At 41.2% G+C, this 1,153,433-nt stretch overlaps 3 protein-coding genes, 2 long non-coding RNA genes and 1 pseudogene across 29 annotated transcripts; 4 read left to right on the top strand and 2 right to left on the bottom strand.

Annotated features, from left to right (window-relative positions):
* Positions 1-225,412: 225,412 nt before the first annotated feature.
* Positions 225,413-225,505, top strand: LOC140706244 (U5 spliceosomal RNA; annotated as a pseudogene).
* Positions 225,506-431,241: 205,736 nt separating this feature from the next.
* Positions 431,242-440,371, bottom strand: LOC140705864 (uncharacterized). The gene is made up of 4 exons (XR_013543874.1): positions 440,290-440,371; positions 438,637-438,717; positions 432,494-432,621; positions 431,242-431,460 (listed from the first exon to the last, which is right to left on the bottom strand). It is a non-coding gene; the product is annotated as an uncharacterized LOC140705864 (long non-coding RNA).
* On the top strand, positions 438,687-897,048 carry ZMIZ1 (zinc finger MIZ-type containing 1). Of its 25 annotated transcripts, none has more exons than XM_078391048.1 (26): positions 438,687-439,366; positions 519,643-519,760; positions 567,897-568,034; positions 612,965-613,027; positions 624,114-624,195; positions 702,609-702,719; positions 723,810-723,923; positions 736,273-736,378; positions 825,787-825,931; positions 844,723-844,791; positions 849,047-849,161; positions 851,113-851,330; positions 853,826-854,024; positions 855,902-856,189; positions 857,005-857,187; positions 858,183-858,357; positions 860,743-860,929; positions 870,221-870,431; positions 872,832-872,937; positions 873,102-873,262; positions 874,510-874,577; positions 876,931-876,999; positions 877,812-878,059; positions 886,292-886,455; positions 889,229-889,474; positions 892,506-897,048. In XM_078391048.1, the coding sequence occupies exons 6-26, from the start codon at positions 702,660-702,662 to the stop codon at positions 892,611-892,613; spliced, it is 3,240 nt and encodes a 1,079-aa protein (XP_078247174.1). In that variant the 5' UTR covers positions 438,687-439,366; positions 519,643-519,760; positions 567,897-568,034; positions 612,965-613,027; positions 624,114-624,195; positions 702,609-702,659; the 3' UTR covers positions 892,614-897,048. The 25 variants fall into 25 exon arrangements, with proteins under 25 accessions (XP_078247174.1, XP_078247179.1, XP_078247175.1 ...); XM_078391053.1 differs by lacking the exon at positions 612,965-613,027 and adding an exon at positions 806,607-806,669 and having other exon boundaries at positions 438,714-439,366; XM_078391049.1 differs by lacking the exon at positions 612,965-613,027 and adding an exon at positions 685,644-685,802 and having other exon boundaries at positions 438,714-439,366.
* LOC144588357 (uncharacterized) lies at positions 774,951-775,908 on the top strand. Its single transcript, XR_013543873.1, has 2 exons — positions 774,951-775,245; positions 775,406-775,908. It is a non-coding gene; the product is annotated as an uncharacterized LOC144588357 (long non-coding RNA).
* A 31,267-nt stretch (positions 897,049-928,315) lies between the features above and the next one.
* On the top strand, positions 928,316-947,634 carry PPIF (peptidylprolyl isomerase F). Its single transcript, XM_020802513.3, has 6 exons — positions 928,316-928,778; positions 936,417-936,447; positions 937,624-937,712; positions 941,772-941,868; positions 943,421-943,496; positions 945,288-947,634. The coding sequence occupies exons 1-6, from the start codon at positions 928,500-928,502 to the stop codon at positions 945,421-945,423; spliced, it is 708 nt and encodes a 235-aa protein (XP_020658172.2). The 5' UTR covers positions 928,316-928,499; the 3' UTR covers positions 945,424-947,634.
* Positions 947,635-979,175: 31,541 nt separating this feature from the next.
* Positions 979,176-1,151,231, bottom strand: ZCCHC24 (zinc finger CCHC-type containing 24). Its single transcript, XM_020802541.3, has 4 exons — positions 1,150,509-1,151,231; positions 1,110,742-1,110,942; positions 1,004,122-1,004,286; positions 979,176-986,722 (listed from the first exon to the last, which is right to left on the bottom strand). The coding sequence occupies exons 1-4, from the start codon at positions 1,150,749-1,150,751 to the stop codon at positions 986,609-986,611; spliced, it is 723 nt and encodes a 240-aa protein (XP_020658200.1). The 5' UTR covers positions 1,150,752-1,151,231; the 3' UTR covers positions 979,176-986,608.
* Between the last annotated feature and the right edge of the window lie 2,202 nt (positions 1,151,232-1,153,433).

Raw genomic sequence — 1,153,433 nt, 5'->3', positions numbered from 1 at the left:
AGCCAGTTTCAAATGGTTGGGTATAATCCCATGAAGCAAAACTGCAATTTGAAATTGATCCATGTAAGCGCCTGAAGTTGACATCAGCAACAAAGAACTAGGTAGAATTATCAGGGGACTGTCAAACTTATTCTTGTATAGAAAATTGGGGGTGGGGGTATGCAGTGTTTAGCATTTCTCTCTGCTGCTCCAAGAAATCTTCTGTTCTCCCTTTTGATCTCAAGAGTTATTTAAGATCTCTTACAGTGTCCCCACCAGGACACTGTGATAAAAATCTTTAGGATTATATCTCTGTAGGTGGCTCATTATGACAATTTTAAATAGTAAGGTTGTAATTCTATGTATATTTACATGGAGAAAGTCCCATTGAAAAGAAAGGAATTTACCTCTGAGGAGACACATGTAGAATTGTATTGCTGATTGACCCTGTGGTAGTAGAACTGTTGCAGATAACAAACTTTTCTCATGACCTGATTAGAATTGCCCATTTATGGATCTGTGGCAGAGAATAAAAGATCTGTATCAAACAGAAGGCAACCCTTTCCCAACTTATAGCTTAGAAAATACTGTACACTTGTCAATTTGCCTTTAATGGTAGAGAGTGTCAGAGTCCTAACTACGGTGAGGCAACCAGTATGGTGACATTTAGGTGCAGAAATTTAAAGGAGGCAAAAATTTCTATTCCAAAAGCAGGCAACAGTACATGAGAAAGAAAGAAAAATTATCATCAGACCTATGCAGGCACTAGATTATATTATCACATTCTTCTTCATTATCCTCTTCTGCATCATCATTGCCAATTTATCACACACAGCTCCCTCTTTAAAAAAATGAAGAAAATCAATCGAGCAAGTAAAGGCAAAAAATAATATTAAATACAATCAACCGCTCCCCAAATCAAAACTACTATCAAGTGAGGATATTTTTCTCTCCCCTCCACCATTGTAGACTCCCCTTCTCTCTTCTGAGCCCAGCAGAAAGGCCAGGCAGGAACAAAAATAATTCTAGAAAGGGAAGAACCCACAAAAAAGGGGGTAGTGGAATCCCCAGAGTAATGAGGAATGTTTAAAAAAAATCAAAGAAAAAATGGACAAAATGGAAGAGAGCCAAGATGGAGGCACGGAAGGCAGGAAGCAAGCCAAGATGGAGTACACCATGAATTCTGCAAACAGTAAGCCTACAAAGAATGATGGAAACAAAGAGCACTCCTTGCTGGGTTTAAGGTTCTTTGATAGATTCCAAATTCTTGCTGCTCCCCCAAACCCAACATTTTCCTTGCTTTCTGACAGCTCTTACTATACTGTTGGATGAAAACTTTCTGTGGTGATTTGACAGACAAAAGGAAAAGGGGCACCAAAAGGATACATAAAAGAGGGAACATGAAAGCAATATGACACATTTCTATACTCCTCTCTCATAAACACAAATCAATTTTATGCATTTTCTTTGTGATAAATAACTACCTAGGCTATGTATGTGCATTATTTATTTATTTATTTATTTATTTATTTATTTATTTATTTATTTATTTATTGAACTTATATACTGCCCCATAGCGCTACAAGCACTCTCTGGGCGGTTTACAATTTAATTATGCAGGCTACACATTGCCCCCCCCCCAGCAAGCTGGGTACTCATTTTACCGACCTCGGAAGGATGGAAGGCTGAGTCAACCTTGAGCCGGCTACCTGGGATTTGAACCCCAGGTCGTGAGCACAGTTTTAGCTGCAGTACAGAGTTTTAACAACTGCGCCACACTCCTCCTCTCACCTATACGCTTCTTCATTAGAACTAACTCTATGCATGTGATTCCGAACCTCTCAGAAGCCATAGCTGGCACAGCCACTGGCCAGAATGTCCAGAAACTATAGCCCAACACAATCAAAAAACCTACAGCTGGGAACAGTAACTGGGACAGACTTATATAGTCTCTAGGAATAAATCAGGGGCAAAGTGAGCAGATTTTTGTTATGATTATGTTTCAGGCAAAGCTTCCATAGTATTATGAAGAAGTGCTTTAGAAAATGGTCAACAACTTATTGGCACTGTGTAAAGGGTTTTACACAGCTGTACAGTACCTGGGAGTCAACTGCTCCATTCATGCCCTGCACTCCCTCTGTATTGGGGAGACAGATGAAATGGGACTTCTTCTGGTGGCCGCCTACCTTCTACTATGAAGCACCAACTGGAATTTCCTCCAGGAAACGCCTCATTGAAGAAGCACCAGTGCACCTCCTTCAGGAAACATCTTACCCAGGAAGCACTAGTGGGAAGCTTTTTCAGGAAGTCCCCCCCCCCAACTGGAAGCTGGGCTAATCTCAGATTGCCATGGTTCATCTGGTTGGCTACCATACTGCTTGATGTTTGGATCCTCACCCTACACAGTGCCAGGGTACTGTATCTGTAAGCAATGAAGTCATGGCCATTTATATCCTAAATTCTATCTTATGTTCCAATTGTGATTTTTCCTTAGGGTTGAAATACGGTTTTCCTCCATTAGCACTAGGCACACAGAAGGGGCTGAAAGATAGTTTGCTTTAAACAACAGAGCTCTTTCCACCATGTACAGCCACAGCAGGAATTTTTGATATTCCTCTGTTACAAATTCTTATTACACACTGGATGACAGTGTGGCTCAACAGTGTGCTATGCATACCAAATACATACCCACAAACATTGCCCATCTGCAGTATGCAAAAGTTTTATCCTGTGGCAGATGGGCCAAGCATCTTTGGCAGACATCAATATGGGAAGTGTTCCCTGAATACAGGAATCTGAAAAATTACTATGATATACCATCGTGTAATAGCATGCCAACTATCAAATGCTGCAAAATATCAGCTGTCAAATATCCAGGACTGAAACCAAATACCACTGGGCATCAAAAACAGATATCAAATGTTTGATAAATATATTGAGCTTTCCTACAAGCAGCTCCCTAATTTTTGACATCACAATTTGCATGGGAGAATTCTGAGCCAGTTAATTTCAGCTCTGCTGTTTGGGCCGATTCAGTTTATCAAGCGCATTAAGCTCTGCTTTCCTCACACACTAAAGCACAGCTTCCGTACCATCCCATAGGAAATCTGTTTCCTGACCAGAAAAGAAGCAGATTGATAAAAGATTAAAAAAAATGTAAGCAGCAGCACAATTTTTCCCCCTGAAAGGAAGAGGCCAAGCTCTGCCTAAAAGGCCTTGCATTTACACTAGCAGGTAATTTCATGAAAAATGATTAGATGGAAATTCTAACAATTACCATGCTTATCAGGAGGCCAAGCATGGAAAATATGAAAGAGTTCTCAAATATAAAAGGGACAGATTACCATGCACTTAGCTATTTACATGGCAAGAATAGGTGGTTTCACAAATTGTAGCTGGCAGTTATGGCCTGGGCTGTTTCAGATGCTGTTCATCTGCAGCTTCTTCCTACTCGTATGATTCTTAAGGGACTGTGAGTTTGTTTGGTAGATTAATCAACAAATGTTTGCATTGATTAATTGGGGGAAACCCATTTAAGTTGTAAAAGGTCAGTTTCAGTAGTGGAATGGAAATTTAAGAGCATATAGTTCTGGTGTTTAAGGCAGCTGGCTAAGGCAGGGGTCCCCAACCCCCGGTCTTTGGCCCAGTGCCACTGTGTGGGCTTCCTAGAACTGGGCCATGGATATGGATCTCCACCCCCCCCCCGCACACACGTATGGTGGGCGTGTCATGCTTGTGGAAGGACGTGTCATGTTTATGACACCCCCCCTCTGTGAGCATGACAGGCCCACCCATGAGCATGACACACCCCTCCACAAGTGAAACACACCCTCCCATGAGCATTACATGCCCAACCGCGAGCACAGGGGGCCCTGCCCCCCGCGCACTGAGCCTGCACCCCCCAACCAGTCCACGGTCCCAAAAAGGCTGAGGACCTCTCAGCTAAGGAATGAAGAAGAAATGAGGAGAGGTGGTTTCCCTTGCAGTGACAAGTGGTAACATATACCGTATTTTTTGCACCATAAGACACACTTTTTTCCCACAAAACAGGGCGGGTTGAAAGTCTGTGCATCTTATGGAGTGAAGAAAACAGATTATATTTTCCTGTTTTCTTCTCCTAAAAAATTGGTGCGTCTTATGGAAAGGTGCGTCTTATGGAGCAAAAAATACAGTACCTCTCCTTAGACTGTGCCAATCTAGTAAAGCAAAGAAAGATTGGTCAGAAGAATATCATGGGAAGCCTAGTCCAAGGCTTTGCTTAAATCAAATTACATTACTTAACATCCACAGCATCCATCTTGTCTACCAAGCTTTCTACTTGATCCAAAAGAGAGAGATCAGATTAGTCTGGGGTACTTTAACTCTTAGTGATCACTGTGACTTTTAGTGATCACTGTGCTTATTTCTACCTGTTCATAGACTGATTATTTATTCTAGAACTAATTCTGGTGTCAACAGCAGCCTGTCAGTATTTGCCTCGATAATCCTCCACTGCTCCCTCTTTATAAAGGTGTGAGCCATATGTGTCCCTCTCCAGTCTTCAGGGACTTCACGTGCTCTCCAAGACTTCATAAAGATGAAGGCAAAAGGCTCTGAGATTACATCTGCAAGTTCCTTTAGTATCCTTCAGTTCAGTTAATGTAACACTGCAGACATGGATTCATTTAAACTAGCTAGGTGTTCCCACACCACCCCTTTACCTATCTAAGGTGGCAGACCTCTTTTTGCCTTTGACATATATTTGTTACTTTGACAGTGTTTTCGTTTTCAGAGAAGAGGGAGACAAAGTAAATGTTGAGCAATTCTGCATCTCTCTGTCAGCGGCTAGTACTTCTCTGTCCTCTGCAGGTGGGGACCTAATATTTTATTATTCTTTCTTTTGCTCCCAGCATTACCATGCTGGGAGGACCTTTGCATTATTTTCAAGCTCTTTTGAATGCCCTGAGCTCATTCTGAGATTTAGCATTCTTGACCTTGATGGTAGAAATACTGGCTACGTATTTGTACTCTTTCTTGCTGATTTGCCCTCCATTTCCTGTATAAACTCCCTTTTAAATCTCCACTTATCTGAAAGTTTCTTATGCAACCATTCAGATTCCTTTAGATGCCTCCCTCTTTACTTTTTTTTTAAATTGCCCATTATTTTTCTTTCAATATGTCACTTCTGAGAAATTTCACTCCTTCTCGGTGGATATTCTAAATCATGTGATCTCATTCAATATTTAGTTTATTGAAACAAGATGTCTGGAAGTCCAGTATGCGTGTCTTACTATCCCCATCTTTTCCTAAAGAGGGCATGCTCACTCCCACCCAATATTCCCACTTTCATCTACTTTCATCGAGTTGACCAGTTCTTCTCAGTGACGATCTAGGACAATTGGTCCCTTTTTGCCTCTTCTAACCTCTTAAACGTGAAGTTATCACCACTAAAAGTAAGGAAACCTTGGTCCTACATTCTTGGCACAGTTGGATTGAGATACCAAATAGTTGGAGTCTGCTGTTATTACTGTATCTCCCCTTTTTGAATGCTTCGTAATTTCTTCTAGGAATGCATCATCCAAGTCTTCAGTCTCACTTGCAGATTTGTAGCAGACTCCCATAGTGATATCACTGTTGCTTTCATCTCCTTCTGTTTCTGCCTAAATAATCTTATCCCCAGTTCCATGCTCCAGGTCTCCCTGCAGGTGTACACATTCTTTACATTAATGCCACTCCTAATTTGCTGCTTAATATAATGTTTTGAATACATTATATCCTTCAATGACTAGATTCCAGTCAAGAGTCTTGTCCTACCAGGCTCCCACAATGGCTATTAAATCTTATTTGCCTTACTTTGCTAACAATTCAAGTTCATTTTGTTTGTTTTCCATGCTCTTTGTATTGGTACAGACATCTAAAAACATGAGTAATTCCCCCCAGAAGCTTTCTTGCTGTTTTTCCCTTCAATTAGTGGGCTCCTCTACCACTACCATCCCAATCAATGGTGCATCATAGGTTTTTCCCATCCCAAGCCCTTATCATCTGGAATCTCCGTCCCCAGCAGGATTCAGTTGAAATTGTGATCATATTTCTAGGAAGGAGGAAGATTTGTTTGGTTTGGTTTTTATAACAGGAATCCGAGAATGGCAGCATCAGTGCAATGTGGTTGCATCACTAAAGGTCCTTGTTTTCATGTTGAAAAATGAATCTCATAAAAATTCAGTAAAGTATTAATTAGCTGATGTGATGGCGATGATACAGCAAGGAAGGATCTCTCAAATTATAATGTCTAAAGTGGCGTCTTTCCTGCCCTACCTCCAAATTCTCTCCCCCACTTCTGCTGGAAAGCTCTTTAATCTCTCTAGATTGAGAGCGAAGACCAAAGTCCAACTGAAATGCATGCGGGACTTCCTCTTCGCAGATGACGCAGCCATTGTTGCCCACTGTGCTGAAGACCTCCAACAACTCATAAATCGATTCAGCAAGGCCTGCCAAGACTTTGGACTAACAATCAGCCTGAAGAAAACACAAGTCATGGGCCAGGGTGTGGACTCACCTCCTTCTATTACCATCTCCACACAAGAATTGGAGGTTGTTCATGACTTTGTGTACCTGGGCTCAACCATCTCTGACACCCTGTCTCTGGATGTCGAGCTGGACAAACGCATTGGCAAAGCAGCTACCACGTTCTCTAGACTCACAAAGAGAGTATGGCTCAATAAGAAGCTGACGACACATACGAAGATCCAGGTCTATAGAGCCTGTGTCCTAAGCACACTCCTGTACTGTAGTGAGTCCTGGACCCTTTGTGCACGGCAGGAGAGGAAGCTGAACACCTTCCATATGTGTTGTCTCCGACGGATTTTTGGTATCACCTGGCAGGACAAAGTTCCAAACAGAGTAGTCCTAGAACGAGCTGGAATTTTCAGCATGAACACATTACTGAAACAGCGACGTCTATGTTGGCTTGGGCACATCGTGAGAATGGCTGATGGTTGGATTCCAAAGGATCTCCTGTATGGAGAATTAGTGCAGGGGAACCGCCCCAGAGGGAGACCACAGCTGCGATACAAGGATATCTGCAAGCGAGATCTGAAGGCCTTAGGAATGGACCTCAACAGATGGGAAACCCTGACATCTGAGCGTTCAGCCTGGAGGCAGGCATTGCATCACGGCCTCTCCCAATTTGAAGAGACCCTTGCCCAGCAGGCTGAGGCAAAGAGGAAGTCACAAAAGCAGCAAAACCAGGGAGCTGGACAGGGGACAGATTGGATTTGTCTTCAGTGTGGAAGGGATTGTCACTCTCGAATCGGCCTCCTCAGCCACACTAGACGCTGCTCCAAGTCCTCCATACAGAGCACGGTACCATAGTCTTTCGAGACTGAAGGATGCCTAACTCATTCCTCCTGTACCAAAGCTAGAAATTAGCTCCACCCAGATCTGGAGTCCTTCTTCACCTACACCAATGTTATTTTCCATGCTGGTCTTTTCACTCTACACCAGTACTCAGCCCAATACAGAAGGGACAAAAAAATTAACTGCTTTGGACTGCAATTTATGTATAAGTAATGCTTGCATTATTATGTTGTAAAATGCCCAGAAAGTGCTCTAGCACAATGGCATGGTATGTAAGGCAAAACAATAACAACATAACTCCCAGAATACCCCTGCTAGCATGGCTCTGTTGAAATAAGCTGGAGTATCACTAGTATATGTGTAAATTATGTGTGTGTAGCTCTTACCATGTTTCGAGGTGAGATGGATGATACTCCACAATGTTGCCTGGTAATGTCTTTGCTTTGAACTACAGTTCTCTTGGGGGGGGGGGAATAAACCTTGAGCATGGTCTGTCAAGATCTAACCTATCCAATCATTTAAGTAAGCAAATCAGTCATAAATAGGCCAAATGTTCAGTTTCCTATGTTGACCATGTCATTTTGGCAACAGTTCATCTGCCAAGTTCTCCTGAAGGGCATGGTCAGCCTGAGCGTGGGCAGACATGTACTCTGGAATATAATTTTAAAGGAAGAAAAACATGTGGGTTACATCTTCATGTTCCATTCACTTTGCAGCATTTCTCATTCCTGCTTGTCAACATTATGACTGATTTGTTTCCTGCCCTCAGTTTCTTTCCATCACAGGATCTTTGCTGCAACTCATGGGATGTTCATTCTGAAATACTACTTCTTTCCAGAGCTGGCTTTAACTTTGGGCAAACTGAGCACCAGATGATGAGGAGTGCCAAAATGAGTCTTGATTACACTCTCTGCAGTGAACTAATGTAACATTTTACCCAACATGGTGTTCACCCCCATCCCACTAAGGTACTGTTTCCCTTCTGCTTTGCTTCCCACACATCTATGGTTGTTTAAGTGGCCTGATTTAGTGCTAATGGACTGAGGTCTGAGAGGTTTGATTTCAAATGCCCACTCTTGCCATGAAAGTCACTGAGTGTCCATGGGCCAGTGACACCAGCTCAGCTTGGCCCACCACACAGAGGATAGTTGTGGGATAAAGTCAGGAGGAGGTGGTGTGCCATGTGTACCACCACTGAAGGAAATCTGGGAAATGTATGTAATAATGATTAAAGAAATGAAAAAACCAAAATATTTCCTTGTTATGTGCTATCCAATCAGTTCCATCTTACGGCGACCCCATGAAAGAACAATCTCCAAAATATCTTGTCCTGCTCTTGTAAACCCAAACTTGTGGTTCCTTTAGGGAGTCAGTCCATCTCTTATTTTCCTGCTGCCTTCGACTTTTCCCAGCATTATTGCCTTTTCCAGAGAATCCTGCCTCCTCATGATGTCCCCAAAGTAGGACAGCCTCAGTTTCAACATTGTTGCCTCTAGGGATAATTCAGGCTTGATTTGATCTAGGACTTACTTGTTCATTTTTCTGGCAGTCCATGATATCTGCAAAGCTCTCCTCCAGCACCACATTTCAAAGAAACCATTTATTTTTCCTGTCAGCTTTCTTAACTGTCCAGCTTTCACACCCATAATGCCTGTGATATTACTATTACCTGCAGTAATTGTGTGCAAAAATGTGCTTCCACCAATTAGTTTTAAAGGCTGTTCCTTTTCATATTTCCAGTCTGATGTCATTTTATTCTAGGCAAAAAGCAGTGGGGACAAGGTTTGACTTGGAGGTAGCTTTACCAACCACTACAAATCATATAAACATTCAAAAACGTGGCAATATGATAATCCTGATGTGGATCTGCACTTTCCATCCTAGGGCCAGCCCAGCTTCTTCCCTGCAGGCTAGGACTGTCCTAGGATTAAGTGAATGCTTCCTTTCTTGCTGAACATGGTAATGTATGCAGCTGCATTGACCTGACATGACCTATTCAAAGTAAGAACAGTTTTTAATGGCCAGTGGGACCTTGCAGGTTATGTTCCTTAGCTGCACTAGTGTGTTAAAGAAACTTTTGTCATGGTTTTTCCTTGCCCTGCAGCTGATTACATTGTGTTTTGCAATAAAGTGCTCCACAGGGTGTTATTTCAATTATAACCCCCTAGACAATAAAGGTTTATTTCTGCTGTAGTTGTATCATTTTACTTCATCAGATCTTTGCATAAGACTCTAGTTTTCCCACTGGTGCAGTGGTAGAGAGTGTCAGCCCATGTACTCATGAGGTAGCACTTTTAGGCATCAGCTCATGGGGTGGCTAAAAGCAAGCCATCATCTTGTAATTTTACTGGTGACTAACAAGTCCGGCTCACTTCAGGGGCTCTACTCTAATTGGGATTAACATTGGATGTAGCCCCTAAATCTGAATCCCTGTTTAGAAGATGAACTGTACTGAACAGCTTCACACCTTCAGCTTATCAAGGTGGTTGCCAGGATAAATTAGAATAACCTCTGGAGTATACTGACCTGAGCTCCTTGAAAGCGGGGGAAAGATATCCATGTTAAAATGAATTAATAATATGATGTGAAAGGACTGTTTTGTATCATTGTTATGCTAGATGCAAATACATTAATCCATTCAGTCACAGTGAACAAAAATCTCCCCTAGAGGCAGCAAAAGCTTTAATTCAGATATTCCTGTCTTACAAGTATCAGAAAGCATCTGAGTTTCTTTCCTTGCCTGATGGGATCCCATACTACTTTTCCATTTTTGGATGCACAGTGTCAAATATTCCAGAATTAATAGCAGAAAAATGAAAGCAAACATATTATTAAATAGGGGTAGCTCAGGGGTTTAGAGGTGGGGTGTTCAATTCCTCACTGTTCTTTCTTTACAGGGGCTGATCTTGATGATCCATAGGGCTCCTTCCAACTCTGCAGTTCTAAGATTGTTATTATTAGTAGTAGTAGTAATAGTAGTAGTAGTAGTATCAAACCAGATGGCAAACACTAGATATTCATGCAGTGCATACATTCACTGCTATTTGAGAGCTGGGAGGTTAGATGGCTTTTCTAGTTTCATGAAGGAACTGTCTTGCTATGGCTATTCATCGTGATGGCTCAATGGAACTTCTGTGTTCACTAGTAGCATGTTTTACAATGACGGCTTCTCAGGGAAAAACCGTAGGAGATGGACCTGATGTATGTAGGGATGGAAAAGAATTTTGTTGGGTTCAAAAGTCTTAATGAGGGTATTGTTTTTGCACTTTTTTTAAAAGAGAGAAACTCATTTCACCTCACAAATTTACACTTTAATTGTATTTATGATGCATTTTGGAAAAAAGAAGGGTGCATAAAATAGTGTATTTATTTTTAAACAGAAATGGTGAAAATGTGCACAGTTGAAAAGATATTCACATGCATGCTTTATTCAGTTGGGGGAAATGCATACATTTGATAGAATGCATAAGGCAATGTGCTCCTTAAGGAAAATGCAGAAACCCAGTCTACTAATTTCAGTGTAGGGATGAAAAAGAAGAAGTAGTATCATAACCTGATATGAAACCAAGAAGGGAGGAAATAAAGGTGGAATTGAAAGAAGTGCAATGAATTTGAGACAGAGACTGCACGAGAAGCTCTCAAAACATCTGACTGCACCAGATGACCATGTAGTTTGACCCAGTTGGCCAATTCTTTGGTTCCTTTAAATTGGTGGTTTTCAACCTTGGGTTTGCAGATGTTCTTGGAACCAGAAGACTTCATCACTAGCTGTGCTGCCAGGATTTCCAGGAGCTGGACTTCAAGAACATCTGGGGACCCAAAGTTGAGAACCACTGCTTTAAATCGTACACGTGACCTATACTCCTCCCCAGCCCATATGTACATAGTTCAGGCCAGTCAGGGTTTGTGGCACAATATTGTGGACAGGTTTTACTACTGAACGTTGGCAGGGATTGACATAAACCAGGGAGAGCAGGTAGAACATGAGGGAAGAGGGAGACATGCAATGGCATCAAACGGGAAACCAATTTCTCACCTCCCCTATAAATTCATCATGACAATTTTGAGACTCTACCCTTCCCTTTCCCTTAAAACAACATTTTCTCTCCACATGAATGGCCAAATGCATAAAAAGCATTTCTCTCCCTCCTCCTGGAGCAGCTTCCTCCTGACACTTTCCTCAGGTTGCTTGCATCACTGAGTTATTTTTATATATTGATTCTGGGGGGGAGAAGAGTATTGACTGCTTGTTTCAATCCTGGTCCAGCGCAGCTGGATGTAACAATTTAACTCTGTTAAGGCAGAGATGGGCAAACTCCCACTGTGACAGCCAGCCATTGATTAACATCAAATACTCACAGCCTTTAATGCCATTCAGGACCCAGCCTCCTACGTTATTAGCCGGTGTATGGCTCAGGAAACACAAGGATATAAATCCAATTCTGCTTTTGACCTCCCTGGGTGAAATATACCACAATCTGTCTGCAGCTGAGGCTTTAAGACGTGCCATTGTCGAGAGCAATTTCTTAATGCAGTTTGTTGAGCCACCCTCCGTGGAGCTCGCTTTCATTTCGTCGATCGCCATGCAAATGGCTGAGCACAAGCCGCCGCGGCCCAGCTCTCTCCCTTAACAGAGCACAATTGTTGGCATTAGTGGAGAGGCACTCGGCTTGGCCTCCTGGCAAGTATGATAATCATAAGGGAATTTCCATCCCATTTTCTTTTCATGAGATTATGCCCTGGGATAAATGCAACCCCATTAGGGGGGGGAAAGGGGGCTAACTTTCTGCTGAAGCTGGAGCAAGAACGGTAAAAAAAAAAACACATAACTGGGCTTCATATTTCGCTTGCACCAGTTTTTCAGGATTGAAACTGATAGCCTAATGAGGATGATGATAGGTCACAAATTATATGGTTGTGATACAATTCCTGGCTACTTAGACTGATGCATTTTGCATGAACATAATGGGGTGTTTCTCCCCTTGCCTCCATTACCTACCTCGCTAAATATTCTTGAGTTGCCTTTTGTTCCCAATAGGATTTCCACAGACAATCATTGAAATTAAAACTTCATAAGTTTGGATTTCTCTGCTGAAGTCATGGGTGGAGTGTAAGCAGTGGCAGCATGTTCCCTGGAGTATAAAGGAGTTCAAATCAGAACTTGATGGCAAAGTATGAAATCTGTTTGAGCGGTTGGTTGTATTCTGTCATCTGCTAAAGGAGACATCTCATCATCACATGAAAAAAGGTCAACCTCCAGTGGTGGCCATGTGCTCCTATTGCCTAAGGCAGGACGAGAAGCAACCTACTCCCATTAACACAGCAAGACCTACTATTCTGCTTTGAAACAGGAGATCTCTTTGAAGGATGACTGTACTCTTACCAGGTTGGCTCAGGCTCCACCTCACCTCCAGGCATTTCGGGTGGGATGCCACAGCAGGACAGATGAACTTGTAGAGCGCCCTGTTCACAATGCCTTCCTGTGAGGAAGGCCCTCGGATGAAGACTCTGGGAGATTGGCTAGCTCTGTGCACCCAAAGAAACTGAGCTAATAGGAATCTGAGTAGTACCTATTCTAAGGGAGACATGAGGTCCACATCTAAGGGGAACTGCTTGTCCTCTCATACAGAGGTCCAGTTCTGAGTGTTGTTCTGATGGTTGTTGTTGTTTAGTCGTTAAGTCATGTCCGACTCTTCGTGACCCCATGGACCAGAGCATGCCAGGCCCTCCTGTCTTCCACTGCCTCCCAGAGTTTGGTCAAATTCATGCTGGTAACTTCGGTAACACTGTGCAACCATCTCATCCTCTGTCGTCCCCTTCTCCTCCTGCCTTCGCACTTTCCCAACATCAGGGTCTTTTCCAGGGAGTTTTCTCTTCTCACGAGATGGCCAAAGTATTGGAGCCTCAGCTTCAGGATCTGTCCTTCCAGTGAGCACTCGGGGTTGATTTCCTTCAAAACGGATAGGTTTGTTCTCTTTGCAGTCCAGTGGACTCTGATGGTTACATAATCAAATCAATACAGCAGAGCTGGGAAAAGTTACTGTTTCATCTACATCTCCCCAAAGACTCCAGGCAATTTCTTGGCCCAAACTGTTCCAAGCCATCAAGACCAGAGATACAAATGACTCATATTTCCTGCTCTCCAAGCTTCTTGGTCACATCCCAGTGAAAGTCTCATAATTTTCCTTTGCAGGTTCATTGGAAACTTGTGCATTTCATTACGTCCAGAGAAATGCAAAAATTCCAGTTTGAGCTTTGCAAAAATAATTTATAGTTTGTCTTCTCATCAATTTACAGTGCATGTTATCCAAATTTAGGCATGTGCAAAGGCTGTCTGATCCAATTAGTATCAAACTTTTACCATACAAATTGGGACCAACTCACTCCAAGCTGATTTGGAGGTAGCCTAAACCTATTTGTCCTTGGGTTTCATAGGTACGTATGTGAATGCATTTATATATTTTCAGAATGGTGGGTGAGCCCTGAAACTATGGAAATAAAAGGCTATAATCTGGGATGGTGGTGTTAATATAGCCATTACCTTTGAGAATGTGGTCGATCTGCAGTCTACAGGCAAAGCTCCTTCCTGTTTTCTTGCTTGATTCCACCATCCCATCCCCATCCCCAAGAGATGTACTCTGGGAAAATATATGTTGTGGGTATGAAAGATGTCCCATTAGTGTCCCCAGTCAGTAGACTAGCTTGCCCAAGTTGGATCACTCATTCCATAGGGCTGAATCAGAGCGCTGTATGTGTTGCACCTACCACAGCAAAAAGATGAGCCCACTTGGTGTCAGCAGCATAGGAGAAACTACCTCATACCATGGATTAAAACAGTAGGCAGTTAAGTTCGGGCAGACATTTGTTCTGTGGCACTCCTGCAGGGCATCAACCATTAAAATTAATGAGAACTGGAGATAACATATTTTGGGACTGAGGATGATGTTCTTCTATGTCAGTAGTTAGTAGCCTGGCTTGTCTAAGCATGCCCACTCACTGTCTAGCCTAATCAGAGTGCTGCCTGTTTGGCACCCATCCACTCTGGAACACGCACAGATACCCACAGCAAGAAAAGGCAATGACATGCTGATGAGTGGGCAACTCTAACACATGCAATGGCAAAACTAACTACAATATTTAATTAAAAGGCATTTCCCAAAGCTCAAAGCAGTGACAGTAATCAACCATGGACAAGAATTGGAAAATGGAGGCCATAGAAGCAAAAACAGAAATGTTGATAGTTGGGAACTGGCTGGATTACAGCAACTCTCCTCTCAGTTTCAGTTTCAGACACTAGTTTCCCAATGAGTGGAACTGAGAAATTCCTATGTGGAAATCAGTGATGAGGTTCTGAGAGGACATAATGTACTGTACCTGCTTGGACTTCAAATCTACTCCCAGAAAGTAGAAAACAAGTGTAGGAAAAAGTAGTTTTGGCAAGACACTTTTAATCTTATGTACTAGCTTTTTATTTGTAGAGGACCACTTGCCTGTAGTCTAAAACAGTTGCTTTCTTCACCACATTTGGATTCTGCCATATCTTTGTGCTGCATGCACAGAGGTAGATAACGTTTAACAAGTTGTGACTTTTTCAGAACTAGCTTCTGCTAATGTGAGCCAATTTGGCTGACACAAAAAATCAGGGCTCTTCATAAACCGTAGGTTATTGCTTATGAGTTGGAATGTGAATACTCACGAAATCCCTCAGTCTTATTGATTTAGGCTGTCTCCACATGATGAGACTCCTCAATGAGAAATGTCAGAGCTCTGCAAGAACCTTTGCCTCCAGAGCAAGAGCAAGACACAAAATGTCTGTTGTCACAACACCACAATTTGCCTACATTCCATGCACCAAGGCATTGATGAGCTTACTTTTGTACAAGCTGCATTATTCAGACAAGCTAAACAATTTATAAAAATTGTTGAGTCACTAGAAAATACTACACCTTTGTTACAGGGTGAAGAGTAAAATTTTGTAGTTCGTTACAGGAACCAACCTTTTGTGTTCTGACAAAAAACTATGAACAGCAAAAAAAGGCTCCCTCTCTTTGTTTTCATGTTCTTTTATCAACTGCTGAAACAGAGCCTCTAAAACATCATCATAGGCATCCTTCAGTCTCGAGAGACTATGGTATCGTGCTCTGCATGGAGGACTTGGAACAGCGTCTAGTGTGGCTGAGAAGGCCAATTCGAGAGTGACAATCCCTTCCACACTTAGGACAAGTATAATCTGTACCCCGCCTAGCTCCCTGATTTTGCTGCTTTCGTGACTGCCTCTTTGCCTCAGCCTGCTGCGTGAGGGTCTCTTCAAAGTGGGAGAGGCCATGATGCACCACATGCCTCCAGGCTGAACGCTCAGATGTCAGGGTTTCCCATCTGTTGAGATCCATTTCCAAGGCCTTCAAATCCCGCTTGCAGATATCCTTGTATTGCACTGTGGTCTCCCTCTGGGGTGCTTTCCCTGCACTAGCTCTCCATACAGGAGATCCTTTGGAATCCAACCATCAGCCATTCTCACAACATGCCTGAGCCAACGTAGGCATCACTGTTTCGTAGTGTATACATGCTAAAAAATCCAGCTCGATCTAGGACTACTCTATTTGGAACTTTGTCCTGCCAGGTGACACCAAAAATACATCGGAAGCAGCGCATATGGAATGTGTTCAGCTTTCTCTCCTGCCATGCATGAAAGGTCCAGGACTCACTGCAGTACAGGAGTGTGCTCAGGACACAGGCTCTATAGACCTGGATCTTGGTGTATGCTGACAGCTTCTTATTGAGCCATACTCTTTTTGTGAGTCTTGAGAACATGGTAGCTGCTTTGCCAATGCGTCTATCCAGCTCGACGTCTAGGGAAAGAGTGTCAGAGATGGTTGAGCCAAGGTACACAAAGTCATGGACAACCTCCAATTCTTCCATGAAGATGGTAATGGAGGGAGGTGAGTCCACGCCCTGGCCCATGACTTGTGTTTTCTTCAGGCTGATAGTTAGTCCAAAGTCTTGGCAGGCCTTGCTAAAATGATTCATGAGTTGTTGGAGGTCTTCAGCAGAGTGGGCAACTATGGCTGCATCATCGGCGAAGAGGAAGTCCCGCATGCATTTCAGCTGAACTTTGGTCTTTGCTCTCAGTCTAGAGAGATTAAAGAGCTTTCCATCTGATCTAGTCCAAAGACATGCTTCAGCATGACAGCAAAGAAGATCCCAAACAGGGTCAGCACGAGGACACAGCCCTGTTTCACTCCACTTCGGATGTCACAGGGATCCGATGTTGAGCCATCAAAAACTACAGTGCCCTTCATTCCCTCATGAAAGGACCTGATGATGCTAAGAAGTCGAGGAGGACATCCAATCTTAGGAAGTATTTTAAAAAGACCATCCCTGCTAACCAAGTCAAATGCTTTTGTAAGGTCTATGAAGGCCACTAAGAGTGGCTGTTGTTGTTCCCTGCATTTCTCCTGCAACTGTCAGAGGGAGAATACCATGTCAGTGGTGGATCTATTTGCTCGGAATCCGCACTGTGATTCTGGATAGACTCTGTCTGCAAGCACCTGGAGCCTCTTCAGCACAACACGGGCAAGCAGCTTTCCTACAACGCTAAGAAGAGAGATGCCACAGTAGTTATTGCAGTCGCCCCAGTCTCCTTTGTTCTTATACAATGTGACAATGTTTGCATCCTTCATGTCCTGTGGTACTCTACGTTCGCTCCAGCAAAGATGAAAGATTTCATACAGTTCGGTGGTGATGGTCTCTTTGCAGCACTTCAGCACTTCAACAGGGATGTTATCCTTTCCAGGTGCCTTGCCAGAGGCAAGGGAATTCAAGGCCTCTTTTATTTCTGCTAAGGTTGGTTCACTGTCCAACTCTTCCAGGACAGGGAGGCATTCAATGTTATTCAATGCTTCTTCAGTTACTGCATTCTCTCTGGAGTACAGCTCAGAGTAGTGCTGCACCCAGCGGTCCATCTGCTGTGTTTGGTCCTGGGTGAACATGCCTGTAGCAGACTTCAGGGGAGCAGTTTTCTTCTGTACTGGACCTAAAGCCTGCTTGATCCCATCATACATTCCCTTGATGTTACCTGTGTCTGTTGCTAACTGTATCTGAGAGCAGAGCTGAAGCCAATAATCATTGGAACATGATGTAACCTTTTTTCCACCATTTGTTTTCAAGTTGTCTGAGGAATTTTTCATTCTATAGCACCATAAAAGATATTGTCAGCAGTCAATCAGAAAATCTAGAAGGAAGTGGGCATTTTGAAGCTATAAAAGTGTCTGGATTAGTTGGAGTCCAGCAATGAGTACTCTTATTTTGCTTCAGTTGTTCTTTGTGGGTCACACTGCACTGCAGAGCACCTGATGTTCTCCATCTTGGATTATACTGCCAGCTTCTATGGCTCCATTTTGGATCCTTTCCCCCTTTCTTCTTATTTGACTTCCACTAGGAGTGGATAAGTAAACCTTGAAGCTTGGCTGCAAGGTTTGTTTACTGTGTTATCCAACCGCATATACTTTCTTTTTTTTCTGTTTTGTTTCTCTCTCATTAAATGAAAAGAATCCAGGAGGAAATTATACAAGAGAAAGCACCAACATTCAGACAATGCAATAAACAACCATGCAGTAAATTTCATGGATGGCTTACTTATGAGGAGGCTCATGGCACAGTGGTTAAATTGCATCACTTCAGCCAAGACTCTGCTCATGACCTGAGTTCAATCCTAGGCTCAGGTACCTGGCTCAAAGCTGACGCAACCTTCCATCCTTCCAAGGCCAGTAAATGGAGTGCTCAGCTTGCTGGGAGTCAATTTGTAGCCTGCATTATTTAAACTGTAAACTGCTTCAAACACTATAGGATGGTATATACTGTAAGAGCACATTTTGCTTTCTTTGTTTTGCTTTGTTTCAGGCATAAGCAAAAGTGGGCCTTGTGGGCCTCCAGAACTATTTTTGCAGTTGCAAACCCATCCTGGGGTGGAGATGAACCTATTTTCCTCAAGAGCATATTACTGCAGAAACTCAAACATACAGGCTAGAAAGGCTTAGCTAGGAGTTCCCTTTAAAAAAAACACCAAAAGACTGTTTATGGTCATTTCTGGGCCTAGCATGGCCCCATGGCCCACTAACACTGTCCACCCCTTGTTTAGTTGACCACTAACACTGTCCACCCCTTGTTTAGTTGACCCTCCTGCAGGTGAGTCATGAAGAACAAGCCAAAGTTTCTGCAGTTCCCTGGTCCATTGTATCCCTTGAATGGATCATTGTGTTTAGAGCTAATTTACTTCAAACTGGCCCTTGTCAATAAAAACTGCCCAACCAAGAAAACTCACTAAGTGTGACAACTCTAGCATTTTTTAAATAAAAAATCAGGATCCCAAGATCAACTAATTCATACTTTTTCAAAAAAATAAAAATAAAAAAAATAAATAAACTAAGATGGTATATATGGAGCTTTTCCAATGACAGCATGAATGTCGAATCTGTGCACCTCTAATAATGCGCACCAATGTGAGTTGCTTTGCAAAGATTAGCCAGCATAATTTGTCAGGTTGAATGGTCTGTTTTCTATCATTCTCTCTCTAATAATGAACTGGTGTGACTGAGTGCCAACAGGATTAGGTTCAAAGTTATGTAACTGAGGTGAAAAAGACAAAGGCACTGGCAATCTCAGGTGAATGACCAGGCGTATGAAAGCTCCCTACCAGGGAAGAAATATAAAGAAAAGTTTCAAGAGCCATGGAATATCTAGCATCAGTAAAGCTCTATGCAGTCATGCTTTAAGTATGTGGCCCCACAGCAGTCATCACCATGGAAACATGGCTGTCTGAAATGGTGGGGAGAGGCTGATGCACCTGGATAGCATCTGACTACAGCGGGGCTGTACGGCCATTTCGAGTTACGACCAGCTGCAAAATTTTTCCGGCTGCAAAATTTTGCTTCTACTTGCAACTAGAGCTTTGAGTTACAACCAGAAAGAGGCAGGGGAAAAAGACGGGGAATTCAAATTGCTAACCCTTGGTGGCGAAGAGCTTCTTTGTAGCTCTTTCGCCCCAGCAGTTAGAGAGTGTGTGATCTGAGGAGGCTTCGGACTGCCTGGTAAGGTGCTGCTTTCTACTTTTTAAAAACTGTTTTGGGTGGGTTTTGCAGCGTGGTTTTGGGCTGGGTGGTGGGAATATGTTGTAATGGGTCTTGTAGAGTTTGTTTTTTCTCATTTCCAATTAGTCTTGCAGGGTTTGTTTGGTTTTTGGTGTGTTTTTCCCATTTCTGATGGGTCTTGCAGGGTTTGTTTGTTTTTGAGGGGGTTTCCCCCATTTCTGATGGGTCTTGTGGGGTTTGTTTGCTTTTTGCTTTCCTTTTTTTTTTTTGCATTTCCGAAGGATCTTGCACGGTTTATTTGCTTTCTTCTTTGCTTTTTTTGCATTTCCGAAGGATCTTGCACGGTTTGTTTGCTTTCTGCTTTGTTTTTTTTGCATTTCCGAAGGGCCTTGCATGGTTTGTTTGCTTTCTGCTTTGCTTTTTTTGCATTTCTGAAGGGCCTTGCATGGTTTGTTTGCTTTCTGCTTTGCTTTTTTTTTTTTTTTGCCTTTCCAAAGGGTTTTGCACAGTTTGTTTGCTTTTCTTTCTTTTCCCCCTTCGGATTAATCACATTTCCAATGGGTCTTGCACAGTTTGTTTGCTTTTTGCTTTGCTTTTCTTTGCATTTCCGAAGGGTCTTGCATGGTTTGTTTGCTTTTCTTCACCACCACCCCTTCGGCCGGAAGGGACTAATCATGTTTCTGATGGGTCTTGCAGTGTTGTGGGGTTTTTTGGGGGGTAGTGATTTTTTTTTTCGTCGGCCAGAACGGATTAATTGCATTTCAATGCATTCCTAAGGGAAATGGTGCTTTCACTTACAACCATTTCGAGTTACAACCGGAGTTCTGGAACCAATTAAGTTTGTAAGTCGAGACACAACTGTACCACCAAACAGAAGTTCTCCGGTAATGTTGCTAGCTTGTGCAATATATTTATTCTCAGTTGTCTTGTCTCTTCTGTTTGGGAGTAGTTTTTAAGGGTTCTTTGGGGAAACATGAATTGAAAGCTCTAAAAGAGTAGTTTCTTTTTCATGTAAAATGAAAGAACCACTACACGTAGAAATATGAAAATGAGAGAAGCACCTTCTGAAAGAACCCAAAACAAAAACAAAAACAAGTATTTTTACAGTGCATGTCCCTAAGAGAAACCTCCCCTCTTCAGACACTAAAAAGGAAATGGAGAGGTGGGGCTAGCACTGTCTCTTCAACATGTGTGTGATTCCCATGCCTGAATATAGCAATGGAGAAGACAACTGGAAGCAGAAGAAGGAGAACATGAACTGATCTGCTTGAGAGCTGTAGAACATATACCCTGCTAAAGGAAGGCACAGAAGAGTGGGACTTTGCTAAATGATGATGATTTTAACTGTAACCCTGCATTAACAGCCCACTTTTTATTTTTCTGTTAAGAAGTCTTCTTCTTTACTCCAAATTCCTTACTCTAAAGAACAGAGAATTTTGCCTTGTTTTCAAAATAGTCAGAAACTTGGGAGATGTGTATATAAAATAACCATGTCCCCAAGGATGAAAATAGTGCTTGGCTTCTTCTCATGCTTCACAAGGACCTTAGGGTGTTGTTGCCTCCTGATAATAACCTCCTGTCATCTTCAATTATTTAATGAAGTCTGTTATGTTATCTCCAAGCTCTGCCTTGTGGTCATCATGAAAAATTATCACAAATATCTGGAGCTGCCATGATCAAGTTGGCAACTTTGCTTGGTTTTTAAAAACTCAGATCAGATTCCCAGTCTTTCTGAACTGTGGCCACAGTGCAGTCTGAGCCATGTGTTTGTATTAGCACAATACTAAGGGAGCGGAGAGCCTCTTCTTTAACAGAGCAGGGCATTCAATTTTACAGGCACAATTGTGCGGATTCAAAATAAATGACAAAAAAAATCTTGAGCATATAATTCCATAAAATAAATGTACCTGAATAGAAAATATGTAATATTTAATAAGTAGCAAGGGTAAAGGACATATCTCATATTCTATGGATTTGGTTTGAGGACAGAAGTAATAATTCTCATTTTTGGTGAGAAACACTTGGATGAAGGAAATAATTGCCCTTTACTTTCATCTTGTTTCGCCTGATTCTCATTTAACATTAGCAGAATGAAAATCCCCACTAGTGCATTTGCGCTTGGGCTGCAGCAATTGTCCAAAATGTTGTGCCAGCATTTATGCAACCCTTTGTGCAACCACTAGCATGATTTATTTTTTAAAAAAACACACAGCTATTAGGTATCACTGTGGCACTAACTCTGGAAATGTGTTGTGCTGGTACACTCTCACTGCTGGATGCAGGCCATAGCTTCCTCCTGACAGTTGCTCATTGGTATCATTTTGCTCCTCCACCCTCCCACCTTGTCATCATTCCTCCTCCTTCTGCATTCATCGACATGAATCATCTCATTTAATCAGCCAACAGGTAATGAATAAGATAACAGCCAGAGTAATCCCAAGGGGACTTGACTATATGGTGAGCATGTGTTAAGCACAAACAGATGAAGGTGATCTAAGTGACTGGAGGACCATTTCTTGTAAGGAGCACCACAAAATCATCCTCGTGAGTAGTTTTAGTTTCACTATGGTCGAGAGCATATGGTATGGACTGGAGCATTGGTTTCCCTGCATCCTGAAGTACTTGCCTGCTCTCCAGTTTCCTGTGGCTGATCTAGAGAAGGGAGGGCAATTATTTGCTTTCCAAGTGCTGCAAGCATGTTGCTGGAAATGTCTCCAAACATATCAATTTCTTTGACATCTGTCATATATTTTAAATCAAATTTCCATCCCACCCCATGTCTGAGGGAGAAAGAGAGCCATGCTGTAAACATTCTTTCACTGCTCATAGCTCATGTCAAAAAGGATCATAAACTTGCTGCAAGAAGCCCAATTCTACATATTTTATCAATGCCTAGCTTTTCACACAAATCTTCTAGCACCAATTGTGTATGAAAATACCCTTTTGAATTCTCCAAGTTAATTAATGCCTGATCTAAATGAAACTAGATTTCACTTAACTTTTTCTCTCTCCTAAAGATGTCTGAGAACTAGGGTTTCATTACAATATATTGTTTAACGTATCAAGGCTGCATTACTATACCCATTTACCTAGAAGTAAGCCTTACTGAATATCATAGGACTTACCTCTGCATCAGCATGGTTAGTAGGATCACATTGCTAGTAACAAAATGTGCATACATGTGCAGATTACAAAACCTCAGTCTGAATTAGATCTTAGAAATGGTGACAAATAACTAGCTTAGCTCTTTTTCTTAATAATTAAGGTGTGACTACTGTATATTACATAAGACTTTCAGTTAATTTCATTACTTACTTTACAGGGAAACTGTAACTTTTAAATTACCTTTACAGTTACAGTACAGTGTCACATTAAACAGTGGAAGAGAACTGTCACATGGTTCAAGTGCCAGCTTGTGCTGGCGTCTTATTCTGTTTTGGAAGTTGAGATAACAGGAAGTCTCAAACATCTATTTTGAGTATTTAAAACATGGGTTTACATTTGGGGAAACCTGCTGAATGGAAGCTAGAGTTAAGGCTTGTCTACATCTTAGTTTATTTTTATAGTATATGTAAACCACCCAGAGTAGACAAGTTCTAGATGGGTGATATATAAATCAAATCAAATCAATCAATCAATCAATCAATACACACACACACAGGCTCTTTGGGAATGGGATGGTGGAGGCTAAATACGGTCACTTAGGGTTGAGTGGAAGTCCATTATGTCATTTGGTACAATCCTCACATCCAAATGATATGCTGGACCTCAAGTGATCAAGTCGGGCTCCTTCTGCTGGGAATTTCCAATCTTGTGAAGTGGTCGATGTTCTTTTCAGAGTCAGGTGAAAGCTCAAAATAGAATTTGCTATGTACAGTAATTAGCAACTACTGATATTGCTGTTTAATAAATAAACATTGCCAGTCAATATTATAAACCATTTTGGTAGCAATGTTCATCTCATTCCGTATAACAGTTGGAAACAAGTCACAGATCAAGATCCATATTGATTAAAATCAGCCCTTAAAAATTGAAACTAGCCCTAAACAGATCATTAAAGTTTGAGGAAACTAGCCCTAAACAGATCACTAAAGTTTGAGGCAGTTAATACTGATTTACCTGATTAAAATATTTAATTCTCATCATAAGGAATTATTCATGCTGTTGGTTGTTTTGGGTTTTTCGGGCTCTTTGGCCATGTTCTGAAGATTGTTCTTCCTGACATTTCACCAGTCTCTGCGGCCGGCATCTTTATTTATTTATTTATTTATTTATTTATTTATTTATTTATTTATTTATTTATTTATTTATTTATTTGATTTATATCCCGCCTATCTGGACTATAAGACCACTCTAGGCGTCATTAGAGGACTGGAGTAGGAACTCTGTCCATGCTCTGTCAGGAACAAGCTTCAGAACACGGCCAAAGAGCCCCAAAACCCCACAACAACCATCAGATCCTGGGTGTGAAAGCCTTTGAGAATACATATTCATGCTGTGCTAACTTCTACCTGAAATGATTATTTGCATGATCTGTAGTATCTATACTCCTCTTAAGCCAAACACTGGAAATTTAAACAGTATGTCCTTCAGCGACTGCTAAAGCTGAGCGAAACTTTTCTAGATTTACTTTTCAGATCAAAAAGAGTGATTTTGAGAGGAAGAAGTCACTTCACAACCTTTTTTGGCTTGTATTCATAGGCATGTCCCTCTCTCTGTTTCAACAACTACATACTCAAAATGTGCCATTCCTCTTCAGGAATGACAACCAATCAGAGATCAGCTATTGGATATGAACACATCATAACGCCATGCAGCTACATTTACTGAAGTCTTTGGTAGTCATGCCTATTTACAGTGATGTTAATCATTTCTGTTTTGGTCAGGTCAACAATCTTCACAAATGAAAGGAAGCATGTGATCAATGATACATTTTTCCCCATCAAAACCTGTGCAAAATTCTTTGAAATAGAAGATCCTTGAGTTAACTCTGCCGTGAGACTTAAAGAGGAAAACTCCTTCTAAATGGAAACTGTTCCATCAAAATTGTCACCGCTTAGTTTGGAAAACAACAACCGCTTTGTACCACTCTAGCTTTCCTGGAAACACTGTACTTTCTCCTGTCATCTACAATCTTGATTACCTGCCAGCATTGGCCGTTTTTTACTTTTACTTTTTTTAAAGCATTTTTTTCTATAATGAAAATGGATAATACGCTTTGCCTTCCCAAGCAATTAAAAGTTCTTTTCTATTCTGATCAGTTTGGTTACAGCCATTTCTACAAGCTGTGATAAGAATGCCATTTTTTTTGCCTCCAGTGTATTATCTTTAAACATTTTAAATGCAATGTTGAAAATATAGCTATTTTAAATAAACTGATCAGCTTGGCTTTTTTATTGCATTTACAGATAAAGTGAATAAATTCTTAAATCATTCTTTGTATCATTTGTGAACATCCCTGTAGCGGATTCCAAAAGATGATGTCATTCCTGCATGTCAATCAGAGGATAGGGCAGGAGGGGTGGAGTCAGAATGACAGACAGCTGGAAGAGACAGTTGGAGGAGAGTTGGAATGAGACAGGGTTAGAGAGAAGTAGGGACAAGAAGATGTGAAGAGAGTGCTAGGGATTAGGAATGGGTTAAGAAAGGAAATTGAAAGAGTGAAATATATTGAACAAGCAGGAATGAACACAAATACCAGTGATTGAATACATGATCTGATCTAATATATGCACACCTGACATAATTATATATTTGATTCTCCTGATGATTTTGTTATTAATAAAAGAACGTTTAATTGAAAACCCCTGATTCCTGAGTTATATGATCAGCTCCTAAGTGTGTGGGAATTGTATTGGTATTAAGAGAATACCTGGTGGCAGTGAAAAGGGCGTATTTACCTTTGTGGAGCCCAAAGATATAAAGGGGACAAAGGGGGAACGCCACAATCCCCATTAGCTGAGGTTATATAAACCTACCATCACTTCAAAATGTTAGTCTCTTCAAATTTCTCAGGAAATCAATCATAGAGTAACATCCATATTTGTTCCACTTCTCTCTCCAAGATGAAATATGGTATGCACAACAACAGCCACAACCTTAGAATTGCAGAGCTGAAAGGGACCCTATGGATCACTGAGTCCAACCCCTGTCAAGGAGGCATGGTGGGGGATCGAACTCTCAACATTCAGCTATCCAGTGTAACCTCCCTGCAATACATATTTACTACTCTTACTGTAATTTTTTAAATCAACCCTATACATTTTGTCGTATGTTTCACCTGAGAAGGAACTTAACATTTTGTTTTCAATTTCATTTTAGTCAAAATTCTGGTGGCAAGTCAGCTAGCACACTGGTTCTTAACCTTGGGTTACTCAGGTGTTTTTGGACTGCAAATCCCAAAAGCCTTCATCACCAGCTGTGCTGGCTGGGGTTTCTGGGAGTTGCAGTTCAAAAACACCTGAGTAACAAAGGTTAAGAACCACTGTGCTAGCACATAGTAAAGCAGGATATGAGAGATGATCTCCCAAATGATCTCTAATGCTTCTGCTTCTGATTTCAATCATAACATCACCCTAAAACAGATGACATGGAATATTTTCTAACAGAATGTCATCTGTATGCAGATCTGAGGGACCGATACCTTAAACTCTTAACAAATGGGATCAAGAACACTTCCACTTTATGTACAGTTTTATTTCTGATACAAAAACCTTCAGCTGGCACCAGGTAAATGATACAGATGTGCGTGGTGACATGTTTCTTGTTTGTCTTCTGGACTCTTTTGAGAGAGACTCTTTCAATGTTGTGGTTTTTTGTGCACTTGTCCTTTCATTTTGCACAAAAGGGACCACCACTTTCTGTTAATTTCATTCCAGGTTTCAGGCACTCCAAAAGCCCTAAAGAACCTGTAAAAATTACCCCCTTAAAAGCAGAGGCAGAGGCACAGAGGATCAATCTACTCCAAAATCAAACAACAATACGTGAGTAAAACAACAACAACAACATATCATCAGACCTATCCAGAAACTAGTTTAGGCTATCATATTCACATAGCGTATTGACAGACTGGCACAGTCACGAAGTCCACATCCTTGGCCCATTTACATATATCCCCCCAGAAATAAACAAAACAGTTCCCCTGCAAACCCCACCAAAATATACACCTTTAATAGACCAAACACACAGTAAATTACAAAATAGCAATTTTAATAAATCAATTAAACAGGCAAAGCATCGACACTCACACCCTTGGGATAACAATAGCAAAATAAAAAAAAAATACACAACCTCCTGTCCCCAAAACCAAGCAAAGGAACCAAGCAAATAAAGGTAGGAAATATAACACTACTTCAAGTTCTGTCATATTTCTTCTCCATCACTTAAGAAGGCTGCAGAATAGAGTAGAGTAGGCCCATTGAATCAGAGGAATTTTGGTGAATCAGCTCTTCTGTCAATTCTGTTGATTCAAAGGGTCTGCTCTAGTCGTAACTTACTATGTTAGGCAACAGGATTTCAGACAATATATATTGACCAAGCAGTAAGTCAAAGAGACATTTTTTTTCTGAGTAAACCAGGTGTCCCACTGCTTTCTGCTGGACTAGAAATTATGTCCTAATTCAAAGACAGAAAATGTACTCTCATTCAGAGGCAGGGCACGTTAGGATAAGAAACAAGGTAGTGGGCTGGGGACAGGAAGAGAATCCATGCACATATGGTAAAAATGTAGGATGAGCAAGGATGAGCAACAGATGCTTACTGAAAGTACCATGCCTAGCAAAAAGTGTACAAAGAACAGAAACTGGGCTGAAGTAACGTTGCAGGGGAATCACATGCAGAAGAAAAGGCTCCTCCACGTTGAATAGATGTATGAAAGAAGGTATTTCTGGAGGCATAACTTGCATACAAAGCTACATCTGCTGAAACTCCCTCTTCTACAAAAATATTAATGGTGCAGGGGCCTATTTTTGATTGCAGCTACACCTTAGCAACTGAGGGTTAGGCAAAGCAATTGGATTGTGCAGGATGGACATTGTCCACCGGAAGGATTAATGCCTTTCCACAAAGACAGGTGGCCTTGCGGTGCTGCAAATGAGAATGGAGTAGGAGAGGCCCAGTCATTTCCAAAGGTTGGCCTTACCAAGCAAAATGAGCCTGTGCACTGATTCCCCGCTTTCATTTCCCGTGGTGCTCCTCTCTGTTCTGGTGCCTAAATGAGAAACTGGATTATAGATTATCCTTGTTTTTCCGCATTTCCTCCCTTCTCGGCACTTTTTATGGCTCCACAAGTCAAGGGTAATAGCACCAAGAGATAGTGTAATATTTTCTGCACGGGAGGAGGAAGAAGGGGAGGGAACTCATTAGGCCTTGGTCTTGAGCTATTGCAGAGCAGTGACTAAGATCTCATAAATACTTCCTGTTAGTCTGGCAGCTGCAGGGATAAGGAGCCCTCCCCTCCCCTCCATCTTCTTCCCAGCCCTTCTTCTATCATTCTTTCTTCAAGACCGGTATTTAAAATGTAAATAAAAAGAAAGCTTTTAGGAGATTTAAGTGTTTCCCCTTGGTATTTAAATTATTCAATTATAACCAAAGCTATTAAAATACAGTTAATTAAAATGGTTAGAGTGTTTTCCTTTGCACTGATCACAGTGCTGCCCTACTTCTCCCTCTAGCTGTTTTAATTCCTATTAAAAATGATAATGCTCTACTTTATTCATAAATGCAGCAACTTTTAACGTGCAATTCTTCAAGGGATCTATTTGGTACACACTGTGCTAGCCTGCTTCTTTGCCAGCAATCATGCGGAAATTTTGCTGTGGTCTTTGGAGGTTTAATCGGCAGCAGAGAAGGACTCCGAAGGCATTGCCAATATAATGCCATCGGAGGCTGCAAAACAACCCTGAAGGTTAACAAAAGATTGTCTTCAGATCAAGGATGTCAGAGAACTCATGTTCTCTTTGGACCGTGTCCAGAGTCTGGAAATGTCATTTGCAGATTATTTGGGGGCATGCTAACTCTCGAGACCTGTATCCACAAAAGGATATTTTCCAGACTTTGGACACGAACAACTGGATATAGGGTTTGTGGAAGATACACAGGGCAGGTTCTCAGTTTCGTTTCATTTCAGACAATGGTCCCTGTAGTGAGCAGAGGAGAACAAAGACTTCTGCTCTGGTGACCAGTAGTGACATGAGAGATCTGTTGTGTGGACAATATAAACTGCGGACACCATGAACTGCATAAATTTTGGAATGGCCCGTTAGGTAATTTTAGATGAAAATTAAATTGAATACACTCAGGTTGGAATCCAAGAACTGCACAGCTGGGAGTAAGATCCACTATCTCAAAGGTTTTTGCAGCTGAGTAAACATTATAAGGAGGGACGTGGTGGTGCTGCGGGTTAAACTGCAGAAGCCTCTGTGTTACAAGGTCAGAAGACCAGCAGTCGTAACATTGAATCCATGCGACAGAGTGAGCTCCTGTTGTTTATCCCAGCTCCTGCCAACCTAGCAGTTTGAAAGCATGTAAAAATATAAGTAGATAAATAGGTACTACCTCGGTGGGAAGGCAATGGCGTTCCATGTCTGGCCACGTGACCACGGAATCTGTCTTCGGACAAACGCTGGCTCTGTGGCTTGGAAAGAGGGATGAGCACTGCACCCTAGAGTCGGACACGACTGGACTAAATGTCAAGAGGAACCTTTACCTTAAACATTATAAGGCTGCACTATAAACCACCTGAAAAATGTTTCCCACCCATATGCAATAGCAATAGGTTTTCTACCAATTTACCACCTCAGATTCTTCATTAAATCCAAACAGACAAATAAGTATCTTTTCAAAATCCTCTGTTTTGTGAACTGAGAAAATGTTTTATCTCACAAAGAAATAAGCTTTTATTTATTTATTTAGCTTTCTTGAAAGAAAGAAAAAATGGGTTATCATGCAATGAACAAGGATAAAGTTGATGTAAAGATTACTCAGTTAGGAGAATAAGATGGGGGAGATGGTGAAGTTGATTCCTGCTTAGACAACCCTAATAAGGTGTTTGAGGTATTGTGTGTGAGTTCTTCGAGTGGTTTACCATTGCCACTTCCATCTGTGGCTGAGTTTGGTTTTAAACCCAGGTCTCCCTGGTCCATGGGGACGTGGTGGCACTGCGGGCTAAACTGCAGAAGCCTTTGCTGCAGGGTCAGAAGACCAGCAGTTGTAAGATTGAATCCACACGACGGAGTGAGTGCCCGTTGCTTGTCCCAGCTCCCGCCAACCTAGCGGTTCGAAAGCATGCAAATGCAAGTAGATAAATAGGGACCACCTTGGTGGGAAGGTAACAGCATTCCATGTCTAAGTCGCACTGGCCATGTGACCACGGAAGATTGTCTTTGGACAAAACGCTGGCTCTATGGTTTGGAAATGGGGATGAGCACCGCCCCCTAGAGTCGAACACGACTGGACGAAAATTGTCAAGGGGAACCTTTACCTTACCTCCCTGGTCCTACACTTTGTTGATCACACAACAGTGACTCCAAGAGGGTTTAGTTACAATTCTCAAAGAAATGTTATTTTGCTTCTTAATACATAAGCCCTTGTTACTTTCTAAATAACTTGTTATTAAATTAGCTGGCCTGGTACTACTCGGTTTTCAGAAATCTGTTTTCCAATCCATGACCTGCCACCATCATGTTCAGATTAGCACAATTTGATCTCCAGAAAATCCTGAGCTCCAGATAGCCTTGTATACAGAAATGACCTTGTGAAAACATCCTCGCAGCCAGATCACTCAAATGCAACGTTATTAGGTAAAGCAGAATATGAAATACACAGAAGATTGTCTTGTGAAATAAGAGTCTGAGCATAAACTATCCAAGGTAGGTTTCATTTTTCCTCACAAACCCTGTAACATGAAAAGCTGGAAATGTTACAAGTATGCTTATAGTCCAGTTTCTAAGCCCAAGTGAATTTAGCCTCTAACCATTACGTTCATTGTTTGAAAGCATGTTTGCTAATAAATAACACATATATTTTTATCTCAGAAGGTAGTTTTTCTTCTGAACGTATAAGAAGCAGCTTGAGGGATGGGGAAGAATATCATTTTCTTTTGATTTTTATTAGAAATCTCCAATTTGTGTATATTTGTTTATACTGGAAATGAAAACATCTTGTGAGTTTTAAATAAAAGAAACCAGAAAATGTGAGAAACTGAAAGTGACATATTTGTCTATCCATGCCAGGAAGAGGAACTCTTAAAGGGGTGGGTTTGAATTCCTCTATATTGAATCACGTTTAGTGCTGAATTTAGTTTCTCACTTCTTTTCCTTGAATCTCCTCAGCTTTAATACACATTGGAGAAATAGGTACTGCATGGTCTTCTCCATGCTTGGAATATATTTGCCTGCCTTTTATTAACTCATTGAATGCATCCTCATTGAACTCTATTCAGAGTGAAGCCCCACTAAGTTTAGTAAGACTTACTCCTACCTGTGTGTATAGCTGTGGCATTACAGTGGGGTCTCGACTTACGAACGGCTCGACATACGAACGTTTCGACTTACGAACCGCTCTCATAGGAATATATGGACTCGACTTACGAACTTAGATTCGAGTTACGAACTCTTTTTTTCCCTTTTTTTAAAAGCTAAGTCATCTTAGGTTAAAAGGAAAAAAGAAAAAAATTATCTCCCTCTAGTGGCAGAAGGCAGAATAGCAGCTTCCCATTAGTTTCTATGGAGGAAAAGAGCAGATACGGATTAAATGGTTTTCAATGCATTCCTATGGGAAATGCAGATTCGACTTAAGAACTTTTCAACTTGAGAACTGCCTTCCAATATGGATTAAGTTCGTAAGTCAAGACCCCACTGTATCTCATTTCTCAGTTAAATGTTGTACAGTGGACTCCTAGCTAGTCAGGATGGCTGAGGGCCAGCTGAGCTGGCCAGAGCTCAGCTGAAGCAGTATTGAATCCACCCTACTCAGCCTAGGGATGCCAGGAGTTACTTAGGAGTATCTTCACCTTGGCCTTCCTTTGTGGTAGCATACCTGCTACACCCCTGAGGAGGATTAGATCTGATGTGGCTTGGCTCCTCTCTTGCTCTAACCCTTCTCTGCCTGTTTTCTGGTTCCTCTGCAACAAATATTAGCAAGCACAGCAGTTCAGCTGGCAGATTCCTCTCCTGTCATGTTACTGAGATTTCTGTTGTCAGAAGAGGCTTCTGCTTCTTGCCGATTCCCTACAGTCAGTGTGTCTTGGAGGTATGATTGCACTGTGGTATGGTTAAAAACCAAACAGAGTTGTCCTTTTGTAGTCATGGCTGTGCGGTACAGGAAAAAGCCAGTTCTGAATCTTTGTGTCTGTTTATGCATGGGTGAAATTTCAGCAGCCAGGAAAACGGCACTTGAAAGGCGTTACATCAGGGACTGTGGGTTAGAAATAATATTCCAAGCTGTGCAAGCTGAATATTGCAAGCAGTTTTCCATATGTTAAGTACTGGAATTTGAAAGCCACTTAGGTTTGAATCGTCTAGCCTCTCCTTGCATCTGGCAAAAGTGAGGGGCTAATACGCAGAGGCTGAGGCTGATGTCTGTGCTCAGCGTTATAAAAACCCCAAACCCTCCACTGGATTCTTTCCAATCTCTTGTGTTACAAAATATCAACTGACCAAAGACCAACATTTCATTTATGGAAAAAATATGAAAAGAAAGACACCCTCTTTTACACCAATAACATATCTGTTCTTAGATCAAGGGTTGGTGCCTCACTGCATGTGTATGCACATGGGCCCTCTCATACTGTAGGTAGCTGAAGGCTTTTATCCCCCTTCTGTACAGTCTGTTTATTTGAGTTTGGGGGCTTTCCCCCCCCTCTTTGCTGTTTCAGGACTGGCTAGTGTTTCAGGGGAAACCAAAAATGGGAGTTTCATCAAAATTACAGCATTTAGGTAAAGAAAAATGGATTTAAATAATGATGAGAGGCTCCACTGGATTCCCCTTCTCCTTAATGCTGATATGTGGCCATAGATGAGGATCACAATGGCCTTTTTGGACTACAGCTCTCAGTCTCCCCTGCCCTATATGGCTAGTGTGGGGATTCTGCAACCTGTAGTTCCAAAATCTCTGGCAGTAAAGTTATGTCTGCTTTCTTCCTATCAAAAAGCACTTGCCAGAGGCAGCATGGGAAATAAAAATGTGAGATAACCATGGTAACCTCAGCTAGAGCTCTGCTTCTGAAGGCTAAAAACAAAATTTCCACCTGTCCTTTGAGCCTTCCGTTCTTGTCCTCACCCTCAGCTTGATCACCCTTCTTCTGGTTAAATTCTTCCAAACCAGGCAGTAGCATGGGGGTAAATTTGAAGGTGGAGCAGCTCATCATGACAGTCCCTGCAGTCTGGCATTCCCCCACCCCCAGGAGTCCAAATATGTAGATAGCTGAAGTAGTCCATCCGAAAAATAAGAAACAGGTATTTTGTAAAACTAATGGCTCTTAATTGTCTGTTCAAGATGAAACCACTCTTAGATACTTGCATTCCAACAGGCATACTTTGTAATAATACACTGGCTCTGGGAAAATCCACTTCTTTCCCAGCTGTTGTCAGAAAACGGAAAAGAAACGCAGAAGCCTTAGGGGGATGGCATAGTCCTAGCTAATCAGAAAGTACTAGGTCTTCAACTCTGTTGGCCCTGACTTTACTATACCACTGGAGCCAAGGCCAGATACAAAGTTGTGGGGTTCTTGAGAGGCTCATTTAAGCAATATGTGAGATTTTAAAAGTCAAAATTAAAATCTGAAAAAGAAGGCCAGCTTCCCCTCCCCATTTTCCCCAGTCCTCTCCACCAGCTTCTCATTTGCCTGCTCTACTTCTTTGGCCATCACTTGCCAGATAAAGGGGAAAAGAGCGGGTTTTCTCTGGAAAGACTTGCAGACCGTCCAGGAAAGCTTGGGGTGGTGGCGTTAATGTGAGGGAGCCTTCGAGGACCTGGCCCATTTCTGTCTTGCAACAGCCTCTCTTGAATCAAAGTATGCTCCAGGCCAGCCCTACTATTAGGCAGAGTGAGACGGTCACCTTGGACAGCAGTTGCCAGCTGCCCCAAGCCATTCCCGGTTGCCATACCTGCCCTGTGTTGTGGGGAAATGGTATGCTTTTACAATGTATATAGCAGACATTGTTTTGGGCACAGGTCAGTTTCCAGTAAGGATGATCATTAACCAGCTTTGGTATCTAAGATAATTATCTGTCTCTGAGTTGATTAACTTGCATGTGTATTTAGGAATTTCCTGTTTCTGGGTAAATTGTATTAACTTACTTGTTTACGTAAGGTGTTAACTGTATATGTTTACCCTGCTCTGTATTCAGGAATGTTTACCAGCCTGTCTGTCGATTCTGGCTGTGTATTCAGGATATTAACCGCCTCTGTTTAGAATAGTTTTTGATTAACTTGTTCAAAGGCAGATCCCGATAATAAACGGGGGTGAGGCTACCAGGAGGAGAGCTCTCACTGAACAGCATGCTAGAGAGCACGCTGTTTAGTTCATCCGGATCCCGCCCTGAAACATACACCTGAGCGCTCGTCTCCTTTCTCTTTGCTGGTCAACAGGGGAGGGAGGCTTCATCTGCAGATCCTGAGACAGGCTTCATCTGCAAGACCCCTACTTCCCCTCATCTTGCAGATCCCGACACTGTGTTGCCTATGACAACTCGCTGCTCTCCGGTGATGCTGAGGATGCCATCCTGTAGCAGATACTGGAGTAGAATTCAACTGTCAGTTCAATTAGTTTTTGAATTTGGGGGTAGTGTCATCTCATATTTCATCCCCAGTAACAAAGTCTCTTTGGGCTTGTTGCTCAGCAGGCCATTGGTAAACTGACCACAAGAACTTCATTTTTTCAGGATCAGAGTTCTTAACAGAATCTCTGATCTCACCAAAGAATCTGAGGCAACTCAAACGTGTTCACAGATATTTATTATCTAGGTTACTACTGGTGGAAAGATGAAATGTAAACAAAGTCCTATCTAAGGTACTGGTATTAGCTTGTAACTTTGCGACCAAAGTATCTGTGTCTGGAGCTAACATAGTTCTGTGGGTTGGAGCAAGAGGCCAGGAGTTTGGACCTCTTAGGAGAGGGGATCTCAGATATCCAAGGGTGAGCATCTTCCATGGTGGCATCACATTTTTGTATGCCTCTTTCAGAATACATAAGCTCTCCTTTTCCTGACATTCAGGTTTTTACAGACTTGTATAATCCAGCCAGACTTTGTGCAATTTCAGTGAGGGGTTTGGTTTTTGTTTTTGTTTTTTTTTGCTTTTAATTAGTGTTTTCCCTGCTATAGCCGTTGATTTTGTTATGTCTTATTTGCTATTGTCACAATGAATGTGATGCATTAGTTGATCAAGTTGCAGTCCACATTGCAAGGGTTTCTTACCAGGGTTTTGCTCTTGTTTTGTTGTTGCCTGCCATTTCCAGCATCTCAAGAATGAACTTTCAGAGCTCTGAAGCAGTGGGTTGGAACCCAAAGCAGAGAGAACTGAGGCAGAATTTGTGATGGAGAACTTTGTCCCAAGCTATCCGACTGTTCCAAGAGGCAGTATGCCAGGTCCCACAAAAATGAAGTGGGGAAAACCTTCTTAAGGATGTTTCAGGAGAAATGAGCTGGAGGCAGAACAATGGAAATCCTTACCTAGGTATATTTCCATAGGTTAATTGGATGTTTCAACATCCAATCTATGATTATATCTTCTGCTTGCTCTTATTTGTTTTTATGATGGTATTTGACAGGTTTGGGTTGGAGTTTATTTGTTACATGTTATTTTATTTATTTTATTATAACACTGATGATCAGTAAACACATTTTAAAAGGGCGGCTTAAAATCCACATGAAATAAACAGATATATTATTTTTGGTATCAGTGTTTGGTATTTATAGTTTACAAGGGGTCATATCTGACATTTGCCAAACTCAAAACAAGAGATGCTGATATCTTAATTTCAAATTTGAAGCTCAGTTTAGATTGCCAAATGTCAAGATGCTTATTCAGCAACATAATCCAGAGAGCCCAAATTATTTCTGGTGTAGACCAGAGCGTGTTTCTGCCCATCCTTAATATGTGACCTATGCCAATGAATTTTCTCTCTTGCTTAATGACCAGCTATTTCAGCTCACATATCATGGCAAGAGAATTGGCCTGAGACTGTGTATGCTTTTATCTGCTCTCAGATACTCTCAGCAATCACAAAGGCTACCTAATTTATCCACTACAGCACGTAGCTGTGCAGTGTGTACACAAGAGAAGAGTGTGACTAAAGAGCATCTGAAAGAGATTATCATCGCTTGTCTAGGCACATTCCTGAAAGAGCTAGAGAAGGAGAGAGAAATTCCTGTTCTGGAATGATCCTCTCAATCTGCTAATCATTTCTGTTTGCAGTTGGGGGGTTTGCTCGGTGACTCAGTTCCTGAACCAAGAATTCCAGGGGGTGGGGGTAAAAAAAGGACACCCCATGTTCTTAAGCTGTGGCTTCAAATGCCAGGAGACAACAGTCCTGTAACCATGTTCATTGGCAGTTTCCCAAGAAAGCCTGGCATCACAAGAAAACAAGGAAAGTGTCATGGCCTTCTATGCACTACACAATCCTTTGGGGGGTACCAAAGAGGCTGCACCTGTTGGGAGAGGATGTAATAGAGAACTTGGTCCCATGCAGTCCTACTCCTTTGAAAGACATTTTGTGTAGGAGGCAAGCATGATGCCCTTAGTGTCCTTGATGCCTGAACTGAGCCCTGTCGTTACTGCAAACGTTGCTGTTGTTCTTGTTGTCATCATTAACTTACATTTAGCATCTGCTCCCTTCTGTCTACTTAAAGTGGCCTACCCTATAATGGCCAATAATGTAATAAAGGCAGGGTATTTTTCATGCAGTAACGATGAATAATCTATAGTCTCAACAGGAGAAAAGCTACCTTTCAATTAAGGCACCACAAATGTGGGGTATAAATCTCAAATAATTAAAATATACCAAGTACAATAGGTTAATGCATGAGTATTGGGAATGTAGGTGTGGCTGGGGAATTGATAAATAGCAGAAGCAAATATTAGAGGCATAGAAGCAAAAATACATCAATGAATTTTCAGTGGTATTCATTTTCAGTAGTATTCATTGTTTTAAAGTGTATGTCCTTTTTATATTTTCATGTATTCTAAGTTTTTCTCTGTCAAGTAAATCAGAGGTAACCAAATATTTTTGGATCCCAACTCTCATCAGCATCAGTGCAAACGGCCACTGGCCAGGCATGCTGTGAGCTGTAGTTCAGCAATAGTCAGTGGCCAACAGAAACACAGACACAGCGCTGTCTCCACTGTGCAGAGTCCCAATAACATGTTGTTAAAGGGTCATCTTAAAATGTGTAATAATAATTGTGTGTAGTCAAGTCAATTCCAACATATGGCAACCTTTTCCAGGGTTTTCTAGGTACAGTGAACTCAGAGGAGGTTTACCATTCTCTTCTTCTGGGGGCATTCTGGGACTGTGCAGCTTACCCAAGGCTACACAGACTGACCTTTCCAGGATGGACAGTGGGAAATAGAACTCCCAGTCTCTGGATTTACGACTGGATGCCTAACTCATTGAGCTATTCAGCCAGCTGTTTGTGTTTTATACGGGGGTGGGTAAAATGCATCCTTCTAGATCTTGTTGGACAGCATCTCCCTGCATTTATTAAACCATGTTGGCTGTGGTATCTAAAAGCTGCAGTCTAGTGACATCTGGAAGACTGCCTTTTGCCCCAACGGTTTTAAAACAAAGAACCCCCTTCTTCCAGCTGTCCACGGGATGCTTCTTGGAAGACACCCCAGGCTGTAGAACTGCCAGTTCTAGATGTGTTGGAGAAGGGCAAAACTAAAAAGGCCATTGTACTTTCCAGGGAAATGTTTAAATAATCAAGAAAGAATCACAAGCAGAAGATGGGTCACCTTTACGTTTACTGATCATCAGAAAATGCTGACTACATAGACCACGGTAAAAGTGGGAAAAAGGGCTATATCTTGTGAAGCACAAAGTCATATGTCCACACCCTTTTTTGTAGAATTCCTTCTGTAAATGTCAATCTGTCTGCTATCATGAATGGGAGATAGGTGTCAGCCATTTACTTGGTCCTAGATACCATCCTCCTTTTGTAGTTTAACTTAAGGCTCCTCCAGATAGCCCCTTTCTTCTAGTACTTATTAGTATATTCCCTCTGTTTGTACTAATGAATCTGTGGCACCACATTTTGATATTTCTCCCTGTGAACTCATATGGCTATTGATTCTGATACAACTGAAGCTTCCTACCTGGACATTAATCTCCTAAAGGGAAGGTGGGGAAAAGATCCAGTGGACAATATTGTTTTAAAGGATTTCCTCAAGCTTTTTGAAAGATGTGGATTCTTAAAGAAATGCTGAGAAAATAAAAATCCCAGCAACCTCTGCACTGAAGTGGCACTATATGGCACCAATGGGTACAATATGAAATGGAACAAATGTTTTGTGTGTGAGGAGCCTGAACTGAATTAAAAAAGCCAAGAGGTGGAGTTGAGAAAAAAGGGAAATTGGCCATAATCCCCCACTTCATTTTTGTCCACAACAGTGTAAGGAATCCCACTGTACAGAAAGTGGGAAAAAGTGAAAACTTCAAAGCCCATCAGGTGCATTTCATCAGATGAATTATCTGCCTGAATGAGCTCTTCCCTAATTCAGTGACTACTTTCCCCAAATCAATCATATTTTTAAGTACCATATTTGCCGGTGTATAAGGTGACTGGGTGTATAAGACCATCCCCAAACATTCCCACTCAGAATGTAGAGTTTGTTATATACTTGCTCTATAAGACTACCCCCTCTTCCGCATGTGTGATTCTGCTTTGGCTGCATGATGGGGAGAGTTCCTTTTGCCCCTTTTGGTTCCTTTTCGGAGAGAGCCAGGGTTTGCTGGAAGAAGGAACAGTAGACAGGCGGCAGCCATTTGGAGAGACGGCAGCCATTTGGAGAGGCAGCAGCCATGTGGTCGCATCTCAAAATGGCTGCCTCCTCTCTGCTGTTCCCAACAGTCAGCTGTTTAGCTAGGTCTTACTACCAGGTAAGTGACTTCGCTGGGAGAGAGGGAGGGTTTGCTGGACATGCACCCGGCTTACAAGATGACCCCCCCCACTTGGAGGCATGTTTTTCAGGGCCAAAAAGTCATCTTGTGCGCCGGCAAATACGGTATGTGGCCACTTTTTCTGCATGCTCCACTGTAGCATTCACCCTGCTCATAAATATATATGTTGAAATTTGCATGCACCAATAGGAGTAGGTGGGGGCAGAGTTAAGTGGGGGAAAAGAAAAAGAGAGAGAGGGAGAGTAGAGTAGGCAGTTAAGAGTGGAGAAAGAAAGTTGTTTAGTTGAGAGTTAATGACACTGACTGGACTTTTATCACTTGTAATAATAAAAAATTTCTACTTGGTTCTTAAATGATATATTGACTCTGTCATTAATAGTGAACAAAGTTGATGTAATCAACTGGTGGCAGCTGAACGACATGTAGCATGCGCCTTTGCTTGGTGAAATGACCAAGGGCCACGTGGGAACGTGATATCCATCAGCCATATTGTGGTTTCTGGTTATGTTACAGTGCAACAAAATGAGGAAATTCTGTTTGAGTCTTTCGCAAAAGTATGGTCAATGCCCACTGCACAGTGTGAGTGCATTCTGATTATTGGGCAGGTATAACATACAAGTCTCTAAGCCTCTTGGTCTCATGTGTGTAAAAGGTCTTCACTAGGCAAGATGCTGGGCAGGTGAGACGACATTGTGAATATATTAAGTCTCTGAATGTATTATTCCTGCGTAAATAAATATACCACTTAAGACTTTTCAATAGGCGATGATTATTCTGAAGTTGCTGCTCTATAGCATAGAGTATATTATCCTTGACCGTGTTTTGCAAGTGAAGTTGTTGATCGTAGTTCCTGCATTGTGTGCATTGGTTTATATGATTCACTTAAAAATATATCACAAAATGTCAGAAAGGTCCACTGCATGATATGAGGACTGTAATTTTTTTCAAAATATTTTGTTCCTCCCTCTTAGTCCTCAACATAAATACCTGAAGAACATTCCCAACGATGTGTCTCTCTGCATGTTGTTGCTTTTAACAATGGGCTTTGTGTAATGCCCACTGATGGCTTTCAATATCTTTGTTCTTCAATTGCCGTTTCTCTTTTTCTTCTGCAAGGATGAAGGCAGTGGGAATTCCTGCAAAGCTGTGAATCATTCTTCCTTTGCAAAAGCCTCTCTTTGGGTGGGCCTTTTTGGATCTCTTTAACCCGGTTCCCTTTTTACTCCTGGCATATTTCCACTGATCTTCTGGAGAGTTCCCCTCCCCCGTTCCACAGTTTTTCCATTACACCAGAGGTAAGGGTGTCATATTTAATTATCAGAGGCACAGTGGTTTTTACACTTTTATCCCACAGATCATTGTTTCCAAAACTATTTTCTTTGGATTAAAATTGGAGACAGAACCACCTAATTGCTTCTTTTAATATGAAAACTGGGAAATCCGATCCTAAGAGAGAAGAGGGGCCATCTTTTGTCCTTCTCTACAAGTTACACTCTTCTGGACTGGAAGAAGAGCATACCTATAGAAAGAAGTCCTATCAGGGATGCAACAAGCCACAGGCAGAGTAATTTGGCTGCAATGTTTCTGTCTCAGGAGTGATTGAAAGATGAAGTTCAATCTGATTCAACCATGTGGTGGAATTATTCGGCAGCTGTGAAGGTTGAATAGAAGGAGACAAGGCCAGAGCCATCAATCACACAGAGGCACAGTAGGAAACCTCCTTTGTGGGTGGGGTACATTCATTATTTAACCTTTTATTTCTCACAGCACACTAACTGCTCTGTTTGAGCTTTCCTGTGTGCCGTGACACACAGTTTGGGAATTCCTAATAGAGATCTTGTGCACATAACCATTGGCTATGGTGACTAATTTTTTTAAAAAAAGAATGTTTGTTTTTCTAACCCCCAAATAACGCATACAACAACAAAGCCTTTTGATATTTTTATTGCCTTAGCTAAATCAATTTACTTGTCAAAACCAAAGGATGACAGATAGAAGGTAAACAACAGACTCGCCAAAGGAACACATCCATTTATTAATAAGGCTGGGAGAGCACATGCCCCTTATTTTTAACTCAATTAGTACTAATTAGGCAGCATTTGTTTATTTAAACCATGACTTTCTATTATATCAGACGGCAAATCTGAAATATGTACCATAGATTCCCAGTAATTATGCAGCCATCAGGTTCTCAATGATGGGGAGGCATTCACCTTCTGTCTCATTATCATTCCATTAGGTAAACTAAAACAGAAGGCGTTTACTTAATCATTGAACAGGAAGCCAGAGTCTGTTGAGGGTGGGGTAGAACAGCTGCTGGCCATCAGGACTACGAACTTGTGGGCCTCCAAAGCATTAGCCTGGAAATTGATCTGGAGCCTGGGTACCCTGTGGTACAACTTCTCTTTGGAAAACCACAAGTTGGAAAAACCAAGCTCTGTTGATTGATTTGCCTCATCAGATGCTTCTTGCCTCTGTATCCATAAGGAATTCCTGTTCTGAAGTGACATTTCTCTCCGAATGTACATTCTGTTTACCAAGACTGGCATTTCTGTACCAAAAGGACTAAAATGTCAAATACACTCTTTTCCAAAAAAATAGTGAGTACAACCGCTCTCACAGGTCAACAGTCAACCCTCATTTGAAAAGCAGGAGTATCTTTTTCAGTCTGATGGTAACAGAGCGGGGAATGAGTGTGCCCACACAAGAGTACACATTTGTATGAGTGAGTGTGAGGGAGGGAGGGAGGAAAACATAAAGCACTTGTGACAGAAAAACAGCAATCATACAGAATACAATCTGGAGTTGCTGTCATGCTGTGCAAAGAAATTTTGCTACCTGAAATAAAGCCCAAAGGGCATCCCTCCTTCCTCCATTAGCACAAAGAATTAGTTGTCTTGCTGAACTGTTTAGATACCAACTCCTGCTTCCCCATCGTGTCATTCGAAGGAGATAATTCCACCTTGCTACATAGGAAGGTAGCCCCAAGACCCAGAAAATAAAGTTAATAGAAAGTTGGCCTGTCAAAGTGCGCTCTCTCTCTCTCTCTCTCTCTCTCTCTCTCTCTCTCTCAATTTTTTTTTATTTTTTATTTTTATTTTTTATTTACATGTTCTGCCCCTCCTTATCTTGTAGCAGAAGGTTTTTTGGAACGCCCCTCAGCTTGGTTCCCTGGCTATGATTCTCCCTTGTGTGGGTGGTATAATTTTAGAGGTTAGTCACTAGGTAGCCCTGGGCTGAGCAGTGCTTCAGTAAGGAGTAGAGATGGGGGAGTATTCATATACGAATATCCCCGCATAGGTGGCGATAAGTAAGGAGTATCCAGTAGAGTTGCTTGCGTTTTTCTCTCTTTTGGAATTTCAGAATTCTCCAAGTGTTCTCCAGGCAGAATTCTGCTCGTTCAAGCCCACAAACGCACACCTGCAGACACCTACATTTTGTTCTTTGGGGGGGAAAAAGTCTACCTCCAAGGCTGCATCGACTTCTCAGGCCTTTCTCTTTTTGTTGTTAATTTTTTTAAAAAAAGCTGACACTGTTTCCTGGGAACTGTAGTTCTTTAGGAGGCACCAGTTCTAGACCCTGGTGGTATCCACTGTATTCCAGGCAGTGAAACACCCCATTCAATTACAACAGGCATCTAAATATAACAAATACAACACAACACAATGCATTATTCTTTGCTAAATCTTAAGTTTCACGTACTGTTTTTTAAAAATAAAGGAAACGGGGGGAAACTCTAAAACAAATACAAACTTTTATTATTACTGTATTCATTATCCTTTCTTTTAAATTATGTAAAACATCGAAACATTCCCACTGCACTTGTTTTATCTTGCTCTGTCATTAACCAGTTAGAACCTTGAAACATTTACGTGACTAAAAAAAAAATCTCTACTAAATTGGGCAGCAGTTTGCAAAAATGTTAATATTTTAATATATGTGCTTATAAAAAGAAAGCACATTTTCAGCTCTCCAGCCTCAGTGAGATTGACTGCCTGATCTCATGCTTTTCTCATTTTCTTATTCAAGTAATTCCCTCTATGCAACTGCAGTTCTAATTGTTAAATCAAAACAGAACTAATACCAGTGCTGATATGTGGCAATGTCTATAGGCACCAAACCCCTGAGGATCCTGGAGCCTTTGCTCTTGTTGCACCGCTGATCATCTGGCTTTCTAGATTGGTCTTTATGTGTTTAGTCTAGTATGCATTCAAGCTTGTGAACAGATATTGGACTGTCTGCCTAATGTAAACAGGAGTCACTTCCACTGGGAACCAGGCAGATGGTCACAGGTATTTTTATCTGTTCAGAATTCATGCAGTTTAAATTTGTTGGCATTTTTTGATTGTTTAAGCAGGTGGCAGATATGAAGTCTTGCAGGCTCTCAACTCTCTATACTGTCAAAATCTACGTAACATTAATGTCATCCATCAAACGTTATCTATTATAGCAGTTGCTGTTATACAGTAATCATTAAATACTGTGAAGTGTAAAAGCTGAGGTCAAAGAGCATGGAATGTTGATATAAGTATTCAGCAAATGTTTCACTATTCAAAGAATGTGTGGGCAATATTCAACTTAAACTTTGCAAAGGAAATTTTTGAGGAACAAAACTTGATTTTATTTTGCATGGTGGCTACCAAAAATAATTCTGTGTCATATATACCAGGCCATAAGTGTCTGTAAGTGTATAGTATCTATCAACTTTCAAGTTATGACTGTACATTCATACAAAATAGGTATTGCATTACACATTTCAGAAAGTAAGCCTTTAATACTGATATGTTTTGCTCCTTGGCCTTGAAATGCCTGCTCCACTATAAACTTTTTATCTCCAGAAGACACTTGAACTTTGGTGAACATCTGGAAAAAGCATTCCACAGTTGAATAACAGCTGACACCAGTAACAGTGGATTCAATCAGAGCCCCCACGAGGCCAACCAAAAGGTGATGTAATTGTTACAAGTAACAGAATGGGTTCCTGAAGAAGAGATGGTCTTTAAAATGAGTACAGTGGTGCCTCGCTTGATGACGTTAATTCGTTCCAGCGAAATCGCTGTAGAGCGAAAACGTCATCAAACAAAATTTAAAAACCCACTGAAACGCATTGAAAACCGTTCAATGCATTCCAATGGGCTGAATACCTGCTTGTCCAGTGAAGATCCTCCATACAGCGGCCATTTTCAGTGCCTGTATAGCAAAGAATCCATCCTAGAAAACAGCAGCAGGCCATTTTGAAAGCCAGTGGCCATTTTGAAACCTGACGATCAGCTGTTTGCTGATCATCATAAAGCGAAAAATCGGTTCCCGAAACAGGGAACCGATCAACGTGAAGCGAAAAAAAAACAATCTAAACATCGTTTTGCAATTGCAAAAACTTCAATGTTAAGCAGATTTGTCGTTAAACGGGGTAATCATCCAGCGGGGCATGACTGTAATACTTATGATGCAAGAGCCTAAGACAAATCTTGCTGGAATAGAGCAGGACCTGTTTGCCTCAGTATCTTGTTTCCAACAACATCCATCCAGAACTGTCAAGGAAGCCCACAAGTTGAAAGGCGTGAGCTTTTCTCTATTGCTTATCCTCAGAATCTAGTACCTTTTATGCTGCTTCTGAGAGCTTGCAAAAGCAACCTTTGGACTACAGTTCCCAGTAATCTCCCAGTTAAAGTAATAGTATCCCTCCTCTCAGCTAGTGTGGAAGCTAAGAGAATTCAGTGTAGCCCAAAACAGTTACGATTCAGAGTTCTGCTCTGTATGTGTACAGCTTTGACAAATATTCTTCCATTTATTATCAATGAACTCTTATAATTACTGTTGAAATCCTTAATGAAGAGCAAATAAAAGTTTGCAAGTGATATAAAAAGATAGGAACAGCTGTCAGCAAAGAATATGAAGACAGGGAATCTCTTGGGCAGCTGACATAATCAGGTTGTAAGCAAACACAGATGCCTGGTTTTGATTTTTATTAGATGGTTCCTTCCTATCTATATCTACATTAGGTTAAATCAGATTGTATGTTTACTGCATCTGTGATAACCATCTCACTCTTTTTATCGCTCAAGAGACTTGATTTGGATATATGAGCCTCTAAAATTAAATGCAATCTACATGACTCCTGATTTCTCTGTGTAAATGCAAAGATTAACAGTGATCAATGGAGAGTTTGCTTTCATACATCTAGCGCTGTAGACGGAGGCTAAAACCACAGTAAAACAGTTGGAATTTGCAGTGACTCTGCAGATGATGCAAGTCCTACTGCAGTTTTGAAAATGATACTCAGTCCATATTTTTGTGAACCACAGTAGGGCTTCTGTAGCTCCCAGCACAGTAACAGGATGCTGAGGTAGCTAGGAACCCTCCCGGGGTGCCAGAGTTGCTCTTTCTTTTGGGGGGGCAACAACCCCAGGGCTATCAGTAGCTGGGAGGCCAGCCAGTGATGTTGTTCTTGCGCAGGGAAGGGGCAGCTTCAGTAAAGCAGGCAAGGTCTCCTAGCTGCTGCTCTGACCTTGGCACTGTCAGAAAGCCTCCCAGTCTGGTCAGCAAATGATGTCCTGCTGTAATGCGAAGAATCACATTAAAAACAGACATGTGTTGCAAGCATGTTCATGCCTGTTTTCAGCTAACTCTTGGTACCTTTGCTATGGATTATTGCAAATATGTGGTTCCAGGCCATGTTCTTGTTACCTCTAACCCATTTCTAAATACAGTAAACAGTGGTGCCCCGCTAGACACTTACCCCGGTAGATGACAAAATCGCTTCACGATGAGTATATTGTGATTGCAAAATGGTGTTTAGATGGGGAAAATCTGCTTGATGAAAATCAATTCCCTGCTTTGGGAACCGATTTTTCGCTTTACGATGATCAAAACAGCTGATCGTTAGGTTTCAAAATGGCTGCCCACTGTTTCAAAATGGCTCCCCGCTGTGTTTCCTCGCTTCACAGGCACCGGAAAAGGGTTGCCCTATGGAGGATCTTCGTTTTACGATGAGGTATTTCGCCCATTGGAACACACTGAGCGGTTTTCAATGCATTTCAATGGGCTTTTTACTTTCGCTTGATGACGATTTCGTTCTACAGCAATTATGCTGGAACGGATTATTGTCATCAAGCGGGGCACCACTGTAATTGTGTCTGGATGTTTATGGACTTTTTGCATTTGCCTCTCTCTCTCTCTCTCTCTTTGCACAAAATTTAAAGAAATACATTTTGTGCCAAAAAAAATTCACTCAGCATGGTAAAAAAAATTGCAGGTTTTGTGCAAACAAATATTTGGTGCTTTATATGACTTTTGCACAAAAAGCCCACTATTTTGCCAATACTTCTGCTGATGTAAAATGCCAATATTTTTGCTTCCACATGGGAGCAAAACATTTCACAGCGATTGACCGTTTCTTCTATGGAGTGTTTCAATGTGTCAACGCACCATTTTTGCTGTGAATGAGGGCATTTATGAGTGTCTGCTGCACCCCTAACTGGAACACATCGCCAGCTGAGAAAGTCACAGCTGGAAGCAAAGGGTGCTAAGAAGAGAGTTCAGCTTGGCAATGATGACACTATCAGGTTGGCCCTTATTTTCTACAAGACCCCTGCCTTATTGTTTACACCACATCAGGGGCAGGAATGATAGAAAAACAAATTGCTTATAGCAGCTACCAGGCAAGCAAACATCTCCTTCATGACCCACTGTTTATACTATCAGCAGGCCCAGATTCTGAGTTTTTGTTTTAAAAGGGTACTTCTCTAGACCTTCCAGAAGCTGAGATAGAAGGCATGCAATCTGTTTTGGCCAATTGTTTTGCAAGAAAACAACAATGAAATCAAAGAAATATTTGACTAGCCAATGAATGCAAACATCAAAAACTTTTACAGTGTCTTCCAGATTTACAAATTGAAGCTTCGCCTTCTCTCTTTTCATGAGTAAATACTGCAATTTTGGCAAAACTTCCCCTTGCTGGTTTTCTGATGATTATCTGTTTTGCAGAGTTGTTTGTAAACAGTGCACAGAAAGCAATGTAAAGGTATGCATAGACATGTGGATGGACCACCAAGTTCCCAGGAAGGCAAGATAAAAGCTACTTGTACCTTTACAAAACATTAGAACAGAATCCTGTTGACTTACATGGTTGTATAAGGGCAGCTGCACAGACGTTGTGAGCTATTATCTGGACTGCCCACCGCGTACCCAGTTGTGCTGTGACTGTGCGATCAGTCACATGCATGGTTATGTCAACCAGGAAAATTGAGGAACTGCTTATGCAGTTGCTGTTCTGTGTGTAGTAAATTGAACTGGATACTTCCTTTATATTAAAGATGCCATGAATTCTATTGCTTTTGCTGCAAAAAAGTGACATGGCAGAATTAAGCAACATTTTCCTTCCTTCCTTCCTTCCTTCCTTCCTTCCTTCCTTCCTTCCTTCCTTCTTCTTTTTGAGGTCTAGATGTTTTGTGAATTATCTGTGGCCCCCTTTTAAAGAAGGAGAGATAGTATAGGAATTTCTGTTTGTACAAATACACAAATGGATGGTGCAACTGATTCCAAGTGCAGTCTTAAAAGCACCTGTGATCCAGGCCTGCTTCCTGTATTGTGATTTCAGATCTTTATTTATTTAAGTAAATTGGATTAGAATATATAATGCTAGACAGCAGTAGTCAAAAAAAAAACAACAGTGCAGCATCTAAACAGAAAACAGGATGCCACTGATAAATATTTGTCACTGTTAAGAAGGCAGACACACCTAAGAGCTAACCTGCAACCTAAAATTAGTAGTGAAGAGACTGGACAAATTTGTTTGTTTGCTTGCTTGCTTGCTTGTTTGGTAAACTTCTACTCCACCCATCTAGTGGCAGGCCACTAATCTAGGCAGCTTACAACAGAATGTATACATAAAATAAAAACATTTTTAAAAGAAAAAGAAAAAACCCACCCCTCTAACACCTAAATGTCACAAACACAATTATGCCTTGAAAGAGAGTTATAGTGCCTGGGCACCATGAGATCTTTTGTTGAGTCAGAGTTATAGCTTGGTTGAGATGATAAAAGGTTTTTTCCTCTGCATCTGGAATGATAAATGTTATCTTAAAGGCTGGATTCCTTCAAGGATACTCTTTTAGTGGCTACATGCTGCCAGTATCCCTCTTAGATGCTTGCCTTAAGATAGTGACCAGATTTTGCTTGCCTTAAGATAGTGACCAGATTTGAGTCTGTCATTGAAACAGAGAGCAATCTCATTAGAAGGCTAGACTATATAAGGAATCTTAATGTTTAGTTGATCCACCAAGGGAATGTGGTAGGCCTTCAGTGTGTAGACAAAGCTCCTGATGGGTAGACTGATTGTTTGCCCCTCCCCACCAGAAGCATACACTGTACTTCTTGCCTGGCTCCCATTCTTCCATGAATCTTCCATGAATTCACTGTCCATCACCCAACAGCAGGCTGGTTCTAGAACTTTTTTGACTATCCAATCAATGCCCACACAAGAGAGTTCGTCATCCACCCCACATTCATACACATACTCAGTCCCAAGTTTAATGAAGACTTATGGTTACTGAAAAAAGGAAAACAATTGGAATTTGGTAGTCTAGTACAGTGGCTCTCAAACTGGTGTTCCCAGATGTTCTTGGACTGCAGTTCCCAGAAGCCTTCATCACTTGCTGTGCTGGCCAGGATTTCTGGGAGTTACAGTCCAAGAACATCTGGGGACCCAAGTTTGAGAACCACTGGTCTAGTAAGTGATGTAGGCACTTCCCTTCACCCTTGCAAAGGATGTGAAATCACTGCTTGGTTGACTGCAAATGAGTACTTAATGTTCAATCAGGTTGGTTCAGTGGTGTCCAACCTTGGCCCTCCAGATGTTATTAGACTACAGCTCCCAGAAGCCTTTACCACCACCTCTGCTGGCCAGGATTTCTGGGAGTTGAAGTCCAAGAACATCTGGAGGGCCAAGGTTGGACACCACTGGTTAAGTCTTCCCCAGAGAATCCATGGTTGGAGTTTCCAGAAGAGATTTGGCTTTCACTGAGCCTTCAGCTGTCAGTCTCCTACTCTAGTATTTCTTTCCTTCAGTAAGTGGTATAAATGTGTTCAGATTTTTTAATCACCTTTTCTACTCCCCAGTGATTTGTAAGGGCATACAGACTGACCCAACAGCAGCTGGAGGCTTCCGTAACTGCCCTGTAGCCGATTTGGAAATTCACAAATATTTCTGCTGTGTCTTATTTGGAGACTTTTCTCCAAAGCCATCATACATCCCTAGAGCAAATTGAGTTTGAACCCTCACTAGAAGCTAAAATGACGAGAAAAGTCAAGACTCACTGGAAAAGCTAATAATGCTAGGAAAGTCGACAGTAGGAGGAAAAGAGGATGACTTAACATGAGATGAATTGACTCAATAAAGAAGTAATGACTTTTCGTCTGTAGGACCTTAGCTGGGCTGTTAATGACAGGACCTTTTGGAGGCCATCAATCCATAGGGTGCCTATAAGGCAAACATGACTTGATGGCTCATAACAGCAATGCTGGCAAAGACACGGTGAAGCCAGCTGTGGACGGAGACAGAATAGATCAGTGGTTCTTAACCTGTTCTTTACCACGGAGCCCCTTTAAATATCTTTGTTGCCGTGGACCACCGACTCCAACTCTCTCTCTTTTCATGGCTTCTTACTGTCTGCAGAGTAGCAAGAAATGTCACACCACATGCTGTCTCTCAGCAACACAGCATCATTCACTTGCATGTTCTTACCATGTGGAGAAACATCAAACAGTTATTTGCTATCAAACAGTTATTTTCATAACAATGTTTACTTTTGGTTTGTTTTTAATGGAGGCAATAGGTTAAAAAAGCCAAGTATTCCACAAACAAGCAAGGGAAATCAATATTTTCCTTTACCTTTGTTTTTCATTCATTCATTCATTCATTCATTCATTCATTCATTCATTCATTCATTTTATTTTAACTGCTTCAAGCCTTTGTGGACCTCCTATGAGGACATTCTGGACCCCCAGGAGTCCGCAGACCACAGGTTAAGAACCTAGGGAATAGATCGTTCCAGCCCCTTTTCTGCCAGCCCTTTTCTCTTATAGCTTCTGCCCACCTAAGAGGCAGCTGTGAAAGGGTCACTCTTCCAGAAGACTGAACAGAATATATGCCAAAGCCTTTTGAAATTAGGCTAAGAGCAGCGTGCAGCTCCAGAGCCACAGGCCGACTGCAGCTAAGGTTGCCAGGTGTCAGGGCATGCACTGAACTCTTAGAGAACTGTTATTCTTTCTTGAGCTTCTGCGCAAAGAAATAAATCCCATCACGAGCAGTATTGGAGAAGAGGAGAGTTTTATTTTATTGTACATGTTTTAGCATAAAGGTGTTTTTAATGTGCCCTGTGCACATATTTGTTTAGTAGGTGGTACAGGAAACCCACCTTCTCTGTGTGTGTGTGTGTGTGCGCGCGCACGCACGCACGCACGCACACACACACACACACACACACACACACACACACACACACACACACACACACACACATTATTTTGAAACTGTAAAATAAAGGAACTAGCCTGTAGTCTAATGTTATGATCTCAGGGAATGGGGAGGCTGCTGACTTGGCCCCACAATTTCCCTGAGCCTCCAAAGACTACTACCATTGCAAATTCAGTTAGATGAACTTCTGTGAAGTGCTCAAGAAAATTTGGGGCTTGGCAAAAGCCTTTTACTGTCTGCTGAAAATACAAGGCCGAGTTCCCATATCACATTTGCAGCTAAAATTCCCATTGATTGGGAATTTGAATACTGTTTGGATAACGCCAACATAAGATGGTCTTCAGAAAGTCTTAAAGACCATCTTATGTTGGTCTTCTTCAAACGGTATCTCCCAGCTCTCAATTCCTGCACTTGATCCATTTTAGATCATTAAAAAGCCAGGAGAGGTCTAACATTCAAATTCATTGAACCGAATCAGAAGCCTTTGTGTCTACTTCTCTGTTTTCATTTTTCAGCCAGGGTGATTTCTTCTCCTCCTCCATTGTTCATTGTATTCTGGCAGGATGCCATTCCAGATGTGCAGCATTAACTCTCCCTGTCTGTGATTATGTGCTTCAAAATTATTGCTTATGTATAGTCTGCTTCCCCAACCCCCCAGCTGTATGGGGAATGATACCCAGCAATGGATACTATTCACAGCAGGAGAATGCTTGTTTTTGTTACAGGCCCTGGGTTACATCTCTAAACTGTTGAAAGCAGTAGTTAAGTATTGGCTCTACAGTAAATTCTTTCAAAATGCAGGAAAAATGGGTTGGTCAGCATTTTCTTTGGTCTGTAGGTTTCATCTCTCATGCGCCTTGTGAATACCTTTCTTGATGTACATTTTTGTGTGTAAGGAGCAAAAGTCTCACTTTTTAAAAATTCTTTTGGCATTTTCATCATATCCTTGTTCCAGATCACATTGGGAGATTCTCACTCTCCCCTTCCTGCACACAAATCTATGTATATTTTTGTGCACACATATTTTTTGCATTTAAAAAAACCACACTTTTAAAATGAAATATTGCTGCATGCATTCTTGTGCATGTTTTCCCATTGACTAATGCATCTTGGTATGTATTTTTCAAATACAGACATTTGTTGTTTACACTTTTCAGATGTATGCAGAAAAAAATGTGATAGTTAAACAGACACATTTCTTGTACTTTTTAACAAGATATGCTTTATCCTATTCCAATCTTCTTGAGAAGTGTGAAATGGATTTTTTAAAAAACAAAAATTAAACTTTTTTCCCCCAGGATAGTCTGAATCTAATAGATTTCTTGAAGCTTATACTCACATGTAGAGATCAAAATATTCAGCAGGAGTTCAACCTTGCTAGATTCTTCCTATCGTCACAAGCCATAGAAATGCTTCCAGGTTGTAGGGATGGAAAGTTAAAAAGAGCTCAAGATTTCCAGTGTCTCAATCCAGATATTCTTTCCCACACTGTGTGTGTTGAAAGGGGAAAGAGCTATATCCTTAAAGGTTAGTTTCATAATGAGATTCTGTTAACTCTGAGTGGGCAAAGTGCAGGCCCCAAGGCTGTTCTTGCAGCTCCCAGTTCTACCTCAGTGTCTCCTTTTCTGTGGAAAAAGATAAACTGTTGCTTCCTTCAATTTGTGACAAAGCCCCTCCACCACCACCATTTCATGCTGAGAAAATATCAGCTTGTTTCTTTTTTAAAAATTGGGAATAGACTTGTAGTCATTTCTACTTTCTGGCTTTGCGTTCCTCTAGTGGCAGAATTCTGGAGTGGCCTGTGTAGGCCCCAGAAGATCCTGGCATCTGAAGATTCTTCCCAGACCCATTGAAGGTACATACCCCTGTTTTAGCTGGATAGGCAAGTTGTTTGATCCTTAGACTTTAGGTATACAGCTTTATAGCTACATTGCAGCCCACCCTCAGAAGTAAGTGATAGCCGCTAGTAAAGCAAAATGGTTCTATTCTGGGTGCATATCAAGGGGATACATTCAAATTATTTCACGCCCAAGATGACCCCAACATTTGAATACCAACATATGTCTTCTAAACCAGTGGTTCTCGACCTGGGGTCCCCAGATGTTCTTGGACTGCAGTTCCCAGGAGCCTTCACCACTTGCTGTGCTGGCCAGGATTTCTGGGAGTTGCAGCCCAAGAACATTTGGGGACTCCAATTTGAGAACAACCATGCTCTAGACTAAGCTCAGCTACCTAAAAAAAGCCGAAGGACTTAATTTTGGAATGATAATTCTCATCCCTTAGCTTTCCATGTCAGTACAAGTTTTTCTGTGAGAAATGAGAAACCCAAGGAGCCTCACGGAAGACCAAGCAGTCGTAAGATCGAATCCATGCGACGGAGTGAGCGCCCGTTGCTTGTCCCAGCTCCCGCCAACCTAGCGGTTCGAAAGCATGCAAATGCGAGTAGATAAATAGGTACCATCTCGGTGGGAAGGTAAACAGCGTTCCGTGTCTAAATCACACTGGCCATGTGACCACTAAAAGATTGTCTTCGGACAAACACTGGCTCTATGGCTTGAAGAGCGTGATGAGCGCCGCCCCTAGAGTTGGACATGACTGGGCAAAAATTGTCAAGGGGAACCTTTACCTTTACCTTTTTAACCAAAGAGAGAGGACTTTTGTCTCTGGTTAGACAAAATCTAAAGGATAAATATTAATTACTTGGCTGGCTAACTGGTTAAATGCTTGTCAAAATGCAACCTTTGAGAAATTAAATGGTAGCCTGCAAAATATCTAATTAATCATGTATAAAACTATAAGAATATTCTGCAGTCTTCTCCTAGTTGATTGATGAAAGGGTCGGCCTATAAGTTTAAGCAAAACAGTTAAGTAATAACTAAGATCTGCCCAATAATATTCATTTTCATGTTTTCTTTAGGGATAGGTGTTTGGGAGGCAGAGTGATGCTTTCTATGAATGTTCATCCTCAGTCCACCCCCAGGTTTATTTGTTAATGCCTTTTTGTTGCTATTTTATATCCAGTTTCAGAATTAATTGCACAAATGATCCCAAGCAATAAGGACAACTCCAGTGAATGAGGTGTCATCTCAGTACAGGGTTAACTGTACTGAGATTTGGTGTATATACCTGTGAGGTCAAATTAAGTCAGCTGACAGAATGAGAAATGGAAATGCCCAAAATGACCTGGCAGTTGTCAATGAGCCTGAAAATGAATCCTGAAAAGGCTGAATTAGTCAATTCTCCTGAAAATATATTTCCCCCAAAATGAAAGCCCTAATTAACAATCTTTGCACAGATGTGACATACAGGCAACAGTTACCTCCTCTTGTAGAGAGAAACTGTTATGCAATACTCGTAAAACACATCTATTATATTTTTATCACCTCCTTCTTTCAAATCATTTGGAATTGTGTCCATGGATGGTCTCCATTTTATCTTCGCATCAGCCCAGTCAGGAAAGCTAGCCTAAGAGATAATAGCAGACCAAAGGACACCCAGTAAGCTATATGAGAGATCCCCTTTTCCCCACTCTGTCCACGGTTCCCTAAAATGAATTGGTGAACTGAGAGAGCGGAAGCGGATGTAACTAAAAACATAAGAATAGCTTACAAAATGGCAATCTTATAAATATATATAGCCACAGGAGCTCACCTTTTAAATAGGTTGCAGAGGCTCCTTGCACTATTGAATCCCAAATACAGTACCAATTTTTTCAATACTGGAAGTGACACTTCAGCTTTGAGTGGGTTTCAGCTTTCTTCATTTCTTCATCTGTGTGATCCCAGGAGAGTCCTATACTTGTTGATACTGCTCAACACCTACTCTAGGAATATATGATATGTGAGATATCTCTAAGCCTGTTCAGCATGCTGGTAGTTACCAGTAAAATGTCATTTGACTTAACATTCATATAGGTAAAGTATTTTTTAAAAAAACTCTGATGAAGTTACCTGCACTTAACGAGGCAGGCTCTTTGTCCAGAGTTTAACTCCAATAAGATTTCTCCCCCGCACAAAACTTGTGTCTTTCCTCTTTAGGAAGCAAAGTGTACATACGCACTTGCTATACAGAAGAACTGGCTGAATAATCAGAAAGACACAGGTAGCCTATGAAATGCTTCTAACTTCTGGGTTTCATCTCCAGGGAAGCAGCTACCTACCCAATTTGACAATTTATGCAATTTTCACAAATATGAAAATATTCACTGTGACTGACACAAAATATCTTGCAGGTGGGGAGGAAAAAATGTGGGGTTTTTGTTCTCACAGGCAGTGATAAGGCAAGCGAGGATATAACTTCCCTCATATTTCAATGTATCTTCCCCCAGGGGAGAAAAAAAAAATCTTGCCAGTAATGGAATGGCGGTAGCCTCCCCAGTGACATACTTTTACCAATGTATTGATATATTGGGCATGAAAAAACTAATATGCATGCTGCAGGAAAGGTGGCCACCTTCCTGGCTTTGATTCTGAAAAGAAGCAGGACAGGTCATGCACACAGGCAATCTTGGTAAGGAATGCACCAGTACAACAAAGGTACAAAATAACACAACCCTCCTGGTGATGGAGAAATATTCCACAGTTCCACCGCTAGCCGGGAAAATGTCTCAGTCTTGACTCAGCATCGTGTGAGCAAGAAAATACAAATACCAACATAACTGGTGCATAACTACATAATATTTCCCTCGTGTGACCAGGGCCCAAGAGAGAAAATTCACTCTTTTTTTCCCCCTCTGTAGGATAGTTAGCAAGAGGAAAGAATTTTGGACCTCAAAATGTAGGCACAGCGTGAGCGTACTAGACACCTTAAGATGATGGATTGCCTATACATACCGTGTTTCGCTGAAAATAAGACAGGGTCTTATATTAATGTTTGCTCCAAAAAAGCAAATTAGGGTTTATTTTCAGGGAATGTTTTATTTTACAGTCATGTCATCTTCTGGTTGCTGCACAATGGTGGTGGGCGGGGTTTCACTTAATTAGGGTTTATTTTGGGAGGTAGGGCTTATATTACGAGCATCCTGAAAAATCATACTAGGGCTTATTTTCAGGTCAGGTCTTCTTTTCGGGGAAACAGCGTACACGCGCCACCGCAAAGCTCCCATGTTACTCTCTCTGATCCCAAATGACAACTCTGCTTTTTAAATACAAGAAGCAGTTTGAAGTGGGCTAGCGGTGGAGGTGGCTTTGATGTCCTGCCATCACACTGAGTTGTGGAAAGCCTTGTTGTCTTACGTAGCAAGCAGTTGAGGATATCAAAGGGAAGATGGGATGTTAAATTTTTATTGATGAATGTTTAATAGTCTAGGTTGTAAGCTGTCAGGAGTAATGCTGTAAAAGGAGTCAATGTGAGCCTTGCTGCTTGCCATACAGTGCCTGAAAGTGATTAGTCTTTTAAAGAGGCCAGATCTCTTTTCTCTTTTTCCTCCTCACCACGGATGAAAAAGAAATGATTGCCAGTATTAGGGAAAATGCAAATAGCCAATCCTGAGCTCAGCGCACCTGTCTTTCTCAAGAACGGAGTGCTGCTAGTATTGACATTTATTTATTTTATTACTGCAGCAGTTATACTAATTCGTGTATAGCCACTAACACCATAATAATAGCACTGCTGCAGCACTTAAGAGAGTTCTCAGTAATCTTTACAACAGTCTAGTATGGCAGGACACTTCGCTCCTGTATTATTGCTACTGAATGCGCATGGGAAAAATAAAACTGGGAGAGTGTTTTAGTAAGATTTGGAGGAACTAGTAAGACCAGGGCGAGGGGTCCCTTACCCCAAAGTTTGGGGAGGGAAGTACCTTCTACTCCTGTCACAAGCCACCTATGAATAGAATTATGCATTGGCTGGATCTCCAACCAAACCAGCTTGATTTGGGTTTATCTATTCATAGCCCCAAGGGAAATTAAATACAGTAGGACCCCCATATCTGTGGGATCAGTATCCACTGTTTCATTATCCACAGACTAAAAATATTAAAAATATTAAAAGCACAAATCCAGAAAAAAACTATTTTCACATATATTACTAGAACCAGTCGCTAGAGGGAGCCAAAGACTGTGTTATGAATACTTGTTAGTGAATAATACTTAGCATGATCTCTGGTGCCCTCTAATGGCCATATCTGGTAATGCATGTGAAAATATTTTTTCTAGTCTTTTTCCCTTTTACCATGCAAGAGAGAGACAGAGTTTGCTGTTATCTATAGTTTTCAATCCCCAGCAGATATGGGGGTCCTACTGTAGTCAGATCCCATTCAAGGGTGAAGTGAAATTATCCGTGCAATTTGAACTGATTTGGTAGTTCAGAAGTCTCAAGTGAAGGATTGCATGAATGTAAGATGGTGCTGTGATCAGGAGAGGGAGAAAGGGTGCTAGGTTTTGTTCTTTGACCGCTCTAAGGCACAAATTTCACCAAGGAGAAGTATCATAAGCCTTGATGGAGTAGAATTTATGGATCATAGTATTTCCTCCTAATGATTTACAAATACTTAAGAAATGTTTAAAAACCTGGTTATTTAGACAGGCCTTCCAGACTATTCCACTTAAATATATTTTAAGATATTGCTTCATATACGTCTCTTTCTTTCTTATTTGGTGTCCATGTTGAAATAATTTAATGTTGTTTATTTACAATTGTTAATGGTTTTGTGTGTGTGTGTGTGTGTGTGTGTGTGTGTGTGTGTGTGTGTGTGTGTGTGTGTGTGTATGTATGTATGTATAAATTCATGGAGGAGAAAGGTGAGGTAAAAATATTTTATATAAATAATAGAGGTACAAGTCCATGGCATGGCTAAGGCAGATCATCCCACCTAGATTTCCACTTTAGCCAAACATAGTCAGAGATGAGTTGGTAGGGAGAGCTCCTGATGTCGCAGCACTGGGAACGTGGTCCCTGGCAGATCATATCCATTTAGTAATCAATTGGAAGAGAGAGAGAGAGAGAAAGATGGACTAGCTGCATTGGGAACATAAGCAGCTCAGCTGAGGTGGCAGATTTTTGAGAGCACATTCTATTCATTGAAAACATTTGAACCTTGAAATAGAAATATAGACCTCTTAATTAATTTCTCTGTTATTGTATAATGTGTAAAGAAGACTAATGCACAGATTTTTCCATTTTAATTACAAAAGGGAAAAACGGTGTGTACAAGAGTGTAACGGGGAGAAGGGTGTGGACTGGGGCAACACAACATTGAATTTCAAAAGTAATTATGTAGGAGGAGAAGGTTTATTAGGCTTCAATAAGCCAGCACAGATGCAGATAGAATATATAATGGAGCACTGACTCTTAGTATTACTCTCATTAAGACTGCAGTGGAGGAATGGCTACTCCAAACCAAACAGCTTTCATAGCTCTACACACAGCCTAAAAATGAACGTCTGCTGCGCGTGGGCAACCTGTCAATAACAAAGGGCAACATGACCCACAAATTAATAACAATGATAATTATTATTTATTAGTACTTCATGGTCTAGAATCTATTGGGACCATAATTATGAATAATCCTTACCCAGAGGTTTGCAGTCTTAAGAAAAATATGAGACAATGGTGACAGTGAAATAACAAAAAAGGAGGGGAAAGGAGAAGATTCAAGAGAAGTGAAAGGTTTCATGTGCTGTTTAATCTCTTAGAAGGAAGGAGAGGGGATGGTATTGAGTGGCATTGACTGCTAGAGAGAAAGAGCAACTACAGAGGGAGGTGGCTGGGTTGCTCAGTCTTCTAGGTATCTGGCTGTGGAGCCAGAGTTTGAGAGTTTGATTCCCAACCGTGCCTCCTGTGAGTAGAGCCAGCCTTGTATAAACTCCACAGTCCCAGCACACCTTCAGAAAAAAGGAATAGTAAACCACTTTTGAGTATTCTCTACCTGGAAAACCCTGAAAGGGATAATTGTAAGTCAGATTTGACTTGAGGGTGCATGATGATGATGATGATTTGAAAAAGAGGTTGGAGTTGTAAAACAGGTGTAGTAAATAAAGCTTTGAGCAAAAGGCTAGCACAGTCAGGGCAAAAAAGAGACAATCAGCTTTTTATTTATTTATTTATTTATTTATTTATTTATTAGTAGTAGTAGTAGTAATAGCAGTGTTGTTGTTGTTGTTGTTGTTGTTAGTAGTAGTAGTAGTAGTAGTAGTAGTAGTAGTAGTAGTAGTAGTAGTAGTAATGCTCTAAATCTTAGTTGGTAGTCCTCTTGGAAGACAAGGTGTGGCAGCTGGAAGCCTATTCCACCTACTGTGGTGAGTGAAAGAATCCTGTCTCTGCAGATCCACTCATCAGCGGGACTGCTCACCCTCACTAGTGCTTATGCACCAACACTGTCATCCACAACAGAAGTCAAAGACAAATTCTATGATGATCTGGCAGCTACCATCAAAAAAATCCCCAAGAGAGAACCATTGTTCATTCTCAGAGACTTTAATGCTAGAGTTGGTGATGATCACAATTCTTGGCCCACTTGTCTAGGACTTTTTGGCATTGGGAAGATGAATGAAAATGGCCAATACTTGCTGGAGTTTTGCTGTCATTATGGTCTTTGTGTGAGCAATACGTTCTTTAATACAAAGCTTTAACACAGAGTTTCCTGGAGACATCCAAGATCAAAGCATTGGCATCAGCTCAATTTGATCCTCACTAGACGTTCTAGTCTCCCTAGCATTGCGATCACATGCAGTTACCAGAGTGCTGATTGTGATACTGACCACTCCCTGGTGTGTAGTAGAGTAAAACTGCGAGCAAAGAGATTGTATCACATGAAATACGAAGGAAGACCACGTATTGACATCAGCAAGACTCGTGATCAAAGAAAAGGAATTTGCCCAAGCACTTGAGGTAACCTTTCCTGGCCCGGCTGATGTAAATGCACCTGAACGTTGGGAACATTTCAAGAACACTGTTTATAACACTGCCCTGTCCACATTTGGCAAGAAAACCAAAAAGACAGCAGACTGGTTCGAAGCCCATTTGGAGTTGTTGATGCCAGCCATCGAGGATAAGAGGAGAGCTCTAGTAGCATACAAAGCCTGTCCTAGCGAGTACAACTTGCTCATAGCAAAGTCCAACAGGCTGCCAAGAGATTTTCCAACAATTATTGGCTTCAACTCTGCTCTCAGATACAGATAGCAGTGGACACAGGCAACATCAAGGGAATGTATGATGGTATCAAGCAGGCTTTAAGTCCAATACAGAAGAAATCTGCTCCCTTGAAGTCTGCTACAGGTGTGATCATCCAGGACCAAGCACAGCAGAGGGAACGCTGGGTGCAGCACTACTCTGAGCTATATTACAGAGAGAATGTAGTAACCGAAGAAGCACTAAATAACATCGACTGCCTGCCTGTCTTGAAAGAGTTGGACTGCAAGCCAACTTTAGCAAAAATAAAAGTGGCTTTAGATTCCCTCACCTCCGGCAAGGCACCTGGAAAGGATAACATCCCTGCTGAAGTGCTGTAAAGAGATCATCACCACCGAGCTGTATGAAATATTTTTTTCTTTGCTGGAGGGAAGGTGGAATACCACAGGACATGAAGGATGCAAATATTGTCACACTGTAAAAGAACAAAGGAGACAGAGGTGACTGCAATAACTACCGTGGCATCTCTCTTCTCAGTGTTGTAGGGAAGCCGCTTGCCCTTGTTGTGCTGAAGGGATTCCAGGTGCTGGCAGACAGAATCTATCCAGAATCACAGTATGGATTTCGAGTTAATAGATCCACCACTGACATGGTATTCTCCCTCCGACAGCTGCAGGATAAATGTAGGGAACAACAGCCACTCCTTGTGGCCTTCACAGATCTCACAAAGGCCTTTGATTTGGTTAGCAGGGACAGCCTTTTTAAAATACTTCCCAAGATTGGATGTCCACCTCGACTCCTTAACATCATCAGGTCCTTTCATGAGGAAATGAAGGGCACTGTAGCTTTTGATGGCTCAACATCAGATCCCTTTGATATTCAAAGCAGAGTGAAACAAGCCTGTGTCCTTGCGCTGACCCTGTTTGGGATCTTTTTTGCTGTCATGCTGAAGCACGCCTTTGGCTCTGCAACAGAGGGTCTCTATCTCTGGACTAGATTAGTTGGAAAGCTCTTTAATCTCTCTAGATTTAGAGCGAAGACCAAAGTCCAGCTGAAATGCATACGGGACTTCATCTTCACTGATGATGCAGCCATTGTTGTCCACTCTGCTGAAGACCTCCAACAACTCATGAATACCTTTAGCAAGGCCTGCCAAGACTTTTGGATTAACAATCAGACTGAAGAAAACAGAAGTCATGGGCCAGGGTGTGGAATCACCTCCCTCTATTACTATCTCCAAACAAGAACTGGAGGTTGTTCATGACTTTGTGTACCTTGGCTCAATGATCTCTGACACTCTCTCCCTAGATGTCGAGCTGGATAAATGCATTGGCAAAGCAGCTACCATGTTCTCTAGACTCACAAAGAGAGTATAGATTAATAAGAAGCTGATGGCATATACCAATATCCAGGTCTATAAAGCCTGTGTCCTGAGCACTCTCCTGTACTGCAGTGAGTCCTGGACCCTTTGTGCATGGCAGAAGAGGAAGCTGAACATGTTCCATATGCGTTGTCTCAGATGCATTTTTGGTATCACCTGGCAGGACAAAGTTCCAAATAGAGTAGTCCTAGAATCAGCTGGAATTTTTAGCATGTATACATTACTGAAACAGTGATGTCTACGTTGGCTTGGGCATGTTGTGAGAATGGCTGATGGTCGGATTCCAAAAGATCTCCTATATGGAGAATTACATAGTGCAGGGAAATTGACCCAGAGGGAGACCACAGCTGCGATACAAGGATATATGCAAGCGAGATCTGAAGGCCTTAGAAGTGGACCTTAGCAGATGGGAAATCTTGACATCTGAGTGTTCAGCCTGGAGGCAGTTGGTGCTTCATGGCCTCTCCCAATTTGAAAAGACCCTTGTCCAGCAGGCTGAGGCAAAAAGGCAGTCCCGAAACCATCAAAATCAAGGAGCTGGACAGGGTACAGATTGTCTTCTGTGTGGAAGGGATTGTCACTCTCGAATTGGCCTTTTCAACCACACTGGATGCTGTTCCAAGTCCTCCATATGGAACACTTTACCATAGTCTCTCGAGACTTAAGGATGCCTAATCTAATCTATTATTATTATTTGCTGGCAATGCAGATAAACGTCATGGAAATAACATGATATTATTTCAGTGGCTGTAGGTGATTTGCAAACAAAACCAGTGTGTTCAAAAGAAGAATTGTGAGATCTCATCATATGCTCTTTGGATTCATCTCATAAGTCTCATTTAAAGAACATTCTGAAGCCATCCTTTACTGAAAATAATAATATATTGTGGCAAGAAGAAAGGTGTGAATTGCTCATAATTTAGAAATAACTAATTATGCCCTTTTCTTTTCAGTGAGAAATTGTATTTGTTGAATTGTGTCCACTGGGTTTCTGGTGGAAAAGGACTGGCAGGTACATGGACAAGATGACATTTTGCTGGATATCTTTTCAGAGAAAAGAAACTGGTGTGGGCTCATTACCTTGCCCCAAGGGAAACTGAAAATTAGTTGTGGTTTTCAAGAGAATCTATTATATCAGTACATAATTACAGTGGACCCTCGACTTACAGACGGCTCAACTTACAGACTTTTCGAGTTACAGACTTCTCTGGCTGCAAAATTTAGATTCGACTTGCAGCTGGAGAATCGACTTACAGACCAGAAAAAAACCAAAATGGAACAAAAATAGAATAAAAACTGCCAGTTGTGGGATTAATCAGTTTTCAATGCATTGTAGGTCAATGGAGATTCAACCTACAGACTTTTCGACTTACAGCCACCGTTCCAATACGGATTAATTCCTTAAGTAGAGGGTCCACTGTACTGACATAATGCTGACTAAATTTACACTGACTGCAGTGACATAGGATCATGGATTATCTAAAATAACATACCAAGAGAAGGCCTTGGCCAATGTCAGATACACCAACACAACATTATGTTACCAAATGTTACTGCTGTTTTCTGTTTTCTGCATTTTCATATCCTGGATTTCCCCCTCCCTCACCCTAATAGGCAATGTTTGAACTGCTTTCAAGTGTAGATTAAACTCATAAACTCACACAACCTGCCACACTTCTTGTTTAACCTGAGGGAGAAGTGAAGCCTTTCCATAGAAAACCATGGCAAAATTCAGGATTCATACAAATCTAGAAGTTCCCTCTTTAGCAGTGGTGTAGTTATATCATCCCACAACGGGTTGAAGCACTAGCATTTCTTCTAAAGCCAGGACCCTTCAGGATTGCTCTCTCTCCAATCTCTCCCTCCACCTCCTCCCCTCAAGCAGCCACAGTTCATGTGTCTTCAGACTGGCCTTCATTCAACCTCCCCCTCCTTTTGCATCTCATAGGGATATTTTCCCCCTCAGCTCAGACCACTTTCCCATTCTTGTGGGGGAGGAATATTGTCCCACCACACACTTCCTCCAAGGAGCAGGGAGCCAGCTTGCCCCCCCCCCACTGGCCTTCATGCCTACCTGCTCATAAATTGGGATGGTTTCGTAGTGCTTAGCTTTCTGCACCCCAGTCTTTGCCTGTGCATGTGTGCAAGGTGTTAACTAAAATCTGAAAAAGTGTGTGTGTGTGTGTGTGTGTGTGTGTGTGTGTGTGTGTGTGTGTGTGTGTGTGTGTGTGTGTGTGTGTTTTGCAGTGTTCTATTGCTGAGCCTGGAGAAGGAGGAGGGGCATGGTAGAAGTGGAGCCAGGGTAATAGGGAAGCCACAGTGGCTGTTGCCACGTCCACATTTCACAGGCTGCGTAAGAAAAGGGGGTGGCTGATCTCTTGGTGGCCACTTCTCCCTTCCCTCGTGATGGATTCCTGCCTTTCCCACTCCCCATAGTTGCAGCTGTCATAATTTAGAATATGCGAATGTGTGTGTGCTCATGCTCAAGAGGGAAGTGTGTGTATACGTACTTCTGACAGAGAGACTCCATACTTCTGAATTTGTGACTACACTATTGCTCTCTAGTAAATATGATTCAGGCATTTATCTTTTGTCTATGCTGTCAACCCTGAAAACTCACAGGTGCCAGCTTGGGACATCTATGACATTTTCAAAAAAAAAAGGGGGGGGACAAAACTAGATTATAAATATATATAATCATGATAGCCTGGTTTTTGCTATTAAAATATATACAGTGTAATTGTATTTTTAATATGCCATTGTGACTGACTTACAGGATGGTCTACTTTTGGGTGTGTCTTTGTTTCCATAGGCATGTTTATCCCTTTGTGCGTGTATTTACAGACACGTTCTCAGTAACCCAAATATATATATTTAAGATTTACTATTCAGGAAAAAATCTGGTGAATAATGTAAATGATTGAAGATGATGCCTCCCAGAAATATATTGTTCAGACCTCCCTCATTTAAATTCAGCCTCTCATTCGCACTTGGTAATACACTCTGCCGTATGAATTATGGATTCCTGTTTTTATCTCTCACACAACACATGAATGTTTGATAAAGATGGGTTCCAATATATTTGGTCAAAATCCTCCTCTGAAATGCAGTTAAAAAGAAAGAAAGAGAAAGAAAGAGAGAGAGAGGTTTCCTAGTAATTATGCATGACTTTAGCATGGAGGGTGGGCGGGCATAGCATTCCCTTCATCCAGTTCTGAATGTTTCTGCTGTATAAGAAGAGGCAACTGTGAGCTTTGGCAGCCAATATTCCTTATTTATGCACATCCTGAAAGCAGCAGTACTGGGAGAGGCTGCAGTACATTTTCCTACTCTGCCCTACAAATGTCTCAGCCGTACCTTATTGTTTTCAGAGGGAAGAAGCTGCCTTGATGTTCAATTATTCATAATGCCTTTGTGAAGCCAGTTAATTTCCACAAGGAGTCTGGAGTCATGCCAGAGGAATAGCTCATTCATTCATTTCCCTTTGGGTATCAGGAGAGCTGCAGGCCCTTAGTTACAGCGGGATTAACTACTCTTGACTGTTGAAGACCTACCAAATGGTAGGAAGGAATGTGTAGTGGCTCAGTAAGCTGTTGCTCCCTGCTAAATGTAGCATATACACTCGTTTCTTTAAAGCTTATTGAGCCTGTTGGGTTAGGATATAAACTAATGATCACCTGATGCTAAAACTGAAATCATGCTAGTGATCCAGACATGATTTAGGCAGATTTTTGTGTCCAAAAATAAATAAATAAAAATAAAAAATCAGACCTGCAAAGAAGGTTCTTTTGCCTGGAAGACCAGTTACAAGGCAAAGCAAGCTAGTTTGCAAGGTATGTGTGGGAGAAAAGTTCCTGTTATGACCACCAAACACTTCCAACTGCTAACAGAATTGCTTTTCTAATGACATGCCATCTATAACATCTGTCTCTTCATCCCAATTCCTTCCCCTTTTCTTATATTATGGATAGGACTATGAATAGGTTCCCTGATTTGGTGGTTGTTGTGGGTTTTTCGGGCTTTTTGGCTGTATTCTGAAGGCTGTTCTTCCTAGTGTTTCGCCAGTGCTGTCCTCTGAAGATGCTGGCCACAGAGACTGGCGAAACATTAGGAAGAACAACCTTCAGAACACGGCCAAAGAGCCCGAAAACCCCACAACAACCACTAGATCCCGGCTGTGAAAGCCTTCGCGAATACATTCCCTGATTTGGTTTGGAGTCAATTCACCACTTCAGGATAGGTCCCTGTTCAGTCTGGAGAGATCTGGACCCCATTTGCTTAGCCCAAACTTAGCTCAGATCAGCATTTAGTCCAACCCATTTGTTCTCCCAGCTGCTGCTCAACCACCTTTTTGCAGCAAGAGAAGGAAGAAGCTGTGCCTCTCTCCCTGGCTCCACCTCCCAGCAACTTGCATAGCCTGGTTTCCTTTGCCTTGAAGGTCCTCAGAACAACTGTCCCCCCCCCCCAAAAAAAAATTGTGCACAGCCATTTTGGTTGCCACTCCTGTCCATAATGACCTGGCACTAAGGACCCTCAAGACCAAGCCATTATTGGACAGGTGCCCTCTGAGCAGCCAAGCTATGCAAGCCTATGATCACAGTGGGGAGAACAATAGTCCCATGGCAGCTGCCCCCTCCTCCACCCCCTCTTGCATCCATTTTAGTGAATGTTGCTCAAGCAGTACACAGCATGTACCAGTGATACCTCTCTTTTCACCTCCAGTAGAGGAAATGCATAGACTGGCCCTACTCGCAAGCACTGTGACTGGAGGGTGGTGGTGAAATTCTTTCCTCAGATTATGTGTTAGAGCAGCCAATAGCTCTCCTCTCCCCTACCCCTGGCCTCCACACAGCATCATTTTTTGTTTGCATTCTCTTTTCCACAGGCTGGCTTTTTCACATTCATTTTTGATATCCAAACTGCCAAATCAGTTCAAACTGAACCATTTTGTCCCGTTCCTCCCCTTCCCCTGAAGTGATCTGACAATTTTGCTTTGGCCCAACCCTCATGTAAAACAGCCCCAGATTTGTGATACCACAAATGCACTGGTGACTTCTCAATTTGTAAGAAAGTAATGATATTATTCCATTTAGTTAGTAACAGGGAAGGTTATTACATTGCATAGGCAATGCTTGAAAGGCACAACTACATTTGATGTTGTCATTTCTTTCTTCAAGTCAAGGTACACATATCTAATGGCACTCCGCAAAGATGCGGAACTGCCTGGGTGGGGACTCTTTGCCCACCCAAGAAGAGAGACAGACAGGGGCCTTGTGAGAGGATGGGCAGATCCGTCTCAATGCGAGTTTTTAAAACGCCCTCTTCCCTGCCTGACGAGTGACCCTCCCTCCCTCCCAGGGTAAGAATGAGAGTAGCTGGTTGCTTCGGAGCGGATGGGAATTTTTGACCTGCACCAAATTGGCTCTAGGCTGCAAGTGGTTTTTCGCCCATCCCATTCTTATTCCCCGGGATCACATGAGGAGCTAAATAGTCACGACGATGAGTAGTGCTAAACAGGGTAGGTTCAGGGGAGCTCCTGGGTGGGCACCCAGAGGGTGCAAGGGATCCCTCCTCTCAGAATTGCATTTACAGAGGTTTGGCTGAGGGGAGAGAAAACAGGGAGGCACCAGGGGATGATAGGCACTTGGAGTCTAGAGACTTGGGTAGAAGGCAGCCCTGGGTACTCCGGGTACATGGCCAAGAGGGTGCTGGACAGTTCAACAGCACCCTCTAAGGGTAGGAAGTCCCAGGGGCAAAGGTCTGGTCAAGAATGAAGAGGGTTCGAGACCTGTTAACACTATGGGTGGCCCCCTTGTACAAAGGGGTAGTTAAAAGTTAAATAGTTAATAAAGTTGTGGCCCTAGTTTTAACCCATTTTACTGTGTCTCGTCTCGTTATTTCAGGTTGGATAGGCAAAGCCAACCACATTACTTGGGGGCATGATGTAAAGCCTTTTACAAGTGCCCCCTCCCCAGCAGTCAAAATACAGCAATAAGAAATTAAATAACTCAATTATTTGTTCTCCTTTCACGATGTCCCAGATTTGCTGCCTGATGCAATTATGTCACCCTCCCTACTGATAGAGCCAGTGCTCTGTACTAAGGGTTGTTCCACTGTCCACTATCTGGCAGCCACCAGGAGAAGCACCACTAGTGAATTTGTTCCTTGAAATCTGCTGTATATCTTTAAAAAGAAAAAAAAAAACTAAAATCCGCCCATCTCTTGCCACCCATAAATGGGAGTGGGTATTTCAGTGAGGAAGCCCTAGCTTAACCTTTCTGATTCATTCTCAAGGCACTCCCATGTAAAGTGAATAAATGTGATCAAATCTGGAAGTCATCAAGGCATAAATGTCAGCAGCCAGGTCTCTGTCTCTTAGCAATGATTGTATCTGACATATCAGCCTAATAAAAGACATATCAGAGCAAATGCATAGCAGGTCACACCCATTATTTGAGATCCCTGGAGAATGCCAAGTCCATTTGTATTCCCAAGCTACAATGTGACCATCCAGATCAGGTGTTTCCCCAGTTAAAAAGGTCTCCCAGCCCATCAGAAATTCATATCAGCTACACTGAACACATTTTATGACACTGTTCAGATACAAGGTATGAATACCATTGCTTGTCAATGATCAAATGTTATCAAATACAAAACCCTGTGCAGACACTAAATATCTGATTCCTGTTGTTGACATCTGACAACCAATTTCAATATTTGATCCTTAAATGCTCCTATTTAACAGTGTGCCAGACATCATACTACTATTAAATGGTACCAGTCAAAAATAAACTAGAGTCATGTACTAATGTTGGAACCAAATACAATTAGCTGTCAAAAAAGAGAGAGATTATCAGATATTTACAGACCATGTGGCACTCACTCAGATGTTCAAACAATGTTAAAATAATATTTATCAATAATATGTGTCAGTAGAAAGTCAAAGTGGTATATCGTAGGTGACTTGATGCAACTCAGCTTGCACTGAAGAAGATACATATCTTTGAATGAGGAAGAGTAGAAAGTGATAAAAGAATCTCCTCAGGTTTCTTAGACTGTCCTTTACTTGTTACTTGACCTATGCTGATCATATTTCCACATGGACTGATAATCCTAGGATTGCTGATGTCACTTGCTTTCATTCTCACATTTCCTAGTTGATCATCTTTTGGGGAGGACAAAGGAGACATTTGCCTTTATTCTCAAGACATGAAGGGGCAGCCATAGCTCTCTTCATTCCCACCTGAGTGGAACTAAGATTCTTGTTCTTCCTAGCTTAATATATAAATCTAGTAAATACCATATTTTACTGTGTATATGACCCCCAAATGTATAAAACAACCCCGTAATTTTGATGCTTGATGGAGGCAGAGGAGCAGTTAATGAGCAACTGCTCCTCCACCTCCGTCTCCTGCTGCTGCTGTCTCCACTGCCCGCCCGATTACCTCCTCCAGCGTGACTACTGACTGCCAAAGCTCACCTCCAGCTGCCTTGTTCCCTGCCATAAGGAGGTTGTGGAAGGAGGTGATCTGGCCATACAGGAAGAGGTGCTCAAGCGCATGTGCATGCTTGTTTGCCTCCGCCTCTGCCTCCTCCTGCCTCCACCACCAATGGGGACAAAGCGGCGACGTGAGCTGAGTCCATCAGTACCACTGGAGGTGGTGATTGGGTGGGTGGTAGAGGCAGCAGCAAGAGGCACCGGAGCGCGTGTGAAAGCTTGTTCACCTCCGTCTCCACCTCCTCCTGCTGCTGCTGCTGATGCCTCAGGGCCACCAGAGGGGACACACCGTGAGCTCTGGAAGAGGCAATTGGGTGGCAGTAGCTTCTGTGTATAAAACGATACTCAATTTTTCCTCTATTTTAGGTAAAAGTGTCATTTTATACATGGTAAAATACGGTACTAGCTTTCTTATTTTCCTACAAAAAGAACTGTTGATGTGATTTCTTTCCTACTAGAGAAGTTGGCCTATGTTAACCATTTTGATCTTCTAGGACATGAACCTATAAGTTACCTTAGCTACTACTTGCTCTGCTGACAGTGTAATGATTAGTGTGTTGGATTGGTGTTTGGGAAAATGACATATCCATTGGACCATAAAAATTATTGGGTGGCCTCAGACCAATAACTGTCACTGAAAACCATGTAGGCCAGAGAGCTTGCCTGTATTATTCATTTTGGAGCAGGCGGATGTAGGCTAAATAGTCTCACTTGGGGTCAGGCAGAGATGTGGTATTCCATTTGGTGTAATCCTCACATCTAAATGGCATATTGGAGCTCAAGCGACCCTATTTGGTCCGGTTCCTTCCATTTTGAATTTCTAGTGTCATGAAGTGATGTAATAAGTAAGCCACTTCAAGATATCGACAAACTGAACACTGATTTGTCTGTGGGCAGTTTCTTGACAAGGCAAAAAAAAATCTTTATAAGTGATGTAGTGCATCAGCAATGGCATACCACAATCTGAAAAGAAATTACTTCCTTTGTCCCTTTGCCAAGGAGCAGAGTAAGTGTTCAGTTTGCCAATATCCTAAAGTAGCTTGCTTACTACGCTACTTCATGATATGGGAACTGAAACCAAAAGAAGCCTTGAGAGCTGGAAGGCTCACTTTTGGTCCATTCTCAGTGATCACATCTGCTGAAAATGGACCAAAAGAAGGTGAGCCTTCCTGTACCAAAAACATAGAAGCATCTGATGGGTTCGGAAAGATGTGGGAATGAATGCTCTGGGGATGGTTTGGCTCACTCCCATTATGTCCTGTGATAGCTAGAAAAAAGAGTAAACCAACCCATCTCCATAGCAGACCAAATAGTAGGACAAATGCCCATCTGATTGCCCTCTCAGTTTGAGCTCATTGAAGGAAGGGTGGGATATGAATGAACTATTAAATAAGTTCTCAGCTCAGAATTTGCTTGAGCAACTTGGTTTCTACACATACCTTTATTATTGTAAGACAACAATCAAGTGTGGAAATGGATAGGTGAAGAAGAGGAGCATCATTGCACCCATCACTGTCCCCATCTTCATCCTTCAAATGTTCCACATCTTGTTTGCATGGGAGCTTACTTTTATGTCCCAGAGGATGAGCATATACCTATGATATCTACACATGATGTGTTTTGAGAGAGAGCTCATGACTGGACAAGGAAAAATCTTAACTAATGGGAGCAGCAGAATGTCACAGTAAGACTTCCCTCACTATATAAATTAGCATTCTTTCTTTGGTGGGGATGGTCTTCCGGACTTTCACTGAAGTCTGATTTCACAAGCTCAGAAAGACTGTAGCCTCTGCAACACTAGCACATCTTCGTTCTAAGTAGAGGCTATTTCTAACGGGTGTTTCTGGCCTTAGACATAGAAGAGCAGGGCTAAAGGATGCAGTTAGGAACACCAGCCGTTCAGCAATAGCTTATTGCCTGAAATCTGAGACCAGGAAGTGAGCTCTTGTGATGTCACAGAGGCAGGGAAGGCAAGGGTCGGAAGAGAAGGATGCACAACACCAGGTGCTGAGCCAGCTGGGAATGGAGGTGGGGGGATGGATACACTGGCTTTGAAGAAACCTCCCGGCAGGAGTATTCAAGCTCTTCCACTCCCTAAGACAGGAAGCAAAGGGCCTCCCCTATTGTTGTTATTGCACACAACCTAGCATTGGAAAGGAAGGAAGCCCTGCCCTGGAGGTGGCAGCTCCTCCACCCTTTCCTATCAGGTTGCTGGGGAAGGAAAAACCAAGGGGATGAGGCACAGTAAAATATTAAAGGCTGGTTGTTGTTTTTTCCCAGCTCTTGACTCCCAGGGTTCCTTTGAACCATGGAAAGTAGGAGGGATGCTCAGAAAAAATCATCTGAAATCATGGCACAAGTGATTTCTCTAGACATCCCTCCCATCTGATGACCGGACACCTCAGAGCCAGGCATAAAAAAAGAAGGCTGTAACTTGAGCTAGGTGCTTTGCTGGCTGCCTTTTCCTGGTCTGGTGACAACATGCAGGGAAGGGTGTGCCATTATGGCAGCCTTCAGTGGAGGAGAGTTGGATGTCTCCCTCTCTGGGGCTGGGTTGATGCTCGAGCAACGAGAGAGGAAGCACTCCTGGGATGGCAGCAAGCAGAAGCAGTACATTTGCTGCCCCCAGCTCTCTGCTACCTGAGATGCCTGCCGTACTGCACGTGATGAGAGGGCCAGCTCTGCCTTACATAGAAGTCAAACTTTTCCCCTCCTTCAGCGCCACTTATTCTGAAATGTGTCTCGCATGCACCCATCTAAAGACCAAGGGAACCCAGCTCACTCCCTAAGACTTCAGCCAGTGCTCTGACACTCAGTTCTAGAGGTAATCCCAGTCCCACCCCTCTTGACACACATTCATGTGCATGTTGAGTGACAGGGCACAGAGGTCACTTTGCAATGGATGGAGGGAGAGATTCATTTGATGTCAAGTTGAGACACGCAACAATGATATTGTCCACTCTGTCGTGATTTGCATATGGATCGTCATGGCTTCGTGTTCTGTTTGTACCTCCATCCATCTGCTTCGTGACTGCACAGCCATCACAGCAGTGGCTCCACCTGAGGGATCTTTTCTGCCTGTCATAGCCATCATCTCAATGAATTTCAGAACAAAAGTCATGTGAAAAGTTGTTTCTGGGTCAAGGAGCTTAAAGAAGAAGGCCTCCTCTCTGGCATCAAGACCAACGTATGTATGCATGCACGTATATATGAATGTATGTATACACCCCCACCTTTCTCCCTGGAGAGGGATCCAAAGCAGCTTACAAATGGTTTTAAAAGCACATATATTAAGACAGTTACAAATACAATGAATTGCACTATGAAAACCATTAAATATATTCATTATTAAAACATATTCAATAAAACCCTTCTGCACCTGTTAATGGAGAAGAGAGTAAGGAAATATTTAAACCAGGAGATAGATTACACCCAGCCTGTAGACTGCATGCAGCTCTTCCCCAGCCGCTTTTGCAGAAACCAACACCCCATCTATTAAAAACAACTGATAGATATGAACATAACACATATGAAGTAACCACTCATCTTTTGGCCTCTAAATTTTCCCTAACAATTTTCTCTAGCTTTATTATGATCAGGCAATCACACAGGGCAAAAAGCAGAGAAAAGCAATGCCATCCCAATTGGAGCAAAGTAAAACCATCCCTGTCAGGTGTACAACAACAACAACAACAACAACAACAACAACAACAACAAACAACAAAAGCACTTCCCCACTTGGCTTTCCCACACTTAGCTTTATGTGATCTAGTCACCAGTTTGTAATTCGATTTGTGCCAAATCCAACACAAACTGTAAATGGCCAGTGTAGTTGCCCTCTAAGTCAAGTCAGGGATGTTTAAAAGCACTCCTGGTTTCTCCTTTGGTGATATTATTTCAATAATTTAATTGATCCATGTGACTGGCTTTGTTTTGAGTTTTGCAGTATTTCTTTTAATTTTATTGCTTACTTTTTTTGCACTATACATAAGCTGCCTTAAAAGCCACTGGAGGGAGGCGAACAAGGATAGTAAGGTTTAAAATAGATAAATATATGCAAGCATGGATTTGAAATAATATTAAAAATCCAGATGTTTCTTCTCTGATTCCTTCTTCTTTGCAACAGTAGCTCTCAGAAACCATTATTAGTTCCTGCTCTCTGGCATTTTCTTACTGTGGTTAAAGATGAGTTATTGCATGGTTTTGGTTAATGGAGGCATACTCCTCTGAGACATAAGTCCATGCTAGCTTTAAAGAAGGGGCTCTGTACTTTATTATGGCATACGGCTGATTTCAGTACTGCTTTATCATCTGCCAGCATGCGCACACAAAACTAATCAGCTATTCACTGCTTTTTGCCCCCCAAGGGCACCTTTCAATGAGGAAGACCATTGATTTTTTTTACCATCAGACACACAAACCGTGAGCTGTTCCATGCATTATGCTATCCCCAGTGGTACATTCTGCAGGGAAACCAGTCATTTCAGTTCATCACATGCCCGCCATGCAGGCAAACTAGCTTGCAATAAAGTGCTTTGGAAATTCGCTTGTTTACATTTACCCTCCCCACTCCAGGAAAGAGACATTTTCCCTTAACTTAGAAGCCCTCCCAAAGGGTTTTTATTCTTTCTCTTTAAAAAAATATTTGGTGATAAGAAAATAGTGTAGAATGGAGAGCGGCCGCTTAGGAGTAAAGACAGAGTAAATAGTCAAAACTGCACAATTAATGTATTTCCACACTTTTAATTCTCCATGGCAATATACCACCAATCATAGACATAGCTGATCATTAGCAGAATGTATATACTGTATTCCACACATGACAAGGGGATTGTGCTGATCCCACCCCCTCTGTCTTTGTGTTCCTTAGGCAAGAGCAGACAGTCTGAAGAAGGAGAAGCTGTTCTATATGTGTAGGCTCCCCACATGAGTCAGAACTTAAATGTTATTCTGTTTTGTTTTGCATTCTGGCTCCCACGGCCCTACATGGTTAGAAGCGATGGAGTTTTTGCAACCTCTCATGCTGCCTTTGGTGGGTTAGGCTGGGCTGTCAATCTATTCAGCACTTACCAATTGTTCCCCTTGGACTCTGAATTCAAAGGGAGCTCCGCCTCTCTGCTCAGTGTTGCTCTTTCCCTCTCTTGAATCTGTTGAAGTTTCCTTGAAGTCAACCATTTTTGTCTGTTTGTTCTTTGATCTCTTCCATGGTAAGTAATGAAACCTTTCCGTTCCTCCTAATGTCTTAGAGTGAGTTCTTGAGACTGCAAGTGCCAGCTTAATAAGAAAAGAGGCGGATCATTCTGTGGAACTTGAAGCTTTTCTGTACTGCGAATCCCTGCACCCTACACACCTAAAGGAATTTAACTAAAAATTCAAAACTCTGCAACAGTTGCCTTCACATGAGTAAAGTAACCGTGGAGGGATGAGGCTATTGCTCCTCCTCATTTTACTAGCAACAGAATCGGGCTCGCCTCCCAAAGATCATCACAAAAATTATTCAGCCTTCATAGTGAAACATCATTTTTTTCAACACAAAACCCCTTCCAGCTTCTTTTCACACAGAATTGATTACCATAAAATGAGCATCTACATTTTGGGAAACTCTTTAAGTGATTTCCAAATTTTAATTAGGCTAGCAATTTCCTCCCCCACTTTACATCAGTATGACTTGATAATAAATGCAATCATTATTAATTCCTCCAGCACTGGCAGTAATAATGTTAATCAGGACAAACTCTTTGGATAATAATGTGTTTGTAATAGTTTGTTCTAGTGTCTGTTAGTGCTGATGTTAAATTAATTTATAAATATTGTATATGTATGACACAACAGACTGAAATCTAAATAATAAGACTTGGTAATAATTATACAAAGGACGTTTTTAAAAAAATCAGTGACATCCCATGGTATGCTTCAAAGCAATCGTAAGGAAAGATGTAACACATAAAGCATTAATTATATAACTCTTGTCTCAAAATGTTTGTTTGTTTGTTTGTTTGTTTGTTTGTTTATTAGATTTATATACCACCCATCTAGAATGTGTCTACTCTGCGTGGTTTACATATAACATAAAAATAAACTAAGGTAAAATCCAGATTAATCACAGAGTCCAAGACTCTCTTGGCATTAGGCCCCTCAGCCTCCCAGCTTGACTGGAGCAGGTGGTATGGGAAGAACTGGGTGGAAGAAGGCGCTCTGCCAGGTATTGAGGGCCTAAACCGTTAATGTTGTGATAATGGTGATGGGGGTTGTTTTCAGGCAGCTGAAATAGCTTTATCTCCCTCCCACCCACCCCATAATATGATTCAGTTATGGCAGCTTTTAATTGAATCCTAACTAGAATATTGGTGCCTGGGAAGGCACCAGTATATGGTGCTGATAACAGAAATCAGCATTCCGCAAGCCAGCTGAAAAATAATGGTGCCCCAGACAAACAAATGAAATACAACTATGAAACTGGGCTGCAGATCAGCACCAAATCTGGGATGGGTATAGCAGAAAGTCTGTTTTTGCTCTGTGCCATATTTGGGGGTGCTTGGGCAAAGGTTTTTTGAGTTACAAGTTCTTTTAAAAATAACAGTGTTTTTACCCCATGCAGAAACAAGAGACCAGAAATCTCCAGCTCATTGAAAACAAATGAAATACACTGATAAGAAAAAAATTAGCATGCCTGGAAAGAAAATTATTCGTGCTGTGTGGTGTTTTTTATTTCGCACTAATTAACTCATTGTTGACACTGATTGTCTGCTAGCAATTAGTACTTTTGAACCTAGAAAAATGCTGAGTTTTCTGGTTTTCCTTTATAAGTTCCTCAAGATGCTAAACAGTTTGAATTGGACTTTTGACCATGCCATGCTAAGGCATAACTCAGAAAAAACATAATTAACTCCTTCCTGGCCACACATTTTCATCTCCTGCCTGTCAAAATATTTTGAAAGATATTTTTAAAAAAGGATAATAATTGACAACTCATTCATTGAAGCTGTGATGTTACTGGGTTTTCTTGCTTTGTGACTGTGCACTATTTCAAAGCAAATTTTACCCAGTTTACTCATGAGTAAGGAAACAACAACAGCAGCCAAGGACAGCTGCAGCACAAGGGGAGGACTGCAGTGAAGGTAAGGAGACAGAAGGGAGGTAAACTCATCTTCTCCTCAACCTCTCTTTCTCTGTATGAGTCACTGACTCCCAAAATGTCTTATTAATAAGAGCTCTCCAGAGATCTTTCAAACCAACATCTCACATCAAATCCTCCTCTCTTCCTGCTGTCCTCACCCTTTCCTACCAATACAGTGGGGTCTTGACTTGAGAACTTAATCCGTATTGGAAGGCGGTTCTCAAGTCAAAAAGTTCTCAGGTCAAATCTGCAATTCCCATAGGAATGCATTGAAAACCATTTGATCCGTATCTGCTCTTTTCCGTCCATAGAAACTAATGGGAAGCTGCTATTCCGCCTTCGACCACTAGAGGGGGATATTTTGTTTCTTTTTTTCTTAGGTCAAGAAAGGTTCAGGGAAGGCAGGGAAAATACAGTCCAGGCAGTCCAGAACCAGGCAGTCCGAAGACTGTCTCCCAATCCACTCTCTAAACGCTGGGAGGAGTGAGGAAGCAGACAGGCACCCTTTTCACTGGCCAACAGTTAACTGAAAGTTCAAATTTTGCACTTTCCCTGCCTCCCACGTGTTTTTTTTTCAGTTCTTAACTCAAATCTAAGTATGTAAGTCAAGTCAATATTTTCCTATGAGAGTGGTTCTTAAGTCAAAATGTTCTTAACTCAAGCCGTTCTTAAGTCAAGACCCCACTGTACTGTTTTTTCCATTAAGTTCTACTCAGAAATTGGAAAATAACATCCATGATTTCCTTTACTGAATCAGCCCATCTCATGCTAGATCTTCTTCTTTTCCCACTAATTCATCCTACCTTTCTCAGTAATATAGTCTATTCTGGTCATTTCTGCTTAGGCATCCTTCAGTCTCGAAAGACTATGGTAACGTGCTCTGTATGGAGGACTTGGAACAGCGTCTAGTGTGGCTGGGAGGCCAATTCAAGAGTGACAATCCCTTCCACACTGAAGACAAATCCAATCTGGGCAGCCCCCAGCCAGTAAGGTGCTACCTCACCACGGTCTGTTAACCTCACAGGGTGCATGGGCTTTAGGGTGAAACCCGACAAGCAGATCGATAACCGTGCACCATGCAACAATCATAAGAAAGCTGGGCACCTGGAATGTACAGACACATTGGCTTGGGCATGTCATGACAACGGCTGATGGTCGGATTCCAAAAGATCTCCTGTATGGAGAATTCGTACAGGGAAATCGCCCCAGAGGGAGACCACAAGGATATATGCAAGCGAGATCTGAAAGCCTTAGAAGTGGACCTCAGATTGTATTTGTCTTCAGTGTGGAAGCGATTGTCACTCTCGAATTGGCCTTCCCAGCCACATGAGATGCTGTTCCAAGTCCTCCATACAAAGTGCATTACCATAGTCTTTTGAGAGTGAAGGATGCCTAATTAATTGTGGGCAAGAATCCCATAGAAGAAATGGAGTAGCCCTCATAGGTGGGAAAAGCTGTAATGGGATACAATCTCAAACGTGATAGAATGATTTCAATATGAATCCAAGGCAGACCTTTCAACATCACAGTAATCCAAGTTTATGCACCAACCACCAATGCTGAAGAGGCTGAAATTGACCAATTCTATTGAAAACTTAAAACACCTTCTAGAACGGACACCAAAGAAAGATGTTCTTCTCATTATAGGGGATTGGTAGGGAGTCAAGAGATAAAAGGAACAACAGGTATGTTTGACTTTGGAGTTCAAAACAAAGCAGGGCAAAGGCTAATAGAGTTTTGTCAAGGGAACAAGCTGGTCATCACAAACACTCTTTTCCAAATATGCAAGAGGTGACTCTACACATGGACATCACCAGATGGGCAATACCAAAATCAGATTGATTATATTCTCTGCAGCCAGAGATTGAGAAGCTCTATACCAGGCTTGTCCAACCCACAAGTTAAGAAGTTAGTGTGGGCATTTCTTGTTGCATCAAGTTATGTGATTCAGCACACAGCTATACATGCCAAAGCTGACTTTTTAATTTGTGACAACTCACCACCAAGATTCATACTGACTGCATTAGTCCAGCATAAAAGCATCATAAGATTCTAACCAGACTTCTTAAAATGACCAGGTGGAATGGGAAAAGTTAAACGTAGTTGTCTCTCTGCTGAGCTGATGGGATGGCCCAGCTTCCATCTTTTCTGCAATTAAATAGAGAGGTTGTTATTGGATGAATGAGGGAAGTCAACAAGGGAGAGGAGAAGTAACTCTCTCTTTTTTCCCCATTTGGTCCCTGTTCCTCACAAAGGAATGCAGGACTTACAAACCTTCCTGTCCACAGCATACATCCAAAATCAACATTGCTCCTTGAAAAAATGTAAAAATCCTTGTAAAAATCCTTTGAAGAAATAACCCCCTGCTGATGCCTGCCTTCCAGAGCTATTATTCTGTGTGTATTTTTCACATACCTGGCTGGATAGCTCAGTGGTTTCAGTATCTAGCTGTGCAGCCAGAGGTTGGGAGTTCAATTCCACACCATGCTCCCTGAGAGAAGAGCCAGCCTGTGTAGTCATGCACAGTCCCAGGGCACTCCCAGAAGAAAGGAATGGTAAAAAAAAAGTATCAAAAAATAGGCACCTCATAAAATTAGCTTTCATGTTTCACCTCAGGCAATTTAGATCTCATTGTCCTTCCCAATCTTGGTGGACAAAGGGTTTCCAGGCTCATGAACTAACAGGGACAGTGCCTACAACCTGGCAAGGACATTTACCATGGTCCAAGAAGGATTTGACTCTATTTTGGAACTTGCTTTAAAGAAGATAGCTAGCTGCAACATCTGGCCATGATGAAGAATAAAAGTATTGATATCCACCGTGCTGTGGTGGATGGAGTGATGGATAAGAGCTGTTGTTAGGCAGGCAAATTGTCTTACACTGGATCAAGCTAAATAGAGTTAATTCCAAGTGCACTCTGGAATTTAACACAATCTTTCCAGTCACACATTCAGTTCAGCATTGTTGACAGTCCTCTAATATGTGCTTATTTTAGACTTGGATTTCCCATTTTTCCCCCACCTTGTTCTTCCAACAGTGCCTCCACCCCCTGGATGGTGTTTGTGCAAGAGGAGACGAAGAGTTGGAGCGGGGGAGGGAAGCCACTTAGCTGCTTTCAGCCTCTCTTGCCTTCCCACACCACACACAAACACTTGTTTGCTCCCTGAAGCATTTGGGAGCCATAACTGAATGCCTTGCAGCCAGGCAGGAATCTTTGTCCTTTATCAATAAATGGGAAATAGAGGAAAGCTGGGAACAGCTGATCTTTAAATGAAAAGCAAACAAAAGTTTCTGAGAGGAAGTTTTCCTTTTTTTAAAAAAAGGGATGCAGCAGATATATGCCACTCAATACACACTAAAAATATTTTTTCACTTCCTCAGACCCTCCACGGAGCTGAGGAAGTATTTAATTTGCCAGTCTCTTGAAATGGCTGTCTTATTCAGTCACTTCATGGTGTTGGGAAATTAGAAGAAGGGTTGCTTTTCATCTCTTTCCAGCAATCAAATGAAATCCTACCCACATAAAAAAAAGAAGCCCCTGATAGGGGCCAGATCGAAACACTTGGGGACTGGGTGTATTCTAGCAAAGACGTCATCTTATTGCTGTATTTAAGAACATACTATCCCATCCCCGCAGCAGACCAAACATGTAGTCAGCCTCTAGGACTCAAAAGACATAAGTCTGAACTCCTACTTGGCAATAGAAACTCGTGGGGGGGGGGGACAGAGGGAGTGGCGCTGCAAAACGACTCCTTTAGTATCTCACTTACCTTGGAAATCAAGAAGATCATGCTACTGGACCAAAACGTCTAAGGCCTAATGTGACCAGATTTCGAGACCTCCAAACGTCCTCCTTCCTTTTTTTTTTACAAAGAAGTAGCCATGTTAGTCTGTGGAAGTGATTTAGACAAACAACAGAAAGACAAAAAAGCAAATTTAAAAAAAACCATTCTGACACCTTATAGACTAACTGCTATACTTTAACATGAGCTTTTGTGGATCAAGTCCACTTCCTCAAACTTTATCTATGAAAGCTCACATTAAAGTACAGCAATTAGTCTTTAAAGTGCCACAGTGTTTTTATCTCTTGCTTTTGTTTTGTTCTTTTGTTGTTGTTGTAGGGTTTTTTTTTTCCTTTTGGTCTGATGCGCTTCCTTTGTGGTTTATTACAGTCATACTTTTTATTATTCTTTCCCTTTTTGTGTCAATCCCTTTCACATTTTAGGCTTATATGTCATGGCTTCTAAAGTAGCTCTTACTATACAGTATAGGAACAGAATGGGCTTCTCCTCAGAATTGACTTTCTATCTGAATATACAAGTGAACAGATTGCTATCCAAAATCATGAGTGTTGTCTTCCAAGAATAGTCCAGAAGACAGCATAAGAAGTAACACTCAGCAAAGAGACACCAATCTCCCTTTAAGTTCAAAGCAAAATCAGAGCCCCAAAAGGCTAGAGTTTGGGATTGTTAGCTAGTTACACATTTCTTTTTCCTCCAGAAGTAATTTATGGAGGGACAGCCCCATGGAGGAGGAGATTTTGGATCTAAGACTTAAGCAAGACCCTGATTCACAGCTGAAATTCCACCTTCATAGTCCATTTCTCTTTATAAAATCAAAGCCAGATGTGGATAGCCTTCTAGGCCATCGATTATTAGAGTGGTAGAAGAATTTCAGAAGAACTGGGTGAGAGCAAAGCTAAATTCAACCAGTTTGGAAATCCCCTAGACATTGTGGGCTGGAGATTATTCATCCTCTCTAAAAACATTTTACCTTGGCTCATATAACACATAGCACAAATCTTCCCATCTCAGTTTCCCTCCCCTTGCCTTCATATGCTTTCCAAAATCTATCAAGAGCTAGGGAGAAGGAGAGAAAACGACTGCTGCATCGAAGACTCAGTTTCTGAAGACTCTTTCTAAGATAATCTGTACACTTGATATTTGCGAAATGTAGGTGGTGGTTGTTTTTTTTTTAAAGAGTTGCCTTTATTCATTGATCAGGAGGATAAATGAATAAAGACTTATAGCCTGTAATTTCCAGGGTCAAGGCCAAGGGCTCTTTCCTCTGAATAGTTCCTCCCTCTATGCAAGTGGTTCCCAACCTTGGGTCCCCAGATGTTCCTTGACTGCAACTCCCAGAAATTCTGGCTAGCACAGCTAGTGGGGAAGGCTTCTGGGAGTTTTAGTCCAGGAACATCTGGAGACCCAAAGTTGGGAACCACTGATCTATACTGAAGATTTGGAGAAAGCCTGGAGATTCCATTGCTTTCTTTGGTAAAAGCAATGACTCCCAAATTGCTGGTGGATGCTGGAATGGGCCAACTGTTGCCAAAGCATTAACCTCCATTGTGGGAATTTTGGCAGAGACCTTGGCTTTTGACAGCTGTTTCTGGCAGCTGGCCATTATTAAAAAACTGAACCTATTGTGAAAGCTGGGCTTACTGTGATGACAGGGTGAAAGGTGCTGAAGTCCTGCTGAAACTTTTCAAGTCCCTTTAGTTTAAGAAACTGGGAGGCCAAAATTGGGACCCGTATCTGAGGTAGAGGACAGGCTGTTGGGGGCAGGAGTTAAGAAAACATTGTTTTAAGTCACACTCATTAGATGTTGACATGCTGTGAAGCCACACAGGCATCCATGGCAGTGCCACTGATCTAAAGATGTTCTCACCAAAACAGAACTGTGGTGGGTAGCTACTACTATAAGTGGGGATGTTTAATAGCTAGATATGCTGCAGACCCATCTGAAATGATGCCTGCTGGCTATGCATCATGGCAATAATGCATGGTTTATTTTATGAGGACCTGAAACTAAATATTTAGGTGAAGCTCCTACTGTATTGTTGTAACTGCCAGGCAACAGAGACCCTAAAGATCTAACTGGTTCATAATGTTATGGAATGTTATATACTGACAATTCTTCCCAGAACTATCTAATATGTAAATAAAAATAAAAATAAATGATGTGTCTTTATTCTTTACTGCTTCCAATTATTTTTCATATAATTATATCCACATTTTAAACACAAAATACTTGATGGAAAAGAACATCTATAGTGGATTTTCTGCATTTCAAAGTAGCAATCATCCCACCCCACCACAAGAAACTTAAATGACTGTTCATACAGCTGTAACTGGCCATTTTGATGTCTAGGCTTCACTGCCCTAGTCATGGGTCATGTGAGATTGACATAAGCAGGGAGAGGATGGAGAAATGAGGAGGGATGTGTTGGTCTGACCATGTACTGGCCATATGGATTCTGTGCTTAGCCTGCCTATTTTGTGTTTCTTTCTGCCTGGAGGGCTTTGGGTGGGCTGATTCACACCCTTCCATTAGCAAATATCTGCACCTTCCAAATTTCCATGCCCTACCCTAGCTACAGCTCTGGCTATATGAAACTTTTTCATAGTGTATTTTCAAACCTAGGTTTAGCTCAATAATTTTAGAGGATTTTTCTGTCCCTTTAGGACTATTTAATGGCTGCCATGGTAACTGTTTCTCCATGTTATGATTAGGAAATATGTGATATTTAGAGATGATTTGGAGAAATTGTAAGGAACCTAAGACTCATACGTAGTGAAACTCCAAATTCATGCATAGGTTATTTGCCAAGTCTACAGATAATCTTTCCAAGTACTTAAAACCCTCTGAGCAGAACAATATTAAGGTCTCAGTAAAACATCAACATCTGATGTGACTTCACTGTTAGTTTACAAGTAGTTTCTTGGACAACATGTGTCATTGTTGTGACAATTTTTATGGATTTTTTCCTCAGAGGAAACTCAAATGGCTTGTATATGCTTGTGGGAGGGATTCCCAGATTCTCTCTCCTTCTCTCTCTCTCCTTCTCTCTCTCTCTCTCTCTCTCTCTCTTTCCCCCCAGAATCAGGCATTCAGATAGATCAGTGCACAGAAAGCTTCTTTTTAACGGTCCACTCATTTTGCAAGGGTTGAAAGAAAAAAAGGAAACAGAAGATGCACATTTAAATTGCTAATTAAAAAAAGCAAACAGTTAACCCACATGTTCATTGTTTAAGCAAATCATTGTGTAGCAAAGTATCCAAAAAGAGACTGGGAATATTGCAGGAAACTACACAAAATGCCAGGGATAGGGACACAAGTCATGGAACTTGTGATTGAGTTGGACTTAAGTCACTCGAGTGACTCAACTCAGACTTGGCTCAGGGGCGGTTCAATGACTTGGACTTGACTCACTACTCAGGCTCATTTCTCCAAGTCACATTTTTGAGTCTCTCTTCTTTTACTATAGGACACTGTCAACTCAGAATATGCTTTGGGATGCTCACCAGAAGATGCAGGAGGGGCAGGCAAGTGGCAGCTAATGGTGACGAGGAGATAGCCATGGGGAGGGAGAGTTTGGGGGGGGGTGTAAGGGAAGGGAAGGCAAGCAGGACAGAAGGGACCAAAAGGGTGGTTCACAAGCCTCAGACCTATACACACACACACACACACACATACCACACACACCACACACACCACACACACCACAAAACCCATTTACCCCTCCCTTTTCTCTGGGGAAAAAAAGCTTGTTTTTAATAGGGACTTGGGTCTTGGTACCAAAGACTCAGACTCAGACCCAAAAACTTGCCAAGGTCCCTGGGAGATAACCTTCCAAGCAGAAAAACATCAAAGCAAACAGGCAGCAATGACTGAAAAGAGGCATTAAATAAATAAATAAATAAATAAACAAACAAACAAAAAGATAGAAGACTGGAAAACAGGGTCCATGTGCTGACTTTGCAGAAACTGAGTACAGTATTATAAAAATTCAGTGTGGTGCTAATTGTTATTATCAGCCTGCAGATGTGACCAACAACATAAATAAAACAGTTGCAGAAGTAATGCAACTCATTCGTTCTCCTCCATGTGTGGGTGCAGTGGACTCAAGCGCTGAATCACATTGTCTGTGCCCATCCATAGTGTCATGGTTTCCACTGACTCTGACCTCCCAACATCTGCTTCTTTTACTAAAGAAGCAGATGTTGGGAGGTCAGAGTCAGTGGTCCTTCAGACCATCCACCAGCTCAGTGGAGGTCAGGCAGAGAAGCAAGAACAACAACATTTGAATCTGAGCATAAGAACAGCCTCCCTTCACATATTGTATATTAATGGGGGAGAATTTGTGGAGTACTGTACTCTGTATTAATGTTTTAATTTCAAAACATAATCCACAAACAAAAAGGAATTTACATATGGCACACTAAATCATGGGTTACCTTAGAATAGATAAGCAGAAGAATCCCAGGCAAAGCTTTGAATTCTTCACAAATTCACACATATACAGTGGTGCCTCGCAAGACGAATTTAATTCATTCCGCAGTTAATGCTGTCTTGCGAAAAATTCGTCTTGTGAAATGCATTTTCCCATAGGAATGCATTGAAATCTAATTAATGAGTTCCTATGGGCAAAAAAAGTCAGAACAAAGTCAAATTTGGTTTACAAAGGGTTTATTAAGTGCTCTTTAAAGTCATACATATTGTGCAGATGATTTTTAAAAATTCAATCAAAAAACTTTAACTTTTTTAACATCATAGAAAAACATTTAAAAATCAGCAAACATGAGGCAGGAACAAAAAACAGAAAACATTCGTCTTGCGAAGCACGGCCATAGGAACATTTGTCTTGCGAGTCATCAACCCCATTGCCAAAACCATTTGTCTTGCGAGTTTTTTGTCCTGCGAGGCATTTGTCTTGTGAAGCACCACTGTACTGCCAGCAGGAGAGATAAACCAAGATTCCTTTTCACTTTAGCAGATTCCTGGCTTTTTCTTACATACAAACCAACTGTGGTCAATTTCTAAGCAAGCTGAATTTTGTTTTCAGTCACAATTTCTAGTTCAAACATAACAAGCCAATAATCTGCTAAAGAAATAGATGTCTCATATATTCCTCCTGCAAGACACGTGGCAGGTAGAGCATGGATATGAACACTTAGAGATTGGCTCGTTGTGTATGAGAACAAGGAAATGCAGAACTATTCTCACTTCATGAGAAAATGAAGAATGTTGTGGTACTCTAAAAAAGAGAATATGTGTGAAAGATATTTTTGCACAAACTAAACAAAATTATGGAAAAACAACACTTTATTATATTGTAATTTCTAAGAAATGGAAAATTTACAAAACAGCAATTGTTGCTCCTTTTCTGCAGGGACCTTTAATGATTATATATTGGAGGTGTTGTTTGCTTTTTTTAAATTGCCAGCTGCTTTGTGGTTGTGAGATAACTGCTTTGTTTCAGAAATGGAAATGACACTACTTTTGAGCAGAGCCAATCTGTACAAATTATGGAGACACTGATGAGGAAAAAGAATGCTACTCACCTGGCAGTAGGACAAATGTCAAAGGACTTGGACATTCCTTGTCAAGGTATCTCATCATGTTGAGACAGCCTAAATCAATGACTAAGAGGAATTTAGCACTTATTTAAACATCCCTATGGATGACATATACATACATTCAGATATATTTGTACCAGTCTGAAGACAGCTGTCTCATTGCACATTTCCATCTTAATGTAGAAGATTATTATATTTTCTTCCAGTACTATAATAATACCAATAATTTTAATTTTGAAAAATTAAGACAATTTAAGGACAGAGGTGCTCCTGAACCCAACTTTATATCTGGAGAGAAGTGTGCAAGTGTGATCAGGAACGATTTCACCCATCTTAAGCTAGTGCAACAGCTAAATTTATTTCTGAGATCTAACCTGGCCACAGCAATTCGAGCTTTAATTGTATCCAAGTTTCATTATATACTGCACTCTAACACAGAGGAACATTTGAGGAAAATTCAGAGAGTCCAGAATACAGCAGCAAAGATGTTAGTGACACAGTCCAATGGAACCCCATGATGTGTTCTGAGACACCAGCTGATTTGTTTCCAGGCACAGTTCAGATTTTCAGTTACCACCTTTCAAGCCCCAAATGGTTAGTATCCAAGACATGTCATGGACTCTTTGTAAGCCAGCCTACTGAACAGCCCATCCTCCATTTCCTTTCATGGCTGAGTCATTATTGATCAGCAAATAAAAAGGCCTTCATCAAAAATGAATGTTCCACTATGGCAAGCATACAGTTGACTGGGTGATTTTATCTGATTTATCTCTAATTTCCACCTAATCAAAAAGAAAAAAGAGGAGTTCTATTGCAACCTTAAGATATTCTAGCATGAGCTTTCATAGTCTGGAGTCTATCATTACCTGAGAAATCTCATGCTAAAATAAGTCCATTAGTCTTATTTTAAAGGTTCCACAATATTCTTCTTTTTTTTTTGTTCCAGACTAATCTGGCTGTGTCTTTCTAACATGCTTCATTTCTAAGATGATTTTGTCCTGCTTTCATTACTACTATTGTTACCTGATTTTACTGTTGTAATGGTGGTGAGCAAGCCACACTGGGTGATAAAAACACATTGGATATGCAAACTAGAATTTTTCTACATAAACACATCCCAGCAGAATAATATTTGTCAGACGTCTAGGGAACCCTGTCAACATAACCCTCGTTCAAGTCTATGCTCCAGCTACAGTGCTGAATAAGATGAAATTGAAAACTTGTCTGCTAGTATCCAGGAGAAAATTGATCAAACACCAAAACAAGACATGCTTATAATCATAGGTGACTGGAACACTAAAGTAGGTAACAAAGCAGAACCAAACATTGTTAGAAAATTTGGCCTATGGCTCAGAAGCAGGAGAATGACTCATAGAGTTCAGTGAAGTCAACTATGTGTTTATTGCAAATAAATGCTTCAAGCAACCAAACAGACCTTTCACGTTCACATCACCAGATGATCAATATAAAAAGCAATTAGACTACATAATTGGAAGCAGGAGATGGAGAAGCTGTATCCTCTCTGCAAAAACAAGACCTGGAACAGATTGTGGTACTGAAAAGGAAGAGGCCCTTGAAATCATTGTGGCAATCACCCTGCTTTGGCTCCTGGAGGAGGCTATTTGCATGTACCAATGGGAGCTGTTGGGAGGCGGAGCCTGAGAAACTAGAAGGGAGGGGTGAGGCAGAGAAGGAGAGTTTAGTCAATTAGTCAGTTACAGTCAGAGATGAGAGTCTGAAGTGAAAAGTCAGTCTGTGGGAGTTAGAGAGTGTGATAGAGTGAGGAGTTAAGGAAGGCAGTTAAGAGTGTGGAACTTCTAGAAAGTTAAGAGTGAAACTTTTACGTCACAATCGTATTGTAAATATCCACTTGCTACTGGAGTGCACCAAGGAATTTCAGAAGACCAGCCTGAGCTTTATAGGTTACAGTAAAGCCTTAGACTGTGGATCATGAGAAGCTATGATTGTTCGGGGGGGGGGGGGTGGAATGGATGTGCCTCAGCACTTGATTGTCCTGATGCTTAACCTGTACTGTGGACAAGAAACTACAGTTAGGACAGAATAAGGAGAGACAGAATGGTTTGCAAAGGAAAAGGTGTCAGATAATGTCTGATGCCTTTGTATACAGAAAACTATTGACAATGGTGCCAAGCAGGAAGTGTCACTTAAGCCACCAAATGGTTTCTTTTTAATGGCTCTCAGGGAAACAGTGGAATATGCACCTTTATATGCTCCAGGCATACATAGATATTGTTTTCTGTCCCTGCTAGAATGGTACACTGCAGGTTTGTTGTGCTAGAAGATGTACTGAGGACTTGTTGGCATGTGCACATCTTGGGCTGACATGAGACAGTTTAATTATATTTTCAGGAGTTTCAAAGCATGGCTACTACCCCTCCCAGCTGATTTTTGATATTTCTTTCTTGCAACTGACCATTTACAGTACTGTATTTCTTTAAATCATCTCACCTGCCCTCAATGATGCCATCAAGCTCCTAACTTTAGTGTTTGTCTTCCTTTTCTATATGTATTTCATCCTCCCAAATGAAGGCTTCTTGTTTCTTACATTAAAGGCAGCAGCTGGTGGTTTACTTTTAATTTCTATAAAATTATTGGTGTTCCTATTCATATTTTGGTTTTAGGCAGCAGCATCATATTAACTAGCCCAAGAAAGAGACATTCAAGCCAAACCAAAAAACAACAACATTGCACCAAACCATCGGCAAGAAACCATGAATACGAAATAGGGTGCTGAAATATTCATCCAATCTAACATCTCAAGCCTCCCCCTGCTTACGCAAAAGCAAGCCTCAGTAATTTAAGTGGAATTTACCTCTTCATGCATAGGATCGCAGCTTAAATCTTTCTGGGAGAAGGCAAATTTCAGCTCTACTGCTACTGCTAGCTTCAAGCCCAAATGGACAGCATCAAATATTCAGATGATTGTTCATTAATGTCTACCAGGCCACTCAGATATATTAGGTTGAAGGGGTTCCTTTCTTCCATCAAATAAACAAAACCTGGAAAATGTGTTAGTTAAGAAGCAGGTTTAGTGATTAAGACAAGAGATCTCCCATAATAGCTGAATCATGCTAATTCTTGTCTTCTCCTGCACAGTTCTTCTTGCATATCAAGTACTTTTCTTTCTCCTTCCCCTTTCCCTAACCATTTATTTCCAGGATCCTCTAATGAAGTACATCTTGAGTTTCCTTTTCATGGCTAATGAGGAGACAACAAGAATTTGACTAATACTAGTACAATTACTGAAGCAGTGAAGCGTGCATCCCTGATTAGATGTGATAATTTGCAAGGCTGGGCTCTTCACATTAAGTTTGCAAACAGTTTAAAAATCACTTCCCCCTATTTATCCAGCTAATCTCTGTTAATGACTCCCAACCCCAAAAAAGGAAAGAGAAGATATCTAGAAAATCCTATATTTCATTCAGGAAACTTGCACATGGAGGAAAAGGGCAACTTGCTGGAAATGCTCTCCTGAGGATTCTCCAGTGAAGGCATGCACCTGGTTTGTCACCACGCATCAGTATTCATAATAGGTTGGAAACAGCAGCCATGCTTACACACACATGTAAGAATATGTGAAGAAAGTCACTTTAACCCTCCCATGCTTATAAAGTGTACTTCAGTGAACTGATATCAGAGCCAAGAGTCCCCAGTAGTGCGTTGTTTTGTTTTGTTTTTTAATGAGGTGCATTTAACATTGATTCCAATATAAAAATTATGAAATGATGGTTATAGTTTGGAGTAAAAAAGCACAATTGGCAAGGATGGTATCTACTCATGTTTTTCTGTCAATTCAAAATTTGATTTAAAAAAAAGATAATGCTTTTCATTAGCATCTTCATTAATGTAAAAGAGATACCGGCCCAAATGCAGTTGCGAAGCCATGCCTCATATGGGAATGTTACTGGCAACGGGTTATCCCTAATTAAAGAGACCCTGTTTCAACTTTGGGTTGTGTGCTACCTCCTCTCAAAGCATGTGCATTCTATGACACTGAAGTAGGAAGCCTTCAATTAGTGGCAATCTGCTGCTGGTGGTGACATCATTTCTACTAGGCCAGCACTGCTGTGCACCAGAATACTGGCAAATAGTGTTTCATCCCCCACCCACAATGCCATATCACATCTTCTTTGTAAAGCCTTTGCAGGGAAGGATATGGATGTGGGTTTTTCCAATCAACTTCACCGAATGATTCGCATACTTATTTAGCAAAGTGATGGAAGCCACCATGGGTTATGGAAGAAAATTCCCTGTGCTCTTCTGCTCTTTTGAGGTCTGAATATAGATGATGGTTCAGATGTTGTTGGTTTGATTTGTTTTGGTCTAGACAGGGGATTTTTTTCTACATTTCACAGGAACCATGTCTGTACTGCTCTTGATGTCTAAATGATGTCATTTCTGACTCACACCATACCAGTTTTCCCCCTGATTTCCCAGACTTTTTCCATGCCACTGAAACCCAGGGTTTATATTCAGTTCTGCTTTGTACTCTCAGGTGGAACTTAGTGCAATGACTCCTTCCAATATATTCAGCTTTAGATTTTTAATTTTAAAAAATGCTAACCTAAGGAACTTTACTGAACAACAATGGTTGCCACTGGCAAGTACAAGGCAAACATAGCAATGAAGATGAGAAACAGTTCAGTTGCAGACCACCCACTTTGAAGACACAACTTCTGGTAAACCCCCTGAACTTCCAACAAACACCAACAGAGCATGGACAGAGTTCCTACTCCAGTCCTCCGAAGATGCCAGCCACAGAGACTGGCAAAATGTCAGGAAGAACAACCTTCAGAATATGGCCAAAGAGCCCGAAAAACCCACAACAACCATTAGATCCCGGCCATGAAAGCCTTCGCGAATACACCCCTGAACTTCCATCTACAGGTGACAGAATGGAAGCAAAAAGATAGAGACCTTATTGCTTCCTTATTGGAAGAGCGCTTATTGACCTTAATACTGGTACTGTTTGGCCATTTGCTTTGATTCTGTGCAAGGCATCTTCTTTCATTCAGTTAGGGTTTTAGAGGTTCCCCCCCCCTCCCGCATAGACAACAAGGTAGGATGTTTGACAGGCAAGCGTAATATGTTCCTCTCCGCCCCCTCCCACATCCGTCTACATCTTCATGAGACAAGAGATCTTTTTCTCTTGACAGTTTTGAAAGACTGACAGATAACCATTTTCAGATCTTGCTTGCTTTTCTTCAGAGGCAACTTGTATGCTTTCAACAGTCACTCAGATCTGAAACAGGTAATTCACCCTCATACCTGCCAAAGAGGCCTTTGAAGCCTCAGGCAATGATTTGTGTCAGATTTTTGCAAGCTAAAGCAGGATCAGATCTTGATGGCTGTGACTTGGGACCTGATCTTAAAACCTGATCTTACCAACATTTCTGGGTGCATCAGCATACTTGGAATTCCTTGGCTATGTGGCTACACTACACGTGTACACACACCTTCTTTTTCTTCTCTTATCATCTCTACTTTTCCAGCTTTAAAACAGTTCCACAGTTATTTGTGGAATTTTGTGAGGAATTATATGAGGAAAACTTTCCCTAGTGTGCAAATACAGTGAAGAGAGAGTGCCATTTTTCCTGGTGCTGGGGCAGAAGGTATTAGCAACTGTTATTCTGGCAGTCTGAACACACTGTCTGGCCACACTATCATTCCTTTCACATCAAATACATTTTCCCCGGTCAGAGAAACACAGGAAGGTGTGGTTAGTTGCTAAGACTCTTGAGCTGAAAGTATAGGAGTGACATTGAGGGTGGTGGTGAGGTTAAGGCTAAAATTTCAAAACTGACACATGGTTCTTCCCCTTCCAAATTGCAGTGGATGACAACATTCAACAATGTCTTCCCAGCTGTGGCACCCTGCCTCTGGCGCTCACATTGTCTGCTTATCAAGGATTACCTCTAATGAGCCTTAGATCTCAACTAAAAGGATTTTTAGGCTCACTGGCTCTGTTTCCTTGTGGAGTTTGATCAGTGGAGTTATTGCCCTCAGTCTGTATTTATATATATATAAATCTGTTTTAAGCTTTTATCTGATTTCTTATGGTTACTGGGTTTTTGAAAAAATATATTAATTAATTATATGGTTACTGGGTGTTCGAAAAAAATATTAATGTTTGAAACCTTTTGCTTCTGCTTTTCTGGGTAAAACCAAATGGGTTTTGCAGTGTGTTTTTGACTACTCTTTTGAAATATTATCTGTATTTTGTCCTGGTCTTCAGGGAAAGGGGGGAGGTTTTTCAGTAGAACAAAACAAATAAACAAAGAAGTACCCAAAAGCCCCCAAGTTTGACTCTGTTTTGCAGACCATTATCAAACTAGGCAATAGTCCTAACTAAAGATGGGCACATCTTTTAAAATGGTGGTTCATGATGGTTTGTGGTTCTTGGCTATCCACGAACCACAAACCATCATGAACCGCCACCACCCCATGAACCAGTTCATGGTTTGTTTTTTAGATTTGTGCCGGGGAGGGGTGAACTAGTTCATAATCTTTGCCAAAAGTGGATTTAAAGATTCCACCTCCCAGACACAATGGTTGAACTCCTGTTACTTAATAAAGTAAACTGCAAGTTGAGTAGGCCCTTTGGTATCAGTGAATTTTGCAGAGGAGCTGACTCACCAAATCCCTTTGGGTTCAATAGGCCTACTCTAGTGTGACTTATTCTACTAAGCAAGAGGATTTCAGCCAACATTCCACAGGAGAAATTTTCACAAATTCTATGTCAAACTTGTAAACTAAACATTTACTCAGAGATTAGAAAGTAGTAAAGAAATAGTCTCAGATTAAACTACCCATTAATAAGCTATAAAAACTCTAACTAAGTTACATTCACATTAGAAAGAAGGTATTTATATAGGTGTTTAAATTGGTGTTACATTGCTATATTAAAAGCCTTATCAAAATAGAAGTGTCCATGAGCCTTGAAGAAAAAGCAATAACTACAAGATTTTTAAAAAATATTTCATTTCTTGCCCCCTCAACAAGAAAACCGTTCTCTTGCTTCCCCTTCCTCTTTGTCTTATAATCCCTTATTATTTCCCCTATCCTTTCTGTGGCAATGATCAATGCAGATTCTGGTGTGGGAGAAGAAACAGCATTTTTATTATGTTGTTCACTAAAGATCCTATAATTTGGCGAGAGCGTTCCTTCTCTGCCTTCTTCCATACAGTACTTGACTAATGTATCGCCGTGGAACTGTGAGTACAAAAATCCCAAATGAAATTAACCATTAATTAAATTGCCCAACTATATTAGAAAATGTCCAACTTAATAGATAGTAACATATGTGTTTTTAAAAGATATTTATTGTGTATTGTGGTTTTTTATTGTATGACTTGTAATTGTGCCTTCGATGGGTTGTGAACCACAAACAGGTCCTAGTTCAACTGAAAACCCAAGCACACCTTCTCTCTGTGTTCTAAAGGTGTGTGTGACCCTCACTGCTTGTTCTACTCTTACATTGCTTTCCGTTGGCTCCAGCAAATACGTTCCCAGTAAGAAACTGGGGAAGATTATTTACTTGTCATCTTATCATACCACTATTATTATTTCAGTTATAAAGTAATTAGCCATCCCTAATCATCTTCAGGGATGTCAGCAAGTCTTGGGATCCAAGTCTCACGTCTGAGTCTTTGGTACCAAGTCCTGAGTCCCAGGCCTTGAGACCGAGTCTCAAGTCACTGGCCGTGCCTCCGTGTCTCTAGGCATACACCAGCCTATCAGCTGGATGGCACCTACGTGGGTGGGGGCAGTGGGCTGGGTCTGGGAATGGGCATGGGCCCACTATGTCTGAAGATGGCTGTGGCAGCAGTGGCAGTAGGTAAGCCAATGGCAGTGCCAGCAGGTGGTGGGGATGGGGCAGCAGGGGTGGGCCCATAGGCACTCGACAACACAACTCAGACAAATGGGTCCAAGTCACAGGTTGAGTCCCCCAAGTCCCCCCAAAAATCCCCGAGTCAAGTCTGAGTCAAGTTGCTGGTGCGACTTAAATTAGACTTGACAGGGACTCACAAGTCGTGAGTTCCCATCTCTAATCATTTTAGTTTAATGGATTAATATTGACATGCAAGTCAGCTTTTTAAAGTATTTTAGAGCAGATCTTCTAACACTCCCCAGAAAAAACAAATGGACCTCCGTTTAAGAGCTCTTTATCAAATGACCCAGATACAGATGAAATCTTTCATTTTACATTTGTGTGGGAGTGGCATAGTTTCTTCAGAATTGTATACAGGTGGAACTTAATGCTTCACCAACTGGCATTATTAATTAACTTAGATTAATCAATTTATTTTGAGACAAATATGTATCCAACATTTTTATTGGATATTGAAGTACATATGTAAAAATCTAGCTAATCTATTATGTTGTGGGGGCTACATGAAAGGAACCAACCAATTAGACTATACTGTAGTCTAATAATTTACTGATTCAAGAATATTTCAGCATGGAAAAGCACAGTTTAGATTATCTTTCCTGATTTCTCCCCTCCTTTGGGCACTGACTCTGATTTCACTCCCAGCTTGCATTAGTCCAGAATTTCCCATTACATCCGAAGCAAGGAACTCTGTCTTAAATTTGATATGATTCCAATTGCTCATTTTGATCAGTAAGGTAAAACTTCCCTGCCCACCTCTTCGTCTGACTGGGCAGTTGTTGGAGCCGGCAGAGGCGGGAAGCGTGCTGCTGCCTGTGAGGGGGCAACCATATGAAGGAGGCATGGGAGAGAAAGCGCATGCCACCTGTAGAACACCAGTGCAGGTGCTGCACCAAACTGGGCCAAACCGCTGAAGCACAGTTTGTGCCCATCTCTAGTTAATTATAGTGTCTACTTTGGCTGTCAGTGGCATTATCAGCCGCATGTTATGCAAACTCCAAGAATGGGGTCGAGAGATGCAATATATCAGAAGCTTTCCTGGTAACAGTTAAACGTACCTAATCTATTAGCAGCAAAACAGCTGGTTGCCTGTACCACCCATTTCTGTGTAATACTACCTGGCTCAGCTTCCTCCAATATGGCAGGAGTGTTTTTGGGATTACCCAGAACTCCTTGCAGGTCTTGGTCCCAATAAACACAGTGCTCCTCAGACCAAAAGCAAGGCCAGTTCTGTTCCTCCCAGAATGCCATCAATCTAATAGTCAGCTGGGCGCAGGGGGTGGTGGTGGAGGCTGCTTTGGGATGCCCTGTTTCTATTTTCTACAGTAGCTTTCCTACCACATTCTCTACTTTTGTTTCGTTTTGCGTTTGTGTCATAAGCAAACATTGACTGGAACTCACAAACCAGCACTTGTAGACTCCTTGTAACTCTTCTTCAGACATCTCCTTGATGACTCCCTCTATCATCTCCTGCAAGGCTTAGGACCTTTATGTTTTTAAAAACATTTGGCTTCCTCTTTGCATTTTCACACATTGCTTTATTGTTGCTTTTTTGCTTGCTCATTGCAGTTGAAGAAGAAATGTAGGGTATTGAGCTTTCCAGAAGTATAAAGAAAGTGGAGAAACATAAGAAACTGAAACAAATGTTTGAGTACAGTATCAGAGGGCAAGGAGAAGCATGCTACTGGGAATGCTAGAAGTTCAAGTCTACAGTGTGTGAAAAGATGGAATGAAACGAAATACATGTTTTGCAGCTTTGCGGCACTGTTGTATGGATTGTTTATGGAGTCTCGCTGTGTACAATAGCACTTATTCTTGCATAAATGCGTATAGTATTATACCTTTCATCAGGTTAGAACTGTAGCTCTCCTGATAGTTTTGGCCTCCATGTAACATCAGCTGCAGCCAACAGAGAGAAACTGTGGGAGTTGCTTCACTAGACAGCCAGAGGGAAAGGTCATCCATTTCCTCAGACATTCAGAATTTTTATAGTGGTTCTTTGACTCAAGACTGTTCCTAATGTGACATTTCGATGTTTGTGTAACAGCACTGGAACTGCAAATGCGCTCTTATTAAGGACTAAGTGTTTAGAATACTTCATTGGTTCTTCTAGGAATAATATATGTAGTCTGTCATGCCTAGTTAACACCACCAACAGCCTATCATGATTTATTACAGAATCCCAGCTTGTGGTAGCTGGGAAAGATACTCCGACATACATATTTGTATAAACTTACAGCAATACCCTATGCAGTTTTCTTCAGTGTTCATCTAGGTAAATAACAATTGTTCTTCTGAAATTGGGGCTAAGTGATTACACTGTTGCAGAGTTTTGAATATTGGCTAAAAAAAATCTGGTTGGACAGCAGGAGTGCAGGGGCTAATATAGCAGAATTAGCTACAAGCCTCCTCAGAGCAGACCATCTCTTTTTGTCTCATTAACTAGTACTCACCGTCTTAATAACTCGCTCTAGAACATTGGTAAGAGAAAGAATAAAATGGTTTCATTTACTCACAGTTCTGAACAGGTCAAAAACAGCATACTATAAAAAATGACTGCTTACAGCAACAGACCTCAACAGACGACTGTACATACCTGTCTTCCAGCAGACCACATTCACATAATAGCACACTAACTGCAAAACACTAAATGCCAGGAGATGAAGGGCAGGGGGAGGACTCTTAAGCAGAGAGGTGTGGCTCTCTTTGAAATCAGGGGCAGGGAAGAACAATTGATTACTGATGGATTGTTTGGCAGTCACCCCAGCCCAGAATGGTTCCTCCCAGGCAAACCTACTAAAGGCTTTGGCATATGAGGTTGAAATAACCGCAACTCACATCTGTCCAGTTCTGCAGTTTTTTTTTTTAAAAAGCACACTAACTGGAAGCAAAGTAAACAGAAAGTACTTACTTACTTTACTTAAATACCTTTATTGGCATAATACATACATTCAAACATACAAAAGTGCAAAAAGCAGCTTGTGGAAACGGCTCCTAAAAGACTAAGACTTCAGGTTGGATTCACGAGCTGAGTTAGTTTTGATTATGTCCAGCAGAAATGTACCAAAAGCATTCAGAGAATTCTCATCTGTCCGCTGTAGAATAGAACTAAGATAGGCTTTATCGGTGAGCCAGGGCTTTCGTTGTGGTAGAGAGGCAAAAAATTTATCCCTCGTGGCTGAGTGGAATGGGCAATGGAAAAGGATGTGGGGCAACGTCTCTACAACATTCAGCACGCAAGGACAAAATCTGTTGTTGAAAGGAATATTGTTAAATCGGCCCGTTAGCACCGCCGAAGGGATTGAATTACAGCGGGCCAAAGAAATCGCCCTTCTAATTTCGGGGTTGTGCAGTATGGAGATGTAAATCGGTGGCCTACCTACTACCAAGGGGAGATTCCAGAACAAAGGTGAACAAGATCTGTTAGCGGCTCTTAATAAGTCTTGTGAGTTAATGTCAGCCAACCTTAAACAGAAAGTAAAGAATAAAGAATGCTAATAGTCATTGAACAAAATATACTGTACTGTACAGTGGTCCTTCATGGCAAAGCCCAGTAGCTAGAAATGTAAATATTGTGAATGCAATATAGCAGGACCCCCATATCCATTGGAGGATCAGTTCCAAGGTGCCTCGTTGATTGTGAAAAATGCAGATTATAGCTAACTGTCTGTTGGACCCAAGACTCCCCTGTACAGTACATGTAATTTTTATCCTAATGGGACCTCTATGAGTAAGAGCTGATTTGAAACCCTCTCTTGTTCCTGTGCTAAAGATTGAAGACAATCATCTCTCTCTCTTTCTCTCTTTCTCTTTCTCTTTCTCTTTCTCTCTCTCTCTTTCTCTCTCTCTCTCTCTCTCTCTCTCTCTGTGTGTGTGTGTGTGTGTGTGTGTTTGTGTGTGTGTGTGTTTCTCTCTCACACACAGACCATCTCAATGGTTCTGCAGGCTTTCTTTGAAGACAATTAAGAATTCACTTACTCGTTTGCCTGGGAGTGTGGAGGAAGAGGCTAGTGGGAAGGCAGGAAGGGCAAGAGGTGGGAAACCTCTCCCAGGAGGCAATTTAGCTTAGGTCAGCTCCCCTCCTCCAGCCTAGCCAGCCAATTCAGCTCTGAGTTTTATGAGGGCAACACTGCTCTGGAGGGAAGCTGCCTCAAGCTGCCTGGAGACCAGACAAAATGGTGGTGGCTTACCTATAAAACATACTGTTTGGATCCCTCTAGTGGCCAGTCTGATCATTTTATCTTGGAACTTCATAGGTACAGTATTTTCATTTAATATGTTTAATATTTTCAGGTATTGGATAAGTGAATCCGTGGATATTGATCCAGAGGATACAGGAGTCCTACTGTACGGTGAAAGTGGATACATTGACACACCCTCTCATACCATGATTTTGGCTAGAGATACCTGTCTCAGGATTCTTTCTCCCATTGAACATTTTGCATCAAATGCCACAAGCCTTTATCGGGATAAACCATTTGAGAGTCACTGGTGTAACAATATTTTAACACAGCAGCTAATTTCCTCATTCCAAGAGATCATCTGAAGATTTATAGGTGTGGCAAACGCCTATAAAGTGTTTGTCACACAAAGAGAAAAACCATCTTGTCATCCCACTCTATTATTTCTATCAGTAAAGAATTGTTTCTGCAGCTGGGCTTGTAGTGGGGATTTAAGAAATTACTTATTGACTGACATTCATTCATCTGTTTTATCAGCTGTATATCCCACCATCCTCCCCAACATGGGTGGGTCAGCTAAAAATAAAATTGACAAAATACAATTAAAACATTGCTTTTATATTTTAAACAAAGAGGTGCTTAATCTATTTGAAACACACTAATATATTGAGGGACGTGGTGGTGCTGCGGGCTAAACCGCCTCTGTGCTGCAGGGTCAGAAGACCAGCAGTCGTAAGATTGAATCCACATGACGGAGTGAGCTCCTGTCGCTTTGTCCCAGCTCCTCCCCAACCTAGCAGTTCGAAAGCATGCAAATGCGAGTAGATAAATAGGTACCACCTCGGTGGGAAGGTAAAATGGCGTTCCCTAGTCACGCTGGCCACATGGCAACGGAAACTGTCTTCGGACAAGCGCTGGCTCTACGGCTTGAAAATGGGATGAGCACCGCCCTCTAGAGTTGGACACAACTGGACTAAAAATGTCAAGGGGAGCCTTTACCCTTACTTTAATATAAGAAAAGCTGGCTGGATAGTTCAGTGAGTTGGAGGACCTGGCTGCAGAACCAGGACTCAGTAGCTCGATTCCCCACTGTGCCTCCTGGGAGACATGCCAGCCAGTGTAGGCTTGGCAAGCTACACAGTCCAGAGTGCCCACGGAGGAAAAGACTGGTAAACCACTAAATAGCATAAAGCAGAAGGGAAGGAAAGTTCCATCTGGATGAACCCTGAGACATTCCTCTCTCGGATCTCTACCAAATCAGAATGTTCAGCGTTAATTAGGAAACAGTCCTTAAAAGAAAGAAAAAAGAAAAATCAGGGAGGGTGAAGCCATATAGAGACATGGGGTAAAACAAAACCCAAAAATTTACACATGGGCAATAGCCATCATTAGAATCACCTGTAGATGCAGAAAATGTGCCATCTCTTGAACTGTATAGAATTCTTCATCAAGCTAGATGGTAAAAAATTGAGGAGGAGGAAGGCAGAGAAAACCAAATGCGTGGTCAGGTATTTCAAGCCATGATGAACTGAAATTCCATATTGAAAAACAGGACTTTGTGAGTCAGAGAGTTAAGAAGTTATAACATGGTCTTTAGTAAAACTACCAGGAAGGAAATGATTGAGATTCCCATGAAAAGAAATTTAATCATACTGTAAGCTCTTGGGGACTGTTTCCTCTCCTTCCAACTTTGACTAACTATTCCCAAGTGCAAAGAAAGCCAACTGATAAAAGCTATCCTGAAGCTGAGGCTCCAGTACTTTGGCCATCTCATGAGAAGAAAAGAGTCCTTGGAAAAAAACTTGATGTTAGGAAGGTGTGATGGCAAGAGGAGAAGGGGACGATCGAGGATGAGATGGCTGGACAGTGTCTGTGAAGCAACCAACATGAACCTGACACAACTCCGGGAGGCAGTAGAAGACAGGAGGGCCTGGCGTGCTCTGGTCCATGGGGTCACGAAGAGTCGGACACGACTAAACGACTAAACACACACACACACACTGGAAGTGGTGATAAAGTAAAATATGTAGCTTATGCCTCCACCAGTGACATTTCAACTTAACAGATTCATTCCTCCTTAAAGAGGCAGATTATCCCTTCCAACCTCTTTGTTCATTATGGGTCTGCTGTACGGTAAGAACTCCCCATTCATAGAGGCTGGTGCCTGGAGAGACAGAGTCCTATTCAAACCATGGAAAATGTCAGTGGGTGCACCATGAGTGCAAAGCCCAAGTCCAGCCATGTTTGCTTTCTTTATGAAGCTGCTTAAATTAAGAGCAAGGTAAACTTATTTGACAAGTCACTAAGCTGTTCTTTTAAGGTATTATGCTGTTGTGTTTTCTTGTTGCTTAGCATGTGGGGATCTGAGGTAAATCCCATGAACCTTAGAGTTCAGTCTCCTCCTTCAGAAAACACTACAGTTTGGGAGTTTATTTCCAAATTCAAAAGTTAAAAACAATTAACTCATTCATGGGAGAGGATGTTAAAACTGAGCTCATCGGAGACAAAAAATACAAGAGTCCTATTCATAAATGAGCTTGTTTTCCATCCAAATCTTTGACTGTTTGAAACCAAAAACTGAGGGGAAACCTCGCTCTCAAACTTAATGTCCTGCTGACTAGTGCAAGTGGGTGTGATGCCGCAAAACTTATCTTCCCCTGCTCTTTCAAATGTGTGCCTTGCACAAATTAAAGAGTCTTGCCTGCCATTTTCAGTATGTGCTTGCTTGCTTGCTTGCTTGGTTGGTTAGTTAGTTTGTTGGTTGGTTTGTGTTTGAAAACATTAATGCTAGGCTTGTTTGTTCAGACACTGAAGTTCATACCCTGCTCTAAAATTATTTGTCCCCCCTCAATGCCTGGGCTTTTGACAGAGATGAAGGAAAATATCACCCATTTCCTCTGGTCGTCCTTACCTCATCTTAAAGAGAATGTTTGCAGCTGTCTCCACCGTTGTTCAAAGCAGTATTTCTTCAGCGGATGCAGGCCAAGGCCTAAAAACCTGCTGACACAGATACTTGCTGTTGATGGTGCCTTCACTTCTAGACAGGCATGTTTAATTTGTGCAATGGCCTCATTTAAAGACCACTATTTATTTTTATATACCTTCAAACCAAATAGATTGCAGGATAAAACTTGATAAGCGAAAAAGAGCACACATACAGAAGTGTGGGTGTATATGTTGTCACAAGTGAAATTATTTGTCAGTGACCAACGAAGCTAGAAGCACCAGCTGCATTTTCTCCTGTCTGAAGGAAAACACGGAGAGCTCCATTGTACTTACAGGATCAACACTTTAAAAAGCCTGCCCACATCATTTGGACTGGAGTTCCTGCTCTCATTTATCCCTGTCCAGTTTCCTTCATGGTGCTGCCTGGAGCATGTTGCATGACTCATTTGATGGCAATAACAGAACTTGGAATGGTGAGTATGGGAGCACATTACAGGGGTTCCCAAACTGTATAGCAAACCTCCCTATGTGGAAGAAGAAGAATATGGAAAAATTTACTCCCCAAAACATGGGAAGGAGTTTAACTTGTAAACTAGAACTTCCAATATCCCCCAACTAGGTTGGCTATTCATTTCATGTTTCCCCATTTTGGTTTTCTGGCACTATAAAAGCCCTGGAGAACCCCTAAAAACTACTCCATAAAACTAGAGGGGCAAGGCAACAGAGAATCAATTTATTCCAAAGCAGGCAGCGGTACCACCAACAACCACCACCCACACAGACAAGTGTCACATTCGCACAGTCAAAACAACCTCCCACAACCTACATATCCCCACCAAAGCAAACAAAAACCATCCCCAAAACCTACCAAATATACACTTTTAACAGAATAAATAAACACTAAATTAGCCAAATTACAATTTTAAAGAATCAATCAACCAGGGAGAGCACATGTCTCATCCCCATACACAAAGAGAAAAAAATAACACAGTAAGACACACAAACAGCCCCTTCCCCCCCCCCAAATAGAAGTAGCCACGCAAGTAAAGTGGAAAAAAATACAACCAAAGCACACCAATCAGTCTATTGGATTATGAGAAAATTTCTCTCCCTCTACCAGCTATCTCTTCAGAAATTCAGGAGGCATTAACTGGCAGACCAAGTAGGCAGCAGCAAAAATATTTCAAAAAAATGAGGGCTCATAAAAAGTAAAGGGGTAGGAAGCAAAAAAAGGAAAGGATCCAAGATAGAATTATTGAGGCATACAGGCAGCAAAAGCCAAGATGGAGGAGCTGAGCAGCACACAATAATCTCAGCCAGGAGGAAGCAAAAAATACTTGCCCCCCCCCCAGCCCCGGAATAAATACGCGAGACAACAGCATGGATTTAAATGGGCCACACTTTATTTAATTAATTCAACCAATTAGTCAAATTCTTAAAAATGAGGGGGGGCTGCTGTAGTGCGGAAACAGGAAAACCAGGGGTATCAAAATACCCCATAAGATCGCCATTGGGCGAGCCCCCGGCCCCCATGCTCCAGCTGTTTTACTGACAGCAAGAACCTGGCCGGCCACTAACAAACACCCCTAGACCTCGAGACATCTTTGATTGATGACTGTTGATCCAGGAGTGCCCCAACGCATCTTCCCGCACCAGCCCTGTGATCGCACAATCCGCAGAGCCGAGAGGTCAGACACGCTGTTGGCTAGGTTGACTTACAAACGGGACTCACCAAGACAACCTGTTTTTCCACACTACCCGCCAGTGTGACCAAATAAAACAACCTAAAAGCCAACAACCCTTTCAGTAGTGTGGGATAGGCGAAAAATCCCCCCAGCCAAAAGCCAATCAGGCTGAAGGTCAAAAATTCCTATCCGGCCCCTCAAAAGGCAACCACTATAGTCACACTAACATAAGGGAGGGCGGGTGGGTGCCCGAAACAGGAAGAGGGCGAACAACGGGGAGAGCTCGCTTAAATAGGCGAGCTCCCCCTCCCAACATGCCCACGTGTCCCCCAACGTTCTCACTTCATCCGGGGACGTTGGGGCAAAAACCAGCCACGCCGTTCCAGGGCGCAAAACGCCCGTCCGGCAGCTGAAAAATTGCCCCCACAGCCGCGGAATAAATACCGCGAGACAACAGCATGGATTTAAATGGGCCACACTTTATTTAATTAATTCAACCAATTAGTCAAATTCTTAAAAATGAGGGGGGGGCTGCTGTAGTGCGGAAACAGGAAAACCAGGGGTATCAAAATACCCCATAAGATCGCCATTGGGCGAGCCCCCGGCCCCCATGCTCCCGCTGTCTTACTGAGAGCAAGAACCTGGCCGGCCGCTAACAAACACCCCTAGACCTCGAGACATCTTTGATTGATGACTGTTGATCCAGGAGTGCCCCAACGCATCTTCCCGCACCGGCCCTGTGATCGCACAATCCGCAGAGCCGAGAGGTCAGACACGCTGTTGGCTAGGTTGACTTACAAACGGGACTCACCGAGACAACTTGTTTTTCCGCACTACCCACCACAGCATAAAGACTAGCGTAGTTATGTCTTATGCCCGCCACCAAGCTCCCCGAGCTCAAAAAGTAGGCCCCCCTTAATGTCTTCAAGAAAAATGTCCAAACCCGCCTTGGACAGGTGGACTCCATCCTCGCGAAAAAGGCCCTTATCGCCCACAGAGATCCTGTGGTGACCAACCACGGATCCGAGGCCGCCGCTGCAGATACCTTGACAAACTTCTCTGTTAACGCCCCGCCGGGCCTTGTTAACCGCATCCAAACTCCGGGCGCCTCGCCAGGCTAGCCTCGGTATAATTGTCGACCACACAATTCGCATTACCGGATATTTATGCCTCAACCAAGTTAAATCTCTCAAAATATCTAATATTAGCCCTTTACCGGTTGATTCAGGCAATGAATAACTAAAATATCAGGAGGCGATTGACCAAAGGCTGTCAATCTACCCAATTGTATCCATTTCAAACCCCGAACACCTCGCCAGGTGATGTGCAAACGGTTTCCCAAGCCTAAATCGTTCCCCCACGAAGAAGAGGACGCGTATCTCGCTGACCAATAAACGAAACTGTGGCCGATGATCATCGCATGTCTTCGCAACTCGCCCGTCGCATCACCTGAAACGAAACCAAGACAGCCTCTGCCTACACATTAGGTAAAGGTCTAATGTAACTACGGTAACTACTAGAAGCCCAACGACCTAATTGCTTGATCTGATCCGTGCTATACCCTAGCGCTGCTACAGTTGATGCAGCACCTATGCGAAAAGAATGCGTACCAAACTTAATTCCTACCACACCCACTCTCTCTAGTGCCAAATCAGTCATTTTCCAAAACTGAAATTTTGTTAAAGGTGCACCATCCAAATGTTGGAAAAAATATCCTGGTGCATGTCCTCTCTTGTCCAAAAATTCCTGAACTGCCGTAACCGGGCAAAGTGATCTAATGCTACATCTACCTAGCACCAGTTGCTTACCCTTGCCTAACTGATCAACCTTAGACCGTCTAATTCGAATCCTCAACTGACCTTCCTGAACCAAAACATCCCTCACTTGCAGTGCCATGCCAGATGTATCTGCTTTGCCCGATGCCACTAGTTCGCTAACTCTTAACGCCCCAAAAAAGGCCACCAGAGCAGCTGCTTTAAATAATGTAGCCTCGTATTGATCGCTACACAGTTCAATCCATTGTTCCCCCAGTTGCTCAAGAATAACAGGAGACATGGGTGTCCTGGTGTCATACACCTGCCCCCTTTTTCTATTCCAACCTTCCAACATTTTCTTAATCCTGAAATCAGAGGAAAAATCCTTGAACCCATTAACTTTTGCCACAAAAGCCAGGGCTGACAACCTGCCTTGTATTGTGCCAGGCGCTAACCCTTTTCTGCGTAAATTAACTATGAACTGTTGCATATACTCCACTGGAATGGGCCAAACCCATTCTAACCCTGTTGTCTTCAAAAATTCTTGGAACTCTACCCATGCGGCCGAGTAACTCTTTTTTGTCCGAGGGGCCAAGGCCATACCTATTGCTTTAGATGCCTCCTCACGCCAATCAGCCAAACCTGCTCTGGAAGAACCTCTGGCAAATCCCTGGCCTCTGGGGCAAGCTCCCTGAAGCGCTCGATCTGTTGGCGTGAAAGAGCATCAGCAATACGGTTGTCAATACCTGGAATATGACGGGCATGCACTAAAATGTTAAACTGCAGTGCCCTCAGAGTGAATGCCCTCACCAAGTCCATCACCCTTTCCGAATGCGAAGTCAGATTATTAATGATGTGAACAACCGCTTGGTTATCACACCAAAACCTAACAACCGCATTGGACCATTCCTCTGCCCAAAGCCATAAGGCTCCTACAATTGGGAAGAATTCTAAAAATGTCAAGTCCTTTGTGACACCTGCCCAGTGCCATGCCTCAGGCCATGTCCCGACACACCATCTGCCCCGAAAATAAATTCCGAAGCCTGTTCCCCCAGCAGCATCGGAGTGCACCTGGAATTCAGCTTGCAACCTAATTTCAGATCTCCAAAAAGAAATACCATTGAATTTCTGAAGAAATTGCAGCCAAACCCTCAGGTCCTCCTTCATTCCTGTCGTCATCCTAGTCCTATGTGTAGGGCGTTTGAGACCGGCCATGGCGCTGCAAAGGCACCTTAAAAAGGCACGACCTGGCGCAACGACCCTACATGCAAAATTTAAATGACCCACAACTTCCTGAAGCTCCTTAAGCGTTACCTTCCTTTTATCTAGTAATCTAGTCACTCTATCCACCAGATCACTCAACGTATTCTGTGGTAACTTGGATGTCTGCTGCTTAGTATCTAACTGAATCCCGAAAAAGGTGAGGGACATAGCCGGCCCTTCCGTTTTCTCCTCCGCTAATGGCAAACCGAGTTCCTTGGACAATTCCTGAAATTTTTGTAAAATCATCCTACACCTGCCTGAATTCACCCTGCCACAAAAAAGGAAATCATCAAGGTAGTGGGCTGTAGAATTACAGCGTGCCCGCTGTCTGATTTTCCGCTCAATAAAAGTACTGAATTTTTCAAATGCGCCACATGATATCGAACAGCCCATAGGTAACTCTCTATCCATGTAATAAAAACCTTGAAATTGAAAACCTAACAAGTTGAAATCAAGAGGGTGAACCGGCAAAATTGTAAAGGCCGATTTAATATCACATTTTGCCAGCTCCGCCCCCATCCCACAAGCTCTAACCATATTCACGGCCTCGTCAAATGATGTATATCTTACAGTACATAACTCTTGAGGAATGGCATCATTGACAGATGCCCCCTCAGGAAATGACAAATGGTGAATCAATCTATACTCCCCGGGGCCTTTTTTGGCACTATACCCAACGGGGAAACTCTCAAATCGCTTATAGGTGGTTCTAGAAAAGGGCCAAGGACCCTTCCTTCCTTCCTTTACTTCTTTTTCAATCTTCTTTTGCACTATGCTTTCCAAGCCAATAACTGAACGTAAATTTTTGGCAAAATAAGCTTTTCTCTCACCCAAAGCAGGAATCCTAAATCCAAATCGAAAACCTAGCCTTAAATATTCCGCATCCGCCTTCTTAGGGTAAGACAAAAGCCAAGCCTCCAAAATTTCAATTTTGATTGGGGTTGGACCCCTTACCAGGGGGACCATTGTTCCCACCTGGTTTCTTTCCACCTCCTGCCCCTTTATTTTGACGTTGACCACTGGCTTTGAAACATGTGGAGTTAGCATGTTTTCCTCCACATGTAATACATTCATGCTTGAATTTACACGGGTTCCTGATGCAATAACCCCTTGAGTTATACTCGAAACAAGGCAAACGGGGTTGAACCGGCTGTCCCACTCCAGAGCGGGATGCAATATTAGTGCTTACCCTCTTATTCAAATGTCCGCTATCGAACCTATCTCCCAGAATGGGCCTGGCTGGTGTCATGCATTGCAACCACAAATCTGGTTGAGGCTCCTCCCAGCGCAAATTGGGCTGGATGGCACTCCTCATTCTGAAAGCCTGGTCATACAAGAGCCAAGCCTGGCCCGCAAAATCCGTGTAAGCTCTATAAATTATGTTGAAATACTGAAAAAGGGAATATGCTCTCCATGGCTGCGCCTTTACAAGCACGCCTGCATAAATGATAAAGCCAGGAACCCAATTAGCCCAAGTTCTATCTGGCTTTTTTCTCCTACGCTTCTCTTTCTCTTTTTCAGCATCCTTGTCAATCTCTTTGTTGTCCACCTCCTGGTTCAAAAGATCAAAGAAATCCACATATATTCCATGCCAATTTTTTTCCTTAACCGCAGGGGTCAAATGGTCACCCAATTGCATCGTATAATCTCCATACGTCATAGCCGTAATCGGTACTGTGTTGTACCCAGTGTTAGGCACAGATGGATGTTGTCCGGTATTTTTGCCCTGCCCAACACCAGATGTCCCTGGCGTCACTGGAGCTACATAGGGTGTGCTCCATCCGCAAAACTACTGTGTAGGTGACGGCCAATAAACATTTGGCCACCCCAACGGCTGAGTAGTGTAAGATGTAGGTGGCACCTGAGATTGTGCAGTAACGGCCCATGGCCAGACCACTTGTGATGGTTGTGAATTGACAGCATAGGCAGACTCACCTGCTGCCATTCCAGACGTACTTGGAGCATCCCCAGTCTGTAAAAAACTAGCACCCGTCTCCTCCAAATTTAAGCCTACTGGCTCCAGTTCAGACTGGGAACTCATCGACTCAGGCACCACCAACTTTCTGCGTTTTGCTCTAGACGGCATCTTTATGGCAGATGAAGGCCCTTCCTCCGCATCCTGTCCATCTCCCTCAGGTACCTGTATAGACTCAAGAGCATCGCAGCGTTGTATCAGATTTTGTGCAAGAGCTGCCAAGTTAGCCTTGCGCCTACCCTTAGTATCCCTATTAGATCTACGTGGTGCCACACTATGCTCTGCTCCCATCTTCCCAGACCTCTGAGCTTCAAGAGCTAAAATCTTATCTTGCAATTTTTGCCATATTGGCCAGGATTCCTCATCATCAGAAGAAGATTGTTGAGGTGAAACCAGAGGAATAGGTCTCTTTTTAGCTGGGGCCTTACCCTTACTCTGCCCACTCCCCTTTTTAGGACCCATTTTACCAACAACGTGGGTAATGCTAATTCTTATATATATAGACTCAACCACTCTTATTTATTGTCCAGATGAAAAACTGTATTCTCACAAACTCTAATCCCCTTACTTATTAATCTTCTAGCTATCAGTATCTATGTGTTTGTTATATATATATATATAGAATACTCACCATTGTGCGATGTTTCCCAGGGGCCGGCAGCCATTTTCGCGCCCTCCCCTCGCACAATGAGGGTGCCAAAATGGCTGCCATCAGCTTTCCGGCGGGTCCAAAATGGCTGCCAGAACAGCCGAAAGGGGCCGGGGTGCAGTGTTTTCGCGCCCTTGGTAAGCAAGGGGAGCGCACGAAAATGCTGCCAGAAGCCCCGAAATGGTTGCGCGCAGCCATTTCGGGGCTTCCGCAGCGTTTTCGTGCACTCCCCTTGCTTACCAAGGGCGCGAAAACGCTGTGCCCCGGCCCCTTTCGGCTGTTCCGGTGGCCATTTTGGACCCGCTGGACAGCTGATCGGCGGGTCGCAAAGCGAATCCCAAAAACGGCCTCGTAGAGCGAATTCATCGCTCTACGAGGCATCCGTTGTGTGAGGCACCACTGTATATATATATCCACCTTCACCAATCACTAAATGAATTATCAGTTATCTATCAATTATAGTTATTAAGATTTTAAATCCCCTTACCAATGAATTATAATCCTCACAATCCAGTTATCTATCAATTATAGTTATTAAGGTTTTAAATCCCCTTACCAATGAATTATAATCCTCACAATCCAATCAAAATTATTATTATTATTTTAAAATATCAATTATTAATAGAAGTATTTTTAATCCCTTTAACAAAGAGTAATAATTTCCAAGTCCAATCAGCCAATTTATTAACTGTCAATTCTAAATATTAGTATTTTTAATCCCCTTAGCAATGAATTATAATCAATAAGTGGTGAATTTTAAAATCAAACCCCTGTAACTCTAATCGCCCTCAAATCATATTAATGAAAGCCTTCCTTTTAATCAAATACACACAAAATGGCTGCCTCTGATATCTACTGATATAAACTAACGATCGACTTAACAAAATGGTGGCCATACTAACAGTAAAAGAATGAGAAATAACTCTAAAAGGAACCCTCCTAATATAAAATGAAAGAATTAAATAACAACCCCGTTCCCCAAATGCAGAAGAAACCCACGAGAAAACAAGAAAAAAAAAATTTTTAAGAAAGAGAGGGCAACAAACTTAAATAAACAGAAATTGCCCGCAAGTTCGACCCGTCACAACGGGGCGCCGCCGCCCGCTCTGCTTCCTTTCCCCTGCCCTCACAACCCTCGATTATAATTAAGGCAGGGAATAATTAAATTAATAAACACAAGACCGTGAAGGGAGTAGTTAAAAACCACCCTCCCAAAGCCAAAATTTGTTTAAAGAAATAAAGCGAGCGTTCACGTAAAAAAGCTCAAATTGCTCGACTCTCCTTGCCCGAAAACGTGAACTGTATATTAGGAAGGAGGTAAAACCCCTCCCAAGCCCAACAGATCAGCAGCAAAAGATCCACATAAAAAACGCGAATGCTCACTTTTTAAAGCAACTGCTCTCTCGATCGCAATGCCCGAAACTTGCTCGCTCGCTCGCAATGGCTTAAACAACCGCTCGCTCACAATGCCCGAAACGGGAAGAGGGCGAACAACGGGGAGAGCTCGCTTAAATAGGCGAGCTCCCCCTCCCAACATGCCCACGTGTCCCCCAACATTCTCGCTTCATCCAGGGACGTTGGGGCAAAAACCAGCCACGCCGTTCCAGGGCGCAAAACACCCGTCCGGCGGCTGAAAAATTCTTACTAGTTTCCAGGCACTTTTAGAAATCTAAAATTGCTGTTCCCCTCAGACAATCTGAATGGATGCTAACAGCATTCCATGCTGAATGAAAAATTTCCCAGGCTATTTGACAGACAAAAGATAAAAGAAGGGTTGCATGAAGGAAACATACCCCTCCTTCTGAATAGGGATCGTTTGTATTTTAGAGACTATCTTTGGGGCATTAATGAAGTAAAATGAAAATGAAAGAGAGATTCTGTTCCATGTTTTTGGCCTTTTGTTAAAACATGAAAGATCCTTCTCTACGGGAAATTGGAGGTATTACAGATGTGAGGTCTGAAAATTCATTATAGTTAAATAATAGCAAATGTAAGAAGTCACTTTTAATATTTAGATATATGCCTGACTTGCTTTTAAAACCAAACTGGATTCTACAAGCCAGTAGCCTGTGGTATAAAACATTTTCTCCTGTCATCTACCTTGTCAGCATCCACAACAAAGCACTAGGCAGAAACACTAAACACAGTTTGCTGTAAGACAATTTTTGAGGCAATTCTTGTGATGCCTACCATTTCCTGAAGCCATATATGTATAACCATGAAAAAAGTTGTGGCTGTACTCCAAAAGGAGTGATGTACTCTTGTTACTTTCACAATATAATGACCTAAATTCAATTACTAATCCCAGGTAGAGTAGACCCATCAAATCAAATGATTCTGTGGTTTCACTTTGCTTGGGAATATCATTTATATTAAGATAGAAGCAAAAAAAACAAAGCGTGCTGCTTATATATCGCCCCATAGTGCTTCAAGCACTCTCTGGGCGGTTTACAAGTTAATTATGCAGGCTACACGTTCCCTCCACCCCCAGCAAGCTGGGCACTCATTTTACCGACCTCAGAAGGATAGAAGTTTGAGTCAACCTTGAGCCAGCTACCTGGGATTTAACCCCAGGTCATGAGCACAGTTTTGGCTGCAGTACAGCGCTTTAACCACTGCGCCACAAGGTTATAGTTGGATATTCAATGTGGTGTATTGGACAGAGCAGGGGTCTCCAAACTTTTGACCCTGAGGGCCACACTGGATAGTTTCAAGATCCTAGAGGACCGAAGGAACAGGAACATGCACAAGCGCATATGCATGCATGTCCCTGCATACACACACATCCCTGTGCCTGCACACACACATTCATGCATAGACGCAGGCATGCATACACACCGCAGCCCCACATGCACACTCACAGATGCATGCACGCATGCACACATGGATGCCCCTCCACCCGTCCCCGCACATATACCCATGTGCACACAAGCCGGAGAAAACAGCAAGGTGGGCTGGATGTGACCCACAGGCCATCGTTCAGAGACCCTGGGATAGAGCAATGGACTAGGATTCAAGAGGCCTGGGTTTGAATCACCACTTAGCCATGGAAACCTACAGGTAGTGGTGGTGAGGAGCACTGGTAAGACCACTCTTCAAACATCTCACTTACTTTAAATGAGCTTTTAGGGTCACTATAAGTTAGTTCTGACTTAATGGCACATGACACACAGTTATAGCTTCATTACTGGGGAAAGAAAGAAATGACAAGTGTTTTGTTATTTATACCTACTTACTTCTAATTTTTGTCAGAACAAACTACTCAGCACTTAACATTTAGGTATTGCATTTGGAATGTTCAAAGCATTTCAGCTTTCTTCAGAAAACTGTCAGTGGGTTTTTTCTGACTAATATCAGCAAGTTTCTAATCCAGATTTCTGGAGCCACACATTCCTGGAGATTTCTTTTTTAATATTTATTTTTTAACTCCTAATTAGTATGTTAAAAATCCAGGATTACAGAAGGATGCTCCTCCTGCAGTTACAATTTAGTTTTTGTTTTTCACTAGCTTCTCTTATTTGTAGAGTGTATGCTCTGTCCTGCTGAGTCTCCAACTGCTGCGGCAGGTCTGCTGGCTTTATTTTTCTTTTATGTAGAATGGCAACTAAACAACTTCCAGTGCTGACCATGGAAAAGACAATGAAGGAATATTTTACCTATTCCAAGACAATTTTACTGGGCATCAGTTTGTTTCTGGGCCCAGCCTGGCCCAATTGTTTCACCTTTCAAGCTGCTTTAATGTTAAGATCCAGTAATCCCAGAAAATGCTTCTTGTCATAAGCCTTCATCCTGTCATGTCTGACATAAGAGCTTTTGATGCAGTTTTGCTCTCTGGAAATCTTCCCCAAAAGAGGCGAGTTCAGCCCCTTCCCTGCTGTCCTTCCTGAACAATTTTACTACCAACAACACTTGCCAAAGATTTTCATCTGTTTGCATTTTTGCTGACTTTTCTTGCTTCTGACACATTTCATTTTGCTTCTGTTATACTAGCTCTATTGTGAAGTCCAATTGGGGTTTAATTTATTTCTTGTTTCTAACTACTTTTGTATTAGGGTTTGTTTCTATTTTATTAGGATTGTGGCATTGTTAAACCTGTAGTTCAGTTTTAAAATCTGTATGTCTTAAATGTTTTTCCCCTGTACATGATGCTTTAAAATAAAATAGGTAAAAAGGCTAAATGTCAGGATAATGCTGCATCAGAAATTATTCAGCCACATGATCCAGACTTTTCTGGTGCAGGTAAAATCCAGGAGGGCCAAATGTGCTGATGGCAGGGGAAAATCTTTCTCCCAGTACCCTCCTGACATCTTAGTTCACTTCAACTAAGCATTGTGTCCAGGGAGTACAGAGTCAGCTCTTTAACTCATACCTCAAATTTGCAAGGCAGAAACTTCAAAAATACTGACAAAATGAATGGGCTCCCAGTAGGTCATTAAAGCAAAGCCTGGTTTTAGGTACCAACAACCCTCTTGCTCCAAAATGATCAAACAATAGTAAAATTTTATATTTTGTTAAAGGTAGTGAAAATGTCAACAGAGCAAAGCTTTCATACAGTTGCAAAAGTTACATAAATAGTCCACAGAACAATCCCACAAGAAAACAAGAAACCTAGTGAACATAAGCTAATGTTCACATTCTGGCAGAATTTCAGCATAGCCCTAGAGTGGAGTGCAAGTCACACAGTAGGGCAGCAGATAAGCAAAGTGTTCTCCTAAGAGATAACTAGGCAAAGTTACTATGTAACGTCTCTCCTCATTTTTATACCCAGCACCCTAGTTTCCAAACCTTTAGAGGCAATCTGCCAATCAGGCATCAAATTACCTTGAACTTTCTTGAAGAAGAGAGTAACTTCTCCTCACTCTCTTCACTTTAGCTGAAATCATTCATGCTAGTTAGCTCTATATCAAGAAACTGAGAAAGTGAGGCCATAGAGCTTTTATTCTCACAGAGATCAGGTGAGAGTAGTGCTGCCTTCCAATTACCAGTGGACATTTCCTCTCCCATCTTCTTGTCAGCTCATCCCAGGCATGAACTACAAGACCTGTGATTCAAAATGGCAACTGAAATCATGATTTCCCCCCATTTTCCTATTTCTTGACACTAATAATCCTTAAAACTGTGCTGATACTATTCAATTTTCAAAACCAGTGTGCTCTTTAAACAGTGGATTGGAGTTAATTTGTAGCTTACAAGGACAGGAGTTTTAAAGCCTAGCATCTTCTCTTCACTTACTCATAAGATATTGCTTCCTGCTCTGTCCATTTTGTTGAAGAGAACAGATAAGCAAGCCATTAATCATGACAGTGTAACATTGGTTACACCAGCCTGTTACTCTTTAGGCTGATGGCAACTATCCTGCCCAAGCAGAGAGCCCAGTGGCCAGGCTGTCTGGAATGACAACGGTTCTAATGCATCACATCTGGAAAGTGCCAGATTAGGAGAGCCTGGTTTAACAAGCCCACTATTTTCAGAGTGAAATCCTATAAGGCAATTTATAGGGCTAGAGCTTGTTCACTTTCAGCAGTACAACCATGTCATATGCCTCTTATCTTTCGCAGGATCATGCTCATTTTGTGGATGTGCCTCAGCACAGAAAGAACGTAAATCAGTGTAGACTATACAATTTGGCTCATCATGTTATATAGGTCACTACAATCAGCATGCCATCTGGCCACCTACTCAAATTCCTGTATTATTTCTGCTTTTGTGAAGGGTGGATGGAATGAAACATGACCTTGGCTAAGAAGGCAGCAAGCTATCAATAAAATACATTTAACAGATTTAAACAAGTGTGAACAAGCTGCTTTGGAAGAGCGCTTGTATTATTTGAAAGACTAGTTGTATCGTCTGTTGGCTTTGGGAAGTAAGTGGTGCTAAATAATGGAAAGTGGAAGGATGAAATGATCAATGACCTCCCCACAACTATCACCATGACCACCCAAGGAATGGAACATCTGGAGCAATCTGAAGTGGAGGAAAAGTGGGTGCTCATCAATGTTTTTTCAGTGATGTGTATTCTGCTTCTTATTCCTATACAACTTCTGAGATCAACATTATGTTCCTTTTTCACAAACAATGGTTGCTGTTTCGGAAATGAACAATTACTCACATTCTTTGAGACCTGGAATGATTTGTATAACAGAGATCCTAGGGGATTTAGACACGTAAAATGTACTTGGCAGCATACAAGGTTGTATGAAACATCATCTAATTCAGTGGTTCTCTTTTCTCAGCTTAGGGGTGGGAAGAGGTTGCTTTACTTGCATCCACAGAAGCCTGGAGATGATGTCCCTGTATGTCAGGGAATTATCAAACAGAGATGTCTACCAGTGTCCTTCCTTCGCTTCTGTCTGTATTTGGCAACCCACTGGTTGATGCCATACTTTATCCTTGTCATTCCAGAGAAGAGGACCCACCATATTGTCTTCCTCTCAGTTGGCTATGCATGATATCATACAATGTTTGTAAACTTAACCGTGGCCCATCAAACGAAGATCTTGGGACACAGCATAATCACAGACTGTCTAGTCAACAAGGAAGGAAGGTTTTCACACTTCTTTTGTTCCTCCCTAATTAATTTTGGAATTAATACTGGAATATCTGAGGAATTTTATGGAATTATAGGAGTTCCTAGTAAAATTTCCTATGAACTTGAGATTTTGTTTTATTATCACGTATAAAAATGACCACCTTCATTTTGTAGTTTAGGGAGTAACTCTTTAGGATTCTAGGATTCTTCCACTGTTCAACAGGAGCAAATACTCTTAAAATGCAGGACAGCATTAATCAGGATGAGCATTTTTGTCTCAGCTATATTGGTGGTGGTAGTGGTGGTAGTGAGGGTGAAGGTGACGTCATCAGCGCACACAGCTTTTTCCAGAGCACTATGAGAGAGAAAAAGCCCCCTCTGCTCCAAAAAACCTTACAGTCTAATTCCCCCATGATAAACACTTGTACATCTAATTCATTTCAGTGAAACATTGCAGTGTCGGTTTCATTTCTCCAGCTAAAATTCATGAGATCAAGAAGTACTTAATATAACCTGGATCATGTCCAAAATCTTGGCTGGGCATAGGTTGAAAGAACAAAGGAAGAGGATTCAGGAAGGGAGATGTCATGAGCAGGGCATGTGAATATGCACACAAGGGCTCATTGATTAAAAGCAGATACAATTTTCATCTTTGTGTCTGGTTTCTTATACTTGACCATGGTTATTTCTGCTTTGTGCTGCCACATCCAAGAGTTACGTGGTCTCTCCTTTCCCGTTTGCATGGGGAAGAAGAGGAAGAGGAGGAAGGATAGAAATGCAGTTCTTCTGATGAGGGAGGAATGGGAAAAAGTAGGAAGGCAGCAGGAAAAGAGGAAAACCAAATATGAGATGGACTGACTACCTAAAGGAACCCTACAGGCTTGAGTCTACAAGAGCTAAGCAGGATGGCTGTGGACAGGACATTTTGGGGAGTGTTCATTCATAGAGTCAACATAAGTCAATGGTGACTTGAAAGCACATAAGATGAAGAGGAGGAGGAGGAGGAGGAGGAGGAAGAAGAAGAGTTTGATAGGGTGTGAAAGGATGGTGATATAGCTTACTTTTAGGAATGCTGCTTAGGGAATGGTCCAGTCTGAGCTATTTTCTGGCAAGCAGACAATGGACAGGAAATCACAAACCAAATCAACCCTGCTCCCTACACAGTCTGAACTGTTTTGCTCCAGCAGCGGAGCTACTGTTTCTTTGGAACCCGGCTGGAAAGATCAGGACCAGATCACATTTGGATGGGTCACTTTATATGAGATCACATTCAGGGAAGCCACCCTTTCCGGGACAATTCAACAGGATCCTGTATCGTCCTCTGACTGTGCTCTTAAACAGACTTAAGGGCCAAAGCAGATGATAGGTTAATACAGTATATACATATCATGAACCTATTGAATGTGTTATTGTTTTTTTTTCTTTGAAAATAACAGCCAGGGAAGTCAGGATTTAGATCATGGCAGAGCAGGACATTTCTTTAACCCTTTAACCAATGAAACAGCAGTAGCCGTTTCTCCTGCAAAATGGTGGCAGAAGTGAACTCAGGATTATTGTGTCAGGAGAAGGGTGCAGACGAAAACAGCAGTCCTGTTCTTGAAATTCCACCAGCTGCTAGCTATTGTTTTTAAGTGAGGAAGCAGAGGTGTTAAGTGCAGTGTTGTGTTGCAGCCTATCATCTGTTTTGGCCATCCCCAAAGAAGTCAGACAAATCCTCAACAATATATGTCAGATATATTAACTAAACCTATGAAATAAATAGTTCCCTGGGGGCTCATTCACAAAAGCAGGCTCACTAAGTGCAACATCAAATGATGATCCACATGTGTGCATGGGCTACAGATAAAAAAACTATGTCTCATATGATGTCCCTCCAAATGCAATGTTTTCTTTAGGTCTCTTCATATGTTCAGTGAGATGTCATTAAGGCTGAAATCCTATACAGACTTAAATTGACAACTATCTCGGAACTCAGTGGGATATTTTTTAGTCAACATATATAGCATGGCTATCCCTTTATGTGTTTTTTTTAAAAGCACCGCAAATATACCTGTGTATTCAAAAACGACACATGGAGACTATATCACAGAATAATATATTATCTCTCCAACCATCCCAAAGAAGTATTGGTTTGGGATGGGGGGAGAACTGTGTTAGTGAATCTCTTCATGCTTCAGAAGAAAATCATAACGCACCTTTTCAAAGAGAGGTATTTCAATTTAGTAAGAGATGATTGCACCAGTTCTTTAAGAAAATCATATATATCTCACTTATAGAATTCTTTGACACTCACAGTCTGAAATGCTCAAGTCCAACAATGAATACTTCAATTGCATATTCTGATGGTTGGTAGCTACTCTGATATACTTTCACTAAAACATGATATTAAAAAGTTCCTCATTGGTTGCAATAGAACACAAGAAATTATTTTCTCTATCAGACAACATTAATTTTATTTATTTATGTAATAAATTTATGTACTGCCCTATAGTATAAATATTTTAGTGGTGATTCTTCTAGAGCAGCATGACATTTTGACAACAAATACATCCAGATGCCTACCAGAGAGCATCTAAGAGTCAAACTGTGTTTAGCATATAATTAGAAAAGGTGCTTTGCAATTAGCACTGTTCCTCTTCAGACAACACAATTTGTCAGAGATATATGCTTCACATTTGCAAAATTAAGCAAAACTTGCTGGAGTACAAGAGACATTGGTGAGGAAAGTGTTGGAATATATAAATGCAATCCAGAATGCAATTATTTGTATATGTGTGCATGGGAAAGAGTGGAATATGTCATTTGCATGATAGAGCATTCTGATCAATCAGATTCTGTCTAGCATTAGCCAATAGGTGTTAAATGGGTTAACTGCCAAATAGATGAAACAAGTAACAATTATGTTATTCAGTTAGTTGTCAGTTAGATAGTCTAGTGATAGTCTAGAAATTGTTATAGAGATGTCTGTTAGAAGTAATTACTATGTCTGATAAGGAAGATAATATGCTAGTATAAGTCTGTCAGGCACAAGTTTATGTATCAAGTACAAATGTTTCAAGCAATTAGTTTACTCTTCATATATGTTTTACATATAAACCCTCTTAAAGTTTAACCAAGTGAATATTATTTCAGCTGGTGGTACACACAAGGGAAGAATATCATTTATGATCTGTGTGTTTTTTTTATACTACCGATGTGTACAAACTCTCATATATTTCAACAAAAAGCTCATCCTAGAACAGACACCTTTGATCCTTTTTGGAAATTTCTAAACGCATATTAAGTGCATTGTTTATTTGGACCCATTGCAATAGCCATCTCATGTTCTTCATTTATATTATCTCGTACTACCACCTCACTTCATAGCAGCTCTACTTGGCAATAGGTGATAATGCCAATCATTCATAATTAGATTGTTTTATTTAAAAACAAGGATAAACAAAAATGCTAACAGCTTGCTGTGTTGGTAAGTTATCTTAAAGTGAATTTATTTATTTCAAATATTTTAGCATTGCTACTCTGTTTTCCCGAAAATAAGATAGGGTCTTATATTAATTTTTGCCTTAAAAAAGCATTAGGGCTTATTTTCAGGGGATGTTTTATTTTTGTCATGTTACAACCATCTACATTTATTCAAATGCAGTCATGTCATCTTCTGGTTGCTGCACAATTCTGCACATTGATGGAGGGCGGGGTTTCATTTAACTAGGGCTTATTTTTGGAGTAGGACTTATGAGCATCCTGAAAAACGATACTAGGGCTTATTTTCAGGTTAGGTCTTATTTTTAGGGGAAACAGGATATTTAGGTCAGTGCCCTCACAGTGCTAGATAAGGAATGAAACAGAGGATACAATTGAAAATCGATCATATCAGAAGATCCATAATGTGCTTGTTCCAAAGACAAATGCAGTGTAATGTGAAAAGAATGATGAAGCACAGACTCTAGTACAAGTGTTGCAGGCATTTCTAGTGAAGAACAAACAGATTTGCTGCACATGAGATGCACAACCACACTACACTCAGGGCAAAGTGCAAAGAATTAGTTGTGTACCACAGAACATCTGATATAAGAGTCATTGCCCATCTGTACTACCCAGCCTTAGAAAGAATGATTTAGTGCACTCTGTTATATCCTTGGCTAGCAGTCGCACAACAGAAAGTTTTGCTTGCCTCAGGGAAAAGATGTCTTCCTTTTTTCTTTCTGGCTGACCTTAGTGGTCTCTTACACTGAGAATTGCTTCTCCTTTAATTTCAGACCAGGCGTTCAGTGTCCACTGTGACACAAATCATCGCTGCCATTGCTCAGAGTCAGGAATAACAGTTGCTCTCTGTTGCATAGGTTCTTATGCCTCTGTCTTCTTCTATACTTTAAAGATTTGTTTCTGCCAAGTGGAAAATGCTTGTTAGTAAATCTTGCCAATTTGTTCATGAATTTTGACCACTGAGAGGAACTGTTTCCACCCCTTTTTTTAAAAAAAAAAAAATCAAAAGTACCCCATTCCTTCATCTATTTCAGTCACTGTATTTCTGCCCCACCTTTCTCCAGGTGGCTTACAAAATATTTGAAAGACAAATGGATAAACAACTAAAAGTACAATAAATTACAATACTGAACAAACATTACACTATTAAATATTAAAACCACTGAGTAAAAACAGCATGAAAGAATTTAAAAGCCCATGTTGAAAAATAAAAGGCATAACATCTGCCATGATGCAGCAGGCATTTTCTGCATTTAACTTCTGTCAGGCAACTGCCTTCTAGCAAGGCATCTACTGTAGCCCTGTGTGCTATGACTAAAGATGAGTACAAACCTGAAAAAATTGATGGTTCATGGTCACTAAGCCACCACGAATCAACTGGAAACCTAAACTGGTTCATGGTTTGATTTTTGGTTTGTACCCAGTGAAGGGGGGGCTATGTGCTCCTGTTGCACTGTTGCCCCAGCTGCCCCACTGTCACCCCATTATTACCACCCTGCTCCTGCTGCACCACCACCACCAAATGCCAATCGGCCAGAGTTTTCACAGGAGTGCCCACCTGGTCTGTAAGAATACCCCTGCAAGGCATTCCGGAATCCAGTTGGATCCAGTAGCCTCTGGGGGCAGACCATCCTGACAGGTGCAGCCTCCCTGGGCAAGGTTTATCATTACAAATCCAAGCTTCAGCAGATAATGATCTGACGATGATGGGGAAGAAGTTGTTATATCCATAATCCTCAGATTATTGTCATCCTGGCCTGCTGTGAACACCAGGTCAACTGTATGGCCTGCTACATGAGTGGGACCAATCATGTCTTGAGATAGGCTCGTGGATGTCATGAAATTCATGAACTCCAAGGCTGATCCACCGAAAACTGCCTCCGCATGGATGTTGACATTGCCCAGGTATATCAGTCTGGGAGACCTCAGCAGTGCTGCAGCAACGAAGTCGGACAGCCCTCTTACAGGGAAAGCATTGGGATTTGGGGAGGGCAGTACGCCACCACTATCCCCATCATATCCTAATGGTCCACAGAGAGGTGGAGACACTCCAACCCAGTGCAGGTCAGGTCCGAGGCTCTGCTAACTTTGATCATTTCATTATGGATTATGGTGACCACCACCACCCCTGCTAGCCTTCTGGCATGTCCTGTTGCTGGATGGAATAACCCCATGGACAGATCTATGAGAGGACAAGCCCTCATTCACTACCAACACAGGTCTCTGTTATACAGTGGTGCCTCACTAGATGATGATAATCCGTTCCACTGAAATCGCTGTTTAGCGAAATCATTGTCTAGCGAAAACCATTTCCCCATTGGAATGCATTGAAACCTGTCTAATGCATTCCAATGGGGAAGAATCATCGTTGTCTAGCAAAGATCGGCCATAGGAAAGCCGCTTTGCAAATTGCCGATTAGCTGTTTAAATAGCTGTCTTGCGAAGCTTAAGTCCCGAAAACACCCGTTTTGCAAGCACCGAGGGAGCTGTCAAAATTGTTGTCTAGCGAAAATTGGTTTGCGAAGCAGGGACCAAACATTGTCCAGCGAAATTCCCCCATAGGAATCACTGTTTTGCGAATCACTATAGCGATCGCAAAAAGTCAATGTCTAGCGAAAAAACTGTCATGTGGGGTAATTGTCTAGCGAGGCACCACTCTATATGCCAGGTTTAGCCTATTAAAACTGAGGCAGTGATTTTTCTGCAAGCAACAATTTGATTTCTGGCTCCTGTTGGCTGAATAGAATAAATGTGATATCCGAGATTATTCATAAATATTCTCTAAAAATAGAATTAGGCAGCATGGAACCTTCACAAACATTCTTCTCTCAGCAAAGCAAAGGGTTCAACTGGTCAAAACAAAACAAAAACTTCACAGTGGTTCTCTTTCATGACCTGTACTGCCCAAGCAGGCAGGTTGAATGAGAAGAGGCCCTAGGAGGAAGGAAAGCAACAGGGATGCTAGCAAAGTCAAATACAAAGTTTGAGCTGGGCTGGGCTGGGTTGGATAGAAAGAACAATAAGGTACTGAGGAAAAAGTTGGCATAAAAGTTGCTGGATTAAATTATATTGGACAGAGTGCTGCTGATCAGAATACTGGAGTATCAATTACCCCTCCCACTTCCCAAATTCAGCTGGAAAAGATACATTTTTAATCTCTTTCAAAGCGATAAGCATCGCCCTATGACATCATGAGGCATTTACCAGCCATTGGACTCACTTAGAGAGTGATGAAAATATAGTCGGTGAATGATTCTGTGAACAAAAAGATGATCTTTTTTCAAAAGGGGCCCAAATCCTATTGTTCTGCCCCCAACATAATGCAATTGATGTAAATGGGCAAATTACTGTAAGCTGTTGCTTGATGAGTTTCTTCACTTGACGAGCCACTGCAAGTATCTCAGCTGATGTATTGGGAAAATCCACCAACAAGATTTGTACCAAGTGTGAGCTGCTGGTGTAAAAAGCCAATTGGATTTTGGCCAATTGAACACTACACTCAATTTATTCAGCAACAGAGCATCAAACAATCATCCACCGCAGGCCAGTCCATGGGCATTAGTCATTATGTGTTCTTTACTGTAATTACATTTTTTTAAAAAAACTGAAGAAATATGAAGTTAATATTTATGTCTTCTGTAAGAATGAGCATGGACGACTTTACATAATAATCAATTGCATAAATATTAAAAAGAAAATAAAGAAGCTCACTTTTTAGCCCTTTCACTTACAATTATAAATTAACAGTCTTGGTTTCTACTGTTTCCAAATGATGCACTTAACTTAGGTCTGATTTTTTTTTGTAATGTTAATATAAATACATAGTGGTATGCTTATTTAGCTAATTTGCAATTTACATGTTAATTTCCACAACACATGTAAATGAGTTTCCTGTTAATATAAACTATCCAGGATTTCTCTACCCTTTTGCCACTTTTATTGGGTGTTAGAGTTACCGATTATCATTACATTCCATACTGCGTCCATTCATTGCTTCTGTGATGCCAATTACAAACGCTGTAATTGCCGGGTTTTGGAAAGGAACAACTTTTGCTGCCAACACATCTATTCAACAGTATGGATTGTTTTTCTGGTTCTAAGTTTGTACTTGGCTTTTGGCAATCTGATATCAGAGATGGAAAAGGAACGCATGAAATTGAATAAATAAATACATTCATAGAAAAATGTGATTAGGCTCCTCAGCGTGAAGCCCACACAACCCAGAGCCAAATACTTCCTCATAACACAGCTTCTGGAGCTTTCCAAAAACACAAGACATTTCAACACATTGCTCGTGATGAGCAGACTATGTTGCATATTACTAGAGTCAATTCCAGCCCCATTGCATCAAAGCAATTTTTTATGTTTGATTTGCCCATCCTTATATTTACGCTTCGGATGGCTCTTTGCCTTTTGCTAAGCTGTAAAGAAGATGAAGAAAGAAAGCCCAACTTCATTCTGAGAATGGAGCTCTGGGTTGAGGGCAAAAATATGTGTAGCTGCAGCTGTCGAAAATTAATTCCAATCTCTCCCTACCTACACCCCACGCTTCTGGCTGCTCTCTCTGTGAGTAGCAAACAAGCATCTATTTTGTCCTCTGCTCTAATCATGATAGGAGCTTCTTCAATAATTACATTGTGTCAGTGTGGTCAAAAGGTGAATACAAATGTTCAGCGTTTTGGAAGGCACATTGCTCGGTGGGGCACAGAACTCACTATCCATATCAGAAACAGTAGTAAAACGGAAGGCCATCTGGCCAATTTACCTGATAATGCACAAGCAACCATCCCCAGGCCAGCTGGAGGTGGGCTTGCCAATGTTCCAGAAGTCCCCACTGCAAAGATTAATGGCCAGATGTTTCTAAAAAAAAAAACCTCAACCTCATCACCTGCCACTTCATTGCTCCCACACCTTTTTGTCGTGGATGCTGTTGCCTTTGGAGATTGACAGTCATGTAAACACCGTTGTAAATTCTCTCCCCACCTTTCATTTGGTATTATTCACTTTGATTGAAAAATACAAAACAAAACAAAAATGCAAGCATAAGCAAAAAGGGTTTGCACCGTTGTATAGAAAGCCAGATTAACTAAAACCCCTAGAAATGGGTTGAATTGTTCCTAAAGGACTCTGAACTATTGCCAAGTTGCCTTCTACTGGTCAGACTCTTGATCCACCAAGCACAGAACTGTCAACAGTGGACTAACAGCAGCTCTCCAAGGTTACAGTATGGTTCTTTCCGAGCCCCTGGAATTACCAGGCAGTATCCCCTCCAAATAAACAACCAGGCCTGCCCCTGTTTAGTTTGTGAAATTAGACAAGATCAGGTGTGTTCAGGGTGCTATACTGGTACATTTTTACCAACCTCACTACTTTTCAGTCCAGGAGTGTCCATTCCTAGACTGAAAGATAGAGGGAAGATATAAAAAGGGAAGTATGAAGATATGCAGAAATGAAAGGAAAAGTAAAAAGGTAAAGGTAATGGTTCCCCTTGATAATTTTTGTCCAGTCGTGTTCGACTCTAGGGGGCGGCGCTCATCCCCATCTCCAAGCCATAGAGCCAGCGTTTTGTCCGAAGACAATCTTCCATGGTCACATGGCCAGTGTGGCTTAGACACGGAACGCTGTTACCTTCCCACCGAGGTGGTCCCTATTTATCTACTTGCATTTGCATGCTTTCGAACCGCTAGTTTGGCAGGAGCTGGGACAAAGTGACGGGCGCTCACTCCGTCGCGTGGATTCGATCTTACGACTGCTAGTCTTCTGACCCTGCAGCACAGGCTTCTGCAGTTTAGCCCACAGCGCCACCACGTCCCTTCAGGGGAAAGGAAAAGTAAGCTTATGTAAATAGAGATCCCTCCATACAAACTCTCTTAAGTTGGGTACTTATTGGTTCCCTCCACCCAGCCGGTAGAGAATGGGTTCTGGTACCTGATCCAAAAGTCATGATAAAACCAAGGAGGATGGGAAAGGAAACCAGAAAAAATAGGGTACATGAGTATGAGCCCAGATTAAATGGAAGCAGAAAAGAAAGCAATAGACTCTCAATTAGGCATAGTAGAAGTTGGCATTCACTGCCCTTTCAATCCCCAGTATTAGTTGCCTAAAGAACACACTTTTATTGGCTATGCCAATAAAATACTCCCTCAACTTGCATCTTCACCCTTTTCAGTAATGCGGGGAAAAAGAGAAAGGAACCCAGTAAAGAGCATCTCCCATTACCACAATTTTTTCAACATTCCTTACAATAAAATTTGATTTGTTCTTGAAAATAAAGATTGTTACATCAGTAGTATCCCATGTCTTCAGGTTTGAGGAACAAAACCCCAGGCCAAAGAAGACCCTTTAATTGTAAAAGTCTATGTAGCTCTAATAGCAGCTCTTGGGAGTCTCCTGGACTGCAAAAAGAACAAACCAATCCATTTTGAAGGAAATCAACCCTGAGTGCTCACTGGAAGGACAGATCCTGAAGCTGAGGCTCCAATACTTTGCCCATCTCATGAGAAGAGAGGACTCCCTGGAAAAGACCTTGATGCTGGGAAAGTGTGAAGGCAAGAGGAGAACGGGACGACAGAGGACAAGATGGTCAGGCAGTGTCATCGAAGCTACCAGAATAAATTTGACCAAACTCTGGGAGGCAGTGGAAGACAGGAGGGCCTGGCGTGCTCTGGTCCATGGGGTCATGAAGAGTCGGACACGACTTAATGACTAAACAACAGCAACAACAAATGTAGCTCTATTGAGCTATTCTCTTATCTAATGTGTAGAGTTGAGTGTTTTTCCCTGAACATTTCCAGTTTCATTGCCTTGCTACAACAGAAAAGTGATAAGCCTGAAGCAGGGACCTATTTGTGGAGACTCGCCCAGTGAAATGCAGGGCCCTGGAAACTCAAAGACCTGACTCACATGAAGAACCTTCATGGATAGTAGAGGTCTTCCTCTTCAGACTTGTCATCCTCCATAAGTAGAAGGGTGATGCAACGGGGAACAGAGGTGAGCAGGGCTGCAATGTTCCTCTCTAGCTGGTTGAGTATACCTGGTTAGCAAAGCCCTGAATGGACCAAGGGGATGTACATTTCCTGCTTCATTTTCTACAGAAATATTGTTCTGTGCACCTTTGCTCCTGGCTTTTTAATGTGGTAACACTGTATAGACATAACACAACTGCAAAAACCTTTGGCCGAGCAACTTAGGAATAGAAAGGGGATGGGTGTCCAAGATTTACAGCCACCTTGCATGCCAAGATCAAACATTTTTCTTCTCCAGCTCTGCTCACTAGGAGATCTATCTCCAAAATAAACTTTGTGATGCCATCCTGTTCACAGAGTGATCTCTGATTAGGTCTGGTCACCATGTGGCCAATCTGGCGATGAACAATGGGACTGGGGTTGGCTGCAGCCAGGCTAATCTATGGAGAATATTTGCACAATTTTCAGTGCTCTTCAGATAATGTATACCTCTTCTCATTCAGAAATTCAAAATGAGAAAGTTGTCAGCTTTTCACAGAGTGCAGTATTCGGTTTTTGAAGAGTTACAGCTTACCACAACATTGGCAGAGAGTTTTGCTCTAATGATGTTGATAAACCCACTGGGAAAGAAGGTGAGTGCACATCAGGCAGACATGAATGCCGAAGTTTTCTTTCATGCTGTTTTCCCCAGGAAGCTGGAGGGGTAGCAGATTCAACAAGGGATCATTCCCGAAGGTCCCAAACGCATTTAAAAAATTTTTTAAAAACCACAATACTTAGTGAACAAGTGCAGCTGTGTCTCCCTCACCAGGTTATGAAGCCCCAGTGACGATAATGGAACTTTTGTTAGCACGGAAATGTGTGCTTCACAACCCAAGGGAAGCTGATCTTATCCTGCCCTCCCTAACTTGAAGCTTGTTTGCAATCCTTCTGAGGCCAGTGGGAACTTTGTCTGACATCAGTGCAATGGGGACTGACTCTTCAGTGGCCTCTCTATTTATAGCAGCAGCCACTAAATCCAAAAGCAGAGCCATTACTGAGGAAACCATAACAGCAACCCTCCTAGCAATAGAAATAGACAAAAAGAATGACTGAAGACATATGAGGCATGTCTTCCTGGGAGCCCAGAGTGTGGTTTTGTTTTTTTTAAGTACATCTCCCAGAATGCAAGTAGTCCTGCTGACAGAGAAATTCTGGGAGTTAAGAGTCCAAAAATATTCGGAAGGCTTCCATATACAGGCCACTTTGAACTCTTTAAGGAAGAGTTCAGAGTAAGTCAAAAGTGTTCTTTGACACCTGATGAGGAGCTGGGTCTAGACTTAAACCAGTACTGTAAGGAAGAATGAATTAGCCAAAACTGCTATAAAACTGCAAATACAGAAACATGACCTGCAATAAAGATGGCTCTCTTTGTATCCCTGTATGACATTTATGAGCTGGCTGGACAGCTTATAGAGCTAGACTACTGGAAGGAGATAGAGTTTGGAAATTTGATTCCCTGTTGTAACTTCTCAGTGTAGAGCCAGCCTATATAGCCTTGGGCAAGCTGTCCAGGCACAGGGGTGCCCCCAGAAGAAGGGAATGGTAAAATACCTCTGAGTATTTTCTACCTAGGAAATCTTGGAAAGGGTCACCATAAGTTGAAATCAACTTGATGGCATATGAATATTATTATTCATATTCTTTCCATGTTGTGATGCTGGGCTGAATATTACAATGTTGTGTTTAAAGTAATCAGTAGGGTGGTATCTTGTCCACCTTCATCTCTGCAAATAACTAGCCATTATTCACTTTCCTCCTTTGCTCAGTTCCCTTCTCCTCAGTTCAAGGAAACAGGTGCTGTTGTTTTCTTCTGCAACAAACAAATGGCCAAGAAGATGCCTCCATGTTGTATAATCTTTGAAGACACAGAGAGGTCACAGAATTCATACAGGATCATTCAAACTCAGCCAGAGGACCTTCCTTGAGCTCCACTGAATGGCCCAGAATGCTCCATTTGCCCCCACATGTATTTTCAGTTTCTATATTGGAACGAAGGCAGAAAACAAATATTTGTGGAAATCATGATCAGAAAAGCTATCTGAATGAAAGCACATGAGTTGACTGCAAAATAAAATAAGGAACGTCCAATAGCAGTTGATCACGATGTATAACCCCAGAATTCTTGCTGCTGAAACAAATCTAGGATCCCAAATGAAGGCGTTTTCTCCTAGATAATTGGAATGTGCAAAAGGCAGCCTGGGGGGCTACACACTGACCTCGTAGGCTTTGCTTTCAAGAGTAAATACTATATGGATAGGTCATTACCTATAAGGTGCTCAATATCTTGTTTTGTTTTTGAACAATTTAGCATTTTCTTGGAGTGGATGTTCAAAAGGCAGGTCAACCCAGCAGGGGTGGTCCATTATTTAGATGATTTTTTATTTTGTGGGACACGCAGCACATCACAATGTGCATGCCTTATGACTTCCTTCCAGGAAATGACGAAGGAATTGGGAGTTCCATTGGTGGAAGAAAAGACAGAGGGACCTTATCAAGTGGTAACCTTTTTTAGGCATTGAACTGGATACCATCCAACAGTCCTGTAGGCTCCCAGAGGCTAAACTGTGTGAACTAAAAGTTAGTCTACGGAGTTTTCTGGCACAGAAAAAAGTCACATTGAGGCAGCTCCAGGAAACGGTAGGCCACCTTAACTTTGCGTGCAAAGTGGTGGTCCCAGGTAGACTCTTCTTGTGAAGGTTATGTGATGCCATGAAAGGCCTTACAAGGCCTCACCACAGGAGAAAGCTATCAATGGGAATGAAGGAAGATTTGTATGTTTGGTTAAAGTTTTTGGAGGAATTCAAAGGGATCTCCTACTGGAGGGAGGAGTTGTGTTTGGGTTCTGAATTGCATTTTTAGACTGATGTGGCAGGGTCAAGTGGTCATGGAATCTAACTTGAAATAATATCCACATCTCTTGTAATCTCATAAAGGGAGAGAACACTTTTAAAGATTTTTAAAATTGTCTTGCGTGAGAAGAAAATAAGCAAAGATTTACAGTCAGAATCCTGTCACAGCTTTACTTGAAGAAAGAGCAAATGATAAGGGTGCAACATCCAAGAACAGCAGACTTCAGGGACTGGCAGTGCCATTCTGCCAGGTTATGCACTTCTAGTGATGTCCAGCAGTGCCAATTCCCTCCTGACCCAACTCCCATTCAGGATGCACACACTGACCTTTATATTTAATGTTCTCTTTTTCTCTCCCTCCTGAGCTTTAAGAAAATTGCCCCATCTTCAAAACCCTTCCCCCCCACACACACACCCTCCTCTCTTTTCTTTCCAGGTCTGGTGTTTGTTTTCTGTCTCCTGAGGAATTTTTACAAAAAGTGCCCTAAAACAACATAAGCCAAATTACTGCATGTAAATATACCATACACCCAAGTGCCAATGAATATTTAGTATGTAATTGATATTTCACTCAACATTTCATTCTGTTTCCATATGTTTGATGAAGTGGACATACCCACAAAAGCTTGCATTAAAATACAGTGGTGCCTCGCTTAACAACGTTAATTCGTTCCAGCGAAATCACTGTAGAGCGAAAATGTCTTAAAGCAAAATTTAAAAACCCATTGAAACGCATTGAAACCCGGTTAATGCATTCCAATGGGCTAAAAACTCACCGTCCATCGAATATCCTCCATATGGCGGCCATTTTTGGTGCCTGTATAGCGAAGAATCCATCCCTAAGCACAGCAGGGAGTCATTTTGAGCACCTGGTGGCCATTTTGAAAACCCGACGATCAGCTATTTTGATCATCGTGATGCAAAGAATCGGTTCCTGAAGCAGGGAACCGATCTTCACAAAGCAATTGCGATCGCAAAAACATCGCTGTGAAGCGGATTCGTCGTAATGCGGGGTAATAGTTAAGCAGGGCACAACTGTATAATAGTTAGTCTATAAGGTGACACATGTTTTTGTCTTTGTTTTGTTTTGTTTCTTTGAATTTTGCCTGATATGCTTGCACAGACTAACACAGGTACCTCTTCCAAAACTACACATTGACAAGCGCATCCCGTACACCCTCAGAATGCTCTGCATGATAAAGAGATTCATTTTAATGAATACCAACATTGATCTTCACTAGTTAAGCCTCCAGTGCACTTTCAGCATTTAAACACAGTTGGAGAAGGTTACCAGGTAACCAGCTGCACACAAAGCAACAGCACCTGGCAGCTCAGAACAGGAAACCCTTGTACTTGCAAATTGAAAGCTTGCCTGTGTACACAAGCTGTGCAGAGAAACACCCTGACCAGAGAGTTTCCCTGTGGCTCTAATTAAAGTCAGCTGTTTTTTGGTTGTTGTTTGTTTTTGTTTTAAAGAGGTGCCCTGTAAATTGATGGTCAGATCACAAAGAAAGCATCTGCAGGAAACACTGACCAAAAAAGGAACAAGAAGTACACTTCTTTTAGCTGTGCGGGGAAACCTAATTACAGGCTGGTTAGCAGACTGAATATCAAATACTTGCCACAAAGGTTGTTCCCAGTCTGGGTACTAATATCCTGAGGGGTATCTAAGAACTGTGCTTGTGTAATTTATTTTGAAACCATTTTTACTCACACTTGCCACCTACAGCACTCATTTCTAGACTTGCTTGAAAGAATTTTGCCATTGTTTTTCCTGTCCATCAATTATCACATGCATGTTTTAAGCCCTGTTGTTCGGACCTTTCTGCTGTCTTCTTTTCCATTCATCTCTGTTGGTCTCTGCTGCTCTCTGGAAAAAGGTGGCACAAAGCTTTGGTCCCACATTAAGCACCGGAGTGTCCCAAGGAAAGGATGGAGGGTTACCTGTTTCTCCAGAGGCTGCAACTGAATAATGTGTGAAGTTGCTGAATGGTTGAACTCACATGAAGGTCCCTGGGAGGCCTTCAGCCAAGCACTCCTCACAGGGAATTGATTGAAATGAGGCCAAATGATACTCTCAGATAAACAGAGAAAAAGGATATGTGGAGAAGCAAGGTAGGGGGAACATTCTATGTTTTCAATACAATGACCAATTATTTTACCCTGACATTTTCACCTTGAAAAAAAAACAAGTGTTCTTTCTTTCATATTATATATAGTTAGAACATAGACTACGTTTTCTCTGCCGCCTCATTACCACCCAATGCTCTAGTACACACATCACAATAAGAAAGTCTCCCCAAACCCTCCACAGTGTCCATTTGAATGTCACAGTACACTAGAATGTACATACCCTGACCTGCTACGAGTGAACCAAAGTGTTGGCATGTATCACAGAATCATAGAAAACTGAAGCTGTAAGGGGTCTACATGGCCATCAAGTCCAACCCCCTGCTCAGTGCAGAAGTACAATCAAAGCATATCTGCCAGGTGATTACCTAAGTTTTCCTTGAATGCCTTCAGTGTTGAAGCACTCACCAACTGTCATACTTCTCTAACAGTTAGGACATTTTTCCTGATAGTCAACCGAAATCTGGCTTCCTTTAACTTGAATCCATTGTTGTGTGTCCTGCACTCTGGGATGAGTGAGAACAGATCTTGCCCCTCCTCTGTATGATAGCCTTTCAAATATTTGAAAAGTGCTATCATATCACCCCCAAGACATCTTTTCTCAAGGCTAAACATGCCCAGTTCTTTCAGCCTTTCCCCATAAGGCTTGGTTTCTAGCGCCCTGATCCTCCTTGTTACCCTCCTCTGAACTTGTTCCAAGTTGTTAGCATCCTTCTTGAAGTGTGGTGTCCACAACTGGTCACAATATTCAAGGTGAGGCCTAACCAGTGCTGAATAGAGGGGGACTAGCACCTTGCGGAGTTTGGAAGCTATACTTCTATTAATGCAGCCTAAAATAGCATTTGCCTTTTTTTTGCAGCCACTGTACTGACTTGCAGCTTCCCCTGCAACAAAACCACAGACTATCTATCTGTGGTTTGTTTAGCATCATGTTGTAACGCAACAGGACCCAGAAACCTGGCTTTTCCCAGAAGCCAGGGTCCATAATTTATCTAGGCACATTTGCTTCTACTGTTAACACTAAATGTGCACCAGCATATGCTGCCTTCCTTACAAGCCAGGTCTGTTTAGTATTCGGGTTTTTGGTGGCTAAACACAGAATTTTGAAGGGACTCTCTGGAGCTGTGAATGCAATTGATATAGGGTGGAAAGTTGCACATTGTGTGATTTCAAGGTTGAGCAACAATGTAACAGGATAAGAGGTACCACGGACAACCCAGCATGGGTTGTAGACATTTTGCTTCATCAATGGTCAATTATCGCCTAAGTCTTTACTCCTTACTGCAGAGACCGAAAACATGTCCCACAACTAAAATTGGAGTTCAAAACAATAAGTTCTTCAGCTGGGGGGCCTACACTACAGCATCACCAAACAGTCTGAAGTTGGCCTCTTGTTGGCCCACTGTTGGTCAACAGGAGGATAATGGCCTTTGGCTATGAGTATGATGATTCTGGTGGGAATTCAGTTTTTCCTCAAGAAAAAATTTGACTAGTCTTGGAGTTAGAACCCAGGAGAGAGAATCTGAGAGATGGTACCTTTACTCTGCATTTTGGTTGGGCAGTGAGGTCTCCAGAATGACTGCCTTTGACTCAAAGTCTGCTGGCTGTCTTATAGTTCCCCATTATTCAGAGATTTGGGGACATTCATATCAAGATTATTGACTATCAGAATCTAGTCGGCTACTCACTGTTGCCCGGAAGGAAGATCTAAAGGGTATTCAAAACAGAATGTTGATCCTACAAATGAGGCCTGCTCTGGTTCACACTCTAGCACATAATGATCTGAGAGAACAAGGCATCTACCGCTGTCTTCTATGTAGCTTTGAGGTATGTTGTACTTCTCAGTCGGAGAATCTCTTTGTCAAGGGAAGTGAATGAGTCACTCATGCAAAACATATGACACACCAAGACAAATGCAATCCCTCAGCCACACGTGATACCTCACTAGGGGCTTAACAGTTCTTATCTGTCATGGACTACAAACGCAATATGGTGCATTGGGGTGGGCCAAAACTAGGTCATCCAGTGGTTTGGACTTCAATACACCCCTTACTCCCACCAGGCTGCCACTGATCAGGGACTATAGGAACTGAAGTCCAAAACATCTGGAAATCTATGCATTAGCTTCCTCACCTTTCCCTACCATTTAAATTCCTACAATCCCATTGTCCTTTGGGTTCCAGGTTGTTGATGCTTCTCTGAATGTCAGGAGTTGGCATTGCCAGCTCTTGTATTATGGCACCTGGCTATGTTGAATGTTATGCTCTTTAGTTTAACCTTCTCCTTGGTTTCCTTACCTATTGTGCATTAAAAATCTCGAATGATTTCTGCTGCTATTCCTTCTGTGGACAGTACAACTGCAAGTCTTTGTTGAAAGTTAGGTTTTTATTCCCAGCCTGCTATTACCTTAAGCTTTAAGACTGATTCCATCCCTCCTCTTGAACTTTACAGATGTAGACTGAAATACATATTCATTATTTTTAGACATGTAGTGGGTTATTAAAATACATGCTTGTTAGTATCTGCAGGATTATATTTTGCAAATCTGCCATGATGGATTTTTAAAATCCTAAATGCACCTCATGTTACTTTCGTTCCTCATTTCTTCAGTGTTGCACTGACAAAGTTGCCCTCATGGGTACATAAAATTCTGCTAGTTCTTAACTTCTTGTTAACGGAACAATGAATATTTATGACAACACTCACCAAACTTGTACGTCCAAATGTATCTTTCTCATATGCCCACACTTCCCACAGGGTTACCTTTGTGGTGTATTACATTAGCAATTTAGAATAAGGGGCTCCTGTTTCTTTGATGGCCTTTTCAAGAGGAAACATGAATGACTGATGATCTTTCTTTTCCCCACAAGATGAACATAAGAAAGTTATTTGATTGTACAAAAATGTTGCAAATCAACTTCAATCAGAGCATAAAAGCACATGTGTCTTTTTAGTGCTCCATAAATATGCATATTTTCCCCCCATTTTTATACAGCCTGTACTTTGCCCCCTTGAGAAACTCCCCTTGATTTATTTTGTCTCACATTTTACTTTAGAAGTGGAATAGTGGCAGCCATGTCTTTAAGATGAAGGCTTAGTTCATATAAACCATTTATGTTTTTTTCAAGCTCATAGGTCTGATTGTTCCCACAGTCAGATTAATTAATTGATTCAGATTTGGGTCAACTGAATTAGGAAAAATTCAGTGATTAGTGAACTTAACTGAATATTGACTTGACTCTTTGAAATAAAAAAATAATCTCCAGGTGACAATAATAAATTGAAAGATCTACACCTACAATTCTGGAAAGAACATCTTCTTTCTTTGGCTAAATTTAGTTCAACATTCACATGGTGTTAGAGCATTTAAAGGAGTATGTACATCTATCACAAGCTTCGAATGCTGGCCTCCTGCCCCTTTGCTTGGGAAAGGTACTCCAACACACACTGGAACTGGGGTGGGCAGATGTCAAGTTGGCTGGATATACTTCGCTTTTTATTAGAACATTCAGAACAGAGCAGGACCATTGTGGCCTTCCTTATTTTGTTGAACTACAACTCCCAGCATTTCGCACCACTAATTATGCTGGTAATCCAAGAACCTCTTGAGGGCTGCTCATTTCTATCCTTACCCTGGCATCTGACACAAAAGACAAGAGATATATAGTCAAAGAGGTTTAAGCTCAGGAATCTCTCTTGAGTACCAATACAGAATAGGCTCATAGTCCACACACTTCTCTCCTCATCATCTCAAGGTTCCTTCAATTCAGAGAATATCTAGGGGTGTTTCCTTGTTGCTGCCATTATTAAAGAAGTTTAAATCATAAGATTCTTTCACTCTCTTGCAAATCACTCTGAGATCCATCTTTTGCACACACTTCCACCAGAGATGTTGGCTAATGTGTCCTGAATGAAGCTCTGAAAATAACATTGAGAACTCTGAAGAGAAGTTAGGAGAATAATTCTGGGGGCTTTTCGCCCTCTCCTCTTTAAAAAATCTTACATATTCCAGGATACACATGCTGTGATGAACTGGACATATATGTTACTTCTTGGACATATTGGTTAACTGTCACTGGTTGACATAATTGTCAGGAAGGATAATCCTGAGTTCCTTCGAAGTATGGTTCTGGAGTTATTCCTCCAAACTGCTGCCACAAAATCTACCAGTTTAATAGATTAGAGAGGATAAATTATCATTGTGTCCTCTGTTTTAAAAACAATTTCCCATTTATTTTAAGAAATGCCTGTAGTTACTCCAAGTGATCCTCAAGATACACAAGATCCTATGCACTGAAGAGCCTCTAACAACAACTCCAATCAAGACTGCATTTTCAGTCAAAACCTCTCATGTAGGCCATTGTGAGGATCACTCATGTCACTCATGCTATTCATATTCATGAGCTGATTTGCATGAGCCTATGAGAGTACTGGAGAGGCGGAGTCAGCAGCTACATGAGGCTTGGCAGGAGAAAGAGGAGTCAGAGGTAAGGGCTGGTTAGTCAGAGAGAGAGGGAACAGATACTGAGTGATAAGGCTGGTAAAGAAAATAGGTTGAGAAGCTGGTAATAATATTGCACAGGAAAAGAAGTACAGTGATGCCTCGCAATATGAATTTAATTCATTCCACGGTTAATGTCATCTTGCAAAAAATTCATCTTGCGAAAAATTCATCTTGCAAAACACAGTTTCCCATAGGAAAGCTTTGAAATCTAATTAATGCGTTCCTATGGGCAAAAAACAACAACAACAAAAACACCATAGAGTGAGCTCCCGTCGCTTGTCCCAGCTCCCGCCAAACTAGCGGTTCGAAAGCATGCAAATGCAAGTAGATCAATAGGGACCACCTTGGTGGGCAGCTAACAGCATTCCGTGTCTAAGTCACACTGGCCATGTGACCACGGAAGATTGTCTTGGGACAAAATGCTGGCTCTATGGCTTGGAAACAGGGATGAGCACCGCCCCCTAGAGTCAAACACGACTGGACAAAAATTGTCAAGGGGAACCTTTACCTTTACTATGGGCAAAAAAAAGTCAGAACAAAGTCAAATTTGGTTTACAAAGGGTTTATTAAGTGCTCTTTAAAGCCATACATATTGTGCAGATGATTTCAAAAATTTCAATCAAAAAACTTTAACTTTTTAAACATCATAGAAAAACATTTAAAAATCAGCAAACATGGGGCAGGAACATCTGCCTTCACTGAAACGGAACAGAAACAGTCACTAACAGTCCTTGGATTGTGCAAAACTCCTCAGAAAGTGCATTTTCAAGGCATGTAAACATACAGAAACCAACAGTACAGAAACTTTTTACATTTCACATTTTAAAGTGAACAAGCGATGCTGAAGTCTCTAAACCACCAGGACCCGTGTTTTAAGTCAGAAAACTGGAGGCAGACAGAACTGCCTCCACATCACAGCAGTAGTCTTTTATGTTCCCAGAGCTGCAGAGGGTCTCTCTGGTGATGGCCCTCACGATGGTCAACTGGGAGAAGGCTTTAAGGCTTGACCTCAAGGCTTCTACGAGGAGGACGAGGAGGAAGAAGGTAACTGGGCACCGCTAGTAGAAGCAGCAGGTTCCTCTTCCTGTCTCGGCCTCTTCGTGAGGAACCTCTCCATGGTCAGCTGCTTCTGCCGCCTTTTCAGCATCCCTCTGAAAGGGGACATGATCCTTGTATCAAACATGTTAGCAAGGTCACGTGCCAGAGCCTTGTCCAGGTGGTACTGCTGTGCTTGAGTCTGCAAGTTTTGCCACTGTTCTAAGAGCTCCTTCAGTTTAGTGGTGGACAGCTGTTCCTTGCCTGGCTCTTCTTCCTCTTCCAAAGAGGCCTGCTCTTCTGTAGCCTCTGCCTGCAGCTCGACCAGCTCCTGGGTGGACAGCTCCTGGTTGTGGCCCTCCACCAGTTCACAGATGTCCTCCTCTGTGACCTCAAGGCCCATGGTCCTCCCCAAGGCAACAATGTCCTCCATCACTGTTGACTCTGGTACAGGCGTAGAAACATCAGAGTCACTTGTTGCCACACAGTCTGGCCACAGGTTGCGCCAAGCAGAATTAAGATTTCTCCAGCTGATCCCATCACAGGCTATGGTGATCAACTTCAAGCAGCTGACAATGTCAGTGGTCCCTCCAGAATTCACGCAGGGTGAGGTTGGTGCAATCGGTTACCTCGAAACAGCGCATGAAAAGCTCCTTGGTGTACCATTTCTTGAAATTGGCAATCCCCTGCTGATCCATTGGCTGGAGTACCGGGGTGGTGTTAGGCAGCAGGAACATGATTTTAATGAACTTGAACTCCTCTAACAAGTCTTCCTCAAGGCCTGGAGGATGAGCAGGAACATTCTCCGTGAAGAGCAGGGCCTTCAGCATTAGGTCGTTGTCCACCAGGTAACGCTTGACAGCTGGGCCAAAAGCATGATTGACCCAGTCCACAAACAGGACGTGTGTGACCCAAGCCCTAGTGTTGGATCGCCACAACACACCCAGCTGGCCTTTGTTGACCTTGTGCCTCTTGAAAGCCCATGGGTTCTCCGTGGTACACCAGCAAGGGCTTTATCTTCAGATCCCCGCTGGCATTGGCACAGAAGAGGAGGGTCAGATGGTCCTTCATGGGCTTGTGACCAGGCAGCTTGCTCTCCTCTTGAGTGAGAAAGGTCATTTCGGGCATCCTCTTCCAAAACAGCCCGGTCTCATCGCAGTTGAAGACCTGCTGTGAAAGGTAGTCCTGTGTTGTCACGACCTCCAGGAACTCTGTGGCAAAGTCCTCATCCACAGGAACATCGGAACTGGCAGCCTCTCCATGCCTGACCACACTGTGGATTCCAGATCTGTTTTTGAAGTGTTCAAACCAGCCTCTGCTTGCCTTGAAGTCTTCTGGCAAGTTCCTGGCTCTTGCTGCATGAGGTCTACATACAAGGCCTTGGTCTTCTCGCAAATGACAGCTTCAGTCACTGTGTTCCCTGCACGCTGCTTCTCTTGCATCCAGATGAGCAGCAACCTCTCCACCTCCTGGCCAGTTCTTCACGATCCTGGTGACTCCCTTGGCTACATCTGTTGCAAGGATCTTCTCCCTCATCTAAGGAGGGTTCCGATGGTGGATGGATTCCTCTGGTACTCCCTGGTGATGTCTATCACTCGCATGCCTCTGTTGTGCTTCCTGATGATCTCCTTCTTCATCTCTAGAGTAATCTTCTCCTTTGTCATCTTCCCAGCCTCTGCAGAAGCAGCCTTTTCGGGACCCATGTCAGCACAGCTGCTATGTTCACAAAAACAAAAAGCAGCGCTTCACATCCGCTTCACACACACCTTCCCACACACCTTCCCACCTCTGGCCAAAACTGCCCTGGACAAACAAGTAGCATAACACCCCCCCAGCACAAGCTAAGCCCCCTACCTTTCCTGTGCAACTTACAAAAAAAATTGACATGACCCCCCCAGCACTAGCTATGCCCCCTACCTTTCCTGTGCAACTTACCAAAAAATAGAAAATTAAAATTGGCATAACACCCCCCCAGCACAAGCTAACCCCTCTGACCAAAGTACTTCTGTAGTTATTCAATCTGATTCACTTCAATAAATAAGTTCTGTTTGTGTTCACAAGACAAGTGTCCTGAGAAACGTCATTTATATTGTGGATTGAGGTAATCCACTGGTGGCAGCGAGAGGAAAATGCGACGTGAGCCTTTGTGAGGGCAAAACATACAGGGGCCACAAGGGCGAACACCACAGCCATTTCTGACCATGTGCTCCTAAAGGGGCCATGTGACTTACTCAGGAAATTCCCTTCCTGGAAGGACTTCTGGACTGGTGAGACATCTCGAGTGGTGTGGCCTAAGGGGCCTAAAACATCCATCCGTGTGGGCTTAGTTTGACCATAGGATACCAAACCTTACTACTTACAAATGCACTGCAAAACAGATAAGCAACACTTTAATGCTCAAAAACAGGTCATTCTCTACCTGTACGCTACCAATATGCACTGTTTCTCAGTGCCTGTTAAAAATCCATGAAATGGGAATACAATTTTCAAAAATTGCTTTGACATTCTTAACCACTGGCAACATCACAAACCCAATGATGTTAGGGAACCAGGCCTAAAAGTACCCAGCTCCAACCACTGGCAGCAATACCACTTTTAAACCTCTCATCAGAAAAGACCCTCCATTTCCCTCTGTCTAAAACTGTGGTTTCCATCCTTTCTTGAGTCGTAGCTCCCTTTTTTATAATGGCCAAGTAACCTGCAAAACGCCTCACTGTATTTGCATAAAAGGACATTTTTAATGGGGTAAAGTCATCCCTTCTTAGAAAGTAGAGGCTTCTTTCTCTCCCCCACCCCCACCCCAAAAGTTCCTGGTTCTCATATATACACACATGTTAACTCTAATACCCCATTCTGAAAAGTCAAGGAAGATATTATTAAGTACTGGGTACAACATATATAAGGTGACCCATGTCCCCCCAGAAAACACTTTGAAACTCCCTTGGGGGGGGTCACAACCCCTAGTTTGGGAAACATTGGTCTACATCATTACACCAATTGTTTACAGTCATTAATCAATTTGTAGGAAGATGCAACTAGCAATGTTATAAGGTTCCGATGCTTCCTAAGGGAATGGAGGGACCAAGCCATGGTAGCATCTTTGCTCATACCAAAGATTCCATTCTACACATCTAAGCTGGGGACTGAAAGACCAAGAAAAATTAAGCTGTGTGGAAAATAACCTATAAGTAAGTACAATTTGTGGTGTTGCAGATTATCATTACTGATTGTACAGAAGACATTTGTTCCAGCATCAGTCTTAGCATTCCAAATTTTTGGCTTCTGGAGCTTAAGCCAACGTAAGTGCCATACACCAGTCCTTGCACCAGAAGTTTCTTCTTTCTTCTTTTGCCAGTAATCATATAAATAGTGAGGACTAGCTGGTGCGCTAGAACAAAAAAATTATGTCCACCCCATCCAGCCGAGTTGAGTGTGTGAGATCAGCGTTTTCTGTGCAATAGCAAAAAAACAAACAAACAACGCTTGATTGGACAGTTGTGTGTGTGGCTGGAAACGGGAAAAAGAAGTCTGTGTTTGTACAGCTGGTTGAAAAGAAGGGTTTTGTTTTTAATACACCTTTCTCTACTCATAAATATGGAGATGGACCAACCAGAAATTGTATTTCATAAACACATGGGCCAAACGGCACTGTCCGACATGAGAAAAGCACCCCTGCTTCCTTCTCTCCTTCACTGTATTGTTATCATAAGATCTATAGATCTGAGAGCAATGGGTAGCTCCAAAACGTGTGCATTATAGAACTGATACTGATATAAAGCAAGGATGCAAAAACTTCAGCCCCCTCTGCATTTTGGATTGCAGCTCCCAGAAGCCCCAGTCGACAGGTAAAGGGCAGTAAAGGAGTTGTAGTCAAAACCAGGTGGAGGGCCTCTGCATCTCCCAAACAGACATATATTAGAAAACACCATATGGTTCAGCCACTAATGTCACCTCACAAGAAATCTTGAACAGGATACTCTTGAAATGTCATATCACCTTAAAAGAGCCTGATCAATTTTGCTATTGGCCATCAAATTGCTTATGACTTAATCACTGGCTGCTCCTAAAGCTATGATCTGTTGCTGTAGCATCCTAACAAGCTCCCAAGGGCCACCACTCCCTTACTTCCTAGAAAAGGTGGGAAGGAGCGTACCTCTGTTTGATGCCATGACGTCCTACGATAGTAATTAGTTAGGCATCCTTCAGTCTCGAAAGACTACGGTAACATGCTCTGTATGTAGAATTTGGAACAGCGTCTGGTGTGGCTGAGGAGGCCGATTCGAGAGTGACAATCCCTTCCACACAGAAGCCAAATCCAATCGGTCCCCTGTCCAGCTCCCTGATTTTGCTGCTTTCGTGACTGCCTCTTTGCCTCGGCCTGCTGGACAAGGGTCTCTTCAAATTGGGAGAGGCCGCGATGCAACGCCTGCCTCCAGGCTGAACGTTCAGATGTTAGGGTTTCCCATCTGTTGAGGTCCATTCCTAAGTCCTTCAGATCCTGCTTGCAGATGTCCTTGTATCACAGCTGTGGTCTCCCTCTGGGGCAATTTCCCTGCACTAATTCTCCATACAGGAGATCCTTTGGAATCCGACCATCAGCCATTCTCACGACGTGCCCAAGCCAACGTAGACGTCGCTGTTTCAGTAATGTATACATGCTAAAAATTCCAGCTTGTTTTAGGACTACTCTATTTGGAACTTTGTCCTGCCAGGTGATACAAAAAATCTGTCGGAGGCAACGCATATGGAAGGTGTTCAGCTTCTTCTCCTGCCGTGCATGAAGGGTCCAGGACTCAGTTTGAAACCTATTAAAGTCACACTCCATTTCACCAAAGGGGTAGGACTTGGTAATGCTTGAAAGGAAACACAAGTAGTTACTTGGAACCAGTTAGTCTGGAGATAACAAGGGTGTGGCGTTCACCCTTGTGGCACTTGCGCGTTTTGCCCTCACAAAGGCTCACGTCACGTTTTCCTCTTGCTGCCCCCAGTAGATTACCTCAATCCACAATATAAATGACATTTGTCAGAACACCTGTCTTGTGAATACAAACAGAACTTATTTATTGAAGTGAATCAGATTTAATAATAACACAAGTTCTTCAGATAAACATTGTACACAAGCAAATCATTACCATTTCTCTCAGTACATACTTTTCTCTGGCAATATCATTACCACCTTCTCAACCTATTTTCTTCACCAGCCTTATCACTCAGTATCTGTTCCCTCTCTCTCTCTCTCTGACTAACCAGCCCTTATGTCTATCTGGATCTCATCCCAATCTCTATCGGACTCCTCCTCCCGTCAAACCTTCATATAGCTGCTGACTCCGCCTCTCCAGCCCTCTCAAACTCATGCAAATCAGCTCATGACTATGAATAGCATGAATGACGTGTGGTGATCATCACAAAGGGTTACTAAGGCACCTTGTTATCTTGTTACTAAGATAACTTAGTTACCTTTCAAAAGTAACATTCAGGATAAAGTTGTCTTTGAGGTAATGAGCATGTTTTAGTTAGGTAAAAAATTACTAAGGAATCCAATGGCAGTTTGAGAGCAATATTTCCATTTTGTGCCATTCCTTTGCCAGTCCTAAATGGCAACAGAAGTATTGCTTTATTTCTCCTTTTGTATTTTTGTAAGTATTTTAAAGTTACATTATTGGCATAGGCTGCTAGAAATAATTTCTTTGTATCCTGCTGACCTGTTGATAATGACAACACAGTGTGTTGATAACACACAGGACATTGAGTTACTTTTGTGAGTGGACTGACAATAATGATCTGGCTCCCAGAAAACCAAGAGTGACACTGTTAGTTGCATTAAGAATTAGAATCCAAAGGTATTGAATGTCAGGACTCAATTGGCCAGTTTGGTTAGTTAAGGGCTACTTCGGTTTAAGCGGGACGTGGTGGCACTGTGGGCTAAACTGCAGAAGCCTGTGCTGCAGGGTCAGAAGACCAAGCAGTCGTAAGGTCGAATCCACGCGACGGAGTGAGCGCCCGTCGCTTGTCCCAGCTCCCGCCAACCTAGTGGTTCGAAAGCATGCAAATGCAAATAGATAAATAGGGACCACCTTGGTGGGAAGGTAACAGCGTTCCGTGTCTAAGTCGCACTGGCCATGTGACCACAGAAGATCATCTTCAGAGAAAACGCTGGCTCTATGGCTTGGAAACGGGGATGAGCACCGCCCCCTAGAGTCGAACACGACTGGACAAAAATTGTCAAGGGGAACCTTTACCTTTACCTTACTTCGGTTTAACTTTCCTGTGTCATGCAAAACTCTCCTTGCTACTTGGGTCCTGCTCTTGGAGCAGCACCAGTGGAATCCTCTGAATGCAAGGCTTGCTTGGTACTGCTTGCAGATTCTCAGCTCATCTATTGCAAGAGGGCAATAAGCGCAGACAGAGGTCTCCAAACTCGGTCTTTAAATTTTGCTCACAGAAGTTAGCAAACTTATTTATATAATGCATATACAATTCATGGATTTCCAGCATTCTTTGGCTGTTCTTTCTATCCTCTGTTGCTATCTTTCAGAAGGAAGGAAGGAAAGAAAGAAAGAAAGAAAGAAAGAAAGAAAGAAAGAAAGAAAGAAAGAAAGAAAGAAAGAAAGAAAGAAAGAAAGAAAGAAAGAAAGAAAGAAAGAAAGAAAGAAAGAAAAGAGTCCACCAAACAGCTTTAAAAAAAAGAAATAACAGGATTTATAACAGGATGTTATGATTGAACAAGAATCACCTTTATCTGGGAGGGGAAAATATAGAGGCATTAATTACACATGGCAGTATTATTTAAAATGGCATGTGTACTATCATTCAGTACTGAACTACAAAGCTAGTCAAATGTTCTTATTCCATTATTCCATTTGCCTTCAGGATTATTTGATTTTCCTCATTCCTATCCATATGTAATTATTGTGCACTGAATGTGTTATTTCCAACAGCTTGTTTACTAAAGAACGCACCAGCTTTCATGGGTACATGAAAACCTATATTTTGTTTAAGAAAAGTTATGCACAGTATTTATTACACTATTACCTACACAGTTAGGGAATTTCTGATGACACAAGGAGCCTTGGGAAACGTCCGGCTCCTTGCATAGCATACTTAAGTATCTCTCTCAAAAACACTTTTATCTGTACAGTGTGGGAAGGGAAGAAGAATGCTAAGAGCAAAATTCCAACATGATAATACTTAATTTATGCTTCTTTGAGAATTTCACATTATAGAGAATTGTTAGTCTACTGCAGCAAAAAATGCAGTATGTCACAGAACACCTTGATGGTTCAGTTGACCACTCTGAGTCCACTTTTGCCTCCAAAAACTCACAGAATAACTTACATATTGGCCCTAAGGTGCAATTAAAATCAATGTTATTTCAAAATACAAAGCTGATTCACACCTGCATGTTTATTACTTAATGTTTACAATGTCTAGGGATGACAGGCAGATATGAATGGATTTGCTTATTCTTCAGTATGCCCTTAGGCCACACAGGATAACTTTTCCTGGTCTCGCCATTACTGTGATCTAAGAATGTAGCACAAAAATAAAACTGGCACATGGGTTGCTCGTTATCACCTATTTAATAATCTTCAAAGGGAAAAAATATCCTCATCTCCATATCTGTCTGTCTGTCTGTCTGTCTGTCTGTCTGTCTGTCTCCACAAACATGTAAAAAATTATTCCTGGTTGATCCTGTTGATAATTTATCCTGAAGAGCTGCAGCTAACTAAACAAGACAGCCCATTTCTACAGCTGGTTTGGCTCTCTTGTTACAAACCCACAGTGCACCTTAGGATGCTTACCAGAAACTTCAACACACAAGAGTTCTGTTGTGCATGATCTAAAATATGAAGACCGTTCTGAACCGCTGAGTTATGGAATAAAATTGCCTGTGTATTTTCTTATGGATATGTGCTCTGCTCTAACCACGTCTTTTGAAATGGCTGGCTCTTTTGAGAATCCACATTTCTTGGAAATTTGTCCTGCAATTGCCAGATAGAGATTTATTTCTTAAGTGGGGATGAGGGCAGCTGAAATGCCTGAGAGGTTTAGATGCTTTCATCTAGAACTGTGCCAGTATGGAAAGAAGCCGAAATCTCCAAAAGCGGAGGTTTATAGACCTAGTATAAATAACTGGCAGTCTTTCTGATTCTGTTTTTAAAAGATGACTGCATTCATGGTGAGTCCATGTAGATGTTTGTTCTTGCCCAGGGTAGATCCCTCACAGTAGCCTTTCCAGATCCTGTACACATTATCCTCCCACTAGAACATCATTCCTTACAGTGTTACCGTTAGAACTATACAAACAGAATTAAAGGGCTGGGGATTTGCAGCATCAGGGCTGACTCTAGTATTAGGCAGAATGAGAAAAGTATTTCAGGTGACAGATACTAGGAGAGCAGCAACGGCAGTCTACCGATCATTTGTCCTAAGTAACGTTGCCACTCTTCTCTGTTGAGGACACAGCCTGTGCCACATGGCCTGGCCTGCTTTTTCTAAACTAGCCTGCTAATTTTTAGTCAGCCATTTATGTCAAAATAAGATTCAACTTCCAATTCAGTTTGGAAGTTGAATCTTATTTCAGCTTCCTCAGGTGAAACTGAGGGATGGGGGCATCATGCCCTTTGTCTCAGACAGCCAACTCTGGGAGGCAATGATCTTTGCTTGTCCTTCTGTGGGGAGGGGGATGTGCACTGGACACCCAGGGCAATATTTAGGCAATCTTGTGATTTCTCTCTGGATTGAATGTATACCCAAGGTTATCACCCTGTTACCTCATGGGACAAGTCTGAATATTTGGATAAGGGAGAGATGATATCCTTGGCTACACTCTGTGGTTGCGATGAATGGCTCATCAAGCAAAAGGCAATTCAGGGACTGGCCTATCACCAGTAGCAAATGACTGTGGCTTTAGGAAAGAGGAGAACAGAATTGTTCCTCCATCATGGTCAGGGACTTCACAAATTGTTGCCAGATTAGGACCAACAAAGCAAGAGATTACTGCTGCATCAGGACCAGGTAAGTCATAAGTCACTATCAGATCAGGAACAGGTTGTCGGATCTTCTCTCCTTTTTCTTTTCTCTCCAGATCTTTAGTGTAATTACTCAGGCCTTCAGACCTGCTTCACCATTTAATGCAAGAAGAGAAGGAATCAGTCTAAGTGATGGTCCTGATTAGCAGACCTGGACCCTGTTTCAGGAAGGACTCATTCTGGCCAGCCTCCAGTGGTTATCCAGAGGTGTTGGTTTGGCATGAACATTAGAGATAATGAAGAGGACAGTGTGAAAGCCAGTTGGACCCCATAGGAGTGGACTAGGCCTTATATCAACTGGGAAAATAATGCCTTTCACTGGGTGTCTCCTAGTAATTGGTCCACTTCCTGCTACAACTCTGTAATCATGAAGTCTGGGTAATCTTCTTGAATGGGTTGCCACTTGTTTTCTGCCTCCCCTGTTTCCCTCCAACAGGACCGTTGGTTCTCCCAGGCAGGGTCTTCTGCACTTCTAGAATAGCATATTCTGCCTTTACAAAAAGCAAGTCCACAGGCAGAATACAGCTGAGTGGTGAAGAGGAGAATCACACGCCCTTCAGATTAAAACAAGGAGTGATAGGAACGGATATGTGGCTGAGAAATGGCCAGAAAAGGCGGGGATAAGGGATGTTTTTAAGGCAGAGGAAACAACCCACAGTGCCCTGTACATAAAACCACAATAGCAAACCCAGGCTTTCATTTTGTCACCTAAGCAAATTGGACCTGGTAAGGGCTTCGTAAGGGATCCCTGGTGAATCACAAGGTTTTCAAGGTAGGGCTAGGAAAGAATCTTGCCTGAAACCCTGGAGAGTCATTATCAATCAAAACTGACAACTTGAGGCAAATTAAGGCTCTGGGACAGTATAAGAAAGCTTGCTACAGTCCTATATACAGGATGGTGTGAAGGAGAAGGAAATCTGTATTCTGGCATTTATAAGACTAAGGATGAGAAATCGAGTGTTTCTTGCTATGGCTCTTCTGGATACCCATTTGCAGGTATGTTGTGGCTGTTGTTGTCATCATTGCCCAATTTTCTTCTCTTTCTTTTTGTTTATTTATTTAAATCATGTCTATCTTGTCTTTTCCAGGCCCAAGGTGGTTAATGGAAAAACATTAAAACATCTGACGAAGGAAATAAACAGCACTGAAGTCTGTTAGATAGTTAATAACAACAATAACAGCAAACCTATCATCTGAACAGTAAGTGAAAATGATTTATATACACAGCAGAAGAAAACCAGGGAGGAGCAGGGTTGCACCCCACATAAAAAAAAGATGTTCCCAAACCATTGAGCACCAGCCGTGGAGATCAGGTCTTCTTTCTCACAAACCATCCTAGGCAACACACTTTGCCTCATAAAAGAAAAGTGTGAAGCCATGCCCATGCAAGAGAGTGAAATTATCAGGGAATGGGAAATGGAAAGAGCTATCATCTGTAATCACATTTTTTAAAAAAAGCTTGTACACAATGCCATTTCAATTCCACTGACCTCTTTATCTCTCTTGCCCTCTAATCACTGACACCGCTTAGACTGTGAGCCCTTTGGGGACAGAAATATACACATCTAGAAAGTTCCTGTACTTCACTCTGGGCGTGTAAGATAGAAGGAGCTATTAGCCAAATTCATCACTAAATGAGTACCCCTGGGGCAGGTAACCACCCTTTTTAAAAAAAAAAAATGTTGAGTAGGAAGGGAGGAAATGGGGGACTACCTCTAAGAAACACTGGACATCACATCACATTGATGTTTCGGATTCAGGAGAAGTATTAGTTATGGATCCAATTAGTATGGTGCCTTTGGACTGGTGAGAGCACTGGGGGCAAACATGCTTGAAAAGAGTAGTCCTTTCCCAGACGTCACCCTATCTAACTATACCTTCAGGAAATACCATATAGTGACAATGTCAACCATGATGAGAACTATTTTTCCCCTTCATGCTTTCAAGAAACTCTCTTCCCCTTCTGTGACACACACATTATTATGAATGCTAGGAAGAACAGGCTTGAGAAATGTGAAAGGAAAAAGGTATCTTTGGTATGGAATTGTTTTTATTTACTACATTCTCTTATTTATTTCATGAAGCTGTAGAGACTGCGCATCCTTCAAAGTATCTTTTCAACTGCTGTGAGTGAGAAAGTGCAAAATACTGGCAGTTCTTTGTCTAACAAGATTGGGAGGGACAATTTAATCTACATCATCTGAGCTGAAACCTGCCACCTCTAAACTGGCTATGCAGCCCACGGTTTGGGACTTTGTTTAAGCCAAGAAGCCTGGCCTGCAGATCTGGGCCATGGTTTTTGAAATTATTATGTTTCTTTTGCACCACCCCTAGTTTCGCAATGTCCATGCTGAGGAAAGGTCTTACAGGACTCCTATGAATACTGATGTCTCCGAAGTGCATAATTATCTGTTTGTGAGTGTGAATTTGTTCAGTCTATTGCACTCGGTATCACCAATGGGAAACCAGATTAACATAAAATATTACCTATCAATGGATATTCAACTGCCCTTCATTTATTTATTCATTCACATCCCGGACCTTGATTAGAGCTAAAACAGAGCTTAGGAAGGGCTCCCCAAAGAGTCATTTTTCTGACTTCTGAGAACCTTGCGGTATCTGAGGCAGAAAACACAACTCAGTAAGGCTTCCAAGGACTGAGAAATGAAAAACAAAACATTCTAGTCCCTGTGTATGTCTGAGTATGTTTGTTGAAACTTCCCAACCACAATGGCTTCCCTTTAAGAAGGGTTCCTTTAGATCCTTTGTACAAAACAGTTTCCTTCATCCTTATGACTATTGTTAAAGCCACAGCTTTGTGATGTCATCACATCTCACATGGTGGATATGAGATTCTGAGAGTTGTAATAATAATAAAAAAAACTCCAGGCTCTGGTCAGAGGAAAGGTAAAGGAAATTTAGTCCAGTCGTATCTGACTCTAGGGGGTGGTGCTCATCTCCGTTTCCAAGCCATGGAGCCAGCGTTTGTCTGTAGACAGTTTCTGTGGTCACGTGACCAGCGTGACTAGACACGGAACGCCATGACCTTCCCACCAAGGTGGTACCTATTTATCTACTTGCATTTTTACATGCTTTCGAACTGCTAGGTTGGCAGGAGCTGGGACAAGCGATGGTAGCTCACTCTGTTGTGTGGATTCGATCTTACGACTGCTGGTCTTCCGACCTTGCATCCCAGAGGCTTTTGCGGTTTAACCCGCAACGCCACCACGTCCCTTGGTTAGAACAAGGGGGTGACTAAATCTGGACTCTTATTAATAATGATGAGGAAGTGTATCCACTCTGCTTTCTCATACTTTCTTGTTTTATGAGTGTCAAGTTCTTTCCAGACGTAGTACAAAGAAAATTTCAGGTTTCTGTCATCCGCTGCACCAGTGGAATTAAACAGCCACAGCTCTCCAGGGGATTGTGTAGAGAAAGTTGTTATAACTCCATGCTATATAGGTGTTAAAAATGAGGAAACTTTCAGAACAAAGAGTTGGCAATCCTAATCCCATATTAACATGGTTAATACTGGGATTCCAAGTCCTACTTTTAAGAACTTGAAAGGACTTGGAGTTAAGGACTCAAAACCCTGAGCCTGGACATATCTCCAGTCTCCGTCAGGCTTCTAATCTTTATCGTCTCAACGTCTTTTCATCCTGAATACGAACAAAATTATGCAGAGTTAAAATCCATGATGTGTTTCTAAATGACTTAATGTATAGATTTTTTTTTTTAGCTTTCCTTCTTTGATTTTAATTTACTCGTGGGTCATCCTCCCTTGTCACCACACCTGCATACATATTTGCACCTGGTCTTTGAATGCCTTGCAAAGGAGGGGATAATCGGAAATCACATTCTCTGAAATTGTATGAAGCCTTGACACCGACACACACATCTGTGGACTCAGAAATATTGCATTTATTCTGCCCTTTCCATGTGCCGTGATGGACTTGAGTGGGTTTTGGCACTCAACTCAGCAAGAATTTCCTGTTAAATGATGTCATGCATGGCAAAATGCACAGACTACCACTTCACCACAAGCAAAACTGCAGCAAGGATTGTTGATACAGTTGAAATGTGCTAAATGGCTTACCTGAGCCAAAACTTCCATCTGTTACTAGAAGGTTTAGCTCCATGCATTGGAGCAAAACACAATGCAGTCATGTGAAAAAGAAAGTACACCCTCTTGGAATTCTATGGTTTTACATATTAGGACATAACAAAAATCACCTGGTCCTTAGCAGGTCTGAAAATTAGGTAAATACGACTTCAGATGAACAGCAACACGTGGCATATTACACCATGTCATTATTTATTTTACAAAAACAAAGCCAAAATGGAAAAGCAATGTGTGAAAAACTAAGTACAAGTGGTGCCCCGCGTAGCGAGGTTAATCCGTTCCGGATTAACCATCGCTATAAGAAAACATTGTTAAACGGATGGAAAATGCCATTGGAACGCATTAAACTTAGTTTAATGCGTTCCAATGGCTTCTGTACTCACCGTTAAGCAAAGTTTTCCCCATCTGCAGCCATTTTCGCGCCCTCGGTAAGCGAGGGCAGGGCGCGAAAATGCTGCATGCGGCCATTTTCGGTGTCCGGCGGCCATTTTGAAACCACCGAACAGCTGATCCGTGGGCGTCGCAATCGTCGCAATGCGGGTTTTGCCCATTGCGCCGGTTGGGATGCCTTCACATTAGCGATCCCAAAAAAGGGATTGCTATGCGAATTCATTGTTATATGGTGCGCTCGTTAAGCGAGGCACCACTGTACACCCTTACTGCTTCCATAGGAATTAAGAGGCTAAGTAGCAGCCAGGTGCTGCTAACCAAATGCCCTTGAGTAACTGATCATCAGCAAGTGTGACCACCACTATAAAAGCCAAAGTTTTAACAGTTTGCTGGTCTGGACTATTCATGTGCATATTAACACAATGCCAAGGAGGAAACATATCAGCAGTAATCATAGAAAAGCAATTGTTGCTGCTCATCAGTCTGGGAAGGGTTATAAGACCATTTCCAAACAATTTAAAGTCCTTCATTCTACAGTGAGGAAGATTATTCACAAGTGGAAAACATTCTAGATAGTTGCCAATCTTCTCAGGAGTGGATGTAGATGCAAATTCACCCCAAGGTCAGACCAGGCAATGCTCAGAGAAAAGTAGAAAATAAGAAACAGCAGCAAGTGGTTTGGGGGTGGGGAGAGAAAGAAGGAATGTTCAAAATCCTCACATTAAAATTCACAGGTCAATCATAATATAAAATTGTATTTGACAATGGCTAAGTTTCAGTTAAAAGTATGACTCTGTTAAGGTGTATTCTTTTTATAGCCCAGAGATACAGCTGTACACAGTTTTTTTCCCCTAAGGATCCATATACACGTAGTTCAGAGTCACACATACATCTTGTCCCTCCTTAATTTAAACCCACAATCCCTTGAGGAAGAAGTATTTAATACCCATCCTGTTTTGCCTTCTTTGTAGTCATGATAACTCAAGTGACTTGAAATTCTCTCTCTCAGGAGTATTATGACCAGAGGAAATAAACCCCTTCGTGGTGCACAAATGCATGGTGTATGAAGTAGCAAATATTTATTTATTTATTACTTTTCAACCCATGAGGACCCCTAAAGCAATGCACAAGTACAAAAAGATAAAAACATTAGTTAAAAATTAAAGAACACTTTCAAAAGTCAACATTCATTTTTGTGAAAAGACTAACAACTCTAAAAATGCCATATGAAGCAACATAGTCTTGGCTTACTGCTAAGAAGTTCATAAGGGCAGAGCAAGCCTGACTTCCCTCAGGAGGGAGTTCCATGAGGAAGGCTCAGCTGAACAGAAAACCCTGTCTTGTCTACTTGCCATTTTAGCTTCTTAACAGAGATTGCAACATTAGAGGGAAATGGTCACACGTTAATTGTTACTTAGGATAAAATCTAATTTAATTATGTTTACATTGTAAAGGGCATGTTTTAAAAGTTTAGGTTGATTTAAAATTAGTGCTTGAATTGCCATTATGCTCCTATCCTAAAAGCTTTACCAGAATCAAGATGAAAAAATCCTATCCATGATTTGACTCTTCCCCTTGTTCCTGCTTCAAGCGCTGGAGAGAGAGAGAGAGAGAGATGTAAAGCCCACTCCAACATTTTTTATTTCTCCCTGTCTCTTAATCTAGTACTGTATAATATCTTCTCCTTCATCCCTGATCACCTTACCCACAGCTTCATGCAGATGTTAAAGAACATTTCTGTTTTTTCATGGTTTGCCCACTTGTGACCATCATCTTTTAGAGCAGGGGTCTCAAACTCAATTTACCCGGGGGCCGCTGGAGGCAGAGTCTGGGTAAGGCTGGGCCGCATCAGATTTTCTGCCAAGCGAAGCAATAGCCTGAGGAAGCCACCCAGGAGTTTCCTTAGCCCGGCTGGGGCGGGGAGGGGGCACGAGCCTTTGTCGCTATCCATGACCCCCTCCGGCTCCTTCTTCACTACCAGCAGCAGCAGCAGCAGCAGCAGGACAAAGAAGCGGAGAAGGGAGTGAGCGCCGGCGACCGCCTAACCCCCGGGGGGGGGGGAGGAGGGCACAACATAATTTTTTTTTGAAAAACCCTCACAGAATCGCCTTGCCAAAGGAGAAAAGCCCCCATCGGTACCCGTGAAATTAAACAGAATGGGGCGGGGACCCCCACAGATGCACGTGCACATGCATGCACAAACACACACAAGGAGGTCCAGCAACCTTCGTCTGAGGGGGGCCCTCAAAAAAGGCGTACTCAGCAGCAGCAGCTACCCCCACCACGACAGAAGAGCAAACTTTGCGAGGCGAGCCCAGGCAGCCTCCAGAACCGAGGCGACTGAAGCAGGACAAGGAGGAGGAGGAGGAGGAAGCACTGCTGGGTGCTGAGGTGGCTGCTGGCCAGGGTGGTGCTGGAGGTGCCGAGAGAGAAAGATAGCCAGAAAGCCGCTTCCCTGGAGGAGGAGGCCGCAGCAGCTGCTGTTGGCAGCGCTGTTGGAGGTGCTCTTCGAGGGTGGGCTGGGAGCGAGCTCCACTCTCAGGCATTGCACGGCGGCAGCTCAGACACTCGGGGAAAAGTGCTGGCAGCATGCCTCGCTCACCAGCTCTCCCCCAAGACAGCACCTCTTGCATTCTCCATCCTGAACTGCAGCCTGCCAGCCGGCAGACAAGCTGTCTTGGGAGAGAGCTGGCAAGCAAGGCGAGGCTTTTTTTGACTCTTGACAGCAGAGGACACGTGGGCGCTTCGGGGACAGCAGGCAAGGCAAGGGCCGCAAACTATTGTCTGGCAGGTCGCAAATGGCCCCCAGGCCGCATGTTTGAGACCCCTGTTTTAGAGTGACAGATTAAGGCAGGGATTAGAACTGTGTGGCTCTTCAGAAGTTATTGGACAACAACCCCCATCAGGCCTGGCAAACATAGTCAAAGTTGTGTCATGCTAGTATTTGCAATCCAACGACACCTGCAGATCTACACGTTTCCCACTGTAGGGTCAGCATCAGAGGAAATCGTCAAAGAAGACCCCTTCAGAAAGCTTTCCCCCACTTACTTTCTTTCTATGTGCTTTGACAATGCAGGTCCTTGTGTGCAAGATACATGGGCAACTCTGATTCTATGTTTATTAAATAGGAACAAATGGCAGAGGATAGAGATATTGGCAGACCTAAGCTCTTTTCAATCATTACATAATCTAACATAGTCAAACTCTGAGGGAAGCAGCTAACCCTGAGGTTTTCCTCATCACAGAACAGGCATGAGTCTCAAGGGAGGATTGGGCTCACATGCGGGCTATTTATTTACTTATTTACAGGCCTACCTCAGTTTACGAAATTAATGCATTCTATGGGACATTATGTAAAGCGAAAAATTTGTCAATCGAAACACAGATTGCCATAGGAACTGGGGTGGTGCTACAAACCTCCAGGCACAATGCATCCTGAGGAAAAGTTTGTCGCAAACCAAAAAACCCCCCCAAAAAACCCAACGTATACCAAGGCATTATTTTCAACAGATTTCTGTTCATAAACCAAAAATTACGTTATCTGAGGCATTTGTAAACTGGGTTAGTACTGCATTTATTTACCACCCATCTCATCAATGGTTACTCTGAGTGGTTATGAGAGCAAAAAATTCTGAAAAATCCATATGCAAGTTCCCATATAGAACCTAGAAAAAATAGGAGATTCCTTTCTTCAGACTTATCCATGTTCATGCAAAGAGACTGATAAGGGAGAAGAATGTGACTAGCATCTCCTCTCTGTACATGCTGACAATGTTCAGCTGGTAACAACTGAATGGGTTTCAAGTCTGAAGGAAGAAGTAGGATACATATATTTCCTCAACCATGGATCTATTTTTCTCCCATTTCAATGGGAGAAAAAAAAATCTATAATGCTGGAAGGGAACTGACTCATACACTATGATCACCCTTATCGGTTGGGTTTGTCTGAGAACCAGATGCCTGGCACAGGAAGCATAGTTTTAAGATAATGAATTAGAATGGCAGAATGAGATAACTACAGCTTAATGATGTGCATTGTTTGAATTAGAGGATACACGAATTGATTTGACATTACCGGAATATGTTGGTTGGAAGATGGTAAAGTGCAACCCCGCTGTGATCAGCAGGTACGTTCATATGTTCCCTCCATGTTTCCTAGTTCTTTTAGGGGGAAAAAAATCTATTTGCAATTAAAGTCTGTTTTGCTTGTTAGGTGGAAATATTTTTCTCAGCAGGCTTTTTTTGATAAAATATCATAGGAAGACAGTCCTCATTTTTTTTCTGCATCATTCCACACATCATTTCATGGACTTTTCTTAGATTCGTTGCATAGGAAGAAATGCGCTTCTCATATAAATATATTTAAATCTTGTATGCTTGTGTTTTCTGTTGTATTTCCCCCTAAAATACAAGAATGTGCTGTTGAAGGCAAGTGTGGGTGAGATTTTGGTTCACTTTTCAAGAATTTATGAAAATTCACGAATTACTTCATAATCAAGATGGGAAGTACATCAGGTTGTTTTTTTAAAAAAAGAAGAAGGGGTAAATCAGAACGGACATATTCATCAACCCAAATGCAAGGGTCTAAATGATTGCTGCTTTGTTGTTGTTGTTTAGTCATTTAGTCGTGTCCAACTCTTCATGACCCCATGGACCAGAGCACGCCAGGCTCTCCTGTCTTCCACTGCCTCCCAGAGTTTGGTCAAATTCTAAGCTTGCTGATTAGAGGCCTGAGTTTGAATCCCTGTGTATTCAGCCATGCTAGGTTTTTTTTTTTCTGAAAGGCTCCTTACTTTTAACATCTATAAGACAAGTGGACAGGATATGACAATAGCAGTACCTACTGAATTTGACCATGGCAAATGAGAGTGGGAATTACTCATCAAAATTTGAAAACTTCCTCTTGTTGATGGAAAGAATCAGAGATGGGAGAAAGAAGGGAATGGAATGAAACAGAATGCCTGAAAAAGTGAGACTGGCTGGTTTTCCCAATCCCAACTGGAGCCTCCAGCTAGTCCAACACTTTGTGATTAATGACATTCTTCTAGATACTTCACAAGCAAATGTAGATGAGATGTAGATAACCAGTCACTGTTGCTTATCCTCAGCATTGATAACAAAGGGTCTTGTGGCACCTTAAAAACCAACAGGTTTCATTTGAGATAAGCTTTTGTGGACAGCAGCCCTTGTAATCAGATGCAAGAGGTCTGGAGCCTTTGAACTAACATGACAAATAAAAGCCACAAGATTTTAAGGTGCCACAAGACCATTTGTTGTTCTAGCTTCAACAGATTAGTAGAATTGTACGCCACCACCTGCTAATGATCCCCATTTACTACTCAAAAGTCAACTAGCTTCCTCTGAGCCTTGACACTGCATTCAGATGTCATAGCTCAGAGTCATGAATCTCTCCTCCATGAATTTGCTTGGTTGTGGGATCCTGGGAGATGTCATCCTACCCACCCACCCTTTAGATTTGATTTTTTAAAAAAAAGTCCTGAAGCCTCAGCCTCTGACCAAGTAGTTTTTCAGTTCTTCTCTCCCTAAAGCTTGGCAATGGCCACCTTGAAGAAAAGTACAAGATCTGGAAGCTCGTTTGGCTTTGGTATTTTGGTGATTGAACAGAGATATTATCCCTTCTACTTGTTTTTTTGGATTATAGCCCCCCAACGTAACTTCTCCCATCCTGCTGGCAACTTACTCTGCAGCTCCTATAATGACCCTACTAGAGCATGTCCAGTGCACATCTAATTTTGTAACTCAGTGATTTGAACCCTTCAGCTCCACCCATACCAATTCAGACTATTCAAAAATACTTTACATTTTCATAATTTTTATAGTTCATTTTTAAAAAGTAACCCAGCCCAATATTAAATGGATGATGGTGTTGTCTCCTGTTTTTTATTTTTATTTTAAGGGAGGGGAAGGCTACATAGTTTCTGCAAGTGCTTTCACCCTACGAGCAACAGAATGTGCAATTTTGTTTTCCACCCTTAAACAGATTTAATATGGAATAACAGACATCTGTTGTTATAAAATTTACTATTCACACAGGATGTTATAAAAGCAACAAGTAGAGCAGCCTGGAAAATCTAAGTTTTTTCTTTCTCCCTATCTTTCTTAAAGGCTATCCTTCTATTTCTGCATGCAAAAAAAGAAATATTTTTAAAATTCATGTTTCTTTCCTAATAATTTGTTGGAGGACATCCATTCTTCCAATGAAATAATGCTCCGAATTTTATAGCATGAAACAGGGACATATGAAAAACAGGCAACAGTGACATAAATCTTAATAAATGAGGCAAGGAAGTGGCTTGCCATCTAATCCCAGAAGCATTATATGTTTCTTCCGCAAGTTGTGATATCATGGAAAACATATGAAATATGTTTTCCTTTTCTTTGGCTGCACACTAAGAAATATGTTTACCTGAGTTCCCCAGTTGAAAGTTGGAGACCACCAATTCTGTTGGTACAAAGTGACTTGCCCCGGTTAAGTCTAAAATATATGAGGTATTGTCATTGTGAGACATATCACAGCACTTGTAGCCCCAAGATGATACAAAAGTTTGTTGTTTTTAACTATCTGACTGAAGATGGTGGCAACCTCAAGTATCTTGTCAGCCATAGCAGGAAAAGAACTATCTGCTGCAGACAGGATGATGTGAAGACCCTCAATTCCTGAAGGGCTAGAAATACATCTGTTATTCACAGCAGCAGTGGGCACCTGGAGGAAAACAGAGTTTGTCTACAAACCCGATTTCTCAGATTCATACCTCAGTGGAATTACATTCACTGTCTAATTCAACCTTGAAAGGGAGACAGAAAGCATGCAGGTCCTCTGGAGAGCAGTGTTAGCTAGCATGTGTAGCTAGCATAGCTCTCCACAGAGCCGAACAAACACAGAGGTTTCACTTTTAGTAATGTGCCATTCCACACAGTAAGCCATTGTTAGTGGGGTGCACCAATAACATGCCTGTACCAAAGATGTTGGAAAGTCTTTGGGCCCAAGTCCCAAATCTAAATCTTTGTTACAAATGTATTTGCGAAGGCTTTCACAACAAATGGTTGTTGTGGGTTTTTTGGGCTCTTTGGCCGTGTTCTGAAGGTTGTTCTTCCTAACATTTCGCCAGTCTCTGTGGGCAGCATCTTCAGAGGACAGCACTCAGAGGTGAGTGACAGTACTGTCCTCTGAAGATGCCGGCCACAGAGACTGGCAAAATGTTAGTAAGAACAACCTTCAGAACACGGCCAAAGAGCCCGAAAAACCCACAACAACCATTTTGCTACAAAATCCAAGTCTTCGGTACCAAGTCCTGAGTCCTAAATCCCAAGTCCAAGTCCCTATTAAAAACAAGTCCCTCCCCCAGAAAAAAAGGGGAGAGATGGATGGAGATGAGTCCAAGTCACTGAAAAACAAACAAACCCGAGTTGAGTTCGAGCTGAGTCACCAGTGTGACCCGGGTCTGACTTGATACTGAGTCCCAGGACTCAAGTCTCCACCCCTGGCCTGTACTGACAGAGCACATGCAATCTCTCTGTGCTGGGTTGAAGGGCTTCCTGTTATACAGACCCAAAGTTCTTCCCCACCACCACTACCAGCCAAAGCTAAACTGGTTGAAGTTTCGCTTATTTCAGTAAGGTAGAGAGACCATTGCCAACCTATCCCGAAATAACCACGCGAGACCAGGTATATGGGTTAAACATGGGCCACACTTTATTAATATTCATTCACTTTCCATGAGCAAGCCAATCCTCCAGGGAAAAGGGGGGGTCCTGCTGTAGTGCAGATTCAAATTCTTTAGCTGGGTAATATATGGCTCATGCCCAGCTGCGAGGCTGGGCTCAGGCCTCAGTTATTCCCTTCATTATCAACATGGAATAACTGACAGTTTCCGAATTTCCCCAGACCCCTTCCTTCTCTCTGTACCATCCGAGGGTCCGGGAGCGTCCCCAGCGCATCTTCGCCTTCCAGCACCGCGGTTGCCTGCCCGTGTGTGCTACTGGTCCAGATGCGCTGGAATTTGTTGCCACTACCCAAGAAAAACAATCCAGTACCTTTGAATCCGCACTACCCGCCACAGCAATGGGAATAGGACCACTATTTCCCATGCTCCCCCTCGAGCCGCTGTAGCTCGAAGAGCAGACCCCCCTTGACGTCTTCCAAGAAGAGGTCCAGGCCTCGCTCGGACAGGTGTGCTCCGTCTGTCCTATACAAATCTGGCCTATCGAGCCGTATTCTGTGGTGCCCGACCACATGTCCAAGGCCGCCACGGACTGCTCTGCCAACCTCTCTGTTGACACTCCTCCGGGCCTTGTTTACGGACCAAAATTGCCTCGCCCTTTTCCAAGTACGGCAAGGGATGATGGTCGACCACACCAGCCGCATCTCCGGATACATACGCCTCAGCCACCTGAGATCACGTATCACATCAATAATCAGTGCCTTGCCCGTGTATCGCGCCAAATCGTTGCCGCCTAGGTGTATCAATAACACGTCTGGTGGTTGCAGACCAAAGGCAGCCGCCCGACAAAGCTGACTCCAAAGCATGCTGCGGCGCCCCTTCCATTCCACAAGGGCTCGGTCATCGAGGCCCAGGTTGCTCCCCCATGGGGATGCGGCAGCATATTTCCCTGCCCAGAATACGAAGCTGTGACCAATAATGACGATGTGCCTTCTCCTCCGTGCCCGCGGAGCGCCTGAAAGACACAAGAAAGCAGGCCTCTTGCCTACGCGTCAGGTAGTGGTCGGACATAACGTCGGTAAGACTTCGATGCCCAGCGGCCAATCCGCTTAATGTCCCGTGGTTGGGAACCGAGAACCGCCGCTGTTGACGCGGCCCCGATTCGGAACGAATGCGTGCCAAATCGTCGTCCCTGGGCCCCTTCCCTTCTCAATGCTTCCTCGGCCAGCCTCCAAAATTGGTACTTCGTAAGGGGGGAGCCATCCTTGTGCATAAACAGGTATCCAGGCTCCGCCCCTCTCTTAGTTAGGTATTCGTCCATGGCACGCACTGGGCACAAGCCCACATCATGACACGGGGCCAATGTCACCCATGCCCCTTTCCCCCATTGGTCTGCCTTGGACCGGCGTATATGCAGCTGCATTGTGCCATCCTTGGTCTGAACGTCAGCCCTCTGCAATGCAGCTCTAGACTGATGACCCTTCCCTCCAGCCACTACCTCGTTGATTCGGAGGGCCGCAAAGAACATAACCAACGCTGATGTCCGGAACAGGCTCACCTCGTACTCGTCCCAGGATATGGATCCCCACTGCCGTCCAATTCCCTTCAGGAGCTCCAGAGATATTGGCGCCCTGGTATCCCTGGCCCTGCCCCTCTCTTTGGACCAGCCTTCAATCATCTTTCTTATGCGAAAATCAGCAGCAAAATCGGGGAAGCCCCTGGCCTTGGCCTGGAAAGCCAATGCTGAAAGCTTGCCCTGTATTGTTCCCGGGGCAAGGCCTTGTCTATGCAGGCTAATGATAAATTGCTGTAAATGTTCAACTGGGACAGGCCAAATTTAGGTAGAGAGACCATAAGGTTTGATCCGTTGAGTTTGTGGCACTCACAAGTTTGTCTCACAAGTTTGGGAACATTGTAGAGAGGAACAGGATGATACTCTGGCTGTGTCCCTGAGCTCCCCAAAGGGAAGAATAAAGCAGACATGCCATGTGATAAAATACATAAACTATTTTGACTCTGTCAAACTGGCTAAGGACATAAAGACAAGTAATTGGTGGTTTCACACACTCAAATCCTTTCCACAAATGTTAGCTTGGATGATCCCACTTCATTCCTCCATGGAAGCTTGGAATTTGTTTTATTTTTTATTTTTTAGTGATCTAAGAAAAGGCATCACCCTCTCTTTGTGTAATCATAAGAATCTCACAGTTTTTTCCTTGATCTTTCTGGACAAATCTTTTTCAGTGCTCGGTTTCCAGGTATTCTACTCGTAAAAATGAGAGAAACCCCACTCCCTTCATTACCATGTTTGCTATCTTGTACATTTTCAGATTCACATTCAGGAGAAGAGACAACTTTTTTTTTCCTTCATGAAAGCTTTCCATAGGCAGCCCTGTAAAGTATTACTCTGAATCAGAGACATTACTCAGAAGCAACATAATGGAAGAATGATTCAATCCCCCATTTTCTACTATCAGAACACAAAATAAAAGAATGAAATTAGCATTGCTAAAGCAGGATTTTATGTTTAAATACAAAAACAGTTTGGATGTCACTCTTTACAACATAGCTCTTACAGCCAAACTAGATGAGAGTGCAGGAGGCGAGAACATGTCATCCCTCCAGAGGTACCACCAAAGCTTCTGTGTTTCCACAGTCAACATGTGAACACAGTCCTTGCTTTATCTCTTAATGATTAATCTGCAAGCAAGCTAATCTGCAACTTCTAGAGCTGAAAGATCTTACTGGAAGATAACCATATATCCTTTAGTTTTAAAGGCATTTCTGCTCCTAATTGCAAAGTGCTTGGTGTTCAGCAGTTGTTCATAGGATCTTCTGAATGTACCTGAAAATACCTGAGGGAATAGGTTTTATATTCAGTGTCCCAGAAGATGATCTAAACTATGAATTCAGTTCCAGGAATCTTCACTGCTTAAGGTCATATAAGAACAGAATATCTGGCGCATCTGTTCCTATGATGAATTTTTACTTAATGAAGATGAGACTAAATTTATTTTTTTCAGAATTATGCCCAAAGAAAAAAAGTGCCCAAAGAAAAAAAGTGGCATATTGGCATAGTGATGCTTCACTGAGAAACACAACGGCAAATGTTATGTGTGCTTTCTCATGAATTCATACACTGCATCCTGCCTTTATCTGTCTGGGACATATCATTGGAAACAGATTTGCATTGCTTTGAGGGCCATTTCATCACATCATTTTTCTTTGTCTTCAAACTTGCTTCACATTTGTCGATACTACAATTTAATCCTAGTCACTGGATTTTCTTGATGGAAGCTCTCAGAGAGGGCCAAAACAGCAACAAAACCATGCACATATTCACCAGAGTGACTTTTTTTTAAAAAGTAATTTATTTGACTGAGTCAAATGTGCTACTTTCAAAGCAAATATTGAAATTCAAGAACTTCTGGCAATGCCTTTAGAATAACAGTCATATTTGGGAGAAAAATAAGTGGTACATCTACCTTAGGCAGATTATTATATACCTCAGTTTAAATCCAAAGTCAATATGAAGGGACTATGACTGCAACAAAGTTTCACAGTCTTTGATTTGCAAAAGATTTGTGGAGGCAGAATTATTTGCTGACCTATTCAGCAAAATCTGGTCATTCCAAAATATGTTAATAATGCTTTTTAAGTGCTATATCCCACTATGCACTAGGAAAACATATTGAAATGCTTTGGTTCAATAATGAGAAGCCCCTGCTAAGGAACAACCTGGTGATGATGGTTCCTTATCTTTTTTAATAAAATATTTTTACAGAATTGATTCCTGTATAAAGTTATGACTTAGCAAAATGTATAAAAAAACTGAATTACTCTGTGTAGTAACATACCAAGGAGGCCACTCGACAGAGTGTCACTAGGTAAAGTTTCAAGTGGCAGTGCAGCAGATCAACAAAGATGAAAATGGTTGTTCTGGGTTTTTCGGGCTCTTTGGCCATGTTCTGAAGGTTGTTCCTCCTGACGTTTCGCCAGTCTCTGTGGCTGGCATCTTCAGAGGACAGCAACCTGTATTGACACCTGCTAGACAACCATGTACTGTAATTCCAAGATGGTGCAACTGTGATTCAGTGAAGGCCTGTTTTTTGGGGGGGAAGCTTAATGCCAACCATTTAGCAAACACAGAATAGGAAATCACTGGTGGTGATAGTCTGGCAGTTACATGGAAAAGACTGGTGCACATTTTTTGCTGTGCCAGACCAGTGACAGGTTTTATTGAATTCTTGGCATGGTGCCACCAATGCCAGCTTTAACTCTACCCTTCTCTGCTGCTCTGCTGCCATCAAGCTCCTATCTCCCCCAACCAGCACGGCCACTGCCATTACTCCTTCCCCAACATCCTTGTCCTGGCATAGCGCTATTTTGCATGAGTACCAGATTTTGGAGTATCTACAGTGAACATAAAACTAAAGCTGTGGTTCAGCTCCTAACAAAAATTATTACTGACAAGTAGTACCAATGCCGTATGGTGGTGGGGAATAGGGCAATCAATGTAGGATGGGCACCTGATAAGCAGCAGCATATTCACTCAGATAGGTCCTGCCAAGGAGCACAGAGATCAGCAGTTGCTCTCCTGTGCCAGTTGTCCATACCAGACCTACATGTGCTAGAGAAAGCCACTCAGAATATATTTGAAAATTGTACAACACACTGAGCAGGTAAGAGGTTTTTAAATCAAAATGTATGTTGCCATTCAGCCATGCAAGTGGACATAATAAAGGCATCAAAGACACCTCAAGTTGTCCATCGTTTCTCTTCTTGCATCTTTCTAGAATTGAAGCCCTGGTCAGTGTAAGTAAGACCAAAAATATTTTTTTGTCAGATGATTCTTGAACAGTCAGGCAGATAGTTGAGATCTGCAGATCATTCACCAGCCTTGTTGAAAACTGTGGAGCTGCCTTGGTGTGCTTTACAGCCATTTAATCAGACATTTTAGTATTATGACTGATATTATTTCCAGTAGTACTTTGGTAAGAGTTCAGAAAAGTCAAAGCTTGGCAGAAGATCAAAGCAGGTTTTTACACATGTCTCTAGACTAGCATTGCCATCATCATCATAAAATACACTGAACTGATTTCTGACCCTTCATTTCTGTTTCTGTTTCAGTGTGAACTGAACACACTAAGGTGAGAAATCTGAAATTGGGTCAACAGGACACCAGCCAAACATGCAAATGAATCTATCTCATGGTTGCTTTTGATGGTTTCATCTGATTGACTTCTGTCCAGTCCAGAGGATCCCAGCATCTGAAACTTCTGGTCCTCCTTGCTACTGAGGGTTGGTTTTAGATGAGGAACCAATTCAATGTCTCATCTTTTGGTGCAGCATCGTTCCAGTTTTACACCCCTCTGCTCAGTCCGTTGTAAAATGTAGGTCCTGGCAAGGGAGAAAAATACATAATGGACAGATGACTCCATCTTGGATCTACTGAAGAAAACACATCCATTTCAAAAAGAAAAAGAAATGAGGAGCTAGAAAAGTGTTGCAACCAGGGGAGCTAATAAGGCCACAAAAGTTAGGAAAACCAGAGAAGAGGGAGGCAATGTGTCATATAAATGGGGAAAGCGGAAAACAAGAGCTGATTCACCACACTTGACAATGAGACAAAGCTAGGGCACTGTGAGTCAGTCTAGCAAATAGATCCACATTAGTTACCAGCCAGTCTTTATGTTTTATGTAGCCTCTGCCCACATGTTATGAGCTAAGTCATCTGTATAATGCATCAATAGCCTCTGGGGTGGGGAGAGATATCTGTAAGGAAAAACTTCCCAGCTTGATTCACCTGAAGGCAATTCTTTGCCACAGGTATGTATTTGCCAGCAGTCGTATGAGACTAGAGTAAAAAATATTTGGGATGGGCACAGAAGGGACAAAATCCATTTCTAAGGTGAGTGATTTCTGTCCCACACATAATTAAAGATGTGTTTCAGATTAACATTCCCATCCTCAATATTTTCCTTTGAATTGGTTTTGAATGAATTAACATCTAAGACTTCATGCTTATAGTTTCTGCCTTATGCTAATTTCCAGCTTGATTATACATTTCCAAAAATGATATTGAATTTCCAAATCTCCCACAGAGGCTACAATAGTTGACATAGGCAGATGGACAGATGTCTAGACAGACAGGCAAGCAGACAGACACTGCAAGAACTTGCAAAGAGAAACAGAGTGGTATGGGATAGCACCCTTCTCACCACGTGACAGAGCTATGTCCCAATATCAGAAATGCTTTCCCACTGCCAATATGTCAAAAATGAATGTCCCACACATACTGAGGTACATGTGCAGAGCTTCTCCATGTCTGGACAAAACCAAAGTAGGCGAAAGCCTCTCTTTCTCCAGCCTTTCAATGTATAAAGAGTAGAGGTGGGCATGAATTTTAAAAATGAATCACCAAAATCGTTTTTAAAAATTACTAATATGTCTATTTGTATTCATATAAATCAATGTCCCCAACAAATAGGGTTTTAAAGGGAAAAAAGGAATTGACAAATTGATTCATCAATTCATTAGGGAAAAAATTGTAAATTTGTTATTCATGATTCATCAACCTTCACCAATAATGAAAATACGATTTTCTGATTTGTGCTTATCTGTACTAAAGAGTTTGTGTGAACTCCCCTATATCCTGACAGGCATAAGTAGTTTCTATGATTATTTAAGCACACCAAAATGAGTTGATGATCTTAGGTCAAAACTAGGGCAGGAAAGTTTTATTTTTCATTCATAAGTCAAAGCAATATTTAGCATCCGGAGCTGTTCATAAGTCAAATTGTTCATAGGTCAGGGCGTTCGTAAGTCAAGGTGCCACTGTATCTTCAAGCTCCCAAACGTTCTTCCAGAGCCTACTTCTATCCCCAACTGATGACTGAATGTACATAAGGAATAGCCCATTATGTTTTTTAACTGGATAACGATGGCAGTAGTGGTAAACAAAAGTACTTTCAGCATGTTGAAAGATTCTCTCCCAGAAGAAATTGCAGGGGTCTAGTGGTGCCCCCTTCATGGATTGCTGCCTTGTTGTGGGGAAGGGGCTTGAGTAATTCAGAGAAGCTATGGGCTATGCTGTGCAGGGACACCCAAGACAGACAGGTCATAGTGGAGAGTTCTGACTAAATGCAATCCTGGAGCAGGAACTGGCAAGCCACTTCAGTATCTTTGCCAAGAAAACTCCATGGACAGAAAGTTCCAGAAAAACATCTGCTTCATTGACTTCGCAAAAGCCTTTGACTGTGTGGACCACAGCAAACTATGCCAAGTCCTTAAAGAAATTGGAGTCCCTGACCACCTTATCTACCTCCTGAGAAATTTATATGTGGGACAGGAAGCAATAGTTAGAACTGGATATGGAACTACTGATTGGTTCAAAATTGGGAAAGGAGTATGACAAGGCTGTATATTGTCCCCCGGCTTATTTAACTTATATGCAGAATACATCATGCGAAAGTCTGGACTGGCTGAATCCCAAACCAGAATTAAGATTGCCGGAAGAAATATCAACAGCCTCTGATATGCAGATGATACCACTCTGATGGCAGAAAGTGAAGAGGAATTAAAGAACTTCTTGATGAGGGTGAAAGAAGAGAGCGCAAAAAATGGTCTGAAGCTCAATATCAAAAAAACTAAGATCATGGCCACTGGCCCCATCACCTCCTGGCAAATACGAGAGAGTGGGAAGATATGGAGGCAATGACAGATTTTACCTTCTTGGGCTCCATGATCACTGCAGATGGTGACAGCAGCCACAAAATTAAAATATGCCTGCTTCTTGGGAGGAAAGCAATGACAAAGCTCGACAGCATCTTAAAAAGCAGAGACATCACCTTGCCAACAAAAGTCTGCATAGTCAAAGCTATGGTTTTTCCTGTAGTGATGTATGGAAGTGTGAGCTGGACCATAAGGATATCTGACCGTCAAAGAATTGATGCTTTTGAATTGTGGTGCTGGAGGAGGCTCTTGAGAGTCCCCTGGACTGCAAGGAGAACAAACCTATCCGTTCTAAAGGAAATCAACCCTGAGTGACTCCTTGGAAAAGACCCTGATGTTAGGAAAGTGTGAATGCAAGAGGAGAAAGGGATGACAGAGGATGAGACAGCTGGAAGATACCAACATGAATTTGACCAAGTGGAAGACAGGAGGGCCTGGTGTGCTCTGGTCCATGGGGTCATGAAGAGTCGGATGAATTAACAACTCAACAAGAACAAGAACAAGAACAAGAACAAGAACAAGAACAACAACAAGAACAAGAACAAGAACAACAAGAACAAGAACAAGAACAACAACAACAACAACAACAGTGGTGCTGGGCCAGGCAAGAGAGGCACAAATTTCTTGGAGAGAGGAGCATTTGGCCCCTCTGCCCCTCTTTGGATGCATATATGTTATACTGAATTGAAAAAGCTAGTCACTGCAAAGTGAACAATTGTTGTATTACTTTGTTGTTTGAGAGATTTGTAATTAGGTTTTTCCAAATTACAGAGAAAGGATTGGAGACAGGTGGCCAGTCTTGCTCCTTTCCTTGAAGAAGCAAACATGATCAGTCAGGATGTGTCTTTGTTAAAGGGAACAAAAAACCATTGACTTACAATTCATGGCCTTATTTAAAAAAAAACACATACATATTGAGAAGCTGATTCTTCACAATCTATCTTCAGGGAGTAAAGGAATGGAGGAGGGAGGAAAGGTGGCGAAGGAAGGGAGGGGTCTCAAAGACTCTGAGGTGTAGAGGAAAAACTTTAATTTGAGTGACAGCTGTCCAGCATGCTCCCTGCAGACACCTAATTTTAAAGGACAGGCATACAAGAGTATATTTTTCTAAAATTTGCTATGTAGTTAATCTGACTGGGTAATTCCCAGTACTCAACCAGGAAAGCACACACAACAATGATCCATTCAAGACACTTAATTATAGCCATTCTTTCATAAACCCTGATGAGATACAGAGTTCTTTCTGTGCTTAGAAGCCAGGAGACAAGGACTCTTATTTTTAAAAGCAATGGCTTCTATATGTAAATACCGATATGATTCATCAACTCTAGCACCATGAAAATATTGGTGTGTACTGTCATGGTTAGGTTAGGTTGATGAATATGGCTGTAGATCTGCTTCTTTAAAAGGGCACTTTCTGGTACACAAAACAGTTAAATACCACCCCTACCTAATTCATAATGGTGTTTAATCAACGCTGCAACAATGATATTTCCCTTCATGCAAGATGAAGTGTTCGTTAGGGAGTAATCTCATTGTTTTTACATGCTTTGTGGTTTTAATAAGCATAAAGGCTCGAAGATGGCTGTTTTTCAGCATTTTGATGGTCTCACCCAGAAATTTCTAATGGTACTTTCATGCATTAGCGTTGAGAAATATTTCAGCCTGATACCTTGGAAAGCTTTGCTGGCAAAAGTAGATGGCGCTGTGTGAAATACACCAATGACCAAATCCAGGGCTAGGCTCAAGATAAGGGGCACCCTGGGCATGGAGTGCCTTTCTAGGGTTAGCTTTGCAGGATCACTCAGAGGGCTAACGAAGCAGATGCCACATGGAGGAGAGGGCCCTACCGCTGCCTTGTCCAGGACCGACATGAGCGAATACAGGGTGATTTTCCACCTCTGATTCCTCCCAGCCAGAGAACCCCTGCCCACGTCCTGACAAGAACTGGAAAAGATTTCCTCTCCCACTCCCCACAAGACCTGGCCTCATGCCACTCTGTTGCTTTTTCTCACAGTAACTGCCATAGAAAATTACTCTCCAGTGGCACTTTTCCTGGAAGGTTTAGATGATGGTTACCGACCGACTGACTGGCTAACTATTTGAACTCTCTCCCCGGCAAGTCTTGCATTCTTTCTGTGACAAGCACAGGCTGCCTGCTGTGCTACAGAACACCTCCTTAAAGGTATTATGTACTTCTTTATAGCAGTCCCAGTAATCGGGATGACTTGGCCTTGGCCAGTCATAAATCTGCCTTACCAGTCTTATCCCCATTGCTACCCTAATATAGTGAAATGCTGGAGTTTTATTTGCAACCTGGCATGCTGCCTTTTCTGGGCTGTGGTGATTATCCCTTTATCCAGCACTAACCAATAGTTCTTTCCAGCCTTTGAATTCAAAGAGAGCCTCATCTCTCTGCTGAGTTTTCTTCCCCTCTGTTTACTCTTTTGATGAAAATTTTTGGTTACTACTGATCTGTTGATTTAGTTGCAAAATCCGTGTACAGGAAAGAAAGCAACATACACAAGTGTGTAACTTGTAAGTAAATGTACATAAAGAAATTATTTTTGTTCTCTCTCCTACAAATGTCCCAGAGTGAGTTATTGAAACTTTATGTGCTAGTTAATGAGAAAGTCCCAGAACACTCTGCAAGACAGCAGAACTATTGTAGGATTTTATTTTATTTTGTTTTGTTTTGTTTTCATGTTGCAATCTCTCCCTTGTTTGATTGATTGATTGGTTGATTGATTGATTGCAGCTCATTACAGGCACAATATTCAATGAAATAAAGGCACTGAGCTCAGCTTGGCACCCTGGGCAGCTACTGAGCTTTTCACCCTCAACTGGCTGGCCCTGAATCTGACTCTATGTAAAGTAGCATCATTTGCACAAATTCATTTAATTGCTGACACTGAAACTCTCTTAAGTATCCCAGCCCAGGCCCTCCACATAACAGATTAGTTTGCTGAACTTTCAGTCTTATGAATTATTAGTGCAAGTCCAACAGAGAACACAGCCAAGTAATTGATAACCAAAACTATACAAGACTATAATTACATGTATATGGGAGAGAAGATTAATGATGCCTGGATTGTGGAGCATTAACTCTGGACTGAACAACCTCAAATTGCAAATTGAATGGTCCTCCATGGGGGGGGCGGAGTGGAAAGAAACCCCTCCCCATGGAAAATCAGCAAGTCAGGGAATAGGATTTCAACCTGGCCTTCTTCCTGACACACTAATATTTTGTATACAAGCTGTGTGTGTGTGTGTGTGTGTGTGTGTGTGTGTGTGTGTGTGTGTGTGTGTGTGTGTGTGTGTGTGTGTGTGTGAGAGAGAGAGAGAGAGAGAGAGAGAGAGAGAGAGAGAGAGAGAGAGAGAGAGAGAGAGAGAGAGACTGTTCCTTCTTAAGCTATAATTTATTTTGGTAGCCATGTTCATTTCTGGTTTTCATGCTTCTCCAAGACAATCTGCCGGTTGGCAAGAATTTTCTTCTGTGAGCCCTAAGTAAAAGATAAGTGAGCAGTTCTTCTGTTCTACTTCAAAAATTCATCTGGGTTTTACATTTCTTCCTTGCAAATATCTGAGAAAATCTAAGGAGAGTTGTGAGTGCTCTGAAGGAGTACTCAAAAAAATAGTTGCACTCCTTCAGAGCACTTGTGTAGTTTCCCTCCCCATATCTGCCACATACCACCTCTTGGTAGCAGGAAAAAAGCAAACCCGTCCCAAATAAAGACAGCTGTCTAAGGCCCCAGAATCTATGTGGTGCTGAACTGACCTCGCATGGATAGTATCTTTCTGAACACCTTGCCTTCTTTGTATACTTCATGTCTGAGTATAACACACTTTTCCTCTTTGATACAGAGAGAAATATTGTAAAACTGAATATGTTTCTTTACTTTTAGTGCTTTCCTGGGAAATAATTTATTTCCAAAATCTGCTTGTGGAAAGAAGAAAGAAACATCACAATTGACAGCAGTTGCAAACCCTGAAAAATGTGTCTCAGCTCCCAGAGAGAATGGATTCTGAAAGGACCTGACTTGACATCTCAAATGACCAGAGTCAAAGGAAACCAGCAAAGTTGCTGCATCTTCTCATAGTTGTATAAATAAATGTAATTTGGATGGTGCAACTTGTCTTGCAGGGGTTTAAAAAAAAGGTTACACCCACAGACGTTACAGCTAAGTAGTACTGCCCACCTTTCTCTCTGACCATAGAATTTATAGCCTAAAATACTGTTAGAATCATGCCAAGTTGATTTGTTTCAGTTTAGATATAAGCCCCTTTTGAAACACCAGCTAAAAAGCTGAAAATTTCAAATCTCTATGTAACCTTCAGCTTTCTGAAGGTTGCATATCCTGATCACGTATGTACACAAGCCATAAAATAGCACCACAGAGCTCACAAACCACATGTGGCCTCCGCCTGGGTTTTGTGGTTTCAGGACCCCTTCTGGACCACTCCTTTGCTGGATATGGAGAAACTACTCAAAGGGGAGAATTGCCACTCCAGAAAACATGCAGGAGGAGCAGTCTTCCTCTATAGCAAAACACAGGGCCGGGCTAATGTATTGGAATCTCTCCCATCTCAACCCCCAACCCTGAAATGAACTTCGGGTCATTTGCAGTTTTGGAAGAGAGAACAGTGCAGTGTGTCCTAGAGAGTCAAAACTGGTTCCCAGAGATACTGAGTAGAAATGAAACAAGATTTTATAATTAACAATTGACAGTTTTAGATGTGTGACGTGAAATCTACTTATGTATTTATAATTTTCCACTTCTCATTCTCTGCACTTCCCCATCAGTTAGTGATGAGTAAACTCCTTACCTCTCTATTTTTCTTTGGGATTAGCTTAATTCCCCAAGATTTCTGCAAGCAAAACACAAAAACCTTGCAGTGTTCAAGCAAGAATAAAGAAAATCAAAACACAGATGTCGATTATGCCACAATGATGAAATAATAGAAGATGCCATATGTAACACTGAACATGCAAACCCACACACTTTTAAAGCTTGAGGAACACCCTAATTATATTGCTGTGGCAATTTCTCTGCAAAATTACCTCATGAGCAAGGAAATGTTCAAACACCCCTTTAAATTAATATTGGGGCTCAATTGAAGAAAAGTGGTTTCTATATCACAAACCCTATTTTGCGAGTTAGGTGCTAGATGGCAGTTTTGTACTTAAGGCACATCAAGCCTTCCAAAAATACGTCCTGCGTGCTTAAAAATCAACCAGCACTCGAGAAGCGGGGTGGGGGGAGGGAGGGAGAGACAGCCCCAGTGAATAATCTGATCGTGGCCCATTTTATCTAGCTATGTTATTAGTTCACTTGGTGGCCTTCCAAACAGACCTGACGCCATATATTTGGCTCCACTATTGACATCTGTGGAATCAGCTGCGCTATCAAATTCTTACAAGCTGGAAGGTCCCGGCATCACATCATGTTGACTTCCTGTTTTAAACAGCTGCACAGTGTTAACAGTGCCTTGCCAAACAGCTACCATTTCTAGTGGAGAGACAGCTGCCCTTTACTGGATGGTGATCCACCTCCATCAGTAAGCAGATGTCTTGCCATATATTTCTGATGGACAATATAAGCCTAGTTCCCAACTGATTCTCCAATGGAGTCCATCAGGAACATTTTCATGGAAACCAGTCTCTCAGCCTCAGAGGACTAATTGAAAGAAACAGAGGAATGAGGCTATATGCTCATGAGAGTTATTTTTCAAAAGTTATCAATTATTGTTCCAATCGAAACCTACCACCTCCCATCCTAGTTATTAGCTACCATTATAGTTAACTTTAAAAAAAAAACACACAGTATCTGCTGTTCTTCAGATCTAACTACAAGCATCCTTTCAGTTACTTCTTTAAATGTCTTTGGAATGCTATAAGCCACTAGTCACAGTAGGAAACACACCTAAGCTGTGAAGCCACACATTAAAATATTCTTAATACAGTTAAGTTACACCACAATAGGAGCAAACATATCCCTCATTGAATTACAATAATATTGTAATTTACGTATTCCTTAATAGTAATTAATATTTGCCTTTATGTCAGTTCTGAGTTATGACAATCCTTTCCAGGGTTTTCTAGGTATACAAAATTCAGAAGTGATTGTCCCCTCCCTTCTTTTGGACGTACTGCGCTGACTGCATAGGCTACTTTTCTCCTGCAAGGCATAGTGCAGAATCAAAGTCCTGACCTTGGGCTCAGCCATATTTCTCAGTTATCTCAGTCTTTTCCAGGCTATAATGTTAATTTATTTGTTCCTCATTACTTCCTAGCTCTGATTTTAATTAAAATTCAGTTCTCCAAGTGTCCTTGCTTGTGTAGCCAAAATGTCGCACCAGAGAGAGGGACCAACAAGATGAAGCCAACCCTGAGGCTTGCAGAAGCGCATAGATATTCTGGGGGAGGTCATGGAAGATCCATGTTCCTCTAATTTGTTCAAATGGATGGTTAGTATTTCTGAGAGTCTCTTCTCAATAAAAGAACCCAAAATAAAATCTTTGGTGTTGTTTTTCATTTGTCCTAACCAGACATGGGGACGAATATAAAAACAAATCAGAATATTCAACAAATATCCCTGATTTGGCAGATATCCAGTGCTTCATATTCTTGGGGTCCAGAGACCCCAACAAATACGAAGCAATGAATATAACCTTTTTATATTTGTCCCTTTATTCCCTATCTGTGCCCTCGCAGATCAGCTGTTCCACGGGGGCATATACAGGGAGGGACTTTTCCCTTCCAGTGGCTTGCTAAAGCCTGCCAGAAGGGAAATGCACACCTGGGGCTGGGTAACAGCTTGGGTCGGGTTTTCCCCCTCTTGCTATGCCCGGCAGGGGCATAGAGAGAGAAGAGACCAAAGTGATCGCCCAGCTCTGCTGCCTTTGCAAAGGTGGGTGATGGCTTGGGTCAGGCCCCCAGTGGGCATAGCAAGAGGGGGAAAGCCCGACCCAAGCCATCCCCAAGCCCCGCAATGAGGCAGTGGCTTGGGTCAGGCTTTCCCTGATGAATCAATTCGTCGATTCATTGTAGAATATTCGTAAATTCGTACTTGTTGATTTGTTAACCTTGATGAATAACAAATCAGAACGAATTGCCATTTTAGAAATTCGTCCCCATCTCTAGTTCTAACCCAAAAGTCCCAAAGACCTAAAGTGGTGGATTTGAATCATGAGAAAGGAGGTGTTGTCTAACCAATAGGAAGACCTTCTTGACAGTAAGATCTGTCTAGTATCAGAATGGACTTCCTCAGAGGATGGCACTTGAGGCTTTTAAACAGAGGATAGAATGGCACCCGCTTTAGCTGTGGGTTTCCCACTTCAATAGGAGTTTGGACTCAATGACCCTTCAGTTCCCTTCCAGATGTGCATTGTGTTGTCTGATTTTAAGTTTAATCAAGAGATAGGATCTGAAAGAGGAATTAAATCCAAGAACTTCATTGGAAGCCAAAAGAATTCCTAAGGGGATTACTATGACAAAAGAAGGCAGATTTTGTCGTTTCCATTAGTTTTGCGTTGTCCTTAGGGTTTTACTGAAATAGACTAGTAGGATATGAGAGATTTTACTCACAATTCACTAACATTTCCCTAATAGCTCTATGAGGCATAATCTCCCAGAGTGTATGTCATTGATCTTAAACTGATGGATCAGGGGTTGATCTCCAATGTGTTGTGCCCCAACTAAAGTGCACCATTGGCATCACCAAGAGATTTTGTTTACACTTCCCTAGGGAAAGACAAAAGAAAAGGAAGAGAAAAACAAAAGTGTTCAGAGATAGAAAAGAGAAGAGAAAGAGGAACCATGGTCAAAACGTGAGTACTGTATTCCATTTCAGGCAAGTTGGCAAGTAGGCTGAAAAGGCTGACGGTTATTGCTGTGATACAACATGCCAGATTCATGGGCAGCCTTGAGATCCATACATTTATTCTGAGGCCTCCTACCCAGTTTCTGTGGCCCAAACTGGAAGCTGGAATACAGTAAATAGAAAGTGCTTCCCTACTAAGAATCCTGAAATTGCCAAGGAATGGCAGGAGCCAATTTTGTGTCTGAATTAGGTCTCAGATGTACATTGTAAACTGTATCTCACTGGTCAGATCTCAAACTCATACATCATGGAACTTTGGAAAACTGTGCTCCTTGGATAGGCTGTTGCTCGCTTCTGGTTCAGATTCTGGAGTATCTGGATAATGGAAGACGGGAAGCTGTCCTATATCAAGTCACACAATGCATCCATCTCAGAAAAGAGACCATTAACTTTTTGGAATAATCATGTCCTGCAACCAGCATAGTGGCTGTAGTCTAAAAAAGTAATTTCTCCCGCTCTGGTTCCTCTAACTAAGTATTGTTTGCTATACTAAAAACAGCCCCATGTTTTGCAACCAGAGTCACAGCCAGCCCTACCTGGAAATGGCCAGAAGCTGAACCAGAGACTTTCTCATGCATAGCATCTGTCCTACCACTGAGTTATACCTCTTTCTGAAACCACACTTCCAGCGCTATACTTAAGACATTCCTCTGTCCTTAACAAGGACCAACTGACATTTGTTACTGCCTTCCTTTGGCAAAGCATACATGCTTGCCTTTTCCAAAATTGGCTCCTGTTTGGTTCTCTCCCCCCCCCCCCGCCACCCTGCCTGCTTCTGAACCAGCAGGGAAACATTGGCTGAAATCCTGTTTAGTGTAGTCAGTTGCACTAGGGTAGGCCCATTAACTCAGTAGGCATTTGGCATCCTCACTCCTCTGTGCGAGTCTTTGGGAGTCTTTGTTCTCTGTCTGCAGCATGGCTATTTTGCAAAAGTTCAGAGGAAGCCAGCCTCAAAAGTGCTTCTCGTTAAGGAAAAAAATGTGCAACAATATCTTTCCTGCTTGCTGCAAACCCATGAAGTCAGGGGTGAAAGAGTGGCAGACCATTCTATCCATAAAATGAAAAACAAAAAAGAAGTAGGTTACAAGGATTAGTTTCTTCAATGACCAGCTGAAAAACACATTCCAAGAACTAATTGGAATGGTCTCTGCTGCTGTCAGATCTCTGTGATAGTGCCACTTCCAATTAACACAGCATTCATGCACATTCCTGATTACATATTATCCTTGTAGTGCATTGTTATGGAAGTGTCACTGCTGTGAGCAAGAGAAATGAAACTGCTAGGGGGAATTGTTGACAGTGTTGGAATTGGGTGCTTTGCATTATAGCATGGCAAAATTAATTTTGAACTACATGTCCCCTTGACCATTCTTCGTGGGACATTTGGAAAGTTCTACTGTAATCCCCAAATGTAATTTTTTTGAATTCTTCTATCTATACGTGATAGACAGGCTGACGTTCGGACCAGGCAAGACAGAAGTGATAGGTTTGTGGTTCATCAATCTCTATGATATTAGAGAAACCAAAACAAAAAACAAACAAAAAACCACACACAGGAGACAAAAATTGTGGCACCTTAAAGGCTACCTCTTCAGAAACTACAATTATGAAATGGCATTCACCGTGGCCTTAGCCTGCAAATCCACCCATGCCCATATGTATATACGTAACTACCTTGGAGCAGGATATCAAAAGGGTGGCTTTTTGCCACCTGAACTTGCCACTTAAGCTCTGCTCCACAGCCCCTTCTACTACTGCTGAACCCATTGGTGACTATGAGAAAAGGAGTTTCTCTGTACAAGCACCGAAACTGTGCAACTCCCTCCAAACTGAAGAACCTACTTGGATGAATAGCAACTTAAAAAGAAAGAAGTCCAGTTGCCATGACTCAACTTCCAGATAACCTCACCTGGATGACTGAGAATCTTCACAGATATATTGCTCCCTCCAAACTGCTGTATGCTTACTTGAAAACTTTTTTTAAAATGTTTTTTTTAAAAAGGTCTCTCAGACTTTTAACATCTTTTTAAATGGCTGTTCCATTTATTTACATTTTATCTATCTATCTATCTATCTATCTATCTATCTATCTATCTATCTATCTATCTATCTATCTATCTATCTATCTATCTATCTATCTATCTATCTATCTATCTATCCATCCATCCATCCATCCATCCATCCATCCATCCATCCATCCATCCATCCATCCATCCATCCTTCCTTCCTTCCTTCCTTCTTTCTTTCTTTCTTTCTTTCTTTCTTTCTTTCTTTCTTTCTTTCTTTCTTTCTTTCTTTCTTTCTTTCTTTCTTTCTTTCTTTCTTTCTTTCTTTCTTTCTTTCTTTCTTTCTTTCTTTCTTTCTTTCTTTCTTTCTTTTGATGGGAAGCTTGCTGTTGTTTTATCTTCAGCTTAATGTTGCAAATTCATTGCTTGTTAGTGTTTCTCTGGTTTTATTTAGTTTTATTTCTGTCTTAGAAGCAGCCTTGTTGCTGCTGGAAGAAAACAGGAAAAAAATGCCTCAATATGACACAACACAAAATTGCTTCCTTGACCAAGCTAACTCAAGCTAAACTCTAAAGTGTTTGTTATTTTTGTATCCTGACTTTTCTTCAAGATACATGGGATGTCATTCTAGCATCCCAACAGTGTTCGGGGAACAAAATTAAGCTGAAAAGAAGCAATGGCCCAAGGTTTACCCAGGAAGCTTTATGGTTAAACAGGTGAGTTGAACCTCCTTTAGCTACCACTGAATCCAGTACTACACTGAGGTGGTCCTCATTTACCTTGAATCTTAAAAAGAGATGTGCTGAAGCCTGTTTTGTTTTGTTTTGAAACTTTCTGAAGTGCTGTTGAACTTCATTTAGTTTCCCTTCCGTTCTTCAGATGCTTCACCTCCAGAGGAACTTCTAAATTCATTTTAAAATATCATTTTAGACAATGACAGGTAATCCATCTGTGTAGACCACCTTGCCTTACAGACTTTTACAAGTCTTATTTAAATTAAGGCTAAACTGCGAATTAAATTTTTAACGTTTCCATGGTGGCTGGGGTATGAAAAAGAGCGATAAAAGCAGCAGGATATTGAGTGACAAAATTACATTTAAAAATCCACAGTGGGTCTTTCAGTGTCCACCAACACAATTTTTTTTTCACTGTCAAATGGATGATGGTGGGCACACCAATTAATTTCTACTCACCTCTAAGGTTTGGTCTTCCAGGTAAAAATCAACAAAAGTCACCCCCTTCCCCAACCATTTATTTTATTTTTATTTATTTCTTTGCCAATGATCACTTTATTTTTATAATATTTTAAAGGCATTTTGCAGAACTTTGATTCTAATGGGAGCAATGACTACTGCTGGATAGCTCACTGGTTTAGGTGTTTGGCTGTGGAACCACAAATTGGGAGTTTGATTTCCCTTCTGTTCCCCCTTAACATGGGCTAGACTTGATGAACCATAAGTTGCTTTGCCATTCTAAGATTGTTGCTCTTATTTTTGTTATGTATTATAGTGGAACCAATTACCTCAAGAGGTGGCAAATGCGCCAACACTGGAAGCATTCGAGAGAAATTTAGACAACCAAATGGCAGATATCCTTTGATTTGTATTTCTGCATCGAGTAGGGTGTTCTTCTTGATGGCTTCATAGGCCCCTTCCAACTTCACTATTCTATGATTCTATGATTATTAAATGCAGGAATCAAAATATTTGATCAAAGTACCTTCAGTAAAGACTTAAAATGTGGAGACAAAAGCCTATCTTATTGAATGATTCTATGCTAAAATATTTTTTCTATTGTTTGCTGAAGGAAAATAAATTTTCTCAAAATGCATCATGATTTGACAACTTCAGTGAAACCAGTGGGGCTGAAAATTAGAGGGAACATTGGTCCCATGCCATTTTAAGGTGAAAATGGGATGCAAAGAAGCTGCTGTGAATGCTCAGATGAGAAATAACCCTTCCAAAAGCCAAAAGGAAATGACAGATGATGGAGACCTGAAACCCCACCACCTGCGTAACTAAGGCAGTAAAGTATCCTGTTTTTCAAAGCAGTGTCAAAGCAGTGTTAATGTTTTTCAAACCATTCCTCAAATACTTCCGAGTAAAGACGGACACAAACTGTGGTTCTGTGGCTCAGCCCTCTTCCCTTCCCCGCTTCCTCCTTAGGATCACCCATTCGCCAGCTGCAGGACACTTTCCTCCTCTGCCTTCTCCACACCTCCACTCACCGGCAGTGCTGCGGACTTTCCTGCCCTGCCTCCTCATCTGAGTGGATGATAGCATGGAGAAGGGAGAGGTGAGTGGGCAATGACATCGAGGAAGTGGAGGAGGGAAGCACATGGTGCCCACGGAACACTCGTGCAGGTGCCACACCAAACAGAACTAAACCACCGAACCACGCCTCACGCCCATCTCTGCTTAAGAGCATTTATTTATTTATTTATTTATTTATTTATTTATTTATTTATTTATTTATTTGTTTGTTTGTTTGTTTGTTTGTTTGTTTGTTTGTTTGTTTAACTTATATGCCGCCCACACTACCCGAAGGTCTCTGGCCGGCTTACACCATTACTCAAGTACAGGCTCAATTAAGGAGCAGCCTCCAGAAGTGCCTCCCACTACATATAAAAGGGATAAGAGAGTGGTCTTATAGACCAGATGGGCGGGGTACAAATCAAATCAATCAATCAATCAATCAATCAATTAATCAATCAATAAAATAAGACCTGTGGCCAATGCTGTAGCTGTGGCACCATGTGGTGACAAAACCAGTTGAGTCTTACTTCCATAATAGATGAAATTCAGTGGGAGACCATTTTTTCCCACCAATTTGAAAGTGGCCGGAGATCTGATAACCACAGACCTAACATTTGTTGGCACCGTTTTCAAAAAAAAAGAATAACTCTACCCTCATCACTTGTTTCCTCTGCACAAGGACATTTGAGAAGAACATCAGGAGACAGTACACCACATCTGGGATATTTGCATGCAGAGCTATGACTAGCTCTTTGTCATTCATGATGTTGGCCTACCTATGCATGAGAATTTTGGTCATTGTTTGCATGCGATGCATATAAACAGTATGACTTTCTACCCAGGGCTTGGGTGGACCTTCCCTCTGCTAACTCAGCAAGGCCTGGCATTTCCTTTACTCCCCCACAGTGGCCTGGTCTATCCACCTTACAGCTGGCAGAAAATTTCCCAGGGCACTGGGCCAATCCCAGATTTGTGGTCGGGACTGTCTTCACTGCAAGCCACTGAAAAAGTGGTTGCCATCTAAATTTGACAGCCTGGACAAAGCCACAGTTGCTCAGCCTTAGTTACAACTCTGTTGGCATGTAAGGATCATTAAAGTGACGTGTCCTGATTGTCCGTAGGGTGCCTAGGGACAAAAAAAATTATTAAAAAATTTAAAAATGACCCTTCATGTGAGGAGGGGCTATTTCCCTTAGGAGACATAATTTTGTTATTGGGGTAGAAAATTATCCCATTAAACCAGTAACACAACATATTCCTCCAAATGAATACAAACAGTTGTTTTCTTTTATGGTTTATCTTCATTTCCTGGTAGGAGGTGTTCAATACAGGACTTTTATTCTTATGATGCCAAAACAGAAATTCCAGTGATAATACTTTCAATAAACAGAATTTCTGTTGGTTTGGGGTTGTTTTTTAATGGGAGCGGGATGTCCTTCCTTCCTGAGGAGGCAACGACCAGTAACTTTCACAATGGCAGGTCACACACTCCTCAGGTGATTACAGGCACCTCTTGACACTTTTAAACACCTCCAACCTAGGTACTCCTCCTTAGCGTCACTATTAATGGTTCTAGTCTAAAAGGAAAACCACCACCCCCAAACCCTGAAGTCAAGTATTATGGCGTTGCCCCATCTATTCTGCCCCTGCTAAAATCTCCCTGCTCCAGGCTGGTATCTTGTATTATTCAGATGTCTAAGTGAGATGGGAATGTTTACTTTATTTTGGTTGGGGTTTTTTGTGGGTTTTTTTTTTTTTGTACCTACTGGTAAGGTAAAGGTAAAGGTTCCCCTTGACATTCAGTCAGTTGTGCTTGACTATAGGGGGCGGTGCTCATCCCTGTTTCCAAGCCGTAGAGCCAGCGCTTGTCCGAAGACAGTTTCCGTTGTCACATGGCCAGCGCAGCTATACACGGAACGCTGTTTACCTTCCCACCGAGGTGGTACCTATTTATCTACCTGCATTTGCATGCTTTCAAACTGCTAGGTTGGCAAGGAGCTGGGACAAAGAGACGGGAGCTCACTCTGTCGCGTGGATTCGATCTTACGACTGCTGGTCTTCTGACCCTGCAGCACACAAAGGCTTCGGTGGTTTAGCCTGCAGCGCCATCACATTCCCTCTACCTACTGGTAACATGTAGCTTAATGTGGTATGGCTGTATTGTTATTTGTTTTTAGTCTGCTTAACTTCTTAGTTACTCATAAAATAAATAAGGAGGAGAGTTTGATTTAATCAAACAGAAAGGATTTTATGCAGGGTCCACAGGTAATTGGTATGAAGAGAGACAGAAGTTTTAAGGTATAAATGGCACAGTATAGGTCAAAACAATAATAAAACATAGAAGTATTCTTTCTGTAATTTAAGGTCAAAATAACTTCTTTATTGACTAACTTTCTGACACATTCTCCAGGCTCTCAGGACAGACTTTTTTTAATTAAAAAAAAAAGGCTGCATCTCCTGACTGACTCAAAAAACATACATTTTTCTCTCTAATTCACTCTACTCCAAACTAACCCACAGATCAGATTCTTCCCCATTACCTTCCAATTACACCCACCAATCAGGATTAACTCATTCAACTGTCAATCATAGTAGCATTCCACCCTTGAATATGCAATATATACCCATTCAAAACCATTCACATATAAACTTGGTATCGTTAATTATAGATTAGATATAGGTCTTTCAGGCTTCCTGAACTTCATGTTCTACAGGAATTCTCCCAGCTAAAATGTTGGGGTCTTCGGCCAAAAAATTAAAGACCTCACAGTAATTTGAATTACTTACGGCTGAGAAATGAAGCATTCAACAGCCATTTTGTTCCTTTGAAAAAGACAGAGGAAATGGGTGGGAGAGGCTAAACTCAATGAGAACTGCAAAGGATAAGGGGATGGGTAGTCTCTCTGGCTAATAGATTCAGTAAGAAGGCTTCTCCAACAATTACAGTCCCCTAAAACGTTTCCACTCCCAGAGTTCAGATGCTCCCACCCATTTGTCTTCTTTACAAGGACAAAACAACCAAGGAGACTTCATTCCTCAGATATAATTAAAATTTCCTGTGATTACTTTAATTTCTTGAGAACAGTTCTCAGAATTCTATCTGGAGGAGTGAATTGCCACAGGGAGGGCCTGAGCTACTTGAAATAAGCATTCCAATTCATATGAACATGTGTTTTCTGGTTCTGGGTTTGGATACCATGGATTACCCTTGTTTCTCTGCCCACAAACACTGCTGTGGATAGAAAAGCATTTTCATCACCCGCAATATATTGCCATTCCCATGGGATGAGAAAAATACCTGAGAAATCACTCACTGGAATGTTTTCCTTTATTTTCCATTCACCTAGACGAAAGCTGAATGTTCCGTAGTTTCTGTAGCCATTTTACTCAAAGCAGACATGCACACATTATTTGGACAAATGTGCAAACATGGACTGAATCAAGCTTTCTTTGATTCAGGAGCAAGTATGCTTATGGAGGGATGAGTCAGTGTTCATCCCCAAAGAGTTAAAGTACCCCAATATATTCTTACTCAATTAGGCATTTGCAGAATTTAAAAGATGGTTTGTGATTTGAATGGAAGAAGGGGGAAATCAGTATTGGTAAACTGAGTTTCTAGCACCAAGGAAGAAGTTGAATAAATGTTGGGTCCCTTAAGAAAGCTCAAGAGCTTCCTTGGACAAGCACAGGCACTAGCGAGGGCTCAGATGAGATCATAGTGCACTATATATTCTCTTGTGGCTGCTACACCAGCCATTTCAGGGAATTGTAGAAAAAAAGGTAAAGACTTGCATCTTCACTTGGATAGTCCTTTGTATCCTGGAAAAGTTTTCTTTTTCTTTCTACTCTCATTTAGCTTTGTTTGCAAAATTCCACAGAATGGTTATTACTTAGTTCCTGATTGCTGTGTGGGCTTTGATTGGATAGGTTACATAATTAGGGCATTGAAGTTTGTCTTTTCTACTTCTGTAATCATCATCCGTCTCTCTCTCTCTCAAGTTCATTTTTTGGTCCTGTGGTGCAAATGCCAACCGCTGCTTACTGGGATTCTATCCACAATGTTAGGATGTGCCATGTCCCCCAAATCCAGAGAAAACCAAAGTAAAACAGTTAAAAGTTAAGGACTAATTTTTATGTTCCACTGTGAGCTTTCATGGATAAATCCACTTCATCGGGCATATTAGAGAGGAGTGAAATGAGTATATGTATGAACAGAACAGGCAGAGTAAAATGACAATAGCAGTATTTGCAGAAGTAATTGTAAGAATGTTCACTGCATACACATGCTGATTTAAATGGAAAGTTACACACTTGATATGAGGTGTGAAGGCAGGAGAAAGTTCCTTTGAGGGTCAGTCTCTGCAACAGTTGTTGACTGATTTTAATGGCCTAATAAAGATATAATTCATCCTCATCTTTGGATGGCCTTGCAAAAACATGCAAAAGTCTGTAGGAAGAACGTTTATTAATGCATATAATGAGATAAGAAATGCTGGCTGAAATTTAATCCTTTTGACAGGCTCTGGAATTTGTGTATGAATCCGATTTCAGCTGTCTCTCTTTGTAATCTAGTTTTGTAATGTGCATTTCCCCCCCTACAACAGTAACTCGCAAATCATTTATAAAGTGTCCTGGTAGATTAAAGTGTTCTGAAACAGGTTTTTATGTGTTGCCATTTCTGGTGTCAGATTTATGTCTATTAATTCTCTAGCATAGAGATTGTCCTGTTTGTTCTACATAGAGTGCAGACGGACATTGCTGGCAGAAAGATGGTACTGTATAGATCACATTGATAAATGAGGGAGATGTTGTGGGCAACGTTATGGGTAACTTTGGTGCCAGGCTAGATGTGGCATCTAGGTTTTTAAAGGGTTTGGTTGCATTCTCTGTGTTTGTGCTTTATAGAAGTGGTTCTTAACCTTTGTTACTCGGATGTTTTTGAACTGCAACTCCCAGAAACCCCAGCCAGCAGAGTTGGTGGTGAAGGCTTCTGGGAGTTGCAGTCCAAAACTTCTGAGTAACCCAAGGTTAAGAACCAGTGCGTTATAGTCTGTTGTGTGGCAATAGCTGTTATAATTGGGGAAGGGGTGTCTGTAACCAAGAATGGGTTGTAAATGGCTGATGAGGCATTTGAGTGGTCTCAATTGTGGGCTGAAGTGACCACCAGTAGTGTTCAGCCATTTTCTCAATCTTCATGTATTTGGTTATTTCTGGGTATCTGTCTTGCCCTGTTAACTTGTTTTTTAACCATATTGGGTGGGTATTGTAGCGTAGTTGCAAAAACTCACATTGAAATGTAAACATTAGTCTTAAAGATGCCCCTGCATTTTTGTGCTTTGTTTCTTATTTTGTTTTGATTTTGTCAGGACACACTTGCACAGACTATAACTGCTACCTCTTTAAGAACGACAAGCCAAATAGATGACGGTGTGCTCCTCCCCAGCAGTATTTTTATTTTTATTTTGGTTTGCTTTGGTGTGTTTTGTTTGTTTGTTTGTTTTGGGTGGAGAACCAGAAACAGACACTTAATATCATGGATTCCTTGGAATGCCTCTGACAGGACAGGATGGGTCATCCCTGATCTATATACCCTATATTTGAGTACAGACAGATGTTTGTAATGAAACACAATCTTCAGCATTTAAAGACAAGCAAATGGCTGGAAAGTACTTATAAGGAACCAGTTTAGTCTACAAATCCCATAACTAGTGGCCATGCCAGCTAGGAGATTTTTGAGAGCGGTAGTCCAAATAAGTAACATTTTCAAACTCTCAGACTAACGATATGTGGTCTATAAAAAAAAACCCAAAAAGGATGTTCCCACATGTAACTCCCTTAACAAGCACCCTCACTGGTTTGTTTTAAAACTACCATCCAGCCCTTTTCTACAGGGGCTTTAAAAAGGACAGTTAAAATATATTATCAGGATCCTTCCTTCAATCGCCATTTACCCCAGTGGAGAGGATAGCAGCTCATTTGCGAGAGAAAGAAATTAAACACTGGTTGTATGCTTCCTTCATTTTGTCTTTCAGTATATATATCCCACATATCCAGAGTTAGAAGCCCTACATGCCTGAAAATAACATATGGTTTTCATAGAGTGGGTGTATTACAAATCTCCTATGGCTGCTCAAACCTGCATTTTTTATGTGTCTGATAAGAACCTGCCCTTTATGTTGTTGTTTAGTCATTAAGTTGTGTCAGACTCTTCATGACCCCATGGACCAGAGCACGCCACACCGTCCTGTCTTCCACTACCTCCCGGAGTTTGGTCAAATTCATGCTGGTAGCTTCGATGACACTGTCCAACCATCTCGTCCTCTGTCGTCCCCTTCTCCTCTTGCCTTCATACTTTCCCAACAACAGGGTCTTTTCCAGGGAGTCTTCTCTTCTCATGAGATGGCCAAAGTATTGGAGCCCCAGCTTCAAGTTCTGTCCTTCCAGTGAGCATTCCGGGTTGACTTCCTTCAAAATGGATAGGTTTGTTCTCTTTGCAATCCAGAGGACTCTCAAGAGTTTCCTCCAGCACCACAGTTCAAAAGCATCAATTCTTCGGCGGTCAGCTTTCTTTATGGTCCAGCTCTCACTTCCATTCATCGTTACCGGGAAAATCATAGCTTTGACTATTCGGACATTTGTTGGCAAGGTGATGTCTCTGCTTTTTAAGATGCTGTCAAGGTTTGTCATTGCTTTCCTCCCAAGAAGCAGGAGTCTTTTAATTTTGTGGCTGCTGTCACCATCTGCAGTGATCATGGAGCCCAAGAAAGTAAAATCTGTCACTACCTCCATATCTTCCCCTTCTATTTGCCAGGAGGTGATGGGACCAGTGGCCATGATCTTAGTTTTTTGATGTTGAGCTTCAGACCATTTTTTGCACTCTCCTCTTTCACCCTCATTAAGAGGTTTTTTAATTCCTCCTCACTTTCTGCCATCAGGGTGGTATCATCTGCATATGTGAGGTTGTTGATATTTCTTCCAGCAATCTTAATTCTGGTTTGGGATTCCTCCAGTCCTGCCTTTCACATGATGTATTCTGCATAAGTTAAATAAGCAGGAAAACAATATATAGCCTTGTCATACTCCTTTCCCAATTTTGAACCAATCTGTTGTTCCATATCCAGTTTTAACTGTTGCTTCCTGTCCCACATATAGATTTCTCAGGAGATAGATAAGGTGGTCAGGCACTCCCATTACTTTAAGAACTTGCCATAGTTTGCTGTGGTCCACACAGTCAAAGGCTTTTGCATAGTCAATGAAGCAGAACTAGATGTTTTTCTGGAACTCTCTGGCTTTCTCTATAATCCAGCACATGTTAGCAATTTGGTCTCTAGTTCCTCTGCCCCTTTGAAATCCAGCTTGTGCTTCTGGGAGTTCTCGGTCCACATACTGCTGAAGCCTGCCTTGTAGGATTTTGAGCATAACCTTGCTAGGGTGTGAAATGAGTGCCCTTTATAAGACATTTTAAATAAGAGCATATAGAGGAAACAAAAAACTCTAACTGGTTATGAGTCAAGAAAGAAAGCCTAGGGTAGGACTATGTAAATGAAGGGGTGGGACTATGCAGATAGGAATCAAGTGTATTGTTTGAAGTTACTCTTGAATCCAGTTGTACCTATGAAGGAGCAGATGACTTCAGTGGGCAGGAGTGTCTTCTACCAGTCTAGGCTGGTGCACCAGCTACTATAACTCTGTTTGAAGAAAGTGCGCCCAGCTTCCCATATATATGCACTCATCGGTTACATCTTGATTTAAGTATCTTCCACTACTTTATCTGAAGGGCTGCCTTTGGGGAGAGATGAGAAACTTCAGCTGGTGTGAAATATAGCTACCAGAATATTGGTGGGGCTGGGGAATTTTAATCAAGTAATTTTACATTGGTCGGAACAGTACAGTAACTGTTTGTTTCTAGGCTCAGTTTAGAATGTTGATAAAAAGACCTGAGTAGTTGGGGAGTAAATCAGCTGAGAGACCACCTATGTCTACATGAACTTGCTGGGCCCTGAAGTCAAACGAAGAAACCCGCTCTCAGGATCACTGCTAAAGGAAAATCACATTGGTATCAGCCTTGTGGCCCTATATTGATAGAGTTCTCCTTCTCAAGAACTCAAGTTGACCCCTTCTCTTGGGTCCTAGATACATGCAGTAGAGGCATCTCAAAAACCCTGCCAAACGTTTGTTTTCCTCCTCCCCCCCCCCCCAAATATCTTCTTTCTTCGTTTGTTTCGAAACTTAGAGCCAAGCTGGCATACAGAAATGATTAAAAGAATACAGTAAAAGGTTAAAATGCCAATAGCATTACAAATGTTAAAATAGAAAATTATTTCATTTCTCACTGCATTTTGTTTATTTTAGTATTATTTTGTTGATATTGTTAGTCAATAGTTAGTCAACAGGCAACTCAGAACTTAAGAGACTGCCAGGCTCAAGGAACACCTGCCATTGGGCTGTTTACTCATCTGTCCACTCAGCAGCTGAAACAAAGAGTACACACAGTTCCTATTCAACTGTAAGGCTGACAGCACAGTTTTGCTCAGCCAGCACTGTATTAATATTCTTTACTTGTGGAGAAATTTATAACGGCAATGACCTTTCAGCAAATGATATGTGTGCGATTTTGCACAGATCCATGTGTGCAAATTTAGTATCTTATAGGATAGTCATAAATGGGCATTGAATTTGTGAAGAGGGCTATGGGCAGAATTTCAGAAGTAGGAAAAAACAGAAGGCAGCCGCTAAAAATGGTCCTCTCCTGAGGAACCATTTGATCTCAAACAGGTTTTCTGTTGTTGTGGAAGAGGTACAGCAGAGCCCTTGAGAATACTATTTGGACAGCCAAAGCTTCAAAATGTAATCTTTCAGGGCTGCGTCTCCCTGAAGTGGCTGTGGGACAGAGCGAGAACTAGCAATTGCCAGGTTGGGGGCTTTACTGTCCTATTGGCTGGATGTGGATCATGTGTGATTAGCACTGCTGGCACAAGAGAGAGGAATAAAGTCTGGTCCTTTATCTGAGTACACAATGGCCACATTCTTTCCTTGCTGAACCAACCTGTGTTGTGCTTCCTTCTGCTTGAGGATTAGCAGCTGGAGACACAACCCTCGCTCAAGACAGGCAGGGTCCCTACCTTCCGGCAGCAAGCAGGTTTGCACCATTTTGTTGACAAATGCATATTTCTCCTAAATGTTAGCACCCTGGGTAGAAACCGCAGTCATCCTGCCCTAGTTAGAGCTGGTCAGGGATTCTGGGAATTGTATTCCAAAGTATGCCACTTCTAAACTCTGTAGAAGCTAGGTGTTCCCCAGACCTCAAAACCTGGGTCCCAGAATCCTTACTTGACACATAGAGAGATGTTCACATTATACGAGCTATCCCTCCACACACATAACTGAAGACCAGAACTACAGGCATTTTGCTAGTCCCACAAATATTCATCAAAGGCTCTTCATTGTGTTTCTTCCCACTGTCCAATTGGAAGTGTGATATTCTTCAAGGGCGCTGTGGATGACAGATAGCCAAAACATTTTTCAGTCAGAGAGGCCTTCAGGATGATGTGAAAGCACTGCTACAGCTTGCATTCCCAGAAGGTATTAATCACAACTAGGTGGTGCATTTTAGCTATAAAGACCGAAATGCTGCTCCTGTAAGCAAGCTGCACAGATTATATACATGAAGACAGATTAAATATAAACCCTACCAGACATGCCACAAATGAACAGGCTTTCCTTCCGTTCTCCATAAAAAAATAAAAAAACCCTAAATTACATAATATAAATCCCACAACATGCATTGACTTTTGTTACATTCACCACATGTTGACAAGCAAGTTGAGCTAATTTTTCTACAAAAAAATATTTCTCTGTGTGTCCATATTAATAGCTGAAATCAGGATTGTTCCAGGTTGCTCTGAGGGAGATGGCTGCCGTGTTTCATCTATCCAGCTTAGTAAACAGTGGTCTTCAGCTTCTAATGGAGAAGGCCAGGAAATAGATCTGGGGGCAGGGGAGAGATGGAGTCACACAACCGGCACAGGCCAGGAAAGAGATCAAGTTGGAGAGAACTGGGACCAGACCTTTCTGTACTATACACAAACATGATTAAAATTCTGTATCCAAACAATCCAAATTGTCCAGCAAAAACATATCTTAGTATTTATGGATAAGGGCCTGAATATTCTAATTTTTTTTAAAAAAAAAATCTGCACCTAATTCTGTATCCCAAAATTTAAATTCTGCAAGCAGTATGGAAATTATGAGCTTATTCTATTTAATTTCTCTTATTTTGCACAAATTATTCCAGGTGGGTTTTTTTGTTTGGTTGGTTTGGTTTCGTTTTTTTAATTTTGTTTTTGACCCACTTATGGGAAGGGCCAGGGTTACCATGCAGAGTCCCAAAGCCAAAACCAAGCAATTTACATAATCTTATTTCACAGTTATTCTGATTTCTGAGGGAATCCATGCAGTACCATCCCTTTGTACTATGTTGAATTTCATTGCAACTGGTTTCCTTATCATCCCATTTTGTGTTGCTATCGTCTTGCATTCTGCTTTGAAATTTATTTTAATTCCCCCTTCTTTCCTTCTGAGCTGCAGCATGCGCCGGAAATACAGATGCAAATGCTGGAGGGCAAATCCAGTTGGGTAGAATGAAGGGACATGCCCATCACTCCCCTGATGGATCACAAAATAAAATACGCCCAGTGTCACCCTATAATATTATGTGACTGATATCTATGTGGTTCAGAAAGGCTGCAAAACATTCCATTTTTACTATGGCTCTCACCTTTACCCCCCCTTGGCAACAAAGAAAACTACCACTTACATATTTCTTATATGTTATATCAGGATAAAGTGTGCAGCATTAAGACAATGAAATATCTCCTTTCACTATATAATATGCCCGCCAAGAGCATGATACAATGCCTATATGGTTTCCCTCTCTGAGAGATCAGTGGGAACTACAGTTCATACTTTTTCAGTATCTTCACAAGCAAGCTTCACCCCCTTTGACTTACCCAGGGGTCCTGGTTTCTTATGAGACTAATAAAATATCCCATCTCTATTCGTTACCCAGCAAGCCCCAAAACACACAGGAGTCAGCGACCATCCTCAGACTCCATGTCTTCTCTCCAGGGGGCTCAACACTGAGCTGGAGAGTTTCTTGCACACTGTGTCAACTGGCCAATCACTAGGAAGGGTGTATGCCTGGCCTGGTAGACCAGGCAGAAGCAGTTTTGATTCCACTCCACCAGGTAAGTTTATAATTGGGAGTCTCTGCACCTCTCCGATGGTCTGATCCCCCTCGCCTCTGTTCAAGTACTGGGATGCGTGTCTGTGCCAATGAAAAGGACTGGGTGTTCTTGTATTTCAGGCTGTGTTGACTATATTGTCTTTGGGATAAAGAGATTTTGATTTGATTTTAATCATCCTTTGGAAAACTTGTAATACTAATTTGTACTGGGTAGAGTTATTGGGATTATCACTACAGCTAAATCTGGCTTTTTGAGGTTTGTACATCTGGTCTGAATTTGCAATTTTATTTTCTTACTGCATGTGTTGATTACAGGGGGAAATAGTTTTATACATAGGAGTGGATCCTTGGCAAGGGAGACAAGCACTTGGGGCCTGTCCCAAGCAATGATCCTCTTTGGGGTTCGCAGCAGAGAACTCACAGGGACACTGCCTGCCACAGTCCCCCATGGCACATTGGGAGTGGGTGCTCCTAGGAATCTTGCACCTGAAGGCCCATCCAAAATCTGACCAATCTATGGTGCCCAACACGGCTGGGATATTTGGTACCAGCTAAAATTGGGTCATCCAGTGCTTGGATCCACTCCTCACACTGTGACAGGATTATTCCTCCATAACAAAAGACATCGTTGCCAGATCATCCATCTTTAACTGAACATTCAATAAACTGTTAAGCTGAATAATTTTAGCCTGCTCAGGTACCATACTGAGCAAAATGGATAGCCCAGTATCATTGTGAATAACATGGAGAAAGTTGGGCTCAATTATAGATCCAGTTTTCATAATAGTTAGTATAATCCTTTGATTTGTATTCCTACACTGAGCAGAGGGTTAGACTCGATGGCCTTATGGGCCCCTTCCAACTTCTTGATTCTATGATTTTAATATCATCATCATCGTAGAACTACAGAGCTGGAAGGGACATTGTGGCTCTACAAGTCGAGCTCCTCTCAGGGAGGCACAGTGGAAAATCGAACTCCCAACCTCTGGCTCCTCAGCCAGATATCTAAACTATTGAGCTATCCAGCAGTCCTACTGTTGAAGGAACTCATGCATTTGAATTTCGGACTCTTTCCGGGCATCCTCTTAGCCTATTGCTTTGTTTCCCTCACTGGTACAAACTTATATAGTTTCATTCGATATCAATATTAATTAAGAGAACTTTTTCTGAAGAGGAATTCCTTTGTCACTTCCCCAGAATTGTTAGATAATTTCAGCTTGGGTTTTTTTTTGGGGGGGGGACATGCAGGAGTATTATTTATTTATTTATTTATTTATTTATTTATTTATTTATTTATTTATTTATTTATATGCCGCCCACACTACCCAAAGGTTTCTCTCTGGCCATTAAAATAAATGACGTTCTCCATCTGATTCTGGATGGTAATTACTTGCCTGTCACTTCAAATTAAAACACAATTAAAATTGTTGGGATATGGTCCTGCTGACCTAGTGTTTTTCCATATAGTTTTTGTGTGCATATGGGCCTGTCCTGTAAGGCAACAGGAAGAGTGGCATTTCCTCACATATTGCTTGGTGTGATGTAGATTAGGGGTGTGTATGTGTAATGCTTAGAAGCTGGTGTAATAGGATAAGAAATGCTGCAGTGTGTATGTGGTAGGCTAAATTTTGCCGCAGTAGGCGTTTTTAAGGAAGCAATAAATATGCACTGATATAGGGCTGGGGTAGAACTGATAAGCTGGAGAGCAGAGGATTCACCCCAGTATGCAGCAGAGCTAAAAAGAAAAGTTTTCTGTGTTCTGAGTTTTTTCTTTACAGCACCACTAAAATATCGAGCTGGTTTCTCAATATAAAATATATATAAAAATTGCCATCAGACCCACAGCTAATATTATTTCAATCCCATATAAACCTACCATCTTGTAGAGCTTTTCAAAGAAGTAGGCAGGTTCAAGAAATAAAAACAAAACAAAAAACAAAAATACCAGGTCACCTTTAAGACTAAAAATGTTATTCCAGTTTGGGCTTTTGTGAACCAGAAGCCACTCTTTCAGATACATGGAAGCATAATTACCTGTACTGCAGGATTATTTATAGTGTGCATGTTGGAACAACAGTTGCAGATTAATACCTGGTAAGGAGCTTCCAAGGTGACAGTGGTGCTATCAAACCAGATAATGAATGTAGAAAGGGTTAATAAAATTAACATCCTGTCAGTAGGAACATGCAATTAACATAAGTTCTCAGGACTTGAGATTTAGAGGTGAAGCTTTCAACAAAAGTAGGTCTGGTTGATGTTAGTGTTTTCCCCAAATAGACAAGGCCATCTTATTACTATACAGTGTGTAAAAATGCCTTGATCACTATTTAATCCTTGAGATCAGTGGTTTCCAATCTTGGGTAAGATAGGTGTTCTTGGACTGCAACTCCCAGAACCCCGGAACAGCACAGCTGGTAGTGAAGGCTTCTGGGAATTGCAGTCCAAAAATGCTTCGGAACTACTGCTCTAGATGTGCATAGAACTTATGCATATAACCCATCTTGTAGAAGACATCTTTGGATTTTGTTTCCTGGGTGCCCTCACCTTCGGAGGGCATGGCAACCAGGAACAACAGGCCTTCTTTCTGTAGTACCACCCCAGCTGTAGACCACACTTCCCAGTAATGTTCACTTGTCATCAATTTTATGGAATTTCAGATGCCAAGTCAAAGCATTGTTCAATTTGTCTGCAGTTTTTATGTTTATTGTTCATTATTTTATTACTGAAGCTAAATTTAACTAGTTTGTGTTTTTGTTATAATTTGTTTCTTCATACTGATCTTCTGCTGCTTTCATTGATCCACTGCTTTTAATCATCTTTCACTGGTATTTCATTTGTATTGATTTGTTCATTTGTACAGGTATATGTAATACTTGAAGAGTACTTTCTGTTAGACCCTGTTTGGACAGCATTTTCATACAACTGCAACCACATAACAGGGAATAATTTATTTTGTAAGCCACCCTGAGTAGACATGGTCTAGAGGGGTGGGGTAAAAATTAAATAAATAAATAAATAAATAAATAAATAAATAAATAAATAAATAAATAAATAAATAAAAAAATAAAAAAAATAACAGTCATTTCACTAGCCCCACACCTCCTGTTGTGCTTTCCATGAGCTCCACTCCCTACAGTCCACAAGATGTGGACAGATACCACTATACAGTGGAGCCTGGTACACATATATAAGTTGGCCCTAGAACTACTCACCCTGGAGAAGCCAAAGATTGGAGAATTTACTCTTTTGGACTACACCTTCCAGAATCCTTCAGCCAGGCCAGTAAAGTCACTATTCTCCTGTCCAGGAGGAAACAGTGCGCATAATGGAGACTCTCTCTTATAGCTGCTGACCTCCAATCTCATGCACAAACATAGGAAGCTGGGGCTGGCAGTAATGCCAACAAGCAGAGTCTGATTTTCTGCCTCTGTATATTTACAGTCATGTAGAGAAAGGTCTATTTTAATTAGAAGCTGCCATGTCAACTTTCTAAACAGCCAAAAAAAAGAGAGCATGATACTTGTTCACTGCTCCCTTGTGAGACCCAAACAGCTACTGTCAATAAGTACACCAACCAACTTAGCCGGCACTCCAGCTTTTCAGAGTTTTGTCAAATGAAATATTCTGTGGTTGTGCATGTGTATGCATGCATATTTTAAGCAGAACCATTAACTGAAATTGCATTTGCCTCATAGTAAAACCTCACACTTTGAGTCCTGGGAAATAGGATTTCTCTGCAGCACTTTCTTGATGGAAGGCCAGATTCCCTTCAGCAACAAAGAACTGTGTATTTATCACCTTTAAAATAAACTTGCAGTTTTCAAAATAGAGAGACATCCTATCTCTAAAACAATAGAGACCTAAACTGTGAAAATTGTTGATTACAGAAAAGTTAGTTCACCAGCTGCAAAATGTCAATAGGCAAAGGAAAACATAGGGAATATTTGGGTTCTTTTTAATTCTTTTATAGGTGGTACAAAAGAATAATGAAGAAACAGAGGGGAGAGTGTGGGGGATGTTTTAAATTTTATTTATTTATTTATTTATTTATTTATTTATTTATTTATTTATTTATTTATTTATTTATTTATTTATTTATTTATTTAATAACCCACCCATCTGGTCTTGCAACCACTCTAGGCGGCTAATGAGATACACTAGATAATAGAAAAAAGTAATTGTGGTTTAATTACTTTACTTAAAATTAAAATTAAACCTCTATTGACTTATTTTGTCATAGAGCAGAGAATGAGATTTAACTGATGGGCTTCCAGGGTAAGTAAGACTACACATGAAAAGGATGCTTTAATTGAGGCAGGAATGTTAGGTAACTAAATTTCTTAATGTAAATCAATGGATTTCTTAATAATACCTTTAACAAACAGTACATTTTTAAAAAGTCAGAGGGAAAAAACAACCCTTGGATACAAAATTCTCTTGATATAAGATCTGGATGCATTCCTTCTTCACTGAAGAATTTCAACCATTACTGAGCCTGATAACTAATTTTCATAAATTGTTTCCACAGAGATCTAAGCTTTTTGGATAGGGGCACAGCTGGGGATATCCAGTCCTAGCTGATAAAGCAAAACTAGATTGGCTCTTGGCATGAAACGACCCAGTTCTGTTTGCACAAACAAGGCTTTGCCAGTCTGCACCTAAGAAGATGATCTGGTGCCTTTTCAAGATGCAAAAAAAAAGTGAGCTCATCAGCCGGGGGGGGGGGTGTCCAAGTTCTTCCTTCCAATAAAACAAACCTCTCACTGTAATTTTCACACACAAAAAAAAACTAGATGGAAAGGGGAAATCTTGCCATATGCCTTCCTCCACCCCCCTCTTAGATGTGTTTTCTTCCTTTTGAAGTCAAGAGGAGCTGTGTTCCAATAACTATGGAGTTAGACTTCCAGAATAAATATAGCACTGGACACAAATACAATATTGGGTAATGTTATTTACAGGCCCTGTTTCAGAAAAACCTGATATCAGTCATGAGTGGGGTGAGATAATGTGAGTTACTTAATGCTTCCATTTGTCACACTTTCCATATGAACTAAATGACAGCAGGATCCTGATCATCTAATAAACAAATGAGAAGGCTGCCAGCTCCTGTGAGGTTGATCCCTTTTTGCCCAAGGGATGAGGAAAAACTCAGGGCTGTCCAATTAGTGAAGTAATAAGTGTGAAATCTAACTTGCAGCATGGACTTTCTGGAGGCAGGACTGCACACAACTAGCATTTCCACACCCAGGTCTCCCCACGCTTCCGTTGTCAAATGTGTTTACCCATGTTATGATGCCATTGCTTTGTATAGCCTACATTGACCATAACACTGCCAGGGTAAAAATCCCTCTCTGTGACTCTCTGTTACCTGAGGCAAGGGCAGGCCAGGGCCCCACAACTCCCAAACTAGGCAAGATCATGATCCTGCCCCAGCCTCCTAGACAGGAAGTTTCCTGTACCACCCTGGGCAAGCAGGCTCCTGCTTGCCGCCCCCATAGGCTGTGGATCCAATTCCAGTGCCCCAAACTGCCAACAAAGTTGTGACTAAAGCAAAAACAACACACAATACAATACAGTTAACAGTAATTTTTAATGCCATCCCATCACCAAACTATAGGGAGGGAGGGGAAAAAATGGCAAGTGGCAGACTGTCCAGAGCATTCACCTCGCTCCAGTTTTATGCTGGGCAGGCAGACTGGAGTTGACACTGCTGCCCTATGGTCCTCTCACCCTGCAGATTCAAATGTAAAGCCAGCAGGGGGTTTCTTTCCCCGCTGGCCAATAAAAAGTCATCAGGGGGAGGTAGCACATCATTCTAATCTGATAACAATTCCACCAGTTGTTATCAGATTGCAAGGATGTGCCTAAGTACTCAGACGTGACCCTCCTGATGACCACTCACAAGCTAAAGCAAACTAGGAAGTGAACTGCACCAGATGTGGGAAACTAAAGCTTGAACATCTTTTATCGCCTAAGGAATTCCCACATGCCATGTATTTCCCTCACTGTGCAGTCCCACTCTCAATATTTATTTATTTATTTATTTATTTATTTATTTATTTATTTATTTATTTATTTATTTATTTATTTTTATTTTTATTTTTATTTTTATTTTTATTTTTATTTTTATATTTATATTTATTTATTTATTTATTTATTTATTTATTTATTTATTTATTTATTTATTTATTTATTAGATTTCTATCCTGCCCCTTTAGACAAAGTTTACTCCGGGTGGGTAATAAAGGAACCCATAGAATTTAGTCCAGAGCAGGGCCTTTTGGTGAATATTTAGTCTACAGATGGCCGTAAGTGGGGATTAAACAGTATACACATGAAACATGAGTTTGTGTTTCAACAGTCAGAAAGTTCAAGAGGAAAGTCCAGGAGGCTCCCAACACTGCCTGCTCCCCGGGCATCTGCTATCTGAGGCAAGTGCTTCACTTTATCTAATGGGAAGTCTTGGAAGGAAGGAAGGAAGGAAGGAAGGAAGGAAGGAAGGAAGGAAGGAAGGAAGGAAGGAAGGAAGGAAGGAAGGAAGGAAGGAAGGAAGGAAGGAAGGAAGGAAGGAAGGAAGGAAGGAAGGAAGGAAGGAGTACAGATGTTTTACTCACAGTAGAAAGATTTGGGCTGGCAAAGCAAATCTCCCTCCTCCTCTCTCTTCTGATAAAGAGTTGTGCATAAAAGTATACGTTTATGTGAAGGCGGGCTGACAGCAAAGGTTGTACATGTGACTGTCTGCCTTCTCTCTAACTATCAAGAAGCTATGTATGAATTTTGCAGCAACATATATGGGTGTGTGCCTTCCAACTGTACTGGTACAATAGGCACAGCTTTTCCCTCTCCCAGACAGTGTACCACATGCTTGTGTTTATGTCATATGTACCTAATCCTTGATGCTTACCTGCCAAATGGACTTGTCTGACTGGCAGACTACCACTCGTAGAACATAATGACAATAGAGTTGTACTTGTTTTGCGCAAACAAGCTGCCAAGCCAGCATTTGAAATTCATCATTCAGAAATTCTTTGGCATGAGCCCATGGGAGTGGTTTACACATTTTACTTACTTACTACCATAATGTTTACCCTTTGTTCGTTGAAAGCAAAATAAATATGCCTTTCCTTTGCTCTGTTAAAGCTGGAAAGGAAAGTAGAAGGGAAGGGGTTTAGATTGCAACTAATGGTATGTCTCAGTACAACCCTTGACTTCTAGTCATGGTTAACATTCAGGCCAAGGGAGAAAACTACAGTATTGTACAGTGGTGCCTCGCATAGCGATCGTTCCATTTAACGAACAAATCGCAGGAAAGCGATCATCGCAAAGCCCCGATTTTCGGCCAGCTGATCAGCGGTTCCAAAATGGCTGCTGGGTAAACAAAATGGCCACCCGCTGTTTTTTCACACAGATTCCTCACTTAAGAGGCAGCAAAAATGGCCGCCGTATGGAGGATCTTCACTTTAAGGTCAGTTTTTAGCCCATAGGAACAGGTTTTAATGCGTTTCTATGGGCTTTTTAATATCGCTTAGCGATGAAATCGCTTAGCAGCGATTTTTGCTGCACAGATTAACATTGCTAAGCAACGCACCACTGTACTTGAGGACCATGTAAGATAACACCTGGGAAAGTTAAAAAGGCCAGAATCCCTCCAACCAGCACTGGGGGATTCTGGGAGTTGTAGCAGGGGGGATTCTGGGAGCTGTTGGCCACAAAATGACTTTTCCAATATTTTGTGTGAAAGCAAAATCTTCTCCTCATCTTGTAGTGCAGCTGGCCTTGAGGACTACAGGATTCTAAGAGTTGTAGTCCCAAAAGGCAATGTTCACAAGCTCTCTGGTTTAAATCCAGTTCTATAAAGTACTAAATTCACAACCAAAAATTTAGTGCCCTGATTTTATTTATTTTCCCATCTCCTTCCCAGTTCCTTCTCCTCTTGTGTTGTCTCTTTCTAGTTGTAAGCCTATCAACAGGATCTATGTCCACACTGTCATTTCTAAGCTGCTTCACGAACCATTTTGGATTCAGAGTGGGGCAAACATGTGTTAAAGAATTTAAATAATTGCTTTTACCTTAACAATCAAAGTTCATAGTTGCAAAACAAAGCAGTTGTATCTCGCCAGTGTTCTCTTGTTGATCAGTTTCAGCTAAAGATCATGTGCTTTTCTCCCACACATTTTTAAGATGCTCAAGCAGTGGAAATTGGATATTTTGGGTGGGGAAGGCACATGAAAGAGAGGCAAAGGGCAGGATGGATTGCTTTGGATTAGCTGCACAAATTCCATCCACTCACAGCCTAGCCTTCTTCTCCAAAAGGCAATCAAATAAATACATAACTGCACTTTAAAGATTTCTGGGTATTTATCAGCTGACTAGTTGTCTCATTTCCAAAAAAACATTTGCAATTAGGGTTTCATGGCAAACATTTTTTAAAAAATTAACACTGTCCTGTTAGAATAGTTTGTTAAGCATGCTAGTTCTCCTGGCATAAAGTCCTTAACTTATTTTGTGCTTGATTTTTTTTTTGCACAAAGAATTTAATCTATGCCAGATGTAAACTACATCTCCCATACATTCTCTTTAGTACTTCTTTGTTTTTTACTCAAATAGTGCCAGTTGTTTCAGTTCTATTATCTCCTGTTTGACTTGAAAGCCTCCAAGAAATGATGCAGAATGCTTCTCCTTTCAGTACAGCCCTTACTACAGTCAATAAATCTTCAGTGCCCCTATGAGAGTTAGTAATAGCTGGAAGTGCATTAAAGAATCCCTAGGTAACTAAGACCTTTTTTCTTTGCCTCTTTTTCCTTTGTTTCATGCTGCCCTCTTTCATGAATAAAGTTTGACATTTTGTTCCCATCCAAATGACCCATGTCAATTCCTTCACAGAATGAATACAATATGTCAGCCTTGTAACTCTGGCAGCACACTCTGTGCAGTTACAATATTCATGAACATTCCATTGCATCTTACTAGTTCAACCAATAACTAGAGGGACTGACAAGTTGGGAAGTCTGTTAGGTTTCTATCTGTCTATAATACTAAACTCAAGATCCCATATAAATGCTATATTGCCAAAGGCTTATAATATGAGGTGGAGGTCTTCCCCCTCACTGAGGATGAATATGAGGGGATGTAAAAGATAAAACTCAAACACAAAGAAAGGGAAGGAGAGTAAGAGCCTGAGGAAGGCTAAGAAGACAACAAACTACCACGAATTAATTAATCCACCAATGAATTTGTTATGTGTCATCAAACTAATTCTGACTTATGGTGACTCTTCACAGGATTTTCTAGGTATAAAGTACTCAGAAGTGGCTCACTGTTTCCTTCTTCTGAGGGTGTTCTCGTCCAAAGTAGTAAAACAACGTATAGTATGTATGACCATAATAATTTTTACCTATACTAAAATTTGTACTAATTTTTCCCTTGCAAGAATAACAATATTTTTTAAAGCAATACCTGATACAAATAAGGATGGGGTAAGAATGTAGGCGGGATTCAGAGAAATGCAACAAAATAAAGACCAAGAGAATGTCACTTGTCCATCATTACTAATCTTCTGTTTGGAAACCTCTGATAAACTTTCAAGGACCATCAGGTGTCTTCCCAACACACTATAAAAACCATGGTGTCCAGGCCTGAGAGGAACAATAGAATTTTTTTGTGTGCTTCCTCTCAGTACTCTTCAGCTGCCATTCAATGAGCTAATCACCAGCTTGGTGAAATGTAAATATGCCTTCAAACATTACTCTGATGAGCATGCTCTATTGTTTCTTTCCTAATTACCTGTTTAAAGTGCCACACAGCTCAGAGGGAAATAAACAATTAAATGACAATTGGCTATTTCTCCTTGCCTGAAAGGAAAAAGAGATGTTGCTAAGAAAAATGTGCTAGGTACAATTAACAGCAAAACCGTAAAAAGCAGCATTGTGCATTTTTCAAAATGCTTCTGAAATAGCTTCAAAGCACAGGAAACAAGAAGAAAAGAAGGAAGGAAAATAGGCATGTGTGGATCGTGTGCTTATAATTAATCTCTGCAACATACTTCTTGAGCAGCACTCAAGTCTCATTCATCTTGGACTGAAATAATTTTGCAGAGATTCAAAATTTGAAACATACCTGTTTGAGAACTGTCCACCTCAGAATTGGATACAGACAGGATATTGAAGTCTCTAACGTATTTCACCGAAAGTTATTTAGTTTATTTTTATCTAAGTATTCCCTATATTTGTCATTCAGTCACACAAGTTTTCTGGGCAAAAAAGACACAGCGGACCTTGAAAGGGGGACTAGGCCCATGGAGTACTATATCATCTTCCCTGTGCTGGGCTGATGAAGTACCAGCTAGATCAGTGGTTCCCAAGCTAGCCCCCAGATGTCCTTGGACTGCAGCTCTCAAAAATCCTGGCTAGCACAGCTAGTGGTGAAGACTTCTGGGAGTTTTAGTCCAAGAACATCTGGAGACCCAAGGTTGAGAACCACAGAGCTAGGTGGAGCTACACATCTTTATACACTGTTGCCTATCCAAACCACTATCAGATAAGCTGGGCACAGGGTGGTCTTACATGGACGTTTTCAGTAGGACTGAGTATACCTATCAAATATAGTGTCAGCTCTTTACCAGGGTTGGAGGAGTACAGGCCCCAAAACTGGAGTTATATCCTAACAATGAGGTGTTCAGGAATAAATTAGACAAGATACTCAGCTCACATTCAGGAGCTGAGAGCTCATTACTCCACCCACAGTATGATTTTTTTCAGAGACCAAGCTCATTAATCGTGTTTGCAAATTAAACAGATGCTTAGCCAGCTAGAAGGATAGTGCAATGAGTAAGGCATCTGGTGGTGGAGCCAGAGGCTGGGATTTCAATTCCCTACTGTACATCCCAGAAGAGCCAGACTGTGTAGATTTGGTAAGCTGCATTGTCCAAGGATGCCCACAGAAGAAGGGAATAGTAAACCACTTTTGAGTATTCTCTAACTACAAAACCCTGAAAGCGGTTTCCATAAGAGATGGGCATGATCCACTGATTCAGTCATTTGTGCTGGCTTGCTTATGGCCCAAATAGGTGTTTAGCACTTCAAAGCCACACCTTCCTCTGGCAGGCAGCCATTCAAAGGAACTAGCCTGGCTTCCTTGCCCTGCCTCCACTGGACGCTGCCTCTGTGTTGGCACCCACTGGAGGAGGTGGAACTTTGAAGGACCAAACACCTGTTTGGGCAATAAAGGGACTGGCACAAAGTACCATACCAGCAGTCTGTGCCCATCTCTTATTGCCTTAAATTTGAATTGACAGGATGGTACATGATTGTTATCATAATTACCTTCCAAGGACCAATCACAGAGCAAACCACAGCCAAATGTACCATACAAGGAGAAGGAAAATAAATGCTGTGGCAAATAGGTACTTTACAGGGCCAGAGGAATCCCTGCTTCCTGTAGTATGCTAACTGTACTGTCTAGTTTGACCTTCAGACTGAGACTCATGGTTCACATTCAGGGTTATTGGGTCAGATGAGACCTCATAGGTTCCTTGTGTCACTTGACAATTGCTGACTCTGTTAGGTTGGTGCTTCTCAAATATTTCAGAATGAAATCCACCAGGAAAGCTATTTTGCAACAGGTAGAGCATCAATAAAGTACAGTGGACCCTTGACTTACAGACGGCTTGACTTACAGACTTTTTGAGTTACAGACTTCTCTGGCCGCAAAATTTAGGTTTGACTTGCAGACTGAGATTTGACTTACAGACCAGAAAAAAACCAAAATGGAACAAAAACGGCCTGTTATGGGATTAATCGGTTTTCAATGCACTGTAGGTCAATGGAGACTTGACTTACAGACTTTTTGACTTGAGAACCACCTTCCAATACGGATTAAGTTCTCAAGTCAAGACCCCACTGTATATGGGATATCAGGAGGTCTGTGATTTACCTTTCATGCACTGTTTTGACTTTAATGGTGAATGAAGCTATGAGATAGTTGTATATTCCCTGCAAGGTGATAGCAGATCATTGGTGTTTTCATACTGAGAAACTGGCACAAGATGAAAGGAATCAAAATACCTCCCCTCAGCTGGGCAATCTGGTCCCAAGCACATGGTCCCAGACCAAACTGACTGCATTTTACCAATGAATTTACCATTTTATAATTATGGGACAGCTCATCCCAAATCTTGCAATATTACATCTATCTTGGCCTTTCTCCCATCACAATTACTAACCAGATCAATGGCCAAAGTCACTGACCTGTTCAAAGGTCAGACTAAATGAGTTTAATTATAACTAGAGCTTTGCTGATAACCTAGACTGCCAGAAGGGCAAAGGAGTCCTAGATAAAATCAAGCCTGAACTATCTCTGAAGGCAAAAATGTTGAAACTGAGGCTGTCCTACTTTGGGCACATTATGAGAAGACAGGATTCCCTGGAAAAGACAATAATGCTGGGAAAGGTAGAAGGCAGCAGGAAACTAGGAAGACCAAATACAATGAGGCTGACTCCCTAAAGGAAGCCATGGGCTTGGCAGGGCTGTTGAAGAGAGGACATTTTGGCGAGTGCTTATTCACAGGGTCACCATAAGTCAGAGGTGGCTTGATGGCAATAACAAAAACAGGACCATGAACAGTTAAACATGTCCTAGTACAAGAGAAGGGAATGTGTTGGCCATTAAATATTGTTGGTCTGCAATTTGCATGATTCCTCACTATGGGTTACACTGGCTAGAGCTGATAGGGACTGAAGTCCAGTAATATCTAGAGGACCACACACTCCCCACTAGTAACAGACCCCAAATTTCTCAGAGTTGCTACAGCCTTTGGACTTTTCAGATTACATTGAAAACGTGTTGGGAATATATATTATAGATGAGTCAGTCTCTTTTCCTTTAGGCACGTGCAATGAAATTATCCACCGTGTTCAAAAGCACAAATCTATGTCTATTTTTTTTAATGATGCAGTACGTACTGTGCATTTTGACTGAAAGGTCTGAGCCTTGTAAAAACAGTTGTCTTGTCAACAGTCCAACATGCCAGTCTTCCACCTCTTTTTCCAGGAAACTTTCCATTCATTTTTGTACACAGAAAATCTCAGTCCGCAAAAGAGGTTTGATTCATTCAGGGACAAGGGGAGGATATAGAATGAACGTTACGTGACAACAGCTGAGGCCAAGTCAAAAAGCACTGTTTTGACTGTTGTCTTTATATGATGAACATCTGTATGCAAAACACTTTCTGATCTCCTAAGGTAGACCAATATTCCTATTCCGTTATAGAATATGGAAGCAGATTGGTACTGTCAGAAAGCCTAGGGAATTCATAGATTCAGTTGGAGACTTCATAGCTGTTCTTCACACTTTTAACCAGATTAGCCTTAATACTAGGCCGATGGATGCAAAGCAAAGCAATAGCCTCTGCAGATATTTAGAACCATCATATGACAAAAATGAGATCTGATCCAGCCCACATCAACTTGATACAACATTTATTCACAAACAAAATAACCACCTCTAGAGTTGTTACCTATTCCACAGATCTTCAATAGATTGTGTACAGTTTAAATACTAATGGCCAGAATGCTGTTGGTCACTCTGTGAGACAGAAGGGATGTTATTTCAAATTTTCATTCCTGAAATCCTTAGCTTGTCTACCAAATTCTTAAAATACTACTGCAGTTTGTTCTATTACACTTAACACTGGCATTAGTGACCAACAGCATTCTGGCCATTAGTATTTAAACTGTACACAATCTGATGGTGGTTGTGGGTTTTTTGGGCTCTTTGGCCGTGTTCTGAAGCTTGTTCTTCCTAACGTTTCGCCAGTCTCTGTGGCCAGCATCTTCAGAGGATAGCACTGAAGATGCCGGACACAGAGACTGGCGAAACGTTAGGAAGAACAAGCTTCAGAACATGGCCAAAGAGCCTGAAAAAACCACAACAACCATTAGATCCCGGCCGTGAAAGCCTTCGCGAATATATTGTACACAATCTATTGAAGATCTGTGGAATAGGTAACAACTCTAGAGGTGGTTCTTTTGTTTGTGAATAAATGTTGCATCAAGTCAACGTGGGCTGGATCAGATCTCATTTTTGTCATATGACGGTTCTAAATATCTGCAGAGGCTATTGCTTTGCTTTGCATCCATCGGCCTAGTATTAAGGCTAATCTGGTTAAAAGTGTGAAGAACAGCTATGAAGTCTCCAACTGAAGCTATGAAATTCCCTAGGCCTTATGACAGTACCAATCTGCTTCCATATTCCATATTCTATAATGGAATAGGAATATTGGTCTACCTTAGGAGATAAGAATGTGTTTTGCATATATATTTCAGAAACCATGATATATATAAAGTCACATCCTGTTGCATCCTTTACTTTTCCATAGGGGAGTTGCAATTTGGCATTGTTCTCCTCTGATCCCATAGATTTAAACCTTGTAAATAAGGGCTTACCTTAACTCCAACCAGCAAATGTTTCACTATGTTTCCTTTGACTCTCTCACCTCTGTATGTCTTTTCTCTTAATTTCTCCTCCTCTTTTTCTCTTCCACCAGAAGGCTGTGATAGCTGTGAGGCAAGTCATTTTTAATTGCAAATGACCTGTCACAGACAACCTTTAATTAGTTATTCTTTAGTATTCTGGTTTATTAATACATAATATTGTCCCCACCTTGCAGCAGCAAAAAGGATGCCAACCCCATACAAGGTGTAATCCAGTTCTTGTGGATCCAGTAAGACAGAGGTCCTCACTAAATCCTCTGAAAAATGTTCCAGGGCCCTTGTTCTATGGGCAGTGGAAAGAAGCAAGGAATCTGGCAAAACAGATATCATAATACATGAAAAGGCAGTGAAGCTCACAGTTAATGCTCACAGTTGATCCCAAGATACTGAATCAGGCATCGGTCTGTGGTAGGCTGCAGATGTTTGTTTAAATTGATATGCCCAAATATTTCTTTGCAGCCCAGAAATTTCCAAATTTTTCAAATTGCTCAACAGAAGCTTCCTATCCAGCTGTTTATATCTTCTACTTTTGGGGGGGGGGAGCTCCTGTAAAATGAGGTTTGTCCTTCTGCAATGGTTTGTGTATGTGTGTGTAAATATGAACACAATCTCAGTAGAATGGAAACACTTTTCCATTGGATTGGGCATGCAGGAGGCAAGTTTTGCTGTTGGGAAATATTTTGTGGATATTTTCTAAATTTGGATGCTTCTGATTAAGAGAGGGCATGTATCCCCTTCAGATGAATGACAAGAGAGATTGTTCTTGTCCCCGAACTCAATTTGCCTGCATGTTTGTTTTTAAGAGAGTGTGAAATTCTTTTTATGATCTTGCAAACAACCTCTAAGGGCAGGTTGATATCAATTTCACTGTGACAACAAGAGACCTTCTATACCAAAGGACTGAGTATGTGGGTGGATACTTCAGGGAATTGCTGGGCTTTGGAGCTGGAGAAGAAAGATTTGAAAGGTTGTGACATTTCTGTTTCTTTAGGAACATTTTCACTCGCCAAAGAAAACATCATTCTGTTTTTCTCTCATCCCAATTTTTTTTCCCACAGATTGCACCAACTCCTGGAACTTTTTATCCAGAAGTGATGTTATTTCAAGTTTTCATTTCTGAAATCCGTAGCTTGTCTACCAAATCATACCATGATTTTTAAAATATATGTCTCCAAAGAAAGGTCTCTATATTGATATTTGTTACAGAGGGACAACAAATTGTAGAGAATTCTAGAATAGAGGAATGTGAAAAATTGTTCATTTTTCTTGAGGATGTGTCAGAATTTGCAAATTCTTAAATTAAATAAGGAAAGAAAGAAAAATCTCAAACTGACAGATTCATACACCCAGCTTTGAGGTGCTGAATCCAGAAAATCTGTGTTTGAAGGCAGAAACAGATATTACAGGTAGCTTTTCATGAGAATTAAAACCACATTGATGTTGGAAAGCAATGATTTAGGCAATCTTTTCAGTTCATGATATCAGACTTCCATGCTTAAATCCTGAAGACCAGTCAGCAAACAAAACAACCTGATTTGCATACTTTTGAAAGGGAAGGAGGTTGCAGTTCTGTCATTCAGATGCTGTCACTAATCTGTTTTTGCTCAGAATCCATGTTTATTCATCTATGTTAGGGCTAAATTAAATTTTTCCATCTCTGCTTTTCTGAGAGGCTCCTAAACTTTAGCGTGTATATGGCAGGGATATACAAAACAGTCCCCTCTGTGCTAGGAATAGCTTTACATCCTGAATTCATGCCAGGACAAATTGGTGAGACTTTTGATTTTGGTTCATTTGGGGGGGGGGGAATCCAAAATCTACATATTTCTTCATATTCTCAATGGAAAGAACTCATGTTCCAACCATACTGAGCCCTTTCCAATCATTCCAATTGATCCTTGGAATAATTATCAGTATGTGACAATTGTAAGATTGTGTAGAAGACTGAAGCAAAAGTTCTGATTAACTGGGCATACGTACAGTACTTGACTAGCCTCATATCACCTCTTCTCTAAAGAAAGGTGATCCAGGGAGGAAATACCATGTCTAAGATGGTCTTTAAACCTGAGATTGTATTACATGGTTTGGGACAAAAGGTTTTCATCCCTTTCTCCAGAAACAATCTTGAGGCTCACTTGTCTCCAGTGGGAGGTGGGCTCGAAGAATGTCGGGAGATCAGACTGCCCCTCCTCTCTTTTACCTTTCTGCCAACAGCTAAAGACTCATCTCCTCAGGCAGGCTTTTAACAGCCATGATTGAATCCCCGAATGCCTTCTTAGAGTCAGATAGTTTTAAATGTTCACTTGTTTTTAATTATTTCATTGTATTTTAATTAGCATATGGTTTAATTGGTTCTTAATGTTTAATCTATTCTTCGGGAAGGCTTTCATGGCCGGGATCTAATGGGTTCTAATGTTGTGGGTTTTTCAGGCTCTTTGGCCCGAAACCTTCAGAACATGGCCAAAGAGCCCTGAAAAACCCACAACAACCATTTAATCTATTCCGTTTTTAATTCTGTTTCTTTTAATAGTGTGAGTCACCTTGGATCCCCTTATCTGGAGAAAGGCGGCATATCAAACAAACAAACAAACGAGTTTTAAAGACACATATGTTGGAGAAAGTGAAATGGACAAAATTCCCCATCCATAATCTGGAAGAGAATATGCCTAAAGATTATATAAGGAAATGATCAGGTCTATAAATCACACGGATGTGCTACTTAAAGTGAGGGAAACCCAGAAAACACCAAAGATGCTTCCATAAGCTGTGGGGACCGTGGCAAGCTTGTTCTTCAGGGAAACCTATTTTCCAGTATTGTTCTTCTCACTGAGAAACCCATACGAAGCTTTCAAAGAATCCTAAGATTCTTCTGAGCAATGTTTGGGAATCACTGACATATTGTAATGGCTAATGAGGAATTATGATCCTTGTTTTCAGCCTTAGAAATCTGAATGCAATAGACTGTCTGTTCAGTTCTTTAAGAATTGTGACCAAAAACATTTATTGTTCTCTACCTTTAGTATTGATAATGAAGAAACTGAATCAATTTTGTATAACTCAGTTCAATCATCAATCCAAATGGAGACTGCAGCCAAGAAATCAGAAGACTGAGACTAGGAAGAGCACCAATGAAGGAATTAGAAAAGATTGTCAAATGTAAGGATGTTCAACTGGAGACCAAAGCCAAGATCATCCACACTTCCAGATTTCCAGGCACTATGTATAGGTGTGAAAGCTGGAGAATAAAGAAAGCTGGCAGGAAATAATTGGTTCATTTGAAATATGGTGCTGCAGGAGAGTTTTGCAGATACTCTGGACCACCAGAAAGAGAAACAATTGGGTCCTAGAGCAAATCAAACCTAAACTATCAATGGAGGCAAAAAATGATGAATGAGGCCATTATATTTTGGGCACATCATGAGAAGGAAGATGCTCTGGAAAAGACAATAATGCTCGGAAAGATTGAAGGCAGCAGTAAAAGAGAAAGGCCACAGTAAAAGAGAAAGGCCAAATATGAGAATGATTGACTGCTTAAAGAAAACCACAGGCTTGGGTTTATAAAAAGCTGAGCAGGGCACTTGAGTACAGGACATTGCGGAAATCACTTATTCATAAGGTTACTATAAGTCAAAGGCAATTTGATGGCATACATGAACAGCAACCTTCCATGTTCCATAGGCATTCTATATATATCTTAACCTAACAAACTCCTTTTTATATGCTTTTCTCCCAACACAATCATTTTGTAAGCAATCTTTCAAGCAACGATTGCTTCCCCAACATTTGGAAAGGTGCTAAATCTGAGGTATAGCAATATTCCAATCCACACATCAGTCCAGGAACATTGAATTAGATCAATTAGCTTAGAAATGGAGACCATACTAAATACTCACGTTGACAGAAAGTTGAATTTGAAATTATTACCTGAACCAAAAAGCTTTGCTTTGGTGGGGATAGGATTCAAAGTTCTCAGTCACCATTTTATTTTCTTACCTGTTCCTGGCTGAGTCTGAAGCTGTGATAAACCCTTCATCTCCTGCGACTACAGAACCGATCACATGCTGGCCACCAATACCACGTCTATGAAGTTATAAAACATCTTGGGTCTAAACTGGTAAAGCAAGTTGTCATTGAAAACAGCTGATTTGGACTTAGCTCTTTTTAACAATTTCTGGGTTGTGATGTATACCTTTTAAAAAAAGCCCTGCTCCACAGCTAGTAAACTGAATTAAAGTACACTGTAATTTGGGTTCTTAGAAGCAACTGATTAATTGGGGGTATTGTCAATACATTTAACTACAGTACTAGAAAATGTATTCCTCATCAGTTGCAGTTTTTGGCCTGTTTACTATGAAATCCCACTGGACAGAGTAAGACTTACCTCCAAGGAAACATGCATGACTAGAATTTTGCTGTAAGGCTGTCATCCAAAATGCACTCACCCAAGGATAAGCTCCATTGAACTTTGTGGATTTTGCTTCAAAGAAAACATACATAGAATTGCACTGTCAATTATTCAGCACATTTTTAAACACATGTGACCCTTCAGTAGAGATTAAAGGTTAATTCACTGTCATAAATCGTTAGAAGTATTTATTGGATGAAAATCAGTGTGGTGACTTTACAAAAACTGGGGCAGATGTGGAATGTCATAGTCACCTAGCAGTGAATCTTAGGCCTCTTGTGGTTAAAAGGAAATCTGCCGTTTAACTTGCCAGACCTACTAAGGTCTCTTGTCCTTGTGAGTGTCACAGATGGAGGAAACAATGGCTTCTGCGGTTAAGCATAGCAAAGTATGTCCCTGGTCACTGACCACATTAAATTATGTTTCATTATTCTGTTAGGAGGTGGGGGCTAGGAACCTAACACCCTCTCCATCTCTCGTTTTGCTGCCCTCCTACCCATGAATTGTGAGAAGTTGAGGCAGAGATCTCACCCTCTACTGCCTGTCAAGTTTCTCTGTGAGTCATAACCCTGATTTTCCAGAGTTGTAACTCATGTGGAAAATCAGCATGCATAGCAGAGATTTTCCAGTTCAGACCTGTTGCTCTCCATGCATAGGAGGGAGAGGGAGCAGCTAAGGCTATACATCCTTCCTCCTTGCATGTTGTTTTGATAACGTATGGCACAGCAAAATAGGACAATAACGTTCTGCCCATACTGCACTCAAGATAGGTTTTATAAGGGGAGTGTATTGGGCCTGCTCCCCCTACCCTCATTCTCTAAACTGGGAAACTATTAGAGAAATTGCCATTTTGCATGACTTAACATTGAGTGCCAGGAGGAAGAGACATGCCCTACTGTTTTTACTACTACTTGCCACTAATTTGACTGGTAGAGGTTTTCCACCCCATCTCTGTGATTGGGTCCTTCTTCCTCTTTGTCTTCTGGTTTCCTTGTGGTTCTTTGCTCCCCTCTTCCCCGACCACTTTTGAGAAGCAAGCATGGAGTTTTCCTCCGTGCTAGAAACTCCATTTAGTTCTTTTTAATTCTTCTTGTAACTAAAGCTGAGAACTGTGATTTAGCATCATTTCTCTCTTCTGAAGAGACATCCAAAGTGATCACATTTTACTACAAAAGAACTATGGTTGGTTGGTTGGTCGGTCCGTCGGTTGGTCGGTTATTTACCACCCCTCTAGTCTAAGGCCACTGTGGGCAGTTTACAACATAGTCAAACAATAAAACAACACTACATATATAAAAATAATTCAGTATAAAAACATCCTAAAATATAAATTAAACAATTACACTTTAACACATTAAATATTTAAAATCTTGGCAGTAGATCAGGTTTCCATTGATGGAAATGCCTGTCTAAACAACCACATTTTTAGAAATTTCTTAAAAGTTATCAGCAAGCAGGCCAGGCATATGACTGGAGGTAGTTGGTTCCAGAGCAAAGGTGCCACCGCCTAGTCCTCTCCCTGAGTCAGCCCGGAATGAACAAGTAGGATGGATAATTCATGCTGGAAGAAGGCATTCTGCCAGGTACAGAGGTCCCAAACTGTTTTGGTCTTTATATGTTAGAATTACCACCACGGTAACCAGTGTAATGTGGTCAGGGTTGGAGACATATGTTAGTATTTGCTAACTCCACCCACTAGACTGGCCTCCATGTTCTGGACCTGCTGAAGCTTCTGTGTCAGCCTCAAGTGAAGCCCCGCATAAAGATCATGACAGTAGTTTATTCTTGAGACAACCCATGCATGGATCAACATGATGAATGACTGGGTGTCCAGGTAGGGATGCAGCTCTGCAATCGGTCTAAGGTTACAGTAGGTGGATCAGACCACATATGTTTTCTGGTTGTTCATTGACAGTGCTGGGTCAAGAAGAATACAAATACTGCAGACCTCTTCCCTGGCAGAGAGGGTAACCACCCAAACCACAGACACAAGGGGCATCCACCCAGAGGGCCTCCATCTTGTCTGAATTCAGCCTCAGTCTATTGTCCCCCATCTACCCAGGCACAGTGGCCGAGCAGCACAAGGGATGGGACAGCATCCACTACAGAAGGGTGGAAGGAGAGACAGAGTTGTATGTCATCTGCATATTGATGACAGGATATTCTGAATCTCTGGATGACCTTCCTCAGTAGTCTTATATAGATATTAAACAACAATGGAAAAATGATCAACCCTGGGACACTCCACAATTGAGGACCCAAGAGATAGAAACCATCTTTCCTAGACTGTGTGTCCTAAGGGAGGTGGGTATTTGAGAGACTGGGCTAAATCCATACATTCATATTTCTACCTTGTGCTCTGCTAATAATAGAAACAACCAACTTCCTAATGTAAAACTGGTGGGCTTTTTACCAAAAACCCAACAGAAACAAAAAAAGTTGAGCTAACTTTATGGGCTTAGCTTAGTAAAACCTCAGAGCTGCAATTCCCTCTTAAAACAAAAGTACAGAGAATCATGTGGACAACAATTAAAATGCAGATCCTTGTTATTTCACTGGATAGACACAGTCTAAACACATGTAGGTTCCTTCTGTAAAATGTGTATGGTTTATAAACCTTGTCAAAAGAAATGAACAGACAGTCTATTCCTTTCCTGTTTGAGTTGACATTTCAGTCCCAAAGCTTCCTGATACACTTTAATCATGACTAGAGATGGGCATGAATCAGCAAAATGATGATTTGTTTTGAATTTTTCAAGGTCAACGAATCATGAATTATAAATGAATGATTTTTTCTGATGAATCAACAAATCAATTTGTCAATTTTTTTTTTTACTTTAAAGCCCTATAAAGTGGCCCTCAGGCACCTAGAGATGCCAACTTTACAGATTCTCTTCTACAAACTCTGCAAGTTTGGTGAGCATTGGGTTTCAGACATCCAAGTTATACACCCACAAATTGGGTCCCCTCAGGAAAGTGCCCTTTAGCAGCTGGCTTGGGGAAAACCCAATCTCCACCAAAGTTAGAGAGATTGTAGAGGAGTGTCAGTAGAAGGATCTCTGTGATTTTGGTGTCTCTACACGCCTGGGGGGGGACTTTCCTGTGGGGACCTCTTTGTGAGTATATAATGTAAACATTCAAAACCCAATCTTCACAGAAACTTGGAGAGAATGTAGAGGAGAGTCAGGGGAAGCTTCCCTACTAATTTGATGCTCCTAGGTGCCTGGGGGTCATTTTATAGTCCAACATATAAACAATTGCTAAAAATTCATTGATTTGTATTCATCAGAGGCATTAATTCGTATGAATATGAATTAACGAATTAGCAATTTTTGAATTTTTGAATTATTTTGGTGATTTATTTTTAAATTTGTGTCCATCTCTAATCATGACTGTCTTTGATATTGTCATTGAAGTGGGGGAGGCTACCTGAAGAACTTCCAGAGCTCTGGAGTTACACAGATCAGGCAGACAGAATTTGATGTTAAATTGGGAGTGCAGCATAGATACTGCACTCCCAATGAATCAGGTGCCTTGACTGAACCAACAAGATAGGAAAGTTGGGAGGGGCCTTGGGTCCTGTAATGCCCTGGCCTTGCCAGGGAATGATGGGAGCTGTAATTTTTCTTTGTTCGCATCAGAGCATTGCACTATTTAAAATTATGGAAATATAGCTAAAATTAAAAACAAATTAAAATGTCAAATAATTAAGATTATTTTTGACCAGAAGCAGGCAACCTCAATAGCATTATTTCAGCCATTTGCTAGATAATGTTATTTAAGTAGCCTGCTTCTGGTCAAAAATAATCTGTAGTTCAAATGTAATTTTTCAAAGTTTTGTCACCTCCCATCTACTCCTGCAGGGAAAAGAGGGCTTTATACCAATCCTACCACCTTCTCTGGCCCTGGCCCCAATTACTGCCAGCTACTCTGCCACAGGAGCAGCCAATATCAGTTTTACTGGAGAAGCTGGGGCTGTTCTAGAATTTCTTCCCTCTATAGCAGGAAAGTATCCTACTTTGCTGTCAAAGTCTTGCAGAGAGAAAGTGGATAGTGACCAACTATACTATATTATATGGTAACCTCTTAGTCTCCATCTTTCTTGTATAGGCTGAGGTAGTGAGCTTTTGTCTGGATTGTATCTCTTCAGACAGGAAGTAGGGGTTCTCCACAATGAAGGCCTCTCCATCCAATGGATTCAAACCAGTTGTCAAGGAGAGGTTTTTGTGCCAAACCATCTTCTCGATGTCCCAATTTCAGGGGTATGAGACTTGGTTGGGGGTGATGTCCTCATGTGATCTGAGGTCTGAAGTGGTACTACCTGGGCCAAAGATGGGAAATATGTGACATTCATTCTACTGGTATCTGGACTGCAGCTTTCCTCACATTCTCCATGCGTCCCTCAAACTACAACACCTCTCAATGATTTCTCCCCCTCATACACTGCATGAACACTGGTTGGAAGAAGATTCATTTTAGACGCTGCAAGAGCACTGGCTAGAAAGTGATTCTCTCCTGCTAGGAATCCTGCTAACAAAAGTACCTTGTAAGCACCAGGTGCAAAAAGCCCCAGGTAATTGTCTGTAATTGTGAGCTTCTTGTTAACGCTATAGTTAGCTCAGCCAGAGATGCTCACAGCCTCCTTTCATGTCAATGGAAGTTACATGCACGAATTGCATGGAGAATGGGGCCATTTACATTACGCTCCCTTGATGTGCACCATATTGAGCCCATGCGCTGGAAAGTGTCTGTTTTTTTAAACAATATCAGAGATTTGCATGTGTTAAAATGTGGCATTAAAGAGTTTTCTTTTCACAAGTTGTTCGAAGTCCAATTAGATTTCTGCAGAGCTGTACCTCCTTGGAGATAATTTTCTATTATCAGAGGAAGATGCAGATGATGAAATATTGGTTTTCATATGCAAATTACTTCACCTTGTTCCACTTTTTTTAAAAAAACTGCTTTGGGAATGAATGCTTTTGTAAACCTAGATATTCCACTTAGAAAAGTTCAGTGCAATAAAATTTAGTCATTTAATTTCCACCCAGCCTTTCAATCCATGCAGATCTCCAAGGCAACTTGCATAAAATAGCAAATACAATCAGACCCATTCAACACCATTCAAAACATCCAAAGAAATTAAAGTCAACATTCTAAAAACAATGTGCCTATGAGAGGAAACACACAAGTACCAGGTTTAAATTATCATCAGTTACCCATACTTCCTTGAATGCTTTGTAAAATTAATGTCTTAAATCAGCAACCCAAAAGCTATTAGAAGGATACCTTGACAGCCTTCCTTGGGCAACACTTTGCACAATGAAAGGCCACCCCAGTTCTATGAATTTCCAGAAACTACCTGGATGCAAAAGAAAGCATGTCTCAATAAGAAGCAAGAAAGTCCATGATTCCTGGCATGGCTGAGGACTTCCTGAAAAATGCAGTGCAATGGGAAATTGAAGATTGTAAATTGAGCCCTGTCCTTTATGGTGAAACTGTAGCACCAACAACAAAAAGCCTGCTTTTTTGATGTCATGAAGATAATAAGAAGATTTCTTAGCATTAAATAAAGAAGAGAGAAGTAGACAGAGACAGGAAAGATGCTTGAACGATAATCCTGGCAACAGCAGCTGAAAGATTCTCTCTCTCTCTCTCTCATTCTCTTTGTGTGTGAGAGTGGGTGTATAGTCTGAATAGTTTGTTAGTATAATTTGCACCCACTGTGCATGCTACTGTAACACAGTACACCCATATACATTAAAATAAGAAATACATTTAGGAGCTAGGAGTAGCGCTCCCGCCTTGCAGCTTGCTGTGGACACCCTTGCTCCTCTACAGGGTGATACTGTAAGCCTAATTGCCCAGAATACCAGCCTGACCAGAAACAGTAGGCCCGTTATATGAAATGGTCTGGGATTTGGGAATGAATATAGATACAAAAGAAACTTTCTATCATTCAGGTGACATAAAATTTCACAACGCAGGTAATATAAAAGTTCATTTGGACAGCTGATGTAAAAAGTGTCTGATAACAATGTGAAAAGCAAAATAAACCAACTGGATTCCTCCAGGACTCCAAAGAGCCATAATCTGATGCCAAATCAAATCAAGCCCAGCCATCTTCTTGCTTTGACTCTTGCTTCAGCCAAGAGCGGTTTCAGAGCTTCAACTAAGTGCAGCCACAATTTGAATTCCCCTTCCCACCACTTGATTCAGATGCTCTGGCTCAAACCTGTGTTACAACGAAACAGCTGCCTGATGCCATCCAGTGTCTCATGCCACAACTGTTCTCCTTCTTGCCAGTCATACACCAATGGCCCTGCTGAAGAAGTCATTGTTTGGAAAAGGATCTAAAACCCACTGTAACTAATCAGCCGAAGGATGGTACTACCTGAGCCTAGAGTGTGACGTTGTACCTTCTCAGGGAGAGGGAAAGTGTACATCAACGAGAGAGACAGTGTGTAGCTTCTGCCTATTCAAATGGCTCCTCATATGTAGGGCACAGTCAAAAGCTGCTGACTGCCTTTGACTGTGTCGATCACAACAAACGAAGGCAAGTTCTTAAAGAAATGGGAGTGCCTGACCACCTTATCCGTCTCCTAAGAAATCTATATGTGGGACAGGAAGCAACGGTTAGAACTGGATATGGAACAACTGATTGGCTCCATGATAACCGCAGATGGTGACAGCAGCCACAAAATTAAAAGACACCTGCTTCTTGGGAGGAAAGCAATGACAAACCTTGACAGCATCTTAAAAAGCAGAGACATCACCTTGCCAACAAAAGTCTGCATCGTCAAAGCTATGGTTTTTCCTGTCGTGATGTATGGAAGTGAGAGCTGGACCATAAAGAAGGCTGACCGCCAAAGAATTGTGGTGCTGGAGGAGACGCTTGAGAGTCCCCTGAACTGCAAAGTGAACAAACCTATCCATTTTGAAAGAAATCAACCCTGAGTGCTCACTGGAAGGACAGATCCTGAAGCTGAGACTTCAATACTTTGGCCATCTCATGAGAAGAGAAGACTCCCTGGAAAAGACACTGATGTTGGGAAAGCGTGAAGGCAGGAGGAGAAGGGGACAACAGAGGACGAGATGGTTGGACAGTGTCATTGAAGCTACCAGCATGAATTTGACCCAGCTCCGGGAAGCAGTGGAAGACAGGAGGGCCTGGCGTGCTCTGGTCTATGAGGTCAATAAGAGTCAGACACTACTTAATGACTAAACAACAACAACATATAGGACCATCCTCATGAGAAGGTGTTCTTGCAGGAGCCTCTAATGTACTACAGTTGGACATTGAGTGGGGCTCTGGCAGTTCCTATGTCACATCCCATGGTTCCAACAGTGGCATGGACTCACACTTCTAGGCTGAGAAGTTGGCTGAGATGTAGCCTCCATTCCACCCTGGAGCCAGACATACCTAATACCCTGTAGCCCATGACACTGTATAGCCCAAGGTGGCTAGACTCAGCACACCTGTACCTGAAGCCTCTATGCTCCAAACAATCTTCACATCTCCTGGAATCTTCACATCAACCAAAGAATCTTCACATCAACAGGCTTTTCTCCTCCATGAGCTCTATGATCCTGGAAGATGGTGCATCAACTTTATCAGCGAGAGGATGAAGTACCAGCCTTCAGGTCAAGGAGTGTTCCCCTTAAAATGTTTCTCCTGGGTGGGAGGGAAGTTGCCTGGAGGGAATAGTTTCTATAGAATAGAACATCAATAGAACATCTATTCCTATCAAGGGAATAGAACATCAAGATGAGCTTGATGTTAGCAGTAGAAGAGGCTTTAGTTTAGAGTGTACCTTTTATTTTTTTAACTGTAACTTCCAGCTAAGCAAAACTTTGGGAGTTCCATCTCATACACACATACCGACATATACCTTAATTTCACTCATCTGTGCAAGCCCCTCTTCTAGGCCTTCATTTCCTGCTTGCAATGCTTCTTGGGAGGAAGCTAACATAATGCTTCCTGAGGGTGGTGATTCTTCAGAAGATGCCCTCTATAAGACATAAGACATAAGACGTAAGAAATTTATTTGTCATTGCACTCACAAGTGGGTGCAACGAAATGAGGTGCTCTTCCCCAAGGTAAAACTGGACAACACCACTACAAAAAAAAAGTTAAAAATATACACAACACTCACCATACAAATATAAATACCCCGTTTCTCCCAGCAATTAAAATTCCACCAAAAACTTATGACCTCGCATTTAAACTCAGTACTGCACTTGGGTAAAAGCTGTTCTTGAATCTGCTTGTCCTTGCTTTCAATACCCTAAATCTCCTTCCCGATGGTAATAATTTAAAGAGCTGATGTCCCGGATGAGAGGAGTCTTTCAGTATGTTAGATATCTTCCTCTTACATCTGTTCTTATACAATTCTTCCAAAGAGGGGAGTGAACAGCCAATGATGTTTTGGGCCGTCTTAATCACCCTTTGAATTGCCTTTTTCTCTGCCACTGTGCAGCTCGTGAACCATACACAGAGACAGTAGGATAATATGCTCTCAATCGAACTCCGATAGAAGGTAGTTAACAAACTCTCAGTCAATTGCTGCTTTCTAAGAGTCCTTAGGAAATACAACCGTTGTTGCGCCTTCCTGATTAACGCAGCGGTGTTTGCACTCCAAGTCAGGTCATTTGTTATGATAGTCCCAAGAAACTTACATTCAACCACCTGTTCCACACAAACTCCATCTATATACAGTGGCTGAATGTCTGCTCTTTTTTTCCTATAGTCCACTATGAATTCCTTGGTTTTTTGGATGTTAAATAAAAGATTGTTTAAAAAAAAAAAAAGCTGACCGCCAAAGAATTGATGCTTTTGAACTGTGGTGCTGGAGGAGGCTCTTGAGAGTCCTCTGGACTGCAAAGAGAACAAACCTATCCATTTTGAATGCTCACTATAAATTCCTTGGTTTTTTGGATGTTAAATAGAAGATTGTTTTTTTTTTTTGCACCAGCGGGATAGCTGTAATACCTCATCCCGATACGCAGACTCATCATCCCTGGAAATAAGTCCTACTAGTGTAGTGTCGTCTGCAAATTTGATAATTCTGTTACTGGGATGGTTATTGGTGCAATCCGATGAATACATGGAGAACAGTAGTGGACTGAGGACACAACCTTGTGGAGTGCCAGTGCTGAGTATCTTGTCAGTAGAGATGTAGTCATTCAATTTAACCCTTTGTGGACGATTTGTTAAAAAATCCAAAATCCACAGACAGATAGAATCTGGAAAATCTACTGTAGATCTTTCAGTTTGACTATTAATCTGTGGGGTATAATGGTATTAAAAGCAGAGCTAAAGTCCGCAAACAGCATTCTTACATAATTCCCTTGTGTTTCCAAGTGGGATAAAGCCATATAAAGCACAGTATTAATCGCATCCTCAGTTGATCTATTTTCTTTATAAGCAAACTGAAGCCCATCAAAGGAATCAGGAAGGCAGGAGATAATATATTTCCGAACTAACTGCTCAAAGCACTTCATTAAGATTGAAGTTAGTGCCGCCGGCCTATAGTCACTCGGACTGTTTGTAGGCAACCTTTTAGGCAGTGGAATGATGATGGAAGCCTTGAGACAGACAGGAACTGCACATAGTGCCAGGGATCGATTAAAAATTACAGTCCATATCCCGGCAGCTGATCTGCACAGCCTTTAACCACCCGACCAGGAATTAAGTCAGGTCCAGCTGCTTTTCTGGAGTTAACCACCTTCATAGTCTGTCTCACATCCTGCTCATTCACAATGAAGGGGGGACTGTGCTGAGTAAATGATGGCAAACGAACAGTTTCAGTTTGATCAATCTCGAATCGAGCAAAAAAGTTGTTCAACTCCTCAGCCACCTCCACGCCTCCGCCCGAAGAAACCTTTTTTGCTTTGTAGTTTGTTAGTTGTTGAACCCCCTGCCAAACTTGCCTCATGTTATTGCTGAGAAAGCAGTCTTCAATTCTCCTCTTGTATTCGGCCTTAGCTTGCTTAATGCCTCTCCTCAAGTTCGTTCTTGCTGCACTGTAGTCTAGATCATCCCCAGACTTAAAAGCCTTATTTCTAGCATACAACAGGCGTCTAACCTTCCCGGTCATCCAAGGTTTTTGATTGGGATAAACGCGGATACGTTTATCCACTGTGACAGTATCAATACAGTGTGCCATATACCCTAACACTGCAGCTGTATGTTCTTCCAAATCAGGATGGTCAAAAACTTCCCAATTCGTCTGTTCAAAACAGTCCTTTAACTGCTCCATTGCTCCCTCCGGCCAGCTTTTCACTGTCTTGACTACTGGCCCTGACTGTTTTCTCAGAGGAATATACTCCGGAGCTAGAAACAGGGACATATGGTCAGACTGGCCCAGATGTGGCAATTGTAATGTCCTGTATCCATTTGCAATATTCGTGTAGACCTTATCTAAGGTGTTCAACCCCCTAGTAGCACACTTTACAGTACATGTTGATGGAATTTAGGGAGGACTGCACGTAGGTCTACATGATTGAAGTCTCCTGCAATAATGTATACAGCATCCGGAAATTTACTTTGCAAGTTGCCAATTTCATCGCCCAGATGACCCAGCGCCAAATCCGCGTTTGCATCCGGCGGAATTTAAACAACAATAATAATAACAACGCTGAATTCCCGTGGAAGATAGAAAGGTCTGCATTTAACAGACAGATATTCCAGCTCCAAAGAGCAATGACATGTTATAATCTCTGAGTTTGTGCACCAGCTCTCTCTAACAAACATGCAGAATCCTCCTCCTCTGCACTTCCCCACATTCCTGTCCCTGTCCAAATGATGTAATAAAAAACCTTCCATATCAATAACAGTATTTGGAATAGTGGGGTTCAGCCTAAAAGGCAATGAAACTGCCATCTCCAAGAAGCATTGCAACAGGCAATAGCCTAGAAAAAGTGTCTGCCCCTTCCCCTTTGTCTCTTGTCTCTTGAGGGAAGACAAGGGGATCATGTGCACCTGTACATACATGCACATACATGCTTGCACTTGCGCACATACAAACACACACACACACACACACACACAGTGCTAGCACTCATCTCTCTCCCAAGACACTTCTTTTTTACAGCTTCTCCTGAGTGAGCAGAGCTTCTGTTTGTTTGTTTGTTTGTTTGTTTGTTTGTTTGTTTGTTTGTTTACAGTTTAACAAGCTCTCCAGTCAGCAAGATAAGATGAAGAGATAAAGAGTCATTTTAGAACCATACTATCTACAGACACTCCAAATAGTACTGCATTCAGAAGGCTTTTTAAAAAAACTCCTCTGCCTTTGGGACTGCTTATACCAAAGAGAAGTGAATGCCCCAGTCCGACCTGACTTTGTGAGAATGTGAGTTAATTTGCATGTTTTTCCTCACTGAATAGCCACACCCTTAACACTTAGACAGTCCTTGTTTATTCTTCAGCCTGAGACCATTGCTACTTTTGATGTTTCTAAGCAGTATTAGATTCTGTATTCACATCTGGTCTGCCTCCTAGACTTCTGTATATCTTTGTTCACAGATTACTGGTGCTTACGTCATTTTGGGGTCATAGGAAGCCATGACTGTGTTGTCTACTTCTCTTTATATGGTGTGTGTGTTTGGAGGCAGGGAAGAATCCACAGCAGATAGACTGTTGGATATGGACTTTAAAAACCTGGGTTCAAATCCCCACTCAGGCTCAGAAACTGACTGGGCGTGGGTGGCAATCTTCAAAGCCACTCTTTGAACATCTCATATATCTTGGAAACCCTACAAGAACTGAAACACTTGACAAGGACAAAACACAATGTTCATCTGCCAAAAGGGGCAAAAATCAAGAGGCCATGGGCCATGTGATTGGAAATATTACTACAGGCACTGAGTCCATATCCTCAGTCAACATCAGCTGAAATGGATTCCAAGCAACCAAGATGAGCTTGATGTTAGACATCCCAGTTGAACTTGCTACAAAACTGGCATCAAGGTCATTGTGAAGATGGCAATTTTCAGCATGCTTGATGAAAAGATTGTGGTGGCCTCTAAAATGTCTAGCTTTCCAAGGACCAGAGTCAGTGTTAATAACGCCCCGGTTGCTCTGAAGGGCTCTGCTGGAGAGCTACTTGAGGATGCAATGGAAGCAGCAAGATTTGAACCAAAGACCTAAACAAGTTTTTATTAGGAAAGCAGGCAAACAGGTTATGTGGAATTTCAAAGCAGATGATCTGCTAAAAAGGCAAATATGGAGCATCCCAGAGTGGTTAGGTACATTTTATGAGTATTTGAAATTCTCTTGCAATTTAACCACGTGGAAAATCTCCTTCATAGTAATTCTGATTTATGTTGCCTATAGTGAGACACATGACCTCTGGGCAGCTATGTGGAAGCTCTTCCCCTCTCCTTGTTTTGTGCCTGCTTTCCTGACAGACCAGAATCACTGGGTAGCTTAGTCTCTAGGCCTTCTGCACTTGCCAACCACTGTTCTTTGGGTCTGAAAGGCATCCCTCTCCTCAGATTTTGAGGTTAGGAAGAGAGAGAACGGGGAAAGAGAATGTGCAATGTGAAAGTGACTGCAGTTGGGCATCACAATGGATCCAGAAGGTTTGTATTCACTGGGGCAGGTTAAACAGAGATATTATAATAGATAAAACATCTCCTGATCATGTAGTCACAACAGCCAAACAGAGAAAACTGTCTTTCTTGTAGTTACTTTTCAGTAGTTATTTTTATTTATGCATTCCCACACTTGCTCAGTAGTTACTTTGGAACTTTCCACTTGGAGCTATAAAATAGCATCTGTTTTATTGTTCAGTGAGACCTATTATACATATATCCTGTGAGTGCTGATTATTCTCCTGCTTTTGAAAGCAATAAGGTTTTATCGTCATATTACTAAGATTCACTCTGTGTTCTGTTTTTTCCAGCCCCCCAGCCAAAGACATGCTTGGGCACATTGTGAGAATGGCTGATGGTCGGATTCCAAAGGATCTCCTATATGGAGAATTAGTGCTGGGAAATCGCCCCAGAGGGAGACCACAGCTGCGATACAAGGACATCTGCAAGCGGGATCTGAAGGCCTTAGGAATGGACCTCAACAGATGGGAAACCCTGACATCTGAGTGTTCAGCCTGGAGGCAGGCGGTGCATCATGGCCTCTCCCAATTTGAAGAGACCCTTGTCCAGCAGGCCCAGGCAAAGAGGCAGTTACAAAAGCAGCAAAATCAGAGAGCTGGACAGGGGACAGATTGGATTTGTCTTCAGTGTGGAAGGGATTGTCACTCTCGAATTGGCCTTCTCAGCCACACTAGACGCTGTTCCAAGTCCTCCATACAGAGCACGTTGCCATAGTCTTTCGAGACTGAAGGATGCCTAATGTCTAAAAAAGCCAAAGAACTGGAGTTAGCCTTCCCCAACAATTCCTGTCTCTACTGCTTTGCAGGTCTGGTCTTTATCTTCTCTGCCTGCTGTTCTTGCTTTCTCTTCCAATACGAGCTCAATCCATGGTCTTTGGGTGCTGGTGCCATTTTGGCCACTAAAAACCACATCTGAGTTGCCTGGTTCTCTTCATAGTGCATGTTGGCACATTGACACCATATTCTGTGTTTCTGTGGCACTCACACAGAATCATGGCATACGTTCAACTCTTTGTTATGGCACAGTTTTGTATGAAAATGATCACTGGCAGATGCCATTAAATGTTTGAGTAAATATGCAGTATTCAAAATGGTGCCTGATTTCTCTTGGTGCCTTTGAGGAAACAATGGTTGCTTCTCTCTGCTTTTTTTTCCTATTTCTTTTTGGTCTACTACAGGCTTATTAGTTGGCACTTCAAGTGCACAGCCTAGGAGTGAATGTGAAGAAGCCTAATTTAAATCAGTTCACAATTTCTATTAGAGAGGAAGGAATAGGAACTGTTGGCTGGCCACTTCCTGATGCTCTCTCTCCTCTGGAAATCAATCCCTCAACTCAAATTGGCTGTGTTGTTTGCTTAATGAAATCCTGTATTCCATAGCCAATAGTGTAGACATGCTGTTTTGAGTGAGCGAAAACTCCAAACACATCTGATTTATTAATGTCAGAAAAAACTGTTGCAGGGCTGGACTCAGCAACTAACACTATTCATGATGTTTATTGGCACTAAATGTGTATTATGTACCGTAGTCATTAAGAATAATAAGTTACATGCACAGTCTGAATCTCCATTTTGCGTGCTTGAGCTCCCCCCCCCTTGTTTTCATTGTGCTGGTTTGGAAATGTCTGAGCACCCTTGGCTTTAATTATGCTTTATATTTGTACAAAGTTAAGATCACTATGGTAAGTTATTGTACTGTATTGTAATATTATCTGCAATATTAAGAGCTGACTGGATAGTTTGGTATGTTAAGCATCTGGCTGTGGAGCCAGAGGTTAGGGGTTCAGCTCCCCACTGGGCATCTCCGAAGAGCCAGCCTGTGTGGCCTTGGGCAAGCTGCATAGTTTCAGGACACCCTCAAAAGAAGGGAATGGTAAACAACTTCGGAGTCCTCTCTACCTAAAAAACCCTTTAAAAGATCACCATAAATCAACCCTGACTTGACAGCACACAATATTAACTACCCCCACTCAACATTGTCCCCTCTATTCATCCCTAATACAGCCAAAAATTACTTATGATGATGATCTGCCTTCCTACTACCACTGGATATGCTCCCACATGTATTCAATATACAGTGGTGCCTCACTTTACGATCACCCCACATTACGATGAATCCGCTTTACGACAATCTTTTTGCGATGGTCTGAATGGGGGAATTTCGCTTTGTGATGATTGGTTCCCTGCTTTGGGAACCGATTCTTTGCAAAACGATGATTTTTCAACAGCTGATTAGCCGTTTCAAAATGGCTGCTGAGTAAATAAAATGGCTCCCCGCTGTGTTTAGGGATGGATTCCTTGCTATACAGGCAGCAAAAATGGTCACCGTATGGAGGATCTTTGCTGGATGGTGAGTTTTAAGCCCATTGGAACACATTGAAAGGTTTTCAGTGCATTTCGATGGGCTTTTTATTTTCGCTTTACGATGTTTTCGCTTAACGGCGATTTTCCTGGAATGGATTATCGCCGTTAAGCGGGGCACCACTGTATGCCATGCATATGTGTCATATATGCCCAGGTTTGGGTGGAAGCTATGGCCTGTTTCAGCAGGTAATGGATAGTTCCTTGTTGGATATTTTTAAAGGAAAGTTGGATGCCCATCCCTCAGTAATGCGCTAGTTGTGGATTTGCTTCTTCAGCAGGAGGCTGAACTAGAGCACCTCTAGGGTCCCTTCAAACTCTATAGTTCAGTTATTCTGATATTGCTGCATCCTTCCTACTGCATGCAGCAAAACTGTAGTATCCTTTGCAGTGAGTTTGGGTTGAGTAAATGGGAGTCATTGGTACCCTTTCATCCATGAATTGACCTGGGCTGACCCTGTTTGAACTTATGAGAGCTGACAAGATCTCAGCCTGTGGTGATAGGACCAGTGGCGCCTCTTCTGCCTTCTTGTTCTCTTCTTTCTTAGCATGTGTGCGTGTACATGAGGGAGAGTCTTCTTAGAATACTGTAACTCAAGCTGACAAAACCCAGGAACATGTAAGCTAAAGCTCTTGCTTTGTCCTGAACTCACCCCACTATCCCCAAGCTTCAAACTAGCATTACTGCTGCTGCCTTGAGTGGGGCAGATATAACCACAGCTTGTTCTTTCCCCCATCTCTTGCTCCCCCAGCCACTCTCTTTCTCTGTATCTATTAATAGTGAAAGGAAACTAACAACCATAATTCAGTCCTAGAAGGCACAGTATGATAGGCTGAGACTAGGGACACCCTGGATAGAGGCACAAAATGGTCATCAAAGATCCTATAATGTATGATACCAGCTATTACAGTATGACTAAACTATAAGCATACTGTATATTTTTCCGCATGGAACAGTTAAAGATTGTATAATGAAAAATATACATTAGATTATCAAGAGGGTTATGGAGGACAGCAGACCTGATCCAGAGTGAGAAAGTTTCTGATTCTTATTAGCCCTGTGTCATTTCAGCCAGACAAAGTAACACACATCTTGCTATTGAATATAGATCAGGAAAAACAGTCAGATCAATGCCAAATTGTAATTGACTAGGAATAGTCTATCTGAGCAATAAGAATTTGGAATTTCCATGGCTTTATTTTAGATGCAATTTTTGCTAACTTGCATGCACAGAGGCAGCAGGCCCAGCTCTGGGAAGGGAAGCCAGCTCACCATCTCTGACAATGGTCGCAGTGGCAGGAGGACCAGGAAGGGAGACGACAGGGCCAGAGGGAAGGGGGCAGGCATTTTGTCGAAGCAAAACAAAGCATCGAAGAGAAAAATGTCTGGCACATCAATTTGCTTCAGCAAAACAGGATCCCTTAACTGGGTTGTGAGCAGAAGCGCAAACCAGCCCAATTTGTTGGTTTTTCTGGTACATAGTTAGGTTCATGGCCATCTCTAACTTTGATCACCTTTTTCTGCTGGAACATAGCATTCAACAAGGTTATGACAAATAAATTAAAATAAAGTAGAACAAAGCACATGCAACAACAGAAACATTAAGATAATCAGACTGCTAAAAACAATTAAAATAATCTCAATAAATATTGCAAGCCATACAACCATACTTTACAGAAGAAAAGTACACCCTCTCTTCAGAGCGCTTTATAGTGCAAATGTATGATCCAGTTAAAACACATTTAAGCCACACCGATTGCAGAGATTAGCCTTTATAGCAATGAGACTTAACGTGCTTAACTTTGTCTATGTTGCACACTTCAAGCATATGCACATTCAGATGAGAGGAACCTCCTCTGAAGGCTGTGGGGGTTAAACTAGACCATACTGCTAACACATCGTTGGAAGTAGACCTTGCTTTAGAGCAATGGTTCTTAACCTTTGTTACTCAGATGTTTTTGAACTGCAACTCCCAGAAACCCCAGTCAGGACAGCTGGTGGTGAAGGCTTCTGGGAGTTGCAGTCCAAAACTCCTGAGTAACCCAAGGTTAAGAACCAGTGCTTTAGAGCAGTGGTCCTCAACCTTGGGCCTCCAGATGTTCTTGGACTATAATTCCCAGAAGCCTTCACCACCACCTCTGCTGGCCATGATTTCTGGGATCTGAAGTCCAAGAACATCTGGAGGCCCAAGGTTGGGGACCACTGCTTTAGAGGAAAAGACTCACTGTTTATTCTAACACAAGTTGGCCTCAGCCTGCTTTTGGCCAATCATCTTGCTTTTGATTTGCAACTGGTCAATCAGAAGAAAGTACGGCTTTGTTTACATGCATGATCTTGCAGGCAAGAAACACTGAACAATTTGCTTGTCTGAAAAGATAAAGCTGTAAGTGAGGAGAATACACATTTGCCTTCATGTGCGATCGGATTTTCCAACTCATAAGCATGCATAGGCTTGCACTGTAGCATCCGATCCCTGTTTGTCATGCTAGCTTGGGACGAAACCATAGTTTCCCAGCCTCTCATACTTCACAGTGATACAAGGAGGGTAAAATAGAGTAATCCTCAACCCACTGTAATGAGCTCTTTGAAGAAGGGATGTGATACATATGGAAGAAATGAATTAACGCAGCTGCAATTCTGTACCAATTTACTGGAAAACAAGGCCTATTGAACTCAGAAGAATTTACTGTGCAGGATTGTACTGTAAGTTAAGAGACACTAAGAGCAACCACATGAAAGGAAGAGGGAAAAGGCTAGCTACAAGCCTAAAGATGGAGATGGTGGTTTGCATTTTAATGGAAATCTATCGAATTTGCACTTCCTAAAGCAATATGTCAAGTGAAATGCTTTGGTAGTCTCACTTTTCTGAGTTTTGAAATACAGTTCTCTGTTTAAAAATGCATGGACAGAAAAATGTGTATATTGCTGTGAAGGTACAAATGCATTATATAAGGGAGATTGTTTGCAAGGAAACATACATTAAGAGAAATGGATGCCAAGAGATAATATGCACAAAATGAGTATAAACTACAAAATGCTTTCAAAATAATGCAACAAACTTAAGATTGGAATAAGGAGAAACTGAAATAGAAAGATCCATATTTCTCCATAAGAAATCAGTAAGAAGAATTCCCTCCAGGATGCACCCCTTAAGGAGGTTTGAGCATGTCAAGAAAGCCTGGGAGCAGTACTGTCCAGAGCCTAGATGCAGTTATGAGCCTAGACTCCTACGAGGGTCACTTCAAGCAGAATGGTCAAAGATGAGACAAAAAACTGTGGGTGTCCACACTGGCATATAAATATGATATATGTATTGCTGATGGCATAGTTTGGATCAGAAAAAAAAGACCTTGTCCACAAGTGTTTCTACTTAGAATGATCCATCCTTCCCCTTTAAGAGCTGCCACACATCTTTCTGGTCCAGTGGTAGGGCATGCAACCCTGTTTTACTCCCCTCCTGGTGGTAATATTTTCTGTAAGATTGTCTAGATCATCATACCTGACTTGGCAGAATGTGGTCGCATATAGTCGTTGGATCAAGAAAAGGAGTCTGTTGTCGATTCTCAGCTTTTTGAGTTTTGCTCAGAGAAGGTTTCTGTTTATAAGTTCAAAGGCTGCTTTAAGGTCCAGAAAGGCAGTAAATAGTCTTGAGTAGGGGCTGGCCAGTTGTTTCTTGGCAAGATGTGATAGTATCAGGCATTGTTCCAGGGTAGATCTCCCAGGTCTAAATCCAGCTTGTTCTGGGCCTAGGATATTGTTATCATCAATCCACGAAGACAGCTTGGTTAGAAGGTATGATGCATACAGTTTGCCCGGGATAGAAAGAAGGCTGATTGGTCTAAAGTTATTTGGATTCAGTTTGTCACCTTTTTTGTAGATTGGCACTATATGTGATTGTGTCCAATATTTAGGTACTTGCCCATGGGAGTTCACATTGGAAAACAAGTCAGCTAAGAAAGGCGCCCACCACTGTGGAGCGTATTTTATCAGGTCGGATGGAATGAAATCGGGGCCGGCGGCTTTGCCTGACTTGAGACGAGTAATGAGGTTCAAGACTTCCTCTTGAGAAACCAATGGCCATATGGGCAGGACCGCTATCCCTGAGTAGTCAGTGGTAGTTTAATGGTCCGCATGATCATTGAACAGTTTCCCAAAGTGAGCTTCCCAAGAGGATGTGGGAATTAAAGGAGAAGATGGATAGCTTGCCCAGGTTGGGGTGGCATTGATGATTTTCCAGAAGAGCTTATGGTTGATGGTTTTGGTTGCCATGATTAGGGTGCCCCATCGCTCAAAGGTGACCAGCTGTTTATTAAGTTTAATGGCCTGGGCAAGCTGGGCTTTAGTGTTAAAATACGCTGGGGGGAGTCTGGGGCTTCCGTTATCCTTGTAGTCCTTGTAGATTTGACGAAGGTTATGTTTGAGATTCTGACAATGGTTGTTAAAAGCTGTGAGGCTGTCTCTCGGCGGGTTTTTCACCTTGGCAGAGTTGTGATGTCCTAGTTCCTTCAGCAAGAAGTCAATTAGTAAATTATAGCTGTCCAAAGTATCCCCTACGGCAGACGAATCAGCTAGTGTGATGTAGGAAGTCAGACTTCCCTTCTAAATCAAATCGGAGAATAGACACATTGTCTTATAGTTCCATTTGATAGACAGAGGGCCAGAGGGGGGTTTATAAAATATTGAAGGTGAAATAAAGGGAGAGTTGTTGGTTCCAATTGATAGTGAACAGCTAAGAGGGAGGTGATCACTAAAAAGTGGGGGGGGGGTCAATCCGGAAACTGTCTATTATCTGTAGCGCGGCTACTGGGACAATAATGTAGTTGATTACACTTGCCCCATGTGGCGCTACAAAGGTAAATTCCCCTTCTGGCATCTGGTTTCTCTTCAGATCGTATAAATCTTTCGCCTTTTACTAAAGATTTCCGTATGTAAATATAAACTGAAGTGTAAATTAGAAATTAAGCAGTCCTATGCAATCTCCCATGCTATTCTATGCAATCTTCTGACAGCAAATCCAACTAATGTCAACAGAACTAATTCAGTAGCCTTCCACACTAACAGCAGCAACAACAATCCTACCTTTCCACTAGAAAGTAGTGCTCAAAGTAGCTTACGATCATCCATAAAATACTAAAAAGGAAGTAAAACCAAATTTAATTATAACATCTATAAAATCATAAAACTAATGTTATTTTTTGTTAATTTTTCCATTTCTTTGTCTTCAACTCTGTCATTCCCTGAAATCTCAAAGTGTCATTATGCAGAAACTTCTTCATTCTATTACTGTTCTATCTGGTGCATTATGTTCAAGGTGCTTGTCCATTTGAATCCGAAAGTCCCACAATATCTTAACTTGGTAATTTTCAGATACCTTCTCTACCTAATGTTCCCACAGGTTCTTGTATTAATTTTGCAAATATATATCGTGTCTAACTTTATATTCCATCTGCTCAATCTCTGAAGATTCACAGATGAGGTGTGACACAGTTTCATATTTTCCTTGGCAGAGTTGACATTTGCTATTTAGACTAATTCCCTGAATTTTAGCTTTCATAACATTAGTTTGGAGTAAAGCAAAATCAAGCCTTTGTTCTCTTTCTTGATGGTACCCAGTTTTTACCATGCCCAAGTAAAGTTATTATCTTGTGTTCCATCAATATTTATCAGATATTGTCCATGCAGTGGTTTATTTTTCCAGCTGTTTAATTTATGTTCTTGTTTCTTATATTCAGTTTTTACTTTATTGCTTTCAAAATGTTTTCCATTTTCACTATAATGAGTAATTTTTCTCTGCTTCTAATATAATTATTTATGCTTCTTTTTTCTTCCTCTACTACCTATTGTATAATTCCACATTAAATATAATCTGTCCACTTTTTGGATGTAGTGTGTGATGCATGTTCATTCATTTCCACATTTTTGATCCAATTTTTCTAATTCATGTTGGGTCCAATCTATTATACAAGCTAAGTATCTAATTATTGGAACTGTCCATCTATTTATGGCTTTGATTGTTTTTCCACCATTTAATTTTTATTTTAAAATTTTCTGCAGCCTTTGAACATCTTCCCTTTGTGTCAGATCTTTCACTTTTGTATGCAGAAGATTAACTGCTTCTAGTATGCTAAGGTATTTATAATTGTCATCACTTGATAATGATTTCATGATATTGTCATGCAGTATGTATGCTGTTCCTAATATTGCCGTTTTTTTAGTAGCTCTCATGGTCTTATTTCGAAGATCTGCAACTGCTTATAGTACTGTGTGAACATTCCCAAAGCCCCAATGACTACAGGGACCACTGAAGTATATTTCATCCACAAGCAAAATGTTTTGATTGCCAAAACTATTTTATTAGTTTTTCCAATTCTTTATTTTCATCTCTGGCATTCCTCAGAATTGCAATGTCAATTATCCAGACATTTCTTCATTCTGTTACTACTATGTCTGGTGTGTTATGTTCAAGGTATCTGTCTGTTTGGATCAGGAAATCCCACAAGATCTTGACTTCCTCATTTTCTGACACCTTCTCTACCTGATGTTCTCACGGGAGGTTGGCAAGTTATATTTTTTGCATGACTAGTGCACTAATTTTGCCACTCTGCCAGGTCTAATTTTATAATCTGTTTGTGCAGTCTTTGGATATTTGCAGGTGAGGTGTGACATCTTTTTCTTGGCAGAGTCAACATTTGCTGTTAGTACTAATTCCTTAGCTTTCATTACACTGGTTCGGAGCACTTGTTCTTTTGCAGCAAAAATCAAGCCATTCGTTTCTTTCTTAAAGGTCTCCAGTTTTATCCATGCCCATGTTGAATTATGATCATGCTTTCCATCAATATTTCTCAGGTGTTGTCAATGTAATGGTTTATTTCTCCTGGTGTTTAATTTATTTTCAAATTGTTGTTTCTTATATTGAGCCTTTGTTTCTGTTGTTTTCAAAATATTCTCCATTTTCTCTGCCTTAAGAAATTTTTCTCTGCTTGTACTGATCTAATCATTTAGGCTTCTTTTTTCCTACTCTACTACCTGTTGTATTTGCAGTAAATCCACAGCCTCCAATTTTTTATGTCAAATATAATCTGTCCACTTTTTGGATTTAGTCCGTGATGCAGTTTCATTAGTTTCTGTGTTTTCTGATCCAATTCTTTTAATTTGTTTTGGGTCCAGTCTATTATTTCAGCAGGGTATCTAATTACTAGACCTACCCATGTTTTTATGGCTTTGATTGTATTTCCCCCATTTTGATTTGATTTTAAGATTTTCTGCAATCTTTTGATATATTTCCTTTCTGTCAGTTGTTAACTTTTTTGTGCACAATGTTACTGTTGTTGTTAAAAATATGAAACAGTAAAAAACAAACAGAATTATATTGACTGGTATTATATAGCAGATACAAGTTTTAACCAAAAAAACCCAAGTAACAGTTAAATATTGATTTCATATATATGTTCCTAATATTGCCATTTTTTGCAGCTCATGTAGTATTATTTCAAAGATCTGTAGCTGGTTATAATATTTTATAAAATTCTGTGTCTTTGTCAATGCCTTGAAGACTAGGGGGAGTACTGAAATGTGTTTCATTTAAGAGCAGGATATTTCTATTGCCAGGCCTCTGTTTTTTTTTCCAATATGGTTTCCATTTTCATTTTTTAAATTAAGTTTTCCTTGCTTCTTTTATTATAATCATTTAGGAGGAGGAGGAGAATCATCATCATCATCATTGGCAGCAGTGGTAATAGAAGTCTCTTCAGATGCCACCAGATAGCAGCCACAGACTCAGCATTACTGTATTGTAGGAAGTACTGGCAGTGGTAATCATACAATAAAAACCAGCCATTCAAAAACTGTTGCTGGCAATAACACAAACATCCAGGCACTAATAAACCAATTAACACATTACTATGATAAGAACTCTTTATACTAAATCAAAGCTATGTTGATAGACTGGGCCTTACCTCACTCAGGATTACTAACCTTAATTCAGTCATCTTTGTTATTTTGGTTATCATAAATGAACAAACCTACTTTTTTCCTTTGGTAAAGTGAAACATTGCATTAAATAACCCATTTAGGGCCTAGGAGGAAATGGCACAACCTTGGTGGCTGCCCACTGGGCCAAAGGGTTACAAAAACCTTTTCAGATGGGGTTTAGGTTAGGAATGTTACTTTTTTGGACTGGAACTCTAAGACTTTCATAACCAGCATACTTGCATATGCTTCTCAGAGTCCATTGCCACACTCTGGAATTCTGTCTTACAGTGCAGCTACATTAACAAATAACGCTCTGTGATTGACACAGTCTGACTCACATTATTTTCCATTGACTACGTGATGTAAAAGTCAATGTGAATCAACTCAGAGTTTTTTCCACCCCTCCAGGTTTTTTTTCCTCTGCTCCTGGGGCTTCTGCTTTTTTGGAACTGAATTCATATACATGGATTCAGCTGGTGTGATCATCTGACTTTATGTGGAGGGTTTTGTAGCTGTTGTATTTAAGGCCATTCTAGCCACCAGCAGTGAGAGGGGGGGGGGCAGAAGAGAAACTGGCTGCTTTTTGAATCCTCTCCTCTCTATAACTGGTGCCTCGATCTGCTTTCACATTACCTTCCCATTTCCTCCTTCCTTCCCCCCCTTCCCCTCCCACCTTTGGAAGGCTTGGTAATCTGGTGCTAGGCAGCTGAGCAGCAAATAAAGCAGGGAAAGGAGGAAGTTTTAAGATAGCTCTGCTCTAACTGCGCCTCCTGTACATCGGAACAGCCAGAGCAGAACTAACTTAAAACTTCCTCCTCTCTCGCTCGTTCTCTCCCTCCCTCTATACTCCTAGCTCTCCTAGAGCTAGATGGCAAACCTTTAAAAGAGGAAGGAAGGAAGGAAGGAAGGAAGGAAGGAAGGAAGGAAGGAAGGAAGGAAGGAAGGAAGGAAGGAAGGAAGGAAGGAAGGAAGGAAGGAAGGAAGGAAGGAAGGAAGGAACAGAATATAGCAGAATGGGAAAAGAAGAGGGAGGAGAGAATTTAAACAATTAACAATCTGCAAACAAGGCTGATTTCTTCCCCTCTGACTGCTGACTCCTGTGTAGTTAGGGGAACCAAGTTAACCTTGTGTAACCCAACTTCCCAGCTGTGACTTCCCAGCATATCCATTTACTATATGGAGTCACACCCTAAAATAGATACACCATGTCTCTGAAAATCTATACTTAAATGTCTTCTCTTTTTTTTCCTCAGAGGGTGATCATAAGCCTTTTATTGTTCTTATGTGCTGTCAAGTCAAAAATTGGCTTACAACAACCCTACAAGGGCTTTCAAAGTAACTGAGATATTTCAAGGGTGGTTGTACCATTTCCACATACACACCACACAATAGATTTCTCTGGCCTAATGAGGATTCAAACCCAGGTCTCCTAAGTCTTAGTCCATTAGTCTATCCACTACACCATACTGGGTATTTAAGCCAATTTCTGGCATTCATGTATACATGTTGTGCACTTGGTTTCAAGGGAATGTCTAGTTGCGCCCCCTCAAACGCTGCTTTCTCCAGATGAGTGAGTCTGAAGAGGGAGGTTCTGCCTCACATGCAATGTAGAAGCTAGTTTTTTGAGGATTTGTGCTAGCATGTAAAGCAGTACCATCTGCATTGCATACACAATACAGCTTTTATAGTGCTGCTTTCAATAATGTAATAATGATGGCTTTTAAACCAAAACTAAGGTCTTATTTATGCAGCCCTATCCCCCAATGGATTTATATTATCACTGGATTTCTAGCTCATTAGAGCAGGCCAAGCAGAATTCATCTGCACTCTTCCAAGACAATGGAGGGAGTCCAAGTCTGGCAGTCAGCTCTTGGTGGGGGTGGCCTCAGGGATTTTTCCCTAAGCCTTTGCTAATTAGCTGGACATGCCTCTGCCTGTGCACATTGATTAAAGGAAATAAATAAGTTTAGTACTTCGGGAGGCCAGTGCTCGTCTCCCACTTTGGTCCCTCTGTGGACACTCATCAGTAATGTGGCAACCTAGAGCCAGTACACATATAAAAACACATTCACAGAGAGGTGGCAAAGTGTGGTGTCAGATGGAAAAGGGTGGATAAACAAATTCAACTTCTCTCCAGCCACTCAATTGTTGCCTGCCATGGAACTTGTCTTCTGGGAAGCAAAAGAGTCCCCTGGCACTTCAGTCAGCATCATGAAGCTTGCCAACCCTTATCCTTGTGACCAGTGACTTTCTGTATGGGAACTTATGTGGGTGGAGAGCAGTTTGCCCTTTGCCTGAGGAAAAAAACATGTCACAGGTAAGGCCTGACTATGGACATGCTGGAGAAATGGTCCACAGCAACCCACGCTTCCCATCACAGTATAATAGTTTTCACCTGTGATAGACTAATAATACTGCTGAGACTTGGATGATTTAACAGGTGTGGCTGGTTTATATTTTCTGCTTCTTAAGCAAGGACAAAAAGAGTTGTACAACAACACACAGTTCTTTTTGTATAAGTGAATGCAGCTTGTGAGTTCTGTAAAGCTTTGATGCTGCTGAGATTTTGTCGTGTTATGTTGTTATTTCCTTACACATGAATAATAGAAGAAACACACATTCTACCATCCTTTTTTTGTTGTTGTTGCTGTTATCATCTTAACCTCCCACATTTCAGAAAATGTTTGCCAACATGTTTGATCAAGCACTTGTTAAAGAGAAATATTGGTCTGTTTGTGCCTACCAGACCACCTACACTTGGGTGTCGCTGCAATTATTGTCAAGCGTTATTGTTGCAAGCGTGTACAGAGCACATAGATCTTTCTTTTAATACAGAGCTGGCCGATTTAATGGAACATTAGTAATGCAGCCAGCACAGAATCTGCTAACAAAACTTTACATTACCGCTGAATAAATTACACTATACCTCTTGGATGTCTAGCAACTGGCAACAGGCCAAAATCTTTTACATCTGAAAATGGAGCTTTCGTCCTCCCCCCCTCCTCACTTCCCCCATTAAAAAATTCAGGAGGGGGGATTTGGAATAGAAGCTCTGATCTTGACATTCTTCAAATATAGCAAACTTTTCCAGTAGGCAAGAAATACAGATAGTCAAATCTGGGAATAACACTGTGTGTTAGTTCATTTCAAGCTGTGTTACGTATTCTCCATTCTAGACTATGGCATAGAAGCTAACAATTTTGCTGGGTTTGAAATCTTCCACCCAAGACATCGAGACTGTGCAAATACCACTTTTTTCCTCAGTCCCATTCAGAGACATTATTTTCTCTGGCCTCTGCTTCTTCCGCATTGTTTTTTTTCTTACTTACTATTTCTTCATGCTTTCTAAATTAATTTTAAGGATGAGTCTTCCTTCCTCTCCCTCAACATCAGAGATAATGAATGAAATTAGTGATATCAAAATTTGCCCCTATTTTCGATGACCTTCACTGATTCCTTTTTTGCAACAGAAAGTTCCACTAAATGCAACAGAATTGTGTCAATTGAAGGCAATGGAGAATGAGGGCAAGTGCAGACAATAAAACCAAATAAATGAAGAAGCGCCAAAAACAAAGGGCAAAAGGAAGAGGCATTTTCCTACCGGATGAAAACATTCATAAAGAAACTGTGAGTACATCTAGACTGGCTCAGTTTGTTTTTTACTAGCTTAGCATTTCACAGATAAACTGATTTTTCCCTTTCTTTTCCTATAATAGTGTTTTTATTTGATACATACAAACATACAGAACCGAAAACTAAAACCAAACAGAAATAACACTAAATAACAACAAAACATCAAAACTCAACAACCATACTACACATATAGATCAGAAATTTCACCATCTTCTAGACAGCCAAATATCATCAAAGGATTCTAGTGAGCACTGATTTGGCATAAACTATTTCTTCCCCTAAGTTCCTGTCTTTTTCTGGGCCCAATTCTATATCAGCTTCCAGCTTTCCTTTACAAAGTGTCTTGGTTGATCCTGTAGTGCCTCTGAAAGCATACAGTGGGGTCTTGACTTGAGAACTTAATCCATATTGGAAGGCGGTTCTCAAGTCAAAAAGTCTGTAAGTCAAGTCTCCATTGACTTACAGTGCATTGAAAACCGATTAATCCCGTAACAGGCCGTTTTTGTTCCATTTTGGTTTTTTTCTGGTCTGTAAGTCAATTCTCAGGCTGCAAGTCAAACCTAAATTTTGCGGCCAGAGAAGTCTGTAACCCAAAAAGTCTGTAAGTCAAGCCGTCTGTAAGTCAAGGGTCCACTGTATCTAATTCTGCAATATCCAGTAGCATCTTTAATAGCTCATCCATTGTTGGTGTTTCTACATTCTTCCATTTTTGGGCCCAGAGTAACCTACCGTGTTTTCCTGAAAATAAAGACAGGGTCTTATATTAATTTTTGCTCCAAAAAACACATTAAGTCTTATTTTCAGGGGATGTTTTATTTATTTTTTTCATGTACAACAATCTACATTTATTGAAATACAGTCATGTCATCTTCTGGTTGTTGCACAATGTTGGAGGGCGGGGTTTCACTCAACTGGGGCTTATATTGGGGGTAGGGCTTATATTACAAGCATCCTGAAAAATCATAATAGGGTTTATTTTCAGGTTAGGTCTTATTTTCAGGGAAACAGGGTACCTGCAGTAAATATATACAGTAGATTATTTTATTTTCTTATCAATAATGTCTGGCATTATATTCAATAACAACATTTCAAGTTTAAAATGCAATAACATTTCAGGTTTAAAACTTAGTTTTTGCTGAATGATTTCTTGTGACATTTCCCAAACTTGTAACCTTTTTTATTATTATTATTATTATTATTATTATTATTATTATTATTATTATTATTATTATTATTATTATTATTATTATTATTATTATTATTATTGCTTTTTCACACAACCACCATACATGATAATAATCGTGGATTTTTTTTACATTTCAAACAAACATTACTAATCCCTTCTGACATTTTTGTTGATTTTTCTGGAGTAAAATGCCATCTGTGAAACATTTTAAGGATGTTTTCTTTGAGTAACTAGTTTAATCATTTTATAGTTATCTTTCCACATTTTTGTCCAGTCATCAATATCAATATTATAGCCAAGGTTTTGTGCCCATTTTACCATTGTCTCCTTCACCCTCTCATCTTCTAGATCATACCTAATAGGTATGTGTACATTTTTAATTGTTTTCTCTTTCGTATAAATCCATAATGCATCCATCTGAACTTTCCCCTCAAAAAAGCCCATATTTTTGCCCTTTTTATCTCTTGATTCTAGTTTCAGCATTGATCCCCAATCTGTCACTAGACCCAGTTTCTCTAGATCTTGTTTATCTTTCATAGTTTGATCTTTAGTTAACAAATCTTTATATGTAAGTAAAACTCCCTTCTGATTCAATACTTTCAATGTAAATGCCTCCATTGCTGCTACCCATATTGAAATTTTCTTATCAGTTTGCATTTGAAATTTTTGCCATAGACATAACGCTTTCCTCATAATATTTTCTGAGAAATATGTCTGTTCTTTGAACTTTCCATACCACACATATGCATTCCAGCCCATTTTTAAATCATGACCTTCCAGTTTCAGAACTCTTTGATTTTCTAATGTTATCCATTCTTTTATCAAAACCATAGCACAGGCCTTATCATATAATAGCCAATTTGGCAGTCCTAAACCTCCTCTCTCTTTTAAATCTCGCAATGTTCCAAGTGTTATTTTTAGTTTTTTGGCCTTCCATACAAATTTTGAGATCAGGCTGTCCATGTCCTTAACGTATTTATAATGTAATCGAATTGGTAAGTTTTGAGACAAAAATAACAATTTTGGTAGAATCATCATCTTTATTATTGAGATTTGTCCCATTATTGAGATTTGTAGCTCATTCCAATCCTCCAAGTCTCTCTGTATTTCTTTCTGAATTGTAAAATATTTTTTTCATCAAATCACTTGTGTGTTTTTGTAATGGTAACTCCTAGACATTTCAACACCAATAAACTGATTTATAAGAGATATCGTACTTTAAACGTCAGTGACCCAAATATGGTTCAAAGCCCTATCTAAGGGGCAGTGCTCATCTCCGTTTCCAAGCCGTAGAGCTAGCGTTTTTTGTCTGAAGACAATCTTCCGTGGTCAGGTGGCCAGCGTGACTAGACATGGAGTGCCGTTACCTTCCCACCATGGTGGTACCTATTTATATACTTGCATTTTGCATTTTGCATGGTTTTGAACCGTTAGGTTGGCGGGAGCTGGGACAAGCGATGGGGGCTCACTCTGACGCGTGATTCAATCTTACAACTGCAGGTCTTCTGACCTTGTAGCACAGAGGCTTCTGTGGTTTAACCCGTAGCGCCAGCACATTACTATCATACTGTAGTAAACCTTTAAAATGTTAAAGTGCTTTTGCCATATAAAGGAGATTTCTTACTATGCTAAAAAACCAGTGGTGGGATTGAGCCGGTTCGCACCGGTTCCACAGATCCGGTACCTAATTTACTATGAGTTCTGCAGAACCGTTTGTTGGCTTGCTTAATCCCACCACTGCCTCCTACCAAATTTTGGCTTACCCTTGCTTCCCCGCTCCATGAGTTGTAGGACTGGCCGGCCGGGCAGACGGCTGCGACTCCCACAGGTGAAGCCTTCCCGCGCGGCTCTTGGGGTCCCCACTGTTCCCGCCCTTTTATTTTGTTCTCTGAGCGCAGGAAGCTGATGACTCAGTGTTTGTTTGTTTATTTATTGAAAACGGGAGGAGAGCTCCACTTTTGTTTTGGGGAGGGGAGACGGAAGCCAAACAAAAGTTTTCTGTTTTTCCTCTTCCTTCCTCAATCCTCTTCCTTCCTTCCCTCTCACCCACCAATCCCCCGTCCCCACTCCCCGGTGTGTATGTGTGGGATCCCCACCCCCAATGCTGTTTGTGTTTCACCGAGGGGAAAAAGTGCCAGCCCTGCACAGAGGAGCCCGAGAGCGATGCCATTCCCCCTGAGGACGGAGTCCCCTCTCTGGCTGTGCTACCTGGACGAGGAGGTTACTGCTCCTTTGAGAGACAAAGAAGACTACAGCGGGCGAGGAGGCGGCAGCGCAGGACTCCTTTACTTTGGAAGAGGTTTGCTCGCACTCGTTGGTTTCCCTCCTGTGGCAGCTCTCCGACCTTTCTCGCTGCGCCAACGACGTCTTCGGTGGCATCCAGAGCCAAGTGGACAGCCTGGGGCACCACAGCACCCACCTCCAGCGCCACCTGGGTGCCATCAAGACTCGCACCACTCGTCTGGACCACTGGAAAGTCTCCATAAGTCTCTCTGGGCGCTGGGGCACGATGGGAGCCGGCCGGCTGGCTGGGGCTTTTTCACAGCGCCCCGTGTGGTTCCACTGGGGGCCTTGTTTGTGGGCAAGGAAGACGCTGCCGCGGAGATTGGGCAGCAAACTGTTTGGTGTGTTGAGGGCAGTTCTGCAGGCAAGGCTACCTCCCCGGGACGTTTCAGGGAAGGAAAACCCCCATCACCCGCAGTCCAGGAGAGTACCCACTTTTTCCTGCCCAGCCGGACAGTTTGGCTGGAGGACTAGCCATAGCTGTAGCTTGACCTCTGAGTATGTTGTTGGGTGGGAGTCTGGCATCTCCTGACCATCTGTGCAGACTCCACGGGTTTGAGCACATTGCTGGCTCTACCTTTCCCAGACAGAGAGCCCATAGCGAAATGCTGCAAGGCCTAGGGATGATTATTGTTGGGAGATAAGTTGACCAGAGTGGTAGAGATTATTCTTGTCATCCATGAGTTAGCAGCCTGTGTATCTGCATATTGGAAACTGTTGTTGTTGTTTAGTCGTTTAGTCGTGCCCGACTCTTTGTGACCCCATGGACCACAGCACACCAAGCCCTCCTGTCTTCCACTGTCTCCCAGAGTTGGGTCAAATTAATATTGGTCACTTCGATGAACCTGTCCAACCATCTCATCCTCTGTCGTCGTCTTCTCCTCTTGCCTTCACACTTTCCCAACATCAGGGTCTTTTCCAGGGAGTCTTCTCTTCTCATGAGATGGCCAAAGTATTGGAGCCTCAGCTTCAGGATCTGTCCTTCCAGTGAGCACTTAGGGTTGATTTCCCTTAGAATGGATAAGTTTGTTCTCCTTGCAGTCCAGGGCACCCTCAAGAGCCTCCTCCAGCATCACAATTCAAAAGCATCAATTTTTCAGTGGTCAGCTTTCTTTATTTTCCCCCTCTCACTACCGTACATCACTACAGGAAAAACCATATCTTTGACTATTCAGACTTTTGTTGGCAAGGTGATGTCTCTGCTTTTTAAGATGCTGTCAAGGTTTGTCATCGCTTTCCTCCCAAGAAGGAGGAGTCTTTTAATTTTGTGGCTGCTGTCTCCATCTGCAGCGATCATGGAACCCAAGAAAGTGAAATCTGTCACTTTCTCCATATCTTCCCCTTCTATTTCCCAGGAGATGATGGGACCAGTGGCCGTGATCTTAGTTTTTTGATGTTGAGCTTCAGACCATTTTTTTGCACTCTCCTCTTTCACCCTCATAACAAGGTTCCTTAAGTCCTCCTCACTTTCTGCCATCAGAGTGGTATCATCTGCATATCTGAGGTTGTTGATATTTCTTCTGGCAGTCTTAATTCCGGTTTGGGATTCCTCCAGTCCAGCCTTTCACATGATGTATTCTGCATATAAATTGAATAAGCAGGGGGACAGTATACAGCCTTGCCATACTCCTTTCCCGATGTTGAACCAAAAGTTGTTCCATATCCAGGTCTAACTGTTGCTTCCTGTCCCACATATAGGTTTCTCAGGAGGTAGATAAGGTGATCAGGCACTCCCATTTCTTTAAGGACTCGCCATAGTTTGCTGTGGTCCACACAGTCAAAGGCTTTTGCATAGTCAATGAAACAGTAGTAGATGTTTTTCTGGAACTTTCTGGCTTTCTCCATAATCCAGCGCATGTTATCAATTTGGTCTCTAGTTCCTCTGCCCCTTCGAAATCCAGCTTGTACTTCTGGGAGTTCTCGGTCCACATACTGCTGAAGCCTACCTTGTAGGATTTTGAGCATAACCTTGCTAGCGTGTGAAATTAGTGCAATTGTAGGATAGTTGGAGCATTCTTTGGCACTGCCCTTCTTTAGGATTGGGATGTAGACTGATCTTTTCCAATCCTGTGGCCACTGCTGAGTTTTCCACACTTGCTGGCATATTGAGTGTAGCACCTTAACAGCATCATCTTTTAAGATATTAAATAGTTCAACTGGAATGCCATCACCTCCACTGGCCTTGTTGTTAGCCATGCTTTCTAAGGCCCACTTGACTTCACTCTCCAGGATGTCTGGCTCAAGGTCAGCAACCACACTGTCTGGGTTGTCCGGAATATCCAAATCTTCCTGGTGTAATTCCTCTGTGTATTCTTGCCACCTCTTCTTGATGTCTTCTGCTTCTGTGAGGTCCCTACCATTTTTGTCCTTTATCATGTTCATCTGTGCACAAAATGTTCCTTTAATATCTCCAATTTTCTTGAACCAATCTCTGGTTTTTCCTTATTACTTTCCTCTATTTCTTTGCATTGTTCATTTAAGAAGGCCCTCTTGTCTCTCCCTGCTATTCTTTGGAAGTCTGCATTCAGTTTTCTGTAACTTTCCCTATCTCCCTTGCATTTTGTTTCCCTTCTCTTTTCTGCTATTTGTAAGGCCTTGTTGGACAGCCACTTTGCTTTCTTGCATTTCCTTTTCTTTGGGATGGTTTTTGTTGCTGCCTCCTATACAATGTTACAAGCCTCTATCCAAAGTTCTTCAGGCACTCTGTCCACCAAATTGAGTTCCTTAAATCTGTTCTTCACTTCCACTCTGTATTCATAAGGGATTTGGTTTAGATTCTACCTGACTAGCCCAGTGGTTTTTCCTACTTTCTTCAGTTTAAGCTTGAATTTTGCTATAAGAAGCTGATGATCAGAGCCACAATCAGCTCCAGGTCTTTTGCTGACTATATAGAGCTCCATCTTTGAATGCAGAGAATATAATCAATCTGATTACAGTATTGCTCATCTGGTGATTTCCATGTATAGAGTCCCCTCTTGTGTTGTTGGAAAAGAGAGTTTTTGATGACCAGCTTGTTCTCTTGACAAAACTCTATTAGCCTTTGCCCTGCTTCGTTTTGAACTCCAAGGCCAAACTTTCCTGTTGTTCCCTTTATCTCTTGACTCCCTACTTTTGCATTCCAATCCCCTAGAATGAAAATATCTCTCTTTGTTGTCAGTTCTAGAAGGTGTCGTAAGTCTTCATAGAATTTCAGTCTCCTCAGCATTGGTGGTTGGTGCATAAACTTGGATTACAGTATTGTGATGTTGAAAGGTCTGCTTTGGATTCGTATTGAAATCATTTTTGAGATTATATCCCATTACAGCTTTTCCCACTCTTTTGTTGACTAGGAGGGCTACTCCATTCCTTCTATGGGCTTCTTGCCCATAATAGTAGATATGATAATCGTCTGCATTGAATTCGTCCATTCCCATCTGTTTCAGTTCACTGACACCCAGGATGTCAATGTTTATTCTTACCATCTCCTGTTTGACCACATCCAGCTTACCAAGGTTCATAGATCTTACATTCCAAGTTCCTATGCAGTATTTTTCTTTGTAGCATCAGACTTTCCTTTCACTTCCAGGCGCATCCACAGCTGAGCCTCCTTTCGGCTTTAGCCTATTCAATTCTTTAGCACTGTAACTACTTGTACTTGTCCTCCGCTCTTCCTCAGTAGCATGTCGGATGCCTTCTGACCCGAGGGGCTCATCTTCCAGTGTCATATCTTTTAGCCTTTTGTTTCTGGACATGGGGCTTTCTTGGCAAAGATACTGGAGTGCTTGCCAAAGCCTGCTCCAAGTGGATTGCGTTTAGTCAGAACTCTCCACTATGACCTGTCCGTCTTGGGTGTCCCTGCACGGCATAGCCCATAGCTTCTCTGAGTTACTCAAGCCCCTTCGCCACGGCAAGGCAGCAATCCATGAAACTGTACCCAATCGAACCACAACAGGGAAATATCTTCAATAACTGTTTGTCAGGTATTTAATATTAAAAAATCTTCCTTTAAACATAATCTGCTTGTCTGCACTTCTTTTACTGTTCTTATTGCAGTATTTAATGCGTGAATTATTAAATTACCTTTCGTTATATCTTTTGGTATAGTTAAAATGGTCATTAGACCATAGAACCTGTTGTTAATTTATTTGAATCCCACCACTGTATAAAACACAGTTGCAAAAAGAGGAGGAGGAAAAACCATAGGAAGTTTGTTTTGTGTCAGTTATGTTCTTGTGGAAATTAGAAGTGTTCATGGTAGTAGAAAGAGGTAACTTGAAATCCTATTCATGATCATCTTTGCAACAATTAAGTAGATTATTTAATCTCAGTTGTCCCTCAGGGCCTATCAAAATCTCACCTGTCCACCAACCTCTGATAGGCACAGGCAGCTTGTGCCATGGCATCTGGACACACACACACACAAATTTTCAGTCAGCTTGTGAAATTCAGCATTTGGTCTTCACAGAGCACTTCAGAGTATTCAATCACTCTGCATATATTCTTCACACTTTCCCAACAGTCCATGACTTCTGCATATCTACTTCTAAAAACAGCATTTCCTGTGAGATAGTATCTATATGCCTGAGCACACTGAAATGGGAAACCTGTGTCTGGTTTTGTACAGTATCCAAAGGCAGACCATATAGAGAGCTTGTAGTTTCCCCAGGTTTACCTGGCTGGCTACCAGAGGAAACAGGATGCTTGACTAGTTGCCGTTTTTGTGTGGCCTAGTAGAGGGCTCCTCAATTTCCTCAAACCACCCCCCCAATAGCATTTTTACAAGTTTTAATGTGGTGGAAAAATATAATATAGTGAAACAACAACAACAACAACAACAACAACAACAACAACAACAACAACAACAACAACAACAACAACAACAACAACAACAACAACAACAACAACAACAAAAATCCCTCAAAGAAACCCACACCTTCCTTCAGTCATGGATCATAATAGAAATTCTCCCAGCATCCGGACAACATACCTCTTATGCCACTTCATAGCATTTATTTTCCTAGAACTTTTTTATTGGGAACTTCCAGCTGTCTTGGAGAATACACTTGGCCATCTGTGTCTGTGTCCCTTTCCAGTGTCCCATTCCACAGGTAAATATACCAAACACTAAATTATGAGCAGACAAATCCAATACGACATTCGGTCTCCAGTAGAAAACATGTTTGTGCTCTTCTTTTGTTTTTCTGTGATGATTCACAGAAGAGAATGGTTTTCCATACTGTACCAAAAAGTGAACAAAATCCTTGCTTAGAGAAACCAAAATTTAAGGGGGTTTTAAAATAGGTTTTTCCCCTTGACATGCTGGTTTTCTACATGCCAGGACTAGTTTTATGTGGAAGAGCATTCTGTTGTGTGAACACCCCATCTGCACTCTGAGGGGGGGTTCACCCTGAACAAAAGTTTACCACCACAAGTAGAATAAGGCTGTATTTCTATTATTCATAGCGAGCCACCCTTCACCTTATCTACTGTTGAATATAGTTGTTCTATGTTTTAGTTCCATCTCCTGGCACATAGCAATGGATGCCTTGAATGTCCCTTGATGGCATTTTTGGTTTCCTGTCACAATGCCGGGAACAAAATAGTGACCTCTTCTGATCTCTCAGCATTATGAGAGTCTTCCTACATGGTGGCTGGATAGCTTAATTAATGGCTTAGGTATCTGGCTGTAGAGCCCAAACAGCTGGGGAAGAGGGGATGACTGCAGCAGTCTAACTATATCTGCATGGCCACGAGCTATCCATCCACATTTTATTCCTTCTGAATCAGTGGTCTGTACTTACTGTTGCAATTGTCAGGATTATTTGGTATTTACATTGGCAAAATGCAGCAATGTTAACCCTGTGGCTGTCGAGCAGGACTAACAGTTCTGGGGATTGATAGGCAAAAAGGGAGGAAACTTATTCTTTATTGTTTAGGAAAACCACTAATGAACAATTTTTGAACCTTATTTACAGAAGCCTCTAGAGCTGGCTTTCATATGTGCAGGTCTCCTCAGGCAAACTGTATATTGCCACATCTCTCGAGCTAGGCGTAGGACAAACTGAAAATAACCTCAGAAGAAGGAGGAAGAAAGTGAGCCTGAGAGTAGCATTCTAAACATACAATTATAGAAAAAATAAGGGAAGGGGAATGATTCTTTTTTTTAAAAAAAAAATCTTCCTAGCCTCCTCATTATTATTTGGATTGTTGTTAGCCGCCCAGAGTAGACTTCGGTCTAGATGGGCAGGGTATAAATGAAATAAATAAATAAAAATAAAATGAACTCCAACAGCAATAAGGGCAAAATCTGCACTTCACCCTGAACCCTGCTGCCCAATTAACACAAAGCATTGGAGGAGTCCAGCAGCACTTCTACTGCATCAACCAGAGGCCCGACATACTACTAGCCTTCCCAAACTTCGTGCCGTCCAAATGTGCAATACTATTAGAACTGCCAAGTCTCCAAATGCTGATTAGAGTCTCAGTAATTGCTGTACTTCTCTGGGGAGGTGTAGATGAAAAGACAAATCCCTGGGTAAGCAGTGCTGGAAGAGAACACTTGGTTTCATTGTTTGTCGTGGCTTTAAATCTCGGGCATCCATTTCCTCTCTACCCAAGCCAATGGACACAAAGAGTTACTGCTTAGCATGAAGGTGTACATATAACAATAATATGCACATAACATTTGTGTTTAGGAGATAGTGAAGGAAATCTGCATTGTCATTCTCATGCTCTTTCTCTCTCTCTCCCACTCACTCACTCACTCACACACACACACACACACACACACACACACACACACACACACACACGTGCACATGCGCACGCACACACACACACACTTTCCCCCACACACACACTATTCTTACACAAAGACCAGCCTCTACAAGGGCTCATTCCTTAAACTCAGGGCTTGGCCATGAAATCTCAGAGAATGAGGAACTGCTGACCTGGCAAACCTAAAAGTTACAACCTCCACATTCCCAGCCAACATTTCCATTTTTGTGCTAGCTATAGGATATGGGATTTATAATTCAGCACATCTGGAAGATGCCAGTAGAGAAAGGCTTCACATACATAAGCATCCTTGCCACATACCAGGCATCTACCCACATAAGAATGGGCATTTTGCTAGCCTAAAATAAATTGGAGCCAGAAAGAGACTCTAGATTCAGAAATAAGTGTTCTAATATTATGTTATGAACAGGCTCAGTTGCTTTGAAATGCCCAGTACCACCTGCCTGAAAAGGGATGGATAGGAAAAAAGGGAACATATAATGGAACTGCTAGCCATTTTCTTACAGTGTTTATATGTAATAGTATGACATCAGCATAACCCTTGTCTTTCCTTTTCAGTCTAGACGTTGAATGTCACTTGTTATGTTGTGCTTGAAATAAGACTGCAGTGTACTGTACACAGATGGCCCTTCACATCCACTCAGAGTATCAGTGAGGTCTAATGGAACAGCATAGAAGCAGCATATAACTCCCTGAATTGGGGAAACAGCTGTCTTTTCAAACACACCATGGCTTTGTTAATGCTTTTTATTGATCAAGGTGGAAAAATACCACCTTATAACAATTTAAAAAAAAAAAAACTACCTTAACCTTCACATTTTCCTTTTGGCAGTTCCTAGTGCTTTACCAGAAAATCTTTCTTACCCTGGTTTTGCTTCTTTCTGAATCAAGCTTAGATCAGATCAAATGTTTCCATCTTGGGCAGGGCTATTTTAAGGCCCTGAACAGTCTAGAATTTCCTTGTCTCGCCTACTGTATTTTCTATACTACCTTTCAAGAGGAAGCCAGGTCAGACATTTTGGATGGGTGAAGAAAAAAGAATGAACAACTATTACTGTACGTTAATAGGCTTTCTACCTGCCTTCCCCAATCTTGTGCCTTCCAGCTATTTTGGTCTACAATTTCCACCAACCTTAGCTGTCATGGCCAGTGTTAAGGAATCATGGGAGTTGTACTCCAACAATGTCAGGAAGACAACATAGTTCCCATACCTGGATTATGAGTGTGTGTGTGTGTGTGTGTGTGTGTGTGTGTGTGTGTGTGTGTGTGTGTGTGTGTGTGTGTGTGTGTGTGTGTGTGTGTGTGTGTGTGTGTGTGTGTGTGTGTGTGTGTGTGTGTGTCTGAGCTGGTGGTGGGGATTGGTTAAATCACTGCTGATGTCACAAAGTCATCTTAAAAAAAACACACAACCTTATGCATGCCAAACGCCTAGCAATCGAAGTGAGCGTTAGGCCTAAAAAGGGGACCACCCCTGAAACAGGTTTGAGAACGGGGAAGCCAATACATTCAATCTGTTGAATTGGATCCAGGCCCCAGAGTATGCACAGAGTGGCACTCCCCTCTCTCTGACCAGCTATGCTTTAAGTCAGACAGGAGTGAAACACACGCTGCACATGCTTCGAAGAAAAGATCATGCTTCAGAGTAAGGTCATGATCATAACACTGAAGGACCTCAAGAGAGTTTTTTTACAAACCCAAGAAGAGTCTGGCCCCTTACAGTAACTGAGACTGGGAGAGGCTGCTCGCACCGCAGTGACGCCCTGCCTCCATCTGGGGCTGCATCACAAAAGGCCACCAAAGGGTCACACAGATGTTTTCAAATAGCTGCTTGTCTGGAGGCAGGCCAACAGGCGAAAGAAGCCCTCTGCAGATCCAAGCTGCCCCAGAATCTCTTTCCGGCTCCAAAATTCAAGTCTGGGTGTGAAGAGGGCAGCAGCAAATCTGAGCATATGCAAAATGCACGGTCCTTGTTACCACAACATGCCATGTTCGGGATACAGAGACAGAGGAACCAAAGCCCAATTGAGCTGAAATTCCAAGGAACCAATCACTTCCTCACTGACAGAATTAAATAATGCCCAAAAGAATCTTTGATACCAAGACCTAGCAGGTCTTTTGGAAAAGTCACTTACTTGGACAACAACTCCCAGAAACACCCCCACCCAGAGAGCTGTGTTGGGTACTGAGTCTGGGAAGAATTAGCTAGGAAAGTAATTTTTCCAAGTTCTGTGGCTCCTTCCTAAGGAAAAGATAATACTGCAGGAGAAGCCTGCCTAAAAGATTTGTTGTCTTGCCTGAAAATAGCTTAATTTCCTATCCAGCAGAAAGGGAATCCTTTGAAATTATCCCCATTTTCATCATCCAAAAGACACAAGGAAGCAATTGCAGACTCTCCCATGCCTGGCCATGGTAACTGGGGATGATGGGAGTGCTGGTACAAGGATGGAGAAGATCTCTCTTCATTGGGTTTTGGATAGGGAGGTATCAACCCTTCCCAAGAGAAGAGGCTAGAAAAATCAAGGCAGAAAGAAAGAGAGAGCAATTCTGAGGGAGGGGGGCTGGAGCACCTTTGTCAGAGAGTCAAGAGACACACACCTTCCCTTGCCATGCCCGGTCTCCTTCACTCCTACCCTCTCATGCCCACTCTTCTTTGCTGCAGGAGACAGCCATGGCTGTGGGCCTTAAGCCCCTGAGGGGTCGTACGTGAAGGGAAAGATGAGCGGAAGGAGTGGCTGCAGGAGTGCACTGGGTGGGGTAGCCTGCACACCTCTAAGAATTTTGTAGCCCCCACATCATATTACACCACTGCCTTGTGCCTCCTAAAAACTTTGTGCCTGGAGCAACTGCACTGTCACCCCCACCCTCTCACTATGCCACTGCATCTCCATAAGGTTAGAATGTGGACAAGGCAGTAGCTCTAAAGTGAGATGGATAAAACCAGCTGGAAAGAAATGAATTCTTATAACAAGTATGATTGGTACGGTATGCCATCTCACAGACCTTGAGTCAGACAGAATCAATTCAATGTACATCTTTTTTTAAAAAAAGAAGAAGAAAGAAAAGAAAAGAAACAGAGTTTTAAACATCACATTTACTCCTTATTGTGTGGGAGAGAGCAAACGAAAACCTGTGAAAAGAACTCAGTTGTAAACTATTGAAAATATCCAGTGTGCCACTTGAATCAGTGAATTTTACAGCAATGTTATAAATGACAAAGCTGCTGTGTTCTGGCATCAGAGTGAGTCAGCAAAAGTAACTTTGCACTTGAATTATAGAGTTGCATGTAGAAGTAGGTCAGCAACCCAGGCAGAAATTCCAATATTGTGGTGGAGAAGTAAGAAAACGAAACCTATCCTCTTCTATCAAGATTTACATCACATTACTCATCACAGAAGAACTTCAATATTCAACAGCAGTGATGGTGTTAGGCTGGGCTAGGATACTTCCCTGAGCTGAAATAACCTTCAGGAAGAGACCTATCTGGTTTCCTCCAACATACCGAGGCCCTGTCATACCACTCCTCATTCGTACAAGCTTCCTCATAATTGGCGAGAGAAGAAGTATGTGGATCAGGCTGCTGTGAACAATCCATATGTGATTCCATAACAGCAAATTAAAAAGCGGATAGAGCCAACCATCCTCTTTCAAAGAAAGCAAGATAAACAAGAGTGCAGCGATGTTATTGTGCAGCAGAGCAAATAAACAGCCTGCAAGGCAATTCTAAAAACAGGGACAGCCCAAACAAAAAAATTATACCTTTCAAACTGGGGTTCAGATTAGCACCAGATTTGACACAGTTCTTGCAAAAAAAAAAAAAACCAAAAAGGTCTTTTTTGCTCTGTCCCAAATTTGGGGATATTTGGACAAAGGGGTTTTGAGTTATTTTTTTAAAAACGTAAAATTGTTCCCCTTAAGAAGTAGGTGACCTCAACCAACCCCAAATATAAAACAGATCACATCCTTTGAAAAGACCAATCTTGCTTATCTTGGAAGAGCATGGTCCCCCCCCTTTGTTTATTTGGAACAAATCCAGGCTGCGGATGTTAAAATATCAATCATTAAAAAAAGACCTTTTAAAAAGGAAAAACGGCCACTTTGTTATAGTAATGAGCATGTGTGATACATGCTTACCAACAGGAGCTTTGTGCAAAAAGCATTGTATACATTCATAAGTGTGGGGTGAGGGAGAAAAAGATCATAGAAACAGATTGAAAAGCAGGTTCTCTTTAAAGAGTTAAAAAAAGCTCCAGGTTTATCTTTAAAAAATGAATGAAGTGACAGTCTTCCCATAAAGTGATATTTTGCCATGTATCTCCATGGATTTAGCATAAAATTTTGTATGGCATATTCAAAGTATTTCCTCTTACCAAAGAAAAACAGAGAGCAGTTGTGTTTTGTTTTAGCACTTTCAGTAAACATTCTCCCAGGACTTTTGAGACTAAATAGTCTCCTCACATACATTTTCAGTGAGGAAATCAAGTCCAGGTCTGGAGTAATCTGAACTTTCGACCCTGTCAATCAGAACCCAATTAGCTGACTCTTAGATAATTTTTTAACTCCTTCCTGGCTGAACAGGCTTATCAGAATCATGCTTGCAAGGAAATCCTATGTCTGACTAAATTTACGAACAGAGACACAGATAGATAGATAGATAGATAGATAGATAGATAGATAGATAGATAGATAGATAGATAGATAGATAGATAGATAGATAGATAGATAGATAGATAGATAGATAGATACGTACGTACGTACGTACGTACATACATACATACATACATACATACATACATACATACATACATACATAATATTTTCAAAAAAAGAATACAGAACATATATTCAGAAGCTCACTCATTTCAGCTGTGAAATTTTTGGCTTTGTGGCTGAGGATGGTGTTACTTGATGTTAGCAGAACTTTAGTGCCTATATCCTGTCCTAGTCTCATTGCATCCATCTTGTAACTATGCAATTGCTTGGTAATTAAAAAAAAAAGATGTTATGTACCATAAAGTCACTTCTGATGCATGATGTCTGTTTGAGTTAATGACTTCCAAATGTCCTAACATTAATAGCTCTGCTTAGATCTTGCCAGCCAACATAATCTCACATTAGGTTCTTCCCTCTTCCTATAGCAACCCCCTTCCTAGAAATATTGTCTTTTCCAGTATGTTCTGCTCAAGTCTAACAGCTTTGGATTCCTCTACTGAGTCAACCCATTTCATGTTAGGTCTTCCTCCTTTCCTACAGCCCTACACCACTTTTCCCAGCAATATTGTCTTTTCCACTCAGTTCCGTATTCTCTGTACTGCAAGGTAGGATAGCCTCAATTTACTCATTTTTGCTCTAGTGAGAATTTGGACTTGACTTGATTGAGCACTCACTTATTTGGTTTTCTGGCTGGCTATGGTATCTATAAGTCTCTCCTCCAACACCACATTTCAAATGAATTGATTTCCCCCACCCTGTCTTGCTTTGCTGTCTTTCTTTTATAAAGTATGGATGGCTTTAATCATGCCTTCAAGTGACAGTCATTGCTAACTCCCAGGTCCTCCTTTTTTAAATTCCAAAAGACAAGGGGATATATTTTGAAAAACATATTGCACAGGCAATACATTTCTTGACCAAAGATTTGGAAATTTGAAGATAGCTTTCTAGTCAGCATCCTGGAGAGTGAGCAAGGCAATATTACTTTATCTGTGAAGCTAAAGGTTATATATGTTTCTACATTTATGTGCTGCACTCACTCACACTTTTGCTTCACCATTTCATTAAGTTCAAAACAGCCCTTGAAAATATTTTGGCACAGAAGGGCTGCAGGGACATCCCAGTTGTTCTTCGTTCTTCCCTCCACTAGCAATCACAGTACAGATAACATGATCAGAAAGTTTCTGTTGCAATATGTATGCCATGTATGCATACTTAAATTTCTGTTTTAAAAAGCCAGGGAATTAATATCTTCAAAAAAATAACCCTCTGGTTTATGAATGTTAGATATTATGCTTCCGGTATCCATGATTCAAAACACCAGGAAATGGCCTGATAATGCTCCAAAATATGAAGCCCATATTGCCAGCATGAAAAAAGATGCCAAACTCTACTAGAAAATGGCAGCCTGATGACACCCATGTCAGCAGTCAAGATGGTCTACAGGATAGCCTTTTGTTGTTGTTGTTAGCCACTTCTCACCCAAATACAAGGCAATTGACAGGGCTGTTTTTAAACATGTTCTCTGGAATCTATTGCTTGGAAAATATGAACGATCAAGTTCCATCATGAAACCTCTGCTTTGGGTAGAGAATAATTGACAAGGGCTTATTCATCCAGATAATCAGACACACTCGTGATTAACCTGATCCTTGAACTGATTGCAGATGTGTACAGTATAGAGAGAGGTCCCTTTGACTTCACATTTCAGATCAGATCTTAGATTTTGCAGATTCAGAGGATGGTGGTCTTCCCACTTTCTTTTCATCTGCATCAAAAACCTTCCTTTTCTTTTCTGAAGCATGAGCTTGATCTTTGCTGCTGCTCTTGTTTTTTAATCTGGCCACTACCAATGTTTCAAATACAAGGTGATGATTCATAAATTTTTGTATTAAGGAGGAGACTGAGAGAATAATTGGCAATAATTGCTGCTCCATTCAACTTGATTTAGAGCAGCAAAAAGCAAATACAGAAATGTGACAAGTGTTGAACTTGATTTAATTTTTTTTCAGTTTAAAAGAGTCAGCCAATCAGAGGGCTTAACTTAAGCCATTTCATTTCCATCCTAAAGATTCACATAAATCCCCAATAAGCATCATTTTGCAAAGAAAAGCTCTCACTGCACATCTCTAAAAGTGATTTGCAACAAGTATCCATACCTTTCCTTTAGCCTTCACTCAGATTCTGGATGTGTTGTATTCCACTCCTGAGTGTAAAAGAATATTGGCTCGGAAGGAACACGGCTCAGATTTCTTTCCCAATAAAGATGGCTTGTTGTATGCTGTGAACCACACTCCAAATTCATGAAAATTCCTTGGAGATTAACATTCCAATACCTTCCAGCATCACAGACACATACCTCTGTTGTTGTTGTTACATGCCATCCAAATTGCCTCCGAAGTGTATAGTGAGTCCATGGATGAGAGATCTCCACAACATTTTGTCCTCAAGAGCCCTGCTCAGCTCTTGTACATGCAAGCCTATGTTTTCTTTCAGGAGTCAATCCATCCCATATTTGGTCCTGCCTCCTTTCTTGCTGCCTTCCACCTTTTCCAGCATTATTGTCTTTTCCACAGAATCCTGACTGATGTGCTCAAAGCAGGACAGACTCCGTTTCATCATTTTTGCCCCCAGAGATAGTTCAGGCTCGCTTTGATCTGGACCCACTTGTTTGTCCTTCTGGCAGTCTAAAGGTAAAGGTAAAGGTTCCCCTTGACAATTTTTGTCCAGTCGTGTTCGACTCTAGGGGGCGGTGCTCATCCCCATCTCCAAGCCATAGAGCCAGCGTTTTGCCCAAAGACAATCTTTCCGTGGTCACATGGCCAGTGTGATTTAGACACGGAACGCTGTTTACCTTCCCACCGAGGTGGTCCCCATTTATATACTTGCATTTGCATGCTTTCGAACCGCTAGGTTGGCGGGAGCTGGGACAGGCGACGGGTGCTCATTCCGTCGCGTGGATTCGAACTTACAACTGCTGGTCTTCTGACCCTGCAGCACAGGCTTCTGCGGTTTAGCCCACAGCGCCACCACGTTCCTTCTGGCAGTCTAGGGTATCCACAAAACTCTCCTCCGGCACAATATTTCAAACAAATCATTTTTTTCCTGCCAGTTTTCTTTCATTTAACCATTTAACATGTGACAGAATCATTTAAACTCTACTTGCTTTTCCAAAAGGAAACAGAATCCTGTAGGCATAGCTTTACAACAGAAGTAAACTGGATTAGTTGTCATTTCCTCTTCCAGGGGAACTACGAGAACCCTACTTCAGCAAGGCTTTTCAAGACAGAACACTTAGCACCCCCACCAAATGATATAGAGATATAAGCAATTTATAGGGCATTAGGATGGACAAGCCCATTACAGACCTAAGAAACATTCGTACATATAATCTGCAGCTGTTTTACCCTTTTTAATAATGATGTTTGATTATGTAATTATTAGTGTTTCAATTTTTATTATACCACTTCTTTCCACCATTCTTCTCAAGATTCCTTTTGTCTGGTAGGAGATAAACCTGCCTTTTTTCCTGTAAGCATTCCTGCAGGGTCATGAAAATTACCCCGATGCAGAATATATATGAGGCATCCTGCCAGAATGCTTGCATTCAGCAAAACTGCAGCTGTAAGGTCTGTAAATAAGGCTGAGTCCAAATGCCCAAACCGCACAACACGTGTGATAGATGCCTTATAGATAATTAAGCAAGACTGAAAGGTTAAACCATATCTTAGAAGTTGCAGACTTCAGAACTTCTTTCTCAGTGCCGAATCTGGGGGTAGGGGGTGAGCCATCATCTGTAAATTTGCTCCAGGGAGCACAGTAGCAGCCTATGAGTGAGTGTGGCATGGTGGTCTGAGTGAAATTTGTATGGGAAAGCGTTATCATCATCTTAGAACTGTAGAGCTGGAAGGGACCCAATGGATCATCTTCAGCCCCTGGCAAGGAGTTACAGGAGGGAATCAAACTCCCAGCCTCAGCAGCCAGATATTGAGTTTAGTCATGAAACCTGCCGGAAGACGTTGTGCCACTTGTTCATATTCAGCTTGACACACTTTAAGGGGCACCATGAGAAAATCATGAGAGTATGAGTAGAGGAAGGATGGGAGAATAATGCAATAAAAAGCGTGAGTTAACTAGCACAACTTGTCATACAGGAACTGCGTTAGAAGAAGGGTGTGTGTTATGTATCATCAATTTGCTTCTGACTTATGGCCGTGCTAGTACGGTTTTTAGGAAAGATAAGATGTTTAGGAGTAGTTTACCACTACTTCCCCATGGGTTTCCCCAGTAAAACGGGAATTTGAACCCAGGCTTCCTGAGTCCCTTTCTACTCCATTAGTAAGTGAAGGACTATAGGTGAGTAAAATACAGAGCTTGGAAGGTTATTTTTTTTAAAAGTAATTAGTTAGAATTATAGTTCCGTGACCTGCAAATTGTAATTAGCTATGGATACAGCTGTTATTTTCAATGTCAAATCTTACTTTCCTGTTTCTCAAACGCAACTAAGTTATGCTTAATTTAACTTATATAAATTCTACACGTGAGTGGTAATAAACAGAACATGAGGCAGCAACACAGGGCACAGTCAAAACATGAACATTGTGATAGCCCTCCTCCACCAGTATGGTGTAGCTGCTGTCTCAGTTCCTCATAAGCTCAAGAGAGTCTCTTTTACAGCTTCAGCAGAGATAGGGGTTTGGTGGGAACAGCTATCTCTGAAATGTCTCCACAAAGCTGCATTCTGGGAGAGCCCCAACAGCTCTCCTGTTAAAACCAGGTGCTTTCCAATTAAAACTATGGAAAGACCATTTCAAGACGTGGACCTAAGAAATGGGAATGAGGGAGAGAAAAGGTGTAAAAAATTCATTGGGGGGGGGGAATTTTGGGAGATGTAGTGCAAAAAACAACAACACAATATTTCCCATTTCTGAGACAGTAAATGTGAGGAAAAGGCTGGGAAGGAAAGACCTCCTATGTGCGCACCATCTCCTATTCCCTGGAATACAAGGGACTTACATGCCACTACATCCACTTGTCTGTACTCTTCCTTTGTGTCCTAGCATTTCTTCCACTTCCTTTATTTGTCCTTTTTTATTTTCAGGTCCTCTTTGAGCTTTTCATGAAGCCTCATTGGTCTAAATAAAGGGTGGCACTGCTACCATCTCCTAATGATATCCACACCATGCAAACTGACATGTCACTTTTCTGATCGAGCACTTTTCTGCTTTTATTTTTGCTGCTGCCTTCTCTTGGGAGACCATTGCTCCTAGCCTGACCCCTTTTGCTTTGCACGTCAAGGCAAAGAAAATCACCTCTTGCTACCCTTCTGGGGACAGATATTGATCTGAAGCCCACTGATACAATTCCACTGAAGTTGGCAGAATTACTCTCAGCCAGTGCCTTCGGGAATTGGGGACAGAAGCTGGCCCTTGACTGCCTGAACCAAAGGCCAAGAAAGACTGTGTTTAATACATCAGGTTTACAGCAAGCAGAGAACCAGAAAGAAGAGGAATTTATGATTATTTACTATTGACACTCATGTCACAGAACACTGATGGATTTTACCCTCTCTATACATTTTCTTAATGGCCTCATCTACGCCAAACATCCGGATGATTCTTCAACATATTAAGAACATAAATATCAACATTTAATTTTCATAAAAGCTTTTTTAAGGCATCATGTTTGTGACTCCTCATAACTCAGCTACCACCTCGTCCCTGAAGAAAATGCTTTATTGCCTCTCCTATTTAGAATCAGCGTCTAAATGTCAAGGCATAAACTGCTAAGATGAGTTTATGTGCAAGTGATGGCACATGCTCCAACCCTAGACACATTTGTTTAGAAGTGTCCCATTGATTTCTCTACAATTTACTTCCAAATCAGTTTGATTACTATACCTCACTGGGTATATCCATACCAGAGGCTTGAAATGATTTAATAATCATTCCTTCTCCACAGGGAATTTGAGTAAGTGCTGTTTGGGGAGGGAGAATCCTCAGTCTTGAGTGCAGTTGAGATATTACTTTAAAATGTAAACAACAGCCAGGGAGTGGGTCAGCACCAAGACCAAAGAGGGTGCAGTAGGGCAGTAGAGCCATTTCACCTTATAAGACAAGTACCACCTCCCCTGAAAGCTACTCTTTGCCTGAGAAGGAAGGACACAAATTAAGAAAGCACACGACACTATTGCCAACCCAGCCTTTGTAGAATGGGGACAGCCATTTCCATCGGAACTTGGAAAAGTTACTATTTTGGACCACAAAACCACAATCAGCATGCTGTGAGGTACCTGCTGGATGTGGTTTGGGCAGTTATAGTTTTTTTTAAGTATCATTTTCAGTTTCTGATTCCCAGAAACTCAGAATCTGAGCCAACGTTTCTCAGCTCTTCGAAAGATGTAGACCTGCCATGACTCCAACAACTCTCATTTTGCTGTTGGAGGCAGAAGAGCAGGGCCATGCCACCAGAAAAGCTGACAAACCTACAGTGGGACATGCTACTTTTTTGTTTGTTTGTTTTAATAGAACCTCACAAAGTGTAGAAGGAAGTTGAAACCACATCAAGTGGCAGAAAGGCAATCAACAGTTGCCTTGCCTTATTTATTTATTTATTTATTTATTTATTTATTTATTTATTTATTTATTTATTTATTTATTTATTTATACCCCGCCCATCTGGTCTAAAAGACCACTCTAGGCGGCTTCCAATATAGTAAAGACAGTGAAATAATATAAAAAACAAAAAATTACATAGATCAGCTTTTCTCATCTTAGCCTCCATCTGAAACAAGCAAAGCAGTGGAAGCTGCTTCAGGTCATTCCCAGGAAAAGAGAAGGGGCTAAAAGCTGCACAAGGCTGTTTGGCAGAAGGAAATGAGGTTTCAGCAGGTGGGGCAGATGAATGTCTTTGGTTTGCTTCAGTAACTGTGGTTTCCACACGCTAACCTCCTTGCAATATGCACAACTATCTCATGCTGAGGTTCTTCCCCACCCCAGCTATTCTTTGGCTTAACTGATGATGGGAACTGGGATGCTAGACAAATGTGATCACAATCTGGACAGCTTGTGGAGCAGTCCAGTGCAATCTATTTCTCAGCGATCAGACAATGAAAAAGAAATGCGGTCCAGCAAAAACTCACTCCATGTCCCAGCTAGACCTTTCCGTCCAGCTGTAGAGCTTCTACTTTTGAGGGCAGGGCTGGAGTGATTCCTGCTAGCCAGTATGATTGTTTGAAGGGAGACTGCTCCCCTTAAAGTGACCCTTTCTGGTATGACCAGGCAAATGCCTTTGCAGCTGTCCGACGATATCCTTAGTCATGAATGGTCAATCCAAAAAACTAACATTAACATTGCTGACTAGGAATATCTCATGAAATAATGTGGAGGAAGTTGCTGGCCTTGACCCAGAGAGTTAGCTAACAGTGAAATCAGTTATGATTATGAACTTATTTTGTTACATTCATCCCCCACCTTTTCCTCAAAAACCTCAGAGCGCTATACATAAGTCTATCCCATGACTATCCCATCTTCAAAATAAGCATGTGCTGTAATTCAGGCTGAGAAAGGAACATTGGGTGTTTGCCTGCAGGGGTATGAAGATGAAAGAACAAGTATACAGTTGCTGGCCCTAACCTCACTCAGCAGAAGGTCTGAAAGGGTCTGTGAATACACAAACCACATACTTAGAGGCTCCTGCCTAATCCTGCGTTCACACTCGTACAGCAGACTTGTGCACTGTTTTTTGAGAAATGTGCAAAAAATTGGACCAAATCTGGGGGAATTGTGTGATTCTAAGGGATGACGGGGGATTGCAAGAAGCCACTGTTCAAACCTTGGGTGGGCCAACAGCACAATAGATCTTTTGTATCTTGTTCAGGCTTCATTGTGTTAAAAGGATGGCCAGCAATTTGAATTTGGCAAAGGGGAAATTGCAAGTAATATTGAGCACCTGGCACTAGAAGAAAAGGTGAGTAACAGCTGAACCTGCCAATAAAGCGGGCTGGATACCTCCGTGAGTTAGAAGAACCAGGGTTTGGAATTTCTATTCTATTCCCAACTGTGCATCCCAGAAGAGCGAGCCTGTGCGGCCTTGGACAAGCTGCACAATCCCAGGATGCCCCCAGAAGAACAGAAGGGTAAACCACTTCTGAGTACTCTCTACTTAGGAAATCCTGAAAAGGGTCACCATAAATCACAATTGACTTGACATCACACAATTGTTATTAGGAAAGAGAAAAACGGTTGTTGTGAGTTTTTCGGGCTCTTTGCCCGTGTTCTGAAGGTTGTTCTTCCTGACGTTTCGCCAGTCTCTGTGGCCGGCATCTTCAGAAGACTGGAGTAGGAACTCTGTCCATGCTCGGTTGGTGTTTGTTGGATAGTATTTATAGCTGTGGGAATGGCTTTTGTCTTTTTTCAGGAGATAGGATGATCAGCATATTTTTGTTGTGATGGGGGGGGAGAGATTATCTGTCACTGAGATTGATGGGTGTCATTAGCTGGTCATTTTTTGTGTGCAATGATCCCTGGCCTTTGTGGCTGGGTAGAGTTCACTGACCTTTTGCAGTTTGTATTTTTTCAGAATGGGGTGCCAGGCCGTGTTTAGTTTAGGCTTTCTTCTTTCCTGTTGAAGTTCTGTTTATGTTTATGGATTTCAATGGCTTCCCTGTGCACTCTAACATACAGATTGCTGGTGTTGTCCAGTACTTCAGTATTTTGAAATAGAATTTCATGTCCAGCTTGTTTAAGGGCATGTTCAGCTACTGATGATTTTTCCAGTTGTTTTTATCTGCAGTGTCTCTCATGTTCTTTGATTCTGGTGTGAATGCTGCGTTTTGTGGTTCCAATAAATACCTGGCCACAACTGCAAGGTATCCGGTATACTCCTGCAGTGGTGAGGAGGTCCCTTTTGTCCTTTGCTGACCGTAACATTTGTTGTATTTTTGTGGTGTGTCTGAATACTGTTTGTAGGTTGTCTTTTTTCAAAAGTTTCCCCATGCGGTCCCTGACCCCTTTGATGTATGGCAGAAATACCTTATTTGTGGGTGGCTGTTATTCCTCTTCAGTTTGGTGTTGTTTTCTTGGTTTGATAGCTCTTTTGATTTCATTCTTGGAATAGCCATTCGCCTGTAAGGCCCAATTTCATTCCAAGAAAGGACAAAAGGGACCCCCTCATCATTAGATCCCAGCCATGAAAGCCTTCGCAAATACAAAGAGAAAAACATTTGTGTCACACTCTACATAGCTTTTTCTTTCCTTTTTCTTTCCCTTCCCCTGCCCAATGGTATTGAATAGTCTTCTTTTTCTATGTTCTCTCACCCAACTAACTTTACTAAACGTTGCTGAAGAACTACTGAACTTGAATTATTATTGTGGAAGGAAGACTGCTGTCTGGGCTTTGAGTGAATACATCACACAGCTAGGGCATGGTGACGCCCCTTCCAGGTCATAACCATTTGTGGAAGAGAAAGAGAGAGGGAGTCTGGAAATGCAGAGATAATGTCACAGACCTAAGCAGAGAGCAATGTCTCCTTATGGTATGTACAGAGATATGCATACCATTTATTTGAGTACAGGGCATTGGGGAAGCTTCCACACACCCCTATTTTGCTGACAGAAAACATACAGTATTACATTTTGTTTTAAACTCAAGGTGTCTTGGAGAGTTTTTGTAACACATGAGGTTAGCAATAACATCTAGCTCCCTCTTTACATCTATTCAGACAAACATTTCAGATGAGCTTCTATAACAAGCCCAAGGCAGATTGACCAGTGACATAAGAGCTTCATAAATGGATAAAAATATGAATCAAAGCTTCCTAACCCATCACTCCAGGTAAATACTTCTTTTCTTGCAGCTTTCCTCCTTCTAGCCATTTTAATTTTAAGAAATGGCTGATGTGTTACTCATGACTTCTAAACAATGTTGTTGGTCCTTAATAAACAAAGAAAAACTATATGGATAAATCCAACTTCTTGCAAAGTGGCAGCGCCTCTGTAAATTATGATTAAATTAAATTTTAACAATGCATTTTTAAATCTGTTATACAGCTCTTCATTCTCTTTCAGTGTCAAAAGCTAAACAGTATATTTTTGAAACATAAGCAAGTAGAAGACAAATAAAAAATATTAATTTTTCCAAGTGAATTTTCTTCTTTTCTTTGTTGCATATCATATTGTAAAAGATCTGTGCACATTTTTATCCATTTTTATTGTGGGGATTGATTTATCTTTTTCTTCTAATTTATGTATTAACTTTTTTCAACTATGAACTTTTTTAGCACATTTTACTAACACACCCACTGTTTTATGCTGACTTTATTTCTCCAAAACACCACACAGACATGGTGAATGTGTGAATTATTGAGGTGAAGTGCATTTCTTTTCACACCAAATCCTGAGAAGTATAAAAAGGCTACATCATTGAAACAGTTGAATCCAATAGTTTCTTTTCTCTTCTTAAGCTGCATTAACCAGTCTATACTCAAAATTCACACAGATCTAAACCTGTTCCCGAGCAAGAAGTGTTCCTTTTAATAGACAAAACTGGTCTACATAGAAATGTTTGCAGGGTGTAGAACAGCACAGCAACTGCGCAAAGAATGCTGTGAACAATGACATTAAATTTATTCTCCTCCCCTCAGTGATTGGTGGCCCCTTGGTAAAATATGTTATTTCTCACTTTCAAAATGTTCACAGAAACAATGCACTGAAATGGCTTGTGTGGAGTCCAGTTTTTCTTCTAATAGCTTCAGAGGAAAACCCACTTCAACCTAGGAAATACCAGAATGGCCAGAAACTGTCCAGGATGACTCATATTTTTGGGAAATGTGATGGTTGCCAACTTAGGTGGGTTTAAAAGGTGACTGGACAAATTCATGGAGAATGCAAATGGCCAGAGTCATAACTGGGCGGAGTAACTGGGGCATTGAACATTTATCAGGAAAAAAATGCTGCTGGAAGGATGTGAACCTGCATGTTGGTATTTGCCAATGAAACTGCACAAACCCACCTGCCTGGAGTACATATACCACCTCCAACTACTCCTCCCCAAGCAGAAGAAAGCACAAAACAAGGAGACTCAGCATGGAACCAATATGGCCACCAAATATGAAGGTTATTTTCATGTCACTTTAACCAACAGGACAGCAAATCTCCAGGAATGTTGATGGCTACTAACCAGGGCGGTTAAGTATTGACTGCAGTATTAAGAATAAATTATAAATTGCTTCCGGAAAACACAGCCAGGGTGCTGCTATTGCACTCAGGTCCTGCTTGTGAGCTCCCTCAGGTGCTTGGTTGACTACAGTGGGAACAAACTAGATAAATCCTTGGAGTAATCTATCAGGGTTATGTTTATGTTTGTATTGGAGTTCAAGCAGTCTGTTATTACTTCTGAACGTTATTTGATCCTTCCACCATTTCTCCTGAATTTTTAAAAAAGAACTAATATAGTATCTGTTTTTCATCAGTATACTGATGGCACTTTATTCCAGATTCCTGGGGGAATCTTACTCACAAATTTCACATAGATCTTGAAGAGAATCAAAGACTAGGCAAAGCCCTGTAGGACCTGCTCACATGAATAACACTGAGCTGAACAGTAGCGGTATTGCAGCTTACCAGGATAACTGGCTGCCCATGAGGAAGACAAGCCATTGAAATAGTCCCCCATGTATCTTAAAACACTATTATTCAGCCATTCATATGAATAATAAAGGATCAGAGTCAAACATAATGTCACATTGTTTATTCAATAATTTTCAAGAATAATCTGCTACTTACTGCTAAACATTTGGGTACTGCTTGAAACCGTGATGGTCTTTTCATTGATTGGCCTGTTGTTGTCATTCTACAGAAAGGGCAAAGGCAGCTGGAACAAATGAGTTGCCTGCTAATTGTAGTTTGACCTCTTTTGTGCTTGTGAAAATAATGCTCAGTAGTTTACATAGACTACATAGCATTAAGACATGCTAATAATCTATCTCTCTGGTTCATTATCTTTCCCATACTCATCTCAGTCAGTCTCACTATGCAAAACAACACACTATGCTCTGCTTTAATAGGAGCTGTTCCTTTTTCGGTTTTCCAAAATTGTAGTGTTTTGAGCTAAATGTTCTGGGAATATATAAAAACGAATTTTTACTCAGCTGTATTTAAAATACCTCAGGACAACGTGTTTCTGAGCATGTGAGAGCAGGAGCCCTGTCAGGCTTGAGGGCCAATGCCCATGGCGCTATCCATGATGACCTTGGCACCCTTGCCATTCTCCTCCATAACTCCTTCAATAAGAGCAATCTTAGAACTGCAGAGGTAGAAGGGACCCTATTGATCATGAAGTCCAATCCTTGTCAAGGAGGCACAATGGGGAACTGAATTCCCAGCTTGTGGCTCCATAGCCAGACACCTAAACTACTGAACTATCAGTCAAAGCCTCCCCTTGCTTCAAGTACTGTTTCCTCTCCCAACCCCACACCTTCATCTTGCCTGCCTACCTGTCTGGTACCTGAAATTCTTTTCTTAGGCTACACTGACAATTTGAAACCAACAGAGCTGAGAGCATTTGGGAAGGGAACTATCGTACACAGTGCATTTCAAAATGGTTGCAAGTGAGAGATATTCCTAAAATCACTATGAGGAGTCATGTGACTGGATTTTAAAGTGGTTTTTTTTTGCCCCTCTACACATAACCAATAAATAAATAAATATCCAAACAGCAGTTTTACTGAAAGATTGACAATGACTCAAAGTCAGGTGATCACACTAGGCTCTGTCAGGACCAAGAGCAACAGAAACCACTGCATGGGCTAGGAAGCTCCAGACACTTTCTTACTGACAGGGAACATTTTTAAACAGATTGAAGAAAGCTGTGTTTTTTGAGAGCAACCCCACTCAACCTCACAGGTTATCCTCATACTTTAAAAAAAATCATATTATTATGCTGCAGTATTTCATTGACGGTAAGACTGAGAGTAAAAATGGAAAGGGTAGAAGATGGATTTATTGAATGAACAATATCAGAGACTTGGCTGAGTTTTAAGAGGGAATCATTGAACCACACAACAAAAGATAGGTGAAGACAGCCCGTGGTGGTAGCAACCTCGGCAACTGAGATAGCAACCAGAGAGACAGAGTAGAATACTAAGTAGGGTTCTTTCTTTAGCTATACATCTTCCATATCCAACAACAGCCTAGGGGGTGAAATACTAATCCTGTCTATAAAATTTTGACCACATAGCAAAAGCAAAGCGTGCTGCTTATATACCGCCCCATAGTGCTTCAAGCACTCGCTGGGCGGTTTACAATTATGCAGGTACTCATTTTACTCACCTTGGAAGGATAGAAGGCTGAGTCAACCTTGAGCCGGCTACCTGGGATTGAACCCCAGGTCGTGAGCACAGTTTTGGCTGCAGTACAGCAGTTTAACCACTGCGCCACAAGGCTATTCCTAGCAAACCTAATTTCAATAATTCTTTGCCTCTTGTTTGCACAATTGTAAAAAGTGAGTAGTATACAAGAACCTTGTTAATGTTCTCTTGCTAACATCTGCAGAACATGTTTTAAGGCCTAATATTTCCCCAGCCATCTGCAAGGTAGCTGATATGTGAGGCATTACTGCTTTCCTTAAACAACACTTGCCATGTTTAAAGCCCCCTGCTCTAAAATATAGAACCTTTTTGGCCTTCAGTGTTCTTCCTCATAGCACGTACAGTAAGCATCTTGAATGGAGAGATCTTAATCAACTTTATGGCTGTGTCTTAGCTGTAATCCCCTTGGTTAAATCACATCTGTGCTGTTAGGAGACAGGGCCTTATATTAACTCTCACCCCATCACACACACAAGTTCTATATACTTTTAAATCTTTGTCTTGGTAGAAAAGGCCTTGCTAATCAGCATCTTCTCCTGCCAACCTAGCAGTTCGAAAGCATGTAAATGCGAGTGGATAAACAGGTACCACCACGGTGGGAAGGTAATGGCATTCCATGTCTAGTTGTGCTGGCTACGTGACCACAGAAACTGTCTACAGATAAACACCGGCTCTACGGCTTGGAGACGGGGATGAGCACCGTGCCCTAGAGTCGGACACGACTGGACTAAATGTCAAGGGGAACCTTTACCTTTAATCAGCATCTTGAGGTGGCATTTCTCTCCTCAGATTGTCTTTATTCCTATTTTAAGGACTCTTTGTATTAGATAATATTACTACTAGTACTTGAAAAAAGGTTGAAGCATATTCTGCTAGTTTGTAGTAACCACTCTAGTAATGGCCACTTCCCTTTGAAACAAGCCTCCACTAGAGGTTTGTCAGTTGCCTTCCCTCTCAGTTTTTAAGAAATTAGTAAAGCTCAGTGGCTTAGCTATCTGGCTGAGGAGCCAGCGGTTGGGAGTTCCATTTCCACTGTGCCTTCCAAGTCCAGACAGGGGCTGGACTTAATGGTCTTCAGAGTCCCTTTCAGCTCTGCAGTTCTAAGATTATTATTCTAAGACTAAAACAGTACTACTTAAAGCTGCATTTTATTAATGCTTTTTACCTGAGATGTTCAAATCTGTTTAGATTTTTAAATTTTTATTTAAAAATTTGTTTAGGTTTTAGCTCAAGACTGGGTTTTGCCTAGTTTATGGTATTTGTTGTAAGGCATTTTCCTTTATTATAAATGACTTTAATGTGTTGTGAACCACCCAGAGTGAGTGTGATGTAATTACCAAAATAACAAACCAACAAATAAATAAATAGCCAATCAACCAACTCAGGAATTTTTTTGTTACCATGGTTAGATGTATGTGTTTTTTTAAGAAACTCAGGAAAACAGAGATATTTGGCCATATCTATGCAACATCTTCAGCTACTGTGAACCAAGTGCATCAGGGCCTACTTATTTTGCCTTAATTTGAATTTTTTTTAGACAAAATATTCCTGGCCAGCACTGGATAGCCTGTACTCATGGAATTCATTCCTGGCAATGGTCAGAAACCACAATATTCTACAGTACGCTGTTCCACAAAGTCAGCTGACAGGCAGCATGTTTTCTGGCTGTTTCTCATTTTCCCCACTCCTCACAATGCCTCAAAACAAGTCAACTTCAGAAGTATTGCTAAAAAGAAAGATGGTGGTAATTTCAGACCACCTACTACCAAAATAAGCACCCCCATACCCCTACACACACCAAGGCTGCCACAAACAGAAAGCATCAGTGTTGTGGGAAGGAGTCCATGAGATGGCCTTCATCTGAAAACTCCCTTAATCTTGGATCTAGTCATGGATTTAACCACTAAATTTTTCCATATTTCCAGCACTTTCCTGCAAGCTATGGCATAACTGAGGGAACATTGTTGCCAACAGCCTTCCAGAAGTATCCTTACTGTCACATCCATAAATATAATTAAAGTAAACTGAGTGACAGGAAAGATTCTGTGCTGCTGTTGGCTAACAGATTTGATGGGACTTGAGAGATCTCACCACTTCAGAACGGACCTGATTTTAAAGTTTGATTCATTATGTATGCCTGGCAGATATCTGAGGGTCTTTACGTACTAGGAAGGACAAAACTAAGAAAAAAGAGGAAAGGATAAGTGGCAAGAAAAATGCTGAAATGTCTTCCAAAGGGAAAGGCAAGCTTTTAATGTGGTAAATTAAGGGGATTGCCCATTTGTTGCATCAGAAGGACAAAAACAGTCAAGGAATTCATGTCATCTTACACCTATTTAGACTAGTGGTTTGAACTCCTTATATATTAGATTTCAAAAGCAGATGGTTATTGTTCAACTTTCCTCAACTAGGTGCCTTCCAGATGTGTGGATTAGAACCCCATCTTCCCCATCTAGCACATCTGGATGACAGTAAGCTGGAGAAGGCTATTACAGTACAATAGTTCATTATGCTACATAATGAAATTTACTGAGAATGGGCTTATATATGGTTTATATAAAATAAAATGTATTTCATGCTACTTGTACCTTTCTTCCTTGCATATTTCAACAACAGAGGAGGGACCTTTGAAATTTTCTGAGGACACAGAATGTTGTATGAATAAACTATCTACATTTTTAGAATTATCATTCTGTTCTCTATAAATATAAACCATATTATAGAAGTCCTGTTAAAAATACGAGTTGAGGGGCAATTTTAATTCAAAAAAGAACTTAACAAGGGATGTACAAGAGCCCACTGCAGATTCTTGGTCTGCTCTGGTGAGGAGTTAAAAATGTAGGAGGGGGATAAAGCTATCCCCAAAGTTCTCCATCTTCCCTTGGAGGGCAAGAAGTTACTTGCATTTGTGCAACCTGGACCCTAAAGGATGACATTTGGTTGTGTGTAGACTCCCTCTCAGGTCCAAGTGAATGCAGGTAGAGGTCTTCTTCAATACAGGAGGCCTCTGATGGCCTCTCCTCACTTATAGCCCTCTTGAATGCCAGTGTGGGGCCAAAACAGTTCAAATCAAGATTTTAAGTTAGCAGTCTGGAAGAAATCTGCAGGTTGCTTTCTTGTTATAAAATCAGTAACAAAAACCTAATTGAAAGATAACATTCCATTTAGAACTATCAATAGGTTTGAAGGTCATAATATCATTGAAGAGCACATTTTCCTGTTGGTTCAAAATCACAGTACTCAGATCTCAGAGAAAATCTATGAGACGTTCATACATGAGGCCTCACTAGCATTTGTGCATGATTTATCGGTAGCAATTAACTATTGTTCATAGGGATGTAACGCATTGTTCACACCAACAATACCATTCCTAATTTCCTGAAGGCTTCACAACCTGGAGCTAATAGAAATGTCACGTGTGAAAACAGAACTTATTCCAAATATCCTGATCTGAAGAGTCATCAGATAAGAAACAGTGACTTTGGCCTTCCTCAAGTTAGATTAAGATCAAAATCTAAAAGTAGGGGTAAAATAACATCTAGATTTACATTAAAGCCATGCAATAATGCAACAAGGTCAAAGTTGGTATATTTGAGAGATTTTTGTTGGTTTTCTTAGTTACTCTGCAGTTCTGTTAGTTACTCAGTATAGGGCTAAGCCAATAAAATATTTCTGAATATTGAGATTTAAATTCTGAGGCAGAGTAAACGATGGACCAAAACCGAAGAGATTATTTGGGGGATAAAGACCAATAAAATTAGGCAGAAGGTTCACAGAAGCTTAGCTGTAGTTGTCACAGTAGTGCTTGTTTTCTCTCCCTCCACTCCTACCCCTTGTCTTCTACCTATATCTTCTATATTTTAGGGGCATTCAGAGGGGTATAGGAGAAATTGTATCCCCCCCCTCCCCGCAAGAAACATTAATGCTACTGGAACATTTGGGCAGTAGGAAATGACAAGCACTGTTTGGAAGGAAAACCATTATTTTTTTTCCATATTCCACATATTCCAAGAACCACCAAAAACAAACAAACAAACAAACCTTGCAGGCCATTTCACGGCCTGCAAATGAAGCTCCAAGTTTGTAAGAAGCTGAGCCTTTTTATCCCATGAATCTGCATATGGGGGAAAAAATCACAAAGCCAGCTACTTACGAGTGTATATATGTAAAACGCCTAGCAAGTATTATGAATTCATCATTTGAAAGTGGCAGATGAATACCTTGACAAATGGGAATTTATGTGGTTTCCATGGTTGCAATAATAAATACAATATTGTTTTGCCTGATGTAGCATGATCTTTTCTTTAAAAAAAACATCATTTTGACATACATTTGGTAAATTCTAAACAAACGATTTCTGTATATTTAACTAGGAAATATTTCCAGGTATTTTGCTGCCTTTTTAAACTAGTGGCATTAAGAAGATGGGCAGAATTCTCATGTAGCCCTATAGGCCACTGGTCCACTAACACCAGTGTAATGCGGATATTGTGTAGTCAGAAACTACTGTATACTTTCCAGAAGGAAAGTATAGAGCAAAAGGCAACTGCTTCATCCTACATAGTCGCAGTAGGGTGTAAGCATGTATCCACAGCAATATCACTAACACACACTCCAAAAACATCATGTACCAGCAATGCTGTTAAAAGACAACTATAAATAATGAGAGTAGAATGCCACCACGACATCAGTCCCACTCCTCCATGAGGGCTGCAATTAGGACACCATATATGAGGGCTCTAACTGGGTGCCTCTTTCTTTCTTGCTTGCTTGCTTGCTTGCTTGCTTTCTTGCTTTAGCATGAACTTTATCTTTCTTTTTGAAGGGCTCACCCTCTCCTTTATTTTCTTGGAGAGGTTGTGCCCCAGCCTCAGGGTAGGGGGAGTAAGACACCACGGCACTTGCCCTCGGTGCCAGAATTACTAGTCACAGCTGTGCCACATACACACACCCATAATGGCACTTGGAAGGGCAAATATTAGAGAACAACCACATTATCTCTTCTGAACAAAGGTTCAAATCCTGTTGACATGGAAGGCTTTTTCCAGGAGGAGGAAGGGAGTATATGCGAACAAGAAACAAGGGAACTCGCATAACGGTTGCTTTGAGAGAAAAAAGAATACTGCAACATTCTCAACAACTTAGTAATATTGGCTTACTAGAATAAGAAACAGCGGAAGAGTCTTGGGACTGACATTGGTGTTACAATGTGTGGAGATAAAATAAGTTCTGTCTTTCTTTCTTATTCAGTATCTGCACCAGACAGGTCTCGCCTTCACATCATTGTTTACCCACATGTTTTGTGAATGCACCCCAAACTGGCAAGGTAGAACTGCAGTTTCTATTAATGAACCACGCACCTATAGAAGAAAGAGTAAACTATTGTTACACTGCAGGAATAATGGTTACCCACATTATGTTACAAATTATATAATTTAGTTATACCCTTGTTATTGGGAAATGGAACTAATTGCAAGAAAATAATACTTGTAAAAGTAAATTAAGTCAAGCTCTGGAACTGAGTGCAGTACTGTTTATCATGTGTGTTCTGTGCTATCAAATCAGAACCAATTTATAGCAACCCTAAAAGGGCTTTAAAGCTGAGACATTTAAAGAGTGGCTTTACCAATTCCAGGGACGTGGTGGCGCTGTGGGCTAAACCGCAGAAGCCTGTGCTGCAGGGTTAGAAGACCAGCAATTGTAAGATCAAATCCACACGACGGAGTGAGCACCTGTTGCTTGTCCCAGCTCCCGCCAACCTAGCGGTTCGAAAGCGTGCAAATGCAAGTAGATAAATAGGGACCACCTCGGTGGGAAGGTAACAGTGTTCCGTGTCTAAGTCACACAGGCCATGTGACCACGGAAGATTGTCTTCGGACAAAACGCTGGCTCTATGGCTTGGAAACGGGGATGAGCACCGTCCCCTAGAGTCAAACACGACTGGACAAAAATTGTCAAGGGGAACCTTTACCTTTACCTTTACCTTACCAGTTCCACTTTCCTTGTGAGTTTCCATGGCCAAGTGGGGATTCCAACCCTGTTCTCTGGAGGCCTAGGCTGCCACTCTAACCATTACACCACACTGGGAATTGTGGGACTGTATAGCTTATCCAAGGCCACACAGGCTAGCTCTTCTGGGATGCGCAGTGGGGAATCAAACTCCAAACCTCTGGATTCACAGTCAGATATCTAATTCACTGAGCCATCCAGCCAGCTCTATACTGTTTATTTAATATAATAAAATTGCTTTAGGTGATCACGTACAGGAAAATGTATAGTGGAAATAATATGGAATATGAAGACACATCAGAAATTCACTAGACTTTACATATTTCTGTAGACTACACTGGGTTGTCAGTGGACAACTAATCTTGTCATAGAATTGTGAACGCAAAAGAAGGCGTTTTCTCTCCATGCCTCATTTGTACATTTCCTTCCTCTAATTTTTGTAAAAGAAAAGACTCTTGAGCTTTCACACTTTTCTCTGATCTTTTTTCCCCCAACTTCCTTTTCTTTACACAAAATTCCTGGCTCAGGGTGAACTGCTTGTTCTTTCCTGAGAGATTAATTTCCTCAGAGAGATGTGTTTAGAAGAAAGAAAAATGGGTTCAAAACAGCAGGACTTGGGAACTCTGCTAAATCAAGGTTTTTATGTAGCTCGATAAAAACAATTTTCAGTAGGGCTCAAGGTTTGTCGTTGAATCTGAGCCCAGCTGTCACAAGGGCTCAGCAATCAATATTTTGTTCTGCTAGTCTATTTAGAAGCTTCTAAGGGCAGAAATCAAGTCTTGTGGGTCTAATCACTCTACAGTCTTGGAACAGACATCAACCCACCAGTGAGTACATAATCATGGTTAGTCCCACTGTGGATCAGTTCTGATGGCCTACCTACCGCCACCAAACTGTACACAAATGGAAGCAACTATTGTAGTCAAATATTACCTTGACTACCCAATGTCTTCTTCATGGATTAATTTTGCACTTTCATCTCTACATATGTGTACCAACATCATCTAATTATACCAGCTTCCTAAGTTCCATCTCTTCATCAAAAGTCCAGCATTACCAAAACAGAGTGGGGTTACGCATCATCCAGACCAGGGACAGTTCTTCAATAATTAGTGGGGGGGGGAGAGAAGGAGAAGTAAATGGGTGAAATCCAGCCCTGTCTTAGAAAAGTTGCTCTTGGGATTACGATTCCCATACTGACTGAAGGATTCTGGAGATTGTAGTCCAAGACAGTAATTTTTTTCAAGCTCCATTTCTCCATACCCTGAGTCATCCTACACAAACACTCATGTTATCCATTTATATGTAGAAATGTTGCTAAAAGCATCATAAAAGATACTGAAATCACAATCATTTGAGTTACATACCACATGAAGTATACGTCTCTAAGGATAAGTACACTGAAAAATATTTCAGTTTCCTCCTGAATTGGCCTAGGTGAATTCAAAATATTTTTCAATGACAACATGATGTAAAGGTTAATGTAAATCAGCCCATCCATTTCTTGCTTCTAATTCTGATTTTTTCCCCCCAGCTGGTACTTTTTTCTAACTGCAACAATGTGAATGGTGTTTTGCCTATGTGATTGTTTGTTTCATTCTACAAAAGGATCCAGGGGATTGCTTTAGGTGGTTTTCTAGTGATGTAGTAAGTTGGGGCATGACATTTTGGGATAGTGGAAACACCTACTCCATGGCCTTTCTTCCTATTGGTCCCAAAGTATTTTTTATATTTTAACACTTAAATGCGACATTAATTTACTGCTAGATCCCTTCCACACAGACAAAAGGAGAGAGATAAAAATCAATACAAAATCAAAACAGTTCCAAAGAATTCCAGGAAACTACATTGTTTCCATGGAACGTGTGTATGTTTGTATGTGTATGGAGAACTCTGGAAAAGTGTACAGCCCTTCAAACAATTCAAACAGCCAGACAGCAAAATATAAAAGGAATTGTCAGGAGGGCAGTATCAAAGGAAGTGGGGCTCTGGGCATAGACTGAACCAAATCAGATTGAGAGGGCAGTGTGGACACTGGCACCAAAACAATCTGGAGTCTTTGTGTAGTCTCCTAATCTGAATGTAGTCACAAAAGAGCTTGTAAAATGAATCACTCTGGCTTGGCACAGCTCTGCTTCAGAGTGACTAGGTCACCCTTAGTCTGGCCAAAGAACCACTGGACACAAAAAAGGCAGTATGACTCACAACAAGTAGAAAAAGAAACTGTTGCCTGTTGTGTCAAAATGGTTGCCTACATTATGCCATCCAATGCTTACTTACACGCCAGCAAATAACAAATTATTGCAAGAAAGAATAGTTCTTTCAGGAGAATTATCTTGGCAATAGTGCCAATTTTGTGTGTTTTTTTTCTCCAGAACAGAATTAGATGGCAAAATTAGCCAAGGAGTACTAAATAGTTTATAATATTTACTGACTTATACAAATATAAATTCCCACTCATTTTATTTGCACACGCAAGGATGAGGAACTGCAATATTATTTTCCTTGCTCTGTAAGAGAGCAAGGCATTTTGTGGCACACACAAGAAAAGGAAAGAATGGGAATAAGAACCATCTGTTTTTCACAAATTAAGCAAAACTACTGAAATAATGTGAAGAACTAGAGATGTGTCTTGTCACAAATGTGTAAAAGCAGACAGAGTTGGGCAGTATTTGTGTGGTTGTCGAACAACTTGAGTTGGAGCAAGAAGTCCCTGGTCAGAACAACAACACTGCAAAAAGGTTGTCAGTGGCATTTATTGAGTTGCAAAGCTTTTAATCAAAGCAATTAATGATTTGAACTGAGGAAGCGAAAACTGAAAATATTACGAATGCTGAAGGAGAAGGTGAGTGACAGCAAAAATTTCCAATAACAGCCAAGATCTCTTCTGTATACTCCAACCGAGGCTCTGATGGAAGGGGCAGTAGGACTATATGGCCAAAGGTGTATGGTCTTCCATTTTAGATTTTACATATCAGTCATTATATTAAAATACATTAAAATAAAAGAATAATTAAAGGATGAAATGGAATACTTTTGTTGGTGAGGAGTTACATTCAAGAATTTCTTTTTATCTAGGTTGCTTAATTTACTATGAAGTTTCTAATCAAGGTGTGTGTGGAGTTTTTTGTTTTTAATTGCCTGCTAGGTCACCTACACAGCAGGCCCATCTCTTCCAAGCACTGCTGGCACTTTGACATAGACCATGCTGGGAGATTATTCCTTTCCTGACTCAGACACAGAAGCTACTTTGGAGATGGATGTACCACATACTTTAAAAATGTGTGTCTGCAATTGCAGCACATTCACCCCAGTCTACTGTGTCACTGAAATTGATGGTGCTGTGTAGCTTCCCCCAGATCACACAGCCTTTCGTGTTTCCCCAGATATGCACAAATCACATCATAGACCCAAACAGGGACTGGGCCAGAGTGTCCACAAAATGGCACAGGCCAGTTTGGGCACGCATCTGTATGAGGGAACCCTTATTCTGGGATTGGAACAAGGATAAGGTACATTCTACAAACAATGCTTTAACACAAATAAAGCAAGCTGCAAGGACGGAGGATTAAAAACACAGGAGATATTTTCTGTGCCTTTTCTAAAATAGTGAACCAGTTTTCCTGTGCTCATTGTGTATGCATGCTTTGCTTCTCAAATGGAAAGGACAGCAGTTCTGACAACAGACACCTTGTGGAAATTACTGCGTTCCAGACATGAAAATCTAGGATCCCTCATTTTGTTCTTGCCTGGAAGTGAGGAATCTTGCAGAGGTTGGAATCTTGCAGGAATCTTCACTCAAGATGCGAGGATAGCATCTTGAGTGAAGACAACCTAAGTCAACAAAAATAACAACAACAAAAGCAACATTAGTTACATCCCAATTTCACAATGAAGTGTGTAATTTAGGGTGTGTGAGAGTGTACACAACACATTCTGAACCAGGTGACATTTCCAAATATTTTTCAAAGGCAGCACCATGCAGCTTGCTTGCTTGCATGCCTATCTGTTGTCTCTTTCTCTCTTAAAACATTTATAATGCATACCCACCCACTCCGTATAGCAAGGGATCTCAAGGCAGGGTTTACAGTCTACACTATAGTCTTCCAAACTAAAGCTGATTGCAGATATATTATAATATCTAGGTCCCTGTATTCCAATAGGAGAAACACTTAGTGAAATAACCTATTTTGACATAAAGCGCAAAGAACATCTGAGACAGACCCTGGGAATTTAAATTTGGTCTAGCACATATGCATACATGCATTCACATACCAACAAATGTATAATGTCGGAAGAATTCATTTGGAAATAACATTTGACTTTACATTAATCCAAGTGATTGTGTTCATTACTCAAAGGAAGTCATTATGGGATAGGAAGACTGAAGGTGGAGTGGATGAAATCAAATGCAGCCAACACCCATCTAAGACATCACATTGATGCTGCAGTCTGTACTTGGAGGTAGGTCCCAACAAACTCTGTAAAAAAGAGGCATAATCAAAACATTGGTAGACCGTGCAAATCGGAACTGTGAAGCTCAGTTTCTTAGCACTGAACTCAACCATCTGAATTGGGCCCTACAGACAAATGGCTACTCCAAAAATGAAATCACAAGAGCCATCAAACCAAGAAAACAACACCAAACTGAAGAAGGAAAACAGCCACCCACAAATAAAGTATTTCTGCCATACATCAAAGGGGTTACGGACTGCATGGGGAACCTTTTGAAAAAACACAACCTACAAACAGTATTCAAGCCCACCACAAAAATACAACAAAGGTTACAGTCAGCAAAGAACAGAAGGGACCCCCTCACCATTGCAGGAGTATACCAGATACCTTGCAGTTGTGGACAGGTATATATCAGAACCACAAAACGAAGCATCCACACCAGAATCAAAGAACATGAGAGACACTGCAGACTAAAACAACCAGAAAAATCTGCAGTAGCTGAACATGCCCTGAAACAAACTGGACATGAAATTCTATTCCATAATACTGAAATACTGGACAACACCAGCAATCATTACGTCAGACTGCACAGGGAAGCCATTGAAGTCCACAAGCACCAGCAAAACTTCAACAGAAAAGAGGAAAGTGTGAAGCTCAACAAAACTTGGCTCCCAGCTCTCAAAAATACAGCGTGCAAAAGGTCAACGAACTCTACTCAGCCACAAGGCCAGGGATTACTACACACAAAAGACCAGCTAATGACACCCATCAACCACAGGAACAGATAATCTCTTCTCCTTAGCACAACAATACACCCACAACAAGACACACTAATCACCCATCTACAGAAAAAGATAAAGGCCTATCTCACAGCCATAAATACTGCACTCCCAAAGCCAACTACACCAGAGCACAGAGTGCTATCCTCTGAAGATGCCAGCCACAGAGACTGGTGAAACATTAGGAAGAACAACCTCCAGAACACGGCCAAAGAGCCCGAAAAACCCACAACAACCATTAGATCCCGGCCGTGAAAGCCTTCGTGAATATATTGAAACTCTGTAAATTCAGTCAAGGTAATCAACTGTTCTGGTAGCATGAGCAATGCTTGGGTTGATCTCAGGCAGAACTAGAGAGAGTCAAGTCCCACAAAGCTCAATGGGTATTACTTACTCTGAATAAATGTGCCTAGGATCAGCTGGAAAATTTCTCTTGCTGTTGGCACCATTAAGTCATGAGACATTCACAAAATTAATCACAGCGGAAAATTGCACAAATGATCATTATTATACTTCCTGAAAAGAAATATGTCAAAAAATGTGTATTAGAAAACTTTTGGGGTGGGAAATTAGTCTCTCTAATTTTTGATAACTGTTTTGACAGACCCCATAGGTAGCTTTCATTTCACTTCCTTTTTTTCCCCTCCCAAGCTGAGCAAACTGAGATCCTTATGTGGGAAGTGCATCTTTTATTCAAACCAACCTTGTTTAGCACTACACCTGTCAGCTTCCCTTTACAATATCCTGATCGTGCTGATTTTCCCTTCCAACCCTGAAAGTGGGCGGCTGTGACTCCCTCAGTGCCCCAACCAGAAACTTGTGCAGTCATATCACCATTAAATAATGACACCCTCAAGCTGACAGGCTTCCAAAATCCTCCCCCTTCCCCCCTTCCCTCACAACTTGTGCAAATCCTCATAATTGATTTGGATTATGGGGCTGGTAATGCTGCACTGACTGGCAATTAATGCTAACATTTTAGTCTCCTTTTGTGCCGTCAAATACTTTTGACATTTGTTTTATGTGCTGGATTGTCAAGTGTGGAGCCGCTTGTCTCATTATATGCTGATTGGCCTCCCCCCTCTCACACATACACACCCTTCTGATTGCTGTGGCAAATGGCAGCACACAAAGTTTCCATTTCTTTTAATCCTTTTATTGGGGGTGAGGTAAGGTGCAGTGGATGGTCCAAAGGAATCTCGCAGGTCTTACACCCACGCTCCTAATTGCACAAAATGTCCAGAGTGATCTGATGAGTCATATATACCTAGCGTTGCCAGACATCAGGCAAAAGGAGGACATGTCCTCCTTTTTAGCCTAATGTCCTCCGTCAGGCAGGCAAAGATAAAAACCTTTAAAATGTCAGGTTTTTGTATTTTTTATGTTATAATTTTGGATGTGAGGGGGAAAGATGGAAGAACCCCCCCTCCCCCTGTCTTCCCCTGCTTCCACCCACCCACCCACCCTCATTACCTGCCGCCGACACTGGAGCACAGCCCTTGCCCCCTCCCACCGCGGCTGCTCAGCAATCCGCCATGCCCATCCAGCCCATGTGGAGCCCAGAAAGGCAGCACTAGCAGAGCACCGCCAGCCGAGCCAGGCAGGAGCAAGTAGCGCCCATGCGCATCAATGGGAAGGCGACCACCCGGACTGTGTGTGTTCAAAATACCTTTTCAGGGACTCCAACTCCCACACTCCCCAGCTTTAAAATTATGACCCTCAGGAGAGGAGAGGCTGCCTCATTCAGTTTTGCCTGGCGCTACTTTCCCCCTGCCTGTGCTGGAGCCCTGTTTGGGCGTCCACATTAGCAAGGTTGCCTCTGAGCCTGTGTAAAGTGCGAGCGGCCGGGGGATCCCACAGCCGGGCCGAGGTGGGTTCGGGTACAGTTGGCTGTTTAAATAATGTTTTTTTTTTTTTTGGTATTTTGGAAAAAATAAGTCTCCATTGAATTTATTTTTATTTTTAATATGACTGTTTCTTGGTCGGTTCACTAAGAGACATTTATTGGCAGCTATTGTGATAAAATTGTACTGATTGCGGGTTTAATCCAGAACGATTCAAATGAAACATTCAATACATCCTCCTCTGCCCTCTTTTTTGTCTTTCTATGTCCTCCTTTTGGTACACACGTATCTGGCAACCCTATATATACCCCTTCATAACATAAAGATTTCTTAAAAGGGAACTGCAATAAGAGGATACTAACATTTGTCTACATGGTACGGTTCATCTAACATTCTGATCAAAAACTAATTGGATAAAACATCACTGCAGGAAGGCAATAGAAGACAATAACCCAGGCCTTCAGCAGGGATGGCCTGTGGTCTAAGCAGGGAGAAAGGCTCAGCCTGAAACAATACAGAGAGGCATGACCCTTGCTGAGATCACAAAATACCTGTGTCTTCTGCTAACTCCCAAAGTGGAGTAGAGGCACTTCTCATCCCCACATCCATCCCCACAGGTCCTACTTGTCACAGGCTGAATTTGGCACAGGGCTCTCAGCTGCTGGGCCCTGCAATAAGGTTTACTGCACGAACGTACACAAAGTGCTTGAAATGCTGGAAAGGCATTATACGAAAAATTACATGTTCCCTTCTTGTTGTTTCCACCCCTGGATTCTTTCCGATTAAAAGCCAATTTGATCATGGGCAAAAAGGAAGAGTATACGTGGAAGGAAAGCAAAGGTTAAGAGTATAAGTGACATTTTCAAATCAACAATCTGTTCACTGATTAGATTAGTGAAAAATTGCATGTTTAGACAAACAGAAACATACCTCCTATAAGTAGTGCTGGCTACTAATTTTAGCCCCCTTATTGGGAGAAAAGCTGCCTATAAATACAGTAAGGCAGATGGGCAGATGGACAGACAGACAAACAAATACAGAGATGATGAAGAGCAAGATTAAGGAGCCATCACCTTTATATTATTTAATAGTACTTATTTCATTTCATTTCTTTCTCACATGTTTTCCATTACTAAACTCAATGCAGCCTAAATCTATGTCATCTGAGAGACCATATTCCACCCCGCTTCCCACAAGCCTGCCAGGGCTTTGAGGTCTTTCAGATTTTTGAGGGAGGCCCTTTTCTTATCCCTGTTCCCTTCAGAGGAATGTTTGGTGAGGATGCAAGAGAGGCCTTTTTCAGTAGCTGCGTCCAGCCTATGTGAGAACCTGATCACACCAGCCAAATGTACCTAGTTCCAATGATTTTTTAAATAACCCTTTTGTGCTGAATTGAAGTCACGTAATATATATACTGCAGCAAGCACTCCTATTTGTTTTACCGTTACCGATTCATTTCTTCCTGTTTGAAACGTAATGGCCAGCTACACCTTGGAATTGATTTATTTTCTCTGATGTTTCCTGGGGCAGTGCTGCCCCTTACTTCTTCTCCTTCTTCTTTTTTAAAGATCTGTGATGTAATAGAGAGGTCTGGAGCATTCTCTCCTCCCCCAGTTTCCTTTTGCAAAGGAGCAGATACTTTGCAAGGGCAGAGGGCTGAAAAAAAGACAGAGAAACAATCCTCTCCACCCCCACCCCCATACTCTCCAGGCAAACCTGTTGAGAACAGTTTGCAGACAAGAATCTGGAAATTGTGAGGAAAGATCTGGGGTGATGGCAGATGGGAGGGCGGAAAGAGCTTCAAATTGTGACTTTTTCATCTCTGATTTGCTCCCTCTGGATGAGTTCCCTACCTCCCCCCAGCTGCTGGCCTCCACACTTCATCTGTCCCATCCCTTTGACACTCAAGTATAAAGCCCTCCACAGTTTGGGCCCATGTTACTTGTTGGAGTGTCTTTCCCCATTGTCCTCTGCCTCACCCACTGACTAGATCATCTCAGGCAAGGCTCCTCCTGCAAGTCTTCAACAAGAGATCAGGCCTTCTTCACGGCAGCTCCAAATCTGTGGAACCAGCTTCCAGAGGAGCTTCACCTGGCCCATATTTAGGAGGCAACTAAACGCGTGGTTTTTCAGGGAGGCTTTCCAAACCAACCCCAATTGACGGTCCATTCTCTTTGGCTTGCATCATCTGTTTCTAATGGTTATTGGTTAATTATATTTATTGATTTTGTTTCTATTTTCTATACTGTATCACACTTTTTGTAAGCTGCCCAGAGTAGTGCCTTGGCATGAAAGAGAGCGGCATGCATTGATTGATTGATTGATTGAATGAATGAATGAATGAATGAATGAATGAATGAATGAATTATCAATCAATCAATCCCGCCTGGCAAAGCAATGAGGAAGGGCGATCGAGGAGAGGAGGGATGGCACCTGGCATTCATAGCAATTGTAGTGTGGTTCACTGGTTCCCATTCCCCAGAGCACCCAGAAACCCAAGCCATTTCCAAAGGAAATAAATTGACAGGAGCATGGACACATGTAATACCACTACAGAATTAATCAATACATAATCGTTACAAATTTACAAAATAATACAACTGTCCTGGCGAGGGGGAAATAAACTACAGATACACCATTGGCTAGAAAAAATGATTTGAGCATGGCTGTGGATCATGTGACCAGAAATTTATGTGGAGATCTAACTGGGGTAGAATTGGGGTACATTCAGCTGGTGTAATCATGCCCTAATTCTCTTCCAAGAGTGGCAAGCCTTGCCCATCTCTCTGCTGTCCTACTGCTGCCAAGCAAAGAGCTTTTTATTCAGAGGGGCTTTTCGCAAGTGACTGGCTGCGGAGAAGCAGATTTTTACTGGCATTGTCTGTGGAAATGACTGACTCCACCTCAGCTTACTTGAGGAGATGTGTGTCTTTTCATGCGGAAGAGGAGACAGAGAGGGCCTCTTCTGGCCTCCTAGACTACACTTTTCCTGCTCAGATTTTGATTGGTATGTTTGTTCCTTCCTTCTCATACCTCTTTTGCAAAGGGAGAAGTGTGCTTGGATAATCATTCTGAATTCAAAGGGCTGAAGCCACCAGTGAACATTGCTCCAGTACCGCTGGGTGCTTACTTGCCAAAGGCTTCTACAAATTCCCTCTCCTTTTCAATTGCCTTTAATTTAATTCTGTTTTGTTCTGTTTTAATATTATAACATTTTGTGGTTCTGTGTGTACCTTTTTATTGTCAACCACATTTGAGTCCCAGTTTTGGGAGAAAGGCAGGATATAAATCGTAAATGAATGAATGAATGAATGAATGAATGAATGAATGAATGAATGAATGAATGAATGAAGCATGTATGTTTGGGGCTCCTACATATTTTCCCACCCAAAAGCTGATTAGACCTACAGTAGCCCTGCTTAGCTTTTGAACTGCCTATCCCTCGAGGCCATAATTCAGGACAATCATTTTGAGGGAAAAGAGCAACTGAAATTTTAGGTTATATATATCTCATGTATATTTATTTGATGTACAAATATAAAGCAGAGTGTAGTGGAATCCAGTGGACTCATACAACTGGCGGCAAAAGCATGGATCCTGTATCAAATGTCAAGAGAGGCCTTGCACCTCAGGCTCCTTTGGTTTTAACCAACCCCAGCTAAAAATTCTGTACTTTCTGCCTGGCCCTTCCTATCTTTTTCTCTTTAGTTGTATAAAGAAGTTCACTTCTATGCCTCTTAGAAGACTTTGGACACCTTGCACAGCTGCCTGGATAGTATCATGGACAAAGTATCTCTTGATAGGTAAAGTAAAGCTAAAGGTTCCCCTTGACAATTTTTGTCCAGTCGTGTTCGACTCTGGGGGGCGGTGCTCATCCCTGTTTCCAAGCCATAGAGCCAGCGTTTGTCCGAAGACAATCTCCCGTGGTCACATGGCCAGTGCGACTTAGACACGGAACGCTGTTACCTTCCCACCGAGGTGGCCCCTATTTATCTACTCACAGTTTTGCATGTTGTCGAACCGCTAGGTTATCTCTTAATAGATAATCAATAATATTTTATTCAAAGAGATCTGATGACATTGCCAAGCAAAGATATGCAAATCAGGTAAACAGATAGGGCAGGTGAGGGTTAGATGTTACGCAATTGGAATGTCTCTTTAGCTCATTTCCTCTCTCCATATACGGTACAAGCACCACTGTTTTAGAAAAATCCCAGCTGAGCTAAATTATGCTAAACAGGATGCAATAACAGCTTTATTTCTTGGTATTAAATCACATTTTATTTAAAAAGCAAATGCACCACAAAATATTCCTAACATGGCGTGTGATGCGAATGCCTTGAATTTGCCCTGCTGCCATTTCTATATATGTAATATGCAAATCGGGTCTCTTTTGAAATGCTATATATAGTGAGGATATATTGCAGCTTATTATGACAACACTGTATCTTCCTTAAAAGCAAGGCTTTCCCTCAGACAATCTCAAGCTGGTATTTATTAGTTTTATACGCCTTTAATGATTCAAACTTCCCTCCACCCCCAATCCCCTTATTTGGTACATGGCATTTTATGAATTTAACAGTTTTTATTAATTTAAGAGGCTTCCATTGAGCAATAAAATTGCTCAGCTTGACAACGAAAGTGTCATAAATGAATTGATTTGTCACCTATGAGTGGTGATTTCATTATTGCAGCTATTTCCTTTCAATTATCTGCAGATGGAAAGATGCTGGAATAACATCCCCATTATCAATTGAAAGGGATGGGGGAAATGTGCGCAGTTTCGCCCGTTTGCGTACATTTTTCCCCTTCTGATTATTGATGCCTTCCATTAATTTTTATTCCTAGAGGCAGAGTCTTCCTGGAGATAAACAAGATATTTTATTCAAATGGGTTTGTACAAGAGCTGGTCTCAAAGGCAAAAGAGAGATAAGCAGTAGAATATTTCAGCACAATAGCTCTATGCACATAATCATGCAGTTTGTGCAAAAAAATAAAGAAAATAGTTTGTTCTTCCAAGTGAAGAGTTGATGCTCCAGAGGTACTGGTCTGGCGATGAAAAAGGGAGAGGGGATACTGTTTGTATCCAGTCTGAAGAGCTGGTCTTCAACATGAGGAAGATTTTTTTTTATATAAAGGTGGACATAGATCTTCAGCCTCATAGGCTGTTTTTATAAAAGAAGAGAGGAGCAGGAACGGCTGTCTGGATAGCTCAGTAGCTTACTGATGGTGATCCTAACCATATTTTCATGGTCCAAAGAAGAAGGAAGCTTGGTAGATAGCTCAGTGATTTAGATATCTGGCTGCAGAGCCAGAGGTTGGGATTTCGATTCCTCGCTGTGCCTCCTGCAAGTAGAGCCAGCCTGTGTGGCCTTGAGCCAGCTGCATAGTCCTAGAGTGCCCCCCCCCCGAAGAAGGGAATAGTAAACCACTTTTGAGTATTCTTTACCTGGAAAAGCCTGAAAAAACATCACTATAAGTCAGAATTGGCTTGACAGCTCATAATAATGATGATGATGATGATGATAGGATGCACACACATTTGTGTCCTCTTGATATTTGTGTCTGTAAAGGTTCGAGACGTATCTCAGATAACACTAATGGCTCAAAGTTAATGTGTCTTTGTATGTTGACAGCTGGTGCCTACTGGCTAAGTCAAATCCTATCTGTGTGACAAATCAGTTAGAAGTTCTTCTCAGGCCAGTCAAACTTACTTCAGGGGTTATTGTGAAGATAAACACATAGGGGCATGAATGCCACGAATTCCTTTGAGGAAGATGGGATAAATATCAAATAGCTGTAATAAACAGAAATTTGGGACTGCCCAATGCAGTGCCACTACAGCAGACATGAGCATTTTACTTGATATTCAGAGTTCTTCATGTAAGCAGTATAAAAATGCTCAAAGTTTGGAATATGACAGCATTTATGCAGACGTATGTTGTATCCATGCTTCGCACTGGTGGATAAACAAGCTGCTGTGTGTTTATGACACTTATTTCATGTACAGAAAGTTCTTGTTCAAAATTATACACTGACTTTTTGTGGTATAACCACCCATATGACAGTGGAAAGATGACATCACTTGCCAGGTTAAGTCATCCCTGTGTTGTCATATGATTTCCTGTTTTAAACATTAATGAACAGGAGGAGCAACAGAGTCTTTGAAAGAGGGTTGAGAAACAGGAAGTCTTAATCGGGACCTTAGACTCTAAAAAAGCTTGAGTAGCTCACTTTGCTTTTTACGCTATTACCCATCATCTTCTACATCAGTTACAATAATGCACTTTTCAAGTGATTTGAGCTTTGGAACTGCACAAATTTTCTTTAGGAGATGTACATTTGTTTTAGTTTTTCCTGGTACTGCACATTTTGGGTCTCCATGTTATTTCTAAAAGGACTGTACATGAACTCACAAATGGAATACAAGCAAACATCATGGCTTATGTGCAGCGCTTCTGCATTTTACTGGCAGGACAGAAGGTTGAGGGGGGAAACAGCTTGAAAAGTGGAAGACATTTATAAAGCTGGCATAAATTCAAGGTGAATGGCAATTGCAGCTTCTGCCTTGAACATGTCATTACCTTCCTGACCTCTAATTGCTAATAAAGATTTATTATATATCTAGCATAAAATAACCTGTCTTGAATATGTGCAGACCCTGGTAATTCTCTGACAAGTCATAAGTGTCTCCATTAGAAAGTATCTGAATGGGAGAAGGTTTTTTTAATTTAAAAAAAACTGGCAGCTAAAACTATTGCAAAGGCCAGCTCCATCATTAGGCAGAGCAAGGATAGTATCTCAGGCTGCAGATACTGTGAGACAGCAGCAAGGTGTTGGAGCCAATGCCTTGCATTGACAGGGATGCTCTATTGCACTGGTTCTTAACCTTGGGTTACTCAGGAGTTTTGGACTGCAACTCCCAGAAGCCTTCACCACCAGCTGTCCTGACTGGGGTTTCTGGTAGTTGCAGTTCAAAAGCATCCAAGTAACAAAGGTTAAGAACCACTGCTCTATTGTCTTCAACTGTGATGAAGGATGCTATTCAACATGTCCTTATGGAAGAAAACTGTTACTACCACTGCAGTCAACTTTCATATATCAAACGGGAGGGAGCACCATCTTGTTTTTCACTTCAAACAACAAAACCTTCTGGGCAAGTCTTATCAAATGAAAAAGCCCCCCCCCCCCCCCGTAGTATGCCAAGGAATACACTAGAAGGGACAGAAGCAGGCATGAAATAGCTTTCACATCTTTCATAGGATTTATCTTGAAATCACTCACCTTCTCCTTTCTCAAGTGTGATGCTATGTGATGAGGCACTTCCAGAATTTTCATCTCACATACACATGATTTGATCAGTTATTGCAGTACCTCTGTAATAAGCAATAGAATCTTACTTTGAAACCCCACTGTGTTCAACAGGGGTTTCTCCCAGGAATTTATGTAAAGGATTGTTGCCTTACATGTGTAAGAGAATTCAAAACAGCACATTTCTTATCTGTTCCTCTTACAGGACATTTGATAATTTGTAAGTAAGAGATAGAGCTTTCATTTTGTATATGAAATGTAACAAGTTCTCAGAATTTCAAGATGATGATGATGATGATGATGATGATGATGATGATGATGATGATGATGATGATGATGATGATGATGATGATGATTATTATTATTATTATTATTATTATTATTATTATTATTATTATTATTATTATTATTATTATTATTATTATTATTATTATTATTATTATGTATTTTGATATTAGTGATATTGTTTCCAATTATCAAGACAATAGTATTCTTGTAAAACGTCCATGCCACAATTATTCTTTCTCCATCCTTTAGAGAAAACTTGGTTGAATAAATACGAAGTGGCATCAAAGTATGGATCACTGAAGGCGTGCAGCATGAACAAAAGCCTCATCATATATTTGGCTTGCAATTTTTAATGGGTCCTCAAAATTAGAAAGCTAATAAATAAGATCAGCATATTCTATACTGTCAGCTATGAGGTGCTCTGCTTTTGGGAACAGTCCTTGGCAGAACTGTGCCAGCTGTCTATCAAAATGGCTGGGACAAAAATGATGGAAGTACACCAGGGTTGGCAAGGAGCAGCTCCTGTGCATATCTCTAGCCTCAGATAAGGGACAGGGATCCACACCAGGAGAGGTTAGAATGGCATAGGAGAGATGGACACAAGAATTTCAACTGGGAGAACAATATTTATCCAAAGCAAGTAGGGATACTCCTTCCTAAATCACTCTGGGACTCTAATGCCAGTCTTCCTGTGGAAGATTTTATATATAGAAGGTCCTTGTCCCTGAGTATTTTCAAGTGCAGTCTAAGAAAAAAAAAAATTCCCAGATTGCTCCCCAACAGAATACTTCCTAACACAAAATAACCATGATACTCTCTCTTCCCACAGAGTGGACTAAAGGCACATGTTACAGAGTGCAACACATGTTTCTACAACAGCAGTGGAAAGGGATACAAACAGGGATAGAAAGAACTGAATCGTGGGATAATGCGTAATTTCACCAGCACACATATATCTGATCAGTAAAAGATAAACACAGGATTCTCTTGTAGGTCTGTTGGCAAATTTCACACATCACAAAGAAGGTAACACTGCTGGGATTTGTAAGAGCAGGAAATATGACTTTGTTTGAATGCCTGGTTTTATTCTCTGTTTAATTGTCCAGGAGCCAGAGGAAAAATAACAAGTGTAAAATATGGAGAAGGCATGTTATGATCACTTCAAACAAACAAGGAACCAAAATGGTCTACTTTTGAAACTGGCCATTAGGATTACTTTTTTCCCAGGAAAAAAAAATGTTGGGCTCTGGTTCTTTCAGATGCAACATTAGTTCCATCTTGTTTCAGTAAGGTATATTTCAGTGCTGTGAACAATGTATCAGCCAGAGGTCTACAAATGTGTATTTTTGAACTAGAATTTCCAGAATAGCTACCTGGAGAATTCTGGGAGTTACAGTCCAAAAACACAAATCTGCATGACCCTAGTGTTAACCATTTGTACCAAAGACTCCTTTATCTGTTTACACCACACTGGACAACCACAGGGACACTCTTGGCCACCACTACAAACTCACATCAGCAAAGCAAAGAATTGTTAAAGGACGTAAACCAGTAGTCTGAACACATGCAGCTTAAATTATGGCCATGCTAGTAATGTGAAAAGCACTGTGTTTTCCAGAGCTCTCTCCAGGACAGAGGAAAAGATAGATATTCTTTGAAGGATGTAGTCAGTAGCAAACCATCTCTGCCACTCTTCAGATATTACATCTCATTCTCAGGGAGGGCGCCAGGATGTAAATACAGGGGCTAAATGTGGAAAGCTTGCTGAGGTAGCCAGCTATCAATAACTCCCAAAGAATAAATGCACTATGAAGTCATGGGACTTCAACTAAAACTGGCCTATTGCCCTTGCTTGCCATGGTAAATTTACCAGGGTACCTTGCACTTCCAGGTGACATCAGCTTCCCTGTGAATAACTAGCATGGCAAAACACTCCATCAACTGTGAGAGAAGAGAGAGAGAGAAGTGCAACATTAATCAAGTGTATTTGTGCAGCAACAGGTCATCGCCTTTCTGTGAAAAGTTACTATTCCATGACCACCAAACTTTACCCTAGTAGCACTCCTGTGGTAATCTGAGACAAACACGCAATTGATGACTACAGAATTTTCATTGACACACTTATAACTGAAGTTAAAGCAACAACAGGAACAACAATGAACTGTATTCAGCGGCATTTGTTTAATATCCTTGGGCTTTGGGTCAAATATTGACAGTGTCCTGCATTTCAATCCTCTATAATGAGAAGAACATCTTTCTTTGGTGCCAGTTCTAGAAGGTGCTGTAAGACTTCATAGAATTGGTCAATTTCAGCCTCTTCAGCATCGGTGGTTGGTGCAAAAACCTGGATTACTCTGATGTTGAAAGGTCTGGCTTGGATTCGTATTGAAATCTTTCTATTATTTTTGAGATTGTATCCCTGTACAGCTTTTCCCACTCTTTTGTTGACTATGAGGGCTACTCCATTCCTTCTGCGGGATTCTTTTTTTCAGTATAGTTCCACCTTAATGCACTATTTTGGCTCTCTCAAATGAGAGCTTATTGTATCAATAATGGCAAGGCTGAAACATACTGATAGAAAAACACTGCAGCAATTAAAATAGTTAATTTGCAAAATATATGAATTGGGGTACCCTGACTTGGTGGAGTGGAAATTGCCAGTTCTAATGACTTCTCACATTGGGCGGGGTTAAAGAATAATATCTGTGGTTTTAAGTCCTTGTGTGCTTAACCATTCCTCAGAAAACATGGAAACTTGTAGAAACTCTTATTTTACAAAGAAATATTTAAGCAGGTCCATCTTTTAAAAGTGATTTTATTTAACTGAATTATTTTAAGCAAGATCTTCTAAAGTAGCTTTATGTTTAAAGTATATATTTTTTAATTTTAAAGAATCTTAGTGCTTAAATAAACTTATTTTGATTTTAGTGTTTCCTTTGTACTCATACAACATCTGGTGATATCAGGCTGCCATCTCTGCAAAAGATTTACATAGAACTGGAGGTGATGTTACAGGAGGACAATTGCCTTTTTGGACAAAGGAATTCTTTGGATTCCAGCAGAAGGAAGTAAAGTTTTTCATTGTTCTAGTTTTAGAAACTGGTGTAAAAAAAGGGCTGAAATGAAGCCGAAACACTGACATTTGCTGTGCTGAAGGGAAAAATGGGACTGCTTGTGAGTCTGTGATGAACATGTCTTTCCAATGATCCGTTTGCTGCTGTAAATCTTCCGGATAATGTTTTGAAACTCTTTTTGAATGTAAACACTGGGTGGTCAAGGTCAGAGAAAGTATTTTCCTTCTTCCTTTCCCTAGACAACAGAATATTTTTAAGAGACTCTGCCCTCTTAGTTACATTTTGTGATCTGCCCCTTATATATCCCTCTCAAGGAGAACAAGAGGTGGATGTTTGTGAAATGGACAAAAGCAGTAGTATAAGCGTCCATTATACTACTAAAAGCTTCCACTAAAGCTATCAGGCTGTCCCACAGACTGTCAATTGGAAAAGAATTTCTTGTGAAGCTTTAGAAAAATGGGTGTAAGGAAGACATATAGCTATCTATATGGAACATGACTGACGGCAGTGAAGCTCTTGTCCCCAATTGGATGAGATGGTGTGCTGTTATGGAAAGACACTGCTCAGAAAACAAAGCTGCCAGCAATAAAATGTTCACCCCTGCTGTTTCTGTGAGAAGAGAAAGTTGTCTGGCTGGAATTAAATCCTTAAACAGACTCAGCTGTATGGTGAAAAGCCATGTGTGAGGCAGGCTACAAATTGGAAAGAAGTCCTAGAAACCTAGACAGTTGCAGGACAGATAAATAAAATGTGCAGATGATTCAGTGGAGGAGGGTTTCAGGGGATGTTTGCAACCTGAAAGAACCATGTAATAAAGAAATATTTTGAAGGTGTCTGCAGGTATCTGTTTGTGGGCTGAAACTCCCAAAATTTTGCCTTGGGAATTCTTGGGGAAAAAACAAATGACACATCATTGGGTCCTTTATTTAAACATGACTACTTCCAGCAGTTTCTATGCTGTTATACTGTATCACTTCCTAGAATCCATGACCTAAATCTGTGCCTCCCTTCCCTGCTGCTAAGGCCTTGGTCACTCCAATGAAATGTTTTCCAGTTTTCCCCCTTTGATTTCACAGTTTAAATTTGTGATCACATGATGCGTGGCCATTAGCAAATCATTTGCCTGGCAAGCATGCTAACTGCAGACCATTTCTCACTCCACAGGAGGCTCCCCGGGGTTTTTTGTTTGTTTGTGTGTGTGTGTGTTTTGAGATCTTTTGAAAAAAAATGTCGCATCGCTGCATGTGTGAACAATCTTATCGCAACTTTTTTGGAACTACTGTCACTGTGTATAACCTTTTTAAATGTTTTTAATTTTTTTTTCTTTTTTCCCCCCATGGCATTTGTGTCAACGCATCAGTTAATGCCTGTCAAACGGTCTCAACAAGAAGCTCTAGATGCTTCTTGAATTGGAAGGAAATTACTCGGTAACCCAAAAACACATTGGGACGGACGTCCTGGAATAAATGCCACAGGACCTCAAAGCACCACGGGGATGCAATGAAAAGTCACAAAACTACAGGGGATATTTCACTGGTGTGACTGTGGCCTACATCACTCTTCCTGTTTCTCTTTCATTAAACAAACTCCTGGACACTGTGCAAGGGATGGTGGTCTTATGCACTGTCTGCCATTTTGAGTTCGGTGCTTTGGCTACAAGCTCTGATTGTGTGCTTCTGCTTATGTTGTGTTTGCAAGTGAGAAACAATTCAGAGCAAGCACATCTCCAGTAAAGAAGATAAAAGTATAGTCATAAACATGTAAGCAGAATGTTCCTGATGATCTTATTTAAAATGTCTAAAGGCAAAGGTATAGTCACGGTTCCAGTCATCATGCCAGTCCAGCCAAAATCACAGGTCTTGCACTGAAACCATAACGGATTCCCCCTGTATTTGGAGCTGTCAGGCATATCCTGCCCCTAGAATGAAGCCCCTGTAGAAAGCCTCTTAGCATCCTGCTGGTAGTAAGGCAAAGGGTAAATTGTAACCTATGAAGTGAGCAGGTCCCAGGTTTCAGGTCCAGGTTTCTCATTGTATTGCATCTTCCCTACCCCTTCCTCCATAATGCTCCCCTTCTCTCCACTGTTTCACATAGTTGTGGCAGGGTCACAACTGCACATCCTGCTCACCACTATGTCTTCTTCAGGCATTGATATGCAAGACTTCATCCACTAATTGTACCACCCACCTAATGCCTAGCTACTATGTATAATTGTAGCTTGACATTTGGAGCCTTCTTGAATAATCTAACAACCTTCTCAGGATGTAGGCATGTACAGAGCATTTAAAACTTTAGTTTTTGGACTTCAGTTCTCTGGCCTAAATCTAAGTGCCAGTTCCAACTAGAATGAAGACCCACTGAATTGCTGGGATTCACCTAAGCCTTGACATTATTCAGCAATTGGTTCAGTGAGTCTACCATATTTTGAAACATTTTAAAAATTCATAGAGAACACCTGCATTCAAGATCTTGGAGTGGCCAAGAGTGATCTTCCATGTGTGTATGCATGTAGAGGGTGAGCAGATGTGATATAAGGCAGTGGTTCTTAACCTTGGGTAATCCAGGTGTTCTTGGACTGCAATTCCCAGAAGCCTTCAGCACCATCTATGCTGGTTGGGGCTTCTGGGACTTGCAGTCCAAGAACACCTGGGTTACCCAACGTTAAGAACCACTGATATAAGGGAATGCTAACAAAAGCAGAACAGTGGAAATACTTCTATCTCTCCACAGAAATAATATTTTAAAAAGCCATCAGGCGAGAAAATGTTCTCTGTAGCAATCTGGTTAGGGAAGCTTTTGTGGGCTGCTCCAAACGGCTGGAGGTGTTTTTAAAGGGTTTATTTATTTATTTTTGAGAACTTAACAACGGACAAAGGCAAAACAAGCAGAGTTTCTAATCAGGTATGTACAAGAAGAAGCTTTGCAAACATGCCAGAGTAACTAGAAGCTTCTGACAACAACATGAAGCTATTAACCTCCACACAGGAGCCTGTTACTATTGCCTTGCAAAGGTGTTAGCACAATCTTGTGTGACAGGGTGGTCTTCTGTGTTCTTTTGCTTTTTTTTCCTTCCTGCTGCTGCCATTATGTGAGTCACAGAGGAAAGTTTCCAAAGTGGGGAGGGGTGGGGGTGGGGAGGTGGGACCTGATGTTGCATCAAGCTGTCATTTAGGCAGGGTGCAGGCAAATACTGAGGGGCAAGCAAAGGCAGAGGCTGGGAACACCCAAGGTGTACCATCAACATAGCAACCACTTATCACATGCCCAGTCAAGTTACATATTTATACTAATTTATGAAGTTAAGAACTGTCATCCTGAATCAGTGATTAATCTGCCTTGTCTGCTCACTAACTGTTAAGCAGAACATAATGTTATCTAGTATAAAAAGCTACCTCCAAAACAGCAGTCATTTCTTACATTCTTCAGCCCAGGGCCAGCATTTCAAGAGCCAGAAGTGGCCGCCGCAGGTTGCAGATCTGAGGTGTCATGATTACAGTAAGGGCAACAAATGGTTAATTATTCACTCTGTTATTATTGTGCTTTTTCTTCCAGGGCTGGGGAGAGGTGCGTGTGGAATTTTCTGCCTCATGTGCCAAAATACCTTGGCAGGCTTTGAGCATCATGCTCTCTGACCTGGCATCTCTTCCCATTATTTTACAGCTGTCTCGGGCTGCGAAATGTCTAGGGACTGCCCTGCCACTGCCTTTTTGAAGTGAGCAGTTAAACCAATCTCAGGGGCTGTTATTATGAAGTCCTTCTCTCTGTATCATTGTATGTTACCTGTGAGAGAAATCCCCAATTAATGATATCTGTTAGACCCTAGCAATAAGAACTGTAGCAAACTGCTCCCTTTCTCTTTCCATTTTTTTTTCCTTCCCCCCCTCTCTATCACACAGACACACAGACACACACACAGAGAGAGACACACACATGTAAACACATTTTAATCAGCACTTTCACAGTCTTAGTCCTTTTCTGTTTTAGTTTTTTATCATTGATCTTTTAGGGCATAACAAACAGTACATAATCTGAATGGTTTTGAACCAGCTTTTTATTCATTAATGAAACGTGTGAAGACACTCTGTTTTTCAGTATGTTGCAGCAACACTAAAAAATGTACAGCGGAAGGAAAGACTTTTCTACCATCCACTCTTCAATTACCTGAATGGGTGCAGAAGAGAGAGAAAGAGCAGCAACTAAATAGATGCTAGAGAGCTTTCCTCTGTTAAAAAAAAAGCACAATAATTGTGTCAACTTTTAGAATAAAGGTTAAATTAAGAGACTGATAGACAAGCAGTCCTCTCTCCGGCATCCCAAGGGGTAATCCAGTTGCCATGGTATGATTTCACGGACAAACCTGAGCAAAGCAAAATGTGTGTTAGACACGGAGTCTCTGAAAGTGGCAATTGACACCAGAAATGTCCTGTAAGGAATGCAAATCAAAATCAATATGTAGGAAAGTCAGTTGCCCCCAAAGGGCTCACAATCTGGCATGACCAAGGCCAGCGGGGGGGGGGGAGTCTGACAGTGTTAGTATGCAGATGTATGCTGGATTGGTCTCTAGGGAATTCTGCTATGGGACAAAGTGGATGAGGAACATTCAGTTGAAGTGGGGGAGAATCACTCTTCTCCTCATCTATTATGGCCATGAAGGAGCAGGGTTATTTTTTTAAAAATCTGAGTGAGTGAATAGATGCCAGAGAGTATGAGGAAGTGTTATTTACCTTCTGCTTTTGACAAGCCTCTCCCATCAGGACAATTCTAAGTGGTCCCACACTATAGAAGTCCTCTCTTGCACATACATACCTCCCATCACAATGACAGGTGTTTCTTGTATTGGTTAAATGGGTAAAATAATTATGAAAGTATTGCAGCTTGGAGGTGGTATTTGAAAGATAAATGTAGACAGAATCATGTTGATCACTTTGGCTGGCACAAGGTCAGTCATGTAAATCACAAGGGCAAATTGCTGCTGATTAACAAGCTGCTACTTGTATCGCTTGTGGCACATGACAAGGAATACAAGTCATGACTCATTAGCCAGTTGGCACTCTGTCACTGCAGTTTATGTCACTGCATTTATACAAGAGTAAATAACCAGCAGGATTTGGGCCTACAATTAGGACATATTCCCTAAATATTGAATAAAGGTGTTCACCATGGGGGATTTTGTTGTATAGCCACCCTGCCTCATACACAACATTTTAAAGGGGCCCCACACAATAGTACCCTCCATTTGTAAACACTCCACCAGTGGAGGCTTTTTACATATGACATGATTGTTCCCTGTATATCTATGTTCTTACTGCTGGTACCCATGGGTGGTTCATGGTGCAAAATTTCAGAGTAAGGTACCCACCATCTCAACCATGCCATGTCTACTTGCAACGTTAATGAAGATTAACTTTGTACCTCATCTATTCCCCATGGAATTCCAAAGAACGTACATAGGATTAGCAAAAGGGTCACACTTCCAGACACTAATCGGACCAAGACCTGCTTAGTTGTAGCCATTTTACTGCATCCTGGGCCTTCCAGACACATCCCTGGTCTGAGTAATCACCTACCATTCATGACTGCACAATGAGGTGCTGCACTGGTGAAATATCTTCCACTGGACCTGCTGTCATGCACCTGGCATGCCCCTATGTAAATCACCCCAACCATGCAGCCAAAACCGAACACATCCGACTATGAGTGCATGGGGGCAACTATGGAAGAAGCTTCAACCATGCTGCTCTAGGTGCCAAGTAAAAGCAGTCTTACGATAGAATGAACTATAAATCAGAGTTAATAAATTAATACATTTTATATCTTGTAATTTGCTAGAGGCTTCCCTCTCCAGTTCATAATCTCACAGTGTCTAAATTTAATAAAATTAAGAATGTGGACATCTCTTGCTCTTTAATCATGCATATTCTATTATAACTTCTGCCCCACTGAGGATTTACTTGGATGTTTTCCCGCCATATCCACCCACTTTCTCCCTCACTCCTTTCTTTTACTGGATTCCCAGGTCGTTGGATTACTGGGCTTTTTTGTGATTACATTAAAGTAATATATAAAACCTCTTGATTGAAAAAGACTTCTGGGCTAGAAAATTGAACTTTGGTGCCAGAAATAAATATATTTCACTTTCTCTTTCACCTGAGTTTTCCCGACAATCTTCACTGTTTGTATGTGCATGTACTTGGGGACAGGGGTGGTGACTGACAGCAGGGAAGATGTTCCAGCTGGAAGAAGTTTAAGAATGAAACTGAGCAAATATGGGATATGCTATTTTGCCATATAAAGTGACCAAATGACCATCTCTGTATGCTTTTGTATAACTTGGTGCTGCCTTCAAATCATCCCAGATGCCCAAAGGCCTGTTTCTTGGATGCAGTCTGAAGGAAACCATTTTACAGATCCCTGAAGAAGGAGAACTGAAGCCAAGGGTTTGAAGCGGAGTGCCAAAAAACAGCTTTGGGAAAGATATGCTGTTGTATTGGACTGGCAATGTTTTGAGACAAATATTACCTGCATGGGTGCCTCTCAGCAAACCCTGTTCAATGGTGCTATTTGTAAATAAACAAATACTATTAAAACTCTGTGGTACTCTATCCTTACAACAAAACTGACTCTGCATTGTCTTCTCATGCAGTCCCAGGAGCATCGAACAATATGGTACTGTATGACATCTATAATAAGGTATCTTTTAAGCAATTTTTTTCACTTTTAGCAAAAAATGCTTTACTAATGACTGCTGGTGCCTATATGTAGCTAGTCTAAATAAAATTTATTTGTTTGTTTGTTTGTTTATCCTGCCTTTCTCCTTGAAAAGGACTGAAGGCAGCTTACAACAATGAAAGACAACATTTCACATTGAAAAAAATGAGTATGCAATGGTGGTTCACATTATTAAAAGACAATATTTAAAACTATGGGCAATGAATAAGGAGGCATTTTACATCATTAATAGGCAATATTGAGGCAAAGATCAATATATCTATGTATATATACAAAAATTTAAAAAACATCACTCTGAGAAATGGAAAACACAAAAATGGAAAACACAAGTGATACTGAAACCTTACTTTACAAACCTTAAGGTTTGATAGGAACTAGGTACAGAAAATGGTGGCACACTCCATCTAAACAGGAGTTTCGGCATTTATAAGATACACAATGAGACAAAACAGAAGCTGAAATGATTTTAAAATAAGTGGTCAATGCATGCTGTTTGTTTTTATTGCTTTAAAGACAACTGCTGTCTATATCTGTGACTGCCTACCAGTCCCTCTACTCAACCTGTATATTTGTAATCAAAATGCCCTACCCCCAAAAATAATAATAATAAAAGTTTCCAGAACACTCTCTTCACCATTACTGTATAAAATGCTGTCTCTGGAACTTCTCATAGCTTGGAGAAATGGCAAACATGAAACTTTATCGTTACTGACAGCTTAATTCCAGACCAAAGCTATGTTCTCTGTTTTCTTCCCTACTTATCTTCCCAAAGACATTTCCATTGTAAAATTGGCAATTTGATACCTTCTCAACCATTTGCTGGAAAGATGCCTTTGCATTCTGTATGCAGAGAAACACAGGAGTGGAGGAGTATTGTGCTTGCTGGCTCTGAACCTCAGCTTTCTTGTGTTCAACATCTTTTCTGCCTACATGCATCCAGGGCCGTACCATAAGGCATCCTTCAAAAACTGCACAGGCAGCTAGGACTTTGAAGGAACTGAGAAGAGCTGATCAAGAAGAAGAATGAATGAGTGCAGTGCTGGCTTGCCAGTAGAGACAGGAGAGAGAACAGTACACCTTCTCATTGAAATTTCCCATAATTAATACGTGGGCCAGAATGCAATTATCCTTTGGTTTTCAAACTAATCCAGATTCTGTGATACAGCCCTCTAATCAAAATATGTGCACAAAAATACATACATTGGAGAAAGTCATATACCAAAAGTGTGTACCAAAAGTCATATATTAGGGCAAGTTATTTGCACAAAGCATCTGTTGCAATACCTTAAAAATGCACATTCTTTGCCTACGAATGGTGGGTGTGTCCAGAATGCACATGAACTTTCATGAGAAGTTGATTGATTGATTGATTGATTGATTGATTGATTGATTGATTGATTGATTGATTGACATTTTTATCCCACCTTTCTCTTTAAAAAGGACCAAAGGTGGTAAATGCATAAAACATGGACAAACTGATGCAGGAGCTCGTACTTGAGAAATACAAACATACAGCAGAACAGACAAGTTTATCCCTCCCTACTATCATGTATACAGCCAATATACTAGACTAGAGCATGAATTAGGAATAAGTGGCTCTCTACGTGTTGATAGACTGTAACTGCTGTTGTTCCTTACCATTGTCTATGGCAGCGTTGACTGGTCGGAGAGCAATTCAACTGCATCTGGATGGCCACACTCTGGCACTAGAGAATATCATACAAAGGTCTGTAGCCTCCAGGAAATCAAAGAATAAAACTCAATAGTGCAGCTTTTTGCTCAGTGCAGCTAAAGAATCACTATGAACCATCGGCCTGGCATGCAATTCATTTTTAATATGGTTGATAATTGCTAGGTGGCAAGGAAATGCAACCTTCCTGAACAAAAGGCCAATTTGGCAAAGGAAAGTCAACTTTAGAGCCTATCAAAGAAATCCCCAGTCATTTATTAGAGGCTTCCCCCAAAGCAGCAACATAGTTATTGCATATTTTTGGCCAAGGCAAGGACTTTTTCCCAGTCCAAATGTGGCTTCTGTCTATAGCACAACACACAAAAGCATCAGCACAACTATTTATTGTACTAGGCAACGAAGAGCACATATTGCATGTGCTTCTTTGTCAACAGCAGACATTTTACTTGTCTTTTCTTTCTTTTTCTTTCCACACATTTCCCCTTTGTTTCTTCCACTGCTCAAAAGAACAAGGCCAGGACAAGAGGAGAGCCAGCCTGGCTTCAGAGAATGAATGAATAGTTGCCCATAGGGAACTTATTTCCCTACTTCCAGCCAGAAAGTTATCTGTGCCATCTGCCGGTTGCCTTGAGACTTGGGAGGTGACAATAAAGACACCCAGGCACCAGTCAGAGGACTAAGGACCACTGAGTAAATCCGCTGCTTTCATCGCAGCAAAGGAAGAGTAGCCTAGTACCAGTTCACTGTAAATCTGTGTTAATAGCCCATCTGTCAGACCGGAAACAGACATTAGAGATAGTCTGGGACAGGACAGGGGAAATTCTTGGCTAACGTTAAGTGCCTAAGTGTTACAGCACAAAATTCTCTCACCTCTGGGATTTTTCAGATTAGCTTGCTTTCTTGATTGATTTTTCAGGATTTAAGGCATGGAAAGAATGCCTCGGCTTTCAGAGCTTCTTATGGGCTGTTGATAAGGTCTGTTCCTGGCCTCATTCCATCCCTGCCAACCTTATACCCATCTCCCACTTTTATTCTCCTCTTCCTTTGTTGGACCTGTTCTTTAATCCGAAGGCCTGGGGACAGAGCCCACTAATGACATAGTGTGTCTTGCACATTAGGAGCGGTGAGCTGCTGTTGGGCAATAACTTTAGAAAAGCAGGGTAATTTAAAAGTTGTTGTGTTTCCAAGTCTCAGTTAGTCTAGGACCAAGGATCCAACAGGTAGAAGTTCCAAGTTGAAGGTATCGGCTCAGTTACAGGAGACATAGAAGGAGCCTCCCTGAAGAGTGGGAAAGCATTGTGAGTACAGTAGGGCATCCCCTGAAGATCGGCATGCAGAGAGCAAATCCTTCACTTCCAGATGTTGCACTGGAAGAGGGCAGTATCCACCCACTACATGGACACTAACCCACTGGATGACAGCTGAAGTCCAGGAAATGTTTCTGCACACATTTCAAGCTCTGACTGCTTCTAGTCAAAAATAGTCTGAATATCTTGACATTTTAATTGGTTTTTGATTTTTCCTGTATTTCATATGTGTCTATTATTTTGAACTGTGCAATACTCTGATACGAAGGAAGGAAGGAAGGAAGGAAGGAAGGAAGGAAGGAAGGAAGGAAGGAAGGAAGGAAGGAAGGAAGGAAGGAAGGAAGGAAGGAAGGAATTGAGGGGGAGAGTCAACTCAGGAGCCATGGAAGCTTCTAGAAGGAACTACATGGTGGCATAAGAGCTGGAATATGAATATCAAGGAACAAGAGTTCTCATGATCATAAGAATCTTGTAAATGGATTTTGGGAGATGCCCTTTGAAATTTTGGGGTGAAGTATTCCACACACAGTCTACAAGCCACCCCTACCCTTGACCATAAAAACCAAATACCACCCCCATACTACAATCTGTGGTAGTAGTTCCCAATTTGGATCCCAGAGATTGATGGCTAACAGTTCCCAGACGCTCCTAGCAGCACAGTCAACAATCTGGGATTTAAGGAGTTATAGCTGCAGATTCAGTATTAGAAACCAGTTATCTACCATATGCTCCAAAATCTTATGTGGGAAATATTGCTGTGGGAAGCTAGCAAGAGCTATGCTTATGTGTCTGTAAAATTCTCCCTTCTCTTGACTGCCTGTCACCTACATTGCCCATCCATTGTTCCCTCCACAAGGAATCTACTGCTCTATGTGTACAAGGGATGCATACAGGTATATTGGCTATGCTGTGCTACTCTTTGGTCTGGCAAAAGAAATATGGCTATCAGTAGGAGCCATAGGAAGTGGCCTCAAGATTCCACAATACTTTCTACCAAAGCTTGCAGTGGAGAGACTAGAAGTTATCTCCTCAGCTAATTCATTGACTTGAAGTGAGGCCTGGAACATGTTGTGAAAACCCTAGTGCATAATCTTTGCTCGCATTGAGGCAAATCACTTCACCCCTTGTGTATTATACCAGATTAACACTAATGATCCTACTTTGTACAACACAAGAATCTGTGAAAGAACTAGTATAGTAAAGACTTGGTTGTGTTGTTTTTTGTTTGTTTGTTTTAGTTGGTCAGATGTGGTGTGGGAACAGAACATTAGGATAAAAGCTTCATTTTTACATAAGTCTGAAAATACAATTTGCCTTTGTATAGAAAGTGTCAGCATTTTAGAAATTGCTGAGCTCTTCACCCAACTGCATCTCCTGACTGTACCATCTGATGACCCACTTTTCTTACTTATAATTAACTCAATCGCTTTTTTATCTTGGGATTTGTTAATGTGAATTCTCACAGTGTGCGAGACTGGAAACATGATTTTTGAGTCAATTTTTGCTTTTAATTTTCAATAATTATTCCATATAAATCATTCTTGCTTGCAACAATCCTTATCTGTGAAGGTGAGCCTAGTCTAGACATTTCCTATGTGCCTAGGAACTCTCTGTTCTGAGGCATGGTCTTAATGGTAAGTTGCTTCAAGGTGGTCTGGTCTGGTCTGGTCTGGGTTGGGTTGAGTTGGATTGGTTGTGCAACTCCTTTTCTGGAATGGACGCCTGCTGAGGAGCAGACAAACGGGAATCAGAGAAATGGATCAGTAGGAGTATTAGTATGGCAAGTGGTTGACTCTGCCTACTGTGACTCATTAGCTCCATCTTCCATTAACTCTTCTCCACCCCACTAATTCTAGTGGGCATCAGCTACTGCTGCACAGAATTCTAGACATGCCGAGTCATTGCTAAAATGCACTCTCACACATCTATAGTATACCTTATACTTATGGTTGGGGCTGGAAACTATCAGTCCTCCATATATTTAGGCCCACAAGGCTGGTTATGTTGAACTAGAAATGTGTGTGATCAGGAAGCATTAGCAACAGTCACTTGTTTGAATTACAGTATACGGGACATAAATACTGTACCAAGCAGGTGGGATTGTATTTATCAGCCTGTTTCTCCCTTCCTCTGAGCTGTCACCTGACCTTTTGTACCAAGACTGTGTATTTACAAGGGCTGCCATACAGTCTGCATGTGCTTTTTCACTGAACGGCTATCAACATGTGGAAGTCCAGGTTGGAGCCAATGGGCATTGTTTCCATATGCACAGAATTAGACCCCACTACACTTGTTCTTCCAAGACTGCCATCAACAGATGACATTGCTAAGGAGCTTCAACATTAGCAAGGAGCTTCAACAAGAAACAAGGAGGTTAATTATGGAGCAGAATCCAAGACAATTTGTTGATATTAAGGATCTACGTAAATATAGTCTACAGACACTTCCAACATATGTAGGAAATCCGAAACCACATCCAACCTGCCCAGATCTCAAATCACTGATTAAGTCACAGAGTGTTCTTCTAGATACACATAGGATAATTGTGCTTGTTTGTATATAGATTACATCTGTCATCTACCTTAATTAATCATTTCCTCTCTTTTTTCAGATCTGATGATAGGAGCTGAACACAACCCAATGAAGATTTTGCATCACAATTAAAGCTTGCGAGTCCAACACATGTGTACTCAAAAGGAAATCCCATCAAATTCATTGGGACTGCCTCCTAAGCGAGCATGCAGTGGACTGCAGGCATCATCATCCTTTTTTAAAAAAAATGGTAACTTTAAAATGCAGCTGCAGGATCAGTTAATTCAAGCTTATTAAATTTTGTAATACAGCCTGACCTTTCATAGGTTTACAACTAACCTCTTCAGGCACAAAAGTGCAATAGTTGGTAGTGAGTGGTAGAAGGCAATTAGCACTTCAAAATGTGTATTCTGCTTTTTTAAAAGAAGTGATAACCTCTATTATAAACAGCATGAAGGGAACAGAGGCAAATGATTCAGTGAATGCTTCTGATGAAGGAAAAATGTCATAGTCTCTGTTTTAAGGTCTCCTTTGCATAATTAAAAGTTTGTATGAATTCTTGATCTGTCACTTCCTGTTCCTTATTCTTTTATTTTAATGTTCTTTTTAAAGACCCAGCACATTTGGAAAGGATGAAATGCTCAGTTTCTATTTCTGAATTTTGTAACAATTTTATGTTTATTCATTCATTCCCTTGATAGCACACTTGCTCGGCCAGTGTAGAAGTTATTAAGGACATTTCATGAGCCGTCTTGATGCTTAAGATCATCAGAGGAGGCCCTCCTCTTGGTCTCATTGCCAGTGCAGGCAGGGTTGATGGGGACACAAGGCACGGCCTTCTCTGTGGCTGCTCCTAGGTTATGGAATGCTCTCCCTCAGGTCAGGTTGGCCCCCTCCCTTTTATTCTTCCGCCAATCTTTTCAGGCAGGCTTTTAACAATCACGACTGAGTCCCTAAAATGCCATTTTTTTGTGAAGATAGTTTTGATGTTTTACCTGTTTTAATTGTTCAATGTATTTTAATCAGTTTGATAGCTCAATAGTTTTTAATGTACAGTATATCATATAGTGTTTTTATTCTATTCTTTTTAATACAGTGAGTTGCCTTGAGTCCCCTTATCAGAAGAAATGTGACCTATAATATAAAATAAAATAATTGGAAGGAAATATACTGAACCTCTGTCTGAATCCTGGCGTAAGATTCCCAGGTGTAGCCAATAGTGTTATTTTTGCCCTACAATTACACTACGTATCATTTCTGCTTCTGTTGCGCAGTTGTCTCAGCTTTGGGAGTTGTCTATGTGCTTCAAAATAAAAATTAAAAGTTCCTCAAAGCATCATTTGTTTTCTGTGTATGTGTGCTTTGCCCAGGAAGAAGCCCAGCTAAGTCCTGTCCATTTGTAAAGGGATTGATTGGCTTGACTGTGGAAAATCCATCTGTAAAGATGTATCAGCGAGTGCTGGGTAAACAGTGGAAAAACACTGACCAGGATCAACGCGCCAGGAAAGCACGTGGGGTCTCTAGAAACCGACAACCCTCTCTTTCCCCCCCCCCATCATCTTTGGCAGAATGCTTCATCTCGCATCAGCTTTCAAGACAAAATATTACTTATGCTAAACTCCTTAATGTGAGGTGCCCTTTTAAAGAGGTTGTTTCATTTAATAACGTTCATTGTATTAGCTCCCCCTAAAGTAATCACTGACTTTGATGAGAACATGCTCTACGTTCTTTTATTTGATCTGGGAATAAAATTAGCACGTCTTTGCTTTGGTATCTGCTGCTTTTGTTCGAATAAATAAACATGAAGCTGTCAGTGCAGAGGAAAATCCACTCTCTCTCACACTCTCTCTCACTGCACCTCCATTCTTGCTCACTCTTTCTCTCATTGTCTCCTGTTACACACCTTTGATTTTATGTAAAGAGGATTCTCCTGCAACACAGCACTCCCTTTAATGTACACTACGCAGACTATGTGTTTGCTTTCTGCTCTTTGTTTCCCATGTAAGGGGAAAAGGAGGAGCAGACACCCAGTCTCCTGTCCCAGCAGAAGAGAGGCCTTATCACGGAGGCTTTCCTCTCTGTACAACTGGTTGTATTGTTTATTGTGATTAATAATCAAAGGCATTAATGCACACCCGAAACCATCCGGGCTCTGGCATTAAAACCTGCCAAAAGTCAGGAAAGCTTGACTCAGTTCCTTGTCTTCCCATGTTCTTCACTCATGCTATTGATGCAAAATGTTTGATGATACTGTTCCATCACAAATACAATGATCTTTGAAATACTGGCTGCACAGAGGTGACCAAGGGAAGGGGGGCACCTTACCCAAACATGTGTGGAGCTGGGACACACACAAAAAAAGCATACCCAGGTCTTCCCACTCCAGGTCTCCACACTCACCACATTGGTTTTCAGACCAGTGAAAAATGTGAAGGGCACGTAGAGAAATATGTACCTGTACAGAGGAGTGGGCGTGACTTTTTCTATTACAAAGTGAGCTCTGGTTTGAAATAGGCTATGGGCATCTAGAAATTCTCTCTAATAACGAGTTTCTCCACTAAAATTAAAATGTAAAAAAAAAATCCCAACCTCCTTTAAGGTGTAAGTCCTGTCTTTTGTCATCTTGGGTGGTAAAAGGGGGGGGGGGAATGCAAGAATGTTTGTCCTTGCCACAAAGGCTGGCATTTATTTGCTGTTCATTTGTTATTGGTCTCAAAGAGATTTACAAAGTTGCAGGACTGAGGACATATCTGAAAAATGTGCCTGGTCAGAAAATGCAAAAAAAAGTCTTCTTACATAAACTAGCCAATGCAGCAGCATTTAGTGGGCTGTTCATGTGGTTCCCCTTCCTTCCTTCTTTTTTTAATCAGGCAGGTTGTCCTTTTATAATTGCCCTATGTGTGTACTTAGGAGAAAGGCACTAGTTTTGCGCTGTTGCGTTTTTGCACAAAATGTAGAAAACACAACTAGAAAAGCATTTGTACTCTTCTTCTTGGGTTTTCATGGGGGATGGAGAAATCTCCGAAGGTTTCTTTATAATACTGAGATAATCTACCACCATGGCAAGAAATAAGACTTTTGCAAGAGTCCTTATAGCTCACAAAGTAGTCAGGAGACTGTTTTGTTCTCTCATTCTGAAGGAAAAGGAACTAGGACACCAAAAGCCACCACCCCCCTCCAAAGGACCGACGTTCTCTCTCTCTCTCTCTCTCTCTCTCTCTCTCTCTCTCTCTCTTTTTTTTTTTTTTTTAAGATTAAAACACCCAGAATTTTCTAACCAGTTCAGCCACTGGAAAATTCTGGGAATTATAGTCCAAAAATGTGGGTTTCAAAGCTCTGAAGTGAGTGCAGTACCTCCAGCTGCAATTTCGTCCACTGTAGGTTAAAATTACAGTCTGCTACATGGGCCTGTGAGCGATTCTGTTACCATCTTTCTTATCCCCCTCCATTCAAAATAAAGTGGCGAATGTCACTGGATTTCTGCTCCTCATAATGGACTGATTACCTCAGATCATTTTCTGAAATATGCTGCTGAATACTTTCTACCTTTCAGCTGTTATTAATATTTATTTGAAATTTTTATGCTTCTTAACATTTAAGTTTTAATTCTGTTGACAGATTGCTGAGATTGTTTGGGCCGCCTGGAATGCCAGTTATGGCAATAAAGTGATGACATAAAATAAAATAAATGCAGTCTTCCCTGAATCTTGGTTCTTCTAGGGCGGGTCACAGAGTGGCACTCACCATAGCAGCTTAGACTGGCAGTGTTCCTTTTCCACAGTCTAGCTAACAACTACTTCCCTTGACTACTTTGGCTTCGAACCAGCCTCCCCAGCATTCCTCACATTCCGCAGCACACAAGCCGTCTTGATCTTAAGAACTGTGAAATTTCTTCCCTCTCTGCTTAGCTGCTTCTTGCTTCGGTCCTCTGCCTCTCCTGCCATTTTTCCCAACTATTAAACATTCCTCCAGGTTCACTGCTGTCTTTCCAGAAATGTCTCCTTTCTGAGTTCCTTATTCTTATGCCCAAGGATCTCTGTTTAGTGCGCATTAGAGTTCTATCATAGCCCAACCAACAATTCCTCTTCCTTTCCACAAGAACACCATATGACTTACAGCAGAAACAAACATCATAAATGTGCCATAACTAGAACTGAACCCCCATTTGAGCTGGAGACCCATGGCTCAGGCAATACTTTCTGGTTGAGATAAACCATGGGTTTAAGTCCTGAAGGCCAATCAAATAAACAAAGCAAGCTAATTTGCAGACTTCTGAGATATTTGCATACAACTAGATCATATACTGTAGATGTTTCCTTCTAATCACAGGCTATTTGTCACATCTGCTTTTGCCCTGAGTTTCTGGAACTATCGATTACCTGCCACCATGCCACCTCCACCACTAAAGGCCAAGGGCTTTCTTGGCCACATGCACAACATAGGCAAACCAAGCATATTTGTCTCACCAAATGGCAGCTCTGCAACGGATATGAAAAAGACCAGGAGAACTCTCTTGGAGCAAGTATCTGCTTTCTTCTTCTTCACCAAACTGCTTTTAGTTCCAGAATGGGAAATAAGTATAAATAAAGCATTGTTCTACACTGTAGTTTGATATCTGGCCAAAAAAAGAGAGAGGAATATTATTCTACAAATGTTCAGTTATTTTACAGTCTCACCAACCATGACTTGATAATGCCAGTGAGGAGAATAGTTTCCACAGTGTGATATTGAATACATCTAAGACCAAGTCTTTTAACTGCTGCTGGAAATCCAGCTTGCTCCCTGATCTTTAAAGTGATGCCCTTGTTCCCTGGGCATGTGCTTTATGATCCACATTGGTTTTTTTTTCTCTCATGAAGGACATCAAATGCTTAAGATTTGTACAGCAAGTGGCAAAACCAGCCAGATGATCTTGAGCCCTGTACTTATTCAGGGATGGCTTATTTTGCCACTCCTGCATCTACTGCAGGCTGCTCCAGCCTGGTGTCTTCTAGAGCAGTGGTCCCCAACCTTGGGCCTCCCGATGTTCCTGGACTTCAACTCCCAGAAATCCTGGCCAGCAGAGGTGGTGGCAAAGGCTTCTAGGAGTTGTAGTCCAAGAACATCTGGAAGCCCAAGGTTGGGGACCACTGTTCTAGAGGTATTAAGCTACAGCTCTCGCCATTCTCAGTCAGCAGTGACCATATCATTAGAGACCAGAGGGAATTGTTGTCTAGCAAATCTAAAGGGCACCAGATTGAGGTAGGTCATCCTAGAGGGTTTTTTATTTAATTTTGACGAAATTATTATTATTTTTTTTAATTGTTTGGTCTCAAATCGCCAAGAGCTTTCTCTGGCTGAATAGAGGTATGAGCTAAATCCAGCAGTTATTATGTTTGCATGACCACCAGTGGCAGTTGCTGGTTCAAGCCGGGTGCGGATCTGACCCCAGCATCCCGGAATGAGGAACTGCTTCTGCTCCAGTCGCAAGTTATTTATGTTTTAATAATGGTCTGACATCACATCAATTCTGACTTATGACAACTTTTTTCAGGGTTTTCCAGTAAAGAGTACTCAGAAGTGGTTTATCATTCCCTTCTTCTGGCCGAGCCTTGGTACTGTGCAACATGCCCAAGGCCACACAGGCTGGCTTTCCTCTCTGAAGGCACAGTGGGGAACTGAACTCCCAGCCGGATACCGAACTCACTGAGCCACTCTATGTTATCCACACACTTTTTTTTTCTTACAGCATTGTTGTAGAAATATCAAGATAAAGAATCGGTGCCAGGCCAAATGTTTTGCTCCTAATGTCACAAGAAAATTTCCCCTCATTTCAAATCACTAGGGCCAACTCTAAAATATATGTGTATATATTGCTGTACTTCCTCCCTTTGTATGTTCTCTTGCTCTCATCCTGGTACTGCCTCCAGCAATTTGCTTAACTCTGCTCCATGACAAGTCCAGCCCTACCAAATGGCATTTGAAGAAAGGCAACAGATTTGTGGTTCAGTTAATGACCATTTGGATAGAAATGTGTCTCACTTTTTCAGGATTTATCAATTTATTTACTTTCAGTCTCACATTTCTCCCTGTAAAGTGACCCAAGGTGGTTGACAAATGATTTTTTTAAAATGCAAATGTTAAAAACAATTACAACTATAAGAAATTACACCAGCCTGGTCTCCCATGGGATGGTGTTCTACAGTCTGGGAGCATCCACAGAAAGGACCTTCTGTTTGCTCCAAGTGTGCCTTTAACAGAGATGGAACTGAGAGAAAGACCTCCCTTGAAGATATGACAAGCCAAGCAGACTGATAAATGGAGACATGCTCCCTCAGAGAGCCTGGCCACACACCATGTATGGCTTTACAGGTCAAAAACAATACTTTGAATTCTGCATTGAAATGGACTGGAGGACAAGGAAGCTGTGGTTACAAGAAATTTCTGTCCTCCCTGTAGCCAGCTCTGGTCAGGAATCTAGATGTGGTATCCTGAACAAAGCAGGCCCACATAAAGTGCATTACAGTAAACTGAACAAGGTGTAGCTAGGGCTGGTGTCACTATGGCCAGATCATTGTGGCTAGGATGATGCCATAGATTTCAAAGAATGTGGGACTATTTTGGATAGTCTTTATGCCAGATCCCCAATCTCACTCTTCAACAGCTATCTTGCAAACAACACCTGGAAAACAATCTATACTTATGACAAATGTGTTTAGTGATGTGGAGCAATCCTAACAGGGGTTTCAAAGTATGTGAGAAGTTGAGAAATGATTTACCATAGCCACCAACCCATGTGTGTCCATGGCCAAACAATGTGCCCATGGCCAAACTAGGTCTCCTGCATCCTAGTCCAACACTCGATGTACACCACACTGGCTCTCACTTAGAAGGTACTGCTATTGAAATTTCATAGAACGCAAGACACACCTCCTCCGGTGCAAATCAATTCTAATTGAAGCTACATTGGTTAGGTTGAAAATCTGGTATATTTGTAGTTGTATGTAGATTAATTAAGCATTTTAATAATTGATGATATAAGAGTGCCAGGGCTGGCTCTACCATTAGGCAGAGTGAGACAATAACCTCTGGTAGTTCCTTGAGGGACCAGTGGCAACTTTCCAATTGCTCTGCTTGAACTTGCTAATTATTACCTTCTGTTGCAGGGTAGAGCTAAATTATCCACATAACTTCTCCTGGTTCCCATAAAGCAGCCTGCTTCTTCAGTTGCAATAGGCAACAATAACCAACTGAAAGTGCTGAAGCTAAGTTACAGTCGCCACAATACGTGGACACCTTGTCCTTCATTTGAGACTGTATTATATAATGGGCTAGCCCTCAATATTTGGTGTCCATTTGATGCCAGTCTAGACTGTATCCATATCAGGTGCATGTACAGATTCATTAGAGCTGTTTCCTCCTCTCTCTACTTACTCTCTGCTGGTGGAAAGGAAGACAACTGCATGCTTTTCTGTTGTCCCTTTCTGGGATCAAGTCAAAACCAGGGAAGGCAATTGTGTTAGGATTGATGTTAGGAAACATGGTTTAGCACCAATACTTCTCATGAGCACAGTCTTGACTTTCCTGTAAGATTGAATATAAACTCCCTCTGGCTGTATTGGGACTTGGCCCAAACTTTGCATCCGGAAGAGGAGGTGATGGTGGGATTGGGGGAAAACCTTTGGGGCCAATAAATCTCCTGACAATGTACTTACGTAATAAATACTTTGTTGGAATAAAAAGATGCAATCATAATTCGAGCATGGGAAATAGTAGTTCATCATTCTTTATTCTAAGCCCTCTTGTAAGGAGTTACCAAGGGGAGGTCCAGGAAAAATGAAACATATTTCAAAATGCTGTTCTCTAGCATGCCGGGCGAAGTGGGAAGCGATTCAAATTTCCCCTCCAGTCTCAGTCCAATATGAATGCAATACAATTGCCAAGCAATTTTTTATTCATCTATATAGAGCAGAAGTCCTACACTTCACCCTTATCCCCACCTCATGAAATGTCAGGTATGGCAGTAAAATATACACCTAAAAATGATACTAAAAAAAAAACATGAAATATGCATTCTTATTCTGACAAGAGATTAGCACAAAATGAACCACAAACCACAAAGCAAAAAAATCACAAAACAAAACAACCCCCCCCCACACACACACACACACAAATCAGGCCATTTCACCGTTTGTTTTGGCAAAGATTAGATTTGAGATGTCTGAATTATAGCCCCCCCAAGCCGGTCCCCCTCCATGGAAAGTGCTTTTTTAGCCAGCTGATAAAGAGCACTTTCCTGGGGAAACCTGATTTGGGAGTGGGCTATAACTCAGATGTCCTAAATCCAATATTTATCAAACTTGGAAGAGGCGAGGAAGAGAGTTATCTGAAGACTCATTGCAAGTTTGGAATCTCTAACTCATGTGGGGACTGTTCTAACTTTCCCAGAAATCTGAAATCATGCGAACCACAAAACGATTCATTTCATCAGAAAGTTCATGGTTTGTAGTTCATGTATAGCGACAAACCTTGAAACATCATGAACTGCCATTTTCTTGGTTCATGCCAACACAAATGCCCAGGCTGAAGGATTTGGTGCATTTATACAAGTTAGTTAGGTTCTGACTTTGATGGCTCTCTAAAGAAAATTAATCTTACGCCTGTGGATATTCAGTGATGTAGTGATAAATCTGGAAGGGCAGCTTCTCATTTTAACAAGCCCTACAACCACCCTACCAGAAAAACATCCCAAAATCTAGCCGGATTAGGTGGGATCAACAAATGGGAATCAGGTCTTTTGTAAAACTAGTGACACTTAATTGCAAATTCAAGATCATCCACTGTATTACAACACAGAAATCATAAAGCACCATGCTGTTCCGGCAAAAACCCATTTATCTCCCTGCTGTGGTGAGGAATGCAGCTACTAAGCTCAGCGGGAAAGGGGAGGCTGAGGATAGTGGCAGATGATATTGTAACACTTGTTAATCTGAAATGCCTCTAGCTCAAATTTGATTTTATCTCATCTTCCCTTTCTCCTAGAAACTGGAATCCAAGGCATCTTACAGTATAATTTAAAATAAGTACATATGAAACTGTGATTTTTTATTAAAGTATACTTAAAATAGTTCTAATCATAAAAAAACTGGATGCAATTAAAAACACTTAAAAACTTGCAGTAAATATAATTACAAATCAACAACAAGCACTACAGCAGTTGCTTAAAAAGAACCTATCCTTAGCAGTTACATGCTAAGGGCTTGCTAAGATCTCTTATGTGGGTAAAACAGCATTAGGGAATTGGCTAACCTAGCCTTCTTAAGCAGAGAGTTCCATAATTTGGGAGCAGCCACTAAGAAGGCACTCTCTAGCAATCTTGCCAAATGTTCTCCTTCTGCTGACATCAGGCTTATATGAGAAAATACAGTCTTTCAGATATCCTAGACATGACTTATATAGGAGTTTAAAGGTTGTAACCATATCTTTGAATTGTACATGAAAATGGACTGGTAGCTAATCAACCTGTTTTAACAAGGCTTCCTATAACTCACTGCAGCCTTTTTGACTAACTGGAGGGTCTAAACAGTCTTCAGAGGTAGCCCTGCATGGAAGACATTACAGTTCATCAAAACAGGAGGTAACTAAGGGGCTACATGGATGTAGCTGGCACAAAGTTTTAATTGTGCAAATGCATGCTTGGTCACCACCAAGCCAGCTTTCCAGGTGCACAGCTGAATCCAGGAACACTTCCAAAGGTGAAAGCAAGTGAAACTTTTATTTAACCACTAAAAAATACGAAGAGAAGCTAGTTTTCAACCCATATCAGTCTTCATCAAGCTGGTAACCACCACAGTGTGGGTGGTTCAGAACAAAACTAAATGTTCCAAAGATCACATTGGAATGTGCAGGCCAGTTTCCTTCGTTAGAAGTAAGCTACAAAGCGAGGACTACAGACTCAAATCAGAGGTGTAATTTCACGTTGTTCTGAAGGATAGGGGCTCAGACAAGTAGAAAGGTCCTAAACCATTTAAGGTTTTGAATGTCAACATAAACACTTTGAACATGGCCCAGAAGCATACCAGTAGGCAGTGCAAACACATCAGGACAGGTGATATGTCATAATATTTTGATGGTCCTGATATCAGTCTGGAGGCTGCATTTTGCACTTACTGCAGCTTCCAAACCTCGTTCAAGGGCAGCCCCACATAGAGAACATTGTAGTAGTCTATCCCATTTCTTTTGTCACTTTCTTCAGGAGTAATATGTTGGGTACTGAAATCAGCTGTGAGAGGGGCCAGAATCCAAAGTGGGTAGACCCATCTTTTTTTTCTCTCTCTCTTTCTCCATCTGTCTCTGCCACACAGGATGCTGGGAGAATAAACTGCTCTTGCTAAAGATTTGATCGTCAGCAGAGGGCTTTTGAATGTAGGTTGAGTACAGTTTGAACTTAGACTGACTACCCTGGGTAGACATACATAACATTGTGCTACAAAAGGCTTAGCCACTAGACGTGTTTTAGCAGCCCATGGTGTCATACAGGAACCGCTGCCATATCTAATTCCTTAGTTTCTTATTTTAATAACTATTCCAATATCCACGTTGTGTTGAGCTGGTGATATCAAGGTAGCCAGCTTTTATCAAGCCCAATTAAGGAAAATCTTGGCACTCCTGGTGTCAAGGAGCAAGATCAACAGCTTATCATGATGGCAGTATAACCATGGATCATAGTATTTTAATGTTAATTATTAAATAAGGAGTTGGAAAACAGGTCACTAATACCTGACCATCATGGCCCTTATTATCTTGAAGAACAATTTCCATTTTCAATCATGTTAAACTTATGCATTAGATTTCTATAATACAATTGCACACCTCTTGCTATTAATCTTTACTGCCTCTTTCCTCTCATACCCCTGCCTTAAAAAGTAAGGGCAGAACTGACTGAAGTTTTTATAGCCATACCAGTCTGCCTCCACAAATAAATACAGGCAAACTCTATCATCATTTTTTTTCCTACTTATTATGAATTGATCTTGAGAAATGCAAGCTGCAACTGAGATGTCTTCCCTCTATCAAACAGCTAACATGAAAAACATTATTGAATAAAAATATCAGTTTATACAACCATTTGTCTAAAAGATTTGCTTCTCTCGTTACTGGCTCCCACTGAGTTCTTGAAACAGCTTACAAAGATGTAGAGCAGCGGACACAATACAAGACATTACAAGTTTGTCACAATAAAAATTCACAAACCAGAGGCCATCTCAAATATACAACCCAAGCATTATGTGGGTAGCAACCCGCCTAGGAGTACAGACCATTCAAGAAGCATTCCTCAGAATCCATTCCTTCACTCAGAAATTGTGTTCATTTTTATTTTTTAAAAATCTGGCAATCTTCCCTGGTCTGAGTGAGCACTCAGTGGTCGCACAAATACCATCAAGTAGTGGTCACCAAAAAAAATAATAAAAAACATTAACATAAGAGTCCCAGCTCCCCCTCCTGGCAGAGCACTGCAGTGGTAGTTAAGCTGAGGGTCTGGAAGTGCTAAGAACCCCATTGCACTGGACATTTGAAATTCAGTAAATCCTGGAAAGGAAATAAGACTTTGTCTGTGGCTCTACTGAGTAGCAGAATCTGTCTGCTAAGAGCCTACTGGCAATAAAGCCAGCATAGCTCTACTGGCAGATTAATATGGGATTAGCAAAAGCAGACTCTAGTCTAGTGAAGAACATCTGTGGCCTCACTTGAGCTGCATAACTAAATATGAACTTGAGCAGGATAAAATTTTTATTCCTGTGCATCATCTGCATCCTTAATATATGAGGGCATTTAAGCTCCAAGTAGTTTTATTCTTAGATTTATATATATACACACACATATACATATATACATACACTGTACATACATATACATACATACATACATACATACATACATACATACATACATACATACATACATACTCTATATGTGTGTATACATACACATATACATATATATACATACTGTATATATATGTATATGTGTATGTATACGCACCCGCACCCGCACCCGCACGCACGCATGCACGCGCGCGCACACACACACACACACACACACACACACACACACACACACACACACACACACATACATACATACATACATACATACATACATACATACATACATACATACATACATACATACATACAATCGTCTTTCTTTCTTTCCCATTGCAGCCTGATATTACCAACAAAAAAAAGCTACCATTTTCTACGGTGTGATGCCATCATCTCAAACATTTTACAGATGACAAAAAAAGTAAACTCAAGTGTACACAGAACATCCCTATTCTCATATTAGAGATCACTGCTAGAATCCCATTACATACTGATGAACAGAGATCTTAGAAAAGTTATATTTTTTGGTGATGACACCCAGAATCCCAAAATACTGTTGATCATTAAAAAGTCATAACAAAAACTCAATTACCATTTACCCAGCAAATTATACCATTGAATGAGATGAGAAACATTGTCTATCATGATTTTGATAAAAAATTAACATCTGATTGATTGTTGATAAAAGTTGACAATTAACAATAATAATTTTAATTTTAAAACTCAATTGTTTTACACCATGAAAATGTGAAAAGTATATATTGAGAGAGAGCTATGACTTTTGCATCATGTCTTTGGTATGCCCTGGCTTAATTTAAAATATTTTCTTTATCTCTTGTTGAACTGTATCCATTTATTTTACATCTCTTATTCCACTGAACTCAAAAATATCTCTGCATAAAAGTGGGAGCATCTCACATATTTGCAAGTATACCTATGATGAACACTAAGGCACCATCTATCTGCCATTTCACACATTCCCATGAGTGAGGTTCATTTTATCCATGATGCATTTTAAGCCAATTTGTTTATTCTTAACCAAAACAGCAAAATACCCTCTGAATTACATGAGTGAAACAGGGGTTACTGCAGAGAGGTAATAAACATTACAGTGGGCAAACAACAGGGCTTGAAAAGGTTATTTTGTGGGGTTGTAATGCCCAGAAGCTGAAGGTTAATTAAACAAATTATTGGGACACAAGGTCTACAGAAGACCCACCCACACAGAGCAGTACCTACACAAAAAATCCAACCACCACCCACAGCAAAAAAAGAGGTATAAACAAAACATTGGTAGACCGTGCAAATCAAAACTGTGAAGCTCAATTTCTCAGCACCGAACTGAGAAACTATCTGAATTGGGACCTACGGGCGAATGGCTACTCCAAAAATGAAATCACAAGAGCCATCAAACCAAGAAAACACCAAACTGAAGAAGAAAAACAGCCACCCACAAATAAAGTATTTCTGCCATACATCAAAGGGGTCACGGACTGCATGGGGAACCCTTTAAAAAAACACAACCTACAAACAGTATTCAAGCCCACCACAAAAATACAACAAAGGTTACAGTCAGCAAAGAACAGAAGGGACCCACTCACCATTGCAGGAGTATACCAGATACCTTGCAGTTGTGGACAGGTATACAGTGGTGCCTCGCTTAATGAGCGCCCCGTTTAATGAAAAAATCACACAGCGATGGCTTTTTTGCCATCGCTTTTGTGATCGCCCAATGATCTTGCCTATGGGGAAGATCCCCGCGGGGTAGCCTCCCCACGCCGCCTACCCCGGCCGTTCTCGGACGCCTGGAAGTCCGAGAACGGCTGGGGAAAGCGGCGCGGGGAGGCTTCAAGCATCGGGGACAGAGTGGGGGTGGATCGGGAAGCTTGTAGCCTACCCGCGCCGCTTACCCAGGCCGTTCTTGGACTTCCAGAAGTCCGAGAACGGCCTGGGTAAGCGGCGCAGGTAGGCTTCAAGCCTTCCCGATCCACCCCCACCCTGTCCCCGATGCCGGTAGCCTTGCCGCGCCGCCTACCCCGGCCGTTCTCAGATGCCTGGAAGCCTGAGAACGGCCTGGGTAAGTGGCGCGGGGAGGCTTCAAGCATCGGGGACAGGGTGGGGGTGGATCGGGAAGCTTGAAGCCTACCCGCGCCGCTTACCCAGGCCGTTCTCAGACTTCCAGAAGTCCGAGAACGGCCTGGGTAAGCGGTGCGGGTAGGCTTCAAGCTTCCCGATCCACCACCCCCACCCTGTCTCCGATGCCGGTAGCCTCCCCGCGCCGCTTACCCAGGCTGTTCTCGGACTTCCAGAAGTCCGAGAACGGCCTGGGTAAGCGGCGCGGGTAGGCTTCAAGCTTCCCGATCCCCCCCACCCTGTCCTCACCGCTTAAAGGGTAACCGGCGGTTGGTGGGATCCAAGCCCGGGATGCCTGAAAGGCATCCCAATCCCACCACCCTCCCCCCGCACCTTGGATCCGAGCCGCGGTGGCTACCCCAGCCATGGCCGGACTCTAGGGAGTCCAGCCATGGCTGAGGTAGCCGCCGTGGGTCAGATCCAAGCCACGGGGGGAGGGAAAAAACCGGATAATCCGTTCCAATTGGAACGGATTAACCGGTTTTCAATGCATTCCTATGGGAAATGGTGCTTCACATAACTATGTTTTCACATAACGGTTTTTTTTCGGAACCAATTAACATCGTTATGCGAGGCACCACTGTATATCAGAACCACAAAACGAAGCATCCACATCAGAATCAACGAACATGAGAGACATTGCAGACTAAAACAACCATAAAAATCTGTAGTAGCTGAACATGCCCTAAAACAAGCTGGACATGAAATTCTATTTCAGAATACTGAAATACTGGACAACACCAGCAATCATTACGTTAGGGAAGCCGTTGAAATCCACAAACACCAGCAGAACTTCGACAAAAAGAAGAAGGTTTAAAACTCAACAAAGCTTGGCTCCCAGCACTGAAAAATACAGTGTGCAAAAGGTCAACAAACTGCCCAGCCACAAGTACCAGTGATCACTACACACAAAAGACCAGCTAACAACACCCATCAATCACAGTGACAGATAATCTCTCCTCCTTATCAGAATACACCCACAACAAAAACACACTGATCACCATAATCACCCATCTTCTGAAAAGGACAAAAGCTGATCCAAAAGCTATAAATACTCAACTCCTAAAGAAACTGCACCAGAGCACAGAGTGCTACTCCTGTCCTCTGAAGATGCCGGCCACAGAGACTGGCGAAACGTTAGGAAGAACAACCTTCAGAACACGGCCAAAAAAGCCCAAAAAACCTAGAACAACCATTAGATCCCGGCTGTGAAAGCCTCCACGAATACATTAATTAAACTCTACTACAACAGTTACAATAGGGTCATTATAGGTTATTATTGAGCTGAGTTGAGGGTGTTTTTTTTTTTTTTTAATTTCATGTCTCTCCTACCCCATTAGTGCCAGCACTACTCTGGGTGGTTTCAAGGTTAAAAACTTAAAACCCCACAATTCTTTACATAATAACATAACATTCAATCAATATGACAACACAACTATAACATCTAAAATTCATGTAAAAAGGAAAAGAAAAGAAAAGGATTATAGTATTCTGGAGACTCAGTTGTTGAAGGCAGTTTTGAATAATTCCAATTTTACTAACTTACTAAACATAATGAGGGAAGGACCCTGGTGTATTTCAATTGTTAACTTCTTCCAGAGACTAAAGGCCGAATTTCTTGTCTTTATCTCTCAGGCCTTTCTGGCCTCTCTTGGTGTGGCCACTTTTAGCAACATGGATTGAGAGGAGTGGATGGAACAAGTAGATGATTTCTGGGAGAGACATTCTGACAAATATTATGGTCCAGAACCATTGAGGGCTTTATAGGTCATAACCAGTACCTGGAATTGAGCACAGAAACTGACAGGGAGCCAATGAAGACATACGTACCAAGACTGCGTATATATGATCAAATTTGTTGGTCCTAGTAAATAGTATGGCCACACATTTTGAATCTCTTGTAGTTTCCATGCTGTTTTCAAGGGCAGCCCTGCATAAACAACATTAGAGTAGTCTATTTTTGAGATTACCAATATGTGAGCAACCGTTGCTAAGCAGCAGATCAGGACATCATTAAGTTTTAGAAAAATCTAATGATTTCAAAACTGACAGATTTTTCACATCCTAATTCAGTAGAGGTATTCATTCAAACACCAGTTGCATTGTGGGTAGGCAAACAGCAAGGGCAGTCTCTTGGTCCTTGCGACCTGCTTGTGGAATCTTCTGACAGGTCAATGAACTATTAAGAGTTTTCTTATATTTGTCCTGCTCCATTTGTAATACAGAGGCCATATGGTGGACCATCGATTTTAAAACAGAAAATAACAAAAGTTACAAAATATCATGGAAAGGATGCAAATGTACTTGGAAATAAACAAACAAAAGAGCCCAGAGGGTGGTCCCATTTTGTATGGTTGCCAACAAAAGATCCATTCTTTCAAGCTACATAGCAAGGGGGAGGGGGAGATGGCATCCCATTGCCTCTGCTACACTCCTAGCTCTTCTTGGTCTCTTCAGCTGTCAGCTAATGGAAGACATTCTGTTGCATTACCTGTGTAGATTCAATCCTAGTTAGCATTGAACTCTACTTTCAAGAATTGGGACCTAAAATTGTTTTTCCCTTCTTCTTCCTCCTCCCCTTTTCAACCATATTTTCTAGTACCCAGGATGGTGCGGAGAATAGAGGGACAAACTAGGACTGTGGAGAACAGGGTTCAAATCCCTAATTGGCCATGGAAGCTCACTGGGATAGTGGAACTGGTAAAAGAATCCCTTAAATATCTCACTTAACCTTGAAAAAAAAAGCCCCCTTCCGGTTGCTATATGTTGATTCCAACTTGACCGTAATCTTGAAGGTAGGGACTGTTTTACTTCAGGTTTTTGTGAGCCGTTCTAAAGGGGGAAATTTTTTTACTATAGAACAGGGGTTTTAAACTCAGTTTACCTGGGGGCCGCTAGAGACAGAGTCTGGGTGAGGCTGGGCCGCATCAGATTTTCCGCCAAGCGGAGCAAGAGCCCAAGGAAGCCGCCCAGGAGTTTCCTTAGCCGACAGACAGGTGGGCTGGCTGGCAGGCTGCAGTTCTGGATGGAGGGTGCAAGAGGTGCTGTCTTGGGAGAAAGCCAGCGAGCGAGACAAGGCTTTTTTTTTACTCTTTGGGGGGGCAGGCAAGGCGAGGGCCACAAACTATCATCTGGGGGGCCGCAAATGGCCCCAGGGTTGCATGTTTGAGACCCCTGCTATAGAACAATTTAAGAATGCTTTAGATAAATAAAGAAGTAGTGGGATATGAAATAAGGCAGCATGATTAAAAGAAAAGATAAAAATTAGCAATTAGTACTGCTTACCTACCTACTTGACTAATTAATAACTGGTGGTATCTAATACAGCACAAAGAGAAAGTAATTTACACAGATAAAATTTTTATATGTTGGCATTGTGGAAACTTCTAAGTAGATTTTGTGTTTAATAGGAAGTATTGGAAAAAAAACCAACAGTTAATAGGAGACATGTAATGTACTATGCAATAAATGAAAAAAAAAACTGAAATATGCTCTTATCTGATTATCTAAATTGCCTTCAGAAAGGAAGCAATGTGGAAGGAACTATAGTGTTATTCAAGTAACCAGTTTTATGAACACACTTAAAGGGAAGCCTAGCCCCACCTTTCTATTGCCACCTCCTTCACAATTACCTTGCCAGATCTGAAAAGAAGAATAATTCTGCTTGCAAGCGGAATTGTTTTCCAGGGTTCAAGTTTTTGTATAAGGCTTACATGCAAGGAGGAACCTCTCCAGTTCAGAAGCAGCATTTTAACCATGAAGAATAAATTCCTGTTATGTTCAAAATGGCATAGAGCGGAAGCACTCAATGCAGAAAAAAATTATATAAAAAGCTGTTCAAAATATTATATAAATTATATAAAAAGCTGTTCAGTGTTCAAAATATTTCAAAACCATGGGTTGTTGTTATATTTTTGGGTTTTGGGTTTCATTGTTTTTTTTTTTTTTGTATTCTTCCCAATTCTAATGGTTCTTTTATCTTCCCTGATTCAACACAAAAATTCTATCCATCATAACCCAGCTGTTTTAAAGGATGGGTTATCAATTTGTACTTTCTGATATTTACAATTAAGAAAGAGGTACTACTGTATTCTGCACATTTACACAGTTCTGTACAAAAGAATTTTACAAACTGATTCTTCTGTTGAGCATAATATTTGTCTCTTAAACCTCATGTTCCTCTATTCTGTTCTATTCTGTTCTGGTCTATTCGGACTTAGAGTTACACTAAATATAGTTTGTACATCATTTGAAATGGAAATTTCATCAAGTATCAAAACATATATGTTCATCATAGCACATGCTTTCACACAGATCTGTAATTTGCATTCCAGCAAGGTGTATTTTGTGAGTGATTCGTGGAAGGTAAACACAGATGCCATTTGCAAGTCTAATAATCTGGCTTAAATGCTCCTCAAAAACCACATTGTGAGGAGAAGGAAGAGCCATTGGAAATAATATCCACTTTCCCATATGTTTACATTGATCTGCAGAGCTTGGAAATAGTTCTAGTGCCCACCATTTAAAGTTACTTCTTGTACAGAAGTCAAACTATCTTCTCCTCCAGCGCTGCTCACCTTGAAATTCTCTAACTACCACCTGGAAACCTGGAGAAGCAGAGCAATTCCCTAAGAATTTAGTTAGCATCCCAGCAACACTAGCAGCTACATAATTTTTTACTTAATTTAATTTATGATGCACAATCCTGGAAACAACACAGTAGCTCACAAAAATTAAAAAACCATAACATTCCAGTAACTCTTGGAAGAATAACTATGGGTTACATCACACATTAAGGCAAATGTTTACTTCCTCTTCTTACATGGTTATCCCTCCAATTATGCAAATCAAGGCCACATGGTTGAGACATCAGGCACAAAAACAAAGCCCCATTATGTCCCAATTGATTAATTAAAAAACGAAAGCCATGAAGATTGAGGTGAGCTTATGTAAGAATAAGCAGATAGCCTTTCCCTCTTAAGAATGCACTGCTTCTAGATACAGAATCAGTGTCTCATCCATTAAGGCCCTGCAATTCCACTTCCTTTCTATGCTTAGAATAATGATTTAATTTTATTTTTTTTTCTCTTTCTCAATTTTTAGTGTCCTTGAGGCTTCTTATAGACATTTGAAGGGGGAAAAAAGCTTTTAAGACAGTGATTACGTTCTTGCTGTAACATTGTCTTAATGTATTTTCTCCTAAACTATGCCTTGGAATTGAAAATTAAACTTTGGGCCATGTTATCTCCTGGCAAAAGTCCACTGCAGTCATTTAAATTGCCTCAGCCAGTCATTGCGACCACTTGCCTTTCAAAAAAAGAAAGAAAGAGGAGGGGAGATAAAGGATAAGTTCACCTTAAGTAGTTTTAATTTTTTTTCTTCCCCCCCCCCCCCGGATGAGAGCATAGTTTAAATATTAAATTGACTTGAACTTATCCGTCTATACTCCTTGTGCTAAGGGGATCCCAGCTCCATTAAAAAAGACAGAAATCACTACAGACACACTGGATGATGGGGCAAGTAACACTACAACTTTATTGGTTGCCTTAGCAGTGTCCCATAGATCAGAACTGAGGATGGATCCTGCAAATCAGGAGGATCTGAATATCAACCCAATATAACCCTTTTCCTCAGCTAGCACTTGGGCAAAGGTGGTGTGTGAAAGACAGAGGGGGGCATGGCAGTTACCTTTTCCTTGTCAACTGGGGGGAGGAAGAGGAGGAAGAGCCTCCAGCACACACACTCCCCAAGTTGGGCCTGACTGCATCTTCACTCCAGCCACCACAAACAAGGATTCCTCAAAACTGGAAGAGGTTCAGTCCAAACACTTGCCTCCCCACCACTGAATCCATCTATTCTCACCCAATACCCCAAACCACCCCTTTAAGTTGTGATGAAGAATAAAACATTATTCTAAACCTAAACTTTGCTTGCAATACCCTAAATACATGATGGAATATGTCAAAGAGCCAGCGAAGACTGGAATGGCAGCTATTCAGTCGGCTCCCATATAAATGCAGAGTCAGCAGATTGGAGAGGAAATCTCCCTTTTCGAACTCTAAATCTGCCCCACCTCTGCAGTTCATTTATTTATTTATTTATCTAAAGCTGGAGGTTGATACATAATTGGGCCCAGAAAAAGACAGGAACTAAGGGGGAAATTAGTCAATAGCAAACCAGTGCTCACCAGAATCCCTTGAAGATACTCTGATGACCAGACAATGGTGAAATCTCTGATCCACAGGGGAAAGGACGATGTTTAGTTGTGGTTTTTTGTTAGCTATTTGTTAGATGTTTTAATGTCTTTAAGTTTTGTATGTTTCGATATGAATAAAATGGAGGAGGAGGAGGAGGAGGAGGAGGAGGAGGAGGAGGAGGAGGAGGAGGAGGAGGAGGAGAAGAAGAAGAAGAAGAAGAAGAAGAAGAAGAAGAAGAAGAAGAAGAAGAAGAAGAAGAAGAAGAAGAAGAAGAAGAAGAAGAAGAAGAAGAAGAAGAAGAAGAAGAAGAAGAAGACCACCAAGGCAGTGCAGCCTGGACAGCCTCCACCTGCACAGGAACACCACCTTTGGACACTATTCTATATTGATGGTTAGCCATACAATAGTTTGTGGGTCGTGCACTGGCCGTGATGTTGAGCCTGCTAGGTAAGACTGGCATCTGTATTTGCTTTGCCTTTGAGTTCCTATTTAACTGTCCTTGTTGAACCTGAGCTTCCCATCTATAAAGAGTACCAGGAAGAAGCAATGATAGTCCCTGGTAGCAATCTTGTCTCATGGCTAGCAAAAGATGTCAGTGACATCACCACAGTCAGCGCCGTTCTCTGTGCTTCTCAGTAAAGCTTTTATTCACTTCTAATCTCCTAAACCTGTCAAGCTACAAGGGATGTAGTCAGGCTATTAGGAAACCGTCTGTGGTGTCAGAAACTAGAAAACATGATTCAGTGAGGATGAAAACACTGAATTGCTTGTTCCTAAGCAGCCTTGTCAGGGACGTGGTGGTGCTGCGGATTCTGTGTCTAGTTGCACTGGCCACGTGACCACGGAAACTATCTTTGGACAAAGGCTGGCTCTATGGCTTGGAAATGGGGATGAGCACCGCACCTAGAGTCGGACATGACTGGACATTTGTCAAGGGGAACCTTTACTTTTACCTAAGCAGCCTTGTCACTCCCTAACCATGAGTATAATCTGCCCAAGCTTGAGTTGGGGTTCAGGTTTTTTTGGGGGGGGGTTAGCCTCTGAAGTAACAACAAACCACCTGAGACAACCATGGACCTTAAATTATTCATGTGAGTAGCCTGTCTATTTCTGAAGGTCATATGTTTGCAGCAGGTCAGGTGCCAATTTGAAGTGTCTCTAACATGCCTGATTTGTAACACAGCCCTAAAATGAAGCATATTAGAATGTCCTGCCCACCAGAATCCCAATATCAAAATAAAAATTGCCGTTGGTGTGCCTGAACTAATAGCCAAATCCCTCTGGGCCTCCGTCTCTATGGTGCAAGCCCTCTAGTTACTGTGCAACATGATTCTATTTACTTTAATACCAATCAAGACATGTGAGAGTCTTTAGTAGCTGATCCCCCTGTTTAGGCTTTTCACTGTAATATTTTTCTGTTCACTTAATTAACATGAAGGGGGGGGAGAAAACAGTGAGCGTGCTAAGTCTGTCCCCATCCCACCATTCTTGTGGCCCATTATATTTTTCTGCCTGAGGGAAAGCAACACAATGGTGTTTCCTGTTCACCAGGGGCATAGTAACTAGAGCCAAATTATTTTGTCACAGGAGGTAGAAAATCCCAAGAGCACATTTCCCTTGCAGTAAAATACACTAAGAATACCCTGTTTCCCCAAAAATAAGACCTAACCCAAAAATACGCCCTAGTATGATTTTTCAGGATGCTCATAATATAAGCCTTACCCCAAAAATAAGCTAAGTGAGAACCCCGCCCTCCACCATTGTGCAGCAACTAGAAAATGACATGGCTCTTCTCTTCCTTTGACAGTGTCATTTTGTTTTCTCCCTCCCCCCTCCCTGATTCCATTCCCTTGTTCTATGTCCACTTTCTCTCACACCCCTAAAATCTGCAGCCATGATGGCAGTTGGAAGCTGAGGAAAATGCTGCTGGGGCTCCACTTGATGTGGGGAGTGTGTGTGCATGTGACTGTGCCACCAGTGAGGTGATGAGGCAGCATGCAACTCCACTGGACTAATAAGGGGAACTCACAGGCATTGCAACACAAGGAAATTACACATGGCAGCCTCCGCTCCCCTCAGTTGCTGAGCCCCTTCCCTTTTCCCCCTTTCCATATTTGCATTTACCTTTGTTTCGGGCTCAACTGCCTCTTTTTAATCACCCCTTTCTCCTCCTCTTTCCCCTAAGAGGAGCACTCAAGCCCAGCTTCCAAGACAATGTGACTGACAATGCAAAGTTTGGCTGCCTGGTAAAACAGACTAGACAACACGCTAATGAATCATGCCAAAAAGAATGCATGCCATGCAGCTGTGCCAGAAAAGTATGTGACATCTTTTAAAGGAGAATGATCTATGTAGAAACACATGCAGACATGGTCTCTTTTTTTGATCCAAACCATGCCATCAGTAGCCAATATACCAATGTATATGCCAGTGTGGGTGCCCTTGGAGAGGAAAGTTTTACTTTGCATCTCAAGGGATAATATCATATTAGTTTGGCTTCAGTTATCTTAAATGGAACGAGAAAATGCCTTAAAAATGGATTGAGACTGGAATTTCTTAATCCCTAACTCACCAGATTCAGAAAGCTAAAATCTGAAACAAGAGGCAGATAACATGAATATCATATTCAGCACCACATCCTGTTAATCAGCGATGGCTGTCTGTTGTATTCTTAGAAGTCTGCAGTGGTCCAAATCTTAAAAACATTCTCTTCTGCCAGATGATTGGGTCATGTGGTTATACGAAGCAATAAGAGCCTATAATTTAAGGTACAGCCAAGGTGTAATGTGCAAGACAGAAACAGAGATGTGGCATTAAAAAGTTAAGTCCCTCTCACATACACACTATGAAGTAAATATACTCGTTAGTCTCTACTATAGTAGATTCACCAAATGAATGGGATTTATTAAGTAAACAGTCACATAAATTTTGTGGACTTGTCCGCAAAAGCTCACTTTGAAAAATAAAAGTTAGTCTTTAAGATGCCACAAGGTTTTTGTCTTTTTTATTATAATTTTTTCCTTCAGGTTTACCCAATAAATCCCACTGATTTAGTAGGACTAACATTTGGATACATCCTCATAGCATACGTGTGTGCATCGCTCTGTGTGTGCATATGTCTTCTGAGAAACAGACATTTTTACCAAACCTTGACCAAAAGGTAATCAGCTGTCATATGCCAAACAGAATGGATGGTGGACCACATGCAACTTGAAGACTTTAAAATATGTGGCCCTAATTTAAATGAATTTGCAATTATTGCTGCCCTGGAATGTAGCATTGAATATAGGAGCCATCACCACTGATTGAGAATTTGGAAAAAGTTACTTTTCGAGATGGTAAATATCATAAATCTGTTACCCATTAGTGCAGAGCCTGGAAATATATATATATTTCCAGGCTCTGCACTAATGGGTAACAAGCTTCTGTCAAATCCTGACAGCTGGAAGTACCTTTCATTTATTTATTTATTTATTTTTAACTCGCCAGATCTATAACTCCATTCCGCATAATAGCATTTTGCTCTCACCATTGTTCAGAACTCTGGGGCCTTGTTTCAGTTGGCAGGCGGACATATTGCTGGATTAATAGATTTTGACCAGCATCAGAACATTAATGCAGAGCAGCAGCTTGGTTATTCAATTCAATGCTGCGTGTTATCTGAGGAGAAGAGTCAGCAAGAGTTACATTAGCCTCCACTGCCTTTCTAATTAGCAGGAAACAATTCTGATCATATAAGGCACAATGGATCCATAACAAAAGAAAGCTGTTGCTGTTTTTCTTGGAGATGTGATATAAGGAGAAAGAGAAGAGGCTGTTTGTTGTGAACCTTGGTTTGTCGTAGCCATTATGTTGAGGAGACAACTTTTTTCCTTCAGTCACTTCTCCAGTTAATAAGAAAAAGCACTCTTGGCTTGACAATGGCTCCGTAAATTAAATTACATTGATGGCTGATGGTCACTGCTGGTTGGTGAAGGACACATAAACAGCCAAGGTAGGAGATTTGAAGTTACAGCTCTGCATGTGCCTGTGAATGTGTGCATACATGTAAGTAAACACTAAGCTGGCCATTAGTATGCTACCAAAGAGGAGGACGTGCATCATCAAGAAAAAGGACAAAGGAGGAGAGCAATTTGCATAAAATTGCACATGTTAACTTGTGTTTACAGATGCATAATAAGAAATATTTTCTATAATTTAAACAGAATTACAATGCATCTCACTTGAGTGGGAAAGACAGTGACCAGGTAATCAATGTTTTTCAAAAGGAGGATCATCCTCTTGCAGCCTTTCAAACAGAGAGCTGTGTTGCAAAGTTATGAATTTTCATTAAAAACCTCTAGCTGAAGAGCAGAAGCGCAGGGACTTACAGAACAGAATTAGCTTGGGGTCTCCCCAGAGTAGACCAGCCCTTATTGTTCTCATCAGCTGGCACTTACAATCCTAGTAACTTACTCTGAGACATTGGTAAGAGAAAGAACAAAAAGATTCACTCACAGAATAGATCAAAACATCACATTGTAAAAAAATGACTGCTTACAGACTTTCAGCAACAGGCCTCAACAGATTCACAGCCTGCTTCCCACAGACTCCTGCAAACTACTACTTTTAAAAAAAAACATTATTTTTTATTTATCTAAAACATAAACATATGATACACAAATCAAAATACAATATAACTGTGTTCCCCACCACAGTAGATGGGACCTCTTGCTATAATCTTCTTCCTCCATTTATATTCTTCCTCTTCTTTTATTATTCTCTTCTCCACAACTGCATTGATTCTTGATTTGGAGCTTTCGCCTTTCCTCTTGTTAACACATATTCCAAGAATCTGCCCCATATTTCATAAAAACTATTCTTTTTTCGCAAACTACTTTCTAACTGCAGACTAACTGCATACAAGCTGCCAGTAACAAAACAAAACAAAAAAAGGAGGGGGGAAAGATACTTAACTGAGAGGCATGGTTCTCTTCAAAATCAGAAGCAGAGAAAGAACAATTGGTTACTGCTGGATTAATTCACAGTCACCCCAGCCTAGAAAGTTCCCTCCCAGCCAAACCTAGTAAGGCAGCATACAAGCTTGAAATCACTCAAAAAGGCAATTTCCCTATTTTAAAAAGAACATTAAGACAGGTTCCTAAACAGCTGTGAAATTGGAGAGGGGCCTGCAAAGCCCTGTGTTTTGAGGCTGGCCAGAGACAGCTAAAGAAAGGTTGGATGCTGGGATCAGGGTCTCAACTTGGGGAATACTTCAGGGCCAGGCGTCACTCTTGGAAGGCCAGGTAGCTGCTGTGACAAAATATCTGTTTGTCCTGCTATGACTGATGCACTGGTTGCATTCCTTCCTGAAGAAAGTATATCTGATCATAATCTCTTCTTTGACCTGGTCCTGTTTAGATTACTACAGTATACTCTACTAGAGGCTGTCCTTGAAGATTGTTCAGAAAATATAATTAGTGCAGATTGCATATCAGCATGCGATTTGCTGACTGCATTACTCCAGTGTTCCTGATTCAGCCCTATTGATTGCTAATTTGTTTCTAAACACATTTGTAGGTGTTCCTGTAGTGATAGCCTTTAAATGCATATTGCAAACACAATTATAAATGTTTTCAATTTTCTAAAAAAAAAAAAACCAGAGGTGGCAAATTAACATCTCCAAACCATTACAAGAACTTGACTAACACTGATCTCAAATGGTGGTAACAGCAGGGGCTTCAGAACAGATCTGTCCCTGCACCAAAACAACTTTATATAGATTCCTGAGAAAAGTGCTATTTTTGAATGCACAAGAAATGTCCTCAGTGTGAACCAAACATGCCATGGGAAGAGAACAAACACGGCAGGTAGAAGGCCACAGCCATTCTCCATTGTTTGTTTCCTGTGGGAGGGGGGAGAGTCTACTGAGATGCTGCCTGCCATCCTTAATCTGAAGTTAAGGAAGAGCCCGCACTGCCTGATTCCACTGCATATCTCAATCGGTTCTTTCTCCAGTTCTGCAAACCATAGGGACCGAGGCAGGTGTAGCACGCAGTACTTCTGGAAGACAGCACGGAAGAGACTGGGGACAAGAAGGGAAAGGTGCTGTCAGTTCACTGCAGAGTAAAATGGGCTGCCAGTTTAATCCAAGGCTACATTTACATCAGTGCCTTGTCTGATGCATTGAGGAAGAGAGGTGAGACATCATGCACTGCACACCATGCCAAACGTCTGCTTTATCTGCTCTTTTGTTCAGTGCATCTGCAGGCATCATAAAGGAACTCTACATTTTTCAAGAATTTGGTTCTTCCAAACTCCATTACAAGTGGACCCGATTTGTCCAGACTGAAATTTAGCTATCCCTCAGATTTTCTGCTTCTCAGATTACTGGGCGGTTGTTTTAAATGTGTATTTTGAGAGATGATGTATATGGAAATACTATTTGTTGTCTGTGTATTTTCAAATGCACATTTAAATATGCTAAGGCTTTTTTTTTTCCGTCATGGATTCCCTTCTTCTACTTGGTGCAGAAATGAGATAGAACAGCCTTATTTATGAGTGAGCATGTTCAAAAACAACATACGTAGATGAGGAACAGCCTGGTTTAATTTGTCCTTAGTTCTATGCAGTTAACCAACCAGAGAGGTTAGAAGTTTTGTTGCTTGGGAAGGGGCTGTACATCAGCTGCAGAATCCATACATTGGATGCATGTGCTTCTGGTTAAATCTGTGGCAGTATGGCTTGGGGGGGGGAATGTGTTTGAGCAGAGAATGGGAACAAGTGGCCCTGCAGATCTTGTCAACTTCCACATGGCCAGTCATCATATGTGGGACAGGAAGCAACAGTTAGAACTGGATATAGAACAACGGATTGGTTCAAAATTGGGAAAGGAGTACGACAAGGCTGTATATTGTCACCCTGCTTATTTAACTTATATGCAGAATACATCATGCGGAAGGCTGGACTGGAGGAATCCCAAGCTGGAATTAAGATTGCAGGAAGAAATATCAACAACCTCCGATATGCAGATGATACCACTCTGATGCCGGAAAGTGAGGAGGAATTAAAGAACCTTGTAATGAGGGTGAAAGACGAGAGTGCAAAAAATGGTCTGAAACTCAACATCAAAAAAACTAAGATCATGGCCACTGGTCCCATCACCTCCTGGGAAATAGAAGGGGAAGATATGGAGGCAGTGACAGATTTTACTTTCTTGGGCTCCATGATCACTGCAGATGGAGACAGCAGCCCCGAAATTAAAAGACGCCTGCTTCTTGGGAGGAAAGCAGTGACAAACCTTGACAGCATCTTAAAAAGCAGAGACATCACCTTGCCAACAAAAGTCTGAATAGTTAAAGCTATGGTTTTTCCTGTAGTGTTGTATGGAAGTGAGAGCTGGACCATAAAGAAAGCTGACCGCCGAAGAATTGATGCCTTTGAATTGTGGTGCTGGAGGAGACTCTTGAGAGTTCAGTGGACTGCAAAGAGAACAAAACTATCGATTCTAAAGGAAATCAACCCCGAGTGCTCATTGGAAGGACAGATCCTGAAGCTGAGGCTCCAGTACTTTGGCCATCTCATGAGAAGAGAAGACTCCTTGGAAAAGACTTTGATGTTGGGAAAGTGTGAAGGCAAGAGGAGAAGGGGACGACCGAGGATGAGATGGTTGGACAGTGTCATCGAAGCAACCAACATGAATTTGACACAACTCCGGGAGGTGGTGGAAGATAGGAGGGCCTGGCGTGCTCTGGTCCATGGGGTCACAAAGAGTCAGACACGACTAAACGACTGAACAAGTCATCATATGAATAGTGGACTAGGCATCGTGTTGCTGGACTACAGCTCCCACCAGCCTTCCCACTCACTGTGCTGCCTGGGGCTGACAGGAATTGCAGCCCCAAAACATCCACTACGTAGACTTCAAGTGGCCCTCTGCTGCTTGACATGAATCTTCACCCACAGAGAGACTAAGGCAACCAGCAAGAAAGCCCGGGTGGAAGATGAGGATTGGCTTAATGAAAGCTGATGTCACAAAGGCACCTTTTGAAAACCATCTGCTTGCCAAATGTGTAGCAACCACAGTCTTCAGAAGGACCTCACGGATACGGCTTAGAAAAAGAAGGGGAAAAGAAGAGCAGCAGGTATGTATGGCAAGTACCGGTGTGGACAATTGTAGCAGACAGAAAGAAAGGGGGGAGCCTGGACTTGGCTAGAAGACTCTTTATAAAGCAGCTTCATGTGTTCAAATGTTGCCCCCATTATGTAGTTGCCTAATTATGTTTAAAAACGTTTCCCCCTTCGTCAGTGATAGATTAGCAACAGTCATCCACTTTACCTCCAAAGGTGGGATTTGAGCAAAGTTAGAGGCGTGTGTCAGATAATCCACAACTGTGACAGCTTCTTAGACTTCTAAGGAAAAAGAGGTGACTTTCCCTGCACTTCCCACACAGGCATAGTTCAGATTCAGGGTTTTGTGGGTTTTTTTGTTTTGTTACAAAATCAATGCAAGTAGGGTGGTTATGGTTGTACAAATGTCACTATTCCTTTTGCAACACAATAAATGAGTACAATATTAAGGAAATGAATACCATTTGGTTCCAAATGAAATGCCTCAGGTTCCACAGATGAGGACTCATCTCTGCTGCCACCCCGGACAACTCATTACTGGAGACAGATGTACTCTCCTTTCCGCAAATACTTCATGTTACACTCAAATACTAGTTCCTCAGGAAGGCACTTTATCACCTTGACGGTCATGATTTTCCCTACAGACAAAAAGCTAGCTTCTACTGAAATATCTTTGTTGCCCTGTAACAAAATAAAACAACAATGTCTTATGAACCATCTTTTCTACAGCTTCCTCCTCGTCATGCCCAAAGAACTGCATTTTTAAGAGAAAATGAAGAAACAAGCTATGACATCTCTGAGTGTGATAGGTTTATTTAGTAGTTCATGATTCTTCAGAACAGTAAAATGAATGAAGTAGTATTTGTTTACATACTGTTAGCAGAGACATTCATTCTTTCATTAATTCATTCATTTTATTTTACTTATTTTAATCCCGCATTTCTCACAATAAAGGGATACTAGACAACTTCTATCCTAAGTGGAAATGGGATAAAATTTCATTGGACAGGACTTTCTTTCTGAACTCAGCAATTTCTCACCTCCTGGGACTGATTATGAGGTACAGGTATCTCTGAGAATTTCAATATTTGGGAGGCTTAGGTGGCGTTTTTGGAAAATAATATGCACACTTTAAAATGAGAATGGCTGAAATGTCTGACGACATGCACACAACTAGCTTTAGCTGGTGGGGGGAAATGCGTAATTAAAATGTGTAAGTAAATGCACAAGTTAGGGAAGTTGCATAAGTACATTTGCACATGTAGGGAGTGTACAAAAGCAGTGTACAAAGTGGGGAACAACAAAACAAGCGCCACGGTCTGCTATGAAAACTGACAGGAAGACAATGGAAGTGGGATTTGGAGAAATGTAATGCAACTGAGACAGAAGTTTTCACATCCGTAGTGCTACCTGATATCCCCCACCCCTCGGACAGTCATCTTATCCCCCAATAATACCTGTATTGAGGCAGTTTTGCAAGTTAAAAAGGAACACCTGAAGACTGTTCAAATCCATGCTGCCTTTGCTCCCCTTGGCAGCAAGTCGGTCTGTGCATTTCAAATGGGGGAAGGAACCCCCTTGTTCACACCATTTGGAATTTTAATCTCCTCCCAGATTGCAACTATTTCCCCCAAAATTCACTGAACTTACCAAATTTCCCATGCATGGAGGACCAAATGATCCTGCAAAGTGAAAGGGCATGCTGACCAGATTCCAATATACTCACCATATCTACCATTTGTTTGTGATCTGAGGAGGGACCTTACCCTATCATTTCTTCTTCACTTTCTGCTCAAATCACGGACCATGTTGATTATTTCTATTTTTTCCATTAAAAGCCAGCACTCCAGATCCCAATGATGGGTCAGAGGTTTCAAGCACCACCATATCAATATGTACACATGGTGTTCCTCTCGAAATCTCTCTGGCATGTATATTTTTCTCTATAACCTCTCTGGCTACTGTCCTGCTTTGTACTCATTGCCTAGTTCTACCCTAGTCCTATTTGGATGAACTGAGGACAGTTTCTTTCTAAGTTAGATCATGGGCAATGCTATCATTCTGCAAGGACTAGACTGAGTAACCTGTCTTTGGCTATAACTTCATGGTCACATACCACAAGATTGTTCTGCTTATGAAATGGGTGAATCTGGAATATTTTTAATGGGTCACCTGATACAAAACCAGTACAATTTGAATGGGTTTTGCCCCATGTGGTTAGTTGTAATACATTCTTGTAAAGATGAGAAGGGGCATTCTTTAGGTGGAGCTTCAGTGATGTAGGCAGTTGGCGGATAATGTCCAGGGCTGAGGGGAAATACTCCCACATTCTTTCCTCTTCTTCAAACATAATTTTCCATATTTATGCCCCATAAAAGGATCTGCAGAGGTGGGACCAGAGGAAGGAAGGAAAGAAGTGGGGTTGAGGGCTGGGATGTGAATTGCATTACATCCAGTTTAAAAGGTGAGCTACCAAATCAATTCACAGCTCCTATGTGAGCACTGACTGCAATTTCAAATGTAATAAAGGCTGCAAATCAAACTGCAATATAGTTGCACCCTTACTTTTGATACACAATATTTAAAATGTGTATTAAAGAACAAAAGAGATCAAGAGATCAAAGGGCTTAGCAGATAGTTTGTTTAGTAGATATGGAATTCTATTCCAATTGAGGCAATAAAAAAAAAAACAAAGCAAGTTTCTAGCCTTTCCATTAGGCATCCTTCAGTCTCGAAAGACTATGGTGACGTGCTCTGTATGGAGGACTTGGAACAACGTCTAGTGTGGCTGAGGAGGCCAGTTCAAGAGTGACAATCCCTTCCACACTGAAAACAAATCCAATCTGTCCCCTGTCCTGCTCCCTGATTTTGATGCTTCCGGGACTGCGTCTTTGCCTCAGCCTGATGAACAAGGGTCTCTTTAAATTGGGAGAGGCCATGATGCACTGCCTGCCTCCAGGCTGAATGCTCAGATGTCAGGGTTTCCCATCTGTTGAGATCCATTCCTAAGGCCTTCAGATCCCGCTTGCAGCTGTCCTTGTATCGCAGTTTTGGTCTCCCTCTGGGGTGACTTCCCTGCACTAATTCTCCATACAGGAGATCTTGTGGAATCCAACCATCAGCCATTCTCACAACGTGCCCAAGCCAATGTAGACGTTGCTGTTTCAGTAATGTATAATACATGCTAAAAATTCCAGTTCATTCTAGGACTACTCTATTTGGAACTTTGTCCTGCCAGGTGATACCAAAAATGCATTGGAGGCAACGCATATGGAACATGTTCAGCTACCTCTCCTGCTGTGCACAAAGGGTCCAGAACTCACTGCAGTACAGGAGTGTGCTCAGGACACAGGCTCTATAGACCTGGATCTTGGTATATGCCATCAGCTTCTTATTAATCCATACTCTCTTTGTGAGTCTAGAGAACATGGTAGCTGCTTTGCCAATGTGTTTATCCAGCTCGACATCTAGAGAGAGGGTGTCAGAGATTATTGAGCCAAGGTACACAAAGTCATGAACAACCTCCAGTTCTTGCATGGAGATGGTAATAGAGGGAGGAGAGTCCACGCGCTGGCCCATGACATGTTTTCTTCAGGCTGATTGTTAGTCCAAAGTCTTGGCAGGCCTTGCTAAAGTGATTCATAAGTTGTTGGAGGACTTCAGCAGAGTGGGCAACAATGACTGCATCATCTGCGAAGTGGAAGTCACGTATGCATTTCAGTTGGACTTTGGTCCTTGCTCTCAATCTGGAGAGATTAAAGAGCTTTCCCTCTGATCTAGTCCAGAGATAGACACCTTCTGTTGCAGTTCCAAAGGCCTGCTTCAGCATGACAGCAAAAAAGATCCCAAAAAGTGTTGGTGCGAGGACACAGCCCTGTTTCACTCCACTTCGGGTGTCAAAGGGATCTGATGCTGAGCCATCAAAAACTACAGTGCCTTTCATTCCCTCATGGAAGGACCTGATGATGTTAAGGAGTCGAGGTAGACATCCAATCTTGGGAAGTATTTTAAAAAGGCCTTCCCTGCTAACCAAATCAAAGGCTTTGTGAGATCTATGAAGGCCACAAAGAGTGGCTGTTGTTGTTCCCTGCATTTCTCCTGCAACTGTCTGAGGGAGAATACCATGTCAGTGGTGGATCTATTAACTCGAAATCCACACTGTGATTCTGGATAGACTCTGTCTGCAAGCACCTGGAGCCTCTTCAGCACAACATGGACAAGCAGCTTCCCTACAACACTAAGAAGAGAGATGCCACAGTAGTTATTGCAGTCACCCTTGTCTCCTTTGTTCTTGTACAATGTGATGATGTTTGCATCCTTCATGTCCTGTGGTACTCCACCTTCCCTCCAGCAAAGGCGAAAGACTTCATACAGTTCGGTGGTGATGATATCTTTACAGCACTTCAGCACTTCAACAGGGATGTTATCCTTTCCAGGTGCCTTGCTGGAGGTGAGTGAATCCAAGGCCACTTTTATTTCTGCTAAGGTTGGTTCGCTGTCCAACTCTTCCAAAGCAGGCAGGCACTCAATGTTATTTAATGCTTCTTCGGTTACTACATCCTCTCTGGAATATAGCTCAGAGTAGCCATTAAGTTGCAAATAAATACTATGTGGACAATGCTGAATAAAACCCCAGAGATTAGGAAAGAGACTAAGAGAAGACACCAGCAGCTGAGAGCTTGGCTGACTTTTGGGAGAATAACCCAAAAAAAAAGAAAAGAAAATATACCTTTGCATGTGCTGAAAAATTAGGCTTAAACTGTTGTTTGCGTTTACTTCTAAGTAAATGTGTGAACTGACTAGAAATACTGCAGCATTTTTTTCCATCATGGGAAATAACTGAAAAGATGTGGCAGACTTCTTTAGAAACAAGGTGTGGCTCCTGACCTACTGTTATACAACTAGACAAGATTCAGGGGGGGAAACAAAGGAAGAACTAACAGGGTGGTGGAAACTAAGCCATACCTACTCTTCTTTAATCACCAGTAATCTGCATGATTGCAAAGGATGTATAAAAACTGTTTAGGAGTAATGAACGAGACAGAAACAGAGGACATTGTCTAGTCAGAAAGAAGCTCTTTTAAGTGCCATTGGTTTTGCACCCCTATGAAAAAGCCATGAGCACCTCCGTCCGAGCTGCAGTCAGTCCTTCAAAGTTTTTTCCTTTGGCTAGATAATACCCAGCATAAATTCAGAGGCTCAGAGAATGCAGCACTCTTCTGCAGCATATCTGGACTAATTTTCTGAAGATCTTAGATATAATTGTTGGAAGCCCTGACTATAAACAAAGTTCTGGTGACCGCCATGTCAGCCTGGATTTGCAAATGAGAATAAGTAATGGGCTCATTTTTCAATTAACGATGAACTGGAGTGTTGCATTTAATAATGAAATATGTGGCCATAAATAGTTATAAATCTCAAATGATTATGTTTCAAGTCCCATAGTATCCATTCCGGCAGAGCACTCAGTGAGGTGAGTAAGTGTTTTGAAGGTAAAGGGCTTCAAAGGTTTTTGCTCCAGCTGTTCCTCATAGGAGTTTAAGCAGCAATTGTAAATTGGACTTTGGGGTTAGAAGACAGAGGAGTATAGAGGGCTCCAAAAGAGCAAAACAAAATAGAACGCAGTATTTAAAGAGAAATAGTGGCAGGAGTACCAGAGTTGAGTAGGAATGTCTAACCCTGACCCTAGGGCTTCAAGTTACCTAGAGCTGAAATGCATCTTGCTAGAGCCAAATGGAACTATATATTTAAACTCACATTTCTGCCAAATTCTGCAAGGCAAAATATTGAAACCAGTGAAATAAAAGACCTCACAAACTCCACATTTGATTAATTCCTCTAATGTCCAAACAGAAGTGTGAGAATTAAAATCCCAACCCAGTATTTAGAGGCTTATATGGTTTAAAGCAATAGGCCATTCAGCTATCCAGGCACCAAAGGGAAGCATGTGAGGAACAAGTTCCCCTCTTACGTTTCCCATATTGAAAAGGAAAGCTGGAAGTAAGGAGGCTGTTCTTCTGTAATTTGGAACCCAGATCATGCAGGACTCAATGTCAAAATTGGGTCGGAAACGTCTGACTTCTTTTGGACATCAACTCCCAGAATTCTCCGGTCACTATATTCAGTGCCTTTTTAGCAATAACCTTGCCAGTGGCTGTTGTAGCTGGTGAATTCTGGCAGCTGCAATCCTAAAAAGAAACTTTTCTAAGATGAGCATTCAGAGAACAGTTTTTCTGCTTTTGCCTTTTCAGAGGGTTCAGGTGAGGGGGGGCCTGCAGATGCGGAGGGCTGAAACAGTGAAAGCCTGAGGGCCTCTCCCCACTCAACTGCCACTGTATGAGGCACAGAAAGACTGAATACTGACCATTGAGGAAAAGATCAGAATTTTCAAGGGAACGTCTGAAGATTGGAGAGAGGAAAATTCAATGCCTTTTGTGTCTTCTGCCCAAAGTAGTTTTTTCACATTTCTTCATGGTAAGGCAGAGAGAATTACAGGAATGTTCTGCCAGCCGCAAATCTTTGAGGAGTGTTTGCCGAAATCCCTTTCCTTCCATGTAAGATTCAGATAAGGATCCTACCTGTGTGCATAACTGTTTCCTGACAGTGTCTTTCCTGTGATGTCATTGCAATTAACAACATTCCTACACAGCTATGTTTGGTTTCCGGGGATAATATCCAAGTTCTGCTGGAAAGAGTGGGAATTTTGCCATAAAAGCAGAATTTCCCTCCCAATGTTTGTAGGGATTATTTAGTTGCCTTAGAAACCAAAATTACTAACAATTAGGAATTAGTTCTAAAAATTGGCATCCAAAATTATTATTATTTTCCATAGCTGATAAGAATTCCTTCTCACGTCTGAACATGTGAAACAAAAGTAGGGCAGTGGCAAATTTGAAAGACAAGATTCGACCATATTTCTAGCTATATCATCCTTGAAGTCAGTGGCACCATCCTCAATTATGTACAGGCAGCTGATAGTTTAGGGACTAAATCTGATACCAACAGTCTTCCCATGCGCCCACTGATACAGTGGTCAGTCCTAAGATGCTTCCATTTTATATTAACAACTTTCTTCTGCAAGAATTGAAGCAGAGGAAGGGGGAAGCAGTAACAAATATTCAAAAGGAACCAGGACGTCTCTTCTAGATACAACAAGTATGTCATTCTAAATTTGAAAATATCTTTCATCCCCCAAGGGCATGCATAGCTTTGACTTCACTCATAGACCAAAACCACTGAAAAACAGGAGGTGGCTCATTTCTCTTAAAATTACTTGGCAAAATAGAGCCTGCACATTTTGATATTTATCTCTGGCTCTACAAGGCAGGAGACTTATCTTTCACAAGCATAAAAATGAAAGCAGGCGATCCAGGTTAGAATGGTAGCATGACAGAAGACTGGCAAAACCCAATCAGTTGGGCAACATGGAAACCCTTCCTCTACCCAACAGGTGGTGTGACCCCCAACTCCAGTGTCCATACATTCAGCAGATGTCAGGTGATGATATCATTGCCATTTACAGCCAATATGGACAGTTTATGTATTGCTTGATGACCAAAGATTTGCAAGCATATTTATTGACTGTACATCTTAGACCAGTGGTCCCCAACCTTGGGCCTCCAGATGTTCTTGGGCTACAACTCCCAGAAGCCTTCACCACTCCCTCTGCTGGCCAGGATCTCTGGGAGTTGAAGTGCAAGACCATCTGGAGGCCCAAGGCTGGGGACCACTGTCTTAGACCATTCTTGCCCAACCAGGTGCCCTTGGGAGATTCTTGAGTGGATTACAATTCTCATCATTCCTAACCCTTGGCGTTGCCGGCTGGAACTGAAGGAGCTTGAAATCCAAAACATCTTAAACTTGTCAGATTGGGAAGTGTTGCCTTAGATATTTTATCCACAGATTTGCTGATGTGACCTGTTAGGTTATATGCCACTGTAACCCCTAACTAATAATCCCAGGGCCAACCCAAGGATCAGGCTTTTGTGTGGCTGTGCCAAAGGCTGTGTTGCTCCTCACGTTAGAGAGGACAGGATTAAAATGCTTGTAAACATCAGCTTGGCTTGTGTGTGGGAGTATGTTGGGGGCAGAGCCAAAGGCAATCACCATCATCATCTCAGAACTATAGAGCTGGAAAGGACCCTATTATGATTTGTGTTGATATCTGTGAACAGCTTTTTCTTAGTGTTGAGGACAGTCCATAGCTCTGGTATATTCCAATGAACACAGCTACTGTGTCAAGAGGAGGAACATGTCAACTTTTCCCACTGTGGAAGCTGCTTGGGCTCATACAGTGAAATCTACACGTAGTGAATGTGCAATCTGGGGGCAGGCTGAGAGGAGCAACCCTACTCCTTGTGTTGCATATGTAATATCGTTGGAAGACCTCTATTATCTCAGTAATTACAGCAACAACCACTGCTGGGCAGGTCTCGACTATTATTGCCACTCTATATGTGAGGAGGTATAGTAGTGAATTATTACTTGTTCAATTGTCACATCTATAGCCCATATATCTTTTCTCCAGTTTGCTCAAGGTGGCTTACATGGCTCCCCCCCCAACCTCTTCCTCACAACAAGCCTGTTAGGTACGTCAGAGTGAGAAAATATGACTAGAAGAGTCAGACATGACTAAACAACTAAACAACAACAACATGGTCCCTCAGTAGTGTGCTTCATGGCGTTGTGTAGTGGCAGTATTGTAGCCAATGAGGTTAATCCAAGCAAGAATTTGAATTTCAATTCTGCTTTCATAAATCCTAGTCCTCTTAATAACTGTACCACACCATTTGTTTACTGGTGACCAGAAGAAGTCTGTATGGTTTAAAATGATGTTTCAACCAGGGGTTCTCAGTTTTAAACTGTTCGCTTTTCCCCCTCCACTTCACTGCCATAGTTCTTGCTAGAGGTAGGCCTTGACTGTATATGAGGACCACCATGGATGTCTGCAGAATGAGTAACAGTTTCTTGTATTCTGTGTCTGGATTCTAAATGGTAATGCAAGAACTGACTTGGGCATTTTCTGGAAATAGATTTGCAACGAGAATTCCAATAGCGTAGTCTAACTTAAATGAAATATAAGCTGCTGCTTCCATGGATTTCCTGTAAATGATACGCATGTGCTCCAATGTTCTTTATTAACGAGGAAATGTCCCAGTAAATTTCCTCTGTTTTAAGATGCTGTTAAAAATGTGATTATAATTTCTACAGGTTGCAGTCTCTTCCTCCAGACTGAGGATGCAAACCTTGAGGCTTCTATAATGACATATATATATTTACACGCGTGGCTGCACAATATTATGCCATGGCTTCCATTGTCCCTGAGTGGTTGTTCATGTGCAACCAGGTCCATAATGAGAGCAAACATTTGTGCAGTCCAGTCCAAACCATGTTTACTCAAGACTGCAACCTCCAGAGTTTTAACAGGTAGCTGTGAATATGAGTTCACGAATTACAACTTGCTTCAGAATCGTATGCAGGAAGCGCGGTAAATTAATAAGACCCATATCCTTCAGTTGTCCCCATATGGAGGGATCATTCAGTTTTTCTGTTTTGAACTTGTCCCTTTTAAAATGCTGGTTCTGTCTTTGTCCATCTTAGGCATTTTGTGGACAAACTGGGAATGACTTTTTAAAAAAATTAATGCAAGCATGCTCACACATGCTGCTGAGGGCACTGGCGTTACATCCGCTCTCCTTTCCGGATCTTCCTAGTCAAAGAGTAAATGTAGCTGAGTGTGCTTGAAATATGGTACCTATAATCAGGTCCATTGGGATATTTTACACTCCAAGCAACTTAAGTATTCTTAAGTTGTTGTTTGGTTTCCTTTTAAAGGAAACGATTACTAACACAGCAGGATTAGTTACTGCAGAGAAAAGAAACACGACATACAATAGACAAGATCCTTCAGTAATGTGTATGTGTTTATTTATGCATCTGTGTATGGTTGCATGTGCGTGCACACATAGTCTCTGTGAATGTGATGTTTGGTGTTAGAACAGACATGCTAAGATTACAGTCACATTAACATTATTTTAAAATATATCTCTTTCATCTGTAAAATATGTATGAGGATTGGCTTAATTTCTTTTTCTATATGGGCATACAAAATGTAGGACCACCATTTCATAAGGAGGGGAGGGAATCACATTATTTTTTCCCCCGCTGCTTCTTTTCTTATAAGGACTGGTGAGAAGAGCAGTCCTTACAAAGAAACATCAACAAGGAAGTGATACGGATTTGATGTGTTCTGTTTTCCAGGACTGTGAGCAGGGAGCTCTGGAGCTGATTAGGTGAACTGTGCTCAGGAAAAGGCATCAGGGCAGGGTTTTAGCACTCTTGTGCTGGCTCGCTTGCTCTCCCTTCCCCCTCCCTTCTCTCTTTTTATCCATCATCCTTTCCTCTCTTGCCTGAGGGTACAGTTGGCTTTCTGAATGCGCTACTTCCTTTCTTTTTCCTGGGCTTGCTTTGATTGCAGCTCCTATTACTAAAAAGAGGGGGGGGCAAGGAGAGAGGGCAGATGGCGATGCTTTTTTTTTTTTTTACTTTGTCGTCTTTGGTAAAAATGAAGAACATTAATAAAAGAAAACCACTGAGAGATTGCAGCTCCTGCACAAAACCATTCCCTGGCAGCTGACAGCATCTGTTTTTTCTCACCTCTAAAGGGAATCAATATGGTTTTAACTGATTTCCCTGATGTCTACTATTCTTGTGTGGCATGACTGTCATTGCAGTCATTCTATTAACCCATCATTCCTACATCCTCTCTGTTTCCCCCTCCTTACCTCCCTTTGTGTCTCTCCTAGCCTCTCCTCACTGTTTTCTCTCACACTGGTATAAACACGTTCAGATCCTGTTACCGATTTTGCACTCACATGCTGTTTCTCCTTCTCCCACACTTTGGAAGAGACCAAAGATCTGTTTAGCCCAGCAGTCTGCTTCCAGCTGTGTTCCACCAGATAGCATTGGAAAGCTGCACGAGAAGGCCTGGAGGCAACCCAGTTTTCTCTTCTGCTCCTAAGACTCAGAGGCACCCTGCCTCTGAACTTAGGGATGGAGGCTGTTAAATTCCACTTTTCTCCATTAAGCTCAGAACGGCATAGGTGCTCCAGCATGGCTGGTTGACACTGGCAATAGTAGCCAATAAGGCCAGCTTCATGGGTACTAGTGTTCCCGGGGAAGTCCTGACTATGATCATTCATGCTTTAGTAACTTCCACACTAGACTACTGTAAGGTCATGAGTCCGTCTGATACTTCCTTTGAAGAGGGTTCAAGAGTTTGAGCTGTTGTGTTACCAGAATATTAACAAGAGCTATTTAATTGAGAATGTTAGTCATATGTTGTATCATCTTCATCGGCTGTCAGTTCATTTCCCAGCCAACTGAAAGTGTTTGCATACAAAGCCCAAAGTTGGGGGGGGAGGGAGGAAATTCCCCTTTTGGACCATACACACACATGCTCATCTCTCAGCCACCACCATCACTGGCCACATTGGCTGGGGGAAAGTAGTCCAAAAAAGGAACTTATCCAGCCTCTGTATTATCGAGTGCATCAGCAGCTGGGGAAAGGGGAAAAGACTTTGCTTCTTGCATCCCTAATGTGAGATACCCTATCTAAGAAAACCCACCAGGCTCCATCACCACTGGTCTTCTGATATATAGCCAAAAGTATACCTCTTTAGAAAGACTCATGGGGAAAGTGTTTTAATTGTCTGCTGTCTTGTTTGATAGCAACGTCCCCTATTAAAGGGGCATATGTGTAACTTTTATCTTAAGGTGAGTCACACAAACAAAAAAAAGTTCTATGGAAAATTTTACTTTTTGTAAATAGCATGTGGCCCATGGTTGTCCACATGATGAAGCGTACAAGTATGCCAAATCCCAAACCTAACCAATAAAGACTATTAATCACCTGTTAAATAGGGATTAAACCGGCACATTTACTCCTTTTTAAAAAGCATTTTATACATTTCTGTCAAATTTGGATTAAAGCTTTGGATGTACTAAACTCAAACATCTTGAAGGAGGTAATCTTTTGTTCATCGGTTGATGTGCTGATCAGCATGCCTTTCTTTTCTCATGCTCAGTTTTACTCTGAAGCTAGAAAGCTGCCTGCCGAAACCCTAAACGAGAGCCATATTGGTTGTCAGGAGATGGTGAGTGACATTTCCATGTCAGAAAGGCAGAAACAGTTAAACAAAGATTTCAATTTTCTTCAGTGCTCATTTCAGCATGTATGATAGTTGAGAACATTTCACAGACCAGCGGGGATATATGGAGTGGTTTTTCCAAAAGTGCAGTTGATTTTAGAACACACCACACAGTTGTCAGAATGGAAATAGGAGACAGTCTGAATGCCTTTTTTTTTCTTTGAATGGTACTTTTGCAGATTTTGTAGGCAAGCCCAAACATAACATTATTCCTTGCAAATTGTAAATGGGCTCATGTCAATTTACTTAAGAAAGTCCACAACATAATAACCTGCCTCTTACATGAGTATGTCCTTGAGGGGTTTTTTAAATGGATAATTCAGGTCAATCAAATGCTATACAATAGTCAGGAAGCGGTAAAACTGGGTTGTGAATTCACAAAAAGTAAGGAAGAAGTCAACTTACAATTGAATGAAGATATAATATCAATGACAGTATTGTGGATTTGTATTTCTTTTAGTCCAATGCTTTTGTGCATCTTCATGCTTTTTAAAAAAATGTCTTAGTAATGATGTGACAATGCAATTTTCAAGTATGTAGCATGTTTTGAAAGGATCATATAAATTGAAAATGCTGATAAATGCTAATAGAAGGCAGTTTTACATTTGCTTTTGCAGGTGCAATCATCTGCATGTGTGAGTATTTTTAAATGTGCACATTAAAACATAGATGTTCTGTTCCTCAAGAGACCTGAAAAGCCCTAAGGCACTATTTTTGAGTTCAAGATTTTATGGCTCTTACAGAGGCATCAAAGCAATTGCTAAAGGAACCTAGACTTCTAGTGCATCCTACTTCCTATAAACAGGCCAACATTTTACTAAACCAAATAAAATCACTGAGGGCATAACCTTGATGGGTTTCACTTCCTTTGTTCTTTATTTATATATGTGTTAAGTGAAATGGGTTGAGATGAGTTGAAGGGCTGGGAGGGGGGGAAAACAAATGTGTGTGAAGTAATAATTTAGATCAGAATTTGAAGCAAATACTAGTCTGATTCAATGATTATCACCTGTTTCTCTTTCTCATTGTCCAATGGAAATTAGAGCTCTTGTTCTGATGCTTTTAACTTCTGTGTTTTCTGCCTAATTAACATTAATTCTTCAACCATTCTACTACCCTATCAAGTGATCAAACCAGACATCTCACATATATTTTTTTTTTTAAAAAGAACCCTCATCTTCATAGTTATTTACAACCATTCTTTCTAAGGTAAACCAGCAAATTATTAAACAACTGGATACAAGGGAATATGTTAGATTTTTAAGACTGTAAAATTTCCAGTGTTAATCTTCTTTTCTTGCTGGCTTTCTCATCAACCCACGGCAATCACCATCTTTGTTGTCGTAATTTGGATTCCTGATTGAGCAGGGATTTGGACTCCATGGCCTCATAGGTTCCTTCCAACAATAATTCTATGATTTTATGATTCTATTGACCCAAAAATTGAGATACATAATAAGAGGTGGGGGTTTTTCCCCTCCACTAATTCCTTGTAGGTCATCTAAATTTTCAGGACATTGTTACATAAAAAAATATGATGGCCTGAATCTGCCAGCCCCACCACATTAACTCTGAAACTCCAGGTCTTCCTTAAGATCTTAGAGAGGGGCACAAGTCTAGGAGGAGGGCCTTTGAGCATATTTTGAGCACATGAACCCCCTCCAGGTTCATGTCTTTTCAAGACTTCGCCTTATACCTTATCTCACAAATTGGAAAGATAACATTTCTAGACAGCGCTTCCCAGAATCCACCAAGACAGAATGGCCACTGCCCCTAATAGTTGAGGGATTCTGGGAGCTGTATTTCACAAAAAAATAAAGTCAGTCTCTGACCTTCCAACGTGAATGTTTGAATGGCAAATGTTAAGAGAACATTTCTACAGTGATCACATTGCAACTACAAAGATCTAGCCTCCTTCTAAAAGCTGCCAACTTCTGGCTTGGCCTTAGTCTTGCTGTTCTTTTTTGCACACATTTGTTTGCCTGCAGGCAAGACTTTTCTCTAATCCTCTGACATCATTCCAGAAGAGATGCTCTCTGCTCAAAAGCAAATTAAATTGCCTTCAGAAGTACCTTCCACAGCCAAAGCAAGCCTCCTTGCTTTGCCTGTATTTTAAAATTAACACCACAAACCTCTTTATGTTAAAATAGGAGACCTCCTTGACTTTAATAAAGCTAGTCACTAAGTATCACTGTAAACCTTTGCAGTTATACCTGGAAATTAGTCCCAGTGAAATCAGTGAGGCTTACCACTGCTTTAGGAATATAAGGCTAGCCATGAATATAGGACTGCAGCATTTCTCCAGTTAAAGCTGATAGCTTTTATAGGCAAAACTGCCTGACTAATCAGTTGACCTCTTTATCTGCTGATCAGCTGCTAGCCTGTTCATTCAGAATCAACAATAAGCAGCACATTAATGGATGCCTACAAATAGGCATTTATGAAGTGGTAACTTATTGCAGTGTCAACGTATGGCAAGCTGGCAAGCTGTATTCTTCTGCCCATTAAGGAGGAGATTTTGTTCTTTTCCCATTACAAACAGAGCCACTGACAGCATCAGAAACTGTATAGATGATGCGGGGGTGGTGGTGGTGGTAAAGAGTGCTACCCTGTAGGAGGTTTGATTATGCTCTTGGGCTGTCCTCATGTATATCAAGAGGGCTTACGCAACTGGAAAAAGGACCATTCCATGTCACACCCATACCCCACTAGCAAAAGGTGGCTCTGGTAGAAACAACAATAGTATCTCTGGCTTTGGCTATCTGCCACTTTATTTCTTGGTCATAAATGAAAGCCATCTCATGCTAATGACTGTGGTTGCCCACCCTTATCACACAATTGAAATATTAATAACGATAATTTATGCCATGTGACTGCTTTTTAACTAGCTGCTTTCAAGACTTTAGATCAGGATTATAAAAGACATACATTTATAAATTATTGCCCCAGAGCACATAGGCACCATATACTATGGGGAGCACTTTTCTAGCACTTTAAATTAATTTATTGTTATTCATTCCAGCTGTCTGTGATGTAAACCTTTAGCTATAAATTTGTACCATCATCCAACACACCATTAAACTAAAGTGGTGCCCGTGCTGGAGCATATAATAAAACATATGAATAAGATTTCAGTGGGGAGATCCCACCCACCCAACCCCCTTTAAGTCTTCTCTCGGTTAATGACACAAGAGAAGTGAGATATAAGTCATTCTGCAGCTGTACATTCATTAAAATGTGGCAGAGAAGGTGGTGAGAGCCCAAAAAAAACGATCCTGCTTAGCACCACGGTTAAATTTGACTGATTTTCTTTTGGCAAACTGTTCTGACTGAAACCCCATCTGGACCTTGGGCCGAATTCCTTATGACTTCTGTGCCCAGTGTTGTCAGAGGCTGTCCCGTGTCCCAGACCTTTCAGAATGAGAAATATCTTCAGACCCCCTGAACTGGAGAACAAAGATAAGAGTATTTTTGGCAGCTGATACCTCCTTTCAAAAAAGAGCATTCTTATTGCATCACAAAGGAAGGTGGTCAAACACAGCTGAAAACACACACACACACACACACACACACACACACACACGCAAGCACCCAACCAGGCAATTCCTCACATTCCCAGCTTGAGTAGCAACTAGAGATAAGGACAAATTAAAAAAATGGCAATTTGTTTTGATCCATTATTCATCAAAGTTAACGCATCTACGAATTTACAAATATTCGATGAATCAATCTGTCGATTCATCTGCATTTTAAACAGCTGTAACACTGGCCCCCAAACATCTAGAGACACCATATATGCAGGGAAGCTTCCTCAGACACTTTCCTACAACTCCTGAAATTTTGGTGAACATTGGATCATGGACCCCTGAGTTATAGTCACAAAGAGGACCCACCCAGGAAAGCTCCTCCCAGGTACTATGGTGCCCTGCATGTTGACGATAATCCGTTCCATAGAAATCACTGTTTAGTGAAAACATCATCTTGTGAAACCCATTTTCCCATTGGAATGCATTGAAACCCCATTAGGGGAAAATTGTCGTTGTTCTGCAAAGATCGCCCATAGGGAAGCCATTTTGCGCAGCACCGATCAGCTGTTAAAATGGCTATCCTGCGAAGCTTCGGTCCCAAAAACACTCATTTTGCGAAGCGCCGATCAGCAGCAAAATCATCGTATTGCAAAAATCAGTTTGCAAAGCAGGGACCCAAACATTGTCCAGCGAAAATTGCCCATTGGAATCACTGTTGCAAATCACTATAGTGATCGCAAAACCTCATCGTCATGTGGATTTGTCGTTTTGTGAAGTCATTGTCTAGTGAGATACCACTGTACTTAGAGACTCCAGAATCACAACAGAGTTTCCTATGTCTTTCCCCAACACGCCTGCCAACTTTGGTGAAAACTGGATATCAGACATCTGAGTTATTCACCCACAAATTGGGTCCCCCCAGGAGAGTTTACCACATGGCACAGAAGCCCATTCTGCCTACCAGCTGCCAATCAGCTGAGCAGAAGCCGATAGGCAGCGACCCCCCCACACACACAGCCAGCCACCCCAACAGCCTACCCCCACACCGCTTCCTTTCCCTACCTTAGCCCCCGTCCCACTCCCACCGACATCCCCTTACCTTAATAGCTGCTGCCAAGGTCTCCATCAGGCTTTTGCAGCCACGAGGTGTAAAAAGGGAGATTAGCTGCCCTTTGCAAAGATGGCAGCTGTGTCTTCATTTAGGGTAGGGAAGCTACAGCTGCCATCTTTGCAATGAGCAGCCAGTCTCCATTTTTAGATGCATGGCTCCAAGAGCAGAAGACCTCAGCAGCAGCAATAAAGGTAAGAGGGTGTTGGTGGGGGTGGGGTGCGATGGGGTGGCATGAGGCCTAAGTTAGGGAAAGGAAGGGGGTGGGGTAGGCTGTGGTATTGTGTGGCTGTGTGTGGTGGTAGCTGCCTTTCTGCTCCCGATCAGCTGATTGGCAGCTGGTAGGCAGAATGGTGGGGGCTTTTTGTTTTGTTTTTTAATACAAAGGATAGATAAAAATAGGTAAATATTTGTCCCTTCGTATTCGTGGGGGTCTCTGGAACCTACAAATACGGATCAACGAATAATTAATGACTCGGCTATATTGGACAGAAAAAGCTATCCGTTTTTAAATTCGTCCCCATCTCTAGTAGCAACTCAGCTTAAATGCAGGCTTTCTGGCTAAAAATTTTTTTAAGTGTTTTGCCTTGCTATCAGAAGGACAAGAAAGACTCTCTCAACAGGGATCTTCAGAGCCTAGGAGCTTGGAAACAAACCAAGTAGCCAGTAAAGCTCTTGTAACAAGAAAGACACTCTGTTTCCATAACTAAAACCAGTCAACTGTCCAGCCGCAGCATTCTGGAGCAGCTGGAGTTTCTAAATACTTTTCAGAGGCAGCTGATTTAGAGCATGTTACTGTATTTGGATGGACCAAATTAAGGCATGTTTCACCATGGCTGGACCTGACATATCCAGGATTAGGTACCATTGATGTGGCAGCCTTCACTGTATGAAAGCACATCTCACCACAGCTGAAAGCTAGGCATTCAGGTTCAGAGTTGAATGCAGGGGTACATCTGCAAAAAGTGTGAAATCCCATCCATCACAGTGTTACCTGGTCTGCTTTTGAACAGACCTGGAACACTTCTGGAGTAAGTTCTGATTTGTTTGTCCACATCCAGTTCATTAACCAACAAGGGCCCAGACCCCTTATCCACTTCCTAGCAGCAAAAACTGTTGGGAAAGCTACCCATTCCTATGCAGCTCAACTGTCACACATATCAGGCACAAATCTGCCATATCTATAACTTATTTCCAAGAGACACTTGGTATCATTCTAAGCATAGGCAGGAATATATTCCTCGTCATTCTCCAATATCCTTTAATTAATCCCAACACAACTAATCCCTTGTGTTCCAGTTTCCTTTCCTAGGCATAGTCATACAGAGAATGGCTATCCTACAGGATTATTCGTGGAAATTTTGAAATGATTATTTTTCTTTGTTGTGGTTATCGATGGTTGACTCTGGCATGGCAATCGCACACAAAGAAATCTGCAGTGGAATCTTTGGCACTGGCACACCCGTAAACATGGTTGGGAGAGAGCTGCACATCCTCTGTCAACATTCCTTTCATGTCGTAGAATGCTCCTGCAATAAAAGAATCTTAACAGCAAATCACCATTTAGTATGATGGCTGCAGGTCCTTTTGTTGCTTTATCCCAAGACTTATGATCATTCAAATCTCTCTATTCCCCTCCAACACACACACACACAAACACACACACACACACACACACACACACACACACACACAGAGAGAGAGAGAGAGAGAGAGAGAGAGAGAGAGAGAGAGAGAGAGAGAGAGAGAGAGAGATTTTGTCCATAATATAATGAGAAGTTCCACAACATCATCCTCAAAGTGGATTTGTCCAAAAACACAATTCTGAAAATGGTAGACTGTGCTCTGTGGATCAAATCTGACTGTCTCCAAATCCACCATGCTTAGTGGAAATCATCATCCTTTACCCTGTCTTTTCCAGTGATATAACTGGCTCTATGAACAGTCTCCATGTGTAACCCATCTTTTATTTGTGTTCCCTTTTATCAATGGCAGTCATACTATATCACTAATCCCAGAATTTAGCAAACATATTAGAATCTTAATCAACCTTCTTTCAGTATCATCAGTGAAGAGTCATGTATCACAATATTATTTGAACAAAACATTTTGAAGTTCTGCTTTTAATGGGACTTACTATTCAAAAACTCCTTCAAATTCAGGTTATTGTTTGCAACCTGGATGTCAAACGTTAATTTATTCTGCATTGTTACATGGTCTCTGTATCTTGCTACACTGATTACTTGTAACATGACATATTTAATGGCTTAGTAACATGTCTAGTTAATATTGACAGAAAATGTAGAGGTAAGTGTGTGTGTATGGCTATAGATGTGTGTTCTTCTATTTACAGTGGTGCCTCGCATGACGACATTAATTCGTTCCGCGAAAATCGCTGTAAAACGAAAACATCATGCGATTTTAAAAAGCCCATAGAAACACATTAAAACCCGATTAATGCATTCCTAGGGGCTTCAAACTCACTGTCCAGTGAAGATCCTCCATAGTGCGGCCATTTTTGCTGCCTGTGCAGCGAAGAATCTGTGCCAGAAAACAGCGGGTGGCCATTTTTTTACCCGGCAGCCATTTTGAAACGGCTGATCAGCTGTGCGAAAATCATCGCTTTGCGCTGATCGGTTACCGAAACAGGGGACCGATCATCGCAAAGCGAAATTCCCCCATAGGGAACATCGTTTTGTGATCGCTTTTGCAATCGCAAAAACATCGATGTAAAGCGATTTCGTTGTCAAACGGAGTGCTCATAATGCGAGGCACCACTGTATATACAAATACTACAGAAAGGATACTTTTATTAAGTGTTGCTGTAAGTGAAGGTATCACAGCAAATGAATGAATGAAAAGAATAACAAATTGAAAACATGGAAAAATAGGAAAAGCAGCTTCAATGGGAGAGAGATGTCAAAGTTGATGTACCTTCAATGCAACTATCCTTGAGAATATCATTGATAAAGAGAGAAAATATGTACATGATTTGTTTCTGTAGTAGTTATTAAAATACCTTCATTTGTTCTCAGTGTAACTTGTGGTTGACCTTAAATTAGTTTCCACTCTACAGGTTCTGGGGAATAGGAGAATTCTGACACTGAGCTCATCAGGTTGCTATGGAAACCTAGATATTAGAAGCTGCTAGCATAGAGAAGACATAGGGTCTTCCTGCCCATCAAACTAGAACTGGCCATTCTCAGGCTCTGATTGGTTTCTAGCTTACCTGTCCAATTGACCAAACTGCTATATATCAATTCTCTAGACCAGACAAGACTTGCACTTTGGAGAGCCTCAATTGATTGCTTGTTCGGATTCCTGCTTTATACTTTTCATTCTTCTTGACACTACTATTGCTATTGCCAATTCCACCTTATTCTGTCTACTCAGATGGACTGCCCTCCTGGTTTCTAAGAGCAAAAAGAAAAGAAAACAGAGCTGTATGGTTCATCATGAGCAAAATCTAAAATACAGTCATGCCCCGCTGGACAATTACCCTGTTCTATGACGAATCCGCATTACGTTGATGTTTTTGCGATCACTTTTGCGATTGCAAAACTATTTTTTAAATGAGGGAATTTTGCTTAGCGATTGATCGGTTCCCTGCTTCAGGAACTGATTTTCACTTTACGACGATCAGCATTTCGTTTGATGATTTTTTTCGCTCTACCGCTATTTCGCTGGAACGAATTAACATCGTCAAGCGAGGCACCACTGTAAAGGTTGGACTTTGGGGGGCTACTAAAATATCATCCAAAACTCATGCTCTGCATATAGCTGGGCATGAAAGAGTTTAGGAATGTGGTAAAAATAGAAAAGTTGAAAATTCATCCTTGCTCGCCATGACTCTTAAGTGAAATCAAACTTTCAAGACTTCAGAACCACTTGCTTCAGTATTCAACTTCATTTCCTTTGTTTCACCATCTAGTCATCATTTTGGACTTTTCTATTGTTACTCCACCTCAGGCTCTTCAATGTTCAGCCTGATGATGAGTCCCAAGGACTTGGAAGATCACATTTTCCTGGTATTTAGTGGTACAATAAAGGCTTTACCCAACACTGATTTTGCGTGGTCCTGCCATTTTCTGATATAATTACTCGGCCATTCTTCAGCATCACAGAGATGGAAAAGACCTTAGAACAAATCTGATCCAATCCCCTGCTTCACAGAGGAACTTCAACTGCAGCATCTCTGACAGGCATCTGCCTACTTACTACTCAAAGATCTACTGAAGAGAAGAGCCTGTTGTCTCCTAATGCAATATGTTCTGCTGTCAAGCAGTATTCAGGTCCTGAGAGCTGAAAACAATGGGTGGGAACTCCTAGACCCCAGCCAATCTGAACTCTGGCTCTGAGCTTTAGCTGGCTATCCTATTAGCACTTCTGAATCTTTCCTCCTCTATATAAAAAGAAGTTGGCACACAATAAGAATTAGAATGGCGAACAGGCATATGTTAGTGTTGGCAGCCTTCTTCACTTCCCCAACACCTTCAGGCCTATTTCTGCAGCATGCTCGTTCAGATAGGGTGCCAGGAAATGTTAATTATTGCAGTTCAGTTTCTTGTTTTCTATGGTACAATAACGATTAATTTATACTGTTTGAGAAAACACTTTCAGCTTATACATTTTTTATTAAAGATCAATAAAAATAAATCAATACCATGTAAAGAATATAGTACCAAAACAGAAAGCTCTTGTTTTATATACTTGCATTGCAGGAAATATTCAGCATTGATACAGCCAGTGCTGCTGCTCTAATGATGGGCTGCCGCACTTCTTTTTATACTCAGGAAAGCAATTAAAAATTGCTGGCCTTTGCACTTACTAAAATAATTAGCAGATCTTTTACCGAGTGTCAACACAATAAGGTACAAGTGATTAGATCTTATCACATGATCTGAATAGGGACTTGAAAGTATTGCTGCTTTCTTTTTGAACCATGGAGGTCATGTTTATTGAAATTATATTCATCATTAAATTGATTATTTTAAAGATGATGGATGGATGGGTGGCTAGGTATCAGAATTCAAGCCCACAGTGAATTTTAAAAATGGGAAATTGGTAAAGAACAGTTCTGGCCCAAGAAAGAATCTGTCAAAGGAACGGGAATGGCCAAAAGGAACCTTCCTTAGATCAATGGGCCAGAAAAGTTCAGATGATACTATCTCTGTAAAAACCACCATGTCAGGCTTGTTCATTAGCCTTTGCAAGAAAGCCATATTCTTCTTGTTTATGAGATAACAAGATACTATGTTGCATTCCAAAGGAATTTTGCCTGGCAATCGGAGATCCCTGCTCACCATCCCCTTCCCACCTTCAGGATGATAAGGAATTGTTCAATATTTTCTGTCCATGTTGTGTGGTGGGTTTTTTTCCCCCATTTCTGATTTATGTTGCATGTGGGGTTTTGAACATACCTAGGAATTAACACATTCGTTTCAAAAATAGAGGAAGAAGAGTGAGAAGGAAATATGCCTGGATAGCAAAAAGCCCACACGTGGAAGTCCAAAGAATATCAAAAGTCAGGAATGGTAGTAAACCTCTTTTCTCCCGGCTCCTCTCTGAAACCAGCTCTATTTCTAATGGCGTAATTCTCCAAACACTTTGCATTTTTCATAGACTAAGTTTTAGAGAGGCATATCACACCTTAGGCCTAAGGTAGTTTGTTTTAAAATTTATTTTTGTCAGTCTCTTATCAAAGACATATTTTCCAGCCAGAGGTTGAAATCCACACATGCCTTGCTCCGTTTCAGAACAATGAAAAAAAGAAACATATGTTTCTTCTTTTGCAAGAAAACAAGGTTATATGAGTAAGGAGGAGTGGGGTCATTCTCAATTTAAAAAATTATATTTGTGAGAATAATTTTTGCACAAATTATGATATCTATTTTTGCAAACTGCAGTAATTCCTATCTTGTTGCATGGATGTGTTAAAAGAAGGTACATTTTTCAATCAGCCAGGACCTCTCTCTGTTTATGTGTGCTTATTTTCATAAAGGGAAAAGATACCAGCTTTGTGCACAGACATTTTATACAAAAACCGAAACCCTGTGCTTGCAAAAGGTTGATGATATCACCAGCAGGAAGCAATTTTAAGTAATTAAAAACTTCCTATATCTTTCCTGAAGCTTTTCTGACTTCTGTGTAATCCCTTTCATCACTTGGAAGCCATAGGAGCTACAGGAAGTGAGGAAACTTGCAAAATTTTTCAAAACTTGCTGTCACTGCATGACATTACCTGCATGGAGAGACTTTCAGAAAATAAGACTCTTCCAAAGGTATAAGTTATGCTACAGGATTTAAACCAAAAGATAAATCATCTCCTTATGCTGTAAACAGAAGATGTCTTGGAGGCTCATGAGTGTTGACATGGTCTGTCTTGCTGGGAACAAGGAAGTTGTTGAAATCTCTTCGTTTTCCAACTTTTAAGTTTACTGTTTTCATTTTTGTTGTTTAATTGTTAAGTCGTGTCTGACTCTTTGTGACCCCATGGACCAGAGCACGCCAGACCCTCCTGTCTTATACTGCCTCCCGGAGTTGGGTCAAATTCATGTTGGTAGCTTCGATGACACTGTCCAACCATCTCATTTTCTGTCGTCCCCTTCTCCTCTTGCCGTCACACTTTCCTAACATCAGGGTCTTTTCCAGGGGGTCTTCTATTCTCATGAGATGGCCAAAATATTGGAGCCCCAGGTACAGGATCTGTCCTTCCAGTGAGCACTCAGGATTGATTTCCTTCAAATTGATAGGTTTGCTCTCCTTGCAGTCCAGGGGACTCTCAAGAGTCTCCTCCAGCAACACAATTCAAAAGCATCAATTCTTTGGTGGTCAGCCTTCTTTATGGTCCAGCTCTTGCTTCCTACATTGCTACTGGAAAAACCATAACTTTGACTATGCAAACCTTTGTTGGCAAGGTGATGTCTCTGATTTTAAGAAGCTGTCTAGGTTTGTCATCGCTTTGCTCCCAAGAAGCAGGTGTCTTTTTAATTCCATGGCTGCTGTCACCATCTGCAGTGATTATGGAGCCCAGGAAAGTAAAATCTGTCACTGCCTCCATATCTTCCCCTTCTATTTGCCAGGAGACGATGGGTCCCGTGGCCATGATCTTAGGGGTTTTTTTATGTTGAGCTTCAGATCATTTTTTGCGCTCTCCTCTTTCACCCTCATTAAGAGGTTCATTAATTCCTCCTCACTTTCTGCCATCAGGGTGGTATCATCTGCATATCTGAGGCTGATATTTATTCCAGCAATCTTAATTCCGTTTTGGAATTCATTCAGTCCTGCCTTTTGCATGATGCACAAAAGTTAAATAAGCCAGGGGACAATATACAGCCTTGTCGTACTCCTTTCCCAATTTTGAACCAATCAGTTGTTCCATATCCAGTTCTAATTCTTGCTTCCTGTCCCACATATAAATTTCTCAGGAGCTAGATAAAGTGGTCAGGCACCCCCATTTCTTTAACAACTTGCAATAGTTTCCTGTGGGCCACACAGTCAAAGGCTTTTGCATAGTCAATGAAGCAGAAGTAGATGTTTTTCTGGAACTCTCTGGCTTTCCCCATAATCCAGCGCATGTTAGCAATTTGTCTCTAGTTCCTCTGCCCCTTCAAAATCCAGCTTGTACATCTGGGAATTCTCGGTCCACATACTGCTGAAGTCTGCCTTGTAGGATTTGGAGCATAACCTTGCTAGCATGTGAAATCAGTGTAATTGTACGGTAGTTGGAGCATTCTTTGGCACTGCCCTTCTTTGGGATTGTGAAGTAGACTGATCTTTTCCAATCCTGTGGCCACTGCTGAGTTTTCCACACTTGCTGGCATATTGAGTGTAGCATCTTAACAGCATCATCTTTTAAGATTTTAAATAGTTCAACTGGAATGCCATCCCCTCCACTGGCCTTGTTGTTAGCCATGCTTTCTAAGGCCCATTTGACTTCGCTCTCCAGGATGTTTGGCTCAAGGTCAGCAACCACACTATCTGTGTTGTCCGGGACATCCAGATCTTTCTGGTATGATTCCTCTGTGTATTCTTGCCATCTCTTCTTGATGTCTTCTGCTTCTGTTAGGTCCCTCCCATTTTTGTCCTTTATCATGTCCATCTTTGCACAAAATGTTCCTTTAATATCTCCAGTTTTCTTGAACAGCTCTCTGGTTTTTCCCTTTCTATTCTTTTTCCTCTATTTCTTTGCACTGTTCATTTAAGAAGGCCCTCTTGTCTCTCCTTGCTATTCTTTGGAAGTCCGCATTCAATTTTCTGTAAATTTCCCTATCTCCCTTGCATTTTGTTTCCCTTCTCTTCTCTGCTATTTCTAAGGCCTCCTTGGACAGCCACATTGTTTTCTTGCGTTTCCTTTTCTTTGGGATGTTTTCTGTTGCTGCCTCGTGTAGTGTTACGAGCCTCCATCCATAGTTCTTCATGCACTCTGACTGCCAAATCTAGTTCCTTAAATCTGTTCTTCACTTCCCCTATGTATTCATAAGGGGTTTGGTTTAGATTATACCTGACTAGCCCAATGGTTTTTCCTACTTTCTTCAGTTAAACTTGAATTTTGCTATAAGAAGCAAGAATTTCATAGATCTGAGTAAATATGTGCTTGCTATGTGTATTGCTTTTAGGTATCCGCCCACTTTGTATATAACTTACTTTTCTATTTATGCATTCCAAAATAACAACTTTGGAACTGCATACCTGGTAGGGACCCTAATGGATCATCAAGTCCAGCCCCTCTCAAGGAGGCACAGTGGGAAATTGAATTCCCAACCTCTGGCTCCATAGCCAGAGACCTAAGCCACTGAGCTATCCAGCTTGCATATTATGTTATGAAGGTTAATTTCAAGCTCTTCTGTTTTTGAGTTCTGTATTTTTGAGATGTTCTATCTTGAGCTACTACTAAAAATGGGCATGAACCTCTGTCCGGAAGTTTGTTCAAAGTACGGCACTAGAGGTGCTGCATGTTCCCTTCCCCTACCTCCCTGGCTGGATTCCCCCACTCACCAAATGGAGCATGGTCCTCTGGTCCTCCATTTGTTCAGCCAGTCCCTGGCAATATCATGGGCTTCCCTGCCCTGCCTTCTTGGCTGATCACCCACTCAGACAAGGAGGCAGGGACAGGCAAGCCTGTGCTGTTGCCGGGGACTCGTTGAAGATCCAAAATGGAGGAGGAGAGGAGCGTGCTCCAGATGGTGAGTGGGCCTCGGCTGAAGAGTTGGGGGAAGGGAATACACAACATCTATGGTGCCTCACAGACAAATCGGCATGAACCTCTGAACCAAGGTTCATGCCCATCTCTAGTTATTACTCAAAAAAATAGCCATGTATGTGCATGACACTAGCTATGCAACTCCCTTACAGGGCAAGTGGGCACAGTTGCCTGGCACCAGCATGATTATCTTTTAGATGCTATGCTAAGGCTGGCTCTATTTTATATTATTTATGAAGGAACACATAAATCAATTTGAAACAGGGTCTGCACAGTACATACTTTTAAAGTAACTTTAAATATGATTTAAAACAATGGTTAAACCCTTGTAGTGAAGCACAGCATGGAGAGCTGTGGACGGTTTCTGGGTTACCTTATCCACAAGGCCTTCCTCTGAGAAGGATCCTTCACAGGATTGCCAGGTCTAAAGCATCCTATTTTCTCAGATTCAGGGCCAAAACCAGAGACCAGAGAATAGACCTTTGTGATATTTGGGAGTGGGCTTGTAATTTTACAGAGAAAGCAGGCATGGGTTGTAGTGCTAACATCCAATTTTAGGTTTCAATTCTCCACCAGGAAAAACAGATAAAAGACAGTGCATATTCAGTCTATGTAAGCCAATTTATTAAACATAGAACTTGACCCCATCCTAAAGGCGGATCGGAGGTCCTCATCATACATTGGTAAAGCATTTTATAAGCTTCTTAGAAAGGACAACGAAGCACAGCATCCCCTCATTGGCCTCCTGAACCCCATGTGTGCCCGCTGGGCCATCCCACTGGCCGTGGTAGACGTGAGAAAAAAACATCCAAATTGCATCCCAGGGTTAGTGGCTGCCAAGTTTGTGAATGTGTGAACCATTGTGTGTTTTGAAACATGTTACAGCCGCCTGAAGCGCTGTGAATGTTATTCTGAGTTGGCCTTTGGAATGTTTCTGTGAGCGCCAAACAGGAAGAGACAGTTACTTTGAGATGAAATGAGGATACAAAAATGCATTGACTATACAAAATGCATATAAGGTACAGATACGTGAAATCATATTTCAATTACAGGTACAAGATATGCTTACTTGTGTAAAATGCTGATTATGAATGCCAAGCACACGTGAATCAAATAGCATGTGTTGTCTTAAATTGTAAAGCCAGTACTTTGTATATGTTATATCAGAACCTCATCCTTGCCCCCTATCTATCACTCCCCCCTTTTTAAATTCTGACAACAATAAGATGGCGAAATTTAAACTCTCACTGATGATTTGCAGTAGCAACAAGTAAAGACAGAGTAACACATTTTGCAAGGATATAAATTAACGGAGCAGTAACAATAAGGAAAAAAACAAATGCATATAACTACAGTTGTGAAATCGAAGAAGTAGTCGTGGCTGAATTACTGGGCCAGATGGTTGTAGAAACCGGCAGTTACAGGTTATATGAATAAATGAGCCTAGTATGCGGGGAGGGAGTAAAATAGATTCTTCTGCTACAGGAAGTTGCCACCATGTTGGCTAAAGCTCACATCCCAAGAGGTTTTAGCTACAACTCAGAGTGTGAGGAGTTTTCCCAGCTCCTGCACTGCTGTAAGGACTTGTGGAAAGCTGCCCACCATTGTACAGGGAGAGTTCCTCCCCCACTGGGTCTATGCCACTGCTGCCAGCAAGATTCACATTGACACTGCACTCCTTGCCTTGCTGCCAGTGGGCCCAAGGGCATGCACCCGCAGGCTCAGGCCTCCATTCCCTCCTCTCATTCCAGACTTTTTTTGCCATGCTGATGTTGTACAAGCACAGCACTCATACAAACACTTTGCACCTAGCCAGTGAGCCAGAAAAGGCTGTATGCCTGCTAGGAAAGAGTAGAGATGGGCACCCCAGCATTCAAGGCGCCTCACACATATAAATCAAACTTTTTTTGTCTTCTAGAACTGCTCACACTAATATCTCCCCGCCAGAGAAGCACGGCTATTCCCTCAGTCAGTGCCCTCAAACCTTACCATTGCTTGCCCTCAAACTGAGGCACTGAGAAAGGTGGGCACTCTGTGGCCTTGGCAGCCGCTGTATGCCAGTGAAGCATAACAGGTTTGGAAATTGGCTTTGAGTGGGGAAACCGCAGGCTATGCCATGCTTCAGAATGGCTTCTTCGCCAGACAGCCCCAAGTGTGGGTAGCGGCATGAGTGGCACCAAAGGGAATATCTGTTATCAGGCACCGCAGTAATCCTTCTCCTGTTGACCACTGAAATTGTGCATTCTATATAGTATATCAAGACATTCCATAGATTCATTTCTTAATACAAACTGTAACAAACTAGAAAGTCCCAGTGATGCAGTGCAGGTCCTGGAGCCCTATTTGGCTGCAACAATGGACTGGATGACGGCCAACAAACTGAAATGGAATCCTGATAAGCTAGAGATCTGACTGTTTGGAGGTTCACCTGACCAGTTAGAGGGACATGTACCTGGTCTTGATGGGGTTACACTCACCTTGAAAGATTGGGTTCACAGTTTGGGTGTACTCGTGGACCTGGCTCTCTCTATGGAGGCACAAGTATCTGCCATGGACAAGAGTGCCTTTTATCACCTCCAGTCGGTTGCCCAGCTGTGCCTTTACCTGGAGAGCTAAAGCATAGCAACAGTGGTTCATATCTTGGTAATCTCCAGACCAGGCTATTGCAATGTTCTCTACACAGGACTGCGCTTAAAACTACAATGGAAACTATAACAAGTTCAAATTGCTAAAGCCAGGTTAACTGCAGGTATCAACAGCTTTGAGCACACATCTCCACTGGCTACCTATTCATTTACATGCTTAATTCAAGGTTCTAGGAATTACGTATATAGCTCTAGATAGCTTAGGACCCCCGATACTTGCCGGAACATCTCTCCTATAAAACATTTACCTATCCAACCCTTTCTTAATACTTGCTTTCATTAAATACAGTAACATCTGAGAGGCCAAAAAAGTTAACACCAAAAAGTCAAAATTTTTAGTAGTGGCCCCATACTTATGATATAAACTCTCAGCAGAAGTTCACCAAGTGCCCTCCGTCCTAGTTTTTAAGAAGCTATTTAAAACAGAATTGTTCTAAGCTTTATTGTTGTTGTTGTTTAGTCGTTAAGTCATGTCCGACTCTTCATGACCCCATGGACCCTCCTGTCTTCCACCACCTACCAGAGTTGGGTCAAATTCATGTTGGTAGCTTCTATGACACTGTCCATCCATCTCGCCCTCTGTCATCCCCTTCTCCTCTTGCCTTCACATTTTCCCAACATCAGGGTCTTTTCCAGGGAGTCTTCTCCTCTCATGAGATGGCCAAAGTATTGGAGCCTCAGCTTCAAGATCTGTCCTTCCAGTGAGCACTCGGGGTTGATTTCCTTCAGAATGGATAGATTTGTTCTCCTTACAGTCGAGGGGACTCTCAAGAGCCCCTGACCAGTTTCAGTGAGTCGTGTGGTTCTTTTATTGGTTATTGTTTATTGCTGTTGATGTTTATAACTGGTGTTTTTCTATTTTGTAGATTAACTATGTTGGTTGTTAACTGCTCAGAGAGTGCCTGTATGTAGTAGACTATGGGGGTGGGGGGTGGGCAGATGAGAGGGACACTGGCAATTAAAATGAAAATAATTGTGGTTGTGGCTGAAACAGCTCCAACCAAAAGACTGTGCAGTTAGTAAATTCTGCATCTTCATTATAAGATGAGGCTAGTTTACATTAAGTGGTTTTACTAAATCTAAGTACCCCAAAATCTGTTTGGCTAGTTCAAGTCAGCTGTAAAGGGTCCAGATGATGACTTCCACATGAGTGCATCTCTCCATCACTATCAAAGAGGTCTGAGACAAGAGCAGCTATTGGGCGAACAGTGACTGATGTCACAAAGGTGCTCCTTGCTCCTTCACACAATGGCCAGGGTGAAGTTCAGTCTTCAGCTGAAAATGACAGGATGCTGAAGCTAAGACCTTAATCAGTCACCAGTGGAAGGAGTCCCTACAAATGAGGGAGAAGGAAAAGTATAGGTATTTGACTCTGTGGCTTTATAGGCCTCCTTCCAACTCAATTATTCTATGATCAGGGCCACTTATGACATTTCTATGTCCATTCCAGACATTTGATGGCCATCCAAGTAGCTTGGGCAGAGCTTGAGAAAACTGCACTTTTGAATTAGAGATCTCAGCAAACGTTGCTGGTTTGGGGCTTCTGAGATCTGTAGCCCCCTGCACCCAAATAGCATCCATGCTCTGAATGTGGGTACAATGCATGATGTGATACTGAGATTTCAACCTGACCACATCAATTAAATCATTGAAGTGAATAAATCACTGAGGCTTGCTTCTGAGTAAAATAGTTTAACTTTAAGTCTCTGATCTCAAATACTGTAATGTTCAGAAAATAATAGGCTGTGTCCAACTTCTCCAGTCTGCTTGAAGTGGAAGCTGATGACTAACAGTTGGAATGGAGAACAGGAAAACAGTAAGTAAAGAATTCATCCCCACTTCCCAGATCCAGCTGTTTTGGTTTAGTATGTTTAATGATGACATTTTGATGGGAATTCATTATTATTATTATTATTATTATTATTATTATTATTATTATTATTATTATTATTATTATTATTATTATTATTATTATTATTATTATTATTATTATTATTATTATTATTATTTTTATTTTTATTTTTATTTTTATTTTTATTTTTATTTTTATTTTTATTTTTATTTTTATTTTTATTTTTATTTTTATTTTTATTTTTATTATTTTTATTTTATTTTATTTTATTTTATTTTATTTTATTATTACATAAAATAATCTGGACTATATATGAAGTAATCTGGAACAGACACACACACACACCAAACAAACACATATATTTCCCTGTCTCTCTGTTCTGCGATTGTTTCCCTCTGCCCTTTACTACCCTTTCCAGCAGAGTGGTGTAGCCGCTGCTCCTGTGATGAACAAAGAAAGTGCTGTCTAATAGATTTTTAGGAGAAAATTCAGTTTGAGGATCATTGGAAGCAGCAGGCCAGGCACATTCCCTCCCAGGTTCTGGGCCGTCTAATGCTGTAGCAAACTCGATGTGGCTCTGAAAAGTCAATGGAGTTACTCAAGTTTTACATCTTCTGGCAGCCTGTTTGGACTCACAGTCCTAGAATTTACAGGACCAAGAGTAACCCTATTCTTGGACTATCGTCGTTTACTAAATGTGCATGGGAGGCAGGGGAAGGGTGGGCTTGTGGCAGCGGTCTTTGATCCGGAATCATCTTTGTATAAGAGATTGTCACATACCTCCTACATACAGAGGCTCTTCTATGTGATAAAGCTCCCTGAGTTTTCAGAATCTGATGCCCCTGGATATATGCATTTTTAAAAGCTCCACTACTTATGAGGTTGCTTCCCTGTCCATTTGTGTCCTCTCCATACCAGCAGTCCTCTGTCCACATTGCTGCCGTGCCGAATTTGAATGGTGGTACAGCAGCAAACATTCCTGCAGCTTTCTTTCGAAACAAGATACATGGGGAGCATGAATGTGCCCTGTTTTAAAGCAGTAGAGTTCCTGGCTGCAGAAAGCAGGGATGGGTCTTTATTGATAATAAATAAAACTAGAACCAGGCTCTTATTTTCACTTTTGTCGATTCCCAAAAGAGAGCCCCTTAAACATGAACGATTTGATAGTTGTTGTGGGTTTTTCAGGCTCTTTGGCCGTGTTCTGAAGGTTGTTCTTCCTGACGTTTCGCCAGTCTCTGTGGCCGGCATCTTCAGAGGACAGGAGTAGAATTTCTCAGCCTCTGTTTCTCAGCACCAAACTCAACCATCTGAATTGGGCCCTACAGGCAAATGGCTATTCCAAGAATGAAATCAAAAGACAAAAGCCATTGCCACAGCTATAAATACTATCCAACAAACACCAACAGAGCATGGACAGAGTTTCTTACTCCAGTCCTCTGAAGATGCCGGCCACAGAGACTGGCAAAACGTTAGGGAGAACAACCTTCAGAACAGGGCCAAAGAGCCCAAAAAACCCACAACAACCATTAGATCCCGGCCATGAAAGCCTTCACGAATTCAATGAACGATTTGCTTGAACAAAAGTGGAGAAACACAGAAAGCTTCCCTTCATCTAATTTGCCCTGGAAATTTTCCTTGCCTTGCTGCCACTGTGTGCCTCCTTGCCCTGCCAGCCCCACTCTTTCTCCCCTCTCTCATTGCTTTGCTGCAAAATGAATGGGGAGAGGGATGAACTGAAATGACCCAAAAGAGATGCCCCTTTCATGCTAAACGAAAGGTGTAGTGCACACACAAAAATGCACATCCCTAGCAGGAAAATCCTATAATCACAAATCTGCTCTTAAAACTACACTCATTATTCCCATGTGGCTGCTTTTCTAAGGAAATTATAGGAATTTGGGGGTTGTCTACATGGGGCCCTTTGGAATGGGCTGGTGCAGGCTAAACAGAGTCACATTGGGGCGGATTAGAGGTGGAATGTGCCGTTTCGTGTGATTGTTGCTTCCAGATGTCATATCAGAGCTCAAGCAACTCTATTCAGTCCAGCTCCTCTGGTTTGAATTCCCAATACCTTGAAGTGGCTTAATAAGATAGATACTTCAGGATACTGGCAAACTGAACACTTCCTCTGCTCTTCACCAAGGGGCAGGAGAAGTAAAATATTTTTAGACTGTAGTAAACCATCATTTATGCATTGCATCACTTATTAAAATATTTTTTCTTTGCCTTGTTTGAAGGTCCAGTCAAGAAACTGCTTACAGCCAAATCCATGGATTCAGTTGCAGGCAGTTTCTCAACCAGCTCTTCAGACAAAGCAAAGGAAATATATATAAGTGATACAGTGCATCAGCAATGATCTATTATTATAATGTGTGTGTTTTTTTAAATTCTTATTCCTCTGCAGAGGATATGTTCAATTTGTTGATATGTTCAATTTGTTGCTCATAGCAAATGTGGTGCAGTAGATAAAGTAACAGATTAGGACTTTGGAGACCAGGATTCAAATCTCCACTCGGCCATGGAAACTCACTTGGGTAGTGGAACTAGTAAAACCACTCCTTAAATATCTAACTTATCTTGAAAACCCTCTTAGGATTATTATAAGTCTGTTCCAACTTGACAGCACATGACAATAACAACAAGAATAAGAACAATAACAATTACAACCACAACAGAAGTAACTCACTTATTAAGCCACAATATCAGAATGGGACCCTGCGGATCATTGAGGCACAGTAGAATATTGAAATTCCAACCTCTGGCTCCACAGCCAGATACATAAATCACTAAGATATTGCCTTGTTGTAAGTCTTATAACAGTCTCAAAAATAGCTAAGACAGGAGAGAGAGAGAGTCTGCTGCTCAATTGGAAGCTATCCTATTGTCCATAAGAATGACTGGAAATCTGCCTCTGAAGTTGGAGAAACGGTCCTGATGTTAGGAGACGGCTGTTATCATGCCTCCAGATCCATGTCCAAATTTTCCCATGATCTGAGAGCAGTATGTGTGAAAGGAGCTTAGCAAAAGCATCTTAACAGATTCTCCCACACTCATTCTACTTTACAGGGAATATGTTTATTTTTCACCTGGAGGATAAAACATGTATATAAAGGTCACACTAGGCAGAAACAGTTTACTACAGTATTCCTTTCTTTTGGGGGCACTCTGAGACCGTGTGGCCTGTTCAAGGCCACACAGGCTGGCTGTTGTTCCAGAAGGAATACATAGAAATCGAACTCCCAATCTCTACTAAATTTCTGAGCTATCCTGAAAAAGACTGAACCAGGCTCAATCTGTGTTCATATGATTTTGTGGAATAAATATACAATACTTTCTGTATGTGGCAGGTGAGTTTCAGATGCTGAAGGCAATGTAAATTGGACAGTACTTCAACGTTAGACCTATTATCTGGATATTTGTGGTTTAGAAGGCAACTCTCAAAGATGATGATTTGACTAAGGCTGCCTGGTAAGTTAAGAATGAAGCAAAATTTCAAAGTTCATGACACACTCCTCTTGTGATCATTCTGCAGTAACTTATTTTCTCTATTACACAGTGTGCTTTTGCATGTTGCATATGGTAGTAAACTAGAATTAGGAATTAGAAGTACTGTAACATATAGATAGAAGTCAAATCAAACCCCATAATGATCACTATTATCAACAATCTAGGAATCCATTTGGCCAATATTTAAGATGTGCTCCGACCAGAGAATGAAACATTACTTTCCAAAATAACTGCTGGTTAGAACTCTTGTTCCAGATAACTTCACCACCATTAATTAGTTACTGTTATAGTAAAATAACATTTTCTTTTTTTAAAAGGTAATCTTTCCTGTTTCTCAGGACTCCCTGCACTGGGTACTTTTCATCTACTTTTAAACTCTCTGACAGCTATAAGCCACTGGCCTGTCACACCAAACACACTCTACTCCCATCCACCTTAGCTTTGCCTGTACACCCACAACAGCCTGAGCATGGGAGAAGGCAGCACTTAAACCATGTGATATGGTACAGTAAGGCCAAACCCCATAAGTATGAATGGAACTTAAAAGGTGAACTGCACTGCAAGAGAAGTGGGGTTGTGCCTCATTAAGTTCCAATCGTAAAGTAGTTAATAAGTTCATTACTGGTGAAAGGAATTAATAATACAGTAGTGCCTCACTTTACGATTGCCCCGCATTATGACGAAACCACATTATGACGATCTTTTTGCAATCGCAATTGCGATCGCAAAACGATGGTCTGAATGGTTTTTGTTGTTGTTGTTGTTTTTGCTTTGCGATGATCAATTCCCTGCTTTGGGAACCGATTCTTCGCAAAATGACGATTTTCCTCCAGCTGATCGGTGGTTTCAAAATGGCCACCGGGTAAATAAAATGACTCCCTGCTGTTTTCTGGGATGGATTCCTCGCAAAACAGCCACCGAAAATGGCCGCCTATGGAGGATCTTCGTTGGACGGTGAGTTTCCAGCCCATTGGACCGCATTGAAGGGGTTTCAATGTGTTTCAATGGGCTTTTTATTTCCGCATTACATTTTCGTTCTACAGCGATTTCGCTGGAACGAATTAATGTCGTAATGTGAGGCACCACTGTATACAAACACAGAAAACTCCCTCATACAACCCAGTTGTCACCAGGGGCAACAGCTTTCTGGAAATTCAGGCAGGATTCTTTCCTAAAACTGGGAACGTCTGCATGTAAAGCATGCACGTTCCCAATGAGCCACGGCCTGACCCAACAACTTGTTATTTGAGAAATAATAAAAAGAACAACTAACTAGTTTCTTCGTGGCTCAGGCTCCAAGAAGATGTCTATGTTGCACAGAAGAAAAGTTCTCTTCTGCAAATGGTATAATTCAGATGAAGATAATTAAATAGGACATAAGTACAGAAGCCCTGTCAGCTCTCAGGGTGGCTTCCCCACGAGCCACATGCAGTATATCATCCTTTTCTTTTCTTTTTTGCAAACACAACATGCAGCAAAACAGATGGATGCTGTGTCCATTGAAATAACTCTGTTAACTAAACAGACACTGGAGACCTATCTAGGCATTCTGGCAATTTCTAAATATACGCAAAAGGGAGCTCCAGTAGTGGAGCTGTCAATCGGTTATTAAAAGGAACATTTGTTGTTTCCTGCAGAGTCTAAATATTCCTCATTTCTCTCTCCCACTACTTCATACACAGACTCTTAAAAAAAAGGCTTCCATCCTCAAATATGATTGAATGAAATCTAACAGACCACATTGTCTCCAGCAATAATCATATCACTCACTTCGTATTTCCCCAAGCACTGAGAAGTTCCAGATGCATCATCACACAGGATTTCATTTCCTTGTGCAGAGATGGGTGATGTTTTTATTATGGCTGTATTTATTTACAAATACACATGCTGGGAATTAAGGAGCAGGCAGGCACTCAGAGAAGCAACCACTGTGGCAATTCCACTCATTTCAAGCTAGTATGTATAGATTTATTCAAGTCTTTGAAAAAAATAAGTTTAGTTTATGAATATGGGATATATTGCTTCTGTACCATGATTCAAAATGCCAGAAAAATGGTCTGACATTGCTGGACCATATTGTGTGCATTGCCAGCAGGAAAAATGATGGCAAGCTTTATACAGTATAGCAAAGACAACACCCATAGCAAGTAATTTTTTAAAAAGCCAATCATTCTCTTTCAAGATAAGCAAGGTCGGTCTTTTCAATTTATATGAGTTATTTTAAATCTATTGATACTTAGGGCCACCTATTTCTAAACAAGGGGAACAGGTTCACTTTTTAAAAAAACTTGAAAACCCTTTCCCCAAACTTCCCCAAATTTGGCATAGAGCATGAGCAGGCTGTCTCCTACACCTGTACCAAAGTTGGTGCTGATCTTAAATCAGTTCAAAGTTTTTTTAAAAAATTGTTTGGACTGCCCTCATTTTTAGAATTGCATTGTTGAATATTGATTAGCATAGCTATTGTGCAGTTATAATGCACGACTACTAGAGATGGGGGTATTCCTATTTGTATACTAATACGAATATCCCCCCACAGGTGCAGATAATAAGGGTCCTGCCCCCTGGGGCAGACCGACCACTCATGAATTTGCCACTGATTCTAGCTCCACAGAGCCTTCCTATCACTCCATTGCTCATGATAGATTAGCCAGTCCTGGCAAAAGGCGGGATGATGAGCCTTTTTGCCAGGTCGTAGAATGGCTGAGATGGTTGGACAGTGTCATCGAAGCAACCAACATGAATTTGACACAACTCCGGGAGGCAGTGGAAGATAGGAGGGCCTGGCGTGCTCTGGTCCTTGGGGTGACGAAGTGTCGGACACAACTAAACGACTAAATGACGACGAGAATGACTAATCCATCATGAGATACGGAGACATAGGAAGGCTCTGCGGAGCTGGCAGCAGCGATGGAATCATAAGTGGTCGGTCTGGCCCCAGGGGGCCAAACCCTCATTATCTGCACCTGTGGGGGGATATTCATATATGAATACGAATACCCCCATCGCTAATGACTACCTATATCGGGTCTGTGTATAAGCACTTTTGAATGCCTGTGTTGTGGATGGGCATGGGCAGAATGCTGGTGTCATTGCCAGTGGAGTCGATGAATGTGATTGGTTAGCATGATTGGAATGTTGGGGAAAAGTGGTTCAAGGGTCTAGGGAGAGTTAAATAGAGATATGAAGAGCCTCGTGGTGCAGTGGTTAAACTGCTGTATTGCAGCCAAAACTATGCTCATGACCCGGGTTTCAATCCCAGGTAGCCGGCTCAAAGTTGACTCAGCCTTCTCTCCTCTGAGGTCAGTAAAATGAGAACCCAGCCTGTGGAGGGGGGGCAATGTGTAGCCTGCATAAATAACTTGTAAACCACCCAGAGAATGCTGTAAGCACTATGGGGTGGTATCTGAGCAAGCACGCTTTGCTTTTTCTTTGCTTTTTATATGACCATCTAAAGAGAGCGATTAGAAGAGAGGTGAGAGGATAAAGGAGACAATGATAAAATGGGCAAGTAACTTTGGTTATAATATTCAAAGCGTGCTGCGTATATACCGCCCCATAATGCTTCAAGCACTCCCAGGGCGGTTTACAAGTTAATTATGCAGGCTACACATTGCCTCCCCAGCAAGCTGGGTACTCATTTTACCTACCTCAGAAGGATAGAAAGCTTAGTCAACCTTGAGCCGGCTACCTGAATTGAACCCCAGGTCATGAGCACAGTTTTGGCTGCAATACAGTGGTTTAACCACTGTGCCACGAGGCTCTAATATTGATATTGATCATTGGATAATGATGTGAAAAGAGTGTTATTAAATGATTAAGCAGGTAAACTTAAGAGATTAAGATGGGATTGAACAAATAAAAAAGGGAAGGCATTTGGATATATATATGTGAATAAATATATGATGTGGGGTGAAAAGGAGGTGGAGGTTCGGCTGGGGTCCAGACTGGTGGGAGTGGCGTCTCCCCCCCTCCCAGATCGCGTGTTTAACATTAGTGAGACGCGGGGAAGCTGGAGGGAGGAAAAATGTTTATATGTAGGGAGGAAGGGTAGGGATAGAGAATTAGAAAGAGGTGAATTTAATTTTTTTAGTTGTTTTTGTTTATGTTTTGGGAATTGCACAAAGGGACCAACTAAGAAGCAAAAGATTGAACAGATATGGGGAAAAACATAAGAGTAGCCACTTTAAATGTGAAAGGCCTAGGAGCTGTATTAAAGAGAAGGAAAATAGAATTATTATTTAAAAAAAAAGTAGAGTTGACATTATCTATCTACAAGAGACACATCAATTAAAGGATGGAGTCAATGAATTGAAATTGCAAAATATACATATATATGAAAAAACATTTGGGACATCTAAATCTAGAGGGGTAGCAATATTAATATCTAAGCATTGTGAATTTGTAGTAAAAGAAGTAATAAAAGATAGTAATGGCAGATATTTGATAATCCAAGGACAAATGGGGGAAGAAGAATACACATTAGTAAATGTGTATGCACCGAATATGAACCAAGGAGAATTTTACAAACATGTCATTAAAGAAATGGAAAAAGTTAGGAAAGGATATGTGATTATGGCAGGAGATTTCAACATGGTCTTAGATAAGTTGAAAGATAAATCTACACATAAAAAAGATGAATTGCATAAAAGGGATACCCCCCTAAGTAAGATAATAAATACTACCGATCTGAAAGATATATGGAGAGAATTGAAGGGAGATGAAAGGAGGTTTACATATTATTCTGCGGTACATAAAAGTTACTCTAGAATAGATTTTATGTTTATATCACAAAATTTAATCTCAAAAGTAGTAGACACAAATATTAATGTGATAAAGATAACAGACCATGCATTGATGGTGATGGAAATAAAAGTGAAGAAAGATTATAGAGAAGCTAGGAGATGGAGGATAGACTCCAATATTCTTCAACATACAGAGGTGATAGACAAAGTCAAGAAAGAATGGTTGGAAATATGGTCATTTAATGAAGCGGGTGGGAATAAAATAGGCGTGTTATGGGACACCATGAAAGCTGTTATGCTATAAGAGAATCTTGTAGATTAAAAAGATTGAGAGAAGGAAATGTAAAAAGGATTGAAGAATCATTAAAGGATTTAGAAACTAAATATTTTATAGATAGAGACAATAAAAAATTATTAGAGATACAAGCTAAAAGAAAGGAATTGGAAAGCTTAGAATTAGAAAAAGTACAGAGGGACCTGATATACACTAAAAGGAATTTTTTTGAACATAGTAATAAAAATTCAAAACTTTTAGCTAGAATGGTTCATACCAAAAGAACAAAAAACAACATTGGTGTGATTAAAGATAAAACAGGAAAAAACTGCAGTTTAATGAAAGAAAAATTAAAGATTATACAAGATTTTTATCAAAATTTATATAAAAGTAATAGTGCATCAAAAGAAGATACAGAAACTTATATTAAAGAAAATGTTAAGAGTGAAATATCAGAGAACGATAAAAAAGACTTAGATAAAGAAATAAAAGAGGAAGAGATTATAGAGATAATTAATAAACTAAAATATGGTAAAACCCCAGGTTTTGATGGATTAGGTTCGGAATACTATAAAACCTTTAAATCAATATTGATCCCTAAATTAAAAGTGCTTTATAATGAAATCTTGGAAGGAGAGAGGATACCAGATTCATGGAAACATTCATTGATAACTCTTATCCCAAAACCTAATAAAGATCTAACAGATCCAAGTTCATATAGGCCTATTTCTCTACTAAATCAGGATGCAAAGATATTTACAGCAATACTTGCAAATAGAATTAATAAATTTATTATAAAATATATCAAAGAGGATCAGAATGGTTTCTTGAAAGGTAGGCAAATGGAAAACTTAACAAGGAGGGTTTTGAATATTATACACAATATAGAAAAAAATAAACTGAAGGCAGGCATTTTATCATTAGATATATTTAAAGCATTTGATTGTGTGGAATGGCCAATGTTAAAGACTTTGTTAAAGGGTTGGGGTTTTGGAAAAAAGTTTAGGGGGATAATGGATCAATTATATTTAGAGAATACCTCTGTAGCAATAGTTAATGATGGGATGACAGATCAAATAGCTCTTGGCCGAGGTACTAGGCAAGGTTGTCCTCTCTCTCCAGTTCTGTTTTGCCTGGTTATTGAAATGTTGGCAAATGTAATTAGGAACGATGATTTAATTGAAGGTATAGGAGAAAAGAAGACAAAGATTAATTTATTTGCGGATGATTCCTTATTGACAGTGAAAAACCCGTTAGAATGTATAGATAAAATTAAAACACACTTAGAAAAATTTGGAAAAATAACCGGATTAAACATAAACTGGCAAAAATCTGACTTAATGTTGTTTAATTATAGTAGAATAGAACAAGAAAAGTTTACTGAAAAACATGATTTTAAAATATGTAAAACAATTAAATACTTAGGAATAGATTTAGCGAAAAATATTCAAAAGATAAAGGATTATAATTATAACAAACTAAAGGAAGTAATTAATAAGAAACTACAAGAATATGATAAGTTCAAATTATCTTGGTTTGGAAAGATTGCATTGGTAAAAATGAAAATTTTACCAAAAATTACTTTTCTATTCAGAATGTTACCAATGCAGTTAACAGAGGATGAGTTGAAATATTGGCAAGGAATAGTTAACAAATATTGTAATGAAGGGAAGAAATCTAGAATAAATAAAAAGTATTGGTATAAAACAACAAAAAAAGGTGGTATAGGTTTGCCAAATATAAGAAACTATTATTTAGCTAACCAACTGAGGTTTATTGGTGAAATTATATATAATCCGGAAAGGTTAATTTGGTGGGAAATGGAATCATCAGAATTACAAGGAAATATAGAAAAATATTTATTTGCTAAAGGTAAGAAAGACAAAATAAGTCAAGTTAATAATCCCTTTTTAAAGACACTGTTAAATATATGGTATAAGTATAAAAAGAATTTATGTTCATCATACTCTCCATTTAGATTAGTGACAGAAATAGAAGATTTTCCTACCAATATGAAGGTGTATATGGATTTATTTAAAGAAGAAAAAGTGATTAGACTGAAAGATTGGCTGTATAAAATGAGATCGATAGATCAAATGAAACAAGTATTTCAAAACAAGACTATTTCATGGTTGAACTATGTACAACTGGAAAGATGGACTAAGGAATGGGCAAATAAATATAATAAAGGTAGAGAACACACAAAATTTGAGCAATTTTTACTCTCATATGAGGACATTCAGATGACTGACTCAGTAAAAGGTACAGTGAGTAAAATTTATTCACTTCTTAATTTAGAGGAAGAAGAAAGTGAGAAAGAAGGATTGAAATTGGTGTGGGAACAAGATATTGGGAAAAGAATAAATGAAGAAGAATGGAGGAGGATATGGAAAATGAGGATTTTAAGATTGATGTCAGTAAGAATAAAGGAAAATTTTTTTAAACTTAGTTTAAGATGGTATTTAACACCGGTAAAATTAAACAAAATCAACACCAGTCATCCGAATGTCTGCTGGAAATGTGAGAAAGAAGTTGGTACATACTTTCATATGTGGTGGGAATGTGAAAAGGTACAAAGTTTTTGGAGACAAATTTTTAAAGAATTAAGTTGTATCTGTGGAAAAGATATAGAATGTAAGGCTGAGATTGCTTTGTTATCAATATATGAGAATGTGGAATATGACAAAATGATTAAAGAATTGATAACTAATCTAATAACAGCAGCTAGATTGATTATTGCTAGACAGTGGAAATTAAAGACTGAATTACAAATTGAAGAATGGTATAAAGAAATATGGAATATAGCATTAAATGATAAATTAACTTGTAATTTAAAGATGAAGAAAGGAGAGTTGAAAAAGAATAATTTTTATGTAATATGGGGCAAATTTTTGGAATATGTGTTAATAAGGGGAAAAGGGAGAGCTCCAAATCAAGAATCTATGCAGTTCTGGAGAGGAGGACAATAGAAGAAGAAGAATGAGAAGAAGAAGAAAAAGAAGAATATGGCAAGAGGTCCCGTATATGGTGGTGGGGAACACTGTTATTGTGTTGTAAGTGTATATGTTTTATGTATATGACTTTTTTGTTATAGTTATAAATAAATTAAAAAAATATTAGAAAAAGAGAAAATATCCTCAAAATGTTTTATAGATGGCACTACACCCCTGTAAAGCTGGCAAAATTGTCAGAGGGTAGCAGCAATATTTGTTGGAAATGTAAAAAAAAAAAAGTAGGAACTTATTATCATATGTGGTGAACATGTGAAAAAGCCAAGGGTTATTGGTTACAGCTGTGGGAAATAATAAAAGGAGTCACTAAACAGAAATTAAATTTTAAACCTGAAATAGCACTACTAAATATTATGCCAGAAATTACTGATAAGAAAATTAAATATTGTTTGATGTATATATTTGTAGCAGCTAGGTTACTCTGGGCCCAAAAATGGAAAAGGGAAGATACACCTACGATGGAGGAGTTCCTGAAGAAGCTGCTGGATATCGCAGAACTAGACACACTCTCAGAAGCACTATGAGAACAATCAAAGGACTATGCAAAATTAAGCTGGAACTTTATTTTTGGGCCCAGGGCTAGATCAAAGCTTAGGGTAAAATGATTTATGTGGTGTGTTTTTCAATGCTTTCTGGAAAATTGGGAAATTCGGGACTTAAATGGGGGGGGAGGGGGATTTTTTTGTTTTTTTTTAATACTGTATTTTATTGTAGTTTGTAGATTTATATGTTCAAATAAAAAAAATAAAAAAAAGAAGAGAGCTGAAGGAAAGGGTCTGCCTGGGAGTAGTAATAAATAGTAGAGTTTATGAAGAAAAGTCTGTCTATAGTAGTTAAACTGTTTGTGTAATAAAGATTGTGAATCTCTAATACAGTATATTATTTTGAACTTTAAATACTGAAGAAATATATTGCAATGTTACTCTTGTGCTAACCTTTATCATTTATTTCCACGAACTTACCTTTCCCTTCATACCTGTTACCTATGGTTCTAACTAAAATCCTGTTTGATTAGTTAAACAACCAATCTCTTTTTTTCCTTATTTGTTTAATGTGAAATTAAGACTAAGGGGCCCAGACTAATGAAGGAAAAACATCCATGTCATGTGAAGCTATGCTTTACTACTAGGAACATAGAGTTTTATTTAGATTGATAAACCTTTTTACAGAACCCCTGAATTATCTGGGATATCAGCTTTGAGCAAAGAATGCTCTTGCTGGGATAGCAGGAAAAGAACTATCCCAGCACATTTGGAAGGGGGTTCTCAGAGTGGTTGTTCTTGCAATTTAACACCTTCCCTAGTGATACTAGGGAGTGGTATCTAGGATTTTAGGCAGTAAAAGAGGTGCCCAAGTGGTGTCTGTGATGGCTCGAGGAGCTTGTGACCCATGTGATGTGAAGATTAATGGAAAGGTAAGCACCTCCTCAGGTCAGAATGTTGTAACCAAGGTCTGTAAATCTGTAGGCGTTCTTGTAAAAACCAAGCTGTGTCTCTTTGAGACTGGAAATTGATGGAGGTCTTGTCCTTAAGATGCAAGCTGCTGACTCCAAACACCTTGCCATGGTCATTGGAAGGGCAGCTTGGGAGTGAAGAAACCTATGGCTTGGTTTCTGCCATCCTGAAGCAGTCCCCACTCCCCCAGACTGCTCAAGAGGAATAACTGCAAAAGTCAGCTCAAAGTAATAGGTTAACAGAAAAGGCCAATCAAGTTTCATCTGGCCCTATAAAACAGCTGACTCTGTCCTGAATCTTACTTGGCTACTCGACTTTCCCATTGCTTCCAGGTTTCACAAAGGTTTTCAGTTTTCTTTCTTAAAACCAGTTACCAATTCAGCCATGACTCTTCCCTTTGGGTCCGAATTTTGTATCCGTTTGCTTTCTTGACTAGAACTTATCCAAATTCACAACTGTCTTTGTATTCAGGAAAGAATTTTGGTTTAAAAACACAGACATATAGAGAGCAAATTTCATCGATTTCCCCACTACTACTTTCCTTACTGGCTGCTTTCCTCTCCAGCAGTTTTCCTTGTCCACAGTATTGTATACATCCTGCGGAGGGACCGTCACCACTGTGTCCAGGACCTCAGCTCTAGCTAGAAGTAGCCCCTTAGCCATACAGTACCGTTAAAGAAATACATCCAAGGCATTCGTGTCTACTGAAGAAATGGGGCCTGATCATCAAGAAGTAGTGAAGTATTAGGGCTGGCCCTACCATTAGGTAATGTTATTAATTTACTTTGCAGCTAAGTCGAAGGTAGGGAGAGGTCAGTGCAAAATTTCCTGAGTCCTGTGCCAAAATAACTGGCTGGCTTTGCATATTAGGGACCATAATTTGGTGGGTAGGAATACCGCTTGCTGCTGTGCCTCAGGCAATAAAATATCAAGTACACAAAGGTTAGTTACCTGACTATAGAGGCATTTGTGGGAGTGCTTACTTAGGTAAACAGTCTTGCTTTTCTATTCTGTCTTGGATGCCACTATACAAGACTTATTGAAGCAGATCCAGTTGATTAAAGAAACAAATGGCTGTCATCCTCTTTAGGTCCTAATAACCCAGGAATTCCACCAGAGTCCATTCTTAAACCTTGTAGATGAATATGTGATTTCCAAGCACTTGGCAGGTTGGTAACACTAGTACTAGACTTCTACTTTCAGACAACTAAGTAAGCAATAACAGGATATGGTAAAATAATAGTAATAAGAATAAGAATAAGAATGTACCAGCCCTTACAAAGCTCAAGCTCAAGTTTTGAACAGAGCAGTAATCACCTGGAACCATCCAGGTTGTGGTGACTAACCCACTACTTCAACTCCTTTTCTCTTATTGTCATTCTGTGCCACGGATGCTGTTTTATCACAGAGATATAGGGGGGGGGGGAAGGGAAGCCTTTAAATTGCTTCTCTCTTCTCCTGTGTTCAAAATATTATAAAACATGCCTAGAAAGGGGCTCTGTAAAGTTTAAAAGCCCGCACATTATCTCACACGATAGAGGTTTCACCTTATCTGCTTCATTTCTCTGTCTCTGAACCAACATAACATGAAATCCCTATCTACACCATGAGTATAGATGGGTTTTATATCACTCCAGTGGCTTCCTCTAGATAATCCTGAAACGGCACTTTGCCACAGATGCTGAAAAGTGTGTCTGCATTTGCTGACTGCCCATGTGCAGAACACTTCAGTTTCCAGAGTTTCATGCAAAGAAAGTGTGTAGTGTAACTAAACCACAATGCCTTCCTAAAATAGACTACCCTTGTTTTATCAAATGGGGGGGGGGGGGAGCCAAAACAAAACACAGTGCCATTGGCAAGCCAAAAGAGTGGATGTGGATTTGACAGTGTTAGAGGAAATGGGAACCTAGAGGAGGAGGAGAAGTCACTAGGAAGGAAAAAAAATCCATTTGTAATTGTGCCCCGTTTGCCTGAAGCCATGGGAGACTGAGTTCAGTGATACATCTGCCTAGCAGTAGGGCCAGACATAGTCTTCTTCTTGCCCTGTGTGCATGAAAGGAAAAGGCCAGAAATGGGATTCGGGTTTGACCAGGCCAGGCACTAGACAGCCTGCTTGCCAGGAGCTAGCCAAACCCAAGGTGAGTGGAAGAAAACAGAGGGTTGTGAATGATGCCAGACAGTTAAACTCTCTTCTTTTTTTATCCATTTCTGATGCCAGCTATCCCCTCTTACATCCAAAAGGTTCCTCATTCAAGCAGACAGGGCCGCCTCTGTCTGTGTAACTGTAAGATCTGAAAAGAACTGGTTGATATGTTGGCAGTGTGAGTGGGAAGCATTGGTGGGTTGGAGAAGGAGGGACTTGGGTTGCCAGCACCAGGCAAGAAAGTTCTAATTATAATTTTAATTTATCTTGTACTGCTGCCTGCTTTTGGAGTACCATATTTGCCGTCGTACAAGATGAGTTTTTGGCCCTGAGAAACATGCCTCCATGTGGCCCTGAGAAACATGCCTCCATATATGCCGGGTGCACTTCCAGCAAACCCTCCCTCTCTCCTAGTGAAGTCACTTACCTGGTAGTAAGACCGAGTAGACCTAGCCCGCTCCTCCTTGGTAGCCTGGGAACAGCCTGACTCTAGCGCCAAACAGCTGACTGTCGGGAACCAGCAGAGAGGCGGCAGCATTTTAAGATGACCACATGGCTGCTGCCTCTCAAAATGGCTGCTGCCTCTCCAAAATGGCTGCCGCCTCTCTGCTGGTTCCTGACAGTCAGCTGTTCGGCGCCGATGCTGTCCTTCCAGCAAACCCTCACTCTCTCCCAGCGAAAGGAACCAAAAGCGGCAAAACGAACTCTCCCCATGATGCAGCCAAAGCAGAATCACGCATGCGGAAGAGGGGGTAGTCTTATACAGCAAGTATATAACAAACTCTACATTTTGAGTGGAAATGTTGGGGGGTTGTCTTATATGCCCAGTCGCCTTATACGCCGGCAAATACGGTAGATTGGTTCTCTGTTGCCTTGCCTCTGCTTTTTTGGAGTAGTTTTTAAGAGATCTTCACAGCTTTCTGAGTGCCAGAAACTGTGAATGGGAAACCTGGAAGAGGCTTTCCCTTTGATATATTACAAAAAGGGCAGAATATAATAAATATAAAAGAGGCAATGTACGAAAGAAACCACAATGGAAGAAAGAAAAGAATTTTCATCATGCACATCCCTAGCCTTTGCTCCACTGTACAACAGCCTGCCACAATATGATTTCTTTGTTTCCATGAAGGAAACAAAGGTATTCCTTAGTAGAACCCAAATTACAATTGGCAGACACAGAAGAATTCCCATGCTTCTAAAATTTCATGTATATCTCCTGAGCCCTAACACAATACAGTAGTACCTCAGTTTATGAACATCTCAGTTAACATAATTTTCAGTTTACAAATGGAAATCCATAGAAAATAATGCCTCAGTTTACGATTTTTTTTCCACAGTACAAAGGAAGTTTCCCCAGGATGCATTGTGTCTGGAGGCTTGCAGTGCCGCCCCGTTCCTATGGCGAACTGCGTTTCTGTTTACGAATTTTTTGCATTACGTAACGTCCTGGAGAATGCATTAAATTCATAAACTGAGGTACTACTGTGTAGGAAATAGTGGGAAACTAAGAGGCAATGTTAGCCTGACTATCACACAGATAAAAGAATATCTACATATTTCTCAGGGACCAAAAAAATATGTGAGTGTAGGCATGAACAGGGCTAACTCTATCATTAGGCACAGAGAACAACAGATGTCATAAAATGACAACAAATGGTTAGGCATTTGTTGTCATTATTGACAATACCCTTCATTATTGTATTTCTACAGCTAAAGATGGAGGGTGTGCGCTTGTGTGATTTTCTGCCTCATATGCCAAAATAACTCAGCAGGCTTTGGGTATTACTTGACATGAATGGTAGGTGCCATTTCCTGTTTTACTCATGGCAACAAAATGTCTTAGGCCAATACTGGGAATGAAATGCACATTCTAATTTTATTCTAGGGAGGGCACCCTATTAGATGAGATGCCAAAAGCTTAGGAAATACTGTTTTCGATAAATTCCACCAGAGTGAAGAGTGCAATACAGAAGGGGAGAAGAGAAGAGGCCATGAGAGGGTCTTGCGAATGAATAAGAAGAAAATGCAGTGTCAAGTGAGAACAGAAATTTATGTGAAGTAAAAGGTGCAAAGGGAAAGGAAGTTTGAGGGGAGCCATTCCCATCCGTGTGTAACAATCTTACAATTATGTTTTCCTTTTTACACCAAGCAGAGAGATACTGTACGTCTGGGTTAAACTAAAATAAAATCCCACACTCAAACTAGGACAAATGTAATCTTCTTTAGAAGTAATAATAAAATAAGCTGGAATGAATTTTAGAATGAAATCTAATGGAAGGAAAATCAGCATGTGCCTACGTAGGTAGATGCACTCAGCTGAATTCTTGTCTGACTGAAGATTTTCAAATGCATTTCATCACAGAACTCTTGACAGTAGAAGGGCTGCACGCCAAGTTGTCAGAGAAAGCCTTCCCAATGTAGAGGGTCTGGTAACTGCTAGTCATCGCCATTGTCAGGTCCATTTGTGTCCCACCTTCCAGATAGCTTGTGCCTTCCAGATAGCTCAACATGAGAAATAGAATTAAAACAACAGAGCAAGTTAAAATATGCAAGACTTAAAGTCATTAAATCCCACCTGATCAAGCAGCTCAAACAGACACTGGTATCACCACCACTGATTTTTCAAAAAGGCTTTGGCTTATTTCCTGAAATTTCTGAAGTTCCTTCCCTTTTTACCATAAAGAAAGTGCAATGTTTTAAAAAGGACATTTTTTCACTTACCTTTCCTCCAGAGAAAAGGAATTTCCAGAATTTTTCATGGAAACTTTACTAAGAGCATCCTGTCATATATGCAGCCATCTTAATTCTGCCTCGACCTTCACTTTTTCCTTTCTCTTCCCTCCACTCCATTCCTTCTTTGGATCTAAGACATGTTGGGATTAGAGATGGGGGCCTCATATTCATATACAAATAGAAAGCTTGCTGGCACAGGTGGCCAGCTTGATGAACACCCACCCCCAGACCCCTCAGGACCACATGTGGCCAGTGTCGTGTTCTGCACCCCAATTGCAGCAGTAGCTTGGCAGGCACAGCCCACCTCCCTTCTCATCCAATCACTCTGGCAAGGGGGCAGATGACAAGTCTCCCCATTCAGCCACAGAGTGGCTGAGCAAGCGGGGAGACGGGGCTGCATTAGCCAAGCTACTGCCACAACTGGGATGCAGAAGTTTATGCCAGCCATGTGCGCCACTTGCCACATGGTAAGTGGTCTGGTGGGGTTTGAGGGTGGGTGTTCATCAAGCTGGCCACCTTTGCCAGCGGGTTTAGTATTCATATACAGATATGAGGCCCCTATCTCTAGTTGGGATAACAAAAATCTTGCATGCAATTCTGTAAGTACAGTGGTGCCCCGCATAGCAACGTTAATCCATTCTGGATTAATCGTCGCTATGCAGAAACATCGCTAAATGGGACGGAAAAAGCCATAGGAACTCATTAAACTTCATTTAATGCATTCCTATGGCTCCCAAACTCACCATTCAGCAAAGTTCCTCCATAGCACCACCATTTTCGCGCCCTCGGTAAGCGAGGGCAGGGCGCAAAAACACTTGCGGTGGCCATTTTGGGCACCCGGTGGCCATTTTGGAACCGCCGATCAGCTATTTTAAAAAACATCGCAATGCGAAGATCGGCAAGCGAAACGCTTACTGATCATCACAATGCGATTTTCGGCCATAGAAAACATCGTGATGCGGATTCCTCATTAAACAATGCACTCGTTAAGCAAGGCACCACTGTATAAGTAACACTTGAGCAGCAGTGTCATGGAACTTTCCCCAATCTGGTGCCCTCAAGATATTTTGGACTTCAGTTTCCATCAGCTGTACTGTAGACTGCAAGGCCAATGACCAGGAATGCTTGGCATTCTAATCCAAAACATTTAAGGGGCACCAGGTTGGGAACAGCTGACACAGTTAAGCAATACAACTGAAAATGGTGATACTTGCATCTGTACACATAACCTAAGGGCAATTCCAGACATACACTCCTCCTCCATCAGAGTGCCAACACAATGAAGAATCTCTAGGCATATCAGTGCTATAAATGTGAACTAAGCTAACATTGTTTCTTCCTAGGAAGCCCTGGGAGCTGTTACTCTCTAATGAGGTACTGAGAATCAAAATGTTCAACTCCCCACCAAACAGTGGTGACCAAGCAATCTTTGTAGGAAGCCTTGATAACTAATATAGTAGAAAAGGTAGGTTTGGGGGAAGGAGGATGAAGCCAAGGGAGGGCTGAGTTGGTAAAACACTACCATCATTGTGCCATCCTTGCTATTCCTATCTGAACAGCCCAAACAGACATACTCTGCCTGGAGGCTGGCCCAGTCCTTTCATGGTTTTTGGCTGTCAAGCAGGCATATGGCTTGGGTGCACTGTCTTAGTTGTAAAGGAATATTTCTGAGCGACTAAGTATAGACTCGGATACCTATTCCTCCAGTACCTTTGAAAAATGTGGGCTTCTAAATTCAATCGACACAAGTGTGACAGTGGAAATGCAGTGCTACATATATTATCTAACTGATATTATCCAGGCTCTGCAGTCTGTGACTTCACCAAGGCATGCTGAAGAAAACCACGCTTATGTGAAGTTAGCGGAGGTAGAAATCCTGGTAATTCAGAACACAGGAAGAAAAATAAGCAAACGTGACAAAGGGAAGGGATCTTTTCAGCTACAGCTGATCTGTTTCTGTTTTCATTACGCTAAAAGACAGCCAATTTCAGCAAACAATATAGGAGATTTATTCATCTGCAGAAGAGCTAGCGGTGTGTATGGGGCCTTGGAGGGGGTGGAAGACAGGAAAGCAGAAATGGGAAAAGGCTGATTAAACAAAGCTGTGGGGGAGAACATTCTGGAAGGTTCCAGCAGGCAAGTCTGCTGCACTAATGCTTTATGTCACTGCAGAACATTAAACGAGCACTTAAAAAGGTAATTAGCACCTTTTCATTGGACTAGAAATCAAAGGTGTAATTTACCAAAAGTCAGTGAACAATGTAAAGGATCTAATTGAATCATAGGGTATAGCTTAGCAAGGGTGAAAAGTCAGGAGCATATATTTGGTGAGTTCTGTAGGATGCTTATCTTAAAGACACTGCCCTTTTAAAGTCCACCTGTTCTCCATGTTACCTTGCATGAAAACCGTAAATGCCATCCATAAGCTCATTGAAACTACTGGGACATCTACCACACTCGTTGCCTCATCATTGCTTCAGGAACAAGTGTGATTCTGTGTGTCTAGCCTGCTGTTGAACCTCAAATTTTACAGGCAACATTCAATTACATTTTACAGGCGACAATAAGTTACAATGTTATTGTTATAACTCAGCAAATTGGAGAGCCTAACTCTGGTGGAGAGAGTGGTGGCCGATCAATTTCAGGCTCTCCTGGAGGAAACGAATGCCCTTGATCTGTTCCAGTCCGGGTTCAGGCCACGTCATGGCACGGAGACAGCATTGGTCGCCCTGCAAGATGACCTCTTGAGGGAGGCCGACGGGGGCAAAATGGCCTTGCTGGTCCTCCTTGACCGCTCAGCGGCCTTTGATATGGTCAACCACGGTATCCTCCTGGGGAAGCTCTCGGGGTTGGGGGATCAGTGCTCAGGCTTTGGCTTGGCTCCAATCCTTCCTGGAGGCCCATCCTCAGAGAGTTCAGCTTGGGGAGATGTTGTCCACTCTGTGGACTCTCAGTTGTAGAGTCCTGCAGGGGTCAATCATCTGTCCAATGCTATTTAATATCTATATGAGGCCGCTCGGGGAGGTCATCAGGGGTTTTAGAGTTTTGTGTCACCAATGCGTGGATGACACTCAGCTCTATCTCTCCTTCCATCCTTCTGCAGTGGATGCTGTCCTGTTCCTTGAACGCTGCCTGGATGCAGTGCTAGGATGCATGAGGAACAACAGACTGAGGCTGAACCCGGACAAGACAGAAATCATGCAGGTGTGGGCCCCTAGTGTCTGTGGTCTGGGTGCCTCCCTATCTTTGGGGGGCCATTTTTCCATGAAGGATGAGGTTCGTAGCTTGGGAGTGCTTTTGGACCCATCACTATCAATGACATCTCAGATAGCGTCTGTGGTCCAATCCGCTTATTTCCACCCAAAGCAGATCACCCAACTATGTCCCTACCTTGACACCGGGTCCCTCACCACTCTGGTCCATTACAGTAGTCAAGGTTAGACTACTGTAATGCCCTTTATGTAGGGCTGCCCCTGGGGCTGCTACGGAGACTGCAATGGGTCCAGAATGCAGTGGCCAGACTTCTGAGTGGGGTTAGAAAATGCAAACATATCTCCCCCACCCTGGCCGGCTTACACTGGCTACCTATTTGCTTCCGTACCAGTTTCAAAGTGATGGTGCTAATCTATAAGGCCTTAAACGGTTTGAGACCTTGATATCTGGCCGAGTGCCTCCTTCCAGTTAGGTCTGTCCATCCTATAATATTGTCGCAGGCAGGGTGGCTGAGAGTTCTGACTCCAAGGGAGGCCTGGAAAACAACCACTAGAAATTAAGTATTCTCAGTGGTAGCACCACAACTATGGAACTCTCTTCCGCCTGAGGTTCACCTAGCCCCTTCACTGGGCACATTCAAAAAGCTAATAAAAACCTGGCCATTTAGACAGGCCTTCCCTGAACAAACTATACTCTGATACAATAGTGTCGAATAATATAACTTCTATCATACTGCCATGCTCTCTCTTTTTTTTATTTCTCTACGCTCTTAATTGCATTTATTGGATTATAATTTTACCATCACTTCACTTTATGTTTTTTGATTTTCACACCTATGTATTAATGTTGCTATTTGCTTTTTTGATACTGTGTTGTTTTTTGTTAATTGGTATAAACCGCCCAGAGTGGCCTTGGCTACCAGATGAGTGGTAAGTAAACAAACAAATAAACAAACTTTGAATCCAAAGGTCAGGAGTTCAAATTCCCCCTGTGCTACTGAGTATAGGACCAACCAAGATCTCCTGGGACATCTCTGGCTGACTGGGTTACCTGCTCTCCACCTGTGCAGCCATTGGGCAAGCTGCATGGTCTCAGACCACCACCAGGAGAAGGGACTGGTGAACCATTTCAGAATAATGGTTGTTGTTGGTTTTTCAGGCTCTTTGGCCATGTCCTGAAGGTTGTTCTTCCTAACGTTCCGCCAGTCTCTGTGGCTGGCATCTTCAGAGGACAGCACTCTGTGCTCTGGTGTAGTTGGCTTGGGAGTGCAGTATTTATGGCTGTGAGATAGGCTTTTGTCTTTTCCTGTAGATGGGTGATTGGTGCTTCTTGTTGTGGGTGTGTTGTTGTGCTAAGGAGAAATTATTTGTCACTGTGGTTGATGGGTGTCGTTAGCTGGTCTTTTGTGTGTAGTGATCCCCTGTCCTTATGGCTGGGTAGAGTTCGTTGACCTTGTGCACACTGTGTTTTGAGAGCTAGAAGCCAAGTTTGGTTGAGCTTCACACTCCTCTTTTTTGTTGAAGTTCTGCTGGTGCTTGTGGATTTCAATGTCTTCCCTGTGCAGTCTGACATAATGATTGCTGGTATTGTCCAGTATTTCAGTATTTTGAAATAGAATTTCATGTCCCGTTTCTTTTAGGGCATGTTCAGCTACTGCAGATTTTTCTGGTTGTTTTAGTCTGCAGTGTCTCTCATGTTCTTTGATTCTGATGTGGATGCTTCATTTTCTGGTTCCAATATATACCTGGCCACATCTGCAAGGTATCCGATATCCATTTTTTAGGATGTAAGATATCCACTTCAGAATACTTTATAGCCAGAAAGCCCTGGGAGGACCATCATTTGATGGTACATAGTTATTATTTATGGACTGAAACACATCACCAAGACATATTCTTTCTTACATGCCAGCTGTAATACCTACCCTTCTTGCCTTTCTGAATTGTCAGCATTTTTTCTTTTCTACCCAAATAAATCAAATAGCTGTTATCCTACAAAACATCATTCCCACTGCAAACAGGGGAGCCAAATCAATATTGATAAAGAAGCCCTTTGTAACATACAGCTCTGCTCTCACCTGTCCGTCACAGCTGGGCAGGGGAACATCAGCCAATGAGAGGATGGAGGGTGGTGCAGAAGGGGGAGGAGCTGGATTATATAAGGCGAGTGTGTGATGTGTGAGGGAGATTTTTGAAGTCTGGAAGATGAGAGAAGTTGTTTGAGAGAGTGAGATAGATTTGTGAGAGCTAGTCAGTGAGGGAAAAGTCTGTGTCATTTAGTATTTAAAAACGTGATTAACAACTTGATTTACTATCTGTGATTTACTCCCTTTTATTTTGTATAAATCAATAAACAACTTATTTGTTTGAAAGAAACACTTGTCCTTTTTGAGTATTAAGGATAGGTTGGTGGCAGCAGTAGAAGAGTAGTGAGCACTCTAGGAGGCCTGCATTGGTAGAGGCTTCAGCGTGCCCGCTACACCCTTCATTTAGGAAGCAAAAGAAAATTTTGTTTCTTTTGCTTCAAAATGCTTGTAAAATGCTTCAAAAGATATGCTTTGCTATGTGCACAGTCTTTCCCATCTTTGCTTGTCTAGTGTCCTCGCATCTCATCCTGTCCTTCTCTGAACCACCATAATTATATAGTAGGGAGGCCAAGAAGTCATCAGCGAGAAAGTGGGCCTTCTTCACTGTGGCACCAACTCTCTGGAACCAGATCCCTATGGAGCTGCACCTGGCAACATATCCCAACACCCTTTAGAAGGCATTTCAAAACTTTGCTCTTAAGAGAGTTCTTCCAGGGCAATCCTGCTTATCCCATGATTTGTGTCCCGCTTGTTACCAGAATATGCCTCCTGTTTTGTTGTTGTTGTTTTCTAAATACTTGTTTATAATCTTATTGTTCTTGTGGTGTTTTATTTTATTATTCTGTAAACTGCCCAGAATAGAGCATTTCACTAATGGGGCAGTATACTGAACAAATACATGAACAAAAGAACAAACACACACACACACACACACACACACACACACACACACACACACACACACACACACACACACACACACACACACACACACACACACTTTGGACAAATGTGCAGACTGAATTAGAGTTATTTCTGTATTTTCATGGTAACTGCGGGGCAGAGCAAAATGCCCAGAGACATTAAGAGGCCAGAGGCATTAAAAGCACAGATTTGTTGTGTTATACGTGGCTCTTATGCATCAGGATTAGAAGTGGGAAAAGAAGAAGAAAAACTAAGGAAGACATTGAGTTGGATAAAACAGAGAAGGAACAAATGTTCCTTATGTTAAATATGATCCTTTTTTTCCTCTCCTGGTGCAAAGGCATTGATTAAATCACTGGTTCTTAACCTTGGGTTACTCAGGAGTTTTGGACTGCAACTCCCAGAATCCTTCACCACCAACTGTGCTGGCTGGGGTTTCTGGGAGTTGCAGTTCAAAAACATCCGAGTAACAAAGGTTAAGAACCACTGGATTAAATCACCCAAGTCTATGGCTTGCAACATCACTTATTTCAGAGCCATGAACAAGAGGGGAAGGAGAAAGGATTCAAAGCATAGAAAAGCAAGCTTTCAGCATTGCCCTTAAGAAATAATCAAAGACGATTGTGCCCACTGCTCTTTTAAAGTCCTTCAGCCACTCCCTTCTCAATGAACGCCTTCTTAGAACACTACTCGGGCTTTCTCTTGGTGGCTAGGAAAAAAGAGGGGAGGAAGGGAAAATGAAAATAAAATAGGAGTTATCTTTGCAGCTGCTAATGCCCTGACCAGAATTATTTATTTATTTATTTATGTATGTATGTATGTATGTATGTATGTATGTATGTATGTATGTATGTATGTATGTATGTATTTATTTATTTATTTATTTATTTATTTATTTATTTATTTATTTAGATTTATACCCCGCCCATCTAGACAGATAGTCTACTCTGGGCGGCATTACAAATTTTAAAAACAATAGAACCAATGAACATGCAAAAATCCAAGATGTAAAAAAATGTAAATATTAAAATACAGCAGGAGGGAAAGCCTGCCGAAAGCCTATGTGAGGACTAGCAGATACAGATAAGGTAACCTGGGTTTAATTCTTTTAGGCCATTTCATGGGTGGCTGCAATTTTGCCTGTTGGAATGGAGCAGAATATGAAATGGACATGAACAAAAATGGCTTGTAGGGAATCATCAATAGGGAGAATGGGAGAGATACAAATAAGTATGTGGAACCCTTATCCAGATTATTACTTCTTTGGCTGCAAAAAGAAAGGAGAGCCCTTCTTTGCACTAACGGTGGCTTTATTTTTTGCCTTTTTGTGCTAACCAATTCTTTCATTTTCTGTTTCATTCCAGCAGGCAAATTTGCAGCCACTCATGGGCTGGCCATGACATTCTGGTCTATCCAGCTTCACCATCACGTTAGGCCTTCTTGAACATCATTTTAAGGAAGGGATCCAGGAAATTGTCCCACCTTCATTTTATATAGAAGTGGCTAGTATGTGGTTCTGCTTGAAATAACATTCATTTTCAAGCATTATCTGTGGAGATGGAAATCATTATTTTTTTCTTTCTTTCACTTGATAGTTGAGGTGAACATATGTCATTCCAGTAGGAAATGGTTACTATGATGTCTGTAGCCACCTGAGATAGCATAGCAACTCTCTGAAGCAGATCTATAGTTTTATTTAAAGTATCATATAACATTATGCTGAAGGAATATGAACTGAGAGTGGCCAACAATCTCTTTCATAGAGAAATGGTTACCAACGTTGGGACTCCTGATAGTCTGAAATCATAATTCCTAGAAGCCCTAAGAAAGTTGGTAGTTTCTATGGCTTCTGAGTTTTATACTCCAGTTCTGGTTATGGGGCCAAGACAGGGCAATGTGGCATAACTCTAGTTCTGAAATTGAACTTTAAGTGCTCTTTCCATTGGAAACAAGGTGTAGGGTGGCACATAAAACTATGCTATTAATTAATGAATTAATAACATTAATTTAACAAGTTGAACTTTTCCCTCTGTAAATGTTAATAACAAAAGCTTTAGAGTCCTGCTTCTAATGTTCAACTTTAGTTAAGTAACTTGATGCTCCAAGTTTTGTTTCCATTCCATATAGCTAAATGTGATGCCTGCAGATTCAGAGTCCAACGTTGTCCCTGTGTTTATACAAGAAACACCATCAGAGAACCTAACAATGGAATGCCAGTGGTTTGTACACCTGCTCATCTTCTATTGAGATATATGGTATTTATTCCCAACAGTGCCTCAGAGCACCTTACATAGGAGAAATAGGCCAGTCTCTACAGGGGAAAAAAATTAAAGACAAGACCGTCAGCCACCCTTCGGGGTGGCCATCCTGAAACAAAAGATCTGCCGAGACAGATTCCAAAGGGAAATAGTTGAACAAGAATGCATCAAGAGGTTTAAACCTATCTCTCTTGGCTTAAATAAAGATAAACTTCTTAAAAATTCATTATATACAAAACAGCTTATTCCTGCAGATTTCTCTGTACTACACTGCTGTATATGGCATATCATTTCTTTAACAAGACAAAGCAAATCAGTACTGACTCTACCTCAAGCAGACATTCTCTGATAGGCAGATGCTGTTGCTTTAAAGCCTCAAAGGGTAATTGAGTCGTATAACTACCAGGATGTCTATGCTCACCAGCCTTTTGAATGTGTATGACTAGGATTAATAATAAAATTGCAATTTTCTACATTTCATTTCATTCTGCCCCATCCCAGTACCCAGAACCAGTGTGTGTATAAGCCTGTGACTAGAATACAGTAATCTGCTCCTTGGTTCTGAAGAAGTGCACGAAATGGGGGGCAGGGGAGTTAATGCCGAATAACATGTGTGGTGTTCGCCCTTGTGGCCCCTGCTTGTCTTTCCCTCACAAAGGCTCACGTTGCATTTTCTTCTCGCTGCCACCAGTAGATTACCTCAATCCATGATATAAATAACATTTGTCTGAACACTTGACTTGTGAACAGAAACAGAACTTATTTATTGAAGTTGAAGCAGACTGAATAATAACAGAAGTTTCTCAGAAACCCATTATACATAAGCAAATCATCAACAGTCCTCTCAGTACATACTTCTTTTCTCTTGCTATATCATTACCACCTTCTCTACTTATTTTCCTAACCAGCTCTATCTCTGACTAACCAGCCCTTATCTGACTCCTTCTTCTCCTGCCAAACCTCATGTAGCTGCTGACTCCGCCTCTCCAATCCTCTCACTGGTTGATGCAAATCAGCTCATGATTATGAATGGCATGAGTGACATGGAAAATCGTTACAACATGTTAAAGACAGCCTGAAGCCTGGATTTTTCTTTGCCCTCCTCTTTTAGGCCATATGTGATATGTATTTGCGAAGGCTTTCACGGCCGGGATCTAATGGTTGTTGTTAACAGCCATAAATACTCCACTCCCAAGCCAACTACACCAGAGCACAGAGTGCTATCCTCTGAAGATGCTGGCCACAGAGACTGGCGAAACGTTAGGAAGAACAAACTTCAGAACACAGCCAAAGAGCCCGAAAAACCCAAAACAACCATATGTGTGTGTCAGAAGTCATTGGTGTTAATATTTGCATTGCTAGTTTTATTTCTTGTTCCTCCCATGCTCCTGCACTGTATTCCTAGAAGACAACACTACAGGCTCAATGGCTGAAATTGTGTTGCTTAGCATAATTGGGAACAGCCCCAAACCAGGCTTGTCACTCTTTTAAACAACTTTCAATTAAAGCAGTGGTTCTTAACCTTTGTTACTTGGATGCTTTTGAACTGCAACTCCCAGAAACCCCAGCCAGGACAGCTGGTGGTGAAGGCTTCTGGGAGTTGCAATCCAAAACTCCTGAGTAACCCAAGGTTAAGAACCAGTGAATTAAAGGACTCAACACCAGCAATTAACCACACCAGATCCAGTGGTTAAAGAAAGTAAAATGATATCCGCTTTATTACAACAACAACTTTGGAAACAGATTTAAGCTTCAGTTTTTCTTCAGTTACAACCCAACAGCCCAACAACACACCCTCCTTCATCCTTCACACTCTACTTCTCCTCACAATCCAGCCATTCAGTCCCTCTTTCTTCAGGCTCCAGGATAGGCTGGCTACCTGCAACACCCAGCCAGTCACCTGGCTTCCCTGTTACGAAGCAGATTGGGCAGGGTTTCCATCAGAATAGTAAATTGCACTACAGGATCTGAGTCAACTCCTCTGTAAATTCCATTGATTTAAATGGGCCTACTCTAGTTGTCACTTTAGCATAGTAAACTGCAGTTAGAGTAGGTCCATTTGAATCAATTGAGCCTATGGAGGTGTTGACTCACCAAATCCCACTGATTCAATGGGGCTACTCTAATAATATGTACTACATTGAGCAACAGGATTTCAGTGAATGAGTATTAAGCTGACTAAAATGAGTTTTAAAAAAAAAAAAACCTGTGTTTCTATGTATACAATGTACCAGTCATGTATGAGGGAAAAGTTTTGTTAAACTATCTTATAAAAGACCTAATAATATGCATGGAATAGTTCTACTGTGCCTTGCTATATTTTAGTGAGATATGCAGGAGAAGTTTCTTTTTTATTCTTGCCTGCTTATTTGCTAAATTACATTGTTTGTAAGAACAACGAGGTGCACATGCCATGAGAAAACCAAGAAATTAAGCCACGAAGAAAATAAAACATAATCTACAAAGGCGATGGGACACATTTCTAAACATGTTTCTAAGGGTGTGATCATCTCAGTGATAAATCGATAATGAGCATATTGGATTGGAACCATGCCTTCATACATTCTACTTCTGAAAAAGTACTACACAGCCTGCTGGAACTATGGAACTGTAGTTAAAGACGGTGGCCAGGGAGTAGGACTGATTCTCTAGTACTTCCCAGCTATTAAATCAAGATTAGTCTCAGCCTATGACACTTTGAGTGATCAGGGAGTTGTTCTTTTTAAAGAGATTTTTAGATGTAAAACAGTCTAAAGGTGGTGGGGGTGGAAAGGAAGGACCACTCAGGATGTGTAAGACGAGCCAATGTCAACATTGCATAATTGGCTGCCAAATGCATAGAGAAAACCCCAGATTGGTGTCAGGGAGTGGAATGGACCTGATTTTCATAGCAGGACCTTGGAAGCAGATCTCCACTCAGACCTTGCAAGAGATCAACAGAGACATTTAGCATGTTGCAGGCCGTAGTCTCAGTCAAGGGGCCCACTTCAAAAGGGCTGGCACAAGGATACAGAGAAGCAGAAAGAAGAGAAGAAAATTACTGGCCTGAAAGGAGAACAGATAGCCAAAGAGACTAATTCAGATGATCCTGAGCTCCCCCATTCATACAAATAACTGCTCATTAAAGTGGGTGCAGATCAGGGTTATCCAGTCACTGGCGCTACATTGAGTGAGATTTCTGGGCAAAAACCTGAAACAAGGGCCTTTTCATCCGGCTGTACCTTCAGCACACATTAAATGGGCGGTTTTCTTGGACTGTACACTGCTGTTGGGGCTTGTAGAAGTCTCTCCAGGATCTCATCCCTCTCCCCCCCCCCCAGATTATACATTTTGGTTGTGTGCTGCCAGGGTTTGTGCAACAAGAAGGTTCATGAGTTGTAATGGGGTGATCCAGCCTTCCTCCAAATGCTGCAATAGGTCCAAGTGCATGTATCCACTAGTTCTCTTCATTGTCCCCTCCCTTCTTCCTGGCTTTCTGGTGTGCATAAACCCGACATGCATAACACCACTTTTCAACTGAGTCACTAAGCCCTAGCAGTAACTGGAATTGGTGGATGGGGCACTCAGGCTTTAAAATGACCTTCAAGACAGAAACCAAATTTGCTTCTCCAATGCTAAATTTTACCTCTCTATTCGAAGACCAAGAGAAACTCAAAAACTCCATGAGAATTGAGCTGGTAGTACTCCCGAGCCCTGGCAGTCCTGCGGCAAATCCCTGGTATGATTTCATATGGGAGATCTGCCATGGTCCTTCTTCACATACTACTTGGTCATGTCAGTAGAGAACTCCCAGGATGAAGCAAGATTCCTATGTGACAGTGAGGTATCTCTAGAAGCTAAGTGGGTGACAATGAAAGCCATAAGATAAATCCAGAGTTTGGCTATGGCCCCGGTATCTATAGCTAAATCAAGATGAATCAGCATGCTGACAGGAGAATGGAATAATATTGAGAGATTACTTGAACAAGATTTCAACAAGGCTTCTCATGCGGTCCTCACAAATTCAGTATAGCCAAAATGTATGCTTAATCCAGTCTAAAGTTTCGTATGTTCTAGTTTTCAAAACAGCAATCAGGGAAACTGGAAAACTATGATACTCATGAAACTACAGATTGCCATCCCATGTTCAATTTCCTCCCAATTTACCTAGAAGTTGTGGATCAATTCCAACTAAAATGGTTTACAGGGTAATGTATCAAAAATATATAAAGCATTACCAATGTTCCTGCCAATGTCCATTAGTCTACAATCTATATAAGTTGCGAGTTTCATTGTAATATTTCTAGTGTGCATTCCTCAACAGATTTTCTCCTGGCAAGAAAAAACACAGACAACATGAAGAAACCGAGGAAAGGCAGGAGCAGAAAGGGAAAAAAGGAAGTTCCTATGGATTAGGGCAAAAAGCAAGGGGTGTCATGCTACAATTATGGAAAGCGTTTCATGGAGGACATATTGTCCTTGTTTCTCTGTAGAGGCTTCTGTCCCCTGGCTTTAGAGTTGTGCAGCTTCGAAAGGTATCCGGACGTGTGCAAGCCAAAGTGGTGTCATCGCCCTGTTATGAAATGCAAAGCTAGTTATTTAAACAGGGCAGGAAAGGGAGCAATGGGACAGGAAGCCATGTAGCAGGAGTGGAAGGAGAAACAGCAGCCAAGTCAGGCCCAGAGCCCAAATTTTCTTGGCAGCACTTGATTTTCATTCCCTATCAGGAAAAATGGAGAGAAAGCAGCTGCCTGTGGAGAAAAATGTAGTCGGCCGGGGCACTGTTTGGCAAATCCTTGACAGAAAGGATTTCTTCAACTTGCTGCCTTTCTTATGATGATTGATTGTGGAGGTTGTCTCCTATGTGCTTAAATTTGAATCCTAAAACTGCCAGCTGCTTGTCAAGGGGATAAAGTTTAGCCAGAAAATGAGGGCAAAATATAGTGGTGCCTCGTTTAGAGACGTTAATCCATGCAGGAAAAAGTCGCTAAACAATTTATTCGCTAAGCGATTTTAAAAAGCCCATAGGAACACATTAAAACGCGTTTAATGCATTCCTATGGGCTAAAAACTTACCTGTAAGCGAAAATCCTCCCTAGTGGTGGCCATTTTGGGTGCCTCTAAAGCGAGGCAAAACAGCGGTCACCATTTTGTTTTTCCAGCGGCCATTTTGGAACCGCCGATCAGCTGTTAAAAATGGGCGCTTTGCCATGATCGTGTCCCCACAATCATCGCAAAGCGATTTTTACCCATAGAGGCCATCGCTAAACAATTGCTCTGGTGATGGCAAAAAGTCCATCGCTAAGCGATTTCGCCGTAAAACGGAGCGATCGTTAAGCGAGGCACCACTGTATCAGCTGATGACACTCCTGCTGTTTTCCTAAAGCAGTTTCCAGAAGTAGTTGCCAGAAATGGCAGATGAAAAGAGGCTTATTCACTGTGTGTGGCTTTTTTTTCTTGAAGAGTCCCAACTCAGTGTCAATTGTGGACTCAACTTACATGAGACCTTTCTGAAGTCTGGAAACACTATTCCTTCAATTTTGTAGGAGTGCTATAATGCTACAGTACATTAGCAGTACAGGACTATCAATCAGGGATAAATAAGTAATCTACAGGACAGTATCTGTTCCCCTTCTGCAACCCAAGTACTACAGGTTGGTTAAAAGATAATTAGGACCATAGGTGTCTGAGATTCACTCCACAATCCTAAGAGCATCTGTATAGCCTTATTCCAGGGCCCTCACACAAGCCATAACCCACTGGACACAGCTAACCTGTTCCTTTAAATGTCAGAATTGTTCAGTCAGAATGTCTACCATGGCCTATTAGACCTCCTGAAAAGCAAAATCTCTATGTTATCAGGCAAACAGCCAAATGTACAAAGACAGATATTATGATTTTCATTACCTGTTGTGTGAGACAGTAAAATAGTGAGCACATAAAAAACATGAACTTTGCAATACCAGTGATTAAATCAGATGCTGCATTAAATACTTAGCATGTGGGGAGGTCTTACTTATTTTGGGGCGAATGGACAAAGCTGAAAGGGAAAATATAGCCAGCTCTACCATTGGGTGAGGTGAGATGATGCACTGCAAGCAAAAGGTTTTAGGTTTTGCAATAAAAATCTGTTATGTGTTAATTATTTATCTGCTTGCTTGTTTTATTTGCATACCATCTTTCTCACCATGGAAGACTCAAGGTTGCTTACAGTCAATTAAACCAACATAATAAACAGAATTAAAAACACAGAAAGGTATAATTTAAAAAAAACATTCAACAACTAATAATATTTAAAAGCTACATTTAAAAACACATTAAAACATGTCACCTCAATTATTTAATTTATTGTTATATAAGTTACCACCAAGGGACGATTTAGATCTCTGCCTCAGAAACCAAGATGTCCCTGGATACCAAATGAACGACAAGTGAAGATGAAAGACAAGAGAAACAAGAAATAAGGTGTGTTGTAAAACACTGACACAAAGGATGGGCTTTTCAGAATTCCTGAACCTTGAACTTACTACAAATGGCCACATCAAATGGCCTTACTTCAAATGGTCACACAACTTCACCTCCTGATCTTTGACTTGTTTTACTGCTTGGATCATTGCAGCTTTTGATTATTTCTGTGGTCCTTTCCACCTGTACTGTGACATCCCCTAAGAAGATAATTTGTGAAATGACATAGATTTGCTTACAGCGATATCTCCATTCTGACAAGGCTAGAGTTCACCTCACAAGGGGAGGATTTTCTTTTTAAATGTTCTAGTATCTACAGTATTTTTCATACCAGTCTAGCTAAAATGCATACAGTAGAATGACATATCAATGTTGCACACTCCATCTTGAAAACTGTAGGGAATCTATACATACACCTCCCACCTGATCATTTTTCATATGTTATTGACCTGTCCAAATTTCATATTGTTCTAACACTAGCGCAATCCCGCTGTCCTAACAAAAAGGGTGATCTGTTGTGATGGTTGTTATGGAGAGAGTGCCCTTTTGTCAGCTGTGAGGTTATGTAATCCTTAGGCAAGAAAAGAAAGCTGTGCACCCAACCAGGTTATCATCAAAATCTAACGCTGATAGTTGAGTGAGTTATCACCAGGGAGCTTTAAATTTAAGAGCAAAATTCATTGTAAGATCTAGGTGACCCCAACTTCTTCTCTTTGTTTGACAAATGTTCCCTGCTGATGTGGTGAGGCTGCATGAATTCACCTGTACCTACTGGACCTCTGCTATTAGAACTTCTCTCAACTCACTGTGTTCTTTCTTGAAATAGCTGGTTCTGGTGCAGCCCATATTTGATTGGACATTTTGACAGCACCTTCTTTAGGCTATCACAAGCAGTTCTATATTACTTCTTCAATTTTATGTGTTGTCTCATTCACCCTTCATCTCAATCTTCATTCCTTCCATGACCTCCTTGAGTAGTTACCAAGTACAGTGGTGCCTCGCAAGACGAACGCCTCGCGGGATGAAAAAAACGCAAGACGAATGGTTTTTTCGATCGCTATGGTGCCTCGCAAGATGGCTTCTTCTATGGCCGTGCTTCGCAAGACTTTTTTTCCCCGAGACCAATGCCTCGCAAGATGAAAAAATCCATTCGTCTTGCGAGGTTCCCATAGGAATGCATTGCAATGCATTCGTATGGGCAGCTGCTTTTCGCAAGACGATTTTTTCGCAAGAGAGCGCTTCTCGTGCAACAAATTACATTCATCTTGGAAGGCACCACTGTATAGTGTGTGCCATAACATGGCCTCCCACAAGTGAAAACCGATGCTCCTGCAGGTATCAAGCAGAAGAAATAAGCAATTTTTGGCTAAAGAAATTCTTGGGGCTCTGGAGTCACTTTAGGGACCACTGACATTCCTCTCAGTACATAATACCATCCTTGTCCTTACAGGATAGGCTTTAGCTCTCAAGAGCATGTCTCTTACAATGCACCCGAACAGCCTATGATGGCTAAGGGCCAGCTAAGCCAACACTGAGCTAGGTGAGACTATGCTGAATCCAAACCCAGCCCATGGACAGTAGGAATTCCTTAAGGCTGCCTTTGTGGTGGCCTAACTTTGTGCCCATTTTAGCTGCATTCTTGAGCTGAAGGAGGTTTAGAGCTGTTGTAACACAGACCATCCCTCACTCCTATCCCCAACTTTCCTTTTTTTGGGGGGGGGGGCAGCAGATATTAGACAGCAGAACAGTTCTGTTACAAGATCCCTCTGTCAATAATAGCTCTCTGAGATCATCTGGGCAAAGGGCATTCTTGCTAGTAAAAGCTGCACCTAACTGTAATCCCTTGGAGCCAGCAAATGTTTGTCTCAGGATTGTGCTGTTACTATACAAGTCTACGGAAAAAGAAGTCTCACTATTTTCAGTGGGGTTTAGGACCTTGAGTCTTCCGTTGTGAGAAAGATAGTATGCAAATAAAACAAATAACCAGACAAATAATTGACACTGTTATGATTCTTATTGGAAAACCTAAAATCTTTTGCTTGCAGTGCACCATCTCATCCCACCTAGGATACATCATTAGTTGCCCAGCCTAGTCCACAAGTCCTAAGCAGAGGCTTTGCAAGAGATTTGGACTATCACCTGACCTGATATCAGCCCCTGGTTCAAGGAAGCTTCTTGACTGGTCTCCTTGAAGTCTCCCCCTTGTGCCGGGAGGGAGGTGGTGTTAGTGGGGAAACAGGATTCCAGTCCCACATCCCTCAAGCTACCAGTCCAAGGCAATGCTGGATGCTCCTGACAAAATATTGGCTCACATCCTGTAGTAAGTAACAACCCCTCCATAAGTTCCATTGTTCCAAATGGATCATCCACTATAGTTGTAGCTTAGTACTAGATTTCAGCCAGTAAAAGGATATTAAAATTGTATGTATAAGTTTACATGAGCTGAAATACCCTTAAGACAAAACATTGTTTTGGGGAAAGCACATTAATCACCTGAGAACCTGATGCATCTTTTGGTGCTGTAATCAGAGTTATCATAGTCAATGCTCAAACCTTAGCAGATGAGATTAATACAAAAGGTTAATAACAGTAATTGGTAGATTAATCAACAAATGCTTTAGCTGGTTAATCGGTTGAGACTACACTTCTCCCTTCAACAATGCTGACGCTAATGTCTCTTGACTCTTGTGTAGTTCAAAATCTATGTATAACTCATGCCCTCCCAAAAAAAAACACTACAAAGCACGTAGAGTTGATTCACACACACACACACACACACACACACACAGAGAGAGAGAGAGAGAGAGAGAGAGAGAGAGAGAGAGAGAGAGAGAGAGAGAGAGAACAGATGAGTTTACTGTACTCACTGTACAGCATGCCCCAGCAGCATACCATCCCAGTTGCCACGTGGAGGTGCAATGCTAGGAGAGGCGGCTAGCCAGGCCACTGCCAATGGCTCAGGGGCAGTCAAAACAACAACAACAACAACAGGGACCTTGGTAAGTCCGGGGCTCCCTTTCACTTCCTGGAGATAAATAGCAGCACAGTATTTATTGAATATTTTTATTTATTTATTGGGATATTTGTTTATTGGAAAAAATCTGTGTAAAATCCAAACCACGCTGCTTAAATCCATGGAATTCAAGGGAGAATTTTATTTTAATATGTGAAGGCACAGTTTAATTAGCATGTTTATGAATTAAATGTGTGTGTGTGTTTGTGTGTGTGTGTGTGTGCGCGCGCTACCAGTCCAAGGCAATGCTGGACGTGTGTGTGTGCGTGCTTATGTGCAGCTGCCCATAAGCACATGCACACAAATTAAAAAGGTAATATTAACAGTAATGTGTGTTTTGCTGAATTATCATTCACCTGCATTTCCTTCAATACCTCAAAAATTGTATTAAATTCTGGTAATATGCAAATCTGTTTACATTTAGTTATTAGTTTAAGGTAGAAAATCTATTTAAATAGAAAACTTTAATTGGTTACTCTAATCCAACACTCTAATCCCATTGTAGTCAAAATGTGGACAGTCTCATCACCTGAAAATCTAATGTTTCTTTTCCTAAAGTGATGATTTCCATTGCTAATTACCACCAAGAAATTCTACTGATTGTGATCAAACTGGAAAGAAGGTTTTCTTATTGATTCAAGAGGGTGTATCCAAATAATGAAAGAATCTTGTCATGGTGCCTGTTTCTACACACAGAAATTCTCATAAGTTTTAGAACATAAATACTCCCAGGAATTAACAGTGCCTTTGAACTCCAGTGTGCTTAGTCACAACCTGGCCTGCTAATTCCTTCATTCTTTTGCAAGAGAGCTTTTGTTCCCAGACCACTGAGAAAGTATTTGCCCCTTTATTGCCATAGCAATAAAGGCAGAAGATACTGTAGGTGTCACAAAAGGGCGTGTCTGTGGTTAAAAGAAGGCTTTGAACCCCTGTCGCCAGTGCCTGCCTTCTTCCTTAACTACGCTGTTGTTTTCCTCCCCCCCCCCCCCCCCGTATCTGGTCATCCTTTTTACAACCTTTAAATGTATGTGAAGATCGTGAAATTAAAGTTTCAGTTAACACAGATCACTTAATGAGCATATGATTTAACCTTCTAAAATCTGATTGCTGCTCTCTAATTTCACCTTCAGTAATCCGACAAGCAGATTGCTTGATTCAAAACACAGAATCAAGTTAGTGGGACAGATTCTCTGGTATATATTGCTCAGATATCAAAGGCTCGTGACTAGCTGGGGCCTCTATGAGTCAGTGGATCGTGGATTCAGCAACTTCTGGACTGATCCAGTTTCTTTCTAGACAACATAGCCTGAGGACCATCAGCCACTCTGAGATTTGAAACTGATTTGGGTGAAGATCTAGTCTCTGTAAACTAGATTCAGGAGACATCATGTGAGGGGAAGTAACTGACAATAAAGCCGGCAAGCTACCTGGCTAGATTCTGAGGGAAGAAACAACCTGACTTTCTGTTCATTGTAGGTAATGCTGTGGGAGCTGCATCAAGAGACAGTATACTTTCTATTTAATAGTGACTTGTAATCTTTGCTTTAGAACATAATTATTTGGGACATTGCTTTACAAGTGTTTCACTTTCTAATGATTAAAAGCTGAACCAATTTTGTTTTCTGGCTTTATCTCTCATTCTTTCTGGCTTTATCTCTCCTTTTTTATGGCAGAACTAGGATTTTTTTAAAAAGCAGAGAAAGAGAAAGGGAGAGCACCAACATGAAAACAGCAAAGATACTGTCATCCACCTTGTGTAACAAGTTTTCCTGCTTTTCTGGCAAGCAAGAGACAATTGCTGCTAAGACTTCCAAATATTTTAGGATATGCCTCTGAGTCACAGTGCCATATTCAGAGGAAATGCCAGGATAACTGTGAAATTCCTACGAAGTGCCTATATTTAGCTGTCCTGAGGTTGCTCGGTTTAAATAGCAAAGCATATATAATTACTTTCCTTTCTCCTCCCAGCAAGTATCTTTCAATTGTGAAGTGAACTTAATTTTGACTAAATGTGACAGAATGCATGGTTTGAAGGAAACGGTAAGAAAGGTCAATGAGCCAGCTCATAAAATACGGTCACATCAAGGCCAGCTCCATTGACGTCTCCTAATCACTTTCTAATTTATTTATTCTTTTATTGACTTATTTATTGAAAATATTTTTGCCCCACTTTTCTCCTTAAAAAGGATCCAAGATGGCTTACAACATTAAACACAATTTTTAAAGCAAAAACAATGAATATAGAAATTCTAAAAAGGATCAAATACCACTCTGAGATAGAATTGCTCCTGACAAATACAAATCGACAAATTAGCAATTTTTAACAAAAAAAAAAATCTTCATCTGGGTTGTTTCTGTTTCACTCATAAAAGTTGGGGAGGAAAATGGGGCAGACCAATTTGAATTGGCCTTTGCATTGTGTGATCAGAAAAAATTACTTTGTATCAACCCATACTATAACTATAGCAGATATGCAATCATGCTGTGTTTGACATGTAATCACAGACTAAGTTAACCAGGCAGAGAAGGACTGCAAAACCTAATCCTGGCCCACAATATTTCAGTTTCATGAAACAGCAAAGTGGTTATCTAGTCATGGTATTACATAGCCTTAGTTACACTCTGTTTGGACACTGTAATGTGCTCTATGTGGGCCTGCATTTGGAATGTGTTTAGAGACTTCAGCAGGCTGCAAGTAGAGTGTTGACTGGAGCTGGTTACAGAGAGAACCGAAATTTCTTGTTAACAGCAGTTTCAGTGGCCATTTCTGGACAGGACTAAAGTGTTCGTTTTGAGCTGTAAACCTCATCATACTTGGTATCTGTAATATGGTATCTTGGTCTAAGGCATCTGAAGGACTGCATTTCCCCATATGAGACTCTCCAGGTTATAAGATCTTCATGCAAAGGCTTTCTGTCAGTCCTATCAACCATGACAAGGTAATGAAAAGGGACCTTTTGCTCCTCTCAGGCTGTGGGTCTTCCTTCTGCGAGAACACAGGCTGGCTCCTCCCTTTGCTGTCCTTCCACAAGCAGGCAAAAATGATTTTCTATGGGCAGGCCTTTCATAAGTAAATGGCTACAAAAGAAACAGTTTTTAATGGGGAATGTTATACATTTTACATTTTTAAATGTCCTTAAATTTTTAAATGTCTTTTATTCAATAGTTTAAATATGTAATATATTTAATTGTTTTTTAATATTGTATTTTTAATTATCAGAATCAATCTTTCCGAATGTTCTAAACTGCTTTATTCCTTTTATTGGGAATAATACATGCTGTCAAATTGTTTCTGATGTATGATGACTTTTTTCCAGGGTTTTCCAGGTAGAGACTACTCAGAAGTCCCTTCTTCTCGGAATGCTCTGGAACTCTTCAGCTTGCCCAAGGCTACACAGGCTGGCTCTTCTCCCCAGTGAAGAAATGCTCAACTTCTGGCTTCTCAGTACGGTGCCAAACTCACTGCGTTATTCAGCTGACAATTGGAGGGAAAGCAAGGTATGAATAAAATAAATGAACAAATGTTACTTTCGCATACCCCAAAGTTATGTTGGCACAGGAGGCCAAAATCCTATCTCTGGCGTCAAAAACACCATTTTTAAAACAAACTAAGTAACTTAACATTTTGCTGCCCTGTTGTGACACACAAAATCTTCCACCTGAAGCCTAATAGTAAAGTCTGCCCTGCCTCAGATGACACAGCCCTAATGCATTCCTGGTGCCAGCTAAAACAGGAGCAAAAATTCAACAATAGTGCTGTTGTGAGAAGCACAATTTCTAGATCAAGCTCTCCCCTCCTCTTGCCATACTGTGTAGGTATTGAAATGCATGAAGTGGCATCATCATGGATTTCATCTCTCCTCTCTGTTGTATTGTTTGCTGCTGACAATCTTAGATCATATGTTTCTGTAACAATACATTATATGCTGGAGGTCCTTGAGACAAGATTGCTGTTTTCAGTTGTAGTGCTACTTTCATTGTCATATCTACTTCTGCCCCTGCGTGGGCCTATTAGTCAAGAACAGTGCCGATTTTTCAGACAGCTCTCCCTGGTAAATTATAATTCCTTTCTCTTCTTTTTTTGCCTTGAGGAAGAACATTTACATATATATTGCTAAATTGCATCTCTCCATGTTCCAGCCTCTTCCCTTGGATCTGCAAAGTATTCATGGAATTAGGATGAGAATGCAGGTTGTTGCAATTACACATGCAAATAAACCAGTAGTTGACAATGTGTCACCCACTGGTTGCCTGAGCCTCCCCCCACCCAGATTTTTGCAAAACTTAAAATTAAAAAAAAAAAATAAAAAAAGGATTTTGCTGCCGCAATGGTTGCAAAACAACCCAGAAAGTATATTTTAACACAAGGCAAGTAGTGAGCATATGCCTTGTTTCCAACCAAACTATGGCTCTGGAACCTTTGCAGAAGTATCATTTGATTTAAGAAACAAGGTGCACCCTACCCATATACCTTCTTTAAAGGGAAGTAGTAAGCAAGATACTTCCACCATGTTACCCAAATTTGGCATCACTGGTAGACAGTGAATACTTTAAGACAGATGAAATACTTCAAACACACGATGTTATTTCCCATACAGAAGCAGAGAAGGCTCATTTTCAAAAGCAGGTAAAATATTGTAGAACAAGTATGTCTCCTACCATACATTTCTTGTTTTGCTTAAGAACCTTTTTTCTTTTTGAATACTTAACTGGCTATTCTTTGTATATTTCTCTTTTTAACATGTCAAGCAATGCAGATGTATTTGCAATAATCTCTGAGCTAAAATGGAGAGAGTGGGGAGTGGGCTTATACTAAATGGGAGGAAGATACTAAATATTTCAGGTCAAGGGGGAATTTTTAAAAGTGAGTGTTGACGAGGTCTATGTTTGGGATGCAATTTGGCTTTACAAGAGTTGGGTTTCCTTTCAAATCAATCCCAAGCTGTTCTGTGATAAATAAACACAGCATCAACTTTTTATAATATTTAATGGGATCAAGATTTAATAATCCCTGGGTGAAGAGTATGCTCTTGGCTGCTACTTTCTGTTAACCAGCATCCATATCACTACCAGTCATGTTTATATCACGTGTGACTGATCATGCCACAGAAATACACCACATTTTCCCAAACGGCTTGTTGCAGAGATGTATCACAGAAAATAAAGCATGTAAAATAAAACTTCAGTGGTCAAGCAAGTTTTGTCTGTTTAGACAGGTGGGAAACTACTTTTGTGATTATTTCCCGGTTGTGCCAGGGCCTGGTGTGTAAGAATAAGTGTTTGGTTGTTGCATATTTGTCACACAAAGATTTGCCCATAAAATATTTGTGTGGAGTTATCTTACAGTAATCTGTAATATTTAATTATTTATTCAATGTTTATTCATTCAATAAATAAATTTTGAGCATTGGGCAGTAACAAACAGCCCCCCCACTCCAAACTATTTAGTACAGAGCAAAGTAGATGGTGAATTCTCAAGCTGTATCTATTGGAAAACTATTCCTAAGGACTGAGCCTTGAACTTCTTATGCATGTGAATTGGACCATTTAACTCCTTCTTCTTCTTCTTCTTCTTCTTCTTCTTCTTCTTCTTCTTCTTCTTCTTCTTCTTCTTCTTCTTCTTCTTCTTCTTCTTCTTCTTCTTCTTCTTGTTCATGATGTACCATCAAGCCAGTTCTGATTTAAGGCGACCCTTTTCAGGGTTTTCCAGGTACAGAATACTCAGAAGTGTTTTACCATTCCCTCCCTCTGGAGATGCCCTGGGACTGCACAGCTTGCCCAAGGCAAGAGTAGAGCCTGACTCTACTTACTGGAGGCACAGTGGAGAATTGAACTCCCAACTAGAGGTGGGCACAAACTGCCGGTTTGGTGGTTCATGCTGGTTTGTTTCTCAGCCAAAAAGGTGTTCCAGCACTTCCCAGCCCACCTCTTCTGGTGGGTGCCCACTCAGAGGCAGCACCCAGAGGAGGTGTGGCAAGGAAGCTGGGGTTTGTGCCCATCTCGATTTCCAGTCTCCAGCTCCACAACCAGAAACCTAAACCACAGAGCTATCCAGCCAGCTTAAATCCTTCTTACACCTCCCCGTATATACCAAGGTGCAAAATCTGTGTAATTCTCTGCATTTAGCTCAGTTTGTTGGTGGGCATCTTGTGTGCCTGCCTGCAAGTGCTGGGAAGAGAGAAAAAGACCAACCAGCACCCTCTGGTACATTGTCTGCCTGCTCCCATGGCTTAGTGAGGAAGATGTTGCCCTGCATAATGGGCAGCGTGAACTCTTGTTGTGTCATATCTCTTCCCCCCACACACACCTCTTGACACAACTGCGCTGCCTAGACATGCAAAACCTGAGTCAGATAGACATTATTATTATTATTATTACCACTCCTCATGGCAGGGCTCAAAACCTGTATCTCCTGTTTGCTGTGCCCCGCGTTATGGGAGCTCTTGGGAAGTTAATCCTGTAAGAGTGCAATATGAGGCTTTCCTTGTGGCTTATCTCAGTTCTTCCTCCCTTTCCCTGCCTTAGCAAAAAGCTCCTTCTTCTCCGTAGGCCCTGAACCCTCATCCTCAACGAACATTTTATGTGTACAGGCTCCTCCTCACAGTGAGGCTGGCCTTTTTAATGCTTTCTTCGCCTTCTTTTCCACTGTGGTGTGCAGCCCAAAGGGTGATACTTGGCAGTCTCTGTGTGTGACTGGTATAAAGAGATGAGAGAGACATTTTTCTCCTCTCTCATAAGGCTACAAACCAAGGGTCATCCACTGATGGGCGAGTCGGGACAGATAAAAGGAAGTGTGGCTTCACACTGCGAAGTCACACCACTGGATTTCACACACACACCCAGAAGATGTAGAGATGGCCACCAAAGGGAATGGTTTTAAAAGGGGAAATGGGTGGATTTGCAGGTGCATAACACAACATAAAAAAAATGAAGAAAGAAACCCTCCCAGTCTCATTTTTTTCTTTTCCATTTCATTCAATCTCCCCTGCATTCCTACTATCCCGCTTTTATGTGTATCAGGTGGCAGAGCTTTTTTTAAATTCTCACATGAAAGTGTGTGTGCCTTTCCATAATGTATACATTCCTTCACATTCGCTTCTGAATGTATGCATCTTTCTACACATGTCCCTCACTGACTAAAGCATGTATGTGTGCATTTGTCAATTGTATACACTTTTACCTTGACATTTCGAACCGTATGCCTGATTTTCTGCTCTTGAAAGCACACTGTAAGCCTTGTAAATGTGCAGATTTCTGAGTCCAGGTGTGCTTTGTCTCGCAAGAAGTCTTGGGAGGTATGAAATGGATCGTTTCAGTGAGACGTGAAAGCTATCAAAATGATTTCCCATACCTAATTAGGATAGTCTCACCTCTCACTACCAGCTGCAGAGAAGCAGTGGGCAAAGGCGAGTGCTGTAATAGCCTTCTTGCAGCCTGTCCATAGGCACCTGGTTAGTGAGTGTGGGAAACAGCATGCTGGACTGAGCAGGTCTTTGGTCTAATACACTGAGATTCTTCTTATCATTTTGATTGCTGGGTTTTGCATCCATCTAGCCCCATTAACCCCTTCACAGGTTACTACCTTGTTGTGGCAAAGGGGCTTGAGTAATTCAGAGACGCTATGGGCTATGCCATGCAGGGACAACCAAGATGGACAGGTCATAGTGGAGAGTTCTGACTAAACGCGATCCACCTGGAGCAGGAACTGGCAAGCTACTCCAGTATCTTTGCCAAAAAAACCTCCATGGACAGAAACAAAAGGCGAAAAGATATGACGCTGGGAGATGAGCCCCTCAGGTCAGAAGGCATCCAACAAGCTACTGAGGAAAAGTGGAGGACACGGACAAGTAGCTCCAGAACTAATGAAGTGGTTCGGCCAAAGCCGAAAGGATGCTCAGCTGTGGACGTGTGTGGAAGTGAAAGGAAAATACTGCATAGGAACCTGGAATGTAAGATCTATGAACCTTAGTAAGCTGGATGTGGTCAAACAGGAGATGGCAAGAATAAACATTGACATCCTGGGCGTCAGTGAACTAAAATGGATGGGAAAGGGCAAATTCAATCCAGACGATTATCATATCTACTATTATGGGCAAGAATCCCATAGAAGAAATGGAATAGCCCTCATAGTCAACAAAAGAGTGGGGAAAGCTGTAATGGGATATAATCTCAAAAATGATAGAATGATTTCAATACGAATCCAAGGCAGACCTTTCAACATCACAGTAATCCAGGTTTATGCACCAGCCACCAATGCTAAATAGGCTAAACTTGACCAATTCTATGAAGACTAGAGGACGTGGTGGCGCTGCGGGCTAAACCGCAGAAGCCTTTGTGTGCTGCAGAGTCAGAAGACCAGCAGTCGTAAGATTGAATCCACGTGACTGAGTGAGTTCCCATCGCTTTGTCCCAGCTCCTCGCCAACCTAGCAGTTCGAAAGCATTTAAATGCAGGTAGATAAATACGTAGGTACCACCTCGATGGGAAGGTAAACAGCTTTCTATGTATAGCCGCGCTGGCCACGTGACAACGGAAACTGTCTTCGGACAAACACTGGCTCTATGGCTTGGAAACGGGGATGAGCACCGCCCCTAGAGTCAAATATGACTGACTAAAATGTCAAGGGGAACCTTTACCTTTACCTTACCTATGAAGACTTACAACACCTTCTAGAACTGATACCAAAGAAAGATGTTTTTCTCATTATAGGGGACTGGAATGCTAAAGTAGGGAGTCAAGAGATAAAAGGAACAATAGGTAAGTTTGGCCTTGGAGTCCAAAACAAAGCAGGGCAAAGGTTAATAGAGTTTTGTCAAGAGAACAAGCTGGTCATCACAAGCACTTTTCCAACAACACAAAAGGCGACTCTACACATGGACATCATCAGATTGGCAATACCAAAATCAGATTGATTATACAGTGGTGCCTCGCTTAGCGATTGCCTCGTTTATTGATGTATTCGCTTAGCAATGAGGTTTTAAGAGCGATCTTGCAGTCCATTTAGCAATGTTTCCAATGGGGGAATTTCGCATAGCGATGTTCAGGACCTTGCTTCGCTGAGCGATGACAGTTTAGGTCCCCCTGTTTTGCTTAGCGATGTTTTTGACAGCTCCATTTTCACTACAGTGGTGCCTCGCATAACGTTTGCTTCGTTTAACGTTTTTTTCGCTTAACGTTTATTTTTTCAGAGTCAGATTGTGCTTCGTATAACGTTTTTCCCTATGGGCGATTTTCGCATAGCGTTTTTGGGACCATGCTTCGCTTAACGTTTTTTGTTTTAGGTCCCCTGCTTCACTTAACGATGTTCATTTTTTCAATTACAAAAGTGTCTTAACATGTTGAAAAACAGGTTTAAATGCTTGGAATCATTAGTGCACCTTCTAAAATGTGTGCATACTTAATTTGGCGTTGATCTGACTTTTCGTTAATTTTTTGTGAATTTTTGTTTTTTGGCCCATAGGAACCAATGGACCTGTCAAAATCTGACAGCTCCATGCTTTCCTATGGGGGAGAAAACAATTTACAAAAAATTAACGAAAGTTCAGATCAAAGCCAAATCAGGTTTGCACACAACTTAGGGGGTCCTCTAACGAACCCAAGAATTTAGAACAGTTGCTGAGTCTTCATTAATTTCTTGTGAATTTTTTCTTCCCCCATAGGAAATAATGGAGCTGTCAGATTTTGACAGCTGTCAAAAGTTGGGGGAAAAAAATTCACCATTAATTAACGAAAAGTCAGATCAAAGCCAAATTAACTTTTGCATCCGTTTTAGAGGGTGCAGAAGCTAATCCAAGCATTTAAAACCATTTTTGACCCTTTTATGACACACTTAATTTTGCAAAAATTGACTTCGCAAAGCCATTGAAATGTATTGAGTCAGCTACAATACATTCCAATGGAGGATACATTGTATCGTTTAACGATGTTTCCTATGGGTTTTTTCGCTTAAGGACGGCAATCCGTGCCTATTGGAACGGATTAACCGGTTTCCAATGCATCTCTATGGGAAATGGTGTTTCGCATAACGATGTTTCACATAACGTTTTTTTTTGAACCAATTAAAAACGTTATGCGAGGCACCACTGTATTTTTAAAAGGTGTTAAATTGTTTTAAAAGGGTTTAGAGTGCTTGAAATCGTTAGTGCACTTAATAAACCCTTTGTTAACCACATTTGGCTTCGTTCTGACTCTTTTTGAATTTTTGGTGATTTTTTTTCTCCCCCATTGAAATGCATTGAAAAGGTTTCAATGCATTCCAATGGGGGAACCGCGTTTCGCTTAGTGGTGTTTCCTATAGTGATTTTCGCTTAAGGACGGCAATCCGTTCCCATTGGAACGTATTATCCGGTTTTCAAAGCATCTCTATGGGAAAACGCGTTTCGCTTAGCAATGTTTTCCCATAGCGATGAGTTTTTTGGAACCAATTAAAATCGTTAAGCGAGGCACCACTGTATTCTCTGCAGCCAAAGATGGAGAAGCTCTATACAGTCAGCCAAAACAAGACCTGGAGCTGATTGTGGCTCTGATCTTCAGCTTCTTATACCAAAATTCAAGCTTAAACTGAAGAAAGTAGGAAAAACCAATGGGCTAGTCAGGTACAATCTAAACCAAATCCCTTATGAATACACAGTGGAAGTGAAGAACAGATTTAAGGAACTAGACTTGGTGGACAGAGCACCTGAAGAACTATGGATGGAGGCCTGTAACACTGTACAGGAGGCAGCAACAAAAACCATCCCAAAGAAAAGGAAATGCAAGAAAACAAAGTGGCTGTCCAACGAGGCCTTACAAATAGCAGAAAACAGAAGGGAAACAAAATGCAAGGGAGATACAGAAAGTTACAGAAAATGGAATGCAGACTTCCAAAGAATAGCAAGGAGAGACAAGAAGGCCTTCTTAAATGAACAGTGCAAAGAAATAGAGGCAAATAATAGAAAGGGGAAAACCAGATATCTGTTCAAGAAAATTGGAGATATTAAAGAAACATTTTGTGAAAAGATGGACATGATAAAGGACCAAAATGGTTGGGACCGAACAGAAGCAGAAGACATCAAGAAGACGTGGCAAGAGGAATTATACCAGAAAGATCTGGATGTCCTGGACAACCCAGATTTTGTGGTTGCTGACCTTGAGCCAGACATCCTGGAGAGTGAAGACAAGAGGGCCTTAGAAAGCATGGCTAACAACGAGGCCAGTGGAGGTGATGGCATTCCAGTTGAACTATTTCAAATCTTAAAAGATCATGCTCTTAAGGTGCTAAACTCAATATGCCAGCAAGTTCAGAAAACTCAGCAGTGGCCAGAGGATTGGAAAAGATCAGTCTACATCCCAATCCCAAAGAAGGGCAGTGCCAAAGGATGCTCCAACTACCGTACAAGTGCACTCATTTCACACGCTAGCAAGGTTATGCTCAAAATTCTACAAGGCAGGCTTCAGCAGTATGTGGACCAAGAACTCCCAGAAGTACAAGCTGGATTTCAAAGTGGCAGAGGAATTAGAGACCAAATTGCTAACATGCGCTGGATTATGGAGAAAGCCAGAGAGTTCCAGAAAAACATCTACTTTTGCTTCATTGACTATGCAAAAGCCTTTGACTGTGTGGACCACAGCAAACTATGGCAAGTTTTTAAAGAAATGGGAGTGCCTGATCACCTTATCTATCTCCTGAGAAACCTATACGTGGGAAGCAAGAGTTAGAACTGGATATGGAATAACTGATTGGTTCAAAATTGGGAACGGAGTATGACAAGGCTGTATATTGTCCCCCAGCTTATTTAACTTGTATGTAGAAGAATTCCAAACCGGAATTAAGATTGCCGGAAGAAATATCAACAACCTTAGATATGTAGATGATACCATCCTGATGGCAGAAAGTGAGGAGGAATTAAAGAACCCCTTAATGAGGGTGAAAGAGGAGAACGCCAAAAATGGTCTGAAGCTCAACATAAAAAAACAACAACCAAAGAGCATGGCCACTGGTCTCATCACCTCCTGGCAAAAAGAAGGATAAGATATGGAGGCAGTGACAGGTATTACTTTCTTGGCTCCATGATCACTGCAGATGGTGACAGCAGCCACAAAATTAAAAGACGCCTGCTTCTTGGGAGGAAAGTGATGACAAACCTAGACAGCTTCTTAAAAAGTAGAGACATCACCTTGCCAACAAAGGCCCACATACTGAAAACTATGGCTTTTCCATTAGCGATGTATGGAAGTGAGAGCTGGATCATAAAGAAGGCTGATCGCCGAAGAATTGATGCTTTTGAATTGTGATGATGGAGGAGACTCTTGAGAGTCCCCTGGACTGCAAGGAGAACAAACCTATCCATTTTGAAGGAAATCAACCCTGAGTGTTCACTGGAAGGACAGATCCTGAAGCTGAGGCTCCAATACTTTGGCCATCTCATGAGAAGACTCCCTCTAAAAGACCCTGATGTTGGGAAAGTGTGAAGGCACAAGGAGAAGGGGACGACAGAGGATGAGATGGTTGGACAGTGTTGTCGAAGCAACCAACATGAATTTGACCCAACTCCAGGAGGCAGTAGAAGACAGGAGGGCCTGGCATGCTCTGGTCCATGGGGACACAAATAGTCGGATGCGACTTAACAACTAAACAACAACAAAAGCCCCATTCAGGCATTCCAAAAATATGTGTTCTCCATGCATGATGAAAGGGAGTGTGTTGGCACTGCCCTTCTAATATCAATTTCAACACATGAAAACAGTACTCTGGAAAAGGAGAGGGGACCGCACAGGTTTAGGCTCTGCACACTAAGCCAGGATCCTGACTGTAGTATACATTCTGCCTCACACGAAGAGCCTACATTGATACAGCCTTTTTCCTCTTCAGGCTGTTGTTTACACATACTGTGACAACAGAGAAGGAGGCCTGCTGCCTGGACTCTTACTGCAGGTAAAGAACATGGACACACTTCAAGAACAGCTGAATAGGGCTTCTCCCTCACTGAAATAAAAGGTACTGTGGTGTTTCTCCACTTGGCAGATTGCATATAGTAGGGAAGAATGATCTCATTATGTCATTCTCCCATTGCTGTACACAGATTGGCACAGTCTCTACCAGGATGCTGCAAAATGTTTTTGTGGCTCAGCTCTGTGGTAATGCTGTTCCTGCTGGTTCATAACTGATGGGTTTGGTTTGTTACATGATCCTGGTTTTTGTAGAGCTGTTGGGGTTTGTTTTGTTTCTTTGAACTTTTTTGATGAGAATAGAGTCTTGACAGTTCCAGCAATCATAAGTGTTGCTGCAGAGGAGATGAGTGATAGACCTACCACTGCCAACTTGCAATGTTCAACAGCCATGAATACAACTTTGGTTGCTAATTCTCCATCCCATTCTGCTATGACACAGATGTGTTCCTTCAGTTTGCCCTGAGAGACAATCCTACCAAAGAAATGCTATAGCAGTTTTTAGCCATTTGCTTTTTGTTACAGCCAGTGTTCTTCACGGCTCTCACCTACCAGAGATTGGATATTAAGAGTACTTTGACTTTGGATGTGATTACTCTAAATCAGTGGTCCCCAACCTTGGGCCTCCAGATGTTCTTGGACTACAACTCCCAGAAACCTTCACCACCACCTCTGCTGGCCAGGATTTCTGGGAGTTGAAGTCCAAGAACATCTGGAGGCCCAAGGTTGGGGACCACTGCTCTAAATAACAAAGTTGTGTCACATCCAAACAAGTCTCCAAGGTTTTTCCCCCTCATTTCTTTTATCTTCAGTGAAAAGTTGTGTCAATCATTTCCTTATCACATGCCCAAAGTATGCTCGTTTTCTGTCTTGTGTTTTTTACAGTTTCTTGTTCTGTATTCCTTCACTTTGATACTTCTTAATTAATCACCCTCCTGATCCTGGACATTCTTAACATCTTGGGAAATTTCTACATCCTGAGTGCTTATATATTTTTTAAAAGTTGTTTTTTTACAAAAATGCAGGATTTCCATAGCACTGAAAATAAATGGCACCATACAGTTTCTATATTCTCAAAACCAATGTGCTTGTTCCACATTTCTTCTTCTTCTTCTTCTTCTTCTTCTTCTTCTTCTTCTTCTTCTTCTTCTTCTTCTTCTTCTTCTTCTTCTTCTTCTTCTTCTTCTTCTTCTTCTTCTTCTTCTTCTTCTTCTTCTTCAGCAAGCTGCTCCAGGTCAAAAACTAAGTTTTATATCATTTACTGCAGTTCTTGGGTTACTTGCTTTTTGCTGAATATCCTGAACTTGATTTTCTTATCATTCATTTTTAGAAGTATTAATTGGTTCTTTATTTGACTATAACCTTTAAAGGCCGTTTAAATTGTCAGTAATACTGTATTGTCTGCATCTCAAATGTTTTTGACAACCTCTCCACTGACAACAATACTGTCATTTAAATCAGCAAGTGCTTCTTTAAATATGTTATCAGAATTTAAACTGGAAACAATGTTGAGAGTGTACACCCTTGTCCTACTTTCCTTTGTATCTCTGTGTATTCTTGTCATCTGCTCTGCGATTATCAGTGAAATGTTTGTTGCTCATAAAAGTTGCCTCTTGAATCAAGACTTTTGTTTACTGACAATTTGATCACCTTGCCATATTGAACTTTCTTAAAGGAATTCCCACAGTCATAACACAAGCATACATGTTCACATTTATGTCATGGCATCTCTCTCCAAGTACGTGATGGTCTCAGAGCTCACCCAGCATAGTCTGTGGGGAGCAGGAATGACAGGAAAGGCCCTTCATTTCAGAAAATATAATCTCACCACAGAAAGTCCACAGCTGTTTCTGTCCTGTCAAAACTCCCAGGTTCCTTTGTTGGTGCAAAATGGAGAGATACCAGGTAATCTTTATACTGGCAAGGCTGGAGATAATTTTAGATGCTGGATTAGATAGAGAATGTCAGTAGAGGCCAAACTGGGTAAGTTGCTTGGTTCCTTCCTGTCGGTTCTCTCTTTCCCTCCCATTCAAATCATTATCTTTCTCTTATTACATTTTCCCTCCTACCTCTCCAACCGTCTGCTCTTATTTCTTTCGATTTCCATTTCCAGCAGAGCTGTACCCTGGAGCTGTTCTGTATATTTAAGATTTTAAGTTTGCATAGAATTCAGATATGCATACGCTAAAGTAATAACAACAACATGTTAATGTAATAAATATGATCAAATGTGGGTCACTTCCCATTTGCAACCATTTTATACGGCCTCAGAATTAATGTGGGGATTTTGTCTCAGTGCAAGAACAGTGTCAGGAAAGAGCATGTCCTCCAGGAAGTATGTTGTTCTGCTAGCAAGCCAATCTAATGCCTGATCTCGTTCTCACTATTATTTATACAGATTTTTAAAAATGTTTTCAAGACATTTCACATGCATTATCTCAGAAATATTTACAATAGTCTTAATAAGGTATGTGGGGTAGGAACTCCATGTTTTAAATAACTCACAGAAAGTTGTTTATTGTGGGTTGTGAGAAAGCAGGTTTGAAACTGCCTGTTTGCCATGTCCTGTTTTAATGTGAATCCTCGCAAGGAAACAAAGTGTGGAGCAGTCCCTAGCCTACAGACTAAGCCATGCTGGGAGATTTACTGCCGCTACTAACATCACTGTGGTTGGGGCAACTTTGCCCCCTGACTATGCAGGGAAAAATGAGCTGCTGGCTCCCCACACACACACACACACACACACTTTCACAAACAATGGTGTCAGCCAGCCAGTGCCAAAGTGACTGGGAAGGCCCCACGGCACTGGATGGGCAGCGATGCCATACTGGCCTGAGGGACAGCTCCAGTTGCTCTTTTCCTGCCCCATGACGAGCCCCTGTCTCAGTGCCATGAGGAGCTGGGAAGCCTCTCGCCACTAGCAGCCAAGATGGAATACTGGTTGAGGATCGACAAGGGTGCCAGTGCACCCTTTGAAAAACCTCCCCAGAACTTGAGTCATGTGAAATGACCAAAGCTAGTGAAGATTTCAGTCCTTTATTTAGGTGTAGTTGCAGCCTCAATCCTTTTAGCTAGCAGAAGCCCTTTGAGCAGGCTGTAGCAGCAGAAGAAAAACAGATGACAGAAACACCGTTAATTTTGCTGGGAAGCAATGCTTCCTTCCTCTAGAAACTGACACCTGGCAGCTGTGAAGGAAAAAAGAGAAAGCATTGCAGGGCCACCATCAGCTTACCAACATCTGGATCCTTTTCTCCTTGAACTATTTTCCATTCCAGCTGTGAAGAACATTGTAGCATGGAGTATATTGGTGCCCAAGGCTGTGCTCACCTCTCCTCACCCGAGCCTTTTTCCTTTTGCGTTCCGTCTTTGGTTTGGAGCTGTCTTGTATCCCCAGTTGAATGTGAGTTTCTCTGGAAGCCTGCTAGATGGTTTTGAATAAATGCTGCTATTCCCATAATCTAGAAAATGGGGCTGAAGTTCCCAGGAGATCATGAAGAAAGAGGCCAGATCTGTAGCAGGCATTTCTCTTGGCCATGACACTGAGCCAACTCTGTGGCTGCTGTATGACAGAGTCTCACACTTCTCTCCTAATAGCCAATATTTTCCTTGAGATTCAACTGACCAGAATAAAAGCCAACCACCTGGAGACTGATAAGGTTAAAAAGAATCTGGAGCATGGGTTAGACCTAGTGGTTGCAGTCAACTTACTAGAGAAACAGAATTGGCCAGTCCAGTCTGTCCTTAAAAGGCCAACTACGATTTTATTAGTATTACAGGGCTATCTGGTTAAAGACTGGCTCGATAGTTCAGTGGTTTAAATATGATTCCCGCTGTGCCTCCAAGGAGGAAGAGCTAGCTTGTATGGCCTTGGGCAAACTGCCCAGCCCCAGGTGTCCCAAGAAGAAGGGAATGGTAAACCACGTCTGAATATTTCTACCTGGAAAAGATTGAAAAGGGTCACCATAAGTCATAACTGACGTAACGACAAATCATCATCATCATCATCATCATCATCATCATCATCATCATCATCATCATCATCATCAGTAGTAGTAGTAGTAGTAGTAGGTGGTGGTGGTGGTGGTGGTGGTGGTGGTGGTGGTGGTAGTGGTTGTCATTGCTTTCATATTTTAAGTTCATTCCCTCCCTTTTAATCTTGTTTTGCCACTGTTCTGTGGCAACTGTCCTGCAGTGGCAAATCCATATATTTATTTCAGAAATTTACCATGGGAAGACCTTAAGATGTGATTATCATGCAAATACACAATTAGCACAAATACATGCAATTTTCATGTATGCCTATACAATTACCAGCTACAGTGTTGTCCTAATGATCTTTTAATAAAGTTTATTTTGGTTCAGGGAAGGGGCTGAGTATGCCCCTGTATTTATAATATTTAGCGCTCCTATTCATTCAGTTTGACAACACACACACAGGTCTCTAAATTAATGAGATGAACCAACCCTTAGCATGGGTTTAGTGTCAAACATATCATTACTCTGATCCTTTTTGTGTGCTTCACCAATTTCCAATTTTTTTAAGATAAATCTATGCAGAAGAAAAATACATTGGATTAAAAACAAATAAGGACAAAGTGAGTGACTTTGCAGCCATGATATTTCAACAGAGCAACCCTATGACTAAGTTGCACAAGCTGAGTTGGGGCCACAGGCTATGGCAACAGCCCTGCTGTGTTGACCTAATATGTAACACCACAGGCATGAAGATTTGGGTGACAGAACCTATCCAATATGCCCTGTGCGTGAGAAAGATGAGTTGATGGAGAAATTCCAATGGGGATGGGACAGTGAATGTTGTTGCTATTTCCCCTGGCAGGGCTGACCTACTGAGCAAAGTTATGTGTGGGAGGGGAGGTGAGGTTAATATGGATCACAAGGGAGAAAGGGTGGGCCAGCAAGCTTCCTTGCCCTTGAAGGAGCGAGGCTTATTGGCCAAAGCGTGAGGTGGCTTCCCTTCCCAACTTTCCCATTTATTTTAAGGCCTTAATGGGCAGCTGTGGAGGGAGGAGGACTTTTGCTCATAGACCTCCAAAACCAAAATCAGACTGGGTCTTCCCCCCCCCCCAGTAGAAATGACCAGGTCATTGCTTACCATTTACAAAAATTGCTATTTTGTGTCCTTAAAGTTGTCCCTGAGAGTTTTAAAAAGGAAAGTCACACCCCCTGAAGGCCTCTGGGGATGTAATCCTCCATTTTAGAACTGTGTTTGACAGCCCCAGGATGCTCTCAGAAGAAGAGAATGGTACTTCCAAGTACTCTGCCTAGAACAGTGGTTCTTAACCTTTGTTAGTCGGATGTTTTTGAACTGCAACTCCCAGAAACCCCAGCAGCACAGTTGGTGGTGAAGGCTTCTGGGAGTTGCAGTCCAAAACTCCTGAGTAACCCAAGGTTAAGAACCAGTGGCCTAGAAGACCCTTGAAGGATCACAGCATAAGTCAGAATTGAATTGAAGGTACACAATTATTATTATTAGGGGAACGCGTGGGGGGGGGGCTCTGGGAACTTTGGTGAGTCCATCTGTGGCCACAAACTGCCGCACCTGCTTTAGGAACAAGACCTAACAGGGCAGTTCCCAAAATATAATAGCAAAACTAATTTCAGCCTTAACTGTATATTGAAAATAAAATATCAACCAACAATATCACTAAAAACAGCAAAACAGTCCTAACAAGAAATTCAAATGAAGTAACTATTGTATTGGGTGATCAATTTTGTCCTGTCCTTCTGAAAAACTGCTGGACATGTCTTCGGAATGCAGATCAAGACTTATAGAATGAGGCAAGGTGTGGGAGTAAATTCTATTGCCTCTTCTCTTCCACTGATAGATTTCCTTAATTTAAAAAAAACTATAATAATGCTAGCACTACTTCAGTTGACAGTTTTAAGTGAAATGATTGCTCCAATTCCTAATGCAAATATGTTTTGTATTGTACTGATATATTGATAGACTGCTAAACCATTTCTTTGCTATACTGATTTTTTAAGGAATTTAAATCAACAGCTGTATGTGATGAAAGCATGTACAATAAGGCAAAAATGGGAATACCACAAAAAAAACCCTGTTCCACTTCATAGTAGACAACATTTGCACTATACTATTAAATCATGTCAATGCTTCATCTTTGTTTATTTTTTTAAAAGGATATTGAATCCACAGCTATTTGGTACATACATTTTTAAAAATCATGCAAACAACCACTACAACAAAATTGGTAAGTTCACGTCTCAGAAAACTGTAGTTTTAAGTTAAATGATTGCTCTGGTTCATAACATGAACAAGTTTGGGGGGATACTCATGTACTGATACACTATGAAACCACTTCAGCTCTAAACCCACTGTTCTTTTCTTTTTTTTAAGACCGTCGAATGAATTGCGATATGCAATGGAAACATGAAATATATGCACAACAAATCATTTTGGTAAAGCCAGGTCTGCAAGAACTATAGTTTATATCCATTTATGTGCTGGCACAGACAGAAAATGGGCAAGAACAAGGTGTAAAAAGATGGTAAAGGATGGAGAAGAGGGAGATGAGATTGGCAGCAAAGGTTGATGGATCAGAATGTTGGCATGAGGGTAGAGGAGAAACGCTGCTAGTATTACCCTATGTTTGAACAGATGAAATGCAACATGTGGTGCTAAAAATATGGATATCTGAATCATACAGCTGATAGAATCTATCACTGTTACTGTACAGAGTGCATATGTCACACAGAACTCTCACCTTATCTGGTCATTCCCTCCGTTCCACAAGTTTAGGGCTGCCACCATTAAGCCGCTACACTTTGTTCTCACCAACCTAATTGATCTTACAGTTGGACACACAAAGAGACTCCTCACTCACCAACAGTAATCTCAGGGGTACCGCCAGGTTGATAAAAGGGAAGAGTGGGCTTTAATTCCTCTGAACCACACCATTGCAACTGGTACAATATAGGTGCTGCATGTTTTTATTGTCTAGTCCCCATGAATAACTGGACAAGATTAAGGCAGGACTGTCTGCAGGCATTGTGCCTGTATGAAAAAGAGAGACAGACCCCTTGTTCTCAGTTTTACAGACTATAGAGGTAACATGCTCAAGGAGAGAAGAGAGAATACAGGGAGGAAGAAAATCAGTCCGACTGTGTTAAAACAAAGTGGCGAGTTCTTAACAGGATTTGAACTTGGTGGGAAGGAGCCTGATCTATTCTTGCCTTGACAGAAGTGGTATAACCACCTGGAGGTCTTCTGTTTTTTGGCCAGCAGTATCAGCAGAACAGTCCTTCACTCTTCATTCTACACTCCAAGGTGCCATTTGTAGCAGGGAGGACCAAGTCTATTATTAGACACAGCAAAGTGGTCTCAGAAAGCAATTCCTGGGTGGTGGCAGTAAAGGGTTGGAGCAGAGATCTGCATGTCACAAACCTGCCTGGTTCCTTCTCAGCAAGGCTGCCACCCTTAGGTGCAGTAAATGACAGCAACCCATTTGCCAGCGTGACAGAAAACTCAACCCACAGTCTAGTTAGCATATTTACATGGAATGAATAGGAGCACCATCTTGTTCTTTGCCTCAGGCAGCAAATGCCTTGATTGGGCTCTGCAGCCCATGATTGGACCTTGACTATTCCTCCCCTTGTTCTGTTTTTTTTTTCTGGAAGACAGAGTGTGCAAGTACCTCAGACTAGCCCATCCCCTAGTCTCTGGGGAGAGACCAAAGTGCCCTTATGCAGATATTTGTAAATGCTTTCATTTCTGCCATCAAAGCAACAACGATGGCATATGTTCTGGAAAGCGGCCATAGCTCAGTGGTACAGCACATGTTCTGCATGCACAAGGTCACAGGTTTAATTCCTTACATCTCCAGGTTAGTCTAGAAAAGTTCTGGCCCCAAACCCCAAAAAGACCTTGCCTGTTAAAAGTTGACAGGACTAGAATAGATGGGCCAACAGTGTGCCTCAGTAGAAGGCACATAAGGTCATTCTTCTGCTTGATTGGTGTGTGTGTCAGTTGCCCTTCCCAACTTGTTAAGCTGCCATGAAATAGCTTCTCATTCTCCAAAACTATTAGTTATCATGTCTCAGATATGCAAAGGTGACTTAATTACAGGGTCATTAGGTAAAAAAAAGTGATGTGGGAAGGAACCTTGATTCTCGCCAACTGCAAATTTGCTCTCAGTTGAAGAGCCTCAAAAAGCACTTTGAGAAGATATAATAAAACCAGCAAATCCTGTTCAAATTTATGATCTTTTCTCTTTTAAGAAACAAAGAGGTGTAACATAAGGGGATTAGACCGATTGCAAAGAAAATCCCTGTGTAAACGTTCGCAGTTCTGCTGTACTATTTTTGAACCACTTTTCTAAAGTTCTGGTGAAATGCAAACCAGCTCTTTATGCCTAAGGCAAGATTAATGATGACTACCGAGGCCTGTCTTACCAGTATTTTTTTTTAGCTCATCTTGCTTCTGTAACTCTTAACTGCACAGCTTTTAATGACAAGAAACAAAATGGTAGAAAAGGCTTCCTATAGATTAAGCTGACGTTAAAGACATGGAAACAGACCACATATGAAGGTTAAGCAGGAGTAAACAGAGGAGAGTCCTGTTTATCATTAGAAAGCCACCTGGGCAGCGTTGTTGATTCAGGAGCTGCCTAGTGGTAGTTTGGAATCCAACCTCTGGTGTTGCAGGAATTTGATGACATTCAAGGCTGCTGCAGTTAACAATCATACATATACAAATAAAGTTGAGGCTGAGATAATTTTGGAGATCTATGAGATACCATGCTTTAGATAGCAACTGGAACCATCAAATCGGAGTATTCTTCCACCAATTTAGTTATGGAATGGAAACGTCTTTCTTATTGTTACAGTCAATGAAAGCCATACCTTGGACTTTACCACATGAAGGTCATGTGTCTTTTTGACCTTATTTGGCCTCCAACTTCCCCTTCCACCCAAACTTTCTCTTGTATCTTTCAACAGTTGGCTGAACGTATGCATGTGATTATTATCATAGAACATGGACATAAAGTGATTTGTAGAGATCATGGTGCTTCATTTCTTTGTGTCAGGTGCTATGTTCAGGTCACAGAAACCTAGCCCCCCCCTCCCAAAAAAGATTCCAACCTATATACACAATCTAGATGCATTCATAATAAGGCCCCTCCTCTCAATGTAAATTATACTTTTTATCCCATAAAGAACTTATTTTAATTCCCACCTTTTCTCAAAATATTTCCCCTACCCATTTGAATCTTACAACATCCCTCAGGGGTTGTCAGTCTCCCCATTGCTTTTTAATGTCTATGTTAAGCCATACAAGAGGAAATCCATCAGAATATTTGAAGTCAGGTGTCACCAGTATTCTGAGACTTCCAGATTGCAGCTGTGACCAGGTTCACCTATAACCACCTTAAGCTTATCACCTAGCTCTGTCCCTACCTGGATGAGGGATCCCTCAGGACACAAATGAATGAATTGGTGATCTTCAAGCTCAGCTAGTCTAACACTTTATTTGTTGGGCTCCCCTTTAGATTAACCTGGAGACTTTGACAGGTGCAGAATGTGACTGCCAGGCTGGTGGCCGAAGTGAGTAAATTTGACCACATCACTCCAGTTCTGGCCCGCCTTCATTGGCTACCTGTGACATCCTGGGTCAAGTTCAAGGTTCTGGCGCTTATAAAGACTTCCACAGTTTGGGACCCCATTACTTGGTGGAGTGCCTTTCCTCTTGATCACCTACCCACACCTCCAGATCCAATCAGGCAATGCTCCTCTGGGTGGCCTCACCAAAAGATGACTAGAAAATCATCAACAACAAAAAATGTTTTTCTCAGCTGTGGCACCTTCACTCTAGAACCAACCAGCAGTCAAGCTGTACCTGGCCCCCTCCCTGCCTACCTTTAAGAGGCTGCTAGAGAGGCCAAGTGGTACTGACCAGCCTGTTGTACCAAATACAGCAGCTGTCTGTTTGTTTCCTGACCCAATTTTAAGTCATAGCTTTGATTTCTAAAGCTCCAAATTGTTTGGGACCCAGCTCTCTGAAGGATCCTCTTCACTTGTACAGTGGGGTCTTGACTTGAGAACTTAATCCGTATTTGAAGGCGGTTCTCAAGTCAAAAAGTTCTCAGGTCAAATCTGTATTTCCCATAGGAATGCATTGAAAACCATTTGATCCGTATCTGCTCTTTTCCATCCATAGAAACTAATGGGAAGCTGCTATTCAGCCTTCGACCACTAGAAGGGGATATTTTGTTTCTTTTTTTCTTAGGTCAAGAAAGGTTCAGGGAAGGCAGGGAAAATACAGTCCAGGCAGTACAGTACCAGGCAGTCTGAAGACTGTCTCCTAATCCGCTCTCTAAACGCTGGGAGGAGTGAGGAAGCAGACAGGCACCCTTTTCACTGGCCAACAGTTAACTGAAAGTTCAAATTTTGCACTTTCCCTGCCTCCCACGTGGTTTTTTTTCAGTTCTTAACTCAAATCTAAGTATGTAAGTCAAGTCAATATTTTCCTTTGAGAGTAGTTCTTAAGTCAAAATGTTCTTAACTCGAGCCGTTCTCAAGTCAAGACCCCACTGTATAAGTATGCTGAGGCTTAAGATTAGCTTCTAAGTCTATGCTTTCTGGTCCAGCACAAAGAATTCTCAAGCTGCTACACAGCAGAGAACGGCCTTTTCAGTGGTGGTTCCACGGGTGGGGAATGCCCTTCCCTCAGGAAATCCATATGCTTCCCTCACTGTTGCTTTTTGAGAGAACCCTTTCAGAGGTTTTATTTCAACCTGTCCTTTGAGAACTGCTGTCTCTTAAGGAAGTTTCTGTGACAACCCCAGACCTACTGGGATATGCCACAGTTTCACTAAGCTGCCACCAACCATTCCCTGTAAGGAGTCACACAGACCAGGAATGGATTTTTAACAAATAAAAGAACAAGGTTTATTTAAATAACACACAGGGAAAATAAAATGATCAAGTGAATAAGATACAGTAACGTGGCTTAGTCTCAATCATACATACACCAGTTTGGTTCACACAGAACACTTTTAACTTGAAGCACAGACCCTGAACCTATCAGTTCTGGCTACCCATACAGACACCTGAACCTATCAGGTAGGTACTGACTGACACACAGTAGTACCCTGTCTGACACACAGACTCCCACACCAGCTTCTTCTCTCAGCTCTCCTCCCAGCTTCTAAACTTCTCCACACAGGATCCCCATATATATACAGTACAGCCCCTCCTCCTGATGTCCCGCCTTCCACTCCCCATAGGATGGAACTTTCCCTCCAAACCCATGACAGACAGGTAACATCAGTGCTGTATGTAACACTTCCCCTCTTTATAAGTTGTTTTGTAGGGGGAAAGTTAAAGTGCTTTTCTCCAAAAAACAACCTGGATCCAAAACATACAAAAACAGTTATACAATAACATACAATACCATACTTACTCTAGGATAAACATATCAATTAGGCATTTAAACATTTACCATTTACAATACATCAAGTTACCTTTATTCATACAAACCAAGCATGTTTAATAAACAAGTACATTTAACCTTTTGGTCACCAAAATATATACATAGTCCATGTTTCTTCGCCGTCTTCATTCTTCGGGTCTTCTTGACAAGGCGTCAGCAACACAGTTCACTGACCCTCTGACTACCTTCAATTCAAAGTCATAGTCTTGCAGGTTTAAAGCCCACCTCATAAGTTTACTATTGTGGGTTTTCATTGTCTTTAACCATTGCAGTGGTGAATGGTCAGTGCACAGAATAAAATGTCTTCCCCAGATGTAAGGCTTGGCCTTCTGGATCGCGTATACTATGGCCAGGCACTCCTTTTCCACGGTTGCCAAATGTCTCTCACCTTTCTGGAGTTTCCTACTCAGGTAGGACACTGGATGCTGGTCACCATTTTCATCCTCCTGGCAAAGAACTGCTCCTACCCCGCTGTTAGACGCATCGGTGTAGATGATGAACTCCCGGTGGAAGTCTGGAGCACGCAGCACTGGATAGTTGATGAGGGCCTCCTTCAACCTCTGGAACGCCTCCTCACAGTCGCTGGTCCACGGGATGCGGTCATCAGTCTTCTTCCGCGTCAGATCGGTCAGCGGAGTCGCTATCTCGCTAAACCTCGGGATGAACTTTCTGTAGTAGCCCACCAACCCAAGAAATGATTTGACTTTTTTCTTGGTGTTGGGTCTAGGCCAATCACGAACGGCTTCTATTTTGGCCTCTAGGGGTTTGATCACTCCTCCCCCTACTATGTGACCCAAGTCTTTTATTTCTGGGCTACCCAGCTGCAGTTTGTTCTCTTTGCAGAGCCTAGGCCAAAGCACTTCCTCCCCTGGGTTAAAGTGCCCCTCCCTGGCTTTCCGGTCATCCCAAGCTTTCTTTCTGACCTTTTGAGCTTGCAGGGTCTCTGCTGCTAGCTCTAGGTTTCTCTTTAGGTCATTCCTTAAAGAGTCTATATATGTCACAACGTCTTGTGGGTCATCCTGGGTGATCTGCTCCCAATTTTGTTTGATCAAATCAAGTGGCCCTTTCACCCTTCTCCCAAACAAAAGTTCAAACGGACTGAACCCGGTACTGGCTTGTGGCACTGATCGATAAGCAAACAAAAGGGATTGCAGCTTCTGGTCCCAATTGTTTGGATTCTCTGCCAAGTAAGCCCTAATCATGCGCATCAGAGTCCCATTGAACTTCTCCGTTAACCCATTACTTTCAGGGTGATAGGCAGTGGTTTCCTTGTGTTTAATTCCACAGATTTGCCATAACCGTTTCATGAGCTTCGATGTAAACGATGCGCCCAAATCTGTGATTATTTCAGAGGCAAATCCCATCCTGGACATATACCCCATCAAGGCATCTGCCACTGTGTTAGTTTCAATGTTAGTCAAGGGAATGGCTTCAGGGTACCTCGTGGCATGGTCCACAATGGTGAGAATGAACCGGTTCCCCCTTTTTGTGGCCTTGGGCAAAGGTCCCACAATATCCACCCCTATGCATTTGAACGGAGTGTCAATCACAGGCAAAGGGCACAACTTTGCTTTGGTCCTGTCACGGTTATTCCCCTGCCTCTGACACACATCACATTGTTTACAGAACTCCTTGATCTGCTTCCCTATTTCAGGCCAGTAAAAATTCTGTGTGATTCTCTGCTGTGTTTTGTTCACCCCTAAGTGCGCAGCAAACATGTCAGAGTGCCCCCTTTGTAAGATCATGGGGCGATACTTTTCAGGTACCACTAGCTGACTTCTGATCCCATCTCCCCCTTTTGAGATATTCCTCAGGGTCTCTCTATATAAAATTCCCTTTTTCTCACAAAATCTCACTGGGGTTTCAGGTGTTAGCTGGGCGTCTGTCACCTTTTCAAAACACTTTTGGAGAGTGGCGTCTGCCTTTTGCTCTTGGCCAAATTTGTGGTCTGTGGTTAAGGTTTCCACCACAGCCTCGGAACTCCCCCCACCTGCTTCCGTCTCGGGCTCTCCAGTACCCCCCTGAACTGTCCCCGTGGTGGCTTGTGAACGTGTAATCACTAGCACCCGTTTCACATGTTCAGCCAGGTCATTTCCCACGAGCACGGCTGCTGGCAGAGTCGATGAAATCGCTAGCCGCCAAACTCCCCTCCAGCCTTGAAAACTCACAGGTACCTCAGCTACTGGCAGTGAGATCACCTGTCCCTCAATCCCTGCCACCTTCATGCTCTCATTTGGGATTATATACTCCCTAGGAATAATATCTGGATGGCACAGGGTCACTTGGGAACAAGTATCCCTTAACCCCCTATACTGATGGTTAAGTATTCCTACGTCCACTCCTGCGGTTTCAAACAACTGTGAATCTGTTCTCACTAGCAAGCAGCGCTTGACCTCCACAAGAGGACCATTTTCCCCAGCCTGATCAGCAGATGTAACTGTTCCAGATTGAGTAGCCATGGCAACAGGCTCCCTCAGTGGCAAGGAGCTTTGCTCTTTCTGGACACAGAACACAGCTTTTGGCTTGGTTCCACTCAATTCATGAGGCACATTTCCTTTTAGCTGCTTTAATTTCTCACACTCTGAGATTAGATGGCCCTTTCCTTGACAGAAATAACACTTTCTGCTGTATTTTGAGTCTTTCTCATCTGGTTTTGGTTTTCCCTCCAGAATCTGAGGTCTTTGTTTCATGTCTGAGGGCTTCCCTTCACCATGGGCCCCTCTCACTTGCTGGTTTCTCCCTGGTCCCTGAGAGTACTTGCTGTAGGTTTCTTTAGGTTTACCTATCGATTTCTCCTCACCTAAGGGCTTTCTTATCTGGTAAATAAAATCGGCGATTTCGGCCGCCTCTGCCACAGATTTCGGTTTCCTTTCCCTCACCTGGAACTTCAGTTCCCCATGCAGGACTGAATAGAACTGTTCCAGCGCTATCAGGTCTTTGAGCTGCTGGAAGGTCTCTGTTCCCTCCTGAGATAGCCATTTCTCTAGCAGCCTCACCAGTTGGGCCCCCACTTGGGTAAAAGTCTGCTCTGGTTTCTTGGTGAGTGACCTGAATCTTTGCCTCAGCTGTTCCGCATTTATCCCATGTCTGGCAAACACCAGTTTTTTAAACTCTGCAAAATCTTTCATCAGTTCCTCTGGCATCTCTGCATAGACTTCTGCCAGGCTGCCACTGATTAAAGATCGCATGATGGTCATCTTCTCAGTTTCCCTTACTGAGAAGTCCACAAACGCTCTTTCCACTAGGGAAAAGAACACCTCAGGGCAATCTCCCTTGTGGTATACAGGGAATTTCTTCAGGTCAGTTTTAGACAATTGGCCCCCCTCAGAATCCCTATTGTTATTATTGTTCTGATTCATCAGTTCCAATTTTCTTAACTCAAACGCCATTTTCTCTCTCTGCAATTCCAATTCAAATTGTCTCTGTTTCTCCCTTTCCCTTTGCTCCATTTCAAATTGCCTTTCCCTTTCCTCCCTTCTTTCTCTCTCTAATCTTTCTTCTCTTTCCAATTGCCTCATCCTCAGTTCATGCTGTTGGGCTATGAGCATTTTCCTGAGTTCTGGGTTCTGTTCTCCCGTGCTGTCATCCTGCACTGAGCCAAATTCATCCTCAGAACCTTGGTCTACCTGGGGTCCCCTCACTTCACCCATTTCTGCCATTTGGCTTCGAGTCAAGGGCATAATCCCCCCCCAGAACAGGCTGCTTTCAAAAGTCAAGCCTCAAAATAAAGCGACCACTTTTTTCTCTCTCTCTCTTTCTTTTGCCTCAGAACCAGCCTTCTATAGATTGCTGCTGTTCTTCAGCACTAACTTGCAACTGTTGCCAGCCGGAGTCTACCCCCCTCTGCTAGGCCTCTCAGCAGACAGGCTAGATCACTGCTACTTCACTCAGCTTTGCCTCAGCTTTTTTCCCACCAAAACAGGTTGCCTCAGAGCTCCCTAATCTAGTCCCACCAATCTGAGGTTACACGTTCTTCCACTAGCGTACCTCCCCGTGAGGTAAGCCTAGAAGATTACCTACGCGCTCTCAGATTGTCCCTGACTAGACCCCCCTTGCTCTGGGCACACTTGCCAAGGCTTTGCTGTACCACTGGACAACTGGACCAGTCGTATCCCACACGCTGGACACCAATCAATGTGACAACCACAGACCTACTGGGATATGCCACAGTTTCACTAAGCTGCCACCAACCATTCCCTGTAAGGAGTCACACAGACCAGGAATGGATTTTTAACAAATAAAAGAACAAGGTTTATTTAAATAACACACAGGGAAAATAAAATGATCAAGTGAATAAGATACAGTAACGTGGCTTAGTCTCAATCATACATACACCAGTTTGGTTCACACAGAACACTTTTAACTTGAAGCACAGACCCTGAACCTATCAGTTCTGGCTACCCATACAGACACCTGAACCTATCAGGTAGGTACTGACTGACACACAGTAGTACCCTGTCTGACACACAGACTCCCACACCAGCTTCTTCTCTCAGCTCTCCTCCCAGCTTCTAAACTTCTCCACACAGGATCCCCATATATATACAGTACAGCCCCTCCTCCTGATGTCCCGCCTTCCACTCCCCATAGGATGGAACTTTCCCTCCAAACCCATGACAGACAGGTAACATCAGTGCTGTATGTAACAGTTTCTATTACTTTAAGGTGTATAATATCCATTTTATATTCTGTGTTTAATTCTTTTGTGCACCTCTCTCTGGTGGCAATTGCCTGAACGTTGGTTTATAAATATTTTAATTTGTAAATATGTACAGTGAAAAATGTGGCCATATTATACCTTCTTTGGTGAACTAAATACAAAGCCAACAAAACCAATGGTGACAAACAGCTCTGGCATTTTGCTTGGCTCTCTCTTAGCCTGGCAGCTGCTGTTCCCTGCCTGGTGTCTTAGTGGCGAGTTTATCTGAAAAGAGATGATCCTTCATCACCACAAGGCCTCTTTTAGTCATAATTTACTTTCAGTGTCTGTGCTCTTAAGTTAATCATCACATGCCAGACTGAGCTGGTCCTGCCTGGTTTGGTGTCACATGTGGGTTTTGATTGCATAATTTGGAAGAGATTAAAAGGAACATTCTGACTCTTGAAGTCACTAAAGTTCCCATAACACTTTTTGTGCAAGAGCGGGCATGTTAACAAAGAGTATCTTCAGAGTAAGTTAATCAGGCTCTGGAAGTTCTCCTGCAAATGTAACAGATATTTGCTTGTGCTTTCTGTTCTAAGCTGTTGCTTAATTCAGTTATAGAGCCTCCCACATTTAACAAAGGAAAACAGGGGTATGCCTGTATGCTTGCACTAAGCACCACAGACTGAATTCTCTCCTCCCACTGTTACATATTGCTGAAGTTTCTCTGCCTGCTTTTCCTTTCCCATCTGGGTAGGAAAGGTTGGAAATAACTAGCTACAAATCAGGAGTAATTAATTTGCTTTCACAGTGACTAAGGCATAACTAACTTGCATTATACCACTTTACTCCTTCTGTAGTATAATTACAAACTATAGAAAAACACTAGCTTGTAGCATCCTGATAATAGTTTTAGAAAATAAACATACAAAACTACCTGCAGGGATGTGGAAGCTCCATCTTCCCCCACAGCTTCTCCTGGTTCATCTATGTTTGTTGTGAAGTTCCAGGACTTACGAGAAAACTTTTTTTGGGCTGCAACATCTTCGCCCCTATCTCAGACAACAGGCCAAACACAAGCACAAGGGCTAAGTTTCAACCATGACATCTTCAACTCAGAGCCTGAAATGATCTATAAAATCTTAGGATGCTCCTGTCAATCACCATACTTATAAGCCAGCAGTAGTGGCGCTGGCACCAACATCTTCTTCAACCAACCAGTGCTGTAGTCAGAAGGTGGGGCCAGTGAGAAGTGCGTATAGGAGAGGTGATTTGGCTGCTTGGGGCCTACTCTGAAGATAGAAAACCCAACACATGAGCCAAATGTTTAACATTTGTTATCTGTTGATGGACCTAGACTGCGACAGAAGCTCTCTGGTCTGTGGGCAGAAAGGAGGTAACCAGGCCTTTCAGTATGGAGCGCTAGAATTTCCTCATGTCATTATCTTTCACCAGCCCTGCTCAAAGATATTGGTTTGATGTACATGTTGCTGCAGTGTCTTCCTGCTACAGACTGATAGTCCCTCTTCCCAAGCCAGTGGTGGGGAAACTTTGTTCTGCCATATATTTTGGAATACAATTCCCATTACCTCTTGCTATTGCAGTGTTGGGGGGAATTCTGGGAGCTAAAACCCAAGATGTCTGGAAGGCCAAAAGTTTATCATTTCTCTTCTAATTCCCACACATTCACCACACACACACGCAATTAAGAGTCCCACAGTGGGTTAGTAGACTCTTTTGAGGTTGTATGGGTCTTGACAATGAAAACATAAAGTATGCTCAGTAGCAGTAAGAATAATGGCAGTATGGCTGGTATCCTACTGGTGTTTATGTAATTTGTGCAGAATTTACTCCAGCTAATTGTGACTAATTGACAATGTGCTCGGGTGAATTTTGGTTGCACAATCAGACATATGACCAGACACAACCAAGATGTGCCCCAGATTAATTGGCCTAATTAATTAACCACAGTTAGCCACTGCATGTTACACAAATGTTATACAAACAACAATAATATCATTATTTGTAATAGTGTCGGCACTTGTAGATAGATGTTCTTGCATAATAGCAGAAGAAAATGTAGTAATGGAACAGATGGATTCTTGGGGAAATAAATCCTCAGGAATTATTTAGTGTAAGGTTTTAGTTGCTAATGGTTGCTCAGAAGTAAGATCCAACCCTGAGTTCCATGGGACTTCCTCCCTAGTAAATGTATGCTACCAAAGTACAGTAAGACTAGGGGTGACACTATTTGAGTACTTATACAGTCTGCTTCACAAATTGTTCACTCAGTTTTCATTGTAATGAGACAGAACAATCAAACAAATAAACTGAAGATTGCAGCTGTGTGGGGCGGAGTGGAGGGGAAGCTCTGGTTTAACACACCATTCTCTAGGGAGAAGGATTCCAATCTGTCTTCTATTATATGAAAGAAATGAGTTTAGCAGAGTCAGCCGGGTCCCCTTGTGGCTAGACCTACCACAGAGTGCAGCTTGATTTGGCACAGTGGCCTGTCTCTGCTTACTCAAGAGAGGCCTTAGCCATACCGCACTGGTAGAGTGCAATTGAACCACAAGTGCGGTACATTTGAAGCCGGCACACCGTCTGGCAAAGGGTGGGGTGCAGATGCTGCTATCAGTTAACAATCTTCCAGACTGCTGTTGCTTTGCAGAGTTGACCTTTGATCTTTATAAAAGCCAGCTGATCTGGCCAGCCAGGATTCCCCTTCCATGAGTGGTGCGTGGGGGAGGGGGGGATCTTTGATTTGCCTTTGGGTGACTGGTTTGACTCTTAATGGCCTCTTCTCCCTAAAGCTGCTGATTCAGCAGAAACCGTTTTGATGTATCTGTCCCTGCTAAAAGACAAGTACAGTATTATTACCTCTTCTGTTTTTTTTAATCTTGTGCTCCCTTCGCAAGAATATAGGAAAATCTTCCTGGATCAGACCAAAATCCAGTATAGACCAGCCTTCAGCTTCCAGAAGGGCCAGACAGGTGCCTATGAGAAACGCACATCAGGCAAGAATACAACAGCACCCTCCTCTTCATCTGCCCCAGCAATTGATTTCTGAGGTACTGGAAGCAGCTTGGATTCAGTCATGATGAGAAGAAGCCTTTGATAGACTTGGCCTTCATGAATTTGCCCAGTCTTCTTTAGAACCGTCCAACTTTGGAGCAAGGAAGAGGAAATGTGGAATGGCTGCAAAGTGCAGACGCCACTGTCTAGAAGTACTGCCAACTTTCATGACAGAAGCAGAGCAGTGGAGTAGTAACAGCCTCATCTGAAAGCAACCTGAAAGAGAACAGTTTTCCCATCTATTTTCTTCACACCACACATGATCTGATACAATACCATGTCTCCTCTTTGTTTTGTACAGCTCTAAATCTTGTAACTTTTTCTTACATAGGTGCAATCATTTGGGTTGAATTTCCTGCACCATTTCCAGTTTTACAATACCCATTTTGAGGCAAGATGGTCAGAAATGTACATGGTGTTCCAGGCGTTGCTGCACCATAAGTTTGTATAAAGGTAGTGTGACATTTTCATGTTCAGTTTAATTCCAATCTATCTCTCACGACCACCATACGATATACCTATGGTTTCACCAGTCTGGTAGCCCCATGGCCAAAAGACCCCTCTCCTGTGTATTTACAACCATCAGAAGCTCCACTGGGATGTGTGTGAACTGAATTTTTTAAAAAATATTCATTCATTCATTTCCCCAAGTGTGCAAAGCTAGTTCCAGGTGTAAAGCTATTCTGAACTAAGGATTTTTAATGGTTTAGCTGAGCAAATTCATGAATGCAGAGTCAGAGTTTGGGAGTTCGATTCCCCACTGTGCCTCCTTGGCAGGAGCTGGACTTGATGATCTCTAGGGTCCCTTCCATCTTCACAGTTCTAAAATGATTATAATAGGCCCCGCCTTCCATCGGTAAGTCCCAGTAGGCTTACCTGACAGAGATGGCTACTAGCAGACTGCTGTACCACTATAACTAGCACTCAGCGGCATTCTCATTTCTGCTACTATTATTTTCCACAAAGCTCTTGAACAATATTGTGTTGGGGCATTATGGGAGTTAAAAGAGTGGCATGCTCCATTCACACGAATAAAACACACTGATCACCTCTACTTAAAATAGCTTTAATTTTAGAAATATACTGGTCAGGGAGGAACAGTTGGTCAATGATTGTTTGTTAACAAAGTTGGCTAAATAGGACCCCTGTACAGAGCAGTAGCGAGCCTCTGAATCTGGGCAGCTGGAAATAAACAATAAGAGAAGGCCATTAGTTTCACACTTACCGTATGGACACCCAGAGACAACTAGCTGGCTATTGTTCAGACCAGAATGTTAGACTAAATCAGGAATAGGGAATCCGTTGCTCTTCTGATAATGTTGGACTTCAATTCCCATCGTCCCTCGCATTCCTCATATGCTGGCTTGTACTGATGGCAGTTAAAGCCCAGTTACATCTGGAGGAAGAAATGCTGCTCACACCAAACTAGATGGATCCTTGGTTATAAAGCAGTTATGGAGCTGTTATAGGGATGCATTTCTGAGTGCTTACAACTGTAACCGTGAGTAATCTCTTCTGGATTGTGCTTGCCATGTTCCAGGGAAAACAGGCAATATTGCCTTATAACCACAATTCCTTTGAAACAGACATTTTAACATTGATGATTTCTAAAGCCTGCTTCTGAACTGCTCCAATACACTGCTGAGAAACAGTGGCTTTTTTATCAGACCTCCAAAGCCCACGATTTTAATCTTTGCAAAACTGTTCAGCCATTCCCTTAAAAGTTGTGGCTCGTTAGCAAGTTGATTCTTCAATAAGAAAAGAAAATTAATTGCAAATTAATATGCTATTAAGGTGAGATGCTAATGGCACATCATCTGTGTTATTATAATGAAATGACTGCATGGGTACAATGTCATCATCACTTACTTAAGAAGGCTGGGTTTATTAATCCCACGCTTTAATAATGGGCATCGAAGGGAGTGATTTATGGCTTACGTTGACTAAACAGTATCCATCTTTTTAATCTCTGAACTGCTGGGTAAAATTATTGGCATTTATATTCCTCTCAAAGGAAGGACAAAGAAGTGAAGAAAAATAAAGGGGCAGGAACCACCGCACTTTGATGAGATCTGACTGTTGAAATAGTGTTATCTCAGCATACCTCGGCCTCTTTAAAACATTGACAGAGCACCTGAGTCAGATGAGGGCTAGGTAAGGCTGCATCATTTAATCTGAATTGGGTACTATATGGCCCTTTGGATGTCATCTGACTGCAGCTTCCATATATGGTGCCCTGTGGAACCAGTAGTGGGCTATCTGTTGCAGAGTTTTGAATCTCTGGTAAAATTCTCCTTTTGCTAGACAGTAAAAGTACGGAGTTCCACAGAGGAGAATAGCTACAAGTTCCCCAAAGTCTACACCCTTTCTCACTAACCGGCACTTAAAGTCTCAGTAACTCACTTTCCAACATTTGTAGAAGAAATAATTTTTAAAAGTTTGTTTACTTACAATTGTTTGAAATTACGGGCTTGCATATACTGATTTCTTTACTGCACACATAATAGCAACCAACTAAACAGATCAACAGCAGCAAAGAACTGCCACTAACCAGCAAAAGAGAGGGATAGAACACTCAGCAGAGAAATGGGGCTCTTTTCAATTTCAAAAGCTGAGAGGAACTGTTGGTCAGTACTGGAGACAACCCCCTGAGCCCAGAAAAGTCCCTGAAACTACAGATAGCATGTATTGTAAATAAAATCCAAGAGCATCATGGGAGCTGAGATCCAGCAACATCCCCATCCCTCCTTTAATCAGTCAGTTCATCAGCAAAGATCAACTCCTGCTTTGTGTGGAAGTACTTCAGAGAAATCTGCAGAGACCTCCCCTTCCCTTCCCAGCCATCCCCTTTGGTGCAGGCACACCGGTTATTCACTTCATGGCTGACGCAGAATTTTCCAGAACTGATCCATTATATATCACTGTATGTTTTTTGTTCTTCTTTTCCCAGGCCTGGACTGCATGCAAGGGTCCTGTGGGAAAATATACTTGGAAGTGTCTTGAATGGGAACATGGAGTGAATGGTCCCGTATGAGTGGACAGATCTAACACTGCTGAGATGGCCCTGGGAACAGAAGCGTGGAGAGGTCATGTTTGATTCCTCCCAAGCAACCCCATGCATTACTATGTGGACTGGATCTGGTTCTAGGGCTTCTGCAGCCCCAGATCATCAGACCTCCAGTCCCCTTGTAGTATAGAGGGGAGCAGGGCTTCGTCTGTGAGTTGCGTCCTAGATCCAACTCAGTTGTGCAAGAGAAATCCAGTACCTAACATTGCACCCCTAACATTTTTATTTGATTAATATAAGCGAATACCTGAATTAGGCGAGGACAAGTTTTAACCAACAGGAGGCAGTTTTCAAGACATTCTGAGGTTGTTATAGCTCTGGTGTGTTATCATAGGCCAGGGATTTGTTTATTTTTTAAAGAAAACTCTTCTGATAATTAGCTAGCAACATTTTAGATTTTGAGTTAGTTCACACTTCCCCAAATATATCCAATGAGTGTACTGAAGCTTTCTTAACAGATTCATTGGTTTAAATTAAACTATTGCTTGGTTAAAAAATTAAATTAAATCAGTGCTTGGTTTAAAAGGTGGGTGGCAAATTGCTTAAAATCCTTTAATCAGTTGACATTCCACTAACTTGCTTTCTGGCTACAGGGAAGTGGTAGCTTTCAAAGTGAGCCACTCTGCTTGATCCTTCCCACCTACTTTTTTTTTTATTGCTCAAATCTGAAAGCCCTGATTCCATAGGTGCTTAGACCAGCTTCCAAAGGCAGCCACAGTGAAGGGAGTGAGGAAAGGCATGGCCAGTTTTGACTCCTCCTTAAAAGGACAATGCAGGGATTCGGCTCTTCCTTCACAACTCTTGAAATTTCACCTCATTCTCTCCCTTTCCCACAGTCTCTCCAGACAGGGGGAATCTGGAGTGGTCTGGTGGGCACTTAAAAGGTTCTTATCTTCAGTGCAATCTATTTTATCTCTCAGTTGGGCGATCCTTTCATTCTCGCTGGAGATGTTTATTCTCCTGTGAGAAGGGTCCCACAAAGTCTTTAAAGCACTGGTTTACTCATGAGTAAGTTCACTGGGTTTACTCACTAGTAATGAGGTGGCAGGGCAAACTTGTGGTGGCAATACTGGTGCAAAGGGAAAACACTGCGGTGAAGGTTGGAGAGATGGAAGGGAGGCAACCCCTGTTTTTGCCTGCGTTTCCCCTCAGCTGGGGCTTTGCTAGAGCTGTGCTGCCTTCTATCATAGCCATCCTTCACTGGCTGCAGTGGCTTTCGTTGTTGTTGTTGTTGTTGTTGTTGTTGTTCAATAAAGTAAGTGCTATATTGAAAGAGCAATACATCTACCTAGTATTGTATTACAATGGCACTGCATCAGTTAGGGAAATATATTGTTAAAAGAACAAAATGAAAATAGAGGAGGGGCTTCTCTGTCCTGCCTTTTAATGTCATACCCCACCTATTATATCACAGGGTTGTAACCTCTGGTAACACTGCCCACAGTTCCACTTGAGTGCAAACTAGGCATCTGTGCAGGCTACAGAATGGGATAATGAGGATCTCACTGAATCATACCAAAAAGAATAGTAAATGCCCCAGCCCTGTGCCAGAAAGGTGCACAACAGCTCTTAAACGGGGCACAATGGATCGATCTAAGTAGAATCAGGTGTGGCTACTGTCATTTGGTTTGAATGAAACCATACCAATAGCAATCCACATAGAGCCATCTCTGCTGTCATTCATCATCAACTACATTTATTCAAAGAGGGGAAAACAATACTAGTTTATGTTTAAAAAGAATGGGTATGTGTGGCGGAGGGAACTTTTCATCCTAACTCTACCTTTCTGTCTTTTCCCTCACTCCCTCCTTTCTTCTTTTTCCTTGTGTCTGATATTTAGTGGTGCTGAGGCCCCCTCCTGTTGCAGCTCTGTGACTGTGAGGACACAGTGTGTTGAATGACTGCAGAAACAAGCCTCTAAACATTACAGACTAGGATGATTTATTCAATGACTTTGCAGCAGGGAAGGGAAGAGCAGACCATGTCTAAAGTAGAGTACATACATTCTTTCTTCACTATTTCCAACTCAGCATCTTCCTCTGTTTCTTTTCCTTCCATTCTTTTTCCTGACTTCTGATCGCATCCACCTTCCCCCCCCCCCCCCCCAATCTGAACATTTTTCAACCCTGCAAAATGTCAGGTTCAACATTAGGACTCCCAGGGAATGCTCTTCTGTCACATGAATGCCTCTTGGCTCCTTCTTGTGACCACCCTAGAAGTGCAAAAATTCCCCAGATTTTGTCCATGTTTACACATTTCTGTAAAGACAGTCTACCCATCCCTGGTATATAGTGTACACACTGAGATAGATATGTGCCCAGAATCCTATTTAGAAGAAACTGTGACTGGAGGTAGTGATCAGTGAGTCAATGTAATCATCGCTTATCTTGTATTGCTGTTCTTCTCTTGGAAAAACTCGTGACAAACCTCTGAAGAACCACAGTGCTCCCAAGAACACAGCCTTTGGAAACATTGTGTTAGGTCATGTCAGTAATACAGTCTTAGAATCTGACTTTAATCATTATTCCAGATTTATCTAGAATGGAAGTTACACCTAACCATGCCATTAGAGATCGTATATCCTAGAATCACGGTGCTTCTTCTGACTTCCTAATCAAAAAAGTTATTTGTGTTACAAGGTGAAATGCAGTGGATAGAGGAAAATATGCACTTTCAGAATCAGTTTTGTTTTCAGACTGAAACTTGTTGCTAAGCACCATGCTTGTTAAATAATTGCCTTGTAAAGTTACGGTACTGCACACTAATGCTTTGAAAATGCTAATATGACACATAATATCATTTGCATTTACCATAGAAAACCAATTATATCTGAGCAAAACTAGTTACCATCTGCCATAGATGGTAAAAATGATCCCATTTTCTGCACACTCCTTATATTGGACAAAATGAGTTTTTCCCAATGTGTTTTGTGGCCTAATTGATGTCAAGGCAAGTGTCCTGTAAACAGGGCTACTAGCTATGGCTGTGTAGCTACATCTCTCTTTATCCATCTGCCTAATATGGGGCCTGTTTCTGTAAACAGCCTCCTGGCTGATCCAGCCTATCTCAGATAAAGCCTTGGTTCCCCATCTGTAAATTGGAATTAACAGTAGGCGTCACAAAAAGGTTGTAATGAAGTATTGTCACATCAGCCATGAATTTTAATAACCAGAAAGCTAACTAAGACTAAACATGAACCAGACAATTAACCCATATGGTTTAACTGTCCCTACTGAGGAGGGACTGAGTTTCTAATTTCTGAAGCTTTTGTTTTTGATCATTAGTCCTTTTTTGTCTGTTTGCTGTACACTGTGTTGCTATGAGTTGCTACAGCTCTAACACGTCTTCACAGCTGAGCACCTTCCCAGAGCATAATCTCTGAGTGGTCCCAACATGCAGTTAGCCTCGATCCTAAGATATTAAAACAAAAAGTTTGTGGGAAGCATGTTCCCGAATTCCTATAGTTTCCTCTACCCAGCAGCCACCTGCAGCTTCCAAAAGACCTCTTGAGATGTTAGCGCCCTTATGAACAATGTGGAGTGGTGTGCTACTAATATGCAATCATGCCTCATAAACAAATGCATATAAACATGTGCACATGAAATCTAATGCTTTATTAAATCCATAGCAAATCATTGTATACCTTGGAGCTGCTGATGTATATTCTGAAATGTTGAGATAGTACTGTTGGAAAAATGTTTTTCCTAATGTTTCTCTAATGAGGAACCAAACAAAAAACCGCTAAACCTATCACCCTCCTGGCCTTTAAATTAGGGCTATTATGAGGTATACTAATGCAATATGCACAACATGGTCAATAGTGCATTTAGCATTATGTAATAGCAGCAGGGAAGTTGAACAACTGGCATGTTCCAAGCATGGCCTTGTTTTTATGTGTGACATGGTGATTATACGATGTCAGTTTGCCAGGGCCAGTTCTGTGTTTCAGGGGGTCATCTGCTGGTTTGCTTATGTTTCTCCCCCCACCCTGGACTACTTTATGGCCGTGGCATAGCTCTGATTGGTGTTCAGAAACTGGCTGTAAGAGCCTCCATTTTGCTTTCCTCTAATGGCACAGTGTAGTACTGTATTGGGGAAATTAAAATAGTGGCTGAAATTCTGTTGCTTAGCTATATTAAGAAGGCCCATTGAGGGATGTCTATCATTATTTTACATATCTGGCAATATCCCGTGAGAAAGTTGGTGCCATTATCCACAATGACTTGGAAATAAGAAAGCTGGCAGCAAAGTGGATCCCCAAACTTTTGACAACCGAACAAAAGAGGAAACGTGTGGAGTCATCAGTGGCTGTTTTGGAACATTTTGCAGGAAATGAGTCAGATTTCCTGGGCAAATTGGTAACTGGTGATGAGACATGGATCTACTGTTATGATCCTGAGACAAAGGAACAGTCGAAGAAATGGAGGCCCAGTGGTTCCCCCAGGCCAAAGAAGTTCCAAGTGCAAAGGTCTGTGTAGAAGCAAACGGCAACCGTTTTTTGGGATAAGGGAGTTCTGCTGGTGGACTACCTCCAACAGGGTTCAACCATCAATGCAAAATATTACTGTTCTTTATTGATGAAGTTGAGGCAAAACATCAAGGAAAAACGTTGAGGAAATCTCTCCAAAGGTGTCATCCTGTTGCATGACAACACTTCGTCACACACTGCAGGTGAAAAAATGGCAAAACTGACCTCTTTAGGCTTTCAAGTTAAGCCCCATCCACCGTATTCTCCCGACTTGGCTCCTTCTGACTATTACCTGTTACCCAAACTCAAAATACATCTAAAGGGACAAAGATTTGGGAGTGTTCTGGAGGCAACTAATGCTGCAAATGAGTGGTTACACCAGCAGTCGGAAGAATTTTAATTGCAGGGACTTAAGAAGCTGCAAGACAGATGTCGCAAGTGCATTGACTTCCTGGGGGGATACATGTAGAACAGTGTGGTAGTTACAGCTTCCAAGCTGAATTTTTTTCTGGGAAAGGCTCAATACTTATCAGCACCCCCTCATATTTGTACAATTTTATTTAATCTGTGCAAAAATAAATTCTTGTTCTCCTTCTCTTCTCTTGTTGCTGGCACCTTCGAATACCTTTTTCACTTCCTGAGTGAGAAAGGTAATTCTGAAGTTCCTAGGTCCTGCATGCAAGGGGGAAACAAGTGAGGGCTTCCATTCCTTTTTTCTTTATTTCTTAAACTACAACATAAACATAAATATAAAATACATAAAACAAAATACAAATCAACTGTGTTTCCCACCACCATAGTCTGGGCCTTTTGCAGTAATCCTCTTAAATAAATAAATAAATAAATAAATAAATAAATAAATAAATAAATAAATAAATAAATAAATAAATAAATAAATAAATAAATAAATACAGACAGACAGACAGACAGACAGACAGACAGACATACATACATACATACATACATACATACATACATACATACATACATAATGTATTATTGTAAGTCTATACATAGTATACACATACAACGAAATTCACACAGACACCCAGAGATCAGACCCACATGCACACACATAAAAAAGAGAGAAAATCCCCAAACACTACCCCCCACTAAAAATCTTCTTCCTCTATCTTTATTCTTCTTCTTCCTTTCTTATCCTCTTCTCCAGAACTGCATCGATTCCTGATTTGGAACTTGCCCTTTTCCTCTTGTTAAGCACATATTCAAGAAATCTGCCCCATATATCATAGAAATTATTCTTTTTCATCTCTCCTTTCTTAACCTTTAAGTTACAAGTTAACTTATCATTTATAGCAATGTTCCATATTTCATTATACCATTCTTCCATTGGAAATTCAGACTTTGATTTCCAGTTCCTAGCTATTATTAATCTAGCTGCTGTTAATAAATTGGTAATCAATTCTTTAGTCATCTTATCATATTACACATTCTCAAATATTGATAACAGAGCTATCTAAGGATTAAATTCTCTATCTTTTTCACACATGTCATTTAGTTCTTTAAAGATTAGTTTCCAAAATCTTTGTAGTTTTTTGCATTCCCACCACATATGAAAGTATGTACCAATTTCCTTCTCACGTTTCCAACAGACATTCAGATAGCTAGCGTTAATTTCATTCAATTTTGTCGGTGTCAAATACCATCTTAAACCCAATTTGAAAAACATTTCTCTTATTCTCACCGACAAATCGTAAAACCCTAATTTTCCACATCTTCCTCCATTCTTCATCATTTGTTCTTTTTCCTAAGTCTTGTTCCCACATTAACTTCAATCCTTCTTTCTCAGTCTCTTCTTCCTCTAGCAGGAATCTATAAATCAAGGAATCAAGCAGGGATCTATAAATTTTACTCACTGCACCCTTTACTGAATCAGTCATCTGAATATCTTCATATAATAATAGAAATTGTTCATACTTTGTATATTCTCTACCTTTATTATACTTCTCTACCCCTCAGTCCATCTTTCTAACTGGATATAATACCATGATATACGTATTCCATTCCCTAATGTTGATGCCATTAGCATGAACTGACGACACTGTTGAGGTTGCATAAAGGTTCTGTCACTCAGGGAATGCGGAACTGTTTCTGGGAAGAAAAGGCTTTTTCAGGGTTCCAGGTTTGGGGGAGACTTTGACAAAGCAGGAATGTTGGGGAGGTTAGTTTCCTGGATTTCAACTTCCATTAACTTTTCCCACCTCTGGCAAAATGACTTCTGACAATCTCCTTCCTGCCTTGTTGGACTCTGGCCTGGCACTGAATCAGTGCCAGATGATGTTGTTGTTGTTGTTGTTGTTGTTGTTGTTGTTGTTGTTGTTGTTGTTGTTGTTGTTGTTGTTGTTGTTGTTGTTGTTGTTGTTGTTTCCCATAATATCTCAGACAGACTTTACAGCAGGACTACTGTGGTTCATTTAAACTGGCCACTAGCCACTCAGGGTGACCTTTAAGAATACACTAGGGGAAATTTAAGGTTGTTACTCAAAAGTACAAAATATGTCTTGGCAGTTGCAATATGCAAACTGGTCCGCTATGCAGTTCACATGGTTTTAGCTTTCGTGGGTTTGTGATTTAAATGCATGTACACTAGAGACAATGCATCAATTGTGAGCGAAATATTTTTAAAAGTTAAATGTGGGACAGATATAAGTGGAAGGATGCTATGAACAGTTTCTGAGCCAGAGATAGTTATTAGGTTTGGTTAGGTTTAAAGCTTCACATAGAGGTAAAGGGAAGCTAAAAAACATTGAAAAGGTGAGAGGAAGGAGGAGATCCGAACGGTGAGACTGAAAGAAGGATACACAGGGAGAATGGGGCTTGAAGAAAGCACCATCGTCGGTATGCTTGGGCAGCTGTAGAGACCTTGGGTAACTGGCAGGACCCACCAATGACCTTGACTGTTGCTACTCTTTACTTTCATCAATTGTGATGAAAGGCAGCAGCTGGCATCTGTCCTCCTTGCCATGCCTCTGCACAATGATAAGGATTGGGTCTGCTGTGGTCAAGAGGAAGGATGGCAGCTGCAGCTAGTGGTGAGACAGAGTGTACAGTGGCCTGAAAACAGCACAAGACAGAAAACAGCACAAGGAATTGGATGAACCAGTAGGTGGTGGAGATTCAGAGTTGAAGAAATGGGGAGGTACCAAGGAGGAGTCATGACGTGGCCAAAATTACACATACATAAGTTATAGGGCCAAGAATGGCTGTGCACCATTGGCAGAAAGAGGGTGTAAGAGGGATATCTGGAGTGTAAGAGACTGTGGAGGCCAAGGAGTCACAGCACAGAGCTTTGGAGCAGGGTCATCTCAGGGCTCAAGCGGTCGGGCTCTCCCCCTTCCCTGATCACAAACTGCAGATGCTCTGGTGAGCCACTTGGGGCCCTCCAGACCGCAAATCCCATCATCCTCACCACTAAGCCACTGGCAATGGTGCGGCTATAAATATTGTAAATAATAATAATAAAAAAAATATGCTAACAAGGATTACAGCAGCAACATCTGGAAAGACACAAGTTGTTCCCTCCAGTAGACAGTCCTGATCCTAGCACAGAAAATCAGTCTTGGGTTTCAATAAATTTGGGAAGAACTCTTTTGTGAAGCCAGATTGCAACAAAGCATTTGTGCAGGTGGTTATGCTGCATTTTGTTTGCCATCCCTCATGCACCTAAGTTATGCTCCGGTTCGGCAAGGGATTGAACAGCCAAGCATGTAACCGGCAGAAAACAGCACAAGAATTCTTGCATGATTGCCTGCATGCTTGCAGGATGTCTCAGTACGATGTTGTTTTTTTTGTTCTGCTTTTCCAGTTAATTGTCAAAAAAGCTGTTCACACTGCAAATAAAAAATGGGAACCTGCCCATCATGCTTCCATAAAACTGGCAGTCCTGAAAGGGAGGTAAAGTGCAGTAAAGAGTCCTGGCGGGCTTCACATATTTATTGGAAGTAACCAGCCAATTTTTGGCTTTAGACTTCTAACAATTATGCAGTTAATTGCTTAATTGGTTAATTACTGTTGCCATTCTGCACGGATTTCCTTAGATACGGTGGTCTCTGTAAATCTAAATAAATAGATCTAGAGAATATGTAGAAGTGGGGACTTCTAAGCATATATTTAATGTAATATTTTCTTAACCCAGCATGTGAACCGATAAAAAGCAGTTGTGTACCTCTCCAAATCATACAGAAGCAATAACCAATCGCGATACTGTATTCCTTTTTTTAAAAAAACAACCAACGATTTTCATGTTTAACATAAAAGTTCTTTCTGTATTATTAGTGATAAGAAGATGGTTCAAAAGATTGCTTCCGTCTTAGAGGGAGAACAGCAGCCAGCTGAATTGGCTGGGTAAAAGGAAAGCGGGTGGGGAGGGAGAGCTTGCGAAATCTTTCCCTCGGAGTCCGGAGGGGCATAAAGGGCCTGTATCCCTTTAAGGAACTGAATCTCGGAGAGCAGAGTTCTGTTTGTGTGACCTAGGAGGAGCCGCGCTGTATGTGTGTGCGTGTGCGTGTGTGTGGCGAAGAGGGAAAGCTGTTGGCACAGGCATTGTTCCCTGACGTCACTCAGCCAGCTCTGCTGCTGCGGCTGCTCTCAAACTTGTCTTTGTTATTCAGAGCTCTCCATCTGACACGGCGGCTGCCTGCAAAACGCGGAGGCTGGAACCGACTTCCAAGCACCTGGACTGTAGAGGTGATCTATGGCCGTTTACAGCGTCGGACGAGCGAAAAAGTGTTAACAAATTGCTCCCGTTTTACGAGGAGAATCGGGCCCTTGTCCTTCTTAATCGGGGAGGGAGGACTCCCCCCCCCCCATTAATACCGGAGGCGTGGCGGCACATTTTCCTCCGAAGCACCATTACAAACCTGCGCGCGTCAGGTCCCAGCTGTGTTCAATAGGGATTTCTTTCAGTAACGGTGTATTGAGTAAGAGCTCAGATCCTGCAACTGTTTATATGCACCACCACGTCTATTGGATGGACTTACTCCTAGGCAAACTCATACAAGTCTGTACCTAGGTATTTACGGCTAAATCCCCTTGGGCTCTGAAAAGCTTGCTCTTGAGTAAACAGGCTTAAGAAGCGGCGGCTTATTACTTGCAAGCGTTGTTTATAGAAAACCGGAGTCACAAATTGAATCCCAACTCGGCTACCCTCCGTTCCCGCTACACTGCTTTTCAAACAGATACATTCACAAAAGCAGAGGGAATGCAGAAAGACTGGCGCGGGTCTTCGAAACTCAGGATTAGGGTTAGAGGTGTGAACCCTAATGAAATTAGGGTGAATGAATAGCTTAGGCAGGCGGACCGAAAAGAAACATCCATTATGCCGATATACTTACCCCCCCCCAATTCTCAATCTTGCCGTCCTTAAACCTACATAACCACACTGCATCTCAACTTATAGGTAACAATATTTAGGATTTAACAAAGATGCAGAAGGATGGCCATACGCTTTACAAGACGACGCGCAACCCCGATCCTATGCATGTTCGTCTGGAAGGTCCAGTGGGTTGGGTGGTGCATTCAGGTAAGGAGACCCCCCCTGCGCCCCCTTACTTCGAAGCCAACCTCAGTGGACCTTACTTCCGAGTAAACCTAGGATCGCGCTCCGTATCAGCGTGCTCCTTCCCGGTGTAACCGGAGTGTGGATTTGGTTCGCAAAGTCTAGCAGGAGCTAGACCAGAAAAATGTGTTGAACCCTTCAAAATCGAGGGTCTTTTGGGAAGTGAGAGAGATCACGAGGGGGCGATAGTCCAGGTAAAAGACGGGAAATGGGGTTAAGGGGCTTTGCTTAGCTAAAAGGTCCTCGAAGGTGAAAGGACGGCGTCGGGGGGACACGAGGCACCCCGGCATCACACACCCCTCCTTCCCCAAGTTCCCCCAAAGCTTCAGGGGAACAGAAAAATACGCTTCAAGTAATCTTATGTGTCCGCCACCAGACAAAGCGCGTCAAGGAGGCTTCCTTTTTCTTCCCCGACCGAATTAAACCGCCGGGAAAGCCACCAGCACGTCTTTACTCCCGGAATGTTCGCCCCCGGATCCTCCCCGCATTTACTCGGATTCGTAAACCGCGGATGGGGGCTTGTTTCTTCACGTGTCAGCGGAGGAACGTTGCTGCACCCTCGGAATATCCATAGCTTTAGCAGCTCACAGAAAGTGGGAGAGAGCCCACCCAGGGAGACGGCTTACTCCCGAGTAAGCCCGCGGAGGACCTCAGCCGGGGCTGCTAAGGGAGACGATTTACGTTGGAAATCGCTTTGCCCTCCCCCCGGTCACGACAAAGCGGGGAACGGGGGTAGAGGAGCAGCACACGAGGCGCCCTTTAAAAGGGCTCGCCTTCAGTTGCATAATCGAGCGAGCCCCGCTGGAAGCGCCGAAGACTCGGCTTCGTAACTCCTCCTCAGCAGTGACCGTCCTAAAAATATTGGGATGAGGAGAGGAAGGGGACGCGTTTGGGAATCTTACAAGTCAAGGGCTATCCTTCCCCCCCAAAAAAAAGTAAAATTAGATTGGAAAACTCTCTTTTTAGCCCATTAACTGCTCGCTCTCGTGCTTCCCCCCCCCCCAATCAATCCCATTCCCGCCAGCTTTTCAGGTCGCTCCAGTGGGCGAAAGGACGCGCCGAAGAGAAATTTCTAAAAGGCGGTGTGTGTGTGAGAGAGAGAGAGATACACACAAACGCGCGCACACACCTTCCGCTGGGCAGAGATGGGGGCCATAAAGCGGAACGGCAAAATGATGGGGAAGATCGTAAACGCCCTCCCACCGGAGAGAACCCCCCCCTTTCGATTACTATTCTGGAGTGTGCCTGCATATGTGTGTAAAGGGGGGGGGGAATTGTGAAGCCTTAAAAAAAAAACCCTCACCCTTTCCATGAAATGGGGGACCGACTCTCTACCTCCCCATCAGGTTCCGCTATTAAAGCCACACAGGCGCAGCTCCTCCTCCTCCTTCCCCCCCCCGTGGGTATCCCCTCCCCTTCTCTTTTCTAGCCCTGCCTTCTTAAGGGAAGCTCCGAGGGGGGGGTTATGCAGGTTGAGGGACGCGGACGCCCCCCCCCCCCCGTTTCCATCTCGGTGCTGGGCACCCGGCGGGTCTAGCAAATACATTCTTGAGCTTCAACCATTGCTGGGGAGAGGGGGGAGGAGGAGGAGGGCGGAGAGGCCAAAAATCCCTTCCATGGCACGCTTTGCCTTCCATGGCCCCCTCCCCTCCCCTTATGAACCACCACCACCCCGGTTTCATTGTTTACTCTGAAGTAAGTGCCCGCGTGTTCCGTGGGGCTCCTGTGCCTGCGAAGCGCCCCCAGGATCGGGCAAGTGGCGGCGGCGGCGGCATGCGCGCCTGACCCGGGAGCAAGTCTCGGGGAATCTCTGTAGGTTTCACCACTGAGTGACCAGGATCCGACCGCATGGCCATCAAAAGCAGCAGCACCGGGCTACGACCCGGGGCGTTCGGGGTGTGAGGGCTCGTTCACCATAATTAAAGCGACCGTTGTTTTAGCTATTAAATAATTCACACAGCCCTCCCCCCCCGCCCAAATGCAGACGGAAATACTGTATATCGAAACACTCAATCTTTTCCCCACGTTCTGATCAAATCCAGTTTCCATTCATAGATCCATGTGTGTGTATGGGGGGGAAGCGTGTAAAACAATAACCTTAAATGAGCGCGTCAAGCATCGCTCACTTCCCAAGTGCATCCGTTTCGCGCAGGAGTGAGCGGGGAGATTATTTTTTTTCCCCTGTACGGATGGGGGTCTTTAGGGGGTGGGGGCTGCAGAAGGTTGCGTATCTGTGTGTGTCTCTCCCCCCCCTCACAACACACCCCTACCTTCGCGTCGCCAGTTGATTTTTATAAACACCCGGGCAATGCAATGCTCCACTCGGTGCTCTCTAGACAGGAAGTTCTTTCCTTTGATGAGGGTGGGGGGGGAGAGAGAAAGGGGGAAAAATATTGCAAGACAGTTATTTGCGTTGTGCAGCTTGGCTCGTAAAGATTTTAACTTTAGGTGGTCAGAAGGTGGGGTTGAAGAGGAGAAGACAAGCAGAGGGAGAGGAAGAGGAAGCGAAGCATCCCTGTAGGAGAGCGAGCGAGCGAGAGACAGCTCCCTTTCAGATAGGAATCTGGGACAGATTTTGCCAACAGCCAGAAGCTGGGCCCTTTGGTAATAAAATAGCCAATGTAATTTGACACTTCAACTTGCTCTGCTCTCTGCTAGTTGATTCACTTATTCTTCCACTAACACTGAGCTCCTTTTCACTGTCTGTGGGAGGTGTTTTTTTTTTAAAGGCAAGAAATAAGAGACGGGGTGTTTTTTTTGTGTGTGTGGTTTTTTTTTTTTGGGAAAAGAACCCCCCAAACTAACTAAAAATAATTAATCCAAAAGCCACCTGAACAAGACCTGCACATCCACGGGGAAGAGGGAATATTTTTAATTTTTTTTTATATTTAATTTTTTTCCTGTTTTTTTTTTTTTTAATTTCCACTGCCTGCTTCTTCCTTATGAATTTTGCTCCCGGCTTGCCAGACCTTGCTCCTTTTGCCCCCCTAAAAGCCGTAGGTAAGTTTCGTCTCGCTCGCTCGCTCAGTTCATTCACATCTCTCCTTTCAGCTTTGGGGTTCCGACCGGGGCTGGAGAAACAATGGGAGTAAAGCAAGAATATGAAAATGCAGAAACGAGAGAGAGATTTATATATGTGTGTGTGTGTGTATATAGAGATATATACATGCATACATATATATAGATAGATAGATATTGTGTGTGTGTACGTGTGTTTTATGTTTGGTGTGAAGACTGGAAAAGGCGTGGGGGGCGGGAGAGAAATCCAGGAAAAAGAGTATGAAGACTCCTTAAAGGGGCCGGTTGTGGGTCTGTGTGTTGTTCAGCAATGTGGGGCTTCATGAGGCAGAGGAGGTAAACCCGGGAGGTCTTCAGGAAATGTGGGGGAAAGGGGGTGTACTCCAATGGAGCTCGCTACGTTAATATTTTGCTTTTTTCGCGACGGCGGAGAACCGGGGGGGGGGGTGGAAAGGAGGAGAGCGATTTAAGAAAGCGAGCCGCCAAACCTTGACTAAGAATCGCTTTTTTTCCCCTTAAAAAGAGAGAGAGAGACCAGAAGGAGGTGGGCATGTCGGGGGCGGATGGCAAGGAACGCCAAAGAAAGGCAGCCTCCCCAGTTTTGAGGGGCAAAAGGTGTTTTTTTTTTTTTTGGTGGGGGGGTGTCTGAAGTTTGGAAACCGAAAACAAGGTTGCTATTTCGGCACGCTTGATCCGGAGTTTGGGAGGGGGCGGCGGCGGGCGGCGAAATGATCTTGTTCTATAAAAACAAAGGAGGTTTAAAAATAAGCCGGGAGCTTCTGGTTGGGTTTCTTCTTCTCTTTCTCTCTCTCTCCCCCCCCCCCACTCCACCCGCCGCCTTTTTCTCCCTGTCTACCGGTGGCTGGCTTTTTCCCCTCCTCCCTTCCCCGACCGGCTTTTCTTACTTTTGCTAACTGGGTTTCGAAAAGGGGCTTCGTTTCCCAGCCGCCCGACCAGGGACCTCAGCGATCGATCCGGAGGAGGGTTGGCCATCGGAAGAAGGGAAGGGAGGGGGGGAAGCCGCCGAGCCCAGCGAGCCGAGCCGAGCCGAGCCGAGGAGGGGGGGGGGAGGAAAGGAGGGAGGGAGGGAGAAAAGCTGAGCTTGTTTTCCGGGCGTTGAGAAGCCTGACCGAGTGTAAATTCCTTGTGTCTGGATTCTGAAAGCCAGTTGGGACTTGGGGCCTCTTTTGCAGGGCAGGAGGGGAAAGCCAGGAAGCTTTTTCCCCCCTCCCCCCCCCTCTCTCCTTTCTCCCCCTTGTACATCTGTCCAGGAAGCCGGGGGGGGGGGTGGAGGAGAGAGAGAGAGAGAGAGAGAGAGACGAATTCCTGCTTTCTTGCTATTGGGGTGGGGGAAAGAGGAGGGGATCGTTTTCACGGGAGAGTAGCTTGGGCTGGCTGGCTGCAATTAAAGAGAGAGGGAAATTGTGTGTCTTGTGTGTGGATACCTATATGGATGAAACCCACAATGGCAGTTAAAAGGCACTTGCTGAATGTAAACATTAAAAAAATAGGAGCCCTCTGAGTTTAGCCTGCGATTGCTTGCCCTGATCTCGCTCAGTTGACTTTTGAAAGAAAAAAAAAGAGATGGAATGGGTTGGGGTGGCGATCTAGAAGTTCCTGTTCTGTTCCTGCCCTGCAAACCTTTGTATCAATATGTGTGTTGGGAACACGTGTGAGGGCTTGGATCTTGTTGTTAACTTATTTTTTGTAAGAGAGAACTTCTGAAATGCCTGTTACCTTTTTTTTTTTTTTTTTTTTGCCTCTTCAATCCCAAATATTCTTAAATAAGACAAGGAAGAGAGGGGATGAAAAGGGAGCAGCAAGGCGGAATAGGATGTTTGGCTCGGTTGGATGCTTCACCCTAGGTAGCAGGGAGATCCTGTAAGCCTGCAGACAGGGAAGGAGGCTGAGGCAGCAGCCAGTGTATTAAAGTCCCAGCTCCCTGTCATCATCGAGGTCTGCTTTTCTACACTTGTATATATTTGGGAGCTTTAGTTACTGATCTGCAGAGGACTTAATGATTCTCTAGGGGAAAGAACTGGGTGCATGCATTCACACATGTTGGTGTGTCTGTGTCTACTTCAGCCGGGCCTAAGCGAGACTGGGAATTCTGACTGATCTCTTCCCCACCACCCCGCCTCCCCATGCATTGACATGAGAGTGGAGGATTTAACTTGGCAGCTTGAACAAATGCCGTCTCAAAGGTTTCCAAGAGACAGTAAAAGAGCAGGAATAGGAGAGGAGGGAGATGAATGCTTGGGTGCAGTCTTAGGGGTGCTACCTAGCTGTGCTTTCTTTTACAGATGAAAATAGCTGTTTAGAATCTCTGAATGCAGCTTTGTGCCCCTGCAAGGCGATGGGCTTATAACATCTGAAAGGGCAAAAGCCTATTCAAAGTTCTGGTGGAGTGGGGGCTCCTTCTTGCCTTGATTTGCTTGATAACACGGCAACAACAATTTTCTGTACTGTGTTTAGCAACTCCGAGCTTGTCGTGAAGCTGCAGCATGGGACTTGGCTGTAGACACTGGAAACATTAATGGTGGGGTTGCTCCGAAAAAGATGTCATGGTTTCCGTTCTGGAGACTGGGATGATGCAGTGGGGAAGTTTACAAATGAGGATTACAGGATTCGTGGTTGCCCAGCTTGGTCTTAGCCTATGAATGGGTCAGAGTCGGGCCAAAGTTCAAGTGGAAGTTGTGGATTCATTGGGTCAGGTTGGTCTCTTTTCATCCCTCTGTAAAATGGTGTAACTTCTCATGTGATGATTGCACAATTGTGTGAGCTAAAGGAATTGTTGTGGTCTGCTTTGGGAACAACAATGCTGGGTTTATGGACTGTTTAAAATGGATATATTACTGTTTCAGTAACCAAACTCTACAATACAGGCCTATGTAAATAGTGTTTGCCTAGTTGCCTCGGGTGAATGGGAAATGCCTCCAAGCAACTTGATAGGAAATGTTTCTTTTTCTTTCTTTTTACAAAAAAAGTCAGTTTTCTTTCTTCCTAGGCCATCAATGACTAACACAGGAATGTTAAGATGTAGCCTGGAAAGGGCAGCTTAGAAACTGCCAAGTTCTACAAGAGAAAAGTTGCTTCTTATTTACATTATAGTAGAGACCTGGCAGGGAAGATCCTAGACTCTTCTCTCCCACCCTTTTTATATTTACAAGTGACTAACTCGGGTACAAATGACAGGCGATTTTTTAAAAAAAGTTGGTTAGTAATTGTGAATTATTTGCAAACATGCAAGAGTAAGTATTTGTGTATCAGCAAGAGTAAGTATTTGTGTATCAGCATACCTTACTGAGGAATAAATAGGTTTTGATGGAAAAAGGAAGCAAGTTGAACTGCATAATTTTAAGCATGTGTCTCCTCTTAGGAGAGAATTGAGATCCATCTTGCAAAGTTTGTCCCTGCCTCCAACTTCTGTTTCTTCCTCACTGAGGCAAATTTACTACCACATCACTCTTACTTTTGGCAGGGCCTGATTCAGATTTATGAATGCCAGAAGACTAGGGCTGACCTTTTTCTGCTCAAGTTGAGGATGTTGAAACACCAGCCATCAAACAAAAGGCACATTGAAAGCAAGGTCTTGCAGTGGTGCATGCACATGTGACTTTCAGCCTGGCTGCGTGCACTTTGTTGATGCTGTCTTACTCTGAGTTTTGGGATTATTATGGGGGGGGGGGAACAGAGAGCAGAGCTCTTTTTCAAGAGCTGGTCTCTGAAATCTCCATTCGTGAAAAAAGGGTAGCAAGCAAACAAACAAGCTTTTAAAAACAACTTCTGCAAGGCTTTATTGCTGATGGCAACAACAGAGAACCTTACATAGAAGTGATATAATGACTGTCTGTAGTGCTACAGTTTACAACATTTCATATTTAAGTGGGCTGTAGTTCCCAAAAGCTTATGCTATAGTAAACAGTTAGTCATTATGTGCCATAGAACTCTTTGTTTCATCTTTCAGAGGTTGTTTTTAAAAGTTTTAGACACAACGTCCAACTACCAATTAGTGACTGTGGAACTATTTTGTCTTTGACGAGAGCAGAGTGTATCCTTTTATAACTTCCGACCGACCAAGAGGTTGGCTTGGATTTTATCAACTCTTGCTTCTCCGCCTGCTCCTCCCCCTTTGCCATTCCACAAAGTAATACTAAAGGTCAACAAAACCCACAGTTTAGTTTCAGGATTTGGATTCCTAGCCTTAACAAAAGCCGTTCAGAAAAGAGGATTCTTGCTTTCTTTGTACAAGAGCAGTTGAACCGAATCTCATGTTTATTGAAGAAACTTTGGGGAACATTATGTGGTTGAACAATATTTGTGGGTCCTAACACTTAAAAAAATAGTAACTACTGTATATTGTTTAGCTATGTCATCAGTAAGTTTCCCTGGAATAGTATTTACTACCAGAAGAGCTTCTTTATAAAGTCTGTGTGGCTAGTACTGTGTGGAATTAAAACCAGTCTACACTTTTTGGAGTGTAAGTAAACATCAGCAGAAAAATTAAAAAATATTTAAGAATATGGTATGGGAGCCAAAAAGAAAAAAAGTATTGTATGTAGGCAAAGGGCAAGGTAGGAGTATTTCTGGAGCTCATCTTCCCACAGTTATCCCAAGAGTTCCATCAACTATTGAGCAAGCATGTAAGATCTCACACAGATTGGTACATGGTCCAAATTATAGGGGACAACTCATTATCTTTCAGTGAGAAAAAACATATACTTTTAACTTGTTAGTTCTTCTCGTATGGTACTATGATTGGGCTGTGTGGTAGAACCTGTTGCATCCTTATCTGAATTCAACCACAGGGAAATAGTCACAATTCTCATTGCGTGTCTGCAGTTGCACAGACCAAAATAAACCCTTTGGGGTAAAAGTACCTGGCCTAATAAGTTAATAAAAGGGAGAGAGAGAGAGAGAGAGAGAGATTGTAGTGATTGTAGTGATCAAGAACAACAGGAACTGTCTTCTTGCTATGTCTGTTTGGGCCAAGGAAGACTGCCCATAATTTTCTACAGTCCTAATATCCTCTTTGAATATCAACTGCTAGCAATTAAATCTGTGGAAAATTGGTTTCAGTGGGACTGTCAAGATAATTCCATCAAGGGAAATCTGTAGAGGTGAATTTCCCTTTGGTTTTTCTAAGAAAGGATTTGGCCACAGCTCTGATCATGAGAACAGGAAAAAGAGCCATCAGAATGACCAGATTGCCAATGAAGGACACTTGTGTCCTTTAATAGTTGTTTATCAAACCTGGGTCCAAATTCCTTTCACAGACATGAATCTAATCTTGGGTCAAGTACTATTGCCCACACAGTTGCTGATGACAAATAAGAGAGAATGACAGGGACAGATTGGTTAGGGTGAGTTTCAGCTGATGAAATTTTATTCTGTTCAATTGTTCAAGGTACAGGATCTGTTTCTTTGCCTCTGTCCTCCCTTTTTTTCCACTTGGGTAAAATGCAAGCAGCACTTCTTCAAAATTCATTGGCTGTTGGCCTTCCATATGTTGCAGTGTGTGTACAGTCCCGCTTAGCTTTGATGGTGCCATCAGTCACACAGTTCAGCGTCCATAAGCTATTGCCATGGCCCTGCTAACCCACACCTGATCTGACCTCCAGAGAATGACACGGTGACAACAAGTGTGTATAGAGTAGTCCCTGTAACCAGCAATAGCCTTTGGTTCTGCCAGTGCCCTTGTCACTTGGCCTGCTTCTGTGGATGAGTCTTGTACTGAGTAGCCAAGGATGCACAAAGAAATCAAGGATGATTGTTGTTCTGCTTTGGAAATCTACTTCTTTTAATAATAGTTGCTTCTGGAAGGGCTTAGGGAAACTTACTACATCACTGCAGAGTCTGCAGTTTTGTTTATGGCAGTCACCAAGGGAAGAAGGAAAACAATAACACACAGGTGAAATGGTAGCAGATTTAGATCATATGGTAAGAAATGCTCACTAATTGTAAACACAGCTTTAGGCACAGCTTTGCTCATAAGACAATGAGGGATTATGAAATGTAGTCTTGTATGAAACCAACACACCTCTGTTTACTGTACAGAAGAATAATACATGTTTTATGAATAATTCCGTGAGAAATACTGAATTTAAAAAGAAAGTTTATGAACCACCTTTTTAGAGGAGCCTCGTGGCGCAGTGGTTAAACCGCTGTACTGCAGCTAAAACTGTGCTCACGGCCTGGGGTTCAAATCCCAGGTAGCTGGCTCAAGGTTGACTCAGCCTTCTATCCTTCCGAGGTCGGTAAAATGAGTACCCAGCTTGCTGGGGGGAGAGTCAATGTGTAGCCTGCATAATTAACTTGTAAACCACCCAGAGAGTGCTTGAAGCACTATGGGGCGGTATATACGCAGCACGCTTTTGCTTTGCTTTGCTTTAGATGCACCTTCTCCTGTGAGTGTACTGATCAAAACCAATGGCAAATCTGAAAACAAACATAAAATAACTCAATACTGGTGCCTAAACATACTGTAGTGCCATGGTGTAATAAATATATTCCACGAGTCCAAGATAATAATAATAATAGTCTTAGAACGGCAGAGCTGCGAGGGACCTTACAGATCATCAAGTCCAGGGCCTGTCAAGGAGGCACAGTGGGGAGTCAAACTCCCAACCTCTGGCTCTGCGGTCAGATCCATAAACCAGTGAGCTATACAGCAGTTCATGTGAGTGAGCAAAAATATTTTGATAAGTTATCTAAAACACTGACTAGGAAGGAAATTCTACTTTTGCAGTGCCACCACTAAAGCAGCCCTGTTCCAAACAGGGGCCATCATATTCTGTCACCAACAGGAGAAACCCAGAGCAAGGCTTTATGTGATTAGCTTAATCTCTAGAAAGATATGTAAGCGTGTTCTGTGTCGAAGTATATGTATATTTTCTAATGTTCAAGTTGAGGAGGATTATTCTCTCTACATTTACTGCAGGCTCCATTATCAGCTTTTCCCACCTGCTACTCTGCTTATGGTGGAAGCAGGAATCAAATATGTAATGTAAGAATGGATATGTCAAGTATTTCCTTCCCGTGCAGAATATATTTGGAGGCAATGTCTTTGGTTTTGTTTGTACTAGATGGAAAATGAACATGCTGTTCTGAGAGGGATACTATTGAGTCTGCTCATAAGAACAGCAGAGAGTTCAGAGCCTGAGAGGATATGGGGGGCAAGCCCTTCATGGTGCCTTACTCATCTTCCCACCTACTTCTCAAGCAGGCATGAAGACTACAGGAAGAGTTTATATGTATGAAACAGGAAAGTAGGCGATGCTATGCTCTTTTGGTGGGTGCTATTTTGACTGGTGTAACAGAAACCCTATTTGGATGTTCAAGAAAGGGTCAGTCTTAACATTGCGGGAGGAGGGAGCACTAGACAATCCTTCCCTCTCTTTGCATGGAGAAAGATGGTCTTAAAAGGAAATCCTTTGGTGCCTATAAAGCCTCCCCAGTAGGTTGAGGATCTGAAAAATCCCTGCTTGAGGCCAAAACTGTACTCTGCAGACTGTCATTCTCTGCATGAAGTGAGGGATAAGGTGGAATGGGGCTAGACCTCTTTGCTTTCTTATAGATTCAAATGAGCCCTTTTCTAAATGTTTGAATAGTGCTCGAGGTCAAGAAATCATGAGTCACTCAGGTGTGTGTTATCACTGGCTCATCTAATGCATTCCTCTGGATTCCCAACTGGTGACAATCCAACATTTTTTCCAGCTACTGTGGTTCAGTAGCTAGAAGCACTTCTGATACTTTCGTTGTTGTTTAGTCGTTGTGATCAGGTTCTTCAAAAATTGGTGATGGTTCCCTCATTTTGGCGGGAATAAGAGACGGAGATGATTTTGAAAGTCCAACTGGCTCAACTTTATTAAACATCAACTTCTGAACTAACCAAATTAAACAGATCGAAACAGCTCAATTCTGAACTCATCTTGTAACTTTGGATCTTAGTTCCTGGCGTAAATGTGTCACTTCTTACATTGGGGCTGAACCAAAGCGCTCGCGATCGGTTATCACCCTCAAGGGGCCGCTCCTTACTGCACATACCGTCCCACAGCAAGGGTGTCATGTCCGACTCTTCGTGACCCCATGGACCAAAGCACGGCAGGCCCGCCTGTCTTCCACTTCCTCCCGGTTTTTGGTTAAATTCATGTTGGTAGCTTCGATGACACTATCCATCCATCTCATCCTCTGTCGTCTCCTTCTCTTCTTGCCTTCACACTTTCTCAACATCAGGGTCTTTTCCAGGGAGTCTTCTCATGAGATGGCCAAAGTATTGGAGCCTCAGCTACAGGATCTTTCCTTCCAGAGAGCATTCAGGGTTGATTTCCTTCAGAATTGATTGGTTTGTTCTCCTTGCAGTCCATGGGACTCTTAAGAGTCTCCTCCTGCACCACAATTCAAAAGCATCAATTCTTCAGTGGTCAGCCTTCATTGTGGTCCAGCTCTCACTTCCATACATCGCTACTGGAAAAACCATAGCTTTGACTATGCGAACCTTTGTCGGCAAGGTGATGTCTCTGCTTTTTAAGATGCTGTCTAGGTTTGTCATCACTTTCCTCCCAAAAAGCAGGCGTCTTTTAATTTTGGGGCTGCTGTCACCATCTGCAGTGATCATGGAGCCCAAGAAAGTAAAATCTGTCACCGCCTCCATATCTTCCCCTATTTGCCAGGAAGTGATGCGGCCAGTGGCCATGATCTTAGTTTTTTTGATGTTGAGTTTCAGACCATTTCTTGCGCTCTCCGTTTTCACACTCATTAAGAGGTTCTTTAAGTCCTCCTCACTTTCTGCCATCAGGGTGGTATCATCTGCATATCTGAGGTTGTTGATATTTCTTCCGGCAATCTTAATTCCAGTTTGGGATTCATCCAGTCCTGCCTTTCGCATGATGTATTCTGCATATAAGTTAAATAAGCAGGGAGACAATATACAGCCTTGTCATACTCCTTTCCCAATTTATAACCAATCAGTTGCTTCTATATCCAGTTCTAACTGTGGCTGCCTGTCCCACATATAGATTTCTGAGGAGATAAATAAGGTGCTCAGGAACTCCCATTTCTTTAATAACTTGCCATAGTTTGTTGTGCTCCACACAGTCAAAGGCTCTTGCATAGTCAATGAAGCAGAAGTAGATGTTTTTCTGGAACTCTCTGGCTTTCTCCATAATCCAGCGCATGTTAGCAATTTGGTCTCTAGTTCTTCTGCCCCTTCGAAATCCAGCTTGTACTTTTGCGAGTTCTCGGTCCACATACTGCTGAAGCCTACCTTGTAGGATTTTGAGCATAACTTTGCTAGCGTGTGAAATGAGTGTAATTGTTCGGTAGTTGGAGCATTCTTTGGCACTGCCCGTCTTTGGGATTGGGATGTAAACTGATCTTTTCCAGTCCTCTGGCTACTGAGTTTTCCAAACATGCTGGCATATTGAGTGTAGGACCTTAACAACATCATCTTTTAAGATTTTAAATAGTTCAACTGGAATGCCATCCCCTTCACTGGTCTTGTTGTTAGACAAGCTGTCTAAGGCCCACTTGACTTCGCTCTCCAGGATGTCTGGCTCAATGTCAGCAACCACACTATCTGCGTTGTCTGTGACATCCAGATCTTTCTGGTACAATTCCTCTGTGTCTTCTTGCCACCTCTTCTTGATGTCTTCTGCTTCTGTTAGGTCCCTACCATTTTTGTCCTTTATCATGTCCATCTTTGCACAAAATGTTCCTTTAATATCTCTAATTTCCTTGAACACCTCTCTGGCTTTTCCCATTCTATTCTTTTCCTCTATTTCTTTGCCCTGTTCATTTAAGAAGGCCCTCTTGTCTCTCCTTGCTATTCTTTGGAAGTCTGCATTCAATTTTCTGTAACTTTCCCTATCTCCCTTGCATTTTGTTTCCCTTCTCTTCTGTACTATTTGTAAGGCCTCATTGGACAGTCACTTTGCTTTCTTGCATTTCCTTTTCTTTGGGATGGTTTTTGTGGCTGCCTCCTGTACAATGTTACGAACCTTCATCCATAGTTCTTCAGGCACTCTGTCCACCAAGTCTAGTTCCTTAAATCTGTTCTTCACTTCCACTGTGTATTCATAAGGGTTTGGTTTAACTTTAGATTATACCTGACTAGCCCAGTGGTTTTTCCCACTTTCTTCAGTTTAAGCTTGAATTTTGGTATAAGAAGCTGAAGATCAGTGCCACAATCAGCTCCAGGTCTTGTTTTTCCTGACTGTATAGAGCTTCTCCATCTTTGGCTGCAGAGAATATAATCAATCTGATTTCGGTATTGCCCATCTGGTGATGTTCATGTGTATAGTCGTCTCATTTCTTGTTGGAAAAGAATGTTTGTGATGATACTGATTTACACCAAACCATGGTTTGTCCATCAAGCAGGATACCGTGCCACAGTTTGAAGAAATTTTGTTCAACATATTTTATTCGATTAAGGCCAAAACAGCAAACTATAGTTTGTAACAAATTTAGCGGCAGAAACTCTTGAACCTAATCTCGACTCACCTACAAATCCAAGCTCAGAACAACAAATCATGGGTTGCCCTTATGCCTTAGTAGACTTTGCATGATCTATCTGAAGTGCATCTCTAGCTTCATTTCAGTTTTTAATATGGGAACCAGAAACCAAATTACACAATGACTGTCAGAACATTCAAAATAGAAAAATTATATATCAGTTCTGCACAACTGGAGCCCTGGCAAGTTGAATTCAACCCAGCGGTGCTCTGGCAACACAGCAGGTTTTGAGAGATGATTTGATTAGCACTCTGATAACATGGGACTCCTGCTTTTGCTGCTCACCTGGAGCTGCAAAAGCAGACAACATATCAAGCTTTTTGTGAACCACAAATAAAACTAGAGAGCTGGATTCAGCCAGTTGTATAATTCCAAATTTGTCCCAGACTGCAAATAATTCAGAATCCGGGAATCTATTCTGAATATGAGCGCTGAATGAAGCTCAAAATCATTCCACATCCATTTTCATGGTTACCCCTTTGCTTTCTTAATTTCAGTAACATAATTTAGGGCTACAGGGATCACTTTCGTGCTCCTACTCTTAAACATTTGGAAGTCCTTGTTGCAAATAACCCAGAGATCTACTAGGAGATCTACATCTGGTTTCTGCCCTCCCTGGCTGAATTTACACACACCCCACAATGAGAATCTGGACTAAACACATTTTAGTCTTCATCTAGGTGCCGTGATTCACAGCCACTGAAAACTGCTTCCTCTTTCCAGTAGAAAAGTAGTAAAGGAGAGTGTAAGTGAGGCTAAAACATCCCCCCCCCCAATATTATGTTAGGGTTTTATGACCGATTTGCCTTTTAGATGGCCCAAAGAAAGAAAGAAAGACAGAAAGAAAGAAAGACAATTGAATTGCTAAGCACTACAGGACACTCTACTGCATTAAGTCTCTACTGCTTCATGGCTGGTGCACTCATAGATAACACCAAACTCTGCACACAGGAAAGGGAAGTCTGTGTATCTGGAAAGAGCAATATCTAGTGTCAGTGGAAAGAGGTGGAGTGAAGCTGTGTTGATTCAGTGAGGCCTCTGGTTTTCCACAGAGATGCAGAGAGAAGGCCTGTGGTTCAGGTCTGTTTGTGGCTGCATGGCACAAGAAATCTTCATTTTCACACAGCTTGGAAAAGTAACTTTAAAAAACCCCCACTAAGCTCTGGATTTCCCTCTTTGGAAAGGTTTCCTGTCAAGGACTGGCCAAGAGCTGATTTATAAAACAGATGTCCTAATCCTAGGACATCTTTCTGCAGTCCTTTATAGCCTGGCTTGCTGAAACCGCACACCACCCATTCTGTGATTTGCTCTCTTCTTGGCATTGGTATTTTATCTCCTGTTCAGAGACAGCATTCAGTTCCTCCTCATTTGGTATCTGTTACAAGGTCAGAGACGTTTACTGTTTTGCTTCAAGCTTGCTTTGCTGGAGCAAGAGAGCATTCCAGTACTAGAGCTCCCCTTTAACCATCCTACAGTAGGTGCCGTGAAGAAATTGCAGCCAAGCTGTGAGGTAGTTTCTTAACTTTGAATTCAGAGGGAAAGAGATGTTGTGGTTCCATTTATCCCCACCCAGCCTTCAGAGGCAAACTTAAGATAGGCTCTGAGAAGAGGTTGTACGCCTACATTTTTTAGTAAACTTAGCATGGACTACTTTTAATAAAATCTGTAAACAAGATAGGATTTGGTAACAAACCAGCTGGAGAGCAACAGTGTACCATTACATATTAACTGAAAAGAGTAATGATTTTCAAATAGAAGTTACAGGGTAAGGCATGTAACCTGTAACCCAAAGGATCAGTGTACACATTCTGAAAAATCATGGGCTCTAATTATTTCTGAACTTAGATAACTGTCTGAACCTCTGCCATGTTTGAACCCTGGGGAATTGTTAGTAGCAGCAAGGCAGGCCATGAAGCCAAACAACAGTTATTTAAGTTGAATTGTCAGAGTGAGCTACCCCTCATTCAATATTGGAAACATATGCTTTTTACCTCCTTGTAGGCATGAAAAGGGACGTGGTGGGGCTGCAGGTTAAACCACAGAAGCCTCTGAGCTGCAAGGTCGGAAGACCAGCAGTCGTAAGATCGAATCTACGCGACGGAGTGAGCTCCCGTCGCTTGTCCCAGCTCCTGCCAACCTCGCAGTTCGAAAGCATGTAAATGCGAGTAGATAAATAGGTGCCACGTAGGTGGGAAGGTAACGGCATTCTGTGTCTAGTCGCGCTGGCCACGTAACCATGGAAACTGTCTATGGACAAACGATGGCTCTGTGGTTTGGAGATAGGGATGAGCACCGCACCCTAGAGTCGGACACAACTGGACTGAATGTCAAGGGGAACCTTTACCTTTTAGGCATGAAAAAGGAGGAAAGGGATAAGGGAAGCATATATCAGAAGGCTTCCGGCTTATGAAGAGTAAGGAAACCATGGTTTCCTGTTGCATGTTACCCAGGCTATAATCTATGAGCAATCTTTACTGTTCCTCATAAATTTGACTGACATGCTTAGTATTTGAGTAAGGAGGACTACATAGACTGATGATAGTGCACGTGTAGTGTATTTCGTGTGAGTGGTCTGATGAGCATTAATAAATGTTGGTATTTGTTCCTTTCTGTGTACATTTATATGAAATGAATGTTCCCCAAAAACCACGGTCCAGATCACAAGGTGGATGAGCATGTGCTCATTGAAGTAAGAATAGTGGAATGTTAAATTTCTCCATATGTAGATTAAAAATAGAGAGAGAGCACAAGATCTCTTTATTTTAAATTGAAATTATGGCAATCTATTTCTCTCCACTCTCCCACCCCCACTTCAGAAGTGGTGGTTGAGAGTATTTAAGGCATGTGTGTATATGTGTATGATTGTGTGTAATGATGAGCCTTTGTGAAAATTTCGTCTTCCTTCTCCTCATCTGTTCTCTGCTGCATGGAGACCAGGATTGACAACATGAATTTGGTTTGACGTGATAGTGCTACATAATATGACTGAACTGTGGATGTTTTATTTCAAATTCAGAGGGCATTACACCTTGGCAAACGTTTTTATCTTGTGATCGTTTGAGAACATGTTTAACTGGTATGTAAAGATGGAACAAGTGCAATCAAATAAGAGTTTGTCTTGCCTTGAAGAAACGTTATAGTTTATGCATGACAAAGGTCATGTTACCGCAGTGTTCCTAAATGATATATAAGGAGAGTGCTTGTTGTGTTTGGCCAGGAGCAGGTACTTGATTTCAGAAATTTTGAGAAAGATGACTAGCTGATTGTGAAAGGTAGGACAGCCTTCTGCTTAGAAGAATAAGGTGTCATAAATGCTTAGTGGCGCATCTACCTCTGTTGCCCCATTCCCCTGTCTAGAGCTGTGAAAAAGGACTCTGAGAAGACCTCTGACAATGTAGTCTTGGGAGGGTGTTTCCGAACTATTTCTTCTCTAATGTCCATGTTGGGCTAAATACCGTAGAGCAGGGGTCTCAAACACGTGGCCCGGGGGCCATTTGCAGCCCGCCAGACAATAGTTTATGGCCCCTGCCTTGCCTGCCCCCTTGAAGCACTCATGCATCCTCTGCTGTCAAGGGTCAAAAAAAGCCTGTCCTTGCTCGCCGGCGCTCTCCCAAGACAGCACCTCTTGCACCCTCCTTCCAGCACTGCAGCCTGCTAGCCAGCCCGCCAAACAGTGCCTGAGAGTGGAGCTTGCTCCCAACCCATCCTCGAAGAGTGCCTCCAACAGAGCTGCCAACAGCAGCCGCCGCTGCCACCTCTTCCAGGGAAGCGGCTCTCTGGCCCTCTTTCTCTCTCAGCACCCCCAGCACCAGCCCGGCCAGCAGCCGCCTCAGTGCCCGGTGATGCCTCCTCCTCCTCCTCCTCCTCCTCCTCTTCGTCCTGCTTCAGCCACCTCAGCTCTGGAGGCTGCCTGGGCTCACCTCACAGTTTGCTCCTCTGTTGTTGTGGGGATAGCTGATGCTGCTGACTGTGCATTTTTTTTGAGGGGGGCTCAGATGAAGGTTGCCGGACCTCCGTGTGTGTGTACATGCACGCGCACCTATGGGGGCCCCCACCCTGTTCTGTTTAATTTCGTGGGCACAGATGGGGGCTTTTTTCCTTTGGCAAGGCAATGCTGTGAGCTTTTTTTTTAAAAAAATGTCGTGCCCTCCCCCCCCCCCGGCGCTCCCTCTCTTCTCCACTTCTTCATCCTGCTGCTGCTGGTGATGGTAGTGAAGAAGGAGCCAGAGGGGATCATGGCCAGCGATGAGGGCTCGCATGCCCCTCCTCCTCCTCCTCCTCAGAGCCCCAGTCGGCTAAAGAAACTCCTGGGTGCCTTCCTTGGGCGCTTGCTCCGCTTGGCAGAAAATCTGATGCGGCCCAGCCTCATTCAGACTCTGCCTCCAGCAACCCCCAGGTAAATTGAGTTTGAGACCCCTGCCGTAGAGTAAATTCAGAAGTGAGCTCACTTGTACTCTAGTAAAAATAATCCTGAATGTTAAAAATTGTTGCAAAAATCTTTCTAAGATAGAGAAAGCAATCAGACTCTGGTAAGAAATAACCTAATTGTTGATAATCTTGTACTGTTAAGTCAATTCTGACTTATATCACTCATTCCAGGGTTTTCTAGTTATAGAGTACTCAGAAGTAGTTTACCAGTCCCCTTTTCTTGGACTGTGTACATAGCTTGTCTAAGGCTACACAGGCTGGCTTTTCTTCCAGGAGTTATAGTACAGTACTGAACTCTGGCTTTGGAGTTGGGTACCCAACTCACTGACCTATCCATCCAGTTAAGAAAACAACTTACTATAAGCATAATTGCAGTGTCCATTTGCATCCAAATTGGATGTTTTCTGCTCCTAATTGTTGGGAATGTCTGGTCTCTTTATGGGGAAAAGGCTCTTCAGATATTTAAATATTAAAGGAGTTAACAGCTGTTTGTATCTATTTTTGGCAGAATAATAACGAAAAAAACAAAGGAACTCTGAATACCTCTAAAACTAGCCCTGTAAATGTCCCTTCTTCCTTTATGGCTCATGGTGATATTAACCATAGGTACCATCTCGGTGGGAAGGTAAAACGGCGCTCCCTAGTCATGCTGGCCACGTGACAACGGAAACTGTCTTTGGACAAGCGCTGGCTCTACGGCTTGAAAATGGGATGAGCACCGCCCCCTAAAGTCGGTCACGACTGGACTGAAAATGTCAAGGGGAACCTTTACCTTTACTGAGATCTTGTAGCTTAGAGTTGTGTCTGGCCCAGTGCTTTGTTTCAGCACAAGGTGCTGTCATGCATACTCTCATGCTGATGTCAACAATAGAGTTGAGTGATGAACTGGGGATGTGCTCCTCTTAACAAGCCTTGTGATGTTCAGAATTATTGACCTTATCCCACCATTCGCCAAAAAGCACAGGAATAGATGTGTCATTGCCATCTAAAAGAGCATTCTCTCCTGCCAGTGGGGTCTAATGATGCTTAGTAGTGGACTGGTTTCTTATCTATGAGACATGCACTCTGATTTTCTTATGCATGTATACCTTTTGAGGCTGTTATTGGTGTAGGACAGTGGTGGCAAACCTTTTTGGGCTCATGTGCCCAAAATTGGGGGTTGGGGGAGAAACCAGTGGCTGTTGTGCCGCCCGGAAGACCGGAACCGGAAGTGGCAGTTTCAAGGGGAATCATAGTGACGGACCCAGAGGACCAGGAAGTTTAAGGGGGAATCATAGTGACGGACCCAGAGGACCAGGAAGTGGCAGTGGAAGGGGGAATCCCAGCTGCAACCGCCTCATAAGGTTTGCCTCCACAAGGAAGGGCAGGTGGGCCAGTACCTCGCGTGCCAGAAGAAAGGGCTTCGCGTGCCACAGGTTCACCATCACTGGTGTAGGAGCACAGTTCTAAGCCAAAGGAAAACAGTTGAGTAGACATGATGGTATATAGTAGAGGTCACTCTCTTAGACATAAGAGCAAGGGGATATGATTTGAGCTCAAGAACTCAGTGAGTTAGGTTGCTAGCTGTGGAGCCAGAAGTTGGGAGTTGCATTTCCTACTCTACCTCCCCGGGGGGTGGGTGGGGGGTGGGGTGGAAGCAAGCCTGTGTACCACTGGGTAAGCTGCACAGCCCCATGATGCCTCCAGAACAGGCATCTCTACCTTGAAAACCCTAAAAAGGGTTGCCAGAATTGAATTAAGAGCACAGAGTTATTATTACTATACTCCATTTTAGGATGCTTCTGGATGCATTTCCGCATAGGGTGGCTGTTGTTGATAGTGTCTTCAGACATCAGCAGGTTACAGTACTTCCTATGAGGGGTGCAGCATGGTCCCTTGGTTTTTCAGAAGATTGGAAGCAGCATCAAGAGTCCCACAGAGCCCTTGAATATCCCTGAAAAAGGTTTTATGCTATGACTAGCATGATTAGAAACCTAGGAAGGTGCTTTATATTGAGTCTTATACTGACCCTTGGTCTGCCTCATCCAGTACGATATCCAGTACAGTATTTCAGTCTGGAACTGCTGGAAAATTGAACATCCTGGGCTCCTCTGCAAGAAAAGCTGAGGCTCTGCTATTGAAAAAGGCTTGTCCCTTTTGCCCCTTCTAACCGACACGAGCCTAGACTGACAAAATGTTTTGACTGCGTCTGGACACATCATGAAGCCATCAAAGTCGTGTTTGTGGTCATGTCCCGTGGTAGTGAATTCCTTATGTTCAGTATGGATCAGGCAAAGAAGCCTGTTCTGGTTTCAAGGCTGAAAGGCTGTCTTCTAGCTCACTGGTTCTTAACCTTGGGTTACTCAGGAGTTTTGGACTGCAACTCCCAGAAGCCTTCACCACCAGCTGTGCTGACTGGGGTTTCTGGGAGTTGCAGTTCAAAAGCATCTGAGTAACAAAGGTTAAGAACCACTGTTCTAGCCAATGATCATAACTTTCTAAACCTGTTTTATAAGTAACTTCTATGTTCTATAAACAGAGAGAAACTTCTTATAGCTCTTCTTTTTAGGGAAGATAGTGATCTATATCCATTTGACTAGCTTTATTGCATTCAGTGGAAAATGGCTATTTTGACATATTCATCTTCCATGCCACCTTAAGCAGTTTCCATAGAGCTACAGTACTTAGTTTTATTCATCTAAACTATTTGGCAGGCTAAGAGCAAAATCTTGTACGAACTTCAAAGTTGTACTTCCTGAATGCAATGGGACCTATTTTTGAGATAAATAACAGGGAGGAGGTTCTGGCCTGTGGATGAGATGCATCCTGTGGTTGCAGATAAGATAGTACTTAAAAGTTGAAAAAAGTTTCCTGCATTGTTGCCAAGAAAACTATTGCATGGGCCTCTGGACAGTGCTTTGCAGGCAAGAACACGGTTGACTTGTGTTGAGTCTTGAGTAGACATACATACGAGAATTTTGCCGTGCTTTGTATGCTTGCTTGGAAAATGTTCATGTGAATAAGAATGACAGCTAATCCTGCCTATCCTGTCCATGAGCTGACCTTACACGCTTAGCCCCATCTGCAGATAGAAGGCACCCCTCAATGACCATTCCCAAACTGGAATTTGATCACTGGGTACACATGTATAAATAATAAAATACAGTAAACAGTTTTATTTTTAAAAAAGTGTTTCACTTTCATTGGCCTAAATCATAAAAGAATAAAAACTAAAGCATACAAGTGGAGAAACGAAAATGCCTCCAAACAAAAAGCTAGAAAGAAATGAACCAATGTTTAAGCAAAGGGGACGATTTGCTTGCAGCCACCCCATGAGTTTTGCGAGTCAGTCATTGTACTGGATCTGGATCTCCCACATCTGAATCCAACTCCAATTTTTCCCCTTGCAGCCAGTTTATGCCCTGTGAGGAAATAAAGTTGGGATTTGGCTTTTGTCCTAGTTGGCATCACTTTGTACTTAATGATGTATTGTGTACCCTGGAACATGCCACCCTGCTTCTCTACAACCCCCCCCCCCAACAGTACTGGGCTTTTCTGGAAAGATTTGTCTTAGAGATGCGGAAGGCTTTTTTTAGCTACAAGATCAACGATTTCACATATGAGTTGCTTCAGAACTCTGGAGGGTGAACACCATCTGGCCCTTGTGACTTGTTAGTTTTTTGTTTTGTCAATTAATGCTAAAACTATATCCATCACAAATCTCTTTTCTTCAGACACAATGTTGGTATTCATGGTAAAACACGTAGATAATAATCTGTTTTAAGTGCATGCATGTTTCCCTGCCTTCAGTTATTTCTATACCTGAAAAGTATGTAACAGAATGAATTGCATGTTCTCAAAAGACCTCATTGGTTGCTGTTTCTGCATGGGCTGCTCGCACTGTGAAAAGTGAGTTTACATTGGTTGTGGGTTTTCCGGGCAGTTTGGCCGTGTTCTTAAGGTTTTTCTTCCTAATGTTTCGCCAGTCTCTGTGGCCATCATCTTCACAGGACAGGAGTCAGGGAGGTAGAAAAACCACATTTTTTGCCCCATTATTGCCATTCTAAATTCTTGACTTAAAAATAATAATTGCAGGCTATAAGCTTTCAGAACTTGGCAGGATTGAGAGGTGCAGAATCAGAAGGTACAGCATCAGTGAACATGATCTCTGATAAAACAGGTGTCCCAAAGGAAAAAGACATACACTCTGCCATTAGTTTCTGTGAGGCAGATGACATGGAAATCTCGCATCAACTGTAACTGGGAAGATGAGCTGACACATGCTTTTCCCTAATTGTACAACTCTAGTTCTTACTGAGGTAATAAATTAGTGTCTGAGCTCTACCACTGCAAGTGGGACCTCATCTTCCGTATGAATCGCCATTTGCAGTCTAAAATGCTACAACCTAGATACAGGTTAACTAACTTAAATGAGGTCAGTTTCTCTGCTTCCATTCAGGTCAGGGTGACCCATTCCTTCTAAGTTTGTATTCTGCAAGGTTAACATATTTCTCTTTAATTTTTATGCCTGTGTCTTTTTCTTCACGGTTCTAACCAAGGATGGATTGATCAGTCTGTCCCTAGTCAGTGGCAGTTTTTCAAGCATTCAGTGATAACTCTATTCCATCTTATTTACAAATGAATGCTTTTTTAAAAAAATCATTTGAAAACTGATATTTTAAAACTTTAAAATGATTTTTCGTAAGATATGCTTTTCAGCATATTTTTCTTAGCCAAAAGTAATATTTTATGTAGATTTTTGGGATGATTTTTGCACTAAGAACTCAAGTGGGCAACTAACTGCATCCTGATTTACACCTCCGATCTGGAGGAGCAGATCATGTTGCTCTACTTTGAAAATGAACAAGCCCTTGAGCATCCCAGTCTCAGAAACTCACATAAGGGAGTGATGAATTAGGGATGGGATGTAGGGATGGGATATTTGCATCCATAAACAAATAGAATATCCCGGACCCAGGTGGCCTGTATCCCCAGTCCCGTCTCCCTGAATCAACCCGTCCACTTATGTATTGCCGTGCAACTCAGGCAGCCAGCGTCCTGCTCATCACACCAATCTCTGACAAAGCCTTCTCCACCTTCCTACTCTTCTGGCCACTCCAGCCAGGCAGGGGGAGGAATGAGGAGTCTCCCTGCTCAGCTGCGGAGTGGCCAGAAGATATCCTGGCTCCCTAGGTCCAGGATATCCGTATTCGTTTATGAATACAAATATCCTATCTCTAATTATGGTTATTTTTGCTGATTCTACTAGTGTCCTGTTGGTCTGCAGGTCAATTATGACCCATGTCTCCTGTCTCCCTGGCATAGATCACTGCCATCATCACTAAAATTGATTTTAAAAAGTTGTTTGTGTAAGACGTAGAAGCACATGTTGTTATGGAGGTGGAAGGAAATTGACCAGCACAGTTCTGAGCTGAAATGGAATATTTTGCAGTTACATTGTGATTAAAAATGAGCTTTATCAAGTGAAGCGTTTCAGTAGTCTTATAACGATGGATCTTAAAAATTATTATTTGTGGGACAGAATGATGATGGCTCAAGATTGTAAGGAAACAAGAGGAATTAGGACTTTTTAGTTAGTAAAAAATTCCTGTCTATACTGTTTCTAGTGTCCAAGGACAGTAGACCTTTTTGTTTACTTATTCTTTTCCTGAGACCTCTAATATTACGTTCTATGCAAGGGGATCCAACACTGAGTGTTGATTGTTCTCTGTCTTGTTGAATTCCTTTTCCAAATCAGTGGTAAGGCTGTGAGAAAGTTGGTAGTGGCTAGAAAAACAACAGAATCTCCTCTCCAGATATGGAACCAAAAATAGCAATACCATCCGAGCTGCAATTTAAAGCGGAAAATATAGTTGGAAACTAAGAACCTTGGATGTGTTAGCCTTCTTCATATGATGCACTGTGTATATGAACAGAGGGGTACATTCATTTCATCATTACCACTTTGTTCTTTATATGCTACTTTTCCAAATTATGATCAAAGCAGCTCATAATAGAAGTAAACAAATCATATATGCATACTTGTTCATCAAAGTGCACACAACAGAGACATACAGGCCTAAATCCAAGAAGCCTTGCTAAATGGTGAGTCAATGCTTGGACAAATCCCACTGATTTACTAGATCTGCTCTAGTCATGATTATGAATTGGATTTAGGCCATAGAAAAATTAATGCATGAGACAGGTATCTCTTATGTAAGAAATATGCTAGAAAAATGTACATGATTCTCCAACTGGCCCTTCCGTGACCAATCTGATCAGTAGGGAAAAATTCTGAAAAAAAAAAATCAACATCAAAATGTTAATAATTTAAACCAATTACATTCAGAGCCTTATCAAAGCAGTTAACATTACAGGAGACCAGAAGAAATCTGAGGTGCCTTAATTTCAATCAACACAAGAGCAATGACAAATGCACTTGTGTTTTCAGTCTCTTCAACCAGGCAAGCAGCTCATGCTAAGGAAATTCATACACTCTCAAAAAGGGCTGGCCAGCCCATTTCTCATCAGGGAACTCCTTGTCCTTTAATTCTCATCCCTTTGTTTTGTTGAGGCTCAAAACAACATACACCACCAATTCTTCCGATAACATGCACTAAACAGCACAACACTTCCTAGGTGTTTCAGTGATGACAGGCACATCTTCTGTTGTTGGTCAGGGCCCTACCTCCCAGGCTAGGAGAAACAGAAAGACAAGAAACCAGTTTGTAGAGTGCATCTCTACCATGCCTGCATCATGCCTACATGCACAGGCCCCTATGGCCTGGCACAGAGGTAGTACCGTAAAATAAGTGGAATGGTGGTCAACTTGGAAGTGCAGCCACTTATCATGATAGCCTCCACGAGGGGCCAAAAATGCAGGTAACTGGGACTGGTTTATGTCAACAAATGAGGAGTAGGCATTCTGTAAAGCTGATGACTCTTAATTTGCCCATTCAAGACCAAGACCAAATAACCACCCTCAAATATGCTGCCTTATGACAGGTACCTCTTATCTAATGGTATACTGTTCTTCGGAAAATGCATTCCTTTCTATTCTAAGGGTTGCAGCTAAGCTCAGAGGAAACCAGAAAGCCTCAAAGAAAGTGGCAGGTGATGTCATTGCCCCTGCAACTCAGAACTGGGAGCTAGAGTTCTTTTAGACCAAAAGCAAGGAAAGAACAGTCCTTCAGCAATCTTTGAACTTCAGCCACCAGCATTCCTCCCCATTGGCTATACATGCTGGCTAGGCTGACTAGAGTCTTGATAGTGTCCGGAGGGCAACACTGTGTTTTCGTTGTGTAGTTTTTAGGATCAGGAACCCATAATTTGATCTTGGCTTGTTTCAGTAAGCTGTAGTTTCAGTTAACCCCAGTTTGTTAGATGTAACAAACAATTGGGGTCATTTGAAACCCAGAAATGATTGCTTTTGAAATTGCCTTGACACATACTGGAGGAGGAGGTAATGATTAAGTCTGAGGATTTTGCAGGCTTGTCTGCTTAGTGCTGAGCTGTGATTTATCATAGTATTAAAACCGGGCCACTTTGTGTTTGGGGACACTACAGAAAGCTTTATGGCTTGCGTGAGTTTCTACAGGTGCGGTTCTATATGCGCATGGCTATGTTTCAGAGGCGCCTGTGGACAAAGGACCTGCTGCTGTAATTCTGCTGTCTTATATGAATTAGATAAAATGAAGGGGGCTGTTGCCAGCATAGTTTGGGTACCTTCATAATCCAATGGTGCAGTAAACCCACTGTTGCTTGTTTTAATTTTTTCATTATTATATCAAAATTCAGTGAAAGAATTAAGAAACTGAAATAAGACTGGTACTTTGAACCACAGAAAAAGTACTGTACATTGGGGGAACATGGCCACTGCTAAAAATGTCAAGCTTCACTTTTATTTCTTCAGGTGAGAATGAACTATTTCAAATATTTTCCCCAACCTTCAGTGGGTATAATTAGTAATTTTTTCCTGCTGTTTGTGTAAGAAAAAAAAAAAGACATAGCAGTGTTTGGGATGTGTGCAAATCCATATGTTTGCACAAAATACAAAAGTTTTAACATATAAGAGTTTTCTGCAAAATGAAGTTTTATGCAGTTTTTCTGCCCATGCTGCTACTGACAAAAGGAGGACTGGTCTTCCCCGTGTGGGAGCAACAGAATTTCCCGGCAGCTGATAGTTGGTTTCTGGGTTTTTTGGTTTTTGATTTTGACAGCGTGATGAGATTCCCTTTTTCATCAGAGGCAAGAAAAATTACAGGCATTTCTTACATTCGTAAGCATAGATGTGGGTTCTTCCTTTTCTAGCACAACCATAGAAGCTTCCACTTTTTTTGCTTTTATTTAGCAGAAGGTTAGAGAAAAAGGTTAGAAAGGTTAACTCTGCTTGAACTGGAACACCCAGAATCCCCCTGCCAACATTTACTTAACTGGCAGAATCTCCAGCTGTTCTGGAAGTTGTAGTCGGATAGGGGCAAAAATTGCAAGCTCCTCCTTGTGATGCTAAACTTCTAGCACCCGTTGTAGCTTTTCCTGACTGTGTCACTGTCTCTGAAAGCTGCTTTGACTGTGGCAAGTTGGAAGGCAGTTAAGGTAAAAATTGTCTTGAAACACACACACACAGTACAAGTTTGGAAAACAGTTGATCAAATAAAATAAAATTTGAGTCACATCTTCCGCCACGTTTTTGCCACATTCTCACACTCCTTGTTAAAATGCAATGTAAACTTGGAAGTCACCTTTAATAACTTTGCAAGCAATGGCTGTTTCTTTTCCACTTTATCATCTGACTACTGTAGTTCTTCGCCTAGCCTGTGACGATATCATCACTCCACTTGCAACCTAATAAGTGTGTTAATTGTCTAATGAAGATTGATCTTTGCTTTGATGTGACACATTTTAAATGAATTCCCCATGATGTTCTAATGAAACTTTGGTGTTCAGTATTTGATTGGGGAATAAAAGGTTGGCTTGTGAAGAATTAGCCATAGGGCTAGGATTACTGCCCTTCATTCTGAGATGCTGTCCCTTTGCTGTGGATCTGCTTTAGACACACTGAGCTCCCAGGGGGGCAGGGACCTTCTTGTCTATGTAACTCTCCGAAACTGTGTACGCACCAGTGGCGATACTGTTTAAAACAGTTTTAAAAATAGCAATAAGCCTTAAAAATTGGTGGCAACAAGTGAACACACATTAGAATCTAAAAACTACTTGGAGAAAGATGAAGTAAATCTTCCTCATTTGTCTAGAAGCAGATAGAGTTTTCCACCATTTATTGGTGCTAGTACTTTTTAAAAAATCCCACGTTCCTGAGCTAATACATCTGAAGCAAAGAACCTTCCCTTATTGCGGTTTTTGGGAGCAGACAGGATACAGGTCAGGGTATCTCCTCCTGATCTGAGACACCAGATAGATATATAGGGGAATCGTGCATGCCAGACATCAAACAAAAAGTGTGTGTGAGAGAAAGCTTGCCGCTACATGGTGAATCAGGGCTTTTGCAACCTGTTGTGTAGTGTCCTTCTCCAAGGAGGAAGTATCAGTGTGGCATGGAGGAGGCGAGCAAAGAGACACATTGTCCCACATGGAGGGGGAGACCTGGTTGCTTTTCAAGTGTGGTGCAGTTCCTTTTTTGGTCTTTACTTCCTGTGTCAGAAGAAGGAAGCAACACCGAGTTGCGTAGCTGAAGTAAAATGTCATCCCTGGGAACCATTCCCTGTTAAGCCTTTTTTAAAAATAGCCTTGTTCAAGTTGCTTTTTGACGGCCTTGTTTCAGCCAGTGGACCGTCTGGAGCAGTGATTCCCAACCTTGGGTTCCCAGTTGCTCTCGAACAAAAACTTCCAGAAGTCTTTACCACTAGCTGTACTGGCCAGGATTTTTGGGAGCTTTAGTCCAAGAACAGCCCGAGGTTGGGAACCCATGATCTATCCTAGAAAGACTTGTTTCTCTTCACAGTTGCATGGATAAGTGGGGAAGGTAAAAGGTAAAGGTTGCCCTTGACACTTTCAGTCCAGTCGTGTCTGACTCTATGGGGCGGCGCTCATCTCATTTTCAAGCCGTAGAGCCAGTGCTTGTCCGAAGACAGTTTCCGTTGTCAGGTGGCCAGTGTGACTAGGGAACATCGTTTTACCTTCCCACCGAGGTGGTACCTATTTATCTACTCACATTTTTACATGCTTTCAAACTGCTAGGTTGACAGGAGCTGGGACAAAGCGACGGGAGCTCACTCTGTTGCGAGGATTCAATCTTACGACTGCTGGTCTTCTGACCCTGCAGCATACAAAGGCTTCTGCGGTTTAACCCGCAGCACCACCACGTCCCTAGATAAGTGGGAAAGGTTGTGTAAATCTGTGGGTTTTTCATGTCTTGATTTTTCCCCTCTGCCCTGCAATGATCTCCACATAGACATCAGAGAATTAGGACCCTCAAAATTGCTATTTTCTGACATTAAGAATCGTACAGTACCTCATATTTAAATGTGTGAGCAATGACAAATGTAGTAGTGGCAGGGAATTGCACATTGAAATACATAAAGTGTTGCTTGATGGACATTTTAATAGAATTTCTTACTTGAACAATATTTATGTAGCATATTTGACTTTTCCTCAGTACACTTTATGACGAGTCCTACCATTTAAACCAGCTTTGTTTCCCATTTCAGATCAAGGGATTGTGGCTAGCCTAAGTGAGTCTTGGACACTTTCCGGGCTTATGATGCACTACCTGGGCGGGAGTGGTTTCATTTAATGTCTCTCTATGTTGCTCCACTCTATACATCCTTCAGGCCATTTAATGCAGCCGGCCAATTGGGTTTGATTAAAACCATGTCTCCAGGTCTGTGCTCTAAATACTTTTTTGATACTTCACCTGCAAAACCAACTGTGGAATTACTAGTAAGAGTGGCAGCTGCAGGCAATAAATGAGGATAGTAATAGAAGGCTCAGTGCTGGATAGAACATCATAAATCATGAGGAGAGAGCGGTATGTGTGCTGACAAATCACCAAGCAGCTGCAAACAACACTTTCCAGGTAAGAATTATTACTCTGGCTTCTGATAACTGTTCAGAAACTGCTTTCCTTGCACATGGAGGTGACTTTCCCTGTTGCGCAGGTAGTCACGGCAGTGCAATTAAGAGAATGGCTCTCACTTTTGGAGTTGATGTGGTGTGCCTTCATTTTCACTTGTGGTGCATTTAGTGGGAGTTTTTACTTTTCTGCTGGGCACCTCTACTAAATTTCAAACTCTTCTCCCTACGGGAAACCATTTCAGAGCCAAGGAAGTTGCAAAAAACCCTTCTGAGCAGCTAGGAAAATAGGGAATGTTCTCAGCAGTTATCCAAAAGTATTTCTTTTCTCGTTGTGTTGTTATCCTCTTGGCACGAACCAGCTGGGAACATCTTGTGAGCAATTTCTAACAAAATGAATGATACTTAGAAAGGGCATGGGTGCTGGTAGGTCAGAGCCAGCATTTTAATTTCTTGGGCTTAGGAAGGTGCAGGTAGAGTTCTAGAAAGCAGCCAATTATATTGGTAGTAATGACATTAAATTGGCCCTAGCCACATTTAAGCGCATGACCTTGTCAGGTGCCTGGGTGTGCGCCTGGGGCAGCCTTCTTGTTGCAGATGGAGCCAAGAGGTAGAAGACTCCATTCATAGCTCTGTTCTAGGTGGTTGGGGGATTTTTAGGCTCTGCTATAAATTAATATTAGAGATGGGGGTATTCGTGTTTGTATACGAATGCAAATATTCCCCCGCAGGCGGCGATAACAAGGGTCTGGCCCCCTGGGGCCAGACCGACCACTTACAATTGCGTTGCTGCTGCGAGCTTCACAGAGCCTTCCTATCGCTCTGTTGCTCGTGATAGATTAGCCAGTCCTGGCAGAAGGCGAGATGATGAGCCTCTCTGTCAGGTCGCAGAATGGCTAATCCATTGTGGGCAATGGAGCGATAGGAAGGCACCGTGGAGCTCACGGCAGCGGCAGAATCATGAGTGGTCGGTCTGGCCCCAGGGGGGCGGCCCCTCATTTTCTGCACCTGTGGGGGAGTATTCTTATATGAATATCCCTATTTCTAATTAAAATCCCTCTCTCAGGTAATCTTAAACTGAACTGTTGAGAGCTGCATAAATTGTACGAATTGAGGAAATGTTATCTTTTCTTTCTTTTGACATAATTGACTCCACAATTTTGGCAATTTTACATCTGGGTTTATTCTGCTTCTGAATCCTAAGGGCTAGAAATCTCTTTCAGCATTTCTTCTGCCCATGTCTATTTCAAAACAAATGTTAACTTGACAACCTATGAAATCTGGAAATGTATATTTTTCTCTCTCGCTTTTAAATCTAAGGAAGGCAGTTCTGTGCTAAAGATTGCACACTGTGCATTTGCTGCACTTGGATGGAATTGTGAGGTAAACACAATTCTCATAATTGTGCACATAGTGCTATTGCTCAGGAATGAGTAAGGGGCGGAGGGGAGGCCACAATGAATATTGGTATGGTTTGGGTGGGTGGGTAGATCAAGGAACATCCAGATACTAGGTAATGAGTACAGTAAGAACAGGTGAAAACAGATAAGGGATGAATTCCCTCTGCCCCCTCCTCCTGCTTACAATTCTCTATCCACCTACTCATGAACTAATATATCAACTAAGGCAGTTCCTGCATCCAATGAAGAAGAATAACAATTGTGTGCCATCAAGCCAATTCCAACATACGTAGACCTCTTCCAGGGTTTTGGAGTACTCAGAAGTGTTTTACCATTTCCTCCTTCTGGAGGCATCCTGGGACAGTGCTGCTTGCCTAAGGCCACACAGGCTGGCTCTACTTGCTGCAGGCACAGTGGGGAATACTCACTAAAATACTGACCTACCTACCCAGCCAGCATCCAATGAATGAAAGGGCCATACTCTGCAAAAATTTATGCCAGAGACAATTTGCTAGTCCATAAGGCACCACAAGAATTTTTGTGGTTTTGCTGTTAACAGGCTAACAGATATACACTCCCCACCACACCCCGGAAATTGTTCTTATGAACTGGCTGGTTGATAGTGGGGGGGGGGATATGAGACCTGATAATGTTTGGAATTTTATGCCTAGGGATGTCTGATGCCTCTCGGTCTTAGCTGGAAAACATCTTGTCATGTGGGAATGCTGTTTCATAAGTATTTTATATGAATAGTGGCTGTACACCTATTTCTGTCTTGGTTATATATTTTAAGTCATCTGTTGTGATATGTTGTGAAGCATATAGCAAGCCTTCTGGGGGTTGAGTGTGTAAGATGCAAATTCTTGGGTGTTCAGTTTGGTTGCTAACATGCTATTTGTTTTTGAAAGTACATGTTGGGAATAATTCTCCAAAAGACTCCCCCTTCCTATGTGGCTTTGGTTGTTTTCTCAGAGACAAATAATACTTTACATTTGCATATCTAACCGCTAGATGCACTTACCGTGGTACTGTAGACTGAATTGAAAGTATCTGTTATTGACAAATTTTCTTAAAGGTGTTTTAGAAACTTCTGAATTGAAAGACATGGGTGGGATCATAAAAGAAAATGGATTGAATAAAGTCAGATTTCACTGTTCGTTTAAAATCAGGACATCATTTTTGTCTTCACTATCTCTGATTAAAATCTCTTATACATATCAAAGTTTAAAAAAAAACAATTGAACTTCTGACATCTGTAATAAAATTGCTCTATCAGCTTCTGTTTTGTGGACTAAGGAGATGCCACAATCTGTAGGCACTAGAAAACATCAAATGTTACTTGCTATGCATCCGTTTCACAGAATGCACAGAGATAAATATGGATCTGTTCTTGAGTACACATTCATCAAGGACCTAGTCTTAATTTCTTAAAAAGGGTGCCTCTGCAAAACACATGTTTGCAAATATTGGTATGTTAATTCTTAGGTTAATTGTTTAGGTGACTATTTTAAATGGCAATATACAAGTTGGTGCTACAATATGGTTATATTGTGGTGAGCAGTATTGAATGTGGTTCTGTATCGCATCACTTGTAGATTTTCAGATTCCAGGTTATTGGGTGGGGTTTGGGAGCCACCAGCCTCTAGACATTTCTGACACTGAATTAAAAAAAAGTTTTGAGGAGGATAGAGATATTAGTATTGATATTGTCCAGCTATGTTTTCAGTCATTGGAGGTATGTTGTTTTAGCAAAGTGGAAAATCCAGTTTTTACATACCATCAGGTTAGAAACCATCGCTTTTTCATATGACCCCCATCAATGGTTGATATTTCTCTACCTTCTCCCTTATGTTTGTCAATCAAAACACATATAGCAATAGCTTTTAGATAATCAGAAAAAAATAGTATTTCAGCTGGTCCTGCAACTAGAAACCCCTAGCCAAATAATTGTGTGGTTCATTTAACTTGGTTGAAAAGCAATTTAACATAATGGCTAAAATCTTGTTGCACTACTACATACAGGTGTAACTTTTGAAAGAGAATTGTCTCAAGTTAAGAAATCTCCGCAGATGTTATGTGTTGGACACTGAAGTTCATGATTTAGTATGCAGAAGATGACATCTTTGGAGATATCTTTACTGGAGGCAATTCTGTTCCCAAAAGTATACCTTCTGTATAGCAGTGCAAATAGGATCTCAGCCATTCACTATTAAAAGGTGGTTTTATTAGGTAGTGAGTTGTCATAATCAATGTGATGTTGGGGTTAGAATGCTGGATAAGAACTGAGCAAACCCAGTAATCCTGATCAGTCATCATTAAAGTGTGCAGATACTTGCTACTGCATGCCAGTTGTGCTCTCCTCTGTCTGCACTTTGGTCATGGAAAGTGACTCGTGGGAGAGGAGAGTCTGCTCAATCCCTGTAAGCTCCCCACATGAACCAGAAGGCAAAATAGGCCCAGTTCTGGCTCACATGGATAGAATCTGCATGGAGGTACCTCACGTGCCTCTTCCTTTTCAGCTGTTGCTTCCTGTGATTAAAGTGATGATAGAAAGGGTGGGGCTAGCAAACTCTCCTTCATTGTATATGCTATCCTGACCATTTAGTAATGGCTGAACAGGGCTACACTCCAAACCCTAAAAGCGATAAATCTCCCAGTGTGAAGCCAGTTACTTCACTTAGTGAAGACTTACAGAACTGTGAGGATGCAATTTGGGGTATTAAGACTTTGAATACTACCCAGAGTTTCTTTTGAAGAAGGGCGATGTAGAATAAAACACACTAAATAGTGGATACTAGTTGACATGGCTAACATCCCGAACTCATGTTTTGACAGAATCATTTTTCTAATGCGCATAATTCATGGCATGGATAATTAGGGTTAGGGTTGTGTTTACTGCTTTGCTACCTTGACAAAACTGCTAACTTGGTTATGAATTATGGTACAAATGCGCTTGTTTGTATTTTCATGAGATTCAATTTGGCCCTTTATTGGAAACTGTAGGGACTGTAAAGAAGATATCTAGAAGATGTCAAAATTGTGGTATATTACCTGGGTGAAATCTCTTAAAAAGCTAAGATGATGGTGTTGTAGGGTGCATTCTAAAAGGTATCAGACTGTACATTTACAGTAAGTAGATTCTGAAAGTGTTAGGTGGCAATTTTTTTCCACATTTAGCTGTGTGTGAATGGAGCTGTTAACAACTGTTGTGGCTTAGATTGCTGTACTTTTCCTTCTCCTTTTATAAACAAGATGACCTTGACAGCTATTGACCTGTTTACAGTCTGCACTATGGTGGTGGGAATTATGTCTTATGGATGGGGACAAGCCATCCATGTTGTTTCTGTAAACTCAAGGCAAAGAAGGGAGCAAGCATTTGACACTGTCTTCAGATAATCCATTGATGGAGTGCCATACAAAGAAATGTAAGCTGGAATTGGCCCAGGATTTTCTAAATGGGTTCAGTTGGGAAGAAATTTGAAGTCTCCTGTAACTCTTAAGGTTTCCTAGTGTAGCCATGTGTTTGTTGGGAAGCAGCTCAGGAGATTTTGCTGTCTGAGGCAAAGGACATGATAACTCTTCTCGTCTTTCATTCCTAGTATAAAAGGCAACTGATCCAGCAGTTAAATCTTGTCTCAGCTTTGGCAGTGGCTCAGAGTCCTGTACTGCACCAAAAAGCAGCGAGTCAGACTAGGAAGTACAGGAAAAGTATGTGGCAAAGCAGAATACATTTTTTAAAGAAAGGGAGAAACACTATACAATACATACAGCTGCCTTCCAACTCCCCGCTGTCACTCACTCAGCATTTTAGCACCTGCTTACTGTCCACTCCAACAAATGCCCAGAATTTATCGCCATCAATGTCAGTGTATGTCAGCAGGTAAGCAGAGCAACGTCTATGTATTCTGCATGCTGTACAGACTCAGATTGCTATCTCTATAGCTGATCACTCAACTAAAGGCATTTCCTAAGATGCTGGTTGTTGGATGTGGGAGAAGGCAGCTATTCAGGGCACCAGCCAGCCAAACTCAACATGTAACAAGCACCAACCACAGTGATATACATTCAGCCAGACATCTGGGTGCTACCCAGTTGCTCCTTCAGAAGGAGTACAACCATGTCTAGGTCAAGTGACTTTCCTAATTCCCTGCTGAGTGAACCGCTTATCCACAGTGCATCCATCTTGGCAGAATGCAGTCTCAGGTTATTGGGCCTCAACCAGCCTTCTTTTGTACACAGGTCAAAACTTGTAAAAGTCACTGTTTTTGCTATGACTCCATGCGAATATGGCCACTATTAAAGTTTTCCAAGCTTTCTTCCAGACTGCGCCTTCATACCAATTAATGTCTCCCCAGATCTCCTAAGGAGCACATCCAACAGCTTCATGCAGATGGTAGATAGCAGCATGAATAGAGTCAAATCACGGGGAACCCTAGACCACGCCTAGAGTGGTCTTAACCGACCAGATAAGCGGAATATAAATAAAATAAATAAAATAAATAAATAAACCCCTCAACTTGTCAGTGGAGCTAAGGGATTATTGCCCACCGCTGCTATCTTGACCCTTTAAGTAGGTGCATCACAGCATCCCTGGCCCCACGTCCACACAGCCTGTCCCCCCCCCAAAAAAAATACTGTGATAATGATAGCAAAAATCATGGGTTGATCAAGGAGACTCAGCAGCATCACTCTCCCTCTGTCAGTCTCCTGATACAAAGTACATTATCAACCTGAACACAGGCTGAAATGGGGCTTGGCCACGTATTTCTTCAAAGACTGTCTGATGCTGTACGTCCACAAATGACTTGATTCCCAAGTTTTGTGGATTAATAATCATATGCTTTGGGGCAGTCTCCCCACTTGGCCTTAGTTGCAGCGGATTTTGAGCACTTTTTTGTTACTGAATGAGTCACTGAATCGATCCATCTCTTAACCTGTGACAAATAGTTTTCTCTAGTTTAGGCACTCTTATAAACTGCTGGATATCTTAGTGGTTAAGGCATCTGGTTGGGAGTTCAATTATGTCTCCCTGAAAGGGCTGGGTTCTGTGATCATAGGGTCCCTGCCAGCTCTGCAGTTGTGAGATTATTATCCTTTTTTTCAGTTTCAGTCACCCTTGTTTCCCCCACCACCACCACCACTTGGCTACACATTTTGTTATGTTGCCAAACCAACTGGTAACCCACAGTGCATATTTTAAATATTAAATTCATTACCACGAGAGGCAGTAATGCTTTCTAGCTTAGCTTGCTGTAAAAAAAACTATTAGGCATATTGGTGGAGGACAGACAAAGCAGTAACTCTTTGCAGTTATGACTTACTGCAACCTCCATCTTCTATTTTCAGATATGGGGCAGTTACAAGGGATGTTTCCCGCTATCGTTTGCAAACTGTTGGTGTACACCTATTTATGACGTTAAGCTTTCCCTTTCTCTCTTCCCCAGTACTTCTTTACAACAACCCTATGAGGCTGGGAAAGGAAGTGACCTGCCCAAGTTCATCAAGTATCTTCAGTTCTGGCCATGCAATCCTGGCATTTGCACTTGTGTCCTATAATTGTTATCAGCCCCCCTCCCCCAGTGTAGCAAGGGAGTATGGGAGTTGTAGTCCAAAGAACCAAGAAGGCCAAAAGTTCTCCACCATACTGGGCTAGATGTACCCTTCAACTCATCCAAGACTCCATGCATGTGTGAATTTGATCTCATTGAGCAGATGGAGTTTGTATTTCTTGTTTTCTCTTTCCTCGCACCTACAGTCGTGCCCCGTATAGCGAGGTTAATCCGTTCCGGATTAACCTTCGCTATATGAAATCTTCGCTAAGCGGGAAGTAAAAAGCCATTGGAACGCATTAAACTTCATTTAATGCGTTCCAAATCGGCCCTAAACTTCCCACTTAGAGAAGTTTCCTGGCCCCGGGCAGCCATTTCTGCGCCCTCCCCTCGCTTGCCGAGGGCGCGAAAACGCCGCGTGGGGCCATTTCGGGTCATTTTGAAGCCGCAAAACAGCTGTTTTGCAGCTTCAAAACGGACCCGAAATGGCCCCGCGCGGCGTTTTCGTGCCCTTGGCAAGCGAGGGGAGGGTGCGAAAACGCAGTGCGGGGCCATTTCGGGTTGCCCGCGGCTGTTTTGAAGCCGCAAAACAGCTGTTTTGCGGCTTCAAAACGGCCGCGGGCGACCCGAAATGGCCCTGCGCCGTGTTTTCGCGCCCTCCCCTCGCTTGCCGAGGGCGCGAAAACACAGCGCGGGGCCATTTCGGATCATCCGGCGCCCATTTTGGAGCCGCCGAACGCGGCTCCAAAATGGCGGCCGGACTCCCCAATCGTCGCAGTGCGAGGTGCGGCGATTGGGTGCTCCGTATAGCGATCCTGAAAAAGGGGATCGCTATACGGATTTGTCGTTATACGGTGCGCTCGCTAAGCGAGGCACCACTGTGTTTGTTTTTCTAGGAGGGAGGCATGAATGTGGAAGAAGAGTCTTATGAGCAATGGTGATCCACATCTGCTGTTTTCCCGCAATAGTAAACGTGGTGTATCTTATAGTTTATGAAAATGATGTGAAGAAAAGCCACTTCACTGGGAAGTGTATGGATCTATATGCTTGTTCTAAATTTTGAAAAACAACAACAACCCAGGATTAACAGGAGATTAAACAGTATAGGCAGACTGTATCCCTCCCTCTTTGGAGTCCAGGCCTTTTTGGGGAAGCGATTTTGGAGGAAGAAGTAGAAGCTGGGCAGAGATGTTGCTTGCAGTGCACAGAGCAGCTGACAGAAATTCAATGCAACAAAGATGAGTTGTTGGGTCTTAGCCAGGGTGCCTTTTAAATGCTTTTTGCCACACAGCTGGAAGCTGAATTGAGTTTGCTTCAGTGGATGGAAATGCACTCTTGGCACTTGAGTAAATACAATTTGAGAGACAGTGACTTCAGGACAGGAGCTGCAAATGTGACTTGTGAGGCAGGGACATGGCATACAGGAGACCTGGTGCACGCAAGGTGGGGTGTCAAGTTTTCTCTTTGTGGATGTCCGCACCCAAAATGCTTGTGGAAATCGTTGGATGAAGATGGTACAGAATAAAGGCAGAAAGCTCAAATAATCTTTAATGACCAAAGCTTGACAAAGGCTTTCCTTTATGATTATGGACTGCTTTGCTTTGTGTCTTTGTGTGGCTGAACTGTTGTCCCTTACCAGTGCACAAAGGTGATTGGCAGAAGGGAGGAGATTCTAGCTCCATGGTAGCGCATGGTTGCACACAAAAAGTCCCTGATTCAGTCACTGGCATTCTCCAAGTAGGAGATGGGGCCCAAAAGATAGGATGTTGCCATTGCTCAGCCTTGGTTCTCCAATCTTCAGAATGTCCGTGTATGACTACCACATAGTGGTGTTGCATAGGACCTCATTAGCTGATACTACAAGGCACTTACTAGATAAAATAACTTGATATACCAGGTAATTTAAGATGTTGACTAGAGATGGAGGTATTCGTATAGGAATATTCCCTCCACAGGCGGAGATAATGAGGGTCTGGCCCCATGGGGTTGGATGGTCCACTTACAATTCCACCACTGCCGTGGAGCCTTCCAATGGCTCCAGAGATTGCATTCGGCTCACCACTCCTGGGAGAGGCAGGACAACAAGCCTCTCTGCTAGGTCAAAGAGTGGCTTGCCGAACGCGACCTCCAGAGCCATTGGAAGGCTCCATGGTGGTCGCAGCAGCAGTAGAATTGTGAGTGGACTGTCCGGCCTCATGGGCCGGATTCTCATTTTCTCCACCTGTGGGGGGATATTCGTATTTGTATACAAATACCTCCATCTCTAATGTTGACCTCTATGGCTCTTCATGGATCAGTGGTCTGATGTACTGTATAACTAACTAAATGAATTTGCATATTGTAAAACCAGAAGCAAAGATGCCTCTTTGAGAGGAAAAAAAAACTGTTGCTCTTACAAGTACTAGTAACTTACAGTGCAATAAATTATTTCTTTATTTATTGCCAGAAGACTTGCTTTAAATATTTTTCCATCAAATTTGAGAATATTAATTATTCTCCATTACAGTACAATTGTGTGTGTCTGTGTGTGTGTGTGTGTGTGTGTTCTGTGCTGTCAAGTCAGAATTGACTTACAGTGATCCCAGTAGGGCTTTCAAGGTAAGTGAGATATTTAAGGAGTGGTTTTACCAGTTCCACACACCCCAGTGAGTTTCCATGGCCAAATGAGGAGTCGGACCCTGTTCTCCAGAGTCCTAGTCCATTATTCTATCCACTACACCACACTGGGCAACCACACAGCAATGTACTGGAGCTACAGTATATGGAAGCTATGCTGATTCTATTTCATCTATATGCTTCTCCTCTTCATGCTTTACATTACTTGCAATACAACCATTTCTTAAAAATACCTTGGGGTAGAATATTTTGATTTCAGCCTGAAAAAGTGGAACTAAATAATAGCACTCTTTATTTACGGTATGTACTAGCTTTGGCCACAACATGGAAAGAATTAAAATCAGTTTCTGTCCTCCTCATTACCACACTTCTCCCACCGAGACAGATAATGACATGAACATTTGGTTTATTCATGGCAGGCACTTCCAAGACTTATGGTTGATTGTTGTCAGTCCACTTGATTTAAGCCTGAGTAGTGGGCCTTAATATGTAATTAGAGTTTAAGTTGATTTACTGCTGTTTTTGGTCAATTCCAGTTTGCAGGCAGTGGTTCTTGGCTTTTACTGGTCCTTGTGTAGGATGATTGCCACTGCATATATGATTACTAGCCAGGATAGCTGACTAGATCTTTCATGCTCGGAATGGGGGAAATGAATGAATCTGTTAATGTTTGTTTCATTTTTTCCAAGCTTAAGTTTGTTTCATCCCGTTTTATATCAATTTGGTTTTTTAAAAAATATGCTTAAAAACGTAGATCATGTGCATTTCCCCCAAATACAGTGGTGCCTCACTTAACGGTGATAATCCATTCCAGGAAAATCGCCATTAAGCGAAAACATCGTAAAGCGAAAATAAAAAGCCCATTGAAACGCATTGAAAACCTTTCAATGCGTTCCAATGGGCTTAAAATTTATCGTCCAGCGATGATCCTCCATACGGCAGCCATTTTCACTGCCTGTATAGTGAGGAATCCGTCCCTAAACACAGCAAGGAGCCATTTTATTTACCCGGTGGCCATTTTGAAACCGCCAATCAGCTGTTGAAAAATCATCGTTTTCTGAAGAATTGGTTCCAGAAGCAGGGAACCGATCATCGCAAAGCGAAATTCCCCCATTTAGACCATCGTTTTGCGATCGCAATAGCGATCACAAAAAGATTGTCGTAAAGCGGATTCGTCGTAATGTGGGGCAATCGTAAAGCGAGGCACCACTGTATGTGCATTTTTGCTTGCAGTTTTGTCTAATCATCCAGTTTTGTGAGCCATATTCCCTAATATAATGGTCTGGGTCAAATGGCGGTGTTTTCCTGGATCTTCCTGCTTCCGCCAAAATCACTGGTAAACCCTCTCTCCTCTCCTTCTCCCTACTGTACTTTTCATGATCAAAATTTTGCTCTGGAAGGCTGGAAACCCCTCTTGAAGGTCTTTGGCCTCATGAAGGGCTGCATCAGCACAAGGAGGAGGAAGAAAGTCCTGGCACCACTTGTGGTGAATACTGAAATGCAACATTTGATACAATTAGGTCTTGGCCAATGTGGTTTGGGGCATAATTTTCGGTAATACAACATTTCTGTGAAGACATTTCTCTATTTTTGAACACAGGTTTTGGTTAAAGATCTGTCTTGCAACTTTTAGAAATATTGGAAGATGGCTGTGGTTTGATTTGTGTTTTGGTTCAAAAAATATGAATTAGGTAGGTTCACAATACAATGTGACTGAAACCTCCCCCCATGCTGTAATCAGGTCAAGTTATTACGGTCATAGAGGAACTACTGTACAGTACTTCAATCAAAACCCGAATGATAGAGTTCAGTAATTTGCATAATGCAGATGAGCTCTGATATACATAGCAGTACAAAAATATTTAAGTAGTTAGGGAGGTGGTATAAATAAGACACCACCCACCTGCCTAATAACACAAGGAACTTAGTCTGACTCACGGTGTATTTTCAATCGCTCATCTTGAGTCCCTTGGTAAAGCAACCAGAAAAAGATGAATCATGTGTTGTCCAGAAACTGTATACCACAAGTCCTGGCAGACCACAGACAAGGGCTGTTGCCCTTCTGCTGTCTTTGCAACCTTGCCAGACGCTCCCAGTTGGAATGGGATGCTGGACAAGCTGATCCTTTGGACTGATCCAGTAGGGCTGGCCTTATGTGCACTTTGGTACCGGCTCAGTAAATCCAGATTGCTGAAGCACGCTAATTGTAAGGACTCTCTGGTGTGCATTTCAGCCTAAATGGGCTTAGCAGAAATTATTTCTTGTTGTAATTTTCTGTTTCTCTTTACACGCACAGCAGCATTTGCTCACTTCAATAGCTCTGATGTGCTGCTGGTTTTCCTCCCCCTCCTCCTCACCCAGGTCCTTCTCACCCCATGTTGATCTGAATTGTGGAGAGCATGGATTGGCGTGGTTAGGTTGGTTCTGTAAAGCCCTTCCTACTAGTTTATGCTGTTAGCCGTAAAAAGGGTGAGCAGTAATTTTTATTTATGTTCGTCTCATTGCAAGCTGTCACAGTAAATCTGTTTTACTTGCCACTTTGTAAATCATTATATCGAATTAAGCCTTTTACCAGCTTTTAAGAATTCTACCATCATTTTAAGCACCTTCTCCACACACAGGCACTCTCCCTCCCCAGCCTGGTTCAAGTGCCTGCTTCTCTTATTACTGCCTCTTTACAACTCTAACAATATTGTATGTGCTTAAGGAGGAAATAGTTTGTCTTTAGAATGTGACTGGCATCCAGGAGCAGAGACTGTAACAAAGGAGGCTTTACAAGTTAAATAATATTTTGAATGTTCAGAATTGTAGTGTTTTTCCTATTGTTAGGGGAGATTTGGCACAAGTCTCAGGGCTGCAGTTAACTTTGCCAACAAAAAAACTATTTATCATCACTGAGGAGTTCAGGTCTAGAAACCGACGCTTGCTCAATCTCTCCCCTTTCCTACTGTCAGCACAAAACAGCAGGTATGGTCAGGTACAGAACGCTGGGACACAGTTCAGTGGTGGAAAGGGGATGGCCATCAGAAGCTGATGGCTTTAAATTTTTCCAAAGAATATAAAATAGCTTAAGAGAGGTGGGGCAGTATTTAGAAATTAGAGAGAAGGTGCTGGGCTTGTACTTTTGCAGGAGATCTGCCATCTGATCTTGAAGAAGATCTTGTTCCTTAAATTGAAATGTGCAAAGAAAGGCTGCTGCATTCTTAAATACAAGAGTTCTGTTTATTCCCAGAAGCATTTATCCTATGTTAAACATATGTCTCTCTGTCTGCCCCCCCCTCTCTCTTTTCAAGCTGGTGTATGGCAGATATGCAATGAGCATTAGCAACAGACAGGTTGCTGAGGAAGGAGCTTTTTACTAGTAAGGTGGTTGTGTTTTTCTCAATGTTACTTTTAGGTTTTGTTTTTAATTGTTCTAAAATGTGTCTTTAGTTTCTGCCTGTTTTAATATTTTTGTGTTTTGAATGTACTTTTCGTTTCATAATTCTGACAGTCACCTTTGTCAGAAAAGCAGGATGTGAATAGGGTTGCCAGATACATGGGTACCAAAAGGAGGACATAGAAAGAGAAAAAAAGAGGACAGAGGAGGGCGTATTGAATGTTTCATTTGAATTGTTCCGGATTAAACCCTCAATCAATACAATTTTATTGCAATAGCTGCCAATAAATGTCTCTTAGTGAACCAACCAAGAAACAGTCATATGAAAAAAATAAAAATTAATTCAATAGAGGCTTTCCCCCCCAAAATGCCAAGAAACATTATTTAAACAGCCAACTGTACCCGAACCCGGCTGCGGGATCCCCTGGTCGCTCGCACTCTACACAGGCTCAGAGGCAACCTTGCTAATGTGGATGCCCAAACAAGGCTCTGGTGCAGGCAGGGGGAAAACGGCACCGGGCAAAACCGAATGAGGCAGCCTCTCCTCCGCCGAGGGTCATAATTTCAAGGCTGGGGAGTGTGGGAGTTGGAGTCCCTAAAAGGGACTTTGAACACACACAGTCTGCGTGGTTGTCTTCCCTTTGATGCGCTTGGGCGCTGCTTGCTCCTGCCTGGCTCGGCGGGAGGAGCTCCGCTCGCACTGCCTTTGTGGGCTGGGCGGGCATGGCAGATCACCGAGCAGCTGCAGCGGGAGGGGGCGAGGGCTGTGTCCAGCACTGGCGGCCAGTAACGGGGAGCAGGGAAAATGGGGGAGGGGGGTCCTTCCACCTCTCCTCCTCCCATCCAAAATTAAAACATAAAATATACAAAAGCCTGACATTTTAAAGGTTTTTTAAATTTTTGTGTGCCAGATAGAGGACGTTAGGCTGAAAAGGAGGACATGTCCTCCTTTTGCCTGACATCTGGGAACCCTAGGTATGAAGGATCACCGTTTGAAGGCAAAAGGGTGAAGTTGTAGGGCCAGAGCTTTGTCCAAGAGACCCAGGGCTTTATATCAAATAAATGGCATTTATCCAAATAAATGGAAGTGTTAACACAGATTGGCACAGGGGAAAGCTGCTTATTTCTTACTGGTAACTGAAATATTACTTTTCATTTAGCTGCTGTCTAAAGGAGGCCTGTGAAAACAGTATTGCTTTAGGAAGAAGCCCTATGTTGATGTGCTCCATTTCTTTCCCTCCTCCGTTAAAGTGCCCAGCATTGGTAAAGCTATATTGTTTTCTTAAAGCACAGTTTCCTGTGATGTCTGGAATCAGAAAATGGTTTGAAGCCTCCTCCTAAACTAGGAATCCTGCCCTCATATCTTGGTTTTTTTAAACAACAGTTTTCTGGGACTGAAAATCACTGAAAACTGTAGGAAAGCAAAGACTTTGCTCTGCTTACCTACCGAGACACATGACACTGATGGTGATAAATTTTTGGTAATTGCTGGATTGGGCACTGAGCAGATGCCAGACTGCTGAGCGATATTACTGAGAGTTTCTTTGTTATAATGCAATGCTTAGATGCCATGAAGATATTGCCCTCTCACTATACCATCGATTTCTGTGCAAGGGATTTAAGACTGTTAATTGCTCTTTTTGAGGGGGAGAATAGCTGTGTTTTGTTTTACTTGCATTTTTTAAGTGTTCATCTTTTGTGGGTTTGTTTGTTTGTTTGTTTGTTTGTTTGTTTGTTTGTTCATCACATGTTTAAACTACCCTCTAACTAGAGTTCTCTGCTGAACACATAATGGCTAAAATCCTGTTGCTTAGTGGAGAAAGTCAGAACTGGAGAAGGCCCATTGAATCAGTGAGGATTTGGTGGATCACTTCCTCTGTACATGTCATTGTTTCAATTGGCCGACTCCAAGCAACATGATTTTAGCCATTTTATTAAAAGCAACAGGAGTACCATGATTATAGGCAGCATTTGTAAGTTGTCCTGGGAGGAACTTTCCTATAGAGTTGAGTAAAAAAGCTGTTGCCGTAAATGAACACATGGATGCCATGCTCTGTTGGCGGGGAGCATCTTGTCTTTTGCCTCAGGTAGGAGCCATCCCTGTCGGTTGTGTAAGAGAATGAGAGAAGGCATTGTATGAGAGGAGAGAAGTATTTTGGAGTTAGGACTATGCTGAGTACTAGTTGCCTAGCCATAGGTTGCCGTTCTAGATAATGCTGTCATAGTCACAGATACTCTCTTCCTGCTCAGATTGTGATACGTGAAAACATCCTGAAATGCAGGTACCTACAGGTCATAATGATATGGGAGAGCAAATCCTCTGTGTACAGCTGTCTCCCCCCCAACCCCAATTTTCTCCTCTGAGGCTGGTCCAACAAGACCACAGGTAGCTTGCTGGCCTGGGAGCCTCCAGCACACCTCTGTGTCCTTTGTGACACGTCTCACTTAGTTACAGAATCCATGTGCATAGCCAGCAGCATTGCTAGCTATTTGCTCCTGTCCAGTCTGGCTTCCTTGCCAACCAAAGGAATAGAAAAGTTTGAAGGTAGGTCCCTGTGTTGGGGAGAGCAGCCTACCCACTAAATAATACATTTGAACTCTTTTTTGGAGGACAGACTAGCTCAATGGCAAGGCATATATTTTATATATAGAAAGTCATTGGTTCAGATCTCAATAATCAGGTAGTAGGTGGGGAATGGGAAATGACCTCCCCATACTCTTGAGACCTCATGCCTGTCAGTTTCCAATTTTGGGATAGGACAGTAGTAACCGACCTTGGGTCCCCAGTTATTCTTGGACTAAAACCCCCAGAAGCCTGCACCGCTATCTAGGTTGGCCAGGATTTATAGGAATTACAGTCCAAGAACATCCTGTGGTTGGGAACCACTGGGCTAGAAGGACAAAGAGAATGGAAAGCAACATTCCCAAGGATTGTCTTGTGTAGAGAGGTTCCTGTGTTCCCTATGGTCTAAATGCAGGCAGACTAGTAATGAACGCAATATTCCTTTCCATGGGTGTTTCAACACCATGGTGACTGGTGTATTTTCTAGACTTTTCTTTTTCATATTATGGACTGGATTTTCAATTTGTTGTAATGTGTTTATAGCATTGTATGACTTAAATTGAGTAATAAGAGTGTCACATGGATTAAAACTAATATACTGATGGGAAATGGCACTGAACACATTTCTTCTGTCCTTGTAGAATTCATGTCTTTAGATAATTAGCTGCTTTTCTTAAGCAGCCATTTGTTTGACATAAGCTGTCATTAATAAGATATCTTCTGCCTGACATGGTATCTTCCACATGTGGTTGTCATGACAGCATTCGGCACTTGCAAACTTTGAGGATGGAGGTCTTTTCCTCTTAAGTCTCATTTTCCTATTCAGATATATACATTTCCTGTCCATTCCCAAGAGCCCCATTATTATTGCTATAATAAGTAATAATGGATTATCAGACCACTTTAAGCCTGTGTAAACTTCTCTTAATGCACGGTAACTTGTAAAGCTAATATGAGGGGTTGGGAACAGAGAGTGGAGCAAATATTCCTGTCTTGATTTCTTTCCCTGGATGACCGTGTGGACCTTTCTCAAGTTCTTAATCATCCTCAAAGTGTTGATCTGGATGGCTTTTTGAATAAAATCAGCGGAAAGAATTAATATGACAGAGATTTATAGTATTATGGATGGGATGGAGCCAGTGAATAGAGTGGGTTGTTCTATGAGTTGAAGTCACCCAGTGAAATTGATTGGGATGAGATTTCAGAAGAAAGAGAGAGAGAGAGAGAAGAAGAGCACAAGGTATAACTGGCATGGATAATTTGCTGCCCCCAAATCGGGTGACAGTCTTGGCATAGTTAGTTTTGAAAGAGGTGAAGACAAACTTACAGAGTTAATGATGAGCAAACAGATCACTAGCTGCAGCCAGTCAGGAGACAGAAGCCATGGATGTCTGCTGGCCAGCTACTTTTGGCATACAATGCTAGATTAGTTGTTCTGAGGTTATGTGTTTTTTAAGATACAGTGGAAGTTTATATATGTTATGGACATTGCATATATTATGTAGGTCAAGGAGGGGTGCCTGTATGCAAGAGAGTGAATGTCAATAATTCTCTTTCATTGGTCACTCTAAATAAAAATATTGTCTTAAGTTATTAACTGCATTCCACAGGGATCCAGAACAGACTTGTCTGAAGTGTTGTTTGATGCTTTTAAAAGCATGTGTTTGTGTGTGTGTATACTTTAAATATTGTGTGTATGTAGAGTAGATTTATCTAGATGGGCGGTATAAAAGCCAAATAAATAAATAAATATGCCTGTGTGGGGGAGTATGTTTGGAAGTGTTTTGCTGTGCAATTCAGGGTCAGGAAGCAATTTTCCTTTGGGGGTTAACAGACTGGCATTTAGGATCTACAGATTTATTTAGTAATATTAGGATTGCCGATGTAACACAGGGAATGCTGTGGGAGTGCCATTTCAGGCGACAAGGACTGTATTGAATGAGGGAAGTGGGAATAAGCATTACTGTAATTCTGTGAATTGCAAGATTACAAAAAAAACCCACCTCAAGCAAAAACAAAACCTAAATATCATTAATTAACAGCATTTTGGGGTGTTTTCATTGTTCTTTATAATTCCCAGAGAGGTAGTTAGAGGGTTGAATGGTTCCCTGGCTGGCCTAGATTAATTAGCTTGCGTGATATATAGCCAGATCATCTCTGAGTGAATTTTTGGTGTCACTGGTTAGACTGGGTAACTTTCAGGTGCCTTTCAGCTCTGTACTTCTAGACTCTTTCCAATTCCTTTGTGTGTAGTGCTCTCTGTGTTGAATGGGTAACAGAAGGGCTCGTCCAGCTGTTCCTTGAACTAGGTAAAGATTCAATAAATCAAACATGGGGTGGAGAGACAAACTAATCAGATGCTGGCAGGATCTTACGAATATTAAGTATGTGCATAGTTTGAAAGCCTTGATCTGAAGAAAAATTAAGAAGCCAAAACAGTTGTATGACTATCACAATTTTGGCAGCTGGGCAGGGAAAATAAAAAAATTGGTTTGTGTGTGTGTGTTTTTTAAGTCTACTCCGTCTAGTGTTTGACTGATGGGGAAGATCTTTTGTCAGAAAGAGCTGGATTGGTATCTTCAGACTGATAGAGTTGCCAGGTTTGGGGAATACAGTTACTGTACATGGGTTGGGGAAAACCTGGCTAGTTTGCCATATCTTATGTTACATTTAACTTGGATGTTGAGTGGGTTCACATATCTTGTCTATATAACTCATTGTACAACCTGAAGGTGCTGCTCACAACATCTTCCTCATAGTGACTGATGTTGTTGCTGCATCAGCTGGAGTTAATATTACCAGCACCGCGTCACAATTGTCTTTGTTCTTGTTTCCTTGATTGCACTCTGAGAGCCACAAATGCTCTAGTCATGTGTTTAAGTGTTCAACTAGAGTATGGTTTTAAGCCCCTCCATCAGACACGAAACTCACCTGGGCCACCACCTATTTCTGAGGGTTGTTGCAAACATAAATGGGGAAATTCCAGGTATAATATCCTTAGCTTATTGTGGCCTACATAATTAAATGTGTAAAACCACACATAATTAACAATGTGTAGCCTCTGTAATTAAATTGTCAAACTGCCAGAGAGAGCGTTAAGCACTATGGGGCGATATATGAGCAGCACACTTCGCTGTTTTTTTAATTGGAGGAGGGGTCACACAGATATGGAGACTGAACTTCAGCATGAAATATATCTATAGTGGGCATCGAGGTTGCTCCAGAATTATGTTTGGGACTGTTTCTGTGTGCAATTCCCCATAGATTGAATGCATAATCAGAATAGCCGTAAAGTGTTTCCGGCATTTCACAGTCTTTGTTGTTGTTGTTTCAACTTATATACTGCCCCATAGCGCTTAAAGCACTCTCTGGACAGTTTACAACATAATTATGCAAGGAACTCTCCCCCCCCCCCGGTCATGTGTTAGGTACTCATTTTACTGACCTTTGGAGGATGGAAGGCGGAGTCAACCTTTAGCTGGCTACCTGAGCCTGTTGGGATCAAACTCAGGTTGTGAGTAGAGGCTTGACAGCAGCGCTGCAGTTTAGCCACTGCGCCACAAGGATCTCGACTTTATTGAACCATGGTGGTTGGGAGATTTCACATTCTTTGTCTCAAGCCATGCAACATCCACCTAAGGTGAGCTAGTATAACTTCCCCGTATTGCAGAGAAGGAGAGTTAAGAATGCTATAAGTGTCTTGCTGGAGGTCACCATGTAAGCTTGTAGTAAAAGTGCTGTTAAAATGGAGAAATTCTTAACTTGCTGCTCATACTTGTAATGAGTGCACAAGCTCAGAGTCTATACCTTTGGACTAGCTGTCTACAGGCTTTCATACTTAAAGCTTAAAAAAAAACCCACCAAAACTCAGGAAATTGCTAAAGTAAAAACACCCTAAAGGGGCAACTTGATACATCCAAAGTTTTATTTTATTAATTTGCAGAAGAAAATGTTTAAATATAATTGGGGGATCGAGGAAACCCTTTCTAGGTCTCTCTTACTATCTCCTAAACAAGTTGAATAATATTGCTGTTATTATTAAAGACTATTCCTCTCCTTCTATTACCATTATGCTTGCTACAAAGGCAGTTCTTATTTCAAGCCACACAGAACAACCTCTTACCATTTGTAATTTACACTGGTTTGCTTTTACAAGAAACAAGATCTGTACTTCCTGCTTGACTGATAAGGGTGCTGTTACAACCAAGAAGTTAAGAGCACATCCGTTAAGTTGAATAAACATGAGATGAAATAGATCCCCTCATCCTAAATTATCTTCCAGAGGCCATAGTTAGTGCTTTTCAGGCTGGGGGAGGGGGGGAATCTATAGGGAAATAATTTATTTGCGGTCAACTTATCCTTTAGAATCACTTGTTACAAATTTATTTCAGAAATACTACCTGAATTTCCCTGATGCTCATTCCATTAAACTGGTTCTGTGAAAGCTGCTGTTTAAATGCAGAGCAGCATGCATAGTTTTTAAAAAATTAATTTAGGAAGAGAAAGTACCATGCTGAATCAGATTGATGGTGTGATCACATGTGCATATAGCTCACATTTTGGACTACTTGTGACATGGTCTGTTGCATGCTATTTCCCAGCGAGCACATGACATAGGGGCAATAATACTCCAGCCCAAACCTGTTCTAAGCCCAAACTGGACCTTTTTTGGTCCAGCAGTTAGTTTACTTCCTTTTTTAGGGTTAGGCTGGAGTGATTCCCCAATGGACAAGAAGGGTCATTTTAAAGGACAGTCACTCCCAACGAAGCAACCATTTCTGGTACAATGAGGCATGCGCTTTTCTCGCCATCTGATTGCACCTTAAGTCAGAGCCATCCTGGCATACTATGATGGTGAAAATCCAAAGGCAAGGGTAAGTGGTACCTTTATTAGGCCACTAAAAATTGCAAAGAGAAGCTAGAAGAGAAACTAGCTTTCAACTTCAGTCTTGCTGGACAAAGAGCTGTCAGTTCTCCAACATACCGTACTTTCTCCTCTACCACCGCATCATCCTGTATTGAAACATGGGGGCAAGGGTTGACTTGGAGTGGAGCCACACATAAACGTGGCAAACCTCATATCATAACAATTGGGATAAAATTTATTTAGCCCACTAGGTGAGCCACCTGCAGCCAGATTAACAGTATTGGCAGAAGCTTTTGCCCTCCATGTTGATAATTCAGCTATCTCTTCTATGAAGAAGTTATTATTATTATATTTTGGCCATGCATGTCCCATCATTCAACTTCTTTGGGTGATCTCACATTCTAGTATTATGACGGAATGATTGTTATCTTTTCACTTTCTCTGCATTGTGTGTATCTTCAAACTTCTCTATCATGTCTCCCCTCATTTACCTCTTTTCTTACATAGCCTTCATCATTTAACTTGCACTTTTCTCTTGCTTTCTCCAGCTATTATCCTTTCTGAGGTGCAGGGCAAGGATTTAAGAAACTGATTTAAGAGGCAACGGCCTGAAATCCAGTAAGACGTCATGACGAGAGTAGTCTCATTGAACCAATGGAACTTTTGGAGGAGTTGACTCGTCAATTCTCCACTGATGTGTACTTTGTGATTTTCTTCAGTACAAACTGGTCTAATCCCAAGCCTTGCTCAAACTATTGTTTCTCTGCCATCATTTTAAGAAAGAAACTCTAACGCCCAAGAACTGGAAGTGGGTGGGTGTATGCAAAACAGGAAGTGACTGGATATCCACTTCTAGGTTTGACTTTTTGATTTGGGCATTTTCTCAGCTTGCGGAGGTGATTGCTGTAAACCCTCTACTTCTACTTTTAGTATTTTGGTTTGGGAAAAAAAAATTTGGGCTGGGGGGTTACTGTCCCTTGATGCCTCTAAGAGAAGGGGGAGAATTCCTCCTTTTAATTTTTCCCTGTTTCTGGGAGTTATAAGGAGCTGGAGAGGCTGAAAATATCCAGAGGGGCATATCCAGCCTGCAGGGTACATTTCACCCGCGGCTTATATGAGAAGTGCAACATATGTTCCTCTTATAGTCCTGTCCAGATGGTCCAGGCATGATGGCCCCAGCCTTCGGACCACAATCTCTGCACTATCCATATCACATTCTTCCTCCATAACTCTTAGGTCAGTGATGGCGAACCTATGGCATGCATGCCACATCTGGCACACAGAACTCTCTCTGTGGGCACACGAGCCATAAGTCGCCATAGAGAAATACTTACCCCTCCTCTGATCCTGGATTTTGGCACTCTCTTCTGCTGGTGCAGTGGTCCAGCAGAGGGGTACAGTGGCGACCATTACCAGTCTAGCCCAATGGAGGATTGGAGGACTGGTATTTCTTTCTTAATACTGCCCATAGGGAAAGGGGGGGGGGAGGACAGCATTTAACCCTTGCAGTGCAGGAGCAGTTATTTTTTCTAAACTAAAACCTTCGGGTTTTAATTGCAGTATTGGCACTTCAAAATAAATACAGTGATGCTTCACTAGACAAATGCCTCACGCAACGAAAAACTCGCAAGACAAAAGTGTTTTGTAATTTTTTTTGTGACTCGCAAGACAAAGTTTTCTATGGCCATGCTTTGCAAGACGAATAGGAACACATTAATTAAATTGCAGTGCATTCCTATGGGAAACCGCGCTTCACAAGACAAAATTTTCACAATATGAAACAACTCGCGGAATGAATTATTTCTGTCTTGCGAGGCATCACTGTAAGTTGATTTTGCGTTGCATTTTGGGCACTCAGGCTCAAAAAGGTTCACTATCACTGTCTTAGGTTAACCAGCTTCCCTCTTAATCAGGCTTCATTTTCAACTTCAAATTGAGATTTTAAGTTTTAGGTGAAGTTAATGGTGCCGGCATGGTTTCATTCCTGATGCCCTTGCTTTGCGCTGTTGAGTCTAGTTGCTTTTTTTTAAATGTTAGCATCTTTATTTGCTTTCATTCTCTCTGTGTTCCTCTAAAGACAGTCATTGTGTTCTGTTCCCATCCTTAGTACATGATATTTATTTTCTAGAAGAAGATAAAGAAGGAAGAAGGAAGCAGGAAAAAAAATGTAATGGTGGAAGAGCTGAAGGTCACTGTCCTGTCCCACCAGTTCTTAGGGTACACATCAATCCCTTCAAATAGATTAAAATCCAGCTATTGTTTTATTGTCCCTAGGTAGCCAGCATACACTCAGTCTCTCCTACTACTACTACTACTACTACAAATCACTAATTTTTCTCTTCCTCTTGATAGGTTATGGGAGCCAGTGGGGGAAAAAATCTGTGGCCTAAGGCTAAAAAAGAAAAAGAACAGTACAGTACTGGCAAGGTCTGTGTACTAATCTGCTTCTTTTCCTCGGAACTACATCTTTCATTATTAGTAACAGTGATGGGGATGAGCCCCCTTGGAGTCTGAGTCCCTGAATTTTGGAGGGCTCTTGACGTGACTGTGTGTCTGTCTCTCTGTTCTTGAGTCTTTGGTGAAACTCCTAGTCCAAATTAATGGCTATCCCCACCAACATGTTCTGTTTTACTGTACTGCAGTAGGCAAGTAAATCAGTGGCGAGCCAATGACTCAGAGCCAACACAGGGGTCTGGATATGTCTCTGCTGTCAAGTTGGGAAAGGAGGGGTGAAATAAAACAATGTAGCCCAATTTGAGCCCTGATGTATTTGCATATGTGCTTTTTAACTGTTTGGGTTACTGCTAAGAATTGCGGTTGGGAGCTGCCAGAAAATGAAATGCGAGGAACTGTGTATAATAATAAAATCAATTGGACTGTTTCCCCAGTAATTCTAGAGACGGATGCATCATTAATGTTGGTAATACAGTGGCTGTCAGATCACAAACTTCTCAATAAATGTGCAGCTGGCAGGCTTTGATGGAAATTGGAGGCAAGCAGAGAATGAGATTTAGGGCTTTGATATATGGGGTGTCAGGCATGCGATGAAGGTTTTATCAATTTCTGTCGCTTCTGTGTCTTGTGCTCACTACACATGTGGCCTTCCTTGCCATTTTCTGTGGGTGGCTGCAGTGCTAACTGAGCTTTTTAAATGCTTAGTGATGGGGATATCATTTTAAAAAGAAAGCAGTAATGTTTGTGTTTCTGATTGGCTGCTCAAATGCTCCCTAGTGCTAGTAGGCATTAATGTCGCAGCGCTTGCCTATCTGTGTATTTAGCTAATGCAAGCAACCTGGAGTTATTGAGTTATTTCCTTCATTATCCAAAGGCTTCATCAGGAGCACCAGCAAGCAAGCAAGCAATGTGCTGTTGGGCACAGAAGATGGCCTCCCTGCTTCTTTCAGGACAGGCTTTTAATCCTTATGGCTGCTAATGTGTGGACAATGACTACTATAAACTCATAGGTTGAATAGTATAGCTTTACGTAGCTCCCTGCCTCTCCACAGAGGACTAGATGGGCAAGCAAGAGGTCTTGTATGATACACAGAGTGAATGTCAACGCAGGACTTTTGTTAGCATCATCACAAAATACAAACGGCAATATGTTAAACTCATTGGGGAAGTATGTATAGTTAGTGGGTGTGCCTTTTTAATAAACTACGTTCATGGTGGCCCTTGCATTCTTAAAAATTGTGGCTGCATATGCAGTGTAGATATGAATTGTTGCATGGATGGAGATCCATATGCAAATGAAAGCCTTTGCAGCTGCTTTGTGGAGGAGCCTCACTGAAGTAGGCAACGGAGATCTCAGCTAACCCATTTCTTAGTGAAGTAATATCTACCACACATAAATGGGTAACATCTTCCATGCTGATGCCTACCTAAGGCATGGTCATCATTCTGTATGGTCTCCTTGGGTGATTCGTGAACCATTGAACTTCCAGAACAAAGATCAGAGTAACTAAGCATATTTTGTAACTGTAAGCATTGCAAAGAAAGATTGTGCAACATCAGGTCAAGATGGTACAGCTGAAGTGGCCATATTAGCTGCACATCAAGAAGTTCCATCCAAATGCATGTCACTCAACCCATTCAAGGATGTCTTTGTCACTGAAAAGCAAATGTAGCATTGACTGAAAATGGAAGTTGAACATATTATCTGTGGCCAAGTTTAGCACTTCCTTGTGAGTTATTGTAAATATCAAATGACGGCCTTTTTTGCAAGGTTAGGTCAGAAGGGCGTAAATGGATGGAAAGTGGGACAAATATCTGGAGGTTTAAGGAAAAATAAATAGAGCCGTTTGCTAAGAGCAAATACTGATAAGGCAGGTTGTGTTAGAACATAACCGTGTACAGGCCGAATGGAATACTCAAGCAGATGGTTTGGGATTTTCCCTCGTCTAGTCTTTTTAGAGCTTGAAGACATTACTTTTTTTGGGGGGGACTGTAATTCCCATAATCCTCCAAGCAGCTGGGAGACCCTGGGAAGTGTTGTCTCAAGAAGGTAGTGGTGCCCAGCTGTGTTTGCTTTAGAATATTTTGTCTATACTCTCTATAATGGAAGATATGGACACAACTGTAGAAACTTTTTGGCATGTGTCAAGTCAAAGTAAAACCTTGTCTAACTGTCCTGTCTAACATGGTTAAATCTTAATTCAGTTCTTCAGAAAACCCTCTGGTTTATGAATGTGGGATATTGTGCTTCTGTACCCATCACTAAGAAAGCTAGAAAACATCGCAATATTGCTGCATGATATCATACCCACATTGCCAGCAGGAAAAAGGATGCCAAGCTTTACATAGCAAAGGGCAGCCTGAATGTTGACACCACCAATGGCAGCCGTCAAGATGGTCTATAGCAGTGCTCCCCAACCTTGGGCCTCCAGATATTCTTGGAGTACACCTCCCAGAAGCCTTCAACACCACCTCTGCTGGCCAGGATTTCTGCGAGTTGAAGTCCAAAAACATCTGGAGGCCCAAGGTTGGGGACTACTGATCTACAGGATACCCTCTTCACCTCAGTACCATTCACATCTGTTGAAAAACAGACGGTTGTTTTGTGTTTAGGTGAGTAGTGATTAACAGATGAAAGGAGTCAGCTTCTGGGATTTTCTTGTGTGGTGTCACTTTTTGAATGGTAGTGAGCAGAAGAGGGTATCCTGCAGATCACCCTGACTGCTGCCATTGGTGTTCTCAACATTCAGGCTGGCCTTTGTGCTATGTAAAGAGTACTGCTGGAAGCTATCTGCCCAGGAACACCCATGCCATTGATCTGTTTCCACTGCAGTGAATGCTTATGTTGGCTTTGCTCTCTGCTTCCTCTTGAGCCTTGTGTTCCCATTTTCATTCACAACTTGCCTCCACTTAGCATGGAAAGCTGGAGTATGAATAAACGGGAAGAGAAATGGCAGAGGTTGCCTCTGCTGCATTGGGAATAAGACTTTGATTCTTTCAGTGATTGGGAGAGAGTGAGGCACCCCTTGGTCTTGCTGTTGGGTGACATCATTGGAATTGTCGGAAATGGGAAAGGAGAAAAATGAATTCTTTGGCTTTTGCAAAATTGGCCCAGACTCAGTTACATGCATTGACAAAACACAGGAGAACTTCTAATCCTCCGTCAGCTTTGACCATCTACACCAAACTTTTTCGCTTGCGTCCTCCTTGGCAGCCCAGTTCCATAAATTGTGCCCTTCGTGTTAGCAAAATGTTTGTAACTAATATGGTTGCTTTTATTTCAGATTTATATGTTGTAATTGTGTAAATGAACAGCCCAATAATGGGTTTAAAAAGCAGTGGCATAATAAGGTGAATTATATATACACTGGTGCCAGTGTGACAGCACTCGAGTGTTCGCGAAGCAGATAAAAGTGAAAGCTGAGCCTGTGAGGGGTGCACCGCCAATCATTCATGCTGTAGTGGCATGTTTGCAACATAATCTTTAGGTAGGTCCTCCCTTCCATTTGCTGAAATAGCAGAGTGAGCGAATGGGGTATTTCCTTAAGATTAAATAATGAAGAAAGCCCTCTCCACCACTTGTCACAGTGTTCAATTAATTACACAAATTTTGAATTGTGCATTGTCTTATATTGTTGATGTATGTGCCTTTTTACGCCATTATTCAAGGTTTTTTGTGGGGGTTTTTTTTGCATACCCCTAAATGTTCTTGTTTGTACCCCTGGAGGTACGCATACTCCAGGTTGGGGATCACTGATCTACACCAGTGGTTCTTAACCTTTTTGAAAGAAACGCCCCCTTGAGCCATTGAGGAAGTTATCATCGCCCCCCTCCCCGCGGTGATGATATCTTATTTATTTATTTATTTATTTATTTATTTATTTTATTTTATTTTATTTTATTTTATTTTATTTTATTTTATTTTATTTTATTTTATTTTTTAAGACACTTAAATCCAATGACCCCTGAAAACACAATTAAATTCCAAGAAAATGAAATGCCCCCCAAAAAGTAACATTTAATGATTTAGTTGCAAGTGAATTTTAAGACACAAAAAGAAATATAAAAAGGGCATTAAAACAAATGCAGGAACTAAAAATTTCAAGACAAAAAGTCTGAAACTAAATTAAAATTGGAGGAAAATATATATTCATGCACACTGTAAAAAGGCTGCAGCCATCTTCACAGGTTTGGCTTGCTCCAGCGTCCCCCTACCGCCCCCCTTCTGCTCCAGCGCCCCTACGCCGCCCCTTTTCGTTCTACCGCCCCCCTGAAAAATGAAATCGCCCCCTGGGGGGCATTATCGCCCACGTTAAGAACCACTGATCTACACAATCACTTTCTTGACTTCAGGGAATATCTTGCTGTACTCAAGTGGAATTTTGTTAGTAGGCCACCTACTAAATCTCTCTGAGGTGGGATCCTTAGATTTCCTAGTATTTCAGCTTCTTCTGAATGGCCTTTTTTTCATATTGTGTCAGAGTGTACTGTTGACGTCCTTCTCCCAGCTTATAATAAAGAATCACTGGCCATCTCCCGTCTTGATGGAAAAAGTCTGAACATATTACCCTTTGCTTGGAAATGCTGTCAAATTTTAAAACCTGGCACTGCTTGTAAAACTTCAAGAGCAGGCTTGACGGTTTGAAGGTACCCTTCTGAAAGTTCCACAGAGCACATTCCTGAGATGCAGAGCAAACTCAGCTGAATGACTGCTGTGATCCCTTGTGTGACAGGGGGGATGGCTGTGAAATTACTTGTTTGGAAATAAGTCTCTAACTCGAGCTCTTGAAAGCGGAACCTCTTTCGAAGTCTATGAGTATCCATAGAAGGCTCTGCCTGTGCTCACTCTTTTCAGGCTTTTGTGGCAGTCTAACTGGGTAATTCAGAAACAGTGAAACTTTTCAGCACCACATCCTCCATTATATTCTTTATGAAACTCTCAGGCCTCTCCATCTCCTCTTTATCATCCCTTTTAACAACAAACTCATTTCATAATTTAAAAGTAGAAGTAAAAAGAGAAGCATAAGAACATTATTTTAAATTTTAAAATTAAGCAGAATTTGTTTTTCTTGAGAAATCCAAATTACCATGCTAGTAATGAGATCTTTCATAGAAACTTGCAGCAAGAGAAACGTTTTTTTAAAAAATGAAAACTTCACTGTATAGTGCCACTTTTGGAATTTCCTCATGCCTGGAAACCAATGGGCTAAAGCGTCCATATACTTTGTAAGGTTTTGCACCTCAACTAGTTTGCTCAGTTAAGAAAGGACCTGTTTGTTTGAGCCACAAGCGTGCTCCCTAACAAGCTTTTGGCTAGAGTTTTCAGTTTTTCTGTAAAAAACAGAGTTTCCAATGGCATACAAGTGTGAAGGGGCAGTGAATGAGAGGAAGCAGACATTTCTGCAGGCCTCCTCCCTGAGGTTTTTCAGCTGAGAACTGCACTCCAGAGGTAGAGAGCCTATCTTTTAGGAAATCAGCTTCCAGCAGTCCCAGTCAGCATGGCCAATGGTAAGGAGTATGTGGAACTGTAGTCTAAAACATCTGAAGAGCCAGATGTTTCCTACTCCTGCTGTGGGCTTCAGCTGAAGTATACTTCCCTTTTTGGCAAGCTCTGTAGCTGGCCTTTGTATATACAGCCGTACCAACACCCTTGTCAAGAAATCAGGAGATGATGCTTGTTTCTTTGAACCCAGTCTTCCCTCCCAATCTGTTATTTGCAACTGGATTGAGATTGGCTCTCAGCCAGCCACAGGCCAACTGCATGGCATACATATTGTCCTTCAAAACAAAGACAGAGAAACTAACCTCACCCTTTCCCTCCTGGTCCGATTTGTTTGAGTGAAATCTAACCAGAGAACTCGAATTTGGCATCTCTTGAGAAGCGTGGTGCTACTTATTTATTGTTACAATGGAAAAATAGATTTTGACCAACATTTAATGGAACTGGCAATGTTGGGTGTGAAGATGATGATAGTGAAATAAATTTGTGCCAGATATTTGTGGGTTTACCAGAATCCTGCTTAGAAAGTTCTAACAAATGTGCTAATATTTGAAATGTCGTTGAAGATTGTACCACATAGCGTCTTGGACTATGGCACTCAAAGATACGTTATCAGGCATTATTCATGTTTCCATTAGATGCTTCTATGGCATAATGTTTAATACTTTGCAGTACCCTGAGTGCATTCTCAAAAGACATTCACATGTACTCTCCCTCCACTCCCCCATAACAGATTTTTTCAAAAAATACAGCTACTTAACATTGCTGCAGAAGCACAAGGCTTACGAAACTATGTCCACATCAGCTTAGATTAATCAAGGAAGAAAGAATGAGAAGTAGCCTGGTGAACAGAGATGGTAAAGCACAAATGGAAGACAGTAGAATTTTAACTCTGGCTCTGATTCTTTTTTACACTTTCTCTTAAAATGTCCCTGTTGATGTATGGCTGAGTTTTCAGTGGTGACTGTTTTGGTGTTTAAATTATAATAACAATTAGAATGAGAAAATTGTACAGTTGTGCTTGCTTCACCCTTCCCTAAGCAGTGCTATAAAAGCTAAAAGTGACCTGTGAACTTGCTCCTGCATTTACTTTGAGCCGGGCCTTCTCCTTTCAACAAGGATCCAAATGGTAGTCTCAACTAAATCAGTAGACTCTATATAAGCATTGGCTCATCATGCAGCACTCGAAGTCAATTGATTCACAATAGCTGGGACTGCTAATTAGTTTTAGGCCAAGTTACTTGACAAAAGGGACGTGGTGGCACTGTAGGTTAAACCGCAGAAGCCTCTGTGCTGCAAGGTCAGAAGACCAGCAGCCGTAGGGTCGAATCCACGAGACGGAGTGAGCTCCCATCGCTTGTTCCAGCTCCTGCCAACATAGCAGTTTGAAAGCATTCAAATGCAAGTAGATAAATAGGTACCACCACGGTGGGAAGGTAGCGGCATTACTTTTCTAGTCGCGCTGGCCACAGAAACTGTCTTCGGACAAACACTGGCTCTACAGCTTGGAAACTGGGATGAGCACTGCCCACTAGAGTCGGACACAACTGGACTAAATGTCAAGGGGAATCTTTACCTTTTACCTTACTTGACACATCCATTAGCCATTTTTACCTTAGTCTTGTCTCGGTGTCGCTATGTTGGCCTTCTAAACTGCACAAAGTATGAGTTAAATCCATTTTTGGCACACTGATCAGACATTTTATGTGTTGCTATTTTTAAAGACCACTTGAACTAGGTAATATATTTGGCATTTTATATGTTGTTGGACTGCAGCTTCCACCATTCCTAGAGAATATGGTCAGTAGTGAGGAATAATGGGAGTTACAGTCCAAGAATATGGGGGAAGAAAATGATTTCCCATTGCTGAATAGTGTGATACAAGTCCCTGTCCTGACATTTTGCAAAGCAGAATTGAAAGATTTAATTTCATTTAAGCAATAGCTTGTGTTGATATTGTAACACAAAACAGACTTTTCCTTGTTCCCTAAACAAAAGCAAAAATCACCTTCATGTTCAGTATAGGAAGAAAGCAAAAGAGCCTGTTGCTTTGCTATTTTATCAACGCAGCTAAAGGAAAAACAGCCCAAAAGATTGCCCTGCTGGAAACTTTAGAATTAGTTAAAAAGGAAAGCAGGCTGATTCTGTTCCTAATTAGTCAAAGCAAATTAATGTTGGCTTCTCCTGTGGTCCTAAAATAAGTCTGGTATTCACCTCTCATTTGTTCTCATTTTAATTCGGAATGGTGGTATCAGCAACTGTGTTTGTGAAAGAAAATGAACAAAATTGTGCCTTGCTAAGCACTTGTCTGCTGGATTTTGTTAGTCTGCCCCCTTTCTCAATTAGTTTTTTTTTAGCTTTTGTAAAAGGAAGAACTGGGGAAACAGTGGTCCTAGATGTTGAGCTCCAGTTCCCATCACAGTCTTGACCATCTTGGCTAATGTTCAGATGTGATGGGAATAGGAGTTAATTTAGGTGTCAAGGTGGGACGTGGTGGCACTGTGGGTTAAATAGCAGAAGCCTCTGTGCTGCAAGGTCAGAAGACCTGCATTCATAAGATCAAATCCATGCAACGGAGTGAGCTGCCGTCATTTGTCCCAGCTCCCACCAACCTAGCAGTTTGAAAGCATGCAAAATGCTAGTAGATAAATAGGTACCACCATGGTGGGAAGGTAACGGCATTCCATGTCTAGTCATGCGGGCCACGTGACCATGGAAGATTGTCTTTGGCCAAAACGCTAGCTGTATGGGTTGGAAATGGAGATGAGTACAGCCCCCTAGAGTTGGACACGACTGGACAAATTGTCAAGGGGAACCTTTACCTTTACCTTAAGGTGGCAGGGGCCAAAGATCCCCCACTTTGATATGATGGGCCCTACTATTTCAGCCACTTGTCATATATTTTGTTTGTAACTGGTAAAATCTACTCTGCAATGCACATGAATCTTTATTCTTAGTACCATTATGCAGATGAATGGTCAAGCAGCAGTCAAAAGGAAGAGGACAGTAGGAAGGAACTGCAGGCAATCAATCAAAATACCGTGCACAAATTTTCATGTGTACATCATTGCACCCAACATAATTTTAGTGGGGAAAGCACAGGTGATGATAGTCCAGCTAATGGTTTTGGGTTCTGCTAGTGGTTACACAAACTCTGGTGCAAGCAGTTTCTTGAAACAAAGCTGGGAAATGAAAGATTCTTACAATGCTGTTGGAGCACAGCTTCTGTGATCTTCAACATTGCCTATGCTGCCTAGGGATCAAGGGAATTGCTGAGAAAACCTGGAAGACAGTGTAGACCGCAGCCTCTATCCAGAATGCTGAAGTTGCAAAGAGTTGCCAAAAGTGCATGTGTCATGGCTTCTCCTAGGGTTAAAGCAGGCTTTTCTCAGGTGGCAGAATCTTTGCACTAGCAGAATGCTGTCAGTTTGTTCAGTGCAACTCTTTGGGTTTTGGGATTTTTCTGCTTTTCTTCATAAAAGCTTCCAAAAGGGGAATTTCATGTATGTTTAAATTCAGAGCTTGATCTGTGCTAGATGCCTTCAGTGTGTTCTGTGGGTTGGATTGAAGCCATTGCCTTGCCCATCCTAAGCAGCTACAAGATGAATGAAGCAAGAAGTCAATAACAGCATTCCGTTGACCTTGTGAAGGTACAATACCTGTTGCTCACATCCACAAATACAAATGTTTATGGCTGAATTCCTCATCCCGTGGCATGTTGAACAAGTCTTCTCTATGTCTTCCCACTGTGCTTTGTGGGGAATCTGAACTGGAGTTGAACAGCCTCAGTATTTGTCACTGTCTACTATAGACAGTAGGATTTGATGAGAAATATCTGGCAGTGTCAGGAAGAATAGGTGATAACTTTTATTAAATTATGTAGTCCCAGCTAATCTGTTCACACAGCTATGTCTGTTAGAAGTGACAAACTAATATGCCATCACACTTGACAGCCCCTTAGTTTATTGTACAAACATGGAGCAAACTGTCATTTAAATTCTTCGGAGGCGATGAGTTTGAGATAAAGGGGAAATATATTCCTCTAAGCAACAGTTAAGAACAACGACATCTGTGTGTAAGGGGGAAGGGAAGGACATGTAAAAGAACATGAAGATTGATTGAGTTTACAAACTCAGGTAAATATGGAGCAAATGCACACCATTTGACATTTGTTTGTCTTCTTCTAGTAAAAGCATGGAGAATTAAACAATGAGTACAGAGCATTTATTAGGGTTAATTAGGTGCAGGAATACTGTATGTGCGGCATATTAGTGCATCAACCTTAGTCTTTTCTGATTTCAGTTAGTCCTGGATAATCCTTGTATGTGAGATCACCAGACAATATCAGGTACATTTCAAGGTAGAACTTGGAAAGAATCCTGTCTGAAGAGCTGCTGTCAGTCAGAGTTGACAATGCTGGACAAGATGGAGTGTTGGTCAGACTCAGTATAAGGCTCCCTATGTTCCTGTGTACTGCTGGTTGATGATTCTTGCATATTGGCACAACTGTGTGTGTGACAGTGAGTACTGTGACACTTGAGATGGTAAGACAGTTCCCCAAGGAGCTAACGGATTGGGATAGATGCAAAGATGCCAAAGAGGAAGAAGGAGAATCGAAGAAGGGGTGACATGTTAACACACAAAGCAGTGTGAATTTGTTAATTTCTAGGATCTGAAGGAGGTTGGAGAGTTGTAGTACCAAACTATGTGAGTGTTAAACAAAGGCTCAAGCATATGGGGGAGGAGATCAAAGTAGAGAAGCAGTAGAAGCTTCTAAGAGGACATATTTGTATAGCTTAGGAGATCAGAGATGAGGGAGTGATGATGACTTCATTGTAGTTTTTAATATTGTATTTGATATCTGCCTGTATAATTTGCAATACCAACAATTATTATTTTTAAAAATTAGGTGTCTTCTCATTATTTAGACGCTGTTGTCAAAATTCTTATGTGCTCTCAGGTAGTTTCTGACTTTCGTTCGTTCATTTAGTCGTTTAGTCGTGTCTGACTCTTCATGACCCCATGGACCAGAGCACGCCAGGCCCTCCTGTCTTCCACTGCCTCCCGGAGTTGGGTCAAATTCTCTAATACAGTTTTTGGAGTGGTTTCACCAGTACCATTCCCAATGAGTTTCCACGACGGAGTGAGAATTTGAAGCCAGGTCTTCTGACCTCTGGCTCATCGCTCTTATTCATTCAGCACACTGCCCCAAATTTAAATGCACACCCCTATTTGAAAATGTTGTACCTAGAAACTCTGTTCTGGCACTGAGATGCGAGCTTAGGGTGACAAAACTATGTACCATTTTACTTTTAGTCACCCAAATTGTGTTTAAGAATGCACCGTTTTGGGCCAATGATGGCACTTGTCTATCTGTTTGTCTGTCCAAACATATAAATCCTGAATTGCAGGTCTGGCATTTGTGTTTTCAAATTCTAGTGCCTTTATAAAATGTTACTGTTCAATGAAGTGCCAGTGAAACTCTGCCTCTCCCTTTCCCCCAAAGTCTTATGGGAATCTAGGTATTCTGTCTGTTTTGAAATAGAGGAGCCCCAGAAGCAAAGTAGCCTGGAAAGCAGTGTATCCTGATTGCTTCTTTAGCCCCAGCCAGTAATTGCTCAATCCGAGTGCCACCCATTTAGAGTGACTTTAATTCGTACCAAAATGAGGAGCTAATAGCGCTGGTCTAAGCCAAGGCAGATGCTGGGCAACTTTCCCTCAAGTATTCTGCCAATGCTCCTTTTTTCTGGCCTGTTATATCCATGTTATGTTTTTGGCTCCTTTCTCGTTAGAGGCTGCCAGCCATACCGAACTGTGTTGTGGGTTTGTAAAACTGGCCAATTAAATCATGGCTGAAGAAATATATTTCCTATTTGTCAGCTCCAGATCCCAAGCATAACACCTTTTTGCTTCCAGGGAAAAAGTTGACTATTGTACTTCCACTTGCTGAGAGGAATAACTATCAAGAGAAATACTATTTATTTATTTAAGCCTTTTTGCAATCTCACTTTTGGAGATTACAATATACAGATAAATCTAAGTTTAATGGAGATAGAATAACCTACCACAATTTTATACAGTACTAGTAAATTGTCTCAGTGGGCCTCTAAATAATGACTGCCACTGAATCCTGCTGAATCTAAAATTTGGCACTTTTCTGATCACATTGTGGAATGAGGCATGCAGCACAGGAGCTGGTAGTGTTTGTGGCAACCTGAGGATGTAAGCACAGAGAATTTAAAAAAAACAAATGAACTAGTTTTCTTTTCAAAGCAAGAAAACTGATGACTTTTTCTGGTTCCCAGTTAAAAGCAATAAGAAAAAAGATAGCAAGAGCAACCAGGCAAAAAGACCTTGTACTGGAAAGGGGCATAGGTGAATTAGTTCATTCCCTAGAAGCTTGTGGCCTGAATATAGCAAGATTGCTAGGCAAATACATACAAGAAGTAGACTCCTATGGAACTAATTCCAAATTCATTGTAGGATTTATTTTTGTGAGACCAAAAAGACACAAAAATGCGGGCAACCGCATCTCCACATTTCTTCTTCACAAGATACAGATGTTCAGAGAGAGATGGGTGGACAGGACAAGTAACTGAAGCTTTCAATCATGTTGTCGGTAGAATATCCTAGCATCCAATAGAGGAGGAAGGATTGACCAACATTCAGATGAGTCTTTTATTATTATTGCCAAAGTGGGCAACTCTGGGGGTGGGGGGAAATGACTCTTCAGAGATCTTTGTTGTAGCTTCAGGTAGTATAAAATCCTTGCCCGCAGTGAAAGCTCCAGCTCTTGAATTCATACTTTTCCAAGTAATAGAAAGAAAGAAATCCTCTCTCTCTCTCTCTCTCTCTCTCTCTCTCTCTCTCTCTGTCTCTGTTTTTCTGGATAGCAAAGTGAGTTGCTGCTGTGTCTGTATACCTTGCTCTGATAATTAATGGCAATCATTTCAAGTAAAAAAGAAGAAAGAAAGTACTGTAAGTGCTAATATGTTGCTGAAGCTCCCTTGCTTAAATGAGAAAGAGAAATGAGGCCTGATTTAGTTTCTTGTTTCCTTTTTCTTTCTTTGTGGAATGCTTGAGAGAATAAAGAGGGTTATCAGCCTCACTGATGCTTTTCTTCTGCCTTGACTTAAACCAGTGCTATTCTTTGGAAGGCAAGCAAGCAAAAAAATAAATAAAATACTTCTTAAGAATTACATCTGAACATGTTTGGCCAGTTCATGTCTGGAAAGTGAGGCTGGTATAAGTGAGGCTGGTGATTCCAGTAGGTGAAGTGTGCAGAAATTTTGGCTCAAGTTTAAAAATAAATAAATATGCCATTATTGTTATGAGTCTTGAGTTTCTGCAGTCTATTCTAGCTGAATGTCCAGCGAGCAGTCAATTCTGTGTTGCCCCATATACCCTTCAGTTTTTAAAATGCTTTCTGAAAGTTGTTGCACTTCTGTGTTGGTTTTTAAACAATGCTTTCTATGTGCCTTGAATGTAATATTTGGGAGCCCTGGTAGGTAGAAAGGTGATTGATCACTCATTTTAATAAATAAATAAAATAGTCTGATCACAGGAAACACATGAGGATTTATTTTTTTATGTTCCAGAATGCCTCAATATCATCCATAATGTTTATCTCCCCCCTACCCCAAGTTTCTTCTTGTTTGACTGTTACGGATGCAGAAATTTTGGTGTCTCTCCTCCAGTTAGAGGTTCTCTTTTAAAAATCAAGAATAAAAAAAAAAAACACTTCCCATGAGAAAATCAGTTTCTCTTTACCCAGACAAAAAGAATAGCAGTTTTCAACTACAACTTATTCAACTTAACATATTTTTTCTCCCTTTCCCTTTTATTGTGGACGGGGGTGGTGGTGGTGGTGGTTTAAAAGTCACTGTTTATTTTGCTTTTGTTCATTTTGTGTTAAAAACTGGAATAAAGCCAAACAGCCAATATTGAATTAAATTATTACTCTCTCTTTTTTTTGTTAAAGGAAGAAACAAGCTAGTCTTCCTTGTAGAAATGAGGCTGCTTATTTTTCATCCATGGGCCATGTGTAGAAGTTGTCATGAGTTAATATGACATTTATCTTATCTTTTCTGTTCTCTATGCTCCTTCCTCCCACCCTTGCTTTTCCTCTTATTAAAAATTATAGCAAAGAGCTGGTCCGGATTAGGAAGAAATGGCACATCCGTGAAATATCTAACATGATAAAATTAATGTTAACATATAAGATCAGGGCCATTAAGATCCTAAGGTAATTAGAGATTGAATTAGCCTTGAATTGCATCTGATTTCATCTGTTTGAGATGGAAGACAAAGGAGCAGTATAATAACTGAGCAGACCAAGCTTTTTAAGGTCAATTTATTCCTGTAGGGGAAAGAGGAGGAGAAGGAGGAGGAGGAAGAAGACAATATTACTAAGATTTGCTTTATTTCTTTCTGTTTTTACACACATAGGCTCTCACTGATTGCTGTTCATTGTCATGAAACAGCCTTGTAGACAGCAGAGGGGGCAATAATTCTTTGATGGGAATCACCTTTTTGTGCCAGTTATTTCCTTTAAGTTAAATTGATCTAGTCCCAAATAAGGCCCTAATTCTGTAGGAGATACTGTATCTCTGAATTTTTAATCAGTGGTTTGACCTATAAGTTTAGTTCAGTAAATAAAAGTGCACTTTGGGTGGTTGAAATGAGAGTACTAAACTGAGTGGCTTGAGTTAGACTGTGGTTTTTTTTATATGTTCGGCTTGCATATCTACAAAAGGCTTTGCTTCTGGAAAGTGCTAAATGTGGTTACAAAGGGTGCTTGACATCAGGTAGACCACCCTTTTGAGCAATACTTTGTTCTAACAACTCAGTAGAGTAGAACTTATAAGGAAAGTGGGCCCTAGACTAGGCTCAGCTTTAGGATGAGATCTGTACTGCCAGAGATTTGAGCATGATCATGGTTTAGCATACTCAGTACTAACATCTCTGTTATCTGTCCGGGCTGTCGGTAAAACCGGGACTTTATCTAAATTGTGCCTATTCAGTAAATTTGCATATTATTTTTCATTATTGTGTAAATCACACCTTGCTGGTTGTGGAGAGAGGGACAAGGAGCAACAGAGTGTACAAATGCTCTATTATTGTTTGAGCAACTGGAAATTTTGATTTAGCTACCGTGCTAGCTTCAGAAATTGCAACCGTGACTGCTCTGTACACCAGGCATATATATATCCCTACACTCACAAGAGCAACAGTTTTTTGCTTCCTAGTTCATGGCTGGGCAGCTGCCTAGTTACAGGTTCTACTTGACGGCCGCTGCTTCCAACAAGGCCATGAAAGATTCTGACTGCAAAATGAGGCTTCAGGGAGACAGCATACACCAGGCATTCAAGACTAGGGTATCTCTCTGAGCACATGCTCCTAAATGAATTTGTTGCCAATACCAGTTTGCTTGACATAAGCTTTGGTGAAGGGCAGCCCAATTTTTCAGAGGTATAGAGTGTTGGCTTAGTCGGCAGATTATCGTAAATGTGCCTGGGTGAGAAAAAGACTGCAGCTAGTGAAGTGAGAGGGTTCTAAAATGCAAGAAGGATTCATAGTAATTAGTGCAAACAATTGATGATGACAAACGATAAGTGAATGGTAGCACAGGTACTAAAGTACTAATTAATAAATTAAAGTATTTCTAACCCACCCTGTATAGACAAATCAGAGAACATGAAAAAGGGGTAAATCACATTAGAAGAATCTAAAACAAGGTGAGCAATCGGTCCCAGAGCCCCAAATGTCCTTCCCAGCACCCTAGCCTTCCACACCGCCTAGATGTACAAAAATATAATTGGGGGGCAAAATGGCTCAGAAAGTCTAATTGTGTCCTCTGGGGGATGTAGGGGAGCAATTTTGGTGCTACCCTCCTTAAAAATTTAATTTAAAAAAACTGGCCTGTAAAAGGCACAAAAGGTCAAGGGGGGGCATTTTTGTTTCAAAGGCATGCAAGAATATTGTGCACGTTGCTGGTGAATGATGGCATATATATCACATTGGGAAATTATCAAGTGTGTTGACCCCTGATGTTGTGAATGACATGATTCAGTTATGTAGCAATGTTGTCAGGGCAGATATAGGAACATAGTTGGCATCCGCATCTATAATATGGTTTGATTCCTGCACTTCCCTCTCTACTATGAACTCTGTTGCTGGAGGCTGAGTAACCTTTTACAATTTGATGGCCATGTGCAAAGGTGTCCAGCCTACTCTATGGTATGTTATCCAGCATGGAGGTTTATGGAGTAGGCAGAGGCAGGTTCTCACATTGTTGAGAGATGGGAGGCTAGTGCTTTACCTTTTAGATCTTCTTTATGTGGTGAAGGCCGCAAGTCCATTTCCTGAGTTAAAAGCAACAGGTAGCAAGTGACGGGAAACACCAGCTGCTAGATGCTATACTAAAGAAAACTGCCATAACCTAAAAACTTCTCCAATTTAAGTATGGATTTCAGGAGTCTAGATATTTGAATTTTTTATTTACATTTTTACCCAAAGCTACTACTCTGGGCAGCAAACACAACGAAGCATAACTATAATAGAAAGTAGTAAAAACCATCGATAAGGAAAATTCCAGATCTCAGGACCATAATAGACAAGAACTGATGGGTGCAGTAATCCAACAGGTCAGTGGGCTGCAAAGAAAATCACAGGAGGTGGGCCAAGAGGAGAAAGTAAGATTACTTTGGGGTAAACTAAAGAAAACTTTGGGATAACAACCAGGTCTTCAGTTGCCTTCTGAAACCCAGGAGGGATGGGGATAGCCTCACCTCTAGCAGAAGGGAATTCTAGAGTGAGGCGGCCACCACAGAGAAGGCCCAGTTGCAGGTGGATGACTTCTGCGCCTCCCTCTGGGTGGCCACCCGGAGCATTCCCGTATAAGAATTGCAGGTGGGATAGGTAGATGTTTTGAGGGAAAGGCACTCAGATTTGTGGGAGTTTGAACTACATTGTAGGCTTATTGAGGCTGTTAGATTAAGAGAAGGTTGATAAAATACAAGGAAACCTAGAGGTCCCTAGCATTTTTAAAGAGATTTTGGGGACAAACAAGATTGCCATAAGTGTGCATACATGTTCCTGAGTGTCCTGTTGTTTTTGGTTAAATCTCTTGCTGTTCTTTGACTTACTTGTTTTTTAATCAGCATAAATATGAAACAAAATCGTTCTACTCTTTCACACCATAAATGTTCTGAACTGCAGAAATAAGGAAGGAAGGAAGGAGGCGGGAAGATTTAAGCAGGTTCCCCCACCCAGATCTGTAGACGTTAAACCTTGGATTGAGTGGCAGCTGTGCCTTGACTCTAGCTCAGTAGCACAATACCTGCCCTGCCTGCATAGGTATCCCTAGTTTAGTCCTTGGAATTTTTAGTTAAAGAAGCACAGGTAGGAGAGCTGCATAACACTCCACTGGATAAGAATTTAGAAGTATTCTCGCTAGTCCCCTGCAGGGTCTTCCGTTCCCTTAATGTATGCACTGCTTGCATTTCTCTTGGTCTGCAAATTCTGAGCGCAGCCTCTCACAAAGCTTCATGGGCTGGATCTTTCTTTGCTGCCCTGGTATTTCCTCCAGGCCTCCATCAATGCAGATCCAGCAGGAACTGATGTAAGCTGCTTAATATAGAGTAGGCTTTGTAGATAATATACTGCTTCGAAATATAATGTTTGGGGAAATTTTTGAATTGGCTCCTTCTACTTGCCTGCCACACACACATCAGCTGAATTCAGATGAGAGCTTATCCATCTTGGTTGTAGCACATCACAATAGCTGCACAGTGGGGATTGCAGTTACCTGTGTCACAGTAAAGCTGCAAGATTTCACTCACTCCAAGATTGTCATGCTTTTGGCTAGTGGCATTTTTTTAATGCTTGCAAAAATCTGGCCTGGGAGATGATCACATTACTCTAGTAGTGCCAAAATAGCACACCACGTAGGAATGGCTCATATACCACAAGGAGGCAATTCATTAAAAGGATAGTCGCCTACTCACCCACATAGAAGGCTGTCCATTGGATCTCTGAATGTCTCACTGCTCGGGTAGAACAGTGAGTAATTCCAGCCAGCCTCTGCACATTGTGCCAGACAGGATTGTTCAGTTACTCCCCAAATGCAGAGAGTTGACTGCCTGTGAGCTCCAGGTTGTTTCTCTGCATGAAGCCCTGCTTTAGGACTTCTTTGATTCCAGTTTGCATGCACCACTAGATCGGGTATTCATTGTAGATACTCCCAAGTAGGCAGACAGTAGTGTGCGCAGGTCAGTGTTACTCCTTCATACTCTTAACGTTTTTTGCCTTGCTCTGTGAAAACAAAAATGTAGAATACTTCTCTCCTCTCTGGTTAGGCACACTTGGCTCCGAGTCTATTGTCATCATTGCTCGTTTTTAATGTTAATCACAGCTGATCTCCTTGTTTGTGCTATTTTGAGGTGCCATGCTATAATTTGACGTCTTTAAAGTCTGAATGTTGTTTTAATCGTAATAACTGTAAGCCGCTTGAGAGGTCTGTTTGAATGGAAGGGTGGAAGATGGGTTCAGAAGGAAAGTGCTCCTTACCTTTTCAGAAACACTGCCTCAGAGGGAAACTAAGTCAGTAGCCCAGGCTTGCTGTATTTAGAAACACAAACACTTTATCAGACAGGTCCATTTCTCCTGGCTGGGCAAAGAGACTCCCTGCAGATTCTGGTGCTGCTCTCCACAGCGTGGTCACCATTGTCTCCAGCATTAAGGACAACAAAAAAATGACACTATAATTCTTTCCTGCAAAGTAATGGGAAATTGTCAATATTGCCAAAATGGTGCTGTGACGCTCTCTCTCTCTCTCTCTTTCTTTCTCTGGTCCCCCCCTTCATCTAAAGGTCATGGGATATATCTCTTAAATGAGACGGTGTGTGTATGCATACAGGGTGAAAACACAGGAATGCTCCTTCAACATTTGTGTGCGTCCGTGTGTGCTAGCGTTACAATCATTCATAAAAACCACGCTATATAGCAGTGGGAATGGAGCGAACACTGTCCCTATAGAACTGGGATTGCTCTGTCATCTGTGCTAAGCGCTTATGTGGGGGCAAATTTACATTTCTGTCTGCTTTTCTGTGAAGTGTGAATGAATGAACCCTCCAGCTTAAAAAAGAAAGAAAGATGGCGCAAAACGATGGAGGATGGCTCTGTCAGTGGCTATTAATCATGGTAGCTAAATGGAACCTCCATATGTGAGGACAGCATGCATTTGAATAGATGATGTTAACAGGAAACGTGGATGTCCATTGCTGTCAGAATCTGTTTGATGGCCTTCCAAAGCTATCTGGATGGCTACTGTTGGGATGCCAAGGACTCTTAGTCTGAGCAGAGAAGGCAGTTTTGTGCATAGAGATCTAGGTAGCAAAGAACTACAGTCAAAGCGAAGCAGAGGTGTACTACTACATGCAAACCTAGCATAGCAACAAAGGGGTACAGAGATGTTTTATATGGACCTCAGTGTTGTATGTCCATGCCTTATTATTTTTGCACTTCTCAGATACCGGATGATAGCAGGGAAGCCTTTATGAAAGTGCACAGTCAGGCTCGACAAAAGGTCCAAAGTGCAACTGTTTTCTGGCTGAGAAACAATAGCTAGCCGTGTTTGTTAAGGCCCAATCTTCTTGGCACGGCTGTTTTGGCAACCTTGCTGTAAGACCAGGTGTATGCTGAGCCAGAATGTAGAACACAATTCATCACACACCAGAGGAAAGATAGAGGAAGCGTGATATTTTATAGCTTTTTTCCTCCTCTTAACTTGATCCACAACCATTAAATGCTGGCAAAAACATAGAAAGAAGGAGAAACGCTGCCTGTACGATGTACTACCTTAGGTTTAACCTCGGCTCAGTTTCCTTCTTGGAATCCTTGTACTGTATGTAGTTATGGCTCAGCTTCACATAGCTTTTAATAAACTAAACAGCATCGGTTATTACGTGCCATTGCAGCTGGAGAGTTGGACTGGGACTTGAGCATTGAAGAAGGAGTTCTTAGATTGGGGTCTTAAGTCAATTAATGCAAAGTAAAGTGTGCTGCTTATATACCACCCTATAGTGCTTAAAGCACTCTCTGGGCAGTTTACAATTTAATTACAGTATACAGACTGCACATTGCCCTCATCCCCCTGTGAGCTGGATACTAATATTACTGACTTCAGAAGGCTGGAAGGCTGAGTCAACTTTGAACCAGCAACCTGAGCCCATCAGGATTGAACTCAGGTTATGAGCAGAGTCTTGGCTGCAGTTCTGCAAATTAACCACTGTGCCATGAGACTCCTATTAATGATTAACGATAAGCATTATGCCATGCAAATGTTCTTTATTAATAAAATCAATGCATTGAGTCCAGTTCAATATTGAGGAAACTGGCTCCCATCAAGTGCATTTACATTCCATTATATGGGCATTAAACAAAAAACCCCAACAAACCCCCCCCCAACATAGAATCACCAATCATAACCATAAGCACCAGTCGTAATCCAAGGACCTGCTTTGTACAGTGGACCCTTGACTTACAGACGGCTTGATTTACAGACTTTTTGAGTTACAGACTTCTCTGGCTGCAAAATTTAGGTTGACTTGCAGACTGAGATTTGACTTACAGACCAGAAAAAAAACAAAATGGAACAAAAACGGCCTGTTACGGGATTAATCGGTTTTCAATGCACTGTAGGTCAATGGAGACTTGACTTACAGACTTTTTGACTTGAGAACCGCCTTCCAATATGGATTAAGTTCTCAAGTCAAGACCCCACTATAGAAACATGCAAGTTCATCAACCCTTAATAACATAGCATTTTTACTGTAACCTGGCCTTGCGTCCCGGTTTTTGTTAATTGACTGAGACCCCAATCTAAGAACTTCCCCTTCAGAGTTCTGATGTCTAATTCCCTACTGAACAATGACACTCAGTGACTTTGAGCTACTCTCCTCTTTCAGTGTGACCTACCTTGGAGGGTTGTAATGAGGAGAAAGGTGGGAATAAAGGCAAGCCACATGTGTCAACTTGAATTTATGGGAGAAGAAGCAGGATCAAAATGTAAATCAAACTATAGTCCTGAATCCTCAGAGGGATAGTGTAGAATAGAGCAGTAAGTGTTTGTGAGGAGCATTTCTACTTAGATCAGGTAATGTGGTATACAAATTTTAGCATCATAAGCAGAAAAGCCAAGTTAGAGGGAAACAACTGTGGAGAGAGGGCCCTTGCCCTCACATCTGGCTTGTGGGGCTTCCCAAGAGGCCAGCTGGGTAATCACCATGAGAAATGCAAGACTAAATATGCCTTTTGATGTAATTCAATAGGGGGCTCCTACACACTCAGATGTCCATTTGCTGAGCATTTCTGAAATATTTTGCTACGGATTTATTGTGTGGCAGCAGCAGTAAGATGGATCTGTTTTAAACCAAATTGGTTTAAATCACAAATAAAATTTCTAAAATTTGATTTTTTTGGTAAATTTTTTTTGTAAATTTAAATTGTGATTTAAATTGATTTGATTTTAAAAACAAAATTCTGATTTTTATCCACCCTGGCAGGAGCATCTAAACACATTATCAGTTTCTCTGTATATCTTTTTTTAAAAAATTCGTACAAACTTAAAAACATTAAAACTCTCACAAATAATTAACAGAAAACATTACAAACTAAACATCTATCCTTCCCCTATCGATATAGTTTCTCTGTATATCTAAGCATGAACTAAAGGCTTCCTATGCCATTGACTTTGCCACCTGCACAAGCGTGGAAGCTGAGGTCTATTACCGGTTAATGTTCAAAGTAATTATTACTACACAAGTTAAGTTTTAACTAATGTTCTAAAGCGAATCATTACTCACAAACTATATGGAACGTCAGGTGCAGTGATCAGGTCTCCTCTTGCCAACTGTTTTATACTTTATGATACTACCTTTCTTGCCTTTGTGGTTTTTAAAATTATGTTCCATGTGTGTGCCTTTAAGAGAACAAACAAATGTAAACAAATAATCCTACTAGAATTAATTTCTATAATGCCACCGTTGGCCAAATGTTACCACTGTCCTACTTCGATGTATCCTCACAGTTTTACTTTGAAATCTCTTTTGTTTTTGTTTCCAGTCATGTATGTAATGGAGAGAGATCTTTAAAAACATTTTGGTGCTGTTTACAAATGTTTATGCATCTGCTTGTTCACTTTTCGATGTAGCTAGGGAGTCATGCTGAGAAAGGAAAGAGAGCATTGTGTGTGAGGGGTGGAAGGAAATAGCCTGCCTCCAGGTTTTTAATGGAGAATTAAGAATACAGCGTCTTGTGGCACCTTGAAGGTTAGTGAGTTCTGTCTGGTCCATGCTTTTGTGGATCAAATGCAAGCATAACATGATCATCCTTTTTAAAAAGAAAACTTACTATGTGTGATTTTGTCCATATTAACCAAAAGCTGTCATTTTTGGTAGTAATTCTAATGAAGCCTGTCTGGACATAAGTCTCTTTGCAAGGAAGCAAGGATGGGCTGCATCTCTTTGTAAGAAGCACCATTGATGACAAAGTCAGCTTTAGGGTCATGTAATCCATACAATAGGTTTTGGTATGGGGGAGTGCAACTCTTCTTAGGCCTGCATTTTTGGCTCAGTTCCCTGTTCCAAACTAAAATCTCCACTCCATCCCTTGCATCTTGACTACACAGAATTTTGTATTTTTCTTCCTTCCAAAAATAAACTCATGCCCTCTGGGTTTGTTTTCAGCACACAGTGCTTTGCGATATCTACCCAGTGAGATGCTCAAGTGGAAACTGCATTAATGATTGATAAAAGCTGAGAGCTGGTTTGATCTCCCCCCTTCACCCGTTTAATGGCTATCAATAATTTAATGCACTTACTGTGTATTTTTAAGAAATGGTACCCACACGTTCACAACAACAACAACAACAACAACAAAAAACCTGGCCTGGATTTAAACAGGCTCAGGGATTTTAATGATTAAAATGCTCTTTTGGTGGACTTGAGGGACCAACCATTGCCTCTCCCCATTAATTCTAAGTATGCAGCATCTAATGGAACTACTTTAGCCAAAAAATGATGTTCTCCCCAGTTCCCTGAACTAGCAAGATAATTAAATTGCCAAAAAAGCAATTGCAGAGCTAAACATAGGCCTGTGTTGGCTGTCATGTCTGTCTGTGGTGGAAAACATTTGAGCTTGGCAACAAAGAGGTCAGTTATGGATGCCATCAGTTGGCTTGACAATCCTCCACTACCATGCTTTTTCACACAGGCCCCTCATTTTTCAGAAGCATGCAGTTTGCTTTCAATTATTAGCATCAAATTTCTGCTGTATTGTTTAAGGGGCCAAAATTTTGATGTGTATTTATTTGCCTGTGCAGAAGGTCAGTGGCATACCTCACTGGCAATTCCTTGCTTGGATTTTCAGATGTGTGGAAAACCTACTAGACTAGCACCTTCTAGAAAATTAGAGGCAGGGGCTTGTTAACTGGCAGCAAAAAGCAGCTGTGAGCTCCACAGTTTGCTGAGCAACAAGGTTTTGTTTTAAAAGGGAAATGCTCCTTGATTCCATACATAGGTGTACTTCTCTAAATATTGTTCCCTCTGGGTTGGTTTCCACGTTGGGGGACAAGTATATGTAAAGATCTTCCTAGGTATCTTGATTTTCTGGTGTGTTTACAGGCCAAGAGAGGAACAGTGGGTCTTTTAACACAGTGGCCCCAACCTTGGGCCTCCAGATGTTCTTGGACTTCAACTCCCATAAATCCTGGCCAGCAGAGGTGGTGGCAAAGGCTTCTGGGAGTTGTAATTCAATAACATCTGGAGGCCCAACGTTGAGGACTACTGTTTTAACAGATCTGAGCCCTCATGATGTAACATGGCAAAAAGCTGGTTATGGAAATACAGTGCTGAGGGACCACATGGTGGTCATTACCTCACCTCAGGATTGTGTACTCTCAGACATTTATTGAAACTGTCAGACTATTTCTTAGTGAAGGCTGTGGCTTAAAAGATCCTTCCTCATTCTAAATCAGTGGTTCCCAACCTTGGGTCCCCAGATGGTCTCCAACTAAAACTCTCCAAAGCCTTCACCATTAGCTGTTCTGGCCAGGATTTCTGGGAGTTTTAGTCCAAGGTTGGGAACGATGGTTCTAAATGCTACAAAAACGCAGTGGCACCTTAAAGATTAACTTTTTTTAAAAATGAGAGCTTTTGTGGACAAGTCCACTTCATCAGACATCAGGTGACTGTTGTGAAGTGGACTTATCCATGAAAGCTCACATTAAAATATATAAAAGTTAGTCTTTAAGGTGCCACCGTGTTTTTGTCTTTTTTAACTTTTTGTTTCTATTTTCCTTTTACCTGTAAGGCTTGCACAGTCTAACTCCTTCTACAGCTTTGCTAATTGTGCATTTGAAGAAATCCACATGGCTTGTAGTTTCTTGGATGTTTATCCTGATCAGGATGAAGTCTCTACATCTGAATCAAAACTTAAATGAAGACATACATTACTGTAATAGTTTTGGTTTCTGTAATCTAAGCTTTATTACACTGCCAGAAGAGTTTCTTCAGTAGCCCTAGACTTCTACTTGGGGTGCCAGTGCCAGTGAGAAGTGCCGGTTACACAAGCATACCTACCATACAAGTTCTATCCAAGTGAAATAAGTAAGCAAGCATCTGAAGGAGAGAGTGCTTTAGCTGCACTTCTCCATATCTTCTGGGTCATGTTACAAGTCTGTAGTGGAGAATCTCCAATAAGCACAAGGTCTTCTTATGTGAGCTAGAACCTTCAGATATCAAGGAACACGATGAATTCCCATGTGGATATGATGCTGTCCATTTCTGTCTTGTCACCTGTTGCGTAAACCCAGTGTTGATGGAGGAGGCAAGTCCAGTGTGCTCCTCGCTTCTTGTATTTACTTATCTCAGACAGAACCACTGGGAAGAACTAATGTGTGGATGAAACTTTGCATTTATGTCTTCCCCAAAGTGAAATTTATTTATTTATTTATTTCATTTTTATGCCACCCATCTGGCCAAAGGCCATTCTGGGCGGTTTACAACTAACACAAACAACATAATTAAAATACACTTTAACAAAACTGAAAATCTAAATAATAAAATACACATAAACAATTCAATCAAAAGCATTAAAATACATGTGCATTAAAAAAATTGTGAAGGATCATACAATAAATGTTGCCCAGTATATTCACACTAGTTTTGTCTTTTTCAAAATTCCTCAGATGTTTGGCCCAGGGAGGAAATTGGCACCCAAACACGCTGATATTCTTTTGAAATTCAGTGGCAGCTCTGGATTTGAGGATGGTGAGCCAGAATGCACAGAGAGGATAAATAATTTACAGTTGTGTTCAAAATTATTCAACCCCCAATGCTGTAAAGGGGTTTAGGGACTATAGTGTACATTTGGAATTGTATTCAGAATGAAATCCTACAAGGACGTTTTAAAGAACCAAATGCAACTAAAATAACATCAATTGTTTATGTAATACAGTAGTAAATGTTTCTTTTGTGGTTTCTTCATTGCCACAATTATTCAACCCCTTAAAGACTACCACTCTGAAGAAGAGAGGTTCATTCAGGTGTTTTCGATCAGGTATTGAAAACACCTGTGGATGTCACCGAGCACCAATCAAGCATAATAAGCACCAATTAGGCAGCTTTAAAATGACTGTGATACTCAGCTCCTTCTAGACATTTACTGGTGTGGTTACAAGCATGGTGAAGTCAAGAGAATGGTCCAGGAAGACAAGAGAAGAGGTGATTTGTCTTCACAGGAAGGGCAATGGCTATAAGAAGATTGCAAAGAAGTTAAACATACCAAGAGACACCATAGGAAGCATCATTCACAAATTCAAGGCAAAGGGCACTGTTGAAATGCTACCTGGTCGTGGAAGAAAGAAGATGCTGACTTCGACTGCTGTGCGCTACCTGAAGCGTAGGGTGGTGAAAAGTCCCCGTGTGACTGCTGAGGAACTGAAAAAAGATATGTCAGATGTGGGTATAGAAGTTTCAGCTCAGACAATAAGGCGCACACTGCGTAATGAAGGTCTCCATGCCAGAACCCCCAGGCGCACCCCCTTGCTGTCTCCCAAGAATAAGAAGAGTCGACTGCAGTATGCCAAAAGTCATGTGGGCAAACCACAAAAGTTGTGGGATAGTGTTCTGTGGACTGATGAAACAAAATTAGAACTGTTTGGGCCCATGGATCAATGCTATGTTTGGAGGAGGAAGAACAAGGCATATGACGAAAAGAACACCTTGCCTACTGTGAAGCATGGCGGAGGGTCAATAATGCTTTGGGGCTGTTTTGCTTCTGCAGGTACAGGGAAGCTTCAGCGTGTACAAGGTACCATGAATTCTCTTCAGTACCAGGAGATATTGGATGAAAATGTGATGCAGTCCGTCACACACCTGAGGCTTGGGAGACGTTGGACCTTTCAACAGGACAATGATCCCAAGCATACCTCCAAGTCCACTAGAGCATGGTTGCAGAGGAAAGGCTGGAACATTTTGGAGTGGCCATCGCAATCACCAGACTTAAATCCGATTGAGAACCTCTGGTGGGACTTAAAGAAAGCAGTTGCAGTGCGCAAGCCTAAGAATTTGACTGAACTGGAGGCTTTTGCCCATGAAGAATGGGCGAAGATACCCGTAGATCGCTGCAAGACACTTGTGTCAAGCTATGCTTCACGTTTAAAAGCTGTTATAACTGTAAAAGGATGTTGTACTAAGTACTAAGATTGAATGTCACTTGGGGGTTGAATAAAAACTAATAATGATGTGAGCACAGAAAAGACATTTGTGGTTATTTCATTATAAACTTAAGGTTATATTTCTCTGACCTACAAGTGCCTCTTTCATGTAAATGTAAGCAAGATGACTGAATGATCAAAATCAATGTCAAAATGGCCAAAACATTCAATTTCAATGGGGGTTGAATAATTTTGAACACAACTGTAGTTCTCCTTAAATAGATTGAGGCAGTAGATCAAATTATCAGATGTTTCTTTTTTTCCAGAAACATAGTTGTGGTTCTGTCAAGGAGAGGGTGATGATTGGAGAAAAATCATTTTCAGACAGACAGTGACTTTATACCATCACAGAACTGGCTTGGAAAGTTCTGTGGCCAGACAGATGTCCACTAACTCTGTAAAGTACAGCTGGCAGTCATTATGGGCTGATGGTGGCAGGAAGTATGGTTGTGTGGGAAAGATAAATGTGACTTCTAAAAAGGCTACGTGTAGGCAGAGGCTGCAGCATTCACCGAACAAAATTAAAGCAAACTGCCTGTCCTGCCTCTGTATTAGAACATCTGAACTTGGTCACCTTGTGCAGATAACTGGAAGACATTGTTTACTTTTAAATAGGAAAATACTCAATTTATGTGTCTGAGCGTTGAAGTAAATGTACATTTTCCCACCTTTCATGATGGGCAGAAAGTTTCAAGGGAACCTCTCCTAATTGTAGTGCAAGAGACAGAGATCTGTAGAATGTCAAATATTCTGAAACGTGTGTTAAAACAGCAGGTGTTTGACAGCTTGGTGGTAACAATAACAACAAAAGGCTGTTCCATAAAATACTGAGCTTTGTTATCGGCGGAGCTGCTTGATTCTGCCAGGCTTATTGTTCTGTATGTAGCAGACATATTTGTAATTCTGTCAAAATGAAATAGGTGCTGGGTGAGGGTGGGATGAAGTGAAGGATGCTTTTTCCAAATTATTCTGACAAGGGGAGGTCAGTTTCAAATCAGAGGCAAGAGTTTTACCTGAGAGTTGGCTGCTCTAGAAAACCTGCCCAGTAGTACAACGTGGGGAGGAGGGCAGAGTTCGATTAAAGGCAACTATCCTACATGCATTCTGGACAGGAGCACAAAAAGCATGTAAAGTACAAGTGGCAAGTGTTTAAAACAGGTCAAATTATGCTGGTATAAATTTCAGCTATGAGTTAAGAAGTCAGTATAGGCATTGGCTCCTGCTTGCTAAATCATGCATCTTGTGTGCAATAGGAAATGTCCCTGCTGATTTCTTAACTTGCAACAGTTCACAATTAAATTTTACGCACATGGAGTTATGCTAGTGGGCATAACCAACAGGATTCTGGCTGGTGTTAAGTGCAGTACTTCTGATGTGAGCATCCTGTCTCACTATTGCTTAAATCAGTGATTCCCAAACTTTGGAATCTTGATAGCCAAAAGTTTTTTTTAATGGCCTCATTTCAGCCAGTGGACCATCTAGAGCAGTGATTCCCAACATGGGATATTCTTGAACTAAAATTCCCAGAAACCTTCACCACTACCTGTGCTGGACAGGATTTCTGGGAGTTGTAGTCCAGGAATATCTGGTTTACCCAGGGCTAGGAATCACTGGGTTATTGAATCATTTATTCAACATCCCTTCCTCAGTCTCAGAAACTGGTCTGTGATAGTACACTCTTTTTTTTCATACTTCAAATTTATCTTCTTCTCATGCAACCTGATGTCTCTTGAGACAGGACATTCCTTCCCCCAAATGGATCCTCCCCTACAAAATAACAATTGCTACTATAGTTGACCAAGAACCCTCAGCGTTTCCAAATCACTCAGATATATGCCTTTGTTCTCTCCCATCTATTTTCATGTTAAGCCCGAGACCCATTTTATCTAGCACAAATGAAAATTATGGAGTCGAGAACTTGGAATTTCGGTAGTACCTTCACAGACCCATGATCAATCTTAAAACATTAAGATTTTCCATGGGTTTTGCTGACATGTAGAAACTGGGTGAGAGCAGGATTCTTCTCTTGAGACGTGTCCCTGCAAGTAGCGAGGAAAGGGGCAGGGCTAGGCATGTACGCAAAACTGAGAGGCTGTAGCACCTGAAGAAGGCAGTAGCACTTGTCACTTATGAGGAAGGGCAGGTAAAATTGTGAAACTGTTCTGACATAGAATTTACTAGTGGTGGCACTGAGCCTGCCCTTGTGGATTGACTTAAAAACCGATCCACTTCTTTATATTCCTTCGGGCCATTCCTCTGCTTCCGGAATTCACGTTTGCTCCTCAGAGGCATGTTCTTATGGCCAAGTGCAGGGGAAAGAGTTGGGTTTGGTCACAAACTAAAAAAAGTGCCTCTTTTTGTTTTGGATGACAATTCCCCAGCCAGCCTAGCCACTGGCCACATTCAAAAGCACCTGATTTAATTTTGGTTCTCTGGGTCCAAGCAATGACCAGAAATTACCCTGCTCAATGTGAACTCTAATGAAATCCTGGCTCATGCTGGGTTGGCTGCAGGCTTGTTTTTTGCTAATAGTATGGCTTAGGAAAATGATGGGACTAAACCCATTAGAAAAAAATTGCAGTTGCAAATCTTTGTAGGAGGATTGTGAACACAGCTGTTTTCTCTTCAATTATCACTTAAATTTGATTAGATTGAATGTTTGGGTTCTGTTGTCATGCTGAACTTGCTGTTGACTAATTGTGTTTGCTTACATGTTTTGGGCTGAGTGTCTGTACATAGGTACATGTCAAGCGAAGCTGAATTTCCATGTTCTTACAAGCTGGTGCATTTGATGCATGGGTCATAAACAAGTGCGACTTGAAACAATATTTTGTAGGGGCAACTGCTCCCTGTTTAGGCTTCTAGCTATTCCATCTTGTTTCTTCTTTTCTTAACTCGAACATTCAGCACTTCATGTCCACTGAGCAAGTTCAGTCCTCACTGGCCTGTTTGGAGTTTGTTATGGTGAGGTATTCCTAGATTCCTTTGAGTCTGCTGATATCCCCCCATGTGTGTCTCTGTGTGTGCGTTCACATGCATATGCTGCAGAGATGATTTGCCTACAGAAGGGCCAGTACACAACTGTTAATGTATAAGATGATGCACCTACGTGGTATGGCTAATGCTAAAATTTCCATCAGTTTTGATTCTTTTTAATACAGTTCATAGTCAATTTTGCTTGGATCGGACCTGTGGGTATAATTGAATGAGGTGGCAGTACGATAGATAATAATTGTCTGCTGTCAAATCAATTCCTTAAGCGAAAATCGCCATAGGAAACATTGCTAAAGGAAACGCAGTTCCCCAACTGAAATGCATTGAAATCTATTCAGTGCATCTCAATGGGGGGAAAAATACAACAAATTAAATAAGAGTCAGAACAAAGTCAAATTTGGTTAACAAAGGGTTTATTAAGTGCACTTTATGATTTCAAACATATTAAACAGTAAACTTTAACTTTATAAATAACAGAAAAACATTAAAAAAACAGCAAACATGAGGCTGTTTAAACCATTGTTAAGCGAAACAGGGGACCCAAAATTAAACGCTATGCGAAGCATGGTCTCAACCATCGCTAAGCGAAAATCGCCCATAGGGACCATTGTTAAACAAAGCGTAAAAACGCTCTGAAAAAGTCCTCGCTAAGCGATTTCGTCGTTAAAGAAGCAATCGCTAAGCAAGGCACCACTGTACTCCACTTGCTAACTTCTCTTGTTCTAGGGGGTTATGTGGGTTGGGCATATGAGTAAAAGGCAAGCAAATAGACAGCAGTGACAATAGAAGGGAGGTTTGTGCACTCAGACAAGAGAAATTGCTGATGGCATCTTGTTCCCTCCCATGCTCCCCCCTCAAAGCCTAGGACAACATTGTAAAGATTAATGAAATGATACATGCAAAGCAGTGTGGGTACTTTAGAAATACTATATACTGTAACTGTTTTGTGCTGTTTTTCCTTCCCCTTTACTTCCTGATAGCTGAGAAATGCTTCACACTTCAGATTTAACTATCAGCAATTATTAATTGGCTCTGCCAGCAAAGTCCTTGCATAATAATTATTCTTTTGTTGATGTCTGGGAGTCTTTTCATCATAACTCTGGCTAAAGCTTATGTTTTAATATCTTAGTTATGTGTTGTCATGTTGTAACTGACTTAAAGCAACCCTACCAGGGCTTTTGAGGTGAGATATTTAAGGCGTGGTTTTATCAGTTCCACACCCCCAGCTGAACCCTGGCCTCCAGCTCCTCGTCCATCACTTTGTCCATTTACACTGGGTACCTACCTACTAAGTGTCCATTGAAATGGATAGATTTAATTAACGTGGATCATTGCTTGTGGTGTCTCTTCTTCTCTTTTCTTTATATTTTTATTATGTTAGTTTCAGCTGTGCTTGCCATTAAGTTGGCCTTCTGGCTCACCAATCAGAATGTTGGATTTGGATCTGTGAGAGGTTGGTGAAGATCTCACTGGGTGGCCTTGAGAAAGGTACCACTGCTAGGCTTCAGTTGATTTATAACATCAGAATAATAATGCCTCCCCTGCAAGATCATGGAAGGAATGACTCAGATGATGGTCACCAAGCCTTTTGCATATTAAAAAGCCTATGTAAATTTGCTATCTCTGGAATAAAGACTCTTCAGCTTGTGTTACTCACTGACCATACGAGAGTAATCATCAAATACATTAAAATGCTTTCACAGCAAGTAGTAAATTCCAAGTTGTTCTTACAATATGCACATATATATAAAATATGAATGTAATTCATTCTGGACAGTCAGTGCAGCATGTTAAGCAAGTAGGACATGTTACACGGATGAATGTTTTACTTCCATAATTATTGTAGGACAATCAGAGGAGGGCTTTCACCACAGGTGTCATTCCCCCCCCCCCAGTCTCACAACTGCAGATTAGGTGGAATTTTAGCCTTTGCAGAATCTAAAATACCCCATGGGGCAGCTTGATTTGTTTGCGCTGTGCTTTTATTTACTCTTATTTGCATCACCGATGAGGACTCTGTTGAATTGGAATTGTTGTGTTTGTATTTTTATAGCATCGATCTCTTATCAGATTGAACAACACACAATTTTGTATTAGAATACATGTTTTCATGCATTTTGAATCCCATTACATTGTGGCAGGTGGAATTAATAGAAATGCTATTTCAAAAGTGGTGGTGAATTACCCTGTCTTCTCATTTTTCCTTTTAGGAGAGACCTTGTGCATTGTGGGTACAAGTCTCCCTCCCAGCTGTCATCATCCACCCCTCCCCGTTTGTTAAGAGTTCCTGTAAGATAATTTATGGTGGCCTCTTTGGAGAGTCAAAAGGTAATTATATTTCTCTGCTCAGGTGTTCTGCTTGTTGAGTTTCCTCCTGGGGTGGGTGGGAAAGATGGGTGAGGTTTGAATTAATCTGTGTGGAAATTTTAAGTTGTCTTTGCTTTGGAGTTCATTTTGATTGCCTGCTTGCTTTAAGAGTATTCCAATGATTTTTTAAAGACACAGTAAGAGATAGTTTTAAATGCCTCAATAAGCACCATGAATACTGTATCTTTCATGGGCAGCATGTCTTTTAATGATGCAATCAGCATATCACCCTGCACATCGATTATGTCAAACTTCAGAAGCCAAACAAAGTTTAGCCTAGTTAATTCATAGATAGATGGTCACTGGGAGTCTCTAGGCTGGGTTACAACATAAACCTGCTTGAAACCATGGAAAACCACCGTCAGTCAAGGTTGATAATATACGGCTAAATGGATCTATGGTTTCACTGATTATATGGAAGATCCTACATTGCTATGAAGGCTAGTGAAGACCTAGCCTTGGAAGATAATGGAGAATCTTTTGGTACCCAACAAAAATTGTCCCTGCTGGCCTAAAACCATGCTGAGGTATTCTATCAGCACTGGCATTAATAGCTGTTTATCCTGACCAGTCTCTCTTAATAACCAGAATATGTTAATTAACTTGAAATTCTAGCTAAGAGGAAACTATGATCAGCATTAATCTTGGTTAACGATAGTGTTGAGGTAAATGTTAAGCCCATGGGAGACCTGATTGGAGAGGGTTATGTTCTGGTATACCCCCAGTTTCTTAACAATAGTCAACCAATCACTCTACATTATGTCTTTCTTGATCCTGTAAAGTCGAAGGAAAATACATATTTCAGGGCTTGTCACAGAAGAAAATAGGAAAATCTTCAGGCTTGTGGATGGAAAAGTTTACTTTCCTTTTCCTGCCTTGAATGAACAAAAGATGAAACTTTGCGTTTTGAGTCACCTTCCCAATAATCATTTTTATAAGCCAGAGTCCTGTTGAGAAATGCAATTGGTCTTCCCCACTTTGCTGGAATGTCTGTTTTGTGACCAGTTGTGCAGTGGTTGCAAAATTGGTTGCATGATCAGTCACACAATGTTTTTTTTTATTTGCTGAATCTAATTCTCTCTAAAGTTATTCACCTCGGCTTTGACCCTAAACCAACAATTGCATTCAAGATGTCTGAGACCAACTCCTTGAAGGAAAAAAGGCGCTATCATAATCACATTGTTAAACCATTTTTAATGAAAATCTTATGGCAGCCTAATATGAGAGCTATCACGAAACCTAAAGCCTAAGTGAAAACTGAAGCCAAGTGAATTTCATTTTTCCAGCAATGTGGTATTTGTACACAATATATTATGCAAACATTCATGTTCATCATAGAGCATTAAGTAATGCATAGTTTGTGTAAACCTACTTTCTATGACATTCTTAGGCAGAGAAAATGAAAATTTAGAAATCCAAGATGGCTGTCAAAATTACCACGTCTCCATTAAAACTGCATTATAAGCACAACTTTAGAATGAAAATGGCAATGAAAAATTTACAGTTACAGAAATAACATCTGACTACACCTTAGAATAACTCTTTATGGCTTACACATTTTTTTGATGAGTGCTTTTTATATTGGCATTTTAAATATTTCTGTTGAACTTTTTATTGGCCTGACCAAAATGTTCATTGAAGAGTTAAAGTACCACAGATAAGTGCTACATTTATGAATTTGATACTTATTCCATATAAACTTTACCTTGCATCTTTACAGCTATAGACAGTATTATGCCATCCCTAAAATGCCTTGTTAATGGTGGCTTGAACCCACCAGTTCCAGTGTTTAGTTATTTTTGTAAAATAATTCTGTTGTTTGCATAATTATTTATATAAAACAACTTAGACCTGCTCATGTGAAATATCTGAATAATCAGAACTTGGGATAGATGGTGTTGGCTTTTATATAGGTCTGTTGTGATGTAATAACAACATGCATTTCACAAACATATTAAGAGAGCTGGCACACCGAAATGTGAATTGAAATGTATGTATTTTTACTGATTTATAAGTAAGATAACATTTGGACAAAGACAGCAAAGGATGTTTCTTCTACACAGACAACATTAGTAGAAACTTAATTATTATCCAGCAGGAGGTAACACTGTAAATATGAACTGTTGCTCCCATGCTATATAGTCATATGTACCCAGTTTCCCCGAAAATAAGACGTAACCTGTAAATAAGCCCTAGTATGATTTTTCAGGATGCTTGTAATATAAGCCCTACCCCAAAAATAAGTCCCAGTTAAGTGAAACCCCACCCTCTGCCATTGTGCAGCATTGTGCAGCACCCAGAGGATGACATAACTGTAAAATAAAACATCCCCTGAAAATAAGCCCTAATGCATCTGTGGAGAAAAAATTAATATAAGCCCCTGTCTTATTTTCGGGGAAACGCGGTAACTCTGACAGAACAAAGCATGTCATCTGCTAACATACTTGCCAACATACTCTGTTTGCCATTATAATGCTGCATTTAGAGCAATTCTTTATGACTATGTCTCATGCCAATTAAGGATAGCAGGACTGTATTAGCCATAGCCAAAACTTCTAAAATTAATTCCCCGAGAAAGTACATTTGGGTGACACATTCTTACAAAATATGTACTGGAGGGGGATCCCTAGTGGTTTGTCCACTAAATAGGCAGGGTAAAAGTCTAAACAAATAAAAATCCTTTTGAGACAAGATTTTGAAATTTGAATCTGATGCTAAAGCTTCTTCATATTTTTTTCTGGTGTTGTGTTGTCCTGTAGTGTTTTACTTGTTTTTAAGTATTTCTTTAGTTATAAGCATGATTATTTTTCTATTTTGCTTAAAACAAAAGCAGTGAAAAAGGCAGGGTAGAAATATTTAAAAGAAAACTGCTCTGATCAGTCCAATGTTTAGGATATGTCTGTACTACAATTTGCAATTTGCTATTGGGAAAAGTGGCAATTTAGGGGAAGGAAACGAGCAATCAGAATGGATTTCTATATGCCATAGAGGGCAAAAATCAACTGAAACATCCAAGTCAGTCAATGAGCAAGGAGACCTAATTCTTTTGTATTGTAAGAAAAAGGGTGCAGGGATGAAAACTGAATTTATGATTTAGATAAGACACAATATAAGCGAAGTAAATCCACAACCTCACAGCAGGTTTTTGTGAATTCAAATGAAAGTAAAGTACAAACTTTCCTATAATGCAAGGTTATGCTTGAAGCAGAATCTGAAGTCTACCAAATCAGGCCCTCGGAACAGATACACATGTTATTGCACTGTTAAGTACTGTAGCCTTAGTTTGGGTATGGATGGCTTTACACTTTAGCAAACATACATTTTCCAATCAGAAAGTCCTTTCTCCTGTAAGAAACAATAATTTCTAAACTTCATTTTTAGCAAGTAAGATAGGTCACACTACCTTTTGTTGAAGAAGTTCAGATGGTTATAGAAAGTAGGTTAATTTCCTTTTTGCTTTCTGTTGTAAGCAAGGTGTAAATTCATTGGTATCTGGAAGGGAGAAAAGGGGGTCCATGTCCTGCCTTAGAATCCTAAATTTATCATTTCATGGCACCTATTGCTACAATATATAGACAAATGCACTGAGTCCTGTGCATGCAGATTAGGCTTGTACATCACCACCACCCCAAAAATCCTGGAGACATCCTTAATGAACTCCCCAGTTCTAACCTCTCCTTCCTTTGTTTTATCAGTCAGGGGAGGTTCCCTCTTTGTGAAAACTGTTTTCAGTGCTTGACATAAGACAATTACCCCTGAAGGACAGGAATGCAGGCAGCCATTTTTACCGCTCAAGATGTGTCTCAGAAGAGTGCATCAGGGGAAAAACAAAATGGCTTACTGCAGTGACATAATCACTGATTTGTTTCAAACCTCCTTTGTATTAATTTCTCATTAAACAAACAGATTTGGCTTCACACATTTCATCTGGCTGTTGCTTGAATTCTCTCCAGTGCTGCCCCCTCTTGGCATGTACCGCCGCTGCTAGGCACCTTGGCCCTGATCACTGATGCAGTGTCAATCCATGCTGTGGTTTTACAAAATCCCAGAGAAGCTTGAAGCATGGGGTATGATACTGTGCTGAAATAAAGAAATGAACCAGTGTTTATAAGGAGAGGTCCAAGGTGGCTCTGTCTAAGCATTTTTCAGTAGGACCATAATGATGAGCACCGGCCTGCTTGGTATGTGTCAAACATTTGTTACACAGTTTTATACTCAAGAATTTACACAACTAATGATCTTGGTCACTTGTCACAATTATGAGCTGTTCCCTAATGAACAGACAAGGATCTTTTACAGTAGCTGATTTTATATTCTTACATCCAACAATTAGGGCACAGATGTGTAACACAAGTATACTTGTAGAGGGGGCTTATACATACATACATACATACATACATACATACATACATACATACATACATACATACATACATACATACATACATACATACATACATACATACAGTGGTGCCTCGCTTAACGAGCGCACCGTACAATGACGAAATCGCATAGCGATCCCTTTTTTGGGATCGCTAATGCGATCGCTCAACGAGTTTTAGATAGGGCGAAACTCGCTCTACGAAGGTTGGTAAGCGGTTTGCTTACCGACCTTTGCTTTGCGACCTGCCGATCAGCTGATCGGCGGGTCCAAAATGGCCACCAGAAGCCCCAAAATGGCCACGCGCAGCATTTTTGCGCCCTTGTTAAGTGAGGGGAGGGCGCGAAAATGGCTGCAGGCCATCCTGGAACATTGCTGAACGGTGAGTAAAGGAGCCTTTTGGAATGCATTAAACGATGTTTAATGCGTTCCAATGGCTTTTCCTGCCTCGTTCAGCGATGTTTCGCTATAGCGAAGGTTAATCCGGAATGGATTAACCTCGCTATGCGAGGCACCACTGTAATCCTATCCATAACCTTTTTCAGGTCTAAAAAGTACTTCCATTTTCACTGTGTTTGATGTTGTCACGGTAAAGGAAGGACAACATTTTTTATAATAAGGAAAATGATTTGGGCATTTGTGAAAAACCTACTTTAAAAAACCTTGTGGCATAAATATTAAAGCTGCGGTACAGCTAGATGGGTTGTCGAGCTGATATCTGGAGAGCCTTCATTCCAGCTTTACAGTGGAGGAGATGAGGTATAAGGGGAGACCTTGCAGCCTGGAGTGCAGGAAAACTGTGTGGAAACCACCTGACAGATTAAATTTACGGAGCCAACTGGATTTCCCTGAAGCTTCTGCCATGCCGTTGTGTCTCTGTTGCTTTTTCCCTTAGCCTTCTTATGCAGGAATGTATATCAAGTGCATAGGACACTACTAAGCTCTTGGCTGAGAAGGAGACACCACTCCCTTTCTCACCCTCTTTTTTAAAAAAAGCACCAGTAATTCCAGCCGTCTAACTGGTTCCCCTAAATCTTGCTTGAAAGTCATAGGTGCCTTTTAATTCAGATACGGTAGGTAGTCTGTGATCCATGGAAACGGGTAGTAGACTGTAAGTGTTTTGGGCAGAAGGGAAAAGAGGGCTAGTCTGAAATGGTAGATTTATAAGGCCCCCAAGTCCATCCAGGCCTAAGTTAATATTGTGAATTGGTAGCTAGACAGACAGGTGTGCATGTCAGGGTTGATGTGGGTGCCTGAGTGGCAGCCCTTGGAAAAGCCTAGCATTGCTGGTGGACTTCACTTCTATGTCTTGGATTGTTTCTATCCTGGCCTGCTACAGTATTGCGCAAGTAAGGCACACATTTGAGATTCCGATGCCCTTTTTGCCAGGTCCTTCAAAATACACTTTCACCTCTTTACTGTGCTGAGGATGCCACTCTCTTGAGAGTCCCTTGGCAAAACACAATGGGAAGAGCAGTAATTAAATTTTGTATCTTGACAGTCTGTAAAATGAATGGTAGTGCTACATCTACCTAATATGTTTCAAGAGTGTGGTGCTCTGGTATGTTAACCAATGTCTGTAACCACATAGCTTTCAGTGTACTAAGCATGCTTTGTTTGTGTTTTGCTCTTTCATAAATCAGGTACATTGCTTTGGAGCCTCAAGCAGTATTTCGGCAGGATATTTACTTAATACTTCAAAAAAAAAATTATTGAAGGAAAACTTTTGAGACAGGCTTGAAGTTACTTTCTAATTCAGCAAGCATAAACTATTTCGAAGGCCACTGCAGCAGTATGCAGGTGCTTTCTGGGTGATTACTCAACGATAAGAGTGAATCTCTTTGTGTAGGTTGGGGATAGGAGTAGAGTGTTGGAGATTGTCATTATGGGAAACTTAACATTTGTGTTGTGATGCTTTAGAAAGTTAAACTTGTAAACATGTGATTCGTTCAGAATTTGTGCCTGATAGAAATTCCAGAAGCATCATCATGGGATTAGCTTTTCATCTGGGAAGTACTAAGTAAGCATTGCTAAGATCCATGGCAAATTGTAGTCTCTAGCTGTAATCTAGTTATTTTGGAGCTCACCCGTGTTACAGACCCACTGTGCAGATTTTCCCCCCCTTTCTTTCTTTCTTTTTTTTTTGCTCCCCCCTCCCTTTAAATTTAAGGAGTGTCTGTCCTTCCATCCAGCCCCAGAAGCACCTTGTTCAGCAGTCTCAGGTCTGCTTTCCCAAGCTACTCTTATGCATCGGATTCTCATCACTGATCACTGTCCACAAAAGTACTCTGTAAACCATGATCAACATGTGGCTTCTCTGCCAGGCCACATAGGGAAGGGCAGAAGGGAACCACTCTCCCTCCCTCAGCATTTTACAACGGAGTTAGTCCATTAATAATTGCACACCGTTACATGAACTCCAACTTATGCCAGCCACTTCCAGTGTTTCTTAAATGTAGAGTGCTCACAAGTGGTTCATCCTTCCCCTCTTCTGGAAGTGCCCTGGGACTGTGCAGTGTCCCCAAGGCAACACAGGCTGGGTCTTGTACTAAGCACAATGGAGAATCAAACTCCTAACTCAGGTGCTCTGACTTCACTGAGTTATCCATCCAGCTCTGGAAGTGCAGTTGCCACATGCACTGCTCCTGTGCAGTTGTCTCCTGTAGTTGATCTGAACGATAGAGAAGATGCTATTGGTACTCAAGGGTTCTGATTTAGACCCCAGGCCCCTCGCTGTTGATCCCTCATCATCAGTTACAAAGGCCACTTAGGGGAGGACAAAAAGGAACTGAACTTGAAGAGACGCACCCTCCCCTAGGGAGGCTCTAGAAGAGGGGCCTTTTTACAGAAACAGACATATAACTTCTACAGAAATGGTTTGTTCTCATGCTACTTCTTTGTGTAAAAATAAATAGCAACCTTTTCAATTTACACAGGCAAATCAGTCAGCTCTATACAAATCATGTCCCTTTCTTTTCCTCCTCCTGCTTCCCTCCACATTGTGCTTCTGATCTCTGTTAATTTACAGTTGGTACCAATTCTTGACTGCAGAGGGCTTGCACATTTTTAGGTCAACTGTGGATTACGGCATCTTCCCCCTCATCACCCTAATAGCATTTACATGCCATTGTAGCTTGTTTGGAAGTGATGGGGAAGGAGAGGGCAGAGAGAGTTTGGGAGCCGCACTGGTGAGATGCACAAAGACTGGTAAGAAAAAAGGAACAATTGGGAACGTGTGATCCATGGCTCACCAGTGTCACATTAGCCGCATCCCTAAATCAAGAGCTCATTCATTTAAACCGGAGGTTAATTAATCAAACAAGAGTGCATAAAATTATAAGCGGCTTTTAATGAAGTGAAGCAGCATTATTAGCAGTAAGCAAAACACAACCTACTTTTTCTCTGCTGCATTTGTGGCTTGGCTTGGGCTGGCTACAGTTTTGCCCTTGGCATTGCAGATTTGGGAGGCAGTTTTATGTTGCTGGCAGGTCTATGTGTGTGCATGTGCCTTTTGTGTAGAATGAAGAAAGTGGAATTGCTGGCTTTTGGTTTTAGACTGCATGCTATTTCAGAGAGCCACGAGTATACAGAGAGATCTTTTCTCTTAAATGTAAAGATACCTGAAAGGCAAAACTTCCCTTCTTTATATCCAGACTGCCTTTATGTAGGTGAGGTTTGGCCATCCTGTCATTGGACTGCAGATGTCATGTCCTTGGATCTTCATCAGCTTTGGTTATGCTTGCTAGGCCTGTTAACAGTTGTTGTTGTTGTTGTTGTTGTTGTTGTTGTTGTTGTTGTTGTTGTTGTTGTTGTTTGACATATGTACCACCCCCATAGGGATAAAGCACCCTCTGGGTGGCTTACAGCGTAATTATGCAGGGAACACTTTGCCCTCCAGGAATCTGGGTACTCCTTTTTACTGACCTTGGAAGGCTGAGCCAACCTTCAACCGGCTACTTGAATCTGTCAGGAGTTGTGGACCAGGAACACCTTGAGGGTCACTGTTTTCCCACCTCCAAATGGAGCTTACTCCCTAGTTTGAATGGAGGTGAGGAATGGGTCTTTGTGGGCTAGGCATTGTGTATGTGTGTTATGTGACACAGACAGACAGACAGACTGACCGACTGACCGACCGACTGACCGACCGACCGACCGACCGACCCCCCCCACACACACACACAAGTTTCCAGGCCCAAACGGGCATTTAAATGCAGGTTTCCTGAGACCTAGTCCATCACTCTATCCACTCCACGGGTTCTCAGGTAATGGCATGCAGTCAAGTTACTGTATTTTTCAGTGTATATGACCCCCCAATGTATTAAATGACCCCCTAATTTTGACCTTTGATGGAGGCGGAGGAGCAGTTAATGGGCAACTGCTCCTCCACCTCCATCTCCTGCTGCTGATGCTGTCTCCGCTGCCTGCCCGATTACCTCCTCCAGTGTGAGTGCTGACTGCCTTGCCGGGGCTCACCTCCAGCTCACGTTGCTGCCTTGTCTCCTGCCCTAAGGAGAAATCGTGGGAGGAGGTGATCTGGCAGCGGCAGTAGCAGGTAGAGGCGCTTGAGCTCCTGCAAATGCTTGTTTGCCTCCGCCTCTGCCTCCTCCTGCCTCCACCACCGGAGGGGACAAGGCGGGCAATGTGAACTGGAGGTGAGCCCCGGCAGTCAGCAGTCCCACGGGAGGAGGTGGTGGATGGGCAGGCGGGGATGGCAGCAACAAGAGGCGCCTGAGCGCATGTGACTGCTCCTTCGCCTCCACCTCCTCCTGCTGCCACCTCGGGGCCACCAGAGGGGACAAGCCAAGAACTCTGGAAGAGGCAATTGGGCAGTGGCGGCGGCAGCAAGAGAGACTGCTTCCTTCCGTGTATAAAACAATGCTCAATTTTTCCTCTAATTATTTTAGAAAAAAGTGTCATCTTATACACAGAAAATATGATATTTCCAACTTACAGCAGCCTTTCCTATGGTTTACTAGCTGTCAAGTCCTCAGAGGTGGATTGCCATTCCCCTCTTCTTGGCACTCTGTGGGAGTGTGCACCTTGCCCAGGGCTACCCAGGCTGACTTTCCTCCTGGGAGGGCACAATGGGGAATCAAACTCCTGGCTCCACAGCTGGGTACCCAAGTCACTGAGCTATCCAGCCAGCAGGATTGAGCACTGAGCTCCTCAGACAGTTAGCCAGCAGTGAAGAATAAGCCAGGGCAAGGCATGTACAGTATTTAGTTTTAGCAGCATGCCATGTAATGAAGTAAGTCCAATCTGTGCCTGTACCATATAGGAAGAATAAAATCTCTGTAAAATGCAGGGAACCAATACAAGCCTATGCAGTTATTGTGTCCAAATGTGAACGAGTGGCAGGTCTGAACCCAGGATGGCTAGATATACCGTATTTCTTTCCTAGCTTTGGGCAGTTAGGTTATCACCAGTACTGGTACGTTGCCTGAATAGGTGTGCTTAAATTAGTAATAACAGCCAAAACATGATACATGTACAAACTCTCCTATTGGCTTCTTTTTTAAGGTGGTCGTATTCAGAGCTATAGCTAGCTATTTTGGCCCCCAGGGCAAGTGACTCAATCTCTGACCCTCTCCGTCTTGAGACATGATATGAGCTTCCCCCTCCATAAAAAATGGGGAGGGGAAGATACTGCCCCCTAGTAGAAAGGAAAGGTTTGTCCTTTTGAAAAAATGAAAGTGAACAGCTGAGGAGGTATGACTGTTGATTTTCCTAACACTTACCAATAGATTCAGTTCTGGATTTTATTGTCTGCTAAATTTCGTTCCCTGGTTAAAGCCGTGTTACTCCACCTTAGTTACAGCCCTGGCCACATTCCAGTCCTCCACAGTTTAGGCAGCCTTATTTCCTTGTTATGCTGATTATTTGCTCATTATGCAAATCATGCAGCAGATCAGCCCCCTCAAGAGGTTAATTTCCCATTCCAAATTGCTGCTTTCAAATTTCCTTTGTAGACAGAAAACAGAAAATGGCCTTTCCTTATATATTTTTTGCATGTATTGCAAAGGTGCAGCACTGCCACTGCTTGCCTATTAATTTGAAGGAACACCAGCTGGCTTGTGCATCTGGTGTACTTTGCAGTAGGTAGGCAGGCATGGGGGAAAAGTGAGGCGAACAAGCGCCAAGGACTCTGCTTAGTGGGCAGGCTGAATCTCAGTGCCTATAAACCATCATGGGGCTCCCATCAGCTTAAGCATCACGTATAGAGCCTGAAACTGCCAAAGCTGAGCCTTATGCTGGTTGTACTGACGTGACTCAGGGTTACAGTCTTTGTTGTTGTTGTTGTTGTTGTTGTTGTTGTTGTTGTTGTTGTTGTTGTTGTTGTTGTTGTTGTTGTTGTTGTTGTTGTTGTTGTTGTTTAGTCGTTAAGTCGTGTCCGACTCTTTGTGACCCCATGGACCAGAGGATGCCAGGCTCTGTCTTTGCATGGATTAATGTCCCTCTTGGGGCGCATATCTAAACATGATGAGGAGTTGCAGTGTGTTAGGAGAGCTGAGAGCTGAGAGCAATACCTTTAGAGTCTGGACTCCATCAAGAATCTGGAATCAGAGCAGGGTTACCCAAGATGGACTAGTCGAAATTGGGATACCGGAGGAAGAGACATTGATCCCTTTAAGGGAATAATGGTCATCTGCAGAGAATTGATTGTGCCAGTGGCGATAGGGTGTGGCTTTCGCAAGAATGGTGTGGCTTTAGCAACAAAGTCAGATGTAGTACAGTTAGTAGCAAAAATGCAAAGTGTAACTGAATCATATTTTACAGAAAATGCAAGGATCCTTCAGGTTTGTGCTCTGACTCCAGGCACTGCAAAAGAAAATTCGAAGGTTCTATGCAGCAATCTGGAAGGAAACTGATTATATGTGAAAACAGGGTGTGCTGATAATCATGGTGGACTGGAATGGAAAAATAGCAAATACAACAGAATTAAACCTTGTAGGAAAATTTGGCCTAATCACTAATTTTGATTTGTTTATTATTAATTGGTAAATGTAATCAAATAGATATCCATACATGTTGATGTCATCAACAAAGAAATCAAGTACTGTAAACTAGTTACAGGAAGCAGGAAATGGAGATGCTCAGCTTCTCTGCCAAAACAAGACCAGGAGTGGATTCCACCTTCAAGCACAGACCATGAACTGTTAATATCTGAAATTAGAGTCAGTCTGAAGAACAATACTAGATAAATCACAATGACAAAATACAATTTAAATCAGATTCCTGGACCACCTAAAGAATAAATTTGGGTTGTTAAATTTAATTGGCCATAAACCAGAACAACAGTGGAATAAAATTATAGGTCAGGAGTGGAAAACCTTTGGCACTCCAGATGTCTTGAATGACAACTCCAACAGTCCTTTATCATTCACAGTATTACTATTGTAATTAATAATTGTAAAGAAGTAAAAGATGATGTCCAAAAAGGGGAGGGGCAAGAGATCTCTTCTGCACAATCCAAAAAAACAAAAAGAAATTTAAACTAAGATTAGGGATGCCGAATGGGGGAATAGTTTTTCTGACCAGGTTAAAATAAAGAGAAGACGGAAACAATGGAGGGAGGAACTGTATAGAAGAGATGCAAGGATGCCAGTGAGTAAAGTGATGCTAAAGACTTCAAAACAAAGACTTTTCTCATACATGAAGTGAGAAGTGCTAGGTGGATTCAGAAAATAAAGGGCACTAGATATCATATTGCAAATATGCATTGTCTACTTGAATTTGCCAAAGAACTTCAGAAGAAATCAATTTATGCTTTCTAGGGCAATAGCTTGTTCCCATATATTTTGCCTGCATAAGGGTTATGACATCACCAGTAGTAGATATCCTGTAATTAAAGAGCTCATGCTTCAGTCCCGGGGCTTGGTTTATTTGTGTGATCATTCATAGTGTGCTAATTGAACAAGCTCTGGAATGGAATCAGGAATTCTATAATTGCCTCCAGTCTCTGCCTGCTAGTGATATCACCCTTATGCAGGTGTACAACACGTTTTTGGCCATAGATTATAGTAAAATCTGTGCTCCTTCCGTCATGGAAAGTACTAGAATAAATGGATATGTCACAGCATTGTCCTGATGCATAATTATAACATGTACATGAAGCTACTCTTAGGACAAGATATGGAGAAATAGACTGGTTTCCAACTGGCAAAGGTGACACACAAGGGTTTATTTTATCTCCCTATCTGTTCATTTTATATGCAAGCATAGCAGATAGAAAGCTGAATTCGTTTCAGATGAAGGAAGAGTAAGAATTGGTGAAAGTGGCAGCAATAATGTAAGACATGTGGATGCCACCATACTGCTAGCAATGATTCGAAATAACTGCAGAGGGAGGTTAAAGAAGAAAGCACAAAAGCAGAATTACAGTTTATCAAGGAAAAAATAGTGACTACAGAAGAAATGCTTCTGGAGTTATTATTTAGTCATAACTTTAATATTGAGAATGAAGAAATTAAAATAAACATTTCTGAATTTTTCTTCGATCATGGATGCATATGTGGACAAGAAATTAGAAGTCTGAGACCTAGAAGGACAAATTTGAAGGAACTATAAAAGACCCTCAATGTAAGGATGCATCATGGAACAACAAGACAAAGATCATCCCTATTTTTGTTATTCCCATTTTCAATATCAGCATATAGAAGCTGGACAAAGAAGAAAGCTGAATTGGGGAGGAATGTATTCATTACAAATGCAGTGTTAGAGAGCTTTACAGATATCATGAACTGCTGGAAAGACAAATAAGTAGGTTTTAGATCAAACAAACCCTTAACATTCTGGAGAAGCAAAAATGAGGAAATTGAGGTTCTTGTATTGTGAGCTTATCATGAGATGACAAGACTCCTCGTTAAAGACATCAATGCTAGGAAAAATTTAAGGCAGCAGGAAATGGGATAACATAACAGAAGATAGATTGACTCAGTTTGAGAAATCATGGCCTTCAGTTTGCACGACTGAAGCAGGGCTATTAATGAGAGGTGGGTTGTTGTTTTTTTGGAGGCCATTAATTTATAGGATGACCAACAGCTGGAAGTGATGTGTCAGCATGCAAGATTTAGCTAATGTAGGAAAACTGTTGCATAGGCTAAAAAGCAGTTCTAAAATATAGAAGTCAAAATCGTAGTGGTGTGTGTCATTATGTAAGGGTAATTGTGTAAACATTTTCCCTTCTGACAGGCTCTCATTTGCATAGCTCAGTGTTCACTAGTTGTGAAACAGCCTGCGTGACCAGCTGCATGTCTGATTGCATGAAAGATAGCTCACTGGAAGAGATAAGATGTTGCACGCTTGCTCTTAATTCAGTTTTGGCCTTGGTGTTGTTATTACTAATTATACCAAATAATGATGAAGTCACCCTGCAGAGTAAAATCCATCTAACTGGGTATTCAGCAGCCCTGATCATCTGGTGAAGTAAGAAGTAGTTAGAATTTATTGATCAAAATATGCATGTTTTGAGGTGTACAGTGATTTTATTGGGTGTGTTTTACAAAACGACATGGTTCTGGAAAAAAAATAAACAAAGCCATGTGGTACTTACACAAAGCAAATGCAGGAGAAGGTGATACCTCTATAGGACGAAATCAAACAGTTCTAGCACAAGATACCATGTAGTTCTGCAGGAGTAGGTGGTTCCTTGATTAGACCATGAAAAAAAAAATCAGTCCATCAGCTTTTGTGTGTCAAGTCCACTTCTTCAGGTGATGCAGCAATGTGTTGTGGATCCCCTACTCCTGCAGAACTAAATGGTATCTTCAGCTAGAACTATGTATGAGAAACAAGAGTGTCTTAAAAAACAAAAACAAACACACAAACAAAAAAACCAACCACCATCAACAACAAAAATCATTAAAGTGCCTTCTGGAGATGGGTAGCGGGGAATTGAGGTCAATTCTGGCTCGCTTCAGCTCGTTCTTGATGTTTTCAAAATGTTGGAAAAGAATACATATGCTTCAAATTTTATGAGCAAAGTTGGTATGCAGCAAAGATTTCTAGACCACACTGGTTAAAATTTGGAACGTTCAATGAAATGACAATATACTGCAATCCAAATACTTCAATTATTGTTGTTTTAATTTTTGTACTTAAGTAAACAAGGATTCTGTGCACTTGGAATGTTACCCTTTCAAATTGTTTTACCTGTGCCCACCAAACCCAATGCACCAGATACAAAGGATGCCATGTGCTGAATAATCTTTCTAGTGCTGTTAGACAGGTGTCTAGTGGGTTGCTTTTGGCTTGAGGGGAAACAAGTTGTACAGGCCTGAATTAATGAGTCTGGCTCTAATGTATGAAAGTTCCACATGTCATTCTGTAGTCCTTGTGGGATGGTGGAGGTATAGACTCAGACGGAACTGAACAGTGGAGAGATTTACTATGAACACAGGAGAAAGCCCATAATCTTTAAGGCCATGAACTATCTCGAGCTTTTAAACCAAAGCAGTCCCCTTCAAATGATCCTGCCTGACATCCCTTGAAGCATTAAATATGGTGCTGTGTAGAGTCTCTGGAGAGTTGTGGTAATTCCCTGAGCGTTTTGTGGTATCAATGGTTTGCTAGGAGAATAATTGGGAAGCTTTGTCCTTGTGTGGGAAAAAAAAGGCATTGTATCAAGTAACCAATGGGAGCTTGCACTCAGTTATGAAAGGCAAATTATATTCTTTGTGGAACTCTGAAATAATTACTGAGTTATTACTGAATTGTCATGCTTTAATGTCAGCCTGGAATAGAGACATCTAAAATTTACTTATGACTTGATTTAAAACAAGGCTTTTAAATGCATGACTCTTAACTATTAATTTGCTCATAAGAGTCTTTTGGTATGCAAGGTCCTTTAAAACCCCATAGGGATAAAGTTAATAGACACTTGTGAATTGTAGAATTGTATCCAGTGGACTTACGTGAATTGGTTGTAAGATGAAAGGCAGTGTGGAAACAGGTGGTGTTGCTGTTAAGACATTAATATACCAACAACAAAAGTGAAAAATCCACTCCCTGTGCAGTTCAAGAATCTGAGATTTATAGATACTGATAATTATTTTTTACTCTATTACAATTCTCAGCCTGTTAGACCTAGTTCATATATTGACATTTGTACCTGTGGGGTTTTTTCTTCTACTACTTTTTAAATATGTATTTTTATGGATGATTGATGAATGTGTGAACAGGTTCCATCAGAAAAGCAGTACATTTGAGGTGCTCTGGAGGCAAAATAGGCCTATCTGTACATACTGATATTCACTTGCTGAACTCATCAGATTGCCATATTCCGGTGCTTCAGAGCTGGGCACTCTAAATTGCACCACACGCACAGCTGCCCATTATGTTAGTCAGGTCCATTAATGGTTGCATTCAAGGTCTGGTCCTTCTTTGCCATCAGTTTCTACCAGTGACAAAAAGAAAACCACACAACCTTACGGTGCCAGGAGAATCCCACCGGAATCTCCCACAAGTGCTGCGTAGAGCGGCATCTGATTTGCAGGGAAGAGAGATCAAACGTCAAGAATTATAAAGCAAAATATAAGGTGTGGTTTCCTTCAGATATACAAATTAAATATTTGTTAGTATCAGAAAATATAGTAGTTTCTCGGTGTCCATTTTGACTTTCTATCACAATTCATATGGTAGTCAGCTTATGTATGTCTGTTCCAGCACTCTATTAATTTTTAGTAATGACCCTCTGTGTGTGTGTGTGTGTGTGTGCATGTGCGTGTGTGCACACGGGCGCACACACATGCACGCACATGTGCATCCTCTATTGCAAGGTGTCCCCTTAAAATATTCTCCCATGTTTTTGCTTCCACTTTCTCTCAGTATAAATCCTTCTTGCATTCTCATGCACAGCAGCTGTTGTTTTGTTTTGCTGCCATGGGCTAAATTGTAGTACAGAATGAAATGCTCAAAAATGCTTGTAAAAGTTACTTTGTGAAGAACTATGACTTTTAGAACTCCCTAAAGAGCATGACCATGAAGGATTCTAGAGTTACAGTCCAAGAAAGTAATTTCTCTAGTGCTTGATTCCTAATAAATCCAGGTGTATTAATCTCATATGCATATTTACTTGGGTGTAAGATCCATTTAACTTAGTAAGACATGCATCTGGGTAACCAGTCCAAAGAGCCGTATCTTACCCCCAAGACAAATAAAAGTAACATTAGTCCTTCCAAAAGAATGTTGTAATTTTCCTGCCATTGTATGAAGCCTCCTTCCAGAAATCTAAGATTCAAGCAATAATATATTGAATAGGTTTCTATGATCCCTCTCATTTTCCCTCCTACAAACACTACAGCTTCTGTAAAACCCAAAATACCAAAATGTGCTGAGAGACTACCAGTTTCGATCCTGCTCTGTCCATGTATATGGATTGAGAAATGCCTGATGTTTAAGTTGGATTCTGAAAAGGAAGGTGCACTTAAGACCACATTGCAAATATCCACTGGATACCAGAGTGCACCAAAGAAATTCAGAAGACCAGTTTATAGACTACAGCAAAGTCTTTGACTGTGTGAATCATGAGAAATTATGGATTGTTCTGAAAGAAAAAGGTGTCCCTCAGCACTTTATTGTCCTGATGTCCTGACCTGTATTGTGGTCAAGAAGCCACTGTTAAGACAGTATGTTATTGTTGTTTAGTCGTTAAGTCGTGTCCGACTCTTCGTGACCCCATGGACCAGAGCATGCCAGGTCCTCCTGTCTTCCACTGCCTCCCGGAGTTGGGTCAAATTCATGTTGGTAGCTTCGGTGACACTGTCCATCCATCTCATCCTCTGTCGTCCCCTCCTCTTGCCTTCACACTTTCCCAACATCAGGGTCTTTTCCAAGGAGTCTTTTCTTCTCATGAGATGGCCAAAGTATTGGGGCCTCAGCTTCAGGATCTGTCCTTCCATTGAGCACTCAAGGTTGATTTCCTTTAGAATGATAGCTTTGTTCTCCTTGCAGTCCAGGGGACTTTCAAGAGTGTCCTCCAGCACCACAATTTAAAAGCATCAATTCTTTGACGGTCAGCCTTCTTTATGGTCCAGCTTTCACTTCATTGCTACTGGAAAAACCAAAGCTTTGACTATGTGTACTTTTGTTGGCAAGGTGATGTCTCTGCTTTTTAAGAAGCTGTCTAGGTTTCTCATCCCGTTCCTCCCAAGAAGCAGGCGTCTTTTAATTTCATGGCTGCTGTCACCATCTGCAGTGATCATGGAGCCCAAGAAAGTAAAATCTGTCACTGCCTCCATATCTTCCTCTTCTATTTCCCAGGACGTCATGGGATCAGTGGCCATGGTCTTAGGTTTTTTTTTTTGTTTGTTTTTGATGTTGCGCTTCAGACCATTTTTTGCACTCTCCTCTTTCACCTTCATTAAGAGGTTCTTCAATTCCTCCTCACTTTCTGCCATCAGAGTGGTATCATCTGCATGTTAAGACAGTATAGGGAGAGATAGAATGATTTCCTATAGCAAATGTGTCAGACAAGGGTACATTTTATCCCCTTATCTTTTCAAGCTGTATGCCAGAACAATTCATATGGAAAGCCAGACTGGATTAAGATGACGGAGGAACGAAAATTGGTTGAAGAAACATCAATAATGTAAGATATTGGCAGAAAGCAAGAATGACCTGAAAGGACTTTTAATGAAAGTAGAAAAAGAAAGTGCCAAAACAGGATTGCAGTTGAACATTAAGAAGACAAAAATCACAAGTATAGAAAAACTACACAAGTTTATTGACAGTTATGAAATTGAACTAGTGAAAGATTTTGAATACTTTGGTTCAGTCATCAATCCAAATGGAGACTACAGTCAAGAAGTCAGAAGACTGACACGTGGAAGGAATGAAGGATTTAGAAAATATCATTGAGTGAAATGATATGTCACTGGAGACAAAGACCAAAATCACCCACATTCTTGTATTCCCAGTCACCATACATGGATGTAAACACTGGACAGTTAAAAAAAAAAAAGCTGACAGGAAAAGAAGTGATTTGAAGTGTGGTGCTGAAGGAGAGCTTTGTAGATACTCTGGATAGCCAGAAAGATGAACAAGAAGGTCGTAGAACAAATCGAGCCTAAACTATCTCTGGGAGCATAAATTATGAAACTGAGGCCATTATACTTTGGGTATATCATGAGAAGGCAAGATTCTCTGGAAAAGACAATCATGCTGGGAAAGGCTGAAGGTACTGTAGCAGGAAAAGAAGAAGGGCAAATATGAGATGGATTTACTCCCCAAAGGCTTGAGTCTGTAGGAGCTGAGTTGAGAACAGGGCCTTTTGGAGACTTCTCATTCATGGGGTCGCCATAGGTTGAAGGTAACTGGATGGCACATAAAAATAAGAGTCCACAGGTATTTTGGTTCTGGTGCACATCTCTCCCTCATCCTAGGACTTTATTGTTTCCTGTGTTTCCAGGTAGCTCTAATAAAAACTACCCAGTTTGTCTGCAAACAAGCTAGAACAAGGCTTTCCCCCAAATTGCTCCATTTACCTGGGAACCGGGAGAGGGTAATCATGAAGCAAACAAACAGAAATGCTGCCTTCATAGAGGACAATTGAGCAAAAGAGTGCCTGGATATTTTTCTTTTTGTCACTAGATTTGGCCGTTCCTGAGTTTTAAAAAAGAGAAAGCAGCTCCTCCAAACGCAGGTGATTCAGGATAGAGTGTGTCTTGTTATGATGCTTCACATTCAGGATGCTGTGATGTACTGACTCTGATGTCTCTCCTCCACAAGAACATTTTCTTTGCCTAGGCCACATTTTGGCCTCAGCTTACATTGGCCTGTGCAACTGTTCAAATACCTAAATTCATATTCAGCCCACTTGGCTGTGTGTAGAGACAGCAGCATGCAAGAGGGTTTTCTGATACTTTTGCAGTCCCCCCTGTGGTGACGAATGGGGTAGGGAAGCCTCTGCGCCCGGTGTTAGATACTCCCATGCTCACTCTGGGTAGACTCTTTAGCACAAAAGAGTTTGTTAATTTTCTGGGTTAATTTTCTGAAATGACTCATTTGTGAGGAGTGGGGAAGCATTTCAATTCACAGTTTCAGATGTGTGATTCAGATGCATCGTTCTGGACTGTCTCCTGATTTAACAGTGTCGCAAAAGAGTTTAATACAAATCCAGGACCTTTGCCATTGTGTGAGATGGATTAGGGCTCATTTGCATTCTTCCTCCTGCAATAATTACCCAGCAAGAGCTGCCTGTTGCCATTAGCTTTTTGTTCTGCTTGCCAGCAATAATGCCCATCCCCCTCTCATCCCTGCGAAATTTGGATACTAAAAGGAGAGAAAATCACACATGCACACGTGTGTGTGTGTGTGTGTGTGTGTTTGTGTGTGTTATTGCATTTGAGAGAGAGAGAGAGAGAGAAATTTGGGAAAGCTGGCAGATCAATGTCCTGATAAAATATGTGATAATAGGCATTAAACACAAATGCAGAAATACTGTGAGTGTGGGGCCAGTAGGTGATCCATAATATTGATGAAATCCTTGGTTTCAGTACAAGTAGAAAAGCCAATGCATAATTTTTATTTAGCTTTTAAATCACTCTCTTGTATATAAGTGACTTTGTTTCTTTAGAAGTTAGTTTTTAAAACATATGTTAATTTATTTATTTTTTTTTTGCAAAAAGGAAGGAGACTGGTGCTTATCAGTGTGGTGTGATGGCAAAAGCAGGCTCAACTGGGGTTGTCATACTGTTTTGCTCATTCGTGTTTCTGGCACATTTGTAACACAGCGAAGCAACAAGAAGATGTGGCCATTACATGGTCATGTTCTGGAGCAGTGATAGTGGTAGGCGCAGTACAATGAGAAATGGTTCTGTGAACTTGCACTGACCTGTGGGTGCAGAGACACAGAGATGAGGGAAGGAGAACAAGGTAATCTTTCTGGTCCCACAAACACCAGGCTCTCCATCCCTGATATATGAAGTGGAACACACTCAAAGAATCTATTTTCTTTACTTAGAATAAGATATAAAGACATGCTATTCTACGAGAATTTGTTAGTTTGAAAAATTGTCTCAATAGCTTGTGAACTTTTCTTTAGCGCCCCAGCTTGTGGTTCATGTTTGTCGTTGAGGTGCTACCGTTCAAATGTAGCTCCTGGATTGTTGCGATTTGTTACATTTCAGAAGGCAGTAGTAAAGTGACATTGAAAAAATATTGTCTGTGAGTGTATAGATTGCTTTTGATCATCTCCCTTCCAGGTTTACTTGTCTCCTTCAATGAACTGAGATGTGAAAAGGCAACATTTTTCGACAAAAAGGCGTGGACCATGAATAGCTAGTGGAAGAAAATAGAATGTCAAAGTTACTTCTATTTGCAGTTGCTTTATTACACAAGGCTGTCTCCATCTTCTTTTGTTGGCACATAGAGCAGGAACCCAAGGGCTGTGGGTGGTATGTTATCCCTGGAAGCCTTAACTGTGGCTACCATGATCTTCCCGATAGCATCTGTCCTTCTCACTGAGTAGGGTTTCAGTGGGAGGTGGACTTTTGGCTCCCTCTCCTTCAGCAACCCAAAGCAGCCTTACCTGCTCAATCTTTTGTGTGCTTGTGCCCCCAGAGATGGCCCTCAGAGCCTAACATATTGTTCATCTCTCACATAGAGGAGTCAGTAAAACTTCCAAGTCCTATACTTACTGTACAGCGTTCACTCTTGGGCTAAACCACAGAAGCCTGTGCTGCAGGGTCAGAAGACCAAGCAGTCGTAAGATCGAATCCATGCGACGGAGTGAGCGCCCGTTGCTTGTCCCAGCTCCCGCCAACCTAGCGGTTCAAAAGCATGCAAATGCAAGTAGATAAATAGGGACCACCTCGGTGGGAAGGTAAACAGCGTTCCATGTCTAAATCACACTGGCCATGTGACCACGGAAAGATTGTCTTTGGACAAACGCTGGCTCTATGGCTTGAAGAGCGGGATGAGCGCCGCCCCCTAGAGTCGGACACGACTGGACAAAAATTGTCAAGGGGAACCTTTACCTTTACCTTCTAACTCCTTCAGTACTTCTAGGTATAACTCAAAATTTAGTCACACAGCTGAACATGTGGTAGTTGGAAGCAGGGTGGGTGTTAGCGCTACCATGCAGGGGACATTGCTCTATTATGTGGAGATTCTGGTTGTCAAGTGCTGAAACCTGGCTTCCCTGTTTAATTTTTTCTTGTGACTCATAGTTTATTTCCAACTGGCACCTTCACTTTTATGTGCAGACCCTTCCACTTTTTCTCTTAGGAAGCAGGTCCTGCAATTCTTGCCAAACAGTCCTCTAGGTATGCACATAATTCATTTTAAGATCTCATTTTCAGAGTAACTAAATATGTATTTTTTTAAAAAAACCAATTTGTATAATTTTTTTCTATGTACAGGTGTACGGAGGAGGGTACAGTATGTACATGAGGGGGGTATTTGTATACCTAGATGTAATCCTTAAATATTAAAATTGTTAAATGTAGAGAGGGCTTGCTGTGTTGTTTCTAGAAAAGAAAAGAAAAATCCAGATCTTGGGAGGAGTATATGTGGAAATCCAGTTATGTTACTTGAATAAGTTGCCTTTCTACCAACAGACATCCTAGGCAACAGTAACCTCTTATGACAAAGGGGATGAAAAATATACTACAAACAATAGAGTCATGGTAATGACCAGAAAAATTACTGTAGTTATCACCTTCATGGCACAAAGTCTGCTTCATCTATCTTGATGTTGGGGCATTCACCACTCTGGTCCATGTGCTTATAATCTTGAGATTAGACCACTGTAATGCGCTCTATGTGGGACTACCTTTGAGATTGATATGGAAGCTTCAAATGGTGCAGAATGCGGCGGCCAGACTTCTTAGTGGGGTGAGAAAACACCAGCATATTTCTCCTACTCTGGCCACCTCCTACTCTGGCCCGTTCATTTCTACATTGATTTCAAAGTGTTAATGTTGACATATAAAGCCCTAAACGGTTTAGGACCTCGATATTCGGAAAAACGCCTTCTCCCACCTCGATCTACTCGTATGACTCGTTTGAGCCAGGAGAGGCGTTTGAGGAGCCTAACGCCGAGGGAGGCCCGGAAAGAAAAAGCAAGTAACTGGGCCTTCTTGGCAGTGGCCCCTGTTTGTGGAATGATCTCCCCTCCGAGATCCACCAAAGTGCTGGCTGGAGATACTCCAGCTGCAAGTTTTGACTAGTGACCTGGTGAGGATGGGAGCTGATATTTCTCTGCCTCCTCCCCTGATGATAATGGGTTGGGGGGGGGGAAGCTATAACCCGTCTAAGCAATAATCTGAGAACCTTATTTATTTTTATTTATTTATTTTTTGTATTTATACCCCGCCTATCTAGTCATTTCGGCCACTCTAGGCGGCTTGAAAGTGCATTAAAAATCTTGGTAAATCCTTAATAGACTACCATAGCTGGAACATACTATCAAACAGCAGAAGGACCCAGGCAGCCAAAAACCACACTAGCACACATAAGTGACTAGATGCCTCTCTCTCTCTCTCTCTCTCTCTCTCTCTCTCTCTCTCTCTCTCTCTGTGTGTGTGTGTGTGTGTGTGTGTGTGTGAGAGAGAGAGAGAGAGAGAGAGAGAGAGATCAGTGAGTCTCACAGTATTCTGTTCTGAGGAGACCGCAGCATGTGTTTTTCCATTAAAAACATTTCCCCAGAAAGGAGATTGTTTGATAATTCAAGATCAGTCCCATGAACTATAGAATACTGCAGCTGGCATGATTAAATCTTTACCTCCCCAAACCATTGGTCTTCAAATAACAACAAATAACTTCCATAATGGGTGGGAGGAAGTCCTCACCTCACACTTTGGCTAACATGAGCCAGTAGGACTTTAGCAGTGGTAGATTCTTCCTCTCCCCCCACCCCCATTTGCACACTACCCAGTTAGCATTACTCCATCCTTCTCAGAACTGAAAGATGTGTGAACTGGTTTGTAACACACATTCCTGCAAGGAGTTTCTTCTGCCCTCTTTGACTGAAGCCTGGCAGGAGACTTTTTGAGGTAAATTGTGCTGATAATCTGTCTGTCAGACACATAACCCAGCTAATGAATTACTGGAAAAATCCTTTGTTTACCCACTGTCACCATTGCTGGCAGTTAAAGATTTGCTAGAGTAATGCAAAGCTTGTAAAGCTCTGACACAGCCTTTAAGAGCTTAAAGTTTCCTTGCATGTCGGCTTCCTTAGGTACGTAGGCTGGGTTTCCCTTTTTCTTTCTTTCATAGTTTTGATGTAAGGGGTTTAAACTGTGCAAGCATGTTGAGAAGAAACGTTGACTTTCAGGTTCGAGCTGTAGATGTCATATATGAAAACTCTACCTCCTGAAAGCAAAGAAGGGTGTAGGAAAACTGCATAAAAGGACAAGGCGACAGAAAGTTGCTTGGTGTGCCAAGTGTACAATTTTAGGACTCAAGTAACCTTTCTTTCCTTCCCCCTCTCCTCTCTTAGTTTTCTTTCTCCATCCTGCCTTTCCATAGTAAGATGACTCACTGCAGCACAAGAAAGCTCTTCATGAGAGGTCACGGTATGTTGGCCACTATCCTTGTGATAGTTTATACTTCCATGAGGGAAATAGTATAGGTTTTGACTGCACATTGCTGCTAATTAACAAGGCTGATTGTGTTCTTGGGCACACATTTTGTTGCACAATTGGGCACATACTCAGGAACATAACTGGCATCTCACAGCATTTGGCAACCAAATCTTACACAAATTCCCTCATGTAAGCATAAATCTGCAATAGAATTCTAGCTATAATTTTCAAATTTTGCTCCCTTCTGAGCAAATTATGTTGTGGGGTGTGTGGAATAAACCCCACTTCATTTTGGAGGATTCTGGGGACAAACAATATAGGAAACTGCTAAAGTCAGAAACTAGATCCATCTAACCATCGAGCTCAGTTGCCATATTGATCCAGTTTTTAGACATGCCAACCAGGTAGCTTCTTGGCTGGCCTGGATTCTAAGCTTTCATTTTTTTAAAAAAAAAGTCTCTAGCCCTTGTAGAACTTGAGTTAAGGCAAAACATGTAGTTGCTGTTTTGATCAATAGTTTTCCAAATGAAAAAAAAATCAATTTGATTTTTCTTCACCCTGCCATGAATGCTGGCTGGGGAATTATGGAAGCTATAATCAAAAATATAGTTCTAATACTATGCACATTAGTGCATTTTCTTCTTTGGTAAGGTGTAGGACTCAGTTGACCCTTGCAGTGTCTTCCGGTTTTACAGCCTCTGATTCTTTGACATTTTGATCTTCCAGAAACATCAAGTTCTATTTTATCTTTTACAGTCTTTTGAAAGTTTCAATACTTGTAGTTCTGATTAAAGGAAGTGTTGACATAAAACAAGATGGAGGTAGAGGAAGAATACGAATCATGACCAAACATAGTTAAGTTAGGAGTTTCTGCTTGTTAGTATGGAGATTATTGCGAATCTCAAGCTTCTGCTGGAAATATGGTTCTTTAAAGTACTTGCTTAAATATTTATCCTACTAAATTCAATTATTCTTAGTTAGGTATCCTTCAGTCTCAAAAGACTATGGTAACATGCTCTGTATGGAGGACTTGGAACAGCATCTAGTGTGGCTGAGAAGGCCAATTCGAGAGTGACAATCCTTTCCACACTGAAGACAAATGCAATCTATCCCCTCTCCAGCTCCCTGATTTTGTTGCTTTCATGACTGCCTCTTTGGCTCAGCCTGCTGGACAAGGATCTCTTCAAATTGGGAGAGGCCGAGATGCAACGCCTGCCTCCAGGTTGAACGCTCAGATGTCAGGGTTTTCCATCTGTTGAGGTCCATTCCTAAGGCCTTCAGATCCCGCTTGCAGATGTCCTTGTATTGCAGTTTTGGTCTCCCTCTGGGGCGATTTCCCTGCACTCATTCTCCATACAGGAGAGCTCGTTCTAGGACTACTCTATTTGGAACTTGTCCTGCCAGGTGATACCAAAAATGCGTCGGAGACAACGCATATGGAAGGGGTTCAGCTTCCTCTCCTGTCATACACAAAGGGTCCAGGACTCACTGCAGTACAGGAGTGTGCTCAGGACACAGGCTCGACCTGGATCTTGGTATATGTCATCAGCTTCTTATTGAGCCATACTCTCTTTGTGAGCCTAGAGAACATGGTAGCTGCTTTGCCAATCCAGCTTGACATCTAGGGAGAGAGTGTCAGAGATCATTGAGTCAAGGTACACAAAGTCATGAACAACCTCCAATTCTTGCATGGAGATAGTAATAGAGGGAAGTGAGTCCACACCCTGGCCCATGACTTGTGTTTTCTTCAGGCTGATTGTTAGTCCAAAGTCTTGGCAGGCCTTGCTAAAATGATTCATGAGTTGTTGGTGGTCTTCAGCAGAGTGGGCACAATAGCTGCATCATCTACGAAGAGGAAGTCTCGCATGCATTTCAGTTGGACTTTGATCCTCGCTCTCAATCTAGAGAGATTAAAGAGCTTTCTGTCTGATCTAGTCCATAGATAGAAACCTGTTGCAGTTCCAAAGGCGTGCTTCAGCATGATAGCAAAAAAGATCCCAAAAAGGGTTGGTGTGAAGACACAGCCCTGTTTCACTCCACTTTGAATGTCAAAGGGATCTGATGTTGAGCCATCAAAAACTACAGTGCCTTTCATTCCCTCATGAAAGGACCTCATGATGTTAAGGAGTCGAGGTGGACATCCAATCTTGGGAAGTATTTTAAAAAGGCCCTCCCTGCTAACCAAATCAAAGGCCTCTGAGAGATCTATGAAGGCCACAAAGAGTGGCTGTTGTTGTTCCCTACATTTCTCCTGCAACTGTCTGAGGGAGAATACCATGTCGGTGGTGGATCTCTTAGCTCAAAATCCACACTGTGATTCTGGATAGACACTGTCTGCAAGCACCTGGAGCTTCTTCAGCACAACACGGGCAAGCAGCTTTCCTACAACGCTGAGAAGAGAGATGCCAGTAAAGTAACCTAGTGCGGTGTCGTGGATAGAGTGGTGGACTAGAACTCGGGAGGCCTGGATTTGAATCCCATTCAGCAATGAATGCAGAGGAGAGGTTGGTAGCACTGGTGAAAGCCTCATCTTAAACATATCACTTCACTTGAAAGCCCTGTTAGGATTGCTATAATTTGATTCTGACTTGATGGCATCTCTCAAACATGCATCAGTAAACATACATAAGATGTTGATGGCAGTGTTCCTTTCTTGGACTCCAACTCCAGGCATCCTCAAGCCAACATGGTCAGTAACTATTACGAATGCAGCATTTTGGACAGTGTAGTCCAAAAGTTCTTCCATGACTACAAGAAGATCCTACTTTACTCTCCAGATAAGTGAAGCTTGAGACCACCAAGTTGAACTTTTTCACAAATCTTACGCGATTGATCTGGGGCTGGTCACAGTGACAGGCTCCCAGTAGCATATCCTGTGACCAATTTGCGGCCTTTTTAAAACACAAAGTGGAGGCCATCTCCTGGGACCTGGACCTCTGCTCTTTATCAGTAGTTTGAGCTGAGACATTCTCTGCACCGTCTTGCCTAGTAACTCGAACACAGTTTCAGCCTGTGAAGTCAGCTGAGGTTGACAGGGTGCTTTATCGCTGTAGGGCTACCACCTCTTATCTAGATCCTTGCCTGGCCTGGCTCTTGAAAGCGGCCAGACCGTTAACAACAGAGTGGGCAGCGGCTATTATTAATGGGTCTCTTCTTGAGGGCAGGATTCTCCCTGCCCTCAAGAAGATGTTCATGAAGGCGATTCAGAAAAAGCCCAACGTGGTGGCTGACGATGTTAGCAACTATGACGAATGTTCCTTTCATTAGCAAGGTGGTCGAGAGAGTGGTGGCTGATTAGCTTCACGTGCTTCTGGGGGAAACCAACACCCTCAATCCATTCCAGTTCCATGGTTCAAGCCATGTCACGGCACAGAGACAGCATTGGTTGCCCTCCAAGATGACCTTTTGAGGGAGGCTGATAAAGGCAAAACATCCTTGTTCATCCTCGTCAACCTATCAGTGGCCTTTAATACCATTGACCATGGTATCCTGCTGGGGAAGCTCTCCCGGTTGGGGATTGGAGCTCCGGTCTTTCCTAGAGGACCATCCCCAACGAGTTCATCTTGGGGAGGTGTTGTCGGCTCCACAGACTCTCAGTTGTGGAGTCCTACAGAGGTCAGTCATCTCCCCAATGTTATTTAACATCTATATGAGGCCTCTGGAGGAGGTAATCAGGAGTTTTGGAGCTTTGTGTCACTAATATGCGGATGACACCCAGCTGTCTCTCCTTCCACCCTTCTGCTCAGGATGCTGTCCCATCCCTTAAGCACTGTTTGGATGCCATGCTGGGATGTATGAGGGATAATAGACTGAGGATGAACCCATGCAAGACAGAAATACTGTGGGTGGGGGTCCCTAGTATTTGCAGTCTGGTGCCTCCCTCTCTTTCGGGCGGCTACTCCTTCTGTGAAGGATGAGGTGTGCAGCTTGGACATATTCTTGGACCCAACACTGTCAATAGAATCCCAGATAGCATCTGTGGTCCACTCCGCCCATTTCCGTCTGAGGCAGATTGCCCAGTTGCATCCCTACCTTGACACCGTATCTCTCACTGATCTAGTTCATGCATTGGTAGTCTCGAGATTGGACTACTGCAATGGTCTCTATGTAGGTCTGCCCTTGGGGCTGTTACAGAGACTCTAATGGGTCCAGAACTCAGTGGTCAGATTGTTGAGTGGGGTCAGGAAATACCAACACATTTTCCCCACCTTGGCCACCTTGCACTGGTTACCAGCTTCAAAGTGATGGTATTAACCTATAAGGTCCTAAACAGTTTAGGACCTTGGTATCTGGCAGAGCGCCTCCTTCCGATTAGATCTGCTCATCCTGTAAAATCATCATAGGCAGGGCAGTTGAGAGTTCTGACCCTGAGAGAGGCCCGAAAAGCGACTACCAGAAACCAAGCCTTCCTGGCGGTTGCCCCACAACCAGTCTCCCGGCCAAAATCCACCTGGCTCCCTCATTCGGAAACTTCAAAAAAAAAAAAAAACTATTAAAAACATGGCTATTCAGACAGGCCTTCTTGGATCTTTAAAACAACATGATTCAGGGATGCTTCAATAATTTAACATCCAACCTTCCTCCATGTTTCCATTTTAATTTTATTTTATTATGTTTTTACTGTATATTTTTACTGTTATTCATTTTGCATTTTTGATATTTTATTTTGGCCTGTTGTTTATTTATATCCTTGTCACTGTGTTACTGTTATTGTTTATTTTGTTGTAAACCACCCAGAGGGGCCTTGGCTGCCGGATGGGCAGTATAAAAATCAAATAAGTAAGTAAGTAAGTAAGTAAGTAAGTAAGTAAGTAAGTAAGTAAGTAAGTAAGTAAGTAAGTAAGTAAGTAAGTAAGTAAGTAAGTAAGTAAGTAAGTAAGTAAGTGCTGTGTGCCAGGTATGTATGGTGATTTAGATGTAAAACTGTGGATTGTATGTGTTTGTGGGAGAGAGTATGTGGACGTGAGACAACTGCACATGCGGCACAAGTCATGTGGGCCTTCCTCTCTGTCCTAACTGAGTGGTGGCTGAGCATGCAAGACTCCTGATTGGCCTAACTGAAATAACTCTGGTGAGTATACGAGGGTATACTCTAAAGTGTGCTCATGGCTCCCACCTTAGTGCAGGTTCGTGTCAACGAGACCAGGAAAACCTTGTACTGTACTGTAAATCCATTGGACTGATGTTTTAATCTCTACAGTTGTGGGACTCCTGTGGTTCCCCTGATATTTAAGTACATCTCCTGTTAATTTTAACTTTTGGGCATGCTCTCTGAGGCTGATACGAGTTACAGTCAGACAACACATGAAGTGTTCCTAAACCTTGAGTCCTGAACCCAGAGCTTATTTTGTGTCACTGCTTGGCCCCAGCAAATCCCAGCAGCGATTGAGGGGTGATCAGCTGGAAGGCTGTACTGAGGAAATGGCTTCATTTTTGCTGCGAAGTTGTGGGTTGGAGTGCATAACCCTCCCGACAACCAATTTTTTTCCACCCTGACAGGCAGAGTACTCTCCTGTTGATACTGTGTAAACAGTTCTCATATCTACATACAGTACTTAGGGTGAAGGAATAAAGGGTTTCCATGTCCAAAGGCTTGGATTTCGGGTAGACCAGAAACCTGGACCCTTCTCTCTGTTATGAAACAAACACAGAGCATAAATTAGCCTCTGTCTGAGATTGTTGCCTTTTTTGTGTGTGTGCAAGTTTCTCATTGACTAACTAGGAAATAAAGAATAAGAATCTCTTACGAAACCTTTCCAGCAAGAGGAGGCGGAGACGGTAGTGACTTGCAAGTAAGAGTCTGCAGGCACAGCTTGTGTACATATTTGTTGAAAGCTGGTTGGCAAATGGAGTTGCCTTTCAACTGTGTTCTTTCACCTATCAACGGAGCACAATTCTCAAGTACTTAATGTTCTGCAGATTGCATAAGCGCTGCTCTGGAAATATTTGGACAAGCTGAAAGCTCTTGTTTTCCTACTACTTTGTTTTGCTACTGCCTTAGGCTGAATCCCGTGAACTAGAGGGCCGAGATACTGGTGTTGCGAAATGAATGCCATCATAAGGTTTATATATAACACTTGGAGAGAGAATGCCCCCTCCCAGTCTGGTGTGCATCCGACACGTTGTCATCAAGACAAGAGTAGTGGTGTCCCTCACGGAGCTGGGCTGTTGAAAGTCTTCACCTCATAAAAATCTCCAGCAGTTTTTCATTGGTTTGGCAGCCCTGTGTTATGTGCTGTATGCAGCCCAGGCACCAAGCTGTTCTAGAAAACTGATTCCAAGACTTTAAGGTTTCCTATGGAACATTAGGGTACTCTTTAAAAATGCAAACATCCCGTGAGATTATGTGGGAAATCCTTTGAATGTGAACCAAGAACATCTCTTACTCTTGTCTGTGTAAACATTTCCAAAACACCAACTGGTGTCTGTGGTATAGACAGTGCTTTTCAATGCAGGGATACCATTTAGCTGTTGAACTAATAGCCGTGGATAGGGTGGTGATTTCTTTTTACTCACCTGCTCAAACCTTTCTGTGCCAATGGCCCTTATCATAGAGCTTGTGGATATTACAAGATCCATAACTGAACAATGTGAAGTGTGGCTCAGCCCTTCCTTTTACTTGCTCCAGATCTCGCATCAACCAGTCTCACTGAGTTATCCTGAGTTTTAGTATCTACTCATAGGAGCTTTTCAGTTCTTAAGATCCTCAGGAGATCAGTGCCCTGACAGGCACATCTGGTGAAGGTGGAAGAAAGTCTTCTTAGCAGCTGTTCCCAGCTTGTGGAAGGCACTCTCATGAAAAAGTAGCTTAACTCCCTTTTTTCCTTCAGGAGATGAGTAAAGACCTTCCTTTTTAGATAGGCTTGTAACTACAGAATTGGGCAACAAGCATCTTTTGATTTGGGGATCTTGTTGTTTTATTGTTGTTGTCTGGAAAACAACTATTGTTTTTTATTTAAAACTAATTGTTTTAATACTGTGATATGTTTACTTGTTTTTAAGATAATGCTATTGTATTTTTAGTTTCTTTATTTTTTACAGGGAGAAAGGCGCCATAAAAAGGAAATAAAACAAAACAAACAAACAAACAAACAAACAAATAAATAATACAAAGTTATGAGAGAAGGGGTCTGACGCCGAGAGAGGCCCGGAAGGAAAAAACAAGAAACCGGGCCTTCTCGGCAGTGGCTCCTCGGCTGTGGAATGCCCTCCCAACAGAAATTTGGCTGGCACCCTCGCTGGGTGTTTTTAAAAGCCAGTTAAAAACTTGGTTATTCAAGAAGGCCTTCCCTCCAGTCAATTAAGTCTTTCTCTCTCCTTTTTTCTTTGCTATTCCATCTTGGTAATCTTCTCTTTAAATTAATTGTTTTAAATTGAAATTTGTAGTTTTATGAATTTATATATTTTTGTACTGCTTTGTTTTATTTTGTAAGCCGCCCCAAGTAGACATGGTCTAGAGGGGCGGGGTAAAAATCAAATCAAATCAAATCAAATCAAATCAAATCAAATAAATAAATAAATAAATAAATAAATAAATAAATAAAATTAATGTCTACGTTCCCCCACATTTTTCTGTTCCATCCATTGAAAATATGAATCCTAATAATTTGCTTTTTTAAAAATTCCCCAAACTTAATATATATGTTGATACTGAAAGGATCATCTTTCAACTTTTCAATCAGTTTGGTTACATTTTGTTGCATCCCTGCCATTTGAAATATACCTTTATGTGAGATGCAGGACAATCAGACCTGTTTAAAGTATTCTAAGTAAAGTATATATTTCATAACAACACATATTGATACTCATTTGATGAGTATGAAGCTACTTCCTAATATGGAATCTTCTGTGTACAGAGTTGATGTTTGCTTTGAGTTCAGATCAGTTCAACATGCATACATACATACAAAATAAATAAAAATCCCATTTTAATTTATTTGTATATACAGTGGTGCCTTGCTTAACGGGCGCTCCGTTTAGCAACGAAACCGCATAGCGACGAAGATTTTGCGATCGCAAAAGCGATCGCATTGCGATGTTTTAAATGGGTATTTCTTTGCTTTGTGATGATCGGGTCCCTGTTTCGCTTACCAATCATCGCAAAGCGACGATTTTAAAACAGCTGATTGGCGGTTCCAAAATGGCCACCGGGTAAAAAAATGGCCGCCCGCTGTGTTTAGGGACGGATTTCTCGCTTAAGAGGCAGTGAAAATGGCCGCCGTATGGAGGATCTTCACTTTAAGGTCAGTTTTTTGCCCGTAGGACGCATTAAACAGGTTTTAATGTGTTTCTATGGGCTTTTAAAAATCGCATAGCGACAAAATCGCTTAGCAGAGATTTTTGCTGCATGGATTAATGTCGCTAGGCGAGGCACCACTGTATATGTCAACTGGACACATAGCTGTTTTATTGATCACTGCAAGACTTCAGATCATTTATGCATACTTTAATTTCCTTTCAGTTTTTTAACTAATTATTTGTTTTATAAGGGAACCCTCTGTCATATTCTCATATCTGCTCACTTGACTGAGAAGCTGCTATACAGATACTTCATTACAAACATTTTTTAAATCCAGTAATGTAACATCTACTGGGTCACCCCATCCATGTACCTATTGATATCGTCAAAGAATTCTGAAATGTTTGACAAAACAGGACTTCGCTTGAAAGAGGCCATGCTGATTCTTCTTGAGCAAGACTTGTTCTTCCATTTGTTTAGCAAATCTGGCTTTAATAAAGGTTTCCACTAATTTATGTTGAATAGCCATCTACCTAACTGATTTATAATATATTCACTTCAAGATTTCCTTTTATTTTGACTTCTCTCCAACCCTCCATTAAGAAGGCTGATTTTAGTGACAAGTTCCATATTATTGTCACCAAGTACCTCATCTGAGGTTGTAAAGAACTCTTGAATATTAATCGGTGCCATCTAGTTTTCTTTTTTCTTTTCTTTTTCAGGGTTTTTGTTAGAAGTTTTCTATTTGATGAGATTGTAACCCGCCCAGAATAGTACTACGACACTAATGGGAATGGGATACAAATTGAATGAATGAATGAATGAATGAATGAATGAATAAATTAATTAATAAATTAATTAATAAATAAATATCTGTCATCTAGACCCAGTACCTTTTTAACCCATCAAATAGTCCTAGAATTTACATTTATGAGAATTTGGCTGACATCTCTCACAGTGCAAGCCACCACAAAGAAGAGTTTCAACTCTTCTGTAATCTCTGTAGACTCCTTTTCCTCTGTCAGCATTTTTTCCCACACCTTAGTCCAACTGCGTTCTGTTTCCCTGACTGCTTTCTTTCATTTAGATTTGTCGTTATATTTCTGATGTTAAGCTTGTTGTTGTTACCCCGATCTTTACTTCTTCATAGACACTCTGAAAAGCACCAGACAGTCCTCTAGATATTCTGTCCCCTGAAAATATATGCCAGTCTTTATCATTTTTATAGGGATGTTCTCCTTATTAAGTGCACTGTGACTTAGTTGTGCAACAGACTGGGATGTTCCAGCAGCACAGTGGACATTTTGCTCCATCGCAAATCTCTGTTTCTTGGCAATAGATGATAAGCTCGATATTTAATGTGCAACTATGGAATTAATTTTCTCTTGTTCTGTTATTCTGCCACAATTCTTAGTCTTCTTTCTGTAAGGAAAAAGAGGCTAATTTCTCTTTGCTGTGACAAGAAACTCAGTTGCACAACTACTCTAATAAGCTATTGATTATTGCCTCCAACAGCTTCACTACTACATGATATGTGCTTATCTATTTCAAATGAAAGAGCTGTGCAAGAGAGACAAACACTACCCTTCCTTTGTTAAGATGGCAATGGATCTTTGAAATGAGACCATCCAGTTGCAGCCTGTGCAGAATAAAGTGATTGATCATATTGGACTTAATGTTGTCAGGTCGTCCCCTGTTGAAAATGAACTGTGTTCCATAGCTGAAAAAGCCTTTAAGCACGCTGTTAGAATTTGAGGTTGGTGGTGATGGAGAAATTAATAATGTGCATAGTTTTCCTACTTGATTTATATTTTGTGGCTTTTTCTGGGTGATGAATCTGACCCTAATCTTGGTGTTAGGAGGCCCATAGCAGGCACATCAAAGCTGTATATATGTGTATGTAGTTAAGGTTTAAAGTCTCTGTATTTGCATAGAGTGATGATATATTTTGCCTCAAAATGGCCAAAACCAGGGTGGGAAATGACATCTGAATCTTCACTGTGCTGGTGGCTTCATTCTTCCTCAGAGCAATAGGAGCTTGTTTGATGGGTGTACTTTTGTGCTTCCTCTTATTGCAATAATGAAGGGTATAGATATTTCTTTTTTCCTTCTTTGTTATGAGTTGTGAACCTCCTTTATTTTGTCTGAATGCAAATCTATTTAGTCATGGCAAAGCAAAGTAGCCCAATAACTTATTATTTCACTTCTGGTGGTGGGATATGAGATTCCCACCCCCGTATTTGACAACTAGGTCCTCAGCTATTGTGTTATATTTAACCTAATCAATGTTGTTGCAGAGTTTCCCCCATCATAATCAGTTTTGTTGCACAAATCCCATTGATTTTTTTCTTCACAGCCCTGAAGAGGAAGGGGGAGGTTAGGCTGGATTGATGAATTACATCAAGACCTCAGGACAGACTCATTTTGTAGTTTCTTGAAAGAACCAGGCCCTTGTCCTCTTTCTGCTCTCCCATCCAGGGTATGCAAGCTGTGTTCTTGCTGGAACAAGCATCTGTTCCTGGTGGAAGTAAAACTATATCCACGAGGGAATATGAGCTATCAGAGAGAGAGAGACAGAGAAAACAAGTGCATACAAGAGAGATGCTACTGGATTTAGAGAATATTCCTGCTGAGGTCAGCAGTGGCTTGTCAGGCAGGGCATGAACTTGGTCAGGCTGGAACCTTTTTACCAAAGAGAACCAAATTCTCAGTGGTAATGGCAGTCAGCATGAAGCCCTTGTGTGACCGCCCTGACAGTCTGCCCTTAATGTTTACATTCTGAGGAATGGAAGTCAGAATAATTGGTATGGCTACATGCTGACTTTGATTTTTTTCCCCCCTCCTTTCTGTCATTTTACAGCTGGGTTTTTACATTCCTGTACCAACTGCTGAAGCTACAGAGGAAAGTCTCAGTTGTATCTTCAGTGTATAGGAGGCTGTTTGCTTGTTAGGATAATTGTGTAGCTATTTTTAAAACATCTCCCCAAACACACCCCATGACCTCTGCCCATACAGTACTTGTAACCAAGGTTTCATTCTTAGCTCACTCAAGATTTCGTTTCTAGCTTGTTCTCTGTGCTTGGTAAATGGACAACTGTAAATTTGGCTCTATTTGGGATTTTAATACAAAAACGCAGATATATACCCGTATAATGCTCACTAAAGGTTAGACATGTTGCTATGTTGGGCAAATGTCCTAGTAAGTATGTGCACCATATAAATGTATCTGCTGTACAAGATGCTCTGTGAACCCAGTGACATTAAAACAGTGTGTGGTTTAAAAACAGGAGAGGTGTCATTGTGACCTGAAAATTTAATTTTACAAGATCTGTCACTCATGGAAGGGATTTCCTGATTTGTCATTTTGGCTGGGAAAGAGAACTTGTGATTATGTGGCCTGAAATTATCCCTGGCGCAGTCCTGATAAAACTGGCTGTGTGATGGAGGAAGGGGTACAGCAGGTCCGAATGGGGTTTGTCATCTCACCTGTAATGGCAGTTTTCAAATTGCTAGATTACTCTGCTCAACATATGTAAAGATTGGGGTTAGGGAGGATGGATTCCACAGGTGAAAGAGCAGGCGGCATCCTTGTCTGGATGCTATGTGTTGCTTTGCTCTCCCGTAGCTCTATTAAAGCACGTCAAATTGGCAAACATAATGCAACCTTCTCTCAGTGTCCCATTTTGACAGCCTTTGTTCAAATGGGTTTCACTACTTGTAGTGGATCTTTTTATCTTGTTTCAGAGGGGAATCTGATTGTAGCAAACATACTGCCTCCACACCTATCCCTTCTCCTCCCTACTGCTTTGCTTGTCTAAACATCTCAAAATTTAGTACAATAACTGTGGGGACTGCAATGTAGATCCTGACAGGAGTGCAGTTGCAGCTGGTGGTGATTGTTTACTATGTGCCATCAATCATCTACACAGCAGGTTTCTTAGCTTCTGGCTGCAAGTGAGTCGTGTATATGTGCATGTGTGCACACATGCTTAAATGCATAGTGGACAATAATAATGTTCATTGACAACCCTCACATAACTTTCTTTTTTAACAATAGGAGAGCTTCCTACTGCTGAGATCTGTTTGGATTATACTGCAATCACAGCATACTGGAACTAGAATTTCTTAAGTACAAATAGTTATCTCTGAAAAAATGGCTTAAACTACAGTATCCTAATTTTGGAGATGACTTTTCAAAACTGTCATAAAAGTAGAGTTTCTTATATGTAATATGTTTTGGAGCATGTTGCAGAGCAGGGAACTCCCCTTGCAGAGTTCAAACCATTTGCCTGTGATGTTTTGTTTGTTGTCTTCAGCAGAACGTAGGATGTTTTGATTTAACCAGAAGATATACCTGAAGAAATGTGGGTTTTTCTTTTCAAATAACTCATATTTGAAATCAATTCCATAGTGACAGAAGTGCGTGGAGTTCACAAAAGCAATTATAGAGTTCACAAAAGTGATTAAAGTGCTATCAGAATAGCAGATTAATTTAGAATTTAGACTAGGAAAGGTTGCATTCACATTGTTGATACATGGTGTTCTTTACTGGAAGATCTAAGTGGCAAATCATGGTTTAGAGTTGTTCATGTGTTTGTTTTTTCAGTGATGCAGCATCCTCTGGAAGTGGAATTACAGCTATAACATGGTTTCAGGTATCTGTGAAGATTCTCAGCCATCCAGCTGAGTCATGGCAACTGGACTTCTTACTAGTTGAAACATTTCACTACTCATCCAAGTAGCTTCTTCACTCTGAGGAGAGTTGGTTGGAGGCCCCTAATATATCCTCTACATTGGTTTCATTTCCCCCTAATCTGAATAGGCTCCTTAGATGGACAAAGGACTGGGGTGAGTGAAAATCCCACTTTTGCAGTCCTTCTCCACCCATTGTCATGGGTTGTTAACAGTGGTTTTTCTGGTGGGTGTGGTCCTAATTTTTCTAGGGACAGATGAAACCAACGTGGAGGATGTATCAGGGCTCTCCTACCAACTCTCCTCATACTGAAGACACTACTTGGACGAGTAGCAAAACATTTCAACCTATGAAGAAAGAAGTCCAGTTGTCTAATAAGAAAGAAGCCCAGTTAACATGACTCAACTTCCAGATGGTTTTATGTAGTTTACCCAATCATAAATACCACAAATCATATTTTGCAAAACCATTTCAAATAATGGCTTCCAATTCCGGTTTGTCAGCAAACACATGGACCATAGTTTCTCAGTTCAATCATGCCAGAACACTGTTAAGACAACATGCCAAATCTTTACCATACTTTGGTGTGATGTCTAAATAAAGCCATTACAATTTTGATACAATTATTTGGGAAGTTCTTGGGAAATGTCCCAGAGACCTGCCACTTTATAAAAGCCCAAATGCATAAAGCGATTCTTTCTCAACTTTAGATCTACAGCTGCTTTTGGACAATACCTACTATCATCCCTGATTTGACTGGGGATGATGGGCATTGTTCCACTGACAACCTCTGATGACATAAGGTTGGATACTAGTGGTCTAGGGGCTATTGCCTGCTCACATGTCGTAAGTACTTGCTCCTTTTGATTGTGTCTTCTATATGCTGAATACAAATGGTAGCTATTCCCAGCAGCTTCTTCCATATAGGTCAACATCAAAATGTGTTTCCATATAGAAACTTATTCCATACAAAGATAATATTTTGCTTAAAAGTCTTATGGAACCTGGATGTATCTAGTCTTTAAGAGTGAGCATGATATTAATTTCACGTGCATACTTGTATTTGTTTTCATTTTCTGTGTTGTTTCCAATGAGGTTGATGTTAAGGCTCAGAAAGGTTCACATGGGCAAAAATGTCAGCAAGGAGGGGAGGGAAAGCTGCATAATGGAATATTAGTGTAAGTTGTATGTATGCTGTGCATGAATTCAACTCAGTCTGTTTGCCTATGTATATTAACATAATAAATAAGTTTAGGGTTGCCCCTTCCATGGGCAGCCATGACATCCACACATTCAGAGAATTAAAGGTTGATGACAGTGTGTTAAATTTATTCAGTCTCCCAACAGGGCTAGGCAAAACCTGGTGAGCATCTGTTGCTCTGAGTGATCTGGTCTCCATCAATAAGGGGGCCCCATGGATAAGGTCTCAGCATTACAGGGATACGTTACGCACATGTGCAAGGAGGTAGACATATGTCACTCCCATGCACACACACACGTGTGAACTCCTGCAATATAAAGCTCCTCCCTCCATAAATGGTACCAAGGTATGAGAGAAATGATGACGTGTAAGACATTAAAAGAAAAAAGCTGCACAGAAAAGGAGGTTATACATGTCTGCCTTCTTCCTCCTGCCCCCAAACCCACAGCATTTAGCACCTAAGTTACTGCTGAATTTGCATTCTTTTAACATTTTCTTTCTTTATTCCACTCTTCCCCCCCCCCTTTTTTTTTTCCTGGCAAGTGAATGCATAATGCTACCAAGAAAGGCTTGATGGAGGATTATTGGTCATACATAGGAACCCTCAGTATCATTAGTCTTGTAAAGAGGCAGCAAGCTGCTTCTTGCTGAGGCTAGTGGGCAGAATAAAAAGGCGGCCTCACATGGTGGCCCTTTCTCTCCATCTGCTCTATATCGCGTTCCATACAAATTAGATTTGGCAATGAACCCTGCTATCAATGGGAGTGTTAGATACCAGATCTGTGATTATGCTTTCCAGGGCTGCCCTGGTTTATAAGAGTGAGACCAGGAACCAAGCAATCAATGGTTGAAGGTGCTCAGTGGGTGGAAAGCAAGCAGAGACAAAGGTGGTTATTTTTGAAATGCTTTGAAGGTAATTCTGAATTTGAAAACAATTGTTCTTTAAATGGTAATTAGAAAAGCCTTGTTCTGTACATTGGTTGGATGTGTAGATTCCAAACAAACCATGCCAGGAAGTTTTGCTGGGTGTCAGTCTTATTTTATGCACACACGGAGCAGGGGGAGAGAATATGAACAAACCTGCTATTTCTCAAGTCTGTCAGAAACTGTGCAGGTGGTAATATATACTTAGAAACTACCACTGAATTGTTGGATAATTTCTCTCTGCTCTGTGTGTGCACACCAAAGCTCAGTTTAATTTCAAATGGCTATAGAAGCTAAAGGCATAATTTTGATTGCTCTCTATGACATCATACCCGATTAACCAATGGCATCAAGAGAGGTGTGGCGGGCAGAAGTGTGTTGCAAGTTAGGGAGACAATTACAAGAGTGAATAGGATAAGGGACAATGAGAAAAAAGCCCAAAAGAACACAAACGAAGTCAGTCACAGCAATAAATATGCCAACTAATATTCAGTAAATGTACAGTTTTGAAGCAAGCCTATGGTTTCCTTAATATGCATTAATTTGTTTAAGTAAAATGCATTTAATTGCTTTGTTTGTTATAGGCAGGGAATCATTCCAAGTGGTAGGATTTATACCTGCTCTTTTAAAATGCTTTTAGATAAACATAGTTATTATTTGCTTCTCTACTTGTAAAGCCCTTTGTATTCACTGGTAAGGAGGCCTTGCAGGGTTTTATTCTTGCCCTTCTTGCTACCCAGGAGGGATGAAAGTATAATGCAATTCTTTTTAATTTTCCTCACTGAAGCCATTAAAATCTGTGATCTAAATTGCCTCTATTGTGGCATTAAATAAAAAAAATATACACAATATGTAATATATTCTGTACTGAGAACTTCATCAAAATTTGTACAGAGCTGGAAGGCTGCAGCTAATTTACATATTCTAGTTACCATTTTAATTTGGGTAATTATTATTTTGCTCTGGCTAGGAGTGCTGTGCTTGAAGCACCAGTGTTCTTGTTCTAAAACTGTGTCCACTAATGTAGGGAGAAAATGTCTAGGACGTGTCCTTGAGCAGCCCTCAGCAGCACATCTTAGAAGCCATGAGGATTGGAAACTGCAGTATACTGGGATTTGTCTTCTTTTTCCATCACTCCCACCCCACCCTGGTCCATTTGCAGAAATTCCTATTGTACTTTGATATGAATCATTTCTGGAGTGGAAAAATGTTACTTTTGAAAAGTTATAAGCTATGGTTCGTCCCCCACCCCATCCAGTTGAGAGTTGTCTTTTTCTTGCACTATTAAAAAGTAATTCTGTAGCTTCCTGTAAAATTGCTTATAGCTGCTTAAAAAAGAATCTGAATGTATCACACTGCTGGCCATAGCACAAATAAACTCTATTGCCTATATGAGGGTAAAATTAAGAACAAGTGCATGCATAGGATAAAAAAAAACCTTACCCAACAGACTAATAGTGCAATAACTCCCAATAAATATTTTTAAAACTTTTAAAATTTGGTTTGAACTTGTTTTAGAAACCATATCTTGGCTTTGTCCCAAAAGAACCATGTGTTGAATAACTGTATAAAATTCCCCCTCCAAAAAACAAAACAAAAATGAAAAAAAAAACCTACCCAAAACCTAGGAGGCAACTTGCTCAAAGGTGATGGTGATGATGATGACATAAAACGTTGCTATAGATTCTCCTCATTCACTGGAAGCAAATGAATCTAATGGCTAAGCTCAAGCATTCAAAAGGGTAGGGTGGGGAAATCAACATGAAAACCCTTACAATGAAACACACTTTCCCATTTCAACAACAATCCATATCATATACTGGACTGAATCCACTTTCTAGTTTAAATTTCAGTTGATCTTTTGGTCAGGTTCTGGGACTGATCACCTTGTTAGATAGCATATGCCAAGGGTTGGACAAAGAGAGAGCAGTCTTGTTTAATTTTTTCAAAATACAAATGGCCAATTTCCAGGCCTAAGGGAGCCCCTGGTGGGAGATACTGTAGGACCTTGTGTTTGTCCCCAAAGCCCTGAAACCTTGCTCATCCCACTGTAAGGTTTGATGCAAACATAGCCTATTCTCTGCAAATTATGGTTTGCAAATTGGAATAATATGTGTGTTCTCTCTCCCTCTCTCTCCCTTTCTTACCTTTATAAAGTGATTTCCTCCACCATTTCCATAGTTAATAATTGTTTCAAATCATGTATGGCCGCACAGATTTGTCTGTCCAAACGCACAGATTTGCACACATTAAATCATGGATTCAGTTCCAGAACTTCAAGAAGAGCCATGTTTTCAGGGGTTTGTGCTTAGAATCTGAAATCAAAGTTCACAATGAGAAGGGAGGAACTCATATGGCTTTGTCAAGGAGAGGGAAGATTTGCGCAGGCCTGAGAGGTATGTGGTGTTGGCAGGCACTGTGGGGATTTTGTGAGGAAATATAACTTCTGGGACCTTTCTGTTATTTTGCTACTGGGTGTGTGGTAAATGGTATTTTAGAGAGTGACAGCTATAAAATTAGATAATCGGTTAATCGCTGGCAAATTAGCCTCATGTCTTTTGCAAAGAACAAATACGGTATTTATGTAAAAGTTGTTAATAGTTTCTGCCTTTTTTAATTGGCAGAAATAAATGCAAAATGCATGATAATTAGGCAGCTGATGAATTCAGTTGTACAATTATGCCTAAAGCTATGCCCCAGCACTTAATGCTGGATGCTCAGAGCAATCAAAGGGAGCCTATTTATGTGGTTTATTTATAAAAATAAAGTTACAGATGAAGTAACAGTGGCAGAGAGTCTTCAAGCATGGCAGCTTGAAGTCAATGTTCTAAATGTTAATTTCTGTTTTGTTTTTAAATGGAGGATACCTAGTAGGCTTCCAGTTTTAGTTTCTTCCACACCCTCCACCCTTGCTAAGTTGGAATGTGTGGTTTTCAAAATGGATGGAGACTTATTTTAAAATGGACAAGAGTTTGTATGGATGCTTGCCTCAGTTCATATCTGTATATTGTTTGGCATGGTCGAGATTCTGAAAGCCCACTTTAAAGGGAAAGAAAGAAAGAAGTTCCTAGTTTTGAACATTACAGTGCTGAACTTGAGTGAGGGCAGTGCAGAAAGAATGGTGCAAATACAATTGTCCACTGTGGTCCAGCATTCCAAGTAGGGCATAAGCCTTTATCACTGTTGCTTACTCACTTTTCTCAGAAAGGCAAACGAAGATTTGTGTGGTCTCTTTTCTTTAATTTTTAGCTTTTAATAATCAATTCTTTTATTGCCACCCTTATTAGATTGTGGTATTGAGTGTGATTTTTATTGTGCATTTTATATGATTTTAAACTCTGTAATGGCTAAGAGACTGCACTGTGAACCAGGCATAGCTACTTGTGGATTTCTGGAGACAAATCTCTCTTCTGCCCAAAGTCACTTTGAGCTTAAGGGAAATACGAAAAATATGGATACCAAATCCATAAGGCTGCAGACATCTTATTTTGTTCTGGTTGCCACATGGGTTTCACGTTAATGGAGTGGCATGAAGAGGATATAGTATGGAAACAGACTGTTACATGTATAAAAGAGCTACAGCTTCCCATCTTCAAAATGTTGCAGTTGTTCTGTGCTGTCAAAGTATTTTCTGATGTTAGACTTAACAGGACTTCTGAGATATGTGAGATATTTAAGGGGTGGTTTTAATATGGTTGCACCACAGTGACTTTCCATGGCTGAGTAAGGCTTTGAACCCAGGTCTCCTGCATCCTAATCTGGCACTGTTCACTACACCATCCTGCTTCTAAGTGAAGGTCAAACTATATGCTTAGCATATCTTTAGAAGTGGTGCTCTCTTACATAAGAACATAAGAAGAGCCCTGATGGATCAGGCCAAGGGCCCATCTAATCCAGCTTCCTATATCTCATATCCCCCTTAACATCTGATTTGACCCCTAGATAGGGTTGTAGATGGTTAGGCTGAGCAACTTGTTGTAAGACACACTAGCCACCACTGCTACCTGGGACTTGTGAATTAAAGCAAAATCCATGTCCTCCAGACAGCACCCTTTCTCTATTAGGACTAGAAGTCTGTAATCTCTAATTTGATCCTTATACTGTACCTAAATAAACTAGTCTATAGAGACTGGCTAAAAATTGTCATCCATACTGGAAAATATCTAAATGAGAATTTTGGTCTTCACCAACCTGTTGCTTGCTGCTTTGTTTGTGTCCTCTCCTACCCATTCTCGGATAAGGGATGGGGAGATGAGATGGGGCACGCCACAGTGCCATGAGAAATCTTCATATTATAAACAAAATTTACAAAGGATGACTGAAGGCTTGCAAGTGTCCAAAACACCCATTTCATAGAGAAGGCTACTTAATTGCTGCACCTCTGTACCTTTTCCTTTTTGGGCCACCTCTACCGCTGAAGGCAGGCCACTCAGCTGAAGCTCTTTCTTGGACATTTTTCAATCATTCCATTACTCCCAAAACAGAAGAATACTCAGAGGAGAGAGCCTGCCACAACTCTGCTTGCTCATTTAACCAGAGTCAAGACATACAAAAGAAATTGTATCTGAGGCCTCCACCCCTGTTGAGTGAGGGATTTTATATATACTGTATATATATATACACACACACACACACACACTGTATATAATGTCTCTTATTTATCATGCTGCTCTGTCATACTTCCCAGAAAGATCAGGACCACACCCACCAGAAAGATCACTGTTAACGACTGTTAATAACTCATAATAATCCAGATAACCTCACCTGGATGACTGAGAATCTTGACAGATAAAGAGATAAGTTCTTTGAGGACAGGTACAGGTTGAGAGGCAAGAGTGAAATGGGTTCTCCATTTTAATTCAGACAAAAACAAAGGTTGTTTCAATTGTAAGTGGTTTGGGAGATTTTGTATGTGTGTGTGTGTGTGTGTGTGTGTGTGTGTGAGAGAGAGAGAGAGAGAGAGAGAGAGAGAGAGAGAGAGAGAGAGAGAGCATTGGCAGAAGTGTCACAGAGGCACTGACAGCTATCAGACGGTGGCCCACTTCAGGCCATTGCTTGACAGATGGCTGTTTCCCTGCTGAAACATCTGTGCAGGCTTTGAAGAGGTATAATCTCAGACCAACATGACAGACCCAGCTTTTGCCACAAGCTACTCCTTTTGCTATTTTGTGCTTCCAACCTTGGGATTTTCTTGAGGAAGCCTGTTATATTCTTCCTGACAACCAGGCATCACACAGAACATGTACTAGGGCTTAGCAGGAGAGGCATTTGCCTCTGCCCATTTTGAAAAGGCTATTAGGCTGCAAACTGATGAGAGAGTCAGTCCCATCGAAGTCAGTTGGTGGGAGTGTATGGAATGAGGCCACGGATCTCTCACCACGCTGGCCATTTCAGTCCTTTTCCCCCTTATTCAGAAGCTATACTGTGTCTGAAGCTTCAGGTGAAATCTCCCCCTACCTGCCAAGATGGATTAGATTCTCCAATACTTATACAGTATATCAGATTGGAAATATTCAATTAATTAATTACATGCCATCAAGCTGATAATGACTTATGGCAACCCTTTTCAGGGTTTTTGCAGGTAGAGAAAACACAGCAGTGGTTTACCATTCCCTTCTTCTGGGAGTGCCCTGGGGCTATACAGCTTGCCCAAAGCCACATGGGCTAGCTCTATTCATAGGAGGCATAGTGGGGAATCAAACTTCCAAATTCTGGCTCCACAGCCGGATACCCAGGCCACTTGGAAGTAAGCTAGCCTATATTTCATCTCCACTCCCAAGATCCAAAAACTGGCCCTTGACTGTCTTCAAGACTAGAATTCAGGAAGACAATTTATATTAGTTGATTGCATGAACGAAGATCCATTTTAAGGGATTGTGGTCTCTGTTTAGTACCCTAAGTTAAAACCCATGTTATTGTAGTAACTATTCCTAGAAGTGCTGATAGATTGGAAAAGAACTGTAGGGATGTGATTTTCAGAATTCAAGAACTCCCAGCTGCATAATTTGGTGGGGGACATCCCTCCGATTCAAATTATGGAACGGGGAGTTCTCAGACTAGCAGAAGGTAGAGCAGTCCCCTCACCTCTATGCTGTTCCTATGCCCCTTCTTCAAATTTTCAGGAAGTGCCTCACTGCACTGTGGGACTCAGGAAGATTCCTTTTGATTTGCAAAAGTGCATGGGAGGGGGGGGAATGGGTTCTGAAGGAGGCAGCCTCCCCTAAGGCAGAGGGGTACTTTTCTAACAGTTTGAAGAAGCCGTGTAGGAATGGTATGAAGGTGAGTGGACTAGTCTACCTCCTGCCATTTTGAGGGCTTCTGGACTCCCAGTTATGGAACCGGCAGTCCTAGAATTCTGAAAATCCCCAAAACTTATGGCTTAATGGAGAGTGAGGCAGAGAAAGAGCTGAACCCATGCAAAGTGAGTGATCATTCTGGGGAAATTAAAAAAATATCTTGAGGTAAGGTGACCAAACAAGAAGGTTTTTCCTTAACTAGCAACCCCCACCCGAAAAGGTGTTTATGCTGCATCTCAGCAACTTGCAGGAAGAGCTGAAAGTGCTGTTCTAATTACTTGGAATGTTTGGCAGGGGAGGTGGGACGCATGCCACCCATGTTTGCTTGCCTGGACATTTATAACTTGCAGCTGTGCTTTCCAGGTCTAATCACACTGTGGTCAACCAATGGAGTCCCATGAACGGGTAATAATCTTTTTGTCATTGACTGACTGGCCCTCACCCAGGCTGGCCCCATCTTTGCTGTCCTTCTGCGGGCTGACAAAGACCTTTTTCTTCAGGCGAGCTTTGCCTCAGTGACTGAGAGGGATTTTTTAAAAAAGAATGGATTGCAGTCCCTTGCTGGTTTGATTGTGTTTTTAGTGTTGCTTTTGTTTACCATTTCACAGAATGGCATTTGTTCCTTTTTAATATTTGTATACTTACTGCTTTTAGCTTTAAATATGTTCTATAATGATGTAAGCTGCCTACCCTTGGAGGAGGTGGCATAAGATATTTTAAATAAAATAATACAATTTTTTTTTCATTTTATTCTCCAGCAACAAAATAGGGTTTGAAAGAAACAAGTGTATCCTTTAATAATCAGCCATAGTTTTCTGGAATTTTCCCATTTAGCAGATTGCTCTACTGATTAAAACTGGCTGAAGTTTTCAGCTCTGTTGAGAGATGTTTACTTCCCTCATGGTCTAGTTGATATAATCTGCTAGATTTTCCATGTCTGTTTCCTCCAGGATGTGCTTTACTCTTCTTTAAAAGGAAAAAAGGAGAACAAGCAAATCTGGATACTATATCCAAATATGAGAAATGGCATTGGTGTGCTGTTGCTTTGATTTCAGTTTTCTATTTGTATATAGAAATTTTCTTTTATTTAAGCCAAATTCCAGATAAGTTAAGTAAGTATACAGCACAATAAGTTCTACTGTGGTGAGCTGCTTAGCTACTAATGTAATGCTTAGCAACCAGTAGGTGACCATCTGCTGTCTTATAAGAATTGAGGAAGGTGAAAGGCCTTAGATCTGCATGCAGCCTGTTCTTGGTAATTCGGTGAAGGAAGAATGTGATGTTGGCAACAGGAGGAAATTTTGGGCTGGGGAATCAGAAGAACTAAGATGCCTGAGGTGGTGATCAAGGAGAAGAGAATAACCTGGATAGCTCAGTAGTTTAGGTCTCTGGCTGCATAGCCAGAGGTTGGGAGTTCAATTCCCCACTGGGCGTCTTTGACAAGGGCTGGACTTGATGATTCATAGTGTCCATTCTAGCTCTGCAGTTCTAAGATAATAATGATGATAAGCTCTTTGAGGGATGTGCAAGAGGATCCCAGAGACAAAGAACCTAATGATGGGCTAGATGCAGTGATTCACTGAGCAGGCCCTGGAAGTGGAGGAGACCCAGCTTCAAAACTGTGGCTTCTTGGCAGGGCTTTACATATGCAATAGATGTGGGATGCATGGTGTGTTTGATGCCAAAAGCAGACCTTTTGAACAATTATGTCTAATCGGAGTTTGGAAGCATTAGTTATAGTATCCATGTGTCTATGTTAAATCATTAAGTCTCAGAATGCTTTGTGTGTGTGTGTGTGTGTGTGTGTGTGTGTGTGTGTGTGTGCGCGTGTGTGTGTGTGTGTGTGTGTGTGTGTGTGTGTGTGTGTGTGTGAATTCGTCAGATCTTTAAATAATGAACTTCAAAATATCACTGAGAACTGCTAAAAATGGCCAGAAGTAAACATGCTGGGGATACATTAAATTAGTTTTGTTTGCCATTTTGATGATTAAAATACTTTTTAATTCATTGCTGAAAACTTAAATGACTTAAGATAACAAATTAATTTTCAACCCTTTATTCCCAACCTCTGAGCATAATTAGCTTATTTACTTTGTTTTAAATATCTGGGCAACTGTACAGATCACACTTTTTAGTGTACACATCACAACAACAACAAAAGAATGCTGGAATACCTGTGTCCCCCGAGGGCTTTTGTCACGGACCTAGGATTTGTTATAGATCCCTGTTGATTATACAGCAAACAAAGAGTGGTTCCTTTGTAATATGTGAAATGGCCCCTGAAGAGTGAAATTTAACACATGCTGGAAATGTATTTATTTCTAACAACACACTGGTGCCCAATTTGAACAGCACCCCCCCCCCAAAAAAAACAACCCTCCTGTTCAGACAAATGGCTCATGCATGTGAGCTGTGTAACATTGCAATGGCATACTCATGTAATGTAATGGCGCCGTTTTTTAGGAATGAACAACCACTCGTTCAAATCTCTTAATGAAAAGAAAATTGCTGTCTTATGAAACAATTAGAAGATGCGCCCCAAAAGGCTGATTTTGAGTGTCAGAAACTGAAGTTCAGATCACTGCTTAGTAGAACCCCCTGGCTAGAGATTCTGTAGTTATCATACCTAAAAAAGTACAGTTTCCAACATCTGCTGCTAGGATATAAAGGCACATGGAGTGGTCTTGGGAAGCACACAGTTCTCTGCCTACCCCTATTACATATAGTTGCTGTGCTGCTAAAACATTGCTCTGGACAATGTAGAAAGAGGGCATGGTGGAAAAAAAATGCTAAAAATAATAATAAAACCCCTTTTGTTCTACTCTTTTCCTTACCAGAAAGAATCTGAGGAAGTAACTAGACAAGACACCTTTTCCTTCAAGTGTTGCATCGTGTTGGCATCTTACCAGCAGTATCAAGTGTGAGGCTCCAGTCAGACGAGGAGGTTTTGCTCCTAAATGCTGAGCTGCCTAAAGGTAAAATGCTTAACTTCTGTTGTGAAGAACTGAGTCTTGGAATCTGGAGTTACCTCTGTTCTGCCTCTTGTGCATACAAATGTACTTTTATTTTTGAGTGTGAGGGTCTGTTTTTATAGGAATACTACTGTTGGCAACTCTTACTAGCATTCTTCTTGTTGTTCCTTTCCTACTGGAGTTCAGCCATCATCGTGGTGGTTCCGACAAATCTGTTTATAAGCGCTATTCGACTCAACTATTCTGGGCAATTGTAATCAGTGCCTTTTTGGGACTCGTGAAACTCTTTGTTTTCCAGAGTAACATTGTAATGTATACTGGAATGACTTTTGACCTGCCAAACCATGGTAGAAGTATATATGAACTGGAATAGCACCAATAATAGGTCAGTCAGAAACGATGACTTTGAGATCTTTTGACAGGTCCTCCTCAATGGATTTCCTTAAACATCATGAGCTAAACTAGACAGTTTGTTTTCTCTCCCTTCGTCTTCCTCACATACAGTTTCCTTCCTCTGTCAAGCTTCTGATTCTGTCCATGTGCCCAAGAAAGCATAAAGAAAAGAAGGGACTGCATAATCAGAGTTTGCCACAATTCATTTTGGTAAAGCGAGCTATAATTTGTCACCATGTCTGAACTGACCCTGAGCACCAAGGAATGTTATCAGCAAAACTTTTGTGAAGGAGTGTCTTTGTGATACTTCTGTTAATAACTGAGAATGGTTTAGGTATCAGTATGAACATTATTTATGACCATCACTCACATTTTACTTGTGAAGTACTAGAGTTTGTTTTTTTTTTTGACTGGGCAGTGGCCAGAATGCAGGGTTAGAGTAAGTTTCTGTGATTTTATTAGTGAGAGCTAATGTAGCTAAGCAGAGGCTAAACGTCTGTTCATTTGTGGAAGACAGGTGGTAGATTTTTAGTATGAATGTATGAGAGGAGACTAAAGTAGCATCTAGCAGGAGAAAATTCTTTGGCTAAGGTGATTAAAGGCCTACTTCTGCTAGCAACAGAACACTTCTTTTAAGAGCACCTTTTGGTTTTGTGTATGTGTGTGCGCGCGCACACACACACATATATATTTATATATAATTCCTCTGTCTGGATCTGTGAGGTATCTTTCAGGAATCAGCCCACAAAAGGGTAAGCAAGAGCTAGCTCCTGTGGTTTAGCATTAAGTCATCTTCATGCTTGGGTGGAGGGGACTGGATGCAAGCCCACAGATGGTTTTAAGGCAACCCTTCCCTTTATCTCCCTACTGCTTCCAAGTTACCTCGAAGCCACAGATGATGGTTGCTAGGCAACTGCCCGCAAGCTTTCTCCAGTTTCTGGTATAATGATTAGACCAGCTGTCTGTTTAGGAGGAAGGTCTGCAGAGGATGAGGTGAATGTTGGCTTAACCTGCTGACCACCCTTCCTTCCAAATGTGAGAGTCTGATGGTCAGCTCATTGGGAGTTCGTAGGCTACAACACATTTCCCTTGCCTGGGAGCACAGAACACTGGGCACTGGAGTACCTTTTTGAGTCTCTCAAATAATTGAAGTTTTTTTGCCAAACTGAAGGAGAGTGTTTAAAAAAAAAACATCCCCTCCAATTTTATATAGTTGTTACTGTGGTTGCCAAGCATATTCACCTGCTGATATAATTGTGAAAGAGGAGATCTGACCTTGTAATTACTGATTAGCAATGTGACAATTGACACATTGATAAACAATCCCTACTATTACAGTGTAGTACTTACTCCAGGAGTAGCTTCTATAGCATGTTTCACGTGTTTTATTAATTACAATGATAAATATCCTTAAAGTACCCACCAATGAGTTTAAAACACACTGTATATCTATGGGAATTAAGAATCGACAGAAGTGACAGGTCCCCATCTGTTGCAAAAGGAGCTTTGTATCAGCCTGGTGCTTATATCCAATCAAAATGCAAGAAAAGAAGAATTGTTTGATTTTTAAGGTTAAATGAAGCTATGCTGCTGCATAGCATGTTTTATGTATAATATCTGAGGCTCATGGGTTAGCTTGCCCTGTAATCACCCTTTCTTTGCTCTAGCCCTCTATGCAGTTATTAGGGCAATCAACCAGTTAGATAATTTAGTTGAGTAATCACATCCTTTTTAGCTGATTAATAGATGAGTTCATTCCTTTAAAATGTAAACAACTTGCAATATAGATCCCTTTATATTGCAAAAAAAAAGTGGGTTTCCAGTCTAGCCAATTTCCCTTCATTTGTTTGATGGAAAGGCTACTTTTAGTATTTTTGGATTAATATCCTATTGAAGTAAAACACCAAAATGGGGAAGTATCATCAATGTGGAAAAAAGGTTAAACTCTATCTCACAGGTCTGAATTAGCCTCAATGAGTGGTAATCAATTAGAACTTCAGTTGATTGATCTGTCAGTGAAGTTCTTGTCTGTATGTATTAGGACTGTCATGCTGTACTTCGGTGGAATTGAGCCCTGTTGAACTTTGAGAATTTTACTTCTGGGCTTTCTTATGAGTTCATATGTACAGAAATGCACTGGGGTTAATCAGAGGTAGGATATTGAAATTAGGTTGTGGCTACATGATCAAATACCATGAGATTTGCTGTGGTTATAGGACAGACCAATTTGAAGTATGTGGTATGTGGTATTCTGTGCATGTTAAGAAGAACTGGAACACTGTCACCTTTTCCGGAACACTGTACAACCCTTTCGAAACCAAGCAGCTTCCCAGTAAGCCATAAAAGGACTGGCAGCGGTGCATTGAGTGTGAACACTGAACGCGTGAATCAGTCTGCAGCCCCTGTGTGACCACTGACTGTGAATTCAGCCAAAATACAAGCTGCAAAGCAAATTGCATGTGTAGTGGCAGCCTTTGTTTAGGATTCTTAATAACTGGCTCTTGACAGAAATCCATAGAAGTTTCATTTCCAAATATAGTATTACAAACTGTAGGAGGTTGCATTAGCCAGTGGTTGACACAGGGGAGGTTGTAGTAGCCAGTGGTTGACACAGGGGAGCAAAAATGAGGTAAGAGAAGGGTTAATATGTACACCTAAAACATGTTAGTATTTCTTGTATGTATAAACAAAGCCAGAATGGAAGCTTTGTTTGACTTAATCTCTTATAACCTTGCAGAGAGTTCATTTTCAGCCTGATTTTGCAGCCTCTCTGTCATTTCAGAAAGGAACAGAACCACCTATATTTGACTATTAACCATTTCAGAAGGTTCTTAGAATGTTCTTAGAACAGTGATTGGAATCTTTTGTTTTCTTTTTATTTATTAAAAAAAATTCTATTCAAAATAACTTGCAGTATATTTGAAAAAGTCAACTTCTAAACAGAAAGCAAAGTTTTTTAAAAAAGGTTAAAAGAAGAAGAGGTTAAGAGCCAGAAGGACAACAAACAAAATACAAAATTGGAGGACCAGTACATTTTGTTTCAACCTCAGAAGCTTTCAGGAAAAGGGGGCTTAGCAAAGCAGTGGAACCACTGACTTGCTAAATGTTTTTATTATTATTATTATTTTGTCCTATTTTCTCTTCTCCCTTTTCTCATGGGAGTCTAGTTTTTATATGATATGATCACCTTAGGAAGAGTCATGCCTGACAATCCTTCTGTATATGTTCATTTCTTCTAAATAAAAGTTTCCCAAACCTATGTTTGCTAAATATATTTTCTTACTTTTTCTGCAAAGGAGAGACATTTTTCAGAGCCAATTGCAAATTGGCTATCTGCTTATTAATATGTTGATATTTAGTAAAGTAAATACTGCCTGCTATTTGTTTAGATTGGCTAGATTTTTAGCTGTTCATTTGTAGTGAGCAATTACAATTGGGGCTCTCAGGCTCTTGCAGCTTTCTTTGTACAATCTGTACTTCAAAGAAGACAAAGATCACGTTTCTGCAGAAAGAAATGAGATATTTTAAAGCATTTGGTTATGTTTGTGCATTCCCTCATAGAAATAAATATTTTAAGAAAAGTACAAAAGAAATCTGTGGAGGATTTAGATCAGTTGTGTAAGGAATACATCTTAAAAGTACTGAAGTTAGTGAAAATGTCACCTGGATTGCAGGATGCACAAGAGAGTAAGGTCAATTAAGAAATGCTTTTGTAAATTTGAGATAGTTTGGGTAGTGGAATGGAAGCTCTGTGCCTGCTTTGTTGCCATCTGTTAAAGAAAAAACTGACTGGGTAGCTCAATGGCTTAAGACTCAGCCATTCTCAACTTTTTTTTTGGCCAGGGCCATAAACACAAGATGAAAGAAATATAGGCTGAATCAGGATTGTGTAAGTTGTATAACAAACCTTAATAAGGTAGTGTTTCTAGTCTGTGGCCCCCTTCTAATGTCCCATGTTCTCCAGGGGGTCATATGCCCCCCCCTTTTTGAGAATGGCTGGTTTAAGTATCTGGCTGTGTAGCCAGAGTTTGGGAGTTCAATTCCCCAATGTGCTTCCATGGAAAAGAGCCAGCCTGTGTAGCCTTGGGCAAGCTGCAGAGTCCCAGGGCTCCCCCTGAAAAGGGTTGCCATAAGTCAGAATTAATTTGATGGCACATTTATTATTATTATTATTATTATTATTATTATTATTATTATTATTATTATTATTATTATTATTATTATTATTATTATTATTATTATTATTATTATTATTATTATTATTATTATTATTATTATTAAAGAAAGAACTGGAAGAAGCTTCTCAGGCATCAGGTTGTAATCAGCACATAGGTTAGCTGGAGTGCCAGTATTAGGAAAGGGGGAAAGGGCTGTAGGTCTCTAATTCCATGATTCTAAATTTCAGTTTCTAAAACAGCTTCCCAGCAAGTCCAATTGCCATAGCAATAATTCCTCGACAGCCTCCAGATCAAATTAGCAACAAACAATCTGAGCAGCACCTTAAAGAGAGCCAGATCTGGCCCAGATGTTGCCAATTCTGGACCTTAGGTTGTAATTCAAATAGATGGTCCCAAATAGAATCAGTGGGACTTGTGTTATGGTTGATATGCCCTGTCTCACTGATTTAGTGGGTGGGTCTAATTAAATTGGAATCAGCAGGTGCATTTAACCCACAATATATGGAGTCCTGCCATTCCTAGGTTGGTACTTGGTCCTGGGTTAGTCCTCCCTCCCTCCCTCCCTCTCTTACACACACTCTCCCTCTCCCTCCCTCCCTCCCTCCCTCACTCACTCACACATACACAGAGAGGGAGAGGGAAAGGGAGAGAGAGTGCTACATTTTATTAGTGCTGTGTTGTCAAGAAGTCAATTTATGTATGTGTGTGGGCAGCCTTTTTGAAGAAAGCCCTCAGCTGCCTTTGCTGCATGTGATCTTCAAATCATCCGGTGTTCTTTTATGACCTTTCTGCTTGTGAAAAAAAAGATGCCATAAGTGGCAGGTCCTTGTCTTTGCATCACTGTATCTCTGTGCCTTCATGTTTTCAACTGGTTGGAGATGGGAGGCTTCTGCCTGACCCACAGGGTTGCCGCACGTGAGCTGCCCTCTCTTGGGTATAAATACATCGTGTTATAAAAGGGAGATGACTGAGAGCAGCAAGCTCGCTGGCGTGTTGATCTTCTTCCTGGAACTGCTAGCATTGATTCCCTTCTCCTGAGATCATCTCTCCAGAGTGATTTTAAGGACAACATCAGTTCCCAGCCAGTTGTGGAAAACCACACAAGGGGACGGGACATGCAGAGGAACCCTGCGGGATTGCCTGTTGTTAGGGTGGAGCAGGAGAGGCTCTCTGCACTCTGTTTTTCTCTCCCTTTCCCTTCATCCTTTTTCTTGACTTGTATTGCTGCCTGCTCGTTTTGCCTCTTGGAAAAGCTTATTTGGTTTTGCAAGACCTGAACTTTCAAACAGTAACTTGGAAAGGGAGGGGGTTTGATTTTTTTCAAAAAAAAAAAAAACATTCACTGAAAGTTTGCACACATAGGTTTAAAACATGATTTTAAATCGCAGATTTCATTAGGATTTTAGTTTGTTCTGAGTACTTGGTAAAAAAATTTTTATACAGTTTAAAAACAAAGCAAAACAAATGAGGTCATTTATTTGTATGACTAACCAGTTTATCATACTGTGATAGTTTTCATGTAAGAAATCCTGGCAATTATACAGTATATCACAGAAGTAAGTACACCTCACATTTCATAAATATTTTAGTATATCTTTTCATGTGACAGCTCTGAAGAAATGATACTTGGCTGCAATGTAAAGCAGTGAGTATACAGCTTGTATAACAGTGTAAATGTGCTGTCCCTTCAAAATAACGCAACATACAGCCATTAATGTCTAAACCGCTGGCAACAAAAGTGAGTATACCCCTGTGACAACGTCCAAATTGGGCCCAAGTAGCCGTTTTCCTTCCCTGGTGTCATGAGACCCGTTAGTGTCACAAGTCTCAGGTGTGAAAGGGGGGGCAGGTATTATCGCTCTCACTCTCTCAGACTGGTCACTGGAAGTTCCACGTGGCACCTCATGGTAATGAACTGAGGATCTGAAAAAACGAATTGTTGCTCTACATAAAGATAGCCTTGGCTATAAGAAGATTGCCAAAACCCTGAAGCTGAGCTGCAGCACAGTGGCCAAGACCATACAGCGGTTTAACAGGACAGGTTCCACTCAGCACAGGCCTCGCCATGGTCAACCAAAAAAGTGCCCTTGCTCAGCGTCATATCCAGAGTTTGGCTTTGGGAAATAGACGTATGAGTGCTGCCAGCATTGCTGCAGAGGTTGAATGGGGTGAGGGGTCAGCCTGTCAGTGCTCAGATCATACGCCGCACACTGCATCCAATTGGTCTCCAGGGCTGTCGTCCCAGAAGGAAGCCTCTTCTAAAGATGATGCATGGGAAAGCCCGCATATGGTTTCCTGCAGACAAGCAGACTAAGGACATGGATTTCTGGAACCATGTCCTGTGGTCCGATGAGACCAAGATAAACTTATTTGGTTCAGATGGTGTCAAGCCTGTGTGGCGGCAACCAGATGAGGAGTACAAAGACAAGTGTGCCGTGCCTTCAGTCAAGCATGGTGGTGGGAGTGTCATGGTCTGGGGCTGCATGAGTGCTGCCGGCACCGGGGAGCTACAGTTCACTGAGGGAACCATGAACACCAACATGTACTGTGACATACTGAAGCAGAGCATGTTCCCTTCCCTTCAGAGACTGGGCCGCAGGGCAGTATTCCAACATAATAACGACCTCAAACACACCTCCAAAACGACCACTGCCTTGCTAAAGAAGTGTCATTTCTTTAGTGTTCTCACATGAAAAGATATACGCACGCACACCTCCCCCCAAAAGATTGTAGTGTGGCGTATTTTTGTAGGAAGCTGTGTTGAAGAGTAAAAGTCAAATGGTTGTGTCCTCTCAGAAATAATCAAGGTATGTATATGCTGTCCTTATAAGCAAGGATGCATTCAGAGAGAGAGAGAGAGAGAGAGAGAGTTGGAGAAGGGTATACATTTGTTTTCGACACCAGCTGAATATTTTTTTCAAATAATAACTAAACATCCCCTGAGTATTTTGTGAAACAGATGCAAAAAATACAAGATATGTTTTTAAATGGGACTTTAATGACTGAGTGTGTGCTTTGTTCTTGTTAATGTGCTGAATAATTTTTTTATATCTGTCGGAACTCAAGCACCGTACTCTTTTACATTACGCATTGAACATTGGTCTTTACAAAGAATCTGCTGAAAAAGAGTCACAGCTCAGAGTTACTTACAGCGCACTGCAATTCAACTCTGGTATCTCTGTTTAAAGGCTCTTGGGTAGAAGGATTGGGTAAGGCCTGTGGCTGGAATCTTAGAGGCCCATTATTACACCAGATGAAGCCAACGGTCTGGACAATATAATGCAGTCTTATGCACAGACATCACGAGTGTTTGACAACACCTAGATATTAGTGCTTTCAGCTGTGGCATCTTGTATGGCAATCTTCACAATTGGAATTTTTGTGTTAGCATGAATTTTAAAATACAAGAAATTTTATATCTTTTTCATTTTGTGTTATTTTACCACAAAAGAAAGTGTCTTAAACACTAATCTTTCATGGTAATGAAAGAGAAAGATGTGAACATTGTCCCCTGTCCCTGTATTTCTCCCTTTCATTTATCCTTTATTTCACCCACTGAATATTTGTTTTTCAAGCTGCCTGGGAAATGTTCCATCCAATAACATTGTTAAGGCTGCTGCCAGCCTCAGTATTGGGGTAGATGGGTATACTGAAGCTGTACAAAGATCTGGATGGGCTGGAATCCAGTAAAGGGAGTGCTCCGCTGTTTCTTTGTTTCATTTGGTCCTTGTAGATATGGGAGCGATCCCTGTGCAAGAGAGAAAATGGAGTAAGTTGGCCAGGAAATTGGCACAACGTGGTGGTCGTTGCTTTGAAATGGTAGGACCAGGGGAGGTTTGGGGGACAGCAGAGCTTCACAAAAGTAAGTGGTTTGGGAAGTGACTGATAAGGATGCAGAGAGAATGGAGTCAGAAGGGAGCTAGTGAGGAAACACATGAGTGGGGAGGGATTGGTTAGCAAGGAAAAGAATCATGCTATTTTACTTTCAGGCAGATATAAAACTGGCTTCGGGTTTTTCTTTAGGCTTCCTTGCCCTCCAATTTTAATTCAGCAATAGAGTATCTTCCTTCTATTAAAGATATCTGTTTTTGTGGGGTTTGGGGAACTGTTTTGTTACCTTCTGAGGGAGCTGTGGCTGTGGTGAATGGGGAAAAGAGACAAAATGATGTAGAAGAGGCAGTTCCTTTCAAACCACCAAAAAAAAAAAAGACTGGTGCTCAAAACACATGGAAATAAATGGGGCAGCATCCCAGAAAAATCAGAAACAAAATAAAAACGGGAGTTTTCACTGTGCACATCCCTAGAGACTGTATACTTCTACTTCTTTGTTTCACCTTTTGCTGTTTGAGTTTGCTAATGATATGTCACTACAATTCAGGTTTCCCCTCATATTCATGTATCCCGGTGTTAAAATCCACTTTTGTCAGCCATCATAAAGGGTGCCTGTTAAAAACCCTATGCACAAAACAAGCTATTACTATTGTTTAAGTAGATTATGAATTAAATACATTTTATTGCTTTCTCAGTGAGTACTTTTTGTACAAAGTTAATTTGCACTGCAATCCCACTTAAATTCAGTCAAGTTTTTTTTTTTTAAATCCACATTAATTCTCATTCAATTTGTCATCTCCTTTTTGGTATTTAAGGCTTTGCTGGGTGATTTTTACTTTCCTCATCTGATTGGCTTCACCTGGAATTGGAGGCCCTCCTATTATGATGAATTAGTTTGATTCTCATTCAAGCAAGAATTGTTTTTAATAATGATGAATTACTCAAAATATACGAATCACTCAATTTCCTTTAAAAAAAGAACAGAACGAATATATTACATACAGAATTGCATACAACATCTTTCATTTTGTGAGTGTTTGCAAATTAAGATTCTTTTATCAGGAAGTTGTCCACTAATAATACATGAAGATAATCCCAGTATGCTATAGGCAGAGCCAGATTTAGGCGCAATAATCTCAGGGTTGTGTATATGGGTTTCAAGCTCAGGAGCGGCTGTTCACAGACCATCTACTCAAGAAACAGCTAAACAAAATGGCCCAGTTCATCTTTACTTGTAAAGATGTTTACGTTCACCTGTCTAACTGGCATTGTGTTCATATTCAGAAGCTAGTTGGATTTATTTATATTTGCAAATTATTTGCAGAAACATTCACAACATCCTTGTCTGTTCAGCAAATGGTGTGTCTCTCTCTGTGTGTGAATGCATAAATAACGATTGCTTGTGAAAATGTACAGTATTATACGGCAGGGATAGATCATGCACACAGATAATGCAATGCAAATCAAGGTATTCCAGAGGTTGAACAAATAGGAAAAATTTTAAGAATGATCCCTGTCTGGAAAATAGTTTGGTCTGATGCTGGTCTTGCATCATGAGAATCTAAATTTAGGAGTTTGTAGTATGCTGGAGCCGGAGCTTTTGGGAAACATAATGGTGGACTAAATAGTCTCCTGGTGTAAGTCAATGAGACTGATGTTTCTTGTTTCAGTTAGTGTTGTATTCCCCCCCCCCCAAAAAAAACCTGGCTGAGAGAGCCTTCTCAGTGGCTGCTCCCAGGCTTTGGAATGCACTGTCCCAAGAAGCCTGGTTGATCTCCTCCCTCTTATCTTTCTATTGTCAGACAGAGACCTTCATTTTCAGGGCGGCTTTTAAACAATAATTGGAGGTCTCAGAAGTGAAATATTTATTAAATTTAAACATGTAATACAGTGGTGCCTCGCTTAACGAGCGCACCGTTTAACGAAGAATCCGTATAGCGATCCCTTTTTGGGGATCGCTATACGGATCAGCCCCAATCGCCGCACTCGCTTTGCGACGATTGGGGCCTCCGGCGGCCATTTTGGAGCCGCCGAACAGCTGATCGGCGGCTCCAAAATGGCCGCCGGACGCGAAAACATCGCTGGAGGGGTAAGTTTCGAAGCTTATTGGAATGCATTAAACTAAGTTTAATGCGTTCCAATAGGCTTTCCTTACCCGCACAGCGATGTTTTCGTATAGCGAAGGTTAATCCGGAACGGATTAACCTTGCTATACGGGGCACCACTGTAAATGTCTAAAATGAATGTAGGGTGGCGGTGACGATGCAACAGGAGAAGGTAGCCTCAGTATGTGGTTTAGTTTTCTGGCTGGGTTAAGGTGGTTTGTGGTTCATGGCCAACCACGAACCACAATGTTTCCAATTCGTGCCCATCTCCAGTTCACATGCAATGGATAGAGCTCAATAGAAGTCGTCTTTTTAACATCAGAAGCTTTTTACCTTTGCCTGCTTAATCTATATTGCTGATTATCTGTTTGGAGGCAGGAGGTGTGCACGTAGTCTGAGATTGATTAGAACAGGATAAAAAGGGTTTGGCTCAGCCCTATACCCTAAAATAAATGCTGCTTGATTTGGATTGTTAGCCTGGTTATTTTGATTCCTTGTTTGGGGCACTAAAGCTCTTGGAGAACAAAAGTCCTCTTGGCTGGTATTTTTAGACACAGAGGTTGCACATGATATTATGTTAAGCACTAGGAATTCTAGACTACTACGTTTGATTATGTTTTTCAAGTCATCAAGGTAGAAGAGCATATCTGGGGACTTGAGAGAGAAAAAGACCAGTACTTTCAATGTTTCAAGCCCAGCTCCAGCCTTCCTATTGCTTTGTAAAAACCGGTGTAAATATATTAAACATATTACTTTTGTCTGATTTACGTAGATCACCGTGTGTGTATATATGTATGCATGTGTGTGTAAGGTTTTTTCAAATTAGATAAGCAAGAGGCATATGACTGTCTTAAGAAACATACACTTGAAATGTTATTGGTTTAGAGCAGCCATTCTCAATGGGGACCCTGGGACATTTGAAGGGGGCCACAGATGGAAAACAGTTCTTCACACACTACTTTATGAGGTTTGTTATGTGACTTAAAGAGTCCTAATTTGGCCTCTGTTTCTTTCATATTGTGCTTATAGCCATGGCCAAAAAAGGTTGAGAATGGCTGGTTTAGGGGGTGCAGGGCGAAGGTGTATCTTTTAATCACTTACCTGATTGTCTCAAACACATTTAGAGGGTAGCACCTAGCTTTTCCCCTCTCTGTTGTCACTTTCTCCACATGGAAGGCAACATTTCTGCAAATGAGAGATTCTTGCTCACATGTAGGCTCTCAACACACGCTAAAAACCCAAGGTTCATGCTCATGTGAAGAATGTACATGCAAGCATGAGAACTTTCTTTCCCACTCAAGTCACTGCCCATGTAGAAAGTATGGACAGAGAAGAGAGAGGAGCTGGATGTTCCTCTCTCAGGGTGCAACTACATTGACAAACAATGTGGGAAATAGCCTGGGATTGGGATAGTTTGATTTGCATTATTTTCCATTGTCTACATTATGAAAAATCCATGTGAATCAGCCTAGAGTAGGTTTTTTTTCCTCTGCTGATGGGGCTTCTACTTTTTAAAAGAAATGAACACATATGTATAGATTCAGGTGATATAATCACTTGAGCCAATGTGGAGGGGTTTGTAGCCATTATATTTGAAGCCTTTCTAGCCAGCTACAGCAACAATGATAGAGACAAGGCAGCATAAACTGGCTGCTGTTTGAATCCTCATCTCCCACGTCTGGTGCCTGTTTTCTGCTTCATCGTCCCTTCCCTTCCCTCTCTCTTTCTCTCTCTTTTAACAGCTTGCTAATTTAACACAAGGGCAGCTAGACAGCAAAAGAAATAAGCAAGGAATTGGCAGAGGGAGAGAGAGGATGAACTTTTAAGGTAGCTCTGTTCTAATCATGCCTCCTGCAAATCTGAACATCTAGAAAAGAGTTGTTTTAAAAATGCTGGAGTTTTTTTTCCAACCTCGCATGCTGCCTTTAGTAGGTTTGGCTGGGAGGGACCATTCTGGGCTGGGGTGACTATCAATCTATCTAGCACTAACCAATTGTTCCCTTCCCTACCTCTGATTCAAAGAGAGCGCCACCTCTCTACTCTGCTTTTTTTTCTCTCTCATGAGTCTACAGTGGGGTCTTGACTTAAGAACGGCTCGAGTTAAGAACATTTTGACTTAAGAACCACTCTCATAGGAAAATATTGACTTGACTTAAGTACTTAGATTTGAGTTAAGAACTGAAAAAAACCCACGTGGGAGGCAGGGAAAGTGCAAAATTTGAACTTTCAGTTAACTGTTGGCCAGTGAAAAGGGTGCCTGTCTGCTTCCTCACTCATCCCAGCGTTTAGAGAGTGGATTGGGAGACAGTCTTCGGACTGCCTGGTGCTGTCCTGCCTGGACTGTATTTTCCCTGCCTTCCCTGAACCTTTCTTGACCTAAGAAAAAAAGAAACAAAATATCCCCCTCTAGTGGTCGAAGGCGGAATAGCAGCTTCCCATTAGTTTCTATGGACGGAAAAGAGCAGATACGGATCAAATGGTTTTCAATGCATTCCTATGGGAAATGCAGATTTGACCTGAGAACTTTTTGACTTGAGAACCGCCTTCCAATACGGATTAAGTTCTCAAGTCAAGACCCCACTGTATTGAGGCCTGTTGCTGAAAGTAGCCAGACTTGTTTGTCAGTTTGTTGTTTGATCTGTTCAGAATAGTAAGTAATGAAAAATATTTTTATTCTTTCTACCAGTAATGTCTCAGAGTGAGTTAGTGAGACTGTAAGTGCCAGTTACTAATGAAAAAAGGGTTGGACTAATCTGGAGAACATGGAGCTAGTTCTCCTCTGTGAATCCCTGCACTTCTGTGCAGCTAGATGAATTTAACCAAAATTCAAAATTCTGCAACATATCCTTCCTCCTCTCTGCCAATTCCTTCCTTTCCTTCCTCTAAGGAAGGAAGGACGGACAGACGGACCAGGAGATCCTGGGTGCAACTTCGGAGTGGATTCGTTTGCATTTTTCATACAATGACAGTTTAGTCATACTCTAAGGGAGAACACATATAGGGACGTGGTGGCGCTGCGGGCTAAACCGCAGAAGCCTGTGCTGCAGGGTCAGAAGACCAGCAGTCGTAAGATCGAATCCACACGACAGAGTGAGCGCCCGTCGCTTGTCCCAGCTCCCGCCAGCCTAGCGGTTCGAAAGCATGCAAATGCAAGTAGATCAATAGGTACCACCTAGGTGGGAAGGTAACAGCGTTCCGTGTTTAAGTCGCACTGGCCATGTGACCACAGAAGATTCTCTTCAGACAAAATGCTGGCTCTATGGCTTGGAAACGGGGATGAGCACTGCCCCCTAGAGTCAGACACGACTGGACAAAAATTGTCAAGGGGAACCTTTACCTTTACCTTTAAGGGAGAACACACCACATTGGATTTTTAATGAGGTTTTGAACAACGTCTCAGATTTTGGTTAACAGTTTTCCTCAAATATGGTTAAAATTGACCATTTGTTTATGGTTGTCTTGCTTGACATTTCACATGTATGAGGAAGTGGCATTGTAAGTGGGGGATGTGTACCCTGAAACTTGCTTTCAGTCTCTTAACCATGTTTAATGGGTGTTGGGATGGCATGTCTTAGACGGACAAAATCACTACAGGGGAAAAAAACGGCTTGTATTTTATCATAATCAGATGTTTTCTATAAATACGCATGAACAAAGGTAGCGTGATAGAACTGAATTTATTATAGTTCAGAGAAGAAGACACTTTTTCCCCAGGAAACTTTTTAAAAAGTAGCGTAGCCAGTACTTCGCAACAGCCTTCCAAATAAATCTGCACAACATTTATTAGGCCGCAAAAGCATATTATTGTGCCTACTTCGGCATCTCTGTGCTAATTTGTGGCCTGAATGAAAAAGAGAAGCAATTATTATAAAACTCCCTGCCTAGTCACTTGGAGGCAATTCTTTTCTTGCCATGAATGTTCAGGAAGAAGTGGTGATTTACAAGCAGGCTTTACAGATTACATTTTTAAGAAAATACCTGTATGATATCCGCTTGGCTTTGCTTCTAAGGACCGTGTTTTCATGCACTTTTGCTGAAGGAATCATTAATTTTTTTTAAAGACAGGAGACACTCCTGTTTTCCCTTGTGCAGTTTGTCCTTTTCGATTGACGCACTCATACACAAATGTGCTCATCTAATTTTTTTGCCAAGGAAGTAATTAGTATTTGCGTTCCTCTCCCTTGGCATTCTCAAAAGAGGGGAAATTTTGATTTATTTATTTATTTGAAGCTCTGTGTTGTTATTTTTTTTAAATGAAAAGAGAGTGTGCCAAGCAGAAGGAATGTCATTAGCATACATGGATACAAAGAACGTTGCTATTTAGAAAGCTGCATATGTCAGAGAATGCATTTAACTCTCGGTCACATTGCTATTTTTGTCCCTTTGGAACAAGTGGTAGTATCTGGTGGATGCTGAAGGGGCTGTCTTTAAACATGCAATGTAGGTGGGGTAATTAGAAATCTTACTTTTGGGCTAGGGGGAAAAACAGACAATCTGATTGCATTAGAAGTACAGTACAAGTAGTCATAAATTATTTCAGTCTGTTTCATTCCTACAGAACTTAGAGAGGTTTTTGTTATTTTGTTTACAAACTGAAGAGAGAATGAGATTGTTCCTTGGGTAGTATGTTGCCCCATTATATTTGGGCCTCCTTTTGATCTTAGGAAGTCTGCTCTTCCTAGATGAACCTCTGATTAGATGGGCTTGGTTTCAATCGTGTTTCCAGAGTTTTTGAGCTTTCTGTCTGTCTCTGCTTAGTTTTCTACATCTCCCCCCTAGTCAGGTCTGGCTGTGTAATGCAGTAAACCTAAGATTTTGCTACAAGAGGGAAAAATTGGGGTGTAGCTGTAGGGATGAAGTTTTGGCTTTTCTGCCTCAGGCAGCAAAGAATGTAAGGTCAACTTTGTCTAGAGTAAAGGTAGGGGAGTTCTTACTGGTGTTCAGGACTACAACTCCCATATGCCTGTTTACTCTGATGCATGTGACTTACAAAAATGTGCTCCCAAACATATTGAGGACAACAGGTTGTCTCTCCCTGGTCTAGAGCGATGACAAATTGGATTGCTTTAGTGCATATTCTTCAAAAGGACAAGAGTTTGATAATGTCTCAAAAACTTCGAAGGTTCCTGATATTTGGTGCATTCCCTGCTTATAATAAAATGGGTTTTGCAGTATCAAGCTTTGATACTGTGCATGTGTTGTGTCTTACATTTTAGCATGCATTATTCCTGAGCTTTTCTTCGCCAATGCCCTTGACAAACTTGTTTAATAAGAAATTTGTTATGCTGTTGGAATTAGAATCACATTAAAGAATGTCAAAAATGTGTTGTTTTTCTTTGCTTGCACGCTAGATGTACTACCTTCACTATTTTTGTATCTGTTTTGTCTGTTTATAAAAAACAGTAATACAATAATAACTGGGCTCCAGGAAGGAAGAAATGTATTTCAGGTTTGTATTTTGTTCTGGTTTTCATTTTGTATTTCAAATCCCAGATGCATGTTAGTCTTCTGTTAGCTGTAACCTAGCCATTTAGGATTAATGTATTGCTACTGCTGAATTAGCTTTGGGGCTCATACATCTCCTTTAAGGGCACTTCTGTAAGAGAATATCTGGAAGACCTGTTCCTTTTGGCATTCATGCTAGTAACCAACGCTGATAGGATCTCTCGACGCTGCTCTAATGTTGCACAGCACAAAATATAAATCTAACTGCAGTAAAGGCACTTACCTAGCTTAATCTTCTTCTCCCAAACATCTGCACATTTCAGCCTTGCAAAGGAGCTGAAACCACCTGGAGGCTCCCAACTGAGGGCCAAAGCCCTTGCCTAGTAGAGGATTGCCTTAACTCCAAGTGAAATATGCATACTTTTATTCTGGTGGGTATTTTTTTTTAATAATTCTTGTTCATGTTTCACCCCACAGAAAGTGATAGTTTTCAATTCTGCATATGTAACTTGAGCTTCAGTATGCTTCCTATGGCCTCTACAGAGTTGCTTAAAAGGGTGACCTTTACAACATTGAATGTTACACCGTTTGTTTGGGAAGATATATGAGTTCCGTTTTGTTTGTTTGTTTAAGGATTGGATAGGTGTGTAGGTTCTCTTTTTGTTTTTGCACACAGAGACTTTGTACAACTCCTCCCGCCACCGCCATTTTTGGTTTAATTTTCCTTCAGGTCACTTGAATAAGATGATTCCTTTCTGACAGGGCATTGCTATTCAGTAGTGGGTGTCATGAACCTTTCCCCAGCATAAATCCAGTTCTTCCGCTTTCAGTTGTGTACTAATGTACTCTTTAACATTAGCATTCATCATCAGCTGTCTTGCAGGAGAGACACTGGCATTGCAGAGCTGTTCAGAAAATGCCAACTCTTTTTCTACAGTCCTCCTACACAGGAAGCTCCCAGTCCATGGACCTTTCTATGAGGCGAAATGCCATCTCTTCCAAACAACTTAAATATAGACAGAGCTCTTCTTTATCTATTCCTCCCACTCTTATGTAGAGCACCCGAAATAGTACACCAAAATGGTACATTCTTAATTCTATACTCAAAAGAAGAAAACAGTGCTGGCCAAATTTTTGGCAGGAGAGTTACAAGATTAGCCAAAACGTAGAGAAGACAAATGTACAGTGGTGCCCCGCTAGATGATTACCTCGCAGAACAACGAATCCGCATGACGATGAGTTTTTGCAATCGCTATAGCGCTTTGCAAAACAGTGTTTCCTATGGGCGATTTTCGCTATACAATATTTCAGACTGTGCTTCGCAAGACTTTTTTTTCGGGACCGATTTTTGCAAGACAACGATTTTGACAGCTAGGTCCGTGACTCACAAAATGGATGTTTTCGGGACCATTTTTCGCAAGACAGCGATTTTAACAGCTGATCGGCCCTTCACAAAATGGTTTCTCTATGGGCGATTTTCGGAAAACGACGACGATTTGTCCCCAATTGGAATGCATTAAACGGATTTCAATGCATTCCAATGAGGAACCGCATTTTGCAAGATGATGCTTTCGCTAAACAGCAATTTTCACGGAATGAATTAACATTGTCTTGCGGGGCACCACTGTATATGTAGTCCCTCTGTTGTATCTAAACTGTTGAGCAAAGCAATGGGTGACAGCCCACTTAAGGCTTGGCAAATCAGGTATTGACCATCTCTCCAGCATAGACAGGGCAACAGTTCCATAGACAGGGCAACAGGTCCACTTCCTAACATGTATTGGCCATCCTTTAAAAATGAATGATGCCATGTAAACTCTTTACCTAGGTTTATTTCTTGTGCAAACGTTAACTTGTATCTGGAGGTTTCCGTATACAGTGGTGTCTCGCATTACGACGTTAATTCATTCCAGCGAAATCGCTGTAGAATGAAAACGTCAGAAAGCGAAATTAAAAAGCCCATAAAAACGCATTAAAACCCGTTTAATGCGTTCCGATGGGCTGGAAACTCACCGTCCAGTGAAGATCCTCCATAGGGCGGCCATTTTCACTGCCTGTGCAGCGAGGAATCCGTCCCAGAAAACAGCAGGGGGGCATTTTTTTTACCCAGCCGCCATTTTGAAGCCACCAATCAGCTGTTAGAAAATAATCGTTTTGCAAAGAATCGGTTCCCGAAGCAGGGAACCGATCATTGCAAAGCGAAATTCCCCCATAGGAAACATCGTAAAGCGATCGCAAAAGCGATCGCAAAATGTTCATCGTAATGCAGTTTTGTTGTTAAATGGAGCGATCGTAAAGCGAGGCACCACTGTAAATTTAGGGGTTGTTGAAGGTGATGAAGGTGCAAAATACTGTGATCATAGGAATGTAGAAAATTGGCAAGGGACCTTACAATACTATCCTTCAAAGACTGATGTGGTTTTTTCCCTGTTAAATTAATATGATACTTCCATATTCCACTGGAAAATATACATTGGCACCAAAATGACCTGGCATTATCCTTACATCTCAGTTTATATAGTCCACTAACAAACTTTCCCTTTCTCCAAGGATGTGACTGAGATCTCTGTATGGTAGTAATGCTTCTGAGGGCAAACTAAATGCTACAAATAGCCCACTGGAAACTGAAATCCATGAGCGTTCTAGAGACATAATTCAGGCAGACCTTCACAACCAATGAAGCCCACTTGTCAAAAAAAGCCTTGCTTATCTCCTAGTAACCAATCACAAAGCAAAGTAAGCTTCTTCACAAATCACAGGAGATGTGAAAAGTTCCTGTTTGGCAGTGCAATGTTTTTAGCAATTAAAGAATTCTTCTAACCACAGGCTGTCTGAGAGTCCTCTGTTGGCTGTAGAGTGGACAATGCAGAGAGGAGTCTATATTGTATTGCTATTGTTGCATTAATTTTGGGACTTGTGCATTTCCTTTGAGGGCACTTCTGTAAGATAATGTCTGGAAAGCCTGTTCCTTCATAGATGCACCCAAATTTTGGCAAAGAAAGAGGAAATAATGCTGTCCAAGGCTTCTCTGCTCCAAGAAACAGAGAGGAAGATGCATCCAGCAGAATGGTTTTAATTATTCAAGACACGCCTCAGTCCCTTCCATAGTGCCCAGTTTGAGAGCCAGTGGTGGAAAAATAACAAGACTTTGAATGTTTGGGGCTTTATCGAATTGACTAAAGTTGTTCTAGCTCATACAAGCAAAAGCCACCTTGCTGGGAATGTTCGGACCAGCAGTAAATATTTTTACTATTGCCGTGCTTGTGGTGGGTAACATTTCTGAATGCCACCCATGCCTGCTTATCCCAGAGATTCATAGTGAGGGAAGACAAGAACTGGTGTGGATAAGGATGACTCTTTCTCTTCATTGTTCCTTTAGCACCCCAACAAAAAGACATACAGTAGAAATTAGAGGTGGAGTAGAGGGAAGACCGATTTTATGACACCATATGCCTCCCTGTCCTCCATGGAGTAAAAATAACTATTTTCAGATCATGAATCTAGATTGTTTGCTAAACTAGCTGGCTGACATCCAGAAGCTAGCAGTTTGAGTGGAATTTATAGTATCATTTCCAGGCAGTAAAGAATGTATTCAGTTCCACAGTAAGAACAAAAATCAAAGGCAGCTAGCAGAAAGTAGCCATTCCACTGCAACATATATATATATGTATATGTTTTGATTAAACCTAATCTGGTGCTTACACCCCCTTTCATGTCTGAGCTCTCACAATTTGCTGCAAATTTTATTGGGATTATGTAAACAGTTATTAGTACCATGTGGCTTTAACTAGGAAGGGAAAATCTTCAAGTGAACCTGCTTTCCCGCTGACCTTTATTTTTCTTTTCTAATACTCAGATTAAGTGAGGAAGCCTCATAACAAGAGTATCTCTTTAAAGCAACACGGTTTGCAAATCAAAGAGTGACCTGTATAAATGCTCTCTTTAGAAGAGGATGCCTGTAGGTTAATACAAAACTATGATGGATTCAACTGCTGGTTCAGAAGCTTCCGAAGTAAAATCCATCTAAATGAAAGAGGATCAATATATGCATAGGAACTAAATGCTGTATCACAAAGTGAGGTTTTATTTTGCTGTTGGAATTGAATGTAGCTTCTCCTTTCATGCAGTCTTGCACTGGCTAGATAGACCAGTGGGCTGAAGAATTTGGCTGCAGAGCCAGGGTTAACAGTTTCATTTCCCACTGTGGCTCCGTGGGGAAGAGCCAGCCTGTGCAGACTTAGGCAAGCTGCACAAGAGCAGTAGAAGGAGGGATTGGTAAACTACTTCTGAGTAATTTAGACTTAGAAAATCTTGGGAGATGTCACCATAGGTTGGAACTGACCTGACATCTAATTCCAAGGAAGCTGTTTCAGTTCTAAATTGGTTTCTGATGTCAGTAATAGATTGGGTGAGGGTGAATAAAGTGAAGCTTGATCGAGATAAGACAAGAGGTGCTCCTGGTCATATCAGGAAATAGGGCTTCAGCCTGTGCTGGACAGGGCTATGCTGAAAACACAACTTCACGGCTTGGGTATTTCTGGATTCATCCCTTAGACCAGTGGTTCTTAACCTTTTTGAAAGAAAGGCCCCCTTGAGCCATTGAGGAAGTTATCATCGCCCCCCTCCCCGAGGTGATGATATCTTACCTACCTACCTACCTACCTACCTACCTACCTACCTACCTACCTACCTACCTACCTACCTACCTACCTACCTACCTACCTACCTACCTACCTTGTCTCCCTCCCCACCTGAGTGCCAGGCAGCGCTTCACAGGGCAAGGATGAGGACCCAAGAGACCCTTTCCTTCCACCCAGTCCACACTCAGTGCTCCCCTAAAGGAGACAGGTGAGACGTGGCAGGTAGAAAGAGCTGGATCATCTGGCGGCAGCAGCAGCGCCGGATCTACTGCCAGCACTGCGGCTGCAGTCGCCTTCACAAGTTTGGCTCGCTCCAGCGCCCCCCTACCGCCCCCCTTCTGTTCTTTCGCCCCCACACCGCCCCTTTTCATTCTACCGCCCCCCTGAAAAATGAAATCGCCCCCTGGGGGGCATTATTGCCCACGTTAAGAACCACTGCCTTAGACTGCATTTGTAGGTATAGCTAGTCTACCAGTCATGCCTGTTCCCAGATAAGTCTGATCTGGCCACGGAGACACGTGCCTCATTTGGATTACTGTAACATGCTCTAGGTAGGCTGCCTTTGGAAGGTGTTTAGAAACTTCCGCAGGTACAACATGCCACGACCAGATTGTTAACTGGAGCTGGTTATAGGGAGTCACATAACTTCCTTGCTACAACAGCTCCTCTGGCTGCCAATCTATTTCCAGGCACAGTTCAAAGTGCTGGTTTTAACTTATAAAGCTCTAAGTGACTTGGGTCCAAGCCCCTCTTTGCTATCTTTCCATCGCCAATCAAAGATTTTTCTCTTCGGGGAGATTTTTGTTTCAGTAACTGACTACCTAAGAAGGGTGCTACTGGCTCCGGCACTTCCAGTTTTAATATTGTTTGTTTTTCTCTTGTAAGCCACCTTGAATCCTCTTGAGAAGAAAGCTGGGGTATTAATATTGTGAACAAATGACAAGGAAAAATTAAATAAATGATAATTTGATCTTCTTACATCCCTAAAAGCATTTTGCAACTTGTTTCTAACAAAGATGCTCGCTAATCATTTGGCCAGTGTAGTGCTTTTTCCAGCATCTCATCAGCCCAACAAATATAGCAAGATAATCTGAATTAGATCTTCTCATCTGAGTTGAAGGACGAGGTGTGAAATGTGGAGAATTTAACGTCTATTCTGTTGTCATGAGCAGATGCTTTTCTGCTGTGGTCTATCTAGGCTTCCGGGAGGTTTTCCTGTGTGATGTGTGGTGACAACTATTTCAATAATCTCCCCTTTGCAGGCTGATCAATATCAGAGGTCTTTGCCCATAGAACTATTGTCCACTTTACCTCTCAGGCTTTGCTATTGTGCATTTCCTTTGTGGGCACTTCTGTAAGAGAATGTCTGGAAAGCCTGTTCCACCAAGAGAGATGAGGAAGGCTTTGACTAGGAGTTGGGCATTCTCTGTGGTGGCCCCGGCACTTTGGAATGGCCGGCAGGCCTCCCTGCAGAGCTTTTAGAAGCTGCTAAAAATTAAACTCTTTAAGGAAGCCTTTAAGGATATTCTCCCCTTAGTTAATTTTGGTTCATGACCCATATGCCATCTTTATCATTGGGGTTCGTCACCATTATTTAGTCCTGTCTTGGTTTACTCACTCAATTGTTTGCATTTTATTGGTTTTACTGTTTGTTTCATTTATTATTTTGTTTTGGGTGGAAGGTGGTTTAGTAGGGGTAGGGGTTTTTATTATATGTTGTAAGACCACCCAGAGTAATGGTTTCCACTAAGTGAGGCAGTATATAAATGTCAGGGATAAATAAATAATTAATTAAATGTATTTATTTATTTATTCGTCATGTGCTGTAGTTTGCAAAGTAGCTTATTTTGTTTTGTAATCAGTCTTTTGCAGTTTAAATATGGGCTTCATTTGCAACTATGATTTCTCAGACACAAAAATCTGGCTAAATGGTGTCTTTGGGATACTGACATAATTTTAGCTCCAATGATGGGTTACATCTAGTGTACAGTTTTAGCCGGCATCTTAGTGTGCCCTGCTGATGCTCTGGTTGCTGTGTGTGATACATCTGAGAAAGTTGGCCTATGATAATAACTCAGGCTTTTTTCCCTTCCTTTATGTACTCAATGCAAGTCCATTCTATAGTGAATTGAGAAGAGTGATGCAAGCTGGATAGCTAGAGAGCTGGAGAGGGAAAACTCAAACCATATACTTGGTAAATGGGGGCCATTACTGAGCCTGTTCTGTGTTACTGAGGTTGGCAATGGCATTTGTGTACGTGACAAGTTGTAGTGGGCATTAGAAACTTGTCTCTCTATGTGTGTTCATAAGCTACAACTCCCAGTATTCTTGTCATGGACCATCTTGTCTAGGGCTGATGTGTATAGTGGTCCAATAATTTCCATAGGACCATGGGTTCCCCGACTTTGATCAGTTAAGCAAGAAATAAGTTCAAGAGACATTGTCAATTGGCATTTGTATATGAGACAAAGAACTGAGTAAAATAAGGTAAAAGCTAAACCACAGATGAAGGGAGCATGTTGAGTATGCAGATAAAAACAATTGCAGGCCTTCTTAGCCACGTAATAGTCACATAATCTCCTTCCACCAAACACACCCTATTTCCATAATGCATAAAAATAATTTAATACCATTTAATATTAATTGGAGCTGAGAGCAGTGCAATTAATTAGTTAATTATTTCAAAAAGCAGAGATTCCTAATCAGATTTAATCAGATTCCCCAATGCCCAGTGTATTGTTAGTGCTAAATCAAACAATAATAGCAACATGAATTTGATTGAGAGCTACCACCTTTTCTATGAAAGAGCATGCAGACCTTGAAATTGCATATGCCCTGGAGGAAAAGCAATGCATGTCCTGTTGCCTGGAGCTCATACCCGATACTTAAGAGACTTAATTTAAAAAAAAAAAAATACAATAAGGCTTATATTGCTGTCAAACACTTAATTTTTTTTTACTAGAAATAAAATAAAATAATGACAAAAAAAGTCAGCAAAAGACAGCACTCAAAAGATTAAGCAGTAACAAAAGGACTTTAATCAGCGCCTTTATCATGTGAAAGGCTGATAAGAGAATAGGGGTTCAGCCTGTGCTGGACAGGGTTTTGCTCCCACTGAAAACACAGGTGTACATCTTAGGTGTACTCCTGGATTTGTGCCTGAGCCTAGATGCCCAGGTCTTGGTGGTGCATTTGCACCGTTAAAACAAGTGTGCTAGCCTCACCTGTTGCAGCAGATAGAAACTGGCTTATAACAATCCTAATAGGGCTTACAAGGTAAGTGAGATATTTAAGGAATGATTTTTCTATGGCCAAGTGAGAATTCAAATCCAAGTCTCCTGAATTCTCATCCATAACTCTTCTACAGCACTACACTGGTCACTGCTTATGTAGCCAGAACAGCACTATCTGTGCATATGAAAATTGGGGGGGCGGGGAGAGGATGGGATGGTGCGGCTTAAAACTGGGAAGGAAACACAGGGTTAAAGATGTGAAAAGGACTTCTCTCATTGTCTCAGTTAGCTACTTCTGGTTCACTCTCCAAAGCTGTAAAATATTTCCAGAGATCGAAGTAAGAGCTGTCCATAGAAACCAACAGAGATTTCAAAGCTTTTATTGTTGTTGGGATTGGGTGCAAATGTGCCAAACTGTACTCCAAATGGAGCGATAATCTAAAAACAGAGAGGTGTAGAACCCCCAAAGAGATCATTGAGAACTGAGCATGCCCCGAAGGGGGAGAGAACAGTGCCTGGGTAGAATGAGTTAAAAGGAGATGAGAAATAGTATGGCTGAAATGGAGGCTTAACTAGGTCAGGGTAAGCAGGCTGTGAGCCAGAGCATGGAAATTTAGAGGGCATAAAAATTTAGTTGCTGGAAGCACATGGACTTGTCCATGGGGATTTGCTGCCAGAAGGTGGGAAGTTGCCCACCCCAAGCGCATATGCCACCTCCAGTTCTTCCTGCCCTGGTAAAGTAAAACACAAAACAGGCAGGCTTTTCATGGACCTCCCTATTTCTTCATTCTTTCTGGGTGTATTCTCACATGACCCAGGTTTAAATAACAGGGTAGAAAAGCCCAGGGCACCAGAACTACTAGTTACAGCTATAGACTCAAATAACCAAGACCAAGCCCTCCACATGACTATTTTGTCAAAGGTCCTCTGAGGTGTGTGTGTGTGAGAGTGTGTGTTTCAGCTTCCCTCTGGGGTTTCTTGCTGAATCCTGAGTTCTATTAGGATGCATTTACTCTGCAGTCATAAAAGTGATTTAACAATCATAGTCTATCCCAAGGGAGCTCTGGGAAATGTAATTCAGTGAGTAAGTTGGAGGCTGATAACGAACGCCTCGTTAGCTTAACTGAACTGTAACTCCCAAGAATACTTGGGTAGAAACGACCAGTTATAGATCTGCTATAAAACAGATATCAGTTTATGATAGAAAGAAAAAAAAGTTCTGTTTTGAATTTGAGCATGCAGAAATACATATGCTCTGAGGTAGTAGTTGCTATTATTTTTTACACTTATATAAATAAAAATGCAGTGCTGAACAAATTGATCGTACCTTAGTTGCTCTTTAATTCCTCCCAAGAGGTGTCCTGTTTTCCTGAGCTTATTTTTAAACTGTGACAGGTCATCCCAAACCTTGAGATCCCAATAGTTATGGAAATACAGGTTCAGTGGTAGAAACGGAATATTGTTCTTGTTGTTGTCGAAATCAAAACCTTGCAATCTGGAGCATGAATGCATGGTAAATATTCAAAAGTTGCTACCGGACAGATTAAGTAACTGCATTCAGAATGCCAATGAAACTTGATGTCATTGTGGCATAAATTGAGTGATGTTACCTATGCTTTACATGTACTTTTGGAACAAAGACATTGTTGGGAGTATGATAAGAGGGGTTGACATCTGTTTCTAGTTTAAGGTCTGTTATCACAAATTTAATTAAGAAATATCAAAATATTTCATCTTGTAAGGATATCTGTTGAGAAGTGATAGTAATAATGGTGATGATTTGGCTGCTTTGCCCTGTGGAAAACTGAACATAACACTGGACAATAAAGGTATTCACGGGTGCATGCAAATGTTATTGGTTGGCTTGAGGTGTGTGCTGCAGACTTCCTGTCCTGTGCAATTTCATTTTCATTTAACCCATTATATGGCTCTGATTGGTACCAGCTCATTGTTTGGGAACATGGAGTATTTTGCCCATGAGCCAGGTGTGCGGCCAGGCTCTTCCTTTCTTCACCTTTCCTTGCTGCAGCTGTTCTTCCCAATGCTTAGCACAGTCCTTACCTGAAAACGGAGAGGTGTCTCAAAGAGCCATTGAGAATTGAGCACTGCCATCATATCCTTTTTCTTGAACATTGTTCAGAATTGTGCTCCCCCAAGTTGAAAGTTGTTTGAAGAGAATGCTTCTAGGACCCCAAATAACCTAAAATGGGTGTGGAGAGGGAATTGGTGGTTTTTTTAAAAAGCAAATGGGCTGAGGTGGGTGGAAAATGGGGCAGATACAGCACCGAATCCTCCACAAATATTGACTCTTGGTCTAACAGAAGGTGAAAGCAGATCCACTGGGGCTTGAAAAGCAAATCTACGTGTACCTTATAATTTATGTCTGTGCAGAATAAGCACAGAATGCCCTGTTGGTATAGAATTAAGCCTCCACAGGAGCTTGGTGTGTGTTTCAAGAACCAAACTTCTAGCCCTGGAATAGAACTTGCATTCTACTGTGATCCTCGGTTGTAAGAGCATGAAATCAAAACAGCTTCATAATACAGGTCACATTTATTCTGATAAAATAGATCAGCTTTCACATTGAATAAAATGTGTTAAGTCTACTCTGATACAGATAATAACTAGTAAAATGATGTAAATTAAAAGGGACAGTTTGAAATTTAGAATGGAACATTGAAAATAACGATGACTGATGCAAATTTGAATTGTCCTGAAAATCCAGGTTGCGCTTCTTTTAAAAACTGGCCTTTCCAGCTACAAAACTATATTTCAGTGTATGTGGGAAGTGGTTGCATAGATCACAGGATCTGAAAGGATGACTGAATTAAAAACTTCCAGAGAGCAGGTAGTGAGTACATTTTGCCCATTTCCGTATTTAGTAAAACCAAAATATTTCATGAGAAGCAACGTTCAACAAAATGCATTATGCAAACATGATTCATGCTAGTTACAAAATCAGGGTTTCATGACAGATTCTTTGGCTTGCCTAGATGCAGGATTTTAATTTTCATTTTTTTAATCATGAGAAATACAACAAAACCCTATTGAAAATGGGCTGCAACAAGAACTGACCAGCTTGAAGCAGCAGGGGTTGGAGGCAGTAAGACAAAGAGGTAGGGCTGAGCACAAGTGGAGAAACAGAAGGGGGGAAGGGAAGGGAAGAGAAAGCAAAGTGCTACCCCTCCCCTAAAGCTTAGCACCATCTGTGCTCGCTGTGACACATCTTCATGCGTGCCCCCCCTCCTCCTCGCTTCTGATGGTTAGGATTTACTGTAGCATCATGTCCGGGTTGACTGTATTGTGAGCGTCAGTTGCTAGATGAGAAGGATGCTGGGTAGGTGATGATTTAGATCTACGCACTGTCCTATTTTAACAAGAGTTTTTGGCTCGTGGCTAAATGGTTGTGCAACACTTTAGGAAACATGCTCATGTCGCTTAAGTTTTCAGTACCGGGATTAGCATTGTGTTTCCAAATCCTCCACAGATTGACCTGGAAACATATCCTGTAGTTACGTAAGAATAACCTATTAGGGAATGAGGAGCAGAGCATTTATTTCCACTCAATAAAGAATATGCCCACAATCTGGTCCATCTAAAAGATGTGATTTATGGTCCTTATCTATCTTGCTAGGATTATAGTGTTTAGTTTGCCATTTGCTTGGTGCATTTAATTTGTTTTATAATATTAAATAACATTTCCATAACTACGCAAGTTAGGGGCAGAATCTTTAAAAATAAAATAATTCTGATTGTTCCTTATTGAAAGGTTGCTTGACATGGCAGGAGAGTAATTCTACAGCTGCTAGTGGGTTTCAAAAAGAGTCAGTAATGGGATGAGGATCAGGAGCCTTCTTGCCTAAAGAAATTATTCTGAAAATTTGCATAGCAATAAAAATGTTTGTTTACCCCTTGTTGCATGCTTAAGAGATTCTTCCTGCCTGTGCTAGTGGTTCTTAGTTTGTTTTGAGAGAGAGAGAGAGAGAGAGAAGCATATTCTCTAGTTGAAAAATAATGCTGTGGCCTGTTCCTCATCAGGAGTGAACAGGTGTAAGAATAGCCATATGGGGTAAGAGGTCTAAAGACCTGTCTCTGAAGCTAGGAACCTATGGCTTTATCGATCTTGCTGGACTACAACTCCCATAGTCCCTGATCAGCAGCTACACTGGATGGGGACTGACAAGAGGCAAGCAATTTCAAGAGCATCCCAGGTTTTTTGTTTCTGGCCTATCTAGTTCAACATCCTGCTTCTAAAAGTAATAAGAAGATGTTTCTGCAAAGGAAATAGATTATGAAAGCAAGAGCCCTCTTTTAATAGCTCTCAGTATCTTATATTCTGAGATATACTGCACTTGAACACACATTTCATTTAGGTATCATACTAATTGCTGTTGATAGTATTATTCTGCATCTTAAGTTAGTTATTGCATGACTGTAGGTACCACACAAGTTAATAATGTTCTTTGTAAAGAACAATTTATCTTGATTCTGCCCTCTGTCAGATTTATTAGTGGGATGTTAGCACACCCATAATCCCTGGCCATGTCTCTTCCACATCCTCTCTTTTAACCTCAGAGAACTTGTGGGTCTCTTTCCTTGTAAGGAAGGTATTCCAGTTGCAATCTGATTGTTTCAGCTGTATTTTCTTCTCCATTTCTGAGTTTATACTCAAATGTGACTGCAGTATGAATTAAATATGCTGTAAGCCATCTAGAAAACTTCTGTTCTTAGATGACCTACAACAAAAAAAAATGTTATGCTGGTGCCCAAGGATGCAAACATTTCATTAGCTAGGAACATAGTGTCTGAAACTGTTTTCTGTGCGTGTCATAAGCCATTACACCCACCCACCAAACAGTATATTAAAAAATTAGGTCTAAATTGAATTGTCAGTCCCCAATAGAGTGGGCAATTAACTGACAAAACCCAAGTCCAACAACATGATTCAATGGAACTATTCAGAACTAACATTGAATTTAGGGCTTGGTGGTGTGAGTCTCTGCCAGAGTCAATTGTGGGTGAGGTTAGCTCCACTGGAAATGTAGTAGGAAAGTTGTCCTCATATTAAACGTGATTAAGACCTAAGAGTTTAGTATGACATACTTAATGGCAAAGAATCTTTGAAGTCCCTGGCTTCTACAAATATTTCCTGGTTTAGGGCAAAACGGTGTGTAGAGCCTCAGCATTACACCCACCTGCAGTGTGGAGATAATAAGTAATATGTATCTGTTTTATGGGTTGTTTTAAGGCTTGCCAATATTGTACTTATAAGAGCCATTTGAACACACTGGAGGAGGCTATACATTCTATAGACCAAAACCCAAAGATACACTTAACATTTTGTACCAACAGCCTTAGTCCTAAGGAAGCAACCTTACATGATCTTAATTTTAAGATGCATCCCTGCCTTTTACCAGCCCAGCCAAAACAAGTACCAGCATATATAATCCATGTCAATTGAAAATCCCTATCTAATATGCATTCAGCATCCCATGTCATTAGTCCTTGAGACCTGGCACTGGAGGCTTGCCGTGCTGTCTAAGTGTCATGTCAGAGGTTTTGTGGCAGATGGATGGAACTGCTGGGCAGAAACCAAGTGCTAGTGGTCGGAATCGGAATCAAAATGCAGTTTGGTGTAAAGCTCCTTTGGTATAAAGCTCCTCCCCACAGCACCAGGGAGAATACCAAGGGCAAAGAGGCAAAACATTATCTTTGGTTCAAATCTTTCTGTCCTTTTCACCAAAATAGATCCCGTCATTGAAAGCACCTGTGTTCAGAACTGGGATTTGGATGGGGAACCCTAATTTACAGGGCATAGCAATCCTGCCTAGACTGAGAAAAAGCTGTTTCTGGCTCTGTAAATATGACTAAAATGAAGGGCAGCCAGGTACAGTGGGGTCTCTACTTAAGAACGTCCCTACTTAAGAACAATCCAACTTAAGAACAGCTCCATTTGCTAAATTTTGCTTCTACTTGAGAACAGAAATCCAAGATAAGAACAGGAAAAAAAACCTTTCCTGCTCTTTTTTTAACCTTAGGTCATCTTAGGTTAAAAAAAATTTCTCCCCCTAGTGGTAGAGTACGTATTAACCAGCTTTGCATTAGTTCCTATGTACGAACGCACCTCTACATAACAAAAAAACAGGCAGAACGGATTAATTGGTTTTCAGTCCATTCCTATGGGAAATTTTGCTTCAACTTAAGAACGTTTCAACTTAAGAACAACATTCCAAAACGGATTAAGTTCTTAAGTAGAGGTTCCACTGTACAAGCTCTGCCAGTGGCATTCACTTTTGTCCCAACAGAAAGCGGCTCAAGGGGAAAAACAGCTCGGCTCCTAAACTGTTGTAGTTACTGTTAGAATCTGAAAAGAACCAAGAGTTGGTGGCTGCACCTGCCTGCCCGTATTAGTGTCCTGTTGAAGGAATAGTTTATTACCATGTATTTATCTTAGATTCATGAGACCATTTTAGGTCCTTTAATGCAAACCGCAGCTGCATAGGTGCTCCTTTGTCTTTCTGTGCTGTTCTGGGTATTAGGGGAGATCCCTTGCAAATTTGTCATGCCTTTTAAATGGCCCCACAACTTTCTGCCAGAGACAGAAGGTTTACCTGGCCCCACGGCAGTGCTGCCTTTGGTCTCCAGGTTCTGCTGGGGCCAGGATATCCCAGTATTAATAAAGGACAGGAGAGCTCACTTGATCCTCCCAGTTCATGGCTGGAAGGTAGGGTTGTGACAGCTTGGATCAGAAACGACTGAGCCCCAATTCATTAGCCCCGGCTGCTTTTATGTCATCTGCAAAAGGAGAGAGAGAAAGAAATATATATATATATAGGGGAAGGAAAATCCTGGCTTGTTCCTAATAAGGCATAGCTAAGGCTTTCTCTCACGCTGTCTGTCAAGGAAGGATAAGTCTATCTTGGAGGGGCTTGGATGCCTGCTTTTGACGGCTTTATTTTTATATGAGGACTGTGTTAATAACTCCAAAGGTCAGGTAGCTTTTGTCCAAATGTGCTGTGCTAGTTTTAAGAATGATGCCTCTTTAATATGATTCAACCATCTCCAGAAGCTGCAGCCTGTCATAAAGTTACTCTATTGATCTGTCAATATCACTGTCTTGTCTGCCAAATGAAAGATGGTTTAAACTCATAACCCAGGCCAGCAGCTTTCTTATTGTAAGCCAGACAAAAATGCCATTGATCTTCCCAGCTGAAGTGTTCTTTTCACAGCTTGCCAGCACAAACACACTGTTGTCCCTTAGTCGAGGCTAATTAGCTAATAATTTAAGGCAATGGATACAGCAGTCTTAGTTTAATTCACTGTTTGGGGAAATAGGCAGCAGGTCTTAAACCATCAAGTAACTTTTCCACTCAGCTATGATAAAAAGAAAGGCTCAAGTTTTCCATTTGCTGTTATTAGATCTTCCCCAGAACTAAAGAATAACGGTCTTGTTAGAACAGCTAAGTGGAGTTCTTTGTTCAGGTTTTATAGTCAAAATAAAAAATAGAGACTTGCTATCTGCAAAACAGAGGGTTTTTTGACTCTCATTCTAAGAGGAGTCTTATGATCAGTTGTGGAACATCATCAAATGTTGAACTGATGTAGTGGTGGAAGAGGACAAAAATCATTTGAATGGTGCCGAATGAGTGTAGTGATACTTTATTTAGAATATTCAGTGGGGGCAGTAGATGGGGAACTTGGTGGGGCTGGGCATTCTGGCTTCTTTTGGTTTTCTGTAAGCGACCACCTGTAGATTTTTATCCTTAAGCCACTCTCCTGGCAGATCACTTCTACCATCTTCCCGGGAAAACTGTCTTTCTTTTTCATCCTTCTTGTTCAGTGGAGGGCTGTTTGTAAGGATACCGGCAAGATGACCCTGAACACACTTGCACACAATGCAAGTGAGCATTAAGGGATTTTGCTAATGTAACTACCACAGCTCCTGCACTGGGGCACCAATCTTGCATCTGTGAAATAAATATGTATTGTTTCTGTACATGCCAACAATATCCTAAATATCTCAGCCTCCAGTGGTAGATTCAAGATTTCATCCCTTGAGATTTGTGTTTGGGCTGCTTACATTTATGTTAAAGCTCCCTCCCCCTCCCCCAGCCAAGGTCCAGGTAAGATGTGGTATTTTGAGACAGGTTGAATGGCCTAACTTCTCAGTAATCTGGGGATGGCACCTGAACACCACAGAGGATGGGGAAGTTTTCATCTCTCTCCTCATGGAATTGATAGCTGCATTGATGACACACCAGACCTCTGTAGATGCAAGCTGATTATTAGCAGGCTAATAAAGATTGAGGACATGTCCAGGAAAATTATACAACAGGCCTGAGTTGATTCCTAACCAGATTGTTAGAATTTTCCCATCTGCGTTGCTAATTTTGAAGATACTTTTGTGTAGCAGGTAAGATGCTTGGGTTCAGAACAAGAGTCTGAGCTCAGTTTTCAGTAAGCTTGGAAAGCTGCCAGCTCTCATTCTTTGTTTTCTGCCCTGTGCTTCTTCATAATAAGGCTGAATAGAAATGTAGTAAATATATATAATTTGCATCGGGAATGACTGCTTCTACAAACAGCAGATTCTATACATACAGTAGGACTGTGGTATCCATGAGGGATTGGTTCCCAGCCCCCCCTAGATACGAAAAAATGCAAAAGTATCAAACGCTATACAAAGCATGATCTCTCATTCCCTCTAGCGGCCAGTTCTGGTAAATACACCCTGAAAATATGTATAAATACATATTTCTGAGGTATTTTAGTATTTTCAGGCAGTGGATAAATGAATCAGCGGATACTGATCCTGTGGATAGGGGGTCCTATTATATTTGAAAGCAGTCCCACTTCCTGGTTGCCTTTACCCAGTTCTTCCTCCTCATTGCTATTAGCATTGGCATTCCCCATTCCTTTGTTTCTCCCACTGGGCTTGGCTGAGTCGGCACCACCTTCCAAGGGGAGAGGGCAAAGTTCCTCCCTCCCTCATTTCTCAGGTACCTCAAGAAATAAGTGAGGAGATAGCAACAACAAAGAAATGGAGTTATAAAGGCAGGAGTCTCCAGGGACTGGTAGTGGAAGGTGCAGGATGTGGGAGAGAGCCTGAGGATGCCAAGTCTCCTCAGAATTACTAGAAAGAGATGAATTACTGTTTCCAAATATGTGCAACTCATCCTTTTTATCAATGTATTAAAAACTAGATTTGTAAAAATAAATAAATAAATGGAGGTTAATTTTGGTAGGGGATCTGACATTCTTTTAAACATTGAAGAAAGCTTTGTGCACACATCCTTATTCTGTATCCTGGAGCTTGCTCTGACATTTTAAGGGAATGGGGAAGTTCCTGCTTACATAAACATCTGAATGAAAGGATTTGCTTACATACCACAACCTCTCTCTCTGCTCCCGCCCTCAATGAACTTGTTTAAAAGAACCCACATAGCAGAGTACTTTTTCTGAATGACTCTAGAATAACATAGGGCAGTATTGATCAACTGTTTTTGTTTTACAAAGGTCCCAAAAAGAAATAATAGAATCGTAGAGGTGGAAAAGGGATATCAAGGTTCATCTACTCCTACTCCTTGTAAATGCAAGAATAACCGCAGCTAAAGTGTTGCTGACAGTTTGGTCAACATCTCATTTGAAGGGCCTTTGATTTGATTTAAAACAATCAAGTTATGTTAATAGAATTTGATGGCTTCTAAGTATGTTCTTTTTCATGTGTAAAGATCAGACAGTATCACATTCATAGTAGGTGCCTCATAGTAGGAATGTGACAGATTTCTGAGAATAGTCTTCTTCTTAGTTGTTATTGGTTGTCTTGGTGCTGGTGGTAGTTGCATTTTGGTTTTTTGCATCTCTCACATAGGGAGTTTCCAGCAAGATCTGCCCAGCGCTGCATTAATTCCCAGTGGTGAACAAGAGGATGTTCAGTTCTTGTGGTCTCCTCATTTCTTGTTTCTTCTTGTTGTTGTTGTTGTTGTTTGGGAGTTTACTTTGTGTGGGAGACCACCAGATCCTAGACATGATACAGTCACAAACATAAATCCTGTTGCAAAGTTTTGAATTTCTGATAAAGTTTCCTTTTTGCTGCACAGCAAAAGTGCAGGGATCCATGCAGGAGAATAGTTACAAGTTCTCCAGAGTCCATCCCCTTTTTTTCCCATTTACTGGCACTTAAAGTCTCAATAATTTTTTTTTAATTCTTTACTTGCAATTGCTTGAAATTGCAAACTTGATAGGCTGCTTTCTTTACAGCACACATACTTAGCAGCCACGTGAAGAGATCAGCAGTAAACAACTGGCACCAACTGACAAAAGAGAGGGACAGAACTCTCAGCAGAGAGGTGAGGCTGTCTGTGAAATCAAAGTCTGGAAGAAACTACTATATTGGTTAGTGCTGGATATACAGTCAGCCTAGCCCCCAAAAACTCCCTCCCAGTTCTACAGATTGCAGATAGCATGCAGGGTTGCAAAGAAAGCTCTATCAAATTAAAACATCCTATCACAAAATATCCACATTCTCTGGGCAGGACAATGTTTTTATTTGCAATATACTATCTGGTATAAGAATTGCTATTTTACTGTGCATATTGCCTGTTTGGCAGGAAGTGCTGCGATTTCCTACAAGATTGCTCTCCAAATAAATTCCAAGGCCACAAAAAAGACGTGTATGTTTTTGATCCTAGGAGACTGTGATATCCTGTAAGATCCCCGTCCCTCTCTGATGGTGCCAGACATGCTCTTTTCCCTCTGTATAGTGTAGAATATTTATCATAAGATTGCCTGGTAACATAATCACAATCTTCATTTTAAAATGGACAAATATCCTACAGTAGAGAGAGAGAGAGCTGCTAATCCTGAGCTGCGTACAGTCTTCTTCTTGTTGCTGCTGCTGTTCTGTGCGTTGGAACTGACTTACAGTGACCCTAATAGGACTTTCAAGGTAGGTGAGATATACAGTATAAGGAGTGGTTTTACCAGTTCCAGCTTGCTGAATAGCTCAGTGGTTAGGCATCTGGCTGTGAAGCCAGAGATGGAGTGTTCAGTTTTTCACTGTGCCTCCTGCAAGTAGAGCTAGCCTGTGTGACAATGGGCATGGAGGATACTCCTGCCATAAGAGACATACTTGATCGAGCTCAAAAACCCTTGACCCAACGGTTATACCAAAATTAAACGGAAGACATTCCTCTCCTTTGCTAATTCTCTGAACTTACCTGCAACACCAGTGTCTCTGAAGACCTTACTTACCTTTATCCTTCATCTATTTCATCTCGGAATGTCTCATTCTACCTTGAAGGTTTACATTTCAGCTATTGTAGCTCACCAACCTTCTCATTCTGATTTGGCTAGACTTTTTTCCCACCCAACTTTGAAGAAATTCCTCAAGGGACTCCAAAAATATTCGCCCCCCTCATGGGAACATCCTCTTCCTAGGTGGTCTTTAAAACTTATCCTCAACATACTCACTTGACTACCCTTTGAACCAATGGCTACTTCCAGTCTCAAATTACTTTATCTGAAAACATCCTTCCTTGTAGCAATAACATCTGCTAAGCGTGCTAGCGAACTTGCAGCCCTAAGATCAGATCCACCCTTCCTTCAATTCCATCCGGATAAGGCCACCCTTTATTTTGATGTATCATCTTTACCTAAAATTGTCTCTGAATTCCACCTTAATCAGCCGTTAATTCTACCTACTTTATTTTTGTCTCCTTCTACACCTATTGAGCGCATGCTCCACATGCTTGATGTAAGACACCCCTTGGCCTTCTGCATTGATAGGACTAGATCCTTCAGAAAACCACCAAGACTTTTTCTGTGTTTTCATGGCCCCCATAAGGATGCTGCAGCTTCACCTCAAACTATCTCTCGATGGCTTGTTCAAACCATTTCATTGGCCTACAAGCTAACAGGCAAAACACTGCCTGAACACTTTAAGGCTCATTCTACCAGAGCACTGTCAACTTCTACTGCCTTCCAGCGGGGAATAGAACTTCCTCACATCTGCCATGCAGCTACACGGTCTATTCCATCTACCTTCGTGAGACATTACCGTCTTGATGTCCGGGCAAAAAATGATGCTGCTTGTGGCAGAGCTATTTTGACCTCTGTTTTACCATGACGTGCCACCATCCGGTAAGTGAGCTTTTCAGTCACCCAATTGTGTGCATTCACAGAGGCCACGAAGAAGAAAGAGGGATTACCTACCTGTAACCCTGGTTCTTCTAGTGGTCCTCTGTGAATCCACACATCCTGCCCATTCTTCCCTCTGTCCATCATGTTGATTTTTTTTTTTTTTTGGTTTTTAATATAGTTCTTTGACAGCGACGGACTCTTGCAGGAACTGAGGGGACTTCTGGCAGGCCGAGCATGTGCTCCACAGCCTACTAATCACGTTTTTAAGCTCTAGAAACCTCCGAGAGGTCCTGCGCAGGCGCAGAACAACCCAATTGTGTGCATTCACAGAGGACCCCTAGAAGAACCATGGCTACAGGTGGATAACCTCTCTTTATTTTTCCCCAGTTCCACACCGTCAGTGAGCTTCCATGGCTTAATGGGAATTTAATCCCATGCCTTCTCTGAGTTCTAGTCTGTTACTCTATCCACTATACCACACTGGGTATCTTGGACACTTACCTGCTTACAATTGCTCTGGAGTTCCTCTGTCAAATGCCCAAGCTGAGACTTTGCCAAATCTCCAGGAAAAATGAATCCCCAGACTAGGGAAATCTTTGTCTAAGTAGGGGTGAAACCATGCATTCATTTTTCACATCAAAACAAAAACATCCACCCAGAACACTGTCAGTTCAGCACAGAGTCAGCTGGTATGAAACCACTGTGCAATTATGGTACTTGACACATATCTGTTTGGTAGAAATATTGTAATGGCACCTTTTGCTTAGCTGTGACAGCAGAAAGATTTCACAATGGCTTCACCCATGCCAAAATATTTAGAATATGCTATTGGAATAAAGAAACTTATTTCTCTTGATCTGCACATACAACCTTGTAATGTTTAGTTAAGCATCTTCTTTTGTTTACGTATATTTTCCTTTATTTTAGGCATACACAGGCTGTTGTGGTTGGCTGTCTTATAAATAGGAAACTTTAGAAAAAAATTATTTAAGTCCTCTCTCTTCTGAAAATTCCCAGTAGCAAACGTATTTAGTTTTCAAGACTGCGCTCCATCTGTCAGGGTGAAGGCAGAGGCGGAGTGGGGAGTACATTAGCAGTCCACACATGAACAACTTATTAGTTCATTTGGTCTATACGGAGTACAGTGATTCAAGACTGATCTAAAATATTCATCCACAATTACTGGCGCAGCACAGTTCAAAGTGCTACAAATCTGTGCATTTGACTAAGAATTTAAAGGGAAATCGCCACAAATGGTAACTCTGTGTAATTAATGAATCGTTTCCTTTTTATATAAATACTTGATGTATGGATTTTTGTTGTGGTGGCTTGAGTCTTTTTCTTGCCTATGTTTTTTGTTTGCACAAAATGCATGTTACAGCGAATTTGAGTAAACATCAACTGAAGGTATATCTTTTAGTTGTACAGCATTCATTAGAACACTAATTTTGAGTAATCATTGTTAAAGGGTATGGTCTGAGGGACATAGCCAACTTGCCACAGCTAAGTTAAGTGGCTCAATGGGAGACTACCTAGAAACCCCAACAAAATACTAAATAAATGACAAGAGAAATGCAGTACATGAAAAAAATATGAGGTGGGGCTTCATAAGGACTTGTTAGCTTAGTCCTTTATAAAGAGGACTGACTTGGTGTGGCATGACTGACTAGGAACATGTGTTGAAATCAAGTTTCTCTACTTGGTCAGAGTTCCTTTCAAAAAATTTCAAAGCATTTTGAGCAGAATCTTTTTCAGCTTTTATTTGCTTTCCTTATTATTCCTAAGCCCACCCTTCAACTATTAACTAGGTAACAGACAATGGAACAGGCTTCAAGAATTGTAAAAGTGTGTCAAGTCCCTTTTTCAGAGTTTGGATATAAAGGTATGAATCGGAACCAATTTAGTTGTTATGTCTGATAGAGTGGACTTTGAAAAATTGTTTATGTTGCAGCAAAAGTGTCTTTAAGTTGTCACAGAACTAGCTTCCTTCTGTACTTCCAAATAGCATGTCTACCCTCTGGGCTTAATATAATGTCTCTGAAAGATGGAAATGCCTGCTGACTCAGTGGGTCACTTGAGCAGACTAATGCTGAAAACCTGAACCCCCAGCAGATGTAGCAAAAACTCAGATGAACGGTGGAATGGCAGGGTTCTAGAAATCCCTCAGCAAAGAAAGTTACCATATGCCAGATGTTACTGGACTATAACCTTCCAACCAGCATAGCTAGTGCTCAAGGTTGATACAGATGTAGATCAACATCTGGGCTGTCAGTGTGGAGAACCATTTAGGTAGGTGCCTCTGATTGTATTTTGCAGAATTTTACCTACCTACCTACCTACCTACCTACCTACCTACCTACCTACCTACCTACCTACCTACCTACCTACCTACCTACCTACCTACCTACCTACCTACCTACCTACCTACCTACTACCTACCTACCGTGGTGCCTCGCTTAGCGACGTTAATCCGTTCCGGAAAAAAACATTGCTAAGCGATTTCATCACTAAGCAATATTAAAAAGCCCATAGAAATGTATTAAAACGCAATTAATGCATTCCTATGGGCTAAAAACTAACCTTTAAGTGAAGATCCTTCATAGGGGTTGCCATTTTCGGTGCCTCTAAAGCGAGGAAGCACAGCGGGCAGCCATTTTGTTTTCCCAGCGGCCATTTTGAAACCGCCGATCAGCTGTTAAAAAGGGGTCGCTTTGCCATGATCGCTTCCCCGTGATCATCGCAAAGCGAAAAAAACCCATAGGGACCATCGCAAAGCGATTGCTTTTGCGATCGCAAAAACTCCGTCGCTAATAAGAGCCTCATGGCGGAGTGGTTAAAACGCTGTACTGCAGCTAAAACTGTGCTCACGACCTGGGGTTCAAATCCCAGGTAGCCGGCCCAAGGTTGACTCAACCTTTTATCCTTCCGAGGTTGGTAAAATGAGTACCCAGCTTGCTGGGGGGGGGCAATGTGTAGCCTGTATAATAAAATTGTAAACCGCCCGGAGAGTGCTTGTAGCACTATGGGGCGGTATATAAGTCCAAAAATAAATAAATAAAATAAATAAATAAGCGATTTCGTCACTCAACAGAGCGATCGCTAAGCGAGGCACCACTGTATCTGCCTGCCTGCCTGCCTGCCTGCCTGCCTGCCTGCCTGCCTACCTACCTACCTACCTACCTACCTACCCACACAGCCATCTATTTATTTATAAGATTTTTTTTTAGCCATGCCATTACCAATGGTCTCTGGGCAGCGTACAACAATATTAAAACTGTAAAAACATTAAAACGATTAAAAATAGACAATATTATAATAATAACCTATATTAAAAACAGTCATTAAAACATTAATATTACTAAATCCTGCTGCTCATATAGCCAGCTAAAGAATGCTATTTAATTAAAATGCTGGCTAAACAGAAAGGTCTTTGCCTGATGCCGAAAAGCCAAAAGTGTTGGAGCTAGGTGGATCTCTTTACGGAGGGTGTTCCTGAATTGGGGGGCAACAGCCAAGAAGGCCCTATTTTGGCATGCCATCCCCCTCACCTCTTTCAGTTTACTGTTTCTGTGATAAATCCAGGAAAACTATTGTTGCAGGGCAGTCTATAAATAACTTTAAACAAGCAAATGTATTACAGTGCCCATGTTTGTTGACCACACATACATAGCATAATTTTCAGATATAAACTGCATTAATGTAGGTTGGGCATAAAGTATAATAAAGGTCATAGAATCAACTTTTGGAAACTACCAGATTTCTCTCTCTCTCTCTCTCTCTCTCTCTCTCTCTCTCTCTCTCTCTCTCTCTCTCTCTCTCTCTGAGTGCTTTCTAGGTTGTATAATTGCAGGGAAATGCTTTGAAATATGTGAGCATTTCAGAAACGTTTGCTGAATGAGATTGTCAGGAATCAGGAACCTAGGTTTCAGTACAAAGATACTGAAGTACTCTTTGCTGCCTTCTTCTGCCTGCCAGAAACAGAGCAAATGATGCAAATGAAGACAGATGAAGCAATTATGTTTAATTTGCATATTCCATGCAGATGATAGAGTTCAGATTTTCTGATTTCTGCGCTGGAGCTGTTGACTGAATAATGCGTAGCCCTAGCCAAAATCTTTGGGGCGGCCAAATGTACCTGAGGAAAGTCTGGCTCCTTTTGACTTTCATGTGACTTTTCTGCTGCCTGGTAAATCAGCCTCCAGGCCCACTCAGAGGATTGCTTCCTTGTCCTCCCATTCATTTGAAAGCTGGCTAAAACAAAACAACAAAAAAATTCACCTGGGGTAGAAAATAAGCCCCCCTCCCCATGAATTGGCCTTAATTATCCTTCTTGTTTTTACCATCTTCACTGCGTCTTGACTTAGCGGGGCCTGCTGCGATGCTTTGAGAAGCCATGCTTCGCAGCATGCATGTAAAACCCGGTTTGCCATCTGTTCCAGTGCCTTGTTCAAGATGGGAATAGAACTGCTTGTACATGTGTGTGTGTGTGTGTGTAGATCGATCGCTGGGGTAAAGTTTGCACCTCAGGTCTTCACAACTGCTTTTCGCTGTCAGGTTCAGCATCTTGTTCTTGCATGCAAAACTGTCATTGATACAAGTTTTCGTGTAGTTGCGAGAACCAGAGTGGAAAATGCAGTTTTGTCTTCCATAGAAAGTCTCAGGAAGAAGATTTTATGGTTGGTGCTCTCATCCAGGAGTAAAAACATCTGAAGCTAATTGGAGCATGATATGGTATGTTTTAAGGTGCAAACATTTGCCTTGTTTTGATATAGTTGGCACCTTAAAAAAAATCTGAAATCTGGAGTATCTAATTTTAGTGCCACTACTTTTTTGTCTTTTTTTTAATTTTTCACTTTTATTTTTGTTTTTGCCTGATATAGTTCTATACTGTTTGCTGTAGTTTTTCAAATGAATTTTATAATTATTTTGTCATTGTATAATTAGCAATTCTGAACTGTGTAACTAGGAAATCTATTTTGTGTTTTTCTTATCATTATTTGTATTTGGATAATGTTTCATTCTATCACGTATCGTAACAAACACTGTTTTGAGCAAAACCTGTGATCTTTCTCTTAGTAATGGGTTTCTGACATTCCCCCCCCCCCCCCGATTCAACATATTTTTCAAATGCATCTTTCATGTTAGGAGTTCAACTAAGGAACAAAATGCATAAGAGCCTCTCAACTTCATAAATATTAGAGCTCTTGTCTTTGGTTATCTATACATTGTGTCTGCTCTCTTGAACTAACTGAGTTGGAGCCGGAATGAAAAAGGGCTACTGTCCTAGAGATTTCCTTGTTTGTTTTGTTCTAGGGATCGGTGGGTGTTCACCATTTTTGCTGTTTTTAATTTTTTTTAAAAAAACTGTTGATTCCATCTTTTAATATGGCAACTCATTGAATAGTGTTTTAATACTGTAACTAAAGATGGAATATAAATTTTTTTTAAAAAAAAAGAATGATGAGGTAGCAAAAATATCTTCAACAGATGATCATAAAATGTTCATACAATGATCATAAATGATGCAGTCCTCGAATAGAGAAGCTTGATTAGTTTCTGAATTTAAACTAGTAATACCGAAGTCATTAACCTCCCCCCATCTAATATACAACTATCACATTTACATTCTAAGGCTGAAAAACAGACCCTGCTAATATTCCATCTAGGATCACATATGCAACCTGTAAAGATCAAGGACTATAAGGATTTCCAGCTCAGAGTCTTTGCATCTTTGTGATCTCCTGAGTCATAGTACTGTATATTACTGTAGCCACTCATCACATTGCCTCTCAATATTTGCATGTATCAGCTTAAATTACCATATGCAAATTTAATGCAAAAATGTCCTTTTCGTGACACTTGTCTTCCTTTTTGGTGAAAAATGCAGCGGCCATTGTAGCTAGCAGTGTCTCTCTGGGGTTTCATACGAAATCTCTCACCCATCCTACTTAGGGTTGACTGGGACTAAACCTGCTGTTTTGTTCCTATAGAGTCTCTGCTCTGCTACTGAGCTGTGACTTCTTCCTACACCTCTTTTCCTGAAAATCCAGAGGAGGAGGCTAAAATCCTGACATCCGCCTGGGATCTAGTGAAGGACTGGCCCTTATTTTCACACTCTTTCTCGCTGTGTACAGTAGATTCTGCAGAGGTCTGGCAACAAATACTGTATAGCAGATATTTCCGAAGTGCATCATGGGCTTCTTTACAAAGTAATAAGTGTCTGTTAACAGAGCAGTTCACCTGCCTATCCATCCCAGTATGTTTCTTGGATAAAAATAATGAAGCAAAGTGCCAAATAAAGATGTAGGTATTTGTATACAAATATCCCCGCACAGGTGGCGTTAACGAGAGGGCCAGACGGTCCACTCACTGATCCAACGTGGACAGCACGATTCTACAAATGGCTCTGCAGTGCACGATCCGCTCGCCAGTTTTCGACTTTGCAGCACAGCTCGTCCTCCTGCCAGGAGTGGTGAGAGGATTGCGCACTGTGGAGCCATTCGTAAAATCACACTGTCCATGTCCGCAGCAGATCGGTGGGTGGACCGTCTGGCCCCATGGGGCTGGACCCTTGTGAACACCACCCATGCGGGGATATTCATATTCGTATATGAGTACCCCCATCTCTAGTGCCACACCTAAATGAGCACAAGCTATGTGGTTCTCTTAATGCCTTTGGTGGTCTAATTAAGCTTTAAGCCCTACGCTGCCATTCATCACTGGCCTCCTTTACCTAAGCTGTACTTTATGGGGGCCAAGCCATGGTCTTCAAGGTTTGAGAAGAACCTTTGCTATACAACATCCGTGCATTAATGCAGTATTTTCTGCATTTTCCAGCTGTCTCATTGGGTTGTCATGTCTTTGCAAATTGAGTTTCTGCAGGCTGACAGCAGTCTGTTAGAAAGAAAAGCCCTGGATCATATCCTAAAACTTCCCTTTCTGATCTCCAAGTGAACATGCGGGGCTACCAGTCAAGAGGCAAGTTGTATAACTTCTCCTTTGAAAAATCATTTGAAGAGAATTCTGAATATCAGCTGTTATAATTGAACAAATTGGTGCTGGAGGGGGGTGGGGGTGGAGGTGGAATGTTTGTATCTAGTCATTTACCCTTTGGATATGAAGCCCAGTTCTTATGCCTCTGTGCATCCTTGGCTTAGTGGTGGGTTGCTCAGAGCATCCTTCTTTCATAGTAGATTGTTTTGGACATTAACATTTCACCAAGTGCTTGGAATGATAAACTTGGGCTATGGAAGAAGCTAAGAGATAGCTTCTGAAATGATAGGAAGAGTCTTTTCACAAGCTCTGGACTGTTTGCAGCTTGGTCATGGGCGAGCATCATGCATTTCACTGTAATGTTTAGCAGACTAACCCAGCAGAATTGGGATGCATATTGTTATAGAAATATGCATACCCACACTTGCATCTTAAGGGAAGAGAATGTCAAACCTATGAGGATCTACTTGTTTTGTGCCCTCTGTACTGGATATCTTTTGGGTGTCTTCGTTGTACTATTTATTTATTTAAAGCATTTTTCAGCGTCCATCTTATGACATCCCAGCAACATACAAAAGCTATCAAAATATGCCATGAGTGCAGTACAATAAAATTGTGAAATTGCATCACAATAAACACAAATAAAAAAAAACAGAGTGTGATAACAGAGTGCCGTCCTCCAATAGAACTAGGGAGGTACAGACTACTCTGCCACCAATGCTCCCTAAAAGAATACACCAGGGAACTGACACCCGGGAGCTGGAGACAAGCCTACGGGGTCTAACTATAGCCACCCAAACCAAAGAAGAATTGGCGGGAAGGGGAGAAAGGGGGAGGTCCATGGCAGAGGCGGGAATGGGGGTTATAAATAGGGAGGATAATAACATCCCGGGTGGTTGGGAACTCATTTGGGTGGAAGACCTTTGGACTGGGAAATGGGAAAGGGTAAAGTTACCCAGAAAAGAGGCAGACTATCGCCGAAGGAGAGGACTTCTCCAACGCCCGTCTTACTGGGGCGAATCTGAGGTGAAGGAGTGGAGAAGAGAAAAGAGAGAAGAGAAAGCAGCGGTGGCGAGAGAAGCAGAAGAACGGGCATGGCGAGCCAAGGAGGCGTGGAGGATGATGTACCTCCAGGACTGTGGGGACAACTTGCGGGTGAGAGAGACCCGGTATGGCGAAGGGAAGATGATGACGAGACCTCCCCACTTTTGAGAGATGATGGGATTGAAACTGAAGTGCCAGACTATGACCTATTTCTAGTGGGTCCCTGGGACGTTAAATCTTTGAACCCGTTCGAATTGGAACTGTGGTTGCTCTTGTGTGCCCCGTTGGTGTCGCAAGAGAAGTTAAGACATGCATCGTTTAAAGAAGTTCTTCCTTTACAGAAAGAAATAAACACCAGTTTGGATTTTGAGTTAAAACAGACTCCTGGTTTATTTGACTATAAGGGAGGGAAGAATACCGAACCTTCACACAGCAAACAGAACATAAACCAATATTCTACATGAAGGCTATATTGCTACTAGAGAGTCATCTATGCATTTTTATTTAATTTATTTGACTTGTCTACAGGTAAAACTCGGACTGGAATCTTTCAATCAAACAACTTTGTCATTTGGGTATTTTTGTCCTCCTTCATGCTTTAAAATAACAATTGCCTGTAATTACTGTGTGCAAAGTTAAAAGCACCCTCTGTGTTCTGAAGGGTAATAATTTTGATGTCAAAGTTACACTTAACTGCATTGCACTAGAGAGAGAGAGAGAGAGAGTCTGAATGGTTAAAAACAAGCATGTCTAATCTTGCCTCAGCGTTTTGTGCACCTATGAGTGATACTTTGATTTGACAATTAAGACAGAGGTTCACACTTAGGTGGGTGGTTAACTGCTGTTATGTAGCAATAACCTGCTTAAGGAGACACTGAAACACAGCATGCCCTTTCTCTTATTTAGCCTTTCCTATCAATCTTGTTCATGCAGATTTGGGCTCTCTTTCCTGGTCACCCAGCCTTCTCAAAGCAAGGAAAGCTGCCAAACAAGCTGGTGAGTCACCTGTATCAGCAGCTCTTGCTTTTAAGTGTTAATTTGGAAGGACTCCTCCTGCCTGCAGTTTCATATTACATTTAATGAAAGCATATACACAAATCTGCCTTGCAGACCGAGTAACAAGGGCAGATTTTGAGAAAAGCAAACCTGAAACTCCCCCCACCCCCAGAGTGTTTGAAAATTGCTGGGGTGGGAGAGCACATCAGACTACATAATACACTTTGTTTTGTTCTATAAATCAAGATATGTGCAGTTCTGCTCTTTAAAGGTATAAGATAAAATGGTAGTATTTCAATAAACTCTTAAGAACATCCCCAGACTTCATAATCAGAATTGGGAGAGTTTTGAAGTTTATGGTAGATATTACTTGTTTCTTTTGAAAGCTGAATATATCTATTGGTTGACAAGACTGAGTCACTTTTTTGACCATACAGTCTCCATTGATGGGGGCAAACACTCACACACGCTGCAAGTGTGCATCCAAGTTCAAATGTTATCGATAGTTCCACACTTTTCAGTGAGGTGCAGTTTGAAAATCCCCATCCTAGGCTCAGCCAGTCCAAGGTGTTCCTTCACCTGTGAGTAGCAAGGGGCGATATGGCACTCTTCTCCCCTTCCCTTCCGTTCCTGAAGAAGATTCTGAGCTCTGGACCCTCACAGTCCTAGAATTTCCTAGGTTGCTTGTGTGGTTGTCAATGGTCCTTAATAGAGATGGCGGTATTTGTATACAAATACCCCCCATTTCTAGTCATTAATTTCCTTACTTTTACTATCTCTTCCTTTCTAAGAAGAATATCAAGTTTTGTAATCGTATAAGATGACAGCCAGGGAACATCCCATGTAGTGTATGCACGGAGCCAGTTGACGTACAAGGTAAAACTGTGGCAAATACTCAGAATACCTCATCTCAAATCTCCACTGAGAGAAACTTACTGGGGTGAATATGTTAATGTTAGAGCCACTCTTTAAATATCCAGTGAAACTTGAAAGCCCAGTTAGGTTCACCATAATTTGGGTGTAATTTGATGGCACATAACATACGTGCACAATTGCTGTATCACACTGTTCTTTATTTTAATTCTACATTATTTAATCTTGGATTGTCTGTTGAATTAAAAAAAATAGGTACAGGCGCATAGCCCATTGAGATAATTCTGGGTTGCTTGAGCCTGTGGCTGGGTGTCCAGTGGGACCTTGCACCTGCTGGCCATGATGCACTAAGGACAACACTACTTGGCCAGGCTGTGTAGTTCAGTATCCTGTGTCCCATGATAACTGACCGTATGCTTCTGGAAAGCCTGTACTGTACGTGGGATATGAAGGCAGTAGCCCTCTTCAATTGCTTCTCCTCAGCAACTGATATTCACTGACCAGATCCCTTGGAGCTGGAAGCCATTGTAACTAGCATCATTGATGGTGTTTTTTTCCATTCATTTGTTGGATCTGCTGTTAAATCTGTTGAAGCTGAAGGCTCATCACATCTTGTGGCAATGAATTCTATAGTTCTTACAATTCCCTAGGTACTATGTTAAGAGGTATTTCCTGAATCTTCTCTTCAGTCCCATCATTTTGAATGTGGGGCGGGGGATCCTGCCTGTCTCCATATTTTTCTAGAGTGCTGGAATATTTGGTTAGGAAGGACTTGTTTCCATTTTAAATATAAAAATGGCATTGAGAAGAGTCATGGGGTGATGGGAGATGGAGGGGATGCAAAGATTTTCTGAAAGTTATCTCCATATTTACATCAGTTCCTCTTTCTTTTTATGATGAAGCACAATACCCACCTCTTACTCCTCACTTTTAAAATATCAGTGTCTAACCATCAGTATTTCAACTTGCAAGCTACCAAAATTTCAGATAAAAGTCTTATTAAAAATAAGTATAAGAGACAAAAGGGAAGCTGGTCAAATTTTGTGAGAAGGGACATACATTCAGATGCAGTACCTCACCAGTTTGAGGAACTGTCCAAGAATATGAGCCAGATGGCATCATAACTAGCACCCAAATATTTAGAGGTTCTGGACAATGTAAGCAAATGCAGCTTCTTATTAAAGGTTCAGTCATTCTTTAAAGTTATAAACCAAATGAAGTGTCAACACTCTATGTAAGACTAATTCCTTGAAGCATCTCTGCTACCTGGAAGAGGGGGAACGTTTTTCTGTGACACTTGAGGGGATATCTGTAGGCTCCTTTGGGCTCATTTCTTTATGTACTGTCTGAATAGCTCAGTGAGTTGGTGCACCCGGCTACAGAGCTGAGGGTTCAGAGTCTGATTCCCCACCGTGCCTCTTTCTGCAATTTAGGGCAAGGTGCAGGTCCCGGAGCACCACCCAAAACAGGAACTGGTAAATCATTCCTAAGTACTTCCTGTCTGGAAAACTCTGAAAGGGTTGCCAAAAGTTGGAGTAGACTTTATGACTGATGATGATGATGAAGAAGAAGATAATTAAAGGAATGCGGAATACAGAAAGAGCCTTGCTGCTGTGTTTGTGAGTGAAATGAGTGTCATGCTCTTAGTGCCATCCTTTGTGACACTTAGCAAAACTATACAGTATAGGGCATTGGATAGAGATCAAGTGAGCATGTGTGAATAGCAGGCAGGCAGAGTGAAAGGATCAAAGAAATAGCCAAATACCCTTACTAAGGGACTTACCTGTTGCTCAGACTGAAGAGGCCCTCTACATCATAAGGCTTGTATGGGAAGAAGCAGGACAAAGTTGCTTCTAGTCACATGGCTTTCTGGATAGGGAGCTTCTTCCCCAAAGCCATCTTTCTATTCATTGGAGAGAGCTTTTATTAACGCTCTCTGATTTGCTCTCCTGATGGCACTCTGTATAAACAACCAGGACTTCCAGGGCTGTTTCTGGACAATAGCGAATGACACCATCTACATAAGCACACAAGATAATGTCTTCATCCTATTAGTCAAGAACTCTTACTATGTAGGGGGTGGGGATGCAATTTAAGGAAATACTGTGTTATCTATTTATTCTCAAGATTTGTTGTATTTTAAGCCATACCAATACAAGAGGGATTTAGGATGTCATTTGCCTAAACAGACTTGTACTCTGGTTAGGATGTCGTTGTGCATTTTGAGGTGGAGGTGCTGCTCATCATCAGAGTCCACCTAAAGTCCTAAATACAGGCAACTGTGTTGATGCAAATCATCAGACCAGTTCTGGGAGTTCTAAACTTTACCAAGAACAGATCCTTTGCCAGGATAGTGGATCTTAATTGTCTATTCGAGACATGCTGAAATGTTTTGAATTAAGAACAGAAAAAGAGCCATGTTGGATCAGAAACCCTATTTAAGTGTTAATCATCTAGGGGGATAAGGCACACAGATAAGCCATGCCCCTACATCTCCATACCACCTGGAACTCATGCAGACTTTAGCATATTCTGTGCAAAGTTCTGAATAGGTGCTGTAAACATATTCAGCTGGACTTACTTACAGCATTTCCATGATGAGCAGCTGTAACTGGGTTAGTGGAATGTGCTTAGAGCAGCTTACCTTCGGGTCTAGTATTACAACAGAGAGAGAGAGAAAGCTTTTTCCCATTCACTTTCTCCATGCCATCCAAATTTTCTAAGCTAAACAGCCCTAAACCTTACGAATGCAGGAGTAGGGGATACTTTTAATAGACCGTGAAGAATAAAGCCTAAGCCTTGTAACCATTCTTCAGAGCGGAATTATTTCTGGCCCCTTGATAATTTTAGTCACACTTTTTCTCCAACTCTTCGGTTGTACGAATACACTTTTCCAAATGGGGAGACTGGAGCTGTACGCAGTGTTCTAGATGTGTTCACACCATCAATTCATATAAAGGCATGTTACTTCCACTCCTTGCTTCCCCTCAGCATCCACTCAGTTCATTGACACATTAAGTACTGTATGCTATCCAACACAGCATTGGGCTGTGGGTATGGGGTTCTTCCTATAGCAAAGTCTTACAATGATTTATTTTTGCTTGCTACAATGTACCCACGTATGCTGCTGTGAGGACTGGGATGGCAGTGGAGGCAGATAATGTCATCACCCTGACCGTCTACAAGTCTACTCTTGACCCTACAACCCCAGTTCCATTACAGTACTGATACCGACTAGAGTAGGAGGTAGGAGGATAAAAACTGAAAGCGGAGACATGCACAACATTTGACTTTCCATCATCCCCAGTTCTGTAATGAAGAGGGGTGGCTTCTAGGGTATAAGTTCTCTTTGTCCTGATGGTCTCTCTTATAGCCACAGCTAGGTATCTCAACCTGCACTATATGAACTATATTTATGGTTTTGGAACCATATATGAATTTTAGAAAAGACCTCTGGTTAAGCGTTCCTTACTAAATGTTGAAAAAAGTGTCTCTGCTGAAATAGGCTCCTTCCTTGTGGGATTTCCTTGTGAGAGATACACAGCTAGCCGCTTCTGCACCTTCTTTTCAGAGGATTTTAAATGCCACATCTCTTCTCCATAGCTTTTATTTGAAAGTTTTCATGGTATTTGCTGCTGATGGGTATTTTAAAGTTCCATTTATTATAACTGGATTATTTAAATGTAATGTATATTTTATTTTATTTTTTAGATGTGTTTGTTGCCAAATTGTACTGTTTTTAGGCTGTAAGCGGCCTTTGGAAAGGTGGCAGATAAATAAACAGAAAAGAACTTGCTTGATTTTTGTTTTCTGACTACAGCAGAAATGCTCCACAAATAACATAGGGACACATACCCAGAGGAAAAATGGTACCAGAAGAAAAAGAATTGTGGACTCATATGTTTTTTAAAAAAATGTCTTTGCTTTGATGATTTACTTCTGTCAAAAGTTTTATAGTACTTTTTCTATTTGCTACTTTTAAAAAAATGTCATGTCATATCATGAGTACAATATAAATAAAAATTAAACCAGTCTGTTCAGCCTAACACAGAAAAATGTTCTCGATAGTTAGCACATTGCTTAGCATGTTACCATCAGTGCATTTCAAACCTGTTCTGCCAGGTTGATACAGACTTTGCCAGGTGAGGACACAGACGTTTTCTTGTAGTATTAGAATTATGTGGGTGGTGGGTGTGTTGAGAGGCAAGAGTGCACAAAAAGTTTAATATTAGATTGCTTCACCAGTGTCTTGCCAGGTAGCTATAGAAATGTGTCAACCTTCAGCACAGAGACAGCAGAATTACTGTTGAGCTGCCTGCCTAGTAAAGAGTCTTTTTCAGATATTGGGTTAACTAAAATCCTGTTGAGTGGGTTCCGCCTGCACAACAGCAATGACAACAGCAGGTTGCCACTCATTAAAGGCTTTCTTTTTCGGTTGCAGGGTGCATGCAATGTTGTCTCATTTAGTGCAAGTTATTGGCAACCTAAAATTGATAAAAGAAGTCTTTAACCTGTGGCAGCTTGCCACTGCTGATGGCATCATTCCTGTTGTGCGAGTAGAGCTGTGCAATAAGATGTTGGCCACTGTTTACCCTGTTTATTGCTTATTGGTAGACATGTATGAAGATCATTATTTGGGTATGAACAAACTCTATTCATTTTCACTTTGGCTGTGAAGATTCCCTGTTTTGGAAGGAGTGGGTTAAAAGTTCCATACAGTGCAATCTAGAGATGAGGTGTTGTGGGATCATAAGGAAACAAAGTGGAGAGGAACTAGTTTACTAGCGAGCAACTAGCCTCCATTTTCCCCGGGCCTTTAATCATATAAAATTGAGAGTCTGCACCCCACCACCTTACCTCAGTCTGTAATTCTGTGACTTCCTAGACCTTGTGCATTACCCAACTCTTCAGAGCCTTTAAGGCCACTTTGCAGTTTTTGTCAGTATCACAGTATGGACTCCTTTATTTACTTCAGAAGCAGCTTTCCCAGCCCTTACCTTAAGACATGCAACCCACCCTCCACCCCTATTATTGCCTGGTCTGTTATTTAATATAAAATGAAGGAGGCTGCCAAGTGCAGCCCTGGAATTAGTCTGTGCCTTTTAACAAAAGTACGTAGCTTCTGCTGCCTATTCTTCCCCTAATCTCCGCTACTATCCACCAATCCTCATCTCCAGCATGGGCTGACATAAAGGAAGAGGTCGGGGGGGGGTAAATGGAATTGTGGGGAGGAAGTATAACGACTTGATAGCTCAGGAAGTATAAGAACAGCTGTATAGTTCAGTGGTTTAGGCCTCTGTCTTGAAAGCCAGAAGTTCGATTCTCTGCTGTGCCGCCTTGACAGGGGCTGGATTTAGTAATTCATAGGGTTCCTTCCAGCTCTGCAGTTCTGAGATGATCTACCAAACCAAGCAAAAAATCATGGGGCACCTTAAAGACTAACAAATTATCTGCCTCAATACTTTTGTTTTTGTTATTGCTCATTGGCAGACGTGGATGACGATTATCATCTGGGTATGAACAACTCTACCAATGCAGGTATTTTTAAACTGTACTTCAATGTGCTGAAACAGTACTAACAGGACTAATTCTTTGAAATTGGGGGAGGAGGCCAAGGGAGGTTGAAGCCAGGTTAGTGATTTTAAAGGGATAGAGCATGTTTCTGGGTTGCAACTTGGCCACTCTACTAGGGGCAATGATTTATGTGTCTAGAAATATATCCTTGTAAGCCGTAAGGTATTCAGGACAAATTTTTTGGAAGGCTTCTGAAGTTCCTCTCCTTTGGAACGCCACCTGTTTTCTTAGTGCCAAGTCTGACATTTGCTAATAGGTTCTTATGATGGACTGGACTGGTAGCCTCTCTCCTTCTATGAGCATGCAAGAGATGATCCTCAACAACATTTTAGCAGGCCTGCAGGAGGCTAAATGGATGAATTATGCCTCTTCCATCCTTCAGAAAAGGCTGTCTTTGACATGACCAGTCAGCATTTGCTATCGTCACCTGCATGGGACTCCATGCCTTGAGTCTATGCATGAGGAAGCCTTTGGGTATCCCTGCCCCTAGGAGGGATTCCGTGGGAAAAATTCCACATACTTTTCTTATCAAGGCTTTTGCTGCACAGCCACACTGTGTTATTTATAGAGGATTACAAGATGTTCACAGGTTGTTGTCTTCTGTTTGCAGCACTCCCATGTTTTTCCCATTACTTCTTCACTGTTCTTACCAGGAAAAATGTGTTCGGGAAACAAACAAACAAAAAGATGGGAGAGCTGCACAATGCTTTCTAACAGTGAGCCCTCGATCTAGAACACAAATGGGAAAAGTTGCTTTCTGGGACTGCCAACTCCCAAAGTACCTATAACTGGCACAGACCCCCCCCCCCCCAAGTAAGGTTTCCTGGAGTGCCCTGGGAAGTGTAGTCCTTAAAAACTAACTTTTCTCCTTCTCTGCCCTGGAAGTTGTTGTTTTGTATCCCATTTTGTTGGCTGCAAGAGTATTAGAGGACATGTGTCTTGTGCATAGCTTGTCTCTGAGCCTGCTTGTGAGCAAATGCCTTTTAAGGAGCAGCGACTGCAATGTTCTGACACTAATGGGATTGCAGTGGGTCTTTTAGCACCATAACTGGGGCCCTTAGTCACAGAAGCTGTCTTGAGGAACACTGAGTGGGTTGGGGGGGAAAGACCTTCCTTGCATTGATTAAAGCGCCAAACCTGAGAGTATGTTCACTTCCTTTACCACAGCTGTACTCCACCTGTTGAAGCTGGCTGACCAGTTTTCTAGGCTGTGGGAAAGCATGAGATGTGCAAAGGAGTGTTGTAGCTCCATCTCATGTCCCTAGTTCCCAAATACCAACACCCTTTACATTTGTGGATCTGAGGGAGGCAGCCGATGGATGAGTCTGAAACTGCTGGAAGGAAAAAAAAACACATGCTGTTCCTGGGAATTGATTTAATGAAAAGCAGAAAAAAGTGTGTTTTTAGGAGGTGGAAGCAAGTATCAGTGCTTGTAATGAAACAAAATGGATCTCAAATAGTGGTGCTCCTAGAGACGGGGGAGTCCCCAAGAGGATGCCTGGGAATGCCTTTCTGATCCCACTTTCCCCAGCATAATAATGTTGAACCAAAACAGAGAACTTTGTGATTATTACTTTCTCATATTTTAACTGCTGCGCAAATGATGATAGGTAAACACAGGAGGAATCCACAAATGCTTACATTGAAAAACTGACTGGCAGAGTTTGAGAGCTTAGTTATCCAAGCTAAGTGAAAATGAAATCTTAAGGGAGGGGAGATGCTTTACAGAATGATTTAGTGCAAATGGCATCTTTTTGTCAAGTTTTCAAAACAAAATATTGATGTTAGAGTGTTTTCCTCCTGATGACTGCCACTGTAAGGAAGGCTAATTTCTCACCAGCTCAAGTGATTACGATGACTCGGGAACTGGTAGTAAGCAAGAAGCAGAATCTGCTCCACTTTGCTGTTTTACAGGACACCTAGATCGGTACAGTAAATATATGTCAAAATCTTTTGCTGTCTTTTATTTCTTGACAGCCTGGTACCTTGATCAGGGAACATCGCACTCAGTTTTATTTCGGCGTGGGTATATTTCCAGTAATAAATACTTAAGTATCGCCTGGGAAGAAAAGACACAAATTAGTAATTTGCATGACTTCCACTAGCTGCTTCGGTGCTCCCTCTGCTGGATCAGTAAGCACTCACTGCTCCCAAAAATTGAAGCAACGCTGTTAAGCTCTCTATAGTCAAGGACTGTAATGAGACAGTATTCTTAATGAGACGGTATTCTTAATGAGACATGCAGAGCATTTAGGTTTGTGATTGTTTAGGAGCAAGGAAGCAAACTGAAGCACTTCCTTATGTGTCATCTGTACTACAGATTTGGGGTTATTGCAGATACTCAGGAGTAATAATGAAGAAAGTAGAAACACACACAGAGAGAGCATAGAATCCCTGCTCACTGAGTTCAGTGCTGCAGTCCGATGCACAATTATTTGAAAGCAAGCCATTATGAGCATCGGCCTTTCTGAATAAACACAGGAAGGGCTACACTTGTAGGTAAGTGACAGGAGAACATTATCTATAAAGTGTCAGGTTAGAAAATCAAGTAGAAAGAGTGGTTGATCTAAAGCTGGAAACTATGATGGTCGAGGAGGGCTTTGGTTAAGAGGTGCATTTGAACAGAGAGCGAGGGAATTGCCTAGACTAAGAGGTCCAAGAGATTTTTTTTTTTAATTCAGGAGACTGAGGAAAAAAACAATTTAAAAGATAAAATAGAAACCTAATCAAACATTCAAAGGAATCGCTTAATTATGGGGAAAAATTGTTGTTGTTGTCATAAAATAGCTTTCAGAAAACATGGCTTTAAAAAAGCAGAGCTGTGCTTCATAACCAACATTTTGCACAGGCAATGCAGGATATATCCACAGAATATATCCACCCTATTATACCCTATTACACTACCAGGCTATGTACCCTCAGTTGTGGACCCTCGGCCATGAAAGATCATTGACTGTAGTCCATGACTGAGTTGCCTGACTGTTATTACTGCACCACAGTTAAAGCAGTTTGGCATCACTTTAACTCGCATGGTTTCCATTATGCACAATTCTAGAATAAGTAGTTTGCTGAGGTAGTTAAAATTTTGTGTTAGAGAGATCTAAACCATTGTCCTGATATGTCTTATTATAATTATGCAGATAATTCTTCCATAGGATGAGACCGTAGGTGTTAAAATGATGTCAAGCTGCTGTGACTGTATAGTGCAGATACAATTCAATTCATCCAGTCTCCCAAAATCGTCATCATTATTAAGATTTTAGGACTACAATCAGTAGTGCAGCATGTCTTTCTATGTGTGCAAAGGTTTTGATTCAGTCAATTGGTTAAATAATGGGGGCCGCATCTTTAGTATGAGGCATAATCCAGGAATATGGTATAGAGTAGACTGTCAGTTCAGTCCCCAGCATTTCTGGAAAAAAAGGACCTTGGATGGCAGCAGGAGACTTGCCTTTGTCTTCAAGGGAGCATAGTTAGAGTAGACAGCAGTTCCCTCTATCAACCAGCTCCTTATGACCATGGTCATCTGGATGGAGCAGCATTAGTCTAGGGGCCTTGAGAAGCCACCCCTTTTTTTTTTTTTTTTTTTTTTTTTTTTTTTTTGGTCTTTCTTGGAAATGTGTTAAGGATTCCAGCATGACTTTATGGTTATTTGTAAGTTCATAAATATTTTTGAGACATTCTCCCAGTGTGAGTCTTCATACCTATAAAAGGGAGCCTGTTTGATTGAATGGCATGCTTGGCTGATGAAACAGCACTCAAAACATACATTGCCTGTAAACATCCACTCACTTTACAGTATTTTTTAAAAAGATTGATTTCCCTAGAAATCACTGTGATGTGCCAGGGTAACTTGCAAAGGTCTTCATTTCAGTGAGGTGGTATCTTGCATGTATTTCACTTACTCCATTAGAAGTACTTTTTCCTATTATCATCCCCTGTTCTCAGAGGAAGAAGAATATATTCAGAATGACCAAAGGAGAAAGTAACCCCAATCCTAGCTATATAGGTTGTGTACTCACGGCATACTACTGTGTTCCTTGTGCATTATAACCCATGGGCATGACTTCCTACACGAGACAGCCAACTCATATGACTCATTTATTGAAGGAAAGCAAAGACAGACAAGAAAATGTCTCTTCCTTGTGTAGGCCCTTATCCATTCAAAACCCTGTTCTCCTTTGTTGTAAAACTATTTTTATTTTATTTATTTATTTATGTATTTTATTTATACCCCGCCTATTTGGTCATTGTGACCATTCTAGGCAGCTTCCAGACAAAGAATAATATGTACGGAAATCCAAAGCTTTTTCAGGGGACATTTGTGAACCAACCGTATGGCCACCATTTAACAAGCACATCTTGGCAGCAAGGGAGAGATCTTCACCTTTCTCCAGTGTTACACTGATGCTAATCACCTGCTGTTTAAGAACAGGAGATGAAGAAAGTAAAAGACCTGAGTGGAAGCAGGCAAACCAACCCAGTGCCAGTGAGGGAAAGCACCTGAAGGAAATTATTGTGAAGAACAAAGTGTGGCTCTTCTGTGAATGTCTATACTGTATTCTGCCCTGTGATATAATTAAGAACATAAAAATTCTCAGCACTTTTGGTAATTATCTGCATATCTTTTTTATTGCAGAAAACCTGATCTTGTTATGTGAAGCTTCAGAGAGCCTAGTCATTTGCTACAATTGGATAGGAGGTGCTTCTGGAACACTCAGGTAGGACATTTTATCTTGAATGAGTTGGACTGTAAACTTGTGTATACAGATTGCTTTTGTTCATTCATTCATTTTATTGTGTGGAACCACAGGGCTGACCAATTAAAAGAATGTACAATAAGTGAGAACATTAGTGTGTCTCATGAATCCAAGGCTGGCACTGCCGTGCAGCAAGGTGAAGCAGTTTGCTTTAGGCTGCAGTGTGGTAGGGTGAGGGGAAGAAGTGGAAGGAGAAATTGATATCTAGATGACTCAACATCATTATTAAAACTGTTTAGTCTTGAGTTGGGTTCTGTTTCGGGCTGTAAAATGTGTTGAGATGACATTGCCTATGTATGCTTTCACTAGCTGAAGGACCATTAGAAACCATGGCATCTCATTATATGCATGGGCCATGGTAGGCTTGCACACCCCTTCCTTCCTTCCTTCCTTGAAGGATGAGAGGCTTCCACTTGTGGCTTTCCAATATTCTGACAAAATGGGAAACTGTGGCTTGTTGAAAACCACAAATAAAAGGTTCTCATCTGTACTCCTGGAGGAATTGCAGAAGCCTGAGGTTCACCATAGCTCATGAACATAATGAGAAACCATGGTGATCCCAGGGCTGTGCCAAGCCTCATCCTGAAAATGTGACATGACCTTACTTTTCCTTCTTAGATTCCTCTCATATAAGACTTATCTGCTGGTTTTAGGCAGATGTGGTCTATGTCAGTATTACAGCAAGTGGATGGTCTGTTTTGATATGAAGGCCTAGGCAATGTGTCTCAGTCTTGTTGGAACACCTGCTCAGTTTATCTGATGTCTCTGACGTCCCCTGGGGGTTTGCTTTGATTCTGAGGCCACATGTAGACTATTTAAAATTAAACCACAAAATTGTTATTGCAACTGGTCAACTTTAAAATAGGATCTCTGGGCACAGAAAGCTGTCTCATACAAAAACAATTGTTTTTCCCATCCATCCTAATGCTGTCTGCTCTGACTGGTAGCAGCTCTCCAGGGTCCTAGTCAAATAAAAAGCTTCTAATTGGAGGAACAGAGTACTGAATGCGGGACTCCTTGCATAAAAAGCTTGCCTTCTACCACTAAGCTATGGCTTCCCCTCTGTGGGTGCTAATTGATTGATATGTATTTCAGAATCTCCTGGGACAATGCGTGCTGCTATAGATAAGAGGAAACACAGATACCTGTTCCATTTTCTTATTGTCTTGATAGAACTTTGTCATCTTTTCAGCTGCTAGTCTATCCATTCCTATTATCCTACTTAAGATCTTATTTCCTCTCACATTCACCTGCAGTCATTTAACATTTCTTCTGACAACTCTAGTTAATTCCACAGTTAAATAAACTCTGAGTCCAGATGTTCTTTTTAACTTTAATTTTCTTTATTTAGTTCCATCCAACATCCACTTAAGGTATCTACTTGGTCAGCAATCCTGTAGCAGTCTGTTTATTAGGAACAAATCAACCATCCTTTTCGCAGAGCACTGAGTGTTTTAGAGATCCTTCAGGACTTTTATAGCAACAATTTGTATGCAACAGAATGATCTTTTCTTTTTGTATTCAGAGATGTGTTTACCCTGTGCTCAAACAGTCTGCTCTGAGAGCACTCCTGTGTTCAGAGTAAGTCATAGAAATTTAACTGTCTTGCCCTCTAGTTGTTTAATCCCACTTCCAAGAATCAGTTTTTCAAATATATAGATTTTAAAAATGGAAGGATCCGTTAGAGCAGAGAAGGAAGACATTAAAAAGCTGGTTACTTTGCTGGCGAATTGGATAGGACTGAGTCAGAGAGAATTATCCCCTCCCTGGCCTCTGACCCAGCTAAACATCATCCACTCTTACTAGGCCTTGTTTTGAGGTTTCTGTCGCATTCTCCATCCAACCCCTCCATGTGAGGGATAAGATGTTATACGCTGTCAGATTCCATACAGGAATATATAAATGTCCTCTATAGGGTTCCTGATTTACAGACTCCCTGTGAGAGACTTTTAGATTTGTGTCTTATACATGCCTGACAAGGAATTTAATTGTGGTCTCAGAAGATATTGTACCTTGTTTATATTCAATTAATTCTTCATTCCTGGATAAATTTTAGTATTTTGACTTGAAAGATGAAAAATGGATCCTTCTCTTTTTTAAAATATTTATTTAGCTAGCAAGCAATTAAGTAAGTAAATAAGAGCTAAACATATGAAATATATTGGGAATATATAAAAAACTACATGGATGTATATTGGAAAAATCACAGTTCTCTAACACTAAACTTTATAGTTCATATATGTAGATAGTATTTCTTCTCTATAAAAAGAATGTTTGTTCTAATAAAGTATAAGCTTCTGTTTAAGTTTAGTAATCCAAAGAATACAAGGGAAAACTATTTCCCATTAGTAAAAGGCTATTAGTAAGAGGCGAATCACTACTCCTAGAGGATTTTAAGAGCTACAGTTCACCTTTGGGTCGTGGGGGATGGCTGGGGCCACAAAAATGGCCTTGGTGGACTTTATGTTGCCCCAGGGCCATACTTTGCTGCCTCCTGCTCTGCACGTTTACCTAATATATGGAAAATCCAAACCATAAATGAAGAAATATCATACTCCATACAGGTATTTTTAGTACGATTAGTAGAAGCCTGTGTCAGTTGAAGTGAGGGCATCTGGGATGTGTGTTACCCATTTAACATGTAGCTTTGAGGGGATGGCTTCACCTAATAGTGTGTTCTGGCAGTCAAAATCTGGCTAATGCACGTAAAAAATAGCCAAGTAAGGCACTGATATTTATTCCAGAGCCTAAGAACGAAGCAGCACAGACAATGTTTCTTTGGGCATCAGTGAAAAATATTTTTAAACAGCGTATGTCTTGTGCTAGACACAGACAATGATTTTTTTCCCAGAAAGCTGAAGATAGTTTAGAAGAGGGATCATTGCCTGCGCTGTGTGCATCTCCCACTTTTGCTAATTCTAAACACGTGTGGCCAGTTTTCTCATTGCTTCCGAAAACCTGCAAAGCTGTTTAACCAGAGTTAAAAAAATTGAAATACGGGAAAACGGGAAGGTAAAGACCCTTTCAAGCTGTTTTTTAGTTCCCCAGTTCTTGGTGAGCTAAGCACATGAGTCAAATCTCCTGTGTTTTTGATTCTTCAGTAGTTCCGTTTTGGCAAGTGTCACCGTAGGCAACATTCAGTAATCTGATTTGATAGCTGTCAGCTTGAGAGCTGCCGTAATGCAAACAAAAGATGATCACTCAAACGAGGTTAGAGTGAAGAGCCGTTTCCCCAAGTCCTGCTGTTGCCATGTGGAATCCTCAAATCAAATTAGAAGAGCAGGGCATTAGTTCTTCCTGCTCCTGGGAACCCACAGCCAAGATTTATGCAGACGGGCACTCCCTCATTTCAACTCTGAAATGCCTTCCTTTGGAGACTCCCTCCAAACAGCAGGTGCGTTCGGATGACTGAGACTTGTTTTCAAATTATGTATCCTTTCCCCTTGGTCAACCCAGTTGGAGCCATAGCATGGAAAACTGGTTGTGTACTTCGGCTTCCTATGTGACGACAGATTCCAGCATCCCATTTGTTAGCTAGCATTAGAAATGAGAAAGTAAAACCTTGCCTGAAACTGCAACATTTTGTTCTTTGCCACTGAGGCAGTAAGGAATTCCTTGCTGCTCTCAGCCGGGTTCTCACCAGTTGTTTGTGCAAAACAGCCCATTTCTGTACAATTTGTGAAACTTTGCAAATGACGCAAAATGAGGTAAGTGACAGCTTTGTTTAAGAATTTGAATGTGTCTCTTTTTTTTAAAACAAACAGCCCTTCTGTGCCTGCTGGCTGTATGTGTGAGCGTTCCTTCTGAAAAGGGAAGGGACCTTAGATGCATTTTACCTATAGTACAGAGACTTTGAGCAGAAAGACAACCAGAGCACAGAAAAAGTTCTGACTCCTGTCCGCTGAAGATGATGGCCACAGAGACTGCGAAATGTTAGGAAGAACAACCTTCATTCAGAACATGGCCAAAGGGCTTGAAAAACCCACAACAACCATCAGAAAGACAATGCTTTATCCCAGTCTCGCCACGGGATGAGAAATCTCACAGGGCTTTAAAGTTTCCCCCCATTACATGCATATTGTCAAGACAGCCTTCCCTGTTTCCCCGAAAATAAGACCTAGTTAAGTGAAAGCCCACCCTCCACCCTTGTGCAACAACCAGAAGATGATATGACTGCATTTGAATAAATTGCAGATTATACATGAAAAAAATAAAACATCCCCTGAAAATAAGCCCTGATATGTTTTTGAAGCAAAAAGTAATATATAAGACCCTGTCTTATTTTTGGGGAAACACAGTAAACAGAGGCAAACAATGAATTCAATGGGCATATTTTCTATCGCTTATCACAAAACATCATGGCTATCACTATTATAGATTGGTATTAGTAGACAAAGATGGATAGAATATTTCCATGCTAGAGAGACAGAACTGATGAGTTTGGTTATATAGATAGGAGTGGGATTTGAACTCTAGACTCATCACAGGATGATGAAATAAAGGCATTATATACAGTGGGGCCCCGCAAGATGGGGCTCCGCTTAACGACGAAACCGCTTGACGTCAATGTTTTTGCGATTGCAAAAGTGCTCGCAAAACGATGTTCCCTGTGGGGGAATATCGCTTTGCGATGATCGGTTCCCTGCTTCGGGAACTGATTCTCGCAAAGCGATGATTTTTAACAGCTGATTGGTGGTTTCAAAATGGCCACCGGGTAAACAAAATGGTCGCCTGCTGTTTTCTGGGACAGATTCCTCCTGCACAGGCAGCAAAAATGACCACGCTATGGAGGATCTTCGCTGGACGGTGAGTTTCCAGCCCATAGGAACGCATTAACCGGGTTTTAATGCGTTTCTATGGACTTTTTAAAATCGCTTTACGACGTTTTCGTTCTACATCGATTTCGCTGGAACGAATTAACATCGTAATGCGAGGCACCACTGTATTTGCAACCATGCAAAGAAGCTGTATTGCTTGGCTTGCTACAATTCATCTGAAATGAAATGAGGATACATTCACAGTAATACACCAATTAAAAAAGCATGCTTCAATAAACCATGAGCTAAAATATTCTCTTTGGTGGCAAATGTTGATCACAAGAAACAAATGCCTGCGTACAAAAACTGTGCATTCATAGTTTGTGAATCTAGTCACTGGAATCCTATTGGTGTTTCCGTAAGGTTTGCCGTGGGCTAAATGCACAAGCAGGCCTGTACCAACTGGGCACATGACCAGGTATGTGAACTTGATTTACCAGGGATGTTGTTAAGTCTTTGGACCTGAGTCCCACATCTGAGTCTGAGTCTTTGGTACCAAGTCCCAAATCCCTGACTTCGAGTCTGAGTCCCAGGTTTCAGGCAGAGCAGGCTCTTGCCTCTGTGCATGCTTAGGAACAGTGGGCCTGGCTCCTGCCCCCACCCTCTGCCTACCTGCTTCTGCTGCTGTCTTGCCCCTACCACCACCCCCTCCACTGCCCACCTGCCACCCCCACCACCCCCACACACTGTCGCCCCTGCACCTACCTGCTGCCGCCCCACACCACTGTCGAAGAAGCAAGCTGTAGGCTCGGCTTCCCTTCCAAGAGCATGGACTGCTGCTCTTGCTGGGAATGTTTAGACCTCGGAGCATGCCCTAAAGTGGAAGGCCTCCTGGAAGGGAAATCAAGTCTGCTGCTTGCTTTTGAGGACAGTGCTGTGCGGCGGCGGCAGCAGCAGCAGCAGGAGGTAGGCATGGGAAAGGCGATGGGGGGCCTTGACAAGTGACTTGGAAGAATGTTTCTTCAACAAATCAAGTGCAAGTCCTTGGGGAAGAAAATCCAAAGTCAAGTCCAAGTCAAGTCACTGGTGCAGGTTAAGTGCAACTTGACATGGAGTCACAAGTCTCCGCCCCTATGTTTTACTCTGATCAGTTAGCCATAGCAAGTTATGAAAGCCTCATACAAACATCATTCAGATTCTGGCCACTGATGCACTTCGTATCCTGTTATGTTCATTGTAGCCTGGTCATACACATGTTTATTTCCATGTACCGTATTTTTCTGTGTATAAAACAACACTTTTTTTCCTAAATACATTAGAGGAAAAATTGAGGGTCGTTTTGTACACTGAAGGAGGTGGAGGCGGATGCAAAGGAGCAGCCGTGCTCAGCCGCCTCTTGCATTGACTGCTGCTGCCCGTGTCTGATCGCCTCCTCCAGTGCAACTGCTGGGGCTCACTTCCAGCTCACATCGCTGCCTTGTCCCTTGCCCAAAGGGAGCCTGCAAGTGGCGCTGGAGGAGGTGATTGGGCAGCGGCGGCGGCAGTCAATAGCCAGCAGTGAGAGGCAGCCAAGTGCGGCTGCTCCTTTGCCTCCATCTCCTCCTCCTCCTGCTGCTGCCTCTGCCACCGCTTTGCCTCCTCCAGCGCCACACATGGGGGCTCCCTTAGGGCAGGGGACAAGACGGAGATGTGAGCTGGAGGTGAGCCCCAGCAGTCACACTGGAGGAGGCCATCGGGTGGCGGAGGTGGAAGAGCAGCCACAGTGGGCCGCCCCTTACAGTGGCCCATTGACTGCTCCTCCGTCTCCTACAAGGGACAAAATTAGGGGGGTGTCATATACATTGGGGGGTTGTATACATGGAAAAATACCATGATTCAGAAGCATTTACTCAAGCTTTCCCCCCCTCAATAACATCTCAATAGGATTGGAGCTTGGTGTAAAATGGGACAGGACTGGCCCAGGCCTAAATTTTTCATCACATGGGAAATCGTCTTTTGTCTGTCCTCCTTTCTGAAGTGCTACCTTTCCACATTCAGGAAGTTTGGTTTGGTTTCTTTCAAGTGCGTAGCTCCATTCAAATTATATGATCTCTGAGGAAGGACTGTATCCACGTTGCTGTTTTTCCTTGCATATTTGAACCTGCTGTCAGGCTCCGTTTGAGAGAGGGGTCTGTCCTCAGCATCTATTACTTTCTTGCCAGAGATTTTTAGATCCTGCCTGTGCTTTCTTGTTTCTTACACACTTCACTGGGCCTTGATATTGCAAATAATACTTCTTTTTTATGGCAGCTCCAGTACATGAAGATATTTCTCTTCCTTGCGTATCATATGAACTTCAATATGCAGCCACAATACACGTTGAATCTCAGCCTGGGCTCTTTTCTTCTGTGTTGATTTAGATCTGTCTGTTTGCCTCCCTTTAATCTAGTTCTGTGGTGTTAAATTTCCTCTGAGGTGATTACAGAAATATGAAAAGCCAGGAGAAAGTGAGAAAATCTCTTGCCTGAGTGCCGGTCTCTATAAATACTAATCTTAAGTTGGAAGGAGGGGGCCAAAATGAGGGAGCCAGAAGAGTATAATATGCAGATGCAGAAATGTGGAGTGGTCTGCCAAACAGATTGCATAGAATGTAAATGTGGATTGTCTGCCGTCTGAATGGCCTGATTGATCTTAAGATTTGGTTGTACGGACACACTAACAATGGAACTAATGCCACATTACAAACTCTTATTTTACCTCTTCTATTGGAAGTAGAATTCATGGGTAATAAGAGATAGGTGGATATATTCATACAGAACACTGACGGTAATGTGGAGGAGAGAAACTACACTACATATGAAGGAAATTGGTACTCCTGATTCATAATGATTTTCACAAAATATAAACAATGTTTACAATTATATACTAAGTCCACAGCTTTCTATACCTTCTCTGTTTTTTTTCTTTCATAATTTAGCTGGTTTTTGTTTTGTTTTTCTTGCTAATTAGGGTACAACAAAAGCAGCCCTCTTAGTCACTAGAAATCATATTTAGCCATGGGTTTTGTGTCTGAGATTCAACCAAATTTTTCTGGTTTAACTTTATATATATATAAATATTTTTCTTAAAATATTATTTTCTAGGAACTTTGTGAAAAAATTTTTTGAGGCAGATTTGAAGATGAGTGAAAGTTTGAAGACTGAACGATATTTTCCAATCCACAGTTTACCCTCATAAGTGAATGTCAGCAAATACTCAAGACTCAAATTTTTGAGCCTCCTCAGTACATAGATGGATACCAAAAACAGCATAGCACATTGAAAATTTAATGCAGAAAAGCAGCTATTCAGTAGATCTCTTAACCAAAAAGTATTAGCTGCAGTTAGAGCATTCCGCCTCTCATAAATCCTGCCTTCGTATGTCAGAAGTTATTTTTCCCTTTGAAAATGTTTAGGTGGATAGTAGTTAAATGGTGGGAGTCTGTATGGAGCAACGGCCCTGATTATCACTTTCCTTTCTGTGCCCATATTCATCCTTAACTCCATCCTGTCATAGTTGCCCCCTCTCCTTGCCCATTGTACCATACAGGCTTTTTGACCAAACATGCAAGTAAATTTGAGATGTAGATGGGTACTGATGTAGTGGCAAAAGCGTTTCTCATCTGAAGGGGAAAGCAGGGTGCACTCCTACTTGAAAGAGTTGTGAGGACTCCTTCCCAGGTGAAAGATTGCATATTTCCCAAATACAATTAGTTAGACTCCCTTTTCTTTCAGCTGATGATATCTTTCCCATCTGCACTGGTGTTTAGGAGGTGAAGCCACTAGTTGATTAGAATTCCAGAGTTAGAAGACCTTTTTGGAGACGATGATATAAGTAGCTTTTACAGGTATTAAAACACATTTTTAGAAAACACGTGGCTGTATGTTGTTGCCCAGAATCTTGTTACAGAACTACAAATGCACAACTTAAGGTTGCACCTGCAGTAGTTGTGCTAGCACCAAGGTGGAAGTTCAATCCCTGAAGCACTTCCACTGGTGCATTGCAGAATGGGTTGTGCTGGGGACATGTGACTGACTGCTCAGTAGCATAGCGCAAATTGCCAACACATGTACACCATCATAACTTACATTGCTTTGAATAGGATTTTGCTGTAGCCTTTAAATTTGTTAAGGATAGTCAAGAAGCCAAAGTAAAAGATCACAGAAATACAGAATCCGGAATGCAACTTTTCAGCCACTATCACATAGAAGTACTGTAAAGAGAATCATTACAATAACTAATTGAAAGAAATAGGGGAGATGAAGAACAACCAAAATGAGAGATCTTTTCCATACGGTTCAAGAAATAAAAGGGAAATTTAAACCTAGATTAGGGAGCGTACTATTTCACCAGCATAAAATAAAGAGCGGGTGGAAAGAATATACATTACTGTAGAGGTGAACAGAATAGGTGCAAGGATGACAGCTTGCTTTGAAGGAGAATCCTGTTGTAAATAACCTGCAATTTTAGAAAGTGAATTGAAAGCTGATGTCAAAGTGCTTGGAAAACATAAATCAATAGGAGTAGGTGCAATACTGATAGAAGTATTTCAAGCTGCGGTAACTTAATCTGACAAAATCCCAACAAGTCTATATCAGCAAATATGAAAACAGACATGCAGACTGGAAATGTTCAATGTTCCACTCTTCAAGAAGCAGATGCCAAGGCATGCAGAAACTGTAGGACCATTATATTAATTTCACATGCAAACAAAATAATGATCAGTGTGTTGCAACAAAGACTTTTGCCCTTTATGGAGTGAAAAATACCCATTCCGGCTGGATCCATGAAGGGCATTAGGGATTATGTTGCAAATATATGTTGGCTACTGGAGCATATCAAAGAAATTCAAAAGAAGATCAATTTGTGCTTTACAGGCTAAAGCAACTTGTCATCATGAAAAGCATGATTTCTTCTAAAAGAAACGGGTCTGCCTCGACACTTGATTCTCCTGAAGAATAGTCTGAACTCTGGACATGAAACCATGTTCGGACAGAATATGAAGCGATAGAATGTTTTCCCATAGGCAAAGGTGCATTTTGTTTCCTTATCTGTTCATTATGTATGCAGAACATATCAGTAATTTAAGATATGCAGATGATACTTGTTACTGACAGAAAGCAGTAATGACTTGAAATGACTCCTGATTGTGTGTAAGAAGAAAGTGCAAAACCAGGACTGCAACTAAACATTAACAAGACAAATATTGTGCCTGCAGAAGAACTACATAACTTTAGTGTGGACAGTGAAGAAATTTAAATTATTAAATATTTTATCTATCTCAGTTCACTCATCAAAACAAAATGGAGACTACGGCTAAGAAAGACTGAGACATGGAAGGGCAACCATGAAGACTATCAAGTGAATGGAAGTGTCACTGGAGAGAAAGGCCAAGATCATCAACACGATTTCATTCCTAATTACTATTTATAGATGTGAAAGTTGGCCAGTGAAGAAAGCCAACAAGACAAAAAACAAATAGAATTCACTTAAAATGTGTTGCTGGACCTTCAGAAAAACAACTTCATAAGTCCTATACAAATCAACCCTGAACTCTTTCTAGAGTCAAAACTGACAAAACTGAGCCTGTTGTACTTTGGACACATCATGCAAAGACAAGACTCACTGGAAAAGATAATAATGCTAGGAAATGTTGAAAGCAGCAGGAAAAAAGGAAGACCAAATAAGAGATGGGTTGACTTCATAAAGGAAAGCACAACCTGGAGGTTTTAAGAGCTGAGCCAGGGCTGTTGAGAAGAGGATATTTGGGAGAGCACTTATTCATACGGTCACCGTAAGTTGGAGGCAACTTGATGGCACCTAACAAGAGCAACATTATTATTTTTATTTTCTTTGTAAACTGAGCATGTGAATTTAGTAGGAATGGGTGAATTCCTTTACTTCTGGTAATGTATTATTGTTGCATGTGTTTGTTTTGACTTCCTATCATTTTAGTTTTAATCTAGGCATTTAAATTATATTTTCTCTCAAGACAGCTATTGCTCATTTTGATAATTTGTTGAGCCAAGAACTGTGTTGAAAGATTTGGGAGATAGAAAAACTGCTGACAATTTACATGGGTTTATTTGTGTGTGTGCAGATGTAAATCAGAACAGTTTGAACAGATAGCTGCAAAGACCAAATTCTTCAAGGAACCCTGGAGGTAGAGCTACCTAGGACTACCTGATATGCCTCAGACTAAACAAATATTCTCCAAGCGACACTGTCAGCTTTCTCTCATTAAGAGCAGCAACGAAAAATATGGGTTTATTGAAACAACCTGACCATCACATTGTGATCAGGATAGAACTGAATCATTAATTGGCTTCTGGAATTTAACAAATAACTGTAGCAGTATTATGAAATATTTTAGTAGCAGCAACAGAAACCTGTTCATTCACAATATCTGCAGTTGGTATCTGATTTTAGAAGAACCATTTATTTTATTTAAATGACTCCATCACATTCAGATCATTAGGAGGCATTTTACAGGATTGACGTTATTTGGCAGAAAGTCAAGGATGGCTTTTATAGGCTGCTTACTTTTTTCCTCACCAAATACAGAGATTAAAGTTTTTATAATAACCATTATACCTGCTGCAGTAACAGTTGTTCCCTGCCTCATATTGTCTCGTATCATTGATAGGTGAACTCCACTTCCAAACACATCTCTGAATAAATGCTCAGAAGAAAAAGAAGGGTGGAATCTGTGACATTAAAAGATTTTCTCAAAGGAGAAGATGGTAGATAGTAAGGTTTAAAGGCATGTACCATTTTGAGGAAGGAAAACTATCAGTTAGCTTTGGTATTTTAGAGTTGGGTTTTCAGTGCTTTGTCGGCACTGTAACGGAGGGAGCAAAAGATATCACACAGAAATTATTACATATTTTGCCAATTAGCATAATTTATGCAGGAGACAAAGTGCTGGATGTAGTTGCATGAGACTGAATCCATGGGATTTACTTTAGTGTTGACTTACCCAAGGCCAAATTCATTCAGTGGGTCTCCTCTAGCTGGGACAAGCAGTTTGGGTTTAGGTTATACTGTAATGCTATGTTGAATTGTGCATGTGTAGATCAAAATGTTTGCAGAGAAAACACACAATGTGACTGTCTGTTTTAGAACTGCACTTAGTGCTGAATTGCTGTCGAGGAAGTATGCTCGAGATATCAACAGAGTTTGCCAGGTAAAATGGTTAATCCGATTTGAAAGATGTTGCCCAGCCTGCTCTGAATAAGGCTCAATTCCCTTTTTTAAAAAATCAAATTCCCAGTCACAGAGTGCCTTCAGCTTCAGCTTGAGAGGCCAAGGTGTTTGCTGTATAATGCACCTTTCACTAGTGGAGAACAGTGTGCCAGGAGTGAGCTATCCTGGACGAGGGATACCCTGACTGCCATTGACCTTAACAGCTCCCCTAGAACTATTGCATGGAATCATACGTGAGACTGCATTAGAAGATTTTCAAAAGTCAGTGCTAATTAAAGTACAAACTGGAACTGGTCTGTTCCTGGGTGGAATTCTAAGTGCTGGTCTCAAACACTGAAATTAATTAAAAACTTGAGACCAAAATATTAGCTCCTCTTTCATGAAACTGCCTGGAGATTATGTTGTTCGTCTGAGGCTATTTTATCCTCTTGTCTCTCCTTCAACTACTCATATAGCTGTCAGAGACAAGGTGTGTGTGCCCAGAGAGAGGGTGTCTCCTATGTTGTGTGCTTTTTTTTATCCTTTCAGATGAGTTTTACCAGACACTGTCCCTGTCCTGTATGGGGGCACGAGGTAAAATCATTTTTTATTTTCCCAGACCTTTGAGATGTTTAAGTTTTCATCTGCATTTTTGATCCTGGGATTTCCTTTTCAGTTTTATTGTAAATTGCATTTCTGTGTTTTTGTTTCAGAAACATTTAGTCAGGAACTCATGGCCTCAGCTGAAGAGTGCCTAATAGCCTTCTTAAATAAAGTAAAAAAAAAGTGTGGGAGGGGGATTCTGAGCCGTGCTGCATTATAAATTCATTTGGAAGCTACCGAGTAAAGCTGAGGATATGGATTGAGCACGTGATCTGTGCTGCCTGGGTAAAAATTGTTGACTACACTGTCAGTTCGTTTTATCTTTACTCTTGGATCACTGGACAGAACATTTGCTTGGTTGGTATCACAGGGAGTCCTTGTGTTTTATCTGTAAGGTGCTGAGGCAAAAAGTTTTTAAAAAGTGTTTCACCAAATGAGTTCCTAAATAAGTTATGAATATGGGTTTATATAATTTAAGCTCTTTTTTCCCAGGACAAAAAAAAATGCAAGAGAGATGCTTAGGTAAGAGAGTGTAAGGATGCTCCTCTTTCTTTGCTGCCTCAGCATTTGCTGCCAAGCTTGAAGCCAAGTGCCAGACTTGCCTTGTCTGCAGTGTTATATCCCGTGGCACCCTTCTCCCATTTTACTCCCTCCATAGCACACACCCAACATAATGTTCATGGTAGCAGGTAATTAAAGATGTCTTTCTATCTCATGGCTTCAACACATTGAAATAGATTGCTTGCAAGTCAGAGAAGCTGTGGGAAAGAAGGAGGAAATCTTCAGTTGCTGAAAATGCACCTCTGCTAGTGACATCATCACCCTTATGCAAATGTAACTTACACAACAGGATTTTTGCCGCTGTTTCTGTTTCTCTGTTACTTCTGTACGTGTTTGCTCATAAGTTTTTTTATCCCATTTACATTAATATGCGTATTCCTGAGAGCCTTGCACAGTTTTGCATTTACTTTCTTATATAAATATAAATTTCTTAATTAAATATGCATTTGTAAATCTTTTTTTGTCCTCAAAACACGTTTTGATACTTTCTTGAGTTGAAAGCTGTATTGGAATACTTGGGAAGTCGTGTGTGTGTATTTGTACACACTATATTTGGATATGTTCAAATATTAAATAATGTTCATATTCCTGTTTTCTGATACATTTACCAGATTTGGGAAGGTGTAGAATTTGCTTAATAAAATAAATATTTTAATTTTGATCTGAAAAGTTTTATTACAGAAATAGAGGAAGATTGAGTGGCTTTTCAAGGCAGTTTAAATACAACTTATTTATGTATGTGTTTTCTAATTTAGATTTCAAGTGTAAGTCCTCCGTGAGACTTTATATTCTCATGGGATTCAGAAAAGCTGCACTGTGATGTGATGGATTTTGAAATCTTCACAATCCTTTGAATTTATGCAAATGAGCATAAGCTACACTAAAACCTAAAAGCCTTATTATTATCCCATTCATTTGTCAGAGCAGGTAGCTTGTTGCCTTCATAATGCATTTATTGATTATTTATTAATGCTTGTTATTGATTGTTCATCAGTTAATCAAGGTCCTAACATTTACACATTCCCACATATTCTTGGGATGAACAGATTCCCACCTTTTGCCCACTTGTGCTAAACTATTGGAACAGTAGATGTCTAGGAATAATTCAAATTCTACACTCAAGAAATGCTTTATTAAGACCACTCAAGTGTGCTCACAGCTGTGAGCATGCTTGCAGATCATTCAAGATCTTCATGAGGTAAAATATGGTAGGACAAGAGGGGAGTCGTAGAAAGCCTGACATGAAGCTGAACTGATGTTGCAGTGACCTAGAGTGGTCCTCACCCGACTGAATAGGTGGGATATAAATAAAATAAATAATAATAATAATTAAGTTTTAGGATGGTGTGGAAGAGGAGAAGGCACAGACTTAAATGGATTAGGCTTTACTAGCCATCATGCAAGTTTCCAGATACATCTGGGATTACTGGGGCAAATAATAATGTAATGACCAACTTCTCTATTTTTTAACATATATAAAAATAGTTTGTCTCTTTCACTGACTTTAAGCAAAATAAACAAGTTCCTTGGCAAGCAAAGAAAAGTGAAGAGAAAGTTAACAACATTTATATTATGAAAGCTGGAGATTAGTTTTGGGTCCAATGACTGGGGAAAATTCAATAGAATCAAATTGGATCATATTTTCTAGTGGAAAGAAAGAAGATGAAGTTCTATCATCAATCTGATCAGAGAACTTTAAAGATTAAAATTCTATCATCAGATTGTACAAATTCATATTTGGTAGGAATTGCAGACCCAAATTGCTGAATGAACCCTAACCCAAACATACATAAAACAAAAACAAAATAAATAGTGCAGGCCCAGAAGTAAACATCCAAAATCCATGGCCAGTCATTACCTTCATTTACATGCAACTCCATATGCACAAGACTGTGCTCATGTTTATGAGACCTCCTTCCTCAGCCAAGCAATTGCAAAAAGCTGACAAAGGCAAGGGAAAGGCCAGCTTGATGTTCAGGTTAGGAGTCAGCATGGCCAGGGATTTAAGAGTGATGGAGGGAGTACTGGACAAATTATTTCCCCTTGCTTTGCATGCTCATTTTCACACAGCCTTGTGATTTTCTGTGCTTGGAATGTGACAATATTTTAATGCTCTTGGGAGGATATGGATCTATTATGCTTGCAGCTGATTCAGAGTTTGCTGCTTCTTCAGTCAACAGCAATCCATCATGCGATCCATATGCAGCATGTGAAGACTGTTGTGTTCCTTGCAGAAACCAAGCGAAAAATGATTCACTGTTAGAAGGCCATCTTCCACGGGGAATTTTGGCTAATGGAGTCCTTTCTATAAAAAGCTTTTAAGGGTTAAGCACATTACAGAATGTTTGTCCAGAGTATTGTAATGGAACAGGAGTGCCAATTTATGGTTCATTAAATACAAGGGCTAATCAGTAACCAGTCTGTTTTTAATTCCACAGCAAGCCTGAGCACATGAAGGTCACCACAGAACTCAATGGAGTTTATAAACTAAATTAATGTTACTGTACTGGGCTGTTTCATATTGACAGAAAATACGTCAGTGTATCAGAACATATTTTGACCCTAAAATATACTTGTTATATAACCCACTTAAAAATGAGTTTTCTGTTTCTATTAGTCTGCTACTGAAACCTTAACCAAGTGTTAGAATTAAAAGGTTACTGACAATTCTATTGTGTTGCAAGTACAAGAAGCATTTATAAATGTTTTTGAGAAGGAGAGAGAGAGATCATTTTTTCATGCCCAGAAAATGTTCTTCGTTGTTTAGTCGTTCAGTCGTGTCCGACTCTTCGTGACCCCATGGACCAGAGCACTCTCTCCCCATGGACCTCCTATCTTCCACTGCCTCCCAGAGTTGTGTCAAATTCATATTGGTTGCTTCGATGACACTGTCCAACCATCTCATCCCCTGTTGTCCCCGTTGTATTTAGAGTTTGATATTGTTAGGAAGCAGAGCTTCTTCTGTGGTGGCATCACATTTGAAGAACTATCTTTTAAAATTGGACACAGAACTTTACTGCATATGATTTCTTCATGTTGTAGTTTCCCAAGGATACCCTTTAAATGAGACCCTTTAAACAAACACACACACACACAAAATCCCATCAGATAGAACAAATGGATCCTGTTGGCTGCTCTTTCTGTCTTCTAATTATGTCTTGGCTTTGATAATCTCTGGAATGATATTTCAAACTGGCTTTGATTCAGATACTCATTGTTATATCTTCATCCAATTACTGGAATGAGTGTCAGTTCAGCAGTTCAGTTCAACATGTGCCATACTGTGAAGCTATTCCACTTGTTACTGCATCATCTAATATCAGGTTTGGTGGGTTCTGTATCTCGGGAGCTCGATTTCCCACTGCGCATCTCAGAAGAGCCTTGGGCGAGATGCATAATCCGAGAGCACCTCCAGAAGCAGGGAATAGTAAACTACTACTGAGTACTCCATACTAGAAAATATTGCCATAAGTCAGAATTGACTTGACAGCACACAATTATTATAATACAAAAACTGTCACATTTTTTTCTCTTTTAACTGTGTTTGCTGGCCCCCATAAATTTTGGTTACTGCCAATATCTGGCTTTCAAAGGTAGGGAAGCCATTTTGTTTCAGCATGTCTTGGTTAAACCCATAATCTCTATTCAGAAAATCTCAATTTAATCATATGACATTTCCTGCCCCAAAAGTGCACTCTTGCTTGCTGTAAGCTTACTACAATAATCCTGTATTCATTGACACTTCTGGTGACTGAAAGTGTGTACTGTTGCACGCATGTGTGCGCACAAACACACACACGTTTAAGCTTTGCAAGTGAGCGAATCTATGGCAGTCTTATCAGAAGATAACAATGGTTTGGATTGTTGGGGGGAAATGTGCTTTTGAAGGCACATCAGTATTTTAGCTACAGCTCATAAAAATTGTTGGCATAATCCTATAGAACAAGATAGAGGGAAACTGAAAAAAACCCTGCTCAATAAACTGATACGTTGTTCAGGAAATTGATGGTATTTCAAAAGCTGTTTCTGCAGATTTCAATCACTGGGCTTAAGCTTGCTCAAAATGAGTATTCAGAGGCAGCATTGAGGGGGCCCAGATCTGCTTTAGAATGGTACCTGTTTGGTAGACAGGGAGAGAGAGTAGGAGAAAGAGAGAAGTATCAATCCATTTTGAACATACACACACACACACAAAAGTTTATTGCGTGGCACACAGGCTGTTGCAAAGTACATCAAATAAAAACAATACAATACAGTACAATTCAATACACTATAGTATGAGGGGGGAAACCCAAATCAAGTTAGATTTCTATCACAGCTAAAAACCTCTAAAGTCTTTTAAAAGGGGGGGGGGGGACCCTAAGGAAAATTTAGTGAAGGTATTTGGTAGACAGTATCTGATGCCAATAACAAGCCTCTATCGTGAAAGGGGGAACCTCAAGGGTACATGAACCTAAATAACCGCTTAATTAGTAATACTGGGGGCTACAAGTTTCATTTTCACAAGTATAGATAGAAACCTTGCCATTTGAAATGTAAAAAAAAATGTATCTCTGTCTGAGAGTAGGATCCTACCTACCTACTTTTCCTGGACAGGTCTTCCAGGATATTTTTCCAAGATAGGCTTCAGGAGCCTTTCACGGTGGATCACAAATAGGGGACAGTAAAACACAACATGTACTAAGTCCACAACTGATTTTTGGTCGCAAGAACAAACTCTCTCATAATATGGAATTTGTGTGTAACGCCCTTTTAAGATAGGAAGTGGCAACATATCAAGACGTGCCTGAGTGAAGGCTTTTCTGTAATCAAAGCTCACTAAATCGGCAAAATAAGGAAGATTTAAAGGTGGAGATGAAATAATCTTATAAAACGGGGCCATTTTTAGAGTGCCTAGCAAACCTATATCTGTTTGGCAACAGATCAAATAATCTCTGCTTTAATGAGCTTTTTGCTGCATACAGACCAAGGTGCCTCACATACTCTTCTGAAAATCCAAGTTTGGCTACTAGTTGCATCATGGAGGATTTCCACGTTCCAGAATTCATTTCCCCATATGATGATGTTAAATATTCTGACTGAGTGGTAAACAAAATTTTCAGCCAATAATTAATTATTGATTTTTTGACTAGTGTCATTATTGGCATTATTGCTAATTCTATTCTAACTAGCGCTGAGGGAGTTGAGGGGGGTACTGCCAACAAATCTGTTTTGGGTTACTTCTAATGGGTATAAGTTTCCAATTCTCCATATTTCAGCACCATACAGAATCTGGGGGAGTAACTTGGTTTTATAAATTTCACGAGTGCTGGGGGGAATCAAATGTCCTTTTCTAGTTCTACAGAATCTAAGTATACCAAACATGGCTTTTTCAAATTTCTGCTTTGTAAAATCAATCTGAAATGCCCAGGAACCTGACTGATAAAATATCACACCTGAATATTTAAAGTGAGTTACCTGTTCCAAAATTCTCCCACCCATTGTCTATTTCTGTGCCTGAGGTCTTCTATTGAAAACCATAATTTTGGTGTTCTTATAATTAACATTAGGAGAGTTCTCCTTGCAATAATTACTAAATTGTTTTAATAATCTTCTAAGACCTATTTGTGTGGGGGATATTAGCAAGGTATTGCCTGCATAGAGTAATACTGCAGTAAACTTCCCACCTGCTCTTACAGGGAAAAATTGCTGTTAACCTGGCTACCATATCATTGATATACAGATTGAAAAGCAATGGAGCTAGGATACAGCCCTGACGGACACCTTTAGATGTTTTAACTATGTTAGATAGTTGACCAGAAATGCTGGCTCTGACCTTTAGGGAAGTATCAGTATGGAAGTCTTTAATTCTTTGTAGCAATCTAGGATCTATTTTAAGATTTATAAGTTTTTCCCACAAACAACCTGTTGGGATGGAATTGAAAGCAGCTTTGATGTCAATAAATGCCACATATAATTGTCCTGAAGATGCAATAGCGTATTTGTTAATTATATGGTTAAGCAGAAAAATATGGTCCAGTGTTGAATGCCCCTCCATAAAACCAATCTGTTCAGGAGCTAAAAGATTATATTCTGTCACCCAATCTTCCAATTTTAAAAGGAGATGTCTTGCGTAAAGTTTGCCTATTACATCAACCAAACTTATAGGTCTGTAATTGGCTGGGTCCTTTCGCTCGCCTTTCTTATAGATGGGCACGACAAGTGAAAATGACTATTATCTAGGGGTGCCACCCACCATATCTATTTATGTAAATAAGGTAGCTAGAGTCTACTGTCACCAACACTTGAGCTATTGGGAAAGAATGATCTTCCCCATTATTTAATGAAGATTTATGGGTGTGCATGTAGAATATAAGAGGCTGATGGTCACTTTCTGGCTGTGTACCCACTGTAAAGTATAAAATTTTATCTAGTAAGAGGCGGGTAATAGCTAAATAATCAATCAAACTATCTCAATTTTTACTGAAATATGTGAACTCCTCTAATTCATTACTTGGAAATTACCATTTAATCTTACCAAATTTAGCTTATCAGTCAACTGCCAAAAACTTTTTCCAGTCTTATTCAGAAGGGGATTTTTTTGTATTTCTTGACTGATTATAAAAGTCACCAGTATGCTCGGCATAGGCAGATCTAAAAGGGCCGTTGCCCGGATGTTTTTATCATGTCAGTCCATGGATCATTTCCCACTACAGTATATATATTTTATCCTCAATGTCTTGTATGGGGGGAGTAATAGCTATTTGGTCTAAATTTGTTAGGGCCTGGCCAGTATCTAACTTTTCAGAGTTTCTTTTGGATCTAGAAGATTTTCTTTCTTTCTTTGGTTTCCTCCCAATACGTTTAAATAAATTACGGAAATCCATCTTGTCAGATGACTTTCTTGTCTTGCTTGTTCACTTAATATTTTTGGTCTTTTTTGTACACCTGTGCGGATGCCCTACCTGTGCCCTGTTTTTAGCCTTCTTTTTAGAGTTTTTTCCCCCTTTGGACAAATCATCCAGTGGAAGTGGGGGTGTGGTACCTTGGTCAGTTTGCATATTATTGTTTATGGCTAAATTGCTTACTGCAATTAAGTTGGTTAATGTAGTTAGTAGCTCATGAGATTCGAAGAGGATTTAGTTAACTTCATCTCATCTAGGATATCTTCTACCCAGTGAAACAGTGAGCTGATATCAGACTTTTCACTTGCCTTAATTATTTTTGGCAGGGGTCCTTTTTCTATTTGGGTGCCTCCTTGTGTTTAATTCCTCTATTTGTTTTAATATAAAGTCATCTACCTCCTTTCTTCCTTTCTTCTCCACCCCACTGGTGTCCAAACATTTTCTGTAACTGCTAGTTCCATTGCTAGGTTAGGACCAGGATCTTCTTTGTTTGATTCTATTATTGTACACCTATTCTCAATTGACAGGTCTAAAGTTTCATTTGTGTGTTTATTGCCCTCATTTTGGGGAGAAAAGAAATCAGTGATTTTCTTTTGTCTCTCTTTCATCCCTTTCCTGTCTTCTAAAAAGCTGCCATGTGCTGGGGAAATCCCATGTTTTTTATACCTCTATCTAGTAAAAACCATTATGCAATAAAATCAGATTATTGCTGTAACAGACTAGATTCAGAAAATAGTAATAATAAGATAATTTGTTGTTGTTTAGTTGATTAGTCGTGTCCGACTCTTTGTGACCCCACGGACCAGAGCACGCCAGGCCCTCCTATCTTCCACTGCCTCTCGGAGTTGTGTCAAATTCATGTTGGTTGCAATAAGATAATAGGAAAAAAATTAAAAAGCAAGATAATAATAAACTATAATAAATTTTATATATATATAAAACTATAGAATGATAAATGCAAAAAAATTCCAAATTCAGTTTGACTAATCAATACTAAGTTCAGAAAATATTCAAATATATATATAGTTATAATAAGTCTATCAACCAGAATCGAAAATTAAAAATGGTGGGGAGCTACCACAGATTTGAACACGATAATAGAAATACGAACAGACACAGAACTTTTCTTTAGAGTTCTTGAGAAGCCCACAACTGGGTGTCCATCTCAGCTCCCAACCATCCAAAGACAAAGTAAAGCTTTCTTTAGACTTTAGCTGTCTTTAAACTTTGCGGCAACAAATATCAAAATTTTGAGAGAGTTTCATTCTCAAGGCAGAGAAGTAATATCAAATGGCTTACCACACCTGCTGTTCTTATTCCGTGAATCTCTACTTGATAGTGAGTATTTGATAATGAGTACCTGCTTGATACAGAAGTTACAAAGCTTTTCAATCATAATTATACAAAGCGGGGCGCTTCAGCTGGCTTTCTGTGGGTTTGGAGGTTCTCACAGATTAATCAACAGCCGAGCAGTGTAGAAGAAGTGGGAAGGTAAGGACTGCCATCAAACAAACAAAGCTTTTATTCCCTGCCTCAGGTGAACCTTCTTTTCCAAGTCTCTTGGCCTCGGCGATGACCCGTCCTTAGAGTAACAGGAGTATACACAAACTCTTTAAACAGAGAACTTAGATAATGTCACCAACATATTTGATGAGGTCGTTTTAACCCAGTGTCTCCAGCTTTGGGTCTCCAGATGTTGTTGATGTCAGCTCCCCAAAGCACCAGTTATATTTTGCTTGCTTATACTTGTCCCATCACCAAAGGTATGCACAACAAACTGCAAAGTCTAGCTTGCAAGTTGTTTGTTTTCGGATCTATTTCTGTTTCTTTGTTCGGTGTCAAGCGCAGCAAGAATACTAATAATTACTAGGCTGTCTTGGACAGGATAATTGTTTAAAGAAAACTTTAAAAGATTAGGCCGGAGACGCAACACAAACAAACAATGTTGTCTCACCCAACCGGAACCGGAACCTCCAGACACCTACAGCTATACCACCCTAAACATGCCCGATCCCGTCTCATCTCAGAAGCCATTTTGAACAAGTTGCAGTTTCTTGCGGCTTTTAAAGTATCTTGAGTTTTATTTTTATTTATAAAGATTTATTTGGTGAGGATTTCACTTTTATTTAATTAAAAGATAAGAAGTCACAGAAATGCGCAGACCAAAATTTCTATTTTATTGACAACCTATGTAACTCAGGTATATTAGCTAGCACAATACTATACCTTTGCTCAAATGACCCCTGGAAATTTTTGACTGTGTTTTTGGGCAGAGAAATGGGAGGGTCACCAAATTTCTTCAAAGGACGAAGAAATTTGGTAATAGTTTTTTTAAAGGTGGGACTTGCCCTTAGCAATGGATGCAACAGAGCTTTGTTCTCTCTCCTTAAAGGATTCTTTCTTTCTTTCCTTCTTTTCTTTCTTTCATGGGAATACATTTTTTTGAGAAAATTGTGCCTTTTATTTTATGGGAGCAAGAAAAAGAAACATCTCAGAACATGTCAGAAAAGTACTTCCTGAGAATTTCTGGCTCCACATCATTTGCTCTTCTTCAGAATTTGGTGCCTCCTGAAGTACATTTTAGCTCCACTGAAGAAGGTGCTTATGATATAACATCTTCCCTCTGAGCCCTGTAGAGATATGAGGAAAGGTTGCATTGAATTTAATTCCAGGAAAAAAATATGGTTAGTGCATCATTCTCAGAGTCCTTTAGAATTCTTTATGGTTTAAATGTTTGTGCTCTGTAAACCATTCCCTAGATTGCCATGCCAACTTTTAGTTTTCAGTTGCTCATCTCTCTAGCTCTCTGCAGGTTTCCTGGCTGCCTGTATTTCCTGTGGAAGGAATTACCATAGGGCATCTTTCCTTAGACTTTCACCAAATTGTGGGAAGTTGAGGGGCTGCCCATTGCCACAGAGCTGATTGTACAGTGAGAGTCAGGCCATTTACATACATCCTCAGTCACCTCATAAATAAAGATACACATAATAATATTGAACCCCAACTATTAGAATGTCTCTGAAACTTCTCCTTTTTCCCCCTTACAGGGCAATTGTTTTCCATCAAATTTAATGAAAATTTTTGAAATTCCTATGGGATAAATTCCTCTCAGAGCCCTATATCTGCGTGGTTCTCAGGCCAAATCTGATTATCTGGATGTTAACCAGTTTTGCTCCGCCTGTGAAGGCAACTGGGGTTTGTGAAGGGAGCAGTGAATCTGGTAATAAAACTTGCTGCTAGGCTCTGTCCCTTCTCAAAACTTATCCTACTGCAGTGTTGAAATGTCTTGTTCTTACTTCAGAGACAATTCTTATGTTATGCACATTGTGAGTAAAATGTGGAAAGGGCCATGTCAATGTCAGATTGGGGTCAGCTGTGGCTGCGTCCTCTGACTCTGTCATGTGATTTCTTTATTTCTGATTCCTCAAATATTAATTGAATCAAGCTTTTGGAAAGCATAGATTGAAATAAAACAAAAGATTTATTATTTCCATAGACTCATACACATACTGCCAAAACCAAAATCTAAATAATTAAACCAGCATTCCTCAACTCTTATTCTCATTGAGGTATTTGCAAAATAGTAAATCTAAAGTAGAAACACAATCCAGTAGCTGTCATTTACATAAATAAAATATCCTGTCAGCTTATTCAAAGATTTCATTAAACCAGACAGGACTTTTGATCTGATTTCTGCCTAATGGCCAATTATCCTTCCAAAGAACCCCTCTTAGAAAACTTAGATCAGTTTTTAAAAACAATCTTATCCTTGTTGATGTTGGTTTTCAAACCCCAGCTCCTACCGATAGTTGTTTCTGAACGGCTTTAGAAAAAGTCAAAAGGGCTTCTGTATCAGAGCATGGAAAATAGGAGCAACCAACTTAACCTGTCATTCAGCTGTGCAGAGATATCCAGTGCTCTCCTACTCCATGACCTTGCTTTGCTTCTTGTGACTCAGTGGTAATCTGTGTTCTTGTCTGTCCTGTATTTCTCTTAGTCACTGGTAGCTACATGGGAATAACACACTTCTTTGGCCTTTTACTTCCGCTTAGTAGTCTCTGTTATTTATTTTAGATGATTTAAGTTGATTAAACAACTAGCTTTTGAACAGTGGATTACTGCAGTGATTCCCAAACTTTTTCAACTCACAGCTCCATATCCTCCCCTATCCTGGGCATGGGGCGCCGTTTCCTTGTGCACGGGTCAGCCTCCTCCCTGAGTTCAGCTTCCAGCCCGCTCACCTGGACCTTCAGTCTCAGGCAGGTGGGTGGGATCCCTCCTTCTCCTCCTCCACTGCCTCAGGGTGGCCTCCAGGTTGCTAGCACCTTGTAAGGAGGCAGAGCCAGAAAGGGCAGCTCTTGGCTCTACCCATCCCCACCCCTTTGTGATTTGGCCTCTTCGACCACTGTGGGAGGTAGGTGGAAGGGTGTGGAGTTGTCCTGAGTCACCTCTTGTGAAAGTGGCAACAGTGGTGGTGTGGGGGGAGCGCCTTCCTCCCGCTTTCCATGGCCCTCTGATTGATAGTCCTCAGAATCATGGCTGAGTGGAGCCCCTGGGTGGGGTCAGAGACAGGCAGCTCTGTGGGCAGCCAGAAGAGGCAACATGCAGTTCGGGAGACAGCCCAGCCTGCCCACAAGTGAACATCTGGGGCAGTGCCATCCCCAGCTGCCCTGGCCAGGGCGGCCAAGCGAAGTGAGAGCAATGCAGCCCAAGGAGATTGCTGGGATTGGAACCACCAGGAACTGCAGCTTTGCTCTGTGCTCCCTTTTCTTTCCCATGGCACCCCTCAGGAGGCTCAGTGGCACACCCAAGCATCATGGCACACACTTTGGGAAAGAATGGATTAATGGATTGAATTGAAACAACCTTTTTCATCACCAGAACATCAGTTTGGTTGCTTTTCTGTCATAGAAGAGGAAATCTGCAGACAAGCTTCCAGTCATTGTTGGAAAGAAAGGCCATCCAGGATCTCCTCCCAACTCCTCTGTTACATTTAGTGCATGAGAATGTAAATAGTCTCAAATAAATTTGTTTGCCTTTAATTCTCAGCCATTCAGGTCAATATTTTCTTCATTTAATGAGCTAACCTTTTAATTGACGAGTCTGCTAAATAAATGGATTAAAGGTCATAGCACTGGGAGTAATTTATACAGAGCTTTCACTGAGTGTTCAAAACACTTCACCTAGATTCTTCCAGAAACGCTGCATGATTAGACAGCGTTGTTATCCCCATATTACAGTCTGAAAGAATAGTAGATTTCCCTAAGGACATCATGTGAATTCATGATTGAGGTGGGATATAAGCCAGACGTTCCTGGGCTCACAGGTTAGTCTCCCAACCACTGTAATTAACCATTTAATCAGCCAGCCCTGAAAATCTAGAACACACCACTACAGTGGATTAATTTGATGTCTTTATCTTTTCTTCTTGCTGGTGTTTTAGTTCAGAAGGCAAGAATGTTCTTGGAATAGATATAATGAGACACACAACTATATACTTCTCAGTATGTCTTGTATGAAATCAGCTGGTTACAGAATGATAATAAAAAGAGATTAGTCTGTGCAGAAACATGGGTGGTTGGTTTTGATTTTTTTTTCCTCCCTTGGAACATTAAGTTTTGTGCAAGCTTTTAAATGCTTTTCTTGCTTTTCTTATAAAATTTATTATTGGTGAAGATGATATTCCTACGCTGATGCCACAGAAACAGATTTTCTCTTCAGCAAGCAGGCGCCATGCAGGTCACTATTCTTCATTAAGAAGTCATTGTGTTAGAGCTCATGAGCAATGAATGCAGCATGTATTTGTCCACCAGTCATGCCTCATGAGCATTGAATTGGTATATTGAGTGGATCCCTGGAAGTAAATAACTGGAGGGGTTATAACAGACAGTGAATTGATTGTGTAAGTCCATTTTTTGCATTCTCACAGAAATACATTCTTTGAAACGGAGACCCATTTATTGGGATCAATTGACAATCAGAAAATTAGTAAATGGGTCACAAAAGCTAACAATGAATCATTTTAAACAGAGTGCTTAGATTAAAAAGCAATATTGGTAAAACTACAGCTGACTGTAATCACGCTAGAAAGTTAACAATATGTGGTTTTTATACTATGGTGTGGAACTGAAATTTTACTTATTTATTTATTGGATTTCTATCCCGCCCATCTAGACCAAAGGTATACTCTTTTAGATTGTGTGAGTTGGCCGACAGCAAAATGAGTGTGCTTGAAGATCTCAGGCAGAGCAGTTGTGTTGATACCTTTATATTTGGTTGAGAAACCAAAAGTAGCTGATCAGGATTAATTTTTTTAAAAGGTAGGGAAGTACATCTCCCAATCTGTATCCCATGGTTACTGTTCCATCTTACTGAGAGACATTCTGGGTCATCTAGTGCAACTAAAGACACTGCCTGACTTTTTCTTTCCTGCGACTTCCTTGTCCCTCTTTGCTGGTAGGGACAGCAAAGTTTCAGTATAATGTCAGGGTTATTTTATTGTATAGGGCAAGGGAGGTCTTTGTTGTGAAGGTGAGATCATACAGGAGTTGAGGAGAGAGAGAAAAATCTGTTTTGGTACTTTCTGTATGTTTAAGGGCTGCACCAAATGACCAGTCTGTGCGGAAATGAGGTCTGTTTCTGGCTTGATCTAGGGGAGTGGTAGCCCATACCAACAAAAATGACAAAAGCATCTTGTGGCCCCTTAAAATTTAATGTAGTGAACTTAATTTGGCTGTAGCTTTCATGAACTGCAGCCCCAAGATTCATCCATCTTGATGACCATTGTGAGGACCTGTTCCGATCCCTTCCTCTCCCTCTAGGTGTTGCATATTCACAAAAAGTGGCAAGTTACTTCTAAAAACTCATTCCTTTCTATTACTTGCTACAGCATTAGAAAGGTAACTTGTTGTCATGACTTCTAACACTCTTGGAAAAAGTAATTGGCTATGTTACTCTTTGTGCTGCTTGTTGCTGTTTTGTTACTTTCCATTGCTCAAAAAGAAAGACGATTAGAATGACATAAAACCTGGAAATAAATGCTGTCAAAATGTCTGTAAACATGCCATACAATGGCTTTTAAAAGTAACTTGAGAAAGTAATTGGAAAATGTGCCTCTTACATTTTGATTCTATTAATGACATTACTTTTGAAATCTAACTTTGCTGACCCTCATTACTTTAAAAATGACAAGTAATTATGAGTTACTTGCAATTTATTACTTCCAAGCTCTGCATGTACCAAAGCAATGCATCTTCAACCGAATATGTGATGCAGGGCAGGGAAGAGGGGAGTCAGGCAGCTTTAGCATCTTCCATCAAAAAGCAGGCTTCTGGTTTTCTCTCCCCCCCCCCCTTTTGTACCAGGCATTTTGTGCCTCTGGAGATTGTTGTGTCTCACTTTGGGAGACCAAGCACTAGAGATAATGAAATTCTTATTTTACCCATGAGAAGATAATGCTTTGATGAATAACCAAGCCTCCTTGATAAAGGGAAGAGACACACACACAAAAAACAAAAGTTGTTTTCGGAAGAAAGATGGTGTTTCTAAAGGGCTGAGGGCATGAAGTATGTAAGATGTATAAAGCCTGGATAAGAAAAAAATAAGTTATAAGCACGCTAGGCTTTTCAGTTTAGATCATGTCACTCCTGTTAGTCTCTAGTAAATGCCCCACCAGATCAAGGGCCAGAGGATAATCTTTCACTCCAAATTGTACTCTTGTAATAATCCATTATTGGGCCCCACAGTGGCTAAAGCTATTCTGCGGACCTGGCTTGTTTGCTGACATAAGCATGATTTTCAGGATATAAATACTTATTCTGTCAATAGTGTTTATTCCTAATCTTCTCTTTTGCTTAATAGCAAAAGATATCTGAAGAAGGGAATTAGAAGAAAAAAACACCTAGAACAAAAATATTGTGGTACCTTTAAGGTTGTTTTCTTCTGTAAATTACAGTCCACTTCCTCAGACACACTGAGCACAATATTGAGGCCACAGGATTATATACACAGTGTTTGTGGTGGAGAGAGGGGGCTGAGTAAAATAGAATACACATGATAATCTCTTAGGTAAAGGTTCCTCTTGACATTTAGTCCAGTTGTGTCCGACTCTAGGGCGTGGTGCTCATCCCCGTCTCCAAGCCATAGAGCCAGCGTTTGTCCGCAGACAGTTTCCGTGGTCATGTGGCCAGCGTGACTAGACATGGAATGTCGTTACCTTCCCACCGAGGTAGTAGCTATTTATCTATTTGCATTTTTAGATGCTTTCGAACTGCTAGGTTAGCAGGAGCTGGGACAAGCGTCGGGAGCTCATTCCATCATGTGGATTCGATCTTGCAACTGCTGGTCTTCTGATAGTGCAGCACAGAGGCTTCTGCTGTTTTGCCCGCGGTCCCACTACATCCCCTATGATGATCTCTTACCTGTTATTAATGATGGTATTATGTTAATTTCTTATACTTCACCATCCTGGACCTATAATATAGGGTTTGGGTTTTATTGTTTTTAAATTTGCAAACCACCCAGAGTAGACCTTTGGTCTATATGGGCAAGATAGAAATCCAATAAATAAATACAAATAAAATAAATAAATTAAGTAACAAGTACCTCTGCATGTTCTCATCCTCCATGAAAAAGATGCCTTGTTGACATAGTCCATTGAAAAAATGGCTGACTACTGTGAGACTTCTTATTCCTCTATTAGAATGAAAAGACCATAATTTTTTTTCCTATCAGTAAACAACCCTGGTGAAAGCTTAACAAATAAAAGCAGTAAACAGTGGGGGTTTATTTTGCTCAACAGCCTTGTATTTTGTGGGAAGACTCTTGGATTTTGTGCAAAATAAAAGGATTTGAATGTAAAGTACAGGTTTGGCAGAACAATGCAATGATTTTTTTAAGGACTAAGAAGTGAAGAATTCACAAAAACTTAGATAATCTCACCCAATGGAATCAAAACTTTTGAAAATTTGCATTTGTACCTACATTTATCTCCATAAACACACACAGTAGAACTTCAAAAAAAAAAAAAGATTACATAGACATCCTTGCAGTGGGTAAAGTAATTAGTGAATGTAAATTGTCTGCTAGGTAGTAAGCAACAGGCTTTTGCTCCTCAGAAAGCCAGGGTGCCTCTAATCTGAACATGTTGCCAGTAGTAAGCAATGGCTAATTTAACGAGGAAGCTGGGAGGGAAAATTGAGTGGATCCCCTTGAATGAAACCTCCTCCTCCTCCTCCTCCTCTCTCTCTCTCTCTCTCTCTCTCTCTCACACACACACACACACACACACACACACACACACACACACACACACACACACCATGCTATCGAATTGGATTGCTTTGCAAATTATTCTTGGGGTAATCATTTTCATACTTCTTGCCCAACCTGGTGGACCTCTCTCTCTCTCTCTCCCTCTCTCTCTCTCTCTCAGTAGAGATGAACTTTTCTTGTTAAAATTGTTAGACATTTGATTGATTGATTGATTGATTGATTGATTGATTGATTGATTGATTGATTGATTTATTTATTTATTTATTTATTTATTTATTTATTTATTTATTTATTTATTTATTTATTTATTTATTTATTTATTTATTGGACTTATATACCGCCCCATAGCGCTACAAGCACTCTCCAGGCGGTTTACAATTTTTAATTATACAGGCTACACATTGCCCCCCCCAGCAAGCTGGGTACTCATTTTACCGACCTCGGAAGGATGGAAGGCTGAGTCAACCTTGAGCCGGCTACCTGGGATTTGAACCCCAGGTCGTGAGCACAGTTTTTAGCTGCAGTACAGCGTTTTAACTACTGCGCCACGAGGCTCTTTTATATATTAATCAGGTAGTATGGTGTTTTACCTCATCTATCCAAAATTAGGTTTGGGTAACAGCTATGTAGGACCACTAAAATATCTTTAAAAATGCAAGATTTCATGGACTGCAGAACTCAGCATAATGAAGTATTTTTCAAGACTTAAACGTTTACATTTTGTATCACGTTTTAGTGGTCCAAAAAAGACAGTAACTCAACCCTGATGTTGCAACATGGACCGTGCATCTGCATTTCTTTGTCTTTAGCCTAATTTGAATTTTATCTATATTTTAGACTTATATATGACATGCTATTTTTTCAGGTCCCTGGGATTTATACATTAGTACTGAAACCAGAAAAAAGCCGCCTAGAGTGGTCGCAATGTGGGGTATAAATAGAATAAATAAATAAATAAATAAATAAATAAATAAATAAATAAATAAATAAATAAATAAATAAATAAATAAATAAATAAATAAATAAAAATGGTTCTGGTCCAAGAGATGTAGATCCACAAGATGATCAGACTGTGCCTGCATATAAAACTCTAGTTCACCTCAGACATAAATGTATACTTGCAGGCATTCCCTTGCGCATATATGTGCACATAAATTTTTTTTGCCAAATATGTGGGGAAGCAATCTGGTTAAAAAGATTTTGGATTAAATCAGTTAATTATTTTTTCATATGACTTCTATGGTCAACACAAAATCAAGTAGAGGCATTAGGTGCTGATTAACAAAACGACTTTTGTGAAGCCATTCTTTCCTGTTTCTTGTAATGAGGCGGGGGAGGGGGAGAGAATATAAGTTGAGGAGCTGAAAATACCAGACACATCATGGTTCCTGCTGAGGACAGGAGATACATTTGCTGAATGTCTCTGTTGCTGAACACCACCCACTGTGTTTAGATAGGAAAATGTGTGGGTGGCAATTTAAAATGGTAAACAAAACCAGGCAGAGGAGAAGAATGGTATTGTCTGTGAGGTTGTAGAGAACTAAGCTTCCTTAAAGCTACTGTCACTGAAATGTTACAAGTAAACATGTACGGTTGCAACAATGATTCTTAGATGTCCATGTTTCCCACCACAATCTGAAGGCATACTCTAAATCCCACATCTGAACAAATATGTGTACAATAAGTCCCTCCCTTGTGACCTGTGTACAAACCACTTTCTTTCTTGCTGCCATTGCACCTCAAACACCAACTTTTACTGTGACGTACACGGTTATATACTACAGTATATTATCTTTAGGCATTCCTTCTTCCTGCTTGCAGTTTGCCTGTGAAAAATGGCCAGTGACTGCACACACGTTCTACCACAGTGTAGTTAAAGAGGTTGTAGGACCCAAATCTCCACCTCTTGCCCAATGCCGTCCTGTTGTTCCTGACCGTCAGTAGTTGAAGACGAGAGATTCACCACCAGTGAACCCAGAGAGCAGAAATTCAAGAGCCACACTTGCCTTCTTAGCCAGTCTGTCAAATTATTATCCATCATGTCCATAACTCGGAGGCCTTTCATCTTCTCACACACTCACACTCACACTGAACCTTGATATCAAGTAGTGGATAGAATGATGGACTAGTACTCAGGAATCCTGTGTTTGAATTTTTGCTCAGCCATGGAAGCTCACTGGGGTGTGGAAGTGATAAACTACTCCTTAAATATTTCGCTTTCCTTCAAAGCTCTATGAGGGCCGCTATTAGTCAGTTCTGACTTGACAGACATCTATAAGAAGAGACCTCTAGTTAGATTGCCTACTTCAGAAGAAACAGGCTGCTGAAGGGAATATGTGACAAAGTTACCACTATTACATCACTGCCAGCTCACACTATGGGCCACTAGGTTTTCTGTGTTTAATATATGTTGTGCGTATGTTGTATATTTTGTGGTTATTAGGAAGCCAGAAAGATGATCAGCATGTAAGGTCTTTGACTTCTGTGCCCACAGTTACAGTGACTTTGATCAGATATTTGTTGGGTAGTGTTTGAAGGGCAGATGATTTTCATAAGGCCGTTTCTTTAACTTGGATTATGGAACTATCAAAATATCAGTGATTTAGTAGGAAAGGAATAGTCATTCTCAAGGGGACCACAGGCTTGCCAAGAAAGGATTTGCTTCATTCTGCAAATTATATAAACAAAGGAAAGTCCTGTAAAACCTATGTAGCATATAAGGTTGTTTTATAGTGCCATTCATTTTGGTAGTGCCTCACAGAGTTAAAAAAAAATGCGGTGCTTTGGTCAGAAGGCAGGCAAACATGTCCAGAAAAACCAAAAAGGGATTGAGAGACAAAGAATAAAGGGTGCTAGGATTTGTTCAAAACAGGTTGAATTCTGGGAAGTTTGCTTTTCACAAGATGGCTGGTTTACAGCTTTTCTCTTTTTTTAATTGCCCATTTGCTCGTGTATACTTTTTAGTACAGTAATTTGTTAATTAAAAGAAAGATGAGCCCTTTTAAACTCATGTCTTGGAGGGAAGAATCACCTGATAGGGAGGAGCTGTTTGTAAGTTTAAGATAGAGCCTGCCAATTTGAGGAGGACAGACATCCTGCCTCCTGTTCCTGGCACAGAAGCTCCCAGGGTTCACTTGCCTGGCTGAATATCAAATCCACCGCAGTAGTGGCCACAATCCAGCATGGACAGTAAACTGTTCATACTATACACACGGCTCTGATGGAAAGTCCATTTATTGCCTGTTACAGAATGTGATCCTTTGATTTCCCATATCCCACCAAACCACCTCTTAGGAGCTGATTTTTATCAGTTTCATTTCATACAGACCTTTGAAAAATGCTGAGACGCTAATGCATCCTGGTGCAAAAACCTGACTTCTCCCTAAATCAATGAATAGCAGTTCTGATTGCTTTCAGGGCACCGGCATTGTTACAAGGTTAACTGAAGGCTAAGGGGACAGATCAGATATTGGCGGCGGTAACTCCAGCAAGGAAAGCAGAGAGGCAGACATACTCTGCATTGTAAATGACAGCTAGGAGTTTGCTGACCATGAATGAATTCTGACCTTTGCTGCTATAAGGGGCAGATATATTATCTGGTTTAATATGAAGGAGGCTCCATTTTGCTCAGCAAAGGAGAACCACCACATCAATTATAATTGGTACTTTATTAAGAGGGCTGGATTAACTATTATGCTGAGTATTTTACATAGTCAGGTTCTGTACAAATTGGGTTCCCACTGCTGCAGTGATTCTATATGGAGGATCTGCTTACTCCTTGTGCTGGGATCCTCTTTGGATGGAGGTAGTCTCAGCAAGAGTATTTATATTCCTTGCCACACAACAGTCAAACTCTGAGCCATATTCTTGATTGTGGGGACATTTTAAATACTGATTTTTCATGCCACATGAAATGGAAAACAGCTGGAATTCCCCACACACACACCGGGCAAGTGTTGACTGTGAAATGAAGTGGAGAGAGTTTGATGTATGTGTGGATGCCATAGCTGTGACCTATAAGGTATCTGGTTCAAGCTGTGCCTCTGCAGTGAATGTATGAAGAGGCAATTCTCTCTCAGACTGTTTCCCATCTGCAGTGTGGAATAAAAGCAACGCCCATTTTCTTGTAAGGCCATTCAGAAAATGTATCTAAAGGACTTTGAACATTTGGGTATCATTGTTATCAATGATTTTGTAAATGTATCTTCTAACTTGGAAATGTTTAGGACTCAGCTCCTGATGTTTAGACTTGACACATCAGTCCACAAATATGCACCAGCATTGCTGAGAAATAAGAGGTGCGGTGTCATAATAATAATACCTTCCTCTTCTCCTCCTCTATGTATGCTTGTGTGACACATTTAACTGTCAGACAGTCTTCAGCATTTGTTTCATTATAAATCTCCTTGTGCTTTGATGATTCTTCACTCATTGTTTAATTTTTCTGGAAAATGGCATACAAATGTTCATTTTTCAAATACTCTTGACTTTTTTTTGAAAGCAGAGAGAGAGAGAGCCCAAAAAGGCCAGGCCAAACAGCCGAAAAAAACCTACAACAACTGTCTTCTAAAGAATGTTTGACAGAGTGAAGGATTCTGTCCCTTGCTTAGTTTACAAGCCGGACTGTATATATTTCACATTAAGATTCAATGCCCAAGCAATCAATATTATACACCACAAAAATGTGAATTAGCTAACCTGTAGGAATTGATGCAAATTAATCAAACTGCATGATTTCTCTCATTGTGCATACAGTATTTTGATATAATTTATTTTCTGGAGTTATATTGGTAAAAAATTATAATTCTGGAATTTTATTGGTAAAGAATAGGAGAAGGATCTATTCAGGCCGCTGAAGCCATGACTCCAGCTGCTGAAGTCTGATTTCTTCTGAAAGTTCAGAAAGAATCCCCACACTTAAAGTAAAGTCACGCAATGATAAAGGCTAAAAACGTTTTCCCATACAGTGAAACAGGTGATTTTTTTAAAAGCTAGATATTGTTCTTCTGTAGAACTGGGCAATATACCCAGACTTGGCAGGAACTACATTAGTGATGGCCCATTCTAGCCCAGTAATTACTGCTGTTCTTTAGCATATTGAGTCCAGCTCTCAAAAGTCTCTAGACAGTATGATAACAGAACATGGTACGAATCAAATCTGAACTGCCTTGCTGCTTTTTATTCTGTACCATCAGCCTTAACCTGTGTCCTCTTCAAAAGTAATTTTCCCCCCAAGGTTGTTAAGCATGGCCTTTTCCCCAACTCTGAGAACAACCTAGACAAGACATCTTCATTCTCCTTACCAGATCCTTCCAGACCTGATCAAAGGTTTTTCTGTTTTATCTGATGGAGAGGACTTTTTCTCCAGTGTATGCCCAGTTGTCTGTATTCACAAAAATCATTTATAAAGCTACAGCTTTTTAAGATCCCCATAGCTCCCCTGTTAGTGGATCTGATCTACAGACTGGCCAGCTGATACAAGATCCCAGAAGACGTGTGTGTCCTGCTGAAAATTACTACCCTTGCTGTCAGTGACAAGCTCTATCTGGGCTCCTGGTCAGTATTTCTTAGTTCTAGCTGGACACCAGCTAACACTGGACCTTGCTAACCAAGGTTTTCCTCTTTAAAAGCTTACCTTTGCTTTTCCTGCCAGCAGCTGTCTGATGAATGTAATTCTACCATCATTTTCATCATGAAGCATAGCTAACAAGATCACCCTTTAAGGGACTCAGAGTTTAGTCAGAACAGGATGAGACATGTTTGACAGGGACAACACGAAATTGTCCAGAGGACAGTTGCATGTGAGAGGGCAGATGACGTATGGGGATGCTTTAGAAAATGAGAGCTGTAAGCCACTTAATGTCATCCTTCTTAAGATGTCTTAGAAAGACTGGAGAGGGCATGCCCACTTATTTTATGGTCCCTTGATTGAAGCTGTGTGTGGTTCACAGAGGTCGCTCTGTAAATATGAAAATATCCAGCTCTTATATGACATCCTTCATTGTAAGCCTTAAGTATCTTCTTACACCTTCTTTAGTTTCAGTAGACCATAGCAACAGGAATTAATTTTCAGAAGCCTTCTGAATCATTTCATCTCTGAAGTCCAAATTTAAATAATCTTTCTTCCCGTTTTGAAGCGTTTCAGGCTGTGAGGTGCAATATGGTTTTGTGAGGCCAGTTATTTTTCTGCTGCGAAGCATCTGTTTTGTTTAACAGGCAGCCCCAAAGCAGTGAGGGTTTGTTCTCAAAATCTGTATCTGGGCACTTATGCCTTCCCCCCCCCCTTTGGGTGGCCACCTCTTATTTTGCTGAGCTCCTACATTCCAATTTATTTTTTTCTTCTTTAAATCTGCCACAAGGTTGCCAATGAAATAAGGAAATGCCACTGAAGAAATGGCCATGTGTTTCTCCCATATTTTTGTAGTAGTGTGACAGGAATCCACAGACCAAACAGATTGAGGCAGAATTCTGTCTGTTGCAGCATAAAAACAGAACACTTTTAAAATCTGAATGAAAGCTCAGTGGGGCTTAATGCCTAGTAAGTATGTATAGGATTGCATCCTTAATCCTCATCCCTAACTGTACTTTTAATTATATATGCTTTATATTTATTTCCTATTGCCTCTCCCTTCGTTTACCCCTGATTCTCTAAGTGTGTTTTCAGTTTGAAAATTTTGGGTCCCTCAGGCAGAGACTTCTTCCTTTTACTTGAAGTACAAAGCAAAATGCCATTTAGAAATGAAGAGAAATATAAATAAATGCATTACAGTAATTTGTTTGGGAGAGGAAGTAACTGGCTTGCATTGGTAAACATAGTTTCCAGTATTGAAAAGTAGTAATACTTTATTTCTAGTGGATTAGCTTTCATTTTTATGTCAGACAGCTGTGCTTACAGTTTGTGCTGTGTAGTCAGTCACTTGTTTAAATAGTTCTGTTGAGTACATTTGACTGGGGAATCTGGTGCATGGCACATTATTTCTGAATATTGAATTACGAGGGGGTACTGATAAGTATTGAGCCTTTCCCAGAAAAAAATTCAGCTAGGAAGCTGTAACTGCCACACTATTCTACATGTATCCCCCCAGGAAGTCAATGCACTTGCGACATCTGTTGTGCAGCTTCCTAAGTCCCTGCAAATAAAATTCTTCCAACTGCTGGTGTAACCACTCATTTGCAGCATTAATTGCCTCCAGAACACTCTCAAATCTTTGTCCCTTTAGGTGTTTTTTGAGTTTGGGGAACAGATAATAGTCAGAAGGAGCCAAGTCGGGAGAATACGGTGGATGGGGCATCACTTGAAATCCTAAGGAGGTCAGTTTTGCCATTGTTGCACCTGCAGTGTGTGACAAGGTGTTGTCATGCAACAGGATGACACCTTTGGAGAGCTTTCCTCGATGTTTTTCCTTGATGTTTTGCCTCAACTTCGTCAAGCACAGTAATATTTTACATTGATGGTTGAACCCCGTTGGAGGTAGTCCACCAGCAGAACTCACTTCTTATTCCAAAAAACTGTTGCCATTTGCTTCTGCACCAACCTTTGCACTCGGAACTTCTTTGGCCTGGGGGAACCACTGTGCCTCCATTTCTTAGACTCTTCCTTTGTCTCAGGAACGTAACAGTGGATTCGTGTCTCATCACCAGTTACCAGTATGCCCAGGAAATCTGACTCATTTCTTGCAAAATGTTCCAAAACAGCCACCAGTGACTCCACATGTTTCCTCTTTTGTTCGGTTGTCAGAAGTTTGGGAATCCACTTTGTTGCCAGCTTTCTCATTTCCAAGTCATTGTGGATAATGGCACCAATTCTCTTATGTGATATTCTCAGATATATAGCAATACTTTTGGCTGATATTCAGTGGTCCTCCATGATCATGTCATGGATGGCTTTCGGATTTGCAGGCACAGAGACAGAAACAGGCTTTCCACTGGGTTTCTCATTTCAACACTGAAACAGCCAGTTTAAAAATTAACGACCCAATGTTTAACTGTTGCATATGAAGGGCCACTGTCACCCATAGTTTGTGACATTTCATCATGGATCTGCTTTGCATCTTTCCCTTGGAGAAACAGGAACTTGATTATGGTCCTATGCTTTTCCACATTGAACTTTTCTGCAGGTGCCACCGTGTTCACTTTGGACCAGAAAATGAAAGTTAATTTAAAATCATAGGTAGTTGATTTTTGCACTTTTGAACATAGACAAATTGGGCAATACATCCTGCAATTTATAGTTTCCTAGCTCAGTTTTTCTGAGTAAGGCTCAATACCCCTTCGTATCTGTGTTTCAAGCTTACTGGCACAGGAAGTCTAGCTAAATAGTTAAAGAGCTCAGATTTTAATTGGTTAATCTGAAAGTCATGCATCATCGGGAAAGGTGTGAAAGCAAGCTTGGTTCAAGCAGAACATAACCATCAATCATGTTACCTTGTATGAGAGTAAAGTGATTGCTGTAGCTCCTGCTTGGGTTCTTTAATTACATGATCATTAGTAATGATGTGCAAATCCTACAACATTAAAAGAAATCAAATTAGAATTTGTTTTCTTTGGATCATTATTACATTACACATAAGCATAATCTTAGTTTTGGGGAGATAGCTAAACATGAAGGATGTTAAATATTTTATAATGCAACAGTTACTTCCCTTGCCGGATTTACGTACGAGCTAAGCTTAGGGCCATATATTATGAAAGGATGCTAAATAAATAAATTAAAAAGACACACATATTCAAAAATTTACTGATTGTTATGGGGTCTCTGAAACTTGTTATAGTTTAGGTCCTCTGCTTGTTTTAATCTGGCTCTTGGTGCCTCATTTATCCTGCATAGCTCCAATAATCCTAGCTCTGGCCGACAAATGCTAGCTCTCAATGAGAGACAGAGGCAGGAACTGTTAAGATTATGAGTACCACAATCAGGGATGTAATCCATATCAACATTAGTTCTTTTCCCTTTAATTTCTTGGGGTAGACATGGAGATTTGCCATGAAATAATCTAGATAATAATGGCTTTATTTATAGTTTGTCCTCAGTTCTTTCTCTCACTTTTTCTAACTAATGCATTTTACTTGAAGCAGTGTGTCAAGGTAATATGCAAGTACACCTCCAAATTACAGTTGATATATAGTGGATTTTTTTTTTAAAGGTGAAAATAGATTACTTGAAATTTTTGTTCAAATTCTGTTTCCAGTTGGATTTTCTGTCAGATTGGGGTGGGTGCTTTCTTAATATGACAGTAGTTAGAAGAACGTAGTTAGAAGCGATGTCAGGAAATATAGTGCTAAAGGAAGCCTTTCTCAGATTAACTTTTGTCTGATAATCACAACTGACTGGGACAGCAGAGCAGATGATTCAGCAAGGTCATTTTGACCTGGGAATTTAAGGATGGAGCTTTTTAGATATCCACACCAGCGGTTTGAGGCCAAAGGAAAAAAGCAGTGTTCTTGTGGAGAAAGATGAGAACAACAGTGCTGCTATTTACATTCCTTATCTCTCTTTTTAAAATTGTGGTCTGAGGCCCCACAGTGGCCCTGAATGCGCTTTCAGGTGATTGTGATTAAAACAATAATAGGACAATTTGTTGACAAGGTGAAAGGTTATTGAGATTTCTACTACATCCGGAAAAGACTAGTCACACTTCTTAAATAAGGCCTTATTTGCTTCATCTTTGGTGGTATGTTTTGCAGATTGTTAGCAGTTCTCAAGCAGCCAGATGCAGTTTTTAGAATAATGAAGATATGTGGAACTGTCTTTTGAAAAATCTGGATATCTGGCTGATAGTTGCAGTAGTTTTCTTAGTGGCAAGAAGCAACGCCTGTTGAGTCTTTTCCTTCATGCTGATCGCTGTTTCTTTTGGTTACACCATACTACAGTAACACTGGAGTGCAGAAGGACATTACTTTGAATTCAGAAGCCTTTCTTGATAGAATACCTCTGGGATAAGAAAAGCTGGTGACTGTCATAAATACAGCGGAATTATTGACCTCAGTGCAATATAATTTAAGAACCACCAGCTCTGAGGAACTCTTGTGCTCAGGGTATTTCTTCAGAGTGTCCTGGAAGCATAGTTGTCTTGGCAATTTTTTCTTTGTAACTCCAGTGAGTCCATTTTGTATTGATAACTTTGTCTGTCTCTCTGTGATTCACATATAGGGGGTCTTGTGCATCTGTGGAGCAATGTCCAGAATCTTCTACAGCTTGGGGGCTTTTGGCAAGAACATTTCCCTCCACCCCCAAGCACACATGCCTTTGCACCCCTCATCCTTAACCCCTCAGTTCCATTCTGTCATCTGCCAGAGCATCAATTTTGGGAACATTTTCTCTCCAAGTTTGCTGAATATCATTTCTCAATTTTACTTTTGTTATTTTTTTGTTTTATTTAATTATATAAACGCACACATACATAATATTTTTAATTGCAGACTTTATTTTGCAGGGTTTTGCCTAGTTTTTGTGAACTCTAAGGCCGTGTTTAAGAAGTGTGTCACCTGTAGGGGGAAAATAGCTCTATAGACAATCACTGACAGTGCCTGTTTTATCTTGATGAAGCCCATTTATTCTGTTCCTACTCCATCTTCAGAAGGCTTAATCAGTCAAAGTTGCAACTTCCCTTGTGAGAAATCCTATAGAGCAATGAATAGGGCAGCTGTCAACAGACTATAGCAGATTTGTTAGTAGGAATCTGTGTTGTAAGCATCCTGCCTTAACTCTTATCTCATCTTGTATGTCGTCTTTGTTGATTTCACTTCTGTTTGCTTGTCACTGAAGCTTTTGATACCAATGAATTCAACAAGTTTGGCTTCCATGCCAATTTAAGCAAGCCCCTCTCATAAATCACCCTCAGCCTAATCTGGAAAGAGTTAGATTTGCTCAAGCCTAACAAGGCTACCTCCTGCTTTGACTGAAGACAAGAAGGCCATGAAGAGAAAGAAGCAAAGTCATGAATTCTGTCTGAGGAGCCTTCAGAACTTTGTACTGTCTGTCTTCTGGTTACAAATGTGTGCTTCCATCACTTCCTTTGGTTGCAACATCACTGATTTCTTTCAGTTAATAACTTGCTTTCCAGTCTCAATTGAGAGTTTCAATCATGCTGTAGCTGCCTTGATTCTGTGCTGCCTAACAGGCCTATCTGGTTTGACCCTTGAACTCATTTGGGGGCCCTTTAGTGCAAAGGGCTTTTGCCTGACTCCTGGGTCTGCAGTGCCTCTCACTGTTCATCAGATAACATGACCACTCAAAGACCTGCAGTTACAGGCAAACAATCTGTCCATGTAAGAGATTGGTCTTGAAAAGAGATCTGCAAGCAAATTGTAGTCCTGACAGCGCCATCTGATCTTGACATGTCTCTTCTTTACAACTTTCCTGATTCCACTCTCCTTCTTGTACTCATCATTTTTATATTCAACATTCCCACAATTCTGTATGTGCCTCTTCTTGGTCAGATTCATCTTGTAACATTTTTTTAAAATCATTGGGAATCAGTGTACAATGCTTGTTGACCAGGAGATACTGAGTCGTAATCATTTAAGTACTCATACACATCTCACTTTTCTCCAGCCCTCGGGTTATATTACTCTCCAAAACTCACCTTGCGGCCACTTTCCCCAGTGGTGTCGCTTGCAACATTGATACAGGGAGGATTCCAGAGGGAACAGAGTAAAAAAGCACAGTGAAATGTGACTTATACATTTTACTCTTCATATTGGGCCAGCTATTTTTATTTCAAAAATTTTCCCCGCAACTAGAAGACTTCTGTTTCTGTCATGCAGTTAAAGAGATGGATGATAAAAGTGTGTTTAGCGCTGTGTGGATTTTAAAGGAGCAAGCATATGAAGCAGCACAAATCACTATTTCTTGTGCAGGTTGGATCAAATAGCTACACTAGAACTTGGCTCTTGGTTTGTTGGCGGTAGTACCCTACAGCACGCTGAATGTAATGATTAAAACAGATCTTGTACTGGCCCATTCCTAACATGACACAAAACCACATAAAGATGCATCTTCAGTATTTAACATGAAACACACACTGAAAGTGTCTCTTGATACCAAAGTGAAAATAAGGCATTGTATGTGAGGATCACAGGAGCAACACTTCATTATGATTCCCGTCAGCAACAAAAAATCTCTGCCAAGGCAAATATATTTACATTTATAATACACAAGGGGTAGAAATATCTGTGTTCCCCTTCAAAAGGGCAGAAAAAACAGTGTCGTTCTCAATTAAAGCTTACAATAGACTTAAATCTTAGCCATTCTTGACTCTTTTAATAATATCTTCCCCTCCTCCATTAGCTCAGAATATTGTTCACTCAGGTATTGTTGGTTTAGTTTAAACATAAGGATCAACAGGATTTCTGGCAAACCCTTGAATGTATTGTGCTGAGATGTACAACAGTGATTATCAATCTTTTCAGTTAATTTTTTTCAGTGTTGGATTTCAGCAATCACTTCGCCATGGTCTCCCCATGGGGAAAAAAAAGCTAGTTTTCCCAAGGTGGACATTTATATGTTTACAGGCATACTGTTACTATAGTTATCATTTTCATTTAGCTTAAAGCAACATTAAGAAGTATTGTATAGTATTATTATTGGAAGTAAACAAAAACAAAAACAATAGTTCTGTTAATAACTGGGAATTGTAATAGTATTGTTGCTAATAAATTACACTTGTATAGTAAGTGCAAACCACAAAGATAATATATCCTGTACTATTTTTAATATATACTGTACTTGTTTCCCACCTAAACTATTTCTGCATCTCTAGATAAGCTTCCACCAAAAGGCTAGAGCATAGCCTTTTATATGATGCCTAAGTGTGTCTGTAGCCTAAATGTTATCTAGTACAAATGGAGATGAGGCCTAGCAATAGATATTAGCTAAAACTGTTAAAAATAGAGTTTCATACACTGACAGCAGCAGTAAGCTTCTGACTATTAGATGCTGGGGACTGATGACTGGGGAAGGTTATTGCCATTTTGCTGGAGGACTTCCTAAGGTGGTCTCACTGATTGCCTTTTGGAAAGAGAGTAATGCATTAAGCAGATCTTTGTTCTGCTCCTTCAATGCTCTTCTAATGTTCTTAGCTTTCATATCACGCATGCTATACAACACTTGACCTTGTCATTCACCTTACTCACAGGTAAACATGTAAATTGTCTTTCTTGCAAGTATTGTGTTTGATTTCACGCCAAATGATATGAATGTTTTTAATTGCATTTTTACAACAACAACAAAAAAAAGAAAAGAAAGAAAAACAAGTATCACAGAATGATATGAAATTTCTATCAGTGGCTTGATATGGCTTATTCACCCACATAAGTACTCATCTGTGCTTGGGAAAGTTCAAATGTGAACTTAAATGATTTATTGCTAATAAAAATTATTTGTACATACCATGTACATTAACCAAACAACATAATTGATATTAAATATTAGAAATGAAATAGATACAACTGTCATCACACAGGGGGCATATCCAGAAAGTTTATTATAGTAGATTATAATCTTTGACTAGCATATCAAATATTTGTTAAATCTCAATAGCCACTCTTTTTAAACAACCAGAGAAAAAGTTGCTTTCAAGTTGTGGTATCAGTGAATTTGGCACAAGAATTCTTCCTTTTGCACATATCTGCTGTGTAAGTTCCATCAGAGCTGCTTTTGGTTTTTTTTCTAACTGCAACCTGTTCATAGATTCCATTCTCTGTACAAATCTCAGTAATTTGCCACCTTCATGAAGTCCCCAAGGAATAGGCCATTACTCTGCATAATGTTCCTCCAGCATCTAAATGTACTAGCCGTATGAATTCTGTTCAGTTGTTACGGGATCCCATGCAATTGATTTATTAAGAGTTTTGTTGAAATATGAAAACAAATGTGAAAATCATATTGATTCTGGTGAAACAATGATTTCATTCTAAAAATACTGATATCAGCTAAGCTTTATGCTTGGTGTGTTTTCAGCTGCAATAGCTGTGGGTGCCACTTGGTTCCAGTCTTCAAGCAGTAAGTTTTTATCTTAAGAGTATTATTAGCTATATGTTTCAAGAGCATAGGTAGGAAAAGGAAATGATTTTGGCTGTTTTATACTTCTTGCTAGTATTTTCCCATTTGGACGCCCAGAAACTTGCTGTGAGGGAAAGCACACTTTGCCTCAGAGACTGTGATATTTGTGTGGTTTACGCTTTGTTTCATATACATGGAGTCCTGTATGCATGCAAAACAATTCAGCTAAAAATGCAGAAATTAAGGAAAGTGCATAAATAAATGTATACATTACAGAAAATGTGTACAAATTTCCTAGTGGTTATTAAAGGCATCATGAACTAATATTAACTAACAAAAGATGGGGGCAGGATGGCAGGTGAGATTTGCCAGAATTATAATAAATGAGAATGACCACCATGATGGTTGGAGCATCTCCACTTCTCTGCCTGGATGGTTTGTTGGAAAAAGCTCCTCTGCAGACATTTGCTTTAGGAGGAGACTTGAGTTACAGGAATCTCTGTTTTTCAAAACTTCAGTGGGACACTAGACTTTTTTTATGTCAAGAGAAGGTCAGCAGGTCAAAACAATTGAGAAATGTCACCGTAAACTTACTGTGATAAGATCCCTCCCTCTGGCCCTGCACCAGAAAAGCCTACTCAGAAGGGAGTGTCAAGGGAAAATGATAGCGCTCACTTTGGAAATGTGGCTAAAATGCCCAACAGCATATGGGTCTCAGAACGTAGAAGAGATTTCCAGGACATTATGAAACCTGAGCTGTTTTTTTCTAGCTGTTTTTTTTTCTAGCTGTTTTTTTTCCTAGCTGTTTTTTCTAGCTGTTTTTTTCTAGCAGTTTTAAACAAACTTGTATATGGCCAGCCCTCATGTTGCCCATCGTCATTCGCAAACAAATAGGAGTGGTGGAAGGTTGGTGGCTGAAGAGAACCAATGTCCTAGCTTCACATAACTTTACATCAGGGTAATGCAGAATACAACCGGAAAACAGAAACAAACTAATGGGGGGGGAAATTCTTTCGGTGACGGGGATGAAACCAGAATGGGGCTAGAATGAGAGGTGGTGCCAGGTCATGGAACATCCCAAACTAACTCCCACCACTATAGACATTTCACTTTCTCCTGGGGCTACAACAATTGGTGCCTCAAACAGTCAGAGTGAAATCAGCTTTGGTGACAAAAATGCAGAGAACTGACCAGGGGCTATTTGTCAGCTTTGAAGCTCCTTCCTTTAGAATGATATTGCTACTTATTACCAGAAGTTCCTAGAAGCTTCTTATTGGCACCCATTTTCCAATACTATAGGTGCCATCAGCGGGAATTTATATTTTGTCCTTATCTTGCAGGATTTTTTTTTTAAAAAAACGTACCAACTGTTCATTTGTCATTTAGTTTTTATATACTTGGAAATACCTCTGTAGACCCACCCCATAGATCAGCTAGTACAACTTGATACGCTGTTCTGCTTTTAACCTTAGCTATATATTCCAGTGTATACTGGGAGGCTGAAAAGGCATAACAGTTAGAGAAATACGCAGCCTTTCAATGAATTAGTCTTTTGTAATGTAAGTAAATATCCAGAAAGCATTCATGTGCAACTTTCTCATAATACAGGTGTTTAAACAGTAATAGCAATTGGAATTGGAATGGGAGTTGAAACAATAAAGTCATTAGGGTGTTACAATATGAAATTAAACCATTCCAGTTGCTGTGCAGTATTATAAACATTGTCCTCCCACAGTCAACACACACACACACACACACACATAGACACCCTGAATGAAAACAATGTTACACCCTTTTAACAACAGTTTACATTAGAGATTTAGAATGTCTTGGGTATTTAGCTGCCATAATACAGTACTGGGTTAACTTGAACAATGTAAGAACATCTGGATGTTTTGTTGAAAAAGGACACTTAACACTCTGGTCACTGTGATTAATGTCTTTGATCTTCAGCATTCTCTCAGAATAAAATGTATATTTCTTTGCTCACTTAATACATCAAAGTGTGCAATTTTATGTAAGAGCAAGAAATAGCATCTCTGCATTCAGTTTCATAAGCATTATGAATGCATTATATTAGAGAAAATACTGACTGAGTACAAATGTTTTCCTGGATACTGTTTCAAAGTGAAATGAATAAAGAAAATGATGCACTGAAGCACTCCGGCTGTCATGCCCCTACTCTCCCTCACTTGACTTTTAATTGTGCAGAGGAAGAAAACCTTTGAACAAGTCTTTTGAGTTCTAAAATTCATTCCATGTGTTATACACATGCTTTGAAACCTAAGGCATAAGAGTAAGAACATGTTCTTTAAAATGAAAGCTAAAAATTTTTTTACAAAGCTAAATTCCATATCTGTACTGTATATCCATTCCGTCCCTTCTCTGAGATCCTCCAAAATCATGATGCCAAATGCATGATGCCTCATATACAATAACTATGTTTGTTCTCTGTCCAGAATCCACTGACACTGATACAGTTTGTGGGAAAGGATAACCATGTGTGCTTGAATCGGGGTGAGAGGGGGAGGAGGCAAATAAACATAACTGGAATGCAGACTTATCTTCCAATGGATTCTTTGCTTTTCAGTTGCATGGTGACCTCTCTAACTCAGCTTTGTGATCTAGTTATAACAGGAGTTGTAGAAGAAGAGGTGGGGGCACTAATGAGGAAAAGTCACTCCAGCTGGGCCAGTTGCAGTTTCAAGAAAAGTTTTGAAGGAAAAAAAGCGATGCTAGAGGTTACATGTACAGATGAAGAGTGAGAGAGGGCCTGACAGACACAAGCATGAGCAGTAGAAGTAAAAAGAAACAAACTGAGTTCTTTAAAAGCCATATTGTTAAGTGAGAAAAATAATTGCCAATAGGGTCAGAACAGATACAATTCCATACAATGAATGAATTGTGGAATTTTTTGTTATAGGATACATTGAGGCCACTGGCTTAAATTGATTTTGAAAGATTTTAGACAAATCCATGGTAGGTATATTTCTCAACTCCTGTTCATTAGCTAAAACAATTAGTCATGGAACTTCCAGTTTCAGATGCAATATGCATCTGAACATGAGAGTCGGTTACTTTTATACCCAGCTTTTCAGGTTCCTAAGGATGTTTGATTGACCACATTTGGAAACAGGATGCCAGTCTAAAAACCAACCCCTGGCATGTTTTTTCTTAAATAACTTGTGTGGCTTTGTATTAGTTGCTGGTAGAGATGCACATGAACTTCAGTTCAGTGCCACGCTACACAGGTGTTCTGTGGGCACCGCACACTCCCCTCTCCCACTTCCTCTGCACACTCACCCCAGCTGAAACACACTTCCCTCCCCACCTCCTCAGGGTGACTGCCCACTGATCACAGAACATGCTTCCCTTCTCTGCCTCCTCCAGTAGCCAACCACTCAAAGGCAGCACTGCGGGCTTCCCTGCCCCACCTTCTCATCTGAGTGGACAGCAACCAGAGGAGACAAAGGAGGGAGGCATACACTGTGATCGGTGGTTAGGCAGTCATGCTGAGGAGACGGGGAGGGAATCTGGGCGATAGCACAGAAGAGGCACGAGAGGGGACTGTGGACCACCTCCAGAACACCTGTGTGACCACAGCACCAAACTGGGATGAACTACATAACATCTTTAGTTCCTGAAACTATACTTTGTGTCCATCTCTAGTTGCTGGGTTTCCTCAGCTAGCTAGCTTCCTCCCGTAACAGTGACTTGGCAGCATTAATAAATCTTCTCTGAAATAGCCCAAGGAAAGATATTAGAATGATAATTTGCAGTGAGGGCAGAATGGGGTAGCCATCTGAGGCAGCAACTAGGAACTATGGAAGGCTACACAACTCTTTCATTTCAGGCAAGCTTGCTCAGGAGAATGTCTGGGTGGATTGTGGCCCATGCTTATAAGCAGGAAAGAAGTAGCCATACTTTCTGACTTTCTGGCTCAGGCTCTGAATATTTTTCTGGTTCTGCTTGTCTGGTTTAGTTTCTAGAAACCCAAGATGGCTTGTATCAAGATCTTTAAAAGTAACAGTTAAAATTAAAAATAGAACATTATACACGCAAACTGCAGTGATGAAAAGGTGCACATTCTATGAACATTGTGATTTCATAGCCAGTTTGTAAGAAACTCAGGATTCTTATTAAGTTACATGACCCGGGGTTTGCTCTCAATTTTGTAAACCCCCTCCCTCTGAAATTGTTAGAAATAATTTTATGTGTGGAAAAAAAAGTGTCCGTCCATGACCTGTCAAGCCATCCACCTCTTAGCTTTCAGACCACCAATTAAACTCAGACTGCTTCTCCACTTGTTTCTATCTTAATGAGCATGGTAACTGAAAGCTGACAAATTGTACAAAAAGAAGGCATTTGTGTCCACCACCACCACCACCTCTCTACTTCCTGACCATTGTTTTTAGAATCTTTCATTATCTGAATATGATTTCCAAGACCAGAGGTGAAGTACAGAATAAAGATATAAATATATATGTGTGTGTTTGTGAAATGTAGTAAGTGTGGGTGTGGTTGAACTGTATATACACTGAATGCAAAGCATTTAAAAAACCGTGCATTGGTGGCATTTGAATTTGTCATTTGGCTTTATGTAAGAACATTGTATGTGAGATAGGGTAAGGGGCAAACCATTTACTTTGGCAAATCAAAGGGTGGGTGGATGGGTGGGTACAATGTGTAAGAATATGTATACAAGTTTGGTTGGATGGGTTATTTTTATAAGAATTTATTTTATTAAAATATTATTAGTTGCCCAAGTTATGAGATGGGCTATGAAGAATTTTAAATAGATGAACAGAATTACTGTGTAAGACAGGTGATTACTCTAACCAGTGTATTATTTGGTAGACTTGTATGTTCCTGCATCTCAGAATCTCAGAGCTGCTGTGAAATCTAATCAAAGTGTGCAAATTAAAAAAAAAACAGTCTAAGGGAGAGGAACAAGTCAATTTTAGGATTCAGCTTCTTACAGAGTTTAGACTGTGTATCCCCATCTCGGTATAGCAGGTTTTCATTTTGGGTTTGTTGTTACTTGTGCCCTGATTTATTTTGGTGATAACCCTGGCCTGACCTAATTTGAACCAGTTCAGAATTTATCTTTTGCAAATAAAGGCAAATGTATGCCAGCTGAGGTAGAAAATGTGTGTCTGTTTACATATGTTTTGAACACCTGTTTGGCATTTTTGTGAACAAATATCTTTTTTAAGAATTGGGGAAAGAGATGGATTAAAGGGCCAACCTGGTGTCAGTTTTCAGATCTGTGAAGGCAACAGCCTACTAGTAGTTTTTCTAGAACAACATCTTTCTGCTCTTTCCAGACAACTTTAAAACATAAGAGACACTCTCACAGTTGATTAATTTGACCATTATTGCAGTTATCACTTAAATTGGGTGTAACATTCTTTCTCTTAGGTGCACACCACACTGTAACTAGTACTACAGAAAACCTGATTATATTAACCTCCATTCTGCAGAGCTCTTAAAGCAGAAGTCTGCTCTCTCTGGCATGCGTGCGCACATGCTCTCTCTCTTTTTGCTGTAAAACTCATCTAAATGGAAAACACATTGTCTTCATTATGTGCCAGTGTTGAATGAACAAGGTTGCCATAGTAACAGCCATCTGAGGCCTTGCTGATTTCAGGCCAGTGAATGGGGTAGACAAACAACAAAAAAAAAGTACCTTGAAAACCAAAAGAGAACAATTGCTATTCATTCAAGCCAGGTTTAAGATCAGCAAATGTCTTTTACCAAGAGAGAGGTAGATAAGGATGTATCAGGCATGACCATAGAATAGCAACAGAAAATTATCATAATCTTAAAAAGTTCCTGGTGTGGCATCACGGATCTTCCCACCACCACACTTTTTTTTAGGAGGGAGGAGTGTAAAATTTAAAAACTGTTTAAATGGGTCACTAGATTTCGGTCTCCACAAGTTTGTATACCAGTTGAGAGTTATGAAATTACACTGGAGCTTCCTCCTGGCCTCAGCAATCACAAAATACAGTGAATGTTTTGAATTTGAGAGGCCACGATTACTGGCTGGCACTTATTAATGCCAACTGGAGAATCATCTTGTAGCAGCACTCTTCCTTCCCTCCCCTCCGAAAGAATGAACGCATTATGAAGGAAGAGGGGATAAGCCAGGGGCACAGAAGTGCCCTACTTTTTCTAACCGTAGCTATTTTTTCCCTGTGTTCCATTTGATTTTGATTAATTCTGGAACATATTCCTCATTTCCTCTATTTCGCTGGTAAAGATACAAGCTTTTTAGCAATAGTAAACATTAGGTACAGTACTATTATTATCGAAGGCTTTTACGGCCAGGATCCAATGGTTGTTGTGGGTTTTCCAGGCTGTTTGGCCGTGTTCTTAAGGTTTTTCTTCCTAACGTTTTGCCAGTCTCTGTGGCCGGCATCTTCAGAGGACCTCTGAAAATGCTGGCCACAGATACTGGCAAAACGTTAGGAAAAAAAAACCTCCAAAACACAGCCAAACAGCCTGGAAAACCCACAACAACCGGTAGGTACCAGACTTTGAAAAATCTGAAAATCAAAATACATTGTAAGATTTATATGCTAGACATACTTGCATTGTAAAAGTGTTCATTTTTTAAAAAATGCAACATAAATATTCACTACTAGTTGTCAACCACTGGTATTTTCTTTTTATCATCACGGCTACTCTGCACTATTTTCTGATCCATCTTATATGTGTCACTCCTGCTAGTAGTACTACTAAATATCTCTTTTCTGGTGTGAAGCTGGAGGATGCCAAGCATTAGTGTCATCCTCCCAGTTCAAACACTTACTCAGATGACAAGTCCTTGTGATGCCGCAGTAGATGAAGGTGGATTATCCCTTTTCTCTTCATCATACGGAGACACTTCACGCAGAGGTTCCACTGGCAAAACGTGGTCTTTTTTTCGGAAGACACCTGGGTTGTTTCTTGAATTGGCCCAATTGCTTCCATTCCAGAATTATTTATTCTGGCCCACAAGGAGCCCAGTAAAGTTTGTCTCCTTCCTACAAATCACCTTGCTGCCTCCACACCAGAAGTCATGTTTCCTCATTTGTTTAGGGCTTTCTTATGGGCTTCCCCACTGTGAAAGATTAACAAAAACAAAATTGCATTGGTTTTTGTGTTCCACCATTGTGTTTTTATTTGTAAAATCCTTTAAAACAAATTACTGATTGCCTGTTTCTGATCTGAAAAGAGGTTTTTCCTGATGCCCCTTTTTAGCATTTGTTTAGGTCTCGTTTTAACAATTGTTTTTATATCTCCTGTTTTAAACAACAACAAAAAAGACTCATGTTTCAAGAATAACTTTGTGGCCTTTGTTGTTACATAGAGAGAACAGAAGGTTTAAGTTGTGCTCTCATTACATTCAAATTGGGAGACGATCTGATTTCCTAATAACATACTCCTCCTTATTGTGCAAGACACCCTGTGATCTTAAGTTCAAGTCCAGCCGCATTTCTCTAAACATACTAATTTTAAAATAGACTGTAAAATACACATACTACCATTATTATTCAGCAACTGGTTTTTTACAGCATATGCTACTGATGGAATTATAATGAAGAACAAATAGGCATTTTGGATTCCATTTGTGTTGACATAGTAGCACAGAGGGCATATTGAGCCAAATACAGGGTCAACAAGATTAAGGACACTGCCTGTCAGTATGCTGCATTGTGCAAGTCACACTGAATGAATGGGAGCTGCTCAAGACAACTGTGTTCCATAGCATTGCACCTGTAGTGGTTCATACAAACGTGAACAATAAAACCAAAATTAAAAGCACAAAATGCTTGTTTTAAAGCCTTATATCATTTAACAAAAGTAACCAGTTTTAAAAAAATATAGATGAAACCACAGCAGGTTTTTTTTGACATTTTAGAATGATATGAAACATTTTCCAAACTAATAGATTTTACGGAGAATGGAAATCACCATCACTTCAAATATGTATTTTGTATTATATTTAATTTAAACATTTTAAATACACTAAGATATACCCTTATTCTTAAGGTTGGTGGTACATAATGTGCTCTTCAATTGATGTGTGGTCTTGATGCGACTGGTTTTACTCCAAGATTAATTGCTAGGTTACTAAGTAATAATTTGTAACCCATTACTGTAATTTTGGTGGCTTCTGAAGCCAATGGCATGGTAGGATCACGTCTTAGACAGCAAAAATGCTGCTCTAGTGTAGTCCTGCCAGACCTTTCCAGTTCATGATCTACAGCAGCGATGGACAAAGTGTGGCTTTCCACAGGTTGTAGGATGATAATTCATGACATTTGTCACTGTTGGCTGCTTTGAATAGGGCTGATGGGAACTGCAGTCTTAACAACACATGGAGGGCCATACTTTGCTCACCCTGATCTAAAGGTAGAGAGGAACAGGTGATGTTTGACATGGTGGCACCCTTGTACAGGCCTGCTTCGCAGATATGCTTCACAGGAAGAATGGCGAGAAACAGAAATTAAGAGAAATGTTTTAACTGCATTAGGAATTTACCAGGCTCTTTTGAAGAAGTCTTTGTGTATATAAAGGAGAGACTTAAGAGCCAGATATTCTTAAAGAACAAAATTATTACCTGAGTGGGTGAAAAGGTTGAGTTGAAAAGCTTGAAAACAAACATCGACAGGTTGAATATGTTTGTAGTAGAGAAGGAAGAATTCTTCTAGTCACTTTTCGGCTTAGATCTATTTCTTACAGTTTTGTTTAATGACAAAGGAGTGTTTCCGTATGTCCTGAGAGAACAAACATCTTTAACTAGGTTAGACAGAGATGGATGTTATGAGGTTGCAAAAGCTTCATCCTGGCTGCGTTTGAATACAAGCACCACATCTCTTTTACAGTGTACAGATTACAAAGTTTAGGCACTAGAGGTACAATTTCTCCTATGTGGTAAATAATTATTTGTGTAGCAATCAAAAAGTGACTATTTTTCAACCCTAGGCATGACAAAATTCACTCATTGCTCCTTACAATTACATGTATATGCTAATAGTTCTAACTGGCTCAGCAAATTGGACAAAGAGATCCGGAGGGTTCAGAAGCAGGCCAGCACATCAGTCATTAGGAGCTTGAGAGAGATGGAGAGAAACATAATGCTTGAGGCCTGTGTCATCTCTTATCTAATGTGTCTGCTCTTGACAAGAGGTTATCTAAAGAACTAAACCAGATCCCTACATCCCACTCTGAAAGGTATCTGAGCAATTCTTTTGACTTTAGGTAGTTCTTAAAAAGAAAGAAAGAAAAGGAGGGGACTGGGGGTGAGCATGAGGCTCTTCAGTTGGTACTGCCTAGGTAAATCGCTTGGTGTGATAACATAAACCACTTACTGTGACAGTTGGGGAGTAGGAGACAAGGTGCCTTTGTGAGATCTGGCTCCTCCATAATGATAGGCAAATTGTTATCTTGGGAGGCTTGTCTAAAAGATGGAAACTGTCAGGTTTTAATTAGTTTACCTACCATATTTCATACAGTCTGTATGTATAGGAGAATGAGGGGGATGATTATAATTAGTGGACAGTCCCCCCCCCTCCATTGCTCATTGCTGTTCCCTGACATATACAAAGATTGAACACTTCACAGCATTCTAATAAATAGTAATTTGGGGGAAATTGCTAAGGTCATTTCTACATACATACACGCACGCACGCACGCACGCATGCATGCACGCACGCACGCACGCACGCACGCACGCACGCACGCACAAAATTAGTAGAGGGATACATCTCTATCCATCAAACCGAATGACTATGTGGGTTATGTGTCTTAATTGGGAGCAAAATTGAGGATTAAAATACTAAAATACAGTAGGGTGTTTACCACAATAGGGTAATTCTGAACATGGACAAACAGGCAGGGAGGCAATTAGATACCCAGATACTGCCTGTCTGTCTATCTCAGTGCTTCCCAACCTTGGGTCCCCAGATGTTCTTTGACTACAGTTCCCAGAAATGCTGACTAGCATGGCTAGTGGTGAAAGCTTCAAGGGGTTTTAGTCCAAGAACATCTGGGGACCCAAGACTGGGGACCACAATCTATCTGATTTGTTGGCATAGGTATATACTGTAGTAGTGTCTTCTGCAGAATAATGTTTTCCAGTCTGATGCCTTCCACACATTTCCTAGTTTAACTGTCATGATCGCTCATAATTGGCTATGTTAGCTGGGATTGATGGGAACTGTAATCTAAGACTTCTTGAAATCTTCAGATTGTGAGAAATTGCTTTAAAATATCATAGCAGACTTTCGTACATATCTCTGTGGTATAGGTCCGATGCTCAATCTCTGCCATCTCCAAGTAGGCTTGGAAAGGACAGTGATCTGAAACTTTGAAGAGCCATTTCCAATCAGTGTGAGAGTGCTCAGTTAGAGGGATCAACAGCATAGCTCTGTGCTGTATATGACAGTTTATCATATCAAAATTCAGCAACAAATTATAACTCCATACATTTGAAGCTTGTATTGTTTACACAAAAATTAGCAACACAGTTTTTGGAGGGAGTACCTAAAAATTAAAAAAAAAATGTCTTTGGAGTGCACTTGGGCCAAATGCAATGTGCTGCGTACACTACACTAGTAGTCCAGTGTACTCCATGTTTTTTGTTTAATGTAGAAATGTATTATTTCAGGACCAAAGCAGGCAACATTTTGCCACAGAATAGCATTCTTTACTGTATTGTTGTTTGGTGGGGGGGAGATTGATTTATTTGATTATTTTTAGATCGCTGCTCTATCCATGGGTGTTCCCACATGAATCAGGATGTCTTTGGTGGAATGTCTATCACAAAATAGCTCCTTCTCCTCACCATCCTTGATATTAAGAATTGTAACACCCAAAGAGGTTGAAAAAGCCAACACAAGAAATCTAATTTTCCCTTGGTCATGTCCCCTTTGTTCTGGAACAAGCTCCCTACAGAGGTTTGCCAGGCACCATCCCTCTCTGTCTTTAGGAATCTAATTATGACAGAATTAAATAAAACTTCCTTCTACTAGTGGTGAATATTGACCTGAGATGCTCATATTAATTTTAATTTGTGTATTTTTATTTAAAGTTAGGTTCATTGTTTTAATTAGTGACAGGGTTTATTGTATTTTTATTGTATTTATCACTTGGTGATTTTTTATTATACTATTTTATTGTATGTTCTGAACCACCCAGAGTGATAATACAAAAAGGGTGGTATGGAAGTGGAAATGATATATATTTGTAATGCTTATATATTAAAAAGTTTTAGTGATATGGTTTTCTAATTGTACACATAATATATAATGCAAGGATGTCCAGTCTTTGATCAGTAATCTTCAGCTGCATTGGGGAGCAAGCCAAGGACCATCAGAGCTGCCATTTACGATGAGAGAATTCTAACCAAATTTGCAATCAGCATAATTTCAGTGACTTTAGACTCTGGTTCACATAATGTTATGATCTAGCAGTGAATTGGCATACAACAATTTCCCTGTCATTCTTAATCCAAGACAACCTTAGAACCGAGGAAACTTAATGAGAGATTAAAGCCCGTTGTCTAAAAACAATTTCCCATTATATGCAATGACCTGTCCTGACTCCCTTTATTGGCTCGCCTTCTTTCATCTAATAGGCGCATTAATCCATCTCCTTACCTTGCAAAGACAGCATGATCAATGGCACATCAGTGCATATCAGCTGTACAATATGACTGGAGCTAGTAATGTGTGAGAATAGAGGAAATCCCAGGGATTCCCATGGTCCTAGCTCCTGATGATAGGTTGTTTCAGTGGAAACTGGGTGATGCCTGAGTCTATTGGAAGAGCCTTAGCAGATCAGACTAAGAGGCCTTCTGGCCCAGTATCCTTGTTTTCAGGAGTTCTTAGCCAGCTGACTCTGAGGAGCTAAAAGCCAGCATGAAAGTAGCATTTCTCCCCTGTCCCCAAAATCTGGTGTATTTTCTTTAAACACTAAGTTGTAGTTGTTGTAGCTAATAGACGTTTATAGACCCATCCTTGAAGATTTATCTAACCCTTTTTAAAAGACATCTGAGCTATTGGTCATTGCCGCATCTTGCGACAGTAAATGCCATAATTTAATTATACATGAAAATGCTTTGTTCTCTTTTGACTGTCCTGAAAGTCATATTATCAAGTCCATAGACTGAGCTTGAGCCCTGCTCTAAGAAAGGAAGCATCCCCCCTCCCCACTTTCTATGCCGTTCTATTTTGAACCCCAGTGGTTATCATGTTCCCTTTTCGTTGATAGCTGGTGTGCGGAGTTTTGTTTCAAATAACGGCAATTGTCACAGACATTTGGGAAATCAGCAAGTGTATACTGTACTGTTGCTTTTTCCCCCCCATTGCTTTGACTATATTATTATTATTATCATTATCATTATCATTATCATCATCATCATCATCATCATCATCATCATCATCATCATCATCTGTTTATTTATTTATTTATTTATTTATTTATTTGATTGATTGATTGATTGATTGATTGATTGATTGATTGATTTATATCCCACCCATCTGGTATATCATACCACTCTATTGCAGAAGACACTAGGAATTTATGTTTTTAGATAACTGGGATTTTAACAGGATGTTTTCCTGTACACAGTTATCTGTCTTGAGGTTCTGTGAGGAAGGGCAGGACATAGATCTGATGTTCGTGTTGGTGCTGACAATGACAATGATGATGGCAGTGATTATAGTTATTATTATTTCAGACCAATCATTAGCAAATTTATTTCTTTTGTATATTAGGCTGGACTTCCTTCTCTGTGCACAGAATTAATTACCTTGTGCGCATCTAATGAGACCACATCTGGATTAAAACAACCAGGATTTTTCCATCACCTGTATTGAAAAAGGAGAAATACAATGTTGAATACTGTAGATGTAAGAAAGAGCAACCAAAAGAGTCAGAGAGAAAAAGAATATGTTTAATGGCCTGAGAGTAGAAGGTGTTTTTTTCCCCCCAACCTTTTCTACAAGGAGGAATAAGCAACTCAGAGAGGATACAACAGCACTTCAGAAATGTTGAGAAAGATCAGGAGGAATGAGTTAATCTTCCCCATCTTTCATGTCTGAAATTAGATTTAAGTGTTATTTTTAAAATTGGGTATAATTTTTTTTTAAAAAAAATCTATTCTTTGGCCGCTTGCCAATCTAGGCAGAAATGTGACGAAGACTTTTAATTGTTAAAGATGTAGTTTTTAGAACATTCCTGCCACTTCATGAGAGCACATGCCTATTACTGTGTTAAAGACAGAGTTGGACTGATCTATGAAGTATATTTTGTCGTTTCTTTTCTTTCTTTGCTTTTCTTTTGACATATCATTTGTATTCATAGGATTTGATGCCTGTCTACTTAAAGATTTTGCCATTTATCATAGGTATGGGGGGTTGCTAGGTTGGCCCCATCATATTTCCTAAGATTTCAGGGCAAAAATCTTTGATGAGGTATTGGAGCATAGTGATGTAATGTCGTGTTCCTTTGTGATGTCACTGGGTATATGCCCTTTTGATGTCATGTGAGCCTAGCAGGGCTTGGGTAAGGGGCTGGAGCCATTTCTGGTCCAGTTGACTGTTGAAAATGGGCATGAAAATAATCTTGGGAAAGGGTAGAGAATCTGGGTAAAAAGCCAGTTAACCAAGTAAAGTTGCAACCTAGAGTCGGGGGGGGGACACTTTTGGCACCCAGGCAAATAACAACTTGCATCAAGAAGCTGCAGCAGTTGTCCCCATTCTGGTTAGGGTTTCTCTTCTATGTGCCTTTACTCATGGTAAGATATGTATAGGTCGGGGGGGGGGATTTTTTCAATCTCTGTGCTGCTGCTGTGGAGGGAGGGGAACGTGTAGCCTGTATAATTTAAAAAACGTAACCCACCCAGAGAATGTTTTAAGTAATTTGGGATGGTATATAAGAAGCACACTTTGCTTTTGCTTTTAAATCCCCAGATTAGATTGTCACTGAATGCTTTGAGTGCTCTTGCAGTTTGTGAGGAATATTGTACACTGTGCAAGAAAGCTCATCCTGGACTGTGGTATTGAGAGAGAGAGAGAGAGAGAGAGAGAGAGAGAGAGAGAGAGGTATGTATCTGACAACTCCCCAATGAAGGCAAAAGCTCCCAGTGATAATTCTGGACAATTTAGAAATTTGACTCTGACGAAGAATAGAAAATATGCCTGATCTGACTCACCTATGTAAACCATTTCAAGCCATTTGCTCCAAAAAAATATTGTGCCTCATTCCTGCTCTCTATTTGTGAACATGGGCTGAATCCACTGATTAGGAATGGATGACCTTGTTCCTTACATCAGTGTCCTAGTCCCGCTGGCCTTTGTGCTCTTAAAGTTCCAGAGTCTGAGGAATATACTCAAGGAATCGAGTTCTGTGATCAGTGAATTCTGCTAAGTTTGGTTAATGGTGTTGCATTTTTATGGGGTGGATAATTAAGTAAAAGAAACAATGGCTTTGATTGCTCAGCGGTTAGTAATTAGCACAAAGCTATCTTGGGTTGCCGTGGTTTGAATTGTGGGCTAGTTGCGAGGAACTGTCCTACAAGGACAACAACAATATGGCAGCCAATAAATACCCTGATGGCAATTTAAGAAGCGCAAAATGTTGGAAAATTGAAGGTGAGGAAGGGTAGTGGCTTGTCTGTTCTTGGGAATTCGTTGCGTGCCTGTGTATCCCAAGCTGGCTGATAAGGAAGATTTGTACTAAAGGTCTGCAGTTCTGTTTGCTGCTGATTTACACATGGGAAGTAATCACTACTAATAGGAGAATGCCATGGGGAGAGCAAAGTGTATTGGTGGTTGTGCCCTCATGGTACTGAGTGTTCCTACTACTGTGTGACAGGATATGTTGGGATACAAGGTGTATGTGTGGTGGCACATTTATGTTAGTGAAATGGCACATAGACTGGAATTTGAGTAACCCTTTCAACAGCCTTGTTACATTCTGCAGTTTGTTCTCCTTGATGTAACAAGTGGGTGGATTGTGACTGAGAGTGTAGTTCTACTGGCAGAAGTGGGATTTGATCCGTGGCCTTTGCTACTCACAGGGGATAAGCCACAAGCCACACCAGCTCTCTTTTTGTGTTGTCCAGTGCCATATGAATGGAAAGGTGCCCATTGGTTTCTTCCATGAAAGTGCGAGCTTACAACAGGCTTAGAGAGCAACATGTAATGATATAGAATCTGTTCTTGCAGTATATACGGAAAATAACTGAGTGATCCACTCCCAGAAGGAAGGTCTTGGATTGGGCAATACTTTTGTTGTATCACAAATAATAATAATAATAATAATAATAATAATAATAATAATAATAATAATAATAATAATAATAATAATAATAATAATAATAATAATAATAATAATAATAATAATAAAAAACATGGTGAGTGTTTGAGATATCCAGAACTCTTTGAGAAGCAGAAATGATGTGAAACTTGGAGTTCAAGCTGACAATCCAAAGATTAGGCCAGGCATGTTGTGAATGACTGATGAAGTCAGCTATCAGGAAAACAATGGAGTTTTCTGCAGGAAACAGAGGTGACAGAGGTATATATTTGGAGACTGTCCATTTCACTGAAAAAGGCCTGGCTTCCTACCCAGGCAAACCTGCCTGTTGCCTTCAGTGAGGCGGGCTTACAGGCAAAACAAAATGAAACAAGCAAACAAACAAAATCTTTGCAGTAGCCACATAGAAGAATTACTGTTTTTAGTGAACCAATAAGAGCCTTGTATTTCCTCAAAGTAAATTATAATGACAAGGGCTTCCTTCCTTCCTTCCTTCTTTCTTGCATCAAATATAAATGGTTTCATTCAGTATCTGGTTTTGTTACTACATTCTGTGCAGACTTCTTCAAAACTACAAACATTTCTCAATAGACCGCACACCTCTAAACAAAATTATCTGAAGAAGATGCAGTAGAAGGCACGTCTTATCTCCAAAACTGGAGACTGTTAAGAGGAGGACGTTCCCCTGAAGTTTGCTCTAAAAGTAGTGTAGGCAAAAGGGTACTTACTAGTTCCAGCCATGGGAAAATATTAGAGAGAAGGAATGACGTCCTGCCTAAATACACCTGAGTCAGACTACAATGCAAAAGGTGCTGTAAAGAAAACAAATACTGTAGCAAGGCTCATTTCTTTCTAGGTGGCTTTTCAGTCCAAGAGATTGTTCTCTCACTTCTAAAAAGAAGGTGTATAATTTTGCCATCAAAATCTGTTTGGGTTGGGTTAACAGTGGCACTCTCAACATTCTTAGCTTGACACTCCTTTGTGCATTGATGCAGCCACCCATGGCTATGCTTCATCTGGTACACTTACACTGCTCAGATAAATCAAAGTTGGCAGCAAATGAGACAAACTGAGTCCTCCATGGCCAAGGGCAGAGAGACTCAGCCTTCCCAAACCTAAGTGCCACCTGGTGAAGGGGCTGCCTGCCAGTAATGTCCTTGAATCCTGAATGTCTACTAGCTAATCCAGGAAAGATGCATGGGCTTGGATGGTAGGGGGAAAGCTAGAGGGAAAATACCTTAAAAGGAGCCATTACTGGGTGGGGGAGAGAGAGCAAGGCAACAATGGAAAGAGGAGTAAGAGCAACAGAAGAAAGTTCAGGTTGATTGGGAGGATATCACTATACAAGAGTAGTGGCCCAGGAGAGGTACTGTACTACCAAACCCTGGTTTGAGATTTTGCTCAGGGCCCAGATGGCTGTGTATCTTTTTTTGTTAGAACTGAGTAAAGCATGGTAACTTTATCTTGATTCCCCTAGGTATGACTATCAATTTGTAAGTAGCTCTTCCGCTTTGGGTTACCAAGATTCATTCTCTTACTTTGCAGAAGTAAAGGCTGAAATTCAGCTTCACGTTTTTCTGTTGCAAGCTTACAAAGACCTCTTGTCTGGCACAAAAGGCTATTGATACATAAGGGAGAGCCACATTTTGTCTGCAGAAGCGGGTGTGGGGGAGAGAGACTGCAAAATTAATACCTTTGTTACCCCCGGTTCATGTGGAATCTGAGCTCCTTTTTGCCTTGTTTGTAGTCTGGATTTGTGGGCCATGACAAAATTGGCTCAGTTTTTAAACTGTTTGCCTTCACCCCAAGTTTTATATCACCTTTACTTGATGAACAATTATGGAGAACATGAAAGCTTGTTTTATTTTTGCAACCTTTATAGTGATCCAATAAAGGTATTGCCCAACCCTGAACTCTATTTCTATGAATGGATCACATGGGTATTTTGTTATACTGAATACAATTTGGGAGCAACCTTGGTTCCCGTACTGAAAAAGAAGAGCGATACAAACAAATATACAGAGGATGTGCTAGTGAAAATATAGGTAGGGGCATATATGTAAAAACACCAAACTTTAAACAAACCATTCATGATTCAAATCTGTTTTGCATTCACCGGATGTTAAGCAACACAGGAAGTATTCCAACGGAGAATGCTTTAAAGGGCTTGGTGGAAAGCCCTGTCTAAAGATGATGGTAATGCAGGAAGTCCCGTACAGACTAATTAGATCAAGGCTGAGCCTTGTGCAAACAATCTCCGATTACACAAAGACATGCTGGGAGAGTAAAGCAGTAGTGAGGGTCTCTGGTTGAAAATATAAAGATCAGCACTTATCAGGATCTATCTCTAGCAGTAAATGGAATTCATATGCCCATTGGAATGGAGAAAATAAATGTTTGGCAGTGATGACAGAAAACACTTCCATTTGCCCCTGTTCATTTTTTCATAAAAGGTTGAAATGGGAATCTATTTTGACCTGTTTTACAGTTCTCTGTTTGCAATTGTAGAGTGTGTGATATAGATTCCATATTTTCAATTATTTAATGGCAACTAGAAGAGATCAGTAGTATCAGTAACCTTTTAATTTGCCGGGATAAATATATCAGGCAATTCAGTTAAATGTTTTATGTGTAAACAGAAAAATGTGTGGCTGAGTTTAAATGAGGTACTGTCAAATATTTGCATTTTTTTCCCTCAGCCGTTACAATATCATCTTACAAATCTTGACACGGAAATAACTTCTTGCTCTAATTTGACTCTTTCCTTAAGCACAGAGCTGAAGAATGATTTTCCCTTATTTCTTTTTGAAGCTTGAAAGCAACCTGCCAAGGTTTTCTTGAAGGGGGAGAAGATTCTGTGGCTTGGGTAGCAGTGGAGGTGCATCCTCCATATTTGAGGAGCCAGGCCTAGTTGGCAGCATCCCCAGTGGTCTGACAGAGTACAGATGGGGAAGATGGCTGAGACTATAGGTAACAAAACAAAAACAAAAACCCACACACAACAAAGCACTGCACCCCCTTTAAAAACAACCAGATGTATTTCAGTGTGAGCTTTTATAGATTACATTCCACTTCCTCAGGCACACGGAATATAGCATTTAGGCCACATGTTTATATATGCAGTTTTATGTGATTTTGGGTCTGGAGACACCGTGACATGGGATTGCGATAAAGGTAATAAACCTTGAAAATGCCAACTGCATTGGTAACACAGGTAAACGGAACTTAAAGTGTTGATTACAGAAGCCCACCCCATTCTTGCTATCAACAGTCTCCTATGCCATGGGGCAGCAGGAGTATTTAGGCAGAAGAGATAGTTGCTGAGCAAACCTGGTGAGAAAGGGAAGGGTTAAGCTTTTGTATGTTGCTGGTCTTCATTTTCACTTTTTTGGTAGATTGTTTCTGTGAAGGAATGCATTTACAATGTTTTTAGAGAATGTTAATTGCTGCTGTATATTGTGTCATGCAGAACACTGTAAGCCACCTTGGGTGGACAGTTTCCAAAGGACGAGAAGTAACATGGGAGGAGTTATGAATTCTTGAATCATAAAAGTTGCATTTTTTTGTCTTCTCCTTAGGCTGAAATTGTGATACCTCAGCCAGGCAATCCAATCGTAATTTGAAAAGATCCTGTTACAACCATCCACATTTTTTGCTGGTCATGGAGTTACCAGCTTGCACAGCCAAACCATGAGCCGGCTGGCAACATCCGCACTGCCACTGAGCATAGTTTGGTACCAAGTATATGAGCTAGGCTTCAAAATTAAGCTAGGCTTCAAAATTGGATCCAGCCACCAAAATGCTTTTTAAAAAAAAGCACACGTTCACCTTTGATTTTGAGTTATCTCTTTTTATTACAAAATATGGAACTCCACTCATTTCCCTTCCATTGGCAAAGAAGGACCTTATATTTTAATTTATTTTTCCTTCCCCCTCCCCTCCTGGTATGTTTGGAGGTTAGCGGTAAAGTAGGAAAACCCATCTGTCAAAGCAGGGTAATTACTTGAAAGAAGGATCCTACACAGTTAGTACATATGAAAGATGTCCATTTTAATTCCACAGGCCAGAGGTGAGAATCACTGGCACAAGGCAAGTGTCAAAGCTTTATTGTACCGGCCAGTGACCAGCATGTGGGGACTCAAAGCCCCGATACACTTGGTTGGTGATGCAGCCTCACTCTGTCCCTGTGCAAAAATCCTTGCCTTTTGTGTGTGTGGGGGGGGGTAATATTGTCATTCCTTCCTCCTGGCATAGGTCACATCACAGGCCCGCCTGCTCAGCACAGCCAACCTTGGCACCTTTTTGCTTTTGTAATCGGGCTGCAGATGCGCTTGATAATTGAACAATTTCTGCGCACCACCGCTCCCGCTCCCGCTGGAGTCCAGCAGGCTCACTTATGCAAGCTGTCATCTCTTCTTTTTTTCGGCGCTGGTGGGGTTGTGCCATCGTTGTGGCAGAGGGGTAGGAGGAGAATTTCCTGCATTCCGGTATCTGATAGATTCTCTCGTACGGAGGAAGGGGGGGGAGGGAGGGATTAGAAAGTGCTGGGCTGCAGAAAGGCTTTTCACAGCCCAGCGTGACCGCCCTCACTCACAGCTCAAGCCACTATAAATTAAATAAATCCATTCCCACCCCTCGCTGAGACTGTATGTGTGCAGGCAGCAGGCGGACGCAAAAAGCTCTCTCTCATGCGCGCACACATACACACACACACACGCTTGCCTGCTCTCAGAGTCCAAAGATGATAGAAAGTCTTCTGGGGATTATTGTCCATTTGTAGAGTGACAATGGAAATATCTCTTCTCCTTCGCCTAGCGTGACAAGCTCTTCTTTTGCCTTGCATCTGGTCTCTTTTTCATAGCCTCCAGCCAGCAGTGGAAGCTACTTAGTAACTAGTGGCAAATAACGCTTTATTAAAACCGACTTCTTTCTCCTGAGCCCCACCCACCCACCCAAACTCAAGTGTTTAATGATTAAAATGACCTTTCACCTGACATTTCCTTGCCACTTACTTTGTTTCTAAAGTACCATTTCTACTGTGGGGAGAAACCGGTTGTTGCGAATGGATGTAAAAACCTCTGCCAGCCCCTCAAGTTCTGAAGTGACAGGGCACTTGAGCATATCCTGAAAAATCTTTTAAAAATAAGCATTTCTGTCTGTACATAAACATATCTGTCCAGTTTCCTTTCTCAAGTGCCTGGGTGTGGGATGCATAGAGGATTGGTGGCAATTCAATTTTTTGAAGAATGTGTGCCGTTTGCTTCTTTTTTATTTACAGTTTTCTCATACGCTCTTCGGTCATGGCATGTAATAATTATGAAGACAAAACTGAATTATAAAAGTATGTGAAAGGTAAAAATGAAGCTTAGTTTATCTTTGACCAGTTAATGTTTGTCCAGGTTTAAAACGGTTTACTGTGCATTCAGTTGGCAGCCATGGACTTTGAGAACAGAGACTGATATACTTCGGGGGGGGGGGGAGATTTGACTTAATCTTACTCAGTGGCTTTACAAAATTTCACTTGGCATAGAGTCCTTCTGTGGAATATGGACAGAGCTAAAACTTAACACCTCTTTGGGGGCGCGGTTTAGACTGTTCCCACTGCTACTCCTCAGAAAACTTCTCACACTCCCCTCTCTGCTCATTGTTTTCTGTGGCCCTTTATGCTGTAAGCTGTGCACCACTCTAGAACCACTCAAAGTGTCCATCCCATAATCAGACTGAGACATGCTGAGGCTCTGAGCTTTGCCAGCATTTTAAAGAGCTTTGCAGCCTTGCCAAAATGAAAAAAAGTATGATATTTTAACAGGCTTCTGGTTCACCCATATCAGGTTTCTCATAAAGTGAAGTCCTGCAGCTGACTTAGTTTGTGCATTATATTTTGTTGTCCCTCCTTCTGCCGAGCAGGGTGACTATGAGCTCCAGTTCTTTGTTTTTCTTTTTAACCACGGCTACAAAGAGATTTCGGATCTTCTGTGACAGACACATAGCTTCCAGATGAGTTTCCTTCTTTGATTGCTGCCCCTTTGTGTGCCCTCTCTCCTAATACTTGGCATATCAAAGCTATGTCCTCTCTCCTGGTGGGGTTTAGGCCTGCCTTATTGGACGTACTCATGGTAGAGATGGGTTGTAAGGACCCAGTGCTTTTGACTGAAATACCTGAGAGACATGAGGGGGAATCATGGAAGCAGTCAGGGCTGCTTGGTGGGGTCAGTTGTGGCCAACCATGTCCACTTTCCATCAGTGATAAAAAGCAAACAGGATGCTGGCCTTAATATTTCATTATGTATACAGTGGGGTCTTGACTTGAGAACTTAATCTGTATTGAAAGGCGGTTCTCAAGTCAAAAAATTCTCAGGTCAAATCTGCATTTCCCATAGGAATGCATTGAAAACCATTTGATCCGTATCTGCTCTTTTCCGTCCATAGAAACTAATGGGAAGCTGCTATTCCGCCTTCGACCACTAGAGGGGGGATATTTTGTTTCTTTTTTTCTTAGGTCAAGAAAGGTTCAGGGAAGGCAGGGAAAATACAGTCCAGGCAGTGCAGTACCAGGCAGTCTGAAGACTGTCTCCCAATCCACTCTCTAAACGCTGGGAGGAGTGAGGAAGCAGACAGGCACCCTTTTCACTGGCCAACAGTTAACTGAAAGTTCAAATTTTGCACTTTCCCTGCCTCCACATGTTTTTTTTCCAATTCTTAACTCAAATCTAAGTATGTAAGTCAAGTCAATATTTTCCTATGAGAGTGGTTCTTAAGTCAAAATGTTCTTAACTCAAGCTGTTCTTAAGTCAAGGCCCCACTGTATGTGGGTACACATGTTTTCCACATTGTTGCCAAATCATTTAAAATGCTGGCAGATAAGTTAGAAAAATGAAACTGGACACAATTGTTTTGTAAACAACTTTATTCCATGTGAGAAGTCTTGAACCTTATTTCCCAATATTTGTTTTTAGGCCAAAAGAAATTGCTTTCATCAACCATGGTATCCTTCTGGTCTATCTCTCTGGGATGAGATTTGGAGGCACTGTTTTATGGTGGCTCCAGTCCGTCCTGGAGGAGAGAACTCAGAAGGTGATGCTGGAAGAATCCTGTTCAACACCCTGGCTGCTGACCTGTGGGGTCCCTCAGAGTTCTGCTTTGTCTCCTATGTTATTTAGCATCTATGTTAAACTGCTGGGAGAGGTTGTCCGGAGTTTGAGGGTTCCACATCATCAGTATGTGGATGACGCCCATCTCTGTCTCTCCTTGCCATATAAATCTGAGGAAGCTGTTTCGGCTCTAGATCAGTGTCTGAGGCCAGTAATGGACTGGATTAGAGTGAATACACTGAAATCTAATCCAGACAAGACAGAGGTGCTCCAGGTCAGTTGAAAGGCAAATCAAGGAATAGGGATTCAGCCTGTACAGGTGTGCAGTTTAGGGGTGCTTCTGGATTAATCTCCGAACCTGCCTTAGTTACATCCTGGCTTGATTACTGTAATGCACTTATGTGGGACTGCCTCTGAAAAGTGTATCAAAACCGCAACTGCCAGATTGCTAACTTGGGCTTGTTATAGGGATCACATAACCCACCTGTTACAGCAGCGCCCCTGGCTGCCAATCCATGCATGCTCAACATTCAAAGTGCTGGCTCTGATCTATAAGCCCTATATGGCCTGGGTCTAAGCGATCTCAAGGACTGTGTCTCCATTTATGAACCTCCCCATATATTAAGATAATCAGGGAAGGCCTTTCTTTCAGTCCCACCGTTCTCACTAGTGTGTTTGATGGAGGACAAAGAAGTCCTTCTCTGTTGCTACTCCCAATCTTTGGAACTCCCTCCCAAAGGAGGCCATGCTAGCCCATCTTTGTTGTTTTTCCACAAGCAGATTAAGACCTTTCTCTTCAGGCAAGCTTTCACTTAATGACTGGCTACTGGAGATGGGCATGAAGCACAAAAATGGTGATTCATTTTGATTTGTGATTCATCAAGGTCACCGAATCACGAATTTTGAATTTATGATTTTTTTCCTGACAAATGAATTCTCAACTCATATAGCCTCCCATGCACCTGGAGGCACTAAATTTACAGGGAAGCTTACTCTGACTCTCCTCTACATGTTTGGTGAAGTTTGGGTTTTGGACGTCCGAGTTATACACCGACAAGGATGGACCTCCAGGAAGATCTCCCCCCCCCAGGCACCTAGAAACACCAAAATCACAGAGAAGCATCTACTGACTCTCTTCAATGATCCTTCCAAGTTTGGTGAAGATTGAGTTTCAGACATCCACAGTATACACCCGCAAAGTGTCCCCCCCCCCGGAAAGTGCCCTTTAGCAGCTGGCTTGGGGAAACCCAATCTTCACCAAACTTGGAGAGATTGTAGAGGACAGTTAGTAGAAACGCCTCTGTGATTTTGGTGTCTCTAGGTGCCTGGGGGGGACTTCTTGTGGGGCTCTTTGTGGGTGTATAGCTCAGACCTCTGAAACCCAGTCTTCACCAAACTTGGAGGGATTGTAGAGCAGAGTCAGAGGAAGCTTCCCTGCAATTTTGGTATCTCTAGGTGCCTGGGGTGCAATTTATAGCCAAGTGAATCAACAAATCAAAAATTGCTAAAAATTAATGTATCCATAATCAGGGTATTGATATGTACAAATATAAATCGATGAACTTGTGATTTTTTAAAACAAATTTAATGATTCATTTTTTAATTTAAGCAGATCTCTACTAGCTACCTGAGTGGGACTTTGAAATTGATGGTTGCACCCTACTGCTCTGAAAGTGTTTTTGGTGTTGCTCTTGTTTGCTCTCTTTTAGTCTGGTATTTCTTTGATCCTTTTTAGTATTTGTATAGCTACTGTTTTTAGCTGTAAATATTGCCTTTTAATGAAGTAACCCCTCCTTGGGTCCTTCTTAAGGGAAAAAGGTTGAGTAAAAATACTTTAAATAAATAAATAAAATACTTCTCCAGATAGCTGTGCAGAAATACTAGTACAATCTGGAGTTTAAACTGTTAAAGGATTAAGATGATGAATATAGCTAAGAATATGAAGAATTAAGCAGTAGATGTCTCAGCTCAAGCCTTACTGGATCGCCTTTGGCCAACCTCTGTCTTCCAGCTTCATTCTCTTCCTCCCAATACATGGCATGCAGTAGTAGTAAAACAGTATACAGTATATTTTGCAAGGTTGTTTATTGATTGATTGATTGATTGATTTGATTTGTATCCCGCCCATCTGGTAAGTCGGTACCACTCTGAGCGGCTAACATAAAAATATACAGTTATAATAGCATAAATCCAAAAATCCATTGTTGCTAACTATATATATATATATATATATATATATATATATATATATATATATATATATATATATATATATATATATATATATATATATATATATATATATATATATATATATATATATATATATACTGTGTATATAAATATATAAAGAAGTGATTTTTACTGTTCTAAAGTAAAGCAGTTTTAATATTTTTTCCAGTCGTTAGGGTATTCGATGTAATAAAATATTTAAACTCAATCTCATAAGAGATAGTGAAATTGTATTTACTGCTGAAAGCAATGTATTTGAACAGCTTTTATCAGGTGGGCTGCCCTCATTCCCTCCCTTTCGCTTTTGGTGCTGACTTGATCTCCTAACCACTGAGCATAAATTATTCGAGCTCCCTCTTGTCCCCTACTGGTGTTGAGTTGGCCCAGCAAATGTACATTCAGTGGTACAAGTTGTCAGGATCTGTGTGGTTTTTTTTAGTCTTGAAGTTAGAACACATTCGATCAAGCCACAGTTTTCCGCCATGTCTCCAAAGGCAGGTCTTTCTGAGCAGTTTCTGTCATGGAGTGTGACTGCTAATCCTTAACTCTCTATTTGCTAGTGCTTGGAGGTGTGAAAGATGGCAACAAATGAGGCGGGGTAGGGGGGAGATGGTTAATCAATAACCACAAGGTCAGACAGACAGTGTCACATTTAGTGCTCCTTGTTAGGAAGCAGAAGAAGAGGATTTGTAAAAGCTTAAAAAAACACAAGGCAGTGCTATGGGAGAGGTAAAGAATGGGCACTCATTCAGCTTCAGTAGAAAAGGGAGACCTCTGCTGGCATACTTGCGGGGGGGGGGGGAGAGAGAGAATTTTCTTGGCCAGGGTAGCTGCTAAGCAAACTCATGAACCTTTAGAGCTCTCCAAATGTCAGCAGTTGTTTTTTTCTGTGTGTAAAGAAATGAATTCGGCAATGTGGATTTTCCTACTGATCTGCACTTGCATGACAACATAATGCAACTAAATCTGGATAGGTGGGTGGATGTGAATGAATCAAAAATAATACATGCATTTCAAAATAGTATGCATGTAAGACGAAGCATATGTTTCCATTTCAAAATTCTTTTTTTTTTTAAATCCAGATTTTGCTTCTTGGTATTTCTGATTAGTTTTTGTGCAATAAATTCTGAGGAATTCTGAAATGGAATATATGGGTCGGCGACAAGATGGTTTTCAACTAAAACATTTTTTCATTAGGAAAGACAAAGCATTTTTCTCTGCCAAAGTAATTCAAATAATATATTACTGTAAAATATTGGCATGAAGAAAAGAAAGACAAAATGCAGTTTATATATTTTGCTTAGATTTCAAATAAAATGAGGGATTACAAATGAGGCCTTACAAAATACAGAATTTTCAAATTAGCTCTATTAAAAATTGAATAAAAGCAGATTTCAGATACTGACATTCATACATGATAATTTGCATGTGTAATATGTAACGAGCTGTAAGTAAGTTTCAGTTCTTAGAGAAGTACTGTAGCACTTTAAGCAAATTAATTGTGTTCCTTCCCCAGATGTGTTAATGGTACTATCTCAATCCTATATATAGTGTATGTGCATGTTAAACTCCAACCCCCCCAAATTGAATCAGCTGTTCTGATTATTTACCTAACCAATTAGTTGGTGTAGTCCCCTCCCACTCTGTTTGTAGCTTAGCCTGATACTTAATCAAAGCCGCTAAATAGATAGGAATCATTTGCCCTTGCTAATTTCTCTCAGCATATAGAGGCTCAGAGCAAATTATTCAGTTTTGTCTGATTGATGAAACACCACAGACTGTTTCTTGCTGTATGTTTTTTCTTCCTTCATTTTCCCCAGTGCAGGTTCCAAGAAGAGAGAAAGACAATTTTCTGTCCTTGTGCAAAGAAAAAAGTTTGCAGGTCCTTCTTTTGTAAACCTTCCTGGGCCAATGTAAACATAATGCCAGCCAGGATTCAGGCCATGATAGGCCCCAGAACTTGCACCAGTCTTGGTCTTACAGACAGCATCCTTTCATAAAAGGCATCTGCATTTGCATTCCTAGCCCAGCATTTGAAATTAGGTGTAAAGCACAGAACACTGACTCTCCTGGCCACAAATGCTTCTCCCCTTTCTTGTACTGTTCCTTTTATTCATTGAAGCCCATTGCTGTCTTTACTGACAAAGGAATTCAGTGTTTTGGGGGTAATGTCCATTAGGTCAAACAGCAAATCTAGAGGAGATTACTGATCTTGTGTCCAACTGTGTATCACTTAGTGTTTTCCAAAATTCCTCTCCACAAGAACCTCTTTTTGTCTCAGTGTTCTTGCCTAAGGCTTGCCTAAGGATTCTGAGAAGTGTTGTGAGAGGTCTTTCAGCTCATTGGACCTCACGCCATGACACTGGGGATCTTGCTGTAAACCTCTATGTCAACATCATAGAGCAGCGCCTTAGCATACCCCCCTGTACCGCTCTTTGCAGCTGGGCATTACAGGGGAAGATAAAAAAAATGGGTGACTGAATGTCCTTTTCTGAAAACCTGACTGCCATTACAGACCTTCTCACCCCTAATAATCTCTCGAGCATCCAGTGTCTGCCCAGACCACAGTGCAAAAAGCATTACTGTAGGTGATATTCCAGTGGAATGCTGTCTAGAACTCTTCAGAAGCAGCTTCTTTTCATTTCATTCCCAAGAGAACGATAACAACAGAAATATCTGATAAGACATGGGGGCTTCAGAAGGTCCTTCTGCCTCTTCAAGCTCAGATGCGTCAAAAGGTCTGCTTTCCCTCCCACCTCTGGAAGCCATTGCAGCTACCCCTAAACATAGTCTTCCTGTTCCTTCCCTATGCAGTGACAGTAACAAAGAAAAACAGGGAAAGGTACGAAGGAGAGATTCCCTCCCCCCCCATTCCTTATAATCTTACTACACACTAATAGCATGACTAGATGCAGGGGACTATTGGAGAGGTAATCCTCCCCAAGCTACCAGGGGAGCTAGAATTCCTATAGTCCAGGTTATCCCATCATTCTATTAGTAGTGGGATGATGCAAATAGAGAGGAGATAGAGATAAAAACTTCCCCGGTGCTGTGTTCCTCTGGCATTATTGTCACTGCTGAAGTCACAGCTATATGTTATGTTTCCAACCACTGGCTGGTTAATTTCCCCCAGTCTTTTCTCCTCCCCACCCCCCACCCCCAAGTTTTTGGCAAAACTGGAAAAACAATCAATCTAAGGAAAGCGCTGAAGGGATCAATCATCTCTAATTTTTAAGAGTCATGCTAGTACCCTTGATCATATAGAGAGGGAGCAGGCAGCTCCTGTGTGGATTCATAAGAGATTTGACATTTATTTACAGTATTTCCTTTCGTATGTCATTATATAAATACAGATGAACAGGATGGTTCTGTTACTTCTTTGCAGTGCAGTGTTCCTGATAATGCTTAGTAAGTAGCAGAGTTTGGTAACTGAGAGAGAGGGGAGAAGGAAACTTGACAAATCGCTTCATTGTCTCTGTAAATTAACTTAACTTCATTACTTAATTGTCTCCTTACAGTTGGGTGTTTTACACATCAGCTGCATGGAATGGATAGTTTTTACTCTTATACATTGTAAATGTAAACCTTTTTCAGGGAGGGAAAGACAGTATAATACCATACCCTTCCTCCAACTTCCTCCATGGGAGAAAGGGGCCACCCAAAGGTTTGGGGGATGTTGATCTACACCCTCATCCAAATAAGAACCTCAATATTTTCTGCAAGAGTTGTAAGACTAACTTCTTTGTATTTGCGCTAGGATAATTTATATAATTTTAAGCACTATTTCTATCAGGTAGGTAATGTTGCTGATTATATTCAGTTACACATTTATTCACCGACCCGTTCCAAGCTCTAGAGCAGTGATGGCAAAGCTATGGCATGTGTGCCACAGCTGGCACGCAGAGCTCTCTCTGTGGGCACATAAGCCATAAGTCGCCAACAAGAAATATTCACCTGTCCTCTGATCCTGAATTTTGGGAAGAACTCTTGGAAAGGGAGGGAGAGCCAAGGCAGCAATGGCCACCCCCCCCACACACACACACCTGGACACCAGGCATGGAAACACCCAGTTCCTGCCGCCTACACCTTAAGGATTGCAGCTGGAGGTGGAGCAGGGAGTGTCCGGGGCAGGCACTGGAGGTTGTGCGGCTGGAGGAGTGGGACTCTTGGGGATGGTTGTGGTTGGTTTTGTGTTGTAGTCTGGGCACTCAGGCTCAAAGAAGTTCACCATCACTGCCCTAGAGCATCTCCCTCAACCTGTTGTTCTACAGATGTTTCAGATTACAATTCCCATTAACCTGTAACTAGTATGACCAGTGATTAGAAATGTTGGGTGTTACAGTCTAAAGCCTCTGGAGGGCACCAATTTCAGGAAGGCTGCCATCCGAATCAGGTGTTTTAGAAATTCACTTTAGTAATAATGCTTTGTTATTGCTAACTAGACCCTAAACATAGCAAGGGAGCTCGGCTATTTGCATTGTTGCTGCTGTTACTAACATGTGTTCCTAATGTTTTCGTGCTCCAGATTGCTTCCCACTATACCAGCCAGATTAATCATTCTATAATATTTGTCCCTAATCCATTTTGTTTGATGACTACTGCTAACTGCAAGCCATTTGCTTCATGTACATTGAATCATTTTAATACTTTGTATGCCCCATAATCTACCGCTAGCACAAAATGCCTAGTAATGTTGGCTGACAGCATGAAAACCTTGTATATCTCACCACTGAGGAAAATAAGACATTCTTCCAGGATTTTTACCAGAAATTATCATTTTATGAAACAGAAGAATGTCAGAAAGGAGTGGATAGGCAGAAATATATCAGTCACAAATAATGGTTGACTCTATTTTCTTTCTCATTTTCCCTATTTCATGTGCCCCTTTCTGGCTCTCACTCCAAAAGAAAAGCTTTAAGTGAGAGAAGCTGTCTGAATAAGTTTCTCCAACACTTTTAGTGAGGAAGGATCTCACAAATTGAGTATGCTTCTTGAAAGTGTATTTGGAATAGATATATGGGGCGGAGAGTTGGAGTGTTTATTTCTAGGAGTCTTGGTAGAGTTTGGTGGACTTTTTTTGTTTATTTTCCCTGTTTTGGTTAGGTGACTGTTAAATTCCTACCTGAAGGAATTTATATCACTGTCTGTTAAATAAAATATATTTATGGAAAACAGATTTGATTTTCTTAAAGCTTGCAGTCTATTTCTATTTTGGATTGCCTATCTGTTAAGTGTAATTAAAATTCAGGTAATGTGTTGTCCCATGTAAGATGCATCATTGTTAAAAATGTGTCATGCCTGGTTTAGCTTATCATACAGGTAAATGCCTCCGCTGGATTAAACTTTTAGGTTGTTCAAGGATTCCGTAAACAAGCGGAAGCATTTGTACATTGCAAATGAACACAGTTTTAGTAATATCTTATCAGCCTGCATTTTCACAGGGTCCTTGGTCTGTCTCGGCTGTTGAGAATCTAGTACTAGCATAGACTAACAATAATGCTTGTATATGAAATGGGACTTTTCTATTTCATGAAGCATTATAATTCATTGACAGGAGTGCTTTATTGAACCTCTTGTGTCTAGAGTGTAGGGATGAGGCGCTTGAGCTGCTGTCATAAGGCCTCATTCAGCAGAGAAAGAGAGAAAGAAAGAGAGATTCCTTTCTCTGCAGTCTAATCCATCAGGAGTCATGAAAGAAGCATTATCAGTGACCTCCAGACAGCTTGTGTGGGGGGAATGCATCTGGGTACTAGGATCTGGTATTCATCACCCAGTGTCATGGATGCATTCAGAGCACCATTGAGGAAATCACAGCCTCCCTTTCTGGGTTTGCATAATGACCCTTAAGCTATTAGGGCAACTGAAGGTGGATGCTGGGAGGTTTAATTGGAGGGGCAAATAGCTTTGTTGTTTTAGGGGCCTCACAGTCACAGGGGCCTGCCTCCAAGGTTCTGCCCTTCGCAAGGATGTACAGTAAATCTTTGTGGTCTGTGAAGTGCAAAACTCATCTCCTTCTCCTGCAAGAGGGTGAGGTATTTTATGGTATGCCCAACAAAGGAACAATAGCAAAATATGTATTGCATAAAGTAAGAAACACTGTGTGAATAAAGCTTTAATGTATATTTCACAAATTATGATGCCTGCTGCTTTGTTACACTGACTTCTAAGGATTATAAGCATGAGGAGATGTATTTTTAGAAAATGATCCAATCTTTCTGTGCTTACTGTGTATCTTTGTGCTTTGCTTCATAAAAAAGACACCGGTTCTATGCAGAAACAAGTTGAACAAACTGAAGAGACCTTGAAAAGAAAACATAGCACTCTTTGTCTCAGTCTAAGTTAGAGGCAAGGAATTGCAGGAGCCATGACCATTCCTTATCGAGGTGTCTTATTGTTTCAAGACATTCTAAATTGAAAAGATTAAAGAATTCAATGAGTATTCCTTACACTGCCATACCTAAATATCCTTGGTTAAATGAGAAAGACATCTCAGTGAGAGATAGCAGACAGAGGAAAACTGATGATGGTGTAAGACGATGTTATATGTTGAACAGCATGCAGTAGGGAAGGCTCAGTTTATCAAATGTCCAAAAAGCATGAGCTTCTCCTTATTCCTCAAAAGCACACAGCTATATAGCCACTTACCGTATTTTTTGCTCTATAAGTTGCACTCCCCCCCCAAAAAAGTGGGGGTGAAAGTCTGTGCATCTTATGGAGCAAAGCTGGAGATTTTGCCCCCGCTGGCCCTGTGAGGGGGTGGGGGAAGCCGCCCAAGGATCTGAGTCTGCCTTCCAGGACCCTTGGAGGGCTCCCCCAACACCTGCACGGGGCCAGTGGGGGCGAAATCGCCACCTTCTGGGACTCTTTCGAGGCTTGGGAAGCTTCAGAAGAGTCCCTGAATGTGCCGATTTCGCCCCTCTGGCCCCCGGGAGAGCTGGGTGAGCCTCCAAAGGGTCCTAGGGTGTGTTCCATAAGATGAACCTCTCCATAAGGCTCACCAAATTTTTAGAAGAAAACAGATTGTTTTTTCCTGTTTTCTCCTAAAAATTTGGTGCCTCTTACGGAGCGAAAAATACGGTACTCATTTATATGGGACATACATGAAAGTACATGATCCTAAGTCAAGCACACTAGCAATTTTAGTGCCCCCCCTTTTGTCATTGTATGTTTGTATGCCAGTGTCTCTCCATTCGTTCTGGATCCAAAGTAAAGAAAAAATACATGGGCTAAGTTCTCCTATAGCCACAGAATCTAGTAAGCCCCCATAACCTTATAGGTTTCTGCCTTTTATTTATTATTTATTTTATTTTATTTATTTGATTTATATCCCGCCCAACTGGTATATTTATACCACTCTGAGCGGCTAACAACAGAAAATGTACAATTATAATAATGTAGAACATAAACATCAATTATTAAACAAAACATACCAAACATCATAAGTGAAAATAGGTAAAGAAGAGAAATTAAATTAAATTAAATTAAATTAAATTAAATGCTGGCAGGAGGGAAGGCCTGGACATAAAGCCATGTTTTTAGTTGGATTTTAAATGTACCCAGTGTAGGGGCAGCGCGAATCTCAGGAGGTAGACTGTTCCAAAGGCGGGGAGCCACCGCCGAGAAGGCCCGATTTCGCGTCTTTTCTCTCCGGGCCTCCCTCGGGGTCAGGCTCCTCAGCCTCACCTCCTGGCTCGCGCGGGTGGTGCGGGTAGATCTAGGTGGGAGAAGGCGTTCCGCCAAGTATCGAGGTCCCAAACCGTTTAGGGCCTTATAAGTGAGCATTAAAACTTTGAAGTCTATACGGAAACGGATGGGCAGCCAATGCAGTCTTGCCAGAATAGGGGAAATATGATGGTGTTTTCTCCCTCCAGTAAGGAGTCTGGCTGCTGCGTTCTGCACCATCTGAAGTTTCCGTATCAGCTTCAAAGGCAGCCCCACGTAGAGCGCGTTGCAGTGATCTAATCTTGAGATTACGAGCGCATGTACTAAGGTAGTGAGGGCCCCCGTATCAAGATAGGGCCGCAGCCTGGCAATCCGCCAAAGGTGGAAAAAGGCGGAACGGACAACCGACGCCACCTGGGTTTCCATGGTAAGCGTCAGGTCCAGATGTATGCCCAAGCTGCGAACCCCACTGGTGCCAGGGTCGTCCCCCCAAACGAAAGAGGGTAGACCAAGTCACCAACCCTGGGAGCCCCCACCCTCAGGACTTCCGTCTTGTCTGGGTTCAGCTTCAAGCCATTCTCCTACATCCATTCCAGTACAGTCCCCAGGCAGCACTGGAGGGACAGGACGGCATCACCTGCGGTAGGTGAAAAGGAGATGTAGAGCTGAGTGTCATCAGCATACTGGTGACACAACGCTCCACATCCCCTGATGATCCCCGCTAGCGGTCTCATATAGATATTAAACAGCATTGGGGAGATAGTCGACCCCTGTGGGACCCCACAATTGGAGCTCCACGGGGCCGAGACATTCTCCCCAAGCTGAACTCTCTGGGGGCGGTCCTCCAAGAAGGAACGGAGCCAGGCTAATGCCGAGCCACCAATTCCCAGCTCGGAGAGCCTCCCCAGGAGGATACCGTGGTCGACGGTATCAAAGGCCGCAGAAATATCGAGGAGGACTAACAGGGACGTTTTGCCCCTGTCAGCCTCCCTCAGCAGGTCATCACACAGGGCGACCAATGCTGTCTCTGTACCGTGGCGCGGCCTGAAGCCCGACTGGAACGGATCCAGGGCATCTGTTTCATCCAGGAGTGCCTGAAGCTGGTCTGCCACCACCCTCTCCACCACTTTGCTCAAGAAAGAAATATTGGCGACGGGCCTATAATTGCCAGTCTCGTCCGCCGCCAAACTAGATTTCTTTCGTATGGGCCTAATGAGTGTCTCCTTGAGGGCAGGGGGAAACCTGCCCTCAAGGAGAGACCCATTTATTATTGCTGTGGCCCACTCAGTTGTTTTCGGCCTGGCTGCTTTGATTAGCCAGGCCGGGCAAGGGTCCAAGGAGGAGGTAGTGGCCCGACAGCGATCAAGCACCCTGGCCACAGAGTCAGGCGTTACTGGCTGAAAAGAATTAAAAGTAACCGGGCAAGACGGAGCGCTGGACGTCTCAGCTCGATTCACTGCGTTCAAAAAAGGAGAAAGCTCCCGGCAGATGGCCTCCACTTTAGATTTAAAAAATGCTGCAAATTGGTCCGGAGAAAAACTAGGGGGAGGCCCATCTCCTGGACCAACTCCGGATAGGTCGCGCACTATACGGAATAGCTCCGCCTGCTGATTGGATGCTTCGCTTATCCGGTTAGCGAAGAATGATCTACATGCAGCCTTCACCTTATTCAGGTAAAGGTTAGTTGCGACCTTGACAGCTACCCAATTATTATCTGTCGGATTCTTCCTCCATCTACGCTCTAGCCTTCTCCTTATTCGCTTCATCGCCCGGAGCTCCTGGTTGAACCAGGGCGCCGGACGAGTTCTGCGCCAGAGAGGGCGCTTGGGCGCGATCGTGTCCACAGCCCTGGATCCGTTCTTTATAAGGAAGATTTTTCATTAGTTATGTTGCAATGAATTTTTTTTTTTGAAAATTAGTGAGGATTCATTTTTGGAAATGTTTGAAAACATACAAAATGCATACAGTCGTTAATCTTATACACACAAAAAGCTGGGGGAGTATTTATTTGGGGCCTTTGTCAAAGTTCATCTAAAATCACTTACATTCACCACACTGGAGATGTAGATGGTTGCATGTCCACAGTCTCCAAATTAACTGGCTTAGGTAGCTAGGTAGCTAGCTGTGCAATCTACCCGTTGTTTCTCTCTTTCATACCCAGCTAGATAGATAGGAAAGAGAGAGACAATGGGTAGGTTGCAAAGCCCGTTCCAAATACTACTGGTGTGTCTTTATACATTTGCGCTGTATCGAGTCTAGTGTTTTGCATGTATACTTAGCCTCTTGACACATTTCTTTCCAGATATTTTCCACCAAATTCATCTTGAGTTCTGTCCTGGCAGAAAGCATTGCATGGTACAGACCATCTGTGCTAGGCTCCCCAGCAGTCAGTAACACTAAATAGGATGTCATTTTCTACCCTTTTCTCCGAGACACAAAAATGATTCCAGTGGGAGCAGCAAGTCTTAGCATTAGAATACCCTGTGAATTACAGTCATGGAATTGGGAGATGGGGAGGCAGTAGTAGATTCAGTATGAGATTCCCCCTAAGTTTATAGCCCATTCTATATTATGCAACCTTGGAATGTCACAGTGACTTAAGAAATAAAAGTAGTTTGCTTCCCCCAAAAAAGTACTTTTCTTCTCTTTAAATTGAGGGCTTGTTACTCTTACCACAAAGGACAGACATGTGCTATAAAATGTCCGAGCTCTCACTCACTGTAGAATTTGCAAGATCATGTTTTAGTTTCTTTCTCTTAATGGTTGCTCTTATTTTTTTTGTATCTTGCAGCTTGAGGGATTTTAATGGCTTTCAGGTAGAATCCAAGTGGAGACAATCAAAATGAATTCTATGGACAGGCACATACAGCAGACCAATGATCGGCTGCAGTGCATAAAACAGGTAAGTCAAAGTTTTGTCATAAAAAAAACAAGAATGGAAGGGTGAAAACAACCCAGAATTACATGCCAGGCTGTTCCCTCATGGCCTAAATGCTGTATCAGATCCTGTTCTGCTATGGCAGCCCTTGATCTGTAGATGAGGAATCCATTCAGATCTAATGGCTTGTAACTTGTTTGTGTAACCCTTTAAATAAGTTCTCAAGGGAGCTGGGGGCTTCATTTCTCCCTGCACCGATCAAGAAAGTGCACCCTCTTCACATTGCATTGGAAGCAATTGCTATTTTAAAAAAAATACTTAGTTCTGCTTTCCTCCAAGTGCCTCAGGACAATTTCTGCAACTACCATCCTCCAGGGAAGACTTGGCTATGCAGGGCATGACAAACATAGTAGTAGACCATTGATCTAGATGGGTGTGGTATAAATCTAAATAAAGATAGATAGATAGATAGATAGATAGATAGATAGATAGATAGATAGATAGATAGATAGATAGATAGATAGATAGATAGATAGATAGATAGATTAGATAGATAGATAGATAGATAGATAGATAGATAGATAGATAGATAGATAGATAGATAGATAGATAGATAGATAGATAGATAGATAGATAGATAGATAGATGAGATGCACCATGTTTTGATATGGCATTAGTAGAGACTATTTGGAGGCACCTATATAGAATCTCCTGGACCCCCTCCCTCAGATCCACTTTGGAAAATAGTGTGAACGTTCATCTGTGTTCTTCTTTAAGTCAATCAGGTTACAGCCAAGGGTCAAGGAAAGTTTCTTTCTGTTTAGTGTACAAAGACCTCCCTACTGTCCCGAAGTGCAGCAGCCTGTTTTTATAACTGAGGGAAAAAATAAGGAAAAGGCCATATACTTGTTGAAATAATACACAGGCAGGAACAGGTGATACCTGTATTAGACTGTAAAGAATTGGAAACAAAAAACCCACCATAAAACAAAAGTGAGCTTTCGATGATAAATCTTCTTCAAGTCTGCTTATCAAATTATTGTGGTATTTCCAAAATTATATGCTGTTATTGATGTCCCAAATTCACATGGCTAATATTGAGGCCATGTTAACTGCTTAGCTGCAGTATGCAAGTTAGTTCCAAGCTTCTCCTCAGCTTGCAGTTTGGAATTTATGACCCATCTCTTAAAACAAAGGACAGCAAGGCAATTTGGGAGGCCCCATGTTCCCCCTTTCTGCCTTTTTGAAACTTGAACAATTTCTTTTTAGCGGGGGGGGGGGGAGAGGAGAGGGAGCCCAGATGCAGAGCCTCGTGGTTCAGTGATTAAACTGCTGTATTGCAACCAAAACTGTGCTCACGACTCGGGGTTCAATCCCAGGTAGCCGGCTCAAGGTTGACTCAGCCCTCTATCCTTCTGTGGTCAGTAAAACGAGTAACCAGCTTGCTGCGGGTGGGGGGCAGTGTGTAGCCTGCATAATTGTAAACCACCCAGAGAGTGTTTGAAGTATATAAGCAGCACACTTTGCTTTTTTTGCTTTTTGCTTTATGGCCTGCCTCTGGCAGAGTTGGGATTAAGAATTTAGTTAAACCACCAGGAACAGTCAAATTTAGCCAAATTTAAGCCAAATAAGTAGTTTTACCTGGTGGATGTTGTCATTAGCATCCAGTACTGCTTGTTTGGGTGTCAAGAGTCCATGATGATCAAGAACACATGCTGATTTTCATTTGGTGCCCGGATTGGCCATTCTATGGCATTTTATACATTGAGGAAAAATCAGGAAAAGGCCATACAGTTGTTAAAACAATACACATGCAGGAAGAGATGATACTTTTATTCAACCATTATGAATAGAAAACAAAACAACAACAACAAACAGCGAGTTTTTGATGATCAATCGTCATCTTCAAGGCTGTGCATCAAGTGCTTGTGGGTATTTCCAAAATTATATGCTGTTATTGATGTCTCAAATTCACATGGCTGATGTTGAGGCCAGCTTAGCTTCTTAGCTGCAGTATGCAAGTTGGTTTCAAGCTTCTTTCTCCTCAGTTTGCAGTTTGGAATTTATGACCCATCTCTTAAAACAAAGGGAGTTAGTCTTTCTACCTCCAAATTAAAGGGAGATATAAATCCAAAACTTTTGATGGGAGGTAGGAAGGAAACAAAAGTTGGCTACAGCAATCAAACCAGATAACTAGAAAAAATAAAATTAATGACTACTTTAAAAAAATCTTAAAGGAAAACCCGATGTGATCAGTCTATTGCCAGACCTACTACTGGACTACTCAGGGAGCAAACGTTCTGAAAATGAGGCAGCCTTAAACTTTTCCAATGAAAAATGATTTTTTTCTGAGCTTAATTTATTTTAATTTTTCTCATTTTATACATTTGCTGTATGTATTGGACATTCTTCTTTCAAAGAGGAGTTGTTGGGTGAGAGGCTGTTGGTTTTCCTCTGCTTAACTTCTTTTTTCCTCACCTTACCTTACCAGGCAATAGGATCTTTTCTCCCCCACCCTCCCTGCTCCCTCTCTCTTAACTGGTCGAGGAATTTAGGGGCCCTGCAAAGGGAAACAGCAGTAGCATATAGCATGTTGTTTCCCATGCTGTCCTTCTGATCCTTGTGGAGCTACATCAATGAATATGCCAGGCATGGATGTAGCATTCTCTGGGGTGGTTAAGAAGTCTGCTATCTGCTGAATTGGAATGTTATTGGACTATCGATAGTGCAAATTAATGAAAAATCAGCCATTTTACCCTGTCTCGGTTTCACAGTTTTGGAGCTATAGCAAAGACAGGCACATATTCTGTCCTCTTTGCTAGACAGTAATATAAAGTGGACCCTTGACTTACAGACGACTTGACTTACAGACTTTTTGAGTTACAGAATTCCCTGGCTGCAAAATTTAGGTTTGACTTGCAGACTGAGAATTGATTTACAGACCAGAAAAAAATCAAAATGGAACAAAAACGGCCTGTTACGGGATTAATCGGTTTTCAATGCACTGTAGGTCAATGGAGACTTGACTTACAGACTTTTTGACTTGAGAACCGCCTTCCAATACGGATTAAGTTCTCAAGTCAAGACCCCACTGTATTTGGTCATATCAAATGTCTATGTGGTACATAGCTCAGAATGTAGGAGTATCTGGCTGTAGAGCCAAGAGTTAGGAGCTTGATTTTCCATTGTGCCTTCTTGGAGAAAAATCAGCCTCTGTAGCCTTGGGCAAGCTATAAAGTTGTACAATATCACCGGAAAAAGCAACTGATAAGCCACTACAGGGTACCTTATACTTAGGAAGCCCTGGCAAGTGTCGTCATACTTTAGACTTGACTTGACAGCACATAATTATTGAGAGCCAGGGTGCACAAAGTGATGGATGATGACTCCGGAGATCTAAGTTCAAATCCCTGCTTGGCTGTGGAAACTCACAGGAGCAGGGGCGGGCGTCTGTAGTAAAATAACTTCTTGACCGTCTTGCATACCTTGGAAATTATATTTGGTTCACCATAAATCAGAAGCTACTCGACAGCACATGACAAACATGATTACAGTATGATGAATTGCCTGCTAGGACAGTGTTAATAGTGAGCTGGCATGGTGGTGCAGTTCTAGTAAATAAGTTGAAAAAATTAACCAGAAATTACCAAGATTGTTTTATTAGGATGGGAGCCAAGGATCTTGTTTCAGGTTAAAACTGCAAGCAATAGGCATTTTCCTATTCAATGATACTATGTTCATGGTGGACTCAACATAATAAGAAACACTGTGTGTTCTAACAACCAGTTTAAAATTTCCTTCCCTTTAAAAAGAAAAAATGTGAACATACGCTAAGTGAGGAGTTAGTAATTATGATCTGGTCTCTGAAACTGTACCATAGTAGGTGTATTTCTGCCATATGTGGGACTGTCTCAGATTCTCAGGAATCTAACAAATCCTGCTTTTTATTTAGACAGACACACAGATAGGTCAGATAGATAGATACGGGCCCAGCCTTCCCAAGGAAAGACTATTATTTTCGTGGAAAATAAGTGCTTCATTTCAGCTGGATGAGATGTACTGTATACAGCAAAGATATTTTTGAAAAAGTGATAGAGAAAATACTAAATATTGAGAAACAGTGAAAGTGACAATTTAGTATCATTGTACAAAGATTTTTCAAGGATTTGTATATTCGGTATCTAACGATAAATATATGAATGACACATAATTAAATTTAGGGCTTTTGCTGCCACCCTCTGGCTCATGGGTTGCTGTGAATGTTGTCCATTGAACATGGTACAGGGAAAAGGCTGAACTTAAGTTGTATGTGTAGCATTCAGATGTCTTATATGTTAAATTGAACTGTTCTACAATAGCCTAGAATCTATTTAACTTTATGAAATGTCTTCAACCTCCCAATCTTTTTCTCTTAACTGTGTTTCTGGTTGAGGAACGCTGCACTGATAATGAACAGCCATCTCTGGCTTCTCAAGCATGTCACAGGCCTGTGGATTGGACTTTACAGCCATTGGTTAATCCTTCTGCCCTGGTAGAATGTCTCTTTTGGGTTTGGTGCTTGAGAAATGAAGAGATAGTGTGAAGATACTGCATTCATGCAAGAAGGAAAACCTCTTGTCAGGCAGGGCTGGTGTATGTCTTCTACCTGGGAAATCTTCAGCGCTTTGCAAAGGCCCAATCTCCCCTACCTCCATATACAGTATAATCCATTTATTTGTTTAAGCTTTTGTTCTATCCACTCCCACACTCTGTGTATATGTGTGTGTTACAGCATCTTAATTTCAAAAACACCTTAACTTCAGGTTTTTCAGAGACACCCGGAAAAGAAATCAGTGTAGATTAATTGACAAAATCCTAAAACTTAGATGGTACATGATAAAGCAGAGGTCCCCAAACTTTAGAGTCCTGGATGCTCTTGGACTATAACTCACAGAAGTCTCTTGACTATTGGATGTTCCAGCTGGGGTTTCTGGGAGTTGAAGTCCAAGAAGTTCTGAGGCCCCACGTTTCAGAACTGCTGTAATAAAGAAAAATTTTGCTGTGGAAAGAGAGAATGAATATGGATGAAACCGGTGAAATGAAATGACGATCAAGGACTTAGCGACATACAAAGTTAAGAGTTGGTGTCACGTTGTGTTTTGGCCTGTTGCAATCTGATCTTCATTTGCTGCTGATTGGCTGGGGTGTGAAATTTAGCCCACCTAAGCTATGCTATGGTTTCTGAGCCTTGTCACTGGGATAGCATATTGTGATTTGGGAATCTGAATATGGGATGGGCAAGGAACTGTCATCAAGCATGTGGAACACTAAAATACATGGCACATTGGTTGTGCTTGACTCACTGGGACATTGGGAACACTGTCCTGGAGTGAGAAAGAAGAGACCGTAACAATTTCTCTCAGAAGAGGGCTTGCCCTTGGTTATGCTAGAGAAATTGGGCTGTGTCCTTCGTGTCCTTTGCATGTTGGTGGATAGGACTCTGACTTTGTTTTTCAGCAATGCATGGTGGTCTTTATAGGAAAGGCCTGGGTCTGTGTGACATAATGCAGCATTTCCCCTTGAACAGGTTGGAGCTTTGCTGCCTGAAGTCTTCTTGCCTCATGCTTTGGAATATTGGTTTGCAACTGACAGTGAAGCTGAGATGACAAAGCCAACCTTCCCCCTCCCCCTGAAAGGCACAGAAACACAAAGAATTAAGTAGAGCTATTTCACGGGGGCAGGCAGGAGGCCGGGTACTTCCTGTTTGGATAAATTGCAGGCAGAAATACAAAAAAAGGAGAGATTCTGCTGCTTGCTGCTGCTGCTGCTCTCTGTCTCTCTCTCTCTCCCCAGCTTGATTTTTTTTTTTTAATGAGAGGACTCATTAGGTCCCTTGCAGAGGCTTTTTGCTCCTTTTCCTGGAATTTTGAGTTTGGTTTTTTACTTTAGACTGATCATTTGTGGGTTTATTTTCTAACTGCTAGTATTGTAAAAAGTATGGCTCCAAAGAAGAAAAGTGGTGGATCTTACTGGCAGCACGAACACCACAAAACTGTAACAGTTCCTTCAAGAACAAAAGTGGCCCTTCAACCCCAAACTGAGTATATGCCTGAGGCCCAGGTGATGGTGGCAATGGACTATTTCTCTATGGGTTTAGCACAATTAGATACTGAAGAGCAGGGAAGGCTGCACAGAATTCATGTTTTGGAAGAGAGCCTTCGGCAGGTAAGTATTCTTGAACGTGGGTTGAGATCTGGTGTTAGAAATAGTGTGTAATCAGCATCTGAAGCTCATCCAAGGTTTTGTTTCTGGAAGTGCAGAGTCCCTGGATGGATGACTGTGTTCACGATATAGAGAAGACACATGTTTGATGTGTCAGCTCCGTTTTCCATCCTGCTGAAAAAGTAAATGATTCTGGATGTTTCTAGCTTAAGAATTTGCCCTTCCTATAAAGTCCATTTTGGGGGGGGGGGCAGTTTCTACAGCACAAAGATCAATGCACAATAGTTGAAAGGCCCATTTCTTTGTGCTTGGAACAAAATCATGAGACCTCCTGGCTTGAAATAAGCCTTTATGTTAAGAGGGGGAAAAGTATTGGCACTTTAGAAGGGGGAAAATTATAACACCTCCCTTAGCACAAGCAGGAAGGGGGTTATAAGTTTAAACCCACCCAACCCTGATATCTGAAAATGAAACTGTATCATGGTTTTGTTTCTGTGATGCCTTGTTAGGACTCCAACCAGATCCATAATGGTTGTGGAGAGACATTTACTGCAAAGCTTGCCCTTTGCCAATGGGTCTTTCATATTCAGTCCGTTGGCTTGTTTGCCTGTTTATATGCATTGTCTCTAGAAGTACGGGATCTTGTTTTAGCCTTTTGCTTGTTTTTACTTTGAGCTCAGGTGTTAACACATATTTGTAAGTGCTACTTTACACTAACATACATTTGGTGATATTTTACTTTTTTGTTTTATCTTTAGTGCATATTGTAGAAAGATGACGTACATGTTACATGTTGAAAAAATTAAAAACTTGTCTTTGATGTACTCAAGATTAAGCTGCAGAAAGGAGCTTATATTGGCATTACATTTGTTTAGATTTACATTACATGATTTAAAGGAAAAATAGATGGTCCAAAATGCAAAGGGAGGGATACTGTGCCTGCCCTCTTTAAGTGGCACCCTTTATCTAATATATATAGAGGCTTCATGAGATGGGGAAGAGTTGATTTTTTTCAGTGTTTGCTGAGTAACTTCTTTGGTTGTTTGGAAAGGAAAGGTACAACATATATTTGTTCTGAAGTGTTTGTGCAGTTAAAACATCTATGTCACAGTGCACTTGTGATGAAGCCTCTCATTCAAAGCTGATGTGGTGACATGAACTGTTCATGAGCCTCCCAGTTGCACAGAGTACATATGTCAGGTGATTTGTAGCTACAAGAGAACGAATAGTTTGACTTGGTATAGAATATCACATAGGCCTTACAGGCAGCTGTTGCTTTTGTGGTTTGGACTCAGCATGAGGAAGAGGTCTTCAGATAAGCAGCTAAGGGAACTGAGTCAATAAGGTAGCTGAGTGATAATCTTAGAACTGCAGAGCTGGAAAGGACCCTTTGGGTCAACAAGTCCTGTCCTTGTCAGGGATGCACAGTGGAAGAGCGAACTCCCCACCTTGACTCTGCAGCCAGATACTTAAACCACTGAACGAAGAAGGGCTCAGGAAATGGAGAAAGGGAGATAGGGAAGCTGAAGCAAGAAGGAACTAATGAACATGAAGAAGGGTCTAAACATTATCGATGGAACATGAAGTAGACAAAAATACTCAAGGCCATATCTTACATGTAAAGCAAAGTGGTATGTGTCCATGAAACAGTTTTGTACCATTAATGTATGTACCATATTTTTTTGGTCAACGGTCAAAGTAGGTTGATTTTATTGTGGTATGTCTTACATCTCTACAGTCTTCCTTTAAAGGAGGTTTGGGATTGGGCTCTTGATTGCTTGGTGTGCTAGATACTCATTTCTGTGAGGACTGCCATCCTCAGCAGAACAGGCAGCTGTGTGGTCACCTGCTAATAATTGGACTGCTCCTGTCCCACACTCCAGGGGACAGAGCTGCCTTCACTAGTCCCATGGATACAGTCAATTCAGAAATGGTGTCAGTTCCCCATCACTGAGGCCAGTGAAGTCCTTGTAATAAACAAGTCTAGACTGGGGCCAGGCTAGAGCACTTTTCAGTAAGCGCCAGTAGAGGAAGCTGGGAAGCACTGGTGGTCCTCCTGTTCTTTGACGAACCACCTCCTCCTCTTGCACTGGTATTCACAGTGCCAGCACTTTAGTTGAGTGTGGGGTGAGCCCACAGAACCCATAAAGTGTCTTGTGCAAGATGGATCTGGTGGGGCTGGAGCCTTTTCTGAGGCTGGGATGATGGACATCCCTTTTCCCCAGCCTCAGGCCCTAGCCACTGAAAGGCTGCCAACCGGCTCTTACCAAGAATCATTGTCCTGCTCCCGAGTCAGCTCCCCAGTAGCACAGAGGATGGGCTCCAGCTGTTGTGCCATACAGCCCCAGCTCTTCCCTTGGCCAAACTCTCACCAGGAGCCCCAGGCTCAAAGGAGGAATTTGAGCCTTTGTCTCCACCCTCCTTTAATCCTCTCAATGGGTCCCCCCTCCCAACCTGCCAGCTTAGTGGTTCCCAACTTTGGGTAACAATTCCTGGAAACTCTGGCCAGCATAGCTGGTGGTGAAGGCTTCTGGGAATTGCAGTCCAAGAACACCTGGATTACCCAAGGTTGGGAGCCACTGTGCTGGCTGTTCCATATCTCCAGGCTTCCTGGAGGCACCTAGCCTTTCCTCCTCCCAGCTTTCTCTAGAGCCAGCTTGTGGGAGTGGGGCAAGGGCAAGGAGAGACAACTTGCCAGGAGCAGTGGTGGCAGTCCCCTCACAATATCGTATTTCATTCCAGTGCCTCAATCTTGACTTCATGGAATATGCAATGTAGCCAAAAAAAAAAAAAAAAAAAAAAAAAAAAAAAAAAAAAAAAGGGCAGGCAAGTGAAGATCAAAGGTATTGCATTGCTTGGCAAGTTATCTCTCCCCTCCCCCTTTGCAAGGCCATCTTGCTAGAATGGACAGTTGATTGGAAAGTCTTACCTGTTTCAAAACTGGCAAAATAACCAGGAGAGTCAAATAATTCCTCATAAGGAAAGGTTATGATTTGGGGAACTGTTCAGATGAAAAAAAAAACTAAATAAAGAGAGACATAATAGAGTTGTAAGACATGGTGCATCAAAAATCGATAGGGAAACATTTCTCATGACAATACAATCCATGGTCACCCATCAAACCTGAATGGTGGAAGATTTAGGATGGATAAAAGGAAGTGTTATTTTGTGGAACTTAGTTTAGTGGTAGCTGCCAATATGCATGGCCTTGAAGATGGCTGAGATAAATTAAAGCAGCCTTTATTTATCAATCACTGAGAAACACAAGATAGAGGGTTTAGTTTCAATCATGTCCTGCTGACAAACCCTCCCCCCTGCATTTAGGCAACTAATTGACTGTCATGTGAACAGAATGCTAGATAGACATTTTATCTCATCCAGCATGATAACCTCATATCATAGAAGAGAGCAATAACATTTGTTTTCATTTTTGTTTTGCTTTCTGAAGCATATAGACTTGCACACATGCAATTACATACTTGTGTATTCCTTTCCTGCCTCATCTTTCTTCTCAAGCATGTTCTCAGTTTATGTGTTAAAAACAGCAAGTGTCTCAGAAGGCAGTGCTACGCTAGTTCCATGGTAGGGAGGAAAATTAACAGCATGGTGTGAGAAAGGGAAAGACTTTATGAACGAGTTGTTTCCTGTGTATACAAAGAAAGAGGGTTGAGGTCACATTATTCTGGTTGCTAACTCAGCCTCTTAATGTCTGCAGCTTCTGACAAAAACCTGCATTAAAAATTATAGGGAGTAATTATGAGTGATTTGCAAACCCTCTAAGGCTTCTTGATGGCCATAAGAAAACTGGAAAATTGACATGTAGTAAAAATCTTTTTCTGTTATTTTTTCTCTTTCTCCTACGCACTCATGCACAAAATACTGTATATAAAATACTACAGTGATGCCTCGCATTACGACATTAATTCATTCCAGCGAAATCGCTGTAGAATGAAAACGTTGTAATGCGAAATTAAAAAGCCCATAGAAACACATTAAAACCTGATTAATGTGTTCCTATGGGCTTGAAACTCACTATCCAGCGAAGATCCTCCATAGCGCGGCCATTTTCGCTGCCCGTGCAGCGAGGAATCCATCCCAGAAAAGAGCGGGGAGCCTTTTTTTTTAACCCAGCGGCCATTTTGAAACCGCCGATCAGCTGGCTGAAAATCATTGTTTTGCGAGAATTGGTTCCTGAAGCAGGGAAACGGAACTGATCATCGCAAAGTGAAATTCCCCCATTGAAACCATTGTAAAGCGATCGCTTTTGCGATTGCAAAAAGTTCATCGTAATGCGGTTTCGTCGTTAAACGGGGCGCTCGGCTTGCGATGCACCACGGTATATTGAATCTCACCAAGAAATGTATGCGATGACATCATTTGTGAATAGGTGTTAGCAGAAATAATTCCTTCCACCTCCTGCCATTGCAGAAGGAGGCAATGGTAAACCCTTTCTGAATGCTTTATACACTGAAAGGCCTATGATGAAACAATCCAAAATGACAGAAGAGATAATGCAAGGAAATTAGATTCTCAGATCAGAAGGCACCCATTCAACTACTGGGGAAGAGGTAAGGATAAGTATGAGAAGCACTATGACCACAACTGGACTAAGGCCAAAAGATTGTTTGGTTGCTGATGTGCACAGATGAGAAAGAAAACTCAGATTCTGGGTGAGACACATACAGTACTTGAAACTTGGAATGTTAGAAGTTTGAATCAAGTTCAGAATTTTAAAACAAGAAATGGAATGTATAAACCTCACAATACTTGGTGTAAGTGAACTAAAGTAGACTGGAATGGGACATTTTCAATCAGACAGTTACAAATAATTCCACGGCCAATCAAGAAGAAAGCAGAAATGTTATAATTGATGGTTATCGTATAGAATATAACTTGAAAGCATATAACAGAAAAAACAGTGGAATATAAGGACAGTAATTTTAAGTTACAATGGTTAGCATTTTTATTTGATAAAAATAATATCTTTCTTAGAAAAGTCACGTGAAGAAATTTAGCTGCAGCATGGATTATAGGATTTGCCTAGTATTATATGCTTTCTGATTCTCTAGTTAGAATCTTTGGTAACTGCTGGTCCATGGTTGCCATTTAGCCACCAGCCACCATGGCTGTCTCGAGTTCCTTCACATTTTTTTCTGCCAGAACTGCCCTTGAAATGACAGTGTTACAAGGCAGTGTCAATTTAGCAGGGAAAAACAGCCACTACTTGCTATCGACCACATGGAAGAACTCTGTTAGTGCTGCTAAAGGTAACAAAAATACAAACACGAAAAAGAAAGAAAAGTGACAGGGACTGCTCAGCATCGACAGCCAATAAACCTCTATCGTGATACAGTTTGCAAAAAAAAAAAAAAAAAAAATCAGCACAGTGTTTCATCAACCCCTGCCCCTCTCATTTTGAGCCAAACATTTGAAAAAATTATTTTTTTGTCTCTTGTCAACATGTTTCTCCCCCATTTCGTGGTTCTACTTGTACATCTCTTCACTGTATCTTAAATGCTGTCTAATGTTTTGTGCTTTTCATTCAGACATTACTCTTATGCACAAGATTCTTCTTTTCATTCTCTTTCCCACTACCTTTGCTCCTTCTACAGTAATAGCTTTCAACTGTCCCTGTGTGTTTTTTGACCTCTTATGTTTTCCTTTTCTTTTTTCATGTATACAATAGGACACAAACACACACCTCGCATCTACGGGATGCTGATTTGTTGAATCCTATGATTCACTTGATCTGCTACCTGAAAATACTAAAAATATTTTTTAAAAGACCCAGAAGTCCATATATTTCCAGGTGTATTGACAAGAACTGGCCACTAGATGGAATCAGATACCATACAATGTACTGTATAGCTTTTGATGCACATTTTTTAGCATCTGCGCGGGGGAGCTTGGAACCAATCCCCTGCAGATACGATCTCCATCTCTACATATGGCAACAACTAGAGATCATACTTGTAAATATGGCTTTCTGAGATGGATCTTCCTCTCCTTTCCCCCTTTTCCTTTCTTGATGTTTATGTTTAATGTTTGCTTAGAACTGCACGATCTTAGGCCCTTTGAAAGACTATCTCTATTGCACCAGTGGTAAATGCAATCTTGTAAACGCAATCTTGAAATCACATAGTTTGCTCTCTTTCCATTAATTGCATTTTTGTGGCCTTTTGCTGACTCTGTGCATTGCCACAGCAGTATCAGAACTGCTTCTCTATGGTGTCCTCTCACAAGGCCACACAAGTAGCAAATGGAACGAAACTATGAGTCGATGAACACAGATCCTTTGTACCTGGTCATTATCACATATTATTAGCCTGACACACATGGTTCTGCAATGTTAGCATGCAGCATGGGAGGAAGACATGGAAATAGCTTTCATGTCACTGCTGCAAAATATGACGGGGCCCTAGGCGACCTTTGATTGACGTAAATGCGAATGTACTCATTCGGCACCCACATCATTAGTTCTGTTGCTGTTTAGCAGTTCAATTAGAGCAAGAAGCAGAGCAGATGTAACTGGGCAAAACAAACAGGCAGCTTGAGTCAGCCTTCATAATTTGGCACGACATCCCATAAATAAATGCAGTAACTTGTTTAGCATAGTTAAGTAGTTTGCTACTCATACAGGGCATATTTGCATGACATTCTTTTTGAGAAGCGGTTAAGATGTGGTAAATTAGCTCGATGTCTTTGGAGTCTGACACATTTTAAAGAAAGGGAGGGAAATCCCCCCCTAAAATATGCATTATCCTAAATTAAGATTCTGCACGTATTTTCTCCAGCAACAAATCAAACTAAACAGAGTCTATGCTGTGATTATTTTGTTTCTGTAATTTTTTCTGTCATTCTTGGAAGCCTTGATGAGATAACATGGACCCTGAGTGCTCTTCATTGTGAACTGTTACTGCTCTTATGTTGAATCTAAAACATGTTGGCATGTGACAGTCATCAGTATTGTCTTCTATGCTTGGAGAAGTGTCTCTTCTGCACACATCTAAAATTTAATTCTAGACTATAATTAGGTTCCCCACCTACCTCCTCAGATGCCTTTCAGATGTCAGTCAACAAATGTGTTGGTTTCCGATTTTTAGAATGCAGTGCATAAATACTTGAAATATATTTCCATAGTGTGAGGATTCATTTTCTGGAGCTGTAGGCACCTCCAATAAAGGATGAGATGGTGGTAACAAGTCAAACGGTTCTGTGTTTATTGCTACATCAACGTTAAGAGGGTGGGGGTTCAAAAAGGGGTTCAAAGTCTCTTGTAATTCCAAACTCGGTTTCAAAGGTGTCCACAAACTGTTAATAAACGGATTAGTATTCTCCAGGTTCCATGGTTCTGTTAAAGGCTTCACAGCACCAGGAATGGGGTTTAATTCTTCTTCTAAGACAATCAGGGGAACGGTTTCTTCATCCCCGCTCCAGTCCCCCCAAGATGACCCCTCTCCATCGTCGGCCATCCATGGCCCAGGAAACCCCCCAACTTCTGCAACTCGGCTATATGCCATGCCTTTTTCCTCTCCAACTCACGGGCCACCGCTTCTCTCTCTCTTCCCTCAGCTTCCGTCTCCACTCTTTGGTCTCCGTCTCTCCCCAATACGAGGGACGAGGCTTGAGACCTAGCTGACGTCTCTTTTCAGCCTCCTCGTGTGGGACCCGCACTTGCTCCCACTTGTGGGTCCACGGATCTTCCATCCAGATCCATTCCCAACCGCCTGGTATCTCTTCCCACCTTTCCCTTATATCTCCTACCGCCGCTTCGATCTCCTTCCCCTTTCTTCCCGCCAAAGTTCCCCCAGAGCTGCGGTAATGTTTAACTCTTTTATGGCTGACTCCAGGTCGCTAGTATCTACCCCTTTATTTTTCGTAGGGGATTCTGAGGTTTCTTTCCCCCAATCAGGGGTCTCCACTCCTTTCTCTTCCCAACGCGGTGGTGTAGGAGGTGGAGATGTTTGAGTGTGTTGGGCCCTCGACGGGAGCGACAACACTCCTACCAGGACCTCCATCTTGGGGGCCTCACACATAGGCTATATTCTTCAGTGTGCTCCCAGTCACCACAAACCACCAGATTCTGTACTTCTTAGATTTTTGCCTGAAAATTTCCCCAGTTTGACTCCCGTAGTGAATCTGTCAAAAACAGCCCAAAGGAAAAAGGTATGCGATACCTCTATTAGACCACTTAAAAAAACACAAACCCTAGCTTTTGACCTACATGGGCCTTCGTCAGATAGGCACTACTAATCTGCGGATGGTGTAGGGAAAAAAATACAGGGTGTTTTTTTTTAAGGATGACTAGATGTCTTTGCCAGGCTTCAAAATGAAGGCTGCAAAGTCAAGCCAGTAGTGTTGGTTTTAAATGTTTTATGCATTTTGTGAATTGTATCATTTACAGTATCTGTCTCCTCCATGCATACACCATTCTTATTAATACTTCTTCACTGGCCATCTTCCAATAAGAGGATATTGGTAGCCTCCAGTTCATAACATCCAACAAGAAATCCACATTTTGAAAAGTGTCTCTTTTTTTTCTAGTACTCTGCATATAAAGTCCAAAATTCCAAGTCATAGAGAATAGAAGAAAATAGAGAACAATAGAATGAACACTCTCAAAACCAATTTTAGTTTTTGATTGCATATTGCATTCTACATTTTAAGGAAGCTGCTCTATTCTGACTTTTATCACTTCGCTATGCTCCTACTGCTAATTGAGCCATATTCCAAGGTACTTGCATTTGTCAGCATGCTTCATATTTTCATTTTGACTTTTAGTTGCACATCTTAGATTGCTTATATTTTCATGAAAACCATGAACTTGGTTTTCTTAACATTGATTTTTAACACATAATCCTTACTTACTTCATTCACTTTGTGGAGTAAATATGGCAGACCACCTAACTGCTAGCTAGTAATATCATCTGCAATTCACAATTTGTTAGTAGACTGTACATTGAAACTGATGCTGTCTTTTCAATCAACAAAGTGCTTTCCTCTGTTTTTAGAGTACAGTTGAAAAACAATGGCAAGAGTATACGTATTTACCATACTTTTCTCTGTATCTCTGTCCTATATTATTTGATTTTCAACTGGGAACGTGCTCTTTCACGGTTTTGGATTACAGCTTCAAGAATTCTGGCAGTTTCAATAGACAAACAAAACTATAGACCTCCACCCCACCCACCCACCCGTCCACCAGAAGAGCTTTTGAGGTACTTGCCTTTGATGCTGTCATGTTCCCACCATCAGCTGCTCCAGCATTTGCTTTCTGATGTCAATTTTTTAAAATACAAAGGTGCTGCAAAGCTTCCTGGGAGATCTAGTTCTTTAGATGTCCCTCTGTAAGAGCCTAACGGGCAGCAAGATTATGAATCTCAGTGTCTTCCATGACCATATGACAGACCGCTCAGGACTTGACCTTCTTGAGCACGAAAGATGCTGGGTATCATTCTTCCTGTCCATTAGTCTTATAGACAGCTCTTAATGTGGTAGCTGTACTGAAATGTAAATTTATGTCAGTTCCATGATAATCTTTTCTCCAACTTAACACTGTTTTGGTGTCTGTCATTTACTAAAATATTATCTACTTGATTTCTTATGGTATTGCTCTCCTACAGGGATTCTCCATATAGTCTTCTCAGTGATAATTTTAATGTGATGTTGGTGATAAGTTATTATTTTTCACAAAATTGTGTAATTCTTTTCCATATTTATCTTATACTCCTAGTCCATATTTTCCAACAAAATCTCTGCTGGTTCCTTTGCCTCTCTTAGCATTAAAGTTCCTTTTCATGAAATTTGGTATTCCTCATAGATTTTTATTTCCTTATCTTCACTTTTATCAGCAGTTGAGATATGGGCAAAGTTGATGTCTATGGGATTTGCCTTTACCTGGATAATTATTACTTCTTTCAGTATGGGATGGCATTTCTAATGGTTGCACTTGTTTTTTATTACTGTGATTACAATTGCCTTAACAGTGCTGTGCATAATTTCTTCCCAAAATTTAATTCTAATATATGTGATGATAGCATCTAAAATATATGGAACATAAATGCTCAAAGTAGTTTACAAGCATTGAGCAAAGTCTTGATCCATAACTCTGAACTGCTATAACCCAGATCAGGTGCTGGAAGCATTTAATTTAAAGTAGTTGAAAGCTTCCTGTCCCCCCTCCTTCTAGGTTCTAGGCTGCCTTGGGGGGGGCTACCTTTTTGACCTTGCAATGGCAATCCTGTGAAGATTACTTACAGTGGGGTCTCGACTTACGAACTTAATCTGTATTGGAAGGCAGTTCTCAGGTCGAAAAGTTCTTAAGTCGAATCTGCATTTCCCATAGGAATGCATTGAAAACCATTTAATCCGTATCTGCTCTTTTCGTCCATAGAAACTAATGGGAAGCTGCTATTCCGCCTTCTGCCACTAGAGGCGGATATTTTTTATTTTTTCTTTTTAACCTAAGATGACTTAGCTTTTAAAAAAGGAAAAAAAGAGTTCGTAACTCGAATCTAAGTTCGTAAGTCGAGTCCATATAGTCCTATGAGAGCAGTTCGTAAGTCGAAACGTTTGTATGTCGAGCTGTTCGTAAGTCGAGACCCCACTGTACTACAGTGGGGTCTTGACTTGCGAATGGCCCGAGGTACGTACTTTTTGAGTTACGTACTTCTTCGTCCGCAAAAATCCATTTTGACTTGTGAACGGAGAATTGACCTACGAACCTCGGGCCGCTGGGGAGGAGCCGGGAGGTCGCCACTCAGCTCACGCGAGGAAGGGCAGCGATCCTGCCCGGTGAAAGGGTGCCAGAAGGAGCCGGCCCTTGGCCTCCCAGGAGTGGCGATCACGATGGCCATCCTACAGAGCCCCCAGCAGAAGCTGCCGCTCCGCGGGATCTGCGCCTTCATCCGCGGGCACTTCCCTTACTACTGTACCGGGCACGCTTCCCGGCCTGGCAGAACTCCATCCGGCACAACCTCTCGCAACGGCAGCTTCCTCCGGCGAAGGAAGCGCTTCAAGTGGCCACTGCCACGCCCACCCCCGGCCGCCGGCAGGCTCCTGCTCTTCCTGCCGCCGCCTCCGTGCGCCTTGCTCCCGCCCGCTTATGTCCTGCTCCCGCCGCCCTCGCCCCCGGCCGCTGGCAGGCTCCTGCTCTTCCCGCCGCCGCCTCCTCCGTGCGCCTTGCTCCCGCCCGCTTACGCCCTGCTCCCGCCGCCCTCGCCCCCGGCCACAGGCAGGCTCCTGCTTTTCCCGCCTCCTCCTCCGTGCGCCTTGCTCCCGCCCGCTTATGTCCTGCTCCCGCCGCCCTTGCCCCCGGACGGGAGCAGGGGCCGCCGGCAGTGCCCGGGGCCTGAGCAGGCGGGGCCGCGGGCGGAGGGCAGCAGGGACGCCTTCGTCATCGAGAGCCTCCTGCGGGGCCCACCTGCGCTGCCGCTCCGCGCCCTGATCCCACCGGCCGGGGAGTCAGCCCTCCTGTCCGGCCCGCCGCGCCTCTTCCTGGTCCCCGGGAGGACCCTGCTGGCTCCCGAGGGCAGCCTCCGCGTGGCGGGAGGGGCTCTGGCGGACTTCTGAGCCCCACACCGTGGCCCGGCTTCTCTGAAGTCCGGCCCCGCGACCAGCTCTGCCTGTGTGGCCCCTTCTGGGCCGAGCGGAGGGGCTCGCAATGCCTCCCTCGGGCTCCTCGAGGGGGCCAAGCGGCGGGCGGGCCCTCCTGCCCCCGGCAGACCAAAGAATCTTCCTGACAGGTAGGAATGCCCCAACTGACGGCACCCCTTCCCTTCCCTTCCCTTCCTCAGGGTCCCGCGCCGCTTCCCATTAGTTTCTATGGACGGAAAAGAGCAGATACGGATCAAATGGTTTTCAACGCATTCCAATGGGAAATGCAGAATTGACCTGCCAACGTTTTGACTTGCGAACCACCTTCCTATACGGATTAAGTTCGCAAGTTAAGACCCCACTGTATTAAAGGCTCCCCGACTACCAAGGCGTCCCCAAGGCAAAAAGGAGCCCTAGGTGGCCTTGGAACCTAAAAGGAACGGGATAGGAAGCTTTTAATTAAATTTATTTGAGAGAGAAAGTGAGAGAAATACCACCCATTTATTGAATGCACACCACTCTGAGCGGTGTACAGGATAAAGCATGAACCCTTACAATTCCTCCAAAGTACACTCCCATGTAATAACATCAGTATGGTGGTACAATCAACTTGAGTGCAGTTAATATCTAAAGGAAAATGTTTATTTCGAAATAAAAAAATTAATAGCATGTTCTTAGACAAGCCTGCTTTATATAATTCTGTGTTAAGTAATTTCCTAAATACTTCCAGATCCAAGTTACACCACACAAAGTTATGCCAATAGATTTTTTTGTGTATTGTCTCGGTAATCTTTACAACATCTCAATATAATGTCAACTGACATTATTATCCTCTTATTCAGGGCATAGAGGCAGGGGCTTAAAAGACAGTAGTTTGTCTAAGTGTGCGTAGTAAGCTTGTGATTGTGATAAGATTTCAGCCAAAGATGAACCACAGTCAGACACTTGGCTGCTGTTCTGGCTTGGTTATATCCTGAGAGGAGGGGAAAAGAATTCTTTTTTGGTTTGTTTGGATTGCAACTCATAGACCCCTGCAGCTAGCATATCTAATAGCTGTGCTGTTCTGGAACATGTAGTTGTTTTTTTTTTTTTTAAATAACTTTCATATTTCTTTTTATGTCTCCTTAAATTGCCCTGCTGCCTCCCCTTCTTGCATCATTTAGAATACTGGATAATGTAACCATGATAAGAGGGTTAAGCTAAGGATAAAGTATGCAAATTGGATTATTGTGTGCATAGTAAACATTCATTTCTTTTAATAATAGAACATTTTCCTTGTAGAGAATGGGGTGGGGAGAACAACAGGGAGAATGCATGGAGATTCCTTGCAATATAGTAGGTGTTCTTAGCTGAGAATGTGCCAGTAGAGATTAGTAGTGAGAATGTGCCTTTTGTGTAGCCATTCCAATATATGTCTGGACTTAAATTTTATTTCAGTTTTATACTACTTTAGTAGTCATAGCTTCCCCTAAGGAATGTTAGGAATTGTTTAGTGAGAGAGCTGAAAATTATTTTTTTGAGAAATTCCTCTCTATCTCCTTGTGGAACTACCGTTCTTGATATTTCATTTCAAGTCAGTTATGTAGAAAGTCCCTCATACTGGAGGTCCCAGAAGTAATAGGGCAGTCAAAGATTTCACATTCAGGCAAAATTACTCCATTACTTCTGGGACACCTGGTATATAGTACCAGATACATGCAGCATATTCTTCTGTTAGAGTATATATTATCATATTTACTTTTACTGTAAGAGTACCAAAGACACATATAGAATGTTAGCTACTGAGGTGAATGCCAAGTCCTTGTAGAAAATGCTTAGATAGGAAAATGGATGGAATATAAACATCAGTCACAGTGGTCTTCTCTCGTGGGGTTTAAAAACAAATTATATAGAGATTTAAGGGCAAAATCCTTTCCACCCCTTAAATTTCCTGTTCATTTTCATGCTAAAAGTTCTTTGATATAAAAGGGCAGAAACTGAACTCCAATGAACACGGCTGTGATTTGGTCAGTCCCACAGAGAACGAGATAGTAAAGAATGCATTAACTTGGCAGGTAACCATCAGGGGCAAATTTATTTCTTCCTTTGAGGCCTAAATGGAGATAAATTCTTCTTCCTGCCAATGTGGAGGAACAGTGCAATCCTTTTTTTGGCAAACGTCAGTGTGTTCAATCATAGCAGGATTATTCAAGTCCTTGGATGCAAACATTTCCCCTCTATTTCTTATACGGTTTCATGAAATCTTCCATATACTCTTTCCCCATCAATTTGTTCGCTTGTTATGAAGTGTGGCCCTTCCACACAAGGAGCCCCAAATGGCTTGCCTGTGATGTCAAATTCAGTGAGACCCACAAACACCATGAAAATGTTAGTTGTAAGACTGTGGATATTTAATAATATAAAACTGCCAGCTAAGATCAGAAATTAAATGAACATAGCACTGCACTCCTTAACAAATAAATAGACCTCCTATGTGTGCCCAAATATTAACAGTGTCGTAGAAAGCTGACAGGAGGGATTTCTATAAATTATAGAAATGTGTCCTATCTTAATTACAACTCTGTCCTTCTTCCATAAAGCTCAAAGCAGCCTACCTGGACTTTCATTTTACTTTCACAACAACATCTTAAGGAAGGAGAGGGCAAGAGGTTATGATGTGCCTAAAGTCCACCTCCTAAATTTAATGGCTAACCAGGGATTTAAACACAGGTTTCACCACTCAAGTTCACCTATGCCAGCTAATAAACATAAAGCAATTTATGTTTATTGTTTTTGTTTTATTGTTCATGTTGTGTTTAATGTTCATTCTAAAAACAATAACCAATTGGGTCAGTAATGGGGCCATGCTTGACTTATGGAGAAAGAAAAAGTGAGGCATATCCAATTTATATGTTGTAATTGTATGGGATTCAATTGCCATGATCCAGAGAGCAACAGCACAGTAAAGTTTAGCTTTACATATAGCCATAGTCTTAAAGAGAACGCGCAGACAGAGTTTGGACTTTTTGATTCCTTTTTCCATGATCTTGGAAAGAAAGGATTCTACAGGACTCTATAGGCCACACAAAAACTATGATTTTCATAACTTCGGGACCAGGTGAATATTAGTGGCACTCTTGGGGTCCAGTTGCTGACACAAAATGGTGGCATCCAGCAAGATCAAACAGTTATTCTTGATGGGTAAACTACCTGTATTGATTATAGATTTTGGTATACATCAATATGAGGAGAGAAAAAAATTAGCAACAGGATTTTGGACATTCAATTAGAAAGTATATATTTATCTAAAAATGCTTTAATTTCCCCCCTTTCTTTCAGCACTTACAGAATCCTGCCAACTTCCACAATGCAGCTACAGAACTCCTGGACTGGTGTGGTGATCCAAGAGCGTTCCAGAGGCCCTTTGAACAGAGTCTGATGGGCTGTTTGACGGTATGTCAGCCCTAGTAGAGTATTTCTGCACTAGCATGTGTAGGATGTACAGTCTGTAGGATCTGTGGTGTAATAATGTACAGTATATTTTAAAAGTTTGTCCATGGTGTGGGATAATATGCCCAGGTGGAGGGTGGGTTATATGCAGTGTTTTCTTATCTTATTTTTTTATATACTTTTTAAAATCTGATAGTATTCGAGAACCTGACAAGTGATGGCTGAGCTATTTAAAAGATGGAAAAGTGGAGGAAAACCAAACAGTATAACTTGCAGGCATTCTCAGCAGTAGTTGGGAAAACAGAGTTATGAACAAGTACTAATTATTCTATTTTCTGGGTGAAGAGACCGTTACAGACATGCTGAGTTCCATATTTAGAAAAAAGCCCCATTGTACATGTAAAGTAGAATTCTGTTTTGAGCTTTTAGGAAAAGAGGACGTAGAATATTTCATTGGCATTCCCTCTTACTCCTGTTGACATGGGGGAGGGAATGGGAGAAATACAGTTATATTAAATATATAAAAGATATGGTATGAACACAAACATAGTAAAATGTGATGCACACACCTGCGAGCTGGTTTCACATGGTGGCTAAGAGTGTGTGTGGTGAGACAAAATGTTCCCAGGTTCAAATTCACCTCAGACATAGGTTGATTGGGTGGCCGTGGAAGCCACTATTCTTCTATCTTCATTCCTATACAATGTGGAGGAACATAGATACTGTCATGACACAGGAGTAGTCCCACTGTGCCTTTAATTTAAAATGTGGTCCTTTCAGCTTCCATCCTTATCACGTCTTCCTGTTCAGCAGTAGGAATGGCAGAGTGAGATTGGGAACTAAATTAATATACTAGTTTATTCTATTATTTGCTTTCCCTTTGTAGTATTATTTGGATATGGAAGGAAGAAAGAAAAAAAGAGAAACCATTAAAGAAAACTAGTAGTTTAACATGTCCATACTGAGTAATAAAACTTGAAGATTTTAAGTGGGGTTCATCACTAATCTTGTAGCCACTCTGATGAGGAAGTAATAAAATGGGCAGAATTTTCCATGAAGAGACTTGTAATTGACACTGCAGAAAGCCATTGTTGAACAGTAAACATTCCAGAAATACCTTGGCCAATAGGGAAGGGTATTTCTGTTCAGAATAATGTTAAATTAAGTGCTGTGTGAAATCTATGTTTGAATTACACTTCCAACTAATTGTGGAAAAGCAAGATCACAACAGCATCAAATGGCTCTCTTTTGGAAACAGCCCTAATTAATTTTTTGCCAGTTCATTGTCTTATAAAAAGTTACTCCATGGTTATTTGTTCTTCCTTCATGTGTATACATATGTATTGCTAAAAAGGGGGTGAAATTAAATAAAATGAACATTTAACCTTCACATGTTAATTCTTCCACCACTTCTGGAAAAATGCATTCTTGTGTGCGTGTGTGTGTGTGTGTGTGTGTGTGTGTGTGCGTGCGTGCGTGCGTGCGTGCGTGTGTGTGTGTGTGTGTGTGTGTGTGTGTGTGTGTGAGAGAGAGAGAGAGAGAGAGAGAGAGAGAGAGAGAGAGTTTCTTGTTTGTTTCCATCAGGGAAGAGATTCCCAAAAATATTCAAGTATAATTCAGCATAGGCTCTGTAATGGAGAGTGGTGTAAAGAGGGATGGTGTAAAGAGGGATGCCAAACAAGTTAAAACAAGTGATCCGTTGCAGTTTTCAGACAAAGTAAGAGAGGGATGCGTGCAGGTTACAAAGAGAAATAAGTTTATTTTTCAAGAAGAGCAAAAAATAGTATGCTGATTGCTCAATGTGGTTTCCTTCTGTCAATACCCAGTGTCACATCAGACCCGTGTTTGCAGTTTTTAAACCACTCCTTGCAGCCTCTGCTCTTCCATTCTCTTGTTGCCTATTCCCCATCCTCTCCTTGGTTCTCAAAGCTTCTCTTCAGTTTCCCTGACAGTGCTAGCCACACCGCCTCATTTTCTTCCACATCCACCTGCCTTCAATGAATTATTCATTTGGTTTTTCAATCTGTGATATTTTCATTTTCCTGCCATGGGCTCCTCTTCTTGCAGGTATTAGCTAGAAGGGAGAACATTTGCATGTGCATGCATTCATTTGTGGAGACACTCCTCCATACCTCCTCCCTGTGACAGCTTATCATCTTGCTTGATAGTTATTTTTAACAGGAGCCATCTTATTAGCTGAGCCAGAGTCAGCAAGATTGTCTGTGTCCACAGGTTCAGCTCTTAAGCTAAGAGAAGGGGCTGGTTAACCTTTTTTTTCCCTACGGTAAAAAGCAGTAGTGGCACTGTACCAGCTCACTCTTGTTGACCTTGTGTCTCATGTCATCTAAAGCTGACTGAAATCAGGCAGTAAACTATAACTAGAGAAGGCCCACTGAATGACTGGAATTTACAGAGGAATAGACTCACCAAATCCCCACTGATTCAAAGGGGCCTACTTTATTTGTGATTTACTACTGGATTTTGGCCACTGAGTCATACCGTTGACATCCGTAACCCAGTATTGTCAACTTTGATTGGTAGCAATGGCTCTCCAGGATTTCAGGAAAGATTCTTTGCTAGCTGTGTCTCAAGACCCCCAATATTCTCCCATTCAAATGCGGATGGGGCTTGACCCTGCATAACTTCCAAAATCAGCTGAGATCAGTGGGTTTAGGGTAATATGCCTGGCAAAGGAAATAGTGAGGTGTGTATGATGATGGAAGGAACTTCACCTAACCTTTAGTTGCTGTCTATAGTGGAGGAGAAAGGATAGAGTGCCCTTTGCCTATGCCTTGGGTTGTGAGAAGGCAGATAAATTGCATGAGAACAGAGGAAGAGACACCGGACTCAGAGGCTATGCTGGAGATCAGTTTTGGCTTCAGTTTTTGTTTGATGGTTTAATGGTTTAAAGGCCAGCCCTTCTCTAAGTGCAGAATAATGAAGGCAAACTGTTTTTATAAGGATGTTTAAAGGTTCCAATCTCATAAAGCAGCAAATTGAGCATTCTTTTGTCAAATGCTGCCAACATTTCCACTAGTTTAATTGAGTTAGAATGCAGCACATTGGTTGCAAATGTAGTGCATTTAATTAATGGTAGAAGACAGAAGGCTCATAGCTCAGTAGCACAGCACATTACATGCATGCAGAAACCCCCAGGTTCAGCATTGGTTTTCTCCAGGTAGGATGGGAAAAGGCTGAAGCCCTAGAAAGCCACAGCTAATCAGTACAGTCAGAATGGGGAACATGTGGGCCACCAGATGTTGAAATTCAGAATGCTCTGTAAGATGGAGTCCTGGTCAGATCTAGTTAGGGCAGTTTTAATTAATGATAGGTACATCAGCTGAGCAAGGGACGTGGTGGCGCTGCAAGCAAAACCACATAAGTCTTTGTGTGCTGCAGGATCAGAAGACCAGCAGTTGTAAGATCGAATCCATGCGATGGAGTGAGCTCCCATCGCTTTGTCCCAGCTCCTCGCCAACCCAGCAGTTCGAAAGCATGTAAATGCGAGTAGATAAATAGGTACCATCTCGGTGGGAAGGTAAACAGCATTCCGAATCTAAGTCGCGCTGGCCACATGACAACGGAAACTGTCTTCGGACAAACACTGGCTCTACGGCTTGGAAACAGGGATGAGCACCGCCCCCTAGAGTCAAACACGACTGACTAAAATGTCAAGGGGAACCTTTACCTTTTTACATGAAGTGAGCACTACAGTGGTGCTATATAGGATGTATATTGCAGTTGGGGCAGAAAATATTTCTAGATCTTGACCATGGTTCAAGTGGAAACGTGAATGTTGTGTAATTTCCTAAACAAATGGGAATCAGTTGAAATAATGTGATTCCTTTTAGTAATTAAATTAGCCCTATTTTGTTTGCGGATTCCATCCCACATAAGTCAACACAATTGTAGATCAAGGTTCTGTCATTTGGGTTCTATAACTTCAACATGGAGTGTTTGTATTCTAGTTTTTAAAATATCTGTTAATTAGTTTATTTTTTTAACTGGTTTAATTCCCAAAAGGTGTAGAATGTTTTAGAAAAGCCCTCTTATTAGCAGTTGACAATAATTTTCCTTCTGTAGATACTCCACCAGGCTCTCTCAACATGAAGCCAATCTTCATTTGCTCCCAAACATTTTCAGGCTTTGAAGCATTGATAGGAGGGCACTCAAAACAATGTTTAAATCAGGTCACAGAGTCATGATGGGCTCTCCTCTTTATTTTGGGAAAGTGTGTATCGTACTGTATAAGAATTAAGTGTTTGCTAGTTTCAGTTATGCTTTCATATTAATGGGTAATTTATATGAGAAACTTTTAACAGTCTGATTGCATTGAAAGAGTGCTTTCCAGCAGTTCTCCCTGACTGAAAAGTTATTTATTTTTCTGACTTAGATTACTAGTTTCCACACTTCCTATTTGCAGGGAGCACAGTGCACACTGCCTCCACTGTCAAGGCACTAGTGCACTTCTGTTTTGGATAACGTGCGGGTTGCAGAAGGGGCTAGAACATTCTGTAGTGCATAACAGATACTATCCGGTCTGTTAAGCCTCATTTTGCATATATTGAGAGTGTACCCCACAGCAGCCATTCTCAACCTTCTTTTAATCATGGCCATAAACACAATATGAAAGAAATATAGGCGGAATCAGGATTGCATAAGTTGCATAACAAACCTTATAAGGTGGTGTGTGAAGAATTGTTCCCAGTCTGTGATCCCCTTCAGATGTGCCAGGGCCCTCGTTGAGAATGTCTGCCCCACAGCATGCGCCTATATAAGCCAGGGGAATTTCATTGCAGTGGACAAGCTGTTTTTCAAAAAAAAAAAAAAAATTGTGTGCCATGACAGATCTTCTCGCTGAGAAACTGCTAATAAGCTTATGTAGAATGCCTTGACTACCCAGAATGTAGCTTGAAAACCAGATGTTGAGATTAACAGGACAGGAGTGGATGAGCCATTGGGTGTAAATTGCACATTATTATACCACTGGCTTGATGAAGCAAAAGGGTTATGTTTGCCTGAATTTAGTGCTCACTAAAGATTTTTGAGATCTAAGTTGGAAAGTTGAATACACCCCACCCCACTCCCACACAGGACTTACGGTGAAATGAACAGGAGTTATACAAGAGTACTGTTGCTCTCTTGCACATCTCTCTATCTTGAGGCCTACACAGGAGGAATTCCCAGTGGGTTACAACCAGTAGTTCTGCCAGCATCCTTCTCTTCTGCCAGAGTTATGGTACCCAAATCCACTGTATGAGGCGTCCTGAGAGGGGGGCTCTCTCTTGCTGAGTTCAGGTTGAATACAAGTTCAACTTTCCTCTCAGAGTTACTTGCAGTGTAAATGTATTGTGACCTTGGTATATTATGACATCATAGTACAGTATGCCACAATTGCTTGGTTCCATTTAAGACTGACTTCTTTAAGGCATTAAAACAGGTTGCCTTTACAAACAAGAAACTGCAGCTGGTTTGGCATATAGCTACCAGATAACTAACTACAGCTGTTTGTTTTGAACACATGGTTTCTCTGCTCAAAGAAATTCCCTGACTAGCAGTCTGTTTTTAAACACTGCATAATGGCTTTTACTTTTAAACCTTGTATGACTTGAGAGTCAGGCACCGGAAAGAATCTTGTATCCATATCAACTGGCTGGTGTTATTGAGATTATTTTTGGTCACACATACACACCCAGGTGAGGAGGAGGCACTGGTTTGTGCTGGTGCTTTAGTAGTGATAAGGAATCCTTTGCACTTTGGAAACTCAGCTGAAAATGTTCTGACCCTTTTAATGTGCCAGTCTAGATTGTATTCTTATTATATAATATCTGAAGATTAATTCCTCCAGAGTATAAGTGCTATAAAATTCAGGGAGGGAAAAGAACAAAGAGTACAGATACCATAACTCCTACTCTATAGCCCTTTGCCTTTAAAAAATCTTCCTAATATTCTGCCAGATCAAGCAGAGTAACTAGGAAGGCTGAATTCATCCCTACTCTTAAACCACGGAAAGAATTTTGCTACTCTCCATTCTTTGTGCTAGGAAATTTTGTAATGTGAGAGGCTAGTTCATAGAACTGTAAATGTAGTGGTGCCTTGACTTACAAACGTCCTGACATACGACCATTTCAAGTTGGGACCAGTTGCGGCCGGAGCTTCCAGTTATGAACAAAAAAAGGCAGGGAATTCAAATTGCTAACCATTGGTAGGCATAGAGGCTGCTTCTTTGTAGCTCTTTCACCACAGCGGTTAGAGAGAGTATGATCGGAGGAGGCCTCAGACTGCCTGGCAAGGTAAGGTGCTGCTTTCCGCTTTTTAAAAGCTGTTCTGAGTGGGGTTTGCAGCGTGGTTTGGGGCTGGGTGGTGGGATTATGTTTCTATGCTGTGATGGGTCTTGCAGGGTTTGCTTTTTGGTTTCTTTTTACCCCATTTCCAATGGGTCTTGTGGGATTTGTTTGCTTCTTGGGTTTTTTTCCCCATTTTCGATGGGTCTTGGGGGGTTTGTTTGCTTTTTGGTTGTTGTTTTTCCTCATTTCTGATGGGTTTGTTTGCTTTTTGCTTTTCTTTTCTTTTTTGCATTTCCGAAGGGTTTTGCTGTGAGGCCCCCACACAGGAGGCCTATGTAGGAGTGCCGTCACTCCCGTCGCGGACCCAAAATACTCAAACCTCTCCCCCTCCTTCCCCACCCCGACGTGAGGATAAACAAGTGAACACAAATGAGTTGGGGGATTTACCTGAAGTCAGGGGGTCGATGGATATAGGAGTTGATACCAGCGACTTGATACAAACACTGAAGGGGTTAACCCTGTCACCGGGACCCAGGAAAGATTTGGCAGGAAGAAAAAAGGAGGAGATAGAGGCGGCGGCCGTGGATATAAAAGGGAAATAGGAAGAGATCCGGGGGGGCTGGGAATGGATCTGCGTTGAGGATCCTTGGACTGGGAAGTGGGAGCAGATAAGGGTGCCTCATGAGGAGGCAGAAAGGAGAAGGCGTCAAGGTCTGAAACCTCTACCCTCATATTGGGGGGAAACAGACGCGAAGGAATGGTGGCGTAAGTTGAGGGAGGAAAGAAGCCATGGCTAAAGAAATTGAAAGGAAGAAAGCATGGCATCTGGCAGAGTTACAGAAGACGGGGGTTTACCCGGGCCATGGTTGGCAGACACCGGAGAGGGGTTGTCCGTATGGGGATGGAGCGGCAACGAGGAGACACTTCCCTTGATTTTTCCAGAAGAAGAAATCACAGAATGCCAGGTGCCAGTGAAAGGTGTAACTGGACCTTGGACTATGGAGGACAGTAACCCGTTCGTTGGAAGTTTATGGACACCCTTGCGACCCGGTTTGGTGATGCAAGAGCCGTTGAAAGTAGTTACCCATGACGTTCCTGTTGATGTTGGAGTTCAAATAAATACAGAACCAGTTGGACAGTTTAATGCATCTCACTCTTTATTGAAAGTGACTGACCCCCCCAACAACGAACCCTCACACTTGCACAGTTTCTTTGCTTTCTGCTTAGCTTTTTGGCATTTCCGAAGGGTCTTGCATGGTTTGTTTGCTTTTCTTCCCCCCCCCCTTTGGCCGGAATGGATTAATCATGTTTCCAATGGATCTTGCAGTGTTTTGTTTACTGGTGATTTTTTTCTTCTGCCGGAACGGATTAATTGCATATCAGTGCATTCCTATAGGAAATGGTGCTTCGAGTTACGATCATTTCGAGTTAAGACCGGAGTTCCAGAACCAATTAAGTTCGTAAGTCGAAGCACCACTGTATTTTGTTCCCTGATGCTCAGAAAAGACCATAACATCATATTTTATTTTTCTGAAATTCATTTTGAAATCTGTTACTTTAGTAACAGCTGGCCTGGATCCAGTTAATGACCCACAACGTTTGTGAAGCTCCTGGTGGTGCAAAGGATTGCACTTCTACCATGCCTGTCAATGAGGCATTCCAGGTTCCTTGTGTCAACAGTTGCTGGCAGTGCAATGATCCCTCTGACATGGATAGTCCGGTGCCCAAGCTCACCCCCCCACACACACACATGAACCACTACTTGGGTGCTTACCACTCTGGCCCTCCACCTCCTCCTTCCCTCTTGCCCAGATCCTGTAGAACTCCATCACTGGAGCTTTATGTTCAGGGGAATAAAGTAGGATTGTGGCTATTAAAAATAAGTTGTAAAATATTGGCATTGTGTTAGCTACATGTATATCAGGCCTATAAAGGGACGCTTGCCAGATTCTCTGAAGTGAACTGAGAATAACCTTCTACAACAAGGCATTGGAGCAGACTTTGTGGGAAGCAGTTTTGCTTTGGCATGGTTTGACAACTGCTTTAACAGCAGGGGACTAGTAAGTTTTGCAGTTTTGATTGATAGCCAAGTTGTGTTGTTCTGATTCTGCTCTGCTGAAAATCCTAACTATGTCACTTCTGTCTGTAACCTGCTGTCAGATTTGAGTGCTCTTTCTCCTCTAGTTTGCCATGTATACATGACTAATGTGTTTATTTCCACAGTTCTTTGTTGAATGTAAAAAATGCAATATTTGAAGAAAGGTAGTTTCCCAACAATTTCTGTTCAGAAAAGTTATCCCGAAACTAAAGTCAGAAGGCTATTGGCATTATCTGTTTGTTAAGGAGCTTTTATAAAATACTGTACACTTAAAAGTTTCAAGTTGATAGGCAACAAACAATATACAGTGTAAATCAATATATAAAAGAATACAAAATTACATTATTCATGAGTAAATATGTCAATCTCCACTTATTTCATTCCTGTAGGATGGAATGAGTCATTCCGAAGTTTTCTCTCTGCAGGGTGAAATTATGAGAATTGTGTGCATGCCAGCTGTACATATTTTGCATTTTGTTTCTTTCGAGGAAGTATTTTGGTGCAGAAAATTGTATATTTTATGTGAAATGTAAGGGTTTTTTTCTGCAAAATCCATTTTGTAAAAAATTAATACCAATCCAAAACCAGCTGGAATTTGTCTCCTTGTAGTAGTTGCTTAGTTTCAGGGCAGGATGTCCAAATGTGTCAAGGATCCTTTTAAAATAGTTCTCAAGTTGCTGCAGCTTTCTATACTTAAAACTACAACAACACTCCTTTAAACGTTACCTGTTAGCAAATAGGTATCTAATGCAGTTGTTTCAGTAAAGATATTATTTGCCACCAGTAAGTTGCCCCATTTAAAAATCTAGCTGAAGTATTCTATTCCATCTATAGCTTCCAGACAAGGCTCCCTTCGTAAAGTGTGGTTCGATAATCCAATCTTAATATACCTATTTTTTTTAACCACTGAGAGTAATCTATCCCAATCCAACAATGGCTGTCTTGGCACACCAGCCAAAGCTGATAAAAAGCACTTTGATCCACTGAGGCCACAGAATATATTTCACATTTTCACACTGCATCAACTGGCATGCTCAAAATAAATTACTAGCTCTTTTGAAGACATATGTTGCATCATTTAGCTTTTTGACATATTAGAGGCTGAGAAATGGAGGATGGACATGTAAGTTACACATCCAACATACCCCCTAAAAACACTTAAAGCTTCACACACATTCATTGTGAATGTTTGATAGCAAGGCTTCCCAAAGTGTGTGTGCCATGACACACTGCGGCCTCTGTGGCACCCCACGCTGCACCAGGGCACCGCCAAACACAACTAGCAGCGCGCCAGAATGTTCTCTGTTTCTCTACACCAAGGCAGCACTGCTGCTGCTCCAGTTCTGGCTCCTTCAAGCTTCTTCACTTTCTGCTGCACTCTACACCCCTCATTGCTCCTCCTGTTCTGCCGCCACCACTCAAGGTAGCCAGAAGTTGGAAAAGTTTTGGAACCTCTGATCTGTAAGTGCATCTCCTGAATGTGCTTACTGAGGTTCTGTATTGAGAGTCCGGCCATATGAGAGTTCCTAATCACATGCAACCTGTAAGCATTTTCAGATGTGCATGCTTCCAGGTCCCTTATGCTCAAAGCTTGATTTCTGGGTGGACAGATGTTGAAGTGGGACTTACTTTCATCCTTATATCTTCACCACACTTTTAAAGCCCTATGTTGTTTCAGGTTGTAACATCTGAACAGGACTATTCCTGTTTTGTTTGGACAAGGCTTAAATAATTGAGAACAGTGTACAGTGTGATTGGGGCAAGAACTATGGGGCTTGAGTTGAAGAATTCCATGATAATTGAGTGGGTTGTCTCATTTGTGGCAATGACAGTAGCCTTTGGGTATCTTGCTTACAAAACATTATTCAGCAATGGCAAATGCTGTAATGATAATCCCAAGGTAATTCATGCATTCAAGATGGAAGATTTGAGGGACAAAGCTGGGTATTGCCAATGTTGGAGGTCTAAGAAATCCTCATTATGTGGCAGCTGTCATTAAAAGCAAAATGATGAAACAGGAGACAATATAGGACCTCTGTTCATCAAGAGGAAAGATGCTTAAAGAGCAGATGACCTGAATAAGCAAGGTTGTCAAAGTGCTTTCTGCTCACCTGTAATTGGTGTGAAATTTAAGTCTTATGTCATTTCGCTAAACACTTTTTCAACAGTACACTGAATTCATGTTGTTCACCTTGCTTAATGCACTACAACATTTATGCTAGGCATAAATATGATTTGCTGGCTTTTTGCTGTGTAAAGTGTACATTCTTATAAGTCTTAAAAAACAATCTTTAGAATATACTCTGAAGTGTATATTTTGGGATGGTACATGATTTTTTAAAATAGTAACAATAATAAAAATCATAATAGAATAGAGAAAAGAAAGAGAAGAAAGAGAATAAGAAACAAGTACAATGCCTTTTGATATACTGTACCCTCATACATCCACTAGCAGCTTACATGGGGGAGTATTAATGTGATATTAGAATTACTTCTGCCTGTGAGTTTCCCCTGAGAATGTTTAGCTCTAAAGTTTTCAAACTGCAGTTGCAACCAACTCTCCATGTTGTAATCAATCTCAGTATCATTCATGTGGTACTTTCTTGTTAATTAGGAAAAGTGGATACTGGAGGGCAGTTGAAATTAATAAGAGCCACACAATTGTGCTGACTAGTGAATGCAGAATAGGAGCCTTTTATTACCATTTATAGGTTATTGCATATATTTGTTTCCCATTCTATTCTGTATCACTGTTTTATGGTCAGCTAGATTTGGACACAGATAATTACACACTAATAAGCACTCTCTTTTTAATTTATCAAGGAGCTTTTGTATTGAAACAGAGGTGATCAACCCCAACATTATTTATTTCTTGAGTTGTAAGCTGAAAATAAAGGTTAGAGCTACATTGATAAAAATGCCACTAAACAGAACTATCTTAAAGTTAATCTTTAACTTTCTGTTTTAAAGAAATGTCAGCACAACTCCAAAATAATACAGTCACATGATATATTGTGCATGTAACATAAAAACTGAAGCTACTTCTGGATTCTGTATATTCTTTTGATCTGATCATAGCTATGATTCAGAAGGCAGTTGCTCTGATTTATGACACCGTTACATGGAGAAGGTTTGCAATCAATGAAATTATTTCCCCTGCTTTGTACAATTATGTTTCCCTCTAAACCCAGTAGCTGAGTTTCTGAATGGCATATTTGGTACTTAACATTTCAAGTCAAATTTCAAATGCAGCAACATATGCAACAGCTGCCCTCAGTACAAATTCCTTTAATAGCTTGCCCACTTTCCTATTGTAGAAGTTTATCCTGGTTTTCAGGAACTTGTCACACTAAAAGGCTCTTGGATTCAGTGTAGGCTATATGCTGAAGAAACAGTGAGGGATAGTAGCTTCCACTGAATCATTTGTTATAGGCTTGGACTCTAGCTGAGGTCCTGGATGATTTGTGTTGCCTTGCTTTTTGTCTTGGCTTCAGTCCTCTACTTTGCAGAGGAGCAGAGCAGTGGCTGCTTCATAAGTCTGGTTAAACGGCTGTACTGCAGCCAAAACGGTGCTTATGACCTGGGGTTCAATCCCAGGTAGCCGGCTCAAGGTTGACTCAGCCTTCTGTCCTTTTGAGGTCGGTAAAATGAGTACCCAGCTCGCTTGGGGGGGGGCATTGTGTAGCCTGCATAATTCACGTGTAAACTGCCCAGAGAGTGCTTGAAGTGCTATGGGGCTATATGTAAGCAGCATGCTAAAAATTACTGTGGGCTAAAGGAGATGGGTATTAACCTACATACTGCATCAAAAGAAGTGATATATAAATCATAGTGGTTGAGGGGGAAAACAAATATATAAAAAAAACCTCCCTGGTTCTTCTCTTTATTTTGTGGATGATGCTGCACAAGCACATAGGGATTGTGGAATAACTGTCAGTGAATTATGACCTTTCTTCCTCCTTCTCAGGTTGTTAGCAGAGTGGCCGCACAGCAGGGCTTTGACCTGGACCTTGGATACAGGCTGCTGGCAGTTTGTGCAGCCAACAGGGACAAGTTCACACCAAAATCAGCTGGTAAGAAAAGTTGGGGTTGTTTTTTTTCCCCTGTGGGTGGAGAGACTCTTGACATATTTTGCAACGTACGTCGCTTTTCTGTAGGAAATGGTTAGGCTGCTGGATGGGTCAATAGGACACGTGCCATGTACTAAAAACGTTCAGGTATGATACCTGAACTTGGTGTTGTTCTTCGGGATCCTCTGTGTTAGCGATCTAGATACCAAGGAAAACGAGAAGTGGTGAATATTCCTACTATGCAGATGGATATTTCATTAACTCATCCATTGCAGTCACCCACATTCCAGGAACGCAGGAGTGTTACCAACGTTGTGGCTGCCCACTCTTGAGGCAAAAACTTGTGATCCGAATGGCTGTCTGCAGCAGGTTTAAAATTACAATAAACTGGCTCATGAAAAAAAAACTGGTGCAGCTAGCAGATGTCTAATATGATGTTCATATTGAGCCAGTTGCTGAACTAATCTGCCGCACTGATTCGCTCTGGATTTGTTTTGCTGAGCAAGATTCTGTTCTTCTGAAAGGGGAAAGTGATTTGACGTTAACCGTTACAAATAACATGCATGAGATATCATGTGATGATCTGGATTTCTGTTGCAAAAGCTGCTTGCTTTTTTGTGGATAGGTGCCTTAAATGTGCAGTGTATATTTTCAGGAAGGTGGAAGTGTTCATATTGAAGTGGCGGGTATTTATAAATGCAAAGGCTTGTTTGACAGTGTCAAATGCTATGGGGAAATGTTTGTGAAGCCTTTAGCGGCATAGGTGGGTCTCTTTTTTCATTATTCCTGGCAATATTTTGGCCCTAATTGCTTTTAAGTATTAGGGGCAGAATAACTGCTGAGATGCCTGTTAGATGTAACATTTTTCCTACATAAAGATTATTATCTGGTGGGAACAGCCCGTTTATTTACCTATGAAACACATTTCCTGAAGTACATGGTTGCCTGCTAGTGGCCATGCAGTGACTAGAAGAATAAAGCACTAAATAAACAGTGGCCTGTCTTAGCATTACATGAATAGATCTCAGGTTCCTGCACTTTCCCTCCTTATTCCTTTCTTTGGCATGACAGCAAAGAAGAGACAAAGAGATTTCAGTTCTGTTTTCAACTAGCAACATTTAGCATTATGTCTGAACCCCAGGTTTAGGGAAGTATGTCCAAATTGTTAGCCATGGTTTGAACTTGGCTTTTTTTCTCTAAACTGTATTTTAGCAATACAAGTTAAATCCTCTTGTCTTCTCTATCCAGCCATGCCAAAAGAAGAGAGGGGAGCAACAAACTGATGAGCCGAAGGCTCGTATACATACTCTTAGACTGTGGTTTAATATGGAGGGGGAAAATCTCTTTAGCCCTAAACTCTTATCAGTGGGTGCCAGGGGAACAGACTCTGGCTTGCCTACGTATGGTTGAAAATGATGCTCTTGTAGATTTGGGGGATTTCACACTATTCTGTTGCTGTTGTTTTTAATAGGGGTTTTAAAAGTAAAGTAGCATGTCTATGACCAAAGTTCAGAGCAATGAGTAAAAACAGTTAATGAGTCATGAATTGCTTTTTAAAAGTTGTGTTCTAGGCTCTGAAGATTGCAAGGGGGAAATGGTGCATGTTATTTCTGAAGTGGGATACAAGTATTTATTGTGGCATAAATGCAAAAATTTATTTCAGAAAACTAGTGATTATTACTGAAACATTGTGTTTTATTGCTGGTAATTTCTGTATAAATTGTTCTTGTTACATTTAGAATTTTACAAAGTACACAGAACTTTATCCACAGTCTAATGACCTGTCTACTAGGTTCACATTGCCAAGTATCTTCTCTGTGTTCTTTTTAAGGAATGAGTTTTCTTATATGAAGCTTTCCTCTCCATCTCAAGTTACAGTATTTGTTTTGTTTGCTGTCATGAACTTTCTTTCTCTATGTGCTTTGTCAGAGCAACTTCGTGTGTGACCTTGAACTACCATCCTGTATTAATATTTTTTAAAAGAGTGCCTATCTGCCCGTTCCAGTTGTTACCATATCTCTGGTGCAATGCTTTTCCGATGCTGAGTTTATTAGGGTGTTGCCTTTTTTTAATATGTTTTCCAAAACTTCTAGGCAAACAAACAAACAAACTGTGTTTCCAATCAGTTCATATTGTTTGTCATGTAAGGTAATTAATGGATTGCAACCCCCTGTTCTGATCAACATTTAGTGCTTAAAACCTTTCCTTGTCTTCAGTTTTGCTGTTTCTCAGACTTCTTAATGGAAAACAAGCTGGGTTATATTTAAGTTATCAATTAAGGTGCAATCAATCGTTCTCTCCCCAAGTTATAAAATGGTTTTAAGTTCCGTTCTCAGTGTGTTGGCCAAGAGGCATATGGGTACCCATGCATGAACATATACTCCAAACTTCGGGGGGATGTTGAGCTTAAAACAGAGGACGTTTTGAGACGAAGTCTTCTGTTCCAATTGTACTTTCTTCAGTTTCCTTCCCTCTTACTCTCTAGCATTCTAGAGACAGAAAGACATACATTTTCTTAGGCAAGAGCTGGAGTGGTTCTGCTTTATGTCACTGGCTTAACACAAGCAAAAAAAATTGTTTTCATCTCATTATCAGAATCATCCCCTTTGTTCTGGTTCAGGGAGTTGGCGTATGTACTTCCTGTTTGGTTGCCAGCTGGTTAAGCATTTCCTTCACAGAGAGCTTGTCTTGTGTGTTGTTACCACAGAGGCCAGTATTTTAACACACGGAGACTTCAAAGACCTTCAGGACATAGTGGCTTTTTGACAAGCAGCTTCCTTGCTCTTTCGATTGATATTACTGAACTTTTAAAATATAGCCAGTAATAGTTTAACTTGATTGATTGGCTAGAAAAACATTACAATTGCACCTAAAATTAATTTTCCATTGGCAACAAATGGGTTTGCTGCAAGCTGGGATAGGACAGCACAGTTTGAATAGATCCATGTGTTTATTAGTCTTTTGGAAAGAAAATGAATGCAACAAAATTGCAGAAAAGAACACTAGTCCAATGCATTTATGTGTTGAAGTAGCAAAGAGTTTTCTGGTGCCTTAAATACTAACAGATTTACTGTATTACTCAACAAAGGTTCATGGACCAGAGTCGGTTCAATGTCTCGCTAAGAAGCCCTTTTGTTCCATAAGCCTTCTGTCGATTTTGCTGCAATAGACTAGCGGAGCTACCCATCTATATTAAATATTTTAAAGGAACTTTTTACTTGCTAATTATTTGACAATCTTGCAGCATTTTAACATACAATTCTACATTTTTATACTTACATAAAGTAGGGTTTTGGCTGTAGAATGGGTCATTAAGAAATCAGTTGTAAATCTTCAGTGAGTTGCGCCAATGATCCTGACAGCTCTGTAACTGAGGCCAGTAGTTTCATGCCTGTTACGGATGAGTCCCATGATGCTAGAACTTACACAGGGATTTCATGGCAAATACAGGATTTGTACTGGAAATATCTACCCAGTACTCTTAGCCACTGCAGGACGTCAACAGTGGTGCTTCTGTAAGATCTTTAATCTTATTTGACATCTCTGAGAATCTTAGGAAGGCAACCACATGTGCAAAAATAATTATTTTCCTTTGTTAAGACTATGCCCATTTTTTTCTGCTGGGTCAAATAAGATTCTCCTTTATGTTCTGGAGCCTTTCTAGCAGTCCATCCAGATTCCAGAACAATGCATCTAAGTGCAATGTGGATTCATGCTAGTTTGGCCAGTGCCTTGGTACCTTGTATAAGGATTTTCATCCAGAGATGATTGTGCATAGTGAAATACAGTAGTTGCTTTTCATTTGCAAATACTGTATTCACAGTTCTATTTGTGAGAGAGTCTGATTCAAATGAACACCACATGGCAAAGTGTTTTTATCTCAGGTACATGAGAGATAACACCTGTCAGTGGGACTTTAATGTCCCTCCTTATTCTAAGAGAACACATTCTCCCACATTTTTGGTTTAAGGACCTTCACAATTTAGAGCTCTTTTTATCTCCTTAGAGGAGCAATTCCTTTGTGAGGCCATCTGTGCTACTAACTGTGGGGTTTGAAGTGGTGATTTTAAATCCTGTTTGTTTAGAGTTGTTAATCCTCCGTTATCCCTGTGGTTAATTTGAATTCTTCTTAAAGAATACCTAGGGAGGGAGTCAAGTGCTGTGAACAAGTATTTGGAAATTAAAGTGCCATCCTGAAATAAGAGGACATGAATTTCTGGCCAATTTGTTCCATATGACCCCCAGTGCAGAACTGGCTTTTTCTCCTTTTGTAATAAGAATAAGGGCCTAGGACTGTTCAAAGTCTGTCGTATATTTTAACTCTAAAATTATTAAAATTTCTTGATAAATTAGGATTATATTATGATTGTCCTCCTATTGCAGATGGGAGCTTGAAGTACGGCAAGAAGAATAATGGAACAATACTGTAATGGCTTACCTAAAGCTCAGACTTCCTTTTCAAGCCCAGCCTCACAAAAATACATTGACATAGCCATGTGCTAGGCAAGTCCCTGACTTGGTATGTAAATTGTCACAGGCAGTGTTTCCCACTCAGAAAATAAATGAGGTATAATGTTTTTAAAGTGCACATGACATCTACTCCCAAAACATTTGTTAGGAAGTAGCTTTGACTTGTTACAGCACAGCAGGTAAGTTATGGGCTTGTTTGCCTCCACACAGTAAAAGCGTGATGTGTTTTTCTCCCTTCATCAGTCCAGTTCTGTGTTGAGTTCAGTGCTTATTTATGAGGTTTAGTCATAGTGGGGACCACTAGGCAAGCTGTTAGCTTTTATATTATCTGAAGGAGGCTTTGAATGTGTTTAGACTTTAAGCCTGCAAAGTGGTAGAAGGATAACATTTTCTTTCCAGATCTTCCATCATTTCACTTTCTGCCCCCACCCCCTGTTGACTACTAGCTGTTAATGTAGTTGAGAGCCAGTGTGGCATACTGTCTAGACCAGCGATGGCGAACTTATGGCACGCATGCCACAGCTGGCACAGGGAGCCCTTTCTGCCGGCATGCAAGCAATAAGTTGCCAGATTGCTACTCGACATACACACACACACTGTGCAGCCAAACCTGAGAAGGCAGCTGCAGCCGTTGTGCTGGTGCTTTGGTAGGCGGATCTGGAGCAGCTGGTGCTGGCAGTGGGTCCAGAGTTGGGTGTTGAGGCACCTCCGTGCTGGGATTCCCCCTTCCGCCACTGCCGCTTCCAGTTCCACGGCGGCACACCATCTGCTGTTGTGGTCCCCCTGCCCCCCAGTTTGGGCACACAAGCCCAAAAAGGTTCGCCACCACTGGTCTAGACTGATGAAAAAGGTCTCAGGAGACCTGCGTTCAAATCCCTGCTTGGCCATGGGGACGGCAACTGTAAAACCACTCCTTAAATAACTGTGTATCATCAAGTCAATTCTGAATTATGCTGACCCTTTTCACGGTTTTCTAGGTAGAGAGTACTCAGATATGGTTTGCCATTCCCTTCTTCTGGGGGCATCCTATGACTGTGCAGCCTGGCCAAGGCCATGCAGGCTGGCTCTTCTAGGATGCACAAAGGGGAACTGAACTCCCACTCTCTACTCCTTAGCTATCTCAAATACCTTGAAAACCATTTTGGGCTCACTCTTTGTCTGACTTAATAGCATATAACAACAAACTTTGGGTCCCCATATGTTCTTGGACTAAATTCCAAGAAGCCTTCACCACTAGTTGTGCTGGCCAGGATTTCTGGGAACCACTGGCATATAACATAATAATGTGGCCGTTAAGTCTTCTAAGTCTGTCCTGGTTCATTGCTGGGAAACTGGTCTGTGGACTCTGCCAATCAGCCTGTTTCTTCCCTCTGTATCTCCCAGACTACTATTCCCATACTCCTGCACATCCATCTTCTTGAGCACTTTTCCACCTCCTTGCACTGGACATTGGTTGTTAGTTGTCTCTGCTGTGCCTGATCCTGCATAGAGCCCCTGGCTCACTGCTGCCAACACAGGTGCTGAGCAGTTCATGCACCCACGCCTACAGCCCAGGGTTATAAGTATATTCCATAGCAGCCATGACAAGAGAAGTGAAAGTCACTCAAACATCCTTTGTCTCTCTTGTGGAGCAGAATGTCCTTGTATCTCTATTGAAATAAAATATGTTTCCTCCAGTGCCACTTGCATATGAAGCATCAGCCATGGCAAGTATTATTTTTAAACAGATCAGAGTGAGACACAGTAGAATGCATTGTTTCAAGTGGACGTGTCTCACTAAATATGTATATATATTTTCTAGCAGTGTTAAGATTAAAATACATAAATTGGATATACTTAAAACATTTTACAAAATAGTTTTTTGATTTACTGTGGTACTCTTGCCAAGAGGGTGGACTGGGACCAAATAAGGGGACTGAGTGCAGAGTGAGATCAAAGAAGAATTGTCAAGCAGATATAGTGCTTGATAACTCTGCAAGCGGAAGGGGAGGAAGGAATGGCTTCAAGATAGGATGTTTGGAGAAAACTCTTTTGGTTTTGCAGCAAATTAATTTTTACTTGGATAGGTGACTCAGCATTGAGTTGTTTGATAGCAGGAGCAGCAGTGTCTTTAGAGCAGCTCAGACATCATCCTAAATTCACACTTGATAAGCTCTTGTCTTTGTGGGTTCCCACCCCTCTTTAAACCAGTGAGACAGGGCCATTGAAATAGCATTGTGATTGCCAATGGTACTAGAGGTCCCCCTCCCCCAGCATTAAGAAGTTGGACAGAACGTAGACAGAGGCTGCACATTAAGACAAATTGGGTAATCACCCAAAGTTAAATACAGTGGTGCCTCGCTGAACGAGCACCTCGGTTAATGACGAATCCGCATAGCGACGGATTTTTTGTGATCGCAAAAGCAATTTCGCTTAACCAATTTTCGCATAGTGATGTTTTAAAAACAGCTGATCGGCAGTTCCCGCTGTGTTTTCGTGCCGATTCCTCGCATGCCGGGCAGCGAAAATGGCGGCCGTATGGAGGATTTTCGCTCAAACTTTAGTTTTAAGCCCATAGGAATGCATTAAATGGGGTTTAATGTGTTCCTATGGGCTTTTTCTTTTCCCATAGCGACGAATCCGGATAGCGACGATTTTTCTGGAACGGATTATCGTTGCTATGCAGGGCACCACTGTAAATAAATAATCTCAGTGGCCAGAAGCCATTTTACAGATTTGTGGCAGCCCGAGGGACACCGGTCCGAGGAGGAGGAGCATGGACAAAGAGACTAATTGGCATGTTTAATCCTTTTTTAAGAGAGTGCTATAATTTTGTTGACTAAAAATGGATTTGACTTAAAAGTGGGAACCACTTTTGCCCTCTAATGGCCCAATTTCTTTAAAGGTTAAGACTGGTTGTATGTGGCCCTAGGTGGCTTGGGGGGAGGGACTCAGAACTTTACAAAATCTCTCCTGCTCCCTGGAAGTCACAAGGAGACTTTCTGACCAAATGTAATAATAAAAATGGAGGAGAGGAGAAGTGTCTTCATCTAAACTTGAGAGATGTGCTTCTGTTACCAGTGGTTGCCTCTGTGACATTTCTTAGAAATGAATGTTGTGTATGTATGAAGTCTTATACACTTTTCTGCCAGGTGTATCTGCACAGCAAGGATGAGGGAATTGTAGTGTCTTTCCCCCCCATTTGCCTCAGTATATGAAATATTGATAGGTACCTGAACTAATAGAGGCATAGAGGAGAACAGAATTATTTTTGGCTTCTGCTGCTACTCCAGACCTTCCCCACCTCCTGGTGGGAAACAGCACTCTCCTCTTCCTTTTTGATATGAAGACAGGTGCTTCACTTCAGTGAAGACTACAAGAGTTTTCCGTCACTGTGACTGAACTTCTGCTTGAAAGATCCCTGAGCTCCTTGGATTCATCTGCTTCAAAAAGTTAAGAAACTAACTACTCTGATCTTTACGCATTAAGATCTGTAGAAAAATAAAGGAAAACCTGTACCAATCAATCTGTTTCTTAGCCTTTCTTTATAAGTTGCTTTGGACGCAGAAGAAGATTGTTCAACCTTCCTGTCCTATTTAACTATATATTTCCAGATGTACAGTATAGTGTTCAAATATGGATCTGTGATGCATACAATGGTCCATTTATGGGGATTTATTGATAGACTGACTGACTGATTGGCTGGCTGGCTGACTGACTGACTGACATTGATTTACTGTCCCAGGAGCTTCAGCAAGCTTAGTATCTAATTACTTGTTTTACTATAATATGAAAGCTCAGGAAGTGATAATTCAAATGTGAAAAAAATTAATCAACCATGTTAGACATGAACAAATTGCATTGGGATACCATGCCAGGTCTCTGCAGTTGTATGTGATAAGTGTGGCATGTTTTAATGTTGTACCACTCTGTTTGTAAATCTTTGCCCTGGAAAATCACCCATGTCAAGGAGAAGATTAATCTTCTGTTTGGTGACCTAGCTCTTGATGTGCAGGGAGTTTTGTTTATATTCAAGATGTTCAAGATATTATATTCCACTCTTGGCTTCTAGGTAGAGGCACCCAAAGGACTGTGTTCCTATTATCTACTGTCAAGTTAAATGTGAAGATTGCCTCTTGCATTTCACTGTGTTAATTTAAAAAAAAATATTAGTAAAATTAAACTTTCAGAAAGGAATGTGACTTGGATGCTTTGTTTGTTTAACTTGCTTGTTTTTTAAATGAATTTTTAGTATGTCTGGGGATTCGGCACTTAGAAAGAAGTCTTTTGCAATTGACCAAATCTCTGTGGGATTCTTTCTTTTGGTGTATTATTTTCTAACAAGTCCTCATTTAATATGCTCTTGTCAGGAAAAAAGGGAGGGCATAAAGATTGTAGAGGCAGTGTTCAGATAGAGGATGAGATGAAAGGGAGGAGGAAAAATCTCTTTTTAAAATAAAAGTGCAAAATGTGATGTGGATTGATCTCAAGTTTTTCTGATCCCAAATTTGAATTCCATGACATGACCTACTTCTGCCTCTTTTTTGAATCCTTCCCTATCTGAAGCCTTGGCTCTGTGCTGTGCCCACTGAAGTAAATTACTGTTTTGTTGTTAGCTTTAAACAGAATGAATGTCCTTTGAAACAATTGTTGTGGTCAGAGCCATTGACTCCAAATGCATGAAAAGCCAATAATTATTGAATTCCAGTCTTCTGCTCTTCCCTTTTGACATATACCCTTGGTTGGGTCTTTCAACCTGCTTGTGCCTCTTACCGTGGCTTTCTAGGAAAGCATCTTTATAAGCACATTGTTTTTACACAGCTACAAGTTGGGTATGGTGATAAAACAGACTATTCTTGAAGGTGGAAAACTTTTATTTAGTGCTGTAAATTGATATTTACAACCACCCACACCAATCTTCAAGCATCTAAAACGTATAAGAACTCAGCTTTTTATTCATTTTGGTCCTCATTTTGTAGAGTCTTCAATGTAACAGGCTCTTCCTTGGGGATTTTATCCTGAGCATTGAATATATGAGTAAAAAGTGTGACGGTTTTCTGTGTGATGAGCTATCCTAAATTAAGTTTGTCTTGTCGCTTTGAACATCATGGCCTTCCAATCGTAGGGGTGGGAACAACAAATTATTTTATTTAGTGTGCTCACTGCAGGAGCAATTCCGTTAAAACAAACAAAAAGGAAAGGGAAAATCCAGCTTCTAGGATCTCAGTGTGAAATATGAGTAGATCAGTAGATGTAAGTTATTGGGAATTAGTAATGGTTGTTGCCTTGTGCTGAGAAATATTGAACAGCCCTCATGGCCTTGCAATAGAAGGCAATGATGAGAAAATAATATTTTTTAAAAGAGAACCACGTTTTCTCTGTAGTCCGGAATTTAACTCTTCCATGCAGTAAGCATTCATGAAAATTCCAAGATTTTCAAAGTGGCCTGAACACTCTATATCCTGTCAAATTGATTTTCTGCTGGATTATGTTAGCCTTTATTTTGTTGTTAAAAACCACTGATTTTCTGGAATTGCTGCTATGTTACTAGAAGAGTAACAAAGCTTTCCTCATTGCATTTATGATATATGGATATTGCGGATTATGAAATCTGAGAGTGAAAGTGGAAGAGATTCTGAGAAGGAGAGAGAAAGAAGAAACACAGAAAGCTGTCATGAAGAAAATACTGTAAATGCTGCTGTCACTTTTCTGCCATTCCAAATGGACTATCCTACAGCGACTCCACAACTGACCAAGTGACAGAAGCCTACACTTGGCAAATCACTTATTCATTCCTACAATTTTGTTCTTTGAGTGATCCTCTGAGCATTCACACTCTTCCCATGTAATGCACTTTTGGTATTATTTCTCTGTTGCTGTGATTTCTTTGATGGTTTCAGGGAAGTGAATGGTAGTGTTTTCAGAGGCTTCTGCAGCTGCTTCATGGGCTATCTCACATGCCTAAAGTATGTGTGGTAGAACAAGATTGAAAATGGCTGGAAGTCCCTAGTGTGGTTTCTTTAAAGCCTGTTTTTTGTGTTAAATAGTGTGGTGGGGTCTTTCAACCTATTTAAAAGGCAAATTGCTGTTCTGACAGTTTCCAGAAGTGACAGTTTATCTCCCCTCCCCTACAGGCTGCATTTTGCCAAGCCCTCTCTTAGACCCTACACAGCGAGTAGAAAGAGTCGGGCTATTTGACTTTAAGTGAATATGTTGATAGATAGTCAGTAAAGTACAAATCTTTTTTTAAAAAATTATGTTCCACCCTTTATTGTAAAGCAATATTATTAGAGGATGTCAACAAGTAGAAGCAATTAGCTGTGGAATACCAGCTCCCCCTGTTAGGTGTTTATTAGCTCTTCTCTATTAGATTGTAGTTTAAAATATTTTTACCCCATCTTTCCCCTTAGAAAGCCTTGAAAGAGGCTTTGCGTCATTAAAATACATTATTATAGCTATCAACAGTGAGTATACAAATACTAAAAAGATCAAACAATATCAATTCGGCAGGCCTTCCCCTCAGCCAATTCCTGATTTTCCCTCCTTTTCCTCTTCCTAGTGTCTGTCCCATCTTGTTGAAAGTTTTTCGCCTTATATAAAATTGTTTTTAATTACATTATTGTATTTTTGTTGTAAGCCGCCTAGAGTGGTCTTAATTGATTAGATAGGCGGGATACAAAATAAATAAATAAATAATAAATACTGTACTAAAAAACATAAGCATCACCAAAACACATTCAAAGCAGTAAGGAACAACCATCCCTTTAAAAGCCCTACTCAAGCAGTCTGTCACTCAGGGAAATCTTGCCTAAAGTGTTCTTCTCTGATCAGCCTTCTCTAAATGTATATACCCCCACTAAGGCAATCTAAAACAACAATTATGATTATTAAAGCAAAGTAGACTTGTTGGAATTATTTGCATAGGCATTTGCTGCTGCTGATGCATTGGAAGCTTTATACAGTGGCTGAAGTCTAATAATAAATCACAATTAGAGTTGGCCCACTAAATGAATGGAACCTATGGAGAAGTTGATCCCACTTCATTGAATCCTCACTGGTTAGCAGATCGGGTTGCGCTTTGCCGCGGGATTTTAGCCACTGTATTTGTAAGGTACCTGTAATATGTTGAGCTTACAAAAAATGCTACCCTGTGGACTGTTTTTGTTAAAGATTTAAGCTAGTCAGTCATGCTCTCTCCCAGGACACTCCATTCTCTTTGCCACTTTCTGTTTCCCCTTTCAACAGAATTTTTTTTGGTTTTGTTTTGTTTTGTTATTGTTCTCTGAGTATGCTCCACTGTTTGGAGATTTCTTTGTTGTAGGGCTAGTAATATTTTCATCTTGTGTGAGGCTGTGACTATTTTGTGAGGTGACTATTAGTGTGGAGCAGGGGTCTCAAACTCAATTTACCTGGGGGCCGCTGGAGGTAGAGTCTGGGTGAGGCTGGGCCGCATCAGATTTTTCCGCCAAGCGGAGCAAGAGCCCGATGAAGCTGCCCAGGAGTTTCCTTAGCCTGGATGGGGCTCCGAGGAGGAGGAGGGGCGTGCAAGCCGTCGTCGCCCGGCCACGACCCCCTCCGGCTCCTTCTTCACTACCACTACCACTACCACCACCAGCAGCAGCAGCAGGAGGATGAAGAAGCGGAGAAGGGAGGGAGTGCCGGTGACCGCCTAGTGGGGGGGGCGACATAAAATAAAATAACCCTCACAGAATCGCCTTGCCAAAGGAGAAAAGCCCACACCAGTACCTGGAAGAGGTGGTGGCGGCACCTGCTGTTGGCAGCTTGGAGGCGCTCTTTGAGGACGGGCCAGGAGCAAGCTCCACTCTCAGGCATCGCTCAGCGGTGGCTTGGGCGCTCGAGGGAAAGGGCCAGCAGCGCGCCTCGCTCGCCGGCTCTCCCCCAAGACAGCGCCTTTTGCACCCTCCATCCGGAACTACAGCCTGCACAGGCTTTTTTTGAGAGGCTTTTTTTGACTCTTGACAGCAGAGGGCATGTGGGCGCTTCAGGGGAGGGCAGGCAAGGCAGGGGAACAAACTATTGTCCGGCAGGTGGTAAATGGCCCGCGGGCCGCATATTTGAGAGCCCTGGTGTAGAGGGTGTATGATCTTGCATAGCTTCTGATGTCTTCACAAAAGACTTCATCACCTTTAGAAGTAGAGGGGAATGTAGGAGAGTCTTGTCATTGGCAGTACTCAAATCACAGCCCCCTTCTACAAGAAGTTCATCTCGTCTGTTCCCTATCAAGCTTTGAATGTTTGGTGAAGAGACCCCTTTTTAATATATTTTGAGTATCAGTTAAGCTATTCCTCTTCATAGGTGTAAATGCTTTGCAGAGTTTTGAATTTCTGGTTTAATTCTTCTAGCTGTGCAGCAGAAATGCAGGGATTCACAGAGCTGAATAGTTTCGGGTTCTCCAGATTAGTCCACCCTTTTTCTCAGGAACTGGCACTTACATTCTCAGAAACTGAGATATTAGTAGTAAAAAGAATAAAAACAATTTTCTTTACTTACAGTTGTGAACCAATCAAACAGCAAGCTAACAAACATGACCACTTTCAGCAACAGACTAACGAGAGGGGGGAAAGGGCAAAGAGCAGAGACCTGGGGCTCTCTTTGAATTCACAGGCAGGGAAGGAACAATTGGTTGGTGCTGGATAGATTGACAGTCACCTTAGCCCAGCAAGATACCTCTGAGCCAAACCTCCTAAAGGCAGCATCCAAAGTGGCAAAAACTCCCAACGAAAAGTTTACCAGTTTTGCTTCTAATCTTGCTCCTGTTTCCCCACACTATTCCTTAAATATCTCATTATTATTTAATTTGTGTTTTTATACTACTTTTTATTGTGTTGCTGCATCAAATTGTATTTTTATACTGTTTCTGTACATGTTGGACAGAAAACTACTCTGTATATTTTAATATACATAAATTATTAAATTGTCACCTTATTTTTATTCAGAGAGATAAGGAGCAGATTTTTAATATAACTGCCACTATCTTCCATCTGGACTACTTACAGGATCAGAACTCTATGTCTTTATCATTTGAACTGCCATAATTCCGTATGAATCAAGGCTATTGGTATAATCTAAGACAATATATTATTGCTTGCAGTATTGACAGAATGCTCAATGAACTTGTCTCTCTTCACTTATTGCACTGTTGGAGCACAGGAGGGATTACAAGAAGTATATGTAGGTGGCAGCAGTGGTAAACAGCTGCATTTTTCAATTACTGCCCTGTGGTTTTTCTAGCATAGGAAGAAAGGGAGGATAAGAGTTCAGATGATGCTGACAGTGACGACAACAATATCAAATGATGACAATTATAAATACTTTGGAATACTAGAAGCAGATAACATCCTGCACAGACAAGTTAAAAAACTGATAGAAAGTGAATACATCAAAAGACTGTGGAAAATCTTAAAATCAACATTAAATAGTGGAAAAACAATCAAAGCCATAAGCACATGGGCAGTTGCAGTAATTAGGTACCCAGTGAGAATAATAGATTGGACCCAAAATGAATTAGAATAATTGGATCAAAAAACACAGAAATTAATGAACTTGCATCATGCACTATATCCCAAAATGATGTGGACAGATTATATTTACCATGAAAAATTGGAGGTTGTGGATTACAGCAAGGTAGTAGAGGCAGAGAAAATTACTTAAGGCAGTGAAAATGGAGAATATTTTGAAAACAACAGAAACAAAGGCTCAATATAAGAAACAACAATTTGAAAATAAATTAAACCGCTGGAAAAATAAACCACTACATGGACAACACCTGAGAAATATTGGTGGAAAGCATGATAATTCCAGGAAAAACATCTACTTCTGCTTCATTGACTATGCAAAAATCTTTGAGTGTGTAGACCATAGCAAACTATGGCAAGTCCTTAAAGAAATGGGAGTGCCTCACCACCTTATATATCTCCTGAGAAACCTATATGTGGGCTAGGAAGCAACAGTTAGAACTGGATATGGAACAACTGATTGGTTCAAAATTGGGAAAGGAGTATGACAAGGCTATATATTGTCCCCCTGCTTATTTAATTTATATGCAAAATACATCATGTGAAAGGCCAGACTGGATTAATCCCAAACTAGAATTAAGATTGCCGGAAGAAATATCAACAACCTCCAATATGCAGATGATACCACTCTGATGGTAGAAAGTAAGGAGGAATTAAAGAACCTCTTAATGAGGGTGAAAGAGGAGAGTGCAAAAATGGTCTGAAGCTCAACATCAATAAAATCAAGATCATGGCCACTGTTCCCATCACCTCCTGGCAAATAGAAGGTGACGATTTGGAGGCAATGACAGATTTTACTGGTCCCCATAATCATTGGGGCTTTGGGGACAATATCAAGAAATTTCACACAGTACTACAAGCAGTTGCAGATCTCCGAAATCACACCATCAGAGCTACAAAAAATGGCAGTATTAGGAACAGCATACATACTGTGTCTATATTTAACAGATACTTAGGTTTTTGGTTAAAACTTGTATCTGTTATGTAATTCCAATTTTTTAAAATAATTTTAACTGTGCCTGGTGTTTTTGAATAATAATAATATTCATCATCATCATCATCATCATCATCATCTTAGAAGTGCATTTCTGGAAGGAACTCCATGGATTATTGAGTCCAGCCCCTGTCAAGGACTCACAGGGCTCTTTATGGATTCTCCAGGGTCACTTGTGTTCCGTGATCTGCGTTCCAAATAGGGATGTACACTTTTCCTTATTCATTTCTTGGAAGTGATCATGAAACATATATTTTCTCCCTGTCAGTCAAGAGTGTGAGACTTTGTATACATTTTTCACATGCTTTTTTGTGTGTGTGAAAAATTTGTGAATGTGTTTTTACGTGTTTTGTGGAAATATTTTACATGGATGCAAGGGTGTGTGTGTGTGTGTGTGTGTTGCTTTGATAATGTTGCTGGTAGAATAGGCACTGGTCTTTTTGCCCTTCTGTAGGAGTGAACAATTCTGCTGGGATTAGCAGTTTTTCAGAAGAACATGGATGAATAGAAATGCAATTTAAAAAAAAAAAGCCTAACTCCAGAATAATCACAGAAATCCTGTCCAAGCATTGTATCTTGCAAGCATGCAGAGGGAGTCAGGGACACCAGCCCCACCCCATGCATTTTTGGCTTGCCTGTGTTGACAGGAGTGGATTGAAGTGGATGGAGTGTTAGCTACATTCAAGTGAATGTAGTTAACAGAGTACTGTGGGATTGGAAGTGCTGCATTATCAAGGTTTCCAAACCCACAGAGCTCTCTCTGTAATCGTGTTCAGCTGATTGCAGGGACAGATGTTTCACACACCCTTTGTAAGGAGTACAGCAAGATAATGAACATGAAACTGCACCAGTTCTGAAATATGATTTAATTAAAATGTTTTACCCTACTTGTCTACCATATGTACTCAAGGCTGTTTAAATACAGTACTTTCCCCCCCCCACAGTATTACAGCACTTCTTATCTCAGCCTTTTCCCCCAGCAATTGGTTGAAATGCTATGTATTTCCTCATGAGGAAGTATCTAAGCTGTGGAGCTTTTGTGAAATCATCCAGTACCTCAGAAGCCACATGCTGCAGCCCTCATCCATATAAAAATTAAAAGTGAGGGGCAGATGTGGAAGAGAAATAATTTGAAGAGGCCTAACAGTCTTAAACATGAAGCATTTATATTAATTGAGTTTTCCGTGATACATCTTCTAATATCACATAAATAAATAAATAGAGCACTCCCTGGCTTTAGCTCATTAAGGAACTGGTAGGATTTTTTTTCTACCCAAGGGAGAGATGCAAAGGACAATATGATCTCCTTCTTACACAAAAGTCTACCCATGGGACCTTCTGTAAAGCCTTCTAAATTAGCTAGGGCCGACTGTTAAGCTTTTAAGCATTGTTCCCTGCTTAAATAACATTGTAAATTTGCCCCAATGTACTTGCCGAGGGATTAAGCAGAGAGGGAGTGCTGTAAAATATTGTATTTCTTCCATTTTGTAAAATTCATGCCAGAGGGATTGATGAGCTGCTAGGGAAGCTAATAAAATTATCAACAGCAATTAATTCAAAAGGGGAAATCAGGTAAGAGAGCTAAATAAATTATAACTTTTCTGTTAGAATAATATGTTTAACATTCCAATCATTTACACACATTTTCTCATCTTTGCCTGACAGGGGCTTCCAGTTAAATATTTAGGACTCCTTAAAGAGAGGAAAATAATATAGAATATGCAGATAATTGTAGCCCTATCCATTCATTATGCAGGTGTGAATGCTCTGCATAGAGTGATAGGAGCAAACTGTCCCTGCCCATCAGTTTAATCATATGCCAAGAAAAAGAGGGAAGAGTCTAGTCTCTATAGATAGCTCTATGGAACCCTTTTCTTTTTCAGATTCTCACCTCTGCTTGATCAAAGTGATAACAAAGGGGGCAGCACTAGTCCATTCCCAGCACTACATGTGGGGCACACCTGTTTCCATAATGAGCCAGTAGGTTGAGTGTTTGTGCATGTGTGCGTGCAATGAGGACAAATGTTTTAGAAATTCTATAATGGTTCTTCCCTTTTATTTGTTGGGGCTTCGTTCTCCTTTTTGGGTAATGACTGGGCAAGATGTACCTTTCTGGAACAACTTAATCTTATGACATATATCATATACAAATAAATTCTTAGAGTGATGGAGTTGACTTCTCACTGCACTAGGAAAGCCCAGGACTTGATAATCAAATGCTTTGCATGCAGAAAGTCCCTAACACCAGCACTTTAAAAATGTTTCTCCTGAAGGCCTCCATGATTTATGCAAACTATGTAAAATAGCATCCTTTCTGTCTGAGAAGCAAAGCAGACACAGCAAACATGGAACCATTGGTAATTATTAAAAGACATTAAAATAAAATAATCCAGCGTTCTACTTTTTCATAGTCCATCAGTAAAGGAGCAGCTATAGTCATTTTCTGCAGCTTAAGTTACTTTCACTAAAATGTTGTGTTAAAATCTTAGTTTGTGCAATTTTGAGTATTTCTCATCTCTTGTTGAGGTTTCCACAAAACACCTTGACTTTGTCTGAGTCAGGTAAAATAATTTTACAGTTCCTCATCCTCACCTGTTAGGATTAGATGGGTAATTAATTATGTCTCCACTCTAGAGTAATACATAGAATCATAAGGTATCTATGTTTTAAATCACAGTATAAACAGTTGTGATTATAATCTGCTCAAATTTAAATACAATTTGAGAAATATGCCCTAAACAGACTGTGGCAAATCTGGTTAGCATAGGCTATTGTATCCTCTTTTGTCCTAAAGATTGGCAGACTCTGGAATACAGTTGTCAGGTTTCCCCTAAAAGAGGAAAATTTGTTTAATTTTGTTAGGTCTGTATACATGGCTGGCTTCAAGATGGTGACTTTGGTCATGTGGTGCCCCCTCCAGACCATCAAAAGTCCTACAGCCACAAAAATGTCTCATTCTCACTTTGGAGAACCCAAGAGCCAGGGACAATATAACAAAACTTTCTATACTTTCCTAGTGCAGGGGTTTCAGCAGAACATGGGAAAGTTACATATTTGGACTACTAGAAACCACCAGGCATTAAGCCATATGAGAACAAGGATTCCAGGAAGAGTCTCCCTTCCCAGAATACATTTCTGATCTCTGGATGGCACTGTGGGTGAATGGGCATGCTGCCCTCTCCAGTATTCAGACTCACACTGTAGGTATATTCAAAGTTTCTGTTCATATAGAATTCCTGAGGTCCATTTTATACCTTAGTTGTTCTCAGTTACCCTGTTTGAAAGAGCTGTTGCAAAGCCATCTTTCGGCAATTGCAATTACATAGCTGTTCTAGTAAATATAGTTGAAATTTTGATGGGGAGGGAGTCATTTGCTGTGGATATGAGCTTCAGTGTTTGGATATTGACTACTACAAAGGCAGCCACACTTTTTTAACTCTGTAAAATAGGGAGTAAGGTGGGCAGTGGATGACTCAACAGTGTTTCTGATTTTTATTTTCTTCATTCTCCTAAACACCTACCAAAGGATGTGACATAATGGCAGACTTTTACAAAAATGTCCAGCTTGATCTGGTGTCTTCAACCAACTGTTGTGTGTTGGCTTCAGATTTCAAAACTGCTGCTTCTGACTTAAATGACTGCTGAGAAATAGCAAAGCATTTGGAGTTGAGGCGGGGGGAGTTGATATGTATAAAGGGCCAATGTATCTGCAAGACATTTTCTTTAGTGGGAGATATCAGCTCAAATTGCAAGACTCCTTTCAGCCTTGCTGCTAAAGGCATCAACAGTGAGAAATTGTTTCCACTTATTGGGCTCTGTGGAGAAAAAAATGAATGAAGCTATTTCAACTCCATTTTAACTGTGTTCTCTCTGGGTTTCTTCTAAGTGCTGTGAATGCTGTCCTCTTGCCTTGTCTTGCCTTACCATGCTCAGGGTTTTACAGTAGTTATACTTTTCCTGGGGCTTCTCAGGTTGGATGTTAACAAGAGAGGTATTATTCCTAATTACATTTCCAGGTACTGCCCTGCTAGGAAACAAAGGGTGGTTTGCAGTTGACAAGAAGTGGGTGCGAGAATAGGTTCTGCACTTTCATTAGCCCTACTTGTAAAAAGCTCCATGATGACCTTTCTTTACTTTCAGAATTTGCCATCCATTGAAGTTTGAAGCCATTTGATTCTTTTAGGAGCTGGAGCCATCTTGTTTTCTCAGATTGAATTTGCCCCCAAAAGTGTTTTGATAGGGATGAGCTTTTGTCCTTAATTGCTCTGCTCCAGCTGTTTATTTGGATCAATATTTTAAATTTTTCTCCTTACATCTGGATAGGGTTAGCAAGAAAACTGATTAGGCTTGTGAGGAAGTCGTACTTATTTTCTCTCCTCTCTTCAATCCATGGGAAACCCAGAATCAAAGATGATATGCTGCTGAATTCTAGTTATAAGGGAGAATTTCCTGATGGAGACCATCTTGTAATGTGGACTGTAGATCAATTTCCCCGCTCAACCATTGATTTGGGGGGTTTACTCTTCTTTTTAGTTCCCTAAAAGAATGAATACACCACAATCATTCTGGACATCAAGTGGTTCAATCTATGTACAGTATATGCAAGAAAACATTCAACATGAGCACACTAATAATCAGTAGCAGAGTCCCTTTCAGGAGTCCCTTGCAATTTCTTGTTTCCATATTTCTGTATTCTTATTCAAAAGAGCCACCAGAAATTGTTGTAGGTTTGCTTACAACGAAACTCATTACCTGACACTTAGTGCTGCCTACTGAATAAACAAATGCCCCCAGAATGTTCACCAAGGTGCCAGTGGCACTCATGATCCATCTCAGGGCTAGGGAGTTATTTGTGTCTTTATTTGGATGATATCTCAATTTGATGCAATTTGAGCAAGAGGTGTATCTGGGATATTCAGGAAATCCTAACCTGAGCTTCAAATCCAGGAATTTATGGTCCCTCTTGATAAGCCTCTTCTCAGAAGTTAACATGCTTCAGCATAATTCTGGATACAGCACAATTTGGGGCTTATCTGTCAGAAGAGACATTCTAAACTCTGCTAACTCAAAGCCATCATCTCAGCTGCAAACTGTATGTATATCATACTGATATGGAGCAACAAAGAAAGGCACAGAAGTTTGAACTAGTTGGAGTTGAGAGCTCTCCACCTGGCCTTCATTGCTTTCAAGGACAAATTCAAGAATTCTAAGGATTTGATTCAGATGGGTAGTATGACATCAAAGCTTATTTTTCACATGCTAGCAGACAGTCCTTATCCTTGAAGTGGTTGGCAAGGGATCTGGTGGCTTAGGCTAAATGTCATATTCTGTACATGCATTGATATACAATCTACTATACCTCATTAGGCAGTATGTGGCATCTGTCCACCCTGTGATCATAAATATATTTCATAGGATATGAAATCCTATATAGAACTGGACGAATGCTGCTTTTCAAGGCAGAAAATCCACCAATAGCGCCTTGTCTGGACCAAACTTTTGAACCTTATCCACTTCATTGCTGCAGACAGGTATTCAGTATTTTATGGGTTTGCCTGAATTGCAATAAAAGGTTTCATTAACATGTTGATATCTCACCCAAAATCCCTAGTGATCTCACTCATCTTTTCCAAGTAGCTGTCTCCCTATTTACTTAAAATAATCATATTCCACCTTTTAGTCCTAAAAGGAACACCAAGGTACATAATAATAAACATTCCCATTTCAAAAGACAACAAATCCAGGCAATGAAACAAAGCAGTATGCCAACAAAATTAAATGAAGGGCAAAACCAGCAGAAAGTAATACAGGCAGGAGTCATTCAGGTCCATAGTCAAGACAAAATAATTTAGTTTTAACTGAAGACTGACTATGTGAGCATTTGACTATATCAGGATAGAACTGGGTTTTTATTCTGTTCTGTCATAAACTGGTGTAAAAATACTATCGAAACATTTGGTGAAATAATCATATCTAGAGGGCGGCATCCATTACATTTCAGTATTTTCTAGGGATTCAGTCCTCAAAATACTAATTTATATTGCTTCATTCCTACCTAAGACTGTAAGACAAATAATAAAATTAAAAAAGAAAAAGAAATGTAACATGGGCACCTACCCATTGCACATGGGAGCTTAAAGAGTATTGGGCTGGCTTGGCGAATATGAACAAAAAGTCTGCTGACAAGACTTGTGAAGTGTCTGCAGACTGTTGCCTTATCACTTCATCAGAACGGAGCTATAAGAAACTCCTTTAAGAAAGCAAAAGTAAAATTTGACTGTTCGTATACTAAAGAGCAATATATGTTGCCGTCACTTGGTGATTAGCATGCATTTGTGCCAGGCATTAATCATTTAACACTTAAGTACCAGCACTTCAAATACAGCGTATTTGATGCTCATTTCTCTGTATAGCATACTCCATTTTGGGGTAGATAAGCTCTTAAGAAGCTTCCTCATCTCCCTGCTCTTAAATCCATGAGATAACAGTATCCGGACTTGTCAAGGAATGGATGGATTGTCTAGAAACTGTACAGATTTGATATGACTTTGCCATTATACATTTTGAGAGCAACAGTTATTAGCAGACCCATGGCCACTGTCCACTGGGAAGACTTCCTACTCAAACCGTGTGTCTAGAAAACGTCCAAATCCACTCCTTTTAATTGCTTCCACTTATTTTAACTGTACTAATACTGTACAAATACCTAAAAGTTTTCTCTTGAATTGTACTGGATAAAAATCCAGGGAAAGGTTGTGAGTGAAGTTCCTGAATTCATCAAAGGGTGGAGGCAGTGGCAATGATAATGAATCTCACCCATTCATATGAATGAGGAAATTAATCACTTCACTTGACTAGGAAAGGGAGGAGTGTGCCCTACTGAAAAATGACCAGAGGAAGCAGAAATCCTGACCAAAGACTGTGCCCTAAGGGTCCTTGGAAAAGAGTTGTTTACATATCCCTTCAGACATTTCTTGGCAGAACAGCTGCCCCATCACTACATGTGCAAATGAAGTGATTGATCACACTATCCTAAGGATGTATGTTTTTGCTGATGTCATCCACACAGGTCAGAACAATTTTAAAACTTCTTCCCCAGCTGGACAAGATTAGGATTTTTGGGGGAATCTCTGTAGTTTTGAAGGGTTTCTGTTTGTTTTGTTTTGTTTTGTAAAAATAAAAATATCCAGGTAAAGGGCATTCTTTTGCCTGGAATATGCAAGGGTTTGATCATAATGATGATAATGATAGATCAAAGTACCGTATTTTTCGCTCCATAAGATGCACCTGACTATAAGACACACCTAATTTTTAGAGGAGGAAAACAGGAAAAAATATTCTGAACCAAAGACAATCCCTAAATCCTGGGAAGGGGACACAGCCTTTGGAGGTGTCGAATCTGCATGGAACAGGAAAGGACTCTTTTGGGCGCACTCCCTCTCCTAGTTTCTTTCCCCTCCACTCTAGGAATTCCAACTCAGTGGTATTAATGCTTAGTTGCCCACATTAACTCCCTGGCTTTCCCAAAAGAAGGCTAAAGGAAACATGTACAGCTTATTCTTTTCCTTTTTTGGCTTCTCAGGTCCTGGGATGTGTTTCTCTCTCGTGGTTTCGCAGGAAGGGCTCCATGACTGCCCTGAGTAGCATGGACAGGTCCCATGGCAGAAGGGAAGAGTGCAGGAAATTCAAATGGCCTCTCCGCTGGGCTCTTTTTTTGCAATGGCTGCTGCTGGGGCCATTGAGCTGGCCTCCCTCCTCCCTCTGCCCAAGCCCCTCCCACCCCCTTCAACAGAAGCTTCCATGGTTTTTAGGCTGCCTCACCTCTGAGGCAGCAGTAGCAGCAACAGATTTTCAAGCCCCCCCTTTTTGTAATGGTTGTTGGTGGGGCCATTGAGCTGGCCTCCCTCTGCCCGAGCCCCTCCCACCCCCTTCGACAGAAGCTTCCACGGCTTTGTGCCTCCACGGCTCTGAGACACCACCACCAGTGGCAGTGGATTTTCAAGCTGAGGCAAGCCCACCACCACCCTTTTTGTAATGGCTGCAGCTGTGTCCCCGCGGGATCCCTGTTTTACAGTATTCACTCCATAAGACACACACACTTTCCCCCCACTTTTTTGGGGGGGGACTGCGTCTTATGGAGCGAAAAAATATGGTAATTTTGTTATCACAGTGGTGGATAGTTTATTTCAATTGGTCATCTTTACATAATGAGACAACCTTTTCCATGATGGGTTTAGAGATATTCCTAGTGTTTGTTACATCCTTACCAGAGATAGGCATGAACCACCAATTTGGCAGTTTGTTCCAGTTTGTTTATCAGCTGAACAGGTGTTTGGCAGCTCCCAGCACTGTCTTCTCCAGCAGGTGTCTGCTCAGAGGTAGCAGCACCCAAAGGAGTCGGGAAACCAGGGCACTGCCTGTCAGTGGGCACCCACCAGAGGAGGCAGGGCTGGGACCCACTGAACACCCGTTCAGCTGATAAATGAATTGGCGCGAACTGCCGAACCAGCAGTTTGTGCCCATCTCTAATCCTTACTATATTCTCTGAAAAATAGCACCTCATAGTGGCTCATGTTTTGCTTCCTCTTAACTGTTTGTCAAGCTAAAATCATTTCTTGTATTGCACAGAGGCATTTCTGACTCGTAACAAGCTGATGAGTATTTGTGATGCAAAACGATAACATTCCTGAGACAAATAAGTCCCTGGTAAGAGCTAGATTTAGGCCTTACCATCCACAAAGGTATGGAAATCTGGACAAGCACTGGAAACAGGAGGATCTTACTGGATCCACAAAAATTAAAATACTGTAACTTTAAAAGGGTAGGTACAGTCCCTCCTGGTGCAGTGCACTTAACCTTCTTAGTAGAATGCAAAGAGTTAAAACACTGGAGCCATATAAATAGAGGCAAATGCTGACACAAGGTCTTCAGTAGGTTTTTTTTCCTGATGAACACCCATCTTTAATTTGCTTGTCCCTTTGCCCATATAACATTGTATATCTGCCCTTGAAAACAGCTCTGGCAAGCAGGAGTGTAGCCAGGGAAGTCAATTTAGCAGAGATTCCTGTCTGTGTCCTAGCACTGCAGGCAGACAGCCTGGAGCTAGGAGTTATTATTGGCTAAACAGGTATATGAATAATTACTAAAGAGAGGATCCTGGGTTAATTGCAGTTCTTAATCCTGTTCTCATAAGTTCTGAGATATTTTTTTTCCTTGTCAGAGTGGGGTGGAGTGGGTTAGGGGCTTGGGAGCCCTCCCCTCTATTTTGCAACATTTCCTTATTTTTTTTTTTAAGTGTGATGCCATCACTATAAATGAAGCTTTGCAGCTTGTTTCCATTTATATTCACCAGTTCTCTAGAATGTTTGGGTAAGCATATCTGCAGTTAGATCATTTTGTTGTGCACTCTATAAAGGCAAGGCAGATTAGGCCGACAGAGAGGTTCAAATTTAGGTTCATCCTTCAGTCCCATGGCTAGGATTATTATTTTTTCTTTTTAGCTTATAGTTGAAGCATGGGCTCTTCATCTGGATTTTGATCTGGACGCTGGCATGGGCAGCTTAGTTCGTTCTTCTCGTGACATTTTTATGCTGAACATGCAATTTGCTTCCAAGGGTAGTAGTAACAGCTTTAAGTCTAAAGGTAAGGGTGGGTTATACCCCCAGCTCTTTGGTGCCCAGTCTGTTAAAGACCCATGTGGGATTGAAAGCTGGCTTATGTTTATAATTTTCTAATGGTTTGATAAAGGTATCACCCATCCTTATGTTCAGACTGAATACATTAAGATGAAAACAGTAGAATAAACTCTGGTACTTTATAATGACCATGAGATCTCTTTTTCTTGCAACTGATAATGTACCGTATTTTTCGCTCCATAAGACACACCAAATTTTTAGGAGAAGAAAACAGGCAAAAATAATCTGTTTTCTTTGCTCCATAAGACGCACAGACTTTCCACCCCCCTGTTTTGTGGAAAAAAAGTGTGTCTTATAGTGCGAAAAATACGGTACATCCATGTTGGGACATGGTGACATATTATTAGTCTTCCTTGTAAATATTTGGGGAAAAGATTTTCTGCCAGGATGTAATGAAAGCTGGTAAATATCTGGACATATCTATGGAGCTTGATGAGTTAACTGAAAAATTGTTGATTAGTCATCTTGTTAACTGATTAATTTGCTTTATTATTAAAACCTCAATCATGTTGTCTTTGGGAAATACTGAAGGAGAAGTAAAATAACTTACTTTTCTAGATTGCTTCACAAGCACTCGAGTCATCATAGAGATGATATCTGGAGCTTGTTCAGATTTTTAAACATATTTATTTATCACACGTCATTCACTCCAGGGATCCAGTGTTCAAAAATCAATTAGTATTACTTAGTAATCAGATTTTTAAAAGGAGAAAAAAAGTTGGGGAGGATTCTCTGCCATTACAGTAAACATGTTTCCATAGACATACTAAGGGAAATGAAATTTAGTCTCCCAACTTTAAAATTCAAGTAATTCCCTCACAGGTGTTTTATAACTATTTTAAATCAAGTTAAGTCTCAGATAAGCCTCATTTTTCTTGGAACAAAAGATTTCTACCTGTCCAGGCACTAGCATCCCAAGTAAAATAAAATAGTAGTTGTTAGCTACCTCCCTCTTTCAATACAAGCAAGTCTGCTGTTTTTATGGTTTGAGTATGCAGATGAATTGAGAGAGGGACATGAACTATTGGATTCACTATGTTACAGTAGATCCATTCACAATGGATGCTAGAGTCCAAAAAAGGTGTTGGTCTTGGTAACACTTCTCCTTTTTGACCATATGCCATTAAGGATTCCTCTGTGGAGCTATTGATAATGGTGAGTAGATCCTCCTGAAAGATATTTTTCCCTGCCAAGTCCAACCACAAGATGGCTGCCTGTGTTCAAGTGTTCAGTCACGGGTCACCTAGTGTGAAGGAAGCCTCAGAGCCATGGCACAATAATACTAAATGAAATAAATATGAGAATCTGGTGCAATAGGCAGACCTCAACACATGAGTCAATAAGAAAAGGATTCCTAGAAAGTCACAAATATGAAAACTACAGATTGGCTTTGCATTTAATTTCTCTAAAACATTGCTAAGCTTGAACTTTGATCATAATTGGTCCACCAAGTCATCACACAGATAAAACATTAAATACCAAAACCAAACCCATACACATTTAAACACGACAGTACGAAAACCACGGAAATATTGTTAAGAAAGGTCTGTTTCCAAAGTATTCTTCATGATCAGAAATTATGTCCATGTGATACTGGAGTTGTAGAGTCTGTAGCACCCAATTCTGGCACAGTTTCCTGGAAGATCCAAAGCATACCTTCAGGAAATATGCCTAAATGAGAATAGCCCTTTCGCTGTTTACATTGCAAAATTTTAAAATATTGTAATTTATATGACACAAAAATGCTGTAAGAGATTCAGTCTATGCATAGTTGTACTGACTCTCTTGAGGATGTAATCATGAGTGTATGTGTTCTTTATGATGGACTGACTGATCAACAAACTTTTGTAGATTAAAAAAAGGGGGGAACCATAGAGCAGAACTAAAAATAATAAACAGAAATCTTAAAATTAGTAGGCAATTCTGCACCCTGGTTCAGTAGAAAAGCAATCATCCGACTTCCTCAGTTAGAAGGGGAAAATCCCTGATGGACATCCTTGGAAAGAGAGTTCCTAACTCATGGTGCTAGTAAAGCAAAGGACAAAAATTTAAAAAAAAATCTCCCACTCTTCCTGAGACAGAGAACAAAGGGAAGATATAGCAGGACTTCCATGGATTAATTCACATAGTTCATTAATTCAAATTGATGTATGTTTTATCTGTACCTTTCTCTTTCACTTTACAATACAGTAGTAACATGAAACATTTAGGTAAAGGTTCCCCTTGACATTTAGTCCAGTTGTGTCCGACTCTAGGGGGCTGTGCTCATCCCTATTTCTAAGCCATCATTTGTCCGAAGACAGTTTCCGTGGTCACGTGGCCAGCATGGCTAGACACGGAACGGCGTTACCTTCCCACCGTGGTGGTACCTATTTATCTACTCACATTTACATGCTTTCGAACTACAGTGGTGCCTCGCAAGACAATGTTAATTCGTTCCGCGAAAATCACTGTCTTACGAAAACATTGTCTTGCGAAATGAAAAAGCTCATTGAAATGCATTGAAACCGGTTCAATGCGTTCCAATGGGCTGAAAACTCACCGTCCAGCGAAGATCCTCCATAGGGGCGGCCATTTTCGCTGCCTGTAAAGCGGGGAATCTGTCCTGAAAACACAGCGGAGAGCCATTTTGCACAGCGGGTGGCCATTTTAGAACCGCTGATCAGCTGTTTCTAAATCATCGTTGAGTGAAAAATCGGTTCCCGAAGCAGGGAACCGATCATTGTTAAGTGAATTTTCCCCATAGGAACATCGTTTTGCAATCGCAAAAACTTCATCGTAAAACGGTTTCATCGTTTAATGAGGCAATTGTTAAGCGAGGCATCACTGTACTAGGTTGGCAGGAGCTGGGACAAGCAACGGGAGCTCACTCCATTGCATGGATTCGATCTTACGACTGCCGGTGTTCCAACCTTGCAGCACAGAGGCTTCTGCGGTTTAACCTGCAGCACCACCACGTCCCTCTTATGAAACATTTAGGTTGGTTTTATTGGGGTATGCAGCCAGAGTATGAAAAGAAAGAAGCCAATTGCTTCTATTAAAAAAAAGTAAGGGGAAAAAACAGAACCCATGTTTTACGGATTGAAGAACAGAGTTTAGGTCACTTGACCTGTCTTTTCTTTGCGCTATAGGAGATTGCTTTCCCAGTGCAGACGTATACTCCTCCCCAATATTAAAAGGCTTCTGTTGGGCCTTTAAATAGTTATCCCTGTGAGACAACCTCTCCTCTGATGTAATCTGACACACAGCCGTCATTGGGGCTTAAACATAGTAATCTTTGGAAATGATTGGGAATTTGCCCTGGAGGGGGTGTAAAAGACCTGTTATGATTAATTTCTACCAATGATAAACCACTCCTTGTCCAAAACACACTGCACTATGAAGGATGATTTAATCCATTTAACTACAGTGCCTGATGCCCTGTGACAACTGTGACTCAAATGTCATCACAGAAACTGATATTTCAAGTGGCATGGTGGGATTAGAAACCTGCAGAAAATTTGTCAAAGGAGAAATAAGCACATCATTTGTAGATAAGTGATTTGTCTACTCTAAACAACTTCTGCTTTAAAGAAAAAAATAGAGAGAGAGAGAAAGAAGGGGAGGCAGTTTTAAAATTAAGTCCTGAAGTTTTGCACAGGAGAGTGGATGAAATAGCATTGCAAGTTAAGGAAGGGCCATTTAAAGTAAAATGGTAAAAGATAAGTATCAGCGTAGAAACTGGATGCATTGGGTATCTCATTTATTACAAACACACTTGCTGGTAGAAATAGTAAGAGACAGCTGAAAGCATAGACCTGTTACTCATGAGTAGGAGATTCCGTGGATCCAGCCTTCAGTTTTTCTTATTCGAAGTCTCAATTCAGTTTGGTTAGAGCAACTGCTATTGGAAGGCTGGCTAGCTGGCTGACTTAGTTGTTTAGGGACCTCTGTGTGGGATGGGAAGAATGGTCACCCATAATAATATTGATGCTGTGGTTTTGCAGTTTAGTCCACAGATTTCTAACCTGTGTGCTAAGGCTACAGGATAAGTGTACTACAAAAAAAGATTAAACAACAACTACAAAACCACCAGACATCCAATGTTGTAAAAGTCCTGGGAAAGTGGGACTGGGGTTTTTATGCAATATTGACACTGGCCAGGGATTAAAATTATAGAAAAATTGGTTTCCTCTGATCGTCCAGTTCCTTTGTGTAGTTCTGTGCAATGCAAGAGCACTAGCTGAAGATCAGGTCTCAAGTGATTTGCAGCATTTAGATTGGTGTCTTCTGGATTATAAACTTTTTTTTTTATTTGGGAAGGAGATAATAGGTGACAACTAGACTGGCACAACATTATTAGCACTGACAAGTGAAAAGTGCGGAAAGACAAAAAGATAAATTGTGTCTAGTAGTTGTTTTTTCCATCTGTTTTATTTTGCCTCATTCCGAAGGCGCATAGACACATGAAGAAAAAACAAACATGTAAAACTTAGCAAAATAAGACCACACTTCCCATTCTGACTAATCTGCAGTGGAACCCCCAAGTGTACATTTTGTTCCAGTGTAAGAGGATCTGTAGATGGAAACTACCTTCAGTGATCATGAGGAAGTTGTGTTCAGATGGCCACTATGGTGGGAGGAGATGCCTGTGCAGACATAGTTCCTAATCACTATGACTATGGAGACCCCATTAAATATCGTGTTTTCCCGAAAATAAGACAGGGTCTTATATTAATTTTTGCTCCAAAAAACACAATAGGATTTATTTCCAGGGGATTTTTTATTTTACAGCCATGTCATCATCATCTGGTTGCTGCATAATCGTGGAGGGTGGGGTTTCACTTAATTTAGGCTTATTTTGGGGGTAGGGCTTATGAGCATCCTAAAAAATCATAATGGGGCTCATTTTCAGGTTAGGCCTTACTTTAGGGGAAACAGGGTAGTTAGATGAGTTCTTTGAGTTAGATGAGAATGGTTTCTCTGTCAGGATCACGACCAGAATTATACCTCATTCTAGTTCTGTCTGAACTCGACATATGAAAGTATGTAGGTGGGAGGGCAAACTCTTGTTACAGTAAGAGAGCAGTGAAATGGCACAGGAAATAACTAGTGTATTCTAGCCTTTTGAGTGAAGTGGAACTACTCAGAAGTAGTCCTGCAAACATCTATAAGATGTCACACTGTTACATTTTTTCAGTGTCTTTGCCAGAGAACAACAATATTATATGACACACATTTAACTATTTGCAGGGAAACAACAGATCTTTCTAAATTAATTAGTCATAGGGGTGTAAAAGAAAAAAAAGAGCTCCTCGCCATTTTTTTTTCCTTTTCAATTTTTAATTGAAATCAGCCAGCTGCTTTGTGCAGAGGCTTGGTGGATTTTGAGAAGGTTTGTGCCTGGAAAGGAAGTGGCTTTTTACCACAGGATGCTCTCTCAGGAAAAGGGTGGTTCATGGTTGGCCACAACTTAAACTGCCATTTTCCTCCCAACGAGGGGGGGAATGTCTCACTGGCTTCCTGTTTATGTAATTTATAATTATTTTCTCCATATAGAAAACATAAGCATCTCTTAAACAAAAATCTGGGACCATTTTTTTGATCCAGGAATGCTCAATTCCTTTTTGAAACAAACGTTTACAATGTAAATATAGTACAGTAGAAGGAAATATTTCAGCCAAAGGGAAGGTGTATGTATGTAGCTGAAAACTTTTAATATACGTATTGTCAGATCAATTACTTTTAAAATCACAAAATTTGTACTCTAGGGCAAAAACTTGAAAGTTTTTCAAGGCTCTGAACCTTGAAAACTACTGCTCTAAAAAAAGGGTAGTACATTTGCTTAAAGTATTTCTCATGTAGAACCACATTAATATTTCCTGCCATCATAATCTTGCAAGATAGGCCAGTATTGTCTCTGTATGAATAGTGAAGGTATTACGGAGAACTTTGGATAATGCTGTCAAGTTTGTGGCTGTGTGAAAACAGGATCACCCTGTTGATCTACCCTCTGCCTCTCTTGCAGGTCCATGAGAAACAAACTTCTATGAGTCCAAACTGCAGCATGAAATAGATGTGCCTGGTCAGCAAGATAGATACAGTCCTGCTCTACTACCACAGACAAGCTCTATAGGCCTACAGTAATACTACCCTAAATTTATAACTGGGATAAGAGTTCAACTAGAGTTTGGAGTGTTGCTTTTAAAAAGGAATGTTATGCTACTCATGACATTACCTGGGTATCAAGTTATTTTCTGCAGTGTTACTACCAGTTAGGAAACTCATTAATTGTGCTTCTTATTACTGAAGCTGTAGTGTCATCTTGCACTATTTAAAAAAAAATGGGTAAATGCTCAGGAAAATCTCCCTCCATTTCTAAAAGCAAAATCTGCGGTTGCTGCATTAGCAACATTAGCAACTGAAATAACAATGAATTGAATAAATATGCCCTTTTATGACACTCAAACGGCAAGATTTTTCTTGGCAAGAAAATGTTGCTAATTAGACAAAGCACCTGAATTTACTTCACACCACATTGGCCAAAATTCTGTTGCTTAGTATAGTGAGTCAGTTCCTCTGTATTGATTCAAATGGGCCTACTCTAACTGTGGATTAAACTTTAGCATAGGAAGTTGAAGTTAGAGACCCATTTGAATCAATGGAACCTACGAAGGAATTGACACACTACATCCCTCTAGTGTAATTTGTTACATTAAGCAACAAGATTTTCACTGTCATGTTCCACATAACTTTTACAGGACATCTATACTATGTTGACACAGAAGAAAATCCCATTGATGTCATACTTATTATCCACAGTATCCATGATAGGCTTAATTGTAGCTTAAGAGAATAACCACAACTACCTTCAAGGTTTAGGTGCTGGCTATGCATTGCCAACGTCATTTGTTCTGCTGAGAGAGGGTAAAGAGGCTGATTTGCTTTGGAGTCCAGTTTGGGAGATGGGAAGAGCATGCCAAAAAGTAGCATCATTCCATCTTGAAAGTCCTATTCCATGGCAGCGGCTGCAGCCATGGAAGTTTTCTTCTCTGCCACTATTGCGCCTGCAGAGTTGTCCCAAAGAATTTTCACCCACCCACTCCGATATAAGGTGCTAGCCACTCAGGAAACTGCTGTGCGGAATTTGCATGGCACTTTGCACACATAGTCACTTGGATTCACACTCTCTTGGATATTGTGTTTTATGCAGCTCTTGTGGGTGTAATTTTGGCCCCTGCTTGTCCAGTGCAAATGGATGTGATTCATTTGGTGCAGCCTGAGGGTATGAACAGGATCTTTGGGGAGATGAAAGCTACCAGGTGTACACTGAATCTTTGCCCAAGGGGAACTGAATCTTTGCCAAAGTGGATAAGGGAATTAGTGAATGCCTTCCTCCAGCAAGGTAGGGTACTAGCATGCCCAAAGGTGGCAGCAATGACACCCTTGTTGGATAAGTCCTCCTTGAATCCCATGTATTGAACAAATGTTGGCCAGTCTCCAATATTCTGTTTTGGGACAAGGTTCTAGAATCTGGTATGTGTGGTGATTCCTGGACTAAATGGTTTATATGCATCCATTTCAATCTGGCTTCTGACCTGGCTATGGGATGGAAACATTTTTGTTCACCTTGATAATGACCTGTGCTGGAAACTAGACAGGGAGAGTGTGTCTCTGTTGGTTCTGCTGGACCTGACAGGGGCTTTCATTATTGATTGTGATATCATTCCAGACCATCTCTCTGGAATGAGACTTGTTTTACAGTGATCCCATTCCTTTGGAGAGGGGAGAATTTGGGACGGTGTTGCCACACGGCTCCTGTTTGACACCCTGACCATCAGCCTTTGATATCCCTCAAGGTTCTGTTTTGTCTCCTGTGCTATTTGATATACACATGACACCAGTGGAAGAGGTTGTCTGGAGTTTTGGAGTTCTGTGACATTTGTATGTTGATGAGATTCAACTCTGTCTCAGCTTTCCATCCAGTTCCACTGGTCTTGGTTTTAAACCAGTGTCTGGGATCAAAAATGGTCTGGGCAAACAAATTGAAACTTAATCCAGACAAGACAGAGATGCTCTTGATCAATCAAAAGGCAGATGAGAGGATGGGGTCCTCAGTTTGGGTGTATTTCTGGATTCATCCCTGAGCCTTCAGTGGTGACTAGGACTGCATTTATCACTGAAAACCATGTCTGTTCCTTCTGTTATCTATTTTGATATGGTGACACATACCTTAGTTTTATCTTGCTTGTATTGTTGTACCACACTCTATGTGGAGCTGCTTTTGAAGATGGTTCAAGCGGGTTCAGATAATAGACTGATGCCTGGGGCCAGTTACAGGGAACATACAACTCCCCTGCTGTAGCACCTGCATTGGCTTCAAGTCAATTTCCATGTGCAATTCAAAGTGCTATTATGACCTGTGAAGCCTTATATGGCTTGGGCCTGTTTCTGACCATATCTCCCCATATGAGTCCTCCCAGCCTCTAAGATCTTCAGAGGAGGCCCTTCTCTTGGTCCCATTTTCATCATAGGTACATTTGACAGGGACAGGAGAGAGGACCTTCTCTGTGGCGGCTTGCAGGTTGTGGAATGCTCTTCTCTCTCCTAATTCACTCTTAACGTTAAACTTGAATTTGATGATACACTTTAAATGTGTGGAATAAGTAAACATGAATGGTTTATGTTCGTCCTGGCAAAAAACTATGTTGTGCAGTGAGCCTCATCCGTAGCCTCCCCCTCTGACCTGATATTTTCCCAGACTTTTGATACAGAGTACAGTATGAAGTATGATACAGTATGAAGCAGTATCTTTAGAACCAAAAGGGCTATAAGGCTGAAGAAACGAAGTTTCTCCAGAATCTGAATTCAGTGCCCTATTCTACACTCAGTGTTTATAATTTCACAGCACAGATATGCTCCCACAAGTTGCTTCTGGGTTTGGGCAGTGGGTAAGAAGGAGAGATGTGATGTAGAAAGACTGATATCTAGGTCAGAGAAAGGCATAATTGCTATGAATTTGGCTTTGCAGCTACGTGTTCATTCTTTCCTGTGTTAGGATTCCAGACATGTGTGAATGAGGGCCAAATAATTAGGTTGCAATTGCTTCTTGCTTGTAGTTTTTGCTCAGCTTTGACTACATAAAGGCTTGCATAAATACTGACTATTCCCCAGTGTACCTGCTGAATGTGATGAATACAGCCAAATTAAACTTGGCACGAAACCCACCTACCCCCCCCCACGACGACCATTATATCCAAATACAGCACTTGATGAAATGGCAATAACCTTCTTTGTCTTGTTCTTCCAGATAGTGAATTGTGCCAAAATTATGCCTATATGAATTCCATATCCTTGTACAGGTGGTGTGTGTTCACTTCCTCCCCTTCCTTTTTGTGGGTTGATCGCCTTCATGCAGGAAACCACCAACGTCGCCTCCTTCTCCCAAAAAGCAGAACCTTCCTCCTCTGGACGCTTAATTAGCATGACTAGTTTGATGGATTTAGTCAACAGTATTTCTAAATTGGGGAAGGGGGAGCCTCCGTCCACCGGCTTTTCTCTAAACAGAAGCTGCTGCTGCTGCTGCTGCTTCTTTTTGACCCGGCGCCTCTAATGGTTTGCTGGACACACTCAAACAAGTGTTGCTTCTGATTAATTGACCGAGGGGGGGCTGTTTTAGCTTCTTGGCTGTGTACCACAGAGTAAGCCTTTGTCCTGATATTCGTAGCACCACCCCTCCTTGCAAGTTTGAAATGTGAGATCCCTGGATTCTCTCTCCCCCCCCCTTCACCCCGTCTTCTCTTTCTCTCTCCCTTCTGGCAAAGTGGCTGTGTCTGCTTTTGTGTATCTGTGTCTATGTGTGAGAGTGTGTGTGTGCGTGCGTGCGCACGTAAGTGACAGATGGGTATAATGGGAGAGCAAAAGGGATGGACCACTAGAGACAGCACAAGGAAACCATCAATACCACTAACATGCAGTTGAGGTGAGAAATTTCATAGTTTGGCTTTCTTTTTTTTAATATCCCTCCCCCTGCCCTCTCCCCCCTCCGTCTTTTCCCAGTTCTTTCAGGGGAGGGGATGTAGAAGGGGCCTTCTTTTCCATTTTATTTTTTTAAAATGTATTTTGCAACCGCTGCACACACGCACACCCTTTTTTGCAAGCCATGTCCTGCCGGCGCCACTGGGTGCCCTCTTGCTCGTTTCAGGTCTGTCCGCGTAGACGTGTGAAGTCCGAAAGCTGAACCTGATTGTCTCCCTCCTCTCCCCCCCCCTCCATTTTTTTTGTATTATTGTCTCTGGAGGGTTGTCGCTGGGAGCACAAATAGCCTGTTGGCAAGTACGGCATGAGCCCATTAGCAAGACTCCATCTGTGATTGGTTTTGCCTGGAAACCGGGAGACGAGCGATGAATAATTGATGTGTGTTGTGCAGTAGCTGGACAGGCAAAGAAAAAGAGAGGGAGGGAGAGGGAGATCAGGATGCCCTCAGAGGGGGGGGGGGGAGAGAGAGAGAGAGAGAGGGAGAGAACCAGCTTGGAAATAGCTCCTGGCTGCCTTGTGCTGAGATTAAGGTAGCCCTGGCTTTCTTTGTTCTGCACTACATGGTTTCTGCCTAGAAGTGTTTTCAGATGTCTGTGGCCTTTTCCTTCCCCTGCCACAGGAGGGAGGGAGAAGTAACCCCACCTCTGCAAGGAGGGGGAGAGGAGGAGGAGGAGGAGGAGGAGGACGGCTCCTCATGTTGAATGAAATGTAACTTGTGGGTAAGTTGACTTCTCTGGAGGGAAGAAGGTGTGTGTGTGTGTTTGTGTGTGCGTTCCTGTCTGTCTCTCTCTCTTCCCCCACCCTCAGCACTCCAGCCTGAGAGGAAGGGAGAGGGAGAGCGCGAGTGTGTTGTGCCTCAGTGTGCGCGTGCATGCGCCTGCAGGAGGCAGGGAGCAAGAGAGAATTGTGGGTAGAGATGTGTGTTGTCAGATGGCAAAGGCAGTGCAAGGGGATGAAAGACAAGACTCCACTAGCAAACTGGGGCATGGTTTTAGATAGTGTTTGTTCACTGCGATGCCATTTTTGTGAAAATATTTTTGCCCTCTGATTTCAAACCATTGTCATTCTTTGTCTGGGGCAATATGATTTTAAGGGAAGAAATCCTGTCCTGTGTAACCAGGTATTTGACAAAATGTTTATATTTTATTTACCTTGCCAGTAACCATGGTTAGCACAATGAATGCATGACAATCGTGGCTTCTTTTTCTTAATCCTCATCATGTCTGCATTGCCCATAATTGCTAGATTACTACCACCAAGCTGCTAGACCAGTAGCCGCTGCCAATGAGTTTCAACAATTTAATGATTGTTGACATTACTTTAGAAATTAATCTCTCCCTGCTAAACTTTTGGCAAACATGGTTCCAATAAAATGTTTGTTTGTTTTTGAAAGGATACTGGCTTGCAGATGTGGCGATAACGTATGTTAAGTGGTAATTTAGTCTGGAATCTTTTTTCTTACTGTTGAGTATAGTACTTATTATGAGTATATTGTTTATATTTGCAAATATTTAAAGATTATTCAAAGACACTTAATCTATGGTTTAAAAAAACAAAATACAGACATTTCCTCAAGTCCCAAGGAAATGTTTGTTTGTTTGTTTGAAATTTTGAATAAATGGCAATGACGGATAGGTCATTGCTTATTAGGAACAAGGATTTTCTTTTTAAAAGTTAATGCATTTGATTAAGGATAGCTCTGCCAGTGTTTTGGTGTGTGCACCTGAGTTACCATCACTATGGTTAACTGAGGTAGTGTTTCAGCAGAGGCAGTGTCTACCAGTTTGCTTAGCAAAGTAGGCATGGCCTGCAATAACATGTTGATTGGTGGCTTTCTAAAACAGAATGGGAAATGGTTTTGCCTTTTGCTTGAGCCTTATTGGTATCACCCATGGATTCCATTCCAAAGTACTCAGTGAGTGTTATCAGTATCCAGGTGTAAGAAGCTATTAAAACATTTTTATAGTTCCCTGCTGGTAGTGGGATTCACAACCCCTTTTTTTGGATTTTTCCAGTGGAATGAGAGCCAGTGTAAGAGACAGGGCAGACGACTTAACTTGGGTTCAGAAGGGTTGTGAAGTCAGTCTAACCACTATATTCAGGACTGGGTTATAATTGTTCACCATTTTCTACATTTGCTTTGTTTGGACTTTTCCCATTTTTGCCTTCAGTCACAGCATACAAGTGATCTTGATCCCTGGAACCATCTATCTGTATTACTTAACTGTTGCAAACAACTTCTGTATATGACAACTTGTTTGCTCTTGCTCTTTGCCCAGGAATATGTTAAAGTTTTGCCCTGACAGTGCCACCCAAATATACTTTTCTCTGTGAGAGTGAGTGGTGCAAGCAGTAATTCATAGGAGTGAAAGTAAATCTGCACATTCAAAGATATGAATGAGTAAGGGGAGGACCATAGCTGCTTCTTGTCTCAGTGATCTTGTTAATAATAAAAAATCATCCCTTATCCATTGCCTTACCCTGATAACTTTCTAAAAGTATGGACTATCTCCATCTACTTTTTACCGCCTTTCATTTTGATGGAAGAGTCATATATTTGTCTTAAAATCTACATATTATTATTCATAAAATGTATATTTGTGTAAGATCTTTACATTTGTGTATACTTCCCCTGCTACATATTTCTTGTGAGTGATTTCATTTAAAGATGGGCATGAACCACTAGCTTGGTGGTTCGTGCTATTTGGCCTATGGCTAAACAGGTGTTCCACAGTTCAATGCCCTGCCTCCTCCAGCAGGCACCCAGTGTCCCAACTTCCCTGCCCCACCTCCTCTGGGCACCGCCTCTAAGTGGACACCTGCTGGAGGAGGGTGTGGCACCAAATGAACAGTTCATGCCCACCTTTAATTTAATTCCATCAGATTATTGCTTCCACGTGTCTCTTGGTATCTGATTTACATGATAAACTTGTTAAAAAATTATTTGAGGGAAATCTTACTGTAGTAAGAGTAGTGGGTAAATGAATTCCCCTTCTCACCATGTAAGGAAACCAGTACCTGATCTGAGGTTAACAACTATAGATCTCTCACTCCACATTAGGAGAGCTGCAGAAGAGCAAAGAGGAATAGGAGACATCATGTTCAAACAAATGTGAACTATATATTGGCCAAATTCCTCTTGTGTAGTTAAGCAGATGGTGCAGCTTTTGCAGGCAAACTGTATAGTGTTAAGAAATCCTATGGACAATTGGACATTGAAATATGCAATGTCGTATGTAATAGATAACATCTGCAGTGTTTTCTCAACTTAAGGCAACAGGCCTCCAAAACTTTCAGTACTGTATTTCTGTTACACCAGTGTAATTAGGCAAGACAATTTGGGCCTTTGTGTTATTTCTGTAGCTGGGAGTGGATGGATTATCATCAACATGAGCTCAAGGTTGCATTTTCTTCATCAAAAGTAACTTTGGAATAAACTCACTGTAAGTCATTTCAATGTGGAGCTGCTGGTGTTGCTGACTTCACTGCTTCCATGTAGTAAAAGTCAGCAATGATTGCATCCTTCAAAAATTGGCATTTGCAAGGGTTTGGTTTTGTTTTTTCCCCCTTGAGTATATTTCATGTGTCAAGCTGTCAGTTAGTGATCTGAATTTCCACTTATATTAGACATTTTTTAAAATTGTCAGCATGTGAAGATATGGATACTTGAGTGGATCAAACAAAGAACTAAAACTCATATATTCATATGACTTACTTTCTTCCCAATATGCTAAAATTTACCAGTAAGAATATTATGGTAAGATGTACTGTATGTAGGTACTATCTTTGGGAAATCGTCTACCTTGTTGGAATTTTGTTGTTATTGGCAATCAGACAGATAACAAGATATTTGATGGCTCTCACATACCAGGCAGCCTGTGGTGAACTACCGTATTTTTCGCTCCATAAGACGCACCGGACGTTAAGACGCACTTAATTTTTAAATACTGAAAATTAAAATAAAATAAAAATATATAAACAGAGCAAGTCCCACACTGGGACTGCCAAAAAAAATCACCAAAAAACAAAGCAACATAGAAACATGCATCCCATCCCAAATCTACCCTCCAAAACCCACCCAGAACATTTTTTAAAAAGTAAAAATTAAAATTATTTAATTTATTTAATATTTAAAAATTAAATACCAAAAAATGAAGTAAAAATAAATAAACAGAGCAAGTCCCATGCTGGGACTGCAAAAAAATCAAAGCAACATAGAAACATACCCCCAGCCCAAATCTACCCTCCAAAACCCACCCAGAACATTTTTAAAAAAGTAAAAAGCAGCAACTAATGTTTAAATACCAAAAAATAAAGTAAAAATAAATAAACAGAGCAGGTCCCATGCTGGGACTGCAAAAAAATCACCAAAACACAAAGCAACATAGAAACATACCCCCAGCCCAAATCTACCCTCCAAAACCCACCCAGAACATTTTTAAAAAAGTAAAAAGCAGCAACTAATGTTTAAATACCAAAAAATAAAGTAAAAATAAATAAACAGAGCAGGTCCCATGCTGGGACTGCAAAAAAATCACCAAAACACAAAGCAACATAGAAACATACTCCCAGCCCAAATCTACCCTCCAATTCCCACGCAGAACATTTTTAAAAAAGTAAAAAGCAGCAACTAATTTTTAAATACCAAAAAATAAAGTAAAAATAAATAAACAGAGCAAGTCCCATGCTGGGACTGCAAAAAAATCACCAAAACACAAAGCAACATAGAAACATACTCCCAGCCCAAATCTACCCTCCAATTCCCACGCAGAACATTTTTTTAAAAAGTAAAAAGCAGCAACTAATTTTTAAATACCAAAAAATAAAATAAAAATAAATAAACAGAGCAAGTCCCATGCTGGGACTGCAAAAAAATCACCAAAACACAAAGCAACATAGAAACATACTCCCAGCCCAAATCTACCCTCCAATTCCCACGCAGAACATTTTTTAAAAAGTAAAAAGCAGCACCTTACCGGTCAAAAGCCTCCTGGAGGTCCTCAGAAGCCAGCAATGGTGGTGGTGGGGGACTCCCCACGGGGCCTGCTGAGGCCTCCGGAGGCCTGGGAAGCCAGCGATGGTGGCTGGGAGAGGCCCCCACGGGGCCTGCTGAGGCCTCCGGAGGCCTGGGAAACCAGCTAAGGTGGCGGGGGGGAGGCACCCACGGGGCCTGCTGAGGCCTCCGGAGGCCTGGGAAACCAGCTAAGGTGGCGGGGGGGAGGCACCCACGGGGCCTGCTGAGGCCTCCGGAGGCCTGGGAAGCCAGCGATGGTGGCTGGGAGAGGCCCCCACGGGGCGTGCTGAGGCCTCCGGAGGCCTGGGAAGCAAGCAATGGTGGCTGGGAGAGGCCCCCATGGGGCCTGCTGAGGCCTCCGGAGGCCTGGGAAGCCAGCGAAGGTGGCGGGGGGAGGCACCCACGGGGCCTGCTGAGGCCTCCGGAGGCCTGGGAAGCCAGCGATGGTGGCTGGGAGAGGCCCCCATGGGGCCTGCTGAGGCCTCCGGAGGCCTGGGAAACCAGCAAAGGTGGCGGGGGGGAGGCACCCACGGGGCCTGCTGAGGCCTCCAGAGGCCTGGGAAGCCAGCAATGGTGGCGGGGGAGGCCCCCACGGGGCCTGCTGAGGCCTCCGGAGACCTGGGAAGCCAGCGATGGTGGCATGGAGGGGACAGTATTTGCTCCATAAGACGCATGCACTTTTCCCCCCAGTTTTTTTGGGAGAAAAAGTGCGTCTTATGGTGCAAAAAATACGGTAAATATATTGGGCCCTTTTCCAAGATCAAGTTCCACAATGTGATTGTAAAGCCATAGGCGGGCAACAGCATTTAGGTGAATAATTTTTTCTTTGAAAAATCACATGGAAATGCTCTGTTGCATTGTGTTCCATGAACAGAGTACCATTTCTAGGTTTTGGTATAGTTATTCGTTTTCTGGTTAAAAGTGAGCAAGGGAATACAGGTCTTGTTAGCTGCCAGGACAGAGCCTAGAAAAGCTTTTGAGATGAGGTTTTGCAGGTAGCTGATGAGTAGTCAGCTTAGAACCCTATAAAGATTTGTGGTTACTTTTCTAAACTGACAACTAGAAATGGTCTGTTCCTACGTAATTTATGTTTGTTAGTAAAACAGATTTTATATGAACATCACAAGTTGCTTTCTCCTCATAGTCAGAATAGAAAGAGTACTCTGAAATTTCCTTATAAAATACCTTGGGGAAGCATGCCTACACTGGCCGTGATCTTTTGTAGAGGTCTGTGGAATGCACACAGGCAAGTGGAAATTTTGGATCTAGAATGCCATTTCCAAATAATGCACTCACATCTGCAGTAGAAACAAAATAACATCTGTATGCTTTTTCTATGGTAACTTCATGCAGTGGTATAACATGAATGTTTACCTATGTGATTTGCAAAAAGTAAGTAAGAAACTAAAAAATTAGCCAAGGTTATTTTATATCTAAAATGTAGATAATGAATACAATTAATTTTTGTTTTAAAATATGGATGTAATGGTCTGTGGTCTCCTATCAAGTGTACATTTACTGGCAAGCCTGGATTTGTTGCAATGATCCTGTACTACAACAGAAGAAATACAGTACTGTATGGTTATTGCAGAGATAAAAGCAAATTCAGTTATTCAGAAAATAAACAAGCATTACTTTCCAGTATGCATATGTACTTTATGTTGGATTTGATAACCTGCAAATAGATGAGTGTATGTTTTGATTTTAGGACTATAAATCATTATTGTCTCATTTCTTGTGTGAGAGAATGAGAAACCACAAAGTTTTCTACTTACCTGTGAGAGGGCAGATTATTTTTGTTATTCTTGACTGCAGTTTTTACAAATAGCAAAACATGGTGTTTTGTTGCATGGACATTGAAAAAAAATAAAAGCATCATATAGGTTGTTTGTTTGTGGAATAGCAGTTAGTCCTTCTGTGCTTGGTGTGTGTATGTGTATACTGTACTCAGATTCACAAGGAACAAAGTAACAGTAATTTTCTGCAAAGACCTTTTGATCAAATTACAGAAATCATGTGAGAGAGAAAAGCACTCATTTCACAGTGGAAACAAGTGGGGCTTGAAAATTCCTAGTTCAGTTATCTTCCCAAGACAGCTTGAATCGACAAGAAAAAGGAAAGTAGCAAATATTTTTCAAATCCCAAACAGAGCCTCATTTGCCTTAGTGAATGGCGTCCTCCAAAGGTCCAAGAAAAGAAAGAATCCTGTGGAAGGGAGTGGAGGCTCCCTCACCTTCGCTCTTTAGAACTTGTCACCATAACAGCTGTAATATCCACCATCATAGTTTCCCATATCTCAAAACAAAGTAAAAAAGATTCTTGGGTCTGCCTTTCCTGGGTGGATGCAAGGTTGTTTGTTAATTTGTTTGTCATACATTTATATTTCCTCTTTCCACCAGTGAGGTGAAAGAACTATGCATGTGTCTCCTGTTACTGTTGTCCTAATGAGAGCCTTATGAGGTAAGCCAGGTTGAGAGAGTATGATTGGCCCAAGTTTACTCACCAAGTCTCGTGGCTAAGGGGGATTTGAACCCAGGTCTGTTGAGTAATAATGTAGCACTCTATCATTATACACACTGGTTCTCTAGGGGGTTTGGGGATTGATGGTAAAGACATAGTGGGAGGGCAAGAGGGTTTCTAAGAAATCAAGAAGGAGATACGATGCCGAAAAGTTTGGGAACCACCAGTCTAAGGTATTATGAGGATAGGGGAAAGACATACAGAAATATCCCAATGTCTCTTATTCAGGTGAAATAATTTATTTATTTCCTGAAGACACAGATTAGAAAATAATTCATTCATTTTATTTCCCCGTTAATGCTTAGTGGCTATCAAACTGCCATTATCCCTATGGTCCCAATCCGGAGCATATGTTGGAATTATGAGCACTCATATCTGTCCTTATTATACCCAGACGGTATTTCTCCTCCACACTTCCAACAGTAATGATTTGTAGGTCACCGTGGAAAGGGCTTGAACAAGCAAACAGAGAGACCTGACAAGGTAGATAAATGTCTAAAGAAAGTTGGCCCAGCCTCAAAAGTGACTGAATTAGCTAAACAAGCCCCTGAGCCAGAAAATCCATGTATTCTTAAGAGATGGCTGGGCTTTCATGAAAAGAAAATGCACTAGGATAATAGCAAGTATACAAATGTGGCATAAAGTAATACCATACCGTGATTACTGTTAAGTTGCAGTAAGGAGACCCCATCATTCATCATCTCTATGAAAGCAGCCAGCTGGTCTGGCGCACGCTTAGGCTCTATTAAGGACTGAATTCACTACTCTGTATTTCTGACTTAAATAAAAATATTAGTATTGCCTTGTTGAAGCGCATCAAGGTCTCTTTTCGCCCAATACAGTATTCTGTTTCAGCCTGCTGGATAACTACTGAAATTTGCCAGCAGGACTTGGTGGTGGTTGACAGTAATGGTGGAGTTCATAGTGCTAGCTGAGAACAAGCTTTTGTTTTGTTCTAACAATGTCCCCCTGGTCATTACTTTAAGAAGATGCCCTCCTAATGCCAATATTGGTTTAGCTCTTTAGCTGCATGTGTGGATCTCCACATACACCAGTAAAACAAATGTTTGGTGCTCGAAGCAGAAAAGTTTGGGTTGTTTGTTTGTAATTGAGAAATACTGATTAAAATTAGGCATGTTTTATAAGGCTGACATCATACTATTGTGGTGTGTTTGGTTTAGAAATTGATTCCATGAGATCGTAGAAGTGTGTGAAGTGTCACTGAAAATTTTACATGTATTTGGCATAGTTTTCCACTGGAACACAGGGAAATATTATTTGAGACCAGTTATCACAGGCCTTCTACTGCTGTTGACCTACATCTATTAAATAAATTGACAGAGAAAGCTCTTTTACAGATGAAATATAAAGAGATGTTGGTGTTCTTCAAGCATGTAGGATATCTTCTAGAAAGGCCTGGGGAATTTTGTCCAGCCACATTTGTGTCCCTAACTTCCACCATGGCTTGTACCTATATAACAATGGCACTCCCTCTACCAAAAAGCAACAACTCAGGTGCTTCACAGGTTGTATTTGCGAAGGCTTTCACGGCCAGGATCTAATGGTTGTTGTGGGTTTTTCGGGCTCTTTGGCCGTGTTCTGAAGGTTGTTCTTCCTAACATTTCGCCAGTCTCTGTGGGCGGCATCTTCAAGAGACTGGCGAAACGTTAGGAAGAACAACCTTCAGAACACGGCCAAAGAGCCCGAAAACCCACAACAACCAAAAACACAGAGGTTATGGGCTGCATTTGTAGCTTCCTAATTAGTAGGGTAAAGAATGACATTGTGTATTCCTAAAATCAAAGGATATGAAAAGTATGGTATTTAGTATTCAGAGAGGAGAAGGTGTGATAAATAAACTAACCTTAAATATTTAGCACAGGAACTAAAGTATCTTACATATCTGTGCCCAAAGATGTTTTTCAGATGGCAGACTTGTTCCCAACTTGTGCAGCATGGTTTGAAATTGTGGCGAGTGTCAAAAGCAGTTTATAATATGGAATAAAACTATCCCATTCAAGAGGGTCTTGGAGTTAAAGTGTCCTAAGTGATCACAAGCCTTCAGTAATTCCTCAATTCCAAGTTGGATCCAGCTCTTTTCTGTTAGGCTGTGTTTCAGTAAGGCTCTTGTGCTTTCTGTTATCCGGCAGCTTAAGAAATTTCAGTCTGGCTTCACAGCTAGTCATATTGGCAAGACTTCCAGGAAGAGACTGTGATGTGACTTACTTATTCATGCAAACCCCACTGGCTTATGGAGACTTGATATTGCTTGATCTGTCAGCAGAATTTGATTCTATTGATCACAGCACATTATTTGACTGCCTGGAGCAGCTTGTCAATCTCTAAGGCCCAGTTAATGGAGTTTACTTCTGATATTTTTCTGCTTCCTCATTTTGTTGCTGTCAATAGTTCTGTCTCTGATCCTTTCACTATACAAGTTGGTATGTTAGGTTGGGCGGTGGAGGAGAAAACATCAGCCTTCATGCTGTTTAGTACACATGACGATATCTAGAGGCAATATATTTTGCCCAGTCTGGAGTTTATGCTTAGCTCTCTAAGAATCCTGAACCATTAGTAGGAGGAAGTTTAACACACCCTTCTGTTGTACTACTACAGTACTGCTAATTTAAGGCTTGGCAAAGTGTAGTCCTCTAATCATAGGTATCCTTCAGTCTCGAGAGACTATGGTAACATGCTCTGTATCAAGAAGTGTCCTCTCCAGAGCATGAAGCCTGGGTAAAGTAATATAGAGAATAGGCTGTTACCCAAGCAGCAAATCCCCCCTCTCCACGTTGCTGAAATGGTCCAATGGAAAGGCAAGAGCCAATACAACTGATTCCAGCAACGTTGCAGGAGTTGGCAGAATGACACGAACTGCCTCCGGGACTCTGGCTCCGGATTTTACCTTGAGGTTAACTCCTGAAGCCTTTTCCATGAGTGGATATAGCCACAAGGCAGTGGAGGTTTGAAATCGGAGTTTTCCTTCTCCTAGATGGGCTGCCTTCCAAGGCTGACGAGCCCCACCTACCCAGCAGTCCTCTAATGGTTGTTTGACATAATCAAACAGCATAACCAGTGGAGGACTGCAGACCAGCAATATCTGGGGGACTACATGGTGCCCCTTTCTGTCCTAAACGTTGGATCATCTTTGGATTCTCAGCCATAATAAGGCAGAAATTCTCAAGTCCCATCATTTCTTGTCCCCAGAAGTGAGGAAGAAAAGGAGGAGGAAGACTGCCCTAATGTTTCAGACCATCTGAAGGTATGCTTGAGGAGCACTTATATCGCTGGATAACTGAAGTGTTGAGCACATGGAGGTCTTGCACAGAGATTTTTGCATAAAATAATGACATTTCCATGATGGAGCTGATAAGAAATGCATGTCTTGGACTATTCAAATGACCTCTTGCATAAACCAGAGAAATGCATTTGCACATCTTAGTGTGATCATATGGGGGAACAGAACACAATTTGAGAGGATTGTGGAACAGTCCAGTGCAATCTATTTCCCAGCGATCACATGACATACAGAGACATGTGCTCCAGTCCAACAGATTCCATGCCCAGGTTAGACCTTTTGGGTCTTCTGTTTTTGGGGGCTGGACTGGAGTGATTTCCCAACAGATGGAAGGATCACTTTAAGGAAGATCTCTCATGCTAAAGTGACCCTTTCTGGTGTGATCAGGCATGTTCCTATGCAGTTGTCTGATCACACCCTTATAGTTTTGGGGTGAATAAGTCATCATGTTTATCAGGCATACCAGGTATACTACTGAATTGTAGTTGTGGATTTTTATGTATGCTGTCTGTAAGTTTGTGATGCTTCTGTCCATCATGGAACTTCCTTCCCTTCTCCTGCCTCTTCCTGTAGCCCTAGGAAGAACCTAACTGTTGGTTCAGCAGGATTTCCCAGCCTTCTGGCTCAGTTTGTTGGGTTTTTTTTAAAGCACTCAGTAATCCAGAGTGGGAAGAAGAGATTGTGCCCGCACCAGTTTACACTGGATTCCACTATGCTTTGAATGGAAGTGTAATAATGGATACATGCCCATTTTCAGATAAAGCTGAGGTCTATACATATTTAGCACAAGCCATTGCCAGTCTTAAGTTATTACAGTGGTGCCTCGCTAGACAATTACCTCGCAGAACGGTTAATTTGCAAGACGATGGGTTTTTTGTGATCGCTATAGCACTTCACAAAACGGTTTTCCCTATGGCCGATTTTCGGTAGACGATGTTGTGGTCCGTGCTTCGCAAGACGGGTTTTTTTTCGGGATGGTTTTTCGCAAGATGACGATTTTGACAGCTGGGTCTGCCCTTCGCAAAAAAAATTTTAGGGACGGTTTTTCGCAAGACAGCGATTTTGACAGTTGGGTCCACACTTCGCAAAATGGTTTTCCTATGGGCGATTTTTGCTAGACAACGATTTTCCCCCATTGGAGGCATTAAATAGATCTCAGTACATTCCAATGGGGAACCACATTTCGCAAGACAGCGATTTTCGCAGAACGAATTAACATCATCTTGCGAGGCACCACTGTATTCATATACTCCCAGATGCCTGAGGCCCCACCCACATGCAGATCGCTCTTGCATGCCCAAATGTTTGGAATTGAGTTACAATTGTCATATTGAGTTGATACTGATGTACTAGGCATGTCTGTCAAAGTCATAAACCTGTTACCTGTGTGTAGAGTGTATAGAGATTATTTTGGTTGATACTGAGAATATTGCGCCAGAATTTTAAAATAGAACAGTTCTCTTAAAATGCAGTGCAGTTTAATCTTGAATATATGTAAGAATGAACCTTGAAAACTTCCTCTGAATTCCCCCAGCTTCCTGAAACCTGAAATGTTGCCCTTGCTTCTAGCTATTTCAGTATACCACTTTCTTTTACATTTTTTTTAAAAAACAGGACCAAACAAATCAAGGGGTTATCTGTGGAATTCTCAAAGTATGCAGTCAGACTTTTGACCATGTATGGAGGTTTGCTGGTTCTATTTTAACCTGTCTTTCAAATGGTTTGTTCTGTTCAGATGGAGTTCTTAGATTAATAATGTGCCAGTTGTCCTAATAATACAGAGTGTAATCCAACACATTTTTGTTAACTGTGTTTCCCAGGGTCGCCAATGGGACTGAAAGGACTTTTTCTTTAACTATTTCATAATATTCATAAAGGGTGTGCAATTTAGATCATTTGCAGTTAGATCATTTCTGTTACCAGTGCAATGGTTCATATTGTATAGGGAAAGATGAAGAATAGGACTACTTTCATGTCACATGCTGGATGATAACAAAGTATGGATAAATTGATAAATGCTTTTTGCCACACAGTTGCCTAGCTATCAGAAGAAAGCATTAACTGAAATACATGTATTTATGAGAAATATTAGGATTCTTATAATAACATTACTGGAAAGTGCCTGTTCATATGTTGGGGTACTTACACACAATGCACCCATTCCACAGTGTTTTGCATACACTTAACATGTAAATATAAACAGCCAACAAGGACAAATTAACTGCTACTCTGGTGCAAATGTGCATTGTGCACTCACTTAGTAGGGGGGCTTTGATTATCTGTATCTCTTTACTGGGTGCTTTTTAAGTGGCTTTGCCACCGTGTTGTGTCTGGAAAGAAATGTATATTACAGAACCCCATTGTTCTAGTAATGGATCTTAAAAAGTGAATGGATGTGAAATAAAGAGAAGAAGCTATTAAACCTTAATACTTCAGTAGTCTCTATAATTTGACAAGTCAAGTGTGTGTATGTGCATGAATGTGTGTTTAAATTCTGCAGAAACAGTTAATTGTTTTGACAAATAAATGCTGAGCACAGAAGTTTACTTTTTCTATAACCTCAGAAAGATGACCATTCCATCATCACGAGAGAATCTTGGGATTGTGGCACTTTGTGCCCAACTGTGGAAGCTAGGTATATGCAGATTCATCACAAATACTCCTTGAAAAGAGAAAGACATTTCGAAACAAAACAAAACCCATAAGCAGTGACATCTTCACTGTAGCCAGCAGCTGAATTTGTCATTTTTTTAATTTCTTAATGTTTGGAAGCAAGATAATAGTATCAGCCATGGCTTAGAGTGTTTAATTTCCTAAGGCAACACGCTGTTTCTGCTGATCGGCAGCTGTCGTTTGGCACATTTCAATGCTCCATTGCTGTCCACAGACCTATTGCTTACAAATGGTTTGTTGATCGCATTGTCTATTTAATGCCATATCTGCTTGTTAGATGTGGTGGTTATGTACTGGAGATTAGACAGTAGATTAGATCAGCATTTAAAGGCAAATGTTGCCTATTTTGTGATGAGCAAGAGCAGGGAGATACTAGAAGGAAACAAATGAGCCTCTACAAATATGCCAGATAAGGAACTCTTTGCTAGACAATGTTGTTTTGCAGTGGGTGCAGTATATAACTGCAAAGTTTTACATGCACCATCACTGCTAAGCAGCGAAGACTAATGACAGGCTGTGCATCACTCAGACGTGTTCATGAGGTTGTGATCAAGCAGCATTTTACCAAGACAACTGGAAGAAAGTGAAATTTAAATGTGAGGGAAGTCACTGCTCACCCATTCTAGTTGGCAAAAGGAACATGTTACAAATATATCTAGTCAAACAAAAAATGTTAGGGGACAGCGAGGGCAAGTTACTTTCTCTTACTTGATACCCAATGACTTTAAAATCAAGAAAAAAGGTGTGTGTGTGTGGGGGGGGGAACCAGACCAAACCAGAGTCAAAGATCCCAGACTTCTAGGGTTAACAATAGTAAGAATATTTTGAGAAGAAAACTTAGATTTTGGTAGTGCAGGTTTTTTGCTTTGATTATCTGTCTTGAGCCTTCAGGAACTTATTCAAATATACAATGAAATGAAATGAAATCATAAGGGGTGGGGAGAGAAAGGAGGGCCCAGCATAATACTCCATTTTGCTGCCTGAATCAAGGCCTCAGAAGGCAAATATCTTTATCTGAGGGGTGGGCTGGGAAGACCAATTGCACAGTTCAGTTTTAATATCAAGCAAGGATACTTACTTGGTGCTGAGTCAACCCTTGGATTCCAAGCACAGCAGCTGAGCAGGCTGACTGTTCATTAAAGAGTGGTATTTTAGCAACCTCCTGAAATGCATTACTTGGACAATTCATTCTTCAATTGCTGCTTTGCGCAGGCCTCCCATAGGCCCTAATAGCCACTTTCAGCCTCTGACAGGAGGTGTCTATTATGGGTTCTGTGAAGTTGTTTTCTGCACATCAGAACCAGCAGGCAGAAAGCCAGCTTGACAGGAAAAGGAGACCAGATGAGAGAAAGGGGACAGCTTGGCACAGAATTCACTTGAGAAGAGGGATGGTGAGCCCCAAGAAACATCCGTCGCCATGTTTCCTCTATTCTGAATCCAGGCTCTCTCATCTGTAATGGCTTGTTTGAATTTAGGTGGTGCCCTCTGATGAGTTCCCATACCTTCCCGCTCTCGGCCCACCCTACCCCACATCATCACAGTCCCTTTTCTCTTCCTCCTGCTAAACTATGCTTCCATGGCCTAATTTAGCAGGCAGCAGCCATGATGAGCATTTGAATAATGTTTTTCCAGTCTTTCCTCCCTCAACCTCCAAACCTTACTCCCTGCCCTGAATGGCTACTAGCAGTGCATGGAAATAATACACTGCTAGTGGAAACACAAGCAAGTAAAATAAATGCAGAAACATTGCTGCCAAATGCGTGGCATTTGATACTGGCCATTTCTAATATGTTGCATGGGAACATCGTACTTTGAAGTATATTAGTGATATTCTCACACCCCCAGCTCATGCTAAATTATTTGTAATTTAATAAGTTAGGCAGATCTAGCAATGCGATTTGCTTCTAGTTTGTACTCCCAAGCATTTGACACAATCTTTGACGTGTCCGTTCTGTTTGTTTTAGTTGCTTGAGAAATTAACAAGCTTACTTGGTCGTCTCAGTATAGCGCCACCACCATTAAACATGTTCATTTTGTGTCCTTTAAACTAATTTATTTTGAGGGAGATTAATTAATGTTCTATTGCCATTAATCACTGGGGGGGAAATAAAATCATTCTGTTGCGGTTCGTTGTTGGAAGGGGATATATTTATAGTTCTCAGTATTGTTCTCCTATCATTCCTTATTTACCTTCAACTGTGTCATGTGGGGTTTTAAATCTAGAAGGCACAAGTTTGATGTAGTCAATAAGAATGTTAGACGTGGCTGAGAGAAATCTGTGTTCACATCGATACATAAGCCAGGGCTACACACCATGGTTGTGTGGTTGGACCCCAAGTCTCTACTTGCGATCTCTCCTACTAATGGCAAACTCAGCATGTGTGTCCTGAGACTTGTCACAGTTAAAATAGGGCCACAGAGGAAAAGGAGAGAAATATCATTATGCATAGGGGAAGCTGAGGTCTGGAAAATACAAAAAAGGAAAGGGAGGGCACCGCAGAGGGGAGGAGTGCTCTGTGAGAATTATTGGGGAGGAGAAACACCCACATTTGAGGGGAAATGGATTGGAGTATCCTGGAAGAGGGCACGGCTAGCTGGCAGGCGCCTTGAACACAAGCAGTCTGTGCTGCCTCTTTTCCTCGCAAGTCCCATTTATAGTTGTTCCTGAAGAACACATAATATGGTGACATCATCACACCATGTTTCCTTCCATCTTCATAGCCTCATAGTAGAGTGTGTGTGTGGGTGGAAATTAAACAAGATGCACTTTGCATTATGGGACTGGAAGGTTGCATAGTTCCAACCTGAATCATGAAGGACAGTGGGTAGCCTTTGCCAGTTCATTCTCTCTCATCCTTATTTCATTTACTGTACTTTTAAGTTTCACAGCCTAAAGCATGGCTATAGTCAGCAACTATGTTTTCCCACTTAAGTTCTCTGCTTGAACTTACACTGCTGAAAGTTCCTCCCTGATGTACAGACTGTGTTCATTTATTCTGCAGTAGCTACTTTATCACTCTCTTAACAGCACATGGACAAAGGAAGCTGATGCTAATCCATGTAACGTCATTATCTAATGTAGGGCATGGTATGGGGGATTTGGCCCTCCACATGCTGGACTACAGCTCTCATGATCCCTCAGCATTATCTGTGCTGGGTAGAGCTGATGGGAGTTGTAGTCCAACGATAACTTGAGGGCCATTCCCTCAGCGTTCCCCATTGCTTGGCTCTGCTAACTGGCAGTGGCTTTGTATAGTTTGAAGCCACAAACTTTACCGGGGTCACTGGGGATTGAGTTTATAAGCGTCTGAATGAAAAGTATGTGCCCTGCCTTTGAGATGTGGTTTGTCTTCTGAAGCTGGCCATGTCTGTAAATTGGCTGTAACAGTTTTTTCTTTTAGAGATGTTTGCAGCTACCATATGTGGAATAACAGAAATGCAGATACATTTCACCAGTGTTACTATTTGGATGGAGTGATTTGGAAGGAGAGAATGGGAGGGATGTGGTTGTGCCACCCTTACACTCATGCACAGGAGTGAAAGGATGCATCTCCTCTTCCCCTTCAGATATTTAGGTTTTAAAAAAACCCAAACTAAAATTTGTACACGTGACCAACATTTCTAAACTGCGCCTCACAGTAAGTGGGAAAGTCACCATCGTTTTTACAGATAGTTACCAGAAAATGAAAACTATCTCTGGTAAATAAGGGCATTGATATTGCAAGAAATTGAATTGGGTTAATACAAAGATATAACCTTTTTGACATTTCCCTGAGTTTCTTGAATGAAATACTAATGTGATAGATGTATAAAGTCTATTTGTAATGTGCATTCTCTGTCTGGGCAAAATGTGATTCTGGAAGGTATCCCTCCTGGCTCAAACTATGTTGTTATAGATCTTTCTTTAGACAGAATTTGGGGAAATGGCTGGAACACCTTCTAGACCCAGTCAAAAAAACACCAGATCACATACTGTATTATTAAAGGGTGAAATTAAGAAATTAGGTAGCTGGTATGGTTCTGCTTTATTTATTTTAATTTTATCCTTCACAAGTTATATGGAGTAATTTAATAAATGGAAGGTGGTAAAGGCAGATAAGTATTTTTCCCCCCTAAAAATCTGTATTATACCTGAAGAACCGCGGCTGGAGCAGAGCTTGTGTGATAGGCCTTTGCTGCATCCTCTCCTTGCACCTACCAAAAAGCTGCTCTTCTCCCAAAATGTCTGAGAGAACAGTGGGCAAATCTATCTGTGAGACTTTAAATTGGAGGGAGGAAAAAGTTGTTGGGCTTTGGTGTGTGGTTGTTTTTTTTTTTTTTGGGTTTGTTTTTGTTTGTTTTTGTTTTTGTAATGCTCTTATACAAAATAAACAGGCCCTGGGATTGCCTCAAGCTTGAGGTACTAAAAAATAGACTATATTGTTATGTCATCTAGTATTTGAGATATAACTGTCCCAAAATCTTAAGTCATAGGAAGGACTGTAACCACTTATATTCTGTAGAATAGGACTGGGCCCAGTTCATTATAATAGTCTACTACTTCTGAGCTACTGATCAATTTCAGGTACTCTGCCTAGCACCTGCTGCTTGATAGGATTCTTCCAAAGGATGCTTCTGTAAGTGGATCTTGAGTGGGTCCATTTAAATAGGATTTCGTACCCAGGGTCACCTCACCCAGATTTGTTCTGCTTTCACTATCTAGACTCAAGCACCTGTCATGGCTTGTAGATCTGAAGTATAGTGAAGATGGATTTCAGTTTCTGTGTAACTGGAAAGGATATAATATTTGCCAATTAAAAGTTATCACTTTTTCATTTCAGTGTTTTTGTACTCTGGGCCAATCTGTTCTCCCCTTCTATTCTATTCTATTTTATTCTGTTCTAAATTTGGAACTTCTGGTTTACATGCTGAAGGTTCCTTGCCATTCTAAAAGTGTGCCAGACATACTCGAAATCCTTTTGGAAATGCCAGTTTCAGATGCCAGCGAAACAAAGAGTGCCGGAGGATAAGTAGGAATGTTGCCTTCTTCTGTCTTGACTGAACAGCCTGGTGTTTGCAAGTTTAATGCTTGCTCTTGGCACAGTGCAGCTGGAAATGTTTTACAGCCTTGCATCTATTTAACCTTTAATATTTTTTGGTCAACATCTATTGTGCCCTCCTGACCTGCAGTTAATGAAACATGCCCTTGCAGACTGCCAGATACAGTAATGGAATTAGGGTTTTAGGATAATCAGACCTGTCAAAGCAATTTATAATCCTTCTGTAAAACCATTAAGTGGTTTCATAACTTTCTATGGATATATTTTATACCTGGTTAGAGATACACATTGCTAAAATCTTGCAGGAGCCCACTCAATTTCTATGGCACAGTTGGTAAGGATGTGCTTTTTCCTTCATTATAGCTTTACGTTTATGACTTTATGTAGACCTAGTTCTTGCTTGTGCATCTGGGCATATGAGAAATTTGGAAAGCAGGGTTGGCATACATCCACATATCATGCATCTTCATCTACACTTACGCAGGCAGCTACATAAAAATTGTATTATGTAACTCACCAAATATTCAGGGGCAAAAATGTTTAAATTGATATTAGTCATAGAAGTTAAAACCCTGGGGAGGATGTCACACTTTCATTTTTGTTTGGTTTGGTTTTAACCCCGGCTACATTTCTGGATGTTGTGGTTGCGAAAATAGGCTCTGAAGTATGTGCGCAATTTCTTGTGAAATATCTAGCAGTCAGACCATGGGAATTTGTGGCTGCGTGTAATTGACTAACAGAAGTAGATGAACTGTACTTATTTCTTTAACATGAACATGTTAAACTGGTTACAAACAAATGCTTGGTGTCTAGTATAAACAGGACAGTGCATACATTACTCTCTGTCATCAGTGCTTGCAGTTATCATGTCTTACCAAGAAAAAAGGAATTACTGCTCATATTTACAGGTGGCTGGTATTACTGACATTCATTAAAAAGGCTTATGAGTTTGTATGTTAGTCTCCTAGGCACCATGCCAGAGAGCTACCTCCTTCAGAGTAGATCCAGAATTTTCCCAGTTCTGTTGAACAGCTGCTTGCCTAGTCTCATGTCAGATCATCTCTGAGACACCAGATTCCATAACATACGCAAACAGCCCCTGGACTGGTAAAGAAGCATTACTTCCAGAAAGAAGGGGAAATCTGCAAATACACAGAAGGCCTCAGACTGCTGCCAAGTTATCTCTTTAGTTATATTATAAGCTATACAGTACTAGTGTGCCAGTAAGCTCTGAATAGCCTGCAATGTTGCGAGGAGATAAGAATCTGACCCTCTTTATGTAATCATTTTATGACACTGGAGTTTTGTGACCTTTTGAAAACATTTGAGGGCATCATGCTCCTTGCTCTTTGCTCCTTATCTCTGAGATGCCTCCCAAGCAGAGCCACATGTGCGCTCAAGCAGCAGTGGCAGATGGGATGGGCTTGATCACTTGATGTAAAAATCTTCCAAAATGCCTCTGAGCAAAACTCAGTTTTAAAAGATTTTACTGTGGAAGCAACAAGAGCTTTCTAACACACTGCAAAGGACTTTTGAAATTATTAAAAGACATAGTAACCCTTAGGTTGTATGTTGGTGTTTGTATTCATCCAAGTAGCTTGATCAGTGTATAACCTAGCAAGCCTCAAAGAGTTTCGGATTGCCCAGGCACAGTATAAATGCAACAGGCCTCCCCTGTTAGTTGCCCACTCTCTGTTATTCAGCCCTGATATGCATTTGGCAAGGCTTTATCAAAACACTTAGGATTCCTCTCCAGTGAGGACTGAGGCAGCTCTAATTGTTAATGACTTGGAATAACTTTAAGTGAAAATCAAAGAAGAGAGTTTCAGAGCAGGAGAACAGTTGAACATTAAAAAGACAAAAATCATGACTATGTAAGAACTACACAATTTTAACACTGACAATGAAGAAATTGAAATAGTTAGAGATTTTGTATACCCTAGTTCAATCATGAATCCAAATGGAGACTTCAGCCAAGAAATCAGAAAACCAGGACTAGGAAGGGCAGCAATGGAGTTGCTAGAAGAAATCATGAAGTGTAAGGACATGTTACTGGAGACCAACACCAAGATACTGTATTGTATTCCTAATCTCTATGTACTGGTGTGAAAGCTAGGCAGTAAAGAAAGCTCACAGGGGGAAAATGGTTTCTTTATGGTGCTAAAGAAGAGCTTTGTAGGTACCCTGAACTGCCAGAAAGACGAACAAGTGCATTTTAGAGCAAATAAAATGTTGAAACTGAGGCTGTCCTACTTTGGGCACAACATGAGGGGGCAGAATTCTGTGGAAAAGAAAATAATTCTGGGAAAGGTCAAAAGCAGCATGAAAAGAGGAAGACCAAGTAAGAGATGGGTTGATTTCCTAAAAGAAGGCATAAACTTGAGTTTACCAGAGCTGAACAAGGCTGTTGAGGGCATGCCATTTTGAAGCTCTCATTCTTAGGGTTGCCCTGTGTCAGAGGTAACTTGATGGTATGTAATGACAATTGTTGCTTTGCACAGAAAAAGCAGTTTGTCATTTTATGCTTCTGGATTTAAAAATCAGTACTACATGGCACCACTTTCAAATGAATAGATATAGAGTACAGTGGGGTCTCTACTTAAGAACGTCTACTTAAGAACAATCCAACTTAAGAACAGCTCCATTTGCTAAATTTTGCTTCTACTTGAGAACAGAAATCCAAGATAAGAACAGGAAAAAAAACCCTTTCCTGCTCTTTTTTTAACCTTAGGTCATCTTAGGTTAAAAAAAATTCTCTCCCTAGTGGTAGAGTACGTATTAACCAGCTTTGCATTAGTTCCTATGGGAACTAATGCTTCAATGTACAAATGCACCTCTACATAACAAAAAAACAGCCAGAACGGATTAATTGGTTTTCAGTCCATTCCTATCGGAAATTTTGCTTCAACTTAAGAACGTTTCAACTTAAGAACACCATTCCAAAACGGATTAAGTTCTTAAGTAGAGGTTCCACTGTAGCAGATTTTTCTCTGTTTGCTCCCCCTGTCTTCCAATTAAGTATGTCTTTTCTTGCAGCATTTTCAGAAATAGGGTTCATGGTTAATGACCTATGACAATGGGTGGAGAAGGAACACAGAAGTGGGATTTTCACTCACTCCCCCATCCTTTGTCCATCTAAGGAGCTTATTCAGATCAGGGGGAAGTGAAACCAATGTGGAGGATATATCAGGGGTCTCCTACCAACTCTCCTTAAACTGAAGAAGCTACTTGGATGAGTAGTGAAATGGTTCAACCTAATAAGAAAGAAGTCCAGTTGCCATGACTCAACTTCCAGATAACCTTGCCTGGGTGACTGAGAATCTTAAAAAGTAAGGTTCACGTAGTTATAATGGAAATCTCTTTTGTCCAGACTGTGGTTTTTTAGAAGCAATTTGCTGACATTGGCTATGGAGCATGTATTAATTTTATCGTGACTCACTGTGGTCTCTGGCCAAAGTGGTTTAGCAGGTTGTCATCTCACTGTAAGTTCTGTGCATCCAAAGAACTGGAATACACATATAACCAGTACTACTGCAGGTGGCATGGTATGTTCAAATATGATGATTGTTGTTTTTTAAATCCAACTGAAGTGAGGTTTTGAAACATACTGGATAAGCCATAGGGAAAATTCACTTTAACCCGGATAACAAACACACCTTCACAGTAGGCCGGTATAACCTACAACCCACCAAACAAAGCACAAATTCCCACCACCTGTGTTTGAAGCCTGTCATTGGTGATGTCATATTGTATTGCCTGCCTTGAAGTGCAAAAAGAAAGGCAGCTTGCAAGCCACAGGATATTGCTAACAGGTAAATTACTTGTGTGGGCATACTGTAGAAGCAGGGGAAATAAGTTGTGTAAAGACTGACAAGATAAAAGGGAGTTGTGTTCTTCAAGTGCCAAACTGGCTTATTAAGACGGTGCCATCAATTAATAAAGTCAATATTAATTCAGTCTTTTATTCCAGCTGGCTGTTTAATTGCATTTTCTAAAACATTTTGAATATCTCTTTAGAAAAAAAACAAGTCAAGCCTGCCTCTTTGTTCTTTTTTTCTTTTTTTGGCTTGTGTAATCATTTTGAGAGGTTCCTCCTCCCCCACCTCTAATGGTTGGTAAATATCTTATTTTAATCTAATGGAAAATCCATCAAGAAGAACTCTTTTTCTCTGTTTTGGATGTCCAATTAAGCTCAGTCATTCACTACTTTCAGAGTTTTATAATCTCTTCCTGGAATGTTATGTTTAGCCTGTTTTAATACCTCGTTAATCCCAGTTGCAGTTTCCTATTGATGGTATATTATGTGAATCCAAACTATAAAATGTTAATCTAGAGACTGACCAGCCTGCTGGGTGCAGGGGGGGGGGCAGATGTAAGCTGTTAAATGTTTAGATTTTGACTGGAACTTAATTCAAGGGCTAGTAATTAGTTTACCTTGAAGAAATCTTCTACTAAACTCTGAAGCCTAAAATTCTTCCACAGTGGGTCACAATAAAGTTAACACATGTTCCATAGAAAGCCCAAAATTCTTCTCGTGTTGCATCTCTTTTTGAATGCGATAACCATATAACATTACAAACACGAACAATCAGAAAAGAAAGGTTAGTGATAAGATAAATGTTTGGAAATGTGCATCTAGATTTCCTTTTGACCATCTGGCTTTCTAGTGGAATTGTGGGATTTTATAAAATTATTCATGGTAAGTAGATAATATGAGAGCTTGATGTCATACAGTGAAGCAGAATTGTGTGAAATCCAGGATGCTTTTTTTCTCACAATGCATAGTTGCTATGGAAATCACAGCTCCAAGGTACCATACTGGCTGCCAACTGGAAAAGCTCATAATGGATAGTCTATCAGTGGTAAAGAGTCATGAATGTAGTATATTCATATTCATTCTGGAGTATTGTGTTCATTTCTGGACATTATACTTTAAGAAGGATGGTGACAAACTAAAAGAGGCTCAAAGAAGGACAACAAGGATGATCAGCGGACTGGAAACAAAGTCCTGTGAGGAGAAAGTGAAAGAACTGGGCATGTTTAGCCTCAAGAAAAGAAGACTGATGGGAGGTATTATAGTACTTTTCAAATACTTGAAATATAGTCATACAGAGGAGAGGCAGGATCTGTTCTCGATCATCCCAGAGTGCAGGACATGTAATAATGGCCTTAGGTTCCAGGAAGCAGATTTTGGTTGAATATCAGGGAAACTTCTTCTGTTAGAGTAGTATGACAATGGAACTAATTCCCTTAGGAAGTGATGAGTGCTCCATTGCTCAAGGCATTCAGGAGAAAATTAGATGCCCATCTATCAGATATACTTTAATTTGAATTCCTACATTGAGTGGAGTGTTGGGCTCGATGGCTTTATGGGACCCTTCAGTTCCATTATTCTGTAATTCTATGATAAATATTCCCTCCAGTACCAAAGACAATATGCCTCATTCTATCACTTGCTGGAGAACAGGGGCAGCAGGGGGTCATGTCCTGCTGGCAGTGTTTCCTTGCGCAACTGCTTGGTTGTGGTGTGAAAAGAATCTGGACTTCATAGCAAGGTTGTTCTTTTTGTTCTTGTTGAGGTGCTTTTGTAACAAAAGGGTGTCAGAGCCAAACCAGCTGTACTTATTTATTGGGAGGGGAGTGTATCCCACGTCTTGTGTGATGAATCCAAAGCAGTTCATAATCTAGCATTTGAACTGCAAAAGGCAAAATTAACACAGATAAACCTGGCAAGAGTACAAAGCTAGCCTTGTAGAATATGTACCGGCCGGCTCAATCCAGTCATTTCATGCTGGCTGTCTTATTGTCCTCTGGCTGCCCTAAGGTTATCTGATAGAGAAAGCATTCATTTGTGTCTCAGAATCTCTTATCAAAGGACCATGGACCATTGGGGGGGGGGTGAGGCCCATGTGTGGGTGGATGGGGGGTTTGCAGGGTGGGTGGGGCACTTGTGCACACGTGTGGGGGTGCGTGTATGCGTGGGGGGTGTACGTGTGGGTGGCAGGAGATCTGTCTCTGTGGCCTGGTCCTGCCAAGGCCACGGCCCAGTAAGGGGCCAAGGATTGGGGACCTCGGCCTTATCATACATTAAGGGGCTGAGCAGAGACCCTTTTCTGGGTATCTCTGGCATTTGAAGCATGATGCAATAATGGGCAAGAAGAAAGTGGGATTTTTTTAACTTTGGATGTTTTGCCCAGACGAGCTCACTTGGTTCCTACTTTGATGTCAGGCAATTACCTTATTTTTCCAGACCTCTTAAATTTTGTTTTATTTCTGCTACTTAAATTTAATTTGTTCTCTTGTTGGTTTTCCTGCTTTGTTGTGTGTTGCAGTAGTTGGTTTTATGTGGCATTTTTACAGCATATATAATTTAAGTTGCCCTAGGTCCTAGGAGGTATTTGAAAGGCTAGAATATTGCATGCGTGAATCAATGAGCAAGCATTCAGACTTGGCATAATTCCTCCTGCATTCTGACGTGGTACAGTCTTGGCAGAATATTGCTGTGTGCCCTTTTAGAACATTAACATCTGCTTCCAGTTGACTACAGTGGAACACTGAGGAGGAAGGAAATCCTAGCCATGTAATCTCTATATAACCATTTAAGCCTTCATGAAATCAGACGAACGCCTTGTATTTGGATTGCCAGTATATTCCTATTTTCATTCCCCTTTTTTCCTCTGCAGCACTACAAAAATGCAGAACTTCGTCTCTGCCACCTCAGCAAAACATCTGGCCTAAACCATGGTCATCCTTAGTTTAGATTATTGCAGCCTAGAGAAATCTGCTCTAGGCGGTTCTTAACTGGTCTTCCTTGGCCTGCTCAGTTTGGTCTCCTATAATTTATCTAGTTCTCTACTTCCAAAATAACTCACCCCTCTTGTACTTTGATCATATAACACTCCTCTCTCGGACTGAACCATGGCTCCCTTTCACCTCCTGCATCCAGCAAAATGGCCCTCTCTTGACTTTAGGAGTTTCATGGCTTAGTGGTAAAACTGCAGTACTTCAGCCAAGACTCTGCTCAGGATCTGAGTTTGATCTTGACAGGCCCAGGTAACTGGCTGAAGGTTGAGTCACCCTTCCATCCTTCCAAAGTGGTGGTGGTGGGAAATGTGTAGCCTGCATAATTAAATTGTAAACAGCCCAGAGAGTGTTTTAACCACTGTGGGGTGGTATATAAGCAGCACACTTTGCTTTTTGTTTTTACATCCAATATATCCCTGTCTGTGATCTTTGCTCGTCCTTCTCCACTATGTCCCTGTCTGAAAGTTTCTTCTTCAAAAGATACCATTATTTCTCCCTTGCTATCCTGTATGCATGGAGCTATTTCCCAGAACACCTGCCTGTTACTGCCTTCTTTTCCTTTAGCCCACTTCTGAAAATTCACCTTTTAAGACTTTGATACAGTTCCTTAATTTGCCTTATACTGTATACTGTAACTCATCTTGTTATTAAATCTAGGCACTTCTCAATGAAACAATTACATTGGTTCATTGTTTACCACACCTGCAGTCCTCTCATCCTGTGCTTTTTCCCTGGGTCAGATTTTTGGGAGTGTAGACCATGCCCTCTGATGGCACATACAGTACTGTATTAATAGCAGTAGAAGAAAGAATAATAATTACTCAGCAGCAGCATTTCAAGGAAGAACAAATACTGTCTATAATTAAAGTAACCCCTCCTCGGAAGTTAATATTTTACAAGCAAAATAAATGTGTGTTTCTATTTTAATTTACAATTTGTGGAACTTAAATGTGATGCCAAGTTCTTTTTGCTGTATTGTACAATCTGAGGTAAGCACGCTGTCTGCAGCAGAAGGATAAAACCATAGTGCCTACATTTCATGTTTTCTTACTCTGAGAAGTCAGTTTTCTTAACTTTATATATAAACATTGCACCTACTGGTAGCAGTGTTTTTTATTTTTAACAGTGAATTATATTCTTCAGTACTAAACAAAAATGCCTTAGAAAACAAAAATATTGTAAGGACGAGTCATAAACACAGAGAATTACCATACAATTACAGTCTGGAAGCATCAGCCAAAAGATATAATCATGTAGACAAGAAAAATACAGCAATAAATCTCAGTACAATTGTTACTGTTTACTGTGGAATTACATACTGAATTCATCCAAGATGTGTCAACATGGAAAATCTGAGTGCTGGGACAGGTGACTTCAAAACTTGCATTTATGAGTGTGTTTTCCCTCTTTGCCCAGTATTGCAAGTACTGTCGTGTTTCCCCGAAAATAAGGCAGGGTCTTATATTAATTTTTGCTCCAAAAAACACATTAGGGCTTATTTTCAGGGGATGTTTTATTTTGCAGTCATATCATCTTCTTCTGGTTGCTGCACAATGGCAGAGGGCAGGGTTTCACTTAACTAGGGCTTATTTTGGGGGTAGGGCTTATATTACGAGCATCCTGAAAAATCATACTAGGGCTTATTTTCAGGTTAGGTCTTATTTTTGGGGAAACATGGTAGTACTAATGCCGCTGCTATTTATCCAATCACGTAAGTGTCAGAAAAGATTCTTCATAGCAGCGGGTTGACAGTGACCTACAACATTTAACTTGCAAGTTTTGATGTGTCAAATTACTGTGCTTTGCCTGCCTATTTGTTTTTACAACTGCAACATTTGGAAATTGCTGTATGACAGTTATTGTACTATCTCATGACCTAGAGGATAATCCTTAGGTTTGCCAATTACTATCTCCCTCTTGTTATTACTACCAAAGGAAATCACTGATATTCCTTCAGGTGTCTTTTCCTTGATGCATCAGTTATGGTATATTGTGACTTAATGTGTCATGCCATTGACAGAAGCACAGTCAAAGAGCATCATCATTGTCCTGGGGTCTTATTTTGAAGGGGCTCCTTAATAAATCTAGCAGATTAGTACATATGCTTGGGTTTTTTGCAATGACTGATTTCTCATTAAAACTGTTTCTGTTGGTGTAAAATCTGATGAAATATGGTGATTTTCCAACTGGGCCTTCAGCAGGAAACTGTTCAGTGTTTCTCTTCTTTACAGAAGGCACATTAGCATTCAGAAGTGGTTGTCCTCTTCCTGAAATCCAAAAACAGACAAAAAGCAGGTTCATGCATCTATCTCATATAAAGTGGTGCCTCGCAAGACAAAATTAATCCGTTTCACGATTAATGCCGTCCAGCAAAATTTCGTCTTGCAAAATTTAGGAATGCATTGAATAGGAATGCATTGAAATTTAATTAATGCGTTCCTATGGGGGGGGAGTCAGAAACAAAAAAAAATTAAAATAAAGTCACCAGGTACTGTAGACTGAGCCCGGCTCCTCACAGTGCCTTGGTAGCCCCCAAAAAGCCAGAAAAAGAGTGCCAAACAGCTGAGAGCCCGGACCCAGCAGAGAGGCGGCAGGCATTTTGTGCTCTTCTCCGCTCCTGCCCCCCCCCCCCCGTCTCACAGCTAAGCGGCACTGGGTCTTAGAGGCTTCCCTGGGCTTGCCCAGCACCGAAAAATATAGGGAAAAAGAGCTGGAAATAAAAAAGGTGCTTTTCCCCTGCCCCTGGAAAAGCCTCTGAAAGCGGCACTTTGCCACCGGGGGGCTGCCCCCAGCCACCGCCCCTCCCCCAATCGCTTCCAGAGGTCCCCCGCCAGTCCTCTCATGGTGCTGGGAAGACTGGTGGGAGACCTCTGAAAGTGGCGCTGGGTGCGGAGGGGAGGGGGGCAGGGGGTGGCTACTGATATTTATGAATAAGCCATCACAGTCTTGAAGCTCCCAAAGTAAATGCTGGTGAAGCAGAATCCTCTCTCCTGGTTCGCTATTCTGTTTTGGTAGCCAAATGCTGTGTTGAAACTGTCAAAGGTAGTTTCTACTGCTAAGTGCTGTAGTGATATCTGAATTTTGTCAAAACACTGTACCTTGATGTTCTGTAAATAGAATGCCAAAGAACCTAGCAGTAGAGCACTGCCTTAAAACAGTTGATAACAAACTTCAGTGTAAAAACAAAAAAAGAAAAATTAAAATATTCCGTACATGTCACCTTTCAGATCATGGTTTCCAAAATACCTTTCATGGCTTTCTTAAATGATGAAACAATATGGACTTATCATTCCTCATTAGGACTCAGGCACACAGTATAGATATGGTCAATGTTTCTTCTAATTTTCTGCCAGTAGTAGGTGAGGGCCCTGCCCCGTGTGCACAGGGTTCCAGCCGGAACTGGAACCAAGTGGGTGGCAGTACTGGCTGTGGATGCATGGCAGTGGTGCAGTGCTATGTGGCTGCACACCAGCACAGCTTAGAGGGAACATTGAATATGGTATCTGAATATAATTTCATAACAGGCTATATTTTCATGATGTCTTTCCTATTAATTTCTTGTGAATGTCAACAAAGATACAATGCACAGAGCTGTTTTCATACGAACCATGCACATGATGATTAAACACTGCAAAGCAAAAATAAGTGTGTGTGTGTGTGTGTGTGTGTGTGTGTGTGCGTGCGTGCGTGTGTGTGTGTGTGTGTGTGTGTGTGTGTGTGTGTGTACTCACTGCCTGGAATGAACAGCTTGTTCTGCAGTCGTGCAGACAGATGAGCTACATACGCTGGAGACTATGGAACAAATTCTCACTTGTGTCTGGATGACATGGTTAGTACTGCAGGCAGGATCTTATGCAATTGCTGTTCTTAACTAAAAATAAATATATACCAAAGCATAGAAAACTACGTGCCATGAAAGAAGACAAAGTCTTCTTCCACCCAGGCCATGTAATTTTATGAAGATGAACACTGAGGTGAAAATGAAACCTTGGAACAGTTGGTAGGCCAGTGGCCATTGGACATAAGAGTAGCCTTCCCACAACATCTTTGGTGACCTCCCTACAAGGAACTATTTAAGTTCCAAAAGCCATCTTGGAAGTTCCATTTTGGAGACAGAAAGTGCAAAGTATATATATTTCAATATATACTTACTATTTCATTTTGTATTGGTGAGAGCTGCAGAAGAGAGTGAGGAGAAGCAGCCTCTATTTAGAATAGAATTACATTATAATTAATTTATTACAGTAAAAGACCAGCACTAAAAATACTGTAGTATTAGAAACTATAACAGTGTACAGGTGATTATTTGAAATTCTCCATTTTATCTGTTGATAGACATGTTCACCAGATTTCTCCAGAGAATGAGAAACTGTGAATTAGGGTCTCAAGGTATGCTGATCTGTGGCGATATTGTAGTACATCTTTGTTCTCCTCCAAAGTACTTTTGGGGTGGGTTTTTTTTTTTTTGTTTTTTTTGTTTTTTTTTTTTTTTTTTTTTTGCATGGCCACTGCAGCTGGCCACCAAATACATTCCTCTGCAATCTCTTTCACCTGAAATCAATTTAGGATCTTGTGGTGGTGATGGTGGGGCGGCAGCTACGAAACAAAATGGTGGAGAAATTTTGGAAAGAGTTCTGCAGTATGACACATACGCTCTAGTTTCTCAAAAAAAGAAAGAAAAGAAAAGAAAAGAAAAAAGAAGAAGGCTTCTGATAAAATTTGACTATTTTCATTCTTCAGGATTTTCACTCAACCCCCCCCCCCCCGGTCCTTTGTCCATCTAAAGAGCGTATTCAAAACAGGGGGAAGTGAAACCAACATGGAGGATATATCAGGGATCTCCTACCAACTCTCCTCAGATCGAAGAAGCTACTTGGATGAGTAGCTGAACGTTTCAACCTAATAAGAAAGAAATGCAATTACCATGACTCAACTTCCACTTAAACTCACCTGGATGTCTGAGAGTCTTCACAGATATATTCTTCAGCATCTTTGCCAGGCTTTTCAAATGTTACATTCTTGATGGGCCACCTAGTCTCTACTGCAGATGCTTACAGTACAGCGCCTTCCCCATAAAATCTACCCCAGGTATGAGGGAGCACACCTTTGTATCCAGGTTTGGGGAAAATGTTTAACTAGTTCCCTGCTATATTTTTGCTCCGATTTTCCCCAAAAGAGGCCTCCTTGTTTTATTTTATTTTATAAGCATTAATTGAAGGTGCAATACATAATAATATCACTGATTCACTCTCAGGACCATTTATTTCTTTTGGTTACATTTTTGAACTCACCATATGATTAGAAGATGGCCGACAGTACTGTACTGCATTTTTTCTTCTTCCTGTAGCTCTTCTCTTCATCCTTCTTCCCTGAATGCTCATACATCTTGTTCTGAAAAAGCCACATGGGAGGAGTTACTTCATGACATCATCCTCTGGGCAGATATATGGGAAGCAGGGGATGCTGCCGTCACAGAGATTACTGCATAATAAAAGCCAAGACATGTACACACTTTTCAGCCAGCACAAGTAAAGCAAGCATGATAATCTGGACGTCATCTATGTTTTTTTTCCTCAAAGATTATTGCTTTTTTATCAAATTCAATGAGAATGGGCAAAACTCTTAACAGGCAATATTCTATCACAGCACTCTCACCTTGTTGGAGTCAGCAAGTGTGGGTCTCCCAGCCAGATGAGGAATTGTCACAACTTCCTCTTTGTTGGTCAGTTTTCCTCTGGGCTAATAAAGCAACTAAATTTTTGTAGTTCTGGGTAAAGAACTATCTCTCCCCCACTCGAGCATTGCCTTCAGGTGTTCACATAGTTTAGCTACATGTTGGAATAATTAAATCAAGATGCAAGGCGACATAGCAATATTCTAGTAATATATGTTGGAGCCACAGACTACTCCCCAAGTATATTTGTGTGCTTGGCTGTAGCAAAGCCCACCAGACCAAGGAGTACCTGAAAGCTACGAATTCTGTTGTGGCCCAAGCTTTCATAGATAAGAGCCTACAGCAGCAAACACATGTTTTTATATACCCTGTTTATTCGTTTTAGCTTCTTTCATCTTTTTTTTGAGGGGGGGAAGGAACTGTAAAGGGTTATGAAGCCGATAGTTTTGGGGACTCTTTAGTCTTCTGTGTTGGCCAAAGATGAACAATTTTTTAGAAGAATGAGAGTTCCACAAAAATATTACTAGTTCGTTTATTCCTGCAACGTGAACATTTTGTTAAGTAAAATATTCTGTTTCTTTTTTTAGTATTTATAGATTCTTTACCTTTTTCACTGGAATGGCCAGTTCATTCTTTTGTGTGACTGCACAAACATGAAAGGCCAATTTGCCTTTTTGTAAAATGGTTTTATGCCTCATTATAATCTCATTCTTCCAGTCTTTGAATTAAATAGGCCCATTCTTTTTGTTCTCTCCTCTTTGAAAGCCTCTAATTATTTCACCACCAATGTACCACACCACACATACCTTCCCTTCGAATTTGAAGTATCTTTCTTTGAGAAGGGGACAGATTACCCTGAAGCAAACAAGGTACTCTAAGTGAAATAGATGCCGTGTTGCGCTGCATCTATTGTTCTGTCAATCTGTCTTTTCCCTTGTGCACTGATCAGGTGTCTGTCTGATCAAGCAAAATCTAAGGTTAGAGCATGGCATCTAAAAATTGTTATGTACCATCAAGTTGGAACCAATTTATGGCAACCCTGATAGAGCTTTTGAGGTAGGTGAGATACTTTATTTAAAGAGTGATTTAATCAGTTCCATGTCTCTGTGGGTGAGCAGGGATTCAAACCCAGACCTCCTGAGTCCTAGTCCATCTCTCTATCAACTACACACAGTGGGTATAGTGAATAGAATGTCTAAAAATAGCAGCGCAGAATTCGAACGTGCAATAGAGAAGCAAGCTTGTCTATCCATTAAGTTGTTCACAGGGTTCTCTATCCCCATAACTCTTACTCCCTCACCTTCTCTTTGTTCCTTCTTGCCCTCCAGATTTACCTACCATATTGGGAACTATAACCATGATGCTTATCACTGGTGTCTTCTGGCAGGGGAATTCTTTGCGAGATGCTCTGACTCATATAGTGGGTTGTGCGTCTTAATAGGTCTGAGGGATGGGGGCCTCTTTAACAGGATAGAGGTTCTCAAGTAATATATTGACCAGCTTAACAAGGTCAGGTAAAACTTGCAGAGTGAAGCTGGGAAAGCTGTAGGCCATAATTAAGTATATGTGCAGAGAAGACTGAGATTTGGGAGGACAGCTGTGAAGGAACTAGAGAAGATCATCAAATGCAAGGATGTGTCACTGGAAATCAAGGCCAGGACCATCATCACAGTTGTACTTCCAATTACTATGTATGGATTTGAAAGCTGGACAGAGAAAAAAACAACAACAGGAAATAGTTTGATTTGTTTGAAATAGGGTGCTGGAGGAGAGCTTTCAGGATGCCTGGAACCACCAGAAGTACAAACAAGTCCTAAATCAAATCAATCCTGAACACTCCAGAGGCAAAAATGGCAAAACTGAAGCTGTTGTACTTTGGGCACATCATGAGAATGCAAAACTTGCTGGAAGAAATAGTAGAGCTAGAGGAAAAGTTGAAGGCAGCAGGTGAAACCAAAACCAAATAGGTGAATTCACTCCATAAAGGAAGCAATAGCGTTGGGTTTGCAGGAGCCAAGCAGGGCTGTTGAGGACAGGATGTTGTGGAGGTTACTCATTTATAAGGGTGTCATAAATTGGAGGAAACTTGAAAGCACATAAAAATTAGGGTAGAAGTTTAGTATCAACTTTTATTTTGAAAGTAATACGATTGTGGTGTTTTGCAAGTTACCTATTACAAGCCTTTAGAATGTTGTAAAGTCATGAATGAATGAAATTGTGGCTTCCAGAACGTTTTTTGGGAGTGCCTTGTGATTTCTATCAGTCTTAAAAATTAGTGATCATTTTCTTTGTATTTAATTTTCAAACTGTTACGTAATTAGAGCTCTTCAATAAGACATTTTTCTTATTAATTATAGTTCTATTTATTTATTTATTTATTTATTTATTGATTGATTGATTGATTGATTGATTGATTGATTGATTGATTGATTGATTGATTGATTGATTGATTGGATTTATACCCTGCACCATCTGGCAACCAGGCCACTCTGGGCAGAGTATAAATCCAATAAATAAATTACATATGTTAAACTCTTTATAAAATCAGGGTGCTACTCAGTTAAAACAATAATAATACAGGAAAAACACAGTAGATCAGTTAAGTTCAACACCACATAAAAATGCAACATTCTCTATGTAATATTCTTGAAGGCTTTTACAACCGGGATCAGATGGTTGTTGTAGGTTTTTCAGGCTATTTGACCATTTTCTGGAGGTTTTTCTTCCTAACGTTTCGCCAGTTTCTGTGGAACTGTGAAGCTCAATTTCTCAGCACTGAATTCAGCCACCTGAATTGGGCCCTACAGGCAAATGGCTATTTCAAGAATGAAATCACAAGAGCCATCAAACGAAGAAAACAACACCAAACTGAAAAAGAAAAACACCCACCCACAAATAAAGTATTTCTGCCATACATCAAAGGGTCATGGTCCGCATGGGGAAACTGTTGAGAAAACACAACCTACAAACAGTATTCAGGTGCACCACAAAAATACAACAAATGTTATGGTCAACAAAGGACAAAAGGGATCCCCTCAGCACTGCAGACTAAAATAGCCGGAAAAATCAGCAGTAGCTGAACATGCCCTGAAACAAGCTGGACATAAAATCCTATTTCAAAATACAGAAGTACTAGATAACACCAGCAATCATTATATTAGACTACATTATATTAGAGTGGTCAATATGACCAGATAGGCGGGGTATAAATGGAATCAATAAATAAATACACAGGGAAGCCATTGAAATCCACAAACACCAGCACAGCTTCCAAAAAAAAAAAAAGAGCATCTAAAAATTAACAAAGCCTGGCTCCCAGCACTGAAAAGTGCAGCCTGCAAAACGATCAATGAACTCTACCCAACCACAAGGACCGGTGATTACTGCACACAAGAGACTAGCTAATGAAACCCATCAATGACAGTGACAGATCATCTCCTTATCACAACAATACATGAATAACAAAAGCATGCATAACAAAAACAGAAATCACCCAATCTCCTGAAAAGAACAAAACCTGATCCCACAGCTACAATCAACAATCCTACACACTACACCAGAACACAGACAGAGTTCTAGCTCTTGTCCTCTGAAGATGCTGGCCACAGAGATTGTTGAAACGCTAGGAAGAAAAACCTCCAGAACATAGCCAAACAGCATGAACAACCATTCTCTATGTAGCTTGATACAGTAGAATACAGATTACCAGTTTAAAGGTAGTATCAGGTACAAGAGCTTTAAAAAGGTTGCATCCCAAGAATTTACCTGCTTAGCTAAATTATCACTTTTCTGTCATTGCTTTATATATGTGAAACATGATGCGTCTACCAAGAAGAGGTCCCTGCTGGCTCTTCAGGCAGGCAAGACGTTGAAAATCAGGGTCCTTGTTTTCAAGGAGAACTTAAATATGAGCAGGAACCTGTCTTCTGCTAGCAATTTGCTTTCCACTTGTAGCAAGTGGAGACAGAGGGGAAGGGCTAGTTGCTCCCATCAAATCATGGTGACTCTGTAAAGGTTTCAGGACTAAACTGCTAGTAAAATCCCTAAGAGAAGAGATGAGACATAGCCTTCTATGGGATAATGGTTACTCATGAGAAATATTTAATATGTTGTGTTGAAGCAGTCAAGGAATTTGAGAAGCACAGCTTGCCAAGCACCTACTCTGATTATGTTTTATCACCTAATATCAGTCTTATCCATAATACTTTGTTTTCTATGAATATAAGAATCAGGGTTTTATACATTGTTAAATAAATATGAATCGGTAAATATAGATTATGAAGACCAGAATAAATTAATTGGTCTTCCATTCTTCCCACTGTAGAGTGGAAATGTTTAGCAATTCAACCTGCAGAGCCAGCTTTCATCCTTCCCACTATCCACAAAACCTAGACATGTTCTTGATTAGATGCTAAGCTTTACTCTTCGTAGAGGCAACAAGTTGTTAAATATATAGAGGCATCTGTTCTTTCTTCATTCAGTGTTCCATAAACTAACATAATTTTGCATCTGTGTAAGGTGGCGTAATCTAAGTATGTGGCTCCATCTGCCTATCTTTCTGGTTTGAATACATCACAGAAGGTAAACAAGCAAAATATTTTCTTTACATAATATTGATTTGTTTATTTTGCTTAGTTATTGAAGCAATGTCTGTTTGCTTTTTCTTCCTGGGAAATACTAAACAGCAAGTCTGTGTTCGCCATATATTTTCTATGCTATGTCAGATTCAAGTTGCCCTTTGCCATGTGCCATGCGTGGGAAATCTCAGCTTGCTGTGAGTTCCAATGGCTCACTGCTGTCTTGCATGGAAGAGGAAAGGAGCCAGGGTGTTCATTTGAATTTTCAAGACCTTCCTGTCCACCCAATGCCTTGCTGAGAAAAAGATTGAGACAGGAAAAAAGTAGGACATAAGAACAGTAGTGTTGGATCATACCAAAGGCCCATATTATCAATGTGTTTTATCTGTCCAGAAGGTCCCACCAATTAGCTTCTTAATTTGCAAGAGAGAGCACTTTATCTCCACATTGTCAACATCATGCATAATCTAATAAACCTTATCCTTTAAACTTTGGTTCAAAGTTATGTCGCCTGTACTTGAGTTTAAGAGCCAGTGTAGTGTGGTGGATAGAGAAAGTGCACTCAGGAGACCTGGATTCAAATCCCCACTCAACCATGGTAACTCGCTAGAAGGTGGCACTAGTAAAGCCACTCCTTAAATATCTCATATACCTTGAAAATCCTATTAGGGCTGTCATAAACAGATGCCACTTGACAACACATACCACGTATACACAGGGTCAGTTGGGGAGACAAATGCATAGATATTCAAAGTTAATACTAGGTTGGAATTCTTCTTGAAAAAAACTGAATAAACAGGCTGGTGTGTCGTGCATCAGTCCTGTCTCACTATATCTGTTGGCAGGAATATCTTGCTAATAGAATGTCTCAAGAGCAGATCAATCTGCTGCTTCCATTTATTGAACATTTTGCTTGTGGCCAGTTACTCTTTTTTGGTACAGTTCATACAACCTCATCACCGTTGCTGGTCTTTTATGCGTCCATTGCTTGCTCTCTGCTCATCGTTAAGAGCAGGCACTCATTTCTCTGGTAGCTTTCTCACAGAGTTCAGTTTTTAAGTCTGCCATACAAGTTGTGCAATGCTAAATGTTTGCCAAGATCAAATTAATGATATTCCATAATAGAAAGCAGAGTCATTGAAATCATCAATCTTTTCTTTTTGCTCCGACAGACATATCCGGAGCGCTGTAACACTTTCATTCTTCTAGCGTATCTGAGCTGTTTTCCTAATGTTACATTGTTGCTGTGTCTCTCATATGCTAATCAATGACATCCTGTCAGATTGAATGAGGAATCAGTACTTGTAATGAGCTCCTCCTACAATGTTCTGATAAGCCTTTTTAACGTCTAGCAAATAAGGATCTTTCCTTAGCAAATGCCTTAAGTCATTGTGCTCTCTTAAGTTATGTTCCCAAATTAAAATTCTTGCTCGGGAGGAAGCAAATTATGTGGTAGATTTTTTAAAAAAAAGAAGTACCAAAGGGAGAAGAAATGCAAAAGAAACGAGGAAGGCAGAGAAAAGGAGTCCCATATTTCCCACTGAAAGTCAAGTTCCTTCCTTTGTACTGTATCCTGATTCCTGCAAAAGTTACCTGTACCTCTGTGGTTGTTACCTGTTTGTTCTGGAGCTACTTAAAGGGCCAGATATCATTTGCATGTGGAACACTAAATAAATGCACTATTAAAAGAATTGCAAAGGTAGAAGCCTTCACATGGACCTTGTCCTGCATGGGAGCAACTGAGAAGGCCAGGACAGGCCACAGTCTTCCAGACATAATGGCATTCATATATGTCATTTCTTTCCCTGGTTGGGTACTTTTCATATGTATCCTCTCTCCAGCCAGCTCTTTCCCCTACTTGGTGAATACACAGATCTGTGAACCCAGGCACAGATGTTTGGGGGAAAGGCTCACCATCCCGCCTGCCCCTACAAACATGTTAGTAGTATTGACAGCAAATACAGAGTTAGAAATCCAGTGTTTGCCACCAAACATGTCATTTCACACAGAGGTCTTACTTATCATTTGGAAAATTTGGGTCCAGACCCATGTGAGCAAATCTACGTAATATGTGCATATCCTAATGTACAATACACTGTACGTTTAAGAGTAGATGGGACCACAGGAAATAGGTTTGGGACAGAAAGCCATGGGCCAAGATCTGGCAACATTCTGTGTTTCATCTTTAGTTGTTCCATCCTTTCTAGACCTGTTTCAAGACATTCTTTAATCCCTGCTATTCTGTTGAGTTTGAGATTCAGCGTAGACTTTTCATCTTCGGGAAGATCAAGAACATACTGTACTTGGAGATTCCACAGATACCAGATCTCCTTGCTGTTTTCATTCAGGACCTATGCACTGAGGTGCCCTAAATGTCACAACATTGTCAAGTAATATTTTGCCTTCCTGATAATGGGTGATCAAAATCTCTTGACATGATGCTGAGCTCATTTGAGAAACAATCTCATTTACTGTTATTTTCCAAAAAAAAAGTTTCATCTAGTGTTTAAAATTGTCTAGGATTCCTATTTTATCATAGTGAAAGCTGTCCTCCAAATAGAAACCAAATCTGCTCTTATAGCACAGGGCGGACTTTTTTTTTTACTCATTGTTATTGGCTGGTTATGTGTTTTTTATCTTTTGTCTGCTATAGTGTTTCTCCTTGTGACACTTTTATACAAACACACCCGTGTGCATATGTTTGTTTCTTACATTTGTTACCTCCTTTGTTAGGTATAATAATTATGGAAGATCTCTTATTTGGCTGAGGTGTCTCTTGTTATCCGCTCTGCTTCCCAATTAGATATGCTTTAAAACTTCAGTATGCATCTTGCATTCACTGCCAGCAGCCTGTCTGTTTCTAATTATTTAGCCTGGCTAATTTGGACTTTATATACTATGTTAGCTGCTGCTGCTGCTGCTGAGTGCCAGATCTCTAGTGCCAACTACCATGCAACAATGCTTATGTTGAATGGCAATGGTTAGCAATCTGTCTTTGTTCCTTTACATTACTAACCTGTCACTGGATATTGCTGGCTGACATATATAAAAGATTGTGGAGAGGGCCAGATATCACTGTTAGAGTACATGACAAGCTCAAGATCTGTGGCTTTTCCTTTTCAAAAGGAAAAGACCACAGACTAAGACCCAGAATAGCTGCTGCCAGTCAGTTTAGACAGAACTAAACTTGATGGAGCCAGTGGTCTGATAAAGGGAATGTGGCTAGCAATGGTCTGATGGAGGAAAAGATGGCTAATGTTTCTAATTCCTGGTTTCTTAGGTTAAAAATTAATCTAAAGGGTTTGCTATGTCAGTGGTAACAAATTCATATGTTCACATTTATGTCTCAGCTGTCCCCTTAATTCACATATTAAGAAGTTAAAATTAAGAATTAATTTAATCCAATTTACAAATAAAAAGTGAATACAGTGACAGCAGAAATATCTATATTAGCTCCAAACTATGCTAGGGACAAGAATCTGTTTATGAAGCATAAAGCTATGTTTACAAACAGATGTATACGGTCTCTAGGAAAATCTAAGAACTGAAGAGCTGGAAGGGACCCTACATAGCAGTGGAGAAGACTTAAAACCGCAAACAAGCTGCCTCTCATCATTTTTTTGTAATATGTTTCCACAGCATGCAAATATGAAGAAATGTACTAGGGTGTGAGTGCTTTCCTGTGCAAACTGAGCAATGTTTCTAATCAGTGATTCCATCTGGCTTCATGCCTTCCTTGTGCCATTTAGAACTCTTAATTTCCTTCCAGGGCCAGAAATCATGTAGAAAGCATCTACGCTGTACCCAGCCACCTTCTACGTGTGAAGGGTGATGAAGTTGTAAATTGGAGGGGGATGGAGCTAGCACACTTCTTCTCACATATGTGCCACTTATGCACATCCGGAACTCTTTTCCATGATTCCAGGAATCTCAGTGACTATTCAAAATAGTACAGATGTAGAAATAATAAAGTTAGCTTAAGTAGTATATCAAAACAAAATGCCCAAGTTTCATCTGATTCTTTTTGCAACCCCATATGTGGATTTTTGTGCCTGCTTGATGCTCGACTCAGGAAATCTCTGTGGTTTGGCTTTTTTTTTTGTCAGAGCATCACTCTTTTATTCCATGTCCAAGGGATATGGCACATACATTTGTTTCATTCCCTTTGGATCATCACAAAAGTTGGTTTGTTCCAGGCTTTCCCACTAGGTAGAAAAGTAGATTTCCTTCTCCCCTTACTTCTTTCTTAATTTATTTACTCTTTCTTTGTTGTAATATGCCTGATTTTTAAAATAAAGTTTTCAAAGAATGTGAGATGATCAAGAAATGATTTGCCATTTCCACTCCTTGGTCTTGCGAGGATTTGAACCCAGGCCTCTTGAGTCTTTTATTTGGCACTCTCTCCACCACACTGGCTCTCTTGTTCTTTCTATTTTCTCAGTTTTTCTACCATCTCTTTCTGTGGTTTTATTCATTACTTGTATTTCAGGAAGTCAATATTATTTGTGCTGGCCATTTGGGGCCTTTATCTGGAAGGGGCCATAACAGACACTGTAGCTGGCATGTCGTTAGAAGAAGGGCATTTTCCTTCCAAGATTCATGTCAGAAGGCAAATGAAGTTTTCATTTAACTGATAGCCAATCACAGAACAAAAGAAGCTAATTTTTAAGCTATGGGATCAGAAAAGCCTGCGCAGTGGTGATCAGACAATGTTTGACACTTGAGTATGTGCCATTTCTGACATGGGTTTTTCATAATATGTAATTCAAACCACCAAAGACTCTTTTTCTCATGAATGCTCTTCCCGCAATTGCAAGTTTACCACTTCAGGATCCTTACAACATGGTTCTTTTTTATTTGAAAGACAACTTGGTTGATCCTGGAAGCTTTGGGTGACCTCTACCAGGACAAGCAAGGCTATGTTGTTGTTTGGTCTTTGCTTGAGAAATTGCTCAGGTGTTGTGGTCTACACCAGCTGCATCAAGCACTATCCTAAATGAGCAGCTGGATGTTAATGACTTTGGGTTCTGCTGATGTTTTATCCCAGTAGAAATGTGCATGTACTTATTGGCGACCACCAGGTCTTCGGTGGCTCTTTTAATGACAGGATTATCTGGGTTGGCGTTCAAGGTGGTAAGGTTCTTAGTCTCCTTGTGGGGAGGGGATGAAGAGGCTTTCTAAGATTTTGTGCACTTCCTAATAATGGAATCTGACACCTCAATTATGGTTATATATTCAACACATTATTGAGTTGGAAGGCACCTTTCACAGAAAGATTGGTCTTTGTAAGTAATGAGGCTTTTAATGTTCATATTTTCCTGACCCTTATCTCAGAGGATCTCACAGTTCAGTGTGGGCAGCAGCCTTTTTGCTTTCTGTTAGCCTCTTCTTCAGTGCCAGCTTCATCCCCTTCTTCCGCCTTCTGTGTATTCCATATCTCTCAAAGCCACCCTCTTTTTTCAGAGATTGAGATGTCGTTCTATCGGAGAATTGCCCCCAAAACCAATTATCTTTTCTTTCTATTCTGGCTGTCTGTGAAATAGCCCACAATGAAATTTTATACAATACTCTGTTAATGCTCTAGTCAGCAGCTTCTAAGAGAAGCAATAAGAAATAAGGATACAGTGGTGCCTCGCAAGGCGAATGCTTTGTGGGACAAAAACTTGCAAGATGAATGTTTCTATGGACGTGCTTCGCAAGACGAATGTTTTCCATTTTTTGTTCCTGCCTCATGTTTGCTGATTTTTAAATGTTTTTCTATGATGTCTAAAAAGTTTTTTGATTGAAATTTTTGAAATCATCTGCACAATATATATGGCTTTAAAGAGCACTTAATAAACCCTTTGTAAACCAAATTTGACTTTGTTCTGGCTTTTTTGTTTTTTAGATTTCAATGCATTCCTATGGGAAAATGTGTTTCTCAAGATGAATTTTTCACAAGACATTAGCCACAGAACGAATTAAATTCGTCTTACAAGGCACCACTGTATTTCTCTGTAGCCCACATAGCTTCAAGGGAGACTTTCCCTTCAAATGCCCTGCTCTGCCCCAGTCAAACCTTTATATCCCAGAAAGAGAAAGAGCCTTACATGAGGACTCAAGTGCCAGAGAAATACATATCCAGGTGGCATCAGATCAGAAGCTACCTGGTTGTATCCTTGGTGGTCTAGAATATGACAGAGAGAGAGAGAGAGAGAGATCCCCCTCCCCCACAAAAGAGAGCAACAAGAGACAGAAAGAGGTTTGATGACATCACAGGCAGGAGCGTGGCTGCTTCATTGGGATTACTCTTCTTTTCCCCTTTCCCCTTTGGACCATTCAGCCCTTGAATTAATCGGTGTTAATTTGGTTTTGTATATCAAAATGCATATCAGGATTCATGTTTTCCTCTATTTTTCCTTATGCCATCCAGACTGCTTGTATTGCTGTAAAAAGTAATTTTTTTGAAGACAGAGTACAATTTTTTTCAATCCAGGTATCTGACATTAAGCTCTTAAATCCATATTGGCACTTATTGAAAAATTGGCGTGTGGTTTAAAGGTGCTGAGCACCTGCCATTGCATTCACTTCAAGCAGAGTTGTTGTGGCTGTTTAGTGCCTTTTTGAAAGCGCATCCAGTGAGGCTTTACTTGGAGAGTCTAAATATAGATTTTAGAGACTAACTTTAGACTCCCAGATTCTGCCTGGGACAACCAGTAAGCGGCTATCTGGCTGACAGCCAGAGTTAGCAGTGGTAGTGTTAGCAGGGGGGGAAGGGCAGGATCCAGAAAAAGCTGCCCTGCTTCTTGGTCCTTTGGTAATACAGATGTATCATATATCATGTAAAAGGTGTTTGAACAACTGGCTAGAGCAGAAAGCAGCCTCTTAGCACTGCCCTTTCCATGCTTGGATGGGAATGATGAATTGAGTTGTGTTGTCCAGCATTGCTAGAAGATGCTTAAGCTGAAAGAGCTACAGCAGAAGCCAAGAGAGAAAGAGCTGAAGGTGGGTGACAACTACACCAGTCTCCTCTTCATGCTCCTAGTTCACACTCTGTTATCTACTACCATCCCTCTGGTTGGAAGGATTCCGGAAAAGACATGAAGGAAGACAAGCAAAGTCTGCTCGTACAACCAAGCTGGCCTGATTTTGTTATGGGTTTGGATTTTTTGTTTTTGTTTTTTCCAGAGGGGAGTCTCTGTTAGTTCTGTTAGGTTTTATGAATACTGTCAGTCTTAAAGCAAAAAGTAGGGTGCACGTGTACTAAATAAACAAATAAAGGTTGAAATCTCTGCTCAGGAAAGAAATTCAACAAGTGCACCTTGGGTGAGCCACTATCTTAAGCAGATAGGAGCCTTTTGGTATTAGCATTAATTTTTATGTAAGTTGCCACAGCTAATTGCAGCCAATTGATGAAATGCCAGAGTGTGTCTTGATCACTTACCTGGTCATGCAGTCTTGAGTGCACAACTGAGATGCTCCCAATCTCCTCATCCTTTAGCTGTGGCAAGTTACACAAACCGGATGCGAACCCCAATTGTATTTTGGCCAGTCTTCTTCACAGGTTCTGTTGAAGATAAAGTAAGATGACTAACATAAATTGCACCACTGTGGTTAGTTTTCAAAGTGGTCCCAGCCATGAAGTCTGTTTCAGGAAAAACAAAAGTATTGTGGCACCTTTAAGACTAACCAAACCTATTTCGTTGTGAATTTTTGTGGACTTCAGTCCACTTCTTCAGACACATCTGAAGAATCTGAAGAAATGGATTGTAATTTATGGAAGGCCATACTGAAATAAATTTGTCCCAAAAGGTGCTATGTTTTTGCTTTATATGATTCTCTCCCTTGGACTTGGAACATGTTCAGTTTTGCAAGAAACCATGGCGCGGAGACTTCCTGCATCATCTTCGGTGTAACAGACTATGCAGTATGAAGCATTTCATACTTGTAAAAGGCACCACTTAAGGAAAAGGGAGGAGAAAGCCTTTATTTATTTATTTATTGGACTTATATACTGCCCCATAGCGCTACAAGCACTCTCCGGGCGGTTTTACAATTTTTAAAATTATACAGGCTACACATTCCCCCCCCCCCAGCAAGCTGGGTACTCATTTTACCGACCTCGGAAGGATGGAAGGCTGAGTCAACCTTGAGCCGGCTACCTGGGATTTGAACCCCAGGTCGTGAGCACAGTTTTTAGCTGCAGTACAGCGTTTTAACCACTGCGCCACGAGGCTCTTATTGGTTTATCTATACCAGTATAACCATTAACATTTGATGGTACCATAAATTAAAAGCCATCAGTGATGAGCTACATCACAACCAAGCCTTGCCTCTTTCTTTAAAGATTTCCTAAAGCAGTCTTAAAGGAAATAGGGCTCTGCTGTCTATTGAACTCCTGGTGCAGCTTAACCTCAGCAAGAAATTGTAATCCTATTGTGCTTTTCCGGCTGTCTCTTGGGAAGCAGACAGTGCTGAAATGACTGAGTGGTTGTCTTGCCCCTTCCTCACCTGCCTTTATAGCTGTAAATATAGTGTCTGCCTTTAAATAACAGTTTGCCGCACCTTGAAGCACGTTTCTTAACAAGAGGAGGTGATTTAGTGAGGTGATAAACTGTAACTAATACTAGGGTATCATAATAGGTAAATAGATTAGCACCATGAGCCTGGGTATTTCACTTTCCAGGGAGTCCGTTCCTTCATTTAGTAACTCCTAGATGCTTACCGCAGCATTCTGCCATATGGCAAGTGATGTCTGGTGGTTCCAGAATCAATAGTAGTATGTGTCTGCATGGCTTGGTGCGCATTAGCAAATGTAATAGTTATTGTTGGTCCCTGAATGTCTTTGTCATTCATCCCAGGCTCTGACCCTATCCTCAAAGAGCAATTCTACTTCTGTCTAAATTTATGATTAATTCTCCTGATTAGATGGTGTTAAATGTACTATTGTTTTATATCTTAATGATCTGAAGTAGCAGGAAAATGGCTCTAAGCTCTCAATATTAATTCTGAAGGCAGAAACACACATCAGAGAGCCACACCTTTATCTAAGGATCTGTAGAGCCTGCGGGTGGAAAGCTGTAATCAGTAGATCAATCAAGCCAGGCTTTGGTTGATTAATTGGTACAGACCAACTTAAACAGCAGGGGCAAGCATTCATTGGCAAGTTACAATTTAAGAGCACACTTTGGTTTTCTGGCTGTTTCATTTTCAGAATTAACTAGTTGAAAGTGAAAAAAGAATTACCAAAGACCTTTCTTTCTAATAGCAAATTATAACTTTTGCTTGTTAAATGGTGTGACCTCCTTCACATGTTTTAGTATGAAAAACAGGATGTTTTCCACACAGATTTATAATCTAATTTCATCATCCTTTAAATTAGCAATAGCATCCCGATACTCCAAAGTGTGTGTCCTTATGTGTGTGGCTGAGGCTGAGAAAATACTTCCTCAAGGCCACTCAATAAGTAATAAGTTCATGGTGTACATCTTGGGTTACTATGCTACTTAAGTGGGAAAATTGCTTCTCTGAATTATCCTCCTTATACACAAAGGCCTTGCATGTAGAAAAACAGCATATCAGAAGGAAGGATTTTAGCCTAGATTTCCCTGTGGTTTGCTGGTTTTCTGCATTCAGAAAAATGCTTTTGTAGGATGATGAACATAATGTGTTCCAGCCAAAGTCACACCATGTCATTCTGCAGTTCATATATTTGTCTTTCAGATTAGATAATGCACTTCTGGGTTCTTTCTTGCATTGCTCTCCTTTCGATCTCTTTCACACCCAGATCTCAGTCTACAGTGTATAATGCTTTATAGTGTAGATCAGGGGTGGACAAGCTCTGTGTCTTTAGAGGCCAGCCTCCCCCTACACACACAGAGAGAGAGAGAGAGAGGGAGGGAGGTCCTTTTGCAAGGTGCACATACTCTTTTGTGGATGTGGAACTGGAAGTGTTTCCCCCCACACATTATCAAAAAGAAGAAACCTAAAATACCTACTGAAAACAAATTAGCATCCTAAATTTTAGCATGTGTCGAGTTTTACCTCCCATTCTCTGCTAGTCTCTCTCTCTCTCTTGCAAGTTATTCCTTACGTGACTTCCCTAAAGCTGTCAATACTTCAAGTTAGCTGTCATGATGTACAATAAAACATTTGTAGCCAGAGTCGGTGGCGGTGCGGAGCCAGGGTGTCTTTTCATGTTTCAGCCAAATGGGCAGCTTTCTTCATTTCAGGGAAGGAAGTCACAATAGAGAGGGTTCTGTTCTTAATGTTCGGTTTAGCCATGACAAAAGTAATGCAGCGTAACAGTGGGCTGAAATCCAGCCATTTAACGGCAGCAGAAAGTAAAGCTGAGAGGGTCCATCTGTAAAATGTGTACTCTCTGCTTTCTAAGGGGCGGGGGAGAGGGGGGAACGCAGCTGCTTGGCTGCTCTGTGTGAGAAGGAGAGGCTAACTGTTGGCACCATCTGCGGCTGTCCTTTGTGCTAGCTGCTTTATCTGTTCATTATAGTGCAATACTGAGTTTCTCGTGCACTGAGTTTCAAATGAGATGAGATGTGCTTAAATACAACCAGGGCCTAAAAAGCAACAGCCAAGCATGCTAAAGATGAATAGCGCAATCTGTAAATTAATTTTTGGATTGCTTCCTTTGACTTAAATGGGCAGAGGACAGTCATGTTTTTCAAAATCCAGCTGCACCAGATGGAGCTCTATGTGGCCTGTGTTCAGTTTTGTTGGGTCATGTGCAAACTGGCTGTCTTGCCACAAATGACTATTACCTGTCAGGTGGACAGTGGTCTGAAAAGGACTCCAGTTTCCTCCCTGCTGTTTTCTAGTGGCAATCAATCAAAGGTGACAGAACATGCCTTTATATTTAGTCTGAATGCATTCCATGTTTAATCAGTGATACACTTGAGGTCAAGAAGAAAAGAGTACGGGGGGGGGGAGAAACATGTTGGTTTCTATTGGGGCTAAGGGCCAATTTCTTAGCAATGTTTTCAGGTCAAGTATTGGATACATTCAGATTACAATAGCAAAAGCAAGTATTATCCCAATGGCTGTCTTAGAAGCTACATGGCTAAAGTCAGGGTATTCCTGAGCACCTACTGAGGCCTATGTCTGAGCAAAGGCCTGTCTTGTGAGCTTTTGGACCTCACTGTTCCTCATTTTCATCTTCATTATTAATTTATTATTGGAAATATTTGTTGGTTGAATTTATGCCCACCAGCGCTACCAAAACAATATGCAAGAAAATTAAAGAAGCTTTTCAAAAACAGATTAGAAACCATTGTAACAGCAAGTTTTAATATCATTTCTAAAGATCAAAGGCCATATAAAACAAATAAATTCAATTATTAGTCTCAGCCTGAGTGGAGCCATTGAGTTAGTGCAATTACATAAGTAATGACCCAACAGTACTCTATTTAGGACTGGGAATTGGAGTCAGTTTATAATTTTGGCTATCAGAAAGCAGTCCAACAGGTATGGAAGCAACCTGACATCCTAGGACAAAGAGCTCCAAAACTGAGGTTGGTTACAGTGAATTCTCCAGCTTAACATATATATATATAGTGCACAGCACTATTCTACGCAATATACATATAAAACAAAGTATACCTCAGCCAAATGAAGCATAAAACCAATCAATAGGAAACTAGAATAAGCCAACATTAGGCCCTGTTGGTGCAGCATTTTGGAGCAATGGTGCAGGGTTCGAAAAATCAAGAGGGGCAGCCACCCAAGACCTCTTGAAAGAGATGCATCTTTGTCAGCCTCCTACACTTAGGGAGATAGGGACCCAGGTGTAGCTCCACTGGGAGGGGAATTACAGAGCAGTGCCACTGCAGAGAAGGCCCAACATTTTGTTGAAGATTTCTGACCTGCTTTGGGATGGCCATTTGGAAGAGGATTGCCTTGGAGGATCTGGTGGCACAAGAGGATGACCTTGGGAAGAGCTGATCCTTGAGGCCCTCAGGCCTTCTGCAATCCTGTAGATTAATACCCTCATATTTAATTGAGATTGGAAGCAAATTTGAAGCCAGTCCAAGACCAATGCTGTTGTCCCTCATTTACTGTACTGGCCTTCCCCAAATATGTCAGTAACAACAAGAGCAAAAGGATGGAACAGCAGCCTCTGTTTTAATTGTTCTTTTTCAGTAGAATATGACACAGATCTTGCATGGGTCCTGTTCGTTTCCATAACACTTGTCTAATATTACTTCACTCTGGATTTGAATTCAGACTAGTTTTCAACAGTATGGAAAGAGCCACTTCTTTTTCAGTAGTTTCAAGCTTGAACACCAGAATATTTCATGCCCCCGGTTGCAAGTCTCATTGATTAGGTACAAGCAAGAAATTAAGGATTTGATTTCTGTAGCCCCTGAAATTCTATGCTGAAAAACAATAACCATGTGTCTTCCACAAATATAGCTCTATAACGTATCTTGACCCCTCTCAAAAGATGAGTCCTGCTCTAATGTTTTCTGTTTCACAATCACAAAAAAAAACATATACGCTATTTGCTTCTGTGGATACTTCACTGAGGGTGAAATTGCATAAACAGAGACCTCTGGGTGGCACAATTTGCCCTTTGGGGGAAATTATTTCTGGAAAGTAGGGGTACTGGGGAGCTGCAATTTACCCACCCCTGTTTTACAGTTCCATCACTTGAGGTGACCTTTCATTTTTTGCACTGAAGGAGGAAGTGGTGATATGCCCCTGTGTCTTCCCAAAGCCAGCTTACTGGCATTCATTTGCAGAAGCATTAGTCTCCAGATCTACGCTGTAAAATCATTAGACTGCTTCTTCCTTTTATCTTTATTTGTCAAGAGCTTTTTCTATTCATGTCCAAGGAGCGACCTACCTTGCATCAAAGCTGCACTTAAGATGGATGGCTTCCATTCGACTCTGGTATAATTACATTTAGCTTGTGTGGAGGTGATCTACATCGGCTATTTATTTTGACACTGGCTGCATTTTCACTTTACCAGAAGATTTTGTTCATTTTTCTCCCCTTGTGCTTTCCCCCTTGCAACTCAAATGACCACGCTATAATGTTAGGTAGTGATTGTTATCTCCAGGCAACATAAAAGAGAAGGGAAGGAAGGAGAGTGAGCATCCCTATGTTGCTGGCACATTAGTAATGATATTCCAGGGATAAAAGGTGAGCACAGTTTGATCAAATGCTTGTTGACAGATTCCTTGGTTAATAGGGAAACAGCTCACAGTCATACCCTGCACTTATAACACATTAGCCTAGAGCATAATGGGAATGCTGTATTTAAGGGATAAATCTCCACAAATTCACATTTGTTGTGTCTCGTAGGATTGTTCATTTTTCTTTTTTAATAGAGAAGTGGCCTGAAAAATTTCTAAGTGACCATCCCCATTTGTCATGACATCTAGAAATCAATCTCCCCAGTCCTTAACTAGGGCTTGGCAGCTGGACACCTGAAATAAAATCTGTCTGCTGGATCCTAAATAGCAGCACTGGACCTTTCGAGTTTCTAGCCCAGAAGCAAAAGGGTATCGAGAGCTGACGTTAGAATGTGCTGATTTGTATTTTCGGACCACAACTCTGTGCTGTGCTCCTTGGGGAATATGGGGAGTTGTAGTCCAAACACGCAAATCTGCATACCTCTAGCTAATAATGTGTTGCACCTGTAAAGTTACCTGAGTTGGAGGAGGTATTAAATTATGTCTTGAGCCTCCATCCCATGTCAGAGTTTCTGTCCATATCCTCAGCCGTTTCTGTGGTGTCCTCAACACCATGTGCAATCTTTGCCTCCCTCCCTCCCTCCCTCCCTTTCTGAGGCTTTGTGTCGGAGAATTATGATCATTTATGAGTAACTGCCCAATCTTGAAACAACTGGGTCATACTGTAGTTATATAGATAGGAGCCTACAAAGCCTGCTACGAACTAACATGCCAACTTGATCTCCATATCGACTTCGGTAGCATCAGCAGAGACATCCATTAGGGGCTTATTTAACCTATTCTCTAATATGATATGTACCATTCTGTGCCTTTAGTGTCCCCTGCATAGGACAAGTATGACAGTCGCTACGGAAGAGAATAAATGGACCCATGTTTGACTTTAGCAACACACAAAACACAGTATCAAGGCATTTCAGTCTCTCAGGACACTGTTGTTGATCTCCAAATAGCTAATATAGAAAAAGGGAATTACACAGGAAAATTTAAGAGGGAGGTAGCTGACATAGGTTACACCCATAAATTCTAGCATCTGGAAAAGAGCTGGACAAGTTCCAGATGTCCAGGGACTGTACACATCTGCCTTTGGACCTTGAAAGGCTGTGCATGCTCTCCTATCCCATCCCTCAAATCTTTTTTCTTACAATCTTTTATTAATGAATAAAGTTTCCTAGCACCCTGAGGGGTCTGTTGGCCCTAACACATGCCAAAATTACACCATGGCCCTTAGAGGGTACAGGAGGACTTTTTCAGCAGATTTGATTTATTTTATTTTTTCTATATTTGTGGTGTAAGTGGACAGTTTGGGACCAGGGTAGCTAGATGTGGTTCATGGGCTTCATTTCTGTCACTCTTAATCAGAGGCCTAAATAAAGTCTGGGCCTTTTTTAACACATTGTATATACATAAAAACACTGCCTCCTCCCAGTCTTGTGTATAGCCAAAAAGTTGTTTTCATTGGCAGGCCTGTACCTTAGCACAACCAGCTCTTCTGCACTTCAGAGACAACAACTTAACAACTACCTAGCAGCCAATAGACTGTTTACATTAGCTAATTGCTTTCTTTAATGCCAGAGTGTTTATGAGATCAACACTTTGGAAGTTCATTACCAGTACTGTTTTTTGTCACTTTAAAAATTCATTAGCTAAATCTGTATTTCAGTTCATTTGGTCATCACCCCACAAGCATGTGTAAGTGTTTATATAAGCCTGCATTGCAAATATTGTAGTCCATGTGTCTAAGGAAGTTGATGGTAACATCCGTGAAAAATCACACTAAAATGAATCTAGTGCCACAGTACTTTGTTTTGTTTTCATAGTGTTTTGATTTTGTTACATATGTAAATAATATATAATTCTCAGCAGTTTCATTACACTTTGGAGAGTAATAATGGGCCTCTGGTAATCAGAGCTGACAGTATTGAGTCAGCGTTGAGCTTTAGTGTAGCACATATCTTTCTAGCCTACTTCCTAATAAGGCTAAATAAAGATTTATGTACTTGGTTTATTGTTATCCAAGTACAGTCAATGTGTATGTATATTGCAACTTTTGCTTTTATTTTTATAGTTTCAAAGTTTTCCCTAACAAAGCCTGTTCATGCCTAGGCCAAGCTTTTGTCTGCAAAATCCCAACTGCTCCGAGGCTTCAATTCATGTGACATGTCTGCTTGTTACAAAAAAATCAGTCCAGAGATATATTTTTTTTAAAAAAAGAAAGAAATACTGCAACCACATTAAGTTAACATGAAGCCCTTGGCAAGCTTTAGATTAGAAGAGAGGTCTTTATTCAGTTAAGGGATGCCCAACATGTCTACCATAGGCAAGCTGCAATAAAGGATAGGCTACACTTCCCATTCCTTTATTACAGAGATGGATGGCCCTTTGGCTTCAAGAGCCACATAAGTTGCTGTGTTGCAGGTCACATGCATATATGCATGTGCACAAGGACATACTCAGACACATTTATAGAAGGAAAGAAACACCTTTTTCCAAGTTTATTACTTAAAAATGGCCAAACTATTTTAGAAGAAAGTGTGACTCCTTTGTTAGGGAAAAATCATAAAAACAAATGTTTAGAATACATACAAGGCAGAGATTACTATTCCACGTATCTCAATGATAATAGAAATATAACAAGTCATAACAACCTTAAAACATTATGACTTACGTCCTGCTGCTTAGCATGTTGTTGTTCAGTCATTTAGTCGTGTCCAATTCTTCATGACCCCATGGACCAGAGCATGACAGGCCCTCCTGTCTTCCACTGTCTACCAGAGTTGGGTCAGATTCATGTTCATAGCTTCGATGACACTGCCCAACCATCTTATCCTCTGTCATCCCCTTCTTCTCTTGCCTTCACACTTTCCCAACATCAGGGTCTTTCCCAGGGAGTCTTCTCTTCTCATGAGATAGCCAAAGTATTGGAGCCTCAGTTTCAGGATCTGTCCTTCCAGTGAGCACTCATGGTTGATTTCTTTCAAAATAGATAGGTTTGTTCTCCTTGCAGTCCAGGGGACCCTCAAGAGCCTCTTCCAGCACAATTCAAAAGCATCAATTCTTCGGTGATCAGCTTTCTTTATGGTCCAGCTCTCACTTCCATACATCACTACAGGCAAAACCATAGCTTTGACTATGCGGACCTTTGTCGGCAAGGCCATGTCTCTGCTTTTTAAGATGCTGTCTAGATTTCTCATTGCTTTCTTCCCAAGAAGCAGGCGTCTTCTTAATTTCGTGGCTGCTGTCACCATCTGTAGTGATCATGGAGCCCAGGAAAGTAAAATCTGTCACTGCCTCCATATCTTTCCCTTCTATTTGCCAGGAGGTAATGGGACCAGTGGCCTCGGGTTTTTGATGTTGATCTTCAGACCGTTTTTGCACTCTCCTCTTTCACCCTCATTACAAGGTTCCTTAATTCCTCCTCACTTTCTGCCATCAGAGTGGTATCATCTGCATATCGGAGGTTGTTGATACTTCTTCCGGCAGTCTTGATTCCGGCTTGGGATTCCTCCAGTGCTGCCTTTTGCATGATGTATTCTGCATATAAGTTAAATAAACAGGGAGACAATATACACTGTTGTACTCCTTTCCCAATTTTGAACCAATCAGTGTTTCCATATCCAGTTCTAACTATTGCTTCCTGTCCCATAGTGGCCCACAACCTGGTTTCAGGTTTTAAATTAAAATCTCAGGAAATAGGAACCACCGAACTAGCCACAGTTCCTGGTTTTCATGACACATACATGCACATACATCGGCTGTAACAGATATTAACAATAATCTTAGAACTGCAGAGCTGGAAGGGACCTTATGGATCATTGAGTCCAGCCCTTGTCAAGGAGGCATAGTGGGGAATTGAACTCCCAGCCTCTAGCTCCACAGCCGGATAGCTAAACCACTGAGCTATCCAGCAGTTCCTCACTGTTTGCAGAAGCAGGGGCAAAGTGTTCTGTGCAAAAATAACTAGGAAAAGGAATACAGTAGTCTTCACTAAGAGGGAGTAGTAGCTGCAGGGGGAATGCCAAAACATCTCCAGCAGAAAACAGACAATGCATCCTTACCTTATTATATGCTGGCCTCTGTACTGATTATTACATATGCTGATTATGCAGTCTTCAGCTATGTTATAAGAGAAGACGGTGGATTGAGTGTGAAAAAAATGGAGGGAAAGGTGATCCTTTCAGGTCCCCAGAACCTCTTTTTCATGTTTAACAAGTTTGCATAGTCCTAGAATACCTTCTGCTTCTCCTGCTGCTAAACAGTAAAATAAACAGGGTTCAGTCATGTCTGGAAACCATAGTTTATCAGAGGCCCTGACTCACTAATGTGCAGAATATTACATCCTCTGTCTCATGATTGTGAACATGACTTCTGATTTATGGTAAAAAGAGAGAGAGAGAGAGTTCCTTAGTCTCTTGTCTAGGCCTAGAGGCTAAACTTGGCTTAGGAAAACAGGTTACACTTGTCTCAACCACAGCACCAGCTTAGTTTCTCACCCTCCCATTCGCTACTGGAAGTATGAGTAGGATCGGGCCAACTTGGGAAATAAGTGTGGTAAATGGGGTTGGTATAAGATGTTTTAAAGAAAGGAACAAGTATAAGCAATTACAATCTTAGCCTTCCTCCTCTCCTCATAAACTTGATGTGCCTTTTAGCATGTTTGGTATAAACCTTCCTTATTACACTTTAATCCCATAGTATTCTGATGTATTGCCCTTGGCAACAGAAAACTAATCTTTGTCTCCATGGTGAAAGCGAGCATATGTTGGCCTACTGACACTGTGTATAATGCCCCCTTTTATTCTTTTCTGAGGAATACAAATTGCCATGTTTCTTCTCCCTATACCATTCTCTTCAAAATACTTTTCAGAATATTCTCTATTTATTCTCTTTTAAAAAAAATAGAAGAGCAGGCCCTGAACAATTTTTCACCTGAGGCCTGGCTAGCATCAGGCATTCTTATGTGATTTCTGCATTGCGTGTGTGCCTCATGATTCTTCTTTGTCACTACATTCAAGTCGAGTGTTTGATGCAGCTCACCACAAGCAGACCATGCTGAGTTGTAAAGAGGATTATATACATTGCATCTTCTTGCTGTGCGTCATTGTAGAATCGTAAAATCTAGTCTCCTTAATTTAAATTAAGACTCTAGGTGACATGGTGCTGAAGGAAAGCTGAGAAAGATATGGGTCTTGTTGAACTTCCGAACCCAGCAGGATGAACAAAGCAATAGCAGTTAGCCACACTGCATTTAACTATTTTGAATAGTTTTGGAGGGGGGGATTTCTATGACATGTCATATTTTTTCTGCAGCCTATGTTTGAGCTTATGGGTGGGTTTGAACATGTTTATGAGTGAGAAAGGCCAGATTACTCATAAATATGTTTTAGCTTGCTTATGGGTATAAATGTAGGATGCAGAGAAAATGTGAAATGTCATAGAAAACCTCCCCCTACATTATCATAGTTACTGTTCCCTGCCCCTAAGGGGCAATCTCACCACACTCTGTCAACATGCCTTCCTTCCTTTTTCACAACAGTACTATTACTTGCTGCAGTAACATTCAGTTCAAGCAGAGTCGCTTCTATATATTTAGATTTGTTTATGAACCTGTTTTAAGTAGTAACTCTTTTTACAGGAAGACATATTTGAGAAGTTGAAAAACATAGGTATCTGACTCATTTGTCACCTCTGACCACTGGCTTTGGCACTGCCAATGTTTGCATGGTATTCTGATCACAGAATTAAGGCTACTAGACCTTTGTGACCATGAGTTGTTGCATTTTTAATGGTAGTTGTTTAGCCTAACTAGTTCAGCTGCTTGGATGTTTGGCCTACATTTTGCACTTCGGTACCAATCTCATTCTGTCAATCTTTTTTTCTCTTTTTGGTCATATTATCTCCCAGTGATATTTATGCTGTTTTGTTTCCAGCACTGCTCTCATCGTGGTGTGAGGAACTGGGACGGCTCTTGCTGCTGCGCCACCAGAAGAGCCGGCAAAACGACCCCCCGGGGAAGCTACCAATGCAGCCACCCATGAACTCCATGAACTCCATGAAACCCTCCCTTTCACATAGGTGAGTCCCATATAGACGTTCCCCCCATCAACAGTGCATACCACATTAGTTCCTAGGAGAGATGGTATAATTGGAATGCCTGGTATTCAGGGTGAGTTTCCTTCATGAAGAGAGTTGTAGAAATCTTGGAACTTTTAGAAGCTTGTCTGTAGTTCTGCTGTGTTTGTGCCAGAGAATGGTGTGACTTAAAATACTTATGGGCATGTGTCCTGATTTAGCTTGAAAGCCAGTCTCTTGAATTCTGCATTCCTCATATGTGGTAAATTATTCCCTATATTTCAGGCCTATTTGAGTTTGAACACCATGTCATAAGATTTAGTCTTAAAACTTACGTGGGCAGTAGTAAGAAGCAGGCTACTACAAGCAACAGCTTGTACCTTGTCACTAGAGATGCTGGCAAAATTTCTCAAGCTACTCCCAATAAATATTTTTGCAAGCCTCTAAATTTGGGTTGAAATAGAATTGGGAGAATTGCTGGGCGGATCCCTGCAGGATTCCATAACCCCCCCCCCCCAAGCTATTGATTGATTGTTGGGTTGATGGTTTGACTGACTGATTGCACTTTTGACTGCTGCTAATGAGGTCTCTGGGTATAGAGTGTATAGAAATATAAAACATAATATAAGTACAATGATAATGCAGCAACAAATCAATAGAAAGAATCCTAATAAAGCTTCGTAGTTTGTTTATATAGGGGTGGGGAAAGGAGGGTCTGGGGGGGAAGCATTTATTTTTAAGCCCTCACAGTGGCTTAGAAAAAAAATGACCTGAGATATCTCTCCCCCCCCCCTTTCACAAAAGTAGATCTTCCCAGGTCATGTGAGTTAGCCTCAACCAAGCTTCAGATAGCTTGTCTATTTCAGCTTGCCATATTCTTTCCCCTTCTTTGTCACATTCTAGCAGCTGGATCACATTCCCTCCATATACCCAAATACAGAAGGTGACACAATCACACCCAGTGCACTTTGTCATGACAGTCGCAAGACCAAACTCAAGACACTTTCACTTTTATTGTGTGGTTTTGTTACCTGCTTCTCACAGAGCTTACTGTGATCAGCCTTTTCAATAGTATTCGAAAAGATGTGTGATATTTCCCATTGTTTTTGCTTCTGGTTTCTGTTATCTAGCCTTTTGTCTTGTTGGTTTTGTTCAGCCTTTAAGTGATTAGTTGTGGGGGCAAGAAGCAGGTAACGACATAAGCAACTGGGGAAATTTTTTATCACATGTTGTTATATTTTTGAGTGTTTGTCAGAAGTTACAAGAAATGCATTACTGACCTGAGTTAAAACATGGAGACCTTTATTTTGCCTTATAACATGCAGTGGTCTTATAAGAGAACGAACACATGGAGAGGCGACCAGAAGCAGATAACATAAACATACGTAATGCCCAAAATCCTGTTGCTTAGTGGTAAAAATCACAATAGAGTAGGCCCATTGAGTCAATGGAGATTTAGTGAGCAAACTCCTCTGGAGGTTTCACTGTTTCAAATGGGCCTACTCTGTCTGCAAGTTACTATGCTAAACTGCAGTTAGAGGAGATCCATTTGAATCAATGAAACTTCCAGAGAGGTTGACTCAGTGGGCCTACTCTATTTCAATTTACTCTGCTAAACCACAGGATTTGAGGATGGAGAAATAAGCTGGAAATGTTGAAGAGCCATGTGTAAGGGGCAGGAGCATAAAGAGCTAAGGGTCAAAAGAAAGCAGTTATCTCCTAGATGAATAAATCAAGTAAAATTATTTGTTAATCTTGGAATTAATCTAGATTGTTGATTTTGGTTATTGAAGTTAAACTATGCATCTTGGAATAGTCAAAATTGTAAATACAAATGTGTGAGGTGGTGCCTGGAAGGTGACAATAGGCTTGCGCTTGGTGTGTGCAGTCATCACAGCAGTCATTGGTAACAATCCAGTGTAGCAATGACATTGGAAGAAAGGGAAAAGTCTAGATTTTCAGCCAGGGACTACAGCATGGTTTTACTCCTCACTACACTAGCAATCACAATTTCTTTTGTTTGTCCCATGCATGGTATGAATAATAGGGTACTGGTGAGAGAAGAGATGATGGTACTGCATAGTTGGACTTAATAGGTATAAACATAACTATACACAGTTTATCTGTAGTAGATAATTGTAGTTTTCTGTCGAAATCTAGGTTTTAATAATTGTCCTTCATACATGGCAAGTTACATTTATAAGTGTGTTATATGCCATCAAGTAGGTTTTCTGACTTTACGGTATCCTGCTACAGTTTCTAAGGAATGTGAGGTGCTTAAGGAATAGTTTTACTATTGCTACCCCCCCCCCCCCCGTAAGTTTCCATGACTGAGTAAGGGTTTGAATCCAGGTCTTCTGAGTCCTAGTGTGACATTCTGTATGCTACCACACCATGTTTTTATACACAGGACAAACTAAGTACCGATTTAAACAGTAGCAGTTCTCTCCATAATCAATCAGATGTTTTCCTTCCTTGGTATATTAAAGGTGCTTGTTGCAGCTTATATAGCACATGTTAATGCTTTGTGGTGTCAATAACTGTGTCTGTGTACACACAGCTGCTCTTTACAGCACTCTCTGTTATCAGAAAACTTTTGCGCTTTCCTATCTTCTCTCATCCCCAATTTTGCCTTCAATATTAATTAAATGGCAATTTCCTTACTGCTAGTGCTTGTATTAGAATGGTTTCTTAGAGCAAGCAAAATTGATTAAAATAACAGATGAAGTTTTAAAAATACAAGTGATTTGATTCCAGAGGTTTGATAAAATTAAGCAGAATATCAAATTAACTACTAATTCAATTAGGCTGATGAAGCTTTATTATAAATTAACATTATTACCATTATTTGACATAATTGAAATTCTTAGTACCTGGATGTTCTTTACAGGTTTTATGAAAAGGGAAAGGGTTTGTTATTCCTTACGTCTTTTTTTCCTTCATTCTTCTCTTCCTACCTGCCTGCCTTCCAAGTGAAAATAAAAACTTTTTAAAAATAAGAAGCAGTGGATCGTACCCAGAATATAATATGGATTTCAGGGGAAATACAAACCACCCCCATGAATCTAAAATGCAACTATGCTTACACTAATCTTGTTATAACTTGTAAGCTAGATCAGCTATGCAATGCAAAGCAAAGCAAACGTGTGCTGCTTTTATACGGCCCCATAGTACTTAAAGCTCTTTCTGGATAGTTTGCAACCCAATTACGAAGGCTACACATTGCCTACCCACCCCCAGCAAGCTGGGTAGACAGTTCATCAGGACAGAAGGTTGAGTCAACCTCAAGCTGGCTACCTGAGTCCGGGATCAAACTCAGGTGATGAGCAGAGTCTTCACTGCAGTTTAACCACTGCACCAAAAGGCTCTTATACTGTGTATGTTTCCATCCTTTGTAAACATCTTAGTGCAGTTGTGTGCATGTCATGTTCAAGGTGCAGTTGCTAGTTGCCTGAATTTTAATTATCAGATGAAAACATACTTGAACCAGAGATAGTTGCTCGCTGACAAAAGACCTGTAGATGCATAGCCTGAACTGCCTTATCTAAAAGATTTCCTGTGCACAATTACTGTGGTGAAAGAACCACATAATTTAATAGGATGTATATCTGAATAAATAGCCCAGAGAGCCATACCAAGCCAAATAGATGTAGAATTAATGTTATAAGTTTGTTTCAGTTGTTTGCAGACCAGCTAGATCACACAGTTGCAACATTTTCCGGCAGCTTTAGTTGATACAGTCTCTGAAATCCTATCAAACTGTGGTTGGCCTCACTCACTGCTTTGCAACCCAGAAATACTTGCTTCTAGACAAGACATTGGCCAAAACCAATGATTCTATGTTTTGACATACAGTATATCTCCAGTTTTAAAATGCCTAGAGATATGATTTTTTTTAAAAAAATCAAAGTTTATAATCTGGGTCAGTTGATGGGCTAAAATTGGCACCATGTGTCGTGTCTAAAATCCAGATAAAACATGGCCGCCCAATAATATGGCAGTCCTAAAGAGTTTGTATTTTGTGTAATACCAGTTATTTTTTTCTGAATTGTATTGAATTGCCAAGCACTTGTAAGAGAAGCTTGCATGTTTTAAGGAAACAGCTTTAGTTGCTAGTGTTAAATGAGAGGCTATTTTAGTTATTACTTTCAAGGCTTCCTAAAAAAAGAAAAAATTAAGTAGCTTTGAGACAACAAACTCAGCTTGGTTCCTAAAATATGATGCTAACTGTACTAAAGCCAGTACAGAATTCAAGCTGTGTTTATAACCAAGACTGGGCATAGCAGTTCAAGAATGACAGTGATCATGTATCAGGGCTTCAGAGGAAAAAGAAATAAAGATGGAGCTGGATTACAAAATGAGTCGCTTCGTTCATTTGTTAGAAAAAAAGATGAACCATGTTAGTTTTCCAATATATCAAAAATATCAGAAAGCATAGAGACAAACAGGTGGGAATTAATAATAGGCTTAAATTACAAAATGAGTTAAAGTGCAATACTGGAGAAAATTCATAAAATCATACACACATAAGCTACTTGGATATATGTGTATAAAACGTATCTGGCCTCAGACGGCTGAAGATGTTTTATTTCTTGAGATACAGAACTGACATCTCCACCCATCCTCATATGCCCTGCCCTAGTCAGGGTTATTTCAGTTTAGGAAGCAGAAAATTTTTCATGCACATGTCTCAGTAAAAGACCCATTGTTGAAGCTGTCTTGGTGCTGGCTTGCTCCTGTTAAAAAAGGATATAGAAGTAAAAAAGTAAAGGGGGCCTTTCCTTGTAACAAAGATTGGTAGGATGTTATTAAAATGCCTCACACTTAATTTAGATTTAATTGAAGCAGATGATTAATCAGCTGAAATGATAATCAACAAACAGACTAGTTAGGGGCCTCTTCCCACACATTTTAGTAATTCCTTAGTAGAACTGATAAACTTACAAACACATACAAACAAAACACTGCTGTTTTCTTTAACAATACAGTTTCACTCTGTCCAGTTTGTGGGGAGTTTTGTACACATGTTACTATATAAATACTGGTCATTCCTGTTGTAGATTCAAGAATAGTGGCAAGATGCAGTCACCGGGACATTCCAGAAACGTAACTTGGTTCCAAAGTTACTGAGTGTGGAATACTTGCAACTGCAATGCAGGGTGTCTCTTCTGATGGCTTAGAGCAGTGATGGCGAACCTATGGCACATGTGCCACAGCTGGCACGCAGAGCCCTCTCTGTGGGCACATGAGCCATAAGTCGCCATTGAGAAATACCCATTATCCGATCCCAGATTTTGGCACTCCCCTCTACTGGTGCAGTGGTCCAGCGGAGGGGTGCAATGGCGGCCGTTACCGGTCTAACCTGATGGGGGATTGGAGGACTGGTAAGTATTTCTCTGTTAATACCGCCCTTAGGGGGGAAAACAAGCATTTAAACATTGCAGTGCAGGAGCAGTTGTTTTTTCTAAACTAAAAACTCAGTATTCAGTTTTAATTGCTGTGTTGGCACTTTGGAATAAATAAGTCAGTTTTGTGTTGCAGTTTGGGCACTCGGGCTCAAAAAGGTTCACCATCACTGGCTTAGAGCACTGGTTCTTAACCTTGGGTTGTTCAGGAGTTTTGGACTGCAACTCCCAGAAGCCTTCACCACCAACTGGGCTGGTTGGGGTTTCTGGGAGTTGCAGTTCAAAAACATTCGAGTAACAAAGGTTAAGAACCACTGGGAGACCTACATGAATTTGTGTTGTAAGGGCAGTAGGACACTTGTGTGACCTATTTGGGGGTTATTATTCATAGGTGTGTAGAAGTAGCCAAGAACATATGTCCTAGCCATTACCCATGGACTCAATTGTGATTACAAAACTCTGTGATCAGGAACGCCACTGCAGGAATTGTGATCATGTTTAGATAGCTGAGATTGAAGCTCTTTTGCAGATCTTTCCCAATAACACAGAGATTGGGAGATGACTTGGAGGGACATCCTTGACTTCTCTATCAACCTATGAATATTCACTTTTGATGCTGTTATATGCTGGCTGTACTAGAAACCAAGCTAGGTTAGGGTAGGCAGGTTTCCTGGATCTCTGGTTTGGAATTAACAACAAATGCACACAGTACTTAAGGTCACCATAGGAGGTTTATGGCAGACATATGATTCAAGATCAAGGACTGTACCAGATAAACTGGCTTCAGCATGAGGACACAACAATGGAATAGCCTGTTAGCCACACTGGGAGTGTCGAATTTATTTATTTAAAACATTTTTATCCCACCTTTCTCCTTAAAAAGGACCCGAGGCAGCTAACATCATTAATAGACAATATTTGAAAGATAAAAACAGTGCGAATACAAGTACGTATTTAGAAACAATTAAACAAATAATATGTTTAAATAAAAACAATACTAAAACACACTTAAAAGCAACAAGGTACAACAATCCATTCAAAATCGCCTCTCAGAAAGCCAGTCACTAAGGGAAAGCCTTCCTGAAGTGAAAGGTCTTCGCCTTCTTGTAGAAGCTACAGCAAAAGTTGGACCAGCTTGCATTCCTGTGGGAGGGAGTTCCAAAGTCTGGGAGCCACGATAGAGAAGGCCCTCTCCTGCGTCCCTACAAAATGCCCTTGTGAAGGTGGTGGGACCAAGAGAGAAGCCTCCTCTGATAATACCTGAGCAGCTTCATAATATGTCTGTGATACAATTTTATATTGATTTTTTCTCTTTTGACACAAAAATAGTTCCTCTACTTTTGCCGAAACTGCAACAGGTGTTTTTACTCTTACCAGTTTGATTATGTGCTGTGTGTTAATGTGACTCAACATGACCCTGTGAATGGTATTCAATAGCAGCAGTACATATACGGAATCAGTTCATATTCTTACTGACTGTGGAAATAGAATCCTAAAATTGCCTGCCTAAAGAATTAGTTAAGAATTCATTTTACAACTTACTAAAGCTCCACCCATGCTTTCAATTCATAATCAGGATGGCAAATGAACTGCTTTGATCCTGGTATACACTAGGGATGTTCCATTCCCAAAGTACATTTGGAGAGGTAGCATATGGAAGTGAATAGCATATTGCATTTAAACTCTGGGACCAAATCCATTTTCAGTGTAAGGTCAGTTACCGTATTTGCTACGTTAGGCCAGTCTCAGTCTTTGAGCCCAACCTACTTCACAAGTGAGGATTGAACTCTGCAAATGTAGCATCCTGAGCTTCTGTAAAGGGCAAAAAAATGAGTCTTATGGGTTTGTAAATAAATAGAAATAAATGTGTGTTAATACATAAATATGAAGAACATTATTTCCAATTTAAAAAATATATGCCTACCCAATAATCTGTAGTCTGTATCTGCACATACACATACATAAACAGTGATAATCAGTGCTATCAGAATTAATTGAAAGAATTGACCAAAATTAATTGAAAGAAAAATAACGTTTATTAATTAGTAGCAGAAACGCAGCACTATTAGTAGGTAATGGCTGAAAAAAAAACACTGCTTTTTTAAAAAGAATTATTTGTTATATTTTTTGAACATACATATTTCCTGTCTCTACGGTCTGAAGAAGTGCAAGTCCACCAAGCCGTTAAATTCATGCTTCTCCTTTTTATACCTCCTCTGATTCACTCTCCTTGTGGCTCCTCCGTCAGTTCCCTGGCTGTAGTTCCCCTGCAGAGCCTTTTCTTCTTTTCTCTTTTCTTACAAGCAGGAGGTGTGTGTTGGGGGGGGGCAGCAGAAGTGGAATCTGTTTCAGTGGCTCCTTTCCTGATTGTTGTAGCAATTGCTGACCTCCAGGCACTATGAATAAACAGGAAAGCCGGGAACAAAAGGATTCTTCTGGCTGCCATTATCTCACATTAACATAGCAGAGGCACTGCGGTGTGAACAATGCCATTCCCATTCACCGATAATCAGCGAGTTCCTGGGCGTTTGGATTACCAAGGCAACAGGCAATGATAGACTACTGGGTGGGTGTCTTGGTTTGTTCTTTTAATCATTATTATCCTTATCATTATTGAAGGATCAGTTGGATGCAGGATCCAGACTATATTGATGAGCACAAGTAAAATTAATGCCTTGCTACTAGAATTGGGGGTAAACTGAGAAATCTGTTTCAAAGCCAGGCACGTGGGTTAAAATAAATCATGGATGAAACCAGGACTGGCTTGTGCTGGGAAATGCAATAAAGATGAAATTGCATATATCAAGCTGCAAATTATTGTGAGGCATTTTTAGCATCTGTGAAGTACAGGTAGCAGGTAGAATGTTAATAAGACATGGATTTTGTGAGTACGACATAGGGCTGTGATTGTGTATTTATGTGCTTAGTGATCTCCCTGTGACAGTAGAATTGGGAAGGGGGTGTTAATGAGAATGAATGGCTCTATCCTTTGAGTTGAAAGGGTAATAATAAAACCCGTCTCTTTAGGGGTTCTAGGATATTTTCAGTAGCTGTTCTCCTTTCCAACATAGCTTTGTTATCATTTGCATGCTGCATATGTCGGTGCATTCATTGTTTTCTTGGGTACAAAAAGTATGTGATTAGTCTCAGCTGTACATTCTGCTTGCGATCCAAAGAAATAGCTGAAGAATATCCGAGGGTTTGGATCATGACTTCCGTCTTGAACAGCAGACCTCAGTGCTGTAGCAGAAATTGTTTTTGACAGTCTCTGTGGTTTCCAAACTGGTAGCATGAACCTCTGCTGTTAAGCATAAGCTATTTGGCACCCAGAATGAATTGTCCTGTTCTTTGGATCATGGCCATGTTGCTAACAGATTCAGAGTCAATCAGATTGTACTTCCAAGGAAAATGTTGGTCTGATTCCATAATCTAAATAGCACCAGGTTATGAAAGCTGTTTGCATGACGGATAGCATCTTACTCCATAAATGCCCATATTGACTATATTTGGGTGTCATAAAGAATTGCTGTGTAGCAAAATTTGAATAAGACCAGCCTACTCTCCAACCCTGGCCAATCAAGCCCATGCACTCACATTTTGCATTGAGCTAAGAAGAGACATTCAGAGACTTCTCTGCAGCTGCTTATTAACCACAGCTTGCTGTGTCATCCGAGCCTGATAAACTGTGGCTAATATTAATTATTGTTATTTTCAAAGAGGCCAACCTCAAAACATGGCTTACAAAGGTGGCTTATTTAAACTAATCATAGTTAAGATTAACCAGAATTCCAGGTTTCTATGACCTACCAATCTGTGATTCATAGAATATTAAAGCTTCTGAACTTTTCTTTCTGGTTGTGGAGTGTGAGGAAGAGGAATACACAAACCAGACAGGAAGCTAGGTGTTCATGCTTCATGTGATGTTCAGATACATCCCTTGAACTGAGAAGACTAGATGTGGAATGTGGAGATTGCAACTGTCTTGCACCATATACCAAACACTGAGACACTCCATACAATAAAACATCGCACAATTTCTCACCCCTACAGCACAGTCAGCAGCATTATTAGCAAAAAGCAAATGAACAAAAAAGTCTACCCCTTATTTTGGGCAAAAAGAATCTAACCCTTGTATTTTGCACAACTGTTTATTGCAAAAAAGTATGTTTTTTTTCAAAAAAGGGAGAAATAGTGCAAAAACAAAACACTAAAAACCTTGAAATCTTACTCAGCACATAGAAAGCTTTTGAATTTGTTATTTTTTATGCATAGAAATCAAACGGTTGTACATACGTACCTATAATTTAGTAGTGCAGTCCACAAAGTCACTCCCACCAGACTTCCTATCTTTTTTTAAAAATCAGTTTTGAAAACTTTTTTTAAAAGCATGGAACTCTGGCTTGGAATAAAGTGTTGGCATCTAGTACAGTGTTTATTTTCTAGAAATTCTGAGTGCCTTACACTGACCCTCAGTGGCACTTAGCAGAAAATGAAAGTGGTAGGTGCAGGCAATAAAACTTTGTTTGGAAATGTTTTCAGCCACCCAGGAAAAAGCAAACAAATATACAAGATTGGGAGGAAGAAAGGAGAGTTCTAGAGGCTAGAGGGAGTGATGTTGCCTATGCTGTATACAGTATATGTTTCTTTGAGCATTACTAGTTTGCATGCTTCAAAATGAATATTTTATGCTTTATAGGGGTAAATAAAGGTTTTTGTTAGGAGTCAGATCCCTGCTTTGCCACTAACTCAGCTTCTGAGTGATGTTATTTGCATTAGAGCCCAATTAATGTTGGAACAGAAAAGAGAGTAGTTTTGAAGCATCTTCTTTGTACCATGGGCAAATTACTTTTATTTTGCCTCACTAGTTCCCCTTAGGTGTTTTATAAGTAGCTGATCCCACTAGGGTAGTCATTTTGTCCATGAGATCGTCTCCATGAAAGCCATTGTATAGCAACACACACAACACTCACACAAAATTTCAAATGTAACACTGACCACAAAGGCATGCCAATTTAGTACAAAAATAAAGCCTTTATGTCAAATAATCTGCTTGAAGGCCTTGCATGATTACACCAGATTTGAAGTCCCTAAAGTACATAACGAGGACGTGGTGGCGCTGCGGGCTAAACCGCAGAAGCCTGTGCTGCAGGGTCAGAAGACCAAGCAGTCGCAAGATCGAATCCATGCGACGGCGTGAGCTCTCGTTGCTTTGTCCCAGCTCCTGCCAACCTAGCGGTTCGAAAGCATGCAAATGCAAGTAGATTAATAGGGACCACCTCGGTGGGAAGGTAACAGCGTTCCGTGTCTAAGTCGCACTGGCCATGTGACCACGGAAAGATTGTCTTCGGACAAAACGCTGGCTCTATGGCTTGGAAACGGGGATGAGCACCGCCCCCTAGAGTCGAACTCGACTGGACAAAAATTGTCAAGGGGAACCTTTACCTTTACCTTAAAGTACATAAAGCTTCAGACAAAACATACATAGTGGACAACAGATGAAATATTGCCGACCTACAGTCAAACGTGTTCAGCCATGAGGTATTCTTTTACTAATTAATGTTTTTATCCTATTTTCCTCTATAGTTATGTGTATCATTCTGCCCTCCCCAACCCTGTACAGCAAGTTACTATAGACAGAGACGTAGCAACAGGTCTAAGAATATTAATTAGTTTCATGGTTGAATGGAAATTTCAACACCTATCTTCCTGCTCTGAGTCTGATAGAGAAATTTCAAATGTCCTCTGTGGCATACTGGTTCTGTGTAGTCTTTTACAGTTCATTTTCTTACAGCTTAATCTCCCATCACAGTGTTGAATAAAAGAGATCAGAATTATAAAAGGCAAAAAGAAAACAAACAAAAAACTTTTGAAAATATAAAGTGTTATAAAACTAAGGTTAAACGGCGTAAAACTATATGTTTGCAAAAGGCTTCTCTTAGGAAGATCAGCATCTTAAGTCCATCCTGTTTGGCAGTTGAGCCCCAGCGTATGGCCCTTTGCCAGCACATTCACTCCTTTTGACTCACAGTTGACCCTATTCAGGTTACTAAACTCTTGCTTTTGAAAGGGAGGATCTTTTAACTCCATCACTCAGAGATGGCGCTGTCATGAAACAAGGTGAAGCAGCTGCCTTTACTGGCAGACTTCGAGCCTAATTCACAGGAGCAGAATTGGAGACAAGAAAAACCTGAAAGCACAGTCCAACAGGCAAGGAATCCTGAGCATTTCCCCTTTGTTTCAGTGAGTTTTGCACAAGAACTTCATAGTGAGTTCCATTTCATGTGAAACTGTGCCTTGGGCATCAAAATACCTTGGGCTGGCGCTGTGACTGTCCAAATCCACCTCTGTAAGGCAAGAACAGCTCCCTGCAGAAAGGAGCATAGAGGACACATACATTAAGACAGTGGTGCAAATGAGCCCATCCATGTATTGCAATGGAAGATAATTCCTTCTGGCAAACCTGGTCACTACCATCCTTGCCTAGAGAAAAATTCATTTTCACCTACATTCCCATCCCAGTATAGCAATAATTCAGACTTTGAGAACAAGTCATTTGTTACTATTAATATTGTGGTTGTTAGATAATTATATATCTCACTTTTGTGGGTGATGATTCCCATGCATTATAACTGAATGTCTGGCATACGAAGATAAACAAAGGCCAAGAAATCATAAAGCACATAAAATGGAAAAGGCTGGATTAGTTTGATTATGTAATGAGAAACAAAAGGTATAGATTGTTACAGCTGATCATTCAGTGTAAAATAAACAGGAAGAGAAGTCCAGGAAGGAGAAGAACGTACAGTATTGGCTGAAAATCCTGGGAATCCAGTTTCAGTGCTGCACAATATCAAACATCATTGTACTGAGCCGCCATATCCAAAATCAAAATAGCTATGATGACCTACAACCTCCAGGAGGGAGAAAAGGAGGAAACAAATCATATTTAGCATACATACAATGTATTTAAAATGAGTCGCTGATGAGCCTGCTCCCTGAGAAATGTTTTTCTTGTGGATCTCTCACCTTGCAAAGGCAGGCAGTACACCAGAGGCTCTCCAAGTAACCTTGACTTTCTTAAAGTTGCATTTCTCAGATATGTACGGTGTTAAGATACTTACCGTATTTTTCGCTCCATAAGATGCACCTTTCCATAAGACGCACCAATTTTTTTAGGAGAAGAAAACAGGAAAATATAATCTGTTTTCTTCGCTCCATAAGACACACAGACTTTCCACCCCCCTGTTTTGTGGGAAAAAAGTGCGTCTTATGGTGCGAAAAATACGGTAAGTCATTCCGAAAGGATTCCTCTGAAAGTGTGAGCAAGATTCCTGCTCTCTTTGAGTCGCTGGCCCAAAGAAGCTTTCCTCCTGAGACTGTCTGTTTTCATTTGGAAGCAGTGATAGGAAGAGGGCAGGATTAGAAGTCTCTCCACTTTTTCAAATTAAGCTTTTCTTGAGTGCTTTGATAGGGCTTCCGTGTCCCATCCAGAACTTTTGTGTTCTTAAAACAGGCATAGTTAAGAGACACATTATCCTTAACTCGGATACAAATGGAAGTGTATATTCTGTGACATTTTCAACAAAAGGTTTAGGTGTGTATAGTTGAGATGAATTTATTTATTTATTTATTTATTTGATGAGATGAAGTCAACTGAAGTTCATATCCCACAAATTTTAGAAATCTAATAAAAGTACGTACCTAGTTGAACATGTAAAGGGAGAAGCTCTTTAGAAGAGCATGCTTCCCCAGATGCACTGTGAGTTACGGAAACATTTGAATTCTGCAACATGTAAATCTTGAATTGGAGTATTATTTCATCCATGTAGCGTGGATGGGCAGTTGTGCAGGTGATTCTGCCTATGTAGCTGTTTGCCCATGGCACTATTTTGCCTCCTCTGGTCAAGAAAATAAAAGCTGCATCCTTGGACAGCAAGCAAGAGAGGAAAGCTGCTTGCATGTTTGCCTTTATTTACGCAGTTTTCTTCAATTGGATTTGGTGCCATGGCATTTTAAAACTTGCAAATAAGGGGGTAGACATCAGGGGATAATTGATTTATTGAAGCCTGGTGTGTTCATGCTCTTGTCTCTGTACCATGACTTTTCTTCACTGCTGCTCTTAGTAGGATTGGGAAGTATCTTGCACTTGAAAAGTATTCTAAATGTTAAATAAATAAAACAATACATACCCAGACAAAATCTGTCACTTCCTTTCCTTCAGATTTTTAACAGCTCAAAGGTATGTGGGATGTCATTACCAAAATGGGAGGATATTTTTGTTGATAATTTGCTTGTGACAAACTGTAGAAATGCAACAGAAGGTTGTGAGTGAAAACTTGTAAAGCAGAATCATTGAGGAATATATATGAACATAATAATTGGCCATTTTTCTAAAACTTAATAGCTGTGGTACAGTACCTTCATACTCAGCTGCTGCTTCATCCCCAGTCTCCAACATCCTTCGGCATTTCTTCCTCCCAACAGTTCCTACCACTATAATTTATTCCTTTCCTTTTACCCAGTACATCTCCAAGCCTCTGTGTAGTTCTGCTTTATCTTTGCTTCATGCCCCCATCATCATACTATATGCCATCACCTCCACCCAAACCTTGTTGTCAGTCCTCCTTTGGGCTGAATAGATGTGATTTTGATAGGGATACAGTCTGTGTACCACCATCAAATTCTAACCAATGGATAACTTTATGAGAGTAAGCTAGAACATGGTATGGTACTGTCCATTGTGAGACCTTTACCTGTGTACATTTTACATGTATGTTACGTATAAGTAACCTGAGCTGCCTGGAAAAACGTGAGACTACAAGTAAGCAGGCAGATAACCTACCAAGAAGCCTTTTGCGCAGCAGTTCATTAGGCCAGGCCCTGTGATATGTACTAAGTCTTCCAGATTAGGTTTTCTTTTGTGTTCATTTATATTTCTTTAGAGTTTAAATTGATTTTAAAGACTAAGGAATTTATTGTGGCATAAGCTGTGGGAAGTTTAGAGTACTGTGGTGAAAGATTACACTTTAGTAAGTTGCTATAATATAATGTTCTTATTGTTATGCGTTGTTGAGTTGCTTCCAATTTATGGCAACTATGATTAGTAACCTCCAAAAAGTCTTGTCATTAACAGTTTTGCTCGCATCTTGTAATCTCAAGCCTATTCATCCTCAAGTCAATCCATCCAACATTTGATCTTCCACTTTTCCTAGCATTATTGTGGAAAACACAATAATGCCAGGAAGATGAAGCAGCAGGATCTAGCACCCACTTGTCTGACTTTTTTGGCTTTCTGTGGTGTTCATAAAGCTCTTCAACACTATGCTTTGAATGACTTGACTTTTTTTTCCTGTCAGCATTCTTCGCCATGCGGTTTTCAGATCCATACTTGTAATTAGGAGTGTAATAAAATGGATGGTCTTAGTCTTCAGTCACATATTTAAATACTTCAGGATCGTTTCTAGTTCCTTCATAGCCACCCTCAGTTTTCCTCTGATTTTTTGGCTACATTCTTCATCTGGATTGATAACTGAAGTACAGGAAATCTTGAACAAATTTGTTTCTTCATTGTCAACATTAAAGTTGTGTAATTCTTCTGCAGTCATGATTTTTGCTTTTCTGGTGCCTTCTTTCACCTTCATCAATAGTTGGTTATTTCAACTTTTGGCCAGTACAGTGGTACCTCGCTAGACGATGACCCTGTTGAATGACGAATCTGCATTATGATGACTTTTTGCAATCGGTATAGCGATTCGCAAAACAGTCATTCCTATGGACGATTTCCACTTGACGACGATTTGGTCCATGCTTCGCAAACCGTTTGTTCACAAGACGATGATTTTTTTCCAACGATCGTCGGCTTAGCTGCCCTGTGTTTTCTGGACCCATGCTTCGCAGGGCAGCCATTTTAACAGCTGATTGGCGCTCACAAAATGGCTTCCCTATGGGCGATCTTCGCTGGATGACTAGGTATTTTCCCCATTGGAATGCATTAAATGGGTTTCAATGCATTCCAATGGGGAAACTGTTTTCGCCTGATGACGATTTCGCTTAACAGCGATTTCAGTGGAACAAATTATCGTTGTCATGCGGGGCACCACTGTAATATGGTTTCATCTTTATATCTTAAATTAATATTTTTTCCATGAATTTTCACACTATCATTTGAGTGTAATCCAGCTTTCCGTATATATTTTGCATATAGAGTGAACAGATAGGAAGACAAAAATACACCCTTGTCTGACACCTTTGGTTTTCGGAAATCTTTCTGTTCTTCCATATACTGCCCTAACAGTAGTCTCTTGTCTACAACATAAGTTATTTTTGCTAAAATAAGTCACATTTAAAGTAGGCCCATTTGAATCAGTGAAATTGATGGAGTTGACCCACCAAATCCCTGTTGATTCAATGAGTACAGTACAGTTTACTGAACTAAGCAACAGCATTTCGGCCAATGAGTTTATTGGGACTGATAGTTTCTTGAGAGGTATCCTCTACAGCAAAGGTCCCCAACCCCCGGTCCGTGGCCTGGTGCCAGACTGTGGCCTGAGCCGGACTGGGCCACGAAGACAGACCTCCCCTCTGCACGCACTCACCCCTGCACAGCTGATTTGCACATGTGCGCGCACTCCAGCCTGTGCAAGTGCTGTGCCACCTTTTGCACATGCATGCGAGAGTGCCCACACAAGCGCTGCTGTTTGTGCATGCGCTGGCACTCAGTCGCACATGCGCACAAGTGCAGGGGGTGCCCCGCCTTCCCTAGCTGGTCTGCGGGGTGAAAAAGTTTGGGGACCCCTGCTCTACAGGGCCTAATGAACAGAGAGATACTGTCCCCTAATGCTTTGCAGCTGCCATGGAATGATGAAAGCTCAGTCTATATCCTTCTCCATACTTAATGGACATCATTGCAGAGAGACCCTTGGCAAGGAACAGGTGAGAATCCTGAAACTCTTCTGAGACTGTGAAGCTACCAAAATTCTAGCCGGAAGATTTCCTGCTGAATTCTGATAGTTGTAGTGAAAAGAAACCCAAAACCCCATGCTTATGATTTGGATTACTTTAGACTTATCTAGTCTAAATGATTTAAGACTCAAATCTTCTTTAGAACAAAATCATTTTAAACAATGATTTGCCCTTAAAATCCATCTTTACTCCATCCTGTTGGAGGTGGCTCACAACTTTCATTAGCTTACAAGGAGAGAAATGACTGGCAAATTCTTTGACCACCTGTGACAATCTCTTGGATCCAACAGCCACATATAGCTGGGCCAGTGCCATCCTAGTGATTCTTTGGTTCTTCCCATTGCCTATGTCTTCCTTTTCTAGTTTTGTCTTAGCCCCTAATCTCCATGCTTATTTTAGGGGGCTGACAATCATTCAGAAGCTTTTTGCTGCGAAAGGATCTAGTTTCTGTCATTGGCACCCCCATGTACAGCATATCAAGTAACAGGGCTGGGAAAAACTTTTGACTGAAGCCCCCAGAAAGCTTAGTGTTAATTAAATTGATATACTCATGCACCAAACTAAGTGTCTAAGATATTAACTACTTCTTATTTTGTTCCAGAGAGCAGCTTAGGCCCAGCCTTCCTGGGCACAAAGAACAGAAATGATAGCAGTAATCAACACACTAGGCTTTTAAAAGTGCTCTGCACTCAAGCATTAGTCTGACTTGAGCCAACAACCTTTGGCACCAGCCATGAGCTTAATCTTCAAAGAGTTGCAATTAACTCTTGCTCTTTTCAATTATTTTAATACCTACATTACTTCCTTCTGTGTTGGGGCTGATAACTAGTTAGTGTACAGCATTGTGACAATATTCTGAGATTAATAGTGTTCTTAAAAGATGCAGAGATCTTTCAGAATTTCAGCTCTCCCAACATCAGTTCACATATATTACACAGGTTTCAACATCAAATCCAATAATTCTTTCAGAAGTTTCCACTTGTGTCTTAAGGCAGGCCTAAATACTGCGAATAAGATGGAGATGCCCCACCACCACCATTCCTGATCTGACCTCTTTCCATTTCCTCTATAAGATGTAGAAATAGCTGCCTTGGGTTGTGGTGTCACTATTTCATGTGTCGTCCCATCCTTATCCACACTGTTATATGCTACTGCTCTGGTCCAGACAAATCTAAGACTATAAGGATTCCAGAAGGAAAACTGGGACAGTCCATGGTTCTAAGCCATTAGGGCCTAAAGAGGTAGTCAGGCAAGAAGATCCCAATGCAGAGGTCATTGAGTCTAGTCAAACAGAAGAGAACTATTCCTTACCCATGAACGTAGTCCACCTGAAGGTTTTGCATGGAAGTGATTTCTGGCTTGAAGACCAGGACGTATTGGTGTGAAACAGCAGCTCTTATTTGCATGTTTTGCCTACCTAAAAGCTGTTGTGCTGGTTTGAATGGATAAGATCTACATCTGTTCTGTCTACTGCTAGAATTCAGCCCACAAGCCAGAAAGAGTTCTCCACTTCTGTAGTAAAGCCAAGGGGTAGGTAGCAAGCTACACAGACACTGTTCTAGCAACTTCCCATGACTAAGTTTCTCAAGCTCTGCCCAAGACTCAGGTATAGAACATTATAGACAATCAAATATAAGTCCTGATTTTGAGGAAGGCATTGCTCATAAGAAGTCCTTTATTCATGAAGAGTCTTCTTTATAAGTGGGCATTCCTCCACATGGTCACCAGCCTATCCTGGGTTCTTACGTGGCGGCTCTCTGAAAATGAGGAATAGCCTTTATTTTTTTCACCTCCAGAAGGGAATCCCCTACTTCTTCTCAGTATGCATTCCATTCCACAGCCCTTTCCCCCAAGGACCCAGGACCTTTTGGAGTGATCTGCAGGCCAGCCTGCTCCTGTGTGTGGTGCTGTCCTGGAAGTTCTAGATCACCCTCAAGGATTGCTCCAGTGGATTTATGACATCTTCTGGATGTGATGATGTCATGATAATGGAAGAGAAATCCTGTGTCTTACAGTGGATAGCTCAATGTAAAAACGATGTTTGCAGTGCCATCTTCAGGTCCCCCATATTACAGTAATGTAGGTCTATTATTAGGCCGTATCAGGATTCAAGCATAACTTTTCATGTGTTGGTTGTTATATAACAAATACTAGCAATGTAATTAGATTTGTGATTAGAATTTAATATTAAATGGTTCTGCAATTTTGCCGTTTGATAGCAAGAATGAACTGTAAGTCAAGTGAAGTGGGGCTACAACGAGAAAGGCAAATATTTGTATGCGTATGAATGTGTATGTGTCCATTGCCCGAAGGAGATATAAAAGTGAAAATTAGCCTCAGGATTTAGATGATACAATTGTGAGGATGTGCATTGTTAGGGCTTTCATTTTTTTATTCTGGACCTACACTTTCCCTTCTGATTCATAGGTGCATATGTGACGGCTGCCATCTTGACAGACCCCAGAGATTGAAACGGGGACCTCCAGAGCTGAAAGCGTGAGTCTCTACAGCTTGCGCTATAGAGCCAGGCTCTGAAATAGGCTGTAAAAGACTCCCTTGTCCCTTGTGGATCAGCCACAAGGAGGGATACTTCATATAGATCAGTAGGTTAAAAAATAGCTAGTACTTCCCAGGTTTTGTGGCACATGAGAACTATTCAGCAGTGTTCTGTGGTGTAGTGAATTAAACACCTCATTTTTATTCCTCTGATAAGTCCCTGCTTAATGTTTCAGTGTTGACAGAGCTTGCCCAAGACATTTTGCTGCCTGAGACGGAGCAGCAAATCCTATCCCATCCCACCCCACCTCCTCATGTGCATAATGTCCAAGGCCACCAAGTTGTTCCGGCACCTGTGGTAGAAAATGCCACAAGCATCTCTCCCATGGAGTTTAGATAAATATATAACAAGTAAGAATTGGCTACCCTTTAATGATACCCAAAGCCTGAGGTAGCCACTGCAGGAAGCTGCATCTTGTATGAATGGAAAGGCAAAGTAGAAACATGCCAAGGATAATAGAAAATAACTGCAAGATTTTCACCCGTATCTGAGTAACAATACCTTGTCAGATGTGGAAGGATAGTAATTAATAATTGAGACATATAGCCTTCCCTAGCATTAAACCTTGGCATTTCTCATGTTAACTGTACAATGAAATGGGTCACTGTTATTTATACTCTACAGATGCAGCTTTGATGCTGAGAACTGGAGAGACATTCTGTATGTACCCAGTGACTCAAGGGCTAACTATAGATTTCTAGCTTCAGGTCCCTGGCTACTGGGTTTTTAAGTAGGTTTTGAAAGTGTGTATATTCACAATGTGTCTTGTTAGTGAGAGACCACAGCAAACTACTCTTAGAAATATTATTATTACCTTGTAGGTGAAAACAAGATTAGGATATAAAGGAAGGAAGCCATTTTAAATGTGGATGTTTTGAAGAGGGACTGCAGACTCTGGAAAAGCACCACTTTTATGTTTATATCTGTGACACCAGAATGTACTATAAAGACATTAGGAAAACCCAGCTTATAGAGCCACTAAGAGGCTTAGTCTGGAATTACATACTATGCTACAAATTTGGATTTCCAAAAGTTTCTCTGCTACTAGTGCTAAGATGTGATATGTAGGAGAGGAAAGAAGGTGGGAGTTTTTCCTCTGCCATATTCTCTTTTCCTCGTCACAGATACCCTCCTTGGACTAGTTTTCCCACAGGCAACATTCTATACATGTGGTAAAAACATGGGCCTGAACCCCAACTGGAGAGAGTCATGGGGTGGGGAAAAACATTTTTAGTCTAGGAAAATGTTAAGCACTCTTCCCATTTTTGGACCTTCTCCCTTGCAAATTATTCTGTCAGGAGACGAAGAACAGCTAGAGCTTAGAAATGTCAGTTGGCATTACATCTGATTCCAGCCCAAGAAGGAAGGTTAGGTCCTAGCTGGGTCCTAGTAAATGTTATATTCTTGATCTTGTAGTGTGTTTAATTTTTTTACATTTTGCTGTGCTGTCAGTGGAGGGATTTTGCTCCAGTGTTTCCACATCATCAGACTGTGCTGTAAAACTGGCATCCTGATTTGAGCACATATACTCTCTACCAAGTCTCAACATTCACAATGGCACATTTTTCTGTCTTGTCTGCTGAGGATCACAGCCCCAGAATATAGTCTTCCCTGGACATAGTTCCATCTGGGAATGAGAGGCCAGCCATGAACAAATATAACATTTTCAAACCTAAGGAGAAGCAGTAACTTCATTACAGCTAAACCTAATTATATGTATCAGGATGTATCAAAATGCTTGTCTTCAGTGTTTTAAGATAATCTTGAACCCCAGCCCATAAAATGGAGGCTACTTTTAAATTTTTCCCTTTCTCTCTCTTTCTTTTCTCTTTCTTTCCCCACCCCAAAACAACAACCAGCATAGCAGTAGTGCCTTTTGGTGCATACCTCTTCACATTATTGGGAGGATACAAACACCCCAGTTAGAAGTCAGTGCTTGAGGGTTTATTGGGTTAGTAAGTGATCCACAGAAAGACCATCCTCCTGAGGAGAGCTTTGTTACACACATATTCTGTTGTAGTTCAATGTCTGTTCAGACTGATTTAAGATGAATCTTCTGTAGAAAGACTCTAACATGTTCTTTAAATTGTGTTTCTGTTGCCGTTGCATCCCCTCCCTTCCAGTCATGAAAAACTTCCATTTTAAAGGGATGCCTTCAAAATGAAAATTCTTGATGATGTCTGTTTATTTTTGCCATTTATATTGTTGCGTGTGTCCTTGTTCATCATTCATTTTCAACTGATAAGGTCTTATTAGTCAATTTTATTATTGCAAACTTTTATTACAATTGGGTCTCCCTTTGATGAACAACAAAAACTTCACTGGAGATTTTTAATTACCAGGCATACTCTCATTCCCAGGTATCAGAATAACCTCTTCATTGAGCAGAGATGGTTCCATCATGTGTTTGTCCACTATGTGATTGCACCCTAAAATATATTCTAGCATTAGAAACACTAGCAATAAAAGTTAACAAATCTTGAAATCATATTTCAAGGAAAAAATATTCACTTTGCTCCAACACATTTCTGGTTTTTCAAATTTGCCCTTAACATTGTATCCATCTATACAATAAATGTCATTTGATGCATAAATGTTGTCACACTAAAAATGTTACCTTAACATTCCTATATTAGTGGCTTAGACATGTTTTTAACTGTAAAATATGTGATATGCATGTTTAACAGCTAATTCAGAATAAATATGCTTGAAAGAAAATGAACAGTCTGTAGGTGATTGGTACTGAGGGGGAAAAGTACTAACGAATGTAGTACTTCTGGTGCAAACCTATACAGGGTATAGTGCATGATAGTTGTGTGCATGATCTGTTCACACTTCAAGTCCACCTGTACATGGAGAGTTCCAATACAACTTAGCACAGCTCTGTCCCTTAACCTCAACTTGGCAGGGGATACTTTGACAGCATGATGGAATCTCAGAGAGATACCCTATATATAATGTCCTGCCCTCTTCTGTGGCTGATGCGAGAAAGCAAGCAGAGATCTCTCAACCTACCTGCATACTGACTGTGTGCATATCTGTCATATTTTTAGGTGGGTTTAGGGTAGGACAGGGATTTCCTGAGTCATGTTGGAAAACATCCATAGGTGTAGACTGTGCTTGTGATGGGAGTTAATCGTGACTACTAATTGCAGATTTTATTTCCCACATATGTGGGATATAAATAGTGCGAGCAGATGATCCTGGTTCATAATGTGTAATTTTAATACATTGGGGTTTTTTATTGTTATTATAATAAAGGAAGCATTTCTGTAACACTTTTTGAGCTTTCAGGGTGCCTAACATTTTACAAAGTGCTTAAGGTGTGTATGCCTACAACAGGCCCCATAAGGTGTCAGTGTTGTTATCCTCAAGCTGTAGATTGTAGGAGGTGGGGGAGGGTGCCTGAAGATAAGAAAGAGAGAAAGTCCTTCGCGGAAGGCCACAAGTAAATATATACTGCGGAGGAAAAACTTAACCAGGATGTCCTGGTTTGTATAGCTGCCTTTACATGACAGCAGCTCTAATACAGAATACTAGTTCACTAATAGTGTTATTGGTGTGCTACTTACGCAGTGTGTGACAGGATGCCCTCTGAATTCTAATTTTAATTCACCCAGTAATTGCTGTTCCTTAAAAGGACTGCTGTGATGCAGGGCAGGCAGAAAGGGCTGGAGTCTAGACTTGATTGAAGTGGAACAAGAGAGCTAAAGCCGTGGTGGCTCAGGAGCTTAAAAAATAAATGACATTGGCAAGGCGAATGTATCCAAGCATCCACTTTGGCTTCACACAGTTGCTTCAGTTCCTAAAAATCCACTTCCAAGAACGTATCGCCATCTGCCACTTCTGCAGGTAGCAAAAGTGGAACTCTTCATGCTTCAACTAATTTCATTGCCATTCACCTCCATAATCATTGTCATATGCATTTTGTGCTTCACTGTCAAATGTATTTCTCCCCTTCGCTGATGCAAAAGCAATTGCTCTTCTTGCAACCAAACAGAAACTATTAACTTTGTAAATGTTATCACTGTCAGGCAGTTCACCAAGCTAGTATGTTGTTTGGGGGGGGGGAATGAATCTGCTGAAAAATTAGAAGATTGCTCTTCCCACTCAACCCAAGAATTCATTTGAATAATAAAGTGTGACTTTATCTCCTGTATGTGTCTCTTCCCCTACCTTGGTTTTTTGTTGCAGTGATGGGTCTTTCCCTTATGATTCTGTCCCTTGGCAGCAAAACACCAATCAACCACCAGGCTCCCTCTCTGTGGTCACTACGGTATGGGGTGTGACTAATACGTCTCAGAGCCAGGTAAGCTCCCTTTTGTTGGTTCCTCTCCTTAATAATCCTTTGGGGGCGGGTCAGGTAAGGTGGAACAATCCCATCACATGCCACAACAGAAGAAGGCTGAAGAATTATATTTTGGGTCCTGAGGTTGGCTTGGAGAAGCAACCATGCCACTGTTGTAAGCTATAAGACATTTTCATACAGACAGCAGACTTTCAGGAAACCCTGCTGACCTCAGCGCATGCTCATGGCTTAGACTTATTTTTATTGTTTAATTATGCTGCACTGGATAGATCTTGATCTAATTCTAGAAGGCGTTCCTTATGCTCTGAAGCAAGAGTGGATACTTACAATTATGTGGCACTAGTTCGGTATCCTCTGTTGTTGAAAATGGTGAAGTACACCATTCTTGCTTTGTAAATAAAAAGCACGTTGGTGAGTGACGAAAGGGGGATTGGGACTCAGAAACAGTATTTGGCTTAGCCTCTTCCATTGTGACAATTTAAATTTTTTTAAGATCATGTTTTTTAAAATTTAAATCTTGATTTAAATCAATTTGGGTTTTTTTAAAAAAAAAAAAAACATTTACAGTACTGTATTTTTATCTACCCTGGCCTCTTCCTGGGAGTGCCAAGAGAAAGATGAGACAAGACTAAACAAAAGGAATATGAAAGTAGGAACCTGTCTTATGCGCAGAGCCAGGCTCTTGGGTTGTCTTCTTTTGCACTTTTCGTACACCAATGCTCATCTGATTTGTTGGAAGTATATGGGATCAGTGGCAGAAAACATCAGGGATCTCCAGGAAGTGTGAGGAAAAAATCCTGCCTGGAACGGGAGGAGCTACTACTGGCTAATTAACAGTACTGGGTAAGATGGGCTGAGGATCTGATTAAGGTAGCTTCCTATAAAAGCCAAGCATGCATGCACATGCACAAACGCTACATACAAAGCCTTTCACAAATATATAATGTAATGTGTGCTGTTACCAGAGTTGTCAGCACTGTTATACTTGTCTAGATTTCCCTTTGAGATTTCCCCCATTTCATCAGCCCCATTTTTCCGTATCTTCCAGAATGTAACTGGTAAAATGTGTACATGTTATCTTGAGAAAAAAAAGCAAATGAGGGAGGAGGAAGGAGCAACAGATGCAGTCTGGTTGTGCCATCCATTTAGTTGTATACTAATTTGGTTAGACTTTGTTGCCTGAAGAACACAATAAAATCATCAGAAAGAAAGAAGCAGCATCCTTTTGAGAGCAAGTGGTTGTATGTTGTTACTGTATCTATCATGTCTGTTCCTTCGGCAGATCTGGTTCTATTACAAGGTCAGTGTAGCGTTCCCCTTTATTATGTCAATGGTTCATGTTCTGTTATGTTAATTGTTCATGCATATTCATGTTGCTGAGAGGTGGAGCCTGAGAGAGGGTCAGTCAGTCAGAGTCAGAGTATGAGGAGAGTGGAGAAGGAGATAGAGTGTGAAGTTTGGGGAAATCTGAGAGGTGCTTAGTTAGGAGTGTATTATCAAATAGAAGATTGTTGTTAATAATAAATTTACCTATAGAAGATATTCATGAATCACTATCAATTTCTGTAATCAATTAAAAAAAGTTATATTTAAAAGACTTTGAAGTGTGGAACTGAATCTTCATTTTCCTGAAGTAATGGTGATTTGGTGAACACCTGGTGGCAGCAGTGTAAAAGAGGGGATTATTTTCTTTGAGTGCTCTGAGCCTTGACGGTCAAGCAGGGGGGCACGAGGGGTGAATGCCACAGTCAGGCTGCAACTTTAAAACTTCTCCACACCTCTTGCACACTTCATAAGTAGTTGGGTGTCTCCTCTTGTGATCTTTTCTGTTGTTACTTCACTTCTCTCAAACAAAACTGAATACTTTCTTAATACTCCAACTGTGCTCATGTCAAGACAATATGACAATCTCTGTTTCTCTTTCCCTTCTCCCCCCTTCTCTGTCTCTTAGGTGCTGGGAAATCCCATGGCAAATGCTAACAATCCAATGAACCCAGCAGGAAATCCCATGGCTTCTGGGATGACGACCAACAATCCTGGCATGAATTCCCCTCAATTTGCTGGCCAGCAGCAGCAGTTCTCAGCCAAGGCAGGCTCTAATCAGCCATATATACAGCAGGGCATGTACGGACGGCCTAATTATCCAGGAAATGGAGGCTTTGGAGGAAGGTAAATCCAGCATGTGTGGAATAGAACTTGCTTAGCCAGTTGCTGAATCGAAAGCATGAGGTGGATCTGTTTTGAGCAGAATTGGCATAGAGAACAGAGCCATGTATTCTATGATTCTTGGACTTCACTCATAAGGATAAAGATTTCCCTGCTGTATCCAGATATATGCCTTCTCCTCCAGCATTCTTTTTCCATTAGTGGTCAGTCTGCCTCTGGGAAAGGCACTAACAGAACATGATGGTAGTCATTGCTGTTTGTTATTTATTTTCCGCACCCAGATTTCAGTAGTATACTTCTTATGTAAACGGAGGAGCTGTTCAACTGTCCATTGTCTATTAGCTAGATCTGGTAAATCTGTTCTTTGTGAGTTTAGCTGATCCATTCTTAAAGCCAGACATAACCAGTGGTCTTAGTTGTGTTTTGTGTAATAAATTCCTGCTTGTGTACATACATGTACAGTATATGGAAGCAACTGTTGCTCCTAGTTGGCCAGTTGAGGCAAAACTGGGTGCGATTGGGACTGAGCACTGAGTTTGCATATTTTATTTTATTTTAATTAATTAATTAATTAATTAATTAATTTTTATTTGATTTATACTCCGCCCATCTGACCTATAAGACCACTCTAGGCGGCTTTTTCCATCCCTCCTTCTCCCATTCCTTCAGTGTGAGGAACTAAGAAGTCTCAAACTGGAGAAATTCCATTTTTATTTGAACATTGGCTCCTCTTGAATTTTCAAGAAGCTTGCTGTAGCAGATTCAGTCCCACAATGTGAAGGAAATACAGTGTTTGAATAAATGCAAGTCATTACCAGTTTGGTCACTCATGGAGCTCCCCTCAGTGAGTAGAGTGAAGTACAATACAAAATTGAGGCCCACACCCAATTTAATGAGCTGAGCAGACATTCTCTCTCCCATGTTTGAAGAAATCTGGAAATCATAAAAAACTTACAAATCCTTTGCCTTTCAAACTGGCTAGGTTATTGCTGTTTTAACTTTTCTGGTAAAAATATTGATGGCTACTTTTCCTTATGCTCACAATAAAGAAACAGTAGCCTTGGATTTAAACACATTCACTCCTTCCTACAGCAACAGCACCAACAATAATAGTGGAGGAAAATGGTTAGCAATACAAGGAAGACCTGGTTTATCTTTATGCTGAAACAAGAGATCGTTTGTCTGCAGATTTATGGTATATAGTGTGGTAAAGCAGCTTTTGTTGCAGGCTTGATTCAGTATGAAAAATTTCCACAAGTTTAGAGTAACCATGTCCTGTAAAAGTAGCATAGTAATTTGCAGGGCGTGGGTGTGAATCTATCAAGACTTAAAGGAAGATAAATCACAGTAGCAGGAAATGATTTGCAAATGGCTTAGGTCAATCAATTAACTCTAATAAACACCTAAAATAAAGTTTCAATTAACACTGAAATAGTGATACAAACCACAAGCTTAGCAGTGATTAACATTTTGCTAAGCTAGTATCTGAAGAATATTGATATAAGTGTTGCTGTTCTGAATGAGAAAATGAATTCTGTTACTGAATCTTACTGTCTTCAGTATTGTGCTTGAGAGAATTATGTCATCACAGCGTTTTAAATAAATTCACATGTGAAATTCATGTGACAAAAATCTCAGATGTATATGTTATGATCTACTTCATTCAGAAACAATTCCGGCCTGCCTCATGGTTTTCTTAAATATATACTTTGGGCATTTGCAAATAATTTGGCGTGTCTAAGCTTTTTCTGGACCTTGGCCGCTTACTAAATCTTGGGTGAAGTTATGAATATGTATGTAGATTTATGATATCATAAACTGCAGTGTGCCCTGATGATGTCATAAATCTGCATACACATTCATGACCTTGTTTCAGATGTAAGCACAGATACTGCAATATTTGTGCCTCAGTCCAGATCTAGAAAGGTCTGATTAGACCTCTGGCATGCTGCTAGTGTTCCTATGGAGAAACCTGCACCTCCCTTGTGAATTTTTATACTAGCAAATGGAAAAAATGAATTCCTTGTCAAGGGAGGCTCCTTCTTTCTCAAAAAAGGAAGGAAAAAGTGGTGAGACAAGGATGCTGAAGGAACAGTGTTAGACATGACTGCAGAAAAATCAATAGAAAAACTTACCTGCATCCAGTTGTTGATCCCAATTAGAGTAGACCCACTGAATCAATTGGATTTATATAAATACAGACTTAATAAGTTCGGTTCATTTAATGGTTCTGCTGTAGCTGAGATTAAGAAATGGATTTATCTAAAATAAATAATTTCTGTGAAGTGAGCACCATGTAAGAATAGATTCATAGCAGCGTTTGACTTGCTGATGCTCCCTGAACTCTGTTCTGATCAAGGTAACTTATCAAATATTGGTTTCGTGTATATAACCTCCGCCTTTTATTTTGCACAACATTTTTCCAAAATTGTGTTATTTCTGGCCCCAGCGTACAAATTTGAAGACTGATTGCTTTTAATTTCGCTTATTTCCCCTAGCTATCCAGGAGGCCCTAATAACCCAGCAGGGATGGGGATTCCACCCCACACCAGGCCACCTGCGGATTTCACTCAACCGGCTGCCGCCGCCGCTGCTGCTGCCGTTGCAGCCGCTGCGGCCACAGCCACTGCTACAGCCACAGCAACGGTTGCAGCTCTTCAGGAAACACAGAATAAAGAAATGAATCAGTATGGACCGGTAAGAGAAACAGTCCAATCCTGTTACATCTACTTTCTCCCACTTATTACGTGTTTTGTAGATGGCATGCTTGCAATAACAAAAACCAGACCCATTTTTGGAAGGGACAGCTGACTACCTCAGAGCAGTTCCCATCTGATTTCAGTTTTGAATGAAAAAAACAGTATACCTATTTAAAAATCATGGAGCCTGGGAAAATGTAAGTTAGATTCTTTCTTTGCTTGAAAAGCAGGATCTTGAAAGGCTGCTGATATTTCATTGGTGCTCTGCGAAACATATTTAACCATTCTAGCAAACAAATTGATGCCTTATTTGGTGGGGTTGGAATTATGGTTGAGGTATATGAGGTCACGGACTGAGTTCATATTCTCCTGGACCTTGACAGTGGTGCGTTTTCTTTGTTTGTTAAACAACAGTACATGTCTTTCTGTCCAAAGAAGCTCTATCACTACTGAAACAACAGAATTAAATGACAGACTAAACATTGGACAAGTAGGTAAACTCACAACAATAGAAAAGATTTCCTGACGCAAATCAAAGCAATTTTGGAAGGGGAATGGGGCTCCATAGAAGTGGGTGGAGATCGCTGTAACTCCCGAATGGTTCTGGTATAGGGGAGCATGATTTGGATAGGGTTTTTCTTTTCTTTATGTGTCATTTTTATGTTTGTATGATTTGTTTAATAAAAATAAAAGATTTTAATGTTACCTTTTATAGCCCAAGAAAATACCCAGATTTCTTATGCTGAGTGGGCCGTAGTGGGATTTCGACCTGTAGGGTCACTCCTGAGAATGTCCTGCTAAGTTACCATTAGAGTAGACCTATTTGAATCAATGGAATATATGGATGACTTAGCCCAACAAATCAGAAGGGTAGAAGACTGAGTCAACCTCAAGGCAGCTACTGGGATCAAACTACTGGGATTGAACTCAGCACTGCTGTGCTGAGTTCAATCCCAGTAGTTCGATCCCAGTAGTTGCCTTGAGTTTAACTATTGCATCACAAGGCTCCCTAGGTTTTCTGATAACCATGTCTGTGTTTCTGGACTATAACTTCTAAAATTCCTCAAGCAAAATAGCTACACTGCCTAGAGAATTCTGAGTATTGTAGTTCACGAGCAGAAATATGCACACCACTAATGCATACTTTGGCACCTTTTTACAAGTGATGTAAGGCTGGGACATAGTCACTGGGCATGGCAGAAGTCAGGCCAGGCCTGTGTGGCCCTGGGGCTCCTTTCACACATCCGTAGAACTTAGATGGGAAGATCATTCAAGTCTTCCTTGAAGTGCCTAACTGAAATAAGACAAGATGCAGTGACAGGGAAAGCAGGAGCTAGTGGAAATGAAAGGGTGGGTGTATGAGGTTAAATGAGTGAGATGCCACTGAGAAGTGGGAGTATAGCAAAACTTTACATTTCACTGCCCATTGCCCTTCCACATCACTTCCTATTTCTCCAACCTGTCTCACCAAACTTACAATATATTGCCATTTTTGTTTGAAAGACTTATCTTTGTACTCCATGCATCTGGGTCTATTGACTATCTGCTCATTTATCTGCATTTTCATTTGTTTTGTGGTATTTCAAAATGACTCCATGTCTCAGATGAACACTGTGGACCACTGCTGCGCAGTAGAAATAACGTTTAACATAGGATTTTCAGAGCTCTTGGGAAACAATTAAACATTGTCTGGTTTTCATTTTCTTTTGGAATTCCAGTTTCAATTATCGCAAAGCAAAATAAAAAGAGAGACTGGGGAACTACAGAGATTTCTTATTTGAAAATGCGACATATCTCTTGACTCCCGTCAGCTTGGCTCCCCCTCCCATTTTAAATGCATGTCGCATTTTATTCTTTTTTTTTCTTCTGTTGAAGGTTTGTTCCTCTTTCCAGATGGGTCCAACCCAGGCTTACAACAGCCAGTTCATGAACCAGCCTGGCCCTCGTGGTCCTGCTTCCATGCCGGGCAGCATGAATCCCGCAACCATGGGAGCAGGTATGACGCCTTCCAATATGAGCGGGCCACCTATGGGCATGAACCAGCCCAGGCCACCTGGAATGAGTCCTTTCAACCACGGGCAAAGGATGCCTCAGCAAGCCTACCCTGGCCCACGCCCCCAGTCTTTGTCCATGCAAGGCATGAAGAGACCATATCCAGGAGAGGTGAGTACCTCCCAAGGCTGTCCTGTTCTCTTGAATAATATAAAGGTTAGGGCTTCGGTCCAGTCATTAGTCCCAGTGAGAATAGACCCAGTCAATGAATGGGAAGTTGGCAAATCAACATCTGAGCTGCTAGGAGTACCAAGTATGAGGTTTTTAAAAGTACTTTAGGTACAGAAACAAGATACAAGACTGGCACACACTCCACACAGAGAAGTCTTAAGATTATTTCATCCTAAACACTGGTCTGTTTTAGCTGGGGAATTAATCTATAGTTAACTGAGTAATGTTTAACATCCTAGTGTTTTAGATCTAGGAAATCTGCTCTGCTATTAAGCTTTGCGTGTGTTTATATCATGTATATCACGAACCATTGTTTTTGTAGGGTTGTATAATCTGTAATGGAAGGCGGGTTCATTATATGTCATTGTTTATGGTGGGGACAGTTCGTGTCAGATTTAAGCACCTTTGAATTCTTAATGGCCACAAAATATTGAGCCATCCTCTTTATATGTAATCAGAGAGTTCAGTTCCTTCGCTTCTGCATTCTCTTTGGACTGATGACATTCACTGGCATTTGGCAAAGGCTGACAATGAAACAACTCATCTAAGGTTTCCTAATTAATGTAGTGTTTGAAAATGTCAGGAAAAAAAGTATATTAAAGTCAGAAAATTTTCTTATGACTGCTTTTGTTTGAAGTGAATTTTAACATGTATACTAATGTATTCATGTCCTAAATATGCACGCTAACTGCATTGAACAAGAAGTAAAAATGTGTTTATTTTTTTATTGTCTTTTTTTTTTTTTAACAAAATAGCCAAATTATGGAAACCAGCAGTATGGACCAAATAGCCAGTTTCCATCCCAGCCTGGTCAATATCCAGCTCCCAACCCTCCAAGACCCCTTACGTCTCCCAGCTACCCTGGACAAAGAATGCCGAACCAGCAAAACTCGGCACAGTATCCCCCTCCAGCAGTCAACATGGGACAGTATTACAAGGTGAGAAAGATCTTTCATATATCAACGTTTCTTATTAATTGATTAGTCAGAGTTAATGCCCTACTTTCTGAAAATGTTAAACATTCATGATACAGTATCCAATAAAATAAAAAAGTGTCTGGAAGAGAGGGCTCCCAACAGAGCACACATCATCCTGCTCCTCACCCTCTTTCATCAGGAAGTGGTTGGTGAGAAGCTCTAGAAGTGGCTGTTTCAAGACACTCAAGGCGTTACGAAGCGGCCAAACTAGACATTGTGTGATCTTCTCTGCCCATTGTTTTTGCATCAGAAAAAAAGTGGAACGACTGTAAGAAGAGACCATGGGGTTCCAAGAAGCAGAAGGGAGAAACAGAAGGAAATGTCAGAAGGGAGGAGAAGTGGTAGGGCTGGTGATTATAGTAGGCTACATCTGGACCAGGGCCTGTAGTTCTCCACCATTAGCTTAAACTGTAACACACACACACACACACACACACACACAATCCTGGCCTGAAATATTTCCAGGTAGGCAGCAAAAAAGGGGTATTGGTTCAAAACCTGGTGGATTGGCTTCCATTTCTAGCGAGCTGGATTTACCTAAGTGGATGATAGCTGTGCAGGGCTTTCTGTGTCAAGTGCTTATGTATTAATACTTTGTTTTTTTTACCTCCTGAGGAGCCTCGTGGCGCAGTGGTTAAACTGCTGTACTGCAGCCAAAACTGTGCTCACGACCTGGGGTTCAATCCCAGGTAGCCGGCTCAAGGTTGACTCAGCCTTCTATCCCTTTTGAGATCGGTAAAATGAGTACCCAGCTTGTTGGGGGTGGACAATGTGTAGCCTGCATAATTAACTTGTAAACCGCCCAGAGAGTGCTTGAAGTACTATGGGGCAGTATATAAGCAGCACGCTTTGCTTTGCTTTGCTTTAGGCCATATTGGATGCAATAATTTTTCTTTTTCTTTTTTTTTCTTTTTCTTTTTCTTTCTTTTTTTTTAATTGCATGTGCCATTTTACAGCCATCAAGACCTGTCCCTGTGGCAAATTACCCTCACTCGCCTGTTCCTGGCAATCCCACACCACCTATGACGCCAGGGAGCAATATTCCTCCATATCTGTCCCCTAATCAGGATGTCAAGCCACCATTCCCACCTGACATTAAGCCAAATATGAATGCTTTACCACCACCTCCAAGTAAGTAGCGGATCAGTTACTCATGAAATCCTTTCCTAGTTTTGCTTTTGCCTGTCTGCAAACTATGCTTGTCAGTAATATTATGCTTGAGAAATACTAGACTGATTAGTACATTCTTGAGAAAAACATTGATATGTAGAGTTACCAGCATTTTTATGAAACATATATAAAGTAGGGTAAAATAGAAACACACTGCAATCCTAAATCCGTAGTAGGGTAATAATCTTTTGTTAGATCAACTGCACAGTCACAAACCTCTGTGCAAGAGTTCAGATGTTCCAGAATGCTTCATGACACAAGATGTTACAGCTCAGTCTCCAGGAGGAGAAGGCAAATTGCCCCATGTTTAAAGCTGATTGCAGTCTTAAAATGGAAACCTGTTCAAAATGGAACAGAGATGGCTTGGGGAATCTGCAATCCTCCCCAGGCCTATTGGGGCAAAAGAAACATAAAAGTGGGTGATACTTCATTCTAGGTTCCAGCTGAAGGCCCTGGAGCTTAACATGTGTACTTGTACAGACACACAAGTACCCATGGATACCTCTGCACACACATAAGATCACTATAAACTGGGAGGCTGCACATCATCCTCAGGTTGTGCACCCTGTTTTAATTAAGTATTTAAAAAAAAAAACACAACTCAATAGAACCCGAATTGGATTGCTTTGCCAAATAGACAGAATAATCTCAGCTTCAAGTAGCATAAATTCATCTTTCTTCTGTGTAGGGTCTTTTTGTTAGCAGCTAAAATGGCATTTGTTCCTGAGTAATTCGAAAAGCAAAGATAGCCTTGTATTGCCAAAATAAAAGATTTCAAATTCATATTAGAGAAGTAACTTTTTATTAGACCAAACGAAATGTCACAAGATACTGGACATACTAGTATTTGCCTACCTGTCTGCAAGTTTCACTGAAATCACTGGGAAGCTTCTGGATAAAAGCAAATCCGGCTGACAATATGCATTGTTAGGAAGAAGTGTCCATAATTTAAGGGGTGATAAAAGGGAGACTGGATTTCCTTTTTTCTCCTGCTTCCACAAATATTTGGAATATTTGTGAACCTCTTATTTTTATTTATTTAAAATGTGACCACACTCATATTTCCCTTTCCATAGTAAGAAGTAAATAGCTACATTAGAAGGTCCTCTGATTATGTCAATGCAAGAATACACTTGAATTTGGGAGATCTTGCATGGAAATAATGGAAGAATCTTGGTTGTGCACATTTTTCCTAATAGAATTATGTGAGCTCTACAGGCTAAACCGCAGAAGCCTGTGCTGCAGGGTCAGAAGACCAAGCAGTCGTAAGATCGAATCCACGCAACGGAGTGAGCTCCCGTTGCTTGTCCCAGCTCCTGCCAACCTAGCGGTTCGAAAGCATGCAAATGCGAGTAGATAAATAGGGACCACCTCGGTGGGAAGGTGTCTAAGTCGCACTGGCCATGTGACCACGGAAGATTGTCTTCAGACAAAACGCTGGCTTTATGGCTTGGAAACGGGGATGAGCACCGCCTCCTAGAGTCGAACACGACTGGACAAAAATTGTCAAGCTTTACAAGTCCAAATCTACCTCCTCATCTATATCCACAGACAATCCTATATGAAATGAAACATCCAAATAGATATTAAATGCTTTCCTTTTTCAGGTTATTCAGTACGTAAGATTTTGACTCAAAACTGTGACTGCACATTCGTAGATTGATGAATTTCATGACAGTAACTCTCGAATTCTAACAGCAAGGAGGCTGGTTCTAATGTCAAAATTCAGTCAAGAAGTCTTAGGGGTCCAATCAAAACTGGTGGGACTGCAGTGCAACTTTTTCCATAAAGTTCTTGAAGCAGCCCATGCTCAGAGTCACTAAGATGTTCTTGTCTCCAGCCATCTCCATGCATAGTGAGATTAAGCCTGTTGACCTCCTTCCCTGTTTCTTCAAATACCAGTTTCAAACTTTGGTAACAGGGACTAGAGACTGGCATATGATCCCTAGGTTGCTGGACTAGGACTGCAAAGTGCAGGTCAAATTCTGCGACAGCTACGATGGTCAGAGGTGACCTTTGGCCAGTCACAGTATGCTTCATCAATCTGATTTAACTCACATTGTTGTTGTGAAGATAAAAAGAGTGAAGAAATCAATTCTCCCATCTTGAGCTCCTCAGAGGAAGGGTGGAATAAAGAGGGCCTGGGTGAGTAAAGTTGAAGGACCTCTCAGCCTGGCATTACATTGCAGATTTGGTGAGAGACAGTAATAACGTTCACGAGTCTGATCTCGTTGCGAGCATGAGAGAAGGTGATCCCAAACTGGGCTGTAGGATCAACCCATCAGGAGATTAGTGAGCTATGTGATCTTGTTCAGAATAAATAAAAGCATTATTATTGCACTGCAGATACTAAAGGGAAAGTTCACACTTTCTCTCCCTCTTCGATCCCAGCCAACCACAATGATGAATTACGCCTGACGTTTCCTGTGAGGGATGGAGTTGTATTAGAGCCCTTCCGGCTGGAACACAACTTGGCGGTCAGCAACCATGTCTTTCACCTACGGCCAACTGTCCACCAGACGCTAATGTGGAGGTAGGTCTGGAGAGCAGAGCACCGTGGGAGTGGCCTTGAAGTGTGAAGAACAAATTGATGTAGAAGATCCTTTTTCTTTAGTTGGAGATCAGTTACTTCTTTACCCTGTCATTCACCTCTTGGCAATAATTTATGCTTAGTACTCTGGTGAGAAGCTTTAAAATGTTAACGACTTCCACTAATGGTGTTTGTGCATTAGTTGCTTATACTAAAACAGAGAGAGAAAATGAGAGAAAAACACTGCTCTGTAATGTGGTAGAAGTAAACAGAGGAGCACACACTAGCCATTGTTCTTCTCACATGGAGAACCACAATTTGAAAAAGAGGATTTCCTTTACTTATAGAATAATAACAATAATAATTACATCCTACAATTCAGTTCTGACTTGCGGTCAATCTTTCCAAGGTTTCCTAGGTATAAGGTATCCTGAAGTGGTTTACCAGTCCTCTCTAGGGGCACTTCTGGGACGGTGCAGTCTGCCGAAGGCCACATAGGCTGACTTTTCTCCCTGGAGTCATGGTGGGGAGTCACACTCCTAGTCTTTGACCCCACAGCCATGTAATCATCAACTTACTAAACAATCCAGCCAGCTTCAAATACTTGGGAACTCTGGATATTTCCGATTGTACAGAGAGCCTTCATATGTAGCAGACACTCCTTTTCAGGCTGTAACTCTTCAGATTTTACACTTTTTCTCACATAAATAGGGCTCAAGAGAAGTAATCTTAACCTTTTCAAAATATGGGTCACTCCAAAAGAACACCTTCTATGTGGCTTGAATAAGCAAAACTTATATCCATAACCACCATCAAAAGGAGCTGGCATAACCAGACTGTGCCATGTTCATTATTCATTGTTAAGATGAGAGGCTTTGGGATTGGTTGTTTCCTCTGCCTAATGCAAATTCCCCTCCCCCTCCTTCCAATGCCACCAATGAGGGTCAAGAGTTAGGTCTGCACAGAACACAACCATGGTTAACATTATTGCATGATCATTTGCTTGACGCATCATCTCTTAAACCAGTATGGGCCTGGGAAATGAGTTTCTTTGGAGGGTTTTGTCACTGTTTAAACTAACAACAAGCCTTAATGAATACATTCAAGCTTTGAAATAGTTACCATCAGTTCTCAGTTATCACCATGAAAGAAACTGATTGTTATAAGTGATGTAAGGGCCATAAATGAATATGATGAGATACCTGGTATGACATACAGTGGTGCCTCGCTAAATGATTGCCTCGTGGGACAAAAAAACCGCAAGAGGATTGGTCTTTGCGATCACTATGGTGCCTCACAAGATGTTTTTTTTTCTATAACAGTGCTTCGCAAGACTTTTTTTTTTAGACCGATGCTTGTTAAGACTTTTTTTTTTGAGTGATGCATAGGGAACCTCGCAAGACGATTTTTTCACAAGACGACGATTTTTGCAGAACAAATTAAAATCGTCTTGCGAGGCACCACTGTATAGCCAGAAAATGTCTAGAAAGGGTCTGTTTCCATCCTCCAAAGCCCAAGCTACGTTTCACTTGCAGGAAGAAGCTGACATTGCAAGGAGCTGCCAGCTCCACACACAGATGTTGTCCTGGGTCACCAGCCTTTTTGCAGGCTGCTGCAACCTTGGTTTGTGTAGCGCCAGTGTTCTTTCCAGGGGCCACTAAAAATAAGTGAGATGGTTTAAAGCTCACCCTACTGCAAACCATGTATGAGCAGCAATAGGTTGATGTTGTGGGACCAGAGCATGATCCTACTACTGCTCAATTACCCATGGGCCTCAGCCAAATTTTTCTTAAAAGTAACTTTTAAAGTTCTGCCTTAATCATAATTAAAATGTGGGCAGTGATTTATTTGCACCAGCCCATGTGTGGAGAACATCTATATTATTTACCCACTCTGCTTGGGACATCAGTGAATTAGTTGTGAACCTTTGTTTCCTTTAATGTGAAGCTAATGGCATTTTTCAGTGGATCATGTATGCCCTAATGTTGAGGTCCTGTAGCTAGCTTGCCTTTCGTTATCTTGGAGTACCCCATATTGTAAATGTGAGTAAAGTGTCACTGGTTCTTCCTCTATCAGAGTTCTTTGTTGTTGCATTTAGGCTTTATTAGAAATAGAAAATGAGAGGCTGTATATGTACATAATGCTTTGCTTTCCTTAACTATCATGATAAAATTATGTCTGTGCATCCCAGTCTTGGTTAAGATTTAGCTGTAAATCCCAATATGAAACCATTGGTTGAAGTGAGCTTGCAAAGACGGTTTCCTGTTTACCATGCTTAAGCATTACATCTGTGTTGAGGAACCGGTTGACATCTCATTCAACTCTGTTGCAAGGTGATAAGTAGTTCTTCAGATATGGCTATCAGGATGAATAATAATCAGTTTTCTTGTAAGAAATCTTATCTACCCCACCCCAAAATGTTTTTAGGATCTTTAAAAAATTTTTAATGTAAATAAGTTTCTCTTCAGTAATAACTATGATTATATTAAATAAATGGAATATAAATAGTTTATTTCTACACTAAAACAAGGTCTACTATCAGGTATTGTGGCTTAACTCAGATTTATTTATTTATTTAGTCTCATTCATAAGCCACTTTCTTCCTCCTCATGAGAGGAATCAAAATGGCTCACAAGATTAAAACATTAAAAAAATAATTAAACTATCATAATAATCAGATTTGTTAAGTGATTAAAAGCAGAAACTAACAGCAACTAAAACGAGGACGGCCTGTGGCTGGGTGCAGCTTCCCACCAGAACTCTCCAAACCCCTAACACCCCATAGAACAAAAAAAAAATTGGGGTCCATAATTGGAAATCTTGTCTCTCTGGAGGGCTCTGTAGGCAAGATTTGCAATTTTGGGGCCAATACATTGCTGGGGATAAAGGTGTTCAAAGGAGAGAAGCCCTCAAAGATTGGAGTGATGAAAAATCCCCACCACTACCATCCCCAGAAGTTACCTTCTCCTGTAATTGGTTGTGGTGGAAAAAGCCCTGCTCCGCAGATCAGCACATCCCTTCCCTTCCCCTTCCTTCCCTGGCACAACCTTGAGGAGACCCAGAGATTCACTTCCAGTTTCATGGGAACTGTTAACTGAAATGAGATGCAACAGCTTCCAGCCTCCTCAGATCTGTGCCAGCAGATGGAGATAGATGCCATGTTCTTTGATGTGAGGAGGCTTGTGTATATTAATAGGACCATTTAGCCATCAACAGCGGGACAGGGGTATCGGGGGGGGATCAACTCCAAGCCCCCACAAATCCTGAAAAATGTAGAATATCAAATTTTATACAATGCACGGTCTCTGGTTCCCTCTAATGGCCAGTTCTGGTAAACACACCTTAAAATACACGTAAATAGGTATTTCTGGGTTTAGATAGATACAGTGGTGCCTCGCTTGACGAGGATATTTCATTCTGTTCAAATCGCTGTTAAGCGAAATCCTCGTCAAGCGAAACGAAAAAGCCCATTGAAATGCATTGAAAACCGGTTCAATACGTTCCAATGGGCAAAATACCTCAGCATCCAGCGAAGATCCTCCATAGGGCGGCCATTTTCCAGTGCCTGTAATGCGAGAAATCCGTCCTAAAGCACAGCGAGGAGCCATTTTGCACAGTGGGTGGCCATTTGGAAACCCAACAATCAGCTGTTTTTGATTGTCGTTAGGCAAAAAATTGGTTCCCGAATCAGGGAACCGATCGTCGTAAAACGGAAAAACTCCATTGAACCATCGTTTAGCGATTGCAAATAACTAAATCATCAAGCAATTTCCTCGTCTAACGAGGTAATCGTCAAGCGAGGCACAACTGTATAGATATAGATATAAATATAGATATAGATATAGATATAAATGCAGAAATACCTGTTTATATCTGTGTGTCTGTGTGTCTATGTCTGTGTGTCTGTGTGTGCGTGTCTGTGTGTGTGAATATATATGAAGGAAACATCTAATGAAGTCACACTATTCTCATCTTCATAATAACTCTCAGACTTGTGCATTGGTCATGGTCATTTATTTCATTTCTGTGTATTTCTTTTTGTTGATGGTGGGGACGGGTCAAGGCAGAATGAAGCTGAAAGAAGCAACACTAGAAAGGAGGAAAGACACAACTGTTCACTTCACAACTTCCTATATCCTTATAAAGTACAATGACTGATTAATTTTTTAAAAAGATACTGTGGGAATATTTTAAAGACATTCCCTCTGTTGTTTAAACAAAGGAAACCATGCAGGAGTATATGGAGTGTTAAATGAATATGAGGCTTGGTTGTAAGAATGAAACAATAGTGTAAAAGTAATACTTTTTAAAGATGTAAGTGAAATTTGTATTTGCCACTGAAACAGAATGAGATTATTTGGGGGGGGGGGGGAATTGATATAAATAAATGACCTAAGCAGATGTATCTTTTCCTGTCCCTCTTTAGCTTTGATCAGCCAAAAGTAAGGCTCTTCTGGAGCTGGGCATGCTTGAACAAAGGAAAACGATGTGCAACATAGCTCAGGTCATTCATAAGTTAATTGGCATGTTTCAAAGTTCTTTCCTAATTAGTCCGCACATGACCTGAGCTGCACTGGGAAATGCACTGCAAAATGCTCTTTGCAAACGACTTTCACTAACAAGCTCTTGTCTTGGACTTTTAAAAGATTTGTAGAAACAGCTAGGTCAAGGAACTCCTGTCTTAACAAACAAAGCTCACATACTTTGCCGCATCTGACATGCTAAATTACTAGATGCAAAGATGTTAAAAGCAGACTGTGAAACCTTTTATTCAGCCTTGAGGAATGGCAGTATGAGTTATTAGTTTTGCTTTTAAGATATGTTTGCTTTTGGGAATATGACCTGCTGTAACACAAGCAGTGATATCGCATTGTAAAAACTGGCTTTAGTTTATCCTGTACAGGATAGTAATGACGGGAATGGGGAGTGAACCTCTTTTATACCTTGAATTCTCAATATTAACAAAGTCTGGCTTTCTTTGTTTTGTTTGTTTTGTTTCTGTGCCTCTCCGAGTTAGAAGGGATGCTACAGTTTGGCTTCACTTTGTTCTATTAATGAAAACTGAGTTAAACAAATAACAAAATTATAACAGCAACCATATTACAATAAACAATTAACAGTACCTGACACACACACCCTCCTAGGTAAAAGTATTTTTGCCTGACCAGTAAAAATATTATATTGCTGTCACCACTAGATCATACTTCTCAAAAGGACAGAATGTAAACATGATCCCTCATTCTAGCACGTATTAGTTGATACTACCCTGTTTCCATGAAAATAAGACCTAACCTGAAAATAAGCCCTAGTATGATTTTTCAGGATGCTCCTAATATAAACCCTACGCCAAAAAATAAGCCCCAGTTAAGTGAAACCCCACCCTCCATCGTTGTGCAGCAATTAGAGTGCTCATTCTGAGCAGTAGGCGGGGTATAAATTAAATAAATAAATAAACCAGAAGATGATGACATGACTGTATTTGAATAAATGTAGATTCTTGTACATGAAAAAAATAAAACATCCCCTGAAAATAAGGCCAAATGTATTTTGGGAGCAAAAATTAGTATAAGACCCTGTGTTATTTTTGGGGAAACACGGTAGTACTAGTCCAATATTACCATGTTCTTAATATGTATTTCTTGGTTACAGTATAACATAAATGGAAACCAAATAGCAAAACAAATGCAGGAATAGGTGATACCTTTATTGGACCATTAAGAAAATAAAAACCCATCCAAACAAAAAAAAGAGCAAGCTTTTTTATAATAATTCACCTTCCTCAGGTTCTGCGCCAAGTTCTTGTGGATAGCTCCAAAATAATATGTTTATATTAAAGTCCCAAAAGTTTCATGGCCACTGTTGGGGGCCAGGTTCAGCTTCTTAGATGGAGATTGTTGTAGTTTGCGAGAGCCAGTGGTTTGGAATTTATGATCCATCTCTCTACACAAAAGGTGGCCAGCAATCTGATTCCCCCCCCCTTTCCTCTCCCCTTTATGTTTTAATATAAACATATTTTGGAGCTACCCGCAAGAACATGGTGCAGCGTCTGAGGAAGGTGAATTATCATTGAAAACTGTTTTTGTTGTTGTTGTTTTTCACCTATTCCTGCATTTATCTTGTTTTGAGGACCCTATGGCCTTGTCCTGATTTTTTTCCCAGCAAAAGTTACTGTTTTCTTTGTGCCTTCTGATTGAAAAAAGAAAACCACACTGTTAATAATTCACAAAGAGATATAATGGGCAGCTCTTAAAAGTGTAATTCTGTTCTAGTTTGATATCAGTAGTATTTTTTCTCTCTTTCTACACTGGAAGTTAATTCTTCATTAGAAATAACCCTGGCATACCCTGTGTGGAGGCAGGATAACCCAGCCCTGCACAACTCAGTTGGAAGAAGGCAAGGCCAGAGTGCTAAACTAGCAGAGATATAGACAGTGCCCTTTTCCATGAGTGGACACTGTGCATTCATGGGAATGGTTAATTATTTAATGATTATATATTTAATGGTAATGCTAAGAATTCTATTGGAGCACATAGTTTCAGAAACAGAGAGGTGTAACCTTTGCCAAAGGAGATACCTCTCTTGGCTTGATGTTAAGAGACAGGCCAGTCACAGGTGTGGTTCCCCCCCCCCCCCGTACTCCATTGATTGCTTGGTTCTTTCTGAGCGGTCTAACACAGGGGTCCCCAACCTTGGGCCTCCAGATGTTCCTGGACTTCAACTCCCAGAAATCCTGCCCAGCAGAGGTGGTGGTGAAGCCTTCTGGGAGTTGTAATCCAAGAACATCTGGAGGTCCAAGGTTGGGGACCACTGGTCTAACACAGTGGTTCTTAACCGTAGGTTACTCAGGTGCTTTGGACTGCAACTCCCAGAAGCCTTCACCACCAGCTGTGCTGGCTGGGGTTTCTGGGAGTTGCAGTTCGAAAACACCTGAGTAACCCAAGGTTAAGAACCACTGATCTAACATACACTGAGAAAAACAACTCTGGCTGACTTTAACTCCCTTGCTTGTTATGTTATGTTTTTGTAAAAATGAGTCAGTGTGAGAGAGAATGACATGGCGAGCGATACCTTCAGTGAACTACAAGTTAGTTCCTTTGGTGGCTTTTTTCAGACATAAATCACATTTTAGGTGAGGCTTCCTTTTAAGCCAGTACAAAAAGTAAACCACTTTGAATAATAAACTGTAAATATAATTATCAACTGTGAATGGCCTGTGCATGCTTAAATGACATGTATGTCATTAATGTATGTTGTGTTTCTGCACAACATACAGTAAAATGCTCCTCAAGAAATGGCTGCCAGCTGAATTTCTTGCAAAAGGGCATTTCAAGGTTGGCTGCAGCTGGGAAGAAAGGTTGGCTCTCCTGCAACTGCCCCCCTTTGCCCCTTTGTATGACAGTTAAACCCAGGAACCTTGACACTGTTGGTGGCAGTTGAAGGTCTCCTCCTCCTCAGCTTAATTATCATAGAGGGGAGGGAGCAGTCAAGCAACTGGGAAGGAAAGTACATAGAATTTTGCTCCTGGAGAAAAAGGAGAGAAAAGTGGGGGAAGGGACAGAGGGAAATTAATGGGCAAGAACGGAAGAAAAATCTACTTCTTACTCCCCTGGAAAGTTCAACGATCTGGGAAGGAGGTCCTTCTTGCTACTCCCCAATTCTGTTCATAAATTTGGAAGCTGCCTAGAGTGGCCTTTTAGGCCAGATGGGCGGGGTATAAATCTAATAAATAAATACATTTCTTCCTTGCTTCTTTCATCTATCTAATCTGCCCATTTCCTATTTTATTTAGTAATTAAATTATTCCATTTATATGCTGCCTCGCTTTCCATTGGCCACTCATGATCTTGATACCCCAAACAAGTAGAATTGTGAACCCTTTTATCTTATTTTGAATTTAATTTATGGTGGTAACTCTTATTGATGAACGTTGTGAATTGAATTGGCTCAAGGGGAATTGATTACATTTTGTAACAGGATCTCACTGGGAACTGAAAAATTAAATAGAGGTGACTCATTGATTTGGCCTTGACTGCTTTTTGATTTGGGCTGTCATATTTTTGAAACCCCATAATGGTGTGAACATTGCCAGCTTCATTATACGTGTGTGTGTATGCATACACTCTTTTCTATGCAATTTTCCACATAGGTCACAGATTAATTGTAACTGAAAAGGAATTAGTGAATTGAGTCTATATTCAGGGTGTTGTGGGGATGGGGTACAAATTAATTAAGTTATTTCACTTGATATGATTTGATTGGTGAACAACTTGTTGACTTTGTTTTTGGTAAAATTTAAATAACGTCTGGTAATTATTTCTAAGTCTCACATATAAACTGTGTGCACAATGCTACCCTCTGGGCATGGGCCCTGACTCTTTCTAAAGTGCCTACAGTACCTTTAGCTGAGTGGACAACTCAGTGAGTTGGATATCTGGCTGCAGAGCCAGAGGTTGGGTGTCTCCTAGGAGAAGGGCCAGCCTATGTAGGAAGCTACACAGTCCCAGCGTGACACACACGCACACACAAACCCCAAAGAAGAGAATGGTAAATCTGTGCCTAGAAAAACAATGAAAGGATGACCATGAATCAGAACTGACTCGATGGCACACAATTGTAACTGACAGTGCCCTTGCTACCAATTGTTTAGTATAGCTGGGTTCTCATTGGCAACTAGAGTAGGCCCGTTGAACCAATAGGGATTTGGTGAGTCAGCTTATCCATAAATTCCATTGATTCAGCAGGCCTGCTCTAGTTGTGACTTACTATTGGATTTCAGCCATTGTCTTTCTAGTAGCCTCTCTGGTATTGCTATGTGGCAGCAAGAAAGAGATATGAGTTAGAAAGGAGAAACCTGGTAGTACATGTCTATTTACTTTGATTCAGTGCGTATATTTAACTTTCTTATTTCTAACCCTTAATTCTTGGAGATTCCACAAAACACCGTTCATCCTGTCTTCTGAGTCATTTCCAGCAGTTTAGATGGCCACCTTTGGATAAGCTGCTTTGAGGTCATCGATATGAAAACTCATGTGGGATTGTAATGTATTGATATTATTATTACCCTCATAACTTTGCAGCTGTGTAGGAACTATAAGTAGATATTTTTCCATTCTACCTTGCATCATGCATTTATTTGTCAGAAACTTGAAACAGAGCCACACTGCACAAAGCAAGTTAACAGAGCAGGAAAAATCTACCCACTGTTAACAAAAACACAGGAGTGTCATTACTTACAAAGTTACTTATAAAAAGCAGCTGCCTATGCTAAGGCCAAATATTTGCCTTCCATAACAGGTCAGACTTAGAACTCCAGTTCAAGTGCTATCACCATGAAGACAGACAGATGAACACCAACTGGCCAGCGTCAGTCCAAGTCAGTGTCAACGCAACTCCACTTACCATCGAACGAGGTGACAACAAGACATCGCATAAACCCTTGCACCTAAAGCACGTCTGCCAGCCAGGAAGAAATACGATCCAAATTACTGTCACAGCATGCTGTTGTGTGAGTACACTGGACCTGCTGCTGCTGCTGCCACCTCTATGACTAAGTTCTGATGAAAGAAAGAAGTATTTTAGTTCTAGTCTAGAAGTATTTTAGTTCAGCAGTTCTAGTCTCCAGTTCACTGGTGTTTTACTTTTGTTATTTGTCTTTTTTCATGGATTTTATTTTATTGAGAATACCAGATCAGAAAGAAGCTAAATCACCCTCAAGTTTAGTTTCTAGCCTCAGGTATATTTGGAGCCCAATCCAACTCATAGAACATGTGTACTGCACATGTGCAGTCCCATATGCAGTGTCCCAAGAATAACTTCTATTGAACCAAGGAGGACTTACTTCTGCATGCATGTGCATAAAACTGGCATGTTGATATACCCAGAAGTAGTTCAGAACAATGCAGCAATTTGGTAATTCAAAGCTTGGTTGAGACTGTCAAGCAAGCTGCCACCGCTGGTGAATACTGAGCTACTTGGAAAGGATGAAAATGGTTATTTATTAAATTCCAACTATTAGGACTCCTAGTTTGTCATCTCATTGGTCTGTCTACTCTAGAACTGTCAGCTCTAACTGGCAGGAACACTTCTCCCGGAAGATACTTGATATCTCCTGTTCATCTCTGACCCAAATACTAACAAGGCCTGAACACATTTGACTTCTGAACGTGGACAAGCTCAGGAATGTTAAGGGCAGTATGCTGTTTTTACCACCACGTATAACAACAGCTAAATTTTCTGTTTGGGGAACAGGGGAAATATCTCATGTCATTTCTGATTACCAAGTGAACTAATACCATCACTCATCCAATGAAAAGTTTAAAGAGAATCAGGATCAGTTTTGTTGTTGTTGTTGTTGTTGTTGTTGTTTAGTTGTGAAGTCGTGTCCAACTCTTTGTGACCCCATGGAACAGAGCACACCAGGCCCTCCTGTCTTCCACTGCCTCCCGGAGTTTGGTCAAAGGATCAGTTCTATCATGCATTTTTGATGGACATTATTTTCCAACATTATTTCTTTTAATGTGTGAAGAAAATGAATTACTCAGCCAGTCAGGCTAAATTGCAGTCTTGAATTCTAAGTTTATAAAATTAGTAAGTTGATATGATATGGTACCTAGGTTTGCCTAGTTGATGGGCAACCCCGGTCAAAGCAGGTACATAACTTTTGGCTTTAGCCCTTTGTGTCATATCCAGGATAAAATATTCAGGACAAAATTTTCAGGACCGGGTCAGTTAATGAGCTTCTGGGACAGTTTCAAACTATTGCTGTGTACAGTAATAATAATAATAAATGTTTATTATGGTCATTGACTAGCAAAAGTAAGATACATTATTTAAATTAGCTGTGTACAGTAAATCACACTAGAGTAGGCCCACTGAATCAACAGGGATTTGGTGAGTCAACTCCTTTGTAAATTCCATTGATTCAACAGGGCCTCCTCTAACTGAGACTCCTCTAACAGAGACTTACTTTAGCATAGTAAGTCACAGTTAGAGTAGGCCCATTTAAATAAATGGAACTTACAGAGCTAGTTGATTTGCCATCTTCTGTCACCTTTTACTTTTCACATCCATTTCTTACATCTATCCTGCTTTTGTACTTTTATCTTTAATGTTTCTCAGTAATCATTCCAAGCCATTGCTGCTTTCTGCCAGTAATGTGGTATCACTGGGGTATCTTAAATTGTTAATGATTAGACATGGGATATTTGTATTCATATCCCTGGAGATACGAATATGATCATCAGCACCACAGGTGCCTGGGAAACCCGGACCCTCTTCCCCCCCCTCTGCCCCCCCCCAGACTGGCAGGTCCAGTAACTGCTCACCACGCACAACCAGCATCATCCTCACCGTGCCAATCCAGGAAGCAGCCTGGTTGGCAATTCCCCACCTCCCCACACAGCTGACGGTTCAACAGTTGAGTGGAGAGACTCTTCATCCCGCCTCATCAGAGTGGTCGGCTGCGCAGCGAGGCAGGGAAGCACCCGCCAGGCTGCTTCCTGGATTGGCGCAATGAGAACAACACTGGCTGTGTGCATCACGCTGCGAACGGTAAGTGGATCTGCCGGTTTGAGGGGGAGGGTCGGTTTTTCCCAGGCACCTGTGGTGCTGGTGTTCGTATTCGTATCTCCAGGGATACAAATAGAAATATCCTATGTCTATTGGTGATTCTTCCACCAATTCTCTGTGGAAGAGGCATTTGGAAAACTGGCACCACTATTGTGAAAGGGCCTTCACTCTTCCCTCACCAACTCTCACAGGAAAGGCAAGAAAGGAGCAAAGTACACTCAGCGAGGGACTCGGAAAGTCTCGTCCTCAGTTCAGTTTGGCAGGTCAAATTGGCCTGTTGACTTGATTGTACAGATGTAGGAATTTTAATTTTGTTTTTCTTTTGTTCTTCCCCCAGTCACATTTGTTCGTCTTGCAGTTAGTACACCGGCCATCAGTGCGTTCTGTTCTTCAGGGCTTGCTAAAGAAACGTCTCCTTCCAGCTGAGCACTGTATCACCAAAAGTGAGTAAAGCAGTATTTTTAACTTTTGTGTGGAGGCTCATACAACGAGTTAAATTCAGGATTTGCATCTAGTATAGTCCTGGGAATTCTGTATCACATATATAATGTGCACTGTGATATTAAGATGATAGTTCTAATACTCTTATGCAAACTTCCTTAAACAGTCAAGAGGAATTTTAGCAGCGTGGCAGCCTCCTCTGGCAATGCAACCCTCAATGGGGAGGACGGCGTGGAGCAGACAGCTATCAAAGTGTCTCTGAAGTGTCCAATCACATTCCGGCGGATCCAGCTTCCAGCAAGAGGCCATGATTGCAAACATGTTCAGGTGAATGCCTTCTTGTGTCCTAATAATGCAGATCTGTACAGCTTACCACTTCGTATAGCACAATGTATATATATATATATTGGATCTCAGTAACTCCCTTGGGTCCCCCTACCAGGAAGAAAGGTCATAAATCAGGCAAATACTGGGTACTGCTATGTACTCGGCAATCTCCCCTATACCCAACCTGCTCTGGCAGTTGCAGGTAGGTAGCAAACACTGTATTGTTACTGAGTTCTAATGGACTATCATTTATGAATGGCTTGTGGGCTGTATATTTCTTGGTCATGAGCTTGGGGCAGATCTCCAGTTAGTGTAGAAAGAGTATGAGTGTTCCATTCCAGTGAGCTTTTCATACAGCTTATTACTGGTTCCCAATGAATCAAGAAATCAGATGGGGAAAGGTGCAATAAAATGCTTCATGTAAAATGCAACGCCTTCAAGCGGAAGCAAATGGGTGGCAACACTGGCGCGGCTGCATGGCACCAATGCAGCTCTGTGTGGTTATACAGCTTAGAAGCCACATCAATTGTTTCTGAAATTTAGTGGTGTGCTTTTGGGACTGTTCTGTGGGGCAACAAAAATTAGCCTCAAGGGGCCACATGTGGGCTGTGGGTTGCCCATCCATGCTCAGGGTGACGTACATTAGTATGATTTTAAATCCCAGATAAAAGGATACAACAAAAAGCAACACTAGCGGAAGTCAGATAGTCACAAAGAAAAACAACAAACCCACTCAGGTGAAGTGAAAAACCAATAAGTAACGATAGTCAAGAAATAATAATATGATGCTCACATGACATTGAGATAGATGGCCTGGATAAATTTTAAAACATCATAAGCTGGTATTCTAGGCAAGCCTTTCTTTTTCATAAACTGACCGCTGTTAAAGAGGCCCTCTTCTGTGTAGTCTTGGTATGTCTCTCCTCTCTTTTCTTAGCTACTATATTCTATCCTCTCCTCCTGGTTTGACAAATTCCTTCCAGTCTTCTCGACCCGCAACCCTTTTATCTTACCTGCAATGTTTCCCATGGTTTCCCATGCTTTAAACTTGCTCGTACTATTTACACAGGAAACATATATTGAGGATAATCTGTTTCTTATAGGTATTCAGTAAAAATGTTCATCTCCCTACTACGACTTCTGTACATTAGGGAAAGATACCTTCCATCAACAACCTCTTTATTCAGTTTCATTATACTTGAGCCATAGGGTTGTTTAGCTAACATGGCTGTTTTTCTGCTCTACAGTGTTTTGATCTGGAATCCTACTTGCAGTTGAACTGTGAACGAGGGACGTGGAGGTGTCCTGTATGCAAGTGAGTAGGAATATTCAATATGAGGCAATGACATTTTAAAACTAATCTTTTTAAAGCAAAACAAACTAATTTTGGTTTTTTTTTTGAGATGGAGAGTAATAATAAACGATCAAATAAGATAAATAAAAATATGAGGGGACTTTTTAAAAGTTCACCTTATCATGTATACAAGATAAGATACAATGTTTAAAGATATGTTGTTTATGAAAGCATTTTCCTAACAAGTCAGCAAAAATACTGATGATGCAAATGCCTTGGTCAAACCAGGCCTTTGCAAAAATTCTACCTTTGACCTAACTAGAGTGAAAAGTATACAGGTGGCATAGTTTGCTTTAAAAAGAAAAAAAAATTCTTCAGGGTTTGTCCAAGGGAATGGAAATATGAGTTTTTCAGTAGATGGTCTATCATGAAGGACATTGGCTAATCTTACTGTGAGGATTGTTTTACATGAGCTTTCACAAACGGTGTGTCTTCCAAATGTGTTAGACTACCAGTTCCCACCCCATCCCATGAACTAACCACTTGCCTTGCTGATGGAAGTTGTAATCCAACATATCTGGAGGGTCTCAGGCTATGGAAGGGCATCGTTTTGTTGCACAAAATCCTTTGAGATGGGCAGGAATTCCATAGGGGGCATGCTGGCATGGAAAGTTATACTTAATATTGAAAGATCTGACAACCTCTGTTTTAATTTAAAGATTGTTTATCTCCTCACAGAGGAGGCGGGGTGTGGAGGAAATCAGTATATAGACTGAATCTATATCTAAAATAAGCTGTGGTTTCATAGTTCTCCAGGCAGAAGTATAATTTACTGATCTCCTGCTCAACCTCTAAATTTGTATTTTTCAAATGCTGCATTGAGAATACATATGAATATATATATATATATGCTGCTTGTTGCACAGGTATTAGAGGGTGAAATTCAGTAACAGTCAGTGACCATGAGCTTTGTGCAAGGGTTGGGAGTTTTTTCATTGAATGTGGCTAAAAATTAAGGTATGCTAAGAGTATCTAAATATATATACTCTGAATCATATATATATGATTGAAGTTTGAGGGAATATATAAGGGAAGTTTCCAGACCCACCCACTCATCAGTTTGCTTGTGCTAGAATACCTTTAAAACCTGCTTGGGGAAATCAGGAAACTGTCCATTACAAGGGTGTTTTTTTGGGGGGGGGCAACATGTAGAGCAGTAACGGGTGGGGTGTCCCTATTTGGCTGACCTTGACTACAAATGTACATACACTGCTGGATTTTGGCTGTCAATTTTGGCTGCTAAGGGCTGGACTTTGGGAAATTAAGTCTAAAAATCTTGGCCAGCCATAGTTGTCTCTCCTTTCATTAGAAATGACATTTGAACCATGAAAAAGATTCATATGGGAGCATATTTCTGCAGATACTTTTGATTGTTGGTGGGCACAAAACACTATAATGTGACAAGACAATGTTTTATGCAAAGAGAACAAGATAAAGCAATTTACCCCAAACTTCCTTGGATTCCATGTTAGCAGTTGCAACAAAATTCTGGACTGAAATCCATCTGCATCTCATTCATATCTTCTAGCTTCCTCTAGTTTTTCTACCTTGAGCTGCCAAAGGTCTCTTGCCCTTTTTTATATCTTTACTTCCTCCCTTGTTCCCCGCTATCCTTAAAATTTGTTTCTCACATATTTATATTTTGCTGCTGTCTCTTCCTTCAGACCCCAATGAAACACCCAGCCTTGCCCTGAAGCCTTTAGGTTAAGCCAATGTTTCCCAAAAGTAGTTCCCTATTTTGTGTCCTTTCTGAACATCCTCTGTCTAGTTCCAGTCATCTGTTCAAGTGCGAAGATGCAGAGATCCTTGACTCACATACCTATATGTTGCTGCATATGAGGATCTGTAAAATAGGGTAGTAGCCTTGACAGAGAGATGTGGAGGAATAGGACGATCTATCCCCAAACTTTCATAAAACCTTGTATGGGAAGACAAGCCCAATATCAATCAGTGAGAGCCTATTTATTACCAAGTGGTTTCAGTCTACCAAGCATTCAGTGTAAGAGAAAGATACAATCTGTCCTAGGGTCCTTTGTCCTCCTTGCAAATTTGCACTCGTATCTCATATTTTCATACCTTTAAAGAGGGGCCTATCCCCTCTTGTGTGGGAGTTAAAGCATTAATCTCAATATTCTCCCTTCCACATTGAAATGGAGGTTAATTAGATCCAATTGCACTTGCTCCATTTCCACCATCCAATCTGAAGTGAGATTGCAGGTTCCTGATTGCAGGTCTTCCGCATGTGCTGTTCTATATAGTATCATATATGTTGTGGGTGTCGTTAAATAAAGGAATGCACTGTCTTCTCTTCTAGTAAAACAGCTCTGCTGGAGGGCTTGGAAGTAGACCAGTATATGTGGGGCATTCTCAACGCCATACAAAAGTAAGTGCAGCTTCACTATTGAAAAATAAACCCCATGCCTTTGTTTCAAATGTTATTAATGAATTTTCTACTCAAGGTCTTTGCTGGGCAGATTGTTCATACGGAGCTGCTTTCTATAATTGACCTCAATGCTGTTTTCAGCTGAAATCCTGTCACTTAGCATAGTAAGCTGCACTGGAGTAGGCCCACTGAATCAGTAGGGATTCAGCAAGTCAGCTCCTCCATAGGTTCTGTTGATTCAGATGGGCCTAATTCTATGTAATGGATGCCACTTATTCAAAACATGTCAGAAGGGGGTTATACTTGAGCTACATCTGATGGCCCAGTAAAAGGGATCTTTCTTGGTTGTTGCTGAAAAGCTCATTCCATTGTGAGGTCATGATGGCAGTTATTCCAAGTGGCCAATGAGAGAATATGTATACAAATGAAAACAATCCAGTCAGTTTAGCAACACTGTGCAAAGAAGCTGCTTCTTTTTGGTAGTGGGTGAATAGATAAAGGTGTCAGTCCATCATATTGTTATGTGAATAATTCAAGAAGGGTTTTTCATTTTTAATAATCTTAGAACTGCAGAGCTGGAAGGGACCCTATGGATCATTGAGTTCTACCCCTGTCCCAAGAGGCACTGTGGGGGTTTGAAATCCCAATCTCTGGCTCTACAGCCAGATAACTAAACCACTGACCTATCCAGCAGTTTTCTTCTTCTTCTTTTTTTAAAAAAAGAATCTGTATGTACACTGAGTTTAAGATCAGTAAAGTCTAATGAAAAAATACTGCAGCAAAAACATTATGAAACATCTTGTATTTTATAGTTCTGAGTTTGAAGAAGTCACAATCGACCCAACGTGCAGCTGGAGACCTGTCCCAATCAAGTCAGACATTCACATCAAAGACGATCCAGATGGCATGCCTTCCAAGAGGTTTAAAACAATGAGTCCTAGCCAGATGATCATGCCTAACGTGATGGAAATGATTGCAGCTCTAGGTCCAGGTCCATCACCTTATCCATCAATCCCACCTCCACCTGGTGGCACAAGCTCCACTGAATACAGTAACCAAGGTGGGTTCTAGTGTTTCATGTCTGTGTGCTTATACACATGTATGCCTTAAACAAACAATGAGACCACTAACCATCGGTTGCATAGTACAAACAGAATCACAAGTATTTCTTCTTCTCCCAGGCAGCTGATCTACAAGAATTAGAGTAACCTTACTAACTAGCTTCTAAGATCCCTGCCTTTTAAAATTCACAAGGCTCACCTGAAGTTATGCCTTCTATAAACATCCCTTGTGTATTAGTTGCATAAATTTCTCTGTGGGTGTGTACACCAATGGCTGTATAAATCAAAGGGTTAACAACAACAAGAACCCAATGGTGAAAAATACTGGTATCATGTGTGAAAAGTGTGCATCTTATGTATTTCATAACATGTACATGTGTTGGGAAAATCTGGTTGGTTTATGCAGCATGCACATTTCACAAAATGTTTTAAGTGTATCCATCACATGATGAAATGAAAATGGCAAACATACTGCTGTCTATGCTTAAGTCATGCCAAACTAGGAATTTAGTTTTGTGATAAAGTGGTCCTGAGCTTAAAATACACACCTGTATTTTAACCTCAGGAAACTTTGGTACATTGAGAGGAAACTCTAAGGTATTTAGACATATATTTGTTTAATGAAATAGATGAGCAATTAGCACAAAGAGATGAATATATGTGGTTAGTTTCACAAATTAGTACGTACATGCTTCATATCAGTGTCAGGACAGGTCATTTACACAGAGAGGGCACACTGGTGAACATGATAAAAAAAAAAGTTGTGGCTTAAAGGTGTTTGGGGTATTTCTTTAAGTAACACCTTAAAAAAGCAGCCAGAAAGCCTTGTTGGGCTCTTGGGAGTTTATCATCTTCCTTCCAGTATTCTCACCACATGAGAGTGAAGAGCCTTGTTGAAAAACAGCCCTGACAATGGCTTTGTGTTTGAGTGGGACTTTCCCTTGTTTGGTGACATTTTGAGAATGATAGTGAGCACAAGGGGGTATCCTGCAGACCATTCTGACTGCTGCCATTGTTGTCATTATTTAGGCTGTCCTTTGCTATGTAAAACTTGGCATCCTTTTTTTCTGTTGGGTTTTTTTTTTTTTTGGCGTTTTGAATCATGGATACAAATACACAACACCCCACATTCATAAACAGCTTTTTGAAGAATTGAATGGTATTCTTATGTGCCATCAAGGGATTTCCGAAATACGTGAAGGTCTCCAAAATATCTTGTAGTTAAAAGCCTTCTCAGTTCTTGGAAATTATCATCTATTCTTCCTAGCATTGTCTTTTTCTGTGAATCTTGTGTTCTTATGTCTACAACTTTCATTTATCCATGTTCGCTCTTACTGAAAATTGAAGCTTCATTTGATTTAGCACCCACTTATTTTTCTCCTGGAGGTCCACCATATCCATAAAGCTTCCATTGAGAGTCATATTTCAAGTGACATTTTTTCCCCTCTCATTTCATATCTGTACATAATGAGGGTACTCGTGTATGGATGATCTGGCTTTGGTTTCCAATGAAAATTCCTTGCACTTAAAAATTCTATCTAGTTCCTTCATGGATGCTATTCAAAGTCTCAGTCTTCTTTATAATCTCTGTTTGAACTGAAGTATAAAACACCTTCAGCAATTCCTATTTTTTTATTGTCAGAATCAAAATTATATAATACTTCTATAGTCATGATTTTTGTTCAACTGTAATCCTAGTTTTGCACTTTCTTTTTTAATCTTTGATGTCTGCTTCAAGATATTCGTATTTTTACAGTAATATACTGTTATTTTCATATTTGAAGTACTAATGTTTCTTTTACCAATGTTTACTCTTCATCAGAATCTAATCCAGAGTACCACATGATGTTCTGCATACAGAGTAACCATATAAGGAAATAATGTACACCCTTGTCTGGTGTACACTTTTATTAATAGGAAATCATTCTGTTTCAACATATTCTGTCCTAACATTACCCTCTTGTCAAGAGTATGTATAATGCATCAGGACAACCAAATATTGTGATACATCCACCTCTTTTAGAATGACCTGTAGTGTTTCATGATCAATGCAGTCAAACACTTTCCTTTAATTTATAAGCACAAAATGATCTTATTTGGTATACACCAATAGGCAACACACACCGTATTTTTCTCTCCATAAGACGCAGTTTTTCTCCCCCAAAAAGTGAAGGGAAAAGTGTGTGTGTCTTATGGAGCGAATACTCCCCCCCCCGGCCCCATCGCTGCCTTCCCAGCCCTCTGGAGACCTCAGAAGGCCCCACCCCACCTTCACCGACACCCTTGGAGGGTTCCCCGGCTTACAAAGCACCAGGCACCCAGCCACTTCTCCTTCCTCCTCCTGCCACACGCCGGGTCCACGGAGCTCCTCCGACCTGCATGCCCCATCCAGGTTGTTCAGCGGCACTTACTCATGAGTAGATCCATGCCTTTGTCAGCACTTACTCATGAGTAAACCCGCACCTTTGGCCTTGCCAACACCCTCCTACCTTAATCACCGCTGCTTGAGGTCTTTGGGCCTTGGAGCCACGCATGTAGAAATGGAGACTGCCTGCCCTTTGCAAAGATGGTGGCTGTGGCTTCATTTAGGGTTGGGAAGCTGTAGCTGCCATCTTTGCAAAGGGCAACCTGGATTCCCTTAAGGCAGGCAGAGGAAAGTCCTCTTGAAGTAGTTAAGCAAGAAAATGATGATGCTCACAGTGGACAGTGAGATTCGCTTATACTGGACTTCTAGCACTGGAGCACATGGCTTGATAACCATGGGCTTAGCCAACTTGCTTGCCTGTCTTTTTGTCTGCTGATCTTTTTTTGTTTGTTTGTTTAAAATTAAGATATCCTTGAGAGAAGTATTCACCTACTAGTGTCACCTGGTTCATTCACTTACTAAACTTCATATTTTGGCATAGTGCAATACAATTTATCAAAAACAACTCTACCATCACAAGCATTAGATATTTAGCTATAGCTCCCCACTTCTGAGTTTGTATGGGGGGGCAGTCAGGGAGGATATCTAAGCTCTTCAAGACATGCAACCTGATTCTAACTATATTTCTCAGGAGTAAATCCCACCGTGTGCAGTGGGGTGCACCTCTTAGGAAATGTGTGCAGAGGATGGCAGCCTTAGCTGTTTCGCAGATTAGCAAAGTGAGCTCTGCTGCATTTGCATGACAGATCAAAGCCTCAGCTTCCCCCAAGAAATACTCTTATACAGCTAATGATTCCTGCTCTCCTGAGATTAAACTTCTCCACCAAACAACCTTGTGCCAGAAAGCAAATGATGCAGATGCTTCAGAGTCCCATCAAATTGTCAGTTTGGCTTGAATGCTGCAGGGCGGCTGCTCTTCCGTTGACAAAACCATATCCCCTCTAGGCAAAAGCTGCTCCATTATTTCAAAGCTCAACATGATCCTGTTCGGTGACTTACATGAAATAACTTACCGGTTTTAGTTCTGTCCCTAATTCACATCATTTTAAAACCACAAGGCTGGCATGATCATTAAGAGATTTAACTGAGCTGCTCAGGAAACAATGAAAAATAAAATCTGTTTAAAAAAAAAAACCCAGAAGGAATAGCAGCCTCTTATTTATGGCCAGTTAGCCAAGGCAGGGGTTTTAAACATTCAGTCAAGTCATTGCTAATAACAGAAAATCAATATACCCTGTACACTGGGAACAGACCTGAAGTCCTAGGAATAGGAATGTTATTGCTATGTGCCATCAGATCAGCTTACAGGGTTTTTGAGGCAAATGAGCTATTTAAGGAATAGTTTTACCAGGTCCACACCTTCAGCGAGTTCCCATGGCAGAGCCAGGGAATCAAAGCCAGGTCTCCTGAGTCCTCGTCCATTACTCTACCTAATACACTACACTGGCAGATACCATGGATAGGAATACAGGAATTAAATATAAAATGTAGTATGTATTTGGATTAACCACTACCAATGGGAGCAGTTCAGGTGGGGCATGCCAATGGTACCCAGCAGTACAGATGAGATGGGGGGAAAATGCCTTGGCCCTACCAAATGATTGCATCGCTGATAAAAGTAAAGGCATGTGACAGGAAGTAAGAAAATGAGAATGCGAGAATAGAGGAAATTGAAGAAATACCGGCTGACAGTCTCACAGCACCTCAGTCTTCGGCTTAGAGGACTGATGCCTGCATTCACTTCTCACCTCTTTTCCTTGCCTGATGCTTCTCATGTGCCGCTTCCCATGTCAGTGACAGAAATCCTGTCCCATTATGCCCTCACACTGCTGGCGCTCCCTTCAGTAAACAAGAGAGGCCATGTCCCAGGGCTGCTTCAGTGAGAAAGTGACTGGGCCCACTGCTCACACCTGACCATTCGTGAGGGCAAGAGGAAGAGAGACATTGCCATGTGCTCCTGCCATCCCAGAGACAGAGCCTGGGCATTGTGCCCTCATGCTGATGTGGCTTGCCTGAAGGCAACAGAAAGGCCACTGTGATGTGATGCTGATGCTGCTTTCCTGAAAGAGAGAGACAGGTTGTGGTGCCCACACGTTGATGTGCCGTGCCTGAAGAAGAGAGTCAGATCATTGTGACTTCATGCTGATGAAGTCACAATGATCTGCCTGAAGGAGACAGACTAGTCATTGTGCTCTCATGCTTGAAGGGTAAAGGTACACCACAGTGACCTCATGTTGATGGAGCTTGCTAGAAGAGTGACTGAAATACATATGTGGCATGCCTTCTGTTTATCCACCGACAACTCCTCTGCCTCCTTCCACCTCATATTAAACAGAAAGTTCCTTAACCTTTTTCATTACTCTCCCATCCTCTCAAATACTAATTTGACTACTACTCAGGTGTAGTGGGTGCAACGTCACTGTCCAATAATACATATTAGGCAATAGCTCCTGTCTGTCAGTGAGAGCTCTTCTCTGTGCTATGTGTGCCTGCTGCCTTCTAGTTATTTCTCTGCTATATGGGAGCCACAGAAGACTTAGCAACTGTCATTTTGGGATGGAAAAAAAATCAGAAAGTAAACTTAAGGATGCTTCTAATTCCTGCAGGCCACCAAAACTGAAACTGAATTTTAAATGATCACCAAGATAAAATATTTTTGTTAAACTAAATTCTTCTGAACTCCTCTGTCGTATCATTAGTTAAAAAGACAGCTGCTGTGTGTTACATTAGAAGCAATTATCTCACCCTCTATGTTAGTTGAGATTTTGTACTCTGAAATGTAGCAGCATATTCAAATATCAGGTGGAATTGACACACACACATAGAGTGCAACAACTGGAAAGTTAATAGAAATTTAATTAACGAATGGTCACTCATGTCTGTAAGTATATAAGAATTAGGTTAGCTGTGGCCTCTTCTAATACTGTACATTACAACTGAAGTTAAAAGCTTGTAATTCCAAGGACAGTTTTGTTGATGAAAGATATCCAGAAATGATTACAGAGTCAGCCTAAAGTGATGTATTGAATCTGGTCTGAGATTACGTAAAGCCACTGACAAATCCATAACTTGAGTTTTTTGCAGTCTAGAGTTTAGACCATCAGAGCTTGGTTTTCAAAGAAAGTGATAATTGGTTTTGGCATTTACTGTCAGACATATCTGCTTGCAAGAAAAAAAAACATAAATAACCTAAAGGAACCAAGAACACTTATTGAATCAGTGCAGTATATAAAAACAATGACTGAAAGTCTTGTCGGAAAGGACAATCCTACAGGGTTATGTTCCTGTAGAAATCTTACATGGTGCAAATGGTATGGGATCCCCAATGGATGTGATTTCTGCAAATTTTAAACAGAGGCCATGTTTAGAGTTGAGTAGGGAATAACAGGGCAACAGAGTCTCATCTGCACACCACTCTCTTTCCACATGAGTGATTGCCGTAGATGACTAGGCAGTGTACACCAAAAAGTGAGTGGACCATTGGCAGAGGGATGGGGGCTGTCCTAATCCCTGCTCCATTCCAATTTGATCCTGTCCTGGTGGATTTAGCTGTAACATTATGCAACATGATAAACCAGTTATTTGTCCTTCATATTGTAAACTGGCACAATGCTAGGAGATGGTTAATGTAAGACCGTAAGTCAGTGATATTAGGAATACTGATGAATATTGCAGCATTCTTCATGGATCTCTATAGCTGGTCAGAAAACACTGCATTGGATTTTCACATAGAATCTGTCATCAAACTGAAACTAAAGTAGTAACCAGACATCATCATTTATCACACTGTATCACAAAATGTAATGTCCTCTATAGCCTCTGTTATCATTTGCTGTTAACAATGCCGACATCATAATTGAAGAGGCTGACAAAAGAGGTCTTGGGATCACAAACAACCTGGAGGTAATTCTCTTGTACCACACATGAGAGTTCCTTAAGCGCAGGCTCTACTGAGAAACACCATAAGGGGTTACCCAACTTGATGAAATAATTACCCACAGATATCTAAGACATAAACTACAAGGGCAACCCCTCATGAGTCTCAGCCAGGTATTTTCTATCTCCTACCAAAAATTCATAGGCTAGGGTACTCTGGCCACTCGACTGCATCAGAAGTGGGATTATTGCGGCTGGTATGCCCGATTCTATGAAGTCAGGCTGTATGCCGACACTCTTTTGAGTCACATCAGGGATACTGCAGATGTCCTGAGGAAACTGCAGCCCAGTGATAGTTTGCCAAAACCACCACCACAACAAAGACTGCCACAATCTTGGCCACCATGGACATCAAACCAATGCCTGCCAGAAAAGCAAAGTACCATCCCAAATAAGGCGATGGCACATCTGGCCACCAAGCTCTGCAGCTTCATTCTCAGCCACAATTATTTCAGCTTTGGTAAGAAAGTGGTTTTCCCAGACCAACTGCCAGTGGCATCTCCAAACAAAGGTGACAGTCTGTGGGCCTACAACATGCAGTATCTTCATGTTTGACTTAGAATAACACTCTTGCCTGTCAGAGGAATTTGGGAACTTCAGTAACGAAGGCAGATTTGAGAGGGAAAGAGCAGACTAAGAATCTGTCAAAGAGGTTCCACGCTATCTCCCTTGTCGTGAACATGGGCAAGTCTTTTGCTTTTCTTCTCAGTGCATATATTACTCAGCTCATTCATGCAGGTTGGTCTGGATACATACCCTGCTGCTGGAAGCTCTGCTGTACACGGGTTCTTGATCAGACTTTTCAGACAAGAGACAGTGAAAATATTTTTTTAGAAATCGCAGACGCCTTCCTGGACATGGGAGGAGACAGGAGGGGCAATGACTCTATCTGTGCTGCCCCCCTAAAAAATTAATTTCACTTCCTCTGTACCTCTATGACGTAGGCAAAGCTTGCTTTGGTTTTTGCACGCACTGGAAACACAACAAATTGGTGTGATCCAACCTGCACCAAAAACATTGATTCCTCTTGACAGGTGCCCAGAAATGTGCATGTAGGACAGTTTGGGGACAGTTCTGTTCTTGGGAGAGTTTGGTTTGCTCCATCAGTTACATCATTTGATTGTTGAAAGAAGGAGCAAACCAACCCATCTCTGCAGCGCTAAATGCCTGTCTGATCACACCCTATGTCTGAATGTACTTGTCACCCATCAGTGACTCTTAATAACCACTGCTGTCCATTATCCTCAAGGAGTGCTAACAGCCCTGCAAATTAACACCAGCAAGCTGGGCCTTTTGCATTTCCCTTACTTTTTATTCCCGCCCTCCATATTTGTAGAAAATGTGTTTCCTAAGGCCGTACTGTATGTATCAGAAGAAAGCTTATGTGAAATAAAACTGGCTAGTCCTTAAGGTGCCACAAGACTTTTCTGTTCTTGTTAGAACAATAGACTAACACAGCTACTCTCTTGTTCTTTTGTATGGCGGACACACATGTACTGATATTGAACAATGTAATTAGTCAAAATGTGTTTTAAAGGGGAAAATGCTGTTTGGGTCCAGTGTTATAAATGAGATGTAGCAAGTAATTTGTTACTATTAAATATTCCAAACAAGTGAATGAATATTATTATGTTTTTATTGGGAGCAGAGACACAATGGCCTGTTATTTAATAACCAAATATTATTGACACTTTTCCCATTCATTGTAATAAATGCTTTGTGTTCATGTTTAGAAATGAGTTGAAATGTATTTATTCATTGAGCAGGCAGCAAATTCATGCATTATGTGTTGTTTTGCTTTTTCAGAAGCATGTGAATTTGAAGCACCCTTTAAGAAGAATTCTTCCTTTCTCTTTCTTGCATTGTCTAGGTAACAGTTACCAAGGTCACAACAACTTTGATTTCCCCCATGGGAATCCCAGTGGAACTTCTATGAATGACTTTATGCATGCACCCCAGCTCTCACACCCTCCAGACATGCCTAGTGGCATGGCAGCTCTCGACAAACCCCTAAGTCATCCCATGCAAGACCCTGTAAGTATTTCATTTGTTTAGCATAGTTCTCTGGATGATTACTGATATATTCTCTGCGTATCTTACAGAACTAAGAATGCATAACACAACATAACACAATATTTAAAATACAACAAACTGGGTGAAATGGAACCCAAAACACTTTATTTTATGATAGCAGGAAAATAAAGCCAACTCTTACAAGCATTCCCCCCCCCAATGCAAATTGTTTAAAAGGTGTGAGAAAATTTTTACAGCTTCACATATTTTAACAGCACACAAGGGGCCTTTTTAATTTAAAAAAACACATTTATGTAAGAGACCTTTTTGGGGTGGGGGTTGCAGGGACAGTTCCTAGACCTTCAGAGATCACTTTTCCATGGATTTGCACAAGGGTAAGAGAAAAGCACCCAAGGAATATTTTGGTAATTAAAGACTTTATCCTCCTGTCCTATAGCTTGTCTAACACAAAAAGTAATGTGTTTCATTGAGTGGAAGACATGAGAACTGTGGAAGAGAACTAGGGAGTATTTAATTACTGAAGAGTAATCATCCGCTGCTGGATGATGCTACTAGCATCTACTGCTGGATGATGCTACTAGCAGGAAGAGATTTTCTGTAATTAAAAACCTTATGGCTTCCAAGGTTTCCACACAATGAAATGGATTACTTGAGAATCAAACAAACTACATAAGGAGGAAATCTTTTATTGCAAAAAATCATCACCTTTCTGCAAACATAACTTTTGCAACAGGATTTTGGTCAGAACAACGTTGGCTTACCTGGGCTACCATATTATTTAAGCCAGGCAACATGTGGGCCATGAGCTGGATATGGCATGTATCCTCTCCTAAGGCTTCCCTACTGAGAAAAATCTCTTTGCAATCAATGATGAGAGAGAACTGTTCTCTCCTCTCCTTTGACACTGCAGTGAGGCTATAAAAACTTCATTTTGACAGAGGGGGAGCTGCTGTAAGCAGAAAGCTAACTCCACTCCACAATGCTGCAGCTCCTCTTCCAAATATTGTTCTTCCTTGTTACAGCCAGACTTCTGAAGAATGCCCATGGCTTTTTAACAATTGCACCAGGGATGGTCAGTGGTCCTGGCAATATGAGAGATGTAACTACAAACGTATGCATGCATGAGTGAGTCTGTATGATCTAGGCAGTCATTTAATAATAATAATAATAATAATAATAATAATAATAATAATAATAATAATAATAATAATAATAATAATAATAATAATAATAATAATAATAATAATAATAATAATATAAAACCTTTATTGGCTTATAAAATAAACATTGGCTTATAAAATAAACATAGTCAAGCTAGTTTGTTAGATTTCTGGATTCACAGGGAGCGTGAAACAAATACATTGGTTCAAGGTCAGGGCTTCTCCTAACAATTGACCCAAGGAGCCATTTTGGGCGACTACATGGAGTAGTGGAGTGATCACAAGCCCTGCTAGCATGGAGACCAGTGGTCTTGCCCTAAACGGATTAAGCCTTTGAACCCATCCCCCACCCCACATTTAAACAACCTTAGAAAGCAAACAGATTCAATTTAAGCAGCTGCCTCTTTGTTGGAAAAAAATTGTTTTTGACATAGTTTTGAAGTGCTGTGTCACAGACTATTGCTTTGGTTTGAAATGTGTGTTACATGAGTGAATAAGGAGTGTCCTCTCTCTTCAAGGCAGAAGAAAGAATGAGAAGATGGCCTTCTAAGTGTATTGAGATTAGTCCATGCTTTAGGACTTTCTAGCGCTCTCTGGTGATCTACATGGTGCTATTATGTTTGAGCATGGGTTTTACTACTTTATATGAGCTGAATTTGCTTGTTACATTTGCACCCCATCTTTCTCCCAAGCAGCAAAATTTACATAATCATTCTGCCTATTTTTACCCTCACAAGTCAATGGGATTGGTTAGGTTGAGAGAGTTACTGGTAAAAGGTCATTTTGTGTGCTTCACAGTGCAGTGGAAACCTAAAGCCAGGACTCGGTGGCCCTTCGTCTGTTTGCTATTCCTCATGCCAGCTCTCTTCAAGGGGCAGTGTACAGTGTTTGTTTTTGACACCTTTTTAATTTGCCTCATTCTGCTGAAGAGAAACCTGCAAGCAACATTTTGTATTGAATGAGGGCCTGTATAAAAGGAGTGTACTTCACTAAAACGTTGACATAGAAAATGATTTCATGTTTCACATACACAGAAGTGTGTGTATGCAGCTCAGTAACAGTATTTGCAACCATTTTCTTTTGTTTGAATGGAAAATATACCATATCGCGGTGCTCTTTTTGCTCCACAGCCTGCAACTACATGGTCAGGAGCTAATTCTCTGATAGAGAAGCCATATTTTTCCCCACACTCAGATGTAGATAAATGGCAGAAATTGAATCATTTGATCCCCTGAAAGAAGTGTCGCAAAAGCTGCTTTCTTCTCAGATTATCAAAATTCAGGTTATAAACATTATCGAACCTTTTCAACCAATATAGTAGTTTCAAGGTTGGGCCTAAGGAGAATCTGGATCCTCTACAGCGCTGGACTCTACACCTTGTAGTCCATGCTGCCTTTTCTTTTCCTTTCTGACAATATGGTCTTCACAAATCCCAAGGTCTCTGGTAAAACAAAAAAACAGACAACTGTCCTGAATATTTACACTGGCTTATACAATTATATTAGCAGTGAAGAAGTTTTAACTTTCTCCCCACCCCCACCCCCACGACCCATCTTTGAGCTTTGTACCTTGTCACCTCACTTTTCCTTTCATGCTTCTCTCCTCCTCCGCAGATCCCTCCTCCCGGCAGCACTGATCAGTCCCATAGTTCCATGCAGCAAGGTTTGCACGTACCTCATCCCAGCAGCCAGTCAGGGCAGCCATTACATCACAGCGGTCCTACCCAGCAGTCCCGGCAACCACCACAGGCCGCTTCTAGCAACCATCCACACAATGACCTGGCCTTTAATCCCTCCTCAGCCTTAGAAGGTCAGGCTGGTGGGCAGGGAGCATCTGACATGCCGGAACCTTCGCTGGATGTAAGTTGGTGTCATTCTCTCATCTGCTTGCTTTAGGATGTACACGTTTTTGCAGATGTTGTGGGGAAAAGGAGGGGAACAAGGAACAGCTTTCATAGCTCATGCCTTCATTCTGTGCATTGATTCACAAGGCAGATTCTGGTCTTGCTGAAGAAGCCTTTCCATTTTATGCAGCTTCGTGGCATGCAAGTGGTCTCTTGTCCCTCCTGGCACAGAGAGGAGCTCAGGAAGACGGGGCGGGGGAGGGCAGGGAGGGAGTGAGAAACTAGTTTCTTTGGCCTTGTTAATTCATGCTTTAAGAACTGCTAATTATGCAGTACCATTGGTTTACCTGTTATTTCAAAGAGAAACAAACCTTTTAAAAAAGAAATCCAGATTAGGATTGACTAATATTTCATACTGAGTAATACTGCATACTGAAGTATCATTTGAAAATGCAAGCTTTCCAGTTCCTTAAGACTCACCATCAGGCTCGGCATCACAGAGCTTGGGGTCAGAGGGAGGAACAGATAAGTCATTTTATCATTCCAGCTAGAGGTTAAAGCTCCGGGATCTACAATTTAAACTAAAGTTCTAGGATGGAAAGTGCAAATTCGAAGAATCAGCTTGAGATGAAGCGTTGCCAGGTTTCGCTGCAGGAGAGGCAATAGGCAAAAGAATGGAGGTCCCCAAGTGAACGCTATCACTTAAAAAAAGAAAAAATATATAATAATAAGAGCTGCTGTGCTAATTGGAAGCAGAAGCTCCAGAAACATGGCAGTCCCCATGTCAAGAAAACTAGAGATTAAAATTAGGTACCACACAAAGCAAAATGAGTCAAAGCCAAATAAAGGAGCTGGTTATTTTACATTCTGACTAGAATGAAAGGAGGAGAAAAGGAGAGGCAAGATTAACAATAATTTTATTGTTTAAGGACCTTGAAAAATATTTAAGAAAGCTGTAGTTATGTAAGATTGTGGACAGATATCTAAGCCTGAGACAAGGGACAGGGTATACCAATAGTGCTGGATTCTGACATGCACGTAATTCCCAATCCATTCTTTGCTTGCTCTTCATTCCCTCTCTGGCAGTATAATCCAGGGCTAGTTTCAGAGGCCACATTAGTCTTGACCACTTGCTTCCTTTCTACACAATAGACAAGTTCAAAGGTGACTTTTGATAAGATTATTTTATGATCAGGTTGTTCTGTTTACATAAAAAATAGGCTCTGGATCTCAGCTGCCTGATTTTGGGGAATTCTGTTTCCATCAGTCCTCCATATCCCATTCCTACATTGCTTATGAGGCTTTGAGAAGGGGAACAAGGGGCTGCAGGGGAGAGGAAAGAAACAGGAAACTTTCCTTCTGTATATTAAGAATGGAAAGAATACTCATTAAATTCCTCATCCTGGTCGATTTAGACTGTCTCAACATGCTGTCAGATTATTGTGTCCCGCTGAGTGCAAGAACTCAGAACTAAGAGCTCTTTTAAACCTCTCAAGAATTCTGTATTTTCTGTGGAAATATCACTATTGTCCTTTTAATTTGAGAAGTAAAGCATGTAGAGAGGAGAAGGGTCTGATTCGTTAAGAAACATGCAGTACTTTGAATCCTTAAATAAAGGTGCCAAAATAGTTTGGGATAATTTACGCTATTTGTGCAATTTTATGCAAAAAAGAGAGTCCTTTTTGTGCAAAGCATTATCGTGACCACTGCGAGAATTCTCCTGTGAATACAAACAAATCCTTTGCCATCCTTATTGGCAAGAAGAATGTTACAATTCACTGTTTTTGCCCATGAGAATGGGACAAACAGGGATTTACATCCTTATGTGATCAGGAATGCACTCAGGAATATTGCTATCACCTTGTTTATTACTGGCAATCTGCCCCCAGAAATCCCATGGCATCACTTATGCTGATATAAGTTGCCAGTTGAATTCATGCCTACATTAATTAGTTATCTGCCATCCAAGTCAGAATGTACTTACTGCAACCCTTATAGGGCTTTCAAGGTAAGTGAGATATTTAAGGAGTGGTTTTACCAGTTCCACTCCCACAGTGAGTTTCCGTGGCCAAGTGGGGATTTGCGCCCTGTTCTCCAGAGTTCTACCGTTTCCCCGAAAATAAGACCTACCCTGAAAATATGCCTTAGTATGATTTTTCAGGATGCTCGTAATATAAGCCCTACCCCAAAAATAAGCCCCAGCTAAGTGAAACCTCGCTCTCCACCATTATGCAGCAATCAGAAGATGACATGACTGTATTTGCATAAATGTAGATTGTTGTTCATGAAAAAAATCTCCTGAAAATAAGCCCTAATGTGTTTTTTGGAGCAAGAATTAATACAAGACCCTGTCTATCTACCACACCACATTGGGTCCTCTGGGCTTACAGTACACACTTTATTTTACTTGGATGTCATTATATTGAATACCTGCAGTAGCACTGGAAATAGCTAAAAATAATCAGCACAACAGTGTTCGGAATTTAAAGGAAATCTATACAGAACACTGTATCAATGTGGATTTAGAGGATGTTAGATGTTGTCCCCTTAAACATATTTGCCATGAGACAATGACTGCAGCAGATGAAATGTCCACAGTATCATGGTTCTGTTGTGACTGTAAGTCCCGTGTTATTTAGCTACAACATTCAGATTGCAGGTGAGGGACTGCAAAATAATTCTTTTATAATCTCTAAGTGAAAGATCTGAGTTAGCCTTTCCTCTGGCATGCTACTGTTGCATATATAGGGACTTGTTTTATGTTGAGGGTGGGGAGCACTCACTTAGAATACTTCCCTGTGACCGCTCTCGGTATGTTAGACCATCTGTCCTGCCTTACTCAAAGGAAGGCCCTCTCTGCAAGTAATCAAGGAGCACTGGAGTAGAAATGCCCCCTCGAGTTGGGCTGGCTGTAATGTGTAAAGCAACCTTTTCCCTCAATGTCAGAATAATTTTCAAATGCACTTCGAAAACTTTTAGCCACAAACAAGCCTGGAACTGCTTCACACATTTGATCGTACTACCTTTCCATTTCCTCTGTTTTCCAGCTGCTTCCAGAACTCACGAATCCAGATGAGCTGCTTTCATACCTGGATCCTCCTGACTTACCAAGCAATAGCAATGATGACCTTCTCTCCCTTTTTGAGAACAACTGAAGCCTTCTGTATTTTGTCCCCCCCCCCCCGTACCTCTCACTTGTTTGACACATCTGTAGCTTCACAGTGAGGAATCCCAACCCACCATTTTTCCCATGAGGACAAACTCACCACTTGAGCAAATGGTGCACACTCCCTACTTTCTTCATCTCAGAACTGCTGGAGTCAAGCTTCATTCATTGTGGTGGGAAATAGCAAGATGGCATAAAAGGTGGTGACCTTGTAGACTGCCACTCTGCATCACACAGACTGTTGTGCAGCAGCAGAAGCCTCACTTGTTAATTCTGGAGACACACCGAGAGTGAGATCTGTGATATTCGTGGTGAGAAGCATCCCAGTACAAACTAGTCTCAGCAAAAGAAGAAGGAAAAGTTGACGGAACTATTCTCAGTGACCAGTTCAGAATATCCTTCCAGCTCGTGTTCTTCCGTGGGTTTCCCTGCTTTTGCTATAGTATCTGTTCCACTGTGTTCCCAAGTTGTGCAGGCCCTCAACCTGTACGCTTCTGATCGACAGAATAATGACAACATTTGGCAGCACATGCAGACTAGCCAAACAAACTCAGATCCATAAAAACATACCAAAAAGCACAACCCAACCAACCCAATAGTGTTGTTTCATGTAGGACAAAAACACAAAATTCACTGAAGGGAGGCATCTGTTGTTTAGACAGTGGTGGAAGAGTCCTGTGAATCTCCAGGCTATGGCAAGCGTGTTTTTCTAAATTGTAGCAATCCTTTTTATCTTTTTTATCAATTTTATGAGCAGAGTAATTCCTTCGGTTTAACACAGAGACTTGGTTGGATGCCTTGATTTTGTCTGTCTTCTCCTAACTTCATCCCCAATTAACAAACTTGATTTCAAATGGCCACTCTTTGTGATAATGTAGTAGCCAGATAAATTTAAAAACTGAGGCGGCGCAGGAGGAGAACAAATTCATAGAGAGTGGGGAAAGTGGACATATGAAGTAGGAAAAGAATAAAACTGTAAAATGTCACCAGGAACTTCCCATTCATCTGTACCAGCAGACCGTTGCTGAGTTCTAACAGCCAAAGGTAGCAAACATCTAAAAAAATAATTTTCACTTTGAGATGAGGGTGGTGGCGGAAGGGAAAAGCTGCTCATACTCTTTTTAAACAATTGACTTGAAAGAATCATTTGCAATGGGGGAGACACCTTATACCCTTCATTGTCTGTTTTGTATTTTCTAGATAGTGTTACGTGATTTGGCCTTTTCATTTTCTTTTTCTTTGGGGGGGTATCATTTAGCTGCCAGGACCTTTGCCCATTCAATTTAAAAAATATATTTCCAAGGATAATGGGCACGGGAAAATTAAGTCAGTTTGATACATAGTGCTGCAGACTCTCGTGCCACAATGCTTCCGTGGTATTTGTGCTTCTCATGTGGTTGCTTCCCTCCTGCATGAGCTTCCAGTTGCTTCTGGGCCCATTTCTGTGCTCCCATTCTCTCTTTATAAATTATGTATAGTATCTGTGTGTTAAGACGTGCATGTGTGCCAACTCTGCCCATGTGGGCCAACATTTCATCTTCTGCCTACTGTGTACAGATACTTTTTGTGAATAAAGAACTCCTGATTGCTTCGTTCCCCTCTCCTGTTGAGTACCAAATCAAATATTCCCGTATTTGATTTCAGCAGTGGGCGTTCAACTTTGTGCCAGATGAACTGTTGCTTGTTGGTTCCAATGTGTAAACTCCACCTGCCTTCCCCTCTGTGAATGGCATGATCTGTGCATTCCATCCTGAATTTGCTCTCTTCACCAAAGTCATGCTTGTAAATTGTTTGAGCATCTGTTCTTAGCATTGATCACCACTGCTGTATATGCATCTTGTTTTATATATATAAATATATATATATGCTAGTCCACAGCACCTTGCTGTAGATATTACAGGAAATGGCAGTTTTAGTTTCTCTATTATTTTCCAGTAGGAGTGTTGAATTTGTAAAACATTTTATGTAGAGATGTTCCTACATTTACTTTTCCCTCCACAATCCTTTTGTTGATTTTTTTTCCTTTTTCAAAAGAAGCGCTGTTCATTATGCAAAATCAATTATTTTAAGAATTGCTATTGTAAATATCTTTTGTTAATATTTTAGCAGTCTTTGATTATAACATCCAACATTTTCATCATCTGGTTATACATGTTTTTAAAATACATTGTCCAGGAAATAAGTGGGTCTCCTTTCTTTTTGTAAGGGGTTCTTGGACTAAGGGAATATTTTACTTTGATAAATTAGCCCCACAGGTTTCACAGAAAAATGTAATACATCTGGCCAGTGCCCTAACCTGCTATGCAAATGAGCTAAGAGGGGCAACTGTTTGAACATATATTGGTTTATGGCTCCACTCTATAGAACAAACACAACAAAAATTAACTATTTTTAAATTTATATCCACTTGAAAATAATGTTGTTCTTTGCACAGGAGAGGGGAAAGCAGTGCAGAATGTAGTCCCCCCCCCCATATGCATGCAAAGGATCTCTGCTATTAGACACCTGGGCTATTACAGAGTGCCACAATTAGGATGCAAGACCACTGTGACATTGAGGTGTAGAGCTTTCTTTTCTAAAAACAAATTCAATTTTTGTTGTGTGGGGTTTTTTTAAATGTTTGTCTGTTTTTACTATCATAGCTTCTTTCCCTAGTCTTTTGCTGGATCACTTACCTACATGACTATTGGAATCATCTGTATGGGCGGCTAAACATGAACTGACTGCATTGCCCTGCTATCCTTGTTCTTTTTAAAAGCCAGGCACATACATTCTATGCCCACTAACCTGAACACTGCACATCAGCCACAGCCCTGTGAAGCCCCACTAGGGGCTCAACAAAACTCCGTTTTTGATAAATGCCAAAAGCAATGAAATGGCAGGCTACAATATGTGGCTGGTGGGGCTGCATGTGACTTCATGGGCCACAAGGTGTGCAGGCCTGTGTTAAGCCATATACTGTGTTTTGTCTGTTGAAGTTCTGTCACTGATTTTATAAATTGTTGTTCTGCTATTGGATAAGCATTTATTTGAACTAATTACTTGAATTGATTTTTTCCCTCTATTTTAACTGAAAACAGAACTATTTAAAAGTAGATCTGTTAAGGACTAGTTTTTGCTAACAGCAATCTAAATGCTCCGTAAGGTATCTGTTGAGAAGGCATAAAACTTTTTAAAACCAAGAAACAAATGCAACATTTCCAACACATGACGATTTATTTTCTCTGGTAACAGAACTAAACGTTCATTTTTTTATAGGTTTAGATGTTAGAGTATTGACCAGTTGACAGGATACAAGGGCTATCTAAGCTGGGTTTGTGAAAGAGGTGAAAGTAGCTGCTAAGATCCAGCCACACACTGGCATCATATTTTATCAAATGGGCATCCTTCGTGAAGACAGCCCGAATGCCCATAAGAAGAAACTGCTGATCAGCATATTATTTTACTGGGACTGTTTTAGGGTATAGAAATTTTTTGAAATGTTAATTTTTCATCTGTTCACTGCCAAAACCTTCTGAATAATGTGCAGCACAATCCTATGCATGCCAACTCTAACTCCAGTTCAGTGGGACTTCCACCCAGGTAAGTGTGCAGGATTACAGCCTTAATATGAATGACCTTTGTGTTGGGAGGGCAAAATTATATCCCCACTGTATTTTTATTCTTCTTTGTTTCAGGGGCATTTTAAAATTGTTTTCCTATAGATACCCACCTGGGAAAGAACTCAAAAAGATTTATAATTCTACTGCCAAGACATACTTATTATTGTAATTGTTACTATAGAATGATGGAAACACACTAATGTCTGCAGTGGAGACTCCAGGGATATATGTACATATGTAAATGGAAAACAGAGACATGTTAATGGAAATGCATTCATTTTCCTTGGAATGTGCATTGTTTTTATTTCACAAGAAAAATGCAGCTTGGAGATCCATCTTATGTGGAAAATGAATCCTGTTTGTTAGCGTTTGTGAAGTCTCCACATTGTTTCACTTGTAATATACTCTGGATCCTTTGTGAAAATAATTTTGTTGCTTTTTTTTTTGTTTGTTTGTTTTACCTTCATGTAATAATTAGCTTAAGTGTATTAGTCTTATCACCTGTGTATTTTTAGGGTGCTACAAAAATAATGAAGAAAATAAGAGGATTAAATAATAAAGATTGTAACCAAATTCATACTTTGTACAATTTTTTGATATTGTGATCCGAGGAGAATAAACAAAAGTACAATCTGAATTAACATGCAAAAATGGCCATCGTCTTTGTTTGTACATTGTATGTACAGTACAATGCAATCATTTCATACTTTAAAACTGGTCAGAAAAATAATTGTGATTTTTAGTCTTGCAAAACTGTATGTAGTTAGATGATGTGACAACCTAATATTTATCTAATAAATATGTATTCAAATGAAACCTGTATATTAGGTGTTCATGTGGTTATTTTGTATTTAAAATGAGATTGACTATTGCTAGACATTTATATACTTTCTTGTAACACTGAAAGTACTCTCATTTTGCTCATGTTATTTTTTTTCTTAAATAAATTTCGAAAAGTATGAATGGGCAGCTGTTTTGTATATCTAAAGTTTCAATTTACTGTTTCTATTGTTTTTAATATTGAGAATTCAATACATGTGATTTCTAACGATACTGGAACCTAAGGAGATCATTTTCTCCCAGAGCCAAGTGTAATATGTGTTTTGTTGTTTTGTCCCATAAAGTCGCCTCGTTTATGATGAGCCTGTAAATGAGTGCTCTCCAAAATGTCCTGTCCTCAACAGCCCTGCTCAGCTCTTGTAAACTCAAGCCTGTGGTCCCCTTAGGGAGTCAATCCATCTCATATTTGCTTCCTCTTCCCGCTGCCTTCAACCTTTCCCATCATTATTGTCTTTTCCAGAGAACCTTGCCTTCTTATTATAGGCTCAAAGCAGGACAGCCTCAGTTTTATCATTTTTGCCTCCAGAGAAAGTTCAGGCTTGATTTGATCTAGATTCCACTTCTTTCTGGCAGTCCAAGGTATCCACAAAGCTTTCCTCCAGCACCATATTTCAAACAATTCAGTTTTCTTCCCGTCAGCTTTCTTCACTGTCCAGCTTTCACACCTGTCCATAGTAATTGGGAATACAAGAGTATGAATGATATCAGCCTTGGCCCTCAGCAGCATATTCTTACACTTTATGATATTTCCTAATTCCTTCATTGCTGCACTTTTCAGTCTTAGTCAGCCAATTTCTTGGTTACAGTCTCCATATGGATTAATGACTGAACCAAGGTATACAAAATCTTTTAATAATTTCAATTTCTTTACTGTCAACATTAAAGTTCTGTAGTTCTTCTACAATCATGATTTTTGTATTCTTAATAGTCAACTGCATGCATTTGGCATTTCCTTCTTCACTTTCAGCAGAAGTCGTGTTAAGTACAGTAATTGCTGCTTTCAGCCTGTGTAAATAGTATTATCTGCATATCTTAAATTATTGATGTTTCTTCCATCAGTTTTCACTCTGTTTGAATATAGTCCAGCTTTCCATATGATATGTCCTGCATACAGATCAAGCAGGGGAATAAAATGCACCTTTGTCTGATATCTTTGTCTACAGGAAACCATTCTGTCCTAACAGTGGCTTCTTGTCCATAACGCAGGGTAGACATCAGGATAATGAACTGCTGAGGAGCACACATTTCTTCCAGAACCATCCATACCTTTGCATGAGCCACATAGTCAAAGGCTTTGCTGTAGTCTATAATGCATAGACTCTTTGTTGTACACCAGTAGCCAGCAGATATTTGCAATAGGATCGTAAGTGCCTCTTTCTTTTCAGAATCTGGCTTAAACATTAGGTATTTTTTACTTCATACGAGTATAAGGTGCAGACTTTTGTTGCAACATCTTTAGCATCACTTTGCTTGCATAGGAAATTAGAGCAACTACCCTATACTTACTGCACTCTTTAGCATCTCCTTTCTTAAGAATTAAAATGTATACCGAACATTTCCAGTCTGAGGGCCATTGTTTTGTTTTCCATATTTGTTGGCATATTTTTGTTAGGATTTTGACAGATTCAGTCTCTGTGGCTTGAAATAGTTCTATCAGTATCCCATATACTGGTGATTCATTTCTTCCCAATGCTTTCAGAACAGCTTTCACTTTACTTTCCACAATTACATGTTCCTCACAATAGGATTCCTCTTCAAAAGAATGTCACTCTTTTTATCTCTTTTGCATAGGCATTCAGTATACTGTTTCCACCTTCTCTTTATTTTCTCTTGATCAGATAGTCTGCTTCCTTGTTCCTTTCAGCATTCCTAATTTAGGCTTAAATTTCCCTTTGATTTCATGGATCTTCTGGAAGAGATCTCTTGCTTTTCCTCTTCTGTTCTCCTTTATTTCTTTCCACTGGTCATTATAATAATTCTCTTTCATGTGACATTTCCTGAAATGCTACATTCAGGATTTAGACCATATTTCTGTCACCTTTGTCATCCATCTTATTTCCTTTTTATTACAGAAATTATCTCCTTGCATTCTTCCCTAATAATACAGCAAAACTCCTGTATCCATGGAATTGCTATCCGCAGTTTGAGCAATCCGTGGTTTATTGCAACATAAAAGGGGATAGGCCTTGTGGCCTTTGTCCCACTCCTTTTTATGTGGTATATAGGGCTTCCTTGTATCTGCAGTTTCAGGCATCCACAGTAAATCATGGAACTGATCGCTACATCTGTGGATACAGAGATCCTACTGTATCTCTAGTTTCAGTCCACAATTCTTCTGGTTCATGATCAGTTGAATTTCGCAATGACAACCTGCTCTTTATGTGGACTTGAAATGTATCAGAATGCTGTTTAAATTATATTTTGGCAGAAGGATTTAGTACTGTTCTTAAACTTTACTCCAATATTTTATATTAGTAGTTCATCATCAGTACCACAATTTGTGTCTGGTATTGTGTTGCCATGGAGAATATAACTTCTCCATCTTGTACAGCCAATTATGCAAATTATGTATTGGCCATCTGGTTATGTCCACATACGTATACAGACATCTGTTTGTTTGCTTGAAGCATGTATCTGTGATAAACCAATTACTGACTTCATAGAATTCTCTGAGTCATTCTATTGCTTCTTTTCTGACCCCTATACAGTGGTGGCTAGACTTACAACCAATTCAAGTTGCGACCAGCTCCGGCTGCAAAATTTTGCTTTGACTTGCAGCTGGAGCTTCAAGTTGCAAACAGAAAAGAGGCAGGGAAAAAAGGCAGGGAATTCAAATGTAGGTACTAACCGTTGGTCGGCAAAGAGCTTCTTTGTAGCTCTTTCACCCCAACAGTTAGAGAGGGCGTCGGAGGAGGTTTTGGACTGCCTGGTGCTACTTTCTGCTCCTGAGTAAGAACATTTACTTTGTTTTGCAGGGTGGGTTTGGGTTTTGGAGGGGGTTATGTTTCTGTGCTGTGATTCTTGGGGGTTTTTTTCCCCAGCCCCATCATGTTCCGATGGGGCTTGCTCTGATTTTTATTTTATACTCCAACTAGAGTGCAGTTGGAGACAGGAACCGACGGATTATAATAAGAAAGCAATCAGGATCACGACTAACTGTTACCTTGCCAAGATGAAGGCTGCTAGATGATCATACTTCGCTGACCGGATAAGCGAAGCTTCAAATCAGCAGGCGGAACTTTTCCATATTGTTCGCGATCTATCCAGAATTGGTCTAGGTGACGGGTCTCCTATTAGTATCTCACCTGACCAATTTGCAGAATTTTTAAAATCTAAAGTGGAGGCCCTCCGCCGGGATCTCCTTTTTTAAATACAGTGGATTGAGCAGAGATGTCCAGCGCTCCGCCTTGCCCAATGAGTCTTGAATTTTTTCAGCCTGTGGCGCCTGACAAGGTGGACAAAGCACTTGATCGCTGTCAGGCCACCACCTCCTCTCTTGATCCTTGCCCGGCCTGGCTAATCAAAGTAGCCAGGCCTGTAACAGCTGAATGGGCTACTGCGATAATTAATGGGTCTCTCCAGGAGGAGACACTCATTAGGGCCATAAGAAAGAAACCAAATTTGGCAGTGGATGATATTGGCAATTATAGGCCCATAGCCAATGTTTCTTTTCTTAGTAAAGTGGTTGAGAGGGTGGTGGCTGATCAGCTTCAGGTTCTTTTGGATGAAACCAATGCACTAGATCCATTCCAGTCGGGCTTCAGGCCGCACCACGGCACAGAAATAGCACTGGTCGCACTGTTGATGACCTGCTGAGGGAGGCTAACAGGAGCAAAATATCTTTGTTGGGCCTCCTCGATATCTCAGTGGCCTTCGATAGCGTCGGAGCTGAGATGCCCAGCGCTCCGTCTTGCCCGGTAACTTTCTATTCCTTTCAGTCGGTGGTGCTTGACACTGTGGACAAGGTGCTTGATCGCTGCCAGGCCACCACCTCCTCCCTTGACCCTTGCCCGGCCTGGCTAATCAAAGCAGCCAGGCCGATAACAACAGAATGGGCCACAGTAATAATAAATGGGTCTTTCCTTGAGGGCAGGTTTCCATCTGCCCTCAATGAGACACTCATTAGGCCCATAAGAAAGAAACCTAATTGGCGGCGGACGAAATTGGCAATTATAGGCCCGTCGCCAATGTTTCTTTCATGAGCTAAGTGGTGGAGAGGGTGGTGGCCGACCAGCTTCAGGCCCACTTGGATGAAACAGACACCCTGGATCCATTTCAGTCAGGCTTCAGGCTGCACCATGGTACAGAGACGGCATTGGTTGAGGGACACTGATGAGGCAAAATGTCTCTGTTGGTCCTCTTCGACATCTCGATGGCCTTTGATACTGTCGACCACGGTATCCTCCTGGGGAGGCTCTCTGAGTTGGGAATTGGTGGCTTGGCGCTTGCCTGGCTCCGTTCCTTCTTGGAGGACCGTCCCCAGAGAGTGCAGCTTGGGGAGAGTGTATCGGCCCAGTAGAGTCTCAGTTGTGGGGTCCCACAGGGGTCGGTTATTTCCCCAATGCTGTTTAACATCTATATGAGGCCGCTGGGCAGGGTCATCAGGGGGTGTGGAGCATTGTGTCATCAATATGCTGATGACACCCAGCTCTACATCTCCTTTTTACCAACTGCAAGTGATGCCGTCCTGTCCCTTCAGCGCTGCCTGGGGACTGTACTGCAATGGATGCAGGAAAATAGGCTGAGGCTGAATCCCGACAAGACGGAAGTTCTGAGGGTGGGTGGCCCCGTGGTTGGCGGCTTGGGTGACTCACATTTTGGGGGGGTGACTCTGGCTGTGAAGAGCGGGGTCCGCAGCCTGGGGTTACATCTGGACCCGACTCTCACCATGGAAACAGGTGGCGTCGGTAGTCCGCACCGCCTTTTCCCACCTATTGCGCATTGCCCGGCGGCAGCCCTATCTCGACACGGGGGCGCTCACTACCTTGGTGCATGCGCTCGTAATCTCAAGATTAGACCACTGTAACGCGTTCTACGTGGGGCTGCCTTTGAGGCTGATGTGGAAACTTCAAGTGGTGCAGAATGCGGCGGCCAGACTCCTCAGTGGAGTGAGAAAATACCAGCATATTTCTCCTACGCTGGCCATGCTGCATTGGCTGCCCATTCGTTTCTGCATCAACTTTAAAGTTCTAATGCTCTCTTATAAGGCCCTAAATGGTTTAGGACCCCGATATTTGGCGGAACAGCTTCTCCCACCAAGATCTACCCAGATCACCCGTGCGAGCCAGGAGGTGAGGCTGAGGAGCCTGACGCCGAGAGAGACCTGGAAGGAAAAGACACGAAACTGGGCCTTCTCAGCGGTGGCTCCTCGCCTCTGGAACAATCTCCCTCCGGAGATTCGCGCGGCCCCCACTCTGGGCACCTTTAAAAGTCAATTTAAAACACAGCTATACATTCAGGCCTTCCCTCCAGCTAATGCCTGATCTTTCTGTTTATTCTCTCTTTATTTATTTTCTACTTTATTTTCATATTGTGTATGTCACAGTATGGTTTTTGTAATTTTTGTGTTATTTTATTGTTTATATTGTACTGGAAGCCGCCTAGAGTGGTCTTTTAGGCCAGATGGGTAGGGTATAAATAAAATAAATAAATAATAAATAAAATTATTGGCCAAAACGGATTAATGGGGTTTCGATGTATTTCTATGGGAAATGGTGCTTCGACTTATGACCATTTCGAGTTACGCCCATCTTCTGGAATGGATTATGGTCATAAATTGAGGCACCACTGTACCAAATTTTCCAATGACACTTGGTTCTGGTTTGTTTCCTTCTTTCATATGTCAATGATGATAATGTTCTGGTGTGTGATCAATTTTCTCTGAGATGCTTGCATATACTATACAGCTTGGGTCCAGGCTATTTGAAGGGTTGTATCATTCCATATGAGCTTGCTCAGCTTTTAAGATTGTTTGGCAAGGAAACAAGAGAGACCTTTCTCAGTAGCTGCTCTTTAGAATGCACTACCCTGAGAACCAGGTTGGCCCCTCCCTCTTGTCCTTCCATCATCACTCAAAGACCTTCATCTTCATGCATGCTTTTAAGTAGTAAGTGTCTCAGGAATGTGTTATTAATTTACTGGTTTTTAATTCTTTTTTTAATCTTGGTTTTAATTGATATACAGTATGTTTGTTTTTAATATATTTATACAGTGTTTTTAAAATAGTTGATTGTTTCATAGTTTTAGTTGTTATGAGCCACCTTGTATCCCCTATGAAGAGAAAGGCAGCTTTCAATTTCATCTTCTTCAGCATCTATAGTTGGAACATATATTTAAATGATGGTTATGTTGATAAGTTTTTCAAGGTCTGATAGATATTATTTGGTCAGATTTTGTATTACAGCCTCTAACTCCCCTGTGCTACATCTTGCCTCAGTATTAGAGCCATTCCATTTCTTCTGAGTTTGTCATTTCCAGAGTAAAGCACTTTGTAGTTGTCTGACTGAAAATGTCTCATTCCAGTATACAGTACTTCAATTCTCTGAGACAAAGCACTACAATGTTTAAACATTTCATTTCTTGTTTTACTATTTCATTTTACTTTGATTCAGCATCAAGCTTTCTTTTCACCTCTCTGCACATCAGCCACTAAACATCCTTTTGGCTGTAATCCAGTTGTTTTATTAGCAACAGCACTATTTCTACTTGTCCTTTGCTCTTCCCCTGGACTAATTGGGTGTTTTCCAACCTGGGACTCTTATCTTCCATCACTATCTCTTGTTCCATTTTGATCTGTCACATCAAGGTAAGAAAGATTCAGCAATGATTTACCATTGCCCTCCTCTGCACAGTACTAATAGGTCTGTTTCAGCATCACTGCCACTGTCTGTGAAAGTTCCCCTCTCCCAACTTCGCCTTCAGCAACCACTGCTGCCCAGTAGTTGCTCTTCAGATGCAGATGGTTAAGGATAATTTTGAAAACTTTCTTATCCCTGGCAGCATTATCCACAATATATTTAGGAGTTTATATTCTGGAGATACTGCTCTGTTAAGACTTGCCTTATTTGTATACACAGAATGTTTATACAAACACAGGAAGGCCTCCAACCACAAAATTGAAAACTAGGTTGGGAAGCTATGTGCCTTAGTGCTCAGAGAAAATCAGGTATCATAGCAAGATGGTCCTGGATTAGGAATGAGAATGTCATAGCCTCTTACTCTTGGAGGCGAACGGGAGGGGACTCTTTTTCTCCTTGCAGTGGGATTTCTCTGCACATCCTTTTTTTTCCTTCTGAGAAGTTTCACGTGTAATTTAACACCCCCCCCCACACGCATCTTTTCCTTACATATCTGTGCTTTAACTTCTGTGCAGAATGGCATCTTTCCTTCACAGGATACATCAAACAAGGAAGGGCAAAAGAAACACCAAGTTATGCAAGATCATTGTCGTTGCTGTATGAAATGACGTTTTCCTGCCCATAATTCATCAAAAAAAGCATCAAACTGTGCAAATTCGGTAATTTCTTGTGAAAAATTGGAGAGAGGGAAATAAAGGGGAGACTAAAAATGAGGTCTGATATTCATAGGAAGCTAGAAAATGTCACTGGTCGAGAGCAAAGTCTCAGGAGTACCGATATGGTAAAACCCTCAAGAACAATACTCATCGCATCCCCGAGCATTTGCCTTTCATCAGAACAAGGCATGAAGAGGCGGTACTGTGAAAACTAACATACAGTACTGATAAAAATCTGGAATTAAATAAATTCCTAACACAATAAATTAAGGAGACTGCACTAAATGAGCTCAAATGCAAGCAAACTCACTCCAACACCTTTCTCTTTCTTTGTACCACTTCCTGAATTCTTCCCCTTACTACTTACCCATTGTGTTTACTCATGTATGTTTTAAGAAAAACTAAAACATCAACTTTTGAAGACAGTAATAATGCTTTACTTAATTTTATAATTTTAGAAAGTGTTTAGTCTAGAGAATCCCAACAGCAAAACTGATAATTACTAGCTCCCAATAAAGAACAGCAAATTAGTTGTTACTGTATTTTTTGCACCATAAGACTCACTTTTTTCCCACAAAACAGGGGTGTGGAAAGTCTGTGCGTCTTATGGAGCTAAGAAAACAGATTATATTTTCCTGTTTTCTTCTCCTAAAAAATTGATGCGTCTTATGGAAAGGTGCGTCTTATGGAGCGAAAAATACGGTAATTCCTGCCGCATTTGATAGTGCCGTCCAGAACTTAAGGGTGTAACTACACCGTGGTTTGTGTCTGAGTTGGCACAATAAATTTTGATGTAACAACATGATGTACAGCTAATTGTATGCCTTTTTTCATGGGTACTCATTGCTTTTCATTTAGCCAAGATGGAGCTAGTGGGGCTTTTTTTTTACAAGTGACATAGCGCTAAATTTATATAATAACTTATGTGCTAGCATTAAATTTAAAAAGCATGATAACAATATTTTTTGTAAGATAGCAAAGAGGTCACTGTATTGGCATACCACACAATGTTGAAGGATATGCCAGTACAGTGGGAACATTCTTCCTCAAGTTAGCACCTATTCTCTCTCTCGTAAACAATGTTGTTTGATAAGTCTTTCCCTTTCTGATTCTAGACAGTATTGCAGACTTCCAACTCACTGTCTAATTTAAATTAAGCAAAATAGATCAATGTGCTGTTAAAGCCAAATACCCCCTGGATTCCCTTAATCTTTCAAGTTTTCTTCAGTCCCACAGAGTCAGAGCAATGACTCAGACAGAGAAACTCACATACAATTATTAAACTGAAGATTAAAACACAATTCTCGTTGTACAGCCTGGGGTGCTGGTAATGGTGAGAGGAATAATGCATGACCTTTGAGTCTCAGGATACAGTGGTTTGCTCATTAGTTCAGCAAGCTTCCCAGACTTACAAGTGCTAATCTACACACACTAAGAACACCAGAACCAGTTAAGGCATAAAACATTAAGCATCCAGGTAATCAGTACATGCAGTGGTGCTACTAATGTACAAATTGCTCATTTTTAGCACTGATCTGATGGAAGGAGCTACAGCCAATACTAAACAAACAGATACATAATCCATCAGTTTCTGCTATTTCTGGTAAAAAATAGATTGAGTTGAAAACTACAATGTAGATAAAAGCAGAAGTACATTGAAGAAAACAGGTGAAAGATTTCGGGCACTTGGTCTTCCAGTAATGTATAACTTTAGCCCTATTGTTTCCACAGGTAATATTGTCATGTGAAAATAGTCAAACCCAGATTAACATATAGATATTCCCAAAACCTAGGAACAACACTTTAATTTGAATGTGTGAATGGTTTCAGCATTTAGACCCCAGGTGTTTTTTGACTACATCTCTCAGAAACCTGAGCCAACAAAGGAATTCTTGGAGGAATGATTCAAAAACATCTGGCCTCGTCCTTGGAAACCAATGCTTTCTGTAGAGCCAGTAACTCCTTGACTTTAGAGAGAGAGATGACAGACATCTTTACCACAATATTTAGAAGGTACTTCAAAAATATAGTAAGTGAGAACAACTCCCAGTGTCCCATGGATCATGTCTTATGATTAATGCTCTTAGAAATGTGTTTCAGAGTAAAATCCACTAGAGAAAATTAAATCTTCCACCGCCCAAAGGGAAAAAAATCTTCCTCAAAAGACTACTTTTGTTTCTGACCCAAATTTTTCAGAGCATTCAGTCTCAATTTACATTGTCCACTGGAGGCCAGTAGTTTTTAGTTATGCCACTATCCCATCCAGGTGCAAGATGTGACAGACAATCTGAGGCTGTGATGTAAAATAACTGCACACCTAACATTCACTCATGGTACCTTCTACAACAGCTTCTCTGGCAATGTAATAAAAACTGTATGTGGAAGTGTTAAAATAATTATTGTCTTTAGGTAAAGGCAGCATTGTGGATGAGGCACAATTTTCTCTCTTTCTATATGAAGCCCCAATTTTTAAGGCACATTGTCTTCCCCAACTTTACTTTTCAAAAATATTGCAGGTCAGCAGCACCATTTAGTAACTGCCTTCATGGATTATTTAAGCTTGTTTAAGAAAAAAGTGCCAGTTTGGGAGAAGACAACATAGGATCCCTATAAATTCCACTATTTATTTGAACATTTATTTAAATTATAAATCAATAACCCTAATTCAACAAGTTAAACATATTTGTTTTTAAATGTTACCAAGAATGAATTAATCGTTGTATTTTAATGGTTAATGCCAATGAATTAAGTTTCAACTGTAATGTTCCAGGTTCTAGTTATGTGTAAGAGATTTAAAGAAAATAATCCTGCAATCAGATTCCAGATTAACTTTGTGGCTTGTACAGTATGAACCACCCGTTTAGGAAAAGGATGTCTTAGCGCATTTGTTCCATTTATTATAAGCCTGGATCAGTATCTACCCTCTGAAAACTTTTCAGACACATAAGTAAGAGTTAGGTTTCTCATAAAGCTAATTCAAAAGAACAGTTTCAACAAAAACAAGATAAATCATTATATAAGAATTAAAGATTCAACATTCACACCAAGAAAGGATAAACTTCTGACAAGGTGAAAGAAGTCCTAGCTCTAGTTAACTACAGAGAGATGTGAAGGGGAAGACATATATGGCATCATCAGCAACCCTGAGAATAGTAGCTTGTGGTTGAAGGAACATCAGTACAGTTCAGAGCAGGGGCATGCCTGTAAGAAACCAGAGGAAGTACTCCCTCTGTTCTTCCCCATACAAAGACATGAATCCTCTTGAGTGTAAGTCGAGTTGTACCCAATCACTTCCAGCAGATAGAGTGAGGGATTGGACTCAGGATATCTGGATTCAAATCCCCACTCAATTGTGGATCTCTCTGAGGGGATAGCATTAATAAAAAACACTCCTGAAATGTCTCGCACACCTTGAAAACCCTATTTATTTTCTATTTATTTATCAACTGGTTGCCTTGTTATTTATTGCTCATCCTTAGTTACTTAATTTTGATAGGGTCTCATAGCCTTATTGATTTATTTAAATTATATAAATAATTTATAATTTTAATTTGATTAATCCTGTATTGTTGGATGCCTTGCTGCTGTAATGTTTTCAATGTGGTTTGCTACAGTGGGCTAAATTTAAAGTTGTGAGAGGGATAAGGGGATAACCATTAATTTATCAATTTTTATACCTTTTTTAAAGACCAGGGCAAGTGGGTGATAAAGGGGCAAAATAAGGCTTGGTATTCATCACAGACAAAACTTTTAAGAGCAAGATTATATGATGGTGATGGGTAGGGGGAGCTATTACATTGGGTGGGGGACAGCCCATTCATTGCAGGACAGCATGCCCCAAATGTGTAATATATGTCCTGTGCTCCTCGGTTTCCAAAATGCTCAGGAGGTTATCTAGCTGATATGGTTGATGTTCCCACTTGTACTAAAATGCAGGTACAGGTAATATCTTTATTGGATCACTAAAAAAAAACACCAAAAAAACAAAAATTAGAGTGAGCTTTCAATGATACTTCATCTTCCTCAGGCTCTGCACCAGGTTTTTCTGGACAACTCCAAAATAACATGTTTATATTAAAGTCCCAAAAATTTCATGGCCATTGTTGGGGGCCAGGCGCAGCTTCTTAGATGGAGATAGCTGTAGTTTGCAGTCTGCAAGAGCCAGTAGTTTGGAATTTATTACCCATCTCTCTAAACAAAAAGGTGATTTCCCCCCACCCTTTCTTTCCCCCTTTCCACCTTCATTTGAAACCCCAAGTTTCTGTTTAGCTAGAAAAAATCAGCAGGGTAACAGAAGAATGGCCAGCCTCCATTCGAGATGGAATTTAATTAAACCATCAGGATGTCCTGATTTTTTTTCTGGTACTCAAAGATGACACAAGCTGTAGACACAACCACCCCTAAAAGCCCTCATTGATGCAGAGCCCAGCCTTTTCTGTGGTTTATGGAGGAGTTTAGGATGATGGAGCAATTACAAAGCCTGGAGAGCTGATGGAGGAAAGTTCGTATGAAAGTCAACCTGGCAGCTGTCAGGAAAGCATCCAGAAGGTATCAGAATAAATTCACAACCACAAAAAGAAGCCACAATATCCAACTAACTGAGGCGGTTTTCAACTCCTCTGTATAGTTCACGGTCTCATTTCTTTCGGACAAAAACAATTTCTCCATCCAAATGTCGAGAATTATAACCGACTGGCAGTCTATGGTTGAAAGCATCTGTTGGGACCTTGACTCCTTGTTTATATCAGTACATCTGATGGAGATGCCCATTGCACTGTCTAGTCAAGTTAAATTGGACCAGTTTCAATTTGTATGGCTTGAGGATGTGGACAAGGCACTTGCACGCTGCAATACCACCACTTCCTCTATATATTCTTGCCCACTGGGGCTCTTAAAATCAGGAAAGGAAATGGTGGCGGAATGGGCTTCTTATACCATTAATGTGTCCCTATGGGAAGGTCATTTACCTTCCCATCTAAAGGAAAACATTATTAGGCCTATTCCGAAGAAATCCCATGTAGCAATGGATGATTTTAACAACTATAGGGTTGATGCCAACATTCCATTCCTGGGCAAGTTGATTGAGAGGGGGGTGGCTGACCAGTTGCAGCATTTTTGGAGGAAACAGATAGCCTAGATCCATTTCAATCAGGGTTCAGGCTGCACCACTGGAGTGAAATTGCAGCAGTCACTCTGCTAGACAATCTCCTAAAGGAGGTGGACAGGAGAATTGTGAACCTGCTGGTCCTCCTGGACCTTTCTGTGATCTTATTCTAGATAGTCTTTGTTACAATTTATATAATTATCTATATGTGCCTCTGAGTATATAATCTGTTTAATTATATTATCTATATTTTGAATAACTTGTACTCTGTAACATGTACATGCCTGTACATGCCTAAGTGTAAAAAGCAGGAAGCTTCTTTCAATCTACGTAAAGAGGCAAAGTTGGAGCTTCAGTGTAACATGTATTTCCCTGTTATCATCACACAATTCAACTGTAAATGATCCTCAGAACAGATTGGTGTCTCTGGAGAAGAATCCACTTCTCCCTGCGTTAACAAACAACTTCTTTGATAATTGTGTTTTTGCATACCTTTGGAAGTGGGAAAACATTATGGAAGACTGTGCTAGGTGGTCAGATCTTGCTGTCTCCCAGCCTGCCACCTTCCATGGTGTCCCAAATCAATATCTCACCTTATCTTTGAAAAGCAAAATACCTATACAAGTTCATACAATGAAGCCACTTTTTAACTGATTCTCTGATTTATGCAGGGTTGTAATCACTGTATAGTCAAGGGTGATAAGTTTCCATGTTCTCTCTCCCACTGGTAGAAATGAATGGTACTGTTTTTTCACACAGACTTTTAATTATTGCTATTATTTATTGATGCTGCAGCAATACCTCTGAATCTGATCATCTTCTAAAACCTCATGTCTCAATTTGTGCATTTTACTCAAATGGACAATACAGAGTGACAATTATGGAGTGAAAATACTGAGTAACATTATGCCGTGCAGGACCTGTTTCTCTTAAGAAACAAAATTAAATGGCAAGGTACAAGAACAGTGTATCAACATGCCAATGATTTAGTTGAATGGATGTGTGATCAATTTCTGAAATTTCCTTGTCTTGGAGGTATAACTGCAACAACAACTTTCTCCTTTAAACTAAAGGTTTTTCCTCTGGGGGATTTTTCACTCATGTCCCAGAGACCTTCGGGTAGTGTGGGCAGCATATAAGTTAAACAAACAAACAAACAAACAAACAAACAAACAAAGCAAGAGGAGGAATTAAAACATCTGGTAGTGAGGCACAAATAAGAAAACCATAGGCTAAATCCAATTGTTAGTATCAACCACAATCAGCCCGTTGATTCAGTGGGATTTACATAAAGTTAAAGGTAAAGGTTCTCCTTGACATTTAGTCCAGTCGTGTCCGACTCTAGGGCACGCTGCTCATCCCCGACTCCAAGCTGTACAGCCAGCATTTGTCCGTAGACAGTTTCCGTGGTCATGTGGACAACGTGACTAGACATGGAAAGCCATTACCTTATCACCGTGGTGGTACTTGTGATGAAGTGTATTTTTCTAATTAGAGATGGGTTATGTAGTCATGTCTTAACCATAGAGGAATCCATTTTGAGTCTGACACAGGCTAAGTTCTGGAAAATTACTAGTAGTTATTTTCAGCTTTATTCGCTAACCTTATCGCTGCAGCTGGAGAGAAAAACACGGCAGAGTCAAAATATCTCTAACCTGAATGATAAATAATTCTTTGGTGTTGGTGGGAAAGTACGGCGTACCCTATGCTAATTCTTGCCTTCGTGATTGGTTGAATATGTCAGGGGGGGCAGGTTGGAGAAATTTACAAGTGGTTGGAAAAAGTAACTCTGAGAGAGAGAAGGGGGAAGAGAGTTTTTGGGTATCTGAAAACATGGCGTTGAATTTCTTTGATCCCGACGAAGGAACCTGATTTAACAATATGGACTGCGTAAGAATATCGTTTGGTTACCTTAGTTTATAGTTTAGATTTTGTTTTGTTTAATAGTTAATTTTTATAGAAGGTGCTGAAACGTTATGCTGTTGCGTAGAATTGAAACTGCAGAAAAATGTTTTCTTTGTTCACTTAAATAAACTCATGTTGTTTAATAATTGGCCTTTCTAGTCCTTTGAACAGAACAGTTTCCCTAGAGATAATAAATTTGGCTTACGTTACCAAAATTGAGTCATTGAACAGTAAAGATACGGTATTCAGTGGTTTCTTTTTAGTAAAATCGAAACAGCCTTAAATGCAGGTTTGCCAAGAGTTCATGTCCCGGAAACTGTGTTGACTCAAGCAGTTAACTTAAGTCGGGAGTGAAGGAAGCCTGGATTTTCCTGTTTCGTGGTTTTTGATCTCATTTATGGGACCAATAACTCACATGGTGGCAGCGGTGGGATCCACGGGCCTGATTTACAACCTGATTTCAGTAGTGTTACACCCGGGCTTTCTCTTTACACACAGTTTACTTTGGATTTATCCAGATGCTGTGGTAAATTGAAGCTGAGGGTCAGGCACGGACTGCTTTCAGTTTGAAACAGGGCAGCAACACAGCGTGGGTTGTCCTGCTAACTGTTTAAATATTTTTTTTTCTCTGCTCTATTTCTTTTCAACTGAAGCCCTGGCTGAGAAGGGTCAGTTGTGGGGGCGAATTCTGTTAAAGGACTAAGTGTAAATTTCTAAAGTGAGCTTTTTCGTTGCTAGGCACAGCTAAGTCACAGCACCTTATCAGGGTTTTCAGGGCAGTTTTATGGCTGGCGGTAATTGATTGCCAAAACAGTGGGAGGTTTACAGCTCAGCGGCTGCAAGCAGTCAGCATGGCTCAGCATGTTACTGAGAGGAAAACTGGCCGGAGGAAAACATCCAGCGAATTGAGGTTGCTGATGGAGGAATCGGAGGGGGAACAATCAATTGTGGAAGATTCGGTTGAAGAAGACCAATTGGATTTACAAATGGCTGGGTACCCCCAGGAGTTTGACCCACTGCCTATTCCAAGCCGGAGAAATTCCAGAGGGCGAGCGGAGGAGCAACATCCCCGACCTACAGAGGAAGCCGTTGGTGAGAATCCGTCTGGTGCGGGGGGGCGGAATCCACCCACACCGATGCCAGCGTCTGAGGAGTTAACCCAGCTGGTTGCAGATCTAGTGAGGACCCAAAAGGAGTTTGTTAACACTTTGAATCAGGCTGAGAAAGTGAAGACTAAGTGCAGAGAGCAGAAAGTGGAAGAGCTGCAGGAAAAGAGAAAGGCTAAACAGGCAATTAAAGACTCTATAGCCAGTGTGGATAGGGGGAGTCTACCTAGATACCAGGAGGGCGATTGTGTGTTGAGCTTCCTTAAGAATTTCGAGCAATCTTGCCAAGATTTGGAGATACCTAGGGACTGGTACGTCAAGTTACTTCGTACCCAAATTTGCGGTCAGTTAGCCACAATAATAGCCAAAGTGGCTGAGGAAGATTATGATTGGTCTGAATTAGTTTGGGTTATTAAACAACGATTTGGTTATACAAAAGAGCTACTGAGACAGAATTTTAGAAAAATCAAAAAACTGCCTAATGAGAGTTATGCAGCTTTAGCTGACAGGCTGGAATTTTTAGGAGACCAATGGCTGGACTCTTTGAAAATCAGATCTGTAGCAGATATGAGAAAGGCATTATTCATGGAGCAATTTATGAACTTGGTCCCTTTAGAGTTGAGGAGTTCTTTACTAGAGAAAGAATTTAAAGACCTCCAATCCCTTGCGCTGAAGACTGACGAGTTGTTATCGTTTAGAAAGCCTGAACCAGCGCCTAGAGCCAGAGCAGAGGCGCCTAGAGCAGAGGCACCTAAGAGACAAAGCCAGCCTGATTTTAAAAAGCCTTACCATCAAGAGTATAGGCAGACTTCAACTGATCAGCGCAGGAGTTTAGCTCCAAATCAAAGCAGACCCACTTTTGCTTGTTTTAAATGCGGTGGCCCTCATCTACAAAAGGACTGTGGACTATCTCAAGGACCCCTTAGTCAAGCTAGGAAGTCAGATATTAGGACACCGGTACCTGCGCCACGCAAATCTAAGGGAGGCACACCCAAAGTATCTCTGGTAAGCCCTAACACCCCAGAGAGTCAACAAGTACCAACTCAAGGCCAATCTGTTATGGGTACGGTGCCTAGACAGAATCAACCCAGTGGGAGTACTACCGCTTCACTAGCCAGTGATAGACAGGCAGCGGTAAATTACTATGTGCCTCAAATATTAGATGTTCGTGGAGGAGAAGAATCAGGATCTATAAAACAGTCTCCACAGGGGAAAAAATATACCCTGATGGACCCGGGTTGTGTGATCCCTGAGTCTCAGAAAGAATGGGCTATGAAGACTTATTCTGCGGAGGTGATTTTGTATACTGATAAAGAACAGGTGGTTTTAAATGCTTACAGTGATTCTGGTGCTGAACTTTCTTCCATATCCCGAAAAGTTTTGCACCCAGAGCTGATTTTGGACAATTTAAGGTTACCCATTAGGACCTATGGTTCAGGAGAGGCGGGAGAACAACATATTCCTCTCGCGTTTGTGGAATTATCGTTCAAAAATTGGCGTGGTACTAAACTTTGCCTCACTCATGAGGGGAAACCTGACTTCTTGCTGGGAAATGACCTCACCTATTTGAATTTCAAGCAGAGTCAAGAAGGTCTTGCTGTTAAAGTGGTTACCCGTTCCCAAACCCAAAAAGCAGAGACTGGGAGTGTTTCTGATGAAGCTGTCCCTACTACAAACTTAGAACAGCAGCAACATCTAGTGGCAGAACAAGGTAATGCAGCTAATACAGAAGTGGAAATAGAGGAATCAGTGCCTATGGGGTCAGCTGAGTTTAAAGTGAAGCAAATGACTGATCCCTCACTAGCTTCCTTGAGAGCACAAGCAGATGACTATGCTCAAAACTCAATAACACAGCAAGTTAACTTTGTGTGGGGCCAGAATGGACTTTTGTATAGAGAATATCATCCCAAATCACACTTGAACATGCAACCCACACAACAGCTGGTAGTACCACAGGAATACAGACTGAGGATTCTTGAATTAGCTCATGACAATCCATCTAGTGGTCACCAAGGTGTGCAAAAAACTTTAAAAAGAATTTCTCAGCATTTTTATTGGCCTGGTATTAACAAAAATGTGAAGGACTATGTCAGTTCATGTGACTATTGCCAAAGAACAGGTTATCAGACCGATAAAACAAAGTCTGAAATGCTCTTGATGGAAATACCTGATCAAGTTTTCCAATGTCTGCAAATGGATGTCATGGGACCTTTTGTTCCAACTAAATCTAAGAAGAAATACATCATCTCTTTCATCTGCCAAGCTAGTCGTTGGATCGAGGCCTATGCGTTGAGTAATTTAAGAGCTTCCACCATCGCACGCATCATCATAGACTTGTGCTCACGTATTGGAGTACCATCTCAGATAATTTGCGATCAGGCGGGGGCGTTTCGTAGCTCCTTAATGGACAAAATTTGTGAACTTAGTGGAATAGAAATAAAATTTAGCTCCGCCTATCATCCTGAAAGTCATGGGTTAATTGAGATAGGTCAACAAACCTTACTGAGGATGATCAAGACCATGGTACAGGTGTATGGTAACATTTGGGACGATCTGTTACCATTTGCTTTATTTGCTTATCGAAGTTCTGCTCATACTTCTCTTGGTGGTTTCTCTCCAAGTGAAGTGGTATTTGGGAGGAATCTACAAGGACCTTTGGATTTCCTGAAATCTGATTGGGAAGGAGTGGTGAAAAGCAGCACAGTTCCAGTTGCTGATTTTGTCAGAAATCTGCAAGAAAAACTGTTAGCTGTGCAAGAATTGGCTAAAGACAATTTGCTAAATGCTCAATCAACCCAGAAACTCTACCATGACAGACATTCCAGGCACAGGGAATTTGATGTGGGAGATTTGGTTCTTGTTTTAAACCCCCTCAGACCTTCTAAATTAGAAGTTGGCTGGGAAGGTCCAGGAGAAGTGGTACAGAAACTGGGGAATAACAATTATTTAGTAAAAATGTTGAATTCTGATAAAAAGCCTGTAAGTTACCATGTCAATAGGTTGAAATTGTATAAAGACAGAACTGCAATGGTTTTGCAATATAAAGTTGCTTGTTACCAGTCTGAATATGAGCCTGTAGATATGCTAGCTGAATTAGAAGATGCTGGTAATTGGTCTGACAACCTTGTTTTGACAGGTACTTCACTCCAGAAGGGAAAGCTGTACCAAATCCTAGAAAAATATCAAGATGTTTTTTCAGATAAGCCAGGTTACACAAATTTGGTCAGTCATGAAATTATCACTACCGATAATCAGCCAATTCGGTCTAGTCCATACAGAGCAGTTGGCGATCATGCTCTACGGATTGAACAAGAGATACAAAAGATGTTATCTCTGGATGTAATTGAGGAGTCATCATCCCCATACTCATCTCCAGTGGTTCTGGTTTCGAAAAAAGATTCTACTGGCAAGATCCTTGATGAGATAAGGTTCTGTGTTGATTACAGAAAGTTAAACAGTGTTACTGTTTCAGATCCTTATCCATTGCCTAGAATGGATCATTTAATTGAAAAATTGGCCAAGGCAAATTTTATCAGCATAATTGACTTAAAGAATGCTTACTGGCAGCTGGATTTAGCCGAAAATTCACGAGATAAGACCGCTTTTATCACTCATGTAGGCACTTTTAGATTCAAAAGGCTACCATTTGGATTGAAAAATGCAGGAGCATCATTTCAGAGAATGATAGATAAAGTTTTAAAAGGTCTACCTTTTGCTAGTGCTTATCTTGATGATGTTGCTATTTTCAGTTCTGATTTTGACTCTCATATGTCTCATGTTGAAACTGTGTTGTCTAGAATTCATCAAGCTGGTCTTACTGTCAAAGCTAGTAAATGTCAATGGATGAAAGGGAAGGTCACATATTTGGGTCATTTGGTTGGTCAAGGTGAAATTCATACTCTGCAAGCCAAAGTTCAAGCTATCAATGATTGCCCTATACCAAAAACCAAGAAACAAGTGCATTCATTTTTAGGTGTAGTTGGCTATTACAGGAAATTCATCCCTGATTTCAGTGAATTGGCTACACCTCTGACAGAGCTAACTAAGAAGAGACAGCCTGTCAAAATTAATTGGACCCCCGAGTGCCAAGGGGCTTTTGATTATTCATGCCCCTATACTGAAATCACCTGATTTTGATAAGCCTTTCATTTTGCAAACCAATGCTTCAGAATTTGGATTAGGAGCTATTTTGTTACAGCAAGGGGAGGATGGGAATCTATATCCTATCTCATACTTCTCTAGAAAGCTCTTGGAAAGAGAGAGACATTATGCAATTCTTAAAAAAGAGGCTCTTTCTATATATTGGTCTCTTAATCTTTTAAGACCTTATCTATGGGGGCGTAAATTTACACTCCAAACTGATCATAGAGCCTTAGTCTGGTTACAAAAGATGAAGTCTCAGAACCAAAAATTGTTAAGATGGAGTTTAGCATTACAGGATTTTGATTTTGAAGTTCAACATATACCTGGAAAGCTAAATGTGGTGGCAGATGGACTTTCCAGGATGTACTGTGAAGATCCAGATGTTCCTGACCGCTAAAGAAGATGGAAGATGGTTGGAGTAGTTACTGTGGTTAATAAACTAACATGCTGTTTCCTTTTTGTATATCTGAATGGTGTGCCAAAAGATTGTATTGCTGTTATTGTTTGTTATAATTCATATATAATCATTTACTTTTAGTTGTTTTATCAATTTACTTCAAATTAGCTCAGAATAACTGTTCTGAATTTAGAAGAAATTTAGCGGGGGTGTGTGATGAAGTGTATTTTTCTAATTAGAGATGGGTTATGTAGTCATGTCTTAACCATAAAGGAATCCATTTTGAGTCTGACACAGGCTAAGTTCTGGAAAATTACTAGTAGTTATTTTCAGCTTTATTCGCTAACCTTATCGCTGCAGCTGGAGAGAAAAACACGGCAGAGTCAAAATATCTCTAACCTGAATGATAAACAATTCTTTGGTGTTGGTGGGAAAGTAGGGCGTACCCTATGCTAATTCTTGCCTTTGTGATTGGTTGAATATGTCGGGGGGACAGGTTGGAGAAATTTACAAGAGGTTGGAAAAAGTAACTCTGAGAGAGAGAAGGGGGAAGAGAGTTTTTGGGTATCTGAAAACATGGCGTTGAATTTCTTTGATCCCGACGAAGGAACCTGATTTAACAATATGGACTGCGTAAGAATATCGTTTGGTTACCTTAGTTTATAGTTTAGATTTTGTTTTGTTTAATAGTTAATTTTTATAGAAGGTGCTGAAACGTTATGCTGTTGCGTAGAATTGAAACTGCAGAAAAATGTTTTCTTTGTTCACTTAAATAAACTCATGTTGTTTAATAATTGGCCTTTCTAGTCCTTTGAACAGAACAGTTTCCCTAGAGATAATAAATTTGGCTTACGTTACCAAAATTGAGTCATTGAACAGTAAAGATACGGTATTCAGTGGTTTCTTTTTAGTAAAATCGAAACAGCCTTAAATGCAGGTTTGCCAAGAGTTCATGTCCCGGAAACTGTGTTGACTCAAGCAGTTAACTTAAGTCGGGAGTGAAGGAAGCCTGGATTTTCCTGTTTCGTGGTTTTTGATCTCATTTATGGGACCAATAACTCACAGTACTTATTTATCTACAGTGGTGCGTCGCAAGATGATTTTAATTTGTTCCGTGAAAATTGTCGCCTTGCAAAAAAATCGTCTTGCGAAAGGCGTTTTCCCATAGGAATGCATTGAAAGTTAATTAATGCGTTCCTATGGCCAAAAATAGTCAGAACACAGTCAAATTTGGTTTACAAAGGGTTTATTAAGTGCTCTTTAAAGTCATAAATACTGTGCAGGTGATTTCAAAAATTTCAATCAATAAACTTTAACTTTATAAATATCATAGAAAACATTTAAAAATCAACAAACATGAGGCAGGAACATCTGCCTTCATTGAAACTGAACAGAAACAGTCACTAACAGTCACTGGATTGTGCAAAACCCTTCAGAAAGTGCATAAACATACAGAAACCAACAGTACAGAAACTTTTTACATTTCACATTTTAAACTGAACAAGTGAGGCTCTAAACCACCAGGACCAGTGTTTTAATTCAGGAAACTCCCCCAGCACAAGCTAAGCCCACCACCTTACCTATGCAACTTACCAAAAATAATAAAAATAAAACTTGCCATAACCCCCCCAACACAAGCTAAGCCCACCACCTTTCCTCTGCAACTTAACAAAAAATAAAAATAAAACTTGCCATAACCCCAACAACAGCAACACAGGAAAACAAATGCACACCTACCTCTTGCTGGCCAAAAAGTTCTGAAAAACTTCAACTTCACCAAAGACCACACCAACTTCTCCAAAGACAGGATGCCTCCACAACACAGACCACACCAAACACAGGATGCCCCACAACACAGACCACAGCTGCTCCTCTCGAAGTCAACCTTGGAACTGCACGTGAAAAAGTGAACCCAGGCTGCATTGGGGAGGCTTTTTAAACCTTCCCTAGCACAATGCACAATGCATCCTGGCTATTAACGATTGAGATTTGAATCAAAACAACAACAAACCCTGCAGACATTCGTCTTGTGAAAAAGTGTGCATTAAAACATGTCTTGCGAGTCATCAACCCAAATGTCAAAAAAGTCGTCTTGCTAAAATAATCCCTAAAACAATAGTCTTGCGAGTCATCGACCCAAATGTCAAAAACAGTCGTCTTGCAAAAATTGTCCATAGAAGAAACCGTCTTGCGAAGCGCCACAGCGATCGCAAAAACCAATCGTCTTGTGGGCTTTTTGTCCCATGAGTCAGTCATCTTTTGAGGCACCACTGTACTTGCATTTACTTTCGAACTGCTAGGTTGGCAGGAGCTGGGACAAGCGACAGGAGCTCACTCCGTCGCGTGGATTCGATCTTACAACTGCTGGTCTTCCAACCTTGCAGCACAGAGGCTTCTGCGGTTTAACCCTCAGTGCCACCACGTTCCTGTTGGGATTTACATAAGTGTTGATTTAACAAGTCCCATTCATTCAGTAGGTCTACTCCATTTGGAACTAATCAGATTTAGCCCTTAATTCCTATACAGTGGTGCCTCGACTTACAAATGTCCTTACCTATGACCATTCTGAGTTACAACCCACTCTGGCCGCAAAATTTTGCTTCTACTTGCAAACAGAGCTTCTACTTACGAACAGAAAAAGGCAGGGGGAAAAAGGCAAGAAATTCAAATTTCTAACTGTAGGTGGCGACAAGGCTGCTTCTTTGTAGCTCTTTCACCCCAGCAGCTAGAGTGTGTCATCATTGGAGGCTTGGGACTGCCTCCTTCTGCTTCTGAGAGCGTGTGTGTGTGTTTGCAGGGAGGTTTCGGGCTGCCTTATAAGGTAAGGTGTTTTCTGGTTTTTAAAAACTGTTCTGGGTGTTCTGCAGTGTAGTTTTGAGCTGGGGGGCTATGTTTCTGTGCTGTGATGGGTCTTGTGGAGTTTGTTTTTTGTCCCCCCATTTCCAATGGGTCTTGGGGGGTTTGTTGCTTTTTGGAATGTTTTTCCCATTTCCAATGGGTCTTGGGGGATTTGTTTGTTGGGTTTTCCCCCATTTCCGATGGGTCTTGGGGGGGGGTTGGTTGCTTTTTGGGTTTCCCCCCCATTTCTGATGGGCCTTGGGGAGTTGTTTGTTTTTTTGGCTTTCCCCCTCATTTCCGATGGGTCTTGGAGGGTTGGTTGCTTTTGGGTTTTTTTTCCTCCATTTCTGATGGGCCTTGTGGGGTTGCTTGTTTTTTGGCTCCCCCCCATTTCCGACCTGACCCCTTTTTTCTCTGTGCATTTCCAATTTGCTCCATTTGTTTTCTATGCATTTCCAATGGGTCTTGCACAATTGATTGCTTTTCTCCCCCCCCCCCCACCCCTTCGGCCGGAAGGGATTAATAGCGTTTCCAATGAGTCTTGCAGTGATTTTTTTGTGATTTTTTTTTCCTTTGGCTGGAATGGATTAATTGTATTTCAATACATTTCTATGGGAAATGGTGCTTCGACTTACGACCATTTTGAGTTACACCCATCTTCTGGAACAGATTATCGTCATAAATTAAGGCACCCACTGTACTATTGTATGTTACATAGTAACTGAGAAAGAAAGAAATTGTTATGGACCCAATCTGAGAAAAATGCATTTCAAGCAGTACCATGGTCTCTCAGCTGGCTGAGATTTTAAAAAGTAACAATTATTTTGCAGCTTAATTGCAGGGAAATTACGGTACATTAATAATGTATTTCTATATGTTAGGAATCAAAAAACTATACCCTTGATGAAAAATTAGGCAAACATTACATGTCAACATCAATCAGTATTTATACTTCCACTGTAAGATTACCTCCACAGATATAAATTTTTCTAACACTAACGGTGAATTGAATTAAGCTTCAGTACCTAACCATCTCTCTGGTAAGTACCTCACAGAACATGCACTAACCCACTGGGAAAAGAAATAATGTCAAAAGACATGGTAGTATTCACAAAAGTGCATCCTAAATTTCCATAGGTGATGTAATGCCAGTGGTTTCATCCTGAATTCTGATATAATGGCATCACCTGGAATAATTACAACTCCAAATGAAGGAAGATGAGACCACACACACACACACAAAAGAGGAGCAGAATCACATCAGTAATTAAGTCACATGGCATATGAGGGTTTGCCAAATGACTCGCAGGTAACGTATCAGAATGAATTACTAAGTGCATGTTGCTTTGTGTTGTCATAGATTTTTTGAAAGCTGATCCTAAAGCTTGAGGCTTGATTTGTACTTAAATTGTGCGGAGAAGGTTTTATCTGAATCAGGAAATAACGACAATACAAACAGTAATAACAATAATAGCAATTATGTGGTGATATTTCTTGGCACTCTCAGTATCATAATTAGCAACTGACTTTCTCCACACACCCTTGACATTGCTTACGTAAAGCAACTAATTAGTCTTGTTTTTCAGTGTTTCATTAAGCAAGCATGGCTGTTGAACAGTCATAGGTGTCAACAGATGAACTCACCTAATATTCTTATTCTATCACGTGCTTATATACATTTTGGGAATTATCACATGCTACAACAGTCTAGTGACTGTTGAGGGATAAGTGGCACATGGGAAGTTCTCAACAAAACTCATATAGATAAGGAAAAAATTACCAATTGCATTACGAGAACTCCTCTGGGAACTCCAGCCCTCAAGCAGATACCCTGCTCCAAAACAACAAAGACTATCTGCTCCTCAGTACTAGTCTACCCATGTTGCTAGTTATTGTTCCAGTCAGAAAATTTGTGTCTGAATGTTGTGTGGAAGATAGTTTCAGTTTATGAAAATATAGCAGGATGAAACCACACAAGTTAAAAAAAATAGTGCTAGAACATACAGTGAAATTAATGAGCAGCAGATGCAGAAAAGTTAAAAAGAAATATTAATTCACATGATGCCATAACTTAGGTAGTACTCTACCTCTGGACACAACAAAGACAATTAGGATACACAGCAGTACAAAATACAGCATAAAAAATATCTAAGGATAGATCTCAGTGACAGCATGTCAACAGAATACCTATGTTCCAAAGTATTACTATACATCTGAACACTATATGCCAAGAAGGCTCAAAGATGGAAGAGATACTGCTGTAATGTTTGCTTAGCTAGCTCCCCAGAGCCATCCAACTGACTACAGCTGTAAACGGAAGCAGACTACATTGATTTTCCGCCCTTGGCCTTCTTTGTATTTTGCTCTGTTTATTGCCCCCCCCCCCCGCCACAAGGCCTTTTCTCCATTTAAAGCAGGGCTGGGCAATTTTGATGACCCATAGACCAGTTTCAGGAAGCACAGACTGCACCTTCTCCAAACACTGAGCACAACCAAAATGTGGTGGTGTGGCAATGTGAGATTTTTTTTGCCCCCATTTGTCATTTTGCAATAAAACTAAATAGAGAGCTATTTTAGCCTACAGAGACTGGTTCTGTCAAAATCCCAACAAAAATATACCGAAAAATACAATATAGAAAACAAAACTATGGTCCATATACTGGAAGCTTTTGATCCCAATCACCAATAGTCTTCCAAATTATTTTATTTCAGATTACTATACGTGGATGTGAAATCTGAACAATGAAAGAAGCTAAAAGGAAACAGATTGATCTGTTTGGAATATGATGGTGGACCAGAGCTTTCAAATACCATGAACCACCAGAAAGACAAACAAGTGAGTCCTAGATCAAATCAACCATGAATTATCTGAAGAAGCAAGAATAACTGCACACATATCATGAGAACAGAAGACTCTCTGGAAAAGAAAATACTGAAAGAAAAGTTGAAGACGGGAAAAGCAAAAGACCAAATACGAGAAGGATTGACTCAAGGAAAGAAGCTACACCCTTCGGGTTGCAAGAGTTGAGCCCATTAGTTAAAAGATAGGACATTTTGAAGATCACTAACTCTTAGGTTCTTCATTAGTTGGAGATGACTCGATGTGGCACACCATAACAGACCTAAGTGTATGGAAGATTGTACTACTCAAACTTCTTCTAAAATGAAGTGTGCCTCTCCCCCACACATCTTGTTTACCTTTCTAATTGCGATTTCTTTAACTGCCACAGTGCCAAAATTCAGTGTTATGCTGCCAAATGCAGTCCAAAAATACCAGAAAGACCATATCCATCTATGCCACCAATCACTCCTCTAAAATTTCATAGCTTTGGGGAAAAAAAACTCTTGGGTGCAAATCTAGAGTCATGAAAACATCCCCTTTGCCACTGCTTTATATTTACTACTATCATATTATTATTAGTAAACTCAGATTGACTAGTGTATTTACAAAACTGCTTATTAAATATGTTTCCCTTTCCTCTTATTTATACCCTTCTTCTTCATAACCCAAGGAAGCATACATCAGGATCACCTTAAAGTATTTTATCATGTATTACCATTTTCCAGTTAGCATCAAATGCTCCCAAATAAGAAGCCCTTGATTTTGATAAAACTGAATTCCTCCTCTGTCAAAATCCTTAAAACTCAGCTAAAGAATCTGTGCCCTCCAGATACCAATGGATTACAATTCTCCTCGTTCTGGTCCACTGGTCAGGAGGGATTAAGATGGTCAACAATGTGGTTTTCTTTTAAGAGGCTGCCAAATCACAAAAACTAGCATGTTTTGAATCTAATTCCTCCTAAAAAGTCTCATGGAAATGAGTAGCACCTTTAGCCAAAACTAAGGCGTTGTTGTTTAGTTGTGTCCGACTCTTCGTGACCCCATGGACATCCCATTAATTTCAGTTGGTCTCCTCGAACTATGCCTATTCAATATACCCTTTGAAAGTGCAGTATCACACTTCACCCAAGTGGTTTAACATATAATGGATGTATGACCCATTTCAGAATTTGTGACTCCCTCACACTGGTTGTAGCATGACTTAGATGTGAACATATGATCCACACTGTGAAAACAATGTCTCTAGGTCCTTCACTAGACATCTAGTGTCTCAAATGTACCATTTCTAATATGCACAACCCACATATGTCCCCAGCCATTTTCAGACTGATTCATCATATAACATATCAAAACATATATATGAAGTATTACTGCTGTAACTAAAGCTTGAAGGACCGGAGGACAATGTTATTTTTATTAGCCAAAACCTAAACTCTATATAAGATGGTTGACAAAAACAACTATAACACTTACAGTGGTGCCTCGCTTAACGAGCGCCTCGCTGAGCGATGAAATCGCTTAACGAGGCGCTCTGGGCCATCGTTGGAGCATTCGCTCAGCGATGGCCCCTATGGCGATTTTTCGCCTTGCGATATTTGCTAAGCGATTCGCTTAGCGAATATCGCATAATGAAGCCGGGGAGAACAGCTGATTGACGGTTCCAAAATGGCCGCCGGAAGGTCCACGCCGCATTTTCGCGCCCTGCCCTCGCTTACCGAGGGCGCGAAAATGGCGGCGCTATGGAAGAAACTCGCACAGCGGTGAGTTTTCAAGCCATAGGAACGCAGTGAACGAAGTTCAATGCGTTTCTATGGCTTTTTTATTCCCGCACAGCGATGTTTCGCTATAGCAAAGGTTAATCCGGAACGGCTTAACCTCGCTATGCGAGGCACCACTGTACATAATTTCTAAATAATTATGAAGAGGAGAGACAGAAATAATGAAAGGATTATGAAAGACTTTTCTCACTTCAGATAGCTTTGCAAAGGAATGAGGAATGTAAGAAGTCACAACCAACATCTATGTCATTACAGATAGGCCTGACTTATTTCTATTTATAAATTCTGTTTCACAATGGATGATGACCTGCTTAAGTTGTTACATATTTAAAAGATTACACACATACTGTACGTGATGATTAGAAACTATTTTCTCTTTTTCACACAAGCATACTTCACTGGATAATTCGAGGCTGTTTGAACAAGTTATCCCAGAACATCTTAAACTCTTTCGGCTAAATTTGTTAATCAAAACCAATCCACCAAAGTCCCGGGACTTGTCAAATCAAGAATGATGTAAATCCCACTGATTCAGAGAGTCTGCTGTCACTGGCACTAGCAACTGGATGCAACCATCTACAGGCAGCAGCAGATGAGTCGATCACACACTCAGCTCTGACAGGGCAAACAACGGAATGGATTACAATGCCTCTTAATCTAAAGGCACACACTCCCCAAATGAATACCTGACTCGGACCCGAAATTCCTGCTAAGCTGGGTGCATGCGCACACGTCTCTGCCTCGCTGTGCGCAGCTGTCTTCTTCTTCGTCCGTGCAGCGATTGTGTTAGGTTCCAACTGTGACAGAACTTGGCATGTGGGGCGTGGAGTTGTGCAGGGGCAAAGCCCTGCCAAGCAGGCCTTAAAATTGCAGGGTACGTTGCACAGACCCATTTGTTTCATCAGCGTACAAACAGTCCAAATCAAGCAAGGGACATTTGGATACATGACCTCTCCAGCCTTCACAGTATCTATTTGCAGTATATAGACATAGACACAAAATAGATTCTAGCCTTGATTTACGACTCCTGAATATATCACAAAAGAGTAGTGCTGTGAGACCTCTAAGACTAAGACTTATTTCACTGTGAGTTTTTGTGGATCACAACTAGACATAGGGATGAATTAAAAAATCAATCGCAATATCCATTAAAAATTCATGATTCATTTAATATTCACTCCTTCGTATTCGTCAGTTCCAGAGACCCCAACTAATACAAAGGGATGAATATTTGTCCATTTTTATTCATCCCCCATAGGAAGAAACAGCTGATCGGCGGGCCCATAGGTAGCCAGCCAGCCCCACAGCCACCCCCACACACAGTCTGTCCCCCGCACCTTCCCCTCCCTATCTTAGCCACTGCCACTCTGCAACCACCTGGCGTTGGCGCTATTCATTGCTGCTCGCTACATTGGCCTCCACCACCATGGCCTGCCATAAGGGACACTGGCTGCCCTTTGCAAAGTCAGCAGCTCTGGCTTCTGTTAGGGCAGGGAAGCTGCAGCTGTCATGTTTACAGATTCCCTTAAGAAAGGCTATGGGGGGCAGAGACCACCACAGTGAGTTGTGGTGGACGGCAGCAGAGGCCATGGTGGCGCAGACCACTGCAGATGGCGACGGCAACACCAGCGCAGATTTCAGATAGATGACAGCAACTAAGGTATGGAGGCGACAGGGGTAGTGGGAAGGGGGCCAGATGTGCGGATCAGCTTTTCTTTTTCGAGAGCCTTGGGCTGTCTAAAATAAACTCCAATGAACTGACCAAGTGATTTGTGGTTCATTGATTCATGGGGAGGAAATTTGAGGCTCATCAACCCCATCTCTAATCACAACCCATTTCCTCATACTTAAATAAATACTTTACACAATACTTTTATTTTTGTTGCACTTCCAATATATGCTAAAATAGGCTAACTGAAATGTATTCCAATGCTACACCATAAGCTGCACAGCATTAATTTTGCCCCCTTTCATCTTTCCATTAACCCTGCGAAATATATTTCACTTTACATTAGCTTTCACAGACTATAGCTCAGAGGTCCACAAAAACATATGCCAAATTGAATTTACAGGTCTTCTAAGTGCCACGAGCTTCTTTGTTGCTTTTATTGCAGCAGGTTAACATAACTGCCCCCTCGTACATTACAAGAACAATTTCTAGTTAAATAGGTCTTGTCTTGTGGTAATTTAAAGACTAAGATATTATGGTAAACTTTGATTAAGTATATGAAAGACTGTTATGCCTGAACTGGCTGGATAGCTCAGTGGTTTAGTTCAGCGGTCCCCAACCTTTCTAGCCCTGCAGACCAGCTGGGGAAGGCGGGGCACCCCCATGCACCAGTGCGCATGCGCAAAGGTCTCTCTCCACAGCCTGGTCCAGCTCAGGCCATGAACCGGCACCGGGTCATGGACTGGGGGTTGGGGACCTCTGGTTTATTTGGTTGAAAGTTCAATTCCCCACTGTGCCTTCTGGGAGAAGAGCCAGCCTCTGTGGCCTTGGGCAGAGGTCCCCAACCCCCGGTCTGTGGCCTGAGCCAGACCAGGCCATAGAGACATATCTCCCCCCACTCCCCCTATACAGCCCCTTTGCGCCTGCGCCTGCACAAGCACTCCCCCACCCCTTCATACATGCACACCAGTGCCCCCAAGCACCATGCCAACCTTCGCGCGCCCACGAGTGCCCTCCCACTCCGCACATGCACGAGTGCCTGCACACCCGGATGAGGACCCTACAGTTCCTTTGCACATGAGCAGGTGTGCCCGTGCAAGAGCGCTTGCTCCTTTGTGCATGCGCACAAGTGTAGGGGGTGCCCCAACTTCCCCAGCCAGTCTACAGTGTTCAAAAGGTTGGGGACTGCTGCCCTTGGGCAAGCTACACACACCCAGGGCACCCTCAGAAGGGAACCACTTTTTAATATTCTCTACCTGGAAAATCCTTAAAAGGGTCACCATAAGTCAGAATTGACTTGATGGCATATAATAATAATTATTATTATCATTATTATACCTGAAATATGGTTATTCATTGTTGGAGCACAGGAATGCAAACAAATGCAACAAAAATGCATCGAAAAGTGCAAAAAAATGTATTACTAACTGCAGTGCTTCAAAAAAGTATTGCAGATAATAAAGGCAACAATAACAACCAAACCTTATACTGTATTCTCCAACTTGGGAGGGGTGGCATAACAGCCGACCTCATGACAACCTCTTTAGACCCCCTTTAGCCGAAGGTTTGCCCTTCTGACTACAGTACAGTATATGTTATTGAGAATTCAGCTACGATTGCACTGACTGCGGAACAGCAGTTGGCTTAAATAAAGATCTTGCTTTTCTGGGCAGTTCTCCCGTTTTTAAGAGACCCACAGAGTCGCCTGTATTTTTCAATGCATAAAACGGTTGCATTCAGGAGCTCAGGGATGTGTCCCCCTCCCCCTCCTCGCCACACCCCCCCGACACCCTCCGTTTTCTCCTCAGCCACCGCCACAAGTAAAACAGCGAAAGCCGCAGGCCCGCCCCCAATTCCCGCTCTTTCCTTCCGCCAGGTGACGTCACTTCGCAGCCCTTCCGCGCCTCTAGGGGGCGCTGACAAGTTCCCACCCCCACCCCACTCCCCGGCGGAAAGCGAAGGAAAGAAGGTCTTTAAAAAGACCTTCGCGCGAGCCGGCCTGCTATCCAGTTCCGGGCTGTTTCTGCCGAGGAGCGCGTGCGCGGGAGGGAGGCTCTTCTGCTCGCGCTGAAGTTTGGCTGCCTTTGCAGGCGCTTGCGCCCGACCCACATCCTCTTTGCTGCCGTCGCCAAGGGATCATGCTTGCCTTCGGTTCCGCCCGGCGCCTCTTGCTGCTCCTTGTGCAGCCTCAGCCAGGCCGGGCCGCCGCCGCCGCTGCCACCGCCGAGAAGTTGCTCCTGCTCCAGGTTTCTCCCGCGCTCTCCCTAAACCCCGCCGGCCGTGCCTGCAGTGGCAGCAGCCGCGGCGCCCAGCGGAGAGACGAGGACCGGGACGACGACGACGACAACCGCGGGAACCCTTTGGTTTACCTGGATGTGGGCGCTGACAACCAGCCTCTCGGCCGGGTTGTGTTGGAGGTACCCGTTGCTTTGCTTTCCTTTTTTTTTTCTTTCACCCTAGTTTCTCTTGGAAGAGGAAGCGGGCAGGCTTCCCAAGGGCAAGTGCCCTTGGGGGCCGGTTGTATACAAGGACACTTCCTCACAACGATACTAACACGTGCGTAATTCTAACACGATGTTTCTCCAAGAGAACAGGGTTGCAGACACGGGGTCTTGTCATATTAGAAGGGACTCTGTGGCTCAAACAGCAGTTGAAGTCCTTCCCATCCCGGGAAGAGAAGCGAGGAAGGGTAACCTGTTGGATTTCTGTCTGCTACGCCTTCCTTTATTAATACTTAAAAGTGTGCATTGTGACACTTCACTGAAGCCCGGTGTCTTTTCTCGGCCGTCCCGTCCCCCCCTCCATTTCTTTGTCTTTTCCATTTCTTTGTCTTTTAAAATGCATAAGAATTCGACAGTTTGCGATGTCTTGTTTCAACCTCCACGATGGGGAGAGTTGCTCTTTGGGTGGAGGACACTGCCAAGGGAAAAAAAATGTCAGATTAAAAGTGATGTTGAGGGAATCCTTTATAGCCCTTTTTAAAGTGACTTTTTTTTTAAATGACTGTTTATCTTGATACCTGATTATCTTCGTATGGATGGTTTTTGATCTGTATTATTGTTTGGGAATTTAATTTATATCCTGGAGTTGTAGTTAAGTGATATGCCCTTGCACATGTACCCTGAACTTAAAATGGCTTTTGCAGAGATGACCACTTAGTTAGGCTGAGGCCCCCACCTTTGCAAAGGGCCACACCACACCATCCTTGCTTTCAATGGATATTATTTCCAAGCAAATTGACTGTAAGGGAGATTTTGCACTTAAAAGATGGGGGTGGGGGAGAATCAGCCAAGCAGTTTTTTAAAAGTCGGTTTTGATAAATCAATCAAAAATAAACAAAGCAAGGATTCCAGAGTCTAGACATGGAGACTATGTCACTGTGCCCAGTGTTAATTTAACAGGGGACTCCTAGCTAGGAACGTTTGACAGTGTTTCTGGCTGATATAGGTGATGATCTTGGGAAAAATTTATTCAGAGGAAAAAAATTCCTTAATATTGGGCTACTACAGAGAACCTTCTTTACATAGGCCGTGTTGTATGTAGCAGCTTGATCTAGACAAGGACATAGTAATTCCCTTTCTAAAATGCTTGAAGGGATTGTGTTTTTTGCAAAGATAAAAACTAAAGTAATTGAGCTTAGTTTTAACTATGTCCCATATGGGAAAAAGCTAATATTTGAGTTAGAATTCTGAACTCTGACCTTTTCAAAAGGCAGATGTACTTTCCTGGGAACAGTGACTCTCCATTCCCAACCTTTCCAGAGCCAAACGAATTCATTTCAAAAGGTTGCTTAGAAGTTGAGGGACAAAAGTATATTAAAATTTCCAGGAGTACTGTCTTGCAAATCATCTATCCATTAACTCCACGAAGACTAAAATTTTAGTCTTCTCCAAATCATGGACACCATCCCAATGGAAAATACAAAACCTCAGCTTTCAGCAGGTACCATCCTTCAAGTATCTCGGAGTTACATTTCACTACCGCCACTCTTGGTTACTCCACCGTAAATCTGCCATATCCTCAGCTCTTCTATCTCAAAACGCCATAGTCAGATTCTTTTTCAACAAAGGCAACCAATTCATCCCTGCTGCTCTTCAGGCATTCCAACTCAAATCCGTCCCTCAATTACTGTACGGAGCACCCGTTTGGATTGAAGTCGCCAACTCCGAACTGGATCGCTCAATCTCTAAATTTCTTCGTAAGATTCTGGGGATCCCCAACTCAATCAGACTGTCCGCGATTGCATTAGAACTAGGTATCCACCTCCCCTCCACCTCTGCTTGGATTTCTACCTTCAAATTCTGGCTGAAACTTCATCTCAACTCCCACCCAACCTCCATCCTATATGACCTTATTCGTGATTCTCACATATCCAACTGGTTCAAACTAGTAGATGCTAAGCTTTCCACCCTCGACCTATCCCCTGAAACCTTGGCCGACCTTGACCTTCCTAAAGCCCACCTTATCATTAAGTCTAAACTACTAGAACAAGAAACCCGGACCCTCCTACTTAATCTAAATCCCACTTGCTCACCATCTTACTTTGGGCTCCCCCCCTTACTGGGCCACCCAGCCAGTTATCTCTTTCACCTGACAGACCCAAGGAAAAGGAGGGCCTTTCTTCTTGCTCGTTTAAACATCTTCCCATCTGCTTATCACTTTGGCAGATACTCCAATACCCCCCGATCAAACAGATTCTGTCCACTCTGTTTCCGCGAATCAGACACAGTAGCCCATATTTTACTTCGTTGCCCCTCTCACTCTGCCCTTAGATCTTCCTTGCTACACCCTTTTCTCCTAACCCTCCCTCCCTCCCTCTCTGACCCCCTCCCAATTCTTCTAAGTGATTACTTTCCAACCACTACCCATCTCGTGGCGGAATTTCTGTCAACTATTCTTATGAGAAACCGTAATCCCCATCCCTCCCAACTTCAGTTTTAACCTTCCCCCTCTTTACTTCCCTGGTTACATTGTCTATTTTTCTTACTGTAATCAAATGCCAATAAAGGTTTATGTATGTATGTATGTATTAAAATTTTAGATAAAATCTTTTTTTAGGGGCAGAGAGTGTTGCTGAAGGTACTAGCTGAATACAGTGGGGTCTTGACTTGAGAACTTAATCCATATTGGAAGGCGGTTCTCAAGTCAAAAAGTCTAAGTCAAGTCTCCATTGACCTACAGTGCATTGAAAACCGATTAATCCCGTAACAGGTTGTTTTTGTTCCATTTTGGTTTTTTTCTGGTCTGGTTTTTCTAAGTTAAATCTCAGTCTGCAAGTCAAAACTAAATTTTGCGGCCAGAGAAGTCTGTAACTCAAAAAGTCTGTAAGTCAAGCTGTCTGCAAGTCAAGGGTCCACTGTATCTAACTGTATCCCCATAGCTACGTCAAGGAGGTATTTGAGCATTTTGGGCAGATTTTCTCCAGTCCTACTTAAATAATAAAGTGATTTTTTTTATCTTTTAATATTCTAACTAGAGCTGTTGGTCAACAAATCTTAAGCACATGCATTCTCTATATAAAAGTTTTATGTATATTACAGAGAGCCATACAGTTTCTGTGAAGTAAAAAACAAGAAGCAAGTAACATATCTTTTTTTTTAAAAAAATGGTTGTTTGGGATTGAGTAGGGTTGGGAGAGATAGGACAACAGCTTAGGGTGTGTTGCAAGGCTGATCTTTTATCTAGCAAAGAGCCCACTAATTTTTAGAACAAAGTACTAGATTACAAGAATCCTTTTTTATCTAAATCCACATTGTGTGCCCACGGTAAGGAAAATATATACATTGTGGGTTTGCAATATTTGCTCATGATGTCATTGAAGACATTTGTATTAAAAGTAGTTGTAGGAATTACTGAAAAAACAAAATAGGTGGAGTGTTTTTATCCATTTGTTTTGGATAAAGAATTATGGACACATACTGGCCTGATTTCACGATATATTTCACTTTTTATTTATTTTTATTTTAAAATAATTTTTCAAAGTTACTTTTTGCCCTAAGCTCCCGTAAGGAGACTTCCAGGTCAGGAGACAGTAAGTCAATAGATTCACGGATGCCTTTGGTAGACCTCTCAGCATGCACCTTGCACAATGTGGGAAAAAGGAGCCATTTGTCATATGGCTCTCACATGTCTTTTCAAATTAATATACATTGGGGGAATTGTCCTATTTTACTTATGCTACAATATTGTCAGGTTAATTAGACTGAGATAGCGAGTGGCGCCATTGTCCCTCAGCTATGTGCTGGGCAGAACAAGAGGCTGGATTAGTCTCCCTGATTACCACACCATTCTAGTTTGTATTGCCACACTATTGTATTTTCAGGGTAACTACCTTGATGTTTTTAGCAGTTTCACATGTTTGCTAGCATGCTCTGCAGTTGGTTTGGTAGCTTTGGGCATGTGTCTATGGCATACTTATTGTTTCATTCCCTCACTTTGGATGCTTAACTTCAGAAATTTAAAAGTAGGCTGCTGCAGGCACCTCTCTCCTGTGTTGTGCAAGCAGTTCCAGATGCAGAATGTGGAAGTTACCAAGTTAGGCTCTGATGTCCAAGTTAATGTGCACTCCTGGAAGACCTTTCTTGAGTATGAATTGCATAGAAAGCTGTTCCAGAGGTTATGTTGTATCAGATGGGTAAGATGGCCCTAGGAATGGAAGGGGAAAAGTTGGAAATAAGGTTGAAAAGTCTTGTGTTGTGTGCCAACTTTGAAGTTTGGCAGGTTTTGTGGGGTGCTGTGAAATACAGATTGGTTGCAGAAGATATCCTTGAGGAAGAATGGGTCATTGCCAGTCCTGATTATCTGTGGTGAGGCAGAATAACTTCCTGATGAAAGGGGAGGCAAGCTGTCGAGTTGATTCATTAAAGTGCCCCAAAGCTGATTTACACATTTGTAGGTAGCAGGATGGATAAAAACCAATGATTTCTGTTAAAAAAAACTGATTTAAATCATGATTTAAATTTTAAAAAATGGTTTGTTAATTAAATCGCAAAAAAAAACCTATTTAAAATTTAAATCATGATTTAAATTAAATCCACCCTGGTAAGTAGACAGCAGACAGGTTATACACTGTGTCTTAGTGAGTTAGTTGCACATCTGGACAGCTCATACTTCATAAGATGATCATGAATCCTGTTTAAGTCATGCACAAAGGAAATAACCAATCTGATGTCATATTTCCACAGGTAAATTATGTGGAGGATCACTTCCCCAAGAGTCATGGGTGTTAATCCTTATGGCAGAAACCAGCTAAGTGACACTGTGAAATGAGTGAGTCATTTCTGTAGACAAGGTCACCTGTGGCATGCTGATCAGGGGAAGCTGGTTGAGAAAACAGAAAAGGTTTTACCATAAAGTTTGAATAGGGGTACTGCACGTTGACACTCCTTCTGCAAACAAGCATTTCTAACAGTGTATATTGTTCAGTGATGCAGACTGTGCAGTCTGCTTATTTGTCCTAGGCCACAAGTAGTAGTACATGATTACATAGACAGTGAAGGCAGCCTTAGTATATTTCTGTGTTGTGAAATGTCTTTAAACTTGTATCTTTATACATACTGCACATTTAAAATACCTGTTTCTCTTAGCTGCCCTTCTGTTTGCTTGTTGCAGTATGAATTAGTTGGTTATTGTGGACTTGTTGTAATGGGTTTGTTGAGCAGAGGCTAGTAAACAGCAGTGATAACTAATTTGTGGCAGTATCATTCAGCTGACTATTATTCCTTTTTTGTAAACAAGGAAAGGGTTTTCTTAAAAACTAAGAACAGTATGAGAACTTCAAAGGTGAAAACTAGTTAGGGCTTTGTTTAGATTACCAATTTGCATTAATAAATATTTATTTTTCACTGAAAGAGGAGTTAAATTTAAAAAATATATATGACAGAGAGATCCTTTTGCAGGATACATACATACATACATACATACATACATACATACATACATACATACATACATACATACATACATACATACATACATACAATTAGCATTCCATCCTCACTTTTCCTTAGTGCTTGAGTTCACTTTACATAGAGAAGCTAGGTCATCATGATGTTGCTCAAAAGAGGAAAGTTCTGATCAGCACATGAAGTGGCTTACCAATGAATTAAGGAAACAGTAACCTTTGGGAATGTTGAGCAAATTTTCCAGCAGTTGACCAAGATCATCTCCTTGTATGCCTGCATATGCAAAAAGGCTATTTAATGATGAAACATAACCTAGTTTTGCAGTGCCATGAACTCAAGTACACCTACTGACAAACTTCCTTAATTGAAGGATAAACAGCCATGTGCTCCTTTAGGGACTTGTTTGGACATGATCTCACCTCTGTCCCAGGTTTCTTCCGCTTTGGGAGCAGGCGTGAACTCTTTCTCCACAGTTGGGGAGTCAGCCACACCTCCTTTAACACAGAAACTTTATGGTGATTCTGGGAAATTAAATCTTTATGAGCCAGCTAAGGGCATATTAGGGAACACAGTGCAGTCAAGCTGTTAACTTAACATGCCAGTAGAAGCACACTCCAGGTATTTTTGCTTGATGTTCTCAGTTAATGTTCCAGCTTGTATATTCTACCCACAACAAATACTAGATGAAAAAAATGCTTATTTTCTAGTCATGACAGGCCAGTGAATTAGAGATGAAAATAGAGGGAACATGGCAATATTGAGAGATACAAATACTGTAACTGTTTTGCAAATTTTGGGAGAACCATTGCCCACTAGACAAACAGGAAATGGACAGGATTGTTCAAGCTTGTGATTCACCCTAGCATGCAAAACTACCCCATCAAGGTTATAATTTTGAGAGCTGTAAAGCATACCTAATGGAATTTTTAAGACAAAATATATCATGATTTCTTAGGAACATACTTCAAAGCAAACTGTTTTGTGTATTATGCAGGCACATACATCAAATCTGGGATGGGTTGTAGTTCTACTGTATGGTACGCAGTCACTTTGGTTGCTGTATACAGTACACTATAAAATGATCCTTTTAAAGAAAAGCTTCACAATTGCTTTCTTAGCAGGTCAATAAAACTTTTCTCACTTTTAGTAGAACTCTATGGTGAGGCCCAGAAAGGTGTGAGTGCCGTATTTGCTGGCGTATAAGATGACTTTTTTGCCCTGAAAAACATGCCTCCAAGTGGGGGGGTCGTCTTATATGCCGGGTGCACCCAGAGCGGGCAGCACGTAGTGCAAGGAGGAAAGAGGAGAGGTGAATGAGGAAGAAGAGGAGGAGGCGGAGGCTGCGCCTCTTCTCTCGAGGAGGCAGCGGGCGGCTCTGGCTCTCAGGCGCTGCATGGTCCAGCAGGAAGCAGCATGGAGAGGCGAGCCCAGCCCGGGAAGGGGGCGGAGCTCGGTCCCCACTGGCTCAGTCACTTCCTCGCACAGTTGCCCTCTTGAAAAGCAGCAGCAGTAGCGCCGCGTCCTTCTTCCCTGTGACCTACCACCATGTTGCCCTGGCATAGAGAAGTTGGCAAGCAAACAGCACCTGCGACAAGCCACCGCCGCGCCGGGCTCCCGAGGAGACTTCCAGAGGCCGGGCTCCTGAGCAGGTGCTGGCCTCTGCCTCGGGCCAGCTGTTACCCCGCCCCAGAAATTTGCTTTCCTTCTCCTCCCTCTTTGACCCATCCGGCGGGGTAAAAGGCAGAGGGAGAGGGTAGTCTTATACGACAAGTATATAACAAACGCTATATTTTGAGTGGAAATGTTGGGGTTGTCTTATACGCCCAGTTTTATACGCCGGCAAATACGGTAGGGGCAGGCTGGTTCATTCCAGCAAAGACATTGTCAGACCACCATCTTTAGGAGAGAACCAACCTGTCCCTGTAGCAGACCAAACAGCAGGCAAAAGGCCCATATCATCGTCCTCTCCATTATTAAAGTTGGGGTTCTTTAGTATCCGTTCAAATTTGTGTTGTTTTAGTGCTTGCCATTTCAGAGGTTTATCAGAACACCCTTAAGGTTTTATTTTTAAGACATATATACATAATAGCCTGTATATAAACAGTATATTATGTGTTTTCTCAGTCTCCTTTTTTCTCTTCCTTTTACTAGCTGAAAGCAGATGTGGTGCCAAAGACAGCAGGTAAGGCGGAACTTGTGCTAGTGCTTAATTTGATTTCCAGTATTTGCTTAAATCATGTTGGCAGGGAAATGGAAGAATCTGGAAATGTCTTCAGAGTTTGAGTCAGCATGATGTCCACAGGAGTAGGATGTATGGAAGCCAGAAGTTTTTTCACTTCATTTTATTCATCTGGAGCATAATCTTCTTTGAGCATTACGATATGGCTATATTCCAGCTTTTTCTAATGCTGAATTACAACACTTATTGAGGAATGAGAAGAGGTGAAGATTTATGGATCTGCCTTTTTCCACAATCCATTAATTCAAATTATGCTACCATACAATTATCCAGCATCTTTTTGTTACTCTGGTGCTGGCGGCGGATCCAGAGTGGGGTCTCCAGGCACCTCCGTGTTCGAGATTCTCCCTTCCACTGCCACTCCCAGTGCTGCCACTGCCACTTCCAGTTCCGGGCACACCGCCCCCGTTCCCCCCCTGAGTGTGGGCATATGAGCCCAAAAAGGTTCATCACCACTGACCTAGGGGAAGAGGACAAAGAACTCTACACCATAGCCCATACATTTTGGTCTCTTGGTGGTTTAGGCACATCTTTATTGTAAGAAGTTCTCTAGGTGCAGGAAGAAATCTATGGAAAAATATGATTTTTAGGCACAATTTGGAAGCATGTTCCCAGAATAAGTATTGTAAAAGTGTATCATTGAAAGGCTAGAAAGCTCTGGTGCATGCTTGGAAGTTTTGTGTATCCCTTTTGGATCACATGGTTTTAGGCCTGAGTAATAAAATACAGCATTTCACCCTAAAATTATATTATTTCACATTTTAAGCAGGTTGCTCACATAAATCAAATGCACAGAAGAGAATTGGCGTAAGTAATATATGGAGGCAATCTCTCAGAAAGAACCACCTTCCCTGGCACGCTACTATTCTACATACGTAGTTAAGTAAACTGCCACATGCAACCTGAGGCTTCATGTATAAAGTAACAGAAATGGTATATGCAGAGCTGCTGTCAGTTGCTTTGTTTTCTGCATATTTAAATTAGTTAACCCTGCCCATCCAAAAAAGGGGGGTGTCACTATTATTGCCTGTACAGTAATGTCTAAAGTGCTTTGTTGTATTTGTTTAATTTTTCTTCTCGTAACCAACCAAGTTGCTGTCTCTCTTCCTCACCTGCCAGAAAACTTTAGAGCTCTCTGCACTGGAGAAAAGGGCTTTGGGTACAAGGGATCCACCTTCCACAGAGTGATACCATCTTTCATGTGCCAGGTAAGGAAAATGTCCCTGATGTGTTTGGAAGAGCAGCTGAAGAGATTCTTTGTAATCTGACGCAGTTCTGTTATCTCAAATATTTAGTGCATCACAGAATTATTGTTACAAGCAGTGAAAAGTCTGTGTGTTCTGTGTCTGTTGCCAGCAGTCAGTCATTGTTAATTGTGATAATCTGAAGAATTCTCTGTATTCGTGGGTTGTGCAGCCACTGTCTTTTGGAAGTAAAATGGCAGGCTTGTAGGATTTTAATCAGTCCTATATAGTTGTGGCAGGCTTGAAGAGCCACCTGTCCTTGGAGAAGTAGAGGCAGATGTCTTTACATCTCACCCGCAACACATTCTAATATACATAGGAGGACTTGGTGTTAAATCATCATAAACTGGGCTCAGTGTTTCTAAAAACAACCTGCTTAAAGCAGCTGAACCACTAAAAATGCTAAAATGAAATTTTTCTTTAAGGTGAAGAAAATGAGCAGAGACTGCAAGCTTAAGACTTGAACCAAAATTTCTGATCAGACTGCTGTTCTTTACTGCTGCTGTTTCCGGGCACAATCAAATGCAAAGTGTGACTTGAAAAGTAGAGGAAATGTGACATGAGAAGATGTCACTGTTATGTAGTGGGGAAGCTTTTAGTTACTCTTTTTGTATAATTACTTCCCTTCAAGGATCTGATTGTAGGGAAGGATTTACAGTGGCTGGAGCAGAGAGGGACATCAAAATTGGAAGCTTTGAGAGAGATTGATTGACCGCGACAAGATTTCTACATTTTTTGAAATAAGGGAAAGTTTATACTTGTGCTCTAGTCAAGTCTGAAATCTTCCTTCTGGGCTCTTTTTCTTCCACAGCTCCATTCTTCTTCTTCCTCTAATGTTTGCTTAGGAATCACAGCAGTAGTTATTTAGGTTCAGGTACAAATAACTTCGCTGTCTCACCCTCGGACTGATGCAGCTATTTTTTTAACTGTAGTACCTTGCCTTGAGTCCTTTCTCTAAGAGAAAGGTTGAATGCAAATAAATAAATAAATAAATGATATTTTATGTTTTTGTTCATATGGTATGAAATGTGCTAAAGGAGGATATCTTGTTAGCAGCACTGTAATATTTTTTTCCATTCTATGTTTGAAATCGCATTATTTACTTAGACTGATGTAAGTTCAACAGTGTAAATATCAGATAAAGATTGCCACTAGCTACAATGTCAACACTTGTATTTCTTGTACACCAAGCCATGCAGCTGGGTTGCACCAAGAAGTGCAAGCACTGATTTTGTAACTAGCAGCAAGTCACTGCTAAGATTTATTCAATTGGACTTACCACTGGTGAGCTGAAGTAACAGGATTCTGGTCTGTATTAACAGTACTTGCGACAAGAATTTCCCAAACCCCCGACTTAACTCTACTTGATTGTCAGGAGGAAATGTTTGGTATGTTTGTGTGCTTTGAAAGTGTTCCACAGTCACTGTGTTTGTAATGTATATTCTTAGGTTCTCTAACAGGCACTCTGATTAAAAGTGGCAGTAGATGGAAGTACTGTAAGGTGTGTTGATTAGTGCTGTTGCATTCCTGTTGTAAAGCTGTAATAAAAATGCCTGTCATTTCATATCTAAAACGTTAGGTCAGTATGATACAGCTAATTGTTACAATTAAGAGGTACAGGTCATTAATGTTTGGAAATACTCTTAAATCATAGGGTGTGTTTAGGTATTGCCAAGATGTTGCCCTGCATTCTCGTTTCTTTAAACCACAACCAATGTCTTGCTTCTGGGTTACTTTTTACTTGTTCTTTGGTAGATGAAAATGTTTTCTGTGAAATTGTTAGCATAACAAGCTGACACATGACAGTTTTATGTCACCTTGCTGTCACCTTGCTTTGATACTAAGTAGTTGCATCTTCTTAATTTCAGCATATAAATGGTATAACTGGCTTCTAAATTATGTTTGGAAATGAGCAGAGTGAAGAAATTGGCACAGCACCCGCACACATGCACACACTATATTTTTACCAGCTGTTCTTCTGTGAATAGGCCGCCTCTTGAGAGCTGGTAGTCAAGGTCTTCCTTTAAAAGAATGTAACTTTCCTAGAATTACTGTGTAATGCTACCCATGCTCTTACAAGTATATTTTAGAATGACGTATAGATTATGGTTGTTTGAAAACTGGCAACAAAAGGCAGCTAAGTAAAACTAGTGCCAAATTCTTCTCAGATATGGCAAACAATTTCACGTTGCCCTTAAAAATGTACAGTATATATTATCCTTCTGCCCAGTTAGTCTATATAGTGAAAACCCTTGTGTTACATGATGACATCACACATTGTGAGTGTTCCCCACATCCCCCAGCAACAGCATGATATCATAAGGTGGGCTTCACTGAACTTTTAAAGGAGAAGAAGGAAAGTAGGGAGGTGTATGTTTTGTCTCTTATGTTTGTTCAAAGTTGGTTCAGATGAAAATTCAGATGTGAAGCTAAAGTGAGTAATATTGGCATAAGTGGTCTGTGCTGATTGATTTCTATCAAGAAAACTAGCAACACTTATGTGGTATTAAGGAGCTGGGCAGTGATAAGATGTACAAAGAAAAACATGGCCCAAATTCTTGATTATTTTTAAAGAAATTATATAGTAATCAAAACCCTTTCATGATCCGTCTCTTTTTTATTAGTTCTGTTTCCTCCACTGAGCTTAAGGTGATGTATGTTGTTTTACCTACCCATTGTTACTTTCAAATTAGCCTGTGAACTAGGTTAAGCTGAGAATGACCAGCTTAATGTTACCCAATGGGTTTCATGCTCTCTGTGGACTTGGATCTAAACATCCCAGGTCCAAGTCCAGAATTCAGCTGAGCAGAGTAAGTTTGCTTTTGTTAGGAGACAGTTTTATCCAGATGCTGTTATGATCAAACAGCAGCCTGTATTAGCACAAGTATTGGAGTACTGTATGTCAAAATCAATCCATACTTCAAAACTGTACTTGGCTTCGTGCTGTGTGATAACCAGAACCTGCGTCATGTACATGGCCTTGCTGTTTGCTCCCAATACACCAGGGATTCCTGGCTTAATATGTCATGGGGCTGTGGCCCCATGTGATGCCATCTCTTTGTTCTTGAGGTTTATAAATATGATGCTCAAGACCACTTGGTACACTTAATAGCTTCTTGAAGGTTCGGAGATTTGAACCCCATTTCCCCTAGTCTCAATCAAAACCGGATCTATTGGCTATTATACACATAAATGATCCTTCTTAACTGCTGAGAACACTTTATGTATATAGTTATGGGGAGGAGTGACTTCCCAGTAATCTCTTGAAGTTCCATCCATTTTAGAACATGGGTAGGTTTTCTTTTGCCTTTATAGCCCTGGCGTCCTCTGCTCTCCTTTCAAGAATGATTCATAGATTTTCTGGAAAACCTTTTCCCTGATTTTTATATTGGAGGGACAGGTGGGATGATAGATCTAGAATGAATGTGTGTTTGATGTAGATGCTTTGAGTCTTTCACTCTTAACTGCTACCTTCTTCCATAGGCCACTGGATGCAGTGTCTTCTAGGGCATTGATTTTATCAATAGTGGTTGCCTTCAGGCACCCAATTATGATTCTATAGCTTTAATTAACTGCTGTGCCTATCTATTTTACATGGTCTGAACTATGCCCTATATTTGCCTGTTGAATAGTAGAGATCTAAAGCTATAACTCTTGGTGTTTGTGATTGGGTGCCCCAATGGATTCCTGATAGTTTTTGAATGATATTCTTCTTTTTGAAGACCTTTTGCTTTGTTTTTTGGCTGTGTTTCTTATAGGTCAGCGTAAAATCCAAATTAATACCTAGATATTTGGGATCAAAACAGGGATCTGATTGGATGCCCTCCCAGATAACCTAAAGTTTCTGTCATTTCTCAAATGGGAGGCAAATATTTGAATCTTGGTAACGTTGGGTTTAAGTTGATAATATGCACAAATTCTTCTAATGAATCTGTTACGTTTCAAATGGCAGGCATTTTCTATCAGACTGCATAATAGCATTATTGTACATGTATATTTAGACAAAAATTGTGCTTCTTCCAGGGAGGCGACTTCACTAATCACAATGGCACAGGAGGCAAATCTATATATGGCAGTCGATTTCCTGATGAGAACTTCATTCTCAAGCATGTTGGACCAGGTAAGCAAAACTTCTTTTCTTAAGAAGAAGGGGGTTCCGGGCTGATGTTCTGAGAGAGAGAGACACTCCAACATATAATGGGCCACAAACCATCAAGGGTTTTGTATACTAGAACTAGAACTGCTGGATAGCTCAGTGGTTTACGTCTCTAACTGTGAAGCCAGAAGTTGGGAGTTTGATTCCCCACCGTGCCTCTTTGACGGAGGCTGGACTTTATGATCCCGAGGGTCTCTTCCAGTTCTGCAATTGTAAGGTTGTTGTTGCTGTTTTTAACCTGTCTAGGAAAACAACAGGTATCAGTTATTATGCTGAGAGCTGTTGAGGAAAATTAATGAGGGGCTCAGTGGCTGGAAGTCGCATTGATGGAGGAGCCTAGTATTCATCTTATCTGGATGGTTTTATCTTAAAGGATTTAATTCCCAGTTAAGATGGGTTGTTTTTTTGGAGGGGGGGGAATGAAAGCACAAGATGTGCCCACATCCCAGGGCAATTAACTGACCTGCAGATGCAGTCCTTTAGGGAAATGGCCTAACATTGCTATGCTGATCTGTGGCTTGGTCACCTCCAAACTGCAGCATAAAAAGTTTGTATTGGAACACAGCTTCTGTGACTAATTACCAAGTGGAAACAGCTTATACAATTATAAAATAATGAAGTTGGAGGGGGCCTATGAGGCCATTGAGTCCAACTCCCCTGCTCAGTGCAGGAATACAAATCAAAGGATATTTGCTGGGTGGTTGTCTAAATTTCTCTTTAACATCTCCAGTGTTGGAGCACTCACCACCTCTCGAGGTAATTGATTCCATTGCCGTACTGCTCTAACAATTAGGAAGTTTTTCCTGATTTTTCAACCAAAACCTGTAACTTATCATCACTGTTACCCAAGTGAATGGCTACATCTACACTGTACACAAATTGGGTTATGTAAAACAGTTTCTAGCAGAATCTAGGAGACAATTATTCAACAAAAGATATTTTGGATTTACACTGGTGTATTTTGTCATGTTCTAAGACAGAGCTTTGGCCTAAGCTTTAGTGTAGTTATAACACTGTTTTGGGTAAACTGAACATATATGGTAACCACCCCTTGAGAGCCAACATATGATTAGTCTACATTATAAATACAGCACAGAGCTAGGCTGTTACCACCAGCAAAAATTCAAAGTTGTGCATGTCTGTCATAATTAACCTGTTTACTTAGTTGACATGTAAATTCTTTGGCAAAGGCAACCCCACCTATTCTAATCAGGTGTTGGAAGTGTTTGATGAAAAGCATAGGTATAGAAATATTGGAGAGTGTGTCTAGGAAGCAAGCTTAAACAGAGAGGAAGTCTTGGGTTCTTAGCAAAGGATATCGAAGTGTTTGGAGAACCATGAACCTACTGTCGGTTCCTTCTAGTGCCCATTTATATTAGGAGATTTGTGGAGAATCTTCAAATAGTATTCCATATTCTGAATACTGGACAGAACTTTCATGCAAAATTCACCTGAATTACTATTTGTTCTTGTTTTTGTACTGTGATGTTTAATTGCTCTCTTGTTGCTGTTGCAGGTGTTCTGTCAATGGCAAACGCTGGGCCCAACACCAATGGTTCTCAGTTCTTCATTTGCACAGCCAAAACAGATTGGTAAGCATTCTAGAAGCATGGATATGGTGTTTCTAGCAAAGTGTTCCCTCAGTTTTGTAAATTGCTGAGTATGAGAGAACGAAATGAGGCAACATGCTTTTGAAAATGTCATCTAAAAACTTCATATAATTTAGTAAATACAGTGGTGCCTCGCTTAACGATTGCCTCGTTAAACGACGAAACCGCTATACGATGACTATTTTGCGATTGCAAAATGATGTTTTAATAGGCAAAATCTGCTTTGTGACAATCGGTTCCCTGTTTCGGGAACCGATTCTTCGCATTACGTTTTTAAAACAGCTGGTTGGCGGCTTCAGAATGGCCACCTGCTGTGTAAAATGGCTCCCTGCTGTGTTTTTGGACGGATTCCTTGCTTTACAGGCACCAAAAATGAATCTTCGCTGGACGGTGAGTTTTTCAGCCCACTGGAACGCATTGAATGGGTTTTCAATGCATTTCAATTGGATTTTTTATTTTGCTTAACGAGAATTTCGCTCTACAGCGATTTCGCTGGAACAGATTATCCTCATTAAGCAAGGCACCTCTGTAAAAGTAATTGCACTATATATGGCTGTTCCCATTCTGTTTGAAAAGGAGCAGTGCTTTTTCACTAGAATATTTCCTGTGAAGTGTTCATTTGAAGTGATAAAACACGGAATATTGCAGAATTGTGTCTTTTTAATATAAGCTACTTTTGCTCTTGAGAAGTGCTCCTTCTTTGATTACACTTCAGGTAATGGCTACAGATGAAAATAAAACTGATCACTTTTTCAGTGGTGCAGCCATAATGTAAACAGCAAGCAATTAACTCTAGAATAACTATTGGGCACGGGTCAAATGAGGCTTCAGTATTTATATACAATTTATTGTAACGCTTAATTTTGCTGACACAAAAGTTAAATATTGTTTTCTTTATGTAATTTCCCTACACAGATGATGCATGGGGGGGGGGAACCAGGTGTAACACAACATCAGTACAACATGAATATTCTTATTGTCCATTGGTCAGATACTTAATGGCTGAAATCCTATGCAGATGTCTTAACATTTGGAAGCAAATTGCCAATGGTTAAGAAATCTCCATAAATATTATCTACTGCATGTTGATTTGTGTGACTCGGCATGCAATAGATAATTGTGCAGCAAATTTCACTCAATGAGCATAAGGCAACTGCACTTTATGCAGTGTGCCAGAGGACTGGTGGGGTTTGGACAAACCTATCACCTGAGGAACATGAGACCAAGAATGTCTTTAACTGTTTACTGATACTAGCTATCCCTCCCCTTTGTCAGATTCTGATTATTGGCCTAATGAAGCTAAACTCTATTATTGGGGTGTGAGTCTTTTGGTATGTGATGTCTCTGGCAATTGGTCGGCTTTCGTAGGGCTTTGGTCAAATACTAATTGCACTGCATAGAGATAAGTGCGGATTTTAAAACTCATGTCCTGCCCTTGTGCATTCATGTAAAATTCCTCTGTCGAGGCACAAAGCCTAACAAACTATAATTCTGTTATGTCTATTCAGATACCATAAAAGCAATGTGCAAAGCCACTTCAATACATGGTTTCTAATTCTGCTTTATTGGATAATTGCAGGCAGACACCAGTGGATTCAAATGTCATGTCAACCCATGATTATTTTCTCCTTAATAGATGAATTAAGCATTTTTATCACTTCTTGTTTTTCATGTCAGATTCTTCCGCCATGTCCTCCCTCTCCTCTTGCGATGTAGATATAGCTCTGCAGTATTTTTTTTCCCTTTTTAACATTACCTTTGTTTATATTGTAGGCTGGATGGAAAGCATGTTGTGTTTGGCCATGTGAAGGAAGGAATGGAGATTGTGAAAAAAATTGAAAGCTTTGGATCCAAGAGTGGGAAGCCTTCAAAGAAGATTGTCATCACTGATTGTGGTCAGCTGTCATAGTTTGGCATCTTCCCACTTCTCTGGAGAAACACTGAAGCATGAATGTGAATGGTCACTCACACGTTTCGGGTTTGGACTGTACTAATAAGAAAACGAAACCTTGCTGAGCCATGATCAGGGAATGACAGTTATCTATGAAGACAAGGAATCCACTGAAATCATTTTCAGCTTTTTAAAATTTTGATGCTGTTGTATTATTTCATATATATTTATTAGAAGATTCTGACTAAAGCTTGAAAGCAGAAAAGGCAAGAACAAAGGCTTCTTAGAAAACCTCAGAAATCGCTGATGATCCAAACTGTGAATCTTATAAAAGTGGACTGAATTTTAAGTCTCTTGATTAGGGTTTTCTCATCTTAATGATTTAAAATTCATCTCATAGATTGGTTGAACTGGCACTTAAACTTCTGTTTCAGATGACTGTGTTAACTGATATCTAGCATTGGATAAAATCTACAGCCTCTGTGGACAAATGTTTCACCTATGGCTCTCTTAACGGTTAACTCTTGTGACTTTGGAATTGAGATGATCAGTTCATATAAGTGATGGAGTTGTGCTGCATCTTCCTCTTGTGAATTGATTCATTTCTGTTTAGTTAAAAACTTTCAGCTTAACTAATGCCACACCTTTCAGTTGCACTCTTGAGATTTTTGTAACTCAAGAGTTCACAATGTATTGGTACGAATACATCAGTCCTTTGTGAGCACCACACATCAGTGTCCTAGATTTTTCTTAATTCTTCTTGTCCTAAATCATTACAAGCAGTTTAATAACAACAGAGAGATTGAATTAACTAATATTGGCTTCAGCTGCTTAGAAACATGGTCCTATTAGGATCTGAATATAGCAACATGCTACCAGTGAAGGTGGAAATGGCCAGCTCAGTAGTTAAACTGCAGTACTCGGGCAAGCCTCTACTCACAATCCAAGTTCAATCCTGATGGGTTCAGGTAGCTGGTTCAAGGTTGACTCAGCCTTCCATCCATCCAAAGTCGGTAGAATGAGGACCTTACTGGGGGGCAAGTTTTTGTTTGCGTAATTACATTGTAAACCATTCAGAGTGCTCTAGCACTATGGGGCAATAGATAAGTCAAAATGACAACAGCCAGGAGCCAGCTTAATCTATTCCATGTACAACTACATTTTTGAAATCTAATATGCAGAAGGGCTGGTTGTTTTTAAAGGATATATTCCTGTTCAGACCTACTTCCAGTGTGGAGCTAGTTGATGAAGTTGTACTCCCCATTAGCCGCCTCATGGACTCAACTATGCTCCATGTTTACATATGGGTGCACACTGCATCAGATGACTTTGGAGGTAAAAAGAAATAATACATCACATTGTCCTTGTCTCTGGAAATAACCATCCACCATGAGGGAAATGAGCAGAAATAGGAAGTGAAAGGGAACTGCTAACATATCTGAGATTTCTATTTGAAAATGAGTGCTGCTGATGAACTGTCTGACCTTTGTGGTAGCCTTAAATTGAAGCTGAGTTGTAATGAAACAGTTGTTGATGGAGCTGGCAGTTGCTTATGAATTGTGAAAATCTGTTAATGGATAAATTAAACTGGAAACCTTGCATGGTGGTTTTCAGGCTACTGCAGACCTGCCTTTTGGTACATTTTTAATACATGCATAAAATTATGAACAGTAAACATTTAGCACAGTTAATATTGTTCTAAATATTTTAAAGAACCTTGTTGAGCTATGTGTGGTATAATGGTTAGACTCTCTGGCCAAGATTTGGGAGATCAAGTTCTAGTCCCCACTGAGCCATGAAACTCACTTGACACACCTAGCAAGTTCCTTACACTTTTCCTGGCCTAGCCTATCTCATAACGTTGTGAAGATACACTGAGCAAAAAAAGAGAGCTATGCATATTATTTTGAGCCCACTGGAGGGAAAGGTGGTGCAGAAATATATCTAATAAATATTGTGAGTTTATAGTTTTGTAAAGCATGACATCGCTGCAGGTTTAAAATGCTACATTTTGCACACATCTGGTGAAAAGCTCAGCATAATTTAAAGAAAACTAGCAGCAAAATGAAATGCGACTTTAATCTATTGACCTTGCATTCTTTGAAGTATTTTTGAAATATGCAATTTAACTCGTTTGGCCTATGTTCAGGATCAATAATAAATAGTATTTTTGTTACATGTTCCTTTTTTGTATGTGCAAAGTAATTAAAGACATTTTGTAAGACTGAATGGCCTATTTCTTTTTTTAAGTGTAGCAGTAAAAGGGACCTGTCCTTCTGAAGAACAATGTGTTCTGAAGCAGATTCTCTCAACCTGCTGGCCAGGGTGAAGGGGAAAAGTTGTCTGATGCATCAGTCTTGGGAAAGTTATATTCTCAACTCTTTCTACTGATAAAATCGCCACTGGTTCTGTTGTGTGATGTTATTTTAGGAGCAATTAACTTGATACACTAAAAGCACATTGCTTAGAACTTTGGTGTGCTAATTGGGTGTCTCACCCCTTTCGGAATGTAGGTGTCTCAGACCGAAATCACCTGCTCATGTATGATGAAGCCTGAAATGCTACCTACTTGAGCCAGCTGACCTTCTGTTCATTCTTAGTCACCCATTCATTTTCTGGATCCTTCTGGAACCCCAGTGAGACATTTATCATTCACATAACCTTCCTCCTGTTTCCTGCTTAGCCTGAATTTCAGGTAGGTGATAGTGTTTTGAGAAGAGATACATAGGTTAGCTTATCAGAATGCTATGTCAGGATTGTAATACCATGGAGCCCGATGTTATGTGCCCAGAAAATGTTGGACTACAGTTCCCTTCATGGTAGCAAAATCTAGGACCCACTGCTCTAGCACATAGAACTGCCATTGCATGTAAAATTTGTATTTTCCTTCTTAGTGGTGTGAATAATTTAAATATCGAAGGAGATGTGGCTTATCCTAGCCAGTTTCTCTTTGTAGTACAGCCATAATATATTTTAGTGTTGTGTTTAGATTGGCCATAGGGAAATGAGATTGGCCATAAGGAAATGATTCCTGCATCACTGCCAGTGTAACCAGCTGAGAGCCTAGGCACGTGGTGGATATGGTTATTTGTAATGTATCTTAATGAAATTCCTAAGCAGTTTGCATAAGCAATACACTATAAAAAAGTAACACAACAGTTGAAGTTGTAAAATAATTAAAAACAGATCAACAGCCAGTATACCAACGAACTGAAATAGCCGTTAGTGGCTTCAGGAAGGTACCATTTATTTGCCAAGATCCAATTTCACCTACCAGTATAACAATCCAAGTAAATCTCAACAGCAAGTCACTGCAAGGTAAGAAATTAGTGTGTGGATTTGTTGTTGCAAGGGAGAGTCATGTAAATGCTAACCTCCAGCTGCTGTTCAGCCAAATTCATTGCATTACATTGGTGTAAAGACACAACAGGATTTTGCCCATCAAGTGTTTTTATTAGATGTTAAGACGTGGCACAGCGTCTGCCTCTTATATTATTTTGGAGTGGAATGTTCCAAGGAATGAATTGCCTTTGCGGTGATCAGTGCAGGATCATTTAATCAGGCATTGAGCAGCTAATAAGGCCTTAAATGGGGGGGGGGGGGGAAGTAGGTAGTTCCAGGATGTACGATACCCTGAATACCCAAGGGGCAAAAATGTTTTAAGGCTTTATTTATCAGCAGTGGCACTTGGAACCTGTCTTAATAGCTCATAGGTACCCAGTGTAGTTCTTTTATCACAATTGTATTTACATAGCTTGGTGCTCCCACTGAGCATCCTGCCATTCACAACACACTGAGGCAATGGTAGTAGTATGCTTCTATAGCTCTTTAGAGATGGGCACAAATCACCAGTTCATCCCAGTTCATTTATCGACACAACAGGTGTTCAGTGGTTTTGTGCCCACCCCCTCTGGAAGGAGCCCAGTCAGAAGCAATGTCCCAGCTCCTCTGCCCGACGTCTGGGCACTGCTTCTGAGGGGTACCCTCCAGAGGGGGGCAGGGCATTGAACTACCTAACACTGTTGCAGCAGTAAACAAACTGGGCCAAACTACCAAACTGGTGATTCGTGCCCATTTCTAAATCAGCATAGGACGGAAATTTAATTACTGTACCGTGTTTCCCCAAAAATAAGACAGGGTCTTATGTTACCATATTTTTCCATGTATAACATGCCACTTTTCCCTAAAATCATTACACTAAAAATTGAGGGGCGTCTTTTACACAGAAGTAAGGTGGGAACACTGAGAGAACAAAACGGCCCATACCTTGCCTCTGTAAACAGGCTTCCTTCAATCACAAAACTTTGCTTCCTACAGTCATGAGACTTAACTTCCTCCAATCACAAGCCTTATAGAACAGACGTCAGTTGATGCTGAACAAACTGACTGGAACATACCTCGTTGGAGGTGGAGCTTGTAGGCTCAAAATGTCCGACTGTTCTGAGCCCAGAGGTTGAATCCTCAAAGCTAAATTGTCTTAATTTGGGGGTTAGAAAAAGGGGGAGGAAGCGTCTTATAAATGAAAAATATGGTAATTTTTGCTCCAAAAATGCGTTAGGGCTTATTTTCAGGGGATGCTTTGGTTTTTTTTCATGTACAACAATCTACATTTATTCAAATACAGCCATGTCATCTTCTGGTTGCTGCACAGTGGTGGAGGGCGGTGTTTCACTTAGGCTTATTTTGGGGGTAGGTTTTGTATTACGATCATCCTAATATACTAGGGCTTATTTTCAGGAAAACAGGGTAGCAATAATAAAAACATGTGCCTGGTATGTTTCAACATGTTTCTCCTATAAACTTTTAATTAAATTACAGCATTTAATTTCTAATCCTCTCTTTACGTTCAAAAGTAGGGATGGAAACTGTGTTAGGATACAATTCCTGTTAATCCCCCATATTTGCCTGCACTGTCTAGGACTGATGAAAGTTACAGTCCAGCAATATCTATAAAGGCCCCATGTTCTCCATATGTATTTAAAAAGTGAATCACATTGTGTTCACTCAACCATAAGTGTGTGTACAAAGGACTGAAGACTTGTTCAAGTCTATATGTGGTTCTCTTCTATGTAATTGGATTTAGGATTACAGAGTTCATATTGAAGTCTTAAAAAGGGCCAATTTGTGCTGACATATTTAACATTTTTTATCACGCACATTGCATATGTGACTTTCAGGAACGTTTCTGTAATATCCTGAGTCCATGCACTAACTTTGTTTGATCGGTAGGTGGCACAAAATGATCACACACAATTTGTTCAACTGATTGCAATGTGACCTAGCCTACCTTTTCAGAAACTGATAAATGCAACATACTTTGAAGATATGCTATGGTCTTGAATACTTTGCCAAGATGAGAGCATTCAGGTGGGTGTGCAGAGTGCAAAGGCAGCAGAATGAAGGGAAAGAAGTCCATGCACTTCAGTCTTGGGAATCCTTGTTGTTGTTGTTTAGTCATTTAGTCGTGTCCGACTCTTCGTGACCCCATGGACCAGAGCATGCCAGGCCCTCCTATCTTCCACTGCCTCCCGGAGTTGGGTCAAATTCATGTTGGTTGCTTCAATGACACTGTCCAACCATCTCATCCTCTGTTGTCCCCTTCTCCTCTTGCCTTCACACTTTCCTAACATCAAGGTCTTTTCCAGGGAGTCTTCTCTTCTCATGGGATGGCCAAAGAATTGGAGCTTCAGCTTCAGGATCTGTCCTTCCAGTGAGCACTCAGAATGGATAGGTTTGTTCTCCTTGACAAAACTCTATTAGTTTTCCTTGGCTAACCGTTCAACATCACAGTAATCCAAGTTTATGCACCAAACACCAATGCTGAGGAGACTGAAAGTGACCAATTTTATGAAGATTAATAACACCTTCTAGAACTGACACCAAAGAAAGATGTTCTTCTCATTATAAAGCGTGCTGCTTCTATAAAGTGTGCTGCTTATATACCAACCCATAGTGCTTCAAGCACTCTCTGGGCAGTTTACAAGTTAATTATGCAGGCTACACATCAAACTGGGTACTCATTTTACCAACCTCGGAAGGATAGAAGGCTGAGTCAACCTTGAGCCAGCTACCTGGGATTGAACCCCAGGTTATGAGCATAGTTTTGGCTGCAGTACAGCGGTTTAACCACTGTGCCACGAGGCTCTTATAGGGGATTGGAATGCTAAAGTAGGGAGTCAAGAGATAAAAGGAACGATAGGTAAGTTTGGCCTTGGAGTTCAAAACTAAGCAGGGCAAAGGCTAGTAAAGATTTGTCAAGAGAACAAGCTGGTCATCACAAACACTCTTCCAACAACACAAGACCCTGATGTTAGGAAAGTGTGAAGGCAGGAGGAGAAGGCAGGAGGAGAAGGGGACGGCAGAGGACGAGATGGGTGGACAGTGTCATCAAAGCTACCAACATGAATTTGACCCAACTCCAGGATGCAGTGGAAGACAGGAGGGCTTGGCGTGCTCTGATCCATGGGGTCACAAAGGGACACGACTAAATAACAATAACTGTTGTGTGCCTTCAAGTCAGAACCAATTTACAGTCACCCTAAAAGAGATTTCAAATTAAGTGAGATATTTGATGAGTGGTTTTACCTGTTCCACACACACCAGTGTGTTTCCATGGCTAAACAGGAATCTGTACCCAGGTTTCCTGTGTCCTAGTCCATCACTCTATTGACTACACCACACTAGGTATACCCCTTGGGCATACTTAAGGCAAATCTATATTTTACAAAGAAATCCATGGGAAATAAATTCATCATACAGGCATCATGTGGCAGGCCTGTGTTTACTTACAGACAGCCCTCCAGTCCCACATTCTTTGATACACTACAAGCCACACACAGATACAAAAGCAGGAAAAAGACCTTGTTACAAACAGGGATACTCACCGTACTTTTCCGTGTATAAAATGAAATTTTTTTCTTTAAATAATTTGAGTAAAAGAATGAGGGTCATTTTATACACAGAAGGCAGCTGTTTACTGCTGCCCTTTGCGAAGGTACAAGGCATAGCAAAAAAGAAGGGGAGGCATTTCTCCCTTCCTTTTTGCTAAGCCCCGTGCCTTCTCAAAAGGCAAGGAAAAGCGGCTGTCAAAGCAACCACCAGTTTTCCTTGCCTTTTGAGAAGGCACGGGGCTTAGCAAAAAGGGAGCCCTTTGATCCATGCTTTTTCTAATTGGGGGTTAGAAAGGGGGGTCATCTTCTACATTGGGTCATCTTATAAATGGAAAAAATGGTACTATGCACTCAGGAATCAGCCAGCAGACAATTTTCATTAACTAATTATTCTACCTATTCTCTGAAGTTTATATCAGTGGTTCTTAACCTTTGTTACTCGGATGCTTTTGAACTGCAACTCCCAGAAACCCCAGCCAGGACAGCTGGTGATGAAGGCTTCTGGGAGTTGCAGTCCAAAACTCCTGAGTAACCCAAGGTTAAGAACCAGTGGTTTATATAATGACTACTTTGAAAGTTCAGTACCTGTGTATATACTGCATTTGGGCTCGTCCTTATCTCCACCTAAGTAACCTGTAAGTATAAACCTGTGGCCTAAATACAGTAGTGCCCCACTTAACGATTGCCCTGCATTACAACCAATCTGCTTTATGACGATGTTTTTGCGATAGCAATTGCGATCACAAAACGATGGTCTAAATAAGGTTTTTTCAGTTTGCGAAGATCAGTTCCCTGCTTCGGGAACCGATTCTTCGCATTATGATGATCAAAACAGCTGATCGTCGGGTTTTGAAAATGGCCGCCGGGTGCTCAAAATGACTCCCCCCCTGTACTTAGGGGCAGATTTCTCGCTATACAGGCACCGAAAATGGCCACTGTATAGAGGATCTTCACTGGACGGTGAGTTTTTAGCCCATTGGAATGCATTAACCGGGTTTTAATGCATTTCAATGGGCTTTTTTATTTTAGTTTTACGACGTTTTCGCTCTACAGCGATTTCACTGGAACAAATTAACGTCGTTAAGTGAGCCACCACTTACCGTACTCAATGCATCTAAGGAATTGGGTTGCCATCTATGAAAACTTATAATGAAATAAATCCATTTGACTTAAGGTGCTAGAATACTTTTATCAGTTTGTCATAAATATTTGCAAATTGCTGCAAAGCTTTTGATAGCGGTTTAATGTACAAGTGCTACTCAGTATGAAAACCTTTCCCCACTGAAGCAATCTATTCATACAACACATTCATCTGGCTGTCCTTTAATTCTTTCTTGGTGTTATTCCACTCATTTTCATACTTGGAATTTCGATATAAAGAAGATAACACTATGAGAAAGAACGCCAGACTTACAACTCTATAGCCAACGTTGAATTCTTGTAACATAAGGCGGCATAAGAAAAATGACTCACTGAAGATTGCTTAGGGTGTTAACATGGGTGTAATTGCAAGAACAGCTGAGCACTCAGTAACCTAATCTCATCATCTTGGTTAGCAGTATTTTACAAAACATTCTTAAAACAACATTTGTTTTGAAAAGATAAATTTTGTAGATTGAGCAAGCAAATCTCTTTAGTTTTACAGCTGGATCCTGGACATTGGAGGGAGAGACTCTGTTGGCCTCCAGCTGCTGTTTAACTCCCATTATCTCTAGCTAGCATGGCTGGTGGTCAAGGATGACAGGAAACAGACTTCAATGGCAGCTAAAGGACCACAGGTTCTCCATTCCTGCTACACACCTTCACCTGCAGAGAGGTCTTATGTTAATTCAGTGGTGCTTACTGCCAGGTAAGTGGACCCATAGTGATGTACTATTATCTAGAGAATATTGTAATGTCTGCCCTTGTGTGTTTTCAGACTGTTTGTAAAAAACAAAGGAGAATATGAATAGGATTGTATCCTAGGACTGACTCCCCGAATGGGTTGCCAACTTTGGAAAGGCTAGCTCTTTGCTGGGCTAAAGCCTCACTCTAGGTCAGTGGTTCTTAACCTTTGTTACTTGGATGTTTTTGAACTGCAACTCCCAGAAACCCCAGCCAGCACAGTTGATGGTGAAGGCTTCTGGGAGTTGCAGTCCAAAACTCCTGAGTAACCCAAGGTTAAGAACCAGTGCTCTAGGTGATGCCTTTGTACCTGTACCTTGTACCAGATACTGCAACTATCCCTACTTTTTACATACACTCCCAGTAGAAGAGTCCCTGCTTTGCCATTTGGGGAGATAATGAAGAGTATTTTCACTCAATGTATAGCTGTAAAGGTTTCAACATTCTTCCACAGATGTCAAATCTTTGAAGAGAAGGTAGTAGCATCTCAGCTCAAATACACATGTATGGAAACTATGTCTACAGAAATGTCAACGCTTTGTTCCCTTTCAATCCCTTCAGTAGTCAAGGAAAACAGTAGCAAAATGTTTAGGCAAATACGTTGGCAACAACCTTTTATTACCAGCTGTATATTCAATCAAGTGTCTGTGGATTTCAACCTGTTCCTCGCTATGATCCCAAACCTATATGTTTTGATGGAAAACAAGATGGCACTGTGTTCAGCAGTGCTTACAGTGATGCTGCTGAAGTATTCTGAGCCTATAGTCCAACGGTGTTTACAATCACACCCAAAATGTAGTCTAAGCTCAAGTGGAATCCTTATTCAACAAAGCTGATTCCTCATCATTGTGGTTTTGTGATGACAGTTCCTGCGTGTATCTAACAGTCCAGGAAAAATCATGAAAAGGCCATATGGTTGTAGAAACAATACAAATGTAGAAGCAGGTGAAACCTTTAATCAACCATTAGGAATGTAAAGCAAAACATTAAAAAAAATAGTGAGCTTTCAATGATAAATCATCTTCTTTAAGGCTGTGCATCAAGTTCTTGTGGGCAGTTCCAAATGTATGTGCTGTTTTTAATGTCCCAAATTCACGGAATTATATTCTTTATGGTTCATTAAAGGTATCACCTGCTCCTGCCAATTGCACTGCAGGTGTCTAGTCACAGTTCAAAGTTAAGAAGTTGCCTTTGGGCAAGGCATTTACTAGTGCCACCTAGGGACTAAAGGTGGTATTGTAGGCTTCAAACTCTCAGACATATTAATTTGGATACATGTTGTGAAATAACCCATAGGTTCACTTCCCTAAAGTAAAATTAATATGCATGTTTATTGTGCATTAAAAAAAGGGAGGTACGACTCCGACAGGCAGACATCCTCTTTCACTATTACTATATAAATTTAAAAAATTCAGTGGCTGACTGCAAATACAGTAAATAACTTTTTAGGTGCATGCATTGCTGCAGTGTTCACTAGTGGATTCAGTGAGGAGCAAGGAAGATGAGATGTTTCTAGTCATAATACTCTTATTGCTGAGAGAATATTCTCCTCCTCATGGTTACCTATCATGGAGTGCTAACAGACAACCATCTCACAAAATGGTTAATGTGTGGAAGAGACACAGTTTTCTCAGGCCTGCAGCTTTCAATTGCAGAGTTCCCCTTTTCTGTTGCTCCACTTTGCCAGTGAAACAATGTATACACAAGCGAATGTGTGTGTTCTACTGTCATGGCCCAAGCACAATACGTAGCTTTTGTTGTATTGAACATTTTTGTAATCCCCGGACCCCACACCCATGTGGTGTGCAGCTCATGAAATAATTACTCTGACCGCTGGCTGTATTCACTCTCTGGCTTCCCCAGACATTAAATATGTGTTCCTAGTTCTGAAAAGAATGTCATGTATTTATGTGGTGCTGACAAGATGTAATTAGCACTTGCAAAGTTTTATCAGCTTAATATATGTTTCAAATACCCTTTAGTAGTGGAGGGAGCCCCTATCAAGCTTGTTCTACTAGTCATAATTGATTTAAAATATTCGGTCTATTTAGCATCAATCAAACAATACCATGTCCAGGACACCCTCTAGCCAAGAGTGCTCAGTGAATATTACACTATTAACCATCTAGTCTTCTCATGGAGCCACTTCACAAAGCACCCTCAATGCTGAGGCTCAAATATGGCAAATATGGCATCTTGCTAGAAATAGAGTCTCAAGTGCTGTTGGATGTCTGTTTGTGAAAGCTTGTAGGAACCTCATGGTACAATGGTTAAACTGCAGTACTGCTTTCAAAACTCTGCTCATAACCTAAGTTTGATACTGAAGGGCTCAGGTAGCTGGCTCGAGGCTGACTCAGCCTTCCATCCTTCCAAGGCTGGTAAACCGAGTACCCAGTTCGCAGGGCGGGGGGGGGGGAGATATGTAGCCCACATAATTAAATTGTAAACCATCCAGAGAGTGCTTTAAGCATTATGTGGCATTATATAAACAACACACTTTTTTTTGCTTTGCTTTGCAAAATCAGCCTTGTATCTCTGAAGAAGCCATGTTGTTGTTGCAAAGAGGGAAATGAGTTACTAGCAGCTAATAGGAATGTTCTATAACATCCCACTTGACCAGTTGGTTTGTGTCTATTTATATAACATGGACCTGTGCAATCCCTTTTGATGTGGTGGAGTTCATTCTTCCACTTTGTGCATCTTCATTTTTCAACTTGCATCCTTACACTCAGCCTTTGTCATGTTTCTGTGCATGCAATGGGACGCCATTTTTGTCCTTTGCCACAGGCACGAAAACATCTCGGACCTCCCTGACCCCACTCAGGAGATGTTAGAAGCATGCCTGGTAAACAGTTTCCTTGTATACTGCAATGTATTATCATGTGTCCAACAAAACATCCTCAGAGTAAAATGTTAATAATGAAAGTATTCACTTCTAGGAATGCACACACTGTGCTTTCCCAGGAGTAAAGTGTTGCACTTTTTCCCCTTTTAAAAAAATGAGTACTGACTGTTTTTTTTGTTTTTGTTTTTTGCAAACAGTTCCATGTCAAGAAGGGAGAAGACCTGCACCTGTTTGGCACAAACGTCCTTCCTTAGATGCTAGAGTACAGAACGTTCACATTTTGTTGCTCGTGCCGTAGAACAGACGCAGTTCCTCAGTACTCAAGACTCTGGAGAGGTGATTCCAAAATGCTGTGGCTGATATTGGAGATCAAGTTAAAAGAAGGATGAAGAATCAATGTAATTTTAAAAAATGCACGTGCACACATGCACCCATCTATTAATAAGTTAACCATATTGGGCACCAACGTTTCCTCTAAGCTGCATGGATACAAAGGCGCATAGAGCTGCATCAGTGCGTGGCACCCACAGCCAGTGTTGCTGCCCATTTGATTCAGATTGTGACCAGATCCACATACAAATGGGGTGGGGCCCTTGCCCAGCACTGTTGGAAGGTTAGAGGGAACTTTGCTGGGTCCACTTTTATGGAAATAACAAAATGAGATGCAAGCATCAAAGTGTTACTAAAGAAAAAATGCAGAAAAATTGATACCCAAACTCTATGGAATAGTAAACTCATAATACATTTAATAATTATTTATACATACAATGTTCAGAATCAAACACCAGCCTGCCCAAAACATCTGGATGGAAAGCTTCCCTAGGGCAAAACACATTGTTTGAGTTTCAAAATATCCTTAATTGGTTTAGGACAGTATGCTCAGAAGACTATACTTTGTAGTTTAGTGAAGTTGCAACCTTTCTAATTCTTTTAGTGGTGATTACAAAAGACTGGAACCTTGTAAGCTGACTTCAATCAGAGTAAACATGAAGGGTCAAACTAGACAACAGAGTTAGCACATCATTAAACGTTGTCTTAAGAGGTAAAAGGCATCTGCTTATCCCAACACAAGCTTACCTCACTCCACATGCTGCAGAAGGGTTTACTTTTATTTTTTTTTATTGTTCAACAGGAGGCTGCCTTCAGATATTTCCTTAACTAATAAGGGAGAACTGGAAAACAATGTGGAAACACTAGGATCTTTAGGTGGAAGTGACCACATCCTCTTGGGATTTCTTATACCAGGGAAAGAAAAATATGAGCATTTTGACTTTTAGAATACTTGACTTCAAGACGTCTAAGGACGTGCTATGTCCTATCTCATGAAGAGAAATCCACAAAGAGAAGTGAGGGCACAATGGAGGGTGTTTAAAGGGCTGAGCCCACACATTGACATTGCTCTTGTACCTCTGCATACCTACTCTCCAAAAAAATTAATGCAGGTAGAACAAAAGAGGAAAGAGAAGGCTACAGCCCAAGACAGATGGCGGTACAGGAACATCTAGCTACTTGGAATAAGTTTAAGTTCCTGAGCCAATGAAGTGCATCCAGGGGTCTTAAAGGAACTTGGAAATGTAATCTCAGAGCCTTTGTCAATAATTCTGGAGAATTATTGGAGAACAAATGTGGTCCCTGAAAACTGGAGGTGAGAAAATGGCTCCCCCATTTTTATGAAGGGAAAATAGAAGGGGGAAAAGCTTGATATCAATGGCAGAAAAAGCTTTAGAATAGATTGATAAACAGTTGGCTTGTGAGAAGAGAGTACTGTGAGTTCTAAAATCCAGATTGGTTTCTCAAAAACAGACCAAGTCAATCCTCTCTCTCTCTCTCTCTCCCCCCCCCCCATAAAGGAACACTGTAGATATAGTGTACAGTATCTTGGTTTCAGCAAAGCTTTTGACAAGGTCTTGTCATGGTAGTCTTTTGGTCAGAATAATGTAAGATAACAATAAGAAGTGCTCAGTACAGCACCATGGAGCTAGACCCTGTGTTGTTCAACACCTTTATAAATGACTTAGATGAGGGGATGCTCATCAGATCTGCAGGTGACATCACAGTGGAAGGGTGTCATAATATAATTAGTTAGTCATGGAGCTTTGAACTGCATGGCTGTAGGGAAGAGTGATGAAAGATAATATGTTTTTCCCCCTCACACTGTGATTTGACTTTCAGATGAACCAGTGGTCTGCCAGTCTAAGACATGGAAAAGGTTTTCTGAGTAGCAAATATCTTTGGTGGACATTTTGTGGACTTCCATTAGGCATTGAAAATAAAAAAACAATACTATAGCCCTGCCTCCTGATTGTAAGTTTATCACCCAAGATGGTGGGTAGGGGAAGAGGAGGAGCAAGAGAAAAACTGGAGTTTAAAAAAGGGAGTGAACAGCCTTCAAAGAAATAAGCAAAATGAGAGGGAGATGTTAATAGTTGGATGCAGTTGCTGGATATTACCATGGAAGGAAGACAGTTGTCACTCCTAGCCAAATACATATGTCTTATGAAAGTCAAGTAGGCATGTTCCACACCATAAAAAAAGTAATTCTGAAGAATTGTTCAGTGTCTGAGAGAATAAATTGTTCCAGTTCAGGAAACAAAACAGTCAATTCAGTACTAGAACAATTAAAGCCTTCCATCTTCCGTATATCTTAAAAAGAAAAAAAGAACCCCCCCAAGTCTACGCAGCACACAGTCAATGGCATATTTCAGTGTGAGAAAAACTGAAGAAAAGCTATTGAAAAAAGTGTTTTAAATGCTACAAACCCCTTTAAGATGCACAAGGACAAGGGGGTGTGCCTCTGTGCAAGGGCAGAGCATCTTTGCCTTACTGCTACATAATAAAATCAATCTGCACATTTCTAGGAAGGACAGACAGACAGAGAGGGAGAGTATGTGCGTGAGTGTTCCAGAAGAAATTAAGTACAAACTAGAAGTGTGTTACTCATTTTTAGTACAGATTGCCTTAGTTCAAAGACTCTTACCCTGTTTCTTCTCCAAGTATTACGAAATAGTGATTCTTTCGAGCTGTGGAAAATACTGTTCATGCAAGGCATACATGCAACTGAAACAGCAGCGCACAACAGAACAAAACAAGATGTTTCTCTTTAATTGGTATGATGACCTAACCGCTGGTGAAAAACAGAAGGATGATATAATCTGCAGGGTGTTTTCTTCTTGTTTTTGGCGTTTTAAATTGATGTTCAGCAGATGTTTATCCCTTTCAAATAGACTTAATTGTGTTTTATTAGACTAATTCAACAAGGTCTGAAGGCTGTGGTTATTGCACTTGTAGTAATGGGGCCCAGGAAACTCAGTGGAATCATTAAAGCAGCCTTTGACTCTCTAGTTATTTAAGATTTCAATGTCAAGAATCCCTGGGCAGCACCTCCAGTTGCAAAGCACTGTGGGAGATGTAGTTCAAAATGTTGAAAAAGTCAAATGTTCCCCACCCCCTTTACAGTAAACAGAGCACGGCAGGGGGAAGTGGTAGACAATGCTGGCTGAGGGATTCTGACAGTTACAGGCCAAAAATAAAATAAAATAAAATAAAATAAAATAAAATAAAATAAAATAAAATAAAATAAATAAATAAATAAATAAATAAATAAATAAATAAATAAATAAATAAATAAATAAATAAATAAATAAATAAATAAATAAATAAAGGTGGGGGAATAACATTTCCAAACTCTGCTTCCAATAATATGCAGTTATGACTGTAGGCAAGAGTGCTTTGGAGCTTACCTAATTTGAGTAACAAAGGAGGGAACAAAAAGGAGCATGTTTCTGGCAAGTTGAGCCTATTGTTCAGTTATCTTGTCCCCGCTTAGGGTGATTCATTCCTTATCCAGGCATGCTTGTCTTCCTATCCTTAGAGAGAATGACTGGCAGGCAGACACATGAAGGAATGGTAGAATGTGGAAAAAAGAGACGAGTCAACAATTAAAACACACACTTGTGATAAGAAATGACATCATCAAGATGGGAAGGCCTTGTGGGGGGCCTGCTGAGCAAAGGGTTCTTAGTCAGCAGTAGCATGCTGTGGCAATATTATTCTAACCCAGTCGACTGGCTGATATGAAATTAAGGTTAGTTTCTTAGGGACTTACATGCTAAAGAAAACCATAAAAAAACACGAACCAAGTTTACATTAGCTGCAGGTTAACAACCAATGAATAGAGGAGAAGGGGGAAAGAACCAGCAGGAGCAGCTGTGTTTCAACCTTTGCTGATCGAGATGCTATTTTGCAAGAGTAAAAGAAACTATTTCAGGCCTCAATTGCAGTATGAATTACAGATACCTTGCAGTCGTAAGATTGAATCCACGCGATGGAGTGAGCTCCTGTCACTTGGTCCCAGCTCCTCGCCAACCTAGCAGTTTGAAAGCATGTAAATGCGAGTAGATAAATAGGTACCACCTCAGGTGGGAAGGTAAAACGGCGTTCCCTAGTCACGCTGGCCACATGACAATGAAAAATGTCTTCGGACAAGCGCTGGCTCTACGGCTTGAAAACGGGATGAGCACCGCCCCCTAGATCGGACACGACTGGACTAAAAATGTCAAGGGGAACCTTTACCTTTACAGACACATCCAAGGGACTGAATCTGAATTGTGTGTGTGTGTGTACTTTCACTGCTCTTATCAAAGGACAAGCAAAGATTTAGAAGTCAACTGGATTCTAAGGTCCTCTCTCATTTACATACCATGCTCCCTTGTCATGCACACGACCTGACACTTCATGAAAGAACAGCTTCTGCTTTAACTCTGAAATTATTCTTATGCATTGTTACATACAGCACTGATGTTACCTGTCTGTCATGGGTTTGGAGGGAAAGTTCCATCCTATGGGGAGTGGAAGGCGGGACATCAGGAGGAGGGGCTGTACTGTATATATATGTGGAGCTTGTGTGGAGAGCTGGAGAAGAGCTGAGAGAAGAAGCTTGAGTGGGAGTCTGTGTGTCAGACAGGGTACTACTGTGTGTCAGTCAGTACCAACCTGATAGGTTCAGGTGTCTGTATGGTTAGCCAGAACTGATAGGTTCAGGGTCTGTGCTTCAAGTTAAGTGTTCTGTGTGAACCAAACTGTGTGTATGCATGATTGAGACTAAGCCACGTTACTGTATCTTATTCACTTGATCCTTTTATTTTTCCCTGTGTGTTATTTAATAAACCTTGTTCTTTTATTTGTTAGTTAAAAATCCATCCCTGGTCTGTGTGACTTCTTATAGGGAATGGTTGGTGGCAGCTTAGTGAAACTGTGGCATATCCCAGTAGGTCTGGGTTTGTCACATTGATTGGTGTCCAGCGTGTGGGATACGACTGGTCCAGTTGTCCAGTGGTACAGCAAAGCCTTGGCAAGTGTGCCCAGAGCAAGGGGGGTCTAGTCAGGGACAATCTGAGGCGCGTAGGTAATCTTCTAGGTGTACCTCACGGGGAGGTGCGCTAGTGGAAGAACGTGCCAACTGGGGAGACTAGATTAGGGAGCTCTGAGACAGCCTGTTTTGGCGGGAAAAAAGCTGAGGCAAAACTGTGTAGTAGCAGTGATCTAGCCTGCCTGCTGAGAGGCCTAGCAGAGGGGGGTAGACTCTGGCTCGCAACTGTTGCAAGTTAGTGCTGAAGAACAGCAGTAATCTATAGAAAGCTGGTTCTGAGGCAAAAGAAAAAAAAAAGTGGTCGCTTTATTCTGAGGCTTGACTTTTGAAAGCAGCCTGTTCTGGGGGGGGGGATTATGCCCTTGACTCGAAGCCAAATGGCAGAAATGGGTGAAGTGAAAGACCCACAGGTGGACCAAGGTTCTGAGGATGAATTTGGCTCAGTGCAGGATGAGAGCACGGGAGAACAGAACCCAGAACTCAGAAAAATACTCCTAGCCCAACAGCATGAACTGAGGGTGAGGGAAATGGAGGAAGTGAGAGAACCACAGGGAGACCTAAGAAACTTTAAGTTATCTCTAGAACATGAATTCAGAATGAAAGAACTAGAGAAGGAGGAACAAATTGAACAGCTTAAAATGAGAGGAAGAGAAAGAGCTGAAATCAGTCAGGCAGAGGCAGATGCCAAGGAAAGGGGAATGGCCATGAGGATAAAAGAGATGGAACTGAAACACAGAATTAGAATGGCACAATTAGAATTAACATTCCTCAATAAGAGAAATAACAATTTATCAGTTGAAGAAATTTTGGAAAAAGAAAAGTATGAGGCTCAGGCCAGACAAAGTGAGCAAGATCTTGAAAAATATAATCAGCAAAAAGACATTAAATTAAAGGAAATCAGAGATAAGACTGAAGAAAAAGTAAAAGAGATAAAAGCTAGGGCTGAGGAAGAAATTTTACAGATCAGGGCTGAGTTTGAGGCTAAGCGAAAGGAGCTGGATTTGAGAATAAAAGGGAAGAAATTGCAGCAAGGGGGAGGGGCCCATGGTGAAGGGAAGCCCTCAGACATGAAACCAAGACCTCAGATTTTGGAGGGAAAACTAAAACCAGAGGAGAAAGACTCCAAGTACAGCAGAAAATGTTATTTCTGTCAGGGAAAGGGCCATCTAATCTCAGGGTGTGAGAAATGGAAGCAGATAAAGGGAAATGTGCCTCAGGATTCGAGTGGAACCAAGCCAAAAGCTGTGTTCTGTGTACAGAAAGAGCAAAGCTCCTTGTCACTGAGGGAGCCTGTTGCCATGGCTACTCAATCTGGAACAGTTACATCTGCTGATCAGGCTGAGGAAAATGGTCCTCTTGTGGAGGTCAGGCGCTGCTTGCTCGTGAGAACAGATTCTCAGTTGTTTGAAACAGCAGGGGTGGACGTAGGAATACTTGACCATCAGTATCGGGGGTTGAGGGACACTTGTTCCCAGGTGACCCTGTGCCATCCAGATATTATTCCTAGGGAGTATGTAATCCCAAATGAGAGCATGAAGGTGGCAGGGATTGAGGGGCAGGTGATCTCACTGCCAGTAGCGGAGGTACCTGTCAACTTTCAAGGCTGGAGGGGAGTTTGGCGGCTAGCGATTTCATCGACTCTGCCAGCAGCCGTGCTCGTGGGAAATGACCTGGCTGAACATGTGAAACGGGTGCTAGTGATTACACGTTCACAAGCCACCACGGGGACAGTTCAGGGGGGTAATGATGAGCCAGAGACGGAAGCAGAGGGGAGTTCAGAAGCTGTGGTGGAAACCTTGACCACAGACAGCCGATTTGGCCAAGAGCAAAAGGCAGACGCCACTCTCCAAAAGTGTTTTGAACAGGTGACTGACGCCCAGCTAACACCTGAAACCCCAGTGAGATTTCTAGAGAAAAAGGGGATTTTGTATAGAGAGACCCTGAGGAATATCTCAAAAGGGGGAGATGGGATCAGAAGTCAGCTAGTGGTACCTGAAAAGTATCGCCCCATGATCTTACAAAGGGGGCACTCTGACATGTTTGCTGCACACTTAGGGGTGAACAAAACACAACAGAGAATCACACAGAATTTTTACTGGCCTGAAATAGGAAAGCAGATCAAAGAGTTCTGTAAACAATGTGATGTGTGTCAGAGGCAGGGGAATAACCGTGACAGGACCAAAGCAAAGTTGTGCCCTTTGCCTGTGATTGACACTCCATTCAAATGCATAGGGGTGGATATTGTGGGACCTTTGCCCAGGGCCACAAAGAGGGGGAACAGGTTCATTCTCACCATTGTGGACCATGCCACGAGGTACCCTGAAGCCATACCCTTGACTAACATTGAAACTAACACAGTGGCAGATGCCTTGGTGGGGTATATGTCCAGGATGGGATTTGCCTCAGAAATAATCACAGATTTGGGCGCATCGTTTACATCGAAGCTCATGAAACGCTTATGGCCAATCTGTGGAATTAAACACAAGGAAACCACTGCCTATCACCCTGAAAGTAATGGGTTAATGGAGAAGTTCAATGGGACTCTAATGCGCATGATTAGGGCTTACTTGGCAGAGAATCCAAACAATTGGGACCAGAAGCTGCAATCCCTTTTGTTTGCTTATCGATCAGTGCCACAAGCCAGTACCGGGTTCAGTCCGTTTGAACTTTTATTTGGGAGAAGGGTGAAAGGGCCCCTTGATTTGATCAAACAAAATTGGGAGCAGATCACCCAGGATGACCCACAAGACGCTGTGACATATATAGACTCTTTAAGGATTGACCTAAAGAGAAACCTAGAGCTAGCAGCAGAGACCCTGCAAGCTCAAAAGGTCAGAAAGAAAGCTTGGGATGACCAGGAAGCCAGGGAGAGGCACTTTGACCCAGGGGAGGAAGTGCTTTGGCCTAGGCTCTGCAAAGAGAACAAACTGCAGCTGGGTAGCACAGAAATAAAATACTTGGGTCACATAGTAGGGGGAGGAGTGATAAAACCCCTCGAGGCCAAGATAGAAGCAGTTCGTGATTGGCCCAGACCCAACACCAAGAGAAAAGTCAAATCATTTCTTGGGTTGGTGGGCTACTACAGAAAGTTCATCCCGAGGTTTAGCGAGATTGCGGCTCCGTTGACCGATCTGACGAGGAAGAAGACTGATGACCGCATCCCGTGGACCAGCGACTGTGAGGAGGCGTTCCAGAGGTTGAAGCAGGCGCTCATCAACTATCCAGTGCTGCGTGCTCCAGACTTCGACCGGGAGTTCATCATCTACACCGATGCGTCTAACAGCGGGGTAGGAGCAGTTCTTTGCCAGGAGGATGAAAATGGTGACCAGCATCCAGTGTCCTACCTGAGTAGGAAACTCCAGAAAGGTGAGAGACATTTGGCAACCGTGGAAAAGGAGTGCCTGGCCATAGTCTACGCGATCCAGAAGGCCAAGCCTTACATCTGGGGAAGACATTTTATTCTGTGCACTGACCATTCACCACTGCAATGGTTAAAGACAATGAAAACCCACAATAGTAAACTTATGAGGTGGGCTTTAAATCTGCAAGACTATGACTTTGAAGTGAAGGTGGTCAGAGGGTCAGTGAACTGTGTTGCTGACGCCTTGTCAAGAAGACCTGAAGAATGAAGACGGCGAAAGAAACATGGACTATGTATATATTTTGATGACAAAAAGTCAAATGTGTCTGTTTATTAAACATGTTGGTTTGTATAAATAAAGGTAACTTGATGTATTGTTAATGGTAAATGTTTAAATGCCTAATAGAGTGTAAGTATAAGTAAGTATGGTATTGTATGTTATTATATGACTGTTTTTGTTTGTTTTGGGTCCAGGTTGTTTTTTGGTGAAAAGCACCTTAGCTTTCCCCCTACAAAACAACTTATAAAGAGGGGAGGTGTTACATACAGCACTGATGTTACCTGTCTGTCATGGGTTTGGAGGGAAAGTTCCATCCTATGGGGAGTGGAAGGCGGGACATCAGGAGGAGGGGCTGTACTGTATATATATGTGGAGCTTGTGTGGAGAGCTGGAGAAGAGCTGAGAGAAGAAGCTTGAGTGGGAGTCTGTGTGTCAGACAGGGTACTACTGTGTGTCAGTCAGTACCAACCTGATAGGTTCAGGTGTCTGTATGGTTAGCCAGAACTGATAGGTTCAGGGTCTGTGCTTCAAGTTAAGTGTTCTGTGTGAACCAAACTGTGTGTATGCATGATTGAGACTAAGCCACGTTACTGTATCTTATTCACTTGATCCTTTTATTTTTCCCTGTGTGTTATTTAATAAACCTTGTTCTTTTATTTGTTTAAAAATCCATCCCTGGTCTGTGTGACTTCTTATAGGGAATGGTTGGTGGCAGCTTAGTGAAACTGTGGCATATCCCAGTAGGTCTGGGTTTGTCACATGCATTTCTGAAATTATGCCATGATCCACAGAGAAACCTTTCTATATTTCTGCGGAAGAGCTCCCCCAGTTCTACAATTATGCTAGTCTTTTGGTACCTTTTTAACTTGCTTCCAATACTGTATAGGTATAATCCTGTTCATTTAAAAAAATCTAGTTGATAAATATGATTGCAAAGCATGTGTTTTATTAACACATCCACTGACTTAAAGCCTTATTCTCTGGACTGTAATTGAAAATTCATGAATTACCTATTACGTTTTTAGATCACAAGTTTGTCACTATAAAAACATGAAGTTAGGCATGGTCATATAGTGCTTTGGAAACCTGGCCGAGCTCTTGAAAAGTTTGGTTGTTTCATTTTAATACCACCTTTCTCCCAGTGAAGGGATCTAAGCCAGTTCACAAATTTCATTAAAATGCCTATCAATTAAGAACACCATTAATTCCTGCATTAAAAAGAATTAAACATATAAAAGTACTAAAACAATCAGTTAAAACACATTGAAACATATATAAAATTATAATGTGCAGAACTGAAAATCAAAACTCTTCACTATCCAGCCAATTGTTAGTACCCTGTCTAAAAAAGAATCGTCTTCACCTGCCAGAACTGTTTGACATTGGCATGGGCAGCTTCCGTGAGTGGTGGCATTTTTTCAGTTAAGGTTTTAAACAGAGGTTAGATGGCCACTGGTCAGGACTGTTTTAGTTAGTTTAGTTACAGATTTCCTGCTTCAGCAGAGAATTGGACTCGGTGGTCCTTGGGGTCATTTCCAGCTCTACAGTTCTATAATTCTACAGTCTTCTGACATTATTGTTTTTGCAGAAACACAGCTGCATGAGCTGAAGGATCAAGGACCTATAATTTTTTTATCTGAACAATGTCAGTGTGGGAAAGTATATTTAACTCCCCTGTAATGATTTCCCTCATCTACAGCTAGCTCGAGGGGGTGGTGGGTTGGCAGGGATCAACTGTAACAAGTAGAAATAAACTTGTTAGGATGCAATCACATGTGCCAAAAGAACCCCAATTATATTGATTCTGTTGTAATTTAAATCAATTCTAAATTTGTGTGTATATGTGTGTGTATATACAAAAACACACACACACATTGTGTGTGTATGTGTGCATGCGTGTATAAAATATTAGGGCAGCGGGGACCCAAAAACAAGATGGAAAATTAGTTGTTTTATGTGAGATGTCATGTATAGCCTACAGAACTGGTACAAGTAGCAAGAAATGTACCGATTGAACTGACAGCATATATATACCATGTGAGTATACATACAGTGGTGCCCTGCTTAACGATTACCCCATTTAATAATGAAATCACTTCACAATGTGGTTTTTGCAACCAATATTGCGATTGCAAAACGATGATTGAATGGGTTATTTTTTTATTTCACGATTTTTCGCTTTATGATGATCACAAAACAGCTGATCGTCGGGTTTCGAAATGGCTCCCCGCTGTTCAAAATGGCTCCCCGCTGTGCTTAGGATGGATTCCTCGCATTACAGGCACCAGAAATTGGCCGCCCTATGGAGGATCTTCGCTGGACGCTGGGGTATTTCGCCCATTGGAATGCATTGAGCGGTTTCCAATGCGTTTCAGTGGGCTTTTTAGTTTCGCCTGACGACGATTTCGTTCTACAGCGATTTCACTGGAACAGATTAACGTTGTCAAGCGAGGCACCACTGTATATATCAATATTTTAAAAAGGAAAAAAAATGATTCAAATGATCTGTATTATTAGGCCCTTAGCCAACTGAGTTAGGGTTTTCTGGATGACAGGACGGTAACTCAGTTTACATTTTCTTTAAACCTAAACTACTCATTTTTTAAAAATAATTCCTTATAAAGGTAGGGTAAGGGAAGGGGCAGGTGGAATAGGGGTACCCTTGGAGGGGGTGGATTTGAACGGATACATTACAAATCAATGTTTTTCATAATAATTCTATACTATGAAATATACTAGTAATAGTCCCACATATCAGAAAGAAATATAAACAGTGAGCGAGAAAGAAAAATCAAATTCAGACAGATATATTGTTATTATAATTATTGATTATGTAGCTGATAGTCTTTATCCATCATTTATTCAGTCTCCTCTGCAGCCATACAGATAACTATATATAAGTCAACTATTCTATCTACCTTGTAACCATATATATAATTGTGACCAAATTTTCCAATGGTCTTTTTTCTTTTTTGCATCTAACTCAGGGGTCTCAAACTCAATTTACCTGGGGGCTGCTAGAGGTAGAGTCTGAGTGAGGCTGGTCCACATCAGACTTTCCGCCAAGCGGAGCAAGAGCCCGAGGAAGCTGCCCAGGAGTTTCCTTAGCCTGGATGGGACTCCGAGGAGGAGGAGGGGGGCCCAAGCCCTCCTTGGTGGCCACGACTCCCTCCGGCTCCTTCTTCACTACCACCACCACCAGCAGCAGCAGGACGGAGAAGGGAGGGAGTGCCAGCAACTGCCTAGCTGGGGGGGAGGAGGGCATGACATAAACATTTTTTTAAAAAACCCTCACAAAATCGCCTTGCCAAGGAGAAAAGCCGCCATCGGCACCCGTGAAATTAAACAGAACAGGGGGCCCCCCATAGGTGTTTTCAGGCACATGTGCATGCGCGCGCGCGCGCAGCACACACACACACACACACACACACACACACACACGGAGGTCCAGCAAACTTCCTCTGAGGGCCCCCCTCAAAAAAAGGCGTACTCAGCAGCAGCAGCTACCCCCACCATGACAGAGGAGCAAACTTTGCGAGGTGATCCCAGGCAGCCTCCAGAGCCAAGGCAGCTGAAGCAGGACGTAGAGGAGGAGGAGGAGGAAGCACTGCTGTGTGCTGAAGTGGCCGCTGGCTAGGCTGGTGCTGGGGGTGCTGAGAGAGATAGAGAGCCACAGAGCCACTTCCCTGGAAGAGGTGGTGGTGGCAGCTGCTGTTGGCGGTGCTGTTGGAGGCACTCTTCAAGGACAGTCTGGGAGCGAGCTCCACTCTCAGGCATTGCTCAGCGGCGGCTCAGGCGCTCAAGGAAAAAGGGCTGGTAGTGAACCTCGCTCACCGGCTCTCCCCCAAGACAGTGCCTCTTGCACCCTCCATCCGGAACTGCAGCCTGCCAGCCGGTAGACAGGCGGGCTGGATGGCAGGCTGCAGTCCCGGATGGAGGGTGCAAGAGGCACTGTCTTGGGAGAGAGCCCGCGAGCGAAGTGAGGCTTTTTTTATTCTTGACAGTAGAGGACGCGTGGGCGCTTCGGGGGGCAGGCAAGGTGGGGGGCCGCAAACTATCATCCGGCAGGCCGCAAATGGCCCCCGGGCCGCATGAGATCCCTGATCTAGCTAATCTGATAGTATGTCCATTTCTGCGGTTTCAAGGATTTTTATCTATCACTTCATCCATTTGTGGTGTTCCCATACCCTTAACTTCACCGCTTTAATGGCATCTGTAAGACCCATTGCTATAAGTATACTGGGGGAAAAGCCAATTTTCAATATCTCTTCTGATATGTGCTTCTTCCACTCCGACTGAAAAGAATCTAGTAGGATCAGTGGAGCCAAGCCTTCTAATGAAAAAATCAGTTTAATCCAGTATATCAGCATAAGGACTTTAGCCTGTGCTTTAATGGATTTTAACCCGACCTCTAAGCGGAGAGCCACATTGGAAGTACAAGGTGGGACTCCAAGGATGGCTCTCACAAACTTGGTCTGAACAATCTCCAGAGGTCGTAAATTAGCATAGGCGAACAGTTGAGAACCATAAAGCATTTGTGATATAGTCCTGGCCTTGAAAACTTGTAATACCGAAGGTACATGTTTACCCCCAACAGTATGAAAAAATCTTGTTATTGCCACAGTATTTTTCTGGGCATTCATTGCAGCGTGGTTTACATGAGTAACCCAGGATCCTGAAGAGTGAAAAACTATGCCAAGGTATTTATAGCATGCTACTTGCTCTACAGGGTGACCATTTAGAGACCATTTGTGTTTTATTCTCCTTCTACTCACCACCATAATCTTGGTTTTAGCATAGTTAATTATTAGTTGTTCTTCGTTACAGTAGGTGGAGAAGGATCTCAGAAGTCTTCTAAATCCCACGCACGTAGTTGACAATAGAACGGCATCATCAGCATAAAGTAGAGTTGAAATTGGGCGAGAGGCAAGTTTTGGTTGGTGAAAGTTGGGGTTACTTAAATTTCCAACCAAGCCATTGATATAGAAATTGAACAATGTGGGGGCTAGTACGCATCCTTGTCTCACCCCATTAAGTACAGAGACCTGGTTGGATAAGATCAGAGGAGGATTATGTGCAGTGGCTACTCTCTGACAGTACCCCTTATATTACTAGACAAGTGGCCAAATTCTGTGCTGCAGCAATGGTTATTCGTAAACAGATGTTTGGGTAGGTGATTTTAGATCGACAATATAATATTTTTAATACAACACTATCTGTGGTTTTATCTATATCAAGGATATATTATGTTATTAATTGGAAATAAGGGTTTGTTTTATCATGTTTTAATGGAATTTTATTACCCTGCTCGACTTTCCTAAACAATAATTGTATGTATCTATTTTATACTGTTCTGGTTTTACTGGTCTTTGACCGTAATAAAGTATACCTACCTACCATTTGTGGTGTTCTAGGTTCCTTCCAGTGTTTCGCAAAAACTATTCTTGCTGCTGTTATAATATGAATAGTTAAATATGATTTTTCAGAGTCTACTATATCTGGCAAGATATTTAATAGGAATAGTTCTGGTACCATCGATATTGAAGTTTCTAATATCTCTTGTAGCATCTGATTCACTTTACTCCAGTATCTTGGGCATCTTTGCACATCCACCACATGTGATAAAATGTTCCTTCTTTCTGTTTACATTTCTAACATATATTTGAAATCTGGGTGCTTATTTTAGCCAGTGTTGTGGGGGGTCATGTACCATCTGTAGAAGATTTTGTATATATTCTTTTTAAATACAGCAGATTTAGTTAATTCTATATTAGTTAAACCTAAACTATTCACTGAGCAAAATCCTGTTAGATTAATTTATGCATAACCCAGATAGACACCCCAAAAATACTTAACTTAAACTAGTGGAATGCTCCTCATCCTCCTGCTTGGGTTCCGAGTTTCTCTAGGGCTCTCTTTTGCCCTGAGTTGGGAAGCCTTCAATAGTTTAAAAAAATTGCTATCAGATTGCTGTCAACAGGATTGGGAACACCAGTGACAATCCAGTGGTGATTTTTAAAATCTATTTAAACCTACCCGTCCCCACCATCCTGAGATTCCCAAAAGCTCCCCAGGATAAAAGAGAACCTCCTCTCTTTCCTATCTTCCCCAACATGCTTCTGCCTCTCTTTCTTCCTCTTCCCTTTTTTATTCTCCCCATTTCCCACCTGATTAGCACTCTCTTCTGTCTTTTCTTTTATTTCCAGTTGTTGCAAGCCTCTTTCAATGACTCCTGTCTCTTCTGTTTCTTTCATGACCTGAGAGACGGATGGTACACCCTTCTGAACACTGTCCAGGTGGCTCTCCATCTTACAGTGAGTGATAACAATTACTCCCCCCCCCCGAAGTGTTACCTTTCTGCTACTTGAGAAAAAGACATGTGTAGATATATCTTTAGCAAAGGTTGTATTCATAGCTGGATGGTCAAAAAGGGGGGATATTCCCTCACTTTCAAAATTGTGTCAGTATGGTTAAAGTGGGCATTAAAGTCAGTTAGAGCAGATATATCTACACAGAAATAAGCCCCCCCCCCCCAGGTTTCAACTGGGCTTTATTCCGGTTAAATGTATATAGAATTGCAGCCTTAATTAATTATGATTATTTGTGATTACTTAATATGCAAGTCCTAAGCATAGGTCATCATGACAGGAACTTTTGGAAGTAATTAATACTTACAATCTCCATAAGTCAGAAACAACTTGATGGCACATAAAAATAACCCTTACAAAGGTGAGAGAGTTTCACAGTGTAACCTGATGCAACAATATTTGTAATCAACTCCATTTCTATACTTTAAAAAGCCCAACAATTAAGTCTATGCATGTGTGATCAGAGGTAAGTTCCTCTACATGTAATTTACTCCATATGTAGGCATCCTTTGCAACTAAATATGTCCAGAAATATGTGTTTGAATAACGGAATGAGTAACAAGGAAGCATATCTATACACAGGAGTAAAAACAGTAGGTGTGATCCAACAGCAGTAAAGATGTGTGTCTGATTGTATTGGGAAGAGTTGTTTGGCAAGGAGCCATCTCCCTCTGAATGATCCTTCTGTTTGTCAGGGGGGAAAAAACCACCACCCCCCAAAGTAGCAGCTCTACATCTGAACCAAAAAGGTCCAATTTGGGCATGGATCAGGGTTGGGCTAGAGCACAATTCTGCATATATATCATGTGAACATCAGAAAATAGATCTCACTGCAAGCTGTCCAGAGTGTAGTCTATTTCCCTGTATGTTCACATCCACAGTGGGATTTATTTCTGAGTAAAGAGCTCAGAGGGACTTCCACTTGCCACTGTGTCTCCAGGAAGAAAAGCCAGCTTAGGTGTCTTTGGACAAGTGCCCCCAAAAGAAAAGTGAGTAAAATCCCTAGAAAGGTCCACCATAACTCACAATTGACTTACCGGCACATAATGATTGTTCCTCAGTCTGCATCAGTTTGCACAGTTAAGCAGCTTGGAAGGGATCCTTTTATGTTCTACATTAGATGCCACACAGAGGTGCCTCATTTATCCGCTGAAACTGAATTTTGATTCCTTGGGACTATTAGTCTGGCCTACCTGGGAATCATCACGTTGTAAGGGGGAGGAAATGGAGATGACAAAATGCATGTGGCCGTTTTCTTCTTTTCAAAGTTGAAAATAGGGATGCAGAAGGAGAGAAGTAAAATAATGGACAAGACTTTTCTATTTTTTTCCTGATAAATCTTTATTGTAGTCACCTAACTAAAACTTATATGATAACTGCATGTCAACTCAACCCTTTAAAAATTGGATCTCAGACTTAAAACTTAGCTGAATTAGATTTCAGGGCGCACTGATAACTAACGAAATAGTTAGCCCTTTTCTAACTAACCTTCCCATTTCTGTGTAAGGAAGGAGACTACAGGCACTGCGCCTTGTATTCCACTGTAGAGGTGGAGTGGGAAGGAATCTCTTACATTAGGGATCTCTAACAAAAGTTTTTAGTACAGAACGAAAACATAATCTGCAACTTTCTCGGAAGGCAGCTGTGCCTTTTAATGTTATGTAGATTATCTGTCAAGCTCAACCCAACATCATAAGATCATTTAAAATAATTGGGCCCACAGTTAAGGATAGAACCCTCCCAGAACAATGCAGGTTTTGGTTTCACAAAAACAAAAGTAATAAAATGCAGGTCCTTGAAATAAGAGGAAAAATATGAGCCATTTTATGTAAGGATTTTAAGTGACAAGTTTCAAGGCTTTTATTATCTCATAGTTATCTCTTTTCAGTGATCTCCCAGACTGCTTGTCTCTGACTGTTTTTAAAGTCAACAGGAAGCCTGTCCTGTCTGGGACAAATTATTACTTCCATCCCAACCCTACCAAGAGGTCCAGAGACAGAACTTTCTGTTGTTATGACATAAGTGGGGAAAACCTCATGAAAATAAGCAGGTACAGTTGATACAGGGAATATGGAGCACACATACCTATCCCACGCAAACACACTGATTTCCAAATAGTCAATGAAGATAAGGACAAGTTCTAATAAATAATAATGCAAAGGTGTCAAGGTTTTAATTTTATGTGTTTTGAAACTGATTTCATTTTAAATTGCTTTAAATGTTTTATGCTTTTAAACTATCTTACATGGCTCTATAACCTGCCCTGCGATCTTTTAATACAAGTTGGGGGGGGGGGCTAGAAATGTTTTGACTGCTGGATAGCTCAGTGGTTTAAACATCTGGCTGCGGAACCAGAGGTTGGGGGATTGATTCCCTGCTGTCTATCCTTCTTAGGAAAAGAGCCAGCTCGTGTAGCCTTGGATTCCAGGGTGTCCCCAGAAGAAAGGAATGATAAACCACTTCTGTGTATTCTCCCCCTGGAAAGGGTCACCATAAATTGGAAGCAACTTGACAGCGCACAGATGATGATGATGATGATGATGATGATGATGATGATGGCTTCCTTTATTGAATGAATCCATTTCATGTTTGGTCTTACTCTTTTCATACTATCTTCTATTGTTCATAGCTTTATTGTCTTTTCCAGCATGTCTTCTTTTCTAGTGATAACCCTAAATTACAACAATCTTCTGAGTTTGGACATTTTAGGTGTCACTGAGGCTTGATTTGATGCAAAAACAAATCACTTGTCTTCTAGAAACCCATGGTCTCTTTAATGCTCTCATCTAACAGCAATTTTGAATAAACTGATTTTTCTTGCCTCCCATTTGGTTTTGTTCGCTCATTCTGGTGCCAGCTCCTGGAGCCTTCCAACCTGCATTGTGCTGCCCAGTCTGCCTGGTTGCCAGATTCAGGAGAGAAGGCATCATGGGGTGAGTGGGAGAGACATCTCCGCAAATTCCGGTAGCTTGGATGTCTGTGTGTTATGACATTTTTGTCTTTGTTTGCTTTTATTGGTTTCTCTCTCTCTGAGAGAGAGAGAGAGAGTCCCTGTTAGACTGAAATTTTTTACAGTTTTTTTGTTTATTTGCTGTAGATTTATTGTGTTAAAGATGTATATTTTAGTGGGGTTTTAAAAGAATTTTTCTTTCTCATGTACTGTTTGCCTCCATTTGGAGTGGATAGAATGGGCACAAACCGTTGGTGGTTCGGCCTGGTTCATTTACTGCCCCAACAGGTGTTTGTCGGTTTGACACCCCGGCCCCTCTGGTGGGCGCCCCCTCAGGGGCAGTGCCTGGAAGAGGCAGGGCAAGGAGAAACTAGGTGAGAAGAGACTCCTGTTCACCCACTGCTACTCGCTGATTCTTTACAAAATGGATTGGTAAGGGATGAGACAGCTGATCATGCGTCCCTAGTGCAAGCCATTTCTTTGAAAGATGCATTTCCCTCTTACAGAGGTTATCTTGTGCAATCTTGGACACTCACTGTGGGAAGGATGTTTTTAAAATTGTGTTAAGGGAGAAGTAAGGCAAGGGAGCTTTCAGCTCCCAGCTGCACACTTTGAATCTCTGCCATCATCTTTTAAAAGTTCATTGGGATTCTTTAGCAAATTAAATTCTGCACAGAGATTTTTTTGGCATTATATAGTGAATCCAAACTAAATGGGTAAGCATACTTTGTTTCTGTAGCAAGCTAGGTTCTCCTAGATACTTTAATTACATATGCAGACCACAGAGATTTAGGCACCTGGCTGCAGAGCCAGAGTTTGATTCCCCACTGGGCCTCTTTGACAGGGGCTGGACTCAATGATCCCTTGGGTTCCTTTCAGCTCTATAGTTCAGGGATGATGATGATGATGATGAATTACATTTTGTAAGGACTCATGGCAAGACATAGGCAGATACACTGAGCATAGAGTTCTTACAGTTAAACTGTTTTTTTGGTTCATCCCAATGAGTAGTGTGTTAGGAGGCAGCATGGCTCCCCTACATCCTTAAAATAAGAATAGTTGTGATAGTAGCACAGTAAACGTTGGCAAACTTTGTAAACATTGAAGAAAAGCAGGCAGACAAAGTAATGTAAGAACCATGGCAGAGATCTAAGTCTTGCATGTTCTATTTGGAAATCATATGAAGAAAATGCTTCACATACAGAAAGTCCCAGGTTCAATTCCTGGCTGTTCCAATTAAAAGAATCCTAGAACTGCACAATGAGACATCCAGTATCTTATTGTGCAGTGGATAGAGTGATGGGCTATGACTCAGGAGACCTGGGTTTGAATCCCCATTCAACTGTGACACTTCATGGGTGGAATTAGTAGCTCAATTTAAATGACTTCAGGGAGCTTTGCTGTTGTAGTGGTATCTCGCATACTTTCTAAGGCAGGTTACCCAAATGTTTATCAAATGACTATGCCTGACATCCTGTTGCTTAGCATAATAAGTTGCATTAGAGTAAGCCCGTCACAGAGGTGAGTCAATTTCTCTGTAAGTTTCATTGATTCAATAGGCCCACTCTGTTGTGACTTATGACACTAAGCAACAGGATTTCAGCTAATGGTACAAATTAATTCTATAAAACAGTGCAGTCTGCCAGGGGGAAAAAATGCAGCAGGAAAAAAAATGTATCGACTGAGATCTGCACCGATATCTCCTCTGATTATGAGATTGTTATTTCTCTAAGAAAAAAAAAAGGATTTAAAAATGTCTAGATAATTAGGATGCTCCATGTGATGTTTGACAAAGGGGAAAAAAGCAGCAGACCAAAAGGGCAGAGCAGGGTCGCGGGACTAAGAGCTGCTCAGAGACAGGATATTTACAGAGCAGCCCTCAGACATTAACCCATAATAACTGAAATGTAACAAACTACCAGAAGGCATGCAGATGTTTTAGCCGTGCTGCCTGGATTCCTGAGTACAGGCCTCAAAAGCAACTCTCCCAAGATCTGAAGAAAATATAACCCACTATTTATTTCAACTGTCTAGAATTTTGTGTTACATATTGTGATAGAATTGTGCAAAGGGAAAATAGGCAAGAAAGTGCTCCACGGGCTCCTTTTCATTGTTAAATTTGCTGTAAAATTAGTTCCACCTGTACCTACTTATAACTAAATGTTATCTGATTTTGGCTGGTATTTCACTTCTCGGTGCAGGAAATGGGCAAAAAGATAAGAAGCAGGAAACCTCCTGATTCATTGGGTTCCTAACTTAATTTTAAGCCCTGATTTTGCCAGCATAATCAACTTCATATTTAGAGATCCATTCCTCAGTGGGTATTGGCCCGCATATGTAGGAGTGATCCCAGATTTGGAATGTAGTTTTGGATTTATTTGGCTGAAGCTTCAGCAGGCAAGTTGTGTAGAACTCAGATACCCATTATTCATTATTACTTAGCTTATGCTATCCCACAGACTTAGGACTGGTCTGATATTGAGATATCCTTCTAGTCCAGTGGTTCCCAACCTTGGATTTCCAAATGTTCTTGGACTACAACTTCCTGAATTTCTGGCCAGCACAGCTAGTGGTGAAGGCTTCTGGGAGTTTGTTCGAAAGCATCTGATGACCCAAGGTTGGGAACCACTGTTCTAGCAGCTTGGTTTATTCACATCTGAGCTTTCGCCAAAGAAGACCTTGCCTCTCTTCTGAGGATTCTCTGTGTTTATGTGTGTGGCTGTCCTCTGTCATTGCTCTTTTCACATAGCGATTTGTAGCCTGAAAAGGAGTGTCTGGACTATGCACAGTGGCTCTCCACATGATCTGGAACTCTGAGAAAATAAGGGTTTCCAGTTGCATGGAGAGGTAACACACACAGAGAATGTTATCTTCCCCGAACTATTGTCACCCTTGTGAAGACAGTGATCAGAGAAAGGGCAGATGTAGCTTACTCCATCCCAACAGGCTAACCTTGCCCCAAAGATGGAAATAAAGCTTGTCTGGTGACTTTGTCTTTTACACATGGAGCCCTCACCACATGATTTGGAACCAACATTGCTGATTACATGCAGTATCTCCACAGGTATTGAAGGGTCTCCTTTTCCAACGACCACCCTCCATGGTGGAAGGGCCAGGGCTCATGTGGTTTTACTCGTGTTGATTTTAGCTCACTTTGTGTACATTTAAATAGAACTTTGACTTTAGATAGCTTGAATACTAGGGAACTATAGAACCTCATATATTCAAATTAGTACTGAACCAGATAGCTTTCACCTCTTAGGATGATTATGCAATTCCTACTCTCCCCTGCCCCCTCCCATCTTCAAGGATACAAGGACAGGAATTTTATGATCTAAGGATGGCATTAGATGTATCCGGGCCTCTGAGCTTTCTTTGGAGACGGAGGGCTTCTGCCTTGGCACTGGCAGGCAGCATGAAGCCTTAGAAGTAAAAATACTGGGAGGGAGTTTCCCCTTGGACTTTTCTTGTTCAGGAAAAAGACGACCTCCGTCTGCTGCAATTCAAGAATGGTTTTAACATTCCTTATTTCAAATGATAAATGTCCACCACCTTATTTTTAAATGACGGTTCATGATTCTCATTCCTGTAATTTTGGATAATTTTGCAACTTCAAACGGATTTTTAATTTTAAAAATAACAAATCAATGAACAAATTTTTAAAAGATGTAAAAGTGACATTTTAGCATTAATGCCAATATTTTAAAGGGCTGCACCAGGGCCCTAGATTAATGAAGTCACACTGGAGTTCTCGGTCCAGGTACAATCCCAAAATAATCAACATGTCAAGAGTCACCAGAAAAGAAAGAAACGAGATAAGCCAATTCTTTCCTTTTGCAATAATATTTTTAATACAGCATTAAACTGCTATAATACTAAAGGCAAGTCATATACTATCCAGCAAATAAGGCACGTGTCGGAATGCCATTTTATGGACAATGCTCAACAGAGGTCTGACAGTCTTTTAAACACCCAGTTAACCAGGGTCACCCCTGGAGGCTGGGTTAAGTCTTGCTCCGCTGAGGCCCATGTCCATAGAAATGTTATTATTATTATTTTTAAGCTGTACAAATTAATAACCAGTTACAGAACAGGAAAATTATACAACCGAAACTGAGGGAAAAAAACCATTGGGTACAGCTAGTTTTTCTTTAAATTCATAAGTAATGAAACTAATCTAAATCTGCAGAAATTAATAAGATTAGTCCTTTACAATGTAGTGACTGATGAGCTTAATAACACATTGGAAGGGAAGTATGTGTCCAATATAGAACTGATTTCCCATTTTAGCATGGCTTAACAAACAAACAACCTTAATATAATGGAGCTAGGTGAAACCATAAAGGATAAGATGCATATAATATGTGTGCATGCATATTGTAACATTTTATGTTTTCTAAATAAAATAAACACAAAACACTTAAATCAATCCAACCATCTCTTGGTCGTGGCCACTGATTGACACTATGGTTGTAATGCTAGCATTTCAGTGTAGATCTTAGTCTGGTGATTTTCCAAACGCCTATGATGCTGTCTCCAACCACCCTGGTGTGATAATGCACAAAATAATAACAACATAATGATGTTGCAGTACAGTAGGACTGCAGCATCTGCAGGGGATCAAGCCAAGGTCCCCCCACCCCCATAGATGCCAAAAATCACGGATATGAAAACCCTATAGTATTTGTATTTATTTTGGACTTATTGGACTTGTATCCAGTTCCCTCTAGTGGCCAGTTCCAGCAATATACCTTGGAAACACACATTTCTAGGTTTTTCAATTTAATATTTTCAGGCAGAGAATATCTGAAACCATGGGTACTGATCCTGTGGTCCTACTGTATTTCTGAAACAGGGTCTCTTTGAAACTTTTCACATATGATACAGCTAACAGGTTAATCTAGATAATTTTTAAAATTCTCAAACACTGGTTTGTCGCATTTACTCGTTCTATTTTTTAAAGTATCAGTTTTATGTAAAAAGTCCTTGGGTGTGCACCTAAAAAACATAACATGAGGAAATACTTACATCATCCATTTTCTGTTCTATCCATTTGCACAGGAGTTCCAGCTATGCCACTATAATACTGTGTTGAAGCATCAATCATTATAGCTCTGTCATAAGTAGATGTTTCAGGATTGGGCTATTAGTGTGTCTTTCTCAAGATCATAAAGTGATAGTGTATCTAATTTTTACCAAATCAGTCATAACTTCTCTAAAAAAAAGGCAGTATTTTTCCAAAATACACATATAAATAAACTGAGTAAGCACATTAATATAAGTTCTAAACCTGAATAATATACTGGTTACTTAATACTGATATTTTCATCCAAAGGACAACAACAATGACAACAACAACAACAACAACAACAACAAAAACAACAATATGGCTTAAAGAATTGCAAGGGTTTTTTCTTCTTGTCAGAATTATGTACCAACTTTCATATAATATTCTATGTAGACAATATTTCCTTCATAATGTAGTTCTGTTGCATACTTTATACAGACAAAAGCATTGTAAAAAAAACCAAAACAAAAAGCAAATTCCTTCCATAAATATTTTCTTGAGGATACACCCTTAATTTTGTATAATACTTATGAAAACTCTTAGCTCTGTTAGTATTCTAGTAGAGAACCAAGGCCCTTTTTTTGAAAGCTTCAGAGTTGTAAAAACACTTAAAAAAAAAACCCAAACAGAACAAACAATAGTATTTTAAAGGCCCTCAAATATATACAGAAAAAATGGTTACTGCAAAGAGTTTTCAGATAATAATTCAGTATTACAAAGAAATATTTGTAACCATTGAAAAATTTTAAACACCTAAAAAGATATTCCAAAATACACACACATTATTAAAAAAATGGAAAGGAACTCTATGTCAAGTATAACTCAAGATAAATACACATCTGCAAGTAAAACTGTAAAATATTTTATAACAGGGATAAACATTAATACCAATTGACTATATCTATTAACTGCACACGATTGTCCCTTTGATATTCATCCTAGGAAAACACAAAACTTCATTTGTATAGCTATGGATTCAGTCAGCTTACTGAGTGCTGCAGCCAGCCAGTAATATTTCCAGAGGCAGTGGTTTTTGTAGACATAAAACAGATAGGCACTGAAATCCTGGCTGAGCATAAAATACTGTCTTAAAGAATGACATGGCATGGATCATTTCCATTAAGTTTAAGTTAGAACAAAGTTTCACGAGGTTTACATTTGCAGGAATTAACACCTGCATTTGCCAGAAGTCTGAACCGACTGGAGAACATTACTAGGCACAATTCAGGCAAAATTAAATGCTTCTGAGTCCCACTGATTTCAGCAGATGCTTCATAGAGAATCAGTTTATCAAGACCAGCACTATCTGTTCCGACTGGTAGCAGCCTGCCAAGAAATTGGTTGGAGGGCTTTCCCCCGCAAAAACCCTCTTTCAAGTGGGGACTAACCATAAATTCAATCTATCGTCTTGCTTTGCAACTATACATTTTCAACTCTGGCCTATCCCCTTCATGCACTTAACTCTACCACGGAAACCAATAGGGTGGTAAAGTGCTTCATTTTGGATAGGTAATGTGCATGAATCAATTTTTGCATGTATAACTAAACCCAAAGAAGAGTAGGGCCACCTTATATGATAACAGATTTATTTCAGATTGTGCTTTCGTGGACTACAGTTCACTTCTTCAGACACACTGAGATCCACAAAAGCCCACACTGAAAAGAATCTCTTAGTCCTTAAGACACCACAAATCTTTTGTTTTTCTTTCTGCTACACATGCTGAAACAGATTAACATGGCTAACTTGTCAATCACTTCCTGCACCTAAATAATCCTAAAACTATCTTAACACCATCCAAACCGCATTCATAAAAATCACATTTTAATGTCACTGGGACTTCTGAGTACATAGAATTAGGCTCAAATAGGTTTAATTCAAATGGGAGTTACAAGTGAATGCTAATTGGCAGTTGGATAATAACTTATTTCCTATACAAAATGTGGGCAGGGGGAGACTAACATACACACAACTGTATGTGATGGATGATTTGAATGTTTATGGGCTGGGAAGCCCAAGTCCTCTGTCTCTATACACAGGTAAAAATAAAACAGTAGGATTGTGAGAGTTGTTGGTGACCGCAAGATAACAGTCAAATTGCTTCCAAGGACTTTGTGTGTATTTCCAAGTGTCCTCTGGGGCTATTTGAATGATGGAAACCTTCCCACAGCAAACCCCTGTGCCATCTGAAAAGCCAATCCTGAATGCTGGGACCCCTCATGAGCAGCATCCACCATACCCCATGACATTGCCATCCAAAATCAAATTTTGGAGAGCCTTTGGATGCAAAAGGCACCCATATGGGGGCTCTTTGGATGTCAGCCTTGGTATCCCATCATACAGGATATCAAAATCATTGCTTCATGCACTTTTAAAATTTTTAATTTCATTTTTTCCCCATTCTTTGTGATATAATGTAACAAATTTTGTATTACTTGTACAATTTAGAGGTAAAGTTGTGAATGCCCTTCTTCTAATTCAAACTTTGCAATTTAATTTTTCCCCATTTTCCCTATTAGATCTGTAGAATACAAGAGACTGCTGCTAACATTTTATAAGTGCTCAGATACCATAGTCAGTTTAATATATGGCTCTATTTTAATTACATTTCTTACATTATCAGTTCTTCCTCAGTGAAACAGAATTAGCAATAAACTTCAAGTTTTCAAAAGCTACACCTCACCTTTGTATGGCCAGTAAAATAATGACCATCCCACTGTTTGCACACTTATCCAGCAATGAAACTGGAGGTCATTGAACAATTCAGAGGCTATCTTATTTATTTACTTATAACATATTGCCCCAAATGTATCTTACTTTTTGGTTCTTTCTTCCCTTGACTGACAGCTTAATCATGTAAACAACAGAAAGAAGTTCAGGGTTGTTATCTCAGGATATCTCTTTATGTAAACAAGAGTTGATGCCAAAAGGATCTAACCCCTTGCTCTTCCATTGTCACAATGGGTTGGATGCAGACTTACTCAGAGAGTAGATGCACTGACATCACCGGGTTTTATGTGTTTCATGACTCCACTCTCAGAACGATCCATGGATCCAACCTAAGCTCCTCAAAGAATCACTGAGTCACCCATGAATTTAAAATTCTACTCCTAAGGCTAAGATATCAAAATCCATAATACAATAGGCATAGTCATACATGTTGCACTCATTTATTGAGCCTGAAGAACTTTTTTTAACTTGGCTAAGTGGATAAAGCCATTTATCAGGAGCGGGCAGATTACAGAGTTCAAACTGACCACCCGTCACTCACTATGGCCTAATGAAACCAGCGATGTTAATTGCCACGGACTCATCAAAATGAAGGCCATTTGCAATTCATGGCCTGCTTAAGAGTTTTGAAGAAAATGAGATGAATTTGTGCTTTCAACAACATTTTGCTGCGTTCACAAGAAAGGATACTATTGGAATTGAGTTTCTTGCCTCTTAAGGACTTGGGAAAGAGCACATCCTTTGAAGACCTCTGTTGCAGACAGGCTACCTGGAAAGCTACAGCATATCTGTGTATAAGGCAATGTTGACTGGTTAGGGTGGGAACAGGAACAGGCCAAGCCTCCAGAATGAATGCATAGGTAAGCAGGGAAAGTAAATCTGCCAAATATCTCCCTGCCTGGCAGCTCTTTATCATATCAAGTAGTAGGCATGAGGTGAACCCCTAAAAGCATTATGTCCTCGGGCTCTCTTCAAAACTCTTCATTGTTAATACTGATAATCATGGCATTAAAAAAAGTTTACAGTGCATAGCGTGGTGTCTTTCTTCTTGGTGCCCTGGTAAGGGCAGGATCTAGTTCAAACACAACCCTGTCTTGCCAAGAATGTTAGACTCTAAACATCCCCAGGGGAGATCATATTAAATGAAGAATATCTGCATGCCAAATTCACCTGCAGTTTGCAAGTGGTCCGTTTAAATTTGCGATCACTATTTTCTCTGTGATCCTCAATTCATATGTAACATAGGAAGAAAAGATGCTGTCTTAATCTTACTTAAGTGAGCTCCCATTATGTGTTTGCTTTGCAGTAAGACTTAATATTTAACAGCATAGGTGGCTCATGACTCGGCTAAGGGGGCACCCCCTTTAACTTGGTCCACAAGCCATACCGCTTAATAGATTTGGTGCAAATATTATATTTTCCCTAACTGTACAGTAATATTTTGGAAGACAAGGACAAAGGAAGGTTTTCCAAAGCAATTTTCTTTACATGTGCAAATGAAGTCCCTGTGGATGAGCTATATCATTGGGTCTTTATTGGGAAATTAGTACAGTTGGACATTATTTTGATGAAATCATCACTGGATTTAGGAAGAGTATATACAGCAAATATGCTTTTTGGAGAATCATTTTCCCATTATTCACAGTAAATTTACCCAGGCCCACCCTGTTCCTCAATATTTGTACTGCCTGCAATGACCTGCAACATAGTTTAGGGTGCAATTTGAATTTGCGGTCCAACATAGCTTGTAAAAGCTAGCAAGGCCATTGGGGGGGGGTCTGTGAGCTGCAGGGAACAAAATAGGGGGTAAACTGAAGTTTGTAAGCAGTGATGAAAATAAGTTAATTATACTTTTTTTTTGGTCCACCCTTCTGTCTCAACTCCCACAATTTTCTTCTGCCATTCTGAGCTCAAGAACAATTCAGATGTTTGGTGGTGTCATCAGAAGACCACCAAAAAATCTTTGGCATGTTAGTCCACGAGGGGATGACTAATCTGGTTTATTCAAACCAGCACTGGTCTGTTCATGATGATCATAAGGACTGTCTTCATGCAATGACACTGTTGGGACAGCGTATGTGATGGGTGTGGTATGAAAAGACAGTAAAATGATGGATGCCTAGCCTACCAGCTGGCGAAGCCTCATCTCATGTCATGAAACAAGGAAAGATCTCTATCCTATAGAAATGAATGGGTCAAACTGCAGAAGAGGACATGAGAAACTGGATATGACCTAAGAGGATATAACAATTCTGGCAGGGTAGCAACCAGAGTGGGGGCCATTGGGGGAGGCAGGGCAAGGCAGGGCTAGCTTGATATAAGATCAAAGTTGCATTTGTCCGGTTAGCTACATGAAAATATTGGTTTTGGCTCAAAAATGGTAGGAAGTGTTGCTTCCACTTGCATAGCAAGTACATAGAGAAGGAGAAAGGCGAAGATAATCGCAACCATGCGACGGTATTGGTTGGCAATAGCCTGCAAAAAATGATTTAAAAGAATGTATCCTGAGTGCACGTACTCAGAAGTACATCTGCATAATTCTGTGGAACCGATTTCAGAATAAGCCTGTTTAAGATTGCTGTTTAAGGAAGATAAATTTCTAATTGACCCTCCCTGTTCTACCATTACTTCTCCGAGCAAATCCCAACCTCAGACAATTATTCACTTGTTCTTTTTCACCCTCAGTCTCTGTTAACTGAATGTCCACCAAAAGCCTCATCCCAGTGGTCCTAAAGGACTCTTAGAAAACAAGACACCAGACAGAACTTTCAGACCAACCTTAAAGTCAAGAAAAGTTAATATTTCCGCCTTCTTCAAATCTTTTTTTCCCCTAGCTCAGCCCTTGATGCATTAGAAAAAAACATCTTGCTTATGGTACTGGCTAGAACTCTTACTGAGCATACTATCCATTTTGTCTACTGTCTGCAAGACCCACTAACACAATTCACCTGTATCACCATGATTTTTATATACCTTTCTTGATAAGCAATGCTGTTTCACCCCGGCAGGATACTGTAGCTGTGTAAACAATCAACAGAAACCACATTAATTATTCTATCATGAACACGACATGGCACAGTCCAGCAAGAACTGCTCTCGCACAAGTCCCCAGCCTTTCCAGCGTATTTGCGTGGGGTTGTCACACAAGACTTGCATGAAAGACTGGAGGCTGTACCACAGCAGACTTTGGCACCTTGTGCCTGACACCGGTAACTTCTGCTTCACACACACATATATAAAACACACTGTAGTCCTATAAATACAACTTGCATGTATAAACATACACAGGAAAAGGGTTACATTCTATTAAAAGTAAGGCATATTATTAGTTTATTGATAGGCAATATTGATTTGTGGGAGGGGCGGTTCTTGTCAGACATTTTTCCTTCCTCTTCCTTTTGACAGTTGTTTGCTGCCAGAGAATCTCAAAAAGTGGTGGCGAAGCTGATCCGGGAGTACGTTTATTGCACACGGCGGCAGTAGTAGCCCAACACTTTGCATTTCTCACAGAGGTGCTGAGGGTGTTCTTTACTTTGATCAGAAACATCCAGACCGTCAGGCTTTTCCAGGGGTCTCTGCACAAGGAAGATAAGCACAGACATTACACATTCCGGCCAATAGTAACAGTTCACATTTCGATCCCTGACTCATGCGAAACGGCAGACTATTTTATAGATCCAGGTCTAAAACTTTCACAGACTGAAGTCTCCTGGTTACAAACTTCCAAATTGATCATTATCGTGCTCATACGTTGTATTCTTCAAACCCTCTATAAAATCCCACTCTGCTGCCTTACTATGGTGCAAAGGTGACCCTGGTTCGTCAAAGGTTATGGGCCAAATCAGGATTAGCAAATGTAAGGACTTCAAATGCATTCTGTTTCATGGCCGTTTGTTGGCTGTGTCCTACCTTCAGTATCTAAGGGGCCTGTCTGGACCAAATGTTGGCCTCTAACTGGCCTGACTAGCAAGATGTTAAGGCTGAAAGAGAAGCCTGTCAGGGTCTCATTGTGGGTATATTAAGTTTCAACTTGCTACAAGAAATAATTGAAGTTGCCCCTCCATTTGTTCCCTTAATGGACATCAAATGTTCTGCCAGCTATATGGCTCTGAGGTGAAAGCATTTCAATCTAAGTAATGCATCAAATACATTTAGAGCAGTGGCTAAACAAACGTTAGTCTAGCACTATGGTTGAAAGGCTTTACTTGTGCCATGAAGATGGTACCACACAGTTTCCCCACAAACAAAATATTAGAATCTGGCCAAAACAGAGAGGAAGTTGAGGGTTAGTTTATCATGTTCGTTGGGAAGTAAAAATTAAACTCAGTCTCAACCAAACTCAGTAGATTACTTTTTGGGAGTTCCTCCAGATTGGGTACCATATCTGTAACAAGGAGATAGTAAACCTAGTCTACATCACAGAAGTACTGCAATGGGCAACAGGACAATGTGTAAGTATCTGTTACTAGTTATATTTGTGTCTACGAATGCAAATAGTAGTGATGTAATGAATCACACCTACATTATTTAAGTGTAACAAAGCACACCAACTAGTATTACAAAACTACTTTAAAAGGACATTTTAGGGGCATTTTAGGGACATCTTGACAGAATTTTCTCAGCTTTATTGCCATTTTCTTACCAGTCTAAGTGTCAAGGGAACTGTTTTATGGTTCTGTCTTTTTATAAATATTTTCAATGTGTGCAATGTCAGAATTGAACACTAAAGGGAATCAGAAAATATTTTCCTCTAAATTTCTGTCTTGTTGGTTTCAACACAACAAATTACATACACAAATGCAGCAATAATTAGAATGACAGAAATCTATCTCCTGAAAAGTAATGAGCAATGCAATGAATTCCTTTTAGTATTTAGGGCAACTTTATGGATTTCCTATACACTCTAAGGTCAAAGCGTATGCCGGGTTCTGTTGAAATCTTTGTACGATCAGAGTTTGCCACACATAGACTTGGATTGTCTTGGATAAAAGCCAGCACTTTATACACTTTGCTAGATATAGCTACAGCATCAAAACAAAACAAAAAAAATACACAACTAATGTCCATCTGCTCCCTCCCAATACCACTGTTGCCTTAAATTAGGAGCAAGAAGTGGTTTGTGTCCTGCATACATTCTCAAACTCAATTTTGATGATCCCTGGAGACCACAATTTTATTAGTTGTTTTTTTTTTAAAAATCAGGACAATCATGTCTCTAGAAATCCCCAGAGATCATCCAAGTCTCCATCTTCCTTTAGAAAATTAGCATTTTAAAAAATGAGCAGTCTGGCATGAACTCTCTCCACTCTTCTTTTGTAAGCCTTAAATCAATTTTTCCAGGGTTTGCTACAACACGGTTCCCTATGATTTGCAAAATACACACTCTGTACAACAAAATATATTAAACTATGGTTTGATCACAGCTGGGAAGTAATAGTAAAAAAATGATGTGGTTACTAGCCATTTGTTACTTTTTGGTAACAAGAATAGAGTAGAACAAAGAGAGTGGTTACATGCAGGGGAAAACCTATATTTGAGTCAGGTTTAGCATGTTTGAAATCAGTTTTTGAAAAGGGGACTGCCTGGCTGGAAGCTTGGATTGTTTTGACAGGGAAGCATGTTTTTTTGTTGGAAAGCCAAGTATTTTACTCGGCTGCAAGAGGGTCATTTATTTTAAACTGCTTGTGAAAACATTTTATTTTCAGTTGTTTTGGCATATGTGAATGCCTCTGTCCATGTAAATTGTGTCTGTTGGCTTTGCCACTCACTAGTGTGTCTTCCATGTTCACTCTTCTCCACCTCTGTGTGCGTGTGTGTATCTCCCTCCTTTGTAAGCCTAGAAGGGCTGATCAAAATGTCTGGTCAGTTTCAGCCCCCCCTGTGGGGGGGAGGAGGAAGGGGGGGTTAAGGAAGAGAAAATCAGCCTGTGCACCAGTTTAACGGACTGGAATAACTAGGTCTGAACTGAGCCAAAGGAAAAGGGAATAAGGTAATTTTTAGAATGAGAGGGAAACAGTTGCAGACATCAAGTAGATGGCTCTGTATTGTTTCTCATTACATACAGTGCCATTGACAGAACAATGCAGAGCATTTTGGAGTCCTGGATCTGAATGCCTTTGTTCTTTAACATTGAGAGCACCAGGCCCTCTAGCTAGACTTTAACCAGCTTCATGATCTTGGTGGCAGCCCTTAAAATGTTTTTTTTTCCTTCACCAAAGCAAGAATGTGTCAAACAGCACCTTTCCAGCTTGCTCCTCTCACAGTCCCTCCTTGCAGTAGCCCCAAAATCTTAACTACAGATAAAGCTTTTACTTTATTTATTTATTTATTTATTTATTTATTTATTCTTTTAAAAAGACATAACTGCAAAGTGGGATCACCTGTTTGTTCTCAGCCAGTCTACTTCAAATACTTCTCATCAAAGCAAAAGTACTGTTTGAAATTACACAGTATGTTTGAGATGGATGGGGGAAAATATCAGAAGCCACAGGGAAAGAACAACTCTAAGGAAATAAGAAAAGATGAACTACATTTTAAAAGTCAGTTAAAAGGGACACCCTAGCATGCTTCTTCATCTCAGTATCTGCATAATTAGCTTATTTACTGAACTAGAAAGCTACAGTGATGAAATTTTGAAGGAAAGTGAAGGATTTTGCCCATTTGCAATGTGCAACTGTTCGGAGAGGCAGTTCCCTTTTCCTTAAAAAATGTCCACCTTTGTTACTCCATTACAGAAGAACAGCTGAATTCCCTGCTTTCCGGGCACCCTTCTTCCTCCCCACAACTTTGTTCTGGCAGTTGTTGTGCTATAATAGACAAAATGGCCCATGGGTGTTCCCTCGGCCCACCACAGCACAGTGTAGCAGAGGGAGTCCCATGCAAAGGGGCCTGGGGAGAAGCTGCTCTGACAGAACTTGAGAGAGAAAGACAACAGTGATTGTGTTTACTGATACAAACCAGATTTAAACTAATTAACATAAACTCTCAGGGATATTTTTCCCCCGCTTGGAAGTACAGCAAAGGATTTTGGGAATGCCAAGAGTTTCTTGGACCACAATCAGCAACAATATCTTCTCTCAGATTTGTTTTTCCCATGCTTTCTGTTGATTTCAGTTTTTTTACTGGCCTGCAAGCCATTTAGATTTCAGGAATGTTATCATTACCAGCACATTACAACATACTTGTGGAGGAAAGATACAGGAAACACAGGAAACCAGGTTGCTTTGGGCTAGTTGGAGACCACAAAGCAATGCTTAGGCTGCCTGCCTTTCGTGAACTGTTGTTGAGGGCTTTGACTTCAGAAACAGCACATCTGTTTGGAAAAGTGTAAGGTTATCTAGGACTTAAATCAAAATATCGCTGGCAAGCAAATTGATGTTTTGTGAACATGATGCCCATGACCCAAGGCTGTAGTTGATCTATTATCTACAGTAGGTTTGCGAATTGAAGAGAGCCCTATTAATATTAATTTATCTGCCAAGTATACATGGTAGCCATGAGGAAAATGAGAGTAATTACCTCCTGATGGAGGAGCACCTATTTGCGTAGAGCATGGAAAAGTTGATTTTTTAGACTACAATGCCCACATTTCTCTAGCCAGCATAGTTGCCAAAAGATAAAATTTCCAAGCTGTGCTTCCAGAAGCACCCCATCAATATACAGCTTTCTTTGCTATCATTAAGTGCTTTTTCCACATATAGCAGCTGTAATGCTTACAAATCATATTACATCACCACTAGCTATAGTGATGTTCTGCTGATTTTTATCAAGAATGAGTGACATCAAGCTAGAGATTGGAAAAGAAAAAAAGTAAAGTTAATTGGTAGAACTTCTTACTTTTTGTGGGAGGGGGAGCTTGTAGCAAAACGGCAGGTTACTCACCTGTAATTGTAGTACTTCGAGTGGACCTCTGTGAATCTTACTGTGGGTGATCCATGCCTGCACAGAGCCTCTTCAAAATATTCTAGAGCTTCTGCGGTAGCAAAAAAACCCATTAGAATAGACCCCTCCCCCTCAGTATAAGTACCTTGGCGCCAGGACTCTCCCTTCAGTTGTGTCAACCATCGCAAGGAGAAAAATATTGCATGGTGTGACAGAGGGGAGGTCGGGTGGGATCTGTGAATCACAGAGGTCCACTCGAGGAACTACAATTACAGGTGAGTAACCTGCTGTTCTTCTTTGAGGCCTCTGTGAATCACACCCTGGGTGACTAGCAAGCTGTCTTATTCGGAGCCAGGGTGTCACACCAAGGCAGGAGCCAAAACAGCACATCCGAATGCTGCATCAGACTTCTGTCGAACATCTAGTCTATAATGTCGGATGAAGGTAGATGGTTGTGCCCACATAGCTGAGGCGCAGATGTCTGGGAGAGGCACACCATGTAGGAATGAGGGTGAATAGCTTGAGGGACCAGCTGTTGAACAAGTTGTATGCAAGCCGAATAGTAGAGGCAACCCAGCAAGAGATCATCTGGGAGGTGATTTGTAGGCCTTTGTTAGGAAGTTGATGAGGCATCGGGAACGTCAAAAGGGTTGTGTTCATGACAAATAAAAGGAGAGGGTCCTCCTGACGTCCAAAGTATGATGAAGTCATTCATGGGTTGTGGATGGTGATGGAAAGAAAGATGGGAGGACCAGTGGTTGAGAGAGATGAAACTGAGACACTACTTTAGGGAGGAAGGACACATTGAGGGACAGTTTTACTTTATCAGGATAGAATTGTATATAAGGATAATCGTGGCGTAAAGCTGCAAGGTTGCTTGCTCAGCGAGCTGAAGTAATTACAACAAGAAAGGCCGTTTTGAAGGAAAGTAGACAGAGATCTGCTGAGGCTAGTGGTTCGAACGGAGGTTTAGTAAGTTGTTGAAAGACTAAGGTCATTGTGGAGAGGGCAGGTGAACATCTGGGTAAGCATGTGACAATCCCTTAAGAAAGCGCTTGAGTGTAGGATGTTTAAAAAATCAAGCCATTGGAGAGGTTGGTGGTTGGTATGAGATGATTGCTGAGAGACAGACTGTAATAGAGAGAGAGAAAGACCATAAGATTTAAGCTGGAGCAAATATCGGAGAACCGTGGAGAGAGACGGGTTGACGGCAGGAAGGGAAAGAGCTGTACTAAAAGACTCATTCCCCCCCCCCATTTATACAGGTAAGCTTTCCTAGTGGAGGGCTTCTTTGCTTGATGGAGAACATCCATCAAGGAGGGAGAATCCTCCATGCTGCCAAGTGCAGAGCAGGTAAGTCAGGATGAAGAATCCGGGAGCTGATTTGCGTGAGGAGGTGTGGTAGGTGGGGGAGGTGATAGACGTCAGAAGACAGGTGATGCAGCACTGGGAACTAGGGCAGTCTCGGCCACCCACAAGCAATGAGGATGGCGTTGGGTTTGTCCTGTTGTATTTGGACCATTACCTTGTGGAGGAGCAGGAATGGTGGGAAGAGGTATGTGAGGGTCTTGGGCCAGTGGCCAACAAACATGCCTCCTTGGGAGTGTTTGCCAATCCCGGTGCAGGAGCAATAGCGCTTGCATTTCCGATTCTTGCGGGAGGCAAAAAGGTCTACAGTCGGTTTCCCCCATCTTTTGAACAGGTGGAAGAAAATTCTTTGATCTAATTCCCACTCGTGGGGTTGTGAGTTTGTGTGGCTGAGAGAGTCAGCTAGGTTGTTGTCCTGGCCTGCGATGTGCAGAGCTGTGAGACATATGTGGTGTGAGAGGCACCATTCCCATAGGTTGACCGCCAAATAGAGGAGGCTTGGGGAGTGTGTGCCTCCTTGTCTGAGAATATAGTACATGGCTGTGGTGTTATTGGTGGCAATTTGGACCACCTTGCCAGCTAGAACGTTTCTGAATGCTTTGCATGCCTTTATTACCACTAATAGTTCTAACTCGTTGATGTGAAGTGAATCTTCTCTTCGGGACCAATTGGTGTGTATTTTGAGAGAGCCGCAATGTGCTCCCCAGCTGGTAAGGCTGGCATCGGTTGTGACTTGTATTTGAGGACGTGGTTGCTGGAAAAGGCATTCCATAGAGATTTGGGATGAAGCGCCACCATTGGAGTTGTGATGCGAGTTCAGGAGTAACTCTTAAAAGAGTTTTGGGAGGTTCTGTCAGTGGGTCGCAAAGTGAGAGAAACCACGATTGTAGAGACCTCATCTTCAGGCGTATGTGTTATACAACTGAGGTCATGGAGGCCATGGTGCCTAGTACACATTGGACGAGGATGGCAGGAACCAAGGTGTGAGGGATGAAACCTTGGAGGAGGGAAATGAAGTTTTGTTGTTTGTCGAAAGGGAGGAATGCACGAGCTTGGGTGGAGCCTATGGAAGCCCCGATATAATGAACAATCCTTCTAGGAATCATTTTGGATTTTTGCATGTTGAGACCGAGATAGCGAAGGAGGGATAAGGTGAAAAGAGTGTCTCGGTGAGCTTCATGGCAGGAATGAGCTACAAGGAGCCAGCCTTCTATTTATGGGAAGACAAGGATCTTTTGAAGTCTGAGAAAAGCAGCCACTGGGGCCATGCATGCGGTGAAGACTCTGGGAGCTGCTGCCAGTCCGAAAGGAAGTATTTTGAATTGGTAGGCTTGGGGCTCGAGTTGGAATCAAACAAACTGTGTTGTGGGAGGGGTGGATGGAGATATGGAAGTATGCATCTTGTAGATCTATAACTGTAAACCAGTCATTTTTTCTGAAAAGAGGTAGAAGGGATTACCATATGGAATTTTGTGGTGGTGACATATTGATTGAGTTCTCTGAGGTCTAGAATAAGTCGTAAATCTCCGTCTTTTTTGGGGACGGTGAAATAACGAGAGAAAAAACCATTATTGTTTTGTTGTATAGGTTTTATTGCATCCATGATGATTAAATTTTTTATTTCTTCTTGTAGAGTTTGGGACAGTGGAGTGACGATGTGATGCGATGGAGGGAGTTGGTGGAAATGGATGTGGTATCCATTTTGGACAATGGAAAGAACCTAGGTGTCAGTGGTGATGGACTGCCAAGCAGGTGTTTCCAGAGGAAAGGTGGTTGATTTGTGATCTCGGTCAGGAAAACATCAACATGATGTTTGGGTTTGCAGTCATTGCTCCTTTGGATAGGTTGCTGGTGAGGTTTTTGTTTGTATTGTTGTTGCTTAAAATACAGCGTGTAGAGGTTCTGATGTTGGGATTCATGTTGGAACCTCTGGTAGGAATTGTAAGGTTGCCTCCATTGATTGCATTGGAGGCGCTGTTGATAAGTGGGATAGATGCCCCATCTTTTGGCAGCGGAACATTTCTTCTTAATGTTTTCTAAGATGTCATCAGTTTCAGCATTAAAAAGACGGGTGCCATCAAGAGGGGGGTTTTCAATACGTGCTTGGGCATCTTCCGTGAGGCCGGCTGTTCTTAGCCAGGAGAAACGTCTGAGTTGACAGAGATAGCCATGGATTTAGCCGTGGCGTCTACCATGTGTTTGGCAGAGAATATTTGCTGTTTGACGACAGAGAGACCCTCCTGTTGGAAGATTTGTGCTAATACTTTCTTGTCTTCTGTTAAAGAGTCAAGAAAAGTGGCCATGTTATCCCAAAGAAAGCATTGACATTCCCCCATAGCTCCTTGGTAGTTAGCTACCCTCATAGTAAAAGCCACTGATGAGTAAAGCCACCTGCACATAGAATCGATTCTTTGACTGTCTTTGTTAGGTGGGATAAGGGAATGTCGATGTCGAGATCGCGATTGTGAGGCCTCAACAAATTTTGAATTTGGGGCCGGCTGTTTCTGGAGAAAAAGTGCTCCAGGGTCGTGTATCTGACAGAGATTGATTCTTTTAGAGACTGAATGAGAGGAGGCTGGTTTAGTCCAAGATCGCTGAGCAGTGCTAAGAGATGGCAGCATGGAAATATGGACTGGGGTAGTTGTGTACTTGGAAACAGGATCATAAACATGATCCGCCAATTTGGTTGTGGGGCGATAGATTTGAAGATCCAATGACTTAGCCATGCGGATCATGAGTTGAGTGTAAGTTTAGAAATCCTCTGCTGGGGATGGAGAATCTACATCTGCGAGGTCAGAATCTGGCGTTGTGAGAAGCACAGATGGTGTTTGTGGTCAAGAACCATGTTCTGAGACCTTGGGATTGAGCCTAGAGTCAATAGAATGTCAATCGACCTTGGTGTCGAGAGGATGTAGATCATAGTAATGTTGATGGTGGTCTGCCAGTGAAGAGTGTGGCATGTCCATGGACATTTGTTGACATCAAGAGTTGTCAACTGGTATCGATGTTGAAGGTGCATCCATGGACGGAGGTAAACCAGATGGTATCTTGGTGTCGAAGTCTGCGTCTCGATATTGTCAGACTTCATGTCTAGATTGGTGTCATTGTTGAAGGCTAGCAACCTAGAAAGATCTAAGTGGGGTATCCATGGACCAGGATGGATATCGAGGGTCGTCAATATCAGAACCAGTGTCTCTATGGTGTCGAAAAGGCGGCTGAGGCCAATTCGGTGGACGCAGAGGTAGGTCTGTAGAGTAAATAGAGTCTGGGGATGCCGAGCGAGAGGAGTGATTTCCATAATTTTGAGCTGGAAAATATGTAGTCACAGGGGCTGTGAATGCTTCGCGGGTGGAAGCATGTTTCTCGACTGCCCTGATTTTCGCTGGTGGTTGATGAAGAGTCATATGATGGCTGTGTGCCTCTGAGTGATAACGCCTCTTTGACACGGAAGGTTGTCAAGATGGAAGTTTCTGATGCAATGCTAATACAGGACCGGAGGAGTAAACCGTTCAAGCATCCGCAGCTGGCAGGTTAGAGAAGCACTGATCGGGACAAATGTCTACCTGATGAGCGTGCTGTGCGTGGGATTGATCAACATACACTTGTGGAATTGCCTCATATGCTGGATGTGCCTGATAGTGCACCGGTGGCCGTGGAGGACGGCCCAATGGCATAGAATAGGGCACTGTATCCGGCTGAGGCTCAGGTTCCTCTTTCTTTGGGGAGGCATCAGTGGACGGATTAGGAGGAGAGAAAAAATGCTGGGGACTATTAGGCAAGGAATTAAGATGGTCTACTCACTCGTCCCATGTCGGTGACTTAGAAACAGGTTGATGAGATGGGAGTCCTTCATCATCACAGGGTGAACCTACAGAAATTAAATCGCTGGGTTCGGAAACCTGCTATGGAGGGACTGCCGGAATCTTTGATTTGGTTCGTTTATATTATTTCAGTTGCGGGGGACTGGGAATCGGATCAGGAGGAAGCTTTTGCTTTTCAGAAGGCTTTGATGTCGATGTTTTCGATGCTGTTTAGATCTGTGCGTCTTAGAAGTTTTCGAAGAATTGGAAGGCGCATCAGAATAAGATGGAGTAGTGGAGAAATGATGTTTCAATCATTCTGCAATGGCTTTTTCCATGGCTTTCGCTTGTGAGGTAGTTTTACACATAGTTTGAGCCATAGGTTTTGCGGTTGCAAAGACTGTTCCCAAAGGCGGAGTTTGAGTCGAGATAGGCGAGAACGGAGGACTCCTCGTTTGAAGTTTTTACAATGAGGGCACGAGGAGCTTTGATGCGCCTTGCCTAAACAAAAAAGGCACTTTGCGTGACCATCCAAAAGTGGGATCTTGTTATCGCAAATCACGCAGTGCTTGAATGGGCATGACCCCAAAGCGGCTATGAAAATAAGAAAAAGAAAAACTGGAATGGGGGGGTTTGTGATGGCCATAGGCACGAAGAACAAAAAACTAAAAACAGTATATGTATCTTTGAATAATAATAAAGACAAAAAGATTTATAAGTTCAGCAGTAAAAAGAACTTGTTTCACTTTCAGACTCACAGAAGATAGCCGTAAGAGAATCTTCAATGTGGCAGTTGAAAGAAACTGAAAGGAGATTCTTGGCACCAAGGTACTTATACCGAGGGGGAGGGATCTATTCTAATGTGTGTGTTTTTGCTGCCGCAGAAGCTCTAGAATATTCCGAAGAGGCTCTGTGCAGGCGCAGATCACCCACAGTGTGATTCACAGAGGCCACGAAGAAGAACTAAATAATGTTGGATAATAGAATCATATAACTGAAAGAGACCTATAAGGCCATTGGGTCTAACCTTAAATGCCTCCTGCTTTGGAGTGCTCACCACCTCCTGAGACAGCCAGTTCGATTGTCGTACTCCTCTAACGGTTAGGACTTCTTCCTCATATTCAGCTGAAATCTGGGTTCCTCTAACTTGAACTCATTATTACATGTCCTTCACTCTGGAATGATTAAGAACAGATCCTGCCCTTCTTTTGTATAGTTATCAAGTATTTGAAAAGTGCTATCATATCTCCCGTTGATCTTCTTTTCTCAAGGTGAAATATGCCCAGTTCTTTCAGGCTTTGCTTGTAGGGCTTCATTTCCAATCCCCCGATCATCCTTGTTGTCCTTCTCTGAACTTGCTCCAGTTTGTTGGCATCCTTGTAAAAATGCAGTGCCCAGAACTGTTCACAGTGCTCAAGATTAAGCTTAACCAATGTTGAATAGAGGAGAACTAATACCTCATGGGATCTAGAGAGTATACTTCTGTTAATGCAGCCTAAATTAGCATTTGCCTTTTTTGCAGCTGCTTTGCACTGTTAGCCTGGGATCTACAACAATTTAAAGATCCTTCTTGCTTGTAGTATTAGTGAGACAAATAGCCCCTATCTTGCAACTATGCATTCTCCCCTACTCCCATGCAGAACTTTGTACTTATCCCTGCTAAATTTCATTCTGTTGTTTTCAGCCCAGTGTCTAAGCTTAGATCTTTAAATTTTTTTGTTTCTCTCTTCCAGGGTATTAGCTATACCACCTAATTTTGTGTCATCTGTAAATCTGGTGCACTCTCCTCATTAAATTCATTCATAAAAATGTTTAAGAGCACCAGACCCAGGACTGAGTCTTGTGGTAGACCACTTGTTAACTCTTCTCTGTTTGAGAAGCAGCCATTGATAGCCATTTTCTGAGTGTGATTTTGTAACTGTGTATTCACCTGATAGTTGTTCTATCTAGCCCAAATGTACTCAGATTGCTAATCAGAATATCATGGGGCACTTTGCCAAAAGCATTGGTGCAGTCAAAATAGCATCCCTTGCTAACCTCAGATCATCCTCAGCTTTTGCCTTCCTAATGCCATCCTTGTGATTCTTTGCTACTTGTCTGTACTCTTCCTTTGCAGCCTCGGTTTAAAGCCCTCCTGATGACGTTTTTCATGCTGTGGCCAAACACATTCTTCCCAGTCCTTGTAAAGTGCATCCCATTGCTTGCCAGCAGACTATCTACAGTACTCAGAAGAGGAATAGAAAGAAGTGTAGCTTGTGGTCCCAAATCCCTTATGTCAGCACCACCTGCATAGCCAGTCATTCATTCATGCAGAATTTTTTCCTATCCCTTTCTATTCCTCTTCCGAGTACAGTGGTGCCTCGCTTAACGGTGATAATCCGTTCCAGGAAAATCGCCGTTATGCAAAAACATCGTAAAGCAAAATAAAAAGCTAATTGAAACACATCAAAAACCTTTCAATGTGTTCCAATGGGCTTAAAACTCACCATCCAGCAAAGATCCTCCATACGGCGGCCATTTTCACTGCCTGTATAGCGAGGAATCCGTCCCTAAACACAGCGGGGAGCCATTTTATTTACCCGGTGTCCATTTTGAAATCGCCGATCAGCTGTTGAAAAATCATTGTTTTGCGAAGAATTGGTTCCCGAAGCAGGGAACTGATAATTGCAAAGCGAAATTCCCTCATTTAGACCATTGTTTTGTGATCGCAATTGCGACTACAAAAAGATCATCGTAAAGCGGGGCAATCAGAAAGCGAGGCACCACTGTACTGTAGAATGGACAAGAAGACTATCTGGGCCTCAAAGTCCTTGCACTTCCTTTTCAGAGCTACTTATCCCTGCTAAATTTCTTTGTGTTGTCTGATGTGATTTCTTCAGAGTTCCTCTTAGCTGTGTCATTTGTTCCCACATGGATAAGAAGAGATATGCATCCATGGTTTGTATGAGCAATGGTAATCCTTCCATTACATCCCTAATCTGTCCTCCAGGGAGACAGCAAATTTGGCGGGTCCATAGATCGTCCCGACATATTTCAGTTTCAGTCCCATGCAGTAGGGAGTCTCCTACTACAACTACTCTTCTCTTCTTCTTTTTGTAGGGTGTGGGTTAATTGACTCTGGTTGGCTGAGCTTCAGCCTCTTTCATGTCCTCCCACATAGTCTCCTGTATGTCTTCCTCTGCATGCTGTCTGCTAGACTCCTCTTCCAAGAATCTGAAATCTGATTCACAGTTCCACTGGTGAAGAGTGTCTTCTCTTTTTTTGGGTTCGTAATTGTGACTCGTTTCCCTGGTGCTTCCTCCACTATGTCTGTTCCCTCCTCAGCTTTCTCCTGCTCTGCTTTGTCTTGCTGTTCTTCCACCTCCAATGCCTCCTTCAGTTGCTGCTCAAGAGTTTCGTCTATACAGTCTTCATCTTCTCTTACAGCCTTAAATGTGGCTACTCACAACTCCAGTTTTTCAGGTAAATTATATACTCAAACTGTACAAATTTGGAGGGTTTTTTTAAAAGATATTTGCTGCCTCCACCCCACATCTAACTAAATGCAAACAAGACATTCACTAAACACTGAGTCACCACACACAGCTCAGTGCCCACTTCAGCTTGGTGACCCAGGCAAGTGCCCACCTTGCCAGCCTTTGGATGTAAGTTACAACCAGAGCCTTAGAATTTTTAAAAACTATAAATCCTAAGCTTTAGTGAGTTGTAGTCCAAAAAAGTTAATTTTCCCAAGTTTTGGGAAGAAGTCACAATTATGAGTAGAGAACCAAAAGTGCCGAAGTAACATTTGTCATCTGAAGGTACATTCTAACCAATGTGAGGTGCATATTGGCATTTCACATTGATTGAATGTGTAAATTGGGGAGTGGCAAGAGAAATATTCTGAGCCTCACATGTGAAAACAGTAAAAAAATTATACAGAAGTTTGTCTGAAAGCTTCATTTGATGCCCAGGCTGTTTCTGTCTTTGGTGGCTGGAACGAAAACAGATAATATTTCTGGAACTCTGCAGAAGAATTGTATTACTCAAAGACATTTGGGTGTGGAGAGATCCATCTGGGGCTTTATGGGGGTGGGGGTGAATTCATTCTAGTTGCAAGACTGAACAAAATTCTAAACTCCCCCCCCACCCCGTCCCTACACAGGAGGATGGCATTCAGCAAAGCAAAGCAGCCACCAGCTGGCTGAGTCTGTGTCCAGTTCTACAGCTGTCATCACAGAAACATCCTGGGAGAAAGCCAAAAACACAGAGACCAACCAGGAAGCAGGCACAGACATTGACACTTGTCCTCGAGAGAGAGTGGCTGGAAGAGGACGATGGGAAAGCAGAGGGAATGACCATTCAGGGGTTGGCATCTGGGCGATGAGGCTGCCAAGAGTGCCAAGGAAATGGATATGCTTGCCAGCTCTGCTGTGGGCCTGCTGTGATGTCAAACGAAAAGGAGAATGAACAACTAGCTGGACAAAAGACAGCAGCCTTCTGTAAATGGGACACCTTGCTTTTGCTAGAGCTCCATCACCATGCAATTGGGGGAAAATCAAATAAAATCTAGCAAGCTACCATAGGAGGGGGAAAGTATTTTAAAGGGCAACATGGAAACTTCCTGCATCTGTGTGAGCGGTAGGCTCTGTCGACTCTGAGGCTGCAATTGTGTGCATACTAAGTTCATTTGGAAGCAATCAAATGTTCAAGTTAACGTGCACAGGGTAAAACCTATAGGGCAAATCTACTAAAATGTCAGGTGCCAAACCACAACTGTTTGAGCACACTGCACCTGCTGCATACCTGTTAGAATTATGCCTCAAAAAAGATTGACATATAGCTTTAGAAATAGCCAGGAACTGAAGGGGAAATACCAGTGCTTGGAAAACTACTGGCCATGCTGGCAGGAGGACTTGAGGAGTAACAAATTGCCAAAAAAGCAACTTTCTCATGCTCTGGAAAGTACTGAAATATATGCAGAATACTTTAAATTTGTTTTTGTTTTTTCCTTGTTTTTTCCTTGGTTTGCCAGGTTCAGGATGTTTGCTATCCCATGATGGTATGATGAAACAATTTGCATCAGCAGCTGATTTCCGGAAGATGGGGGAATGCAACTTACAATTCCAAGCCTCCATCACAGTATCATTTTTTTTTTTAAAAAATCAAGCTGGAGGAAGATGTAATTTTGGCATTTTGTTTCAAATGCAAAAATGGTCAAGGCCAGCCCTGGTTATGTGGTGTTCATAATGTCTTTAGATTATGGGTAAAAACTTTGACACCTATTACATCTTACTCAGATCCTCAGAGTCCAAACGTCTAAGCCAGGGGATGGGAGAGCAATAAAGGTAAGATTAGAAGATTTGGGGAAATGGGATGATCTCAAGTGAGTCTATGTCCCCAAGCAGGATTGGGAAGTGGAGAACTCGAATCTAGCATTATTTATTTCTTTACTTATTATAAACAATGATTACTGGTGCTTGAGCAATTTGTTCAGAGTACTTAAGCTGACCATGTAAACATCAGACGATTGTCACAGGCATCTGATTCTAGAGGGTTGCTTGTGGTTATACTGTGAGTCCCTATAGAGGTATATGACACCTGGACTAATTTGCTTCTCTGGTGGGGTACAGCAGCGGTCCCCAACCTTGGGGCTCCAGATGTTCTTGGACTTCAACTCCCAGAAATCCTGGCTAGCAGAGGCTGTGGTGAAGGCTTCTGGGAGCTGCAGTCCAAGGACATATGAAGGCCCAAGGCTGGGGACCACTGGGGTAGAGGATACTATTCCATCATCAGTGCTGAAAAAAATATCTTGGGCTCATCCTGCTGATATTGATACAAAAATACTTTTAAAACTCAATGGCCAAAATCCTGTTATGCAGTAAAGCAAAAGCCATAACATTTAGCAGCGTGTTGCCATAAATTAAGAAATCTCCACTGACTTTGATTACAGTTGTTGCTACTAGGATTTAGGCTTCCTGGTTGTCTTTGTTACCAACAGTCAGCACGAGGAAGCTTGCTATATTATTTTCAAATTGTCAGTGGGGAATCACCAATGCTCAGTCCAGTTACTTTTTGGAACCCATCTCATTGTATCTCCCACCTGATATGACCAGCAGAAGATTCTGAGAGTTATAGTCCAGAAAGAGTAACTCTTCTAAGCTGCAGAAATACACATATTCCCTTTATATAGAAAAAATGTACAAGAAGAATGAAGAAAAGCTATTTTAAATTTAATTTGTATAGCTAAAATTTAAGATAGGTTGACAGAATTTGTAACACTACCACAAACAGTGCTCCAGGCTCACACCACTGGATAGACCCCTCCCTTTCCCAGAAACTCATCTGAGAAGGATCAGAGGAACAATTCAAGAAGAATGAGAAGGGCTATGTTTTCCCCGTCCGTATTTCAGTCCACACATGAGCATTCCTCAAGCAGACCTATATTTTTGGCAGGCTTACAGGCACTACACACTGAGTGGTGGTGCTTGTTTGATTTGTGTTGCTATGGTTGCTAGAGTCACTCCTCCCCTCCCCTCTCCCCCCCAAGACAACTGCTGTCAAAATGCATTGCATTTGAGCTTGGCAAGCTTCTAAGCTATCCTGAGAATTTGGCCCCTCCCACTGCAATAGCTTAACTCTCCCCCTATATTAAAATCTAAAAACGGTGACTCTGAAAGCGACCTGTGTAAATGAGAAAGGAAAAGTTGCCAAGGCACATGTCTGTTTCCCCGCTGAGTAAAGATATGCAAGGTGAAGAGAACAGCTCTGCCCCCCAAGCCCAAGCATATGTTTAATCCTGCAAACAAGCCATTAATCAAAATGTCTGGCTTCACCTAATGCCTAGAAACCTTTCTGTGAACCCCAATAATTGTGGAGAATTACCCTGGGAATTTCTTTCACTCAGCGGCTTCTGTCCTCATGGTCAGCAAGGGAGCAGAGACTGTGCTTTGGAAGGGATCCTGGGTTTCTGGCAGGGTGTCATCAGTTGCTAGTCCCACTGCCTCCAGTCTCATTTGCAATGGATCAGTTTTCATGTTGACCTAGTTTGAATTAATCTGAAGGCTTCATCAGAGCACTGAAATATTTTTTTTATTTCTGCTTTGCTCCTCCAGCTGACCTTTTTCATGCCGCCACTACATACCTTTTCCCAAAGCTGTTTCTTTGAATTAAGAACCTCTTTCAGCCTCCCATTTTCATCCTCCTTATACAGTTCTCTAGAATCTCAAGAGGCTATTCACTTCCTTGTTTGGCTTGAACAACTGCAATTCTGAGGAAAGCTGGGGGAGCTTGGACAAGTTACTTTGCTGAGTGATCCCCCAGCCAGCATGATCATTACAGTGAAATCTCTGGGCAGATTCTAGAACAATCTTGAAAAAAGCACCCTTTTGTGAGACCCTGGACTACTGTAATATGATTAAAAAGGAGAGCTTTTGAGTCCTCGTCAAACTGAGTATCACAGAGCTTGGCAGGGAAAACAGACATGTCTGAAAATCACCCTGTCGAAGCCACAGTATCGTCATCAAATTGAAGTTCCAAAATGGAGATGCAAAGCTGGAGAATCAGTGTGGGGTCTCATAATATGAGGTTTTTATCTCAGGGAATGTGAAATTCAATCAAAGATGGGCATGAACTGCAGATTCAACAGTACATGCCAGTTCGTTTTTTCGTCAAACAGGTGTTCAGTGCCTCCCAGCCCCATCTCCTCAGGTGGGCGTGCGCTAAGAAGCAGCACTCTGGCTTCCCTGCCTCACCTCCTCTGGGCATTGCCTTTGAGTGTGTGCCCACCAGAGGTGGCAGGACTGGGAAGCACCGAACAGCTGTTCGGTTGACAAAGAAACCGACACAAACTGCTGAACTGCCCATCTCTGATCTCAACTCACGTTGACTTCACTTCCTCCTGTGTATATATTTTGCTGTTCAAAGGAGGTTTGAAACAGGCTTACTTGCTTGTGAGGATAGACATTAATGTGGCACTTGATACATTCTTGTCCCATGTTGGCCCAGGAGTTTCCACTCATCCACTTTCTTTTGCACTTTGGGCATTTATATTCACCAAAGCAGCGCTTCTTCCCCTGGTACGGTGTAAGGCCTTCTCCTTTTGGACGTGCCTAAAATGTGAAGAGAGAGAGAGAAAGAGAGAGAGAGAGAGAGAAACCCACAAGTGATCAGAAGAGGGCACAGGAATAAATTGCAGTTATTTCCACCAAACTGATCACTGGTCAACTTTTTCCTTCTATGGTGAAAGGTATTAATTTCAATTCAAATATTTAAATGGCAGTAACTCTTTCTATTCACTGATATACATTGGGTTTCTTATGTGCCACCAAATTACATCTCACTTACAGTAACCCATCAAAGATTTTTCAAGGTAAGTGAGGTATTTAAAGTAGTTTTACCAGTTTCACACCCACCAACCCACAATGAGTCTTGATGGGTGGGCAGGGATTTGAACTGAGGTCCCCTGACTTTTAGTCCATCAATATATCCACTACACCACACTGGGTATCTCTAGTTAGGCATCACCCTATATATATATAAGCCAATGAACCTTTTGCATAATTGTATGCAAATATGTGCCCCTTCTTAGCCCTTTTTTTTGAGTGACCCATTTTTTTCCCTATAATGTGTATATGGCCACTCTACCAGTGCAATTAATTTGGTAAGCACTGGGGTTCATATGAACAATGGCTAGCTCTAGACTGTTTAGGGCTTCACTTGATGTATAGATAACTAACCCCATGTTAGTACAAGTTCGCAGTTCATATGACAAAGGAGCATCTGCATGCAGTTTATAGATACTAACTGGCTCACAGGAGCTAAGCAATTCTGATGTTGTACTTAGCTTCCTGTGCAGTGGCCCCTTTCTTATAGCTGTGGCCCCTTATACACTTCTACTCTACTTTCACATGTAATAGTAATGTGTAGTCACTACACAGGGGAAATATTGGTTCTCATAGGAATGCTTGATGCCAGAAACAGACATTAGAGATGTCCCATGACTGGAAGAAGGATGTTCTTAGTTAATGTGAGAATTTGAGTGTCACCGTGTCTGCGTCTTTCACATCCAGGACTATGCAAATTAGCTTGCTTTATTTGATGATTAGCCTTTGTGACTTAACCAAGGGATTTTGTGGAAGGCTAAGTTTCACAAACATAGAACGATTGTTTCAGTCACCTCTCTGCAAAGTTAATGTTCTTTCACTTCTAATAATGGGCTGTCTCTAATGTCCGTTTCTGGCCTGAGGTCCATATGGTTCCTGTTTTGGGTTGTCATTCTATTATCCAAGTTCTGGAAACAGTGAATCACAGCCTTTGCAGAGATGCCTGTGGCATGGACCATTACGTTGTTGTCTTCTAAGGTTTCTTAACATTCCTTAACGATCTTAGCATTTATTAACTGTTTACAACATTTTACATAGCAAAGAATAAGCATGCATGATGAAATACACATTTTAGCAATATGAATAGTTCAGCTGTTTATTTAAAAATATTTTTGCCCCACCTTTAAATGGACCCAAGGTGACTTATATCATTAAAAGACAACATTTAAAAGCTAAAAAGGGTATGAGCACAAATATTAAAAAAAGAATCAGAGAAATGCCATACTAAAAATGGTAAATTTCAATTTATTTTTAAAAATTGAACAATCCTTCCATTCATACTGGAGATGTTTACTCTCCCGTGAGAAGGGTACAGACAGCTTTTTGGATCACTGGGTTACTTGTAAGGTTTGCCTTATTTATCTGCATATAAAGCTTGGCCAGTTTACCTACGAGTAAGGAGGCAGTAGCAATAGCAACAAAAGAAAGCTGCAGCAGGGCAATCTCAGTGGTGTGAAGGTTGGGAAGACAGACAGAAGATAACCTTCCCCCTTTTCCTGACTTTCTTCTTAGCTAAGGCTGTGCTGAGGTTGCCCTGCCTTGTGGGGCCAGAGCCCATGGCAGGGAGGAAGCAGTGGTGGCAACAATGGCAGGCTCTAAAAGCCTGAGCTGGCATTCCAAAGATAGGCACTTTATTCCTCAGGAGGATGTGTGTGTGTGTGTGTTTGTGGCTGAGGAAAGCCAGTCTTCAATCCAGATGGTTTTCCCCGTGCTTTTATTTACTTTCTACACATCTCCTGCCCCCCAAGCTACCTTTAAACCGTCTTCCTTTTTCCTGTAGCCATCATTCAGTGGGCCATGGTGACTCCCCCCCCCCAAATAACATAAGTGACATAGCGAAACAGCAGTGCATCTGCCTAGCATGGTACACTTAATAATGCTAATGTATCTCATTTATTTAGAATAGTCCTTAGAATAGTCCTGCATCAGTAGGGAAATATTTTGAAAAATAAAACAGTAGAGAAAATTAAAATAGAGGGGGGCTATCAAATATTAAGTTAAGGGTGCCAATAATTTTGGCCAGTGCATTTTTGGGTTTCTGTGTGGGACTGTATCAGATTTGACTTTTCTTCTCTTTTTTTGTGTTGTTCCAATGCAAACCAAAGAACTGAACACGTGAGTACCAAAAATTTGCAACTGCAACAATTTTCTGAGAGAAGGGTTGCATCTGACAGAATTGCAAGGGTGCCAATATTTTTTGGCCACTGAAGAGTTTCCAGGATCGGCAGTTGGTGCAGCATGTAGCAAGTAGGCTTCTCATTGGCATGTGATATTGAGATGTTATGACCTTGCAGAAAGATGTGCAATGTCTGTCTGATAGCTTCCAAGCCCAGTTCAATGCGTTGGTTTTATCCCTTAAAGCAGCGAGCAGTTCACTGCATGGCAGTCTAAGTCTATATCACTACGAACATACTCAGCCATTAAGATCCTCAGGGAGGCCCTGTTAAGTACACCCATGCTCACTGGCAGTCCAAGCTCTCCCACCACTCTCATGAAGTGGAAGGAGAAGCACCACCACTACCCTTGCTCTTGGCTGCTCCTCAGTCCCTGACACCCCTGCAGCCCATGCTCCCCAACAATACATCAAGGGAACACTTACAGACGGAGGGGGAAGGAAGAAGAGGATAAGAGTGGCAGCGACAGCCAAAGTGAGTTATTTTGAATTGCCGCCGGCTGCCTGATCACCTTTCGAATATAGCCACACAGCTATATCGCCAAAGGACGGAGTCTTAAAGTCCAAGGCATTGTGGGACAGAACCTCTCACAATGTCATGTCTCCTGAAGGCCTAGGCCTTTGACCAACAGCTCAGACACGCTCCACTGTGCTAATGCTCCTATCACTGATGCCCTCTTCTTCCTCACTTTCCCTCCACTGCAAGTGTTCAGCACTGCAGCAGCAGAGTCATGGGGTGGCAGGGGATTAGGTGGCAATGAGGGAGTGGCAGCAGACCACCTCCTTCCAGCTAATGGCCGGTCCATCCTTGCCAACACCTAGGAAGGTCTAGTCAAAAAGCCCATAGATTTTTCTGATGCTGCTCCTGAAGTCCAGAATGCTCTGTTTGCCAAGATGTGGCCAATTTCTATTCTCACTGCTCTTAGGAATGGGGTAGATATATACTGTATGCTTTTAAACTGGCTTTTAGTTCTTTGATTTGTATTGTTCTTAATTTAATTATCTTGTCTTTGACTAAGCTGCTTTTAATTGCTTGGTGGCTGAATCTGTTTTCCACTTGCTGTAGATGGAAAGTGAGATGGAAATAGCATAAATATAATATAAGAGAATAAATAAACAATAAAAAATTTGTAGTGGTGAAGTAGCATATACAGTCAAGTGAAAAAGAAAGTACACCCTCTTTGAATTCTGTGGTTTTATGTACCACAACATAATAAAAACAAGACCTGGAGCTGACTGTGGTTCTGATCATCAGCTTCTTATAGCAAAACTCAAGCTTAAACTGAAGAAAGTAGGAAAAATCACTGGGCTAGTCAGGTATAATCTAAACCAAATCCCTTATGAATACACAGTGGAAGTGAAGAACAGATTTAAGGAATTCGATTTGGTGGACAGAGTGCCTGAAGAACTATGGCTGGAGGCTCATTATATTGTACAAGAGGCAGCAACAAAAAACATCCCAAAGAAAAGGAAATGCAAGAAGGCCAAGTGGCTGTCCAACAAGGCCCTACAAATAGCAGAGAAGAGAAGGGAAACAAAATGCAAGGGAGATAGGGAAAGTTACAGAAAATGGAATGCAGACTTCCAAAGAATACAAGGAGAGACAAGAGGGCCTTTTTAAATGAACAGTGCAAGGAAATAGAGGAAAATAATAGAAAGGGAAAACCCAGAGATCTGTTCAAGAAAATTGGAGCTATTAAAGGAACATTTTATGCAAAGATGGACATGATAAAGGACAAAAATGGGAGGGACCTCACAGAAGCAGAAGACATCAAGAAGAGGTGGCAAGAATAAATAGAGGAATTATACCACAAAGATTTGGATGTCCTGGACAACCCAGATAGGGTGGTTGCTTATCTTGAGCCAAACATTCTGGAGAGTGAAGTCAAGTGGGCCTTAGAAAGCATGGCTAACAACAAGGCCAATGGAGGAGTTGGCATTCCAGTTGAACTAGTTAAGATCTTAAAAGATGACGCCGTTAAGGTGCTCCACTCAATATGCCCGCAAGTTTGGAAAACTCAGCAGTGGCCAGAGGATTGGAAAAGATCAGTCTATATCCCAATCCCAAACAAGGGCAGTGTCAAGGAATACTCCAACTACCGTACAACTGCACTCATTTCACACGCTAGCAAGGTTATACTCAAAATCCTACAAGGTAGGCTTCAGCAGTATGTGGACTGAGAAGTCTCAGAAGTACAAGCTGGATTTTGAAGGGGCAGAGGAACTAGAGACCTAATTGCTAACATGCGCTGGATTATGGAGAAAGCCAGAGAGTTCCAGAAAAACATCTACTTCTGCTTCATGGACTACGCAAAAGCCTTTGACTGTGTGGATCCCAACAAACTATGGCAAGTTCTTAAAGAAATGGGACTGCCTGACCACCTTATCTGTCTCCTGAGAAATCTATATGTGGGACAGGAAGCAACAGTTAGAACTGGATATGGAACAAATGATCGGTTCAAAATTGGGAAAGGAGGATGACAAGGCTGTATATTGTCTCCCGGTTTATTTAACTTATATGCAGAATACATCATGCGAAAGGCAGGACTGTAGGAATCCCAAACCAGAATTAAGACTGCTGGAAGAAATATCAACAACCTCCGATATGCAGATGATACCACTCTGATGACAGAAAGTGAGGAGGAATTAAAGAAGCTCTTAATGAGGGTGAAAGATGAGAGTGCCAATAATGGTTTGAAGCTCAACATAAAAAAAAAAAAAACTAAGATCATGGCCACTGGTCCCATCACCTCCTGGCAAATAGAAGGGAAAGATATGGAGGCAGTGACAGATTTTACTTTCTTGGGCTCCATAATCACTGCAGATGGGGACAGCAGCCACGAAATTAAAAGACACCTGCTTCTTGGGAGGAAAGCGATGACAGCATCTTAAAAAGCAGAGACATCGCCGTGCTGACAAACGTCTGCATAGTCAAAGCTATGTTTTTTCCAGTAGCGATGCATGGAAGTGAGAGCTGGACCTTAAGGAAGGCTGACCACCAAAGAATTGATGCTTTTGAATTGTGGTGCTGGAGGAGACTCTTGAGTCCCCTGGACTGCAAAGTGAACAAACCGATCCATTTTGAAAGAAATCAACCCTGAGTGCTCACTGGAAGGACAGATCCTGAAGCTGAGGCTCCAATACTTTGGCCATCTCAGGAGAAGAGAAGACTCCCTGGAAAAGCCCCTGATGTTGGGAAAGTGTGAAGGCAATAGAAGGGGACGACAGAGGACGAGATGGTTGGACAGTGCCACAGAAGCTACCAACATGAATATGACCCAACTCCGGGAGGCAATGGAAGACAGGAGGGCCTGGCGTGCTCTGGTCCATAGGGTCATGAAGAGTCAGACACGACTTAACGATTAAACAACAAGAACAATGAAAATTGGATTAAATGTTTTTATTAAATGTATAATTGAAATAAAACAGATTGAAATAAGACAAAGACACATCTTGCTGGTACCCTGGTGATCCTGTCAGTCATTTTCTAAAGCAGCTGTATCTTTCTTTGATTACAAAGGAAGATGTGAACAGCACAATGGCCATTAAAACCACATTTGCATTCAGTTTCTGAAGAAAAGGTTATGGCGAACAATCAAATTTCTGTGGCATTGTTTAAGTCAAGATGCTCGAATTAAAGAAAACGAGAAAACAAAAGAGCTGTGTGTGCTCTTTTAGCATCTTTCACTAAAACCATACTTACTTTTCCCTTTTTGTCATGAGCCAGGGAAATGACCTCTTAGTTTAAAGAGAACTTTTAGACAACCTATCAATCAATAAGTCTTGTTTACATATGATTGGATATTTAGATGTGGCTGGAAAGGGGTTGTTTATACTGTAACTAGAGTGACCAGGAAAAGCCTGCCAACCCAGAAGAAATGAAGATGAGCTTTAGAAAAGCCAAAAGTTACTGACCAACTAGAAAATAAAAGCACAAACTTCAGACACTTCCTTCCTGAGAGCAAATCACCACATCCTTTACCACACCTACAGCTGTCTGCCTTCATTAAATGTGGAATTGAGAGCTTATCTCCCTTCCTCTTGCCACTCTCACCTTTTTCAAGAATTTACTCATCTTTGTCCTCCAAATCACACACAAGTAAAAGCAGAAATGAATCTTTGTGCAGTATAGCGCTTGCAGGTTTCTTGCCACTCTGCTGTTGTTGCTTATCTTCTCTCCACTGCTGAGTTATAGTTTTGTTTCTTGCCAGCCAGTCCCTGCCTTCCCGTTTCATCTGTCTGTTGCAAGTTTTCCTTTCTATTAGGGTGCTGCAAGTCTCTCTCTCTCTCTCTCTCTCTCTCTCTCTGCCACTAATCTGGAATCCTAACAGGACTTTCAAGGTGAGATAATTACGGAGTACTTTTACCAGTTCCAAACCCTGAGTGAGTTTCCATGGCTGAGTGGGGATTAGAACCCAGGCCTACTGAGTTCCCATCCATTACTCTGTCCAGTACATCACACTGGGTATCCCAGAATGGTGAACTACATGTACACACCAGGTATAAATGCATATTTAACCCAAACGGCAAAGAGCTGCTCGGCTAATATATATAGGAGAATGCTAGGGTTCATGAGGTGGTGCAAGATAGAAATTAAGAAAGGTTGTCACACTGTCATGGTGAGAGGAGATGGGCAGCTATGAAGGAACTAGAGAAGATCCCCAAATGATGCAATGGCCACATTTGTGTTCCTTAGTGTAATAAATTGCACTAGATTAGGCCCATTGAATAAATGGGATTTTAGTGAGTCAATTCTATTAATTGATATAGACCTACTCTAACCTACTCTCAATATGTCTGTCTGTCTGTCTGTCTCTCTCTCTGTCTGTCTATCTGTCTATATGATCTATCTACGTATGTAAAAGATGGATAATGAAGTAAGCTGATCGAAAGGAAAAAAATAATCTGAAATGTGGAGTTGGAGAACAGCTTAAAAATATAATAGACTGCAAAGAAGAAGATTGTAGATTATTCTAGATCAAGCCTAAACTCTCACTCAAAGCTAACATTATTAAACTAGGGCTATCCTACTTTGGACATTTAATGAGAAGACAAGACTCAGTAGAAAAGACAATAATGCTAGGAGAAGCAGAAGGTAGTAGGGAAAAAGGAAGGCCAGGTATGAAATGAATTAGATCAGGAAGTTTTCAAGACACAAGAGACCTTTTGGAGCCCATTAGTTCTTAGGAAAGTCAGAAACACCACTCCTGCCATTGTTCCTGTATTAAAACCGCCACTATCTACATTCCTGATGTGGTAGTGTTAAAGAATAACAACACTACAACTGGTTTACTGGTCATGTTTGCTTCACACACAGAAGCAGTGCTCTATGTCCAGTTTTATATTTGAAATTCACTTAAATAATAACATCATAGCATGACCACCACAAAATGGAGTTTTCTGCTTTTGCCCTGATGTGGAACATATTTACCTGGGAATAAGCATCATCTTGCCACAGAAAAAGGGAAATATCAGCATTGTGTTCTGTATCTTTGGGCACAGAGCTCCAACTGCAGAAGCTGCCATGGTGACCTGATGAGGTCACAGGCAATCATGTGATGTGTTACGTGACTATGTATGACCAGCACCTCATGAGGCTGCCAGGGCAACGTTTGCAGCTGGATCACTATGTAAGTTAATACTGGTCAGAATACTAGCCGATATATTAAAATAATACCTCAACAATACCATATACAAGCATGTGTATGCCTGGTTGGCTGTCATAATCACAGAATGCATTTATAAATCTGAAGGAAGGATGCTGTGGTGACTGACATCAGCCACGGTGAACCCCTGCATGAAGGTGTTCACCCAAGTGTGGACAGATGCTTTTTGCTTTTATTCCCCTCACCTGCCACATTCTAATTGGTCAGTGGGGAGTCCTAATCTTTGGGATCCCGGATTTCAAGCCCAGAGTTAGCCCTAGGTGTAATACTAGGGATGCTGTCACATCTTTGGCCATAATGACTTCAGGATTGTGGGAGCTATACTCTGAAAGAGTAACTTTTTGAAACTCTGCTTTTTAAAACCCCACTACACCTTGTTTCTTCCATGACAACTTTCCTGTTGGGGGCCCCTTTGGTTTCCTTGGAGAGGATCAAGTTCATTTTTAGAACATATTATATATGATTTCAAAATACTGTACTGGAATCTAATAATGCCTTTTAGCATACATGCATGCACACAAATTCACTCACACAGTATCAGGACTGCTGGGCCAGAAGATATTTTATAGCTGTTAGATTCTAGCAAACATGAGATGGTTAAATTTCAATTCAGGCTGTTTGGTCGCTTGGCAATGTGTTGATTCAGCTGACTTGTCAGCTAGTACCATGAGTTGAGATGCTGGTGAAAAAGCCTTGGCTCAAACTCTGTCCAAATTACAGAATGTTATACTGATATAATATGCATGTAAAAGTAGCGCTCCTGGCAGCAGATGAACTGGCAAATGCCCCATTTCCTGATCATAACTGATTCTTGTGTAAGATTCATGTATCTGTTGAAATGTTCCAGAAATTCTCTTTTTCTTCTCCCCCACCCACCTATTACGTAGACAAGCACACTCACTCAAACACACAAACAAACACTATAGGCAATGCCTGGCTTTTTCTGAAGACTTTCAGTAACCCACTGTGACCCTAACCAGGCCAAAGGCGTCTTTGTTGCCCATTCATATAGCTGTCATTATGTTCTGCTGGAAGAGTTTTATAAGGCTCATGGAAGAAATTTAAGCTTTTTGAAAGCCAAGTGGGTTTTAACCTTAGGAAAGTCTCTTGTTTTGCTCTGGGAACTTGTACAGTATCTTGGTGCAGAGGTCCAAAAAGGCTCTCAGTTGTTAAAAGGGAAAGCAGGTGTTTGGCAAGGAAACCTGAACTTGGCAGGGACGGGGAGATCCCATGGTCGATGGTGATAGCTCGTGCTGTGTAGTGTGTATGTGAGAACTTCAGAAAAGTACATTCAGCTTATCTGGCCCTGCTAAAGCAGACAATGGAATGAGATTGGGACTATTTTGTCTGTTTTACTGTGCAGGGATAACAAGCTACATGGGTACAACATTGACTGCATAGAGCATAAAAAATGTTGTTGTTTAGTCATGTAGTCGTGTCCGACTCTTCGTGACCCCATGGACCACAGCACGCCAGACCCTCCTCTCTTCCACTGCCTCCCGGAGTTTGGTCAAATTCATGTTGGTTACTTCGATGACACTGCCTGACCATCTTGTCCTCTGTCGTCCCCTTCTCCTCTTGCCCTCACACTTTCCCAACATCAGGTCTTTTCCAAGGAGTCTTCTCTTCTCATGAGATGGCCAAAGTATTGGAGCCTCAGCTTCAGAATCTGTCCTTCCAGTGAGCACTCAGGGTTGATTTCCTTTAGAATGGACATGTTTGTTCTCCTTGCAGTCCAGGGGACTCTCAAGAGCCTCCTCCAGCACCACAATTCAAAAGCATCAATTCCTCGGCTGTCAGCCTTCTTTATCGTCCAGCTCTCGCTTCCATACATCACTACTGGAAAAACCATAGCTTTGACTATGCGGACCTTTGTCAGCAAGGTGATGTCTCTGCTTTTTAAGATGCTGTCTAGGTTTATCATTGCTTTCCTCCCAAGAAGCAGGCGTCTGTAATTTCATGGCTGCTGTCACCATCTGCAGTGATCATGGAGCCCAAGAAAGTAAAATCTGTTGCTCCCTCCATATCTTCTCCTTCTATTTGCCAAAAGGTGATGGGACCACGATCTTAGTTTTTTTGATGCTGAGCTTCAGACCATTTTTGACGCTCTTGTCTTTCACCCTCATTAAGAGGTTCTTTAATTCCTCCTCACTTTCTGCCATCAGAGTGGTATCATCTGCATATAGGAGGTTGTTGATATTTCTTCTGGCAGTCTTAATTCCGGCTTGGGATTCATCCAGTCCTGCCTTTCGCACTATGTATTCTGCAAAGCCGGGAGACAATATACAGCCTTGTCGTCCTCCTTTCCCAATTTTGAACAAATCAGTTGTTCCATATCCAGTTCTAACTGTTGCTTCGTGTCCCACATATAGATTTCTCAGGAGACAGATAAGGTGGTCAGGCACTCCCATTTCTTTAAGGACTTGCCATAGTTTGCTGTGGTCCACACAATCAAAGGCTTTTGCATAGTCAATGAAGCAGAAGTAGATGTTTTTCTGGAACTCTCTGGCTTTCTCCATAATCCAGCGCATGTTAGCAATTTGGTCTCTAGTTCCTCTGCCTCTTCGAAATCCAGCTTGTACTTCTGAGAGTTCTTGGTCCACATACTGCTGAAGCCTATCTTGTAAGATTTTGAGCATAACCTTGCTAGCGCGTGAAACATGTGGAATTGTACGGTAGTTGGAGCATTCTTTAGCACTGCCTTTCTTTGGGATTGGGATGTGGACTTATCTTTTCCAATCCTCTGGCCACTGCTGAGTTTTCCAAACTTGCTGGTATATTGAGTGTGGCACCTTAACAGTGTCATCTTGGAAGTTATTATCATATGTGGTGGTCATGTGGAGTAGCGAAACAATATTGGAAAAGAGTACATGCTATGTTGCAACAAATATTACTCTGTAAGGTGCCATTAACCCCAGAACTGTTTTTACTGAGTATGATACCTGATAATATAGATAAGTCAAAGGAATATATAGTTATATATATTGTTACGGCAGCCAGAATTCTATATGCTAAAAATTGGAAAAGTCCGACGGTACCAAAACAAGAAGATCTTATTGAAAAGAAATAGCTGAAATGGATATTCTATCAGAAGTTATGAAGGACTATCCCTTGCAAAAGGCAACAGAAAGATGGGATCTATTCAACAAGTGGACTGAATTAACAGGCAGCGTGTAAATAGCATATATTGAAATGAGAACTTAATCTAGAAGGCAGAAAAGCGTAAACAGAATAACCTAAAATCTTGATATGGCAATAGGTATAGAATGGATATTAGTATGTTATTGTCTCTCCTCTTCCTCATTAATTCCAATTCCCTTTTTCCTTTCTGTCACCCCCTATGTTAAAAAAATAAAAAAAATTGGGGGAAAAAACAGTGTCATCTTTAAGATTTTAATAGTTCAACTAGAATGCCATCACCTCTACTGACCTTGTTGTTAGCCACGCTTTCTAAGGCCCACTTGACTTCACTCTCCAGAATGTCTGGCTCAAGGTCAGCAACCACACTATCTGGGTTGTCTGGGACATCCAGATCTCTCTGGTATATTTCCTCTGTGTATTCTTGCCACCTCTTCTTGATGTCTTCTGCTTCTGTGAGGTCCCTACCATTTTTGTCCTTTATCACGTCCATCTTTGCATAAAATGTTCCTTTAATAGCTCCAATTTTCTTGAACAGATCTCTGGCTTTTTCCTTTCTATTATTTTCTTCTATTTCTTTGCACTGTTCATTTAAGAAGGCCCTCTTGTCTCTCCTTGTATTCTTTGGAAGTCTGCATTCCATTTTCTGTAACTTTCCCTATCTCCCTTGCATTTTGTTTTCCTTCTCTTCTCTGCTATTTGAAAGGCCTCGTTGGACAGCCACTTTTTTTCTTGTATTTCCTTTTCTCTGAGATGGTTTTTGTTGCTGCCTCTTGTACAATGTTATGAGCCTCCAGCCATAGTTCTTCCCACACTCTGTCCACCAAATCTAGTTCCGTAAATCTGTTCTTCACTTCCACTGTGTATTCATAAGGGATTTGGTTTAGATTATACCTGACTAGCTCAGTGGTTTTTCCTAGTTTCTTCAGTTTAAGCTTGGGTTTTGCTATAATTAGCTGATGATCAGAGCCACAATCAGCTCCAGGTCTTGTTTTTGCTGACTGTAGAGCTTCTCCATCTTTAGCTGCAGAGAACATAATCAATCTGATTTTGTTATTGCCCATCTGGTGATGTCCATGTGTAGAGTTGCCTCTTGTGTTGTTGGAAAAGAGTGTTTGTGATGACCAGCTTGTTCTCTTGACAAAACTCTATTAGCCTTTGCCCTGCTTCATTTTGAACTCCAAGGTCAACCTTCCGTGTTGTTCCTTTTATTTCTTGACTCCCTACTTTCCATAAACAAAGGAGTAGCTTTTTGCTCTTAAAAGCATCAGAGTGATGGTGGGGAAGCTGGTTTGGGGACAGCTTGGCTGGATAAGGTGGCAGGGATTAGTATGTTAGCCAGACAGGCATGGAGCAGGCAGCTGGGTGGAAGCAGCAGAATTTAATGCAAATTGCAAGTTTGGAAAAGGACAGGATAGCAGAAGGCAAGGCAAAGACGACATCCAAAAACAAGGTGTTTCAACTCATAGAAAAGCTGGACTGCTGGTCATCTGTACAAGTAGTCACCTCCTTTTGCAGAGCCCTTGTGGAGACAGAGGGAAACTGAAATGCTCAAGTGGTATCAACCAAAAGGCTAGACTAGGGAGAGGCCCCTCTGTTCAGGCAAGGAGATTAGATGTTCAGGAGAAGTCCCTAATCACAAACAATAAATTCAGGAAGCCTATATATTTTAATATCATAGAAAACCTCAACTAAGGAATATAATTTCTGGCTGGGCTCATCCTTAGTATCTTAAATTACTTCAATCTCTAGGTTGATGGGGTGAATGCTTTAGACCACTACCACTCCTGATGCTCTGTCACCAGTGTGAAAATAGATAATTTCTGCCAGCCAGAGAATTCAGAATTCAAACCTATGTTATGTGTGAAATTCCTGTTCTTGCCCCAGCACAGGTGGTGTTGAGGAAATTATATGGAGGTGGGATGCCACGACAACTCTCCATCAGATAAATCCTCCTTTCATAGTGCCTAATTAAGATAACAGAGCCAACTTGTAGTACCTTATGAGTCTGTAAATGAAAGTAAGATTCATTTTATCTTTTGACTTCTCTTCTACCAGTGCTAGCACTCTTATATCAGAGGAGGCAATGACATTCTGTGCCTTATCAACAAAACCCTTTCCCTATATTTAGGTTTGTATAGCTGGTGAACTGTGTACTTTCCAAAAACTTAGTTTTTTGCCCGGTGCTTTTGGAGCAGTACCGATGTCAGAAGAAAGGGAGGACTGGACTTATTGAGAAGACCGAGAACCCCAATTTGCTCACGGAATTGACCCCGTCCAAATCACCTACTTTAAGGATAACTAGAAGCTGTCTAATCAATCCTTGTTGCTCTTTTCCTTTCCTTCTCTAAAAACTTTCACCAAAATCCAGTGTCATAAGCTTAACATGGTTGTGGTAGCTTATCTGATCCTTCCCTGTAACCTTAGAATAAAGGGGAGGTGCATATTGAAAGAGCAGCTTAAAAAACGAGAGACAGAGAGAGAGAGAGAGAGAGAGAGAGAGAGAGAGAATCAGTTGATCTAGATTCTAGAATCCCTGTTTTTAGCTTCAGCCACACAACGCAGCTGAACAGGCCCCAGGCATGGAGATTTTCATTCTGCATCCTCCTAGCTGTGTCCAGAGCCAAGGAAGGCTGTTGCTGTGCAGTACATTGGACGGCCTGCAGCCTTTTCCCCCCCTGGCACAGCCTTTTCCTCCCTTGGGAAGGCTAACAGTGTCATGGACCCCCCAACAGCTGGGCTTATGTTCCTTTTTTTTTTTTTTTAATAATTTTTATTTTATACAAAAAATACACAAAAGAACACATACATAACAAAAATACAAAAAAATACAAGTAATGGGCTTATGTTCCAACCAGATGGGATGTCTCACACTGCTAATAAATTTCTTGCATCACCATGTATGTTTGGGGAATCACTTCTTTTAGACTATTATTCCTTTGACCAAGCAATGAACAATTGGAGTGTGGGAGGGGAAAAAACATAAACTAAAAGATATCCAATAGGTGATGTTTTCTTAGAGAACCTTCATTATTATGTACAGTGGGGTCTTGACTTAAGAACAGCTTGAGTTAAGAACATTTTGACTTAAGAACCACTCTCATAGGAAAATATTGACTTGACTTACATACTTAGATTTGAGTTAAGAACTAAAAAAAACCACGTGGGAGGCAGGGAAAGTGCAAAATTTGAACTTTCAGTTAACTGTTGGCCAGTGAAAAGGGTGCCTGTCTGCTTCCTCACTCCTCCCAGCGTTTAGAGAGTGGATTGGGAGTCTTCAGACTGCCTGGTACTGCCTGGACTGCATTTTCCCTGCCTTCCCTGAACCTTTCTTGACCTAAGAAAAAAAGAAACAAAATATTCCCCTCTAGTGGTCGAAGGCAGAATAGCAGCTTCCCATTAGTTTCTATGGACGGAAAAGAGCAGATACGGATCAAATGGTTTTCAATGCATTCCTATGGGAAATGCAGATTTGACCTGAGAACTTTTTGACTTCAGAACCGCCTTCCAATACGGATTAAGTTCTCAAGTCAAGACCCCACTGTACACTACCCAAAGGTAGAAAAACACATGGTCCTGCAAATCATTTGTCTATAACTCCCACCATCCTTTCCCATTGGTTTTGGTAGCTAGGGCTGATGGAAACTGTAGTCTAATAATACCTGCAAAGTCACACATATTCCATCTCTGTTGAAACCCTTGCACCAATTAAGTATAGTGGTGCCTCACAAGACGAACGCCTCGTGGGACGAAAAACCCACAAGACAAATGTTTTTTGCGATTGCTGTGGTGACTTGCAAGATGGCTTCTTCTATGGCTGTGCTTCGCAAGATGATTTTTTTTCGCAAGACCGATGCCTCACAAGACTAAAATAATTCATTCGTCTTGCGAGGTTCCCATAGGAATGCATTGCAATGCATTCCTATGGGAAACCGCTTTTCGCAAGACAGCGCTACTCGCGGAATGAATTACTTTCATCTTGCGAGGCACCACTGTAGTAGTATGAACCTGTACGATCAGGGATGTGGAGTTGAGTCATGGGACTCTCTGTCAAGTCAAACTTAAGACAGATCAGTGACTTGAATTGGACTTGTGTTCCCCCCATGACTCAGACTCAACTCATAACTTAGAACCCATCCACAGTATAAGAATAAGATACTGCTGGAAAGTTAAGACACATTTTCCAAATGACACATTGTTAAGAGACAGCATAAATGTTACAAAAATCCCACTTGTCTCTTGCTGATTTTTTTTAACGTAGCATGAGTGTTTTATTTCTCTACTGATATTTCACTGTTATTTAACACATTAGAAACAGTTATGAAAACATCTCCCACTTTTTCATATTGTCAACGATTAGATTCAATGGAAGGAGCATAAATGTTGAAGCAATCTTCTTCAGCAGACACAAGTGGCCTATTAGATGTTCATCCTAATACTGTAGGCAAATGTTCAAGCTCCCCCCCCCCCCCAAACTCAATCCCTCTGCATCACCTGAAGCTGGCAAAGCAATGTATGCTTATGTAAAAGTGAGCCTTTTTCCCAACCAAGGAAGGATGAAGGGAAACCTTTACATAGTGCACGTTATACTACCTTTGAATACGGAAGTTCTGTTTTATCTTGGCTCACAGGAATTCTGCACCTGCCCTGAATGGATTTAGCTGTTCCTTTTGAAATCCATCTAAATGACTTGCCACTGTTTGTGGCTGTGAAGCTCACAAATCAACTATGAATTTTTTGACACTCATTTTAACACTTCTGAACCCAGTGCCAATCAAAGTCGCTGGGTGACATCAATTATTAAGATAAGTGGAGCAACAGTTGCCTCTCTCCACAATGATCAGAAATGTATTCTCTCATCTTTCCCATTTCCTTTGCATGCAGTTTCCCTAGATATGTGTCCAAGATCATTCCTAGCTTATCAAGAGAATCAGAATATAAACAGAGCACTTAAAAAAATAACAGGAATAATTACAAATAACTATACCAAGAATCTTCCCCCAGCTCCTGCCAACCTAGCAGTTCAAAAGCATGCAAATGAGAGTAGATAAATAGGTACCACCAGGGTGGGAAGATAATGGCATTCCATGTCTAGTCATGCTGGCCACGTGACCACAGAAACTGTCTTTGGACAAAACACTAGCTCTACGGCTTGGAGACGGGGATGAGCACCACACTCTAGAGTCGGACACGACTGGACAAATTGTCAAGGGGAACCTTTACTTTACATTATACCAAGAATAGGTAAATTGATACTGATAAAGGAAGACATGTATCATAAAGCAAAGGGAAGCAGCTAGTTTGGGATGTCCTGACTCTGTAGTTACTGGTGATGGTGCTGATGATGATTATGTTCATTATGATGTTGATGGCAATTATGATGTCAGGGAGAGGAAAGGCTCTTGTGGGATTTTCTACATCAACTGCCAAAATGTCATTATTACTTTTGGGACATTAAGTACTAGTTATTGAATTCAAGGAAGGATGGCATTCTTCTTCAGACACAAGAACATACCGGGCCAGTCCTGGGAATCAGTATGGTGCGGTAGGATAAGGCAGGTAGAAATATGCACAGTTCCTGAATCCCCTCTATCAAAGACTGTATCATACTGCACCTTTAAAAAAACACCTGCGCACAGTATTCCAGATGTGCATGCACAATTGTTCTATCCTGTTCTTTACAGAGGACATGCAAATGGCAAGCACAGATGATTCTTTTTCTTTTGGTACATAGTCATACTGTGTGGTGACAACGCGATTCGGGAGCAGAATCTGTTTTCTTTTGTCCTTGGCCACTTCAAACAGAATTATTTGTTGGTTGTTGTAGGTTTTTCGGGTTCTTTGGCCGTGTTCTGAAGGTTGTTCTTTCTGACGTTTCGCCACTCTCTGTGGTTGGCATCTTCAGAGGACTGGAGTAGGAACTCTGTCCATGCCAGTCCTCTGAAGATGCCAGCCACAGAGACTGGCGAAACGTCAGGAAGAACAACCTTCAGAACATGGCCAAAGAGCCTGAAAAACCCACAACAACCATTAGATCCCAGCCGTGAAAGCCTTCGCGAATACAGAATTATTTGTTTCTTGTCTTGAGAAGGCTCCTTACATGAAAATCAGATCTCTGTCCTGGTGTTACTTTTGCTTTCCTTAATCTGAGAGCCATGCTGCAATTAGCCAGCTTTTGGGAATGTTATTCAAGAAAGGTACTTTTTCTTTTCTTTACTAAAACTTATAGAATTCTTCACTGGCCAGAAAATGCTTGGAAGTCTAGCCAAAGGCAGTAAATTCTCACTATAAAAACAACAACCCAATGACAGTGACAACTTTTCCCTCCTCTCCTCACACCCAGTTTCACAAGTGTGTGGCCAACCTGGGCCCATATGGTTTATATGTTTCATGAGAGAACTTGCCAATTCCTTGGTCGTGATGGATATTATAAAAAAACCTATCTGCTTCTTTGGGACAATTTCCCCAAAGCATCCATTTGCAGAGTCTCAGTCATGTCCAGCTTGGAGTCTTTCCCCAGACAGGGAATGCAAGTTGACCACTGAGGGTGTGTCTATTCTCCTTCTCCTCAGTGCTCTGGAGACAAAGCTGTGGATTGGATTTCCAGAGGGTGGAACATGCAAGCATGCAGCCAGAAAGATTATGAGTCCACCCTATACAGAAATCTGCGTCCATGGGAATGTAAAATTAGTAAACTCTTATATCTCTAACATCAGAACAAAAATCATAAACTAGTCATTTGAAACAGATACCTTTTTTTTAACGAGGCAGTATTTCCATGGTTATCTTATCTTGAGACATATCCATTCAAACAGCATGAAATCTTTGTATTCAGCTCTCAAATGGTGGAATAATAACAAGTAAAATATCCTTAGTTTTTAAAACTCCCCTTAGGCTGAAATAGCATATCATGCCAGATGTGTACTTATAACTGAAAGCGGTAGCCTTATGTTTCCATTTCTTCAATCCTCCTGTAATGTTTACTAACTCAAAATGTGGGATGTGACATGACCTTATTTTTCCACTTGCCAGCCCAAGCCTTATTTGTTCTTGTGGCAACAAGAACAAATCATCTTCACATGATGAAAAATTATCAAGATATTTGTCTCAATAAATGTTATGGTAAAGATGGGGGATTTGATACTCAGTTTCTAGATGTGGCCATGTAGTGGCTGTAAATTCCAGTAGGGTGGCCAGGTCTCAGAATGCCAGCTAAAGTCCCAGGGAAGTGCTATGCTTCTTCAGATCTCCAGGTGGTGAAATAAATCTCAAAGTGAATGATGACAGAGGAGGCGAAGGTTCAGGGTGTGTGTGTGAGAGAGCCTTAAAGCCTTGGTCCCCTTTCAAGCTGGCCCCAGGACTCACTGGCTCAGTATGAAGCTGTTTATATGTGTATTTTGCTTGCTTCTCTCTCAGCCTTTGTCTGCCTTGCTTCTGTGACATCACAAGGACCTGCCCATCTGGTTTCAAATTCTTGACACTGTACAACAAGACCCTAAAAGTGAATTACAGTCACCCTAAGGACCACACCAAGGCAAAACCCATACAAGATTCAGCTTCCATTTTCCCCCCACTGCACCAATAGATTTGTCAAATATTCCCCAGCATTTCAAATAATCAGTGTCATAGGCACTAAGAAATGCCATTAAATAGAAAAAAGTCTTGTGGCATTTTAACAAGTTTTATTTGCCACTAGGTTTCATGGACTACTCTCCATTTCATCAAGTTCACACATCCGATGAAGTGGGCTGCAGTCCTTGAAAGCTAGCCCAATAAAACTTGTGAGCTTTTAAGGTGCCGTAAGAATCTGTTGTTTTTGTTGCAATAGGGACACACATTACACAGTTGTTTTCACTGACAAATTTTTGTTAATAACATATTAATATGTGTGTGTGTGTGTGTGTGTGTGTGTGTGTGTGTGTGTGTGTGTGTGTGTGTGTGTGTGTGTGTCTCCTTCGCAGTCATTTTCAAATTGGTGAGAGACACCTATTCCGCTCCGAATTTTAGATGGTTCTGCCAGCATCTGTTTTAAAGCAAGAATGTGAGATACATTACAAAGGTACTTGTGCAAAATTATTCATTCCTGTTTCCATCTTGTAAACTCAAGGATCCCCCCCCCCCCATTTAGAGCTAGGAGTGCCTTAAGGGTTCTTTCTGAAGCATTTTGTCCCCTTTAAAAACCACCTTGCAGAAAGGTTAAGAAAAACAAAGTCAATGTGATAAAAAACACAGATGGAGTCAAAGGCAACAAATGCTAGGACAAGCTGATCTTTTGAGAACCTGTCAAAAAGTCTCTGTCTCTGGATCAGATAAATAATAGTCGAAGAGTAGCAGGCAGATTTACAAACACTGTAATTTGTGGTTTATTTTTACATGTGAGTGAATTTTGACTTAAATGGAATTGGTGAAAAATAAGTCATTTATACACCATGTAAGCTGAATCAGCTGGATTTCCTTGTCACGCCGCTGTGGAAGCTCAACTGATTATAGCCAACTATAATGAACTGAGCAGCAACCAAGATGGCAACAAAACTCTACCAACCACTCCTCCCTTTCCCCCCTTTGGAAGAAGCACAGTATAAAACAGTGATGATCAACATCTTCCAGATGCTTTTGGCTTGAACTCCTAGAAGTCTTATCTAGCATTACCAATGGGAAAGGGTTCTACGGGTCGAAATCCAAAGCATCTGGAGAACCAAAGGCTGATATCCTCTAATATAAAAGAAAGGTTACGTATCCATGCTAAATAAAATAAAGTTCTATGACATTCTGCATTCTGTAGAAATGATGCCAGCTTAATAACGTTTGACAATTTATATTTCTTTGCAATATTACTCTCAGTAAAAGCTGGCACAAAGAGAAGTGAGAAACTCTAATCACTCCAGCTCCTCAGATTCCAGACATTTGGTCCACATCAGGCACATCGTTCTAGCTACGAGGACTAGAAACTTGCTTTAAGAGAAAAAAATTAAAAAGGAAGAAAAAGGTGAAGCTCTCATGGTGCTACAGTATCCCATGCTGCACTCTTTTTTTTCCTTTCCTTTCCTCCTGTGCTCCTGCAGAGTTACAAGGCATTACAGAGCACACGGGAAGAACAGTGAGTGCTCCTCTAGTTGTAGGTTTATCAGTGTAATATAAGAGTTACTGCTTCCAGCTGGATCTAGTCTTCAGTTTCAGCTGCTAAGAAACAGAGAAAGGAAATGGAGACCAGATGAGCAAGCTCCCCCATGCCTCCTTTCCCCTCCTTTCTCCCTCCCTCTCCAAGATGATACATAAAAATACCAATTGAATTGGTCAATCTGCTTCAAATTACAGTATAGCAGTTCCTCCCCCCTTTAAACCTAAGAAAGAAAATGCGTGCTGTGAACGGCACAAGTATGAAACATGTTTGGCCTGAACCCAGAAGACTGAGAGGCCAAACACACACACACACACACACACACACACACACACACACACACACACACACACACACACACACATATACACAAACACAAACACACACACACACACACACACACACATCAGCAGCCATGTGTGATGTATCTGTTCCTGGGCTGTATAACTTTAGACTTCAAGTTTCAGGGGCAAGCATGTATGTGTGCCAACAGTTTCAGTAACTTCCATATTAACAAAAGCTTGGACTCATTGGAGAAACGGTGGGAGGTAAATATGACTAACAGCAAAGAAAGCAAAAGGGAAGGGAGGAAGAAAAGAAAGACCCACCGGAAAGCAGCAGCTTGTTGTACAAGAGCACTACCACATGATGCTGACATTCTTGCAGCCACTTTCAACAACAACCTCACAGTTTCTGCAAAACTTTGGCTCACGCTGAAACCGAAGACATTTCCACTTAACGTCTTCAAGGAGCTGTCTTGTGAACACGATGCCTCTACCTGTCTGTCCAACAATAGACAATGTATGTACGTGTGTGCATCCATGGGTGAAATTTTCCCTCTGTCTTTACAGATATCATTGTCATTGTCATCACAGCTCGAAGAGACCTTATGGATCATTCAGCCCAGCCCCTGCCAAGGAGATACAGTGGGGATATCTAACTCTCAACGGCTGACTCCATAACCAGATACCCAAACCATTAAGCTATCCAGTATGTCCACCTTCCTGCTGGCTAGGACTGCAAAATGTAGTTTTTATCCACTAGATGTGTATTGTCTGCAACCATACATTGTATTATGTATGCAGCAGCACAGGAAGACAAGACACAGGACTTAATAAGGTTTCCCATCTGCAAGTGGCTGTTTCAGCAAGAGCCAAGAATTGGCCTCAGAGGAGAAAATCACTGGCATGTTGCCACATCACTGTTCCAATGATATCTTGTTCTTAACATAGGTGGCTGGATAGCTCAACGGTTTAGGTACCTGGCTAAGGAGCCAGAGATGGGCAGTGTGATTCCCCACTTTGCCTTCTCTAGGGCAAGAGCCAGCCTGTGTGGCCTTTGGCAAGCTGCACAGTTCCAGGGTGACCCAAGGAGAAGGAAATGGTAAACCACTTCTGATTTGTGTGAGAACTTTCAGGGATCAAAACCCACTTCTTTAGACACAAAGAATGTTGTTAGATGTTCCCTATATTTATTCCCAAAAAGGTGAGAGTCATATCCAGATGAGGATACATAAAATAGACCAAGTGAAAATGGTTTGTCAACCCAGGAAGGGAATATTAAGCTGTTAATTAGTAAATCCAACTCAGAATAAGAAACTTTAAGAGATCTTGATCTCTATACAGGCCTGTAGAGGTGCAGTAGAATCTGTCTATGTAGCCAATTTCTGCTGTCTTTATCCTGAGTCTCCCTTTGTTATTCCTTTGTTCTTCAACAGCCACTTTTAGGGCTTTTGATTTTACTATTCCAGCTACTTTTAACAAACAGGGAGATGGAAATGCTGAAGCATTTTATCTTTCCCCTTTATTTTGGCAACATGCTGAAACATGTTATTTGTTTATTTATTTCATTTATATACCACTCCATCAGTGCAATGCACTCTTCTGGGTGGTGTTCTTCTGCCACCAACGCATTTGCTCATCCACTTATGTCCTCTGAGAACATTCAAAGTACAGTGGTGCCTCGCTTAATGATTGCTTCGTACAGTATAACGAAAAATTCACTTAACGATGGCTTTTTCGGAGTGATCTTGTGCTTCACTTAACGATTTTCCCTATGGGTGATTTTCACTTAACGATTTCGGGACCATGCTTCACTTAACGATGACAGTTTTAGGTCCCCTTGTTTCGCTTAACGTTTTTTTTTTTACAGCCCCGTTTTTGCTATTTTTAAAATATTCTAAAATGTTTAAAAATGTTTAAAATGCTTGGAATCGTTAGTGTACCTAATAAAACCTTCGTGAACTTAATTTGGCTTTGTTCTGCATCTTTTTGAATTTTTTGTGAATTTTTTTCCCCCATTGAAATAGGCTTCAATGCATTTCAATGGGTTTCGCTTAACGTTTTTTCCTATGGGGATTTTCACTTAAGGATGGTAATCCGTTCCAATTGGAACGGATTATCTGGTTTTCAATGCATCTCTATGGGAAATGGTGTTTCGCTTAACGATGTTTTCACATAGCAATGTTTTTTTTTGGAACCAATTAAAATCGTTAAGCGAGGCACCACTGTATGTCAAAAAAGCTGCTCAGCCTATGAATGTGGAGCTATTCTATCTTCCTTACAGGCAATCTGAACCATCAGCTAAAGAGGGGGGGGCAGGGGAATAATCAATCTAACAACTGCAGTTTGAAGGATGATATAAACACTCCAACCTCCCTGCATCATGAATGTGGTCACTTTCTGCAATGGGTTGGCCCTCAGATTCAAGGCGTTGGTCCACATAGTTCTGGAGTGAAGAAACATACATGAAATTATGGGGGGTCATCCCTCTATTTGTCTGTCTGTCAGACCTCTGCAGCCAGCTGCACTTTTGGCTTTAGATAAGGAAGAATTTTGTTCTCCAAGTGCATCACGTGCAGCCATCATGCAAGCACTGCATTCCTTATGCTTTGGGTAATGCAAAGCTTAGAAAAGGGTTGTTGTTTTTTTGCTACCACTCCCAGAATCCCCAGCCAGCATAACCACTAGTAAAGTATGGAAGTCGTACAGTTATAAGCTTAGGGTGCAAATATTATAGAATTACTGTATAAAAATTGTGGCACTTTGGCCTCAATTGCTTTTGTTTTCTCAAGGAAGACATTCAGACTCTGTGTGACATCAGATAGGGCTTTGTCCCATGGTTTGGGCTGGTTTGGAGACAACCTGGTTCACTCCTTTTCCAAATGACCACATGATGAATGAGCAAGAAACTAGCTAATCCCTTATCCATGCCTATCCAAAACTTTTTGGGTCATTGTCAAAGGCTATTCTCTCTTTTTTTTTGGTGCAGGTAGGATTGCTCCATTTTGGTATAGTTCTAGCATGTGGCTAAAGAAGATGGTTTAAGCTGTCATTTTGCTTAAGCACTTCACAATACAGTGGTGCCTCGCAAGATGAACGCCTCGCAGGATGAAAAACCTGCAAGACGAATGGTTTTTGCAATAGCTGTGGTGCCTCGCAAGACGGCTTCTTCTATGACAGTGTTTCACAAGACGATTTTTTCCTGCAAGGCCGATGCCTCACAAGACGAAAATTATCCATTCGTCCTGCAGGGTTCCCATAGGAATGCATTGCAATGCATTCCTATGGGAAACCGCTTTTCGCAAGACGAAAATTTCGCAAGACAGTGCTACTCGTGGAATGAATTACTTTCGTCTTGCGAGGCACCACTGTATAACAAAAAATGGCTAATTGACAGCTTCCTCCTGTTCCTCCCAAGGAGAGATAAAGAGAAAAGGATGCAATATTTGTTCTTAAGTTCTTTAATTCATTACTCTTTTAAGCTATTTAATTCAGCACTATGCCACTTGAAGAAAAGTTAATTGAAAGTTTCATTACATACACCCCACAGAAAGGAAAACAGAACAAGGCAGGGAAATTGTTCTTGTCATTTTATCCTTTTCCCTTTAAATGGAGGAAGGAAGTAAAAAGGGTTGCTTGGTTTCCTGCTCTGAAACTACTCCATACATGCATGTGGTTGCAAGGGTCATGCCAAATCGCTTAGCACAACTCTATGTGAATTTAAGTGATCCTGTCTGGTCTAATCCAGTCCAATCCAATTCATCACCTTTACTCTTTGTTAATGCATAAGAGATCTTCCACCAGTCTCACTAAGGATTTCAGTGACATTGAAATGACATTGCTGCTAAGGTTTGTTATTGGATCACCAAGATCTAGCAAGAGAGATTTGTCCTCAAAATCAGCCTTCTGTGAACACAATTGATAGGGATACACATCTGAAGCTATCTCTGCCTGTTGACTCTCACTGAAAGGAATTAGCATGCCTTGTTATGAATCAGGCATCCCCAGTGAGGGCAGGCAGCTGAATATGTGAAGCTGCTTGCACTAGGGATGGGTGAGACATTCACTACATTCACAAGTAATGTAACATTACACGGTTCACATCTCCTGGACCCTAATGCAGACTTGAACACAATTTGCACATGGAAAGCTATGTATGTCCAAATTTGCAGAGGAAAAAAGGAAAAAAACTTTTCAGAATGTGTGTATGCAAAGATGTGCTCAATTTTACAATGCCCACACAATGGCCACACGTTGAACATTTTAGTGAAAATGTACAGTATATGAATTTCTGCTGAGAAGAAGAAATCCAGTGCTGAAGTAGGATAGAACAAGCCTCCTGTTTCTGGGGGGAAATGAAGGCCTCAAGAGAGCAAGAGAGAAAGCTTGGCAGATTCACACATGTCTACTTAAGACATCTGATCTATCTAATGATTGTTATCCACATTTGTTTGTATTGAGCAGCTGTTTCAAAAGAGGTAATAGATATGAACTTAATTCATGTATGAATTATTTGATGACAGACAGAGAGAATAAAATGCAAACGTAACTCTCCTTCTCTATCTCTTCCTCCACCTCAATGTATCTTTTAACATTCATCTGTCTCTGACCATTCCAATATTCGTAGGATAAAAATGCAACCTGAAATACAGTTCCTAGAATACCAGCCAGCAATGATCAGTCATAATATAACTCATCCAGCTGAGACTTCAGCAGTATTTGTGCAAAATTTTATCTTTTGTGTCCTTACTGATTTGAACACACATGCACACACGCACACATGCACACACACACACACAGAATCAGAAGAGTTATTTTTAATGTATCAGAGATCATTATAAGGAGACTACTTTGATAGTATCTAATGACCAAAATCTTTAATTCATTTAGTGCCAGCTACAGACTTTGATGATCCCCAGACAGAATGTCATGCATGGGCCCTCTACATTCTTTGCACTGCTGGGCCACATACCCATCCCACAGAATCATAGACTCATAGAACAATGTAGTTGGAGGGAGCCTATAAGGCCATAGAGTCCAACTCCTTGCTCAATGTAAGAATCCAAATCAAAGTACTGCATATCTGACAGATGTTTCTCTAATTTTCTATTAAATGGGGCTTGGCTGGTGTCCAACAAAGCTGATGCCTGACAGCAAACAATGGTATCAAGCACTTGAATTGATGTTTTAATATTTTCTATAAAACACAAACCTCTTGTAACTCAGTGGATTGGGGCATCTTACAGCAGAGCCAAAAACTGAGACTTTGGGCCTTTCTATGCAGGACAGTCTGAAGTGGGCTGTGGCAGACTAAACAGGGTCGCTTGGAATCCAGTAGAGGTCTGATACTCCATTTGGAAAGTGTGAAGGCAAGAGGAGAAGGGGACGACAGAGGATGAGATGGTTGGACAGTGTCACCGAAGCAACCAACATGAATTTGACCCAACTCCAGGAGGCAGTGGAAGATAGGAGGGCCTGGCGTGCTCTGGTCCATGGGGTCACGAAGAGTCGGACACGACTAAATGACTAAACGAACGAACTCCATTTGGTGTGATCTTTGTATTGAAATGACATAAACACCTCAAGCAACCCTATTTGGTCCAGCACCTGAAAAGAAAACTCCTTTTCTTGCCTTCTCCTATCTCCTCCTGCTCCTGGGAGGAAATTTCCATGTTTTTTTTTTTCAAAGTGATGAGCCACCTCTGAGTACTTTATATTTAGAAAAACCTATGGAGATCTATATAAGCCAGAAACTACTTGATAGCACATCCATCCATCCATCCATCCATCTTTCTCAGCACTCTTATTTATTTATTTAACTTATATGCCACCCACACTACCCAAAGGTCCCTGGGCGGCTTACAGCAACTTAAATACAGTAAAAAAATTAAAACAATTAAAATACAATTAAAATATATACTTTAAAAATTGCCATCAGGATCCACAGTTGATATTATTTCAATTAAAATATAAAATGTATCACAGATTACTTCTCATTTAAATAGCATAGATCGGTGCTTTGTGAAAAAAAACTATTATATGCATTGGTCAGGAACGGAGTTCATTGTTGTGAAAACACAGGTGGAAATGAAGAAGCCATCTGAGGATGTAACACAAAAGCAGATTTAGAGGTAAAGCTGACCACGCTGCACAAACTGAGAAACAATGCCTGACCACAGTTTAAACTTCAAGAGCGATGGCCATTGAGACCTGTGTTCTCTTTCTAGGATCCCAGGCTGAAAACTGCACAATTCATGGCTGTACAGGTGAGTAAAAATGCAATGACATGAGCAGGAACCCTGCCCAAACATTAAGAGCTCCCGATGAAGTCTCTTTCACTATCAGCCATTAGTGCTTGATTGCAGCCTCCAAGTATGTATGTTGTCTAGGAAAACTACAGAGGTCAGAGATGTTTATGCAATTTTCATTTTGCATTTTACAAATCAAGTGCTTCTAGCTTAACTGTAGGGGGGGGGGAAGACAGCCTAGGCATCTCTGGGAGTCTCCAGACATTTTCACACCCACCACATCTTTGAGGGTTGGCTGGCTTGCTTGGCTTCTGCATATCTGGAGAAATAACAGTGGAGGTTGTTAGCGTTGCTCAAACTGAGGCCAGTTATAATCCTGCAACAGATGCATGCCAACATGCCCAGGCCTTGCCCCTCATTCTTATTAGGCAGGAATGGTCAATCCCCAGAGGCCTGGGCATTACACCTAACCACCCCTGAATCTTGGAGAGGTCCATCTGTTACTCCCCTCTTCTATCCCTAAACATATACTGGCCAGAATCTCATTAGTTAGGACAGCATAAGTGCAACGACATAAACTACTGTGAGAAATTGTTGCTAGTGACCACATTGCTGCTTGTATTTCTTGTTGTGTGCGAGGCCTGAGATGCTTGATAACATGTATAACTGGTGACCTGTTAGCTAGAGGCAACCTGCCATTGTGATTGATGCCACTGCGTTTACTCTGGTGTAACTGATAAGGGGACTCTGGATGTATTGTCTTGAACTGGTGGCTGAAAATCCCCTTGTGCCTTCCAGTGGCAATTAAAATAAATGGGTTGGGGGGGGAGACAAAATTTCTCCACATGCACAAGGGCATCCACAGATGTTATTTGGGGGTGGTGGCAAAGTCTATTAATTATGCCTATGGATTGTTTTTACCTGTGTACATTTAAAGAAATACCAAGTTCAGGAGTTGGGGGGTTCACATATTTGAACAAGGTGATTTTTCAGGCAAGATGTTTTTTTTTAAATGAATCTTGGTTTGGACCATGGCTGCTAGGGGTCCTCAAAATATGGCAAAATTGTTCCGCATACTTCTAAAGGACACAATCATTTATTTCTGTAGGTGCAAAGGAGGTCTAGTCTTCAGCTAGCTCCTCAGTCTGAGCCACATTTCACACAATGTACTTTTTTTGCCTGTGGTGGTTCATGGCCAAAAGCAGAGGCCCTTCATGTTGACAACAGTGGTGGGAAACTGCCTTCCCTGAACCACCTCTGGATCTTTTCCTTGTCTGCTGATACAATTACCTGCAACTTTGTCAGCCCCTCGCCTCTGAATAGCCGCTGGGGTTCAAACATTTGCCAGTCCCTTAACTTGGAATTACAGCAAGGTTACAAGATTCTAATCTGACCCTTAAGAACAGAGAACAAATATGTGGCCATAAAAGATCTTGGCCCTTCTAAGCAAAAGCAAGTTATATCTGATGGAGAGCAGGCCGCTGGAAAGTGTCAACACAAGGTGCCATTTCTCTTTTAATGTCAACAGATATACCAGGAACAGTCCTGTTCTTCATGAGAATATTATGCAGAGCCCAGATGAGAGAGCAATGCGTAAAACTGCAATGAAAGTAAAGCAAAAGATACCAAGGGTGGCATTGAAGGAGAAAATGTTTGATTAAAAACACTGTATAAATATCAAATTTAAAAAACAATTAAACACTTATTAAGATTTTAACAGAAAATGAAAGGTCATCTCAAAAAAGACCCAAAAACTGGGAATGATTTTTACAGCTGGACTTGAAATATGGATTGGAAAGCATAGATAAAAGAAGAATGTGAAGGTCCAACTAGGGAATGGAGAGACTCATAACTATAGAAATTCTGGGAAAACCTGTTTTTTTGTTGTTGTTACCTTCTTATTTTAGTATAATTGTATAAATGCATGTAAAAATACTCTCTCCCTCTCTGGAATTTTACCCTTCCCCTACCCATATCTATTCCCCCATGGGTCATGTTTATTTCAATTGTAGTTTTCTGCTCAAATCAAAACAAGTGCTCTAGCGTAAGGGAGCTCTCTTCATAGTTTTCACTATCATTAAATCCAAATACCGGTAACACTATCCTATCCTAACACAACCCATCCTAATTTATAGATATTTAATGGGGTGGACAGATTGCACATCTATGATATTTCTGGTTTATTCCACCACACCTCACTTATTTTGGAATGCAAAACTGGGACATCGTTATGATAGCAGTTATGAACAGAAAGTAGTTGAAGGCTTCATGTGGATTCTGACCTTTAAAGACAACATCATCTACATGTACCATCATATTACAGTTTCTCTGCTGGAGGTGGTGGATCAAAATTCCATAGGCATGTATTATTACAGAACAACAGTATCAACCTTGTTTCCTTATGAGACTGTCTTCATAGCCTGGAAAAATTACTGTCTGGACTACACATCCCTGAATTTCTCAAACAGTATAACTATGCCCATGCTGGCTAGGGGATTCTGAGAGCTGAAACCCAAAAAAGTTGTCCTTCCAAATTCTGACTGTGCTCTGCCAAGAGAAAGAATGAGCTGGGCCATTAAGAGTCCTGCAATAGGGGCCTGTCCACAATGTCAGATTTGTTGTGATCTGCCTGGTGCTTAAAAGGTCTGTGTCTTCAATGCAATTCATTTTAACTCTTGGTACCCACCCATGAAAGCAAAACACAGAGCTATTTTGCATCTCAGTAAATCGTCCCATGATGATTGGATGCCCTAGCTCTGTGTCAGATAGATACGGACCAGCTCTTAAAGGGGAAGGATGGATCCTTTTCAGTAGAAGCACAATTGGACAAGGTCTTTTTTCTGTGCCAAATAGTGCTATCAGGGAACCACATGTCATAAATACATGCCACGGTGGTAAAGAAAAAGAAAAAAAAAAAAACAGAAGAGAACAAGAACTCATAGCGGGGTCTCTGGCAGGGTCTCCCTCTAGTAGCCAGTTCTGGTAAAACATGTGATTTTATTTATTTATTTATTTATTTATTTATTTATTTATTTATTTATTTATTTATTTATTTATTTATTTAAATATTTTAAATACAGTACAGTATTTTCAGACCATAGTTGAGTGCGTGTTCTGTATTCCCTTTTCTAATCAACACTATTCCTTCACATAGCAAATTGAGTAACTAAACAGAAGCACTGCTACATATTTGGCCACCATAGCTGAAATTTGCCTTCTGCAGCTCTTGCGCTCGTTCACAAGTGCAGCTGCCTCCTTTTGTTGATCAGTATCCATATTTGTTTTTAAAAATGAAAAGGCTAAGTAGGGAACCTTCAAAGTAACAGGTGTGCCTTGAAGTGTGAAGCTCTGCCGTGGGCAGTGCCTCAAGTATTCATGGGTGTAACACACATGAGGTCTGGTGTTTGGCTCCTTCCAAGGCCGTAAAGAGCCTCCTTGCTGGCACAGAGTTTCATCCGGGCTGAATCCCTTTCTGCCCCACTTCTCAGCCCCCACTGGCCAAAATAACTCTCCCTTCCTCCCTTCCCCCCTTCCTCCACCCACTTTGACCCTTAGGCCACCCAGAAATGTCACCCATTATTCCATACCACTTGTGTTTGTCAAGTTGACAAGGGACAAAGAGGGCATTCATTGAACCAGGAGACAGAATTGTTTATGCATTTGTGTCTGTGCATGTGTGTGTGTGTATGTGTCAGAAAGAGGGGGGGGGAATTTTGAGTTTTATCAAAACAGGAACCCCAAAGATGCTTTTTGCCAGGGAAATTAAAGATAGCATCATGCCCCAGAGGATGATGAGGCAAAATGATTTTGAAACAGCACCCACATCCCCCACGTTTTTTTCTGGGCACTCTTTGTTTACCAGTTGTCCTTTTGAGCCAGGATTTGCTTAGTGGAAACCAGTTTATTAGATGAAACCACTAGTGGAAGACTGGGTCACTCCTCTCTCAACCCACTGTGGTAGCTGATGACTGTGCTTCACCAATCCATGTTCAATATGTATTTGTAACATTTGGGTTTCCCCAAACTATTCAGGCCAGCATCCCCTGCATCACATTGGCTGTCATCTCCCTTCAGAGTTATACTTAACATAAAAACAGCTTATGAACACAGGAAGCTGCCTTGCACTGACTCATACATACTCTTGGTCTATCTGGCTCAGTATTGCTGATATTAACTGGCAGCAGCTCTCTCCAAGATTTCAGACAAGAGTTTTCCAAACCTCACCTAACCAGGGATTGAACTTGGAACTTTCTACATACAAGGCATGGGTTCTACTGCTGAGCTATGACATGTCCTTCATGCTGATCATGCAGCATAGTTGACAAGCTGGATGTTCAGTATACTGTATTGCCTTGGGTCTTGGTTTTGGCATGGGGTCAGGAACCTCAGCATGACTTGACTGGTTCTTTCCCTTCCTTGTGAGAGCAGGAAACTTTGGAGGGGGCAAGAAATCCCCCTCCATTGTTCTTTTATGTAAAAAAAAGGAGGGGTGGAGAGTTCTGAACAGAACTGGACAACTTTTCATTGAAGAAGTATAATATGTAGCTCAACAGGTTTGTGTGTGTGTGTTTTTTTCCACAGGATCCTAACGAGTTTCTTAAACATCTGCATAAAGCATCCTTTGGCACTAGGAGGGGATGGAAGGAAAGCTTAACTGGAATTACTACCAACTCACTAGCTGTGCCTAAGATAGCCATTAGAGGCAGCAAAGTAAATGGCTTGCAGCCCAGTCTCCTGCAGGAAGTCTCCCTCCAGCCAGCCTATTTATTGTTTCAATCTAATAGCTCTCTTCAAGGGGGGAAAATCCACATCGCACTTCATTCTGAAGAGGAACATGCGCCAGCTGTTGTCAGATGCTAGCCAACAATGCAGATGAAATCATAGCCTACCAATGTCAATGGGAACTTTGCCATCAACTTTAGTGGAACAAGAGTTTCGTTTGCAGACTTGTACTGGATCCACACACACACAAACGTATATCACTCTCACTCTTACTCTCTCATATACAACACAGCTGTCTTCCCTATACTAAGTTTAGATATAATTATTCTCCATCAATTTGAATGTTCACATTAATCATTCTGAGTGGTCTGCTGGTTAGTCTTTTGGAAATGACAATATTTTTATTAGTGTGGGACATCTGTGTATGTATTTATGACATGCATAAATGAACATTTCCATTTGCACAATATTTTTATTATTTTATGATCTAAGGTCCCTCTTATTTATTATACCATAATTTATAATAAGTATGAGTCACTTTTCTACCCCCAAGGATGTACAACACTATAACATTATATGATTAGTTTTACATTAAAATGCAGAAACCAATATTTTAAAAAAATATCACAATGAGTAAAATAACAGTGGTGCATGTGTAACACTGTGCCCATATATTCTGTGGGTGTTTTGAGTTTTTTTTTAAAGATGTGCTAGTAAAAATTGACAGTAAATGAAAAGAATGAAGTCAGCTGTTTCACCCATATACTTTTTGCTGTTGTCTGTGTTAACAACTGAAATGTATACAAATTATATAGATTCTGTTTATCAAGTCTTCAAATAACCTAATTACATCTGCATTATTCAGAGCCTTCCCTCTAGCATTTTGAAAAACTGCCACAAAATAAAAAAGGATTAGGATTAATGCTCCTTAATGAAAAGATGTGGTATATGTTGGAGCAAAATCGATTCCTCAAGATTTTCAGATGAAAAATCTGCCTGCCCTGCCTTCATGCCTTTCATCTTGGGTATATTTAGATAAACAAACATATTTTTCATTTAAAATCTGAAATTCTGTGTATACTTTTCTCTGGAAGAATGAATGGATTATCTCACCTGAAAATATATAGGGTACAGAGAGTCCCTTCAGGGTGGAAATTAAAAATAGCACAGTCAAGGAGAGGGTTTACCAACTGATCACTGGTAAGGGAAATTCCCTTTTCTATTGAGGAAGTTTAAAAGACGCTCTCCATGTGGGTTTTTTGGATGTTTTCACCACAACCCGAAGACTGGAAACTTGCTGGGATGGGGTAGGGAGTGGGTGGGAGAGTACATTTGTAAGACTGAATTTCTGACTTTCTACATCCAGATGCTTTGCCGCAGCTGCACTATAGTAGTATTTATCATCACTACTTTCATTTGTTTTCCACAGTTTCTTCTCAAACAGCTTTATTGGTTTGCATATCATTTCCAGATATACCATGAAAGAGTTGAAATAAGGCCCAGAAGCATGGCCACATCGGCTGTAACATATGTGGGTACAGTTTGATATAACTCTGGCATGCAACCATTAATGGCCACTATTACAACTAACACCCTCCTAACACATATCAAAATTTAAAGCACCCACTGTACAATTTTAAAGTTAATTTTAGTATCTACTAAAGAGCCTCGTGGCGCAGTATCTACTAAAGAGCCTCGTGGTTAGAGCCAAAACTGTGCTCACGACCTGGGGTTCAATCCCAGGTAACTGGCTCAAGGTTGACTCAGCCTCCTCTCCTTCTGAGGTCGGCAAAATGAGTACCCAGCTCTGGGGGGTGGATATGTAGCCTGCATAATAAACATGTTAACCGCCCAGAGAGTGCTTGAAGCATTATGGGGCAGAATATAAGCAGCACACTTTGCTTTTTGCTTTTTACAGCAATGGATGAAAATCCATTGAAACATAAAATCCTTAATAGGTGGTTAGCTAGATACAGATACAGATAAAAATATCCAATGAAAATGGGGTTAACGAAAGAGTGCTTGCCAGTGGATCTAGTCAACTTTGTGTCTCTTTAGAATGCTAGGGGGGCTTGACCTTTAGGAAAACTTCCTCATGCTTTAGGCTGGGAGATGATTTAGCCGATGGGTATATGCCACTTTCAAAGCTGCAGCAGACAGAAAATGCCAAGAGTATGCAAGAAGTTAAAGACAAAAACAAACGACTAGCTTTTTCAAACAGCTGTGTTTCATTGTGAAAGGGTCATGTGGTGCCAAACCAAACAGAAAATAGGAAGGCACATAGATTTGTTAGTTTGAAGTAATTGACCACATGGTGTCCAATGGTTTGTGTTCTCATGTTTTCTGGAGCAGAATCCCTCAGAGAGCTGAGGTAGAGGTTCCAATTCCTAGCACTCTATTGTTCACGCTGATGGTTTCCAGATGCTGGAGACAACTACAGTGAAATCCTTGGCTGGAGTCCCAAAATGGGGGAGACGAAAGGAAAATGGAGAGTGTTCCCTTCCCCCTCCTCAATTTTCATGGTTAAAAAGATTGCACATTTCAGCTAGGCGTGCGCGCACTCTCACACACGCATGCACGCACACACATTCTCTCTCTCTCAAAACTCCCCCTTTAAACAACTCCCACAATATCCCTTTTTTCTTTCCTTAAGGGGCATTAAGCTATCAGTATTCTGCCATCACACAGAGAAGAAGAATGTAGAAAAATGTCAATATTGTGTATTTTATCAGTCAATCAGTCCAAAGGACAACATATTTCCATATGCCTTCAGACTGCAAATCAGATGCAGGTGGTCCACAATAACAACAAAGTCTTTGGTTGGTTGTCTGTCCAGACCTGGTAAAAAAAACACATAGCTAGCCTGTGAATAAAGAAAATTTATCTGCAATCTCAAAATTATACTATCAAAGAACATACGTTTTATATGGCACAGAAATTACAATTACTGTATAGTAATGTTAAAGAGGAACAATGACAAAATATAAGTTCATGCCCCAAGGTGTGTACAAACTAAATGTTGATCATTGTAGAGTCAATAGGTAGAGGTGAACAAATCAATGGAGAAGTGGGTGGGAATTTTTTTAAAAAAAATCCATGAGAACAAATGCTGATATCTGTATGCGAGGAACCTAATTTTAGTCGGAACTAAAGATTGTAGGGCCGAACCAAAGCTTTTGTGCAACAGGTAAACTTTGAAGGTGCTCTGGAGACTATGAGCTAACCCAGATATTGAACGAGTGATTGTTTCAGACTACAAAAATATCCACTGTGAAGTTCCTTCAAAAAATTAACAAATACGTGGCAGGGCTGGCAACCTGGAAGTTAAGCAGGAGAGGACAACTTGTCAGTAATTCTGTCATCATCCAAACCACAGGTTGCTCAAACTGCAGGACTAGGTTACAGGGCAAGATAGAGGCCACTGTGCCAGCTGGCAACTGTTAGAACTAGAACGCTTAGTACTGTCGTCTGGACATCTGCAATGGTGGTGCTGAAGCAGGTCAGCAGTCCCCTCTTCTGGTACCAGGGGAGGGCATACCTCTTGTTAGAGCCATGCTTTGATCTTCACTAATTGGTCAGAGTCACTGCAGTCATCACAGTCTTGCAAACCCAACTGTGCTTTACAAGGGTGGTGGTGGTGGTGGCGGCAGCAGCTAGCTGGCTAGTCTTTCTTGGTGGATATAAGATTCCATCCCCCAGTGCTGTCAAAATGACATGTCTCAGCAGCAAGAAATTAAAGCTTTAAGAAGGGGGAGCTTTTACTTTGATCCTCCTGTTTAAACCAATCCTAGGTGCTCATTTGCCTTATTGGAAAAATGAAGCTGGGAATCAGACTGTAACTGTTGTTGGAATTAAAACATGGGTAGGTCTGTCTAAACATTTAACTGCTCTTATATGTAAACATGGCCGTGGGTGGACAAGTATCGGAAACGCCTTCCTTTCCTAGTGTTTTCTTCAACAGCAGGACTAACCCACAATATCACTTCCAATGCACTCTAACTGTGCATGCAAGATAATAAAGCATGCAACATGCAGAAAATAAAACCAATGGGGAAATGGTGTAAAGAAATATGTTACTAAGATGTCCTTTAGAAGCCTCACTTATTGAAGCAGTGTGGAAGCTGGTTGTGTGGTCCTGCTGTACAGACTCCCCTAACCCCTGCCCCAGGCATACTGACATATTTATACAGGGCTCCTTCACATGGTCCCAGTGCGTGGTCACAGAGGAGGTGGAATCATATCATGACTGCCCTCTCCAAGGAAAATGCCAACATAGTGTACAAAGATTGAGCGAAGGTATAAAATAGATCCTTCCTCTGCTATTAATGGAATGGTGAGACTAAAGAGCAATAAAAAAAATGAGGGAAGGCAAATTGTGCTGGATGGTTATTGGAAGCAATTCAATGACTGTAGATGTGCAGACCTGTCCCCTCCATTCACCCAGGTTGATCTGCAGTTAATCTAGAGAATGATGATTTAGTGTTAATGGAAGATGTGGATGGGACTTCCCCCACTTCACCATTTTACGCTGCTTTTTGGAGGCAATGGATTGCAGAGAGATCCAGTTCATCCTATGAAGGCTGGGGGACAAGAAGTGTCCTTCTATAGACATACAATTGATTAAGAAGGGTTCTACATTACATGCTTTATGGTTGAAGAGAAACAAGAGCTGGCCTTGGGGAGCCACCACAGAATAGTATTTAGAGTGTCTGAAATTTGGGAGATCTAGGTTCACATGCCACTGCGCTATGGATCTTGCTGGGTGACTTTGAGCTACTCGCTGTCTCTGTCACAGTCTGATCCGCCTCACAAGATTGTTGTAAGGATAAAGCAGGGAGAAAAAAAAAACTACGTATGCTACTCTGAGATTATCTAAGGAAAACTACTGCCATTTTAATGAAACAACTAAATATGATCCCTGAGTCCTGGGATTTGACTAAGATAAGGCCACAGAAGAAAATTCTCTGGAGACATGGCACCAAGGTGAAAATAGTATTGGCTCTGGAAGGAGACCCTCTATTACTGTTACACCTGTGAATACTCTCAGCCACTTCCTGTCACACGGAGCAGGCGTATGTATGCCGTTACTATGCATTCAGTGTAAATGGCAGTCACTTCTCTGGCCCTTGAAAGTCAGTCCCAGCTCAGTACAGTACATGCTAACAGCATATCCACAGGTGCCTTCACAAGGACTGAACATGCCAAAGAGGCTCTTAGAACAAGCTGGTTTAATAAAAGAAGTTGCTCCACATTTCTGGACACTGGCTGAAATGAATGTCTGGAAGGCATTTCTCGGGAGTTGGTCACCTGCAAAAGTCACTTGAAGTATGCTTCAAATTAAGTGGCAAGATTTAGAGCTGCTGGTATTTTGCCACCTTAAAAACCAACCCCCCCCCCCAAATGAGTCACCATCCAGATTTAAGGAAACCCTGGCAGCATTTCAATTCCTTTATGCTTTCAACAGCTGCCAAAACACACACACAGTATGAAATTCAGAACTGTACTTTGGTTTTCTTTACTATGAAACGTTTTTGCAATTTGGCCAATAGTTTTAAGTTCAACATTTCTCTCTTCATTCTTTTCTTATTCTTTTTTGGTACTACTAGAAGAGAGTTTCCCCCCTCTTTTTTCATATGTGTTTCCTGTGCAGTAGAGAATAAACCTGGGGAGCACGCTTAAGAGTTCTCCTTTCTCCCTCTCGTTATGTACTAAAAGTAACTTCAGAAATGGCTAAATTTTAAAACCAGCAACGGGGAACCATTGGTCCTCCAGATGCTCTTGGCCTACTACTACTACTACTACTACTACTACTACTACTACTACTACTACTACTACTACTACTACTACTACTACTACTACTACTTCTTCTTCTTCTTCTTCTTCTTCTTCTTCTTCTTCTTCTTCTTCTTCTTCTTCTTCTATGCCATCAAGTCAGAATTGACTTTTAGTGACCCCCTACAGAGATTTCAAGGTAAGTGGGGTTTTTAAGGAGTGGTTTTATCAGTTCCACTCCCAGTGAGTTTCCACGGCAGAGATGGGAAATCGAACCCAGATCTCTGGAGTCCTAGTTCATTTCTCTACCTATTACACCCCACAAGGTATCCCACAACTTCCATACTGACTTCCAACGAGTTCCCCAGCCAGGTTTTCAGCAATAAATGCCTGAAATCTCTTTATTGAATTGAAAATGGAAAATACTGCGAAATACCATATAGGGGTCTAAATGTCTGAGAACTGACATGATACTGAGTGTTCCTCCAGATTCCGTGAAGAGGGCTCTCTAAATATTCTAGGAAATTGGTTTGTTGCTCCCATACACATTCAAGCACACACACATACATGGATATGCACACATATGAGCGCGAGAGCACACACACGGACACATATTTTTAACTTTAGTCAATATTTATATATCGCCGTGCATGGAAAAGCTTTTCAGGCTTCCCAGAAATTTTCTTCTGTGTTTCAACCCATTATAAACTCCCAAATTTATCTTTAAAGTGTGCTTTTGGTAAAGCTGTGTTTTTCTGTTCTCAGCAATTTCATGCATTTCACAGAGATTTTGATGCTATTCCCACTTTCTTAACAGGGGATCCAGTTTTCATGAGAGGAGCCAGTAGACATCCATAGTACAGCACCAAGGGCATTCCAGAGTAATCTTAAAGCCTCTGCTTTATGCAGAATTTGGTGTCATCTCTAATGTTCTTTATTTGTTACAGGGTCAGACCAGGTTCAAATTACAGGCAAGGCAGAATTATCCTGTCCATAAACTTTTCTAAAATGGGTTGTGCCATTTGAAACTAAAATCGTTAAATGCAGTAGGGCTTCCTTAATTCACTTTAGAACTCACATATTCACAGAGATGGGAAAAGCAACCAGAAGCTTTGGTCTACATATTGGCAGTGAGATTCTGGGAGTCTGTAATGCTAATGCTAATGCTAATGCTAATGCTAATGCTAATGCTAATGCTAATGCTAATGCTAATGCTAATGCTAATGCTAATGCTAATAATAATAATAATAATAATAATAATAATAATAATAATAATAATAATAATAATAATAATAATAATAATAATAATAATATCATTGAATAATTTTAGGGCCCACTACCTCTTGAAAGGAACATCTTGTTGAGTATGAAAGGTGTGTGTATAACATTTAGTGCACACTCCTTAACAAGGGATTTGAAAGCAGGGCCATAATCCATTCTCGCCCTCTAGTGCTAAGCATTTTAAAAGAATGGGCAATGGTTTTTACATTTACATTCACTTCACATTGAATTAAGCCATTTTGTGGCTGGACCATGGTACCTACAGTAGTGGATTCTCGGAGGTCGTCCAAAAAGTAGTTTTCTCTAGCTCTGTAGCATACCTACTCGACCACATAATGCAAAAGAGAATTGGCCTCTCACATAACAGTCTAGAGTTACAGAAACCCTTCCTATCCAAGCATATGACAAAAAGTTAGAGTGATTTTCCTTTTGTGTTCTCAAGCAAAAGAATGCACTCCAGAAAAGTTGTAAAACTGTGACAATAAGTGATCCACATGCAAAATATTTTTTTTAGTCAGACAAATTAGGCAAAATCATGTACACCATGTACATTTGCCTAACAAATTACCTAACTGCTCCTTCTCTGTCTTTGAGCTACACTCTCCTCTTGGGGTTCCTGGACTTTTTTCCACACAAGGTGCTTTTCCCATCCTTTGGAAGGCCAGCATGGTCCTTGTGAGCTGCCCAGTGCATGTCAGCCCTCCAGTGTGGATGCAATACAGGGCGTGTTTTTCTTTTCTTTTTAAAACATGCCTCTGACTGGTGGCCAGATATGGCTGATGGGTTGCCATTCAATGTAGTGGGTCACCAGTCTTGAATGCTTACCACGCAAAACATTTGGTGGGACAGCTTGGGCCGATGATGGTAATAATCCCCAGTATGGGAGAAATAGGGAATGGCTACGTCCCCCTCCCCTTTGGCCTGTGCCTCCAGGCCACTGGAGATGTACACGCTGCTGCCTCTCCCCAACTCCACTGCCCAACCCGAAGCAGAGAACGCTTCTGGCCACAAATGCTAGCTTATGCCATGATTCAAAGAGAAACTTCCCCAAGAGACAGAAGGAAAAGGAAGAACAGAGGATATTTCTATTTGCTGCATCCTGTCCTTAGGTTTAAAAACAAAGAACAAAAAACAAAGGGGAAAGGAATTATATCTTAGGTTTTGTTAGCTGCAGCCTTAAGCTTTGCTTGACCCTGCTCTAGTCAGCTGTCTTTAGAAAATAAGATGTTGTCTCTCTCCATCTAGGTCTGGGAACCGTTTCCTGTCTGGTATTTACAGCCAGTGGGGGTGGCTCTCAGAGAGATGCATCGACAGCAAAGCAAACAGGTTCTGGCTGTTTCAGAAGAGTGTTTGCAATTGGCTCGGGGCCTACTGAGGTCAGTTCAAAGTAAGCACCTACTATAGCTCTGCATTTCCTCTGGCTCAGCCACAGAACAGAGTCCTTCAGATTGCTACGTTTCATGAATTAGGCTTGGTTCTTGCCATCATAAGAAAGAAAGAAAAAGCAAGCAAGCAAGCAAGCAGGCAAGCAGGCAAGCAAGCAGGCAAGTCTGATCCAGTGGACTGCAATTCTCAGACCTGGAAATATAGGATATATCCAATCCATGCAGAATGAAGAGGGCAGGTAGACTTCCTGGAACTGTAACAGTAGTGACTGCTGCCTTCCTCCACTTTCAAAAAAGAAAAACTGGTTGTACTTTCTAGTCAGGACAGTAGATGGATTCAGCTTACAATGAGAGGACAACAGGCAACTACAAGTAGTTAGTTTCAAGATCAAAATTAGGGTGCAATTAAACAACCCAAATTTTCCTTCTCTGGATCATTTGAGATCAGTCCAGGTCATGCTTTGAGGTGCGGGGTGTCAGGGTGACTTTGAGGTGTGGTGTGTCATTTGGAGTGTTTCTTGCATCTACATGCAAGGCTCGACCACACTGCACCTCAAAGCATGAACTGTGTTTTACATAGTCTCTAGACTGATCTTGTCCTGCATGCTTTGTTTAAGCTGCTTAATTGTCTTGAGAAATGGGAAGCCTCCTTTCTGCTCCTCTCTCTTTTTGTTTTTGTTTTTTAAAAAAGCTCTTTCAAAGTATCACTGACTAGTTAACAAAAATTAAAATGCAACAGAAAACTTCTTCTCCCTTCTCCTCTGCAGGGAGAGGTTAGGAAACTTCCCATTTCTCATGATTGCTAAGCAAAGACACAGTTTAAGCCATTGGCTTTGGTTTGATTTCACTGATCACATGTACTGGAACCAAACCCAAACAGAGTGATCCTATCTGCACTGGGGGGGGAGTGTGACCCCAAAACATGCAGGTAAGCCCATCCATTGTGTGGTCACTGAGAAAAAGAGCAAACCAGCTCATCCCAAATCAGGACCAAACCACAGGAAATATGCCTACTTAGTTGAACCTTTAGGAAGGTCCCTTGTTGTACCCATTCCACTGGACAATTCATAGTCCAAAAATAGAGTACTCATAGTATCCATAGGACAATCTATAGTCCAAAAAAATCACTGTTCGGCTGCAGCCCAGAAAGAGCCTTATTTAAGATAAATCACTTTCAATTACACACAGAAAGTCTACTACACCTTGGTGCTTTCTTACAACCGTTTTTCCCAGGTACAAAATAATATTTGCCATTTATCTGAAAGCTTCCAGTGTGCACTTGCAGCCCATGGCCACTACAGTTCGCATACGTGCAAAAACAACACTATATTGTACGTAGTTTGCTCAGGTTTGTTTAATTTGTTTAGACAAAATAGTTCTAGGAGATTTCTATCATTTGATGACTGGAAAGAGGGAAAAAATGAAGCTGAGGTCTTGTATGATGACTATCATCTTGTACACAGTTATTGTTTGTAACCTGGTTAGCTGCAATGAGTCTCAGTTTTGACAGAGATCTGAGATACAAATCAAGCAAATTAAGTTCAAGAATCCCAGTAGAATTTACGTAAACCGCAGAAGCCTCTGTGCTACAAGGTCAGAAGACCAGCAGTCATAAGATCGAATCCACGCGACGGAGTGAGCTCCTGTCGCTTGTCCCAGCTCCTGCCACCCTAACAGTTCGAAAGCATGTAAAAATGCAACTAGATAAATAGGTACCACCTCAGTGGGAAGGTAACGGCGTTCCGTGTCTAGTCGCGCTGGCCACGTGACCATGGAAACGCTGGCTCTATGGCTTGCAAACGGGGATGAGCACCGCATCCTAGAGTCGGACACGACTGGACTAAATGTCAAGGGGAACCTTTACCTTTACCTAATCTGCTGCAGTGACAATAAGAAATGATCTCAAGACATGGAAGAAATCTCAATGAGGCCCACTGTTCTTGCTTTACCATAGGATAATGTTCTATTTAAAACAGAAAGGGAGTGTTAGGGGGTTGCCTGTGATAACCCATGAACCTCCTAAGCTACTGATGCAGCAACTCATCTTATTCCCAAACTATAGCAAATTTTTCATCTTTTGCTGAAGAAGGGCTCATTACCCTTTTCTCTATTTCAGTGGTAAACTGTCGGAAATGGGTAGATTTTAGATTAAAATGTAAATATTGCTAAAAACATTTCACCTCCAGCCAGAATAGTAATTTTTATACCATCAGTGGTGCTCCTGTTTCTTGGAATTAGGCAGCTGATTTTGCAAACTAACATATCACATCTTATGAACAGCTGATTACTAAGTTAAACCAAGACAGTATGCATTTTTTTTCTGTATCTCCAACTTCACTACATTGTGGAACAAATAATAATATGACACACCAAGAACAATTGCCCCTTCTGACACACTCTTTTAAAACTCTTTAAAAAATGAGTAAACTCTATTTCATATATTCAGATTTACAGTTATTATCCATGCCTCGAATCTACCAAGATAAATGGAATAAAGACCCAAGCAGATAGAATTTTTCAGTCCAATTGTTGTTACATGCTGTCAAGTTAGAATTGACTGATAAGTGACCCTGTTAGGGGCTTTCAAAATAAGTAAGATATTTAAGGAGTAAATATATCAATTCTACTTCCTTAATGAGTTTCCATGGCAGAAATATGTCACACTAATATGTTATGTTGGAGATGTAAAAACTCAGACTGGCTACCTCTATATTTTTGAAGAATGTAGGATTTTTTAAAAAGGAATATAGCATTTCTGACAATATAAGACCTCACAAGGTTTAGCCTGGCAAGAAATCCAAAGGTTATGCTACCGTGTTTGTTGAAAAATGTAGTAGAGAATACTGATATACCAATGATTGCTACACTTACAATAGCTAAAGTATGTATTATTCAGTAATAAAAGCAACTCAACCATAGTCCTCTGGCTAAGGAAGATGTGGGTAGTGACACATTTAAATAGATATATTTTAAATTATTAACATGATAATTGGTTTATTGAAATATCATCTTTGTTTATCAATTCTTGGAATGATAAAATAAGTAAAATTATTTTCCCTTCTGTTTATTCAGCTTGATTTAAACAGATACATTTTTCTCTCTTTTCAGATGAGTTTTTTTTAATAGCATATAAAAGTATCTAGAAACTCCCAACTGTCTGAGATTATTACAATTTTTGTGTGGAGTGGTAATTTTCCTGCACAGAACTCACTGGAAATGGCGTTAAGATGAATAGAACTTGGCAATTTCCTGCAAAGACCTAGAGGTGGAAAGCAATAACAATAAAAATAAAAATGAGTTCACAGAAGGGGAGAAAAATTTTGCCATTGTAGGAAAGTCTCAGTAGGAAGCGATGGCACAGCAAGACTCAGAAAACAGTCCAGAACAAGAAATTCCACTAGCACTTTACACATCCCCATTCTAGTCAAGCTCACTCCCAGTTCTGCCATTTCTGTGAAAGGATGGAAGGGCTGTTTTTGTTATAGAGAAACATTCAGTGACCGATCGCCCACATTCATTGTAAAGAGGTACAGTACAATACATAAATAATATGAAGGTGCTGCTCATGTATTTCAGATCATACAAGCCATGTCTCCTGTCCTGTAGCAAGACCCTGCTTTTGCATATTCCCATAACTCCTGGGTAACATGAATCACAACCTCTTTCTTTCTTCAAGTACTGTAGTATGGAATGAGTGGAGACTCTTATCTGAATTCTCTCTCTCTCTCTCTCTCTTTAAATCTGTTCTAGTTGTGTGGGCTGGAAGTGACAGGGTGAATTTTCCTCCCCCCCTTTTTTTCTTTTTAAACTTTTCTTGAACACTTGCTCTGTTTTTTATCAAACAAGAGAGAAAGGGGCCTGAACTCAATGGGGCTCTGTTTCGATCCCTCAAGATGGTTTCTCCTCTTGGTGTCCGAATATGCGTGGAAGCATTAAAGAAAAGACAGCTGCATCAGAAAGCCCCAGTAACCCTCAAAGCTTCCTGCCTCTCCCCCCCCCCCCATGCAAGCATGTAGGGAGGTGGGAGCTCCCCAGACAAATGCACATCTATGTTTCCATTTAGTTAAGAAGACAACACAGCTGCCAAGTTTCAAGAATGCCACAGAGAGGCTGAGATAAACAGTGCTGGGAACTTCACAGCGGATGATCCTGTTTTTCTATTCCATGGTTATGTCTGGAAGGACAAATAGATACTAGTGGCAAAGAGAAAGAGAGCGAGAGAGAGCGAGCGAGGGAGAAGGTTTGTGGGTTCAACAGTTCCATTCTGAAAAACAAAAATAAACAAACAAAACCCCCACCCAGGAACACAAGTAGACTGAATCCTAATTATTCACACAAATTATTGGTGTGAAATTGTATATGAATCATTCAATGTGGCTTAAAATAAGGTAAAGATCCTGTTCAGAGGCTTGGTTAGATGCTGCTTGTAAATCTGGTTTGAAAAATAAAGGGAAAGACGGGGGAGGAAAGACAGAAAGTTCGCCAGGTCTCATTCTCTTCAGTAATAAACATGAAATTCAGACAAATACTGAGTTTAGTCACCTTTATCTATGATATCGCAAGAGTTTGGAAAGTTAGTTTTAAAGGCAATTTGTTCATTTATAGTTCCAAGAACTCCCAAAGTATAGCTATCACTATAGTTACAATTTTGTAATTACTTTTCATTTTAAATAAGTAACAAAATAGTAACTCAGTTACTTTTAAAAATCTAACTGCTACATGCCACTTTTTTTTTTGTAAAAAAAGCCAATCTTCTCCTGCCTGGCTTGTTGGAATCTCAAAGCTAACAACACAGCATGAAGCAGCAGCATGAGACTGTGGCATGAGCCAGTCACCATGTGACAATCCTGCTCCATCATTCTGCCATTAACTGGAAAAATAAAGTTACAGTTAACACTGCACAAGTAGGGATGCTATCTCTTTTTTACATTATTGACACCACAGCTGAAAATCTGTTGAGTAATTCCATGTGTATAGATGTTGATGATGTCATCAACCACAACCATTAATTTTTAATATTAAGTTTCCTATTCCACTCCCCCCCACCCACCCAAGGACTGGAAATAGTAGACCTGTCTTCCTTTCTGGAGCCTTGGAACCTCGAGGGAAGAATAGGAAACTTTAAATTAAAGATTAGAGTCCATGGTTTATGACATCATCAGGCTTGGTTCATGGGGAATTGTTCAACAGGATTTTAGCCAATCCACATTAGTTGTGTCTTAACTATCAGGGAAAAGGAACTAATAATGTTGCTTTCAAGTTCTGGATCTCCCTTGAAGACATGTCCCTTTCTTCTTGTTCAGTAAGAAAATGGGGCAAGGCGCTGAGGTTTCAGGTTTAACTGGAATTAGGAAACAGGAACACGGATGGGTTCAAGAGTAACTCTCAAACTGAGTTTACAAAACAACACTTGATCAAACCTAAATGAGGGACAAGTAGTGGGAAGGAAATTATCAGAGCATTGAGCTGTATGGATCTTACTTACCAGTAAGCAAGATTCGATGACATTTGAGCAAGTTACAGAAATATTATTTTTTTATCCCAAATGTTCTCCTACTTTATTCTAGTTACTGAATGGTTGCACTACATTCTCATGGAGGAAAAAAAAATACTCAACTTGTGGGAAGAGTATTTATCTAAAACATGCTTATAAAACCTTTCACTCTATTCAGCCTTTCGGGGGCAATGTTCAGTCAATGGCCACACCTTAAGTGCAATAATACAACAACAGATAAAACCCAATGTGCTTGAGTGACCAAAAACGTCAATCATTTGTCAAGATGACCTAGGCTGATTCAGCTATATGTTGGGCCTGAAACAAGAGTGCAATGGACCTAGACAATGATTTGATTCAAGACTGCTTGGAGATATTTTGTCATCACCAGCATGACATCTTATTCTAAAACAGGCCTAGCTGTTTTACCACCCACAGCACCATGCTGTGTTAGGCAGAACTACAGGTCCCATGACAGCTGGAACCATGAAGCTGAGTGAACCCAGTGTCAGCTTTTTGATTTGTGTACTCAGTGTCCTACATTCCCTGATACTTTACAGCCAAACAATTAAACTGGTCAGTTTCCTAACTTCACCTGTCCAGGGCTCTGAGGTGGCTACATGGAGTAGCCAACTTTGATTTCATTACAGCCACTAGTCAGGTGGCAAAGCAACACATAGTCTGTATCAGCAACACTGACTTCTAATCTCTCCTACTGTACAGTATTTAACAAAAATATAGCCAGCTCAGTCGCCAAAGTCTCACAGCAATAGGTCAGCAGTTTTCTTGCAGCGTAGAAACAGGAGTGAATAAATTAGGGAGTCAGGTAAGGAAGGACTGACCAGAGCAAGCCATATTTGGTGTTTAGGAATATGAATAAGAAACGACTAGTGAAATGATCATTACTCTAAAACACTGCATAGCTCTCTGCGCAAATCATTTTTGAAGGGAAATGTGGGGGGTTTCCTGCTCCCATGGTGTTAATATTCAGCAATGCAGGAGGATATTATTGGTAGTGCTCACAAAAAAGGGGCACACGCAGCCCCCAGATGGTGGGCTGCTCACGAAATTTTGATTTGCAGCAAGCAATTGATGTTTTGCTATGGTTATATACTGTATAGGTTTACATCTCTGTTACTGGCAGGCATGAAAAACCTCTGCTTTATAAAAATACAGGTGCCTCGATACACATACAGATTGGCTTTCCTTCAGCAAAATGGAAAAAGAATCACTAAGAGTTGCAAATGGCCTTTTTGTTTCTTTGTTTGCTGTAACATCCTGGGATGAGATTTTGGATCACAAACACATGCCCAGCTCCCTGGTTTTGTATATTTCCCTTTCTACCTAGCCTCTCATGACTCATCACCTTTTGTTTTCAGTCTTACTGTTTGTGAAATTTCAATGGGGGAAACAATGTATAGGCTTGCTTATTATTATTTTAATATATATTAATAAACTTACTAAATATTTTTTTTACTCAAACATAAGATTATAAAGTACTAGCAGTTGTAAAACTTAGAATCCTGAATGGTGGTAGCAAAGGGTTACCTATAAGCAATCTATATTGTCACTTTTAATGGACATAAGCACTCTATATTGCCACTTTTAATGGCTGAGCCTGGAAAAAGACCATTAGGTTCAGGGTCTAAAATTACATAGCTGTGGGAAGATCCAATGCTGAGTTAATTTACTTAACAGAAAAATCTTTGTTTCTCTCTGTAGGGGGACGCCAGGTCTTGAACCTGAATCTCATGGTCTGAGGCTGGCTCTTAGCCTAGTGAGCTCAGGAAACTGTTATGTCCTCAGGCATTTGACAACAGGCGATCTACAACGTCAGTCAGTGTGACTAGTGAGTAACGTGAAGCTTCTAAACTGGCTAGTCCTGGTGTAATACCAGAAGTCTGTCTTTCTGACCTTCTTTGATCAATACATCAGTACTTTTTGCTTCCTTTTTGTCATCTTCCAGGTCAAGCCACTGACCTCAGGGAAGTGGAGAATACGACCTCCGGGAATAGTTTCATATATAGTTGCCCATGGCTCCAACCTGGCCCACTGGATGTTTGTACCACATCCCGCATGACTGAAAGCATATACAGTATGGGGTTTGGGGTGGGGGTGGGCCAACTAGTTGTAAACCAAATGACAGTGCACGGTTTAGCAATGCATATGAGACCTTTGGGTATGGTGGGCGGCATATAAGTTAATTAATTAATTAAATAAATAAATATGGAGGTCCCTTCATTAAAGCAGATTATGCACCTAGGGCTCTGCCACATGAGTAAGAATCCTGAGGATCTATATTGTTCCACATGTTATATCTGAGACTGCTTAATAGGGTTCATAACAGATCTTAGGGATATAAAAACCTAAGAAAACCTTATTCACCTGATGATAATTTTTTTACTCACCGTTTTTTTTATCCCACTCCTACCCCCAAACTAAAAATTTTAACATTGTAATGCTTTCAGTAGTGAAGGTCCAAATAATGACAATTAAAATGCCACCTACGTATGTATTAACTTTGCATTATTTTAAAAGGTAAAAACGATAGATTGAATTTTTGTCATGATGATTTAAAAATCTTTTTAAAAAACTGCTGTCATAATTTGGAGTCTTGTGGCACATTTGAGACTAGCGGACATATTTCAATAGCAATCTTCATAGGTTAAAATGTACTTTCTCAAGTAGCTGAGGTACAATATTTAGGCCATAGGTTTATGCAGAGAACATACAATATTGTGGAGGAGAAATCAAAGTGAAATGAGATACAGAAGATGACAACTGCATTACTAGCAATGCAATTGGTGGCAACAGGCAGAATAAATATTTAGTGCTAAACATTACATTGTTGCCTGAGAGGATTTTAATAAAAGAGAATTACAGTCTTAATCTGTGTTAAAACAGTAAACTTCTAAGGGGGGGGGGAAGTCCTCTTTCTCCGTCAGACAAAAATCCAGGTGTTAAAACAGGTGGATTTGGTGGGAACTGTGGCAGAGAAGTAAACACTGCCCACACATCTCAAAAAGCTCAAGCTGATTCACAACACAGTTTGCCTCAGGAAACTAAAAAATGCCAAACCTTAATTTCTGGCTTCTGACCATATGAAACGTTAAGGGAAGTTAGCTCAAGGCCTGTGGATCAGTCACATACATGGACATATGTTGGCTACTGAATTACCTATGAATGCTCTAAAGATCCCGAATAGTGGCAGGAGGTTGATAGACTTAAAATGTGTGATTGCTATAATACTGTATTTGGAACATGCCACAGGTATTCATTCATTAAGTCTCCTGATGGAAAGAGCACAGTGTGTAAAATAGATCACACTGGGTTTAAAACACAGCCCTCCGTTTAAAACACAGCCCTCCTTTCAATTATCTTGTAAATTTAAACTAAGGGTTTCATAGGCTTTGCCAAAGACCAAGGAATTTTTCTTCACCACAATAAATGGAGAGAATTGTCTGAGATGATATGGCTCAAAATAAAAACCAGCAACATGAATCCGGCTCTTTGGATTTAACAAGAAATCAAGCATCCCACAGTGTACAGATATGTGTTTCAGAAAAAAACCTTGAATTTTTTTAAAAAAAGAATTCTTAAATTTCCAGACGCTCTGTAGAGGAGGGATAAAAACATAACTGATAGAATAATAAAAATACAGTATTCAGGGCTTGTAGTAGTCATTGATTTGGACTCAAGATGGGGACATTCGTATTCATATACAAATATCTGTGTGCAGCTGGACTTAACCTCCTGCTCTGTTAGGCACTCCAGGCAGGGGGAGGGAGGTCGAGTCTCCCTGCATGGCTTCCGAGTGGCCATCTGAACATCAAGAGAGCGGTGCTCCGGGTGTGATTGGAAGGATGAGCGAGGTGGCCATGTGGGTGGACGGTCCGGCCCCAGCGGCTGGACCCTTGTTAAGTCCAGCTGCATGAGTATATTCGTATTTGTATACAAATTTGTATACGAATACCCCATCTCTAATTTGGACTACAAATTCTAGAATCCCCCACATCTATTGTGACTAGGTAGTCCAAACAAAAAACATTTCTAAGTTTAAAAATTCAGAGAAATTATGTGTAGCCTGATCTAACAAGAGAGATCCATGAATAGATCTAGGTCTTGTTTAGGGACGTGGTGGCGCTGTAGGGATGTGGTGGTGCTGTGGGCTAAACCGCAGAAGCCTGTGCTGCAGGGTTAGAAGACCAAGCAGTCGTAAGATCGAATCCACGTGACGGAGTGAGCACCCGTCGCTTGTCCCAGCTCCCGCCAACCTAGCGGTTCGAAAGCATGCAAATGCAAGTAGATAAATAGGGACCACCTCGGTGGGAAGGTAACAGTGTTCCGTGTCTAAGTCGCACTGGCCATGTGACCACGGAAGATTATCTTCGGACAAACGCTGGCTCTATGGCTTGGAGATGGGGATGAGCACCGCCCCCTAGAGTCGAACATGAATAGGAGAAATGTGATGGTATCTTCGAGCTCCACTTAGGAGTCTGGCCGCCGCATTCTGCACCACTTGGAGTTTCCGCATCAGCCTCAAAGGTAGCCCCACATAGAGCGCATTACAGTGGTCTAATCTTGAGATTACGAGCACATGGACCAGGGTGGTGAGTGCCCCCACATCGAGATAGGGTCACAGCCGGGCTATCCACCAGAGATGAAAAAAGGCGGACCGGTTAGCGAAGTAAGTTCGACAAACAGCCTTTACCTTAGAGAGGTAAAGGTTAGTTGCGACCCTGACAGCTATCCAATTATAATCCGTCGGGTCCTTCCTCCACTTACGCTCTAGCCTTCTCCTATGCCGCTTCAGAGCTCGGAGCTCCTGGTTAAACCAAGGCGCCGGGCGCATTCTGCGACGGAGAGGGCGTTTAGGCGCGATCATGTCTACGGCCCTGGTGGCAGCCATGGTCCAGCTGTCAACCAGAGCATCAACAGGAGCGCTAGCCAGGTCAGCCGTGACCCCTCTCATGGCATCCTGGAATCCAACCGGATCCAGTAGCCTTCGAGGGTGGACCATGAAAGTAGGTCCCTGCTCCCTGCGAGGGGGGAGAGCCACAGAAACATTACATTTTACCAGATGGTGATCTGACCATGACAAGGGGAGCGACACAAGGTTGGTCACCACCAGACCACACTCGCTCCAGTTGGTGGAAAAGACCAGGTCCAACGTATGGCCACCCACGTGGGTGGGGCCGTTGACATGTTGGGACATGTTCAAGGAAGCCATGGTTTCCAGGAACTCAAGAGCTGGCCCGGTAACCTCTGCCCCCGCATGCACGTTGAAATCACCCAAGACCAACAGTGCCGCGGAGACAAAGTCGGCCAGCTCCGGAAGGGAAGTCGCTGGGTTACAGGGAGTGCGATAACACAGCAAAATCTCAATTCCATCCCTGGCCCCAATCGACACGTGGAGTGCCTCTAGACCCAGCCTTACCACCGGATGAATCTGTTGCCCATACACCTATGTAATTCTTGAATTTTTTTAAAAAATAATCCCAATTATTTTAGACATTCCCAGAATATTAGGAAGGTAATTTATTTAGTTATTGTGCACTCTCTCTTTGTTTCACTGATGTCTGTTACAATCAGAGAATACACTGAAGTCCAAAGTTAACTCTTCAATAATTAAGAACACACAATTGAGCTTTGCATGAGGTGGGCAATATTCTGGGGGAAGGGAGTCTTAGACCTCATAGATGCTAAGAGTTGGTGGCCAACAGTTCATGTAGACATTTTTATACCACTGCCACAAGAGCCTCTGAATTTAGCAGCAACTATGGCAGCTCTCCATGATGCAGGAGGGTGCCAGATATTCCTCCCTCACCATACAGTGCTGCCAATATACAAGGCAGAGAATCTCCTTCTCTTACAGAGCAGCAGTCCAAAACAGCCACACATTCTGGCAGTGTGGGAAATGGCCAGTTAAATGAAAACACCCATGTAAAGAGGGAACATATCACAGCATGCTAGATGTTGGTCGTCAACAACAGAAGGTAACCATTCTCAACTGGTGAACTTGTTGGAGTAAATGCTAGAGCATCAGACTAAATGGACTCTGGAGTGGTCTTTTTATGCTCATGTGGAAATGGAAGAAAAGTGATAGGAGTAGGATAGGAATGTAATCAGTAAATAAAATAAACAGGAATATGAGAGATAATTCTCCCTCCCCTGAGAAATTCAATCGGTGTAACACATATTATTTTAATTTTCCTCCAAGTTCTTCAAATGTTTTTCCCAGTCATTTGGAGTGAAATTTGGTTTGAAGCAAAACTGAATAGTATATCTAATTGAAACGGATAGAGACTAGAGTGGGATGAAGATCTTCTCAAAAAGTATTGTGCTGCAGCCCTACGCACATGCTTCTATTTTTGTCCTTCTCCAGGAACCTGTGGAATTAGTTACTGGAAATCCAGCCTGCAAGGCACTGGTTGTGCAATAACTCAAGTTTTAAGCAGAACATCTCAGGGAATAAGTATTACCAAACAACACGACGTTGAGGAATAAGAAGAGAACCCAAACAAAACAGGGCTGTCCAATGTCTCTGGCTAAATATTTATATCGGAGTCAATTTAAAAACGGAAGATTTGTCCCTCAAAGAGCTTGGGGTAATCCTATAGGTTCAATGAGGCTGGCAAGGGAATTTATATTTGAACAAACAGATGTGAGTGTTTTAAGCCTAGAGGGACAATAAAGTAGACTTGAAGGCCCTTAATGGCTCAGAAATTCCATCAGTTAAAAAAGGAATGCAGGCCAACTTTGCACGGTAACAAGCCAAGTAATGCCGTATATGGTTTTTGGTACCCCACCAAATGGCCATGCTGGCGAAAGTGCCAGAGAGCAGGGCTGTTTAGGAAAGATACAGGAAATTCTGCTGTGTATTTATCCAGGTGGTGGCCTAATGAAAACACTATTTAATTCTTCCATCAAATTCCAGCTGGCATTGCAGGGATCAGAATTCCTTTTAGTCTAATTCAATTATCTTGCATAAAGAGAACGACCTCCCCAATGCCATCAAGTTAAGTTGGCGTTTGAGAACTGCATGCATGAGCCTGCGGTGTGGCAGCAATAATTCTTTGCCTGTCTGGCAAAATGAAATGCCACTGATGGAACTTTGAAATTACTCTCTAATATCCCATATTCCTGGCAGTCTGTTACTTTCTTTTCCGACACCACTTTGTGATGCAGATAGCATAGTGGACAAAAGCTATGGAACCAATTGGCCAGGGCAGAAACCAAGTTAAAGAAAGCTGTAGCACTGTCAGTAAAGAAGGGAGGGCGTAGTTGTCGCTTTCTCAGCCAACTCACCGACAATCCATTTTATGCAAACATTTCTTAATACACCCTAGCCTCTAGCATTTAAATAAGGTGCCAGCGAGCAGATATGAGGTAGCTTAGTCAACCACTGAGGGTAAGAATCCCAATTCTAATATTGCTGGCTTTGTACTTGAATCTTTTACATCAGAGGCATGTAATTATTAACTAGACAGGCTGTCTTGGTAAAGAGATTTACTTTCAACTAGCACAACATTCATCCATAGGAAAATATTGCTATTTGAAGTAAAGTTCTGTGCTACTGTCAATAAGCTCATCTGAACTCTGGGTTTCTACTGAATGTGGGAGCCATCTCACATTCCTATTTTAATGTTGCAATTACAATGCAGACCTACTTTAATACTACTGTTATCATGTAGTGTAACAACTAAGAGTGTGAACTGGAACATCCACAGCTCATCATTTTCCAGCCTCATTTCCTGCCCACACCCTCCATACACAATATAAGGATAAAATACTGTATCCCACTCCATCTTTCTGGGCTGTTAAAATCACGATTAAGAATCCACAATTCTATGATATGTGGCCTTCCAGTGTCTTTGTCTGTATCTGCATGTGTTTAAACACATACTTTAGGAATAAAGGTATTCTTATTTGTGTATGCAAACATAGAATGTGGTTGTGGGGATGTGCACTCACAAACACATTCACATGCACGCATATACAGTACACAGACGTCAATAAAGTTATTTGGACAAATTAAAATATTGTTGTTATTATGTTTTACAACCACCAAATAGTGTTGTTATTGCCAAATATTGTTATGTTTTACAACCACCACCCGTTGATTTTTAGAAGGTGTAATGAAAGCTTCTTAACATGTTGGATTCACAGTTCCCAATAGGCAAAAGCAACTGAAATGCATGCTGAACCAAGGCATGGCAAATCATAACTTCGCCATGTAATGGAGAAATGACTGCTCTCCCCATTGAATTCACCAACATCTCTACTAATTTGATGAAGTCAAAACTAACTGGCATAATGAAAGCATTTTGGCAATGTCAAAGCATGCCAACAGTTCAATGTCATGGTATGTCAACAGTTTTTGCACATCTACTCATGAGTAAGTCAGGTGGAGTTTATTTTGTGTTAATGTGTTTAATATTGCAACTTTAAATATTTCAAAGCCACTTTTAAGGCACAGAGTGGGGTGGTGGCTTTCCAGGTGACCCCAGCCCATTACTGTTGTTGAATTTATCAAAGTATGATTTTGCTGAATTGAAGAGGAGAATGAGGGGGTGGGGAGGAAAGCCACATGTTGCCTTGCCATGCCATAAAAAGATGTGCCATTTTGTCTCAACAAGTATAGGATCTTGGCAACTGCGGGAGAACTACATTAACAAATAATGTGATAAATACTCTGAGATTGGCATGGTCTGATTTGCATTATTTTCTGTTGAGTAAACAACGTACAAGTCAACGAGGATCAGCCTAGAACATTTCTTCCCAATTTGATTTTTTCCCTTCTATCTCTGGGGCTTCTAATTTTTTTGTAGCAAAAACATTCACATTGTTTCAGAGAATATGATCACTTGTGCCAATGTGGAGGGGTTTGTAGCTGTTCTATTTGAATCCATTCCAGCCAGCAACAGAGAAAGAGCCAGGGCAGCAGGAAAATTGGCTGTGGTTTGAATTTTCTCTTCCCCAAATCTGGTACCCGGGCCTGCTTGTTTTCCTCATCCCTACCCATTTTTTTTCCCTTTCTTTTTAAAAAAGGCTTGCTGTCTAGTGCTAGGGCAGATAAATGATCAAAGAGAAAAAAGAGCGAGGAATCAGTATGTACACACACACACACACACACACACACACACACACACACACACACACAGAGAGAGAGAGAGAGAGAGAGAGAGAGAGAGAGAGAGAGAGAGAGAGAGAGAGAGAGAGAGAGAGAGCCTTGTTTCCTGCTTGTTAACGTAGTTCTGTTCTGGCCATCCAGATTTAAGGGAGGCACAGTTAAAACACAGCTACCTTAACAAGCTGGAAATAAGGCTGACTGATGATTCCTCACCTTTTCCATCTCTTTGGTCATCTAGCTGTCCTAGCACTAGAGCAGCAAGTTTTAAAAGGGGAGGAGGACAAAAAACATAAAGGAAAGGGAAAAGGGATAAAAGTAGACATGGGCACCATATGTGGGGAGGAGAGGATTCAAATGGTTAACAAGCTACTTACAAGGGTGATTTCCTCCTCTCTCTGCTGACTCCTTTGTGGTTGGCTGAAGCAAACTAACCTGTCTTCCTGGATGTGGCTTCACGGCGGATTCTTTCACATTTCCCCACTGTGAAATTGAACCATGTGTGAAGTCGACTGCTCTGCTTTTTTTGGTTAACCTATGATTCCCCCACCCCTTCCCCAAGAAAATGATGGTAGAAATTGAGTTCACTTTCTGTCCAAGAGGGCAACCACTGATTCATGCAAAAGAACCCTCATGGAGCCCACACATATTCTGAGATAATGAATTATCTTCATCACAAATGAAAGAGAACCATTATATCTAAATTGTCCAAAACAATAGCAATAGTAATTAAACATACATGTTTCAAGATTAGTAGAAGCTAATCAATGTAAATGTTGCATTTCAAGGATTCTATTACTTCTTTAAATCTCCCCTTTTAAATTCTGGCACAATACTGTTAGTACCGTATATTTTATTTAATGGTTTGGAAATAAATGTCTATATATGTCCATGGCTGCAAATTATTAGAGAACACATGGCCTAGGAGTTGTTTGGCTTTGTAACAGTCATATTTAACTATATCTTTTCTTTCTTTTTTTTTTTTAAATGGATTATTTATTCAAAAAAGCAAAAACAGAAGAGACTCAAAGCCAGTATTCTGCAGACTTATATGTTCCTTGGCTAACTAAAATAGGCTACTAAGCAAACTTTATTCTGCATAGCATAAGGCCTTACCCAGCATCCTGTTCTGCAAACACAGTATGGAAGGGCAATGACATAAGCCTTACCCCCAACTCCAGCAGACTTCCAGTTGTGTGCCCTGCTGCACAACCAGTCTTGTAACCAATGGAAGACTGAGCACAAACAGGGAGCCTACCAGAGCATTGGGAACACTTACTTATCTCTGTTGCCCTCCTGCTCTGCATTGCCTGAACAGGATACTGGCCTGAACATTGTACTGTAGATTTGTTTGCCTTAAGTCTAAGCAAAAGAGCCTAAAGAGGTCATCTTTGCAGAGGACTGGAAGAAAGTCTGAAACTATAAGAAGCAAATCTGTCCAACGGCAATCTCCAATCTCCCTTCACCATTGCCCTCATGCATTGCATTAAGAATGGCAACTTGTACAACAGAGCAGTGGGAGGACCTGAGAATATGCATTTGGAATCTTTGAGCACTAGAAGAACAAAATAACTAGAAGGTAGAGCAAAGGGCAACCTTTGGAACAGACACAATCTCAAGGAATCCTCATCCTCTCAAATTATTTAAAATTAATTTTAAAATCTGGTCTAAAAGTCATGACTGGCAGGGAGAGGCAACATCCTTCTCCACTGCCTGCCCCTTTTGAAAAAATAGAGAAATGTACCCTGTTTCCCCGAAAACAAGACAGGGTCTTATATTAATTTTTGCTCCAAAAGATGCATTAGGTCTTATTTTCAGGGGATGTCTTATTTTTTCCATGTACGGCAATCTACATTTATTCAAATACAGTCATGTCATCTTTTTCTGGTTGCTGCACAATGGTGGAGGGTAGGGTTTCACTCAACTGGGGCTTATTTTTGGGGTAGGGCTTATATTATGAGCATCCTGAAAAATCATACTAGGGCTTATTTTCAGGGAAACAGGGTATTTTGCAGTGGGTGAAGTACAAGAGTGAGTGCTGTCCTCTAAAGTACAAGTGTCTGCCTCTTGGGCCTCTGGGAGTTACCCATCTTTGCAGTAAGCGAATTAAAAGGAACTACTACAGCTTCAAGCTATAGTTAATATTTCCTAATCCTTCCTAACCTCTTGTGTTCCTAGCCTTTTGATCTTCTTCTCTGACGAGAAATTCACTATGGCTAAAATGAGAAAGCCAGTAATCCTACTATACAAAATGGTATAGTCATTACAAATGAAGCTAACTTCTGTGCATGCAATAGAAATGTGACGTAAACCATTTTAAATCAGTTCAGCTTCCTTCCGCTGCATTACCCAAAGCTACCATGAATCACAATTACCACCACCATCATCTTAGAACTACAAAGCTGGAAGGGTTCCTAGGGATCATTGAGTCCAGACCCTGTGAAGGAGGAACACAGTGGAGAATTAAACTCCCACCCTCTGGATCTGCAGCCAGAGACCTAAACATTTGTACTCTGCTTTATGTTTATGCAAGGCATGGAGATGGAGAAATGTCAATTATTTAATCTTTCAGATCTGAACCATTCTAATATTTATTAAGTCATCCCTAGCTTCCTCCCACTCCCCAGTTTAGAGTGATCTCAACTTCTTCCATACTGCTGACTCATCCAGTTAACCAAAACAAGCTGGTAATATTTACTCTATACTACACTGATGTCAACTACCGGAATCCAGCAGTGACAAAACACAGTAAAGTTGAACCTATTTATTCCTTTTTCTGAATTAATTTATATCCCACAATTTCAGCACAATCAGGTTGCCATAACAGAAAAATGACTTTAAAAATAATTAAAATGCCAATTAGTTTAAATTTAATGAACTGACGGTAAAACAGAAGACCATTTAAGTTAAGATTGAAAGAAATCTAAAGCAACAACAATCCTGTTCAGCTTTAACAATAAATACTACAGAACTGCTTAGTTATTTGTTTGTTTTGAAATGATGGAGATGTCAAAGATTCTGGGAAAATGAGAATGCAAAATGCTACTAGTATAGATTATCAGACAACTTTGTCTCACAAAGCATTCTAGTAGCAAGGGAGCGCCCACAGAAAAGAAGGCCCTCTTCTTGGTCACTCCCCTCCCATCTAGCTGATGGCAGAATAATTGAGAGAAGGATTTCAGATAAAGACCTTGATAAACTATAATATTAGCACAATAGAAGGTGATCCAACAAATATTTGATTTGTGGGTCCTAAGCCAGCTAGAACCTTAAAGGTCAAAATCAAAGCGGAGAAATGTTAGCTGCAGTTTCTGGAAGAGTCCAGCCTTGAAATTCCAAGGGTATGCATCACAGAAGCCAGAGGTTCTTTATCCACAAGGGGTAATAATTATAGATGGAATATTCGTATTTATTTCCCTGGAGAGATGAATCCGAATATTGCCACCACAGGTGGCCAGGCCGATTGGACCCTCCCCCTAGAACTGGGTTGTCCACTTACCGCTCACAGCACACATGGCCAATATCGTTCACGTCATGCCAGTTGCCGAAGTAGCCCAGCTGGGGTTTCCCTGCTGCCCTGCCCTGCTGACCACTCAGCAGCTGAGCAGGAAGACTCATCATCCCACCTCCGCACTAGACTGGTCAGCAGCTCAGGGAGGCAGAGAAGCCCTGGCTGGGCTACTTTCACTATTGGTACAGTGCAAATGACAGGAACACATGTTGTAAGTGATAAATGGTCTGGTTCTGGGGGAGGGTCCAATTGGTTGCATCATCTGTCATGGTGATATTCATATTTCTCTCCCCCAGGAGACAAATGCGAATATCCCATCTCTAGTAACAGTCAATGTCTTAGCATTAACTGGTAAAAGGCACCTGAACCTCAAGTAGCAAAAGATAAATTTACCAGAATTCCCAGCTTGTGCATCTAATCTTTCAGAAAAAATGGTGCAATCCCATTTAGAGTGTGTTGAATGACATTTCCTTGAACAGATAAGCAATTGGTCAACAGCAACTTTCTCTAGTAAAGACTGACAAACTAGAACATAAAAGATGTGGTTTGATTTCCATATATGCCACTCTGAAGTTCTTAGAAGAAGGGAGAGTGTAAGGTACTAGGGAGGGTCTCTTATGTATATTTTCCCATTGTGTGTGCCTGTCATCAATAAACAAAACATCACCATGCATCTTTCTTTGTTTCATGGATCCACAGTAATGGTTTGGAGAGCTGTTTATTCTGTTTAGAAAGTTACAGTGGTGAATATACGTTTCACTTCAGGAGTCTAAAATTGGTTCTGGCAACCTTTACTCAAAACAACAATTAGATATACTCATTGTTCCAGATGGGAGTATTTTTCTTTTTCTTTAAAGCAACAATTACAACATGATGGAGTCACAATATTTGCCTAGTGAAATTATCACTGGAAGAGAGTGCAGTGATGTTATTCTACAACAGTGCAAATCAACATTCTAAAGACAATTCTAAACATCGGGGCAGCCCAAACAAAAAATTATATGTTTCACACTTGTCAAAAAACAGCTCTGACAAGTGCTTTGATTGTGGGTGAGAAGTGATGAAAAGAAGGAGGCCACTTCTGGGATTTTCACTTCCTTGGTGTCACTTTGTGAATGGTAGGGAGCACAAGAAGGTATCCTGTAGACTATCTTGACAGCTGCCACTGCTGTTCTCAACATTCAGGTTGCCCTTTGCTATGTAAAACTTTTTCCCTGCTGGCAATTCAGGCGCAACATTGTGCAGCAATATCAGGCCATTTCCTGGTGTTTTGAATCATGGGTACAGAAGCACAATATCCCACATTCAAAAACCAGAGGTTTGTTTGGAAAATTGAATCAATACACACACCAACTGTGGACAGCAGTTGGTCCATGCAGTTTCTGGACCTCTAAGGAGTTCCAACATTCTTTTGAAAAACATGATTAGATCTTATTGCTCACAGAGGCAGAGGTGAATATTTATATGTGAAAGCAAAATAAGCATAGGTTTGGAAACAAGTCAAGTTTAGAGAAGTTCAAATTACTCACCCTTTAACTATAGTAAATTCTGATACCATAACTGTCATTTTTATGCGTATAGGCATACACCTAATTCTTCTGCTCCTACTTTGTAAATCTGCTCCTATGGAAGGATATTAGTAGTACAATGAAAAAGGTACACCAGCTTTACATACAACCTGCATGCATTACGGTGCACACCTTAAAGACAAACATCCTGGAATTGTCAATGCAAGTCCAGCTTTTATGACTCAGGAGTTTCTGAGCTCAGCCCTCTACAATATTCACCGCAACTCGGAAATGCATGATGTAGCTAGCGGGCTTCTTGACAAACCTGGCTGACTTTCTGACCTCATGGTTACAGAATGTCAGGAAATTGCTATGATATTGTTTTATGAATCATTATAATAAAGTGGTATGTCTGGGTCCTTGGTATAATATTAATAAAAGCACAGTAACATTTACACGTCATTATATTCCTTTCAAAGGATTATAATTAACCTGTTGTTATCCATCCCAGAGGTGTTACTTCTAGTGCTAAAAGTGACGTGTTATATCTGCTTTCAACATGTGGCTGGTGTTTGCCATAGACAATGTGCTAAAATATTTGAAATAATAGTAGTGTAGCACCAGCATTTCTTGTGGGTCTGTTTTGGTTACAAAAAACAACTGCATGATTCATACACTGGAAGATTTCACACTTCCTTAAGGCATCACTTGCAGATCTTACGGGATGAAAGTACTGCATCTTGCAGTACAGTACCTTTAAAACTGCAGTTTTCCTATACATTTTATATTTATCCCTTGTTGTTTGCAGGGTCAGACTGAAATGAGAGTGGTTAAGTACTTTGCCTGTTCACATTGCTTACAATGCAGTGAAACCAATGCCATTTAATTTTGGCAAACACTGGGCTACAAGGAAGATAAGGCAGAAAGGAGCCTAGATTTTAATCTCTTAAACCCAAATGCATTCCAGAGTGTTTCCCCTCTGCCATGCAAGCAATGAGACCCAATGAACATCACAGAAGGAAAGGCAGTGATCTTTCTGGATATGGCAGACTTCATGGGGTTCAGTACCAGAGTTGGAGACATTCTTCTTCTGGATTACTGCTCCCGGAAGAGAGCTGTAATCTGGAAAAGGAACATCTCCAGGGTTTGACCAGCACTACACATTTAGTCCATTTCACACTAAGTGTAAATAAAGAATTACTCTAATGATCATGTGCCATCAAGTCAATTCTGACTTATGGCAACGTTCCTCAGGGTTTTCCACATATAGAATTCTCAGTAGTTTGCCATTCTCTTTGTCTAAGGCAGGGGTCTCCTAAGTATGGCCTGCAGGCCACATCCAGCCCATCTTGCCTTTTCATCTAGCCCAGCAAATGCCACAGGCTCAGGTCCGTAGGCTCAGGTCCATTTCCTTCAGCTCATGCGTCCATGCGTGTGTATGCGCGTGTGTTCCTTTGCCCCTCGAAAATATTTAAAATATATGATGTGGCCCACATGCTGAAAAGTTTGGAGACCCCTGTTCTAAGGGGCCAGATACCTAAACCACTGAGCTATCCAGCCAGCCATTTATAACAAAAAGGGCACCATCCTATCAAAACTCTTGTAATAACCATAGTAAGTATTGTAACTTATCTTCATGGCAGAAAATGCCAGTGAAACAAGAATTAATGCACTGTGGAAGTAACATTTAGGTACAAGTGTGCAGAGGTTCTCCCTCATCTCCATTATTGGGCTGAATAATCAGCCATGCCCTCTGAGTGCTTCAATGTAGACCCCACTGTGTAGAAAATGATGCCAGCTTTGAAATCTGAGGAAATGATCCAATAAGCTCAGGCTTCAGCCTCATTTACTATTGCAGAGCGCTTGTAAACAATGTTTCCTAGCTAAAAGAGCATGTTGAGATCCAGAAATAATAGAACTCTGACTCATTATCCTTCCACCCCAAACTTATGTACACACAGAAGGACAGATAGAGAGTGCTGTTTTCTAACATTCAGGCTGGCAGAGGTGATGTGCAAAGGATATGAAACAATGCTATTATAATCTTATTATAGATACCAGCGTTATACGTTAGCAGAACATATATCCTTCCAGGCCTTCTGAGGAGCCCCCTGTGTGTGACTGTGTTTGCATGGAAACCATGCACTCCATAAGAAAAACAGAATTACAGAGGGAATGTTTCTCTCCACCTGCTACAATATGATATAATTTAACACACTGGGAAACAGTCTAAAAATAGCTTAACCCCTTCAGTGTCAGAGTAGGATGCATGGGGAAAACCATTTGGTAGTGACCAATCTAGATTATCGCCAAACAGATAACTTAATTGAATTTTTTTAAAAAAAATTGGATGTTTCTCAAGTGGATGGATTTTAAAAATCCAGCCTCCCTCCAAAAAAAGCATCTCACAAGCCACAAGTAACATTTTCCAGGCATATATGTGTGCTGTGGAGCAGTCCATAAAGGTGTAGATACCAACATCATCATACTGACCAGTTGCCCAGGTTTTACCCGTATTTTAGACATGCCGTATGCTAACTGGGTATACCACTGATAAGCCCCAGCTGGCAGTTCTATGCCTTCCTGCACTTCTGGCCACTCAGCAGCAACCAGAAGAGCAGGAAGGCACAGAAGCGGCCCAATGAGCAGGATGATGTCCACGTGCACTGCACGGCAACCCGTAAGTGGACAGATTGGTTTGGGGAGGGGGGGCTGGGGATTCCGGCCACCTTGATGTGGGATATTCATATTTGTTTGCGGCTACAAATATGCCATCTATAATCACTGAATATCGAGACCAAGATCATCCACACTCTTGTATCCCAATCACCATGTATGTGTGTGATAGTTGGACAGTAATGAATGATTCAAATCAATAGTTTCCCTCCTTTTTTGCTTTCATTTGAAACATGGTGTAAGGAAGAGAGCATTATGGATATCTAGGGCTGCAAGAAAGATGAACAAGTGAGTCCTAGAGCAAATCAAGCTTGAACTGCTCTGGAGGCAAAAATGTTGAAACCGAGGCAGTTCTGCTTTGGACACACGAAAAGGCAGGATTCTCTGGAAGAGACAATAATGCTGGGATACACTGAAGGCACCAGGACAAGAGGAAGAACAAATACAAGATGGATTGACTCCCTAAAGGAACCCACAGGCTTCAGTTTACAAGAGCTGAGAAAGGCTGTTGAGGACAAGACAATTAATTAATTAATTAATTAATTAATTAATTAATTAATTAATTAATTATATTTTTATACTGCAGCATCTAATGGCCTTGCCACTATTCTGGGTGATTTCCAGAAATAAATAAATACACAAAGAGCAGCCAAATCCCACCCAAACCAAAAATAAAAAAAAAGTGATTAGAGATGGGATATTTGTAGCCGCAAACAAATATGAATATCCCACATCCAGGGGTGTGGATGGAGGATCCCTGGACTGGATCATGGGAAAGGCTAAGAGTGCCTAAGGAGGAGGTGGACTACAGAAGGAGAAGGGAGATCCCACCCAGACCCTCATATTGGGGAGATGCCGAAGTGAGAGAGTGGACAAGGAGTCTGAAAGAGAGGAAAAGGAGAGAGTTGAGAGGGAAAGGGAGGAAAGACTGGAATGGAGGATAAAAGAGATGAGGAGGAAGAGTTACGGGGGTGGGGGACCCTGGGAGAATCGAGACCCAGAGAAACAAACCCTGTGGATTGATGCCTGAGATGACAAGACCGGGGCAGACCATAAGAGACTGGGTTCCTTCGGATTTGCCGGGACCATGGAGCGCTAGTCGTGGGAATCCATTTGTGTTCGAAGACTGGAAACCCCTTTGGGACCCGTTGGCGGAAGGACATGAACTTCAAGATCATGCTATGGACACTCGTTTAATGTTAAATGCACCAATAAATCTTTCACCTGTTTTGAAGCAACAAAAATCTACTGGTTTCTTTGAGTCGAACATTGATCCAAAACCGAACCCTCACACAGACCCACATAGAAAGCATTGCAATAGTTTGTCCTCAAGACTACCAATGCACAAACTAGTGATATGAGAGACTTCCTGTCTAGGTAGGGCCTAAGGTATGCAATCTGCCTGTGATGTAAAAAAAAGTGGACCACAGCTGTGATCTTTCACTCATAGGGTCACCATAAGTCAGAAGTGACTTGATGGCAAATATCAGCAACAACAATGGTCAGAAGATTATGCACAGAGAATAATGTTTAATTCTTTTTTAAAAATCCAAAAACTCTCAAGGGGAAATTAAACGTGTGCATATACCAGCACGCATTTCAGATAGGTACTAGCATGCCCCACTGAAATGTTTTAAAGCATTGGTACTGTCTTGGAAGGATTGTTACTCTAGGTGGAACTGAATGGTTGCCAAATACAAGAAATGGCCATTGCATATTAGCATTTCATTCATTTAAAAGTATTTTCAAAAGGCCCATGCAACCAGTTTTGCAGAAGAAGGAAGAACTTGCATTTCTCAAACTGCAGCCGTTTCCCCCCAACTTCTGTTTCCCACCACCACACAATGAGCTGCTTTTGAAATTGAGGGATTGGCAAAAGCAGCTTGCAATATGATATGAGATTCAATAGGAAAAATGTAAAACAAATGCCACTGTGTATGGCGAAGCACTTGGGAATATCTAAGGTACAGTAGCTCTTCGAATCACAGTTCTGCAAATTTCAGATTGCCCTTTCACTATGTGGAAGGTGAGGAATTCACCTCAGCCTGGGCTCATTTAAACTCTGGCATCTACCAAGCAAGACAACGTTCATATGAATATCTGGGTATGTTTCAAAATAAGCAGGAGGCAAGTACTTTGTGGTAAGGTAATGTGAATGAAGGGCCCTTGATCTATTTTATAAAGACTGTTGTGGCTGCGGCCAAAAATGTTTGTTTGTTCCAGGATGTAAGCCTTTTGGGGTGAGCCCTCAGTAGGTATTTCCTTAGCCACAAGCTGTAGCTGACACAGCTGTTCTGTGAAAGAGGACTAAATATTTTTTAAGAATTAAAAAAAAAATAGCATTTTTAAGGCCCACCTGGGAGGAAGCCTCCACCCTGTTTAAACCCAATAAATCATTCCTCTCTCCCCACATTATGGGCCTAGTCCACTGGGACCTTCTGCTGTGGAGGCCACACGTTGCGCAAATGCACACTTGTACTTCAGCACATTTTAAGAGGGCCTGCAAAAGAGAATTTTCTAGCCAGCTCTGCTGAGTCTTGCATTCTGTCTGTGTAACAGAAGACTTATGCTCTCTCCGGGAATTTTACCAAACTGATACATGGTGGTCTCAAGGCACCTGGACAACTGATTCATGTTAAAGATGTACACTGAAGAATTTGGAGGAAGAGATGATAGTATCAAAGCAGAATACTATTATTATTTTTAAAAATAAAAGAAAGACATAGATAGTTCTTGAAGTACATTTAAAAGATATGGCTTCAGGTAATCCAGGGAAATGCAATAGAACTTCTGTGAAATATAACATAAGTGATATAACAGACATTTCCAAACCAGAAGAAAGGACTAAATAGGTTTGGAAATAACACAAAATCATAGCTCAGGCTATATTTATTTGGACATAACACCAAATTGTAGCTCTGTTCCTCAAACTCATGTGCTGTCTCCTCCTTTCCTTTTTGACATGGCTATGAGGAAACGGAAAGCCTTTGCTCCCTTTTAAAACTATCTCCACTTTATCATTATATTCATCTGGGACAAACTGTGGTGGTTCTTAACCATTATTTGTCTGAATAAGCCACCTACCATAGTTTTCAATCCTAGCTTCTTTGAATAAACCACAGTTTAAATTAACCTCAGCTTCTGGTTTGAACAACATAAACATTTTAAAAAAACCTGTGGCTAGTAGATGAAAATGGAACTGGATGATACCAATCTCTTCCTCACCACCAGAAGCCTCCGAAGAGCAAGCCCATGCATGTAATGCTAAAATAATCTGAACCAAGGAAGAGCTTCAAAGAAACACTTTTAATCTGTAATGTCTAGGTTTGCTATGTAGCATCCTCTATTCTTGCTGCTTTTCTGCTTTTTAAAGCACTGGTTGCATGTTATGCTTTTGCTAATGAATTTACTGTCTTGTTCTTTTAAAACATTTATTTTTATGATTATATGTGTTTTTTAAAGATTATGCTCTATGCTGACCTGGGTGCCTTTAACAGAACAGTGGGATATTGTGACAATTACTGTGGTGGTGGGAGTGATAATAACGATGGTCATGATAAGTGTTTCTCAGGAGAAAATTATTCATGCATCATGGTGGATTCCAGAGTTCTCTAAGGATGTTCCTCATCCTTGTGAATTCTGAGGCAGAAAAGGGCTCAGTCTTTCAGCCCCCAAGCAGTCATTGCCTTCCAACTCAAAAATAGCGCCAGAAACTCTTTCATAATAAAATCACCTCCTCTGTTTTGCCATATCAAAGGGAAGTGTAAGGCATGGACTCATGTCCCCTTAACATCAGAACTTCTACTGTACACCTTTTTAACTATACAAATGCAGAAGCAAGTGATATATTTAATCAACCATTAAAAAAATAGAAAGCTTTCAATGATAAATTTTCTTCTTCAAGGCTGTGCATCAAGTTCTTGTGGGCAGTTCCAAACTTATGTGCTGTTTTCAGTGTCCCAGATACACATGGCTGATGGTGCAGAGGCCAGGTAAGACTCTTAGATTTAAATAGCTGCAGCATGCTTGTTGGTTTCAAGCTCTTCTTCAGCTAGCAGTTTGGAATTTGTGGCCTATCTCTTAAAAGAGAGGACAGTTATAGACAACTTGGGGGGGGGGGCTTCTCCCTTTCTGCCTTTTGGAAACTCAAATAATTTAATTGGGGGGGGGGAGGAAAGGCTGCCCAATTAACATGGCCTGCCTCTAACAGAGTTGGGATTAGGAGTTTAGTTACCCATCAGGAACAATTTAAACCAGATTAAAGTCAAATATATAGTTTTATCTGGTGGATGCTCTCTTTTGCATGCAGTACTGCTTGTCTGATGTCAAGAGTCCATGATGTCTGAGAACTCAAGTTGGTCTTCAGTTGATGCCCTGATCAACCATTCTATGGTATTTTACACTTCAGGAAAAATCAGGAAACAATGCAGGAGCATTTTTATTGCTTTCACGGCCATGCTGCCCTTTTAACTGTCTCCCTAAGGTGAGGAGTCCATGGTGAGTTCATTTGACTGAGTATGACAAGTACTCTGATAGTGTGATGAGCCATTACAGAACTTATATGCAGAAAAGGACCACACAAAGACATTTAAAATGGACTCTGTGTGGACCCCTTCATGGATTGCTGCCTTGTCATGGTGAAGGGGCTTGTGTAATTCAGAGAAGCGATGAACTATGCCATGCAGGGACACCCAAGATGGACAGATCAAAGTGGAGAGTTCTGACTAAACGCGATCCACCTGGAGCGGAAACTGGTAAGCCACTCCAGTATCTTTGCCAAGAAAACTACATGGACAGAAACAAAAGGCTAAAAGATATGACACTGGAAGATGAGCCCCTCAGGTCGGAAGGCATCCAATGTGCTACTGAGGAAGAGCAGAGGACAAGTACAAGTAGCTCCAGAGCTAATGAAGTGGTTGCGCCAAAGCCGAAAGGACGCTCAGCTGTGGACGTGCCTGGAAGTGAAAGGAAAGTCCAATGCTGCAAAGAAAAATATCGCATAGGAACCTGGAATGTAAGATCTATGAACCTTGGGAAGCTGGATGTGGTCAAACAGGAGATGGCAAGAATAAACATTGACATCCTGGGCGTCAGTGAACTAAAGTGGACACATATGGGAGAATTCAATTCAGACTATTACCATATCTACTATTGTGGGCAAGAATCCCATAGAAGAAATGGAGTAACCCTCATAATCAAAAAAGAGTGGGAAAAGCTGTACTGGGATACAATCTAAAAATGACAGAAGGATTTCAATATGAATCCAAGGCAGACCTTTCAACATCACAGTAATCCAAGTTTATGCATCAACCACCGATGCTGAAGAGGCTGAAATTGACCAATTCTATGAAGACAACACCTTCTAGAACTGACACCAAAGAAAGATGTTATTTTCATTACAGGGGATTGGAATGCTAAAGTAGGGAGTCAAGAGATAAAAGGAACAGCAGGTAAGTCTGGCCTTGGAGTTCAAAACGAAGCAGGGCAAAGGCTAATAGAGTTTTGTCAAGAGAACAAGCCGGTCACCTCAAACACTCTTTTCCAACAACACAAGAGGCGACTCTACACATCAACATCACCAGATGGGCAATACCGAAATCAGATTGATTATGTTTTCTGCAGCCAAAGATGGAGAAGCTCTATACAGTCGGCAAAAACAAGACCTGAAGCTGATTGTGGCTCTGATCATCAGCTTCTTATAGCAAAACTCAAGCTTAAACTGAAGAAAATAGGAAAAACCACTGGGTTAGTCAGGTATAATCTAAACCAAATCCCTTATGAATACACAGTGGAAGTGAAGAACAGATTTAAGGAATTAGATTTGGTGGACAGAGTGAAGAACTATGGCTGGAGGCTCATAACATTGTACAAGAGGCAGCAACAAAAACCATCTCAGAGCAAAGGAAATACAAGAAAAAAAGTGGCTGTCCAACGAGGCCTTTCAAATAGCAGAGAAGAGAAGGGAAACAAAATGCAAGGGAGATAGGGAAACTTACAGAAAATGGAATGCAGATTTCCAAAGAATAACAAAGAGAGAGAAGAGGGCCTTCTTAAATGAACAATGCAAAGAAATAGAGGAAAAGAATAGAAAGGGAAAAGCCAGAGATCTGTTCAAAAAAATTGGAGATATTAAAGGAAACTTCTGTGCAAAGATGGATATGATAAAGGACAAAAATAGTACAGACCTTGCAGAAGCAGAAGACATTAAGAAGAGGTGGCAAGAATACACAGAGGAATTATAGCAGAAAGATCTGGATGTCCCGGACAACCCAGATAGTGTGGTTGCTGACCTGGAGCCAGACATCCTGGAGAGCAAAGTCAAGTGGGCCTTAAAAAGCATGGCTAACAACAAGGCCAGTGGAGGTGATGGCTTTCCAGTGGAACTATATAAATTTTAAAAGATGATGCTGTTAAGGTGCTACACTCAATATGCCAGCTAGTTTGGAAAACTCAAAGACAGCCAAAGAATTGATAATTTTTGAATTGTGATGCTGGAGGAGACTCTTGAGAGTCCCCTGGAGTTCAAGGAGAGCAAACCTATCCATTCTGAAGGAAATCAACCCTGAGTGCTCCCTGGAAGGACAGATCCTGAAGCTGAGGCTCCAATACTTTGGCCATCTCATGAGAAGAGAAGAGTCCCTGGAAAAGACCCTGATGTTGGGAAAGTGTGAAGGCAAGAGTTGAAGGGGATGACAGAGGACGAGATGGATGTACAGTGTCATCGAAGCTACCAATATGAATATGACCCAACTCCGGGAGGCAGTGGAGGACAGGAAGGCCTGGCGTGCTCTGGTCCATGGGGTCACTAACAGTTGGACTTGACTTAAGGACTAAACAACAACAACAACAACAACAACAACAACAACTATGTGGAAGTTTTGTGTGCTTGAGATGCAAGTCTCTGGCTTGTTAAATACATTATAATGATGGATATTAAATTTAGAGAGAGAGAGTTCTGTCATGTGAGCACGTGGGTGAAATGGAAGAGCAGAGACACAAAATCTTGCTTCTTGGAGGTGGCTGGCTTGGGACCAAGGTTTCTTGTGTGGGTGGGTAACACTTGGAGGAATTCCTCTAAGCACGTCTTGTGTTGCATAAGCATGAACTTCAGGTTTACAGTGTTGATTCACTAATTTTATGTGACTTTCACCCATTTGAATTATGGATTGTCATGTGGGGAGGGGGCAGAATATATAGAAAAGAGGCCCCTTTCCTTGATTTTAGATCACCAGCAACTCTGGAGGAAAATAAACAATGGGCAGCTGAGTAATAAGGATGTCTGGCCCTGTACATCACTCTGTAATTTGAGCATACAATCAAAGCAAAATGTCCTAATATGGAGGGATCCTTTCTCACAGTGTTAATGCGTGGCATTTCCTTTATCTGGAAAACCTCAGTTTTAAAAATAAATAAATAAATACAAGACACACAGAACAAACATGAAGGCTAGAAGCCAGCTAGTCTCCCTACTTCTCCAGAATTTGAAATTACATTTATTTCTGGCACACTTTTCACTATTGCTTCTCTCTGTGTGGTTTTTCAAAATCTCTCTGACCAGAGGGGGGAAAAGAACAAAAGAAAAGTCACATGTATGCCTTGGGAAATAAAGCCTCTCTTAAACCACCTTTGGTCCTCTGCTATTTAGCTACAGCCTACACATTGTGCTATGTGAGCTGAGTTTGGAACCTCTTATTGGAACAGTGGGTCTTGTTCCACAGCATCTTCAACACCAAGGTTATTCTGACCCTTTCCTGAGCCAATTTGGCTTACCTACGTCTTTGGCAAAGTGTTGGAGACGAACAGAGAAAGGGAGGCTTGGCTTGTGCAACCCCCCACAATGTCCACAAGGCACATGCAACACAGTTTTCCTGAATGTTATAAAGCTAAACGTTGGTTTAGGAGAGTTGTTTACTTTTTAGGAAAGGAAGGCAGGAGGTTGGCAAAATGGGGAATAATCTCCTTGTGCATTTGTGCTGCCAGCTGCTTGACGCTCCCGCACTAAGGGTGATAGGAAGGGAGGGGCTGGCTTTTTAAAAATGATTTATGCAGCTGCATGATGGGATCTGGTTTCAGGAGACGTGAGCTGCAGGAGCAGGTGAGGGACCCCTGGGCAAGGAATGCAGACTTCAGAACAAAGAGGGCAATGGGAAATCTCCACTCTTTTTCCAAAGGGAGAAAGGTTATTGGCAAGATGGGAGGCTTAGCCTGTCTTTCAAAAGCATTGAGAATACGGAGAATGACACAGGTTGTCGGCAGGATGGGGTGTTTGTGTGTGTGTGTGTGAAAAAGCAAGACATACTTTTCATTCAAGTGGGAAGAGTCTTGCCTCCACATGCATTGAAAACACACATAAACAAGGCAACAAAGCAAAAGCATCTACCGTGTTTGTTTTATTATTATTTCAAGAAGGAATGTAGCTGCATTAATACTTCACAGATCTGCATCAAATTTTAATTTTAACAGTGCTGCCCTTTCTTACCAGTTGAAATTTAATGTCCCGAGTATCAAAATTTGGGAACCTGCCTGAGAATCCCTTCCAGAGCTATCTTCAAAAACCCTAGGCTTTTGGCATCTTCTGTTCTGGTGCCAAAATGTTGCCTAAGCTAAATAGTTTAAGTCCAACTTAGAGGTTTTGTGTCATGTTTAATCGACATGACCTTTGATATTGGAAGGGGAGGGAGGAGAGGGGATCAAAAACATAACTGCCCAAATTTGAGGATATAAAGTCATATTAGATCCCTTTATTATGTTACTGGATTATGTGATAAAATATAAAATATGTTTATCACAAGTTAGTGTAAAATTTTAAACTAAAATAGAGATGTTAAGAAGTACTCTGTCTAAAGTATGGCTAACTAGGGTACAATATGGTTTAATCCTGATAAATCTAACCAAATTCATCAGAAAAAAATCCCTCAGGTTATGAGAAGGTATTATGAAAGAAGAACGTTATCTTAATAAATAACAGTCCTTTTTGGAATATACAAAAGCAAAAGCATAGATTGGGTATAAGATATGATCTCAGATATTCATATGTTTTTCAGTACTGTACATATAAGTGTGATAAACAGTTTAATACATTTAGCTTTCAGGTGTATGTCAACATAATTGCTTGACAATCATGATACCATTGACAGTATTTCTAGTCTATATGGCTCAAAACATGAATAATGTAATAATAGAACTACACATGTAACTTTCCTTTTGTGTGCATATAAATATTTGATAGGATTTTGGTTGTTAAATTAGATTCAGATTTGTGCTTTTAAAGAGTGGAAGTGTGATGGGGGGCAGGGATAAATAGATTCACTGAATCCTCAGTCTCCTTAGCCTCCAGGCTAGTCTCTAACATGGAGAAAGTAGCAGTAGCAGTAGCAGTAGCAGTAGCAGTAGCAGTAGCAGTAGCAGTAGCAGCAGTAGTAGTAGTAGTAGTAGTAGTAGTAGTAGTAGAAGACGATGACGACAATGCCACTTCTTCTGATACTTCTGCTGTGCCAGGGACAGCTCATTAAGGCTTGGGATGAAAATGAGTCTCTGAGATCACTTTGTCTCCCATATGATTGAATAATCCAAGGTAGGATATGCTGCAGTATCACTACTGATACTGTTAGCACAGAAATAAACTATAGCAGGGAAAGAAACTCACAAGAAAGATTCTATCTGCCACAAGAAAACTGTTAGCTAAACCTGCTGAAACTCACCAATGTTGTCATTGCAAAAATTAGCACAACGTCTGAGATGGGTGTTCCTCTGAAGTAGAGCTATGGCCTGAAACTTCTATGCCATGAATGCCCATTTAAAAGACAGTAAAGCAGGACAGAGGAATGAACTTCCATAGCATCATTCTGATTTTAAATATTTAAACCATTAAACAAAAAGTATTTATGAATTTATTGCCATTCGTCCCTAAGCACTTTTTTCAAGAGTTGTCTGTGTCTAATTAAAGGACCAGCATCCAAAACCCACCACTCAACAGGATGCATTTGTGTGGACTTTCCTCTTGAAGATCAGCACGTTGACACTATGTTGCCTTGTGTTTAAACAACAACAACACATTGTTGGTCAGCACAAAAGGCACCCACTTTGACAAAGGTTCACTAAGTTCCTACCAAAGGTTCCTGGGAAAATTTGGCAGTCATAGGAAGAAAGCTTGGGAATGTTAGCATAACATTAATGTGAAAATTAATTTATCAAAGCTAATCCTTTGGATGAATATTATTAAATACATTTAATAATAATACATTAGCACCCCATTGGCCTAACTTCCTTAAAAACAAGTAATATATCTAACTATAATTATAATAACAATCATGTATCGTAGAGTCAATTTTGACTTATGGCGACCCTTGTTAAGGTTTTCCAGATAGAAAATACAGTGGTACCTCACTAGACGATGACCCCGCTGTACAACGAATCCGCAGGACGGTGACTTTTTGCGATCGCTATAGCGATTCACAAAACAGTCGTTCCTAGGGGGAAATTCCGCTGGACGATGATTAGGTCTGTGCTTCGTGAACCGTTTGTTCGCAAGATGATGATTTTTCTGGCTCCACAAAATGGCTGCCCTGTGTTTTCCGGACCCATGCTTCACAGGGCAGCCATTTTAACAGCTGATCGGCGCTTGGAAAATGGCTTCCCCTATGGATGATCTTCGCTGGACGACGAGGTTATTTCCCCATTGGAATGCCTTAAACGAGTTTCAATGCATTCCAATGGGGAAAGGCTTTTCGCATGACGACAATTTCTCTTAACAGCGATTTTCCTGGAACGGATTATTGCCGTCATGCAGGGCACCACTGTACTCAGAGGTGGTTCCCCATTCCCTTCTTCTGGGGCTGCTCTGGGACTATGCAGCTTGTCCAAGGCCACACGAGGTGGCTGTACCCTCAGGAGGCACAGTGAGGAATCAAACGTCCGACCACTGACTCCACAGCCAGATACTCAAACCACTAGGGTATCTTGCCAAGATTTCTAAAGCGTCCAAAAAGGCTGACTCCCCATAAATTACACCCCCCCACACACACACATACATTAACTAATTAAATTTTAAAATAGCATGGAACATCAGATTGTTATTGTCATTGGTATTTCTATTAAAATAGTGAAAAGAAGTCTATTGGTGTTTGCCTAGATTTTGCCTAATCTGCTGTGGCAAACTGCAGCTAATTGACATGCTGTCAAGAGGTGTCTTGCTGACATGTCTGGTCATACTGTGCAACTGAGATTGGTACCTTGCCAATTAGCTGAAATTAACCACAGAAAGTTTTGAAAACCTTCTTCATCATCATTATCTTAGAACTTTAGAGCCTCAGGCAAACACACATAGGATTCCAGGCAATTTCTTTTAAAATTGTTTTTTTTAAACACATTAGTGGCATTAAATTGTTTTTTAACTAATTACTTCCAAGTATTCTGTGCAGGTATAACACTAAATATCTTGTCATGAACTGGTAACAAGTTTGTAAACTGTTATTTTAATTGTTATTTTTTTATTACATATTAATTGTTTTTACTAAATGTTTTGTGAGCCGAACAGAGTAGACTATGTCTAAATAGGTGGCATATAAGCTCAATAAATAAATAAATAAATAAATAAATAAATAAATAAATAAATAAATAAATAAATAAATAAAAACAGGAAGTTTTTGTTGTTATGCACTGCCAATTTGGAACTGACTTATAACAACCCTAATGGAGCTTTCAAGGTACGTGAGATATTTTAGAAGTGCTTTTACCAGTTCCACGCTCCTAATAAGCTTCCATGGCTGAGTGGGGATTTGAACGGATGCCTCCTGAGTCCATCATGCTGTCCACTACACCGCACTACATATCCAGCAAAAGGTAAAACTAAGCGAGAATGCAGTGTCTCTGCATTGCCCTAGGATTCCAAGGATCTGTGCTAGAAATCAATAGTGATAGTGTGCATGTTTACGCAGACAAACTTTTTGATGTTCAATTTGGCTTACTTTCAGGTAAGTGCATATAGGATTCCAGCTGTAATGGGTTTCTCAGGAATGTGTGGCTGGCCAACGCTAAAGACAAGGTACTGAAATATATGGATCTTGTGTCTACTTTCCTTGTGTTCCTGTGACCCTGGGAAACGCATTCATTTTTGAATCCAGTCTGCAATGTTTGCCCTTGTATTGGGTTTCACATACAATTCTGGATCAAATAATGAGTTTCAATCACTTTTTCCAAACTCAGGGAAAATGATGCCAGGGAGGGGGTGGCTTAGTCGGTTAACACATTTCTTGAAAATGTTAAAGTTAATTATTTTGGCAGAAGACTTCCTCATGCTGAATCACCAACGAAGACTCCTGTCAGGCTGCACAGTTTTCAGAAAAGATGGCCCCTGCTGTGTTAATACCTCCAAAACAAATACAAGGAAACAGATTCTGGCTGTTAAAAAAGAAACTTGCCCACTGTTACTATGAGGAGTTTCTCTGTTTATTATCAAAATATTTGTGCTTTCTCCTATGAGCCTCGATTGAATTTTTAAGCAAACCTGCACTTGAGTCAGTAATGAAATCAGGGCACTATTATTACAAAAGGGCAGACCTGTGTTCTGATTTTCCTTTCTTTCTTACTGGACAAGCTAATTTAGTGTCCTGTCTTGATATTGTAATGCCTGGTTCACATGTCATTTTGCACTCTAAAACCCATTGTCTTGACATTACTTCCCTCCCAGTGCTTAGTTTTCCCAACAATTAGTTTTATGTAATTTCACCAACTCCTGTAACCCTTCCGTAGATTTGTTCATGGAAAACAATCACCATTGTGTTAATAGGATGACAAACAAATTGATGCATCTAATCTAAAAATATTGTTTTGCAAGGTGATAATGATAATGATGATGAAGAAGCAATATTTTCTCCTTTGTCTTGTTCCCTTCTCTGGTTCTCTCCAAAGAAGGGAGTTTTGCTTGGATTTGTGGACAGAAAAACTATTGCTGGTTTTTTAATTTTCCTTTTCAATTGTACTTTCAGAGCTGCATGGCTGTGAATAACCAGGGGGCTCTGTGTGAAATAATCTGAAATAAGCAGCATTACTTTCTCCTTCTCCCCTATCTTCCTCTTTCTCACTCTTTAACTAAATTTTAAAGGATCTGTGTTCATTTGATTTTCACTGCACATCTACAGAGCTGCACAGCTGCAGATAGCCACATTGTTTTTCAACCCACATTCCTTTACATTTGCAAAGGTGTACATGCACTTAATAGACCTTTAAAAAGAAAAATTAAAAGAGCAGTTTTACATGGCAGCATGATCTCCGAATTTGTCCACAACTACAGCACTATGCAGCACTTGAGCGTGTATGGAACTGACATATCACCCTCTGGCTCTGCAGCCAGATACCTAACTCACTAGACTATTCAGCCAGCATAATAATCATTATGTGCCATCCAGTCAATTCGAACTTACAGTGAGTCTTTTCAGGGCTTTTCTGGTAGAGAATACTCAGAAGTGGTTTACCATTTCCTTCTTTATTTTTGCTACTCCTGCTGAAATAGACAAACATGGCTACCTCACTGGGAAGATTAATATTAATCAGCATTCTACCTTTAGGAATAATAAGGTTGTAATTGTATTTCTTTTGCAAAATAATGTAACAACTGGCTACTCTTCCCATTTAAAGAAGCAACACATTACAGTGGTGCCTCATTTAACGATTGCCTTGTTAAAGGACAAACCCGCTTTACGATGAATTTTTTGCGATCGCTTTTGCGATCGCAAAATGATGTTCCTATGGGGAATATTCGCTTAATGATGATCGGTTCCCTGCTTCGTGAACTGATTTTTCACTAAACGATGATTTAGAAACAGCTGATCGGTGGTTCTAAAATGGCCGCCCGCTGTGCAAAATGGCTCCCCGCTGTGTTTTCAGGACAGATTCCCTGCTTTACAGGCAGCAAAAATGGCTGCCCCATGGAGGATCTTCGCTGGACGGTGAGTTTTCAGCCCATTGGGATGCATTGAACCGGTTTTAATGCATTTCAATGGGCTTTTTCATTTCACAAGATGATGTTTTCGTAAGACAGCGATTTTCGCAGAACGAATTAACATCGTCTTGCGAGGCACCACTGTACTTTCTCTTGATACTTCTGGGGAGCAAAACCTGAGACTTGGAAACTCCAGATTAATGTCTTGAGCTAGTCACACTTTGTTAGTTAGTGACCTAGAATTGCTGGAAAAATAAAATGACAAAGAGAACCACATGCATCTCATTTAATTAACTGGAGGAAAGGCAAGATATGCATATAAATAATAAAACACATATACAAACATACAGTCCAATGGGGAGCTCTTGCGAATGGGAAGAAGCAATCCACCAACAAATGTGTCCCTTACTCAAAAGTACTCTTCTTGTGAACCAGGAGGGCAGCCTGCGATGAATCATGTTCCATCAAATGACCCAGCTACAGAAAGTTGGTATTCTGAGTGAGTAAAAAAGCAAAACAATTTTTGCCTCTGGCAACAGAAGAAATGGACAAATGAAGGCCACAAAAAGGAGAAAATGAATTCCAGAGTGGGCTGATGTGCCTGTTCAAGCTATTTTGCACAATCAGAGCACTGTATTAAGAAACAATGACTTTGCCTAGAGGAAGTTTTTTGTAAGTGACAGTTAAAATTGGGTGTGCTGATCCAAGCTAAACAAGACAAAGAATCAGCAAAAGTCAAGATTCTGATACTGGACAGAAGTAAGAAGCCCTCATATACAACAAATAAAAACATAGCTTCCTGATACCATAAACTATCCTGCATTACTGTATGATCAACAGTAGAGATTATCTTTAGGAACACAGAAAGACTGCAGTTTTTGTAGACATTTTTCATAGTTAGATAATCAGCAAACATTGTCTGAAAAACCTGGACTGGAGCTCATTCCCATTGAGGTCACATTCTCTTGCCAGGCTCTTATGAAGGCTAGGAGGCTAGAAAAGCTGAAGTATTCTAGTTGGAGAGAGCAACTCGTCATGCAACAGAGATTTCTTAACTTGAGGTGATTTGCTATTAAAAATTACACCTTTTATGTAACTGCAGAACAGGATTTGGGCCAATGAATTATAACATCTGGCTATCAAGCTCTAGACCTGAGAGAGCTGAAAAGCAATGCTATTACTTTTTTTGAAAACTGACAATACCTTAACACCAATATGCATACTTCTTGCCTTCTCCACAGTCTTGCTCAACTTTGCAAATATTTTGTTTTGTTTTGTTTTTAAGACCCATATGCCCAGCAAAGTAAACAAAACAAAGAAAGGACACTTTTGGTCATTCTTTACTGCTCAGGGAAATGTGTAAACTTGTGTTAAAACAGAAGTGTGTAAACAAAATCCCAGATCTGAGGAAATATTTCACATCACAATAGTCTAAAAGAGGCACATGGGGACTAAGGAGGAAGTTTCACAGTGAGAGATTCCATGATTTTTTTTTGTGTTACCATCTGCACAAAACACTGAAGCCACACATATGTTTGAAGAGTACGGCCTCCTACTGCCTGTTGCTGATCCTCCATTCAGGCTTACTCAGCACGATCGCCACATTATTAAACAACATCCTTCTTTCATTTAAGAAAGCAGTTTTGTACCGTCAGCATAATCAACTAGTAAAACCTTTTCTGTCCTATTCCATTTCAGGTTACAGCTGGGAGTCGTTTTGTGTATCTGGAGAACTTTCTCTACATGAAGACAGAAACTGCATGCAGAGAAAACCCTGCCTTCTATTTCTACAAATGGACTAACTCCTCTAGTTTGCAGTGAATGCTTGTAAGCTAAAAGCAGTAACAAAACTCTGTACTGAGTGGAGAAGTTGCACATTTTAATCAGTGGAAACCCTAGTGTTTCTATGGTCTTCATACTTAGTAGCAAGTGTCAATACAGTATATTGTTTCTCCCCTACCGGCGATATGGAGACGTATGGCCTCGCTTGAGCTCAATTCTACATTAGTTAGCACCTTCTGCATGAAGAACGAGGAAAAGCCCATGCGATCCCCAAAGATTACACAAGAAGTCGAATTATCTCCATGAAAGCCTGCAATTTGTTTGATTTTTAGTGATGCAATAAAATACATCACCCACCATTACATTGGTGTCACCTTCTGCATTTCACTGGTGTGACGAGAGCTGTGGATTTTCCACCATTCTTAGAGCTTCTTCTTACACCAGGAATGAATCCTCAGAGAGTCATTAAGGATAACAAACTTATTTATAGCAAAATGTTGATTTTGCATGATACAGGAAAAAGAGAACAAATTAAGCTAGGATATTCAAAACTCTTGAAGCACCTCCACATTTAAATTCTTATTTAAAACAAGTCCGTTTCCCAGCCTGGTGCCGTCAGATGCACTGGCCATTGGTTGTGTTAGCTCTTATGAAAACAAAATGGATTGTAGTTGATTACATCTGGAGATACCTACTTTGAGAAGACCTAAGGGCTTAGAACTCTGTGGACAAGTCTGGAGGTAGCCAAATAAGGGCACCAATAATGTAGTCAGGACTTCCATACTTGTGCACTTCCCATAAGGGGTACGGCCAGAATAGTAGACAATATAGAAAAAACTGAAGGATAACTGTGCAAAATAAGAAAAAGGTGCTAATATTTTAATTTGCATAATTTACGTATAGTGCAGAATCCAGTTTCTCATGACACACACTTTAGATTGCCTAGACTGAGAATTTCATAGAGTTTAATTTTTTTTTAGTTTTAGTCTGAGTGAGGTTCTGATTAGAGATGGGCACGAATTTAAAATAAATCACCAAATTCATTAAAAAGACAAGAATTCATGTGTTTATATTCATACGAATCAATGAATTATAGTTATTTTTATCTATTGATTTGTTTGGCTGTAAAACAGCCCCCTAGGCACCTAAAGATATTAACATTGCAAGATTGGATGTCAGATGTCCAGGTAATACACCCACAAAAAAGGCCCCCCCCAGGAAAGTTCCCCCAGGCACCTAGAAAATCACAGAAAAGCTTCTACTGACTCTCTTCTAGAACCCCTCCAAGTCTGATGAAGACTAGGCTTTCCCAAGTCAGCTGTTAAAGGGCACTTTCCTGGGGGGACCCATTTTGTGGGTGAATAATTCGGATGGCCAAAAGCCAAACTTCAGCAAACTTTCAGGCCTTGTAAGTGAGAGTCAGGGGAAGCCTATCTGCAAATTTATGTCTCTAGGTGTTTGGGGGCTATTTTATAGGATTTTAAAGTACAAAATGAATGGACAAATCAATTCATTGATTCATCAGAAAAAAATTATAAATTTTTAATTTGTGATTCATTTGTTTTTTGTTGTTGTTGTTGTTTTTGTTTGTTTTAAAAGTCCTCTTCTGTATCCTACATCAGGGGTCTCCAACCCCCGGTCAGTGGCCCAGTGCCAGTTCGGCAGGACCGGGCCACGGAGACAGATCTCCCCTCCCGCACACACTCCTCCCATGCACTCCCCCTGCACACACGGCCCGCCACCCACACGCATGGGTGCCCCTCCCCTCTGTGAGGATGCCCCTCCCCTCCGAGCATGCGCACGAATGCACCCTGCCCCTCTGTGAACGTGCCCCTCCCCCCGTGCATGTCCGTGGGAGGGTGCCCCTGCCCCCTGCGTATGGACCCATCCCCCAACTGGTCCACAATTCAGAACAGGTTGGGGGCCACTCCCCTACATGACATGAGAGAAATGCTCCCATGTTTTGAGGGGACACCAGCACACCTAGGGACATACACTCTCACCCATAGTTAAAAAAAATAAAAACAAAAAACAATTTGCTACAATCTGGTGTGAGAGGACTTCAGTTTTAAAACTTTGCAGCAATCTTTGTTGTACAGCTTCACCTCATTATAAGAATTATCACACACAATAATATGCACATCAGGAAGAATACACTTGATAGCTTACACGGACATCTTGAGCCCTATTTCTCCACAGTACTTATCTAGTTCATTCCTACATGCTAAAAGCCGGACATGAAGACTCTTTCTGTCTGTTGTTGATTTCTTCTTGTGGAGAGTGATGTGTCCCCTCCTTGCCCCTAGGTTATCCACAGAAATAACAAAGCACTGATTTCCCAGAATCATTGCTCACAGGAAGCGTTTACCCACGAGGAGGAACCTCACTGTTGGCATATTGCTGTTTGGAAAAAGCAATGAACAGGGACTAGGCATTCGCCTGTTCGTGTGCAGGAGATAATTGGATAAACTCACACCTAAATAGGGCTCCAGCTTTCCAAGGTACAGTAACCATTTTGGTTGCAAGGTTGTTTCTGCATAGCTTGTGAGCCAGGCTGGACAATATTAATCTGACCACTGAACCGGGTGGGGTGGGGGATTAACCTTCCCTGCTACCTACAGAACCATCCTTGTAAATCCACATGAGGATAACATACAGTACAAGTGATGGCCTGTTGTCACAGGCTTGACCAAATTGTTTAGGAAAAAAACACACATAGGCTGTAAGCCTGCTGTTCAACACTGTGTGCTGATGATGTTATCATCAGAAGCTAGCAGCCACTGCTTAAGTGCTTCCTTTGGGGATCTCAGGGTGCACATGACATCATCCCATTGTGTACGAGTTACACGTACTCCCAGATCACATTTCATCAGCGGCCATTTGATGCTGATGATGTCCGTTGTGCAGGCAGAGCGGCACAACATTTCAATCAGCTGCTTCAACTTGGAGATACGGGGATGGCCTACCTCGCCCTATGGTGTGCTGGCTTAATAGTGTCTAAGCCAGTTCTTTATAGTCAGCGCTTGCTTTGTGCTGGGCAACCTTTAGGTTTGATTTGCTAATTTATTGCTTCAAATACTGTTTTGTGTTCTGTAATTGTGATTATTATTGTTGTATTTTGTCACTGTGAACTTCTTCAGGAACATGACTGCAGGACAGGATAACAAACAATGGCCTAAATCCAGTACTAAACCTATGAAATGAATCTTTCTTCCTCGCCCTCCACAAGGACAACAACCTGCCCCAAACAGCTTAATATCCTCTGGTCTGGATTTTTGGGGGTGTACAGGGAGCTGCAGGATGGAAGAGAATCGCCCTCTTCTCCTCCCGGAAGTATCCAAATGGATACTGTTGCATATAATTAAAATAAATGAAAAAAAGATATTTTGGTAAATTGTGAAACAAAAAATCCAATTTGATCATTCAAAATATATTCTGAAAGCCTTGGAACATCTGAACACAATGAAGGGAAGGAATGCAGCAAAGCCAAGGATGAATGTAGGCTTTTCCTTAGTGTGTTTATATCAGTACATACTGCAAATAAGTCTACAAATGTCACTAGAACTGGTAGATTCTGGAAGTTGTAGTCTAAGGGCAAAATTGCATTGCTTAACATAATAAATTGCACCAGAGTAGACCCATTGAATCAACAAGGATTCAGTGAGTCAATTTCACCATAACTTCTATTGATTCAAATTGGTCCGTTCTGTGACTTACTTTAGCATAGTAAACTGCAGTTAAGAGTAAGCCCATATGAATCAATGGAACTTAGGGAGGAGCTGACTCATTACATTTCCATTGATTCAGTGGGTGTATACAGTACTAAGCAACAGGATTTTGGCCCAAAATGTTAAAATGTCTAGGTTTTGCATTGGAGTTTTTGGAAGCTCACATGCTGCCTATAGTTGGTTTAACAGGGAGGGACCTTTCTGGGCTGGTGTGACTGTCAATCTGTCCAGCACTAACCAATCATTTATTTTGTCTGTATTCAAAGAGAGCCACATCTCTCTGCTGAGTGTTTCTTTCCCTCTTTTTAGTTTGCTGAGGTCTGTTGCTAAAGCAGTCACTTTGCTAGTTTGCTGTTTTATTTGTTGAAAACTGTAAGTAATGAAATTTTTTAAATCTACTAATTTCTCAGAGTAAGTTATTGACTAAGTTAATGAGGAAAAAAGGAGTGGTTCAATCTGGGGAACTTGAAGCTATTCTGCTCTGTGAATCCTTGTCCTTCTGCTGCACAGCTAAAGAAACTGAACCAAAAATTCAAAATTCTACAACACTTTGCTCCTTCCATGTTTAACTCTGGTATATTTCTGCTTAACACTCTGGGCTTGCCTTCGTCTCACTCGTACAAAAGCACAAGGGTGTACTCTTGTGAGGGCAGGTAAATTCTTGATACATTTTTAAAGTAAAAAAAAGTAAGCTTTACCAGGAAGAGTTATTCCAATTATAACACATTTTTTACTTGATTATCAGAAATGACTAAAGGACATAGCTAGAGACTGTGACTCTTGTAGATATTGTTTGAGTCCTTTTAGGCTCCTCCTTTCCCAAAGTGGTTATCTATTTACAAAACTTACATTTGCAGTGGTTTTAATGTATAAGCACTGGGCCCCATTTTATCACTATTTTCTGACGAAGAAGAAAACTACACCAAGGCAGATTTAGCAGCAGCCTATTTTTACCAGCTGAGAAACAGCTGCATGGAGTGAAGCAAAATAAATAAACTCCAGACCAAATGAAAATTTCAGCAGCATGAAATGTCTGCTCATCATCTGCCCGAAGGGTGTAGCTGAAGAAGAAACACAAAAGCCTGCAAAGTCAATCCTAAACTCTGTCTGGCTAAATATGTGGGGCAGACCAGGCCTATCTTCAGGCCTATTGAAAAAAGGCTAAGGCAAGGACAGCTCTCTGGGTTACTCTAAAAGAGTAAGTAAAGCCCTGGTCATGTGAGGGGAATGTTTTCTAGTTATCCTCCAGTTAGTTCATGGTGGGTTTTTTTTCTGGTCACATGATGCAGAGACAGGATCAAGACACTTCCCCAGCCAATGGTATAACTGCGGAATATTTCCCCATCACCAGCAAGGTTGTGTTATTTTGTATCTTTGTTGTACTGGTGCATTCCTTACTGGGATTGCCTGTGTGCATGATCTGCCTCGCTTCTTTTCAGAATCGAAGCCAGGAAAGTGGGCCCTCCATTAATGCAGCACGCACACTGTTATTATTTTTTAATTTTTCATGCTCGATACATCAATATGTTGGTAAAAGTATGTCACTGGAGGGGGCTCTGCCATTACATTACAGGCGAGCAATTTTTTAAAATTATTCTATGAGAAGATAAGCTTAAATGTCGGTCTGCCAATGTCAGGGGAGGGGGAGAGTGATTGCCAGTACTGCTGTGTGGATATCCCATCAATTGTGTGCAATGCATTTCTGCAAGAGCAGCCACTGCAAAAGAGGACACTTTCCTAAAAAGAACCCTCTTCCTGATCAAAGTTCTCCCTAATTTCCACCTTCCCATGTGCAAATCCCCCCCCCATTTGGGGTTCCATTGCAATTGGAATGAAAGGGGCTGGAAACAATTGCTGTGGGTACACAGGGAAGGAGGAAGGCTGTCGGGGGGGCACGGAGTCAAGTGCACTCATGCAGTCACACACCTTAGAGGGAGCCTTGTTTCTGATATATTGATGTGTGTCTGTGTATATACATACACTCACAAACACACCCCTTGAAGCAAGAGAGAAAATAAACTAGTACCATGGTGTAGCTAGCCCTAATTATTCAAATAGGAGGAAATAAATCGGTAACACTAAAAGTTTTGGAGATGTTTGCACTGGTATATACGTTATTTTTCTGTTTATGAGACAACCCAGTGTATAAAATGGCCTGCCCTTTTCTAACCCCCAAATCAGAAATTTTGAAAATTTGCGCAATTGCATCCCTTTGATCCTGAAGCCCTTTCATGGCTGCTTTACCCTGTGGCTTCGCAAAAGGCAGGGAAAGCGGCTGCCTTCCGTGTATAAAACGACCGTCAATTTTTTGTCGAATTATTTAAGTAAAAGGTGCCATTTTATATACGGAAAAATACGGTATATCATGTAACCATGATTCAGTACAACAGAGGTATGGAAAGTATCAGAAGAACGAGAAAACATTTCCCTCATGTGACCAGGGCTCAAATATAGGGGTGGGGGAAAGCAACAACAACAAGAAATCTAGTTATTTTAATCTATGTAGTTGAAAAAAACTCTTCATAGAGAAAGTGAAGATGAACACGATGGAGGGATGGAGGGAGGAAAGAAAGAAGGACAGGCATGTTGGCATGAACTCACAACAGGGCTACAAATGGCAGCAAATTAAATATTATGCTCACCTAAAACTTTTTTAAGTAGAGTTGAAAACACAATGGAAATGAAGGGTATTATTTGCATTTTAAGTTCGGTTACACTGTCATTCTACTCTAATTTTTTTGTTGCTATTACACGCCGTCAAGTCACCTCTGACTTATGGTGACGCTATGAAACAGCAATCTCCAAAACATCCTGTCCTCAACTGCCCTGCTCAGCAACTGCAAACTCAAGAACCGAGCAGGACTTTTGAGGACAGAACATTTTGGAGTTCTAAATTAGCTGCTTCTAATTCGTGTACCGTTGAGTGTTTTATTTATTTTATATTTAATTGTTTATTGCCAGCATTAGTTTTAGTCATTTCTGTTATGCACTGCTCTGATCTTCATGATGATGAGGCATATTTGAAATAAATATAAATATATTATAAGTATATTTCACATTTTATCCAGTCTTCTCAAAATTGTGCTCTCAAGGCCAACAGAACTACACAGCTGATAGACTGGAAAGATTCACTTGCTATCCATTTGTATTGGTTATTTGCATTCAGTACATCCTAGTAAAAAATCTACATGGGCCTTGTAGAAATATACTTCAAGCCACTAGGCAGCAACTTCCAGTCTTCTATCCCTATCTTTCTCTAAATCTAGACAGAAGACAATGTATGAAGCCATAGGGTACTGAATTCACCTCAGTTTTATCTAGTGTTTCTATCCATTTTAATAGTACAGAGTAGAGATGAGCATGAAATGAACCACAAAGCAAACACCCCCCCCCAAATCAGCTCATTTCATGATTCGTTTTGGGGTACTTCAGAGAAACATGCCTGCCCGGAATGAAACAAAACACCGAACAATTTTTTGGCATTGGCCATTCGTATGCCTCATGGATTGTGCAATCTAGGACTTCTGGGAGCTGTAGAACAGCTGTAGAGCACTTTCCTAGGGGGGGGGGACCTGCTTTGGGGGGAGCCTATAACTCAGACATCTCAAATCCAATCTTCACCAAAATTGGAGGGGAGGGGGAGGAGGAGAGTGAGCTGAAGACTTGCTGTGAGTTTGGTATCTCTAACCCAAGTTTGATAGGGAATTCTAGAGCTCCTGGAAGTCCCCAATTGCACAAACCATGAAATGGTTCATTTTGTCAGAAAATGAATGAAGGTTTATGGTTCATTAATAGTGGCAAAGCACAATTTATCATGGACCGCTAGTTCATGCCTGTCTCTATTGGGTGGAATGCTTTGAGTACTTGCTTTCACTGAGAACAAGAAAGAAATGGAGGGAGATGTGATTTCCTCTCTCTTGGTGATTATTTGAATTTTCTTCTTCTTCTAGGAACAATTCCTAAAATAAACAAGTCCTCACTAAGGGATTGTTTTAACTAGCTCTTTCTTCTGGCCCTGTAATGGCTCACTGGCTTTAGTTGTGAATGCTTGTCCAGGAATATTCATTTCCACCCACCCACACAGGCTAGTTCTTTAAGATTTAAAATTTTCCTTATGGCTCAAATAAGATTTCCACATACTTAAAGAAGGATGAATGATTTGTTAAAACCTAAGCATGTAAATAAGGGCTGGGAATGGGCAGAACAGTAACAAGAACCCTGCAACCCACAAGTGAAGATCAAAAATTTGGGTAGAAGTGGCTTTTTTCCATACACGATTCTGTTCCTCCAGGTTGCAGACAGAGCCAGAGAGACGGTGTGGGGGAATGCCATGGGAAAGACTCTTTGTGCCTTTTTCTCTCAGAAATGGATGGCCTGGCTTGGCTTGGCCTGGCCTGGCAGAGCAATAGCTTGTTAAAAGTCTAACTCTCCATTGCTTTCCATTCCATTTGGCAGGCCCAGGGAAGTCAGAGAAGGTTCAAAAGAGAATACTTGGAGTTATACAGTCTTTAAACATGGAAGAGTTCATGAACCTCTGCAACATTCACCATAACAACATCTTAAGTATCACGTCTGAGGCTCATCAAAAGGGGCAATTTTCTCCAGTGCCTTCAAGCAATTTCTAGTGTCTGGAGGACCACACAAATACACAACCTTCTGTTTACTGATGCCGTTGGTATACTTAATTTCTGATAAATACAGATTGCATTCAGATATCGTCTGTGTAAGAGAACAGTATACCAAGGATGAAACACTCTCACCTTGCCTCCTTTCATCATGGCTTAGAATGATCATATGATTACCAGCAGAGGTGAATAACTTTTTTTATTTGCATGGACATTTGTACCTGACGAAGAGCTCAAATTTTCCTGACTTCTTCATCTTGCAGAGACTTTCCATGCCAACTAAAGCTTCTTCTCTTCAACTCACCAATCATTACACAATCTATGTGATAACAGAGATGAATGAGATGAGAGTGCTTCTTCTCACATGCTCAGTCTTCCCAAATTGATAACGCCTAAAGAAGACTTTAGATGTTTGAGTTTTTGGATAGTAATTTAAGGTCACAATATAATTTAACTTTCCTTGTCTGTGTTAATGGTGGTCATTTACCACCACCACCCCAATCTGTCTCTGATTTTCAGGTTTTTCCTTTATTCTTAAACCCTACCTTCTGGTTTGTCTTCTTCTCAAAGCAAAGCATTTCTGCTTTCCACCTCCCATTCTCAGGTACAGTTTCTGTTACAAAGTTTTGAATTTCTGGTAAAATTCCTTTGCTGCCCAGCAGAAGTACAGAGATACGCAGAAGAGAATAGCTTCAAGTTCCCCAGGTAGTCCACTCCTTTCTCATTAACTGGTTCTTAAAGTCTCAATAATTATTTTTTTATTTATTTATTTTATTTATATCCCGCCTATCTAGTCACTTAAGACCACTCTAGGCGGCTAAGCATTTACATGCTTAGGTTTTAATAATGCACTCTTGAGATATTTTAAGAGAAATAATTAAAACATTTCATTATTTATAGTTGTGAACAGACCAACAGCAAAGAAAACAACTGAACACAAGCTGAGAGGGAAGAAAGAAGCATTCAGCAGAGAGGTGGGGCTCTTTTTAAATTCAGAGGTGGGACTGGTTTGTGCTGCATAGATTGACAGTCACCCCAGCCGAGAATTGTCTCTCCCAGCCACCCCTACTATAGATAGCATGTAAGGTTGTAAAAACTCCTAAAGTTTCCTCTCTTCCTCCTTTTTCCCATGAACAACTGCCTGCCCTGTTGGTCCCTTTAATGCACAGCTGGCTCATGAACAAAGCTAAGTGGCACCTCTTGATCCATTCACCTATTTTAATGCTTATGAGAATTAATGGCAATCAGCTAACATTCAAGAGCAGAACAACTCAACAAACAATGGAATAATTTAGTTTTTAAATAGGTATGGGGTTGTTTTTTGCTGGCATGTTAAAAGCGTAACTATGGACAAACACTGAAAAACCCCCATAAAACGTAATTATGAGGTGCATGTTTCTTAAAGGTATATTTCTAGCCCTTTCCAAAGTTCAGATACACTTTAAAGTGTATGGACAATGCTGTGATGAAATTTCAAAAGCCAGGTCAGTGGGGAGGCTGCTGAATGTAAATTATTTTTAAAATTATTTTTAAAAAATCACAAAGGAAGTTTCAGTTACCTATTCATTGCCTCCTTGCTATACCAGAAAAAATAAAATAAATTATACAAAATTACTGCAGAAGAAGAGAGTACACAGAGTTATTTAATTTGTATAATACATGCATGGCAAAAGGAAGAAAAGAAAGAAGGGAGAATATAAATATAAACCACACCAGTTTTTTGTCCCCTTCTTGCAAAATGTTGATGTATATGTAGTGCAGAGTACACACTGCTCCCTCTTATACTGAATTATGACAATGAAAAATAAACATGGTATTGCAGTATGTGTGTGTGTGTGAGAGACAGAGAGAGAGAGAGAGAGAGAGAGAGAGAGAGAGAGAGAGAGAGGAGTATGGGCTGGGGAAGAATGACACAAAGAAAGTCAGCCACAAATGTGTGTATTATACAACTTAAATAATTTGTACTTAGGTGTCAATTTTGGGGTTTCTATACATTCTCAGACAGGAAAAGTATCAGGCACAAACATATTGAATTCTACCTTTTACAGGTATTTGCAAATTAAATATATTTGGATTCATTGTTTCATTTGCACTATTTGTTATATATTGCATACACAAGCATTATTTATTTGTTTCTAGATAGGACTGAGAGCAGAACAAAGAATATGAGAACAGAGAGGTTGAGGTAAGTCATTATGACACTGTAGCATAGGTATCCTTCAATTTTGAGAGACTATGGTAACGTGCTCTGAATCGAGGAGTGTCCTCTCCAGAGCATGAAGCCTAGGTAAAGTAATATGGAGGATAGGCTGTTATCCAAGCACCAGATCCCCCCTCTCCACGCTGCTGAAATGGTCCAATGGAAAGGCAAGAGCCAATACAACTGGTTCCAGCAATGTCGCAGGAGTTGGCAGAACGACACATGCTGCCTTCGGGACTCCAGCTCCGGATTTTGCCTCTAGGTTAACTCCTGAAGCCTCTTCCATGAGTGGATATAGCCACAAGGCAGTGGAGGTTTGAAATTCAGAGTTTTCCTTCTCCTAGATATGACACTGTGGCCACTGGAATAACAAGAGAGAACGGCAGAGCTTTGAAATCCTATTACCAGAGATGCACAGTGCAGGCTATACCTTGTCTGTGTCACTTTTGCAAATATTCTATCATAAGCTGGTTCTGATCCACGTTAATCTACAAGATGCAGCTTAGTTTGTCTAAAAAAGTGCAGAGGAAACCACATTCTCTCTCATCCCTCCCTGTCACCCTTGAAAACCACGACAGATGCTCAACCAGAGTGCGATTTCTCAGGTTGCACAATCCTAACAGGGAAGGATTAAAATAAAACTGTGTTAAATACATCTTCATTCTGCTTAAGGAGGTGTCTTGTGCCCATTGAAAACTTGCAGTTTCTTACACCATCAGGCAGTAGACCAATAAAAATCATTTCACCTTTTTTTCTAGCCAGATTCTCTGAACACAATAGCACAGTGACTGCTCATAGTTTATCTGTAACCCTCTGTGAGCAGATAAGAAGTTCAATCTCTGCCACTTAACTAGAGCAAACGGAAGTTGTGGGACTGCTGGATCAGCAAACGATATTGAAAACTACATCCCCTTTATATAACCCAACACATCTGGCAGGAAACTTGCATTTTTTATTCTTTGCTTCTGATTTCCTTCTTGAAGTGGACTCAGTGCGGGGGCGTGGATATTTATCTCTTTTCAGCTTCCACCCTTACTCAGCAAGCCACCTCCAATTCTGCCCCCTCTCTTTCCTAGGGTACCACCAATTTCCTTAATTTAGTCTGTAACTACTTAGTCCTTCATTAGAAGTGTTTTTAAAACACTGAGCTGTTTAATGGTGCAGTCAGTCTTGAATCACTGAAGTGATATGGTTTCCATGGCTGTTGTTTACTTTAAATATGTGAGGCTTTATCTTAATAGTTACAAGCAAGTCAGACCTCATAAAAATGCATACTGTACAAGGCTCATGTTAAAGGAGCTATATGTTTCATGCTTACATATGTCAAGCCAGTATTGTATCCTTCTCAAGTTTAGAGAAACCTGTGGAAGTTAAGGCAGAAAGAACCATTCCTCTGATAGACAAGCATAGATCCAGATTAAGCAGTGCGCTAAAGGAGGCTAAAGAATGATTATGTAAAAGCAGAGATGTGGAAGATTATTCTTCTTGTGGTGGGGGACTTCAAGTCTCGGAATATCCCAGTTAGCAAGACCAGTATTTCACCTTTTGAATTAACTTTAATGACAAACAAAATAGTACTATAAGACTACTGCTAAATAAAATAGGTCTATAGTATCATGGAGATCACAGGATACACATATACACAATGCTTGAAATCCTAAACATTTAATCTGTTTAAGTGGTAACATAACATGAATTGGTATTACTAATTTTAATTTTTGGAGAGATCAGAAAGCAGCAGACTGACTATTAGGGCGATTTCCTAAATCTAGAGGTTAATTGCTTGGTTAAAAGGTTTTTAAGAAATGCTTTTTGACCTGATGAATCCAGATGTCTCTGAACCTAGGCATTCTATATACTCTATAGAAATATTTAATTATTCATAACTGCATGTACCACATCAATATGGATTGTGTATATGTTATCAAATCAAATAGGAACTTTCCCTTCTTAATTCACATTGATTTTTCCATCCATAAACTGTATCAGAATATAACAATGCAAACTTCTGAAAATCATGACATAACTGACTCGCTGGGTCAGACCAATATCTTTCTAGTCCAGCCACCCAGTTCCATTCTAGAAATGGCTGGCCTGATGCTCACAAACAGGGTATGGTCCTTAAGAACAGTTGTGTCTTGGGTGGGAAAACCATCACATTGTTTTGAGCCTCAGTCTTAATGACAAGAATACAATATCCTCTTAAAAGGCAGATTTTGAGAGAGCTTTTCCCATAACAATTCCACCAATGTTAAAAATTGGACTGCTTCATCACTGTATTCAACTCTGCATACCAATACCTAAATTTCAGGCTCTCCAGCCCCAAAGCATCAATTCAATTAATAATGAAGCTATTTGCTTCTAGAGCAGAAGAATCATCTTTCATTTATTTCCTTATGGGAAGTTTCTATTTGGCTGAAATAAAGGAAAAAAAAACACAATCTGGTACCATTTATAATTTTGTTAGCTGATTGAAAAAGTTCAATCATCGTGGGCCTGCCATGCCTAATTTATTTAAAGTAGAAAAGGACAATATTGAGAGTGTAGTATAGTGCATATAGATCAGACTAGGATCCATGACGCCTGGGTTCAAATCTCCACTCATCCATGAAAATTAATTTGGGTGGCAGCGTACCATCTTAAACATCTGACAAACCTTGAAAAAACTACTGTATTAGAGTCCCTGTTAGGTTGGAAGTGACTTGGCATAACAAAAATGAAAATCAGCCATAGAAAGAATGGATAAAGATTTTATCTTTTTTGTCCTGGTAAAAGAGACTTTTTTGTTCTGTATCTTCAGCCTATATAGTCTATGTCAATAAAAGCTGCTTTTTGACAGCCTAATTCTCTGAGTAACAAGCCTTTGCAGGTGACTAGAATACTTATTCAACATCATTCAGAAAATACTCCCTTTGGAATGGCATGTGACTACAGGGATATGACCACTTTTCAAGCATGATGGCAATAATTTCTTATTGCTACGTTGATAATGCCATCTTTCCTCCAATGACCTCGAGGCAATATTGCACAGTTCTTCTTCCACCCTACTTTCTCCGTGCAACAGAGCATCCTTACTGCTGTCAACATATACCTGAATTTTTTCTCTTCTGCAGAAGGCTCTTAAAAAAACAAACGAGATTTGCAATGTTTTAACCCAAAGTGAGGAAAACGTTCAGGCCAAACCAAAGAAAAAGCTGTATCCGTTTGGGGGTCCGTTGGCCCAACAACTTTGGATTCCCCACTGCTATTCATGCTAGATTAATTGTGCACCTGGTTTTAATTGGTGTGTGTGTGTGTGTGTGTTCCTAATGTGAAGATGTATATAAACTCATTATTTTAAATATATTTTAATTTGTTGTTGCCTGTTGTAACTTGTGCAGAGACACCTGACTTGAACACAAGAAGCTAAGGAAAGGTGAAGTTTGACATATCTTCTTGGAATAAGAACTATATCACTAACCCACTGCTCATTGTTGATGATACCTTCATTTATAATGCCAGCTGCAAGGCTGGATTCACAGGATTCAAGACTCTGTTCTGCTACTCATAATACACTGTGTTTGCCTTGACCCTAGAAATACCTTAAAGAGTTCTACTCATATGTAGGAGTGGTGGGTGTTCCCAAAATACTCATTCAGCGGCATGATCAGGAATCAGGACAACAAAAGTTCTATAAAGTAAAGAACAAATTGTCTTAAATTATTTTCTTAAAACTGTTCCTTTTTTCAGCTCTAGTTTTTCCTTCCCTTCAGCTTCCACTTTATCTAAAGTTTTCTGAAAAACCTCCAGATTTATAAAGATTTAATTATCCTTTTGTGCTTGTATTTTTAAGAAACAGAGCAGTGCAGAGGGAGATACAGTTATTGAGAGACTGCTATCCCTACATATCCTTTAATAACATGATTCCACCCAAACAACTCTTGAGTAAATTATTTGAGTTTCTTTTGGCCTAAACCTTGCACAATCCTGAAAGGCTAACAACAACAGGAACAGTGGGGAGGTTAATGAATTTCAGATTCTGAATATTACCCCTTTATATACATATTTTTTCACCTTTTTCACCTTTTCTCAAGTGTGTTTGTTTCTCTCTCACACACACATACACCACACACAGATCCCACTGGCAATATCTCAGTCAGAGATACAGATAGTTTTAATCCACCCCAGATGGATAATTAGATCCCCTTCCTTCCTTCCTTCCTTCCTTCCTTCCTTCCTTCCTTCCTTCCTTCCTTCCTTCCGATAGCTTGGCAACATTCAGCTATTATCTCTTTTTTAAACATAACTCACTCAGAACAACATGAAGCTGTTTCTTTATTCACATAGCTAGCTGCTTTTTATTACTGATTGCTGAATTCAGTTGTGCCATTTGTACTGACTTCACATTAGGCTGTCTGTCTTGGACCCTCACTTCCCTGGCTAATGCCAATCTAACATATTGCTGAAGAAACATTTATGCAAAAATCCAAACAAAATTTTTGTTTTTAAAAGACTTTGGCATTTAACATTAGTGAATATCTTAATTTAATACTATGGCTATGTTAGTGCCAATCTTTGAAAGCATCACTATCAGTCTAGAATTCCTAAGATTCCTTCTAAGAAGCCACTGACTGTTAAAAAGCTGATTCAAAATCAAAACAACTATTTAATGTAGGTACAACTTTAGTAGCTTTCACTGGAGTTGGATAGCTTATTTATAATTTGTAGCATTTCCTCATGAGTATTATTTCCCAGAATTGGAAAGAAAGTATTATTACGAGGCAAAAATGAAAAGCCACAGGGGGATCCATAACACTGTGGCATTTGGAATCTACCCTCAAATCACAAGAACCTGAAGTGATTCTCGTAAAGGTACGAGCACAATTTATTGGAAAGACTTTGAAGCATTGACTCAACCCTGCTTGGTTTTCCAACCTAAAGATAGAAGAATATCAACCATTTTTGCCTTAGTATCACAATCTAATTTAACCGGATGATAACCAACCAGACCAGCAAACAAATGCTTTCTCAAGAATTCCCAGTTCTTCACTACTGTCTGGATGCCTTTGTACATAAATGACTGCAGAACCTTAACTTTCGTTTTGCCTGAGTCAAACACTGGAATATATGGCCTCTGAATTTCACAAGAAATAAATGAATCAAATGGTGAATCCCAAGCAAAAGTACATGAATTTATAATTTTGACTGCAACATTTTTGATTTTCTATTAGCACAATTTCAGTCCCTTTAGCATGGAATTCTGGACTCACTGTTTCATGTGGCAGCTGAAAGTATATTACATTCAGGCCAATGCAGCTGGAATAAAGCAATCTTATGGTAATGGACAAGCATCTCCAGCTGGCCCCAATGCTAACAGTTTGAGAGACTGGTCAGGGCATAAACCATGTAAGGTTTTAGCAGCTCTGTGAGAGGAGGAGAAAATAGCTGTAAGGGCTCTCTTTTAAGAAGATGGGGAACTACATATTTGTTTTTAGCAAAACTGAAGTTCTCTCTATTAGATACAATTAGACTAATTATCAAGGGGCATTTGATCCAAAAAAGCAAAGCATTTGTATCATACAATGAAAATCCCTGCCCATCAGGCATACCTGTCACACATGTTGCCTCGTGGCACAGTGGTTAAACCGCTGTACTGCAGCCAAAACTGTGCTCACAGCCTGGGGTTCAAATCTCAGGTAGCCGGCTCAAAGTTGACTCAGCCTTCTATCCTTCCGAGATCAGTAAAATGAGTATCCAGCTTGCTGGGGGGGGGGGCAATGTGTAGCCTGCATAATTAAATTGTAAACCGCCCAGAGAGTGCTTGAAGTGCTATGGGGCGGTATATAAGCAGCACGCTTTGCTTTGCTTTGCTTATCTAAAGCACATAAACAAATACATCTGCTTCAAGCTGAAGACCATAACAGAAACAGGAAATGTTATTTTTTGGGCATACTATTCCCCAAACAGTCTAGGGTCCACACTAACTGTGCTGAGCTAAGAATTAATATTTCCAACCCCCTCAGTATTGTCTGTAATGACTAAGGAAACAGCTCTAGCTATAGATGCTATCTATTAAACCTGGAAACTGCATGTGCTCTACCTATATTTTGCATGTTCTCTACATAAATATCTCATCAGGTGTTGGTCTAACCTAATACTTGGCGACGTTATTATTTTATTATTATTACAGTTCCCAAAAGCTGCAGACTGAATGAGTGGGCAAAAGTATCTCTATTCATGCCTTTAATAAAAGTTATTAGAATTTTATATTACATTGTGTTATAGGCACATGTAGCAATTGTTTGGAGACTTTCTGGGCAAAAATTAAACCCGTCCATTCTTAGCATAACTGGATTGGAGCTCCTGTGTTTCAACTCAAATTACACAATAGTTGAGGAATAATACATGAACCTCACAGCTTTACATCTCCTTCATTCCTTGGACAGCAAAAGCTTACAGGACTTTTTAGGGTTTCTCCATTTAAATCCAGTTGTTTGTTCCAAATCTAATCATCTGTGCTCCTTGGTGGTGACTTTAGTGAATGACTGGAAGCCAAAGGCTGTTACGTAACAGCATGGAATACATTTATTTTATAAGAAAACATGGAACATTGGGTTGCATTAGATCTAAAAGATAGCTGAAAAGCCAATAATAAGAATAGCGGGGTTTTGCCTTTCCTTTTTGTTAGGATACACAAAATAAACTGTTGGAGGGATTCCTGCCTCTAGATTTTAACACTTTCCAATTTATTATGTAACAAAACCGTACATTTGTGTAATCATCCAGAGATATACAAGTTGGCTCCACTCTATTATTGTGCAGGCATGACAGCCTGAACTGCACTTTGTCCGTTTGGTGGAAAGAAGGGAAGAGGGGAGGTCTATTTCCATTCTCCAGTTTCTCTTCTTGAACAGCTGATCAGTACAACTCTGTCTTATTTGTCAACAGGCCTATGAAATCTGCACAGCTTCAGCTGCTGGACTGGAGGAGGGGGGGGCATGAAATGAACTTGGCAACAATTATCCATTACACAGAGTGGGAAACATGTATAGCTGGCTCAGAGTAGCTGTATGCAAAAGATGTGCACCTCAGCCCCACCCTGTTGTAGATTGCAACTCACCAGATGCTTTCCTTGCTTGGGGGGGGGCTCCAATATTCCAATAGCACCTCTAAGTCAGTAAAGATCGTTGCAAGGCTGATCAACAGCTCCTTGGCTGTCCCTTGAGCCTACCTGTGCTTTCTTACTTTGGGGGTGGGTGGCCAGGGCAGGGCAGGGCAGGATAGAAACAGGGGGGGAAATGATTTTTTGGGCTAAAACTTCCATAATTCTCCAGCTAGTATGGCCATTGCATTCACCCTCCACAACATTCACCTGTACCATAAAAGTTTCACCAGGAGACCATGCCAACGGAGGGATTCTGGGAGTCGTAGTCTCAAAAAACCCAATGCTTCCAAACTCTGGCCTTCTTGTTTTGCTCTGCTCTGCTCTCCTGTCTATTTGCCTTGCCTCTTTCCTCATAGTGTCTCTTTGGCCCTGGCTCAGTTTTCCTGCCACCCCCTCCCCCACCATCTCAACAGGCCTCCCGCATTCTTATAACCTTGTGTTAAATGCATTTATTTTCTTCAGGAACTTCTGACGTTTACATTGAAGACAGGTTTACTTTTCAAGTGGCAGATGTTATTCTACAGAAGTGCAACGTGCAGCTCACTGATCTGACTCTTCTTTTGAATTTGTTGTCGAGTTTGTGAGCAAGAAAGATTCATGCTTTATCCATTCCTGCTGCATGCTTTCCACCCACTGCAGACAAAGGAGTTACCATACTCCCACAACTACAGAAGGAGAAGACATTAGGGGAAGCAGTAGATATTCCAAAGGGAAAACTGTTAAGAAAGAAAAACAATGTACGTCACTTTCCCGAGGCTATGAGAGCTGAGTCTGCTGATAAGCAAGTATCTCTCAGAATCAGGATTAGAAGAGTTCCTTACACAAATAGCAGCTCACATGATAAAACTGTTCCTAGATCATGCCACGTCAGACTACACATAGGTGATTTCATTACTAAATGTGTTCCTAACAAATAAAATCTTGCTGCATTAAAAATTAACACATGTGGAAATTCTCTCTAGCACCCATGTCTCTAGATAAAGACATGCAACATCCCAAATTACAGTCTGGAAAAACTCATTAGAGGAGATATTTTTCCATGGAGCAACCTCAGGAGATGTGCCTTTGATTACCATACACCATGGAAGAGCTTCTCCTTCTATGAGATGCTGCAAATAAAATTTACAGTCAAGGCATTCTTGAAGACAGGTAGGTAGCCATAAAAGACAGCACTTGACTGAAATGGAAAATGTTCTTAATGGAATACATTGACAATCAAACAAAAAAGGGGGGGAAGGATTAAGGATTTTGGAATATGATTTGATTAAACAGCATAGGATTCCTTTCCTTTCTCTTTGCTTTTTCTATCCCTTTCTGTTTCATACAAATTTAAATCTACTTCTCCTTTAAATTGTATGGGCTTGAGCCCTATGGGTTTGGTTATGAATGTTTTCCCCCAATAAACAAACAAACCGTAAAGTAAATAAATAAATATTCATAAGTGGCTTGAGAAAGGTGGGTCTCGGATTTACCAAGGCCCCTGTTGTTGGTGCAATAGTCCCTGTTTATGCTTTGTAGTTACGTTTTTTTTTGAGGGGGGGAGATAACAATTTTACATGGATTTTGAACTGCACGGGGGTTCTGCGCCCCCATAACCCCACAGTCTTCGAAGGGAAAAGTGTACACAGAATTAAAACTGGAGAGCAGGGAAAGGGAAATACTTTGGGTATTGCACTGCAGTATTTTTCTCATAACAGATGGATTATTTTCTTCTTTGCCAAAGATCTTTACTGTACCAGCAGGTAAAAATAATTGAGGCATCATTCCCACATCAGTGGGACTGTTCCCCCACTGCTTTAAAGGAGAGTTGGAAGTGCCCCACATTTAAGTGTAATGTTTGGGGAATGCAAAAGCCTAGCTCCTCACTAGTTGGCTGGCTTTAGCTCTCGGTATCACTTACACCAGATGGGAGACGTCAGCAGGTGGCTGCATTCTCTCACCAAACACCATTAAATGGCTCCACCTCTGTCCTCAGACTCTTTTCACAGTGGCAACTAATCTTGATCCATCCTAAAAGTCACATACATTACAGATGGGCACCAGGGAAACCAAAATACAGAGGGATGCAGACAGATGTTTATGTAAAAAGCGAGAAACAGGGAGGGGGGAGGGGGCTGAGGCCTAAAGATACTAAGAGTTGAGTGGGGTGGGGGTGGGGGCTTGAAAAGAAGTCATGAGCCTTTCAGAACTATTCACTGGCGTCGCAGCTCTATGAAATATCCAGTCCAATTTCTTCAAAGATGTGTGTGTTTGTGTGTGTGTGTGTGTGGGGGGCTCGGCCACAGTTTTCACTCAAGCCATGTTGCACTGCCCAAAACTGAAGCAAATCTTCTCTCCCCACCCTACTTTAACCAAAGAACAAACTCACATTGTGGATTGCAACACAGACTACAGCCTCACACAGCCGGTTCCCTCCCTCCCTTGGGGAATTAGTGTGGTCAGCAAAACGTCCGTTTCTTATCAGCGTTTACCTCCTTCACTCCCCTTTAGAAACATTTTCAATATTATTTACTTGTTGGATTCTAATGTCTCAACTGTCTGAGGAATCTTTCCTGGTCGGTCGTCATTCCTCCTTTTTAAACCTCCAAGAAACCTGATGCGCCAAATGGGTGGGAGAGTGCTTAGTGCGTTTTTAGGGGTGGATGGGGTGGGGTCTGACATCTGGTTCTCATTAGCCGTCTCTTGCACGATGAATCAGGAATGGGAGGTCAGACGGCAGCAGATGACACTTCCAACGTTTCTTTCACAACCAGAAAGAAAACCTTAAGTGCTCCTGATACCCACCCAGAACCACCAACGACCCATTTAACCTTCATAAAGACTTCTGTTCCTAGACTTGGGGGGGGGGGGGAGTCTTCTACCTCAGCTTGAGTTAACAGAAGGAGTTCAGTTCCATTCGACACAATCTTATAGGTTAGTACTCCATAGTAACGCCGAATGAGTTCAGTGTGGCTTGATCATAAGTCTATGAGTGTAGGTTGGAACCCAGATTTTTCATGTAATTTGCATACCTGGGTGGGGGCAAAGGAGGAGCTGTGTGGGAAATTAGCATGGCATATCCCAGTTACCCAGGAATTGCTGTTGCTGTCACCTCTGTCAGCTGAGCCTGAAGGCACCCACCATGACACATGAAAACTAACCAGTGGTAAATGCAGAAAAAGATCCTTTTTGGGGGCTTCATTTCCCCCCCCCCCCAATGCCCTAGCCAGCCAGCAGGACTAGGAGCTCAGGTAAAATGAATTCTCATGAGATACTTTGGTGATTCAGAGTGAGGTGCATTTTCAAAGCAGGTTCTTCTAGTTTCATATGAAAGTATGACCACAGAAATAAATAGAATTTCATTGCAATTATTATATCTAGGATAGAAACACTGATGTGAAAATGGCTACCTTTCATCAGGCAGGCAATTCCAAACGATTTGGCAGAGCCTCCAGAATAAGAGATAGCAATTTTTACGAAGCTTAGTCCTCAAAGCCACATACTAGCTGTACGTCTGTGGCCGCTTGCTCTCTACCAAGGACATTGTTGGGCTAGAACGATGGCTCCAAATCTGAATCTATTTCCCAGACCATCAATTGTCTACTGCTGCAAATGAAAGATTTGTTCTGATGTTTTAATCTTAGCTTTATTTCCACAATGGGGTGCTTTTGAAAAAGAAATTGTAGCCAGAGAGGGAAGAGTTAACAATCCTCTCTCCATATGCTGGCAGATGCCACCCTAAACATACTTCCCTGTATAGCAACTGAACTTATTAGAAACATTCCAGTAGGCGATTCCTTGCATCATAAGCTTAAGTGCATGGGGGGGATTTCCAGAGAGGTTCCAGTTGGGAAGAGTACACCCTCTTTGTCTGCTGTGCCCTCTCAAACCTACTCTGCAAAGCAATTAAGCTTAGGAAAAAAATATTTATCCAAGTGGACATTATGCTCCCTCCTCTCACTTATTTCTATGGGGTTGGGGAAATTTTCCTCCAGTATGGAGACAGAACTTTGGAATTAATTGTCTGGTTCTTTGTCCTGTGATTACAGATGGGGGGGATTTGTATTCGTATACAAATATCCCCCCACAGGTGGAGATAATGAGGGTCCGGCCCCCTGGGGCCAGACCGTCTACTCACGATTCCGCCGCTGCCGCGAGATCAATGGAGCCTTCCTATCGCTCCGTTGCTTGCTATAGATTAAGCCAGTCCTGGCAGAAGGCAGGATGACTAGCCTTTCTGCCAGGTCGCAGAGTGGCTAAACCACTGTGAGCAACGGAGCAATAGGAAGGCTCTGTGGAGCTCACGGCAGAATCATGAATGGACCGTCCAGTCCCATGAAGCTGGACCCTCGTTATCTCCCCTGTGGGGGGATATTCGTATACGAATATGAATACTCCCATCTCTACCTGTAATATTTAAATGCTTTTGCTACGGTATGTGCCATCAAGTTGCTTCCAGTTTACTATGACCCTAACAGAGTGTTCGAGGGATGTGATATGCTGAACAGTGGTTTCCCTTTGCCATCTCCTCGCCAAACAGGGATTTGAACCCTTCTCCCAAGTCCTAAGTTGACACTCCTATCCACAACAACACACTGTCTCTCATGAAATTGAAACATATCCTATTAATTACTTCAAAATTTGTATACACAGTTGTTAATGAGTATAAGCTAATATTATATATCTGCTGACCTTGTGAGCCTAGCTTCTGAATCTTTTTGGTGCCTAGCAAAACTTCTCTTCCCTAAAAAAATTATTAGACTTTATCACCTCACAAAAGGAAACAAGCAAGCCATCATGTACCAAACTTCACCAACAAAATGTTCACATCCTTGTACATCTCTTCAAAATGTCAGTCTTCTCAGTGGAATCAATTCACTGTGGTCAGTCATCAAATGTATGGAAACCCAACATAAATGCACTATACATGTAGACTGAATACATTTTTAAAAACACCATATAAAAGCCTACCATCAGATAGACATATTTGACTGTTTCTTTCTGCCATTCTTGCCTTTGTATCTTCAGATATGCTTTCTCTCTGCTCCCCTAATAGTTCTCCTGCACCACTAACTGCCAGATCATCTTCCCCATCTCCCCTGCTGGCCAGCTCACTATTCCTACTCCTGCATGGACAGAAAAAGAAATTTATGAAAACTGGTAACAGAAGGAATAGATTCAAAGGCTGACACGAAGGATGTATTTCCTATTCTTCAAGATGACTGTTACAAATTCTCACAGTAAAATTATCTAGTGAATTGAAATGTCGAAAGAAACGCATCTTTTTTCTCCTTTATCTTTTTTTCTTGTTTTAAAAGAAAATATAACATCCCTAACTTTCTTTCAAATCCTTTCCTACATCACTTTGCCACCAGCTTTTCTAGGCCTGGCCTTCGCTGAAGCAATAAGTCCTATGAAGCAGCAACTCTGTGGCAGCGTTCTAAGCAGCAGAACTTATTTTCTTGCCTTCAAGGTCAAACTCTGCATTTTTTAAAAAAAAGTACTCTACTATAGAAGGGAGCTGGGGGAAGGGAAAATATCGGCGGGCTAATTTTGACTTCCCACTCTAAGTGTGAAAAGTCATCAGACCGATAGCAACATCCATGTAGAACAGATGGTAAATGATGATAAAATACAGTGGGTGGCATTGTATAAAACAGTTCCATGTTGGGATAAGTACAACAAATAAACAATATAGTATCCACGTGGCAAAAGCAGAGCTTGAGAAAGTTACTTTTCTGGACTACAACACCCAGAATACTTAGGGTATTCGAGAGCATATCCTCCAAAAACTAATATTTCCACGCTTTGAGGAAAAGCAGCTTTGCAGTTTCTTTGTCTTCCTGTGGTAAGCAGTTATAGAGTTAAAGGTCAACAGTGCTTAGGCTTTATTTAAAACACACAGAAATGTATCTCTGGCTATTTTTAAACTGACCTTGTTTCTGACCATCATTCCTCTAGGCAATATGCACGGGGCTTATATTTCTCATATCCCTAAGCCTCCATGACTATACTCAAAATCGATAGGGGCAGAAAGGAGAAACACTTTTGAAAGTTAAGAACGAAGACCATAGTGGCAGATATCTAAATAGGGCCAATCCATCACGTTGAAGCATTGTGAAATTCTTATTCCCTTGGGCAACACTTGAACGCCACATTAGAGTTACAGGACCAAATGTGACAGGGAAATATGCACATCCTTTCCCAAAGTAAAATGGACTCTCATGGTATAGATTTTTCTTTACAGTTATTTAATTTGTAGCCTGCTTTCTTCACTCACTCGGCACCCAAGAGCAGCACAATAATATTCAGTAAAAGTGGAACAAATAAACTAAAAGGCATTTTTAAAAAGCTATTAAAATATTGAAAAGAATTTAAAAAACAAACAGTACAGCAAAACAAACAAAAACAACAGGGGGAGTCTGTTCTGACTTAGGGTGATCCTTCTAGGATTTTCCAGGTATACTAAGAAGCAATTTAAAAGTTCCTTCTTCTGATGGCATTCTGGGGTCAAGCAGCTTGCCCATGGCTAGACAGCTAGCAGGAAATATAAGGCTATCAGCCACACACTTCCTTTGTGATCTCAGTTCCCTCTCCCCTGGGAGGCCCAGTGGGAATATGAAATCATGGCCATGGGCTTCACAGCTATATGACTCAACCCAATGAGCTGTACTAGATCTCTTTGCAATAATTAGAATCTAATTGTAAAACTGGGCAACAAACCTAAATGGACCCACCTGGGTTTATCTGTTTATCAAATAGAACAACATATTATGGTTGACTTAATATGACAAATCCACCTCGGCATCAACCATAATATATTGTTCCGTGTGACAGGCATACCCAGGTAAGTCCATTTAGATGTGCTACACACTTACATCCTCAGATTTGTTACACAACTCACATCTAGATTCTCACATACCCCATCACATGCATTCTGTCTATGGAGGGGAAAGCATATGACTCTTCATTGTGATGGTGTTTTTGCATACATTTCTACTTATCTCACCCATTATTTGTTTCAAACATATCCCAACAGGGCCTATTTGATTATAGATTTACGTGAACTAAAGTGCATGAATGTTAACCTTCACTGAACATGTGGTGGGGATGTATGCCATAGGCCTTAGAGGCAAGCACCACAACTCTTCTGAACATGTGGCATTTTTTTTCCAACCTAGAAACCACTATATGTACAGTGGACCCTTGACTTACAGACGGCATGACTTACAGACTTTTTGAGTTACAGACTTCTCTGGCTGCAAAATTTAGGTTTGATTTGCAGACTGAGATTTGACTTACAGACCAGAAAAAAACCAAAATGGAACAAAAACGGCCTGTTACGGGATTAATCGGTTTTCAATGCACTGTAGGTCAATGGAGACTTGACTTACAGACTTTTTGACTTGAGAACCGCCTTCCAATACGGATTATGTTCTCAAGTCAAGACCCCACTGTATTTGATCACTTTCAGAATAGGTAAACTATGCGTTTTGTGAAAGAAACTCTTACATGAAGCTGCCTTGCATGATTATTCACAAGATGTTGGGAAAGCAACTGCTACTCCTCAGTTGACTGGGAAAACAAATATGCCACACTGAGGTAGTGCCATTTTACCAGGGACCGGCTGCCTTTCATTCCAAGATGTGGCACAAGCACAAAGATGAATGGTGTTAGAGAGAGGCTCCTTCATCACTCCGCACAGATCTACAAGCCGCAACTGGCAAAGTTTTAGGATAGGGTCTTTCTTCTCCTTGATTAGTTGACCCTTCAGCTTTTGCATAGACTAAGCTTGCTCTGAGATAATGAACAGCAACTCCTCAGGATCTCAGGTACGGGCAGCTGTACTATTTATTAAGAAAGTGAAGCAGCCACCTCAGGTGTCATGGTGAGAAGTGGCAATAAGGGGACAGAGAACTAGGTGCCATGTGTTCTGTCCTCTAGCCACTAAGCTAAGCTGCTGCCTTCTGCGGGAATGGAAAATACTGCCTTGTCATGCTTGCTAGAAATATTCAGCTGATATTCCAGATGGCTTTTGTGTACAGCTGCGGGTGGGAGGCACCATTTTCTTTTTCACTCAAGGAACCAAATGTAAGGGGAAAACCCTGTCTCTGACAAAGCCCTGCCCCAATTTAATTACCTATGATTCTTTAACTAGAGATATTAAAGACTGAATACCAGACCTCATTCATACAAAACATGTGATATTCCACACATTGGATTGAATCTAGCTCCCGGCTAAATCTGTATGTTTGTTTATAGCAGGGGTCTCAAACTCAATTTACCTGGGGGCTGCTAGAGGTAGAGTCTGGGTGAGGCTGGGCCGCATCAGACTTTTCGCCAAGTGGAGCAAGAGCCCAAGGAAGCTGCCCAGGAGTTTCCTTAGCCCAGCTGGCGCTCTGAGGAGGAGGAAGGGCGCCTGAGCCCTCCTCCCCGGCCACGACCCCCTCCGGCCCCTTCTTCACTACCACCACCACCACCACCACCAGCAGGACGGAGAAGGGAGGGAGTGCCAGCGACCGCCTAGCTGGGGGGGGGAGGAGGGCATGACATAAACATTTTTTTAAAACCCCTCACAGAATTGCCTTGCCAAAGGAGAAAAGCCGCCATCAGTACCCGCAAAATTAAACAGAACAGGGGGCTCCCCATAGGTGTTTTCAGGTGCACATGCATGCATGCACACACACACACAGAGAGAGAGAGAGAGAGAGAGAGGTCCAGCAACCTTCCTCTGAGGGCCCCCCTCAAAAAAAGGCGTACTCAGCAGCAGCAGCTACCCCACCATGACAGAGGAGCAAACCTTGCGAGGTGAGCCCAGGCAGCCTCCAGGGCCAAGGCAGCTGAAGCAGGAGGAAGAGGAGGAGGAGGAGGAAGCACCGCCGGGTGCTGAAGTGGCCGCTGGCCGGGCTGGTGCTGAGGGTGCCGAGAGAGAAAGAGAGTCAGAAAGCCGCTTCCCTGGAAGAGGTGGTGGTGGCAGCTGCTGTTGGCGGTGCTGTTGGAGGCACTCTTCAAGGACAGTCTGGGAGTGAGCGCCACTCTCAGGCATTGCTCAGCGGCAGCTCAGGCACTCAAGGAAAAGGGCTGGCAGTGCACCTTGCTCACCGGCTCTCCCCCAAGACAGTGCCTCTTGCACCCTCCATTCAAAACCACAGCCTGCCGGCCGGTAGACAGGTGGGCTGGCTGGCAGGCTGCATTTCCGGATGGAGGGTGCAAGAGGCACTGTCTTGGGAGAGAGCCCGCGAGCGAAGTGAGGCTTTTTTTTTTACTCTTGACAGCAGAGGACGTGTGGGCGCTTCGGGGGGGGGAGGCTTCATTTTTCCCATTTGTGGTCTATCTGGCATTCATCTAAATGCTCTAAAGAACCCTTAAAAACTACTCCAAAAAGCAGGAACAAGGCAGTCAACAGAGAATCCATCAAAAAGTGCTAAAGGACCCTTAAAAGCTACCTCAAATAACAGAGGCAAAGCAACAGAGAATCAGTCTTGAAAATCTATTTTTTAAAAAAGGAACAGTTCAAGAGAAAGAAAAGTAATGTGAAAATCCAACCAAATACACATCATTAAAATGCACAGTAAATTAACCAAATCATGATTTAAAAAATAAATTAAACAGGTAAAGCACGCATATATATACATATCTCTCTACACATAGGGAACAAAAGATTAAAATCACACACACAAAATCCTCTCTCCTCAAAACAAGAAAAACAAGCAGGCAAATAAAGGAATGAAACACGATGAAGGAAGCCCTCACCAAGCAGAATAGAATATAGGGAGATTGCCCCTTTTCCACATGCACTTAATGCCTTGTCTTCTGAGTCAGCAGCCAGGCATTGGCAAGAAGGCAGGCAGAGTACAATATGTAGGGCACCAGGAGCTAGAAAACAGATTCTCACAAGACAAGTGAAGCAGACACTTCCCTCACTGGCTTCCAATCAATCTCCAGATGCTTTTACTGATTCAGTATTCCCACTTACTGCTCCTGATCATTTTGATTAGCTGCTGCCAGTAGAGAAACTATTGAGAAACTATTCAGTTAAAAACTCCCCATAATATTTTACATGCAGCAGGTCAAAGAAAGGTTAAAAGGAAGAGGGAAACAGAAAAGAACATTAGATTAATGTGTTTTCTTTCATTTTAACAAACCATTTGTCTCTTTCAACCCCCAACCCCATTCATTTTAACACAAGAATCCCATCTTTATGGTCTCAAGGAGTACTCTGGCCATTGCAGAAGAATGTATTTCCAGGAGTTAGCATTTACAAAGAAAGGCCTGATTCTCAATATTCAAATAGGGTGGTGCATTTTCTGCTCTCTTGGTGTTTTCTGTGTAGAACCTATTGGTTGTTTTAAATAGCAGACTCCCTTCGATAGCCACCACTATAAGACCATGGAAATTGATTTAGTAAAAAGCATGGAAATTGATCTGATGGGATCTTCGAAGTGGAAAAATCACAAAGCCGTTGTATGACATGTTCTCAAAGATTGGTCCATTGGCCTTTTTTTAAAAAGAATAAGTAAGATACCAACATTGCTTCTTCACCATCATCCCACCTTTGTGTCATTGAAGTTGACAAACTCTGTGATCACATCAGCTCTCTTTTGAAAGGAAAGTAGCACTCAGCCTCTTTCACAGTGGGTGTCACAGCAAACATACCAAGGTGAATGCTTCCTTGTCCTTACCTGTGGACAGTCCTTGATGTAGTGTCCCTTGTTAAAGCAAAGATGGCACAGGTAGTTGGGCGGTGGTCTCTTGCTGGGCTTTCTAGCTTCTGACGAGAGGGATAGGTCTGAGAAGTGTTCAGTGAGGGAACTCAAGCCATCTACTATGTTATTAAGGGAACCGTATGGAGAGGCACTCTTGTATAGACTGCTGCTCAGTGCCTGCCGAAAAGAAAAGACAAAATACAGTAATGTTGTTTTCTGATGATCAGTGTAGATCTTGCACTGGGGGATTTATTTAAGAAAAGATTCATGTGTGAAGTAACAAGTTTTATTAAGTAAGGTATGCACTGCAGAGAAAAACAATGTTAACTTAAAAATGATTAAACTAACACTGTCCTTCATGCCATTTTTTTAAAAATCTGACCTGCTACAAAAGTTAATGACAGGAAACCAAAAGTGCCAACTACATCACACTGAAGGACTGGAGATAAAGCTGCCAAAAATGAACAGAGCTGTAGCCTTAATCAGGAAAAAGTCATCTGAATTATTTCTAGTTCTGCAGATTGAATGCCATATATAACATTGGCATAAAAATAATTCCCAAAAGTTGTACCACAAAAGAGTTGTCTGTAATCAGTGAATGATGGCAAAAAACCCCCTTCACAACCTTTTACTGATAAACAACATTACTAATCAGCTTGTTATAAAAAGATAAAGAGCACACTCAGACAATTTCATCCCACATAACAAATATGTTCCAATTTGACATAGGTTGTATCTTCACTGAGACAGCCATTTGTGGTGGGAAGAGTGGGGATATGTGATTTGATCTGTCTTGATGTAAACCCCACCTGTGTCCCTTGCAGCATTCAAAGAAGCATACAACAGAGATTTTAAGAAACAGATGTATCTTGAAAATACAACAAATTATAGTATTAAATAGATTATAACATTATCCAAACAAATTGCACCAGAGCACAGATAGAGTTCTGACTCCTGTCCTCTGAAGATGCCAGCCACAGAAACTGGCGAAATGTTAGGAAGAAAAACCTTAAGAACAGTCAAGCAGCCTGGAAAAGCCACAACAACCATCAGATAACCTTGTTTTTAAAACTTTTTTTAAAAACCCAACAAGAAATAGACCAACATAGCCCACCATTAAAAGGCTCTTTCTCACCAATCAGTGGCCAAATTCCTGTCTAATAATTTTTTTTAACTCTGTCAAAAGGATAGTAGCAGTGGGTGAGGCTTAGGAAGTTCCATAACTTGGGAGCAGCCACTGAGAAGATCCTCTCTGAATTCCTCACCCAACGATTCTGTGAGGATGATGGTACCAAGAGAAAGACTTCTCCTGAAGATCTTAAGAGCTGTGGCATTTCAGACACCCTGAATATGAGCTGTATAAAGCTTTGTAATTCAACAATTTGAATTGTTCCCAGAAATGGACTGATAGCCAGTTAAGCTATTGTAGTAATGCATTTGTTTGTTTTTAACCCTCCACACACACACTTTTCTCCTTAAAAGGAGCCAAGGTGGCTTACATCACTAAAAAATACAATATTTAAAAGTTTAAAACATTAAGTATACAAATATTCAAAAAGAATCAAACAGGTATTACATTAAAAATGGTACATAAAATCAATACTAAAAACACATTTAAAAACAGTGCATAACAATCCATTTTAAAAACCCTCTCGGATAATCAGGAAAATTCTGCCTGAAGAGAAAGGTCTCCACTTGTGGAAGGACAGCAAAGATAGGGCCAGACTGGCTTCCTGTGGGAGGCAGTTCCAGAGTCTGGGAGCAGCAAGAGAGAACCATGCCTATGAGGGTAGTGGGGCCAAGGGAAAAGCCTTCCCTGATGATTTTAATTCTTAGGCAGGCTCATAGAGGGAGATGCAGTCAATTATATTTTCAAGATCACAAATTCTAATATTAATATGTTAATATTAATATGTTGCATGACTTTATGTTCAGCTTAAAGATTGCTCGGTGTAGCAAGAGATTGTGCCTTTAACAGCTGTAAAGCAGGCATAAAGTCAATGGATGCTACTTTTCCCAGTACAGTATATTCATGTATCAATAAGGAATATCACAGAAGATACCCTGGAGATAACCTCCAAATCTGGAGATGCTCAAACAGTTATGTCCTTAGGAAATAAAAGCCAACACCCTATTATGTTCTGATGTCAGCAGAAAACAACTGGCATGAATATCATTTGGAACTGCCACAAGAAGTCAGCATAGAGATTTGCTTTGTGTGCTGGGCTGCAAAACTTCGCGTTCAACAGCAAATGCCAATCTTGACTTCTTAACTTTTAGCAACTGGCTGCCAAGATTTGTTCTACCTGCATTACACCAGCAGGTGTAACTAACAAGATTTGGGCCAGAGGCATTTTGTGACCAGGTTTAAGAACTCTTGCTTAAAAATTCTCTTGGCTGTATGACTCAAGTTAATTAGAATAAGCAAACTCAGGAAACAAAAGCCGATTCAAGAAAGAAAAAACAACCAGCACAGACTCCAAGTGATTACAGGGTTACTTTCTGATGTTGTTGCTTCCCACAATCATTGTGGGTTTAGAGTGCAAACAAAAAATAGCAAAAACTCTTCCTCCCCCCCTGTCCGCCACTGCCTTCCACTATGCTCCATAAGAAAATATTCTTGGCATCTGACGCCATTCAAACGGGACAGTTCAAACCCTGGAAAAAGAAATAACAAGAAAAATACAAAAGTAATTGTTCACTTGTGACTGGTTAAAGAGGCCTTAAACACAGTGTTCTGGGTTTTATAGCCAAGTGGTAACAAGTAGAACTCAGATCGACATCTGTCTTAGATTTTTCTGTGGGGAACCTGCTGTGATTTTACTATTCCCTGATGAATGTCCCCTTGTTGTCTTTCACCTCCTTCGGACTGTCTGCTCTCTTTAGTGCAAAGGTCAAACTCCACAAAAGGTGGGGCTGTGCCATTCTGAAGCTTCAGACCAGCAGGAAACTCATAATCACCTGGATGGAATCAATCTTCCTAATAGCACTAACAAGTCTTAATTCTTACTAATGCCTTTTAGTAGCAACTTGTATGTTAGCCAGGAGTGAACCTCCTTTAATTTTCAAATGGAATTATTTCTGATGCCAACTGTTCTGGTGGCCATTCCCTAAAGATCAGGAACCCAATCCCAACTGGCCAAGGTGTCCAAGGACCAGCTGAACAGACATTTGACCAGTTGAATCTATACTGCATCCAAACCTCTCCCAACCTAGAGGTGTTGGAGGTGTGTTTTTTTTTTTACGCCTACCCTCACCCATACCTAGAGTTGCACTGATACAGCATCCATGTCCTTGAGATGGATGAATGTTGGATCTAACACCACTCCTCAGTTATATTGTGCCTTTTTATTTTTGTCCTTCAGCCAGCAGATATTAGCCCAACAGAACAGTTACCTGAGATCTGCTGGAACAAGAGGATGCTGCCAGCATAAGAGCATTTTTGATAGCAGAAGATGCTTCTATCTATTTCTAGCCCCCTTAATGTCAACACATTTTTGCATTATCATTACACTATATGGTGGGATGTTTCTTTGGCAGAAATTGTTTGGAAAATGTGTTCGTGGTGAGAATTTAATTTAATTTAAGGCCTATGGTTTCCAAATTTAAAATCTTGTATTAGACAGAAGCAAGACCTAGAACAGACTTTAGGGATAGCTTCCTGTTGGTTACTTGCCTGTGAGCAAATATCATAAGCTAAGCCATATCCATATATTTTGTCTTTTTTTTTACTTTTGGAGGGTGTTCAGAATAAAATTGTTCTTTTAATCTGCCAAATTTATTGCCTTTATCCAATTGCAAATGCACCCAATAAAAACAAACGTTCACAATAGCAAGATTTAAGAATGTTTGCCCTGAGGCTGTAACAAAGACTCTCCCCACCCAACCCTGATTTCTTAGTCTAAAAGGTCAGATAAAATACATTTAAAAATATAAGTCAGAAGCAGAGATAAAATGTGTTTCTGAAATGAATCTTAATTAAATTAATCCTACAGAACCTAAAAAGGCTTTCTGTACAACTGAAATAATGGCAAAAACCCTGTTCTTTGTGTAGCAAATTACATTAGAGCAGGCTTACTAAATCAGTATACTACAGTAAGCTGCCACTAGAGTAAGCCGATTGGAATAAATGGAACTTACGTATGGAGGTTCCCAGTGATTCAGTGGGCCTAATTTTGTGCAGCTGACAACACTAAGTATTGGGATTTCAGCCAAAAAGGAATAATCAAGAGAAAATAGTTATATAACATGAGGTGTGGTCAAACAATGATAACCCAATTGTTCTTGGCACTTTTTGGTTGACCTTCAGAAGTCAGAAATCTCATGTGAAATGAGAACTTCCTGTCATCTGGTAGGCTTATGTTGGACCATTTGGACTGGCTGCTCCATTCCTACCCAGAGTGCTGCTCTTGAGTATTGTCTATCTTGCAATTAATGCCATCCTCACTAGGCCTCACAGTCACTAAGTGTAATCACAATTCCCATTATGTTGCCTGAATTTTTCTTACAGTATACATTACAGAATGAACAAACTGTTTATCATTGTGATGACTGTGGAGGTAGGGCCTCTGAAACAATACATGAATGTAGGCATGCATGTGCAAAGACTCACACTATCTCAATGGTCTTAAATAAATGGGAATGCAGCCCAAGCAAAAAAAACAAACAAAACTATTGGATACATGCGAAGGGAGGCAATGCAATGCAAATTAATGATCAGGCTTTGATGAGGCAACATCAAGCAAAGAAAAGTTCAAGATCCAATTAGGAAACCACTAGCAAAGCAAGGGCCAATTTCTGACAAGGCAAGGTCAAGGAAAATGGCTAGCACCGTGGACAGCTCCATGTAAAACTCAAGCCACAAAGACAGACAGTCTCAAAGGGTCATTCGATTAAGGCCCATCCTGAAAAAGGTGACTCTTCCATCGGACAACCTAAACAACTACTGTCCTAAATGACTATCGCCAATATCCCTTTCATGGACAAACTGGTTGAGAGGGTGCTAGCTGGACAGTTGCAGGCATTCTTGGATGACACCAACAGCCTAGAACCATTTCAGTTGGGCTTTAGGCCCTGCCATGGGACTGAAACAGCTTTGGCCACACCAGTCAATTATCCTCTCCAGGAGCCCAATGGGGTGGAGTGGGTTGACCCTGCAGGTCCTCCTGGATTTCTCAGTGGCCTTTGATATCACTGACTACGGTATCCTCCTGGACTGGCTCTTGGGATTTGGGATCAGAGGTTCAGTATTGAACTGGCTCTGTCCCTTCCTCAGGGACTGGTACCAGAGGGTTCAGCTGGGGGAGGCTGTTTCTTCCCATTGGGTGCTGCAATGTGGTATCCCACAGGGGTTGATCATGTCCTCCGTGTTGTTCAACATCTATATGAGACTGCTGGAAGAGATCATCTGGAGTTTTGGAGTGTGCTGTCATCAGTACGCAGATGACCCGCAACTCTATTTCTCCTTCTCCTCCTCAGCAGTGGAAGTTGTGCAGACCCTGGAGCACTGCCTGGCCACAGTTATGGACTGGACAAGGGCTAACACGTTGAAATTGAATCCTGACAAGACAGAGGTTCTGTTGTTGGGAGGGACTCCTGATTGATTCAAATAGGCTCTCTGCCTGGTCTTGATGGATTCACACTCTCCCTGAAGGATCAGGTGCGAAATATTGGGTGTATTGTTGGACCTGGCCCTCACAATGGCATCAGATCTTGGCTGTGGCCAAGTCTGCCTTTTATCAGCTGAGGTGGATTGCAGACCTTCACCCCTAGCTCAACAGGAAATCCCTCACAGCGCTGGTCCATGTGCTTGCAATCTCAAAAATAGCCTACTGTGATGCTGTCTATGTGGGGCTGCCCCTGAAGGTGGTCTAGAAGCTGCCACTGGTGCAGAATGCTGCCGCCAGGTTGGTCTCTGGGACATCTCAATATGACCATGTAACTCCTGTCCTGGCCCATCTGTACTGGCTGTCTGTATGCTTCCAGGCCAAATTCAAGGTGCTTATGTTAGCTTTTAAAGCCCTTAACAGTTTAGGACCTCTAATGCAAATAAACAAACAAACAAAATCGGGCACAGTTGCTTTAGCCCTGCCCTTGTCTTCTGGATAGCTCAATAGTTTAGGGATCTGGCTGCAGACCCAGAGTTTGGGAGTTCAGTTCCCCACTGTGCCTCATTGATAGAGGCAGGACTCAATGATCCACAGGGTCCCTTCCAGCTCTGCAGTTCTAAGATTATGATGATTTGAAAGATTTGGTACAAATGCTATGAATATTCAAATCAGCTTTACTTCTACACCTTCCTAGAGTCAAATAGTCAAGAATTACCAGACCATGTTCTTTTGTGGTACCACCACTATATGCAGCTGTAAGACAGACGGGTTCATGGTAGGTATCCAACAGAAAGTTTTGGTAAATGCCAGCCCTTATGGATGGTCTTCTACTCCTTCACACCCACCCCAAATAAGAAACTGCTGTTAATATTAAGTGACTTTGCCTGAGCCTCTGATAGTATTAACTGTTATGAACAGCAGAACAGAATCATAGTTGGTGCTATATCATTTCAAACCACAAGAATATTCTCTACACTGATGTGGAAAAATCTCTCAGTTTCTATTTCATTACTTTTACAAAAAGCAATGAAGAGTTCCATAACATCCCTATATCTACAGAGACAGAAAGAAATTGGTTCTACACTGCCTGAGCTGAAACTTAATACCACCACACCTCAGACTGATAGTCCAAGTTCAGAGTCTCCAAACTTTGGGATGTTATTTTAACAGGCCCAGTTTCAAAATCTAGCCAGGATGATTTCTCAACTACTCTGTTTCCCCAGCTGAAGCACCTCCTTCATCAGTTTGTAATTCTCAAGGTAAGGTATGTTTGTTCTTTGCTGTTCTGAGAAATGGAAGAGATTATTTCCATCAAAAGTGTTGCACTCAGTGGAATACCCCACCCTTTGCTCCCATTCATAAAAAATATCCATACACACAGAAAATTAGAACACTGAAGACTGTGGTTCAGAAGAGGATGCTATGGTTATCTGTGCCAAGAGCTGATGCTGTTGTTAGAGTGAAAAGATTCAGATATATGCACTCCTGTGCTTCCTGCAACCTGAAGCTACATAAGGAAAACACTTTTACCATTCAGTCTGCTGATTCTATTAACGAAGGACCAAACAGGTGGTTAGGTTAAAAGCATTTTTACTTTTTCTTAAGTAGGATGCAGATGATAATTCTCAAGATCACTGAAAATGAGGAGAGGAAATTTAACTCTTTTCTCCCCTGCTAGGATCCCAAATAAAATCCTTCTTCTGAAGCTTGTATCCACACTGAGAAAAGGTCCCCTGTGGCTGCACAAGCACCTGAACAAAGACTGCTGTTCCCTAAAGTCCTGGCTTTTCATTTTGTTATCTGTATCCTTGGCACTGTTCCTGATGGCCTTCAAGTGAACCCAATTCCTAGCCCCTTCCTGCTATTTTCCTGACGTTGCTCACTTCCTTCCTCTTTCCCAACCAGCAGCGCTCCTGCGTTTTGACCCACACACTGAAAATACAACTATGGACAGAACTTTTCCCTGACTCAGGTACTGCCATCCTGATTGAGAAAAACAAGACAAAGACAACACTCAAAAGGGGCATGGCTCAGCTGCACTTTCCCCCAGGCCACCTCACAACTGGAAACACTCCTTTTCACTCATGTGATATGGTGGAATTGGAAGGATTTACTCATAAGGAAATATCTTCCAGATAGCCCCCTTCCTGACTGAAGATCCCTTTGTCATCTGCTGTTCTTGTCTGTGATTCACAGGGATTCCATTGAGATGAACATTCTTCAAGATACAGTACAAAAGATAAATGATCCTAGTAATAAACTGCCAATATGAAGTGAAATCCTATACACATCAAAGTACTGCTGCCAACCCCCCCCCCTCAGTTGCCCTCATTTGTAGGAGCTGCTTCCACTCATCCATTAAGTATGTACATAAAGGAAAAGTCATCATCACCATCATTTCAGTACTTCATTACAAGAGATGAAGCTCTAGATCCAGAAAGACATTTTTTCTTTCTTTCTTTTTCACATATGGCACAGTTGTACCCCTGGACTTAATCTAGAGTTCCAGAGGAGTTTTACCCAAGCTCTATTTAGCGATTCCAGGGAGCTCAACCTGGGATCTTTTGCTCTGCTACCTGGCTGTGGTCCTTTCCTTAGAACTCAAGGATCTGAGCTACATTTTAGTTTCGGTACAACTTGAACTTTTTAAACTCTTCTAAAGGAGAAGAAGCAAAGTATGGTAGTCAGCTTAGTGAACATCTTACTTCGGAATTCAAGGCAAGACATGTTATTGCAGAGTTTTGTACCAAAGGGCCTGTGAAACACACTTGGCACTATGGTGTGAGTACATATACATTTTCTCTCATGTATAGAGGAATGATCATGCATAAGAAAGTTTTTAATGTTGGGATGGAAAGACTTCAGCCCAGCAGATATTGTGGAATGTCATCTTTCACCAGTCCTAGGCAACACAGCAAATACTCAGACAGTTATAGTTTAGGAACTTCTGAAGGGCAACACGTTTAGAGCCTATGTTTTAAAGCTTCTGCCTCCCTCTTCATATTCTTCAGATCATACCACTTATTTGCTCATTACAATTCTCCTTCAAAAATATTCTCAGCATCAAATAATAAATGCTGAGGCTGTGGTTCTGCACTAAGTGAACTGAGATTAAGACCCATCAAATTAATAAATTGCACTGCAAGTGTGACTGAAAGATCTTCATACCTAAGAGTAGTGATTAGCACAGTATTTTTTATGAAACAATGCAAATATTGTTGCTGCTATAGATTCCAAAGAAGTAATTTGTCCTCATAAGTAAAGTCTTGTCTTATTTTAATTCCAAAGTTGTATCCAATGGGAAATATATATAAACTAGAAAATGGTAATTAAAGAACCCCTCCAAAAAAAAAAGCTATTTCAGAGGGGTGTAGGGCTAATGGTGGGTGGGAAAGACTCTAAAATATGTTACACTGTGCTCAACATGTTTAGAAAAATGGTCAAATAGTTTTCTCCTTCTGTGCCAATTTTCAGCAGAGTGAATAGTTTTATGGCCAATATTATAAACCCCTCTGAAACTAAGGGGTTTTAGTGGAAATTATGACATCACCTGGACTATAAACCAAAAGAATGAAAATAGGGTATGTTAAGTTCTGAAGCCAAAAAATATCCTTTGGGAAGGGAGGAGGTAAGGATTCCAGTTTCAACCAGCATTGGAAATATGGTAGAACAAGAACTATAAGCAATTAGGTAAGAGGTCATCCAATGGCCCAGTGTGACATCAGTAGATAGTTATTTAAGATAGAATGAAGCAATTGCTCCATTAGGATTATATTCCAAACAACTATATTGCACTTCAGTGAAAAGCTGACCTTAAAAAAAATATCAAACACTATGGCAAGGATGCTAAAATGGTGATGGTGCATTTCATCACAGGGTAACAATGTCACACATCACCCACAGAAACACCTAATAAGGAAACCTAATTAGATGATATAAGAAGGAGGGGGGGCTTTCTCTGGCATTCTTTCCCTTAGGTCATCTGTAAGGTTGGAGATGTTCATGTCAAAATCTTCCCCCCATTATACCCAGCTATTGCTCTGGGCTTGTGAAGTGTGTGGGGTGTGACAGGCTGCACAATTTGGCAAGATAGGTCAGAGACCAGAAGGCAAAAATGGATAATAATAGTAATAATAATAATATACAAGGCACATTTTCATAATGGTAGATGAAAACCCAGATACTGTACCACTTTGTTCAAGGCTTGGTGAGTGATATGTATTTTTTTTTAATTTCACCTTGTATCTCCATCCTAACAAAAATGCATTCAGTCCTTAATTACAGCTAAGGGAGAGCTCCATCAAGATGACACTCCCCAGATTTCTTGTTTCCAATCATGTCCTCTGTGGTCAGTCCCCTGTGTTCTATAGAATCTGGATCCTGCATTAGAAGAAAGAATTCATCTGGTGTCATTGGTACTGAACTCTGTTGTTAACGTGCCTGGTTGCAAACTATGAATTTATTCTGTACCTTAAAACCTCCATGGCATTCAGAGACAATGGCTCATCTTGTCTATTGTCATACCTCACCCACTCCCTTCTAAAGCATGTGATCTATTCCCTTTCCTCGTCTCCTCCATGAGCTAGCCTCCCAAGTGTGCTCCCAAACACCTGCCTTGCTTACCCTTTATTCAAAACAGATCATTGCAATACTCTTTTCCAAAGTAAAATCAATTCTACCATTTTGCAAAAGGAAGGCAACTGTCTCAGACAGCAGATTTTTGACACAATTGAGGGGTAGCAATCTTTATTTTAAAAGTTTTATTTAAAATGTAATTTTTTAAATGATGGAACAAAGTAGAGAATAACAAGTCAGTTTAAGGCTCTGAAAGAGAGCCAGCATGGTGTATTGGACAGAGTCAGACTAGGACTCAGGAAACCTGGGTTCAAATCCCAGCTTGGGAACTTATTGGAGTGGTGGTAGAAGTGGTAAATCATTTCTTGAACACCTTGAATATCTCCAAATCCCTGTCAAGGTCACCATAGTTGGAATCAATCTGACAGCATATAGCACACTCTAGATAAAAGGTAAAGGTAAAGGTTCCCCTTGACATTTTTAGTCCAGTCGTGTCCTACTCCAGGGTGTGGTGCTCATCCCATTTTCAAGCCGTAGAGCCAGTACTTGTCCAAAGACAGTTTCCATTGCCACGTGGCCAGTGTGACTAGGGAACACCGTTTTACCTTCCCACCGAAGTGGTACTTATTTATCTACTCGCATTTGCATGCTTTCGAACTGCTAGGTTGGCGAGGAGTTGGGACAAAGTGATGGGAGCTCACTCCGTCCTGTGGATTCGATCCTACGACTGCTGGTCTTCTGACCCTGCAGCACAGAGGCTTCTGCGATTTAGCCCACAGCACCACCATGTCCCTTATACACTCTAGATAAGGTATCTACAAAAGACCCTAACTGTGCTACGTTAACTACAGACTGCTAAGGAGTTAGCCTATTGTGAATTCAGAGGCATTATTTGTTTTATATTGGGCTGAAATGCTCCTGTGTAACTTCAGAATGCTGTATCAAAGCAGGGGTGTGTTGCAGTTTTTCTTCTTGCAGTTTGAACCATAGGCCTCATTTTGGCTGTTTTCTTACCCTTCCTAGAGGTCTTAGGCACAGCAGCAAATGACATGAGTAGCAGGAGTATGCAACCCACTTGTGCAAAGCAGACTGGGGTCTGAAGTGACAAAATAATCAAGGCAAGGCAAAACAGGAGGAGATATGGAGGGCAGCAGGCAGAACCATTCTCTGGAGGAGAGAAAACAAGAACGTTTACCTCATAGCAGAGAGAAGCGGCTCCGTAAAAACTGTTGAGATTCACCAAGTGACAAAGTCTAAGAGTCCCTGAAGGGCATTCAAGGTGCATAGAAGCTTCAGTTTTTAAGGGGGTGGGCAGGGAAGCTGGGAATGTAGACCAGACTAGTTAATTAGACGCAGTCATACAGGAACTTTCTAATTCTTGTCCAAAGCTCTGCAGGGAACCTTTTCATCTGTTGAATACTAAACAACTGGCTACTTATACTGAAGAGAAACCCTGTACACATGAGTACTATATTAGGGACAAGGGTGGCCATTCACTCTGGAAATTACATTTTGCACATGTACACAGAGCGAGAAGAGGGAGGGAGGGAGAGATGGGTTTCCCGTTTCTTATTACTGAATCATCCACAGTTGAAATATCCTTGAAGCCGCTAATCTCCCTGAACTCCTTCTTGGAGGAGGGGGAGGTGAAGTTTTTTTAAAAAAATGCTTTTGGGGAAGCTTTCTGTTTAAACTTGCTTCTGGTGTTTTATTTTAAATTTTAATTTTTTTAGTTTACAAATAGGCATGGTGTTTTTAGAGGTATTTGCTGGGATCACTAACGATTGAATGTGGGGAAAGACATATATAGACATGGGAAATTAATGCTGGACACTGCAACTCCATTATATTATTTGTCAGATTCTGCTCGAAGTCTGTGCTTCCTGCAGGAAACGCTGTGTCAATGTAACCTGTGGTTTGATGATGATGATGAAGAAGATGATAACAATACAGTAATAATAATAACAGAGACCAGCTTTCATTTTGCTGAGCCTTCAAAAGCTCCAAATAGAAGAAAAACAGAAGACTATGAGAACTGCTGCTTTTAAAAGACTGATACACTTGAAGAATGCTGTTTTGCCTCCTATGGAGTTCCTCGGTGATTAAACATTTGGCCAAGAAACTTTTATTGCAATTCCATTTTAAGCTGTAGGTCTGAAACCATTTTGTTTATATATCATTTCAGTGCAACCCAGCACACTTGGCAGAGCACGGGACGTCACTGCCAAAATTTAAAAGAGATCAGTCTTGAGGTCACCATCAGAAGTATAAGGAATCTGCTATCTTCCCAGCATATGGCATAGCTACATTGCTGGGGTGTCTTTGAAGTAAACATATCCGTATGCAGAAAAAGCATGGAAGCCATCTTTATTTCCAGGATTGTTATCCAGCATGTTAATTTTTCAAATAATGCTTTCCACAAACACAGTTCTTAATTACTGCAGCAATTAACCAGGCTTTTATGTGACATATTCTTTGCCCTGTCACTGAAACTTGTTTGGAAAAACAAATAAAACATATTTTTTTAAAAACAAAAGTTTAATTTTCAAGCGAGGTTTTCAAATTCTTTGAAATTGGGTTCATTTTCCAGCAAAATATCTGTCAGAGGAACAAGTCTGTTGCTCAATTTAATTTTCAAGTGAGGCTTTCAAATTCTTTGAAATTGGGTTCATTTTCCAGCAAAATATCTGTCAGAGGAACAAGTCTGTTGCTCAATAAAATGGAAATTAATTAGCCTTGAAGGGGGAAAGTCCTCTTGCTTCATTCTTCTGGAAAGTAACAATAACAACAAGTGCTTCTCCAAGCCCATGGCTCCACACGGTGCCTGTAACAAATGTAAACTGTTCAATGTGGGGACTGGTGCTTTCAAACTGGAATGTCTCCAGGCCTAGGAGAAGAGAATTGACAATTGACTAGTCATCTACCCATCAGAGTCAAGCCATATTCTGTCAGGTAGCCAGAGAAGCCTGTGGGAGGGTGTGTGGGTGAGCAGGGGGATACTGGCAGCCCTAGATGTATAAGACTTGAGTGAGTGAGTAGCAGAGGATGAAATCCATAAACTAAGCCAATTCATTTTCTTATGGAGGCCCTACCACCATCAGTTGCAGCTGTTTCTCTTGAAGCATAGGCTGCTGAAGTACAGTATATGAAATATCCTAAAAGCATCCAATATAACAGCTTTACTTTGCTAAAAATATGTTTGCCTGTTCAAAACTAGTGTGCCAAAGAGAAGGTTTTAAATTAGTTGTTTCTTTTCATGCTGTTTTTCTGTGTCTCTATACATTGCCCCACTGTGACTAGGCAAAGGAATAAAAGCAAACTAATGGTTATTAAACTGAAACAATTCTCAGCAGGAACCCTTGGATAGAGTATAAGTGGACATGCCAGAGATTGTGACAGAATTCTTACTACTGTGTCTTTTCCCCTCAAAATTAAAAATAAAAAGAATGCAAAAAACAAAACAAAAACCTACTTGAGTATTGATTGCTACATCGGAATTCTTACACTGATTACTTCCACTCAACTTTCCCTATGATAAAAATTATTAAATAATAGCAACTGTCAGTGTGTTACCCATTTTCATTGCAACAAAGAGAACTTGGGTATAAAAAACATGACTCAAGATTCCTATTTATTTATCATATTTGTACCCTATCTAGATCCTAAAAACTCAAACTTGGGGCAATATAGGATTTGTTTGTTCACTTTTTAGAAAATTTCTATTTTAGTTTGGATTGGCCTTTAAAAACGTTTTTTTTTAAAAGTTCCACTTCTGTATAATAATTTAAAACAATTTACAATTGTTTACATTAGGTGCCTTACACGTCACCTTCTCCACACATCCCCCCTCCACTACCACCACTTTCCAGGACCTGAAGCGTCAGTACTTTACATCCTGCGTGAGGAACGCTTTGTACACCCTAAGGAGAGAGAATCCAATTGTGTCGCTTCATTGCTGCGGAAGAAACACTGTCAGACTGAGATATGCTCATCTTCAAACATACTTCAGTTTGAGTGTTCAAGAAAGATAAACTACCTGGCCACTTCAAAGTTCTTCACTAGATCAGGTTGTTGCCTTTTCAAGTGGCTGATATCAACTTCATTTTGAATCAGCACTTGCTGCAGAATGCAAAGCTGAACTAGATGCAGTGATGGCATGTTTTTCCACAACAAAACATGAGCTGGGATATAAAACAGAATATTCACAAACATACTTTCCCCCCCTCTTTCTCTCTCTTTCTCTTTTCCTACTAGCCATGCATTCTTGTTAGCAACCTAATTCAACTTCCCTCCCCCCTTTCTTTTTTTTTTAATGGTAATGTCCCAGTCATCCTCAATAGTAAAGGCAGGCATAGATGTGAAAATCCATCAGGTCTTCCAAATCTGAATGTTTTAAACCTCACGTTCTTTCCTCATTATACAAAGCACATTTTTTATTGTTGCAAATTTGGCAATGAAATTAAACTCTTCTCCATTTGCTATGACACAGTTCAATAGACACAGCTCATACCAGGACAAAAAGGAGCGTGCTGTGTACCCCCCTACCCTACAGTAGTTAAAGATGAGACGTCTCTCAAGAAAAAGTGGTGGCCGTCCAAAATCAGTACTAACAAGAGTAAACATGAAAGGACTCAAACCTAGACTTTAAGGCCAAAATGCCATGTGTTTTACACCACAGAGACATGTAACTGCCCTCTGCATGCATGTGGTTGTATAAGTATTTGTATACAAATACTCCCTTCTGTATGTGGAAGCCACTAGGTTCAACAAGGCAAACTTTGGCTTGTATAGAGACAAGCTGGAAATCATACAGACCACTTCACCCACAAAGCCCTTACACTTTGTGTTCTGAATTTCAGCCATAAGAGTTAAAAACTCAAAACCATGGACCTTCTTGAACAAAGCTGTCAACTTCAGTTTCTTCTTCACTCAGAGTTTTATAATTGACTGTCCATTATGAATATGAAGAAATTAGCCAGTTTGGGTAGATTCTTCTTCTTTTTTGTATTGAACTGAAATTAAAGTTGTGCTTTAAATTGTATGATGTTGTTTTCTGCAAATGAGAGGGATGTCAACAGGGTACCAGGTTTTGACTTCCCATGCATTACAGTGGACCCTCGACTTACAGACGGCTCGACTTACAGACTTTTCGAGTTACAGACTTCTCTGGCTGCAAAATTTAGATTCGACTTGCAGCCAGAGAATCGACTTACAGACCAGAAAAAAACCAAAATGGAATAAAAATAGAATAAAAACCACTGGTTATGGGATTAATCGGTTTTCAGTGCATTGTAGGTCAATGGAGATTCGACTTACAGACTTTTCGACTTGCAGCCACCATTCCAATACGGATTAATTCCTTAAGTAGAGGGTCCACTGTAAACAACACACAGAGGAAGACTGGGTGATGCAGTAGATGTCCTAGTAGGTTTCCACCTGCTACTTTTCTATTTGACTGAGAACATGATACCATGTTGGGTCAGAAAACACAAAGATTTTTTTAAATGCCACTATTTCTCAAGTCATTTCCTCCCAGAAACCTAATGGCTTCCACATCTGCAACCAGCAATCAGTGCAGAGACCGCAATCTCTCGGCCTGTGGGCGGAATGCTTCACACAGGTTTACCATCCAGCCCCAAGATATGCTCAGGAATCAGAGATAAGAAGCTATTAAAAGATCAGGGAGTTGCCGCACGGACCAGAGCTCTGATTTTCAGATCAGAAAGTTACTATACTAAGCTTTGGTAATTACCACAAATTATTAGTGTTAAACTTAAGAAGGCTGCTGTGAGAATAGAGTAGGGAAGAGGAGACAAATGTACACCACCACGAGTTCACCGGAGGAAAAGAGGAATATAAATATAATAAACAACATTTATTTTTATAGTAAATGTTGTGGTTTAAATACAGAAATACTTATGCCATATGCTTGCCTAGGGTGATTACTTCAATGTGCCTCCTCCAAAAAGGAAATGTGTCTTATCAAAAGAACACGCCAATTGGTATATTGTCTGCATGCAGCTCCTTGGTGCCCTTGAGTCACTTCTGGTTCTGGTGACCCAAGCAGAGTTTCTGAGGTATGCATGGTATTCAAGGAGTGATTTATCATTGTTCCCCCCTCCCCAGTGAGTTTTCATGGCCAAGCAGGGATTTGAACTCAGGTCTCCTCAATGCTCATCTGACATACTAGTCCTCAACTTTTGCACTTCCAGATTGTCTAATAAACCATCACAAAATAAACTACACTAATCACTGAAGACACACAACTCAGGAAAAATGTACCTTAATGCAAAAACACTTGTTGGAGCATCTTTTCTAAAAGTGTGCTAAAAGTATCATAGTTTAACCTTGGTGTAGAGCAGGGGTCTTAAAACCATATGAAGTAATGTCCTAACATAACTTTAATTAAATGGACAAGTTTTTCTCTTGAGTTGATTCAGTGCATTACAGACAGAATGACAAACGGTGTGGTTCTAGGGCAGACCACTCCTGTCTGACCCGCCCGTCGCCGCTCCTGTCTGACCCACCCGTCACCGCTGAGTGAGCCGGAGCTCCGGCTCCAGTCACCGAGCACAGCAGTAAGCAAACTTGAGAGATCCAACGCTGGGATCTCACGAGTTTCGACTGTTACTCTTCAGCCACAAGCTGCGGAGCCTGCGGCTCAAGAGGCTGGAAGTGATCCTTGCACAGGGGACGTGATGACGCATCATGTCGCCTGCGTGGGATAGAAGAAATTCAGAGAGGAAGGCCGCGGGGGAATGGAGGACAAGTGAGTTAGCTCAGTGTCGGGGTTGTTCCCCCCCCCCGCGCGCGGTGAATGAATTACGGTGAATGAATCACAACACTCACATAGATAATTCCCTAAAAGGTTTAGGGAGTTAACTATGTCAGTCTTGTAGTTCGTTCACCGCAGGTCCTCACCCAATGGGGGCTTATTACTACCCACTCCCAAACACAGTTCAGATTTTTCATGTGCCCCCCTATAGAAATCAATTGCCCACCCCTGTTCTACAATGTCAAGACACAGAGGTTCTTGAATGAAAAGAAATAAAATGAGTTTATATAGCCAGCAAAATATCTGATTGATCAGAAGAAAAATACAGTATCTAGTGGTGGAATAGTAACAATGCACATTTTAATTTTTTTAAATGAATTTAGCACAAGACCCTATAGCAGCTTAGCATTACACTCTTTCTGCTTCAGTTTAGCACTAGCCTGATAGACTTCAAGGAATGAGTCATTCTGGTGCTAGACCCATTGTCATTTTTTAAATGGACCTGATAACAACATAACAAACAAGTGTGTTAATGATTTCTGTAAAAACTATACTTTGGAGTGACTTTGGCAGAGAGGTAGACATTGTGTGAGAGCATGAGAAAAGGATGAAGAACAGGGTGGATAAATTGGCAGAATGTGCAGTACACACAGTACCATCACAGAGCATGAAGAATTTGATTCAAGGAGAATGAAATGATGTGCTTCGCGTGCTCCTATCTGGATGAGCCCAGAACAAAACATGCATGGTGTTTCATGGCTGTGAATAGCGAAAGCCACTAAGAAGAAACACTGTAGTTACTGATAATTGCAACATGAGTTAGAACCATGTGAGATTACTCTGGAACTTTCTGAAGAGATAGTCTGTTTCAGCATGTGCTTTAAAAACTTGGCAAGGAGGACCTAGACAGCTGTGGCTGCTTTGTTGTTGTTGTTGTTTAGTTGTTTAGTTGTGTCCAAATCTTTGTGACCCCATGGACCAAAGCACGCCAGCCCCCCCTGTTTTCCACTGCCTCCTGGAGTTGGGTCAAATTCATGTTGGTAGCTTCGACGACACTGTCCAGCCATCTCATCCTCTGTCGTCCCTTTCTCCTCTTGCCTTCACACTTTCCCAGCATCAGGGGCTTTTCCAGGGAGTCTTCTCTTCTCATGAGATGACAAAGTATTGGAGCCTCAGCTTCAGGATCTGTCCTTCCAGTGAGCACTCAGGATTGATTTCCTTTAGAATTGATAGGTTTGTTCTCCTTGCAGTCCAGGGGACTCTCAAGGGCCTCCTCCAGCACCACAATTCAAAAGTATCAATTATTCTGTGGTCAGCTTTCTTTATGGTCCAGCTCTCACTTCCATATATCACTACAGGAAAAACCACAGCTTTGACTATGCAGACTTTTGTCGGCAAGGTGATGTCTCTGCTTTTTAAGATGCTGCCGAGGTTTGTTATCGCTTTCCTCCCAAGAAGCAGGAGTGTTTTAATTTTATGGCTGCTCTCCCCATCTGCAGTGATCATGGAGCCCAAGAAGGTAATATCTATCACTGCCTCCATATCTTCCCCTTTTATTTGCCAGGAGGTGACGGGACCAGTGGCCATGATCTTAGCTTTTTTTTATGTTGAGCATCAGACCGTTTTTTGCACTCTCCTCTTTCACTCTCATTAAGAGGTTCTTTAATTCCTCCTCACTTTCTGCCATCAGAGTAGTATCATCTGCATATGGGAGGTTCTAGATATTTCTTCCGGCAATCCAGCCTTTTGCATGATGTATTCTGCATATAAGTTAAATAAGCTGGGGGACACTATACAGCCTTGCCGTACTCCTTTCCTAATTTTGAACCAATCAGTTGTTCTATATCCAGTTCTTACTGTGGCTTCCTGTCCCAGGTATAGGTTTCTCAGGAGACAGATAAGGTGGTCAGGGACTCCCATTTCTTTAAGGACTTGCCATAGTTTGCTGTGGTCCACACAGCCAAAGGCTTTTGCATAGTCAATGAAACAGAAGTAGATGTTTTTCTGGAACTTTCTGGCTTTCTCCATAATCCAGCGCACGTTAGCAATTTGGTCTCGAGTGCCTCTGCCTCTTCGAAATCCAGCTTGTACTTGTGGGAGTTCTCGGTCCACATACTGCTGAAGCCTACCTTGCAGGATTTTGAGCATAACCTTGCTAGCGTGTGAAATGAGTGTAATTGTACGGTAGTTGGAGCATTGTTTGGCACTGCCTTTCTTTGGGACTGGGATGTAGACTGACCTTTTTCAATCCTCTGGCCACTGCTGAGTTTTCCAAACTTGCTGGCATATTGAATGTAGCACCTTAAAAGTGTCATCTTTTAAGATTTTAAATAGTTCAACTGGAATGTCATCACCTTCACTGGCCTTGTTGTTAGCCAGGCTTTCTAAGACCCACTTGACTTCACTCTCCAGGATGTCTGGCTCAAGCCCAGCAACCTCACTATCTGAGTTGTCTGGGACATCCAAATCTTTCCAGTATAATTCTTCTGTGTATTCTTGCCACCTCTTCTGGATGTCTTCTGCTTCTTTGAGGTCCCTACCATTTTTGTCCTTTATCATGTCTATCTTTGCACAAAATGTTTCTTTAATATTTCCAATTTTCTTGAACAGATATCTGTTTTTTTCCTTTCTATTATTTTCCTCTATTTCTTTACACTGCTCATTTAAGAAGGCCCTCTTGTCTCTCCTTGCTATTCTTTGGAAGTCTTCATTCAATTTTCTGTAACTTTCCCTATCTCCCTTGCATTTTGTTTCCCTTATCTTCTCTGCTACAGTGGTGCCCCACAAGACGATGTTAATTCGTTCAGCGAAAATCGCTGTCTTGTTAAAATCATCTTGTGAAATGTGGTGCCCCACTGGAATGCATTGAAATCCATTTAATGTGTTCCAATGGGGAAAAATCATCATCGTTTTGCCAAACTCACCCATAGAGAAACTGTTTTGTGAAGTGCAGATCAGCTGTAAAAATCAATGTCTTGCGAAAAATGGTCCCGAAACACCCATTTTGCAAGTCGCAGACTCAGCTGTCAAAATTGTCATCTTGTGAAAATCAGTCCAAAAAAAAAAGTTTTGTGAAGCACGGTCCAAAACATGATCCAGCGAAAACTGCGCATAGGAAACACCATTTTGCGAAGTGCTATAGCGATCGCAAAAATTCATCATCTTGCGAATTAACCGTTTTGTGAGGTAATCATTCCTTAAATCTGTTCTTCACTTCCACTTTGTATTCATAGTGGATGTGTAACGCCCTGAGTAGACATGGTCTAGAGGGGCGGGGTATAAATAAATAAATAAATAAATAAATAAATAAATAAATAAATAAATAAATAAATAAATAAATAAATAAATAAATAAATAAATAAATAAATAAATAAGGATTTTGGTTTGGATTATAACTGACTAGCCCAGTGATTTTTGCTACTTTCTTCAGTTTAAGCTTGAATTTTGCTATAAGAAGCTGATGATCAGAGCCACAATCAGCTCCAGGTCTTGTTTTTGCTGACTGTATAGAGCTTCTCCATCTTTGGCTGAAGAGAATATAATCAATCTGATTTCAGGACAGTGGACCCTTGACTTACAGACAGCTTGACTTACAGACTTTTCGAGTTACAGACTTCTCTGGCCACAAAATTTAGGTTTGACTTGCAGCCAGAGAATCGACCTACAGATCAGAAAAAAGCCAAAATGGAACAAAAATGGAACAAAAATGGCCAGTTACAAGATTCATCGGTTTTCAATGCATTGTAGGTCAATGGAGACTCGACCTACAGACTTTTCGACCTGCAGCCACCGTTCCAATACGGATTAATTCCGTAAGTAGAAGGTCCACTGTATTGCCCATCTGGTGATGTCCATGTCTAGAGTCGCCTCTTGTGTTGTTGGAAAAGAGTGTTTGTGATGACCAGCTTGTTCTCTTGACAAAACTCTATTAGCCTTTGCCCTGCTTCATTCTGAACTCCAAGGCCAAACTTGCCTGTTGTTCCTTTTATCTCTTGACTCCCTAATTTAGCATTCCAATCCACTATAATGAGAAGAACATCTTTCTTTGGTATCAGTTTTAGAAGGTGTTGTAAGTCTTCATAGAATTGGTCAATTTCAGCCTCCTCAGCATTGGTGGTTGATGCATAAACTTGGGTTATTGTGATTGTAGCAAACAGCCCTACCCTCACCTGTCCATCACCACAGAACATTGAAGGAGGAGCCAATGAGTGAACAGAATGCGAAGCCAAGGGGGGAGGGAGCTGGATATAAAGACTGGTGTATGGAGTCTGAGGGGAGAATCTGAGAGAGAGAGAGACTGTGTGTAACTTGAAAGTGAGTTAGAGATCTGTAAGAACATAGATTGGAATAGAGGGTTAAAAAAGATTAGAAGTTATATCTAATTTGATTCAAATATAAGTGATTGGCAGCCTGTGATTTATGAATATTTAGCATTTATTAACTTCCCTGATCAAATAAAAGACTTAAGTTTTAATAGCACACTTGTCTCCACACTCAATTGATATTAAAACATTAATATCTGGTGGCAGCGAAGAAGAAAGAAGAGTGAGAACCTCGTGAAGGCCTGGGGGGGGAATAAGGTCTTTAGAGGGGATCGTGACAGTGATGTTGAAAGGTCTGCCTTGGATTCGTATTGACATCATTCTATCATTTTTGAGATTATATCCCATTACAGCTTTTCCCACTCTTTTGTTGATTATGAGGGCTACTCTACTCCTTCTATGGGAGTCTTGCCCACAATAGTAGATATAATAATCATCTGAATTGAATTTGCCCATTCCTGTCCATTTTAGTTCACTGACGCCCAGGATGTCGATGTTTATTCTTGCCATCTCCTCTCTGACCACATCCAGCTTCCCAAGGTTCATAGTTCCTACATTCCAGGTTCCTATGCAGTATTTTTCTTTGCAACATTGGACTTTCCTTTCACTTCCAGGCACGTCCACAGCTGAGCGTCCTTTCGGCTTTGGCCCAACCACTTCATTAGCTCTGGAGCTACTTGTACTTGTCCTCCGCTCTTCCTCAGTGACATGTTGGACGCCTTCCAACCCGAGGGGCCCATCTTCCAGTGACATATCTTTTAGCCTTTTGTTTCTGTTCATGGGGTACTCTTGGCAAAGATACTGGGGTGGCTTGCCAATTCCTACTCCAGGTGGATTGCATTTAGTCAGAACTCTCCACTATGACCTGTCCGTCTTGGGTGTCCCTGCACGGCATAACCCATAGCTTCTCTGAGCTACACAGTCCCATTCACCACAACAAGGCAGCAATCCGTGAAGGGATCCTGCAAAGCATTGACACTGGCAGACAACTCAGAATGCTCATAAAGTGCTCTCTTGCTGGAGCACCCAGTCAGAAATCCCTTGTTCTGAAAAGCTAGGTGGTCCTCCAAAGTGGGCAATGAATCCTGTTCAACTTTCCAACAGTTGCAAATGAAAATAAATCCACTTAAGGACAGCTTTAAGTGCTTTACAAAGAACAAAATATTAATATTTGTACAGCCTTTTGAAAAATAATAAAAAAAACTGTTTTATATTTATGCTTTTTAATACTGTTGCATATTCTGACTCTATACAGATGGGTTATAAATCAGCCTGTGGATCTTCTCCAAGTTAATAGTTTCAGCCTGTTGATGGGATTCTTTCCTTGAAGCAGAAATGATGGGTAGAAAATGCTCCAGCTGGCTAGCTCAAGGGGCACACTGGAGCCCTCTCTGCCACTGAAACAAGTAATGAGTAGGCTATTGTGCTTAGCAATTCATAGATCCCTTAGTCGTGGGAGCATGCCAACCTACCCTCTGAAACAAAAGGTTGGAGCCTTTCCCAACCAGCAGATCTGTGCTACTCCTCCTTCATTAGGAGCAGACGGCTGGCTGGGAAGGCCCCCATCTCGCTAACATATCTTCTTCTAAAACTGAAGTCCAGCTATAATGTTAACTTTTCTCCTATGACTGGGCAGATATTATATGGAACGTTATTACAAATACACAAGCCTCATCTGAAGTGAAGGATTTAGGGCTGAACTGCTCATGCAAGAATTTTTTTCTTTCTTTCTTTCTTTCTTTCTTTCTTTCTTTCTTTCTTTCTTTCTTTCTTTCTTTCTTTCTTTCTTTCTTTCTTTCTTTCTTTCTTTCTTTCTCTTTCTTTCTTTGAATGGGGGTGAAATTGTGATGAAAGCCACTTGAACAAAACAGAAATGACCGTGTTTAATGTCTCCCCCACATGTCTTTTTCCTGATATCCACCACACACTTTGAGCTGCTGCATGGCACAGTGGGGAAATTACAAACAGCTGAAATAGACAGAAAACAACACAACTGAAAGGGTCAACACACACTCAGCATATGTAGTAGCTGTTGCTTCAAACGTTTTCTCAACAGCTGGACTTCAGTTTTTACAGTGAAGGGATTACTCAGGGGCTTCCTGAGGGATATGCAGATTCGCCTTTATTTGGTCCATAATCAAGCCTTGATATAGAGAACTGTAAATAAGGTGTCATTAGGGAAATGGTTCAGAAGGGACACAAAAGCAGCTTCCTATTAAGATCTCAGGACTGACTTAGCCTGCACTCCAGGAGTGTTTTGCAATGCACTCAGTCTCTCTCCCCATCCCCCATATTAGCAGACAGCTCATATGTCACATTATTACATATTATTTATTTCATACTACTGAAAGCCAGCCATTCACAGTTCTGCCGTTTCTTCCTCTGCATTGCATTTCGGTCAGTTTTGCAGAGAATCACAATTGTCCACTACCACTCACAAGAAGTAAACTACTTTCAGGGGCCCCATTGGGGAATCCACTGTGCTAGCGTTTTGGAATAGCACACCATATTAAAAGAGGCCAAAAGATGCAAGACATAAAGCTTACAGAGAATGTCGTTCAGCATCTTCAAACTGCTGGATACAGTAAGACCTGAAAATCTAATCTCCAACCCTTGTGTGAGATATCAAGCACACTTTCCTTTTCCCCACCCTACAGTTTAGGCAAAAATGTCTCCAAGGCAAGCCAGGGGCTTTTCCTGTTGTGAAGCTAAGCGTGCTCACACAGAGAACAAACATAAAAGCACAGGCTGATTGGTTATAGAGACACAAACAGACATCCCGTGCTGGTACTTTTATAAGTCTAACAAGGAAACTGGAGTGTTTTAGATTTTGCACACATATGGAAATGCTCAAAAAAAAAAAACTTTTGAAACTCTTGCCATTATCATAGCGTTTGAGCAAGCAAGAGTCATTTGACTTAAATCCTGCAACACTGATTATTTTCACCACTGAATGGGCCTTTTATAATCAGGCGTGTAATGCTTGGTTTTATGATTCTAGCAAGACCAAGAATATTTGTAATGTATGAAAAATGATGGCTTAGCATATCGTAAGCTACTAGAAGTGTTCCTCTGAATAGCAGACGTGGTTCTGAGGTGAAAATGGTTCCTGTGAATCTGTCTTATAAATATGAACAAGCAACTCCCCCAGAGCCCTTGGAGCTGTGCATCTGTTGCCTGACCTGCCAATCCAGTATTTTCTAGGTCCCTCCAAGGGTTGCCTAATGCTTCTGATTGACCAAGCCACCTAGAGACACCTATTTGTGTCAATGGAACTGAAAGAAGGGCCTCCTTTGAAGATTGGGAAGGTTTATACACAAAGATAGGATTCTTCAGATAGCCTAGAACAGGGATGGCGAACCTATGGCACACGTGCCACAGCTGGCATACAGAGCCTTTTCTGCCGACATGCAAGCCATAAGTCGCCAGATCGCTACTCTGCCCCCCTAGCGCGCAGCCAAACATGAGAAGGTGGCTGCAGCTGCGATGCTAGTGCTTCGGCAGGCAGATCCGGAGCAGCTGGTGGAGTCTGGAAGCACCTCCGTGCCGGGATTCCCCCTTCTGCTGTCGCTTCTGTTTCTGCTGCCACCACTTCCAGTGCCATAGCGGCACACCGCCTGCTGTCCCCCCCCCCCCCAGTTTGGGCACACGAGCCCAAAAAGGTTCACTACCACTGGTCTAGAACCAAACCATACAGGACGTTATAGCACTGTGAGCCCTAGCTATAGCAAGCATACTGAATCACAATGGGACTGACATACTTGTATTTCCCTGTTTATAAGACAACCTAATGTATAAAACGACCCCCCCCTTTTCTAACCCCAAATTAGAAAATCTGATCTCTGCTTTTCCTTTCCTTTTGCTAAGTGTCAAAGTGACCACCACTTTTCCCTGCCTTTTGGGAAGCATTGCTTCTCTCTTCCTTTTTGCTAAGCCCTGTGGCTTTGCAAAAGGCAGGGAAAAGCGGCAGTCACTTTGACCACCACTTTTCCCTGCCTTTTGTGACGCCATAGAGCTTACCAAAAGGAAGGGAAAAGGGGCGGTCAGAGGGTTCCAGCGGCGGAGGCAGCAGCAGCAGGCGGAGACTGAAGCAAAGAAGCAGCCCGGCTCGGCCGCCTCTGGCTGCTGCCCATCGACTGCCACTGCCGCCGCCCAATCGCAAGGAGACGATCGATGGAGGGGCCAATCGGGTGGCAGCGGCAGCAGTCACAGGTGGCCGAGCCGGGCTGCTTCTTTGCCTCAGTCTCCGCCTCCTGCTACTGCCTTCTGTGTATAAAACGACCCTCAATTGTTCCTCTTATTATTTTAGGAAAAAGGTGTCATTTTATACACAGAAAAATACAGTATGTCTTCACATACTAAAGTCCAGTAATCTAGCCCTTCACCTCTTACCTCTGGTTTTGTTAGAGCCTCCATACCAACAATGCCCCATGCCTATTTTTATTGGTGAAGATCTGGAAACCAAGTTAGCGACCAGGCCCAAAGAGCCAACAGCAGTACTGTCAAAATCCTGGTGAAATCTGGCCAACTGGTTCATATGTCAATCCTAACAAGAGCCCAACCCATAAGCTCTTGATTGCTTTAATTGCTATTAGCTTTATTCTTAATAAATTGATTTGATTCAAGAATATTAAACCCTGCCTCTAAATGTCAAGCAACTGGCTTTAAAACCAGGGGCTTCACAGAGTTCAAGGACTGATCTGACACATTTTTTTTAATTTTCTAAGATTATTCTATATTTTACACATTTATCGTTGACATGAGTTGATGGTGATGACAGCAATTTTAAAGGAAGTAGCTACGTTTGTCAAAAAGAATCTCCTTAGGGCACAACAATGTAATTAATTTGCAATTTGCCGTTCAGACTGATCATGGTGCATGTTAATTGGCACAATAGATGTCTATGCATCAAATAGCTGCATTCATTGGCATCTATTTAGAAGGCAGCTATTGTGGTAGGAAACGTCAAAGGAGACAAAAAGTATTGGTCCAACACAAGGGCAGTTTGTGGATAATGGTGCTTTTTATTTCTCCTGCCCAGTTCCTTTGGTCAGCATGCCAGTCACATCCACAGGCACTGCCATGCAGCCAGGCAAGTCCTCTTTAATAGCAAGTCTTTTAGAGGCTGTCTGCTTTCACCATCGCCCCTGCCAACAGTCTCTCCTTCACCATTCCTTTCATCCACACAGCACATTTTCACCCACATCTTCCGCTTGCTTCTTTCACTCCCTTAACCTGTTGCTTTTTTCCCCTCCCCATTTTGTTACTTCCCAAACATTACACCTCGCTCTGTGTTAGTTGCTGTTACTGCTCCATCTCAGACTGTACAAAGGGAGGGCAAAGCAGGATCATTCACAGGAATTACAAGGAAAGCAAGCAACATTTTTTTATTTTTTTAATTATTTTTTTATTTTATAATACAAAAAAAACCCCACCAAAAATATACATAACAACAAAAATACAGAAAAAAATACAAATAATAGTGCTTATTATAAACTAAATTCTAATGTGTACCCCATATCCACGGGACTCTATTTAATAATGTTTTATTTTTAAAAAAATTCGCATTTCAAAAGCACATCTGGGCCAGAAAATGCACAACATCCTCAATACCAGAAATTCCTCATGCTGTAGCCTGGAAAAGAAGGGCATCTTGACCACATATGTGCAAACAGATACATAACATGCCTCTGACATATGTATGTCAGAAGAGAAGGCCACAGTTCAGTGGAAAAGCTCACAGTTTGCATACAAATGTTCCTAGGTTGAATCCCTGGCATCTCCAGTTTAACTAGCACATCAGAGTCACATAATGATGGAGATAGCATGTAAGTAGACACTATGACTGCTGGGAAAAGAAACAGCCAGCCTGTGTAGTCATGGGCAAGATGCATAGTCCCAGGGCACCCCAGAAAAAGGGACTGAAACTACTTGTGTAGTATTCTCTACCTAGAAAAGCCTGGAAAGGGTCGCCACAAGTTGGAATTGACTTGACAGCACGCACATACACAGACAGATGCTGAAAGTGCAATGGTGTTCCAAGAATGCAGCACAAATAAGCTTTGTGCCTGAGCAGTCAGGCTTGCAAAACCCATATCTACCCCCAAATGACAAATCACAGGGAAACGCAAGCTAATTTGCAAGCTATAGTATGTGAGTATGACAATCAGTCATCTTTCGGCACTTAAGGAATTCCCACTTCTAATAACATGTTATTTATATAATCTAGTTTGACTGCTATTTAGCAAATATTGGCAAGTTCCTTCTGTGCTTATGCTCCTCGGAAGCTACTGCCACTTGAAACCCACAGGTGGGACATTGACAAACCAATGGCTGGACTCAGTACAAAGGAGACTTAAGCGCTTATACTGACGCCTCAGATTCATCAATATCTCTATCATACTCACTGGTTCAACACACTGTGTGACTCCTGTTATTGACACTTTAAATAGGATGAAAATGGAATAGGATGGCTTCAAAGTGGACTTAAAAGGAAGTAGGCTAGTCAGGTGATTAAACTGTTATGGTGCAGTGGTGACTATAGAAAGAGTGTCCTCAGACAAACACAATGACTGCTATACCATTGAGGTACATATACATGTAATTGACTAAATTCAAAACCAGCATTTTTCAATGAAGTGAACCCCCCATGATCAACTAGCAATCAATTGAGCACAGAATGTCAAGTAAGAGAGGACTGAAATGCTCATATAAACAGAGGTAAAACTTTCAAGGAAATGCAGTCAAAAGGAACCATCACAGCTCATTTCAGGAGTATCTTTTTAAATATCTAGAAGTACAAGGAGCATCACTGAGCCTAAATCTTTTACACTCACTGCTTTCAGCGGGAATGTTCAGATCATTCATTACCTATCAAAATCAGTGGGGAGAAAGGATGTTTGGGTTTGGCTGGTCATGCCTTACATATTTCACCTTGTGTTTCAGTCCTATTTTATTATATTCCCCAGAGTCAACAGTCTTGTTGTATTTAGCTGAACTATTTTTGTTAAATACTGTAACAGCAGTGTTCAAAACATCTGCAGTCAAGATATGTCACCATAGCTGTAGAGAAACACCTATGTGTTTGCTAATAATCAATCATTGCATGTTCTAAATAGTTCAGGCATGCAGTGATGCCCACCTGGGGTCCCCATATGTGGTTACTCCTAAAGGTCTTGACCACTGGACATCCAGGCATGAGCTTCTGAGAGCCGAATGGTCTTTGTTCCAAGGCGCACACAGCCAGATATCATGGGAAATAGACCAGACTTCTCAATGCCTATGGAAATTTAAGACTGCAATTTAGAATAAGCCCAATACTATACCATGACTGTGCGATGTAGGAAAACTTCTAAAATCATGAACGAACTGTGGAGAACAGAAACTTGATCTCTAGACCAAATGCCTCAGGGAAGTGGCAAATAGCTACATAGAAGCTGCAAGGCTCCTAATCTGGTAAATGGGATTAAACTAAAACTCCCAGAATCCTCCCAGCCATATTTCTCAGAGCAGTTTTAGCATTGCATTAAAAAAAACAATGTAATGTTCCCCAAATTTGAAACACAGTTTGAAAACAATTATGTCACAGTATCTCCAAAACTTTGGGAGCACTGCTGAATGAAACCACACTGTAGAATACTCTAAAATAGCAGTACCCTTTCCTTCCAGGTCAGAACTGTCCATCTGAGAGAACCTTGCCAGCTGCACTAAATACATAACCCTGGCCTGCTACCAGCTCTGTCTGGTTCAGGAGGCAGTACCCACTCATATAACCAGCCCTATGACATCACTGGGCAGCATGGATGGGATGTTTTTCCAGCAAGGTTTCCTTATTCTGTCTGGTATCATCAACACATTCCAAACTGGGCAGGCAGTGTGCTAAAAATGGATTGGATCAGTGGTTGAAAAACACCTTGGGCCAAAGGCATCTGTTTGAGGTGGCGGAAGGAATTATGGCCATCTGAGTGACTGTTGGATACCAACTGCAAATCTTTTTTGTGGGGGGGGGGGACAAGACTTTTTACTTCCATTTACTGCTTGCTTATTTTCAGGTTTGGGAGGACAGATCATTCAATCTACTGAATAGATCAACCAGTTGTTAGATCTTTGCAAATTCCTTCACTGGGCAACATTATGCCTATGAAAGCAAACACCATTCTGTTCTGGCCTTAACATTTTGCTACAGACTTGAGCCACTAAGCTCTGCATTTTAAACACATCATGAAATGGAAACAGGAATGGAACAATAAATCATATATCTCACCCAAATCCATCAAGCAAGTTTTCTTTCTTTCCTCCTTCAAAGCTATTCTTATAAAGTTCATGCTTGCTTTAAACTCTTATAGGCTAAAAAAAATTTACCCTGAACTTTTTAAATTTAAACAGAATTGGGTGTTTTACAAAAATATTGCTGGTTGACCTAGTCCGTTGTTCTAACAAGCCTAGAAACATACAAGCTGACAAAGTAAAATAATAAAAATTTGAATTTTGCAAAGATACTTTTAGTTGAGCTAGTAATTCCTATGCTGAATTACCAAAGCTTGGTCCAAATAGAACTTAAAAGAGGAATTCACTCAGTTTTCTAAGACATAATATGTGTGTGGATTCTTGCTACTCCTTCCTCACAGGAGTAGCATTACCCCCTGGAAGAAGGTAAGGTTCCAGTATACCCAATGAAATGGTGGCAAGACTGCTGCTGAAAATGCCTTCCTTGGATTCCACAATACAGTGGGGTCTCGACTTACGAACTTAATCCGTATTAGAAGGCAGTTCTCAGGTCGAAAAGTTCTTAAGTCGAATCTGCATTTCCCATAGGAATGCATTGAAAACCATTTAATCCGTATCTGCTCTTTTCGTCCATAGAAACTAATGGGAAGCTGCTATTCCACCTTCTGCCACTAGAGGGGGATATTTTTTCTTTTTTCCTTTTAACCTAAAATGACTTAGCTTTTTAAAAAAGGAAAAAAAAGAGTTCGTAACTTGAATCTAAGTTCGTAAGTCAAGTCCATATATTCCTATGAGAGCAGTTCGTAAGTCGAAACGTTCGTATGTCGAGCCGTTCGTAAGTCGAGACCCCACTGTACTGCACAACTGCCAGCAGTGCACACTGTCCCAATCCTGGGCAAGGTAGTGGAGCATATGGTGGCATCTCAGCAACAAGGTTCCTGGGTGAGAAAGATTATTTAGTTTGAGGCCTTGTTATGGGACAGAAAGCCACATAATGTTCTCCACTGGCCAACAGGCTCTCTCCCTCAGTCAGTTCTGGCTGTGTATGTTGTGAGACCAATAGCCGTTTGAATAAACACTGCAGAACAAAACAACAAAAATGTGCAATTTTTATGCATGTGTCTGAAGAAGGGGATTTTTATCCATGAAAGCTCACATTGCAATAAATCGTAGAACTGCAGAACTGGAAGGGACCCTACAGATCACTGAGTCTAGCCCCAGTGAAATAAGCACAGTGGGGAATTGAACTCCCAACCTCTGGCTCCACAGCCAGATGCCTAAACTACTGAGCTATCCAGCAGTTAGTCTTTCAACAGACTAAATATGTTAGTCTTTCAAGTGCTACAGTATTTTGCTTCTCCCATTTGCTCTCTCTTAATTTCTCAACAACAGTAGTAGTTTATCTGCGCCTAAACATTATCTATATAATATAGCGGTTTAACATAATAACAAATATAGTATGTTGGATATAACTGTGTCAGTGGGAGACAGGTGCACACGCTCACATATACAGACACACAAAAAGAAAAGTGTGGCATTGCACAAAGAAACAAACATGGAAAAAAGGCAAATGCCAGTTGTAAAAGAACCAGAGACATGAGTTTTATTAATGAACACTCACTGCAGAGGCCAAGAATGTACATGCGGAGCTACTCTGAGAGTGTGAACTAGGATGTCTTTCAATTCAGATCTGACTCATAAAAGTCTGTTTCTATTCGGCTTTTATCTCTTCAGTGTTTATCATTAAGCACTGCACTGCTAAGAGAACCTGCAATGGGCTACCTAGGACTGAACCCAGGCCATGAGCAGAGTTTTGGCTGCAGTACTGAAGTTTAACCACTGCGCCACGGGGCTCCTTAAACAAACTTACATTCATTTTTTAAAAACCACACAAATAACATATCCTCAGGATAGCTCAGCACTATAAAACAGACAGCTGTTTTCACTGCTTTCTATAAGAATAAATGAAATTGTCCACACTTCTGTGGATAATCATGAGGTTGCTTATAATCTAGTGAAACCAATATTCAGTTCTGATGTCACACTAACCATAATTAAGCTTCTTCAAATGTAAGTTAATGTAATGGCTGAATTATGTGTAGTTTGTGATTGTCCAAGACACTGAAATAAGAAATCATGATCAGAAGTAGGTTTGCAAGGCACGGTGATCATCAGACTGCAGTGTCAAATCCCTGTTATGGCTCTCATCCTCTTTCAGAGGAGACTGCACCTTCTAAAGGAAGGAAGTTACACTTTTAACCCTCCAGTTGCTGTTGAAGTATAACTCCCACCAGTTCTTCCATCTTACTTTTTTGCAGAATTCTATGTCATACGTATCTGTGGCAAAATTCTTTCTTTATTCATAATTTGCTATGCTTTTAGCTCTTTTGGGCGCCTGTAGTTGGCACTCATATTTTCTCAGGGCTCACTGGATCTTCATCTGATATAGTAAAAATGCATTGGATTCGGGCATCAAGACCTTTTCCTAGAGAGATCTTCAGTACAATGCCTGTATTGTACGGGCATACTTGTGACAATGAAGCCTTAGAAACTGATGGGCTCAGCTGCTGGCATGAAATGTTTGGGGGGAAGGAGCTCACCCATTGAGGCTGTGGAGGGTGCTGAGTCATGTGTCCTAAAGGGCCACGGGGGGCGGGGAGGGAACCATGCCATGGAAATCTGTTTTATGTTTAAAAGGTCAAACCATGGTTTGTTGTCATGAACAGGAATAAAGTGAAGCTTAATCCAGACTGGGCAGGGGAGGTAATACTAGAATGGTATACCTACACCATACACTTCAGGGATAGACAAAGCCTACATTATACAGTAGGACTGTTGAAGTCACCTCACCCTTTACATTAGGTTGCCATAGGACCACATTTACAGAGCAAATGGCTAAAGCAAGGAGGCCATATATTCAAGCCTTCACACACCCCTGACAACCTAGGGCCTTTGACATCTAGTTGGGCTGCCATTCAGAAAGTCTGTTGTTTCTTTTTATCAGTCTGTTAGCAGTTGGGTTGCAACTTGTTTTTATGTTTTAACTGTAATTTTTTTAAAATTGAATGTTACTGTTCTTAGTGACTTTGGGGGAAAAGAGAGACATGACAGAAATGCAACAAATAATAATTTAAATACTGGAAGTTCCTTTGAGGGTCTCCCCCCCCCCCGCCACTTTTGAGGGCAGCTTACAAATATTTTTCAAAAGAGAAGAAAGCAAATAAAGTATACAAGAAAGCAATAATATGTAGTTTACCTTTCATGATGAATCAATGTGAAAATGATCAGTCTGGTTAGAGCTCTGGGGACACCAGAAGGGTTGGGAGTCTGAGGCAATTAATTTAAAAAAGGGTTCAGAATAAGCAATGGACTGAGAAAGGGGAACTGAAGATAATTTATTTAGTTAGTTCCTATTTATTTGATTTTTATACTGCCCATCTAGCCAAAGGTCACTCTGAGCGGTTTACAACATGAAACTAACAGTAATAATCATAACACAGCATAGCTAGAAATTCAATATAAGCACAAAATAGACAATACATTTAAAAATATACAAGGACATTTTAAAATAGGTGGTAGTTAGGTAAAGGTTCCCCTTGACATTTTTAGTCTAGTCGTGTCCGACTCTAGGGGGCGGTGCTCATCCCCGTTTTCAAGCCGTAGAGCCAGCGCTTATCTGAGGACAGTTTCCATTGTCACGTGGCTAGTGTGACTAGGGAACACTGTTTTACCTTCCCACCAAGGTGGTACCTATTTATCTACTTGCATTTACATGCTTTCGAACTGCTAGGTTGGTGAGGAGCTGGGACGAAGCGACGGGAGCTCACTCCGTCGCGTGGATTCGATTTTATGACTGCTGGTCTTCTGACCCTGCAGCACAGATGCTTCTGCTTTTTAGCCTGCAGCGCCACCACATCCCATTTAGATTAGGTTAGAAGCTAATAGATTCAGTGGTCTCTGCAAACAGATTATGTTGAAAAGAAGATAGGTGGAAAACTAAAGCTGAAGTAAGTAAGTAAGTAAGTAAGTAAGTAAGTAAGTAAGTAAGTAAGTAAGTAAGTAAGTAAGTAAGTAAGTAAGTAAGCAAGCAAGCAAGCAAGCAAGCAAGCAAGCAAGTAAGTAAGTAAGTAAGTAAAGGTCAGAAGGAATTACAGTAAAGGGGCACATTTCACAAAAAGTGCATCTTATAACTCTAAGAAAACAAGTAAAGCAAATCAAAATGCAAAGAAAGGATCAGAAAATGGGAGTAGCAGCTTCAGAAGAAGCCACCAACAAATTAGCTCAAATGCTGTTCAAGGAAAGCTCATAAGGTTGTGTACAAGGCAGATGTTATTGGAGACAGTGTTTCCTAGTGAGGTTATCCCTACAGAAGACCTTCTCCTCAAGAACCCCATAGATTTACATGCGGAAAGTGGAGGCACTGAGGGCAGGTGCCCAAGCTGCAAGTTCTTTAGACTGCAATACTGAAAGGCCAGCCTCCCTTAAATTAGGGGGACTCACTTCTGAATAAACAGGTTAGGATTAAGCTGTTATAGGAAAAGTAACTAATAAGTAGAGAATAATCATAATATACAGAAATCCAGAGACGGGGAAGATCACCAGTATGGCAGTGGTTAGGTGGGCAGTGGGATTTGGGGAGCTTTCATCAAGAAAGAAATTAATTTTCCATTTCTGCAGAAATCTTTCCTTGAAAGAAGTAAACCATGGAGAAGGATATGAAAGAAGGAAGGCAATCTCTTGAAAGATGATAATATACTGCTCCAAGCCCCGTATCTTTACAAGATAACCTCTGCAAATATATACAGGGACTTAATTAGCTCTTACGCACACCACAGAGGAAAAAGCCCTACTCCTGTTCTCTGCATTGGATATACTGTAAAACAATCTTCATGCTAGCTTGGCCATAAAGGAAGAAGGCGGCGGGGGAGGGGGACACTTCCAGCTTAATAAACAGTTGCAGAATACATCTGTTGCATTTACATTTATATACTGCTTCTCCTCCAGTAGGTTCAAGGCAACATACATGGCTCTCCTCTGCCTGACAATCCTGCAGGGTAGGCCGGGTAGCCATATTTGGCTGGCGAGTTTAACAGTCCAGGGGGTTACTGAACCCAAATCTTTTCAAGATCTAATTCAGGACTCTAACCGCTACACCACATTGGAACATTAAAAAAGAAATAGCAAACAGTATCTGGAATCAGCAGGTATACAGTTCAATGTTATGCTGAAAAGGACAAAACCTATGCTTTTGAATTGCCATTGGTTGAAAAAAAAAAGCAGTCCAGTCACATAAAGAAACATTTTGGTGCCAGAACGCTTGTAGTAAAGTTCCTGCATTAAGAAGATGAATGGACAAGGTCATTTCCAAAGGGACAGCTGTGTCAGTCCATTGCCACAAGCACAGCTAAAAAGCTAGTGGGATCTTAAAGAATAAAAAAATGGCTTGATTACAGCATAAACTAGATGCCTCAAATCCCCAAATGCTTTAGACTACAACACCCACTATGCCAAGTCTGCTTGGGGTTGATGGGAGCTGTAGTGTGAAACCTCTGAGGGCACCAGGCGGGGAACTGTGGGGAGCATAAATGTGGGAAATAATAATAATGATGACCCAGTGATAAAGTGATAGTGTGATCTAACACTAATCTCTCCGGCATGATACTAAAATGGCGACACCTAAAGAAACCAAATAGCTGACACTAGGAACCGTGCCTTCTCAGATGTGCCCCCTTCCCTTTGGAACAAGCTTCCAACAGAGGTTCATCAAGCATCTTCCCTCTCAGTTTTTAAGAAATTAGAAAAAATAGTATTATTTAAATCTGCCTTTTATTAGTGCTTTATACCTGAAATGCTCAAATCAATTTAGATTTGTTTAATTTATTTAAAGATAGATTTTAGTTAGGAAGAGGGCTTTATTTATTTTATGGTATTTACTGCAAGATATTTAATTTTATTTATTATAAGTGATTTCAATGTGTTGTAAGCTGTTCAGAAAGTGTATATCCTATGGGATGGTACACAATCTGAAATAATAAATAAGTAAATAATTATCACACATGTAGAACATTTTTAAAATATAGAAAAACCTGGAGGATGATTGAGGGAGGTGAAAGAATTTGGGGCATATTTCCCCATCTTGAACATAAAGCCCCAACTGCCTACATCAACAAAACACCACCTACAGACATAGCATTCCCCATTTTTACAAAAATGGATCACAACTAATTGCATTCGGAAAAGCCCACTTGAGTTGTTCTAGACTGAAAAAGTAGAAGCCCCCTAGCAGGAGAGGAAAGGGAAAAAGATGCTTTGGGAGCAAAAAGGGCTGGACCAATTTGAATCAGCCTTTGTGGCACAAAGACAGTAAAAAATAGTTTGAGAGTTCACCTGTTTTATAAGCAGAGCAAATTCCGCAGTATTTGATCACGTAGTCACAGCCTATTTTGCAGATTCTACCAACAAAATTTGTATGTGACTTCAAAATCACTTTCTTAGGGAAGGACCAATGTTATTGCGTGACGTTCACAATTAACAATGCACAGAATTGCACTGTGGAATTGTGGAAGGCATTTGGTGAACACAAGAAAAGAAGCAGAGAGAAAATTGTTCTGAAAATGCCTGAAGTATTCATTATGGCCAATTCATTTCTGCAGTAAAATTCCTTCTTTGCAGAGGCTGAAAAACACTGGCAGATTTGTTAAAACATTAACTCTACATTAATTCAAAAATTGTAAACCTATTAAAAGAATCCTTATTGTGATCTCCTTTACTTCGTAAGACGCCTTTACTTCATAAGATTTCATAAGGTGTGCTGCTTTAACAGTCCTTTGGATGTCTCTTCTGCTATTTAGGATGTTTTAAACAAATACAGTTTTAAGTGTACTTGTATTAGTCTTTAAACTGATCATTAGCCAGATCGAAATGTAGATGGATTTACACCTGTATTCCAGTCCCTCTTCATTTCACTCCCATGTCACTGATGAACAGACATCCTCTGACTGAAACACTTTTTCAAGGCTTCATGGGCTGTTTCTCCCCACAAGATGGGCACACTGGGAATGGCACTTTCTCCAATGCCTCTTCCTTATACAGAAGAATCATGTTCACCACTGTTTTACAGCAGGCTTTCTCATACAAAGGCTCTCCAGAAATTTTAGACTAGATGGCCCATCATCCTCAATCAACATGGTCAATGCTGTGGATGATGGGTTTTGTAATTCAAAGGGTCTGGGAAAGGGTTACTCAGGGAAGGCTGATTTAACTAGAAAGCAGAGAGAATAAAATAAATGGGGAAAAAGAGGAAACCCTTGACACTGAGCAAAATGCTTCTGCCTCATGTCAGCAGCCAGTACCAAAAAACTGTGCACACTCAGCAAAGAGGCAAAGGATCACACAACCAGAAGGAGACACCCTCCTTCTCTGTTACCTTCTTCAGGATATCCCCCTCCACACACAGAGAAACAGATGGAAATATGTGTGTTACAAAGGGAAATGTGCATCTTATTTTCTTCCATGTTCGTGATCACAGAGGGCCAAATTGAACGGTCTCTCCCAAGACACACCATATGAATGGTACTTGTTACATCAACAAGTAGGGTAAGTGCTACTGATTCAATGGAGCTGCTCTAGTTGAAAGAACTACTGGATTTAGTCCAGAGCTTGAAAGCTGCTCAATACTGTATGCATCCTCAGCCCACAATCCACAAGTTCCAGAAAGATCTGCTGATTTGTTCAGAAAAGCATATAATCAATCAGTAGCATTTATTTATTTATAAATGACAGGTCCATTGAAAGCTATTCAAAGCCAAGTAAGGAGAATGCAAATTTCCTCCTCTCACAATATTTTCCCTTCAGCCAAGCAAATGTCTTCAAGCTAAAAAAATTAAATATGCAACAATGCCTTGCTTATCACCTAATAACCCATTACAAAATGAAAACAAAATGCTTGTGAGATTGAAACAACCTCAAATGAAAATGATCAATCTTCTATCTCTTAAGAGAGTTTTGCTTCTAATGATGTGTTAACTGTGATCATTTAGCCCAGAAACAGATATTGAGGACAGACCACAATTAGAGCAAAAAGAGAGAGATCAAGGCAATCTTTCTTCTCGTATGTGAAATCAGACTTAAAAGGAATCTTCCACCTAAATTTGTAAGAACGAATAAACAAAGAATCATAATTTGCGTAATCCTAGACATGGAAGAAACTGTTGTTGTGACACTCAACCACTTTTATTTTTGAGACTTTCCTCTTCTAGTTGTGGGTTATCACTAAAATCTGTTTTTGTTTTTTTGTTTGTTTGTTTTGCCTCAGACTGACCCTCTGAAGTCAATCAAAACACTTGTAGTCCTGGGACACGAAGACTGACAGAGATAATAGAAAGGTGAAGTTACACACCATATTATAAGAGTACAAGTGGGAGAAAAAGATGTCAAATTGCCCGAGTAATACCTCACCACCCCTAACATGCTTTTAGCTCCAAATGATGCTCTACCTCTAAGGCCTATTTCTGAGTGACTCCCATCGCAGAACAAGCCACCTCCCATTGGCCAACTTCCAAGTCAAGGCAACTGATGGAACCTCCTCCTCCTGGCACAGGATGCAGTGGGACCTGGTCCAGGGGAAGGACAACTTATGAACAATGGCAAGCCTGAAAGAGAAGAGATGAAGGACCTCCAGCTGATAAACAGTGCATCTTAAAATGTGCACATAACTTTGCCATAAGTCTGAATAATTATTTTTGGTGTTTGATAGAAACATAATTTACTGGAAAAAGACAGGCCCTCAACGTCCAAAAAAAAAAAAAAAAACTTTTGATGTAATTGAACACAACAAATAAGTAAAGAGAAGTGAAAAAGTTACAGAACAGAGATGGGAGGGGGAGAATCCTAGAGGTTCCACGGATTCTATGAGCTCTCCAGAAAAATCAGTCCACTTTTAGGCTTTAATCAGAGCAAAGAACACATGTGGAGGTCCTAGATTGCTCAAGTCTGTTTATTTTAGCAGTAACCTTAATCAAAGTGATTGCAGGTTTGAAAACGGAGCCATGTATACTTTGTTTCTCCTCCTCACCACAAAGTGTCAAGTATTTTTCCTCGCTGAATTTTAGGATGCGCTTAAGCAAATCCCATCACAGTTGTCCACTGGTCAGGAGCAATAACCTTTTATCCCCTTGTCAACAGGAATCGAGCCCTTCCCCCTTCCAACGCGCTCTGCCAAAAGCTGTACAGGCAAAGGAAGAAGGGTCGTTAGGAACGGCAGAATTCCTCATCCACGTCTCCCTAATGATCCCCTCAATAAATACACACCCACACTCACACCCCAGAACGCTGGAAGTAACTTTGTGGCAACTTGGATCGCATTCCAATTTGAACCCATTGTTCCGCTTGGCCTCCCTTTAGAACAGTCTCCGAAACCTCCACCCGCGGCAAGAGGTGAACTACTTTTTTCCTTCCTCGTTTTCCTTTAAGGACGCTATATTTGTTGGATCCGGTTCAAACGCGGGGCATCTAAACCGACGAGCTGGGCCAGCAAAAGTTCCGCTTTTACACCGCGCTTCAGCAAAACTTTTCTCCAGCAGACCCGCCCACTCTTCTTAATGCCCAAGTCGGCTATAACTCAATGACCGAGCGCTCCTGTTTTAGCTACGGGGAGGGAAAAAAAAACAACCAAAACCCACGGTGTGTGTTAAGCCTAGTGAATGAAGGGTAAAATCGCTACACGCCTCTGTGCACCCGTCTATATGTGCAGACGTGTGTAGAGAGATACGAAGCAAAGCATCATGGCGGTGGAAAAGTTTCCAGCGTGAACTTTCGGCAAACTTTCTCCGTTGTTTCCCTCCTCCCCCCCCCGCCCCGCCAGCGATGGTCGCTCGGCTGTTCCTTTCCCCAATCGGCAAGACCGACCCAGCGCCTCAAGCCGATCCCTCGCCCAAGTCGATCCCTTTCACAGGCCCAGGCAGACCTCGCTCCAATTTAAGACGCAGCTTTTTTGCACGGCCGCCGATCGGTCGGTCGCCGGAGTTTGCATTTTTAAACAAGAAGGAGGGGAAACCAAGAGCTTTCCCCCTCCAAAATCCATACCAGGGTTGACCTAGGAAAGTTCCCCCCCCCTCCCGGCTGTGTCACGGCTGACATTGCAACCTTGGGGGGGGGGGGAGAGAGGAGGCGGGAAGGGCGCGCCGAGCGGCAGGCGCACCCATAGGGCCCCCGATGGCCAAAGTATAAGGCATTTACCTCGTTCCTTTGGAGCTGCAAGATGCTGTTGAGATAGCTGGAGCTGAGGGAAGAGCCCAGGTCGGCGGCGTTCTTGCTGGGATAGTTCAGCTCCGGATGCTGGGAGGAAGGCGGCTCCGGGCGAAAGGCATCGAAGGCGCTGGCCTGGTGCGTGTCTTGCAAGGACAGATAGACCCAGTTGAGAAGCTGGGCAGGCTGGTAGACCGAGGCAGCGCTGGTGTCGATGGCTGACAACAGGCTCATCCTTGCCCTCCCGAAGCGGCAATGGCTCGCTCGCCCGCTCCCCCTTCCTCCCTCCCTCCCCCTTCGCAAGGGTCCCTTTCTCGAGCACTGGGTGACCCCCCCTCTATCCCACCCCCGCCTTTCCTCCGCGAGGTCTGTCTTTCTGACCCACGGGTCTCTTCAGGAGGGAGGGAAAGAAGGACGGAAGGGGGCTTTCGCTTGGCCTCCCAACTTTTTCCAGCTCTTAAAACTTTCCTCTCCCTCCCTTTCCTAAGGCGATCTCAGCCCTCCGACCTCCAGCACGCCGCCCACCTCCAGCATAGCGGCTGATCGGCGGTTGCTGCTGCTCCAGCAGCAGCAGCCAAGTTAAGTCACAAACTTTCTTTGGCTTTCCCCCGGCCCTCTCCTCTCGGGCGCCGATCCGCTATCTGTCTTTATTCCCACTCCCTTGTTCTCTCCCCCCCCCTTGGAGGGCGGGGCTTATTGAGTTATACAGCAACCGCGGCCTGCGTTCCAGCGGACTGCCTCATTGAATATGTATAACTTGGGGGGGGGGGGAGAGAGAGAACCGAAGGAGAGGAAGGTTATTGGTGCTCGAAAGATCCGTGCAGAGACCAAAATTTGAATGTTGGCGAAGCTGCGGGCCAATCAGAAGAGCGGACACGCCTCCTTCGCTCTTTTCCACCCCCGCCCCCAAACCCAAAGAACACACAGGACGGGTCGAACGTGGCTGGAGTTCTGAGACCCAAAAGAGGAACAACTTTGGTGGGTCGGATCCAGTAACTTTGCATCGGGTTAGCAGCTGGGCCCAACCAGATGCCGTCGGGAAGTCTCCATGATGTTCCAGGAGCCTTGGTTTCTCAAAGACAGACCCCCTGATGGTGGACATCTTTGGAAGCTCGGCTGTCATTCCTGGGACTGGCTTTCCCTTCCCACTTTTTCGTGGTTTCCTTCCTCTGCTTTAGTGAAGTTGTAGCATTAGGGGTTTCTTTCTTCTTTGCAGATTTCCAGAAGTGGTGTTTGCCTCAGAACTTGCAAAGTTACTTCAAAAAGTTATTAGTTACTTGCATTTCCAAGCCTTGGTTCAGTCCCAGTGGTGGGGACATTTCTTAGTTCAACCTCCAGGTTGCCTCTGCGTCCCAATTAGTTGCCATTATAATTATTATTTTTTAAAGTGGCTCTTTGCATTCCCACTTCTCTAAAGTAACTAAAACTGATACTTTGAAGCAGGGGTGGGCAACTTGTGGCTCTCCAGATGTTTTTTTAAAATTTAAAAGGTACATCTAAATGTTACAACTTGCTGATGGGGATGCTAAACATATTTTAATGGTCATAAGAAGAAGTAAGCTTGCTGGATAGCCCAGTGGTTTAGGTATCTGCCTGCGGAGCCAGAGGTTAGAAATTCGATTCCTCTCTGTGCCTCCTGTGAGTAGAGCCAGCCTGTGTCACCTTGAGCAAGTTGCACAGTCCCAGGATGACCCCAGAAGAAAGAAATGATAAACGACTTCTGAGTATTCTCAACCTGGAAACCCCTGAAAAAGGTCACCATAAGTTATAATTATTATAAGAAGAGATATTAGTCAGCTCTGCATATTCTCTTTGTGCTCCTTCAACCCCCCAAAAGAACATGAGGTATGGAGGCAGCATCACAAGGCAGCATCTAAACCATGTGATCTATTCCACTTCTACTATGTAGTGAGGCAACATGCTGGCAACTGGAAAAGCAACTTTAAAAGTTACACAAAAGAAACAAAGTTATGTCTTGGTAAGTTACAACAACAATAAGTTAAAGTAATCATGGCTAAAATCCTTTTAAAGGTTCCCCTTGACAATTTTTTTTGTCCAGTCGTGTCCGACTCTAGGGGGCGGCGCTCATCCCGCTCTTCAAGCCATAGAGCCAGCGTTTTGTCCGAAGACAATCTTCCGTGGTCACATGGCCAGTGTGATTTAGACACGGAATGCTGTTTACCTTCCCACCGAGGTGGTCCCTAATTATCTACTCGCATTTGCATGCTTTTGAACCGCTAGGTTGGCGGGAGCTGGGACAAGCGACGGGTGCTCATTCCGTTGCGTGGATTCGATCTTACGACTGCCGGATCTTCTGACCCTGCAGCACAGGCTTCTGCGGTTTAGCCCACAGCGCCACCACGTCCTTTTAGTTAAGTGCAAAAGCCTTCGAGAATACATTGGACAAGAACAGCTTTGTTTTTTTGAAGAAAATAATACAAAGTAATTAGTTGTATGCAACTTTGTTTGAATGTAATTATTTTCAAGTTCCAAGTGGCCAGTGGCACAATTGCACAGGCAATTGTATCATGAGAAAACGTGTCATTATTCCCATTGAAAATATGTCATTCAAAGTGCCAGAAGATTTGGGATGTCATGAAAGGTCAGCAAATTGTTAATCATTTTCTGCCACACATTCCAAAATAACTTGATCGGTCTGGGATACTCAACCCCTTGACTTAGGGAGTAGGGGTACCATTGTCACTGCGCCTCACTCTTAGATAAGTCATGCAGTTGTGATATAGTGGATATAGACAGTGACATAAAATCATAGTTGCATTCCTATCAACTGTAACGATAAATTTGGATGCTGGACTCCATGGTCTTATAGGGCCTCGCTTTACAGACAGTTGTTAAAGAGTTAATATACAGTTTGTTTCAGATGCTGAGATACTTAACACATTTGCTTAAGAATCA

This window comes from Pogona vitticeps, chromosome 3, assembly GCF_051106095.1.
Source record: "Pogona vitticeps strain Pit_001003342236 chromosome 3, PviZW2.1, whole genome shotgun sequence".
Classification (NCBI taxonomy): Eukaryota; Metazoa; Chordata; class Lepidosauria; order Squamata; family Agamidae; genus Pogona; species Pogona vitticeps.
This window is presented reverse-complemented; position numbering and strand designations above follow the sequence as displayed.

Excerpts from the sequence above, each read along its gene's own strand:
- ZMIZ1 (XM_078391048.1), top strand. The coding sequence starts at position 702,660 with ATGAATTCTATGGACAGGCACATACAGCAGACCAATGATCGGCTGCAG. Across the intron at positions 723,924-736,272 it reads GTCTGATGGGCTGTTTGACG|GTTGTTAGCAGAGTGGCCGC; the intron begins GTATGTCAGCCC and ends CCTCCTTCTCAG. Across the intron at positions 844,792-849,046 it reads GGACCTCCAGAGCTGAAAGC|TGATGGGTCTTTCCCTTATG; the intron begins GTGAGTCTCTAC and ends TTTTTGTTGCAG.
- PPIF (XM_020802513.3), top strand. The coding sequence starts at position 928,500 with ATGCTTGCCTTCGGTTCCGCCCGGCGCCTCTTGCTGCTCCTTGTGCAG. Across the intron at positions 941,869-943,420 it reads TCTCAAGCATGTTGGACCAG|GTGTTCTGTCAATGGCAAAC; the intron begins GTAAGCAAAACT and ends TTGCTGTTGCAG. Across the intron at positions 943,497-945,287 it reads TGCACAGCCAAAACAGATTG|GCTGGATGGAAAGCATGTTG; the intron begins GTAAGCATTCTA and ends TTTATATTGTAG.
- ZCCHC24 (XM_020802541.3), bottom strand. The coding sequence starts at position 1,150,751 with ATGAGCCTGTTGTCAGCCATCGACACCAGCGCTGCCTCGGTCTACCAG. Across the intron at positions 1,110,943-1,150,508 it reads TGCAGCTCCAAAGGAACGAG|GCACTGAGCAGCAGTCTATA; the intron begins GTAAATGCCTTA and ends TCTTTTCGGCAG. Across the intron at positions 986,723-1,004,121 it reads ATGTCTATCCTCACAAGCAA|AGACCCCTGGAAAAGCCTGA; the intron begins GTAAGCCTGTTT and ends TTCCTTGTGCAG.